Here is a 963189-nt window from a genome sequence, read left to right as displayed (position 1 = left end):
CAAGCGCCTTGAGACCTTACGGTGAAAGGCGCTATATAAGAACGTATGATTTACGATTTATTTATTTACAAGTCAGAAAGTGTGGCTTTATGAATATAGAGAAGAGGACTTTGAGTGAAGGTTGTGAAAGAATAACCTTAGTCTGTTGGGATTTCTGGGAGTGGTTGGTGGAAGAGAGACCAATATATTCGTTAATAAATGTCAGTGGACTGTGGTGCTTCAAGACCTATTATCAGCCTCTTTTTATAAAGCTTCTTTCTGATAGAGACTTCTTACTGCAGATTCTCCACCTTAGAATATTTTCCAGGCATCAGACAGTATGCCGAAAGTTGTGAGCAGAAACTCTACGCACGCACCGGTAGGTGGCATCGATCGGCCGAGTCCGCATCATCCTGTCGGAAGTGACATTGCTGTGACCATATAAGCACCATACCTGCACGCTGGCATCCGTTTTTCTCTTTCTGCGCCAACTGCTCGGAGCCAGAGCTTCCTCTGTCTTTTTTTGCCTCTTTTTTCCCCCAACATTTTCTCGTCTTTTTTTCAAAAAGGTTTTAAAGCTTTGGTCCCTGTGTGCTAGGGATAGGTCTCCCATCAAACTGTGTGGGGAATGTTACCGACAGATGTCTATCTCTGACTCACATTTAGTTTGCCTGGGGCCGAGCCATTACCCCAAGGCCTGCTTCCACTACAAACCCATGAAGCCGAAAGTGATTCGGGAGCAAGCGTTGAAGCACTTGGCGGTGTGGTAGAAGAAGGCTCCTCGCTGCTCCCGTGGGTGATTGGGAGGCCGTTCCTGGAGCAGTTCCTTCAGACGATCATCTTCACAATTCAATACCTCTTTCTCCAAGTCGGGTAAGTCCAAGAAGCAAAAAAAGAAGTTGAAGTATTCTTAGGCTTCCCTGTCCAAACGCTCTGCTTCTAGACCACACTCCCGCAAACCACCTGCTGAGCCAGTGTCTGGGCCCTCTGGCCCTACCCCGAGTTCCCTGGAGCCAGTGCAACACCAGCCCAACGTAAGAATTTTACAACAACATGCATGCCCCTTTTGGCCCGCTGACTCTTACTGGTGTAACTATGGGCCCCCACTACTCGATTACCACCAGCAGATTCACCCCCAACGCCAGCCAGACCCTCTAGATCGACACCCGATCTGGACTGTTTCCATCACTGGTGCCTTCTTCCACCCCTGCTCCTTCCATTCCAGCAATGTCACCGATGCCACAATCCCAATTCAATGACGAGTCTGTCAATCATGACTCCAAGCTGGTGCCCCACCATCTTCAGATGATGCGGAAAGCATCTATTCACTCATACATGAACCCAGAACATTTAGCACCACTCCTGGAACAGTTCAACAACTACTCAAACAACTGGAATACACGATGCCCAAAGAAATAAACCAACGGTTACATGCCACAATCCTGATAGAGTATCACAAGGTCAAAAGGATACCCAGGGGACTCTGAATCGCCCTCAAACCCAAGCTATTTAAATTCAATAAATCATTCATGGCACGCTGGTATGCCATTCTGAATAAATGTTCATTGGACTTGATTTTTTTGATAATAGAAGAATTATCCTGCATTTGGGGAGAACTATCCACGGAAATTCAGAACTTGCAAGAGGAAATCATGAAACGAATGCGGAAGATTGGTCCAAAATCCTTAATGATATTAACACCAGACTAGACCAACATGCAAAGGAAGTGCACGATCGGAAATTACATACATTTAAGCGTGATACTATCAATTATGAACTCGACAAAGTGTACACATGGGCAGAGGCATACGCCCAGAAGAGATTTTTCAGAAAACCAGGGATGAACTCTTCAGATGAAAGCATATTTATTTATTTATTTATTTTTGAAATTTATAAAGCGCATCATATGCCCGTAGGCGTCTTGGCGCTAAGACTCACAAGTGCCTCAAAAAGCTCAGTATGCAGTTTTAATTATAAGAAGTAATGGGGGGGAAGTGGAGCTACTGATCAAACAACCATGTTTTCAACAGCTTTCTGAATTGTAACAATGTCGGTGTAGATCTAATCACCAATGGAAGCGTGTTCCAAAGTCTGGCTGCAGCGTTGGTAAAGCATCTATCTCCCCAAGTGACAGTCTTAGTTCTTGGTACAAGGGAAGAACAAGGGAACCCTACTCGCAACGGAACCAGGGCGCTTAGTTTATCAAGGGAAAACAATGGTTCCTGCGGTATAATATTTGTATGTTTGCAAAGTCAATACAAAGCATAATAGCAATTTTCAAAAAACATTAGGGGGTTTAACAAGGGATGGCAAAGGGAGAAGCAAGGCACAACTCATAATACATGTAGTTTATATCAAGGTTTTTGTATTTTCAAAACATTGATTTCATCAATAATATACAATTTATACACATAGTAAAGTGAAGTAAGTGCAGTGTGTCCCAAGTGTTTTTTAGTGAGAACCAAATTGTAAATAAGTGACAATAAGTGAGTATCTACAGGTTTCTACTGGGGATATATACAGAAAAGGGAATTTGACCAAAAGCAGTAATACAATAATTATCTAGTACAGTGGCTATCTATGTTTCTAGGCACTGTCTTGCGTGGTTCATTCCCAATTGCGTCGACGGCGTTTCGACCCGGAAGAATAAGGGTCTCGTCAGGACTGGTCATTAGGGGACATCGTTCAGTGTGTAAATACACAACTAGCAGCACATGCGTGATAAGGAAGGATAAAACAACTTACAGTGTGCCCGGCCGGGTACACTGTAGACGAAATCGAATTGTGGAAGTCTATATATAACAACTTCACCGCTGGTCGTGACAGGATTTCAATAATGGCGGACGGTGCCGGCAGACTGTGGTTATCGGTATTTTTCTAGTAGATTGTCACGGACGGCAAGCGGTCGATGCCGCCTGGATAATTGCCCTTCAGCCGGAACAATGCCTGAGCTGGACAAGGGTAGCGCGATCGCTTCTCTCAATGCGTCACCCGAACGTCTGGGGATCTGATCCGGCACCGTCCGCCATTATTGAAATCCTGTCACGACCAGCGGTGAAGTTGTTATATATAGACTTCCACAATTCGATTTCGTCTACAGTGTACCCGGCCGGGCACACTGTACGTTGTTTTATCCTTCCTTATCACGCATGTGCTGCTAGTTGTGTATTTACACACTGAACGATGTCCCCTAATGACCAGTCCTGACGAGACCCTTATTCTTCCGGGTCGAAACGCCGTCGACGCAATTGGGAATGAACCACGCAAGACAGTGCCTAGAAACATAGATAGCCACTGTACTAGATAATTATTGTATTACTGCTTTTGGTCAAATTCCCTTTTCTGTATATATCCCCAGTAGAAACCTGTAGATACTCACTTATTGTCACTTATTTACAATTTGGTTCTCACAAAAAAACACTTGGGACACACTGCACTTACTTCACTTTACTATGTGTATAAATTGTATATTATTGATGAAATCAATGTTTTGAAAATACAAAAACCTTGATATAAACTACATGTATTATGAGTTGTGCCTTGCTTCTCCCTTTGCCATCCCTTGTTAAACCCCCTAATGTTTTTTGAAAATTGCTATTATGCTTTGTATTGACTTTGCAAACATACAAATATTATACCGCAAGAATTTTAGTTCTTGGTACAGCAAGTTGAAGTGAGTTTATTGATCTTAATTGTCGAGTAGGGCGGTAAAAAGGGAGCTTCTGTTTAAGAAACTCTGGCCCTAACTGATGGAGGGCTTTAAAAGTAAGACACAAAGTTTTAAATTTAATCCTGTTTTTAACCGTCAGCCAGTGATAATTCCTGATTACTTGTTTAATCGGTTTAAATTTGGGGGTCCCAGATAGCAGTCTTGCTGCCGCGTTCTGGACCAGTTGTAACTTGGCGACCACCCGAGCTTGAGCATTCACAAGTAAACCGTTACAGTAATCCAAGGAGGACAATACTAGTGAGCTCACCACCGTTTTCCCTGCACTTTCTGGAAGAAATGGAATTATTTTTCTTAGGAGTTTGAGTTTATAAAATGCTGTGGAAGCTGCTTGATTGGCATGATTAGCAAAGTTCAGTTTCTCATCAAAGATGACTCCAAGATTTCTGACTTTCTGCACAGGAGACGGTAGTGCTCCGAGTAACGGAGGCCACCAAATTGATGACCAGATTGGAAACATATCAAACGACCAGGATTTATCTATGCAGAGACCGCCAGCACCAGTCTTACAGACAACCTCTTCAGGAGCTCACAGTGTGGAGGGACCATCAGGCAGAGGTAAGCAGTCTTTTTTGGAACAGGAACGTGTCACTTACCACCCGCCGGACAAAGAGGATCTTTCACAGGTCAACGAACAAGAAGGGGAAAAGGCAAAAAAAAAACCACAGAAACATCCAGGCCACAGAAGACGGTAACCTAGTGATGAACATATCGCATAGGGTTTTAAAGCAAGAAGAAATAGTGGTACTTAACAAAGGCATGTCCTGCATACCAACATATACCTCTGATGCTCTGGAAACTGAGATAGCGTAGTTCAAATTCTTACGGAAGTTACGTTTAAGGTGGTTTTTTCACACTTGTCCTACAACATCAACATCTATTGAGACTCGAGACAAATTCCGACCCAGAGTAATTTTATGGACCAATATCCCATCAAAGTCGGGCTACTTTTGAACTTCTTGTTAAAAAAGATTTGCAGTACATCAGATATCGACAATCCACACATTGCAATTTGAACTCACGTGAACAAAATATTCTAAGGTCACTAAGCACAGACACCAGCTTAATATTTCAACCAGCGGACAAGGGTGGAGCCATAGTTGTAATAGACAAGGCATTCTATGATTGCAAAGTGAAGGAGCATGTACAAGACACTGATACATACATTTTACTTACAGCTGATCCTACCAAAGAATTTTAGAAGATTTTGGAACAAACTCTATACCATGCAGATCACGGACAACATCAAACAATATTTAACATCTTCCAATCCTCAAGTGCCTCAACTGTACATGCTACCTAAGATGCACAAAGACGCAACTAATCCCCCATTCCACCCCATCGTCGCGGGGTGCGGTTCTATCCATGAACACATTGGTCGTTACATTGTTTTTCATTTACAACCCTTGGTTCAAGCATGGAGTACGTACGTAAAGGACACCACAGATTGCTTAATTAAACTACAAAGTATTCAACAACTATTCAATAAAGACGTCCTATTATGTACCATTGACCTGGTATCATTATACACTTCAATCCCACATGGGGAAGGGTTAGAAGCAGTAGAGTGGAGAATTCTCAACAGCCATCTTGAACAGGACCATGGTTTCTTCTTGTTGGAACTACTGGCATTCAGTTTATACCACAGCTACTTCTCCTGGGAAGGGAAATATCAACAGCGCACTGGAACCTCAATGGGCTTTCTCGGGGCCCCGTCATACGCAAATACTTACATGGCAGCATTTGAGGACAAACATCCTACACAATGAACATTGGAAACATCATCTCATCATGTATATGAGATATATTGATGACATTCTGATCATTTGGCATTGCAACCAAACACTATTGGAAGACAATATCGCTAAACTCAAATCAATGCAACCCACAAATACAATTCACCTTTAACATCAATGCACATAAAATTCAATTCTTGGATATAGGGATCAGGAACACGGACAAAGGATTGGAAACTTCAGTATACCGCAAACAGACGGATAAGAATAATGCTTTACATTTTTCTAGTTTCCATCCGTTTTCTTTGAAAAAACACCTTCCGGTTTCTCAATTCACTAGGATTAAAAGAATTGCCTCAAATCCAGAAGATTCAGAGATATTGATTCAAAATCAAATGGAAAGATATCAACAACGTGGATACCCGTCTGATATTCTGGATGACGCTAAAACGTTAATACACACCAGGAATCGGAAAGATCTGTTGAACAGTCAACTGAGGACGAAAAACAAACGTGAAGTTTGTGTTCTAAAACATTCAGTGGAAGCAGCAAAAATCAAGAATATTGTAAGAGAAAGGTGGGAAATTGTTGAACAGGAACCTGACTTTAAGAACATATTCATGGGGAAAACACTTTTTGCACATACTCGATCAAAAAATTTAAGAGAACTCTTAAAACCCAGAGGAACGCAAACACTTCAATCATTCAAAGGCATGAAAAAATGCTTCAACTGCGGGCAATGCGGTAATGTCATAGTGGGGAATATGTTTAATCATCCACATACAGGCAAGCCCGTAAAACTGAAATACAATGGAGATTGAAACACAGAGAGTATGATATATGCGATACGTTGGCCATGTGGGCTGGTTTATGTAGGGAGAACAGCAAGAAAAATAAAAACGCGCATTATTGAATATAAAAGTAGGATACCTAATCACAACCAGCACCCTTGTCTAGCTACACATTGGGCAGAAGCCAAACATAGCATACCCCAACTGAGATTTACAATTTTGGAACACAGCACACAGACAGGGAGTGTAGACAACACTACCAAATTGGCAAAAGGGAAACATTTTGGATTAAATATCTCAGTACTATTATTCCGAAAGGGCTGATTGATCATTATGAAATGCTTTGTTTGCTATTAATCAGAAATGTTTACATATACAATTGTGATACCCCATCTTGTTGTGGCATTTCATATTTCATGTGCACTGTAACATTATGGACTGATGTAAATTTTTACTTGCGCCCACTTTCTCACGTTTCTCTTGCTTTAATTCCTTGATTGATTTTCACATCTTCTCTTAATTTGATGTTTTTGATGCAGAGTCATAGATCGGATGTTCTTTTTGTCCTCTATGCTTTAGGGAGTGTTCGACACATCGGGATGCTGCGGTTATTTTTGGTTGATTCCTCTGGTAATTTCACTTGGCACGTTACAATCGATATATTTGTTTAGGAATTGGTAATAGCCGATTGCGATTGGTATCTTTCTATTTCAGGGTCTTTAAGATTGACTCTTTGAAGTTCGGGTACAGCGTGTGTCAATAAAGCTTTAACAAATTGTAGCACTTTCCCACATCCACTACGTGATTAAAACGTCATCTTAAAGTGACAGAGAGGTTAGTTTACACGCAAGCAGGTCGGCGGCGTTCATCTCCTAATGAGTAAACGCCCGGTGACAGTGGCTGAGGCTTTGTTGAATCGTTGAACTTCTGGTGTATCGTTGAACTTCTTGTCTTTGGGTAAGTGTGATTCTGATTAGTTAATACTTAGTATCTAGGAAGCTCATTGGCACTTTGAGCGTTTCCTCATGAAACGTTTTACAGAGCACTCTGTTAGGAAATAACAAGACAACACGAAGGAAAGAAACACTCTCGCGTTTTTCTGGTGAGCTGGTGGAACACGGGGGCTAGACATAGAGTACTGTTCCTATGGCTTTATCACATTACTGATACATTGTGTTTCGCTTCACAGACTTCGTTTTTAACATATGTGAGCCGATACTGAAAGTTAAAAATATACTTCCATTCAGCAGCTATTTGAACATGTTTTCTAGTTGGCATGTTGGTTCGTACTCACATTGGAGGATGTAGTTAGTAATCAGTATAATTATTTACAGATCGTTTCTGTCCGCATTAAGATTCCCTCAGCGACATTTATTTCCACGGTCACACCATCTCAAGGTATGCGTTTGATTTCACAGGCATTGAAGCACCACATAGTTTTAACATCGAGCACTTTTTGGAAATGTATAAGCATGATAGCACGTCCTGTTATCTTTTTTGCGTTTTTTCACTTGGTCACGTTTCTTTTAAAACTTGCATTCAAGTCTATTTAATGTGTCCTATCTCATTTGAATTTACTCTGTATCTTGAATTTTCACATATGGTGGTTGGCGACTTTCCTATTCTTTATTTATTATATCACCCAAAGCACATTTTTAACTTTTTCAACTCTTTCAACTCCGCTATTTTCAAACCACAGAAAGTGGCAGCAAGCACAAATACTATATTACTTAAAAAAAATTGGTGTAAATAGTAACATGTTATCTCGGTACAGACTTTTCATACATTGTTATTTTTGCTGTTCCAGCAGAATGGTTGCGAAGAATGTTTGAGTAACAGAACATACTGAACAGACAAACCATAAGCCCCTGAAGAAGGGATTCTTCCCGAAATGCATTGGGCGATTTCTGTTATTTGTTTGTAGCTTGATGAAGAAATCATATTGATGAAGCTTATACTGCATATGATGTAATATGCTTTGTTTGTAATGCAATTTGAATTGATTTATGCAAATGATCACTTTTGAAATTCAAATTTGAAAAGATCATGGAATAAATTGTCTGGAAATGACATAAAAGATAGAGAATTATGGTTCACATGGTTATTCTGATTTACAAAAGATTGAAACCTTAGGGACTATTGAACATTGTGTTTAGTGAGGGGGGTGGATTTCTTCCGCACCTATCTTTAACCACCGGCCCCTTCCGACATCATTGCTACCTGTAGACTTAATACCCATAGAGCACCCCTTTCTTCCTGAAGGGGTAAATGAGGAGGAATGATTTGGACCCAGATATACAAAGCATTTTACTGTAGAATTGGGCTTTTTGCGACCAGATATCGAAACTTTCTTTTTCTCATTTCTCAGGAACTACTGACCGGATTTACACAATTTAAAAAAAGGTCGCTTTCTGAACCAAGGGCTACCTGTTTGCCAAATTTGGTGTAATTCCGTTCAGCAGTTTGGGCTGTAGCTTGGTCTAAAGTTTCCTATGGAGGACAGATATCAAACCCATTCTTTTTCTAATTTCTCAGGAACTACTGAACGGATTTACACCATTTGAAGAAAAGGCCACTTTCTGAACCAAGGGCTTTTTGCCAAATTTGGTGTACTTCCTTTCAGCAGTTCGGGCTGTAGCTTTGTCTAAAGTTTCCTATGGAATTTAACTTGGGGAAAACGCGTTTTGGTACCCCTCATTTTTTCTCGGCCCCCATTTGACGAATCACCCCTAGTTTTGAAAATTTCGCGAAGATTCCTCAAATGACGCCAAAGTTATTGGGAAAACAAAAAACGCTTTTCCTATGGAAACTAGGTCCTAACTATAACTACCTTCTGGTGACCGCCAGTAGATTTTATATATATATATATATATATATATATATATATATATCAATGCTCGAAGGTGTCCACCTTTGAGTAGCACGCAAACAGCAGCTTGGTTTATGTATAGGTGAGGACGGGGATCCACTCGTAGACGCCGCTCCGTACGGGATCTGCCCGACTCGTTTCGAAGCTCCATATGTTTCTCTTCAGGGGCTTTAACTGAAGCGGTGTGCGCAACCGCCGACCCACTTCCCCATTTTATATATAACACACCCACCGATGGGAGGCTCAAATGAGACCGTGCATTCTGGGAAGTGTGGTCCGGGAAGCACACAATCAAGTCCTGTATGGACTCCACAAGTGGGCCCGTCCTCGATTCCAAGTACGACTGCTGCTTCACTTTAGTGACCCCCAGGGTACCGGGGTGGTGCATACTCCGCGGCTGGACGGCCGCGTATAAATCAATGCTCGAAGGTGTCCACCTTTGAGTAGCACGCAAACAGCAGCTTGGTTTATGTATAGGTGAGGACGGGGATCCACTCGTAGACGCCGCTCCGTACGGGATCTGCCCGACGCGTTTCGAAGCTCCATATGCTTCTCTTCAGGGGCTTTAACGGAAGTGGTGTGCGCAACCGCCGACCCACTTCCCCATTTTATATATAACACACCCACCGATGGGAGGCTCAAATGAGACTGTGCATTCTGGGAAGTGTGGACCGGGAAGCACACAATCAAGTCCTGTATGGACTCCACAAGTGGGCCCGTCCTCGATTCCAAGTACGACTGCTGCTTCACTTTAGTGACCCCCAGGATACCGGGGTGGTGCATACTCCGCGGCTGGACGGCCGCGTATAAATCAATGCTCGAAGGTGTCCACCTTTGAGTAGCACGCAAACAGCAGCTTGGTTTATGTATAGGTGAGGACGGGGATCCACTCGTAGACGCCGCTCCGTACGGGATCTGCCCGACGCGTTTCGAAGCTCCATATGCTTCTCTTCAGGGGCTTTAACGGATTTTTAAATCTGAATTTAGCCATGACAATAGTATTTTACTAAAATTAGCGATTTTGGCTCTCTTAGCCAACACTCTTCATTCAGTGGTTTGTTGTGCTATTCACGTTTTTTCTTCCGCCCACCACAGCGTACAGGCAAAGGGTGAGCTCACTTCAGCCAGTGGCAAACTCTCCTTCCTGCCCACTTGCTGAACTGGACCAATCGCAATCCCCAGTCTCCTCTGTAGTTCATCCAATGGCAATATACTCCCATTTTATTTACAGTGCTATTAGCTAATGTTGTGTTTAGAACTATGAACTGGATTTTATTGCCATAGTCGACTCATTTACATACCTCAATATTTGAAACCATTCTAATATAGATTACTAAAGTTTAGGACGGTTCTATCACGTTTGCTAAGCCATGAAATATTATTATTCAATAATACCAGGCGTTCTATCTGCAGTCCTGTTCCACAATACAAACGTTCTCAGTTTACACTCGGAGAGCATGGTTAGAAAGAAGACTACTGGGTCCTAGCGCGCTCTCCTGCCGTCGTTGTGAATATCTATTGTTTGATGCCTTTTGCTGGCAGGCCTTTTGAACCCCATTATTCACCCTTAAAGACCCACAGGCAGCTTCTATGAATCATTCTCAAAGAAGATATACGTCGTGCCACGTGCAAGATCTCACACATGATTTACCTTCAAAGTTCAGCTCACGTGTATGTCAGCCTGTCCTCGCCCCTCCGTTCATCAGCCACGCCCACAAACCCTCATAAATGTAATCACCCCAAACAGTGTTGTTCATATGCACAATATTATGTGCTACGTACTGATAGATAAACATCATTCCAAGGAGCTTGCACAGTATACTCACTGCTTCTTCTTCGAACAGTACCACTTTTATTACAACTTGGCACATTAAAAACTCTTACACACCACAATAGAGAAACCCGTGCAAAATCAGACACACCACAGACAATGTAACACTCCAAGCACGTGATAACCGGAAGCACCGGAAACGAAAAAGGAAACAAAGAGTAAATGAAACATATCCAGACTGACAGAATGTAAGTATTATTTGTGCAACAGTTTATTCCATGGAAAGAGCTGGACTAAGAGAATAGTATTAAAATGCAAATAACATGTTCAAAGCCCAGTCGAAAACTAGTATTACAAGCACTGGCGTTGCCAATAGGTCTCGCAGTAGGAAAGTTGGAGCTATTGGTTTTGTAAATGACGAAGCCCTTTATGTTTTTAAAATGAAAACAAAAAAAAAGGCATTGTTATTTGTAATTGTAATAGCTCCAACTTACCTATTACGAGACCTATTGGCAACGCCAGTGCTTGTTTTAGTTGTTTCAGTTGTTTGTTTCTGCATTTGGCTGCTAAACTGGTACTAATGAGGTGATAATGTTTCCCTTGACAGTTCGTTGCAAATCATAAAATAATGGTCATACTATACAAAAAGTGCTGATTATGTCTCATAATTTGCCTTTTCATGCTGCATAATTTAGACCACTCTGTTGCATAATTTGGTGCTCTCGTGCACTGTAAGTCCATTGACTTTAATGCTAGCACTGTGAGTTTCAGAAGGAGCACACCTGCGCATCATTCAATCAATCAAGGAATTATGAAGCGCTCTACTCACCCGTAAGGGTCTCAAGGTGCTGGGGTTGGGTGGGTGCATCTCCGGTCAGTCGAAGACCCAGGTCTTGAAGGTCTTCCTAAAGATGTGAGTAGTGGGGGCGCATCTGATGTTGATTAGGAGCTAGTTCCAGGTCTTTTGCTGCTGTCGAGGAGAAGCCTCTTCCACCCATTCTGGCTCTGCCGATGTGTGGGGTTTCGGTGAGAGTGAGGTAGGCGGAACAGAGGTTTCTCTTGGGTACCTGGAAAGAGTTTCTTACATTGAGATATTGGGTCCAGTGTTGTGGAGGCATTTGTAGGCTTGGGTGAGTATCTTGAAGGTTACTCTCTTCTTGACGGGGAGCCAGTGGAGGTCCTGCAGGTGTTGGGTGATGTGTTTGTGTCTGGGTATGCCGAGGATGACTCTGGCTGCGGTGTTCTGTATGGTCTGGAGCTTGCGGAGTAGAGATATGTTGATCCCGGTGTAGAGTGTGTTTCCGTAGTCCAAACTGCTGGTTATGAGTGCGTGGGTGACGGTCTTTCTTGATTCAGGGGGGATCCATTTGGAGGTCTTGGAAAGGATGCGGAGGGTGTCGAAGCAGGTGGAGGCGATGGCGTTGCTCTGTCTGGTCATGGTGAGGGAGGGGTCAAGTATGATGCAGAGGTTCCCGGCGTGGTCCGAGGGGGTGGAGGGGTTGCCAACGGCAGTGGGCCACCAGGTGTTGTCCCATACAGAGGGGGAGGGTTTTGAGGATGAGGACTTCTGTCTTCTCCAAGTTGAGATTCAGGCAGTTGCTGCTCATCCACGATGCAACGTCCTTCATTCCTTCCTGGAAGCAGAGTCTGGTGGTGAGGGAGTCCTTAGCAAGGGAGAGGATGAGCTGGGCGTTGTCGACCTAGGATACTATGCTTAGTCCATGTTGTCTGACGATGGCGGCGAGGGGGGCCGTGTAGATGTTGAAGAGTGTGGGGTTGAGCGACGATCCCTGGGGTACGCCGCAGTTGATCGTTGGGTTCGGAGAGGAAGGGTGTAAGGCTCACTCTTTGGGTTCTGCCGGTGAGGAAGGAGCGTATCCAGTCTAAGGCGGATCCCTGAATGCTGGTATCGTGGAGTCTGGCGGTGAGAGTGCGGTGGGAAACCGTGTCGAAGGCTGCAGAGAGGCCAAGTTGTATCAGGGCTGCGGTGTGGCCTTGGTCGAGGAGGTTGCGAATGTCTGCGGCAGCGAGTAGGGCTGTCTCGGTGCTGTGGTAGCTGCTGAATCCTGATTGGGAGCGGTCGAGGATGGCATTCCCTGCTATGAAATTCGTTAGCTGTATGTTGACGATCTTCTTGGTGACTTTGGCCACAAAAGGGAGAAGAGAGATGGGTTGGTAATTCTTCAGGTCGATCGGATCTGCTGAGGGCTTCTTCAGGAGGAGCTTGACTTCTGCGCGTTGCTAGTCATTGGGGAAGGTGCCAGCTTTGAAGGTGGCGTTGATGGTGAGTCGTAGTTGAGGTGCAATGGAGGCGGTGGCTCTGTGGAAGATGTGCGGAGGGCAGGGGTCTGTTTGGGCTCTCGAGTAGATGCCTTTCATGGTTGATCTGTGGTGACTTGGGTCCAGGAGAGGATGGTGGGCTGGTTGTTGTTGTTGGGGCGAGTGGGTTTGGTGTCCGGAGTCTGCTTTGAAGTTCTCATAGAGAGATCTTATTTGTAGGTGGAAGTAGGAGCCGAGTTTGTTGCAGAGGTCCTGTGAGGGTGTGTTGTCTGGGCTTCGCTGGGGGGCTTGGTGAATTCCTGAATGATGCTGAAGATTTCCTTGGAGTTGCTGGCGTTGGCTTGGATTTTGTTTCGGATGAAGGTCCGTTTGGTAGATCTGATGAGTTGGTGGTATTCTGTCATGGTGTTCTTGTAAGTGGTGCAACCCTCCGAAGTTTTTGTTGTTTCTCCAGTACTTCTCGAGACATCTGTAGGTGTGCCTGGATTCTCGGAGGTCGGCGGTGAACCAGGTGGCCTTCCTGGGGTGCTGTCTGTCGGGGTTGCGGAGGGGGCGAGCTTGTCTGCGCAGTTGGTGATCCATCTGTGAAGTTCTATGGCTGCAGAGTTCGTGTCGGTCGAGGTGGGGGGGCATTTCCGTTGAGGCTGGAGTTGATGTGCTCCTCTGTGACCATGCTCCAGTTCCTACGCAGAGGGTGGGATGCAGGTTTGGGGGCGGTGGGTTTGTCGACGTGGAAGCGTACGCATAAAGTTGCAGGGGCTTCTATGGAATTGTGTGCTTCTTGAGATCAAAGGTATAGTTGGGAAATTTTTGTACTTGCAAATGCCCATCAGCTCCCCCAAAAATAAAGTTTTGAGTAAGCGACATCAACCCCTTCGCTGCTGGCCCGTTTCCGCCGCTGTGCGGTAAACAAACGAACAGGCGGGGCCGTGACGAACCCCAGCCGTCATCAGCACAAGAGCACCGCGGAGCGTGACGGCTGGGGTTCGTCACCAGCATGCAAGGGGTTAAAGGTATGCTGTGCTATTGGGTATGTAGCAAGGTGAAGTAATAAATACTGTTTTTTATTGTCTTTTTTTAGTGTCTTTGGAGAACCTGCACATTTAGGAAAAAAATAACATGCAAAGACTCATCAACTGTTTTAGAACAGTAATTCTACCTTCTACGCAGGATCGTGTTTTAGAGCGACAGTTTTAGCCAGTAGCAGATTTTCGTCTCGGTAGGTGACTAAGCCCTAACTCTGATTATGGAGGACATCTCTGAGGGAGGATCAGAGACTGAAACAGCATCTGAAGAAGAGGAAACAAGAGCAGAATCTGTAAGGGATTTTACAGTTGGCGGAGTTCCATCCGACAACTCAACTTCCAGTGATTCTGAGAGACATGATGGCAGTAATGCTGTCCCTTCGCAAGCACAGTCTGTGCTTTCAAGGTGACAGTAGCAGGTTAGACCAACCCAGAGAGTAGGCACATGCGGCGGCAAGCACAGACGGAGTGCTCTCTTGGCAGCCCCCCAAATTTAGTTAAGCCCCAGTTTATGCCTTTCACTGGTGATGCTGGATGTAAAGTTGACACCAGTTTTTTGCCCATTGACTACTTTTCATCTCTTTTTGGATGTTGTTTGCCTTGAGCAAGTTGTGCAGCAAAAACATTTGCATGCTTAACAATTCTGAGTGTGCATGGAGGCACTCTAGGGCCTCATTGTAAGGCTCACCAGTGAACTCCAACGTCTCTTGAGGTGTTGAAGATATATTTGGGCCTTGCGCTTAAAATGGGGTTAGTGCAGAAACCAACCTTGCAGACCTACTGGTCTTCTCACGCGGTTTAGGTAACCCCCATCTTCCCAATGTACATGAGCAGAGATCGTTTTTGCTATTAGTGCGTATGCTGACTTTCAATAAATGTTCTGCTGCTTTGCCCCAAGACCATTTGTTCCAAATTCAGCCTGTCGTGGAAAATGTGTCGGCCAGGTTTCCCGACATTTATTCTCCTGGAAAGAATATAGCCATCAATGAGTGCTGGATCCTGTATAAAGGGCAGCTGCTGTTCAAGCAGTACATTGCGAGCAAAAGGGCTCGCTGTGGGGTCAAGTTGTACATACTGTGTGAGAGCCCTACTGGCTTTGTATACAGCTTGACAGTGTATACTGAAAAGGACTCCACTCTAAACCCTGTAGGTTGCCCTTTCACACTAGGAGTCACAGAAAAGATTGTATGGGAGCTTGTCCAGCCACTCCTTTATAAAGGTTATAACCCGTTATGTGGACAATTTCTATACCGGAGTAGAGCTGTTCAGTGAGCTGTACAAAGTTAGCACTGTGCCATGTGGTACAGTACATTGTTGCCGCACATGATTCCCTCTGGAGCTTGTTTGTAAGAAGCTCTAGAAATCCCAGTGCACTGCATTGCTTTCCAAGGAACTGCTCGCAGTCAAGTTCTCTGATAGGCGTAATGTGTACATGCTCCCTACAATTCATGATGAGAGCACTTCTCCCGTCATGATTTGGGGTCAGATATCTGAAGTTCACAAGCCCACCTGTATACTTGATTACAACGAGTACATGGGCAAAGTGGACAAGAATGACCAGGCTCTTCAGCCATACAAATAGTCGTAAAATTCACACTTTGTACGAGAAACTGTTTACCCACCTTATCCAGATGGCAACATACAATGCGTACATTGTTTATCGTCGGACAACCACTGGACAAGTGTCTTTCCTTGATTTTCACTTGTCCGTCATTAAAATTCTCACTGCTACAGAACCAGCAGCCTCCAGTTCATATGGTCTGGAGGCAGGAGCGACACTTTGCTGATTGTATTCCTTAAACCGGACTATTTAGCCGCCAAACTTAAGAGGGCCGGGCAGACGAGAAACCTGAGGAGCTCAAACTCCCTCCTTCTCATCCTCTTGAAAACACGCAAACACAAAACGGCTGCGAGATCATTTGCCGGAACCGCACCCAAAATTTGGAACTCTTTCCCAGCAGACATCAGAACTATCTCTTCCTTCACAAAATTAAAAAAGCACCTTACAATCCTCCTGCTGAACCGCGCCCTCCCAAATGGATAGCCACGCTATCCCTGAGGCCGGAATTCTCCGACTATACTCTGCTCACATCTTCCTCAGCCCGCCTCGAGTGTAACCTTGCACATGATTAAGCGGCCTCACGATCTTCGGTCTACCTCAACTCCGCACTCAGCAAGGCTACCTCAGGACTCTACCACTTCCCTTAGAAGACTCGGAACTCCTGGTCTGCCAAACTTCTTCGGTCTACCGAAATTTAGCATTCAACAAGGCTACCTCTGAACTCGTCTACTGCCTCTAGAAGCCTCAGCACTCTTGGACTACTGATCGTTCTTTTCTTTTTGCTGATGATTATTCTAATATGCTTAACTACCTTGAAACAATGCTGTAAAGCGCTCCGATACCCACGAGTCCGGTCAGCGCTATATAAAACTCCTAAAATAAAAAAAAATAAAAAAGACTCAACCATGTCATCATTGTAGAGTCGGTTACGGGAAAAAGGGTATACCCATTAGAGTCACTGGGACCTGGGTGAAATAGGGTACATAGAGAGGGGTCCAAGTACACAGTGTATTTAAGGAAAAAAAAGATAAGAACAAATATATACAAGAAAAATTCATATATTTAGGGGGTACACTGTTATTTCATCACAATGTGCCTACAAGTACAATATATCACACAAACATTTCATTACATATTTAGAAAATATTTGAGTCCGCTTTAAGCAAGGGAAGAGGCAGAAGAGTAGTTTTTACTCTCCCCAATGCCCATCTTACCCTGCCCTGTGTTTTCCTGCTTGCTTTACATTGTACCATACAAAAGTAAAGTAATGGGAAATTAACTGAGGTGAATCTGAGGTGACCTGTTCTCAGGACACCCCCGCGCCGCACGGCCCCCCAGCTGTGTGTGTGCCCCTCGCTGCTGCTCACTGTCACGATCAGCCGTTTTTGCCTGTATTCCCTAGCTCGTTTTCCTGGTACTGCCTGCTGTCTCATTGTAATATTTGTGCTTTGTAATATTTGTGCTTTTGTATCAAGTATTGCCTGATTCCCCTGGTGTTAGCCCCGCTCCCCCGCTGCCGTTATCTCGTGGCCCCGCCCCCTTTTTCTCCGTGTCCTCCCCGCTTTCGCCTCCCAGCTGCTCCTCCCTCCCACTTCGCCTTAAATGGAAGCCGCGCGGACGCGCCGATTGTGCGCCGAAGGCGCGCCAAAGGCAAGCCCGACCGCGCCCAGCGCCAGGACCCCTGGCCCCCGAGGATGCCAGCCCACACGACGAACTTACAACTCCACCACCCTCAACGCACTCCACGACGGCCGAAACCCCGTCTGTTACCGAGCCACCCCGAAACGCACCCACGGATCCTTCACCTGCCATGCCTGCAAGTTCTCCTGCCTTCGGACCTGCACCGCTCCCGCCAAACCGAGCCCCAGCAACAACCACCTGAAGTGCATCCTGCTCAACACCCGCTCCGTCCACAGGCACGCCGTCTAACTCTGGAACCTGTTCGACACAACAGCACCAGACGTCGCCTTCCTCACGGAAACCTGGATGAACGCCTCCTCAGTGCCCGACATCGCCATCCCGGACGGATACAAGATCACCCGGAGGGACCGCGTTAACCATACGGGAGGCGGCATCGCCATCGTACACAAGAACACCATCCGCATCTCGACAAACTCCGACAACACCTTCACTGCCGCCGAACACCTTTACTTCCAGATACACACCGACCCCAAGACGACCCTCAGAGGCACTCTCATCTACAGACCCCCGGGACCTCGCACGCAAATTAGCGAAGACATCGCAGACTTCATCAGCCTGCACGCCCTCCCCTCCGCTGACTACATCCTCCTAGGGGACCTCAACTTCCACCTGGAGAACAACAATGACAACAACACCACCACCCTGCTGGACAACCTCGCCAACCTTGGACTCAAGCAACTGGTGAACACCCCGACCCACTGCGCCGGCCACACGCTTGACCCCGTCTTCTCATCCAGCAAGCACATCTCCTTCAGCCACTCCACCGGACTTCTTTGGACTGACCACAGCTGCGTCCACTTCAGCTTCAGAAGAACCACGACACACCACCACCCGCAACAGGTTCCTCGCCGGAGCTGGAGCAAGATCACCGCCGAGCAGCTCACCGCCTCCCTCGACCAGAACCCTCCCACCAGCACAACGGACCCCAACGAAGCAGCCAGCAACCTCACACAGTGGCTGACCGCCTGCGCCGATGACCTCGCACCACTAAAGAACCCTCCCAGCAGACTCGGCTGCAAGAAAACCCCCTGGTTCACCAACGAACTCAAGGACTCAAAGAAGAACTGCCTCACCCTCGAGAAAGCCTGGCGCCACGACCAGACCACAGACAACAGGACCGCCCTCAAGCACGCCACCCGCAAGCACCACCAGCTGATCATCGCCACCAAGAAGAAAGCACTCAAAGAACGACTGGACACCAACGCCCACGACAGCAAGGAACTCTTCAGCATCGTCAAAGAGTTCTCCAACCCCAGCGCCGGAAACAACGACATCACCCCCTCGCAAGACCTCGGCGACTCACTCGCCTCCTTCTTCCACCGCAAGATCGCCGGCATACACAACAGCTTCGGCGCACAGACCACGCACCCAACCACCGAACCAACGCCCGCCACCACCACCCTCTGCAACTGGACCCCGGTCAGCACCGAAGACACCACCCGCACGATGAACTCCATCCACTACGGATCCCCCACCGACCCCTGCCCCCACCACGTCTTCAACAAGGCAGATGCCATCATCGCACCCCATCTCCGGGACATCATCAACGCCTCCATCCTCACCGCCACCTTCCCGGAGAGCTGGAAGCACGCCGAGCTCCGCGCCCTCCTGAAGAAACCCACAGCGGACCCCACCGACCTCAAGAACTTCCACCTCATCTCGCTCCTCCCTTTTCCTGCCAAAGTCATCGAGAAGACCGTCAACAGACAGCTCGTCGCCTTCCTCGAGACGAACGGATCCCTCGACCCCTCACAGTTCGGTTTCCGAGCCAACCACAGCAGCGAGACCGCCCTGATCGCAGCCACCGATGACATCAGATCCCTACTCGACAACGGGAAAACAGCGGCCCTCATCCTCCTGGACCTCTCCGCAGCGTTCGACACTGTCTGCCACGGCACCCTAGTGCAGCGCCTCAGCAACAACGGAATCCAAGAGAAGGCACTGGAGTGGATCATCTCGTTTCTCTCCGGAAGAACCCAGAGAGACCGCCTCCCCCCGTTCAGATCCGAAGCCACCGAAGTCATCTGCGGCGTACCACAAGGATCATCACTCAGCCCAACCCTCTTCAACGTCTACATGAGCCCCCTCGCGGCCATCGCACGCCAACACAACCTCAACATCTCCTATGCCGACGATACCTAGCTGATCCTCTCCCTCACCAACGACTCCGCCACCGCCAGAGCTAGTCTACACGAGGGGATGAAAGACGTCGCCGAGTGGATGAAGAACAGCCGCCTGAAACTGAACTCAGACAAGACTGAAGTCCTCATCCTGGGATCATCTCCCTCCGCCTGGGACGCTTCCTGGTGGCCCCCTGCCCTGGGCACCACTCCCAAACCAACGGACCATGCACGCAACCTCGGCTTCATCCTGGACTCCTCCCTCTCGATGACCAGACAAGTCAACGCCGTCTCCTCATCATGCTTCAACACCCTGCGCATGCTCCGCAAGATCTTCCGATGGATCCCCACCGAAACCAGGAAGACCGCCACCCAGGCACTCGTCACCAGCCGACTGGACTACAGGAACACCCTCTACGCCGGAACCACAGCTAAACTTCCAAAAAGACTCCAACACATCCAGAACGCCTCCGCATGACTCATCCTGGACATCCCACGACACAGCCACATCTCCGGCCACCTGAGAGACCTGCACTGGCTCCCCATCAGCAAGAGAATCACGTTCAGGCTCCTCAACCACGCACACAAGGCTCTCCACGACCTGGGCCCAAAGTACCTCAAAGACCACCTGACCTTCTACACGCCCACCCGCCAGCTACGATCAACCAGCCACGCCCTCGTCTCCGTACCACGCATCCGCCGAGCCACCGCCGGTGGAAGATCCTTCTCCTACCTTGCAGCCAAGACTTTGAACTCCCTCCTCGTCCACCTTCGGCTGACCCAGGACCACCTCTCCTTCAGGAAGCAGCTCAAGACCTGGCTGTTCGAGCAGTGACGTAACCCTCTCCCCCAGCGTCTTGAGACCCTCCCGGGTGAGTAGCGCGCTATACAAATGCCGTGATTGATTGATTGAATCTGCCGTTTGGTAAACCTTTCAATGGTTGTGCATGGATACCTACCTTCCATGGCCCACTACTTCACTAGACAAACAGCCATAGAATTTTTGTTCCTCTATTTGAGGAAATAATCAACTTGCTTATGGCCTGCTCAAAACCTGTGCCTCATAACACAATGCAAAGGTGTACTTTTCCTGAGTAATCCAATTACCTCTACGTAACTGTCTAAGGAAGCAAGCAGCCCGTTTTGCATTGTTGGCTTTCTCTAGAAAAGCTTGTATGTGTAGGTGTGACCACTTTCTCCACACATTACAAAGGTGTACTTTTCCTGAATAACTGGTGTCCCCACTGAAACTGTCCAACTAACCGAGCGGCCCTGTACACGTTGTAGACTCTATCTTGAAGTATTCTTGCACGTATATCTTACAGAATGCCTTCTTGAAGTTTCCACGGTTTCTAGGAAAGTTTAGTCAGTCGACTTTTGTTCTGATGAGACCCGAAGATGATCGAATCGTTGACATCCTCTCCCCAAGTTGCTTTCAAAATATGTTATGGTTTGCAAGGAGATACTATATATGAACAGATAGGATCTCCGCCTGTGTGTGTTTGATATAAAATCCTATGCAACTGTGGGATCTGTTCAGTGTCTTGGTCTGTGTTGTATATATACTTGTTCACTGTCTGAGCACTGTGTTGTCTGCACTCATTTGGATATATAAGGAAATGTATATTGTCCTTATACTGAAGATGTGAAAACAATCACACAAGATATTGTGTCCTGTTCCCTTTTTCAATAACATTGGTTATGATACAAATGTGGCCTGATTCCCACTACAGGAACGGCTCAAACAAAGGTCAATGGGAGCCCTCACTAGGGGACTCCCATTGACCTTGGTTTTATCCGTTTCCTGTCGCGGACACGGGTCCTACCCACACAGGAGAGGTGCAATTTTTATTGAGAGTTGGGGAAGTGCCAGATGGATGAAAGTTTGTGTCTCCCCACAGATTCCAAGACTTTCGAAAACATAAATGAGGATTTTTTTTTCTTTTTAAAGTCAACGATTGAGGTGTGCAAGGGATTCTGGGTAAAACAGCCGGGTGAGAGTCACACAAGTCAGCCCACTCTGGATACCCCTAGGTGTCTAGTTTTCTGAATTGTACAAGTTTGCTAGGTTTTCCTAGGTGCTGGCTGAGTTAGTGTCCAAAATCTACAGCTGCCCACATTTGGTCAAAAAGGTTCAATTTTCAGTGTGAAAATGCTGTGTCCATTTTGTGTTTTGGGCAGTTTCCTGTTGCGGGCTCTAGGCCTACCCACACAAGAGAGGTACCATTTTATCAGGAGACTTGGGGGAAATGTTCATCACAAGTTTCATCTTTTTTTTGTTTTGCCTCGAGTTTGACTTGGAGACAGTCATGCTGGTGGCCATAGGGATGAGAATCTGTTCTAAAAGGGCTAGACATAACCTCTGGTGCGAGATAGCAATCATCTCCAAGTGCAGGGGGGACTAAAATGTGATAGGTCACGGTATGGGAGGTTGTAAAGAGAACTGTGGAGATGAAAATCGTATGCCTAGCTTGGTCAAGATGTGCCACTAGGTCTTTGTACTTTTCTGGATAGCCGTAGCATTCTCTCTTTCCTCCATGAGTGTGATAATCACGCAAACCAGTTGTGGATATTCCTAACTAGCTTGAAACAGATATAATCTCGATGTCAGGGGGCTCCCAAAGTGTACCCTCCTTTTTTTTTTTTTCGTTAGGTTACTGCTTCATCCACAAAGACTACACAAGGCTGGTGGTGGTGGCAGAGTATTTTGAAGTCAGAAGCATATACCTTTTTATCTGTACCTCAGTGAGGGACTGCTTACCAGATCCCACCTGTAATGCTTTGTTAGGTGCTAAATAACTGGGATCGATGCAGAAAAGGGGGTGGTGATGGACAGAGCATCTGAATTAAACAGAACACTCATACCCAGTCAAAAGATCAGGGCTTGATCCATCACCGTTTTTTAGCTCACTGCACCATCCCAGCTCAGAACCTGGCTATATGCAAATTAGTCTGACCCTGGCCCAGTGCATCATGGGAACAGGGCAGACCAAACTACCAAGCCAATTCTTTACTGGAAAGGAAACAAGCTTCCGGGGACCGGTTTCTGGCATTGCAGCCGTCTTCGGCCCGGCTTGCTTGAATCCTGATGCTGCAGTGAGCAAGGGACTCATGTCTGAGCATACCCTGCCACTCCTATAGTGGCCAAAACGATTCAGAAAAGGGGGTGGTGATGGACAGAGCATCTGAATTAAACAGAACACTCATACCCAGTCAAAAGATCAGGGCTTGATCCATCACCGTTTTTTAGCTCACTGCACCATCCCAGCTCAGAACCTGGCTATATGCAAATTAGTCTGACCCTGGCCCAGTGCATCATGGGAACAGGGCAGACCAAACTACTAACTACTAAATAACTGGGATCCTGCACCTTCATCCTTTCCCTCATGTATCCCTCCTAGACAACTCCTATACTCAATTTTTCTCCCTAATCCACTTTTAGAGACTCTCCCCATCTCCATCCTCATCCCAAACCTCCTCCTGCTGCTATGATCCCCAAATAAACACTTTCAAGACCCTTCCCTCTTCTATCTTTCTGCTATCCTTTTCAATCCAACTAACAGACTCAAATGTCCACCTCTCAAATTAATTCATGTTTCCCTATACTAATCCACCACTAATCCTTTTTGGGTTCTCGAGTAGCGTGCTACTCGCCCAAAAAAGTGCTTTTATGCCTTGTCGGGAGTATTAAGTGCTATATAAATGCAATTACAATGAATAAGGTTTGTCTGAGTGTGCACTGCATGGATGATGTCCTTTTGGACATACTATCCTGCATGCACTCCTCTTCTCCCTCACCAGAACCCTGTGGGCCTGTGGGATGGAAGAGACAGCTCATTCATATTTAAATTGTCTGGGATTCCCTGTGATGGTGAAACCCACCCCTCCCCCTGTCCTGCCTCAAACATCCCCTCTACAGTTGAGTCAATGACACGTCTACCAGAGCTAACCTAAACTAATTTCAGGAGGGCCAGCAGAACAATAATCCCCTGAATGTTGTCTTGGAGGGCAGGAGGAATGCTCCTCCAGGATTGTAGTAAACCTTTGAACATTCAAAAGGTGCCCCATCCAGGCTTACTGTCCATAGGAAGCAAGTACTGGCCTCCTCAGCTAGTACTTCGGTTGCAGGTCACTATGTCAGTTATTACAACGCATCCTTTACAAAAGGAGTCACTACTCCTGGTAGACTGACATAACGCAAGTATTGAGGTAAGTTTGTAATTAAGTGCAAATTCCAGTTCAAAACCTTTGCTAAAAATCACACACACACACCCTTCAACTATGGTGAAAGAGTGTGTACGGGCTCAAGAATCCAAACATTAGCCAGCACAGGGGACAAAAGGAACCACGCCCTATCCGAGCATATATGGCAACTTTAGTTGCTGCGCTTCATTGTGTCGCTTTGTAATTTTGTCCCCAAGAATTTGTCCATTAAGTGACTGACTAGGGACACCAAGAAAATGCCTTAAAAGTGCAAAGGTTCTAATTTAAGTATATTTATGACATGTGTCTTTCCCATTCAACTGCAACAGAAGAAAATTAGGAGAGAGAACCAGTGTTCCAGGCAACAGCACATGCAAAAGGCATTGGTTTAGAATATTGTATAAAGGAAACAATTCTACGCACTATGAGAGTAATTTGTGAGTGGGCGAGTGTGCTCAAACTAAGATTAAGTGGGGCGGCCCTAACAGATGTACCGCAGCACAGACATGGCCCTGATAGGCCCTTACAGGGATTACTTCAAGATGGGGCTGCAAACCTAGCTATGGATTCAGGGTACTGAGTGTGAAGGATAGCTCATTATTTACTGTTTATACTTGTGATACTCCTGAGATCACATACTCCTATAAGGTCCCTGTTTCAAGATTAATGGGGTTTTAGCATCTGGGCTGCTTACAAGACTTATGGAAAGAATTATTTGAAGGTAATCATGTAGAAACTATCCAATGCAAAGATCTTAAAGTACATTTGAGAGGGAGTTAATGCAATGCCCTTAGGAATCAAGAAAATGATACTATGATGACCAGAAAGATAGGCCAGGGATTTTTCATTATTGCCTAAACATTACTGCATCCAGGAGAGAAAGAGAAAAGTGGAATCCTCTTTTGATTGAGAGGCACAATGAAGCAATGAGACCTCTGAAGAAATAGAATTAAAGTGCTCATTTTGTTACACCTGGAGTCAGTAGAGCATAGGATGGTCTCTTGTGGTCGCTGCACATTGTTGTGAAAATATTTTTTGTAAACGAAAAAGTGTATTGTTTCATTTTCTTTTACGGGACATACTTGCTTTTTGCAGAGGAGTATGTTATAGGAGTGGTAAGTATGTGTTGGTTGAGGAGTTTGAGCCTGTTGGACGGGGCACGGAGTAATCAGGGGCTACTGAGCCTCTGCCGTTGAGGCTGTGGTAGTTTGCCTCTGATGTCCAGGGGTCCAGACACCTGTGGCTTCACACAACTGGACTAAGTACAAACACTTGACTCTTTACAGTAGCAATAGCAAGCAATCACGAGCTTCCTAGTGTAGTAGTATGCTGCTCAAGATTAGCAATCAACAACCACACAGTAGCATAATAAGTGATGAGAAAATGGGGAACTATTTCAAAATAGTTGGGGTTTAGGGAAGGACAGGCCACTACAAACACCCACCCACAAAAGAGTAAGCCCATTGCTATTTACAAACTACACTTCTAAAGCTACTAATGCTCTAAAGGAGGCAGTTGTAAATTCAGTCCAGCCCAGCCTTGGAGCATTACTTTAAAATGTAATAATACATTTCTTTAAAAATACAATTTAATTACACTTTTGCTTGAAAAATTGAAAATAATTTATAACTTTTAATAAAACAAAATATATATTAAAAAAATTAAAAGGATGCTATGAGCAGAAATCTTTTTAATATTCTTTAAGCAACATTATGTATAAATGAAATATATTTAAATTAATTCATCATTCAATACAACTTTATTTTAATGAGTTAATCATATTAGTTCAATATTAATAGCAAATGTTTTAAAGTATTCTGCATTTATATTTTATAACATTATTATTGTCTTAAGAATATTAAATGAACATGTTTTCCCTATACTTTTCCATGCTTGTCCATCCCAATTCATTACTTTTGAGAATAAAAGTACTATAATTCACACCAGGTGGCCTATTCATGAACTGCACTTTGTAGTACATTCAGTTATCCACCGTAGTACCCAATTTACTACGCAATGCAATCCAAAAACCTATGTGTGGAGGTCTTCACTCTTGTCATCCTATTTTTTATGTGCAAAGAGTCCCACTCTGACTCTGGAGATCTCCACACAAGTGAGTATATTTATTAGTAGTAAATGTGGATGACAACCTAATTTTATTGTAATACATTTTTATTGTGATTTTTGTATTAATTGATTATGTGATTGTTTAATGTTGTATACACAGAAGATACCGACAGTATGTGATTTCAATGAAATGTTATATACAATAATTCTGCTTACTGTAAGCAATACTGCCAATTGAGTTGGTGTTTTAATATCCCAATGTACCACGTTTCACAAAAATTTGCTCAAACTAAATTTTAAATAAAATAAAATCTTGAAAGGAATATGAACCTACGTGTTTGAAGTAATATTTAGTTGTGTCAAGAAAAGTATTAGATGGTCGTTTAACTTACTGCAGTGTGATTGGTCGGAATTCGATTTAACAACACAGAAAGGAATCTTTTTGTTCTGTACTTATATTACCCAGTCCTTTCTGGTTTATCTGGGAAACTCTCTTTTTTTTGGAGGTAAATGTGCATGGCTGGAAAATTTGCAATATTTACGACTATTAGAGATGGGTTTGGAAGGTATAAGGAGGGGTTAGGTGAGGGGTAAGGAGCTGTTTAGGGAAGGACGTGCACCCCCCACAATTGAGTAAGCCATTGCCTATTCTCAAATTGCACTTCTAAAGTTGCTACAACCAAAAGAGACCTGAAATGGATACAAATGTACTCCAGCTCCGAGCTGGATTAAGTCTAGCACCACCCATGGCCACGCGCAGGTAAAGCAAAACCCTCCTGTAGAAAATATTGGCAGTCGGGAAATAATACCCCATGGAAAATAATGTTAATAAAGTAATTAATCTAATTTTATTAAATAGATTAAAGTTATTAGAAGGTTTAATTATTTTTTTTAATTTAAAAAGATGTGACTTAAAGTTTTTATGTACTATCATATTTTAAAAAATGTAATGTAAAATATGAACAGGGCAGTAACATTTTTAGAATCTTACTCTATACTTAAAACGTATATATTTTACATTAACATTTAACATAAACAAATGTATTTTTAAAATTTACGAATTTTTTAGGAATTTCTCTATATTTACCTTAGAGAAACCTTTGGTCCGATTATGGAGGTCTCTGTCAATTGTTTGAAATATAAAATATGGTTGTACAGTCACTGCTATCATATTTGATCTTTTGTTTTACTAACTCCACCCACAATTTCAGGGGGTGGGGTCTTCTAAGTCCTCACATTTTAATTAAGCACTTGTAAATGGTGAATATACAAAAGTGGTAAAGTTACTCAGTGTAAGAGTAACTTTTACGCATATATATTTACTTTTGTGTAAAGGCACCCTTGTAAATAGCCCCCAATAGATAAATAAGACACAAATGGGTCTGCTTTACAAACTGTCTTTTGTAGTGTGTAAAGTAGTACTGAAGTAGTGTAACTACAAAATGCAATTCACAAACCTGAGTGAAAATCTCCAACTCTCCTATATTTTGTTCATGTAAATTTACTATTTACTATTATAATTTATCGCTTTTAATATAAGCCTTAAAAATTACATTTATAAAACAGTTAAAGCCTACAAGAGAAGGTTAACACACAGTATAAAAAGTGTCAATTAAAAGCCATACATATGGGGGGGGGTGGCTTTTTGCGCCGATGAGATGGTGGCAGATTCTTGAGCTCCACTGTGGAGCTTTCCTTTTATTTATAGCTGCTCAGAGAGACTTTTTGGGCCCTATCCACCTCCTGTTTGATGCTTTGATGATCAGTTTTTTTCTTATCCTTGAGTTCTCTCCTCTTTTGCTTTAATTCCTGTTGCTTTGGTGCATGTGGCCGCCATTTTGTATGGCGTGATTGTTCTGTTTTTTCCTCAGAGGTCCTCTGAGGCCTTACTCTGCTTGATCACTTGGGACCTTACTGGGACTGACCAACATTTTTCCACAGGATAAAGGTACTTTTTCCTGTTTGTTCATGTCATGCTACGTTTTTAGCACTTGCCTGCCTCATCTCTTAACTTACTTGCCTTTGTACCATTTTTTTAAAACTTTCTACAGTTTCAAGGTTGTGTCCTATTTCGATGTGTTGAGGCTACCAGGTCTCTCATTTTGCTTCCTCCTTTGCTATCTCAGGATCTACTAATTTAAGTTTGTTTTTCTGGTTTAGTGACCGAATCCTTGACACAGCTGTCTCAAAGCTAGCATCTCAAAGCTATAATGGCTACTGACACACTCATTAGGATTACAGCATCCTCTTCGAATGTTAAATCTAAGACTGCCAACAATATGCCTACATCACCTATTGCTTAATCCAGCAACCCGATTCTGGGTACCATATTAGGCAAACTGATGGCTCTCCAACCCTTCTTGAACTTAAACCAATGAGAAACTTTAGCAGATAGAAGACCTGTGAATTTGCTAAGGAAGGCAGGATGATTGAAATGGAGTAACTTATCAGTTCTGGTCAGGATGTGGCTATGCAGATCACACCACCGATTTGGAAAATTCAATTTGTTGTAACAATCTACGCTTATATAGTTTACCAGAGAATGTTGAAGGTCCTAATCTTCTTGACTTCCTAAAATATTTCTTCCACAGCTACTAAATCTTCCTAGTTTTCAACCTCTAAACATTTAATGTGCTCCTAGATTAGGATGGCTAAACACTCATTCAACAAAGCATTGAGGCAACATTATGCGTTTTCTGGTATTTACAGACCTCCTCCGTGTTCTGAAAGTGGTTAAAGACAAAATAGTCTTCTTTGGTCAGGCCTGTTCATTTCTCAAAATGTTTCAAATGCAGCTAATTACAGACACGAAGAATATTTGACTTTGAGACCACAGATGAATTCTGCATCCATGCCTCTGCAAAATATCTCATGAGGGCATTACTAAGTCTTTTGATAATCCCATTAAATTAAGTCTTAAATTTTCTTTTTTTTCTTTTTATACCTTATTGATGACTGGATTTTTTTTTGCATAATCTCTTCATTGTTACTGTTGCTCTGCTTTCTTTTTTTGTCATGTTGTTGACACGTTTCACACATTTTTGTATTGCTTGTTCTTTCAGATCTAGATTATTCTCCTTGATCTGCCTTTTCTTCCTTTCATCCTACATGCCTTTTAGCCTTTTTCTTGAATCTTCTTTCTCCTTTCCCTCGAGTGCTTTGTTTTTCTGTGATTTGCAATGTTTTCCTACAGTTTTTACTTGACATGACATATGGTGTCATTGTGTATTTTTACCATTTTTTGCACATTGACACCCTTGTTCCTGAATCCATTCCCTTGTGTGTCCTTTATGTTCAATTTTATCTTGTGGAATGTTGGTGGTCTAGGAAATCTGGTGAAACAACATAAGGTACTTTCTCATTTATATAAGCTTAACTCAAAAATTGCACTTTTGCAAGAGACGCATTATAATGCCTCTGAATCTGTTACGTTGCAGAGACAATCGGTGGGTCAAGTTTTTTTTTCGGTAGCTCAAGAACGTAAAGGCAGGGTCACAATTCTTTGTTACAAATCTTTAAATCTCCATTTTGTTTCTACAGTATGTGATGACTTCGGAAGATGGGTATCGGTCAAATTCCATCTTAGTTTGTTGAATGTCTTTGGGCCTGTTCAGTCTGAATAAATAGAGATGGGAGAGGCGGCGGTATTGCTGTAATACACAAAAAATCATTCACATGCCTATTCGCCAAGGAAGAACTTCCCGACTGTGAATGTGCCCGCTTTAAAATTACTATAAATCCCAATTTCACCATGTCGGGCCTCTATATATACCGTCCACCTGGACCGGCCTCAAAATTCATTGAAGCTCTTCTTGAGACAACAAACTCTCTAGTGACCAAAAATGCTAATTTCACTATACTAGGCGACCTCAATCTTCACTTCGACTTGCTTAACGACTCCACTATCAAAAGACTTCTTGCTGACTTCTCCGCCTTGCAACTGAACTCTCTTATTCAAACCTCAACGCATCTAGCTGTTCACATCCTAGATCCAGTATTCACAAACATCGAGGCGGTTAAGACAGAGGCACCCCTTCCGATGGCATGGACAGACCACTACCTTATCAAAATGACCATTTCAGTCAATAAAACAGTTCACAAAAACACACCTACCCGCCGTCTAAAAAGACCATGGCACAAGCTATCCATCAGTGACCTTCACACCGCCCTTGGGGAATTTCATCATGAAACTAACATAGTTATCAATATAATCTATAGCAAGTTCCACGAGTGGATCACGGGAGGGTTAGATGCTCTTATCCCAGCGAAATGGACGAAAGGACGTAGCTCACCGTCCAATCCTTGGTACAATGACACCCTCAAAGCCATGCGCAAAGTCTGTAAAAAAGCTGAGCGCTCATGGAGAAGGGATTATAACATCGAAGATAAAAACAACTATCTATTGAAACAAAAAATGTACCACAAAGCCATCCGAGCTGCACGAACCACCTTCTATGCAGATAAAATCAACTCAAGCACTACCCCTGCCAAAGAAATCTTTAAACTTGTTCAAGAACTTCAGAACTGTAAATCCCCCCCCCCCCCAGTATCTCCTCTGCGCAACAATGCGAGGATCTCGCCACGTTCTTTGTCGACAAAGTGCAAAAGATCTATCAATCCTTCCCCCAGCACTCCCCCAGCCCTACAACAATCAATAACCCCCCCCCTAACTATACTATCCTGACTCACATCCCAGAAATCTCCTTTGATAAACTCATCCAACTATGCCGAAAAGTCAAAACTGGCTCTCCGTCTGACCCTATGCGCCCGGCTCAATTTTTGGAGTCACTTGACTTTTTTCTACCTTCCCTGGCCTCCATTCTGAACCTCTCCTTCTCTTCTGCGAGTGTACCATCTGCCTGGAAGCAAGCGTGGGTTTCACCTATCATCAAGAAACCCACCCTAGATCCATCTAAACCGGAAAATTTCCGACCGATCTCTCTGCTTCCATGGCTGTCCAAACTCGCAGAAGCCCATGCTAACAGCATTTTGTCCCAACATATGGTCCAAAACGACATCCTGGACCCATCACAAAATGGGTTCAGACCGGGCCATAGCACGGAGTCTGCTCTTCTGGCCACCACCGAGTACCTCCGGACGGTTTTAGATGCCGGTCAAAGTGCTGCGCTGATTCTTCTCGACCTCAGCGCGGCCTTTGACACGGTATCCCACGACATCCTCCTTAACCGTCTGGAGACATTCGGAGTTTCTGGCCTAGCTTTAGAGTGGTTCCGATCTTTTCTTAGGGACAGATCCTTCCAGGTCTGGGCACCCCCCTTCCTAACTAAACCTCATCCCATTGCACAGGGAGTCCCACAGGGCTCTGCGCTGAGCCCATCCCTTTTTAATATTTATGTGCAACCTCTTGCAGCAGTGGCCAAAGAGTGGGGCCTGACACTGGTGTCATACGCTGACGACACACAGTTGGCCATCACTCTTACGGAAGGACCTTCCATCCCGGCCTCTAGATTCAAAAACGGTCTTTCCGCAGTAGCCCAATGGATGACAGACAATTGTCTACAGCTTAATGCTGGGAAGACAGAAGTGCTACTCCTTGGTAAAAACACCTGCCATTGGAATGAGCAGTGGTGGCCGTCTTCGCTGGGAACCACTCCACCACCCAAATCTATAGTCAAAAATCTAGGAGTATGGATGGATGCTTCACTTACCTACCAGACCCATACCAAAAAAGTTGCTGGCACCTGTGTCGGCCTGCTGAGGAGTCTCAGCCACATACTTGGTTTTTTTGACGCTAAGGTCCGTCAGCTTATCATCCAAGCAACTATCCTCTCGCGTTTGGACTACGCCAATGTACTCCTCCTAGGGGCCAATAAAGGAGAGATAGCACGCCTACACCGCGTGCAGAACTCTGCGTCAGAGCCTTAGTCGGCCTTCCTCGCAGATGCTCGGCCAGAGCTACAATTCGCAAGCTACATTGGCTACCTGTTGACTCCAGAATTAAATTCAAAACCCTCATCTTGATCTTTAAAACTCTCAAACTAGGCAGTCCAACATTACTCCGACCTCTCCTCACTCCCTACGCTCCTCCACGCAACCTGCGATCCTCCAACCAACATCTTCTGTGCGTTCCTCGCATAAAACTCTGCCGCATGGGCGGCCGCTCCTTTAGGGTTCTGGGAGCCAAACTATGGAACGATCTACCACAAAATATCCGCTCCATAGAAAGTCTACCTTTCTTCCGTAAAGCCATTAAAACGCACCTATTCCCCTCCCCTTAAAGTCTCCTCCCCTCCTTCACCTCTCAGGCCTGGCCTGTGGTTCTATAGCGCCGGGACGCCTCCTTGCTGGGGCAGCTGTTTGCGCTTCACCAAAACAATAGAATAGAATAGACCCTATGTTTTGGAATTCGATTAAAATCAAACTTGTGAACATCCCCAATTCCAGTTTAATTCTGGTAGGTGAATATAATCAGTTGTTAGACCCCTTTATAGATCGAGAATCAAAATTTTAATTTAAATCTGATAAATCCTACATAGCCTTTAAATCTCATATTTCTTCTATGCCACTATTTGATGTATGAGAACATGCAATCCTGATGAATTGGAATTTTCCTTCATCTCGAATGTTCGTGGTACATTGTCTAGGATAGATTATATTGTTGTTACTAAGTCACTGCAACCATGTTAACAATCGGCTCAGGTTAACTCCATTATCATACCTGACCACACCCTGATACTGTCCCCCATAGACATTTTACCATAGATGGTTTAAAAACCATCTGATTTTGGTTACTACATTTTTTTCTGAACTTCAGATTTTTTAATGAATTTTTTCAATTTAGTACTCTCTCCGATACTTCTGTGACTAATAATTGGGATACTTTCAAAGCCTCTTTCTTCAAGCATTCACAGATAGCTTTTTCAGCTAATAAAACAGCTGTCAGAAACCAATATGTCCCTTTTCACTACATGAAATTAAAACATGTGAACATAGCTACTTCACTTCCAAATCCACCCCTATGTTATATAATTTAATTAAAGCTAAATCTGAATTTAAAACAACTTGACACTATGGATGCATGTAATAGCTTGCTCAAAATTAAATCCAAATGTAATTGTGGTAAAAATAAAGCTGAAAAGATGCTTGACCATTATTTAAAGATAAAATTGAATGAACAGCAATTGGTTCTATTCTGAATGAATCAATATTACTGTGTCAGTCTCTAGCACTGCTATTTCTAATTCTTTTCAATCATTCTACAAAGGTGAATATACTGAAGATACTTGTCCCTGTGACCTTAACATTCAAATGTTTTTGGTGGCATTCCTACACTGCCCTCTCGGCCCATAAATTTGTTCACTTGGAGTCCAACATTATTATTCAGGAAATACTCATTGCCATTAGCTCATTCAAGAAAGTAAAGGCCCCTGGTTCAGAAGGCTTTTTCATTCAGCTTATTTTTAGGGGTGGGCGAAGCTCATGGAGTTTTACTCCGCAGAATTCCGCGGAGTTCCGTGAGCGGCGATATTCTGGTCGGCTGAACATAACTGTATCTGTAATTGTGGTCCTCAAATCTCACAGCAGTGCACATTTATTAGCAGAGGCATTTGTACACATATGTGCAGGGACAACACACAGGAATTAAACTTAGGCATCAGACTCCAGCAGTAAACAAGCAGCAACAATTGCATATTACAGACTATCCAGGGCAGGGGAATCAGCAAGAATTCCCCACTGCAGTGTATGTGCCCAGGCATCCAAGCTGTGGAAAGAAAAGCAAATTATTTTTATTTATTTTTTATAGGTTTTATATAGCCCTAGCTAGACCCATAGGTATCGGGGTGCTTTACATAATAGTGAACAGGACAATAATCAAGCCGCTGAGCATATGATGCGAGACATATTGAATTCAAATCCACACAAATTATATACAGGGAAAAAAGGGCAGTGAGGGTGGTTACCATATGTGGTCAATTAGCACAGTATGAGTTAAGGGAGATACAGACAGAATAGTCAGTAGAGAAAAACAAAACAAAATAACCGACTGTCACAGAATGTTCCTAGTCTTTAGAAAGAGAGAATATTTAAACATACATAGTTCAGTTTGCTCCTGTGTTAAAGTATTTGTGGAGGAGATGGAGTTTCAGGTCTCTTTTGAAGCAGGAGAAGGAGGGGTTGCATCGAAGATCTCTGGGGAGAGAGTTCCAAATGCTTGGTGCGTTTCCAGAAAAAGAGCGAGTCTGGGTTGATTTCCTTTCTAGCTTGGGAGGAAAGAGAAGTGTGTTGGAACTTCTCAGAGTTCTGGTTCTTTCTGCTTTTGTGAGTTTTTTGTCTTAATAGTTGGGGGTATGCGAATGAAGGGTTTTGTGGGTGATACATGCAGTCTTGTTAGTACATCTTCCTTCAATGTAAGCCAGTTGAGAATCTTGAGGGCAGGTGTGATGTGTTCAAACCATTTAATACCAGTTATGAACTGAGCAGCCATGTTTAGAACTGATCTAAGGGGGAGGGGAGTTTTCGGGGTCCCTTTGAGGTTGGCATTCCCATAGTCCAGTTTGCAGAGGACCAGAATTTGTACTACCATCTTGAAATCCTCAGAAGGAATGAAATATTTAATTTTTTTAGGTGTTTTAGTGTGTAAAGCGCACCTTTGGTAGAGTTTTTGATGTGATCCTTCATTGACGTGTTTTTGTCCAGGGTGAAGCCTAAGGATTTTGCTTAGTTGCAAAGAGTGAGAGAACAATTTAGTGCATTCAGGTTGTTGAGTCAGTCTTGGATTGGTAGGTGGCAAACTGCACGCGGGAGCGTTTAGAAAGCAGGGTAAGCTCCAAGGCAGCAGAGACACAAATAGCGTCATAGTGGAGCAGCCTATACTAGACTCTATCTACTTAGATACTTAACGGGCAACACGAAACTGTGGACCCTGAATGCACACAAGAGGAGACCTTTTAAGCTTTTGACCAGGTCAGCACTGTACATTTCAGCGTGGGGGGGGGGGGTTGGGGGGAGAGAGTGAGCTCAGTCACCTGCAAATGGATGAGGGTCTCTTTTCTGAATACCTCTGCACTTTCCCGTGCAGCACTGCTCTTCCTCCATGCAGCGGCCAGGTCAGCACTCACCATGCTTGTTCAGGCCTCTTACCTGCCGTCCATGCCACTGCTGCTGTAACAGGAGGGAGTAACTGCTCTAATTTAATTAGCTTAGTTACTTAAAGTGCTATCACATGGTAATTTACAGAGGAGAGAGAAATAAATACTCTTAAGTACGCACCATAGAAAAAGAAGAAACAACCACTGCATTCTTAGGAGAGAACTTCATTTTATATAGTCTCTTATCATGAAGGTGGCAAAGACATTTACCATAAATGACAGTATATAAAAAACAAGCATTTACAATGCAATGGTTTTGCCTTTGTTAAAGTTAGAGCTATTGGCATTGCTCTTGACACTCTGAAGCTCCACTCTGAAGCTCCACTCTGCACTCTGAAGCTCCACTCTGCACTCTGAAGCTCCACTCTGCACTCTGAAGCTCCACTCTGCACTCTGAAGCTCCACTCTGCACTCTGAAGCTCCACTCTGAAGCTCCACTCTGCACTCTGAAGCTGCACTCTGAAGCTGCACTCTGAAGCTCCACTCTGAAGCTCCACTCTGAAGCTCCACTCTGAAGCTCCACTCTGAAGCTCCACTCTGAAGCTCCACTCTGAAGCTCCACTCTGAAGCTCCACTCTGAAGCTCCACTCTGCACTCTGAAGCTCCACTCTGAAGCTCCACTCTGCACTCTGAAGCTCCACTCTGAAGCTCCACTCTGCACTCTGAAGCTCCACTCTGAATCTGCACTCTGAAGCTCCACTCTGCACTCTGAAGCTCCACTCTGAATCTGCACTCTGAAGCTCCACTCTGCACTCTGAAGCTCCACTCTGAAGCTCCACTCTGCACTCTGAAGCTCCACTCTGCACTCTGAAGCTCCACTCTGCACTCTGAAGCTCCACTCTGCACTCTGAAGCTCCACTCTGAAGCTCCACTCTGCACTCTGAAGCTGCACTCTGAAGCTGCACTCTGAAGCTCCACTCTGAAGCTCCACTCTGAAGCTCCACTCTGAAGCTCCACTCTGAAGCTCCACTCTGAAGCTCCACTCTGAAGCTCCACTCTGAAGCTCCACTCTGAAGCTCCACTCTGAAGCTCCACTCTGAAGCTCCACTCTGAAGCTGCACTCTGAAGCTGCACTCTGAAGCTGCACTCTGAAGCTGCACTCTGAAGCTGCACTCTGAAGCTGCACTCTGAAGCTGCACTCTGAATCTGCACTCTGAAGCTCCACTCTGCACTCTGAAGCTCCACTCTGAAGCTCCACTCTGAAGCTCCACTCTGCACTCTGAAGCTCCACTCTGAAGCTCCACTCTGCACTCTGAAGCTCCACTCTGAAGCTCCACTCTGCACTCTGAAGCTCCACTCTGAATCTGCACTCTGAAGCTCCACTCTGCACTCTGAAGCTCCACTCTGAAGCTCCACTCTGCACTCTGAAGCTCCACTCTGAAGCTCCACTCTGCACTCTGAAGCTCCACTCTGAATCTGCACTCTGAAGCTCCACTCTGCACTCTGAAGCTCCACTCTGAAGCTCCACTCTGCACTCTGAAGCTCCACTCTGAAGCTCCACTCTGCACTCTGAAGCTCCACTCTGAATCTGCACTCTGAAGCTCCACTCTGCACTCTGAAGCTCCACTCTGAAGCTCCACTCTGCACTCTGAAGCTCCACTCTGAAGCTCCACTCTGCACTCTGAAGCTCCACTCTGAAGCTCCACTCTGCACTCTGAAGCTCCACTCTGAATCTGCACTCTGAAGCTCCACTCTGCACTCTGAAGCTCCACTCTGAAGCTCCACTCTGCACTCTGAAGCTCCACTCTGAAGCTCCACTCTGCACTCTGAAGCTCCACTCTGAAGCTCCACTCTGAAGCTCCACTCTGAAGCTCCACTCTGAAGCTCCACTCTGAAGCTCCACTCTGCACTCTGAAGCTCCACTCTGAAGCTCCACTCTGCACTCTGAAGCTCCACTCTGCACTCTGAAGCTCCACTCTGCACTCTGAAGCTCCACTCTGCACTCTGAAGCTCCACTCTGCACTCTGAAGCTCCACTCTGCACTCTGAAGCTCCACTCTGAAGCTCCACTCTGCACTCTGAAGCTCCACTCTGAAGCTCCACTCTGCACTCTGAAGCTCCACTCTGAATCTGCACTCTGAAGCTCCACTCTGCACTCTGAAGCTCCACTCTGAAGCTCCACTCTGAAGCTCCACTCTGAAGCTCCACTCTGAAGCTCCACTCTGAAGCTCCACTCTGAAGCTCCACTCTGAAGCTCCACTCTGAAGCTCCACTCTGAAGCTCCACTCTGAAGCTGCACTCTGAAGCTGCACTCTGAAGCTGCACTCTGAAGCTGCACTCTGAAGCTGCACTCTGAAGCTGCACTCTGAAGCTGCACTCTGAAGCTGCACTCTGAAGCTGCACTCTGAAGCTGCACTCTGAAGCTCCACTCTGAAGCTCCACTCTGAAGCTCCACTCTGAAGCTCCACTCTGAAGCTCCACTCTGCACTCTGAAGCTCCACTCTGCACTCTGAAGCTCCACTCTGCACTCTGAAGCTCCACTCTGAAGCTCCACTCTGCACTCTGAAGCTCCACTCTGAATCTGCACTCTGAAGCTCCACTCTGCACTCTGAAGCTCCACTCTGAATCTGCACTCTGAAGCTCCACTCTGCACTCTGAAGCTCCACTCTGAATCTGCACTCTGAAGCTCCACTCTGCACTCTGAAGCTCCACTCTGAATCTGCACTCTGAAGCTCCACTCTGCACTCTGAAGCTCCACTCTGAATCTGCACTCTGAAGCTCCACTCTGCACTCTGAAGCTCCACTCTGAATCTGCACTCTGAAGCTCCACTCTGCACTCTGAAGCTCCACTCTGAATCTGCACTCTGAAGCTCCACTCTGCACTCTGAAGCTCCACTCTGAATCTGCACTCTGAAGCTCCACTCTGCACTCTGAAGCTCCACTCTGAATCTGCACTCTGAAGCTCCACTCTGCACTCTGAATCTGCACTCTGCAGCTCCACTCTGAAGCTCCACTCTGCAGCTCCACTCTGAAGCTCCACTCTGAAGCTCCACTCTGAAGCTCCACTCTGAAGCTCCACTCTGAAGCTCCACTCTGAAGCTCCACTCTGAAGCTCCACTCTGAAGCTCCACTCTGAAGCTCCACTCTGAAGCTCCACTCTGAAGCTCCACTCTGCACTCTGAATCTGCACTCTGCAGCTCCACTCTGAATCTGCACTCTGAATCTGCACTCTGAAGCTCCACTCTGCAGCTCCACTCTGCAGCTCCACTCTGCAGCTCCACTCTGCAGCTCCACTCTGCAGCTCCACTCTGAAGCTCCACTCTGAAGCTCCACTCTGAAGCTCCACTCTGAAGCTCCACTCTGAAGCTCCACTCTGAAGCTCCACTCTGAAGCTCCACTCTGAAGCTCCACTCTGCACTCTGAAGCTCCACTCTGCACTCTGAAGCTCCACTCTGAAGCTCCACTCTGCACTCTGAAGCTCCACTCTGAAGCTCCACTCTGCACTCTGAAGCTCCACTCTGCACTCTGAAGCTCCACTCTGCACTCTGAAGCTCCACTCTGAATCTGCACTCTGAAGCTCCACTCTGCACTCTGAAGCTCCACTCTGAATCTGCACTCTGAAGCTCCACTCTGCACTCTGAAGCTCCACTCTGAATCTGCACTCTGAAGCTCCACTCTGCACTCTGAAGCTCCACTCTGCACTCTGAATCTGCACTCTGAAGCTCCACTCTGCACTCTGAATCTGCACTCTGAAGCTCCACTCTGAATCTGCACTCTGAAGCTCCACTCTGCACTCTGAATCTGCACTCTGCAGCTCCACTCTGAATCTGCACTCTGCAGCTCCACTCTGCAGCTCCACTCTGCAGCTCCACTCTGCAGCTCCACTCTGCAGCTCCACTCTGAAGCTCCACTCTGAAGCTCCACTCTGAAGCTCCACTCTGAAGCTCCACTCTGAAGCTCCACTCTGAAGCTCCACTCTGAAGCTCCACTCTGAAGCTCCACTCTGCACTCTGAAGCTCCACTCTGCACTCTGAAGCTCCACTCTGCACTCTGAAGCTCCACTCTCCACTCTGAAGCTCCACTCTGAAGCTCCACGCTCCACTCTGAAGCTCCACTCTGAAGCTCCACGCTCCACTCTGAAGCTCCACTCTGAAGCTCCACTCTGAAGCTCCACTCTGAAGCTCCACTCTGAAGCTCCACTCTGAAGCTCCACTCTGAAGCTCCACTCTGAAGCTCCACTCTGCACTCTGAAGCTCCACTCTGAAGCTCCACTCTGCACTCTGAAGCTCCACTCTGCACTCTGAAGCTCCACTCTGCACTCTGAAGCTCCACTCTGAAGCTCCACTCTGAAGCTCCACTCTGAAGCTCCACTCTGAAGCTCCACTCTGAAGCTCCACTCTGAATCTGCACTCTGAAGCTCCACTCTGCACTCTGATGCTCCACTCTGAATCTGCACTCTGAAGCTCCACTCTGCACTCTGAATCTGCACTCTGCAGCTCCACTCTGAATCTGCACTCTGAAGCTCCACTCTGAAGCTCCACTCTGAAGCTCCACTCTGAAGCTCCACTCTGAAGCTCCACTCTGAAGCTCCACTCTGAAGCTCCACTCTGAAGCTCCACTCTGAAGCTCCACTCTGCACTCTGAAGCTCCACTCTGCACTCTGAAGCTCCACTCTGCACTCTGAATCTGCACTCTGAAGCTCCACTCTGCACTCTGAAGCTCCACTCTGAATCTGCACTCTGAAGCTCCACTCTGCAGCTCCACTCTGCACTCTGAAGCTCCACTCTGAAGCTCCACTCTGAAGCTCCACTCTGAAGCTCCACTCTGAAGCTCCACTCTGAAGCTCCACTCTGAAGCTCCACTCTGAAGCTCCACTCTCCACTCTGAAGCTCCACTCTGAAGCTCCACTCTCCACTCTGAAGCTCCACTCTGAAGCTCCACTCTCCACTCTGAAGCTCCACTCTGAAGCTCCACTCTGAAGCTCCACTCTGAAGCTCCACTCTGAAGCTCCACTCTGCACTCTGAAGCTCCACTCTGAAGCTCCACTCTGAAGCTCCACTCTGCACTCTGAAGCTCCACTCTGAAGCTCCACTCTGAAGCTCCACTCTGAAGCTCCACTCTGAAGCTCCACTCTGAAGCTCCACTCTGAAGCTCCACTGAAGCTACACACCGCGCAGGGCAGCTCTGGATGCTGATGCGAGAGGCCAGCTGGGAGGCGCGCTGCTCGTCTTCCTGCTCGTGCTGACTCGGAGAAAACTTGTTTTCATTGGGAGAGCGGCCTTCAAAGACCCGGTCACTGCGCCTCTCTTTAGCTTGGGATAAAATGGGCGCAGTGTTGTGGTGATGACAGTAGAGCAAGGGAGGTGCCGGCAATGCCGGACCAGACTCGGGGGCGTTCCCGGCGTCGCGTGACGTCGGCAAAAGGCAAAGAATGTCAGGAACGCCCCCGTGTCTGGTCCGGCATTGACGGACAGGCCCCTCGTCCAATGGCAAGGCTCCGTTTACGGAGCCAGCCAATCAATGACGAGGGCCGACCCAAAGCACCCTACAGTTCTCAACAGGATTTCGCCTGCGCGAAAAGCTGCGCAGAGCAAAACCTAAAAAGGGAAAGAGTGCAAAGGAAAAGTGCTTGTGTGTGGACTGAATAAGAAGGAAAGAATTTAAAAAAAAGACAATTTTGGAAAAACAGTTTCACAATTCACAATACATAATGACTGTAAAGATGTTAGGAAAAATAAACCAGTGCGGTTGGGAGTATGACATCCTTCAAAATGGGGACATCGATATAGCAGCAGGAAACAATCACCAGAGTAAATCTTTCAATTGCGGATCAGTCACAAGGAAGCGCTCCTCTCCCATCGGTGGCTGTCAGGATTTGCTTCCTTGTGACTGATCCGGACTTGAAACATTTACCTTGGTGATTATTTCCGCTGCTATTTCGACATCCCCATTTTGAAGAATGTCAGACTCTCTCCCCATATGAAGGTTTCCTCTAACCGATACATTCGCATTGGATATTACTGGTGTTTTGGCTACCCATGTCGGCACCCCATTGATTTGGATGCTCATTTGAATACTATACTCCGCATTTCTATGTGGACTACACAGCCACAGGAGCTGTGACCTGGCCTGCTGTAATCAAGTGCCCAATATTGGTTGCCTCTTTCATAATCCCTTGTCCTGAAGAAGACCAGCAAGTTGAGGTTTTAAGTTACCCTGTACGTGCTAAGCCGGGTTGAAGCATCAACACCCCCCCCTATCCAGGGCCTGTACTACTGTGTATCACCCCTCCCCAATACCTGATGATGCATCTCTGAGCATACTAGAAAATGGATACTAAAGAATGAAGAATTGACTTGTAGACGGCCCACCCGCACTGGTGTATTTTTCCTAATATCTTGTCCAGGGAACAATGTTTACGACCATTTGTTGCTCTTATTATACTACATCCAGGTCATTTGATGTTTATTGGGTTACTCCATTAGTTCGTAATGGGTAACAGTAGGGGGTCACCAGGGCCCAGCACAGCTCTCCATATTGGCTGGCTTTCCCATCTCTAAGCCCCAAGTCTGTCATCTTTCCAGACTCTCGTTTATGCACTGTATGTTGACATTAGGTAATGGCACGAGAGACGCCGCTCAGTCGCCCCAGAACCTTACTCAGAACCTGCACCTCACTGTTGTTAGGGGGGGTACATTAGTAGGAGGCCCAAACTCCGATGGGGCAAGCGGGATTCTGGGGACTCATCATGCACGGGAATCAATTAAAATCAGAGCTCTTCAATATGAAACTCCGGCGCCTCCCATTGGTCAGTTGCAATGCGTTTCGTGCCTCACTTGCATGAGTTAGAGCATGCATTGCAAAATGAGGCTTGAAACGCAAGATCAGTGACGCTGCAGAAGCCATAGAATGCCACATTTGTGTGTAATAGGATCACTGGGTAGGCGGTAAACTCTGCTATGCAGGGAAGTTTACTTTTTTGCTGAACTCGGAGCTCGCAGCAAACTGCAGAGTTGGCAAAACTCTGTAAACTCCGCTAGCAGAGCGGAGCTCACTGCCCACCCCAACTTATTTGTAAGCAAGCTACTCACCTGGGAGGGTCTCAAGGCGCTGAGGGGGAGGGGGGTTGCAGAACCGCTCAGCCGAAGAGCCAGGTCTTGAGGGTCTTCCTGAAGGTGTTCAGGGAGGGTTGCGTCTGAGGTCTACCGGTAGCTGCACTAGATTCAATTACCTCCAGCAACATGAACATACACATTAACTTAAGAGGGCTGCACTTCTTGTGGAGTACTGTGACCTTTCGTATCACAAGGAGTTACTTTTGGAAAAATACACCAGAGCGTGCAGATACAGGGAGGGAGAACACCTTGGTCGTACGTTAGCAAGACTCCGTCTACCCCTGAGGGGCTCCTCCTTTATTGCCGAACTATACCAAGAAGAGGGTTCCAAAACTACCTTCAACGCAGACGTTCTGGCGACCCTACATTACAAGACCCTCCGGCAAAACTGAGGTCCAGACCGAATACCTAGAGGAGATCGCCATGGTGTGGCTCACCACGGCTCAGCAGCAATCCCATCCCCAGTGAGGAGATTGTGCAAGCCATAGACTCCTTGGAAGGGCCCAAGGTCCCCCGGCTTGGACTATCTCGCAGGTGAGATTTATAAATATTTCAAACACATTCTAGCACCGCATCTTCTGGTCGTGAAAGCGGTATTCTTCCCTCCTCACTGAGCGAAGCGGTTATATCTCTACCCCTTAAGCCAGGTAAAGACCCACAATGTTGTGGATCCTATAGACCCCTGTCGCTTTTGAATTTTGCTAATAAAATCCTGTCGAAAGTACTCTCTAACCATCTGGTCCTCTTGATGGACCAAATATTATCTCCAGCCCAATCATGATTTGTACCACACTGATCTACATCTTTAAACTTGCAAACCGTATTCTCACTCCTTAATAGAATATCCCCAATGTCCCAGCCTCAATGGACCTGCTTGATGCAGAGAAGACCTTTGCCTTCCTTGAGTGGTCTCTTCTCCATGCCACTCTGCGCAAATTAGGTGTCCCCCAATGCTTCTAATACCGGATTCATTTGCTCTACACAGAATCCACGGCACACATCAGAGGCCCACCATTCTCCCACCCAACACTTCTCGATCACTCGTGGCACTCGGCAAGGTTGCCCCATTGCAATTTATAATAGCCATGGACCCATTGGTCTGTCATCTCCTGAAAGATCACATCTATCAGGGATTTCATTTCAAACCAGAGCCCCTCATAGTGTCTCTTTATGCTGATGATGTCCTTCCGTTCATGCGGCGACCAGAGGAAAATGTTGGCCCAATCCTTCGTGAGGTGGTCCGCTTCGGTGGCCATTCTGGTCTCATGATAAGCTGGTCTAAATCGGAAATATTCCCTCTCACAGAGTCTACCATCCCTTTTACCTGCAAATTTCCTCTGGCTTGGTGTGCTGGTCTGACCAAATACCTGGGTATGTATTTGCACTGGGATAAAGAACAGGTGATGCTATTGAACTACGGCCCGGCATAAACTCACTGACCACATAGGTGGGGAGTGATGGACCCAGTTACTACTCTCAGTGGCAAGCCTCATTGCAATTATTAAAATGGTGGTTCTCCCCCTGATCTTATACTGCTTTCAAAATATCCCCATCCCACTTAACAACGCCTTCTTCCTCACACTACACAGCCTTTTCCTCAAGCTTATTTGGGCCGGTAAGTGCTTGCGAATCAGTTGGGATACATTAGTTCGCCCATTTTAGAGGAGTGGGTTTGGGGTACCCCATTTCCATTTGTATTATCTGGCCGTGCAGTGCCACTTTGCACACCACTGGTTCCATCCAGACTCTAGGCTCCCATACGCCAAACCTGCACTTGATCAGGCAGAGTCAACACCACTGTCCTCTATCGTACCACAGCTACATTCATGCACTATCTACCATATGCTGGGCCTGGCGCAAACTTCAGCGGATACTAGGCACCTCGTCCCTCTACTCACCCGCACTGATCTTATCGGACAACCCATGGCTTCCCCTTACCATTGAGACCATGGTCAAGCTCACCCTGACACAATATGGCCATCACACATTCTGAGACTTCTTCCCAGATGGACAGGCGAAATCCCACTCCACAGTCTCTCACTTCAATGCGACTATGGACCGCTTTGTGATGTATTGTTTGCACAGTACACTCCGAGCAACACTTCCAGCACCAGAAGGTATTACCCTCTGACACTGGTGATCAATGACCGTGGTACCCGACTAGTGTCGAAATTATATCACACCGGTGTGGCCCTACTGCTTGCCTAAGACTCACATCTCCATGGCACTTGGGAACAAGAGATAGGACGCCAGTTGACGGACAACATTTTGGGTTCCTGTTGCACACAGACGTGTTTAAAATCCCCCAACCACCATCACAAACTAATCCATGTTAAGTTCCTCCGCAGGGCGTACATTCCTCCTAAAGAGCAACACAAATATGACTCCTTGAGATCTCCTGAGTGGCCCAAATGCCACACCTCCGGGGCTGATTTCCTGCATATGGCGTGTACATGCAGCCACAAGATGCCCCTTTAAAGAGAGGTGTTCTCTTGACCGGCCCAAATGACTGCAATGGACCCTGACCCAGATCCAATCATGGTGTTATTGGGTTATGTGCTGGAATTCCCGAAGGGTGTTTGACGCTTCACAGCAATGGCCCTCCTTTTAGCCAAGCATGAGGTGGCATTGCATTGGGGAAGAGGAAGCCTCACCCACTATCAAACACTGGCTCAATAGTATGGTTTATTGTGACACCACCAGCGGGCTATATGCCTCTCTCCAACCCCCTTCCAAACTAAAGGATATCTGCCAACCTTGCCGATCCTACCTATTATCGGTGAGTGACAACTCCCAGTGCCCTCAACCCTCCCTTTCCAGGTGGTCTCCATCAGACTCAGGTTCCCCCCGCCATCACTGAAATTGCCATAGCACTAAATACACTCAGCACACTCCTGCCTTTCACCCCCTCGACTCTCCCCCCCACCCCCTCTGTATTCATAGATACCTAAAAAAAAAAAATTCAGTTCGTTTATAGAGCTTTCTGGCACTGTAGTTATACCACGTGTTATTGCCTTTTCAGTTGCCCGACCTATTGCGACATACATATAACCTTACTCTCATTTTATATATGTGATAATATCCTGCAGCACTGCACTTGATGTATCATATGTAATGCTTAAAGGTAGGTGCATTACAATAAATGTGTTTATTGTACTTAAAACTTACCTTAATTTCACTTAAACCAAGATTTTACCTTTGAATTTCTTTATATTTACTGACTAATTTTGTATGGTCTCCCCCTGAAAGAAAATACCTTAGTTCCGAGTTTTCTCCCTCTATTCAAGAAACGACACCATTGTTTGTTTTTTTTTACTTCTCTATTTGGTATAAATTTCTTGGGATTCGTAATCAATCATTTTATCTTCAAGCATTGGAAAGATAAAGGTACTTTCTTTTTCTCAATTCATTCATGATGATAGTAATGCTATTTTTTAATTTTTGCAGAAAAAATGTCATCTACCTGATTCATTTTTAGAGGAATGTACACCAATCTATACATCTCTCAGACTTTTGTTTCTAAATCTCCCATAACATCCAACTCGTTTTCGATTTAACATTTTGATAAGCTTGTGACCAGATATCTTCCCAGCAAAAAACACAGATATCTTCCCAGGGCTGCAGTAATTTACAAGACCTTATTATCATCGACTCTGTCTAGACCTAAAACTGCCTTGTAACCTCTTTGGGAAGAAGATTTGGCCATTGCTTTATGTTCTGAATTATGCGATAAAATATGGCTAAAATTATTTAAAACTAAATAGCAGCGCACATTACACAGTCACTTCTTTCATATATGTTAGTGCTGTAATTAATCCAATACAGGTCACTAAATATGATGCTTCAACTCCATCTCTTTTTTAGTCTTGTTCTAACCATGATGGTATTTTAGTTCATATGTTATATGAATGACAACGTGTTCACCGTTTTTGGATTAAAGTGTTTAACAGTCCTCAAATGTAACATACCTTTTACACTATACAATATTTTCTTAGATTCTATCTCAGCTGATGATGATTGTTTGCCACATAAAGCAATGTTATTGGATCTTTTTTATTGCAATTCCTTTCTAAAGTTACACTCTCGTGTTGGAAAGATTTCTCCAAACTCTCTATATTCACATGGTGGAATTTTATACTTCATGAACATAGAATTCTTACTACTTCATTGAGTAGTATACATCAAAAGATGAAATCTTATTTATTCTGCCTACCTTTTAAAATGTTTATCTTTGCACTCAATTCATACTTAATCTATCTTTTTCTAGTTTCTATCTGCCTTCACTCTTCCTTTTCCTTACTCTCTTTCGTCTTCATTCTTTTTTTTCTTTCTGTCTTTTTCTTTCATCTTTTTTTTATATGTTATGTTATTTAGAATTGTAAAACACAGCTTATCACCCAAAGGGTATCCAGATGCTAGAACAGGTGTGTAGGTTGACGCCTGGGAGTTAGTTTAAGAGCCAGGTCTTCAGCTTCTTGAGGAATTCCTGAAGCGAGGAGGAAGCTCTTGTGTAGCTGGAGTTTGATCCAAGTTTTAGGTGCAAGGTAGGAGAAGGCTAAGCATCTGATTCTGCTTTTGTGGATGCGAGGGCTGTATGCAAGAGAGAGTGAGGCAGAGCATAGGTGTCTTGTGGGATTGTGGAAGTGAAGGCGACAGTTGAGGTAAGCTGGTCCTAAGTTGTGCAGTGCCTTGTATGCATATGTAGTCAGTCCTGCAGGATTGGCAGGCTCCTTGCCACTCAGTAAGCAGGCAGGCTTCTGGGTGCTTCACTTCAGGTAAACTGCTGTATCAAGAAATTATAGACTTGGGTAATGTCCGCTAAAATCTGGAATTCTGCAGGCCACTCCCAGAGTGCCATATGTTGTTAGAGAGAACTTGTGACTAGAATAAGTGGGTCAGTAGGTCCCACTCTATACAGTAAAAGAAGACAGTGGATGTGTATCCATTGTCTGCACTTTCACAATCAGTTTGAGGTGGTACTCCTTTCAAGCATTATATCCTGGCTGCTATCTGGTCACAGCCTTTGTGTATGGTGATGCCAGTATTCGTGGAATGAAGGAATCGAAGACAACCATCTACTACTCTGAGATGCATGGCCTCTTCATCACTGAATTCATTGAACTTGCAATGCTTAATGTGTGAATAAAGCCTTTCTACAAACCCATCTATCTTTTCACCAGCTCTCTGCCTTTCCTGACTGAAAATGTACTTTTCATAGTTGAAATTCGGCATTGGATTGAACCTGGTGTTTAACGCTTCTTTGATTTCACGGTATGTCACTTCATCACCTAGTGGTATTTTCTTTATCACTTCTTTTACTACTTCACCCGCTAAGTTCTTTAGATATGTAATGATCTTTTTGCATCTTCCAGTGCATCAATGAAATCTTCAAAGGTTTCGATCCAGGCAGTCCATTCGTCGTCAATATTTAGCTTTTTGGCAGTATCAAAGGAAAGCTGTGGTTTTAGGAATGCAGCAACATAATAACCTGTGGAACTTCCTGCTACTGGGAGCAGAGCTAGCTCCGGCAGCTTCTGCTGGCCATTTGCAACAGCATCTTCATCATGCACTAGCCATGTGCTGACATTGGGATCGTTGCTCCCACTCTCTGGTCGTGAGGCACTATCTTCTTTGGGGGTGAGTAGAGGTTTTGTTTCTTGTACGGGTTCTTCACCCTTCTAATCTCTTTGCATTGTACCTAGTTTCTACTGCCTTTAGCGTTTCTGTGTGTTGGAAATGTTTCCGCTTTTAGCGCTTTCTTTAATGCTCTTCTGTACCTCGTCGATGCCTTTAGCACGATCGTACTGTATGAGTGACAGATCTGTGTTAGGCTGTGGCACATTATGTCTGATGACAAAAAACCTTTTGTAAGGTCTTCACTTTTTTCACAGTCCTTCCACTGGCTGGAGTGACACTTTTAGTCCACATACGCCAACCATCAATTTTCACTTCGACTGAGTCACACGTGGCACACGAGCAGTTTGCTGGTTCATGGCAAACTCTTCCCGAAAGAGCACTGTCAGTACTTCGGGTCGTGGGGTTTATGTAATCCCCTATCTCGTCGCCTATTGTAGCATCCTCCGTAGCCCGGGTGCATGCAAATGATCACACCACACACAGAGCTTGGTATTACATGTCATTAATTGTCAGTGTGTAACCGTTAACTGAACGTTCTACATCATGATGTCTATCACCCACACCCTTACGTCACTGTTCTACAGAGTCCCTCAGGAACCGAAAGGGTCCCATCATCTCTTACTCACAAGACACTAACCATTTACATTTTGCTAATTACTATATTAAATCAGACAGCCATTGCTATAGACCAGAAAAATCCTGGTAGCTTAAGAAGGCCTATTTAGTAAGCGTTAATTAGCCTCGGCATAGGAGGCTATTATAATCTAGAACTCATTATTTATGTAGTCACAGGATGGTAGGGTACACAAATATGTGACATTTTATTCAGTGTTTTAAATCAGATGACCACAAATGCATAGGTATGCAAGGAAGTCCTTTAATTCCTTGAAGCTAGAAACAATGCAGGTGTTTTTTAGCATTATTTTTCGATCTGAAAGTGTACCACACTTTACAAATATTACCTTTAACTAGCCGCAAAATTAGAATTTACTATTAAATACCCAGGAAATTAGAATTCTGAATCTGAAGTTTGAATGTGATGATATGCTCACAACTCTTGTAAAACAGATGAAAATGTTAGCAGAGGTCACACTAGGGTTCAAAGTTGGAATAAATAGCCATGTTGACATTATAATTCAATGTTAGCCCTATGCCTGCAAATTGTGGTTCAGCCAGGAATGATAGGCTTTTCTTTTATTACTGATTAACCGGCGCTAGCCATCAAAAGAAAAATGCTAAGTAACCTATCCTGTTCAGGTTAATGTTTGCATCCTGTAATAGTAGGGTTTACAGAATTTTGCAAGGTGGTGGAAAGTATAAAAAAAGGGGAGAAGAGAGGTGCTCTGTAGAATCGTCTTCATAATCTGCATTATCCGCACCTTGCGTGATTTAAGCATTACATATCAAAAACAATAGATCCGCTAATGCTACTCTTGGATCTGTTGGACGTCATTCATTACAGAGGGTGGAGATGTGATCTAGCAGCTCAAGCTGCTGCTTTTAGAACCTGGAGCCCCAGGTTAGAATCCTGGATTCATCAACCAGACTACAAATTGTGTGATTCTGGGCAAATCACTTAATCACCCTGTGCCTTAGTGTGCTTAAGATACATTTGTGTAATACCCGTTGGATGTAAAAAATCTATTATCTCCCAACCTCTCATGTAATGTACAGTGCTCCCTTGCTTCACAGCTAGGTTTGTGCTACATGAATACCAATATATAAATAGACTGGGTGAACTTTGATAAGGGCCCAGAGACTGAATGAAGCAACAGGTTTGAATACACTGAACGTCACCTAGTGAGCAGCTTTTTGATTGAGCAGAGAAAAGTATGTGACGAAGTATGGAACATGATCAGTAAGCAATTAAAACAAAGTTTAAAGATACTTAGCTAATATCCCATTCAATTTATTAGTAGAGAAATGTGAACCTTATTTGTGATAGGAACGCAATTAGGTGCCTGGTCTTCGCTCTTTGTCTTAAGCGCAGACAGTGACGCAAAACTGCGTAAGTGGTCTGAGTCCAGCGTCTGCTGATTATAGTCTGACAACTTCACTCACTATAACTAAAATGTAGTCATCACTCCTCAAAGCAACACGTTCAAGTATACAGAACCTCAGCATTTAGCCTGAAAAAGAGGTATTACTCTATATACTCCTATTTTTGCCCAAAATCTATTTTTAAATTTACAAAAAGTCTGTATGCTAATTGCAACCATTTTTTTGGGAGTTGATTGTATTTGTTCATGGTCTCAAAAAGTTTGCTTTTGGATTAAAATAAGTGTTGTTTATAATCGCATCATGAAAAGAAAGCTGAAATTGATTTCCAAAGGATTCCTTTTAATAAGACCAATTTTGCATTCAGTCGAGGTGTCATTGTGTGTGGTTGAGTCATAAAAGCAAAATCAGTCAAAATCAAAATACAGTCTTCTTCTGGTTGAATGTTGAGCCCCTATTATAAGGAGATTAGGTTTCACTACATGCAACTCCAACAATTACTAAATAAATGATGTATTGGGATATCTATACCGCTATACATACATAGATTTACATTAACGATCCGTTTTGAATTCAGTTTAGATGTTAGATTTATTTTGCCCTTCACCCAAAACATATGTGACCGGAGGAGTGCAAGAAATGCATTTTTGCAGTAAAACCATGTTTGTGTTCAAAATTATTATTGTGTGTGTGCTCTAAAAAAATGAATTAATTTAATTAAAGCTGTACCTTTGATATTTTGAACATTACCACTAACTGTAACCTAAACATGACCGAACTGTTTTAAAATGGACGCACCAGTATTCGGATCCAGAAATTCAATTCTTGAATGAGCTTGATGCAATCTAGGGGCCTGATTTCAAGTTTGATAGGAAATGAGGATGCTCTAATTTCTGACTGACATTCTTAGTACAGAGTAGCATCCTTTGGCTTAATTCCCTCCACCGTTGTACCCTATAATTTAGAAAACTCAATGGATTTTCCTCCATATGAAGAATTTCCTCCAAAAAGCAAGTCTTTCAATTTCCTATGAAATCTAAATATGGCTATTAGTTGCATGTGTTATTACTAATTAGGACTCACGTAGTGTAAAATCTGTGATGGTTTGTGTGTTATTTTTTTATTAACGTGGGCATTAATCAAAGTATGGGTTTTAATGATTGATCTTCGTCCTGAGGATTTGTCAAGCATCAGTATTTGGAAAATGTGACTCAATAATCTGAAATAACCCTAAATCTAGGAGGTATTGATTACTGAAAGAGGAGGAAGAAATCAGAGCTAATGCTTCAAATGCCCAAATACCTGGGGACTACACACTTGACCAAGTGCAAATTGAATGACATGACTATTGTAAGATGCTCTATAGACATGACGCCTCATAGAAACCCAAGCTGAGACAGGATTGCTCAGATATGGAAGGGTTACCTTATTTGCATACAGTAACAACTACTAACCTGTAAGAACTGAAAAGGGTTTCATGTTCAAAACCATTATAGAAAATACATGCTCTTTTAATAGCAGGTGGTAGAGGTGTTACTTTTTTTTATACTAGAAAACAATGTTTTTACAATTGCTGTAATGCTTTCAAAAACATTTTAAACATTTAAAAAAAAACCTGGGCTGGGTTGAGGAGAGCTTACAGGAGGTTTTTGCCTGTGGTACTTATCCATATGCACTGTTAAGTGCATATTCAATAATTAAGAAAGTAGATTACCATAAAGGGTTTTCCCTTTGTTTCGTTTCTTTATTTTGATTTCTTTCATGTCCTATCATCTAATGTGTAACTCCTTTTTAACGCGTAAAAGTTGTAGCTTGCAGAATTTGTGATATTTTGTACTTTAAAGGAGAAAAAAGGTGGATTGGTTTTAATATTTGGGTTAAACGATAGAAAACGGATTATTTGTATATTGGGTGGTACTTGCATACTTCATTTATTTCAAATACAACATCGTTTTGATTCTACAATATGGTAGTGCACATGCTCGGCCCAGAAATATTAATTTACAGCTATGCATGTGTGCCCGGCCGTGTGCTATCACTTCTTCTGTTGTTTGTTGAAAGCATAGTGTAAGGTGATTTGGGATTAGTTCAAACCATACCTGTTATCATCAGGATCTGTAGTTGGCTGACAGAGCTCAAAGGCTTAGCTCACTTTGTGATAGTGGCGATGAAGATGGGATCTGATGTCCTTGTAGAGGGTGTCTTTTGCTCTCTAGCCGTAAGGCCTCTTTGTTCAGATTGGGTTTTGACTTAACCTTACTGGTCAAACTCAGCCTAAAGTACTAGGAACATTCCAACTTGAACACTCAAACAAAAATGAGAAAAGGCGCATTGTTGATTTTTATCCAGACATTTATTGGGAGCGGAGGCCATGCCAGGCATACAGGCTGCTGCCTCCTGCCCGGCATCAAGGAGAGGATGGTACACCACAATGGCACAGACCGGACAGGGCACAGACCGGGCACGTCAGCAACATATGGACCATTCCTTTCTCTGCGTATCCATTTCTCCGACAATAAAAAATAACTTTTTTTCTCAACTTTTTTTTTATATTTATATACAATGAATGATACAGATCTTTCGGTGGTACGTTATCTCGTCTCATTTTGTTCTTAGCAATAATTACCATAGTTATTTCTACCATATATGTAAACCTTTACAGAGGTGCAAGGTAATCCTCTGATATATGTATATATGTGTGTGTGTGTGTGTGTATATATATATATATATATATATATATATATATATATATATATATATATATATATATAAAACACACACACACCCATATATAATTTCTTATTTCCCACCAGAGTCAATTTCAGCATTACTTTCACAGCACCACAGACTAGCAAGTCATATTATTAATAATGATCATAACGTGTAAGCCTGACAAAAGCACAGATGACCAGCAGGTAGGCCCCAAGATGCCATAATAGGTTTTACAGAACAAATATACGATATGAACTTCCATAACTTAATCATTAAAAAATATATATGTTACATATATACCAGTCATGTATGCAGGTCTCGGGTGTAGATTTTAAATATATATTCTCTTTACAACATCTATGCATCAGGCTTTTGAGGAAGGTTTTCTGTGTGTTTAGCTCCTTCTAGAACTTTCTGCCCAACAATTTTTCATCAGCAAACACAATTCTTACAAATAGTTTTTTTAATCAAAAAACAAAAAAATGGCACTTGACACTTGAAAAAAAATCTACACGGGCAAAACACTATTGTCAAAACTCGAGCAACAAATCAGACTGGGAGACCTGTTTTCTGCAACTGCATTTGCACGGAAGGCGGCATGGTGAGACGCATACGCATGTACACCAGCACACATACACATTAAAAACTAAACAAGGCAACGTGAAGACATCAGCAACAATATTCAAAATAAAAAATAAAACTTTTCAATAGGATTCCTGCATTCTTACAGTTTGCAAGATTGACCCTTCAAGCAGCAGTCTGATTTATATTTGTTTATTAAAAAATAAATAAATTGTCCTGTTTCTTGTCTCTGTTCACCCCTCTCCTAGACTGTCTTTAAAATCCTTTTTTTTATTTGTATCGCAATAGTTTCTTTTTCAAAAGGTCAACATTCTGAGTCAAAAATGTGTGTATCTTTTATTCCTGACACTGTCCACCTGGGACCTTAAAGGACCTATAAGGTTAATGGTCTAGGGTTTGTGTTCCAAACATTTGCTGTGCATCAGAATAAGCCAGAGGAACCGTTCTTCATCATTGGCTGCCTACTTACTGTAGGGTTTCTTTTAAATATCTTTGGCTGATATTCTGTATCTGTTATAGGACCACTAGCGCTTGTCCGTCCCTTTACGTTCCTCAAATCACTATCTTATATGAATCCCCTGCCTTTCAAATCTAGATCGCTGTCCGCTCCTTTTCTTATCTTGCTTTTTCTCTGTGTAACTCTCTCCTAATAGACCTCAGGAATATATCCAACTATTTATTTAGGAGAAGTGTAGGATATTTCTCTTAAATATCGAAGTGCTCCTTTTTCTATGCTCTCTTTGTAAGTTCTCTTTGAATAGCGAGACTTGTAAAGAGCGCGTCAACTCCCAGGAGTGTCCCGACGCTAGTCGGAAAGAAAGAGCGGAAGAGAAATGATGCAATAATAGAGTAAATAGCCAGGTCTTCAGCTGTTTTAAAAGAGCATTGACTTGCTACTAGCTGTAGCTCGGCCGGCAAGCTATTCCACGCTTGCAAGCCCAGGAGTAACTAAGATCTAACACCTGTTTTTGCTCACCTTATCCTAGGGACCTTGGGAAAATGACCAAAGAGTTCTAGGGGGGGATTGCAATTGAACCCTAGTGGACAGGTACTATGGGCCAGACTGGTGGAGTGCTCTGTGCATAAGTGTCAAGGTTTTGAACATAATCCTTTTTCTGACAGCTGCAATAGACATACACAGGTATACAAGCACTTTTGTAAAACCTCTTTAATATAACACAACTAGAGGAGGTATGAGCTTGTGAGAGGTACCTTAGTCGCCCTCGACTCTATTCACGGGCACAGTTGTATGTCAGAGCAAATCTTGCGACAAAGGGGGAATCTTTCATATGTGCAAATGGAATTCAGAATAATTGACCCAGTGGAAATGTTTGTGATTATGGTGTAAAACAGAAATAATATTGGCATTCATTTATTTGCTCTAAATGAAATATTTGTGAAAGAGATTCTAGCTGCTTGTGATACTTACAGAGGAGTTTCCTCAGTTCTTGTACCCAGAGTAAGATTTTAAATAACTAAGTATAATTTTGGTGCTCAAAATATGCTACTCACACTTCAAAATGTGTATAATTTTAAAGCACATAGTGGATTCGTGATGGCGGAAAATGAGCCAGCAATGCACATTTTTCAGCTTTCTATGAAACCCTCTAGTTTGTCACCAAGAAAGACTTGTCTAAAAAGATAAATACAAGCAATACCCTAATTATGAATTTTTAACGAGGTACAAAAAATCAATATAAAAAACACAGGAGACATTTTGAGGCAATGATGTAAAGCAGAAATATAAACAATCATGCGGCAAAAAGTTTAAAAGATTCAGAACTCTAAAAATCATAATTGTGTATGTATATTAAGTCACATTTAAAAAATATATATAATTGCTAATGTCATTATTAAATAAATAATACTATAGGCAGAACTACAAGAAAGAAACATAAAAAAAATAAACGGAAAAAAAAACCATTTTCAATTAAGTTACCAAAAATATATAAAAAATAGAATCTGTTTGGATTGACAAGATTGGATATAGGAGAATACAAATGGTAGTCGCTGCAGCACAGTGGAAGGACTTGTGTTGTGTCATGTGAGTTAGCAATGACGGAACCCTTGTGCCTCCTGGTGGACTCGCGGTTATACGCAGACGAATAAAGACATGCTATAGTACACTAAGCTCCGTGTGTCGGGTAGTCATTGGCGAGTACCCAGGTTGGGGAGGATGCTACAGCTGTTAACATAAGAAAAAGGTTTGAGAAGAGAAGCTCAGAAGGGTCTTATGGGGAGGTTGGTTTGGGGGCTCGAAGTGTTACCCCCTGCATGGAAAAACAGAAGGGATTGCAAAAAATGGACGTTGTTCTATTGTGCTCAAGATGTTTTCATTATGCATTACCTATTATTACACGTAGCATTATTTGAAACAGTTGTGGTTTCTAAATGTTACTGGCTTTCTAAATGTTAGCATTCTTTATTTTGATGTAACTGCAGATTTTCCACCATCACATCTGGGAATTCACAAACATAATAGAGATAATTTTCCAACCTTTATAAATGTCTTAACCTACTCTAGTTAAAGACAGGGTGTGGAAGTGAAGATCTGCTTAGTTAAATGCGACGCAGGGAATTCCTAGTGGAGGGGGAAAAAAAATGTTGACTGCAAATTCACATTTTCACTAGATTTTTTATGCGAATTTCTCTCCCTGCAGGAAACCCACAGATGTACATTTTGGTTTATAAGAGACTCCTGAAAAGTTACAATTGTTGACGATTTCCTGGAGAACTCCTGAGATTCTTTGTGAATTCCAGAAAGTCGGAACTCTACACCCGCTCCGAGCATGTAAGGTAATCTTGGAAGAAGATTTCAGTATTTTTCAAGCTGGCCGTTGAGAATCAGGCCTTGAAAGAAAAATGTATTTGTGCCCGTTTCCAAAATACTTAAAGTAATAAGCATTTATGGTTCAAGAATGCAAAAAAGTTCTAAAAGTGCCCCATTTATGTCTATGGTGTAACGCAAACTTTTTAAAATGCTTCTCAGGAAAAATTTGGTGGAAACAAAAAAGAATCTCCAGAGCATCAGCCCCATCAAAATATAAAATTAACTTTTCTATGGCTATTATTTTATGTAGTGTCATACATTCCAGGGAAAGGTCCCATAAACCATGCAATCCCTTCCTGCATTCATAAGTAATCATATTTCTTTCTATTGTGGTCTAGGTTCCACACCCCAGGTTCCACTTCCAAACATCGTAAAAGTACTGCCAGCTATCCCGCAGCATGGAGCCTATATTGTACTTCTCTGTAGGTCACTCAATACTTAATGCAGTTTGGTAAGACAGCAACCACGTGCACTCCAGCTATCCGCTGCGGCACACCAGGGTTGGTGTTGCTGTACCTACCTCCTCCCCCTCACCATACCAAGTAGTGAGGCTTTTCGATCTGCAGTGGGCCTCTGATTGAGTCAGCTTGCTGCTTTCTGACTCACTATTAGCCTATTGAAGCGCAGCTTACGCTGACGTTTTCGACAATCATGTTGATTAAAGAGCAAGTTCCAAGCTGGCTGATCCCCTGTGGCCCAATCAGAAACCAGGTAATAAGTCAACAAATGGCCTAAAATCACACTTGCATGGTTGTCATTTGGTTTAGAAAGCTCCCATGCCAAAGTTTATTTGACCCACAGAAGACCACTCTGAGTATGCTGTTGGCCCTTGATATGGTGGATGGACATATCGGGCGTTTGTGGACACACTAAATCCACCAAGGGGCCTATAGATGGTCATTTGCTTTCAACGGCATCCAATGAGATCAGACTGAGATATGCATTTCAGGCTCCTTTGTAGGCTTTTGTACCGGACTGCCTGATCCCTGATCGATCCTTGGTGCCTCTCGCATACTTAGTTAAGTTGTTGCTATTGGCATGGTATTGGCGAGCTCAAAAAAGCAGACCATGTGAAGTCTCAGTTTTATTCCAAACAATTTTCAGCTTGGAATCTTTAAAATGTTGACACTTATTAATATTTCTTTTTCTAACTTGAGAAAAGAAAAAAGCACACTGACAGGCCTAGACTGTAATGCACAGGGATTGTACCACAGAACTACCCAGTTCAGAAAGAAACACTGGATACTGCCTGATAGACCCAGATTGTCAGCTATTATAGTTTCTGAAGGTTCTATGTTCGCAGTAGGACCTGCATTGCGTTTGCACAGACAGCGATTACTAGAAGCACCCAACCACAGTGGTTGTGACCTGCATCTAACGCACAGGAACTACTGTGGCGCTGCTGCCAGGATACTTTCAACAGGGCACGCCACATTCTTACCACATGCCCATAAGCACAGTACTTTCTAGAGGCCACATCACTTACTATAGGGCACCAACAGCAATTATTGCTGCTGCCAGAGTCATGCATGGCTCCTAGTGTTAGTGCCTACTGCTTGCTCACAGCAGTGCTTCGCCAGAACAATAGTCGTGAGAGCAAATACAGGTACTCATCAATTGTGGTTGCTACAGGTTAAATTTACGGCTGAAGACCTAGCAAGGTGGGGCAGCCTTACAGAAGGTGGGAACAGACTTATGCTGAGTCTCTGGAGGTCTACAACAAAAGCAGTTGCTTCTGTGGGTTCAAATTCAGGACAGAAGTAAGGTCTGTTTTCAAGGTGTAACAAGTGGTTTTAGCTGAATTGCACATCTATCAAGGAAAATAGTCCAAAGTGTTGCGAGTTGATTACAAATGTTACATTTTGGCAAAGATCGCCTAAGTGGCATAATGAACCCTACCCCACTCCCTGCGCGCACTGACCTGGAGTCATCCGAGGGGTCCACCCCAAAGGTGTGGTTCTCTTTCCAGGCAGTAGGTGGCGTCACATCATTTTGAGCTACAGAAGAAGAATTTTTTTAATACAGCCTTGGAAGCAAGGAAACGTGGGCCTGAGTCCTGCCACAGACATACACCGCAAATTGAGTTCCTCTATCTAATATACACATAATCTGGAAATAAATCTGTCATATAATATCTGATAATAAAACGATTTCTCTTCGGTAGAAATCTAAGCATAAATAAACTCTATTTGGTGCATCTCCAAGGTCGCGCTACTTCAAGCTATATAACTTCTTTATAAATAAACTCTGACATACGCATGTGTCCCTGACGGCCATTCTCGTTGTGCTTATTAGCAAAGGATGAAGATGGTTGGGGTCAGGGCTGGTCAATAAATGAACCCATCATAGTGGGCAGAAGGGGATTCATGTTTAGGCCCAGTCATGGCCCCTCCCAATGTTCAACAACAGAATTATATTGCATATTGCACTCTGCAGATTTATCTATCTATCAATCTATCTATCTATCTATCTATCTATCTATCTATCTATCTATATATCTATCTATCTATGTGTGTATACTTGTATTATGATTTTTTGGGGAAAACAGGAGTCTGATGTAACTGTTAAGACTGTCTCAAGGCCAGACCTAAAAAGATGCTAAAGAGATTCCCATTTTTCACATGAGTTAATGAGGATCCTTCCAGCATGACGAAGGTGGCACATTTCAAGGAAGGATACTCTTCTCTGACTTGGAGGAGGTGGGGATAAATACGCCCCAGAACAAGGGGTTTGGAGGCATGGATGAGTTTGGGAACCCCATCCTTGATGGAGTTAACACACAATGACGTCTGAGTACCTCCCGCTGAAGGTCAGACAACCCACGATACACAGTAAGCAAAACCTGTACAAATTTCCAAAATCATTCTCCAAACATGGAGAAAGATCCTCTTTTGTGCCTCTTGCTTGTGCTTCACAACCAACTACACATATTTCCATTTATTTTATACAAGATGGAAACTGGGTGAAAAATAGTAAGAATGTGCCCAATTCATAGGCATGAGGTCTAGATTACTTTAGTCACAGCTGCCGAAATCAAATTTCCCGTTCCTTCGAGTTTATAACCGTGTGGCCCCTTGCCAAGACTACAACATCTATCCTCAGTCATGGAGCAGGATGTGAGAGTGGCTACGCCCCTTCCAGAGAGCAAAGCCAGGGCATGAACGGAGGCTTCCCATCTATCAAGTGCCCTCTCATTGTGCTTATTTCAATAACCCCTCTAGGTCCTGCAGCTCATACAAGATTGCTCCACTCAGATGCATACTGTGCTTTAAAGCTGTTTTAAACAGTTTGGCATGTCAGCTGTGCCCCTCTGTGTCATGCACAAGGTGTGCTGGCACTGTATCCACATGGATCAGAATGCACTGCTACAGTCGGTACTGGCGCGGCACTAGTGCGGTCACAACATCATGGTTAGTTCAGCGATCCTGGACAGTCTCTGCTGCATAGTGCGTGGCATACAATGCCATGGCACAGTCCTTAAAGATACTGCACCATGCATAATTCTGTCAGCACTGGCACTTTTGGTGCTGGCACTTTAGGAGGTACAGTTCTGTCAGCATTGGCACAGTTGATGTTGGCACTGCAGCATAGTTCAGTTTGCACTGGCAACGTCTGTGCTGACACTACATCATGCATATGTTTGTCACCATAGGGAATGTCGGTGCTAACACTGCACCAGGCATAGTTCTATCAGCACTGGAGCACTTTATGTTGGCACTGCAGCAGATAATAGTCCAGTTTGCACTGGGAAGGCATGTGCGGGCACTGCATCATGCATAGTTCTGTCCGCATTAGGACATTTGGTGTAGGCACTGCAGCAGGCATAGTTGTGTTGGCACTGGGACAGAGTATGCTGGCACTGCACCATACACAGTTCTATCAGCATAGGGACTGGTGGCGCTGACGCTGCAGCAGGCACAGTTCGTTCTACGTTTGCGTATTCTGTGCTGGCCTTGCAAGTAAGACATGTCTGTCTGCACTGCAACAACCTTTTGTGGAACTACAGCGTGCATAGTCCTGGATGTTTTGGCTTCGTCTGTGTGTGGGCACACATCATTCTGCAGAGGCATCACCTGTGCTTGCAGGCACCGGACCTATCTGGTCTTATTGAGCATAAAAATCATTGTTTTTTGCTGTAGCAGGCAGTTTTATTTGCAGTGTTTAAGACAGCCTTTGCTGGAGTTACAATGGGCATGGTTTGGTGTATCAGCACTGGCATGGCCCTATGATGGAATTCACTGCAGTAATGCCAAGAAAGCAGTGGCACACTAATGCTGATATTGAACCTATATCAGCCTTTAGAGGCACTTTGAAAACATGAGTATGCACCAGCATTGGACACCGTAGACAAAATGGGTCTGCATGAGGATTAGCTCCCTGCCGATTGTCACCATTTTGCATTCTGATGGAAGGTTCCTCTGGCCAGTCGCTGCAAGCAGATTGGGCCTTGAAACCGTCAATCTTTGATGCAGCAAACTAGCGGGCCAGTGATGTTCTATGTAGATGCCCAATGTGGGAAAAGATAAATCAAAAGTAAATGGGAAGCAATTTCTATTGGTGCCATCTGTTATTAGCCATGTTAAAAAAGAATGCCTCCAGGTGCCATGTTTGTTTCTATACTTACATAGCACTCAATCTCCACTTCGGAAACAAGCACATCAGAATGAAGTGTCCTACCTCTAAGGCTGAAATCAAATTCCATGTTTAGGGGAGGTTCAGCCCATACAACATCTCATCTGCCTGGTAGCAAAGCCTAGAGATGAGCAAAGGAAACCCAAATAACTTCATGTACTGTCATCATATTGCAAACGTGTCTCATATAAGCTCCTGTTTGCAGTTAGGAAAAGCGGACTGTTGATTCTATGAGAAATAGGTTCCACTTTTACAAACCCTTTTTAGAATATTTGGCAATAATCAACATACAAGACAGGGAATGCCACCAGCCAATGGGGAAAACATGAATCGATACACAGCCATATTCTATACTAAGGCAACTCTTTCCAGGTCAATAATCTATGGACTGCCATTTCTAATGGAGCTGCGGGCGTTATAAAGAGTTTTATTGATGGGATACTCCATTAAAAACGTAATTGGTATCCCGTCTTCCTTATTACAAATGCCATAAAATATAATACACTTGTAATACGATGAATGGAATATCCATCATGTTTGTAACAGAATATCCCATCTGGCAAGCTCTAAATTAGGACCTATGTGTTAATGTAGCGGGCTTGACTCTAACTCCATTGGCTGAACTTTGACCCCACTCTTGGGTCTCAGTTTAGCAGAGGTCTTGGGAGACTCCTGATTACTGCCTACATAGGTTTTAGGACAGCATTCTTCTACTGATCAAGGTCAGTAGCTGGGGGCATAATGTAATATTTAACATTAAAGTGCCAGTAAGGGACATCATTTTATGTTTTTAGTTGATGGGAAAGGGCATACATTTAAATAAATATATTTTAAAATAAAGCTAGCTCAGGCCAGATCAATGTTCTCCGGTGGACTCTTAGACCCAAATTCCCTCATGGTTTGCGCCATTGCCAAGAGATGTGATGTCATGCAAAGAGACGCATTAGTATTTACTTTTCAGCGTAAAAGGTATGTGGCACTGGAAAGGTGCCCTTTTGCCATTGTGAAAAGTTCTTTGCACTGCTTTGCGTGAAGTGGGCATTACTTAGGCATTGCTTTGATAACCAACGCAAACACTTATAGGTTTTGACACAAAAATGCCAAACTACTAAGATAGCGGACGAGGCTTTGCATAAAAAATAAAGCATCCTGGAAGTAGGCTTTAAAGAGGGAACGTGTTTTCATTTCTCAAATAAAAAAGCCACACATTGTAGATGTACAAATAACACAACCAGTGTGTAGGATTCTCCTGAAATGTGTTTAAGCATAGCGGTGTGTGCTGGAAGTGTATGTTTTCAGTACAAATCCTATGCAAGACAGCACACACTCACCTCTACATCATAGTGCAAGGTTGTTTGTCGCACAACACAGCCTAATTCGAGCACCATTGCAGAGAGAAGTCGATGAATTGTAGTAGATTTGGCTCTGTGCGCATGCCTGCTGCGAACACTGCAGCAAATTTGGCTTCTTTGCTGCATGAATAATGTCCAAATCTGCTCCTTTCTATCTTCTACAACATTGGCCCTCCATCTAGCATGTCATGCAGAAGAAGCCTAGCTTCGGCCCAATATATGGGGAGTTCATAACGGTTTCGCAATAGTTAAATCTAACATCAGATTAATTTTTCAAAAATAAAACAATTTTCCATTGAAATATTTACGTTATTTGATGGTGGGATATTTCAACTTTGAGAAAGTGTATGGATTTCTATAGGAAATTGCATATTGTTGTCACTAAACAAATATCAAACTTCACAAAAGCTCAGTCGAGTTGAGATAGAAGACTAAATAAATAGCGCAGAACCCCATTAATATTTCCATAAAGGTTTTACCAAATATGATCAGTGGGGGCCTTACATAATTTTATTACATCTCGCCCTGGGGAAATGCTGAGAGTGTCTGCACACGAGAGACAAATGCCCCACGGAGGCCAAAGACCGCCATTTTGAATCTATGCTCAACCCATCGCCATTAAAATTGCCAATCTATGCACTAAACAGTGGCAGTTCTACGTTTTCCCACATGATGGCGCCAGAGGATAAGGTACAGAGGAGATTAATCCTGTTTACCGTTGAAGCTAAAAGTAAGCCCTCTGGATACCAGTAAAACCCTTGGGTGGGAGGCAGGAAGCAGACGATACACTTTTATTTAGCCGAAATCGTTAATTCTAGGCCCCTATTTAAACGGAACTGGCTTTTGTTGTTGTTTTTGTTTACATATTTTGCAATAAATGTAAGGGAAAGTAGTGTAACTTCTCACCAGGAGACCAATACCTTTAAAGAATACCAGCACTTCTTATAAGGGCTGCAGTACATATAATATAATGTACATTCAGTGCTTTAACTGGGGAGGTACTGCCATGTACTGAGTACCTGCACTACTTCTTAGTTGGAAAAGGAGAGTATCGCACTTCTTAGCAGTCGTACAATACTTATAATGGGCAAGTACCGGCACTTCGTGGCAAACCGGAACTCTAGCATAGTGAATACCTGCACTTTTTAGATTCAGCTTTAAGCATTGATATCATCGGAACTTATCATGAAGCCAGCCATCCTCTTAAAGAGGTCTTAAAGTACCACTATTTATCATCAATAAATCTACAGCTTTTATTAGGACACTGCTGGCACTTTTCAGCAGTTTCCCAACCTTTAAAAATACAGTAGCAGCACCTCAATGAAGGGTGCAGGTAGCTTGTTAGAGGCATGGACTGCACTTCTTAGTTTCTATTTCAAACGCTGACAATGGCCTTATGTAAGCATCACCAGTTGCTACCTTAGGTGGCGCAACAGATGCCATCTCTGGGCAACAGGCCACCTGGTACAAACTGGACCAGTCTTTCCCAGATAAGGAATGCACCAATGCTGCTTTACTCTTTAATGGTCGTTACCTAGCAACCTATTCCACTGCAGAGAGGAGACTTTATTATGTAATAATAATATTAATATTTATTTTCCAGGCCCAGAATACTTTAATTGTAGAAACTGTACTTTGTAGGGCAATGTAAACTGTTTGTATAATATATATATATATATATACTTTGCGGCATCCTTTGCCAGGTCTGGCACTTCTTGGCGCCAATTTCTGGCCTAACGGTTTCCTGTATGTCTGTATAAATATTTATGTAAGTGGCTGTAAATCTGTGCTTTCTAACCCCTCTGGTAGAACTTAAACCTGCATGTTATTTATGCAGTCTGATCGTCATAGAATTTTTAAACATATAAATACATTTATAACAAAGTGCTAATGAAGTTTGGGTGCGTTGTCTCTTTTTAAAATAAAAATGTCTTTTCAGCCATGTTGTGTAGAAAGAAGAAGTGTGGTGCAGAGGCCTCACCCTAGTCTCTGAAGACAAATCCTCTTGCATTTTAGAAAGAGACCACTCCCCTCACTTATAAGCACACATGAAATAGACAACTAAAAACGACAATACAGGAAACCCGCTTGTGCCCAAAATCTTGCTGGTCAGCCACAGTAAGAAGTGGTGACACCTCAAATGTGGCGGTGGGGAGTTGGTCCAGTTGGATAAGCACTGATTTATCCGGCAAGTGTTCAAGGATGCAGGAGATAAATGAAAATTCAAAAAAGTACCTTGGATCAATAAACAAACTTGATTTTAATTTTAAGTCAATGTCCTTCGTAGCGTCAAAAGGCTGTTGGTTTCGATCTACAATAGAGGGCTGGCCTCATTTTGTTTTCATACAGTGTGCTAGTAAAGAACCGGGTCAGTCTGGGGTCCCTGGAATCAAGGACCTGGCATTAGGAGTTGTGATTCTGTGTAACCCATGCGTGGCTGCTTACGTGGGGTGGGGAATTTGGTGGAACAGGAGGGAAGGAAAGCATTCAGTAATGACCAAAGGGCTGCCCGGAACGCCAAAGGGCTTTCTACCAGCGCCGACCAAGTCATCATGCCACAGTACAAACACACACATAACCGTCATCATAAGGGGTAGGTTCTCCATTTCATGTGTCCCGGGACTAGGCCCGCCTTGTTGCAGAAGAAACAGCTCAAACCATTCTTCTGCGTGAAAGCCGGTGATGTACACCGTCCCGAGTGGAGATCCGCACTGGAAAACCGGGCACAATCCTGAGGTATCTTCATAGCGTCTTTGTGCGAACAGGACCGGGTAATTTCCAGGGGGAAGGGTTCTGTACAAGAGGAGTCTTTAAGGGAGGAGGAGATGGAGAAGACATTGTGCCCTTGTACCCATTGTAAATCCTGAGGTTATCTGTATCCTCTCTCCCCATCTTCATTCCAGCATGGCATCCAGCTGGTCAGCAAGGTCATCGAACATACTGCCAATGTCGTCCAGGATACTGACTGTGCTCTTTGACTCGACTGCAGAGCTGTAGGAAGGATAAGAAAGAAAAGGGAAAAAAGATATAAAATCAGCAAATAAACTCTTCGACTCAATACTGAAATGTCTAAATCACACTCAGTGGCATGTAAATCTTCTTTCTAGGGCTGCCATATCTCTGTGGAACTCCTTCTTGAGATACTGAGATGCCAGGAAACCAAGGGTCTAGTTGAAATAAAACGACAACTCAACCTCAGAAAAACATTTCTGTAGTATTAAAAAAAACCCGGACCCAACCACTGTAGGGCGGAATCATACACAACTTATGACTCGAGAAGAGACTTCATGCTGTAAAACCCAACTATTCAATTTTCAGCAGAATGTTTAAAACACCATTATCCTCTTTTAAACAGGTGGGCAATTTCTCCATCTTATAATTGCCACCCCTGTCTTTGACCCCAAGCTTCTCTCTGTTATCTGCTCACTCATTTCACTGTCTACCACCCCACCCCCACCCTCTTCATTAGGTTTTTGCTCCAACCACACACTTCATTTCGTAGCTATCTTACTGACCTTTTTCCTAGTCTACAAGTATCATCCCACCCACTCTTCGCTAATTTTGTTGTATACATTTTAAAGGTAAAAATTTGAATTGCTTTTCTCAAGCATGTTCCATATCCACAGTCTATTGATTAAAACCAAATGTCGCCAGTCCATGCCAGACCTATTGGCTTTGCCAAAGCTTGTTTACTTTGCTTGGCCTATTTACCTTCTAGGCACTTGAGACATTTATACACTAAGGCCCAGATTTATCAAAGGGTTGCATTGCTGTTGCGTCACGCAAGGAGATGCAAGGGCAACGCAATCCTTAAATCAGATTTGCCACGCAAGATCACCTTGCACGGCCCGTGTTGCTTGGTAAACCTGGAGTTGTCCAAGGGCGCGCAAGTCGGCCCAGGAAGGTGTTACATGGGTAGAGTGTGGGTGTTCTCACCCTTCCAACCATGCTTTTTGGCAAATTCCCAGATTTACCAAGACTAGTAAACTTGAGAACGCGTCAAAATTGTACGCCTTCCCGATAGAGGTGCAACAATGAGACATATCCTTATTACTCCTCATTTTTCATCTTTCTAGGTGTGCTGAATTCTGCAGCACACATGGAAAGAGGAAAAAGCCTCTAAGGATTGTTTTGGTGCAGTAAAGTGTCCCATCCTGCACAAAAGCCATCCTGCCTACAATGTAGCCACCCTTGCACCATGGCGCCTGCATTGTCCCGAGGAGGCACATACAGTGCCAGCACAGTGATAGAACAGGAATGCAACATATCTCAGTAAACATGGTGTATTCCTGCCCCCACATTTGTTGCAATGGGTCAATCATCATAAATCTGGCCCCTAAGGATCTGATTTTCAACAGAACTATTAGTGTCAATTCAAGGGTCTACTTCCCCCAAGTTCCTGAAATTGTTATTTTGGGGCTTTGCTTGAATTAAGGATCACTGCTCTCTATTTGCTTCTTTGTATCTTCACAAGTTCCTAATTACTTCTCAATGACAGCCTCTACTTTGCCAACGTAGTGACTGATCCTAATAGATGTCTTTGGTAGCAAGTTAAGACGGGTCTTAGTGAAGACACCTCTTACCACTTACGAAAACAGGTTTGTGACGGTGTTAGTGTGTGACTAGATTGCTTGTGCCTTTTTGGTGTGTGGCATTTTGTTTTGGTGGCGATCGGTCCTGTTTGTGTGCTACTGTTTTTTGTATTACATTATTGCAATCAGACCCTCATCCAGTCGCTCCTGGTGAGCAGACTGGACTATGGTAACTCATTGCTGGTGGGAGTAAGGGAGGACCTCCTATCGAGGCTGCAGGTGGTACAGAACACAGCAGCCCGTCTGGCCCTCAACAAGCCGACGCGGACCCCTTCCGCCCCTCTATTGAACCAGCTTCACTGGCTTCCAGTCAGAAAACGAGCTATTTTTAAGATGCTCGGCGTGGTCTTCAGATCACTACAGGGGAAAGGCCCTGCCTATCTCAGAAACAAACTCATATGGGATCAACCAGCCCGACAACTAAGATCTAGCAATGGCAGCCTTTTGTGTATTCAGAGAATACACAAGGCAAGGATGGGTGGGAGAGCTTTCTCTTATCTGGCCGCCAGCCACTGGAATAACCTGCCACAGAACATTAGGGCCTGTGGTGAACTAACCAGTTTCAAGAAACTTCTAAAGACATGGCTGTTTTAGATGTGCACGCCTACCAAGTACCTGTTGTCTCAAAGCGCCGAGAGATCCCCCTGGGGAATAAAAGTAAAGTAAGATAATGTTGTGATGTACTGAGGTTGTTATTTTGTGTTATGACTGTTTTTTGGTGGCCTGTTATGTTGTAAATGAGTTGTTATGTTGCGCTGTGTATGCTGTTGTGATATGTTTTGTTGTTTACTTTATTTGGGTCCACAGATGCTGCTACGTTACCAGCCACAAGCAGCACGTGCTTTCCATTCGTTCCCATGACAAGCAACCATGCACCACGGTCTAAGGTGGTAACATAACCGTGCCCCAGTTCTTCAAATGTTTAAGGCAATCCGAGATTGTGGTAGAGACTGTGTAAATAAACACATGCGGTGCTCATGTTATGTGCTACAGCCCTCTGTGTAACCTCCAAGCACTAGTAATCTTAATTATCACCTTCCAGCAGCCTCTTGGTTCTTTGGAATATCGCAGTTTGCTGCACACGCCTCTCTGTTTCCTGTTTGTCTTTGAAGATCTTCTACTACACGCAGGCAGAATTCTTCATCTTGTACACCAAAAGGAACTACAATCACCCTGCACAATCTCTATTTCCCAAGCTGCCACTGATCCTCTGCTAGATGATGCTCGGGAAAGACCAGTGCAGGCTACTCGGTTATTCCCTCTGTGTGATCGGCTGATATTGGTGAAGTATGCCGCGGCAGTCTCCATAACAGACTGCGACACCTCTTTCAATGCTTATTTTTTACCTACCGTGTACCACAGAATAATGCACATGTTAACTAGAACTGTAGTAGTTTTAAAAAAGAGATTTTAAGACAAAGTCTTGGTTAATTTCTAGGACCTTATGATCATCATCTGGGAGGTATAACATCTATACAAGAACCAGCATTTAGCAAAAATGTTTTTTTTTATTATAAGTAATCTCTCTGGTGATGCTTTGGGACAGGCCATTCTGCTATTACAGAAAAGATGTAACTGTCCTAATGTTTTGCTACTATTGAAATATAATTCACGTTTCCCTTTGAGGTGAAGACAAGTGGGTGCTCTGAACATGTCTTACTTAATCTTCGGGACACACCACATTTTAATACCTCATGGAGACATCATGTTTTGACTTTATTTTCTGTCCCACTTTTGCAGAAAACCTGGCTTATAAAGTTCAGTCCTCAACTTGGCTGGAATAAATAAGCTATTCTAGTTCTTGCTCTTTTTATAACCGTACATTAAATTATTTCCTGCAGCTACCTTAGGAAAGAAGTCCTTGTTCTCTGCTTTTCTTTCAACATCCTTCTATCCTAAATCCTACCCACCAATTTGCCTCCTGCGCCTTGAGCACTGCCCAGGCTGCATTGCATTAGACGATGGATGGGCTTAGCGGGCCTGTCAGGGGCTGGGTAACAACCAACATGCAGGGCCCATGTTTCTCAGGAAGCATTGCATCCAAAACAAAAGCAATGCAATGGAATACCTTTTAATGAAGCTCCGTATAGGGCGTGACCTAGTGGCAGCTGACTATACGTAGCCCATCATTCATATATAATTAAATCAGGAAGCCTGCTTTGGTTATATATAAATACATTTATCAGTTGTAGCACAGGGCGCTGAAAAGAGTAGGTCCTGGGGCAAACTGTCCCGGATGCTCCCTATTCATCAATCAATCCAGTGACTTGTAAAGCGCGGCTACTCACCCGTAAGTGTCACTAGGCATTTATGATGGCCTTGGCCCCTAGACCCTGGCTAAGACTGACTAACACAACCCTCTGTGGCATCTCTGTATCTGCTTATAGCACTTGCACTGGTAACTTGCATGCAGCTTTGGCCAAAATAATTTAATTCCTACTCATTCTGCTCTTCTTCCTCCAATTTGATCTTCTCTTCCACGGCTTGCAAGGCGGCGGCGAGGGAGGCACTGGTCTCCTCCAGTTTCTGATGCACAGTGTCCGTGCTTGGTGTCTCCACAGATGCCCCCGCTATCGATGATCTCGGGGGCTTCACAGGAACCTGCTGAGGCTGGCCGGGGGTCAGCGGTTTCGCTGGGCTGGAGCATAGCGAAGGCGGCGTGCTGGAGGGCTTGATGGCGCTGGTCTGCTTGGCGGGCGAGGGCACTGGGGTGGAGCTCGCACTCACAGATTGGATAACCGCGTGGGCCTTGCCCGGTTTGGGGGCTGTCGGTGGTGGTGTGGGCTTGGGAGAGACGGGAGGGGGCGTGCCCTGCACCCGCCTCAAATCTGCACCGTACAATAGAAAGACACAGAATCAATGCATAGGAATATAACATTTAACAGCAGACGATTATCTATAAATTCCGCCATTTTCCCCAGACTGCTGTTCACAGACAATTTAAACTTGCCTTGGCTGTAACATCAGTACTAGGCTGGGAAATTGCTCCATACACCCACAAACCCTGATTTATAATTATCTTTTGAGGTGTGGCCCCAATAATGTAGCCTAGGACTTTAGGAGCACCTGCTTTAAAAATGTTCTGTCTCTTCTACAGTGTGTACATGTATTTAAATGCCACTATATAGTTGAATTGTGAAAAAGCACCCCTTTGCATTATCTACTCTTATTTTTAGATATGGTCTACAGACCGATGTATCTGTATTATCAGCCTTATGGAATCATTGACCTGTTCATCCATTAGTTTTTACTACGGTCACTCAGTTTGCTTCATCCCACCACAGCTTATGCCATGGAGCTGTGGCTCAGCCTACTTCGGCCATTGGCTGCCTTGCACTGTGAGTGACAGCATTGTGTATGCTCATATGCACATTCACCAAAAAAGGGGACATGCGTGCTGTGTCTGGTAAGCCTATACTTTACTTTTGTATACATTTTTATTTCCATTCTTTGTCCCTTAGTGTCTGGTGAATCTGTCTTCAGGTTGCTATATAATACATTTCCTCTGTACTAGTACGTATCATATTTTCTGTAATGTACATAAAAACGAAAACACATTTCTGTACCATTCCCAAGCTCACCAACCTCCTGAAAAGCACTGTTACATTACAATTATATGCAATGGTGACTTTTTTCTTTTAATGTGCAGTTTTCATTGCAAGCATATGGGCCCACGTTTAGGCGGCCGCTTGTAATTCTTGCTTTTTCTTTTCTTCTTTCTTTTTATTTTTGCGGTATATGCTTGCAATTAAAAGGAAAAGCCACAACTAGCTTTGTTTCATTAAAACTATTGGCCAATGCTTGATCTACATGTTTGCTAGTGTGTGTTCCCACTATTTCACCTTTCACACAGTGCTTTTGTGTAATTCAATCTCCCCTGTTGTGGGTGGCTTTGGGGTTTGGATGTCTGCTGTTTTGAGTGTGCACTTGAGGTAAACTATTTCATAGTAACATCTTGCAGAGAGTACTTGTGCCACCTTGGACAAGTCGAGGACTTAGGTTTTGAGACATGTGAGCAGGTCAGTAGGAGGGAGAAGAGGAAGACAAGGGGAAGAAAAAGAGAGAGACAGAACGAGTAAGAAAAAAAGGAACAGAAAGCAATTGAAAGACCGAAAGAAAGACAAAGAGAAAAGATGAAACAGAAAAGGAGAGCCAGACAAAAAGTTAGCCAAAGTGACAGAGAAAGTCGAAGAAATAGATTCAGTTGAAGAGAGAATTGGGGGGTAAAGAGAGAGAGAGGGAGGGTGAGAGAGAGAGAGAGAGGGCGGGCGAGAGAGAGAGAGAGACAGAAACTGCAAAGCAAACAACAAAGAAAGGGGGTGGAGTTTGGAAGTGATACTTATTTGTTTCAGGGGTGATTGTATCTATCTATAAGAACAAAGTACCTGCACTTCCGGGGCTCTGGGTCATCTTTGGTGCAGCGGTTGGAGACCCTTGAATCTTCTGTGCTGGATGAGTCAGCACTGGCTTGGGAGAGACTGGAGGTTTTGCCGGTCGCTTCACCTCGCCATCTGCCCCGGGGGATCCATATGCCACACCAGGCTGTTTCCCCACAGAGTGGCCATCGCCAGTGGATTGGGCCTGTGGCATGGGAACGTCCAACCCACTCATCTCAGAAACTGGCCTGCGTTTTGAGGTCCCAGTGCCATTCTGGTACACAGTTAGGGAGCCTCCTTCGATGCAGGACACCGACAGCTCCCTGTCCTTGGTCTTTGGCCGCCGCTTCACGGTATCTGATTCAGTGAGGATGAATTTCACATCGTGCTGGTTCTGCCGGGCTCGTATCCTCCGTTTGAGAGTGATATTGGAATCCATCTTGGACATATCGCTGTGCTTCATGGCCACAGACTCAGCCAGCCGTTGGGCTGAGCTGCCTTCCATTGCCTCCGTCCTAGGTCTTGGCCGCTGCTTTATGGTCTGCTTGCGTTCTTCAGCAAATGGGATGTTTTCAGATGAGCTATTCTGTGGTGACCCCTCCTGCTCACCAATGGCTCTGTTCATGGCCACATCCTTCCTGCTGTCTGACTTAACACTGTCCGAGCGCTCTCTGCGCACAGCAGCAATGAGACCCGTTACCGGCCCACTGATCGTCCGACGCCGGTTTACAATCTCCCCATCTAAGCCAATGGCATCTCTGTGCTTCACGGTGCCCATCACAGCAGCCACCCTGATGTGTTCAGGACTGGAAGGGTGCAGCAGCAAACCTGGGTGGATGGGATAACCTTCCACAAACTTGCCCCCATACACCCTCTGCAGAGACATGGCTCTTGGACCACCTCCAATGGATGACATTTCCAGCATGGCTGCAATGCTTTTCACACTCCCTGCACTTCCAGTGTCTACCACCCCTCCAAAATCACTTGCCCTTCTCTGCTCCCGGTAGCCCACCCCAACATCATTCTCCATGCCTGGTTCCCCCTCTCGGTTGAAATCGTCAGCCAGGTTAGTGCTGGAGATGGCTGAGCTTGACCGCTTCGGAGGAGGAGGTGGTGGTCCCTTCTTCTTGGGGCGTACCGCAAAAGACTGGCTTCGGTTAACGTTCTTATCAAGGCTGGACTGGGACCTAACCGAGTGGCTTCTCCCCACCCGCCGCTGGACTGTGGCATAGGGAATAGCATCAGGCACCATCAGCTCCTCCTTGTCCTGTTCAGTGTCGGACATTGCGTAACGATTCAGGCTGTGGGTGCGCTTCTTGGGTCTAGCAGGGTCCTCGTCGGAATCTGAGCCCGCTGGGGGAAGGCACAGCACCGGGACAGACACCGGCAGCACGGGAACAGCTTGTGCTAATGGACCTACCATGTGACTAGGGCTTCCAGACCCTTCCCCTTCGACTGGCTGGGGCATCACATAAGCAAAACCCCTGTGGGTTGGAGACTGAGGGAGTGACCTGGGGGATGAGGACAAGTCCACCTGCTGGAGAATCTGAGGGGTGGGCTTTACCTTGGCTGTGGCATGAGGGACTGTTAGAGTCTGCGGGGATGAAGGCCTCAACTTGGTTGGCGTTTGTGGGGGCGTGTAGCTCTGTCCCCCAGTAGGCGGGAAGGATTGCCTTGGTTTCCCTGGCACCGGAGGCACGGTCGCTCTTTTAATGGAGTGTCCATGCCTCATGGGCCTCACTTCCTTGGTTGTGCTGGGAGGTTCCTCCTTGGCATCATCTATCAAGTATTCCTGACTTTTGGAAATGCCGGCAGTTTGTGCCTTAGGTCCATCTCCCAGCAACTCCTGGGAGCTGCTGATGTGCTTGGCCCGCCCGCTAAGGCTGTTCTCACGCACCACCCTAGCACCGGGTGTTCGGAAGCTGGGACCTTCCCGCACATGGGAGACATGGTTGGTCTGTCGCTCCTGGTTCTCCTCACTGGTCCCAGTCAAGGCTGCCTGAAGCTCCCCACTCAGCTCGCTGTCCTGGAAGGTGCTCAACTTAGGTGACTGACACTCAGCACTTTCTGGAGGTGGCGAGTCGATGGCCGCGATTTCGCGGTTCTCCGCTGCTTTTCTCTTAAGAGTGCCTGATTCGTACTTCCCATACTCAGCTCGCTGGATTTCCAACAGTTTCTTTACAGCCAGCATCAGCTTCTTTTGATGGCCTAGGACATAAACATAAAAAGGGAGTCAATGATAGAAATAGACATTTAAAGCACTCTTTAGGCCAGTAGTTCTTAAACTGGGGTCCGCAACCCCTACTCATGAGGGCAGTGACTGTTAAAAAACACTAAATAATAGTAGCAAATTAGTAATTAATTTCTATTTTAGAGTTTGTTCTGTATCTTAGAGCTTACCAATTAAGTTGGTATTGTTAGCTTGCTTTGCAGGAGCAGCCCAAGTGCAGTAAACATATGGACATATGGACTATCCATGACCTAAATTGAAGCGCTGTTATGAGTTGCAAACAACAGAGCATACAATAGGAGCAAAAAGACAATATGATATGCAAGATATGCTAGAGTCTTCCATCTTGCTTTGTCGTTTAGAAATAAATCCAACTTTTGAAAAGCTCCACCCTTCCTATTAGAATTTAGATTGTTTTATATATTTTAATTTGTGAATTAAAGAAAATATTCCATAATTACTGCTATACTTGGATGTATACTTATTTCTGCATTTGTATGCATTTTTTGTGGTTCAGATCCTAGAAATTGCTTTGGCAGGTGCCCCAAGCTTCCAATAGTCATTCATTGGGGTTCACAAATATTAAAAGGTTAAGCACCATGGCATTAGGCAGTCCATTGCAAAAGTTTTTAGTCCTTAATTCCTGACAAGTCAGCAATTCAGATAAACACGTTTCCAGATTTTTCAGAAATTAATATATCTGTTTTAGATTTATAACTGAAACTTCGTTTTCTAGGAATTAAGTTAGAGATAACTGATTATCTGCTGTTTAATTATTCTATTTTTAAATCATAGCTCTACACGGGGGGATGTTCTGCCTAAAATGATGATATAAAATCCACTTCTCTGAGAGGGAAATACTCAAGCAGATCTTTTTCCACAATGCATTGTGGTTATTAAAATGCTGTTATGTTACAACCCTTCTCATGATAACTTTGCCTTTTCATCACAATTCACAGAACATCATATTATAACCTTATAGTCCACTCCTGAGGGCTATACCAGTTGCTAAAGGCCCTGAATCTGAGGGAAAAGGCCTTTAACAACCGATATGGACTGAAGCATAAGGGCTGTAAGGGTATTAGAACATTCCACCCAGTAAGGGTAGAATGTTCTTAATTGAAAAAGGGTGAAACATAAAGACAAACATTGGAATGTTGGAGCTCCGGGCTTATACCAGCCATTATAACCCGGAGTTACTGCATTGTCTTCAATAGAGCGCTCAACATTCCAGTGTTCTAATATAGCTTTATAGCCCGTTATAGTGGGCTGTACCAGCCATTAAAGGCCAGCTATGGCAGGCTATAAAGCTTTTAGAACATCCTTCTCCAGCAGGGCAGAATGTTCTATTTAGTAAAAGCCATAAGGGATTGAAATCACCTTCGGCTCTATAAGGCCTTTGTTCACAGCTGTTGGCTGTGAATGTTCTACAGCTAACGGCAGAGCTCAGGGCCACGGCTGTTGGCTTTCGAACATTCACAGGGAGAGCTGTGAAAAGGGGCGGAAGTCAGCCCATGGTTCTCCCCGACTTGGGTGAACTGCTTTTTGTAATAATTCAGCCAAGCCGGTGAGACCCAGGAGCTGAGCAGCAGTCTCCTTCTGAAGCCCTAGTGACACTCAGCTACAGGAGAAGGGAAGGGTGGAGTGGTGTGGCTCACTGGTTAGAGGCGGCACACCCGGAAGCAGAGGACGGCCTGGGACCAGGGTTCAATTCCCGACGCGGCAGGGTCGTGGACCAGGGTCAGCGGATTCGATAATTCTCGCTTCGGTGCCTACTCTAACCAGGGATCACACTCGGCAACTCTGGGCATTAGCTTGCCTCATCTCCACAACGGCCCCCCACATACACCAGGGATGCCTAGTTTCACCTTGGAGATACCCAGCAGGGATCATCTCACAGGGAAAGCCAGGACGGGTTCCCCAGTGGTCTACAGCGCTGGGACGCCCCATTGCTGGGGTAGCCATGCGCTTTACAAGACAACATAACATAACATAACAATGAAGGCTTGCTGTGTCCTCCTGCATTGCCTCTGCCTTTCTTTTTTCTCTGCCTAATTAATATATTTTCAAGAGGCAGTGGAAAGAGAAAGGCAGAGGCTGTGTATTAGGACATAGAAATGCTGAGAGAAGCGGGACTATATCCATTTATATAGGCTGCTGCTGCTCCATTGTCTTCAATTAAGCTCTCAAAATTCCAGTGTCCTAATAATCTACAGCATTTCCAAAGCTCCCGCCAGACAATGCATCACCTTTATGACAGCCTGTACTTACTAATGTATATAATGTTACATCTATTAAGCACAAGATTTTTGCATGATTTCCAAAATATTGGACACTGTGAGTTTGGTTGCCCTGACACACAATAATACTAGGGTGTGCAAAGTTGCCTACATTTTGACCCGCAACCTCAGTGGAATTCTATTTTAAAGCTGTTTTTTTTCTTAAAGCTAATAGGTGTAGAAGAAAAATTCGGCAAAAGTGTTAAATTCCCTTACTAAGAAAAAACAACCAGAAGAACTGCAAAATGCAGCCAAATGACCTACAAATTACTTTTACAAAATGCCTTGAAAAATAATTCCATCAGCTGAGAACTGTTATAAAGATAAAAATTGGCATACGGAAAATTGTTACTTATGATTCAAATATCATATCTGTAAAGTTAGCTAAATACAAACTGATTCATAACCTATGTACATGCTGACATCTAGTGGTAAGCACAAGTACTGTGCATTCCAATTATCAAAATTACATGGTAGCACATGAAGGTGTGTGCAAAATAAGACTACCCTATTATGTTGATGGGAAGCCACAGTGACCCTCAGCTGTGGATAATTCTTGGTATTTTTTACATTTCAGTTTTCTGAATATTTTGGAATATGCGTAAAATATCTGTTAACACCAAGTCAGCCATATGCCACAGGGTGGGACCTGGGAGGGCTAAAAGGGGGATTGACTCCCATTTTAAGATATGCTTTTCACGATGATCACGCTGCAGAGAAGGTATTACAGACAAGTTACTTCTTTAATTTCATGCGTTTATTATATTGTATATCCCCACACTGTGTGTAGGCTGCACACGTAAGGAAGATTATGAGATTCATTCCCAGTTATTAAATTAAAAGAAAAAGGGTATCCAACTAAACTTCTTAAACATTCATGCAAACGTGCGTGGTTTACAACACGTGAAGTTCTGCTGGACAAGAAGAACAAGAAACCTATGACACGCCTAGTGTGTGTCTCCACATTTGGTCCTTACATTAACTCTTTCAAAAAAATTGTTCGCCAGAATTGGCACTTGATAAAAGCTGTGGAAAAAGACCTTGAAATACTTCTGTTTGCATTGAAAACCCCCCCATCCAGTATTAGTCAACACATCATCCGGGCAGCAGATGAACCACAAAAGAAACTTGAGTCAATACGCCCCTTCTTCAATCTTCAACCCGTTTCAGGACATCATAAATGTGGGAACTGCCAAGCATGCAGTTCAACTATGGATGGTACTGAATTTACGAATGGTTCAGAACGATGGACACACACAAGTGTCTACCTGCAAGACGAAGAACGTTGTCTATGCGATCATTTGCCCCTGATCGCTGATCTACATGGGAAAAACAACACAAGTAATATGACAGAGGATATCGCAGGAACGCTCCAGGATCAAGAATAAAGTTCCAAATGCACCTCTTGTGTTGCACTTTCAAGAATTGCAGCACACAGAAAAAGATTTCCGTTGGACCGTTTTAAGTGTCATTAAACTCAACCATCGAGGGGGTGACCCTGAAAGAGCACTACTTCAAAGGGAAGCCAACTTAATTATGAAATTAAACACTGCCTCTATTGGTCTGAATGAGATGTCAGAAATAAATAGACTCTAAAATACACTCTTTCAGCTTTGTGAAGTTACCACGGCAACCGCCGACTTTCAAAACTACGCATACCAGCATGCAATGCGCTTTGACCTCATCAAAATTCACAAGTCATGCTTGCCCCGGGCCATTTCCTACTTCCGCATTCCTCAGGTGTCGCAGATGTGAATGCAGCGAGTGACGCTGAAAATTACTGAAGCCGTCGAATTCAGGCAAGTTACAACTGAGTGCTTACTCATTATTCAGAGACTGTGTATGCACACTGCCGCTGATACAACACCTTTCATCATTTTGAACAGAATCATCTGACCAAGATGTGAACTGACGGGTTAAACTAAGGTTTTCAACAATGTGGGAATCACCCGTAAGGTTTACCTTCTGAAGTGCGAACCGAAAATAAGATAGTGAGTAGTAGCCAATGCACAGTCCTATTGCTATAATCAAAATGGAGGGTTTTCAGTAGATAGGAAGAAGTGGCGCTCTGCTATATTTGCGTATGTGTGAAAAAAAGTTCAAATGTATATTCCCTGTAACCCCTATGTGCAAGTAGGGAAACCTACAACAAAATTGTACTTCTGAGTCCTGGGCACACATACAGAGGTGTGTTAGAAAACAATCATGTTACATAAGTCCATGTGAAAGTTCAGTATTCAATAAAGTTCCCAGAAGAGTTGTTCGTTGTAATTTTCCATTAAATTAACCCCTTCACTGCGGCGGCTATTCCGCCGCAGTGCTAAGGGGGCGGGGCGGCCGCGCGGCGGCCGCATGCTGGTGACGGAACCGCTCCGTCACCAGCGTCGGTTGAGCTATGCTGGTGACGGAGTGGTTCCGTCATGGCCCGCCCTGCTCAATAGAACCCTCAGCGCAGGCGCGGAATTCGCTCCGCGCATGAGCGTTCTATCGAGCGGGGCGGGCCATGACGGAACCGCTCCGTCATCAGCACAGCGCACCCGCAGCTGATGACGGAGCGGTTCCGTCATCAGCATGCAAGGGGTTAATGTAAAAAGTAATCAGCACAAAAACAACCAGCCAACACGTGTTTCGTCTAGGAGAATACTCCCACGACTTCTTCAGGGCTGAGATACTGAAAATAATAGCGGTGTGATCGAGATGCCGGTAATTTTCCAACCCAGCAGCTAGATACTGTAGGGTAAATGGAAACGTGAAAGTTTTATGGCATAGTCTGATCACAGTAGTGTTAGAAATCAAACAGGCCACAGATGAAAACACGGGTAAGTGTAAGGTTTAGGTGATTCAGGTAGGCGTGATAGAATAAATCCCCCAGTTTACGTAAATCCATGTGATACGGGGATAGCAAGGGAAGACACAGGTGTGTGTCTGCCATCAGTAATTTGTGAGTAGCTGGAAGCGTCCTCCATGGCTCGCATCCAAAACAGTATGTTGTGGCAACATAGAACTTCTAAGGAGGAGTCATTGGAATTATAGTGATCTGTGGAATTGCGTGGTGTCACATTAGAGCTAGGTTAACTAGTCTACTAGCCTTAGGTGTTTCACTTCGACTACCTCCAAGTGGTTAGCGCAGAATTATAGGGGGGACACTAGTGAGAATATTTTTCTAGGCTTATTCTGTTATGTATTTTTGTTTTTGTTGAGGTATAGAATGTTATGATATATGTCATTCTTTCATCTTCCTCATTGATTAGGTGCCATTGTTTGTGTGTGCTACAAATAGATTTTGATACATTCATAGTAATAACTGTGGAGACGGTAATTAAATGTGCTCTACTCATAAATTATTCTGTATTGTTTCCTTTATAGCATTTTTCATTGTATAAAACTACGTCCCATACCCAGGTATAAGAGGGTAATTTGGGTATACACCTGCTGATTATGGTCGGTTCCTTCTGTGTCCTAGCTGGGTGGAGGCACATTTGTTGTTTTCCATGTATCAGCTAGTTGGGTGCAGATAGAAATATTCTGTTTTGTGTTTATGACGTTGTTAGGTGGACGGGGTCTTATGTTGCTTTTAATGACCTAGTTGGGTGATGGTAGAGATATTACGCATTATTTCTATGATCTAGTTGTGCGGAGGTAGGGAAAATATATTTTATGCTTTCCTTCTATGACCTACTTGGGTAGAGGTAAAGATATTACACCTTCCTTCTATGGCCTAGTTTGGTGAAAATAGACTGTTTTGTGTTCCTAGAGATATGGGCCCTATTCCGACATCGTCTTGGTCAAGTGAACGACCGACACCCGGTCTGCGGTCCCGACCTACTAATTAGGATGCAACCGAACACTGTTCGGTTGCATGCCTATACTTTACAATAGGAGCATGCATTCTGATCGGAATGCATGCTGCCATTGTAAAAATGCGAGGTGCAGTTCATCCCTGCATCCCGTGGCAGGCCCCTCAAGGGGCTTGCCACAAGATGCTGCCATCAACAGGGGCAATAACAAATCAACAAGTGTTCCTAAAGGAATAATTTTACACTATTTATAATTTGAAACTTGTCACAATAGTGAGCATGAAATCACAATACTCAAGAGACAATTTTATCAAAAATAGTTACTTTTTATGTATCAATTTTTTAGAACATATACTTTTTTATATTGTACAGATATTGTTCCACATATCCATTCATGTACGGCAACATAAAGTAGTACTGCTATTCAGTTTTTCTCAGCATGTGCAGTACGTTTTGACACTTTTTAAACGTTATATGGGCAGTATTTACAAATCAGCCATATATACATTAATTTACAACTTTATACATAAATTAATGTATATATGGTTGATTTGTAAATACTGCCCATATAACGTTTAACAATATAAAAAAGTATATGTTCTAAAAAATTGATACATAAAAAGTAACTATTTTTGATAAAATTGTCTCTTGAGTATTGTGATTTCATGCTCACTATTGTGACAAGTTTCAAATTATAAATAGTGTAAAATGATTCCTTTAGGAACACTTGTGGATTTGTTATTGATTATACCCAGTTCCTTGGGACTATTGGGTTGCCCTATTGTTGTTCGCCATCAACAGGGGGGCACCTGCCCCCTCTGCCTCCAATCGGAGGCCATGCACCAAAGGGGGCCCTGCTGGGACCCCCAAAGTCAAGCCCTGAAAGCCTTTCTGTGTCAGAAAGGCCGGCACAGAAAGGCTGTCCCCACCTGACATCGTAATCCAAGGGCGGAAAGAGCTGCACTCGGGATTAGTGAAAGCATTCTGAGCCCATCGGAATCCAGTCGGAATGACCGGTCGCATTCCTTTCCGAACGACTCCATCATAATGGGTCGGTCGGAAAGGAATCTGAGTAGCTGATTGCGATGCATTCGGAATGGCCCGACTGCATCGCAATCCGCTCCTAAATTGTGATAGGTTACGTAGTTTTATGTACACACTTGGCATGCTACATCCCATTTAGTAAATTTTTGTTCACAATATGGCACAGAGATAGTCCTTTATGATGTTAACAAACATCTGAATATGATTCACATTGGGGCACTGATATCATTAATCTATTTGCGACTCTCAATAAAACTCTGAATTTAATTCCTCCAGCAGTGGTAGCACATATCAGACTAAAGAAAGGGCCAGTTATATTTTGGCTGCTACAGGCCAGGTAGTAGAACAGACTCTATAAAAATCTTCATCTCATCAAATGTCGGATGCCATAGGAATAGGGACAGCCTCTGTAACTGTTTGCTAATTACATCCATCCATTGTGAATGCCAGGATTCGAATTCACCGCATTTAATTATGTAAATACATGCAACATTCCTAAAATAAGTCTTGGTTGTCTTCCCAATCAAATGTCTGTTTCAGCCTTATTATGCTTCCTACAGCTAATTAAAGTCTTGATTGACAGGAACTTCCTCTAGTCTTCAATCATAAAATCTGTGTTTTGTACTTTATATTGCTGTTGTGTCATAATGTTAATACATGTTTTACCAAGAAAGATCTTATGCAGAAGGTGATATGGTCTGTGTTGAAAATGTGTGATGGTCCCCATCACCCGCGCCGCCTCCAACCCCACCTTCATATTTTCTAGAATAGAGTCCTTAATCCTGTATTTCACGCCAGTTCAAACGCATGTTTGGTGTTCCCTGGGTATGGAAACCTGTATACTTATATATGTGTCTTAGAAAATGGCCCTCTCTGTAGAAATCCTTTAGGCTGCAATATGCACCTTTCTTTGCAGAGAGCTGTAGTTGCCTCTGTGACTGTGCAGATAATGTGTGACTCGAGTCACAGAATGTATTGTGCATGTACTTGAAACTTAGGTGTACAAAAAGTGTCACCTTCACCCAAAATCGGAAGTCTCGGTTCACACACTCCAGATCCACCCTCATTTATGGACACACACATTTCTAGAAGTGGGCGAGCTGCAAAAAGCTCGAGGTCCTGTTGAAAAACCGAGGCCCTAATGAGATGAGCTTTCATGAGGCTCCTGCCTGTCACCCTCATGCACAAAGAGGTAAAAACAGAGCTTTACTATTTGAGGCAAAATAGATACCCATTTAGTGGCTGATTTGCATAAAGTGAAACCAGAAAACTGGATTTATTGTGGGTTTCGTGGTTAACCAAATTGTGTGATCTCAGGAAAATATTTTATTTTACTAACTCTCCTTTTTCTTCAGTGTTGCATATGAAAGCAACTTCAAAATACTAAATTCAGAATGTTAGCTGTCCAAAAACCTATCGTGCTTGATTTAGTACCCTAATTGGGAACGGAAGTGGGTCAATGTTTTGGCATTTGAGGGGATGCATTCAAGTATACTTTTATGTACAAAATTAGGATTACATTTTTCAAGAGCTTTTGTATTTCCAGAGATGCATTTAAGCATATTTTTTATCTCAGACCAGGACGATTTCAATGTTTTGGTTTGAGTTACAGCAATATATATTACAAAGTTTGTAGGTTTATTTTTTTATACCAGACTTTGTTTTAAAATGATGGTCTTATTTTGAATGTGTGCTTTGATGGTTTTCCAATAACTGAATAAAGCATTATTTGATAATATGATTTAGTAGACTATAATGTTGCCCTATCTATAAGAATCTGGGCCACATAAAGGGTACACAAGATAACTGTTTTGCCTCTTAGTTCACTAATGGCATTCTCGCCAGAGTACCAGCGGGGGAAGGAAGTTCATGTTTAAAAACTACCACTTTTAATAAGTACCTCTCAGTACAATGCTAGAGTGGGACATATTTAATTTAAAAGCTTACAAATGTTAAATAAATACACTTTTTTGAATTTTGCAGAGTCGTTATCATATTTTACTTGGTGTTTGTGTATGATTTACAAGGCAAACATTTTCAGGGCTCGGCTCGGCTCGTGCACGGGCTCATAGAGTGAAACCAGATCCTTGGCTCGGGTCTGGGTGGGCTTGTCTTGTTAATTTGTTGGCTCGCTCTACTAGAAAGTACCTGCATGTGGAAATACACCTAGGTGCAGGGTTTCTCACAGTTGTACATTTAGTTAAGGGGTGGCAAATTAGAAGTTCAAAGGGTAGGATATGGGAATTTGCCCCTGGGAACGTGTGGAAGAAGCACAAAGTCAGCTTTTTGCGTATGTTTACACATATTCCTCATTGCATTTCCCACCCAAATTGCTCACCTAAAATGACTCCAAAACAATGTTGGAGTTAAATTGTAAAGGAAGAGATTTCTCCACATGGAATATTGGGGGGGAATGAGCAATTGTACATTTTCACCAGTACTAAGCATGCGTTCTTGATCTGCGCACAATCACAGAAAGGACTGATTTTGGTAGATTTCTCAATATGCTCCTAGTGATAATGTGAATCTGACACACTATGTTTCATATCTATGAACGTTTCAGACATTAGACTCTGATGCATAGACTTATGCAATGCTTCCAGAATCGCCCCCATAGTTGGTAACCTAAAGTCACTCTAAATGTGCTATGGGGTCTGGCTAGAGACTGGAAGTGTAGTATATCTCATTGTATTGATGGATACAACTCTAAGGGTTCATTTGTGTATGTAGTATTGTCTTAGGGCCTTTTTTTAGAGTTCAGCTGTCAAAACATGAAGGATATCCTGTCTGCCATATTACAAGTTCCATAGATATAATGTGCATGTAATAAGAGTGCCGGGACATTCGCCACGTTTATCACGGAGTGTCTGCCAACCTCAAATTAAGGCCCGTACTTATTACAAGGTAATCTTTTTTTGCATGATGATGTCCTAGATATTAATTAATTACCCTGCCCTCTAAAAATCAGCTTTTAATTTTAATCTTCTATATTGTCCAAGAAATGCTGGCTGGCGACTTCCAAGAACCTTTTAGCAATAAATGGCGTACTTCAGAGTTTACACCAAACTCTGTAGCCAGCTCGCCATTTTTAAACACGTGGAACTTTATTGAAGATCAGTGTAATCTTCCTAGTTTGTAGAATCTTAAAAAATATCTTTTCATTAATTTCTTTGAATCACACATCTGCAAAGATATCAAAAGTTAGACTGATGTTTCAGAGAAAAAAAAAACCCTGTGAGTCAGTGTCATCTGTAAGAAGGGTGTCACACTGGTCGCCAAAGGGAAGAATGGAATAGAAAGTGCTGACTCTGCAACTTACGTGTACTTGTGACTCAGCCCTAGTTTACCTCCAGGGTTGAATGTGTCCGTGGGAATACATCACTGCTCTAGGGTCCAGGTCACAGTCCCTCATAGCCAGTCGAGAATTCTTACTCTCCAGCAGAGGTGGTTCGAAACCACTCACCATTAAAGTAATTTCTTGTGTAGATTTCAAGAGTTTGGTATAGACAAAAATCACTTCGCTCTTTGTTAGAGTGTGGCTTTGAGCACTTCTAGGGTTCAGGGCTTGAAGTAGGGCTAGAAAGAGATTGTACGATATAACAAGAAATCCGAGTCATGAAAGTAGCCGCTTTGTATGCTTCACACTCTCTCTATCGCTCTTTCCAAAAAGGAGTGACCACCTTTCACTGACCCAAACAAAAACGTCTGTCAGTCTGTCTGTCTGATTACAGTCAGGCAGAACAAGATTTAATGCATGACCGCAAGTGTTAAAGTCGCTCAGTCTAATTAGTGTGGTTAGGTTATTCTGCACCCAAATTGACCAGGTGTAGAAGATCTTGGCCTGGTTTGTCCGGCTGGAAATACAGGCCAGAAGTCATGCATGAGACATTGGCTGTAGCAGCATCCGAGACTCATGGTGCTTTTTTCTAACAAGAGAAACATATAATGCTTCCACCTGCTAAAAGAAAACTTAACCTTCCTTCCCCTACTCCCCCAATCTCTCTCCTTCACCTTCCATCCCACACACCGCCCTGCATACATTTAACACCTACTAAGAGCTGAGCAGGTGATAAATGTATTATGTCAAACTGCATGAAGTTGGGGGTTCTGTGTACTTTTCCGGTTGGAAAAATCTGCCTCACGCAATAATTTCCCATTCCACTGGGTTTTACTCATAAAGGCACCGTACTGGGGCAAATTTACCACATGGAATTGATAACATAACTCGCGATTTTACTTTGCAGTGAAATTGACCCAGTACTGTGCAACTCATTATTAAGACCTAAGAGATTATATATATATATATATATATATATATATATCCCAAACAGTCCAGCAATTAGAAAATAAATTCACACTGGTGCCGCGGCCTCTGTAAATGAACGCTTTAATTCAGCTATGCAAACGGGTGCCCAACGCGTTTCGCTGTTAAACTCACAGCTTGATCACGGGTGGAATTTTCCCAATACAATGTGTCATTTAAAGTAACAGAGACTCGTTCCGCCTTCAATCAATGGAAACCATAGACAGACTTCCGATGCAGTGTTTGTAAACAATAAAGTTTCGTGAATTCATGTGTATATATAAAATATATATATTCAGCAGAATGGGCCCTGTTTTCACTGCTCTTTGTGGCGCTCTTTTCTGTGGTGCAAGCTCCTTCGGCTGAGCCCAGCCGATATAAATCAAGCAATAAATCACTTTCCTTGAAAAGTGACAAACGGAGCGCACTCAAAAGAAAGGTTACATTCACCATTTATTTTCAAAAATACAAACTAATCCACAGCCTCCTACGCGTTTCGTTCTCCATGAGAACTTGTTCACGGTTAGGTTGCTAATGATTCCCAACATACTTGTTTCAAAATTATAATCACATGACTTCCTGTTACATCATTGTTATGTGAACTACAGACCCCTACCATTCTGGTCTTCGTAGTTATTACCAAACTGCAACTTATAATTTCTATTTCAACTTATTGCAAATCATTTTTGAAAAACCATTTTGAGAATTAAATTTTTCCCTTTGATCATAGTATATAGTATGTATAAGACCCCTCTAGTGGGGTTTACCGCGTCCGGTAATTTTATGGTATTTACAAAGCGCATTTCACCTATATCTGGTTTCTGCCCCCAGTGGGCTGATTAGTTCTATTCTCAAACTAGATTGATTATATTTGCTGTACAGTTTGCAGTGATGTGCATAAGGCGATTGGGGGAAAAACCAAAAGGATTATACAAGAAGATTAAAATTGGAAGCAAGCCCAAAAATGGTGAAGCAAAAACCATTTTTAGTTACTATAAATGTATATAAAGTTCCTCATCCTGATTGAGATCGTGTGGCATATATGTTCGAAGTGCCAATATTTGTCGCGATTCCTGTTGGCGCAATTTCTTCTCGCAATTTCCGCCTCTCACATGTTGTTCAACAGATTCTATACCATAGAATCTGAGTTGTTTCCAATCACTGTTGTGTGCCTGTTCCATATGCTTAGCCACCGCCTTGCTGCGATCTTTAGCAATCGTGGCTCTCACATGTTCCAGAATCCGTTTTTTAAGTTCGCAAATAGTACTCCCAACGTAGATGGCAAGGACATTCAATTACATAAATGACAAATTGCGTTTTGTACGTTATAAATTTTTTGATTTTCCAAATCTTTTTATTTGCCCACATTATCTCCTTGGTATTCCGTGCAATTTGGCAGACTTTGCAATTATGACATTTATTAAAGCCAGTAGTTTGTAGCCATTGTGTAGAATTGGTCTTTTTTTGCCAAAAGTGACTTTTGACTAAATTATCCTTTAAGTTTGGTGCTCGTCTGAAAGTAACGTTTGGTTGTTCTCCTATAATGGGAGCAAGTGTTGCATCCAGTTGAAGGATCTTCGAGTTTTTCTTTAAAATAGTTTTTATTTGTTTTGCTTCTGGAGACAATGTTGTGATCAAACAAATTTTGTTGTGTTCCTTAATTGGAAACTTTTCCATCATTAACTCATCTCTTGTGTTTGAATCCACTCTCCTATAGCATCTTTTTATTATTTCATCGTTGTAGCCTCTGCCTTTGAATCTCTTTGTGGTTTCCTCCTTGTGTTTTTGCCATTCAATATCTTCTGAGCATATTCCTTTTATGCATAAAAATTCCCCATAAGGAATATTCACTTAGGGAATTCTGATGGAAATTTCTTGCATGCAGCACTGCATTCGTAGCTGTTGTTTTGCGGTGCAAGGTAGCCTGTATTTTTCCGTCCTTGATATAAACCTCCATATCTAGGAAAGTCACTCTTTCGCAGTCACTCATAAGTGAATCTTAAGTTGGCTTCTGTGTTATTCAATAATTCAAAATACCTTTTGAACTCTAGTTCGGTTCCATCCCAGATTAAAAAAAGGTCATCCATGAACCTAAGCCAACTTAAAATCTTATTCACATGCTCATCATTTTGTGGGTGCCAGGCAAGGTGTTGCTCCCACAAGCCCATTGCCAGGCAGGCGTAACTGTGACTAAAAGAAAATCCGATGGCCGTCCCCTTTGATTGGATGTATAACTCTTCTCCAAACAAAAATACATTTTTTATCAAGCAATTCTCAATCATTTTTATTAACATATCATTATGTTTTTCATTTTTGTTCGTTGTTCAAATTTGCTGTAGATGTAGCATACTAAATACCTTTCTGTGTCTTAAGTGTATAGTAAACTGTTAGGCACCTTGGATGATATCATCAGTGATGTCATTGAACTTGTCAAGAGAAATGTAATAAACTGAACAAGGCGGGTGCATAAGTTATAGTTAGCTCAGATCAGTGTAACTGGTAAATGTCTCTTTTTTTTGTTTAAAATGGTATATTTTAACTGACATTCTCACCTAACTATAACGTTACTTTAACCTTTGTTTTTTCTCAGTGAATTTCTAGTTTTCTTTTTTACTTAAAGTATATTACTATCATACCTACCTATAATGTCAATTTAACCTTTTCTTTTTTTCCAATAAATATTTAAGTTTTATTAACGAAATGTAAGATATTATTACAGTACCTATTGGTATGTACTTAGGACTTAACTACGTAAGGAACTTGAGTATGGTTAGGCTCTCTGCAAAGATCGCTTTACAGTGGAAGTTTTTGTGTAGTAGGGGGTGGCCGTTTCACAAAGACTGCTATACAGGGTGAAATCTGTGAGTAGTACGTTTTTTTGAGAGACTACCCTCTCCATGAAAATCGATGTATATTATGAAGTCTGTGCATAGTAGGGTTTGGTGAGAGACTGGCCCCTCCACAAAGACCGATGTACAGGGCAAAGTCTGTGCGTAGTAGTGTTTGGTGAAAGAGTGACCTCTCCGCAAACACAGATGTGTAGGACAAAGTCAGTGTGTTGCAGGGCTTGGTGAGGGATTGGGTTCCCCATGAAGGCTATTGTACAGGGAAGAGTCTGTGTGTACTAGTGTTTGGTGAGAGAGTGGCCTCTCTGCAAACACAGATGTGTAGGGTGAAGTCTGTGCATAGTAGGGTTTGGTGAGGGACTGGGCTCACCATGAGGACTACTATAGAGGGCAAAGTTTGTGCGTTCTCAAGTTGGTCATTAGAGTGGCCTCTCCACTAACACTTCAATGGAAGACAAGAGCTGTGTGTGTAGTATGGGTTAGTGAAGGACTGTACTGTTCACAAATGGACTGGACAGTCTGCAAAGACATCTGTATAGGATGAAGGCTGTGCAAAGTAGGATTTGATGTAGAACTGACCTGTTCCCCAAGACTCTGAACAGGGTGAAGGCTATGCATATTAATACAATCTATGTGAGATAAAACATCAGATTGTATGGGTTTGCCATTTTAAATAAGGCAGGCCTACTACTTTGTCAATGCATCACCACATCAATATATACAAGACAAGCCTTTTGGCTTCGTCAAGGAGTCACCACATCAGTATGTATAGGCTAACCTTTTGGCTTTGTCCAAGGGTAACTATATACAGTTACAGTACACGTATACTGAATTTGTAAACAGATCAACACATTAATAATTGAAGGCAAGACTATTGGTATTGTCTAGGGGGCACCTCATCAATATTTCAAGACAAGACTATTGGCTTTATCAACATGTAACCACATCAATATATGAACACAAGCCTATTGGCTTTGACCAGATCAGTAAACATTGTCACAGGCTTTGGCCGCTCATTTATTATTCAATTTTAGTGGCCTCATGCCACAATCCTTTTTATTTGCGGTGTTTCCCTGTCCCACCTAGGACAACCCCAACTTTATTTTTAATTGGGAAGTCCCAATGCCTCGCGGCCATGCCGGCTTCGTGCACACAGCCTATGCTATGCGGGCAGCACGGGAGCCAGCATTCTGTTTTTCGTTTGGTTCCCTTCTGGGGGAGTCAAACTCTGCTCTCCTGACCGGTGGACAGGGAGCTGTGAGGCTGGCTGCGACCCCAATGCGGGCAACACACTGGCCCATAGCTGTTTTTGTGTTCTGGGAGACGGGGTCCCCGGGACACAAATATTTAATTGGCCCTAGAGGGATGGGGTTCCCGGGACACTATTGTGGCATGGGGAGGTGCACCTCATATCCCCCTCCCAAATAAATAATTAAATAACCACTAGAGTATTTAAAATAACTGAAATGGGTGCCATTTTATTTACTGCTATCTCGCAATAGAATCATTGGATCACAGTAACTTTTTTTTTTTAAACTTAGCCCCATGGGGGCTTCCTATGTGCCCTTCACGCGAAAGAAGGGAAGGCAGGCTATTCCTACCATGTCCACTATATTATTATTTTTCTAACATTTCCAGGACAGGGGATCAAGTCTGTAAGTCCGGTAATGGCAGCTGCGACATTTCTTTCTATTTTACAGCCCTACTCTGAAAAAGCATCCTCGACCCCATAGCCAATCAACAGGCTTGATTTTTTTTTATTGCAGCCCAACAGTTCAGGGGCCCAATTACACATAAGGCACACTTTCCCTATTTGCGCCATGGCAGAACAGTGTGCCCTAATATATTGAATGCACCGCCCACAGGGCAGTCGCGAAGTCGTGCCCCAGTGAAATACGGGCTGGCTTTGAAGCAGCACCTTTGTATTTCACTGTGCAGGCGTTAATCCGCAGGCATTTTTAAGAGGGGGGGGGGGATTCCCTTGCAGGCGAGTGCAGTTACTGACTGCACTTGCCTGCAAGGGGATGTCTGGGGATATAGTTTTCTCACCAATAATTTCATTGAAAATTCTGCAGTGATAATATAATTAATGTCACAGAAGATTTCATGAGTGATATATGGGGAAATTAGCAGCGTATGATGAGGGCGTGTGTCATGGTTACCTTAGGGCATGAATAAACTGTTCGCCTCATTGGATGATGTCATCAGCGATGTCATCAATTATTGTAATTTGAGATGTCATCAGTGATATCAATGATGTCATTGAACTTGTCATGAGTGATGTAATAAGCAGAGCATGGCGGGGTGCACAAGCTATAGTGTTACTTGTTTTTTTCCAGTGAGTTTATAGTTTTTATTTATTCATGTGAAGTAATATTTTATTACCATTCATAAAGCCAACCTTGGGGGCTTGGCCGAAAGGCCTGGTCACAGCCAACCCGACCCTGCGTGAGGTTGGCCGCTGGGCCTGGCCTGCGGCAAGTCCGTGTGGCAAACCGCTCCAGGCAGCCAACCCTACGCTGCACGGGCTTCAGCTGGGCCCTGTGATCAACCCACCCGAAGACAACCAGCCCCATATGTCACACAGCATTCAGCTGTGCACAGCGGGGGGTTGGCCAGGGCTTGTAGACAACCTGCTGCATGCAGCCCCCCTCCCAAGCCTTAATGGGCCCCAGGAAAATATCATCAAGATGGGTGAAGGGCTCACGACCCCCCTTCCGAGCCTTAGCATGCCCTGGGGACCCCATGCCCGGAGGCTGCATGTTACTATAAAGGGGAGGGAGGCTGAGGCCCCCCCCCTCCCCAAGCCATCTCAGCCCTGGAGACCCCATCCCCAGGTCCCAAAAACACATAAAAAAGAAAGGGGGGCCATGTGTTGGGTATCGTGGGTGGAGCCCCAGAGCCCCAGGACCCCGTGGCCACAGCGGGCTTCATGCATAGTGCGGGAGCCGGCATTGCTCCCGCCCAGAGGGGGCAGCTATTGATGCTTTCACCCTCCAGGCGGGATCAGTATGTGGTCTGTTTCCCTGCATGCTTCAATGTTTTTTAACTCTTTCACTGGCTTGAAAAAGACTTATATGTTAGCTCCTATTTGTCATTACATCGCGTTACACTTACAATGCGGTCGTTAAAATGACTGCGTTGTTAGAAAGCGGTACCTTTACATCGCAAGTCATTAGATCAACTTGCTGTAGGGGGCGCTCTACCCTGAGGAATAGCATAATTTACTATTCCAACACCTTCCCTACTGTTGTGCACACTGGAGTTGGAATAATAAATTATACTATTCCTAAGTCCAGCACATCCCCTACAGCAAGTCGATCTAATGACTTGCGATGTATAGGTATTGCGTTCTAACAACGTGGTCGTTGTAACGACAGCATTGCAATAGAACGCGAAGTAAAAGCATGTGTTGTAACTTGCTATATTCGTTGCAAACATATGTTTCCCTGCCCGCGTTGGTGTGGGCAGATAGACTGTTGTGTCCCCGGGGAGTGGCGTACATATGAATAGCATATAGTGGAGTAGCATATTCTGCAGTTGAGTACAGTGAAGCTGTGTAGACTGGAATGGCATACACTGAAATGGGGTAGAGGGTAATAGCATACAGTGGCCTGGCGTTCAATAAAATTGTGTAGAATGGAGTGGCATTTAGTAGAGTGGCATACACTGGAGTGACATATAGTAGTGTACAGGGTAGTGCCCTAAAGTGAAATAGTATACAGTTGAGTGTTCTACAGTGGAGTGACATACAGTGGAATAGCGTGGGGTGGCATACAGTGGAATCGTGTAAAGTGGAGTAGCGTATAGTGGAGTGGCATACAGTGAAGTGGTGTAGAGTGGAGTTGCGTACCGATTAATAGAGTAGAGTGGAGTTGTATACAGTGTAATGGCGTGGAGTAGTGTGTTGTACAGAGGAAGGATGTAAAGTGTAATATTGTGTAGTTGAGAAGGGTACAGTGGAGTGGTGTAGAAGTGTATAGTGTAGTGTAGTTCCTATCTTCCCAATAGGCTCTGCGCATTGGAATAGTACCTACAGCAGTAAAGGCCTAGGCCAGACGTTAACTAGGTCTACTACTGTCGATACTAGACTTAATTTTTGGGTTTGCCAGCTAAGCTCAGAGTTCGCTAGAAACTTTCTCGAATGTTCAGGAAAGAATTACCTCCCCTGATTAGACAAGAAGGGATTTAGTTTCTGACAACCATAGAACATGACAACTTTGCTCTCCCCTAATCAAGAGTCAATCTCAAGAGTCGTGTGAGCACAAGGCAATTATTTTACTCAGTCAGTACGTGCATTCTTAGTCTCATCAGAATGTAGAGAAAAGGAAGAGACGGGCGTGTTCAATAAAAGATGTTATTTATTGATCAGTCTCTTTTCTCGTACAAGAGAAATGGATCGATATTATTGCAATACTTATAGTTAAGTAAAGTGCATACATTAAAAGCAATAGTATAAAATAATATTGTAAAAACATTGATATGGTTTCTGAGCCATATGATGTTTAAAATGATTAAAATATATTTACATACACATATACATTTGACTAAACGTACTCAACTGGTGTTTCTAAATACGCCTACCCCGTGTACCTGACCTAAGTCTAATGCGTGGGCGGGAATAGAAAGTTACAGTTTAAGTTAAGTTTGTTTTTGCCAAGTGAATAACTAAAGAATTCTCTAGGAGGGGTTATTCAGTTCTGTACCTGGAATTTAGGATGAATGAGGAATGGTATCTCTTTCTCTGCTCTCGATATTCCAGGCTGCCTGCGAGGGCTACCCGGAAGCGCCGGTGCTGGGTCTCTCGGCTTGAGATAGCAGCGCGTCTCTCAGCGCGTCAGGAAGGCGGGGCTGCTGCCTGCGGGGTCTGCTTCTGCTCTCGGCTTCGGCAAGTATGGCTGCTCCGTCTTGTCACCACGCGTGTGTTTGCATAGGGCAAGGTCGGCAATATTTATACCTTAAAGGTGCCGAGATTGACGTAAGGATGGACATAGGTACGTCAATAAAGATGTCATACGACTTGCTCGTTAGCACATTCTTTTGCAAAAGTTCTCTGTGAAATCAAAACAATGGCCGCACGGATTTTCCAGGTTGTCATAGGTTTGATTTGTTATGAGAACGTCGTATGCCTTATCAGGGGCTGGAGGAATGTCGCTTGTCTAATTAGATCTCAAGCGTTATGACCTAATCAGATAACACGTTCCTGTGCCGTAGTGTGACTGCGTCAGATAACGGTATCTGCATCATGGGGGATTTCTTGCCTCATGGGCTGACTGTTAGTTAACTAGCTAGGTAGTTTAACCAGAATAGGGTCAGGAATAGGGGGATCGATTCAGAACCTATAGAAATACACGACACCCACTCCACGCTAACTATGGTCATATCTACTAATCTATGCATAGTATAACATAGTACAACATACTATAGAGTATAGTGTATACCTTACCACCCCAAAATACATAAATGCATTTCGAAATTTTCAAATATACTGAAAAATTGCAGTCATATATATTGTATGCACTGAAGCTATGAATTAAATGCAAAAGTAAACACGCATTGTTATGCATTATTGCTTTTTGGTATATGAGAAATACACATGAAATGGCTCTTAATATAGCTATACAGAAAGGGACCATTTCATCACATAATAAAATATTTGTGAACATACCAGCGGGCAGCTAAAGTCTATATAAAGTATCTAAAATAGAAATCTTAGTTCTCTAGGAATAGTTTCTTACTTCAAGCAGAAGATCAGTGTCCCGGGGAAAAAATATATAGAAAAATATTTTAAGGGCTTGCTGAAAAAAGTTGCTGTCCGTGAACTGGATTGTATTTGTTCATGTGACTTTATTTTTAAAGGTTGAAGGCCGAATTCAGAGAACGCCGTGTGCGAGTTTACTCAAAAGTCTCTATTTCTGTTCCGGAGAGAACATCATATCATTCAGGCTTTCGAAAAAACTGTCAACAGCTTCATGGGAAAGTTCCACTAAGTCGGAAATAGGGGTAACCATGCATTCGTGCGCATGATTGTCTCCATTGACATTCTGATTAGCATTGCTGACAGAAGGTCGTACCTGTTCGATGCTGCTTTCATCTTGAACTTCACTACTCTTCAATCGTAGTGGTGAAGATTCCAGGAATGCCGTCATCAGAATTGGCAGCCTTTGAGGGCAGCACAGTGCGTGAACCTTGGTAGGAACCAACAGTGTATCTGCATCCACCGGCGCATCCGATTGTAGCGTCAGACAGGTGTCTAACACGCATTCTTCTCCGCATAGCAGACACCTTAGTACAGGTAAAACACACCTTTGCCACATTGGTCGAAATGATAGAAACCAAGTCATGTTTAGGTCTCTAAGCCGGGAGAGTCCCAGGATTTTTGATATCCGGTCCCGGTATCCAATGGCTAGGATCGTATCTTCCATTGTGGCGAGAGTTTGATCTGTGACATGGGTTGCCATAACGAAAAATAAGGACTAGGAATAGGATTCCTGCAATTAGTCCCAGGATCAGGGGAAGTCCGCCAAAAATCGAATGGACGAAATCTGGAAAAATACCCAGTATGGCTTTGAATGGTGTTAATGCCATCGAAAATACTGTCTTAAATACCTTTGAGACCCCAGTGGTATCGGAAATATTTAAGATTTCGCTCAGGATTTCCGCGAAATGTACGGGGGAATTAGTTGATAATAATGTATGTATCTCTGCAGTCGTCCTTGCGACTTGTAGATCATACGTTTCTTTAGATGACGTGAGCCTTGTAGGCGTCTGAAGAAGCACTGTTTTCATTCTGCTTAAAGTGTCTATTCGAATAGAAGTAATTTTCAAACCGGGCCATGCCCTTGCCTCCCTGTCTGGTAAGGAGCTGGGGAACAAAGAACGTCCACAGCACTTGACCTTCGCCGTCGTGGTGACGAGATAAGGAGTCCCGGGCATAAGACTACAACATCTGCGGTCTACAATAAGAATGTAACTCCCATTATAGAGTCTTTGAAAGAATGGTTCTATTTCAGTTGCAGGTGCGCCTTGCTGGTGACATGAAAGGTTGTATGAATTCCCTTCACAGGCTCCGTGCAAACTAATACCGTTACACAGAAGCGTGCCGCTTAGTGACATAGCACAATTGTTGCCACTAAGAAACACTTTCTGTCCTTTGTTACTGACACATGCATGTGAATAGGGCAGGTTCCAAGTTGTTTTAAGGTACCCCTTTCCCAATTTCTCGTACATGCCAGCCTGTATATATTTTTGGCAGTATTGAAACCTGAAGGTTGAGATTGGAATATTTATGATTCCGTGGATTATCCATTCACTGACAGGTCGTTCTGACATTGTCATTGGTAATCTTTCTAGTTTTTCAATGCTCAAGATTGTATAATCAGCACCCTTCTGCGCCATACCGATTTGTCTATCAGTAAGGTTAAAGATTTGGAATAGTGACGTTGTGTTGATTAAACGCCAAGGCACATAGCCTGAACGCAGATTTTGTAACGTCCAGCCAAGCTGTACAATAGAGCGCAATTGTGACTGACCATGTTGTAATAACAGTAAGTCTTGCGATAATATATCGATTGCTGAAGACACAATGCTGTCCAATGAAAATATTCTGGAGGACAGAGTCATTAACCCATTGTCCACTACAGAAAGTGATTTTTCCAAATTAATACGATCAATTTCACGTATTCTCTCTGCTGTTTCAATTTGAGTAACCTTCCAGGCCTCATTGTATGCTGCATATACAGAGGCTGCTATGAAACGCTTTTGACGCTGTTTGCGTGGTCCCAGTATGAAATCACGCAAGTCAGCACCATCAGTAAGTAAAGTTAGGTGTTGCTTAATTTCAGGCAGTGTGGAAGTTTGTAGCCATTGAAGGCATAATTTGCCCACACTGTAGGTTGTTATTATCCCTGGGTGATGTCTTTGGGGATATCTAGGGTCTGGCCTGGTCATTTTGAAACCCTGTGTTTTATTCAGGAATCTATCTTGACAGTTATTTGTATCTGTGGGCCAGATCAACCATTGTTTCCAATCAGGATGTGTTCTGTTTTGGTTAAGTATATGGTTTATGTCTATTCCTTCATCTGTATCAGAGTTATTGCTAAACATTGTTGGCTTTGGAATAGACAGGTTATTTAAATCTTTGATTTTGGCTAAGCCAAGACAGGTGGTTTGTTGAACAGTGTCATTTAAAAATATCATTTGTTCTGGGATCATGCAGGCTCTAAACAAAGCTTCTATACCCTGTACTTGCCATTCTTTTGTACCCCAAACACTTTTCAAATCAACATTTTTGTCCCAATAATCAAATCCAAAAGTATTCATTTTTTCAAAGAATGAATCTGAATATATCAATTTCGTGTTGGTTATCATGGTTTTCATCCCTGTCTTGTTTGACAATTTGTAATAAAATGTTTCAGCATTAGTTATGTTAAAACCTGAAAAATATGAATATTTGTCATAAACGGTTCTAGAGCTCCCTTTTGGAGGTGTAGCACAATGTTCCCATTGATTATAATTTAAAACATTTCTAGGTTGTGCAGATTTATGCAAGAAATGGTTACCATAATGGTTATAGCAATACATACTATCATAATTTGTAGAACCTTGCAAATAATCATGTTTTGTAAATTTAGCAGACATTACTAAGTCAGACATCATATTGTTTATACTTTCAAAGTCCCAATCATCAGCAAATGAGTTTGGTTTTGCAAAGTCACTCAAGGAGATCTTGATTTGGTGTGGATATTTCAGGATCTCGACCGGACCATAAATTTCATAGTCAGTGTTGTCCCAGGCTACCCCACCAGGTATTGGAATTGCTGTGAAGTTGGCTGAAGAAAGTTCTGAAGAAAGTTCTCGTTTCTCGACGTGTGAAGATGTGTGTGGTTTGAGGACCAAGTTGATGTTCTGACTTGCTGTGTCCATTTTAGCATATTTTCCCTCAATGAAGCGTCCCAAGGTAAATACCATGATGAGCCAAAGTATGAGGATAAATGCACCAAAACCCACCCAAAATTCAATCCATGGAGAAACCAGATATGTTTCTTTCAGTTGTTTCAAAAGTTCCTTAGCTTTGTCTTTAAAGGATTTTGATGATGGCTGTGTCTTTTGTTCGCTGAAACCTTCAGAGGAATCATCGAAGTTGATGAAGTAACCAGATGCAGTTCTGTCAATTGTTCCAATTGGTTCAGGATTCTTGTTTTTTGCATTGTCACTTGGTACTTCAGTATAGATTGGTGTGTCTCTGCTAAATGTTTTTATTTGGGTTTTCAGAGGTCTTAGTTCTATTGCATTGTTGCATAGTCCTTGTTGTTCTTCTGTAGGCGTTTCGAATGTGATGAGCCTCTTTGATAGGACCTCTGTACTGGTAGCAAACCTTGGTGTTCTGCTACTTATTGGGAGTCCACTTGGCCTACTGTTTGTTATCGGCCACATGTTGTGGTTTTACCAGGTCGATGGATACAACTCGGTTCTCCTTTTTTCCAGCAAGTGGCGGTAGTACAACTGATCTTGTCCCGTTGACAGACAAGACAGGAACTGCTTTTCTGTAAGAAGGCCCAAATTCCTTCTTTACCGCGATCTTTTCCCTGACTAGATCCCCGACTTTTGGAATCCAGACAGGTCTTGCTGGGACAGGTGGTGATTCTTCAGTGGTTGTCGGCTGTTGTTTCAACTGTATGTTGCTCAGGTCTTTTCTTGTTTTGTTTAAGTCCTGCAAAATAGCCAAACGGTCTTTGACATCAAAGGTTTTTTCTATTACCACTGAAGTCTGACTATCAAGGTCAGAGATCAACATCCTAGTTCCGAATAATAATTCGTACGGACTGAATCCCTTCAGAGAATTTCTTGGCAAGTTATTTAGACTACGTTGGACACTTATTAGATGTTTGACCCACCCAGCTCCCGAACCTAATACCTTTGCCGTTATAGATTGCTTTATGTCACGGTTTTTTCTTTCAACAATTCCGTTCCCCTCAGGGTGAAATGGACAAGAGTACCGCAATTGCACGCCCATGCTGACCATGGCCTCCTTATAAGCCCGAGAGCTAAAAGCAGGACCATTGTCCGAATGCAGAATGCCAATTGCGTATGTGCCGATAAAGACTCGCAAATCTTTTATAACAGTTCTGGCGTCAGCCGTTCGCTGGGGCCACATCCATATGAATCTCGTGCATGAGTCCACTGCGACCAAGATATATTTATAGTTACCATCCCTTTGTAAGGGACCGCAGTGGTCTAGATAAACACAGGCTAATGGTTTATCCGAGATTAGAAGGGGCGTCTGTGCTGGACGTCTCACAGTTGATACTTTCATTTTTTGACATATTTCACATGCTAGAACATAGTTCCTTGTTTGTCTTCTCATTTGTGGCCACCAGTATCTCTGTTTTAATAATGATACTGTGGCTGAGACGCCAGCATGGGTAGAAGCAAGCCCTTCGTGTGCCGCTATTATCAGTCCTAACCTATGTTCCATGTTTGGAATTGCTCTATCCCCCACTCCAGGGATTCGAGCAAAACGAACATTGTTTGTATCAATTATGTATGAGTATTTTACTGGAAAGCCTTTAGGGAGTGGTTCTATCGAATCCTTTTCTGAAGCGCTGACAGCTTGTAATATTTCGCTGTCTATTTTTGTTTTTGACCGGGTGACGGCAGCTACGGAAGCCGTTTGCACAGCTGCCTTCGCGGCCTCATCAGCCAATGAATTCCCTGCAACGTGAACGCCATCACGTTGATGACTCAGTGTATGTATCACGTGAGTCTTTGGTAGTTCTTTTTGTAAAAGAGCTACTTGTTCCCAGAGCATTTTATGCTTGATTGTGCCACCTTTCGCATCCTTGAAACCATTCTGAAGCCAGATCTGCAAGTATTCATTATAAGATTGAACGCAATAATACGAATCGCACACTATGAGCGTGGGGAATCCTCGATCAGTATTTTCAAGCGCCATCTTGAATGCTAGTAATTCAGCTCGCTGAGCTGTACAATCTCCTAGGGATTGTGTTTTAGTGAGGGTTGGTTTAAATTTCTCTTCGTGCCAACGACCTTTAACAATCGCGCACGCAGCACTGTAAGCTTGTTTACCCCCTACTGCGGGTTGTGCTGATCCGTCTGTATATATTATACAGCCGTAGTCATCTAGAGGCAGAATTTCGGTTGGCGGAGGACATTCAAATTCATATTGGAGAAATTCTTGTGTTTTTAAATAAGGATCAAATTCGTACATCACGTCTGTTGCAGCAAGAGAGTTAGCCCATTGTATCCATCTTGGATGGAGTGCTTTAGCATTTGGAATGCTTGCCTTTGTTACCGCCTCTAAGGCTGGTATTGGTGTCACGATTATTATTCGTTTACCTTGTGCCAGGGCTCGTTCTTTTGCTATAGCTGTCTGTGTTGCTGTAAGAATTTTTTCCGTTGGGCTAAATTTCATTTCAGCCTTAGTGTACAAGTGTGATTTGAATGCAATTGGTATCTTTTCTCCCTCATTAGAGGTCAGGTATGTGAATCCGCATCTCCCTGGGATGACTCGGATCACAAGGTTGCGTGTATTATCACGGGTTTCTAATTTTGTCTTAATTAGCATGTCTGTTTGTAAGGATCTCAAAATTTCTGTGTGTGTTTGAGTCCAACTGGATCTTTTAAAGTCTGGTTTAATTAGATCGTAAAGGGGTTTCACCCTTTCTGCGTAATTTGCAATGTATGTTCTTCCGAAATTTAGGAAGCCTAAAATTGACTGTAGGTTTTTTAGTGTTTTAGGAGCTTGGATAACGGCACATTTCTCTAGGAAATTGTCTGCCAGGCTTTTACCTTCACTTGATAGCTCATATCCTAAGAATAGGACCGTCAGATGGGCAATTCTGGACTTTTTAAAGTTGAATTTGTAACCCTCTGCAGCGAAACCAAGTATTATGGTGTTCACTCTTTTCAAGTGAGTCTCCAAGTCATCATCTGTTAAGTAAATGTCATCGACATAAGATAATGCTTCATCATCATATAGTTGTAGTAATTCTGTTACTCTCGCTGAGAATACCCCCGGGCTGTTCTTGTACCCCTGGGCTAACCGACAGAATTGTTTTTGAGTGCCATTTACTGAGAAAGCTGTTAAATATCTGCTCTCTGGTGCTATGTTTTGACAAAAGAATCCGTTGGAGATGTCCAAGGTAGTTTTGTATTTTTTGCGCACTATGTTATTCATTAGTGCAGCACTGTGTGAGTTTTGCACTGCAAAAGTTTTGCAACATGTGTTAAGGTGTCGGTAATCCAAAACTAGGCGATATGAATTGTCTGGTTTGGAGACCGGAAACAAAGGATTGTTCATTTGTGAGGTGCAAGTTTCAATCACCCCCTGGTATTCTAGCTGATCTAGTATTTCATTTACTTGTTTTTTAGCTTCTTGCTTAATTGGGTACTGCCTTTGTGCAGTTGGTTGTGATTTTAACTGGATTTTGTGAGGAGGAGAATCCTCATCCCATCCTACATGATTTTTATATAAAGCAGGTGCTAAGGCCACTGCCCACTTTCTAGCAAGTGTATATTTTTTATGAATCGGCATTTGATTCGAGAAGGCAGGCATAATTACTTCTTCGCCATGAGGGCACTCCCTGACAAACTCTGGTGGCCAGTCTTTTTCAGCTAGAAGGATGTCATAGCCCTTGGAGAGGTTATCCCAAAATAGTCCCCTTATTTTCCTAGTCTTATCTCCCTCTATACGTAATGTTATCTCGTATATTTTGTGGGGCTTGCTAACTCTGGTATCTGCAGTTTCCACTTGAAGGTATTCATTCGTGTCCACTGTCTCCAGATGATTCATAAGGACTTTGCGAGCTATGCTCACCTCTGCTGCGCTGTCTAGCATTGTCTGAGCCCACTCTCCGTTTTTCAGTTGTGTCCTCAGTATTCTCGGCATTGTTAACTACCTTGATACTGGCTACCTTCTTTTTTGGAAATTGTAATTTCTTTTTCAGTTGAGCAGGTTCCTTGTCTTTGGACTTGGCGTGCTCTTCTGATCGTCCTCTTCTTTCCGATTTCTGCGAGGAATTCTGAAAAGATTGAGAGGGACGTGTATCAATGTCTTGATATCTATCAGGTTTTTTAATATTATCCCTATTTCTAAGGTTATATCTATTCCCAGAGGGGTCACTCTGGGGTGACCTTTGTCTCGGGTTTGGAGATTTCTCTCTTCGCCTAGGAGACCTTCCTCTGGACTGGAATTTCTTTTCTTTAGGATTGGATTGTTTGTTCCCATCCCAGTTCTTTTTTGGTGAATTATTATTATTATTAAAAAACATTTTTTCTGGACTTGTAGTCAGTTGCGGTTTTACTGGTATTCCACCTAGACTATCTCTGCCTAGTTCTTCATAGGATTTTTCTATGATTCTGGCAATTTCAGCTGGTTGGTCTGCTATATCTGTCTCTTTTAACCTCTGGCGGATCGCCACGTTTGCTGCTTCACCTTTTATGTTGGCTAATAATATAGCCGAGACCTGCTTGAAGTCTTTCAGTAATTTCATACCAAGAGTTAAAGCAGGTTCTGGACCGTATTCATCTTGAATTTGTTTTAGCACATCTGGTATCACCGAAATGGATGGAACACCGTGCGTTTTTGTATAGATGGAAGCAAAGACTGTACCCCAAGTGTCACAGTCCTCAATGTGTGGTGCGATTCCCATTGGGAGACATATAGTCAGAATCCTGTGTTTTTCTAATGGGGTGGTGTCAGGAAACACCGCCTCTATTTGGGTAATTTTCTGTGCCAACCAGAATGGTATTTGTTCCCGTTTAGCTGGAACTTTACCTAGGCAGGATTGGATGTTCTGTGGTGTAATTTTATTTGTGTTCCCCTGGTGAGGGGTCAGCTGTGGTAGTTTAATCGCTGGCTGAATTGTTGAAGTCCGCATTACATACTGAACTAATTGTCTGTGAATTTTTAGTAGTTGTTTTAGCTGTATTAACAGCTCTGCTGCAGGCATTCTTTCGATGTCTGGATGTGGTGTGTATCCGGCTAGGACCGGCCACGTTGCTCCTGGTCTTCCTAAAGGACCGAGCCTTGTAATGTGATTGTTATGTTTTAGGGCGCCATCAAATAAGAGCAAATGCTCTTGGAATTTGAGTGGTACTTCCACCTCCTCGAAAGGAGTGTACGTTTCAGGAGGTTCCTCTACTTTGTAATAGTGGAAGTACTTTGTTACAGCATTTGCTGCTGGAAAATGTATCCATGTATAGTATACCTCTGTCTGCCGATATTCGTGTGCCTCAATTACGAATATGACTGTGCCACCTCTAGGTGTCAGTCCATTTTCTATAAGTTTTAAGGTTATAGATCTCCTTTTGGCGACCTGGATGAGTATTATATCCGGGTCTGCTGTTTGCATGGTAGCATCAGCATCTGCTATTTCAGTAGCTAATCTAATTGCCTCTCTTTCATCATCACTCTCTGCCATTTTACAGACAGTATGGTATTATGTTTGTTTGCAGATCAGGTTTCTTATGGAAACAGAGATTAGATGCACAATATTCTGGAACTGTTTTATCCTTCAACGTTGACTAGACCAAGAACCATACATAGGAGTTCCCTCCTGCGAGGTTTTGGAGGATATAATAACCTTTCACCCACTCCAGACGTCTTTGGAGTATTTGGGAAAAGGGGTCTGAGTGAGAAAGCACGACTGAGTTACTCTAAATGTCTTACGTTAGTTTTATCGCCCTTTCCAAACGCGTTGGGCGCCATGTAGTGTAGTTCCTATCTTCCCAATAGGCTCTGCGCATTGGAATAGTACCTACAGCAGTAAAGGCCTAGGCCAGACGTTAACTAGGTCTACTACTGTCGATACTAGACTTAATTTTTGGGTTTGCCAGCTAAGCTCAGAGTTCGCTAGAAACTTTCTCGAATGTTCAGGAAAGAATTACCTCCCCTGATTAGACAAGAAGGGATTTAGTTTCTGACAACCATAGAACATGACAACTTTGCTCTCCCCTAATCAAGAGTCAATCTCAAGAGTCGTGTGAGCACAAGGCAATTATTTTACTCAGTCAGTACGTGCATTCTTAGTCTCATCAGAATGTAGAGAAAAGGAAGAGACGGGCGTGTTCAATAAAAGATGTTATTTATTGATCAGTCTCTTTTCTCGTACAAGAGAAATGGATCGATATTATTGCAATACTTATAGTTAAGTAAAGTGCATACATTAAAAGCAATAGTATAAAATAATACTGTAAAAACATTGATATGGTTTCTGAGCCATATGATGTTTAAAATGATTAAAATATATTTACATACACATATACATTTGACTAAACGTACTCAACTGGTGTTTCTAAATACGCCTACCCCGTGTACCTGACCTAAGTCTAATGCGTGGGCGGGAATAGAAAGTTACAGTTTAAGTTAAGTTTGTTTTTGCCAAGTGAATAACTAAAGAATTCTCTAGGAGGGGTTATTCAGTTCTGTACCTGGAATTTAGGATGAATGAGGAATGGTATCTCTTTCTCTGCTCTCGATATTCCAGGCTGCCTGCGAGGGCTACCCGGAAGCGCCGGTGCTGGGTCTCTCGGCTTGAGATAGCAGCGCGTCTCTCAGCGCGTCAGGAAGGCGGGGCTGCTGCCTGCGGGGTCTGCTTCTGCTCTCGGCTTCGGCAAGTATGGCTGCTCCGTCTTGTCACCACGCGTGTGTTTGCATAGGGCAAGGTCGGCAATATTTATACCTTAAAGGTGCCGAGATTGACGTAAGGATGGACATAGGTACGTCAATAAAGATGTCATACGACTTGCTCGTTAGCACATTCTTTTGCAAAAGTTCTCTGTGAAATCAAAACAATGGCCGCACGGATTTTCCAGGTTGTCATAGGTTTGATTTGTTATGAGAACGTCGTATGCCTTATCAGGGGCTGGAGGAATGTCGCTTGTCTAATTAGATCTCAAGCGTTATGACCTAATCAGATAACACGTTCCTGTGCCGTAGTGTGACTGCGTCAGATAACGGTATCTGCATCATGGGTGATTTCTTGCCTCATGGGCTGACTGTTAGTTAACTAGCTAGGTAGTTTAACCAGAATAGGGTCAGGAATAGGGGGATCGATTCAGAACCTATAGAAATACACGACAATAGCATGGAGTGGGGTATAGGGTAATAGCACACAGTGGAGTGGAGTACATTGGATTGACGTTCAATGGAACACCGTAGAATGAAGTGGGGTAAAGTGGAGTGCCATATGCTGGAGTGGTCTAGAGGAAAGTAGCACAGAAGTGGCATACAATGGAACAGTGTAGAGCGCAGTGTTGTAGAGTAGAATGGCGTGGCATACAATAGAATAGCGTAGAGAGCATACAGTGTAAGAGCGTAGAGGTATACAGTGGAGTTGTGTACAGTGTAATAGCATTGGGTAGTGTAGAGTGGAGTCTCGTACCTTGGGGATACCTAGAGTGGAATAGTGAAGGGGAGTACAGAGGCGTCGCGGGGAGTGGGAGTGGAGTGGAGTGGAGTGGAGTGGTGTACACTAGAGGGCATACTAATGTATATGAAATCTAGCAGCAATTCAGATAATGGAATTGCGAGGCCTTGCATTTCTCCAGTTTAACCAATAAACGCAGGGCCATGCATGCTTTGTAAATATTACTTAAGTTTTGCATTGCCCATGCGACACCATGTGTGACAGAAAGGTACTGCAATAAAATAATACAAGCTAGGCGTTATTTGTATTTGGGCCATGGTATACCTAGTACATGATGATAACCAGCCAGAATATAATTGGGTAATGGTTATTTTTCGAAAATGAAAAGGCAGCTATATTGTTTTTTATACACTTTGGCTGTATTCTGTGTTAGGGCCTTGTATATAGGTAGGTAGTAGGTTTTCTTATAGTTCCCTACCTATTACCACTTTTATTAAAGTGGTAATATGTAGGGGAAAATAAATTAATAATTTTTACATATTTTTAAGTACGTTTCCCGAACAATGTGCTTGTACCTAGTAGCTACTGTCATTTTTAGATTTTTTTTAGGTATTTCTGCAGTACTTTGTACACTTTTTTTTTTTGTTTTTACAAAATCACATATGATAAAAATAGTAAATGGACATTACTACACTATATTTGTAAAATATAGTGTATTACAGTGTCTTTTAATTTTTTTAAGAATATAAAAAAAAAAAATCCTAGGTAGTATTTAGGTAATCTGTAAAAATGTTAAAAAATATGTAGAAACTTATAATTATTTTTCTCTACCTATTGTCACTGTGGGAATAGCTAGAGGAAAAATGATAAAACGTAATACTTACCTGTGTCTAATGCCCTAAGCCAGAGCACTGGCAAAGTGGCCTTAAAACAACATGGCTGCCTTGAACTTTTGTAAAGACAGTCATTATCCAATCGGACAATGACTTGACATCACCATGTACCGAGCTACTTTAAAAAAAAAAAAGTAGCTAAATTCTGTGAAAGTACCTTGGTCACAGATATCACACATTTTAAGTGCCTTAGAACTTAAAAAATACTTACCTGCGCTACCCCCAAAAGGATCATCTACGCACCATAATGTATAATCCTGCCACATCTCACGTAAATTCGTTCAGCCTTTTTGTACTACGTCAAATTCAACAGTCTATGCAAAATGCATTGGTGGAAAAATGTGCTTGTGACCTGCCTTTTATCTTTGCACCCCCTTAACAATTCATCACAAAAATGTACATTGTCGCAAAATTTAGAAAATGTTATAGGTCCGGAAAGTTTTGTGCTGATTCGTCAAACGGGAGGAACGTTTTTAGGAAGCAAAAATCAGAGAAATTTCTATCTTAAGGAATCCTAACTATAACTACAGAGTGACAGATTTAATGTGATATCTTTCTATCTACTGTATTTGTTATGTGTTTATTCATAAATATAAGTCAAAGGGAAATCCCTGGGGGACACTCGTTATGTTTTAATACCACTTTGGCCACACACAACTCTAATCTCATTAGCCAGGTGGCCGTATTCTGGAAAGTATAGCAATTTCCACAGTCAAATTGAGTCGTTTACAGTCTATTTTAATAAAAGCATTGTACATGAAAAATACATAGGTGCTAAAGTGTCATATTTAAAACATTTCTTTTATGGAAACAATCAATAAAAACATAATAAATCACAATAAATGCAACGCAATATACAGCTCCACGTTTAGAATTTAAAATCAAAATCAAAATTGAACAATAATCTAAAGCAAAACACATAAAGGCATTACAACATTTCAACAACTCATGTAGACAATTAATAAAAAATGAATGAACCTAATAATCTAAACCCCCTTAGTTCTAGTGTGGTCACTTGATCTATTTGCCACTGGTTTTCATTGGATCCAAAAAGGCTTACAAAACTTATACATCCGAGCAAACAACAGTAACAATCTTTCATGTACATCCACTGTTTACTAGGCCCTGGTTGGATTCTCCGTATTAACAAGAATGCGTATTCATAAATGTGTCTTTTAGTTGTTCATGTAATAATTCTTAAACTTTACATATGCAGTCAAGGTTATTTTTTGGCCTGCCTTGCTATTTTAGTATGATCGTGCTACATATGAAGCCTAAAATGAATGCAAGGCAACCATTGCTGTTATGAAAATTGAGACTTTTTTTCTCCTAGTGGCCAATTCTCATGTCCTCCATACAGTCGTTTGTGTAGCTCACTGCTAGGCCACTTTACCATTTTGTTGCGCAGGAAAGCATAAGAAAGAACGTTTTGTTTTGGATTGTTGGATACAGTTTTATTTTGGGAGTCAGAGAATATGCAAAAAAACTTATGTAGATTAAGATGTATTCTATTTGTAATAGATTTGTTTATGTCATGAGTGATGCAATATTTGAGGTCATAAGCAGTGTATTGCGGGGGCATAAGTTATGGTTAGCTCAGGTAACTATAATTGCTGTATTTCACTGGCTTTGTATGAGTGAAATCTGAGCCTAACTATAACGTCCATGTCACCTTTGGTTTGTTTCAGTGAATTTCTAAGGTTTTTTTAAAAAATTCTATTACCTAACTATAACGTCCCTGTAACCTTTGTTTTTTAATTGAATTTGTAAGTTTAAAAAAAATGTTTACCCAACTGTAGCCACTAACCTTTGACACTAAGTGTGTGAGTGAGTGCATGAGTGTCTCAGTGGGTGTGAGTGTCCAAGTAGGTTTGTAAGTGGATGTGGCAGAGTATGAGTGGGGCTCTAAGTAGGTATATGAGAGTCTGAGTGGGTCTGTGAGCGGGTGTGTGTGTCTCTGATAGGGGTGGGTGGTAAACTCCACCGTCAGCAGAATTCTGCAAAAACTCTGCCAACCACCAGCAGACTGGAGTTTACTGGCACGCTCACCCCTAGACTTCATCCCCCAAACAGAAGTGCACCAGGAGGCCCTTTGCAGAGTGGTTGAGAAAGAGGTATGGGCCTCCAACAAGGTTAGAGTAATCACGCGGTGGGGGACTTACTTGTGGCAACGATAGAGGTTATTGGCCCCCAACAACCCTCAGCAGCCAAGGGGACTTCATCCCCCAACCAGTAGTGCATCTGGAGGTCCCTTTGCAGAGTGGTTGAGAAAGGGGGCGTGCCTCCGACGAGATCACCGCCTCTTTCTGTTTGTTGCTGACCCTTTTTCTACCTCTTTCTGCTCGTTTCTGACCTTCATTCTGGCTCTTGCTGCTAGTTTCTAATTTTTAGCTTGCCTCTGCTCATTGCTGACCTTTCTATTGCCTCTTTCTGTTCATTTCTGACCTTTATTCCGCATCTTTCTGCTAGTTTCTCACCTTTGTTTTGCCTCTTGCTGCCGGTTTCTGATCTTTATTTTGTCTTTCTGCTTATTTCTCACCTTCATTTTGCCACGTTTCTGATCTTTAACTTGCCTCTTTCTGCTTGTTGCTGACCCTTCTCCTGCCTCTGTCTGCTCATTGCTGACCTTTATTCTGATTCTTTCTGCACCTTTATTCTGCCTCTTTCTGCTAGTTGCTGACCTTTATTCTGCCTCTTTCTGCTCTTCACCGGGACCCCAGGAGAAGCCTCAAGGTCCTCCACTGTCCCAGTCGGCTCCTCGCCTCCGGTGAAAGCTGGCATTGCTGCTGCATGGAGAGCACTGCTGGAAAGGCAGCTTCTTCTGTGCAGGAGCAATGTTTCATTTCTTTCCCTGCCCATATGTTGTGGGCAGGGAAAGAGATGAAACCTCTGCTTTCAGTGGGTGGGAGCACTGTGGTGGTCCCCAGGGCAGTATATGGCCCAGGAGAGGGGCTGCGCAGTCCCGCCCGCCCCCTTTGAAAATTGTATTTTAGCCCTGGGAAGGTGGTGGTCCCCGGGACATAAAATCATTTCAATTTTATGCAAGCCCATATGCCCTAAGGATCTCGCCCACCTGAGGGCTATAATCTAAACAAGCGCAGGAGCCGGCACTTGCTTTTTTTTGCCTAGAATTTCAGAAATTAAAGGAAGCTTTTTTTAATGCTTTTATGCCGTGGATGAGTTCTCGGGAAACCCCAAGACCAAGGCTTGAGGGTCAGAGTAATCCTACCCTGTCCCCTTTTCTTTAAAGGTTTTTGGGTGGGAAGATGGCTGCCAACACTTCCTGGGTGAAGTGTTGGCAGCCAATCAGAATTCTGCATATCTCTGCACAAGCTCGTCATTATTTTCAAAGACCCAGCTGCCACCGACAGCACTATCTTGATTTTCTTAAACTTTACAACTACTGAATGAATTTACATCAAATAACTGACAGCGTGATCTGCTTAACCAAATCTACCTTTCTGCCACAGTTGGTGTAATTCGTCCAGTTGTTCGGGCTGCAGGATGGACTAAAGGTCATGTGGGTAATACCATTGGAAACGGACTTTTTTTTACCCCAGTCCCCTTTTACTCAGCGCCCACTTCACAGATCACCCGAAACTTTCCATGTGGAACAAGATTCACCAGGTCACTTTTTTTGCAAAATTTAGTGAAGATTCGTCAAACGGCTCAAAAGATATAGGCAAGTCAAAAAAAGCTCTTCCTATGGAAACATGGTCCTAACTATAGCTGCCTACTGGCGACAACCATATATTTAGGTAGTTATAGTAAAGGCCCTGTTTTCATAGAAAAAGCTTTTTTTGACTAGCCCATAACTTTGGTGCAGTTTGATGAATCTTCCCGAAATTTTCCCCAAAAATGTGCAGCTGTGCTTTTTTGTGCAAGGAAATTTTTGGTGTGATCTGTCAAGCCGGGCCAAGAAAAGGGGGGGGGGGGACTGCGTTTCCTGCTTTATTTCCCATAGAGATTTTAGACGCGAGTACAGCCCGAATAACTGGATGGTATTACACCACATTCGGCAGAAAGAGCACTATTTGTTATTTGGTGTAAATCTGTTCAGTAGTTTTTGAGATATTACTGGGAAAATGAACGTGTATATCTAGAGGCGCAAATCCATCACAAAGCTTCATGAATTCATGCGCCAACAGCAATGCCATGTTTCGGCCACCATTTTATATAAAGGGACACAATCCCGGGGTGCTGAAAATAAATGCTGTAGACAAAAACAATTCCCAACAGGTATTATGTAGAGACAGTTTCAATTGTGTATGCCTTAAGCATTACAAAGAACAGAAACAAGGAGTCAATTGATTTAGGAAAGGGTGGTATTATTCACCAAGGAAACAGAAAGGAATTTTTTTTTTCTTTTTTTTCTTTCATATGCAATTACAGTTTAAACAGCACTGTAAAGATCAGATCTTGTGACAACCCAGTGGCACTTGGTGCAAGGTGCTATATACAGTTTAGTGAAGTGAGAGTGCAAGTGCTTTAAAAACAGCATTGGCGGCGCATAAGACAAAGTATATACATCAGTTAAAACTCCAAAAAACACAAGTTACAGTCACTTGGAAAACCAATTATTTCTTATAGGAGCTTTAAGCGCGATATGCGTCATATAATTCAGGCTGTATGGTCGACGGCGTTTCGATCCCCTTTGGTCGGGATCGTCATCAGGACAGGGTTGTCGATAGGTACAGTGCTGTTGGCAAAGAAGGGCAAATTTGAGCGGGGGATCGGTGGCGGTGAAGGTGGGGGGTGAAATGGTGAACAGTTACAGATTAGGACTAAATCACTAAAGGTATAATGTGTAAAGGGGGTGGCTGTTGTGGTGGCCGGAGAGGGAAGGAGGGTGAAAATTGGGGGTGCCTAGTGTGGAGAGATGGTAAGTCTAGAGTAAAATATCCGGACAGTGGGAAAGTGGAAAAATTCCATAGTGATTAGAGACTCACAATGAAGCCAAGCAGGGATGCGTGGCTGGCGGCACTCCGAGGCAAATTTGACCGAGTGCTAGAGGAAGAAATGAATGAATAACGTTTACTCGGAGGCGCGGATGCGTCTAGTAAATTGGGTAAGGAAATCAATCCGACTTGTGAAGAATTACCTGATCGCGGCTTGTAGTAGGACGGCTCGCGTAGTTAGGCAGCGTCTGAAAGGGCGAAGGGAGAAAGTGGGTCAGCAAGGCATGATGCCGCGATCGAGCAGGCGTGGAATAGTGAGCAAGATCGGTGCGAGCACACTCTGTAGGTGGGAGATGCTCTTACCTGAGGAAATCAGGGAAACAGAAGGCAAAGGCTCATCTGGCGTGGCGGCTCACGGCAGTGAATGCGGGAGCTGACCGTGGCGTCTCGGTGCCCTGGGTAATGACCAGGCAGCCGCGAGGTGGGGGCGGAGTCCGGGCGCATGCGGGAGGCGGAGTTTTGGGAGTGTCTAGGCAGGTGTCACGAAGCCATTGGCAATAGGGAGAGCGGGGGGCGGAGTCTGGAAAGGCTGGAGAGGGAGCTGGAGGCGTGGGACAGGGTAACCAAGGAAACAGGGGTAAACAGGAACTAGCTAATTCAGAAGGCAGTCAAGGCAGGAGACCGCGGTGGGGGATTGATGAATCGGCGTGTCCAACTGTTTGGGCGAGGATGAGGTAGTAACAGCCCTGAGACAATGCTTTATACATTCACAGTTGGTCCCAGAAAGGGCATATGAAACATTCGATATTTTACACCAATTGAGAGCGATGCTTTAGATAAATGCATCAGACACATGTAGGGCTCAGATAAGCATGCTGGTTACATACAGTGAGCAAAGGTTTGAAACCGGACAGTTAAATACAGGAAATAGTCTATGCAATTGGTCATAATTACATTGGCGCGCTTTGATGGAGTGAGAGTCATGGGTGGGGGTGACAGTTATATCAATTGTACATCTATTATACAGTTTGTATTCAGAGTATAGGGAGGTAGAAACCAAGGATAGACGGACAGTAGGGTTTAGATGGAAATGGTACTAGTCCATTCATCAAGGGTATTAAGCCCGTGGTTGACTGAATCGACCCTAGCGATCCATTTGCATTCGGCTCTATTGAGTAGAGCGGCCATGTTACCTCCTCTGAGGGGTAATGTAGGTTTCTCAATGACCAACCACTTGAGGTCTGTGTCCGTGTGTGATTGCTCTAGGAAGTGTGAGACCAACGGCGCCGTGAGCACTTTGCAGTTGATTCTGCTTTTGTGTTGTATGATCCGTTGTTTCACCATTTGGGTGGCCTGGCCAATGTAAATGAGCTCACAAGGGCAGCGGATTGCGTAAATGACATTTTGAGTTTTGCAATTTGAGTGATGAGTGAGCTGGTGTGTCTGACCCTTGAAAGTAAATTCTTTGGTGTTCAGTGTCAGTTCACAGACGCTGCAGGATTGGCATTTGAAATGTCCGATGACAGGAGGCATGCCCCACGCTGCTGTGATGGTATGTTTCTCAGTGGTGGTGGTTGGCCAAGTGATGGCACGAACGAGGTGGTTGGCGATGTTGTTCCCTCTCTGGTATGAAAACAGGGGTGGTGCATTAAATTGTTCTTCAGATCGTAGCACAGTCCAGTTCTTTTTAATTATTTTGGCTACTTTGTTACTATCCGGGCTGAAGACAGAGACAAAGGGGATCCTATTCAAAGTTTTTTTGTTTTGGTTGGGCCTCAGTAGGTCCTCACGGTGGTTATACCATGCTCGTTTCTTTGCTTGCTTCACCAGACGTCGTGGGTAGCCTCTGTTAATCAGTTTCAGGACCAGGATGTCCGCCTCCCTAAAGTAGTCCTTGCGCCATTTGCAATTTCGCCGGATACGGAGGAACTGGCCAAATGGTAGACCATCGCGTAGGCCTCTGGGATGGTTACTTGAGTAGTGTAGCAGAGTGTTGCGTTCAGTGGGCTTCCGGAAGAGCGATGTCCCAAGTTTACCATCTTCCGCATGTATCGTGACATCAAGGAAGGGTAAGTCATTTGGTTTGGTATCACTTGTGAATTTAAGGTGTTCTTGTGAAGAGTTTAACCAACCAATGAAGGGCTGTAAAGAGTTAGCCGTGCCATTCCATATTAATAAAATGTCATCGATGTATCGACGCCACAGATGGATTTGGGGTCGATACGGGTTGATTGGGTTGAGGAACAATGACTTTTCCAAGGCGTGTACATATAAAATAGCAAAATTTGGAGCCAAGCAAGCGCCCATTGCTACTCCCTTGATTTGAAGGTAGTAAGTGTTCTTGTACAAGAAGTAGTTGTTTTGTAGGGCCACTCTTAGAAGGTCCATAATAAAGTCAGTGGGAATCTTGGATGGTTGTGGTCTAGAGATCAATAGATTTTTGATTACGTCGAGCCCTTCACAGTGGGGAATGTTTGTGTAAAGGGACTCGATGTCCAAACTTGCCATTATTTGATTGGCCAAATCAAAGGGTTGGTCTTCGATGGTGTTGATTAAATCCATGGTGTCACGTATGTAAGTGTCTGTAATGGGCACAAACTCTTTGATCACAGAGTCCACATATTTACCAAGGGGTTCCAAGATGGAGCCACACCCTGATACGATCGGGCGTCCAGGTGGATTTCTAGCATCCTTGTGTATTTTGGGGAGTACATATAGAATTGGGGTCCTGGGATGTGGATTGTTCAGATACTCGAATTCTTTCTTAGTGATGACGTTGTTATCTCTCGCTGCAGTTGTTATAGAGAGAATCTTTTGTCTTATGTCTGCAAGAGGATCTTTTGAGAGAGCACGGTAATGGTCGTTGTTAGACAATTGTCGCTCGACCTCTCTGTCATATTCGGTGTTGTTAAGGACAACAATTCCGCCTCCCTTGTCCGCGGGTTTGATGACTATTCCCGGATTGTTTTGGAGGGTGTTAAGGGCTTCTTTCTCTTTCAAAGGCAGATTGTAGGGGACGTAGCGTGGAGTGGTCTTGAGTTCCATGACTTCTTTAAGGACAAGTCTTTCGAACGCCAACATTTCTGGGGACATTTGGTGGGAGGGAGGGTTGAAGGTAGAGGGTGGCCGAAATGGGGAAATTTCCATCCAACTGGTATCTGGTTTGTCTGCAAAGAAGTATTTTAGCCGATTCTCCTGAAGAATTTCAGGAGGTTGGACTGAAGTTCCAAGAAATTGGTTCTGACCGAAGGCACAAATGAGAGACCACGGGAAAGAAGTCTGGTCTCTTCTGGAGTCAGATTGTGGTCTGATAAATTGAAAATGGGGATAGACGACACAGTGGTTGTAATGTCTCTGTTGATTACTGTGGTTGTCCCCATTGATAGTATCGATTGCGAGTTTGTCGGTTGCCTGGTACTGGAGGTTGGTATTGCTTGGCCCTCGTCTGACGCTTCTGTGGTTGTGGATGTTGGCCGCGGCCTCGGCCTCGTCCTAAAAAACCCGGTGGAAGTAGCGGCTGTGGACCAGAGGTAGTAGCGTCTGTTTCGTCTACTGAGCTGTTTGAGGAGACAGAGAAGGTGACGCGTTGATTGTTTCTATAGCGACCCCAATTCTGTGTTCTTGGCTGGTTCTGCTGGGTGTTGTAGAATTCCTCGTTTAAATAGGGGTACGTGTTCTCATTCTTGTAGTTCTTAATGTCCTTTTCTATTTTATTGATCTTTTTGTTGACCTCAAAGGTGTTGAAGGTGGCAATAGAGCTGTAGATTTTGTCTAGGAGGCTTTTTGCGTCAGTGATGGAGGTGTCTTCTAGGATGCGTTTCTCTAGTTCTTCAATTTCTTGGAGTTCTTGTCGGCTATGTTCTATCGCTGTATCTATTCCACGGGAAGTGTTGGGGGCAGTGGAGGTGGTTGTAGACTGTTGTGGGCCTGACAATAATGAGGGCCCAGTTAGTCCTTCCCGTGTCCTCTTGGATCAACTCGAGAAACTAAAGAAGAAGCAGATCAGAACGGATCTACATGCCCGTATGCTCACGGATTACCTACGCTCTGGTGTCATCCCTCTAGGACTTCAAATTCGTAACACCCCGGCTATTTTCACACAGGACCCCAAATTTCGAGTCAGCTTCAGCCACCTCGCGACGACTTGTTCTCGCCACTGGATGGTCCTAGGAATAGATACAGCGATAGAACATAGCCGACAAGAACTCCAAGAAATTGAAGAACTAGAGAAACGCATCCTAGAAGACACCTCCATCACTGACGCAAAAAGCCTCCTAGACAAAATCTACAGCTCTATTGCCACCTTCAACACCTTTGAGGTCAACAAAAAGATCAATAAAATAGAAAAGGACATTAAGAACTACAAGAATGAGAACACGTACCCCTATTTAAACGAGGAATTCTACAACACCCAGCAGAACCAGCCAAGAACACAGAATTGGGGTCGCTATAGAAACAATCAACGCGTCACCTTCTCTGTCTCCTTAAACAGCTCAGTAGACGAAACAGACGCTACTACCTCTGGTCCACAGCCGCTACTTCCACCGGGTTTTTTAGGACGAGGCCGAGGCCGCGGCCAACATCCACAACCACAGAATCGTCAGACGAGGGCCAAGCAATACCAACCTCCAGTACCAGGCAACCGACAAACTCGCAATCGATACTATCAATGGGGACAACCACAGTAATCAACAGAGACATTACAACCACTGTGTCGTCTATCCCCATTTTCAATTTATCAGACCACAATCTGACTCCAGAAGAGACCAGACTTCTTTCCCGTGGTCTCTCATTTGTGCCTTCGGTCAGAACCAATTTCTTGGAACTTCAGTCCAACCTCCTGAAATTCTTCAGGAGAATCCGGCTAAAATACTTCTTTGCAGACAAACCAGATACCAGTTGGATGGAAATTTCCCCATTTCGGCCACCCTCTACCTTCAACCCTCCCTCCCACCAAATGTCCCCAGAAATGTTGGCGTTCGAAAGACTTGTCCTTAAAGAAGTCATGGAACTCAAGACCACTCCACGCTACGTCCCCTACAATCTGCCTTTGAAAGAGAAAGAAGCCCTTAACACCCTCCAAAACAATCCGGGAATAGTCATCAAACCCGCGGACAAGGGAGGCGGAATTGTTGTCCTTAACAACACCGAATATGACAGAGAGGTCGAGCGACAATTGTCTAACAACGACCATTACCGTGCTCTCTCAAAAGATCCTCTTGCAGACATAAGACAAAAGATTCTCTCTATAACAACTGCAGCGAGAGATAACAACGTCATCACTAAGAAAGAATTCGAGTATCTGAACAATCCACATCCCAGGACCCCAATTCTATATGTACTCCCCAAAATACACAAGGATGCTAGAAATCCACCTGGACGCCCGATCGTATCAGGGTGTGGCTCCATCTTGGAACCCCTTGGTAAATATGTGGACTCTGTGATCAAAGAGTTTGTGCCCATTACAGACACTTACATACGTGACACCATGGATTTAATCAACACCATCGAAGACCAACCCTTTGATTTGGCCAATCAAATAATGGCAAGTTTGGACATCGAGTCCCTTTACACAAACATTCCCCACTGTGAAGGGCTCGACGTAATCAAAAATCTATTGATCTCTAGACCACAACCATCCAAGATTCCCACTGACTTTATTATGGACCTTCTAAGAGTGGCCCTACAAAACAACTACTTCTTGTACAAGAACACTTACTACCTTCAAATCAAGGGAGTAGCAATGGGCGCTTGCTTGGCTCCAAATTTTGCTATTTTATATGTACACGCCTTGGAAAAGTCATTGTTCCTCAACCCAATCAACCCGTATCGACCCCAAATCCATCTGTGGGGTCGATACATCGATGACATTTTATTAATATGGAATGGCACGGCTAACTCTTTACAGCCCTTCATTGGTTGGTTAAACTCTTCACAAGAACACCTTAAATTCACAAGTGATACCAAACCAAATGACTTACCCTTCCTTGATGTCACGATACATGCGGAAGATGGTAAACTTGGGACATCGCTCTTCCGGAAGCCCACTGAACGCAACACTCTGCTACACTACTCAAGTAACCATCCCAGAGGCCTACGCGATGGTCTACCATTTGGCCAGTTCCTCCGTATCCTGCGAAATTGCAAATGGCGCAAGGACTACTTTAGGGAGGCGGACATCCTGGTCCTGAAACTGATTAACAGAGGCTACCCACGACGTCTGGTGAAGCAAGCAAAGAAACGAGCATGGTATAACCACCGTGAGGACCTACTGAGGCCCAACCAAAACAAAAAAACTTTGAATAGGATCCCCTTTGCCTCTGTCTTCAGCCCGGATAGTAACAAAGTAGCCAAAATAATTAAAAAGAACTGGACTGTGCTACGATCTGAAGAACAATTTAATGCACCACCCCTGTTTTCATACCAGAGAGGGAACAACATCGCCAACCACCTCGTTCGTGCCATCACTTGGCCGACCACCACCACTGAGAAACATACCATCACAGCAGCGTGGGGCATGGCTCCTGTCATCGGACATTTCAAATGCCAATCCTGCAGCGTCTGTGAACTGACACTGAACACCAAAGAATTTACTTTCAAGGGTCAGACACACCAGCTCACTCATCACTCAAATTGCAAAACTCAAAATGTCATTTACGCAATCCGCTGCCCTTGTGAGCTCATTTACATTGGCCAGACCACCCAAATGGTGAAACAACGGATCATACAACACAAAAGCAGAATCAACTGCAAAGTGCTCACGGCGCCGTTGGTCTCACACTTCCTAGAGCAATCACACACGGACACAGACCTCAAGTGGTTGGTCATTGAGAAACCTTCATTACCCCTCAGAGGAGGTAACATGGCCGCTCTACTCAATAGAGCCGAATGCAAATGGATCGCTAGGGTCGATTCAGTCAACCACGGGCTTAATACCCTTGATGAATGGACTAGTACCATTTCCATCTAAACCCTACTGTCCGTCTATCCTTGGTTTCTACCTCCCTATACTCTGAATACAAACTGTATAATAGATGTACAATTGATATAACTGTCACCCCCACCCATGACTCTCACTCCATCAAAGCGCGCCAATGTAATTATGACCAATTGCATAGACTATTTCCTGTATTTAACTGTCCGGTTTCAAACCTTGGCTCACTGTATGTAACCAGCATGCTTATCTGAGCCCTACATGTGTCTGATGCATTTATCTAAAGCATCGCTCTCAATTGGTGTAAAATATCGAATGTTTCATATGCCCTTTCTGGGACCAACTGTGAATGTATAAAGCATTGCCTCAGGGCTGTTACTACCTCATCCTCGCCCAAACAGTTGGACACGCCGATTCATCAATCCCCCACCGCGGTCTCCTGCCTTGACTGCATTCTGAATTAGCTAGTTCCTGTTTACCCCTGTTTCCTTGGTTACCCTGTCCCACGCCTCCAGCTCCCTCTCCAGCCTTTCCAGACTCCGCCCCCCGCTCTCCCTATTGCCAATGGCTTCGTGACACCTGCCTAGACACTCCCAAAACTCCGCCTCCCGCATGCGCCCGGACTCCGCTCCCACCTCGCGGCTGCCTGGTCATTACCCAGGGCACCGAGACGCCACGGTCAGCTCCCGCATTCACTGCCGTGAGCCGCCACGCCAGATGAGCCTTTGCCTTCTGTTTCCCTGATTTCCTCAGGTAAGAGCATCTCCCACCTACAGAGTGTGCTCGCACCGATCTTGCTCACTATTCCACGCCTGCTCGATCGCGGCATCATGCCTTGCTGACCCACTTTCTCCCTTCGCCCTTCCAGACGCTGCCTAACTACGCGAGCCGTCCTACTACAAGCCGCGATCAGGTAATTCTTCACAAGTCGGATTGATTTCCTTACCCAATTTACTAGACGCATCCGCGCCTCCGAGTAAACGTTATTCATTCATTTCTTCCTCTAGCACTCGGTCAAATTTGCCTCGGAGTGCCGCCAGCCACGCATTCCTGCTTGGCTTCATTGTGAGTGTCTAATCACTATGGAATTTTTCCACTTCCCCACTGTCCGGATATTTTACTCTAGACTTACCATCTCTCCACACTAGGCACCCCCAATTTTCACCCTCCTTCCCTCTCCGGCCACCACAACAGCCACCCCCTTTACACATTATACCTTTAGTGATTTAGTCCTAATCTGTAACTGTTCACCATTTCACTCCCCACTTTCACCGCCACCGATCCCCCGCTCAAATTTGCCCTTCTTTGCCAACAGCACTGTACCTATCGACAACCCTGTCCTGATGACGATCCCGACCAAAGGGGATCGAAACGCCGTCGACCATACAGCCTGAATTATATGACGCATATCGCGCTTAAAGCTCCTATAAGAAATAATTGGTTTTCCAAGTGACTGTAACTTGTGTTTTTTGGAGTTTTAACTGATGTATATACTTTGTCTTATGCGCCGCCAATGCTGTTTTTAAAGCACTTGCACTCTCACCTCACTAAACTGTGTATAGCACCTTGCACCAAGTGCCACTGGGTTGTCACAAGATCTGATCTTTACAGTGCTGTTTAAACTGTAATTGCATATGAAAGAAAAAAAAAAATTTCCTTTCTGTTTCCTTGATGAATAATACCACCCTTTCCTAAATCAATTGACTCCTTGTTTCTGTTCTTTGTAATGCTTAAGGCATACACAATTGAAACTGTCTCTACATAATACCTGTTGGGAATTGTTTTTGTCTACATGATACACCCATCCCAACGAGGTCTATGGGTTTTCTCCTGTTATTCCTATAATGAAAATAAATGCTGGCAGTAATAGAAGTTGTGAGGGTAGAGGTACCCTGACCCCATGGGTGTCATATAGGAGTTTTTGAGGGACCCCTAATGTGTACAAAATGCCTCAATATGATTTTCTTTCCAAGTGCGGATATTCCCAAATCCATCGCAACACTCGTAGCTGCAGATTCAGGAATATTGCCCCAAAAAAAGTACATTCACATACTCACTCAACTACTAATGCACCCATTCACACACCCACTCACCCTCATACAGACCCATTCAGACAGCCATGCACCACTTCACAGACCCACTGAGAGACTCATGCACCCATGTACAGGTCCACTCTGACACTCACGCACCAATTCACATACCCAGACACACATGAACCCACTCACAGACCCACTCTAATACTCACACACCCACTCGCAGGCCCACTGAGAGACTTGTACACATTCTCAGGCCCACTCAGACACACACCCAATCACAGACCCATGCAGGTACTTACACAGACCCACTGAGACACTTACACACCCACTCACAGACTGGCTGAGACACTCATGCATACCCTCACAGACCCACTCAGACACTCACAGACCCACTCAGAGACTCACAGACCCACTCAGAGACTCACAGACCCACTCAGAGACTCACAGACCCACTCAGAGACTCGTGAACCCAGTCAAAGACTCACTCAGACACTCGCACAGGCCACTCAAAGATTGATGCCCATGCTTACAGACCCACTCGGACCCTCATGCACCCACTCACAGAACCCTCAGACACTCATGCACCCACTCCCAGACCCATGCAGGCACTTACACATCCACTCACAGATCAAGCCAAATACTCACACTTTCAGTGACAGACCCATACACACTCATGCACCCACTCACAGATGCACTCAGACTCTCATGCACCAATTTATAATGCACTCAGTCACGCGCCCACGCACAGACCCACTTAGACACTATGCACCCACTCCCGGGTCCATTGACCGACTGAAGCACATGCTCACAGAGCCAATCGGACACTCATGAACCCACTCACAGACCCCCAGACATTCATGCACCAAGTCACAGACCCATGCAGGCACTTACACACCCACTCACAGAACAAGTCAGATATGCTCCCAGTGACAGACCCACACAGACATGCACTCACTCAGACTCATGCACCCACTCACAGACCCTCACATACCCACTCAGAGACTCATGCACTCATTTACAGACCCAGTCAGACTCATGAACCCAATTACAGACCCACTCAGACTCATGCACCCGCTCACAGACCCACTCAGACACTTATGATCCAATTTACACACCCACTTACTCACACGCCTACTCACAGACCCACTCAGACACTTGTGCACCCACTCACAGACCCATGCAGGCACATACACACCCACTCACAGATCAAGTCAGATACTCACACTCCCAGTGACAGACCCACACAGACACCCACTTGCAGACCCTCTCAGAGACTGATGCCCACACTCACAGATCCACTCAGACACTGACACACACACACACTCACAGATCCACTCAGACACTCACACACCTACTCAAAGACCCACACAGACACTCACACATCCACTTACAGACCCACTCAGACATGCGCACATCTACTTACAGACCCACTCAAGATAGTTATGCACCCAGTCACACACCTACTCAGACATTAAGATACCCACTCAGACTGTTGCACCCACTCACATACCCACCAAGGCATGTACGTATCTACTCACAGACCCACTAAGATACCCATGCAGCCACTCACAACCTCTCACACCCACTCAGTGACACTCAGACGCTCATGCAACCACTCACAAACCCAATCAAACACTCATGCAGCCACTCACAGACAACTCAGACACACATCCACTGACAGACTATTCAGACACTCATGCTACTTTTGAAAGAACCATTCAGAGACTCACACACGCAGTCACACACACTTACTCATGCACCCACGCACGGACCTATACAGCCACTCGCATCCCTACTCTCAAATGCTACAGGAAGGGAATACAACTTTAATAAGTCCTAGAAATTCACTAAAAAATACCAAATGTTTCAGGAACATTATAGTTAGGAAATAACTTTAAAAAAACAGAACTTTACAGGAAAAAACAAAAGTTACAGTGACGTTATAGTTAGGAAATAGAATTTTAAAAATCTTAAAAATTTATCGAAAAAAGGAAAGATTACAGGGATGTTATAGTTACGTTCAAAATTAACTAATCAAAAACCATAGAACTTCAGCAGTTATAGTTATCTGAGCTAACTATAACTTATGGCACTGCCTATGACATGACCTCACATATTACATCACTCATGACATGGTTAGTGACATTACTGATTAGATTTCAGATGAAATCACTGATGACATCTCTGGTGACATCATCCAATGAGTGTGTTACAAAAACATTTCTGAGAGTTAAAGATATATACTAATGCACTGCTTAAGTTAAATTACTATTCATTCTGTACTACTACTGAGAGATAGTATTTCTAACATATGTCATCTGAGTGGCTGCGTGAGCATCTGAATCTGTGTGCGAGTGCCTGTATAGGTGGCTTTGTGAGTGCCTGTATTGATGAGTGAATGAGTGGGTATGTCAGAGCCTGTATGGGTAGCTGAGTGGCTTTCTAAGTGGCTGTCTGGGTGGGTGTGTGAGTGGCTGAATCGGTGACTGAGTGGCTCTAAGTGTGAGTGAGTGGGTGGCTATATAGGTGGGTAAGTAGGTGTATGACTGGCTTTATCGGTGAGCATTTCTCTTGTTTCCCCGAATAAAGATTTACCTACAAGATAGGAGATCATTTTAACTCACTCACCACTGTTGTTATCCAGAAAGTCTCCCTCCTGGTGGAGGTTGTGCAGCTACTCGGAGAATGGAACATTCAAGTGACAGACCCATTGATGACACTATCCGCCAAACCACACTAAGCGGAGGTTACATACACCACAGAGTGTGATCATGTGGTTGAGGGTCTCAAAAAAAAATTCTGCTTGACACTCTTGTTTTGAGACTGTTGTGGTTCATTACCCCATTCATTGATTTGAAACCTTTTTGCTTTGTCATTTCTTTTTTGTGTTGTATTGGAGCAGAGTAATTTTAGCTCCACCCTCATATGTCACAACTACGCAATATACATGCTCTTAGCACAATATACTCTAGGTGTTCTAATGTTATTAAGGTAGAGGAGTGTGAATGTATTACTAAAGTGCATTCACTGTAGTAACTGAAGATTCATAAATGTGTGCATATTAATGTTTAGCCTAATCATGAAAAATGTTGATTTTCGTAAGTCCTCGCACTTATCATTCAAGTTATATTACATGCATATGAAAAGTGCATTATACATGTAACAAGGATTTTAGTATTCATTTAACATTTATTTTGAAGTAGTATGTGCACCTGCAGTCATGTAACTGAAGTGCACTCTGAGGCTAGATTTAACTTGACCATAGTATGCCTGAATTCCGACATGTATTTGAAAGGAGTACTATTTATTAGAGACAGAGTGGCCTGAGAAGAAAATCTTGTCAGTAGGTGTGGAGAACCTAACGCATTGAAGCTGTAACAAATAAGGTGTTCAATGGCGTCGGAGTGTCTAGGTTTCGTGTGATGGGAGAAAACACCAATGTTGCTAAAGTAACAAAAGGTTGACCACCTTTGGTCCAAGGAAAGGTGGTATGACAATTAGATCATGAGACTGTATCTGTATGCTTTAATTAATGTATATGCTCTTAGACTGTAGGGCGGATCTTTTTGGACTTTGAGAGGTACAGACTTCTCTGCTGTGAGTGTATGGTTACAAGATAAATACTTGCTCCTTTAAGAGGCATTCTACTAAAATACTTGCAATGGTGATACCTTCCTACATTCTTAAATTCCTCGCTTCCCAAACCTTAATGACCCATCTATAGGTAGATTCTAATTTAGGTTAAACTACTTTTGAATTATTCATATTTAGATAGGAGGAATGGAGAGGAGCATCAAATTGTATTCTTTTAATCTTGTATTATTCTGACTGCCATTTTTCACTGGACTTCTACTTTCAAGCCTGAATCTATCTCAGCGCCTGAATATACTTGTTGTTATGTTTCATGTGCAGCATACTTTTCTGCTTTTCTTACTTGGTGGTTTGATACTTATTGTTTCATAAATCAATCTTAACTTAGATTACTGAATCCTAGTCCTTATTGTGTGACCAAATGGGCTACACTGTTATAAATGTGATTTGTTGAATGCTAAATCCCTTCATCCCAGTAAACCACAAAGGTCTATTGAATGCAAATTGTAACCCCGTGCCATCAATGGTTTCTGTAAAACATTATATGATGGGAGTACTGTTGGCCCTCAGCAATATAAGGATATAACATTGGCTAAAAGCAATAAGGCACACAGTGCTATAGCTGACCCTAGCACTAAACGGACCCAGTTTGTGTGTGGATATGCTACTTGTGAAAGTGCAGACGCCATCACTCACAATGGAGTTAGCCATTGGCTGAAGTGAGCTGACCCCAGCCCCTTGATGTATGCCGTAGTAGGCTGAAGTAAAATGTGCATGATACAACAACCAATGGATGAAGAGAACTGGCTGACAACCATTATGAGTATATTATGTGCCTAATTTTAGTTAAATCTGAAAGTCTTGTATAATGCCAGACCTAAATAATGGAAGTCACTTGTTAAGTGAGTTGCCAGGAAGAATCCTTCTCTTTCACCCACTTGCTGATCAATACCTCACCTGATGTTGGAAGCCTAATATCCTGCACAGCCCTTAAGTATTATTACAGCACGTGCCAACTGTTTAGCATCATTATTTTATACTATACAAACTGGCCAGCAGCCATTTTAAGAATGTCTTCTGGGTCTTAGAAGGAATTCATTTTAAACATACTGCAATCTATTTTTCAGGCTTTTTCTGGCCTTAAACCTACCTTACAAGGGTCTTCAGTGAAGCATTGTGTGGAAGGCTGTATGTGAGGGCTTTGTCTAGGACTACTTGCGTAAGCCGAGGCTCACGTTACCCGCCTTTCAGATGTGCTCTAAATCCACTTCTTCCCCAACTCCAGAATCTGTACCACAGGCCTCTGCAAGCTTTAAGTGCCCGGGCCATGAGCAGTCCTCCTTCAGCAAGCAGTCCTGGTGGCGGCCAAAGGTCTGGCGTTAAGCTCTGCTCATCGTCACTCTTGCGGGGCCTGACTGTGGGAGGATGCAAGGGGGAATACGTTTCTATTACTCCTGTTGGAAACTAGCACCAATGTAGGTGAGCAGCTTGTGGCTCTTTAATTTCTGTCAAGCAGATGGATGCTAATTAATGTTCCTGCATGGACAGCTATTAAAACACTGGTCACCTGGGGGATTGACAGGAGCGCGGAGAAGTTACAAGAACTTTGCATGTTCACCATTTGCCACTGTCTCACTTTAACCTCTTCAATGCCAGGTGACAGGGTGTGCGATGCTGGGAAAAGCATGGTACTTTTAACTGTATGGTGATTCTTTTTTTAAAAATATATAAAAACACTTTGGGGGATGTGTTGCTAAATACTCGTATGGCATTTCCTATAGGTTCAATTTATTTGTCGGAGGGTGTGTTTGTTACGCAGTTCTCCTTTAGTATTTGTTCATCTGTAAAGCATCGATGATGCAGGTAGAAGAGAATGAGCAAACAGGGCTGTGATGATGCTTTCAGCATTCTATACGCCTCTAGAAAGCCAGAAATTTGCGCGGATGTAACACCCTATGGCTGGTCTAGGTACGGCTGAGACTGGGGCGACTTGCAGTCTGACTTCAGGGCAAAAGGATAGAAAAAGAGATAAAGGCCCAGAGTAAGAGTGGCAAGAGCTCTGTACTCTAAATCAGGTGTAGTGTTGTGAGAACTGAGGCTGTTCACAACTACCCTCTTCGAAGTATGTAACATCCAGGAGGCAATGGTTTGCATGAAAAGAAGAAGCTTCATCTGAAAACATAGATGACTTCACAGCACATGGCCTCGGAAAATTTCAGCAAGACTGATGTGTGACATCTTCCCAAACTTCTCATTTTCCTCTAATTCTCGGTTTTAAAAGCTCTACTTTGGAATGCTGCATACATGACGTTCTCTCCTTCGAAATGTGTAGCGCCTGTATTGTTCCACTGCCAGTGGCGCAGCAAGATCAGATGGTACCCGGTATGGAAAAATTCTTCTCACCCCGGACTTGACAAAATGCCAAAATATGTGTTTAAAACACATATTTTTTGTCGTTTTGTCACCCCCCTCAGTGATGACACCTGGGGCGGCCCGCACCCACTGCACCCCCCTTCCTACGCCACTGCACTCTCACACAACAAACAAAAGGACCCACTTTTGCCAGAGGATTTCTTATAGATGTCCTTCTAAAAGATCAACAAAAATTCGTGTGTGGCAACCTCCTGAATGTTAGGTGGTTTGATTCCATTTTGAACAATGCTGGAAGAGTCCTTCCACCTAACTTACCTTTCCTAAAATTAGGGATTTAATGCATCACTGTTGCAGCTTACTTGATGTTCTGTGCCAATATGTAATGTGGTAGGTCCTTTTGACTGGTACTAACCCTCAAGCAGCCTTTTAACAAGAGTGAAGATCTTAAACTGAACTGTCTTTTCACCGCAACCTACTTTAGTTCAATGTATCTCCCCTCAATTTCAGAGGAGATGGGCTGTCGCTTTTTCAATCTGACAATAGTGCTGACAGTCATGTTCTAAATTTGCTGAAACCTTGCGATAGAGTAGGAGGGAAACTTGTGTTCAAAGAATCGGCATAGTCAGACCTTGACAAGCTGTTGTAAATGGTAATTCCGGCTGTTCACCTCTGATGCTTTTCTCTTTAGAGATAAGATTGTGATATAACAATGCCTATAGATTGCTTACGTCAAGGCTTGTGGCTGGTGCTGGCCCAGGAATGTCGGCTCAATTGAATTGCAGAGGACACTGAATGAAAGTTCTCACTTGCAGTCCATCTACTTTTGATCCCTTTCGGGTCAGCATGCCCTGTATCGTGCACCTGTAAAAATTGTACAGCCTCATAGGTGAGGCCTCCCATCTCCGGCCGAACCCTCAGACATATCTGCTACATGTATCTGAAAACCCATATGGTGGCATCTGATACAATAGCCACCAGTGCTAACAAGGAAACAGGCGAAAATAAAAGCCTAATCCTTGAAGTCACCACAAATTTAAGATACGACTGGTAAGGGAATGAGGCCAACCCTTGTGGGACACCTTGCTGTAGGACCTGGGACGGAAGGCAGCCGGCACAAGTGGGACATTGTGAAGTATGACGTGAGTGGCGATTATTATGGGATGCCCCTAGCTTGAGGTAGCACCTGAGAGGAGAAGAGGCTGACCCTTGTGATACAACCCTAGGTCAAGGTATGACATGAGAGGAGATGATGCCGACTCTTGCAGGACGCCTTGAGGTACGACCTGAGCAGAGATGAAGTTGACCGCTGTGGGACCCCATGAGGTATGACTGGAGAGGGTACGAGCGATGCCCCCAGCTTAATCTATGACTTGACCGGGGCTAAGGCTGATCATTGTAGGACACCCCTAGCTTCAGGTATGACCTGAAAGGGGATGAGGCTGACCCTTGGGTGATACCGTAAGGTGTGACCTGAGAGGGGACAATTCTGATCCTTGTGAGACACCGGTAGCTTAAGATATGACCTGATAGGGGATGAGGCTGACTCTTTCGGGCGATACCTTAAGGTACAACCCTAGAGAGAAGGAAGCCAACTCTTGTGGGATACCTTAATGAATGACCTGACGGGGGATGTGGCTGATCCTTGTGAGACATCCTTAGCTTAAGGTATGACCTGAGCGGGAATTTGGCTGACCCTTGCAGAATACCTTAAGGTAGGACCATAGAAGGGATGAGGCTGACACTTTGGGAACCTTGCAGAATACTATTACCTTATGATACAGCAGTTAAAAAAGGGCCCAGATTTACCAGCCCACAATTTAAGATCACATGCATTTTTTTTTTAATTCTTCTGGGGTGCTATCACCCTCCTAAGAGATGATGACTTGCTGAGTCAGAAGTGGCTTATGGGTCCAGAATTGATTACGACAAATGCTACCTTACATCTCATACCCATAAACAATGGTCTTGTAGGGCTGCACATTCCAGTTTACATCATTGTTTAGAAAGCACAAATGATATGTACACATTTGTTCACAATTACAGTTAATCTGGTACGTTTTACCAGTACCACAGAGGTAAAAGATGGGTTATCTGGTTGCACCAAGTGTCCTATCCTCAGTTCATTCTTACAGGGTTAGTCCCAGAAAAGTAAAGATACTGCAGTTAAACTGGGGTGAGATAATTGTAATGGCTGTAATTGGTGGTTTACTGGCCATGTTCCTAAAAAGGTACAGAGGAAACAAAGTATGGTACCCAGGATGAGATACAGTGACCTTTGGATGTCTAGACCTGCCTTTTCTGAGAAAAATACATCAACTTGACAGCTGTGTTGGCAGCTGATCTCTTAAGGATATCTTAAGTTAGTTTACCTCACATAATGTGCTGCTGTTTGCTGTACACTCCTCTATAACAAAAGTGTACAACTTTCATAAAATGTCTTATTTAGCATCCTTTTTGACTCTTGTCCCATCAATGAGCCCGCTTTTTATGTAATTAGGTTTGTATAGCAAAGGTTGAGGTTTACCTTCTATTCTCCAATGTTGTGACTTGTTCCGCCATGAAAAGTGGAAGAAAATGCAGACATACATGCAGTTTATTTGTGAAGAATTTACCTCTGTGGTCATTAAAGCTGGTGACGTGAAGTAGTTGTTCACAAAGCGCCTTCAACCACTTGCGTTGACAGATTGGGAACAAAGGTTCAATGAAGACACAATAAAGATAGAGAACAGGAAGCGAATGGTGAAGAAATACTACTTCCAAGCGCTTACCTAGTTTGGTGATTCCGACTTCCTGTAGATCTTCCCAAGTGATGTCAGTGATGAAGTCGATGCTCTCATACCCGTTTTCCACCAGGACCTTGTAGTACTGTCCGAGGCCGATCATGGAAAGCCAGAGAGACAGATTTGCCTGGAGAGAGAATGGGGCATTGGAGGTGGGCGATGAAGACCACTGAGATTAGGACACTGAATTATATGTAATAAAAAATAAAATGGAAGTTCTTCCACCCCACATTTGCTTCCAGTTAGCTGCCCCAGGGGAGCCAGCTTGCAACCCTCTTGTGTCTGAGATGATACATATGTAGTCACGGTCAAGTAAAACCTTCTCTTGGGTTTAGCAATCCATATTCCCATTGACCATCTTCCATCATCACACACAACAAACAATCTTTCTAGGGTTCAAGGGAAATATTTAAAGACCAGAGCACAGTTATACTCCCCGCACAAGTATTAAAGAACAACAAATAACCGTGGGTCTAAAAAGTGAGCTCAAGACATGCTAAATAGTGCTGGCTATGTGTCTGCTACTACAAGGATGGTAGAAGACAGACTGGACAGTTAACCACTGTGAAAAATGTCCATCAGTTACGCGATTTGAGGCACCCAGTACATCATTTGGTCTACTCCACAGTAGTTTCACCACCACTCTATCTCCATAGGTGTATATTGAGGATACAGAGTGATGGGTGGATGTCTGGTAAGTAAGATTTAATCGTAACTATGAGCAGTGCACAAAAAATGAGTGTGAAAAAAATTATAAGTGTAAAATTGGATGGTGCATGCAATTATTCTTTTATTCTGGAGTCAAGCAAATACCTTCTGACTGGGCTATCTGGTCGACATGTTTCTGTGGCACCTGGTCAGTTATTAGACCATCCGCTTCATCAGGACCCATAAACTTAATTGCTACTGCTAAACAAGTGATTGTGAAAAAAAGGACATTAGTGAGCGAAAAAAGTGTCACCTGTACACTTCCATTATCCTCCTTAATTTGCAAGGGGGATGGCCTCACCTCACCTGGCAAACAGCTCAGGAAAATGAAGCACCGCTCTCTCCGTCGGTTCTTCAATCAGCCGTCCGTGCTGTTTGGGGAGGTGCTACAATCACTTGTTTAGCAGTAGCAATTAAGTTTATGGGTCCTGATGAAGCGGATGGTCTAATAACTGACCAGGTGCCACAGAAACATGTCGACCAGATAGCCCAGTCAGAAGGTATTTGCTTGAACCACCTGACTTTCTTGCACTATTGTTTTTAAATTTGGAGGTGCTTGACTCCAGAATAAAAGAATAATTGCATGCACCATCCAATTTTACACTTATAATTTTTTTCACACTCATTTTTTGTGCACTGCTCATAGTTACGATTAAATCTTACTTACCAGACATCCACCCATCACTCTGTATCCTCAATATACACCTATGGAGATAGAGTGGTGGTGAAACTACTGTGGAGTAGACCAAATGATGTACTGGGTGCCTCAAATCGCGTAACTGATGGACATTTTTCACAGTGGTTAACTGTCCAGTCTGTCTTCTACCATCCTTGTAGTAGCAGACACATAGCCAGCACTATTTAGCATGTCTTGAGCTCACTTTTTAGACCCATCTTCCATCATCAACATGTTTTGAAACTTACCTACAGCAATGACAAGGATATTAGGAGCTGCCACTATACATTAAAACAGAGCACCAGTCTATTGAGATGAGACTTATTGTCAGTACTCTTGAATGTGGCACCTTTACTACAAACGTGAGATGAAACCATTTCTCTTAGCCCTTTCTCACATTAGGACAAAGTTTTTTCAAGATTCCTTATGTTTTATTTTGAAAGAGACAACGTATTAATGACATTTAAGGGATTCAATACATATATTTAAATAAACTTTGTGTGAGGAAGTTTCCAGAAACCCATAGATGTATCAACAATAAATATAAGAAAAGGGCTGAATGCCCATTTTATAGAACCACAAATAGTATCCTACATCTACTCAGCAGTTTATTTCTATGTATTGCTCTTTAGCTATCTCGACAATATTATATGGATGGAAAAGAATATGTGTATGTTATTGCTACAGGAAGGCTTGAGTGTCTGTGGAAGGTGCTGGGTTGAGGGTCATAGAAAATAAAAAAAATTCACAGGACTGCAAGCGTTGCTCATTGTTCCCCATCAATAGCATCCTCAAAAAGGAAAAATACGACAATTGTTCAATTCTGTTTGGGCTGCGAACATGTTTGCTCATGGAGGCCCTTGAAGTTATGTTCTGTAAAACAGATATCTTCCCAATGTGAAGAGGCCTAGAGGGGAAATGCTGTGTAAACCATGATAGAACCTCCTTGTTACTAGAACACAACCCTTCCAAGTTGTCATGCCTCCCCCACCACTTTCTCCCAGTGGACCACATCTCAGCTGCTAAATATTGCCTCTTTCTGAGCAAGATCAAAGTCTCTTCCACATGACCAGCTGTCTTAAGATAAACCAAAATGTCTTCATTAATGAACTCCTTGCCCACAGGCCTCCAATCTTACCCTTTTTTGTGATATACTCTCAATAAGGCAGGTAACCTTAGCTGCCACTACGGGTTGCCATAAACCCAGAAAGGGCCCCTACCCATCAGAACTATGCACATGCGTCTTGCCACAATCGAAGCCAAGGCTGAGTGTGATGTATCTACGAAAGCATTTGTTGAATGAGTTTTGGAATGTACAATCAGATTTGATCTCACAGCAGTGATCAAACTCTTTGTGGCTACTTAGTGGTCATCAGGAACCTAGATGAGGAGAGAGTTCTATGTCATGTGGCATGAACACATGGTTAACATTCATTCTTAAGTTAAGCCCCGGATGGCATGCCTAGCTCCCACACAGCATTGAGGTACTTACCGGCTTGTACTCGGGCAGCCACTCGGGGATGTTAAGGCTGTTGATCTCAGCAGTGATCTTCTTGCGGTGGCCTGGCTTTGTCACTCCAATGGCAGTGAGATCCTGGTAGCAAGGGGGTAAAGCACAATGAAAAGCTTGCACCTTGTCCTAAATCCAACCTCATTTGTAGACCATACTAACTCATCAATGGAAACCTATGAACTTTTTTCCCCACAGAAAATATTAGACTTGCCACTTTTACTTAAGATCTCCTGTATTACAGTAAAGATAGGAGTAGATGGCAGTAGGGTTACTAATACCTGCTGCCTTGACACCACTGATCACCACTTTGTAGACTTACCAGAAAATACAGTGATGTCAGCACTATGTGACAGTGTGTTCTTTGCTGGACACTGAGGGGCCTATTATCAAGAAAGGTGATAAAATTATCGTCGCTTTAGCGGCAGGAAACTGCCGCTAAAGCGGCGATGATGGCCTTGATAATATGTCCTTGTGAATTCCCATTGCAGCCCAGTATAACACCAGAACCTGGGCGATAATTATATCACCTTTCTTGATAATATTCCCCTGAGTTCTTTGCTGGACACTGAAAGACCATTTTCATTCATGGGTTCAACCAATACCATGATCCGTAAAGCAAGTAAAGCTGGCGTCCAGTGTGGCCGTTATCACCCTCTGCATCACTGTATTTCTTGGACAAGGACTAGAACTACCTGAAGTAAGTGTACATTGAGATAAGGCATTCTGCACCACAAACACGTTCCTCCAAAATAAAAAAACCTATGAAATAGACCATACAGACATTTCCAAATATTTAATGTAGCAGAGGGCATGGACCGAGGTGTACACTTCTTGACTATTTATCCTAACTGGTGGAATGTACTTTACTATTCAACCTACCACCAGAGAAATGTGGGAGAGCGGAAGGAGCCGATGGAGATTGCATCTACTTTACTATTCGCCCTACCTCTTGAGTAATGTGGTAGAGCAGAAGGAGCGGGTGGAGGTGGCATCTACTTTACTATTCGCACTACCACTAGAGTAATGTGGGAGAGCAGAAGAAGCGTACGGAGGTGGCATCTACTTTAGTATTCACCCTACCACTAGAGAAATGTGGGAGAGCAGAAGGAGCCGATGGAAGTGGCATCTATTTTACTATTCACCCTACCACTAGAGAAATGTGGGAGAGTAGAAGAAGATGAAGGTAGCATCTATTTTACTATTCACCTTAACACCAGAGTAATGTGGGAGAGTAGAAGGAGGAGATGGAGGTGGCATCTATTTTACTATTCACCCTAACACCAGAGAAATGTGGGAGAGCGGAAGGAGCGTATGGAGGTGGCATCTACTTTACTATTCACCCTAACACCAGAGTAATTTGGGAGAGCAGAAGGAGAAGATGGAGGTGGCATCTACTTTACTATTCGCACTACCACTAGAGTAATGTGGGAGAGCAGAAGGAGCTGATGGAGGTGGCATCTACTTTACTAGTCATCCTACCACTAGAGAAATGTGGGAGAGCAGAAGGAGCCGAGGGAGGTGGTATCGACTTTACTATTCACCCTACCACTAGAGAAATGTGGGAGAGTAGAAGGAAAAGATGGAGGTGGCATCTATTTTACTATTCACCTTAACACCAGAGTAATGAAGGAGAGTAGAAGGAGAAGATGTAGGTGGCATCTATTTTACAATTCACCCTAACACCAGAGAAATGTGGGAGAGCGGAAGGAACCGATGGAGGTGGCATCTACTTTACTATTCGCACTACCAGTAGAGTAATGTGGGAGAGCAGAAGAAGTGGATGGAGGTGGCATCTACTTTACTATTCACCCTACCACTAGAGTAATGTGGGAGAGCAGAAGGAGCGGGTATAGGTGGCATTTACTTTACTATTCACACTACCACTACAGTAATGTGGGAGAGTAGAGGGAGCGAGTGGAGGTGGCATCTACTTTACTATTCATCCTACCACTAGAGTAACGTAGAAGAGCGGATGGAGGTGTCAACTACTTTACTATTATCCCTAGATCTAGAGTAATGTGGGAGCGTAGAAGAGTGGATGGAGGTATCAACTACATTACTATTCATCCTACCATTGGAGTAATGTGGGAGAGTAGAGGGAGCGGGTGGAGCTGGCATCTATTTTACTTTTCACCCTAGCATAGAGTGACGTGGAAGAGCAGAATGAGCGGATAAAGGTGCCATCAACTTTACTGTTTACTCAAAAACTAGAGCAGGGGTCTCCAACCTTTATAGTTAGAGCTAATCGTGTTCTTTGATAGTACCCTGAGCTACTATTATTTTTAGTTTTTTAATATTGACCACATCAGAGAAGATTACATTAGTGCCCACAATATATAATATTATCATCAGTGTTCACTTCAGTGCATGAGGCACGGTTTCCAGCACTAATGTACAAAAATGCCTTGTCAGTGTGGAATGCCTCTATATGAAGAATGCATAACAGCTATTGATGCAATGCCCCTGCCATCAAGTTATTATTAATAAGTCTCCCCAAACACTAGCTCATGAGTTCTGAAAATACACACATTTTCATCTTGAATACACACTTTGATTTTGGTAAACCTACATTTGTTCAGCCAGGCAAAAGCTTCTAACTTAATAGGCTGAACTGTACACCGGAGAGCTACTTACTGATCACTGGAGAGGTACCAGTAGCTTGGGAGCTACTCGTTGGAGAAGTCTGCACTAGAGTAATGTGGGTGAGCATAAGGTGTTGCTGGAGGTGTCAGCTATCTTTCTATTCTCCCTACCACTAGAGTAATGCAAAAGATCCAAGAAGTGGTTGAAGGTACCGGCTACCTTACCATTCAACCTACTACTAGTGTCGCGTGGGAGAGCACAAGAAGTGGATAGAGGTGCCAACTACTTTACAATCACCCTACCATTACAGAAATGTAGGAGAGCTTATGTCTGGGATGAAGGTTCTAGCTACCTCACTATTTGCCTATTGCTGGAGTAATGCTGAAGAGCAGCAGGACGAAGGAGCCAGCGTGGACAAGGACGAAGGAGCCAGCTCCACGCTGCATCGAGCAGCAGAGCATGTGGCAGAAAGAGACATGTGAGTTGCGTTACCCATGGCGAGGAGTGGAAGAATGAGAACATGTCACACAACCATCAGTAGTCTAGTGGGAACTAGTGACAGCCCAATAAGTCATCTCAAAGATTTATGAGAAAATTATAATATTTGATTGGTTGAACACACATCTCTTCTTAAGATGAAGCACTCTTATTTAGACTGGAAGACCCACAAAAGCTTGAAGGCCTATAACCACAGGGGCAGCCTTGGGTTCAAACAATACTTTGGTCCTGGGAAAACTTTTTCTGAGCACAAGTTTGGAAAGAAAACCAAACAATTGCCCTTCCACTTGACTGTCTTTTCACTGGTTAGTATCTTGTAAATCTGCAGAATTCAGGACATTTCTAACAGTGCCACAACCTGCCTCGCTTCTTCAGCTATCACCCCATGGCAGTCTATAAGATTTTTGAACCGTTGGTTGCATCTCGATAGCCAAGTCAAGTAAACAACACATTTTTATGTGGAAGAGAATCCTCTGTGCCAGAACTGGGACAGACCAGTACACACACATGTATACCATGTTACAAGTTCTCAAGTGTTTAAACCTTGGAGTCCAATTGAAAGATTGATAGCAAGTACTTTCATGGACTGATACTGCAGTTCTAGAGTGTAGTACAATCGTCAAGGGAGCTTCTGGCATCATAAGCACTAGTCTCCAAAGCCTGCTCTCAGTGCCCACAGCTGTCATCTCTTACTTGATTTCAACTACTACTTTACTTGACAAACCCTTGACTTTGTCTTCTGCTGCATTTACTGCAGCCTCAATAGTAGTCAATGTGTGTGCCAGCTCCACGTGCGGTATTCATGGGTTGCAACAGAATTCTCTCCCTCTTGAACAATTTTGCCTCATCAGGGCGGTCGCACCCTGATATTTTCTGGTGGCTCTTTGAGCTTGATTTTTATGACTTGAATAAGTGGTCTTTTTTTGCTCTCTGTCTTTGTCGGGATCAAGTAACAGAGCGAGAGGGCGAGGGTCGATTGCAGCCAGCCAGATGCAGTCTCTATTCGGTGTAAGGCAAGATATTTTCTGGGTGTAAATAACACTCCTGGCCAATCGGAAATCCACAAAAGCCCACAACTATTCGGTGGACATGCTATGGACGTAACCATAATGATGAATGGACAGCCACACCACCTTGGGGTCATTGCCTCCTCAATCTGGTTCCTCCATGCTTTCACAGGGAGACCATAGCTACACACAGGTGAATAACTGCAGTGCTGGATCGGCTGCAGCACCTACTCATTGAACTCACTGTTATCTTCGCCACACACTCTGACGCCATCCAGGGCCTCAGTCCTGGAAGACCACAAGCACCAGGATGAGCCTCTGCAGCTACTCTTGTTTTTTTTTTTCATCAATTTTTATTTTGTTTTTATCTTAATGTTACAGATACAAGATATTATATTAATTTGACATAAACGGATAGAGCAAACTCATCCCGGGTCCCCGTCATGTATTGCAATACTGATAACTTGGCATGTGTGATTGGTCCACAATAGGAACATATAAACATTTGCAAACTGTAGGTCATAAGAGTAAAAGTCGTTTACAGTGAATAGATACCTTCAGAGTGCTAATGTCACATCTCTCGGTGTCCTCGCTCGTTACACGCATTATATACATCATTGATGAAACTAAACACTACAATGCCCCCTACCCACCAGCATCGTAGGTGCCTGGTTAAATGGGAAGGAAATAAAGGAGTGGTGGGGGGTAGATCAGCGGGCTACGGGAGCATGGTGACCCACAATGATCAAGTGTAAATGCCGGTTTGCCAGGGAGGCCCTCTTTCAACGTTTGCAAGTCTGGTAATATAGCATTCCATGCCGCAACTATGGGGGATCCTGACCAGGCCGTGGATCTCCTCTCACCTAGCCCCGTTTAACCACTGTTTCAATCCTGGTAGAGTCTCAGCTTTCTAATGCATTGCTATGGCTCTACGGGCTAAGAGTAGAGCCAGGACTATGAAGCGATTAGTTACTCTTCCAGCTTTCTCTGCAGCTACTCTTGGTACGTGCATCTCCACGCACTCTGCACTCAGGCTTGGATGGCTTAAAGAACCACCATTGGACATACAGGAGAAGCCAGCCCCATCAGATCCTGGACATATCCCACATTTCCCAAAGGTTCCAGTAGCACAGCCCACCTCCACACACCGTCACTGCAGCCAGTCAATGTGCCTGGATGGAAAAATGGGGTCCAGTGCGGAACATCAGATATTCATGGTCATCCTGTCCAGTGGTTAGCCACACTCCTCCCTTGCCAGGGTCATTACCCCAACATCCACACTATAGGTGCCAGACAGACATGCACAGTGTGGGGCAGGGAGGCCATCCTATTTGTCTTCTGGGGGTCATGTGTAGGAGTAAGTTGTTTTATTTGTCTTTCCACACCTGAGGTAAGATGGCAAGTACATTGTGGGCAGTAGTGAACTTCTTTATTCGCTGTACAATGGGCGTCTTACATGGTGTAGGGTCATGGAGGAGTTTCCTGTTGTAATTTGATGGGCAGAAGTGAGTTGTCTTTCTACACTTGGTGTAAGATGGTGAGTGCCTCGCTTTTCACCATAACCTTCTGTGCCTGACAGTCTGGCACGGTAAGGGGGCATAGAGTTGTATCCTGATTTTATTTTGAGAGTGATGGGTAGAAGTGAGTTGTTTTGCTAGTCTTTCTACCTCTGAGGTTAGACGGGCAGTGAAGATTGGGGTAATGTTCTGAATCACTGTTGCCTTACCATGGGCGTCGGAGAGGCTGGGATGGTGCAGAGTGGGGGAGGGGGGTTATTCCATTCTCTTCGGGTGATAGGAACATGAGAGCTGATTCACAAGTCTCAGTTAGAAAGGCACAGAATAGACAGGATATTAGTTTTCTGTTTACTCTTCTGGAGTGTTGATAAGTAGATACATATGTCAGGTGGAAGACTAGGGCAGTGTTGGTCAGGATGCTCTCTCTAAATCTTACATCTGACATCCAACAGAAGAGCAGCTGTATACTGCCTCACTAGTTTTAACTTTGGAGTCAGACAGAAGACAGATGTCAGACAGAAGAAGAGGGCAATATTGAGCAGGAACCTGTCTAGATTTACCTAAAAAGTCAAACAGAAGAGACAAGCAGGATTGGGCAAAACGTTGTCTCGCCAAGTTTATCTCAGAAGTTATACAGAAGAAGAGGGGAGAGTTGGGCAGGACTCTCCGTCACTAGTCTTACCTCTAAAGTTAGAGATGGAGGAAGCCACAGTCAGGCCTCTCACGGTGCCTCATTAGTCTTACATCTGGAGTCAGACAGAAGGGGAGGACAGAGATGGGCAGGATGCTGCAGTTATAGTCTTACCTCGGGCGTCATGCGACTGATGGTGGGTAGGTCGTAACCCGAATTGATGAAGTTGGGCGCATAGAGCTGGAGTTGAAACTTGCACAGCCATTGGAACACGGCCTCTGAACTCTAAAAGAGAAGAAAGACTTTCAGTAACAGAAGAGATGACAATGACGGGTGCTGCATATATAAACTATAACACATTTGACATAGAATTGCATTGTTTGTAGAGTTTATAATGTAGTGCATGAGAAAAATGCCACTAGCCTATGCAGGACTTCACAGAGTGTGCGTCAAAGCTTAAATATAAGGCACAGGAAATCCTGCCTAACTTTACAATACACAGGAAGCGTTTATCCTCTACACAGTAATTCAGAATGAATTATGAGAGTTCTATAGCAAAAGGCAAAGGACAGTCATAGCAATTTATGAATTCTTATATATGTGGAAAGCTACAAAACCTATAGAGTAGTTTGTAAGAATATAGACTAATAGAAGATGAACTGGATACCGACAAATATACTTGACAATATGCACTGTATATGAACTTATACACAAACAAATGTGTGCATAGACTAGGGATTAGTACTTAAGCGTGCACGATGGCTAATACGCAGAAGTTATGACAATAGAGCTGTATATAGAAAAAGCGCACTGCCTATGAATTACTAAATATTAAATAGAGCCTGCTACATGGAATTCTACACAAATATCCAATAGTAAATAGAAAATCATATTCTTCCTGTGGACTAGTGCATACTGGTGCACAGCTTGTCGAGTGATCAGTGGAAAAACGTGCAAAGTCTGAGCATGAAACTGTGGATAGCATATATGTTAGTGCACATGTAATTCTGGGCAACCTGTAGGCTAGTTTAAACAAAGTGTACATAGAATTTAGAGTACTGAACACAAACAAGATTAGAACCTATGGACTCGTGTATAGTGCATAGTTTATAGAGGAATGAATAGTTAAAGGGGTACACCCTAAACATCAGTGGTTAGAAAACTATGTACAGGATACTGACTGGTGTCTAGGAACACTTTCAGAGCCTATGGACAACTGCGTAAAAGATCAACACCCTTCAAATTAGTGCAGATTGAATGGTGCATAAACCATGGACCCTTGCATATGAGTGTACATAGCCTGTACTCATGCACAGGAGTGTGTGCACAGCTACTACTTTACAAATTTCTGCTAGTGCTAAAATAATTAAACAAATTAAAGTGCTGCACCCTAGAGGAGTTATTCTCACTTGAACACAAAGGGGCAGACTTACAAGCCCCTTGCACCACTTTTGCGTCACCTTTAACATGGGAAAAGTGACGCAAAAGTGGCGCAAGGGGCTTGTAAATCTGCCCCAAAGTGCTTCACGCTAAACATTTCAGAAGTTTTTGGGTGCCCTTTGAAATGAGAGGTGGACAAAATGGATTAGTTACTTACCTGTAATCCTAGTTCTCTTTCAGGGGTATACTCATTAAAGTCATAAGCACTGAATAATCTCCGCCCGTGAGTGGGAACCCGGAACATATAACAATATACATATATATGTGTAAATATACAATAATTAGTACATAGTACTAAACCAAAATATACACATATACATGTATAACCCCATAATATGCAGCCCAACATAATGTATAGGCTAATAAGACCTTATTACACACTTTCTGCAGTATGAAAATACTCCATACACCAATGCAATAAACAGGCTAGAGCCTAGAAATGCATTTCATAACATAAATACCCTTTATTTTCATCAAAGAATCTGTTGTAAAAGGCAATTATCCTAACAAGGCTGCATATGAAAAAATGTCTGTGTACAGAAAATCAGACTGGCACCTCGCCTTTAAGGCCCCAGAGAATCTGAGCACTTTGCCTTTAAGGCCTCCAGGAGAAACCCTGCTCCCATCATGCCCCACAGGTGACAGTTAAGTCAGTTCTTTTGTACGGTACAGTAAACTTTAGCAGGAATCTGCACTTAAAAACTTCATAATACATATTGAAAAACCTCAATGCTACTGCTCGCCCGGGGAGGCGGGAGGGTGCTTATGACTTTAATGAGTATAGCCCTGAAAGAGAACTAGGATTACAGGTAAGTAACTAATCCTTCTCTTCCAGGGGATACTCATTAATAGTCATAAGCACTGAATAGAGTAGCAAGCTCATACCCACAAGACGCGGGCGAACAGATAAGAGCATAGCAACAATTTTAACACAGTGTTCAGCTAGAACTAGCAAATAAATTTCTGCGCGATGCTTGACCAACTTGCGCATCAGCCTGTGTGTCTAAATCAAGACAATAATGGCGTGTGAACGTGTGTACTGAACGCCACGTCGCTGCTTTACATATCTCTGTCATAGACACATTCCTAAGAAGAGCTGTGGTAGAAGCTTTTCCTCTCATAGAATGGGCTTTAGGTATACCTGATAAAGACCTATGTGCTAGCTGATAAGCCAGAAGAATACATGACACAATCCATCTAGAGATGGATCTCTTGGATGCTGCCAAACCAGTGTTAGTAGGACCATAATTGATAAATAAACGGTCTGTCTTTCTTAAAGCTTTTGTCCTGTCTAAGTAAGACTCTCTTCAGATCCAAAGAATGCAGAGCCCTTTCAGCAGAACTAGAAGGCTTTGGGAAAAAAGTAGGCAATGTTATGGTTTGGTTAATATGAAAATCCGACACTACCTTGGGCAGGAAAGCAGGGTGCGTCCTGAGTACCACTCTATTTGCATGGAAGACAGTGAACGGTTCTTTACAACATAGAGCCTGAATCTCGCTAACTCTACGAGCAGAAGTAATGGCTACAAGGAACGCTACCTTCCAAGTTAAGTGTTGCAAAGAAGCTTTATGTATAGGTTCAAAAGGGGCACCCATTAACTTGGTTAACACCACATTAAGCTCCCAAGGAGGAGAAGGAGACCTGACTGGTGGATACACCTTCCGTAAACCCTACAGAAAATCCTTCACCACAGGCATCCTAAAAAAGGATGTCTGAGCGGGCGATTTTCTGTAGGCTGTAATTGCAGCAAGATGGACTTTAATGGAATTAAACTGCAGACCAGATCTTGCGAGGTATAACAGATAAGGTAAAATCATCTGTTCCTGACCATGAATTGGGTCAAGATCATTATTTTGACACCACAGGAAAAAACGTTTCCACTTGAATCCATAGGATTTCCTTGTAGAAGGTCTTTTTGCCTCTTTTAGAATGTGCATACAATCCGGATTTAGCTGCAAGTGTCCATATTGGACGACTTCAGGAGCCATGCTGCCAGGCGTAAAGATGACAGATTGGGATGAAACACTCGCCCCTTCTGCTTGGACAGAAGATCCGGGCGACATGGCAACCTCCTGTGTGGCACTTCCGACAACTGAAGGAGATCTGGGAACCACCACTGGCGAGGCCACTCGGGAGCAATCAGAAACATCCTGGAGTTGGTCTTGTACATCCGGTTGATTACTGTCGGTATCAACGGTGTTGGTGGAAAAGCGTACAGTAAGTTCTGATACCAGTCTATCAAAAGGGCATTCCCTTGCGACCCTTTCTGGGGAAACCTGGATGCGAAGACGGGGCATTTTGTGTTTGCCGCGTCTGCGAACAGATCGATATCTGGTGTTCCCCATGACTGGAAAATACTGTGCACGACTTCTTCGTTGAGCACCCAATCGTGAGCTTCGACGAAGTCTCTGCTGAGATCGTCCGCCTGCGAATCGAGAGACCCTGGCAGGTGAACAGCTGTTATTGACAAGTCTCTTGCTAGTAACCAATTCCATATGGTCTGAGCTTATAAGGACAGAGTCCTGGATCTGGTACCCCCTGCTTGTTTAGATAATACATTGTCGTTGTATTGTCTGTCTGCACCAGGATGGACCGAGTTTGTAGAGATGGAGCCAGACACTTTAGAGCAAGATGGACAGCCCTGAGTTCGAGCAGGTTGGTGCGATATCCTTCCTCGAAATCTGACCATAGCCCTTGTACCTGCAGAGGGCCCATATGAGCACCCCAGCCTTGGAGTGAGGCGTCCGTGATCAGAGTCTGCGTCGGAGGGTCCTGATGAAAAGGCACTCCTCTCATCAAGTGTGTTCTCTTCATCCACCACCTGATGGAATCTTTTGCAGACTGGTGGAGACAAATCCGATCCTCCCAGCATCCCGTTCTCTGCTTCCACTGATCTTCTAGGCACTGCTGCAGAGGACGCATGTGCAATCTTGCGTTTGGAACAATGAAGATGCAAGAGGCCATGGACCCCAGGAGAGAGGACACCTGCCGAACTGTCGGGTAATTGGACTGAAGAAGAAGATGACCTTTGGACTTGATCGATAACCACCTCTGTTCCGAAGGACACACATTTTCTCTTTCTGTGTCCAGCAGGGCCCCCAGATAATGCATCCGCTGTGTCGGATTCATTATAGATTTCTGGAAGTTGACTAGAAGACCCAGCCTGCGTATGAGGTGGAGGCATATCGACAGATGCTCCTCCAAGAGAGATGGGGACGAACTCTTCAGAAGCCAGTCGTCTAAGTACGAATATGAAAATCCTTTTCCTTCGAAGAAAGGCTGCAACTACCGCCATACATTTGGAAAATGTTCTGGGCGCTGACTTCAGGCCGAATGGAAGTACTGCATATTGGTAGTGATGAGCAGATACTTGAAACCTGAGACATTTGCGATGTTTTCTGGAATGGGAGCATGAAAATAGGCATCTTTCATGTCGATGGAGCACATCCAGTCCCCCTGATGTAACTGGGGGAAGATCTGATGAAGCGCTAGCATTCGAAATTTCTCTTTCCGAATGTACTTGTTTAAAAGCCTTAGGTCCAGAATAGGCCTGAATTCTGCGTTTGGACCCTTCTTCCTCACTAGGAAAAACCGTGAATATAAGCCTTGATTTCTCTGCTGAGGAGGAACCTTCTCTATGGCTTTCTTTCCTAAGAGTATACTTGCTTCTTTTTGTAAAAGCTTCACATTCCAATGTAACATTTTCTTTGGAGGAATGAGAGGAGGTGGCTTTCTGAAAAGGAGATGGTAACCGTTCTGAATGATACCAATCACCCACTTGTCCTTTGTTAGTTGCTTCCACTCGTTTAAGAATGACACAATGCTTCCTCCTACCGGAGTGGTCCACAGCTGCGGAGGAAGACTCCCTTCATTGCTTTTGAGGTTGTTTGGCAGCAGCAAACTGCTGCCTATTTCCTCCTCTTCCTCGTCCAGGGCGACGCTGTTGGAACCGCGATCTCTGTTGGTTCTGGCCCTGGTTTTGCGAGGACCAATTTGTTTGTTGACTCTTTTGTTGAAAAGGCCTCCTGTCGTAGGGACGAAAAGTTCCTCGACGTTTAAATTCTTTTTCCTTCTCGAGGCCTACAGCCTTTAGAGTATCCAACTCTACCTTCAATTTTGCCATCTCATCGTCTGCGTGAGACCCAAACAATGTCGACCCATTGAACGGCAAGTTGACCATTTTCCTCTGGGCTTCAGGTTTTAGTCCAGTAAGACGCAGCCAAGCTGAACGCCTAGAACAAATCCCATGCGCATAGCCATGCGCTGCAAGATCCGCAGAGTCGGCAGCTGCACTAATACTTTGATTAGCGACCAAACCTCCTTTCCCTACAATCTCCAGGAAATCTTTTTGATCTTCTTTTGGAAGCTTGTCTGCAAACCGAGCCACAGAGTCCCACAAAAGGCGATCATAACGTCCCAGTAAGGCTGCCGCACTGGCCACTCTCATCACCGACCCAGCAGTGTTACACATCCTCCGACCTAAGGAATCCATGCTCTTACTGTCCTTCTCAGGTGGAGCAGAGGAAACAGAAGTTGCAGAATGCGCCTTCCTGGCTGCCGCCACTATAAGGGAGTATGGAGGAGGATCAGAACGTAAGAATAAAGGATCTTGGTCAGGAGCCTTATACTTCTTCGCAATCCTAGAAGGGCCTGAACCCACCGTGGCTGGAGTCAAGAAAGTTTTCATAGCAGGCTCCAACAAACCAGGAACCAAAGGCAGAAGAGGTCTAGCAGAAGTCTTGTGATGCAAAGTCTCAAAAATGACAGAAGATGTCACTTGGGGAACTGCCATCACAATGTTGAACTTATTTGCTCCACGACATAACACATCACTAAAGGTGCCCAAGTCATCCACTGGGGATACCCTCCAAGGGGGACTTGACGATATCGTAGGAGAATAGTCTCTATACGAACTTCTATTCGGAGATGACGATGAAGAAGATGTTGTAGGAGACCTACTTCGCCTTCTCTAGAGCGAGATCTCCCTCTTACCGGAGACCTAGAACGTGATCTCCTAGGCAACACAACCTCCTGAGTATCCGCAACTCTCACACTAGTTAGGTTCGCGGTTGGTTGCATCTTCCATTGTCGTAGGCTTTCCAACCATCTCGGTGACATGTTAATCGGCTGTGCTGCACGCTCCGGAGAGCCCTCCGGCGAAACTTGCACAATCTGAATTCCCAGTGAAGATTTGGAAGACCTTGAAGAGCCACTCCGCTCAGATCGTGGTGAGCCAGATGGAGTTTGTTCTCTGGGAACTAGTTGCCTTTCCTCTGACACCGACTGCCTTGAAGTCGAACCAGAGTGCGCCACCATCGAAGAATCCTGGTGCGCAACTTTTTCCTGCTGGTCTTGAGGTGTAGAAGTCACCAAAGGCCGTGGAATCACTTCAGACCTCGACAAAGACCTATGGGAGGTCCGAGAGGCTGATCTTGAATGTCTTGATGCCGACCTTTTGGCAGGTGGGGGAGACTTAGCCACTGATACTCTCTCTTCATGCCTCAAGCCTGAAGCATGTCTAGACGTCGAACTACGTCTCGATGGAGACTTCAATCTCCTCTTCTTTTCATGTCTGGACGTCGCATCATCCTTCGACGTCGATCTTACTTTCTTTTTCGACGTCGCTTTTCTCTTTGACATCTTTTGTCTTTCCTTTGACGTCGACCGTCGTCTCTCCTTCGACGTCGACCGTCGTCTCTCCTTCGACGTCGACCGTCGTCTCTCCTTCGACGTCGACCGTTGTCTCTCCGACGTCGACCGTCGACTTTCCTTCGACGTCGAGTGTTGTCTCTCTTTCGACATCGAGTGCTGTTTCTCCTTCGACGTCGAGTGCTGTTTCTCCTTCGACGTCGAACTCCGTACCCCCGACGTCGTTCTTACTGCAACAGACACCAGATGTCTTGACGTCGAGAGACTCTTCGACGGCGACTGCATCGACGTCGACTTCTGCCTCACCGGTGATGTCCTCGACGCCGATGGAGCTTTATCTTGCCTCAGCGTCGATAAGCCTGAAGGCCGATCTTGATCTCAACGCTGAACGCACCTTTTTCGACGTCGACGTTTCCTGAAGACGCTTTTTCTCTGGTTGTACCTTCAGGAGACGCAGATCATCGACGATTTTCACGAGAAGAGGGCCTTCCAAATGAGATCAAGCTTTTAGGCCCCTTTCCTTCTCTCTCCAAACGACCTAGAAGTCGCATCTTCTCCCTTTCTCTCAGAGTCCTGCTGGAAAGGTTAAGGCAGTGATAGCAATCTTCCACCTTATGAGAAGAAGGAAGACAAACCACACAAACAGCGTGTGGATCAGTCTTTGACATTTTCTTCCCACAGGAAGGACATTTATAAAATAAAGGTGGCATAACTGACAAAAAAACTCCAACAGTTTAATCAGAAAATGAAAGCAAACCACCACTAGAACTAAATCTTGTCAAAAAAGACAGGAAAAAAACAAATTTTGACTGAAAAAAGTCAAATTTAGCCAAGCTCAAGTTCCAGGTTCCTCACAGAACAAGCCGGAAAAAAGAACTGACTTAACTGTCACCTGTGGGGCATGATGGGAGCAGGGTTTCTCCTGGAGGCCTTAAAGGCAAAGTGCTCAGATTCTCTGGGGCCTTAAAGGCGAGGTGCCAGTCTGATTTTCTGTACACAGACATTTTTTCATCTGCAGCCTTGTTAGGCTAATTGCCTTTTACAACAGATTCTTTGATGAAAATAAAGGGTATTTATGTTATGAAATGCATTTCTAGGCTCTAGCCTGTTTATTGCATTGGTGTATGGAGTATTTTCATACTGCAGAAAGTGTGTAATAAGGTCTTATTAGCCTATACATTATGTTGGGCTGCATATTATGGGGTTATACATGTATATGTGTATATTTTGGTTTAGTACTAGGTACTAATTATTGTATATTTACACATATATATGTATATTGTTATATATTCGGGGTTCCCGCTCACAGGCGGAGATTATTCAGTGCTTATGACTATTAATGAGTATCCCCTGGAAGGGAATAATGTTTTACAGTGAACTAAAATTGCAGTCCTCTTCAGGCATCCATCAAGCCTTGTTTGCAACTCACGAGACCACATGTACTACTAGACTAAATCACACCACTGGACCACATCTACTCCCAAAGCCAATGGACTGCATCTTATCTCTAGATCATATCTAGATTTACAAATCATATCGTCTTCACTAGACCATGGCTTCTTCAGTAGATCACTTTCCTCCACAAACCATAAGTATATGGAAGATCTCCTTTTCTTAACTTAACATATATTCTGTGAATCCAGATCTGCTCTGCATGACAAAATTGTCTCCATAAGATCACATATACTCCAAAAGATTAGCTCTCATCCACTAGATACAATCTCCTCCACTAGACATCATCTATATTGGAGATCACATCATCTCCACTAGAACTTAACTCCTTCAGTAGACCACATCTTCTCCAAAAGGCAACATCTTCTCCATTAGACCACATCTCCTCCACTAGACCATTGCTGCGTTGGTGTAGAGGTGACAGGAGCCCCAGCACGTAGGTTCAGAAGTAAATAATCTCATTGAATCAGGAGAATCAGCACACAAAAGTCTCCCTGCGATCGCTCCAGGTTCCCAGAACAGCTGACAGCCCAGAACACTCAGAGCGACACCATGGAAATAGAACATAGAATAAAAACATTCCAACAATTAAAGAGTTAACCCCAAAGTTATTTATATATATATATATATATATATATTCAAAGAGCACTACATCACCCATCAGGCCTTGTAAGAGGCCACGCCTTATTGAGCAGGTGATGTAAGTATCGAGTGTTCTTAAGTTGCGCCAGCAGTCATTTTGTGCCACATAACGCCACTGAAGAAAGGATGATTTCCTGAAACGCGTCTGGCTTTTTAATTGTGAACATTGATGCTTCCTTGATGTTTCCTGCTGGCAGGCTGCCTTTTCCAATAAAAGTGGGCTTTAAGACTTACCTTCGTGTGGCTCTATTCTCAAAAGGGTTCCTGAACTTGTTGGAGATATATATATATATATATATATATATATATATAGGACACATGTTCTCCTCTCACGAAAACGAACGAGCCACACGCAGGTGCATCAGGAGAATCCCTTTTATTTGTAAATCAAAGCGTCGGCATGACGCGTTTCGTCGGAATGACTTTCTCAAATGCCGCTTTGCCGCTTTCAAATTTCTGATTCCCAAATGTCCACATTAAGTACTCAGAAGCCCTGTTACGATTGGGCAGGGCGTCTCAGCAGGTAGAGGGAGGTGTGTCCAAGGACTCGCTACTCCGAGTCAAGCAGTAATTTAGCGCAGGTGCTCCCCCAGTGGGCTGTGTCTGCTTCTTCTCCACTCCGCCTAAACCTGATGCAGGCAAAAGAGATTCTCCTACACCTTCACCCCGCCGCAGACCCCACACTCCAACTTGCTGGCCTCACATAAGTAAGTGACGCTTCCTCGTGTAATCACGATTCCAAAAATTTGGTCAAATTAAAGTCTGGTGAGAGAGGCGGTTCGGCGGTTCCCAAGTCCATTAGGCATACCAACAAGCTGCCACATTTGCCGCCGAACGTCTTCTGGGGTGGGGGCTCAAAAGTGCGCTGTGGCTGCACACTACAACATAGGACACATGTTCTCCTCTCACGAAAACGAACGAGCCACACGCAGGTGCATCAGGAGAATCCCTTTTATTTGTAAATCAAAGCGTCGGCATGACGCGTTTCGTCGGAATGACTTTCTCAAATGCCGCTTTGCCGCTTTCAAATTTCTGATTCCCAAATGTCCACATTAAGTACTCAGAAGCCCTGTTACGATTGGGCAGGGCGTCTCAACAGGTAGAGGGAGGTGTGTCCAAGGACTCGCTACTCCGAGTCAAGCAGTAATTTAGCGCAGGTGCTCCCCCAGTGGGCTGTGTCTGCTTCTTCTCCACTCCGCCTAAACCTGATGCAGGCAAAAGAGATTCTCCTACACCTTCACCCCGCCGCAGACCCCACACTCCAACTTGCTGGCCTCACATAAGTAAGTGACGCTTCCTCGTGTAAGTACGATTCCAAAAATTTGGTCAAATTAAAGTCTGGTGAGAGAGGCGGTTTGGCGGTTCCCAAGTCCATTAGGCATACCAACAAGCTGCCACATTTGCCGCCGAACATCTTCTGGGGTGGGGGCTCAAAAGTGCGCTGTGGCTGCACACTACAACATAGGACACATGTTCTCCTCTCACGAAAACGAACGAGCCACATGCAGGTGCATCAGGAGAATCCCTTTTATTTGTAAATCAAAGCGTCGGCATGACGCGTTTCGTCGGAATGACTTTCTCAAATGCCGCTTTACATATACATATATATATATACATACAATCCAATCCAAAGCCATTATTATTAAAGGAATGGGTGGAACATAATTTAGATGCTTCTATGGGTTATGTCTGCTTATTGATTAGACATGCAAAATCAGATCGTGAGGAAGACTTATTGGAGATTTCCAAATTAACAGAGGAACTGGAAAAAATGACGACCACGGACAACAAAGCCACAATTGACAAACTAATGAAAGAAATGATGGACAGAAAAAATAAACTGGAGAACACGATTAAAACTAGAAAAATATGGAAATTCGCCTGTGATAAAGACGACTATGAGAGAGGGCAGGTGTTCACATTTGCGAGAAAGTATGACTCTGTAAAAAAACATAGGGCCCTTATACGACCAAATCCATTACCATCAGGTAGTAATGAGACGAATCAATTTCCTACGACCAGTGGACAAGATTCAAGTACCAATAACAGCCTATCAACAAGTGGGCAAGATTCAGATCCGGGCAGTATGTCAAGCATATCCAGCTCTTCAGTAACATCATTGGGGCCAGTGTCGTATGCAGATGAGATGGATTTTATAAGGGAACAGAGACTACAGTCCCTGCGTTCGAGGGGCACGCAACAACAAGACAAGCGAGGAACAAATGGCGCAAACAACGGCGCAAATGTGCAAAACTCAACCGGCAGAGGACATCAGAAAAAGAATTGGCGGAGGTGAATTCAGGTAAAACTGACAAAACTATTGTAAATCTTACTGACATCACTTCAAATACTGCCGAGAAACAATTATTGACGTTGGGTCTCAGTTTTTGTCCGGAAAGCAATTTTGGCTTTGTACAGACAAGAGTGGATGTTTACAAATTTATTCGTAAGTTAAAGCTGCGAAAGTACTTCATGTTAAAAAATCAGGGTGGCAATGTGAACAAGGAAAACACCCCTAAGTCTAAAACAGTGACAGGCCTCACGGCAGACGCTATTCCAACTCTAGTTACACTACATGGCTTAATGGACAATAGTACAAGTAGTTTGGGATCACAACAGGTGGCTCAAAGGGAGGGGCTGGAGATATCCCTCTCGGGAAAAAGTCCATTTAAACCACCGTCTACTTTTGTGCCCATCATGCCTCGAGATGCATTAGACATATTCCATGAAAGGATAACAGACGAATTGAAAACACTATACCGAAATGTATGCAGATCTAAATCTAAACGCACTGGTCAAACCAGGGAGTATTTCCAACTTATGAAAAAACTCAAAGAGAATAACAAAGTAGTTATTAATAATGCAGATAAAGGGGGCAATATTGTGCTCTGGGACAAAGAACTATACAGGGCTGAAGCTTTCAGGCAACTGGAAGATACTGATTGTTATGAACGCAGTGATGGGATTTCAGTTCGTAAAATCAATACTGACTATAAAAATAATCTATCAAAATGGCAAAGGGAAGGTCTGATCACTAAGGAAGAACACAAATTCTTATATAACGTATATCCAGTGTTACCCTTGTTTTACCTGATCCCTAAAGTCCATAAAGGAATTACTCCATTACAAGGTAGACCCATCATTTCGGCTATCAATAGTTGCTTTGAAAATACCTCAAAATATGTGGACTATTATCTGCAGGACTTTGTTATAGCTTTACCCACATATCTTAAAGACTCCAGAGACTTTTTAAACAAGTTAAATTCTGTGAAATGGACTGATGGCATGCTATTTATGACGTTGGACATAACAGCACTATATACGTGCATTAGGCATGAAGATGGGTTGCGAGCAATCAGATACTATCTAGAGCAGAGGGATATAGGATTGTATCAACATAACAAAATGATTGTAGAAATGATCCACACATGCCTATTGAATAATGTGTTTTTGTTCGATGGAAAGATCTATAGACAGAAAAGAGGGGTGGCGATGGGCGAATGCTTCTCCCCCAGCTATGCATGTTTACATGTTGGCTGGTGGGAGGAGCATGTCCTCAGGAGTCATCATAAAGCAATATTTGATACTCATATTGCTCATATGTGGAGGTACATCGATGATGTTTTTATTGTGTGGAGGGGTGATGAGGATCAGGCAAATGATTTTGTGAATAGTATTAATAACAATGATCTCAACTTAGTCTTCACCAGTTACATCCACAGTACCACTGCAAATTTTCTGGATATAGAGGTTGTGATTCAGGATAACGAGATCACAACTAGCCTGTATCAAAAACCAACTGCAGGCAATACGCTATTGCATGCGTCTAGTTTTCATCCGCGTCACACGATAGAAAGTCTCCCATATGGAGAACTCCTCAGAATTAGAAGGGCATGTAGCACTGAGGTAGCTTGGAAAACTTCTCAGGATGTTGCTATAGCTAGACTAACATCACGTGGTTATGGAATAGGTAAAATCAAAGCAGCCTTAAGAAAAGTCAATCACTTGGATAGACGTTACTTATTACAACCGGTTGCTAACAATATTGAAACTGAACCTACCTCGGATATTACTGAGAAACAAAATTCCGAGTGCAGATTCATCACCACGTATAGCAAGCAATCACATGCCATAAGGAAAATCATGAATACACAGTGGTCCATTGTCTTAACAGACAGTGTTCTAAGGGGAGTTTTACCGGTAAAGCCTAATATTACCTATCGGAAAGCATACTCCATGCGATCAGATTTGGTCAAAAATAGTCCTGAATTGCTCAACAAAGATAAGTGGTACTCAACTAAAAAAGGGTTTCTATAAATGTAGCAGCTGTAGGGCTTGTAAGTTTGGATCAAACACTAAAACATATAAAACTGCATTTTCTGATGAGGTATGTGAAATCAAGGGCAATTTTAACTGTAAAACAGAGTATGCAGTATATGTTTTAAATTGTGTATGTGGTCTTCGCTATGTTGGAAGTACAAAACTTCCAGTGCAGGCACGTATTCTACAACATCTGCGAGCCACTGTTAATTCAGACCAAACTTATCCTGTCGCCAGACACGTCAAATCAGAACATGGCAATAATTTGAATGTACTCTCTTATTTTGTCATTGACAGTGTCCCCATTAACAAAAGAGGCGGAAATAGAGACAAATTGTTGCGGCAGCTGGAAACTCGCTACATTTTAGAACTTGATACTAAGAACCCGCATGGACTGAACATGTGTGAGGACTTGTATCACTATCTATGAGCTATGGACTGTACATTAACGATTCGCTATTAGCTTCTTTGATGAGACTGCCTGAGTAATTGATTGTAAAATGTACCATAATGCAATGCTGATTCTCTCTCTGACGAGCATTCATTTGTATGTTCCCGGCTGGGAACATTTCTGTATTTGAACTATAATTGCACTTTATCCACCTTTTGCACTTTTTGCACTTAAGCACTTTATCAAAAATGTCAGAAACAAAATTGTAAAATTGGTCAAATAGTTGGGAGGTATAATTGTCTTTATGAGATAGTTCTGTTATGCTATAAACATTGTTGCATTTATGCAGTTAGTTGACACATATTGATTGCAAGGGAATGTTATGTTTTTTAATATTTAGCATAATATTTATGGTTTTAAAAATTTACTTATGAAATTTAATCAAGATCAATTCAAAGTACATTGCAATCTTAATATCCGACAGAAATGAAATGTTAGATATATAGGTATATATTATGTGTATTTAAACAGTTACTATCCATAATCATTGGTTTATGGAGGCCCTAAATACAGAGTAACTTTCAGTAAGTCTGTTTTCCTTATCCATTACTATGAAGAATGACCATGTGACCTATCTGAAAAGTATGGTGATTGGTAGTGGTATATTTAAATTGTTTGCACCAAATAACGCTTTCATCTGGTGAGCAAGGCGACAGGATCGCCGAAACGCGTCGGATCGCGGCACCTTTGACACTGCATCTAACATGATAAAATAAAATAAAAAAAAGAATTTTGCTGCAGAAACTACCTGAGTTGTGTCCGTTTCTCTGTCTGGCTGTGCTGTTTGTTCGGTGCTCCAGGGAGCGTTACACATACATATACATATATATATATATACATACACATATATTTATGTATATACATACATACACACACAACCCCGTTACACACCTCTGTTCCCTTAACAGAATCAAAAACAAAATAAACCCACAGCAAACTATGCCAAAAAAGAGAGCCCAAACAAAAATGCATGACAAAGTAAAATAAATTCTGAAAGAATATAATCACTTAGATTCTTGGGCATATACAATTGTCTTCTACTCCTGTGCCCCCTTCAATGACCCCACATTCAGAACCTCTTTCCTACAATTCAGTCAGCTGTGGCGAGTTGGTGTGAAACACGATTCTCATCCACCCCCTTCTGAACTTATTTCACTCATAGGCTGGAACCCCCAGGATACACAGGGCACACCTCACTGCCAACCAAGTAACCACCTCATTCTGGGCACATGTCACCCCTACCAGTTACTGACCCAATCGCTGGTCGGATGAGTCTACCATAACATACAGGCGAATCCAATTGGTCAGAACCACCCAACTCTTCTCCACCCTGCACCTTGGGCACATTCCTCTTACTCCACCATTTACCATTTTGTACTCTGACTGAGTGCTTGGAAGCTTGAACCCCTGTTGTCTTGGGATACATTTTGGGAGATGATTTTTTGGTGCCCTGAGATCTCCTAACCCTGACCTGCTCCCCCACATGAAAAAGAATCTACAGCTTTCACCCTCTTAAAATCATTATACCTAACCCTACTTCTCTCTTGAGTTTTCTCAATATTAACCCTTATCTCATCACCACTAGGAATGCTCTTGTTGACAGTTTCCTCTAAAACCCATTTTGGGGACAACTCATTTGTGTAATGTCTCCCATGCAACAACACAAAAATGGCCACCCCAGTAGTCGAATGGGAAGTGTTGTGATAACACCAAACCCTATCAGCCACTGCCTCTTGAATATCCATACCTGCAGTGTCCGCCTATTGAATAGCATCCTTGATCATGCGGTTTGCCCTCTCAAACATGCCATTCCCCTGCAGGCTATACATCATAGTGTTGGGTGGCTGACACCCAACTTCTTCAAGAAAGTGTCCACCTGATAAGAAACAAACTTGGACACCAATGCCATTGACCAGGAACCATGGAACCCCCCCCCCCACTATGAAACAACACCACGAGAAAAGCAGTTACATTAGATGTGTTTGGTTCCCACACGAACTTGTACGAAGCCCACTTAGAGTAATAGTCAACTACTCCAAGACAAACCTCTTAACCTCATTCAAACCAGATATTGGCCCAATAAAATCAATACCTAACTTCTCCCAAGGACTCTCAGGGAACTCAGCTGGACAAAGCAGTACATTGTGTGGGCAGACAGTTGTCAGCCATCCTGCATTCCCCTACTCAATAATATGTCAACATCTGTGTCCATACCCAGCCACCAGTAGTACAACCTTAAATGGTTCTTCATCCTAGTAGCACCCGAATGACCTAGATGGGCCAACCTCACCAACCTGCTCCTCAAATCACTAAGGGGAATGATGCAGTTACCCCTAAATAATCAATCTACGATCCATATCTAAATCCTCCTTAACTTTAAAATAAGGTCTGAACTAACTGTCAATTAAAGATTCCCCCAGCCAACCTTGACTCATCATTTTCCTGAGCATATTTTGACATCTGTCCCTTTCTACACAATAAGTCCCATCCTGATGGGTAATCACTTCTTAAGACACTGTCACTCCGTCCACCATTCCAATCACCATTTCCTCTTCATCAAGCTCATCCTCCTCCTGAGCAGGCACTGGCAGGCATCTGGAAAGAAAATCAGCTCAGATACTTTTTCCTATGGCAACATGTTCCACTCTAAAATGAAACTTATACATCTTGGATAATAAACGAACCAACCTCGGACTGGCATTCCAGAACCCTTATCGTCTTAAAGACAATACCCGATCATATCAATTTCTTGCCCGCCAAAAGCCCCTGTACAAATGTCTTTTAGGATTTTATTCCTGATCATACAATTTATCAGGCACTATAGTAATGGGTGATCCCGAATCCACTGTGACCTCCATATCTACTCCACTCTCTTCCCATCTAGCTCACATCTCCTTCACTAGACCAGATGATTTCCTGCACTAGAGCTCATCTCCATCACTGGACCACATCTTCTTCCAAATGGCACTGATCCCTACATGGAATAGAAACCAAGCCCATTGTTGACTTCAGTCTGTCAACATCAATTTAAGGAGTCAGATGGAACATACGTTTTTTTAACCATTCCACAATGGCCCCTCTTTCAATCGAACTGTTGCTTTCCTTCCATATGAAGCAAACAATATTCAATACATAGGTAAATATGCAATTTGAAATATAGAACAAGAAACACAAATATTCTGATAGGTTGGATTACACTAAAACAGCAAAACCACATATAAAATGAAATGCCCATTATAATCAAACTTCTTGGTTAAATTAGATTGTTATTAAAAAGACAAATATTTTTCTGCCTCTAGTTTGCTATTCTTGTAGATGTTCTTGAACAATGGATCTCCAGACAGTTTGTTCTGTGTCAGAGATACAAGTGGCTACTCAGAGATTGAGAACAACCTAACCATTCATTTTTATCATCAAGAACATGGTTATGCATCCATACAGTGCTTCCGAAAACGCTATGGCACTGGGTCACAGAAAGAGTGTAACTCTATGCCTTGTAGATTAACATCAATGAGGTGCATAGATTTATGCGTTTTCATCGAGTCACACATGCCTTTTAGTACATTTGGAAATCTACACAAGCTTTAGATTTCCAAGTGCAATAATGGTCCCCTATGTGTACTTCAGCAGATTATGTGCTTTCAAGACACTCAACAGGCGTACACATTTTACTTTTACTTTTTTTTTTCCTTATCATTGTGGCGAAATACTGTCAATTGCCCATTTTTCCCCACTCTGAAAAGGGCCTTACAGCTCCTGTGCTCAGGAGCATATTTCCACGGTGTCCTGAAAAATAGCCCAGAATATGCCATATAACCTCCCATATTTGAGACTTGCTCTAAAGGACAATTTGCAAACCTGGCAGACTGCCTACAAAAGTACACACTATTAGCAGATGAACATGTCAGCAGATGCCGGTGCTATACATTGGGATCACAGAATTTCTATCCGCAGATTTGTCTTCTATGCACCTCAGTTCCTGTAATGTACCCAATAGTGCTTGTGCATCAGGCCCTATGTTATTTCAAATAAATGCCTGGACTGTGATCTATCTTCCGAAAACCGGAAATCCTGGGTAGTGACAGCTTAACTAGAATGTGCGCTTTTAAAAAAAATATAGCATAAGGAACACATGATGGACGGAATGCTGAACAATGCAAATATTCACCCCCAGTCACATAGATCTGGGTTTAATGTATCGTTCTTTTGCTCACCACGCCACCCAGTGTGGACCCAGCCATTTGCGAACCAGTCTTGACCCTGTTCCTCATGGGAATGGTCCAGCCCGACCTGCCAAGCCAGATCCTCTTAGGACCTGAAACAAGCATCTTGGGATAGGTTTCGGGGCATCACCCCTCAACAGCCAGGCTAGCTTGAATCCAATGGCGCAGTGAGCACGGGACCTATGTCTGGACATACCCTTCCCACTTAGAGTGGCAAAAGCAAAAGGAACAAATGATGGACGGACTGCTGAACAATGCAAACATTCACTCCCAGTCACAAAGATCTGGGTTTAATTTATTGTTCTGTTGCTCATCAAGCCACCCCAGTTTGGACCAAGCCATATGCAAATCTGTCTTGACCCTGTTCCTCATGGCAACAGTTCAGCCCGAATTGCCAAGCCAGATCCACTCTGGACCAGAAACAAGCATCCTGGGACCGGTTTCGTGGCATTATCCCTCATCAGCCAGGCTAGCTAGAATGTAATGGCGCAAGGAGCATGGGACCCACACCTGGGCATACCCTTCCCACTTAGGGCGACAAAAGCAAAAGGAACAATTGATGGACGGAAGGCTGAATAATGCAAACATTCACTCGCAGTCACAAAGATCTGGATTGAATCCATTGTTCTTTTGTTCACCACGTCACCCCAGTTTGGACACAGCAATATGTAAATCAGTCGTAACACTGTTCCTCATGGGAACAGGCCAGCCCTCCATCTTGTTGCGTTTCCTATGTTCGACCTAATTGGCCATGGGTATGCCCAGACGTGTGTCTCTTGCTCGCTGTGCCACTGGATTCAAGCTAGCCTGACTGATGAGGGGTGAAACCCCATAACCGGTCCCAGGATGCTTGTTTCCAGTCCAGGGAGGACCTGGCCTGGCAGTTCGGGCTGGACTGTTCCCATGAGGAACAGGGTCAAGACTGATTTGCATATGGCTGGGTCCAAACTGGGGTGGCATAGTGAGCAAAAGAATGATGGTTTAAACCCAGATCATTTGACTGTGGGTGAGTGGTTGAAATGTTTCAGCACTACATCCATCATCTTGTGTTTGTTTTAAATATATAGAACATACTGTTCTCTTAATCAACTTTACACATCTGGGTATATTTTGGGCTTGGATTTAGCGTTGGTAAGAGCTTGCGTTTCTTGGATACCAATTGCACTTTGCAAGCTGATGCAGAGCTTGACTAGTCCATCTCTGAGATGCTCTACATTTTGGTACCTGTAGATTGGTACTGGAATTTGTGGTCTGTATGAACGTTTATGATCTCACAATGCCTCTTTTCTATGTTCAAAAACACATTTCAGATTGCATTGCAATCTCAATTCGTGGGGCCAAACTCACAAAGATCTGCTATAGAGTACACCAGTAGATGCTCTAGCATCCAAGGATATCCCTTTTTAACCTATAAAGTAAAATATGTGAGGAGATAATCTAGAGGTGCCAGGAGCTTGTTCAGTCTGCACTTGAGTGCATTGTGTGTGCATTCTATTTGCACATGAATATCTCAAGGATAATATAAGCCCAAATGCAAACCTTTATGAATACTGTGGCATAATTATGTGGTGCTATGGACAAAATCCAATTGGTCCAGAGGCAGTGTTTCTAAATCTTCCCATCCAATCTTAATCTAGGTATTTGATACTTATTGATAAACCTAAACATTGTATGTATAGCCAATGAATATGCAAATATTTCCTGTTCTGATCAATAGTATAGACATTTATCTCATAAGTGTTCATTGAGGAAATCCTGAGTGTACAAGTGGACTCCAGCTACCAAGCCTGTCGGGGAGTACCCATGGCCATCTACTGACAGAGACAATGTTAATAATTTTAAGAGATTGGATTCAGCATTCCAGAAATAGGGAGCTTGGTTGTTTTTCTGAGGTTACCTCCCTTTTGAAAACAAGGTGATGCCATTTCTTAAAACACACACTCGTACCTGTGCAGTTTGGAGAATTTTAAACAGGTAAATGAAACCAGAAAGGCTGGGATTTTACAGCCATCAATCTTTTTTCTCACTTGGTACATTTAATATAATTTTTGATGTCACACAAACATAATCCCATGAAAAGGGAACAGAATTGGCTTTAACGTTTGCTCACTGAGTTATGGAAATAGTGGTAAATGTAGCGGAATAATGAGAATACACTATGTCCAAAAATATTGTTCTTTTTTTCTCATACTATTTTCCATTGTTTCGACAGAGCTACATTAATCAAGCAATATTAATAAATTCTTTGTAAATATCTTGGCCAGGACTTCAATTTTGAAAAACATCACATAGAGGTGCAGTTATTTATTTATTAACAGTATATAGCTCTTTCAGGCAACTCAAATGTCAAAAGCCAGATCCCCCCGTATAGCCATATGTTGTTTTTATAGATGGGAAAGATATGCCCACTCCACTTCGCCGATGACGACTGTTTGGTTTAAAATTCCCTTTCCCACAGTGCACCCGTTATGCCATGTTAGGTTAGCAATGTGTGGCTAAAATAGGCGCCATTTGTATTCACGTTATGTTACCCGCTGAATTATCGTTGCTGCATGTAGTCCTTAGTTGGCCCGTGTGACTCCATTTTGTATTTCGTAATCACTGAAAGACTGTTTAGGCTGTGCTCACATTAGGCCTTACTTCTCTAACACGCTTGTCTCAGCAGAAAGCTGTACTTCATCATTATTCTCTTCTGTTCCAGGCTGTAACTCGACTTGCTAATGAACTGTTATTCTGTTTGCACATTCCTATCTCTTCATGTAGTTCTGCTCCCACGTTCGGAGACGCGGAGACACAGCACAGTGGTCTTGAAATACTGACAGTGTGCCTCTCTGGCAGGTGCTAGCTCCATTGTTCATGCACGGCTCAAGCCAGTAATTTTCAACCAGAGGCATGGTTGAAGTCTCCAGAAAGGTTTATTATGTATTGGCACACCCTGGGTAGTCAGTCCCCCTCGACAGACATCTTAGGGTGAAGGTCTGACTGGGCTCCTCTGCAGAGTACATACCTGAATAAATGTAAGATTTCATTCTCTACTGTCTGACCGACTCACCATTTTGGGAAGGCATAGCAGGTGGTTGTAAGACCCCGCGTGGCATTAGAGGGCCCCGTCCTTCAGGACAGAAGTTCTGTCTGGGATATTCTAGACTAATGCATAGCATTCCATGTGGCTTGTTATTTAATGATTTTAACACAGCTCAGGAGTAATGTATTCCTTTAGCTGACTAGTAACATACTGGCAGCTTTACTCTCTTACAGGTAACAGCAAGAACATATTGGAACATTGATACGCAAACTAAATACCCATGTTTCTGGCCTTTGTTGTGATGGGGATGTTGGACACTTTCATAGAAGAACCAGGTGACCCCAGGGCCTGATGCAAGAGCTTCAGTTTGTAGAAAGACCTCACTTCCATAAAGAAAACACCCTGGGACTGAAGCAGAACTTATGCTTGTGAATTCTTTATCAGTGCCCTAATGTCTTTACATATCATATACAAAGAAAAGTGAAGAAAAGAATACTATTGCAGTCTGTTAAACAATTGCTCTAGTAATTACAGTACTGTTATATTAACCCTATGCATGGGTCATTTTAACATGGCTGGAGTTGTGTTTGTGCACTGTGAGTTTACCTCACTGCACAGATTTAACCACGTGGGCCACATTTTTACGTTAAATGACCGTTGACCACTCAGGGGTGGTTCCTCCATTTGAGAGGAGGAGCATCACCCCACAAGCCCCAGAGTTGAAAAATAAAATGGCAATAAAGTTTATTTATTAACCTGTTATTTTTCAGCAACCCATCTTGAACTAAGTGTCAGGGCGGGGCGGGCCAGTGCTGCCAAGTGGCAGCAGCAGTGAGCTGTGCTCTTTGAAATGCGAACGTCTCTTTGGCCGGTCGTCTTGGGCCAGCCAGCCAGACATGCTTAACTTTAGTTCTCTAACCTAGCTGTCTTAGACAGCTGGATTAGAGAAAGCACAGGCCTCCCGTGCTCTTAAGAGTGCTGAGAGAGACCGCACTAGCCAATCCTGGTGCGGCTTTCATGCTGTGAAAGCAGCACCAGGATTGGGTAGTGTACTTTTCTGCATCGGGAGCTTCCTGGAAGAAACCTGAGGGCGGAGGACATTGCACTACCACGAAAGGAAAATGATTAGTTTTTTTTTTTTGTGCCCCCACCCCACTGCACTCCGTACAAGCCAGCCGCCACGGTCATCGCTGCTGCAGATTACATTAATCGGCAGTGGGAATTTTTTACTATATATGAGTCTGATTGCTATCTGATATATACAGCATACTACACTCCACACAACAAGAGTAGAGACAGCCATTGATTACCACCTCTGGCAAAGCCCATATATATCCGGCTTGCATTTTGACTTCCAATGAAAATATTAAAAAGCCTTTTGAAGTGAAAAAAACAAAATAATTGTTTTCTGTGTACAATGCATCAATGAGAAAATGAATTTAGCCTGTCATGATTCTTTGTACTTTGATATAAATAGCTCCTCTAGCCATACAGTGCATGCACTCTATATAAAGTGGAATGATACACTAAACAGCCAATAGCATGACGTGACAGTGAAATGCGCAGCGGAAGCCTATTCTATGTACAGCTTAAACAAAAGATAGCGATACGTCATTCAGACAGCTGCACTGTCAAGCCAGACCTAACAAGGGTACACATTTATCAACGAAGCCAAAACTCGTGTAAAACATAATAATCCCTTGTACCACCGAAGTAATACATGAGCATTTCCAGCAGACAATAAAAAAAACCTACATTCAGACAAACGCACGGATGATTAGCAAGCCACTGCAATCCAGCCTTCATTATTGTAACAAATACATTGTTATAAGCCCATATTATGTCCTTCAGACAAGCAGGGCTCCTTAATTGAAACCATAAATTATATTCTGCTTTTTATTATGCTCTCCACAGCATAGATCACTGGGAAAAATCCCATCCCTCCAGGCAGATTCATATTTCAGAAGGCTTAACTGCACAGGCGCAGGGGCTCCCAGTGGCAGTCCAGATGGTATTTTAAGCTATGGATTATAAACCATTCTTCTGTGTTGGATCATCTGTTTTTATGTATACTCTGTGGTATGATGGTAGTAAGGTGTGGATACCATCCACCACAAAATGGGCAGTGATATACACGTTTTGACCTTTCTTCAATGCACTGGGTCCTTCCTCTGAAGCATGTTGGCAGCTATTTTCTCCTGCATGCACGATTGCTGTTGGATTATGCGCTACATGATAATTGCAGCTTTTAGAGGTAATCTGCAGCAAGTCTTTCAATACTTCCAGGCCGTATGCTTCTTGAGGCACTAACACCTCTTACTGGTAGAGGGTGGCAGGTCACTATCTGTTATGGTACATGCCCAAAACACGGATCGGATCCAACGGTCCTCATAGGAGTTCTGAGACCATGAGCCGCATCCGCACCGAAGATCACCTGAGTGTTCTGGAAAAAACTCGCAACCCACCGCATATAACCCATACGAATAAGAGCTGGTGGTGATCAATACATAGGGAAATGATATACATATTCCTTATTGATTTATTCCTTCATAGTCAAGCCCTGATTTCAGTCTTTATCACCTCGGCTCTCAGGGTCTTGTCATAAAGGCTGTACATAGAGATGATACTCCTTTTATAGAGTAACACAGATAAACTGATTTGGGGTACTCCCTTGTTTTGCAGATAGCGATCCTGAGACGCAGCCTTAGCCAGCTCACGGACTGCACAATCAACCGTGTCTCCGTACCTGCCAAGCAGTACAGCCGTGTTTACCGGAGGACGCACCACTGATTGCTCTCTTTCAAACCCTAATGATATCAGGGATAGGCCAATCAGACAATCACCACAACCAATCAGCTGGAGAGCCCAGATCTTTACAATGCCACCTAGCAAACAAGCACTACCAAGAAAGCTTGGAGTGCTGAACACAACAATCTAAATGAGCCCATTTCGTCCAAATCCTTCGTTCTTTGGACGCATGACAGATCTTAGGATGGCATTTGGGTGCTCACTTGTGCCGCATCAATGTTTCTCCTTGCTTGTTCCAAGTAAATTGCCTTGCTGTGGTCGGCTTCCAAATACAAGCAATACGAGTGTCCTCAGGGACCGCGCAGGTTACACACCACTGAACTGTCAAATTAACAGCTGTTATGCCCACTTGCTTCTTAAAGTGGCCAGCGGCACTATTAGACATTTTCCGCAATCCTTGCAGTCACAGGGACAGTCTTGCAATAATCTAAGTAAGATTCCTCAACCAATCAGGACGCTGGGAATCCTTTGTGCAACACAAAGTTGGCCTCCGATGCCAAGCATAAAGGAGGCAGTTAAAGGTACAATGCTACACAATCAGCGCAGTATAAAAATATACATGGGAATAGCCATCTATGTTTATTATTAAAAAAAGAACAATATTTTAATAATACTTCAAAATATGTTCATGTTAGAGGAGCAAATAGGGTTGCCAAACAGTGAAACTCAAATAATCAAATAAGTGAATACACAACACAGAGCAATACAGTTAAATCACTGGGCAGCCAAGTTGAGCAAAATATATATTGTTTGCAAACACTAAATGGTTGTGAATCCTGTGCTTTTTGTAATTCTAGGAGAATATGTGAGATTATGTTCCTCCTTCCAAAATGTAGTAATTCTATACTAACGGTTCAGGGTCACTAACTGTCGGTCAACCACAAATATCTTACAAAAACATTCAACGTACATAATGTCATAGATACCAAAAAAACAGGATCCTATCATAAAGAATCAACAAGAGCTGAGGAACCAGGGAGGTTCGTTTGTCTCCTAGACTAAGTGTAGTGTCCTTCGAATGCTTGGAAAATGGATATCTCATGATGTGGGGGATCTTAGCAGCCCTGGTTTAACAGCTCCACAATCAGAGGTGAGACACTAATAGGTACTGAAATGGCATTACCCACAAAGTTAATTGGCGTGCAAGGTCCCGGTTACAAGGGCACACACTAGAGCGACACAGTCTCTCTTTAAGCTATCTGGATCCTTCTAGTGTGGATGCAAGCTAAGTGCTGAACCCAAAGGGTGGATCTGGGACATTTGTTAGACCATTCGGGCAAACGTGGCAGGTGATGGTATCATGCTCACACCACAAATGGAGTCTAGTAAATACTTGGAAATTGCCATTGAGGGGCTCCCAGAAAGTCGTACACAGGCAATAATCTAAATGTTGCTATCGGAGAGTGGGACCAACAGGCAGCCACCATGCAGCTTACTTGCACTTGAAGATAGCTGGTTCTTGCTCATAAATGTAATGTTAGATGCAGAAGGCAGAAATGGAAAGGAGGGGTGAAAAAAGCAGAGCCCTAAATGGGTGAGGAGATCAAGGTCAAATAGAAGTAGGGAAGATGCAGAGTTAGAGGCCATGGAAAAGTAAGAATGTTGCTGGGGTCAGGCGCATTAAGAGAAGGACAAGGCCATGGGAGACAGATGGATTCAAAGATCAAAGTCTTTGAGGTATGGTGTAAAGTTGAGTGCCATCAGCAGGTATGGATGACTGAATGATCAAGATGATTGGGGGAAGGAATGGTGCATTACATGAATTTCTACAGATCAGCTTGAAGTGGCTTCAATTAATATTTTCTGAAGTAAAGAATATTAGAAGATAAAATATCTTATTTTGAAGACTGCTTTTTCTAGATATTTATAAAACATCATAAGTTGAAATGCTGCCAAGTTTTGCATTTTATCACTTTTTCAGTAGTTTAGAGTTGGACAATAAAACCACCTATTATTTAATCCAAGAATTAAGCAATTTGTGTTATGCATTGTAAAACTGGCCTATTATAAATTGGCATAATTGTGCCCCTGCAGCTTGGATGATATCAAGGAGAGACTAACACCCGCAGGCGAGCCTTGAAGAGCATTGCTGTACTGTGTGGATGGAGCCAGCACTCTGCCCTGCCTGCCTGTAGGTGAAACTGAAGTACACAATCTGATAAGTGGCAACTACATGGTATCAATGGAGCCTGCCTTCTCCAGTTTCAAGTCTCCCCCTCAACACAATAATGAGTAGAGATTTTTGTCCAGGACCCAAGCCTCCACCTGGAAGGGATTTGGCATCCTGAGAAGGGAGCATCAAAAACAAATAATCAGTTTTTAGATTCTTTCACCACTGGTGGTGAATCCTTGGCACACTGTCCTTGGTGATGCCATGCACCTCTATATTGGACCACTGTTGAACATCACAGAGCTGGTTGGTAAATTTGGTGGTCACCTTACCTTTCCTTCCGATAGCACCTCCGGTTTCTTTCCCTGATCTCCGTGGGGCTGTTCAATGTACGGACTGCCGCCAACGCTCTGCGGGCGAGAAGACCCTATATTGGACAAGGAGAGAGACAAAACACCATGGTCACAAGTATGGTGGCATTGTAATGTGGTAATGGATTACCTTAGTCAACAAAGCTGAACAGAGCTGATCAACCACTTTATATATTGAGCGTTGGCCAAGCAAAGCCTCCTACTGCAACTTCAGTGACCACACTTCCATTTCCTCCATTTTGTAGTTGTAGTTTGAATCTAACACTTGCTGTTTATTTGCAAGTGCTGCAATGCCACACAATTACCTCTGGGCACACAGCAAGTCTCCGGCTGCGGATTAGCCCCAGTCAGCATGTTTTAACTACTTACAAAAAGCAGGGTGACCAACTTGCTGCAAACTTCACAACCCAACCTGAGACACATGAAAAAACATCATAGGGTGGTGCAATCTAGGCATACTCTAAACCAATGCACAATTGTCACGCCAAGGTCAAAACTCACACCTAATATTTTCTTTAAGAAATGCCCACCTAATAATGGAAAAACAGGAATGCAAATTAACAATTATAGAAAACTGTGTTGCCCTCATGCTGAGCACAGTGGCTCAGGTCTCAGTCATCCCCTTGTATGTGATGGTGGCATCCCTGTCCATCAATTTCATAATCCTACATGACTAAGAAGAAAGGGCTCCTGACATGTTCAAACCTACCCACCACATCGGACACAAAACAAGGACCTCCCTACAATAATGAATCTGTTAGATGCTCAAAGTCCTTTAGTTCTCCTGACTTGTCGTGCCAGCAGCAAATGTTCTCCTGAGGTAAATACACACATATTATGAAATGAAATTATAAAAAGCCAGCTAAACAGCAGAACTTGATGGATGGAAATGCTTGAATTAATCTGAACCAGTGAATAGTTCTTGGTGAGACTGATATGCCATCTATTTGGTTTATGATTTTTTATTTACGGTTCCCTACATCTCCGAAACATGTCTAGTGTTGCCTGTGTTCTAGTATATAAAGGACTTGGCGTAGAAGCAGCTCGGACTTGGAAAAAGCCAGGAGCAAAGGCTGATTTGTACATTGTTGGGCTGTGTCGGTAGCGGCACAGTCAGCAAACCATGATGGACTGGAATGTGGATCAGAGTAATGAACAGTTGCTGAGAATAATAGAAGCTTGCCATCCATCACTTTTTATTCTTCTCAATGATAAACCATCACTGAAGTGACGCGTTTATTACATTGGGGATTCATCATTATTCGAACATCTGGTAGTACAGTGTACATCAAAGGCCAATTTTTCTTGCTGTCAACAGACCCTTTCCCTGAAGTCAAACAAAAACTTTATAGCATATTTTGTAATTATAATTGATTTTGTCCAAATTATCACTATGGGAATCATCAAATTGGGCAGTTTTAACCCCTTCCATGCGTTTGTCGGCCAATGGTTGTCGCCAGCACTACCTCTGTAGTGCTGCGCACGTCCGTTGGCCGACGCGGCCTGCCCATTCCGCTAAACTGCCCCACCGCGGCGGAATTGCCGCCGTGGTTAAGTGGTTAACTTATGACTTGAAGAGAACACTCCATCTGCTCATAGATGTACTCACGGCCTAAATGTGAAGGCTGTGAACCTGAAGGATGCTCAGGCGTTTGTTTTTAACCTACGTAAATGTTTGTCTGCTTTTAAGATATCGCACATTCATATGTGTCATTGGCCATCAATTATCCTGATGACCCATGAAAAGCAAAAATAGCAAAGATGTCCATCACCTCTGCCGGATGTCGTTTTGGTGTCTAGTTTGACAGAGCAGGTGTCTGCATCACCTTTTATTAGTGATTCTTTAAAATATACACAGAGCACCTGATTATGAGTTTGGCGGATGGGTTACTCCATCACAAATGTGACGGATATCCGGTCTGCCGTATTATGAGTTCCATTATATCCAATGGAATATAATGTAACTAGTAATACGGCGGACGGGATATCCGTCACGTTTGTGATGGAGTAACCCGTCCGCCAAACTCGTAATCAGGCCCAGAGTGTGTTCTGACTCCACACTGAGGAATATTTCCCTCTCCCCTCATGCTAGTGACTGCCTGGTCTATCAAACTGTCTCCTAAGGAGAAATTGACTGCTATGCATGAGGGACTATTTTACATCTCAAAATAATCACACACTGAATTATTAAAATTATCCATGGATGGTATACAGCACATAATCCTCTTCTTTTGATTTTTCACTGAAGCAGGCTTTTAAAAAATGTTTTAGTCCTCACTAGTGCACTGTTTTTCTTGTTTGTCTTCTGCATTGTTGTTACATCTTTGTGTCTTTCTGAGTGCTCATTGATCTTTATTCCCTGTTGTTCTCCCCCTACATGAATGCTCCCGCTGTGTTCTCCATCTGTATTTTTCGTATTTGTCTTCCCAGTTGACTTACAATTTGTGCTTATTTCCTGTTGCTTAGGTGTTAGCATTATAAAGTCTATAAATCTGTCTTTAGCGAGCTAAAACGTGCAAATAAAGGCATGCACAAGTTCTATTTATTGGCTTTGCTAATGCTTGTTCGTATAATGTACATATTTGCTGGTCAATGATAGATACAATATACCTTGTAACAGGCCTCAGTCAACCTGATTCTCGAAAAAGTACGCCAAGTCTGATCTAATGCGGATCAACAGCCCCATAGGGGAGATCCATTAATCTTTGTGTGCAAAAGGTCCGAGGTTAATGCAAAGTCCCAGGATGAGCAGATATTTAAGGGCACAGAAGAAATTTATAAGATTAAAAAAAACTACTAGGTGGCTGGATTTTGCACAGCTGTTAGCAAACGATTAGAAAGTGCATCTTCCCAGTGGAAGATCATGGGACAGTGACGTTGCAAAGGCTAGGAACACTTGCCATCTCAGAACATTATGGGTATTCAGAAGCAATCCCAAGGACATATCTCACCCTAAAGCTGTGCTAGCCATGAATAACTACTAAGGGGCTTATTACGATGTTTGGCTTCACTTGTAACCATCTACTCAAGTTAAGCACTGGTGCCACACACATATGTGGAACACAGCTAAAGGCTGCAGTCAGTGGACAAGTGCCTAATTTGAGACGGTGGTTTCCGGTGCTCGGCACCAGCACTTAATTCTTAGCACTAGCAATTGTGACAGTCTGGCACATGGTGACGCTGTCTGCCAAATTTCGGTATGAGCACAACAAGAGCTGTTTATTAATTTAATATAGATGATTAATCACTAATATGTGCCAACCAAGCCGCTCTTATAGCTTTGAGGGCCTTGAATAGTATGAATTGTCACACTTGTAGGAATGTGATGGTTAGTAGTTGTGTTGGTACTGTGTGGTGCAAGCTGCCGTGACCTCCTGACGAAAGCCCTGGCACTTGTTGTTTTACAAATGAACCACTGTAGTGCAGCATGTACAAGGCTATGTAAAGAGCATGGCATTCACTATTCATCGATCAATCTCGTGTTCTTTTGCTCTGTACTAAATGCTCATCCATAAGCTGCACGAGATTCCAGCGTTCGTCCAGGAGTGCATACTCCAGGGTAGATTTCCAGGATAATTCAAGAATATGTAAATTTGTTACACTGAGTTTAACAATATGCAAATCTAGCTTATGTGGATATTTGGAAAATCAGGCATGGATCCCGCAAACCATGATCTACAGTGGACGCCAAGCCAATAGACAAAGGACATTGACCATGCTAATGCTTTTCTTTCTCTCCTGATGTTAGTCACACTCAATAAAATTCCTTCTAGGCACATAAAATTACACCTTTTTAGAAACCAGCTTGGGTTTGATTTCAGAGTCTAGCCCTGAGAGAGAATAACAACCGAATGTTATTCAGGAAAGCTCTGAAAACTCACTTGTTTGCAAAAGCGTGTTGACGTACCCGGTAGCCCGCCACAGTAATCAGTCTAAAGCGCTGCGAGGCCTCCGGGTAGTTACGCGCTATACAAGTGTAATTTTTCATTTCATTTCATAAGGAATGGTGCAAACAACTGGTCACGCTAGAACCAGACCCCTGTGGGGATACACGAACCCATCTGACGGAACTTATATAAATCGCACTGTGCAGACTTCGGTCCTGCTAGCACAGTCAAATTCTGTTGTAATACTGGAGAAGAATAATTATGATTTATCATGGCATAACAATCCAAAACTATGCGATGTCACCCATAAATTACTTGCCAGGGGGGGTGATAAGTCCTCTCTGGCCCATACGAACCAGACCATGCTTTAAGCCTGCAGCCAAAGAGATATCTGGGTATAACCTTAAAACTCTCATGGTTTGTCACCAAAGGAAATATGTAATCGTATCTCACCCCACCACACTTCTCACGAAATCACGAATGGCATCACAAATGAAATGACGGATGCCATCACATATAACATCACTGATGGTATCATACCACGTTAGTTTAATTCTGATGTAAATAGTGATGTTACCAATCATGTCTCTGATATCATGTGTGGGGTCATTAGGGACACAGCGAGGTTAAGCTTGGATGCCTAACTTTAGCAGAGGGATTTCATAACCACTCAGATAACACTAACACTTTTTCAACAATAATTTCTTATAGCATATATAGTCAAAATTGAGAGGCTAGCAATTTTTACAACTTGGAAAAATTTCTACAAAATGTACCTAATATATTTCGTAGAGAAAATACACATCTGCTCTACAGACTACACCCACCTTGGGTTGCTTAGAAAGTCTCTTTTAGGAAAGTTCTAAAGAAATTTCACATGCAAGTAGGAAACAATATAAGCTGGCTGATGCACAAGGACATCATTTGTGAGTGAAGCGTTTCAAGGGGCCCTTGAATCTGGAGTGCTCACTGCCCCATACCACATAAATGAATCAATGAATGGACCGTTCAGGAAGGCCTGTAACAGCTGCATGTATTTACAAGATAACATGGAATAAAGGGTAACTAACGGTGGTGTAAAATTAAATACATCAGGTGTATAAATATTAATAGCCAATTAGGGGAATTAAGAGACAGTGAATGTATTTGCTTAAAACCTTTTCCTTTGCAGCACCTGACATGGGACTGACTCTTACCCCACCTGGTTTTGAGAGAGACTCTCATAGGCCTATCCCCTTGAGCTCTTGAAAAAGGGTCGAGCAGGTAGGATATTGCTATATTCTGTAAGAGGTTGGAAATGGCAATACTGTACTTCCAAAAAGCAAAATGTAGGGCATAGGATAAATGCTGAGCAGAACACATCCCAGAGAAAAACAGAAATGTCTTGTCCAGTATTAACCATGTATACTACTACAGAGGTTTGTCCATCCACAATAAGACTATTTTCCCCTTTGAGAAAATAACTTTGGACCTTAGCGAAAGGCCCACGCTAGTCACACAACAAAATGTCAAGGCGAGTTTCGGAATACCTGCTCTGGATTGCATGATAATCATTTTACATTTATCCAAACTTTAGATTTAAACTAGTAATCTATTGGAGGTATGAAGCAGACCAGTGCTAAGCACTGTTATCTTAGAATATAGACTACACAAATAATGAGATGTCAAAATAATTTGGCTAAACATTGGCAATCCCAATATCGGCTGAGTATGTATATAAATGCCAGTATAGATTTACTCCACATTTATGTACCTTAAAGATGTGTATATCGTCAAGGTACATATCCATGGAACTATACTTACCTGTATATACTTACCTTCGTTTTTTTAGTGCTCAATATTCTGGTTGTGTTACTTTTGCATATTGATATTCAAACCTCAGTATTCTGTACCGTACCATGCTAAGCACAATGAACGTTGCAAGTATCATGTCATAAATTACCCATAGGCTTTCCTGCCAGTCTCAGATCTCTCAGCTACCCCGGATCAGCCGGGGATGCTACTTACCGAAACGGCCATTTTGTAATTCATAGGTATTGAAGTATCCTCAGTATTGCCATGCAGTTCCGTATAAAGTTCGAACCAGTCTATTATGCCACCCTGCTACAAACTATTGGCGCAAACTTTTGTGTTGGTTCTGTTGTGACCTCAACTGTATTCATAGCCTGTTGCAGTCGGAAGAGGACAGCTCCTAGGTCGATCAATTTCCAGTCGGCCATCTTGGTGGCACCGTCTCTTGTTTAGTGATGGACAGACAAAACCTGTGTCTTCCTTTTGATAGCACAACAATAAAAGGCAGACCAAAATGTTAATTCCCACAAAGCCCAGGAGTCACCCAAGAAGAAGAGGGTTTAAGGAGGTTCATGTTGATGTATAAGATATCACAGACATTCAGGAAGCTGTGGAAAACCTGCTTTGAGAGCAGACACGCTGGTCAATGGCACAAAATATAAACAGCTTCTAGAGATGAACATTGAACCAGAATAGCCCTTAAATGGATTATTTATACTCACCTGGCACATTATAATGAAACAATAAATGGAAAGTTCTGAAAACGTGCAGCAAAAAGTAGTCTAGATCTCTATTCATATGAGTTATTTTTTATCACAATCGGGAAGAAAGAAATTCACAGTCAAGGAAAAGGCAAGTAGCTAGGAAGAATCTTAGTTGAATGCCGCAAATGGCATTATTAAGGCAAAAAGCAGTTAGTACAACCAGACTTTAGAGCAACAGGAGAAAAACAAGGCCAAAGAAGCAGGCAAACTAAGACCATTCACAGAAGAGGGGTATGCTAGGCATTGGATAGGCAGAACAAGCACAAATTAAAAGGAAGTGGTGAGCGAACTAGGAAACAGGCAGTAAATCTAGGAAGTAGACCAGCTGAGGATAACTGAGCCAGGAGACAGAAAGGATAACAGGAACAGGACTGTAAGACGCAGGAATCTATGCAAAAAAATAAGTGGGAGAACAGGAAAACAGCCAACTGGGATAGGATTGGGATTTTGAAAAGCCAGGACAATCAGTAACAGAAAGAGGAACCAATCAGAGAGGAGAAACAAGATTGAAACAAAAGCAGTAATCTGAACCCAAGAAGAGGAAAACAAGGCACGAAAAACAGGATCGCCGCAACGCCAAAAGTCGAGAAGCAGGCATGAGAGCCAGGAATCAGACAAGAGCTAAGGAACGGGCAAGATAATCAGAAAGCAGCAACTAAATCAAGAACTGGACGAAAAAAAGGCAACACAGTGAGAACAGCCAGAAGAAGCAGAAATCAGTCAAAAGGCAGTCTTTAAGGAACATGACCAAAGAATTATATAAACATTGAAAAAGAAGGGCTTAGAATAGGTGTGAGGCTGAATTCTGTGGCTGCTTTGTGCGCGATTCTCCCAACACGCGAGTCTGGCTCTGGGTTAGCTCTTTGAAGTGATTTGAAAGGTATGGGTATATTTAAGAACAAAGGTTTCATGGTCTGGAATGAGCTCTCCTCGGCTGCCTTTCACTCTCCCACTCGCTCCTCTTTTTCATTCCCCATCACACACACTTCAAGGCTTGTCCCCTCATGACCTCTCCCTTCACACAGCTACAATACATTTCTTTTACTCTCTCCCTGGCTCATTTCTCCTTTCCCTTTTAGTACAGACATCTTTCTTATCTTACAATTCTCTATTGTCTTCTACACTTTCATCTCCCCATCATACACACCTTCCTCCTCAGTCTCCCTTTCATTTTCCCCTCACAGATTAGGCCTTTAGGATATGGATTTTAAGTCACAAACTGAAAACAAGCATTGGCAATGCCATTAGGTCTGGCTTTAAATGAATGTTTTAGATAATGTGAAGCATTGTAAGTAAATAGAATGGGAATATGTTTTGAATTGATTTGAAAGTAAGGAATTGTAGGCTAATATTGGTGTAGGTTAAAAGGTCAGGTGACTGGTGCACTGTCAAGCCAGACTGAAAAATTCATGTAGGTAAGGCAGTGCCCTCCTCTCATCTGTGCTGCTGCCAGTGAAAAACAACATAAATTATCTAGCTATGTCACCTTAAGAGCATTCCAATGTCGAGTGTCTGCCACTGAAAGTTCAAGCTTAAGCAGCTGGATAAATAAACAAAATGATCATAGCTGTGTGGTGGGCAAGGACGTATCTGTGGAAGCACACATCTGCCCAATCAAAACATCTACAGCTGACTCCCAAATGTGGGTGGACCAAAAGCCCCTATCTAGTGATTCCCTCATAATTGTCTGGCGAAAGCTATGCTGTCAAGCAAGACCATAACCAGCAATCACAGTCTTCAAGGAAACAGAGCTGGGACCAGAAGGGGTGGGAGGGGGGTAGGCTTGAGAAAGGTGCAACAGCACCCTTTCCCCCAGCTTCTGTGCCTGTTGTATGATGATGCAAACAGATAACATACTAGAACCTAGTCCAAAATGTTAAATGCTTCACTGTGGAATGTTCAGTCTGATCTGTGATGCAAGTGCACACCGCCATAGGGTAAAAATGCACATCAGAGCAACAGTTGTACTCTCACAGTGTAGCACTCATATGCGCTACCACCGCACAACTTCAGGAATGGCCTGCTGCCATCTCACCTTTAGAAAGTAACAGGTGTGGTCAACAGTACAAGAGTGTGTTCCGTTATTGATAACACCAACTGTTGTGGGTCTTTTTAAGCCCTCCCTAAGATGTATGGTGCTGGTAAACCCTTGCACATAACAGCAGCCAAAGCAGTTATTGTGTAGCTACCTGGCTGTGAAACCAATGTGTTTAAATACCAGTGGAAAAACAGCGGATTTCATCTTTTTGGGTGCAAATCTGCCATTTGAATAAGGTAGGCCAAGCTCTTTTGTCCTCTACATTCAACCCCCTCCTTTTCCACACACACACATCTCTCTCAACTCTGCCTTTCTCTCCCATACAGGAGAGACAAAAATCTAATCTCTTTATTTGTTTCTCATGTTCCCTTCTCTATCTCAATTTAACTGTGTCACCACATAGGGGTAGGAAGGAGTAGCAAATGCTACCTCTGGCTTGTCTTTTGGGACCCTGGCACTGTCTTTGATGGCTTGGTCGAAGGAGGAGTCATGGATAAAGAAACAGGTAGAGACAGTAAAATGCTCTAGGTGCCATGTTAACTTTCTGTAGTTTCCACTTCTTTCCATTATCCTAGCCTTTATGCAGCAAATAGAAAGTCGATCAATCAAACTGGATTTATAGAGCTCAGATAATCACTCGCGAGGGTATCGAGGTGCTGAGACCCATGCTGCTTGGATGAAATCAGTTGAACAGCCAGGTCATGAGACTCTTTCTGAAATCCTAGAGAGGGTGAGGTCTGGAGGTGGACGGGGAGGCTGTTCCAGGACTTCTCAGTGAGATAGGAGATCGAGGGTCCTCCGATGGTGATTCAATGGATGCGAGGAAGGCAGAGCGCAGGTATCTGGAGGGTTGGTGGAAGCTCAGGCGGTGGTTGATGTATGCCGGTCCTTGATTGTGCATGGCTTTGCAGGCATGGGCCAGCAACTTGAATTGACATCTCTTGTGGACCAGGAGCCTGGGGAGTTTCTTGAGGTGTGGGATGATGCGGGTCAATTTGGGGAGGTCGAAGATGAGTTTGGTCGCTGAGTTCTGCGTGGTCGTCAGTCTCTTCAGGAGATGAGCAGTGACTCCAACATATGGGCCAATTACAATGTTGTTAGGAAAGCATTCCGATCGATTCGGTAGCAGGATGCTTTCAGAACGACTCAGATCTGGGGAGTCCGACCAAACGATTTTGATGCATCCGGTTACGATTTGGTCAGACTCCCATTGATTTCAATGTGAGCCTGTGTTCCGAACGTGAACACAGGCTCCCGTTGAAAAAAGGGGTGGTTAGGGAAAACTTTGAACCCTGTGGCGGGCACCCCATGGTGCCATCCAAATTGTGCATGTTTGGGAAGAGGGGTCCCTTGGGTAACCCCACGGGATCCATTAGTACTCCTTCGGGTGAAGGGGGCCCGCAATGGGCTCCCAATGATAGATTCCGGCAGCCGTTTAGTCTCGGGCAAACCGATTGGGAATGGCTGTCCAAATCGGTCATGGTAATCACTCATCCGGAAACCGTGTCCATAGCGCTGTATGAATCGGCTCTGAAAGACTCTGGCTGTCCGGATGCCTTTCGGAACCGATTCGGACTGCTCGAATGGTTTCTGGGCATTGTAATCGGTTGTGGGGAAATTAGTACGATTTGTTAGGAAAAAAGGGTTCCAAATCGGATTCTGCAAAACCGGAGCCTTTCCTAACAACATTGTAATCAGCCTTAGAGTGTGTTACTGTAGCCCAAGCAGCTAGTGACGATGGCTTGATGGGGAGTCATTTGAAGATCTTTCGGAGCATGCAAAGATTGAGGAAGCAGGTAGAGGAGATTAGTTTGATCTGGTTTTTCATAGTAAGTTTGCTGTCCAGGATGATGCTGAGGTTCCGGGCATGGTGTGTAGGAGTGAGTGAGGGTCTTAGCTCTGCAGGAGACCAGGAGTTGTTCCACAGGGAGGTGTTGTTCCTGAAGATCAGTATTTCTGTTTTGTCTGTGTTGAGTTTGAGGCAGTTATTTTGCATCCAGTCGGTGACGCTCGTCATGCACAGGTGGAATTTGGCTCTCGTGGTGGATGGGTCTTCAGGGAGAAAGAGTGAGCTGGGCGTCGTCTGGTTAGGATATAATGTTCATTCCATGAGTTCTGACGATGTTGGCTAGGGGGGGTCATGTAGATATTAGACAGAGTGGGGTGAGCCTTGAGGGATGCCGCAGATGATGCTCTTGGGTACTGAGGTGAAAGGTGGTAGGTGGATTCACTGAGTTCTTTCTGTGAGGAAGGAGGTGATCTATTTGAGGGCGTCTTCTTGGATGCCCTCAAATGGTAGTTGAGGACTGGACCAGGGGGTCAATCTTGTGATGTTATCAGGAGTCAAATTCATTCAATGTCACACCTGCAACCGCTAACATTTTGGAGAAATAATATTCGTGCTCAATGTCTCATTTTTCATCACAGACTTTTTAAAATGTTCATTTTGGCATGTGTTCTCTTTTTTTCATCTTCTCATCAAAAAGAGGGAGGTAGAAAGCTGATCCATTCAGTTTCCAAAGTAGAATTCAATAATCAAAAGAGAAAGGATCACTTGTCCTGCACAACCTTAGGTTTCTTGCAAGAGCGGGGGTGTCCCAAATAGAAGACCCTCATGCACGTGATGGGTAGGGTGGAGTTGGAGCGGTGTATCTTGATTCTCCGCTTTTTTATTCACGTGTGTGCATAATCATCAGGTCGATCAAGTTATGCAACCTCCACCAGGAGGTGTTAACCCAAGGTTGAAACAGTAGTGAGCCAGTGATGAGGGAATATTAAAAAGCCCGGATAACCAGAAAAGGAAATTTTTAATAAGTCTGGGTTCGGGTCTTGTTAACTTTGGTATAGTGCATCATGGGATACTTATTAGGAGTAGTTGATGCACTCAAAGTTTCCTTAAAAACATTGCGTGAAGGGAATAGGTCGACATGTTTCTGCCTTCTGCGCCTTTAGTAGGACTTACAGGCATTCATCAGGACCGTTATGTGAAATAACGTGAGGGTAATGTTGTCAAAGTGCTCAAAATGGAGTGATAGTTCTAAACCAGAGCCAGACCCTACTGGATTCTGAGAACTGCACCAAGGCAAAAGCCACAAAAAACGACTTCAGCAAACCCCCATAGTGCTAATGCTAAAGGTATCCCGAAGCAAAACCCTGCAGATTGAGTTGGCACTCTAAACAACAGCAGAACTAGGGGTTTCCTCATAAGGGACACAGAACAAAACCTGTGACACCAAGTATAGCTAGAGGCCTGCAACACACAGAGTGAAGGCCTGCTGCCCACTTGCACCACTGCCTTATCCCATTTTGGACTGCATTGTAAGTGGGAGGTGCAGAGTCAGTCCGTGCTGTGATTGGTCCGTGCACACACCTGCAGCCGGGCCTTCTGGGGTGTGGCCAGATCCATTTACCGGGGAAGATTCCGGAGCAGGAGCTCTCTGGGCAAGAAGTGTCGCCAGCAGCTGAAATCGAGAGAGGGAAGGGGAAAATGGAAAGAAAATGAACAAACTAAAAGCAAAAAACAAAAAACAAAAAGGTCAATAGGTGCCATAGTTTCGGCCAACAGAGCGGCGCAACTTAATGTGGGTCTGACTTAAAGGAGAGGAGAAGGGTGATGGAAGGAGCTAAAGTGGGAGAAGGTGGAAACAGCACAGACTCTTAATGTTGAGGGACACCATCAACATTATTCAGCCTATCTTCCTACTTTATGAAGATATTCAGAGGAAACTAGCAGTAGTCTTTTATCTGACTTGCTATCAGAATCTAGACATGCTCGCCACCTAGTACATTTCCATTATGTTTTTATACTACCTCATACATATTCTATCTATCTATCTATCTATCTATCTATCTATCTATCTATCTATCTATCTATCTATCTATCTATCTATCTATCTATCTATCTACCTTCCTAACTACCTATCTTACAATATCATTGATATGGATCTGGATTTCAGGATACACCAGCATGTTTCATCAAAAGAAACAAGGCACCATACACCACTTTTTTGTCTAAATGTATCTTGGGCAACATGTCATAAACCTCGCATGAATGCCACAATCATGTTGTTCACATGCGAGGAAGGACTGTTATAGCCACTCCAAGTACATCTATTAATAGCAAGATGTATTGATGGTAGATCACCATTTTATTATTTCGATTGTCCAGGGTTCGCTTGGGCTCACTTACTCAGAACCATATCCCATTAACTACCATTGTTATGGTTACAATGTTAATAACCTTGCATTCAATTTAACTTTGGTTTAATAAATAGCGGTAACTCAATTTAATACTGTCAAATTTTGTGACCCATTTAGCATAGTGACATCCCTGGACTAGCCTAGATATCATAGTTACCCCAAGTACTAACTTCACTCCTACCATTTCACTAGAAACCGATTGCCCGGCTCCTTGCTAGTCCCATTTATGGTAACCAATGTATCTAATTAATTACATTTTGGCATTAATAATCTGAATGGCTTCAATCACACATAGCACCCAATTAAGAAAGCATTGTGAACACCTAGTTGAACCTAGCTGTGGAAATTGCAGATTTGTGTACATAAACTTCACATCTTGGGTCTCAGAATCAAATTCACGCATGCATAGTGCATTTGTGAACTGCGTGGTCACATTTCTTCATGCAGGAGTTGTGGAAAATCTGCATGTTTAATTTTCCACCACTGAATACACAAGAAGTCCACCTCTTCTGTAGAGTTACTTGAGTAGTTCTGGGATTCTTGTGAATCCCACAAAAGTTAGAAACTTTCTTCAAAGATACGAAGTATGCTATGGATAAACATTTCTAACTTTCTAAGCCTTGGCTGTGTGTACTGGGTCCACAATTGTTAAACCTAGTGTTAAAACCTATTCAGAAACCCCTGGGTATGGTAGCACATGGGACTTCATAAAAATAGTCCTGCCCCTAGGGACATCAGATGCTGACTGAACAGTCTTGGGCATAACTAGGCAGTGGTCTGTGGAAATAACCGATAGGAAGATGTTTTTGCACTGCTCAGATGGATCATTCCAGCAAGTTGATGGACAGAGTTTCAGACCACCTCGAGCCTAAACACAGAGACAGTGGTGACTGGGATGGAGAAGTGAGAGAGAAGTCTGATAGAGAACAAGTGGAGATTTAATTTAAGCTATAACAGAAGAGCAGACAGTGGCTACACCAGAGCACTTGGGGAGACAAGGGCACCGGGGAGACAGCATATACCAGGGAACTGGAGGTCAGGAGGAGAAAGGAACTACTTAAGGGCAGAGTAGAGGCAGCAGCATCAAGGCACACGAGGAGACACACAATGGATCAGCACATAGGGCACAGGAAAAGACAGGTTAAACCAGGTCACAAGAGCAAATAGAGGTTACAAAAGGGGGCAGGAGCAGAGAGAGAAAGGCAACACTGGGACATAAATGCGCCAGAAGATTACAATAGGTCACACGATGGGAGACATGCTGCATCAGTGAACAGAAAGAGGTAAAACATTCATCAGGAGACAGAGTATAAAAGGAGAAACCTATCACATGCAAGTAAGATGTTTACATAATATGGTTGAATGAAGCTAGAGCAAGAAGTTCTGGGCTACTTTTTTGCAACAATCATATGACACAACACACACAGACACACAAAACACACACACACACGATGTGGTGAACCATTTGTGGATGTAAGTGCTGATTATGTTTGCTGGAGGAGCATTTGTGGGTGGTAGGTCTATAGCACTGCACGTGTTCCTGTGGGAATGTGATGGGTATTTTATGTGGGGTAGGGGTAATGTCAGCGTGGATATATGTGCATTAAGATATGTATGGATGCCTTGTGTCAAGGGGTACTTTGAGGAATGCTTGTGTATCAGATGTTAATACAACCTGCACTGTAAATCTGTACAGCACACCAGAAACATGGTGTGTGTATTGAAACCCTTTATTGCCCCTTCACAAAGAGAATCAGGACATGGAAAAGTAAAGTAATCCTTACGTTAAGTGCAGATGATGTTTTAAAATATAAACTTCTGGATCAGAGAATATATTTTATTAATGAATAAGTCTAAAGAATATTTAAGGTAGCATGTAAGAAACACAGGCACTTTGACTATTCAGCGTTAAAAGTACTTTAACTATTCTGTTTCTATGTATCAGGAGTCCATAGCAACAGATTATTTAGAGACAATATTAAAAATGTGTTAGGAGTAAAGAAATATTTAATTATCATGTGAAGGAAGAAGGGTGACAGTTTAATTTATATGTGTATGGAGCAGACTAACACCTTATTTAACATGGGTAAGGGGTAAAAGAACCCTTTATTAACTATTTTTTTGAGTTGAGGAAATATTTAGTTAGCATGCTTGAAAGAGCACTAAGACTTAACCAGATGAGACAAGATTTAATTAGCATGTCTTATTAGTAGTGGCGTGTTGATTAGTATTTGCAAGAAGAAAACACGTGTCAAGGAAGAAAGATTTTAATTAGTAGATATGTTTGGTGGTCAAAAATAAAAGAATGTTCATAACTCAGTACATGTATTAAAGGTCTTTTACATTATTTTAGAAGCTATGCGTTTGGTGTCTTGCAAGATCCACCTTCCAGCATGCTTGAAAATTATCCAGTTCCACCGCTATCTTTGTCACCTATGGGTAGCAAGTATCGAACCCCTATGAGCCCACTCGGCCTTTTATCCTTCTGAGGTTGATAAAATGACTACCAATAAACATCTGTCATTCAAGGCCCAGATACCCTTCAGAGTGATCGCGTGCTTTACAAGTACGTGTTATGTGTACCTGTGTATAGTGATTCAATTCACTTTACCTATACAGGAGAACCATACACTGGATGTCTCCGCCATATCTTGAACTTTTGTTAACCCTCTTTCCTCACCCTACCCCACCTCCCTTCTTCCATAATCTAGCGCTCCATAGAAAATCTAATAGCAGTGTATTGTTATTTTTCATTTATAGGCTGCACAGAACTTCCTTGCAGCTGTTCTTTTATTTGCCTCACACCATTGTTTCATTTTTAATAACATTTTATGTCACCGTAAAAGCCAATGCTTATTAAAATGAAGGACTGAATGTAGTCAACAAAACCATGAGCTAGGCTAAAAAAATGGTACTCCATTATCCTTAATGCACTGACTGCGTGTTGTTGTTTTGATGACACAGTTAAAACACCGAGCATTCTTCTCTCCTAAGTCCGCAATGAAAAGGTCTTAATTTGTTTATCGCATAATTAGTTGGTAATTGGTGTTTGGTGATTTTTATGATTCTATCAATAATAAAGAGGTGCATTCCTTACAACCCTAACCACCGTCTTTATCCTTCCAGCCTTTAAGTCAACATTCGCTTCACTGTACTAATGAATACATTTAGGAACCTATATGTGGTGTTGTTGCTCCAACTCCAATTACACTGTCTACAAGTTCTTTAGTTTATTTCTTCTGTACCCATCAGAACTCTTGGCAGATCACCTTTGGGTCGGTCTCGTTGGAATGCTTTTCCTGAACATTGCAGTAAAAGACAATGTAAAGAAAATGAAACATTCAGAAGATACTATAGTATGAAAACAAAATAAACAAGATGGCTACAAAGTGAACTAAAGAAGAAATTGGACAAATAGATAAAGAAAATAGTCTTGGAATGCAACAAGTAAATTGGAAAACAGAGTGACAATAGCACACTGGGCCTGATTCACAGAACTAACTTAAGACAAAATCCTAAACTTACTACTTTTGGTATTCACAGAAGTTAGGATTTTGTCTGACGTTTGTCTTAAGACAGACTTAAGACAGACTTAAGTTAGGATTTTGTCTTAAGTCTGTCTTAAGTCTGTCCTGAGACAAACTTAAGACAAAATCCTAACTTCTGTGAATACCAAAAGTAGTAAGTTTAGGATTTTGTCTTAAGTTAGTTCTGTGAATCGGGCCCACTATGTTGAGCCAGAGCCAACTGGAGCAAGTACACAACTGAACTGAAATGTAAAGATGTGCGTTGGTTATGGTAGCCAAAAGCTGTGACTGTTAACCAAATGATTAATTGATTTAATTGAAAATAATGGGAAATCATTTGTAATATTATTGTTGCTAAAAATCATAGAGAGATGAACTAAAAATGTAAACCTATAGAAAAGATTGGGTGTCTGTATGAACATGGAGGAAATTATTACAGCGAAGTAATAAACCTTCCATTTGAAGGGGAAGTTTCCATTTTCCATTTTAATCTGTAGATACCATGTGATGATAGTAAAAATCATAGCCATAGCTTCAGTAATTGAACAAGTAACTTAGTTCCCTAAAGAATTCTGTTAGGCCCACTTAGCTGTCTTATGATACTGTGGAACCCAAAACAAACCATGGAAAAAGTTGTATGTGGCATGGTGGAAACAATAGTAACCATGTGTTGTAATGCAAAATATTACACTAACATCAAGAGACTCAGGAAAGAAGTTCAGAATAGTCTGGCAGAGATGCAAAGAAATGCAGACCTGCAGTGATGGAGAACATTACCTTGTGAGAAAATGTGTTTGGAGGCAAACACACGGAAAAAAAACTGTAGAAAAATATCCCACTAACAAACAGGTGTGGACAGTAGCACAGAGAAAACCCTAATTACTGAACATAAATCTATTAAAACATCCTACCCCATAACTTTAATCTAGAGACAACCCCTGCTTGCAGAAAACAAGCCAGAGATAAACCAAACTGACAGACATCAAAATAGAGACAAACCCATAATCCAGAGACAAATGCCCTGTAGACAATAACTGTAAGACAAAACAAACTTTTAGTTGTTAATCTAGAGTGTATAAATATATGGACACTGCTCAAAGAGAAATATTCATTGAAAATGTTATTGTTAACCAAGAGACACACCCTTCGCACAAGCAGTAACCTGAGTAAAGATGTATCTTCTCACATACAGTAACCCTAAGAAAACACTATCTTGGACAGCTTAAATCAGTAAGAAATACAACTAGTGGTTCAAACCCAGGAGGCAACTCCGATTTACAGGCAACTACTCAAAGGCAATCCCAACATGCAGATAAAACACAAGACACAGGAGAATATAATTCAGCAAGGAACACAACTTCAGAAGTCCTTGGAAATGGCATACAATCTCTTTACATATAAATAGTAATAACAGCTGAATAGAAATTATCTAAAAACAACACCATCTTGAAAACTTAAACTTAATTGTATAATCAAGCATGTAATCATTAGCCAAGGCACAAACCCAGCCTGGAAACATTAAAATAGTGATAGCCCAAAAGTGAAGATATTAACTCCAGAGACAATGCCATTGAATTAAATTACAAAAATCAACTCAGACACAACCTGGTTTAAAAATCATTATCTCCTGGCCCTTTTTCCTTGTCCAAGGCCTTACTCATATGACGTGAGTGCTCACCCAGAAACAGATAACTCTTTACCCCATGGCTGGGAAGACTTTTCCCCATATATGTACCTTGTGGATAAATCTTTCTTCCCTATTTAGTCTAGGGGCTTTGTCACTTTCACCACGCCCTAGGAGCATATATTTAATGGTTAAAAGGAGCAACACAGCGGGGTGCAAACAAACATGGCTCAGACTGCAGGACTTTAAACAAGGGCCATTTTTTGTTTGGTTGACAAAGGCTTTAACATACTTAAGTAGTGACAATGGGGACAAATTCTACACGGCTAATATCTTAGTTACAGAACTTGCTGATGAGCATTTAGATACTGTAGGAATTCAGTGTGAGGGTTCGGGTTCTCCTAATTGGTACTATTTTGGGGCCAATGTCGCACAAACACAAAAAAAAGACTTGAAAAAAAATCAGACATAGACATACCCGGTAGAATCAATAATGCAATCGTTGGAAACCGACGTGTACTGCTTGTTAATGTATTTGGTGACATTAATGTGGAAGAATGAGGGCAAATTATTCACTATTGATTGGTGGAGATGAACGTGCTGTGGTGTGACACAGACAAAGAGAGAGCCAGAGATAGAAAGCGAGGCCGCGAAAGAGAAGGGAGACAGGAACAGGAGGGAAGGCAGAGACAAGAAAGAAAAATGAGAGAAAGGGCTCAGGCAGTGGGAGAGAGAGTAAAGAGAAAGTTAAAAGAAATTAAAGGAAGTGAGAGAGATTAAGAAAATTACAGGAGGCTAATCAGAGAAAATGGGAGGGAGGGGGAATAGGAGACAAGAAAGGACGAAGGGAAGTCAGCAGTCAAAAGTACAGCTAATATTACATGTAAATAGTTTTTATCCATGATTGGCGATTAAAAAACCAAGTATTAACATACTTTGTCAAGGATCATGCGAATAGGATGGGTGGCAGAGAAAGAGCGAAATGGAGCAAAGGATAGGATGGAAACAGAGAAAGAGTAGTGGAAGAGGGGAGATTGAGAGAGGAGACAAACTGAGGAATTAAGTACAGGGAAGATATAAAGAGGGAGGGAGGTGTGAAGGGGTAGTGAGAGTGTAAAAGAGGAAAGGAAAAAAGGAGGGAAACCGATAAAAAAGAAAAAGGAGAAGGCATGAACAGAAAGATACTGAGGGAAAGAAATTCAGAGGAAAAAAGACAAAAGATACAATTAGTTTTAGTCTCAGTGTAGAGAAAGGTGGAAACAACAAAGGGAGAGGTGAGCAATTTAACATTTTAATTGAAGGATACTCTAAGTTTGTTGAGCGAGCGCTCACTCAGTGACCTCTTACACCATCAGTTTCTCTTGCGAGTAAGGGCAGGTGTATTGATGTGTTCGTAATACTACGCCCTGATCAAACCTACTCTATACTTGATTATTTCTGTTCCCCTTTCTGTTGCAGTAACCATCACTACTCATATCCTTATTGGACAGGTACGCACACAAATCCCTTTCAAACACACCTTTGCCTGTTTTATGCTTGACAGAGCTAAACAGAGACAAGTAAAGGTTTAATCATCTCGTTGGCGGCGTCTAAGATGTTGCACTGCCGTCCCTGGGCACCTTTAACTTTGATGGTTCATCCTCCTCGCAGCATCTTTGAAGCGCTGAAGCCTCAAGGTTCTCAGCTGTGAGGCGCATGGCGTTGCTTAGTAACGAGAGGCTGTCCAGGGGAGCTTAGATGGCATTCAATCCGTTGAACAGAAGGAGTCCCAAGCATCACATCAGATCAATTCTGTCACTCAGATCACTTTTTAGATCCTGCTAAATGTCTTTTGAGATAATTAGCTTCAAACAGAAAGTTCTCTCTACTGGGTCTTATGTTGGCCAACGCCGTTTCGCCAATGGCGCTTCAGCTCCATAGTATAGAGGCAAAGTTCAGAAAAACAGCATTCTGTGATCAAGAGGGGGTCCATGCCAGAGTAGAGGGAGGACACTGCCTGCAGGTGTAACATGTTTTAGTTGAGCTCCCACAAAACTCTGAATCCAACAAATACAGGTGGGCCAAAAACTCTTCTAGACCCACTGGCGATTGTCACTCACTGAGGATTGCCAATGACTGTGTGATACAACCAAGAGATAAACATCTTACATTGTACCCAGGGGGGATATACAATAATTCTAGCGAGACATGATTCTCGCACAGGCTTGAAGAACTACAGAGAAGGTAGTCAGGAATAGAGTCCGGTACCACTAGAAAGTGTTTTATAGCGGGGGAAATCATGTTCTGTGTGATGAAGTTCTTTCTCTAGTAGGTTTTGGGATGTTAAAGATAAATGCATGTCTTATTTTGAAGTGATAAACATCCCCATTTCATATCGTACTGCTTGGGCTCCTTGTAGCTGACATGAGGTTATGATGCTCACCAATGGCAAAATTGTAAAATTAAAACATTTTGTAGTGCGAAGCCCAAAGTTTTTCTTGAGAGCCTGCTGTCGTCATTGTCAAGTGCTGTGGCTTGCCGACTACCAAGGTTGCCTCGTTGTGATGCCACCTCTTGCCTGTACCTTCTACCATCCAACACTTCCTGTCTCTTTATTTCACTCTTTCTCTTCCTTCTTTATTTCCCCCTTTCTCTCTCTCTTATTCTGAGTGAAAGTCTGATATTGAAAAATAAGACACAGCCCTCAAAAACGGGTGTCGGTCCCCACCACCTGTACAGTTTAAGCACTGGTGCTCACATTCCGTGATACAATTCTCGAGTGGGCACAGACAGCATTGCCTTCAAGCTACCAGCTTCTAGGTGCTTTAAGCAGGTTGCATTGCAGCATACTTCCATGCTGGATGGGCACAGCTCTTCACTGCCCCTCCTGGTGGATGTGGATGGTTGAATCATAGACTAAGCAGCACGTCCCACAAGATTTGTATTCCCAGACAAAAACAGATGGGCCTCCAGACCCTTTCTCTGCTCTACAAGCAAAAAGATCAAACTTTCAGCTCATACTGTGTTTTTAGCAAAATTTTGGGAGGAAATGCCTCTAGAGTTGTAATAGCTTTTTTGGTCTCACAGGAATACCTCTGTGCAAAATGCATGGCGCCACAAGCTCGCCATTACTCAGATGGTCTGTGCACCAGCTTATTCAGGGTTTTTAGACATTTGGGGCCCGATGTAGGTCACCAAATACCGGTCGGTAACGGCCGACCGGTATTTGGTGATTGAGATGTAGGAGGCAATATTTTGCACCATCTGTAAATTTACCGAATCGGTAAATTTACCGATTCTGTAAAATACCGATTCGGTCAATTCCAGATGTAGGTAGCACTGTTTACAGTGCTACAGGCCTTCAGAATTCGGTATTTTACCACCCAATCATATTGGGTGATAAAATACCGAATACAGGTGTACATGCACATCTGTGCATGTACAACTGTGCCATGTGACAGACAGACATGCCCTTAGGGCATGTATGTGTGCCACATGGCACACATGCCTGTATTTGGGGTGCTAGAGGGTGTCAAAGTGACACCCCCTGCACCCTTGCTGCAATCAGTATTTACCGAATCGGTAAATACCGATTCGGTAATGCCCATTGATTCCTATGGGCTTCAATGCCCATAGGAATCAATGGGCATTACCGAATCGGTATTTACAGTATCGGTAAATATACCGATTCTGAAATAACTACATCCCCCCCCCCTCCATTTTACCACTTCTTAAATACCGAATCGGTATGATTCGATATTTAAGTAGTGGTAAAATTAAATTACCTACATCGGGCCCTTGGGGCCATATGTAGGTAGCCCAATACCGGTCGGTAACGGCCGAAATTACCGAATTTCGGCCGTTACCGACCGGTATTTAGGGTTTGAGATGTAGGAGGTAGGTTTAAGGATTCGATAATTACCGATTCCTTAAGGAATCGGTAAAATACCGATTCCTTATTTTAATGAATCGGTAATTACCAAATCCAAAAAGCTATGTAGGAGGCACTCAAGTGAGTGCCTTCTTGCATTCAGGATTCGTTATTTAGCACCAACTACAAGTTGGTGGTAAATATCGAAAACCTTTAAAAAAGCAATTTTGTGCTATTTTAAAAGTGCCATGTGGCAGACATACATGCCCTTAGGGCATGTATGCGTTCTACATGTGCACACATGCACGATTCAGGGGTGCAACAGGGTGTCAATGTGACACCCCGCCACCCTGGAATATGTGCCCCCTATTACCGATTCGGTATTTACCGAATCGGTAATAGTGAATGGCTTCCCATTCATTCCTATGGGCCTCCAGGCCCATAGGAATGAATGGGAATTACCGAATCAGTAAATACCGATTCTTGAATACCGAATCGTACCGATTCAGTAATATTTACCGAATTGTTTCCTACTTACTATTTACCGATTCTGAAATACCAAATCGGTAAAATTCGGTATTTTAGAATCGGTAAGGAAAATGCTACTTACCAGTATGCATCTGTTCTTGGCATGCAGAGCTGCAGATTGCTACATTTAGCATTAGATCGCCACCTGGTGTTAGGCTCGGATGATTGCATGTTGTTGTCGTCTTGGAAGAAGTCTTTGTAGTCACGAGATAGGTGACTCCTCCCTTGGACATTAGTGCGCATGGGCATCGACTCCATCCTTAGATTGTTTTTCGCCATGATGGGAAATGATGGAGTTAGTAGAAGTAAAGAAAAAAGGATGTCCATGCTTGTGCATCTAAGTAAGATAAAATTGGAACAGATACAGGTCCCGGGGAGGCGGGAGGGCGTGTAGCAATCTGCAGCTCTACATGCCAAGAACAGATGCATACTGGTAAGTAGCATTTGCCGTTCGAGGCATATGAGCTGCAGAAACTACACTTAGCATCGATTGTGCAGCAGTGTCTCCCTAGCGGTGGTCACCTGTATCTGTTGCAGTAGTTTGAAAGAGAGTTTTAAGTACATCTTGGCCTACTGCAGCTTGCTGCTTGGCTTGCACATCTACACAGTAGTGTTTAGTGAAGGTGTGTGTTGTAGACCATGTTGCTGCTTTGCAGATGTCTTCTAGGGGGATGTTCCCTAAGAAAGCCATAGAGGCTCCTAGTTTGCGTGTGGAGTGCGTTCTAGGAGGGACTGTTAATCTACGTTTTCCTTTTTGATAACATATTTGTATACATTTTGCAATCCACCTTCCAATCCCAGCTTTAGAGATGGGGTTGCCTTTATGTGGTGGAGAGAAAGATACAAACAATTGCTTTGTTTTACGAAAAGATTTGGTCCTATCGCTATAATAGAGAAGAGCTCTTTTAACGTCTAGTGTGTGTAGAGCTCTCTCTGCTACAGAGTCAGAGTTTTGGAAAAACACTGGTAACTCTACCAATTGGTTTAAATGAAAAGGAGTAATGACTTTTGGAAGAAACTTTGGATTAGTTGTTAGTAGTTGTAAGAATGGTTCTTGTATTGTGAAAGCTTGTATCTCACTTACTCTTCTGAGAGACGTAATAGCAATAAGGAAAGCTGTTTTCCACGTGAGGAATTGCAGTTCACATTTATGTAAAGGCTCAAAAGGGGGTCCCATGAGTCTTGTAAGAACAACGTTGAGGTTCCACACTGGAGAAGGTGGCAACCTGGGAGGGATGATTCTTTTCAATCCTTCCATAAATGCTTTAATTGCAGGTACTCGAAGAAGAGACAGATGTTGTCTATTTTCTAAATATGCTGCAATTGCTGTAAGGTGCAGGCGTATGGATGAATATGCCAAGTTACATCTTTGTAAATGTAAGAGGTAGCAAATGATATTCTGGATGGAAGCACACTGGGGATCAATTTGTTTATTGTTGCAATAAATGGCAAATCTCTTCCATTTAGCAGCATAATAAGCTCTGGTAGTAGGTCTCCTGGCCTCTTTAACCCCTTCGATGCTTGTGACGGAACCATTCGGTCATGCCTCACGGTTGAGCTGTGCGGATGACGGAATGGTTCCGTCACGACCACACCCAGTTATGGAATGTCCAGCACCGGGGGGAAATCGGCGCCGCACGCAAGGTGTTAATGATGTTCATACAGTCTGGTGGTAGGTTAAGATAACCAAACTCTAAGACTTCAGGAGCCAGATCGCCAAATTCAGTTGATTTGGGTCTGGATGTCAGATGTCTCCATGGTTCTGCGTTAGTAGGGATGGAATAAGTCGCAACTTTGGTGTGGAACTAGAGAGAGTTCTAGCAGCGTGGTGAACCACGGTTGGCGTGCCCATGTGGGAGCTACCAGGATTAATTTGAGAGACTGCTGTCTGAGCTTGCGTACTACTAATGGTATTAGTGGTATTGGCGGAAAAGCGTACGTAAATCTGCCTGACCAGTTCATCCATATCGCATTGCCCTTGGACAGCGGGTGTGGAAACCTGGTGGCGAAGGTTGGGCATTTTGCGTTTTTGTGTGTGGCGAACAGATCTATGTCTGGATGACCCCACTTGTTGAAGAATGGTTGAAGAACTTGTGGATGTAGTTCCTATTCATGAATTTGTTGTGTCTGCCGACTCAACAGATCTGTTATCTGATTGTGAACTCCTGGAAGGTGCTCTGCCAACAGATATATGTTTTGTGGAATGGCCCATCTCCAAATGTTCTGTGCGAGCTGGGACAGTTGTAGAGAGTGTGTCCCCCCTGTTTTTGTATATAATACATGGCTGTCATGTTGTCAGTCCCGATTAAGACAGCTTTGTTCTGTACTTGTACTTGGAATGTTTTGAGTGCTAAGAATATTGCTAGCAGCTCTAGATGGTTGATATGCAACAATTTTTGTTGACTGTACCATTGTCCTTGAGTTGTATGATGTAGGAGATGGGCTCCCCATCCTGTGAGAGATGCGTCTGCTGTGAGCACTAGTTGTGGGGCAGGTTCGAGGAACGGCCGCCCTTTTGTCAAGTTTTTGGTGTTCCACCACTGCAGAGAGCGATGGGTGCAGCTGTCTACCAACACCAGGTCTGTTAGTTGACCTTGAGCCTGGTTCCACTGTTGTGCTAGACATTCTTGTAACGGATGCATTTGCAGTCTTGCATATGGCACTATGAAAATGCAAGATGCCATCATGCCTATTAGTCTCATGAACCCTCTGGCTTGCAGAGATTGTTGGTGTTGAAAGGCTGTGACTAAGGCTTGAATGCTCTGTATCCTTGCTGGACTGGGATACGCTAGACCTGTAGACATGTTTATTGTAGCCCCTAGATACTGATGTATATGAGAGGGTTGCAGGTGCGACTTGGTGTAGTTGATTGTGAACCCTAAGTCGTGCAATGTTTGAATTGTCTGATGTGTGTGTTGGTCACACTGATTGAATGATTTGGCTTTTATGAGCCAGTCGTCTAGATAAGGGAAGACATGTATTTGTTGTCTCCTGAGATGTGCTGCTACTACTGCTAGGCACTTTGTGAATACCTCTGGTGCCGTCGACACTCCGAATGGAAGGACTTTGAACTGGTAATGTTGCCCTTCCAGTACAAACTTTAAATACTTTATGTGAGCAGGATGTATAGGAATGTGGAAGTAGGCGTTCTTTAGAAATCACCTTGTTGCAGCAGTGGGAGCACTTGTTGTAAAGTGATCATATGAAAATGATCTGATTTGTATGTAATGAGTGAGGGGCCTGAGGTCGAGAATTGGTCTTAGTGTCCCTTCCTTCTTGGGAAATAAAAAAACAGCGAGTAAACCCCTGTTCCTTGTTCTTGTAAAGGAACTATTTGTATTGCGTCTTTCTGTAGAAGTGACAGAACTTCTTGTTTGAGCAGAGTGAGGTGTTCTGTAGACATTGGACGCTGCCTGGGTGGTATGTGTGGAGGGGCTGCTGTAAGTTCTAGGCAGTAGCCATACTGGATAATCTGTCTTACCCACTTGTCTGTTGTGATGGAATTCCAGACATGCAGGAATTGTGTTAGTCTGCCCCCCACATGAGTGTAATGCTGTTGGGGAAGCAGAGGGAAGTCACTGTTTTGTGGTGGAAGAGGTTCGATTATTGTTGTTACCCCGACCTCTTCATTTGTTGTTATTCCCTCTATATCCTCCTCTAAAATATCCCTTGTTAGAGGATGTTTGTGTGTTAGATTTGAAGGATGTTGTATTGTCTGCTCCAGTCTGTTTGGAGCCTCCTCTGTAGAAGGAGCGACGAAAAGAACTTTTAGCTTTTGTGGACTGTAAAGCCCCCATGGATTTGGCAGTGTCTGTATCCTTCTTCATCTTTTCAAGTGCTGTGTCTACTTCTGGTCCAAACAATTGGTTTTGATTAAATGGGTGATTTAAAATAGTAGTTTGCACTTCCTGTTTAAATCCTGAAATGCGTAGCCACACATGTCTCCTAAGTACGACACTAGTATTTACAGCTCTAGATGCAGTGTCTGCTACATCTAGTGCGCACTTGATTGAGGCATTAGAAATTAGCTTGCCTTCTTGTATAAGGTAGCGTGCCTGTGTTTTATATTTGTCAGGTAGATGTTCTAGTAGTTTCTCTAACTGATCATAATGAGCCCTATCATATCATGAAAGAAGGGCTTGTGTGTTAGCTATGCGCCATATATTGGTAGCTTGCGCAGCTATTCTATTGCCTGAAGCATCTATTACCTTGGATTCTTTGTCAGGTGGGGGTGCCTCACCTGAAGTTTGTGAGTTTGCCCTTTTTCTAGCATCTGACACAACTAGTGAATCTAATGGTAGTTGTCCTTTAATGTAGGCTGGATCTGCAGGTGCAGGCCTATATTTTATCTCAATTCTAGGGTTTAGGATTCCTAGTACGCACAGGGTCTTTAAATATCTCTGGAGCATGTTTGACGACCCCTTTAATCATGGGAAGAATTTGAACAGACCTTTACGATTGTTCGAATGTGTCTAACATAAAATCTTCTTCATCAGAATGCATAGTGACCCCATGGTAAATGGCAGCTCTGTTCAACAGGTGACCAAAACCAATGTTATCTTCTGGGAGAGAAGGTTTTGATGGGAAGGACTGTGGGTCAGGAATATCTGGCACATCCTGTGGGCTTGGGTGCTCCCAGTCTGTATCATCTATAGGGTATGGGACAGGCTCATCTGTGTCTATCCCTCTTCCTAAACTATACTCATCATCATTTTGAGGTGAGTTTGGAGATAAAAGAGGAGAATGTGGAGGAGATCTCTGTGGTGAATTGTTAAGAGGAACAGGGGATGAAGGAGAAGGAAGTATTTGAGAAGAAGGGTGCATAGGAGATGTGGCAGAGTCCTTCTTCTTGGCAGGAAATACAGGTGTGGGTGTTGCATCTGCCTTCCTCTTCTTGTGTGGTGTAGTGGATGCATGACCTGTCTTTGGGTCAATGTAGATCTTATTTTGCAGAGGATCTGGTTGAAAAAGGTCTTCTCCTTGTGGAACTTTTGTCAGCGCCAATTTCTTCGTTCTGGACGAGGTTGCTGCTTGTCTTTAGCCTTAGGAGGTGTTACAGTGTCCTTTGGCGTAGTTTTCGGCACCAAAGGTGTTGTTTCGGTGTCGTAGACTGTTTCGAGGGCTTGGATGCGTCGGAATCAGGCCTTGTCGGTTTTGGCACCAAAGATGATGGTTTCGGAGTGGAAGCTGGTCTCGTCGGCTTCGAGGCGTCGGACGCTGGCTTCACACCTTTGTCTTTAGAAGTCGACGGTTTTGGAGCCGAGACTTCTTTCGGTTTCGGTGCCGAGGGAATTTGTAGGATCAACACTTGCGGCTTGCTCGGTACCAAGCTACCGGAAGGCTTAATGACTTTCTTCGGAGCCGGGCTCGATGGCGGGGCTGTCGAAGGGGTATTTCGGTCGCGACTGGGCCCTGGAGGCGGAGTGTTGACCTTTGCCTTCGATCTGGGTGCTGTATGTGGTGCAGGGGCAGTAGTACTCACGCGCTGACCGGATGGTTTGGAGTCATCTGAGTTGTCTGCCTCTGATACGATTTGGAGATCATCGGAATCTTCTTCGGGAACAAGCGGAACCACCTCGTCGAACATATCCACCGGCTTCGGAGCTGATCTCTGCATGTTGTGTCGACGGGCCCTCCGATCTCGAATGGTTTTCTTGGATCGAAAGGACGTGCAGGCTGTACAGCTGGATATGTCGTGTTCTGGCGATAAGCACAGGTTACATACCTCGTGGTGGTCACTGTGTGGAAACTTCGCTCCACACACGGGGCATCTCTTGAACGGCGTCCTTTCCATGAGGTGTAGTCCTCATGGCGTGGATAGGCCCAACGGCCCACGTCGACGACCGGAATCGAGTCGAAACGATGTTAGTCGATATCAAAAGTAGTTTGATACGTTTTTCGTAAGTCTTTTGCGCTTCGAAGTGCTGGAAAAGTCTATTTCTAGCCGGAGCAGAAAACTTTCATCCGAACCCAGTGGCGGAAAAAAACAATCTAAGGATGGAGCCGATGGCCATGCGTAATATCGTCCAAGGGAGGAGTCGCCTATCTCGTGACTACAAAGACTTCTTCCAAGACGACAACAACATGCAGTCATGCGAGCCCAACACCAGGTGGCGATCTAATGCTAAGTGTAGTATCTGCAGCTCATGTGCCTCGAACATATAGATTACCTACATATGGCCCTTGGTTTTGCAATAGCAGTCCCAAGACATCAACGATTGATAGGGAGCAGTATCTCGGGCGGGCAAGATGGTCCTTCCGCCTGGCAGTGAGAAAGGAAAATTCTGAAGATGTTCCACTTATTGCGAGAATACTGGCTCATGACAGGTGAGGGTTTGAAGTCACAAGACCACCGAAAATAGAATTAATCTGGTTGAGAACCATCTTCTTTTTGCAGCGATAAGCGTTTTCACAGAAACATTCCTTTTGTATTCTCAAATACCATGTGATATATCCTAATTTCCCCTAATGACCCAACCAGTCTTCATGTATAGCTGCACTCCAGCTTCTTGCTTCTCTCAGGCTTACTTCAAGGACTTCTGATAGTTGTATGAGAAAGCATACAGGCCTCTCCCAGAGTGCTGGTGCCACAATCTGATCTGGGTTGATGCACATTATCTGTAAATATTTAGGTATTAATATACCTATTTATCTTTAGTGACGAATCCCAGCTTTATGGCTGATAAGGATTACGTTGATGTCCATCTTCTTCATTGTGAATCTCTCAGTTGTCAAAACTGACGTGGTGTGCACTATATAAAACTCTTAAATAAATGCATCTTTTAACTCATCTCATCTCACAGTCTTCCATCCCCTGCGCCCTTATCTCCAAGACCTGCTCCTGTTGCAAGGTGTCTGTCTTCTCACATTCTCTACCCTGTCTCTGCATTTCAGTCTCTGCTTCAACTGTCTCGGTACCTCTCCATATCATATCTCCAAGCTCACTGTCCCAGAGCCTCTCTGTTTATGTACTCACCCTATTTCTAAGCTGTACTGTCCCAGGGCCTATCTGTTCCTGCTCTCTGTTTTATCATCAAGTGTCAAGAATCTAGAATTGTGTGTTCTTGCAACCATCTCTATCCCCAAATACTATAGTCCCAGGGCCTCACTGTTCTTGCATTCGTCTCTACCCGCAAGCCCCACAGTCCCGAGGCCGCACTGTTCTTGCATTCACCTCTATCCCCAAGCCCAACAGTCCCGAAGCCTCACTGTTCTTGTATTCACCTCTATCCGCAAGTCCCATAGTCCTGGTGCCTAAATGTTTTTGCATTTATCTATGTCCGCAAACACCACACTCCCGAGGCCTCACTGTTCTTGCATTCTCCTCTGTCCCCAAGCCCCATTGTCCTGGGCCCCAATGTTCTTGCATTCATCTCTATCCCCAAACCCAATAGTTCCAGGGTCGTGCTGTTCTTGCATTCATCTCTATCCAAACCCTACAGTCCCGAGGCCTCACTGCTCTTGGATTCATCTCTGTCCCCAAACCCCATAGTCTAGGGCCCTCATGTGTCTTGCTTTCAACTCTATCGCCCAAGCACCACTGTCTCAGGGCCTCACTGTTCTTGACATGCCTCACAGCATCCACATGCCCCCATGTCCATCCAACAACCATCTCTGTGACTCTATACCTTTGTGTTGCTCCCATACACAAGTCCCTGTTGCTTCTGCCTTGTATTTATGCCAGTGTCCTCATCTATTTGTCCTGCTTCCCCCTTCTGCTGTTTCCATTTGGTACAGTTTCCTTTTAGTTTTATTCCAAGTGCACAAACACTTTTCTGTAAGGGAAGCTAGGTGGAATAATGCTTTCTTGGCAAAGAGTTCACGGATAGTAATTAAGCGAATAGCTCTAGTTTGAAATGGTAGTGTATGTACGTGTAAAGCTGCCAGCTCTGCAATAAAGGAGTCCTTCTTAAACGGTGTAGGGGAATGTGGAATACATTAAAATACCTATTTATGTGGGTCCTCATTAGTGGTGTCCCCGGTACATTATTCAATTCTGAGTGATTTTGTGGGGATGGAGAACGTTTCACGTACGAGCCTTCTATTCACTGCATGGCAGAATGCATTAAAAAAGAAAACTATAATGTGGGTGCATAAAAGAAAGATACATGGAAGGAATCATGCAGCCCTTAAATTAGAGTATTGTCCTCCGAAGAAAGACGAATATATTGCATAGCGACTGTGTATTTACCATATTAAATAATAAGGATTGTAGACTGAATGCTAACATTTAAAACAATAATTTATTTTCTTTATTGAATATCAGCCGTTTAAGCCTCTATCAATTTACAAAGAAAGGAATACCTATGTATGGATATTGAAACATCATATATTGGTGATGCACTTTACTGTATGGAAAGATGAGAGGGGATGTATGATTGAATGCTTGTGATATTTGGGGTTAAGAGTATGGATGTTTTTAGAAGAAGTATAAAGTATATTATGTATTTAATTTGAAATATATATGTTTAAAAAACTGTTGATCTAATAAATGTATTATATCTTAATACATTCTGGGTCTTTGGTCATTGGTCAGGATGCCCCAAGAATAACAGAGTAACATGTAACTACTGTTGAAAAGAATAGTTGCCTAAGAATTTTCAGTACAATTGATTGTTTTGTCCTTGTCTTAGGAACTCTGTTCTTTTTCAGGGGAACCCCAATATATTTGCAGTTAAAAATAAAAATAAGGCCAGCATTAAATAAACTCCAGAGACTAGAACGAGGTTAGCATGGCAGACCCCTGCAGTGGTTCAAGGATCTAATGGAGAATCACATCCATGAACCAGATAAAGCCAGTAGGGTCTGCCAGCTTGAATGTATTATGGGCTACCTGCTAGGAGAAGTGCACAGAATATGTCTTGGGAGAGTGTAAGAATGTTTAGGGTTGGGTATGGGGTAGTGAGCGTGCATGCAGGGAGTTGTTTAATCATTCCTATGCTCACACATTCACTCAGTTACTGGTTCTTTCAGTCGTCCTTTCACAGTGTACAATGTCTGTGCATACAGTGGTTTAGATTCATGATTGTCATTTATGTGCATTTCCCAGTGTGTGCTGTGGATGAATAAGTGTGACCAAATCTTGTGTAATTTGTGTTACCTACAGGTGGCTCAACGTGTGTGTGCGTGCGTGCATGCGTGCGTGCGTGTGTGTGTTTGTGTGAAAGATGCATGTTTGTGCTGTGTAAGCTGTTGCACCCTGTGCTTGTATGCCCCATGTTTGAATGTTGCAAGCAAAACATTGAAGTAAAAGAAAGAAGCCTCTCCATTCATCTCAACAACAACTGTGTGGAAGGAAGAAAACTACATAAAATATATTGAAGGGATTGTATAAACGCAGATAAATCAGAGGTAAGCCCTTGAAGAGAGAGGGTAGTCTCTTCAATATGCAAACCCAAGCTATTTAGACATAAGAGAAACATGATCAAGTACATGACTATGGATGGAAGTTGAGTATGCAAGCAGATGGAATAATAAAGTGAAGGGGAGACAGAGGGGATATGTGTGGGTCAGTAACAAAATAAATACACAAAGATACACAAGGACAGCCCGGTAGACTAAGACGGAGCGATAGAGGGAGCGATAGAGGGATACAGAAGAACACTCACAGGCAGACAGACAGACACATGTAGAGATAGGTAAGGAACACATTGAGAAGGTTAGAGAGAAATGTAGATAGACACTCATCTAAAAGGAGATGGATATAGGAGAAAACGAGGAATGGGGAAATATTAGAAAGATCTGTCCCCAAAATCAATGACTGGGAGGACATTTGGACAGATGGACAATCATACACTTTCATAAAACAGTGGGGAGGTGACCGGAAGCTGGGAGTAACAACTACTCTTCAGAGGACACCAGTTCCTACACACACCTGGCTTCCATCCGAACCCTACTCATAATAGGCTGAGGCTGGAGGGGCCAGAGACTGGATTGGTAAATAGGAGGGTGTTACAGCTTTCCCATTGGCTGATAAGCCTCATAGTATCTAGTGCTTAAGGAAGGGCTTCCATGGGACTACACTACTGAAGAACGGTGTCACTGTATACCTTGACCCCTTCAGCACCAGCATGGATGGCATTGGCACTGCTGCCAGCACTCTGACCGCTGCCAGAGCTCCGGGCGCTTCCTGTGCTGCCAACGCTGCTGCGGTCCCCACCTGCCACGGAAGCAAGAAGGAAGCATTGGTTAGGCTCTACGGAGCAGGACATCCTCGCCAATTAGTATTATTTCATGTTATTAACCATGAGCCCTGTGCCCCAGAGCAAGAGGCTTGTGCCAGCCCTGAGAACCGGAGTCTGCGGAATCCACCGATTAACAAATTGTCTTGGAAGCAGGTCTTGCGTTCATGTCGGAGAGAGCCTTGAGGGTGTCTACCTAGAAGCAAAGAAATCGAGCAACGAGATAACATTCATCCTCCATCCATCCATCCATCCCCACGCTGCAGCTTAAACAAAATATAAGCTATTCATAAGGGACCGAGTTTCAGTTTGGGAGAACGTAAAAATATAACAGCCAGTTACTACAACAGCCATGTGTATTCTACGCTGGATGATGAGTGTGCACGCTGGACGACATCCTTACTAGTATCTGTGGGGGTCTATATTTCACTGCGATAAATACTTTGTTGGTGGCTCAGGACAGTAAAACCTACCATGAAGGAGACTGTCAGTAAGAGCCTCACCCCCCCCCCCCAACACACTGTGCAATACTCAACTCTAAATTAAGAAGCTACTGCATCATAAAGGGTACTATAAGCACTCCAATGGACCCCAGATTATTCCATCCTACAATGTGAATTAGATAATTTGCTCATATTCCAGGCCTGTATGTACTACACCATTCTTCTACCCATGGCATCTCAAGAGGCAGGTTTCCTCATGATAACGTACACCAACTCTTTGTGTCTCAGAACCTCATATGTTAAATTAAGAAATACATTGCTTGAGGCACATCACAAGAACTAGATCCTCGTCATCCTTGGCTGAAGATTCTATAAAGTCAATAAATTGACCTCCAGAATAAAGAAGCCCACATTCTCCCCTCTACTATGTCTTGTCTAGGAACCAGAGGCCTATCCATCCCACACTGTAGAATAAACACCACTTTTCACCGCATGACCCCGCATCCTACACTGTGAACTAAATACTTCCTATGCACTAAAGAACTCAATATACACCATGAAAAGAATCCTTGTCAAGCACACTGAGCTTTATATAGGATTTATATGTTGGTTGAACGGGTACTCTGTCTTGATGGTGTACCCTTTCCGCCAACATGATGGTCCGCCTGCCCAATTTAAATTTAGGTGGACTTTTGGTTTAAAGACGGCAGAGACTACTTTGCCTCCATCGTGATTACACCGCTCCAATGGCCTAACAGAGTAAAGGACGCCAGAGGTTGATCTTTATGTCTGCCCACCTAATTTAGATGGTTTACCATACAAGTAATTGCTTACTAGAAGATACTAGGTTAGTTTGATCCAATTTACCCTCCTTCAAGTCTTATCAGTTAACTTAGCTGCTATGAAGTCGACCTGACTGGATAGACATTTCCCAGGTTCCTTTGTTGACACTTTTTAAACATAGATCCAACATCCATCTTCCCAGGGGAGTGGAAAGATCAGTTTAACTTTGATGGGAGCCTGCGCTCTGATTGACTGCCAGTATAATGAGAAAAATGTAGCTGGCAACCATTACAGGACTTGGAGACTTAGTCATCGTCCAGAAGTTAAAAAAAAAGAACATTAATAGGAAGCAGGGTAGGGGTACCTTGACCCTAAGCCCCATGAGGTGGACGCAGGGGGACCCTCCCTGGTGCCAAAGACAACGAAAAATTGGCATAAAATACTATGATCTGGCAAGAGTCCTACAGGGTAAACAAAGAAAACCCTAGCAAAATGGCAGCTGGGCCACATTCATCAATTATAGGTCCTAGGAAGCCCACCACTGAGGTCATAGTCAATCAGGGGGGGTGGGGGGTGCAGGGTTCTCCTCCATGAGCCATTAAAGGCCCTAGGAATCATAACCCTGGAGCCAAAGTCATGAAAAAAGGGGCGGCCTCGCACCCTCCCCCTCCCTGAACAATTAAAGGCCCGATGAGCCACCCTTGGGGCCACAATTTGCCTAAGGGGAGTAGGTCGTATGACCCCCTTCCCAAGCCTCCAGAGGACCCTGGGACTCCCATCCCCGGGGAAGGTTTCAATAATAAAGAGGAAGAGGAGAAGGCCATGCAGTTCACACTCCCTGAGCCATTAAAGGCCTTGGGGAACCCACTCCTGGTGCCGATTACTTTAATTAAGGGAGGGAGGCCATGCACAGGTCCCCCCACCCGAGCCATTAATGGTCCAGTGGACCCAATCCCTGGGGCAGGCTTACTAGCTATGTCCCAATGAGGTAACCCAACGGACATAGTGGTTTCCCTGCCCGCCATGCCCCAGGCAGGAAAACCTGTGTTTGCCCCCGCTTGGTGGGAGTATTTGTAATGCTCCTGCTGGCTGGGAACAGGCTTTTGATCCGTTTCCCTATCCCACTGATGCAGGCACGGAAAAAGATCAAAATGTGGCTCCTGCCGGAGGCAGCAGCATTAGTAGCTGCTCCCTGCAGATGGGAGCAATGCCGTCTCCCGCAGCATATGCGGAGATGGCTGTGCCCGCTGGGGCATTGGTGCTCCCCCGAAGCCCCTAACAAGTGTATGGTGGATGCACGGAGCGGGCTCGGGCTGCAGGGGCATTGGTGCTGCCCCGTGGCCCCCAGCAAGTGTATGGTGGGTGCCCTGGGTGGGCACCAGGGCACGCACCTCGCACCTTTAATAGTGTGAGCCCCGGAGGCCGGTGCCGGGAAAGGCTCGGGTGGGGAGGGTCGCCTTGCCCACCTCCCATTTAATTTTAGTAGTGGCCTTGGCAAATGGGGTCTCCTGGGCCTAGCAAAGTTCAAGGAGGGGGGCCACGTGGACCCCCTGCCCTTTTAATTTTAGTAGTGGCCCTGGGGATGGGGTCCCCAGGGCCTAACAAAGCTCGGGGAGAGGGCCACGCAGCCTCCATACCCTTTATTTTAAGAAGAGTGGCCCTGGTGGAGGGGGTCCCCAGGCCCCCCTTATTAAAAATAAAAATGGCCCTGGAGGATAGGGTCCCCAGGATAAAATATGGCTCCGGGAGGAGGGCCACATGCCCCCTCCCTTTTAAGTAAGAAAAAACAGCTCTGGGGGATGGGGTCCCCAAGGCCTATTAAGGCTCGGGAGGGGGTCCATGTGGCCCCCTCCTCCCCTTTAATAAACAAAAAAGGCCAGGGGGATGGTTCCTCAGGGCCTAATAAGGATCGGGGAGGCTGGCTATGTTGCCCACCTCTACTTTCATTAAAAAAATAACAACCCTGGGGGATGGGGTCACCAGGGCCTAATAAGGCTCAAGGAGGGTAATCTCCCAGTCCCCCTCCCCTTTAAAAAAAATGGCAAATGGCCTGGGGATGGGGTACCAAAGGCTAAGGGAGGAGGACCATGTGATCCCCTCCTCTTAAAAAAAATATAAGATCTTGTAGCCAACCCCCCACCCCATATGACCTTCGGCCACGTGTGGCGATTGGTTGGCTTTAAGTATGGTAATAAAATATTACTTTCTGTTAAAACAAAATTAGAAATTCACTAAAAAACAAAGGTTAAAGCAAAATTATAGATAGGTGTGATAAAAAGATCTGTTATTGGTTTTTTTTAAAAACCCTTCTACAACCTGCGCCCCGCCATTCACTACTTATGAACTCACAAATTACATCACTTATGACATGTTCTGTGACATTTATGACATTACTGATGAAATCATCAAAACTTCTTTGGTACACATTGTTCTATAAATGGGTAAAGTATTAGAGCTATGAAGGTAAGTGCAAAACAGAAGTACTGATGCTTCATAATAGTCTGAGCTATCATACATACAACACCCATAGGTAAAGCAAGCGTATGTAATGGAGAATATTGACCCTATACCAAACACTTCATGGGTATCTGAGTTCATTTTGACTTATGAACCACATGTCAAAAGGTATCCTGAAGCCCTGTTACATAACTAATGCCCTACTATGGACAGTTTTTATCTGTATCAAACCCCTGACGGTCAATGAACCTACATTGAGAAATGAAGTGGGGATAAGTAAAAAAGTGATACTTTTAACACTGTTTACTCTACGGAGAGAGTTTATTCTGTACTACACTGTTTGCAGACAGTACAACTCTCACAGGAAATACACCACATAACAATAAAAAGTATCTACTAAGAACAGTGTGCACTTTATTCAAAAATTGTCCAAAGAGCGACTATTCACTTGAAATAATCAAAGTCTGAAAGTGCTAAAAGATTATACTACTTGCAGCCTTCACACTGTGGTGAAAACGTTACAGATAGGCCATCTTCTGAAGCAAAACAAGCACAGGTACATAGGTTAGTACCGTACTACCTGGTGCATACAGTCATCTATGGTAAGTAGAAATTGTCATGCTGAGATGATTCTGTCTAAAAATGAAAGGCTACTTACAATACTTAGTATGTAGTACGTACAATCCTGGCCCTGCTGGACTTTTTTCTACAGTACCAAAAAACTTGTGTGGAACATAATGAACGTCAATACCAAAAAATCCCTGTACCCTGGACATTGGTTAGCGTTCATCTACTAGGCATCAAAACATTGTTTACTGGAAAAAATATACTCTTTAGATCCAAACTACCCCCTCTCTACATGTAGTTGGGTATGTTCTTTATGTGCCTAACCGTCCAAATTAAACCATTGTTTGTAACTGCAAAAAAGGAGGATCCGGGCAGAATTCAACTCGACACATCCACCGATGACTGCTCCACTGAGACAGTACATCCACCCACAATTGAAAATAGACACAATAAAAAATGTGTGTTGAAAAGGAAGGCACCTCACGGGCGAACAACCCTCGGGGCATTCGGCAGATGCTACCAGTTTCCTACTCCTTTCTCATCATCGGTCGCCATTCCTTTTCAAAACAAAATAGAAAAAGGTGTCCAAAACAAAACCATGCGTGTTTGTGCAAAAGGACAGGTGCAAGACAAAACACTCAAGGAATCGCTCCTTGATGTGACGACAGAGTTGATTAAAATCAGAAGACACACCAATGGTACAACTTTATTACTAGATCTGGTGTGTACTGGTGAACTAAAAAGGCTGGTAGCTTAACGTCGCATACCAATACCTGAAGCCAACATGTTTCACTGCCCTATACACTTTATGGCAGATTCATCAGGGCTCACCACTTGGTCACTGCACCAGTGTTGGACATCTTCATAATGGAAACCTTATCCAGCCACGCCCTCTCATACCGGCTGGCAAGGGAAAGCTCTCAGCCCTACTGTTGATTGTCACATCAATCGTACGGGTCATGGACCGGGACCATAAATCATCCCTTATTGTATTATATGGAACATAATGAACACAAGCCGTCAACTGTCACATGCACACAGAAGAGTTACTCTTCAATACAAAGGTTTATAGCATCGTCAAATACTACACAAATATTCTGCATTAGGAGCACATGCGTTTGGTAAACACTTACACTGATGGGCTGGACACAGGCTGCTCAAAATTAGGTAGGAAAGTAATATGGTAGTTACCCGCCACTACGTAAACTATAAAAGAAACTAACACAGTCATTAGATGATGTCATCAGTGACGTCAGTTGAGTTGCCATCAGTAATGTCATAAATGATGTTACAGAACATGTCATGAGTGATGTAACATGTGAGGTCCTAAGCAGTGCATTTTGGGTACACAAGTTACAGCAAGTTCTGATAACTATATCTAGTGAATTTCTGTGTTGTTTTACTTCAAAACATTAATGTTGTCACTGACATATTCACCTAACTATAATGGTACTTTAACCTTTGGTTTAAAGAATATATATATGGATTATGCTACTTACCCAGTGAGCATCTGTTCCTGGCATGTAGAGCTGTAGATGTACATGCTTTGCGTACTCCTGCCATCTAGAGTTGGGTCCGGATGGTGGCAAGTTGTTTTTCTTCGAAGAAGTCTTTCCTTGTCACAAGGTAAGGTGACTCCTCCTTTCGGTGACAGTGCGCGTGGGCATCGACTCCCATGTTAGATTGTTTTCCCACAAGAGGGTGAGTAAGTGTAGTATAGAGATGCCCATGCGTATGTAATGTAAGTAAAGCAAGACGGCAACAAGTACAGGTGCCCGGGGAGGTTGCATGGGAATCTACCGCTCTACATGCCAAGAACAGATGCTTACTGGTTAAGTAGCATAATCCGTTCAAGGCTGTAGATACACATGCTTTGCATAGACTATAAAGCAGTATTCTCCCAAATCCGTGGCTAACTAGTAGATGTTGCAGCTGTTTGAAAAAGTGTTTTTAGCACTGCTTGCTGGCTTGTTAACGTGCTAACACAACCACACAGTAATGTTTGGTAAAAGTGTGTGGTGTTGCCCATGTTGCTGCTTTACAAATGTCAGCTATAGGGATGCTACCTAAAAAGGCCATAGACGTTCCTATTTTACGAGTGGAATGCGCTCTAGGAGGTATAGACAAAGTTTGATTAGCTTTAGCATAGTAGGTTTGAATGCATTTAACAATCCATTTTGCAATACCAGATTTAGAGAAGGGATTGCCTTTGTGAGGTGTAGCAAATGCATAAACAATTGTTTTGTTTTGCAAAATTGTCTTGTTTTTTCAATGTAGTATGGTAACGCTCTTCTGACATCAAGAGTATGAAGAGCTCTTTCTGCTACAGAATCGGGCTGAGGAACGAACACAGGCACCTCAACTGATTGATTGATATGAAAAGCAGAAACCACTTTGGGAAGGAATTTTGTGTAGGTGCAAAGCACTACTCTGTCTTTATGAAGTTAAAAGAAGGGTTCATCTAAGGTTAAAGTCTGTAGCTCACCAACTCTCCTCAATGAAGTGATCGCAATGAGGAAAGCCACTTTCTATGAAAGAAACTGTAGGGGACAGTTGTTTAATGGCTCAGAAGGTGGACACATGAGCCATGTAAGCACAGTGTTCAGAGTCTAAACTGGTGCTAGAGGCGTCATGGGAGGTATAACTCTTTTAACCCCTTACGTGCGCCTGTCGGCCAATGGCCGTCGCAAGCACTACCTGATTCTGCTATCGCTGATTTGTATTAATCTTTGTACTAATAATTTTTGTTACTGTTGAAAATTTGAGATATAACTATAATTAGTGTGCTGGGCCATTTTGTCCTGCATTTTGAGAGTAAGACAGTCCTTGTCTTAGGAGATTTAGGAGTCCGTGCTACCTACAAATTTACACAAAGCAGTTCTTAGGATAGGTGCAATTGTGCTTGACCCCATTCCCCGGTCTCCTTTTTCAATTGGATCAATATTGTTATCAGTACAATATACAACAAATCTTTTCCATTTAGCTGCATAGCATGCTCTGGTAGTAGGTTTCCTTGCTTCTTTAAGAATGGTCATACATTCTGGAGGCAAGTTATGATAACCAAACTCTATGACTTCAGGAGCCAAATCGCTAGATTTAGCTCCTTGGGGTTTGGGTGTCTGACTTCTCATTGGTTCTGTGTGAGAAGGCTGGAATTTAGGTGCAGCTTTTGATGAAGAACTACTGACAGTTGTAAGAGTGTTGTGAACTATGGCTGACGGGCCCGAGTGGGAGCCACTAGAATCAGTGTGAAGGATGTTTGCTGGAGTCTCTGAACCAGAAATGGAAGGAGAGGGAGAGGCGGAAAAGCGTAGGCAAATATCCCTGACCAATTCATCCATAGGGCATTGCCTTTGGATAGTGGGTGTGGGAATCTGGAGGCGAAGCTTGGCCATTTTCAGTTGACCACTGTGGTGAAGAGATCTATTTGTGGAAATCCCCATTCTTGAAAGTATTGAAGGAGAACCTGGGGATGAAGTTCCCACTTGTGTATTTGTTGCTGCCTTCTGCTTAGGAGGTCGGCAATCTGATTGTCCACTCTTGGGAGGTGTACTGCCAGAAGATGAACTTTGTGATAAATTACCCAAAACCAAATTGTCTGAGAGAGGCATGACAGTTGAAGAGAATGTGTCCCCCCTTGATTTTGTACATAGCTGTGATGTTGTCGTTGCGGACTAGGACAACTTTCCCTATGAGGTGAGACTGAAAAGCTTTCAGTGCTAGATTTACAGCTAGAAGCCCTAGATAGTTGATGTGCAGAACTTTGTACTTGTTGTCCCATAGACCTTGAATTGTCAAGTTGTGAAGATGGGCTACCCAACCTGTGAGGGATGCGTCTCATGATCTGTGGAACAGGGTTGTTGAAGGGCCACGCTTTTGATACGTTTTGTGCATTCCACCACTGCAGAGGGCGATTGGGTGCAGCTGTCTACCAACATTAGATCTGTTAATTGACCCTGCGACTGATTCCACTGACGTGCCAAGCATTTCTGTGGAGGACACATGTGCAACCTTGCATGAGGCACTATTGTGATGCATGATGCCATTATTCCTAACAGCTGCATGAATGTTCTGACTGCTAAGTACTGATTGGTTTGAAACTGTAGTAGCAGAGTTTGAATATTTCAAATTCTGGCTGCATTGAGAGAAGCTAGAGTTGTGGACGTGTTTAGAGTTGTTACCAGAGAAGACTGCATGTGTGTAGGTTAAAGGTGAGACTTTTGAGCATTGACCATGAAACCCAATTGGTAGACTAGGTGTAATGTAGACTGGGTCTGGTATAGGCACTTTTGGTGTGTGCTGGCTTTGATAAGCCAGTCGTCCAGGTATGGTAAGACATGCATCTGTTGTCTTCTGAGATGTGCCGCCATTACTGCCAAACATTTTGTGAATACTCTGGGAGCAGTAGTTACTCTGAACTGGAATACTTTGAATAGAACTGGCTCTATAGCTCCTTTTGTCAAAAGAGTTTGTACTTCTTGTTTGCGAAGCTGTAAGTGTTCTGTTGAACGTTTTTGGGCACAAACACATATTTTGGGAACATTGCTAGTGAGCTCTAGGCAATAACCATGTCGGATAATGTCTAACACCAAATTGTTTGATGTTATTGATTGCCAAATGAGGAGAAATTGTTTAAGCCTTCGCCCGACAGGTGTTAAATGATCGAGGAGGAGTGGAGGAAAGTCACTGCTTATTCGGAGAAGGGGATTTTGCGTTGGCGTGCCCTTACCTCTACCTTTGAAATTGTTTTCTTTGTACCCTCCTCTAAAGAAGCCTCTACCGGGAGAGGGTTGCTTGTTGGATTTGTAAGAGGAAGTGTTGGGGTCTGAGGAAATACTTTTAGACTGTGCTCTATTGAATGAGCGACGAAAGGAGCCTCTGTTTGAAGGACTTTGAAGCGCTCCCATAGATTTTGCTACATCTGTGACCTTTTTCATCTTTTCTAGAGCCTCATCAACTTGAGGTCCGAAAACATGTTGTTTGTCAAACGGAGTGTTCAAGATAGACCGTTGGACTTCTGGTTTCAAGGCGGAAATTCTAAGCCAGGCATGCCTACGTAAGAGAATGCTGGTGTTAACTTCTCTTGCCGCAGTGTCAGCAACATCAAGAGCATATCTTCTTGATCTAGTTCTTGTGCCTTTTTCAAGTGTTCGTCTCGGAGGCACTGAAGTAGACCTTCCATTTTATCCCAGTGGGCCCTGTCTGGCTAAGACCCCCTGCATGTTGGCAATCCGCCAGTGATTAGCGGCTTGAGCAGCTACCCTTTTACCAGATGTATCAATAAGCTTAGATTCTTGATCTGGGGGAGGAGCATCACCAGAAGTCTGTGAGTTCGCTCTTTTAAGAGTGTTGGAAACTACCAGGGAATCAAAGGGAAGCTGTCCTTTAATAAAAACCAGATCAGAGGGTATACATTTTTTATCAACCCTGGGTGTTAAGATTTGTGCACGAACCGGATCTTTAAAGATGTCATCTGCATGGCTCATCATGCTTTTCAACATAGGGAGACTTTGACTAACTCTCTGTGAAGACCCTAGTGTCTCAAATAAGAAATCATCATCTAAGGCCTCCTTGTGCAGTGCAACCCCATGATATGCTGCTGCCCTGGAAATTAGCTCCAGATAAGATACGTTATCATCTGGAGCTGAAGGTTTTGTAGGGTATAGATCTGGATCGTTATCCATGGGTGGATCAAAATTGTAATCATTCAATGGATCTGTAGGCATAGGAGCATTGTCGTCATCATCATCATCATCATCATCATCATCATCCCCATCTCCTAAACCAGGCTGTGTGTGTGCAGATCCCTGTGATGTTATGTGTAATGGATCTGAGCCTGGCAGTATTGGTAAAGGTGAAGTTGGTGGAGGGGAAGGCAAATGGATGGGACTTGTAGCAATGTCCTTTTTCTTTTTGAGAGGAATCTTGTCTCCAGTGTCCTCTTTTTAGAAGGAGTTTTGACCAATATGTGTCCAGTGTCTGGACTAATATACATTTTTTCTGCTTTGGGTCCAACCTGTCTTTCATAATGTCTAAGATTGGTTACGTAGACTCTGAAATATCTTCTTTCGAATTTAGCACCAAAAGTTTCAGTGCTGAACTAGACTTGTCTTTGGAAGAGGAGGGTTTCGGCTCCGAAGCAGCTTTTTGTTTTCAAGCCGAAGATTTCGGCGCCGAAGCAGACTTTTGTTTTGAGTTGGAGGATTTCGGCTCTGAACCAGATTTGTCTTTCGGTGCGGAATGTTTCGGGTCGAAGGCGATTTGTCTCGACTCGATCTCGAGCCGGAAGGCTTGACTACTTGTTACGGAGCAGGGCCCGGGGGCGGGGCATCAGAAACATTGTCTCAGTGCAGACCAAGGCCCAAAGGCAGAGGTGGCGCAGAAGCCTTATGTTTGGTGAAGGGTAACTTATGGGGTATGGGGATTTTGGTACTCACGACACTCTGTCCCCCTGGAATATCTTCGGACTCCAACTCAATCTCGAGGTCAGAATCGGATCCTTCAACTGAGAAGGCCTCCTCTTCTTCTGGGGCCACCACTTGTTCTTGTTCTGACTCTTCTCCGAAGAGCTCCGGAGTCAGTTGAGTGCTTTGGCGTTGCTTTTCTCGTCGTCGAGCCCGACCATTTCGAAGAGTCTTTTTCGACCTGAACGCATATTCAGAATGCTCCAGTGACAAGCACAAGATGCAGACCTGGTGTAGATCGGTGTGCGGGTACTATGAGTGGCTCCAAGGACAGAATTGAAATGGAATCCATTCCATTGGCAGAGGGATGGATAGACGTGGCTAGACCCAAAGGCTGCCCACGATGTTTGACCGAAGATGAGAGATTTTCCAATCGAATGGATACGCAGAGAGAGGGAAACAAATACTATACCAATACCGTCGAGGGTAGAGTGGATTGCGCACTGAGGGGAACCTGAAGGGCGGTTTTGAACCGGAGGGTAGCAATACACGTCCAAACCTGATGGCGGAAAGAGAACAATCTAACAATGGAGTTGATGCCCATGAGCACTATCACCGAAAGGAGGAGTCACCTTACCTTGTGACTAGGAAAGACCTCTTCGAAGAAAAACAACTTGCAAACATTCAGATCCAACACTAGATGGCAGGAGTATGCAAAGCATGTGTATCTACAGCACACATGCCTCAAACACTCACACACACACATATATATACACCTACACACACACTCACAAAAACATATACATGCTTGGGCACTAATTTCATAGCTGATACTAGTGGCAGTTACCAATGGTGCAATACACATCAATAGCAGAAGTGACAACATGTCATACAGGAAAGCGGGAATCCTTTCAAATACCTATTAATTCATTACCAGCCTGAGATCATATCTCGGAAATGCTACGTGACATCTATTGCAGAACTTATAAACCATTCACCAGTTATAGACGGAATTTTCCAGATCATAAGAGGCATCATTTGACTTAGTTTTACTTTTAAAATCAATAATTTATGACAACTCCAATAGCTGAAGAAACATCACTTGCAGCGCCTATTAGCAAGTAACTAGTGTAAGATGAAGAATCTTATAATATGAAAGGTTTTAGTCGCAGTGCCTATACATCAATAACCACCTCTTGTATCGTAAGGCGTCCCTCGCATGCTTACTCATTTATATTCAGAAGATGATGCTGGATGTATACATTAAGGCATGACTGTACACATTACTTCAAGTACATTTAAACCCTTCACTCATAGACATCGCAATATCAGTCAATTAACAAGTACATAAGTTGACAGCTCACGCAAGTACAACAGACAGCCAAAGTAAACTTTCAGACGGATCAGCGCTGTGGTTGTTTAGTAGCCACCTATGGTTAAGATTAGATTAGTCACCCTACACTGGCCTCGCAAGTCATCCCCTGCCCTCAGCTGTACCTGCCAGTGGCTTCCGCAGCACCCAGATCTCTTCGGCAGGGGCTATGGTGGATGCAGAACCCGGTGATGAGGACAGGTGGGAAGGGCTGGAGTCTGATCCTCTGGAACCTGCAGCAACAAGAAGTAGAGGCCTGCTCAGGACAGGGTTATTTTGCAGCACTATGTGAGTGGAAAAGTGAGTAAATGCATGATGGAGGTGCTCAAAATTACACAGGGTGTGAGTGGTGAATAGGGACTGAATGGGTCAGATTCCAGACTGGCAACCCAGTACTTTTTCCATGCAAACACAGCTTCCCATACAGATCACATTCCACCTGCCCAGATCACAACTTAACTAAAAACTACACATAGATCACTCCCCTGCTACAAACCAGTTTTTTCATTTTACCCAATTTGTAGACCACACCTCACCCAACAGGATGCACAGGCTGGTATAGACCATACCACCTCTCATGAGAGACTAAATGTTTTCTCATGAGCAACACCACATCCTGGTCAACAAGCAACACTCAAAGGCCACCGCCAGAGATCACATGGGATCTTACAGATAATCCGCTCTCATTGACCACACCTCCTCAAGAAGATCACGCTTCCTATTACCTTCCTATACAAAATCATATACTTTCCTTCGTCCATGTCTAGTCACAAACACCACAGTTAAGTAAATAAGTCACACATGACAGTCCCAATTGAACCACACCGTCCATCATAAAGTACATTTCTTCCCAAAAAGAGCATCACCTTCCATACAGAGTTGTTCCTTAAATAACCACACAACATTTATAGAGCACTTCTTCTCCCAGAGAATACAATGGACCAAATGCACTAGGACCAAACGTCCACCTTAAGAAGCACCTCTACAAGCACACGTACCTCGTTTCTGTGCAGTATGCTTGTGTGCCTCTTTGCCAAAGTGTTAATTAAACATTCTAAATAAAAATACATACGACTCCTCCCATATACTTAAGAAACTCATCACACCTCTTCTTGGTACACCTCGCCCCTAAAGCATATGTTTCATTTTAGATTACACTTCACCAGGCAACACCCGACATCTGGACCACAATAGGTTGCACCCCTGGCCTAAGATTACATTTTGCCCCACGGATCTTCATCTTTTGATAGTCCATATTTTCTCCTTAGACCCAAGCTTAAGCTTTACCTACTAGTTTACAGAGCATGTCCAACAGAAGACCAGATCTTGCCATATAAAGCATATGTCTTCCAATACAGAATTAATCTTTCTCGAAAACACTCCTTGTCTTCTAAAGCACACCTCTTCCCTAGAGCAAACCTCCATCTACATTGCAATTTATTTACACTGTAATATGTTATGCTGAAATTAACTACTCTATAATAACATGTAATTGGCATGGATAAAGTATAATAAATAATGGACTAGTACATTTAGGTCTCCCATATAAAAAAAACAACCAAACCAAATACGCAATCTTTCTCAATTGAAGTTAAGAACTTATGCTGCGGATCGAGGAGGTCAAAGAATAACCCAGGGATGCTGAAGGCAATTGAGTTTTAGGCAAAGTGGAGGAGTGAGCACAATATTTCCCAGCTACAACGTAGAGGGTTTAAGAACACTGTTCAAATTATTGTCTGACAGGCTTGAGATGTCCACCTGAAGATCCTACTCCTCATTTTTGCTCAGGTCTTTGATAAGGTTAATCAGATTTGCTGTGGGAAAGATTATTCTAATTGGTCACGGAAATAAGATGGATTACTCTGATCAAGATCATATACCAAGAAACTACAAACTCAGGCACAGATTTGCAAACACCCTGCATCGGGTTTGCATTACTTTTTTTAACAAACATGATGCAAAGTGTAATCTATATATATAAAAACGAAAGGATGTATGTCTGTCTGTCTGTCTGTCTGTTTGTCCTTTATGCATTGCTACACCATTCATCCGATCGCCATGAAACTTTGGGAAGTTGTTGAGTACACTCCCGCGAAGGTTTCTGGGATAATGTTTTTTTTAAATATCGCCCCCCCCCAGGGCCCTCATAATCTTTCGAATACTGATGTACGCACTAGACGGAAAAAAAATATCGTGTATCCACAAGCACTCGAATAAATAAATAGAATTAAAACACCATTCATCCGATCGCCAGGAAACTTTGGGAAGTAGTTGAGTACACTCCCGCGAACGTTTCTGGCATAATTTCTTTTTAAATATCGGCCCCCCCAGGGCCCTCATAATTTTTCGGATACTGATGTACGCACAAGACGGAAAAAAAAAAAATCGCCATGAAACTTTGGGAAGTTGTTGAGTACACTCCCGCGAAGGTTTCTGGCATAAATGTTTTTTAAGTATCGGCCCCCAGGGTCCTCATAATCTTTCGAATACTGATGTACGCACAAGACGGAAAAACAACAAATCGTGTATCCACAAGCACTCGAATAAATAAATAGAATTAAAACGACACTTTGAAATGTTTTCCATCTTAAAATTAATAAGTTTCAATAAAAATGACACAATGTAAATTGAATGTTATCATAACGAGTTTCCTTGAATTTCCTTTCTTCGGAGATCGCAGCAACGCTTGGCGGGTAAGCTAGTTCAATAATAAATACATACTTTTTAAACATATTTGTTAGCATTAATTAGTATTTATTCATATTTTTAACTATTTAAAACAATTTAATTGAATTTAACATTTTCTTTGCGATTTTATTTTAAGTCCCTACATCCTTTAATTTCCTTGGGAGGGTGTTGCATTACTAGTGGTGGGCTGTGTGTAGTTATGGACGTACTACAAAAGTGTGAGTTACAACAAAAGAGTACGGTACTAGAAAAGTGCAGTTGTGAATACAGAAAAGTAATAATCTTACTCAAAAGTGTAAGTTAATTTTGAGAATCAGGCCTGATGTTTCCAAGACAGTAGGGACATTTTCAGACTCTTGATGCCTGGCCTTCTGTACATTTTTTATTACTCTGAAGAGGGCAGTCCTCAGATGGACCACGCTTATTATACAGTATTACAATCTTAGTCTCCCATTCTTTCTTTGTATCACTCACACTCTCTTATTATCATTTATTCCACATCACGCATTCTCACTTACTCCCTTTGACCGCCAGACACAAACACAGATGTACATGTTCTTCCTCACACATACTCTCATTAACATATGCTCACTTACATTTATTAACTCGCATTCCACACTCCCTCATGCTCATTCACTTGCACTCACTTTCACTTACACTCACACACAGCTACATTGTCACTCATCAGTTACTCTAAGTAACTCCCTACCACTTACTCTGACTCAAACAGAAACTGACACATACACATGCTATCTCTCGCAGGAACACATTCGATAGAGGTTTTTCAATTTTTGTTATAGTAACTTCACCGGTGGCGGTTTACTCTTAAGGGACTCAGAGGCCCACCCTGTTTGTTTTTTTATTATGCCAATGGTGAACAATAGCCTATAAAATGCTGCAGCAGTAGGCAGTAAGCCTGTTAGATGGGTGGCACTAGTTCATATAGCTGCCTTCACCAGCCATCACAAAGACTGTCCATGGTTGTCAATTTCACGACTCTGGCTTGATGGCCTTGTGACGTGCAGCAGCATCACAAGTACAGGAGGAGTGTGGCTCAATGGTTAGAGCGGCAGGCCCTGATGCAGAGTTCTGGCCAGGGACCAGGGTTCGATTCCCGCCTCGGCGGGGTCTCGGGCTCAATTTCCTCGGACCTATTAATTCTCGCCTCGGTGCCTATTCTAATCACGGGCCCCACGCTGCAACTCTGGGCAATAGCTTGCTTAGCCTCCACACCGGCCCCAACAGCGCTAAGGATGCCTGGCTTCACCCTGGGGGTGCCCAGGAGTGGACACTTCACAGGGAAAGCCAGGAGGGGTTCCACAGCGGTATGAGTATCAGCGCCAGGAAACCGCATAGGCGACACCGCAAGGTGACCGTCTGGTGACAGTGCGCTCTATAAGTACCATGACATTTACATTTACATTTACAGGTTGCTTCAGATGCGTATGGCTTAAGCTCTGCACTGCCTGGGGCTACCCATTTATTAGGCTGCCATCTCATCATCTCCTATCTTGCCACAGGGTGGTATGGGTTGGAGTCAGGAGCTTTACTTACCTTACCCCACCCCACCCTGTGACAATTTGGGAGAGAGTTAGGTCAAATGGCAAGAAACTAAAAGCTGGAGGCTACCATCACAATGCGGGTTCCAGCCTGCAGTTTCCAGCTTCAGTGCCTTAGGCTGGAGGGAGCTGTGCTTCTTGCCGAGGGCCTATTTAGTGCCGCAGCAGGTAGCGCTACATATACAAGTGACGGAATTCTATCCAAGATGCAGCTTGACCCCTCTCTATTTTATTTATTTTTCATTTTGCCATTAATAATTGTGACTAACTCGTTTTTGAAGATACACAAATACTTGGAAATGCAAGTTATGATTTCTTCTATATGCAGAAGATATAAATCTTATATCCTTCATTCGAAGAAAACTCTAGAAACAACTGGAGGCACAAAACATTCATTTAAATGGAAAAAAAGTTGGTTTTTAATCTGCAAAAACAAAAGACCTGGTATCTCTCCAATGCTTACGGTTGTGGCAGCCTGATATATAACAACAGCGGACCCTGTGGAATTATTACAAAATATATTCTTATAAGTGTTAATGGGTTGATATAATGTGAAAATGAAGAAACCATAGCAAAGAAATACAAAAAATGCAAAAGCAAAATGAAAACAAACCGTAATGAAGAAAGGTGCTAAATAAATAACATAAGGGCTATGAAAATCAAGGGTACAGTAGAGGTTAATTAGGGTACGACTAGAATTGGAGTTTAAGGTGGGATTGCAGAAAGAGTAGGCAGTGCAATTTGCCTGCCCCCACTGCCACATATGCAATGGTTTCCATGTCCCCTTTGACAAGATTACAATGCACCTTGTCTCTGCTCTCTGTGTTTCACCTGCCAATGAGCCTAGGTGTCCTGATTTCACACCTCCTCTGTGGCTACAAGCCGTCTCATCCACTTTACTTCACGGTCTGCCTTGTTGAGATGGAATTCTTATGGCCAAGGAAGCCGACTTCGGAGCACAGGGCTCACGGTTCTATCCCCGGCGGGAGATCAGCTCAGCACCATGTGACTCTGGGCAATAGCTCACTTAATTTCCACGACGGCCCCCAGCGCCTTGAGACCCGTAAGGGTGAGTAGTTTGCGCTTTACAAATACTGGATTTATGCCATTTTCCGGGCCATGTTCATTCTCTTGCTTGCCTGTCAACAGAAGTGGGTCCACAAGTGGCAATCTTTATTTCACGCACCCAGCGATTTTGTTCCTCACATTCTTTGTCGCCAAAGCTACGGTGCTCTCACCATCTACTCTCTCGCGGTTGACTGTGTGATCTCTTCTCCTAGTGTTTGCACCCTGGTGTCCTATCTCCCTTTTAGCCATTCTCCTAGCAAGTACACCAGTCCTCATAGAACACCTTTATGTTGTCTCCACAGCTTCCTGGCCACCTGGGCGCCCCAGAATTGCGGTATTTTGTTGCGTCATGCAGTTCCCACAGCTCAAAGCAGATCGTAAGCTGTGAGCTGGTAGAGTCTATCCCCTGGGTCTGATTCCTCTTGTGCTCCTGAACTCCTGGGCTGCTGCTCCTTCTCCCTTCAACTACATAATGCCAATCACCTGTTAGAGGGATTGAATCTGCCTTTTAAGGCGACTCTGCTACTAGTCCACTTCAGGTTTTCTTTCATTTGGTGGTTGAAGTCATTTTGCTTTTCTGTTCTTCTACTATTCAAACACCTCCGTTTGGTTGGAGGATGTGTCACAACAAAGCTGTGTTCCTTCACTTCTTCCCTCGCTCCTAACTCTTCACTCTTGGGGCCTCCTCGACTGGATTCCCGGTCTTCTTCAATCCTAAAGACATCATCCACAAGGAGGTTTTTTGCCTTTGGGTTTTTACCTCCGGAGAAGATTGCAGCTCCTTGAGGGCACTTGCCCACCACATATTACAGTGTGTGGTGAAATTGTGGCTTCTGGAAACAGTTGCTTTTACCTCGGAAAGCAGAAGATCGATCAGGATCTGGTAAGCTTATAGCCCTGAACAGTTTAGCACCCTTTCCTGTCTTCTCATGATCCTTACGGTTCGGCTACCTGAGCACCCTTTTCTCCTAGTTCCAATTGCAACCACTCTCCATAAATGTTCTGGCTTCTTCCTGTCTGAATTCAGTATGGGCTTCCAAAATCTAGGACCCCTTCTGTTCCCTCTTTTCCTCGGCGTTCTAGGTATATCTGGCAGAAATAGCAGACATAATCTTCACCCCACTGTTGTCATGTTGAGTGGGTGTCCCTACATAGGTGGATTGCATCTGCACCTTCAGCCACAAAACAGTCTTTCCTTGTCTTCGTCTGTGAAGGGGCTCTATGTGATCTAAAATGTTGGCAAAATATCAGGGAAAAAGGGATGGATTTGGGAAACTTCTGATTTCAAATTCTCTAGACGTTCTTAACCCTAGCTCTGGCAAGACTACCAATGAAGTACCCTACCTTGCTCAACACTCTTTAGTATTTCCCTAGCAAGTCTACTTCAGTACCATGCATTCTCTGTTCTGTGCTCATCCTTTCTATAGTGATGAGTCAACCTCAGTATCATCCATTTACTGTTCTCCTCACTTCCGTCCAACACTAATAAGTCTACCTCTTTACCTAGCTTCTCTGTTCTCCGCTCATCCTTCCTTCTGTACTCCTTCTGCTGTTACAGATCTTCCTATCCTAATAGTTGCTTTAGATTATCTCTAACCCCGTTAGATGCAACATCCTCTCCTCTGGGTTCCTCATCCACATATTACTACTAACATTCCAATTGCTCTTGTTTACCTCTTTCCACTGCCGTTTTTAGATCCCGCTAAGATTCCTAATATGTCTCCTTCTGACCAATGATGGTAAGCGTTTAGATTTCAGTCATGGTCCATCGCTGGCTGCTGAGCTTCATAGCTCTGGTCGATGACATGAAGCAAGCTATGCTGAGGCTGATCCGGTTTCTGCTCTGATACTTGAGCAGCAGAGGTGCAAGACTGGACTCCATCACCAACTCCTCTGCCCTTGTGTACTGCTATATGTATTCATATGTATGGGATTATCTGATGACTTTTGACTACCAGTGTTTTAATTGACTCTATGTGTTTTAACTTACTCAATCTTGAATGTATGACATTCTTTGTGCACTTGCGTTTTGACTTGTGCTTTCATTTCGTGTCCCCTTCAAGCTTCAGAGTAGGATTGGTTACTTTTTCCTAAGCACACAGCAAAACGGCCTTGCTTGGAACAGAACGTGTGGAATGGGTATTTGAAAGCATGAGAGAGAAATGTGTGGAATGTACTTCTCTGTCTCGCAGTGTAGTTCTGGAGGCAGTGGTGCACAAATATGCATTCTGTTGTAGAGTATAGGTTAATTAGGGTAAGGCTAGAAATGGAGTTTAAGGCGGGATTGCAGCAAGAGTAGGCAGTACAATTTGCCTGCCCCCACTGCCACATATACTATGGTTTACATGTCCCCTTTGACAGGATTACAATGCACCTTTTCTCCCCCCTCTGTGTTTCACCTGCCATGGAGTCTAGCTGTCCTGATTTCACACCTCCTCTGTGGCTACATGCCGTCCCATCCACTTTACTTCACGGTCTGCCTTGTTGAGATGGAATTTTTATGGCCAAGGCAGCTGACTTCGGAGCACAGGGCTCACGGTTCAATCCCTGGCTCCGGCGGGAGATCAGCTCAGCACCATGTGATTCTGGGCAATAGCTTTCTTAATTTCCACAACAGCCCCCAGCGCCTTGAGACCCGTAAAGGAACTCAGTTTTAACCATTGACTTCAACTTGCTCTAACTCCATCTTGAATTCTGTATGCCCTGGGTTCTGCACACACAAGCAGGCCCCCATGTTTCTCACTGTTATTCAGGTTATTTGCGCTCAAGATTGTTTTTCTCTTTGATGGTGTTTTTGGTACTTTTGGAGATGCTTTCTACTTTCTCAAGCTTCACCAAGATAAGGGGCTGGAACATGTAGTGTGGGATGTGCGAGGGGAATGTGTGAGGAATCATTTGCCTTGGAATGCTTTCAGGAGCCTGGCCAGCTCTGGTGAGTTTCCTTCTTGTGCATTCAGAATATTATAAAAACTAGGGTTTCTTGGCTCATAGACAGGATCTCTCCTGAGAGGTGGACCCATCTGCTCAGTGCTGCATTTCCTAGCTTGAGAAGTCTCTTGACCCTGGGACTATTATCTGGGACCCCCAGTCTTGGGAGGGTCAGGATGAAGACACTGCACTTGGTGAGGTATTTTATGTGATCATTGGTATTGAGATATATGTATAGATATATATAGTTATCTTTATATGTGTTTTTGGTCAGTGGGCATATTCATTTATTATTTGCTTGTGCTCTATTTTCTTGCATTTCACTTGTGAATGTTTCATTGTTATCTGACTTGTGTTTGTTATTTGCTTGTGTTTTACCGTTATTATCTGCTTGTGTTTTATCTTATGCATTTGAACTTGTGAGAGCATTATTATTATTTGCTTGCAAATTTATATACAACTATTTATATTTGCATGTTGTTTTACCTGATTCATTTGACATCTGGGTGAACCTTTCTGTTAGAGAGTGTTGCATTAATAAAACCCCATGCTTTATTTTGAAACTGTCTTTGAAACTGTCTTTTGATGTGCCTCATTTCATGAGCATCGAGCCCCCTTTCCAAGTGTTTTCTCTTGCATTACTGAGTGCCTCTGCTTGGGAGCACTGAATTTCTTTTGTTTGTGAGTGTAAAACAAAATACCTTGCCACATGTGAAAGGGCATGTTCTAAAATAATTCCCACACTTCTGAGCACCTGTGGTTGCTGTGTACTTCTCGTTCCCTCACGTGGACACCTAGTAATTCTTTGCCTTGCACAGTACAATTAATCCTTTAAGTCTTCTTTGTAAAATGACGTTTTAGCAAATATCTAAAGAAACTACTGAAATGCTGATGCAAACTTCCCCAAATTCTACAACTTACACCTGGGCAAGATGAGGGAATGGGGTGTGGGCCATACAGAAAAACCTGATATTTTGCTACTATCTGAAAGATGGGTTACCGAGGACTCTCGCCCTGATGTACTAGCAGCTCTCCCAAGTAATTATTATGTCCTTCAATCCTATAGACCTTCAAATAAAAAAGGTCTATTATCCATTGCAATCTCAAATCTTCATTACTTCAATCCAATTTCATCTCTGATGTGGATATGTTTGCTGTTAAAATTGAGTTTACTAAACAGACTTTGATTTGCTTACTGGGCTATTGACCTCATAATTCTATGGGTATTCTTCCTCAACAGTTTCATTAAATTGTTTTTCTCCTGTTCGTTGACTATTCTCAGCTCATCATTATTGGGGAATTTCTCTACTGGGCTATTGATTGAAACATGTGCCACAAATCCATGGAATTCATAGATTAAATGAATAGCTTGAATTTCATTCAAAATATTCTAACTTCCACCCATACTAAAGGTTAGACTCTTGACCAGGTCTGGACAACTAATCTACAACTTGTTGGACTGGATGTCTCTCCTTGCATCTGGACTGACCATCATGTAATTAATTCCAATCTCACCTGTTTTTGGCTGCAAATTAGTAGACCCGCATTGTATAAACATTCTTGCAAATGGCAACTTGATAATCAAGATCTTTTTCAGAAAACCATATCTGATTCCATACCACGTATCAGTAAAAACTTTGAACAGTAGCTACTTTCAGCCAGGGAGACAGATGCTCCTGTGATTAGATCCAAACTGGGTTGTCGGGCTGAATCTATTCGATGGTTCACGGACTAACTAAAAGCGACTAAATTAAAACTTCATCAAATGGAATGGTAATGGCGTAGAGATTACTCCACAGTGAACAGTGATCTTTAAAGAAAAGAAATAAAAGAATATAACAGACTGTTACTTCACACTACAATCGCGTTCTTCTTCTAACACATTATTGCACTCCTCTACTAAACAAAAATATATTTTCAAAATGGTTACTGATCTATCCAACTCAGATAGGATGTCTATTCCAACTGCCCTGTCACAAGATTTTGTCTTCTCTTGAACACTATTGATCAGATAAAAACAATTTAAGGTAGCACCCACTCAGTAATAAGGAGCTATATGTGGCTTCCTTGGATAGAAGCCCACTGACTCTTTCTACCTTTCATCTGCTAAACAAAGAATGACTTCTAGTGCTGATGAATAGGGTGAAATCAGGTTCACCAAATGATTTATGTCCGTCTACATTTTTAGGGCTTCTTTTTCTGAAAAGCAGGAAGCTCTTTTATCCTTGTTAAACAATTCTCTGGTGCAAGGTATACTTACAAATTCTTTTAAGGAAGCAATAGTGATTCCACTCCAGAAAAAGCAGAGAAGATCCTTTGCTTTCAAAACATTAGTGCCCCATCTTCCTGTTGCCCGTTCCTGCTAAACTTTTGGAAGTCCATGTGGCCCAGAGTTTGTGCTCTCATCTTGAAATATATTTCTTAGATCCACTCCAAGAAGGCTTCCGTCCTGCGCAGGACACTGAATCGGTTATGCCTTCGGTGCTTGATGATATGCGAAGTGATGGTGACAAAGGTTTGGCCTCAGCCTTTTTACTGCTAGATTTATCATCAGCTTTTGACAGGATCGACCATGATTTACTGGTGGACCGTGTGGGGGCTGTCAGCTTAGGGTGGCCTGGCTCTTGAGTGGGCTAGGTCCTTTCTGAAGGTCACACTCAATCTGTTCATTTGGGCCCTTACAAGGCCTCACTTCTATGGGTGGAGTGCAGGATACCACAGGGATCCTCCTGTGCCCCCATTTAGTCAACATCTATATTAGACCACTAACTAAAGAACTTACAGAAGTGAATTATAAAATATATAATTATGCAGACGACTCACAACTATTACTCAAACTTATCCAGGACTGGATGGTTAGGAATTATCTCAAACTTAACACAGAGAAAACTGAAATTGTGATCCTGAACTATAAAATTGATCTTTGGAACCTTCATTATTCGCCTTCTGTAATGGGCGTGGCCACTACCCACAAAAGAGTGGCAAAAAGTGTAGGTGTTATCATGGACGGTGATCTGTCTATAAAACCTTAAATATGGTCAGTGGTTTCAGCTAGTTATGCAGTTCTTAGGAAGATTAAAATGCTTCCTAGCTTCCATACACAAGCTGCTTTAACCACTGTGATGATGACCCGTGGTAACTTATTGGCTTGATTATGCAAATTCTTTATATGCTGGCCTACCTAAAACTCATTTGTATAGATTTCAGATGGTTCATAACCAGGCAGCTTGGCAGATTATTAAACAGCCTAGAAGACTCCATGTAAATCCGCTGTTAAAGGACCTCCACTGGCTTCCAATTGAACAAAGAGCCATGTTTAAAATATGTTGCATTGATTTCAAAGCAGTTCATGGTGGGGGGCCCAAGTTATTACAAACAGGATTAGGCCTTATATTCCCACGTTCCACCTTCTTGAAGTTATTGGCCAATACAAAATTCAGTAGGAAGTGCATGGGAGGCTGGAGCTTTTCTGCTTAAGCCCCTTTAATTTGGAATTACCTGCCTCTCTTCTTACACTTCGCACTGAATTTCTTATGTTTAACCCCCTGCAAGCTGCGATAATTCTCCCCCTGTGCAGGAGAATTAATGAGCAGGTGGGGTTTGGTCGGACCCCGGCCGTCCTTAGCACACGTCCACCGGTCCTAAGCACCGAAGGGGTTAAGAAGATGTAAAGCAAGCCTACCCACTGTACTAAGGATTGTTTTTACAGTACTTACTTGTTTTCACCCCAAGAGCCACGAATCCTCTGGTGTATGTGCGCTCTACAAATTCTAATAAACATACAAGAACATCCTCGGAGCCTTTGAGCAAGGCCACAAGAGCTTGTGAGGATTCCTCTAGATTATTCTAGGAGGGCGTCTCCCATAGACTTTAACAATTAGTACATAAAATACCATAGGGCTCTTTGGGGTTTCCACTACCCACAGAAGAATAAAGGTTAAAAAAGAAATACTTGTTTAAAAAATCTCTCTTTGTGTTCACGAGCACCAGCAGACAGTACAAATAAAGGAAACAACACGGTGCTCTTCAAATTGTGGAATAGTTTAACATTTATAAGCATTTCTTTTGTTAATCCCTGTTAGAGTTTGCTGAGAGAGATTGAAAATAGAGAAACACTTTTTTTGGATTTACATTAATTTTAGAAAACTTTTGATTCTCTTTGGGGAGCGGAAGCCACACACAGCAATTGTTTCTTTTTTGTTAAAGTCTATTGGGGATATCATGCCACCTACTGGAATTTGCCTAAGGGCCAGGAGGTATCTGCAATCTTAATTTTTTAATATTTCTGCAAGGGCAGTGAGCTGTCCAAGTGTCCTGTTTGCAACGGGCGAACAAAACACAGAGAAGGAGGACACTGAAAAACAGCACTGGTCTCCCTTGTACCTATGATGGATGCAGGCTGTTCTTTATTTGTAAAAGAATAAGTGCCAGAACCCAAAATTATGTTCAGAATCCCAAGGCTGGCACAACTGAAGGTCGGGGTGCGGAATACCAAAGCTGATGTAGTGTCTTGAGGTTATGCACCCTAGGACCCTTGCTGTTCAGGACAGACTTTAAACTTGAATTACGTAGTCTGCTGGGAGGTGTTAAGGTGTGGTTATAAAAGTCATGATGCAATGCGTGCAGAGTGTGACTGTATGTTGAAGAATAAAGACGTATGTTGCAGAGCTCCAAGTGCGGCTTATTTCATTTGCATGCTACCGGGCTGGAGGGGAGGGTGCAGGTCAGTAGTCTTGATTCCACCGATGCCTCTTTAATCCACCACCAGAGACTCCCTTCCTCTTTATTTCTCTTGCAGGATCTTTTTTATCCTACACCGGCACTCCCCACCAGAAATTAGACACTGAATGCAGGTCAAAGAGGAGTAGGACGGATGAGAGCCAGACATGTGTCCGGTTGCCTACGAATAGACACCAGAGAAGCAGTTAGCCGCCCCAGTCCTCCGTGTTCCACAAAGGCTTGTGGAGATGTGGAGGACTTGGGCAGAGTGCCCGGTGTCCTCTTGGTAACTGCGATCAGGAAACCGTGGCAGCTGACAGCTGCCTTGGGATAAATGTTTAAAAAATATCAAGCTGGCAACAATCCCCTCCAGCCCTACAGCAACCCTGGAGGAAGCAGTCGGGCTTGGCAGAGTGAGATGTCCCAGCCCTGGGCAGCCATCTTAACCCCTGGGGGAGGGCGCAGGGGTCGCTGTAATGCAGTCAAGCGGGGCATGCCATTCCCTGCAGACTCTAAAACAATTCATGACTAAAATGATCATTTGCTCAGAGGGACGTGTGCTCTCCACGTATTCTTACAGTAAAATAAAATAGGGAAACCAAAAAGTTTTTTATTTTTGTAATCTCTCTTGGTGTTTGCAACACAGGGAGGTACTAGAAAATAGGAAAGACTGCTAAGAGTGTAAGTTTATTGGTTTAGTCGATTAAAAAACAATAAACCATTACAAACATACCAATATCCATAACACTAGGAAGACAATTAAAAGAAAATTAAACTCATGTAAAACTTAAGTACAATTGTAGAAAGGAAACGCATCCTAAAATCCACTAAATACTTCCAATCTAGTCTGCCAAGCAGAATTTAAAAACATAGATGCTGCACACTAACGGGAGGTGGTGCTGGAACAATCGTTACTGTGGGGTTGCAGGACAGTAATGCCACCTCACTGAGGGCATAGGGGCCACGTGGCAAGCTGACTTTGAAAACACCAGAAATGCTGCCCGAAAAAAAACATTAGAGTGGCCTCATCATTGTTCATCATCTAAACTCTTCCAAGTTTTAAGGCGGTGCTGCATGTCATCAGGGGTCGCAGCTGCGACTCCTGGCTTGCCCTTTGCTACCCATAGCACTGCCTTTGCGACCCCTGGCTTCAGAGGTGGCAAATTCAGTGCCAGGGACAAAGGAGCAGCTGGGGATCCACTCTTTATTTTCTGTCAATTTTTTTATTTCAATAATAGTGAATAAAATATTGTACTCACTATCAGTGTAATAAAATGGAGTACAATAAGATGGAATATGCCTTTCCATATCAGCTGGGTTAAGTAAAAAAAGCTTTTAAATGTATATTGTGTGCATGCTTGCAGGTGAGAATGTGTTTATATGCGAGAGAGTCTATATTTGTGTGTATGTGTAGTTGAGGGAAAGTGGAGGTCAAAAGACGTGTGATGTCACTTCTGCTGCCCCCTAGCATTTCGGTGAATTGATGTCCATGCGGTGCTGCAGCACCTCCTATACCACTAGTTCCAATGCAAAGTAAAATTACATATTGCTTAGGCAATCCTTACCAATCTTACATAATGGGCCCTGATCAAAGGGAACAGCCATTTCCTCCTGGTGGTATTATTAAGTGGGCAGAATAGTAAAAAATCATGAAATCTAGTTACAATCAGGTTGTCCTGGGAAATACGAGCTTCAGCCTTGGATGTGCAGGTGCTCCATGTCTTCGCCACATCACCGATTGGTGATACTCCCATCCCGATTGAGCATAAAGTGAATGTACGCATCAAGGATGCATATTATCCAAAGGAGGCTCGCAGCCACTATTTTTTAATGTGAGAGGCAGGTGTTGCCTCTAAAGGTCTATAAAGGAGACTTAAAGAGCCTTTGTGTAAGTTTACGACTGTTTGCTATTCAAAAAGGTATTTTTCCGAATAGTATCTACAACAAAGGTGTCTCCACACATAAAAAGATAGGACCGGACTATCTTTTTTGTGTAGAGACTCAGAAGTGTTAAAGATCGTTGTGAATAGCAAACAGCCGTAAACTTACACAAAAGTGTACGTTGACCTTTGTGAATAAAGAAATAGTTTTTCTTTCTGTTTTTTGTTGTGTGGTTGCTTTCTATGCTGTCTTTCTTTGCCAAAGCGCCGGGATGCTCCTCGGAGTTGCCGTGCGCTATAAAAGAAATAAAGTAACATAACATAACATAACATAAAGTCCCAAGTTTACAAAATCTGTCCCATCAAAAATCCTACCCTTTTAGCACGTCTGCCTTCAGCACGCAAAGTCTCCTGGGACAGCTGAATCGCAGAGAGATCTAACTTATTACATAGGCATTTTATGTGCTTGTACCAATGGAGCAAACCTATGCCCTCCCTAGAAATGAGCTCTCATAAGGGATCTCCGAATAAAGACCCATCTGGATGAATCCAGAGTCATACCCAGAACTGCAACATCTCCGTTGCACTTGATGAGAAGCACCTAGGATGCCTGGCTCCTCATGTAGTAGCAGGGTGGCACCAGCTCGAGGGAGAGACAGTAAAGATGCAAAAAGTGTGTTTTCAACAAAAGACAACATTTTTATTTCCCACTGAACCCAAAGGTGAGCCCGGTACTATAGTCTGCTGAAGCGACTAGCTTTATGGACAATCGAGGTGGTTGAGAAAGCACAGCTTCTGAACTTCCAGTTGGAAGACTGCAAATTAGCAGCAGTTGAACTTAAATTCTATTACAGGACCGGAGGCTTCAGATTATGCTTCTCAATCTTTACTGCATAAAACACAGCAGCCAATGAAAATGTATATTTTCAGTAAACATTAACCACAAAACTTCATTACCCATGAACACCCATGAGTATAGGCACGCCCCCACAGTCCATAAGAACCCCTTGCGTGCTCCCATCATCCTCTTTCTTTGCTGCTCACAAGCTAGAGTTAAGTGCACCTTCCCTGTCCCCTCACTCTGCTTGTCGGTTTGGGGGTGCTTTGGGAGATTATTGCATTTATTGTGTTTCTAATGTTTATTTGAGTGCTGCGGCTCGGTCCGCTCCCTGATTGAGGACATTGGTGTTCATTTCTGGTTATGTGATTATTTCTGTGATTATTTCTGTGTACTCGTGTACTGCGCGCGAGGGGTACTCTCACCTCGCTGTACACTCGTTGCGGGGCCGTCTTGACGCTGGGGCAGCTTCCGCTGGGGAGCGCGCGCATTTCAGCGCGATTACAACGGTCTTTGACCGGCGAGGGGCCGCCGCGTCTTTCACATGGGCCCGTTACCGGCAGCCTGAGGGCGCGCAGAGGCTCCCTGGTACGCCCTGCGTAGAGGCCGGGTGGCTCACGGCCGACGCGCGCGCCCAAAAACGCTGTCCATTAGGGCTGGTTTTCAGTAGATTTTGGTAGCGTTTTGGGCGGCGCGCCTCGGCACGTTACCAAGGCTGACAGGAACGCGCGTTTTGCGCGTTTTCACACACCGGCTTGCCTCTCGTGTCACCGCCAGTGCTGGTAGTAAAATTACGAGGTCCTGAGTGTGCACACGCTCTGGGTATTGTGTGGACCTGGGTCTCTGGCCCTCTGAATACAGCTTTGCTGAGGGGGTTTGGGTATCGTTTTTCAGTTTATTGATTGCTTGTGCGCAGTGGGCTGACCCCCCCCCACCACCCCCATTTCTGCCAGGGTTTAATCCCTTGTGTGTTGGTCTGTGTAGCACCATGGAAAATTGGGCTAAGTACCCTGATGAGGAACAGGCAGAAGGGGAGGACACATCAGAAGGACAGCAGGACGCTGTCCTAGAAGATAATATTGTGGAAGCATTGGATGCCTCGGTCCAAGCTTCAGTGAATAGAGCCATGGAGACGAAAGTCCCCCAGACTGTGCAACAAGCACTCGCAGCGGCCCTACGCCCCATTAAAAAACAATTAGAGGGCTTTGCTAAGCGCCACGGCTATGGCAAGCACAAGAAGCAAAAGCGGCCTGTCCCCTCTACCTCTACGGCTGTTTCGGACGACCGCCACCTGTGGCCGCACGCTCAATCCATGGCTTCCTTGCAGGATCGGGACGCCCCACCTCAGCCACGTTCGGGTGGTAAGGCGAAGAGTAAGCGCCAATTAGTAGTGGACACTGATACCACCACATCCAATACTGATACCAGTACTGGCACTGATTCCTCGGAGGAGCAGCCTCCGCCCCCTAAGAAGGCCAAGCCGGCTCCCAAGGCGGCTGAGGACAAGACACCCAGGGCCTTTCATTTTGATCCTTCCGACATCATTCACCCTCGGTCTTCGGACTGGGTCCCGCCAGCGGAGGTTTCGGAGTACATTCACGACCACCTCCAGAAGAGTTTCACGAGGGAAGTGCGCAACCGGCTGCGGTCGGAGTGCCCGCGTCCAGATATACCGGACAATGTCGCCGACACTCCGGAAATCGACGCCAGTATGCTGACCTTTTTGAAAAAGTTTTCTAAAGACCCCAAAAGGGGACTTGACAGGGCCTGGCGGGGCTGTCAAGACAAGATGCTTGATGTGATTGGCCCTCTGGCCAAGATCTTAGAGATGGCCTTGGCGGCCAAGGAAGGGGCGACACCTGTGGATCCAGATATCTTGGCTGAATGGACTCAGCGCGCGATTTGCTTTCTAGGCAATGCAAACTGCGCAGTCTCTTCTGAGAGGCGCAAGTCCTTGCTGTTACGAATGGACGGCAATTTGACAGAGCTGGCGGAGGCGGAGCCGGGTCCCCTGGCTGGTGGTTGTCTTTTCGGTGACCGCTTTGTTAAGGATGTCACCAAATATGTTGGTACCTTCACCGCGTTGGACAAGGCCCAGAGCGGTATCAAGCGAGCACTCACGCAGGGTGTTTTCAACAGGGCCGGGCGAGGCGGAGGTCGCTCGTCAGGCCGTGGGTTCCAGAGAGGCTCCCAGAGAGGTGATTTTGGACGAGGCCGGAGAGAGTGGGACTCGACCCGCGGCGGCACCTTCTACCCGTCCCGAAGAGGATTCAACAAAGGACGTTTCCAGTCGGGAAACAACAGGGCGAGTTTCAAGGCCCATCAAAGTTCCGGTGAGTGTCACGGACTTGTCTCTTCTTCCATTGGGGGGTCGAAAACAGCATTGTCTTCTGCACTGGCAGGTGTTGACTCAGGATGCTTGGGTTTTACAGACAGTTCAGGGGTTCCAGCTGGAATTCTATTCTCCTCCTGCGCAAGCGTTACCCCCGCCACCTCTCCGTTTTTCCCAACTAGATCACAGTTTCATAGACGCAGAGGTGGCAGACTTGCTGAGGAAGGGCGCGATCGCTCAGTGTCAGCGAAGCCCTCGCGGCTTCTCCAGCAATGTCTTTATAGTTCAAAAGAAAGGAGGTGGCAACAGACTAGTGCTCAACCTCAAAGATTTCAATCAGTATCGGGTGTACAACCATTTCAAAATGGAAGGTATTCACATGTTAGCAGACTTGTTACAAGAAGGGGATTGGATGGTTCGATTGGACTTGAAAGATGCGTATCTTTCTATTCCAATTTTTCCGCCACATCGCAGGTTCCTGCAGTTTCTTTGGAACGGCCATTGGTACGAGTACTTGGCTCTTCCTTTCGGTCTCTCCTCGGCTCCCTGGTGTTTCACCAAGGTCATGAAGCCAGTGGTAGCCTACCTCAGGGAAAGAGGAGTGCGTCTGATCATTTACCTGGATGACGTCCTGATCATGGCGCAGGACCGGTCAGTCTTACTGCACCAGCTGACCATGACTACTTCACTGTTGCAGCGCCTAGGATTTGTGGTCAATCTGAAGAAGTCCGTGATGATCCCATCTCAGGTGATAGATTTTCTGGGTTTCACGATCAACTCCCTCACGGCGCAACTGTGTCTCCGACGGGCGAAGTTGAGGGAGCTGAAGAAGGAGATCACGAAATTACTGGACAGTCAATTGGTCACGCTCAGAACCCTGGCCAGGGTAGTAGGGGTCCTGGCGTCGTCAATCCAGGCGATATTCCCGGGTCCTTTACATTACAGGGCCCTCCAGCGCCTGAAGATCAGGCACCTTCAGAAGGGTCTCTCATATACGGACTCGGTCCCGCTTACGGACGAGGTTCGACACGAACTCCAATGGCTAGGCCACATGGATGCCTGGAACGGCAGGGCGATCTTCGGGTCGCGACCGGACGTGGTAATCGAGTCGGACGCCAGCAGATGGGGCTGGGGCGCGCGCTGTGGAGATGTTTCCACAGGCGGCAGGTGGTCATCACAGGATCTGGAACTCCACATAAATTGTTTGGAGCTACTGGCAGGATCGTTCGCGATCCGCACGTTATCCCCGAAGCAGACGTCATGTTGCATCCTCCTGCGTCTGGACAATGTGTCCGCAGTGAGGTATATCAACAAGTTGGGCGGCACGAGGTCGTCTCTTCTTGTCCAAATAGCCAAAGAGTTCTGGCACTACTGTCTGCAGAATCAGATATCAGTCATAGCGGAGTACATCCCGGGTCAGGCCAACCAAGTGGCGGACTGGCATTCCAGACACTTAAGGGATTACAGCGACTGGAAGCTGCTTCCCCAGGTCTTTCTCTGGTTGCAGGCGATTTGGGGTCCGTTTCGGACGGACCTGTTCGCCTCCAGGTTGACGTATCAACTTCCCCGGTTCTTCAGTTGGAGACCGGATCCGATGGCAACGGCAACGGACGCATTTCTCCAAGATTGTTCGATGGGGACCCAGTATGCCTTTCCCCCCTTTCTGTTGATCCCCAGAGTAATGACTCAAGTGATACGGCAAGAGGCGGAAATTGTCATGGTAACTCCGTGGTGGACATCACAGGCGTGGTTTCCCAAATTGTTACAGTGGAGCTGCGACCGCCCCCGGCTACTACCGGATTTGAAGTGGTTGTTGCAGGGCCCTCGTCAGGAACAGCACCCGTTGCTGCTGGAGGGCAGGTTAACCCTGATGGCATGGAGGCTTTCAGGGAACAGTGGCAAATGCCAGGAATTTCGGACAAGACTGCTGACTTTATCAAGCAGGTTTGGGCACCTTCCACCAGAAAGCGATATTCCGCTGCCTGGAAGAACTGGATGGATTGGTGCGTGGGGTGACATCTGGATCCCGTGGGGGCAGAGTTACCCCAAGTTTTGAATTTTCTATCTGAAAAGGCGGCGGGGGGCCTAGCATATCGTTCAGTCAACAACTTTCGCTCAGCCATCTCGGCGGGACATGCCCAGGTAGACGGTAAACCAGTGGGCATGCATCCGGTTGTTTGTAAGTTGTTGAAAGGCATCAGGGTGGCCAACCCTCCCAAACCCAAATATACAGGTTTGTGGGATGTCTCAGTTGTGATTTCTTTGCTCAATAGATGGCCGGTTAATTCTCTCCTGTCCAGGAAGCAATTGTGGGCTAAATTGCCATGTTGCTTTGTTTATCATCTTGCAGAAGGTCTTCGGATGTCAGGGCGCTCGACGTAACAGGTAGAGTGTTTACCCCGGAAGGGGTTTCTTTTCATATTACAGGTCGTACTAAAACATTGTCTCGACATATATCTTATAATGCTTTTCCTGAAAATGAAAAACTGTGTGTAGTCCAATGTTTAAAGACCTACGAGGAATGTTTAAAGGCCTTGCGGCCGCAGGGCTGTTCCCAATTATTGATTGCTATTCAAAAGCCCTTTAAACCGGTGGCGGCTGCCACTATTGCTAGATGGCTTCGGTTCATTATGAAGGAAGCAGGTGTTGATACAAACATTTTTGGTGCTCATTCAGTTAGAGGCGCGATGGCGTCTAAGTCATATGGTTTAGGATCAAGTATCCAAGATATCATGCGTTGTGCAGATTGGTCCTCTGATTCAACGTTTAAGACGTTTTATTATAAGCCGGTGGGAGATATTACTTCAGTGGTATTTAATCAGCGTTAAACTAGCATAATCTGAAGCCTCCGGTCCTGTAATAGAATCAAAAATTTGCTAGCATTCGCGACAAGAATTTTCAATTCAATTAAGGACACGGAGGCGAGGATTATCCCACCCGGCTTAATGTACTGTATGTATTAAGCTTACCCACCCTTTTATGCAAGGATTACGGTGGTGTTATTTCCTTTATTTCAGGATCTGACAAGAAGTCGGACTGATCGACTCCGGAGTTCAGGATGTTCCGCCTGATGATGTTCTTCCACGTTGGAGGATTGTGACCGTTCAAGTTTTGTTGGACTTGTTTCGCCTCAAAGAAAGAGGATGATGGGAGCACGCAAGGGGTTCTTATGGACTGTGGGGGCGTGCCTATACTCATGGGTGTTCATGGGTAATGAAGTTTTGTGGTTAATGTTTACTGAAAATATACATTTTCATTGGCTGCTGTGTTTTATGCAGTAAAGATTGAGAAGCATAATCCTCGCCTCCGTGTCCTTAATAGAATTGAAAATTCTTGTCGCGAATGCTAGCAAATTTTTGACTGTTGTTAGATCTTTTTATCTATTTAGCCCATTTGCCAGAAGCTTCAAACAATTCTATGACATGAGCACGAGCACTTTCATATTTTCTGGTAGTATATATATAATTCCAACACATTTGGTTGACTCCCAAGTTATCCTAGACCTGGAGTGCCTTTCCTGTTTAGAACCATTAAGCCACACTGGGGTTGAATAAGCTTTGACTCGTCTGAAATGCAACATTGCTGCTTAGCAATCTTGAATAGCCATAATTATTTAGAGAAAAGTAATAACAGTTTAGAGACAATTTTTTGTTACCTAGATCTAAACTTTATAGGAACAGAGACTATGCAGCAGTAACCTATAAACATGGCATGGAGTCCTCTACAAGCGAAGCATGCTTGTTCAAAATAATTTTTCCTGTGTATCACCTCAGGAAAACCAACACCATGTCAGCAGAAGTCAGAATCTCTGCAGAAGTTTCATAGTCAAAAGTAGGCCTATCACTGCTTGCCACAGTCATACTTCCTTTACATCAGGAGTCCCTTTCCCCCGGGATCACTTACAGGAGGTTTATAGGTATTCTTACCTATTGTTACTATATCTACACCTTGAATCCTAAGTTAGTTTCTGCGTTGCCAAGTTAACTTTGAAGTGTCATAGGAATAAAAAGAGGCAACCACCTACCCAACATCTTGAGACCTGTCAGCCTTCTTCTTGAAGCTGACCAGCCTGATAGCTCTTGTTTCTAGGTCAAAGAGATGCAATATCAAATGTCATTTGTTCAGGATATGTGATCAAGTCATTGGTTGGCAGAGAGATAAGAAACAGGTCCATAAACTGTAAATCAAGACTGGGCAGTCAGATACTCAGGTGCTGTTGGCTTAGTTCTCCCAGGCCCGCAAATATCCTCATTGATGGTTGTCTACAGCTCTTATAGTTGAGTGGTTTGACTAGAAATATGTTTAAATTCATAGTCCTATGGCTGTAGGTAACATTATGGTGGGATAGTATATCCTTGCCATCAACCCTATGATAACACGTTTTTTCCCGATTAATACGATGATCTCATGTACAATTACTGGCTCATATTTATATTTATTGAATTGATAATACATGTTATATTAGTTTCTTATTTATGTCATTTACGTATATATTAATTCTTATCCTCTTTACACTCTCCCTCCCTTCCCCTCCCTGTATCTATTTCATTATTTATTCGCAATCTGTCTATTTATACATTTCATATTTATAGGTTTTTCTTCATTCACAGATGTCATGTATTTATCACCTTCTCTTTTTTTTATCCTTACATATTTGCCCATTTATTTATTAACAATTTATGAATGCCTTTTATCATTCTTCTCTTTATGTATTTTCATTGCAAAATCAATAAAAAATGTCAACACAAAAAACAACTAAAGGCTCTGCGGAAGCAATCAATTTCTGGTTTTACTGTGTCATTTAGGTGAAAAATCTTCCTGACAGCAAGCCTGTTTAATGTGTGTGTTAGGGATAAAAATTATAACTGTTGGATCTAATGTTGAATTTGTAATATATTCAGACTCTTGGAATGGAATTTCACCTTTTCACTGGTCGCCATGAAATCAGCCATCATTCCAATAGTCAAATCCTGTTCTGCTTGAATCTCACTTTCCAGGGACATTGTTTTTCAGATTTGTCTTTTTTTAGACTCTTGATTTTGTCAGCAGTACCACTACAAGTAGGTTTACGTGGGTGATAACAAAGCCTATAAGTACACAGCTTTGGGAAGAAGAAAAGTAATTTGTAGTAATGTTTTCTTAGTTCTTCGGGCATATGTAACAGACATAATCATGGAACAAAAGTGTTCACTAGGTTTACTGGAATTACCATATGCAGCACAGAGGCCTTTGAACCCGCTTCGGTTCGGGCAAACAGGCTTGTGGTTAGAACACTTCAGCAGTGACTGCTTGCTGTTTTGCAAGCGATTTAACCATCATGTTATGGGTGGCTTGGAACGAGAACACAGACTTGATCAAAGGTTGTGGTAATGTTAACAGTGCCAAACTAAGACCCTCACTACGATGTTGGTTTGACTGCAACCGATGGCCTGTCGATTGCGGTCCAACCTACATCTAGTGCCGCAGTCTGACTGCCGCATTATGATGCAAAGCGGTCGGAGGCAGCGTGCGGAGGGACCAACGGACGATTCCAATGGGCTCAGGGAGCCTTCTGACCATCAGTCGGAAAATAATTCCCTACAATGGGGCAATGACTGCTCAGGCACCGCCGTAGGGATTACGATGTCCCTTTCAGACAACCTTTTTATGGCGTCCGATCACCATAGAAAGGCCATCGGAAATGGACTTTGGGGGCCCCTGGCAGGGCCCCAGTCCCCTGTGGCTTCCGCTATGAGGCCTGAGGGGCACCTGTGGTAACCCCCAAAACATCCATGAAGCGTGTGGCAGGCACCGCAAGGTACCTGCCACACAATGCATGGATGTTTAAAAAGTGTATTGTTCCTATTGCAGCTCGTGGTGCGGCTCGCAGCACAAGCCACTATAGTAAACATACACTTTCCAACTGCTGTGAAGGTAGTTGCATCGTAATTTGGGAAGTGGGGCTGCCGACTCCTTGTTGGTCGATCCTGTTACTGACACAATGCAGGTTGGAAGAGCGTACGACCTGCATTATGTCGTAAACAGGACCGCCCAGCATCGTAATGAGGCCCTTAGCTGCTATCGAAATTGTACTGTATTCAGCAATGTTAACAGTATTTCTTTTTTTAGTCTCTCTTTGCATTCAGAAACACCAAATAAAATTTGAAAGAAAGTGAAACATCCAAAGATTTAAATTGTAACAAAAAAAAGCATACTGCTCTCTCTGGAAGCCCCAGAAAATGATCTATTGTTTTACACATACCCCTGTAATTCTCTACCATCCATGAGGTGACACATGCTTAAGCTATTGATATTCATCATAGATTCAGGTCATTAAGACTCATTAATGTATAGGGCCAATGATGTGCTTCACTTCTCAGACTTATGGATGTTCATTACATCTTGGGGCTACTGATTCAAATGTATGCTGCTTCCATTGAGACCCATTAATGACTGAGGTCACTGATGTTTATTACTGTCGGGGGCTTAAAAGGATTATTACTGCTTGGGACTAGTAATGCTTTTAATGGCTGGGGCCAATGCTTCTTTCTCCCTAGGGCCATTGATGTTCACTAATGATGGTGCCAATGAGGTTTATTACTGCTTGAGCTTTTCATTTATATTATTTCTCATGGCCAGAGCAGCCTCCAGCTCCTTGGTCAAGGCAGGGCGGGGGAGGTTATATAATATATAAGATTTGGTATTAACTGTGCCTCCCAATGGCTGCACCATTTCACACCACCACCCCTTATTACATAGCAATTGGCATCTTATCTTCTGGCAAGTCCTACCACCCTGCTTTGTGTCTTTCCTCACAACATTTCAACAATGTTTTACTATAGAAGATTGACATTTTAATAAACAAAATTGCACGTCACTGAAAATTCATAGATACAAGTAAGGGAAGGTTGACACAGGAATGATAGTGTGTACAACAAACAAACTAAAAGATGGGAAAAAATCACCATTTAAGATAGTAACGTTACTAACACAAACCAAAGAGGTCAGAGGAAAGTCACCTACAACTGGCTCTAAAAGCTTCTATGATTACAAAGTTTCTAGATGCTGGAAGGGACACCGGCTGGCAAATTCATTTACTTTGCACTTGGGTGGAGAAAGAAAGACTTCACCTCAATAAGTCTTTCTTACCATTGCGAGTGACAGTTATTTAACTCCACAAAACAATGATCAGAAATAGAAAGCAAGTAACTTCCTTCTTTCCATTCTGCAGCCTAGGATGCAATTAAAAACTAATTTCCCTTCAAACAGTGCTCCCTGTGATGTGCATTATCAAAAATCACTGCGTGACCGCTGTTCCGGCTGAGCAGAATAAGATGTGGGCAGACAGTCTATAAGCGGTTATCGGGTGTAGGTAAATTTCTTTTCTTTTGCCGACTCAAAACCTTTCAAACACTATCACTGCCAGAAACAAAGAAATCCAGCTTATTTCTCTAATATGCGGAAAAAGATCTTTTGATTGAGGCTTTGCACACAAACATACATACTCCCAAGTGCGTCCTTTCAACGGATGCCAATAAATATGTGGACATTTTCTTTTAGGGTTAAATATGTATAATGCTCAATTCTATGTTTTACAGCTAGTTTTTTTAGCTGTGCAAATTGTACCTCTACATTGAAGTATGAAATACACTCCCACTAAGGGAAACAGTATAAATGATACAAGTAACACATGAGGAAGAATGGATGTTACTTCTTGCATTAACTTTGGGCGGGTTGTCTCTTTTTACATTTCCTCTGGCTTAGTGATTGCAGGAAATCACACGCTTGGCTGGACATTTCTCATTGGTCAGCCACTAGGAGCTTAACTTATGCAATCATTTACTTGGGCCTGCCTTGTCTGAGAATAATTCCTTGCTTAAACTATTCATGGTGATCATGGTTCCTAAGAATCCGGTCATTGAGTGTAATCAGTTATTTTACATAATTCACTCAACAATGAATCGCTCAATCATAGAAGAAGAATTTTCAGATATTGGTTTGGCGAAACTAATCAACTAAACCCAACTTTCAGCCAGTAGCCACAAATCTTAAATGAACTGGCCAATATGAAAAGCTAGCCTTTCCAGAGGATAAGAAAGCAACAAGTTAAAGATAATGTAGGACTGTGTTTTATCTAGGAAGGAAAGATGTAAGAAAACATAGTTAATTAATCCATATATGTTTATAACCCTCTATATGTTTTTAGACTGGGGTTGGTTCGACTGCTAAATGAATGAATTCTCATCTAGAAGTCAAGTTAAATTGGAAGAGTTTGGGAAAACAGAGTCCAGATTTATTTTCTAACTTTTAAGGGTCATTCACCGGCAACCCTGCCATGGATATACTCCTTCACAAAAATCCTGTTACTGGCATCCTATTGAACAGACACTCCTCTACATACACTTGACACAGACATAAATACTTTCTTGTGCTAATGCGTAATTCATATATACATCCCTCTGTGATGCTCTTATTTCACAAACCTGCTTCCCGCCCACTCTCTTACTTTCACAAACAATTTCATTCATATTTCATTTTTTGTCATTTTCTATGGACGGTTACTATGATCATAACAGAGAATGAGATCTCTTTGCAATTGTTCAGCTCTATGATAAAAATTTATGATAATGATTGTTTAAATACTTTTCATACCTTTTTACAAAGGACAACAAAAGGTTTAAAGTGAAAAATATCGAAAAAAATAGAAAAAAGCATAAATAAAAAGTAAAAAATGTAAATAAATCGATTACTTTTTTTAGCTCTCAAAACGTAGTATAGCAACAAGAGGAGCACATGTTTATTCCTAACCCAGGTGGCATGAAAAGGGTAGCACAGGCAGGGGTGGTTCCTCGGCAAAGGCGGAGGAGCGTCGCCCCACTGCTTTCTCGCAGTGCGAGAAGCAAAAACATAAAATGGTAATAACTTTTAGTTATTAATATTTTATGTTTGCGTTGTGGGCGGGTGGACGGAGCTGCTCTGCTCTCCGAGCAGGGTAGGGGAGGAGTGATGTTCCCAATCCTGAGTGCGCGAAGACTGTTTAGTCGGCCCGCTCTGGCCCCCTAAACCAGCCATGTGCACTTTTCCCTTCTCCATGCAAGCTGCAATGCAGCCTGCATGGAGAACATACCCACCCCTCTAGCCCCTGGTTGAAATACCAATCACTACGCTGCTTGCAGCATTGTGATTGCCTTAGGTGAGGGAGCCTGGCTGCCCGCTTCCTGTTCCTCTCAGAGGCAAGAGAGAAGGAGCCGAGAAGATGCGGGACCCGGCCTCAAGGTAACTGTAACATTTTGAATTTTAATTCCCCTCCCTGCGTGACCTTCCCCTCCCTGTGCGACCTTCCCCCTCCCCACGTGACCTTCCTCCCTCCCCGCATGACCTTCCCCCCTCCCCGCGTGACCTTTCCCCTACCCGCGTGACCTTTCCCCTCCCCGCGTGACCTTTCCCCTCCCCGCGTGACCTTTCCCCTCCCCGCGTGACCTTTCCCCTCCCCGCTCGACCTCCCCGCACGGCCTCCCCCCTCCCCGCACGCCCTCCCCGCGAGACCTCCCAGCGCGACCTCCCCTCTCTCCACGCGACCTCCCCCTCCCCACACGAACCCCACCTACAAGCCATGCTGGCCACAACTGGGCACAGGTTGCAAAAAATCCGCAAAAAGGTGTTTAAAAAAAAGTAGAGACGCTGTTACAATTGCTCACGAAAAAACAAAAGAGAAAAGTATAACATGGGGTAAACACAGGAGGCAGGAATGGGAGAATCCTTCAATAAAGAAAAAGAGAAACTCTACACCTAAAACAAACTTAAACCTATTTGAACTTTTTCATCCTTATCTCGTGCAATGGAAATTTGATCACATAAAGTTGCATTTATCACCCTGAATCCAATATGGAGTCATTTTGATACTAGGACTGTGTATGGCCATTTTTAAAATGACTAAAGGGAGCTTGGTTTGAGGTAAGTTATTATAAATAGAAATAATACAACGTTTGTTACCAAAAATAGAACAGTCAGTATTGTAGGGGGTTAGGACTTTCACAAAAGCATTGTATTGCACGCGAGTATCACTACGTAGGCTAGATAATGGTAAGAAGTTTAGAAACCTGCAGGGTAAATGTTAAATCCCAGCTTGGCTGCCTGTGGCATCCATTCTTCCCTCGTCATGAAAATAAGACCACTGCCCATTATCGAAGCATCTATTGGCAATTCGACTTGCAGTGTGAGGTGGGAATGCACAGTGCGGTGCTGAAATCTAGGCAAGAGCTGGGTTCCATTTCATACATCACATGCAGCTCAATGATGGACTTCAGCCAGCCCGGGGAGCGCAATGATAATCAGAACTTCGCACACGTACTGTGCCACACAACAGGCTTCCATAATAAGCAAAGAGACACAAGAAAAAAACTGGACCTGTGGTTCTCACTCCATTCCCCCTAAAGACAGGCATATTATTTGGATTATGTGAAGGTGCATACTGAGAGGGGTAATCAGTGTCCAAACCCTGGGGTTTATAGTTTAAGAATTCTCCTGCCTCTTAATGCACAATACTCCCAGTGCTAACTAAATTAGCTGGTACATCTGGCCTCCCTGTTTGAGGACAAGGTAATGAGATTTTCTAGTTGGAAGCAGAGTGTTTTTGTCATTGGACAGGGGCACTTGTGGAACCATACTGTTGTGCATCTGGGCCACTAAAAACGTGTAACCGTATCATGCTGGCACACCTCTGAATCACCTTCCAACTCCCAAATGAAGGGGCACAGGCTAGTAAACCTCAGACTTGCTGTTACCAAACAATTCTGTACTTTCACCATCTCTGGTGCTGTGTGGATACCACTGAACATTAGATTCTGGCATTGGCCTTTCACGAGTCATGCAGTGAAATGCATTTTTCCAGCTACTGGAAACACAGTGGACCTTGTCCAAATTAGATTCATCAGAGGGATAAAGCTCCTGTGCTCAGTGGCAAACTTTTAATACAACAAATGTGATGTCTCACCGAAATGCAAGCTAATGTAATGATGGGACTTAATGGCTAAAAACACATGCAAACCCACCAAAACACAACGCGACATTAAAGGAACTCACAACAAACAAAACTCTCCATTCAACTAAACACACCATTCAAATAAACACACTAGAAACACCAACACCACACTCATTCACCAAAGAAAGTACATATGACCAAACAGATAGCAACTAATATATTTACATGGTCATTTTATAGGGCAAATCTAGTCAAAGGCAGCAGAGTGCGGTACAGGGTTGAGGGGAGGGACAGAATGAAAGAATTAATCTAGGCAGCAGTGTTAAATTCTGATAGCAGGGGCATTTTACTGTGTCATATGTCATGTCAGATAAAGTTAACTCAAAAATAAATATTACCAATATTTTTATGTTAATAATATAAATGAATTTTATATTTTTATTTTAAATGTAGAACAAAATAAAAATGCTGCACCACTATAAACATAACTTTTTGAACTAAATCTTGGGGGCGGAGCTAGCCACGAAACGAGATGGCGGCTTGGTGAGCGAGCTCCTCGGGAAACACCAAAACTATCCTTCATAATCCTGTAAATACGCACTGTAAACGACTGCAATAGCTGCGAAACCAATGGTACCGTGCCCCGGACAACCGCTGAAGTGTAAACGCCCCGCTTTAAACAACGCAACTCGGGGAGGTCGGGACCGGGAGATTTGTGGCCCACTAGTGGAAAGCAAAAGCAAGCCGGTGCCCACAGCAGGAGCGCCCGCCCGCACGCAGGTTACGTAGCGCGACGGCGGGGTGTGAAGAGTCCCGTGGCTGGCCATATACTGGAGGTGACGCGTCGGAGGCGCGGGGAACGTTCGGCCTGAAGGGTAAGCTATAGAACCTGGCCGCAGGTGACAGTGATCGGCGGCCCAGAAAGTTGCGGGGCTCGCACGAATGTATGACGTTACAACAAATTCCGTTGCAACGCATGCCTCTACCACGCTACGCTAGGGGGGTCTTACTCCTGGTGAAACGCAACACGCCCTGCACGATTATTAATTCTGTAACAGACAACCAGGGACGATATGTAATAGTGAAAGGCTGTTTTGGCGGCACGGTACTAACATTAGTAAACGTGTATGGCCCAAATAATGATGACCCCTCTTTCTATGCACAAATATGGACCCAGCTACAGGACCTTCAACCCACAGCCATATTATGGGGAGGGGACTTTAACATCTGCCTAGATCCAACATATGACAGATCCACTGGCAATGATAGACACGGTAGACAATCGGCAAAGGTACTTAGAGATGGCATGGGGGATTGGGACATAGTAGATGTATGGAGGTTAAGAAACCCAGGGAAAAAGGAAGGCACATGCTTTTCATTGACACACAGCACGTGGTCCAGGCTGGATTACTGGCTGTATCCCGCGAGGTGTGCACTCGGGCCACCGCTATTGAACATTTGCCTAGAACACTTTCTGATCATGCCCCAGTGCGGCTTAAACTAGAAGTCCCGACACATACCCTGTGGCAATTCACGTGGAGGTTGAGGCCAACATCGCTCAAGGATCAGGTGTTCTGCGAGGAACTACGTCAGGCAATTATGGACTTCTTTGAACATAATACTGGGTCGGTACAGAGCGCAAAGACACTTTGGGAGGCTTTTAAGGTCACGATAAGGGGCCATTGCATTAGTAAACAGGCAGGCATACTCAGAGATATTCAGAGGCAACTGGAGAGAGTAGAAACTGACATTACCAGGCTGGAGCGCGTGTTTGCAGATACTGACGATTGTTCCCTACTAGCTGACATTAGAGCACAGATGGATAAATATAATGAACTCGCGGACGATGAGATAAAATATCTCTCGCACACATACACAGCCAGGAGATACGGGGAAGGAGGGAGGCCTGGAAGAACGTTATCGTCCAAAATTAGACCGGCCCACACGACAGCATACATTACACAGCTTCATAACGCTCAATGTCAAAAGGTCTATGACACCCCAGCGATCCTACACTGTTTTACTGAATACTATACTCAATTGTACACTACCAGGACGACGGCCTCTATGTCGGACATACAAGACTATTTGGGTGACATAACACTAGCACGGTTATCTGACACTCACCGGAACTATTTCTGTCACCACATTACTAAAGACGAAATTTTAGAGGCCATTAAGTCTCTCCCAAGCAACAAATCTCTGGGTTTGGATGGACTCCCTGGGGAATTCTATAAAGAATTCAGTGAGTTGTTGATACCACACTTCGCGGAAATGCTTGAGGAGGCTTATGAGGAGGGTACACTCCCGACCTCCCTTGGCGAGGCACTCCTGATAGCACTCCCAAAGGCGGGCAAGGATCCCATCGAATGTGACTCCTATAGACCGTTATCCTTGATTAATATTGACGCCAAGATTCTGGCAAAAATAATAGCGAACAGAATTCAACCGCTACTGTGCAATCTGGTATTGCCGGACCAAGCGGGCTTTATGCCAACGCGATCTACCACTCATAATATCCGCACTGTCTTTGCATTATATCACCAGCTCGACCTAGAAATTCCAGCTGCACGGCACTCCTGGGTGCTGCAAAGGCATTTGATACAGTGGAGTGGCAATTTATGTATGTCACACTTCGTAAAATGGGGTTTCCGGAGCCATTCCTTAAATGGATCTTACTATTATACACTTCGCCTAGAGCGCGGGTGAGAATCAACGGGAACACATTCGATCCGAAAGTGATCACACGTGGCACCAGACAGGGCTGCCCATTGTCACCCATGCTGTTTGCCCTTATACTGGAACCCCTGGCCTGCAAAATCAGGCAGATGCACTCCGAGGCGGCCTTGCAGTTTGCCCTCCGACCCATTGGGATTTCGCTGTACGCTGATGACATGGTCCTCTACACTCTGCATCCTGACAGGAACCTTAACTCACTTATAAGGGAATATGTTAAATATGAAACGTATGCAGGGCTACGAATCAACTGGGACAAGTCTGTGGTGATCCCCCTCACTGCTGATACCCCGGAACCTGCCATGGACTACCCCTTAAAATGGCAGATGGACCCAGTTAAATATCTGGGTGTCTGGATCCATCGAGACACGGAATTGGTAGTCAGAGAAAACTATGCGAGAGCGGTGGAGAGACTGGAGGAACAGGTGGACAAATGGATAAAATTGCCTCCCTCCATGGCGGATAGAATAGCCCTTGGTTATACTACCAAGGTTCCTGTACCTCTTCTGGAACATACCAATATGGTTAACAAAGGCCTTTTTCACAAAATTGCGATCCATTTTACAAAGATTAACGTGGGATGGCAAACAAGCCAGACTTGACTGGAAGACATTGACGCTACCTTACCACTTGGGGGGTTTCGAGGCACCAGACTTACACCTATATTAGCTATGTGCACAGGCACATCACGCACATTACTGGACGCAACATCATGCTTTTGTCCCACATATAGCGGAGGAGGAGGAGGACAGCGTGCATCCCAAGCCATTGACTGCATTCATTGCGGATCCGGTGACATATACGGCACGGAATAAGATACAAACAGTCCAATGCACTTCTAGGGCGTGGCATGCATTAGCAGAAAGAGCGCGCAAGCTCCCCGTCTATGCGAGAGCACTACCCACAGCGAGACATCCCAATCTCACTGCAACACAGGAAAAAAACATGCAAGATAAATTGACGGAGATGGGATTGTCTAACACGGGCGCTTTATTTCCACATAATACATTTATTAACCTGACGGACCCATCACTTTGTGCCTACCAAACTTCATTGAAGAAATTTGCTTATATACGAATGCGAGCCGGGATCAGAGACTTATACAGTACGTTCCCAGATGAACCCCCGCAACTAAACACACTGCAGATACTACTTAAGGCCCCCAACCGTAGAAACTTGGTGACTAGACTGTATAATGCGGCCCAAGATGAGCAAGCCGAGATACCAAACGAGGCAGTGAAACGGTGGGAAACAGCGCTAGGCGAGAGGATAGATGAGCAGGACTGGACTTATAGCTGCACACAACTGACGTTACTTACATCCAATTGCAACTTGCGTATTATTCACTTCAGATTTCTTCACCAATTATATTACACACCGGCTAAGATACACAGACTGGGGCTTAGAGAGTCGAGCAACTGCCAGAGGTGCGGGTCGCCGAACGCTGACTTTTTGCATGTGTCCTGGGCACGCCCTCATTTACAGACCTACTGGGGAGACATTACTGACGCACTTACCGAGATGTCAGCGGAACAGATGCCTAACACTCCCCTGGTGTGCATTTTGGGAATCAGGAAACTTAACAAGCATTTGCAATGCAATAGGTCTCGCATTAGGAAAGTTTGAGCTATTGCTATTGTAAATTACAAATTTTGTATTTATGTGTTGGTTTTGAAAATAGCTAAATTAATAGCTTTGTCATTTACAATTCCAATAGTTTTAACTTTCGCAAATGTGACTCCTATAGCATTTCTAATGCAGTAAGTATTGTATTTACGTGACTTAGATGTATTGATATTACAAATAACAATGGCTTTTAATTTTTTTAAATAATTAATACTTAAAACTTAAAATCTTGCAGTCTGAGGTCTAGATAACAGCATCACAAAATAAATATATAATTAGTGTTTTTGGTTTCAGTTAAAACCAAATATAACTGATACAGCTCCACCAAATGGAAAATTAGCTTTTTATTAGAAATAGGAAAACACTTTATTTTACTGCAGTTTTAGTGAGTTAGTACTTCTAAAGGCAAATCAGTATAAGTGCAGCCTGTATCTCTAAGCACGTTTTTGAGCTGAATGCTCCCATTAAGTCCCACTCTTCCTATGGTAAACTGCATAATATGCCCTTATGTCCATTCTCAAAGTCTCTATCTATTCACCCTGAATTCCCTGGACCAACTTCCACTCCTATTTTCGGTGCACAACTCACCTCATAAGGATTTGGCTCACAGTGCTCTGCAAATTGCTGCATAGTGGCAAGCAGGTTCACAGCTGAACTATGACAAGGGTCTCAGTCCAGGCACCGCCTTGATGTCATTCTTCTCCCTGACAGTGTGATGAATCTTTGCTTTATGTAAGTTTAGGTACCAGGATTGTGGCAACAACTGTCACTGTACCTATAGACTTCTATAAACATCAATGTCCCTCAATTCAGTATAGTGTATCCAACAACTGTGTTCATGCTTTTATACTGTGATGGTCTGAAAAGCCTGCCTATAGGACCTGCATGCACAAATATGAAGACCATATCATGAACATTTTCAGCAACCATTCACAGCTCCAGAAAGGATGCACATGCTTGTTTTGCTGTAATGGTGCGGACTGCAGTACATACACTAAATTAGAAAATCTACAAGATAGTGTATGAGTTGCAGACAGTGCAGCTCAAAACATGAAGAAGCAGCCCTGTTTTAGTTTCTTAGGATGTGCAGGTAGCATGATTTGAGCAAAAACAATTACATATATCCATTCTGGGGCAGCATACAAAAGTTCAATTTAATTTCATTGACTCCATGTCAAAATGAAGTTTGGTAACTATGACACTAAAACAAGGCCAGACATTTGGCAAATTCACCTGTATAAACCACAGTGACCATATTTAATGGAAAATGCACTAGAAAACGGAACTGCTGCACAGAACACAAAGGTAAAGTGCCGTCGGCAACTCTTACTTATGCCTGGCATGACCAGTCACCCACTGCATTCAAATATGATAGTGTGACATACTTGGAATAGCAGCATCAAACACACACAAAATGTATCTAATGTCCTAAGTAGAAAATCTTCATTCATTCAATCGTTTGAAGAGAAGAGCAGCAGGAAGCAGTGTTAAATGATCACCATTACAACTGACATTTTCACTGAACTATAACGCCACTTTAACCTTTGTTTTTTTAGTGAAATAGACATGTATATCTATCTCTATCTATCTATATATGCATACATACATATGTATGTATATAAAACTATTAGTGTTTGTGTTTAGCTAATGTACTTTTTGCATATTATGTGTTTCAACATACATCACAGCTAGATATGGGCAGAATTCTAGTTAAGCCCATTCCAACCACAACTTCCTGGACTTTTACACTGGCTTTTCTTCCATATTTATAGACTGCACTAGGAAGAGAGGGGTCTCCTCTCAAAAACTAGAACCCTCCGCTGGATAGCACTGTGCATCTCTGCTTTGTACAACTCTGGCTCTCATAGACAAATAGTACAAACCTGATGGGAAAGGCCTGGAGGATCTCAGCCACTCTACCACTGCACCCGGTAGGTCCATGCCAAGGCTTTGGAAGCGTGCTGACACCTCAGGTGGAAGCAGGAAAGCAGGGCTTGCACACCCGCCCGGGGGGCCAGCGCGCGCAGTCCTGTCTCTTCATGTTTTGTGCGCTGATAGGATCCAGCTTGAAGCGCGAGCCGGCTCACAGCTGGCTCGCCAGTCCTTAATGCTTGATAAAAGCATAGTCGCGTGGACTCCGGTGCCAAGTTGGACTCAGAACAGACCGGGCCCGATGCACCGTGTGAAGATGAGATGAATAAAACAATCAGCAGATGTGCCCTGTGATGAGAGATGCGCCACTCGCGAGCGCCACGAAGAGTTAGGGCTGACGTGGCGCTACATCATCACACAATTCTGAGCCTCAGTGCAATCCCTGGAAAGGGGATTAGTTGAAAGCGGCCTCAGGATATAATAAAGCGCATTTTTTTTTAAGCATAGCCAACACGTAGTCATTCGTAATGTGTATAACTCTTCGTCAAACCGCAGGTGCCTCTCACCCTCATCATCACCAACAGGGACACAACAGCGGAGCTATCGAACATTTAAATGTGTGTCTAATTAAAAGATGGGAGTAGTATCTTTATCCCCAAGGTGGGAATTTAAAGGGCCTCAGAAAAAAACACAGCGAAAGAGAGTTAAGGGCACGCGAGTCAACTCGAATAAAAGCAGGAGGGACGTCGGCACAATAATGGGCGGCGGGCTTGGGGCAAAACCAGCGGGAGTCGCTGAGAACTTGAATACCGATAGGCTAACCAGGAGGAGGCTGGGAGCTGACGAAAAGAGATGACACAAAGCTGGCAAGAGCCGGGCTACCCTTTGCTCATGGCTATCATTTATAATCCATTCATTTGAGGCTGATGCTGCTGCTACAAAAAACAAGCCTTTCTTCCCTGATTGCATTGGCCGTGTCACAACCCAGTGATCGGGAGAGTGCCGCCACGCTGCCCGCGGCGACCCGGAAGCTCTTGGAAGCTCTTGGCCGGCCGGCCAATCCGCTCGCGGCCGACCGGAAGTCCCGCCTCCCCAGGTCCGCGAGCTGCCGGCGCATGGAGCGCCCTGCCGTCCGGTGTAGCCCGGGTCCCCAGGAGGGGGCCGGGGAGAAGGAGGAGTGTGGCGCCTGTTGCGGGGCTCCTCTGACCTGAGGGAGCCCCGATTTAGATGGAGACGCGCCGTGAGGAGCCCCGCCGGAAGAGCGCAGTTGGTGAGTGGGGCCCAGGGCTGATGTAAAGTGCGTGCGTGCCTGTTTGTATGCGTGGGGGGGGGAGTGTGTGCGTGTGTGCGCGAGGGAACGTGTGTGCACATGCGTGACTGTGTGTGATTGAGAGAGAATGCGAGGTAGCGGATAGTGTGCCTGTATGGGTGCTGTATGCCTGCGTGTGCATGCGCGCGCCTGTGTGTGTGTGTGCGTGCGTGCATGCAGAGAGGTGGGGGCTGCCTGTGTGTGAGCAAGGGCTTTGCGCATGCGCAGCGGCTTTGCGCATGCGCAGATACCAGACGCTCGCTCCCGAGGTCAAATCCGACCCTGAAAACGCTCGTAACACTTTGGTGTCCACTCTCCTGAAAACGGATCACATTAGTTGTCGAGCTGACAGCATTCATGCTTCGCATGAATGCTAACGTCAGCTCGACCTAAAAACGCTAGGCATACGAAATTTCTAGCTGTCGCACTACTGCTAGCTAAGAGATGCATAGCGATGAGATGGGGCAGCAAATGCCCCCCTAGACTAAAAGATTGGTTCACAGATATGTCTTATTGTAAGGCAACCCTAGAGACATACGCCGAAGACATTCCGCTAGCTTCGAGGCCCAGGGATTTTTGGGAACCGCTGGTTCAATATTTACAGGCGGACGCAGACACAGACTGAAACATAGCACAATACCTCGACACTTACAAAAATGTACGTAACTCACGGGACATACGTCCACTACACACACGGCTGCCGAGGGACTGAGGGTGGATGTGTGAGGTCAGTTTTCATTGTATAACTGGACACTGTCTGCCACAATGTAGAGATGTCGGGGTGTATAATGTTTTTACATAAAGGTACAGAATATATATTCCTATGTAAGATGTGCAGTATTGTATAATGAATCCGATGTATATCACTGCTGTGTAGCCACTGATTGGTGTAAAAAAAAAAAAATTAAAAAAAAACTTTTGAACTAAATCTTAAATTAAGGTAAATATATTTAATTAAAATTATTTTACTGAAGTTTAAGTTAAAACAATAAATTCCCACCTAAATAAAAATTATTTTTATTATGCATTAATAACTATTAAGTGATGTATAGATTAAATTACGATACGCTTTGTTATATTTTAATAAAAATCTTGTTATATTAAGTTATATTAAGTTTCACATTCAAAATAGGGTATTAAAATATTTTATAATTAATACACTTTCTAGATTTTTTGACAATAAATTAGAGTTATTTATATTTGAACTATTTTAAATAATTTAAGTTATAATTATTTACTGCAATGTTTTATTTGTATTCCATACCTCTATAATTTCCAAGGGAGGGTTTAGCAGTACCAGTGGTTGGCTATGTGTGGTGCTGGAATAACTACCATTATATTTGCTAACTTCCACTCGGATGTTGTTAATTAGCAAAAAGTAGTTACTCAAAAGTGTAAATTGCTAATAAATCTAAGTTACCTTTGTGAATAGGGCCCATAGATTTTGAATTGCATTTTGTAGTATATTTTGTAGTGCTTCAAAAACATACTCCAAAGTGCGATTTTTGTGATTCAGGCCCACTCCGGTAATGCAATACAGGCAAATATGGGGAGTTACATACATAGCCATAACATAGCTACTAGGCAACAGAGCACTGACAAAGGTGTCGGTGAAAGGGAATAGCCACTGAGGCAGTTACATCAATAAAAGGTACACTACTCCACTTGCAGATGGTTTGTGAGGCATTCACACGCCTTTGTGTGAGAAATATGTTATCACCCATTGGTTCTGGTTCATGATTAAATCAACAGTACAGATGATTACGCACCAGTTATCATTGGTAATGTTCAAAGTAGAATCCATCGCATTGGCGATGAGTGTATTTTTATCATGCCTGAATAAAAGCTAGAGAAGTGCGCAAAAAACAAACAACTCCCGCCCCCATGTTGCCCATGACTACCCGTGCACCTGGACAAATATATGGAAACACCAGGAAAAAGAGCGTGATTTGAGACACTCCTTCCGAAACAACCTGTCACGCCATTGTTTTAACACAATAGCAGGGCTTCGCTATCATTATGCTACACTTTACATGATCATACAAATTATTCAGAGCTTGCACTACACAAGAAAGTGACATGTTGCTACATGAATGAATATGCATTACAAACGATTAAAGGGGGCCTAAAAAGCAGCTGCTTAAAATTCATAGCTTCTCATTCAGCTGTTCTCCATAAAACTGAATATAAAAGATATTATTGCACCTGAATTTTAAGTCTTCCAATAAACAAGGACAGAAGGCACAAGCACTAAAATTCAGGATGCTATTTGCCCAGTACACACTTATCTTGGACAATGCTGGATTCTTAGGAAATCCACACACGATGCATTAAACACAAAGAATCTATGCAGTGTTTATTTACATAGCCGGTGGCTAGCCTGAAGGTCTGGCATGGATCCAATCATCCTATGCGGGCAATGGACAATCCTGAGCCTACCAGGTTTGGGTTCTGCTATTGTTATTCCAAGGATTCTAGAGCATTGCTACACCAATAACTTAAATTTAGAATCACAGACCATAAAATTGCGAAGTTCGAGGCCTCATTAAATGCTATCCTTACATTTGCTCGCTCGGTAAGCTATTTTCACACTACATTCATCAAGTGGTACTAGCAAGGCACAAAGCCACATAACCTATGGAATGGAATTCCGGGGCCTTGACAATAGCACAGAAAAGACAGTACCCCATAAAGGTGAATTTTTGGAAATGCCTGCTTATGCTCCTGAGCGGCTTCCTTGCCATCGCTTTGGAAGCTGACAATGGCCTCAGCACTTCCCTGGATAGAGGTCACCTATAAAATACGGGTTGAAACACTGGGATTTGCTTGGAAACCATCTAATTGACAAAGCTTACATATCAAATTAAAACACAATCTGGCCTGGGAGAAGGAAGCTGTATTGGTTGGCTTTCTTCGGGAAGCCTGCAATCACAGTCTGAGCCTCATACGCCACAACAAATTACCATGGTTGTAAAAAAACAACACAAAGTAAGACCTACAGCTCCTGATAGCCTTCAGCCAGTGGGCCATTCTGGTCTTTTTGATGCCTCAGATCGCGCACAGTCATACTTGATGAATCAAACAGCCACCGCGAGAGAAGGCTGGTTGCTATGGTGAGAAGGGGGTCCCTTCTACTAGGGAACAGAAACCAGTCCCACTCAACCAACTGTAGTTGTGGCCTTAAATGGAACTTCCTGCACTTGGTTGTGAAATGTTCACTGTATATAGAACTCAGAGGAAAGATGACCTTGCAAGCTGTATCTAAATAACATCTAGAGATGATGAAGAGACCATGTCTCACTTGCTCAGGGACATTTCTAAGGCAAATGGATCAATTGCTGGTAAAAAGCAGGACTGCCAAAGATAAGGCTATGGCCAACAGACACTGGAATTGGGTAGCACGATCCTACAAAAGTAAAGCTTGTCGCAAGCGACAGGGCAGGAGCCTTAATGAACTTCACTCTGCTAAGTTCTCTTTTCATAACCTTTCAATAGTATTGTTCACTGTTTGATGGCTTTATCTGTTTTTGTTTTTAATTGGGTGGCCATTTTTCCTGTGAAAGACAAGTGCTAAAAGAACTTAAAAAACAATGTAAGACATTCATATGATTTCCTTCTGGCTTGCAGGGGTTCACCTACCAAAGCCTGCTCCTACACAGCGTGCCACCGGTAACCCCTGCAGCTGAATGGCCCCATTACTCAAAAGTTAAATCAATTGTGTTCCACATTCTCCGTGAAACAAACATTTTCAACAGAGGTTTCTGGAAGCATATCTCTGTTGTTGAAGGGTGAAGGTGCATCAAGAGATGTGCAGCATCAGTGACTTTAAGAGGTTGTATTCGCATAACAAAGCGAACTCCGAGCCCTAAAGGATGACCAACAGTGAGAAAAAACTTTCAGGCATAAAGGCTGTCTTTCTTCTCTCTTTTATATTTTCCAGTTAACAATCTTCCCAGTCTTAGCACTGCTTAACCTTGCACATCTCTCTTCTTTTCTCAGTGCACTACCACAACTTTGCATCCAAAACACTGCATTGACACGTACCTCGCAACCACTGGTTAACAACAACTTCAAAGCTCAATAGTCATTCCTTTGCTTTCCCCTTTTTATCTTCTCATTTAACACGTATTATATGTAAAATGCAATCAGGTTTAATTTTCCTGGCTCTCAATCGTCCTATCTTTGAGTACTCTGGTCTAGCTTCGTCTCTGGTACATCCTTTGTTACGGGCCTTTCTGCTCATTTATTTGTCCCTAAAAAACATGTCTTAAATTTTGCCACACACTTCTCCTTCAAACTCGATCCCACTGCTTGTCTTTCTCCTCATTAATTTCTCAAAGCTGGCTTTCGTTCACTTCTCTGTTTCCATTTTCTTTACACAGTTCACAAATGTGTTCACCCTCGGCTCTCTTCCGTTTGATACTTTATCTCAATTTGTGCTAAGCACTACCGCTTGCCTTCTTCACTGCTGCTTCGCAGATTTATCTGACCTCTCCTTCCACTTTGTGCTTCTTCTTGTTTTATATCATTCTCTCTATATGCCCACAAAATTTACAACTCTGAACTAGCTGCTTTAGGTTGCTTTCTGGATGTATCTCCGGGCAAAACATAAATCTTATCTTCCACACAAGGCCGTTCCCAATAGCATTAGCCCCTCACCTTCAAAAATGAACTTCTCATTGCACCTAATGATCATTTACTTAGTATTGAACCGTTTTTATTGATTCCTGGTTCTCTGGAAAGCACATAGACTAAATCCAAGCTGCTAGATTTCGTACCCTGTCTTCATTCTGCCGTTACCTATCTGTACATTAGGGGGTTGGTGAAGTACGTAAAGAAATACTCTTATAGTATTATTTTATGTACAGTTGCATGAATTGGTGCCAAAACATCTAATATTGGAATTACATGGGAATATTATAATATTCAAATATAATTATCTTGGAAATATTGTGATAGTTGTTATTTTCGTAGGTCGATATTTGTGAACGTCATATTTTGATATAAGGTAGGACTTCCATAGTTTACTTCTGCCACTTTAGTAGAGCTGTATAACCTCCTGTCGATGGCTGTACCAGTTGTTAAAGGCCCTGAACCCGAATAATAGGCCCAAGCAACAGGCAAGGGCCTATAACGAGGGTGAGGGCCTTTAATAAACGGGTGTAACTTGAGGCAGAAGATGCTATAAGGCTAACAGAACATTCCGCCCACTGAGGGTAGAATGTTCACAGTAAAAAGGGAGAAACAGAAAGACAAACATTAGAATGTGGGAGCAGAGGGCTTCTACCAGCCATTATAAGCTACTCCATTGTCTTCAGTAGAGTTCTCAACAGTCCAATGTTTGAATATTTCTCCTTGCTGGCCTGTTATTCTTAATGGCTAGTAGCTTAAAGTTCAGTTAGGTTCTACCTCCACCAGGCTTGAAAGGTGGGTACAGGAACTCTATTTGCTTTTCCTCTTCGATGACTTCCCTATGCTCTAGGGCAGGTCTGTAAGATTCACTCTCTGGAGGCTCATCTTCAGTCATCAGAGTGTATGGATGCACTACCAGCCACTGAGCGAAGCCTAGTTCAAGTCATCCCGAGTATGACTTGCTTAAATTTGCTCCAAGGGCATTCATAGAGGTGTGTGTTTTGTGTGTCTCATGTGGTTATGTTTTCTTTTCCATTAAAGGCCCCCCAAGTCAAACAAAAACCTAAGCATGACATGCAGAATGTTCTCAGGGTTCTCCTCCACGCTGCAACTCAGCTGTGGTTCAGTGGCATAGCTATCAATAATGCAGCAGGTGACGTGGCACCAGGACCTAGGGGTGTTTGGGGCCCACTGCACAATTAGAGCTTTTTTTAATCCCTCTCGGGCCAGAGGTATTTTCTCCTCGCTCGCTTTAGGGTCCATGCCACGTTTTCTTTAGGGTCCATGGCACCATTGCTATTACACAGAAATGAATCCAGTGTTTTTGTTGTTTTCAGTAGGTACAGGTTAAGAAGTCATGACCTGCAGATGTAGCCCTGACCAAAGAGCCGGCTCAAACTGCATGTATCACACTGCTAAAAAATATAAGCAGGTTTATCCTGGGACTCCGGTGTAAAGTATGACATACACTGTGGGTGTTGAGCTGAAGAAATGAAAGGAAGTTGTTTTCTAATACAAGGGCATGCCTAGAATCATCAGTTCATGTGTATTAATGGAGGTTTTTGCCATTCAAGAGAGAAAGGGGCTACTGGATCTGCATTCAGTAATTTGATGCATAAACTCCATTCATGGCACGGTGCATCTTTCTTTCTGCACGCAGTAAGAATCAGCAGCATATGATTGCACATGGGAGAACAGCTGTGTATGTTTGGGGCAACACGGTCTACAGGAATTTAAAAAAAAACTTAAAGCAGCCATCATCCACAAGACTTGGACTTTGGCCAAGAACTTCTCTGGCAGCATCACACTCTTCTGGAACAGACTACCTGCCCAAATGTAGATAGCTCCCATAACTAAGGTCTATGCCATCTCACCGTGACCAACATGTGAGTCTCACAAACTGTCACATTTTCTAATGCCCCCATTTTATTTTGGTATCCTCAGCGAGTCTGTGTCTCCTCCACTCATAAGTGCAACCCATAATGTAAGCGTAACACTAATGTCTTCTCATAATAAATATTTCCCTTTCGCATTTAGGGTAAAACCATGTTTGAGGAGTCAATAACCCCATGGCTCTAACCTACAAAAATAAGCTGAAATAGGAACAATCTGCAGTGGTGTGTGTAGGTGAGGAGAAATGTCCACTAGGCCTGGGTGGTGAACTCCACTCCGTTAGCGTCGTTTGCAGAGTTTTCCGTAGTCTGCGAAGCACACAGAGTTGTGAACTGAAGCAGAGTTTTTTCCTCACTCACCAAAGTTAAGTTGGTGAGCATGAGTGAGGAAAATCTACAGCTAAACCACCTCCCAGGGAGATTTCTAAAGTTGGGCGGTCGCGGTTGGTCGCGTCCACTCGGGTTGAGCAACATTCCATTCATGTTGAAGAAGCTGTCGCTCAAGTAGAAAACCTACTTGAGCGGCAGAAAGAAGCAGCGCCCTCTTGTGCTGCGCATGGTGCCGCTCGTGCTGATTTTCCATCGCGGGACAAACGCCCAGCGGTAAAAATCACCACAAATGGTGCAAACTAATGCATTCCTCCGCTTGCGAAAATCCGCCCAGCTCTAGTGTGCACTGGAATCTAAAATTTGCATGTATTTCAATGTGTACACCTGAGATTATTTGTGAAACCTCAAATATATCACTGTACAAAGACATCCTAGGAGCAAGTCCAAGTTTCACAGATTTATGCATATGTTTCAGAATCAGGAACTCCTCAATCATATCAAAGGGCAAAAGTAATGGTCAATGAAACATTCACTTATTGCAGTACTCAATAGTTGCATCTGGATGAATATCTCTCACCCATCCATAAACCATCCAAGGCAGCGGGGAGGATGACCAAAAATTGCCAAACTGTAGGATGAAAATGATTAATAAACATAAAGACAACATGAAACAATATACAAAGGCCTAGAAAAGAAAATCACACTAAAAATCAGCAGGAACTACCTGGCAGGTAGCGCAGCTCATCACCCGTGCTACGGGGTCTGTGATAGCCAAAGGAACTGAAAAGAGGTTGATGGGAGTGAGGCGGCGGTGCAGGCGGAGGTGGCAGCGTGCAATGGAACGCAGGGTGTGCGTCACCGTTTATCACGGTCGCCCCGTAGGCCGTGAGCTGTATTTTGTGATACTGCTGGTGACAAACAACGGTGTTCCATGAACCTGATGATGAAACATAAATGTCAAGGGAGGGAAACAAACGCAAACAAAAAAACTGAAAATTTGACTAAAAAACACAAACTGCAGAAATCAAAGAAGATCATGAATGTCTTTTATGGACTTTGATGCTAACATGATGAGTTGTGCAAATGTGCTAAGGACGTGACCTCGGTGTCCTGAACCGTGGGAGCCTTAAGCAGTTAGGATGTTTTTGGATCAGTCTTTGTGTCAGAAGGTGTTGTGAGGATCTATGAACGGTCATCAGCACTCATGTACCTTCAACTCCTCTACATGAGATTTTCTCGAGGCACAGATTGGACGACCATTCTCCTCTATATGGCAGGCAGAGCAGCACAAACGCAGATGACAATGGCAACACACACTGTGCGGTGATTGGTTGGCCACATAGTTGGCTATTTATTTCCTTTTAGAGCAGGGATGTTAAACTTGCTATCATATTAATAGCTCACTATTGTTACATATGTTCACGCGGCTACACACTAGGGTGGGTCTCAATTTACTATATATGTAGTTTGTTGGATCCACAAAGACCATGTCGTCAAGCAACTACATTAAACACAGACAAGACAGGCACTTTAGGGTTTAGTGTAATGTACCTTGCGGAACCAGGGAGTGGGTGAAGCAGGACGCCAGCACCGCTAAACTACCAATCTGGACACCAAACCAGGAGTTAGAAGAGCTCAGTTAACAGTATTCTGATCAATTCAAGTGCTATGAAAGAAAGTAGTTTTGTAGGAAATACAAATTATATAACTAAGCGGGTGAAGCAGACACTTGGTTTTCTATTAGCATGATGGTGGTTAGAATAAAGTATGAAAACACTATGTTCTAAATGATGCATTGTAGAAAACAAGCTTTTCTGTTGCCTTTCCTCTGTGAGCTCTAATAAACATCAAAGTGCACTGCAAAGATAGTCCTACCTTGTGCTTCTGATCATTCAGTTTTCTTGTCCAATTTCTGTAAGGGCTGTGGACTACCTCGCTCCTATAAGACTGCAGTGGCTTCAATAAACAAACACCGCTACCTAACCAATCACTTTCTTGTCCATCACAGAGGGTACACTCAATGAGTTTCCTTAAAAATAAAGAGTGGAAATGCTTCAGAAGTGATAACTAACCACTCATCACTAAGCGATAGCACACCACTCATTGTAGGCAAACATACAGGGAACCTCAGAAAGATAGCACACCTGACTAAGGTGACAACCACCGCAGCACACACCTTTAAGAGGCTTCATGACATCGGAAAAAGCCACCCACTTACGCTTTTGCATCTAGAAGGACAACACATCAGAAACAACCAATCAAACTATCATCTGCAGCCCGACTCAGCAAATAGTGAGAGAAAACCAGTCAAACCCTGCCTGATTAGTTAAACTACCATATCCAGAGAAAATAACAGTATAGCATGTAGCAAAAAACAAGGTCCTGCCCCACAACAGACAAAACCACAACATGCAGAACAAACCACTCCATCTCCCATCCAAAAGAAGAAAACATGTTACCATGAGAAAAATAATAATCTATAGCAGAACAGTACATTGCTAAGAGACAACTGTCAAAACACCGTATCATACTATCATTCAAACAGTACAACCACTTTGACAGTCATTTGTGAGAAGACACCTTGTCATGGTAGGAGACAACCATGCAGGCCCTCACCTGCAGGAGGACACCCCATCGCTCGGAGTAGACAACTATTCCATCTCTCGCCTCGAGAAGAACACCACATCGCTCGCAGGAGGCAGCCACCCCAGTCTTCACCTGTAGGAGGACACCACATCATACGGAGGGGACACACACTCCAGCTCTTGCTTGCAGGAGAATAGCACATTGCTTGAGTCCTCGTCTCTGGGAGGACAGCTTGTTGCGCTCTCACGTGGCTGTACAGGACAGGCCGAAGGAGAGTAAAAGCTCACTTGCTCCACCTAACTCCTCACGTGGGCCTGGGACCACATAATGCCTCAGGCCCACCCCCAAGTTCCTTGGGTGCTAATGGGTGATGAATGCGAGGAGTGGGGTTCAGCTCAATGAAACCAAAAAATGTATATACATTCATATGCAACTAATGGAAATCCATTCCTGGATTTATCTACGACTGTCGGTTGTGATAACACCGAAGCTGCACTTTTTCTGTAGATGGGTTGGCTCTCTGAATTACATGGTGGTGGGCGGAGGTTTCAGTCGCCTCCAAGATTTGACCATGCTTCTCAACATGCATCAATGCCTGAGAGTTGCAAATCACTGAGCCCCTTTCTGTAGAAAAATAGGTGCGTGATGCTAGAAAGGAACGTGCCTAATAATAACCTATCTCATGCATGCAATACAACCTCAGCAGGTTGTTCTTAAACTTAAGGAAGCAGTACCACCAAAAACCATGAATATACCACAAAATCTCTGTTTGCAATCTATGCCTTTCCATTGCTAGGTTCCAATTTGGGTTCTCTCTTCATTTTTAGAAAGTCATAATCCAATTCTAATTATTAATATTATTTTGTTTAATAAAGGATCAGCACCATTCATTTAGGATATTCCTTGTCTGTACATAGGTATCCCATCCATGGTCTAAGGCTGCCCCTTCACATATCTTTTTAAAACTTGTTAAAGCATGGTTGCATCACATCACTGCATCTGATATAGACATATCATAGGAGAAAGACATGTTAGAACGCAATTCAAGCCTTTGAGAGAAAGACAAGAGGGGAGCGTGATGGAGGCGCAGGGACATACCTATATGCTAATGTTTGCTCTAGTACTATTAAAGATGATGTTTGTTTTTAGTGCTACTGCTGCTTTAAGAAGGATGCACAGGTATAAAGGAAAGTAGAGATCAGGTACAGAGCCTTTTGTGCATCAGCATGCAACGTAAGATTCAGTATCTTGTCTTGCACATGAGCGCTTGGCATGAGCACTTCTGGCTTGAGGAGAAAATAACAGCGTAAGAAATAATGGCTGAGCGCAAGAAGCTGTGGCCATGCTCTCAGGACCCAGGGACTTTGTTACTGACAAAAACAAACACTGGATGAGACAGCACACCAAGGCACTGGAAGAGTCCATCCACCCAGATCAATACCAATAACCTGCAATCCAGGAGTCTTGGAGTTGACCAGAGGAACAGAATGTCTAATGCATGTGAAAACAAACATCCATGTAAAATGAGAGCTCAGTATTTGCCTGTGCGCTTGCTGATGGCCTCTACCAAGCTGGAAGGGAAATAGCCGACTCGGTCGTTGCCGGTTCTGTTGTCGTGGATGCAACCTTTCCAGCGTCCATCCGGGTGCTGCTCCAGAACCTGCCAGAAGACGACAGAGAATGTCTCTTGTTAGATCCCTTGCAAGGTATAGCTTGCCTCAGCACTGGGACTGTGATCGCCGAGTTATGAAACAATAGAGTACATTCAGGTTTTCTGAACATTCATAATAATTATCAATAAGAATACTTTACATAAATTGCATTTCAATAGAGAGTATATTCCCTTTTTTGTAGTGATTCTGAAAACCAGACTCAATCTTACTTGCATTTACATAACCTTCATACATGACGTTCATATTGAATTCAGTCCACGACAAAATTCTGCAATTGGGGTACCACAATATACAATGGATGAACAATTAAAAGTAGTAAAAACAAATGCAATGGGTGATGGCTCGTATTAAAGAAATTATCTTGAGCTGCAACGGGGCAGCTGGGAGGGAAGAAGGCACCCGCTCACCCGCTGGCAGCCGGACGGCCACCCAGGCCAGTGGTGGCGCGAGTACTCCATTATAAGGATAGGGACCTGCTGCTGAACAGGGCTCGCTCCTCGGGCCCTTAAAGGGTAGTTATTAATAATGTGACATTGTTCCCGGACTACACATTCGATGTGCAGCGCAGACGAGCTTCATTCATGGAGGTCAAGAAAGCACTCCGGGATGAAGGCATCCAGTATTCTTTGATGTTCCCTGCACGCCTGAGGGTGACCATGGACGGTAAAGCATCCTTTCACGATAATCCTGAGGAGGCGCGGACCTGGCTGGAGTCTTATAGAGCTGGTTCGGGCTGCCAGCAGAGGTGCCGCGCTCACACAGGTTGCGGCGTGCTGGACGGCGTTGTCCTTGCACACAGAGACCTACAATGACTCAAACAGAGAGGGAAAGATCAGCAGCATTGCAGGCGGTCACCGAAATATCACAAGACAGAGGAGCAGCATCGATGGTGGCGACGGAATCAGAGAAGGGTTCAGGGGGGTCTGACTCAGAAGAAACGGATAGGGGAAGTGTTCAATTGCCACATGTAATGCCTGGGACAGCGGATGAGCTCGTGACGCATAATATTGTAAGACTTTTCCATGAGAACTTATGGGGAGGAGAGTCCATCGTTGGTCTCCTCCTATCCCATGGGTGTAGTTGGGATGTAGGTCAGTTGAGATGGCAAGCGCTGGAGGGCTTCTGCAATATGTGGCTCCCTCGAATCGGAATGCCTCGTGAGGGGCTGGGGATTATTCATCAATGGGGTACGACGCTGGATAATGGACCAGATCCTCTCGGCTCATGGTCGCCTCTCCTATGTTTGCTAGTTGGGTGGCTCCCTGGTAGCTACCAGAGGAGCAGTTAGTTTGCTAGTTTGGATGGGTACTAGACTCTTAGAACCTGTTCTGGGGTGGGGATGTTGGGGGTTTTTGAGGGGGGTTTTTGTTTGGGGAAGTAAGGGCCACCGGTGTGTCTACAAGGAGCGAGCAGTTATTTATAGGATTTGGAGCACAACATGGGGACGTTATCTGACTTGAAATGCATTACATGCAATATACGGGGGATACACACAATGTTGAGATGCCATAAGGAATCAAAAAGTAGTAGGGTGCGCACCCTGTAGATAAGGCTCAACTTGTGAGTTTGTTGCGTGCCCCTGGGGTATCACTCCCTGACTGGGGAGTCCAAAGAGAACTGTCAAAAGAGCAGCGACACTTCATTGAGTGCCGGCCCCCTGGGCACAGCAGTGTACACAACGTGTGTGTATTAAATCACGATTAAAAAAAATGCATGAGCAATATTTTCTGAAAAAGCATCAATCAATAAACTTTCATGTTCTTTATTGGTGATGTTCATTCAATTAATTCTGGTGCAAAATAAATTGTTCCACTAGATGACGATGTTAATTGCACATCATGATGTCAATCATTCAAAATCCCAATGCATTTCGGGCTGGGGGCCCTTCATCAGGGAAACAATCATAAAATACGAATAATGCCTGAGGGCGGACTCACACAATCAACAGTCTAATGATAGCAAGTTAATACGTGCATAGAGTCAAACACCTAATCATGGTAAAAGAGGCTAACAGTGTAAAGAGTATATCGCTAATTAGCGTGTCATAACTACCGAAAAGATTCCCGTGTTGTGTGCAGGTTAAAAGAGAAGAAATAAATCAGCATAGCAAAAGGTGGCAAGTGGATAACTGTGTACGAAACGTGATAACACAAATGTAAACGTGACGGTGTACTGCTCAAATGCACAGGCATAAAATAAACATGCTAGTGGCGATCATTACAGAAAAGACGCTTAAGAAAAGACACTCGTTGGTGCCGGCAGGTAGTGTAGCTCAACAATGTGAAACTACACCTCGCGAGCACACGGAGCGTGAATAATTAAAGAATTAAAACAAACTTACTCGAACATGCAGTCAAGCAGTCACAATGCGGTTATGTTTGGTGATTAGTAAAGCGCGTATGACGCGATGCGGAAATAAAAGGCGATGTGAAGTGCAGATATAAAAAGCGGACTTGCAAAACAATGGGCGCCATATTGTAATGGAGCAAATGAACATGAGTCACAAAAAGAAAGTGTGAAAGGAACATAAAAATGAGAGAAATCAGAAACAATGGACACAATAGGAAACGGATAATGAAAAAAAGGGATAAGGAAAAAAATGGGAACAAGAAATAAACAATGTAATCCCAAAAAATAACGAAAATATGGAGATAAAGTATATGTACCCAAATGGTGCAGAACAAATAGATCAAAGTGGAGGAGGAAACAACATAATGTATGGAATGTATAAAGACGAGTCAACCAGATAAAAAAGATAATAGAGGAAAAATGAAAATTGTGCAGAGCGTGCAAGTGGATGGAGAGAGACAGACAGGTGTACAAGGCAATGATTGAAAGAAAGATTTTTGCAAAATTAAAGATAGCAAAGGAGCTCAATGCGATCATTGAGCCCATGAGGTTTCATGGAGTGCAGATATTTGATCCAGTAATTCTCTTGTTGCAACAAATGGTTGTTATTGTTCCGGCCTTCACGTCTCTCCACCACTTCAATCAAGGCAAACTGCAGTTGACTGATGTTATGTCGATGTTCAGAGAAATGGAGTGCAATGCGGGTTTTTATCTTCCTCTCAGTCTTCCTAGTGTAAACGAGACCACACGGACATTTCAGAATGTAAATGACATTGCTGGTGTCACAGTGAGCCACAGTGAGCCAACATTCTTGAATCCGCCAAAACTAGATGTGAGAAATTCACACGCTCTGAATTACTCATTTCCAAACACAAGACTCCATCCAAACGTCCTGTAGTTGTGTCTAAATTCTCTACCTCTAGTTGTGCTTACAGAAAATCAGTCATGAAACATTGGCCTATCATAGCCTTGGAACCTGATTTTAAGAACATATTTGAAGGCTCGCCTGTCTTCGCGTTCAACCGCGGTTGCAATATCAAAGAGATCATCACCAAACCCACCTTCATCTCAACTACACAATACAAAGGCAACCTTCCATGCCACAATTACAAGAACTGTAACAATATGATATGAGGACCCACCATCAAACATCCCATGAAAGGAACTAATATCAATCTCAGATTCAACGCTACCTGTGACACCAGCAATGTCATTTACATTCTGAAATGTCTGTGTGGTCTCGTTTACACTGGGAAGACTGAGAGGAAGATAAAAACCCGTAATAACGAGCACAAGAGTAATATTTGAACTGGCAACACCAAATCCATCATTGCACTCCATTTCACTGAACATCGACATAACATCAGTCAACTGCAGTTTGCCGTGATTGAAGTGGTGGAGAGAAGTGAAGGCCGGAACAATAACAACCATTTGTTGCAAAGAGAGAATTACTGGATCAAATATCTGCACTCCATGAAACCTCATGGGTTCAATGATCGCATTGAGTTCCTTTGTTATCTTTAATTTTATTGTGTTACAATTTTAATTTTGCAAAATCTTTCTTTCAATCATTGCCTTATACACCTATCTGTCTCTCCACATCCACTTGCACGCTCTGCACAATTTTCATTTTTCCTCTAATATCTTTTTTATCTGGTTGACTTATCTTTATACATTCCATACATTCTGTTGTTTCCTCCTCCACTTTGATCTATTTGTTCTGCACCATTTGGGTACATATACTTTATCTCCATATTTTCGTTATTTCTTGGGATTACGTTGTTTATTTCTTGTTCCCATTTTTTTCCTTATCCGTTTTTTTCATTATCCGTTTCTCATTTTGTCCATTGTTTCGGATTTCTCTCATTTTTCTTTCACCCTTTCTTTATGTGTCTCGTGTTCATTTGCTCCATTACAATATGGCGCCCATTGTTTTGGAAGTCCGCTTTTTATATCTGCACTTCACATCGTCTTTCATTTCGGCATTGCGTCATACGTGCTTTAACAATCACCAAACAGAACCGCGTCGCGACTGCTTGACTGCATGTTCGAGTAAGTTTCTTTTAATTTTTTAATTATTCACGCTCCGTGTGCTCGAGAGGTGTAGTTTCACATCGTTGAGCAACACGACCTGCCGGCACCAACGGGTGTCTTTTCTTTAGCGTCTTTTCTGTAATGATCGCCACTAGCACGTTTATTTTATGCATGTGCATTTGAGCAGTACACCGTCACGTTTACATTTGTGTTATCACGTTTTGTAGACAGTTATCCCCTCGCCACCTTTTGGTATGCTGATTTATTTCTTCTCTTTTAACCTGCACACAACACAGGAATCTTTTCGGTAGTAATGACACGCTTATTAGCGATATAATCTTTACACTGTTGGCCTCTTTTACCATGATTATAGGTGTTTGACTCTATGCACGTATTAACTTGCTATCATTAGACTGTTGATTGTGTGAGTCCGCCCTCAGGCATTATTCGTATTTTGTTATTTTCAGATTGTGCCCCTGATGAAGGGCCCCCAGCCCGAAATGCATTGGGATTTTGAATGCTTGACATCATGATGTACTATTAACATTGTCATCTATTGGAACAATTTATTTTGCACCAGAATTAATTGAATGAACATCACCAATAAAGAACCTGAAAGTTTATTGATTGATGCTTTTTCAGAATATATTGGTCATGCATTTATTTGAGTCGTGATTTAATACACACACGTTGTGTACACTGCTGTGCCCAGGGGGCCGGCACTTAATCAAGTGCCGCTGCTCTTTTGAGTTGCCATAAGGTACATGCTTATTTGGTGCGTAGGGGTGCACATATAGCCTTCCTCCAGGAAACCCATATTAATCGCCTAGAAGGGCTGGCGCTGCAGTGTAGATGGAGGGGGCAGCTTTCTTGCACAGCGTACTCAGCTTTTGCTAGAGGGACACTAATATGGATTATGGCGAGGGTCCCATTCCAGATGATGCAGCACTTTGTGGATCCAGAAAGGAGATTTGTGGTGATGGCGGGATGCCTGAATGGTGTGAATGTGACGTTGTTCAGTGTATATGCCCCCAATGTGGATCAAGCAGCCTATTTGATTGGCCCGGTAAAATGGGAGGCAACTTCAATTCGATAGCAGACACCACTATGGACAGATCCCACCCCCCCCCATTGCCAGAAGCGCCCATACATAGACTTTCTAAAATCAGACGGGATTGGCAGGATAGATGGGGGCTTGTAGACGCGTGGTGCACGCAGCACCCGGGGGACCGTGACTATCCTTTCTTTTCTGCATTTCATGAATTGCATGTACGGTTAGACGCAATATTGTGCACCCCAGACATTCATGTAAAAGTGGGTCCCAGTGAATATCTTGCAAGAACACTTTCAGATCACAACCCGCTATTGCTGAAGATACACTAGGTCCAGGAAAGACCCGTTATTCCGACCTGGCGGTTGCGGCCGTAGGCACTGGAAGACCCTGTCTTCCGCGACGAGCTTGAGACGGGTATCGCTCAATACTTTCTCGAGAATGAGGGAACAGCGTCTGTGCTGGCACTGGAGTGGGACGCTTTTAAAGTGGTGGTACAGGGATTGTGCATTACTAAAATGGTGGGAGTACAGAAGACTTATTGCGAGATATAGAGACGGCGGAGCCACGTTTCCGAATGATTGAGAGGGCCCGTCCTGAGAACCCGGGAGCACAAGGAGAAGCCTCAGACACTAGAGAGACACTGGCAGTGCAGATAGAGCGGTTGTGTTGTTTCGACCTTAGGTCATACCTGGCGCGGGCGCATGTGGAACGGGATAAAGAGAGCACACTGCTGGCATGGTTGGCCAACCCGGCCCCTACGGGCACACCCATATTGGAGTTGACCTCTGCGACGGGAACATCGGTATATACCCAGCATGGGATACATGGGGTGTTTCTGGAATACTACACCAAGTTATCCCGGAGAAAATTGCGGGTCACCGGAGAGGCTATAGGGGATTTCTTGCAGGATATAGCGTTGCCAATTGTTAGAACAGGAGATCTCCCTGGGGGGAAATAAGATTGGCGGTTAAACACATGGAGCGTAATAAAACGCCGGGTACAGACAGGCTACCTATAGAGTTTTATTCAAATTATATTGATTTATTAGCCCCTAAGCTGTTGGCTGTTTTTAAGGAAGCACTAAGGGTGGGCAGGCTGCCAGCCTCCACCAGAGAGGCAGTTATTATCCCCCTACTGAAACCGGGGAAGGACCCCTCGGATAGGTCGGCTTACCGACCATTATCCATGTTGACCTCCTATTATAAAATATTAAGTAGGATCCTTGCAACTCGGCTTCTCCCACACATGGTACAGTTGGTCCACCGTGATCAGGCGGGATTTAGCCCTACTCGAAATACATCCACTAATGTGAGACGTCTACTCTGCATATTGGGAGAGGATCACAGCATGGCTCCTAGCGCGGTAGTCCTTTCAGTAGATATTGAAAAGGCATTTGACAGCCTGGAATGGCCATATCTGTTCAGGTTATGGGCAAGTTTGGTCTTGGGGAGGCTTATGTGGGATGGACAGAGATTCTTTATAGATCAGCAACGGCTTGGGTACGGACGGGGACAACGGTTTCCTCCTCCTGCTCAGTGGGACCGGGAACGCAACAGGATGCCCGCTTTCTCCACTACTGTTCGCTTTGGCCATTGAGCCATTGGCGGCACAAGCCAGATTGGGACAGCACTACCTCGGATTGGACTTGCGGGGGGATATGCAGTATATATCATTATATGCTGATGACTTACTTATGTTCTTGGCCAATAGGGTGGAACCACTGAACGGAGCAACAACATTGCTTCGTGCATTTGGTGGGGTCTCAGGACTGGGGGTGAACTGGGTGAAGACTTGTCTGTTTCCGGTGATTCCATCAGTAACAGGTCCAGCTCAGGTTGCAGGCATTTGTGGGAGCCTCGATGCTGGCCCTATCTTGGAACTAATATCTATCATACCTCGGATGATCTGTTAGAGGGTAACAAAGGCAGAGCTGTGCGAGGACTTAGGGGTAGTTTAACATTTCGGAGTACTTTGCCACTTTCGGTGGCTGGTTGGGTGGGTCTCCTGAAGATGGTAGCACTCCCTCGGTTGTTGTACTATTTTCGGACACTGTCAATTTGGGTGACGGGATCAATCTTCACACAGCTCAGGTCAATGACTGGGGGATTCTGTTGGGGTCCGGTCGACGGCGGGTAGCATTGGCCACAATGATGCGCCCGAGAGCTTACGGGGGCCTGGCTGTCCCAGATTTTGAGTTACATTATCTGGCAGCTTAACTGCAGTGGCTTACTCAGGTGGTGGCTCGGGAGTTCAGGGGCCCAGATGGTCTTGAGGCTCGGTGGAATCCACGCCATATACTGTCCTTTGTGGTACTTCAGCAGTGGCTGCGCCTCGGAACGCTATCTATTGAGGAGCGGACTCTGAGGCTGTGTTGGTATCGGAGCCAGCTCAGAGCCGAAATCGCCCGCCCTTATGCCCAAGAGATACCTTTGGGTATGTGTACCGCCCTCCCGCATGGAGGGGACTGGACTGCGTTAGCCAAGTGGGAGAGGATGGGTGTACAAGTATTGGGAGATCAGTATGAAGATGAGGCTCTATTACCTTATCAGGCCTAGCAGGACAGATGTGGCCTCCCCGGGGGGGACTATTTGCTACACTTGGCCCTGGTGTCGGCAATACAACGTCACTGGAGGGAAGGATTGTTGGAACCGCAGACGTCCATGGTATGCCAGTATGTAGTGATGGCGGCGGGGACCTTTAAAGCTATTACGTGTCTCTACATGTGTATGGTGAATAAGGGAATGGAACGGCTGCGAGAACTACAGAGAAAGTGGGAGGTGGACCTAGGTAAGGAGATCCCTAAGACATGGGCTCAATTGGTCAGGAGAGTATGGAAAAGTACCAGGAATGCTAGATTTCAGTTGGTTCACTTTTTTATTACACAGAGTGTATTTAACCCCTGCTAAGATTATTAAATATTTTAAAATAAATTATGCCCAGTGCCCGCGTTGCAATCTGGTGGGGGCGGAGTAACACCTCATGCTATGGGGATGCCCGCAAATAGGAACGTATTGGGAGGAGGTAGTCGACCTGCTCTGCGGAGTTACGGACCGTCGAGTGGAATGTGACGTGAGCACTTGCTTACTGCATTGGTTTACGCATACATCTAAAACGAAAGTAACAAGTACGTTTTTAGATCTAGGATTGTTATTGTCTAAGAGAGATATTACAGCACATTGGAAATCGAGGCGAGGGCCTAACATTGGGAGGTGGAAAGCAGAATTGATTAAATGGGCAACCAGTGAAAATACAGTTCGGCTTCAACACGCTAAGCGGGCCAATAATGATAAGGCGTTGGAGACTGCAAGGGCATGGGAGGCCATAGTTGCGGCACCGCAGGTACCCGAGGCTGACTCAGATGTCTGAGAGTAATGTGGGTAGAAGCAGGTACCACAGGGGGTTTTCAGCTGGATTGGACTAGGGATGAGTTGGCCATAAGCTGAGTTTCTGACACATGGCTGGAGGTTACAGGGGTAAGGAGTAGCTCTTTTTATCGTGTAGGGGAAAGCTGTACCTATACCTTATCTTGTCATATCAAAGTCAGACACTGAAAGACAACTGGTCCAAACATTTGTAGATCTGATGCTTTTTAAAATTCAGATAATGAGATGTGTGCTTATTGACATCATCATTCAGTCTTGGCCACTCAGGGGCCTACTAGAATCCCACTTTAAGGGTATCCCTTAAATGAACATGGAAATGATCGTCTAACATCTACAGCACTTCCTCCTGTTCTTTACGCCCAGATTCCTGGAAAAACTCTTAGACCACAGATCATCATTTCTTATTTTAGGCTCATCAGGTTTGTTTTTAGAGGCCTGACTAGAAACTAATGTCTGTCGTAGAGCCAAGGTGTGAGTCAACATTTATCATCGTGCCTTCTTGGGACAACACCTTGTTGTACAGTACGTGCTATTGGAAAAGTCACTAATGAATGTTCTGATTTCCCAGTCTGACCTAAAGCTATCTTATCCGCCACACCCCTGGCAATCATTCTCCATTCTTTAACATTCTAACAGGTCTGGAGTAGGCGTGGTACCTCGGGGAACGTTTCCTAAATATTCCAGTTATGACAATGGCAATGGGCTGCCTCAATCATTAAGAACAAACCAATGGGCTAAGTCATTGCTGCATAGAAGGCCATCACAGTTTCCAATGGAGAAACCAGCTCAGTCTGCTGCGTGCAAAAACTCAAGGACCTCAATATTTTAAAGCAAAGTCGTCTCACAAATAGGGTGTGTACACCCATGACACATTGGGGCAAGGGAAAACATTGACAGTGGTGAGCTACAACATATCTAGTTATTGAAAGAGAATGTTTTTGGATGCTAGACAATATAATATGGCCGCGAGGTTTAGAAGCTGTGATAGCGCCATTTGTTTCAGAATGTAGTTTCTCTTCTCATCCCCCTCTCAAGATGTCCACCACTCATTAAAATAAATGATTCTGCAGACAAAAAAGAATACAGGAGGCTGGGGGGACGAGGGGAGTCCCTTTCCGCTGCCGCCACCGCCAGGAGTCACCACAGTCTTGAGACAGCGCCGCCGCCCCGGGACTGCAAATCCCGGCTGCCTTAGCGGCGGCGCTGATTGGCCACGCACCGCAAGCGCCAGGAGGTGCCTACAAACAGCGCTCTGCTTGGCGGAGCAGGGGGGCATCACTTACCTGTGCTGGGGGGACGAGGGGAGTCCCTTTCCGCTGCCGCCACCGCCAGGAGTCACCACAGTCTTGAGACAGCGCCGCCGCCCCGGGACTGCAAATCCCGGCTGCCTTAGCGGCGGCGCTGATTGGCCACGCACCGCAAGCGCCAGGAGGCGCCTACAAACAGCGCTCTGCTTGGCGGAGCAGGGGGGCATCACTTACCTGTGCTGGGGGGACGAGGGGAGTCCCTTTCCGCTGCCGCCACCGCCAGGAGTCACCACAGTCTTGAGACAGCGCCGCCGCCCCGGGACTGCAAATCCCGGCTGCCTTAGCGGCGGCGCTGATTGGCCACGCACCGCAAGCGCCAGGAGGCGCCTACAAACAGCGCTCTGCTTGGCGGAGCAGGGGGGCATCACTTACCTGTGCTGGGGGGACGAGGGGAGTCCCTTTCCGCTGCCGCCACCGCCAGGAGTCACCACAGTCTTGAGACAGCGCCGCCGCCCCGGGACTGCAAATCCCGGCTGCCTTAGCGGCGGCGCTGATTGGCCACGCACCGCAAGCGCCAGGAGGCGCCTACAAACAGCGCTCTGCTTCGCTTCGCGGGACGCGAGCGGGACGCCGAGCGAAGCCCGGGCAAAGGGCGGGCCCTCTGTGGCCCTCCGAGGAGGACGGGGCGGGCCACCCCACATGGTCCCAACATAAGAGGTAGAGAGACATAATACTGCATACTTATTTATGTTTAATCGTCCTGTGTCGTCATCGGGCTCTACATAGTCCTCCCATGATGTCTGTCTGGGAAGAGCTAAATGCCGTGTGCGGCACTAACTATGTCCCTGATATATTAACCCCCCCCAGAGTGGGAAACGTCACTGATCCCGTAACCTGTACTACCCAAGCTGTTCCTGTATCCCCTGATTTAATCTTGTTTAACAACGAGGATACACCTTCAAATGCCAATCTATTGTGTTCTAGCTTCTCATCCCCCCCCGCCAATCCAATTGTTCTAACGCCACATAAAGCAGGGACCACATCAAATAATCCTGTTTCCCCCCTTCAATCGACCCTATTGGCCGAATTTGAACGTTTGCTGAATGTTGCCCTGTTACCCCTGGTTACAAAAATCAAGGAGTTGGGAGACAGGCTGTCCAGTGTGGAACAAATAGTAAAAATGACTCATCCATCAACTGTAAATTCGGCTGTCTCCCCACGTTCTACACTCTGTATCAACTCGGACAACCCAATTCCTACTGAACTCAAAAAAGCTCGAATAATTGACCCTGCCTTGAGTATACCCTTCCCAAGGGGCCAAAATAATCATACTTCCAAAGTCCCTAAACATCCTCAGCCAAGAAGGCAAAGAATTAATTTACCCCCAGAGGCTGCCCCCTACGTGTCCGTTCTTTCCGGGGTGCCCGAACTTGGTCAGGGCAATCACGAAACAAGCAAGGAGCTGCTAAATAAGACCATCTTTTGGCTTAACAACAACAGACCGCTGCCGCCCACCCTAGATGGCGGAATTGTGAGCGTCAGGAGGGTGGGGTGGTTAGGCAGATTGCCTAAAGACATTTCGGGAGATCTGATATTGATCAGATTTAAACACAGGAACATCGTCCCCTTCTTAAGACTTCTCCAACCAAAACCCGGTGATGGCCTTATTTCTACTTGGGACTTGTTCGATTTTTACCCGGGCCCCAGAGTAATGAACAATAACACTTGGTGAAAGGGGACTCTGGCCATCATGTGTTTATACCCAGACATGTAAAATGGAAAAGCCAAACATGCTCTTAACAATTGTATATATGTATCTTGTCGTACATCCTCCTTATGTATCAAGGCCTAATTGATTGCTGCTCTTCTAATTAATTCTTAATTATCTTAAAGGATTGGCTCTCCAGATCTTGCTTTTTTTGTAAATGGTTGCCATTTACTTATTTTAAGGAATTGACCAAATTGTTTGTTTTTAAATTATTTTTGTAACTGTATCTTTGTATGATATTTTATGAAATTGTACGCTTATATGATATTTCCTTGTTGAATATCGAATAAAGCATATTTTGAACCTTTGAACCTACAGGAGAGCGAACCTGGATGGACACAGTGAGAAGCGAGAGCGAGCAGGAGAGTGAGAAAGCAAGAGAGAAGGTCTAAGCGAGGGATGGAACAGGAGAGAAAGAATAAAGGATGAACAGAGAAAGGAAGAGAGAGGGATGGACAAAGAGGAGAACGAAAGATAAAATACAAATAGAAAAATGACAAAGTGGAGTGATTCAGTGGAAAAGAGATTGGCGAAAGAAAGGTGGGAGGGAGATAAAAAGAGAAGAGGGAGAAAACAGAAAGGGAGAGACTGGTGGGTGAGAAAAGAGTGATAGCACAAAGATTTTGGAAGAGAGAAAGGAGAGAGACAGTAAGAATAAAGAGTGGAGTGATGAATAGGGATAAAGAGGGAGAGAAGAAAGAAAATATGGGTGTACAAACAAAGTGACAAAGAATGACAGTGTGATAGATTTCTTCCTCTTGTTTCTTGCAAATGCATGTATGTTGTTGTCTGTCTGAAGAAAAACCACAAGTGACCTACCGCACATAAAGAACCGCACATACTGCAGCAGTATCACTTACTGTAATCACATCCCCAGCTTTTACATTCAGACTGGTGAGGTCATAATTGTTGCAGTAATCCTTCACAGCCCTGACCTGCAGGGCAGCCGAGGCATCTGCAGGGCAAAGGAAACAAGGAGAGGCAATCAGACCTTTAAGATTGACTACATGCCCCACCTTCTCATCTCCATAATCATCAATCTCAACCTTGGACCCAAAATAGGGAGGTATCTGAAGGTCAAAAAACAAAAAGACAAAAAAGCAAGGCTCCACTCTGATTAAATGCGTTTATACTAACAAGATAATCAGACTACTGTGCACAAAACAAACAAACATAATGCATATACTATTTATTACTAGCTATAAATAATACATGTGTGACATTATATATGTATATATATATGTATATATATATATATATATATATATATATACACACACACGCATAAATATATGGAAGATTAAAAATGAAGCACTGTGAGGCTTATAGGATTAGTAACCCCTTTTAATTTCTCATCATTAAACAATTTAATAAGTCACAATTCCTCATTCAAAACACAGCATGTGGGGCGAGAACTAAGGCCTCAGTATTTGTCAAGGTGTTTCGGTGATATACCTTGCTGTTAACCAACTTCTTCAGGACAAATGTTTGAAAATATTCCACACATAAATTCACATTGGGGTCATCCAATTTAAGTACGTTTAAAACATGCCTAGAAACAAACATAACCATTAAAAAAAATACGCAACCAATAATGCACACAGGGCCGGCTCTAGGCTCATGGTGGCCCTGGGCAGGGAGCGTAGGTAGGGGGCCCGGAGGAGGGGGTCCGGGCGGGGCGGAGCGCGCAGGCCAGTAAAGAGGGCAGGGGGTCAGGGTGTTTAGAAGTGGAACAGAGCCGGAGGCCCCCAAATCCCTGCCAGGGGCCACCACGCAAATATGCATCCATCCTCAGAGGATTAATATATTAAGGATATATATTGGCGTGGTGGCCCCTGGGGTTTGGTGGCCCTGTGCAGGTGCACAGTTTGCACATGCCTAAAGCCGGCCCTGATGCACAGAAAGCACAGCAACTGATTCACTCCACAATTGTCTTCATCCCATAAGCAAAGAAAAGTAGTAATAATCCTTGTTTTTAAAATAAAACCCTTAACGACTAACAGGCAGATGCATCAAAGACAACACCGGGAGCAAACGGGCAGATTCTCAGAATCTGGCCGTTTGCTCCCGGTATTTTTGCATTTGGGATGCATCATCCCAAATGCAGAAATCGCAATTTAAGGAATCTCTAAATAGCGATTCCTTAAATTGCTCTTGCATTTAAGGAATCCCAAAATGAGATTCCTTAAATGCAATACATGAAACCCAAAAAAATAGCGAATTCGCTAATAGGGGGAGCAAATTACCATGAAGTTGAACTTCGTGGTAATTTGCTAAAACTTTGAAAAATGCACTTTTGTGTATTTTTCAAAGTTACATGTTGCGCACACACATGACCTTAGGGCATGTGTGTGTGTAACATTTGTGCACAGGTCCATTTCAGGGGTGCAACAGGGTGTCCTTTGGACACCCTGGCACCCTTGAAATAGCGGAACATTAGCGATTCGGTAATAGCTAATCGCTAATAAGGAATGGCTTTCCCATTCATTCCTATGGGCCTTTAGGCCCATAGGAATGAATGGGAAAGCCATTCCTTTTTAGCGATTAGCTATTACCGAATCGCAAATAAGGAATCTTTAGGAATCGCTAATAACATTGCGATTCCTACATGCATCCCGTTTTGCGAGTCTTTAATAGCGATTCCTTAAAATTCGCTATTAAGGACTCGCAAAACATAACTTTGATGCATTTGCCAGTAAGTGTCTGCATCTGCATTTCTTATCTCACGAACAGCTAAAATATTAAAAAATGTGTTATAAAAATGCAATACCAGGAAAGCAAATGGCCTAGTAGAGGCCCAGTGAGTCTGAGAAGGGAGAATCTGATATCAGAATAGCGGATTCCATATAAGGAGATGTGTGCTTTAGTATTCTGATCTCCCATGACAGAAGTTTTCATCATCAATTTTACTTCATGTGGCATATGTTTTAATAATAAGTTGATTTAAATCTGACAGGTTGAAAGGTCCATTAAGATGTGCAATGACATAGGTAAAATAATGGTTTATGTTTTTTTTTGTTTTTTTTAAATGGGGTTTTGTTACCAAAACACGTTTAAGAAAAATGTATTAAATACTTGTTTTATGTTTGTTTTAGGCGTATTTTTAACCTGCTTACATGTGATTAACCAGGGTGTGAACTTGTGTGTGGAAGATATCCAAACAATGAACCTTAACAAGGTGGTTAACAATAAAATATACAACCGAATGCCTTGATGAATACTGAGAACTTACCTCTCTCCCCACATTTTGTGTTTGGAATAAATCAATTGTTTAATGATTAAAAAAGGAGAAGGGGTTACTAGTTGTATAAGCTGTATGGTATTTTGGTTTTAAATTTCCGAATATTTATGCGTATGCATATTGTCATACATTAATTATTGTTCGTAATAAATTCTATATTTTTGTATATGTGTTAACTTTGTTTTTTGTGTGTTTTGACAGTTGGCACTATAGTCTGTTATTATTAATATAGTCTCATTTAATCTGAGGGGAGCTTAGTTTTTTTGTCTTTAAGAGACCTTCTACCCTTGGTTCTGAGGGGGTGATCTCAATTTTCTTAGCAAGGTATCTGGAGGTGCCACTGCCTTTATTTTCACGCTAATCCTTTATATCTCATGCTTCTGCGCTTCAACTCCGCTGCACCCAGTTTAGAGACAGTAGCTAAACCTGACGGACTTCACTCAACACCTTCCCTACAGATCCAACCAACATCCTTCTCAACCATGCACTGCAAAGGGGTATCCAGGAACCCAATACAAATCCAAGCACTTCACTAGCTTATTAGGAGTGTAGAGAAAATGGTGACACCTCCTATGAAAACTATTAAGGAAGTACCTAAGACTGTCCTTGGTACGTAGCAGATTCCACTCTTACCATTAAACACACAGTTATCTAGATTAAGGGCAGGGTTCAGGATGAGCAGTGGCCAAAAGAAGATTTTAAGGGGAGTCATATGGCTAATGTTAAGGATTGGCTAAAGGCAGATACCATGGGAACACACAGGCAACAGTGGCCAAAAGAAGATCATAAGGTTGTGCACCTGGTTTTAACTGGCTGACAAAAGATCTTAATCTGGTACATATTGCTATCCTTGTTACATTGCTGATATCAGCTCGGAGTGAGGTAGGTTTATCTGGCCCCAGTACTGGTACACGGATACTGCTTACATTGTCCATTGTGACCATCCATGACCATGGCAGTGTTTAAGGTGTTCACATCTATAAATTACACAGCTTGTGGGGACTGGAAAGTACCAAAATCCTAACCTTGACCAAGATTTCAGTGATTTCCAGATAGCCTCAGTGCAAAGCAGCTCCTGAATTGTACACAAAGATGATTGAGCAAGCCGTCTCTCAATGACATGCAAACGATTAGACCTTGCAAGTGACTAATTACATCCTCTAACTGATGGAAACTGCCCCTCTGAAAGTCTCACACACATTTCACCTACAAATCACTTACTTCAGATGTGTGATTATTTAATTAGTAGCATAACAATACTACAACACCAAGAATGCATTAGGCTGTCACACAAATGTTAAGACTGGAAACAGTGCCCTCGAAGACCAGGATGGGGTGGTGACCCTCCTTGGCTTCAATGTGCATTCAGATCTCCCTGCTTACCTCTGAGCATCTGCTTAATTTCTTTGCTGGCTTGGGTGCCTGTGAACTGGTTAACAATATCCAACGCGGTCTGGCTGTAGGTGTTCCTGATTTGGGCATTAATTCCACTCTGAAAGACAAGAGATGGGCGTGGGTTACACCTCAGAACGGAGAACAACATACATAAAAACACATGCCTTCCATCATTATCTGTTTGCAGTCCAGGTAGGCCACCTCTGGGTGCACCTGATGGCTTAGTAAGCAAAGGCTTACAAAGGGAGAGTGACAGAGTTGTGAGGACAATTTCCTCATAAGGACTCCCTTTGCTATACAAAAATAAGCTTCTACCACTAAGATCAGCTGTTCCCAAGGAAAGGAGTGCAGCAGAGGACACTTCTGCAATGCTATCCCATTGACTACTTGCTGCAAGCGTCCTGGACATTTCACAAGGCTATTGTTGGAGGTCGGAGGAATTCTAGATCATATGGATATGCCAATATGACAGAATAAAGGGTGATGGGTAAAATACTTGAAATAATCTCATAAAATGGTAATACCCTAAGCTGTATTCCCATACATCATTTTTAACTCATCTGTGCCATTACAGACAGGAACTAACCATATCCAAATCAGCCTTTGTTGTGCTCCATTGGAATAGTTCAACCTGAACAGCCAGGCCATGCCCCTCTGAACAGGAACACAAGCATAGCAGGTAGTTGTCAAAAAGACCTGGGGGAGATGGATAATTTCTCTAGAACAGTGGTTGCTAACCTTTTGACCTCTGTGGACCCCCACTGAATCATTACTGGAACCTGGAGACCCCCACTGAGTCATGATTTGAACCCAGGGACCCTCAGCCTAAGCAATTTTTAGGATGTGAACTTCAAAACAATACACAAAATACAAAAACATGTATGCACCAAGCAAATGCTTAAATATTGAATATTCGGTGCAATTTACAATCAAATGTAGAAAAAGTCAATTTTACTCCTTTATTAGTATATATTGTAATATAAATGTATTCATTGTAATATTATTTAATTTTGTAAAACAGATGCAGACACCCTGAGTAGGCCATGCAGACCTCTAGAGGTCCTCAGACGACAGATTAAGAACCACTGCTCTAGAATTTAAGCTTGAAATAAGTCTGCAAAGGAGCACGGTAATTACTTCCCTTACTCCATCCATGATAACCCATTATGTGAAGTGGAGGATGGCATCCAAGGTCCTAGGCTAGGGCTCAGGGTGGACGTATGTAATTTTTCACCTCCAGGTCCCAGCTCCAACCCCCAGCAGTCCCTCGCCCTCCCCCATGCATGCACACAACTGTGAGGACATCCAGCTCAGCCTTTGCCCATTACAGCAATGTGGAGATCCAGTAGTGTATGCCAGGGCTTGACTACACCTTCCAGGACATTGCAATCTTCTGCTTCAAGAGTACAAAAGCGAGATCAATAAACCTGTGCAAGTACTTATCCCTTTTAATCTTGGGTCGAAGCCCGAGGATGATTGATTCGGGTGAGAGCAGGAGCAAGCGTTCCACCACTGTGGAAATTATTCTTGTGATCTCATCCTAGGCCCCCTGCACCACTGGACACTCCCAGACCACATGGTAAAAACCCGCCTCAGATGTTCTACATCTAGGCCACTCAAGGGTTCCCATGGAAAATATGCGCTTGATATGCTGCGGCATGAGGAAGTCCTGATGTAAATAGTTAAATTGCGTGAAGCGGATGCAGGGCTGTACAAAACCTCCTTGACATGTTGTCTGTGTGTCGGGAGATCAGCCATCCATCTGGCTTTAGCCTTGTCATTTGCCATGGACAGGAAGTTGTTAACCAGAGAGAGAGACATTGGGCATTAGGATTGGTTATACTCATTGAGAAGTTAAGTAAAGGAGGTACCTGAGAAGTGTAGTGCAGATATTCATACTAGGGAAGGATGGATCAACAAGTCACACTGCTCATCCTGGAACACTCAAGCAATGCAGGTCAGAGCAGAGCCTCCCAGGTAGTGTATGAACAGAGGTTTAACAAGAGAGGGTCCTAAGAGGAAGCAGCTGTCCTTCCATGACCAGTTCCTTAGTCCCTCACCCATGGATCATTTATTACTGTAGGAACTACTTATAAACTTCCGGACAACACTAACATTTAGCAAATAACGGTGGAGATGATTCATGGATTTCAGGATAAATAATATTTGTCCATCATTGTATTTAAATTGTATGGCATAATAGCAAACCCTGGTCCCACGCTGCCAGGTAAGGTTTTTACTTGTTAGGTTTGCAGCTCATGGTGGGACACTTGGCAAGACAAAGTGTCTATCAGGCATTTCTAGGGAGGCTGGAAGCTACTGGTCTGCATTAGGGTGTGTCATCTACACTAGTTAGGCCCGTTAGGAATTAGTATCTTTCTTACATATACACTAATCCTTCTTCCTAAAGTTGCCCTCTCTTTGCCACATTAATGTTTGACACACCCATCTTGCATTTGTGATGCTTGGTTTGTTTTTGCAGAAACACCGACCTTGCTGACACAGAACACTTCGTGAGAATCCTATTACACTACCTTGGCATCTGTTGTAAAGCCTCTCATGTACGTAATACAAATGTGTTTTATTATTACATCCATATGGCGGCACAGCTATCGGTATAACACAAACAATGGCTGCACGACCACAATCTCGCCCCGAGGCAAGGATGACATTTTCTATATATAGATTTTTGTTTCCTACCATTGTCAGAGGAGACGCTTCTGCTGATCTCGTGGTGTCCCTGCATTATGAAGCTTTCGGCTAGCAGCTGACTGACATCTCAGTGAGGGGTGTACAGTTCATGACCAAGACGGGGTCGTACACTCTCACCCACCAGGTAAAGGGGTTAGATCATCCAGACGGGGGTGGGTGGGGGGTGTTCTTGGCAAACTACATATTCACACCCAAGACATCTGGGTTAGGGTTTAGCATCGCTGGGGTACACTTGGTTGTTACAATCTCTTATATGTATGCATATATAACTTGTCTCAACAAAATGATATACTCTGTTTTATTTTCTGTGTTGACACTCATTGCAACTTTTATCTGCCTTTGTCTATTAATCATTGCAGCCCAGTATTTAATACAAGAATCATTCTGGTTCAATAAATATTGAAAAAGTTCCTCTGTGTATTCTTTGTATATTTATCTGAGCAAAAGAAAGTACGAGTTCAGTGGTTGCCAGAACTGTTCGCTCCATGTTTAGGTTCAGGGGGGCTAACGTGGCACTGCGAGCTAGGTGACTCAAGGGACCAAATATCTAGCGGGTGCATGGAATCAGTCTGGCACCATCCTAAGTTTATGTCGCCCGCAAACGCGCAGTTCTTACTGATGGGTGGAAACTACACATCATGTGGTCTATGGAACAAGAGACATACCTAAGCCTTAGGTTTGCAGGGATTGGGAAGGCTTGAAATGACTCGGGGAGCTGGGGGTTGACAGGTTGCAGATTTGCCACACAAAGGGCACCCCTGTAGAAAAGTAGCCTGTTCTGGAAGGGGGTGACTTCCAGTTTGCAATGGAAGGAGAGTTAATGTGAGAAGGCACAGAGCTCAGTCTGCAGAAAGCTCAAGTCTCAGTCAGCACTTCCTAAGAACAGATTATGGTTTGCTTTGTGGGTTGACAGTACTCTAGGTCTAGGATTAGATTGCACCTCATGAACGGGAGAGCGCCATGCTAGGCCTTCTCTGTAGTGGATCGGTTTTCTCCTTGTGAACTGCAGGATGCCATGCTACGGAAGCTAGTCCTAGAGTTAGTTTTCTCCTGGAGATTTGTATGCTGCCATGCTGGGAATGTAGGTGAAGGATTTACTTTGATATGGTTCCTTCCAGAGAGCCTAATCCAACACAAATGGTTTCATGTGGTGCTAAGAAGACAAAAGAGAACATCACAATGTGGTAGGCACAGCCGCGAACATTATAAAAATTAGCAGCAGAAAATTTGAGGACCTTCCAAAAGAAAGGTTATAGATCATTCCTTCTGATTTGCAATAGGAGATTGTTCCAGTGTCTGGGTCACAGTACCTATCTTTGAACAACTCATATTTATGCTCGAGTTCTATAGTAGTAGCTTGGTTTCTAAGTGAAGAGAACTGGTGGGAGTGTAAAGGCATATGAAGTTGGCCATCCCAGAGTGATCATTGTTGCAAGAAGCTGTATGTGCAGTAGAAAGGTTTTTAAAATAAATCCACTGGCAAATGGCTAGTCAGTGTAAACTACGTTGTACCTAGTAAGCAGAATAATATTTCCTCAAAATGAACACCATGATCTTGCAACCTCTACAAATTAGCCAAAGCATATGCTGGGAGGCCCAGATAAAGACCATTGCAATAATACACCCAGTACAAAATATTTGATTTAACAATACTGGGGACTGAGTTGTAGGATTAGTTTTCTCCTGGTGATTTGGAAGTCACCTTGCTTGTGACTCTAGACATAGGATTAGTCTCCCCTTGGTGAGCTGAAGGCCACACCGAGGTCTCTAAGCATAGGACTGCTTTGCTCATTGCGAGTTTGAGCCCACCATTCTTTGGTGTCTCCGTGTAAAATAAGTTTGCTTCTGGCAAGTTGGGGAATCCACGATGGGATATCAAAGTGTATGATTAGTTTGTTCCTGGCAAGTGGGAGGCTACCACGCTGGCACACTGAGGTGTAAAATTAGTTTGCACCTGGCATGTTTTGGGATGCCTGACTATTCCCAGGAGGTCCTGCAGTTATTACCAAAGTTCATAAATGCAAAAATACTCCATTGTTAGTATTTCAAGATATGCAGTTTGTATTGTTCATCTTCTCCATAAGCTCAAATAAATTCACCTATAAATTCTCAAAAGGTACAGCCATCCAACATGTGTTTCGGGGACCACCCCTTTATCATGGCTGTAAAAAAATTAAACATTCACCATGAAGGCAAACTATTAAAAAAAACAATTTACTAAAAAGCCTAATATAGGAGCCCATTAGGATGGCGGGCGTTTTGCCCCCGCCAGCCCGATGGTAGCCACCGCCGGCCCGATAGTGGCGAACCGCCCGCCATCCACACCAGAAAGGCCCCCTGCCATATTAGGATGGCTGGGGGGTTTGCGGCGAACGGAAGGACCGTCGCCGCTTTTCCGCTGGTAGACTCGTCGACCGGGTGGAAAACATCTTTAATATGGTGGCGATGTCTGCAAGACACCGCCATTCATATTAGGATTTAGGCGGAGATCAGCCTTTCCCTGGCGGTGTTGCCTCCATGGAAAGGCATGCAGTCTTTGGCATTGGGGGCCCATTGCGGGGCCCCAGGGTGTTGAGGGGGTGAGGGGTGCACATGGGGGGTACTTATGGTACCCCCCTGCATTTGCATGCACAAGGTGGCAGGCATTGCGCGGTGCCTATCACGTTGTACATGCAAATGCACCACATGCATTTCTGACATTGCGGCGGGTGCTGCTGACAGCACCGCCCGCCGCAATGTTAGAAATGCGGAATGCGCCCGCCAGTGTGGCGGGGGCATCCTAATGGGTACGGCGGGACCGCCGCACCCATGGCGGTGGTCCTTTTAGCCATTCCCCCCGCCATCGTAATAGACCCCTAAGTTATGTATACTAGTTTCTCCCTGTAAAAGAGTCACCAGAAAGAAGCAATTTCACTCACCTTTGAATTAGAATCATTCCCTTCTTGATCTTTAATGTCGGTTAGGAGTACCCACATCTCTCTTATAGGTTTTCATTAATCCATCTACAACATGATACATCTCCTTCCCACAAAATGGCATGAATCAAATGCTAAATAGCCAATTGCGTACCTACCATTCAATTCTTCAATATGATCCGCCTTCATTCTGACTCATTCATTGTCCAAAAATAAATCAACCTACTTGCAGCTTAAAGGAATCAATTTTTCACTTAAAAACATCATTCTGACTCATCCAAAAATCAGAGTAACAGGATCACTAGCAACTTCAATATTTCCCACTTATGAAGCCCTCATGATGTATAATTGCTCACATGCATTCTCAGCAATTATCTTAACAGTTACTTACATCTAGGTTTGCTCCCAAACATACATAGAGATTTGTTGAATCAAGGCTCATCCTAAATATCAATCCCTCTAGAGTAGTTGAAGGGCTGCCAAATTCTTCTTGATAAAAACTCTCTTCCAAAGTACTTGAATGCAGTTTCCTCCACAAATTTGATACCCAAAGCATTCATAATACACGAATATGAGCCAATTGTCACAAGATTATCCCGTCCAATTCATCAATATCAAACCTAGAAATGCCTAGGACCCACTCACCAGATTTCTCTCTTTCCTCTCATATCCAATGAAATTTTAAGTCCCCCTCCCGTTGTGGAATCTACAAAGTTACATGCAAAGTACTGACATCAGAAACAACCATAATGACAGTTACATACAAACTCAGATCACTGGGCGTACGGATCGCAGCGTTTCTTTAGCCTTCACACAAACAAGAAAAAAAATCTGCCGCCTTTCACAAGTCACCATTTATGTTCCACTTCACAAGACCCACCAAAATTCACTATGTGGTTTTACCTGGAACTTGTTATTCACATAGAGCCCGTATCACCACATATTACACAATAGAAGACTGATCCAGGGCTTCCTTACTCGCAACCTCAACAATTTTTCTTTAGTAACTTATACAGGTCTCGCCAGTGGCAATTATTAAACCAGCAGATGAGGCCCAGACTGGGATCAGCTCGCCTAGCTCATCCTCTGTGAAAAAGAAAGGAAGATCTAAAATAACAAGGGTCCTGAAGGAAACACCCAAAATATTTTGCACCCAACGACATAACAGTGCCACATCACGCAGAAAAGCCATTTCAGAGAGGGTAGTTCCCTGCGCAAGTGGGTTTAGGCTAAGGGGGGAGTTAAGTCAATAATATCTCGGCTTTCAAGGGCAGGTCTTACATGCAGCTCAGAAATAAGGTACAGAGCTGGGACCAGCCCGAAGCCTTCAGCGCCCGCGACTCAGGTATCTAGCCCTGGGTCACAGAGTTTGCTACTGACAGTCACTTCTATTAGCGGGGGTAAAGAGGCGGAGGAGAAGCAGAACCCCAAAAATGCACATGATGGCAATGGTACAGCACTCTCCTTAATCTTGCAGGCCCTTCATGATCAAAAGTCAAAATATATAATTCCCTTTGGGCGAATTATCACAAGCAGGCAAATTATTGCCAGTATGCATACATTTCACAATAGGCAACATAAACTTTAAACTTTTAGCATGGAAGCAATGTACAAAATATTATAAAAGAAGCACAATAAAAATTAGATCTGCACAGTTTATTACCATACAATATACTTAGTTAAAAAATGGGAAACATACACAGAACAGACATTACATACAAAATAAATCAAACATTTCAATAAAAAAAGGAGGTACGGGCTAAGGATTAAATTCCGACAGATAAAGAATTTTCCCAAATTCGTTTTCCTAGTATTACTCCTTGAGCATCGACGCGTTTCGGTGGTATAGTTAATGTTTAACCACCTTCATCAGGCACAGAGATTTATGTTTCCCAATGTTTCTCTAGAGCTATGTATCGCACAATATCGGTCAGGGGTACTCTGCCTCCTTCCCAGTATCCCAGGGTGTTCGTCCAGCGAACTATCCCTTCCAAGTTAAAATGATAATCTTCTCTCCAAATATGTTTAGATGATCCTTAATGGTCAATCACATTAATATTCTATTGAGTTATTCAGCTGCTTAGTACTCCACATATGCCACTTCTCAGTGCGTATATATAACAGTGCAGTGAAAGTGCCTCACACACGGTACAGGTATGGTCATTCGGACTCATACAATTGAGGTATGGATATTCCTTGTTAAAAAGCTTTCACCGAATGCATTAATCATTCGTTGCGCTGGAAATCTTGCAGTTTGTGATCCCTATAGCGTCTGAAGCAGAGTTTGCCGACTCCAGCTAATTTGTCCACACGCGGGATGCCTCTGCTTCAGACGCTATAGGGATCACAAACTGCAAGATTTCCAGCGCAACGAATGATTAATGCATTCGGTGAAAGCTTTTTAACAAGGAATATCCATACCTCAATTGTATGAGTCCGAATGACCATACCTGTACTGTGTGTGAGGCACTTTCACTGCACTGTTATATATACGCACTGAGAAGTGGCATATGTGGAGTACTAAGCAGCTGAATAACTCAATAGAATATTAATGTGATTGACCATTAAGGATCATCTAAACATATTTGGAGAGAAGATTATCATTTTAACTTGGAAGGGATAGTTCGCTGGACGAACACCCTGGGATACTGGGAAGGAGGCAGAGTACCCCTGACCGATATTGTGCGATACATAGCTCTAGAGAAACATTGGGAAACATAAATCTCTGTGCCTGATGAAGGTGGTTAAACATTAACTATACCACCGAAACGCGTCGATGCTCAAGGAGTAATACTAGGAAAACGAATTTGGGAAAATTCTTTATCTGTCGGAATTTAATCCTTAGCCTGTACCTCCTTTTTTATTGAAATGTTTGATTTATTTTGTATGTAATGTCTGTTCTGTGTATGTTTCCCATTTTTTAACTAAGTATATTGTATGGTAATAAACTGTGCAGATCTAATTTTTATTGTGCTTCTTTTATAATATTTTGTACATTGCTTCCATGCTAAAAGTTTAAAGTTTATGTTGCCTATTGTGAAATGTATGCATACTGGCAATAATTTGCCTGCTTGTGATAATTCGCCCAAAGGGAATTATATATTTTGACTTTTGTCTATTGTGGAACCCTATCCCTTTGGTCCTGGGGTCCCTCTCTCTTTTATTAGACCTTCATGATCAAAGACTGGAAGCACAGGAGCACTATGCACAGGCTAGGGCAGACAATCTCAGTATCTAGCAGGCACTCAATGAAGTGGCAACCAAGATCGGGATAACAACGAACAATATATCAGAATTACAACAAAGGGTAGCTGAAACTGAAGAAGTCACTACTCTAACAACCAGCTCTGTGCAAACGCATGAAGTTCATATATGTGCCATGCAGGCTAACATAGAAGACCTGGAGAATCGGCAGCACCGTAACAATTTAAGATTGTTTGGGATCCCGGAGGATAAAGAGGGATCAGACCCCCGTGCGTATGTAGTCCAGCTATTTCAAAAGGTCTTGCCTGACATCGCGGATAGTGTTCGGGATTGTTAACCACAACGTGTGCATTGACTACCACTCGGATAGCACAAGCAGGGATCCTGCTACCCACGACCCTTGCTGATCTTCTTCAGCAATTTCTTACTCAGGCAAGCAATATCCTTGAAATTTTACCAACCCTAGCTCACACGTAAATGTCGATTCTTTATCTATCTTTGTGAGATCAGACTTGTGCAGAGTGACCATGGATAGGCGCTGGAAATTAAGACAGCCTACAGACCCACTGAAGGTTGAAGGGGCACAAGTCTTCTTACAGGAGCCTGCACGATTAAAGGTCATCATAGGAGGACATTCTCGTTTTTTCTTTACTTAACAGGAGGCTAAGCTAGTGGTAAGTAAATGGCAATTGGAGGCAGCAGGGACAAAGACATAAGGACTGTACTTCCAAGTAGTATACTTAATCCCCATTCCGGTTTACTACAAGACTAACAGAAGAGGCAGTTATTGTCTGTATCCTATGAACACATATACAGACTCACCAATTTTCACAGTAATGGATGAATTCCAATCGATGTTAAAATCTTTCCTCACTATCCATAATGTCATACCAAAAAGTTTCTTACAATCTTAATGTTTGTTCCAGATCACCTCCTCGTCTCCCGAACGTTGCCTGTTCCAGTCCCAAATATTTTATCGGTATATTTGTGAGTATCTTATGTTTTTCTTGTACATGTGCGACTAAGGAATACTTCTTATCACCATTCTTAATAGGCTCTCAGATGTTCCCTTCATTTGTCTTTGAGTTTTCTTATAGTGAATCCCACATACTGTAAGCCACACACACAAACGGCTCAACGGACCAGTCCCTCCTGCCCCCCAGAACCTTGAGACCCCCACGGGTGAGTAGTTGCGCTTTACCAACCCTGACTGATTGAAATAGATGGAGCATTTTGAATTGCAATCAATACATGATTGCATTCCATAAGTTTGCACTTTCCCAGAATAAGAAAACTCTTTTGTCTCATTCAGAACAAATTTGAAGCAGTCACAGCCCCCACACTTATAGCAACCATTCAGAAGGATAGGAAGCCACTGTGTTTCCTGCAGTACCGTCTTGTTGATTGTATATCGGTTGGTGTCAGTGGGACTCAATATTGATTTAAGAGTAGGCTGTTTGTTAATTCTCATTATTTTTTTTATAATTCCTTTTATTAAAGAAACATCAGTACAAATAATCAATGCAGAAGGCACCATCAATTGACATGCTGTAAAGGCATATAGAGGAGGTAAATTACAAATCTGACATAGGAGGGGAACATCACGGGGTAAGCGGAAAATTTAATTCGGAACAATCAGGCGGCGTACAAATTTCCCCATGGTGGCTATTCCAATGGCTCCATATACGGGCCCATTTTTTGGGGCATCCCCTGGCGACATAGACCGTCTTCTCTCTAAACATACACCAGTCAAGGTCCCTTTCCCAGGCCTCTAGTGATGGCGGTTTGATAGCTCCTCACAGTTGTGCGATGTTTCTTTTTGTTATCATGAACCCTAAGGTAGCCCATTGTGTCTGGTGGGTGTTCAGATCAGTAGGTTCCCATATGTTAAGGAGGCAACGTCTCGCCTCCAGCAACAGCCGGATGTGTAGTGCTGCAGACATTGTTTTGTGAACCTCCCGCCAGAAGGTGCTAATATAGTGACATTCCCATATGTGGTGAAAATAGGATCTCAGGTTTCCACATCCCCTCCTGCACTCTCCGCTGTCTGCCCTCCCCATGTGGATAAGGCGTGGCCCAGTGAGGTATGTACGATGAAGGATTTTAAGTTGTACAAGCCTAAGGCATGCCGGTATGGCGACCACTTTGGGGGATGAAATTGCCTCTCCCCAATCTTCATCATCTATCTCGAGCCCATCCATTTCTCCTTCAATGCCAGAAGGGGTTCTGCCATGTCATTGATCAGCTTTTTGTATATTAGGGAAATCGTTTTTTCTGGCAAGTGGCCATCCAAGATTCTGGCTTCCAAGGGCGAGGCTTCCGGAGGGGCTGTCCCCCCTGGGCAGGAGTGATTGAAGGGAGTGCAGGATTTGAGCGTATCCGAAATATTCAGTGCTGGCCAGGTCATATTCAGCCTGCAATGTGCTGAAGTACTTGACTCCCCCCCTCTTCCCAAATGTCCCTGACTTGAGAAATGCCAATGGGATCCCATCTACCGAAACCTTTAGATCTCCATAGGCTACCAAGGATTCCAGCATCCCAGAGTGGGGTTGCTGGTTAATTCTCATTCTTGCTTTCTTTGTAAGAAATGTATTGATGTCTTCATTAGTACTCAATAATGAACAATGCTTCGCAGGCATTTGAAAGCAAAAAAAATATCCTTACTGTACATAGTCATGAATTTCACCATTCAACTTCTTTCCTAGTTTATTGTTTACTCATTTTCAACAATTCAGACTTGTACCACTAAGTGTCTTGCCAATTTCAACTTCAAATACTGTAACAACAGTATGCCATTATCAGAGTCCAATTATATTTTGAGTGCTGAGTCTCAGAAATGTTTACGCTTCGTCTGAATCCATCTTGTTGGCAATATTGCTTTCTTCTGAAAAGTTACTGGTCAAAACATTGGGGTCGAAGATGAATTGATTGTCCGCCGCCTTCACCTCCAGCACCAAACCCCACTGGTGCCCTCCTATACATCCATAATCCCCATGAGGTCTTGCGGTAATTATCAGAGTTCATAAATTCATGGTTAGAAATTCAAGATATGTAGAGTTTATTTTTTTATTTAAACTTTTTTATTAAAGAAAGCAAATCAAATTATATCACAAACAATAACATACATACAAATGCAGTCACGAAATTGTATAACAAGGATGAAATCAAATGTGGCAAAATATCAATACGACATAATACATAAGGGGCACATCTGTACGAGAGCTGCAAATCCAGTTATGATCAGTAGGTTTGTGGTCAAAGTGCGCCAGATTACAGTGTTCCATGGTCCACCGTAAACAGAGATGTATCACCAAAGGGGGTGCACAACCAACCTCTACTTTCATTCCATAGGTCCCAGATTCTGGCCCATTTCCCCGGGCAGCCCTGCTTTCATACACAGCTCTCTCAGCCTACATACACCAATCCATATCGGATTCCCAATCCGAGCATTGCAATGCAATTCCACCTTTCCACGTTCTGGCGATGTTGCGCTTAGCCACGATGCACCCAGGGAGACCCACATTCTCTCCGGCCTTGTCAGATCCGAGGCTTCCCAGATATTCAAGAGGCAAAGTCTCAGGGAACTTTCAATATCTTTCCCGCAAATCAGGGATAGAGCAGCAATAATCTCCCCCCAGTACCTCCGGAGAACCGGGCACTCCCACCGTTAGAGTTTATTTTTTATCTTCTCCATGAATTGAAGTACATTAATCCATATATTCTCAAATGGTTCAGCCAGCCAACATATACTTCAGGGACCACCCCTTTCTCAAGGCTAAAAACAAGTGAAAAATACATCACAAAGACAATATATTTAAAAAATTGATTTACTCATAAGCCTCATGAATTATCATATACTATTTTCTCCCTCTATGAGAGAGTCACCACAAACAAGCAATTCCACACCTCTTTGAATCATAATAATTTCCTTATTGATTTTTAATGTTGGTTAGGAGTACCCACATCTCCCTCATATGGGACACCATGATGGATAACTGGGTATTGAATTAATTTGCGTATGGCGAGTTGGAGGCCACCATTTTGGTGTATCGATGTGTAAGATTATTTAATTCTGGGGAAGTTGGAGTCCGTTATACTGGGGTCTCTATTCATTTGCTCTTTCAAGCTGTGTGCTGGTGCTTCAGTAGTGGGGCAGAGGCTCTTACAAGATGGCCTTCATCACAACGGTTGAGCTCACCAGGAGGATGGCAAGTATTGAGTTTCAACAGACTGCTGGAGAGAGCTGGGTCTAGAGTGGCCACATTTGTATTAGGCAGAAAAAGAGAGACAAACAAACCATTTCATACTAGAACTACTTAATCCATTCACAGCTTAAGCTGAAGTATCACCTTACGAAGAGCCAATCAGAATGCTGCTTCTTTGCTGCTTTCTATCCTCCCTGAGGTATGCCGACGGGAATCATACAAACTGTTGATATCCAGCCTGTGCTAGCTTGCCGCTTTACGAGAGATAACTGTAATGAGAAAGCGCTTCCTGCTTCTCCCTCAGTATCTCCCAGTTATTGGCCTCCCAGCATTGCAGGGTCTTGGTAATTAAAACCATTTATCTTTTTTACTGTTAGCTAATTCACTTACCATTTGATTGAACTCGTGGCTCCTGTGTTGAGGGCTGGCGTGATCGCAAGACTGTCTAGCATCAGGCGACATCTGGCTCTATCTCCAGACAAACTTTCTAATTTCAGAAAAGGATTTAGTAAGGAGGGGGGAGAGGGTGTTAGGCATGGTCGATGTGGCCCTGACGACTCCAGTAGTACAGAACTGGGGCTATGCTTCGGAGCTGAAGGACCATGCTTCCAGACTCTGGTCCACATGCTCCAATTAAGAAGCGTCTCAACATGAGTGGGTTTCTTCCTGGGTTCTCAGATAGGACTGACAGGCAGCGGATGGGAAGGACGAGGACAACGTGGATTGCACTTCTTGATTTGATCTTGGAGATTTGCAGTTTATTGACACAAACAAGGCCAGACGTCCATTTTACAGCAATCGATAGGTGCATGAAAAAACCTCCGTTGCTAGAGCTAAAAGCTTAAATAACAGCATAAACCATAGTGGCCTGTGAAGGACACTACTAATGGTGGTTTGAAGGGTAAAATGCTTAGTACATCACCTGAGCCCTTTAAACATTCCTACCTTGATGTGCAGTATAAAAAGTACATGTAATATAAAATGACAGTAGAAGTTTATTGCCTATAAAACTCTTTCTTGCTATACAAGCGTTAATAGTTTACAGGAGTGCAAACATTTACACTGGGATAATAAATATCCAGGCGGTGGACTCTACTGAACCTTCAGATGTGCAGTACTGTTCCAGTTGACAGCAGAAACCACCTATCACCAACTAAACAGGCATGAAATCGTGAAAAAACTCAAGAGATCTGTTGCATGTCGTGGAGGACTTTTATTTAGTCCACCACAGTAGGGCCCAACCAGCTATGTGCTATGAACGCTTTTGACATCTCACAATTCCAATCCGATATGGGATAATAGTAACAAGGTCCATCCAAGCAGATCTCGGATTCATGTCTCCCTTCGATTTATGCCTGCTCAGGACCATACATTTCAAACCAGATATCTCAGAAAGGACAACCCAGTGCAGTAACTATCTCAGCTGTCTATGAAAATAAGAAATATCAATGGGACCCTCAGAGCTGCCCAAAGCTGCCAGCTTACTGAAAACCATAAACTACGTAACTGTCTCACACTTCTTCATTCATCCCACTGCATCCCATAATAACATGATGAACGCACCTCGGAGGTCATCATGTATGAAATGGAAACACTTCCGACATAGGATCAAAACAAAGACAACACACTTCCAACTACACACCCTACATAGTGTAGCATGCTACCCATGTAAGCAAGCGCTTCAGTGCCCCACGGAGGGGTAGTAAGCACTATGTAAATGTTGCATTACAATACAATACAGTTTGGATGCCCAATGGTGATCAAAATAGGGAAGATCTGCAGGACCGTGTATGGTTTCTAGAATTGCAATAGCTAATAATGTATATACAGGCAGGATGGGCCTGCTAGACCTTCAATATACATAGAGTAATGTACCAACATGGGGGTTTAGACTACTTATAGGATCTCATACCAGACCTTCTGATACGGTGTAACCTTGTTGATGCCATACTGAAGTATATAGACATCATAAAGGGTGTCTATAGGACGCCCCTATCACCAGTGTTTAATTTGTCAAAAAATAAGTGCAGTTGCCTGAACTTTTTGTTAGGACGCTGCCTCATACTTCTACCACTGGTGCAGGTAATTTCCTCCGCAGGCACTGCCAGTTGCCTGCATGGACACCACCCACAGTTTTTGCTGCTCTCAATAGCCCTCCAACTGTTGTTGGTTTTGGGGCAGGGGAACAAACAATAAGTGTGTAAAGATGACTTAAGTTTTCGCTTGTATCTGAGAAAGTTTAACCAAAGTGGTGCAAACAAACACTGACCATGTAAACTGTGCAAAATCTAGCTTACTAGATGAGAGTCAGCTGTTCATCTTTGAAAGAGGTAGGACCTGATCTGATTTGCAGAAAACCAGTGAATCCTCATTTAAAGTTTGAAAAAAGCAGTGCCAACAAGTCAAACTACAGCTCAATTTTCAGATACACCGTCTAAAGGTCCAGACGTTTTGACTGGCTACTGGGGATTGTACTCTCCAAGAAATCCTTCAAATTGGTAGCAAAGCCGTTCATTTTTCAAAACCTGTTATATGCATTGCAGGCAGTTAAAACATCTGAATATGCAATTTCACGTTCCCTATCATATATAGAAATGCATACATAGCATATTTCTTCCCTCAATTTTCACATCCTTCTCCTTCGAAGAAAAATCTGAGAATCCTGTTTCGAAGGATCATGGTGGAAAAATCTAAAGCTATACAAAGCTCACAATAACATGCTGTAAAGAGCAGTTCTAGAAAAGACATTCTACAGGCTCATTCAGCAAGGCTCTTGCTCAATTACACACGGTTTACAGGATCAAAGAGCTGACAGGTTTTATTATTCACTCATGCAAAGGCAGTGGCAGTGACTAACATAGAAAGTGCATGTTATATAGATGATAAAATGACTTCACAAGTCATGAAACAACAGTGACAGCTATAACTGACAGTCTGACATCAAGAAGCCAAAACCTCCTGAACTCTGCATGAACAATCTCTCAATGTCATTCTGAAATGGATTCATTTTGCCTTAACCTTTTCGCCGCGGCGTGGGCAGGGCTAGGGAGTGGGTGTGGCCCTCCTTTACTCATGACGGCTACGCACCATTATGAGTCATGGGCGGTGTGTGCTCATGACGGCGTGGAGCCGTCATGACCCCGCCCACTCACTAAGGCTGGGAATTAGTGTTGCGTGGGCGAGCGGCAGTTGCATGACGGCTCCACGCCGTCATGAGCACACGCCGCCTGTGGCTCATGACGGCGTGGAACCGTCATGAGCATGGAAAGGGTTAAACTTTCGTTTGCCAGTATCAAAAGATGCAGACGTTGAGCAAAACTATATATTTTGTAATATGTTTAATTCCAGCCCACCCCAAAAATCTGTATTTTTCTCTTGAAATGACCTGAATTTCTTTGTAGTCAATATATGTCCCCGAACAACAGTTTGATATTTTCACCAAACACTCACCCACCTCCCTATAGGAACCTCTATCGTCTACATCAGATTCACTGCTTTGACATTGCTGCAGTTTCAACAAAACTCATTACCCACTGGTGCTATGTCATAAAGGCCTGGCAGGCTGACAGAGCACCCTGAGAGCCTGTTAGCACAGCACTGTTCATCTGATTTGCCTGAAAGCAAAAAGCACAGCTGCAGGAGGAAGGCAAGGAAGATGTGAGGTTGGTAAAGGGTGGCAGAGAAGGTATTTGTTTCACATTTGGCTCAGATGTGAGAGGCCATATTAAGTATGGGTCCTCCATTACTCCTCTGCTCCAGTCTAGCAGTTTCAAGCAGGGGCGGATGAGTTTGAGACAATACATAACCTACAATTATAGATATGTAAAACGGTAATTACGGTAATGTTTTTCACCTTGGGTTTTGATGTCACTGAGACCCACTCTGTGCAGTGGTGTAACGAAACGTGAGGGGGCCCCCTGCAAGGTACATGGAGGGCTCGCTTTGAATTTTATCAGGAGCTTTCAGGCCAGAGTACTGTGCTGAGGGGGCCTCGCACAGGTCTGGGGCCCCCTGCACAGCAGGGGCTGCGGGTCCCTGTGTTACGCCACTGCCTCTGTAAAACACCCCTGTAATTCACTGTTACCCATCTATAATTCTATATGTCACTCAAAGACATATTCTGCCTTCATGCCCGTGTACCACGGTTATAAACACCACGAATGTTCATCTAACAGCAGCGATTTACACACTAGAGCACCAGGCACATCCGTAATTATGACGAGAACAACCACAACCAGTCAAAAGTGAACACCATTCTAAGACTGACTTTAATATGCACAAATAGCCACACTTATGGCCTGAAAACCCTCCATGTGTCCAGCTTGAGGCCTGTTTTGTCAGGAACAACCAGAATGTTGTTACACACTCCAGCTATGTAACGGAGGGGTGACATTATGTCAGGGAATCCAAGTCACCATAACATGAATAAGCAAATCTGTAAGGAGCTTGGCTGCTTCTAGTTAGTATGTGCAGTTCATAAACCATTTGTTTTGGACACTGTGTTTACGCTACTGGTTTGTCCAATATTGGGCTGCTGCTGTAGCAGCCAAAATATTGTCACGGGGAAGAGGTGTGGCTGGCCCAGGGAAGAATCAAGTTACTTACCTGTAACTTTGGTTCTCCAGTATTGGCAACTTTCATAGATTCCCATAGCTTGTATCATTCCCCGTCGTCGGAATGGGAGCATCGGTAAATAATAAATATATATATATATATATATATATATATATATATATATATATATATATATATATATATATATCTATATATATATATATATATATATATATATATATATATATATATATATATATATCTACATAGGTAGATAAACCATAAGAGGTACAAAAGAGGAAAAAATAGGCCTAGGCCTCATACTATTTTGTAGCCTATATGCCTCCTTTTGTAAAAAGACCCAAATATGGAGCACCAGCCAATCAGATCAGCCTCACCCTCTGGAACCTTCCTGAGAAAGCTCATACCCTCAGATTTTCGTAGCCGTTGCATAGCTATAAAGACATCCCCAAAAGGGTGAGCTTTCCCAGGGGAGGCGGGTGGGCGCATGGGAATCTATGAAAGTTACCAATACTGGAGAACCAAAGTTACAGGTAAGTAACTTGATTCTTACTCCAGTATTGGAACTTTCATAGATTTCCATAGCTTGTATCAGAATAGATAGCAGTTAGCATGCTTAGCACATTTCGTTCACAACGTCCAAAATAACATCATACAATATGTCATGAGCTCTACATAATGTCATAAGACAGTTAGACAACAATATAAATAACAAAATGTGAAAGAACAGGAAGGAGGGTAGAAAGGAAAGCTCACCGCTCACTGGAAGAGATTTCTCAGGACCGCTTGACCAACAGCAGCATCTCCTTTAGCATAGGAGTCCAGGCAGTAGTGCTTCGTGAAGGAATGGGTACTGCTCCAGGTGGCCGCTCTGCAGATGTCCTTAATCGATACTCCTGCAAACAGCGCAGTTGAAGATGAGATAGACCTCGTGGAGTGTGCTTTAATCTGTCCTTCCAGAGGCTTCCCCGCCGCCTGGTGGCAGAAGCGGATTGCACTAGAGATACATCTGGAAATCCCCTGTTTTGATAGAGGCAACCCCTTTCGTGGGGCCCCAAAAGCCACAAACAGTTGAAGTGATTTTCTAAAACCAGCAGTGCGTTTAAGATAGAATTTTAAAACATCTCTGGACGTCTAGAGAATGAAGTGTCCTTTCGGCCGGAGTCGAAGGCCGAGGAAAAAAGGAATTTAGAACCACCAGTTCATGTTAATGTTAATGTATGTGTCTTGAAAAGCGCACTGCTGCCCTGAGGCGTCGTGGCGCTGTAGACCGCTGGGGAACCCGTCCTGGCTATCCCTGTGAGATGGTCCCTACTGGGTATCTCCAAGGTGAAACCAGGCATCCCCAGCGAATGTGGGGGGCCGTTGTAGAGATGAGGCAAGCTAATGCCCAGAGTTGCCGAGTGTGATCCCTAGTTAGAGTAGGCACCGAGGCGAGAATTATCGAGTCCGCTGACCCTGGTCCATGACCCTGCCGCGTCGGGAATTGAACCCTGGTCCCGGGACGTTCTCTGCTTCCGCGTCTGCCGCCTCTAACCAGTGAGCCACACCACTCCATTCAGATGAAAGTCTGTAGGAACCTTCGGAATAAACTTGGGGTTCATTCGAAGGATCAAGGTATCATTTTTGAACTGTAAAAAGGGTTCCTTGATGGTCAGAGCCTGTAGTTCCCCCACTCTCCTCGCGGAGGTAAGCGCGAGGAGAAGAGCCACCTTCCATGGTAAGAATTTTAAGTCAGTCTTATGGATTGGCTCAAATGGAGGCCTCATTAGTTGAGCCAGGACCACGTTTAGATGCCATACAGGAGGTGGAGGCCGGACTGGCGGAAACACTCTAAACAGTCCATTCAAGAATTGCTTAATGACTCTTGCAGACAAAAGAGAAGGACCTGACCTTGTCCTTCTATATCTGGAGATTGCCGCCAGGTGGACTTTGATGGAAGAATGGGCAAGGCCTGCATGTGCCAATGACAGGATATATGGCAAGAGCTGATGCGGAGCTGACAAAAAAGGGTGGACTCCTTCTCGCTGACACCATAAATAGAAACGTTTCCACTTTGCTCTATAAGTACTGTTCGTGCTAGGAGCCCGTGCCTGAGACAAGATGTTTCTACATTCGTCAGAAATGTCTAGATCTCGGAACTCTCTGTGCTCAGGAGCCATGCTTCCAATTGAAGCGAGTTCGGGTGGAGAACCTGGCCGTTGGACATTGACAGTAGAGATTGGCTGGACCGGAGATGTATGGGATGGTCCTGAGATCGAAGGAGGAGTTCCGTGAACCAAAACTGGCGAGCCCAGGAGGGAGCCACCAGAATCATCTTGCATCGGTCCATCTTGAGCTTCCTGAGGACCAGAGGGATCAGGGGAAATGGAGGAAAGGCGTAAACAAATGCGCAGGACCAAGACATCAACAGCGCATTCCCCAGCGATCCCTGATGGTGTTCCCTGCTTGCATAAAACCGGCATTTTTTGTTTGCCGGAGTGGCGAACAGATCGATCGCTGAAGTACCCCAGAGGGCGAAGATCTCCTCGACTACGGAATTGTCCAATTCCCATTCGTGAGAAATCGCTTTTAGGCGGCTTAGTGTATCCGCTTTTGTGTTGCACACCCCCGGAAGATGTTCTGCCACGATCGTGATGTTCTGTGAAATTGCACATTCCCACAGTAGCTGAGCTTCCTTGGAAACCTGTGGCGATCTTGTGCCTCCCTGCTTGTTGACATAGTGCATAGCCGTGGTGTTGTCCGTACGCACTAGGATGGAAGAGTTTCTTATCCTTGGAAGGAAAGCCAACAGAGCCAAACGAATGGCTCTCAGCTCCAGAACGTTTATAGGCAGACGACGTTCCGCTGGCGTCCAATGCCCACTGACTTGGAGAACTTGCATGACCGCTCCCCAACCTTGAAGGGAGGCATCTGTTGTAATGATGCGAGGAGCCGGAGGCATCCTGAAGCTGAGACCCACCAAGAGATGAGATTCCCTTATCCACCAGGCAGCCGCCTGTTTCATCTGTAGGGTGACAGTGACCTTGTCGCTGAACAAACCGTCCACTTGTCTCCACTGAAGGTCTAGTTGCTCCTGTAAAGGCCGCATTCGCAGCCTGCAGTGCGGAATCAATTGAATACAAGAGGAAATCGACCCCAGAAGAGACTTGTACATCCTGACTGATACCGAAAGCTTGCTCCGAAGCAGACGGGCTGAAGAAATGAGTTTGGCTTGCCTCTCTTTCGATGGGAAGGCTTTGCAAGAATGCGTGTCGAGAAGTGCGCCCAGGAATTTTGCTGAATTGGCCGGCCGAAGGACTGATTTCTCCCTGTTGAGCTGGAAACCTGGTTCGTCGAACAGACGCAAACATGTTTCTACTGCCCTTGTTGCCGCCTGATAACTTGGGGCCTTCAGCAACCAGTCGTCCAAGTACGGGAAGACTTCTATTGACTGCCTCTTCAGAAAAGCTGCCACCGGGGCCAGCACCTTCGTGAAAATCCGCGGCGCGGATCTTAATCCAAACAGGAGCACCATGAATTGGAAGTGACTCTTGCCCACTGTGAAGCGAAGAAAACGTCTGTGCGCTGGGTGGATCGGGACATGGAAGTAGGCATCTTCTAGGTCTAGCGTTGCCATAAAGTCGCCTGCATTCAGGAGGCGCAAGATGTCCTGGAGTGAGATCATCCGAAATGAAAGCTTCACGAGATAGGTGTTGAGCTCCCGTAAGTCCAGGATCGGACGCCACTTGTCCTTCGTTTTTTGAATCAGGAAAAACCTGGAATAGAAGCCTTCGCCTCTTTGAGATAGAGGGACACGTTGGATCGCCCCTTTCTGAAGCATTTGCTGAACTTCCAATCGCAGAAGGCTTAGATGTCTCGTATTGGTGGCGTGGGGAGCTCTGTAAGGTGGAATATCCAGGAACTCTAATGTGTGTCCATGAAGGATGATGTTCAATACCCACTGATCCGATGTTATCTGTTCCCAGTTGCTCAGATGTTGAGAGATCCTGCCGCCCACTGGTGACACATGGGGCGGAGGAACAGTCGGCAGAGTCAGGAGGCCTCTATTGACGCTTGGAGGTGTCCCTGCCTTGATGCCCTTGTCGCCCACGTGAGGATTGGCGAGAGAAAGATGATGAGTTCGATTGCCGCTGAAAATACTGATTAGAGTACTACGGGCTGTACGATTGTGACTGCTGAGAGTAGCGTTGCTGTTGGTAACCCCCTCTGGTCGATGTGAAGCCTCTTCCCCTTGCTCCACGGAAAGGAGACCTCCTTTACTGCAGGTTGCGCAGGAAACGAGCCTTCTCTGTATCCTTCTTTATCCCTTGTAGAGTGTCATCAACATGCTTCCCGAACAGCATGTCTCCATCAAAGGGTAAGTCCAGGATCCTGTTCTGAACCTCAAGCGTAAACCAAGTCGCTCGCAACCAACTCTGTCTCCTGAGAACCGCTGCTCCACCTAGAGCGCGGAAAGCGGTGGTAGCGATGTCCATCGCGCAGTCTATTATCTCCGATGAGGAGCGTTGTCCCTCCTCCAGGATCTTCTGGGCCTCAGCTTTGGGATTGTCAGGAAGCTGGTCCAGGTAGGCAGAAACGTCGCTCCACATCTGTCGGTCGTAACGACCCAAGATTGCTAGGGCATTGGAAGCCCTAACCAGCAAACTAGCTATAGATGAGAAACGCTTCCCAGCGTTATCTAACAGTCTTCCGTCCCTGTCAGGTGGAGTGAGGTTCTTTAATTTTGACTCCATCTTACATTTGTCATCAATTTGTGTTGCCTTTACACAGACTGCTCTATTCATGAAGTGTTTCTGCCCTTGGGACTGCAACGTGTAGAAAACCCCCCTCTGTCCTTGCTTTGAAAGCAATCTCAGACACTAGCTGGCCTAACTGCATACAGACATGTTCTGCCATTACTGATTGACCTATAAGTGCTGTAATTGATTGACTTATGGGTTGGGCAGAAACACGACGTAAGGGGGACATTCTGGTTACATGATGTTTTTCTATTGGCTAATATTTTACAGATCTTGTATGTCCATATTAGGTATTTTGTATGCTTGCAGAAGCTAGCACTGCCCCTTTCTTTTATGCTGAGTTTGTAAATCCTAAGCATATAAAAGATCTCTGTGTTCTGTATTCTTTAGACTACCTCATTCAGTTGCTACGGCTTCTGTGTGACGTGGCCTCACTTATTAAGTTTAATAAAGATGTCTTTTCATATTTCAGCTTCTGTGCCAAGTTCTTTTGTATTAGTGAGACCCCTGCGAATGAAGATTTCAGTTCTTCAGATGGCGCTGCCAACGCGGGCTTCATCAGAGAAGTGACTTTCTGTGGGAGTGATCTTGTCAGGAGACAGAAAGCTACTGAGGAGGACAAGACAGGATTCTACTAAGAAGGTACTCTGTGCACAGGGATTCTGGGGATTCTTCGTCTCTGCAGCCCAGTGTATTTCTGCTCTTCCTGATTTTGATCCTCCACATGATGTCACTCCTGACTGAGAACCTTTTTGGCGTGAGTATTAAAAAAAAAACAAAGCGACCGTTAGGTCATTTAGAACTTGACAGTTAGAATTTGGATAACCTTTTTGATTGGTAAGAGTAAGGTAGTTTAGTAACCCTTACTGTAGCTTTGGAAGTGTAAGGTAGTTTAGTAACGCTTACTGTAGCTTTGGAACTTTGGAATTTGTGTTGGCCAACTTTTGGATTTGTATAGGTTTGTATATGCAAATTGCAATTTGTGTAGACAGCTAATGAGGAGAATTTTCTCTATTTGGTTTAGTTGAGCGGTGCACGTACGAAAAGTACATTAAGCACTATTTTGATTATAATATTGTATATTTTGCAATATTTTGGGCATGCCTGTTTGAAAGCTCACATAAGAAGAATGTGTTGCTTTATTTGGAAGGTACCATGTTGTGATGTGAAGTAAATTAGCCGGCTTCCCTAGAGGGAATATCTAAATAGGTTTAGATTTACAAACATATTTCTTCCTTGGTGATTTTGTATCCCCAGGGAATTAAAATATGGACATAATACATACAAGGATCCTTTGTTCTGTGCAATTTTATGAATGAAGATATGCAGAGCGATTTTTGGTGTTCTGCTAGTCAAAGCTAGTAAATTGAGTGTATTTTCGCTTCTTGGACATACATCAGTCTGTTGGGCTGTTTTTGCAGTCTTTTGGAACACAATTGAGAAGCGTTTCTTGTAAATATGACTTACAACTAGTATTTACAAATGGTTTGGTTTAAGTACAGTCTGTGGGCTGTCCTTTATTTCTGTCCTGAGTATTGATATGTGGGTTAAATGTGTGTTTAAATGTCTATGTGGTTTTCCCATTAGTGCAATTTCAGTAAGTGAATAGTGATGGCGCTATTCACGAAATGCATGGCTAAAAGCACGCCGTATTGTGTGTCCTGAGTGTTTGCCCCCTTTCTGTTTATGTCAGAAATGAGCTCAAATGTGTGTTTGTGTTTTTTCTTGATGTTTTCAGTCTATTAAGCAAGATGTCTAAATGTTTAATAACTAAAATGTAAATTCACATTCACTAGGAATAAAAAGCCCCCAAAAACGAAATTGGGTGTTTTGCAAAAAACTCAAAATAATATAGAACACGCATTGATATGTTTTAGTTTGAAAAAGACTGCCAGCTGCTCATGTTACAAACACTTAGAGACAAGCTAAATTAACAGCAATAGTTATTCAGTCAGGATTTTCCCCTCAGTTGCACAGGTGAAACTTTGCATTTCAGAATGTTGTTTTAAAAAGGTTTCAAAACTAAGGTTCATTATTTTGTATTATAGGAAGACATTTTAATTAAGGGTTTTCCTCTCTTTAAGCAAAGCATTTCTCTAAGCATATTCTTGGCTCAGTTCCTAAGTAATAATTAACCCATGTAGTGAAGAAACATTTAAAAAGAAAGAAACCGTAACAGATGCTGAAACAAGATAGGGCAAGTGCAAGGAAACTAAAAAGTTAACGATGTCTTGAACATTGATTGGCAATCTCAGATAAAGATCAATCAGGGAAATTGGTTTTGCAGGTCAGTTTCGGGTGAAGAAGTTAGTTTCTTACAGTTTAATCTGGTTAATGTGTACATGACCTGGGGAGGCCAGTCCACTTTGTTCGTCGGCCTACGTGGTACAGAGAAAAAAAGAAAAAAAGAAAATGAAGTCAGATTCGAGGAATTACAGAGCCTTAATACGTGGAATTATCAAAAATGATTGGGTTATAAAAATAAGTGCTACAAAATTCGTTTTTTACTATTCATGAAGCTTAATACTTATACTGTGACCTCCTAGCATTATAATTTAATTTAAGGTATGGTATACTGCATAATGAGGACATTAGCATATAGAATTTCACTTGACGCAGGCGTGAAAAACTCATTTTTCTCAGGATTTGCAGGAGATATGTCTAATGTCCAATCTCTGCAATTTGTAAAGAACATTCTGAGGATGATTAATATGTAACATTATTATAGGATATTTATTTTAAGTGCCCCAATATCAAAGTCGAATTTGGGTACAATTTCGGCATTTTTGCCATTTACAGTAGCTTTAAAGTGTTTTAGGCTTCAGTAAATGCATACATTTAGGTATAATACAAATTTGCAGGTTGTTCCCATTTGGGTTTCCTTTTAAATAGGTCAGTGAGCCAATGTGTCTGGTGCAGAGGTTTGAGTTTAATATCAGGGTGGAAGGTTTTAACTTTTGCTGGACCTAACTGAGACCTTCATCCATTTAAGGTTGATGAAATGAGTACCATTGCAAACAAGCATTTGTTCTAAAAACTGGTATGTGTGTTATTATGTTCTGCAAATTATTCACAGTAACTGTTTTAATAATCTAAGTATAGAAATAAATTGTAGCCCCTAACAGGAGTAATATATATATATCATGTGTTTTTAAATAGGGTTGGTTATTGCAGGTTAGAAAGAGTTGGGAAGGTTTTTTGTCTTTTTTTCAGCCTTAGAGTGAGGAAGAGATAGAGGGCTGAGGAGCCCGCAAGGCAGATTTTGACCTTAAGGTCAGTGAGGTAGGATAGGAGTAAGTGTAAAGAGATGGAGAAATTATTGCTTGGAAAAGCAGGGCCTCAAAGGGTGTTGGCGCACGGGACACGCAGAGTGTCTGTGAAAAAGTTTTTGGAAAGTTAAAAAGGCTCAGCATGTTTTCAAAAGATGGTTGTTACAGTTGATATTTTGTGTGTTATGTGCAGAAATGTTCGTGCGTTTTACATATTTTTGCATTTTATCCTTTTATGAATTATTCCTGCTGGTCCTGTGTGTCAGAAGCGACACAGTTAGTTGTGTTTTGACAGCCAAATGTCCACTAACTGGTGATTCGCTGTCAAAAGGAGGGTGAGGATTTTAAGCCTGACAAATTAAGCAGGCCTGAATATTCTGTTTTGGGCTGCAGGTTCACAGTGCATAAAAGTGCATGCAATAGTGTTGTGTGTTATCGCTTATTTACATATGCTATTGTTTTGTCTATGCTTTTTGTGCTTGATATACAGCGCGTATATCTGATGGCTTGGCATATGTGTGTTTTTTTGGGGGTTTTTTTGCGCTGATACTAAATTTCACAGATATGATTTTTCATGCTGTGAACAAAACAAGACAACACTTCACCAGTGTATGTCAAATTTGGCTTTAATGGTATTTGAAGGAAAATAAAAAAGAGATATACAGAATCAAAGTGTGTCATCTGCAATTAGTCACAATACTGTCCTCTTCCCTTAAAGGAACAGGCAGCCCTAAATGTATGTATCCTGATTGGACGTAAGGATAAATTATAGATTTGTGACTCTTGTACATGGTGACCTAATTTCTATATTACATTAGTCAGTTTTGTTCTGCTTCCTAAGTAGTGTATGGCTTTGTACCATAAAGGAAACAAGGCTTCATTTTTACCTAGTCCCATTTCCCTTTTCCAAATTCCTTTCACCAGTTGGTGTATTGCTCAGGTTCACACTTCCAGACTGCAGTAATGTACCAGAGACCCCATATTATGTATAATTCCCTTTTGTATGACCAGTCTGGTTTTCAAAAATTTTCTTTAGGCCTACTCTGATGTTTTCCAGTCTGACTGTTAGGGTAGTGATGGACTGGTTAACTGACTCAATAGTATAGTAAGACAAGTTTTCCACCTCAATAGGAGACACCTTACGTTTTTTCGAATATGACAAATTCAATGCCTATTCTAATTTGGTTTTTAGTTCCTTTTTTCTGCTGCTTTAATTTTTGATGGACCCGATGTATTTTAAATAATGGAAATACCAGGACTCTCTAGTTCTTGTCTTTTGTTTCCACATTTTGATCATTAACTTTTGTATTGCATAGTCCACCTGATGCACAATTATTAAAGGGAGGTATCTACATGTCCCTGATAATATGTATTATGTGATCTCTCTTTTGAGGTGCTCTAGATAAGGAATTTAGGAACACCTATATATAATCATTTAGAGAAAAAAATGTGTTTGCCCCATTAGACAATGCCACTATGTGTGAGGACATCCATTGAGATAGAATTCCCATGTCGCTATCTACCCTTAGATGGTAGAGGATATGCTCTCACATGGAAACCCAATTAAAGAGGCTAGAGGCACCGTTTTGCCTACTGCCTTTGTCTTTGTATTGCCTTTGAGAATGACAGTGTGTTCTAGACTAGAAATGTCCAATGACGTATGGCCACTCCTTTAAAGATTGCAGGCCACTTGCTTGCAGTCCCCTTGTTATACAATGAACTGTTTTTGTACTTAAATTGAAGGAAACAACTGTGTCACATTTCCTATGTCACTAGGTTCTGCGGGATTATGTCATGATAACCTGCAGAACTCACCCACAATCCCATCAGTGACAGCTAACAGATGAAAAGTCCCAGCACCCAGAAAAGTAGCAAGATTGGACAGTGATCGCCAGCGTGCCATCAGTGATATCTCCAACGTATTGTACTTGCTTCATCAGAAGGCGTTGAACATCAGAATAGAAGGAGGATCTGGTTTTGCCACAGAACCAGAATTTCAGTGCAAAGAGCGAAAGAGAAGGATTCTTGTTGTTTGAGGCTTCAGTTTTCCACCCACCTGTCATGTGCTGGTTAACCTCTGACAGTGTGCAGTCCCTTGAGCCCCTTGGCCTGGGTTTTGGCCACACAACCCCTTTTCCTTTGCTCCAACGGAAGTGCAGTGCACCGGAGGATTTGAGATTGGCAAAAGGCACTACATTATGGTGCCCATGAAGGAGCAGCCCGAGCATCCTCTGACACTGAATAGAGAGTGTTGGAGCCTGAAAGTGTTGCTGAGAGTGACAGTCTGTTGCTCTTCCCCGATTAATAGTACTTGGGTCTGCATGAGTTGATCTGTGCCCTTGATCAATGAAGAGCACACTATCTGTAGTGCCTGCAGCACAGGAAATATTGGTGCACTGCATTGAGACATTGAGACTTTCAAGTGAGCTGTGAGTGTTTGCCAGGAAGGCACTCCAACGGATACTGAGTAACATCATTTTCATGAAAGGCCTGAATGAAGAGGCCTATGCGGAAGAAATCAACAGAAACAGGATTTGATGGACAATAGAAGCCTGCCAGAAGAGGCTTCGACGGACTCTGGGTATTTCCTGTGCGATTGCATAGAATTGGTGTTTGGAGACTGATTCTTATTGTTTTATTGGCATTGTCAATAGTCACTGAAATACATAATGTTTGCAAAATAATTTTAGGATTTGCCTGTGTAATGACAAAAGGGGGGTCTGAGGTTCTTTAATTATGACTCCATCTTACATTTGTCATCAATTTGTGTTGCCTTTACACAGACTGCTCTATTCATGAAGTGTTTCTGCCCTTTGGACTGCAACGTGTAGAAAACCCCCCTCTGTCCTTGCTTTGAAAGCAATCTCAGACACTAGCTGGCCTAACTGCATACAGACATGTTCTGCCATTACTGATTGACCTATAAGTGCTGTAATTGATTGACTTATGGGTTGGGCAGAAACACGATGTAAGGGGGACATTCTGGTTACATGATGTTTTTCTATTGGCTAATATTTTACAGATCTTGTATGTCCATATTAGGTATTTTGTATGCTTGCAGAAGCTAGGACTGCCCCTTTCTTTTATGCTGAGTTTGTAAATCCTAAGCATATAAAAGATCTCTGTGTTCTGTATTCTTTAGACTACCTCATTCAGTTGCTACGGCTTCTGTGTGACGTGGCCTCACTTATTAAGTTTAATAAAGATGTCTTTTCATATTTCAGCTTCTGTGCCAAGTTCTTTTGTATTAGTGAGACCCCTGAGAATGAAGATTTTATTTCTTCAGGAGTCGTTAGAGGAGCCGACGGATTGCGCGACTTCCGTTGCGCTGCTTGTGATATAACCGAATCCGGTCGTGGTTGTCCAATAAAGCAAGCTGGACTGTCATCCGGCGCCTTATATTTCTTCTCCAAACGTGGGAGAACAGGAATGACCGTAGCTGGCGCCTGCATCACCTTCTTTCCCTCTTCCCATATGTGGTCCACGATGGGAATGGATTGAACGGCCTTGCGATATGGCTCTTTAAAATCATAGAGAAAACAATCCGTCGAAGTAGAAGGCATGGCGAGCTTAAAACGCGCCGTGGCCCTTTCCATTAGGTTGTGAAAACCTCCCACGTCTGCCGGAGGAGGGTCTATCAAATCCGGTACTGGGGATGCCGGGTCCGGACTCATGTCTTCGTCCCATCCAACATCAGGATCTGGAGACTGAGCATTTCCTTGGTCATCATCTGAAGAGTCTACATGCGTAGGTTCCATCCGCTAGGGAACCTCTACAGCCTCTTGCCCTTGCGGAAGTGGCAAAGACGGAGCAGCAGACAACCCTGGTCGCTCCTGTGTCTGCCCTTCAACCCGGCCTGATGCATCCCTGCGCCGATAGTCATCCAGCATGGATCGTAAGTCCTCTAGCAGAGTGATCGGCATTGAGACCATTCACCGCTGATCCGGAGCTTCCTGGTATGGAACACGGTTTTGTTGTTGTTGCTGTTCCTGACCATAATAATATTCATTATCTGACTCAGAGTCATGATATTTGACCTGCAGTTGGGATGGTCTATAAGCATCCCCAAAGACACCATCGTCCTCTTCAGAGTACTCCTCCTCGTCCAACAATAAAGCCGGAGGCAATGGAGTTACCTTCCTAGGCGAAGTCATATCCGGGGTAATTCGCCTTTTTCTGGAGATCTCTACCCTCACAAAAGTCGACGAATCCGTCGTCGACGGTGCCGCCGTCGAGATCGTCGATGGTAGAACTGCTGTCGACACCATTGTCGTCATTGATGAATCCGTCGTCGACGGGGTTGTCCTCGTCGATGCTGCAGTCGTCGACGTTGTTTTCGTCGACGTCGTGGTCGTCGTCGACGTCGTGGTGGTCGTCGTCGACGGTGTCATCCTTGTCGTCGTCGACGATACTACCTAGGTCGACGGAACCTTCTTCGTCGACGGTAAAGGAGATGAAGTCGTCGACGGTAAACTCGACGACGATGTGGGAGCCGTCGTCGACGATGTCTTAGACACCTTAGCCTTGCCAACTGAAGAAGCCTCAACAGCTGGTTTCTTGAAAGGCTTAGAGACTTCAGCCTGATGGGGCAGCCCGGCCGAGCCATCACCCCCTTTCTTTGACTTTGGTACCTGAGGTACCGGCCCCTCCCTCTCCTTTTCACTTGCGTGAGGAGATTCTCCGGGCCCAGGCTTGCCAGACCTGTCAAAGGTCCCATGCACAGCCTTAGAGGGGGGTTCAGAAGAAACTGACACAGATGACCTACCCCTCTTCTGTGACCGTTGCGAGGAAGTAGAAGAAGAAGCATCCTCATCATCACTTGAAATAACACCATCTCTCATCTTTATCTTCTGCAGCCAAGTTAACAGACGCCCCTCACGGTCATGCAGGGTCTTCGTGGAAAAGGTCCTGCAGATCTTACAATCCGCCACTTTATGGTCTGGGTATAATCAATATATACAATCCTTGTGTTTATCCTCAGCAAAAAGTCGTTTTTTAGAACAAGTGGCACAAGGTCTGAAAAGGCTCTTATTTCCTTGTCAGCCATCTAAAAGATTCCACAAACAAATCCTGTCAAGAATAGAAGAAAAAATACCTCAAGAAGAAAACTAGAGCAGAGCTCTAAGGAGACTCCCTATTACCAACGTGCGGTAGAAAATCTGAGGCTATGAGCTTTCTCAGGAAGGTTCCAGAGGGTGAGGCTGATCTGATTGGTTGGTGCTCTATATTTGGGTCTTTTTACAAAAGGAGGCATATAGGCTACAAAATAGTATGAGGCCTAGGCCTGTTTTTTCCTCTTTTGTACCTCTTTTGTACCTCTTATGGTTTATCTACCTATGTAGATATGTATATATATATATTTATTATTTACAGATAAAATCATCATCCGCCAAAAATTAAAAACCCACCTCTTTCCCAAAAACTAACTCCCCAGCACTGTTTCAGCAGTCTACTTTTTCTTACAGCGCCGTGATATCCCATGGGATGAGTGTCGCGCTCTACAAATACAAGAAATAAAAATAAAATAAATAAACAAAAATAACAGAGGCTCCCATTCCGACGACGGGGAATGATACAAGCTATGGGAATCTATGAAAGTTCCAATACTGGATAACAAGCTGTCCGCAGGTCCTCAGTCTCCAATCACTTGTGCTTTGGGGTGTTCCTTAGAGCTGACATTGTGTTATACAGATTGCTTTATCAGACAATGGCACAGAGAATAGCCCCTCAAAGTTCAGCTAGAGCCCCTAAATCATAACCTTCTGAGCTAATTGTAATGTACCACTCGGTCCAGTACAGCACACAACTTAACTGTGCCCAATAAGTCCCTAAAACGCAAAAACTCCGCCTCCATAAAGCACTTAGTGTTCACATCAATCCGAGCTTCTCTTAGCACTTGTTTTTAATATCACTTGGTGCACTGCTTGACCATGGTCAGAATGGGCAGCATGTTCTATCACACTCAGCAGCTTGTTTTCTCCATTACTGAATTTTCACTTTTACCCGGAAACTTTTCATAGCACCAAAGTCCCAGTCAGGAAACCTTACTATGCTGCATGAGCATTATTGAGTTCCTCGCTACAGGACAAGTCCGACAGAAGAACCTGCAGCGTCTGACAGGAGGCAGTACATTTGAGTGACTACAATAAATTTGATGCATCATAGCTTAAGTTGTACATGTGTGTGGATGTGATCATTGCTTAGTGTGCCCTGTCCCCGGAGCCATTTATTGAAAGCTGTGTCCAGTGCTTAATTTGCAAAATATTAAGTGCTGGGACCCAGAGGTTTGCTCAGAAGCCTGTGCAATCAAAGGGCGAGGCGCCGATTTCCACGGCTATGATGTCTTGATTCAACCTCGAGCTTCTTTAATTCACCACCAAACATTCCCTGCCTCTTTATCTCCGGCTTACAGTTTATTTTTTGCCTCTACTTTCTCACTTTGTCACTGTTTTTCCTTCTTTCTCTTCCTTCCTCTTACTCCCTTTCATGGGTTTTTCTCTTTTGCTCTGGATCAAAGTCTGTTGAGGAAAGATAAGTGCAGGTTCCCAAAAATGAGTGCTGGTAGGCCCAGGTTCAAACACCGGTTCAAAGTAGGATCAGAATGTGTGGAAACATTAGATGATAGAACCTTTGGCATTTACGTGATGTTCTGGACTTTTCAGTCACACAATAGGGAAGACATTTAGATATTGTTCTCTCATTCTTTGACATCTGCTTGGGAGTCTGGGTAATAACGTGCTGGAATTCAGACACTTTCCCAAAGATGTATCATTATCTCGAATTCCCAGAAATATTTGGGTTGGTAGGTTCCCCTTGAGGTTCCGTGGTTTTCGGGACCGGACTCCATTTTGTTTTGCGTTGTTCGAGACGCCATTTTGTGTTGCCCTCACGTAGGCCGCGGAAGTAAACGAACGAACGAAGTTGCATGGGCCTCGTTGTTCATGTACATATTAACAGGCCTTTTCGACTTGCGAGTGAACTGCAAGATGCTGACCCCGTCACCCGAAAATGACCCTTTACGAAGCTAGTTTTCTCTAGCTGATCGTTGTCTGAATTCCCAATCAATGTTCAGGATATTGCTAACTCTTAGTTTCTTGCACATGTCTTATCCTACTCAACATCTGAATTGTTTCTTTCCTTTACGACTTTTCATTACATGGGTAGTGCTTTCAGTTATGGGTTTGTCCGGGTTGCGATAATCGAATTTGGGACAGTCCTAATAATTTACTTGTGGGTTGGTACGATGTAAAGTGAGCTTCTTGGAATGTAATAATGTACGTGAAATGTGTTTCATTGGTCAGAATTTGCCGCAGTGGGTGTGCATTTGTAAGTGGTCGAAATTGCGAATATAAGGTGATGTCTTGCTCTACAAAAATTGAGCAGTTTCCTGAGTCGTACACCGTGTTGTATTGCTTGGTTCACTGTTACTAGCTGCAGCTAATAAATTGATCTCTGACGCCAACCAGAAGTATTCCGTGTCTCTGTATTCCAAGACAGGAGAACTCGAAGACTTCGGGTGTGTCCCTGGCACCGCTGGGTTTTAAGAAAACCCGGTTCTTCACCCTGGGTGCTGGACAACCCTCGGCCCTAAATACTAAAGACATCTCAATGGGATCTCTCACATCAAAAACACTCCCTAGAGTCTAGTGTGTGGATCCAAGCTCAAACCCATGTAAAACACATATGTCTGTAAACCCCACACTCAGCAGACCTAAAGAGCACAGGTTTAGGTCAGGCTTTGAGGAGGGGAGATATGTTCCTATGTGAAGAAGAGTGAAGAAACAACCATGATTTGGGTAACAAATATTGCAAATCTTACAGCTGTCTTGTTTTACCCCTTATCTAGTTTTAGTGGATATTATCAGTGGATGCTGGGATATGGTTCGTTTTTGTGGAGTCCCCTTGATGGATGAAGAGTACGGTCTTGAGGACCTTTTTGAAGGCAGGCGCTGGACATGACCGTTTGCTGGAGAGCTGGAGAATGCCCCAAGTGGCACCATCTACCTGTGCACATGGCCATTTCTCTTCTGCTAGCCACCGTCAGAGATGCTTGGTCGCTCTATTCGCTCAGCAGTAGAAGGGCCTATAGATAGCTAGAGTGAGGGCGATAAATAGTGAAGGCAATAGATAGATAGATAGATAGAGTGAGGGCGATAGCAAGATAGAGTGAGGGCGATAGATAGCTAGAGTGAGGGCGATAGATAGTGAAGGCAATAGATAGATAGATAGATAGAGTGAGGGCGATAGCAAGATAGAGTGAGGGCGATAGATAGATAGAGTGAGGGCGATAGATAGAGTGAGGGCGATAGATAGATAGAGTGAGGGCGATAGATAGAGTGAGGGCGATAGATAGATAGAGTGAGGCCGCTAGATAGATAGATTGATAGATAGATAGCTAGAGTGAGGGTGATAGATAGAGTGAGGGTGATAGAGTGAAGGCGACAGATAGAGGAATTTAACACCCCTTGCATTTTTCCAAATAACATCTGATGTTCTCTTTCCAAACATGATTAATTACATTTTAAACTGGCCTACACCCTCGTCACACCTCCTAATCATTCCTAAACATGGCCAAGCAGCAGTGAGGCATGTTTCATCAGTGTCTTACCCCTCAACGAAGCTGAGGTGTCAACAATGTCCTTCATAGCAATCTGGCTAGCCCCCAGTGGTTTGAGAATCTTTGAATTAAGGAGGCTCACTGTGGTGAGAAAGAGGGAAACAGATGATTCCAGAAATTCAGCTATGCTGGTTTTGCTCTGTGACAGCACGACATAGATTAGTATGCATTGTCAGATGTCCCACACTAGGCATACATTTGAAAATTTAGGAAGATTGTGAGATTTGGTGCTAACTTGGCTGTGGACAGGGCTTAGCAGTCTCTCCCTCCTACAGTATCACAATGAATTGCTAACAGATTCACCAAAGAGCATCTTTAGCCAGTTGTTCTGACTGAGCCAAAGAAAGGAAGAAAGCACGGATTCGACAAGCAGACTTGATGCCAGAATTGCTACCACTGCTGAGCATTTAGACAGCGAATTATGACGGAGGAAAAGGTGGCTGTCTATCAATGAAATTGTCAAATAAATCTCTGCAGTTGTTACATGTTCCAGGTTTTGAAGAAGCAAAGCACTATTTAGTAAACTGAACCTATTTTATTTTAAAATGTTTAAATCTGGACCTTGTCTTTAGGCCACAAGACTTAAAAAGTGTGTGATTCTCTCTGCCTAGTGTAAGAAGGTACTATCTTAACATTTTCACAAGGAAAGACTCCTACAAGAGTTTGGTGACTGGCAATTGTTGCAAGCCCTCCACAGTTCTGCTAGTATTGACACAATCTTTCAGGTCCCCAGTACCTGCTCACAGAGGCACAGTGTTTCAAATTGAACAGTCTACTGACACAATGTTGCAAATTTTCTTAAATCAGGTAACACAATGTTTCAGATCCCCCAGGTTTTACTAATACAATCACGTTTCAGGTCCAAACTACTGCAGACACACTGTTTTAAGGTCCAGAAGTCTGTTGACACCAGTACAATATGTTTCAAACCATCCAAAGGCTGCAGACAATGAAACAATGTTTCCCATTTCTCACAGTCTGGTGATGTTGACTCTCCTTGAAGCCAGGCCTCAGGCTTGTTATAGCGACAATGCTACAAGCTCTACATACAGTCACTGCCTGTCCTGACACAGGATGGGTGGTTCATCTATGGTCTAAGTGGTAGGCCTGGCCAGAGATCCACTACGCAGAAGTCCGTGAAGTGACCAAAAAATCACTGACGCGCTACACTGAGTTCAGCAAGCGGCAGAGTGTGTTAGGTCGTGCAGTTCGGGGATGATTTTTAGTGCCAGGGGTTTGTCCTGTGCTGGAAAATCAGTGTGAACAGCACCATGCGCAAGAGGGCACTGCTTTTTCAGCTGCTCAAGTAGATTATCTACTTGAGCAGCAGCTTCCCCAACGTGAACTGAAGGTTTCTCAATGCGAGGGGTCATGACCACTAGCAACCGCTCGTGTTGCGGATCTCGCTGAGAGGTGGTCTAGCATTGCATTTTCCCCACTCGCCAACTTAACGTTGGCGAGCAAAGCAAAAAATGAAGCATAGTATTTCAGAACACAGCGTGCTTCGCAAAATGCGGAAAACTCTGCAAACGGAGCAGAGTTCACTGCCCACAGCCTACTAAATGGTCAAAGGTATTTAAGGAAAAGTGGTACTCATGTCTTACATTGCAATTGCCTTGCTTTTGCCTAAAAAATGGCCAGGCCCACTGAAAGGTATTTTGGAAATGTGCCTTACCAGTACTAATGAGCACAGTACAGCAAGCCCTGCAGTTGGAACTTGTCTCAGATCAGCATTTAAATGTCAGGTTAAGTTGATAGGAGATCCAGTCTGATTGAGAAAATCATTCACCTGGCACACCATACTGAATATGCACTAATTTCCTCTTAAGCTAGTCTTTGGCTCAGTGTGCCTCCCCTGGGGTTGGTGTTGCTATGAGAAACTAAAGGCTATTGAAAATGCGGAAAATCCTTAGATACCATAAATTAATGTTGCAGTTTCTCGCTTTTGTAGATTTATTAATATCATTAAAGATTTAGAAATTAAATGGTGGTGCAGCCTATTCTGCTTATTAATGCACAGGTATAACTTCTGTAATATTCACTTTCCGCTTTTGTTCCATCACAATAATTATAGGTTGTACAATCATGAAATATTAGTGACATTTTTCTTTTTTATTTTGCTTGCCAGCTTCTGGGGATCTAAAGTGAAGTCTGCAATCATTTTCCAGGTTTAATGATGGTCAAAAAAGCTCAGCAGCTACAAAACCTGTCGGGTACGCATTAATATGTCTTAGCAAAGGTTCTATGCGGTCAGGCAGTCATTATGTCTTGAAGGAGCACTCAGGCATGGTAAACACTGGTGATTGTGTTAGCAGGGAAATAGTGGATGGGAAGCTGGAAAGTATTACTAGATTGGTTGAGTCTTGATATAAAATTATGATAATCTACTGTTAAGATCCAATTACCAGGTGTTAGTTGGCAGACAAAATTAAATCAGATTTGTCGTATATACACAGGAATGCAGAAGGAGAAGTAAGAAGTGAGGAACAGAGGGGAAAAGGCAGGAGGCGGACGCAGGTGGAAGTAAAGAGTGGATGTCAAGAGAAGCAAGAGAAACAAGCATTTGCAATGCAATAGGTCTCGCATTAGGAAAGTTTGAGCTATTGGTATTATAAATGACACATTTTTTTATTTATGTGTTGGTTTTGAAAATAGCGAAAATAATAGCTTTGTCATTTACAATGCCAATAGTTATAACTTTCGCAAATGTGACACCTATAGCATTTGTAATGCAATATGTGTTGTATTTACGTGACCTAGATGTATTGATATTACAAATAACAATGGCTTTTAATTTTTTAAATAATTAATACTTAAATAAAAGTGATTGTAATATATAATGGCAATAGCTTAAACTTTTGTAAATAACTTTTTGTGAAGATTATGCTCAGTGAATTTTATTGTGACGAAAATCCAAGAACAAAAGTGAAATATTAACCTCTTTTTGTGACATTTGTAATAAAGCTTGAAACATTGAGAGAACATATTTTTCTTATCTTACATTTGTTTCTTATCTTACATTTGTTAGTATTAATTCCCATCGCTTTGTCCTTGCGCGTCTGAGGCTGGGAATAGTTCACCACTTGGTGGCTTTCCCCATTGCAAAAAAACCGGGGATATGTCCGTGTCCATGTGATGGAAAATCCAAACAGAGCATTTGCCACTTCTTACTATTCTGCAATTTTTATACTGGTTTTAGAAAGTTTTATCTGAAGCAATTGTTTCTAAACTACAATATGTGCAATACAAGAGCCGCGATGCAACTGATGTTTAATTTAGCTTCCCCAGACGTGTGTTATTATGTGGCCACCTACATTTTAAAATGTATGTCACTAAGGAAATCAATCATAATATGATTTTATAATATGAATGTGTACTACTTTGTGTGTAATTTACCGCCTGAGTCAAACTGTTTACATATGTATTTATTTCCTATGCACTTTATATTGCATATTTGCACCTGCCGAAAGTACCATATGTATACGATAGGATTGGTATTTTGCACTTTACACTAGCGTTTTTGCACAAACTTGTCTTACTATAATAGTTGCTGCTACAATGTTTATAGTGACTGAATAGCCTTTTTGCACTCAAATGAGACATGCTTTGTATAATAATATAACGAAAAATGGGTTTGGTGTATAGATATTGATATAACTTAAACTGTTTCATCATTTAAAACCTACATAAATGTGAATTTGAAATTGTATTTATGTATGTTGCTATATGGTTGTACTTGTACAAACGGAATAAAGCATTTTGAAACGAAACGAAACGTATTTGAACCAGTCCTTGTTGCACAGATTGATGCTGTGGTAGCGCTGAGTGATGCTGTGGTGGCGACAAGTGATGCTGTGGCGTTCAGTGATGCTGTGGTAGCGCATAGTGAAGTTGTGGTGCCCCTTAGTGATGCTGTGGTGGTGCTGAGTGATGCTGTGGTGATGCAATAGATAGAGTGAGTGTGATAGATAGATAGAGTGAGGACGATAGATAGATAGAGGGAGGGTGATAGATAGATAGAGGGAGGGCGATAGATAGATAGATTGAGGGAGATAGATGGATAGATAGATAGAGTGAGGGCAATAGATAGATAGACAGATATAGTGATGGCGATCAGTATATAGACAGATAGATAGAGTGAGGGTGATAGATTGGTTGTTAGAGTGAGGGCGATAGATAGATAGCGGGAGGGCAATAGATAGAGTGAGGGCGACAGATAGATAGAGAGATAGAGTGAGGGCGACAGATAGATAGATAGAGTGAGGGCGATAGATAGAGCGAGGGCGATAGATAAATAGATAGATAGATAGATAGATAGATAGCGTGAGGGCGATAGAAAGATAGAGTGAGGGCAATAGATAGATAGATAGAGTGAGGGCAATAGATAGAGTGAGGGTGATAGATAGATAGATTGATAGATAGAGTGAGGGTGATAGATAGATTGATAGATAGATAGAGTGAGGGCGATAGATAGATAGAGTGAGGGCGATAGAGTGAGGGCGATAGACAGATAGATAGATAGATAGATAGATAGATAGATAGATAGATAGATAGATAGATAGATAGATAGATAGAGTGAGGGCGATAGAGAGATAGAGTGAGGGCAATAGATAGATAGATAGAGAGATAGAGTGAAGGTGACAGATAAATAGATAGAGTGAGGGCGATAGAGTGAGGGCGATAGAGATAGATAGATAGATAGATAGATAGATAGATAGATAGATAGATAGATAGATAGATAGATAGATAGATAGATAGATAGATAGAGTGAGGGCGATAGATAGATAGTGAAGGCAATAGATAGATAGATAGAGTGAGAGCGATAGCAAGATAGAGTGAGGGCGATGGATAGATAGAGTGAGGGCGATAGATAGAGTGAGGGCGATAGATAGAAAGATAGAATGAGGGTGATAGATAGAGTGAGGGTGATAGAGTGAAGGCGACAGATAGATAGATAGATAGATAGATAGATAGATAGATAGATAGATAGATAGATAGATAGATAGATAGAGTGAGGGCGATAGATAGACAGATAGAGTGAGGGCGATAGATAGATAGACAGATAGAGTGAGGGCGATAGATCGATAGAAAGAGAGAGTAAGGGCGATAGATAGATAGATAGATAGATAGATAGAGTGAGGGCGATAGATGTGTGTGGTTGTGTGTGTGTGGTTGTGTGTGTTATGCTTTGTTTTGCTATGCAATGTTTTGTTATGCTATGCTACGTTTTGTTGTGTTTGGTATGCCATGCTATGTTTTGGTAGGCTATGATATGTTTTGTTTTGTTATGCTATGTTTTGTTGTGTTTTGTTAAGCTATGCTATGTTTTGTTGTGTTATGCTATGTTTTGTTATGTTATGTGTTGTTGTGTTTTGTTATGGTATGCTATGTTATGTTTTGTTATGTTATGCTATGTTTTGTTATGCTATGCAACGTTTTGCTTTGCCATCCTATGATTTATTTTGTTATGCTATGTTTTGTTTTGCTATCCTATGCTTTGTTTTGTTATGCTATGCAATGTTTTGTTGTGTTTTGTTAAGCTATGATATGTTTTGTTGTGTTTTGCTATGTTTTGTTATGCTATGTGTTGTTGTGTTTTGTTATGCTATGCTATTTTTTGTTATGTTATGTTATGCTATGTTTTGTTATGCTATGCAATGTTTTGTTTTGCTATCCTATGCTTTGTTTTGTTATGGTATGCTATGTTTTATTTTGCTATCCTATGCTTTGTTTTGTTATGGTATGCTATGTTTTATTTTGCTATCCTATGCTTTGTTTTGTTATGCTATGCTATGTTTTGTTTTTCTATGCTATGCTTTGTTTTGAGTGAGGGTGAGAGGGTGTGAGATTGAGTGAGGGTGTGTGAGGGTGAGTGAGGGTGTGTGAGGGTGAGTGAGGGTGAGTGAGGGTGTATGAGGGTGAGGGGGTGTGAGGGTGAGGGGGTGTGAGGGTGGGTGAGGGTGAGGGGTGTGAGGGTGAGGGGTGTGAGGGGTTGAGGGGGTGTGAGGGTGAGGGGTGTGAGGGTGAGGGGGTGTGAGGGTGAGGGTGTGTGAGGGTGAGGGAGTGTGAGGGTGAGAGGGTGAGTGAGGGTGAGGGTGTGTGAGGGTGAGGGGGTGAGAGGGTGAGTGAGGGTGTGTGAGGGTGAGTGAGGGTGTGTGAGGGTGAGGGTGTGTGAGAGGGTGTGAGGGTGTGTGAGGGTGAGAGGGTGAGTGAGGGTGTGTGAGGGGGTGTGAGGTTGAGGAGGAGGGTGAGGGGGTGAGGGTGAGTGGGGTGAGTGAGGGTGAGTGAGGGTGTGTGAGGGTGGGTGAGGGTGAGTGACGGTGTGTGAGGGTGTGTGAGGGTGAGAGGGTGTGAGGGTGTGTGAGGGTGAGAGGGTGTGAGGGTGAGTGGGTGAAGGTGAGGGGGTGTTAGGGAGAGGGGTGTGAGTGTGAGGGTGTGTGGGGATGTGAGGGTGAGAGGGTTGTGAGGGTGAGGGTGACGGGTTGAGGGTGAGTGAGGGTGAGTGAGGGTGTGTGAGTGTGTGTGAGTGAGGGTGAGAGGGTTGTGAGGGTGAGGGTGACGGGTGAGTTAGGGTGTGTGAAGGTGTGAGGGTGGGTGAGGGTGTGCGAGGTTGTGAGGGTGGGTGAGAGGGTGAGTGAGGGTGAGGGGGTGTGTGAGGGTGAGGGGTGTGTGAGGGTGAGGGGGTGTGAGGGTGAGGGGGTGTGAGGGGGAGTGAGGGTGAGAGGGTTGTGAGGGTGTGAGGGTGAGAGGGTTGTGAGGGTGTGAGGGTGTGAGGGTGAGGGTATGATGGTGTGTGAGGGTGTGTGAGGGTGTGAGGGTGAGTGAGGGTGTGTGAGGGTGTGAGGGTGAGTGAGGGTGAGTGAGGGTGAGAGGGTGTGTGAGGGTGAGAGGGTGTGAGGGTGAGGGGGTGAGGGTGAGTGAGGGTGTGTAAGGGTGGGTGAGGGTGTAAGAGGTGAGAGTGTGTGAGGATGTGTGAGGGTGTGTGAGGGTGAGTGAGGGTGTGTGAGGGTGAGTGAGGGTGTGTGAGGGTGGGTGAGGGGGTGAGGGTGTGTGAGAGTGAGGGGTGTGGGGGTGTGAGGGTGAGAGGGTGAGGGGGTGTGAGGGGGTGTGATGGTGAGTGACTTGCATCGAAATAGAGCCCCAAGTGGATCTGGGATCTGTTAGCAGGATGTTAAATCACAAAAGGAAGAAAGTGCCAGGAAAGCTGCGAGGTATGGTGTTTAATGACCATCCACAGTGCTATTGGTTATGCCAATGTTTTTATACTCGCAGCTGCCATATACAGCTTACCCATTGGAGGAAACATCATAAATAGGCCCCAATTGTTCCACTCAGCGAGGTCTCAGTGTGTGAAAATGGACTCCTTCAGATCTTCAAGACAGGAAGATAGCCATGCGTCATTATGTTGATGACTGCGCTATGCTGCAGCATTTCCCACCCTCAGTGTAAAAACCCTAAAATACTTTGTGAAAGATTTAACAAAATGGATGAGAACAATCATCTTTAAATTCTACTCTAAAGCTAAATTCCTACTCCTTTATTCCAATCACTTTCCAGCATCAGTGCAAAAATCACTTGCCTTGTCCTCTAGGAATATTGCCCTTCTGATCCTCTGTGCCTCATATCTATCTTTTATTATCAATTTTAAGCTAAATATAAATGCCGCGTTTGCTAAACTTATGAAGAATGAATCCTTTTATCTCTATCTCCATCTCCTGGATATTTAAAGCCTCCATCCCTCTCTCGGTCGAACTGTGCCACCAATTCTGCCATTCTCAAATGTTGACAGAAGCAAGGCACTACTTTCAGACATTCCCAAACATACATCACCTCCCAAAGACACCCTCCATGCTTCAGCGCAACTGGTGAAAGATGCAACAAAATCAGACCACATCACTGCTTTTCTGGAAGGGTTCTTGCCTGGAGATAACAAATAACCTTAAACCGATATATTTAACACACAAATCTCTCAGCAGACTGTGTTTTGAGGTCTAAACAGATAAGACAGTCAATTCTATGAGGATTCTTTATTCCTAAAAAGATTTATTTTCCTTTTCCTGATTAGCAAACTGGCCAATACGGATTTCATGACATCAAGGTCACTTCATCAGGGTCTCGGCAATTACGGCATGATAACCAACTTTTGTCCAGAGTGACCGGTTACACTATGAGCAAGAATTCTCACCCAGTTGTCTGACTTTAACAGCCTCTGTATCCCCTTCTAACACAAACCTCTTCACTCTTTACCAACTTTCTAAAGGACAAAAACTGCACACCACAGGGTAAAAAAGAAATGCAAGAAACAAACCTGCCTGATAATAGAAATACTAATATAGCCTGTAAGCCTTTAACAACTGGTATAGTCTGAGGCAGAAGAGCTATATTGCTCTTAAAACATTCTGTCGACTGAGGGGAGAATGATCAAAATTAAAAAGGGAGAAACAGAAAGAGAAACATTGGAATGTTGGAGCAGAAGACCTTTACCAGCCATGATAAGCTGAGCCACTTCACTGTCTTCAGTGGAGCTTCCAGCATTGTAATGGTCTAATATAGCCTTATAGCCAGCTGGTGAAGGCTATACCGGTCGATAAATGCCCTTAACCCAAGTTGAGGTCCTATAAGGAGGGAGAAGAATTTTAACAACCCATATAGCCAGAGGCAGAAGGGCCATAAGGCCATCAGAACATTCCAACCACTAAGGGTAGAACGTTCTAAATTTAAAAGGAAGAAACATGAAGACAAACTTTGAATGAGCTCCTGGCTTATATCAGCCATCTTAGCCAGTCCAACAACAATGGCCATTCAAAGAGTATTGAGGGCCAAATTACTACAGTCCTTCAGCTATGCGCAACAGGCATTTCCAGGGAAGTTTGCGCAGGACTTGGAAAAAATACACCGTACAGCTTACATAAAAGATATTTCATTTACCAGTCTGTACTAGAAACACATTGATTTGTCTGTAATTCGATCTCAACCACCAAAAGTTAGAAGAGCTGGCTGCTCTGACGAAATACTTTTATCTAACAATGGGCGCTCCGGAGAACACCATGAAGGCTGTCATAAAATTAATTTCCCTGCAACCTAGCAACCGTATGTTCGCCTGTCTTGCTTCAGCCAAAGATCTTCTGCAACTTGTCACAGAGAACTGGGACCCTAGCATAATCGACTACGCCACCATCAACACAACAATAAAAAAGCAATTACGATTACGCTCTAGCAGTCTGGACATGGAATCCTTGGCAGCCAGAGACTTTAATGAGACCCAAAGTCTCCCCCACATACTGCTCAGCAACAAACCCCATCTCACGCAGCCCATGGGGAGACACGCCTTACATCGGATCCTAGCAGCCAGACTACATCCGCTCCCCCTAAAAGAATTATATCCAACTGGGAAAGCACGGCTGGGAATTCCGGAGTATCCCCTCTGCAAATACAAAAGAGAGTCCCTAGCCCACATCTTAATTTGCTGCCCTGCTCTGCGGCTAGTTCGCAAAATCCATCCTTAGACCTATTCTTTCCCAACGGGGCACCCGTACAGCAAAGGAGGCAGTCCAACAGCTTTACACTCTGGACATTGTAAAGCATATGGCCAACTTTGGGAAATTTGTTCACCATACCCGTATAATATTGAAGGACAAGTCCCCACAGGTTGAGTGCGGTGAACAGTCCAGCGGCCCCTAAATGTCAGGCTCATTGTCTCAGATGTCTGGCAATCACTGAACTACTGACTTGCTTAACTTAAAATACAGTCGCTATGTTGCCTGTTTTAATAAAAGAAGGAAACATTTTAACAATGTCCTGCACATATATTTCTTCTTCGACCCCCAAAAGTTTTTAACGTTGTATTTTGTAATGGTTTTGATTAACCACACAAATAAAGAATGTATTCATTTATTATATCAGCCATTATAAGCCAGGAACAACTCCACTGACTTCAATGGAACTCTCAACATTCTAATGTTTTAATATTGAATAAAAGTAAGAAACTGAAACCAGGCCTTTTTCAGTACAGCCTGCAAATGGTAAAATCAGACCCAAAAGCCCAGCCCAAAGATGGTGGAATAAGATCTCAGAAGACAAGCCCGCAGTTGGCGGAATGAGGTCCCAAAATCTCTATGCACAGATGGTGGAATGAGATCTAAGAACACAAAAAGGCTGAACTCAGTCAATAGCCGAGTAAAGACTTTTCAGGTAACATTTCCTGCCTTAACTGCTATTTATACCTATTCTTATGTTTAGCTATCTGTAAAGCTCTCTGCTGTTTTTATGGCAATAAAAATGGTTTAAATAAATAAATAAGCTTCCCCGGCTCTGAAAGTGCAGACGGCAGCTGGCATCAAAGATGGTGTTTAACAACCGTAATGCACAGGGTGTGGAGTGCTATTTTCTTTCCGCCACACTGAGGCCATTGTTGGCACAGAGAAGGGGCTCTTTAATCTGCCTCTTGCATTTGCTTTTACAGACAGAACTGAAGCATTTAGAGGCAGGCGCTGCCTCAGTTCAGCTGGAAGAAAGCCTTTCAATGAAGCGCCTCACGGGGAAAACATGACGCCACAGCAGTATAGCCCCTGGGGTGGTACCTTTGAGGTTGGCTTAGCAGGGGAGGTTGAGGGAGATGGCTAGAACGGAGGCTTGAGAAGCGAGCGAGTGATGCATCAGATGAGAGGGAGGAGGGAGAACATAAAACACCCACCACCCCCGGGGATCTCTTGCACTGAGGTGAGTGGTTTAGAGAGGGGACATAGAGAACAGGGACTCAGAGAGGAGGCTGAACAGTGAATCGGCCCCTACCCTGGCGGCCCACCGGGGAAACGCCCGGTGCCCGCTACGGACAGTCTGGCCCAGACAGTGGGAGAAGAGAACAGAGCTGTTCTGAGAGAGCACTACAGGAGTGGGTGTAGTCTATATTGCTGGAACAAGGGATATTCTATGTAGACATGTGCCAACGGGCATGGGCAGGAGGACAGTGTCGAGACAACTTTAGTGCTAAGTGTTTTTTGTGGCTACGTTGGGCCAATAATAGTGGTTTATTCTTTGAAGGATTTAATAATTACTAGAGAGGTGGCTTGGGCGACTATAGACAAGGGCTTCTTCTAGGAACTGTAACAGATCAAAGCAGTCTGCTGTTTTTGATGCAGTTTGGAAAATGTTCCTCTTGGTGCCTCAGAGAGTACTGGTGAGTGAACATGCATCTGGGCTCTGGGAGCTGAGGCAGGGATTCTATCAGACACGGTAAAACAGCACAGCCTTAAATTGCAACCAAGTGGTGTCCTGAAAGGACAGCAAAAACCTGAAAATTGAATTTTCCTATGTATGGGAAGCCATCTGGATTTTTTTGCCTAGACCTCAGCCAGTCATCGCACCATTTCTGCTTCGTAGTCGTTCCTTCAGGCATTGTGGGAATTGAATTAGCAGCAATCAGTTCACTTGTTATGCATAGCATGTGTGCAGCTACAGCGCAAGGAATGTTTTGTGAAGGTAAGACTCGAAACCGGGCCGGACTGGGAACCGAAACCGGCCCTGGCAAACTGCTCCCCCCGCCCCTCTTGGGGAGAGGGGGGGTGCTGCCGAGTAGTTTGCGAGGGTTGGTTTCAGCCGATTTTGTTACAGGAGGCCGATATTGCCGGCTTCGGTAACAAAAAACGCCCCCCCAGGGGCCCAAAACTGGCCCCAACCCTAGCGGTCCACTGGGGAAACGCCCGGTGCCCACTACAGCCAGTCCGGCCCTGACTCAAAATCTACCAGTCCTCTGTTAGCCGGGAGGCAGAATGGGCTGTTTCCCCCTCTAGCTATGCTGCTGATTAGAAGTAATGCACAAGCAATGTGCTGGATACCCATTGCATAATGACTATGCTGAGTTTTACCAACTCTCTGTATGGACAAACCCCAGACCTAAAAGAGGATTTTAGCCAATCACAAGTACAAAGAAACAAAGAAACAGACTTACATCCAACAGCAGCCGCACCACCTCCGTCTTCCCGCAAAGGGACGCCTCATGCAAGGCAGTGCCCGACTTGGTCTGCCGGTTGATGTCGATGCCAGCTTGAAGCAGGAGCCTGACAGAAGGGTTTCACCAAAAGGGAAAGAAAAGAAAAAAACGATAAGACCACCTTTCAAACACCTTTTTACACTGGTCAAGCCAGCAGCAGTCTTGTTGCATTGCACCCTGACAAAGTCTTTACATTTGAGAAGGCTTGGCTAGTATATGAACTTCCTTTCTACAAGCAATTCAGAATGTACAGTGTTGATGTTACACTGGGTTGTAAGTTATCATTCCAACATCGACAATTTCGATTTGTAATGTTTTCTGCAGACTGATTGAGACCTGTAATAATTGCAAGGAAAATGACGGATGTTTATTGTTCAATAATTTATTTGTTTGAAAAAAATGTTTTCCCTTTTAAGTTCTGTGACTGGATTTAATATTCTTCTAACTCCGAGACAGGGATGTTTTGAGGCAGGTTAACACTCATGGCTATATACATTTGGTCTATTTTCTAAACAGGTTTTGAAAATTCTGGGGCGAAATTGTTAATAAAGATGCTATAAAATGACAAATAATTCTATAAAAAATATGACTGCTTGTAAATCTGGCATAATTACTATTGAATTTCACACATTCTTGATCTTGCGGCTCTTTGTTTTGTAACAGTGTACTATGGGGGAATTCCACTTGACCAGTTGCAATGGTTTCTATTGGATTCTGCTGCGCTTTTGGCCAATGACTATACTTGTCCTGTGGAAAAGCAAAGCAGCAATAGCAATAGTCCCCAAACAAAAAATTCTGAATTCGCAAAATTACATGAAAACTCAACTAAATTCCGCAGAGTTCTGCAACCAGGAGGAAATCGGCACATCATGCTGTTCCCACTGAGTTTTTTGTGCCAGGAGCATGTTCCATGCTGCAAAATCAATCAATATGTACGGCACCACATGGTGTGCCAGAGAACGCTATTTATTTGCTGCCGCTCAAGTAAAATTTCTTCTCGAGCGGCAGCTTTTTTGCCACAACCTGTTGCGACCGCCAGCGCTGAGAAAATCTTACTGGGTCCCCTCCGAGCATTCGAAAATCGCTCTAGGGGATGCCAATTTTTGCTTGGCTACTTCCTGTTAGCGAGCCCCGCGCAAGAAAAAGCTCCGCCACGTGGCAGTTGGTAGAATTAGGCCTAAAAACTGTGTAACATACGTAACACGGAGTGGCCAAAACTCCACCAACTCTGCCAGTGGAGCAGAATTTACTGCCCACCCCTAAAAATAGAAGACCAAGTGAAATCGACACACCATTAGATGCAAATAACAGTTCAAAGATGCAACTGACATCAATTAGCAATCTCTGTTTACCAGTTATGAATTAGGCCGGGGTAAGGTGAACTCCGCTCTGTTTGGTAAGTTTTCAGAGTTTTTCAACTCTGCAGAGCTCGCAGAGTTCTGAAAAATTCCGCTCAGCTGAGTTTTTTCCTCGCTTGCGCTCACAAACGTTAAGCTGGCAGGCACGAGTGAGGAAAGTCCAATGCTAGACCACTTCCCAGTTGGATTTCTTAACACAGGCAGGAGCGGATGGTCACTAACACTTCAGAACGTCTACTCGAGCGGCAGAAAGAAGCAGCGCCCTCTTGCGTGTGATGCCATTCGCGCTGATTTTACAACGTGGGACAAATACCTGGTGCTAAAAATCAATACGAATGGCACGTGGTAATGCACCCTGCTACTTGTGGAACTCCAGGGAGCATGGTGGGAGTTTTTTTGTCACTGCCACATAGCAGAACTCCACGACCTCCGCCCAAGCCTTTTCTGAACATGCCCAAAAATCCACAGACCAGAAAATATCTACAACTGTCGAACCATATTTTTCACCAGGACTACTTATTTCTAGAACTTGTGTGACAAATGTTGACAGCGCAACTTGTTACAGCTGTGTTGCACACAGCTAACTGGTATTAAAGAGACACACTTCTCTATCAATTTTCATCACCACTGTTCAGGATTTTGTGTACTCTCTACCTCATCACAATTATAGGAGCCCTGGCATGCTACACACTCAGCTAAAACATCTGAAATTTGAGGAAACAGAAGATCAAGTGGAAAAATCCAAAACCGTAAGTAACTTTGGTCAGTGGTCAGGAAATACAGGAAATCTGTTGTGCAACTGAGGCTGGGAGAAAATTTGCAAAATAACAGCAAATGAGTCGTCGACTGTGTTGCTTTTCTGTTGCACGGGCATCTGGGTAACTTCTGGGGCCACAGGTCTGTTTTTGGAAAAAACAGACCTAAATGATAAATCAATTTTAGGCGTAATCTGGTCCAAAAAATCTGTCATAGGTTTTTCTCACACCTGCCAGGTAGTCTTGAATCCCCGGAGCGCATTGGCCTATACAGTACCTGTTTATTGTAGGTTTGGTTTGATTTCCCGGCATTCTCCACACATATTCCTTTTACCCATAAGGATTGATTTAATTTCATTTGTACTAAATTGCAGGATACTATGAGGTTCTAAGGGATTAAAGGATTAAAGGCTTCTCCTAGTTCGTGCAATAGGGTATTTCTGTACTGACGCCAAGGTATTTTATTAAAACGGTCCATACCTATGCAATTCTTGATGATCTCGCTGGCGAACTTAGTACCCTGCTTTGCCCAGATACCATGCCAATTCATCAATGTATTATAGTGGATAATGTCCTCTAGGTACTCAATGCCAAGTTCTTTATGTGCTATAAAAGCAGGAGTTGAACTTGACATATTTTTGGTACTTATTTGTAATCAGACTTTGACATCGAGCAATAGATTTAACCACAAAAGGGGGGGGGGAGGAGCAGGAGAAAGGCAGACAAAGTAACAATTAAAGAAATCAGGTATGTAAAAGACATAGGGGCAGGGAATATCTGGTGGTGGACCAAAGCGGTGTGAAGTGGAATCAAGACTACGTAGTCTTGATATTCATCACCCTGACGGTCAATAGCACCGACCATGACATTCTGTGAAAAGCTTTGGGCCCGGCAGTTATTCTGTTACAAATGAAGCACTGATAAGCAGAGTTGCTTAGTTTGTATTAATCATTTTATAAATATGAAGAGATTAATGGTCTGTATAAACAATCATGGTTCAATGGTCTTTAGAAATTATTATCTAAATAAGCAGCCTTTGATGGTTTGCTCAGACCATGATAATGATAACCGCAGCCTGCTGGTCTGTCTGAATAGACAATTATGTAATTGAACATGGTCCAATGATCTGTTTAAACCTTTACATAACTGAGACTGACTGCATTACTAGCAATGTGGTATAACTCAGTTGGAACAAATTATGATTTATTGTTGGACAGCCTTGCTAATCAAACACTCTGCATCTAAACGATCTGCTTGAAGGCTCAGGGTGCAGCAGCGAGAACATGCTCTCTGGAACAACGCAATCTTAAGTGCACTTCTGAAACAATAGTGGCTGTCAATATTACTTAGCAATTTGGGCAGGCCATCTTTGAGTTTACCACCACCACCATTTTCCCAACTGTTCATATTTTGCTATCCTTGTAGGCAATTTTGTGACGAGATATTTCAGCTACAATGGGGCTCAACCCCACATTGCCATAGGGTACATAATAAATTAAAGTCGATTCCACATTTAACGGACATCTACTGCCTCTTCATCCGGACTGAGATTAAATGATCTTCCTTTTTCGTCAGGATGGCTCGGGCTGCCACCTGTTCAATAGACTGGAATCTTTAAAATACAACAGGTCGCAAATGCTCTGGGCCTTGGTAAAAGTAACACAACACACATGCAAATGATATGCTCCATTACCAATATTTACATTCTTCAAACTATGTACACTTCTGGGAAGAGAGGTTACATCATGATGTATCAGACTCTGTACCCTCAACTGGAATGGTTATCCAGATTCTCTGAGTACTACAAAAGAAAGCTTGGCATCTTATACTACTCACCTGATAAGATATTACTTCCTATAGGAACATAACTATTTATGAAACTTTAAGACGAGCCCTTTGATATGAAAACATACCCATAGTCCCAGTTGGTTACCTTGTATGAAAAAGCAACCCCACTGTCCCCAGTGTATGTCTCCTTGTAAACACAGAACAACGGTACCTGTAATACTCATTTTGCAGATTGGACGTGCTGTCAATTCACATTCTGTGCATAATCCTGCCATCTAGTGCTGGGCCCAGATGATTACAAGCTATTTTTCAGTTTAGAGGTGACTTGTAGAACATCTCCTGAAACCACAATGCACCAGGACAGATTCCGCCTCAGACTGTAACATGTATCCACAATCTTATCAGTCAGGGAGAAGGTCCTTCTATAAAACAGCATCTCTTGCTCATCAGCCTATCCATTTGTGGGTAATATTTGCTGTTAAAGGATATGTCTCCTCAAGTGAATGTCCTGCCAAAGGCTCCATGTCTCATAGAAAGCTATCAGTTTTTAGAACACTCCTTCAAAAGAACATTTCCTTACTTGCCCACTTGTCCTAATTTTAAAGGTGAACTTGATTTGAGGAATTGCTGTTTGTGTTTTCAGGCCCACTTAACAGAGTGCATCGCCATCAAAGACCAATCGAGATAACAAGCAGGTTGGCTTATCACCCAATGTGTTTGGTGACAAGACAAGAATAGATTTCCTGTCACTGAAAACTGCTCATCCATTTTCCACTCTCCATAAATTGACATTTACAAAGCTACTGCTTCCCTGGCTGCATAAGCCTAGACCCATTGAATGTCTGATGGGAGCATGCAGCCACCGCAGAGGTGTTGCGCTCAGAATATGCTACTGTCTGGGAGAACTTCAAAGAGAAGAAAGATAGATAAACATGCAAATGTGTGAAAACAAGCTTTCCATTTTTATTAATTATGTCCAAAAATAAACAATTACAGTTGCATTAAAATCGAGAATATAAATGACACTTCGACAATGATACTAAAATGGCCCGTTGAGGAATTCACTAAATTTAAGAAATTATCAAATATATGAAATTTTAAGGCATCTATCAATCTGGCATCCTAGAGAGACTTTAACTTAACAATTGGGCATTCCATATTTGATTCTAGAAACGTAGGTGTTACTGTGCTGTCCTTTGGCAGTTTAAAAATATATAAGAAAGAAATGACAAAATAAATGAATAACTATTGGTACACTGCTGTAAGGTTGCCTTGTTCTTTTCTAACCTTCTGAATGTGCAGGAAATTTATGATATGGCTTCATTTAATACATTTAGGGAGGAGATCCCTGCCTAATTGAATTTCTGAGCAAATTTGATTTCCAGAGCCTTTGCAGTACCAAAGTATGTGAAATTTCTGTGTTGAAGGCCAACTAATAATACCTATCCAATGTAGGTGGTAGACTACAGCTTTGCTGGCAACCCTAATGCCTGCTGATTAGTTCTGGTCTGACTTTTTAAGAAGGCGGAGGAGAAGCATGGGACACCAATCTATAACAAGTGGTGTAACAAAAGCCCCTGAGCTCCAGGGGTCCCTTCTGGGACTGGCAAGCCTCTGGCCAGAGAGCTTCGGGCTGTGTAGGAGCATGGGGGCCACCTGCATGTACTTTTCAGAGGGCCACCCTTATGTTTTGTTACATCACTTTCTATAACCAAGTGCTTTACACAGGCAAAGAGAAGGTGAGTGTGGATGACACACACCAGAGTAGCCACTCAATTTTCAGCTACCGGTGCATCAACCAATAGAACCTGTGCAATGAATGGGGTCTCTAGCACCGAGGCTGACCAGCACACATGGCCAGTCATACAGCTCTATTTATGGTACTCTTCTGCTTCTAAACCATGACAACTCCTGTTGGCGTGAAGTCACAAGAACAGGTGAGGACTCACCTGCAAGATCCTTTAAGAAAATGCCACTCAGCAGCACCCTCTCGGCAGGGTCGAAAGCCGGGATATAATGGAAAGGGGTGTCTTATTTTTGCACACTGTCTGAAAATATTAGTGACTATGGACTGGTGGTGCAAAATTTTTTTTAATAGGGTTGCCCTAAGAGGATATGATATTTTTTTTAAGTCCCGAGGATTGTACTGCAGATCTGTTGTTTTGTATTTTCTGCTCTTCTATGCACTCGCTGATCTCGGATTCTATCTCGCACTCGGCCAAGGCACAATGCACTCTGAGTACGTTACTCACTCATCTGAGTCACCTAACCCACCAACTTTGAGATGCACTGGTAGGAGAGAGACACATCCCTGAACCCTACATAAATTGCCCTAGTCTATCAAACGTTTTTGAAACTTTCCCTGAAGAAGAGGATACAAAAAAGGTACGAAACATGTTGTTGGAACCACAAATTATATTTATAGAAATGTCACTGTGTAATTCTTTGAAGGAATGTTTTCCTACATGACACTGTGTTAATGACTTGAAGACTGCCCAACCTGATAGGAGCTCACTAATTTTTGTCATGGCCACAAAATGTTGGCAAATGTGGCTAGATAAGTTGCCAAACCCTGATAGAAAACCTTAACAACAAAAGTAACCTGCTTCTTTAGAAAGAGTGCTTGGTGACAAAGACAGTCTTTTCCTTCTTTCTGAATATATTCTCCTTGAAACAAAAAATGTCACTGATATCTAATCTCACTGATACAGCTGTATTACATCATTCTGATGGAATCCCACATTGAAGAATGCCAGTCTGACAGATTCAGGCTGACAATACTTGGATTTGTTGAAAAGTGAGAAGGATGAAATACTTTTTCCACATAATACAAAGATTTTTGTGGAAATTATATTTCACTGACCCGGGTTTGAATCATGAGTACTGGGTTTAAATCCTAGGTCTGGTATAAAAAAATACACATAAACTTCTTATGATTACTAGTATATTAAGAATAGTGAGAAAACATAACAAAGGGTTACTGTATTATTTTTATGCCTACCGTGATACAGTAGGAAAAATAAAAGAAGACTACGCTCAGGGGCAAGAAGAACGGAAAAAAGATGTGAAGGTGAGTAGGAGAAAAGGGGACGGCATTGGGATGGGTGACAGTACCTTTGAATAGGGGAGGACGTTCCAAAGAGGGCTAGATAAATACAGAGCATCATGACGGTGGAAAAAGTATACAAACAATGGAAATAAAGTGGAGGGGTAAGGGGAGCAGAATCGGGGGAAATTAATGGCCAATTAAAAACAGTCAAGGATAGGAATATAAGGGTACAAGAAGGAGGTGTGAGGGGTTAAGAAAATTAAGGCGAGAACCCAAACCCTTTTCTCATTTAAAGAGAGAAGGAAATCATAAATTGGGAAAGAAAAATAAGTGTTATGGAGGGACAAATTAAAAAATAATAAAATGCAAAAGCAACTGGACAAGATTTCACCAAGAAAACCATTCTCCAAGTTGGCTTTCTCAGCTTGGTGAAAGCCATTCGTTATGGAAAAATTGTCAAAAGAGGTTGGCTTTTCATCAAAGGCAGACAGAACCAATAAAGCTCCCATCAGTGTTAGCAGCAGAGTATGCATCCATCAGGGCAGACATTATAGGGAAACAATGAGCCAGAAATCCAGAAGCAATTCATTTTACTTTCAGAGGATCAGAGAACATTGTGATGAATAATGGCAAGGTATTTGGCGAGTTCATATCATCAGTGGAGACGACCCCATGGGGGTGATTCGCTCAAGGAAGGGAAGTGCAAAAAAAAAATGCAATATTTTACAGACAAGCCATAGTGCCCGAAAGATTTCTAGAGAGCAATGAGTACAACATGAGTGATTAAAGTCTGCTGCACCCAAAATACATAAAGAATACAGATATGCAAACAGAGCCAATTACGTAAAAACAAGCTCATGGGTCGTTACACGCTTCTATGTGGTAGCTGGCAAAGGTCGGGGGCTGTTAGGAGGCGGAAGCTGTAATTGCAGAAGAAGTAGAAAGGTGTGAACAATGTGCATAAAAACAGTGATTATTATTTTATTATTAGCCTTGTTTTTAGTGATTAGTCTGAATAATGCAGTATTCTTAGTTTCAATGTTTAATATTCTTTGTGTGAATTTATTCAAGGAAATAAACATTTCTCCTGGGATGCACGCCGACTTGAGTGTAAAAGGGAGGTGTTGAATAATATTTTCTATTAAAGTATCTTTCAGATCACCTTTTCCATAGTGTAACATGCTATGTAGCCGTTAAATGGGCTTGGGTCTCGTGATTAGGTTGGTATTTGTAATAGTTTTTTTGCCTTTTTAAAACAACAGCAGATCCTCATCATGATCATGATCAGTTGCCCCGCAGACCCATATGATTTGACTAACGATTAGACGCAGCCGAGTGGGCAAGAGAGCCTGAAAGCAGGGTGACCATCCAGACACGTTGGTCAGAAGAGAAGGTGAGGACATACGGCACTGTAAGATCTAGTATATGGGAAAAAGTGACAGGTAATGCATTGGGTAGGGAGTACCGTAGAACATAGGGCGGTAAAATGTGAAGCTGTGGATTAGGATTAGCAACATGACATATAGGAGCGTAACATAAAGCACACAATCCTAGATTTCAGAATAAATGATGATAATGTAAATGGTTTCCATATAGATTAATTTATTGCATATATTTTTTGTGAGGTAGCCTGAAAATCTAGTATAACTCTGTCCCTCAAAAACCAGGGATGCTCACCCCTTGTATCGGACTCCACCTTTATCCGCTAGACAACACCTTGACCAACCAGAACAGTCCTCCACCCACAAGAACAGGTGTCAACACTCTAGACCATAGGCCTACCTGCTACATCACAAGAGTTACAAAACACACCCTCTCCTACACATGATTCATCATTGGCTTTCCGCAAACAGTAAAAATATGAGTAGTAAAGTAAACATATAAATACATAATAAGATCTCAGAAGGCAAAAAAGACTAGATTTTGATCATTGGGAAGTGGCAACTGCTTCATGAGTCACTATCCCAAACAGTTAGAGTTTACTTCAAACTCTAGCACCATTGAATGGGTCAGCACGGCAGGTGATGTACCCACAATTCACATCTTCCTAATTATGAGATGTAAGCAGCCTGTGGGGGTACAGGGAGCCATCTGTTAACAAATAATATAAGACAGGTCTTATATTTTTTTTAAAGTGATGGTCCTCCTACGATGTTGAGAATTCGCTTTTGAAAGTGTTAACATTTAAATTACAGCATCTTTGGTTCATAAACTACAGAGAACATGAGCATGTTTATTATTGAGTTTGTGGTTGTATTTTGAAGAAACCTTTAGAGTTACTCACCCTCAGTTTGGGGAGTGTCCGAAACAGGGACCCATTATCTCTACAGGGCCAAGAGAAGTTTATTTCCCTGAAGAGACACCCTGGAACCACTGCCACTATATGGAAAGCTCCCTCTCGGGCTGCACAACTGACATACCACAGCTATAGAAGTGTACCAATGAGTCCCATGTGTAGGTAACAAGGAACCCCAGGGTAGTGAACAAGCCCCCTAGGGTAGCTAACAAGATACTCCATTACAATGATGACCCCACTGCTAATGACTATATCCCCCCCAGGGTAAGTAACAGGGATGTTGAGAGTGACTAACATATCCCTCCAGTCTAATTGAGATGGACAGTCTGCGGCTCTAACAGAGACGCCCCGCCCGCCCTCTTTCATGGCTCTAACGAAGATCCCCCCATGTGTCTAACGAGGCTGCTGATTAGCCAGCCGAATCTGCACTATTTCCATCCCTCAGCACCGTCCTTGTCAATACAATCAGCTGGTCTTCTCAGAATAGACACATGTACAGAGGTAGATCGCTCATTATTAATGAGGTGGGTTGATTAGGCCATGAAACTGCGCTAGTGACACAAACTGAAGGCGGGGGGGAGTAGAGAATGTTTTAAAACCTGTTTTCAGGATGCCCACTTAAAAAAGATGTCTAAAATGCCATTGAGGTGCTCTAGTGATGTTCTATATTGTAAGACCAAAGGAGAAGTCGGTGGCAAACGTCACAACTACTCTGAGACATCACAAAGCATGATACTTAGCTATTCATTGCAGCTTATTATATCACAGGACATTAATAGTAGTGGGCGCATGGATGCAGAAATTATGACTTGGTCTGGTTCTTCACATGGTAAATTTACGAGTATGACATTTTCTAAGTATTTGGAAATGATAAATGCCCTAGTCAGTCACAGAAGAACGCACTTTCTGTAACAATTGACCTACAATTTTGAAAAGTAGGTCCAATACTGCCATTTAATCCCTTAGCCAGATTAATTTTCATCTGTCAACTGGTCCCCTTTGTTGTCGCTGCATGACAATACCTTGACTGAATAAAAACACTATACACATCAACCGATTTTTCGTTTATCCTTCATTTAATATTGGGAGCGCAAAAAACCACATTTGATTGGGTCGGCAGTGGAAGAGGGAGCCGGTCACTATGAGACAGCGACTTGGACATTGTCAATTTCAATGTTGTTAAAGGAAACTTCAGCTTGCGTGCCTCCCTTAGAATGGTGCAGCTGGGCAAGGTGTGGCATAACAATAGCCCCCATGCCTCCCAGGCACGGTGCACAGGCGGCGGACCCCCGTCCTGAGAGATCCTGACTGGGTCCGGGGCATCGATGGCCCTCTCCATGTACTTTGCAGGCGGGACCCCTCAATTGTCGTTCCACCCCTAAACATATCAAAGAGAGGCTGAGGAACGTGGCCAGCTGATAGGCCATGATGGATTGAGATGTATAGAAGTATCTCTTGATCACTATGTTCCATAACTAATATGTTGTGGCTTTGTGACACAGCAGTTTGGGGTCAGCCAACAGGCAACACTGATATAAAGAGAATATGCCTGTAAACAACAAATAAAAAAGCTAAGAAGAATCCAAATTAATGTTCACACCCGTCTCCTGATTTCAAAGACAATAAACTATTTTTTGTCCCATTTATTTACAGCATGCGACAAACCACCAAAGGGTGCACCCATAAATATTCGTGTGTTCGCAAAACAACGTGTCTGTTTGACACATTGTAAAGCAAACAAATACATAAGACAAAAAAACAAAATGTTGGGACCTTTGGCCTGGAGGCTTAGGGTGCCATATCATTCTATTCCTGCATTCTAGGCTTTGAAGTAACAATAACCAATCGTTTTTTGCCGGTATTTGTGTACAAAAATAAATACAGCCCAGCCTGGTACATTCACATGCAATCCAAACTTTTTTTTTGGGATGGCGGAGGGGTGCAGCTTATTTTTTATTATACATCGCATACAGGTACTGGAGGAGGGGGCGTAAAGGTAGTGTGATCTTAGAAGTGTTAATTAGGAATCCTTTCCAAGGAGCACGGCCTATCTAATAAAGGGCACGGCCTATGCAATTAAGAGCGTGGCAGGAAATACGTAAATTAAAGGTACATACTTTCAACTGTGTGCAACCCGACCAGTATTTGGTGCCTCTCTTAGCCCTTTCTGTAATGCACCCACACATAGCACACAATAACGTCCAGATCTAATGGCTTTGCCTGTGCTTGTTGCATTATCAGGTACACGGGTAACAGTGAATTTGTGGTGAATAATTAAAGATGAAAATGTTTAAATTTTAAGATTATATGAAACTGTGAATTAAACATTTATAAGATCCGTGGAGGGGATGGCCGCAATCACTCCCATTCTTCCCTTCCCACCAATTTCATCTGCAACTTACGCCCTTATTTGCCAACATCATTCTGAATTGCTCCATATGCAGATCTCAAAACCTCATCTCTTTCCTCTTCAGCACTCTTCCTTAACGCTCTCTTGCACCTACTTCTTTGCATTGCCTTCATGTTACCACCTTCCACATACAATTCATACACTCACCTGTAAGCACTGCATTTTCATCATCAACTTTATTTCAGTGCATATAAAACCCATAAAAGCACAATCACATAAAACATGTAATGCATAATTGAAATGCAGTGAACACATTCATTAAAATCAGTTGCTAGATGATTACAATGACTTTAATAACCAACCAAAAAAACTGCAAAATGTTGAGCCAGGGCTGAATATCACATCACCTGAATCAAAATAATTTACATCGTCCATCAACTCAACATAACAGCCATAAAAACATCAATGAATATAAAGTGCAGGTGTGTAAGCAAATGCAACCCTTCACAGGTGAACAGCGTGCATAACCAGATTGTAATTGCAATTGGCAAAACAGATACTGCCAATGAAAACAATAAGGAACGTCTATGCTGTAGTGCATGTTTCAGAAAAGTGGCCACACCAAAACAGACCTCAGGAGTGGGAAGCGCCCAATTCCTCATGGATAGCATAGACTGGTGACGTAGGCAACACACAGAGGATGTGTCTGCAGACTGTTTCATCAGCCTGTAATATATAAATGGCTTTATACCCCCACATGCTGGAACCATAAGTGAGAATCGCACACATTTCCTATTATAAATCTCAAAAAGGGATGCTATGGGTTGGCTACCCAACTTTGAGGGCAAACTGAAAATATCACAATGAATAGCAAACCTTAAGGCATCTTTGTTTAGAGCATGTGGCCCAAGACCCTTGTGAGTCAAAAAGGAACCCCCAAATAGGGGCATAATGAGTTTTTCCTCAGAGTTCCCTGCAGCGCAAAACAACACATTTTCACATTTTTTGGCCCACATGGCATTACAAATGTTAGGGCAAGATTCGTGTTTAGGCCCAAACGATTCATAAAATCAACAGAAGAGTCAGGCAGAACCTGAAGGCCATTTGGTGTTCGGGACATTAGGATAGCATCATCTGCATACAGGAGTACAGGGAGGGACACGCAAACCCTTCACGGTCATCGTGTCCGTACCACTTGTCGTCAAAGCTGCCACTAGGCCATTGATGTACAGGAGAAACAAAAATTTCAGCAAGTACGAGCCCTGCCAGACTCCACATCCCAGGCTGAAAGCTCTAAGAACTTTCACCATTCTGCCAGTATCTAACACAAGCACTCAAATAGTAATGGAAAGCATGTAAAAAAGACACCAAGCTGGGGTCAATACCCAGAAACACTCAAACTTCCCAAAGTTTGGGTCTAACTACGCTATCTAAAGTGCACACCAGATCCATAAAAGCAAGATAAAAAGAACCATCTTTGGCCACAGTATATCTATTAATGAGCAAATAGAGATTGAGGCACTGTCCCGGGGTACCCAAACCATGTCTGAAGCCATAATGAGCATAAGAGATGATGTGGTTATCCGTAACCCATGACAAGATTCTATCTAGAATTACCCTTCCAATAATCTTCACTGTGAAATCCAAAAGAGATATGGGCTTGTAACAACAAAGAGAGGCTCTATTCCCTTTTTAGGTCGAGCTGGCGTTGGAGCGCGAAGCGCTCCCGCCAGCGAGACTATAGTCACCTTCCTCCCTGTCAAGGGAGTAACAGCTGTGAACGAGCCCGATACAGACCTGGGCACGAGCCGACCCAGGTCTGTGAACGTGCTTCAAGGTTGAGCAGCTTGTGCACGTTTGTTGGACGTCAGGCGCTGCAAGCCCGCCAGACCAATTATCCCAGCATGAAACTCTACTTCCTGAGGCCCACAAGACCAATTATCCCAGCAGGAGTCTCCACTTCCTCAGGCGCCGCAACAATTATCACAGCATGAGACCCACTTATCACAGCATGTCAACAGGCGCCCCAGGCTGCTGGAGCACTCAACTATAATTAATGTGCAGTTGAGTGCTCCAGCAGCGTGGGGCGGCTCTCTGCATGCTGTGATAATTATATCTTTGGGGCCTCATGCTGTGATAATTAGGGTGGCATGCTCTATTTGCAGCACTGAACATTTTCAAAGAAGGCCAAGCAGTGACATTCATTGGAGACACTCACCCTCACGCCCTCACCCCCTCACCCCTCACACACCTCCTCACCCTCACACACCTCCTCACCCTCACCTTCACACCCCCTCACACACACCCTCACATACCCTTACCAGCACAGCAAAACACAACACAGCACAGCAAAACACAGCACAGCACAGCAAAACACAACACAGCACAGCACAGCAAAACACAGCACAGCACAGCAAAACACAACACAGCACAGCAAAACACAGCACAGCACAGCAAAACACAGCACAGCACAGCAAAACACAACACAACACAGCACAGCACAACACAGCACAGCACAGCAAAACACAGCACAGCACAGCAAAACACAACACAGCACAGGACAGCACAGCACAGCAAAACACAGCAAAGCACAGCAAAACACAGCAAAACACAGCAAAACACAGCACAGCACAACACAGCACAGCACAGCAAAACACAGCACAGCACAGCAAAGCACAGCACAACACAACACAGCAAAACACAACACAACATAGCACAGCAAAGCACAGGACAGCACAGCACAGCAAAACACAGCAAAACACAACACAGCACAGCAAAGCACAGCACAACACAGCACAGCACAGCAAAACACAGCACAACACAACACAGCACAGCAAAACACAACACAGCACAGCACAGCAAAGCACAGCACAGGACAGCACAGCACAGCAAAACACAGGACAGCACAGCACAGCAAAACACAGCAAAACACAGCAAAACACAGCAAAGCACAGCATAGCAAAACACAGCACAGCACAGCAAAACACAGCACAGCAAAACACAACACAGCACAACACAGCACAACACAGCACAACACAGCACAACACAGCACAGCACAACACAGCAAAGCACAGCACAGCAAAGCACAGCACAGCACAACACAGCAAAACACAGCACAGCAAAGCACAGCACAGCAAAACACAGCACAGCATAGCAAAACACAGCACAGCAAAACACAGCACAGCACAGCAAAACACAGCACAGCACAGCACAGCACAGCAAAACACAGCAAAACACAGCAAAACACAGCACAGCAAAACACAGCACAGCACAGCAAAACACAGCACAGCACAGCAAAACACAGCACAGCAAACCACAGCACAGCACAGCAAAACACAGCACAGCACAGCAAAACACAGCACAGCAAAACACAGCACAGCACAGCAAAACACAGCACAGCAAAACACAGCACAGCAAAACACAGCACAGCAAAACACAGCACAGCACAGCAAAACACAGCACAGCACAGCAAAACACAGCACAGCAAAACACAGCACAGCACAGCAAAACACAGCACAGCACAACCAAGCACAGCACAACCAAGCACAGCACAACCAAGCACAGCACAACCAAGCACAGCACAACCAAGCACAGCACAACCAAGCACAGCATAACCAAGCACAGCATAACCAAGCACAGCATAACCAAGCATAGCGTAATAAAGCACAACAAAACATAGCATAACAAAAAATAGCATAACAAAACACAACAAAACATAGCATAGCATAACAAAACATAGCATAGCATAACAAAACACAGCATAGCATAACAAAACACAGCATAGCATAGCATAACAAAACATAGCATAGCATAACAAAACACAGCATAACAAAACACAACATAGCATAGCATAACAAAACAACATAGCATAGCATAACAAAACACAACATAGCATAGGATAGCAAAACTAAACAGAGCATAGCATAACAAAACAAAGCATAGGATAGCAAAACAAAACATAGCAAAACAAAACATAGCCTAACAAAACATGGCATAACAAAACATGGAATAACAAAACATGGCATAACAAAACATGGCATAACAAAACATGGCATAACAAAACATAGCATAGCAAAACATATAATAGCATAGCAAAACATAGCATATCAAACACAACAAAACATAGCATAGCAAAACAAAGCATAGCAGAGCAAAACATAGCATAGCATAACAAAGCATAACAAAGCATAACAAAGCATAGCATAGCATAACAAAACATAGTATAGCATAACAAAACATAGCATAACAAAACATAGCATAGCATAACAAAACACAACATAGCATAGCATAACAAAACACAACATAGCATAGGATAGCAAAACTAAACAGAGCATAGCATAACAAAACAAAGCATAGGATATCAAAACAAAACATAGCCTAACAAAACATGGCATAACAAAACATGGCATAACAAAACATGGCATAACAAAACATAGCATAACAAAACATAGCATAGCAAAACATATAATAGCATAGCAAAACATAGCATATCAAACACAACAAAACATAGCATAGCAAAACAAAGCATAGCATAGCAAAACATAGCATAGCATAACAAAGCATAGCATAACAAAACATAGCATAGCATAACAAAACATAGCATAACAAAACATAGCATAGCAAAACAAAGCATAGCATAGCAAAACACAACACAACACAACATAGCATAGCATAACAAAGCATAGCATAACAAACACAACAAAGCATTGCATAGCATAACAAAACAAAGCATAGGATAGCAAAAAAACATAGCATAGCATAACAAAACAAAGCATAGAATAGCAAAACAATACATTGCATAGCATAACAAAACATAGCATAACATAACAAAACAAAACATATCATAGCCTAGCAAAACATAACATACCAAACACAACAAAACATAGCATAACATAACATAGAAAAACAAAGCATAACACACACAACCACACGCACACAACCACACACACACAACCACGCACACATAACCACAACCACACACACAACCACAACCACACACAACCACACACACAACTATCTATCTATCTATCGCCCTCACTCTATCTGTCTATCGATCTATCGCCCTCACTCTATCTGTCTATCGATCTATCGCCCTCACTCTGTCTATCTATCGCCCTCACTCTATCTATCGGCCTCAGTCTATCTATCTAATCACCCTCACTCTATCTGTCTATCTATCGCCCTCACTCTATCTATCTATGGGCCTCACTCTATCTAATCGCCCTCACTCTATCTATCTATCGCCTTCACTCTATCTTATCGCCCTCACTCTATCTATCGCCTTCACTCTATCTTATCGCCCTCACTCTATCGCCCTCACTCTATCTATCGCCCTCACTCTATCTATCGCCCTCACTCTATCTATCGCCCTCACTCTATCTATCGCCCTCACTCTATATATCGCCCTCACTCTATCTATCTATCGCCCTAACTCTATCTATCTATCTATCGCCCTCACTCTATCTATCTAATCGCCCTCACTCTATCTATCTATCTATCTATCTATCTATCTATCTATCTATCGCCCTCACGCTATCTATCTATCGCCCTCACTCTATCTATCTGTCTAGCTATCTATCGCCCTCACTCCTATCTATCTATCTATCTATCTATCTATCTATCTATCTATCTATCTCGCTCACTCAATCTCTCTATCGCCCTCTATCTATCGCCCTCCCTCTATCTATCTATCGCCCTCACTCTATCTATCTATCCCACTCACTCTATCTATCGCATCACCACAGCATCACTCAGCACCACCACAGCATCACTAAGGGGCACCACAGCATCACTAAGGGGCACAACAACATCACTATGCGCTACCACGGGATCATTGAATGCCACAGCATCACTAGTCGCCACCACAACATCTCTCAGCCCCACCACAGCATCAATCTGTGCAACCATTTACCAACAACTGGGTCAAATATGATCTCTCAATGTTTCAAGCTTTATTACAAATGTCACAAAAAGAGGTTAGTATTTCACTTCTGTTCTTGGATTTTCGTCACAATAAAATACACTGAACATATTCTTCACAAAAGTTATTTACAAAAGTTTAAGCTATTGCCATTATAAATTACAATAACTTTTATTTAAGTATTAATTATTTAAAAAATTCAAAGCCATTGTTATTTGTAATATCAATACATCTAAGTCACGTGAATACAACACATATTGCATTACAAATGCTATAGGTGTCACAAGTTATAACTATTGGCATTGTAAATGACAAAGCTATTATTTTTGCTATTTTCAAAACCAACACATATATAAAAAATGTGTCATTTACAATACCAATAGCTCAAACTTTCCTAATGCGAGACCTTATGCATTGCAAATGCTTGTTTAAAAAATGGGGACTATGATTGCAGAATGCCACGACTTGGGCAGACCAGTCTGGCTGGCTAAATTGAGAAGATTTGTGAAGATTGGTGCCCAAAGGTCCACCTCCAACTTGTATAAACCATGGGCACTCCGTCAGGCCCCGGGGCTTTGCGCATGGGACTATAACGGATAGCTTTGTCCACCTCCTTCACAGTAGATTCAATGCAATTTGGCTAGGAGGACATACACATATCAGACTCATCACTCACGCAGTCAGTCGTGTGAAAGACTTGCTTAAAATAGTCCATCCACGAGTCGGCACTAATATTGTCACAAATGTGGTTAGTGTTGGTTTTAATCAGTCAGATGTGATTAACCATATGCCAAACTAGACTGGTGTTACCGGTCCTACGAGAGGTAACCAAGGTACTCAACATCCTCCCTAAGCTCAGCCTTCCTTCTGCTAATGGCTAGCTAGTAGGCTTTCCTACAAGAGGCAACCTCAGACGAGACCCGTGGGATTACTCTAAGTGCCCGCTGCAGGCTTTCGGTAGCCTCCCTACAGGCCTTATCAAACCAAGATTGGGCAACAGGCTTAGTAGGGGAAATCTGTTTTATGAAAAACTTCTTAATAGTACACCTTAAGCGATCAAAAACTTGAGTACTGCCAGAGGAGTCATAAGTTAGCACAAGTAATCACAAAGCATATCCAGATGATCAGCACAAGGCCTATGCTGACCAACATGCAAGTTGGCAGACTTCCATTTCAACCTAAGCCCATCACTGGTCGGCATGAGTTGTGTCCCTCCCACAGCAATTGCCCACGTGCAAGGCTTCAGACAAAGCAGCGTAACAGAAAGAGGGTTGTGATCACTGAAAAAGCTGGAAATAACTTTGCCATTGCCCAGGCAGCCAAGAAAATTCCTACTGAAAAACATGTAATCTATATTTGACCACTGCAATTTCTTTTTCTTTCACCCTGTCAATATTTCAACAGCTGTGTGGCTCCTTCACACACTTTTACATAGATTCACAATTACAAATGGCGTGCATAACCATTGCTCTGCATGAGCTGCAGATCTGTGACTGGGGGTGATTGTTTTGCCATTGTGCAACGTTCCATCCATCATTCTTGTGTGTTTTGCTGAGCTGCAGAGAAGCCAAGAATTGGATGAGTTTAAATTCTGAACACCTTTATGACCCTCTGACAGACACTGTGAGAAACTCATGCTGCCTTTAGCCTCAGCTCTAGAGCTTTCAATTGTGCCCATCATACCCACTCACCCACATAAGTAACTCACACAGACACCGGGAGTCAACTCAGTATGCATTATACAAGAACAATAGGCTGCATGAAAAAATAGAACTACAGAAACACAACATCCTAAAAAAAGCAAACAGTCTTATGGAACACAAGACTAATTAAAAGATGTGAAATACAAAGAGGAACTACACTGCTGACAATGATTACCATAACATTTTTACAATTATTGTTCAATAATCAATCCGTTTTTGCTTGTAAAGTTAAAAATATGAAAATAGGACCCGATATGGACCCTTTGGGGCCGCCCAAACCAGTCATGCACACTCTGCTTTTTCTCCATGTAGGTTGCATGCAGCCTACAGGGAGAAAATGGCATCCCCATTAGCACGTGGCTGGTCGGTGTCCCGACTAATCACAACGCTGCTTGATCAGCGTTGTGATTGACTTAGGGGAGGGAGGGAGCCTGGCTGCCTGCTTTGTGGAAACATGTAATATTTGACTTAGCATAAGCTACAGCCATTTTGACTGTGGTGTCCATTTTGTTTCCTTTGTAATTCTTTCGTACTCTGCTGTTTGCCTTTTCACTCTGCTTGTGTCATCTATTTTAGTTGACCTCCTGACATGGCTAAGCAATGTACGTGCTGGGGGTTTGTAGCTGCCGGTACACCTGGTCTTAGATGTTATCTGTTGACTGTTTACTGCTACCATAAGCATTCCTGCTCCCCCTCCCTATTTGCTGATCAAGTGGTTATCTATCTGCCCTTGTTTGCTGATAGCTATTTGTACACTTGTTCCTTCCATTTCTATCTGCATGTTTACATTGCAGAAAAAGAGTATATGAAGACGATGCTCTGTGAGTTCAGGGTACTACCTCCTGCAGCACTTGAGAGTGTTGTGTGGACGTGGTCCCACTCATGAATAATTAGTAAACTTGATTTATTTTACTGCAGCTCCAGTGCTGATCTCTATTTTGTTGGTGTTTTGACCCGTGGATGAGAGGGCAAATCGGAGGACCCTCCAGCACTTTCTACTTTTGCTTCCTTGATCTCAAAGCTCTCACCCATAATTTGGAGGTGTGACGTGTATTGATGTGTGCATACCAACACATTCATTTTTAGATGTGAGATGTAATGTAGGTGAGTCCAGAGACTCGTTCTCATATGTACAGGAGGTGAACATTCATTCAGCAGCAAACTTCTCAAGTGACCCATCGAAAAGTTTTCATAATTATTTTTAGCCAACTAACAGCTAGTTTGTTGCTCCAGTTTCTAAAATCTTAACAATGCTCATTGATTTTAAAGCAACAGGTCACAATGGAGTAGCACATTTGCACATATATCAGTACTCCTCTAAGTTTAAAACTTTCTAGAGTTCATAAACATTTTCGTTACTTCACCTGAGAAGCTGTGCCAGTCGCAGGGTTCCATGCATACTATTTATTGGTAATGTCACGTGAGATTTTTACACACTGTTGTTTCCAGAATATTGGACTGTATGCACAGCACAATTCCGCATTAGGGGAAGCCAGCACCTATGTGCAATGCAGATTTATTTTCTTTTTCTTTCTTTTCTTTTTCCCTCAATGGGGAGAAACTTTTCTCCAGTGCAGGAACCTCTCACCTTATATTGCCACAAAGTCTGAGAGTGTTCAGCTCCATTCCTATCCTGTATTTTGATTTACTCTAACCTTTACAGGAGCAAATCTCAAGCCGTTTCCAGGGTGGAAAAGCATTGGAGAGAAGTTTGTGGTGGTTCACAAATTCACATGGCAAACCACGCTTTGAACCACCTACTCCTTGCCCTTGCATGGAGTTCACTACGGCAGAATTGTATTCCAAAGGGATGCACAATTACACAGTAGTAAATTAATTTCTGCCTCCTTGGTATGCTTTTGCGACTACCATACAAGCGCAAATCCTGCCATTTTCAACCATAAACAAACCTTTGTGGCAGGATATGGCTTTATGCATTGCACCACTGGCTTATACAAAAATATTCTAGAGGCTACTAGATTAAGTATTTTGCAGACTGGCTGTCCACCTGTAAACTCTGGTCCCAAGACCATACTAGCTGTCTTCTGTCCTGCTCTGCAACCTTTAGCTTCATATCTTGGTTGGTGTCTAAAACAACTTTGGGAAGATAGTGTATGTCTGAAAGGTTTTCCTGATGTTCCTTTGAATGGAGAGAAGGTCTGGAGTTGAGAAGATAAAACTGAAACACTTCACATCAAGCCTTTCATTGAGTCTGAGGATTGTACCCTGATTCTAAATGTTTAATGTAACTTCAGTTCATATCCACTGGTGATAACCAATTCCGCCTGGTCCTAATGATCCATTCTGTGTGAAAACTGCCCGCTGCATCTCCAGAGCTAATAAATAAAGAAAGTAGACAGGGGAGGGAAGCCCTTGATCCCCAGTGTTTGTGCTGAATAATAGATGTTCACCTTCTATTTTTCAGATGTACCAATTAAGAGAATGAAATCAGATCTGTAAAAAAGCTGCAGATATCGTGTAACATCAGAAGAACAAAGGAAAGAGATACATTTGGTGACCTTCCCAAGATGCTTTTCTGTTCTCACTCCATGATATCATTGGTAAACGAGAGCAGTATCCAGAGCAAAGTGAGACACTGCTCTGTGCCAAAGATCAAACTGTGCCAATGAGCCCAATCTTAATCTCACACTGCCGGGACCTTAGCTCACTGCTTTCACTACAACACGTCTGTATGGAGACATGGCCCACTTTGTGGTAGAAGTGTAACATTGGTGAAGGGCCATACTCTGTACCACAGCATTCACTTTTGGAGTGAACAAATGCCCTGGGCCAAAGAGGACTCCTAGGTTTGTCACTTTGAGAGCTGAGGAACCGGGGTCACCCAGCAAAGCCCGCACAGCAAATCTAACCACCTTGGGTTGAATTTGGAGTAAAGTTCAATTTTTGAATGACTGATGCGGTCTTTCTCTAATCTTCTCATGGAGATGTTTTCAGTTATTTTGGCCAAACCTGATCCCATTCAACCTGCATTCTTGGCAGGTATCAATGCACAAACATGCGGTCTCTTGTCCTGTTCCATCAGTCTCCCACACCTGCCGTTCTGGCAGAGAGAGGCGTACCCTTCAGCAGAATCTGGGAATGGCAAGCTAGGGACCCTTTGTGCAGGACTGATAGTGCTGGCAGTTCATTGATCACTTCATTCGCAAAGAGACAACAGCATGACCATAAGTAGGCAAAGATGAAGGGAGGATGAGAGATCTCAACATCCTCTTTGTGAAACTTTACAATACCATGATTTTCCAACAGCATTGCACAGCAAAGCATCCCCTGGACATCGCCTGCAGTATATAAAAAGTGTGAGTAGCCCTTTGTTGTAATCTGCACTAGGTTTATGTTGTGAAAATACCCGACCTAATTAAATTAACTTCATACAAGGAACCACAATCGTGTTTGGTGCTGATCCGGGGACCAAATTAATTAAAGACTCAGAAAATGGCACACAGCCTCAAGTTAAAGAACAGATTCAGACAGCTTTTTGACATTGATGGAGACAGAAGGAAAAGAAATGAGATGTGACTTTACTTGGATACTCATGAAGAAAAGGCTTGCCCTAAATACCAGACTTTGAAGATTGTTGCAAATAAAACAAATGCATTGCACTGCACCCTTTATGGTGGTACAGTCATATCCTGTACTGAATATAAAGAAACAATAGAACAGGCTAATCCAGTATTTGCCAGGAAGGAATGCCTGAGGAGGTGGAACCATTAGCACAAGAATCTGCATGCACTGCACCTTGAATGTGTTAGAAAGGTACTCTTACCACATCCAGTTACCAGAAGAATCACTTTCAAGCTGCTTTGTATCATCCACAAAGCAAAATTAAACAGAACAAAGAAACCACAGCTCTAGACTGGCACTCCATCTCAAAATTCCATCATACAAGAAAAAACATGAGTGGAAAACCCTTCTCTGTTCAAGCAGCCAAACTATGGAACTTGTTACCCCAAACATAATACCCACTGACAACCATCTCAGCTTAAGAAGTTAAGTTAAGTGTAGGATGTTCCCTGCATGACCACGATACTCACAACACAACAATAGTATGTACAAAACTTAAAACCTATAATTTCATTACATTTTTATTTATTGTTTAAACTTTCTTGTATATGTATATATTCTATGCATGTACATTTACAACTTTACAAACACAGATTTATATAGAAGTCAGTATGTATATAATATATATATATATGTATGCAAAAAAGTGGAATCGTTGGTGATTCCGACTCTTCTCTACTGGTAGAGTGGATAATGATGTTCCTCAAACAACCACTAATTCACAATTGATGTTATCTATGCACTTTGCACTTTTATTTTTTCACCCACCTGACAAATATCACAAAAAAACTACCTAGGATGCATTCCGCTACCCGCGCTCCTAACATATAGTGTGCCAAACATATACTCAATATTGTGGGCGTTTTCTTGAACATAATGGCTTAATAATATGGATTAGTGGTACGTCCATTACATTATTTTATTGAAAATTGTGCCATTGATTCCATAGGTGTATACTAGCACAGTTCGAGCCTAGCAGGATCTTTGCCCGACATTGAATATAGAAGGATAATCTAAGAAACACAATGATTGCTGTAGGATGACATAGTGCGTTACACAACAGAAGCACATAAGATTTGAGCATATGCAATGACAGAGATTTTAAAGAAATATAATGCTATAATGATCACATAAGTGTGCATGCGCGCAGCATGAGCCAAAAGGACATTTGCCTGATATTGAACGTAGAATGTGAGGCTAATAATCGCAATGATCGCTATATGATGACATAGTGGAATATATATAATAGAAGCAAATATGATTTGAGTAGATGCAATGACAAAGATTATAATGAAATATAATACCTTTTGTTTTCATGTATTTACAAGGTTGTAAATAGGATTGTAATTTTCGTGGTGATATTAGAGTGTATAATAGCAGTATTTCTTCTATGTCTAGCAATTTTGAATTCTATTTCTATGGGAAGTTGGAAAACAGGAAGCAACTTGACAAAGGCTAATGCCGAAACGCGTCGTCCTTGGTTTTTGAGTGCACAATAAATCATTGTGCTGTCTCCTGGTGTGCCACCTCTTATTCTAAGTTACATTTTATGGTTTGGAGTGAGAAACCCTATGATAATTGGTGGTTGCTGTTACCACGGGTGGCGCCAACGCTAATAGGAAGGGAACCGCTGAAGCAGTAAACTTGGTGGAATAATATACCTTCCGAAGAACGCTCTGGATGCAGAGAACGAACTCAAGGAGAGGGAGGGGCCATCCCATTGGCCCGTGAAAGAGCAATCCCCTTTCTCCTTCCATGTGTGGCAACCAATGAAAATCGAGGTTTTAACTTATAAAGTACCACCATGCAAAAGCTGTATGAATTTATGAAGCAAGCAGGAAGAAGGCTCATTGCCGAAACGCGTCCTTGCCAGTAAATTTCATTGTGTAACGGACCCCCTGAGTGCCACGTGTTTCTTTGAAACTTTGAGCGTTGATATATATATATATATATATATATATATATATATATATATATGTATATATATATATATATATATATATATATATATACACATACTGACTTCATCCTGTCCTGTAGATATGTGGAGATATTTAGGTCTGTACTTCATATACGAATGGCACTGTTCTCTATGCTTATTTTCAGTTTTAACACAAAAGTTTAAGACTAGTTATACTTCGAAAAACCTAATTTATTATTTCTATACAAAGCCAAGTTATACCTTTATATTTATAATTTAGTTATAATTTACGTTCTGTCCAAACCTTACTGTAACTCGCTGCAGCTCCATGCATAGTGTTGTCCTCTATCTAGCCAGACTAAATTAATTATAACTCCACCCTCTACCACTCACGTTCTCTCATAAATTATGTAATTTGAGATGGCATGAATCTGAATACTATAACTTAACAAGCTATAAGTGATGTGATATGATAGGGTATAACCAGTGCAAGGGGAATTCCCATAGCTGGGGGCGAAGCAGGTCCCCATGGCAGTTCCCTGAACCGGTTTATAAAACTTGTCATTACCCGTGAAAACGTTATTGCTCAGGCAGAAAGCAACCATGTCACGTAACATTTCCGTAAGCATCAAATATGATAGAGATCTCATTTTAAGATGTGCCGGCATGCAGCTATCCACAAATCATGTTGGATGGAAGTGTAGAGGCTGGTGATATCAAATGTAACAATAACAAACTCATCTTCCCAATTGATTTCCTCAATGATTTTCAAAAAGTCTCCTATGTCTTTAATATAAGAGGGAAGTATGGCCACAAAAGGTCTTGGAAATAAAAATCAATATATCTTAGAGAACTCCCTTTATCAGGTGGCTTGATCACAATACTTCTCTCTCTCTACATATATATATATATATATATATATATATATATATATACACACACACATATAATACACACACACAAATATATACATATCTATACATTCAAGTGTACATACATATATATGTGTATATATACACACACACATACACAGACACTTAGATATGTTTGTCTTTATACAATTTATACATGCATATATTTATTGCTTTTTAGATTAATTTAATTATCTAAACCAAAAAACTAAATGCATGTTTAAGCTTGACACTTATGTATGATAATACGTAAATATGATTATAGGTAACATAACTGTATGCGTAAAGCAATTTATAATATATAAAGGCAGTTGTCACTGGATAGTTACGGTTAGGATTGTGTTCCCACAGTATAATTTTTTATTTATTTGCTTATAACTTTGGCGTTATTTGACGAATTGTCACAACATTTCCGCAACAAAGTCTCATCTCCTTCCTGCAAGGTTTCAGGTGTGATCCGTCAAATGGAGACCGAGAGAACAAGCATTGAGAATGCAATAGGTCTCGCCTTTGATTAAGTTAAAGCCATTTGCTTTGCTAATGGTATTGTATAGCAAAGCAAATGGCTTCAAATTAATGAAAGGCGAGTTCTGATGAGTTCTTCCATCCCGTGGACCACATGTGACAATGAACAGCTACGGAAGGTTTTCATAACTTCCCATTGCTCTCTTAGGATTGTAGAAAAATCACTTTGCATTGTGGGATTCGTAGGACAGCGCTTAAGGAGCCAAACTACTAGTCCCAGAATGCTCAGTGCTTGGAATTATTAGTGGTCTGAAGGAGCTGTAATAATGTGGCACTTGGCTGTTGGCCGAGGTTGTTAGCGCGGGTTGAGTTTGTTGAACAGGGTGCTTATCTAAGCACGTTAAAGGAAAGACTACACATCTTTTGAACTTTTTCCCTCAGATGAAACGAATCCCACTCAGGAAGAGAAGTCATCATGCATGACGGGATTCCAATCCCTCTCTGCTGCCAGACATTCAGTCCCTAATTTAGGAGATCCGTGGGTATATTTTTTCATTTCCACCACTGACCACATGTACATAAGGATGAAAGCAGACGATCAACCAGCTGTACACCATGTCTCTCGCTCACACCTTACGCGCACTTGGTCCCCATCCCAGCAACACCAGCGTAACCTCCATAACTTCAATAATTCCTTTACCTCCGGAACAATATTTCACTGTTTGACATTAGCAGATATCGCCCTTTCTCATTTTAAAAGGGCATGAGGATTAAAAAAACAGCAAAGGGGTGATGTCACTTTTTGGGTCCGGCCAGTACCCCCTCTCGCCCCCATCTTCGATGCAGCTTTAAGGTGCTACCAGCATGACTCTGCAGATGTCCCGCTTCACGTGTGAAGCCCCAGCGTGGTTCCGGTGCGGGGGCTCCCGGGTTCCGGGGATCTATGAGCTGAAAGACAGAGGGATTCTTGATGGGAGTGCAGTCTCACGAGGAAGTGCTCGAGTCCGCCAATGAACCTCGAGAGGCTGCCTGGGGCTGGTTCAGGAGCCCATCTCGGTGCCAGAATCCTCACAGTCACCGACACTTTGCCGGGGAAGAAACACTTCTGCTGGGAGCTGCAAAGGAAAGGTCACGCGGTACACAGTGTACAGATTACTGGGCATAGTGACATAATTCAATGTAAAGGGTACAGGGCATATTATATTGCTCTAGATGCCCTTCAGAGTACAGGTTACATGGCATAGTACGGTGTAGCGAAAACACTTCACTAACTGTAGTTTAAAGAGGATAGAGCGGCATAGTGAACATAGATCGCAGAGCATAGAGTGTACCAAGCACAGTATGATGTACAGATTGCAGGATATACAATGCAGTGCATGGAGTGCCGTTCACCCTGAACAGATCAAAAGGCCTGGCACAGTGTACAAAGCATACAGTCGACAGTCTGACGGACACATTGCGCCACAGGGTACAATGCCCTCACTGTCCAAAGCAGGGTTCACAGTGTGCTGATCCCATGGCGTGCATTGCACATATGAATAGTTCACAGAGTGTAATGGAAATAGTGAAATTAACAGAGCAGAGTGCACATTGTATTTACCCCAAGACCAGTGGAGTGTACAGAGCTTAGTGCACACGCTGCACATCTCACTGGGCATAGTGCACAGTGAAGCTGAACTTCAGACACAGAAGGCGCACAGCCTGCTGCTCTTACTAATCTGTTTTAATTCCATTTTACTAACACCGAGAGTCCGGGCAGTCATTGGCACTACGCATATGTGCACCACACCTGGAGGCACGTTTCCCAAGGGGGCGAGGTTACCCTCAGCAGTTTTCCCGCCAGAATCTCTCCTCACAGATGGTGTCCTAGGAGCTACGGGCTGCACAGCAGAAATGTGTCCGAAGTTTACCAACATGAGGTGGGTGGCTGTCTCCGAAGCCTGTGCAGTGCACACAGGCGGAAGGGCTGTACGTTAGTGCACGTGTTGGGTGCAGGCGACAGGCGGAGAAGACGGGACCCCTCAGTAAAGTAAAGTACACTCCTGAGGGGGGACAGCAGCTCCATTTTATGTTGCACTTTGTTAGCCAGAATGACTGCTTCCGAATTCTGCCAGTTGGCAGAGCACAGTCACCCGCATCTACCAGGAACCCAGTGGGAAACAAGCGGCGCAGCTAACTTTGCCCTCCGCCTCGGGAAACCGATTACTAAATGAAGAGCTCAACTTTGGGAAGTTTGGTTTGGTATGGGGGAAGGGCAGGGAGGATCGGGTAGGATTACCAATCAGCAGCCAGTAAACAAGCTACCAGCACACCCTCCAACGTCACGCCAAACCAAGATGGCGTCTGCCTGTCCACATGGGCCGTCCTAACAGTGGACAAGGCGGTAACCCGAAAGGCTGTTCTCCAATCACACGTCAACGTTTTACAATAAACGATGACGCGTGGCACCAATTAGAAACTAAGCAGTGGCTTTAAGTTACTTTGGAATGAGAAACAATTCCAAAAGGCACTTGCCATGGCGAGAGCAGCACATGCGCGCTGCTAACTCCAGGCGAGACCTAAAGAAAAAGTTACTTACCTTCGGTAACGCTTTTTCTGGTAGATACTATATCTGCCTGTGGATTCCTCACCTTCCTCACCTTGTGAATATCCCCCTGCGTCAGCAACATTCGGAAATTCTTTTTGTAGCTTCGCGCCGACGTGGACTTGGACGTCATAGAGGCACGGCATCGCTCGCGACTCCGCTGACGTCACCGATGCCTACAATAGGCCCACGCCGGCGTGATGACATCAGTTCCGCCCTTTTTTCCGTGCCTTCGAGGCACATGGACGGACCAATGACAGTAGACATATACACAGTATACGCAGTACAAATATCAAGGTAAAACACACACAGTGTGAAGCAAATGCAATAAAACATTTGAAATAAACAACTCCTTGACAATAAAATAAATACATTACAGAAACTCTGGTATAGAAGAGTGGACAACGGGGAGGCGGGTGGGTCAGTGAGGAATCCACCGGCAGATATAGTGTCTACCAGAAAAAGCATTACCGAAGGTAAGTAACTTGTTCTTCTGATAGATACATCTGCCGTGTGGATTCCTCACCTTGTGAATAGAGTCCCACAGCAGTCCCCACTCCCGGAGGAGGGTGTCCACTCTTCTAAACCAGGAAATCCTGGAGAACAGAGCGCGCAAAGTGACCGTTCCTCCTCACTTCGGAATCCAAGCAGTAATGCTTCGCGAAAGTGTGGAGGGAAGACCAAGTTGCCGCTCTACAAATATCCTCTACAGGAACACCTCTAGCCAATGCAGAGGTTGAAGACTTAGCTCTTGTAGAATGAGCCCTTATACCCTCTGGTGGTTCCTTACCGGCCAAAGAGTAGCAGATCTTTATACAGAGGACGATCCATCTCGACAAGGTTCTCTTATGGACCGCTCTTCCTTTCTTGCAGCCCGCAAACCCAATGAAGAGCTGGTCATCCAAACAAAAGTCTTTAGATCTGTCCAAGTAAAAGGACACCGCCCTTTTGGGGTCCAGACGATGTAACTTCTCCTCATCCTTAGAAGGGTGTGGGGGAGGATAAAAGGTAGGAAGGGTAATGGATTGACCAAGGTGGAAAGGAGTCACCACCTTAGGCAGAAAAGCAGCCCTGGTCCTAAGAACCATTCGATCAGCATGAATGGTCAAGAAAGGGGGCTTGTAACTAAGAGCTTGAAGCTCACTTACCCTCCTTGCCGAGGTTATTGTAACGAGGAAGACTGTTTTAAGAGTCAGAAGCCTCATAGGACATTTGTGAAGAGGCTCAAAGGGAGCACCCATCAAAAAGGTCAAAACAAGATTTAAGTCCCACTGAGGCACAATAAAAGGAGTAGGAGGGAACTTATTTGTGAGGCCCTTCAAAAACCTTAAAACTACAGGAGATTTAAAAAGAGATGGCTGGTCAGGCAAACAAAGAAATGCCGACAGCGCTGAAAGATAGCCCTTCACTGTGGCAACAGCAAGCCCCTGCTGCGCCAGAGAAAGAGCAAACTGAAGAACATCAGACAAATGGGCTCTCAAAGGGTCAATAGATTTTTCCCCACACCACGTGACAAATTTTGACATCTATAAGAATAGATAGACTTAGTGGAGTCACGCCTGGCTGACAAGATGACATCCACAACGTCAGGCGGGAGGGAAAAAGAATTCAGGTTGCCCCGTTCAATCTCCAGGCATGAAGGTGTAATGTCTGGAGGTGGGGGTGTAGAACCTGCCCCTCCATCTGAGAGAGGAGGTCTGCCCTGAGAGGGAGACGGAGCGGCGGGTGAGAGGAGAGGTGGAGAAGATCTGTATACCACACCCTTCTTGGCCAGTCCGGGGCGACCAATATGACTTTGGCCCGGTCTTGGCGAATCTTCCTCAGAACCCGAGGAATCAAAGGGGAGGAAACGTGTAAAGGAGTTGATTTCCCCAACTCAACTGGAACGTGTCCCCCAAGGCTCCTTGCATCGGATACTGGAGACTGCAGAATGACAGGCAGTGAGCATTCTCGCAAGTGGCAAACAGGTCTACCCGAGGAGTTCCCCACGTCCGAAAGACGTGACGAACCACCTCCGGGTGAAGCCTCCACTCGTGGTCGGCAGAGAACTGCCGACTGAGACTGTCTGCACGAACGTTCAGAACTCCGGCCAGATGATTTGCCATCAGACAAATCTGATGGTCCTGAACCCAGGACCAGAGACACTGCGACCCCACTCCTCCCTGTTTGTTGATGTACCACATCGCGGTCGTGTTGTACGTCAGGACCTGGACCGAACGACCGCGAAGGGAAGGGAGGAAGGCCTTGAGCGCCAAACGTATCGCCCGCAATTCCAGAAGGTTGATGTGAAGCAACCTTTCCTCTGGAGACCAAAGACCTTTGACCTCAAGATCCCCCAGATGAGCACCCCACCCTAGAGTGGATGCATCCGTTATCACTGTGGTCACCGGAGGAGGCAACTGAAAAGGCTTCCCCTGAGACAGGTTGCCTTCCACGCCTCACCAAGACAGATCCGCCGCAGCTTCTCTGGAGATCCTCACTGACTCCCTGGGATCCCCATTGTGCTGATACCACTGCCTGCGGAGGCACCACTGGAGCGCCCTCATGTGCCAGCGTGCACGGTTGACCAACAGAATGCATGAAGCCATCAGACCGAGCAGGCGAAGGACCTTCAGGACTGGAACGACCGCTCCATTGTAAAATAAAGGAATCATTTCCTGTATGTCGCGAATCCTTTGAGGAGGAGGGAATGCACGACATACAGTTGTGTCCAGTACAGCACCTATGAACAGGTTGCGCTGGGAGGGCACCAGGTGAGACTTGGGTACATTTATCGAAAAACCCAACCTGTACAACAACTGGGTTGTCTCTCGCAGATAATGGAGCACTCTCTCTGACGACTCTGCTTTGATCAGCCAGTCGCCCAAATAAGGGAATACAGGAATCCCTGACCTTCTGAGATGCGCCGCCACCACTGCCATCACCTTGGTGAAGACTCGAGGCGCAGTAGTAAGTCCAAACGGAAGGACCGCAAACTGATAGTGCTGCGATCCCACCGTAAAACGGAGATACTTCCTGTGTGACTTCAGGATCGGGATGTGAAAGTACGCATCCTGCAAGTCGAGTGACACCATCCAGTCTTCTTCCAGCAGAGCCTGAAGAACCTGATCAAGGGTGAGCATCTTGAATTTCTCTTGTTTCAGATAAAAATTCAAGATCCTGAGATCCAGGATTGGACTAAGCCTGCCATCCTTTTTGGGAATCAGGAAATACCGGGAGTAGCATCCCTGACCCCTTTCCTGCTCTGGGACCAACTCTATCGCACCTTTTCTTAACAGAGTTTGTACTTCCTCCTGTAGGAGTAACAGATGTTCCTCTGAGCAATATCCCTGGCAAGGAGGGTAATTGGGAGGGAATTCCCGAAAGGGAAAGGCATATCCATTCTCTACGAGATTGAGAACCCAAAGATCTGATGTAACCGATTCCCAATCTCGTAGAAAGTGGGTAAGCCGACCCCCCACCGGACCCACATGATCCTGAATGGCGGATCTAGGGCTGCTTTTCTGTGGCTGGGGGGTTGGAGGACGTGGAGGAGGAAGAGGCTTGACACCCTCGAGGACGTGACCTTTGCTTACCCCTGTATGACCTATACAAAGTATTTTGCTGCTGCTGTTGTTGTTGCTGCTGCTGACCTTGCCTATAGGTACGAAAAGAAGAGCGCCCAAAACCTCTGAATTTTCTGGTTGTTGAACCTCTAACTTGAAGACCAAGAGATCTAGCAGTCGCCATGCTATCCTTAAATCTTTCTAAGGCTGTATCTGCCTTCTTGCCAAAGAGTCCTTCACCATCAAAAGGCAGATCTAATAATGCAGACTGCACATCAGCAGAAAAATCTGAAGATTTTAGCCAAGCTGAACGTCTTGTGGCGACCGCAGTGCCCATGATCCTTGCAACAGAATCTGCAGTATCTAGACCGCTCTGGATAACTTGACGAGCTGCCGCCTGAGTATCCGATAAAACTTCCTCAAAGTCACCTCTGCAGTCTTCTGGAACCTTTGGGATCAATGAACGCATAGAGTCCATAAGTGCGTGTACATATCTTCCCATAAGGCAAGTGGCATTCGTTGATTTTAATGCCATACTTGCGGAGGAGAAAGTTTTCTTGGCCACTTGATCCTGTTTTTTAGCTTCTTTGTCACCAGGCACTTGTGGAAAAGCACCAACTGACTTTTTTGAACACGCAGCTTGAATCACCAGACTTTCAGGAGAAGGGTGAGATGACAAAAAGGCAGGGTCCTCAGGAGCCACTCTATATCTCCTAGCCACACCTTTTGAGACAGCAGGAGCAGAAAGAGGCTTTTTCCACACCTCCATAATTGGTTCAGTCAAAGCCTCATTAAATGGGAGTAATGGTTCCACAGCTGAGCTCGGTGAATGGAGAACCTCAGTAAGCAGATTCGATTTAAATTCAACAGTAGGCAATGTTAAACCTAAAAGTCCTGCTGCCTTTTTCATTACCACATGATATGGTTGAACATCCTTAGAGGGTGCATCAGGACCTGATGGTAATACCCACTCTGGGGAAAATTCAAGACCACTAGCATCAGCTAGCTCCTCGAAATTATTTTCATCCAGCTCACCTTCTTCCAAGTCAGAATGAGACTCATAATACCTCCGTTCTTCCAGGAGACGTTGAGCTTCTCTCCTAGATCTCTGCTTAACACGGATTGCAGCCGGATCCACTGTTGACTCCGACGGCGCCGGAGCCGACGTCGGTACCGAATCCGCAGGTTTAGAAGGATGGTCCAGAGATTTGCTTGGAGCAGGCGACGCCGGTGCCGGAGTCGTCGACTTCGGTCGAGCCGGCGTCGATAACGGCGTCGACCTCGGTGGAGCTGGGTACTGCCACAGCGGAGTCGGGGCCGGCATATACGGCATGAAAGGTGCCGGGCATAAGAGTGAGGCACACCCTAATTAAATGCCATTGGACCCACGGGACCCGAAGGCGCTCCAGAGGGGTACCATGACCTCGGGAAAACACCATACGTAGCGTTGAGAAACGCTGAAGGATCCTGACCTGGAGCTGGAAAAGGTGGATGATCACCTTCAGGTCGATCTCGAGGCAGATTCGAGTCTGTTTCAACAACAGGAGCCGATTCCTCTTCCTCATTAGGAACCTCACCGACCTCTTCTTGAGTTGGAGACGGTGCCGGGGTCGGGTCGGAAACCGGAGTCGGAGAATGAACATGCGACTCCGAAGGCGAGGCCTCGCCTTCCTGATCTGAAATCTCTTGTGGAGGAATCACTTTCGATTTAATCTTCTTGGGTGATCTCGACCTCGAGTCTGACTTCTCACCCGAATGACGTCGAGATTCATGTCTCCTTTTCTTATGCTTCTTATGTGACCTCGAAGCATGATCCGATGAGGACTTCGAAGCTGACGCCTCCCGAGACCTTGATCTCGACTTCGACCTCGACTTCTTCGAGCGGGATTTCGAAGACTTCTTTCCTTTATCAGCCTTCAGTTTCGCCACAAGAAGCTTGGTCTCCCTTTCTCGCAGGGCCTTTGGATTCATCTTTTGACACGACGAACATCCATCCACGTCGTGGTCGGAGCTCAAACACCAAATACAGTCCTGGTGTGGGTCCGTAACGGACATCATCTTTCCGCTTCCCTGCAGGGTTTAAATCCTGTCTTCTTTGTCGACATAATTAAGAGACAAAGATGCAAGAGAACAGAAAAACGAAGAAAACCAGTAACAGAGTTACCAAAAGCTACTGAGTATCCCGAAACCGTTAGCGTCGACAACGCGGAAAAAAGGGAACTGATGTCATCACGCCGGCGTGGGCCTATTGTAGGCGTCGGTGACGTCAGCGGAGTCGCGAGCGATGCCGTGCCTCTATGACGTCCAAGTCCACGTCGGCGCGAAGCTACAAAAAGAATTTCCGAATGTTGCTGACGCAAGGTGATATTCACAAGGTGAGGAAGGTGAGGAAGGTGAGGAATCCACACGGCAGATGTATCTATCAGAAAAGGGAGATCCCAAAATAAATTTCCCCGTTCATCATTCCAAAGGAAATTTATACACAGCTACAGCTCAAACAGATGAACAGATTTCACTTAATATTGCAGTTAGCTAGATGATGGTCCAGAAAGCATGCTTTTTGTGATTTGGTGTAAATCCGTTCTGAGGTGTCCGGGAAATGAAACTTCAAAAACAGTGTTTATTTCACAATGCAGAGGCTCTACTGGGATGACACATCTCAAGATGAAATCTGAGTGGCTGCCACCACATCAACAAAGATGTGGTGGCAGCCATTTTAGGACTCAGGAACTGAGTCCCTTGTCCTCAATAAAAATGTCCTCAATAAAAAAACACATGGGGGGGGGGCAGGGTGGGGATACCCTTCCCCGACCTACAGGCCTAAAATTATTCTTTATTTTTTAAATTTCTACTGCAAAGTCATAGTAGACTTGCAAATTTGTGGGGAAATTCGAAAATGTGTGAGCTTCCCACTGGGGTGTGGTGCAAACTATTTTATTGTCCCCACTCCCCGAGCCTGTTTGAGGCGCAGGACCCTATCCACTATAGTGTATACTTCATTTAAAGGGGAGAGGAGCACGCAGCCCCCCTGAGCCTACCCAAGGCCCCAGGGACACTATCTCTCAGGGTCGATCAGTAATTAAAGAAAAGGGGGAGCATGGCCTCCCTACCCGAGTCATTCTATGATCCCAACCTCCAGGTCAGCTCCACTGCAGTGTCCCAGGAGCCTACTGAACAGTTGTGTGCTCCCACCCGGTGGGAGCAGATAGTGGAAGCACATACGTTTCTTCATGCCCACAGGCTGGGGAGCAGGGAAATGTAAGATTTTTTTTTTAAGCTGTTACTAAAGGGTGAGAGCAATGAGGGCTGCAACAGACATTTGAGGGGAACAGATTGTAAACAAGCCGCTTTGTGGTTGAAATGCGTCGTAAGTAATTTGGCAATAAATGTACCTACACAGAGTCAGCGTTTCCATAGGAAGAGCATATGTTTGTTTTGCTAATAACTCAACAGTTTGACAAATCTTCATAAAACTTTCCAAACAAAGGTCACCCACCTCAGCTCTTTCCTAGAAGGGTTTGGGGTGATATGTCAAATAGGAGCGGAAAAAGGGGGATTTCAGAATTGCAATGAATTTGGCAGAAACTAGATCTTTACTTAATTTTTTTTTGTTTTCAGAGAACTATTTTAGAGAAATTAAAGTTCAAAATGCAGAAATATAGGTTGCTGCAGGACTCCTGCACAAGTCGAGTGGGAAAAAACATGCATTTTGATTGGTTGGGCCAGTAGTAGTCCCACAGGACCGAATAAACTAAATGACAGCCATAACATGACTGTGACATGTTCCTTAAGTCCTGCAAATATGTTCAAAAAACACAAAAAAGAGGGCAGGGTGGGAATACAAACAAAACATATTTTGGTCAATTAACAAACAACCCTTTTTGGATATGGGCCAAAAGTTGTGTGCAGCAATGTGCTGGGTGCAGGCCAAACCCCTCCTCATGATGTGCACAGCCAATGGCTGAGTGTGCAGAGGGCTTGGCTGCAAACATGTTGCAATAAGATATTATTTTTATGTAAAAAAAAAAAAAATCAAAATTCATTGAAAATACCCAACGTTAAAGTGGAGTTTTATGCGAGGAACGTATTAAGAAAAAGTGCTACCATTTAAAAAATAAAATAAAAACTGAGAAATTCGACAATTATACCTAAGTGACATAAGTATAACTTGCACCACTGTGGTTCACGGATCAATCACACAAAAAATATTGTTGCATAAATATTGTTTATCATAATATCATGTTCCTATAATTATAATGGTAAGTACCAGAATGTCAGAAAAAAGATATCGTTGACACTAATATCGTCGACAAACATTTTAAAAATCGATTTTTTAATAAAGAGTTTAAAGTTGTAAATCTTCATATTTTAACATAAATGTTATATAATGTAAATTAAATAGATTACACTAATATTTAGTAATATATATATATAAATATGTACTTATATAAACACTCACACGTGTTTAACATTTGCCCCGTGGTTTAATAAGGATCTGAAAACCCTGAAACTTGAATGTAAACGGGCTGAGAGGAGATGGAGGCATGGCTACCAGGATGAGGATAAGCTGTCCTGGAGAATAAAGATTGCGGAATATAGGAAGATGATCAATAGGACTAAAGCAGATTATTTTGCCTCCATGATACTTAATGCCCCAAATAGCGCTAGAAGTATTTTTAACATTCTAAATACCCTGACCAACCCAGATTGCTCTAAAAATGTGATCTCCCCCTCTCAATCTCTTTGTGATGACCTGGCCAGGTTCTTCCATAACAAAGTTAAGGACATCATTGAGGATCTGGGTGGGGTTTTTCACTCTCCTGCTGTGGTAAATGTTTTACCGCTTGATACCGATGACTCAGAGGGTATTAGCACTGTGGTTGCAGGTGTCGAAATGGAGGGGGGTACTACCGGTTCTCTCTCTGAGTTCTTGCCTCTGGAGTTTGAGGACTTTTGTAAGTTAGCTGATGGTATTGCATCTGGATCTCCCCTAGATCCGATGCCTTGCAAAATCTGGAAAGAGTTTGGGACAGAGCTGTTTCCCTCGCTTCATCTGATTTGTTATCAGTCTCCTACTGATGGAGTGGTTCTGTCTCAGTGGAAGCAGGCACTGGTGACACCCTTGCTTAAGAAGCCCTCCCTTGATCCTGAGTGTCCTATAAATTTCAGGCCCATTTCCCTCCTACCTTTTCCTGCTAAAATAGTGGAACTGGTGGTGAGTAGCACTCTGTCCAAATATGTAGAACAAGCTAAGTTCTTGGAGGAGGAGCAGTTTGGGTTTCGGCTGGCCCATGGCACTGAGACAGCCTTGGTGACCGTGATGGACGAACTTCGGGGGCGGGCAGACAGGAGTCAGGCAGCTGTACATATTCTGCTTGACCTGTCTGCCGCCTTCGATACGGTCAACCACGAAATCTTGCTGTGACGACTAAAAGAGGTGGGAGTGACAGGCTGTGCCCTCAGGTGGTTCCAGTCTTTTTTGCTAGGTAGGCAGCAGCCAGTGTCCCTCCCTCCCTACCAATTCGTTTTTACCAATGTCTCGCATGGCGTGCCACAGGGCTCGGCCATCAGCCCTATTCTTTTTAATATTGACATGAAACCCTTGATGGCAGTCATCAAGCAACACAACATTAAGATCGTTAATTATGCGGATGATACGCAATTGATTCTCTCCCTTGAGGGAGCACAGTCAACATCTTCAGATGGGTTTCATAGTTGCCTGCGGGACACGGCGTTATGGCTGAGGGAAAATTTGCTGCAATTTAATACGTCCAAGACGGAGGTGCTTTACTGTGCCACAGAAAGGATTCCTTCCGTGTTACCTAGTAACTTTTGGTCCTCCGACTCCCCTAATTTGGTTTGGCCTGCAAAGACAGCTCGTAACCTGGGTGTGACATTCGATTGTAATCTTACTTTGGAGGCACAGGTGATGAAAGTTGTGGGTTGCAGTCTGGCCATCATCCGTTCCTTATGGAAGATTTTTCCTCTGCTTCCTCCTTTGGCGCGCTCGTTGATAGCACGGAGTACCATACTTAGCAGAGTCGATTTCTGTAATGCCCTGCTTTTTGAGTCCCCCAAAATCCTTCTTGACAGAGGATACAGACAACTGCAGCTAAATTAGTGTTAGGCTGGTCTAGAATGTCCTCTGCTTCATTGGCCCTGGCTGAGCTGCACTGGCTCTCTCTGAAACATAGAATTAAGTTCAAATCACTCTGTTTAGTATTCAAGGCCCTGTATGGAATGGGTCCTACCTCCCGTCAAAGTAAGTTCGAGTGGTATGTTCCTACCCGAACTTTGCATTCGTCAGGGGCCAAACTGATAAAATTCCCCAGATTCAAAAAAGTCAGAGCAGGTGGTAGATCCTTTGGGTTCGCAGCTGCAAAGCTCTGGAACACCTTACCTCTTGAGCTTAGACAAATCCGTGATCTCCTTCCGTTTAGAAGGAGCTTAAAAGCATGGCTGTTTCCCAAGATTTAGGGGTTTGGCTACAGTAGGGTCCAACGGATGTATGTTATGCCGAGTTACTAGCGCCAGGATGCCTGTCAGGTGATAGTGCGCTTTAGAAATTCAATAAATAAATATGAATAAATATACGTAGTGTAACAAAGATTTTACATTACATGATTTTTTAATATTTACATTTTATTACTATATATATAATATATATGATAAACAAACACACACACACATTAAAAATATAAACAATTCATTTACAAAATATATTAATTTAGGCAATAAATAGAATGGGAATAGAAGGAAAATCCAAAAGAACAAAACCACTATAAACTTAAAATAATTAAAAAAATAAAAACAAATAATATAAATATAACAAACATAATACTATAAATCTATTTAACACTATTAGGAGAACCATTGGAGTGCAAGAATATTTAATATACTATTTCCACTCCACTTTATGCAACAGTAGAGAAAGCATTGGATTTCAGATGGGTTAGATTTACTATTCCTACTCCCGTCTAAGCAATACCAGGCAAAGTGATGGACTTCAGAAGGGTTAAGTTTACTATTTCCAATCCAGTCTAAGCAACAGTAGGGACAGTGATGGACTTCGGAGATGTTAGATTTACTCTTCCTACTCCAGTCAGTACAACAGTAGGGATAGTGCTGAACTTCAAATGGGTTCAATATTAAATTAGAGTACAGAAAAATAATTATAATTATTTATATTAAAAAATATATAACTTAAAAAAGAAAAACAAACAAAATTACATATAATATTAAATTCACTAACTATAAGAAAACTGAATAATAAATCATCACTTACCTATTTAATTTAAAATCCTACTAAAAGAATAATTGATTTTAAATAATGGTCATCTCTGAAACAAATTCTCCCAAACACCATGAAATAAAATATATATTTAAAAAAAATACATATTAAAAACTAACATAATTAATGTCCAGTTAATAAATTACATAAATATATATATACACAAATTAATATAAACAAATTATACAATGTTATTTTCTTACTAACCTACTCACCTAACCAAATAACTGTATTAAAAACATATTTAATAAACATATGAAAACAAATATACAAATTAAAATTAATAATACATTACAATAGTTTCACGATTCATAAATCAAGTAATATATATAGGTAATAATAAAAAATATATTTTTTTACTACAGCAACATCAAAATAAAAACTGTTTGAATTCATTAACTTAATTCAACTACTCCCCATATTACCCTACTAACCCAGCAACCCATAACAATTAATAACAATTATATCAATGATTATAACAACTAAAATGAATATAACTAAAACTCATTAAAATAAAAAAAACTAAAAGTTTTATAACTATATTACTTGAAACTATTTCAAAAACGTTATTCTTTAAAAGTATATTACTTCCCAAAAAATTGATATTCTTGACAACGATGTCTTATACGATGATATTTTTGCATCAATAAAATTGTAGATATTTCTGAGTTCTCGATATTCCGAACTCGATCCTTTGTCCGAAAACCAAGATGCATTACTTAGGACCTCACACATTACATCACTAATGACATCTGAAATCTATGATGGTGCAGTGTAAAATTATGTCAGTTATATCAAACTGGCAAATCTCTCTTTTTAGGTTTTTACATAGTAGTGGTTTTCTTTTTTCAGTGAATATATATATTATTTATTTATTTATTTATATCACTTATAAAGCGCGCTGTTACCAGCCGGTGTCCTGGCGCTGAAGTGGTAGCTCCCTGAAGATTCAAACCTCCCAAACTAGAGAGTAAAAAGCCATGTTTTCAGATTTTTTCTGAATGCCAACAGGTTCATGTTTTGTTTGAGGGCCAAAGGAAGGGCATTCCAGGCCTTCGCTGCTCCCCTGACGAAGCTTCTGCCCCCCCAGCGCACCTTCCTGATGCGGGCTGTTTTGATCAGCCCCATACTGGCCGACCTGAGTTGTCTACCAGGTCTGTACCATTGGAAGAGCTCCTGGAGATACACCGGGCCCTGGCCGTGCAGCGCCTTAAAGCACCGGCGTAGCTAGGGGGGGGCGAGGGGGGCGGTCCGCCCCAGGCGGCACTATTTTGGGGGCGGCCGCGACCGCGCAGTACTGATGGCCCTACTGTAGTAGTATTGGCCTATTAGATGGCGGCCTGTGGAGCAAAAAGAAGTGCGTCCGGTCTTGGCGCCTGGGCCTGGCGTTGCGCGCGCGCGCGCGAGAACTGTGAATAACTGTGATAGGCCTCACACTGCACCAGAGTGAAGGAAGGCAAGAGAGGAGACAGAGAACCGGATACATCAGCCGGAGGGAAAGCAGGGGCCTGCCTGTGATCTCGCACCGCTTTCACTGTCTGCAGCCAGCGTTTGATATCGGACGCCAGTCGCCCGCTTTCCGTGTTAATAATCATGGCCGCGCATGAGAGAGGCCTGGGAGAGAGCTGCCTGCAGTGATGTGTGAGGTATATATAGGGGGTCCCAGACCAAAACAAACAATTCTTATTTTAGTAATCACATATTTTTTGAATAGATCCAAAAACAAAACAAATGAAGGTGCCCAGTGTTTTTTTTTTTTTGTTTTTTTTTTTCACTGCACCATGAAACATTCAATGATTGAAAAATCAGAGGTAGAGTACACTAAATTCAATGCGCCCACAGGGAAGGGGGGAGGAGTGCAGGGAGGGGAATACATTTCAATTGGTTATACATCACTAGTCAAAGTTCAAAAAATCATTGAGCATAAATACACAAGTCACATCATAATTAACATTGATCCACATAGGAGAGGTCAAAGGAAACGACATATATCAAACAGAACATTTCACGTGAAAGAGACTCCTATAATGATTATTATATCAATCTAGGGTTAGGAGTTCTTGGTTGTAGATGTCATGTCTACGTTTCGACCCGGATAGTAGATCCTTACTGCGTGGGTCTTCGTCAGGACGTGATGGGAGGTGGGGGGTAGAGTGGGGCTTTTTTTCTAAGCAAAAAATAGAAAACAACTCATTAATTAAACCGGTCTCAAAGGAGTCCCGAAATGCTAGAAGAGAAGGTAACGGAAGAGCCCGTTAGTAAAGGATAAAGATTAGGTGAAGTTTAAGTGAGGTTTAAAGGTAATTGGTTAAAAAAGGAGGGAAAATTACTGGGGATGAGCTAAAAATCGAAAAATACCATTAAGCAAAATTACCTGGCGGAGCAGGAAAGGGGTTCAGTCAGCAGGCGGTGCCTTGTACTACGCTGTATTTATAGTCAGGATCTGCCATAAAAATTAATATTTTTCAATTGTATTATTGCGCCGCCACAACGAGGATTAACTAGCGCGTAGGTGCACATAAGATCTCTATTAGGTGGCCTACCTTGTTATGAGGCCAAAACTGTGTAGGGAAACACTTGTTTCTCGGTCATGACGGGGTTGGTTTGTACTGATACAAGCTACTCGTGCCACATCTAAAAAAACAAAGGTATGAGGCGTTTCAAAAGGGGGTAAGTACAAGGTGACTGGATTATGAAAAAGAAAGCGCATCACGAGCTCAGCACTCACCCGAAGGGATTGTGAGAAATCGATGGGGGAGCGTGCGTGCCAGCATCTCACCGCTTCTCTTAAAAAACCAGTTCAAGGGACCAAGTCGACCTCCGTTGTACCGGCGTTTATATTGAAAAAATCCTCAAAATGATTAAAGGTGCCACATCTGAAAGACACCAAGATATACACACGTTTAAACTCAGTACCCGGTGACTGGATCCTGCAAGGAAAAGCACCGCTAACTATACAACTCACCCGAAGAGATTGTGAAAAGGCGAAAGGTGGAGCGCGCGGGCCGGCGTCTCACCGCGTCTCCTGGAACCAGGAAGTGCTGCCCTGGTAACCGGGGAGATTTACTACCTCGTGAAAGACAGACTGTTTACCGTTGCTAGGGGTGACACAGGAGCCTTCATTAAATGGGACAGGGAGGAAGAAAGACTATTGTTGTAGTATATTATTCCCTGAAATGCCAAATAAAAAGTTTTCTTAAAATGTAGAACAAAACCTCTATTAGCGGCCCCTGTATGCTCATCATGGTTAACGTGGACCTGCTACACAGAGCGGTCAAAAACGCACCAAGACTCACCCTACGTCAGAAGGTTGACAAATCTGGGAAATTGTATCCAAGGAGCAAATAAACATTGGGGTTGGAGTTGGTGTATGACTGCGCGGACCTGCCAGACAGGGCGGTCGGGCGCACAATGCTAGAGAAGGTTAAACTTGCCATCTAAGTATAAAATAGTCATAGGGCATTAAGCATAAAAGAACAGATGGATTATTACTATCATGGGGCGACAGAGCTCTTAATTCATCAGCTAACATACATGCCATGATCGATTTGTGACGGCGCGAACCTGCCAAACACGGCGGTTAGGCGCTCATTTCCACTTCAGAAAAAGTTAACCACCAAATAGAAAAATGACCTTTTTTGAGATCAGCATACACTCTCTCATGCAAATTATTACATGTGGGCAACGGGACGCAGGTAACCTGAAAAAAGCCACAATTTCAATGGTATGAACAAAGTTCAGAGGATAGCCATTTGGGCAAAGCTACTCTCGGACTCATTCAAACCCCTACGTACTGAGTCAAAGAATCGGATCCATTTAATCTCCCTCACATTGAGGATGGGTTCTATGCTCCCACCCCTTGGGCCTAGTCTGACCTGTTCCAAGACTGTCCACCTCAGGCTCTCTGGGGGGTGACTTTTTTCATTACAATGGTCAACCAAGGGGGCACCTACGACCTTGCATCTCACACGGCTGCAGTGCTGCAGAAAACGTACTTTAGCTCGTTGTTGTGTCTGGCCCACATATATCAGGTCACAGGGGCATGTTATGCAGTACACCACATTGGTGGAGTTACAGTTGGTGTGTGACTTGAGTGGAACTTGTTGCTGTTTGTGGGTAAAGACTTTGGTCTGGATTGTCGCTGGACATGCTTTACACGAACCACATCGATAGTGGCCCACAATGGGGGGCAGATTCCACATGGTTGTAATGGATGGTTCATCTGGGGTCGTTAGGAATGAGCTCACCACACTGTCACGGATGTTCTTAGCTTTTTTGAAAGCGTGAAGGGGCGGCGAATTGCTGTTGAGATCTTCTGATATCAAGTTCCAGTATTTATTGATGGTTTTCTTCACCATATTGCTTTTTGTAGAGAAGGTCGTTACACAGATAAGGCGTTCATCTTTGTTGTTCTGTTTTTCTCCAGATTGAAGTAAGGTGTCTCTGGGGTTGAACCATGCTCTCTTCTTGGCTTTTTTAACCAATCGTCTCGGGTATCCGCGTTCAAGTAGTCTGTCCACGAGTATGGTTGATTGTTCCATGTAGTCATCCCTCCTGCTGCAGTTTCGGCGGATCCTTAAAAACTGGCCAAAAGGGAGGTTATCACGGAGGCCCCTTGGGTGATGGCTGGAGTATGCAGTGATGTGTGGCCCTGACACGTCCGGCTCACCTCCACGGCCGTTCAACTCGCGCTCACTCAGAGAGCGTGAGACACTAGTGCCAGCTGCCAGATTGTGAGACCACTACAGACAAGTAAGTTCATTGCATGGTCAGGCAGCCTGCATGCTGCCACTGACTTTAGTGGTGATGGTGTTCGTGTCAGACAGAGAGTCTCACACACAGTGCACTGCAGTTAGTCCTTGAATTTTAGCCCTGGTAGCGGGGCACCGTTCCGCGCCTGCTCTGTCTCATCATCGTTCTTAGATTGATAATGGTGGGCACCGTCAGTCATTGAAAGCACTAGTAGCTGAGCGTGACCCACTCGGTCTGTAAGTAATTAACGTATTATTCAATTATAATTAAATGAGTCAGTGTCAGCGATAGAGTCTGCAGCTAGATCAGTCAGATAATCTAACTAATTAATTGTGTACTTCAGTTGAGAGAGTTTGTTACGTGGTCACATTATACACATAATGTACACAGTTCTTAATATATAAATGGTGCGAGTATTTGTGCTTACTTTAAAAATGGTGCAAGTATTTGTACATAATATGCCTGAGACGGTTTATTTTCAATGACTTACTGTGGTGTTTTGCCAGGGCTCCCAACTCTCTCTCATCGAGTGGGGGGTTGTCACGACTCACGTCACCCTCCAGAGGCCCCTCATAACTAGGGTTAGTGCTTTTCGATTTCTGATGCTCTGCACACTTTCAAGAATTAATTAGAGATTTATGTTGCCCAAATAAATGACTGTAATTTCTGATATTTAGTAGTTTCCCTCCTCTTCATTGCATGCTTGCGAGAAAGTCAGTGTCACTCATAGTCGTTGAAATGTCACTCATAATTTCACTGAAGTTATGAAAATGTCACATATGGCAATCTGAAACATTGGCAGCTATGGCAGTAGAGGAAAATAAAAGGTGAGATGTTACTCTGTCTGCACTGTCGGAAGTGAGAACAAGAGCTGTTCTGCAATGCAGGCGCCGGGGGATGGAGACAAAGGCACTGTGTTTTCTCTGTATCGCTGTGTCTTGGGAGCGAAGGCACAAAGGCAGCGGCCTGTCCTGGCACTGCACACGCTGTCATAGAGGGGATCGGATATATTTGGCATGCATGATTTAGCGTCAAGGGGGAGCAAGAAAGGATGTGTGGATTGGAACTTCAGGCACTATGGGAAATGTAGGGGTGTGTGTTGTGGCACTGCCGTACAGTAGGGTGAGGTGGACACGCCAGGCAATGCGGCTTAGGGGGGACAAGTTGGATGTGTTCCGTACTGCTGCATGCCCTGGGTGTAGGGAGAGCAAGATGGATGTGTTCTGACACCCCACAAAGTGAAGGGCAGGGAAATGTGCTCTCGTGCTGACACTGCGTGGATTGGTGTCAAGGGTGTTAAGCGAGATGTGCTCTGCTCGCATCATGTCATGGAAACATGGGGGCGTGTTCTTTTTTGGCATACACCGCTTTATTTTCCATTTCTGTGTTTGATTTCAGGTGCCTTTCCGCTGCAGCTCTGCATCCTGATGGGTGAGGTGGGTTAGGGCACCGCACCACATGCACACAATGCTGGCCGATAGCGCCTGCAGTGGTCCGTGTTTGAAGTGGGCCTCATTTGGGCGCCCAGTACACATCATGTTGGAGGTCCTCCCATGTTTTGTCCCTTCTTACTCTATCAGGGTGTCCACCATAGACCCAGGAGAGGAGGATGCATGTCAGATGACCACTGGCTATGCAAATATTTTATTTTAGATTACTTGTGGCTAAACTTGTCTTATGGTAACTTCAAGAAAAACGGGCAAGGATCCAACCGTCCAGGACACATTTTGGACACCTCTAAATCCATCGCGCCAGAGTGCTGTCTCCGAAAATGCCCTTTGCGTGCTCATTGAGCTGAGGGGCGTAGCTTCCGGTAGTGACTGGGGCCCAGAGACCCGAGGAGCCCTCTGCATCATGGTTATTCCTGTATTTTTTAATTCAAACAGCTTGGGAAGGGGGGTCATTCCATTTCTTGCCCCATGACATACTGACTACTAGGCTGATTCAGTCCTTTCTTTCTCAAGGGAAATCCTGCACTCCCCACTCCCACCTCCTCCTGAGGCACTCTGGGCAGCATCCTTGGCACAGCGACAACGAGAGCCATATGCCATTATTACACATATGACCACTAGCTGGCCTCCACACTTTGTACAGGTGCAGCGCCGAGGATGGGACTACACAGAGCCTGATGTCCCCAATTCATAACCTTTTTGAAGAGGTGGGTCCGTCCCAGGGTCTAGTGGAGGACCACTGCCAGCCCAAGAGGAACTTCTACAGTGAATCACAGGTATCTCCACAGCAGTTTGTTTGAAACGTCTGAAGACAGGAACGAAAGGAGAGGAGAAGACCGGTAAGTCGACCCGGCAAGCGTGTTGAAAATTATGCAAATAGCTGTTTTGCCCCCTAATACCACACATGATGGTTGGCGTCTGAAAGGATACAAGCATCCATGAACATGGGTCCCAGTATGTTATTTTCTAGTTTTCTTTACCATTAAGGCATTTTCGAGATTTACCATGATATGGATCGGTAATCCCACAAACATCCTTTTATAAGACATGTCACTGTCATGAGTGTAAAATCTGAAAATTTTGGGGGAAGCAACAGTGTGGAGATTTTAGTAGCAAAGCGTTTACTGTGGCATTGATAATGCATTGTTGGGGAAAGCTAATACTACCTGGAATCGGAAAGCACTAATAAGGCATTAGTGGAGGAAGATCATGCGTACCTCAACAATGATAAGGTCCTTCTGTGGTACGGCCATACTGCTGAGGTCCTGTAGCAATGTGCGGTGCTGGTAAGGCAAGTTGGCGGGCTTGGGATTCTCAAGGAATGAGAACACATCAGTTAAGAGGCTGGCACTGTTGATAGGCCTGGATGCTTTGGTGGATGGTGATGCTGTAACCCTGCAGGGTTGTACTTTGTTGTTTCTATAGTGGCTTGCTGCTGTGGTGGGCCACCAGTCAGACTCCCCTAATGCAGGCTGGTGCTAGGTTGGTGTCAAGATAGACAGATCTTAGAAATATCCCTTGACTTGAATTGAACTTAGCTGTTGCATACACTCCAACTTAGAGCGGAACCAAGCAGTAGGCACTAGGAGTTTGGCAGAAACTCTCTGGATGCAATGGTGTGGGTCTGACTGTTGAGACTGGTGTGACTCTGTTCTAAGGCCAGGCTATATGTGTACCACCCCACCCCCTCCTCCCCTCAGTAGTTCATGCTTTTCTGAGTTCGTCATTGCATTATTGTACCTCAAGTCAGAGCACATCACGTTTGTGCACGTCCCCACGATGTTTAGTCATTTAATGTCAGCTGTAGATGATGGATCCCTGAACAGTGTCATGTGTATGCATGTTTGCATTGTGCTGAGGGGATTACCAGGTAATCGTTCACGCAGCTCTCTGATGGATGTCACATGCAGTTTTTCTGAGTCCCCAGATAGATCATGCAGTCTGTGTGTTCTCCTTTGGAATGCCGGTCACCGGTGTATTCAACTGTGTTGCCTTGGACCGTGTCATGTATGTGCATGCAACTTGCATGATTGATCGTGGTAACTATTAGCGGCGATACTAAGTGTCTCTCGGACCTCTTTCAAGTGCTCGCCGTCCATTTTCCCCAGAAAAGGGGGGCGGCAACCTGAGGGATAGCCCCGGGCGCCACAATCTCTAGCTACGCCGTTGCCTTAAAGTCTATGCACATGGATTTAAAAAGAATCCGCTTACGCACCGGGAGCCAGTGCAGCTTCTCCAGTTCCCTGGTGTCCAATGAGAACTTGGGCAAACCCCCTATAAGGCGGGCAGCCGCATTTTGTAGGACCTGAAGTTCATTAAGCAGACCCTTTTGAGCCTCGAGAATAAGGCTGGTGCAGTAATCAAGGCGAGAAAGCACGAGTGCAGTCACCACCGTCTTTCTGCTCTCGACCGGTAAAAAGGGAACGACCCTCCTAATGATTTTCAGAGTCCAGTGTATGGAGGAGGTAATCGCCTTAACTTGAGGTTTAAAGGAGAGTTGGTTATCTATAATAAACCCTTCAAAGCAGGAGATGGCGAGGAACCCATATCCGCCGGCCACCACTTAGAGCTCCAAAGGTTTGTATTAGACCCGAAGATTAGAACCTCGGTCTTGGAAGAATTCAGTTTTAGGCAACTCTTTGCCATCCACGAACTAACTGCTGACATGCAGTCCTGAAACCTAGCCGCCACACTTAGCTCTTTCCCAGGGAGTACTGAGACCACGATCTGGGTATCGTCTGCATATGATGTTAACTCGAACCCAAAAGATCGGATCACCGGGGCAAGAGAGGATACATAGATGTTGAATAAAGTGAGGCTTAGGGAGGATCCCTGGGGGACCCCCCTTGGAGTTCGAAAGGTCTTGACTCGAAATCTCCCATCAACACCACCTGAACCCGATCTTTGAGGAAGGCTTTCAAGATACTCAGTGCTAGTCCCTGGACCCCGCAGTCCTCCAACTGGTCCACCAAAACAGCGTGGTGGACCGTATCAAAGGCCGCAGACAGATCCAAAAGGACCAGCACCGCCTGGCCCCCTAAATCCAGTGCCTTCCTGACCTCCTCTGTGGACTTAATCAAAGCGGTCTCAGTACTGTGTCCTTCCCTGAACCCATGCTGGGCTAGGTCCAGCCGGCAGCGGCAATCTGGCGATAGGCCTATAACTATTAGGATCAGTAATATCCAAAGAGGGTTTCTTAAGCAATGGGGAAATGGAAGCCCGCTTCCAAACTGTAGGAAAGTCACCCTTTTCAAACATCAGGTTGAAAAGGTTGGCTAGAGTGTCAGCTATTGTGAAGGCTGCCAACTTTGCCACTGACGTAGGGCAGGGATCGTGGGGAGATCCCAACTTAGTTGCCAGCAGCAGTTTTAAAATATCTTCGGAGCGCACTGGCTCAAACGCCGAGAATTTAGCCACCGATAAATTGGCCAGGGGAGCCCTATGAGACCCCTCCGAGAGGCTCTGAGCCACCTGCGGTTCGAGTGTGGTAAAGATTGCTTGTACCTTGCTCAGGAAGAAATTGGCCAAGGACTCACAGAGTTCGATACTGGGTGGCACAATCACCGGTTTGGAAGTAGTCAGACTGGCCACTGTGTCGAAGAGTTCCCTTGCTGAATTCTTGGCCTTCTCGATGCGATCCGTGAAATAAACACTCTTGGCCTTCCTAATACTGTCTTTGTAAGCCCTTTGGCTGATTTTCAGTCTCTCTTTATCCAGATCATTGTATTTAGCTCGCCAGATCCGCTCTAACTTCTTACAAGCTGCTTTGGCTTCTCTAAGCTCGTCCGAAAACCACTGGGCAGATGGAACCGACCTAGTAGGCCGGCATATCTTAGGTGGGGCTAACGTATGACAGGCCCGATCGATCCAGTCCGTATACTCGGTGGTAGCTCTATTCACATCTGCTGGCAAAGCTGTCCTAGAGGTCAACAGCAATTCCTCAAAGGCCATACCGTCAAGGTTTTTCCATGCCCTACACATCCTAGTTGTTTTCCCATCATGCCATGCCTTCTGCACCGGGGGGGCTAAAGATGGTAAACAGCACCGCCCCATGATCTGTCCAGGCCACGGGTTCAGCTTTAATGAACTCAAGGTCAGGATTATTCGAGAATATCCCATCTAGTGTATGCCCGGCAAGGTGCGTTGCCCCTGTGACCACTTGAGTCAGTCCTGCCCCATGCATCACCTCAGCTAGGGTCAACGTGTCCGTGTCAGTGTCACCCTCTAAATGAAAGTTAAAGTCCCCCAGGATCGTAAAGGAGTTTACACAAAGGGCTTCCTCTAGGATACTGCCCACTGTTTCAAGGAAGTGGGACTTCATCCCGGGAGGTCGGTACAGGAGGCAACCCTTAAATGATTGATGGTTGGAGAGCAGCAGCTTAAACCCCAAGGCCTCACAGGCCTCAGAGGTCACCGGCTGGGCGCGGGTCCGGCGCGGACGGGCGCAGACGGGCTTGCCTTTGGCACGCCGCCGACGCGCCCGCTGCACCCTCCCGCTGCGCGGGCGAAGCCCTGGGGCCATTTGAGGGGGCGGGAGGAGGGCGGGAGGCTGCGACAACTAGTCCGTAGACCTTCCCCTACCTCCAAGATGGCGGTTCCCTGTGCCCCCTTCCGCGTCAGCGCCTAATCGGCTGCGCGGTGGGTCAGGAAGTGGTGTCCGACAGGTGAGCGTCACCGGAGAAACCAGCCAACAAATTAAGTTCAAAATAGTGGCAAGAGCAAATTAAATGCGGCAGTACACACAAGTTTAAAAATTCAGTTTCGAACGTAAAATACAGCTTAAAATTCAATTCAATCTTAAAGTCACAGCTCCAACCCTAATCCCCCGGCTTTCCGCCTCAGGGGAGTACCATGGGAGTATATATATATATACATATCCAAAGTTAATTCCCAATGCACTTCCTTGCAAATATGGGACACGGACTCCTGGATTTGTGCTGTGTTTAGATTTCTTTTATTATAAACATGACGAGATGACGCGTTTTGCCCACCACATTGGGCTTGTTCACAGGTGTTATGATTGGTGAAAAATCTGACCAAGCAATTTAAATGTAGCCGCAATGCAATTTTGTAGTTCCAATAGACCGCAATGACCAGCATACAGCACAAGTGCAAATATCTAATATCCACATTCAAAATTCAAATCATGGTGAAATACCATCATGTTCCTGCAGTGGCGATCACGATGTCGGTCGGAGTTTCCTCAAACAGACACCATGGCGGAACCGACCAACCTCCGGTCGGCAGTTCTGACTTTCTGATTACGATGCGACCAAACACGGTTCGAAAGGAAACTCCCATTTCTCTATGGGAGCTTGTGCTACGGCCGTAAATGGGCTATAATGCAGGTTCCCATACAGAAATAGGAGTGTGTGTAAAACCCTGCACCCTGTGGCAGGCTCCTCATGGTGCCTGCCACACAGTGCAGGGATTTACAGGGGGGCATCCTAGCTACCCCCTCGGCCTCCAACCGTAGGCCACGGCGGCAAGGAGCACTGTAAGGGGCCTCAAAGTCACTTCCCGACAGCCTTTCCATGTCGGGAAGGCCGGCGTATAAAAGGCTGTCGGAAACCGACATTGTAATCCTTACGGCAGAAACACCCTCCAAAGGGGAATAAGCTGCGGGTCCGACTGGCCGGAACACTCCGAGAGCCGGATGGAACCATGTTGGAATGACAGGCCGGTTTGCGCTCCGACCACCGACATCGTGATTCGGCGTTGGGACCGCAAACCGACCGTGTCGATCGGAAAGCCTCCAACCGTGGTCTGAAAGCTTCCGTCTAGCGGTCAGAGGCTTTCCAACTGCCATCATAATTGGCTCTGTAGTGTTTTTAGCCAATTGAGCACATTTGACGTCAATTTGTCTTTATATACCCTGTATATCCTTTCTCTTATTGATGGAAAGAAAAACAATATTTTATATGTTTTCCCTTCTAATTTCTGCCTTTGCCCCCACTCTCCAAGTCATCGCAAGACTTTCTACTTACTAGGGACTCCCAAACATCCTCTCTAAACTTTTCCCTGCTTTATCCAATTTATCCAAATATTAGGTTGGATGTCCACCACTCCCAGTAAGTCTTCACATCCTCCCAATACTGATTGACTTTGATCAATCTATCTCTTTCAAAACAATATAGTAAATGCATAAAATATCATGAGCACAAACTTAACCTTACCACAACTAATCCAAAAGAAAAACAAAAACTAGTATTACTAATCTACTAAATTTTTACTCTAGCCTTGGATTACGGAGTAGCCTACTACAAACATAAGAAGATCCAAAAGACCACCACCTTTGGAACTTCTCAATGAACCAGGTGTTTTTCCATATAACCCGCTCTGACTCAAAGAGCTCTGAGGTACCCATCAGGTACAGCTGGTGCTTAAAAAAAGCAGATAGATAGATAGATAGATAGATAGATAGATAGATAGATAGATAGATAGATAGAAAGACATTTGTAATAAAATAAATATCTTGTACTGATCTTTCAAAGAGCCAATACTGCACGTCTGGGTTTTCAAGCTCGTTAGAGATATTGATGCAGAAGTAAATGATCAAAATGATTACTTTTCAACTCAAATTGATGCATCACCTTTGCGAATATTGGGATCAGAGTGGGCTTTGATAACTGAAAACCCCTAAATTACACCAGAAGGCATTGAGATTAGCTTTAGTTTGAACTGGTGTACTGATTTCTTTGCAAGGAAAAAAGCCATCATTTACATTTGTCATTATGTTTACTTCACTTAAAGATTTGTCAGTCCTGGGCACCAGGCACTGCATCAAAAATTTGCTCAAGAGTTTTTTTTTTTTTTTACAATTAATGCATCCCCAGAGCTGGAAAATCTTATGCAGATCAGTAACATTCCAGGCGAGAAAGCAGAGAGGTGTTTAGGCATAGACTGAGTAATGAGAAAAAGTGACAACACAGCAAAGAGGCTTCCAGGATAACGAAATGTGAAGTCCACAAACAGTTATGGATTGGGCCAATGGGGCCAGTGACATTGTGTGCCATGTGTCAAGTATAACCAATCTGGACAGCTGACTCCCAACCTATAACATTGGAACAACTGAAATTCGAGGCGTGAAGTAGACAAATAAGCCGGCACTATGAAGCACAGTTTTAGATTTGAATAGAAGCCAGTAACAACAGCTCTTCTCTTAATACTAATGGAAGTTTAATCAAGAGTTGTTAGCCCATAAAATGGACAGCTTTTAAGCCTAGAGGTTAACTGGACATATTTAATTGCAGTTGGTAATCTTTTCCTGTCTTCTATTTTACAACCCCTTTACCACCATTATCTTCATTCATTTACTTCATGAGTGGACATGACACCAAGGCCACTTTGCACCACAGGGAAGGAGGAAATACCAGGTGGTGCTATAACAGCATGGGACTGTACAGCGAACAGATATGGGGAACTCATATAAAGAGGTCATGGAGAGAGCTGAAAGCTAGTACTAAACAGACACTCAAGGACGAGTATGCGGGATCCCTGAGAAGTCATCTTATGTGTGGTAGATTTATTTGAAGAGTTTTACCCTCAGGGCTTTTTAAAGGATGGCACGTTGGGCAGGCTCACAGTAAGAGGTTGAAAGCATTCCACAGAGCAATGCCCCGAACTCCCACTTGTTTCACTATTCTGTTTTTAGGTCTCGCCTACGCAGCGCGCAAGCTCTGCTTAGGAGGGACCTCTTGCCATCGCACTGTACTTTTTGGAAACTCGTGCATGTTTTGCACTGTTTCCAAGGAGTACTCGTGCATGCAGAGTGTTTGCCTTGTGGGAGCAAGTAGCGGCACCATCTATTTGTAATTATCGCGCCTGCAGCGGCTCGCTCCCGCAAGGCAAACGCTCTGCATGCACGAGTACTATTTCACCTTTGCGGCCGCGCTTGTTTCTAAAAGCGATGTTGCTCTGTAAAAGTCAGAGCCACGAGCCCACACTAGACTGTGTGAACAACATGGTTGTCAAGTCACATGAAGTGGTAGGCCTCAGGTGAGTTCATGAGCAATAATGTGTTGGTACCTACGTCAGAGATCTGTGCCTATAGACAACAAGGGCCGAGTCCCAAGGGCGGAAGCAGCCGTTCATCTTTTCTAGGCTGAAAAATAGAATGCCACCGGATTCGGCCACAACTACCACTGCATATCAAACGCCAAGATGCAGCTTAATGTCTGGTGGTTGCTATTTCAATGAACAATATAATCACAATATTATCATGAATATGTACGTCTAACTTCCTGGTATGATGCCAGCTTCGTCATAGTGAATGAATGAAAGAATAAAAAACATATTAATCTAAACAAACAAATAAATAAACACAGACACATGGATAAATAAAATGGACACAGAATGATTCACTGTGACCCATAGGGGGAGGAGGTGCCAGGGGCTGCTCCAGCCCTCCAGCCCCATCATCCTACCTCTAACGTCTCAAAGAGTGACTCAACCCCCCCGCCTGATTGGTTGCTCATCTGCTTAAAGGGGCCTTCACCCCGTTGGCAGCAGATCAGGAAGAAGCGCCTGGGGACAGTGCGGCCTCCTACCTGTCGCAGGTCTGCCAGTGAGAGTTTCAGCAGTTCAGACAGTCCAAGAACCCATCTCTGCATGAGCGAGCAATGTATTCTCCCCCACCGGGCCTCTGCTCCTGCCCTCAAAAGCCCGGCCCGGCGCAGTGATGAGCAGCCCCGATGCTGGATACTCCAGTGACGACCAGCTGCAGGTGGGGGTCTGTTGCCCGGCTACCCTGGGCATGACGCAGCTCAGGCACTGCCAGTGGGCACCCGAAGCCCTGAACCTCCCAGAAGACAAGCACCTGAAGAGTACGGGCGACCGAGAGGCAAACTGCATTCCTAAAAGAGGGAGCCCAAACCCGAAGCCCACATCCGCAGGTCCATGAAAGCCTTCATGGTGTGGGCCAAGGACGAGCGCAAGAGTCTGGCTCTACGGTTCCTGGATGTGCAGAACGTGGAGCTCAGAAAATTGCTAGGTAAGGCCCAGCGCCCAGAAGCTAAAATAGGAAACACTAAAAAAAATTAACAATGGTTAATAAGACGAATTTCCAATCCGTTTGAACAGAAGCCTCCTTGCCCATAGCCAGATAGCGCACAGCAGAAGAAATGCCTCCTACACTATTTCCTTAAACGACACTTGTAGTTGACAGTGAATAGTGTCCACACACTAGAAGCATCAGGGCCTTCCTGTTCTACACTATACATATATTGTGCCTAAAGAACCCAAGGTTGAAGTGAACAGGGCCCGATTACCATTGCTGTATGTTACTGCTAATACTGTTTATAAATATTTTCACATTTCTGGTATTTTTCAGTGCTTAATTTAAGCCGGTGGTTGCCGGTGCTCAGCGCCAGCACTTATATGTCCGCACTGGTTCCAGTGACAGTCCACCACATGGTGGTGCGGTCCTTAATTTTGACATGTGCACAGCAACCGTGATTATTAAAACAATATGCATGGAAAATGAATACCAGCCTTTCTATTATTATAGCTTAGTGTGGAATAAAATAGTTAGAATTGTCACACTTTTAGGAGTGAGATGGTTAGGGGTTATGTTGGAAATGACATTGGCAGCGGCAATATGTGGTGCAAGCTGCAGTGGCCTTCCGAGAAGGGCCCTGGCTTTTCTTTTTGGGCCAATTAAGCAAGTTCAATTTGTAGATTTAGTCTGATTTCGATATTTGAAGCTAATTATGTTACTAACGCTGCTGGTGAGTTTCGAGGCTTCTGTATAATGCATTTCGACCCCATCTCCTCCTTAGGCGGCATCACCCCCGTCCCCACTCAGTTACGCTACTACGCATGTGTTCTACTCCCACCCACTCCAGGAGGAGTGTTCTATATGTCATCAATGTCCTGGCCCTATGAGGTGAGGCCCCACTCTTGTGTGATTGAGAGTGGGCCGCGCAGTCTTCTTTACGCCTCTCTCTGGACCTGGACGGAGGTCGGGTGGTGTGCAACAAGTCACTTCCGGTCACAACCGACCTGAGTCTGTCTCGGACTGTAGATGACCCCCACCCCCTTGTTTAACCATAGAGCTCCGACGCATTGAGAGGCGTATCAAGGAACTCTTGCTTTTGTTGGTCTTTCCCTGTTTTTTTTAAGTTTAAATCAGAGTATGTGTGTGCTGTAGATTTGCAGATTGCTTCTTGGAAACAAAGTAGACACTCACATAAGGCAACTTTTTTTTGGGGAACCCCGTCGCTGTGTAGGCTTAAAAACTCTGGAATGGAGCGCAGTTAACACCTTAACCGCGGCGGTTTTTCCGCCGCAGTGCGGGTGTTCTAAATGGTGGGCGGGGCTCCGTCGGCCATTGGCCGATGGCAGCACTAGGGAGGTAGTGCTTCCGTCGACCGTTCACGCAGGGGTTAATAGTTGATAAAAAGGCACTCACGTGTTCTGATTTTGCGTTACATTTTTTTGGTTGAAAATGTAATGTAAATTAAAAATATGTACTGTCAGCTGTCTAGCTCGCTACTTGTCTTTGTCACCTCTGGAATTGCGATGGGTTGAATGGGGTAACATTAGCCCCTGCTTTACCGAGAGGGGGGGTCCTGCATTGTGCACAGGCTCATGTTTCGATACCTTGCTGGGTGAGTAATCACATGTTAAACATAACCCCGCTACAGTTTCAATGCATGAGTGAATCAACCAAAGAACACCGAAAAATAAATAAGTTCATGAATGAGTGAACAAAGCAGTGTCTAAACGAATATATACTTTAGAGCTTCACGCACCCAGTTAGGGCTTCGGGGCACTTTGGTGATAGATGCTTTTTCAGGAACCCTTTTGAATTGCATGAAAGGCCCCTTTTCAGAAAGAGTATTAGTTGGAGCAAAGTACACCATTTTAGATTGTTCAACTCAGTGCTTAATTTGAGCTGGTGGTCTCCAGTGCTCGGCACCGGCACTTAATTGTCAACACTGGGGCTTGTGACAGTCTGCCACAAGGTGGTACTGTCTGGCTAATTTAGAGATGACCACAACAGCAGATATTTTATTAATTCAATGTACATTAAAATGACTATTACCTGGCGCACAAGCCATTCGTGTAGCTCTGCGGGACCTGAAATAGTCTGAATCGTCACACTTGTAGGAGTATGAAGGTTGGTAGTTGTGCTGTTACTATCATTGGCACCATGGCAGGGGCGATGTGTGGTGCAAGCAGCAGTGACCTCCTGGCGAGACCCCTGGCACTTATTTTTTTCAAATTAAGCATTGGTTCAACTCTGTTGTGCACAAAAGTTTATTTATGTGCGTTCGCGTGCAGGTTCATGTGCACGCGCGCAAAATTGAAATTGGAAATACGAGACATTTTATTTTGGGGCGCATGCTGAACTGCCCATGAACATTATTACTTACGCTCAAGATGCCAATAGAGAGCCCTAAGAGAAATTACATGACGTTTTCAAAACTGTTCCCAACATCGGCTCATTTGAATAAACTTTACTTGATGCACTGGGGAAAGAGGATAGACATCGTCGCTCCACCTGTGACCGAGGGTCGTTTGAGATCAGGAAAAAATGGGCGCAAATCATTTACTTAAATCTTGTGAATCAGAATTGCAATGCTTTTCTAGACTCTCTATTGGACACTTGAAGATTCTATATGTAAATACGGTCAAGTGATTGCCACTATCCCTGCCAACCTAGTTGTATTTTTTTCAGCTGCGCAAACTACGCACACGTGTTAAGCCATTTCCTGTATCTACTTAACTTCTTTGCCCCTCCCAACTTTCTCTCTCTCATGCAGGTTGTACCTGCACAAGGCGCTGTGCCAGTGTGACACCTCCAGCCTGCCTTGGCTTTCTTTTCAACACAACTTTCCATGCTGGAATTTTCTGAGCCCACCCAGGATAATGTGCTGCATGACTAACCCTTTATAAGGTCCCAAAGGCGAGACCTATTGGCTATGCCAATACTTGTTGTTCTATATTTGGGCGTCTCAAACAAATGCTGGACTGGGATTTGAGATTGTATCCTAGATTTAGTGGCGGGTTTGTTTGCCTCGGTAGTGAGTGCAATTTCCTTGAAAGGACTAACACAGTGAGTAGTAGTTTGAATATTATCTTTTGCTTAACTCAGAGCCAGAGCATTCGTTTCAGAAGTGGGTACCACAGAATGATTACAACCCCACCAAATAAAATAAAAATACTGTTATATAAATATACGTAGAAACCGCTCATCTGGAAACTGCTCACATTTCTACAAATGTTGTGGCTAACTCCACACTGTAACTTTGGCATGCTTTCATGACTGCAAGGACCAGCTTGCCAGAAGGGCTTTCACGGATCGAATCTAGAAGCGCTGATGTCATGTTCCCAGTCGCCATCTTGGATTGGGCTCAGTCATCCACTCTCACTTCATAAATGTGCACAATTTATACCTGAAGGCTATTTCAACAATGAGGATTCCTTACAACAATGCCAGGTTGACATAATTTTTCTGAACTAGCGTTGTGGTATAGAGTCATTTTTCATTTAACTAGCATGCACTTGGAGAACAAGTATCACGTGTAAGGCTCAGGATTTGTGAGCTAAAACCGAAAGCCTGGGAGACTTTCTGGACAGGGATGACTGTCTCGTTTCCATTAAAAGATTCATGGTTGTACTCACTTTTTGGTTGAAATGAAACTTGTCCCTGATGTTTAAAATATGAACTATTAATGCACATCCTGCTGTGGTTCTCAAGTTCGAATTTTTGAACCAAGATGTTGAAGGAGTTTATATTTTAGCTAAATACAATAAGTTATCTTAACCATCCTTCATAATGTGCCATTTTAATAACATTTAGATTTATTATATTTGAAGAAGCTGACTGCTTAGAGAGTGCAGGCTGGTGTGTTGTTTATATCCTACAGGACCAAAGTAATCTATTAGTAATGTAACACAGTCACACGTTCATTTGTTTTGTTTCTTCTGTGTCCATATTGTTGCATTGAATTGTATTGACAGGCACTTTTACTGTGCACATGCCTATCGTTCTTTTTCACTGCTCCATGAAAGGATAATGTCCAATTCACACCTATTCCCTCTCTTACATTTTACAACGCCTTTATTATGTTCCTATCTCCTCTGGTTTGAATAAAATACATGATGCCTCACTATTTTATTAAGTTATACCAGCAACAAATGTCGACACTTTTTTGCAGTTTTTTTATAGCACAAACTTGGCCTCACAGCATTAGTGTGCATTACATGAGCACTTGATTTTATTACACCAGGTCAGTTTTTAGGTTTTGCCTGATAGAGCACATGTGCTGTCATTGTGAAATCTCTTCTCAAAAGAAAAAAAAGCTTAAAATGGGCTTAGAGCCTGCCCCTTACTTACCATTATTTACCATTGGTTGGCTTTGACGTCACTCATTTCCTTGCCTCTCATTGGTCAGCGCCTCATGCTTCCATTTTCACTTCGTGCGGTCCTCTGTCCCATGGAGCATGGACCAAGTACGGTTTCCTGTCTGCCACCATTGTCCTTACACTGGCCGCACACATTTGTAAAGGTATTTTTGTTAACTTTTATTCTAGCACTCCATAAGAGTGCATGTCTTTGCAGGGTCTTTGCCTGTCTCTCCCACCCCTCTCTTGTCTTTGTTGGTTGCTCCCCTCGCTCCCACTTCACTGTTGCTTTTCCCTACCCCTACCACTTCCTCCTGCTTCCTTCTTGCTTTCCCTGTCCCTCACACCCACTCCTGCATCCTCCTTTCTTGCCCCCTGTCCAAGAGAAAAAAGCACTAGCCATAGCGATTCTTTCATTGATTGCCCCGTCCTCCTACCCCTAAGGCCCCCTCCCTTGTCCTCCTTTCTTGCTTGCCCATAATAGTGAAGGTCAGTAGACTAGGAATACCTCTAATACAAATTAACATATTTCTAAGGTGCTAATATTCTCTCAATTTTGTTATCTTAAACTACATTTCAGAGCTGTGCCTTTCATTACACCTCCTGCATTTCAGTGTTAAAGGTACCCCAAGCACACCAGCGCTAACTGTGTTTTTTTTTAACTTTAGGCCATGTTGTACAGCAGCTAGCACTGCTAAAAACTTTGACAAAGCCACTTGATCACGTAAAGGCAAAGTCTATTGGCTTTGCCAATGCTTGTTTCTAGGCACAGAGCGATTAAGGGCATGATTTATATGTTGGTGCCAGGCTACTCTATTGCAACAGAAATGAAGAACCCTTTCCACTAACCTGAATGTCTGCTTGCCTCATTTTGAGGGCAAACTTTCAGTGTGTAGATGGGAGAGACTACTCCATTTCCATCACCGATACACACCTCAGAGAGCCTAACTGAGTAAGGGCCATTGGAGGTTTGGCCATCTGCCCACTCGCCCTATCTAGAGTGGGCAGACACATGGCCAGTTTTCACTGCCTGTCACTGCCATGAAAAACGTGTCAGTAAGGTGGGCAGTGAAAACTTTTAAATTACCCCCACTCCATGGGAGAGTGCTACCATTATGAGGGAGTCATTTCTTTTTTTTTCTCAAAGAAAACAAAAATGCAAGTGTGATGTACAGCTCCGTCATGTTGACAGAGCTGTCATTCAAACTCACAAAGCATTTCCAGGAACATCCATGATGGTGGTTCCAGGAAAAGCAAGACATGTCCACAAGAGCAGCAGACATCTGTTATAAGAGAAGTCAGATTATCTCCATAACAATGTAAGACATAGGCAGGCACATAACTATATTCGTATTCTCTGACGTCACAAAAAAAGGAGTTGAGAGCAACAAATGACAATAACACCTTGTTAGCAATGTAAACCAACAAGTAATAAAAATACACATGTATGCATCAATCTTTTTTTTAAGTGAAGCAGTACTTGGTTCATGCACCAGGGTAAGGACCAAAACAGGAAGGGGAAGTAAAGCCAGCACACGCTGACCAAAGAGAAACAAGGAAATGATAGTGACGAGGAAGCCAATCAATGGTAGGCTGTAAATAAACAAAATGTCTTGCAAGCGACGATGCATGTTCTGTCTCAGGCAGACCTAAAGTGTAGTGGGTTGGGGTGGGGGAAAGGCCACACCGTCAAAGAGGTGAAGATGCCTCCCAAACATAACCAAGGGCATAAAACAACCAACAGTGGCCCCAAAACATTTAGGGGTGCAAGGGTGAATTAGGAGAATGTTTAATGTGGGGCAGAAATATGTCCTGAGATGAAACAGCCTTTACCACCTAGCCTCACCACGCAGGACCTTTTATACGCAGTCTTTACAAACACAGGTAACTACGTGCACGTAAGTCTTTGAACGTTTACTACGCATTACTTTACCATGCATGTGGTTTTATGGTTTTGGGCTGGGTAGAAGAAAAGAAAGATATGGATGGTTTTAGGAGTGGGTCTGAGGTAAAGGCTAAGAGTGATTTTAGTATTTAGCGCCAGGTACAGAGAGGTAAGGCTGATTTAAGGGTTTAGGGATGGGTTGAGGTAAAGGGAGGTAAGGGAGAATTTAGGGTTCTGAGTGGGTAGAAATAAATGAGGCAAGAATGTATTTAGGCTTTAGGGGTGGGTATAGGTAAAGCGATGCATGTGAGATTTTAGGTTACAGGGTGGGTAGAGCTGAAGGGGGAACAGGTTAATTTGGGATTAGAGTAGATGTAAAGGTAGGTAAGGGTGATGTCAGGTTTCAGCGGTGCAAAGAGATAGGGGGAGGTAAGGGTGATTTTAATGTTATGAGGTAGGTAGAGGTAAAGGGAGGTAAGGATGATTTTAGTGTTTATGGGTGGGTAAAGGTTTAGGAAGGTAAGGGTGATTTTAGGGGTGGGTAGGGGTAAATGGAGGTGAGGTTGATTTTAGGGTTCAGGTTTAGGTAAAGGGCGGTGAGGTTGATTTTAGGGTTATGGATTGAGTAGAAGTAAAGGGAGGTAAGAGTGATTTTAGGATTTGGATAAGCAGAGGGAGGTAAGGGGGATTTTTAGGGTTCAGGGATGTGTGTAGGTAAAGGGAGGTAAGGGAGCTTTTAGGGGTGAGTAAAGCTAAAGGGACTTACGGGTGACTAATAGACCTCGTGAAAAGACTGCGGGTTTGATGATGAATAAAACACCCTCTATATTATAAAACAATTAACCAACAAATAAGTAAATGTGACACACTGGCAAACGTTAATTCTTAAAAACACATACATTCTGACAATAGTATAAAAGGAAGGGAGTATGTTTATAGCTCCATAATCAGTCAAAATGTCAGGCTGCCAGAATATGTTTGTGGGTTACCTGTTTTATAATTTAGAGGATGTTTTATTCATCATCAAATATGCAGTTATTAGGAATCAAATCCAGATGAATTGTAGAAAATAGGTAGCTTTGTTCAAGCAGCACATTACCATATGAGTGCAACCATTCAGATCCGCTGATAACTGAACCTCCAGCGATTCCTCACGGCACGTGTTTGGAATGTCAATTGGCTATAAACACACACATAGATTATCCTCAAACGAAGAGAAGCAAACTAATGAATATATAACAGCCATGCTTTCGAAAGGTTTAAATATCCATACTTAAGGGTCAGAGACAATATCCTAGAGTGAAAATTACTATACATTGTACAGGGTTTTATTTCATGTTTGCACGCTTTCCAAAAATAGCTTTAAGATATAAAGCAATTTGCACCTACAAAGTTCTTACCAACCTGTAAATTAGTTGTTTGCGAGAAACACAAAACAAGTACAGCAATAACATTGCAAGCATCACAGAACAACACTAATGAAGAAATCAATGAGTACTTGGTCCATGCTCCAGGGAGTGCCAAATACATTAAGACAAACTGAAGCAGACACACGCTCACACTCACTAACCACTGAGAAGCAAGAAAATAAGAGTGACAATGAACAAAATCAATGATAAGTAATGAGTAGGCTCAAATGCCTCTTTAGGTTTGCTTTAAGTTACAAAAGATCTTGGCAAGCAACAGAGCATGCGTTGTCTCAGGTGATAAATAAAAAAGCAGATATCTTTGATCTTTCCTGTATCTATAACAGCCACAAACAATTGGCATTCAAGAGTTTGATGATGTCATCTTGAGTTTTGAAATGTATTGTGACATCGTTCATCGATTGCTCCATTTAAACAGAACAGCACACACTATGCGCATACCCGTTTTAAGAAGATCAAGATTTGCAAGTCACTTTCCCATAGCGTCCCCAAAAAATACTCAAAATGCGAGTTCAAGAAAAAAGAACATACAAAAGTGAGGAGACTCGGAGGTCTGGTGGAGCTTCAGATCCCAGACTTCTTCAAACTCCTACAGTGCAGTGGAAATCACCCACACCTACCTGATGATGTCAATGTGCCCGTTCTTGGCTGCCAGGTGCAGGGGGCTGGTGCCGTTGGGGTCCGTCGTGTCTCCGGGTTTGGGCTCCAGGAGCGCCGCACACATGTTACTGTTGAGCAACAGCTGGACCACCTGCAGCGATGTAGATTAGAGAGCATGTGACTGCTCCAGCAGACAGAACCGCACACAGAGGCACTGGTCAGATTTCACTATTTTATATGGGATATTAGTATAGTGCTTCACATTCCCTACAAGTGTTGCATACACAGAAAATACAGACTCGCAAGAACAAAGATTCCATGAATGTCTACCATACATAAATACCTCTCTACAAAAACGTATATCCATTTTAAATTTCTAAATCCAGCTAAACTCACTATTGTAGGATTGGGCTAATCTACCTTTCTAATATCAGTGGTGGCATTTTTGTATTCAAGTCCTTGGGAGTTTAGGCACCTGTCAAACCTCTGAAGGAAGGTATGTATAGTAGGTAGATCTTTAGGCACTAAAAGCTTCCGAGTATATGCTCATGCAGTCTAGTTTTTCAGCTGGGCTTCACGTACTCCTTTACCCTCCCCGATAATCATCTCAAGGCGATGATCAGGGATTGGAGTGATTGAAAGGGTTGGACAATACAGAAGACATGAGGAAGGAGTCTTGTAGGTGGACAGGTCTTCTCCAGAATGTTGATAACTCACCAGATGGAGAGAGAATGTGCAGTGAGAAGCAGGCCTTAGGCATATGACAAGGGAGTGTAGAGCGAAGAGATAATGGGTAGGACAGTAGGAAAGAAGGCAGAAGAAAGAGGGGAAGGAAGGATCCAGAATTCAGGGGATGGATTGAATTGGGGCATGGTAGAGATTTAGCATCCATAGGACAACGTTCAAGAGATACTAGGATAGGCAACAGAGAGCACCATGGGAGGCGAGAGACTCATCTCCTGTCCTTTTTACAGTATCTTCAGTCTGGCGTCTAATGAAGCCTTGCACTAACTGGTACATTTACCAGTGTGACCAGCATAGATGGAAAGAGAGTTAGACAGCGAAAGAGCAGAGAGTTACTTCTCCCCACAGGGGCTAGAGGTTCTTGGGAAACAAAGCCTTCATGGGCAGTGGAAGAGCCAGCTACATGGTCCTGAAGGCTTACACCTTGCACATGTATAACCTAGTGCTGCCTGGGTGAGGCTTTCAGCACTTCAATATCTCCATCTAGGTGGCATCCCTGCTCTAGAGAGGCCCCAGAGCATTTATCTTAACTTGGGGTTGATTTTGCAAGGGCCAGAGCACATGATTGACATACATTTGTGATGTGTGGAGGATTGAGAGTGCGGAACACCCCTCTCCACCCAATGCTGCACCAGGACTCCTGGGGCAAATATAATAAAAAAGATTAAATGGCCTGGGCCGCAGCCACACTGGAAATCCTTGCTCTGCAATACAACACAACACAATCCAAAATTATTTCTTGGCATAATAAGTATTTAAAATGCTGCCAAAGTCGGTAACACATCATACAAATCTGTTACCACTGTAAGGCCTTAGCCCATCACAAATACGGTGATGATTAAAGATGGGAAACATTTAAAACATTTTATTGAGAATATCAATGCAGAAAGAGGTCGAGGAGTGCCTGGGTACAGGTAATAGGCCAGGGAGCATTTCACATTTACAGAGAAAGGGGCAACTTCCCAGACACATAGGTGCTGACTGCTGTGCGAAAGGAGAATTATAATTGTACAGACGAAGGGGGTTATAAGTACACCAGTTACAAATGCATTTCTGGAATAAAAACCTTAGGGAAGCGCACCCATCTTGTACATTTTTAACAATGATGCTGTCCTAATGGACTTAACATGTGCTTACAAATACATCACCCGCTACGGCTGTATGTCAGCATACCAAAGTCACAAACACTGACGGGCAAAAATATTGACAGAAAAATATTAAATACCTCTATATTGTCAATATAAGCTTATATATAGGCATATTTACTATTCGTAACTACACTTCTATGCACATTTAATTGGGCCCAGGCAGAATTTCAATTATGCTGCAGCAATGGGAGCAATGTTGGTAATTCTGTGTTACTCTTCGACTTAGAATTACCCATAATTGTGTGGTTACTCTTTGTGATTATGAGTAACGTTGCGGAAAAAATTAGGGGTGGGCGGAACTTACGGAATTTGACAGAAAAACTCAGTGAGATTCCACGGAGTCCCGGCAATGGGGGGGGAAATAGGCACGTTGCGCTGTAATTCAGCACGGCAGCACGTTCCATGCTGAAAAATCAACGTGAACGCCACCACGAGGCGCACCAGAGGGTGCAGCTACTCAAGCTGATTTTGCTGCCGCTCTAGTAGATTTTCTACTTTTGCGGCAGCCTTCTGAGTGCGAACGATCAACACCGGTGATGCCAAATCTGGCTCAGGCTCACCAACTTACCGTTCTGGAGCTGTCTGCAAGGATATTCCATCACACAGCGATTTGGTGGAATTTGGGCGAACTGTGTGTTACAAGAATAACGCAGAGTTACGAAAAATTCACCAATTCCGTCCGCGGAACAGAATATTTCACCCACCTTTAGAGCACGTTTAGCAAGTGCGAGTGGTCGCTCACATTCGCTTTTCATGTTCTCCTGCATTTAGCACTATTTCTTATAGCAAAATGCATCCTGGCATTCATTTTGAATGCAAGGGTACATTTTGTGCTAAGCAAATAGCACTAAATGCCGGGAGTAAGTTAGGGGAAAATCCTACCCGGGGAAAACATTTACCGTTATTTCTTCGCACAAAATGCATTCTTGCTCCCATTTTGGAATCAAGGAGGCATTTTGATCTAAGAAAATAGAGCTAAATGCCGGGAATAGGTTGGAGGAAAATCCCACCAAAAGAGCACATTTAGCGAGGACAAGCAGCTGCTTGCACTACTATTCGTGTTCTGTTGCAGTTAGCGCTATTATGCTAGGAGGCATTTTTGCACTAAGAATATAGAGCTAAATCTAGAATGACTATTTCCATGTAATTATGAGTAATCTCGCAGGCTTTTCCGGTAATTCCGCATAACTATGCTACACTGAATCACGCAAGTTACACCCACCCCTACATTTAATTAGGAATAGTAAATATGCACTTGACTTTATCAACCTAACTTAACAATATGGTGGTAGTCAATATTCCAGCATCAATATTTTTGTAGGTCTGCGTGAAAAACTCGAAATTCTTAGAGTAGGCCTTTGTCCTTAAATTATTTTTACAAATCCTGGGCTGAGAACCCCCCATATCTTCTCCGCCATGAAATGTTCTACAGATACTGCAAAGTTCTGACCAATACAGGTGGTCTAACACACCCACAAATTCAGCGTCCGTTCCATTCATCACGTCCTGGCAACTTCTGTTCACCCTGCCCTGAAGACCACCAGTGTTTTCTACACAGTTCTCTTTCCCCTCCTCTTGTCGGCCGGCTACACTTTTGAAAGGGCACAACTCATACATTTCGCTCAGTGGTCTGGGAACTCTCCGGGACACCTGAAACACTCACCCCAACTCGTCCAAATTCGCAAGCCAGATCCAAGGGTGTCTTTCCAGAAATATCCATGATGCAGGGGTTGGACTGGTGTTGCAGCAACATCTCTGACTGGACAAAGAAGAAAACAGCACTGAGAGGTGGTCTGATGCTATGAAAAGTGATAAGCTGATCAGCGCCAGGATATCCTACTGGGTTTGTTAAGCGCAATACAAATACACATAATATGAACAAAGACATACAATGATGAATAAGTATTGAGAGCTCAAGGCTGCGAGTCAGGAGACTGATGCGAGCAGTACATCAGGAGTCAAGATCACTCCCTGCTAGACAGGAGCTCAAGGCTAGCAGTTCTGGTCAGGTACTCAAGGCTACCACTGCCATACAGGAGCAAAAGTACTACCATTTAGGTATTCCAGGCTACCACTGCCCATTAGGAGGTTGAGGTTAGCACTGCTATCCTTTAGGTCGACCCTGGCACTGCCACTCTGGATCTGAAGGCTAGGACTGTCCATCTGGATCTCATGGCTACAAGTATTTGTCAGCAGTTTGGTGCCAGTTAAGAGCTTAAGCGTTGGCAGAAACATTCAGGAGCTTGTAAGCCAGCAGTATTAGCCATCACCTCCAGGCTAGCAGCCAGTCTTGTGCTTGGAAGCTCAGGGTGCCAGTCAAGAGCTTGAGGGCAAGCGGTGACATTCATGGAACTCATGAGCCATCAGTGTCAGTAAAGATTCTGAGGCTTGCACAGTCAGTCGGGTGTGTTAATAATGGGGTTGAGGTAGCAATGCCAATCAGCAGCATGTGAGCTAGTTGTGTTATTCAGGAGCGTGTGGGCTAATGATGTCAGTTAGGAGTTTATGGGCTAGCTGTGTTAATAGAGAAATTGTTGGCTAAGAATGGTAGTCAGGCGCAAATTAGCTACATGTGTTAATCAGGGGCCTGTGGGTTAGTATTGTCAGTCAGGAATCTGTCTGGTAGCTTGGAGATTACCAAGACGCACCCATGGACCTTTCTCCTGCTACTCCTGCAAATTCAGCAGCACCGTCACCAACTCCGCTACGACCACAACACAGATTCCCGACCCCAACCACCTAGAATGCATCCTTCTCAACACCCGCTCGGTCCACAGGCACGCCATTGACCTTTGGAACCTACTAGACACCATCTCTCCTGACGTCGCCTTCCTAACGGAAACATGGATGAACGCTTCCTCCGCCCCTGACATCGCCATCGCCATCCCTGATGACTATAAGATCACACGCAAGGACCGCACCGACCATACAGGAGGTGGAATCGCTATCGTCCATAAGAAAACAATCCGCATCTCAACCAGCTCTGATGCCAACCTCGCCAACTCCGAACACCTTCACTTCCAGATCCACATCGACCCCAAGACCACACTCAGAGGCACCCTCCTCTACAGACCACCAGGACCACGCGCAAAATTCAGTGAAGACATCACGGACTTCATCACCCCACACGCGCTCCCCTCCAAAGACTACATCCTTCTGGGAGACCTCAACTTTCACCTTGAAAAGATCAACGACCGCAACACCGCCACCCTCTTAGACAACCTCGACAACCTCGGACTTAAACAACTGGTCACTTCCCCCACCCACATCGCAGGTCACACTCTCGACCCCATCTTCACCTCCAGCAACCATGTCTCCTTCAGCCACACTACGGATCTCCTCTGGACTGACCACAGCTGCGTTCACTTCACCTACAACAAGCCGAAACCCATCATCCACCTCCAACCAACTCTACAAAGAAACTGGAACAAAATCACCACAGAACAGATCTCCACATCGCTCCTTCAAACCTCCCCAGCCCTCTCTTCTAACGCCAACGAAGCCGCCTCCAACCTCACCCTTTGGTTATCCAACACCGCCGACACCTTAGCACCACTGAAAAAACGTCAACACAAACTTGGCATCAAGAAGGCCGCATGGTTCAACGACGACCTCAAGAAGTCCAAGAAACTTGAAAAGGCCTGGAAAAAAGACCCATCCACCAGCAACAAGGACGCCTTCAAAAGCGCCATCCGTACTCACCACCAACTGATACGAAAAGCCAAGAAAACAGCATTCAAAGATCGACTTGACAACAACGCCCACAACAGCAAGGAACTTTTCAACATCGTCAAGGAATTTTCCAACCCCTCGGCCAACTCCAACGACATCACCCCCTCTCAAACCCTCTGCGATTCCCTAGCCTCTTTTTTCCACAACAAGATTGCTGACATCCACAACAGCTTTGTCAACCAACCCGGAAGCCAACCCACCCTACCATCAGCTGACCATCTTCCCCCCGTTAACACCCTTAACGCCTGGAAGCCAATCTCCACTGAGGACACCATCCGCCTGATGAACTCCATCCACTCTGGATCCCCCACAGACCCATGCCCTCACCACATCTTCAACAAAGCAGACTCCGTCATAGCTCCGCACCTCCGAGACGTCATCAACTGCTCCTTCAACTCCGCTACCTTCCCAGAAGACTGGAAACACGCTGAACTCACCGCCCTTCTGAAAAAACCAACAGCAGACCCCACCGAACTCAAAAACTACCGCCCCATCTCGCTTCTTCCATTCCCGGCCAAAGTCATCGAGAAAGCCGTCAACAACCAACTCGCCGCCTTCCTCGAAGCCAACAAATCCCTCGACCCCTCACAATCTGGCTTCCGAGCCAAACACAGCACTGAGACCGCCCTCATCGCAGCAACAGACGACATTCGAACTCTGCTGGACAATGGAGACACAGTCGCCCTCATCCTCCTCGACCTCTCTGCAGCCTTCGACACAGTCTGCCACAGCACCCTTTTACAACGCCTCAGAAACATCGGAATCCAAGGAAAGGCACTGGAATGGATCACTTCGTTCCTCACCGGAAGAACCCAGAGAGTCCGCCTCCCACCTTTCAAGTCCGAGGCCACCGAAGTCATCTGCGGCGTACCACAAGGATCCTCACTCAGTCCCACCCTCTTCAACGTATACATGAGCCCCCTCGCGGCCATCGCCCGCCAACACAACCTCAACATCATCTCTTACGCGGATGACACTCAACTGATCCTATCTCTCACCAAGGACCCCAGCACCGCCAAAACTAACCTACACGAAGGAATGAAAGAAGTCACCGAATGGATGAAACAAAGCCGTCTGAAACTGAACTCAGACAAAACAGAAGTCCTCATCTTAGGTAAATCCCCCTCTGCATGGGACGACTCCTGGTGGCCGGAAGCCCTCGGAAATGCACCCATCCCGACAGACCACGCACGGAACCTTGGCGTCATCCTGGATTCTTCACTCTCAATGAACAAACAAGTCAGCGCCGTATCCTCTTCCTGCTTTAACATTCTTCGCATGCTCAGAAAAACATTTCGCTGGATCCCCTCCGATACAAGGAAAACAGTCACCCACGCTCTAGTCACGAGCCGACTGGACTACGGAAACACCCTCTACGCAGGTACCACCGCTAAACTCCAGAAGAAACTACAACGAATCCAAAACGCCTCAGCCAGGCTCATATTAGACATCCCACGCAACGAACACATCTCTGGTCACCTTAAAGACCTCCACTGGCTACCCGTCAATAAGAGGATTACTTTCCGACTGCTTACCCACGCACACAAATCACTCTACGACATCGGACCAGATTGCCTCAACTCTCGACTGTCCTTTTACACCCCCTCCCGACAACTTCGCTCTTCCAGCCAAGCCTTCGCCACTGTACCTCGCATCAACAAGACCACCATGGGAGGCAGATCCTTCTCATACCTGGCTGCCAAAACATGGAACTCACTCCCCGCTTACCTTCGCCTCACCAAGAATCACCTAGCGTTCAGAAAGCAGCTTAAAACGTGGATATTTGACAAATAATCCTCCTCCCCTTCCTAAGCGCCTTGAAACCCTCTGGGTATGTAGTGCGCTATATAAATGTTATGACTTGACTTGACTTGACTTGGAGATTGTGGGCTCAGAATGCTAGCCAGGAGCATGTGGCTAGATGTGTTAGTCAGGGGCCTGTATGCAAGCAGTGACAGTCAGGAGCATATAGTCTAGTTGTGTTATTCAGTAGCAAGTTAGCTAGCCATACTGGTTAGGAGCATGTGGACCAGCTGTGTAAGTTAGGAGATCATGGGCTAGGAAAGCTAGCATGCCTGCTAGCTATATTAGCTAGACCAGTGGTTCTAGTGAGAAGCGTGTGAGTTAGCAGGGAGATTGATGGTAACAGTGCTAGTCAGGAGAATGTGTGCTAGGATTCTAGGATTCTCTCACTGCGCCCCCGGACGTCTATGTTCTAGGAGGTGAGCAGCCCTATGGCGGTCTTTACGTCCAGTCCCCGACTCCTAAATAGCACCGCAGTAACTATAACAATGTACATGGATAGAGAAGCATTGATAGTGCTAGGTGTAGATCTGGTATGGAGCAGCCAAGATAGGAATCAACATTTACCTACTGCCAGGGCAAGTAGTTAGACTGGCTCGAGCAGCATCTTAACCTTTACAGGCTTAGATGTTGTGCATCTAGGGTCTGGAGCAAAGCTTTGCACATCACAGGGAGGTAGCTGAAAAAAGCTGGACAGGCAACAGTATTTGGCCACTCAGAGGGTGCTGCTGTGCAGGCAGGGTCTGGACTTTGGTTTGTCCCTTTACAGATGTGACATTGAGCTGAGAGTGCCAATCTTTACCCTACAAAAGAGCATCACTGCTTGCACTCGGCCTGAAGCTGTACATGTTTTTACCGTTTTACTGAGCTATAGAAAACAGTCAGATAAAAACATAAATAATAAATATAAAAATACAATAAATAAATAAGTAGATAGCAAGTGGAATCCTAGCACTGCTGAGATGGACTACGAAGGGGAGGGGCTCTTACCACATCATAGTGCCCATGCTGGGCCGCCAGGTGCAGGGGGATCTGACCTTCATCGGATTGGATGTTGACAGCTGAGCCAGACTTCAGCAGCAGTTTCATTGGCTCCTTCTTGCCCTGCCAGGCGGCATAGTGTAGAGCGCGCATACCTGCAAGAGAGAAAGAGCAATGCTGTGGTTAATAAAGGACATCACCGGGTGCAAACGTACTCTACCTGTGCTCAGTGCATTTTGCTCACTCGAGAACTGCCCATCTCAAAAGGAGGTGTAAAGCTTGGATTATCAATGGAAGCTGCACTGGATAGCAAAGACGGATGTCAGCAGAGGTGAAAGCCAAGGGTGAACCCACCAGACATTTGGCATAGCTCTCTCTACAATATAGCCATACTGCCAGGCCTGCCCACAACTTGAGTCTCCCCTGCAACCTTCGTTTCACATTTAGCTCCTAAATAGTCTCTTTTATGGGCTCACACAAGCTTCTGCTCTCAAATACAAATATATGCGGAAAATCAAAGTCTGCAGAATACGGACTGCAATCAAAACAAACACTGGCAAACACGTCAGGTCAGTGAAACCTATTGCTTTTGCCAATGCCTTTTTTGTTAGCTGAGGTGGAAGCACACATGTGCAGAAGCTATCTTTAAATATGTTTGTTCAAACATTAGAAATGCATTCAAAGAAGGTCGCAATGGATTCTCACACATCCACAGTGGTCATTTTTGCAGGAATTTGAAAGATTTGAACAAACCTATTAAATATAGCCTTGGTAGATGAGCGAGCAGTTACTGTGGCCATCGCTGAATGTATTTGTATTTCTGAACAAACCAATTCCAAGATGACTGTTGTGGATGCGTGTGCAACCCACGGCCATCTTTAAATGAATTTGTATTATTTGAACAAACCCATTCACAGAGGAGTGCGGTGGATGCATGTGCATCCATGGTGACTATCTTTAAATGAATTTGTATTATTTGAACAAACCCATTCACAGATGAGTGCGGTGGATGCATGTGCATCCATGGTGACTATCTTTAAATGAATTTGTATTATTTGAACAAACCCATTCACAGATGAGTGCGGTGGATGCATGTGCATCCATGGTGACTATCTTTAAAGGCATTTGTTCTTATATAAGTCCCATTTCTTGGTGTCTGCCTTGCATGCACACTTGTAGGCTGCTCTCTTGCTGTGGATAATAACCCATTTTAAGATGGTGAGACAGGCAAAAAAACTTTTTTTTAAAGTAAAATAATTATAGAGAGGGACAGCCAAGATGGTGATAAGTAGGGAGGGGAAAGCAAGGGAAGAGCAGGGGAAAATATTTGTAAAAAGCCAAGAGGGATAAGGAAGAGTAGGGGAAGAAATGGATGCCCTGAATTGGGTGAGGGAAACAACAAAGAGCGGCTGGACGAGTGGGTGGGGGAAGCAACAAGGGGGGGTCGAGGGGAAAGTGAATTGGGACATAGTACAGAGGAGAGAGACCAAAACACTTCCATAGAGTGCTTAAAGGAAAAGCAAAAATAGTAAGGGAAGGCAGTGAACTCTACTCCACAAGTAGAGTTCGCAGAGTTTTGACACACTGCGGTCCACTTGGAGTGTGGAGTTCGACAAAAACTCCACCAACTGCGGGCGGAGCCAAGTTTATAGGCACACCCCGCTCACTCCAGGTCGAAGACCTGCTACCTGCGAACCCCAAGGATGGTGGGCTCCAGTGTGTGGTCCCCTGTGCTTTCTAGCAGCTGTATGCAGCAACCCTTAAAAAAAATATTTTCTGCACAGCAGCTACAATATTTGCCGTCGGCATTGACCCACGCAGAGATTGGGCTGCATGCCTGCCGGTGAGCAGCAACCAGCTGCAGAAGCAGGACCCCCAATGTGCACAAAGAAACTAAATGATGAGAGCCGCCCCTGTATAGGTCACTAATCAACAAGAAACCTTTGATGAATGAATGAACAGTACTTATAAAGCGCGCAGCTACTCCAGCAGGAGTGTCCCGGCGCTAACAGTGCGTCTCTGTTTATGTTACAGGCAACTAATGTTTTTTGTATGCAAACACCATCCCTTTTAAAGAGAGCCTTTAAAAAAGAGCTAACACCATGTTTATTTCGCATCTCGTTTTGCCCCGTCTCTCTAATGCGGGGAAGATGTTAAATAAAAACGTTTTTGTTTTTGCCAGACCCACTTTAGGTGTCACTGAATTGTAGCGATATCCAATCAGTTGAATGAAAAAAGACAAGTGAGCAGCAAACACCAAGTGTTCCACTCTTTATTGGAGTGATAAAGCATCCCTTTTCTTTGAAATTGGGACCCTTATTTGGCATTCCCCTTTAGACAGCATTCCCAGGCTTTACACAGCGTTCCCTCTGCTCCCAGGAATGAAGGTTGCACTGCGAGTCTTTGTCATTGCAACATGAGCAAATAAACACAGATGTCAATGCTGCTTACCTTTTATGTCAAACCAAGCATGTTCAGCCAGAGCACAGGGCACCCGCTGTCCCTTGAGGGTGTCCCGGGCTGTCCCTTGGGGGTGTCCCGGGATGTCCCTTGAGGGTGTCCCCCGGTGAAGCAGTCAACATGCCCTTCTTCCGCCCCATCCTCCGATGCTGTCGCACTGTGAGCACCATTATCTTTGCACAACAAAGCCAAATCACAATTTCAGTGAGCTAGCCCAAAAATAGCAAGAGCACATTAAAAAGCTACCAAGTAGCTGCCTGTCCCTCGTGAAGCCTTAAGTTGCTCCTGCGTTTTTAGTCAGTAGCATTTGTTTGTTGCTATTTTCTTACAATCTTAAATTGGAAGCTTCAAGTTCCAGAATGCAACTTACTGTTTGTTAATTTGTCAGGATGGTAACATGGGTTCACTCCTAACATTTGACTTTTATAAAGTGAATTACTTTGCTGGCTACCTCTCGTTATGAGTTGTTCAGCTCAGATGAAAGCGGACATTGCTTGTATTTTGTTACGTCATTTTCATCGTACTCGGAGTTTCACAGGTTGGCAGGTGTGGCTAATTTGTGACTAAATTGCCGATAGGTAAGTATGTTCTAGTCTCTCAAAAGAATACTGGAATCAAAGTGTTTAACTTTTAAGTGAGTGCCTGCTATCCCCTAAGAAATTTGACTTCAAGCAGAGATGCCCATAATTATAATAATCCACGTTTCTTTCAAGAAGCTGGTACTTGTGTAAAGGAGTCAAATGCACTTTCCACATGTCTGCTTATCAAGAAACCATACAAAAGAGTGTTCTGAGAACCACCCACCTCCTCGGACTGGGGTATAAAATGGTGGAACTGCCCTTGTGACCATAATGCAATATAGTTCATGGCTACACGGCCCCCTCGATGTGCTTTATGTAAATGGCACTTTCAAACCTCACCGGCTCTCCCCGGGGCATTAGCACCAGTGTTCTGCCCCCATTAATAGGAGAGAAGGCAGCAACTTCCTTTCTGGGCAATCCAGATCAAAGGCATAAGATTTAACCCTTGGTGTAGTTTGCGTAGTAGCGCTACACGTAGCTACGCGAAGTGCACTTCGAACTAAGCTAGCTACGCAAACTGCGTAGTGCACTTTGCACAATGCTATTCGCACTGATTGCACAGTGCCGGATGCTTGTCCGCAATGAGAAACCTGACCTTCCCACGTTGAGAATTTCGCCGGGAGGTTTATTTTCCACGCTAGCGATCGGCAACTGGATGTTGCTGATCGCGAACGCTGAAAAAGTCTCGCCACGATGTTATTTTGCTCGCTTGTGGTCGCCAACTTGACGTGGAGGACCGCGAGCAAGCAAACCATGCCCGCTACGCTACGCGTTTTTGCACTGTGCTACGTGCAATTCGGGTAGAACGTAGTTGCGCAAACTACGTGAGCGTAGTCCTACACCCAGGCCTAATTAGATTGTTATTGTTATATCTTCTAGGTTACTCTGTATGTCATCCAATTACAGCCAGTTTAACAGTGAGTTACTCGCGGCCGTTCCATTGGCTGGTCCGTGCTAGGAGGAATATGTCAGTAGGAAGGGCTGCTGTTTTAGCTGAAGAGTTGAGGCATCTACGGCGCTCCGCTGTCTGAAAGACAGTCTCATGGATGAGGCAAAAGACGGATAACAAACGAAAATATCAAGCGATGCTAATCAATTTCTTGAAATAATATCTACATGGCATCAGACACGATGTGGATACTTGACCCGGTGATGGTGTGCGTGTTTCATAGGAGAGGCGTAGACTAGCAGTTTTTCGAGGTAGGAGTGCGTGTGCGTTTCACTGAATGTTAAGTATGCTGCAGTGTGCTGCATACCATGTGCAAAGCAAGTCAGGAAATGAAGTGCTTGTCATCACTGATGCAGAAGTCCCCTAGCTTTGGGTTTCCTTACCAACGTTCGTTTGTATCTGACCAACAGGGGGTTTAACAAACATTGTTTTGGGAAGTGCCATGCACGTTTAACAGTGTTTCTGTGCAGGCTAACGGTGGCCAAGCAATACTCCACCTGCTCACGGGACTCCGCAGAATATGGAGGATTTTTATGGTAACTCAGCTGAATTCTGCAGAGTAAAACTCCGCAAACTCTGTCCAGGCCTAAACAATAGTTGGCTGAATCCAAGCAGGGTCATAAGTGGAAGGATATAAGACACAAAAAATCCGAGATCACGGATAAAGAACCTAGCTGTAGAGGTAGATTAGCACCAATGTGATGGATGTAATCTAGAAAGGAAAAATGTTCTTTCTTGAGTCCCCTCACTAACCAGGGTTTCCCCACGGTGACATGCTTCATCATAGGGGCCATCCCAACCCGCTGCGGGTTGAGGCGTGCTGCGACTTGCGAGAATACATAGGAGCACTGTATTGAGGAACTGTGTGTAGTGCAGTGGTGTATGTGGAGGAGAAGTGATTAAAAATACCTACCTAGTGGGCGGAATTATTTTTATTCTTGCTCCTAGTTGATATATTAAAAGTGGGGTGGGTCTCTAGGTCAGCCTGGTTTGCAATGAGTCTGGGGCCCTAGCCGAGTGCCAACATGTTTCAAGCTTACCCCTAAGCTCTTCCTCAGGACGCCACAGGGACCAGCCCTGTGTGTACCACTCCAAAAGTGCAATAAAAAGTGGTTAATACAAATGCTGATTATTATGCATTAGCTGAAAAATATACATACGACATTTAATAATGTTCAGTAGGTATCTGTAATGAAGGAAAACAACAGAGTTAAGAATCAACATCCTGCCATTAGCAGTTCCATTAGGAAATATATCTGTTCCTCAATTGTGGTGCCTACGAAGGACATGTGCCAGACTGTACACTAATAGTTAACGGGCCTGTTGTAAAACAAGTTGTCGTACGCCTGTGAACCTAAATAGGAAAAAAGCGTTGCGTATCAGTACGCAGTGTCCCAATAGTGGTTTAAAAAATAAACGTACTTAGCAAAAGACCGATACTCGTGATGGTGCCACATGGTAAATACAAGACATTTTACAAACATATAACAAACATACTTTTCAGAAGGCTGTATTATGCCTCATGGTCGATGAGAGGGGGGAAGAGAGTTCCACTGGGATTCTAGAAATGGAAGAGAGAGGTTGGTTACTATTCCATAGGTAGTGGACTCCTCTCGATTGTTAACCCGGGCAGTTCTGTGTTTGACAAAGCATAGTTTAGCCCCGTTTTTGTTGTCTGAAAAGGAACAGACTTATTCAATGGTTTCTCTCCTGACTGGATACCTGCTTGGGTTCCCTCGAGACCGCATATTAGGATCTCACTGACGGGAGTCAGTATAAGAGGAAGTGACACCGCCTCGTCATGTTTGAATGATTAGAGCGGAGACTTTTCAAAATGGCTGCCGCAACTGTGCTAATGGTGTATCCCTATTGGAGTTCTTGCTTAGGAAACAGAAGACGACAAAAAAAAAAAAAAAACAACAGCAGACATTGTCATACTGTGGTGAAGTGATGTAAAAAACTGAATATTGGCAAAATATCTGAGATGGAATGATGCCATATATCTTTGAAGGGATCAAGGTTGTTACTATAAACATGGTTGTTAAAAGGGCTATGTACTTTTTTTTTTTGTAGGAATTTGTAAAGCGCACAGCTACCTCCACCGGAGGTGTCCCGGCGCTGTCTGTATACCGCTTAGGAACCCTTCCTGGCTTTCCTGGGAAATGTCCACTCCTGGGCACCCCCTAGGTGCAGCCAGGCATCCCAGCGCTTTTGGGGCCGTTGTGGAGACTAAGCAAGCTATTGCCCAGAGTTGCAGCGTGGGACCCATGATCAGACCAGGTACTGAGGCGAGAATATCCAGTCAGGGGAATTAATGAGCCGGAGACCCGCTGAGGCGGGAATCGAACCCTGGTCCCTGGCCAGAGCTCTGCATCAAGGCCTGCCTGCTCTAACCATTGAGCCACACTTCTCTGTACCTTATAGGTATAGCACCGGTCACTATTCGTGGTAACTTTATTAGCAACCTGAAGGTAGACTAAACAGTGCGTGTTCAGGCGCAATATTAAATTAGCTACTTGTGGTGTCAAATCGGTAGCCCATGTGTAGCACTGTCCCTGTTTAATGTTTTTAAAGGGATGTGGCACCGAGGTATATATTTTTTCTAATGAGCAAAAAATTAGATGAAGAAAAAGTGTTCCAAATGTATACCCTCTGGTTTTAAAGGGTTACTGTCTAATGAAAAGGTTTAATGAAAATAGTTTAATGAAAAAAGATTATTGAAAAAAGTTTATTAAACAAAGTTTAATGAAAAAAGTTTAGGTCACTTGATGGGGATGTGCCAGCAAAACAGAAAATAGGGATTGTTTATTTGTGAAGGTTTTACTTGGAGAACTGTCCCCATGGAATGGTATCATTAAGACCCTGGCTGTCAGTGCGCAGTTTGAACACCCAACGTTTCTCCTTTTCCAGGAGTCGTTGTTCCAAGTTGTCAATGTTCTTCATATGTTCCAGGATGACCCATTTCATGTCATTTAGAATGTGTTGTTTCTCTATGAAATGAGATGTCATCTTGGTGGTGCTCCTTTTGCACCTAATGTTGCTGCGGTGTTGTACAATCCTTGTGCTAGCTTTTCTTGTGGTCATCCCTATGTAATGTAGGTTGCAGGTACACGTGATCATGTATACCACCCCTGATGTATTGCAATTTATGGAATTGCGAATTTCCCAAGTCATTTTGTTGTTGAAAATAACTTTCTTTGTGGTTGTAGTCAGGTGGCAAACACTGCAGTTGCTGCAGGGGTAGAGTCCATTTGGCAAGGTTTGTAGGGTTCTTTGTCCATTTCCTTCTGGTTCATTCTTGGGGCGAGTGTGAACTAGGTAATCCCTTAGGATTTTACCTTTCCTGTGGCTGAACATTGGTTTCGGAATGTCTAGGTTACCGCTCTGCAGAGTTTGCCAATGTTTCTTTATAATCTTGGTTACTTTGTCAGATGCGATGTTGTAGGTGGTGATACATAATAGTCTTTTTTCTGTTGTCACCTCTTGTTTATTCCTAGGTTCTAAAACAGCCTCTCTGTGATTATTGGCAGCTCTCTTTTTGGCTTTGGAGATTAGCTGTTTGGGATAGTGCTGTGCTTCAAGTTTCTCTGAGTGGTCTTTAGCTTGGGTATTGGGACCTACTCATAGTGTAAGTGAATTTGAGAAAGGGGTCCTGGAGGTTTAACCAACCAATGAAGCTTTTGGCTTCTATTTCAGTCCCTTCCCAGATCAGTAATACATCAACTAGGAGCAAGAATAAAAATAATTCCGCCCACTAGTTAGATATTTTTAATCACTCCACTCCACATACACCACTGCACTACACATAGTTCCTCACTACAGTGCTCCTACGTATCCTCGAAAGTCGCAGCACGCCTCAACCCGCAGCCGGTTGGGATGGCCCCTTTGATGAAGCATGTCACCAAGGGGAAACCCTGGTGAGTGAGGGGACTCAAGAAAGGACAGTTTCCTTTTTAGATTACATCCATCACATTGGTGCTAATCTACCTCTACAACTAGGTTCTTTATCCGTGGTCTCGGATTTTTTGTGTCTACTACTAGAACAGGAGGGTGAACCTAGCATATCCCTCTGCTTCCCCCCTTTTTTGAACGTGGAAGAATATAAGACACCCAATCTGAACACTGTGAAACGTAAACGGTCCTGGGGTAGACAAAGACAAGAATAGTGAATAAATCTATTGTATTAAGGGGATACAACTGAGATAGAAAAGAAAGCAATCCAATCATGAGCAAGAGGCTGACCCAAATGCCACTCTATGTATATTGGAAATAATAGGTCTGGCCAAGAGAAACCTAAAGCTGTCTGTAACAGAGACCTACAAAGAGGCATCGAAAACAGGGCAAGCCCTACTTGGAAAGAAAACAGCTGGATCTCAACAGAAGTCCTCCAAGAACAAAGAACTAAAGCAAACCTGGTGCCTGGGCAAGGTCTAGAAGTGGAGCAGGGCAGCAATGGGACAAGAGTTAGTGAGTGCAGGCAGCTACCACACAGTTCCTTCACCCACTTCACCTCACCTGCATTACTACTAGTGATTATATTCAATGTTTTTAGTAGGCCTACTGTGTGAAGCCAGGACCAGAGGGCTGTGGGAGACCAGACTATCGCAACGACTGGGACGGGCGTCAATCCATTAGCAGATCCTGTCTGCCTCACTGTGACTACCCTGGGTCTCTGTTTTCACAACTCCTATCCAGCGACATGCACATGTGCTCTGCAAACTGAGTCAGAAGATAGAGTGAGAGGCAAAAGCTGCACTAGAAAGAGTAGATTCTTCTATTTCTTACTCTCCCAAAACTGTACCCCTGAAAATAACTGCACTGTCACTACAAACGTTTAGCAAGCAGTGCAACTGGCCTTATGGGATAGCCTGAAACAATTTTCACACTAACCCAGAATTTTACAGCTTTCTTATTGGAAATAACAGACACATTCTGATAAACAGGAGAGGCCCTCCAACTCTCTCACTTGGGTGAGGTTCAGTGGCATCAGTACCTGCTGCTTTGCTGCATGGCCATTCCTACATTGAATATCCACTGAAGAATCAAGGGACAATGCATGATTCTTGTTCACAAACCAGGGATGTGCAAATTGTGCTCGACCGATTTGTGAACATGGATGCAAATTTCCATGTGGCTGAGGTACTAATGTACTGATGTACCTAAAGGTCACATCACAAATGTCCCATTTGCATTGGGTCGCAGTGTGACTTGTCTAATGGATATTAATTAGGCAGATCACTATTTCTGAACCCCTATAATTGGCTTTGAATAGAGGAATGGTGGGCCACAAGGATGGCAGACCACCTCGGGCAATCTCCCACATTGCCCCTGTTCAGGAAGGACCTCAAGACCTGGCTCTTCAGATGACCCCAGCACTCCACGGAGCCGCCCTCTCCCAGTACTTTGAGTCCCACACGGGTGAGTAGTTGCGCTTCACCAACCCTGATTGAGTGATTGACCATTCCTGCGTACGCACCTTAACGGAGAAACATTTTTTCATCCTAAAAGCAGTTTTTGTACCTTAGAGGGACAGTAGCTTTTCTGTTTGAAAAAAAGACACCAGGGGACCCATGACTGCATTCCCCGAGGCTACTCGACATGATTACCAAAATGGTAGCTGTACCTCAAAGGCATCTTTCCCGTAGCACCTCAGCTAGCACATACCTTAAGGCGTTGCTAACTTTTCAATGGTTTGCAACTACAATTGTGGTCACAAACCACTCATTCTCACCACTGTGACTCGCTAGTAAGAGGGGACTTTGCTTTCCCGCCCCTCATTATTTTTATTTGGAATTGGTCATAAAAAGTATTTTGCAAATGGAAAGGCTTTCACGACTTGCAAAATGGATTCCGTACCTTGCATATCACACTTTTATGATTACAAATACTATGATTTAGCAAATTACAGGGTTTTCAAATGCAAAAGTGGTCGTACATTGGGGCCTCAAGTTTCTTATTTTCATTTCTTTTTATACTTCCTCTTCGCTCACTATCTTAATCCTGAAGGTAAAGGTTCCAAGGTATTAACCCATCCTTGCTAAAAAAAAACTAAAAAAAACTTTCTCAACACAATAAGCGTTACCCATCGTTCGTCCATAGCTTCATGGAAATATACCAGACCCTGCAATCCCTTAATAAAAGCCAGTCTCTAATTTCCTTAATAGAGGCAACCTGTTGATGTGGCTTGTAATAAAGAAAAGATGTAGCTGCTTAATTGTAATAAGTTATTACAGTTTAATTCTGACGTCAAAAAGTCTGCTTCCAGAGCCAGCAGACAAGGTGAAAGGCAGGTCACAGAGCATAATTACTGTCACTATTTAAACAAGGAAAATAGGATCTGGCTTTTCTTATTTCTGATATTTTTTCTAAACAGAAAAAGATCAGCAGAAATGAGATATTTAAGGCAGCATGTTTATTGTTTTCCACACAAAAGTTTATTATAGGAAAGACAGAATCTCTGAATGTTTCCAGACAATCTGAGACACAACATTTTTAAACTGGCTTAAATTGTAATATCTTTTTTGCAAAAATTACTAACTGATTTTTGGAGCATTTAATTTCACACTAATCATTTCTGTAATGCAAATAAAAGAGCACGACAGTAAGGGTTTAAGTGGTTTGGTGGAACTGTGATGGTATGACCAGGTATTATGAGAACTAAAGGGCTTGTTAACACACAGTATAAGGAAATTACAATTAATTTCGCTTTCACATGACTTTATAAAGGAACTCGGCATTTGACCTCATTCCATATTTGGTCATGGGCCTCCTCAGTGACTTGCAATGGCCTTATAGTGTACAGCACAGAGTACTTTATCCCATATATGATATTATTCCAGGACTTTTTCTAAAATATATGCACATCTTCATCCTAAAGTGCTTCCCTTAAATGAATATCCCTAAATATCTTTTGTTCGTCCCTTCGAGACCTTGATACAACACAGAAAGCTCATTCGTTGCGGGAAATGGTGATGTACATGCCTTAAAATGCTTGTGAAACTCCTTTCACCTGAGGAAATTACGTCATCTAATTTTCGCAAGTGAGAGGGTAAAGGCGAGTTTTTATTAGCTGTATGGACATCCTTATTTTCTCCTGGCTTGTTTACCTCCTCTTTCTCCCTGCATAAGCATGGTGGTTTCTCACATTTTTAGGGCTCGGCTATAACGCGCTGAAAGCGCGTTCTCGCCGAGAACTATTGTCAGCGTCTCAGCAGTCTGAGACGCCGAAGGGAGACAAGACCTGGCCGCGCGCAGCGTTTTTCCATAGGATAACGTTGTGCCCGCGGCCAGGTCTTGTCTCCACGGCATTCCAGGGCTGACCGGATCGCGTCGCGCGCCTCTCTGGAATGCAGGGGGAGTCTGCAGAGAGGCGCGCGGCGGTGATAAACAGGCAGACCGACAGGGGCGCTAGCGCTTAGAAATCTTCAGAGACCATTCGACTCAGGGGCCACGGCGCATAGCGCGCCCTATAGCAGACTACGCCTAGAGGACCTCCTGATGACGAGACCTGCAGGCACCTGTTACCCCTGGGGCCCTTGGGACCGGATGCCCCCGGGCACTGACTACTGGAGGCGGGGGGAGTGTCCATGGGCCTCGCCACGGCAGTGTCGGCGCCTCATCCCCTGACACTTGTGTGACTCTTGGCCTTTTCCGAATGTTCATATATTTTTGTAAGCAACTAAACCGGACGCAGGACAACAAAGGAAAAGAACAATATTCTGAGGAGGAGCCGTTCGACGCCCCCATGATAACCCCCCCCCACGCCCACCCCCCCCTCCCGAGACAATTTCGATAGGGCTGGTGATTATCTGGGGGTCCTCACACTACACTTCACAGGACTTTTCTTAATAATGGCCCGAGGACTCTTGTAAATATGTCGTAAGTGACTTCGGCGCATGGAAGTCACGTTGCTGTGAATATTTAATGTAAATTATCCGTTCTTTTTCTGTACAGAATGAGCTGGACTGCCTACTTTTGAAAGTCTTGTCATAGTGTTTGTCTCATTTTCTCTAGGTGATGTATCCAACCAGATTTGAAGCACGGTGCCTCTCAAAACAACCCCCCAATTCTATTTTGTATCATTTCACCTTCCTGGCCTTGTTTAGGAAACACTGGTGAGGGAAACTTTGTAACAAGCTTAGGCGAAATTAAAATGTTGGTGTTTTCAATGCTATTTGAGACCTATATATACTGCAGCAGCACTGGTATTTCATATTTACATTTGCACACGCATTTGGCATTTATTCTGGGAATATGCCGAGATGAGAAGTTGCGGTCAAATGTTCCCGCCATTTTGACAAGAGCCACTGTAAACAGCAGCTGATGGAGCCCGACGTATTCCACTCTCGACCAATCGAAGATTTCAAATTCACCGAGACCTTCCGACTTACAAATGTTTGTTTTCGTATTATAATGAGCACTATAAATTATTTCATCTTTCATTTCTTTCGACCCTATGACGATTATATGTTAGCCCCGTAACGTTTATTAATTTATATATAAAACGTGAGGTTTTGTAAAAATCGGGATAAGGGCCTCTAGAGCCCAGTGACGTGTAAATGCACTTTCTGTTTCGGGAGATAACTTCGATGTCAGCAGTTTAAGCGACAGTTGTGGCCTGTAAACCCAGGGACAGCTTCCAAGATCTCATCAGAGATTTAACAAGCATTTACAATGCAATGGTCTCGGCATTGTTAAAGTTCGAGCTATTGGCATTGCTCACGACATTATTTTTTTTAATGTTTTTGTTTTTAAAACATAAATAAATGGCATTGTCATTTACAATGCTAATAGCTCTAACTTTTGCAATGCCGAGACCGTTGCATTGTAAATGCTTGTTTTTTAGAGCAGGCCCATTCACTCTTTCGTCCACATTTACAGTCCATGTTAACTTACCAGATTTGTTTTCATCCAGGTAACTTGTCAATGTCACTGGTTACAGTCATCACTGTGTGTACACAGATCCAGGAGTTTTACCCCCATCCTCAATGAGTGGTCATCAACCTCTCACCAATGAGTCAGTCAGAGTAAGGAAAGAAATCCATTACTCATGGGCCATGGGTGTCAGTCCCCCATCCATTGGTGGCCACAGGAAATCTCACAATGGAAGGCCACCAGGGAGAAATTCTTCATCTCAGTGACGCCCAAATACTGGCTCTCTCCGAGGTTGGGATTCTGGGTCTTTGAAGCTGTCCTCCTCGCTTCCTCCTCCAACTGTCCACTGGCCTTGGACATAAATTCGGTCAGCCTCAAGATTCTAAGAAGCCTGAACCGGCCATCCAATCAGATTCTGTACACACAACAATGGAGCAGCGAGGCTCTGCATACAGAATCTAGAACGCTAACTTCTAACGCCACATGGCACAGTGACGGTGCACACTCACCTCCACAGACAATTAAGCATCGTAAACGCTCTCAGCATCTGCACAGCTGAATCACGGCAATGTTAAGTAGTGCCAAATAAGAAAGCTTTGCATACACAAACGTCTCTCCTGAAATACACCGGTGTAGTATGAAAATGCTTATCTGTTACTTAATGTGTAACATAAACTCCTGCACAAGGAGGGATTTATCCGGGCATGCTTAGTGGCCACTGCAAGTCACAATATCTCATCTCTCCAGCTACAAGCATGCTCAAAGTAATCGTAGCATGTCACATTTTCTCTTGTATTCAGGAGTTCCTGCTCCACCTGTGCTGAAAATGGCAACATTACCTCGGAACACGGCTAGCTCTACTCTTCACGTGTGCAGAGTGACTACAGCAGGCTGTAAAGACCACATGAGGAATATAAGGTAAGTGAAGCCGTCTTTAATGTGGTACAAGCCCTGACACCAAAGGCGTCTAATCAGCACGACAGTATTCCTCCAGCTGCCCTCCAACCGCCACCCTCGCCCAAGGTTCTACGATGGAACAGAGGGACGTCATAGAACCCCGGGCGAGGGCTCGCGACCAGGAGACAGCGCGAGGCAGGTCGCGAGACCTGTCCAGGTGATAGAGCACACGCCAATACAAAGGTAATATAGTAAACACAACACAGGCCACAATCTCTCGTGTTTATAGAGAACACCGTCTCATGTTTACGGAGAGCTCAGAATGAGCACAGCGTGTCAAAGTATTTCATGAGTACGATGCACTCTGCTGTTAATGTGCTTAAAGTCACCATAACATGCCATTTGATCTAAGTATAGTGTAGATCTTGCGGCTGAATATGGCCATATGAGGTTCGGCATTTCAAATGACGCCTGGACTCAGATCTAAGCGTGCTCAAAGTCATCACAGCACAGCATGTCACATATACCGTAGAACGTCCCTCTGTTCCATCGTAGAACCTTGGGCGAGGGTGGCGGTTGGAGGGCAGCTGGAGGAATACTGTCGTGCTGATTAGACGCCTTTGGTGTCAGGGCTTGTACCACATTAAAGACGGCTTCGCTTACCTTCTAGGACAGGAATATATGATAATACAACGCTTACCTGTACCACGCATGGCTTTACCACGCGTATTTTACTACGCACGTGTCGTTACCACGCAGCATTTGAGCACGCAAGACTGTACTCCGCCATATTTACGTTACGATAACCAGCGTCAAAACACCTCTTTCAAAATAGAGATAGGACTTCTATTTTTACGTACACGCCACGTCGTTGTTGAGGCTCTTTCCTTTCTCTCAATTTGCACTGAATAGCGTTTTTTTTCTAAAGTTTTTTTTTCGCTTTTTTTTAGGGGGGGAGACCCCCCCAAACCCCCCTTTTTTTGTCCCTTTCTCCTAATGATATACACGCAGGACGAAGCGAAGGAACGAAGACTGGAAGCAATGAAGCTTGCGTTGTAAAAACGTTCGTGGAATGCACCCGCGGTGAAAAGACGTTTGCGTGGTAAGTGACCCGTTGTAAACGTAACGCGTGGTAATGCGTTTGTGGTAAATGATGTTTCCCTCCTAGAAGCAGCCCCATGGGCCATGCTGCAAGCTTGGCAAATGGGACCCCTATTCTGACGTTAAGTAATAAAAACCAGCCAGAACTGCGGTGGAGAAGGCCACTCATGACTATGGACCCCAGTACCACTGCACCTGCTGCACCGTTGATAGCTACACCGGATTCCCTGATCTGTGCTAAAAGCATGTTGATAGCATGACCACAGCATGAACATTAGCGCGTGTATACAGTGATTTCCATCTGAGCATCCTCGTGTTAGTTGTTGAGTGGAGGATATATTCTAAGACAAAGCACGCTGACGAATTACAATTTCAATTATTTTTTGTGTCGGTTATTTAAGGTTATATAAAAAAAATTTAACATTTGGAAAAATAGCTTCCCAATCTAAATGTGAGGGCTGTATGAGATTTAGACGTGGCAAAAATAGCGACTGTCCAATGTGTGACCGCAGACAAACCCCTCCACGTGCCCAGGCCTCTGCATCACCCCAGCTGTGCCTCTGATTTGTCTTTGCCCTTTTCTCTCATTGTTTGTCAGCCCTGTGACTGTCCTTCCCATAAAGAGCATCGTATGTGCAAAGCTAGAATCGCACATGATGCCCACGTGGAGACGTACAGGACAGCGTGTAGTCAGCAATAGACAGTAAAACGAGGTGTACACTTGAAATGATAATCTTGAAATGCATCCATGTTAGGTAAACTACTTGTGGCAAACCCTACACAAGATTCTTGGCTGTTGCATTTCCTGGTCGCTCTGTTATCTGTGTATTTTGTATGTGGTTTACCGTTGTTCCTGCAAAACATGCATCAAACACCCTTTCTCTTTGCATTGATAACTAATGGCCGCATTTTGAGTTTGCCACAAATGTGGTGGATTGCCACGTCCAACATCTGATGGCCCAGTAGCTCTATTTAGGGTAAGGCAGGCAGTCATGTTTCCGCTGACAGCGCACTCCTGGCCCCGGCAATGGAAACTCTACACCAACAGCCATCAGTGTAAATACATCAAACCTTCTGCTACATTTAGAATGGATGGGTTGGTTTGTTTTCTTCTGTTTGGTACCTCCAGGGAAAGCCTGGCGGCCCTGAACAGAAAAAAAACCAAGCATTGGCAAAGCCAATAGGTCTCGCCTATGTAAGAGCTATTGGCTTTGCCAAAGTGGGGAGAGGGGTTGGCCTAACGGCTAAGGCGCTCGACCTCGGAAACTTGGTTCGAGTCTCGGTAACGACGCCAAAAACACTCTGTGATTCTGGGCAAATCACTTCATCTCCCCGTGCCTAAAATGAAAGTGTGTCCTCATGTAACGTAACTGGTGCTATGTAAAGCGCTCTGATAACTGATTCGGTTCGGTTCAAGTTCGCGCTATATAAAACTCTGCAAAAAAAAAAAGTATTTAAGGCAGTTTGTACATCAGCGTGGCTGCTGTTCAGCATGGCTAAAGGTTTATGGCATTGAAAAGAGCAGCCTCACAAGCAGTGGTATAAAGTGCTGTGGTGCAGAATAGAATACTGGCATAGAGTGCAGTTGAGTACAGTACAGTGGCATAGAAGGCAGTGGCGAGAGTGCAGCGCGAAGTGGCAGAGTGCAGTGGCGTAGATTGGTGCAGAGTAGAGAGGCATAAAGTGCAGTGTCATAGAGTGCAGTGGCATAGAGTATAGCAGAGTACTGCAGAGTGGAGTAGTGTGCAGTAGTGAGGAGTTGAGTGTTGCAGAGTAGAGTGGTGTAGAATAAATTGGCATATAGTGCAGTAGAGTGGCATAGAGTTGAGGGGTGCAGAGTAGAGTGCAGTGATGCAAAGTAGAGTGGTGTAGAGTTCAGTGGCAGAGACTGCAGTGTTGCAGAGTAGAGTCTCGTAAAGTGCAGTAGAGTAGAGTAGCATAGAGTGCAGTGGCATATTGTAGAGCAGTGCAGAGTAAAGTAGAGTGGCGTAGAGTACAGCGGTGCAGAGTAGAATAGTGGCATAGATTGCAGGGTGCAGACTGGAGTAGGGTGGCATAATATGCGTGTCAGAGTGGCACAGAATTGAGTGGTGTCGAGTGGCGTAGAGTACAATGGTGCAGATTAGAATGGAATGGCGAGAGTGCAGTGCTGTAGAGTGGCGATGAGTGTAGTGGCGTAGAGTGCAGTGGCATGGAGTAGAGTGTTGCAGAGTAGAGTATAGTGGAATAAAGTGCAGTGGTGCATAGCAGATAGCAGTAGAGAGCATTGGCATAGAGTGCATTGGCTTTGAGTAGATTGGTGAAGAGTGAATTTGCGTAGAGAGTTTAGAGTAGAGTGGCGTAGAGTGCCGCTGCATGGTGCACAGTGGAGCAGAGTGGCGTAGTGTTCAGTGGTGTAGAGTAGAGTAGCGTAGTGTGCAGGGGTGTAGAGTAGAGTGGTGCAGAGTAGAGTGCATTGGCGTAGCATGTATTAGTGTAGAGTGCAGTGGCATAGAGTGCAGTGGCATAGAGTATAGCAGAGTACTGCAGAGTGGAGTAGTGTGCAGTAGTGAGGAGTTGAGTGTTGCAGAGTAGAGTGGTGTAGAATAAATTGGCATATAGTGCAGTAGAGTGGCATAGAGTTGAGGGGTGCAGAGTAGAGTGCAGTGATGCAAAGTAGAGTGGTGGAGAGTTCAGTGGCAGAGACTGCAGTGTTGCAGAGTAGAGTTTCCCAGAGTGCAGTGTTGCAGAGTAGAGTCTCGTAAAGTGCAGTAGAGTAGAGTAGCATAGAGTGCAGTGGCATATTGTAGAGCAGTGCAGAGTAAAGTAGAGTGGCGTAGAGTACAGCGGTGCAGAGTAGAATAGTGGCATAGATTGCAGGGTGCAGACTGGAGTAGAGTGGCATAAAGTGCGTGTCATAGAGTGGCACAGAATAGAGTGTTGTCGAGTGGCGTAGAGTACAGTGGTGCAGATTAGAATGGAGTGGCGAGAGTGCAGTGATGTAGAGTGGCGATGAGTGTAGTGGCGTAGAGTGCAGTGGCATGGAGTAGAGTGTTGCAGAGTAGAGTATAGTGGCATAAAGTGCAGTGGTGCATAGCAGATAGCAGATAGCAGTAGAGAGCATTGGCATAGAGTGCATTGGCTTTGAGTAGATTGGTGAAGAGTGAATTTGCGTAGAGAGTTTAGAGTAGAGTGGCGTAGAGTGCCGCTGCATGGTGCACAGTGGAGCAGAGTGGCGTAGTGTTCAGTGGTGTAGAGTAGAGTAGCGTAGTGTGCAGGGGTGTAGAGTAGAGTGGTGCAGAGTAGAGTGCATTGGCGTAGCATGTATTAGTGTAGAGTGCAGTGGCATAGAGTGCAATGTTGCAGAGTGGAGTAGAATAGAGTTGTGCAGAGTAGAGCGCCATAGAGTGGAGTGGTGCAGAGTAGAGTGGAGTGGCCTTAACTGGAGTGGTGTAGGGTGCAGTTGTGAAGAGTGCAGTGGTGAAGAGTAGCGTACAGTGCATTGGCATAAAGTAGCATGGTGCACAGTAGAGTGAAGTGCCGTAGAGTGCAGTGTCATGGAGTGGAGTAGGTCAGAGTAGAGTGCAGTGACGCAGAGTGGAGTGGCATAGAGCAGTGCAGAGTAGAGTTGAGTGGTGTAAAGTGAAGTATGCATGGTGTGGCAGCGCACTGCCATTACAGACAACCTATTTTCAATTGAAATAACCATTACATTTGCACAGCCATACAGTTTTACTGATAAATAGTATACAGGGCGCACACGATAATGTGTGAAATGTCATCAGATAATGTATTGATTTATTTTGATCATATTAAAATATTTGTTTCCACCATACTTCAAAACTACAAAACAAATTGCTTTATTTGGGCTTTCCTAATTCAGATATATTCTGACATGTCTGCACAGTTCATTTACAGACATTTAAACTTAATTGTGTGGTAGAAAAAAGCCTTTCTACCACAGCAAGTTTGTCATATAAATCCTCTCCTTTTGAAGTCGGAGAATGAAAAGTAAACACCAAGCTCCCTAGGAAGACTGCCTGATATCTGACCTCTGTCTTTGAATGCATAGCAAATGTGACATGATAAGAAAACGATTTAAAGGCCTGCTTACAGAAAGAGGGCACTCAGAAGTATACAGTATGTAGGCAATGCTCCACAAAAGGGAAAAACTCAAGCTGGATAGACCAATGTGAGCTACAAACTACCAAGCCAATGGTAAGCTATGGACGGAATGCATTCCCAGGGAAGCTTTCTGAATGTCCCTAAGATGTCTTTAGCAAAACATACAGCTATGCTGTCTGGTAGGCTTTGACCTAAAAATGACCTTTACATCCTGGGACAAAAAACCCTCTGGGTGTCAGTGTCATTAGTCCTTTGTTTTTCAGAATGAAACTCCCACTTGGGAAGTTCGATTCTGAAAAACAAAAGTTTGTAAAGTGGCTACATGAAACATTGCTGCCACTCGGCCAACTTTTAGTGCTCTCTTTAGGGCAGGTAGAGATATCTAAATATTTTGGGCAGTTGTCTGGCCAGGGAGGCATGGGTAATGACCTCCACCCCCTGACCGATGTTCGGCCGTTCCACTAAACTGAAAATAAGGCCCAAGACGGGATTCTTTCCTAAGGTTCTCTCTGCCCTTTAAGTCTCACAAATGTTCACTTCCACATGATCCCCTAATAAACTCAATCACCAAATGATCCAATCGCCTTACTTTTTCCATAGAAGTAAGTGTTTAGGTTTGACTATTTGATATTGGAAGGGGAACATGACTAATGTTCTGTTATTGTATTTTCACTTGTTGAGTAATTATTTTATGTCATCAAACAGAATGGTAACTAACATGAAATTCCTTGTTTTTTTAATGAAATGCAACTAGAGTTTTTGAACAACAAATTTTCTGAATGTGGAGGTGGTGAAATCTCAACCACAAAATAGAAAGGCCTGGTCGATTTGTGAGTGGGAAAAGAATTATAAAATACAAAATATACTGTTCTTGGGATAGAGTCTGAAAATGTGTCTATTGAACAACAACGGTAAGATGGCTGACTTTGCGGACAAGAGATGTAGTGCCTGAGGCAAGCCTTCTGCACATCTAAAAAAGATGCTTTGGTCAAAACACATCTGAGCCGTCCCCTCACAAATTGAATTAAATGAAATCAATATAAAAAGAGGATCAATAAATACATTTAAAAAACTGATATTTCAAAATGACAAATTCAGGATTCACAATGACGATGACCTGGAAGCATCGATTGTGAGGTTGTGGCCAGTTTAGGTGTTTAGTATACTTGGAGCGCAACAGACATTTGCGCCCTTTTTGTGCAACCCTGGGCCACATTGGTATTACATAAGAGGTCGCAGGCACTTGTGCTGCCCCTGCTGTAATACAGATAGTGGTTGTGCAACACATGCACCAGTGCTATCTCAGGAGGGCGTTCTCTCATTTGCATGGGGGCTGGATCCATGCACACAAGGGAATCTCTTTACCTCTGCGACTGCACCATATTATGGACGCGGGTTCAGAGGTAAAGAAGCTGTCAGGAGGCGCACTGACAGTTTGCCACAAAAAGGTGGCACACTGTAAGTGCTCCTTCTGATGGCAGCCCTCTGGAGGCGGACAATGGGGTCCTATGGGCCCCCCCAGACATCCCTTGCAGGCGGGTGCAGTCACTTATTAGGTAAGGCAAGGTAAGTATACTTGTAAAGCGCACTGTTACTCCATCTCGGAGTGTCCTGGCGCTGTATACCGCTGGGGAACCCGTCCTGGCTTTACCTGTGAGATGGTCCCTCCTGGGTACCTCCAAGGTGAAGCCAGGCATCCCCGGCGTTGATGGGGCCGTAGTGGATGCACCCGCCAGCAAGAGGCTCTCTCTCCTCTTTAAAGTACAGGCGGGTTGGCACCTGAACAGTGAAACACAGAGCAGCTTTGAAGCAGTTGCTCCGTATTTCACTTGAAAGTGCTGCCCCAAGGGCAGCACGATTTCGCAGCTGCTCTGGGGGCAGCACCTTCAACACAATAGGGCGCACATTGCCTGTTTGCACACGGCACACCTGTTTGAAAGTGTACCATGGTGCAAACAGGGAAAGTGCGTCTTATATGTAATGGGACCCCTGGTGCTTTGTTTAGAAGACATAAATAGCATAAAGAAGATGACTGCTCATACAGCATAAACTCCACAAAAAAAGCAACATATAATTTTCATCCTAGGTCTTTGTGAACTTAAATGAGCTTCTCATATTGCTTTAACAAGAATCACAGTGCTTTAATTATATTTTTCTGCATCAAAACATAAAAATACAGATAGATCTGAGGGATACACAACAATATCCCCACATCTCAACTGAATATTTAAACAAAATGGTAAAAGAAATTAAAATGAAATTTACACAAATATAAAATTCCATAATCTATGAGTGTCTCTAAAAAATATTCCAAGATTTGCTAAGGGGTAAACAATATTACATTATATTTGACCAAGGGTAGTGAAAAGCAAAAGAAAAAGGTGGGTTGAGTGAAAAACTGAGGACAGTGGCATTAAAAGGGCGAAGAAAGAAAAATATGAAGCAACACAAACAATGGAAGATAACCATGGGAGAGAGTTGAGGGTAGCAATTCATTAAGAATTACATTACTGTTTCATCCTTTCTGGTGTTTTGTATTGGTCTGGGAGCTTCAGTGGGGTCTGAAATGCTAAATAACTAATACTTGTCAACCTACATGCTTTAAAATGTATATTTTAAATATGGCGTGGTCAGCTCAAGGTTAACTTGACTGACGCAAAAGATAATTTTGGGAATATTTTTGGAAATGTCATTGAGATTGGTAAATGCCAATTCACAATCGAAAAGTAATCATTCTGCCAAATCATCGGACTAATGATTTTAACCAGCAGTGCAGCAGAGGGCACAGAAGTGCCACCTTTCATGTGCATTACGGGTATCGAGTGCAGCCCGAGGAGGATTGGGTATATGGCAAATTTTCCAGACCATGACTCAATATGGAAAAAAATGCTCCATCTAGAATAATTACAAGCACATTTATTGCATGAGAAAATACAAAACATTTGTTATGGATCTGGTCTTCTGGTCCTGCATTGGACAACTCTATGCTAAATCAGGTCTCCATTATCGCACTTCTTCTATCATTAACCAAGACCGGACAGTGCCTAATAAAGCCTCAACCTGCATTGTGCACATTGGGTAAATGTTCTTGTTAGCTCACTCATCTCTAGTGCAAATTCTAGTGGCAAAGGTCACGCTCCGTCTTATTGCATGGCACTTTCAGATAACTAGAGAAACAATGCATTAGGACTGCAGTGATTGGATAACTCTCTGCATTCATTTCTATTTCTCTGGGGTCATTGAAATTGCTGTCAAATGTTCAGTTTTATATTTAGTTCTCTGAATGGTGATTAACTTCTTATCAAGGCTCTCATTTTTGGTTTTTTAACAAGAGACTCAAGCAAAATAAATTAAGCAATATTCCCCAGATCACTTTATTTAAGTGAATGAGAGAAGAGCAGGAGTTTCTGGCTCCAAACACAACCAATGCACCAGAACTCTATAAAACATCTGGGACACCCCAAGTCAAAGGGAACAGACCATCAACGAGCGTTAAAAATCGCAAAGACCTTGGGAGGCTTTCTACTGGTCCCATGGTCCACTGGAATTCAGGGTCAACGTAGGTACTCACCTTTGTTGTCCTTGATGTCCACGGCGGCCTGCGACTCCAACAGCAGTAGGATGAGCTCGGTGTTCCCGTTAAGTGCAGCATGGTGTAAGGCTGAGAATCTGTGGAGAAAGAGGTAGATGATGAGGAACCAAGGAAGGGCCTAGGACAGGTTCTGCAAACACTTGAAGAAACAGAGCGAGCGCATCATAGGTATGATACAACGAGGTTAGAAGTAGGAACGAGACTAGCACAGGAAAATCACGGCACTTTCTAAGAAAATTAGAAGTTCACAAGAGGACAAAAGATTCGATTTTTTTTTACCAGTGTGTTGCTTGAAGGAAAACATATTTGCATTTTTAGCAAATATATTAAAGATAGGAGCACATTTTGCACTATTTTAAAAAAAAGACATAATTTGTGTTGAAAAGTAATATTTTTATATGATGATCATGCTTTACCTTACAAGTATTTGCTTGTTTTATTGATACCTATGTTCTTTTAAGCCTTTCTTAACCTTTTTTTATCTACGTTTACCCCCTTTTGTTTTCAAATATTTCAAAATTTGGTAAAAAGAAATTAAAATCATATAGGATAGAGACAGCGAGAAAACCTGTTAATACACCAGAAGTAACTGAAAGTGTGCATCCTCTTAGAAACTGTGCGGCCGATTTTCATAGGGCCTCCGAAATCGTGGCTGAAGCACCTCAGCCGTGGCAGGGTTCCCACACTCATAGCAGGTTCCCCACAATAGGCAACTGCGGTACAGAGGTTCCAGCAGAACGCAGGGCCTCCGCCACGAGTACGGAGGCCTCTTGTGAATAGGGCCCTGTACCTTTAGGTGGGTGCAATACACAGTAAAAGGATAACATGTCCTGTGCTTGTCCGCACACACTATTCTCCGTATGTGAGGGAAGCACATGCTATGCCTGTGTACACCAACAGCAGGGAACACAAACTCCTAGGTCTAATATCTTTCTTCTACGAACAGCGATGGTTTTGTTACCAAGTTACCGCTTTCCTGTCCTCTGATCTATGCTGTTTCCTCCTGTAAGACTGCTCTTTTAAACTAGGATTTACAGGCACAACTTGAAGAGCAGAGTGGCTGAACAATACAATCAATTACTTTATTAGTATAACAAGCAAAGGTCCAAGACTAAAAGAAGACATAAAATGTCTTTCTTTCCCTAATGGCTGTGATTAACAAGTGCCTCTGTGCTCAAGTTTGGAGTCACTGACCTTCCTTTTTCAATTCTTTAATAGAGGGGATCCAGTAGGACATAATTTGGTAGGACTTAGATTTTTGGTTCCTAGAATGCAGTTTTTTTCTTTTGATAAATTGCTATGCTGTTCATTTAGTTTTTTTATTATCAACATTATAATGTTAATCTGATTAGTCTACCTATCACACAGTGTATATTTTACTGAGCATTTTTGATTTATTACGGTTGCATTGTTGTTGCATATTAAAAAATTCCCATTACAGACCATTATAAGCGAATATTCTTGTCCAATTGCTTCAATTAAAGGGACCTAATCTCCCAGGATGAAAGCCCAGAGATGGAAACACAATATCCCCAGTGACTTAGTCATCAGACAACCCGATTTATGAATGAACTAATTAGGTCATATTTGCAAATATACTATGTGATAACATTTTTAATTCAATATTTTATAAACTATTATGGGTTTAAAAGAAAGGAAAGCAATTCGGTTGTATTGAATTTCAAAAGTCAATTTCACAATTTGTGGCTGAACCACCAACCTATATAAACGACTTCCACAATACCAACTACCAACACATAATGAGGGTAAGTTATCCAAAGAAGCACTGGTTTACTGTTCCTAGCTCCTCACCCACGTACACCAATAACATGATTGTAGTTTATTAGGTAAATGCAATATTTTGCTGGTCGATATTGGACTACGAAATTATGACATACTACTTTTGCAAGTCAGTAAGAATGCCATTGCTTTGCTTATGTCAACTATCATATAGTGGCATAATACCTTTGCAAACCTATTGCTTTTGCCTCTTTCTCTTTGAATTTCTTTCTTCTATTCCGAATATTCACTGTACACCTCACGACCATCCAAAGACCCTCATGCCCTTGAGCACAGTGACCCTCAATCCACATTTACCGCCATGTGCACACCTTGCTTAACTCACGAAGTTCAAAATGACTCTGAACTAATTTCAATAAAATGGTATTGGCTAAAAAGCATTTCAATTGATTCGCAGGATAATTTTCAGGTGTCAGTATTTCTCTTTTCTCTTTTAGATTTCACTGTCATTTTTTAACCATCTCTCCTCAGTGATGTAATTCCTCACCGTTAAAGACAAAGCAGAATTGACATCAAATAATCTCCAACCATCTCAGTGAGATTAGACAACCCTTAACACAAATGACGGACCATTGAACTTCTTGATAAGATCCTTTACTCAAACCGATATTTGATGTCAAAGCATGGGCCATCAGCCATGACTAATAATAGGCAAAATCCCCCAACACATATATCAAGAGGAATGTAATGCTTACTCTTAAACAAGGCTATTGGCCCAATAACAGTATTTGCAAAACAGACACCAGGTGTTGCAGTCAGCAACAATGGGATGCGGCTATTTAACCTAGATATCCATCACTGATTGCCCTTGCTCCTCTTCATATCAACAAGTCAATTGCTGATGTGGATTAAGACTGCCCTGGCCCAGCCTAGCTATTTCTGATGTAACACTCCTTAGAGTGGGGCTGTGGCAACATAATGAAGCCAACCACTGCCAACAAGTGTTTTTAAGTCTGAGGGATGGCAGGTTCAACCAGCAACTCCATCTCTAGAGACAGTGAGATGGAGAGAGGTACAGCAACGAGGTGTCGTTTTATCATTTAGATCTTTCATGGCCCTCGTTGACCACTTCCGCAAGGAAGAGCTCCAATGGCTTACACAGCAAATTCCAGCTCTTTAGAAAGTGAAAAAAGGAGGCACAGAATGTTACCTACTCATATTCTTTAACTCTTTCATACTCCTTGACCCCCTCCAGGAGCATGGTAATGTCATCCAAGGACTTATGTAGAGCCCCAGCTCTTGGGAAAGTAATAAGAAAGAATGCAAGCACCACTGTCAACATGCTACCCACCCTAACTCCTAACACTCTCTGCTCACCTCGACCTCTCGTCCCATCAAGGGCGGCCTTAGGCATGTGCAAACTGTGCACCTGCACATGGCCACCAAACCTCAGGGGCCACCACGCCAATATATATCCTTAATATAATAATCCTCTGAGGATGGATACATATTTGCGTGGAGGCCCCTGGCAGGGATTTGGCGGCCTCCGGCTCTGTTCCACTTCCAAACACCCTGAACCCCGCCTTTTCACTGGCCTCCGCGCTCTGCCCCGCCATGACCCCCTCTTCCGGGGCCCCCTACCTACGCTCCCTGCCCAGGCCGCCATGAGCCTAGAGCCGCCCCTGGTCCCATACTCACAGGAGAGTAGGTTGTAACAGGTAGCAGGGGCTACAGAGCAGGTGCGAGATAACTTATAACATCAGAGGCTGTCCACTCTGTCCATGTGCCAGCTGCTCACTACACTGCTGCATTACAAAGGTACCTCTTGCGGGAAGGCAAAGACACTTCTCCATCACAACCGGCAGTAACCAGCAGATAACTTCATCAATGCACATATGCCTGCATCATTTTACAGATCGCTTGTTTTTCTAACTCGGAAAAAGAAGCAATTAATAAGTGTATGTTGTCGTGAGTAAGGAGAGCAGGCGGGTTGCCAATAGGGTGCAGGCCGCGACAAAGAAAACAGTGGAAATGGGGTCATAGGAGATTTTAAGAATGCATAATCGCAGCGCATGCAGCTCTAAATGCAGTTCCCTAGACTCCAGCCACCTGGGAAATGGCAGAGTGCCAGGATGGCCCATCCAGTTCTGGGTCGCCTCTATAGTTAACCGTGCAGACACGGTTAATCAGAGAAATGATTACAAAAAGAACATCATATACATTCACAAGTTCATAGCTAAAGACAGCATTAAATAGAGGAAACCTAAAGGTGCAAGCGTTGTGATAATAATACAACTGCTAAATTTGATAATGTTTTGAGAGGAAAGATATGCCAGAAAGAGACTCTACCAAACACAAGTCTAGTGAGTGTGTGGAATTAACTGGTTTAGACCTTATATGCCACGAAGACAAATTTTTCAGTCATGAGCTTCTTGATGAGGACACGGCATAAGTGCTCTGAAGTATGCCAAGGGCATCATATGTCTTCTGAGAACGTTGACGTTTGCAAAACTTGAAGCACCTTTTCAAGGATTTGGTTCCGGATTATTGAGCAAAACAGAAAATCAGGAAATACTGGGGAAGGGGCACCTGTGGATTGGAAATAAGCAGAGATGCGAGGGAGTAGTGGTATTTGAAAAGAAGGGCTTTTTAAGAAGAATGGAAATCTATTCAACTATGAGTTTAAGACATCGTCCCCTGCTAAGAAATATCAACCACAGAATTGCCACTTGTTTTTTATCATCGCGTAAAGGACTGGCCCAGTTTTTTTGTCCCATCTCTCAGCTCTTCTTGTCCTTTCGAGAGCTATCAGATCTGGAACGCTTTACAACTCCATTCAAACATTTTGACGGTGTGTGGGCCTCAAAATGAGGAATATCCTTCAACTTTCAAAACTTTTCAGATCATCTTCAGTCCTGAAGACCTCTGCAGAGCCCATCTCCCTTGGCAGTTCGTTGTTGTATCTGTTTGGGGCTCCTGCTTTACACAGGTTGTTTCCTAGTATTATGATATAACGCTGGGTTATGCCAGGGCTAAATATATACATAAATTAAACTACAGCCATCTATGTTTCACCATTCTAAAAAGATTGTTATCCACTTAAGAACATGGACCTTCTGGTCTCTTACCAGGCCCGCCCCTTCCCGTAAAAGCCCTTTTGTTACAGATTGATAATATTATGGAACCTCCCTCTTATAATGTGTGGCCATATTTATGTTGGCAAACACTCTACTGAGAAATGTCTTGTGTCTTTCTCGGCTTGAACGTAGAGATAACCACAGTGCGGGTTCACCTCTCAGATTTCATGAAAATACACATTTTGTATGAGCTGATGAAGAAGTCCTCGCAGAGCAATTACAAGGATAAAAGCTTTTAGTGAATAGGTCCACCATTGGAAGGCCAGCATTTTACTACAAAGTTGAAAACCTTTCGGCCACATAAAGAAGAGTAAAATGATTAATTAAGTGCACATATCTGATCACGTAAATATCAGTGTGATCAAAGTACTTGAACATGACACACAGCAATCTTTTATCTATCAATCAGCAGATTAAACACCAATATCCCTGAAAAGTATCAGCGGACCACAGTGCGGCTGGCCTAAGATTATCGACCTATCTTAAACCCTTGCAGTTGCATTGAGGAGCACATAGAATCTGCCAACTTCAATTGAAGCCCAGGAGTGGTTCCCAAGCCATCATGTCCGCCAGTCATGCTTTTGAGATCACTTGCCACTTCATTTCACCAAAACAAAATATCAAATGTTTTCTCCTGTGCACTATTGCCAACAATTTCTTTGATAGTACAAAATTCCCAGCAAATGTAAATCATTGTGTCTGCACACTAAATACACGTTCCTAAATAATAATTGGGTGTTAATACTAACTGGGTAATTAAAAAACACAGATGGCCAAAGAGAATACCTTCGAAACAGTCTTTGGAGATTATCACTGCTTTGCAAGAGTTTACCTTTACCTCGTGTCAGAGTGTTGACTAATAGTTAAAGGGGTTTTGCGAAAACATGTATCTTGCCCCCCCATCCTTTTATAGCTAAAACAACGATGAGATACCTAGGAGGATTTTCGAGCGTAAGAAAAACAATGACTTAACCCTCTGTACTCTAAAATGAGAAAGGTTAGTCAAAGAGCTCACCAGATAGCAAAACAAACCTAGCTCTTCACTTCTACGATTCAAAAATTCCTGCCAATACCCCAACTTTGATGAAAATTCCTTGTTTTTGCCCTAGAATGACTAACATATGATTCTACCATTGCACAAAGAAGAATGGCAGTTAATATGCTTAAAGAGCAGTCTTGACGAGAGCTATGAAAGGGCCCACACAATAGACAAAAAGAATAACAGGCATAAGTAAACTGACTTCAAAAAGTACCATTGGCTCAGCTTCGGTACCTCGGCTTGAGTGATAATATATAGATATATGCGTGGGATTTGGTGTCACCCAAACAATTGCCAAAGTTATGGAAACAAAGAACTTTAAGAGGCACAACAAGTTTAAATAAAAATAGAAAAATATAATAAGAAAAACAAACCAAGAACGGATAAAAAATAGATAAGTGGTAAATAAAAAGAGTAATTATGAAACAAGCATTGCAATAGGTCTCGCATTTGTGAGAGTTTGAGCTTTTGGCATTGTAAATGATAATGTCTTTTATTTATGTTTTAAAAACCAACACATAACTAAAAAGCATTGTTATTTACAATGTCAAAAGCTAAAACTCTCGCAATTGCGAGACCTATTGTATTGCAAATGCTTGTTATTCGCAGCATCAGAAGGTGAACACTTATTCAAATATAATATATATTTAAAACTGACCCCAACTAAGGCCCTTACTGTTTTTCAAAAACTGGCAAGGAGAGAAGCATTGCTTTACCCTGATTGCAGCCAGCCAGTCACAGCCATTTGTAACCCAGAGGGACAGTACCAGCCATCGCGATCTAGTACACCACCATCTTTCCGGCTCTCAAGGAACACGGTGCCATAACTGCATCGCAACCCCCTTAAGCAGCGCGTCTGGATGAAACCAGCATGTCGGGCTGACCCCGCAGTGCCCAACATGCTGCAAGCACAAACGGAACATCTCTTCTTTTACAAACAATCCACAAAACGCCAGAGACTTGCCTATTCAGTCATTGCACACGGCTGGTGCCGTATGTACAGGTAAGACAAGATAAAACAAGTGAAGTGGAATGGAGGGGGAAGGGGACGAGGAATTATCAGTGATGCACCAACTACAGAAGAAATCCTAAAGCATCCCGCGAGTGGTGCGCGCGCGGCCAAGTGGTGGCAAAAGTGAAAGCAGTTGGCGGCAAAAGTGAAAGCAGCTGCAGCGTCCCACGAGTGCACCGTACCAGGGAGTTACTGCATAGTATCTCAAAGCTAGACGGCAATAACCATTCATTTCACACTGAAGTAGTTTTGTTCTGAAGGCCCTTTGGAATTTCCACACCTCCCCGAGTTACAGGCAGGCACGTGTGGTAATCAGTACGAGTGACATCACCATCAGCGAGACAGCACTTCCCATTTCTTCCATGGGACAGCTGCCATGTACTTCCCCCGCCCCCGAGTGTAACCAAGTGCCACTACCAGTTCCATGCCGACCAAACGGGTGACTTTGAAAAACAATCCCAACAGGTCGCACGGGCCGGGGACCAAGCACTCGAAGACAAACGATGAGGGAAAATCCCCAACACAGAAGAGCTGTGCGCCCTGGCGGAAGAGGAGGGCAAGAGCACAGCTTTGAACACAATCTCCTTTGAAGCCTATAAAATGTCCCCACCTCAACGCATGAGAGAGCCGTGTCTACCTGCAGCCTTATGCAGATAGTGCGAAAGTCCAGTGCGAGCCATGCTGGTGTTAAACAACCATTGTCTGTTTCTAGCTTCCCGCGTCGTTCTGGGATTGTTGCACCTCAACTGTGGCATTACAGCTGGTAAGTTGATCTTTTTAAACTGATTGCATAAGGATAAATCAAAGTTTCTCTTTCATCTGAATTGGGTGTGTTCTATTTATTATATCACGTCACTGATGATGAAACCTCTGTACTCTGACCTCAAGACGCTTTTTACCACTTTACTGGCGGTTTATCTTCTAGGAAACAGTGCTTATGTGTGTGTTAGACCCCTTATTAGTAATTATAACGATGCTAATAATACAAATAGTACTATTTATGGTAATAAAATAGCAAGAGTAATGAAAAAAACAACAACTTGATTTAATTAAACAATTTAAGCCGCGGCTGTGCTACATTTAATCCCAATGTATTGCCCGATTCACTGTGCTCGCTTTATCGACTTTGTGGACCCCAACGGTACTACATGTGATGTTCAGATTGAAAACAAACCTTTATTAAGTGTGCACTTTTACCCAACAAGCTTTTCTACTAAGACATGCGTGTGTTCGCAAGTGTTTGACCGCAGCGCTTGTTGATAAGCATGTATTTACTTATCACTCGCTGAGTTTTTCGCAAGCAAATCACGTCTCATTATGGCCACTTAACAGCGTGCAATAGCTGGTATTCCCTGAGGTGACTGGTGGGCCGTTAGGAATCCTAAAGTGTCCCACGAGTGGTGCGCGCGCGGCCAAGTGGCGGCAAACGTTAAAGCAGCTGGCGGAAAAAGTGAAAGCAGCTGCAGCGTCCCGCGAGTGGTGCGCGCGCGCTTGGGTGAGCAGTCTTCACTGCTGGCTCCGGCAAGGTGGATGCTGCCACAAGCACGAGTGCAGTGCTTGGAAAGTGAAGACCGATGGCTAAAGGCCCTGCTAGTGCAGCGCATGCGCGCTGCCTAGGCAAGACCTAAAAAGGAGTGCAAAAGTGCTTGAAAAAAGAGTAAATAGGATGATCGGGTTAAGGGAGCGGTAAGTGATTTAAATGGGCATTTACTGTCCAGTACGGAGTACCTTTACTTCTTTAATATGATAGGGAGAGTACCTGCATTTCTCAGCACTGCTAAAATACATTCAATGGGAGAGTACTAGCACCTCTCAGGAGAAAACAGGTGCTCTATATAGTGAATACCTATACTTCCATATTTTAATTTAAAACACTATGAGTAGTTTAACACACAGCAGAGTGGGAAAGAAGCAACACGAGTGAAAGGTGAAAGAGAGGAAAGTGGGAGGAACGTGGGGTCTTAGCAGCACACACAGTCAAGAAAGTACAACACAAGTGCTGATTGGGGAGAGAAACACATGGGCAACTGAGAGTAACGTGGAAGGAGGGAGTAAAGCACATAGGAGAGATAGCTGGAAATATTCCACCATGCAGCGATCCACAGAATTTGGTCGGAACTCTGCATTACAAGAGTAATACAGAGTCGCTAAATACTACCAATTCTGTGGGAGGAACAGAATATTCCACCCACCCCTAGTTGTTGCTCAGTTCTGCTGGACCTGTTAGGGCACCCCAAGAATCTTCTGGACAGTATGGGATCCCCAGGGTGCTCTCACAGCAGCCACCCTGGGTAGAGGGTGTCAAGGATACTCTCCAGGCACCAAGACTTGTGGCAGTTCAACCATGTAGTCTCTGGGTGGTCAGAACTGTTGATGGGTGCTGTCGGGAATTGTCAATACCCCCTCCACCCCCACCCTACTGGCCTCAGGGTGCTCTGACTGCCCTCAAGGTCTCAGAGCAGCAAAGACTGTCATATGATACCTATGGAGCTCTGAGGGTTGCTGGAACATCACCAAAGCTAGGAAAATACAGAACATTTGGATAGACTGTTTACTGTTTTTAAACTTCTAAATTCGGTGGTGGGCCAACCATCCCGCCTTCCCGGAGTTCTGAGACTTGTGGACGGTCGCCTGGGTAATCTTTGCTTTTCTGTGCTCTTGGAATTCTATGGCCTATAGGAGGGACCCTGATGCGCCCAGGGCTATGTTGCCTTTTATGGGGTACCCGATGGGGTCAGTGCTGTGATGGCTGTTTGGGGCCCCTGGGCTCTCAGCCTTTTAAAGCTTGTTGGACGGTCACCAAGATGAACTAAGAAAAAAGAGTTATGTGCTATCAGAAGTTTAAGGCCTGTTTGAGTCTATGGGAGAAAGTTTTCTGGGTTTCCCCGAGGCTTCCATGACAGACAGGTCAGTCAAAGGAACCCAGGGCAGCACCCTCAACCACCTAGCCTGTATGGGTTACATTGCAGTGCTAGAAACAATAAAACTGGTTAGTCGGTCAGCTGCATGCAGTTAAGTGTTTTTTGGGTAGGGGAACCTAGGAAGTGCATAGAGTTATTAGGTCTCTTTGAGGTGGGGATGTTACTGTTTGACTGATCAGACCCTTTCGAGGGTCCCAAAGGTGATGGTCTCACATAACTCATTTTTGGAGGATTCTCATGGTGCTCTAGGATTTGTGAGACTAATCCTGGGTTTCTCTAGAAACCCCAAGCTGGGTGAGAGGACCTGCGATGAGGGGCCATGCAAGTGAACAGTAACTCTTGCTGAGCACCTCTCAATGTTTTGAACAAGTGTTGCATCGAGCCTGGGATTGCACAACACCTGGTGCGTGAGCATTCAGAACCTTTTACGAGAGGTAAGTGCCTGTCTGCCAGTCTAGAGCATAGTTACAATGTCGTGAGGCTGCTCCAAATAACAATGACCTACTATGTCCTGGCTACTTCTCAATACATGTAAACACCAAAGAAGCTATACAAACAGCAGATCTCCAAGTGACAGCAGCAGGATTTTCCAGATGTGGGCTTAAGCATATTACCTAAGAAATAATGGCATCTGAACTCCCATATTCACTAACTCATCCACCTACACATTAATCTCGGTGCATTAAGGACCCACTCCAGAGATCTTTCTGTAACGTAAATGCCACTCATGCTTTACCTGCTCATGTTCTGTGGGAGATGACAGCTAGTGCTAGTCTGCCCTGCTGAATCTGTTCAGCAGGAAATAGAAGATTTCACGTATTGCCCTCTGTGGGAAAAAACTTGTGCTGATGATAACCTAGCAGTACCGGTCCGCTGAGATTGGGGTGCTTTGTCAGGTCCCTGGTGGTGAGTGCTAGTATGTGTGGCAATGACAGGAAGGTGTGTAGATGTTTTCAGGCATCAGTAAAATATCCACACTTGAAAAGGCAATATGCTTCGAGCAGAAGACTGTTAACCGGCGTACTTAAGAAACTGCAAAAGGCGGCTGAGACAGTCAAAAGACTTACTATGACAATCCTGGGTCAGCGCTCTAGTCTTTGCAGCGCGCGAGAGCCAGGAGATTCAAACGCGCTTGTTTCGGCGAGAAACAGCACACTTCAACTGTAGCGTGAGACGTGCTGAGTCTTCCGTTCGAACAGGCTTCTGAGGACGAATTGGTGAGGCGCTAGGAGAGTGCCTTCATTTTGGGAATTTGGAGAGCAATATTTTGTTTCTGTACTTGGGTACCAGAGTCGCGGTGAATCTAATTTTTGAGCGACAAGGACTGAGTATTTCTTTAGCGTTAATGCGCTGTTGAGGGAATATTAAGGCCTTCTCTCTGCTATCGCGCATTACTAATATTTTCTGTTTTCCAAAGTATATTTGACAAGAGACTAATTCCTATTTGTGTCAAGGTTCCGTACAAGAAGGAATATACTTGTGGAGAAGATAACATTATTTTGGGTAAGCCTGCATCAGCGAATTTTCAGCAAGAAGATTAGGTAAAATTATTTGAATTCTAAAAGATTTAATCATGACTTAAAAGACTCACAGCAGGAAGCTAGATAGCTGCTTTGTCGTTTTCTTTTTAAAAAAAATCTTTTTATTTAAAACATCAATACTAAACAACCATCAGGTGATAATTTAAACTGTTGTAGGCGTCATCATTTCTTTCCATACATCAGAAGATATAATACAGAATAGTGAAAGTGGATCAAGGGGACTCGTGCACCTCATCTTCTTCTTGGCGCGTCGGGGGGTCACAGATGTCTCCACGGTAATGGTTCCAAGCCTCCCAAACCTTCCCCCTCATTCCAGCGTGTCTTGATAAGTATCAGTGGATCCTCCATATTATTTATGAGTTTCCTGTAGATTAAAGAGATAGTCTTCTCGGGGAGGTGACCATCCAACACCCAGCCTTCAAGGGGGGAGGCGTCGGGAAGCGATGTAGCTTTGTCGTTTTCTTAAAGAAATTCACAAGACTTCGTGCAAACCAATTTCTCTACAAAGACTGACATAGGGAAATTTGAATACAACTGCATATGAGATATTCCAAGAGACTTTAATAGTGAATATCTCTTCTACTAAGAGAGAAGCAATTGCCTTGAACAGTGGGGTAGGAATGTGTTTAGTTTAAGTTATAAATAAATAAAATAAGAGACATATAGAAGGGTTGTGGTAGTGTGTTGTTGCATGACTCTGTTTCTTCCCCATGCAGATGCAGTAGCGTTAATCCCATACAGTGAAGCTGAGGCGCAGGAGGTGTCCAGTGAACATATCTTCCAAGGCAGTCTCTCTTTCTATCCACTTCCCCTTTCCCCCCTGCTGTTGCCATCACCAGGATTTGTTGTGCTGGTGGGGGTAGTAGTGGAGGAGCGTTGGGACCATCGTCGACTCCTGTGGAAGTAGTTTGGTCTTCTGACACGCTTACACTGTTTCTGCAGAATGTATACCTGTTCTATGAAGAAGGTGTGTTTCACCTTTTCTGTATATGTGAGAGAATTGTGTTATATTCCTTCTTCCACTGACGCTTGTCCTTAACTTATGGTTTTTAAGGAAAAAGTAGCTTTTTTAGGTCTCGCGGACCTGCGTTGCAGCACGCATGCGCTGTCCGCTCTGCGAGGCTTCTTGGAATCAATTACATTTTAGAAGCGGAGTGTAGGTTCTGCACCTTATTTTCATTGGCTTGCATCATTGTCCATGCTAAACGTTGGCCTCCGATTGTAAGTGAGGCTTTTTAGTCCCTCCTTGTTACCGCCCTGTCTCCTTTTGGCCCCGCCCACCCGGACTGGATCATTTACTTGCGGCTTTACAGTCTCCTTCATAAGTCGGTAGCGCACTGTTTTTTTCAATCAGTCGGCTTCCGTTGCCATCCACTCTTGTTGCCTCGTTTTCTCTCTCTCTCTCTCTGCTGTTCTGTTTCTGTGCACCCACCTTCTCTTCAAGTGCCTACTTTTCACGGACTGTCTCTCGCGCCTTTTCCCTGTCTCACTGATGGCCGGGCTAACATCTCACTTCAGGGTGAGCACTGCACGCCGCCCTGTCCGAGCAGCACTCCACAAATGGAATATTCTACATAATTTCCAAAAATGCCTGTTTTTATCACCCATTTCTCCTCTATCAGATGACATTCAGATTGATAGCAGATGACTCGGCTGACATCGCCGTGGTTTTACTGGGTCAGATTTACCATCTCGTTTTAACCGATTTACTGCTGGCGAGCCGCCGCGACTGCTAATGCTATGGCCATAAAAGCGCCAGCGGAGGAGGGGCAGGCCGGGGGCAGTCGTAGCCTGTGTGCCGTCCTTGGTAGAAAGCATGAACGGTGGGCGGCCCGCGGGCAGGTGAAGGTCCCTGCCCCCGAGTGGTGGATACTTATAGTGCACTGGTGTACACGCTTTCCGCAGTGCAGAACCCAGTGCCTCGCTCCCGGACCGGCCGGACTGATAACAGGATTATTTTTTTATTTGCTGAGATTAGGAAGATCTTCACATCAAGAAGGCCTCCTTTGCTTTATCCGGCTGTGAAATATTTAAAAACCCACGAGGTTGTTAACCTTTTTTAAAGGGTCTAGGGAGCGAGTGCCTGAGTATAAAAGATTGCATCAGGAATTTGATTATTTCTTTGAAAGAATACATTTATCATCAATAGATATAAGAGACACGAAGGTGAACAATATAAATCAGCTTTTTAATCCGGTCTTCATCAATTAGTAAGTTTTTCAATTTGATGTGCTCTTTTAAAGAGTGACATACGTGGCTACTCCAGAAGAAGGCGCTGGTCGCCGAAACGCGCGTAGAGAATTATTCCTTCATGCCACTTTTTAAATTTTGAATTAAATGTCTTTTTTCATGTATTGATTGTTTTTTCATATATTTCAATTATTTGTTGATTAATACCTTGCATTTAATATCATGATTTGCATGATATAATTTATATGATTGATTTTCTCTGTTGATATACTGTAGAGCACTTATTGTGTTTTTTATGCCTTTATTAATTTGTTACAAAACATTGTGTTCATGATTTTAAGATTTGAATTATATATTTTGTATGATTGATTTTTCTTTGTTTACAGAATTTATATTAAAAAATATTTTAACTAGACCTATTTCGCTTTATATGACTATTCTATTGTGATAAAAACAGTTGGTTGGTTCAAGTGCCTTGGTTGTTACCTCTCATGCTAGTGCACTGGTGTAACCAGATTCCCCACGCCACAGGGTCGTGGAATGGAGCATGGTGTGTGGCTTCGCTTTAATTTATAGTCTGCAGACTAATCCGGCAGGAGGCGTGGGGCTCTGGGGAGTGCGATGCTGACTTAAGAACATGTCTTCTCTGCTCCTTCCCGCCATGGTCACACCGCTGTCTTGACCACGCTGCCACAGTTGGCATATAATGCTGCATACCTCGCACTTGGTGGCCGCCAGATAAATGACCTCGTGATTATGATGCCCCACGTGCCATTATTCTGTGACCACCCCTCCCCCTGACACTAGCTGGTGCGCTCTGCATCCCCTTATTAATTGCTTGAGGGCGGTGGCCGCCTCTTCACCAGGCACCATTATCAGCCCGAGCCATTAATGCGACAGCTGGCAAACAGAGGGGCTCCCGGCATTCAAAGCTGGAATCTGCGCTGAACGTCGACAACTGGGGTGAGCAGCGGCAAGCAACTGGTGAAGGTCAAACATCTGGGCCAGCTGCAGCGGCGCATCGGCTCGGGTCCAGGCCTAGACCACCGTGAGTCAGCCTGGGTGGGGTGCACACAGTGGAGCTCGATGGCAGTCCTTGAGAATGAATCCAGTCAGGCATTCGGGATTGCCATTCTCTCAATTCATGATGCACTCCTTGACCCAGTGTGCTTGCTTCATGGGCAGGCAGAATAAAGAACAGCAGGCCCTGATGTTTGGGACATGGTAAACAGAGGACAGCTGGGACACTCTACCCTAGGCTGTGCGTTTTTGGGGGGGATCTGCTCTTCTGTTACATGACCAATGTAAATCTGCATTTATATAGCGCCTACTACCCCTGACGAGGTGTTACATAATAAACAAGCATTTGCAATGCAATAGGTATCGTATTTACGTTAGTTTAAGCTATTGGCTTTGTAAATGACAATGCCTTTTATTTATGTTTCAAAAACCAAAACATAAATAAAAAGCATTACCATTTACAATGCCAATAGCAAAAACGTGCTTAAATGCGAGACCTCTTGCATTGCAAATGCTTGTTGTATACTTTACTGTGTCGCCCTAAGTGGGACGGGTATGCTCAGACATGGGTCCATGCGCACTGGGTCACTGGGACCAAGATGAACCCATAACTAGGGCAAAACCGGTCCTGGGTTGCTTGTGTTAGAGTTCAGGGAAGAGTGGGCTTGGTAGTTTGGGCTGGACTGTTCCGATTGGAGGAGGGTCAAGACTGATTTGCATACAATGATTGGGATGCAGCCAGAGTAATCACCAGAGGCTAAGATTAATTCAATCATTCCATCCATCACTTTTTTGTGTACTTTAGGGTGTCCACGCTATAGTTGTATAATATTGCGAAGAACAAACAATTCACATTGCCAATGCATGATATAAGACAGTGAACCCTTACATTTCACGCGTACAAGAGGCAGTTATAGAAATAATGAAAATGTTAAACGCAAAACTACCTGGCCCACAACGGAACACGCTGCTGGTTAAAAAACAAAAATGTGATGATTGTATCCTTTCTCATGATGCCAAAGCACAGAGTTGTGAAAAACAAAATAAAATGTACGAAGTCAAAATAATGGCCTGGTATCTATCCCCTCTTTCCAAGCACATCTTCGTCCTAGAAACTGGTGCACTATAGGTACAAAGCTTATAAAACTATTGTAATGTGCTCAGAGGTAAACAAGTGCAGCACGTGCTGCAGTGCCTTCAAGTGAGGGCCTGTTGGAGAGTCTTCGGCGCCAGTGCTTAATTTGAGCCGGTGGTTTCCAGTGCTCAGCACAAGCACCTACTTGCCAGCACTGCGGCTTATGACAATCCTCCACATGGGGCGCTGTTAGGGTGATTTAGGTATGAGCACAACAACAGCTGTTTATTAGTTCAGTTTGCATTTGCAATGACTAATACCTGCCTCCCAAGCCATTCTTATAGCTTTGGGGGCGTGGAATAGTCTGAACTGTCACACTTCTGTAAGAAGAGTGTGATGGTTAGTAGCTGCGTTTGTACTGTCATTGGTAGCAGCAATGTGTGGTGCAAGCTGCAGTGGCCTCCCGACGAGAGTCCCGGCACTTAGGGTTAGATGTACGACCCTTTAATTTAGCGCCTCGCAATTTGAGATTCATTGCGAGTCGCAAATTGCGAGGCACTAAATGAAATGTACAACAGTGTTATTAATACACTGTTTTGCGATTCCCAATTGGGTCGCAAATTGTGAGGCTCAATAATATTAATGAGGCTCTCGCAATTTGCGAGCCCATTGGAAATGCCGGCCCTCCCAGGGAAGGTGGCCTGCTGGGCTCAGCAGACCATCATGTCTGGGACTGCTTTTCAATAAAGCAGTTTTTTTTTTTTTTTAAATGCAGCCCATTTCCTTAAAGGAAAAGGGGTGCATTTTAAAAAAAAATTAAACGTTTAGTTTTCTTTTTTAAGGGCAGGCAGTGGACCCTGGGACCACTACCTGCCCTTGGAAAATATTTTAGAGACAGTCACAAAGTGGAAGGGGTCCCCTGGGGAGCCCTTCCAAATTGCCACTAGTAAATTGCGAGTTTTTTGCTACAGCAATTGCGGTCACAAAACATTCACACATACCTTGCGGACGCAATTAGGAAGGGAACGCCCCCTTTCTAATTGTGACTCTCAATTTCTAAATCGCGAGCCGCAAATAAATTGCGACTCGCTATTTTGGAGTTGTACGCCAAGAGTGATTTTGCATGCGCAAATGGGTTTGCATACCTGTTTGCACACGTAAAATCACGTTGTGGATTGCTTTTACAAAGTAAGCACTGGCGGCGCTCTGAAACACCTGCACCAATAGGGCCCTGCTTCCCGCGCCCGGTCTGTGCCATTACGAACCAGGCCTAAAGTGAAACAGCCTTGTCCAGAAATGCCCACTGTTCCCTGGAGCCCAATCCGTCTCCGAAGCGCACCCCCGTCCTCGACGGGCTGCCAGAGTCAGAACGGTCCAATTAGGCCGGGCTCGATGTACAGAGACGGCCGAGCAGCTCCCGGGGCTATTAATACCGCGGGCGGTGCTCTGCGCGCCCTTGGCCGCCCTTGGCTCCCGGTGATGAACATGAGCCGTCCTGATCTGCCTGCGAGGATCAGGGGCTGGCAGTGGCATGTGGCGCCAGGAGTCAACCACAGAACACCCCCGAGAGCGCGCGCCGAGCCTCGGTTTCAGCTGCGCACAAGGATGTGTTTCCGTTGCGTCAGCGGCCATATCAACGCAGCGTGCGGCACGTGCGTGTCCACCCTCCAATCACCTTCCAGAGGAGAAAGCACGTTGTAGGCCTCACTTCCGTCCAGGCCGCACGCGGGAGCCTGCCAGGCAGTGTAGCCACCTCGGGGACAACCGTGGAACCAGGCAATTTAAAAATAAAAATAAAAAGCTTATGGCCTGATCCACAAAGCCATTTGTGCTCGTAAATCAAGACTGTGTGCCAGGCAGTCACAACACGTGAGGTAGAAGCCGTAAGTACTTTTACTGCTGAGTAATTGCACTCCAAAAGTGCAGCGTGAGCAATTATTAATGAATTAGTATTCCCCCCTAATGGAACATATCAAAGGTGTGCTATTAAATGTGTGAACACTCATCTGGTGAATTTTTGGGCATTCACAAACTCGGACTCAACCCTATAATAGAAATGGTCACAGTTTTTTCCCTCAAAATGGGCTAGCCTAGCGTAATAGTCCTTCAAAGTGCACATGGGAATTGATCACCTCCAAATTTGGAAGGGATGCAAGGGAATGGTTTTTCCACACCGAAAATTGTTTTCCAGATGGAGGAAAAAAAGAGAAAAAAAACTACTCGCTCAACAGCATGGAATTTATACAGTCCTTAACAATTATACATTGCGGAAATAGCCGTCCTTTAAAAAATCACAGAAATCACTGAGTAGTCTGCATGGAAGGCCGAAATACTGTGCACAAAATACTGTGCATGGACGGCTGTGCATGGAACACTGTGCATTGGATACTGTGCATGGAAGCAGCACTTGGAAAGTTGTGCATGGAATACTGTGTATGGAAGTCTGTGCAAGGAATACGGTGCACAGAATACTATGCACAGAGCACTGTGCACAAAATATTGTGCAGGGAAGGCTGTGCATGGAATACTGTGAACGGAATACTGAGCGTGGAATACTGTGCATGGAATACCATGCACAGAATACTGTGCATGGCATTCCGTGCATGGCATTCTGTGCATGGCATTCTGTGCAAGGAAGGCTGCGCATGGAATACTGTGCATGGAATTCTGCGCATGGAAGGCAGCGCATGGAATACTCTGCAGGGAATACTGTGCATGGAATACGGCATGGAAGGCTGCACAGAATGCTGTGCATGGAATACTATGCACAAAATACTGTGCATGGAATACTGGTCATGGAATTCTGTGCAAGGAAAGCTGTGCATGGAATACTGTGCATGGAACACGTATTACTGCTGAGTTTTGTGAGTAAGGGAAATCGAAAATCTGCACCCCTGAGGAAGCGTACTTCTATGAATGCAGGCTTCTGATTCCCTTTGTGAGTCCAGTCATTAGCGTTGAGATGGTTCTACTCCAGTACGGAGTACAGTGTTAAACCTTTGGGGCATGGTGTGTGACCCACATGGTCAACCCAAATTGCTTCTGGTTGTAGTGGCACAAAGTGTTCCTTGGAGCCTGCCGCAGGCAGTGCTGCATGCAATGCTTTTAATCTCGATTTACCTCAAGCCTCTTCCTTCCACCACCATACACCCCCTGTTACATCACTCATCAGGCTCTTTTCATTGCTACTTTCGTCCTTTGTCAGTGTTTTCCTGGTTTTCTCTTCCTCCTCCTCCTGCTCTCATCTGCCTTTCTCACTCTTGCACTGGACCATTTGCTGAGGACTATAAACAAGTCTTGGTCCCCAAACCCGAGTGCCAGTGCTCACCAGCTGCAACCACCAGCACAAACAAAGCTTTGGGGGGGGTCTCTTTCTCTGAGGGTGATATGAGCTTCTTCAGTTGGTTCAGCAGTATGAGTCTTTCCTTTCCTTTGACGACTAATGAAAACTTTGAAAGTGTTCAGTTGATTCTGCTTTAGGGCTCATTCTATTGGTTCAGGTGATGGGCCTAGTGGCGGCTCCTATGCTAAAGTGGATGAGTGTCGCCCCACTGCTTTTAAGCAGTTTAACAAAGGAACAATAAAATTATAATAACGTGATGTATGTTATTATCATTTTATTGTTTACATCTGCTTTGCAGGCGGCGGGCGGGGCTGCTCGGCTCTTAGAGCAGGGCAGGGGAGGAGTGGTTTGCTCACTCCTAAGTTGGCAATGATGCTTTGACCGACCCTCTTGGGCCGGCCAAACCGTCAAGGTCACTTTGCATGTTCTCCAGGAAGGCTGCATTACAGCCTGTGTGGAGAACATGCCCAGGCCCCCAGTTACAGTCTAAGGGCCAAGCCCCGGTGCTCAGACCAATGGTAAGGGGAGTTTAGTTGCTTACCAATCACAACCCTGCATTGCAGCATTGTGATAGGCCAGGGGAGCCTGCCAGTGCTTCCTGGTTCAGCCGAGTCCCACGGAAGAGAGACACTGGACGTGGCAATAAGGTAAGTGGTTTTATGTCTTTTTACATGCCGCCGTACCACCCCCGATCCGTTCCGGCCACCACTGGATGGGCCCCTCACTGGTCAATGGCTGGTGAAGATGTTTTGCTTGGTTCAGCCATATTATTAAGTTCCCTCCCTTTTAAGGTATGTAAAAGTGAATAGGCGGATCAGTAGGATCAGCTAACCCTTTCCTTTCCTTGGTGTGCCCTCCCCTCCCCTCTCGTGCCCCCTATTCAGAGGATGCATACATTGACTGGGTCCTTGCCTTGAGAGCATGGTAAGCTGTATTGATAATCCAGTAGGTGTGATGACCTCTCCTTTCAAGTGTCCTTCAAGATGCATTAGTTGGTTCTTCTGCGCTGCCGGGTGTCATGGAAAGACCTTTCAGCTTATACAGACCACATGCTGCTGTATGACCCCGCACTGCCCCCTAGCCACATTAAGATGAATCTGCAAGACACAGGACTACAGCAGAGTATCTGGAAGTGGATTTATTACTAACCACTCAATTTGAAACCTCTCTTAGCCAGAGGAGAAGGATCAGAGCCCCAACCCACTAACCTGTGCTGGGCTCTCTGCATCCTCTGGCCCTTGCTCAACCATCAGGCTCTCCCTTTCATTGATCCACTCTATCTTGGACTGTTCCTCACTAGATTAGCTCTTCCATATCAATATTTTGAATTGATGCCTATTAGCAGCAGATTCACATCTTTAGAATGTGTCACAGAACCTGAGAGCTCACTCTGGTGTCTTCCGCTCCTCACTCTAGTGACCCCTGCCTCTCATTCTTGAATCCTACACTCCTGCATCTCATGCTACCTTTGAGCTATGCTCACCTCACCACTAAGCCCTGTGCACCGTGCCCCTAAATCCTGTGCTCACAGAATCCCAGCTTCTCACTGTGGAGTCCTGCAAATGCCTGAGCTCACACTTTGTCCTCATGCGCTCTCCACTCCAACGATATCTGTACCCCATCACTGTGTTACACACGGTTACCATTTTATTTTCTTAGCTCTGATCTCTTCGCACTTCTGGTTAGTGCTGCTCACTCATTTGTCACATGCACATCCAACTGGCTTTTTTCGAAGGGTTGCAGGTTAGAGGCTACTTTTAGAACTGGATGGGTTACCATGAAGGAACCATGAAACCCTCCTTGTCTGATTCTAGTTGCAAACTGCTGCAATGTGGGGCTGATCTGAACATTTTACTAGGGCTAAGTGTGGTTTGCAGACTGGCCCTGGACATGTGCTCCCCATCCAAGGCCCTAGTTCTGTCAGCCCTGCCAAGTACCACTCATCAGGGATTAGACTAACGCAATTTAGAGTGGTGGTCCCCATCACTGCACAAACATGAATAAGTCAAACATTTATCGCACCTCCTGAAACTACTCCCGCTGTGTGGCACAAGCCAAGAAGATAGGAGGGGCCATGCTCCATTAGGTAAAGCAGTGCGAGCCTGGCAAGCATAGTTATTGTTTCTTTATTGACATATTTTTAACTGTCATTGTCATTTTGTGGGTACGGCTTGTTTTAGCTATTTTTTCCATGATTTGTAGCTTTGCAGGGAAATGTTGACAGACAATGGGGCTTGTTCTCAAAAGCAGGTTGCGGCAGCATGGCTACCCATGGTCAGTGTGTCCCATGGGCGTAGGAAGTGTGGGGGACGCGGGGGACATATCCCCCCCAGATTTTGGAGTGGGGGGGGGACACGGGGGACAAAGGTGGGGGGCCGAGGGAACAAAGGAATTTCCCCTCTGCCTTCTGTCATTCGCAGAGAGCAAAAGCAAAAGCGCTACCTAATGGCCCTGTACTTGACCTGCCTGCAAGTCAAAGAGGCCACTTGCCCTCTGCCCTTTGTTATGCTGCAGGAAGGCTCAGCAATCTGGGAAGGGCAGAGAAGGGGAAAAAAACTCCGTCTCTTTTCCTTCATAAGCCGGGAGAAGGCAAGGACAGTGTCAACTTCTCCTGTCCTGCCTCTGGCAGCTGCCCTCCTCCCCTCTGTCTCTTTATTCCTCCATCTCTTTCTGTCTCGCTCCTCCTTAACTTCTGATTTCAAGAGCTCTTACATAATCTCTCTTGCCTCTCTTTTTGAAATACCAAAATAAAGCAATAAAGAGTGGTCAGCAGACAGGCCAGATTGGTATTTACAGCCACACACATTAGCGCTACTTTACAGAGTTTGCCAGTGAAAACGCTACTTTCTTTCTTCTTTCTTTGAATAACATTGTTTTCCCAGGGTGGGGAACCATTCCTAAAGGGACTGAAATACCTGGTTAATGGATTGAGTGGAAATGTTTAATATGATCATTTTCAACTGTTTTAATTATTTTAGCTTATAAAATGTGTACTGCGGCTCTGTGTCAGGGGATGTGGTCTTTTTTAAACCAAACTGCTTACATTTTCAAAGGATATAACAAATGGACATTGAAACAGGCCCCTTCCTGGTCCTGTAGCCATGTCCTGAATTTTTCAGGCAAAATCACTTACTGATTTCTGAATAATGAGTTTTAAACTGTTAAGGTAAGCATGTTGCTCCTGAATACATTTCACATGATTTGCTTATTCTTGCATTCCTTATGAGTGTTTGCTTTTTCTAGGGCGTTATTCGTTTTTTTCAGGCAGCATTTTACTGTTGTCTAGTGCATAAATTGAATTTAGTCGCAGCACAATTGAGTTGTAGCTGAAGGCAGTGCACGTTTCTCTCAGTGGGGCAGTATGGTGTTCAGTGTGGGAGAGGATGTGGCACTCTGGCCAGAGCTTCTGAATTCTCAACTGGAGCACCATTTTCAGCCTTAATGACCAGTCCACCAGACCACACTCCTGACAGAGCTCATTCCGATGCTACACCTTAGAAGGCCCGATAGACCTTGGAAGCCCTCATGTCTTAGCACTGGCAGGTGGACCCTAAGGGTGGCAAGTGTGAGTTAACCTTGAAGGCCTGTCCACCACAATCCATACTGCAGTTCACCTCCAGTCTTGCGAGCAGGCATACGAAGAAGCACACCCTAGATCGACAGTGACACTGAGGTCACAAGATCCTTGAGGCCAGTCCACCGCACCCATTGGTACCTCCATTGGCCTTTTTCAGCAGTAGTGGTGCAACTTACCAGGGGTTGGCAATGTAGTATTTGCATGCACACCAAACTTAGGGGGTGATTATAATGGAGGTGGGACCGCCATGTCGCCCAGTCAGTGGTGGTCTCACCGCCATCGGTGACTGCATCACCACCAACCATATTACAATGGCGGGTGGTTCCCTGGCGGTCGGAAAGACCAACCGCCACGCACTCGACTGGCTCCTTGAGCCCGCCAGTGCGGCGGAGGGGCTTGTGGTTCCTACATTGCTGGTGGTGCCTACCAGGCACTACAGTAGGGATTACGATACCCCTTACCCCCCAGCCTATCCATGGTGGTTCACCCGTCATGGAAAAAGTGGCGGAAAGGGACATTGGAGGCCTGTAGCAGGCCCCTTTTCCCCCAGCCCCCAGACATGGGACCTGGGGGCATCTAAGAAGCCCCCCTACATATCACTGCACCATGTGGCAGGCACCGCATTGTGCCTGCCACGTAGTGCAGTGATATATGTAACATGTCAGTTTTTACATTGCGGCATATGATGCAGCCAGCAACACCTGCTGCAATGTAAAAGATAGGCACTGCGCACGTCATAGTGGCGGTCGCATTGTAATGCCTATCGTGGAGCTGCCACCTTGGAGGCCAGCAGTCCCATTCCCCGATTCGATAGCGGACGGACTGAAGTCCACCTGCCATCGTAATCAGCCCCTAAGTTTGCAACTTCATGGTCTCTGCTTCATGCACAAACACTTGCAGCCTGTTTTCGGACCACTGGAGTTATGCAGCAATGGAGGCCAAAATTATGTTGCAGTGTTGACTAAATGATGCAACAATAAAAAGGCTGCAGCGTAATGCAGTGCATTTTATGATACTTTATTATTTTGACATACTTATACATACTAACAGCCTCTGCAAAGCTTTTGCCTCATTAGTACATGTGTAACATACAAATGTAGCATTGGGAAAGGTGACCAGGCAACCTTTGTAAAGGGCCCTACACTTCACAGCAACATAAATCACATTTCTTTCAGTAATTTTTGATCCGTTTGAGCTACACATTTGTTAGATTATGCAGCAGATGATGTATTATGTGGCAAATATGTTACAGCCATAGTTAAGTGGAAAACATTTTTCCACGTAACTTAATTTTGCCCCAGCATTGTAGTTGATCAATTTATAAGTTCCCCAAACCCAAAAGTCGAGTTTGGGCACAATTTGCATTTTAAAAGCAGTCCTACAACACAGGGCTACTTTTAAACTGACCTCAGGCTTCAGCAGTGCACACATGCAAATGCAGAAAGGGCTGCTGGCCTCTAAACTGCCATGCCCTATTATATTCTAGGAACTTAAAGGTAGTTCTAATCCCCCTGCCCTATTATGTACTAGTTATTTACAACAAGGGGTGGTGATGGACAGAGTCTCTGAATTAAGCAGAGTACTCTCACCCAGTCAAGAGATCAGGGCTAGATCCAACACCGTTTTTTAGCTCATTGCACCATCCCAGTTTCAGAACCTGGCTGTATGCAAATTAGTCTGTCCCTGGCCCAGTGCATCATGGGAACAGGGCAGACCAGACTACAAAAGCCAATTCTTACACTGGGAAGGAAACAAGCTTCCGGGGACCGGTTTCTGCCATTTCAGGCGTCTTCGGCCCGGCTTGCTTGAATCCTGATGGTGCAATGAGCAAGGGACTCACATCTGAGTATACCCTTCCACGCTTAGGGTGGACAAAATTATTTACAACAAGGGGTGGTGATGGACAGAGTCTCTGAATTAAGCAGAGTACTCTCACCCAGTCAAGAGATCAGGGCTAGATCCAACACCGTTTTTTAGCTCATTGCACCATCCCAGTTTCAGAACCTGGCTGTATGCAAATTAGTCTGTCCCTGGCCCAGTGCATCATGGGAACAGGGCAGACCAGACTACAAAAGCCAATTCTTACACTGGGAAGGAAACAAGCTTCCGGGGACCGGTTTCTGCCATTTCAGGCGTCTTCGGCCCGGCTTGCTTGAATCCTGATGGTGCAATGAGCAAGGGACTCACATCTGAGTATACCCTTCCACGCTTAGGGTGGACAAAATTATTTACAACAAGGGGTGGTGATGGACAGAGTCTCTGAATTAAGCAGAGTACTCTCACCCAGTCAAGAGATCAGGGCTAGATCCAACACCGTTTTTTAGCTCATTGCACCATCCCAGTTTCAGAACCTGGCTGTATGCAAATTAGTCTGTCCCTGGCCCAGTGCATCATGGGAACAGGGCAGACCAGACTACAAAAGCCAATTCTTACACTGGGAAGGAAACAAGCTTCCGGGGACCGGTTTCTGCCATTTCAGGCGTCTTCGGCCCGGCTTGCTTGAATCCTGATGGTGCAATGAGCAAGGGACTCACATCTGAGTATACCCTTCCACGCTTAGGGTGGACAAAATTATTTACAACAAGGGGTGGTGATGGACAGAGTCTCTGAATTAAGCAGAGTACTCTCACCCAGTCAAGAGATCAGGGCTAGATCCAACACCGTTTTTTAGCTCATTGCACCATCCCAGTTTCAGAACCTGGCTGTATGCAAATTAGTCTGTCCCTGGCCCAGTGCATCATGGGAACAGGGCAGACCAGACTACAAAAGCCAATTCTTACACTGGGAAGGAAACAAGCTTCCGGGGACCGGTTTCTGCCATTTCAGGCGTCTTCGGCCCGGCTTGCTTGAATCCTGATGGTGCAATGAGCAAGGGACTCACATCTGAGTATACCCTTCCACGCTTAGGGTGGACAAAATTATTTACAACAAGGGGTGGTGATGGACAGAGTCTCTGAATTAAGCAGAGTACTCTCACCCAGTCAAGAGATCAGGGCTAGATCCAACACCGTTTTTTAGCTCATTGCACCATCCCAGTTTCAGAACCTGGCTGTATGCAAATTAGTCTGTCCCTGGCCCAGTGCATCATGGGAACAGGGCAGACCAGACTACAAAAGCCCATTCTTACACTGGGAAGGAAACAAGCTTCCGGGGACCGGTTTCTGCCATTTCAGGCGTCTTCGGCCCGGCTTGCTTGAATCCTGATGGTGCAATGAGCAAGGGACTCACATCTGAGTATACCCTTCCACGCTTAGGGTGGACAAAATTATTTACAACAAGGGGTGGTGATGGACAGAGTCTCTGAATTAAGCAGAGTACTCTCACCCAGTCAAGAGATCAGGGCTAGATCCAACACCGTTTTTTAGCTCATTGCACCATCCCAGTTTCAGAACCTGGCTGTATGCAAATTAGTCTGTCCCTGGCCCAGTGCATCATGGGAACAGGGCAGACCAGACTACAAAAGCCAATTCTTACACTGGGAAGGAAACAAGCTTCCGGGGACCGGTTTCTGCCATTTCAGGCGTCTTCAGCCCGGCTTGCTTGAATCCTGATGGTGCAATGAGCAAGGGACTCACATCTGAGTATACCCTTCCACGCTTAGGGTGGACAAAATTATTTACAACAAGGGGTGGTGATGGACAGAGTCTTTGAATTAAGCAGAGTACTCTCACCCAGTCAAGAGATCAGGGCTAGATCCAACACCGTTTTTTAGCTCATTGCACCATCCCAGTTTCAGAACCTGGCTGTATGCAAATTAGTCTGTCCCTGGCCCAGTGCATCATGGGAACAGGGCAGACCAGACTACAAAAGCCAATTCTTACACTGGGAAGGAAACAAGCTTCCGGGGACCGGTTTCTGCCATTTCAGGCGTCATCGGCCCGGCTTGCTTGAATCCTGATGGTGCAATGAGCAAGGGACTCACATCTGAGTATACCCTTCCACGCTTAGGGTGGACAAAATTATTTACAACAAGGGGTGGTGATGGACATTATGTACTAGGGCCTTATAGGAGAGGTCATGTCAATCATAGGGGTACCCTTGCCCATAGTGCACCCTAGTGTATGTAGGGTGTTTTCACAGTATCTTTAAGTGTCTCTTTCATAATAGCACTGGCCATGTGCCTGTTCAGGCAGAGGCCAGGGTCAGTCAGAGTCAGGTACCACCAGTACCAGTCAGCAAAACACTGGAGAGTGCCCAGGGCACAGGAAGCCTTTGCATTACTAAAGAAGCACAAACTCAGAATTTAAAACATAACACCATGGTTGTGGGTTCTCTTTAATAATCAGAATTGATTTATATCCTAATGAACCCATTTTCCAACATTAGGATAATGAAAGACTGGGGAAAAATCATAAAGTTCTAATCTATACCTTGAAGTTTTCATGCAGCACTTTGATGATGTTTAATAGCTCATTGTTCAATGTTAGGATTTTAACTTATAAACTGCAAATACCAAAAGAATCTCTCAGACAAAAGCAGTAACTCACTGACCTATTTACATGATATGTATTTTGTGATCTGCGTGGTACACATTCTTTGTGGCAGGCATGTTACCCCACTGTGGCTACCTTACCAGGAGTCAAAACTACCATTAGACAAACCTCCGATCTCTCTCAATAAAGAACATTAATCACCAAAGTTATCTTCACATTTGTATTGTTGCCTTAAAATTGCTGGAGTCCAGGAATACAGAAGCAGGTACTTTTCAAACCATAAGTGGAGAGGAGTTGGCCTAACGGCTAGGGTGCTCGACCTTGGGATCTGGGTTTGAGTCTCGGTAACGACGCCAAAACCTCCTGTGATTCTGGGCAAATCACTTAATCTCCCCGTGCCTAAAATGAATGTGTGTCCTCATGTAACGTAACTGGTACTATGTAAAGCGCTCTGCTACCTGATTCGGTTCGGGTCTAGTTCGCGCTATATAAAACTCTGCAAAAAATAAATAAAAATAAAAATAAGGCACTTGCAAAAATGACGCCCCCAACCTAAGTCAGCAACCTTTGTTTGCTTAGTGCTTGAAGATGCAAGATTCATATAAATTTTTTTAACATTTGGTCTGATTACTATATGAATGTAAATAACAATAAAGCATACATGCGAACGGTGACAACATGCATGCTTTTCTCAATTTTTCACTTCGAAAGTATGCGATTGTATTTGTTTAATGGGCGGTGATTTGTATAGGGTCACTGGAAATTCCACAAGGTTGTCCCTGTCCCCCCCAGAATTTTAGTGTCTCCTACGCCCCTGGTGTGTCCTACAGTCTGCAAAAATGTTCTTTCTGTTAAGGTACTTTGTTACCTTCACATGTGGCTTTTAGCAGCAACCGTTAAAGCTTGGCCCGAAAACATCCGCACTTTACAGAACTACTTATTAACGCGCTCCACAGCAGAAACAACTCATATGAACTGAGCGGTGGGTGATTTAAATTTTCTTATTGCAGTGCTGGCCGCAGGCAGAGAGAGAGTGTAGGGCTGGCACCCTAAGGTCCAAGTAGCTCCTCAGCAGAAGTGCACTCTCTGTGCTACCCAGCCTTGATGGTGTTTTCAGTGCACATGACTGGCAACAAATAGGATGCTTTCAAATTTATCATTCTGGCCGCCCTGATGAAGGCATTGTTGCTGCTCAGGCGGCTCCCCTTAAAACAGCATGCAGGGGGTCCTATAAGAAGCAAAAACTGCTGCAGACACTCCTGAGGACACCTGCCTTTGACTCTACATGTGCTCTGAGACAGCATTAAACTACCACCCGTAGCTGTAGTTCATCGCCCTCATCCCCGGCTGAAGAACTAAGACACGTCGCAGCTCAAGACTGTGTAAACAAAGCTAGCTGGTGAAGTGCTCAGCTTTGAGGAACACTCCCATTCACTGGTGGAAGGGCAGTAGTCAGGTGAGTCACCTATGGGTTGCAACTTTCCAAGGGAAAAACACCGGTCATTAGTTGTTGTTTCAAGAGTCTGCAAAGGCCTGGACTTGATACTAAATAGAACAGGAAACAAAACCATATTTATGAATTTGTAACGTGCCATTTCTGTATTTGTTTACTTTAAGTATTAGTCACGGATCAGTCGAGAACACATTTAAAAGTGTTTTCTATTGATCTTTGTTCTTCGACGTATTTACCGGTAAGGTGAAAATATCAGCTATGGGTGAATTTGCTTATTTTTCTACCATCCAGAACATCAACATTCCCACCCTCTACTAATTTGATCTCTGCAGCAGGTGATTAACTGTATTAGGGCGCAATAAAGTTCAATGGCATGAGGGTGTGAAACAGGTTTTAGTATGATTTCTGTACTTTTATATCTTGTGGGCTCCAGTTGCCCAAAATAAATCACCATATATGTTGCACTTGCTGGCCTCCGTCCTGTCTGGTGTGTCTCTCCCCAATGATCCTTGTGTCCACAAGCAGGAAAGGGAAGAACTTCCTGCCTGCTCGTGGAAAACAAATCCAACCAATCCTGGAGCTGCTCTCATACTATTTTCTTCATGAGAGCAGCTCCAGGATGGGTTGCAGCAGACGCACCCAGGGCTCGTTTTGAGACTGGGGGCCTGTGCCAGCAATCCCTAGGCTGTTTCACAGCCCTCGGATTGCTGGGTCTACAGTGCAAATGTCAGGCTAGCTGTCGCAAGGCAGCCGGCCAATCCGACATGTGCACTTTAGACCAGTGCAATCATCCTGCATTTGCAGGATTTAGCCCCGCCCCATTGCGCTGAAAACAGCGCAAGCAGTGGCAAAATAAAATGGCATTGACATGCCATTTTATTTATTTGTGTTTGCCTGCTGCGCTTGCAGCAGGTTGTATGATGCTCCACCGCTCTTTAGGAGGAGCCGCACCAGAAAATCATATTGGTATCTTAACCATAAATTTCAGGGTTCTGAAGCTTTTTCAAGATACTTTATGGCTTCTCATTGATTGATTCTAATATGTATCTCCTTCCATGCACGTCATTGCTTGGTTTTACCTACGAGAAAATGTCGCAATAAGTGTTACACCTTTGGAAGCGCTCAACTCCACACCTCTCCCTTCCGTAAACTTCGCTTCTCTCTTCAAACTGCTTAGCTCCTCATTTCTTGGTCCATTAAATATTCCACCTGCACCCTCCTTTCACTCTACATTGGCAGAGGACATAGCGGTCATCAATGAGGCAGGTGCTGCTGCACCAGGACCAATGGATAAGAAGGGCCCACAGCACCCCGTTTTTGACTGTCTTTTACAATCCAATCGGGACAAAGGGGGTCTATTTCTTTGCTTGCACTAGGGCGCATGGCACCCTTGCTATGCTACTGCGAGCACCTGAGCCCCCACCGGATAGACTGACAACGACTGAATTCCAGTTCCATTAATGGAGACATCTAAATCCACCCCTTCCCTTCATTCCATCTACAGTAGGGTTGTATGTCGGCCCTCTGCTTCTGAGACGCGGGTTCAGCTCGAAGTCACCAGGCCCATGTTGGAAGGACGCTGCATGGGCCGCGATAGGATGCCACAGATAATGAACCTCTCAGGGGCAGCTCACGAGGGCAGTGCCATCAATGAAGGTCTCGTGCGACACCTGTCCGCCTCCAGTGACGGACCCCGAGGGAGGTGCCGAGTAGTGCCTGTCATCGAGGTAAGTCACACACAGACCGAACGGCTTCAGAGTTGGGTACCCTGCAGGAAGAGCATTACAGAGTGGTCAGTGACTCACAGAAGGCCAGGAATGCTGAGGAAGAGTCAGTGGCATGTACAAAACTGTCTCTAAAAAGGAAGATCGGTATCAGCCAGTGTAGGCATTCTTCTCTCAAAGGGGAATGGGGTGGGGTAGAGTCAGTCATGTGTCGGGCCTGAACCTAAAATAGACTGATTATGCTGGGATAGAGTCCCTTATTCCAGGGGGTTACCACCACTTCCCATATAAAGGCAAACAGTGCAGAGCCAATGATTGATCAGACCACTCACAACTCTCGAAACTGGTAGTGAAGGCGAAAAAACAGTCACATGCCAAGATTTCCCTTAAAAACTATCCACTTCTTACCGAGCCCAGAGGGTCTCATGTCAGAGTTTTCACACAGATTGGATTCTCATTTATGGATCATACCTGTCAGGTATTCCTGTTTTAGAATGGGACAGATCGTATTATGGGTGTGTGGGTTAATGGTTAATGAACCTGGTGGGTTCATGAACCTACTGCAGAAACCTATTTTTAACCTACTAGTCACAGTTACGAATTACTAGGCAACTGAACCCACCTTCTCTCCTTTCATCACGGTCAACAAAAGGAGTACCATTGTTCTGGGCAGTGTATCATCTCAGCAAACACACTGGATTCAGGCTAGCCTGGCTGATGAGGGGTGGAACCCCGAAACCGGTCCCAGGATACTTGTTTCCGGTCTAGGGAGTACCTGGTCTGGCAGTTCGGGCTGGACTGTTCCCACGAGGAACAGGGTCAAGACTGATTTGCATATGGCTGGGTCCAAATTGGGGTGGCATAGTGAGCAAAAGAATGATGGATTAAACCCAAATCTGTGACTGGGGTGAGTGGTTGGGAAGTTTCAGCACTCCGTCCATCATCTTGTTGAGTTTGCGCAGTTGTATCATCTTGCCGGTCAGATGCCTGGGACCGGCCACACCATTACTACCAGGGCCTCTCATGGCTCCACTTTAAAAAAAATTGTTGTCACCACCTTTGGCTCTATTCAGATGAGGGGATTCCCAAGCAAATTCCATCCTTGCTGGCTAATGGACTGCTGATTCTTTCAATACATTTTTTTTATGCCATCCTGTAATTTAGTGGTGCTGGAACGAGGGGTGGGGGAGGTGCTGTGGCATAGAGTTGGGAGTGCAAACAAATGAACAGGGCTACTCAAAGCCGAGCCAAGGGTCTGGCTTGGCTTTTAGAGCTTGTGCACGAGACGAGCCCTAAAACTGTTTACCATGTAAATTATAAAACAAACCTCTCATAAAATATGATGAAGTCAAATCACAAATCCAAAAACTGCATTTGTTTCACATGTGGGACCTTTGACAATAATACGTCCATTATAGCACTGCAAGTAGTTATTAAAAGTGATCATTTTGAAACATGAACTTAGAACCATACTGCCCATGTCCCCACCCTGGCGATAGTGCCGTTAGTGACCTAAGAAGCAGGACAGTGGTCTCAAACACTGAGTGTGGCCCAGATTCTAGTAGATAAAACAACATGATAGTTTATACATTTTTGTTTTTTACTTACCGCTCCAGGATTGGCGTCAGACATATTGAAGCGTTAAACAAAATAAAGAAAAAGAAATGGTGGCCACCTCAGGCCATATGCGTAAACATGCGCATGTTTTTGTCATCAAGCATGGCCGCCATAGCGTCATGACGCGTAGGCAGGTAGGCTTGATGATGCTTGTGTGCCTACATGCCATTGTGCTTTTTTGCTAATGCTGAACAGCATCAGCAATAGCATTTTTTTCTCATTTTGCCAATGCTAAACAGCTTTGACAAAGGCAATAGGTCTGCATTGGCAGCCAAAAGGCAAGAAATATTGGTTTTGCCAATGCGTGTCTTCTTTCTTCCCTTTATGTACTTGCACACTGGCTCTTCAGCTTCTGGCTCTTCACCAAATTTGATTTATAACCTTCTTGGCAGTGGAGACAATACATTTACACAAAGCCAATTTATTTTATGTATACAGGAAACAAAGGTTTATATGAAAAAGTTTGAGTCCCTAAAATTAGGCTGTCCCACATGGGGGCCAGCTCCTTTTCCTACTTGGGCCCTACCCTATGGAATACCCTTCCTCTACCTCTCTGCATGCAACCTAACCTTCTTGCATTCCGCAGATCCTTGAAAACATGGCTCTTCAGCCAATAGGCTGCTCTATTCCTGGCTGTTCCTGTGCAGCGCCGGGAAACCCTTTTGGGTAGCTGTGCGCTGATATACAAATTAAAAAAAATAATAATAATAAAAAATAAATATCTAGAAGTCCTATAAGTGCTGTTTTCTCACTGTGGCACTCCTTAGAACATTAGGGCATAAGTCTGACCCATGGGTGCAAGGGAGGTTGGGCGGTAGCCCTGCAGACTTCGAACAGCCTCATTGAAGTCCATTTCTTGCTTTTTTAGATCCATGAAAAGGCCTCAAACCTACAAGAATTTGAACGGATCCAAAATAGATCACACTGTGTTCAAAACGAGACTTCCAGATTTGAAGCCTGTCAAAGGAATGTCTCCTCGAGACTCCCCTTACATATTTCCTCTTTGCTTCTTGGGGCCAAATTGAGACTCATATAAATCAGGTTGGTCGTGCCGTTTCCTGAATTGCTCTCATGCTAAATCTAGGTGAAATTTGCTAAATTCGCACATTTCGCGTTATACGGACTTTGCAAAAAATCTTGAAATGTTGCATTATAATATTTGCATATTTTTTTAGCAAGCATGCCCATTACATACAATTAATGCAAGATAGCAGCTGGATAATTGTTTTTCACAGAAAATATGTCAATGCAAAACACACCTCCTATGTACAATATTCGTATTTTACATACACATTTACTGCAATCATATTTATTTATTTATTGATAAAGCTATTTATTATTTAGTATCTTTTGATTTGAAATATATACCTTTACTGCACAAAAGGGCACATACGGGAACAATTAAATCTCATTTGCAATTCTATTTTTTAGATAAATGTTTGGGGATTAAAAAACCCTCTGAAATTGCTTTGGTGGCTGGCACAGCGGCTGTAATGTGATATTTCATAAAATGATTTCCCTTGATTCTCATCCCATATCCCATCCTGCGCCCTTAGCCATCTAAAAATCAAAATGCTTTTTAAACTTCATAGAGACAGCATTGATGGAAAGCGTAAAAATGCTTAAAATAATGTGAATCACTTGATAATTACTCTGGGCACGTTCCACTGGGTTTTTAGGTCATCTGCACCCTTTTCATAAATGGCCACACTATATGCAAATTAGTCTTGGCCCCATTCAACAGGGACAGACCTGTCTGCACTCAGTAGCGGCTGCTTCCGAACGCGGGTGGTGGGGTGGGGGGAAGAAGCAGGGGCAATAAAAATAGATAAAAGGGATTACCTGGGTGCCGTCGGCCGCCACCTCTCCTCAGTCGTCTTCTCCGGCCGATGGCCAAGAAGCAAACAGCCTCCCAGAAACCCCTAGCCAATCATGACACTGCCTTACAGCAGCGTTGTGTTTGGTCTGAGCGTTGTTGTTCGTCGCTCAGAGAGGGAAAGGGAGCCTTTGCATGTTCTCCACCAGGTCTGTGCAATACAGCCGGTGGAGAACATGCTTAGTGCGCATGACTGTTTGGCCAGCCCAAGACATCCGGCCAACCTGTCATGCGCACTTACAAAGTGTCTACCACTCCTACCCAGCTCTCAACAGCCCTGCCCTGCATCGACCCCAACTACCTGAGCCAGTACGGTAAAATAAAATGATAATAACGCTGTGTTATAATTTTTTTTTTCCCCTTTAAACTGCTCAGTGGGGTGACGCTCATCCACCTTAGTGGAGGAGCCGCCGGTGTATGCACGGCAGGGTCACGCCCTCTCTGAATGGAAACACAAGCACTCCAGAGATATTTTGACCTTGCTGAGCCTCATCAGTGAGGCGAAGAACAGATGAAATGAAGTGGCACCTTGAGGAATTCCAAAGTGCTAGGATTATTTTCAGCATCACCACTCATTATTTTATTTTTATTTTTAGTTTCAAAAACCTTTATTTCACATCGCATAGAATACACAGCTGTGAAGCCACAACCATCACCACTCATTATTGTTGCACTATTTACATGCATCTTATTAGTGACAGGGACACACGCAGCCCAGAATTTTTGAACGCTGTAAAATAGGGGCTCAACCTACACATTACTGAGGAGTCCCAACAAGGGTTAAAAAACAAACTGGGTTACTTGGGTTACCGTTCACAGCAGACATGGTCTCGCAGTTAGAACCAGACAGACTTAGGGGGTCATTAGGATGACGGGCGGACTTTGTCTGCCCGCCATCCTGTCGGAATTCGGGACCGCCCACCATAAGGGTGGGGGTCCCGTGGGGGGTATTAGGATGTGCCCACCACAGTGGCGGGCACATCCCGCATTTTTAGCATTGTGGCGGGCGGTGCTCTCTGCACCGCCCGCCACAATGCTAAAAATGCATTTCAGCATTTGCATTAACAAAGCGGCAGGCACCGCGCGGTGCCTGCTGCTTTGTTAATGCACCCCCACCTATACTTCACTCTGGGGGCCCGCAGGGGGCCCCCAGAGTGAAGACCGCATGCCTTTCCGTGGCGGCAACGCCGCTGCGGAAAGATACCTAAAGACAACCATCATAATATGGCTGGCGGTGTCTGATAGACACCGCCACCATATTATTCCTTTTCTGCCCCGGCCGCAAGGCGACCAGGGCGGAAAAAAACGGCGGACGGTCTTTCCGTCTGCCGAGGTCCCTCCCGCCATACTAATATGGCGGGGGGGGGGAAACGAGTGTGGATGTCGGGCGGATTGCCCCCGCCAGGCTGGCGGGGGCTACCGCCAGCCTGGCGGGGGCAATCCGGCCGACATCATAATGGGCCCCTTAGTGAGGCTACAGCTATACGGATTTAAGTTTCAAGGGTCCCTTTCTATAATTGAGCTAAAATTTGAATTAAGAATACCTGGAAGCAACATTTAAAGTGGGCATCATTCAAATATCTCCATCCATCAATCTTTACGTATTAAATTTGACTTCTAGGAATACAGAACAGTGTTCCACACCACAGCTTCAGACCTTACTGTACCTTACAGTATCCAGCTGCACATAAGCAATAAGGTTCAGTAAAACTGAACAACTGCCTGGGGTCACTTGCGTTCCCAACCAGAGTAGACTTGTTCTCATGGTATTGACTACCCTGTCCCTTTTGGGACAGTATCAAGAATAGTTTCTATATGGTTAACACACTTCTTTAATGGTACCAAAAGCAACAAAACAATGGAATGGAGTGTTACCCACAAACATCATCAGTGGCTATGACAATTCAGACATCTCGATCCATTTCCCTTTTACTCTGTACTGCTCACAGGGCTTAAACAAATAAATGTTATAGCCCCAGCAAGCTCCATTGACTGGGAACCTTTTTAGTTAAAAGGATAATATTACTTACCGACATCTGTTCCTGGCATGTAGAGCTGTAGGTTCACATGCTTTGCATACTCCTGCCATCTAGATTTGACTAATCATATGAAGTGGAGATGGTTGTTTGTGGATCTTATGTTTGTGGGTCGAGAATTCCATAGTTTGGCTGCTTGAACAGAGAAAGCTGTTCCCCTCATGTTTTTTTCTTGTATGTAAGAATTATAAGGTGTTGAGCCACTCTTGAGCGTAGATTCCTTTGATGTGTGTATTTGTTGATGTTATTTTCCTGATGAAGAGTAGTTTTTTGCTATATATTGCTTTGCGTGTGATGCAAAGCAGCTTCAAGGAGGATCTTATTGCAACCAGTATCTAGGGTAGCATTCTCAAAGCAGGGGAGATGTGTGCTTGTGGCGTTACATGTAGGAGGAATCTAGCTGCAGCGTTCTGAATTCGTTGTAGTCTTCTCATAGTTGACAAAGTTGAGCCGTGATACAGACCATTAGCATAGTCCAGTTTTGCTAGGAAAAGAGAGATGGTAGCTTGAACCTTGTGTGAGAATCCTAGGTGCGGGAAAATGTGTTGCAGTGTTTTCTTTGTGAGAAAGCCTGCCTTGGCTTCCTTATCCACTGGTGGATTCATAGACAGTTTGGCATCCAAGGAAATTCCAAGTTTTTTTAGCTCCTTAGATATTTTAGGAGGTGGTCCTTGATCATCAGGCCAGCACAGAGACCAGGCAATTCACCACACATTTCCCAAAGTTTGTTACTCTTTTTCTCATATTGTGGGGACCAAAAATGAGGAATGTATTTTAACTATGGGCATATCAATAAATAAAGATAAACCTGAATGATTTCTTCTATCTCTAGTCACTGGACCACTGCACAGCATTTGCATTTTCCTAAAGAATCTCATGGGCTACTTAGATGTAGTCACTTGTCCACATTACTTCAAGATTTCATAATTCCCAGAGATCCTACATTCTGTCAAGGTTACATCCTGAGTGCATGGCTTAACATTTATTCCATGTAACCCTTGAACCAATTGCACTAGCCACAGTATATAGGTGTGCTAGACCTTCTCAAAGTTTCATGATTTTTTATGATGTTTAAGATTTCCCACATTTGGATCAGCAAAAAATTTCATGTATATCATTAATAAACACGTTCGGTAACACTAGTAATATGAGTCTTGTACTCTGCCATTAAGGACTCCACTGTAGCCTTTCTATCTGTAGGTGCTTCATTTACCGTTAGATATGGACTGCCCTCAGCTGTAACTCATTTTTGATCTACATCTCCTCCTTCACATCCCAGCCAAATATTTCCAGTTTCTTGCTAGTTTCTTGGGTGATAAATAATGAAATGTGTCACTGTGGTTCAAGTAGGACAGGCCAGACAGGCTCTTTTTATCCAGTATAACTGTATTATTGTCAAGGATGTTAATCGGTTTACTTTGCTAAAATTGTTTTTTTCTAAAGCAAAGTGGACTTGATTTTACATGATGTGTGTGAATTCATGGAAAACGAAAACTGAGAAACTATGTTGAAGGAAACCAAATCATTGAAAACCAATTTTAAGGAAAGAGAATTTTAAGAAAATACAAAAAAACGAAAACTAAAGGAAACATTTTAAAGGAAAGATCATTTTAAGAAGAAATCCAAATTGCATTAAACTTGGTTGGAGTTTAGGAGCACTGTGGTGTTTTGCGTTAAAGGATGGGTAATGTTTAAATTGATGAGGGTTTATTAGGGAGCAGGAATAATTGGAGTTTGGACATAGAAAGATTTTTTTAGGGTTTAGAGATGGGTGATGGGAAGGGGTGGTGAGTGGTTTTAGGGTTCATACATGAGTGATGTTTAGGTGTGCAAGGTGTTTTTAGGTTTCAGGGATGGGTGGAGTGTAACGGTGTTGAGGGGTTTTAGGGTTCATCGGTGGGCAGAGTTTAGGGCTGGTGAGGGTTTTTAAGGTTCAATTATGGGTAGTGGCAGGGATGGTAAAATATTTTAGGGTTCAGGATGGGGTGGAGTTTAGGGTGGCAAGGGTTTTAAGGGTAAAGGGATGGGTGGGGTTTAGATGCAGAAAGGGTATTATGGGCTATGGATGGCTGGTGTCTAAGGATGACATGGGTTTTTTAGGGTTCCCGGATGGGTGGAGTTTGAGTGTGCTGAGATGTTTTAAGTGGTATGGGATGGGTGGGTTTAGGCATTGAAAGGGGCTTTTAGGGTTTAGGAATGGGTGAAGTTAGGGGTAGCGAGTGATTTATGGTTCAGGGATGGTGGATTTTGGGGGTAGAAAGGTTTTTTTGGCTTCAGGGATGAGCGTAGTTTAGGTGTTGTGAGAGGTTTTAAGATGCACGGATTGGTGGTGTTTAGGGGTTGGGAAGGGTCAGTGTGGATGGTGTTTACGGTTGGTGATGGGCCAGCGAATTAGAAGCATCCAAAGTAATTATTTGACAATGTAAAGTATATAAATATGAAATAATGTACTGAAATCAATATCTCTGACAAACCTGTTTCTGAAAGTAAGACCTGCAACCATTCCATTTACACTTAAAAAAAATAAGCATTCAAAAGCCAATGTCGATCGAAAAGACATTCTATTAATTGGTTTCTATGAAAAGGTAAATGCCATTCATTCTGATAATTTCCATTAAACAGTTTAGATGAAGTGGTTTCTCAGTAATGAAATAGTTTTTCTATGAAATTACATGAAACAGTTTTTACAATGTTCTATTCATGTAGGCTCTTTCTTACGCTTTTCACCCTTTACTCTGCCACTGCCTTCTGCAAAGTCCGAAGTGTCATGAAACAAATAACATTGCAGGTTTACTCTGTAATCTCCCCGCTATGCACATTTATGAATGGTAACTTTCTCTCTATTTTGTCTGCACCTCTATTTGGCAACGGCAAAATTCACTAAGGTATCATAATAAGTGGTATTGAGGTCCAAGCAAAGGTTCGGATCTCTTCTCCCAAATACAAAATATTAAGCAAGATGAATTTTTGAGTCAAGAGAAAAAATACACAATGGCCAAGTTTTTAATTGGCTGAGTGACAGGTCTATTCTCTAAGCATGATCAGTCCCTCTGCCCTAGAGAAAGTTGTTCTATTTTGTATTATCAATTAACCTTAAATAAATACATGAATAAATAAATGAAAATGTACATAAAAACAATCATAAATAAATAAATAAATAACATACCCATCAGTGTCTTGGAAGTTGACATTTACTCTCTTGGCTGAACCGAGGAGCTCTGCAAAAGCAATGGAGAAAGAGAAAAATGTGTCAAACCATCTCTGGATGCTTTGCCAAAAATAACACTGGGCACAGATACACTGACACAGTCTGTTTTAATCACACACTGAATAGAAACCATGAACTGACATTTTGGGTTCAGAGGTAGAATGTATCATAGTAACGCAAGGAAACACATTTGGACTTTGTTGAGTTTCATGATGTAGGTGAAATAAGTCAACCATACATAGACAGACAAGGTAGGAGGCAGGGGCGTAGTTTTCATTGGTGCAGAGTCCTGGGTCACCCACTGAACTCTTATTATTGCTGTTTTTAAATAATTCAAACAGCAGCCAGAGAGCCCATTTCCTTTATTGCATTAGACAGACCCTCCAGGATATCGCGATTTCGCGATTTGCAAAAAAATCGCGAAATTTGCATCTTTGTGCAAATCCCGCGATTTTTGGCAAACCGGCCGCGAAATCCGCCGTTTTTCGATTGGACGACAGCCAATACGTCCTCCTCGTCTTCTAAATTGAATTTAGCAGCTTGGGGACTGGCTAGCAAAGCAACAATGTAAACAGTGAGAGCGCCGTCGCGAGCGGGTGGTTGTGGGACGGAGTTTGCACTGGTAATGGCAGACAGAGCTCAACTCGACGTGGTAAATTAAAAAAAAAACGAAATGGAAATACAGATACTGCCCGGAGCTGATGGCGGCCGATGGAACCCGTATTAATTGCTGGGAGTCATTCATGCCCGGAGTCCGGATGATGTTTGCCACGAAATTCGTTGTGGCCACGAGGTGGGCCGCTGGCTGCGCCACTCTCGCCTTGCACAGTGAGCAAGTGTTTTTCAAGTAACTGCTTTGCAAATCGATGTTATAGGGAAGCACACCAAGCAGCAGGGATCATGGCAGAGAGAGGCACTTGATCCGCTGTAAGCATGTAGGCTCCTAGGGCCCCTGACAGGGGGGTGGGGGGCGCTGGCAGATGGATGGTGCATCCGATCAGCAGTAGGAGTGCCTGAGATTAATTAGTGTGTGTTTGGAGTGCAGCAGTTCGGGTAACGGGCGAAAGTAGGAGGGGGTCCAAGAGGCCCAACAGTAAAGTCACCCTTACTTAGCCTCTCCGCGTTCAGATGGACACCAAGGGTGCAGGGGCTTGACCCACCGTAAGTATAGGCCGATCGGAGGCGCTGCAGGTGGTAGATGGATGGAGCATTGGCCAGGCAGTACGGCATTCTTTGAGAAGATGGGAGGGAGCTGGGCCGGGTCAGTAGCAGGGAAAACAGCATTGAGCTGAAAACTGTAGATGCAGTTAGAGTCTGCCTCCTTAGGGTACAGATCCAAAGGGGTTAAGCACAGCAACAAACGCACTGCAGCGATTTAGATTTAAACAACGATAGTCCCCTGTCCAAATTACTCAGATGGAGCAACGTTTGTAAAGATGCAGCAGGTTTGCACACGGACGTTGTCACACATCACCAGTGTGCACAGCTGTTCTGTGTTCACGTTGCTGCATTTGATTTGACCTGAGTTTTGACCGACGCCTTGCAGACTCATCCCCGGCGGCCACCCGGGTCTTCTTGCGGATCGGTGGTATTGTACCCACATCCTTTTGCACATTTGCAGGCCTTGGTGAGGGGCACAGACCTCATGTCAGCCAATATCCCACGCTCACCGATATATCTGCCATATTCCAATGGCACCAGTCAGGTTCCTTGCCCTAGGCAACTTTAAGCAACAATAAAAATGCCAAGAAAACAGCAAATCTGGTGATTAATGGACCGCCTGGGTATCGTCAGAGTTTTGTCTAGTGGAAATTTTACACAGAGTAAAGGTTAATATGCTTGCTGCTAAGCACGAGTAACGTGCAGATCACATAAATGCATATAATTTAAATAGTTCAGTGCCTTACTGCTTTTGTTGGAGAGATCCTTTTAATAGTTGAAATGTATAAATTAAAATCCTAATGTAGCACAGTGAGCTATAAACTGTTATGAAACAGCTGCATGCAAACTGCAAGGTATAGGTTTAAGAGTTGATTTCTCCCCAGACTTTCATTATCATAATGTTGCAAAATGGTAATTTGGGTAGAAATCAATTCTTATTAGTAAAGAGAACCCCCAACCATAGTGGCATATTTTAAATTCTGCTACTTCAGATCAAGCACTCTTATACTATGCCTAGTATAAATGACAAATGACCTATGACTCCTTTCCTACACCTCTTATGTAACATTTCCTATACACTGCTTTACACACATATAACTCATTGTCTCTGTGTGATGTAAAGTGCTCTGACACCCTACACTGGTATGAGTAGCTCTAAAAAACAAAACAAAAGCTTGTGAGCGAGAATGGTTATGGAGACTTGTGGGTCACTGTTAAAGGGTGGTATATTGCAATCGTCTACATTGCTTGATTTTTGCTCGGGAGAAAGGGTCACTCATAGTTGTTGAAATGTCACTCATAATTACACTAATATTTTTGAAAATGTCACACATAGCAATCTGAAACCTTGGCAGCTATGATTAGAGCGCTGGAGCTGCGGTCGTAGAAGTTGTGGTGGCAGCCGAGTAGGATTCGACATTGGCTATTTTGAAGGTGCTCGTTCTGTTTGCCGTCCCCCCCCTACTTTCCCCCTCGCCTCCTGTGGGTAAAGGACTGTGCTGTGCACGTAGTTCTTCTCCAATAATGCCACCACAGGGTAACACATTTTGAAAAGTGAGCCAGGAAAAATATGTCGGAGCTGAAAGTTGGGGAAGGTAGTTGCAAAGTAAGATGCACTTCGGAACCTAAAAGAAATTAGTATGGTTAGTGTTTTAGACAAGACTGTGCTTCCGTAGAGCCGCATACACGTTAAACATGCCAGTTTCACAGTGGAATACCCTGCTGAATCAGTTTACATTGATTTAAGGCTGAAAAGGAATGATTACGAATAAAATACAGTGCCGCAATAATGCCGCTAAATTTCCACTTTTGTGCCACTAAATTTCCATTTTTGTGCCGCTAAATTTGACAATCTATGCCGCTATATCCTGGGGGGTCTGATTAGAGCCCATGACACACAAGCTACACTACTAGTGTCTAATTTGAGCCGGTGGTTTCTAGTGCTCGACACCAGTACTTAATTGTCAACACCAGTGCTTATGACAGTCTGCCACATGGTGGCACTGTCTGTCTATTTTCAAGCTGATCACAACAACAGTTGTTTATTAATTTGTATACAATGTAAATGACTAATACCTGCCACACAAGTCATTCTTATAGCTTTAGCGGTGTGGAATAGCATGACCTGTCACACTTATAGGAGCGTGATGGTTAGTAGTTGTGCTGGTATTGTCATTGGCAGCGCTGGCATGGGCAATGGGTGGAGCAAGCAGCAGTGGCCTCCTGACATGGGCCCTTGGCACGTATTGTTTTGCAAACTAAGCACTGTACACTACTGCCAGGAGGGAAGGAAATGGGTGGGAAGAGATGAAATGTAGAGCCCGATTGCTACTGCTAGCATGTAGCGACACCATTTTTAAAAATACTTTATTGAGACATTCAAGTCCATTAAAGAGCAAAAATAAAAAATACGAAGAAGTATACATGCATAAAATTTTGTTTAAAGATGACATTTGTGCAAGGAAACAACCACATTTTGCGCAGAGCAATCAATGCCTGTAAAGCATAAGATGGAATGGACTTGTAGTATAATATCTTTAAGATTCAGCAAGCTATTCTAAAGTTTTTTTGCTTGAGATTGCGACAAAAGCAAGTAACAGCCTATACCCCTTAATTGCGTATGTATTTGCACCAGAGATTTTGACCGACTCATAACATTTTTATGTCCTAAAAATTGATTGATCTTGTTTACAGTATTGATCTAGGTGGCAATTTACAAAGGTTCAGAGCTTTTTGAATAAAAGGTAATTGCCCAAGAGATGTGGCTACACCACTGGTAGCTAAACCATTTACATAATGCTCACAATTGCTCAGTGTTGTATTTCACCAGCTGGTATCAAGCAACATTGGAGCACGCTGCTCAGCTCCTATCTGTGCCCACCCCTAGCTCTGATGCCAAATGCCAACATAATGGAGATGAGGCTTCACAGTGAAATCCACTTAGGATAAGGCCAGAGTTTAAATTGTCTTATGTTCTACATTTTTCTGTGGCATCAGCAGGCTCCAGAGTGACACCAGGGGTGGGCACCCCCCCTGTGCATTGAACCCATGCCATACATTGCTCCATAAATGTGCCTGACCGGCATGATGTAGGTGAGTGGCAAAGGTGACCACTTCACCTCTTTTAGGGCTCACCTCATACTGTAAAATGTGTATACACAGCCCCAATTAGTGTAAAATCCCAAACATTTTTAAAACAGGGCTACATACGCTGGTATTCCCCCATCCTCTATCACAAAACAAAGCTCTACTTTATAAAGGAGTACAACCTTTGCTATTTACAAATAAAAGAACAGAAGAGATGCCAAGTTGAGACTAACCGCACTGTTAGTTACAGGTGAGTTTCAGTTATGCCTTTTAGGTGAACAGTGCTGTGGTGTGCCCTCTTTCTCACATAAATGTCTGTCACTGGCTGCTGTACCACAGACTCTCTGACAAGGAAGGGGGTGGTGGATGTCAAGAACTACAGACCTAGGGACAAAAAAGAGCAATGAACTTGTTCGAGTTGAGGTACAAAAAGAATACTTGCAAGTGCTGGGTTGGAAAGTCTCATTAATGTTGCATCTCAGAAGCTCCAGGCAGAAGACAGTACTAACAACCCCCAGGGTAATGCATGGATCAAAGGTAGGTTCAGTCATTGATCAAAGGCATTCCCAGGCTACCAAATGCTCTGTGGTTGCCAACCGAATGCTCTTTATGTGCCAAATAAAAATGACTATGTTCTCCTTAGCAGTGCTTAGTGTGTAAAAATGAAACTGCCAGCGCTCAAGGTATTCCACTTCTACTGCACCCCACAGCTCCTGCCACTGCTACCGAATGGCAGTGCCACTGCTACCGAATGGCAGTGCCAGCATTTCCTAATTACTATCACACTTAAACAAGTGTGACATTTTGTAGTACTGCAGGTCATCGCAGGCTGTAGGTATGGCCTGGAAGTGCACGTTTTTATCATTTTTCAATACTATGTATTGCAAGATATCGGTGCTGGTGTTTAAAATTAAGTGCTGTGCACCAGAAAACACCGACACAAATTAAGCACTGCACCTTAGACTGAGTATTGGGATTCCCAGCCAGATTTTCGAATTCTACTGTCTGGTATTTAATGCCCAAGCAATAAAATGTACAATCAGTTCCTTCCATGTAATGATGACGTACAGCTCATGCAGTCTTCTCCTATAAACTTATTTATAGAGATCACACCTCCTTCTACAGACCACCTCTTCTATGAAAGACTGCACGCTTCCTACAACCCGTGTTCCATTCGACCAGACATATTTTCTGAAATAAACGCGCCCCCACACTCAATAAATCACAAATCCTACCACCAACAAGCAGGGCAGACACTTTACCCAAAACCCCATCTCTAGCTTGAACCAGACCCCATATCCACCAGTAACTTACAGGCATGGCCCGTGACGGGCGGTGACGTGGGGCGGGGAGGGGCAGGGTGGGGGGTTGTCCAGTGCTTAATTAGTAAAGCAAAAGAAAAAAAGACAATAAGTACATAGGCCACGGTTTTTCTTAAGACCATAGTACTTTGGCTACTGAATGCAGGGGGTGTGATTACCAAGACTTTCTAGTCTTCATTCCACCTCATACCTCTTTCTTCCACCACCCTACATTTCCAGTCACTTTATCTCGCTTCAAACTTGCCTATCTTTCACTGTTTTCTAGTTTTCTTGTCTTCCTTCATTTCTGCCCTTCTACCTCTTACTCTGAATTAAAGTCTGCACATGAAAAATAATTCCTGTACCCAGAAATGAATGTCATTGCTCACCACCGGCACAAATTAAGTAAGCACATCTTCTACTATCGCTAAACTGCACCGATTCCAGTACAGCACTCAATAGATGTCATGCCTTACATGTGGATGATATTGTCTTTTCTATGAGTTTGTCTCATTAAAGTACCCAGTTCCAAATAGACCTCTTGTGGCCTTCTCAAGTCAGCCATTGTGGCCGCTACTGTCTTGTTTATTGATCTGGTGGTGGCCAGAAGTGAACAAGGATCAAGATTCCTCCCATTGAATAAGGAACATATAATGAGACCATGACAAGAAATGCCTTCCTGTGCCACAATAATGTCAAAACCATTGTTTGCATCTCTGTGAAAGGGCCAGTGTGTGACCCCAGCAGCCGGGCACCCTTGGGAGACCTTCTGCGGCAGCAGGCTACATGTCCATGCCAGGTCATTTTCAAAACTTTATTTGTTGAAGCTCCTACAGCTCCAGGCTTCGAGCGAGTCATTTAATTTAATAATGCCACTCATTTTTGCCTCCCAGGAGAAGTAAAACGGTTGTATGACATTACAACGCGGGCTTTTACCCCGCGTGCCATTAAGACGCTGTTTTTACAACGCAAGTCGTTACAACAACTTGCGCTGTAAGTGCTGGATAGTGGAATAGTTAATTGAGTTTATTAGGTGAGCCAGATGTTATCACGCATCACACCGGTAGGTGGAAAAAGGGAAGGTGGAAGTTCTAGAATGCAATCTAACAAAAGATGCTCTTGAGCCCCTGGAGAGCGCGCAAGATGGATATAGAATTTACTAAGTGATGGAAGTTCCACATGTGTAGGGTCGTCACCTGCCGCTACTTTAGAAGTACCCATTATGGGGGTGAGTCGCTGCACACATGGCTGCCATGATTGAAGGGAGAATTGATTATGCCAGCTGCAACTACCTGGGTGTTTTTGCATTTGTCACCCCGAGTGGGATGGGTACGCTCAGACGTGAGTCCCATGCTCTCCACACCACTGGAGTCAAGCTATCCTGGCTGAAGACGGCTGATAGCCATAAACCGGTCCTAGGATGCTTGATTCCGGTCCAGGAAAGACATGGCTTGGCAGTTCGGGCTGGACTGTTCCCATGAGGCACAGAGTCAAGGCTGATTTGCATATGGCCATGTCTGAACTGGGGTGGTGTGGAGTGCAAAAAAACGATGGATTTAGGCCCAGATCTCTGTACTGGGGTGAATGTATGACATTGTTCTGCATTCTGTCCGTCAACTGTTATTTTTGCATTTGTCACCCCGAGTGGGATGGGTATGCTCAGACGTGAGTCCCATGCTCTCCACACCACTGGAGTCAAGCTATCCTGGCTGAAGACGGCTGATAGCCAGAAACCGGTCTTAGGATGCTTGATTCCGGTCCAGGAAAGACATGGCTTGGCTGTTCGGGCTGGACTGTTCCCATGAGGCACAGAGTCAAGGCTGATTTGCATATGGCCATGTCTGAACTGGGGTGGTGTGGAGTACAAAAAACGATGGATTTAGGCCCAGATCTCTGTACTGGGGTGAATGTATGACATTGTTCTGCATTCTGTCCAACAACTGTTGTTTTTGCAACTACCTGGGGGTGGTTACATTCAGGTAGGGAGACGATGCCTCGTGCAAAGGTTTATCAAGCAAGTGTGGTCTCACAGAGTTCCCCATTACTGGCCTATCTATACTTCACGATGTGTCCTGCTCAATGCTTAATTTGTAAAAAAAAAAAAAAGTGAGGGGTTCTCGTCAGGAGGCAGCTTGCACCAGCCCCTTTCTCCTGTTCGTGCCACCTAAAACAGAACCAATTACGAACCATGTAAGTGGGGAGAGGGTGTGGCGTAATGGCCAGAGCTGCTGCCTTCAGAGCTGGGGAACCAGGTTCAAGTCTCTGCGTTGGCTCAACATCCTATGATTCTGGGCAAATCACTTCAACTCCCCGTGCCCACCATAAATGAATGTGTTATTGTGTCCTTAATTGGTGCTCGTGAAAAGTGCTTGTGTTGATGATTTAAGTGCTGGAGCTGAGGCACCGGAAACCACCGCCTCAAATGAAGCACTGGTCCTGCTTTTCCTCAGGCTGGCGTGCTTGCATGGTTTTTCTCACAAGTGTTAGATGTTGCAAGTGTTTTGCACGTTTGTGCTACTTTCTTTACACTTTTCTCTGGAGGAGTCTGAAACTGTATCGCACTAGTAACTTGCAAGCATTTTGTATTCAAGAGCATGCTTTGCTTAGCTTTCCTTGTACACGACTCAACAATAACACCAATTCAGTACAAAATACCTGCAAAACCTAAGATTTTCACGAGAGCCCAACTTGAGTGAACTTTGTGACCATTGCACATTTCAAGTCATTTTTGTGCATAACATGAGAGGTTTGCGAGGATAAAAAAATCCAACTTTGCATGCCCCTGGCTCATACAGTGAGACTTTGCATTTGACAAGTATTTCCAGAGTAAAGAAAATCCTGGGACTCTGCAAAGATTTTCTTTCATGCAAATATTTTCACAAGAAGAATTTGTTCCGCATAGAAGACCATCCTGGGACCTGTAGAGAGAGAGAGACGCTCCCTCAGAAGGACTGCGGATCAGAAGAATAAAGTGTCTATCATCGCTCGGTTGATGGATGGCCCGGTTGCTTTTTCTGAGCAGTGCAGATGTTCCTGCTTGGCAACTTCTTCTCAAAACTCAATTTTCTGCTTCCTAATTAGGTTTGGGAGTCTGGGGACCTCGGATGGAGCAGGGCTGCCAGCACCTCCACCATATCATTGCAGAAGAGCTTTGCTTAACCTCTGCCAGAGATTGTGTTCAAGCTTCAGCGTTTAACAAGTTTCCAGGATTTATGGCGAGGACAGGAGCCTCTCCTGGGACCTGTTACTCAAGAACAAATTTGCAAATTGTCGCTGAGCGACTTTTGGCCTGTGAGCAGAAACAGAAGAGCTAATCTTGATCTTTAGCCTCTGAAAGTGCCACAAAAGGGGAAATGTTGGGTCTGTTGGCTCTGTTGAGGAACTGAGGCCCTCATATGACCAAATTTACTTTTACTGGGTCGTATTCATGAAAAACCACCATAAAAGTACAGATGGGTACTTTCATCTTGTGCCGCATTTGTGAGTTGGCCTGATATATGATGTTTCCAATTCTGGAACCACCTTGCATCAGTCCAAATAACCCCTTATGGTGTCTGGTTGTAAGTCAACCTTGTAGACAAGCTATCTTAATGGTAGCATAGACTAAGCAGCCTTAAAGGCTTAACTCAAGAGGTCGTGTTAAGCGAGCTGTTTTACCAATCACAGTCCTGTAATATCAAATGAAAGGACACCACACAAGTATATATTATAAAAATATATGTATTTATTACTCAAAATAATCCCCAGTACTCTTTATGAATAAAGGGGCACAAGCGTTAAATCAAAAGCACAGTATAACATACAAAGTTGCACAATTATGGATGAGGACGGGGGGCCACTCAGACCATATACTAAACAAGTGGTATAAGAGATACCAATCGAACAGTGGTTAGGCCTAGGGCCTAGGGAATCGCTGGGAGCAGTCGGGACAAGCAATGCTGAAGTCGGGAAAAGCCCGCGGGATTCGGGTGCAGCGCTGAAAGCGCACGCATGCACCAATGTTAGTCAATGGTGCGTAAAAGTTACACAGAGTTTAAGGACACTTCCGCTGAACCTAGAAAGACAAAACTTTAGACACAGGCCCTAGAGGTGTGTACCAGTGTGGGAACACCGGCGTTGCAATGTTACCTCACCCACAGGAAGCGGGTGCATAGGGTCGATGTGGCGTCGGGTTTCGTCACGCAGGTTCTTGGTGCTTGAAGCTGAAGAGGCTGCAGGCGATGTGAAGGAGAAGTGTCCGGTGGGATCCAAGAGTGGATCCAAGTCGAAAAGTACCTGAAAGCAGAGGGGACAGAGTCTGGGTCACTCAGCAGTGACCAAGGTGGAACCAGGACGGAACCAGGCAATGTCGGGCGCAATCAGGTGGTTGTTGAGGAGCTTCTCTCCGCTGTCACGTGGGCTCTGGGGCATCTGCAACGTCCAGAAGCGGGTCACGATCTGTCCCACGCAGGCTCTCGCCGTCGGCGCTGTCGGCTTCAAGATTGGAGCAAACAACACTTGGCAAAAGCAATCCATGCGGAACCGGGAGATTGCTTCTCACTCGGACCAGGAGGGTCAGAGTGGGGGCTCCTTTTCAGGGGAGCTGGTGCAAATCTGGAGCAACCAGAATCACAAGTCGTATTTCAAGTTTAGTCAGTACAGGGGCCACAAGCCGGCTGGCAAGTGACCGTGCCAACGCGTTGAGCCAAAAGAAGCAGAAGGGCCCCACGCAGCACTCGTCGAGTGTAGAGGGGTGAACTTCGGTGCAAGAGTGGCTCAGGGTTGGGGCTTCTCAAACCCCGGTGTACAGCTTCGAGGGTCACTCGTGGGCTGCGCGGTCAGCGTCTCGTGGTCTTTCCAAGATGGCGTGCCCCACACTTCCGGTCGCCTCCACGGGTCTCAGCTCTGCAGGGACTGTGGATCGGGCTGTAAGAAGGCAGGCAAGCTTGATCTCGTCGATCTCTGTCGCTCGAGTTCCGGCAGGAACTGCAACAAAGCAGACGTCGAGGTGCTGGATGGTGCCTGTTTGCACAGGGTGGTCACTCCTTGACCACAAGGGAGATTCTCCAGTCTTCTACGTTGAGTAGGATGTCGATGGGTCCAGAGTTTCGTTTCTTATGTTTCATCAGGATAATCTGAAGTGCATTGGCACTGCTCCCACTCTTATTCGAATCTGGGGGGCTGGATTACCTGCTAGGTCCCCTCCTATGGGTGGGACCCAGGAAGGGGGTGGATACACCCCTTTCCTTTGATCCAGGCCGTGCTGGGTCTGGGGCTGGTGTGCCCCAGAACCGGTTTGACCGGATTATGCAAGGGGAAGCCTTGTGCTCCCCATGCAGTGTCTGGTTTCTTTCAAACCTCCCTGCTACAATCCACTATCTCCTGTCTAGGGGGGTGTGACACCTCCCTGTGACAGGAAACCTTTTGTCCCGGCCCCTTTGGCTGAGTTTCGGTCAGCTTCAGGGGGTCAGACTTGTGTCTGTAGCAGAAGCATCCATTTTGTGGATCTGAGGTCCTATTAGAAATTAACTGCATTTCAGTAAAGTAACATGTCTTCTCCCTCTAGAGGGGTGGAATGCTATCCCCGTCACCATAACTGGCGAGGGGATAGTATTCCAAATCGTATGACACCTTACACGACATGTTTTGATAAAGCCAAACCAAAGTTGCTATATAACCGCGAGGATTATAATGCACTTACGAGTATATGGTATGGCATTATCCTGAAACAGCTTAGGGAGTTGTTCCCGACAGCTGCAGACAGGCTCAGCTCATGCTAGAGCTGCATCTCACATTAAACCACGCACTCTGCCTCCAGGATTGATGAGGCCTTCCATAGGAGTGGCTCACAGGTTTATATGTGTCCAGATATAGGTTTAGATATAGGTATACTATATCTAAGCAAGGGGTGATTACACCACCTTAACCCAGCTGAGTGATCAGCCAGTTGTGTCAATTTAAGAACCAGCCAGGGGTGGCAAAAGATATGCTGCAGCCCCTGGTAGGCCTTGGTGGCACCTATGCCCTGGGCACCTATAGTGCATGGTACAGGGGCTGACAAGGAGTCCATTTCCAATTGTGGTATGTACCTAGGGTACATGGGATCCATTTTACAGAGAGAGCAGATAGCCTGGGGCCCTGATTAGCAGGGAACCAGGCCAACTAAGTCAAAAAACAGCTAAACACAAGGCAAAAAATCTGGGGTAACCATAGTCAGGTAGCCACCTTCCTACAGCATTTTTATATACTTTTATGTTTTTTTGCTAATCACAAATATTCCCAGCAGAACACTTGGAAAACTGTGTTAAGTGCAGTTTTCCAGGAGTTATAAATGTCATGTGTTTTTTGCGCAGTCACAGCATTTTAAATAAATCCACCAACAATACACGGACGTGGTGCCAGGAGAATCTGGATACTGATCCCCCTAGTTTCTCCAACAGGCATTCTCCTCTCCGGGGGCCATCTTCGTGTTTGTCTTCTTCCCAGAATGCAGCAGTCTTGTTCCCAGAAAGCCGTGGGAAGTTTTCTATCACTATTCTAAAAATGCGACCATTCATATCTTTTTCATCCTTTTTTCCCAAACCAAGATGGCGACTGCTCACTTGTTTTCACATCACTTCCTGTCTGTGGGTATCTAAGGGACTGAATCTTTCGTTTCCTTGTGTTGCAACACTCCTAACTCCTGCTGGTGTGTCCTCGCTCCTGTTGATGTATCTTCATTCCTGTTGGTGTTTCTTGTTCCTATTCCGGATTTCCATTGGACCTGAGTTCCTGTTAGATTCTTCCCTACTTCCTGTTCTGATCTCTCCTTGCTGGATATCTGTCTTCATCCTGATCCGGTGCCCTGATTATCTGTTGTCTTCATTCCAGTCCTGGAGTCTCCACTTCAGCCAGAGGTTTTTTCCCTTCTGGGGCTTTTCTCTTGGGGACTCCTTCGGGAAGGCACTATCTGCCCTGGTGTTTCAGTGCCAGCAGCACCGTGGCAACCGGAAAGGGTCGCCCCTACCTTGGACAGACCAGAGCCCACAAAACACAGAACCGGGAAACATCTCTTTACACAGGAACCAGCAAAAGAACTTCCTTCTAGGACAAAAGTGACAAAAATATGAATAACACCCAATAAAACAATCAAAGTAAAGCATTGTATTTCAGCTCATACAATGGAATTTCTAATTTATTTCACTAATTCTGGGCTTCTTGAGCCAAACCAGCTGAGGATGCCTAACAAAGAGCAGTGATCAACAAGGCAAAGGTAACCGCTGAGAGCACATATTTCTGTCTCGCCACTTGAAAGCATAATTACATATCTTTATGTATTTTAACGTTTTTGTTTTTCCATATACATAAATCTGTATATCAGTGTGTGTACCAACATATTTCATAATTAAACATGGATATTGTGTTCTTATTGATCTAAAGTGTCTCTAAGCTACAATTATTGCTTGCCAATGTTTATGACTCCAGCAGGGCCAGATGCCACTTTATTCACATTTGCAGATTTCTGCACAGCGTAAACTCATTTTTAGTGCTGTCAAAGACAAGCAGGATCTTGGAAGAATATTGATCTTAGTATTGTATTCATGAATGACATCTTCTCTGCAAGGACGTCTCACGCCGCCTCCAGGAGAAGGTCCCGCCACCTGCTCATCAGATAGTTGCCGGCACCTGAACATGAAATGATTGGTTTTATTTTTAACACACCTTAGGTGTGTTTCCTTCCTGAAATTCAGTCATGACCACATGTTCTACATGACTTTAGCGCACCGGTACACCACAGCATGTTTCTCATCTTAAGCTATATGGAATCAGGGGCGGCCTTAGGCATGTGCAAGCTGTGCACCTGCACAGGGCCGCCAAACCCCAGGGGCCACCACGCCAATACATATCCTTAATATAATAATCCTCTGAGGATGGATACATATTTGCGTGGCGGCCCCTGGCAGGGATTTGTCGGCCTCCGGCTCTGTAACACCTTCCTGAGCTCCGGGGGGCTCCGCCCCGCCCGGACCCCCTCTTCCAGGGCCCCTACCTACGCTCCCTGCCCAGGGCCGCCATGAGCCTAGAGCCTCCCCTGATGGAATTGATATAACACATTGAATCACCCCCCACAGGGGACTCTCAGAACTGCAGCACATGTCTACACATGCATGACTATTGTCCTGATTTAGATCTTGGCGGATGGGTTACTGTGTCACAGCGGTGACGGATATCCTGTCTGCCGAAATATAAATCCCATTATATCCTATGGCATTTATATTTCGGCGGATGGGATATCCATCACTGTTGTGGCGGAATAACCCGTCGCCAAGATCCCAAATCAGGCCTTATATGTTATGCATGACTGTAGTATATTGGTGTGCCACAGCATGAGCGTAATATGCACAAAAGCAAGTTCTAACACAATCACCCCTTCTCTGAGTTATTGGTTCTCTAGACAGTACAGTGTAGCAACACACACTCGAAAAGGCAGCTATGCCCATCAAACAGTCACTGGTGCTCTGAGGAGGTCACACAAATGTTAGATGCACACTACTAAAAGTCAGTACCGTAAAGTAAGACACCTATTTACAATTATGAGGTTATTAGGTTTAATTTAAAATACAGCAGAATAAAGAGATGCCTATTTCTAGAAAAACATATCATGTGTCTACTCAGTTTCACCTAACACACGTATACACATCTCTTCGAAATTGATTTAACCATAAAAAGTTAAATATTTATGATTAGCAATACTATGCCCCCTGAAAATCTAATCTAAAGATATTTTGTAAGTGATATATAATCTACCAGCAATATGTCCATCTTTTCGATAGCATATCAAACCAGTCATCTACTGACTGCGGTACTTCTCTTTAGCAATGCTGATCTGAGTATTTAATCCTTTCTGTTCTCCTAGATTATAAAGATACCATCCCTCCTGATGTCCCAGCCTTTACCCCATTCTACAAATTTAAAATGAGTCCAAAGAGTCTTCTCATGAGATTGGAGAGGAAGGATACCTAAAAAAAACTTCAGAATTTCCAACATGTAAACAAGTCTTCCTAGGTAGCCTGTCTAGGTGCTGTTTTTTTTTTGTCACTTATGAACAAATGCAAATGGAGTATAAAACTGCAGGTTCTCACTATCCTAACGTATCTGTTTGCTACTAAGATGTGCCATTACTCCTCCAATAAAATACTACGTGTCTCATGAGAGTGTGGGTACTTTCGCTTTCAAATTAAAGAACGCAGCTTCAGATAACCCACCCACTGAAAGTACTAGAATTAGACCTTCTGGTTATTTTTATCTTATATCAAATATCACAAGAAGTTTTTCTTTAATTATACACGAGGTTGTCGTCACTTCTTCCTTCCATTACAACTGATCAATAATGTCTAAAGAGAGATCAGACTTCCAAATTAATTCATTTTCGCCAACGCTCATTCGTCTTAGCTGTATTATATAATACTATTTAAAGAGTCAAATATACATTGAGAATATTCTCTTGTTGAGACTACTGGGGGTGGCCAATGATTTTTCTTTAGGACAGGACAAGTCTCCTCCGTGATAGTTTTTACTCATAGTTCCCAAAAGCCCTCTAAGTTTGAAAGTCTACATGTTACCATTCAAATCCTCACACCCAATCTGAAAGAAGTAACCTTTCAAAGTCAGCCAATGAGAACGGCCAATTGGATTCCAACGTCGTCATTTCAACATAAACAAATGCATCTTTTCAGACCATAAGTTTGAGAGGCCCTATGTGTTCTGCACTGGGAGCAAAGATGTGAGGAATTTCTACTGACCCTCTTGGCTATACTCTGTGCTGCACCTATGTGTGATTCCATGCGCTTTGATCTACACAGCACCATACCACTGTTGCGGAACAGTCATTGTGCCTACACTACAGCCTGGCACGGGGCCAGTTGTGGACCCCAGCATCCACTGTGGAGCAAGGGTTCTATCCTCAACCAGTCAGATGGGGCCTCACCTTGCCAAAGACATTTGTATACCTTGAAGTGACCCAGTTGAGTGTTCACGACTTGCGGGGCAATTTCAGACTATCATGGACTTCATCGCAATTTGCAAGGAACTGTATGTCCCCGGGTGATACACCCATCCACAAATTCTGTACTAGAAATTTGAGTCCCACTGAGGACCTAGACCTACATTCCACCTCCAATCCCATGTGATTGTGCTAAAAGAAAACCCTTTCTTCTTGCACCCAGCACCCCAATTCGGAGATGAGGCCTAACACAGGACAGGCCAACTCTGGGTCGATTTTAACAAAGAGGATACGAAATAAAGGCAATGCCTGCTGTGAATAAATCACCAGAGTCCAAACGTGCAATCAGGCACATTAAAGTAGGTCATTAGACTGCTAATGTTTGCATGAAGACTGCGTTGGTGTAAAATGCACAAGTGTAAATGTCCAGTACCGGGTGGCCTTCCTGGGCCTGTGCATGTGTGCCACATTTAAAAGTGGACTTGAAAGAAACAAAAATTCTCCTCAGTACCATGCTTCTGCACATGCATGTGGTTCTGCAGGCCTGTAGAGATGCACTCTGTGTCTAGACAGTTGTATGTGAAAGCAGCTTTGAACCAAGCCACCTAATTCATAATTTCTAATCAGCTTTGAAACCAAACAATCTGATATTCAATTCCTATTATGACATTTGTAGGTCATATTTTGTATCTGGCATTTTAAAGTGTTATCTACAATTAAGTCAGCCTCATCTAATATACACCACAGAGAATCCTGGAAGTGACCCTGGAACACGAATGTCCTTCCCTGCTCAAACCCATAGGAATTTATCCCATATGTTAGGCCCAGTTGGAGCCATAGGCTTAAGCAGGCGGTGGGATATCATTTGCATTCTAAAAACACCCCAGTGCCATAAACCTGCTCAGCAGTGAAATGGTAAAAATATATAAAACATCTGTGCCTAAATTTGTTCGTCTCTTCAAAGGAACCTAGATCCTGAGGGTTTAGTTAACTGAAGGTCAATTTCACAAGAGCTTGTGGTGCTGTAAAAAGAGGGAGTACGATTGTTTTACCCCATTAGTTAGTCTAAGTCATGATATATTCTCGAATAAAACCCCAGGGTTTAGCTAAGTGGCCCCTTGCTGGAACATGTAGGTTCTTAGACTAGTGAAAAATAGGTTGGATTCCTGGACACCTCTGCCCGGCTAGACTTGACTCTGACTACCTGGAGTGGGCCAACCAGGTCCTGAATTTATTCCTGGGACCGAGGGTAGGGCTACTTGGCATCATACATTGGTCTGTTTTTGTGCCATTCACATTTTCTTCCGCTAACTATAGCGCACGTCATGGGGCAATGGGTGAGCCCACTTCAGTCATTGTCTAACTTTATTATGCTTCACAGCATTCTGCTCCTTCACAAAGAGCACACTCATAGTAGTGGAGTGGTGTGGCTGTAGTGGAGTGGTGTGGCTCACTGGTTAGAGGCGACAGACCTGTAAGCAGAGAACGGCCCGGGACCAGGGTTCAATTCCCGACGCGGCAGGATCTTGGACCGCGGTCAACGGACTCGATAATTCTCGCCTCAGTGCCTACTCTAACTAGGGAACACACTCGGCAACTCTGGGCATTAAGCTTGCCTCATCTCTACAACGGCCCCCCACAGACGCCGGGGATGCCTGGTTTCACCCTGGAGATACCCAGAAAGGGGCCATCTCACAGGGAAAACCAGGACGGGTTCCCTAGCGGTCTGCAGCGCCAGGACACTCGGTTAGAGTAACAGTGCGCTTTACAAGTATCCCACATTTACATTTCATGTAAGCTGATTCCCTTATGTGCCACAGACTTGTATGGCATTGTGTAGTTTTTGAGACAAAAAAAAATCTTTTTGCTATTAGCCAATGTTTTATTGAGATAGATGGGGCCCCAGTAGCTCCCCTAAAAATAAGGTTTTGCAAGAAAAATAACAAAATAAAGCAAGCATTGCCAAAGCCAAAAGGCTGGCGACCAAAGCCATACCAATTGGCTTTGACAATGCTTGTTTTCATTGGTTTTGAAATTATATTTTTACTTTTTAATTTTAGAGCTGTAGCTGCATTTCTCTAACCTCCTCCCCATTCCATAAAAACTTTCCAATCTTGGCCCATCTTGTCAAAAGGTAACAGAAAGACACTTTTAAGAAATCTCTGTTGGTATGTAAGATCCCTTGAGCAGGGTGTTGAAGGAGCTTTACCTTAGCCATAAGTACCTTTAGTTTCCCTCCTCAACCCACTAGGTGGATATCTAGCACCTCACTTTGTTTTCTGGCCTGGTCATAACCCCTTCCCTGCGTCCCGAATTCCGCTGCGGCGCGGGGAGGCTAAGGGGTGGGCGTGGTGCTTCGGCGCTCATGACGGCTTCAGGTCGTCATGCCTGACGGGCGGTGTGTGCTTATGACGGCGTGGTGTCGTTACAATCCCGCCCACTCATTAACCTCTTCCCGCGGGGTTAATTCCCCCGCAGGGCGGGGGGGGGGGCGCGCGCGGTGCTCGTGACGAGCTCAGTTCGTCATGCTGCACAGTGGAGCTGTGATCATGACCAGCTGAGCACATCATGACTCCACCCACTCAATGGAACGCCCCGCACAGGAGGGGAATTAGCCCCGCGTGGGCGTTCCGCGGCGGTTATGACGAGCTGAGCTCGTCATGAGCACAGCTCCACTGTGCCTCATGACGAGCTGAGCTCGTCATGAGCGTCCAAGGGGTTAATTCTCCCGCACAGGCGGGGAATTAGTGCCGCGTGGGAGGAACGGTAGCGGCATGACGGCTCCACGCCGTCATGAGCACACGCCTACTGTGAGTCATGACGGCGAGTCGTAATGAGCACCGAAGGGGTTAATATTCACTTCTGCTCCCCACTGTACACCTGGGGGTGTGATGCACAGCCCCAGGGCACCTCACAGTCCGCTCTGAGCCACAGAGCACCTCTTTACTACTGACTATAACCTTACAATATGAGCAGGGGGTAGTGGTGGTATAGGAAGTCTCACCTCAGAGCAAAATAAATTTGTTGTGGTTAACGTAAAATGTAAAATGTAAATTGATACTTGTATAGCAGCGCACTACTCACCCGCAAGGGTCTCAAGGCGCTTTTACGAATACCGCTGTGGAACCCATCCTGGCTTTCCCTGTGAGGTGTCCACTCCTGGGCACCCCCAAGGTGGAGGCCAGGCATCCTTAGCGTTGTGGGGGCCGTTGTGGAGATTAAGCAAGCTATTGCCCAGAGTTGCAGAGTGGGACTCCATGATTGGAATAGGCACCGAGGCAAGAATTATCAGGTCCGTGGAATTTTTGAGCCCAAGACCGCAATAACGTAATGTTATTATTGATTCTATGCAACAAACGTTTTGGTGCCAAACAAAGGTAACAAGACACCCCACTACCTAGGGTGTTAGTGCATGAAAATCTGACCAGATTCCGGTGCTAAAGTTAAGTTTATGAGTTGTACCTCTGCATTCCTAATATTTATCACTTCATTTAAACTCGTATTCAGAGCATTGTTTTTCCATACATTTCAGGCAGCTCAAATCACAGGAGAAACAAATCATTGTATTCGAGATTGCTTGAATTTCGTAGTTCACACACAACCTCTTATATAAGTGCATTCGTTATAACCAATATATACATTTGTTGTGAACGTTTAAACATGAAGGAACAGCATAGTCTGGAGATGCAGAAAAAACACAACAGCCGACACGTGTTTCGTTACATCCGTAACTTTTTCAAGGCTTGAGCAAGATAAGTATGTAGGTCCTCCAAAGTTTAGTGACCATTGAAACTCAGAAATAGGCGTCGACCCTATGCCGCGTTGGATGGCGAAGTATTCAAAAGTCTTGGAAGTACTAAGATGACAGCGCACGGTCTGCTGAGGATCTTGTAATGTAGCCGACCGGTCCCAGGAAAGGGTGTCCAATCAGCCATGTAATAAGAAGTTTCACCGATGAGTAAAAATGTGTGTTTTAGTCAAAACTAATAAAAAGTTCGGAAGTGGGCTCATCTTATTTTATCTATAGATGTCCTTCCTATACGTTGTGACCAAGTTTTGAATACTTCGCCATCCAACACGGCATAGGGTCCACGCCTATTTCTGAGTTTCAATAGTCAACTTAACTGACTATAACCTGTTGCACTGCAACTATGGGGTATATCTAGCACTGTGTGCATCTCTTTGCACATCAAGCGCTACGTGCGTAATTTCTTTTGTGTAACTATGCAAAATTTCATGAAAATCACAAGAAATTATGTATAATATTATGAATTGCAAATCTGTTATTTAGACCTATATTTTAGTGTGAAATACATTACATGTCCATTTTGGACGTGATGGATGCGTTTCGCACTGAACAAAATAGCACCAAAAACACAAGCAGTGCGAACAACAGACACAAGTATTTTGCTCCAACACAATTATTATGGCACGAATGCGGCATAATGGTGTCATTTCAGGATTTTTATCACATAAACAGTGACGCCAAATTCCTAAAAGTAAGGGAATTACACAAGCTTAATCGAAATTTCACTAGGACCCAACTATATACTGCCCTTTCTGCAACTTCTTGACAGAGAAAAGCTATGCTGGTCTTTTCCTAAAAGTTTGTTTCATTACCTTTTTGGACTTTCCGAGCCAGGCCTTCCTTTCAACCAATTCTCCAGCGGTAAAGTAAATGAGCCACCTTCTGTGTTTGTGCCTCACTATGCTTTTCTATTCCTCCATCCCTTTCAAGTCATTTGAAACGGGAGGTCAAGTTTGAATGCTCATCTGCATCAGAGCCCATTTTAACATGCCTGCAGGCAGCTTGCCCTCTCATGTTATCTCACTGCACAGATTTAACCCCTTATGCTGAGTTTTTTCTATTTGATGACCACTTGCAACCACTTTTTACTTTAGAATTGCAGTGCAGTGGGAAGTTTTCCTTAAATTGGGCCCTTGGGTGTTGTCTAAACGTTGACACAACTTCGAAAATCATATGGTTTCTGCACTCAAGCGCGATAGGGCCATAATGACCATTAACTGCACCATTACTGCTCTGCAGTACCCTGCACTGACCCATTGGTGTGTACCCTGCAGTGTGCCCCTGTACCGTACCACGCCCCTCAGAGATGTGCGGTCCTTTTTCCTCACCTTATGCAGGTTCATATGAAGTTGCAAGGTTTAGCCTTTCATTTCACAGTGATTTTATGGTTGAAAATCAATTATGGGAATTTATTTTATATAGGCGCGGTTCTTCCGTTAAAGCAGAGGAGCATCGCGCCAGTAACTAAATTTCCCCCAGAAATGAAAAATAAAATGGAAAAAAGTTAATTTATTACCATTTTATTTTTCAATAACCCCTGTCCAGAGCAGTGTCAGGAGGGGGGAGGGGGTGGGGGGGGGGGCTGCTGCTGACTGGCAGCAGCAGAGAGCAGTGATGGGCAGTAAGTTTAAAGTGCACGTGTCTCTTTGGGCGACTGTCTTGCGATGGCAAGCCAGAAATGCGTATTTTAAACCTCTCAGACTTAGCTGTCTAAGACAGCTGGGTTAGAGAAAGCATAGGGCTCCAGTTTCCTCAGGAGCGTCGAAGGAGACCTTTCCCTCCAATCCAGGTGCTTCTCTCGTCCTGCATGAGAACAGCACCAGGATTGGTTAGAGCAGTTTCCGGGGTCCCACATTACAGTCTCCCCCGAGAAGACCTGAGCAAGAAGGACATTACACGAGGAAGGAAATGTAATTATTTTACTTATTTTTTTCTGTCCCACCCACCTCACCACCCTCCTTGCATGCCAGCCGCCACCGATTTCGATACTTACAGAAGAACACTTTGCCACTGAGCCCACATCGGTGCCATTTTGAGGTTCTAGACTTTGGTCTCTTACTTGAGCCTGGGCTGAGACAGACTGAAGAAGAGGAGAAAATGCACTTTTATGTTGAAGTGGGCTCAGACGGTGCTGATGTTTTTTTAAAGACAATACAATACTAATTAGAACCATCATCTGATCATCCTTCCATCATATCATATAGGGAAAAGATAAAAATACACAGGAGAAGTTAATAATCAAGAAAATATAATGAGTTCGCAAATCTTACAGAGTTTGCATTTCTTGAATTGTACTGATGCACACCCCGCACACTCAAGACAAACCCGGAAGTGACATTGTATCTCCTGTTATGGGCATTTATATAATTTTATCTATCACGTGAGTGATGTCAGACTCTGGATCAGGCACCCATGGCTGCAGAAAGAAGGAATGACGATGATGAAGAAGAAGAGGAGGAGGAGAAGGTGGCATTGGGTGGGTAAAATCCTTCATTTGTTGACTTCCTGGATGGGTATGAGGTGGTGGGTGAAGAACTTGGTATAAGTGCGTGCAGTCGTGCCTGTTTGTGTGCTTGATTCTGTGTGGACGCCAGGAGAGCAGACAATGAAAGCGAAATCCATGGGTTAATGCTGTTGTCAGGCGATGATTGTATGGTTCATGTAACGGGTTATAGTTTCTCTATGTACAGAGCTCTGATACCTATGCGTCACGTTTGTGCTTTACAAAACTCTCAAAATAAAAACAAAAAAAACCCAAAAAGACTTTTGTGGAGGTAAATGAGTTTATTTACCCAAAATCTAAATCTGGTATTTAGTAGTCAAGTGTGTGCCTTTCAGAAACTGTCAAATCGATGTTTGGGGACAAAATTATTATTTTTCCAGAATATGTTTAATGCTGATGTTTAGCGATAATTCATGCTGAATTAGGAGACACTTGCTTATATTTTTTTCTTTCTGCCAGGGGTCACTAACTGGAATCAGTGGGGTATACTGGTGCATTTTCAATGTGAGAGCTCCTTCAGTAATCCTTATGAAACATTTGCAGCTAGCTAATATAATTGAAAATGTGTCACAGAATGTACAATTTGATCCCATTTTTCGAAACGCCCTTGCAGCAGACCAAGTCAACTCACAAGTTCCATATAGGGAGGGCTGGACTGTAGCTTGCTTGCTGTATTTGCTCAGTTGGTCCTTTTTGGGCATTGCTATGGTAAACATCCTTTACAGCAAAACTATTTCCACGCAGTACCTTTACAACGCAGGTATTACAACGCAAGTCGTTACAACGACTTGCGCTGGAGGGCGCTGTAGGATAGGGAATAGTTTAATTTACTATCCAAAACCTTCCCTACTATCCACGGGGACTGGAGTTGGAATAGTAAATTAAACTATTCCACTATCCAGCGCCCCCCAACGCAAGTCGTTGTAACGACTTGCGTTGTAAAACCTGCGTTGTAAAGGCACGCGTGGAAAAAGCATGCATTGTAACGACATACATCCCATTGCTATGCCGGAACAGTGAAATTTAGTCAGGTATAATTTACAACAGGTCCTGCTTTCCCCCCACCAACTCTTTAAATATAGGGGTGGGCGGAGCATGAAGGGAAAACTGTGAGATTCAAAGGAATTCCGCCAATGGGTGGAATATATGCAGCTCGCGCTGCAATTTAGAATCTGTAGCGTGAGCAGCACTGAAAATCAGAGCGAACGGCACATGCATTGCGCAACAGCACACAGCCATTTGAGTTGATTTTGCTGCTGCTCGAGTAAAAAAATCTACCATTTGGGAGAAACAGGCATATCATACTTTCAGGCTCCATATCATAATGAGCTTTTCTGGTGCAGAGCTGAGTGCCTGTTTTATTAAAGGTACCAAGCCAATACATTAACAGAGCCAGAGACCAAGGCTTAGCTTGGCTCTTACAATCTTGCATGAGCTGAGTCCTGAAAATGTTTGTTATGTACATCATACAACAAACATCACATAAATTATGATAAAGTCTCTTCAAAATTGACAAAAGTGTATTTTCTTAACATATGGAAGCTCTGGCATTAATATGTCACATTATAGCGCTGTTAAGTACCTATTAAGAGTGATCGTTTTTTAACATGAACCATTAGTGAACTAAGAAGGCAAGACAGTTATCATACAAACCCTGAACGCGGCCAAGATCAATATAGAGTAACATTATAGTCTATTAAATCAAACACAGTAGATTTTTACAGAACTGGTATTCTTGAACTCTCATATTTGTAAGTGCTTTCATATGTGATAATAAAGATAAAGGAATTTGGTGAAATAAAATATTTGTCTAAGACCACACAATTTAAGGGTAGAAGCCACAATTTATAAAGTGTTTTTGATTTTACTTTGCCCAAATCAGTAACTAAATGATAAATATTTGTTTTCCCTCGTATATGTTGCCTTTTTGTTTTTACCTCTTTGCACGTTTTTTTAGCAATTTTTATACAGCGCAACTAGACCTGAAAGGTATAGGATTATTCTCCATGAGCACCAGTTACTTTACACAAGGTCACATTCATTTTTATGGGCACGAGGAAATTACGTGATTTGCCCAGAATCACAGGATGTTGAGCCAATGCAAAGACTCAAACCTGGTTTCCTAGTACCCTAGCCGGCAGCTCTGGCCGTAATACCACATCCTGGGTAGAGGGAGAGCGGCACGAACATGCCACAGGAAAGCTCTACTTGTGGGCTCAGGTCTCAATAGGGCCTCAAGCTGAACAAGAGCCTGGCTTCAGATTCGAACCTGGCTTGAGCTTCCAGTAGCTTGTCCACCTCTATGTTTTATGCGCCCGTAGTACGGGTTGTATGTCAATACAACGCGGTGTTTACACCGCACTACCATTACAACGCTGGTTTTACAACGCAAGTCGTTACCACGACTTGCGCTGTAGGGTGCTGGACTTAGGAATAGTAAGATTTACTATTCCAACACCAGCCTACGTACAGTAGGAAAGGTGTTGGAATAGTAAATCTACTATTCCTTAGCCTAGAGCGCCCTCCAGCGCAAGTCGTGGTAACGACTTGCGTTGTAAAACCATAGTTGTAATGGTAGTGCGGTGTAAACACCGCGTCGTAATGGATGATCCCCGTAGTACGTAAAGTTTAACTCCATATTTCTTTGAGTAAGTACTTTATTTTCTGTCAGTACAGCTCGTAAAGGTATTTGGGTACGGTTTGCCTCTTTCCATTTCTGAAGTCTGCTGTCTGAAAATAAAGCACGAACTTTGAGAAATATAGTTAAATGAATTCGCTTTAAGCCTGCAGGCGCATAAAACAGGCGCTCAGACCCTGCTGTGCCATAAAAGACCAGCATGATATAGCCCCAGATCCGCCTACAACACCTATAGCATTTTAGGTAATATATATGAAAAATCTTAATATAAAATGCACCCTTTGGCCCTCTATTTTCAAAACATTCGTTAGGTGAGAACCTCCCCAAACCCCCAAGAAGATGGTCGAGAAGGGGGATCCTATACAGGGCCGGACTGGGAACCAAAACCGTCCCTGGCAAAGTGCTCGGCCGGTCCCTGCCCCACCTCCGGGGGTTGGAGGTGCCGCCGAGCGCTTTGCTAGGGCCGGTTTTCGGCCGATTTTGTTACAGGGCCGATTTTGCTGCTATGCTGCAAAAACGGCCCTATAACAAAATCGGCCCCCCAGTGGCCCAAAACCGGCCCCCACCAGTGCGGCGCACCGGGGGATTGCCCGGTGCCCGCAACGGCCAGTCCGGGCCTGACCGTATGCTCGCCACTGGAGGATAGACTCATAGCAGATCCAATAGACGATAAAGCAATTTCTCCAATATACAGAAAAATAATGAACAATACCCCAGATCCACTGGAAGTCCGAAAGGGTCAATGGGAGGGAGATGTAGGACTCCTGGAAGAGGAGGACTGGTCCCAAGTCATACAGAGCCCAACAAAGGTAGCTATTAGGGCCCATTTTCAATTATCCTGTTTACCGCAGCGGCAATTCCGCGCGGTGCAGGCGTTCTAATGGGTGGGCGGGGCTGCGTCGGCCAACGGTCGTTAGCAGCACCAGGGAGGGAGTGCTCCCATACAACGGAAAATAATATACAGATCGTACACAACCAGACAGAGACTCTTTCGAATGGGTACATGTGATACAACAATGTGTCTGAGGGGATGCGGTGAAGAGGGCGCCTTTTTCCACGCGATATGGAGTTGTCCTGGGTTGCAGAAATTCTGGAAGGGGGCGATAATAGTAATGTCCAGGGTGGTGGAGCAGGTAGTCCCACTGGCCAAATGGCACATACTGACGGCAACAGCGGGCCTGGAATGGACATGCTACAACAAAATATGGCTTATGCTCGCGGGCATGGGGGCCAAGAGGAACATAGCCAGACTATGGGGGAAACCAAAAGCTCCTACAGTAAGAGAGTGAAACAGGCTCTAGACTGGTGATGTGCTGCAGAGAAGGTAATTCATCAAGGGAGGGGAAGTCCTGGCAAATGGGATAAAGTGTGGGGGAAATGGGAAAATACAGAGAACTGTTAATTACGATGGAGTTAATTGTTTTTGGGGTTGGCGCAAAAAGGGCCAAAAAGCCGCAAGAGGCCAGAAATAATAATTGGAGATGCTGTAGAACTGTGCAACTATTAGAGGAGCTAGGAAAGACACAAGGGGGTAAGAGATGGGTTCGGGAACTATACTGTCGTGTATTGTGATGTATTGCTAAGCATTGTTCAAATGTCAAATTAATAAAAAAAACTTTTCAGCAAAAAAAAAAAAAAGAAGATGGTCGGGTAGCAGCTCACTTAATAAAACTGCTCATTATGTGAAAATTAAAGCGGATATTTAACACTTTTACGAGGCCGTTGTGGGTTTTCTAGCCAGCCCTACTGCCCAATAAAGTAAAACTAAAGCGTAAATACTTGCTTCTTTGGTCCTGCAGTCTGCACACATGCAGCTCTGGCCCTGTGGCTACGTGCAGTCATCCTCAGGCCTGCAGCAAGCAGGCAGATCTGAGAATGTATCACACAAGCAGGCAGCTCTGAGAATGTATGTCACAAGCAGGCAGCTCGGGCCCTGTGGCTATGCGCAGTCACCTCTGGCTGCAGGGTGCGAGCAGCTCTGAGAATGTATGTCAGAAGCAGGCAGCTCTAGCCTTGTGGATATGTGCAGTCACCTTCGGGCCTGCAGCAAGCAGCACTGAGAATGCATGTAAGAAGCAGGCAGCTCGGGTCCTGTGGCTATGCGCAGCCACCTGTGGGCCTGCAGGGCGCGAGCAGCTCTGAGAATGTATCACACAAGCAGGCAGCTCTGAGAATGCATCTCAAAAGCAGGCAACTCTGGCTCTGTGACTATGTGCAGTCACCCCCGGGCCTGCAGCAAGCAAGCAGCTCTGAGAATGTATCGCACAAGCAAGCAGCTCTGAGAATGTATCGCACAAGCAGGCAGCTCGGGCCCTGTGGCTATGCGCAGTCACCTCTGTGGCTGCAGGGTGCGAGCAGCTCTGAGAATGTATCACACAAGCAGGCAGCTCTGGCCCTGTGGCTATGAGCAGTCACCCTCGGGCCTGCAGCAAGCAAGCAGCTCTGAGAATGTATCGCACAAGCAGGCAGCTCTGAGAATGCATCTCACAAGCAGGCAGCTCTGGCCCTGTGGCTATGAGCAGTCACCCTCGGGCCTGCAGCAAGCAAGCAGCTCTGGGAATGTATCGCACAAGCAGGCAGCTTGGGCCCTGTGGCTATGCGCAGTCACCCTCGGGCCTGCAGCAAGCAGGCAGCTCTGGCTCTGTGACTATGTGCAGTCACCCTCGGGCCTGCAGCAACCAAGCAGCTCTGGGAATGTATCGCACAAGCAGGCAGCTTGGGCCCTGTGGCTATGCGCAGTCACCCTCGGGCCTGCAGCAAGCAGGCAGCTCTGGCTCTGTGACTATGTGCAGTCACCCTCGGGCCTGCAGCAAGCAAGCAGCTCTGGGAATGTATCGCACAAGCAGGCAGCTTGGGCCCTGTAGCTATGCGCAGTCACCCTCGGGCCTGCAGCAAGCAGGCAGCTCTGGCTCTGTGACTATGTGCAGTCACCCTCGGGCCTGCAGCAAGCAAGCAGCTCTGGGAATGTATCGCACAAGCAGGCAGCTTGGGCCCTGTGGCTATGCGCAGTCACCCTCGGGCCTGCAGCAAGCAGGCAGCTCTGGCTCTGTGACTATGTGCAGTCACCCTCGGGCCTGCAGCAAGCAAGCAGCTCTGAGAATGTATCGCACAAGCAGGCAGCTCTGAGAATGTATCACACAAGCAGGCAGCTCTGGCCCTGTGGCTATGCGCAGTCACCCTCGGGCCTGCAGCAAGCAGGCAGCTCTGGCTCTGTGACTATGTGCAGTAACCTTTGGGCCTGCAGCAAGCAAGCAGCTCTGGGAATGTATCGCACAAGCAGGCAGCTTGGGCCCTGTGGCTATGCGCAGTCACCCTCGGGCCTGCAGCAAGCAGGCAGCTCTGGCTCTGTGACTATGTGCAGTCACCCTCGGGCCTGCAGCAAGCAAGCAGCTCTGAGAATGTATCGCACAAGCAGGCAGCTCTGAGAATGTATCGCACAAGCAGGCAGCTCTGAGAATGTATCACACAAGCAGGCAGCTCTGGCCCTGTGGCTATGAGCAGTCACCCTCGGGCCTGCAGCAAGCAGGCAGCTCTGAGAATGTATGTCACAAGCAGGCAGCTATGGCCCTGTGGCTATGCGCAGTCACCTCTGGGGCTGCAGGGTGCGAGCAGCTCTGAGAATGTATCGCACAAGCAGGCAGCTCTGAGAATGTATGTCACAAGCAGGCAGCTCGAGCCCTGTGGCTATGCGCAGTCACCTCTGGGGCTGCAGGGTGCGAGCAGCTCTGAGAATGCATCTCACAAGCAGGCAGCTATGGCCCTGTGGCTATGCGCAGTCACCTCTGGCTGCAGGGTGCGAGCAGCTCTGAGAATGTATGTCAGAAGCAGGCAGCTATGGCCCTGTGACTATGTGCAGTCACCCCCGGGCCTGCAGCAAGCAAGCAGCACTGAGAATGCATGTAAGAAGCAGGCAGCTCGGGTCCTGTGCCTATGGCACTATGTTCAGGCATGGAGAGCTCTGGCTTCTGCGCACAGACACTAGGGTGTACAGCCTGCACACAGACAGTTGCAGGTCTGCAGCCCACAAGCTTCTAAAGCTACACCTCCCATGGAGCTGCTCCGGGCCTGCAGCCCCCCACAGCCGGGCCTGGACCTGTCACCTGCTGGTAGACAGCTCTGGGTCAGTAGTGCACACACAGGCAGGAATGGGCCAGCACCCCACAAACAGGCATCTCTGGGGCAGCGGCTCTCAGAGACAGATCTAGACCTGCAGTACACACGCCACAGTCTGGATTTGCCGCCCAGGGCCTGCAACCACCACCCAGGCTTCCAAAGGCCTGCAGCAGTCGCCACCCAGGGCCTGTAGCCCAAGGACCGGCAGCCCCCACCCAGGCTCTGCAGCCGCCACCCAGGCTCTGCAGCCGCCACCCAGGCTCTGCAGCCGCCACCCAGGGCCTGCAGCCGCCTCCCATGCATCCGAGGGCCTGCAGCCGCCACCCAGGCTCTGCAGCCACCACCCAGGAACTGCAGCCGCCTCCCAGGCTTCCAAGGACCTGCAGCCGCTACCCAGGGTCTGCAGCCGCCACCCAGGCTCTGCAGCCGCCACCCAGGCTCTGCAGCCGCCACCCAGGGCCTGCAGCCGCCACCCAGGGCCTGCAGCCGCCACCCAGGCTCTGCAGCCACCACCCAGGGCCTGCAGCCGCCTCCCAGGCTTCCAAGGACCTGCAGCCGCCACCCAGGTTCTGCAGCCGCCACCCAGGCTCTGCAGCCACCACCCAGGCTCTGCAGCCACCACCCAGGGCCTGCAGCCGCCTCCTAGGGCCTGCAGCCGCCTCCCAGGCTTCCAAGGACCTGCAGCCGCCACCCAGGTTCTGCAGCCGCCACCCAGGCTCTGCAGCCACCACCCAGGCTCTGCAGCCGCCAACCAGGCTCTGCAGCCACCACCCAGAGCCTGCAGCCGCCTCCCATGCATCCGAGGGCCTGCAGCCGTCTTCCAGGGCCCGCAGCCGCCATTGATGCATCTGAAGGCCTGCAGCCACCACCCAGGGCCTGCAGCCACCACCCAGGGCCTGCAGCCGCCACCCAGGGCCTGCAGCCGCCACCCAGGGACTGCATCCGCCACCCAGGGACTGCATCCGCCACCCAGGGACTGCATCCGCCACCCAGGGTCTGCAGCCGCCATCCAGGCTCTGCAGCCACCACCCAGGGCCTGCAGCCGTCTCCCATGCATCCGAGGGCCTGCAGCCGCCATTGATGCATCTGAGGGCCTGCAGCTGCCAGTACCACCCAGGGTCTGCAGCCGCCTCCCAGGCTTCCAATGGCCTGCCACAGCCAGCCACCCAGGAACTTCAGCCACCACCCAGGGCCTGCAGCCGTCACCCAGGGTCTGCAGCCACCACCCAGGCTTCCAAGGGCCTGCCACAGCCACCACCCTGGGCCTGTAGCCGAACCCCAGGGCCTGCAGCCGTCACCCATGCATCTGAGGGCCTGCAGCTGCCACCGAGGGCCTTCAGCGCCACCCAGGGGCTGCAGCCGCCTCCCATGCATCCGAGGGCCTGCAGCTGGCACCCAGGCATCCGAGAGCCTGCAGCCGCCACCCATGTATCTGAGGGCCTGCAGCCGCCACCCATGTATCTGAGGGCCTGCAGCTGCCAGTGCCACCCAGGGCCTGCAGTCGCCAGTGCCACCCAGGGCCTGCAGTCACCAGTGCCACCCAGGGGCTGCAGCTGCCAGTGCCACCCAGGGGCTGCAGCCGCCAGTGCCACCCAGGGGCTGCAGCCGCCAGTGCCACCCAGGGCCAGCAGCCGCCTCCCAGGCTTCCGAAGGCATGCAGCTGCCACCCATGCATCTGAGGGCCTGCAGCTGCCAGTGCCACCCAGGGCCTGCAGCCGCCAGTGCCACCCAGGGCCTGCAGCTGCCAGTGCCACCCAGGGGCTGCAGCCGCCAGTGCCACCCAGGGGCTGCAGCCGCCAGTGCCACCCAGGGCCTGCAGCCGCCTCCCAGGCTTCCGAAGGCATGCAGCTGCCACCCATGCATCTGAGGCCCTGCAGCTGCCTCCCATGCATCTGAGGGCCTTCAGCCGCCACCCATGCATCTGAGGGCCTTCAGCCACCACCCAGGGCCTGCAGCTGCCACAGAGGGCCTGCAGCCGCCTCCCAGGCTTCCAAGGGCCTGCCACAGCCGCCACCCAGTGCCTGTAGTCGAACCCCAGGGCCTACAGCCGCCCATACATCTGAGGGCCTGCAGCTGAAACCCATGCATCTGAGGCCCTGCAGCCACCTCCCATGCATCCGAGGGCATGCAGCTGCCACCCATGCATCTGAGGCCCTGCAGCCACCTCCCATGCATCCGAGGGCATGCAGCTGCCACCCAGGGGCTGCAGCCGCCACCCATGTATCTGAGGGCCTGCAGCTGCCAGTGCCACCCAGGGCCTGCAGCCGCCAGTGCCACCCAGGGCCTGCAGCCGCCAGTGCCACCCAGGGCCTGCAGCCGCCACCCATGTATCTGAGGGCCTGCAGCTGCCAGTGCCACCCAGGGCCTGCAGCCGCCAGTGCCACCCAGGGCCTGCAGCCGCCAGTGCCACCCAGGGCCTGCAGCCGCCAGTGCCACCCAGGGCCTGCAGCCGCCACCCATGTATCTGAGGGCCTGCAGCTGCCAGTGCCACCCAGGGCCTGCAGCCGCCAGTGCCACCCAGGGCCTGCAGCCGCCAGTGCCACCCAGGGCCTGCAGCCGCCACCCATGTATCTGAGGGCCTGCAGCTGCCAGTGCCACCCAGGGCCTGCAGCCGCCAGTGCCACCCAGGGCCTGCAGCCGCCAGTGCCACCCAGGGCCTGCAGCCGCCACCCGTGATTCTGAGGGCCTGCAGCCGCCAGTGCCACCCAGGGCCTGCAGCCGCCAGTGCCACCCAGGGCCTGCAGCCGCCAGTGCCACCCAGGGCCTGCAGCCGCCTCCCATGCATCCGAGGGCCCGCAGCTGCCACGCAGGGGCAGCAGCCGCCACCCATGCATCTGAGGCCCTGCAGCCGCCTCCCATGCATCCGAGAGCCCGCAGCTGGCACACGCACCGCTCTGAGCCGCCGCTTCCACTCACCCGCCTCGGGCACTGCACGAAAGACTCCGGTAATTACGGCGCGCGGATTTTAGGGAAGAGGCAGTGAAGTGTTTAACAAGATGCGGCGCGAGAGGACACGCGCTCGCAGATGGGCGAGGGAGGAAAGGGAAGGTTTTAATTAGCTGTCCGCCCACAAAGAAAACATCCACACGCGCCTGCACCGGACTAGCGCCTCTCGACGAGCGGATGCGCCGCTGCTTCATCGACCTGTCAGCGGCCGCCGAGAGACGCGCCAACGAGAAGCCGTGTGCATGTGTGTGTGGGTACAGCCCGGGATGTGCAGGGCAGAGGGGCTGAAAGTGCACCCCTGCCCCATCTATGCTTGTCTCTCTTGTTCTCTATCGTCCTTTCTCTCTCCCTCTCTTTCCTCTATCTCCCTTTCTTTCTCTCTCCCTCTCTTTCCTCTGTCTCACTTTCTTTCTCGCTCCCTCTCTTTCCTCTCTCACTTTCTTTCTCTCTTCCTCTCTTTCCTCTATCTCCCTTTCTTTCTCTCTTCTGTCGCTCACTCTCTATTTCTCTGTTGCTTCTATTCTCTCTTCTGTTCTCTCTCCACAGTCTCTGCCTGTCACTCTCTTCCTTTGTTGTCTCCTATCTCTTTCACTCCCTGTTCTCTGCCCCTTCTGTTTCTCGTTCTCCCCTCTCTTCTCTGTTTCTTTACCTCTTTCACTGTCGCTTTCTCTCTTTCTCTGTCTCTCCTGCTCTTTTCCCCTCACTCCTTCATCTCACGTTCGTTGTGCCCATCTAAGACATTGTTCCCCTGAAAGCACAATCATGTCGGATTCTTTCGAATGACTTTGGGGCTTTTGAGATGCCACAAGCATATAACAATAATAATCCACATTTGTAAAGCGCACAATCACCCGTAAGGGTCTCTAGGCGCTGGGGGCCGTCGGGGAGATTAAGCAAGCTATTGCCCAGAGTCACATGGTGCTGGGCTAACCTGCCGCCAGAGCCGGGGATCGAACCGTGATCCCCAGATTCAAGCGTCAGTCGCCCTGGCCGCGGCGCCACACCTCTCCCAATCGAATGTTCTCCATCTCACAAAAACAAGCATTGGCACAGCTAATGGGTTGCTGCTGCTACAACGGTTAATTTAAAAAAAATATTTTTATTGCAAGCATATGCCATGAAAATAATAATATATACAGTCCGCCACCAACATGTTGCCACCATATGCTTGCAGTAAAAATGTGTGTGTGTGGGGGGGGGGGGGGGATTGGGGGGGAGGCGGAATCACTAATGTGGCTGTTTTTACTAGTGATGTTTGTTAAAAAAAAATATATATATATATATATATTAAGCCCTTCAGTTGAGCCGTGCATGTTACTATTATTTTTTATGAAGGTGACAAAAATAAATCATCACCAAAGTAAGCGACCACATTGCAAACACTTTATAACAGCAGCTTTAACAAACATTGGCAAAACCAATAGGTCTCGCAGTTGAGCTGCTCTACAGCATCAGCAAGATGCTGTACAGAATGCCCAAAAGTCAATTTAAAGAAAAAAAGGCAGAATGACATGGTTGCAGTGGCTGCATCATTTAGCAGGAGCATGCATACGTATTATCCATGCATGTCTACAAGACAATGTAGGTGCGAGTTTTTTTAATTTACTGATCCGAGATGAAGCTGTAAAAAAAAAACAATAAAGAAACCGAAAATGAAGTACAGCGAAAATGCTTTTTGTTCCTACGGTAGGAAGCTGGTAGAAATTAGCTGCTTGGTTCTTCTCCCTTAACAGAAAACAACAACTTTCAGAGGAGGGTCAGAGGGAGAATATTTAGCGACCATTCAAGTTAATACCCCCAGTAGAACTATATAAACAACAAAGACCTAGTTCAAGATGTCCTACATGATGAGGTTCCGCCACGTTGGTGGGCTGATAGGACTCAAACTATTTTGTTGAGTGCCTTTCCATCACGTGATAGCTGATGTATTGCACACCTTATGTGCCGATTCAGGTGGTGACCTGTTCAACTCAGTTAGTCTAGATCTTCTCCCTTAACCCCTTAGCTGCGGCGGCTATTCCGCCGCAGCGCTAAGGGGGAGGCGGGGCCGCGCAGTGCTCCCGTACTCATGACGGAACCGCTCCGTCACGGCCCTCGGGTGAGCTGTGCTTGTGACGGAACGGTTCCGTCACGGCCCGGCCCGCTCTTTAGAACGCTCAGCGCAGGCGCGGCGAGCGGGCCGTGACGGAACCGTTCTGTCACCAGCACAGCCCACCCGAGGCTCGTGATGGAACGGTTCCGTCACGAGCACGCAACGGGTTAAAAAAAAAAAAGACTGGGCGTAGGGGCAATGCAGGCACAGGGGACACAAAGGGAGAAGCAGCACACAATGGAGCACAACATGGAACGCAGTTCAGGCAAGGAGTTTGGTGGGGAAGTACACAAGACAGACGCAGGCGGGCAACTAGAGCCAAATTTCAGGGGGGGCTGGAAAATATTTCGGGGGGGGCTAATTCTTCCAACCACGGACAAAGTGGCTGTAGGAAGGGGTGAACACACTACAAAAGCCTCATTTACAACTAAATGGTCTTTTAAAGACCTGTTAAGTACTCGGGTGCGGCTCAAATTAGGTGCTCGCCAGCCCGCGAAGCTGTCTCCGCTCGGGCTGACAGACACGACGGGGGGGGGCTGAAGCCCCGTGAGCCCAATGGGTGTTGCGCACCTGAGACAGAGCGTGCAACATCAGGGAGACAGTAACATGGAGCACAGTGGGGAGAAGCACACAAGGAAAAGAGCTGGAAAACATATGCACTCTCATGAAAGGCTTAAGCAAAAGGTAAAAAGTAGTTGCCTAAAAGTGAGCAGCGAAGGGCAAATGCCAGCCAAGCATAGAGACTGTAAAGAGGCTATGCTCCAGGGGCGGGGCAAACACAAGATGGACAGGCTGGCAAAAGGAAAGCCATTGAATAAGAAGCATGGAAATTAGAGTGTTGCTAAAGCCAACCAATGGTAATCAAACGGTGGGCTGTGAGCCCCTATAAGCTCCTGGTAAGCCCACAGTTGGTATTTTGCAACCAGACAGTTGCACTCCCTGGAAGGCTTGACCCAAAAAGGAGGAAATAAATAAATCACCTTCTAACTAGGCACCTGAAGTGCAGCCAACACATATAGTCTTTTTTTCAAAGATAATTTACAAAAAATAAAATTAAGAATATGCAATGTATGCCTTGTCACAAAAAAGAGAAAACTATTTTGAGTGGAGGTGACCAATGTGCACAAGCTTTGTGAAGTCACTCAAAGTGAAGAGAGCCAATGGGTAAAGCTGGCTGACCATTGCCCCCCACTGTATGATGCGGTGGGCGGGTGAATTATGTGAATTATTCAGCAGGTGAAGAGATGACTCTTGCTGACCCTAAGCCCCTCGGTGCATGTGTTTTATGCATGAATTGTTTTGGAAAACAGCAGTTTGCTGAGCCAGTTAAAGCTGTCTCAAAGGCCAGATCTAACCAGCAGAGAACTAATGTAACAGCAATGAGAGCACATGGGAATTCAGTCTGTGGCCAGTAACCAATGAGCCGTCATTCTGTAGCCAGGAACTAATGGGCAGTCGTTCTGTGTGCAGTAACTGATGGGCAGTAATTTTTTTACGCGGCTTCTGATGGGAAGTCATTCTGTACACAGCAACTCATAAGCTCTCACTCTGTACGAAGTAACTGATGACCAGTCATTTTCTACACAATAACAGGATGGGAAGCCATTATGTGCACAGTTACTGATGGGCAGCCATTCTGTGTGCAGTGAATGATGGTCAGTTTTGCGGTGTGCAGTGGCAGGCAACCATCCGGTGAACAGTAACTGAAGGGCAGACTTTTGGCGGGCAGTAATAGAAGGGAGGTTATTATACGGGCTGTAACTAATGGGCAGTCATTCTGTGCGCAGTAGCTGCCGGGCAGTTTCTCTGTAGGCCGTAACAAAGGAGCAGTGGTTCTATGTGCAGTAATAAAGGGCAGATATTCTTGAAGCAGGAAGTGATTGGCAGTCCATCTGTGTACAGTAAAGGATGGACAGTCGTTCTGTAAGCAGTAACTTTACATAACTATTCAATAAAATACACAAATCATGCCTTCTGCCATTCCCAAAACATTAATTTGCCAAAGGTAAGAAAACTAAAAAATAGCTATGGAAAAAAACAAGGTGCGTGACCCAAGTGTATATGCATAAGTACATATGTATATATATATATGTGTGTGTGTATATATATATATATATATATATATATATATATATATATATATATGTGTGAATCAGGCCCATTTTCTCTAGGCCGCACAACTATCCATCAGGTGGCAGCCATCTTAGTTCCTGAGACCTCAGACAGCAGAGCTGGGATCTGTGGTAGCAAAACTGTGCGTTAGGTTTGATGACTTGGGCCTTCTCGCGCTCAGACAGCAGAGTGATCCCAGGTTACATGTACTTAAATGTAAATGTGTTTGTATTTATATAGCGCCTTCTACCCAGAGGTCTCGTAGCGCTGTATTCATACCGCTGTGGAACCCTTCCTGGCTTTCCTGTGAAATGCCCACTCCTGGGCACCCCCAAGGTGAAGCCAGGCATCCAAGCGCTGCTGGGGCCGTTGTGGAGATTAAGCAAGCTATTGCCCAGAGTCACAGAGTGGGACCCATGATTAGAATAGGCACGAGGCGAGAATTATCAGGTCCGGGGAAATTGAGTCCAAGAACCGCCGAGGCGGGAATTGAACCCTGGTCCCGGGCCAGACCTCTGCATCAGGGTCTGCCGCTTTAACCATTGAGCCACGCTTCTCCACTTATAAGCATTTCTATTGGTCATTCACCTTCAGAACACCAGCATGGGTATTTTCGGGGAGCTGCAGTACCCCCGCACCCCTACTACTTCCAGCGCCTATGCTGGCCATGTTGGCTGCTGAGCTCACAACCAATCTTCTTTGAATGACGTAAAGCCGGGTGATGTGAGATTACTCAGCACACAGTGGGAGCGGCACTGCTTGTTACTGGAAGCGTATTGTCTGATCGAGTAGCGATATTTACCTAGCACCAAGCTGCGGGAATCACGGCCTTATAATATCAACTTGAACATGATCGGCGCAGGCATGATAGGCTCGTAACTAGCAATTTGTTCCAGACCGAAGAAAGCCATGTTTACAAGCCTCACAGCCCGGGCCACACATCAAGGCTGTCGCCATGGCAACCTTTAGAGCACTGAGCTGCATGGAGGGATGGCATAGGGCCGCTCCTGCTGGAAGGTTCCAGAGCTAGGAGGGTTTTTTCCCACCCCACAGCGTGAACTAGATCAGTGGTTCTTAACCTTTTGACTTCTGTGAACCCCCACTTAATCATTACTGGAACCCGGGGACCCCAGTGAATCATTATTGGAATCTGGGAACTCCCACTGAGTCATTATTGGAAGGCAGGGACCCCGGCTAAGAATTTTCAATTATACAAACCCCAAAACAATACACACAAAAAATAAAGAAACAAGAATTCATCAAACAAATACACAAATTATGAAATTTTTTATTTAATTCACAAATGTAAAAAAAAATCTAATTTTAATGGGAAGGCTGGAGCCGTTCTAAATTCAACTGAGGCCAGTTATAGTCAATACTATATTCTCTTTGATGCACTTGCACTGCTCCCACAAATCAATCTGGGAATACTAACCTAATTTTCAGCCTCCAGGTTCAAATCCCTTCACATTTACAGAACGTTTTTATTTTTTTAATATTACATTTTGCTTCTTTATTTATACCTATAATCTGTTAATATGATTTAATTTTCTAAGAAGTTGCGGACCCATTAAGAAGGCTTGGCGGTCTCCCATAGGGGTTCCCGGACCACAGTTTAAGAACTACTGAATCAGATGTTTGGATAAGGGCCACTGAATATGTAAGGTTAGTTTAACCACTTCCGCGCTCATGACGAGCTGAGCTCGTCATGAGCGACGACGCTCGTACGCTCATGACGAGCTGAGCTCGTCATGTAACGCGGCTTTTTTTTAAACGCAGCGCGCAGCGGGAAAACCGCTAGCGCGCATGCGGTTAAACATGGAGACCCACCAATCTCTCACACGCTTTTGCCCTCAAGCATTTTGCCACCGTCAACATATATGGCCAGTCCAAAAACACAATCCCTCTCTGTCACCCAGGAAACATTTAGGAACTACTACTTTTCTAACAGATTTATTTTTTTCTTGTATATGTATTATTTCTAATATTTCAATTTCTACACATACATTGGCTCACACAGCTCCAATCAATGATGACGCAGGTGCAGCGAAAACTCTGAGTCACTTGCTATTTTCTCTACAGGCGCCTCCTTTTTCCGCTGACATGGCTCTGCTAGAGGTGGGAGTCCCGCAGGGTTCCATTCTCAGCCCTATGCTGTTTAACATCTTTATGGCCCCTCTGGCGGAAGTCGCGGAATCCTTTGGCGCCCAGATCGTGTCTTAAGCCGATGACACCCAACTCCTGTTCACATGTGACAGGGGTGGGTCGTTTGATGGCACAAAGATCAGGGATTGCCTAGGTGCGGTGTTTGGGTGGTTTAGAGATCATGGCTTAAAATGCAACTCTGATAAGTCAGAGTTGCTCTTTTTCGGTTGCGCACCGGAACAAGACTGGAAATCCTGGTGGCCACAGGATATGTTTCCTCCTGATAAGGTTGCTGTCAAGGCCAAGAATTTGGGAGTGATAGTAGATTGTGACTTATCCTTTGGACCCCACATCTCGTCCACTGTTGGGAAATGCTTCGGCATCTTACGGATGCTGAGGAAATTTCTTCCTCTACTATCACTCAACCACAGGAAGACAGTTGTTCAGGCACTAATCGGGTCGCGACTGGACTACGCAAACGCTCTTTTTTTGGGTCTACCGAAATATCTCATGACTCGTTTGCAAGTGGTCCAAAATTCGGCAGCCCGTGCCATCTTTGGACTCCCGAGGAGAGCTGGCGCCACTACCTTATTGAACACCCTTCATTGGCTACCTATCTCCAAGCGAGTCCTTTTTAAATGCCTGACTGTGGCCTTTAAGGCCATACATGGTATTGGCCCCAAATATCTTGGGAAACGATTTTCCCGGTATGTGCCAAGCAGGACTCTCAGATCATCGGGTCTGTCTTTGCTGACTGTCCCTGTAATTCGTCGTGCACGTTTGGGAGGTCGATCTTTCCGCTATTTGACACCTAAGGCGTGGAACGAACTACCATTATCCCTGAGATTAGCCCCCTGTCTTCTTGCTTTTAGAAAGGACTTGAAGACATGGCTTTTTAGGAAATAGTCCTTTTATTTCTGTTTTCTGTTGTGTGGTTGCTTTCTATGCTGTTCCTTTCTTTGCCAAAGCGCCGGGATGCTCCTCTGGAGTTGCCGTGCGCTATAAAAGAAATAAAGTAACATAACATAACATAACAGGTGGGATGGGCAAGCCAAAATCAATTGCTTAGATGAGTGAAATAAACTGTTACAATGGTAAGCTAGGGAAGCTGACGCAAAATTTTAAGCGTAGTCAAGCTGAGTGCGTTTGGACCAATGATTAATTTGTAAACAAACTATGTGCTGGGGCTCTCGTCAGGAGGCAGCTTGCACCAGGTAATTTCTCCTGTTCGCGCTGCCTAAAACAGAACCAACTACTAACCATGAAAGTGGGGAGATGATGTGGCGTAATGGCCAGAGATGCCGACTTCAGAGCTGGGGAACGAGGTTCGAGTCTCGGCTTTGGCTCAACATCCTGTGATTCTGGGCAAATCACTTAATCTCTTCATGTGTCCATAACCGGTGCTCATGAAAAGCACCGGTGTTGATGATTAAGTGCCCGTTGCTGCGCCCGATAACCACCAGCTCAAATTGAGCACTGGTTTGGACTCATTATTGTGTGGCAGGGGTACAATCTAGCCAGTTATTAGAATAAGACAGTAGGAGGTGAAACAGGACTGGAGGTGGGACAGGTAAGTCTGGGGGTTAGGAAAGGAAAGATATAGCCAGGTAATGAGAATGATGGAAGACCTGTAGGACCAAGAAGTGGGTCCAGATGAGGAGAATCTATAACTCGCAGACTGGTCTCATTAATGACACCTTTTCCACAATAATAGTGTCCTGTCCTTGACTGGGCCCAACACTCAGAGTGCCACCCACTGACATTTTTTAGACACTTATTAAAACACACGTTTGACTAAAAAAATGGTAAAGAGGCACTGCTAAAAAAAAGTACGAAAATGGCATGATAGCTCTTTATTAAATGCACGCTTTGTAAGAGGGATTTAAGAACAGGACAATCAAAAACATCACAGGAAAGTACTGAAGGAATGTAAACTAGAACAGTAGGGCTCAGACCTGAAGCAGCTGTACAGTCTGTCAGCTTCCACAAAACTTACACTTTGAGATGACAAGCAGACCTGTGCCTCATGCCAAAGCACTCTCAAAAGCTCTAGATGAGACAGCTGTTGTAGAATACACGCCCTACAGTCTGTAGCATAGGAGTCACATCCAGATTAAAAAGATCAAGCCTCAGAAGCGTGCCCCTTCACGTTATATAAACCTTACAGACAGTGGGCCTGATTCACAAGTTGCACTTTGTAGTAAATGTTGTAGTACTAAAGTAGCCATATACAAAACTTACCACAGTGCTATTTACATACTGCACTTTGTAATAAGTTTTGTAGTACTAGAAAACTGCACTTTGTAGTAACTTTTCTAGTACTACAAAACATACAACAAAGTGCTATTCACAAACTGCACTTCAAAACTGTACTTTGTAGTAAGTTTTGTAGTACTACAAAACGTACTCATAGGGGACTCATAGGGGAGTCATAGGGGAGGCCACAGCGACTCATAGGGGAGGCCATGTCTTGGATCTGATTTTCGCTGACGCTCAATCAGTAGTGATCAACGATATCCTATGCCAATGCTGGACCGACCACGCACTTGTGGCTTTCTCCCTCTGTATAGGGGATTATCCCTCTGAAGCAGCCGGAGTAGGACTATCGAAACTGGGTAGACCTTGGTCCCGACTACTCAGTTCATCTCCACTGCCTTCTTTACTATCAGACAACTTTTGTCTGAGCAACTCGGTGGAGGAAAGCTATCTTACTCTGTGCCGGTCCATTACCGACACGCTTGACAAGTTGGTGCCCCTTCGAAAGGCTCGAGGGAGAGTGAACCGGGCCTTTCTGGTATACGGAAGAGCTTCGACAGTTGAAGCTGAACTGCAAACGCGCTGAGAGAGCTTGGAGGAAGCTGTACTCTACCTCAGCAAAAGCCTCGTTCAGGCTCGCTCTGCAGGGCTACAAGGCGCAGATTAAGTTGGCTAAGGCGGCCTTCTTGGAATCCTCCTTGAACCAGGCGCCTAATAAATCTCAAGCCCTGTTCAAAATCGTTAGGGACTTGTCCCACCCTGTGTGTGTGGCTAACACGGTCCTCGCGTCGCAGGCTCTGTGCGATTCCCTGGCGGGTGCCTTTGAGGAGAAGACTGCAAAGATCTTAGAGGGCTTAAAAAACCCTTTGCCTGCTGCTCTCGGTTTGGGAGCTCTGGTTAGCCCGTTCAGTCGACCCCGGCCAGTTGTTTCCAGCCTTGGCTTGGGAGCTCCGATCGGGTTACCCAGTCGACCCCAGCCGACTGATTCTGCTCCCATATTGGGAGATCTCGGTTTGGGAGCTCAGGTTGGCCTGCCCAGTCGACCCCAGACGGGTGCCTCCGGCCCTAGTCTGGGAGCTCCGGACAGTTCACCCAGTCGACCCCAGCCGAGCGTCCCAGTTCTCAGTTCGGGAGCTTCGGATACCTCCTCCAGTCGACCCCAACTAAGACTCTTTCCCTGTCCCTCCTTTGAGGAATTTTGCAGCCTGGCACATATGGTGTCCTCGGGCTCTCCGCTCGACCCACTGCCTCCCAAATTCTGGAAGGTTTTCCACGCGGAACTTTTTCCGCCTTTGTATTCCATCTGTCTCCAGTCTTTGGAGTTGGCATCTGTGCCTGAGTGCTGGAAGCTAGCAGTAGTGTCACCTCTGCTCAAGAAACCAACGTTAGACCCTGCCTGTCTTTCCAACTATAGACCAATTTCCTTGCTCCCTTTCCCTATCAAGATCATGGAAAAATGGGTGACCCGCTCACTCTCAGGCTTCCTGGAAAATATCGGATGGTTCGATGAGGCACAGTTTGGCTTCCGCCCCGGGCACGGGACGTAGTCCGCGCTGGTAACCGTATTGGATAATCTTCGTTCGCCTGTCGACAGTGGTCGGGCAGCCTTTTTAGTGCTGCTCGGCATGTCGGCCGCGTTCGATACGGTTTGCCATCGGACCCTTATCAGGAGACTAGAGGAGTGCGGGGTCACAGAGGGTGCAAGAGACTGGCTGATATCCTATCTTGGCTGCCGGCAACAGTTGGTCTCACTCCCTCCATTTCGCTCTGAGCCAAGGAAAGTAGGGCAGGGGGTCCCACAGGGCTCAGCCATCAGCCCTATACTTTTTAATCTGTACCTCCGCCCTCTGGTCCAGCTTATAAAATCTTTTGGTGTCTCGGCTTTTAATTACGCTGATGACACCCAGCTGGTTTTTTCTCTGGAAGGTAACAATGCGGTCTCGCTGGAGACATTCCATCACTGTATGGCAGCCACAGCGGACTAGCTACGAGCTAACTCCTTACAATTTAACAGCTCTAAGACGGAGGTGCTCTACTGTTCCATAGATCGGATCCCGCGGGTACTTCCAGAGAATTTTTGGCCTGCCACCTTTCTCGAGCCAGTGTCGGAATCAGCTCGTAACTTGGGGGTGATCTTCGGCCCAAACCTACAGCTTGACATGCACGTCAACAAAACTATATCTACGTGCATGATGCTGCAACGCATGTTGCGTAAAGTTCTGCCCCTTCTCCCCGCTCAAGCCAGGCCGGAAGTAGTTCGCGGTACCATACTAAGTCGTTTAGACTACTGTAATGCGCTACTTCTGGAGGCCCCAAAAAACCTGTTGGGGAAGTTACAACGGGTGCAGAATATGGCCGCCAAGTTGGCTCTCTCCCGCCCTAGGTCTAGCTCTTCTACTCTAGCTCTAAGAGATCTACACTGGCTCCCGGTACACCTGCGAGTGCTGTATAAAGCTGCGTGTATGGTGTTTAAGGCAGTACATCAACAGGGCCCAGTTCCTCTGCAAAATATGTTTGCCTGGTACTCTGCCTCGCGGCTCCTCCGATCTTCTTCGGCGCAATTGCTTGTAGTCCCGAGGTTTCAGAGAGTTAGGATGGGTGGCCGCTCGTTTAGTGTTGCAGCGGCCAAACTCTGGAACTCTCTGCCATTATTCTTGAGAAGCCACAGGGACTACGTTTTGTTCAGGAAAGCATTAAAGACGCATTTGTTTCCTAAAATTGCTTGAGCAATGTAAAGTGCAACCATTCGAAGATCAAAGCGCCAGGATGCCCTTTGGGTGACAGGACAGCGCTTTATAAGTACACAAAATAAATAAATAAATAAATAAATAAATAAATAAATAAATACTACAAAGTGCTATTCACAAACTGCACTTTGTAGTACGTGTTGTAGTACTACAAAACCGTACTTTGTAGCAAGTTTTGTAGTACTACAAAACTTATCACCAAGTGCTATTCATAAACTGCACTTTGCAGTACATTTTATAGTACTACAAATATGCACTTTGTAGTACGTTTGTAGTACTACAAAACGTACTACAAAGTGCTCTATTCACAAAACGCTCTTTCGCAGTAACTTGCACTTTTGAGCACGATTATTACTTTTTAGTATTCAGAAACTTACACTTTTGTATTAATTTACACTTTTGTAGTAGCTTCCACTCTTGTAGTAAGTTCCTACCTCCATTATTTTCTTTAGGAGGGTGTTGCAATACCAGTGGTTGGCCAGGTGCAGTGCTGGCCTTACTACAATTGTACAAGTCCCTACAAAAGTGCAGTTTGTGAATACCGAAAAGTAGTAAACTTACTCAAAAGTGTAAACTTACTCAGGAGTGTAAGTTACTTTTGTGAATCAGGCCCATTTTCTCTAGGCCGCAACAACTATCCATCAGGTGGCAGCCATCTTAGATCCTGAGACCTCTGACCGCAGAGCTGGGATCTGTGGCAGCAAAACTGTGCGTTAGGTTTGATGAATTGGGCCTTCTCGTGCTCAGACAGCAGTGTGATCCCAGGTTACATGTCTTCTACATTGTAGAATGTCAGGCAGAACAGCTTTGCCACCAGTTACTTGGATAAAAAAGTCTCCAACAGCAGAGCCACCCCTCACTTTCCATCCATTTGCTGGTCTAGGGTCTCCGACAGCAGAACTACGCCTCCGCGTAGCAGCCTCGAGCACTGACCAGCAGAGCTATGCCTTTGATTACGTGGACTGGATAGCCTCAACCAGCAGAGCTTTCCAACTATCCCAGGCTTTACCCGGATTGGCTACTGTTGGGTCTCAGCTGAGCTTTCCCTCAGGGTGCATTGTGTGGACAATGTTATGTATAGAAACACTTACACTACAATGAAATCACTTGGCAGCCGCGGATCTCGAACAGCAGAGCTATCCTTTAGGTACATGGACTGGACTCGCTTGGGTCCATACCAGCAGGGCTAACTAAAGATTATACGGATTGAACAATATCAGACAACAGGTATCCCTCACCTTACGTCGACTGGACAGTCTTGAGCCCTGGAAAGCGGAGCTATCCCTCAGTTACACGGACTGGACCGTCTCATGCAACAGAGCTATCCCTCAGTGTAGATGAGTTGGGCAGTCTCGAATGGCAAGGATATCTATTGGTCTACGTGTCTTTGGTAGCATTGGACAGCAGAGCTAGAACTCAGGTTACAATGATTGGGCCATCTTGGAGAGCAGCTATATCCCTCAAACTATATTGACTGTGAAGTATCAAGACAGCAGAGCAACCTTTCCATGTACGTGGGGTGGACAGTCTCAAACTGAGCTACCCCTCACTATTCATGGATTGACTGTATCAGACAGCAGAGCTACCCCTCACGATTCATGGATTGGCTGTATCAGACAGCAGAGTTATCTCTCACTAGTCATGGATTGACTGTATCAGACAGCCGAGCTATCTCTCACTATTCATGGATTGACTGTAACAGACAGCAGCGCTGCCCCTCGCTATTCATGGATTGGCTGTATCAGACAGCAGCGCTACCCCTCGCTATTCATGGATTGGCTGTATCGGACAGCATAGCTACCCCTCACGATTCATGGATTGGCTGTATCAGACAGCAGAGCTATCTCTCACTAGTCATGGATTGACTGTATCAGACAGCAGAGCTATCTCTCACTATTCATGGATTGACTGTAACAGACAGCAGCGCTGCCCCTCGCTATTCATGGATTGGCTGTATCAGACAGCAGCGCTACCCCTCGCTATTCATGGATTGGCTGTATCAGACAGCATAGCTACCCCTCACGATTCATGGATTGGCTGTATCAGACAGCAAGCTATCCCTCACTATTCATGGATTGGCTGTATCAGACAGCAGAGCTATCTATCCCTCACTATTCATGGACTTGCTGTATCAGACAGCAGAGCTATCCCTCACTATTCATGGATTGGCTGTATCAGACAGCAGAGCTATCTCTCACTATTCATGGATTGGCTGTATCAGACAGCAGAGCTATCTCTCACTATTCATGGATTGGCTGTATCAGACAGCAGAGCTACCCCTCACGATTCATGGATTGGCTGTATCGGACAGCAGAGCTATCTCTCACTATTCATGGATTGGCTGTATCAGACAGCAGAGCTATCCCTCACTATTCATGGACTTGCGGTATCAGACAGCAGAGCTATCTCTCACTATTCATGGATTGGCTGAATCAGACAGCAGAGCTATCTCTCACTGTTCATGGATTGGCTGTATCAGACAGCAGAGCTATCCCTCACTATTCATGGATTGGCTGTATCAGACAGCAAGCTATCCCTCACTATTCATGGATTGGCTGTATCAGACAGCAGAGCTATCTCTCACTATTCATGGATTGGCTGTATCAGACAGCAGAGCTATCCCTCACTATTCATGGATTGGCGGTATCAGACAGCAGAGCTATCTCTCACTGTTCATGGATTGGCTGTATCAGACAGCAGAGCTATTGCTCACTATTCATGGATTGGCTGTATCAGACAGCAGGGCTATCTCTCACTATTCATGGATTGGCTGTATCACACAGCAGAGCTATCTCTTACTGTTCATGGATTGGCTGTATCAGACAGCAAGCTATCCCTCACTATTCATGGATTCGCTGTATCAGACAGCAGAGCTATCTCTCACTATTCATGGACTTGCTGTATCAGACAGCAGAGCTATCCCTCACTATTCATGGATTGGCGGTATCAGACAGCAGAGCTATCTCTCACTGTTCATGGATTGGCTGTATCAGACAGCAGAGCTATCTCTCACTATTCATGGATTGGCTGTATCAGACAGCAGAGCTATCTATCCCTCACTATTCATGGACTTGCTGTATCAGACAGCAGAGCTATCCCTCACTATTCATGGATTGGCTGTATCAGACAGCAGAGCTATCTCTCACTATTCATGGATTGACTGTATCAGACAGCAGAGCTATCTCTCACTATTTATGGATTGGCTGTATCAGACAGCAGAGCTATCCCTCACTATTCATGGATTGGCTGTATCAGACAGCAGAGCTATCTCTCACTATTCATGGATTGGCTGTATCAGACAGCAGAGCTATCTCTCACTATTCATGGATTGGATGTATCAGACAACAGAGCTATGTCTCACTATTCATTGATTGGCTGTATCAGACAGCAGAGCTATCTCTCACTATTCATGGATTGGCTGTATCAGACAGCAGAGCTATCTATCCCTCACTATTCATGGACTTGCTGTATCAGACAGCAGAGCTATCCCTCACTATTCATGGATTGGCTGTATCAGACAGCAGAGCTATCTCTCACTATTCATGGATTGGCTGTATCAGACAACAGAGCTATCTCTCACTATTCATGGATTGGCTGTATCAGACAGCAAACTATCCCTCACTATTCATGGATTGGTTGTATCAGACAGCAGAGATATCTCTCACTGTTCATGGATTGACTGTATCAGACAGCAAACTATCCCTCACTATTCATTGATTGGCTGTATCAGACAGCAGAGCTATCTCTCACTATTCATGGATTGGCTGTATCAGACAGCAGAGCTATCTATCCCTCACTATTCATGGACTTGCTGTATCAGACAGCAGAGCTATCCCTCACTATTCATGGATTGGCTGTATCAGACAGCAGAGCTATCTCTCACTATTCATGGATTGACTGTATCAGACAGCAGAGCTATCTCTCACTATTTATGGATTGGCTGTATCAGACAGCAGAGCTATCCTTCACTATTCATGGCTTGGCTGTATCAGACAGCAGAGCTATCTCTCACTATTCATGGATTGGCTGTATCAGACAGCAGAGCTATCTCTCACTATTCATGGATTGGATGTATCAGACAACAGAGCTATGTCTCACTATTCATTGATTGGCTGTATCAGACAGCAGAGCTATCTCTCACTATTCATGGATTGGCTGTATCAGACAGCAGAGCTATCTATCCCTCACTATTCATGGACTTGCTGTATCAGACAGCAGAGCTATCCCTCACTATTCATGGATTGGCTGTATCAGACAGCAGAGCTATCTCTCACTATTCATGGATTGACTGTATCAGACAGCAGAGCTATCTCTCACTATTTATGGATTGGCTGTATCAGACAGCAGAGCTATCCTTCACTATTCATGGCTTGGCTGTATCAGACAGCAGAGCTATCCCTCACTATTCATGGACTTGCGGTATCAGACAGCAGAGCTATCTCTCACTATTCATGGATTGGCTGAATCAGACAGCAGAGCTATCTCTCACTGTTCATGGATTGGCTGTATCAGACAGCAGAGCTATCCCTCACTATTCATGGATTGGCTGTATCAGACAGCAAGCTATCCCTCACTATTCATGGATTGGCTGTATCAGACAGCAGAGCTATCTCTCACTATTCATGGATTGGCTGTATCAGACAGCAGAGCTATCCCTCACTATTCATGGATTGGCGGTATCAGACAGCAGAGCTATCTCTCACTGTTCATGGATTGGCTGTATCAGACAGCAGAGCTATTGCTCACTATTCATGGATTGGCTGTATCAGACAGCAGGGCTATCTCTCACTATTCATGGATTGGCTGTATCACACAGCAGAGCTATCTCTCACTGTTCATGGATTGGCTGTATCAGACAGCAAGCTATCCCTCACTATTCATGGATTCGCTGTATCAGACAGCAGAGCTATCTCTCACTATTCATGGACTTGCTGTATCAGACAGCAGAGCTATCCCTCACTATTCATGGATTGGCGGTATCAGACAGCAGAGCTATCTCTCACTGTTCATGGATTGGCTGTATCAGACAGCAGAGCTATCTCTCACTATTCATGGATTGGCTGTATCAGACAGCAGAGCTATCTATCCCTCACTATTCATGGACTTGCTGTATCAGACAGCAGAGCTATCCCTCACTATTCATGGATTGGCTGTATCAGACAGCAGAGCTATCTCTCACTATTCATGGATTGACTGTATCAGACAGCAGAGCTATCTCTCACTATTTATGGATTGGCTGTATCAGACAGCAGAGCTATCCCTCACTATTCATGGATTGGCTGTATCAGACAGCAGAGCTATCTCTCACTATTCATGGATTGGCTGTATCAGACAGCAGAGCTATCTCTCACTATTCATGGATTGGATGTATCAGACAACAGAGCTATGTCTCACTATTCATTGATTGGCTGTATCAGACAGCAGAGCTATCTCTCACTATTCATGGATTGGCTGTATCAGACAGCAGAGCTATCTATCCCTCACTATTCATGGACTTGCTGTATCAGACAGCAGAGCTATCCCTCACTATTCATGGATTGGCTGTATCAGACAGCAGAGCTATCTCTCACTATTCATGGATTGGCTGTATCAGACAACAGAGCTATCTCTCACTATTCATGGATTGGCTGTATCAGACAGCAAACTATCCCTCACTATTCATGGATTGGTTGTATCAGACAGCAGAGATATCTCTCACTGTTCATGGATTGACTGTATCAGACAGCAAACTATCGCTCACTATTCATTGATTGGCTGTATCAGACAGCAGAGCTATCTCTCACTATTCATGGATTGGCTGTATCAGACAGCAGAGCTATCTATCCCTCACTATTCATGGACTTGCTGTATCAGACAGCAGAGCTATCCCTCACTATTCATGGATTGGCTGTATCAGACAGCAGAGCTATCTCTCACTATTCATGGATTGACTGTATCAGACAGCAGAGCTATCTCTCACTATTTATGGATTGGCTGTATCAGACAGCAGAGCTATCCTTCACTATTCATGGCTTGGCTGTATCAGACAGCAGAGCTATCTCTCACTATTCATGGATTGACTGTATCAGACAGCAGAGCTATCTCTCACTATTCATGGATTGGATGTATCAGACAACAGAGCTATGTCTCACTATTCATTGATTGGCTGTATCAGACAGCAGAGCTATCTCTCACTATTCATGGATTGGCTGTATCAGACAGCAGAGCTATCTATCCCTCACTATTCATGGACTTGCTGTATCAGACAGCAGAGCTATCCCTCACTATTCATGGATTGCTGTATCAGACAGCAGAGCTATCTCTCACTATTCATGGATTGGCTGTATCAGACAGCAGAGCTATCTCTCACTATTCATGGATTGGCTGTATCAGACAGCAGAGCTATCCCTAACTATTCATGGATTGGCTGTATCAGACAGCAGAGCTATCTCTCACTATTCATGGATTGGCTGTATCAGACAGCAGAGCTATCCCTCACTATTCATGGATTGGCTGTATCAGACAGCAGAGCTATCTCTCACTATTCATGGATTGGCTGTATCAGACAGCAGAGCTATCCCTCACTATTCATGGATTGGTTGTATCAGACAGCAGAGCTATCTCTCACTATTCATGGATTGGCTGTATCAGACAGCAGAGCTATCCCTCACTATTCATGGATTGGCTGTATCAGACAGCAGAGCTATCTCTCACTATTCATGGATTGTATCAGACAGCAGAGCTATCCCTCAGGGGTGGTCTTACGTGCCCTAGACTACAGAGCTATACATCAGGTAATAGGAGTCCATTGGCTTCTGCCGGTGACTGCAGCGCTTTCTCTCAGATTACAAGCGCGCTTTCTCTCAGATTACAAGCTTTCACGGCTCGAGCATTATTCAGAAAAGCTTCCTGTCATGCTGTAGGATTTCACAAGCTCACACACCAGACAGCAGAGTAATCTCTACCGACAGGGAGCTCAGCCTGAGATGTAATTATCTGTGAAGGTGTCCAATGTGCACAGTGCGCGCTGCACTCTGCAGACGTGTGCGCCAAGCGCACATCCGGTTGGCTGCTCCTGGGGAGGTGGGCTGTGAACTAAAGGGCAAGTTTCTCACCACTCAAATTACTTTCATATTTTCACTATACTAATTCACCACTAATCCTTAACGGGTTCCGAAGTAGCGTGCTATTCACCGAAAAAGTGCTTAAACACACCATCAGGGGTAGCAAGCTCTATATAAATGCAAATCTTGTTTCCCTTCTCTATCCCTCCACTATCCTTCTCAATCCAAATAACTGACTAACATATCCACCACTCAAATTACTTTCATATTTTCACTATACTAATTCACCACTAATCCTCTATGGGTTCCGGAGTAGCGTGCTACTCACCGAAAAAGCGGTTTGACGCCTCATCAGGGTTAGTAAGTGCTATATAAATGCAATTACAATACAATGCATGAGGCCAGGTCTATGAGAACCAGCAGTCTCTGCTCCATGGGCGAGTCTGTCCCCTAACCTGCTATGAAACCTCTACAGCCCACACTCCTTTCGAATGTCCCCAGCCTCTTCCCTCTCTCCCGTTCTCTAGCAATTTCCTCCCAATAATTCCAGCCTAAGACCCACCCCCACTTTACTTCTCCCATGCTCTTCACCTCTCTCTCTCTTTCCTCTGCTTGTTTCCCCAACCCCTCCGGCTAACTCCTCACCCCCTCCTCATATCTTCTCATCTCCTCAGCTGTGATATTACACCCCAACCTTTCCTCATCATCTCCAACCCTCTCTCCATCTGGCCCACCTCTTCCCATTCTGCCTAGTTCCTCTCAAACTCTACAGTCTACCTATGCTCACCTGCTTAAATCACCAACTTCTCTGCTTTCCACCCACCGCTGACCTCTACAGCGGGGGCTCCATCTTTATCGCGGAGGAGAGTCGCCGCCCCTGCCAGCAGAGACAAACTTGAAAAATAAAATTATAATATAACTGTTTTATTTTTCTTCAGGGAGCTGCTGTCCGAGTCTTGGGGGCGGGGCCATACTTATCAGAACACTGGAAGCAGGAAGGAGTGGTGGTGGGCACTGCTGTCAGTGCGCATGTAGGTTTGGCTGGCTGTCTGAGGACGGCCTATCTGACATACGCACTGACATTCTGCAACCCGAGCTGCAGTGCCGGGTGCAGTACTGCAGGCACAGGCTCTCAGTCCCCGCTGGAGCAGAAAACAAGCCTACTTAGGCCAATCACAGCGCTTCTCTCATGTTGGGTACCTGCATGAGAGCAGCATCTGGATTGGCCGTAGGGGAGTCTGGGAACGTCAGCCTGAGCACAGCAAAAAGCAGAAGAGCGTTGAGTGGCAGGTAAGTTCATTTTTTGTTTTTTTTATTTTGTTATTGCCCTCACCTGCGCTGCCCCATCACTTTCACCTGATAGGAGCCGCTACTGGACCTTTCTCCCCATTTCCCCTCTTCCTTTATGGTCTAATGTCTACTTTTCTCCCCCATCCTCTGCTGTGTATCTCAAACTCTTCAACCCTCCACCCATCTGCCAGCGCTATCCATATATTCTCCATGTCTCTCCATCCCCCTTACCTACCGCATGTCTCTTCCTACCTCCTTTTCTTTTCTTCCATCCTCTGCACCTGTCCATCATCTCCACCTCTAACCAAATACACTCAGCCCACTCCATCTACCCTTCCTCTGTCCATTCCCTCCACTTCCCCCCACTTCCCTCCACTCTCTACAATACTCCCTACCCAGGCCCGGACTGGCCGTTGCGGGCACCGGGCAATCCCACGGTGCGCCGCAAGGGTGGGGGCCGGTTTTGGGCCCTGGGGGCCGTTTTTGTTACAGGGCCGTTTAGCTGCAAAATTGGCCCTGTAACAAAATCGGCCGAAAACCGGCCCTGGCAAACAGCTCGGTCGCAACCCCAGGGGGCTGGCCGAGCACTTTGCCAGGGCCGGTTTTGGTTCTCAGTCCGGCCCTGCACCTACCCTTGTCCCTCACATACATCTTCTTTCTCCACCTCTCCCCAGTGCAACTGTCAGTGCTGCCAATGACAATACCTACACAGCTGCTAACTATCACACTGCTCCAAGTGTGAGATTTCATAAAGGGAGAGGTGTGGTGCAGCGGCCAGAGCATGGCTGCTTGCTAGCTCTCTAAAATATTAAAATCAGTTATAATGAGCTGACATTTTAAGTTTTTCATTATTATTACAGTCTTTATGTCACTCCAGGATGTGAAAGCATTTACTACCACAGACGGACTGCTCAGAACAACAAGGAAGCAGCTCGAAACAATATATCCTTCTTGTGATGTTAAAACGAGCCGAACAGGTCACTCTCATGGAAAACTAAAGTGACAAGTCTTTTGAAAAAAATACAGCCTGTGTGCCTCAGCCTCTAACTCTCCTAAAGTTAGGCTTGCCCGGCTCTGTGGCGGGCTGGGCAGGGCTCCGAGTCGGTGGGTCAGCTGACTGTAGTGACAGCAATTATGATAATATATCGACAGCTTAAATCATCTGCGCTGGGGCCTCTCACATCCTGTTTGGTATGTTTGGGACCCGCATGCCCTTCCATTTCTGGTGCTTTGCAGCAGTTTTAAGATCTTCTTACAGTTTCTGGTTACTCAAATGGGTGGAATTTCTAATATTTATATGTTTCCCTCGTCTTCATTGCTTGATTTTGCTTGCGAGAAAGTGTCACTCATAGTCGTTGAATGTCACTCATAATTACACTGAAATGATCAAAATGTCACACATAAGCAATCTGAAACCTTGGCAGCTATGAATGAATGAATGAATGAATGAGACACTTCTAAAGCGCATGGCTACCAAAAAGGCCTCCCAGTGCTAGAGAAAGAGATCATCAACGTACTACGGTCCGAATCATGGAAATAGAAACGTTTTCAGCTGTTTACGAAAGACCAAATATTTTTTTTCCGGGCGGATAAGGGCAGGAAGTTGGTTCCAACATTTCACTGCGTTGTATGCAAACATACGTCCTCTACTCCGCGCTCTATGGATCCTGGAAACCACTGCTAAATGTTTCCGTCCAGAACGAAGGGACCTATTGGGGTGATAAGGGGATATAACGGATTGAAGGATCGGAGGGCCCTTGGCTGAAAGAGTTTTATAGGCAATGCAGAGTGCCTTGAACTTGATTCTTTCCACCACTGGCAGAAAGAATGACTAGAGTGTTCTTGAACATGGAACCAGGACTAAAATGTATCGGCCCACATAGGATATGTACTCTGAAATGAACGCGCTTTGTATGTGTGGATAACACAAATAACGGACCAACTGTATGGCATGTAAAAGGCAATAAAGTTTGTTTAAAAAAATAGAGCGTTCTTGAACACTGACTAATCCCGGGCTCCATGAGTGGCATAGGGGAGCCTGGCCCAGAGTCACGGTATGAATCTGGAAAGCCAGGAACTTGTCCTCGAGCAGCATGGGAACAGAGGTGAGCTGAAAGCCATCAACTGAAATAAGTGTCACTGAGCGCTGGACTGTGAGACTGCATTCAATCCTGTGTGCCCGACCTCGGTCTTGTGCCTTACAATGTGTCAGGACACAAGATGAAAATGGATGAGCTGTCCATTTGCCCGCACAGACGGGGGAGCTCATCCATCACTCAGACAGCGGCTTTGGCGGCCATCTTGAAGAGAGGATTTAAGACCCAGTTTGATCGTAAGTCTCAGCCACTGCTTAATTAAACAATATGTGCTGGAGACCACATTTTTTCTAAGAAGGGTGCCGTCTGCTTTTACCAAAAGTGCCATTTATTTCCACCACTAGTGTTACCCGCTGCCTGCATGGACACCAGGTGTAAAAGCTTGACCTGAATTTCAATGACCGAGACTACCTTCTGCGAAAGGATTCATGGAGTCCCCAAGGCATGTACCCTCGGCCCCACCTCTTCAGGCACCCGTGAGATGCTGCAGTACTATTAACCTTGAGATCTGTACTGCCCCCCCAAGGCGCAAGACTACAAGAAGAATGAGCCAGATTTTACCAAACATTGGACATACTAAAGGCAGTGAGTAAGTAAGTATTACTTTTATTTGATTTCGTTAAAAAATCATAAAAGCATGGAAGAAACACATATTACATAATAGTTATCAAAGATAAAAATCTATAAAATACAAAAAAGTAAAAACATTATCCAGTCATATGCTTCGGTCACAAACAACGGTTAAAACAAGAATGTGGTAATCTATACAAGTTTGTAAGAACTTCATCGCAGTTCAAAATGAAAAGAGTGATATTTAATGTCAGTGCAGAAAGGGAGTGACCAGACAGCCATATGTCTTTGCCATGTGGACTATTGTGTTTTTTGGCCATTTCTTTGGCTGCCATTTTCCAAAAGGTGATGGCTCGACATGACTGAATTGACAGGCCACCAAGGCATTGTATCACTGCGGCTCTGCACGACCTCAATTGTTTTTTCCTAAAAATCTCACGGAGGACTGTTTTTCAAGATTCTGATAGCAAGGGGTAAATGCATAAAAGGTGTAGTAACAACTCTTCTCCTTGTTCGCACAGGCAGCATTCTTTGGAGGGCCATGTAGACTTCCATTTCGGGGTTAGATCCTAAAGGCAGTGGTTGAGGCATAATTTCTAACCGGAGCTGGCCCCAGCTCATAGAGCACCATGGCGGAAACTAAATGTGGTGCCCCCTCCCATTCATCGTCTTTAATTGTCTATGTATTGAAAATTTGTGAGGAGAAATCTGAAGGAATAAACAAAAATCATACATGTCCTTGGACCCAGGTCAGAGGGAGACTTCTGCAGGGAGATCCAGACCCCTTTGGTAGCCGGCGTCTTCGGCGTGGGCCCGCCTCTGTACATGTTAAAGGCCCACCCTGTGTGTAGCTTGAAATCCCTGGGTGATCAATCCATTTTGAAGGAGAAGAGGAGGAGATGGTGGATGGTAAAAGTTATTGGCTAACGACACACCTAAAAGGCATTTTGCAAAGACATTTGCATTACAATCCAAGAGAGTCTCCCGTTTAGATACAATCATCGTACAAGGTCCATATTAGCATCAACAGCGCAAGCTTCAGATCTGGACATTCTTCTGAGCCAATGCAGATTTGTTGAAAGTAGGGCCATCCATGCCAGATTTTCAGGCTAACCATGGACTTTGTAAATGAGTTCCATTCAGATTCAGTAAATGCAAATTTACATTCTGTAGATATCCCAAATCTCTGGCCTGGCTCCAGCCCTCCTGGGCCACCATCGGATGCCCCTGAACTAGCGCCTCGGACTGGTGGGTGCTACTCTGCGTACATCTGCACGCTTGCCGCCTTAAGGGACTCTGAGACCTGAAGCATCAATGGCAGTGCCTGGGATACCAGAGGATAGGAGAAGTAGCAGCTGCTACCCTGTTGCACCCCTGATATGTGCATGTGTGCACATGTGGCACACATATGTGCACCACATGGCACATTAAAAAATGCAAAATAGTGCATTTTTAAGTGAAATCACAAATTTGCGATTCCTTAAGGCCAAATCGCACTTTCTTATGTCCTTCTTACATTGCATTTAAGGAATCGCAATTTGCGATTCCTTAAATGCAATCGCAAAATAGGGAATCGCAAAATGTGCGATTCCTTATTTTGCTTGGGGGTTTTTGTGTGCTACATTGCACACAGCTAATCTGCGAATTTTAGTGTTTGCGATCGCAAATTGGCTTCATACATATGGCCCCTACTGCTGTACACTCAGGAGCAAGTCATGAGAATAGCAGATGTACTCACAGAAATGTCTTTATGAACTGGGCCCCGTGTTTCATCATCTGAAGGAGGCCTGGGGAGAGAGCAGAGCTTCCAGGCACTGAGGACCTGGGGTCACATGGGCAAAAGAAGGTGCCTTACAGCACATCAGGGCATTGCCCAGGCAGACCTCTGATGGCAAGCACATACAGAGGAGGAGGAGGGCCGCTTTGGACAGAAACCCAAATTACAAGTTGAGGGATAAGTGGTAATAGATTCTGGAAGGTAAAACCTGCTGAAACTTATTGGAGAAAAGGGAATGGAAAAAAGCCTAAAGATTCTACATGTTATGCCTCATTTCAAAGCTGAAAACTTCGAATAGGATGTATTACTCTTGTTCAATTGTTTCCTTTTATGTTGGCTTTATTACTGTCCAGCAAACAAAGGTGGGGAGGAAGGGAGTTTACTACTCGCCTAAAAAAAGTTCACTTGTCGGAGAGGTATTTATGTTGAGGCAGCAAACATGGTGGAGAAGCAAATGTAAGATTAGACTTAAGATACTGAGATGTGTTACCAGCAAACTCGGTGTCTTAAAAGTAAGTTGATTTTATATCGGTCAGTGAATACAGCGGGGTAAAACAAATGCAATATACGATTGAGCAACAACCATAATGAGTAAAAGTAAGGTATTTTATAATCAGTCATCAAACATAGTGACCAAGAATGAAAGTGTATTATCATTGGTCAACAACTAGGCTGGGATTATCGAAGGCAGCTGTCATTGGTCAGTAAACAAGGTGAGATAAAAAGAAAGGGCTGTTATTGGTCAATAATAAAAGTGGCTAAAAGTATTTTTTGAATGGTCTTTAACCCCTTGCATGCGCGGCGAATTTTCGAGCTGTGCGGCCGTTTTAAAGAGTGGGCGGGATCATGACGGCCCCCAGCCGTCATCAGCACACGCCCACCGTGATGCAGGACGGACGGGGGCCGTCATCAGCATGGAAGGGGTTAAACATTGTGGGATAAAATAACGATGGCATATCATTGGTCAGTTATACGGATCAAAAGAAGGCAGAAAAAGATGTCCGATGCGGAAAATCAAGAGCGTAAACCCTCCCACAGGATTGTGTCCTTCCCTTCACCACGCCTAGGGAAACATCCTTTACGACGCAACTTTTACCACACAGTGCCTTTACAACGCAGGTTTTTCAACGCAAGTCATTACAACGAATTGCACTGGGGGGCGCTCTAGGATAGGTAATAGTTTAATTTACTATCCAACACCTTCCCTACTATCCACGGGGACTGGAGTTGGAATAGTAAATTAAACTATTCACTATCCAGCACCCCACAACGCAAGTCGTTGTAACGACTTGCGTTGAAAAACCTGCGTTGTAAAAGAATGCGTGGTAAAAGCATGCGTGGTAACAACGTACATCCCCACGCCTACTTAAGTCAGATGTCTTCCAATAGACCACACTTCCAGCTTTACACCCCCCTTCACAGATCTTTCTGCCACTCACAATTTGTACCATATACTTTTTCAATGTCAGTACCTTGGGAGGCTTTTCGTGCGACCTAGCCGCCATTGTTGGCCAAGAGATAGGGAGGTAAGTGCTTGGAAAAAAACAAATTCAGAAACCATACAAAAAGGAAGGCAGACAATAATCATGGAAAGCTCATCTGAGCTCTTATCTGCAATCAGATTCCCCATATGTTAAAAGCCTTTAATGTCCCCCCCTACTGTCGCGGTGAGTAGTAGCTCCCATCAGCACCTGATAAATGCTTGTTCTTGCTTCCATTAAACAGAACTGCACTTAGATCTTAAACACAGAGGAAGATGCATTTATTCCACTCCAGTATCCTGCTGAAAGGAACACAGACCTTGTGAATAATGTATGTTCTCCTTGGCAGGCATTGCAGACCTGAGCCATTCTGCTAAAACCCCTCTGATGTCGCCTAGGCGCACTGTGGTGCTGCAAGAAAGCCACCCCCCGCGGGCCACTACAAAGGGCTGCAGATGAGGATGTCTGATTTCGGTTGTCTGTGTAGGAAACCGAGCCACTGTGATGGCTTTCAAGCCTGGGCACGCTACCCCCACCCATGTCGCACCTTGCATACATGACTAACATTGGTGTTCGTCAGTGAGGAGCCCGGACAAGAGCCAAGTTTCAACCAATGCTTACTAGGCCGGACGCAAAATCTAAATTATGCTAGTGCAATTTGCATAATTTCAGCAATTATGTGTTACGCTTGTTATGCAAAATTCATGAAATTACACCACACCATGTAACTATGCTGCGTCCATTGCACAATTTATAGTGCGGGAGCTACATGAACGACCAGAACACGAGAAGCTGTTGTTCACAGCACTTGTGTTTTTGGTACTATTTTTAGTGTAATATGTGCACTCGCATCCAAAATAGCGAGGACACATTTAGCGCTAAAATATAGTGGGCGCTGTATTTGTATTTTGCATGACTATGCAAAAAATTAATTGAAATTTCGCATAATTATGTAAAAGCAAATGACACACATTTTGCACACCCTTAATGCTCATCAATAAACCTCAAATGGACAGTGATGATAATAGGGTTGCAGCTGTTGCATTAGCGCCCAGACAAGGGTAAGCTTTCTCAAACCCAGGAATGGTGCACATCTGCACATGCAGAGTAGTGGTCTTCAATGGCGAGTCGGGTCACCTACAGTGCGAGCAAGGCACCTCAGCTGACATAGTGACATAGTGCCAAGAAAGCCCGATGAAGCTTCAGCCTTTGTTATATAGCGCCTTCGTTGCTTCCAGCTTTGTCCTCAAACACTGAGCCCACTCTGTCCCCTCCTCTCGTGCTCACCTTCGCTGCCAGCCACCCCGCCTCTAACATCAGGCTTTTTTCCATATTCCTTCCTATGTATTAAATCCTCTCACTCATTAATATTAAACTAATGAGTAAACTGATACTACATCAAAGTCTTGAACATCACCTCCATCTCCTGCCCATCAAAATCTCCATTAACCCCTCATGATGTAAACACCTCCTGCTGTTGTAGAGCCCCCTGAGTTATGTCTGTGCTACATAAAACAACTGTAAACTAAATAAACCCACTGCTCCACATCAGCACTTACAACCTTAGTCTAATAACACAACAAAGCACTTCACAGTCTACTACTAGTCCCTCTACAGACCTACACCGTCAATGCTTCGGATGTTTGGGCTGATGAGGATGTGTATTGGGCACCTTTCCATCAGACTGTATACCAGGTGTCTCTAACCAGTCGATCACAAGCCAGTAGCTCCAACAAGCAACTTCAGAATAGCTCACAGCCTTGAGTTCATTTTTAAATAAGCACATTTCCTGTTAAAGTTCAGGGAAGGCTGTGTTTATTTTACATTGTTATCATCAGGCTACAGATAGCAGGGCCTGAAAATGAGCAGTGCTCAGTCAGCTGTATGACCCATGCTGGGGCACAGAGGTGAAGAACTGAAGCACTGAGGTATTTAACTCCTAAATAAAAGTCCTTGTTAACTCAGTATTGGAGCTGTGAACAAAATGATGTTTCTGGATGCTTTTATATGGGGGGAAATTGAAATGAAAAGTTACCTTAATGATTAAGTTAAATCTTCATTTCAATTTTCTCCCATTTTAAAGTGTTACGTTTATAAACAGCAGGCCGCTTGCTCCAAGTGAAAAATAGACAGTGTGTCATATATTTAACTCAAAAATACAGTAATTTTTTTTTAAATTGGAGAAATTTAAAGTGCAGAAAAATGTTCCATATTATGAACATTTTTGCAGAACATTTTTCGGCACTTCAAATTTCCCCCATTCAAATTATTTTTTGTATGTTTGTGTTATACATGTATAGGTGCCACATATGGCAAAAGGTATGTCCTGTGCTACAAGTACTGATGTTCTTTAATTTTGACTCCATCTTACATTTGTCTTCAATTTGTGTTGCCTTTACACAGGCTGCTCTATTCATGAAGTGTCTCTGCCCTTTGGACTGCAACGTGTTGAAAACCCCCCTCTGTCCTTGCCTTGAAAACCAATCTTAGACACCAGCTGGCCTAACTGCATACAGACATGTTCTGCCATTACTGATTGACCTATAGGTGCTGTAGTTTATTGACTTATGGGTTGGGCAGAAACACACTTAAGGGGGACGTTCTGGTTACATGATGCCTTGTTCTAAATGTTTTCCTATTGGCTAATATTTTGCAGATCTTGTATGTCCATATTAGGTATTTTGCATGCTTGCAAAAGCTAGGACTGCCCCTTACTTTTGTGCTGAGTTTGTTACCCTAAGCATATAAAAGGCCTCTGTGTTTTGTACTCTTTAGACTGCCTCATTCAGTTGCTAAAGGCTCCTGTGTGACATAGTCTCACTTAATTAAGTTTAATAAAGATGTCTTTTCATATTTCAGCTTCTGTGCCAAGTTCTTTGTATTAGTGAGACCCCTGAGAATGAAGATTACAGTTCTTCAGTACATATGGCACAGGCTCTCAGTCACCCATACACATTTATCCTATTCATACGCACACATGTTCATACATCCCTAAATACCACACTCTCACTGATGCACTTGGCAGCCCTCTCATAGTGCCCCTCGTCTAAAGTATTTTGTTCAAACCATAGTATCTGACTCCATAGACATTAGGCTTAAAGTCAATGAAGCTGGGCGTGGGGGGTGTCTGGTAACAATGCATGCGTTGTTTAGCCTTCAGAAGCTCATGATGATTTTCACTGATCAAAAGTAGCTCTCGCTACAGAAAAGGTTGGAGACCCCTGCTGTATACCAACCCTAGCATTGAGTTAATAAAGATTGCTGGGAAAGATTCGATCAGGTCTCAGTCACCGGTTAAATGTTTGCCATTACTGGTCAGAGCGGGTCCTCTGTCGGACGATTGCCCTGTTGATGATAGAATCTTCTATTTCTAATATGGCAGACACTCATTCCAGTTGAGTCCCGCTGCAGCATTATGGCTTTGTGGATGGTCTAAACGCCTTCTGCATCTGTATTATGGAAGAAGATCTTCAGTAAGATGCAATATTCTTGGACTAGGGCCTGGTGGGGCCCACCAGGGCACAGTCCAGTGATGAAACGAGACAACATCACTCCGACCCTAAAGGAACTCCACGGAGTCCTTTTAGTCAGTTTTTAAAACCATCTGCGTCATCTATAAAGCCATTGCAACGAGCACCCTCTCCAATCTGGCTGACAAGCTTGCCGTCTCCCATGGCTCTCCGGGCACCTACAGCCAGGACACCTTCATACTGGCTCTGAAGAAAAGCAAAGAATAAAAAAAAGGCAGTGGGCATCTCCATTTATGCACCCAGGCTCTGGAACACCATCCCCGGATCGATCAAGACCACCCCAACCTTTCTCCAGTTTAGGAAAGAGTTGAACATTTCATTACCTCTCATCAACAGACCACGTCTGCTGTCAGAACCAAGGTACCTTCAAATAAGTCATTGGATGTATGTTTGAACCCTTGTACAGTGCTCTGCTGCCTTTTGGCTAGGTTTGCGGTATACTAATATCACATACATTCATGCATTCATACGTACATACATACATACATATATTCGTACATACATTCATGCATACATACATTTGTACATACATACATTCATGCATACATACATGCATGCATACATTTCCACATGCATACATACATTCATGCATACATAATACTTATATACATGCATGCATACATACATGCATTAATTCGTACATACATTCATGCATACATACATATGTACATGCCTACGAGGTGTGGCGCCGCGGCCAGGGCGACTGACGCTGGAATCTGGGGACCACGGTTCGATCCCCGGCTCCGACGGCAGGTTAGCCCAGCACCATGTGACTCTGGGCAATAGCTCGCTTAATCTTCCCGACGGCCCCCAGCGCCGAGAGACCCTTACGGGTGATTGTGCGCTTTACAAATGTGGACTTTACTTTACTTTACTTTACTTACATACATTCATGCATACATACATACTTATACACATTCATGCATACATACATTCGTACATACATGCATACATACATATGTACATGAATACATACATTCATGCATACATACTTTATACATGCATGCATACATACATTCGTACATACATTCATGCATACATTCATACATACATTCATGTATACATACAGACATAAATACATACATTCATATATACATACATATGTGCATGCATACATACATTCATACATACATACATACTTTTGTACATGCATACATACACACTTGTACATACATTCATGCATTCATAAGTACATACATACATTCATGCATACATACAGACATACATTCATACATGCATACATACATATGTGCATGCATATATTCATGCATGCATAGATACTTTTATACAATCATGAGCACATTTTTAAAAATTATTTTAAATAAGTTTTATATAGCACTAGCTAGACCCGGGGGTATCAGAGCTCTTTACATCAACAGTTGCATTACATAGCATGACATAGGGATATATAAAGATATAAGCCAAACATAAGTAGGCATACATTACATAGCAGGACATAAGGGTGAATGGGGAAATAAGCAACAGATCATAATTAGGCATACAGTGAAGAGTAGGGGGAAGCTGAAGAGGTTTGAGCTAGTCCAAAACCCGCCTATCCATGATGGGCAAGTGAGCAGGGGGTCTGCTAGGTTATTGGAATCTAGGTTCGTTGACTTGGACGGTAAAGTATTTCTTGAGGAGAATGAGTTTCAGGTCCATTTTGAAGCATGGGAAGGAGGGGTAGCATCTGAGGTCAGTTTGGAGTGTGTTCCACTTATATACATGCATGCATACATATGTACATACATTCATGCATACACACAAGCATACATGTATATGTACATGCATTCATGCATACATACTTATATGCATGCATACATACACACATTCATGCATGTCTACATACATAAATACAAACATACATTCATGTATGTCTACATACATTCATGCTTACATACATACGTACATACATACATACATTCATGCATGTATATATACCTTCATGCATACGTACATTCATGCCTGTATACATACATTCATGCATACATTAATGCATGCATACATACATACATTCATGCATACATACGTACATACATGCCTTCATGCATACATACGTACAGACATACCTTCATGCATACATACAGATGTACATAGATACATTCATGGGTGAATCATGGAAGCAGGGCTCAGGGGATTACGCTTCACAGAAAGAGCAGAAAAGGATGGAACCAACCTCGAGCAGGAGTAAGGGAGGCGACAGAATTCGGACAAGTCGAGGGTATCGTGTAAGGGCCAGGCGGGAGCTGTGGCATCAGTGACACTTCAGTGGAAAGGGAAATTGACAGATGACATGAGTTTGCATTCGTTACCCTTTGCTTTACAGATGCACCCACCTTCCCTCTCCTTGCCCCACCGCTAAGCATGAGCGTAAAATCCGCTCCGATCGCGGATTTTGCGGATTTTCGGTAAATCCGCGATCCGCGAACTCTCGCGGATTTACCGAGAATCCGCAATCCGCGATCGGAGCGGATTTTGCGGTCAAAAGTTCAAGCCTGCATAATTTACGATGGCGCCGGCAAGCTGCCAGCGCCATCCTCAAATGGTTACTTAATTAGCTTCGACAGGAAGCTCTAACAGATAAGATAAAGCAGGGGCTCGAGCGCCTGCTTTATTTTATCAGTTGGAGCTTCCTGTTGAAGCTAATTAAGTAACTTTTGCAGGATGGCGCTGGCAGCTTGCCGGCGCCATCGTAAATTATTTACATGGTGTCTGAAGGGCAGGGTTCATTCTGGCACGACGCATGTGCCCTAGTTGCAGCTTAAATTCAGTGACTCATTCATCAGCCAAAAAATAATCGTGAGCGTTGTGGAGGCTGGGCAGGTGTGCCTTGTTCCCAAATATACCATCGAAAATCCGCTGTGATGCTGGTCTCTGACTCTGACCTTTTATACACACAAGAGGCATGTGCGCTCGCATGGAAGCCCCGTCCGTTTGGCCCCGCCCACACACTCGAGGTGTGCACCGTCTTCCCGCCATTACCCACTATGATGGACATTTCAATCAAGGGACCCCTGCGCACTTCGGCGCGATTGCATAGCAACACACACTTGGTCGCTGGAACTAGTTGAAGCGCAAATGCAGTGACTCATTCATCAGGCAAAAAAAAATCGTGATGCTGGCCAGAGGCATTTGCATCTTTGACTTTCACGAGTGCAATCCCCGTGCCTTTCCTGTGACCAGGGGCTTCTGTCTCTTAATCTGCTGCTCTGATCGGTCTCTGACCTTTTGTATACACAAGAGGCATGTGCGCTCGCATGGAAGCCCCGTCCGTTTGGCCCCGCCCACACACTCGAGGAAGCCCCGCCCCCAAATCCGCCGATCCGCAAAATCCGCGGATTTTGCGGATCCACGATCCGTGAATCCGCAAATTCGTGAATCGTGGATCCGCAAAATCCGCCCATGCTTACCCACCGCACCCCCTCTCTGTCCTTTGCAGACACACATGTCTCCTCCTAATAATCATGTTATTTCACATGGTTTCACTGTGCATTGAAGCTTCAAGAGTATAGCCAGCAATGCAACCGATTGCATAGACCGCCACATTATTGTGACCATGCCGCTGATGCTGAATTGCTTCATAGGAAATAAGACATTTGTTTTCCTTTGGCCCTTGGTAATGGCTGGATGTGGATTTTGGCTGCAACAACAACAATCATAAACCAGTGTTCACAGTCCATGCTTATCGCAAGTGCCCGCTTGCCGGTATTTCGCAGGTGGCCCCTTACAAACCTCAAGGGTGTAATCGGTTTAATCTGCACATATGAATGTATGCATGCATGTACATATGTATGTATGCATGAATGTATGTATGTATGTCGGTATGCATGCATGAATGTATGTTTGCATGCATGTACCAATGTATGTATGTATCCATGTATATAAGTATGTATGTATGTACCTATGAATGTATGCATGAATGTATATATGTATGCATGTATGCATGAATGTATGTGTCTGTATGTATGTATGTACGTATGTATGTATGCATGAATGTATGTCTGTATGTATGTATGCATGCATGTATATAAGTATGTATGCATGAATGTATATATGCATGTACATATGTATGTGTGTCTGTATGTATGCATGCGTGTATATATGTATGCATGAATGTGTGAATGCATGTATGTATGCATGAATGTATGCATGCATGTATATAAGTATGTATGTATGAATGTATATATGCATGTACATATGTATGCATGAATGTATGTATGTATGCATGAATGTATGTACGAATGTATGTAAGTAAACATGCATGTATATAAGTATGTATATACGAATGTATGTATGGATGTACATATGTATGAATGCATGTGTGTATGCATGAATGTATGTTTGTATGTGCATCTGTAGCTCTTCGAAGACGTACCCTGGCGTCTCAAGCTGCTTTGCGGAGCAGGGAAAGGAGCTGGTGTGTTTGTTTCTATTGCAAAAACAAATCTCTCGTAGGCATCAGAACAATTGGCAGGTTACTAGAGGGTTAAAAGAAGCCGGTGCCATCCACACTGTCCTTCCCTGCCTGTCAGTTTCACCTGCACAGGCGGCTCTCCACAGCCTCGCGCCTTCGTCTGTTTCAACAACCTGCTCGAGAGAGGCTTCATCCGCGGTGTCTCGATACCGATCAGCAAGCGTTTTTTTTTCTTCTTTTTTTAGCACCATTCGTTTTTGCTCTGCCTGGTTAGCTGCTCCCGGAGTTCAGCTGTCTGCAGTGTTCCTTCGATTTGCCCTCTACCATCTGGCGTGAAGCATTGCTCAATGCAAATTCCGATGCAAACTTTACAGGGCGGAGATTATGAATTTGGTGTGATGTTTCAGACCATACAAGACATCTCTATACTCCAGAATAACAGTGTAACCCATGCCGCATAATGCACATGAGAAGCAGTGCCTCTGTGCGACCATACAAGACATCTCTTCACTTCAGGATAATAGAGTGTAACCCATGCCGCATAATGCACATGAGAAGCAGTGCCTCTGTGCGACCATACAAGGCATATCTGCACTTCAGGATAATAGAGTGTAACCCATGCCGCATAATGCACCCGTGAAGCAGTGCCTCTGTGCGACCATACAAGACATCTCTGCACTTCAGGATAATAGAGTGTAACCCATGCCGCATAATGCACACGTTAAGCAGTGCCTCTGTGCGACCATACAAGACATCTCTGCACTTCAGGATAATAGAGTGTAACCCATGCCGCATAATGCAGCCGTGAAGCAGTGCCTCTGTGCGACCATACAAGGCATATCTGCACTTCAGGATAATAGAGTGTAACCCATGCCGCATAATGCAGCCGTGAAGCAGTGCCTCTGTGCGACCATACAAGACATCTCTTCACTTCAGGATAATAGAGTGTAACCCATGCCGCATAATGCACATGAGAAGCAGTGCCTCTGTGCGACCATACAAGGCATATCTGCACTTCAGGATAATAGAGTGTAACCCATGCCGCATAATGCACCCGTGAAGCAGTGCCTCTGTGCGACCATACAAGACATCTCTGCACTTCAGGATAATAGAGTGTAACCCATGCCGCATAATGCACCCGTGAAGCAGTGCCTCTGTGCGACCACACAAGGCATATCTGCACTTCAGGATAATAGAGGGTACCCCATGCCGCTCGTAGTTGCGAGTGGGAGGTCTGAAGGTTCCAAGGAGCAGTTTGCCTGTGACTGGATTCGCCCCCGTGAGAGCAGCATTTCCCGGAGTTTGTGTGAACGGCAGGCGGCAGGAACGGAGGGACTGCGAGTCCCAGGATCTCTAGCGGCTTCCCCAGCTGCCGCACCTGGAGGCTCTTCCCCCCTGACCCCGCCTCCCTCTTGGGGGTTCTGCCCTACTATCAACTACAAAACTAGCACGAGGAACGCGCATCGCGGGACGCGCACGGGCAGACGCCGGGCTAAGCCCGGGCAAAGGGTGGGCCGTTTGAGGCCGTTAGAGAACGGCAGAGATCGGACCGGGCCACCCCTCTTTTGCCCTCACCCCAAGGCCACCACAAGCTGACTAATACTCTATGGCAAGCAGAGAAACCAGAAGTAAGGCTGTCACTGCGGTTTCCGGAACTATGGACAAATTTTTGCGCAAGGCCAACCTGGTGATCACAAAGGGCATCGCAGTGCTAGACAATACTAATGAGGAGGGAGTGGAAAACTCGTGTTTATCCTCGCCAGGCCTCTCAATGTCTACTAGCACACCGCTCTTGCTTGATGCCACCCACCTATCCCTGATGGACAGTATAGACCAAACAATAGAGTCTGAACTCCAACAGTTGAGGACACCGTCATCCTTGCCTAGAGAAAGAGACACATCACTTATCATTAGTGATGTGGATCTCTACCCGGCTGCTGAGCAAGTACCACCAGGGGAACAGGGTGTGGTTGATATCTCGCCGGAGAACACGGCCCCTAAAGAGGATCTTGTATTGAAAAGGAAAAGATCTGGAAAGCCCAAAAGTATCAAAAGGGCTAAAACTGATTCTGTTCCATTAACTCGAGGCGAAAAACAGGGCCCACAAGACATTCTAGGTTTGGGGAAGGAGAGGGTATTGTTAAGTGTTCCTTCCTCTGCATCCACTCCCGCACTTTCCCAGCCATTTATTTTCGGTGGGGTCAGCCCTAATGTCACAGATTCCCTCATTGCTCCACTCACTGCTGTTTTTAAAAGTCTGTTGGATCCTCTTTTTCTTAAACTGGATTCAATAGAGTCATGATTAGCTGCAATTGAGAGGTTTAGTGTGGGCACTCTAGTCCAGTCTGGGACAGGAGCAAGCTCAGAAGGGTTATCTATAGGGGCAGTTGGAAATTTGCATCCCCCCCCCGGCCATTACGATTCAGGTTCCACAATCTTCTATAACCTCAATTGGGGAAAGTAGCACTCACAGTACAACTCCTGTGCCTCAAACCACACCAGTTCCACTGCCCAGGCTATTGCCTCCGATCCCCCCCACCTAGGAGGTCGAAGCAACTAGTTCATGCTAACCTACCCTCACCGGGGATTTCACCAAATACGCTAATTAGCAGCTCTACCCACCAGCTCAGTCCCAAAACACGGCGCAGGGCAGTGAACTTGCCTCCTGAGGCAGCGGGTTACACCGTTATACTGATGGGGGGGTACCTGAATTGGCTAGTGGGGTAACAGAGTCTTTTGAATCCTTACGAAACAAGGTCATTAGCTGGCTTAACATACATAGGCCCCTTCCATCCAGCCTAAAAGGAGAAGTCCTTATGGTTAGAAGGGTTATGTGGGTTGGTTACACCGTCAAGAAAAGTGTGGGGGACTGTGTAATTGTTAGTTTCAAGAATCCCCAGGTTGTCTCTTACATCTGCAACTGGTTTGGTAATTCCGCCAATACAACAATCGAACTCGTCCCTCTCTCATATTTCTATCCTAACGCTAGTAAGTCATCTATGAGAAGGGACGAAGAATGGACAAAGGTGGGCTTTGCGGTGGATGGGTCCAGATATAGGCCTAGGTACAACACCCATTTTGCCAACGCAAATTATGTACATCCAAACAGGTTTAATTGCCTTGATGAAGTAGACTGACTTCGAAGGGTTTTTCCCTTACAATCCTACCAAGTCAATGAAAATGAACCTGTGGGGCAGGGCACGGGAATTAAAGGGACTGACATCTTGGACAGACAACTGGATCTACCCCAGGACGGTAGTTTTAAATTCCCGAGCACCAGGGTCATTGCAGATAATGAATCCCAGAGTCAAATGGCTGGTACTTTACCCTCCCAAGCGCTGTGCGCTCCTAATGTAACATCTTCTGCTAAATCCACCCTGGGAATGCAAGATTGGATCCTCGTATCCCCATCTATGGGCTCTACTCTTGAAACAACTAAAGGGCCCACTCCTAAATTGACCATCGAAACTCTAAAGGTCCTCTCCTGGAATGTGGCAGGTATTGGAAATAAAATACATACAGCTGACTGGGATCTTCTAATAAGTACCAGTGATATCAGTCTCTTCCAGGAGACGTGGGCCAGGGAACCATTTACCAGTGTGGGTTTTGCTGTCTTTGAAACCCAGGCTAAATGGAATGGAAAGGGGAGACCTTCGGGGGGTTTGGCGATTTGGGTAGCCAGCCACACTGGTTGTACTGCGGAGAGCGTTCCCACGGTCTCTGAAGACATCCAGTGTGTACTTCTTGGGTGGCCCAATGCGGCAAAACTGGCAATTATAAATGTATATTCCCGTCCAGTTAGCGTAACTAAGGAATCACCTACTCTAGAAGATCTTGCGTCCTTTCTGGACTCACTGCCTAGCGATTATAAAATCGTGCTTGGCGGAGATTTTAATTGCCATTTCGAACCCCTGGAAGGCTAAAGGGAGGGTGCCCTTACCACCGAAGATGATTTTTGGGGTGTCCCACCATGTTCATCCCCCTACCCCAAATCCTGGTCCCCACTCGTTGTGCAAATTATGTCCCTCACTTTAAACTACGCACTGAGGGCTTGTAACGGCCGCACACTGTCAGATTGTCCCTCATCGTGCACCTTCAATAGGAAGGGTCACGAATCCAGGCTGGATTACATTCTTGTCGACATTGGGTCATGGTCCAGGGTTCAGGACTTTAGAGTATCTCCCAGAACTGATAGTGACCATAACGCTCTTATATTAGACCTGAAACATCCAGCACCTTCTGCTGACTCGCTATCTACTAATCACAAGGATGACCCGGGATATCTGGCCCTTAGCTCTAACAGGCGCAGGGTAAAATGGGGGAAAATAGTCAGTACCGAAGAAAACATAAAGCAAATCTTTGATATTGTACTCCCGAAGTTTGTGGAATTGGATGAATTAATTAATCAGTCTAGATCCACGGACTTCAATCTCAAACTGGGCCAGATACACGCAAATCTAGTAGGCTCCCTATCAGAGGTTTTCTATCCTGTGGCAGTTCCACGGTGTAAAAAGACACGCACCTCAGCTTGGTACAACTCTTCCTGTCGAAAGGCCAAGAAAGAATTAATTGCCAATATCAAGGCAGGGTCAGATAAGGGTACGGTCGCCAAACTCAGACCGGATCACAGGGATGCCATTGCGTTGGCAAAAAGGGAGTGGGATTGGAATCACTGGCAGGATCTCTCCTCTGCATTAGAAACCAGAGACTCGAAAAAATTCTGGTCCCTGGTGAATAACGGCACGGGAGAGGTTAAAGCTGCCGTGGAGCCAAATATTGCGCCATCTGTATGGGAAGCCCACTTTGGCAAACTGTACCAGGACAGAGTATTGCCCGACAATGAAGTGGCTCCCGATGATATAATCACTCCTGTAGCTGGTTTAGAATTCACTCTTGGTGAGGTCGTTGGTGCAGTAGAGAGATTGGCAATGGGGAAGGCCCCGGGTTTGGATAGGTTGCCCGGTGATCTTTTCAGACAATATCCTGAAATTTGGGGCCCGTACCTCCTTATTCTTTTTAATGCCATCCTGGGGGGTATGGAAATCCCCTGCACTTGGCTGGGAGCAGAGATAGTGCCAATTTACAAAAAGGGCTCTCCTCTTCTCCCAGCCAACTACAGGCCGATTAGCCTCATAGACGTGCCCCAAAAACTCTTCTCTCGTCTCCTTTTGGACCAGCTCCTTGATTGGATGGAGGCAAACGAAATCCTTAGTCCCCTCCAGGCTGGCTTCAGAAAGAACACGTCCACCATGGACCAGATCTTCCGCCTCATCCTCCTGTATTGGAAAACGGTGAGGATTGAGGGGGGGAGGCTATACATGGTGTTCGTGGATCTGAGGTCAGCCTTTGACTTGGTCCCACGGAAAAAACTATGGGAGGTCCTAAAGGAGCTGGGTGTACCAACCCAGCTGCTGCATGCCATAATTAGGCTCCACAATGGCAATTATGCGCAGGTTAGGTGTGGGAGGGATGGAGCGCTGTCCTCAAGGTTTCCTGTTCTCAGGGGGGTAAGGCAGGGTTGCGTCTTGGCGCCGACCCTGTTTTGCCTCTTTGTGAACAGTGTTATATCCTACCTTGAGGACGTAAAAGATAATGACGCCCCTTCTCTGGCAGGTAGGAGGGTGCCAGCCATCATGTTTGCCGACGACACCCTCCTGCTTTCCAAAAGCCCGATGGGGAACCAAAGGATTCTGGATGGATTTGGTCTTTTCTGTAGTCAACATGGTCTAGAGATCAATACAGAGAAGACCAAATTCATGATTTTCAACCCATCACCAAAGAGAAGACCAAATCCCACCCTGGGTACAGCTAGCCTAGAAAGGGTTACAACCTTTCAATATTTGGGGGTGAGTCTGCACGAGAACCTATCTTGGGACCCCCAGATAGCGAAATACCGGCTAAAGTTGTCCCAATTATCTGGTGCTATCCTGAAGGTTGCAAATACTTCAACCTTCAAACCTATAAGTCCAGCACTGGAATTGTATAAAACGCAAGCCAAATCGGCCGCAATGTACGGCAGTGAGCTATGGGGGTATAGAGCAGGTCTAGATCTCGCCAGAGTAGAAAACACCTTTCTCAGACGCCTACTGGCTCTCCCCCGTGGTACACCCTTGATTCCTCTGAGATTGGACGTGGGTTTACCCTCTATCGCTGCTGAGCTGGAGTCTAAGCCAGTAAGATTCTGGCACAGGCTCTGGTCCACCAGCGAGCTTGAACATTATAGGAGTGATCTTACTCATGTATTGGCCCTGAATCAACGAGACAGAATTCATTGGCTGGCCTTTGTTAAGAAGGAACTGTACCGTTTAAATCTGTCTGAACTCTGGGAAGCTCCAGCATCGGGCTGCCAAAGGTTATCCCGGAAACGTCTAGTCCAAATTTACAAGGAAAAAAGTTTCGATTCACTTATGACCTCGACCAATAACGGCACTAACTGAACGTTTCCTGCAATCCAAAAATTCTTATAAGTTTGAGGATTTTATGGATATTATTTTCCCAATTCTTGCCAGGAAGCTGTTAATACAGTGGAGGTTTGGCACCTTACCCATCAAAACTTTTACCTCCAAATGGCTACAGAGGGATGATAAATCCTGTCCGGGTTGTAACTCCCATGATGAGGAAGAAACCCATCTTTTTTTCTTTTGTCCTGCATATTACAGACCTAGGAAATATTGGTTGGTCCCTATATGCAGGAACTTGGGTTTCAGGAGCCACATAGATGCTTATAGAGTTTTAAGAACTAGTACTCTGCCTCATGTAGTTTTTGCTGTGGCGAAATTCATTATGGCTATGTGGCTTATCAGGAAAAAACTGTTAATTGCACAAAATCCTAAACTATGAATTTGTCCTTATAACCATGGACTGTGCTTTTTAATAATTCATGTATGGTTTTCTCCTGATTATGAAATGTATATTTCCTCCCTCATCATGTCTGGAACGACTCGCTATTTATTTTATGTAAATGTGTTTTTACAATTCTAATTCCTTTTTTAAGTGTTGTTACAATGTACATATTATGTATCTTTTATGGTCTTATAGACCGAAATAAAGAATTTTTGGATTGGATTGGATATATGTATGCATGAATGTATGTGTCTGTATGTATGTATACATGAATGTATGTACGTATGTATGTATGCATGAATGTATGTCTGTATGTATGTATGCATGCATGTATATAAGTATGTATGCATGAATGTATATATGCATGTACATATGTATGTGTGTCTGTAGGTATGCATGCGTGTATATATGTATGTATGCATGAATGTGTGTATGCATGTATGTATGCATGAATGTATGCATGCATGTATATAAGTATGTATGTATGGATGTATATATGCATGTACATATGTATGTCTGTATGCATGAATGTATGTATGTATGCATGAATGTATGTACGAATGTATGTAAGTAAACATGCATGTATATAAGTATGTATATACGAATGTATGTATGCATGTACCAATGTATGAATGCATGTGTGTATGCATGAATGTATGTATGTATGTGCATCTGTAGCTCCTCGAAGACGTACCCTGGCGTCTCAAGCTGCTTTGCGGAGCAGGGAAAGGAGCTGGTGTGTTTGTTTCTATTGCAAAAACAAATCTCTCGTAGGCATCAGAACAATTGGCAGGTTACTAGAGGGTTAAAAGAAGCCGGTGCCATCCACCCTGTCCTTCCCTGCCTGTCAGTTTCACCTGCACAGGCGGCTTTCCACAGCCTCGCGCCTTCGTCTGTTTCTTTTTTTTATTTCAAAAATTTTTTATTGAAATGAATAAGGTAAGTTTTGCATATACATGGTATACATTAGTGCCCGGCTCGAGAGAGGCTTCACCCGCGGTGTCTCGATACCGATCAGCAAGCGTTTTTTTTTCTTCTTTTTTTTTAACACCATTCGTTTTTGCTCTGCCTGGTTAGCTGCTCCCGGAGTTCAGCTCTCTGCAGTGTTCCTTCGATTTGCCCTCTACCATCTGGCGTGAAGCATTGCTCAATGCAAATTCCGATGCAAACTTTACAGGGTGGAGATTATGAATTTCTTGTGATGTTTCAGACCATACAAGACATCTCTATACTCCAGAATAACAGTGTAACCCATGCCGCATAATGCACCCGTGAAGCAGTGCCTCTGTGCGACCATACAAGACATCTCTTCACTTCAGGATAATAGAGTGTAACCCATGCCGCATAATGGACACGTGAAGCACTTTCTCTGTGCGACCATACAAGACATCTCTGCACTTCAGGATAATAGAGTGTAACCCAAGCCGCATAATGCACCCGTGAAGCAGTGCCTCTGTGCGACCATACAAGACATCTCTTCACTTCAGGATAATAGAGTGTAACCCATGCCGCATAATGCACCCGTGAAGCAGTGCCTCTGTGCGACCATACAAGACATCTCTGCACTTCAGGATAATAGAGTGTAACCCATGCCGCATAATGCACCCGTGTAGCAGTGCCTCTGTGCGACCATACAAGACATCTCTGCACTTCAGGATAATAGAGTGTAACCCATGCCGCATAATGCACCCGCGAAGCAGTGCCTCTGTGTGACCATACAAGACATCTCTGCACTTCAGAATAATAGAGTGTAACCCATGCCGCATAATGCACCCGTGTAGCAGTGCCTCTGTGCGACCATACAAGACATCTCTGCACTTCAGAATAATAGAGTGTAACCCATGCCGCATAATGCACCCGTGTAGCAGTGCCTCTGTGCGACCATACAAGACATCTCTTCACTTCAGGATAATAGAGTGTAACCCATGCCGCATAATGCACCCGTGTAGCAGTGCCTCTGTGCGACCATACAAGACATCTCTGCACTTCAGGATAATAGAGTGTAACCCATGCCGCATAATGCACCCGCGAAGCAGTGCCTCTGTGTGACCATACAAGACATCTCTGCACTTCAGAATAATAGAGTGTAACCCATGCCGCATAATGCACCCGTGTAGCAGTGCCTCTGTGCGACCATACAAGACATCTCTGCACTTCAGAATAATAGAGTGTAACCTATGCCGCATAATGCACCCGTGTAGCAGTGCCTCTGTGTGACCATACAAGACATCTCTTCACTTCAGGATAATAGAGTGTAACCCATGCCGCATAATGGACACGTGAAGCACTTTCTCTGTGCGACCATACAAGACATCTCTGCACTTCAGGATAATAGAGTGTAACCCAAGCCGCATAATGCACCCGTGAAGCAGTGCCTCTGTGCGACCATACAAGACATCTCTGCACTTCAGGATAATAGAGTGTAACCCAAGCCGCATAATGCACCCGTGAAGCAGTGCCTCTGTGCGACCATACAAGACATCTCTGCACTTCAGGATAATAGAGTGTAACCCATGCTGCATAATGCACCCGTGTAGCAGTGCCTCTGTGCGACCATACAAGACCTCTGCACTTCAGGATAATAGAGTGTAACCCATGCCGCATAATGCACCCGCGAAGCAATGCCTCTGTGTGACCATACAAGACATCGCTGCACTTCAGAATAATAGAGTGTAACCCATGCCGCATAATGCACCCGTGTAGCAGTGCCTCTGTGCGACCTTACAAGACATGTCTGCACTTCAGGATAATAGAGTGTAAACCCATGCCGTATAATGCACCCGAGAAGCAGTGCCTGTGTGACCATACAAGACATTTCTGCACTTCAGGATAATAGAGTGTAACCCATGCCGCATAATGCACCCGTGAAGCAGTGCCTCTGTGCGACCATACAAGACATCTCTGCACATCAGGATAATATAGTGTAAACCATGCCGCATAATGCACCCGTGAAGTATTGCCTTTGTGTGACCATACAAGACATCTCTGCACTTCAGGATACTAGAGTGTAACCCATACCGCATAACGCACACTAGAAGCAGTGCCTCTGTGCGACCATACAAGACACCGCTGTACTCAAAGATAATAGAGTGTAACCCATGCAGCATAATGCACACGTGAAGCAGTGCCTCTGTGCGACCATACAAGACATCTTTGCACTTCAGGATAATAGAGTGTAACCCATGCCGCATAATGGACACGTGAAGCACTTTCTCTGTGCGACCATACAAGACATCTCTGCACTTCAGGATAATAGAGTGTAACCCAAGCCGCATAATGCACCCGTGAAGCAGTGCCTCTGTGCGACCATACAAGACATCTCTGCACTTCAGGATAATAGAGTGTAACCCAAGCCGCATAATGCACCCGTGAAGCAGTGCCTCTGTGCGACCATACAAGACATCTCTGCACTTCAGGATAATAGAGTGTAACCCATGCCGCATAATGCACCCGTGAAGCAGTGCCTCTGCGTGACCATACAAGACATCTCTGCACTTCAGGATAATAGAGTGTAACCCATGCCGCATAATGCACCAGTGAAGCAGTGCCTCTGTGTGACCATACAAGACATCTCTGCACTTCAGGATAATAGAGTGTAACCCATGCCGCATAATGCACCCGTGAAGCACTGCCTCTGTGAGACCATACAAGACATCTCTGCACATCAGGATAATAGAGTGTAACCCATGCCACATAATGCACCCGTGAAGCAGTGCCTCTGTGTGACCACACAAGACATCTCTGCACTTCAGGATAATAGAGTGTAACCCATGCCGCATAATGCACCCATGAAGCACTGCCTCTGTGAGACCATACAAGACATCTCTGCACATCAGGATAATAGATTGTAACCCATGCCGCATAATTCACCCGTGAAGCAGTGCCTCTGTGTGACCATACAAGACATCTCTGCACTTCAGGATAATAGAGTGTAACCCATGCCGCACAATGCACCCTTGAAGCAGTGCCTCTGTGCGACCATACAAGACATCTCTGCACTTCAGGATAATAGAGTGTAATCCATGCCACATAATGCACACGTTAAGCAGTGCCTCTGTGCGACCACACAAGACACCGCTGTACTCAAAGATAATAGAGTGTAAACAATGCCGCATAATGCACCCGTGAAGCAGTGCCTCTGTGTGACCATACAAGACATCTCTGCACTTCAGGATAATAGAGTGTAACCCATGCCGCATAATGCACACATGAAGCAGTGCCTCTGTGCGACCATACAAGACACCGCTGTACTCAAAGATAATAGAGTGTAAACAATGCCGCATAATGCACCCGTGAAGCAGTGCCTCTGTGTGACCATACAAGACATCTCTGCACTTCAGGATAATAGAGTGTAACCCATGCCGCATAATGCACACATGAAGCAGTGCCTCTGTGCGACCATACAAGACACCGCTGTACTCAAAGATATTAGAGTGTAAACAAAGCCGCATAATGCACCCGTGAAGCAGTGCCTCTGTGTGACCATACAAGACACCGCTGTACTCAAGGATAATAGAGTGTAAACAATGCCGCATAATGCACCCGTGAAGCAGTGCCTCTGTGTGACCATACAAGACACCGCTGTACTCAAGGATAATAGAGTGTAACCCATGCCGCATAATGCACCCGTGAAGCAGTGCCTCTGTGTGACCATACAAGACACCGCTTTACTCAAGGATAATAGAGTTTATCCCATGCCGCATAATGCACCCGTGAAGCAGTGCCTCTGTGCGACCATACAAGACACTGCTGTACTCAAAGATAATAGAGTGTAACCCATGCAGCATAATGCACACGTGAAGCAGTGCCTCTGTGTGACCATACAAGACATCTCTGCACTTCAGGATAATAGAGTGTAACCCATGCCACATAATGCACCCGTGAAGCAGTGCCTCTGTGCGACCATACAAGAAATCTTTGCACTTCAGTATAATAGAGTGTAACCCATGCCGCACAATGCACCCTTGAAGCAGTGCCTCTGTGCGACCATACAAGACATCTCTGCACTTCAGGATAATAGAGTATAACCCATGTCACATAATGCACCCGTGTAGCAGTGCCTCTGTGCGACCATACAAGACCTCTGCACTTCAGGATAATAGAGTGTAACCCATGCCGCATAATGCACACGTGAAGCAGTGCCTCTGTGCGACCATACAAGACACCGCTGTACTTAAAGATAATAGAGTGTAACCCATGCAGCATAATGCACACGTGAAGCAGTGCCTCTGTGTGACCATACAAGACATCTCTGCACTTCAGGATAATAGAGTGTAATCCATGCCACATAATGCACACGTTAAGCAGTGCCTCTGTGCCTCCATACAAGACACCGCTGTACTCAAAGATAATAGAGTGTAACCCATGCCGCACAATGCACCCGTGAAGCAGTGCCTCTGTGCGACCTTACAATACACCGCTGTACTCAAAGATAATAGAGTGTAAACTATGCCGCATAATGCACACGAGAAGCAGTGCCTCTGTGTGGCCATACAAGACACCGCTGTACTCAAAGATAATAGAGTGTAACCCATGCAGCATAATGCACACGTGAAGCAGTGCCTCTGTGCGACCATACAAGCCATCTCTGCACTTCAGGATAATAGAGTGTAACCCATATCGCATAATGCACCTGTGAAGCAGTGCCTCTGTGCGACCATACAAGACATCTTTGCACTTTAGGATAATAGAGTGTAATCCATGCCACATAATGCACACGTTAAGCAGTGCCTCTGTGCGACCATACAAGACACCGCTGTACTCAAATATAATAGAGTGTAACCCATGCCGCACAATGCACCCGTGAAGCAGTGCCTCTGTGCGACCATACAATACACCGCTGTACTCTAAGATAATAGAATGTAAACAATGCCGCATAATGCACATGTGAAGCAGTGCCTCTGTGTGACCATACAAGACACCGCTGTACTCAAAGATAATAGAGTGTAAACCATGCCGCATAATGCACACGAGAAGCAGTGCCTCTGTGCGACCATACAAGACACCGCTGTACTCAAAGATAATAGAATGTAACCCATGCCGCATAATTCACCCGTGAAGCAGTGCCTCTGCGTGACCATACAAGACATCTCTGCACTTCAGGATAATAGAGTGTAACCCATGCCGCATAATGCACCCGTGAAGCAGTGCCTCTGTGTGACCATACAAGACATCTCTGCACTTCAGGATAATAGAGTGTAACCCATGCCGCATAATGCACCCGTGAAGCACTGCCTCTGTGAGACCATACAAGACATCTCTGCACATCAGGATAATAGAGTGTAACCCATGCCACATAATGCACCCGTGAAGCAGTGCCTCTGTGTGACCACACAAGACATCTCTGCACTTCAGGATAATAGAGTGTAACCCATGCCGCATAATGCACCCATGAAGCACTGCCTCTGTGAGACCATACAAGACATCTCTGCACATCAGGATAATAGATTGTAACCCATGCCGCATAAGTCACCCGTGAAGCAGTGCCTCTGTGTGACCATACAAGACATCTCTGCACTTCAGGATAATAGAGTGTAACCCATGCCGCATAATGCACCCGTGAAGCAGTGCCTCTGTGCGACCATACAAGACATCTCTGCACTTCAGGATAATAGAGTGTAATCCATGCCACATAATGCACACGTTAAGCAGTGCCTCTGTGCGACCATACAAGACACCGCTGTACTCAAAGATAATAGAGTGTAACCCATGCCGCACAATGCATCCGTGAAGCAGTGCCTCTGTGCGACCATACAAGACACCGCTGTACTCAAAGATAATAGAGTGTAAACAATGCCGCATACTGCACCCGTGAAGCAGTGCCTCTGTGTGACCATACAAGACATCTCTGCACTTCAGGATAATAGAGTGTAACCCATGCTGCATAATGCACTCATGAAGCAGTGCCTCTGTGCGACCATACAAGACACCGCTGTACTCAAAGATAATAGAGTGTAAACAATGCCGCATAATGCACCCGTGAAGCAGTGCCTCTGTGTGACCATACAAGACATCTCTGCACTTCAGGATAATAGAGTGTAACCCATGCCGCATAATGCACACATGAAGCAGTGCCTCTGTGCGACCATACAAGACATCTCTGCACTTCAGGATAATAGAGTGTAACCCATGCCGCATAATGCACACATGAAGCAGTGCCTCTGTGCGACCATACAAGACATCTTTGCACTTCAGTATAATAGAGTGTAACCCATGCCGCACAATGCACCCTTGAAGCAGTGCCTCTGTGCGACCATACAAGACATCTCTGCACTTCAGGATAATAGAGTGTAATCCATGCCACATAATGCACACGTTAAGCAGTGCCTCTGTGCGACCATACAAGACACCGCTGTACTCAAAGATAATAGAGTGTAACCCATGCCGCACAATGCATCCGTGAAGCAGTGCCTCTGTGCGACCATACAAGACACCGCTGTACTCAAAGATAATAGAGTGTAAACAATGCCGCATACTGCACCCGTGAAGCAGTGCCTCTGTGTGACCATACAAGACATCTCTGCACTTCAGGATAATAGAGTGTAACCCATGCTGCATAATGCACACATGAACCAGTGCCTCTGTGCGACCATACAAGACACCGCTGTACTCAAAGATAATAGAGTGTAAACAATGCCGCATAATGCACCCGTGAAGCAGTGCCTCTGTGTGACCATACAAGACATCTCTGCACTTCAGGATAATAGAGTGTAACCCATGCCGCATAATGCACACATGAAGCAGTGCCTCTGTGCGACCATACAAGACACCGCTGTACTCAAAGATAATAGAGTGTAAACAATGCCGCATAATGCACCCGTGAAGCAGTGCCTCTGTGTGACCATACAAGACATCCCTGCACTTCAGGATAATAGAGTGTAACCCATACCGCATAACGCACACTAGAAGCAGTGCCTCTGTGCGACCATACAAGACACCGCTGTACTCAAAGATAATAGAGTGTAAACAATGCCGCATAATGCACCCGTGAAGCAGTGCCTCTGTGTGACCATACAAGACATCTCTGCACTTCAGGATAATAGAGTGTAATCCATCCCACATAATGCACACGTTAAGCAGTGCCTCTGTGCGACCATACAAGACACCGCTGTACTCAAAGATAATAGAGTGTAACCCATGGCGCATAATGCACCCGTGAAGCAGTGCCTCTGTGTGACCATACAAGACATCTCTGCACTTCAGGATAATAGAGTGTAACCCATGCCGCATAATGCACACATGAAGCAGTGCCTCTGTGCGACCACACAAGACATCTCTGCACTTCAGGATAATAGAGTGTAACCCATGCCGCATAATGCACCCGAGAAGCAGTGCCTCTGTGTGACCATACAAGACACCGCTGTATAGAGTGCAGCTAATGCCGCATAATGCACAAGGAGGCACTGCTTCACGTGTGCTACTGAAAACAAATTACCGACATTTGAAAAAAGAAGAAAAAAAAACATGATTACATTGGAAAAGGCTAGAGTCCCTCCAATGGAATCCCAAATTGCATCCATTTGAACACAAATGACACATTTAATGAACTAATGCCCAACCTCAGCCTAACGCTCACCTGAAATCCTGAGCCCAAAACTTATGCTGACATTATCCATAAAACTAACCCTGAGCCTAACACTATCCCTAGTCCGGACCATAAACCTAATGCAAACCCTAGAACTAATCCTATACCCGGCCCTCAACACGAACGCTAAAACCTGCCCATATGCCAGGCCAGGGCCACTGAAATGATGTGATTTTACGTACCCCACATTTTTTTGCATACTTCGTGGTTTGCCGCATTTGCCATGTAATCCATCATCTGTTGCATCATCTGCAGATTTTAACAAAGACATTGTTTGCAGCTCAAACTTGCTAAAAAGGCGATGACATGTTTCTGCGCATTGGGAAGCCCTTTGCAAAGGTTGACTGGTCACATTTCTGTCGCTTATTGCTGTATTTTGGAGTCAAACTGGTACTATTGAGGCGAATCCTTTGCCCAGGTAATGCTAACATGTAAACACATGAAAAAATAATGAGGTAATACTATCATAAAATGTGCTTTATATTACTGCATGATTGACCTTTTCTGGATGCATAATTTAGTCAACGGTTCTGCATAATTTGGCCTTCTCCTGTTGCTCTACCATAAACTCAAGCCGAGCCCTGAGCCCTACTTGAAGACTAATGCTAAAATCTAGGTATTAGTGGGTGCAATACTATTTTAAAAGGTAACTTTCAATCTGCCAAGAGCTTCCATGGTTTGTGTGACACCCTCAGGCCAGGCAGGGTTTTTGCCAGCAGCATACCTGGGACTTGTAGTTTCACTTTCTTCATTAACCCGTTTACCGTGCGGGGCGGTCCATTGATTGGGCGGGTCCGAGTCGGCCAATGGACGTGCGCAGCACTACCGAGGTAGCGCATGTGACGGCCATTGGCCGACGGGCACACTTAACGGGTTAAAAGCATTGGGCATGCAAGCTGCATCAAGTGTGGATGGATGGAAACCCAGGGTTGGTCAAGGATCTCACCACTGATATGGGGCCAGTTGGCAGCTGTAGAATGTTCTTTCTGCAGGAATACGTTCCCTGTGTCAGGGCACGCCTTGTGACCGGAGTATGCGTATAGCATTTACCTAAGGACCATTCTAAAACCCACATCGCTCTCAACCAATAAAACCTTCCCAAAACTGTTATTTATGGCAGATGGGGACTAGCAAATTCAACTGGGACTGGTTACTCCCTATAGCCTGCCACCGGCAAATGGGCAACTTGGCAGCTCCACCCTCACTTTTCAACATCTACAAGGTGCCTTCAGACCAGATTATTGGAGGGTGTGGCCTGCAGTACCAGATATCCTTCAGGACCTACTTATAAATGCATCCGAGGTGGAGGGCTATCTTACAGTCATTAGAACACTGGAATGTTTAGTGCTCCATTGAAGACAATGGAGTGCTCGGGCTTCTAATGGCGGTAGAAGCCCGGAGCATCAACATTCCAATGTTTATTCACAACTGTTGCTGTGAACAAAGGCCTCAGAGCTGAGGGGATTTCAACCCCCTTGGGCTCCATGAGGCCTTTGTTTTACAAATTAAAACATTCTGCCCTCTAGGGTCGGAATGTTCGAATAGCCTTAGAGCCCTCTGTAGCTGGCTCTACCGGCCATTAAAGTTAGGCTTAGCGGTGAACTCCGCTCCGTTCACGGAGTTTGCAGTTTTCTGCACCGCGGAGCTCGCGGAAGGTAGAAAACTCCACTCCGCATAGTGCAGCAGATTTTTTTCTCTGCTCGCACTCGCGAACAGTAAGTTCGCAAGCGCAATCTGCAGCTCGGGTAGAATTTCTACCCGAACGGCAGAAAAACCAGCACGAACAGCAGTTCACACAGCACTCTTCCACTTGTGGAACTTCGCAGAGTTTTTTTGTCACTTTGCGGCGGTCTACGTAGCAAAACTCGGCGAACTACGCTCGTCGTGCTCCCTTGCCTTAGCCCTTTAGCGCTGGAGCATGCCTTTAATGGCCGGTAAAGTCCGCTACATCGGGCTCTAAGGCTATATTAGAACCTGGATTAAAGACAACCAGCTTAGTTTAAGCGATAAGCGATAACATCATGTTTCACTCTTTGGCTGCTACTCTCAAGATCCCCTACCTTTGAGCTGATCGATCTTCAATGTAACTTGTTGCGCCCTTCGCAATTCAATGTTCTGTACGCCCTGCCTTAGTGAGGATATACATCCGTTGACGTAGCTCTAAGGAGTGCACCATGGAGCCATCTGTATTGTCCTCAGTCTACACATCAAGGTGCCAACATAGGTTCCAGGACAGCCAGATGCTGCCAAATTTTCGGGATGACCACATTTGTAAATTTGAAAATGATGACTTTAAAGGGAACCAAATGGCATAGCCAGTGGATATCCTTGAAAGCTGGTGTGGAATTATACATACTTTGGACTACTGTGGTCTTCGGCAAATTACAGCATGTTGATTAAAAATTTAAATTTAAATTGTCAATAAAAAAAAAGTATGACTTCCCCGATTAATCTGTCCATTTGAGCAAAGCACAAGCTGAGCAGTAAATTGTGGGCTGTAATGAGGACCTCAAACTTGCATTTCTGCTGTGGAAACGCGAGGGATCGGGCAGTCACAACATGAACTTTGTAGGTGCCAAGTTGTAGAATGCTTTACCATTTCGCATTAAGTCCTTACCGAGTTGGGCAAATGTGGCCAGGATTTGAACCTGGGTCCAAGGGTCCTAGGGGCGTGGGGGGGAAGCTCATGTGGCCAGGCCAATCTCATGTTCTTCCTTTTCATTTCCATGTGATAACCTAGTGCATTATGGGTGTTGTAGTCTTTGTTTGTTTCTCTTGAACTAGTTAAACTGACCCACCAGTGAGCAATGATTTGCAGGTTGAACTGAAAATAATGTCCGCGATGACCACGTGGAGTGAGGTGGCCACCTTAATGAAGCAGGATGTGTTGGGCCTGGCCTAGAAACTGCTTCCTTCTTCAGTACTGTTCGGTTCCTTTTTCAGGGCACCTGTTTAGTAATAGTTTGGAAGGTTTAGGGTTGTGTTGCAGAGGTATTAAGGCAGCTGTGTGTGATTAATTGATCTGTACGAGGTGTTTTATGGTTTACTAGTTCATAAGTGGTATCCGGGTAGACTACTTTGTAACACAGCTCTGGAGTTACTTTCAGGTGTTTTATTTTGTTAAGCGCCTTGAAGTTTGTGGGGCAGGCACTGCTTGCGTGTGCACACGATAAGACAACACACAAAGAGACAGCGGCTCTATCGATACCCCTTCGAGGCCTGCAGGGTGACTGGCACTGCCAGGGGCAGTCTCACCTGGCAAGCTTGCAGTCTTGAGGCCTGCAGTGAATGGCATTGCCAGGGACAGTCTCACCTGGTGAGCAGCCTGTCTCGAGGCCTGCAGAGTGACTACCACTGCTAGAGACAGTCTCACCGGGCAAGCTCGCAGTCTCGAGGCCTGCAGTGACTGGCACTGCCAGGGACAGTCTCACCTGGCAAGCTGGCAGTCTCGAGGCCTGTAGTGACTGGCACTGCCTGCGACAGTCTCACCTGGCTAGCAGCCAGTCTCGAGGCCTGCAGAGTGACTGCCACTGGCAGGGAGTCTCATCTGGCGAGCTCGCAGTCTCGAGGCCTGCAGAGTGACTGGCACTGCCTGCGACAATCTCACCTGGCGAGCTCGCAATCTCAAGGCCTGCAGAGTGGCTGCCACTATCAGTGCCAGTCACATCTGGCGAGCTCGCAGTCTCAAGGCCTGCAGAGTGGCTGCCACTATCAGTGCCAGTCACATCTGGCGAGCTCGCAGTCTCAAGGCCTGCAGGGTGACTGGCACTGCCAGCGGCAGTCTCACCTGGCGAGCTTGCAGTCCCTTGGTCTGCAGGATGAATGGCAGTGCCAACAGTGGTGAATTTGTAAAAAAAAAATAAGTGTTGGGGCCCTCATCAGGAGGCAGCTTGCACCAGCCCATTTCTCCTGTTAGCGCTGCATAAAACAGAACCAACTACTAACCATGGAAGCAGGGAGAAGATGTGGCGCAATGGCCAGAGCTGCCGACTTCTTAGCTGGGGAACCAGGTTTTCGAGTCTTGGCGTCGGCTCAACATTCTGTGATTCTGGGCAAATCACTTAATCTCCCTGTGCCTACCATAAATGAATGTGTCCTTAACTGGTGCTTATGAAAAACGCCGGTGTTGATGATGTGCCGTTGGTGAGCAAGGGAAACCACCGGCTCAAATTTAGCAGTGACTGCCAGGGACAGTCTAACCTGGCGAGCTGGCGATCTCGCCCGTTTAGCAGGTGTCTCAAGAGAGCTGGGCTTCTATCAGCTGTCGGGCGCAGCCGAGGTACCTCCTGCTCACACTATCGGCTTCAGGTGTGAGTGTGATGAAAGCCCCCCCCCCCCCATATCCTAGCGGCCTGGCTCACGCCGGCTGTGAGATAGGTGTTGGCAGGAGAGGCAAGCCGGCGGAGCGCGAACCCGTCAGGGAAATATTACAAAGGAAATGGCTTTTTGATGCGCTTAATAGGTTTTATTCCCCACTGATTCGTGGGTTCATCACCTCGCGGCAGGTACTTCTCTGTTTTAAGAGGAAAGCGCAAGGTTCCTCGGGCAAGACAACGTTGTTACTGTAGCAACAGTCCATCGCCTTCACAAAGCGTAGATGTAAATGGTAACTGTATTGAAATAATGCGTAGTAACCCTGATGTGGCGTTGAAGCTCTTTGCGGCTAGTAGCACACTGCTCCAGAACCTAATATGTGTATTGTACAGCGCACTTTAACCCATAGGCATATTGGCACTGAATAACAGATGTTTATTGTCACCAAAATCATTGGTACTCATTTCATCAGCCTCAGATGGATGAAAGCCTGAGTGGACCTGCCGAGATTTGAACCTGTGACCATGAGGTCGAACACAGGCACCTGCAGTGGATGCATTAGTCCACTGAGCCACCGGACTCAAGTGTTACAGATGTGCATATGTATGTTAAACAAGCATTGGCAAAGCCAATAGGTCTCACCTATGGGTCAACTATTGGCTTTACTAATCAGGTAATGATGGAGAGCAGAGGGTCGGTGGGTTTTAGTCAACCAGCTGTTTTTTTTAAAAGTGCTACAAAGAGGTCAGTGCTGGCTGCGTCATAGCGTTTTTTTTTCATGGCGTTGGGGGAGGGGAATAAGCAAAACAGGAACAACGAGGCAGTGGGAGAGGGTGGAAGAGGCAACACAGATGTGGGGTAGGAGGGTAAGAAGCAACAAGGATGGAGTAGTAGGATTAGTACGCACAACGGGGAGGGGAAGACGTCACATGGATGGGAGTGGGAGGAGAAGAAGCAACACGCACAGTGGGGTGGGAGTGGAAGAAACCAGAAAGAACAAAAAAAATAATAGCAGCTCAATGACAGTGTGATCAGCGGAAGTACAGCAATGAAAATGAAGCAATCAGTACTTGTCTGTGCAGCACCTGAAAGGAGGAAGGGAAGCTAGCTCGCGGTTGCCAATTAGACGGCAGCAAAAAAGAGTGACAATGAAGCCCACGAATGGTAAGCAATGGGCGGGCCCCAAGCCCCTTAAAAAACACAATATCTCGCGCAGGCAGGACCTAAAAGAAGGGGAAATTATCATTTTGCAGCATTGAATCTTTTGTTTGACTGTATTTATTTGTGGACTCATAAGGGGTAGGAAATGCTATAATATGTATATACAATTCAATTTTTGTATAACCTCTTCAGTCCCTGTCTCAGTCAGTTGTATGCTACTAAATCTGTATTCCCTATCAGCAACACACACACTTTCTGCTAATATGGTTCAATAGCTCAACCCCGCTGCAGCAGACTCTGTGTGCAACGTACAGGTGACAGGCTTGACTTTAGGTTAGGCTGGCTCAGCCTTACATCCACTAGTTTGTGGTGAACAAAATGTGCACCCACACGTTGATTAACAGTAATATCTGTTCTTTGCAGTGGTAGGATGTTACGTGGGTGCTGCTGGGAGATCTACATGAAAAAGCAAGTTATTCAGAACCTAAGCAAAGTCCCATTGTGTTCAGAAAATAAATGCAAATACCCGTGGCCAAATATTTTACATCCAGGCCAAGACTAATTTTCATTGGCTGTTTTTTTTGTTTTTTTAATATATAGCGCAAACTGGACCCAAAGGTACCAGGTATCAGAGCGCTTTACATGACCATCACTTGCATTACACAAGGACACATTCACTTTTTTTGTCAAGCTTGGGGAGATTAAGTGATTTGCCCAGAATCACAGGATTTTGAGCATCATTGACGAGACTTGAACCCGGTTCCCCAGATTTGAGATCGACCACCCTAGCCATTCGGCCACATCCTCTCCCCCAGTCTGTAGTGGCCAAGGAATGGACACGCGACCACGCAATCTGTTGAGAAGCAGGGTGAATCCTCCTGCAAGCTCTTCTATAGATATAGGGTGCTACAAAGCTCTTTCCCAGATCAAGCTCATTTTTTTTTATTTTTTATAAACCTTTATTTGTATAGAAAGGATATACAAAGCTGGGCCTACAACCAAACTGGCCGGCCACGATACGAGAAAGCAGTCAAGAAATCCAGAATGAAAGGTACAGAATCAATCGTAAAGGAGCGCGTTCAATACAATCTTAAAAAGGGGGAGGAAAGAGGATCTAGACGGCCAGCAAACAGGAGCAAAGAAGGTTAATTTTATAACGTAACAATAAGGAGTACGACAGGCTCAGCGACAACATAGAGGAATCCGGATTCCCAAAACAAATCATTGGCAACATAAAGGCTAAAGGGCAGCAATGCAGGAGTATCAGCACTGTATACATCGGTATAAAAACAGGTGCGGTGAACACAAATCAATATGCAATTACTAACATCTTTGCACCCCCACCACCCAGTAGCACATTGGAAATAGAACAAAGGGGCCGGAATAGCCACATCACCAAGACTGACCCGTCATACTAACCTTAGGAGAGAAGGAAAAAAAGGGGGGGGGGAGAAGGGGAGAAGAGAGAAGAGAGGGAAAGGAAAACACAGACTGAAAGAGAAGAATGCCTCGCCGAAACAAGCGCCCCGTTGCGAGGAACACATAAAAGAGCAGGAATATTAGCAACGAGGAGGGCATGGGAGTCGCAATGGAAAGCAGCAGAACTATGAAAAGAGGAACAGCGACGTTACAGACCCCACCCCAACAATACCACGGAAGGCAAGGACAGACGCGGCACTCCAATAAAGAGACACAAAAGGGCCATAGAACTGAAGAAAATAAAACATCAAAGAAGACCCAACCCACCCATCCCACCCAGCACCCCTGCAGAAGGCTACGGCCTACCCTCCAAACAGCGCGCCTGTCGCCCTAAACCAGAACCCGAAATGTAGTAGAGACAAGAGAGAAGAGGAATAAAAAGACAAAAAGAAGAACATGAAAACAAAAGTAATAAATGGGAGGGAGGAGCAAGAGAGCAGAAACAAATACGGTCGGCCACAGCCCTCCGCCCAACCATACAATCATATGACGTGTGAACCAGAACGACACGACTTCGAGCGCCATAGAACTTACAGGGGGGTCTCCCACGGCACTATGAATATGAGCAACTGCGCCGCGAATCCGTACACCAATAATCCACCGGGAGCCGTTCATCTCACCCCAGTCCTTTCCTAACCACAATTACCACCCACCATATGACAGTGTGAAGTGAGCAACACGATGCGAGGCAAGCACACAAATGAAAATAATTACGATAAAGACATAGGCCAGGGAGGTCAATCGGCAGGCAAGTGAACAAAAGTTCAAATAGGCAGTTCAAATGTCTCAGGAATAGCAACAAGGGCAGTAAAAGACAGGAGTTCAGTCTCGCCGTTCGAAGAAGCGGGGGTTTCCCAGCAAAATAGAAACACGACCTCACCAAGGCAAAAACACGCTGCAGTTCGCCATTTTTCTCAGGCATCCGGGGAGGATCGGGCCCGCGCACGACATCCAAGTCCCCAAACTCCAAACATCGAAGAGCAGGAGGTCCCAAAGCCACCGGCCTGCAGACCCGTCGATGAACAGCGGCAGCACCCCTCGTAGCGATCGAGGGGGGCGAGGCAGTGGCATCACTGAGACAAGAGGGGAGCATGAAGAAGCGTCCACCCAAGATGGCGGCGGACCGCAACGAGTCTCCAGGAGCACCGGGGGCCAAGGCCTCGTGCCAGGATCTCAGGGCATCAAGAACGTCTCCAATCGTAGGCTCGTGCACACATGTCCATGTCCCCGTGCAGTCCAGTAACCCAAGACCGCCATCACAAGGAAATCCACAGCCCAAGTCGTCGGTAGCCATTTTGTAAGTTCAGCCTCGTCACCCCTCTCCGCGACTCCCGGGACAGTTCACAAATGTGGGCCTTTACAGATATCCAGGGGGTCCCAGCAATGGCTGCCTTGGTGCAGAAAGGAGAGCCGCCCAAGGCGGGGGGCCGCCCGTATTATCGCTGGCGCTCCTCACAGACAGAGCCCGAGCGCGAGGGTCCAGGGTCGATGGACGGAGCAGCGGCGGGGGGGACCCCTTCACACGATCAATCCACGGAGCACCGCGCCCCGCACCAGCCTCACGGCCGCCAAGGCAGGCCCGGATCAGGATCACCGGGATGTTCACACAACGGCTCTCGCCAGCGGCTCAGTCTCTCTCGGCCGGGGCCGACGGTCACCACAACGCCAGGCCGGATCCAATAGGCGAGGCCCCGGTCTCAGCACCACGAAGGCCCGGGTCCCCTCGGGGGGCACAACTTCGGAACCGCAGCACGTCGGAGCCCCTAGTTCAAACGGTGAGTAAGAACGAAATGTTGCGTTTCTATTTCTTCGAAAATATGTCGTCTCTGGGCAGGATATGCAGCAGGATATACGAGTCAGGCCAGAGGGCTGACGGAGCCGAGCTACAAGGCGACCATTGCGCTCGCGAGCTTAGCTCCTCCCTGAGATCAAGCTCATTTTACTTTACACTAACTTACACAATTTTTTCCTAAACATTAAACAAATACTAGCTCCGCACAACCAAACACAAAAAAACAACATACACAATCCAACAATGGCAGTCCGAGAAACAAATTTAGAACGCACTACATGGCCATAATAATGACTGATAGCTGGATACAAATGCCAATATTGTAAAATATTGACTAATGCTGTCTGGCACTGACAGTGGTACCCTGGTCTCAGAGTTTGATGCCGATTTTGGCTCAGAGCATTCTGCATTGGCAAGAAGGTGATTTTTTTGGTTGTGTGTAAATCTATAAAAAGTATTTAAAATTCTCTGATTGAATGGCTGGCAGTAGTGGAGCTCAAAGACTGACAACACTAAGGCAAAACATATAAAAGCGAGCACTGGCAAAACCAATAGTTCTAGCATTGGCTGCCAGCCTTTTGGCTTTCTCAGTGCTTGTTTTTGCAAAACTTTAATGTTGAGGAAGCTTCTGGGTCCTCATCAATCTAGAAAGAGACAGAGGCTAAAAGACAAAATATTGTGTTGTGCACAAAAAGCAAACATTGCAATATTAGTCCTGAAGGGAACTACTTTGTATGTCGATGTGCACCTTGAGAAAGAGCAAAATGCCATTACTCACACTGAAGTTAGCCAATTCCTGATGCAGAACAATGTGAATGACAAACTAACAGAATAATGGCTGAACACTGCAGCTTGAAGCCTTTTAAGGAACTACATCACTCATCAAATCACAAGGTATTGGCTAACACTAAATCTAAAAGTGAACAGCTCAGTTAGAATGAGGTACACTTATAAAACCAAATTGTGATGAGTGCCCACCCCTACTCAGCACAGGGGTTCTGGTGAGCACAGAGGGCTGCTGTCTGCGTCACCCCACAAATTGTACCATGCACGAGGGTTGAGTGTTTCTTTTGGCTGCCAGAAGGGTGTACCCTTGTCTTCCTGCAGGAACGCTCACTGCCTCTGGCTGGCATGCCTTGGCATGTGCTGTGCCCAGGGCAGCTGTTGCTGTGGCGTGTTGACGGAGGCTGGAGATGTACCAGCGTGGGAAGCATGTGATTCTAAGGCCCACTTCTCGTTTGAACGGAAAAGGCATCTTAGACATGATGGTTCCAGGTACACAGAAGTATTGCACCCGGTCACCTGCCAAGAGTCACAGGATTCAGCCTTTTCCACCGGGGGGTGCATGTAAAATCTGTAATATTATGAGCGGTCATCTCAAGATTCCCTGTGGGATGCGGCAGGTCTTTTAACCCCTTCGCTGCGGGGGTTATCCCCCCGCTGTGCTGGGGGGGAGGGGGGCGCGCACAGCGCCCGCATGCTCATGACGAGCTGAGCTCGTCATGAGGCACGGCGCTCCTGTGCTCATGACGAGCTCAGCTCGTCACAGGTGCATTGCCTCCCGTGGAACGCTCAGCACAGGAGGGGAACTCTCCCCGCACCTGAGCGTTCCACGGCTCATGACGAGCTGAGCTCGTCATGAGCACCGGAGCGTCGAAGAGGTTAAAGCTCTGGATTGTAAGTGCAGCTGTCTTGTTCCTTAGCCTTGGTTGTGAACTCCACTCTGTTCACAGAGTTTGCAGAGTTTTCCGCACTCCGCGGAGTTCACAGAGCAGAGGGTTTTCTTCACTCGCACTCACCAACATTAATATGGCGTGCGGGAGCAAGGAAAATCCAATGCTAGACCACCTCCCAGTGAGACTACACAACTCGGGCGGCCATGAATGGTCGCTGCCGCTCGCGTTGAGAAACCACCCGTTTGCATTGAGGAAGCTGCTGCTCGAGTAAAAAATCTACTCATGTGGCAGAAAGAAGCAGCGCCCTCTTGCACTGCGCATGGTGCCGTTCCCGCTGATTATCCAGTGCGGGACTAACGATGGCGCAACCTAATGTACTCTGTCGCTTAACCCCTTCCACGCTGATGACGAGCTCAGCTCGTCATGAGGTACACCTCTCATACGCTCATGACCAGCTGAGCTCGTCATGAACCGCGGGATTTCGCGATTCTCAGCGCACAGCGGGAAAACGCGCCGCGTGCATGTGGTTAAGGAACTCGGCGTAGCTTGGTGGAGTTTTTTGGCCACTTCTTAGCAAGCTCCGCCCAGGCCTACTTGTTTTCCATTCATAAAAGATACATTAGGTGGCCATTGGTCCCACACAGAGGATTGTTATTCCCGCACCTCATGCAATTGGCGACTGAGAGTTTTATTCTGCTTCCTATAGAGTACTTGTATTGTAATGCACGAGTGACCATTTTACATCTCAAAAGTACCCTGAATCACCACAAGTTAAATTTGTTATCTAGGGGACATTTTATATAGAGAAAGCAACCATTTTTGTTTTGTTTTTTAAATTGCAGCAGGTTGTCTTTAATAGTTACGGCTCAAATGGAAACAAAACCTATTGGCTTTCCTGCAGGGTTTGGCTTTACACACTAGGTATCGTCAAGCTGTAAGGCATCACCTTTTCACCCATGGTGACATGGGTGGTGTCGCAGGATTCAGGCTCTTCCACTCTTGATCGATGATGCAAAGTAAACAGGACTAGGCTTATCCACCTCAGGTCGCACGCAGAGTGCCACATTACCTCTATCCATGTTCCTGGATGCATACCATACGCTTGAGAGGTACTTCTCCCCTCTTGCAGAACCAATTCCCCAGCTGAAGCTGAAAAAGATCCATCAAGATGGCCCCCATCACACAGGTACCACCACAAAAGGGAGGAACTTAGACTGTCACATATTGTAGCGTGCCAGGCAAAAGAAACATGGAAAAATCAGACAATCTGGAAAATAAACAAACCCTTACCCAGTGGGAGGTGGGACTCAGGGCTGAATCAAGGAAGGCCAGGACTCAGAGTAACGAAGATTACTGGTAAGTAACCGGGGCACCAGTCTCCGCTGTCCATTCTTGATCAGCAGTGCTGCCGTGCTTAGCCACGTCCACTTCAGGGCATCTTCATGGTGCTCAAGGGATCGGTATTAAACGCCGGAGGTCCCATGTGGGGTGTGGTAGGGCCATCCTTGTCCACCGAGGTCCTCTACAGGATTCAGCAGAGTCCGACCTTCTCCAGCCATGTCACCAGAGGAGTGTCACAGCGTTAAGTTGTGTCTACTCCTGGCTGCCAGTGCAAAGGAGCTGGGCTAAGCCATGTTCACTATTAGTCACCTTCTGTGTGCTGCATGACCCTGGAGTTTCCACCCTGGAACCCTGGTCCATCCCAGATCTCCTAGGAGGTGCTGGAGGGCGTGGTATTTACATCCATGCAAGGGCTGACGTGACCATCATTTGTCAGCCACCAGGTGCTGCAGGACTTGGCCATGCCTGCCACATGCCACCTGAGGGGTGCTGCAGGGCTGTTTTGTCTGCCTTTGTTTACCTAGGGTGTGAAGCAAGGCTCAGCCCTGTCCACCTTGTAACACCAGTGGCACAGGGCTCGGTTTTGTCCATCCCATGTCACGTGGCGGCAGGGTCTGAGTGGGAACCCAAAGCAGCCAAGGCAATTTTCTCAGACCAATCCTTGGGGAAGCCCTGCCTGGCCCTGTGAGCAGTGGTGGCTTGTCCGCTGAGGCGGAGGAGCGCCGTCCCACTGCTTTCAGCAGCGGAAATAAAAGAAGTCATTTTATTTGTTCCTGCTGGGGCATCTTTGCGGGGCGCCTGTGCTCTCAGAGCAGGTGGGAGGGTGGTGGGCACTCTGTGAGTGCGCAATGACTGATTGGCCGGCCCTCTCTGGCCGGCCAATCATGCGTACTATATGTTCTCCTCCCAGGCTGCATTACCGCGCGGGTGGAGAACATGCCCAGGCTCCCTTTCCCCATTTGATCGCCGAACCACAGCGCTCAGACCAATCACAACGCTGCAGCATTTTGATTGGCTTAGGGGAGACTGGAAAGTTCCTGTTCCAGAACAGACAGATGACAATGGACGACAATGAGTGACGCAGCAAGGAGGTAAGGTTTTTTTCCCTTTAGCGCCTCCCCCTCCCCCCCTCTTCGTCCTTTGCCCCACCTGCCCAGGAGGTTGGACACGCTTGTTTGCTGCGGGGGCAGACATAGAACTGCTGCAAAACAGGCCCCAAGTAACAAAACTGCCCCACCACCACCACCCCTGCTGCAAAACCGCCCCCCACCCTTCCAGCCTCCTGGGAAAGCACCCGATGGCCGGCACGGCCAGTCCGGCCCTGTGTGGAGGGCGCCACTGACCTTTGCTTACTGCCCTCGCTGTTCACTGGCTCCACAGGTCATGCGGCCAGAAGTCACCCTCGTGGCAGTTGATGTCTGGCAGGCCTCACGTACCCTGCATTGCCTGGCTCCGACGACTCACGCCCACCCTCGCTTGGCCATCAACAACTTTAATGCTAAAAATCATTATAATCCGGAGCGCCAGTCGTACTGGTTCAACGCAGGCACATCCCAACTACAACTCCCACAATGCATCAATTGTCAGATGAACGCACAAGAGACGATGGAGCGAGGTGGCAGGTCTACTCTCTCCCCCGCCTCCTCCCTCGCACCGCCCTCGCCCCTTCACACGCACACCCTCCCTACGCCCTTCACGCTCAGCTGTAAACACCGGTTGTCTCTGATCCACGCACAGCCGCAGGGCACGCTGGTTAGCGAACTGCGCAGCAACGATCATTGCACTCGTCGCAGATTACAGACCCTCGAAATCAGGGGGTGGGGGTGTCCTCCTAACGCCCCTGTCCCCAGAGGCCGGGGTGCGCCCCTTCACGTCCCCCTGCCTTCACCCCACCGACACACTGAAGCTCACCACTTCACGGTTTATCAGAAGCGATCCGCACTGACAGCTCCCCTGGGGGAGGAGGGCCCGGGAAGGGGGTGGGTAGCATGGGAGATGCGCGCGAGAGAGAGAGAGAGTGGAGAGAGACTGAGAGAGAGAGAGAGAGACAGAGAGACAGAGAGTGTGGAGAGAGACTGAGAGAGAGAGAGAGAGAGAGAGAGAGAAAGCGAGAGAGAGAGAGTGGAGAAAGACAGAGTGTGGAGAAAGACTGAGAGAGAGAAAGCGAGAGAGAGAGAGAGAGGAGAGAGAGAGAGAGTGTGGAGAAAGGCAGAGAATGTGGAGAGAGACTGAGAGAGTGTGGAAAGAGAGAGAGAGAGAGAGAGAGAGAGTGGAGAGAGAGAGAGATAGATAGAGAGGAGAGAGAGAGTGTGAAGAGAGAGATATAGATGAGAGAGAGAGTGTGGAGAGAGAGAGAGATAGAGAGAGGAGAGAGAGTGTGGAGAGAGAGAGTGTGGAGAGAGAGAGTGTGGAGAAAGACAGAGAGTGTGGAGAGAGACTGAGAGAGTGTGGAGAGAGAGAGAGAGAGAGTGGAGAGAGAGAGATAGATAGATAGAGAGGAGAGAGAGAGAGAGAGAGTGTGGAGAGAGAGGAGAGAGAGTGTGGAGAGAGAGTGTGGAGAGAGAGAGAGAAAGAGAGAGAGAGTGGATAGAGAGGAGAGAGAGAGAGAGAGAGAGTGTGGAGAGAGAGATGTAGATGAGAGAGAGAGTGTGGAGAGAGAGAGTGTGGAGAGAGAGAGAGAGAGTGAGTGGAGAGAGAGATAGATGAGAGAGTGAGTGTGGAGAGAGAGATAGAGAGGAGAGAGAGTGTGGAGAGAGAGAGAGTGTGGAGAGAGAGAGTGTGGAGAGAGAGAGAGTGGAGAGAGAGATATAGATGAGAGAGAGAGTGCGGAGAGAGAGATAGAGAGGAGAGAGAGTGTGGAGAGAGAGAGAGTGTGGAGAGAGAGAGAGTGTGGCGAGAGAGAGAGAGAGAGAGAGAGAGTGGAGAGAGAGAGAGAGATAGAGAGGAGAGAGAGAGAGAGTGTGGAGAGAGAGATATAGATGAGAGAGAGAGTGCGGAGAGAGAGATAGAGAGGAGAGAGAGTGTGGAGAGAGAGAGAGTGTGGAGAGAGAGAGAGAGTGTGGAGAGAGAGAGAGAGAGAGAGAGAGAGTGGAGAGAGAGAGAGAGAGATAGATAGAGAGGAGAGAGAGAGAGAGAGTGTGGAGAGAGAGATATAGATGAGAGAGAGAGTGCGGAGAGAGAGATAGAGAGGAGAGAGAGTGTGGAGAGAGAGAGAGAGTGTGGAGAGAGAGAGAGTGTGGAGAGAGAGAGAGAGAGAGGAGAGAGAGAGAGAGAGAGAGAGGAGAGAGAGTGTGGAGAGAGAGATATAGATGAGAGAGAGAGAGAAACAGGGATGATGGAGCGCAGGGGCAAAAGGGAGAGAGTGCGAGAATGAAAGGAGCAGAGATTGAGACAGAAAGCGAGAGATAGGAGCAAGGAATGAATCGATAAAGGTAGAGGATGCTGGGAAAGAGGACATGAAACGGAAGCAGGGACAGGACACGCTCTCTGGCGCGAGCAGAGCGAATGCCTTTAGGTCCACCTACCGCGGCGGCTCCTGACCTTTGGCTTTTCTGGACTCACGGCAGGGAATCACTTTTGGAAGCTGGAGGCCTCTGCCAAGGCAAATTCTATGATTTTAATTTCAACGAAAATTAATTTACTACATAAATAAGCATGCATCAAAAATACAAAGATTAATAAATATTGTAATTCACAAAGTAAACATTTACAACAATCGAACTACTTTATTTTGAGGAGAAGCTTGGACCTTTTCAAAATATTATTTTATTTCAAAAGATAAATCTATATTTATATATATATATATATATATATATATATATATATATATATATATATATATATATATATATATATATATATATATATATATATATATATATGTACACACACACACACACACACACCCTCTCTTGTTGTCAGTGCATACTAGTGAGGCACAGTCGCCCATGCTACTGTTTGCTGTACTTGCGCTGCTCTTATGAATGAAGCCCAGGATACCAGTTTTAGCGTCTAGTTTCAAATCCCTTCTCATTTATAGAGCATTTAACATTTTCAATTTGGCTTTTTTATGTGTATATACAGTATTAATCAACTAAGAGTGTTTAATTTTCCAAACAGTATCGGACCCCATAAGCAGGCATTGCACACTCCCAGGGGGTCCAGTGACCACAGGTTCAGAACCACCGACCCAGCAGATTCCTCATACAGGCTGTGGACCTCATGACATGGATGCCACTTTCACCCAAAAAGACACTCAGCAGACCCCAGTAATTCATTTTTGGGAAAACATGGGTCAAAAACATTGATTTGCTTTCGCATTCGCAGTAAAACTTAATTGTGTTAAGTGGCTTTAAGATCGTTATGAAACTTGAAAAAATGGCCTTGGTTATTTTTATAAGAAACATATTTACAACATTTAGGCTAGTTACCGCTTGCAAAAGCATAATATTAAGGATTTATACTATAGAACTGTGCATGAACTGTGTAAACCACCACTTGGTCACGTACCACCACAACTATGAATTATTTTATATATTTAAAAAAAACTGCTTATCTAGTACTTAATTAAATATTGAAGAAAAGAAATGGGGCTAATATTTATGAGTCAAAATAATCAACATATCAACTGTCAAATCATATTTATAAGGAATCTAAAGACAGACCTGCGAAAGATCTATCAGGGGACCTCTTGCTAAAGCATAACAATAAGAATACTTATTATAGAACTGTGCATTGCCACGCACCACCACCGTTATAATGTTTTATACAATTAGAACGAGACATTTTGTGCCCATGTTTTTTTCCACAGGTCATACTGTCGTTTTGTATTTACATGTTAATATGGTTAGATAGAAATACTGTCACCTTGTCCCCACATGACACACACCATGTGGTTCTTCTGCGTTTTGCGTCGCTGCATTACAACTATGATGATGTACAGGAACAGCAGCTCACCACGACACAGATCTCTCTGATCTCACTCACCTTGTAGTAAATGTCACGTTGGGTGATTGACAACAATACCTATGCACCTTCTGCCCTTTTCTCTGTACTACTTAGGGGCTACACCTCCCTCATAGCAATCTTTCTCCTCCCCATCACATCCCCTTCCACCTTGGCCCTTTTCTCTCACTCGACCACACAAACCCATCTTTCCTCACCCCTTAATCACAATATATTAAAAATTAAAAAGTTTCTGACTTTGTATTGTTTCTCCAGCCCTGAAGAGTCACGGGTCAACCCCGTTTTTGACGAAACACGTGTCGGCTGGTTTTCATATATACAAGTACCATTATGTGATACAATAAATAAGGAAAGGAACAAATATAAAAAAAAGAAAAGTCTGGTCTTATCCTTCCATCAAAGAACACATCACCAACTATCGAACAAACTTAGGTTGTGTGCGCCTGACACTGTACATAGACTTATAGAAGGCAGAGCTCCTCTCTCCCTTCTCTCGCAGAGAATAGGGTTATCTCTGATCAAGCTGCACCAACAATTAACAATCATAATAATCACCTCGAACCTACTAGCTGTTGAGCGCCGTGCTATTTCTGAACAACAACCCTACGCCGAACTTTGAACATATTTACAACATTTGACAGAGAAATGCTAGGTGAGCATTGCTGCAGCCCAGAACACACCTGAATTATTTATATCGCGAAGTCTAAATGTTTGACATGTCTAACCCGTTTGTTTGGCCCTTAACCCCTTGCATGCTTGTGACGGAACCGTTCCGTCACAAGCCTCGGGTGTGCTGTGCTTGTGACGTAACGGTTCCGTCACGGCCCGCTCGCCGCGCCTGCGCGGTGCGAATTCCGCGCCTGCGCTGAGCGTTCTATTGAGCGGGCGGAGCCGTCACGGAACCGTTCCGTCACAAGTACAGCGCGCCCGAGGCTCGTGACGGAGCGGTTCCGTCACGAGCACGGGAGCGCCGCGCGGCCCCCCCTCCCCCTTAGCACTGCGGCGGACTAGCCGCCGCAGTGAAGGGGTTAAAAAGGGCAAATTAAGATGACAACCTTGTCACTGAGCGTCCAATTCTTGCGTCGATCACGCACATGTCAGCGTGGATCTCAGGCAACCAGCAGTAGATGCCCCATCCCAGAAGTTTTTTTTCTCTAAGTTTTTATATCAATCAATCAGTATTTGTATAGTGCGACTAATCACCTATGAGGGTATCTGAGAGCTGGGTAGCAGGGCTCAGTCGAAAAGTCAGGTCTTGAGCCCCTTCCTGAATTCCTGCAACGAGGATGATGTCCGGAGATGGAGGGGAAGGCGTTCCAGGTCTTTCCAGTGAGGTAAGAGAAGGAACGGCCTCCGTTGGATGCGTGGGGTCTGTGCGAGAGCGAGGGTGGCGTGAACTTTACCCAAGGGCATTAGAGCACTTTACATGAGCACCAGAGTACAATACACAAGGTCACTTTACTTTTTTTTTTTTAGGCACAGGGAGAGGCAAGTTATTTGCCATGGGTCACAGAGTGTGGAGCTGACACCTGGACACAGACCTGGCTCACCTGCTGCATAGTAAGGTGCTCTGGCCACAAGGCCACATCTCCTTCCGCTCTGCTGCATGGGCCTCTCATTTTGGGGACACAGAATTTAAAAGCATGGCTCTGTTCTGTGTCCCAAAAGCTCAAGTGTGCCAACCCCGTCTGGCCCACTTTGGAGGCACACAATTTGCCCAAATGCATTGTGGTAAATGCAGGGCTAGATAACTCTTACTTCAGTTGAAAGTCTACAATTATCACCATTGTTGTTGCAGTCAGTGCTGTAAATCTCTAGTCCAGACACATTTCAGGACGTGAGTCCTTCTTCAGTAGAGAGTACCTCGTTAATTGTAGGGTTGCTGGCAATGCTGCTCACAGCTCTCTGGTTTCTGTACCACTACCAGAGCACAGGTGCATCCCAATGAGCTACTCAGATCAATAACTCAAAGGGGCCAATCACAAAAAGGGTGGTGGAACATCCTGCCTGGCATACCAGCACGCAATGGGCACAAATGCATTGTGGTAAATGTAGTGCTTGATAGCACTCACTTCAGTTGATAGTTTTTCATTTTCACGACTGTTGGCAAGGCCTTCAGAGTAAGTCTGCGATATTGTAAAGTTCCCTAACCGCATTCAAAAACAACTGGTGCAGCACCAAATCCCTTCTATGACCAAAAAGTAAAGTAACACCTAAATATGATACACAGAATTAATAAAGACATTTGGACCACACCCCCTGTCCCACAAAAAGGCACAGGTTGGCTGGGTGAGTTATGGTGGCTGTCGGCCTGGAGGCCTCTGAAGGACACGAAAAGAGGGTTAATGCAATACAGCCGGGTGGAGAACATGCTAAGTTTTGATGATGGTTTGGCCGGCCCAAGACCGACGGCCAAACCATCATGCGCACTTATGGTGCATTTTTTACCACTCCTCCTCCCTCTCCCTGTGACACAGCCCAGCACCGCCCTGCCCTAACCTGGCTCGGGCGCCATACATAAATATAAAATGATAATAACGTAACTTATTTTTCCTTTTACACTCAGTGGGGCATCGCTTCTCTGCCTTAGGGGAGAAGCCACTACGGCTCGTAACACAGTGGGATACGAACGACGAATGAGCAGCTAAGACTGAGGCCAGTTTTAGGGAAAGGCAGCCCGAGCCCTCTTAAAACAGAGACAGTTTCATGTACCTTAGGTGTTGCTATTGTTAAAACACATCAGAACCATGATCGAATGTGGCTTCCAGGAGTATTAGGTCTTGATTTATGATCATATTATAAAATCCATGATCCACCTTGCAATAGGAGTCCAGAGTGGCTTTATGGATCCTCTTGTCGAGGGCCAGACCTTGAGGTTGTGCCAGGTTGAAGGAGCTGGGTTTTGTGTTGAATGGCAGCCTCATTAAATAAGGGGGAGTTTGCCCATCCCTACCCTTTGTTTTACACTCTGCATTCTCACATACTTGCCCTTCTTGTGGCTGAGCCTGAAGTTCACCAGGGTTGCAAGAACTACTCCAGTTGCAACCTGCGAAGGATACCTGAAACTTCGCAAAAATGCACCCAAACATGCAGCTCACCTCGAATGTGTATTTTATTTTTGCTTGCTGGAAGATCAAGGTTGCTGACCAAGACATAAGAAAACATGCTTCAGGAGGCCATTTTCTGGTAAGAACTGAAATCAGTCAGGTCTCTCTTGCTATTACAGGCTTCTATTCACAGGAAAAATTAATGCGAGAGACTGCCCTGCTCTGCCCATTAAACCTTTTTTTTCTGGAGACCTCCAGGGTTCTGGCCAGTTCCGTCTTAAGGAACTTTGGGGCTCGTGCAAGACATATTTTGGGGCCAATTGTTTGTAGCAAATTTGATTTATTACCCACTTTTTATGCTAATTGTAGTATGCAAGTTGCCAAACAAACTTTGGGAAAAGTGTGTCATGCAAAAACTGTTGAAATAGGCCTTTCTGAGGACCCCAAAAATCTTCAAGATGACACTGGGTAAAGAGAGACACAGGTACAGATAGGCGGAGAAGAAGAAGGGAGGTCTAAATTTAGTGTCACAGGAAATTAAACCTCCATTATATAGAGGACTTTATCAGATCCAGACCCGCCCTTTTCTGTATAAAAATTTGGAGGAATCCCGCTGCCTCTTTGTCCCGTGACATCATTTTGGACTGCTTAAAATGTGAGAGGGCCAATTTTATACCATGGCTTAAGGCTGTGGAAAAAAGCTTATCAAGCGTGGGCCAGGGGCATCTTTTTACCTCCCCCCAATTAATTGATTGCACGCACAAGAATTTAATAAAAAGGGCTTTGTATGACTCTTATTGTAAAGAGAGGGAAAGGTGTGATTTGGCAAAGCCATCCACAATAAGGTACATTTCCCTTATGGAGCCATGTGTTAAGCCGCATGCCCTGCCTCAGGGCTATCTCCGCATAAAGTTAGGCAGGTGGAATAGGAGCCTGCTATTTCGGTTCAGGGATGGAAGCATTATAAATCTACTTTGCTTCCCGCTAGGCTTCAATAAACATGTGGGAAATCTAAGCTGTCCCTGTAACCTTGGTGGAAAACAAAGCTTGCTCCATTTGACTTTTTTCTGTGGTTTTTATGGAATGTACACTAAGCACTTTTTAATACCGTACTGTAGAAAAAATGATCTGATGGATTTTAAATTAGCTTTTAAAGACTTATTGATGTTAAAGATGGACGAAGCAACTTTTAGAGTGAGCTGCTTTCTCAAAGCTGCCGTCCGGTCCCGTGCTTCTCTGCTCATTGATTGAGAAATTTGCACTATGCATTTTTTGCACATTGCACATTTTGCACTAGCGGTTGCCTTTTTGCGCATGATAAAGCTATCCATTGCTATGAATTTGTAATCTTGCAGGCTGTTATTTGTCTATACCTTTTCTTTTATAATTGTATTATTATCTCATTGATTGAGTAACTTGCACTATGCTTTTTTTGCACATTGTACATTTTGCACTAGTGGTTGCCTTTTTGCACATGATATAGCTATTTATTGTTATGAATTTGTAACTTTGCAGGCTGATTAATTGTCTATATTTTTATCTTTTATGACTGTGTTATTACCTCTGTTGTGTTCGACATGTACTTTTATGGATGTTCTATAATCCGAATAAAGATCTTTTGACTTTGACTTGAGAAATAAATAGAGGTCTGCAAGAGACAGATACTGTTTGTTTTCCCAGGGTACCCTTTGGAAGGTGGTGGCCTTGGATCAGTGCTCACTTTGCCCATGCCATACAACGTCCCTGGTCCTGGCTGGGCATGTATTTGCCTAAGAGCCATAGCAATCTAAAGCTTCCTACACAGCCTGTCTAGTTGTTGCCCTCTAGTTTGTTTTGCGTTCAGTTGTCCCACCATTGGAAGCAAAAAAAATGGCCACCTTATCACTACTAGGCCTAATGCAAGCCCATCTTTACAGATGATATACGCTTGAGTCTGCTTTGCAGCTCCAAATGACATTTGCATGAGCCCACCAAAAGGCGATGGAGTTGCTACTGCATTTTGAGACATTACCTTATCCCCTTACAGGCTTATCAGAAGCTTTTGTGGGGGTTTCCCTCACAAATGGTATGTGGGGCTCTGCTCTGGTTTTATGGCGAAACCTAGTAGTGGCTAACATTGCCTGCCCTACTAAGAATGTATCTAGCTTAGCACCGGTGTCTGCTGCAGACGGCTCCTCTTTAGCAGCTCAGCCCATACATCCTCCAAGTCCCCCAGTCTCTGGATAGATACACAGAGCTTCTGCCCCAGAAAACATTTTTACATAGAAATTACATTATGTAGTTAAAATAACCTTGGCCCATCCTACTTTCAACATTGCCCTGGCTACCTGGAAGGCATACATAGAGAAGTGTACTAGATGGAAGCTTCAGCCTTTCCACTGTGCGCCTTAACCTTACTAAATAGTATGGTTATTGATATAACAACATATTCCTACCACAAACTAAAACATGTCACTGGACACCTCTTTAAGGCTTCTGTGCTCAACCCTGCTACCATTGGAGAGCCAGGGAGCTATGTCCTTTTTGCTGTCTAACATCTGCAATTGTAGTACGCAAAATATAAAGTAAATGTATGCCCATCAAGCGTCGCCTTTAAGATTCCTAGGTGTTCTCCATCATGAATCTGGGAGAAGGTTAAGGATTGACAATCCCATTCAAAGCTTTCTGATTGGCAGAACCCATTTCATCACTCCATAAAGAGCTGCCATAATGTTTAGTACGGTAGTTAATCCATATACATAGCACACTCCAAGCTGAATTGTCAATAGGCCCGGCAAACAGCGGGCACTGTTACCTATCTCAGTGGGAAGCATTTTATTGATTTATGACAAGCTAAGTGAAGAATTAAAACTTGTAACTGGCAGGTCATGAATAGCTCTCAGTGCAGGTGCACTAACCCACTGAGCTACCTGTTTGGCCATAAACAAGAGTTACATCACCAACTTGCGCAAGATCAAGGAATGGCTGTAGTCCAGTGGTCAGCAAGTATTCTGGAATGGGCCAATGTCAGAGCAAGAAGTCGTCCGGTCCATGTACAGTTTCCGGTGGGCGGGCAAGGGGCAAAGCCATCTCTTTCCTAGTTGCTAGGGAGCCTCATCCTTTTTACATCTCACCTTGCAGGAGATGAGAAGCATTGTGTGCTGGTTGCTAGGATACCAGCCTCTGCACTCACTTCCTCCCAGGACTCAAGGGACATGGTAAGGCATCCTCTTCCAGCCGGTTTGTCCCCGCATTAAAAATCAATTATACGTAATATATGCGGCGCAGACAGGATTCTGCCCAAATGAAAATTTTCCAGGCCTTTCTCCTGCTTCCGGGGTTTAGCACCATCCCACTGAAGCTGTTAGCATCACAGAGATGCTGTAGTAAGCCACAATGGCTCGCAGAGCAGTGCCATGACTCCTGGGTGCACGACAGAGCACAGCATTTACCCGCTCAGTCCTGGTATGTCCTCATCTTCCTTCGAGGAAGAAAGTGTAGGTTATCTCTGCCGTCAGCCCCACACCACAACAAACAACTAATATTAAACTAGGATTCAAATGTTGCAGAGTTTTCAAAAAATCTGATGGTACTAATTGCAGTCTGGAGGCAACTGTCTTCACTACCTATGTGAATCTAAAACAACAGCCAGGTGCAGATCCAGCTGGTGACAACCCTACTCCACTTTGCAAGGAGTTGTATGCTGTTTGGCCTCCTCGCATGATTTATCTTTTAACGCCTGACACCCATATCCACATCACACTGCCTTCACTTCCCTGGACACTTATCTCTACCCCTTCCCACCTGTCTAGCTCTCGCTACCATATAGCTAGGTCTTTTGCTAGATGTATCTTTCATAAACATACATAAATGGATACCACCACACAGAATGAATGTGCTCATGATTGATAGCCATTTTTTTAAATTTCTATTTATGTTTTATTGTGTATATCCTCTTGTCAATGTTTATGGTTTTAATTGACCAATAAACAAATTCACCACCCACTGAAACCACCACGCAGACTGACATACATACATGGAACTGCCTACCCTGGTTGGGGATTGATTTATGACAGTATTACATAGTATACAGTTCTGGGAGACATATCTAAGGGGCCTACACTGCATATATTTCACAAACATTTATATTATGCAGAGCAGTACTTTATTTGGGCAGGTACAATCAGGTACCCAGTATCTGCACTTCTTTAATTAGGAAGGGATAGTACCAGCACTTCTCAGTCAGTGCTTCAATGAAAAAAAGAAATAAGTTCAGGGCTCTCATCAGGAGGCCTCTGCAGCTTGCACCACGCACTGCCCCTTCTATGCTGCCAATGATAGAAACAACACAACTACTAACCAGCACCCTCCTAAAGTGTGGCATTTAGGACTATTTCAGGCCCGCCAAAGCTATAAGAATGCATTGGGTGGCAGGTAATAGTCATTTTAAACGTATATTGAATTAATACTTAACTGTTGCTGTGGTCATCTCTAACTTAGCCAGACAGCGCCAACTTGTGGCAGACTGTCACAATCTCCGGTATTGACAATTAAGTGCTAGTGCCGAGCACTGGAAACCACTGGCTCAAATTAAACACTAGTACTGCTCCAATGATTTTAACGGAGTTCTGGCAGCAAACACATAATATGGGATAAGAAGTAGCTGTACTTTTATATTTCAATTTCAAGCACTGGTCTCGTTTCTAAACACCCTGGCGTGTCTAAGGCATGGCAGAAATGCCACTCTGCTGCATATATGTGCAGCAGTATAAAATACCCTTCCAGGGTGGCGCCTGTTCTGCCCAATTTTGGAAGCTCACCCTGCAACTACATGCGTGCACAGGAGCTTACAAAGCCCTGGGGAAGTGGTGGGAGAGAGAGACCTGGTCTATAACAATTCACGAGTATCCCTTACAAAGGAGTCTGAGCACAGCGATGTCCGGTGTCCTAGGACAGCTCTACATTAAAAGCACTACAGACACCTGTCTTATGGTGCCACCAAAAGAGGTTACAATAGGGCACCAGGCTGTAACAAACTTATTGCAAACTACCTTGTTGTTACAGGTTTAAATCACAACTTTCCTAGCTCGACGAGGTGTAGCAAATGGTAAATTGCCATTTGGCTGTGGGCTCAAAAAGTCCTTGCACTAAAAAAGTGGTACTTCAGCTGAGTATGAACACCTCAGCTTCCAAAGCCATTGAAGAATGAGACTGGCCTGAACCACTGCATGACTGTAGGCTCAAACTCACAAGAAAGCAATGACCAGCTACAGGGTCAATGGCCATTTTTACAGATTGTATACAGACACAACTGTGAATCCTGAGGGCAAAAAAATACTATACACATAGTGAGAAGATGGACAGAGACACAAACAGATAGATCTGAAAATGAACGAGTACATTGCCCATGACTACAGGCTGAAACAGGTACAGGATTGGACTACAAGGTACAGACAAACATATTTGAACACTAGCGCCATATTATACAGAGAGAGAGCCTGTCCAACAAGTAGTTTGAGTTGTATCGCTCACCATGAAATAATTTTTAAAAAATGGGACCTAACAATTTATTTAACAGCATAATTTGCATAATACATTAGCCAAAACCACAGAGTATTCTATCTGCCTTATTTCTCCTTGTGAAAAATGTATTCAAATTGTCTGTCACTCCCTCCAGGCTTCTTTCAAGGATGGAGGCCTTTAGTCAGAGCATCTAGTCCTGGAGTTGGCCCATTGTCACTCCATGCAGCAAGAGTTATTATGTGCCCAGTGTGTTGGTGCAGCTCTGAACAAATGTAGACAAACCTGGGACTGCTAAAATTGGTTTTGTGACCACAGGCAAAGATCAAATAGGTACAGGTAACCCAGGGTTCCTATTCACAGGAAGGTAACGACCATTTACAGGGCCAGTGACCAAAACATACTTACTGAAATAGGCCTCCACCAAAAGTCTTTAAGGACATTTGACGGTGAGAGCTGTCATGTTTGTGAGGTGCGGCTTGTACAAAATCATGGCCACACCATCAAGCACTGGCCCAATTAGGAGCATTCCAGCTCCAGTAATAAAATGATAACTTCCTGTTCAGGAGCTGCCAGTGGGCTAGCAAGAAGGCAATTTGTTAGTCTATTTGCTCCAACATAGCACCATCTTACAGCTAATTATGGTAGAGCAATAAGGCAGGTGCTTGTAGAAGACTCTAAAGATCTTGTCCTCATTTTATGAGGCACCTTCAGCATACATGCCAATAGACCTGATTCCGGCGGGAGACTCCCGAAAAAAATGCGGCGCTTTTTTGTGTCTCCCGCCTGAAATTGCATTTTTTTCAATGGGGAAGTTGCATTCTCATGATTTCTGTTTCGCAATCTCCCACTTCCCTGTCCTAAAATGTTGGCATGTATGCTTCAGGTAGTCAGCCCTGCCTTTTCAGTCAAGCGCCTTGCATTTTGCACTTCCATCGCTCAACATGCTCCTCCTGTTAGCCAAAAACAAACACCAGGACTTGCTGTAAGTGCCACAACTGACAAAAAAAGAAGCTGGAAGTAGCACTGTGTTAACATGCCAAGCTGTTCTACTCTCAGGACTTCTCCAGAAGTGTTGCTGCCGTCACAGTGTTGAAAGATTAACAAAAAAATAGGCACAGAACTGTAAAAACCAAACGGTGGAAGAAAGAAAAACAAGAAGTCTGTGTGCCCTTGGCAACGCCGAGACAATAAAAACAATATTGCATTGATTTTGGACGCAGGAGCAGGCTTCCTGCTGCACGAGGCGCCTTCTCCTCACGTCCACGTTGCGTTCTGCACGCACCAACGTCGGATGACGCACGTCGGCGCGGCCTCCGCGTGCGCACGCATGCCCGCGAGGCATCAGACAGGGCTACTCTTCAAAGCACGCTCGCGCTCTTCTCCTTTAGAGGCCCGGGCCGGCTTAATCTCGACATCAGTCAGAAAGATAATACGACGTTTTCAGAGGAGGAGGAGAGGCCTGGCCAAGATTTGTTAACAGAGTTATTCATTATGTACTAGGCCATCTTTCTGTTGCATTCAACAGTAAACATGCACATCCGCCACTGACGGAATGTCCATCTTTTTAACTGACGCCTTCATATGGAAACCTAAAATTTTGCAGAGGTGCACAGTTAGCTGTAATGATTTTTGGGACATAACTAGTACATTTGTGAATTGCTTTAAATACATCAGGCTTCGAAATACATATTCTTTCCACTCGTTCTAGATTTACATTTTTGAGTGAACCCGGCTGTAACCCCCTGAGTACCCCGGGGTTGAGAACTCAGTAACAAAGCGAGATTGGGGTGATTCACACAAAAGAACACACGATACAACAAAGCCGTTGGGCAAGAGAAGTGTGGAGGAGCCGATGATAAGGGCGTCCAACCGTCCTCTGCACGACTGTCGGTCCCGACAGCCACCCAACAGAGGACACCGTGCTAAGCAGTGGCCGACAATGCCACTCGAACCGTGGAAAGGGTTTTATGGAAAGCGCACTCTCTATTTCGTCCTCTGCATAGATGCCGGTCCCGACACCTCCCAACAGAGGGCAAAAAGAAGGATGGTGGGACACAAAAGGCAGAGCCCCAATGTTCGATAACCCTTGAACGGGTACTGTCGCTCTGCGTATTCGAGTTAATGTCACTCGAATACCTTTGAACGGGGATTGAGTGCGGAGGCGCTTTAATGCGCTGTTCAATGCTCGAACCCTCGAGCGGGGACTGGGCGTGCTGGCGCTTCAATGCGCTAAAGTAAAGCTCAAACCCTCGAGCGGGGACTGGGCGTGTTGGCGCTTCAATGCGCTGAAGTAAAGCTCGAACCCTCGAGCGGGGACTGGGCGTGTTGGCGCTTCAATGCGCTAAAGGAAGCTCGAACCCTCGAGCGGGGACTGGGCGTGTTGGCGCTTCAATGCGCTAAAAGAAGCTCGAACCCTCGAGCGGGGACTGGGCGTGTTGGCGCATCAATGCGCTAAAGGAAAGCTCGAACCCTCGAGCGGGGACTGGGCGTGCTGGCGCTTCAGGCGCGTAGAACAAGAGGTGAGAGTTTTCTCTCCAGAGGGACCGCTCACCTGAGACGAATCACGGACTCCACGGCGGACTCGAAATATCCGACAGCCGCCCCTATCTCCCGGTCCGTTTTATGCTGTTTCTTCCGTGTGCATGCCTCGCGCATGCGCCGCGCGCAGCATGACGGGTGTTGTAGTTCCCGCCAGGGTTTGTAGGGGGATTGTAGTCCTGATATTGTGGGAGTAGCGCTGTTAGTTACTACGCCAGGTTCCGTGTCCTAACACCGGCCCAGTTTCAGGTCCATGCTTCCAGCAACCCTGCTTAGTTTGCATATGGCATACATGCCAACATTTTCAACCTGCACAGCATTCTAGGAATGTATTTTCCCAATCATTGGAAGCAGAGGCAGTTTTAGGTGGGAGGCACTTAAAAGAAAGCTGTTTTTGTGGTATAAAAAAATCAGGGTCCCCCAACTGAATCGGGTCTGTTGGCATGTACAATATTGAAGGTTGGAGAGATATCCATATTTTTGGAGGAGCCAAATATTCAGATTAAATATTCTAGCGCCTGAAGAAGAGGCCCTTTTAGCTTGAAATAGTGGATCAGAGGGTACGTTTACAGAATAACCAATCAGCAGTCTTCTTTTTACAATTATCAGAATGATTGTATGCAATTTTTCTAAGCGAGTCAGGAGAGCTGATGTTTGATTGCACTCTTTAAAGAGGAATCTTGGCAGTTTAACCTGCTGCCAATAATTATTTCTTACTACACATGCTCTTATTACAGGTTGTGTTGAATAGGATGGGGAATTTACCAAACTTGGTAAATACCATTACTCCATGGTAAGCTATTTTGCATGTTTTTTTGCAGAGTTTTATATGGCGCAAACTAGACCCGAACCGAATCAGGTATCAGAGTGCTTTACATATTTTTCCAGTTACGTTACTTGAGGACACACTTTCATTTTTAGGCACGGGGAGATTAAGTGATTTGCCCAGAATCACAGGAGGTTTTGGCGTCGTTACCGAGACTCGAACCCAGATCCCCAGGTCCGAGGTCGAGCGCCCTAGCCGTTAGGCCAACTCCTCTCCTCTGTTATGGCTCATTTCCAGAATTGGAGTTTTTTACATGCAAAATTGATATTTAACCCACCAAATTCTGCATGTTTTGCATTGTTTCCGGACTTCTGGTTAGTACGGGGATCAGAACTTGTAGTCATGGCCTTAGGCTAGTAAGTTATCACATCATGATTAAACCTCACACTTTACATTGGGACAAGTGCGTAGTTTTACTCGGTTTCTCTTTACCTCAATTTAATCTCATAATCTTTGGTCTTCTTGGTCTCTTTTCTGCAAACCACACAAGCTTTCTAATATAGTTACTCGTTTTCCTAGTCTGGTTTCTTTTTCTTCCTTTTATCTCTGTCTTGTGATCTTGTCCACCAGTAGACTCAGTTTAGGAACCATTTAAAGAAACATTCTGGGCACTGGTAAAGGGCACTAGTGGCTGTTGCGTTAGCCCTCACCAACCCCTCTTGCCCACCCTAGAAATGTCAGATGTGCTTTAGTATGAGTAGCCCTTGCTGATTGGCTGCTGTTTCTCCTGTACTCCTAAGTGCTTTCACACAGTCTTCAGCATCCTTATACCTTCAACTGCTCCCTAATTGACAACTACTTCAGTTGTCATGGAGATGGCACATGGCACCAAGAGCACCCCTCCATATGTCGCTGCTTTCGCTCCACTGCCCCCGTGTTACAAGCACATATGTTTTTCCACCCCCGTTTCCAAACAGCATGTGTTTCTAATATTCAATGATTGTAACAGGTGGTTGCACCGTTGGAGAAATGTTCTGATCTCATTCAGTTACCGACAGAATAGGGTTGGTCACGTAGCCCTGACTATTTAACTCAATACTGGACTGTTTACCCCTTCTATGGATTGACTGCCAAGCTGTCCCCTTCCTGATCACCCCGAGATCTTGGCCCTCTTAAAGCAACAGAATGATTAGTGAGTACACTTTTATGTGAAAATCTCCCCACATACGTGTCACATCTTACAAATTTGAGCGATAGTTGCACTACCTTTGCAAATATCCCATCCATTAGAAGAACTGTACGGTAGAACTACACCAAAGGGCGGAATCAGCGATCTTCAACCACAGCCATCCTCAAACAACACACAGTCATCTCAACAGGACCACAGAGACTTTTTGTGGCAAAGATGTATCATCTTACCTGCAAGTTCGGCAATGTGAAAAATACTCTTACAAACTACCAAATCATCCCCCTCTCTGCTTCCCTACAGCTTTAGTCCCCCTCAGCCAACTTATCAGGAAATGGTTACACTTAGCCTATGTCATCAAAAAATAAGAAGCACTATTTAACAGAAGAGCAAAGCCCCCTCCCCAAATAAACTTCACACCTACATGCACACTCATCCAGAAGTCGCCAACAAACAAAAGTAGGCTGACTTCAGTTACTGTGCACAAAACCGTCCTGCATGACCCATCTTTTCCCTACCTCTCCCCCACACACAAGGACCAGGGTTTTGGCAGCTCTAACAAGGCTAAACTGTGGTTGAACATAGCTGCTTCTAAAAGCCAGCGGCTCGTAACTTAGGGTCCTCGGAGTCCTGATCAGGGTCAGTGACTGTTTAGAAAAGTAAATATTATTTGCAAATTAATCGAGTACATATACCCAAAAAAGCAAAAATGTTAAACTGAAAAATGCTCTTAATGTTAAGGAATTTATAAGTGAAGACTAAAAACTAGGTTGTTAGCCTTACCTTAATTTGCGGTAGTAGTGCAAGTACAGCAAACATAAACTAGTGTGGCTAATTGGTGCCCTCAAGTGAACCACTGGTATTTGCTGACAAAAAGAGAGCACTCTTTATGAGCAAAAAAAAGGAAAGTGAGTTCTGGGACCTAATATATTTCTCTGTCTTTTAGAAAAAGTTAGTTTTGAAAACCTTCAATCTTCTCATAAACATTAAAGTTTGGATGTTCATGTCTTTTTGTTTGTGATTTAAATACAATACATCATAATTTGTGTATTTATTTCACGTATATTTTTCTTTCTATTTTTGTTTATTGTTTTGAAGTTCATATTGAATAAATTGCTTAGGTCGGGGACCCCGGCTTCCAGTAGTGATTTAGAGGGGGTACACAGAAGTCAAAAGTTAAGATTCTCTGGTATAAACCGCTGATAACTACAATTTGCCCTTGAGCATATGAATACGGCTACCACCATCAGCATTTAGAGTGCTCTCTCAGCCATGATTAACTCCCCCCTCAGCCGGTGGTGATTAACTCTAATTATTGGTGTATCTGACTTTTGAACAACATCTTCAAAAGCATCCCTAAATGGACTTATCTTGAGCCGAGGGAAATCCTAATATGCTTAGGCAAATGTGCTAATGCACTTACGTGTGAAGGAGGGATGCGAGGCTCATGGGATCAGCAAGGGGATTACCATGGAACCTTCCACCCCCTACAGATGTGGATTATAGAAGGCACTGGTTGGATGCCAGTTCTCTGCTCGGATCCCACGCCCCAGTAACACCGTTCATACCAGATGTTAAGCATTGCTGAGTACAAAAACATCCTTGGTCACAGTGTGGCCAACTGATGCCAATAGACACGGCTCCTGAGCACTTCATAGCATGGAAATTGTTTAATTTTATAACAGATGTCATGCCATGGCCCGCAGGTCATGGTGTCTCTCAGCCATAAGTGTACAACTCACTAAGACACCCTGCTGGTTTCTCAGTGAGGGTGTCTAATGTGTGGTACTGTGTTGTTAGGGCATATTAGAACATTGGAATGTGGAGCACTCCATTGCAGACAATGGAGTGCTCTGTGCCCGTAAAGGCCTGCAGACCAACATTCCAATGTTGTTTAAACAAAGCCGAGAGGCCTTTGTTTAATTTGTTAGAACATTCTGCCCTCTAGTGGCAGAATGTTCAAATAGCCTTATAGCCCTTCGTAGCTGGGTATACCGGCTATTAAAGTCCCGCTCCCTTGTTAAAGGTCCTCGCCGAACGCTGGAGAGGGCCTTATAATAGCCGGTATAGCCCGCTATGGCGGGCTATAAGGCTATATTAAAGTACTGTCCTTATAAGTTATGTCACTATACTCTCGGATACTGTTTGAGGGCCCCAGGACAAGCCGCGGTTACTGGGGCACACCAAACTGGTTGGGGCCATTTACTACTGCTGTCCCGTGACCAAACATACTATGGCACTGAAACCTGATCATCAATAACCCTTTCCTCACTTGACTGTCAGGCTTCATTCTACCAATGCAAACACTACAAGGTTTCTCAGAGAGGTTGTATGGGGACAAAGACTCAAAACTAGGCAATCTTGCAGGAGACCAAAATAACGGTTGTCCAATCCAGTGACTATCTTTATCAAAAATGAAAGTATTTTATGACCAGGGCTCCAAGTTTTATGGTTTTTATTATTTCCGTCTTTATGTATTCATATTTATTTTTTGTCCATCTAATTTGTATTTATCCATATTTATTTTGTATTTTGAGAATAAGTGAATTCGTAAAATAATATCTTACCACATTTATTTAACTGATAAACATGCATTCATTCTTTGATGCATGTCATCTTTTAGCAAATGAAGCAGCCAAACGTAACAAAACACTGCACTCACAATAAGTATTAGCATTATTCTGCAAGTATATGTTAAAATATGCCCTTATTTAATGAAGTCTCCCCATGCTGTCTGTCTGCTCGGCTGTTGGCCTGGTATTCATGAAAGACAGACAGACAGACAGACAGAAGAAGCCCTATTTTCTGTATTTTTCCATTTAAAAAAATAAATACAGACAGGAAACACATTCTTTTTGGTCTTTAAAAATCAGTAAAAACAGAAAACTGGAGGATTTTTATATAACCCATTACAAAATACTACATAGAAGGGATTTAAATAGTGGTGCAGAGTTCAATTGAGGTTCTACAGGTAAAAGGCATGAACTTGATGAGAAAGACAAAACCACAGGTGCAGCTTACGGTGAAAGTGCATGCAAATGTTGTGTCTATGACCAGTAAAGTAACTCTAGGGGCACTCGATCTCAGTCAACAAAGCAATTGCACCCCAGTTCCAGGCCCTCACGGGCAGACTCCATACCTAGGCCGAGCAACAACATTCCTCCAGTGGTTAACCGCTTCCGTGTGGCAGGAATTCCAGCGCTGTTCTGGACATTCCAATCGCGGGCGTGGTTGTGACAGAACAATTCCGTCATCAGCAGAGCCCAACCGTGACTAATGACGGAATGGTTCCGTCACGAGCATGGAAGGGGTTAATTATGACTTTCAGGGTGTCTGCAGGTGGAGCACCCAAAGTAAGAGCACAAGCAGGCGTGAAGATCTTGCACATAGCAATGATCCACCTTTTGGGAGCAGCACCTTTGGGAGACACAAAAAACATTCCCTGACAGAATAGTTAACTCTGCACTATACAGAGGAGACTGCTGTGTCCAAACCTCCACCCCCCCCCCCACATTTTATTCAATGATGTGCCCAGGAGGGAATAGTCAAGCAGACCACACTTGAGGTCACTGCTCCATTTCTAAAGCAGCCCTGTCTCCACCCCCCACTCTCAAATGTCTAGTGCAACTCGAAAGGCTCAGAAATGTCCCCAATACGCTATGCTAGTTTGGAAGCTTGTGACCCAGCCTCCAACCCATGTTATGCTTTACCGAGGGCAATACAAAATGGATCCCACTGGTCTCATACATTCACTCATCTGCCGTACAGCTCCGTGTTACCAATCACCATATAATCGCAACACGCGTACACCACACACATGGAAAGTCAGTGCAAGGGCATGGTTTTAGACCTTCAGAGGAACTACTCAGGCTGAGGCCAGTAAGCTACTGGCTCATAACAAGAAGCTGGGAAAAGACTCCCTGGCACTGTTGATTCAGAAATGGTATTCTGCCAAGATCACAAAGAGTGTAGATGCCAGTACACGGGCAGTAGCCCCAATGGCGTAGCACAGAGGGGCACATGGGCAGTTACCCTGGGCGTAAAATACATAGAGGCATAACATTTTAATAGGGGTGCAAAATTTAAAAAGAAAAGTGGAAGAATACTTGCCTTGGCCGGGCGCTGGTAACCCACACTGTGCCAATGAGTAGTCTCATGTAGCAAGAATGACATGCTTGGTACACCCCTATATACACAGATACCTGCTGTTGGCCTCAATATCTTTATTGGTGCCAGGCATCAGCGTGCTCAAAGTGCCATGCTCTCTAGGCACAATTTATTTTAGAATTTTCCCAGAATATCTGGAATTTATTAACCATTTAGCTGCGGCGGCTATTCCGCCGCAGCGCTAAGGGGGAGGCGGGGCCGCGCGGCGCTCCCGTACTCATGACGGAAACGCTCCGTCACGGCCCTCGGGTGAGCTGTGCTTGTGACGGAACGGTACCATCACGGCCCCGCCCGCTCAGCACAGGCGCGGAATTCGTGCCGCGCAGGCGCGGCGAGCGGGCCGTGATGGAACCGTTCCGTCACGAGCACGCAACGGTTTAAAGACACGGAGGCTAAGATTTTTCTACCTTAGGGCAAGGGCCCATGCTTACAAAAACAATGCAGGATACATTCCTGTCGTACTGCATACATCATGGTTTTACATGCTACATGTTCTCCTACATTGTTATATATTACATCATCCCTCACTTTATTTCCTTGCGGCGGGTACAAGTTAACTTTGCTTTATTTTAACAACGCATCAGTCATGGACATGATTTCTCCCATTTTGCTCAGTATTTCAGCCGCATTCTGCTCCCAACTAGAAGTGCAGCAGATTGGATAATCTGAACTTTCACTTGACTTGGTCCCTGGCATGAGCTGAATGCAGATTCTAGCATGAAAAACTAATAACAGCTGCTGGCATTTGTTGCAAGGAAGAGGCTCAGTACTCCTGAAGCTCTATACTTGACGTTTCTCAAAATGCCAGACTGCAGAAGGGCAAAGTGCATTTGCTTCCGCCCAAAAAATAAATAAATTAAAGATGACACATTATTTTTAGACCATCTTTCTCACCCTCTATTTCACAGTCACAGCAGCTGTGTGGATATTAGCGGCTGATTTCAGCATTCTGATGCTATGCGAGACAGACACACTTTACAGCCTGTCTGTCGGGCTCTTACTACAGAAACTGTACTCGTGCAGAACAAAACAAAAAAAACAATTTGCACCAATTTTGCTTCCTCTGTAACACAGAATGTGACAGCCAGTATTTGCATCTTGCAAACCTGGCACTAACTCATTTCACGCTATTACGTTTACATAAAGTGGAAACATGCAATTTTGCAATTTTTCTGATGTAAAAGATTGAATTATAAATGAGACAAAATCTCTTTATCCCATTTTTATTTCACGACTGTTCATCCTGTCTAGCTGCAACCCTTCCCAACTAGTGTGACACCTGGGAGCTATCTTCGATTCAAACCTGTCAGCGATTAATACGATCAGGTGAACATTGCCATGAAAATGCCTTCCACCATCTTTGTATCCTTGAAGGATTCCTGCCTCTGCTGCTTGGCCTCAAAGGACAGCCACTGCCCTAGCAGTGGTCACCACCAAGGCAGACAACTGGAATGAGTGTATGGAGGTCTTCTAACCAACCTACACAAGGTGGACAACCATGCAGTTCAACTCATCTTTGGTCTTGCACACAAGCCCACATCTTGTGCGCCCAACAGTCTCTCCAAAGACTCAATGAATTGAATTCAAGATGTGTGCACAGTGCACAAGGTACTTATGGACATGCATCCTACATACATTTCCTACTTCATCACTACCTACTGACCGACCATTCCCTTGAGGTGGACCACCTAAAATATACTCTCCACCCACCAGCGACGATGCAAACATTTTTGGGGTAGTCTTTCCACGTGCAAGGTTCTTCCCACTGGAATGAGACTCTCGAAAGCCTGAATATGTATTTCCACCGGTCTTTTGAATTTCTCCGAAGCTGGCTGTTGTCCAAGGTACTGGAGTGGTGATCACCAGACCCCCAGCCGAGTCAGGGGAAAGGGAGGCTTAGGGACGGGTCCACTTAGCCGTTAATCTTTTTGAGGTTGATAAATGAGTACCTTTGTGGTGGGTGACAATAACGTTCTTTTATTCAGCACCGGGATGCTCCAAGGGGTGAATGTGCACTTTACAAATACACCTTATGTTATGATACAATAAGTCAGCTCTGAAGATGCCTCCCTAACCCTCTATTATTTCTTTTTTCTTCCCATGGTAAACACTTTGAAGCAGTTTAAGGCCAGAAGAATTGCTCTCAAAGTACAAATAAAATTAAAAAAAAAACATCTCCAATGCAAAACTAGTTTGTTCTGTTTCTTTCTTTTTTTTTAACAAAATAGGTTATTAATGTCCTGTTATTTCTATGTTAAATTCAGGATTAGCCAGTTGCACAAAACCTAGAATCAAAACATTTGTTACATATCACTCGAGTTATAGTTATAGAGCTTCATCTTCTACTTTCTTTTGGCAAACGTTTTCTCAAATTTAGTTTTAAATAACCTAAATATCGAAGCAACTTAAAACAAAAAAAAGGGAGAGTGTGCCTTACAATCCTAAACCGAAAAAGTGATAAACACATGTCAAAGCAGAAAGAAGAACTGATTCGGAACTGCATCAGCAATCATCGAACTATTTATTACTTGGCTATCAAGATAGACATCCCTTTTTCCGACTCTCACCAAAAGCCTATAAGCCCTTCTCAGAACTACTGGACATAAATCTAAACAGCAGATGCGAAGCACAATTCACTGCTAACAGATGTGTGAAATCTTTAGATACGTGAATATTTAAAAATATATCTTAGATAAATACATTTTCATTGTAGAACTATAATGCATGCTAAGCATATCCAGATGTTGAAAACTGTATGAGGTTGTGTACATTCTCATGTATACACAGACACAACGTGAAGTGTACAACCATTAAGTTTGTCCGTTCTTCGCTGCCACTATTCTGAGGAGTGTTTTTGAACAGACTGCAAACGTCATCACTTCTGTCACTCAATGACGAGTGTACTTCCACAGTCAACAGAGCGAACAAAGCCTAATCAAACCATACTGAACCAACATATAAAGAGCAAAGTTGGAAAATAAATGAGATAGTAAAGTCAGGGACCATCCTAAATATCCTTCTATCTGTCGGTCTGTCTGTATACATATTTTCTATAGAACTTCATACTGCACCTTTGTCATTTCTAAATACAATAAACATAAGCTGCTCCTCAATCTAATAGTCCTCAATTTATCAACCTGCAGATCACTAAATATTCAGCAGACACGTGTTTAACTCACTGAGCCACACTGCTAGCTCAAAATAAAAATACAGGTAAAGGAAGAAGGAGGGAAAGAAATATAGACACAAAAAGAAAGAATGAGAGAGCTGCGTCTCCTACACCTCTATGCATTTTTAACTCTGTTACCTTACTTGATACATTCTTCCAAATACTTTAAATTCGAATCTTTGGATTTTTAACACTCACTTCTTGCCCACCTCTAAAGATTTTCACTTTGTGAAGGAGTTCAAGAGGTCCTTTGTGCACTGCTGCTTGTGGAAGCTAACTTTACCTTAATGCTCTTTCTATTGACTACATTGATTAAATGCAACACAGGAGGCGGTCAAAATAAATGGCCCAAAGTGGACTGCAAGATGTGCAGAAACGTGTGGAATCAAGTCATCAATCTCTGTTCTGTGTGGACAGCAGCAGGAGCTGTGTCGCCAGGTGAGAGCTCCCTGAGGGTAGGCCAGACACTGAATGATGGGCAATACTGTTCCGCATCCATTGCAATACGTGCTGTCTCAAGACGATGACGTCATTCAAGGCACACATTTTTTTGCAATTTTTATAGAGCAAACCTTGCCCAAAGGCATCAAAGTGCTAATGCATAATTATTCCAGCGGATAGAAAATGTGTATGCATAAGTGCAGTTTATTTGTATGAGCAGTCCAGGAAATATGACTATAGTAAATTTATTGGAGTAGTTCTGAGATCTTTAGTAAATCCTCAAAAATTGAACCGGACAGGGAGCCAAAAGCAACCCTGGTAAAAATGTTCAAGCCAAACCCCTTTCTTATTTTCTGTCTCTCTCTCTCTCTCTCTCTCTATGTTTTCCCACATTCTCTGCTCTCTCTTCATCCTCTTTCTCTTTCCTTCAGCTCCCCTTCCTTCCTTTCTCTCTCTGATTATGCCTGGCTATCCCTAATGTAACAAACTCCAGTGAGGGGTACGCTGAAGTTAGTGAAAGAAGAGTCAGTGGTTCTGTGGACCTTTAAAAACTGACCTCCACAGGCACCAGTGGCATTTCTAGGGAAATGCCCCGTGAGTTTAATGGCCAGTCCGGCTCAGCGTAAAGAGTTAAAGTGTATGAGTGTACCTAATCCAGGCAACCCTCATGGTGATTTTAGTGGTATTTGATAACCATAGAATGCTCTCAAAGTGGCAGCTGTGGAGAGCAGCCTTCAGACTAATCTTGAAGGCGTGTTAAGCTGCTTGTTTTACCAGTTTAACCTTAGGATGTGAGCTAAATCAAAGAGAACCACACAGTGTGTATATAAAAATACTTCTATTTATTACACAACATGCACTAACACATTGGCTTATCTCCTACCCGGAAATATCAACACAAATACACAATAATACTGCAAATGCAATAAGGTAAGTAGAACAAAATACAGTGGTGGCCAGAGGGAAACCAAACCATATATTAAGAAAGTGGAATGGAACTGCAAAAGAGGATGGGACTTCGACCAGAAGATCCAGAGGAGCCAGGGACACAAGGAACCACCCAAGATAATTACCCAGCAACCCCACTGAGGCTGTGAGAAGAGTGGCACCACAGCCGCATGATCAATAGAAGTCAATAGACAAGTCATGGTTGCAGTTTTGCAGAAGAAGGACCCTTCCGAGAGGACCCAGGTGAATTCCCTTGGAAGACGGAAGGTTGGAGCGCATCCCACCCATGGATAACCCGGAGACCAGATTACCTACACCAGGGAAGCCAGGTGCATAGGAGTGAAGAGACGTCGGAAACCTTCAGTAGACAACAATGGAAGACTTGGAAAAAAGTGCCTCTGGAGAAGAAGGTGAAGAAGTCCGGTGGAATCCAAGGTTGGATTTTGGAAGTGAATAAACTGCAAGCAGAGGGGACAGAGTCTATGCCGCTCAGGAGTGACCAGGAGGCACGGAAGATCAATGCCCGCCGATGTCCGACAGTTCAGAAGAGTTGGTGATGTCTGTGTCATTGCAGCTGTGAGGACTAGGTGGTGTTGTGGAAGACCAGGAGCCATGCATGAGCTGTCCCACATCAGATGTCAGTGACTAGTTGGTCGGTGTCCGGCGGGAGCACCAACAAGCCTTGGTAGCCACAACTGGTGTGGAGAACGAAGAAGGAGCAACTTTGTGACCAGCAAGGTCCAAGGGACTAACCAGCAGCAGGAGAGTTAGAGTAGGGGAGCCTACTGAAGCAGGAGAAGACCCTCAGGAGGGCCCACAGGCCAAAGGCACAGAAGTCGCAAGAGGACCTCAACAGCTCACCAAGAAGGAAGGCCCATGGTGGGTGCAGAGGATGTGGTGAGGATGCTGTACTTGGCAGGAAGAGATGCTGGAGGCTGAGCTTTTTGTAGCCCGAAGATTCTGGAGTGCAGAGCCAACGAGCTTTGGCAATGGAAAGTCGACACAGTGAACAGGGGTTTGGTTCCAGCAGTTCCAACGCGGGGTACTGGCCTCAAAATTGCAGAGAGTACAGCTGAGGCCTCAAGGGAGTTGAAGAACTACCACCTGTGTTACTGGGCCTAGGGAAGTCCGTGGGACCACAGGAGCAGCAGTGCGGTCAGCTTTGTTGCTGTGCCTGCAGTGGAGTGACTCATTCACTTCAAGGTGGATTACTTTGTGTGTACTTGATGCCCACAGGCCTGGTGAAGATCTTGGAAGAAGCCCATACACAGACGACGAACAAGACTCGCAAAACAGCGTGAGCAGGAGCAGCAGGAGTCTTCCTTGATGCAGTCTCGGTTCCAGGAGAAGTCCAGCGAAGTCCAAAGTGTCCAGACAGTAGAAGAGTGACGTAGTTTCATTCTTGAGTCTTGTCCCATAATGAATTTGAGGACCCACCCACCCACCGGTAAGTCCTTAAATACCCTGAGGGAAGGGTTCAAACACCCCTCAAGGATCCCTCCCAGAGGAGGGTCTGGACAGAGGGGAGGATACTCAGATGTCCTTTGTCCAGTTCCACACCTGAGCCGGTGCCACGGGCTCCCTGAACTGTCTCAAAGCGGGGTATGCAAGGAGGGCACCAAATGTGCCCTTCTAAGCAGTCAGGTGGTGCTAGCAAGCGCCACCACCCCTTCCCAATACATTAAGTCCTGTCTGAGAGATGATCACACATCCCTGCGACAGGAAACCTATTCTTCTACCTTCCCCTGATTGAGCTTGGTTCAGCAGCAGGAGGGCAGGATCGTATCTGTGGTTGGCAGCAGCACTAGCTTTCTGTCAGACCCTGGAAGGCTGTTACCAGGAGTACGGGGGTATCCCAAGGGAGCCCCCCAGTACATGGGATCATACTTCCAGCACTGGAATTGGTGTTGGAGTATGATTCCAGCCTGATTGATACCAAACATGACTGGGTTCGGTGCTGCCACTATATAGTTAGACATCTCGTAATGTCTGATGTCCACTATATGTATACAAAGCCTGGAGAATCGACTCGGGGTTTGTAGGGGTGTCCTGCTCATGCAGGGCCACCCTCACACTTATAACCAAGCACCCTGCCTCCAGGACTGAAGAGCCTGCCATAGGGGTGACTAAAAGGTTTTAAGTGTATTGACCTCAGATATAAGGAAACTTATATCTGTTGTGAAAGGTGCTAGCACCAAGTCACACAGGCTGCAACGACAGGCCTGTAGTCACAGTTTGAGTAGCCTCCCATGGGTGGTAGAATACATGCTGCAGCCCGTGGGAGACCCTTGATGTACCTATGCCCTTGGTATCTTCATACCATGCACTAGGGACTTACATGGAGGCACAGTAGCCAATAGTAGATGTACAAAAGTACTTACGGTGGTCATATTTAGGGAGAAAGCACAGTGACGGGGATCTTGATTAGCAGGATCCTAGTCAGGCTAAGTCAAAAATACACTAACACCAGGCAAAAAGTGGGGGTAACCATGCTAGAAGGATCCTACCTTCCTACACTTAGTATGCTAGAATTTTGAGAACTGGGCCCACAATTGGTATTTATAGATCGATATAATCTGCGTGATGACTTCACTATCCACTGCAGGAAAGAGTTCGGAGGTTTAACATATTTTAATTAAGCTTGGACAACACTCTGAAGCAGCTCTTCAAAGCGCCCATGATGCGACTTTCGGTGTAACAGGTTAAACATAAGACTTAACTATGCCAAAAGAGTGGGTGGACGAGATATATCTAAAGTCTCAAACCAAAAACAGGGTCAGCGATACGGTAAGAACAAAGTAAGTGGTTTTCTTTTTTTTAAATTTTGTTTTCCCTCGTCTGTCGACTTCACCTCCTTATCCCCTTCCCCACTACTCTTGTATGCACAGGCCGCGACTGTGTACTGCATGGTTAAAACCAAATAAAAAGCCAATATGTCGAAAAGGCGAGATTCGCCAATACTTGTTTCTTTTTCTTTCAACACTCCAAATATTTTCTTGCGCTCTTCCTCGTGCTGTTTCCCCCTCAAATCTCTGCCACTCTGCACTCTTTATGTTGTTCATGCCTTTTATATCACCCAACACCCCAGCGCCTCCGTTGCTCCTTTGAACCCCTGCTTGTCATTGCTATATACTGTCTTTTTTTTTTACCCCATGCCTTCATTTGCTCCTCAAGTACCCTGCCATATCCCATTAAATTATTTATTACAATTACTTTTTTTAGGGCCTGATAGTTGCTCACTGTTGCAAGGCTACTCCTTTCTTTTTTTATCAACCACTTCAAGATGAACGTCTTAGTATGTGAAGTCAAAAAAAGGATAGATGTGTTAAGAACTATGCTCACGCATGGATGGTGACACATGCACACATATGGATGTATGACGTTACAACGCATGCTTTTACCACGCATGCTGTTACAATGCGGTTTTTACAACGCAAAGTGCTTTGGGGTGCTGGATAGTGAATAGTTTAATTTACTATTCCAACTACAGTCCCCGTGGACACTAGGGAAGGTGTTGGATAGTAAATTAAATCTATTCCCTATCCTAGGGCGCCCCCCAGCGCAATGCGTTGTAATGGTTTTCGTTGTAAAACCTGCGTTGTAAAAGCACTGCGTTGTAAAAGTTTGATTGTAAAGGATGTTTCCCGCCCACATATATGTCATCCCGTTGGGCTGTCTTTGCATCATGATGCATAAGGGCTCATTTGTGATGATATTACAAATTTGTGTTTTTTTTTTTATGTCTGTACAGCATTAGTAAGAAAGCATTTTTTCTATTTGCCAATGCAGAGCATAATCCTCAAAGAGCCTTGGTAAACTCAACAGGTATTCATTGCCAAAGTTAAAGGGTGGGCACTGTTGGCTCTGCCAATGCTTATTTTATTTCAGCATCTCTCCCTTCTCCTTGGAGCAGTCTGGGATTGTGGTGAGAGCGCTTCCCGTTTGGCTCTCATTGAATGGCGGCGGGATTTCCCGACTCCGAGCATAAGGTTGGTTCACAACTTGGACGCAGTCTTGTTGGTTTGGCTAAGAAAGATCTCCATCTGATGCTGAAACTGCGAGCGGCTCATCTGTACATTTCATTTTTCTTAATGAAATCTCATTTGTCATGGATTCTCAATACGTTCTTGTCCTCGTGTGCGCTTGCGATGCCCATCACCCAACTCCCAAACTCTCACACTTCTGTGTATGGCTCCTGGACCTCCCATTATAACTCTCATACTCCCTGCAATGGCCGTCTCCCACCCTCCAGCTCTCACACTCCTCTCTCATCCCCACCACAACCCCTTAGACTCTTGTATTCGCCTGTGATGCCCAACTCTCACTTTTCAAGCTCTCACGCCCCCCAGGGAGGCTTATCTCCCATCCCTCAAGCCCCCTAGTGATGACCATATCCCACCTCTCAAGATTTCACAGTTCCCTGTGATGCCACTCTCCCACCCCTCAAGCACTCCCACTTCCTTTGAGACCCATGAACCACCTACTTGAACCCTCACACTTTCTTGCGATGCCCATCCCCCACCCCTCAAGCTCTCACACACCCTAGTGATGCTCATCTCCCAGCTCTAAAACTCTCACACCTCCTTTGAGACCCATGACCATCCACTTGAACTCTCATACCTCCCTGTGATGCCCACCACCCGTCCCTCAAGCACTCACACACCCTTGGTTGCCCTTCGCCTGCCCGTCAATCTCTCACACTCCCTTGTGTTGCTCATCTCCCACCTCTCAGGCTCTCGCACACCCCAGTGATGCCCATCTCACAACTATCAAGCTCTCACACTTCCTTTGCGACCCATGAACCACCCACTTGAACTCTCATGCCTCTCTGTGATACCCATCTCTCAAACCTCAAGTTCTCACACTCCTCCATTATGCCCATCTCCCTCTTCTCAAGCTCTTGCATGCCCATATGATGCCCATCTCCCACACCTCAAACTCTCACACTCCTCAGTGATGCCCATCGTCCACTCCTCAAGGTCTCGCACACTTCTCAGCGATGCCCTTCTCCCACCTTTTAAGCTCTTCTGATGTCCATCCTGCACTCCTCAAGATCTCACACACTCCTCAGTGATGCCCATCTGCCACTCATCCTCTACTCCTCAAGGTCGCTCGTAAGCTCTCACACTCCCTTCTGATGCCCATCCTGCACTCCTCATGGCCTCACACACTCCTCAGTGATGCCCATCGTCCACTCCTCAAGGCCTCACACACTCCTCAGTGATGCCCATCTGCCACTCATCCTCTACTCCTCAAGGCCTCACACACTCCTCAGTGATGCCCATCTGCCACTCATCCTCTACTCCTCATGGCCTCACACACTCCTCAGTGATGCCCATCTGCCACTCAACCTCCACTCCTCAAGGCCTCACACACTCCTCAGTGATGCCCATCTGCCACTCATCCTCTACTCCTCAAGGCCTCACACACTCCTCAGTGATGCCCATCTGCCACTCATCCTCTACTCCTCATGGCCTCACACACTCCTCAGTGATGCCCATCTGCCACTCATCCTCCACTCGTCAAGGCCTCACACACTCCTCAGCGATGCCCATCTGCCACTCATCCTCCACTCCTCAAGGCCTCTCACACTCCTCAGTGATGCTCATCGCCCACTCCTCAAGGCCTCACACACTCCTCAGTGATGCCCATCGTCCACTCCTCAAGGCCTCACACACTCCTCAGTGATGCTCATCTGCCACTCATCCTGCACTCCTCATGGCCTCACACACTCCTCAGTGATGCCCATCCTCCACTCCTCAAGGCCTCACACACTCCTCAGTGATGCCCATCTGCCACTCATCCTCCACTCGTCAAGGCCTCACACACTCCTCAGCGACGCCCATCTGCCACTCATCCTCCACTCCTCAAGGCCTCACACACTCCTCAGTGATGCCCATCTGCCACTCATCCTCTACTCCTCAAGGTCTCTCGTAAGCTCTCACACTCCCTTGTGAAGCCCATCCTGCACTCCTCATGGCCTCACACACTCCTCAGTGATGCCCATCGTCCACTCCTCAAGGCCTCACACACTCCTCAGCGATGCCCATCGTCCACTCCTCAAGGCCTCACACACTCCTCAGTGATGCTCAGATGCCACTCATCCTCCACTCCTCAAGGCCTCACACACTCCTCAGTGATGCTCATCTGCCACTCATCCTCCACTCCTCAAGGCCTCACACACTCCTCAGTGATGCCCATCTGCCACTCATCCTCCCCTCCTCAAGGCCTCACACACTCCTCAGCGATGCCCATCTGCCACTCATCCTCCACTCCTCAAGGCCTCACACACTCCTCAGTGATGCCCATCTGCCACTCATCCTCTACTCCTCATGGCCTCACACACTCCTCAGCGATGCCCATCTCCCACCTCTTAAGCTCTCACACTCCTTTCTGATACCCATCCTGCACTCCTCAAGGCCTCACACACTCCTCAGTGATGCCCATCTGCCACTCATCCTCTACTCCTCAAGGCCTCACACACTCCTCAGTGATGCCCATCTGCCACTCATCCTCTACTCCTCAAGGCCTCACACACTCCTCAGTGATGCCCATCTGCCACTCATCCTCCACTCCTCAAGGCCTCACACACTCCTCAGTGATGCCCATCTGCCACTCATCCTCCACTCCTCAAGGCCTCACACACTCCTCAGTGATGCTCAGATGCCACTCATCCTCCACTCCTCAAGGCCTCACACACTCCTCAGTGATGCCCATCTGCCACTCATCCTCCACTCCTCAAGGCCTCACACACTCCTCAGTGATGCCCATCTGCCACTCATCCTCCACTCCTCAAGGCCTCACACACTCCTCAGCGATGCCCATCTGCCACTCATCCTCCACTCCTCAAGGCCTCACACACTCCTCAGTGATGCCCATCTGCCACTCATCCTCCACTCCTCAAGGCCTCACACACTCCTCAGCGATGCCCATCTGCCACTCATCCTCCACTCCTCAAGGCCTCTCACACTCCTCAGTGATGCCCATCTGCCACTCATCCTCCACTCCTCAAGGCCTCACACACTCCTCAGCGATGCCCATCTGCCACTCATCCTCCACTCCTCAAGGCCTCACACACTCCTCAGTGATGCCCATCTGCCACTCATCCTCCACTCCTCAAGGCCTCACACACTCCTCAGTGATGCCCATCTGCCACTCATCCTCTACTCCTCAAGGTCTCTCGTAAGCTCTCACACTCCCTTGTGAAGCCCATCCTGCACTCCTCATGGCCTCACACACTCCTCAGTGATGCCCATCGTCCACTCCTCAAGGCCTCACACACTCCTCAGCGATGCCCATCGTCCACTCCTCAAGGCCTCACACACTCCTCAGCGATGCCCATCTGCCACTCATCCTCCACTCCTCAAGGCCTCACACACTCCTCAGCGATGCCCATCTGCCACTCATCCTCCACTCCTCAAGGCCTCACACACTCCTCAGTGATGCCCATCTGCCACTCATCCTCCACTCCTCAAGGCCTCACACACTCCTCAGCGATGCCCATCTGCCACTCATCCTCCACTCCTCAAGGCCTCACACACTCCTCAGCGATGCCCATCTGCCACTCATCCTCCACTCCTCAAGGCCTCACACACTCCTCAGCGATGCCCATCTGCCACTCATCCTCCACTCCTCAAGGCCTCACACACTCCTCAGTGATGCCCATCTGCCACTCATCCTCCACTCCTCAAGGCCTCACACACTCCTCAGCGATGCCCATCTGCCACTCATCCTCCACTCCTCAAGGCCTCACACACTCCTCAGTGATGCCCATCTGCCACTCATCCTCTACTCCTCAAGGCCTCACACACTCCTCAGCGATGCCCATCTGCCACTCATCCTCCACTCCTCAAGGCCTCACACACTCCTCAGCGATGCCCATCTGCCACTCATCCTCCACTCCTCAAGGCCTCACACACTCCTCAGTGATGCCCATCTGCCACTCATCCTCTACTCCTCAAGGCCTCACACACTCCTCAGTGATGCCCATCTGCCACTCATCCTCTACTCCTCAAGGCCTCACACACTCCTCAGTGATGCCCATCTGCCACTCATCCTCTACTCCTCAAGGCCTCACACACTCCTCAGTGATGCCCATCTGCCACTCATCCTCCACTCCTCAAGGCCTCACACACTCCTCAGTGATGCTCAGATGCCACTCATCCTCCACTCCTCAAGGCCTCACACACTCCTCAGTGATGCCCATCTGCCACTCATCCTCCACTCCTCAAGGCCTCACACACTCCTCAGTGATGCCCATCTGCCACTCATCCTCTACTCCTCAAGGCCTCACACACTCCTCAGTGATGCTCAGATGCCACTCATCCTCCACTCCTCAAGGCCTCACACACTCCTCAGTGATGCTCATCTGCCACTCATCCTCCACTCCTCAAGGCCTCACACACTCCTCAGTGATGCCCATCTGCCACTCATCCTCCACTCGTCAAGGCCTCACACACTCCTCAGCGACGCCCATCTGCCACTCATCCTCCACTCCTCAAGGCCTCACACACTCCTCAGTGATGCCCATCTGCCACTCCTCAAGCTCACCACCACTCCTCGTTTCAGGCATCGTCTCACATTCCTCGTTTCACGTTCCTTCCTTAGTCGCCTTGCCAAAGATCACACGCTCTTGTCATAATCAGCAGCGCCTTTAATGCCACAGACAATCATCAGCTCACAGAACCTATATCTGAGATTTTTTTTCTACACGCTGTTTTTTGGGACCGCAGATATTACTTTTCAAATGTAACCATTCAGAGATTTTTTAACCAGAAATGTAATCAATTACTCACTGCTGATAATTAGATTGAAGCAGAATTGTACAGGATACAGATGTTCTATACATTGCTTTGAAAACTGAAAATAACCCCTATTGCTTTGTATCCCACAATAATTGAAATTAAACCACCCATTTTAGATTTGTCTTCGGGAAATGCCCCTCCCTTTGCAACATACTGCAGGGGAAGCCAATGGAATTACAAATCAGGTCAAATTAATTTCCTGATTGTGGCAGCTGGTTTCTGTCTCCGCGACCTCGAGGGAGTCTCTGATCAGATTGTAATTTTCATGAACTTAATATTCAGCCCAAACATCCCTGGATCTAATGAACTGTTTAGGAGTCGGGGCACTACAGGGTTTTTGATCTCTTTTAATGAAATACCGGAGCACATTATCAAAGAGTGTGCAATCCACAGAATCCCTCATCAGATATCCGTGTTTGAAGAAATTGTCTTTCAGAAAGATTAAGAAGTGGTCTATCTTTGTAATTTATTTTCAATCAGTCCTACAGAGGGAGGGTGCATTTTGATATGGGACCGACACACCATTAAAACCTTCTTCGGGCTCTTGCTATGTCTGCCCTGGGGCGTAACAAAGATCAGGGTTCTTTGAGGTGGGTATACTATGGGTTGGAAGAGGGGATCGGATGGGACAGGTGAGGGTCTATAGTGAAACCGGTCGGCTGGGAACGAAGACAAAGACTGTACTCCATAAAGCAAAAGCAAAGTGGTATTCCACTAAATGATACAATAACAGCCAACATTCTCACGTTAGAGAATGTTCAAATTCTCTGGCCATATTTACTTCTCGGTAACTGCGCAGGGGTAGGTTAAAGGCGTACGTCCTACTACGGACAGGGCACCCGGAATTGAGGTGCTCACTACTGAGAAGACAGTTGACGCCAGCGCTTCCATCTAGTAGGGTCCCACTAGAAGTGGCGGGACTACGTGCTCGCACAGAATACTAGTGGTAGGTAGAAACCTTGCCACTTGACCACTTAGTGTAGATAGTTATTAGGTCCTGAAGAAATGCACTGTATCACCCTGAACATACAGCATGAAACATGTCGACCTCAAGTATAGAGTAGAGCATTGCTCCCCTGGACCATTGAGCCAGCGAGCATCCTCTCTTTTCATTTTTTAACAAGGTGGATTACCACGATATTAAATTTCCTTTGTGGGCTATCGAACCTTTTTTAATACACCACTCATTTACATCTACACTCACACCTAGGGCCCCCACACCCATGGCACCATACGGCAGGAACAGAAGATCTCCGCTAAAGAGCCCCTTTTGGGTGCCCGTAGTGTATTGCACCGCCGACCCGACGACGAGCGAGTCCATTTGATGAAGCATGACTCCTAGCTTGCTGGGTGAGTGAGGACTCTAGTTCCGACAAGGAGTATTCCCCTCCTTTGTGCCACCACCCACTTTGGTTCATCCTCCTGCTCCACTGGGGAGCTGCGTACCCTCTCTTGTTCTTCCATATTTATTACACATCATAAACACAACATCAAAATCCCACTGTTATCTTCATTGATTTTCATTTTTACAGTATATAGAAAAAATAATGTTGTCTTAATTTTTTGATTAATACAAAAAATCTTCTACCAACATATTCTCACATTCTATTAGGAGTCATGGTTCACCACCCCTCAGGTCCTTGTTGCATCGTATAATTCAATTGACTTGGGCCGGGGTAATTTTTTGCAGGTCCCTCGACAAAATGTCATTTACAAGGTGAACTCCCCGCTCACTCAGAATAGAGGGAGCTAGAGACAGTATAGCAGCCGGACCCTAAAACAAACCATGCCAGAGCAACCCAACAAAGGGATACCCTCTGGCACCCAATAAGAGGATGAGCCTGGGCAACCGGGCCATACCTTGGTCCCCTGGTGCAGCCACCACCATCGCCCCACATCCCTAGGGCTGTATAATGAAGTACCCTATAGGGCTAAGGACAATGGTGGTAGTGGATGTCACCAGCCCTTCACTAGTGACAGTGGCACCGCTGCCCTGGGTTAATCAAGAAACTTGAAGAATATGGGCAGGCAGGCAGCACGGTGTCCGATAGGGTAAGTTTGCCACTTTTTAACCTGTACTGCCACCCCTGTTCACTGCCCAGGCAACCCCACGGCCCCCCAGGCAACCAATCGTTGCCTCCTGCTGGAAACCAGCGAAAATTAAAATGATGCGGCCACTGTTAGGCAGCGGACTTTGACCAGTCCAATACAGCCCGCACCGGTCTTTGTGGCCCTTTGATGGTGCAAGGCAGCCCCCTTGTCCAGGAGTACGAAAGAAGGCAGTAGAGTAGCAATCGAGGGGTGTGGAAAGATGGAGGCACTGCTGAACATGGCAGCACCCTGAGCCCTGCGCCTCCCACTTAGAAGCAGGGATGGCCAAGAATGTATGGTGCAAACTCATGGGTAACAAGCACTAGGCAAGGCAGGCTGCACGGAGTCCCTCACCACAAGGGGTAACCCTGGCCATGCTTGGCAACACCCTCAGCACTCGAGGACCAAGCCCTTTGGTTGTGACCCTCTTCAGAGGTTGCATAGGTGGCATGGAGGGGCATTAGAACCAGCGGAATGACAGTTGTGTATCCTGGGCCTGGACCGGATTGGGTGCCTTGTCCGTGGTGAGATGCCTGTTCATCTCGTTTGTTGGAGCCACCTGAAGGGTCCGGGGTGGTGGAGTGGGGATCAGCAGGGGAGAGCAGCAAGCTGCAGGGACTGGCATGATTTGGGCTGCCCCTTCCTACCTAGGCTGGCTGATGGCACGTGCCTGTTTCTTTTGCCTCCTGGATGTTGAATGTGCTATAGTGGAGAGTTTTGGAGGGAGATTAGAGGGGTTAAAAAGTGGATCTTGGGTTGGTCCTGGAAGAGGGCATCTTCAGGGCTTGGTTTGGGTGGGATGATGTTGCTAGGCAACTAGGAATTAGCCAGCTTCAGTGCATTGCTGCTGCTTCCTCTGGTTCCATCCAGGACACCAGGTTCAGAGTGAAAACCAGAGCCTGTGTGAGGCTTCCCTCTGACTGCCCACACCCCAGCCACACTTCAGTTTGGGGTGTCCCCCTTACCCGGGTAGGAGAGTTGGACCCTTCTTTGGTGCTCCAAAAGAAGGTGTAAAAGAGGAAGGGCCGCACCAGGGCTTTGACACCCAAGCAAAGCTTCTCTGTGAATCTTCAGGTCCCCGCTGGTACCCACCTGGTCACGGGGACTGACGCTGTTCTACCTTCTCGCCCTAGATGCGACTTTAGCCAATGACTGACCGTCCTCTGGTCCAGGCGAGATGGCTTCAGCATCTGCCAAGTACAGCAGATCATGTACGTATGAGGGCCTGCTGCAAAAGACCACCCCATCAGGATGAATGCATGAATGAAAGTAGGATATTTATATAGCACAAGCCTTGCTACAAAGCAACGGAGACCTCTGTTCCTTCGGCGTGCTCTCGTTACCCAGGAACAGTGCACGGATGTTCACCATTCAGGCTAAATGGATTTTTGCCAGCTAGAGCGCCCCGCGTGCGCAAAGAAAATGTCATTTCCATCCTTTTCCCCCTTATTTGCCTTTGTTATAGTTGTCAGAGCACTCTACAGGTTGGATGTGCATAGGGAGAATGCCATGGGGGAGGAGACATTACATTACATTTACAGAATATATATGTTCCTGTTAAGGGGCATTCTGCAAGCAGAGGGGCGTGGTAAGATGCATCCAGCCAGGGCTGTGCACTGTCTCCGCCCTCTAGTGTAAGAAAACGTGTCTTGCAGCTCGTGTTACATGTTCAGTAGCCCAGTCAGTGTGTGTCATGGGCCCTAGTGCAAGGAAGGAAATGCCCCACCCCCAGAGACCTCTGGGCCCCGGTGCCACTGCACCTGCTGCACCAAATGGAAGCTACTCCCCTTAAATGTGGGGTGGTTACTAGTACTTATGGAGTGCCAGTTCCGTCATTCTTCTTTGAACACGTAGATGGGTTGGTATAATCTTTATTAGGGGCGTCTTCCTCATATTTAAGGCGCCGCTCCGCAGAAAGCTTGCCTTGGTGTTTGTTAAAGTTAGACTTTTCAGGTGTAGGAATCTCGTCGTCTCCAGCTTCTTAGGGGCATATTTACAATAACTGGCGCATCCCTGCAAATCAGCAGGGATGCGCCAGTTATTGTGCGCCACAGCTCCGCCATCATGGATGCGCCGCATTTACAATGCGGCGCACCATGGTGCAAAAACGGCACAGATGCGTGACGCATCTGTGCCGTAAAAGTGACGCATTGCTGGAGCTGCGTCGCCCCCCCCCCTGCACAGGAACGCCTACATGTGGCGCAGGGCATTACAACGTGACGCATCTCCCAGATGCGTCACGTTGTAAGTACCCCTGCACCATGGAGCAGGATTTGCGCAGCCGCTGCATCACAAAAGTGACGCAACGGTGGTGCAAATGAGGCGCAAGGGGCTTGTAAATCTGCCCCTTAGTCTTCAAAGACCGCGAGCTTTTGCGTCAGGTTTCCAGGAATGTGTTTGTATTTGTCCTCAGTATAGTTAGCATCGCCACTAGGTGGCGTCCTAAGGCTGAACTCTTTTATTTTTGGGACGGGAGCTCCTGCCCTGTGGTTACCTGGAAATTAGACGAAGCAAATCAGATTTCCTTTACTCACTCAAAAACCCTTCATTTTCTGGCCACTAGAAGCTTTCGGACTCCAGTGTACTGGTTTGAGACCCCATGGTGAGCATCTGGTAGTCTATCAACAGCAAGGTTAAGCATAGGGGGTTTTCCCGCCACAAAAGGGTATTTTTTTTACAATCTCACACAAGTGAGCCACAAAGCAACACTGACAGCAGGACGATCTTAAAAACTCCGCCCAAGTCGTTGTCCTGGTTTTACTGAGCTTGGGTAATATGGCTCAGTGAGATAAACTCTGACTGTTGAAATCTGCTGTGATACGTAAGTCACGGGTTTGCATTTGCTGTGGCCAACTCAGCCTTCTATCCTTCTGAGGTTGGTAAATTCAGAGCCCTAAATTTGGTAATAGTATATTTATTGCACTTAGTGATTCTACAAGTGTGTTACAAATGCTCTATTAAACGGGTCGGTAATAATTATTGCCAATATTAATAACTAATAACTATGGTCGCCAGTTTTCCATTTTTAACTGATTTTTACAGTTAAATACAGACAGAACACATTGTGTTTTCAGTCTGTGTTTATTTTTAAAAGTGGAAAAATACAGAAAATTGTGCTTCTTGTGGGCGACTCTCCATGCTGTTTTTCGTGGGTTCCAGGATAACAGCAGAGTAGAAAGCCAGCATGGGAAGTTGAAAACATTTTGAGATTTCCCTAAATACAGGTATATGTTAACATTTATTTGTATTATAATGCTGGTATTTACCTGTGGGTGGAGTGTTTCTTTATATTTGGGTGCTTAAATTGCTAAAACGCAACAGGCAGCAAAGTATAAGTTCATGTTTATCAGTTAAATAATGTGGAAATATACACCCACATGCATCAAAGTCAATTGCATTCGCAAACGGTGCGAATCGCAATTTTCGGCCGTTTGCGAATGCAATTGGCCTAATTTGGAATCCATCATGCATTTCTCAATTTTAGGAATCGCAACCATGTTGCGATTTCTAAAATTGCGATTGCATTTAAGAAATCGCAATTTCAGATTTCTTAAATGCAATGCACGATCATTTTTTAATTGCGAATTCGCAATTTGGTAGTGGTAAAATAGCATGAAGTTGACCTTCATGCTAATTTACCGAAAACATTCAAATATGCACAAATTGCATTTTTGAAAGTATTAATTTACACACACACATGTCCTTGGAGCATGTGTGTGTGTAAATTGCATTTGAAGTTACATTTCACGGGTGCAGGGAGGGGTTCTTTGGACCCCCCCTGCACCCTTGAAATTGCATTCACATTGTGCGAATCGCAATTTGAAATTCGCAAAATGTGAATGCCTTCCCATTCATTCCTATGGGTCTTTTGGCCCATAGGAATCAATGGGAAGGGTTTTCCTTAATTGCGATTCGCAAATTGTGAATCGCAATTAAGGAAAAATACCGAATCGCAAAAAAAATGCAAATTTTTCATGCATTGCAGTTTGTGATTTCTAAATTGCGATTCCCTAATTTTCGCAATTTAGGAATCGCAAACGGGTGCAATGATGCATGTGGCCGTTACAGTTTTACAACTCCATTTATTCGCAAAACACAAAAAAAGTATAAAACCGGGAGCCCTAAATTAATTTGGAGAGGTTTACAACAGCAGCATCACACAGGTCCTTGATAAATCCAGTATCACAATTCATTGGAATGTACACGTTTACACCCTGCAAATCACATCATGGCAAGAATTTAGCAGTGGTGACAGAGTGATAAACTAATCACCCCTGATATGGAGTTATCTTTTAGCTGCTGTTTTACAGACAAGAAACTCGATAATTGTCCTGTAGGACAGGAAAGATCATTCAAGAAGGTTAGGCCAAGTGCTTTTAATCATCCGAGGACATATACCTTACATCAATACTTGGAAGCTAGAAAATCGATTGCCTGTATCTGAACTAGGGATGCGCAAAGGATTTTTTTTTTCTCTTTATTTGTGGTGCATTTTTTATTATTTTTAACCCTTGACAAAGGTTTCAAAGTTCCTAGGTTAAAATTCCCTCTCGCATAAAAAAAGATTTTTTTCCACTTTGCGAGATAATTTTCACTGTCCTCAAACCAAGTCAACTGGGAGTAGGCAGACTCAGCCTCTGCAATTGTACCTTTAGCAACGCTCTCCTATGCAAATTGGTAAAAGATTGCAAATGTTTTTTACAAGTTTAGACTTAGTGGGGCTTGTCTGTGATCATTCAAGAACACTGTTTTCTGCACAGTAGATCTCCAGAAGAACTATTTCACAGTGGTTAATTTGTAAACTTATCATTCTGGAGAGGACTGGGCCTAATAGCTAGAGCTTTTGATTTCGGAGCTGGGAAACCAGGTTCGAGCCTTGGCGTGGCTCAAAATCCTGTGATTATGGGGGAAATTGTCTGCCTTCCAAATGAGTGAGTACTTAATTGGTGCTATAAGCACTGGTGCTGAGGATTAGGTGCCGGTGCTGAGCACCTGAAAGCCCCAGCTCAAATTAAGCACTGCTATTTCATTGGCTTTGAGTAAGGGCAGCTCTTGTGGGTCATTGGACAGAACCATCTGCTGCTGGGGGGCATGTTTGGCCCCATAGTCACAGGTTCGAGTCCAGCCTCTTCCCACAGGTTACCTCAGTATGATCAAGTGAGTATAATTAAGTTGGGTAACAATAAACATCCATTTGTACTAGAGCCATGCGATCACTTGGAGGTGAAAGTGCACCCTACCGATACGCCTGTTATGTTACATGTGTGGCATAAATTGTCACAACAGTCATGGTTTTCACCAGTGCTAAATTTGTAAAAAATAAAATAAGTGCTCTTGTCAGGAGACCACTTCAGCTTGCACCACACATTGCCCCTGCCATGCTGGCAATGATAGTAACAACACAACTGCAGACCATCACACTCCTACAAGTGTGACAATTCACACTATTCCAGGCTCCCACAGCTATAAGAATGGTTTGGGCGACAGTTAATAGTCATTTGTAATATATTTTGAATAATTGACTGTTGTTGTGGTCATCTCTAAATTAGACAGTCGGCGACACCTGGTGTTGACAATTAAGTGCTGGTACCAAGTACCGGAAAGCACAGTCTCAAAATAAAGTTTTCACACATGTGAGTCAAAGCAAAACTCGGCGCAAAGTTGTGAAGCTTCACGCAAGGTGGGAAAAAGATCTTCATAGACAACAAACTTGAGTGCATTCTTGGGCCCCACTGTGAGGCACCCCGATATTCGCTTCCGGTTGCTGCCCAGATGATGTCTCATGTACCCCGCTTGGTTTGGTCTGGTTCCCTGTGCATGGTTCTTTCCCTTTTAATCCAGATATTACTTCTGCAGGTTTATTTTTTTCACAGAGTTTAAGGGTGTGTTTAAAAGGGCCTGTGTAATATTGGCCCCTAGTAACAAAACAGCTGGCCAGCATAATCCACTTAGCACTCACTGTAATTTCCAGCCTCCTTGTGTTTTGAAATATATTATGGTTTTAAAAGCACCTGCTGCAGAGTTCCTTGAATATCCAGCAGTTTCCAGGCAACAATTAACGTGTCAGGATATTTCTGGTGATTAATCTTCCTCTTCGAGAGTGGTTGGAGTATTATCCAGTGACAGTTTTGCCTCATCTAAGGTACTGCAGAGGGTTAATGTACATGCTGCAAAAACGTGTACTATGCAGATCACAGAACTGTATTTTATGTGCATAGCTCAGTGGGTAACTGGTTTTGTCACAAAGATTATTTTGTTACTTGCAGTTCATAAATTACAATCGTAATCTAGCACAGTGAGCTATGAACTGCCATCAAAGAGCTGCATGCAGGCTGCATGGTACAGGTTAGAGATTTATGTTTTTTCCCAGTCTTTTATTATCCTGATATTGCATAAAGAGGTTTGTGTGGGTAGAAATAAATTCTTATTAATAAACTCAACCCTAACCACTGAGCTACTTTTGAATACAGAGTTTGTGTTTATCCAGACCAAGCAGTCTTAAAAGATGCCGACCAGGATGGTTGACATGTGAATCATACACCTCATATCCCCTTAGTCTTATTTAACATTTTCTATACACTGATTACACACGTATTATTTGTTGTCTTTATGTGAGTGTGAAGTAAAGTGCACCAACACCCTACACTGGTACGAGAGGCGCATAAAGCAAATTAAATACATGTGTTAGAGGGGCTATAGAGAGATGAGTGGCACTGTTTGAGGGTGACAGTATGGGAATCATTAAAGGACCCCAACAAAGATTGTCGTATCCTTGTGCTATGCAACATTGGGGGGCTGGTCTGACAAAATTTCCCCAGGCGGCTTTGGGTTCCCAGTCTGGCTGTGATAGGTAGGTTCAATTCATGAGTGTGAAACCCTAACATTTACTATCTCTTAATTTGTTTGCCAAGTTTAATTTTTAATTGGTTTTAGTCTACCATTTTTGGGAAGGAGAGGGTAGTTGTAAAGTTCAAGTAGGACAGTTGCCGTTCTTTGAGGGTAAATATTAAATGCTTAAATATCTGAGGGCGTGTAGAGTTTTTCTCAGGTGTTCTTCTTTTTGGATTGGGTTATATATTCCGAATGTTACCTTTGATCTGTCTATGATTTTCAATTGGTTAAATAGTTCTCACAAAGCTGCCATCCCACTGGGATGTGGCCTTCCAGCATAGCTCACGGTGCTAAGGTTTCCATAACTGCGGACAATGATCTACTTGAAAGTTAAACTTTAGACTATTTTTTTTTGTGAAATCTTTTTATTAACAAACCTCAAAAGAAACATCGGGTGACATACATCGCTTCACGTTTGTCTGATGAACATTTCCATACCACAGGATAATACATACAGAATAACAGTTATGGCTCACGGGGAGTACTGCACTGCCACTTCATCACGAACAACAGGAGGAGCACAAATATCACCACGATAGCTATTCCAGGCTCCCCAAATCTTCCCCCACTTAGCAGGACAGCCCCTAGCGACGTAGACCGACCTCTCCCTGTACATAAACCAATCCAGGTCCTCCGTCCACTTCTCGACCCGGGGCCGTTGGCTAGCGCCCCATAACTGAGCAATATTACGCTCGGCAATCATACACGCCAGGGTCGCCCACTGTTTCTCATTCACGTTCAGGTCCGTGGGCTCCCAAACATTCAAGACACATCTTCGAGCCTCCATTGTCATCTCCACCCCCAACACCTCACACATCCTACCATGGATTTTACTCCAATAATCCTGTACCGCTGCACAGTGCCACAAAATATGCATGAAGGTACCAAGTTCCCCACACACCCTGCGACACTCCCCTCCCTCCACCCGACCCATGCGCACCAGCTGGGGCCCCGTGAGATATGACCTATGCAGGATCTTTAATTGGACTAGCCGGAGTCTCATCTGAATTGCCACTACCTTCGGCGAGGATACCGCCTCTCTCCAGTCCTCGTAATCTAATTCTAAGCCATCGCCGCCCCAATGTGCCCTAAGAATTACCAGTGGGTCTTCCATCACATTGATAAACTTTAGACTATTTTAATGCTATACATAGAAATCAAAATATCTTCGTGAAACACTGACCTGAGATTTGGATACTGTTGTGATTTAAACCGATTTTAACGGTTAAAGCTAGATAGCAATATTTTTCGCAGCATCAACAGATTTCATGCCAAGGATACCACGAGATTTACTGAGGACCCCATTTAACCTTTCTCGCTTGAATATAAGTTTGCCTTACTACCAGTACTGGTGGCTTACCTCACGCATACTACCATGCTGCAGGAGCTGGTGTCCTAGCTCCTGCAGTATGGTAGTATACGTGAGGTAAGCCACCAGTACTGGTAGTAAGGCAAACTTATATTCAAGCCAACATACCAGAAGTGGGGGTGCTCCATTTCGGGCCGTCTCACCATACTACGGGTAATGGCGGTCCATCTTGGGTTGTACGATGATATTAGTCTGGGTGTTCGTCGATCCTGGGTCGTACCACGGTTTCAAGTGGGCCGAGTCCTGCCGGTGCTCAGCACCGGCAGTTCTAAAAAGCTAAGACGGGTCTCTATCGGGCTCCATTTTTGCCCTCAAGGTGGAAAAAAAATATTAACTCTGCAACTGTCCCACCCAGGGCTCAAGTCGGGGTTCCAAGAGCGGAAAGCTCACGTAACTTTGTGGCTTCTTCCTTGCGGTATAATAACCTACTTGGTCACCTTCGCGGAGCCCCGGTGGTAGTAGTACCACCGGGGCTCCGCGAAGGTGACCAAGTAGGTTATTATACCGCAAGGAAGAAGCCACAAAGTTACGTGAGCTTTCCGCTCTTGGAACCCGGACGCCCATGGAGCTTACAATTATCGAGCTCTGAGTTTTTCTTCCAGACACAGGAGAAGACTACTCTACTATTTTGTAACGGGCCACAAGTTTGTGGTTCCAGTTGTTTCATAGATCGAGGGCAGGGCACACCTTAGCGTGTGTGCACCACCCAGGTCTTTTACTTTGGTCCTGACGAACACCGACAATTGCAAGATGGTTGAAACATGTAGACCTGTATTTTAATCACATAACACAAGTTGCGATGTTAATACACCACACTTCTTGAACACCGAAGCCTACCTAATTAGACACAGGTGTCACAGTTCTTTTAATAGGGTGTCCAATCACTCAGGAATAAAGTCCACGAGTGAGTAGCGTTGGCCCCTTTTTAAATCACTCACTGTTTTTCTAGCACTGTACATATAAAAAAGAAAAAATACCCGCTCCACTGTAATCAGGTGTCGAAGCACACCCTGTTGGCACTCGGCCTTCGGGGTGGGACCCCTATGATGAAGCATGTCACCAACTAGGTTGGTGAGTGAGGGGTCTTTTTCTAAATAGAAGGATTTTCTGCATCCTCTAACAGGTTGGGCACACCGTGCACCATTGTACCTCTTTTTGCTATAGAGGATTTCTCTGCAAAAAACCTCCAGGGGGCGCTCCTCCATTCTGTTGTTTAAAAGAAACGACAAAATACCAGTTGAGCGGCACACTATGCTAAGCAAAGATTTTTAGCTTGATAATTTTAAGCCACGCTCTTAGTTACATCGGCCACGCCCCTTTGTGAGACACCCCTACTTTTTTCATCCCACTTAAAACCCTGGGTCGTACCATCATACTAGGAGTAGAAGTGGTCCACCTGGGGCCAACGTGGAGTAGTTCCACAGAGAAGACACCTCTCTACAAAGATGTCTTACTCCTATAAAGACAAGACACCCCCATCTTTGTTTCAAGTGCTCCACTGTGGCACCATCAACAAGGTATTACATTCATCATCAGATATTCCCAGAAGCCCCCGCGCCTTCCGCCAATGGCGGAGCTGGAAGGCAATCAGATTCCCCACTATGCTCGAGGGATTTACTGACCTCTGCTCACCTCCACTTTCCCCCTCCCCCACAAACTATCACTGAACATGGAATGAAATGTTATCTTTCCTGCCGAAGAGAGCTCAGCGCGGGTAATCAATAATTAATTGGTGATTCCGGGACTTTCTGCTCTTAACTCTTGCAGAGCCGCCTTCTGACAGCGCCAACAGCCAAGCGTGCTTAAGGTCACTGTGCTGTGTGTAAGATCGCATCATCGCCCCCCTCTCCGTTCCCCCCTCCCGGGGTCTGGATCGCGACACTTTCGAGCCTACATAGTTTCCCTGGGTGATATTTAGTAGAAATATAGGCAGGGCTCGAGTCGGGGTACCACGCGGGTGGACAGCGTCCCCTCACTTATTTTATCGGGGGTTCGCCATCACCCCTGCCAAACAGCTGGACTTCACTCTTTGGCCTCTCTGGGACGAGGAGCGCGGCACCTTTCATGACGTCACTTCCTGTCATGACGTCACTTCCGGTGAGAGCATCCCTCCACTTCTTTTTTTAGGACTTGTGCCCTGAATATAGGGTTCCTGGCACCAGCGGCGGAGGAAGCGGGGTGCGGTGGGTATGGGCCGCCCTGGGTGTCATCACTAAGGGGAGTGAAAAAATGGCAAAAATATGTTTTTAAAATAAAAAAATTACACTTGCAACTGCCATTATCTTATTTTTCCTACTTTCTTAAATAATTTCAATGTGGAGGGTGACAAGAAATTTTCCGCACCGGGTACCACCTGACCTTGCTACGCCACTGCCTGGCACAACGTGTAGGCGAGGGGCTTCGGGAAAATGTTATGCTGCCTTCTCCACCGAGCACTACCGGCCTCAGAGACAGAACCACAGAAACCAAGTGTGGAGGGGCGTCAGGAAGAGAGGTGAGGGAAAGGACGAAAGCGGATAAGGGAGACAGTGAGGGATGTGCAAGCGTGCAGAGTCGAGAGAGGGAATACAGCAAGTGGGAGAAAAGGCAGGAAAAGTGTGAGGAGGGAACTGACAAGTATTGGTAAGGAGGCATTGGTTAACGTGGCAGACAAAGATGGGGGCAGATGAAAAGGACGAAGGAAAAGAGGCAAGAATAGTTTATCAGGTGAGGAAAAGGAGGATTGATGAAATGTGGAGGGTTTTGTTGAGGGAGGAAAAAAGCGAGAAGGTAGAAAGGGAAAGTATGGACTCTGAAGGTTTTTGGATCAGTTTACGCTCCGGGTGCACTGCCCGTATGTATGCACACAATACAGATTAACTATTATTCAGGTGCAAAATCGGCGAGTGGAGAAACCCTAAACCACTCAATTAGAGTAGAAAAAACTACCCCTTAATCAACAGATTTGGTTGCCGATGCACTCAATATGGTACACATTGTTCAGTAACAATATACAACAAAAAACGTAACAGATGACAGAAGTGTTTAAACAAAAACTCTCATGAAGGGTAAGTCTTGGAGTCTTTAATGCAGGAACACGGCTCGGGGGTCCAGACACGCTACACGCCGCTCCTCTGCTTGATTCAGCTTGGGGCGTACACTGACGTTAGAACCTTAAACGGCATATACGAGTCATTCCCCGCCAAATAGAACAACACCTTGTTCGACGAGGGCGGCAACCAACTTTGAAATTACAATAAACTGTGACCTCCGAGACTGATGATAAGAATTCAAGGTCAACCAATATTCGTACCTATCTATACACATACTCATACCGAGTATCTTCACGGTCAAGGGCCCGGCTGGGTCGGAATTATCACCAGCTGAGCGACCTTATTTGACCTGGACACAGCCATCTAGCCCTGAGGAATCGCGAGTGCGATGAAACACGTGTCGGCTGGCTGTATACTGCATTAAAGACTCCAAGACTTACCCTTCATGAGAGTTTTTGTTTAAACACTTCTGTCATCTGTTACGTTTTTTGTTGTATATTGTTACTGAACAATGTGTACCATATTGAGTGCATCGGCAACCAAATCTGTAGAAAGGGAAAGTATTCACATTGGCTGCTCCTCCGCTACGGCGGCGGAGCGTCGCCCCACTGCTTTTAAGCAGTGAGAAGCATAAAATGATAATTTAAAGGTATTCTCATTTCATGCAGTGTGTCCTGCTGCTTTGCGGCGGGCGGGCTGGTGGGCGGGGCTGCTTTGCTCTCAGAGAAGGGGAGGAGTGGTTTGCCCACTCATAAGTACGCAATGACTCTTTGGTCGGCCGTTTCGGGCCGCCCAAACCAGTCATGCGCACTTTCCCCTTTCTCCATGCAGGCTGCATTACAGCCTGCGTGGAGAACATGCCCACCTCTACAGCCTCTGGCTGAGCGCCGGGTCATGGTGCTCAGACCAATCAAAATGCTGCATTGCAGCATTGTGATTGGCTTAGAGGAGGGAGCCTGGGTACCTGCTTCCTGTCGGAGGCAGGAGAGCAGAGTAGACGCAGGACCCGGCCTCAAGGTAAGTTTTTAAAATTGTATTTTAAATCCAATCCTCCCTACATGACGCTCCCCTTACCTCGCCCACCCGCAAGCCATGCTGAACGCCACTGGAAAGTAGGCAAGAGAGTAGAGAGGCAGGGAGAGAGGTTGTAGTGAGAGGAAGAGCAGAGGAGAGGTGAGGGGTGAATAGAGAGGAAAAGAGGAGAAAATAGAGTGAACTGTAAGTGGAAGACATCAAAGGGGAGTGGAGTAGGGGACGAAAGAGAATGATAGAGAAGCAGGAAGGAAATAGATGGTATGCCAGACACTGGTGGCTGCAGCACTTACAGACACCGGGGGGTGGAGGGGGATAGACTGCCTGCCCCCACTGCTGACCGAAGGAGCATCTCCTATGGACATGGCCTGTGTTCTGTGTCTATTTTGTCTTGTATGGTGCGAACCTACCTACAATGCAACGTGGAGGTCGGATTAACATGCAAGTATTGGGGTGCAAAGGTATGGTTACTAGATATATACATGGCATCCACGCTCCCGTCCAGGACATTCCTTTAACAGAGCAGTGCATTCTGGGATGCACAGCCCTGCTTCACCTCAATTCGACTACAGATCAAAATGAAGAAGGAAAACTTTATTTGGCATGTAATGTCCCATATAGTGTAAGGTTCGGAGGTGACTGTGGGGTTGTGCTGTGTACCCAGGAATGGAGGGGGCTGGTGCTAAGCTGCAGGAGGGCTTGTCCTCATCTGCTGGGGAGGGGTGAGATTTAGGGCGGACAACGCAGGGAAGGGGTGAGAAGGAACCCTGTGGGCGACCATGGGAGGGCATAGATGGGAAGGAAAGCACTTGTGTGTTGTTTCTAGTGTGGACTTCTTTAGATAATCTTGTGGCGGAAGGTTACACAAGGCTGTGAGCTGTGGTTCCTCTTTCACTACAGAGGTTTGTACTCCCACCTGTCTTTACTGTCTCACCAGGGTCTCTGTGTCAAACACTCATGGTGCAAGAGCCTCGGAACTGCTAAAGAGACTGCATTGGTTGCCCATTGCGCAAAGAATCACCTTTAAGGTTTTGACCTTGGCTTTCAAGGCCCTCCATGTGATTGGCCCTAAGTATTTGGGGAAGCGCCTGGCTTTCTATGTCCCGAGGAGGACTCTGCGGTCGGCCTTGTTGGCCAAAGCCGTTGTTCCCTCTATTAAACTTGCCCGGATCGGAGGGCGTACCTTCCGCTATTTGGTCCCGCGATGCTGGAATGAGCTACCTGTTTCCTTAAGAAAGTCAAACAGTCTCCTTTCTTTCAGAAAGGAGTTGGAAACTTGGCTCTTCACGGTATGATTTCTTTCTCCGGCCGCCGCGAGCAGCTGTGTTGTATTCTCCGCTGCAGTTCTCTTTGCCAAAGCGCCGGGACACCCCTCGAGGTAGCCGTGCGCTATAGAAGAGACCTAAACATAACATAACATAACATAACATAACATTACAGGAGGTATAGTTATTCTACAGTGACTAGCAGATAGGGTGCACTGACTAAATGATGCTCATAATAGTTCCTCCACGTCACATACCATAGATTGAAGATGTATAAGAGACGTCACACAGGCAAAAAAGTGAGTGACGTTTCTAACCTGTATCTCTCAAACCTTTTTGAAGATACACAGGAGGGGCTCACCTTTGATACACAGGAGGAGCTCACCTTTGAAGTTTTGGTGGGAATGGATCAGTCTAGTGGGGCGGAGCGGGGGTCTCCAGAGGAGCTCTTACCTGAGAAACTTGAAGTTGCCATCTTGGGTTTTCCCAGAATGCTCTGGACGAGGGCTTGGACAGGGGTCTAAGGCTGATGTGGCATTGTAGGATTGGCCACTAACGCTTTCCACACCTACTTAAAAGACACAGCACAAGGGAGAGACAATTTAGAACACCCCTGGGACCTGGGAAGCAACAACAGTGGAAAGGATGCTCGGTTGAAAGGAGGGGCCACCTTATGCCCTGCAAAGATGGACTGAGGACTTTGGCTTTAGCTGACGCCCAGAATTAGGATGGGCAGTGGCTAACTTGTAATAAAAAAAGTGCTGGGGCTCTTCTCAGGAGGCAGCTTGCACCAGCCCATTTCTCTTGTAAGCGCTGCCTAAAGTAGAACTCCTGTGCCTGCCAAAAATAAATGTGTCTGTACTCCAATACCTTTGGGTTGAGTTCATGCTTTAAGAGCCGATGTTCATGATTAAGTGCCGGTGCTGAGCACTGGAAACCACCGGCTCAAATTAAGCATTGAGGATGGGTCTCTCCAGGACAAGTGGTGCTGGCCCCCTTATGCCCTCTGAGGACCAGCTGAGGGAAGGACCTGAGATCCACTTCCCCCTGCCCCCAGGTGCTTTTCAAGATGCCAGGAGGCTTTGGGACTAGGGGAGTGCAGGCAGGAGGGTGGTTCTGCTGGCTGGAAGCAAAGGGGCTGTGCAAGATGCCCCCACCAGCAGGAGTTGAGCACAGGGAGCCAGGGAGAGGAGAAGACTGGTGAAGAGAACCAGAAAACCTAGCTCCCCACAAAATGCACCCCTTTAGGGAGCAGGGGGCCTGATGATGGATCCTGGTGACTAGACCTGGCCACTAGGAGCAAAACCAGCCCAAGGAGGAGAAAAACAGCCATATGTTGCCTGAGATGTGCTACTTTACAGATTTGTTCGCTCTGCCAACCAGTGCATTTTGGACTGCCAATCTCGAGGGAGGGCTTGGGAGATCTGATCAGTGGGACTTTGAGGTAGGAGATAGTGTCCGACGAGGGCCCAGTCTCTGTGTTGCTTTGCAAGATTTTTCAGATGCTCACAAGGGGTCCGGGCGGTGATCCTATGAAGACATGCCCAGTATGGTGGGAACATGTTACATCATGACTGTGGCACACAAGAAAAGTGTTACGCACAATGATCAAAGGATAGTGATTTTTTCTGAAATCACCAGGAAGATGCAAGTGAAGCGACTTACAACATTGACACAAGGAATGTGCACACATGGGCTTTAAAGTGGCTTTATGGCATGCAGCAAGACCTGTGCTGTGACATGACCGGCGAGTACATGTTTGTAATGGTAGACCCTGCCACATGCTCGTGGGCATGGCCTTCAGGGCGCTCACTAAAGTATAAAGTTATTTGGGATTTAGTCAGGAGAGGTGTGAAGTGTCTGATGTGTGATGGGACAAAGTGGTCATTCGAGTGGTTTTGTGCAAATTATCCGAGGAGGATTTTGACGATTGCATTGTATGTTTGTCTGTTCCTTCTCTCTCCCTTCTCCCATGCTCCCATGCTTGCTTCTCCCACATTGTCCGGTTTTTGTTTATTGCCACTGCGCAGCAGTTTGTACTTTTATTTCTTCTATTTTTGATAATTATGATCGGAACTTCCCCAATGACAGATGGAAATAGAAATCACTGTATAAAGTCTGTCCTCGAACGAGAGCAGTGACTCGGTGACCCCGATGCTATGAGACCCGGAAGTGCTTGGTTACAGATGCTAAAATATGCGGGCTTTTTTAATAGGGTGACCAGAATTTTAGAGCCAAAAACAGGGACATTTCACAAAAATAGAAGAAGGACTACAATTTTACTTCAAGCGATGAGAGCGCTCCTCAGCAGAGAACTACAGAACAGGTAGTAAGAACATACATACAATGCAATTTTTAAACCCAGTAGCTTGCCTGTTAATTAAATTGCTTTCTTGAAACAACTGCTAACTATCCCTGCTTTGTAAAACATAAAAAACACCTCCCACCGTTTTCAGTCGACCCTCTTTAAAAACCTGGACATGAGCTACATTTCTTGAAATTTGCTGGGACAGCTGGTGAAAAACGGGGACCGTCCTGGCAAAACGGGGACGCCTGGTCACCCTAGCTTTTTTGTTTTTCGAATCCCTGCTCAGTTTCAGCACCGTGGGGGTGGACAGCGTTTGAGCCGGAGGGCCTGCGCTGACCTGTGCCTGCCTGCCGTGTGATCAGTGGCGTGCTGCTCCTCAAGGCCTGAGTGTCACCCTGGTTTTGAGTGCCCTGACGAGCCCACAGGTCCGGAGAGAGGCCGAGGCTTCCGCCTGCCCGGAAGTAAACCGAGCAGGCAGAAGTCTGGGTGAATCACCGAGGCGGGTGCTTGTATTTCAGACTCTGGCGCCCTCTGGCTGCCAGGGCTGGTATTCGTGATGTAAGGCCGGCTGATCCCATGCAAAGAGCAGAACCCTGCAGCGGACTTACCAGAGATGTGAAAAATCCATGCAAGGGGCAAAGCCACGACTCAAATAGGCACATGAATAGCATTGTATCAAGGAACGAACCAGGGCTCGAGTCGGGGTACCACTGGGGTGGACGGCGTCCCCCCACTTATTTTACCGGAGGAGCGATAACTGGAGCAAATGGAGCCACACATTCACTCTTTGGCCTCTCTGGGGCGAGATCGGAGCTCATTCAGAACGCTTCTCACGCGCTGGCTTCTCTGATGCAATAGCATCTAAGGGGTGAGTGAGGGGAGGCAATGAGTCTGATGGTGCAAGCCACCTTTCGTGACGTCACTTCCTGTTGTGACGTCAGCGTCCCCCCCACTTTTTTTTTTAGGACTTGTGCCCTTGAACCAACCCTAATGCAAGCAAGGAAAATGGTCCCTCTCTCCATGTTGGGTCAACCACAGACCGCCATGATTGGAGTGCAGTTGGCTCCTCTCACCCGTGGGTCCGGGTGCCACTGCACCTGCTGCACAGAAGGAGAGCTACAATCTTCCCTGTGGAAGGCATCCTCTCTGACAGATCGCAGCACAAGAAAGGAGAGGGGGTGGAGGGGAATGGCCCAGCCATACGATGACAAGAGCCATCGACTTAGACCAGGGGGCCGCCAAACTTTTTTTGTAATAAGGGCCACTTCTATAACAAGCATTGGCATAGCCAATAGGTCTCGCCTTTGGGACCTTATAAGTGTTTAGCCATGCAACAGGTGATGTTGTTGCACCAAGGATATTGTGCTGGATAACTAAACACTTATAAGGTCCCAAAGGCGAGACCTAATGGCTATGCCAATGTTTGTTTTATTTGGGGGGGCTAGATTAATGCACAAGTGTGGTAGGAACGTGAGCATTAATAGATGGCTTTAAGTAAAAATGAGAAACTTTGGAAAGTGATATACAGGACTGGAATGATTTCTCAGGGAGGACAGTGAAATTGGAGGACACGCTGATGTTAGTGGGGGAAAATGTGACACTGGAAGCTGGAGGAAGATAGAAAACATGGGGCCTTGGATCAGACAAGATGGCGCTCTAAGGAGATGAGAATATCACTTCAAGATATGTAAGGAAAGGAAGGGTCAGACAACACAAATAAGGTGCTGGAGAGCTGATAAAAGTAAGGGAATTAAGTGAACTCTTACACTGTTGCTAATATGAAGATAAGCTTATTTTAATTGAAGTCAGTTATTTGTGAAATATTGTGAACAAATTAGAGACACCGAAGTCGTACTATTGAAAACTACCCTAAGAATGGTTAGGAGACTTGCACTGATGGGTAGAGGCTAAAAAGAGGAGACGTAGTTTTGTTAAAGTCGAGTAAAAGAGTGCCTCCTTGTTTTTAGAAAGGAATTGCAGACACAGAGAAAATGGAACACTATAGTGAACTTTAAGTATAGCGAAGTCCTGAAAAAACAGATGTATGAGTACCAAGGCTGCTCCCAGAAACAAAAGGAGAGGTGAGGAGGAAGGGAAACTGGGGTAAGGAACAGCCGACGGAGGAGAACAAGACGGAGGGCATTGCTGTGGGGAGGGGGAGGAGAAATGCGACACGGCGGGCAGGGGAGGGGGCGGAGCGGGGAGAGCGGCGATGAGGGTGTGAAGGTCTCACATGAGGGGGCGTGGTATCTTAAGTCGTGTTGCTTTGGGAGGCAAGATTTTTAAAAAAGCAAAGAAAGAAAGGCGTGCGCCGCCTTGTTGAAAGTGAAAGGTGCTGAAAATAAACATATGCAGCGGCACTACTGCTTAAGCGCAAGTGCGGAGCTGGTTAACAAACCATGAGTAATTGAAATTTAAGGGAGCCTGCTGTGAGGAAAAAAAGCCTCGCCCGCCATTGTTTGTATGCGCTGTGCTTTGCTCAAACATGAAGCACGATGCCCAGGCGATGAGGAGTGCACGACCCCAGAGCCTAACCCTGCTTGGTGTACATTTAAGAACTCCGTTTGGTCTCTCATGAAGGGGCGTGGGATCTTAAGTTGCGTCGCTGCGGGAGGCAAGATAAAAAAACAAGTTAAACAAGTTTTAAGAGGAGACGCGGCCGTGAAACTGAATAATTAGGGGGTGAGAAATGCGCTGGGAGGGCTGCCTTTAATGTGGTAATGCGAGGCAGGCAGGCAGGCGGCTGGTGGCATTGTGCGCGCGCTTTTTAGGGCTTGCGCTTGCGCAATGACCTAAAAAGCACATGCACTGCAACAAATCGCCAGTGGAATCGCCAGTTCGGTAAACTCTAGATAAGCCCCTATATATCATGCGCATTGAGATAGGTCGCTCGACCTAAAAATCTCCAGAGCTACTAATATTATTAGTGTTGCACGAGTGGCCATATCTGACAAGTTTTTAGCAGTCGCCCGATCACTTCAGTGCATCAGGGGGGTTACCAGCACTAATATAGAGAAAGGATTTGTCAATGTGGAATGTCTCTGTATGAGTGATACATGACATATGTAATGCCTCCGGCAACAAGGTAATAATATTGGTAATAAGTTTCTCCAATGCCACATGATTTATCACTCAAATGTCAGCTTTAAATATTTTTTGAAAATTCAACTATTTTTCTCCAAACATCAGCTTGCGAGTTCTGAAAATACAGACATTTTTGTCTCGATTGCACACTTTTCAATTTTGGTGTATATAGACATTAAGTTAACCAGGTGAAAGCTTCTAATTTAGCAGGCTATGCCGGATACAGGAAAGTTCCTCACACGCAGCTAGAGAGCTGCCAGTAGATCACGAGATGCTCGTTGCAAGGATTATGCAGCTTTTCCCTGCATACCATTACCCCGCATGTTGTTACACGCGGTTGTTACAACGACAGTGTTGTAACAACGCATTCCATTAACCCGCAAGTCGTAACAATGACTTGCGGGGGGGGGGCTGGATGTTGGAATAGTAATATTTACTATTCCAACTCCAGTCTGTGCAGACTGTAGGGAAGGTGTTGGATTTTAAATCAAACACCTTCTTCCCCCTCCGTAAGTCCTTGTAACGACATGCGGGGTAATGGAATGCGTTGTCACAATGCGGTCGTTCTTACGACCGCGTTGTAACAGCCGGGGGGATTGCGGATGCGGGGTGACGGCTGTTTACCTCGTTGGAGACGCCTGACTTAGACATGGCCCACATCAGGCGATGGAGCGCATTAGACCCTGTACTCCCGGGCCTGGTATTTGAAAGACCAAACAGGGAAGCATGCACACCAACAGGTAACCCCTCCCACTGCTACTTTCAAGCAACGTTCAAGTGAGTAAGGGGTCAGGGAATGAATGGGCAACCAATCTGAACTACTTTGGTGCCATTCAGAGGTGATCCCTCCATACAGAGGCCTCAGACGGAATAAAACAGGCCAGCTGATCTCCCTCAGTACTCGCTATGGATGGTCCCTCTTGGGGAAGGCGAAGAGTGAATACCACAGGACGCCTGAACTCACCACATAGGGATGATCCATCCACGCCAATGACAAGGAGGGAACGCAACACCCGAGCCCCAGGGGCAATCCTTCCAGAGAGAGATAAAGGGGTGCATAACATAGGACATCTGAGTCCCTTCTTATCCATGGAGGCGATCCCTCCAGAGGGCAATAAGTGAATACAGCAGCACCCTCAAAGAGCGATGCCCCCAGAGAAACACAAATGAGTACAAAGTACTTTGCAGAATAACTGTGTAAAAATTCTGTCAATGATTTTACGTGTTTATATAAGTATGAAGTAGTACTATTTAAAAATGTCATTTGATGTAATGGTTTTTGTTTTTAAAAGACCGATCACTTAAAATAAATCTTGGAATCTTGATCTTTGAAATCAAGGGGACAACTTTGATGAAGCAAAGCTTCGCATATTTTGCGACTTGCTGTATTCATGAACCTCGTTTATGTGTAACAAGGTAATAAATGTACGTCTTACTAACGTTTATATTAAGTTTAAGCAAGGATTATGAAGCTTGCCTATGTGTATTTCTAATACATTTAATCCATGTCCCTAAAAATGGCCGCCGCTTGTATTTAGTTACTGCGCATGCGTCAGCCACACTCACGTGTCCTGACGTGTCTGCAGAGTTGGAGGGAAATTAATGCGCATGCGTAATACATAGCTTACACTGCTCGTGCAGTTCGCTCTTGTTCCTGTGTATGTGTAGCTAACATTTAGACCGCATAAGTATATTTTATGATGATAAGTTGAAAGTACAGACCAAATGATGTGTTTTCATAATGTTATTTCTATGTATTAATTTGTTTTCGCTTGCTTTTCATGTACCGCGGGGAATGGGGGTCTGTCTGTACCGAAAGCCATCTTGGAGGTCCCTTCTGCGCATATGCGACTTTCCGGGGACCTGACAACCTTGGCTGATGGAACTTAGCCAGCTGGCAATGATGGGCAAGATGCTCCTGAGAACTGACCTGAAAAACTCGGCTGGACGAAATAATGTGTCCCTGTTTTGTTACTTTGTACAATTGTCATTGTATTTCCCTGCAGTTTCTCATGGGAACCCCAATCTTGCTAGGCGGTACCCAGATATGTAAATGAAGCATCCAAATAGTGTGTTATGATTGGTGTGTTACCCAAATCCTATCTTAGGACCAATCCGAATTGAGGGATTCTGACACTTTGCAACATTGGGGGGTGATACCCTGTCCCAAAAGAGTATATCTACCCTGGGTTCACCTAGGGAAATTGTCCGACTTGGCTGGTTTAGCTGACCTGTCACTGACCCATCGTACTCAATAGGTGACTGAAGATACAGAGCGCTGCGGAGCATTCTGTCCGAAATTGACCATAGACTAAGGTTTTACTGAACCTTAAAGTGCTGGCGAAGCACTTTGCTGGGAGTTCGCTGACCCAATCGGGGTCTTGATCGATAGCTGCAGAGAGGGTGGAGCGCAGGCGTTGCTTCCAAACTGCGGGTGCGGTCCTGTCCTGAGGGTTTGCTGTCCTGTCCTGAGGGTCCTGTCCTGATTCCTATTCCGAGGGTATCCTGTCCTGTCCTGGGTGTCCATTCTGCATCTGCTGTCCTTTGAGGGGTATCCTACCTTGAGGGTTTCCTGTTCTTAACTGACCCGTGGCCAGGGTTTGGTTTCCACACCAGTCTAGGTAAATACTGCTCTAAATTCTTAAACTTGCACCTTTCTATATTTCTGTCTTTTGCTTTAATAAAGACACACCTTGCATATGTTGATTTTCCATGCTTTTTGCCGCAAACTATTGAAACTAAAGTCATTTGCATATATTTTTCTGATATGTTCCCATGTTACCCTACCTTTTAGAAATCATATTTTGCATTGCAGTTTGTCATTTCCTGATATGGTCTAGAACTGCCTTACTTAAATTTTCTAAAGAGTTCTTGCCTTGAATGCATAGCATTTCCTGTTGCATCTAATATTCGCATTTAATGATTACCCTGACTTTATTTTTCTATAGTTATGTACTTTTCATTATCTTGGTTATTGATTGCCTTATTCTTGTAAGTTTAATGCTTGATGAAAACGAACTTTAGATAAAGCTTTTAAAACTTCCAGTTGTCCGTGGTCATTTAACAACAGTATTGAAAGTCATTTGAATTTGCATTTGCTGCCTTTCCTTTTACAGCTAGGCCCCTGATCCGTTGAGGTCATAGGTACCCGTGTCGGTGGATGGTAAGTCGGGTACACTGAGTAATAACGGTAGGGAACACACACAAATTGGTAGCAGCCCGTGAAGTCGCCCTGTCAATGAGTAGTGTGAATTGAAAGTATATGGGCCCTGAAGCCGGAAACGGCGGAATCATTGGCTGGGTGACCTCGCGCGCTCTATCAGTTTTCTGGTAGATCAGAGGATGGTTAGGGACTAGCTAAAGGTTAGGTAGGACTAGTTAGACTAGCTAAGTCGGTAGCTGCTAGTACATTAATGCTGCTATAAGAGCGGCTGTTCCGAGAGATCTGATCATTCTCTTGTGGATACGCTGTTTTTGAATTTATGAATTGTTGTATTGTTATTATTCTTGTTCTTATATTGTTATATGTATTAATCCATGCATTTGTAAACCGTGTCCGTCAGTGTTGTCCGAACTCCCCGGGGAATTGAAAGGGCAAGTGGTGAATAGAATCCATTGTCCTGAGGTCACAGGCTTAAGGAAAGTTAGGTGCAGGTTAGGATAATCGGGAAGCACTAACTAGGGTTTTTCTGAATACATGTGTGAATAAATGTCAGTAACGAGGTTCATTGGCAAAATTCCCATAGTGGCGTAACCTAGTAAGGGTCACATCGGAAGAGTAGCAGGTTCATCGGAGCTTGTGTGAAGGCAGAGGGGTCCGCTGGGAAACCTTAGACTCAGATATATCCCGGAGAAGTGGATGAGTTTAGGGGAATAACAGGTTCACCGATGCTAGAGTGAAGGGTAGGCGGAAGAGATCTACCCGCAGCGCGTGAAAAGTAAATGGAAGTAGTTTACTTGCAGTAAAACAACGCTATCCTGTCTAGACACTTGAGCACTGTGGCGAATGTGTATTTGTTGTAAAATAACCAAGCACTGAGCACTTTAGAAAGAAAGAAAGTTTCCGTTACCTTGTGAAGGGAGGGAGTTAGTCGCGAAGCGTCTCTGACGTCACTCCGTGCCGCGCTGGGATTGGTAGAAACAGCGGGCGGGTAGCGGGGCTGGAATTGTAAAGGAGGGGTGAAGCGCCGAGGAGTGAGAACTGTCTCACGAAGGGGCTGCGCACCCATTGGTCGAAACTAATTGAACGCGTGCACCCCATTGGTTGCACGAAATTGCGAGGCGCGTCCTGATTGGAGGTACCTTGGTAAACAGAATTAAGCGTAGAAATCGTATGTGGCACTCGTATTGTCCAGAGACTAGACCGGATCCGAGAAACCAAGGGTTCGAAAGGGATCAGTGGAAAGCCAATAGATACGATATTATGTACGGGGGAAAAAGAAAGATGTCCCTTGTAAATAGGGTAAAGAATTATTTCAAAACGGACAAACAAATTAAGTCTAGAGAGGGCGTTATTGTCCCGCCACCGAATACTCCCGCCTCATTGATGATGTTTGACCGAGGGTACAACACCTGTGTGTGGTTGGAGAATTGGGTAAAGTACACAAAAGATGACGGAGTATTGGCTTTTCCGTTAGATGGTACTTTCAATGGCAGAATTTTATTTAATTTGAGAACCCGAATGAATGAATTACATCCCAGACCGAGATTAACACAGTATGAGGCACTAGAGGAATGGGAAATTGAGGCTTTCGAAAGAGAGAAACCCCGAATGGACAAAGGTCTGACAAAGTGGTACCCCAGGCTGAAACAAGAGACCAGGGATAAAAGGATGAAACAGTGGAGACAGAGTATGATTGTTGAGGGTCTGTTTCCCATGATGCCAGCAGGTAACCCCTCGGGGGGAGAGAAAAGGACAGAAAAGAGTAAGCAGTGGGGAGCCCCTGGGGAGTCAGACGATGAATTTTTAGATGACATTTTTACGAGAAGTCCGCCCCCTTATAATGAGGGAGCCCGACCTTCCAGTGCAGGAGAAATTGCCCAACGTCCATCTATTAAGGAGGAGGATAGATCCCTATGTAGGGGGGGAGGGGGCCAGGTATTGCCCTATTTTGAGAAGCCCGAACCCCCCGAAGTGAGGACTATATATCCTAGAATGCCCGTGAGCCCGGAAGAAAAATATTCCCGTGAAAAGCTTTTTTTCCTCAGACCTCTTTATGAAAACGAAGAAAAGCCAGTAAGTTCAGGAGTGCCCTTTTTGCAGCCTCCATATGGGGAAGAGCGCAGGTCCTTTGGGACAGGAACTTTGTTCCCGAAACCAAATTATGGTGGGGGACCGAGTGAAACGCATCCTACTGCCCCGAGTTTTACGCCTCAACTGACCCCACAGATAGTGCCTGAACGAACATTAGGAAGAATACTGGAAGAGAGGGAGCAAGAAGTCCTAGCTAGACAGAGAACAGAAATAATTCAGAAAATCTCCCAGTTAAATACCAGTCCTGAAGCCTTGACTATTCCGGTAACAATCGGACCCGTAGTTCCGTTGTACGGGAATAATCAAGGAGGTCTGAACCCTCCAGTTATGAACCCGATAATGGCCCCGCCGAGGCAAGAGCCCCTACTGATAGACGATCAGTCCAGTGAGTGTGAGTCTGAAGTTGCGTTCTTGGACCTGCCCAACAAACAGACCGGAAAGGGAGTGCCAAAGCGGCATAACCCTTTTGATGCGAAAGAAATTAAATTAGAATCAGCAACAGGTACTAGGAGTGTGTCTCTGGTAACTCCGGAAGAAATTGAAAATTGGAGTCGTGACTTAGAAAAACAGGTTCCGCAAACGAAACCTTTAGACCTCTACAAACTGAGAGTAGAAATAGAGGAATTAATGGCAGGAAATGTGGGATTGGACAGATTGAATACCTATTCTGAAGAAGAGTTGCTGTTTATGTGTAAAAGTCTTACCCGGAGTACTAGGGTGCTCCACGAAAAACTGACAGACACCGCAGCTAGTATGGGGATAGATATATCCAGATCAAAGCCCTTGCAGAAACCATATCGAGCTGAGTTCTCAGATAAAGATTTAGAGAACTTGAATGTGTCGGGAAGGAAGTTGCAGATTAAAGAGTTGCTTGCGGTTTTGCAAAAATGGGGAGACGTGGAAAGATGGAAAACGAGGTGGGCGCGAAAGAAAGATGAGGCCCGATCCAGACAAGCAACCCCTGAGTTCCCTTTGAGAGAAGTAGACAAGCCCGAAACGTTATGCCCCATGCGTGAAGTACCAGGTGGGAGGTATGTGCACGTTCCATGGTCCAGACAAGATATTGTGTCCTTTACTAACGATTTCCCGAAACTGCGCGAGAAGCCGGTTGAATGGTACCGGCAAGTGGAAAGGTTCGTAAAGGTGCAAAAATGCCTGTGGAAAGACCTGGATGGGTTTTTCGACATTGTGGTCCCGGTAGATCTATGGACCGAGTGTAAAATTGCCATAGCATGGCCCAGTGAGGAGTACCCGAGGGACTCTAACACAGGGGAACCGTCCATTGAAGTAATGAAAAAATATGAACAAGTGATTCAGCATTTGAAAAATAAGGTGCCAGCAAAGGAAATGGATTGGACCAGGATAGATAGAACAACGCAGGAAAGGGAAGAGACAGTGCACTCCTACTATGAAAGGCTGTTGCAGGTGTTTAAAACCTACAGTGGTATAGATAACATCGAGATGAAGGACATGACGCACTTTATTTACAGGTTTGTAAATGGTTTAAGACCTGAAATTTGCCAGTGGATAAAAGATAACAAAATCTGTTGGCACTCCAAAAAGGTAGACGAGGTCCTGCGGTACGCAAAGTACTGCGAGGACGAAATGGCAGAAAAGAAAAAGGCTCTCAAGGAGAAAGTTATGTGGGCTCAGGTGAAGCTCGCAGAACAGCAGGAAAAGCAGTTGAGTAACCTGGTCAAAAATACTAAGAACGAAGGTCCTGGGGGAGGGGGAGGAGGCAAGCCCCGGCCCAAAATGAGCAGGGAAGAGGCTATGAAGAAATTTCCTTGCCATCAGTGCGGCGAAATTGGACACTGGCGTAACGAGTGTCCTTACTTGCCGGATGATAACCCCAAAACACCTGATTTAACTCCACAGACGCAGAAAGAAAGACCAAGAAAGACTCAACCACAGGTAAAAACAGTTCAGGTGCCCCGAGCACCAAAGCAAGTATACAGGGGAAAACAGGCAGAGGGAGATGAGATAGAAGTCTGGGAAAGCAATGAGAACAGAAATGCAGCAACTTCGCAGTATCTTCTAAATGATACCTTCCTTTGTGATGACCAGTACTGACGGGGCCTGAGAGGGGAGGACGAGGAGTGCGTACTTGGCGCCTCCTTGCCGGTAGACCAGTCCGGACCATACATTGAAGGAAAGGTTGACGGAAATGATGTCACCTTCCTGTTGGACACTGGCGCTACCCGTTCTACTGTGAGAACAGTGGACGTTCCAAACCTACCCCTCTCGGGAGAAGCAATCCAAGTAGTGGGTGTATCTAATCAATTGATTAGTACTCTTGTTACCAAGCCCATGGAAATATCAATTGGAAACTTTAAGGAAATGCATAGATTTGTCGTTTGCGACACCAGTCCAGTGAACTTGCTGGGACGTGATTTGCTGTGCAAAATGAACTGTACCATCTTTTGCACACCAAAGGGTGTTGAAATTCAGACCCCAGATGAAGACGGCATTTATAAATTAATGTTAGTCCGCCCTGACTCGGAAATTAAACGAATGACCATGCAGGATTTACCCAAAGAACTCCAAGAAGCAGTGAAGCCAGAGGTGTGGGACTTTACTGGGAAAGATGTAGGGTTAATGAAAAATGTGGACCCCATACAGATAGCAATAAAGGACAATGCAGTATACCCCAATACTAAACCCTACAGAATGAATGCAGAAGTGAAAGCTGGTGTTACTCTGGAAATACAGAAATTGCTAGAAGGAAACATCATACAGGAGGTAATGAGTAGCCCATGTAACTCCCCGATTATGGGCATCAAGAAGCCTAGTGGCAAGTACAGAGTAGTGCAGGACCTACGAAAAGTCAACAAGATAGTAGTTCCCTGTTGCCCGATTGTCCCGAACCCAGCAGTGATTCTGTATCAGATTCCCTGGGATGCGGAGTGGTTCACTGTGATAGACCTGTGTCATGCATTCTTTTCCATTCCCTTGCATCCAGATAGCAAATTTATTTTCTCATTTGCCTTCAATGGTCACGTGTATTGCTGGAACCGGGTCCCTCAAGGGTATACAGAGAGCCCCTCTATCTTTAATCAGATCTTGAAAAAATGTTTGGAAACTTTGGTCTTACCTGGGAACTCTGTCCTAGTGCAATACATAGACGACCTCTTGGTGGCGTCTAAAAGTCATAAGGATTGTGTGATTGACACCATTGCCCTACTGAATCACCTGTGTGAAAAGGGACATAAAGGGGCCCCTGACAAGTTACAGTTCTGTGCAAAATCGGTGAAATATCTGGGGCACCAGATAGAAAAAGGTGTCCGAAAAGTGACATCGGAAAGAGTGAGGATAATTCAAAAGATGCAGTTACCCCGTACTCAGAAAGAGATCAGAATGTTCCTGGGTGTGATAGGATACTGCAGGCAGTGGATTCTGGGATTTGCAGTCCTGGCTAGGCCCTTGATAAAAATGACCAAGAGGGGAGCACCCGATATTGTAGAATGGAATGATGAAAGCTTAACAGCCTTCACCAAACTGCGAGATTGTCTGTGTACAGCTCCTGCGTTGGGAATGCCAGACTATTCTAAAGAATTTGCCCTATTCTGTGACACTCGCGATAATTGCGCGTTGTCTGTCCTAACTCAAGAACATGGCACAACCAGAAGGCCTGTGGCATATTTCTCTGCCACCTTGGATCCAGTGGCTGCTGGATTACCAGGTTGTCTGAAAGCAGTAGCTGCTACCTGTGCCAGTTTAGAACAGAGTGAGTCAATTGTCATGGGACATCCGGTAACTGTGTATGTTCCACATGGAGTGGTAATTTTACTGACCAGAACAAAAACTCAGTATCTCACCCCTAGTCGGCTGACTAAATACGAGAGGATTCTTGTGGGTGCTGCAAATGTAAACATTGTTAGGTGCAGTATTCTGAACCCAGCCACCTTACTCCCCGACCCAAAGGACATGGAAGGGGGGTGGATGATGAGCATGATTGTATTGATGTAACAGAATTCAACACCAAGCTACGCCCAGACATAAAAGAAATGCCATTGCCTGAGCATGACAAAGAATTATTTGTAGATGGTTCATGTCTAAGGCATGAACAAGGAGGCCTGGGTGCTGCCTATGCGGTAGTCTCCTTAGACAAAATTGAAGAAGCAGGTTATCTATATCACATAAAGTCTGCACAAGTAGCCGAATTGATCGCTATGATAAAAGCCTGCCAAATTGGGAAAAATCTACGCATAACAGTGTATACTGACAGTCAGTACTGTTATGGGGTTGTGCATGACTTTGGCCAATTGTGGCTACAGAGGGAGTTCCTGACTTCATCAGGTACCCCTATTCGAAATGGAAAAGTTGTTCAAGACCTTTTAGAGGCAATCCAGTTACCAAAGGAACTGGCAGTGGTAAAATGTGTTGCCCATAAAAAGGGCATTGACCTTGTATCACTGGGAAATGATTTTGCTGATCGAGTGGCCCAATGGTGCGCCAGAGATCGGTATATCGTAAATCCAAAACGAGGGGGGCCAGGAACCAGCTGCCAACTTCAGGTGTTTGAAGAAGTGCCTACATGGGATGAAGTGAAAGAGTGGCAGCAGGCGGCACCTTGGCAAGAAAGAGAGAAGTGGAAGGACGATGGGTGTAGACCAATACGTGTGGATGGTGTCATCTTAGGTCCAACTGGTATGCCTGTGTTACCTAGACACTTACTTAGCACAATGGCGAGATTGATACATGAAGGATCACACATTGGTAGGGACGCCATGATTCTAGTGTTCCAACAGACTTGGTACAGTAAAAAGTTCAGGAAAGTAGCAGAGTCCCTCTGCCAGAGGTGCCTGTCATGTCAAAAGATGAACCCAGGAAAGAAAACTGTAGTCGAACTGGGGAAAATTGGAAGGTCAGGGGGTCCCTTCATGAGAATACAGGTTGATTTCATCACCATGCCCCGTTGTGAAGGGAAACGATATGTCCTTGTCATGGTCTGCTTATTTTCCAAGTGGGTGGAAGCTTTCCCTACTCCCCAAAATGACGCAAAAACAGTAGCTAAGTGTTTGTTGAAAGAACTGATACCTAGGTTCGGGGTTCCAGTCACTATTGAATCAGATCAAGGCTCACATTTTCAGAATGCAGTGATCGACGAACTCTGTAAGGCCTTTGGGATTTCCCAAAAGCTTCACTGTGCCTACCGTCCAGAGGCTTCTGGAGTAGTGGAACAAATAAATGGAACTATCAAAAACAGACTAGCAAAACTGTGTGACGCATCTAAATTGACCTGGGTGAAGGCCCTGCCCCTGGTCCTGATGGGACTGAGAAGTGTTCCTGATCGTAAGACAGGCCTAAGTCCCCATGAAATCATAATGGGAAGAGTGATGAGACAAGCATGGGTACCAGGAAGCAAACTGTTGAGTATTACTGATGATTTGGTGCTTGAATACTGCAAGAAATTGGGTGACCAAGTGCGTTCTATCTCTCGCCAGATCGGAGAAGACGCCATCCTCAATCCAACGACTCCTCTCCACAAACTGGTCCCAGGGGACTGGGTGAAGATAAAGAAGCATACTCGGAAGAGCTGCCTGGAGCCAAGGTGGGGAGAAAAACGTCAGGTGATCCTGGTAACTACCACAGCAGTAAAGTGTGCAGGAGTTCCACGCTGGGTACACGCCAGCCACACCCAGAAGGTATTACCAGACGAGGTGCCTGAAGCAGAAGGACGTCCAGCAGAGGACTCTGCAGGAGCCAGACCGGAAGTAGTTGACAACGTACAGCCCAGTACCAGTCGAGCTGCAGAATCAGCAGACGTTGGCCCAAGAATAGTTGATGACGAACTACCAAGAGTCCAGCCTGCTGAAGGGGTCCAAGAAGCTGAGCCAGAAGTAGCTGAAGACGAGCTGCCAAGCATATGGCCAGAAGAGTGGATTCCATTGATTGACCTCACTGAAGACCCTATTCGAACAAGTGAGAGACTTTGGGAAGGTAGAGAGTGGACTAGTCAGGAAAAGCAAGGCACAGGCGAAGAACCTCAGAATCTTGAGATTCACATCAAAACTGAGGAAGGAGAAGGTCAGACAGGGACAGAGCACGTGATTAATATAGAACAAGTGAATAATACTGAACAAGTGCCCGATACTGAACAAGTGAAGGATACAGAGCCAGCGTTTGATACTCCTCCACTGACTCCTGATATCGGGAAGGGACAGACTAGACATAGTGTAATAGTTCGAGCAGAAGAAAGTCCAGAGATCGAAGTGCTTGAACAGGATCAGATAGAACTAGAAGAACGTGTTCAGGAACCAGAAACAGAGACATTTGAAAAGCAAACACCAAATTTACCTGAACAAGGCCAGAGTAGTACCCAGGCAGAAGAAATAGATACGAGTCCTGGAATTAGTCAGATAGAAGAAGAAGAAACTGAAACAGAATTGCCAACAGCGAATGAAAACAAAAGGGCAAGAGAAGGAAACGAAGTCCAAGTACCAACCAAAAGACTTAAGAAAAGAAAACATCTTGAGCCCAGGTTTGTAAAGAAATTGAGACTGAGGATAAAAACGGTGGAAGAGAAACGTGCAGAAGAAAGGAGAAGTGCACGCATAGCTAAGCAACAAGAAGATACCTCCAACCGAAGGAGTGATCGAATAAAGAAACAAAACAAAAAGTACAAGTCACCTGAATGGACACTTGTGTTGGAAGAACTTGAAGATCTTGATATAACTGACGTAAGCGACGGAGAGCCCGTCCCTGAGTACTCTGACGAGGAAGAAGACGAGCCACCGTGAATTTGCACAAAGTAAGATACTCGTGTAAAGACACAAAGAGGGGTCGAGAAACTTCTTCTGAAGCCAAAAATGTCTGATTCAAACGTGAATGGTAGACCTAGTCGCAGCTGTTGCAAAACATGCTGCAAGGTATGTGTCTGTAGTGTAGTTGTCCTGATATTACTTTGGATAGGACTAACAATTTTCATTCCCTTTGCTGTAAGTAAAGATACTAACATTGTCCCTACTGAAATTGTAAATACTGACAGTGAGGAGCTGACAACACAGAGTGTAGCAAGACATGAGAGAGCACTGAGACAAACAAAACAAGACTTAGAAGCATCAGATGAGAGAGGACTACATTATCATGGAGTTAAGAATAAGACACACTTAAATGTTTTCGCAAACTTGTTAATACACTATGTAGAGACTATGGAAATTGAAGATTGCTATGTCTGCATGAAGCTACCTACCTCTGTAGCTGAAGGCGTGACATACCATCACTTGCCGTTGACATATGGAATCTCCTGTAGCATTTTAGCTAGTTTATTTTACAAAAGAGGACCGTTACAGTACTATTACTCTAACAATGACGTGATCTTTTCTGAACTTCCTATACGTGGGAACTTGAATCCTGTACATACCAAAAGTGACGTAATACGATATATGGGAGACTACTTTCTGACTATAGGTAACATTGACATAGCGGACGCACACAGAGATAACTTGACTTGTTCTTTGCGTGAGCAGGAAAAGATGTTCCTGAACATGGCAGAGAAAAGGAGAATTAAAATACAAAAGAAGGCTAATGACGAAAGTCAGAAAAAGCCAAGATGGGCAGAGAACATGGAAGGCACCTCAACTGGTGGGGCGGGTCCTGCTCTGTTGCTGGATTTTGAAAAGAAAGGCAAGCTATGTCTTCACCGCGAGAAGACTAGCTATTATAATAACATTTTCATTGGTTCCAGTGAATGCGAACATAATTACAAGGTAATTGGAGGTTGGGGTTTCAAAAATGGGTCAGAGCCTGTGTTTCCTGGAATTTATTATATTTGTGGGGACAAGGCTTATTTCAAATTGCCGGATCACTGGTATGGAAGCTGCTATTTTGGCATTGTCTTCCCGAAAATATACCATGTGAATGGAGTCGCTGGAAGCAGTGAAAATACTAATGGCTTAGTGCGTAGTAAAAGAGAAAGTATAGGTGAAATTATGGGTAGTATTTTCAGTGCACTAATACCTGGAGTGGGAGTGGTTCTGAACACTCACAGAATTTGTAAGCTGTCCACTATAGTGGATATATTGTCTACTGAGACAGCTCATGGATTTCTGTTGGTCAATACCGAAATGGTTGCGATCAGATCAATGGTTTTGCAGAATCGACTTGCTCTTGACACCTTATTAGCGAAAGAGGGCGGAGTCTGCCGGATGTTGAAGGCGCAACATTGTTGCACTTATATTCCGGACAAAAGTGTACAGCTCAAAAGATACGTGAAAAACATTACTAATTTGGCGAAGGAACTCAAACCACTCGAGGTTGACAGTGCCTGGAAGAGACTGGTAGATGGTCTCTCAAATGTAGGTCATTGGCTTGCTAGCGTAGGTAAAGGCTTATTGCTCAAAGTACTGATGCCAATTGGAATTATAGGTCTGATCCTATTTTTCATATTTGTCTGTTGCAAATGCCGTAAGCGCACCAGAAAGCATGAAGTGAATGCAAGAGGGGTGAAACGAAGTGTGGATGAGCTCGAATTAGAAGAGATGAATGATCAGATTTATAAAAAGGTGAAGAGTTCTCACCCTACCAAAACTGAAAGAGAAAAGCTGGAACGATTGCTGGAAGAGATAGAGCTGTATAAAGTATGAGAGAAAGTTGGCATCTGGTTCCATTATATTTTGTGATGATAGTAAATATTATCAAAGAGGGGATTGATGAAGCAAAGCTTCGCATATTTTGCGACTTGCTGTATTCATGAACCTCGTTTATGTGTAACAAGGTAATAAATGTACGTCTTACTAACGTTTATATTAAGTTTAAGCAAGAATTATGAAGCTTGCCTATGTGTATTTCTAATACATTTAATCCATGTCCCTAAAAATGGCCGCCGCTTGTATTTAGTTACTGCGCATGCGTCAGCCACACTCACGTGTCCTGACGTGTCTGCAGAGTTGGAGGGAAATTAATGCGCATGCGTAATACATAGCTTACACTGCTCGTGCAGTTCGCTCTTGTTCCTGTGTATGTGTAGCTAACATTTAGACCGCATAAGTATATTTTATGATGATAAGTTGAAAGTACAGACCAAATGATGTGTTTTCATAATGTTATTTCTATGTATTAATTTGTTTTCGCTTGCTTTTCATGTACCGCGGGGAATGGGGGTCTGTCTGTACCGAAAGCCATCTTGGAGGTCCCTTCTGCGCATATGCGACTTTCCGGGGACCTGACAACCTTGGCTGATGGAACTTAGCCAGCTGGCAATGATGGGCAAGATGCTCCTGAGAACTGACCTGAAAAACTCGGCTGGACGAAATAATGTGTCCCTGTTTTGTTACTTTGTACAATTGTCATTGTATTTCCCTGCAGTTTCTCATGGGAACCCCAATCTTGCTAGGCGGTACCCAGATATGTAAATGAAGCATCCAAATAGTGTGTTATGATTGGTGTGTTACCCAAATCCTATCTTAGGACCAATCCGAATTGAGGGATTCTGACACTTTGCAACATTGGGGGGTGGTACCCTGTCCCAAAAGAGTATATCTACCCTGGGTTCACCTAGGGAAATTGTCCGACTTGTCTGGTTTAGCTGACCTGTCACTGACCCATCGTACTCAATAGGTGACTGAAGATACAGAGCGCTGCGGAGCATTCTGTCCGAAATTGACCATAGACTAAGGTTTTACTGAACCTTAAAGTGCTGGCGAAGCACTTTGCTGGGAGTTCGCTGACCCAATCGGGGTCTTGATCGATAGCTGCAGAGAGGGTGGAGCGCAGGCGTTGCTTCCAAACTGCGGGTGCGGTCCTGTCCTGAGGGTTTGCTGTCCTGTCCTGAGGGTCCTGTCCTGATTCCTATTCCGAGGGTATCCTGTCCTGTCCTGGGTGTCCATTCTGCATCTGCTGTCCTTTGAGGGGTATCCTACCTTGAGGGTTTCCTGTTCTTAACTGACCCGTGGCCAGGGTTTGGTTTCCACACCAGTCTAGGTAAATACTGCTCTAAATTCTTAAACTTGCACCTCTCTATATTTCTGTCTTTTGCTTTAATAAAGACACACCTTGCATATGTTGATTTTCCATGCTTTTTGCCGCAAACTATTGAAACTAAAGTAATTTGCATATATTTTTCTGATATGTTCCCATGTTACCCTACCTTTTAGAAATCATATTTTGCATTGCAGTTTGTCATTTCCTGATATGGTCTAGAACTGCCTTACTTAAATTTTCTAAAGAGTTCTTGCCTTGAATGCATAGCATTTCCTGTTGCATCTAATATTCGCATTTAATGATTACCCTGACTTTATTTTTCTATAGTTATGTACTTTTCATTATCTTGGTTATTGATTGCCTTATTCTTGTAAGTTTAATGCTTGATGAAAACGAACTTTAGATAAAGCTTTTAAAACTTCCAGTTGTCCGTGGTCATTTAACAACAGTATTGAAAGTCATTTGAATTTGCATTTGCTGCCTTTCCTTTTACAGCTAGGCCCCTGATCCGTTGAGGTCATAGGTACCCGTGTCGGTGGATGGTAAGTCGGGTACACTGAGTAATAACGGTAGGGAACACACACAAATTGGTAGCAGCCCGTGAAGTCGCCCTGTCAATGAGTAGTGTGAATTGAAAGTATATGGGCCCTGAAGCCGGAAACGGCGGAATCATTGGCTGGGTGACCTCGCGCGCTCTATCACTTACTCTATTCTTACTCCCAGGTGTTGATCCCTCAAGACCAGAGGTCTTCTGACCGGGGGCTGCCCCCTTTGGGGGGGCTGAATTGATATTGGTTGGGCCAGGCTCTGACCAGTAGTTGATTTCACTATGCTCTTCGGGAGCACAGACAATCATCATGCTAATAAAAAACACTGGGATTTTAGTGGAAGAAAAGAGTAGACGTGAGCCACTCTGCAAAGGATAATCAGTAGCTATGGACAATCATGACCTGGTTGAAGCATCTAAGTGGGGCTTCCAAACAGCACCCGACATTTCACCTCTCATTTAGGATAAAGGGTCACACCGGGGGACACGTTTAGGCTGACAGGTCTGACAATAGCATGCCGATACTCATGCATTTGACTGCTCTTTTAAAGGGGATAACTGAACATAACTGCACAAATAGCTGCCAAGTGACTCTATTTCTTCTGAATCCAGACTGATATCTTGTCCAAACATTTTGGGACTTGTAGTTTTGTATTTGACATTGTAAGTATGGACTAAAAAATTGGCAGTCTGGACTGGAGGTGCCCCACAAAACAACATGACATGGGGTTAATTGCCAGCTGGGTTTGAAAAGGGAGCAAAATAAAAGGCACAAATAAACATAATTTATAAATGTCTTTGGCACTCTCTAAATGCCTTTACATATGTTGGCTCTTTTGCTTACAATACTGTTTTCAATTTCACATATGAAATTCAGTGCAAGCAAGTAGCAAAACAAAAAAATGCTTCTGGGAAATTCCTTTAAATAATTCTCTCTGCATCGATCTCTCTTGAAATGTTCAGCTTGGTGGTTGTTTGTTTTACCCTGCATCCATGTTAGTGTGAGAAATAGCTAAGTGCTGCTGCAAATCAGTTTTGACTACGCTTATGATTGTGTGCCTCCAGCCCCATAACATTCTTTAGCTTGCTTTCAGTATTTAAGATTATATCGACTAAATGTGACAACTTATATTTGTCATTTGGGGGTCCCAGTGTAATAATTCTGCACGGGAAGTGCAGCCATAAGACGTCTGAAGGCCATTGCTCTAGACAGAGGCTGAGATGCGAGCAAAATATGGCTCCTAAACTCTCTTTTGGTAATCATTTCTTGAGGGAGAGAGAGGCCTCCCGCGAGAGGCCAAAGATAGAACAGGTGTAGGTTCTGGCCTCTCATTGTACCATTGGGCCTAGAAGGGCACAAGTCCTAAAAAAAGAAGTGGGGGACGCTGTCACCGGAAGTGACGTCACAACAGGAAGTGACGTCACAAAAGGTGATTTGCCCTATCGGGCTCATTGCCTCCCGTCGCTCACCCCTTAGATGCGATTGCATCTGTGAAGCCAGCGCGTGTGCAGCGTCCCTGAGCTCCGATCTCACCCCAGAGAGGGCAAAGAGTGAAGTCCAGCTGTTTGGCAGGGGGGACGGCGTCCACCCGCGTGGTACCCCTACTCGAGCACTGGTGCCTAGTAAGTTCAGAGTCTGCAGGCTTCAGTTACAGGGTGATTGCCTGTGGCTAGGACTTGTTAGGGGACACCATATTAGCTTTACCTACATCCCACCCAGGTTGTGCATCACTGATGGCCCCAAAGAAGACAAACTGTGAGGTCAGGATGCACCTGCAGGCTGCACACTTTGACTAAGAGGGGCCACCTAATCCATCCTGCAGCCACGAGGCGCCCCGCTGGTTGCAGACTGTGCTCGCGACTGAACAACTGAATGCAAACCTACAACCACAGGTGAACACCTGAATGCAGCCTATGCAATCACAGGTATTTCCATGGATGCAACCTCCCAAAAAACAGGTAAGTCCGCAAATGAAAACTGTACAACCACGGAAACTTGCCTGATTGCAAACTGAGCGACCACAGGGCACGAATTAATGCATACTGTGCAACCGCGAGGCAGCGGCTACATGCATACTGTGCAACTACAGGTTAACCTGGAAAGGAGAATGTACGAGCCCCAAGAACCAGCAAATGGAGAATGTCTGATAAGGGGGCTCATAAGTACACACAGAGCAACCATAGTGAGAGCCACTGAATGCGCACTGTGCACCAAGTGACCACAGGTAACCCCCTGAGTGCAAACTGTGCGACCACAGGTAACCTCTTGAATGCAAACTGTCCGACCACATGTAAATTGATTAATGCAAACTGTGCAACCTCAAGTAAAACCCTGAATTCAAGCTGTACAACCATGAGGACACCAATCAATGCACACTACACAAACACAGTATGCAGATTATGCAACCAGAGGGTAACCACTAAGTCCCCAATGTACAACCACAGGTAACACCCTGAATGCAAACTGTGCAACCACAGGTAACACCCTGAATACAAACTGCACAACCACAGGTAACCCTCTGAATGAAAACTGTATGAACACAGGTAACCCCCTGAATGCAAACTGTGCAACCACAGGTAATCCCCTGAATGCAAACTGTGTGAACACAGGTAACCCTGTGAATGCAAACTGTGCAACCACAGGTAACACCAGGTAACCCCCTGAATGCAAACTGTGCGACCACAGGTAACCCCCTGAATGCAAACTGCGCAACCACAGGTAACCCCCTGAATGCAAACTGCGCAACCACAGGTAACCCCCTGAATGCAAACTGCGCGACCACAGGTAACCCCCTGAATGCAAACTGCGCCACCACAGGTAACCCCCTGAATGCAAACTGTGCGACCACAGGTAACCCCCTGAATGCAAACTGTGCGACCACAGGTTATCCCCTGAATGCAAACTGTGCGACCACAGGTAACCCCCTGAATGCAAACTGTGCGACCACAGGACACCCCCTGAATACAAACTGTGTGACCACAGGTAACCCCCTGAATGCAAACTGTGCGACCACAGGTAACTCCCTGAATGCAAACTGTACAGCCACGAGGACAACAATCAATGCACACAAAGCAAACACAGTATGCAGATTATGCCACCAGAGGGTAACCACTGCATGCACACTGTGCACCACATGGTAACCCCAAGAAAGCAAACTGTGAAACCACAAGTAAACGATGGAATGCAAACTGTGCACCCACAGGTAAGCCCTTGAATGGAAACTGTGCAACCACGAGGCACCCATGAATGCTTAATGCACAACCACAGGGCAACGACTAAATGCTGCCTGTGCAGCCTTGAGACCCTCGAGAACCAACGAATGGAGGGTGTCTGATAAGAGGGCCCACAAGCAAAGACTGCGCGACCACAGTGATAACCGCTGGATGCAAACCATGCAGCAAATTGATATCACTGGTTGCAGACTGAGTAACTACAAGCTAAGCACTGAATGCAAACTGGGCAACCACAGGTAACCCTCTGAACGCAAATTCTGCGACCACGAGGACAATAATCAAGGCATGGTATGCAAACACAGAATACAGAGTATGTAATCAGAGGATAACCACTGAATGCATACTGTGCAACCACACAGTAACCCCAAGAATGCAAACTGTGCAACCACAAGTACACCCCTGAATGCAAACCGTGCAACCACCATCAATGCAAACATTTCACCCACAAGGGCACCCATGAATGCATACTGTACAATCACATGGCAACGACTAAATGCAGACTGTGCAACAATAACCACTGTGCCAGCCTCTAGAACTAACAGAATGGGGAGTATCTGAGAAGGAGACCACCATTGCAGACTGAGCAACCATGGCGATAACCACTGAATGTGGAGTTTGCAGGAAAGGGGTATCACTGATTGCAGACTGTGATCACAGGGTTTGTATGTCATTACAACGCTTGCATTTACCACGCATGCCATTACAACGCGGGGATTACAACGAAAGTCGTTACAACGACTTTCACTGGAGGGCGCTGGATAGTGGAATAGTTTAATTTTCTATTCCAACTCCAGCCCACGTTGACAGTAGGAAAGGTGTTGGATAGAAAATTAAACTATTCCCTATCCAACAGCGCCCTCCAGCGAAAGTCATTGTAACGACTTTCGTTGTAATCCCCGCGTTGTAATGGTAGTGCGGGTAATCCCCGCGTTGTAATGGCTGTTCTCCATTACAGGCTAACTTCTGAAGCAATGTGGGCATCCATCCACTGGCAACAAGAAATGCAAACTGTCCAATCACAAGTAAATTCTTCAAAGCAAACTGTGCAACTGTAACAATAATAACCAATGAATCCTGCACAACCCGAAGGTAAATTGTGCAACTAAGGGATAACCATTACATGCACACTGTGCAACCACAGGGTGACCAATGCAGAATGTGAGAGCCCAAAGAACCAGTAAATTCCGAGTGTATCAGAAGATGGCCCACAATTGCAGACTGTGCAACGAAGAGATTAAGACCTGGTTGTGGACTATGCAACTACATGGAGATCACTGAGTGCAAACAGTGCGACCAAGGAGGAGCCGCTGAGTGTAGATCATACAGTTATCTCTGTGAGGTGGTTAAACAATACATCCCCACTCGCCATCTTCGCTCGTCGAAGCAGGCTAAATTTGTGATCCCAAGATTCAAACGAGCCCGGATGGATGGTCGTTCCTTTGCTCAGTTAGCACCTGCACTGTGGAATTCGCTACCACTCTCGCTTCGTCATGAACAGAATTATGTTACATTTCGCAAAGGCATTAAGACATGGCTATTTAACCAATCATTTCCTAGACTTTTCCTCTTCTTAGCTGAGGTCCAGGGCGCCGGGAAACCTCTGGGTAGCTGTTGCGCCATACAAATTTAATAATAATAATAATAATAATAATAATAATTGTGCGATCACACGGTACCGCAGACTGTGAATACAGGGGAACCAGAGAATGAGGTATGTGCAACCACAGGGAAAACACTGAATGTGGACTGTTTGACCACAGGGGAACCATAGAATGAGGTATGTGCAACCACAGGGAACACACTGAATGTAGACTCTGAGACCACAGGGGAACCACAGAATGAGGTATGTGCAACCACAGGGAAAACACTGAATGTAGAAATGTAGACTGTGTGTAAGGGAAACAATTAATGCAGACTGTGTGACCACAGGACAACCAGAGAATGAAGTCTGTGCAACCAGAGGGAAAACACTGAATGTGGACTGTGAGACCACAGGGGAACCATAGAATGCAGACTGTGTGAATACAGGGGAACCATAGAATGAGGTATGTGCAACCACAGGGAAAACACTGAATGTAGACTGTGAGACCGCAGGGGAACCATAGAATGAGGTATGTGCAACCACAGGGAAAACACTGAATGTAGACTGTGAGACCACAGGGGAACCATAGAATGAGGTATGTGCAACCACAGGGAAAACACTGAATGTAGACTGTGAGACCACAGGGGAACCATAGAATGAGGTATGTGCAACCACAGGGAAAACACTGAATGTAGACTGTGAGACCACAGGGGAACCATAGAATGAGGTATGTGCAACCACAGGGAAAACACTGAATGTAGAAATGTAGACTGTGTGTAAGGGAAACAATTAATGCAGACTGTGTGACCACAGGACAACCAGAGAATGAAGTCTGTGCAACCAGAGGGAAAACACTGAATGTGGACTGTGAGACCACAGGGGAACCATAGAATGCAGACTGTGTGAATACAGGGGAACCATAGAATGAGGTATGTGCAACCACAGGGAAAACACTGAATGTAGACTGTGAGACCACAGGGGAACCATAGAATGAGGTATGTGCAACCACAGGGAAAACACTGAATGTAGACTGTGAGACCACAGGGGAACCATAGAATGAGGTATGTGCAACCACAGGGAAAACACTGAATGTAGAAATGTAGACTGTGTGTAAGGGAAACAATTAATGCAGACTGTGTGACCACAGGACAACCAGAGAATGAAGTCTATGCAACCAGAGGGAAAACACTGAATGTGGACTGTGAGACCACAGGGGAACTATAGAATGCAGACTGTGTGAATACAGGGGAACCATAGAATGAGGTATGTGCAACCACAGGGAAAACACTGAATGTAGACTGTGAGACCATAGGGGAACCATAGAATGAGGTATGTGCAACCACAGGGAAAACACTGAATGTAGACTCTGAGACCACAGGGGAACCATAGAATGAGGTATGTGCAACCACAGGGAAACACTGAATGTAGACTCTGAGACCACAGGGGAACCATAGAATGAGGTATGTGCAACCACAGGGAAACACTGAATGTAGACTCTGAGACCACAGGGGAACCATAGAATGAGGTATGTGCAACCACAGGGAAAACACTGAATGTAGAAAGTTAGACTGTGTGCAAGGGAAACAATTAATGCAGACTGTGTGACCACAGGACAACCAGAGAATGAAGTCTGTGCAACCACAGGGAAAACACTGAATGTGGACTGTGAGACCACAGGGGAACCATAGAATGAGGTATGTGCAACCACAGGGAACACACTGAATGTAGACTCTGAGACCACAAGGGAAACCATAGAATGAGGTATGTGCAACCACAGGGAAAACACTGAATGTAGAAATGTAGACTGTGTGCAAGGGAACCAATTAATGAAGACTGGGTGGCCACAGGACAACCAGAGAATGAAGTCTGTGCAACCACAGGGAAAACACTGAATGTGGACTGTGAGACCACAGGGGAACCATAGAATGCAGACTGTGTGAATACAGGGGAACTAGAGAATAAGGTCTGTGCAACCACAGGGACAACACTGAATGTGGACTGTGTGACCACAGGGGAACCATAGAATGCAGACTGTGTGAATACAGGGGAACCAGAGAATAAGGTCTGTGCAACCACTGGAAAAACACTGAATGTAGACTGTGAGACCACAGGGGAACCATAGAATGAGGTATGTGCAACCACAGGGAAAACACTGAATGTAGACTGTAAGACCACAGGGGAACCATAGAATGAGGTATGTGCAATCACAGGGAAAACACTGAATGTAGAAAGTTAGACTGTGTGCAAGGGAAACAATTAATGCAGACTGTGTGACCACAGGACAACCAGAGAATGAAGTCTGTGCAACCACAGGGAAAACACTGAATGTAGACTGTGAGACCACAGGGGAACCATAGAATGAGGTATGTGATACCACAGGGAAAACATTGAATGTAGAATCTGAGACCACAGGGGAACCATAGAATGAGGTATGTGCAACCACAGGGAAAACACGGAATGTAGAAATGTAGACTGTGTGCAAGGGAACCAATTAATGCAGACTGTGTGACCACAGGACAACCAGAGAATTAAGTCTGTGCAACCACAGGGAAAACAATGAATGTGGACTGTGTGACTACAGGGGAACTATAGAATGCAGACTGTGTGAATACAGGGGAACCAGAGAATGAGGTCTGTGCAACCACTGGAAAAACACTGAATCTAGACTGTGTGACCACAGGGGAACCATAGAATGCTGACTGTGTGAATACAGGGGAACCAGAGAATAAGGTCTGTGCAACCACTGGAAAAACACTGCATGTAGACTGTGAGACCACAGTGGAACCATAGAATGAGGTATGTGCAACCACAGGGAAAACACTGAATGTAGAAAGTTAAGACTGTATGCAAGGGAACCAATTAATGCAGACTGTGTGACCACAGGACAACCAGAGAATGAAGTCTGTGCAACCACAGGGAAAACACTGAATGTGGACTGTGTGACCACAGGGGAACTATAGAACGCAGACTGTGTGAATACAGGGGAACCAGAGAATGAGGTATGTGCAACCACAGGGAAAACACTGAATGTAGACTGTGAGACCACAGGGGAACCATAGAATGAGGTATGTGCAACCACAGGGAAAACACTGAATGTAGACTGTGAGACCACAGGGAAACCATAGAATAAGGTATGTGCAACCACAGGGAAAACACTGAATGTAGACTGTGTGCGCACAGTGGAACTATAGAATGCAGACTGTGTGAATACAGGGGAACCAGAGAATGAGGTCTGTGCAACCACAGGGAAAACACTGAATGTAGACTGTGTGACTACAGGGCAACCAGAGAACGAAATCTGCGCAACTACAGGGAAAACACTGAAAGTGGACTCTGTGGTCACAGGGGAACCAGAGAATGAAGCCTGTGTAACCATGAAGGAAACAATGAATGCATTCTCTGCAACCAAAGGGTGGTCACCGAAGGGCGACTGTGAGACCCTGGATAACTAGTGTACAAGATGGGTCATGAATACAGGCTGAGTGATTATGGCGGTAATCAGTGAATGTAGACTGTGCAATCCTCGCAGGGTGGGGGAGCTGCTAAAATCAGACCAAACTACCACAGGGAAACCTGTGAATGCAGGCTGTGCAGCCATAGGGTAACCACGAAATGCATACTATGCGCGCATGCAGGAACGCACAGAATGCAGACTGTGCGACTACAGGAAAACTAGAGAAAGCAACAAGTGCATCTATAAGGGCAGCAGTGAATGCATTCTGTGCAAAGAGTGATCACTGAATTTAGACTGTGCACCCACCGGGTAACCACTGAATGCGGACTATGCAATAGGTTAGGTAACCACAGAATGTAGGCGATGCAACAACAGGTTAACAAAAGAATGCAGACGGTGCAACCACCAGGTAACCACTGAATGCAGACAATGCAACAGGTTAGGTAACCACAGAACGTAGACTATGCAACAGCAGGTTATCAAAAGAATGCAGCCGGTGCAACCACGGGGTAACCACTGAATGAGGCCGATGCAACAGGGTAGGTAAGCACAGAACGTAGACTATGCAACAACAGGTTAACCGTACAATGCAGACTGATCCCCCACCGGGGACCCACTGAATGCAGACGGTGCAACCACCGGCTAACCACGGAATGCGGATAATGCAACAATAAGTTAGGTAACCACATAATGTAGACAATGCAACAACAGGTTAACGAAGGAATGCAGATGGTGCAACCACCGGGTAACCACTGAATGTGTATGATGCAACAACAAGTTAGGTAACCACATAATGTAGACCATGCAACAATAGGTTAACCAAGGAATGCAGATGGTGCAACCACCAGGTAACCACTGAATGTGGATGATGCAACAACAGGTTAGGCAACCACAGAACGTAGACTATGCAACAACAGGTTAACAAAAGAATGCAGACGGTGCAACCACCGGGTAACTACTGAATGCGGACTATGCAATAGGTTAGGTAACCACAGAATGTAGGCGATGCAACAACAGGTTAGGCAACCACAGAACGTAGACTATGCAACAACAGGTTAACAAAAGAATGCAGACGGTGCAACCACCGGGTAACTACTGAATGCGGACTATGCAATAGGTTAGGTAACCACAGAATGTAGGCGATGCAACAACAGGTTAACAAAAGAATGCAGACGGTGCAACGACCAGGTAACCACTGAATGCAGACAATGCAACAGGTTAGGTAACCACAGAACGTAGACTATGCAACAGCAGGTTATCAAAAGAATGCAGCCGGTGCAACCACGGGGTAACCACTGAATGAGGCCGATGCAACAGGGTAGGTAAGCACAGAACGTAGACTATGCAACAACAGGTTAACCGTACAATGCAGACTGATCCCCCACCGGGGACCCACTGAATGCAGACGGTGCAACCACCGGCTAACCACGGAATGCGGATAATGCAACAATAAGTTAGGTAACCACATAATGTAGACAATGCAACAACAGGTTAACGAAGGAATGCAGATGGTGCAACCACCGGGTAACCACTGAATGTGTATGATGCAACAACAAGTTAGGTAACCACATAATGTAGACCATGCAACAATAGGTTAACCAAGGAATGCAGATGGTGCAACCACCAGGTAACCACTGAATGTGGATGATGCAACAACAGGTTAGGCAACCACAGAATGTAGACTATGCAACAACAGGTTAACAAAAGAATGCAGACGGTGCAACCACCGGGTAACTACTGAATGCGGACTATGCAATAGGTTAGGTAACCACAGAATGTAGGCGATGCAACAACAGGTTAACAAAAGAATGCAGACGGTGCAACCACCAGGTAACCACTGAATGCAGACAATGCAACAGGTTAGGTAACCACAGAACGTAGACTATGCAACAGCAGGTTATCAAAAGAATGCAGCCGGTGCAACCACAGGGTAACCACTGAATGAGGCCGATGCAACAGGGTAGGTAAGCACAGAACGTAGACTATGCAACAACAGGTTAACCGTACAATGCAGACTGATCCCCCACCGGGGACCCACTGAATGCAGACAGTGCAACCACCGGCTAACCACGGAATGCGGATAATGCAACAATAGGTTAGGTAACCACATAATGTAGACAATGCAACAACAGGTTAACGAAGGAATGCAGATGGTGCAACCACCGGGTAACCACTGAATGTGTATGATGCAACAACAAGTTAGGTAACCACATAATGTAGACCATGCAACAATAGGTTAACCAAGGAATGCAGATGGTGCAACCACCGGATAACCACTGAATGTGGATGATGCAACAGGTTAGGTAACCACAGAACATAGACTATGCACAACCGGTCAACCTTAGAATGCAGACGGTGGCACCACCGGGGGATCACTGAATGCGGACGATGCAACAACAGGTTAGGTAACCACAGAACATAGAAGGCAGATGGTGCAACCATGCAACCACAAGGAAGCCACAAGAAGCAGACTATACAGCCAGAAGGAAGCCAGCGAATGCAGACTAAGCGACTACAGACGGAACCACAGAATGCAGATAGAGCGGACACAGAATGCAAACTGAGTGACAGTGGGGCACTCAGTAAATGTCATTATGCTAAATTTCACATAATAGAAATCCTCAGGAAAAAATTTAAAACATCACATATTTAAATGGCGCACAAGAAAGACTTGCAAATGTGCAACATTCATCACCGCCTGCTACAACTTTCAGTCTTCCCTCTGCTTCTTCTCTCAAACCACCCACAGTGTCCTACCAGTCAGTGTCTCCATGATCTTGTCTTAATTCGGAGCCGGTTATACGATTCTGGTCATCACCTTGGACCACGGAGCGCGGTGATTCAGGGGCCTTCCAGCTTCGGAGCACCGTGTTTGCATTATATAATAATTATTACATTATATATCTCCAGGAAAATGAGGTGGACGCCAAGAAGGAAGCTGAGACTCTAAAGATGACTGTTGCCATGACAACTTTCAAGCAGTCATATCTCTTCTGGGTCTGTCTGCATGGGACCAAGATTTGGTAGTACAGAAAATCTCCCCCATACGTAAGCTTTAACACTTACTTTAACACAGATAGCCCGCAAGAGCTGTTGAAACTAATCAGATGTCGACAGACCTCCAGGGTAGAGCTTGGGTCAGTTCTGTAAGTGGGATCTCAAGCCTTGAAGCCAATCCTCAGATCTGCCCGGAGACGCACTGATTTGCCAATGTGACTCCATTTCAACACTGTGTTCCTGTGACTGATATATATATATATATATATATATATATATACATATATTTGGAATATATATATATATATATATATATATATATATATATATATATAAATATATATATATATATATATATATATATATATCTATATAGAAAGAGTTGCCTCTCAGTTGAAAAGCACTCGCAGGAGGCACACTTAGCACAGGTAAAGGTCTTGCAGTCCCCGCACCACCTGACGCGTTTATGGCTACGCCCTTTCTCAAAGGTAAGTTGTGCACGAATCACCAAACATTCGATTTCCTGTATTTGTCCTCCTTTTATTTCCATTAACAAACTTGAACTCGAATGAGTAAAACCAAGCATTATGGGACTGGAAGTCCTTGCATATAAACCATGTGGACTGCTGGTGACTCGTAGTTACACAGTTCTTAAAAGCACGGTTACCGCACATGAGGCCTCTCCTCTCCTCATACATATATATATATATATATATATATATATATATATATACATCCAAAGTAAACCACTCCTTCTGGATCCCTCCGACCCATGGAAGGTGGCGCGCACGCCGGCGGAGTCAACCGGTAGTATTCACTATTGTCCCAAAGAAGACTTCAATAAACACGCTCTCAGGAAAGAAAAGGAGTATGCCGGTCAAATGAAGTGCTGTTTAATCAGCACTTCATTTTGACCGGCATACTCCTTTTCTTTCCTGAGAGCGTGTTTATTGAAGTCTTCTTTGAGACAATATATATATACATATATATATATATATATATATATATATACACACACACACACTTACTTTTATTTCGCTGAAAAAGCCAAGGTTACAGGGATATTATAGTTAGGCTCAGATTATACACGCACAAAACCATAGAAATTCAGCAGTTATTGGTACCCGATCCAACTATAATTCGAGCCCCTGCAATGAACTGGTTATGACCTCACATATTACATCACACATGGCATGGTCAATGACAAAGTGACGTTATAGTTAAGCCCTGTAATAATATAAAAACTTTTATTTTTAAATTTAAAACAAAACAGCAATTCACCTGTTATAGTTTACTGAGTTAATTGTAAGTCACACCTGCCATGCAGCACTAACGGCCCCACATATTATATCACTCACCACATGATAAAGGACATAATTGAGAAAATGACTGATGTCCTGTCAAATGGCATCATTGATGACATCACTGATAACATCATAGTCTTATTCTGCATCGAGTTACTGAGCGTACATGTATGGTTCCATGGGATGGAAATAGCATAAGCCCTGGAGGCAGGCACGATTGTGCATGTTGAAAGTTATGTGCTGCACCGTTTACAAATCACCAAAGTATGGGGTGCGAGTATTTCTCGCTGTTAACCCCTTCCATGAGTGCGTCGGCCAACGGCCGTCGCTAGCACTACCTCTGTAGTGGTGCGCACGTCCGTTGGCTGATGCAGCCCCGCCCACGCCTTTAAACCGCCGCACCACGGCAGAATTGCCGCCGTGGTTAAGCGGTTAAACAAGTTAAAGGCTGAGGGCACCTAATATGGTAGATTTTAAATTATTGAATCCGAGCCTTCACTTGCAAGTGGACTGACCCCTCCCTGAGTCACTGCCCCGGGTGCAACCATGATCAGGAAACCGAGTTGCACATACTGTTCTTTTGTCGAACCTATGGGCAGGCGAGAAGGAAGTGGATAGTTCCAGCCTGCAAAAATTTAGGCTTTACTCATTGCCTGCAGGCATACAGGGTTCTCAAATCGGACCTTTCTAGCCTTTATAGTGTTTGCGGTAGCCAAATACCTGGAAACCTTCTGGCAGAGGAGAAGACGCTTGCTACCCAGGGCTGTAGATTAACTGTACAATTGTAATAACATCAATATGTAAATATTGCTTAACTATTTTTATGTCTCAATGGATTTAACACAGCTGTGTGCCCCCAGGGCTGTAGACTAACCGCATAATTTTAAACATCATCAACATGTAACTATTTCTTATCACTTTTAATGTTTCAATGAACTTATTATAGCTTTTTGCATGGCGATATGTATTAAGGATTTAAGCTATGGTTTATTTAACAAATGTCTTTTTGATTAATTGTCCGGGATGCAATTGTTTGTTTTATCTGTATCACCGCTGTGCATTATCTTTTATGGCAATCTAGCCGAAATAAAGATTTTTTGATGATGATGATGAAATTATTGAATCTTAAAAGTCAAAGCCTGTTCCAGAAGAATCAGTGAGAAAGGCCCCACCTTCTGTTCACTGTAGATAATCGACCAGTGGATATGTGGGCATGTGCCCATTTTAGGTAGTTGCAATGCAGTGCTACAGACAAATTCTACGTGGAGAGGTCATTTTTAAAATGTGAGTGTTTACTAATGAGATGGACCCAGGGCCCAGACAGTGTTAGCATATGTAAAAATAAAATGCAGCAATACTGTCACAAATGCTGCACTACGCTGCATAATTTGCCTATCTTTCCCACATACTTCTGTCAACGCTTCCACATAATTTGATCCTCCGCAGGCACATAATTCCAGTGGCCCTGAGTGCACACGTCTTTTTCCTTCTGTGCAGAGACACGTGTCAAGTAAGACGTATTGTATTGTATTGTAATTGCATTTATATATGGCTTACTACTCCTGACGAGGTGTCGAATCGCTTTATATGCCTTTATTCATCTGTACACATTTAATCACGTTTCAATTCAAAGAAGGCCCACCTCTGTGAATGGGATGAAAGAAAGGGGCTAGAAAGAAAACATTACCCTGTATTTTTCTGTACTGATTGCCAGGGAGAGGGAACATCACTGTCAAAATAGAGATTTTCGGACACCCCACATAGGGTGACCAGGCGTCCCGGATTTGCCCGAACGGTCCCCATTTTTCATCAGTGTCCGGGCAGATTTCGAGAAATTTACCTCATGTCCCGGTTTTTGAAGAGGGTCGACTAAAAACGGAGGGAGTTTTTTTTTTACGTTTTACAAAGAAGGTATAGTTAGCAGTTCTTCCAATTCTTCCAAGAAAGCATTTAATTCACAGGCAAGCTACTGGGTTTAAAAAATGCATCTTATGTATGTTATTACTGCCTGTTTTGTAATTCTCTGCTGAGGAGCGCTGTCATTCTGTACGCTCGCTTGATGTAAAACTATAGTCCTTCTTCTATTTTTGTGAAATTTCCCTTTTTTTGCTTTAAAATTCTGGGGCCAGATGCAGGACGGCAAATACCAGTCGGTAACGGCCCATTTCGGCCGTTACCGACCGGTATTTGCTGTTTGACATGTAGGGGGCCTTATAGTTACAGAATCGGTATATTTACCGATTCGGTAAATTTACAGATTCTGTAAAATACCGAATCGGTAAATTTACCGAATCGGTAAATCCAGATGTAGGTGGCACTTTAAACAGTGCCACAGGCCCTTAAGAATTCGTTATTTACCATGAAATACTATGTCATGGTAAATAACGAATTCCTGTGTACATGCACATCTGTGCATGTGACACACATACATGCCCTTAGGGCATGTATGTGTGCCACATGGCACACAAGCCAGAATCAGGGGTGCAACAGGGTGTCAAAGTGACACCCTGTCCCCCTTGCAAATTCGGTAATTTTACCGAATCTGTATTTACCGATTCGGTAATTGACATTGATTCCTATGGGCCTCCAGGCCCATAGGAATCAATGGCAATTACCGAATTGGTAAATACCGATTCGGTAATTACCGAATCATACAGATTCGGTAAAAATTACCGAATTTTTTCCTACATCTGATTTACCGAATCTAGAATACCGAATCGGTAAAATTCGGTATTCTAGAGTTGGTAAATCAGATGTACCTACATCAGGCCCTTGGTCTCACTACCCCAGTACCCGTAGTATAAGTTACAGCCCATTCACTCATTTATTGACAAGCCACAGCCACCCGGGGGCAGCTGGGATTTGCCAGAGTTTGTGAATGTGGACGGCCGGTCCTGTACTCCAGTGAAGGGGTCTCGACGGCGCATTTTTCGTGCTACAGTAACAGTGAACAGTCACGATATTGTGCAGTGGAAAAGCAGGGCATTATTTTGCCTAAACACCCACACACATCTCGTCATCTCAGCTTCACAGAGCAGGAGCAATTAACTCATCCCCTCTAATTATGCTGACACCACCGACAGATTGTAATCCAGTAACACACAGTGAACTAAACCAGCCGGCTATACTCCGCCTGTAGGTCTGCACCAGCCAGTGAAAGGCTCTGTGTGATAATCTTATTATCCACTGGAGGTCCCTACACCCAGCCAGCCATTCTCCGTCTGTAGGTCTGCACCAGCCGGTGAAAGGCACTGTGAGATAATCTTATTATCCACTGGAGGTCTCTAAACCCAGCCAGCCATTCTCCATCTGCACCAGCCGGTGAAAGGCTCTGTGTGATAATCTTATTATCCACTGGAGGTCTCTACACCCAGCCAGCCATTCTCCGTCTGTAGGTCTGCACTAGCGGTGAAAGGCACTGTGAGATAATCTTATTATCCACTGGAGGTGCTTAAACCCAGCCAGCCATTCTCCATCTGTAGGTCTGCCCCAGCGGGTGAAAGACTCTGTGCCTATGTGATAATCGTATTATTCACTGGAGGTCTCTAAACCCAGCCAGCCATTCTCCATCTGTAGGTCTGCCCCAGCGGGTGAAAGACTCTGTGCCTATGTGATAATCGTATTATTCACTGGAGGTCTCTAAACCCAGCCAGCCATTCTCCATCTGTAGGTCTGCACCAGCCAGTGATAGGCTCTGTGTGATAATCTTTTTATCCACTGGAAGTCCTAAACCCAGCCAGCTGTATGCCGTCTGAAGGTCTGCACCAGCCGGAGAAAGGCTCTGTGTCTGTGTGATATATTATCCACTGGAGGTCCCTAAACCCAGCCAGCCATTTTCTGTTTGTAGGTCTGCACCAGCCGGTGAAAGGCTCTCTGTCTGTGTTATAATGTTATTATCCACTGGTGGTCCCTAATACCAGCCAACCATTCTCCAACTGTGGGTCTGCACAAGCCAGTGATAGGCTCTGTGTGATAATCTTATTATCCACTGGAGGTCCCTAAACCCAGCCAGCAGTACTCAGTCTTTAGGTTGGCACCAGCCGGTGAAAGGCTCCGTGTCTGTGTGATAATCGTATTATCCACTGGAGGTGCCCTAGAAATAGCCAGCCGCACTCTGTCTCTAGGTCTGCACCAGCTGGCGAAAGGCTCTGTGCCTGTGATTATCTTATTATCCACTGAAGGTGCCCCAAAACCATCCAACCAACCAGCCACTCCCCGTCTGTAGGTCTGCACCAGCCGGTGAACAGCTCTGTGATAATCTTATTATCCACTGGAGGTCCCTAAACCCAGCCAGCCATACTCCATCTGTAGGTCTGCACCAGCCGGTGAAAGGCTCTGTGTGATAATCTTATTATCCACTGAAGGCACCCGAGAACCAGCCAGCCATTCTCCGTCTATAGGTCTGCACCAGCCGGTGAAAGGCTCTGTGTGATAATCCTATTATCCACTGGAGGTGCCCAAGAACCAGCCAACCACTCTCCGTCTGTAGGTCTGCACCAGCCGGTGAAAGGCTCTGTGTGATAATCTTATTATCCACTGGAGGTCCCTAAACCCAGCCAGCCATACTCCCCGTCTGTAGGTCTGCACCAGCTGGTGAAAGGCTCTGTGCCTGTGATAATCTTATTATCCACTGAAGGTGCCCTAAAACCAGCCAACCAGCCAGCCAGCCAGTCTCCATCTGTAAATCTGCACCAGTCGGTGAAAGGCTCTATGTCGGTGTGACAGTCTTCTTCAGCACTGTGTGTGAGAGGTCCCTAAATCCAGCCCGCCATACTCCGTCTGTAGGTTTGCACCTGTCTTTGAACACCCTCAAGCTTAAAGACTCTGTGTCCTGTGACTATCTTCTTAATCTCTGCATGCGAGAGGGGAGGGGGTTCTGTGTCCCTGGACCAATCTCCTGAGGCACCAAGTGGTGAGGAGCCCTTACCCTCCTGCCAATCCCCTGAGACACTACTTGGTGAGGAGCCCTGTACCCTCCTGCCAATCCCCTGAGACACTACTTGGTGAGGGGCCCTGTATCCCTTGTGCCAATCCCCTGAGACACCAAGTGGTGAGGGGTTCTGGGTCCCTCTGCTGGCGCCCTTAGACGCCAAGTGCTTGTGGAGAAGGGCTCTGTTCTCCTGAGCCCTATCTCATGGCCACTTCAATAGCAGGAGGCCTTTGCATTCATAAGTGGCGAAGGGTAGCCCCAGAGGTGGGCCTGTGCCTCAGGGTCCTAGCTGTACCTCGCTGACGAGGCCTACCAAGGCTGAAGCTGGCCTGAGGTTGCTTGTGTTTCCTCCTGGCGTGGCCTGCTGTCTGTTCTCATCAGAAACTGGGTCTGTCTGATATGCACAAGGCGGCCTCTGTCTAGGGGACAGTGGGCAAAAAACAATGGATTGGAATGCTACCCAGAGCGACTGCCAGTGGTTTGGATTGTTTGCAAGCATTTTTCCCATCACCTTTTGTATACTCACCTTGCATCCTTGTGTCAATCTCATGGGACCATCCAATCCTAGGGGGGGAAGGACCTTCCCCCATGAGCTCATTCAGCCTCAGAGGTGAAAGGGCCCCTGTTCTTGTGGCACCTGGTCTAAAGGGTGGTAGACTTTGTATCCCTATACACGTCATTTTAGCACTTCCAAATTAGGGGGTGAAAGGTTGCACATTCCTGTGATCTCACCCATTCCCAGAGGTGGGGCGTTCTCTATCCATGCTCTGATTTAGTAACCCCGTGCAGTTTAAGCTGTGAAAGGCTCTGTTGCCCTCCGAGCCAATCTTTTACTGGAGACAAAACAGTCCCTGACCCTGTGCTGTTCCAGTGAGCCATTCACCCCAGCACATATACAGCTTAAGACCAGTGTATCACTTCTTCTGAGCCATAAAGTGCAAAAGTGAAAGGGTCAGTTACATTGTATCTTACGATCTGGCCAAGTGCTGGAGGTGAAAGTGTCAGTTCCACTGTGCTTATAGTGTGAGCAGATGCGGTGCTAGAAGGGAATGGTTCAGTTTCTCTGCAACAATCAAGTGAGCCCACCCAGGTCTAGAGGTGAAATGTCCTATCGTGCGCTGAGGTGAAAGGCTGTCTCAGTCCATATTGTCCGGTCAGAGAGGTGAAAGGCTCAGTTGAGCTACAGCAATAATGTGTATCGACCCAGTGCTAAAGATTGAAGTATCTATTCATTTGCCATCATGCCCTCGAAGTGAAAGGCTGTCGACCTCTGAACTGTCCAATCACAGAGATGAAAGGTTCAGTTGCACCATACCGGGCATGTGATTGTATCCAGAGCAAAGGTGAAAGGGTAAGTTCCACTAGTTCTAGAGGTGAAAGGGTCAGTTCCTGCGGTGTTAGAGGTGAAAGGGTCAGTTCCTGCGGTGTTAGAGGTGAAAGGGTCAGTTCCAGCAGTTCTAGAAGTGAGAGGTTCAGTTCCACCAGAGTTAGAGGGAAAAGGGTCAGTTCCAGCAGTGTTAGAGGTGAAAGGGTCAGTTCCAGCGGTGTTAGAAGTGAAAGGGTCAGTTCCACCAGTGATAGAGGTGAAAGGGTCAGTTCCACCAGTGATAGAGGTGAAAGGGTCAGTTCCACCAGTGTTAGAGGTGAAAGGATCAGTTCCAGCAGTGTTAGAGGGGAAAGGGTCAGTTCCACTAGTGTTGGAGGGGAAAGGGTCAGTTCCACTAGTGTTAGAGGTGAAATGGGCAGTTCCAGCAGTGTTAGAGGGGAAAGGGTCAGTTCCACTAGTGTTAGAGGTGAAATGGGCAGTTCCAGCAGTGTTAGAGGTGAAAGGATCAGTTCCAGAAGTGTTAGAGGGGAAAGGGTCAGTTCAAGCACTGTTAGAGGTGAATGGGTCAGTTCCAGCGGTGTTAGAAGTGAAAGGGTCAGTTCCACCAGTGATAGAGGTGAAAGGGTCAGTTCCACCAGTGTTAGAGGTGAAAGGATCAGTTCCAGAAGTGTTAGAGGGGAAAGGGTCAGTTCCACTAGTGTTAGAGGTGAAATGGGCAGTTGCAGAAGTGTTAGAGGGGAAAGGGTCAGTTCCACTAGTGTTAGAGGTGAAATGGGCAGTTCCAGCAGTGTTAGAGGTGAAAGGATCAGTTCCAGAAGTGTTAGAGGGGAAAGGGTCAGTTCAAGCACTGTTAGAGGTGAAAGGATCAGTTCCAGCAGTGTTAGAGGGGAAAGGGTCAGTTCCACTAGTGTTGGAGGGGAAAGGGTCAGTTCCAGCGGTGTTAGAAGTGAAAGGGTCAGTTCCACCAGTGATAGAGGTGAAAGGGTCAGTTCCACCAGTGATAGAGGTGAAAGGATCAGTTCCAGAAGTATTAGAGGTGAAAGGGGCAGTTCCAGCAGTTCTAGAGGTGAAATGGGCAGTTCCAGCAGTGTTAGAGGGGAAAGGGTCAGTTCCACCAGTGTTAGAGGTGAAATGGGCAGTTCCAGCAGTGTTAGAGGTGAAAGGATCAGTTCCAGAAGTGTTAGAGGGGAAAGGGTCAGTTCAAGCACTGTTAGAGGTGAATGGGTCAGTTCCAGCGGTGTTAGAAGTGAAAGGGTCAGTTCCACCAGTGATAGAGGTGAAAGGGTCAGTTCCACCAGTGTTAGAGGTGAAAGGATCAGTTCCAGCAGTGTTAGAGGGGAAAGGGTCAGTTCCACTAGTGTTGGAGGGGAAAGGGTCAGTTCCACTAGTGTTAGAGGTGAAATGGGCAGTTCCAGCAGTGTTAGAGGGGAAAGGGTCAGTTCCACTAGTGTTAGAGGTGAAATGGGCAGTTCCAGCAGTGTTAGAGGTGAAAGGATCAGTTCCAGAAGTGTTAGAGGGGAAAGGGTCAGTTCAAGCACTGTTAGAGGTGAATGGGTCAGTTCCAGCGGTGTTAGAAGTGAAAGGGTCAGTTCCACCAGTGATAGAGGTGAAAGGGTCAGTTCCACCAGTGATAGAGGTGAAAGGATCAGTTCCAGAAGTATTAGAGGTGAAAGGGTCAGTTCCACCAGTGTTAGAGGTGAAATGGGCAGTTCCAGCAGTGTTAGAGGTGAAAGGATCAGTTCCAGAAGTGTTAGAGGGGAAAGGGTCAGTTCAAGCAGTGTTAGAGGTGAAAGGGGCAGTTCCAGCGGTGTTAGAAGTGAAAGGGTCAGTTCCACCAGTGTTAGAGGTGAAAGGATCAGTTCCAGAAGTGTTAGAGGGAAAAGGGTCAGTTCTAGCAGTGTTAGAGGTGAAAGGGGCAGTTCCAGCAGTGTTAGAGGGGAAAGGGTCAGTTCCACTAGTGTTAGAGGTGAAATGGGCAGTTCCAGCAGTGTTAGAGGGGAAAGGGTCAGTTCCACCAGTGTTAGAGGTGAAAGGATCAGTTCCAGAAGTGTTAGAGGGGAAAGGGTCAGTTCAAGCACTGTTAGAGGTGAATGGGTCAGTTCCAGCGGTGTTAGAAGTAAAAGGGTCAGTTCCACCAGTGATAGAGGTGAAAGGGTCAGTTCCACCAGTGTTAGAGGTGAAAGGATCAGTTCCAGAAGTGTTAGAGGGAAAAGGGTCAGTTCTAGCAGTGTTAGAGGTGAAAGGGGCAGTTCCAGCAGTGTTAGAGGTGAAAGGGGCTGTTCCACCAGTGTTAGAGGTGAACGGGGCAGTTCCAGCAGTTTTAGAGGTGAAGGGGTCAGTTCAACCAGTGTTAGAGGTGAAAGAGGCAGGTCCACCAGTGTTAGAGGTGAAAGGGTCAGTTCCACCAGTGATAGAGGTGAAATGGGCAGTTCCAGCAGTGTTAGCGGGGAAAGGGTCAGTTCCACTAGTGTTAGAGGTGAAATGGGCAGTTCCAGCAGTGTTAGAGGTGAAAGGGTCAGTTCCAGAAGTATTAGAGGTGAAAGGGGCAGTTCCAGCAGTTCTAGAGGTGAAATGGGCAGTTCCAGCAGTGTTAGAGGGGAAAGGGTCAGTTCCACCAGTGTTAGAGGTGAAATGGGCAGTTCCAGCAGTGTTAGAGGGGAAAGGGTCAGTTCCACTAGTGTTAGAGGTGAAATGGGCAGTTCCAGCAGTGTTAGAGGGGAAAGGGTCAGTTCCACTAGTGTTAGAGGTGAAATGGGCAGTTCCAGCAGTGTTAGAGGGGAAAGGGTCAGTTCCACCAGAGTTAGAGGGGAAAGGGTCAGTTCCAGCAGTGTTAGAGGTGAAAGGGTCAGTTCCAGCGGTGTTAGAAGTGAAAGGGTCAGTTCCAGCGGTGTTAGAAGTGAAAGGGTCAGTTCCACCAGTGATAGAGGTGAAAGGGTCAGTTCCACCAGTGTTAGAGGTGAAAGGATCAGTTCCAGAAGTGTTAGAGGGAAAAGGGTCAGTTCTAGCAGTGTTAGAGGTGAAAGGGGCAGTTCCAGCAGTGTTAGAGGTGAAAGGGGCTGTTCCACCAGTGTTAGAGGTGAACGGTGCAGTTCCAGCAGTTTTAGAGGTGAAGGGGTCAGTTCAACCAGTGTTAGAGGTGAAAGAGGCAGGTCCACCAGTGTTAGAGGTGAAAGGGTCAGTTCCACCAGTGTTAGAGGTGAAATGGGCAGTTCCAGCAGTGTTAGAGGGGAAAGGGTCAGTTCCACCAGTGATAGAGGTGAAAGGGTCAGTTCCAGCAGTGTTAGAGGTGAAAGGGTCAGTTCCACCAGTGTTAGAGGTGAAAGGGTCAGTTCCACCAGTGTTAGAGGTGAACGGCGCAGTTCCAGCAGTTTTAGAGGTGAAGGGGTCAGTTCAACCAGTGTTAGAGGTGAAAGGGTCAGTTCCACCAGTGTTAGAGGTGAAATGGGCAGTTCCAGCAGTGTTAGAGGGGAAAGGGTCAGTTCCAGAAGTGTTAGAGGGAAAAGGGTCAGTTCTAGCAGTGTTAGAGGTGAAAGGGGCAGTTCCAGCAGTGTTAGAGGGGAAAGGGTCAGTTCCACTAGTGTTAGAGGTGAAATGGGCAGTTCCAGCAGTGTTAGAGGGGAAAGGGTCAGTTCCACCAGTGTTAGAGGTGAAAGGATCAGTTCCAGAAGTGTTAGAGGGGAAAGGGTCAGTTCAAGCACTGTTAGAGGTGAATGGGTCAGTTCCAGCGGTGTTAGAAGTAAAAGGGTCAGTTCCACCAGTGATAGAGGTGAAAGGGTCAGTTCCACCAGTGTTAGAGGTGAAAGGATCAGTTCCAGAAGTGTTAGAGGGAAAAGGGTCAGTTCTAGCAGTGTTAGAGGTGAAAGGGGCAGTTCCAGCAGTGTTAGAGGTGAAAGGGGCTGTTCCACCAGTGTTAGAGGTGAACGGGGCAGTTCCAGCAGTTTTAGAGGTGAAGGGGTCAGTTCAACCAGTGTTAGAGGTGAAAGAGGCAGGTCCACCAGTGTTAGAGGTGAAAGGGTCAGTTCCACCAGTGATAGAGGTCAAATGGGCAGTTCCAGCAGTGTTAGCGGGGAAAGGGTCAGTTCCACTAGTGTTAGAGGTGAAATGGGCAGTTCCAGCAGTGTTAGAGGTGAAAGGGTCAGTTCCAGAAGTATTAGAGGTGAAAGGGGCAGTTCCAGCAGTTCTAGAGGTGAAATGGGCAGTTCCAGCAGTGTTAGAGGGGAAATGGTCAGTTCCACCAGTGTTAGAGGTGAAATGGGCAGTTCCAGCAGTGTTAGATGGGAAAGGGTCAGTTCCACTAGTGTTAGAGGTGAAATGGGCAGTTCCAGCAGTGTTAGAGGGGAAAGGGTCAGTTCCACTAGTGTTAGAGGTGAAATGGGCAGTTCCAGCAGTGTTAGAGGGGAAAGGGTCAGTTCCACCAGAGTTAGAGGGGAAAGGGTCAGTTCCAGCAGTGTTAGAGGTGAAAGGGTCAGTTCCAGCGGTGTTAGAAGTGAAAGGGTCAGTTCCAGCGGTGTTAGAAGTGAAAGGGTCAGTTCCACCAGTGATAGAGGTGAAAGGGTCAGTTCCACCAGTGTTAGAGGTGAAAGGATCAGTTCCAGAAGTGTTAGAGGGAAAAGGGTCAGTTCTAGCAGTGTTAGAGGTGAAAGGGGCAGTTCCAGCAGTGTTAGAGGTGAAAGGGGCTGTTCCACCAGTGTTAGAGGTGAACGGTGCAGTTCCAGCAGTTTTAGAGGTGAAGGGGTCAGTTCAACCAGTGTTAGAGGTGAAAGAGGCAGGTCCACCAGTGTTAGAGGTGAAAGGGTCAGTTCCACCAGTGTTAGAGGTGAAATGGGCAGTTCCAGCAGTGTTAGAGGGGAAAGGGTCAGTTCCACCAGTGATAGAGGTGAAAGGGTCAGTTCCAGCAGTGTTAGAGGTGAAAGGGTCAGTTCCACCAGTGTTAGAGGTGAAAGGGTCAGTTCCACCAGTGTTAGAGGTGAACGGCGCAGTTCCAGCAGTTTTAGAGGTGAAGGGGTCAGTTCAACCAGTGTTAGAGGTGAAAGGGTCAGTTCCACCAGTGTTAGAGGTGAAATGGGCAGTTCCAGCAGTGTTAGAGGGGAAAGGGTCAGTTCTAGCAGTGTTAGAGGTGAAATGGGCAGTTCCAGCAGTGTTAGAGGTGAACGGGGCAGTTCCAGCAGTTTTAGAGGTGAAAGGGGCAGTTCCAGCAGTTTTAGAGGTGAAAGGGTTAGTTCCACCAGTGTTAGAGGTGAAATGGGCAGTTCCAGCAGTGTTAGAGGGGAAAGGGTCAGTTCTAGCAGTGTTAGAGGTGAAATGGTCAGTTCCAGCAGTGTTAGAGGGGAAAGGGTCAGTTCTAGCAGTGTTAGAGGTGAAATGGGCAGTTCCAGCAGTGTTAGAGGTGAACGGGGCAGTTCCAGCAGTGTTAGAGGTGAAAGGGGCAGTTCCAGCAGTTCTAGAGGTGAAGGCGTCAGTTCTATACGTTCTAGAGGTGAAAGAGGGGAAAGGGTCTGTTCCAGCAGTGTTCGAGGTGAAAGGGTCACTTCCACTAAACTGCCCATGTGAACCACTATAGTGATAGAAGTCAAAGGGTGAGTTCCGTTGTACCAATCATGTAATTCGATCTACTAGAAGAGGTATGTTTTTCTAACCCCTTCCCCACCCCTTCCTCTAGGTGAAAGGCTGCCCCCTTTTCCCCCAGCCATAGAGGTGAAAGGCTCTCTGTAAGGCCAGCCCCTGCAGGAAAGGGGTTCTCTGCACCGCTGCTATCCGAGCACAGATGTGAAAGGCTCCGAGTGATAGCTTCGTGCCAATGCACCGAGCAGCGCGGTGCCTTTAAATTGCTGTAAACATCGCTCTGCAGCGAGCCCTCCAGAGCTGCCGGCTGGTTAAGTATATGTTGAGAGATGCTGGCAGCCTCGCCCGCCCATTTCCCCAGTCGGCATTTTGCACGGATGCAGAAAATGTGGTGTTTGTGTTTTTTTTATTCAGCAGCGTTTTCGTTTACAAAGCAGTAATCTGCCACAGTCATTTCTGGGAGTAAGTGCTCTCGTGTGAGGCGTGAAAGCGGGCCGCACGTGCCCCCTGCAGCTGTTCAGCTACCCGCCCCTGCCCTCCTCACACCGGCAGACCCCTTTCACCTCCCCTGTCATTACAGTGGCGAACAAGCCTCGCATTACCTTGTTAAGTGCAACCCAAGCTGCTTATCCCAAACAGGGTTCAGAGAAATGATGGAAGTGACATTACAGAGCGGATGGGGAAATGCAATTTGCATTAAGTGCATGTGTCTGACAAGGTGGCCAATGCAGGGGACCATTCCATTAGACGTGGAAGCATAAGTCAGCCCTCACCGACCAGAGAGTACTAATGTAGGCCTCCCGTGGGCTCGCCTTGGCCTGAACTAGTACCTGTCCAATGGTGCCCAATGATTTCTAATTCTGTCAGACCCGGATTCCTCCCATTCTCATCCATCCGCCTGAATTCTACCTCCTTCCATCACACTAGTTTCTGTTATTTCCCCTTACCCCCCACCTCCCTCCTTGTGAGTCGCCATGACACCTAAGCCTGACTACCAATGATGCACCATCGCTCCATCCCGCAAGACACTAGAATGCTGAAGAAGGTTGTAACACACTGCAAATTCGACCGAAACGTGTCAACATATTTTGTGTGCAGAATCTGCTTTACACTGTGATACCATAGATGATTATTGCTTTGAGACATCATGTATCTTGTTAAATGATCAAAGGCGACCAGCATCAGTTCAATAGACATATCTGTGCTGTCTTATTTCCTTTTATTCCTTTTCATTTCTTTTTCCTTACCATTTGTGTTTTAATTTTGCGCCGTATTGGGGGATGATATTATGTGTTCTTGTTTGAATCTCTGTAATGCTAATTGTTTTAAAACTTTTTTATGTGAAATATTGTTATTAGGCAAGTGTTGATATATACTATATGTGAATTATCTGTGAATTGGCATAGTGTTTGTGAACACGTCATTAAAGCTCTGTACACTTTTATACCTCTGTGGTACTGGTTTGCTAGTAGATATTGAGATGTGAAACATGCTTGGTGGGTGATTGAGGTGACTTGGCGGCTTAGGTTGATGTAGTGTGACACTAAGAATTCCCAAAGGGAGATTTTATTTACTACACATTACACATATAACATAGGAGATAGAAATGTTTTCTCTCAGGCTTTACAGAACGAGCAAGGAACCAAAATAGTACCATGCTCAAGGGAAGTTGCAGACACCTTCTCAACAGGTGTCTACTGATAGACCGTGCAATGTCCAGACACGCACGTGGCCTTCATCAGCCACCCCTTCCAGTGGGTCATTGTCTGGGGCAGGTACCATAATAGAATTGCCCCACTGCTATAGGATATGTAACAGAGCACTCTAGTGCTCCATAGCAGGGTTGATAAGGCATATCCTAAAGCACCTATAGGGTCATAGATGCCAGGTGGAAAAGTGGCCACTAAAAGCTCACGCAAAACACAGAAAAAAATACGCTGGAGCAGAATTTCCAGCTCCCTCCTTGTCATCCGGACGCCATGTTTTCTATCTTGGACTTTCATTTTACAACCTGTGTATCCTGGGAATTGAAGTCTTGGTTCATTTTCATTGAGACTATAACACAGAAAAATTAGCTAAAATAAATTGCAACACAAGAAAGGCTAGGGGTCTCATTTTAGGGTTTTGCGAATGGGTTACTCTGTCATAAATGTGATGGATATTCCATCAGCCTTATTATTACAAGCGCATTATATACTATGGCACTTGTAATACGGCAGACAGTCTTTCCGCCATGTTTGTGATGGAGTAACCCACCCGCAAAACTCTAGGCTAGTACCTAATATTGGAAACATGGTGTTCTAAAACTAGGTGGCAGCCCAAGAGAGGTGTACCCCTCTGAGTGAAATGTTCACAGAGGTAGGACCGTGAAGCAGAGAGTGAAAAGAGGAGAAAATCAGGAAGGAGGAGAATTTATAATACCAACGATTCGAGTAACAACAAAATTTATACTCTTAAGGGGAAAAAAACCTTTAACTTATTTGTAGAGAGGAGAGTCAACTACATTACGTTTTTCTCATGATCAATTTTCATCCCTTCCTTTACTATGCAACAACAAAGGAATTTTAAAAATACATGGAAAATATGATTGAATCAAGACCTGAACCTTAATTTATCGACTCCTAAGTGTTTCTGCCTTTTATCACCAGCAATCTTTTGTTAATAGCCGAAGCTGAGGGCCTCACATATTGCTGGATTTCTGACTGGGAACACTTCTTATCTGATAATTTAAGTTTTATTTCTTCACATACATTTAATAGTAACAGAGCAATAACTAATGATTCTTGCCCTTATATATTTTACAAGCAAATAATGGCTGTGAAAAAATAACTTCATCAATCTTTGAGAAGTTCATTGAAGATATCAAACAGTGAAAGACTGAATTATTTGAATAAACAATCAAAACACAAATATAAAGCAACAATTTGGAGCATCAAAATCAAGTAGGAAGATAGGCCCGGGACGGGACTGTTAAAGGCAATTGATCCTAAGCATCCTGATAGATTTTGGGACTTGATAGGTTTTGGAACCAATGTCCTTAAATGGAATGGCGACTTCTATATCTCAAATACCCAATGGGAAACGTATATTGGCATTCTGTTTAGTAAAAGATCAAATTCATCCACTACACTGGGGCCATATTGTAACACAACATTAGACATTTTTCAAGAGGAAGTGAACAAATTACTAAAAAATTGCAGATCCTCTCCGGCAGACGACCCTAACGGGATACCTGTAGTAGTTGATAAATCTGACAAGGTGACTTGAAGCAGATGTCTATGCAACTTACATTTTAAAGTTTTGCTTAGTGTTACGATTACACCGGCATGGAAAGGTTCACATAATAATCCCATCCACAAAAAAAGCCTAAAATGACACAAAAAATGATTGCCTTATTGTACTTCTAGACGTGGAAGGTAAACTGTTTGTCAACTATCTACTGCAGAAACTAACTTCTTGGGTGAAGGACAAAGGCCTTTTATCATTTAATCAAATTGGTTTAGGAAAAGCGGTTATACTGTAGATGACATTGGTGTCTGTTACGTCGGAGTATCCTTTCTGCCAACATATAAATTGGGTCCATAGTGAGATAACCATCCACTGTTAGAGGCTTACTGGCTTTAACAAATGCCTTCACAATAAGTAAGCCAGGCCTAGCGCCTTCTCATCATTTAAAGACCAGGTCTAAATCATCTAGCATAACTTTCCCAGAGCACCAATCGCCCCATAGCGGTTACTGTTGGCTTGTCATCATAACCAGCTCAGGCCTGCTGATTTGAGCATACGCTTTCCCACAAGGAAACCATCAAAAATACAGTCATAAAATTGCAAATGCATACAAGATTACAGGAGGCAAAGCAGAATACCATCTCTCATATGATAGTCAAACAAGGATTCTCACAGTGCACATAGTCTACGCCCAGGGTTTGTCAGAGAGGGTCACCAACACCAAAAACTTTGCCTATTCTGGTAATTTGTAACATTCCATGTAAGAAAATGCCTGACTGCAGACTTTAACACAGTGCAATAAAAAACATTTGTATAAACATATTGCCTTTAACACATGCTTTTCACAATACGAAAGTCAGGTCTACCGGCTTTGGAGTAACGTTCCATAATAAACTAATTAAACCTACAGAATCTGACATAACTCGTCCCAATGAACCAACATGGCCTACAGCATTTACCTTTGTCTTGAGAGCATAACCAACAAAAACTTGCTCAAGTGGACATAAATTGGCAAACTTGAAGTGTACAGGTATAAAATTCCAACTACAAATAAGTAGAAACTCCTGTTTTCAAATACAGGATATACAACCCCTCTCAAAAGTGCCTAACAAAAATCATCACAGTGAAAACTCAGGCTTTGCCAGAGCTTGTGACCGTCACCCAAAAACTCGGTAACAAGGTCAATACCTGTCTAGATCATATCTTAATGTGATAACAACTCACTGTTAAGGCCTATTGGCTTTAACAAATGCTTTTCACAATAAATAAGCTGAGCCTTCTGCCTTTGTCTTATCTTTTCCTAAATCGGAGATAAGGCATTTAGCACCAGACAGAGCTTCCCCGTGCACCATTCTGGCTTAAAGCTTGTCACCATAACCAACTCAGGCCTACTTTTTTCCCCAAATAGTTATATTAATTTTGAAGAAAAGGCACACAATCAGATGATAGTGTGATACAACCAAATGGAACGATGAACAGGGTACACATGACAAGGTAATGATCAACATATGAAATTTTTCATAGTCGCCTGTCTAATAACAGATTAGGCGTAACAGGACAAAAGAAGTGGGCTGTGTCCACTCTGCAACATAAGTAACACGGAATGCAAACTAAAGGCCCGGGTCTACATTGTTTAAGTGTAAGCTTCCCCACATGGCAACCATTTAGGGATATAGATATAGCATTACAAAGGAATACAAAATCACAGTTGGCAAAACAAAATACTATCTCTCCTAAGGGGGGAACTAGTAATGATTCTCACAGAGCAAATCTTCAATTACCAATTGTTTGTCTCTGAGCACAACCAACGCCAAACCCGTGCCAACTACAGTAATCTACGACATTCCATTTACAAAATTCTTCCCGGAAGGTTTTCATACGGAGTAATAACAACCCACTCTTAAATGGATTAAAGTTACTTATGCTTTTCACAATAAATATGCCAGGCTACTGCCTTTATTCCAACATTCAACAATACATAATTCAGACCTACAGCCATGATCGCTAGCTTGCCACGATAACCAACTCAACCCTCTTGTTTTGAGTATAAGTTTTTCCAAAAGTGCAATGCAAGCACTCCTTTCAGTTGAAGGACACAACTTCGGCCCAATCAAATTCTGTACTCAAGAGGGAGCCGCATGTGGGTGGAGCCTAAGTCCCTCTCTCAGTAGTGCTCTGAAAGCTCTTTTTTGTTGATCACAGAACATCTGGCCAAACCAGGCCTAACAGAACCTTGCTGAATTGAGTATAAACGTTCACACCTGGCAACCCGGGAAGAACAAACAGCATAAGTATCTAGGAGAAGCTGTTTAATAGCATGAAAGTGTCATCTGTGTGACCGAAAGGTTAAACACAATAGCTTGCTTGATAAAGACCCTGGTTCAGCAGCTGGATAAATAAATGATCACAGCTGGTCACTCGAAGACATTTTCAAAGGGGAAATAGCATGGGCTGTAACCAAGCAAACAAGAACATGAATATTACTTGCAGCAGTATTGATAAAAAGAACTCTTATGCAGTGAGTAACCCCAAACGTTGTAAAGGAGAAAAAGTTATGATCTGTAAACTGGAGACCATCTTTTAACAAGCATTGGCAAAGCCAATAGGTCTCACCTATGCAACCTTTTGGCTTTGTCTATGTGTTCAGCCATGTTGCAAAGCCACTTGGCTGCTGTGCAGCATGGATGAAGAGAAAAAAAAAAGTGCTATGATGCTGGTCTCATCACAGCATTTTCTTTTGCTGGTGGGAGGACGAGCGGAGGCATCTACCCAAGCCCACTGTCTCTCTGAGGTGCAACTCGGCCTTCCATCCCACCAGCATTTTTTTTAAAAGCGCTATGACACAGCTGGCGCGGGCTGCATCTTGTAATTTTTTTTAATATTCAGTCATGCTGCACAGAAGCGCTACTGAGCAATATGGTTAAAACCATTCAAAAAGGCAAAAGCTTGCATAGGCAAGACGTTTTGGCTTTGCCAATGCCTGTTTCTGCTCCACACGTTTACATTCTGAGGTATTGCTCATTAATGTGATTTGCCTAGAATCACACAAAGTGCCACAGACGAGATTAGAAAACAGATCAACAATTTAGCTACTAGATCACACCTCCTCCACATCACCAACATGCAGTGTCACAGAATGACTCCTTGTCACTCAAAGCATAATTTGCTATTCCAATCTTTCCTCCTGCAAGTCACTGCTATCCCGAATTTTAGCTCAATAGGTTGAATTGAGGTGAATCAGGAATACAGTGACCAGAATGCATCTGGTTATTATATACAAGCCCAGGACTGACATATGCTGTCCATGATGCCAGAGCGAGAACGTTACCTGTGTGGCAACAGATTTGGGGCTGTAAATAAAACCACAAAATAATGAAGCCACCCCTACCTGGAAGGTAAACTCCAGAATCTGGGCACACCTGAGCGGGGTCAGATTGAGAAGGAAGGCAGTCGGGCATTGGGTGATGGGCTGGTGCCTAAGGGTGACATGTATGCTGCTTTCTTTTTAGGACCAATCAGAAAACTCCTCAAGACCTGGCTTTTCGAGCAGTAGCAGCATTCCCCACCCTAGCGCCTTGAGACCCTCACGGGTGAGTAGTGCGCTTTACAAATGATATGATTGATTGATTGATTGATTGATTGATTGACCTCTGCTTCATCCCTCTGCTGCCAGGCCATCACACCTAGGCTATGGTTGGCTGGGAAAGAGGTGAGTAGGAGGCTGGGGACAGGTTTTGTCACCTCTGCTATAGTGTCTTTTAGGTCTTGGTGGAGGAGGGTGGTCATTTGCATAGGCCTTGATGTGAGACCACCTTGCCCAGAGAAAAAAAATAGACAGGATGAGGACTTGTGCCCAAAGCCGCCGACTTTGGAACTGGGGAACTAAGTTCGAGTCCTGGCGTTGGCTCAACATCCTGTGATTCTGGGCAAATCACTTAATCTCCCAAGGCCTGAAGTAAACATGAATTTCATCTTCTTTAGTGTAACTGGTGCTGATGTTTCTTGCTACAATGCCCTTGGGCCAAGTTCACTATCTATAAAACGACCTTAAACCCTGTTAAAAGCAATGAAAATGCCACTTCTAAAGAATTGTAAGGTATTCTTAATAAAAAAAACAGAAGCAGGTTTTTCGTGTTACAAAGTGATGCATAAGATATTATACACATTATTCAAATACCAGCACATGCACGTCCCTCATTTTAAATCTGAAGTGGGTGCTAAAGTTAATAACGCCTCTTACACGACACACACACCTGTGTGCTTCCACTGTTGTCCAGGTGAGCCTCAGTGAATAATTTTGTTTCCAAGAAACCCATTTACAGCGATGGCCGCCGCGGTGTTAAAGAAAACGTGCTTCTTGCTTTGAAGGCGTCCCTGTTTTACACCTTAATTTATAAATACAAGGACTCAGCGCCTAGAAATACCGGTTTCCAATGGTGGAATGATGTTCACCTTCCTATCGCCAGCACTCCGTCTATTTCTCTGCCTCTGTGGTCCTCATGGGGGCTCCTCCTTTCACCATCTCCATCACCGCCGCGTTGCTCCGCCCTTCAGTGGCACAATCTTGAGTGGGATGAAAACGAGGGGACCTCCAGTAGCTATGGCCGAAGAATCGTAACTTAGCAACCTTTATTAGAGGCGTGGCCTGTAACTAAGGGCGTGAGCTAAACCATCTCCACTAGAAGCTGTGCTTATTAAGTTTCTAAAGGGAACGTTCTATTAGAGAAATGGAAATTGAGTTTTAGTCTTTTACCTTAAAAAAAGTTTATTTTGGATAAAAAATAAAAGTTAGACAGGACATGGAAGCAGGGGAACCTCTGCAAAAAAAAAAGTCTCTGAACATCCACAACTCTTTTAGTAAATGCACCACTAAACTTTGATGCATGGAGCGCTTTACAAAAACATGACATAAAAGTATAAGCGCTATCCTCGCTTTATTTCTAGTTCTGCACGATATTTCGGCGCGACATCATCAAGGGCTTCATCTTTTCAGTTAGTGTGTATCATTATCCATACCCGCAATCGGAGCCTAGAACATTCAAGAACACGAGATACATCATATTCTCTGCAAACAAATCACATTCTACTAAGGTCCCTCTCTGAGGGGCCTAAAATAATTAATGTTAAAAAGCATTGGCAAAGCCAATAGGTCTGGCTAATATAAAATAAAATATTTAATATAAAATACATAAAAAGCACAATACCAACAGAAACTGTAGGTGTAAAAATGTAAACAAAATGCTAATAATACAATTTGTGATAATAGGAGTAACGGAACAAGCTTGCTGTAATCACTTCACTGACTGCTGTTTGTTGCGTCTGCGAATATAGCTTTGATACATAACGGATATTGTTGTTATTTTTCTGAATAGAGGTTATTTTGTTACTCCTTGAAATTACCTCCATTCAGAGGTAAAACTAAATGACTGATTTTCACACGAATGAAAAAAGAACAATATTCAGAAAAGTAGCACAGCGGCTTCCAAATATCTCTAATCAGAGAAGCATAACATTATGTCAAGTCACTGGGTTAACAATGTACTCTCTTTTTGGAGCTGTTGTTCACGTTTACACTATTTTATATCCAAGAAAACTAGGGTTAAGAAGATCTTAATTTTATGATGGAATTGGAGACCAGTAAAGATATTGGATGAAGAAGAGTCAATCGAAATGTGGAGTAAAACTGTGGTATCTGGTTCTCAGCACTATGCATCTTTCCTGCTTCTCTGCCTTGCAGCTCAGCCAGAGTGGATGTGCTGTGGAGTGATGGTGCATGTGAGGTAATGGAATGTTGGAGATGCCTGGTAGATGAGTGTCAGTTGGGAGTATGGGCTGAGCAGCAAGGGAGCTGCTCCTTGTGGGGCTCGCTTTATGATCTACTTCTATGTAAGGACCTTCATATTTACCATTACCACAAAAACAGAACCACCAAGCAACCCAACCTGGTGTGCACTTTTATTGCACTTTTCTTCAAAGGTAATCTTGATGATTATATCATCATATCATACCATAACATATACAATTGAAATTGATCTTAATTTTATTAACCATGACAGACTGACTTCAATGTGAAGTGTTTGAAACCTGAATGCTCAATGTTTCGGAGATAGTACAAGTCCTCTCAGCTGAGCGGCACTAGGGGCGGGGCAGAATGCTATGTGAGCGTAGAGGAGGCAGTTTTCTGTATTGTATAAAGTTAAGAAGTTCTAAATTGTTTCCAACAGGAAGACTTCAGAGGGAGGCCATGGACAGCCACCACCGAGTTGGGTTGTACCTCGACATACTGCCGAGAAGGGTGGGAAGAGTGTTACTAAGGGCAGTGGTCACATCCTCGAGATGTTCTAGTGGAGTGGTGTGGCTCACTGGTTAGAGGCGGCAGACCCGAAAGCAGAGGACGGCCCGGGACCAGGGTTCAATTCCCGACGCGGCAGGGTCGTGGACCAGGGTCAGCGGACTCGATAATTCTCGCCTTGGTGCCTACTCTAACCAGGGATCACACTCGGCAACTCTGGGCATTAAGCTTGCCTCATCTCCACAACGGCCCCCCCACAGACGCCGGGGATGCCTGGTTTCACCTTGGAGATACCCAGCAGGGACCATCTCACAGGGAAAGCCAGGACGGGTTCCCCAGCGGTCTACAGCGCGGAGATACCCCATGTGGGGTGATTCAGGCGCTTTACAAGACACCATTACATTACATTACATTCTAGTGGTAGTGAAGTATACAAAAAAGTGATGGATGGAATGCTTGAAATAATCTCAGTCACTGGTAATCACTCTGGGCTGCATTTCAATCCATCGTTATATTGCATACCCCAGTGTGGACCCAGATATGTGCAAATCCGTCTTGACCCTGCTCCAATAGGAACAGCCCAGCCCGAACTGCCAAGCCAGGTCCACCCTGAACTGGAACACAAGCAACCCAGGACCAGGGTGAGAAGAGTGTACTACGGGCAGGGACCAAACACTAGAGTTGTTCAAGTGGTAGTGAAAGCCTACTCTTCCTACAGCCCGAGACAAGCCTTTGAAATTCAAGACAGACAGCACTTTGAGAGCCCTGGGGCCCACTGTAGGTGAATTATACATGAAGGGATAGTTCCCAGCAGCTCTGCAGAATGCCCAGGCCTTCCTTCCTCTACTTCCCGTGATGTCTGAGTAGAGTTGAGAAAGGCGGGTGCTACGTGGGACACACAATGGTGTGTCATTGGTCAACTACATGTGGAATATCCGACAGCTGATAGCGAAGATGGTGTGGGCCAGCAAGCGGAACCAGTGGCTCTCCAGCAGGGTGGGGTGTGATGTGATCATAAGTCTTCAGGCTCTTAAAGAAGCATGCTGCCACGTGTAGATGCCCTTAAGGGGGCCCAGTGTGGAGTCTGACAGGTCAAAAGAGCAGGAGATGCCACCATCCAAAGCACTGCAGTGCCAGCTCTGCGAAGCGCGCATTCCAAGAACACTGCCAGCTCTGCCAAGCGCCACTTACATGCACACTGCCCGCTCTGCAGAATGCCCATTACAGGCGAGCTGACGGCTCTGTAGAATGCCCATCACAGAGGAACTGCCCACACTGTGTGGAATGCCTATCACAGGAAAAATTGCCCGTTCTTTAGAATGCTTCTCACAGGGGAACTGCAGTTCTGTAGAAAGCCCATCACAAGGGAACTACCCGCTCTGCAGAATGCCCATCACAAAGGGATTGCCCGCTCTGCAGAAGGCCCATCAGAGGGGAGCTGCCCTCTCTGTAGAACGTTCATCGCAGGGGAACTGCTGGTTCTGCAGAATGCCCATCACTGGGGAACTGCCCGCGCTGTAGAATGCCCATCACAAGGGAACTGCCCGCTCTGCAGAATGCCCATCACAAGGGAACTGCCCGCACTGTACAATCTGCAGAAATACCATCACAGATGAACTGCCCACACTCTAGAATGACCATCACAGGAGAACTGCCCACACTGCAGATTGCCCATCACAGGGAAACTGCCCGCTCTGCAGAACGCCCATTGCAGGGGAACTGCCTGCGCTGTAGAATGCCCATCACAAGGGAACTGCCCGCTCTGCAGAATGCCCATCACAAGGGAACTGCCCACTCTGCAGAATGCCCATCACAGGGGAAATGCCCGCACTGTACAATCTGCAGAAAGACCATCACAGAGGAACTGCCCACACTCTAGAATGACCATCACAGGAGAACTGCCCACACTGCAGATTGCCCATCACAGGGAAGCTGCCCGCTCTGCAGAACGCCCATTGCAGGGGAACTGCCCGCACTCTAGAATGACCATCTAAGGGGAACTGCCCACACTGCAGATTGCCCATCACAGGGAAACTGCCCGCTCTGCAGAACGCCCATTGCAGGGGAACTGGCCGCTCTGCAGGTGGCCCATCTAAGGGGAACTACCCGCTCTGCAGAATGACCATCACAGGGAACTGCCCGCATCACAACAGCCCATCACCTGTTGAACCACCCGCTCTGTGTTGAATGCCCACCACAGACGAACTGCCTGCCCTGTAGAATGTCCAAGACATGCGCGCTGCCAGCTGTGCGGAACGCCCATCACTGGGAAACTGCCCACTCTGTAAAAATGCCTATCACAGGGGAACTGCCCCTTATATAGAATGCCCATCAAAGGGGAACTGCCTGCCCTGTAGAATGCCCAAGACCTGCGCGCTGCCAGCTGTGCGGAACGCCCATCACAGGGAAACTGCCCACTCTGTAAAAATGCCTATCACAGGCGAACTGCCCGCACTGTAGAATGCCCAAGACCTGCGCGCTGCCAGCTGTGCGGAACGCCCATCACAGGGAAACTGCCCGCACTGTAGAATGCCCAAGACCTGCGCGCTGCCAGCTGTGCGGAACGCCCAGCGGGCCAGTTGCCTGGACCTAGCAATGATTCTGCAACGCACAGATGGAGATGTTAACATGCCTTCGAATAGAGTCTGATTTAAGCACTTTTACGGTCCATCGTTGACGAGGAATTATCAAGGCCTGACCCAAAAGGCGTGTGTAAAAACAACAGGCGAACAAAAGCCTCGAAATGAGCTCCATCCGACTGAATAATGCATATCAAAGCCATTACTGGAGACGCACAGCGGCCCCGGCAGCGCGGCCGCCGCGTAATAGCAGCAAAGTGGATTTGGCTGGATTAAATTCAGGAGGTTATTGAATCCTAATGTCGTCTGCAGTCTCGCGCCCAGGGCAGCCACCAGGAGGCACGAGGGGCCGAGGGAAGTGCGCAGGCGCGGGCGCCACAGGTGGAGTCGGAGACCCTAGAATACCCAATCGGCCCTCGTGGCTAGAGCCCTGCCCACAGGCCATGGCCCATCCCACACTGCACCAGACCCTTGCACACTTCTACCCACAATGCACTGAGCCCTCACATACGACTGACTGTTCCTATTGGCTCAGGAACAAGTCTGATTTGCATATGGCTGTCTCTTTCTTGGGCAGATACTTCAGCAAACCCAGATCACAACAGAGACACACACCTGGGAGGAAGGAAGGCGGTGGTTATGTGCCCTAAACACAGTCATGAGGAACATTTTCCCACAAGGGATGTCCATCACTTACACCGATGTGCTGCGGTCAGCATTCCACACATCAGTGGTTACTACCATGTTGAAAGAGAAAATGGACGCTCACCCATGTATTGTAATTGCATTTATATAGCTCTTACTACCCCTGACGAGGCGTCGTAGCGCTTTTCGACGAGTAGCCCGCTACTCCGGGACCCATAGAGAATTAGTGTTGAATTAGTATAGTGAAACATGCAAGTACCTTTTAAGTGGTGGACAGGTTAGTCAGTTATTCGGATCTGGAATGATAGCAGAAAGATAGAGGAGGAAAAAGGTTTGTCTAGGGTGACCAAGCGTCTGGATTTGCCAGGACGGTCCTGGTTTTTCACCAGCTGTCCAGGCAGATTTCAGAAAATTTAGCTCATGTGCCAGTTTTTATAAAGGGTCGACTGAAAACGGCGGGTGATTCTTTTTAATGTCTTACCAGGCAGGTATAGCTAGAAGTTGTTTCAAGAAAGCAATTTAATTAACAGGCAAGCTACTGGGTTTAAACATTGCATTTTATTCAAGTTCTTACTCTCTGTTCTGTAATTCTCTGTTAAGGAGGCTGTTATTCCGTGCACACGCTTGAAAAAAATTGTAGTCCTTCTATTTTTGTGAAATGTCCCGGTTTTTGGCTTTACAGTTCTGGTCACCATATAGTCATACTGATGTCTGCTGATCAACAAGGAAGGTAGAATTCTGAAAAGCTCTAATGCTGGTAGTCATAGAGTCAGTATGAAACTAACAATGTGGAGGACATGCCTCCAATGGTCCCTTGCTGGGATGACACAATTTAATTCTTGGGTGAGAGGCGAGTCTGGATATGATAAGAATCTTCCATCTAACAAGAGCGTAGGTTCTACTCATAGACTGGAAGATATGTCCAACTTTAGCCATGTTTCTAAGGTTTACATACTTCGATGAGTTCTCTTACCATCAGTGGTGGCCGCCGCCTATCTAAAGTTTTAGGGCGGCCGCATGGGGTAGGGGAGGGGGGAGAAATAATATAAAAGTTAAAAAATCAAAGACATACTTGCTGCTCCGCTCCCACTGACGGCAGCCTTGCTGCTCCTATCGTCGGGCCGGAAGGGGATGGGCCCTCAGGGCACTGGTTCCACACCCAATCCAGACGCTGCTCTCATAGCCTGAGAGCAGCGTCAGTACTGGTCTGAGCGGCCTAGTTTGCTGCTAAGACCGTGCATTGGAGCCTGTGGCTTTTCTCCTGCCCAGCTGTGTAACACAGCTGGGTTGGAGAAACATAAGTGCGTTTGTTGGGCTGACCTAGGACGGCTGGCTAAACACACATGCACACTTAGAAGTGCACACCACTCCTCCTCTCTGTAATGCCCGGCCCCACCATGTCCTACACTTATTGGGGGCTCAGACAGCATAAATAAAAGGTTAGTAGCATTGTGTTATTATCATTTTATTTATCATCCGCGAGAGAGGGTTGTGGGGCGCTGCTCCTTCGCCACTACGGAGGAGCCACCCCTGCCCTGCTTACCATCTAGAAAGGCATTCTTTTTTGTAGCTCTCGCCAGATAAGGAGCGTTCCTTAACTTGGTAGCACTGGTGCAGTACATGTTAATTGCTGTGCAAGTTTTAGGTCTGGCCATGGTCAGTGAGATTGCTTTGCAGCAAGACTTCTTGGTGTTGCGTCAGGTTGCTGGTCGGTGGTCTCCACACAGAATACTGAGCTGGGTTCAAGTGGACATTTTCTCAGTATTCATTAAACGCTATAGTTTAGTTCAGACTCTGTTGAGAATCCCAATCCTTTTGTTTTAGTTTATTTATGTTCCAGGCCAGATATTTCCATGGGAAGTTTACTTACTTTATCAAATGCCAGTGCTGTTTCTGGCTCAAATTAAGCACTGTTTATTGGGTGCCGGGCAGAATTGCAGGTGTGCATGGCCAGTCTTTCACTCTAAGAACAGTGCCTGGTAAAGTGCATATGGCTCTGTGCTACTGATGTGAGTGTTTCCAGTCATTGGCTGAAGGAGCACTAGGTCAGTGTCCCTGGTTAGCATGCCCAGTGTAAAGAACTCTGCTTGGCATACTTGGTTAAAGCTATGGGTTCTGCTCCTGGCATAGGGTCACACAGGTACAGAGCTGCAGCATTGGTCCAGGTGCACAATAGTGGTGTGAGGCAGTTGGAACACTGCCCATGGCGCAAGGTTACCTGGGTACCTGGCTTCCACAGTAGCACTGGTTCATCATAATTAGGGCTCCCGGTTTTATGGTATTGATTTTTTTAAACATTTCTGTCTGTATCAATCCATATTTATTTTTGGGCCATTTTATCTGTATTTATCCATATTTATTTTATGTTTTGCATATAAATGACGTTGAAAAACTGTACATTTCCATATTTATTTAAATGATAGACGCGCACTCTTACTTTGATGTCTGTCATGTTTTAACTATTGAAGCTGTCAAATATTACATAAAAATACATCCACTGGTGAATACTAGCATTATACCATAAATGGATGTTGGCATATGCCATTATTTAAATACATTTCATCCTGTTTTTTTATTTCCCATGCTGTCCATATGCTCAGCTGCTGGCCTATAATGAATCAAAGACAGAAGGGAAAGTCACTTAAAAGGAGCACACTTTTCTGTATTTATCCACTTTTAAAAATAAATGTAGACAGAAAACATATTATTTTCTGTCTGTATTTATCTGTAAAAATGCGTAAAAATGGAAAACAGCGAGCCTTAATCATAATTAATTGTCTGGGCCTCCAAACCCTACTGCTGCAGGACCGACAGAAAAGACACCACAAGATCAATGCAGAAATCAGAGCTACAGTAGCAAGACCCTGAACGGAAGAACTTCAAGCCCAGTGAGAGCCTCTTTCTTCCAAATGGAAATGCCTACAAAACTGGTAAACTTTGGTCTGATTCACAAACTGCATTTTGTAGTAATTAAAGTAGAACTGCAGTAGTACTACTTACTACAAAACACAATTTACAAACCTATGAACAGAAATCTCCACCTGCACCTCCCCCACGTTTCCTATGAGATGATTTTCACTTATGTAAGCTTATTCCTTGCTAGTAAATGTGAGAGGGGGCCAGGAAGACTGGCTGGGAAATGAGAAATACTGGCTACTAAATGGGAGGGGTTGAGGGAGGCCTAAGGAGTGGTTTAGGGAGGGACAGATGTCCACCCACAAAATAGTAGGCCTATTGCTATTCACAAACACAACTTTTAAAGTTACTACAGACAAAAAGGACTCAAAACTGTAGTGTAAAGACTCCAGCTAACATATGTAGTAAGTTGAGTGCCACACATGGACAACCAGTGGTACTGCAACCTAATTCCAAAGAAAATAATGGAGGCAGGGACCTAAAATAGAACCCCATAGAAAATAGTGTTACAATAAATTACATTAATTTAATTCACACACACACACACATAAACATACACACACACATATATATATATATATATATATATATATACCCACACACACATTAAATTTAATGTAAAAAAGTATATATGAATACCATGAATATTATTTTATAATAACATATTTAAATACCCATTTTTGATTAAAAAAATGTATTTTTGTAAAAAACAATTGTTACATTAAATTAATAATATAAATAACGTTTTGTAAATTTTAAAACATGGTAAGTAAATATAAACATTTTACTTTAGGTGGGATTTTATAAATAAAGGTTTTTTAAATAAATTTAATGTAATATATTTAAAGTAATTAAATAGCTATTTGCCTAGCTTGTGATGCTCTAGCAAGCCGTCTGTGTAGGCCAGACATTGAACATGAAACCCAGATCACTGAAAAGTGGCTCGCCAGCACATCCATCCACCCACATCACTACGGCCAGTAAGGCAATGGAGGGCCAAGTTATGCAGCAGGGGCAACTATATGACGTGTCAAGAAAATTCAAACTATGCTGCATGATGCGGCGCAGTGTCTGTACCATTTTCATATTTTGTCATTTTAGCACATTAATAAGTTTTAGCAAAAGTTAACCTTAATTATCAATAGTACTAGGTTAATACCTGAATATAGCTATTGTCCCCTGAAAGATGACTAGTTATCCTTGCAATGGTCTGCCACTGGCTGCATTGTTTCTATTAGTAACTTTATATCCATTTGAGTCACAAGCAAAAATATATTAATTGAACCCTGCAAAGTATGCAGCAGATGGTGTGTTATGTGACAAGCATCGTCAGTTCATAATTATCCGGCAGCAGACACGTCATACTTCCAGTGGCCCTGCAGATGGCGCTCTATAAAGATGTTTAGCTGGATTGAAATGGGTGTCACTTTCACATTGAGCAAAAAGAACAACTACTAAGCTAGAAATGTCGCCAATCTTTATCATCCATACAGCCAGAAAGATAGTCAAGCTATCGTACACCCGATGGATGGAATTTCCATAACAAAACCAAAAGCATGTCCAGATCAAGAAACACTAGAGTGCTAAAAGGAAGAGTACTGGACACTGCAGTATTGAAAAGAAGAGACTGGACACTGCAGTGCTATAGCTAAGGAAGAGTACAGAAAACTGCAGTGCTATCTATACCAAAGGAAGAGTACTGAACACTGCAGTCCTATACCAAAGGAAGAATACTGGAAACAGCAGTGCTGAAAAGAAGAGACTGGATACTGCAGTGCTATACCAACAGAAGAGTTTGGGACATTGCAGTGCGAACAAGAAGAGACTGGATACTACAGTGCTATACCAAAGGAAGAATACTGGACACTGCAGTGCTGAAAAGAAGAGACTGGATACTGCAGTGCTATACCAAAGGAAGAGTTTAGACCACTACAGTCCTATACCCAAGGAAGAGTACTGGACAGTGCAGTGCTATACCCAAGGATGAGTACAGAAAACTGCAGTGCTATACCAAAGAAAGAATACTGGACACTACAGTGCTGAGAAGAAGAGACTGGATACTGCAGTGCTATACCAAAGGAAGAATACTGGACACTGCAGTGCTGAAAAGAAGAGACTGGATGCTACAGTGTTATACCAAAGGAAGTGTTTAGACCACTGCAGTGCTATACCAGAGGAAGAGCACTGGGCACTGTAGTCCTATACCAAAGTAAGAGTACCGGACACTGCAGTGCTATACCCAAGGAAGAGTACTGGACACTGCAGTGCTTAAAAGAAGAGACTGGATACTGCAGTGCTATACCAAAGGAAGAGTACAGACCACTGCAGTGCTATACCAAAGTAAGAGCACTGGACACTGCAGTGCTATACCAAGGGGAGAGTACTGGACACTGCAGTGCTATACCAAGGGGAGAGTACTGGACACTGCAGTGCTATACCAAAGGAAGAGTACTGGACACTGCAGTGCTATACCAAAGTAAGAGCACTGGACACTGCAGTGCTGCTATACCAAAGGAAGAGTACTGGACACTGCAGTGCTAGACCAAAGGAAGGGTACTGGACACTGCAGTGCTATATCAAAGGAAGGGTACTTGACACTGCAGTGCTATACCCAAGGAAGGGCACTGGGCACTGCAGTGCTGAAAAGAAGAGACTGGATACGGCAGTGCTATGCCAAAGGAATAGTACTGGACACTGCAGTGCTGCTATACCAAAGGAAGAGTACTGGACACTACAGTGCTGCTATACCAAAGGAAGAGTACTGGAAACTACAGTGCTATAACAAAGGAAGAGTACTGGACACTGCAGTGCTATACCAAAGGAAGGGTACTGGACACTACAGTGCTATACCAAAGGAAGGGTACTGTACGCTGCAGTGCTACACTAAAGGAAGGGTACTGGACACTACAGTGCTCCTTTGAGGAAGGAACTGTCGGAATACGATCTTGATACATTATGGCAAGTATCTTTATCTCTCTTATGGAATAGTGTGAAGTCTGCACCTCTAAAAAAAACACTTATTTACCATTCACAAGGCATATTGGACCCCCCGAAGACTCGCAAAAATGGGCTTGCAAGCTGTGAGGAACTGTCCAAAGTGCGGTGAAATAAATGCAGACGAAGCCCACATGTTTTGGCGGTGTCCTTCCATCCAAGTCTACTGGCAGAAAGTCGGTGCACCGCTGTCAGGTATTGTGGGGCAAGAAATTAAGGTGAGTCTTGCATTGGTTATTTTTGGGGTAATTCTGGATGAAGAGTCCATAAACATTTTATTTAAACAGTATAAAGCACTTATGTTCATCTTAGTTCTTCTGGCGCACAGAGAGCTGTGCATTAAATGGATTTTACTTGTTTCTCCTCTTGCATGCGAGTGGCTCAATTCGATACATAGAATAGCTAAAATGGATAGGGCAACCTATAATACGGAAATAACAACATTTTTGAGCTTGTGGGATAATTGGTGCAAGACAGCATTTCCCTGAACAAGATATTTTCTTATTTTACCTTCTGGTTTTTGTCTCTCTTTTTTATTATTTTCTTAGAGACATATCATTTCGGTGTATAATCAGTCCTATGATTAATAATCAGCATTACAGGTTGTTTGGGATTACCCAGGAGTGTCCATGATGGATTGGCAGTTCTGGTGAGGTAAATCCGTTAGTACCTGTAAATTTGGAGTAAAGGAAAGGCGGCTAGGCTTGGGGAGCCCGAGATGTAACACATCTCCTCCTTATAGGAGTGATCGGGCATCCCACACATCGCATGCCTGAGAATAAGCCGGAATTTCTCTTTATCTTCAATTATAAACTGATGTGACAAATGAGGACAAAAAAAACAAGCATTGGTATAGCCAATAGGTCTCTCCTTTGGGACCTTATAAGTATTTAATTATGCAGCACAAGGGCTATGTTGAAAGAGAAAAAGTATAAAGTTCCCCCATGCCTTTTACTTCATGCTACATAGGTATCCACCCAGGAACAGCAGGAGCTAAAGATCCACCACCCCGGACACTGATCAAAGCTAACTAAACACAGCATGATCTGCCTTCAATAAATACCACCCTATGTCCAGATGTCCAGAAGCGACACTGGCAGGGCAGCATGGAAGGGAGATCGGGGGTGGCGAGAAGGATGCCCCCCACCCATGCCACCCCTATTCCTAGTCACCTCCATTGCAAGGTGAGTAAGGAGATTGGAGGGACTCGGTGCTGGACAGCTACTTACCTCGCCAGTCTGTTCCTAAATAAAAGGGGGCATATGAATAAATGTAAATGTATTGTATTTATATAGCGCACTTCTACCCGGAGGCCTCGTAGCGCTGTATTCATACCGCTGTGGAACCCACGCTGCTGGGGCCGTTGTGGAGATTAAGCAAGCTATGACCCATGATTAGACTAAGCACCGAGGCGAGAATTATCAGGTCCGGGGAAATTGAGTCCAAGAGCCGCCGAGGCGGGAACTGAACCCAGGTCCCGGGTCAGACCTCTGCATCAGGGTCTGCCGCTCTAACCATTGAGCCACGCTTCTCCACATACCCTTTAACCTCGCTGCCACCACGAAGCTGGCACTCACTTGGGGCATGGACATAGGTAAGCTTCAAAAGAGAGGCACTTGGGCGCAGTCGGAGCCAGTAAGGGAGAAAGGCCTTGCTCTCTTTTGCCCTCTGCTTTGATGCAGTGCAGAAGGTGGAATCCTCAGCTTCTGAGGCGATGTATGCACTACACATAAAAGCCATGGGCAGGTGCCAGCAGTTTCTCAAGGACAACTGTGATGAAGAAGGGCAGTAAAAGATGTGAGAGTGTCAGAGAGTCTAGGTGACACAGTGGACTCAGTACATGGCGCCTGTGGTCCTTCCGGGAGGCCGATATCTGCTTTCCTACATGATGCCAATCATTGAATTCAAGGCATGCGCCTTTCCGATCTCAACAGCATCCTGTGTCTTCCCAGGAAATAGCGCCACACAAGGCTTCCATTTATTAAGAGCTGCATACGGAGAGCTTCTGTACATGAACTCTGCGTTTCATTCTAAAAAGAACATTTGGTTAATTCTGCGCCAGCTTTAGATTATGTATTCGAACATTTGTTTAGACTTCATTCTCCGTGAACAAGACGACAAAAGTGCAATAGAAAGTAATGGTGGGAGGGAGAGAGAAAAAGAAAGAGGGGAAAAAGTGAGAATAAGAAAATTACAAGAAACAGATAGAGACAGCGAGGGGTGATAAAAGGGGAGTTGAAGGGACATAAAAGAGTACGAGAGAGGTGAGTGAGTATGTGAGAACCCGGAAGAGCGGGAGATGCCAAAATAAAAAAAGGCAACAATGTGTATGTCACAGAGAAGAAGGGAAAGGCTGTGAGTGTGTTTTGGGGGGGGCTGTTTACGCTCGTATGCCAACAAGACATAGAGAAGCCACGGGGTGGTGCACGCTCGCACGCGTGCTTGTGCCCGCTGCTGCCTGCGAATAGAGGAGTCTGCTCATTTTCAAGCACTGCACTCGTGCTTGTGGCGCACCCCTGCTCGCTCCCGCAAGGTGGATGCTGCCACAAGCACGAGTGTGTGCTTGGAAATGGCTAATGGTCCTCCTATGAAGCGCATGCGCACTGCGTAGGCGAGACCTAAAAAAGTGCTGCTATACCAAAGGAAGAGTATTGGACACTGCAATGCTGCTATACCAAAGGAAGAGTACTGGACACTGCAGTGCTTTACCAAAGGAAGAGTACTGGACACTGCAGTGCTGCTATACCAAAGGAAGAGTACTGGGCACTGCAGTGCTATACCAAAGGAAGAATACTGGACACTGCAGTGCTGCAATAACAAAGGAAGACTACTGGACACTGCAGTGCTAAACTAAAGGAAGGGTACTGGACATTACAGTGCTGCTACACCAAAGGAAGAGTACTGGACACTGCAGTGCTGCTATACCAAAGTAAGAGTACTGGACACTGCAGTGCCATACCAAATGAAGAGTACTGGGACCATGCAGTGCTATACCAAAGGAAGAGTATTGGGACAGTGCAGTGCAATACCAAAGGAAGAGTGCTGGGACACTGCAGTGTTAAAGAAAATAAAGAGTGCTGGGACACTGCAGTGTTAAAGAAAAGGAAGAGTACTGGGACACTGCATGAAGCACCATGCATTTTTGGCCATTGCAAGTAAAGGAGGCGCACTGGACCATTACATGATGTGCCAGAGATTTCATAATCACAGCTAGTAAAGGAGCAGCACTGCTTGAAGTGCCGGGTCTTTTGTGGACAAAGTTGGTTAAGGAACACAGGAGCACTGCTTGAGGTGCTAGGCATTTAGTTGTCAGTGCTATTAAAGGAGCAGCACCGGAGCACCACGAGGCACCAGAAGTTTAGTGACCATTGCTAGTCAATGAGGAGCAAAGGAGCTCTAGATGCGGTGCCAGGACTTTCACAGGCACTGCTAGTAAAGGACCACCACTGGAACACTGCATGAGATGCCAGGACTTTTACAGACACTGCTAGTACAGGACCACCACTGGAACACTGCATGAGATGCCAGGACTTTTACAGACACTGCTAGTAAAGGACCACCACTGGAACACTGCATGAGATGCCAGGACTTTGGAGAACAGTGCTAGCAAAGGATCCCGACTGGAACACTGCATGAGACGCTAGTCCTTTCACAGGCACTGTTAGTGAAGGACCACCACTGGTTCACTGCATGAGACGCCAGGTCTTAGGTGAACAGTGCCAGTAAAGGACCACCACTGGATCACTGCATGAGATGCCAGGTCTTTAATGGGCACTGCTAGTGAAGGACCACCACTGGACCACTGGATGAGACACCAGGAATTTGGAAAACAGTGCCAGTACAGGACCACCACTGTATGAGACAGCAGGCCTTAGGTGAACAGTGCCAGTAAAGGACCAGCATTGGCTCACTGCATGAGATGCCAGATGTTTGGAAACAGTGCCAGTAAAGGACCACCACTGGATCACTGCATGAGACCCTAGGTCTTTCACAGGCACTGCTAGTAAAGGGCCAGCACTGGATCACTGCATGTGACGTCAGGTCTTTCACGGGCACTACTAGTGAAGGACACCACTGGACCACTGGATGAGACGCCAGGAATTTGGAAAACAGTGCCAGTAAAGGACCACCACCTGATCACTGCATGAGACCCTAGGTCTTTCACAGGCACTGCTAGTAAAGGACCAGCACTGGATCACTGCATGAGATGCCAGGTCTTTGTTGAACTAAAGGACCACCACTGGGTCACTGCATGAGACACGAGGCCTTAGGTGAACAGTGCCAGTAAAGGACCACCACTGGATCACTACACGAGACCCTAGGCCCCTCTACTATCTGTTTCGTAACAGGGGCCACTTTTATTTTGGTGCCCAGGCCTATGTTTTTTGTCCCAGTCCGACCTTGGCCATTAATAGTAAAGACGAGCATCGGAGCACAGCACAGTGCTAGTAAAGGAGCCGCACTGCACGAGGCACCTCTCGTGGGCAGTGCTAGTAAAGGGTGTGCTCTGCAGCGCCGCACGGGGCCCGCACGTTACACCAGGCATCACGCACTGTGCACACAGCAGCCGTCGGGTGCCTCGCGCCCTTGAGTTATTGCAAGGGCTGCATTCTGAAAGGCAAACGAGCCGAGGGAGAGAGGCTCAATGTGAGCGCGCGGCGTGGAACGGACACAATAAATGCAGATTCCCGCGCGGATCCGCGGCGCTGCCCCCTCCCCGTCCCCGCTGCGCGGCTCCCTGCAGCGCCGGCGCGTGAACCCTCGGCACAGAATGTTCCAGATCTCGGCGCATCCTCCTTCATGCCCCAGACACGGCGCGCGACAGCAGAGGCGCGCGAGGACACCACGCTCTTCCCGGCGAGCACCGCGTGGGTGCGTGGGGTGGGGTAGAGCGAACAAACATCACCCAGCAGTCCATGACCTAGTGACCTGCCGCCAGCTGCAGGGCCTTCCTCTTCTGGGGCAAAGGGCCGCCACTGGAGAAAAGAACGTGTCACCTTTACCACTGGGGTGGCAAGGAGGTTGTTTACAGTGCTTAATTTGTAAAAATAAATAAAGTGCCAGAGCCTTCGTCAGGAGGCCACTGCAGCTTGCACCACAGTATGCCTCTGCCAGAGGTGCTAGTGACAGAACCAATACACTACTAATCATCGCAATCTTAAAAGTGTGACGATTCCAGGCCCCCAGAGCTATAAAAACACCCTTGGTGGTAGGTATTGGTCATTTTTTTTATTGTGCATTGAATTAATAAACAGCTGTTGTCATTACCTCGAAATTCAACTGACAGTGCAACCATGTGCAGACTGTCATAAGTGCCAGCGCTGACAATTAAGTGCCAGTGTCGAGCACCAGAAACCACCGGCTCAAATTAAGCACTGCCTATGAACCTATCTCAAATTGGAATGAATGACGGGGGCTGCTTTACACTGATCTGCCTCATAGAGAACACTTTTAGAAAACGTGGCTGTGACGGGATACGTTCCATGGCTGCCAGTATTTTCTCACCCAAGGGATTGGTGGCGATGGAGGGTCACAGATTTTGATCTCATCATGAGAATCCTATAGTGGATTTTCGCTGGGATACCAAGCCCCTCACTTCAGGGGCAGAGGTGGGTACAGTCCACCAGCCTATTAAATGCCCTTCCTCTGTACCCTGGCTGATGTGAAGTGATGTGTTTTCCTCTGCCTTCATGAAGAGGAGATTCCAGAGTGATGAACCCTGTATGTAGATCGATCCTCCACTGAGCCATTTGTATTTACCAATTATATTGGCAGATACCTATGAGTAGGCCAGACTGGGGCAGGCGAGCAAAGCCCATTGGGCTCAAAGGGCTTCAGCACCAACCCCCACCCCTGTTGTGTGTGTCAGATCGGCTGAAACAGCTTACCGGGCACACACACAGCCGCACCCGTGTACTTCACAGGTCTTTAAAAGACCATTTACTTGCAAACAAGGCTTTGTTGTATTTTCACCCCTGCAGCTCCACTCTGCATATTGCTGGAAGAATATGCCCCCCTGAAATTTCTAGTGGCCCCCCGAAATTTGGCTCTAATTGCGCCTCAGGACTGGAGTGTATGGTCAGCTGGTGATATGTTATGCAGAGGTAGGCAGGACTCTGGTGGTGTCAGTGCTTAATTTATTTTTAAAAGTGCATTGTCCCAAAGTTTTTCTTGGGAGGTCCACCCCGGCATTCATTCTACATTCCACCTCACGCCTCTTTCTTGCACCACCCTACACCTGCCTTCTCTTTATTTCACTCTTGCACATTCTTTTTCATCCTTGCTTTCTCCCTTTGACATTATTTTCCTATATTCTCTTCCTCCTCCATTCTCTCTTTTCAGCCTTTCTCACTTTTGCTCTGGTCTGGTTCAAAAACTGATAATGAAAAATGAGTCCTGCTTCCCAAACATTAGTTCTAGTGCCCACTGCCTGCAACCACAGGCACAAATGGAACACTATTTAACTCTGTGTGGTAAGGTACAGCATCATTACACAAAAATGTGTTAAAATGCTGCACCTTATCAGCTGCAGAATGTGTTAAACTGGAGTTGCATGGACAATATATGTGGCCTAACTGAAAGTAAGACTTATGAATACAGGCTAAAAATGCCCCTCAAGACCTTTGCAATGGCATCACATGCAGTGGAATAGCAAGGGTGCTAAGGGCCCTGATGCAAGCAAGGAAAATGCGCTCTGAACCCAGTTTTGTAGGCATACACAGCCATAATTGAGGTTCAGTGGGCCCCTCACAGGCCTAGGCCATGGTGGTCCTGCACCTGCTGCACTATTGATAGATACACCCCTGCTAAAATGTGCTGGGGGATAGAAAACAGGGTCCCTTTCTTGTACGCTCCGATTGCCCTAATTTAATAAGTCAGTTTGCACAGTAGGTTATGGTGTCCAGGTGCAGGGGAATTTACACAGCAGATATCAGTTCTAAAATATATCACTCTTTGATGGGAAGCCAGTGCAAGTATTGACAGTGAAAGCAAGCCTTTAAGTGGTGCAGTGCTTAATTTGTAACAAAATAAGTGCCGGGCCCTTGTCAGGAGGACACTGCAGTTTGCACCACACATTGCCTCTGTACTTACACAACTACAAACCCTCAAACTGAACTGTGACAATTCAAAATGTTCGAGGCCGCCAATGTCTTCAGAATGGCTTGTCTGACAGGTATTGTTTGCTGTTTATGTATATTACTCTTTAAATTATACAAACAGCACCACCATGTGGCAGCTGTCATAAGTGCAGGTTCAGGCAATTAAGTGCCGGTGCCAGCAATTAAGTGCCGGTGCGAGCACCGGAAACCAGTGGCTCAAATTAAGCACTGATTAGTGCCAACATGGACTTGGAGAGATTTGGGATGCAGCAGTGACACAGGTAGACCTTGAGAAGGCCAGAGCTTTGTCACCAGAAATCTTTGCCTAAGTGAAACTGTAACTACTTCAGTTTTGTCTTCTTGCTCATGCTAACTGTGCCTAAAAGAAATGCCCATTTTCGACACTTTGAGCCTTTCTTTCAAATCTTGGCTCTCAAGACGAGAAAATTTTAAATAGCTGACTCAAATGAAAAGATCAGATCTTGTTACAACCTAGGGCCGTCTTCTTTTCTCATGATCTCAGTCTCAGGCCTCTGTATACTCCCTTTGTTTAAGAAAACCATCTGACTCCCACTGGAAGCCGGTTTGTAAAATAATATATTATTGTGTCCTGCCTTTGCTTGGTAGTTCTCAATTTTATTATATTACGCTTGCTGGGGAACCTCCTTGTCAAGAGTTCTGTCATTCACAAATATACATTTTTCTTTTGTTAAACAATAATTTAAGACTTTCATTGGCTGAGAGCAGTGGTTTTGGTTTTTGCTGGGGAACCTCCTTGTCAAGAGTTCTGTCATTCACAAATATACATTTTTCTTTTGTTAAACAATAATTTAAGACTTTCATTGGCTGTGGTTTTGGAAAGCTTGTGTGTGACATCTTTGGTAAAGATTTTTTAATCTCCTATAAGTGGGAATGGTGGGGTTTTCTTTAAAATAAGATTTCAAAGTTGAGGGTATCGTTTTAGATGATGCTAAAGTGTCACATTTTTCGGTATTGTCACCTCAGAGCTAGCTGAGGACACGGTGTCTTGACATTCATAAATCTCATAGTGGTGTGTCGTGTTGTCAATGAGAAGGAATTCAGTCTTGTGTGAACTTGTATTGACAAATCAACCTCAAATCTAATTTGCACGTCGAAGATGCCGAATTAGAGGTCTTTTAAAGTCCAGTGTGGGTGTTTCCCAAAAGCTGTTTCCAGTTTATACATAGTGACAAAATTTGGGGCTAATATTTGCAAGCGAAATTTGCACATTTTTTCTTGTTATTTCTGTATTAAGTCCAACTTGCAGTCCCACATACCATCAGCTAACAGTTTGTGATAGGTGTAAGAACAAGCCTTAAAAAAACTGAATTTTGCGCTCACCTCTAAATCTTTGCTTTTGATCAAACAGACACAAATACAGTTTTGCCAATTGTAGCACCAGAAACAAGGCCTACCTGACGCTCAAAGAGTTTGTTGATACAGTTTGGTTGCTTAAAAGGGTTTCCCCCTCTTTCTTGGTGGGCACACTGCCATCTTTCCTTTGCAGGCTTTTTACCTATCAAGGTTTTCAGGTGTGCCTGTCCAATTGAATCCAAGGATGCAAAGATCAAAACTCCCAGAATGCATCAGTTTATCAAATAAAGGCCTGCAACTGGAAACATGGTATTCTGCTAATTTGAAACAATGTGACAAATCTATGATATAATTAGTATGTGGGACTGTGCATCGCTGCCTTATTGGCACATGCCTAGTACTTAATTTGAGCTAGTGGTTTCAGGTGATCCGCATCAGCGCCTAATTGTCAACACCGGCACTTATGAGGTGTGGCGCAGCGGCCAGGGTGCCTGACTCCGGACCACAGGGTTCACGGTTCGATCCCCGGCGGCAGGTCAGCCCAGCACCATGTGACTCTGGGCAATAGCTCGCTTAGTCTTCCCGAGGGTCCCCAGCGCCGGGAAACCACTTCGGAGGTAGCTGTGCGCTTTACAAATTCAAGGTTATTATCATGACAGCTTGCCACATGGTGGCGCTGTGTGTGTCATTTGGAGATGAGCAAAACAACAGAGTATTTATTAGTTTAATAGACATTAAAAAAGGACCAATACATGAACCCTAACCAATCTTATAGCTGTGGGGGGGCTGGAATAGTCACACATGTAGGAGTGTGATGGTTAATAGTTGTGTTTTTACTGGCACTGGTGGGTGCAATGGGTGGTGCAAGCGGCAGTGGTATCCTCACGAGGGCCCTGGCACTTATGTTTTTTTTTACAAATTAAGCACTGCCATGCCCAGAATGAGATTAGACACCAGGCACTCCACAGAGCTCCCTGTGGAAGTTAAATAATACAGTAAGAGATCTCAACTTCTAGGAGTGCAGATCTGGCAGGGAGTGCCAGGAGGTAGAATTCCCAGAGTGCACCGGTTGAGGTCTGTCTCTAATGAAAGGGACCCACCGGAGGCTTGAACCCTGTAGATAAACTATATGGTTCCATCAAACAAACCTTTGTAAATGTAAATGTCATGGTACTTATAGAGCGCACTGTCACCAGACGGTCACCTTGCGGTGTCGCCTATTCGGTTTCCTGGCGCTGATACTCATACCGCTGTGGAACCCCTCATGGCTTTCCCTGTGAAGTGTCCACTCCTGGGCACCCCCAGGGTGAAGCCAGGCATCCTTAGCACTGTTGGGGCCGGTGTGGAGGCTAAGCAAGCTATTGCCCAGAGTTGCAGCGTGGGGCCCGTGATTAGAATAGGCACCGAGGCGAGAATTAACAGGTCCGAGGAAATTGAGCCAGAGACCCCGCCGAGGCGGGAATCGAACCCTGGTCCCCGGCCAGAACTCTGCATCAGGGTCTGCCGCTCTAACCATTGAGCCACACTCCTCCACAGTTTGACCACCCAACGTTCCATGAGTATCTGCCTTTAAACTCAGCAGATGTAGAACGTGGTTTATTTTCATACAGTTTCACTCACACCTAGTGGGTGAGAGGCCTTTCTGAGGACAGCACGTAGAAAAGTCGTCAATCTCATTTTAACGCAAGTTGTGTTCTCATTTTTCTGACGACTCGTCGTTCCTTAGAATGCCATTAGTTTAATGTGTATGCCTTTGCTGTGTTTAATTAACACCTCGGTCTGTTTTTGTGCTATTTATAGATATTATAAGCTCTGCCTTCACAAGTATTTTCAAGACAGGGCTGCAGCATTCCTGCATAAGGCACCCGAGCACCTTTGTTGAAATGTGGTATATAATCGGGGAAAAACTGCTGTGGAATTTGCCAATTTCCTACATGGAAAGTCAGGAATTCCTGCTATGAGATTTGGTCCAGTGTGAGAGTGGAATTCCAGACTTGCCCACAACTCGCACTCAAAAGCTCTCAATGCCCTTTATTAGCGAGTGGAAAGCTCGTGTTTTTAGAAGTCATGTTCCAGGGCGATCAGATGTCTCCAAGCCACACACCAAGTTTCCATTCACTGGCTTTACTTTTTCAGTTTTTTTTAAATTTACGTTATTGATATTGCTTCAATAGATGGAAACAAGAACAACAACTCCCAGAATGCAAGGCACTCCATCTGTGTTACTCAGGACATGTAATTTGTTGAACAAGCTCTACCTCTTGTCTCTCTCCCTGATGAGATCATGGCGCACTCAGTTCTGCAGCGGATTTGGCAAACTTTTCAAGTTATAAAAAAAAAAAAACAATATTAGATCTTCTAGGCTTTTGATTTATCTAAATATTTTAATGTGTTTATGTTCAGCAAACAGGAAAGGTTCTCAGCTCTTCCTCTTACACATGGTGTTGTCTTGCTCTTCAGCCTCTGGCGGTCTTCACTCTTCTGGTTGGCAAGTAACTGGTGGCACAGAGCCAGCGGCTCATGCCAACTTTCAAAGGAAGGTCTCCATTGCACATTAACAATTGAAACATCCTCAGTAGGTGGTAGCCAGAGCTGGGATACATGGGGGATGTTTGTGGTTGTCGCGTGTCGGTGAATGCTCGCTGATGTTCAGCACACAACGGGATGTTGCCATGATCACGGCACATAAGGATGTGGAAGTCCAAGACTGGGAGGTCGAGGGAGCCCTACAAATCCCACCTATTAGTTGAGTCGTAGGTGTATAACTGATACCTAAGTACCTTTGCATCTACTCTATGAGTCAGCACAAGACTGCTAGAAGCTTCACCGTCAAACACTACGCTTGAAGGACCACCTTTACAAGACCCATAGACGATGAGGCATCCATTGGTACCGGTGACCTCCAGGCCAGGGCTCAGGTGAGTCCTTGATGACTCCATGAAGATGTGTCTTTCAGAACCTGGAAGAACTTTGTTTTGGGGTTTCATAACTTCTCCCAGTGATGCCAAGAGCTAAGCCCCCAGGCAGTAGTGTTTGCAAGCACTCCGGGCCGTGGTGTAGTACCAGACCTGGTCCTCTACCTTCCACTACGGATGTCAGCAAGCACCCATGTCTAGAATCAGGATTTGGGAAATAACTGGGCTGCCCCTAGTCCAGAAATCGAGATAAACACAGCCATAGCAAATTGGACACTAACTGTTATCCAAAGTGCCAAATACAACACAAAGATGACTATTTTTTTGCACTCTAAATCTAGCCTAGTGGATTAAATCAGCCAATAAAATTAGTGTAATGACACCCATTCATGTTGGCATTTACACCCACTTGTCTAAATTATGAAACCTTCCAATATTTGCATGCGTAATCTACTTCTACCATCAGTCATCCATGTTAGAACAGGAAAACTATTCATGCACGCCTTGTGTCCGGCCCTCTGCACCCGCACACATAGCTAGTACTGGATATCTTCAGGAATATATTAGTTATTCTTTTGAACTTTGGTTTCTTACAATTCGAATATTTTGTTTCTCACAGCTATCACTTTTCCAGTGGGTGGGACTCAGCCAAGCTCTGTGAAAGTGGGAACTTTTGGCCCATTTCCCGCAGCATCGACATTACTCAAGTGTAACTTAGATGTGCTCAAAAGTGAAGATTAGCTTTTAAAAACTTAAAAAAAACTTTGAAAATCAATGTTCTCTTAAAAATTAAGTATTCACAGCACTTGAATGAGATATTCGTGGCAACGCCCCTGGCATGCCGCTGGTGTACACTGGGGGGGAAAGGGTGTGGCCTAACGGCTAGAGCGGTCAACATCAAAGTTAAGAACCAGGTTTGTGTCTCGGCTGGGACGCTCAACATCCTGTGATTCTGGGAAAATCACCTAATCTCCAAGTAATTAACAAAAAGGAACGTGTCTGTCTGTAACACAAGAGGTGCTCATGTGAAGCGCTCTGATACCTTCGGATCGAGTTTGCGCTATATAAAACAAACAAAAAAACAAAAAAAAGTGTGCAGTGTACGCCGGGTGCTTATGCTGCATAAACCATGCATAGACAACAGTGTAAGTCTGAAATAGGCTAGTTCAAATGTTTAGGAAAAGCCCTCTGGTTCCAAACATCAATGCAGAGACTTCAAACTTCTTACAAAAGCAACATCCTAGTGCTTGATAAACAGAGTACGTGCAAGACAGTTATAATGCCAAAAAGCTGTTTACATGAGCAGGCAGACACAAGTGTAATTGTCACCATTGTAAGGTCATGGTGAGGCAATTTAGCCAAGTCCTTCCTCCTGCAAGCACCTAGAAGCAACTGAGCCCTGCAGCGCCTGCTGTACAAAACAACAAGTACACGCTTTCCATACCACGAGGAACAAAAAACACTTTACATAGAATCAGTGCATCTCTTTTCTTTAAAACAATTGTTGCCCACAGTGCTACAGAGACAGTACTTTTATTGCAAACTCTATTTCCCAGACCACCATACCAACATACTGCCATGCTACAACACCCACCAAGAATCGTCAATCTGCCAATGTGAACCTGCGGGTGGTGCCCAAACTAAAATGTGCAGCAACCAGATTCAGATCTCCCCACCTCCTCGTTCTCCATACCTAGAATCAACCACCTCCTGAAATCCAACTATGCTTCTAGCTGTGTGAGTATAAAACTTCCCTGAGGTGCTTAATCATGCAGTCAAGATGACAGAAAAAATACATTAACAGTACTTAATTTGAGCCAGTAGTTTGCGGTGCTGGACACCAGCACTGCATTTTCAACACCTGCACCTACAACAGTCTGCCACATGGTGGTGCTGTCTGTCTAATTTAGAGATGAGCACAACAATAGTTGTTTATTAATTCAAAACAGGTGGTAACAGCTAGAAAGAGCGCACAGCAAGTCGAGGTCAATGTAAATTTGCAATTTGTAAAGCGGTGCTCAGGAAGAAACGGGGACGGTTACCACACCCCCAGCAGTAAACCACAGATGCGGTTTAATAAAAACTGTATACTTGTCTTCCGAGCACTCAAATCATAAAGTTCAGTCTTTGAAATGTAGTTCTTCCAATTTAAGGTCCAAAATCAAATGTACTCCAATCCAAGTTCCATCACATAATTAGATGCAGCCAACACGTGTTTCGTCAAGTCCGTTAAGACATATGTCTTCTTCAGGGCTGCAACCCAAATAACACAATAAATAACATGTTTTCAAAAATAAAAAACAAATCTATTAATGCTTCCACAGCATTTCCAAAAGTGTTCCTTACAGGATATATTATCAAGCCATCATAGATTGGAAAAAAGAAAATTAGTAAATAAGAAGGGGACACCCCCAAACTCGTGCCTGAGTCTCCACATGAGACATATGAGATAAGTTGATTTAGTGTAGAGTACCAAACGTCCCCATTATTTAATAGATCCATAGGTCATAATAAAAGTTAGCCTAGAAGAGTAATTCACGGCTTTTATAAGTATCAGGTTGTGGTTCTTAGGTGACACCATTATACCCAATTGAGAGTAAAATTCTCCAAGTGCAAATATCATGTATCAAGAGTAATCTATTGTCAATTACTCACCAGACTAATCTCACTAATATTTCCACAATAATCTTCTGGCCCGGTTAAATCTAGTCTAAAGAATAGCCACCGTCCCTCAGTTATCGTTTACTCTAATCGGTGAACCATTTAGTAATTAATTAATACAGGTAACTTGACAGAAACGTGTACAACTTACCCTCCTTTATAGAGGATACCAAACATGTACTAAATCTTCTTAATGACATAGTGTGGGAAGATGGGATGATACTAGCTACGTTCAATGTAGTATCTCTGTATACTGTCATTGATCATGATCTTGGTATGCAAGGATTGGACTATTTTTTGAGCCGCAGGCCGGCGGAACTGTATGATCATACCCCGATGATTCTTCAGATGACTGAATTGGTCCTTAAGAACAATGTGTTTCTATTTGATGGGCAGTGGTTTAGGCAGCGTCTGGGGACTGCGATGGGTTCCAGATTCGCTCCGTCTTTTGCCAACCTCTTTATGGGATGGTTTGAGGCGAAGCGGATCTGGGGACCAGAGGGCAGGGATTGGATGCAACACATACATTATTGGGGTCGATTTATTGACGACTACCTACTGATATGGACTGGAACGTTGGAAGAACTAAAAGGATTTTTTGATTATCTTAATGACAACACACTGAATCATCAATTTACTACACATTATGATAGTAAATGCATCACATTCTTGGATATTGAGCTGTTTGTTGAGGGGGACAAAGTGATAAGTAGAATGTATAGGAAACCAACAAGCTGTAATGCAATTTTGCATGCTGGGAGTTGCCACCCCAGCAGTCAGATTAACTCAATACCTTATGGAGAGATGTTAAGGGCACGACGCAACTGTGCCCTTGATGGTGATTTTGAGAAGAACCTCAAAGATATGTCATGCAGATTTCTGAATCTTGGATATCAATATGATGTAATTAAAACTGCAGCATCTAGAGCTAGAAAAGTTAACCAAGAAATAACTTTGGTTAGACAGAATAAAGATGAGAGAGAGAAAGACAAAGAGGACAAGATCAGATTGATAACCAACTTTAGTACGGTTAGTTCTAGGTTATTCAATATTCTGAAGAAACACTGTTGTGTTATTTGGGTTGCAGCCCTGAAGAAGTCATATGTCTCAACGGACTTGACGAAACACGTGTTGGCTGCATCTAATTATGTGATGGAACTTGGATTGGAGTACATTCGATTTTGGACATTAAATTGGAAGAACTACATTTCAAAGACTGAACTTTATGATTTGAGTGCTCGGAAGACAAGTATATTGTTTATTAATTCAACAGACATTACAAATGACAAATACCTTCAGCCCAAGCAATTCCTATGGCTTTGGGGGCCTGGAATACTCTGAATTGTCACACTTATAGGAGTGTGATGGTTAGTAGCTGTGTTTGTAGAGGCATCGGCAGCATTGGCAGGTGCCATGGGTGGTGCAAGTTGCAGTCAGTGGCGTAGCTGCGGGGGGGGGGGGGGGGGGTCCGCCCCGGGTGGCACTGGTTTTGGGAGCAGCGGAGTTGAGTAAATTGTGTCTGTCGACTACCACCATGCCCCCGCCCAAGAACAAGTCGGCCGCCAGCACCCCCTTCCCCCCGGGAACAAGTTGTCTGTCGGCCGCCACCGGGCTGCAAACTTAAGGTCTGCCCCGGGTGGTAGTAGGTTTAGCTACGCCACTGGTTGCAGGGTCTCCTGATGAGGGCCCTGGCACTTATTTTGATACAAATTAAGCACTGAGATAATGTATCAAAACTGTAAATATAATGTTTTGGTGTTTGTATCTGTGTGAATCTGGGAAAAGCACCAAACCTAACTGTGTCCGTACCTATCAATATGTCAAACTGTGTAATATAAAGAATGTGTAATGCTGCATGTGTACACAATCTGGACTTCTCTCCCCACCCTACAATGATGTACAAGGCTCTGTTGCTAACACGCACTTTACTAGTGCGAATATTTATAAATATGCATGCATATATTACATTCATATATTCGGAGGCAGGTTAAGGTGACCTGTTCACTATCTCCCCTCCCACCCCCACCTTCAGAGGATGCTTTGAGGATTCGAATAAGAAGCGGGAGCTTGCTTTTGCCTGGCACAATCATGTCTTTACGTGTTTTTAAGGGATTGAAATTGATGAGATCCGAATGGATGACATTACAGAAAAGAGATATACATTTTTTTTCCTGATGAAGACCTTAAAAGGGTTGAAACGCGTTGTCTGGGTCTGCCAAAAATGACTGAATACTGGCTTGTAATAAAGAACATTTTGGAGAAAAATAATTCCAGTGCTTGGAGAATAATTCCTGACAGAAGGAAAGTCTTTGCTTATGAACTTTGGATATAAAGTGATTACAGCTATATACAAAAAATCATGCACATTTGAATGAACTAAAGGATAGCATGTTGCCCTTCTACTAAAAAGTGTTTTGATTTATTGCTGAGTTTTGCGGGCAGTCGAAACTCTAGGAGTAGGCGCAAAACACTTAGTCCCAGATGTAGGTAAATCTGATTTACCGACTCTAGAATACCGAATTTTACCGATTCGGTATTCTAGATTCGGTAAATCAGATGTAGGTAAAAGTTCGGTAATTTTTATCTGTATGATTCGGTAATTACCGAATCGGTATTTACCGATTCGGTAATTGACATTGATTCCTATGGGCCTACAGGCCCATAGGAATCAATGTCAATTACCGAATCAGTAAATACCGATTCGGTAAAATTACCGATTTTGCAAGGGTGACAGGGTGTCACTTTGACACCGTGTTGCATCCCTGATTTTGGCTTGTGTGCCATGTGACACACGTATGTGTCTCACTAACTGGTAGCACCTCTATGAACCCATAGGTGTGTCTCCCATGGCACCAGTGTCCCAATTTGCTGTACTCATTTACAGCTCAGTTCGTGAGAAAAAACGAGTTTACAACATAAGTTCTTTGTTTTCAAAATAATTGTATTTCAATATTTTGTCCAATGTTCATGACGTATAACAACTCATATTAGTTCCAATGCATTTCGGTGTTTATGTCCACCTTCATCAGGGAACGTCTGTTAATTGAACAGAAATATATACAATGTAACCGTTTCATCATCAATACATATTAATTCATATGCTTTACTCAAAGTTCATGCATGCTATTTTAACTTTAGACTCATGTAAATACGCTTTAGAAGATCAATGTGCGAGTTCAGGAGTTGCTCAGGTGATTCATGCTCATTAAAGCGGCGCGCCCCTTTAAACAAACGGTCATGAAATTAAAAATGTGCGGCTTCCCTGCTTTTCATTCACCAGGTGAGCATGACACGGAGATAGTCAAGCTAGGCGCAACGCCGCGTAGATCTTGTAGAGAGGCTGAGCACCCTCGAGTAACCGGCATAAACGCGACTTTAATTAACTGAATGAAAAGCAGGGAAGCCGCACATTTTTAATTTCATGACCGTTTGTTTACATTGTATATATTTCTGTTCAATTAACAGACGTTCCCTGATGAAGGTGGACATAAACACCGAAATGCATTGGAACTAATATGAGTTGTTATACGTCATGAACATTGGACAAAATATTGAAATACAATTATTTTGAAAACAAAGAACTTATGTTGTAAACTCGTTTTTTCTCACGAACTGAGCTGTAAATGAGTACAGCAAATTGGGACACTGGTGCCATGGGAGACACACCTATGGGTTCATAGAGGTGCTACCAGTTAGTTATTTACTTTACACTCCAGGAGGGGAGTGATTCCCATGTCAGCACAGTAAAAGTTTAAGGAATAGTTGGCGGTGCACCACCCTTTTCCACGAAACACACGTATGTGTGCCACATGGCACAGGTGTACATGCACAGATGTGCATGTACACAGGTATTCGTTATTTACCATGCAATAGAATTACATGGTAAATAACGAATCGGTAATGGCCTGTGGCACTGTTTTCAGTGCCACCCACATCTGGATTTACCGATTCGGTATATTTACCAATTCGGTATTTTACAGAATAGGTTAATTTACCGAATTGGTAAATATACAGATTCTGTATATTTGAAGGCCCCTACATCTCCATTTGCAAATACCGGTCGGTAACGGCCGTAATCGGCCGTTACCGACCGGTATTTGCCGACCTACATCTGGCCCTTATAAATTTAAGGGATATTGACCAGTGCAGTTTGAAGGATCACTACTGCCATTGTTTTGAATCACTGCTTTGAGAAGCACGCTTTCTGAACTGGAGAGGCCACCGTGGTTATCAAGTGAGATTAATGTGTGCATGCCCATTTGGGTGAGGGATACCTTTTAAATGTAAAAGGATGCACCATTAAGGATTGTGGAGTAGAGGATTCTGGAGCCCAGCTCTTGAACAGTCTAGTGCAGGGGCACAGTGGCACAACTGACCCAATTCTTTAAAGAAGTCAAAAATCTTTGGAAATGCTGAAGGCATATTCATATATTCACATGCATTGGCAAGACTTACAACTTACAGGCTTATTTACAACTAGTCTTCAGTCAAGTGTTGACTAGAAGTGCAGGTGTGTGGAAAGCATTGCAAATGTTTGTGAAGTGCCCCAAGTTAGGACTCTTTGGGTTTCATTGAATTCCCCTGCAGTTCCCGAAGGAGCACCTACTGCACGTGCTAAAGGTGTAACCCACAAAATGTGGAAAACCCTGCATACGGAAAACACCGGCACAAATGAAGCACTGACTTTGCAGAACCTCTACAGCCCGACACCTCTACATGCAGAGCTACTGCGATCACGCCTTTCTGAATCAGACCCCAAGGTTTTGCATAGAGAGTTAGACACGTTTCACTGTGTAAGCCAGGATAACCCTGACTGAAACCCTTTTCAGATCCGAGCCAAAAGAACTTCCCAATATAATACATTTACAGGATAAAACAGAACGTAAAGTGTTACAGAGGGTAGAAGGAGCCCCACTCTTTGAATTGCCTCTGCCCTCTGAAAAGAGGCGCCTCACATATCAAGATGGCCTCTGTACAGCAGGATGAGTAACTGCAGCAAGGGTGTCCAACGTTGGCCCAGGAGTTCGGATCCAAGACAGGTTTTCAGGATATCTACATAAGATACATTTGCATAGAATGAATCTCAATGGTGCTCATTTAGGTAGTCAGTGATTATCCTAAAAGCTGCCATTGATCCAGCCCTCCATGGACCTAAATTGGACACTTTTGGATTGCAGAAACCAGATTACCAAAAAGACTGCATTATTATAAAGTGGTGTCTATGGAATAAATATAATTTTAGCTGAACTGAAACCATAAATACTTAAAGGGTTAAGTCTATGTGCTGGTACGAAAAGACGTGCATGCTGAATTTAGGCCCATTTTGGCTCAAGGGGCTATCAGGGGCTGAGTGTAATTTTTTTTTACTCCCATGTTGGCAAGAGCAGGTATCACCAGACAACAAGTCGGAACAATGCACAGAAAATGGACAGAAATGACACTTGCTTGCATTATTCTGCATTTTTGGCCCAAATCTGTGAATATAGTGCAAAAACTCAAAAGCATTTTAAGTCCAACACCTTCTCTACTGTTGTGCAGGCTGGAGTTGGAATAGTAAATTATATTATTCCAAAGTCCAGCGGCCCCCTAAGGCAAGTCGGTGTAACGACTTGCGTGCTAAAGGAAGGCGTCGTAGCAACGCGTTCCTTCTAATGCCGGCGTTGTAAAGGCATGCATGCTAAACATATGCAGGATTCCGTCATACAACCATTCGGTCTAAATGACCCATTCATTCTTGCAATGGATATCAACCTTCATCGCATTGTCTGAGCTCCAAAGGGCCTAGTTGATGTTGGATTGGGAGCCATTCTTAACCCCTCCGCTGCGTTCGTCAGCCAGCGGCCGTCGCAAGCACTACCTTTGTAGTGCTGCGCACGTCCGTTGGCCGGTGCGGCCCCGCCCACTCCGCTAAACCACCGCACGGCGGCGGGATTGCCGCCGCGGTTAGCGGTTAAGGTATTTGTGGTGTCAGGCTGACCAGTTACTGAGGTGCTGTAATGATCAGAACTGCCTCCATCACTGTCCAAATCTAGAAGACACACAATCACTTGGCGTCTTCGCTATTATGAAATGAATAACCATGCAAGTGATGGGCAGCCCTGACAGGATGTTCCCAGCATGCATTTCTCCGCTGTTTAATTGTGAACAGAGGAGCTCGATTTGGACGTATTCATTTAGAGTGGGTGGCAGCGACTGAATCGATGGGATCTTAAGTTTCGCTGGAGATTTATTTGAGAAAAATATTATTAATTAGCAAAAACAGTCAATTAGTCATTCCAGGATCAGAACTGCTAACTGTTTTCTTTTTTTAAATGGGGTTTAATAAAAAAAAAAAAAAATGTTTTAATTAAAAATAAACTTAATGTAAATAACGGTCTGAATATCGAGTCTAGGATATCTTGAGTCACAAACATCATTGACAAAATACTGAGGTACTGCATATCAAAAGGTAAGTATGTATAGATTTTCCATACTTAACAGTGGCGGTTCCTCCGCTAAGGCAGAGGAGCGTTGCCCCATTGCTTTTCAGCAGTGGAAAAAAGGAAAAATAAAATAATAACACCTTATTTTCATTTTATTTAGCCTTACTGGGGCAGTTTTGCGGGCGGGCTGTCTCACAGCCAGCAGCGGGAGGAGTGGTTTATGCACTTAAGTGAGCATGACGGTTGGCCGCCATCTTTGTCTGGCCAAACAGGCATGCGTACTTAGCATGTTCTCCACCGGGCTGTAATGCACAGCCTAAGTGAAGAACATGCCCAGGCTCCTAGTCCCCGTCTGAGCGCTAAAGCACAGCGCTCAGACCAATCACGGCCCTGCTGTCATGGTGACAGCAGTTTTGTGATTGGCATGGGGGAGCCTGGGTGCCTTCTGCTTCCGCAGGAGAGGACACTGAAGGAGAGACAGCGGCCCTGCAGAGGAGGTAAGTGGATCTTTATTTTTTTTCTTTCACCTCCCCCAAACCAGGCCCCTCCCTGGCCCGCCGCACCACCCCTGTTTTATACCAGCCAGCGCTGATACTTAACACTCCACATATATGTACTTTGAGGCTACATATATCTTCAAGGTATATAGATGTGGAGCTAGGAATAGTAAACCTAAACTTCCCTCTGTGCACTTACCTTTTGATATTTTGTCCACAATTTTAGTGTGCACGATAGTTTTGTACACAACATTCCAGAGCACAATCGTAAATAAGACTGATTTCCAAGTTTGATTCAGTTAATGCTCTCTGTGAAGCTATGTGGGCCCAACATGTCCTCAGCCTTACATAAATCCTCCTATTTCTAAGCCATGCACACTGTAACAATGTATATAACATGTTCTTATGTTTATACCTTGTACCACTACTGCCCTCCCGCCACCCATCCATAGGTCACACCATACTGCCAAATACACTCCACACACCTGTGCTTAAGTTGTAAGGTGCAGCGACTGTGGCTGCCAAAAGGCGGGGTTGCCGAATATCTGAGCCGCCTTGTTTCGATTCACTACATGCCTCTTTCGTAGACTCTAGACTTATTGTCTCTTTATCTTACTCTTTCAGGTTCTTTTTTATCCCATTCTCTTCGGTCTTCTTTCTCTCTGCTTTGCCTTTCTCTCTCTTGTTCTGGGTCAAAGTCTGATGATGAGGACATTTCATGTCCCAAAAATGAGTGCTTGTGCCCACCCCCTACAACCACCTGCACAAATTAAACCCTGCATGACACGTCATTGTGTTTTCATTATTAAAAAAAACTCAAAAATTAATTAATATAAAATAAGCTCTTATATATATTTTTAAGTCAACACACTTCAATCTTTTAAGAAGAAATATATTAATTTTTTATGGGCTTTACTGTAGCGGTGACCACTTCCCTTCCTAAGTACATGATCACTGTACAATATGTGGTTAGTGGCTGGCGCCAATACACTCTTAAAATGTAGATTTGTCAATATCCTGTTGTAGAGGCAAAGAATGTGTCTGTGTTGATAAAATCAGTACTGCGAAATTGAATGTTAATGAAATGCAGCTGCTGTTCAAGCCCTTCTTCTATCTCGGCTACCCAAGTTTAAAGGCCTGGGTTTGGTGAATGAAGAATGTTTAGGCCTCGCATAAGACAGCGCATGCACTGTTGCTTGTGATGGTATTTTGTTAACTTAGCTTAATAGGGGCTAAGAGCCTACCCATTACTTACCATTAGTTACCGTCATCCTCACTCTCATTTCCTTGCTTCTCATTGGTCAACACGTCCAGTTTCACGTTCTCTTTATGTCCCTTTGTCTCTTCGATGGAGCATGGACCAAGTACTGATTGATTTCCTTATAGGTGTCCCTCCACTGCTTGTGCTGATATTGAGAAACTTTTTTTCTCCTTCCTGCTCAGTTGCTTGTTGCCGTCTTCCCTCAAAACCCTGTTACTTTTTTGCCCCGGTCGCTTGCTGCCCCATCTCTCCTGCCCCATTGGTTGTTGCCCCATCATTTGTTATACACAGAGCAAACTCAGTTCAATGGCAGTGGAGCACTTTACCGAATCACCAGTCACTTTACACAAGGTCACATTCATTTAGAGAAGTGTGGCTCAATGGTTAGAGCGGCAGACCCTGATGCAGAGGTCTAGCCCGGGTCCAGGGTTCAATTCCCGCCTCGGCGGGTCTTGGGCTCAATTTCCTCGGACCTGATAATTCTCGCCTCGTGCCTATTCTAATCATGGGTCCCACTCTGCAACTCTGGGCAATAGCTTGCTTAACCTCCACAACGGCCCCAACAGCGCTGGGATGCCTGGCTTCACCTTGGGGGTGCCCAGGAGTGGACATTCCACAGGGAAAAACCAGGAAGGGTTCCTAAGCGGTATATGGACAGCGCGGGACACCTCCGTTTGAGGTAGCTGTGCGCTTTACAAATGGCATTTACATTTATTACGCACAGGGAGATGAACTGATTTGCCCAGGATCACAGGATGTTGAAACGATGCCATGACTCGAACCAGGCTCACCAATTCCAAAGTTGGTTGCTTACTACCCACTGCACCCCCAATCGCCTTACCACCTCTGTTACCTCTCCTCTACCTACTACCCACCTTCCTCCGACCTGCCATATCCAATCTTATGCCGCTTTATAGCTGCTAGTCCCTTACTTCTACCCTTTGTCTCACACTGCTCCAAACTGTTCTCACAGAGTTCTATCCCAGAAACTCCTGCTGATGTCAACCTCCCATCCCTTGTATCCATTCTCAGCTTGCCGCGTGCCCTTAAACTACCCTGCTCGCTTCTTTCTGCGGGATTCCCACTTCATGGATGTCATTTCGCGACAGATGTCGAAGGTGTATATTATGCAAGCAGAAAGGTTGCTTTAAATACATTCACAGCGTTGCTTGCTTGGTCAAAATACAGAAGTCATCTTTTCTTCCTGCCATACATTGCAGTGCTCTGAAGTGATGTAGGTAAAGTACAGCCTTTTTTTTTTTTTTTTTTTAAAAGCACTGGCAAAGTCAATAGGTCTCACTTAAGAAACGTAGTGGCTTCGCAAATATTTTCAGCCATGTTGCACAGCAGCACATCTGCTGTGCCACATGGCTGAAGGTTTTACAAACAAGCACTATGACACGGCCAGTTTTGGCTGTGTCATAGGTCTTTTTCTTAATTACTGGAGGGATGGCAGGAGGCATCTTGGAGGGAGAGCGTGCAACAGGAAGGGAGTAGATGCCTCCCACCCTGCTCTCCTGCCAGCAATAAACAGCAATAGCCACACAAATGTTTAAAAAAAACTTTCAGCCATGCTGCTGAGCAACATGGCTAACAACATTGGCATAGCCAATAGTTTACATAGGCGAAACCTATTGGCTATGCCAATACTTGGCATAAGAATGGACCAAAGGCAGTATGTGTAACTTACCAGTATTAAAGTGATTACAAATTATTTTTGGGGATGCATAGATGTTCCATTGATAAAATGGTAAGGTCAGAATAATTGTGGGTGCATTACAGTGTTAGGTTATACAAAAGTGATGGATGGAATGCTTGAATTGGGGAAACAACCGGTCCTGGGTTGCATGTGTCCCGGTCCTGGTAGGACCTGGCCTGGCAGTTCGGATTAGACTGTACCCATTGGAGCAGTGTCTAGGCTGATTTCCATATGGCTGGGTCGAAACTTAGGTGGCATGGTGTGCACAATAAGGATGGACTGGGATGTGGCCCTGAGTAATTACCAGTGGCTGTGATTAATTCCAGAATTGTATCCATCAATTTTTTTGTACACTTTATTGTGTCACCCTAAATGGGACAGGATGCCCAGATGTGGGTCCCGTGCACACTGTGTCAGTGGAGCCAAGCACCTGGCTGATCTCGTACTAGGGCGAAACGGGTCCTGGTTTGCTTGTATTCCGGTTTAGGGAGGGTCTGGCCTGGCAGTTTGGTCCGGATTGTTCCCACTGGAGCAGGGTGAAGTTGATTTGCATAAAGCTGGATCCAAACTGATATGCACGGTGTGCAAAATAACAATGGCTTGGGATGCGGCTCAGGTAATTAACAGAGGCCGAGATTAATTTAAACTTTCCATCAATCACTTTTTTGTATACACCGCAGTGCTAGGCCTGTGTGAAGTTTTATTACACCTGCAAAATTCACAAATTTCATTTTATGTGAAATTTGCGAACTTCTGCGAATTCCACAGCTGTAAACTATTATTCATCAGGAGGCTAGCTGGAGTAGAAAATGTCTTGCAGGAGACATTTTTTCCTCAAATGATTCCCTCTCCTTTTATCTCAGTGTGCCCTTGTGTGATTTTTCATATGCAATGCCATAAATGTTCCACAAATTTTCACACAATTTTGTATCATTTTTGCAAAAATTTAATGAACACAAATTAGCAAATTTGCATAGGCCTGATTTGCATATCAATGTGTGTGGGGGGGGCGTGGTTTAAATATTCACAATAAAGCCTACCATTAAATTCTGAATAAATATTTACGTCAGGTTAATACTCACTAACCAGCAAATGTCACATTTCATCGTTGTGTGTTGCAGGAGTAAGTCAGCATGCTTACAACTGGAACTCTGAGCCACATATAGGTATTTGGAGATATACAGGATCTTAATGCCTGCTCCTATCATTAATATGTGTCTTTTCGTGCATCAAGAAGGCAAGTAGAGGAGAGTCAATTTTCAGTATTAGTTGTAGGATCAGATTCGTGTTTGCCCAGGTGTAACAATGCTGTCGTCAAAGTCTTCGTGTGCGTTAATTACATTTCTGCCACTTTGCATGTGAAATGTAACAGTAACCACAGGAGCGTGCTGAGATGCGGAGATGGTACCAACAATTAATGCAGATTTGAAAGGATGACTCTTGCAGCAGGAGCCCCTCAGGGAAGGAGGATGCGATGATGGACCAGTGCCGCGTCATCCATGCATGTCGCGAGCCTAACACTGCATCCCTCAGCATCCCTGCCAGTCACCCGTGCTTGATGAAGCATCTAGCTCTCAGGGGTGAGTATCTTCTCCAGCAAAGCCTTCAGAAACAATAGAAATATTTTATGCTGTGTGGGTATTTATTTATATATTTGAGCATCCAGTGGCATTTAAAACATAATGCCGCCTTTCTTTAATCACCATGGCCCATGGAGTGAAGTCCACTAAACAAAATATTTAGCCATTGCGAAAGTGACAAATGTAAAAAGAACAGATGATGGGCAGAATGGTGAATAATGTCAAACACTCACCCCCAGTGCAGAGATCTGGACCTAAATCCATAATTTCTTTGCTCACCATGCAATTCCAGTTTGGGCCCAGCCATATGCAAATCAGTCTTGACCCTGCTTCTCATGGGAACAGTCCAGCCCAAACTGCCAGGAAACAAGCATCCTGGGACCGGTTTCGGGGTATCACCCCTCATCATTTAGAATAACTTGAATACAGTGGCACGGCAAGCACTGGACCCACGTCTGGGCATACCTGTCCCACTCAGGGTGACCAATGCAAAACAACAATTGATGGACAAAATGTGGAACAATGTCAAACGCTCACCCTCAGTTAAAGATCTGGGCCTAAATCCATCGTTTTTTTGCTCACCACACCATTTTAGTTTAGACCCAGACATATGCAAATCATCCCTTAGAACAATATAAACATTACGGGCCTGATTTCAAGTCTAGCGGTCTTGCAACTGCAGACTCGCTGTGGCGGCCCACCATCTGCCAAATTACAACTTTGAAGGTCATTTCGGCGGAGGACCACCAACTGCGCCAGGGAACAGTTGTTTCATGGTGGTGGCGAATCTGCGCCACAATGCAAGATGCTCAGCAGAACTGGTGCAGTCCAGCTGAGAATATTACAAGTTCCGCTGAGTATATTACAAGTTCCGCTACAAAGGGGGCCCTATAGGGACCCCATGGCTCCCCGCCATTGGGATACATTCAGGAGGTGCACAACATGTGCTGCCCCTGTCTGTATTCCCCCAAAGTTCCAGCATGCCATGGACGGCGCCGTCCATGCCGTGCTGGAACTTTATAACCGTTCCCCGGTGCCCGTTTTTCAGGCACCACCAAGGGAAACGCGAAGAACCGTCTGCAATACACAAGTTCAACTCGTAATACGGGGGGTGGTCCTTGCTCGTGTTTGGTGCAGCTGCGTTGATGAGGAGCCGGTGCAACTGCGCCAAACTCGTAATCTGCCCCTAAGTAATCCAATTCAGATATTATATGGTGACTGTTTTTAGATGGTCCGGGTGGTGTTGGAACACAAGGAGAGAATTAAAAACAAGTAGCCCCTCAGTGAGATACCATCATTAGAGTGTTTTGGAGATGTGATTTTTCTGCATGTGGTTGAAAATAAGCAGGTTGATATGACTAAAGCTGGATAGTATTTTGACTAACATTGCTGTGTTTTAAAGAGAGTGTTTTGCTAACAGATATTGAGACATTGAGATAGTCACTATGGTCACTCTTATTTGGCATGTTATGGCATTGATTGGATGTTATCAAGTTATTCCTAAGCACTATGTACATTAGTGACCACCACCAAAAATGGATATGCAAGGGGATTACATGTTAGAAACTGTCATTTAGATTTAATCGGACTTCCCGTCTCACTTTTGAAGGGTTGTCCTACTTGTCGGAGTTCTATTAAGCATGTGATGGATTAGGGATACCATTGATCCTATGGTAGGGTGGCCACTTCACTCTCGGTCATCGTGGACACCGTCTCCAATCCTGAACATTTCACTTACAAATCATTGGTATCAGTTGAGTTAGATCGATTAGTTCAATGGAAGGAAACAAGACTACAACATCCAGAATGCATTAGGCTATCACTCAAAAGTCCAGGTCAGAAAATTAATGACCTAGGAGGACATGGTCACCTTATCCCATGATGACTTGAGACAGTGCCTGAAACAGGGGGCATTTGGCCATAGAAGTTGGAAACCTATGTCTTCGACTGAACAATGAATCACTTGTACCAAGCCGAGCAGGCACTTTGAATCTAATATTGCTGATTGTTTTCTGCACAGCGACCTGTAGTTGGAGACCTCTTAAGAGGGAGATGCAGGCTGCCTTAAAGAAAGCAGCATCCACCAGCCACACCTCAGTACATGGAGAATATATATACCACCTACAGCAAATCTGTACCAGGGTCTTGTATGTGGATGTAAGAATGTTCCCCAGCATATCACTCTGGCAGGGACAAGTACTCTACAGTGCACAAGGCACTGCTCCCTACATAAGGAGGACTGTAGAAGAGAGGGAGGGAGACAAAGAGAGCGAGGGACAGGGAGAAGAAAAGGATAGATGGATGGATGGATGGATGGATGGATGGATGGACAGATAGATAGAGAGATAGAGAGATAGATAGATAGATAGATAGATAGATAGATAGATAGATAGATAGATAGATAGATAGATAGATAGATAGATAGATAGATAGATAGATAGTAGGTAGGTAGGTAGATGGATAGATAGATACATAGATAGATACATAGATAGATGGATAGATAGATAGATAGATAGGAAGTAGGTAGCTAGATAGATAGCTAGATAGATAGATAGAGTGTGCGTGTACACAAAACTACCTTAGTTATGGAAAACAGTATACCATTCCTCATGGCAGAACACAGCACAACACTTATCACATGGTAAAGGGGCAAAGGACAGTATAACACTCCTGACAGTACTTGTCACAGTTTAACACTTTCCAGACATAGGACACTCTGCAACACCCTTTTAGGGCAGGTTTTGTGAAACATTGCTCTAGTGAGAGAATACAGTGTTACCTTCCTGAAATGGCAAGTGTCACTTATATTGGGAGTGGTAGGACACAGGGCAGCACACCAAGTGACAGAATGCAGTGTAAATACTATGGCTCTGAGTTCAGAGGACACTACAGCTCTCCTGGAGACAGCACACAGTGTACTGTCCCTTCGAAGGCAGAGCACAGTGTGACCTTGACCATGAGATACGACACAATGTAGCAGTCCTGTAGTGACAGGTCACAGTGTAAAGCTTTTGAAACTCCAAGAGGTAGTATAGTGTTCCCAGTAGCAGAAAGTGTATAAAACTCTTCACGTGCTGTGACCAGTGCTTAATTGGAGCCAGTAGTTTCTGGTACTCTGCACCGGCACTTAATTGGTTTACGGTGCTTGGCTCTAGCACTTAATTGTTAGGACTACACTTATGACACTCTGCCACATGGTGGCACTGTTTAACTAATTTAGAGATGAGCAGAGCAACAGTTGTTTATGAATACAACATACATTAAAAAATGCTAATACCTGCCTCCCCACCAATTTCTTTAGCTTTGGGGACCTGGAATTATCTGAACTGTCACACTTGCAGGCGAGAGAGATGGTTAGTAGTTGTTTTGGTACCGTCATTGGCAGCGATGATAGGGCAATGAATGGTTCGAGCTGCAGTGGCCTCCTGGTCAGGGCCCTGGCTCTTATTATTTTACAAATTAAGCACTGGCCGTGAGACAATGAAACACTGATCCATGGATAGGAAACAAAACCTTTCTAGGAGCAAGCTGCAGCGTAACACCGCTCTAAAGGCGTAGAACAGTAGAACGCTCCTACTGAGAGGGGATGGCACAGAGGAACAGTGCTCTTGAGCTGGGGTACAGTGTACGCCATCTCAGTAGTAAGGTACAGTATACCATACCAATACACTATCAAGAGACAGTGCAACATGTCTATCGCGACAGAGCAGAGTGTAGCCTTGTTAAAACAGTAGGAGTTGTTATAATGTTCCTAGTGGCACAACACAGCGTGACACTCTAAGTGACAGGATGCAGCGTAAATAACACTGCTTTTGGGACAGGACTCCTAGTGAGAGGGCTCAGTGTATAACCCCTTTAACGGCAGGGTACGCTAAAGTATTGCCCTGCAGATAGGAATGGAAACAGGCCCTGGCAAACTGTTCGGTCGGCCCTCGGCGGGGTTACGGGGTGCGGTCGAGCTGTTTGCTAGGTCCAGTTTCAGCGATTTGTTACAGGGGGTGATATTGCCAGTCCCGGTTACAAAAATGGCCCCAGGGGCCCAAAACTGGCCCCCAACCTGGCGGCCCACCGAGAAAACGTCTGGTACCCGCTACGGCCAGTCCGGCCCTGGATAGGACATCCTTTAGAACTTAAGTGAGACCTCTTTTTCCAGCAGGAATCCGGGATCAAGAACCTTCTTTCTTCCAGGAGGGCCTTCTTCTTCGGACTGAGTCTTCCCGGGTCCAGGAATGTTCTGAGAAGGTGGTGGTGGACGTGCCAGATTTATCCGGTGAATGAAGACATTATGTCATCCAATCACAGCTATTTTCCTGCAGTCCTATATCTCCTTTTGTAGCATTTCCTCTTTGCCTTACTATAAAATTACCCAGGAGCTTGGTTCAATATAGACATGTCCAGGGCTTCAAGTGGGCTGGGTCCTGCTGGTGCTCAGCACCGGCAATTCGAAAAAGCAGGTGCTGAGACGGTTCCCTATCAGGCTCCCAATTTTTGTCCTCACCCTCAGGCGAAAAATAAATCTCAACTCTGCAGCAGTCCCACTCTTCACTGCCTTTGATGTAACTTCAAAAAGACTCGGTATAGTTCTCTCAGTCTTATTGTTTCAGAACTGAAGCATTTTCAATATTCTATACAATGAAGCCATAGTTGTTGCTTATTTATCTTATGTTATGTAACTAAAAACCATTGGCAAAGCCAATAGTCCTGGTTTGTTAAGGGTGTAATTTTACTTGTTGCATTATATATCTGATTGCAATGACAGAATCAGCAAATTACCAGGCGGGCGACACACTATGCTAAGCACAGATATTTAGCTTACTTTTTAAGCCACACCCTAATTATATCAGCCACGCCCCTTTAAGAGACCCCTCCCAGTTTGTTCAACCCACTTAAAGCCCTGTGCGTATCTTCAGGGACTCAGGGGTATAGAAGTTTAGAAGCTGTGCATTTTCAATTCAATCTTGTGCTGGAAGTTAGTTTTTTACAACCACTGCTAACAGCTATATATGTTTGAACACTGGATAATATGTTCTGAAGTTATGAATTAGCATGCACCTAATGATTTGGGTCTTGTAGGGTGGGGTGCATATAGGGTGTAGGTGGGAAGGGAGTCAGAGGGTGGCCCTGCCACAGTCTCCCTGTACATCACAACAACAATAGTGGGTCACCCAGCCCTTGTGACGCGATAGAGTATAACACACCAGTAGTCGCAGGGCACTGTCATTCCTGCACCCGGACATCATTTGCAACCCGTGTGTAGCGAGCACAGCCTGAGTTGCCACTAGTACAGGGTGTCCTGTGGGAGTCCCAGCCTCGTCCGTGGGAACCGGCTCTACCTCCTTCACTCTGGGGCATGGGTCCAGGCCAGACTGGCACTGCTCTCTTCTCAGCTGTCCTCAGATACAAAAAATGCAATCTTGGGTTGCCTCCAGGGCTTGACGACAAGTGTGCTGGGCTGCCACAGTGGGGTTACTCAAGGCGTTCTATGTGTGAGTGAGCAAACAAGCACTGGCGGAGCGCTTAAAACTAGTGTTCGATCAGTGGATTTCAGGGTTTGAGGGAGTACAAGTACATCAAAGGCTGGATTACCTACTTTTAACATTAAATACTCCAGTTCCCTTTTCTTCATCCCAGTACTTAATGAGAAGGACTTCGGGGAGGAAGCGGGTGATGAGGTAATGGCTGAATTATTTAAAGGAATTTTCATTATTTCTATTTTCTATTCTTCGTCCTAGTACTCACTGAGTAATGGGAATGTAAGTGAATGCAGAAGTAATGGCTGGATTACTTACTGGTAATCCTCATACTGCTTTTATCCGTTCCTCATCCCAGAACTTTCTTATTGAAAAGTGGGGGGAAGGATGTAATGGCTGGTTTACTCACTGGTAATCTTTATTACTGGGATTATCCTTTACTCGTACCAGTATTCAATGAGCAAAAAAAGGAATGAGAGAGCAATGTTGCAGTGACATCTAGTGCCAATGGCATGAGTTGAACTGCTAGAGCGATTCGGACACTACATCAGTAACACCACTAGAGGGAGTATTACTCCTTAGCAGTAGCATCTGGTACCCCAAGCATCATTGTCTCTCAGTTCTAGGAGGAAGCAGACACCCAGGGGTCTATTTACCAAGATTTAAAGCGTTTTTTGCGTAACAAAAGTGACACAAAATGAAGCTAAATCTTTTGTAACCTATTTTTTACTTTCCAGCGTAAAACCTGTTTTACACTGGAAAATCACTTGAAAGCAATGAAAACCAGTGCACAGCACTGCTTTGTATTACTAAGCACCAAGGGGGTGTGCCATGGGTGGTGCATGGCCGTTTCCATGCATATACCCAAGGTTTCTGACGCTAAAACCTATTTACTTAAAAAGTAGACAAGGTCTAGCGTCAGAAAATAACACCCAGTTCAGATAGGTGCTATGAAGGAGGCATGTTTTTTTTTCTCCTTTATTTTCCGACTTCGCATGTGTGCAGCACTATGCAGCAACATACAAAGTGGGAAAATGTTTAAAATTGGTCTAAGCATAGTATTTTGTACTGGAAGAGTATCCTTCCAGTACGAAATCTATGCTAGACTCAAGGAGACACACTTGCACTAGGGTGCAAAGGTGTGTCCGTGGTGCACAGCCGCACATTTCAGTGCCAGCGTTATTGGGAGGAGAGAAGAGTGCCATATTTCTGTAAATATGGGGCTCTCCTGCTCTCCCCCTCTCATTGCCGCACAGAATTTGCGGCTGCTGCACTGCGCTACATGAGAACTGGTAAGTCTGGCCCCAAGTGGCAGGTCAGACATTATTCCATTTTAGGTATTTGAAATAGTGTGTTTCTGGCTCCCTAGACCACCGCACAGCTTCACAGAGAACTTTTTTTTTTTGAAGCACCTAGAACATGAGTACCACTTCAGGGAATGGTGTTGGTCACATTTGGGAAACTAAGATGGGATTGAGGACAAGGTAAAAACATGTAATTAATGTATATGTACAATTTTATGATAAGACCCCAGGTCTTAGGGTTCTAGGATACCTTACACAGTAGGCAACATATTGTCAATTAAGAGTTTCTGGGGTCCTTAATGGATGGGTCACGAAATAAAGACTGTGGCTAAACACAGTCTGGAATATACTACAGTCTTGTGAGAAGTAGGAAAACATTAACACAACTGGGTAGGTTGGCCCCTGGGGGGGGTGTATGAAGGAGCATATTGTAACGCAAAGTAACCCCCGTTTAGTGATCACTTACTTTTGGTGTCTCAATGAACTGCTCATTCTGATGTTCTGAGCTGGGATGCTGCATGTTGTGATTGACAAGTTGGCCAAAGGGCCATTGTTGCAGCAGGAGCTGATGTTTGGAGATATCTTCTGAGCTTTGCCTGATGGTCGCAACTCTGCATTCAGACCATCATTAGATGTTTGACGGTGGCTTCTTAGCGCGCTAACATAAGGAAGAGACAGGTTTTGAAGGGCTTCTGAAGATCAGATATTCACGTATGAAGCGACTGAGTCTGTGGATAAGGTCAGTTATCTTAGAGGCTTCTAGAGAAAATGTGGATCCGCCTTGGCATTTTCTTGCCGGTGATCGGGCAGTGAGGCGGGCAGTGAGGCGGTGTGCGGCCACTTCCTGCATGGCACGGTCTGGGATTGTCTTCCACCTCCCATCAGTCATGCCTACCTTGATCTCCTTCAGAAAGGAGCTCAAAACTTGGCTCTTTAATAATAAAAGCTGTCACTTGTGTTCAGGAGAAGTCAGCATCAAGCCCTCTTAGGGTATACGTGCGCTGAATAAATTGTTATAACATTTCATATAACATGGTGGTATCAAGCCAGCTTGGTTTGCAGGAAATAAGGGCTGATACCTTGTCCTGCTCTGTGGACGATGCAAAGTGCCTTGAAACTGATGCGTCCTGTGATTGGTACTCCCTAACGGGTGAATAGTACATGGTGATGTGTTCTACTATTTATCAGTAATTTGACTGATGTATTTTGGCTTACAGTCTACCAATCATGTACCCCAAACACCAAGGTTTTACAAAATCGGCGAATTTTAGGTGCAAATGAATAAACGTGATTCCAGCATCCCGAGAGAGAAATCGATGCAAGTGGATATCGGCCTTGGTGTTTTCAGGTGGAAGAATTAATTCTTGGCAGTGGAGCTGGTGTGGGGTATGATGGAGAGCTGTAGTCCAGGTGTACTCCTGATGTGCCCTATAATGTGTTTGTTTCCACAGGAACATACACTGGTCTCGTGTCGTGCTGACTTGAGAAAGGACACGCCGTGCCTTCAATCTCAAAGATCCCAGCTCATCCTCTGTTCCATTTGTGACATGCTGAGCAGCATTTCTGCAGCTGAAGAAATAGCAGAATTTTAAAGTTTTCCACCTAAGAAATCCTAGTCCCGAGTCCGCCCTTCAGGGCCCAACAGACGCCTGGGACTTTCTGGGCTGGGTCGGTTCTGCACAATGGAGTTCTTCTTTTCACAGAACTCTTCTATTCCAGGATTCACCCTTGTATTTGTTTTTACACTCCTTTATCCAAAAGTGTCATTGAGTTTTAAAACTCTGAACCTGGCGTGGCTGCTTCTAGACAGGAGCATTAATACTACACTTAGTAATATCACGCTTAGAGGTGAACTAATACTACGCTTAGTAATATCACACTTAGAGGTGACCAATTACTACGCTTAGTAATATCACACTTAGAGGTGACCTAATACTACGCTTAGTAATATCACACTTAGAGGTGAACTAATACTACGCTTTGTAATATCACACTTAGAGGTGACCTATTACTACGCTTAGTAATATCACACTTAGAGGTGACCTAATACTACGATTAGAAATATCACGCTTAGCAGTGAACTAATACTACGCTTAGTAATATCACACTTAGAGGTGACCTAATACTACGCTTAGTAATATGACACTTAGAGGTGACCTAATACTACGCTTAGTAATATCACACTTAGAGGTGATCTAATTCTACGCTTAGTAATATCACACTTAGAGGTGACCTAATACTGTGCTTAGTAATATCACACTTAGATGTGAACTAATACTACGCTGAGTAATATCAAACTCAGACGTGAACAACTGATACTGCGCTTAGTAATATCACACTTAGAGGTGACCTAATACTACGCTTAGTAATATCACACTTAGCGGTGAACTAATACTACGCTTAATAATATCACACTTAGCGGGGATCTAATACTACGCTTAGTAATATCACACTTAGAGGTGACCTAATACTACGCTTAGTAATATCACACTTAGCGGTGAACTAATACTACGCTTAGTAATATCACACTTAGAGGTGAACTAATACTACGCTTAGTAATATCACACTTAGAGGTGAACTTGCCCACAAGATAATTTGGAGGTGAATTGGCAGCCAGTGCCTCTAAAAAGATAAACATGACAGGTGCGCCCTGTGGCCCAGGGTCCAAGTACGCCTGAAACAGACAAGGGATTTACCACACTGGTAAGTACATTTACCAACACCAATACTTGTTGTGAGGTATTTACTGGTACTATTCTTCTCCATTAAATGCTTTTCCTATCCCTAATACATTTTGCAAGGTTTGATCTGCCGAAGTCTATCTGGGGAAAACAGTGGGGGATTCAGATCCCTGCACAAACTCCTTTTTGCAAAGGAATTGGAACTCACAGCTCATAACTGGTGTTTTAACCACTGTCTAAGTCTCTTCAGACACCAGGGTGGCAGCTAAGGCATTTCCTGAAGGACAACTTCCTGCTGGGTGGCATGAGGGACTCGAGGCATGCTAGCTAATCAGAACTTAGAAGAGGTGAGTAGTTATACACTGCACATAAAGGCACTTAGGATGTTGTTATTTGTGCATCCAATTTAGGGAGTCCGCTGGTTTTCCCTCTGCGTTACTTTTACAAGCACCAAATCCTCCCAAGCGCCTGGAGTCTGCCCAGTTTGCAGTGTGGCCTACTGAGTTAAAGGTGCTTACTTGGCACAACAGCTTTGATTAAATCGAGTGAAATATTATTAATTCAATTATCCACATTTTAATGGTTTTTCTAAAGCAAACTTCTGTGTTGGAGTTTATGCAACGGTTATGTAAAGTCCAAACATAAAATCCGCCTTATTTTCCAGGCCCACGTTTTTCAATCTTCTAACAAAAAACAATGAACTTTGGGAAAGTTAAAAACCCCATATTATAAGCCGATTTATATGAATGTATCATCATCTTTCCAGATGTTTAAAAATACTATGTAGTGCTCTCCATAATTATTTCACAAACAGATGTAAGACTAATGCCTTGACGGTGGGTCCAGGGTTAGATTCACCACTTGAACTTTTGAATTTGGATCTTGAACTCAATATTTCAACATTTCAATGGTTTTCTTTCTGCCCCTGCTTAACTTAGGGCAGCTCTGTTTCTGGAATGTCCTAATTGTAACTCTACTGTTTGTTAAATACGCTCCCTCCCAAGTCCATAACTGTCACGCGATCAAGCATGTGTGATACAGCAGCCCTCACTTTAGACAGCTTGGGTCTCAGTTGGCCAACGCTAAGAAACAAATAATGATCTTCGGGCGATAACTGCCAAAAGACTTGTGAAGGAAAAATGGTTTGAGAGAGTTAGAATGGTCCGGCTAATCTCAAATTATGCTGTAGATCCTCAGAGGTTTGGGGTTTTGTAGGCTTGAGGTGTGTGGTGGAATTCTGGTGACGAAGCGTCAAGAGCGGCTGATTCGTATAGCTGAATTCCAGCAGCAGTAGGATGAGATACAAGAAGAGAGTTCTGAAGTACCTCCAGAGAAAAATGAGAAGAGGTCCCAGGAGAGGAAGCGCTAGGATCCTGAACCTGGAAGTCTCCAGGTAAGCAAGGCGTTGCAAGGCTCGGGAATCATTGAAGGTAGAACTTTGAGTAGGACTTCGTGCGGAAACGAAGCAAAACAGGTGTGAAGCAGTTCATCGTAGGTTAGCTGCACTTTTATAGCCAATTTGGTCTTGCCGAGCATAGTGTCGATTGCAAAAGGCAGCTGTCTTTCGCAAAGCCCAGCGAAATGTCTTTTTTAGTCAAATGTTCTGTTTGTGAGAAACTACCCTAGTGGGCATGCGCGTTAGCGTGACTTCGATCTTGTCGAGAACATTGTGCCTTCCAAACATCAGCCATTAGTCACATGGCTCCCGAAGGCTGAACGTTCTTTTTTCCTTTACTGTTCTCGAAAGGGAGAATTTCAGGTCGCTTTTCCCTCTGGCGAGATTTCATTATCTCAGGTTCTAAGATCGATTCCAAGTCTCTAGAACTTAAAGTAATTCCTCTTCAGATCCACAATAATAACTCAGGGACAGGACATTTAACAACTGGTATAACCCCCAACAGCTCCTATAATAGAACACTGGTGTCTACTGAAAGCAAGAGGGTCAGTGGGCTTTATAATGGCTGGTGTGGGCATTTGGATTGGAGAGATCACAGCAGTCATAATTGACTGAAACAGGGTTTCCTTTTATTATAAGAACATCAGTAATAAGGCCACAAGTTACAGCACTGGAAAATCACACAGTGTCTCTAAAGCAGTCAATTTCCATCTCTGCTTCTACATCCTATTGTCTCACCATATGTACTAGCTCTAAGTTCTACGATCTTATGGTTACATTACAGCTTGTATTCATGAGAACTAAGCATCATCGAATATACATTACATGTACATACTGTATAGCAAAACTGTTTCTAATAAATATGTGTGTGTGATTGTATGAATGTGAATATATAGGAGTGTGTTAATGTATGAATATGATATGTGTAAATGTGAATGTGAGTCGTGTGAAGTGTGATTATATATACATTACCTCCCTTTTTGTATAAAAATAACAACAAAACTTTGGAATTATCCCTCTCCTTCCACTACTTGACACACTTCAATTATTAACATTTTGTGAAATGGTATCATTACTTTCATATCGGTCTTCCAGGCAAATATCTAACTCTCTGTTTTGTTGAACAATGTCACTATCATTTCCTACCTCTGTTAATAGACTACAAATAAATGTTGATTTTCATTTCTTTCTTGAGAATATTATTTTTAACTTGCATTTTTTTATCATCATTCTCTTCGACCATATTCTGTAATTTTCTACCGTTTCCTAATTTGGGTGTGAGTATTATGTGTTTTCTTCAACCCCTTAAAAAGTAATAGCATTTAATGTGCTGTTATAACTAGATACTTTTTCACGTATCACATCCTCGTCGCCAAATTGTTATGAGTGATCACGGCAGCCAGAATTGACTGAAACAGGGCTTCCTTTTGTTATAAGAACATAAGTACATTAGGCCCATTAGCACTGGAACATCACCCAGTATCTCCAAAGCAGTCAACTTCCAACTCTGCCTCCACATTCTATTACCTCACTATATGTACTGGCTCTAAGTTCTACATTCTTATGATTACATCACAGCTTGTATTAATGAGAACTAAGCCTCTCATAATATACATAACATGAACATACTGTATTGTTAAACAGTTTATAATAAATATATATATACATATATATATATATATACATGCATGAGTGTGTGATTGTACGAAAGTGAATATATATGAGTGTGTGATTGTATGAGGGTGAATATATATATATGAGTGTGTGATTGTATGAAAGTGAATATATATATATATATATGAGTGTGTGATTGTATGAGGGTGAATATATATATGAGTGTGTGATTGTATGAAGGTGAATATATGTGTGTGTGTGTGTGTGATTGAATGAATGTGATACGTGTAAAGTGTATGTAAATGTAGGAATGCGATTCATGTGAAGTGTGAATATATATACAGCAGCCTTCTAATAAAATACTTCAATGTTTGTCTTACTGATGTCCATGTTTAATTTAGTAGTTTCCACCCACAGTGGGTGGAATGTTCCAATGGCATTATGGCATCGGGCAGGGGCTATGCAAGTCATTAAAGGCCCTCACAGCTCGCTATAGAGCCTCCCCTGTGTCTGGGGCTTATATCTCGGAGAGGCGGCCTTCTGCTAATGTGGCAGCCTTCAGCAGAGGACACTCTTTGTGCTCCTGGACAGGATGTGGCCTGCCTGGATCTGAGACCTCAACAGCCCACTTCCACAACACTGACATCTTATCACTCAAGGTATCAGAAAAAGAAGGGGTAGGAAGGACACACAGGGCTATAAAAGCAAGCTGCCATAAGTGCAGTGCTTAATTTGAGCCTGTGGTTTCCGGTACTCAACATCGGCACTTGAGACAATCTGCCACAAGATGGTGTTGTCTGGCTAATTTTGAGTGGACCACAACAACAGTTAATTGTTCATTCAATATACATTAAAATGACTATTACCTGCCACCCAAGTCATTCTTCTTATATCTTGGGAGCCATAAATAGTCAGAATTGTTACATTTGTAGTTGTGCTATGGATAATAGTTGTTTTTTATAATTATTGGCAGCATGGCAGGGCAATGTGTGGTACAAGCTACAGTGACCTCTTGATGACAGCCTGGTACTTGAGATTTTTTACAAACTAAGAACTACATACATGTTCTGAGGCCCTTTTATCATGACCTTGCAGTCCAAGCTCTCTTACTTTCCTAACTCCAGGTCACTTAATTTTGTTACTTTGGGTCCATCCAGCCCGGCGGCTCCAGGATCCTGTCTCTGGACACATGACATTGCCTTCTGGCTGAACTGAACTTCTGTGGCCAATGCTAAACCAAGATCATGCACCGGCGGCTCTAAACTGAGCCTTGTCTTTCCACTCCCCTCTGTTCCAAACCAAACAGATCTTCTTAGCTCATAAAAAAGTTACTCTACCACCCCGTACCTCTGCACCATCATCATTTATTAATTCACCAGCACTATGAGTGGCACGGCACAGGTCCTCTTCAGCGCTTTAGAATGAGATCCATTTGCCAGCGCTCACGGGTGTCTATCACTCAATTCCTAATCCAGTTTCCTGGCCTGGCTCCCATCCCAGAAGATGTCTATCTCCTTCATGAGCCTTGTCGGTGAAAGAGGATCAAATGCTTTACTGAAGTCGACATGGATAGGATCAATTTTTTTGTGTTGATTTATTTCCTTTACTATCCAGTCGAAGAAGGACATCGCATTGTCTAACTTTTTTTTATATTTATTTAAATTTTTATTGTAAAATTAAAATAAAAATAACAAAAAATGCAAATAAATATAAAATAAAGTTAGACAATGCGATGTCCTTCTTCGACTGGATAGTAAAGGAAGTACGAAATTCAAAGTCAAAGCCTCTCTCCTCTAATAAGACAGGTTTCCAAGTATCACAATTACATGCAAATTCATCTTTATAGATTTACATACATGCTTACTCACCATCACCCCCTGTACTTTTCACATATTAGAAGTACCCAGGTCCCCTGAAGAAAGGCTATATAAACAGGCATGTATTCTGTTACACACAAGCGACTCCTAGTGACCAGAATGTGTCATTGCATTAGCACATTAACGAGGGCAGAGAAGGAAATGAGGAAGGAGATGGCACAGAGATGAGGGAGAGAGAAAAAGTGAGAAGAGCAGGAAGTAGCAGGGTGCTTGTGCAGCAATGATGCCCATTGGCCGATCAGAATATGAAGCCAACTGAGTGATTCTGCTTCTGCCAAACATGGCATTGAAAACAGAGAACTAATATGAGACATACAACCAATTAACTAAATCTTTAATCAAGGGGTATTCTGGCACAGGATGACAATGATAACTTTGGGTTATAGTGTGCCACCTGGAGCTAGAGTGACCTCTGGGCCACACAAGACCTGTAAGACGTATCACCTTCCTAGCATCAACCTTTGCAGATGCAATGATTGGTTTGCAGGACTTGGGTTTCACCCTCCCTGCCAAGCTCGAGAGCCCAGCAGAGGTCACATGGAAATAAACACAATTGCAATTGTGTTAAAAGCCAATGGGATCATTCAGCAGGCGCCGTGATAAGCTCACTGCTGCTTCACAACAACCGGCCAATTTTCTTTGTGTGAGGCTGATCGGCTGCAGTTTAGCTCAATTTTTGGCTCTAAGAGGCTGAGAATTGTCTCTTCTGGTTTAAGACTGTCTCTCCTGGTTTAGGATTGTTTCTTTTGGTTTAAGACTGGTTTTCCTGGTTTAGGATTGTCTCTCCTGGTCTAAGACTATCTTTCCTGGTTTCGAATTGCCTCTCCTGGTCTAAGACTATTTTTCCTGGTTTAGGATTGTCTCTCCTGGTCTGAGGCGATCTTTCCTGCTTTAGGATGGTCTCTCCTGGTTTAAGACTGTCTCTCCTGGTTTAGGATTGTTTCTTTTGGTTTAAGACTGGTTTTCCTGGTTTAGGATTGTCTCTCCTGGTCTAAGACTATCTTTCCTGGTTTCGAATTGCCTCTCCTGGTCTAAGACTATTTTTCCTGGTTTAGGATTGTCTCTCCTGGTCTGAGGCGATCTTTCCTGCTTTAGGATTGTCTCTCCTGGTTTAAGACTGTCTCTCCTGGTTTAGGATTGTTTCTTTTGGTTTAAGACTGGTTTTCCTGGTTTAGGATTGCCTCTCCTGGTCTAAGACTATTTTTCCTGGTTTAGGATTGTCTCTCCTGGTCTGAGGCGATCTTTCCTGCTTTAGGATTGTCTCTCCTGGTTTAAGACTATCTTTCCTGGTTTAGGATTGTCTCTCCTGGTCTGAGGCGATCTTTCCTGCTTTAGGATTGTCTCTCCTGGTTTAAGACTATCTATCCTGGTTTAGGATTGTGTCTCCTGGTCTGAGGCGATCTTTCCTGCTTTAGGATTGTCTCTCCTGGTTTAAGACTGTCTCTCCTGGTTTAGGATTGTTTCTTTTGGTTTAAGACTGGTTTTCCTGGTTTAGGATTGTCTCTCCTGGTCTAAGACTATCTTTCCTGGTTTCGAATTGCCTCTCCTGGTCTAAGACTATTTTTCCTGGTTTAGGATTGTCTCTCCTGGTCTGAGGCGATCTTTCCTGCTTTAGGATTGTCTCTCCTGGTTTAAGACTGTCTCTCCTGGTTTAGGATTGTTTCTTTTGGTTTAAGACTGGTTTTCCTGGTTTAGGATTGTCTCTCCTGGTTTAAGACTATCTTTCCTGCTTTAGGATTGTCTCTCCTGGTTTAAGACTATCTTTCCTGATCTGGAAAAATTCTCCGTAAAGAAGGCTCTAGGGTTCTGTCTGTGGATGTAAAAAGCACCATGTGCCTGACTGCACACTTAACTTTGTTTAGTATTTTGATTTCATATTGAAGTGTAACACACGGTATGTGTCAGGTTAGTTGCAGTTGGGCCCATTTTAGTGGAAATGTTTAGTTAGTTTGATAAAAGTTACAGCTTACTGTAGGTGGTTATGAACATTTTTGTTGTGGTTTCGCTTCACGTGTGGTAAAGAGTTGGCCTGGACAGAGTTCTATGAAGTGAAAACTCTGCATCACTACGAGGAGTTTCGCAAGCGGAGGAGTGCATTACGTCGCGCTGTTAACGGTAAATTCTAGCTCCGAGGGTGTGTCCCGTGCTGGAAAATCAGTGCGAAATGCACCAGGCGCAGCAAAAAAGGGCGTTACTCCTTTCTGCCGGTCGAGTAGATGTACTCGAGCGGCAGCTTCCTCAATGAGAAAAGAAGGTTTCTCAACGAGAGCGGTAGCAGCCATCCGCGGCCACCCGCATTGAGAAATCTCTCTGGGAGGTGGTATGGATTAAGATTTTCCTCGCTTGTGCTAGCCAACTTAACGTTGGCGAGCGCGAGCGAGGAAAAACCTGGCGGAGCAAAGTTTTTCAGAACTCCGCGTGCTACGCTGAGCGTGGAGTAGGAAAAACTCTGCAAACTCCGCAAGCGGAACGGAATTTCACGCACAGGCCTAGTAGAGGGCGGTGTCGTCATTGCCTGTGACGCCATCATATAAAACATCAAATTAAAAAGAACATTGACATTACTTCATGTCAGAGTATATCGCTAGAACCGCCCTGGCTTTAGCGCGTTGGCTGGACTGGTGGAAGGGTCTAGTTCACAGTGATACGATGCTTGAGCCACGTTCCAACTAGATATCCTTATTCAGTTAGACCACCATTTTTCTCAGCCACCCACTCATCTAGGCACTACATTGTTCCCTCCCTGTTGCAGTTTTAAAAGACAAAACATACTAGATGCGCGATAGGTGAATGCCTGAAATCTAAATGCTGCATTTTCACTGTGTGCGTCTTTAGCTGAGCTGCAATTCATGCGCGTCACCGAACTCTCGCGGGATGTCAGTGTCCTCTGTGTTTTGTTAATCAATGCCACTGACGTCACTGAGTTGCTGGCCTCTTTCATTGCTGTTTGTTACGTCAGGGCAAGTCTGCTCCATTAACAAGTCTGAGACAATTAATACCACCCTTGAGCTTATTGTTACTAATTTATCAAGAAAGGCATTTTGATGTTTAACACATACATTATGTCATATTGAATTTACACGTGAGACTTATCTTTTTTGCATTTGGAGTATTAGATTCGGTCATTAAATAATTGAATACAAAGCATTGCCTTTGGCGGCAATAAGAGAAAAGGCAATATTCCTTCAGTGGCTGAATTGTATGTACACTGTGTAACCCGGAAACCGTGAGAAAACGGGCTTCAAATCCCAGCTACCTCACTTCACCAAATTGTGTGATCCTATGCCAGTCCATTTAATGTGCTTCATTTTAATCGAGTGTCAATTCTGAGAGCATCTTGTAGAAATTCATTTCAGGGTGTGTGCTCTATAACAAAACTCACCTATGTATGGCTTAATCTACAATACTGGTTTTCCACATACAAGCACAACATTGGCCGTGTGCACAGTGCACGTGACAAACTGACATTTTTTGACTTTTTATTCTTAACGGTGTTTCCAAGGTATTGAGGTGGAGAAAAGTTCATGTTTAGAAAATATTACTTTTAACAACAGTACTGTATGATATAATATAGTGTACTTCAATAATAAAAGAATTTCTAGGCAACTAAAAAATATGCCAGCGGGCTGGTCAAACAACAACAGTGGATAAACAATATGTACATAGACAATAGTGTACTGAAATAGATGATAACAAATTAGTTAGATATGAATATTCAATTTATTATACAAAAAATATACATACAAATTATATAAACTCCACAATAAATAATCAAAAATTGGAATGAAATATATATCAGACAATAAACACATAAAATATTAAAACAAGGATTAAATCTAAAACACACAGTGAAACCAACATTATAACCACTGCTGTGTTTTAGATTAAATCCTTGTTTTAATATTAGTTTTAAACGATTTTATTGACATCTGATTTCAATATTATGAATGTATTGGATCTTTTTATGAATTTATGTGTTTTATTGTCTGATATATATTTCATTCCAATTTTTGATTATTTATTGTGGAGTTAATATAATTTGTATGTATATTTTTTGTATAATACATTGAATATTCATGTCTAACTAATTTGTTATCATCTATTTCAGTACACTATTGTCTATGTACATATTGTTTATCCACTGTTGTTGTTTGACCAGCCCACTGGCATATTTTTTAGTTGCCTAGGAATTGTTTTATTATTGAAATACTATTGCCCTGTCCTGGGAACATTATCCATTTTCAGGGGGTCCCTTCTTTATATATCACATAATATAGTGTACTAAAATGAAACGCAGGCGTTCAAAGAGCTGACCTATTTCTAATCTGACAGTGTCTTTCTGATGTTTCACAGGACATTTGCTGTATCACTTACATGTCAAACCTCTCTATGACTTGCTTCCTGCTTTGCCTCTTACAGCAAAGTCAGACCCCTGGCTGGGCTCCAGTTCTCTCTGTTAATTGCCTGGCTTGCCCACCTCTATTTTTGTTCATTTCTTTTGTAGAACATTCTCAGGATCAAATATCCTCGGGGGAAATAAAATTAATTAGCTTAATTTTTCGGTGAGAGATTCAGGCGGGAGGCAGAGCGCTCAGCATCGCACTACACCCCTCACTTCAATTGGTGATACCCAGTCCCTTATGTGAGGTATGGTCGCCCCCGGGGAGCAGCCTACTGGGACGTCAAGCACTGATGGGTGTAACACACTGCCACTGCCCCAGACCTATCTGTATGTTGTAGAATTAACCATTGGTTAATCTCCCAGTTTCCCTATGGGTCGGTCCAGCGTTGTGTAGCTCCTTCTCTGGGTCCCAAGTTGTGGAGCAGTCGCAGCCGGCATGGCTCATAGGTGGGGGGTACAGACGAGTGGTCGCGTGGGGAGGGGGGGGGGTCATCGCGTGGGCATAGGGGGTTAAATAATAATTAACAAACGTACCTTTCCTGGGTCCCGTGTTTTCCAGGCTCCTGCTTTCCTGCCTTCACAGGAACAGGAAGCAGTCAGCCTCCCTCCCCTCCCCTAAACCAATCACAACGCTACAATGGAAGCGTTGTGATTGGCTCGGACGCCGACCACACAGGCGTCTATTGGGAGGCCATTTTCTCCAGCCTACATGGAGAAAATGGAGAGTGCGCATGACTGGTTTGGCCGGCCCCAGAGTGCCGACCAAACAGTCAGGGCCCGCAACATTGGGCTAGCCACTCCTCCACTGCCCTGTTGCAGGACCGCCCACCCGCAACCAAACCCTTCTTCTTACGCTTTCTCGCAGTGCGAGCAGCAGAAACATAAAATGGTATTTATGAACAGAGCTGAGGATTCGGCATGTGAAGGGTCTGGTGTCTTGAATAATGTAGTAATGTGTTTTTGTCCATAGGCTTAGTGTAAAGTTCTACCTCTACCATCTTTCTCCTTAATTGAGATGTCTAAAAAGTCCACTTTTTACTTGCTGTGGTGGGAGGTACATTTTATGTTTCATTGTGTTTTCTCTTGAGTTTTGGTCTATTGGTGGTTGCATGAATTTTAGGCAAAAACATTTTTTAATGGTGAATATGTTTGTACAAATATGATTTTTTATGCACTGTGATTTTTATGAAGACAAATTACATTTTCTAGAGAAAAAATGATTTGGTATTGTGCACATGTATTTTTATGTGATTATATTTGTGTTTTGGTGATATTGGTGAATCCTTGGTTTGTATGCGAGAGAGTTGAATTACTTAGCTGCCCAAAGGGGCCTTATTTCTGACGACTTGTCTTGTTGGTGCCCTACCCCTTTGGTTCGAAAGGGCCCCTCTCCTTTTGTTAAGGTTCTATATTAAATCAGCTTCATGGTGCCTATTAATATCCGTCATCCATGGGGAATCGTTTGCTAATACATATGTGTCGCAACATAAGGTAACTTTTGCTGGTAAAAGGGCCCCTGCCAAGAAATACGCCATCTATTCCAGATTACTTCCATTGTGCAGAGTGAGAAATTATTTAAACCCTTTTTAAAAGTATAATTCAGGAACGCTGTATTTGAACGTGCATATTTATGCACTTAGGGCCATATTTATGACCCTTGTAGTGCCGGGCAGTGCAGCAAGTCTCCTTGCTCCACTGGCCTGCCGAAGGTGTGACAAGTGAGCTAAAGAACGGTGATGGATTAAACCCAGATCAGTTGACTGGGGGTGAGTGTTTGTATTGTCCGTCCATCACCACCTTTGGTTTTTCAAAGGCAAGCCCGTCGGCACCCCTCCGCGACCTGACCGCGACCAGCGCCAGAGACTCTGGATCTCCGACCACCCACCGCTATGACTCAGCTGCACTCCTCGCACTCAACCCAGGAAGGAACAACAACTGGCAGGTGTCCACGCCGAACATCACCCACGACCAGTTCTCCTGTCGTCAATGCCAAACCTTTCCCACTGTCCGCACCCCTACCGCTACCAGCCAAACGCCAACACCTCCGAAACTCTGAGCTGCATCCTCCTCAACGTGCCCTCCCTGCACAGACACGCTGTAGAGGTCGGGGACTTCCTCGACACCCTCTCACCAGACATTGCCTTCTTCACAGAAACCTGCTCCAACTCCACCTCCGCCCAGACATCGCCACCACCATCCCAGACCGATACAAGATGCAGAGGAAGGACCGCCCCAACAGCCCAGGAGGAAGACTTCCCATCGTACACATGAGCACCCTCCGACTCACGACCTCCAGCTCGAGCAACAGCCCTCCCACCACCGAACACCTCCATTGCCAGATCCAGACAACTCTCAGAGGCACCCTCGCCTACTGACCTCCCGGACCTCGAACTGCGTTCGCCACCACCATTGCCGACCTCATCGCACTCCACACAATCGCCTCCATGGACTACATACTCATCGGAGCCCTCAACTTCCAGCTCGACAACCTCAGCGACGCCAACTCCACCAGCCTCCTGGACAACCTCGCTAACCTCGGACTGAAAGAACTCGTCGCCACCCCCAACCACAAGGCAGGACACACCCTCAACCCAAACTTCGCAGGAGGTAACAACATCCATTTCAGCCACACCATGCAACCCCCATGGACGGACCATCACTGCATACACTTACACGTTGACAAACCTTCGGCACCCAAACCTGCACCTCGCCCCTACAAAGAAACTGGAGCAAAATCACCAAGCAGCAGCTCAACTCCACCCTCAACCGTGATGCCCCTGCCACCTCGACCGATGCCAACCTCGCAACCAAAGAACTCCATAGATGGATCTCCTTCTGCGCAGATGAACTTGCACCCCTATGTAACTCCAACAGACAGCGCCCCAGGAAGGCCACCTGGTTCGCCACCAACCTTGAAGAATCTAGACGCACCTCCAGATGTCTCAAGAAGAACTGGAGAAACATCAAATGCTCGGAAGCCTGGACCACCTACAAGAACGCCATGGCAGAATACCACCAACGCATCAGACCCACCAAAAGGTCCTTTATCCAGAACAAAATCCTCGCCAACGCCAGCAACTCCAAGGAACTCTTCAACGTCATCCAGGAATTCACCAACACCCCCAGCGAAACCACGGACATCACCGCCTCCCAGGACCTCTGCAACAAGCTCGGCTCTTACTTCCATCTGAAGATCAAGTGCCTCTATGACAACTTCAATGACCAGACACCTGACTCAGAAACAACTCCATCCTCCAGCAACACCAGCCAGCCCACCAGCTTCTCCTGGACCCCAGTTACCACCGAAAACATTGCATCGACCATGAAAGGCATCCACTCAGGAGCCCCCACGGACCCCTGCCCCCCACACATCTTCCCCAGAGCCGCCATAGCTCTGGAACTACAATGCACTATCAACACCACCTTCAAAACCGGCATCTTTCCCGACGACTGGAAATGCGCATTAGTCAGACCCCTACTCAAGAAGCAGATCCCATGGACCTTAAAGACTACCAACCTATCTCCCTCCTGCCCTTCGCGGCCAAAGTCACAGAGAAGACCATTAATGTCCAACTAACGAAATTCATCGAAGAAAACTCCATCCTCGACCACTCCCAAATCGGATTCCGCAGCAACCACAGCACTGAGACCGCTCTACTCGTCGCCACAGATGACATCCGCACCCTCCTCGACCGAAGACACAACACAGCCCTGATCCTACCCGACCTCTCTGCAGCCTTCGACACCGTCTCCCACCACACTCTCACGGGCAGACTCCACGAAGCCGGCATACAGGGAACCGCTCTTGACTGGCTCCGCTCCTTCCTCGCCGGAAGAACCCAAAGAATCAGACTTCCACCCTTGCTCTCCGAACACATGAATATCAGCTGCGGAGTACCCCAAGGATCGTCGCTCAGCCCCATGCTCTTCAACATTTACATGGCCCCTCTTGCTGCCATCATCGGACAGCAGGGACTCAGCATACTATCCTACGCCGATAACACACAGCTCATGCTCTCCCTCACCAAGGACCCCACCACCACCAGACACAATTTCCAGGGAGGAATGAAAGATTTTGCATCCTGGATGAGCAGCAGCTGCCTGAAGCTCAACTCAGAGAAGACAGAGGTTCTCGTTCTCGGAGTCTCCTCCTCTGTATGGGGCAACTCCTGGTTGCCCACTGCCCTCGGCAGCCCCCCACCTCCACGGACCACACCCTAAACCTCGGCATCGTACTCAACTTCTCCCTCTCCATGACCCGACAGGTCAACGCCATCACCTTCACCTGCTTCAACACCCTCTGCATCCTCCGAAAGTCCTTCAAATGGATCCCCCCTGAATGAAGGAAGACAATCACCCACACATTCATGACAAGCAGATTGGACTGCAGAAACGCCCTCTACGCCAGGATCAAGAAGTCTCTGCTCCACAAACTCCAAACCATACAGAACACCATAGCCAGACTCGTCCTCGGCATCCCTCGACACAAACACATCACCCAGCACCTGCGTAACCTCCACTGGCTCCCTGTCCAGAAAAGAGTAATTTTCAAGATACTCACCCACGCCTACAAATACCTCCACAACACCGGACCCCAATACGTCAACAACAGAATCTCTTTCCCTTCCACATACCCAAGAGGAACCTCCAATCCGCTGACCTAGCCCTCGCTGAACCCCCACACATCTGCAGAGTAATAACGGGTGGAAGAACCTTCTCCTACATCGCAGCCAAGACCTGAAACGGGCTGCCAATTAACATCAGATGCGCCCCCACCCTACACGTTTTCAGGAAGACCCTCAAAACCTGGCTCTTCGACTGACCAGAGCTGCCCCCCCCCCACCAGTGCCATGAGACCCTCACAGGTGAGTAGGGCACTTATAATCACCCTGATTGATTGATTGATGTGCAGGTAATGTTTGTGGCGTTCGATGTCTGAGGCAGAGGGGACTGTTCAGTAGAGTTGTGTATCATCGGGATATGGGTGAATCTTGATGCTGTTATCTGTGAGTAGAGCATCAACTGGCCCCATTCAGAGACCGAAACTGTTGGGGTTATTTCTCCTCAGAAAAGAGAATCACCACAGGATCAAAGGTTCACAATGCCTAGGACTCCTGCACAAATCTTAAGACACTATGAATGCTGATGGAGAAACATGATGTAGGGCTCTGTCATTGCTACCATATTTGATCATAAATAAGGCTCCCAGTTTTCAGTTTTTACTGATTTTTACAGATAAATATAGACAGAGAATGTGTTCCCTGTCTACATTTATTTTTTAAGGTGGAAAAGTACTGAAAATTGTGTTCCTAATGAGTGACTTTCCATGCTTTCTGTTGAGAATTCGGAGACAACAGATGAGCAGATAGACAGCATGAGGAGTTAAAAAACAGGTTAAGATATGTTCAAATGCAGGCATATGTTAGAATTTATTTGGAGCAAATTGCTAATATTTACCTGTGCGTGTAGTGTTTTGCTATATTGGGCTGTTGAATGTGCTAAAACACGACGGGCCTCAAAGTATGAGTGTAAGTCTATCCGTTGTTGTTGAATAACTTTATTCGGTTATTTACTTAAAACCATCAAAGTATATGAATACAAATACAATCAAGACATAGGTTTTTAGACAATTCGACAAGATAAAAGTCATCAGACATATCTAAAATAGGTGAAAAGGGGCGTGGCTAAAATCCTAAAAACAAAGATCAAACTAGTATTGTGTAAATCATCATGCATTTAAAAAACACAACACTAGAGAAGCAATGATAAAAAAGATTTTGTATACAGCGTACAATGTATTTGTGCCGATAAATCAATTTTGAAAATGACAAAGGTTTAATTTTAATATTAACGATCGGCTCCAGCTATGTGCAAAAACTTTTGTTGTTTGATCCAGAACAGGAATAGGAAACGACTGACCGCATAGACTATTGGTCCTGTAGTATCTGTTTTCAGGATTCTGTAGGCAATCTGGTGTTGCCTGGCTCCAATGTTTAAGCAGGTCAGCCGTATCCATCTCCTGTGGATCTTTTTATATTTTATACAGAAAAAGAGGATGTGCTCTTCTATCGCCAATGTTTTGGAACATGCAGGGCAAAGTTCTGGAGATAAACCTACGGCCCGGTTACTGTGAAACCGTAGTCGGAGGTTACCATACCGAAATCCAACATATAAACTTTTTGCAAGTGATGGCGTGGTTTGATCCAGGAAGAGTTCAAAGGAAGGGCATGGCTTAGCACATAAAAATTGTAAAGTTAATTGCCCATTTACTGACCTAGTGACCTTATGTTCTTCCACGGCCGCCCAATACCTAATCTTCAGCTTTGAACAATCTTCTCTTTTTGCCTTCTCTGGGTGTTCCCATAATTCTGTCATACCAAGTGTAGTAAACCAACTTGCAATATGCTTAAATCAAGGTAGACTTTTAGCACCACTAATCTTCAAAACCTCCTTTAGGGAATTGCAATAGTCAGAAAGCTGTGGTGTTGTCCACAAGTGCAGCCAATACAGTGAAGTTTTCAATGAGGCCATATCACCAATTCCTTTTGTACCTAGGTCAAAAAACAACGGGGTTAACGGAGTAGTAATAGGTACTGAGATGAGTGTCTATCAGTTAAATACATGTAGAAATATACAATGTTTTACTCTACTTATTCGCAAACCACAAATCAAATATGTATAAATACTAATAAGATGGCCAAAAAAGACATATGGATAAATACAGACGGAAATGTTGAAAAAAGAAATACCATAAAACCCGGAGCCCTAATTATAAACCATTCTACTAACCTTGTCAGGTCAATGATGAAACATTTGAATTTATTTAAAAAAGTGCTGCACACCCTTCCAGAGAGCCTGGCAGCCTAAGCCTGGTTAGAACAGTCATCAATAGTTAAGTAATTTCTTGTAAAATACACCTACAAAATACACCTACAGAGCGGCATCCCTGAAGCAGTCGAACTACGATTGGATGTAATCAATCAATCAATCAATCAACCAATCAATCAGTCCATTTATAGAGTGCGCTACTCACTCGTGAGGGTCTCAAGGCGCTGACGGGGGGGGCAGGGGGGGTGCTACTGCTGCTCGAAGAGCCAGTTCTTGAGATGTTTCCTGAAGGTGAGATGGTCCTGGGTAGTTCTTAGGTGTGCGGGGAGGGAGTTCCATGCCTTGGCCGCCAGGTAGGAGAAGGATCTTTCTCCGGCGGTGGTTCTGCAGATCCGTGGGATGGTGGCGATGGTGAGGCTGGCGGAATGAGAGGCGGCTGTTGAGGTATTCGGGGCCCATGTCGTGAAGAGCTTTGTGTGCGTGGGTGAGGAGCCTGAAGGTGATCCTCTTGTTGATGGGTAGCCAGTGCAGGTTTTTCAGGTGGGCGGATATGTGGCTGTGGCGAGGAATGTTGAGGATGAGACGTGCGGAGGCGTTCTGTATGCGTTGTAGTCGTTTCTGAAGCTTGGCGGTGGTTACCAAATGAATCCATACTCACAGGAGCATCACATAGCAGTCCAGTTTTACTGTCAACAAACAATTGTACTCAACAGCTTTGTCCATATCATTCAATTGAGGTGAACCACATTTACAACTCCCAGAAGGCATTGGGTTGCTAAAGGAATGCACAGGTCTGGTGCATGTTGTCCCTGTAGACATGGACTCACTTGGAAACTTTGGTATGAATGGTAAAATGCAGTGGCGTGGCAAGGTAAGGTGGTACCCTGTGAGGAAAATTTCTTGTCACCCCCGGCTTGTCAAAATGGCAAAAATGTGTGTTTAAAACACATATTTTTGCCATTTTATCATCCCCCCTCAATGATGACCCACTGCACCCCCCCTTCCTACGCCACTGGTAAAATGTGCTTTTTTGGGGAGTGAAAGTGTAGTCCTAAATTTCTTCTCATAGTTCTTCTGTAATTGTGAAGAACAAGTGAAACATAAAGGCAGTGACACTTGGTACAGATTTTAAATAACTCTGACGACGTCTGGTTAATGACTTCCATGGCAGGGCGATAACTTTTTTAATATAACTGTAGAGAGTAGATAGATAACAGAGGATTTATGCTGCCTCCATTTTCTTACAAGTTGTCTGGTGCGTTGTTAATCCTTCAGTAGACCAGCTATTGGCACCGGGTCATCTAATTATTTTTTTAATGGTGTAATTAGATTTAATGCGCTCAAGATAGCAGAGTTGAATGAAGATAGAATAATTTCAGGGTTGTTTCGCTGTAACAAATGTCGCCTGCTTTCTTGAAAGTATCAGTGAATTAATGTGTGCTTAGATTTATTATGCGAGTACATGGTCCTCTAGCTTTACAGTGTCAACCCTTTAATTTGTAGTTCTGTGGTGTCTAATGTAGCTCCTCGAGGTCAGGAGACATCAAGCCGTATTATTAGAGCATCCACATGGAATGGATTACATACAAGGACTTTATTTTATTTTTATTTTACGAGTTTTACATAGCGCGAACTCGACCTGATTCGGGTATTAGATCGCTTTACATAGCACCAGTTGCGTTACATGAGGACACATTCATTAAAAAAAAAAAATGTGTTGGGCACGGGGATTTTAAGCGATGTGCCCAGAATCACAGGATGTTCAGCGTCGTTGCCGAGACTCGAACCCAGTTCCCCATATTCGAGGACAACCACCCTAGCCATTAGGCCAACTCCTCTCCCAATGGGAATCACTTACAGTCAGCGGTTAGCTGTCAATGTTGGCATGGATCCAACCCTCAAAGACCTTTTTTAGACACCTGGATTCTAGTCGGTGGATCATTGTTAAGGCTCCCTGTTTTCTGTTTTTACTGATTTATACAGAAAGTACAGACAGAAAACCATTTGGTTTCCTTTCTGTATTTATTTTTAAATGTGGATAAAAGCGTAAATTATATTGTTTTGAGTGATTCTAAATGTTGTGAGCCATGACTGCTAGCCCAGTAGCTTGGGGATTGGCAGGTGTGGGGGTTAACAAACAAAGATATTGTAATGAGGCTTAAAAAGCAGTAGATATGCACAAGGTTGACACAAAAAAATGCACGTTTTCCTGTATGTGCTGTGATTTAACATCTGTCAGTGTTTATAGCATTGAAACCTGTCAGGAATTCAAGTAAGAGTGTCTATTTATCGGTTAGGTAAATGTAGAAATATACTATTTTCAGCTTCATTTTTTCACAAAACCAAAAATTAATGTGGAAAAATACAGATGAAATTAGCAAAATATAAATACAGATAAATACAGACGGAAAGGTCAAAAAATAAATACCATAAAACTAGAAGGCCTAGTTATTATCTTATGACAAAAGAAATGCCACTTAAAAGAACATTTCAAAATGGCCCAAAAACTAGCTGGAAATCTGTTAAGAGGCCGGACAACCAGTACATTTCTGCAAGTAGTGAAAAAGAACTGTTTAATAATATTTTTGTCACCAGCAATTTCTCTAACTATGAGAGAGTGCTCAATAACACCTCTCCCGACCTCCTGACTCTGACTATCCCGCACCCTACATCTTGCTTTCCCGCACCCTACATCTTGCTATCCTGCACCATACATCTTTCTTTGGAGGGGTAATGGACTGTTGTTTTATACCAAGAATAGGGGGATTGGTCCATTTTGACAATAGTCAAATAAATCATTAAACTTCCTTGCAAAAAGCATATTCACGAATAAACTATAAATAAATTAACAGGTGAAAATTAAATAATCAGAATTGAAAACCTGCGGGCCCTCATACTGGTGTTCTGATTGCTGCTTGCATGACACTGAACATCAGGGCAAGAATTTCTGCCATCTTAAGAGAAATTTAATTTGCCACTTTCAGAAGTGCACAGAAGTTGACTTGAGGAAGGCTTGTAATAAGTCTAAACATTGGCAGTCTCTCAGGGTAGCATTCCAACACATTGTTCTTTTGCCCGCCGTGCCACCTCAGATTAGAACCAGCTATATGCAAATCAGTTTTGACTCTGCTCCAATAGGAACAGTCCAGCTCGAACTGCCAATCCAGGTCATCTTTGAAACAGAACACAATCAAACCAAGGCTGGTTTTGCCCTGATTGGAGCTCTTCAGTCGTGAACAAAGCTCTAGCTGGCTGATGATCCCTAATAAGGACAAAACCGGTCCTGTGTTGCTTGTGTTCTGGCGGGAGGTCACTGAAATGGCAGTAAATAAGCTAAAAAGTAGCCACAGTCTCAGCGTCTAATTCTTCAACAAGTTGTTGATATCTTTGTAGAGCCGGTCTATGGAGCCCAGATACTATAAATGATTACAGGTTTCAAGGGGTATTATAGAAAGTGCTGTTTTATGTCTCTTTTGTTGGCACAAATTTCTTTCATCCCCATGGCTTCCCAATATTTCTTAATGTTACACTCAGTGCTTCATTTGTAAAAGAATAAGTGTCGGAGCCCAAAGTTTTGCTCAGAAGCCAAAACCCATTGCGATCGAAAGTGAGGGTGCTGAATACCAAAGGCTGCATGGTCTTGATTCCATCTCATGCCGCTTTAATCTACCACCAGACACTCCCTGCATCTTTATCTCACTCTTTCAGGTTCTTTTTCATTCTTTCTTTCTCACTGTTTTTTTTTCCCTCCTCTTTCCCCCTTTTGTGTTTTCTCAGCTTGCTCTGGGTCAAAATCTGATGAGGAAAATTAAGTGCTGATGCTCAAAAACGAGTTCTGGTGGGTCCCACCTGCATCCACCGGTTCAAATTAAGCACTGGTTATGCTGTCACGATTGCCCCATGTCCAGAATAATGTGACCTCTCGAGTAAGATCACACAGTCTTCGTAAGATACTTTCATGCCTTCTTCAGAAGGAGAATTTGTTGTCTTTATATGTAGCCAAGCCACTCAGAAGAGTAGAGTGACGTCAGACTTGCCTGACACAATAAACTTGAAGATGATAGTGTTTCAGAGGCATCTTGGAAGAGCAGCGTGCCTGTCAGCATCGCCTGACACAACAGGCACACACCAGCTCATTATAGGCTTGGATATGACACACCAGACAAGAGCCTGGGATGAGAGGAACCGAGAGGAATGTTAACAGAGACAGGGGGAGGAAAAGATAATAAAAAGGGAAAATGCAAAGTTGTAGCGGGAGGAAGAAGGTGAAGTACAGACAGAAGAAGAGAGAGAAAAGAAGACATAGAGGGAGAGTAAACAAGGAACCGAGAAACAATGAAAAGAGAGAGAGGAGAATGAGAAGAAAAACATAATTTCTGTAAACTGTACATCTCAGAGCAGATTTTCATTCTATTCTTCTATTCTATTCTATAGTTTGGTAAAGCGCAAAACAGCTGCCCCAGCGAAGAGGCGTCCCGGCGCTAGAGAAACCACATACCCTAGCCTGAGAGTAGAAAGAAAAGAGGTGAATTAGGGGGGGGAATAGGTGCGTTTTAATGGCTTTTCGGAAAGCAGGTAGACTTTCTAAGGAGCAGATATTTTGTGGTAGAGCGTTCCAGAGCTTGGCTCCCAAAACCCTAAAGGAGCGGCCGCCCATGCGGCAAAGTTTTATGCGAGGAACGCACACAAGGTGCTGGTTAGAGGATCGCAAGTTACGTGACGGAGCATAAGGATTAAGAAGAGGTCGTAGCAGTGTTGGACTTCCGAGTTTAAGGATTTTAAAGGTCATGGTGAGGGTTTTGAACTTGATTCTGGATTCAATAGGTAGCCAGTGTAGTTTGCGAATTGTAGCTCTGGCCGAGCATCTGCGAGGCAGGCTGACTAAGGCTCTGGCCGCAGAGTTTTGCACGCGTTGCAGTCGTGCTATCTCTCCTTTGTTGGCGCCTAGGAGGAGTACGTTGGCGTAGTCCAAGCGCGAGAGGATTGTTGCTTGAATAATAAGTTGACGGACCTTCGCGTCAAAGTATCCAAGTATGTGGCTAAGACTCCTCAACAAGCCAACACAGGTGCCAGCTACTTTTTTGGGATGGATCTGGTAATTAAGTGAGGCATCCATCCAAACTCCTAGATTCTTAACTAGGGTTTTGGGAGGTGGAGTGGTGCCTAAGGAAGACAGCCACCAGTGCTCATTCCAATGGCTGATGTTTTTACCAAGGAGTAGCACTTCTGTTTTTCCAGCATTGAGCTGTAAGCAGTTGTCCGTCATCCATTGGGCTACTGCAGTGAGACCGTCTTTAAATCTTGTGGACAAAATGGAGGGGCCTTCCGTGAGAGTGATGGCCAGCTGTGTGTCGTCAGCGTACGACACCAGTGTCAGGCCCCACTCTTTGGCCACTGCCGCAAGAGGTTGCACGTAAAGATTAAAGAGGGATGGGCTTAACGCAGAGCCCTGCGGAACTCCCTGTGCAATGGGATGTGGTTTAGATAAGAAGGGGGGTGGTGAGACCCGAAAGGATCTGTCCTTGAGAAAAGAACGGAACCACTCTAAAGCAAGGCCAGATACTCCGAATGTCTCCAGACGATTAAGAAGGATGTCGTGGGATACCGTATCAAAGGCCGCGCTGAGGTCGAGAAGAATCAGCGCAGCACTCTGACCGGCATCTAAAATCGTCCGAAGGTACTCGGTAGTGGCCAGGAGAGCAGACTCCGTGCTATGGCCCGGTCTGAACCCATTTTGAGATGGGTCCAGGATGTTATTTTGGACCGTATGTTGGGACAGGACGCTATTAGCGTGGGCCTCTGCGAGTTTGGACAGCCATGGAAGCAGTGAGATCGGTCGGAAATTTTCCGGTTTAGATGGATCTAGGGTGGGTTTCTTGATGATGGGTGAAACCCACGCTTGCTTCCAGGCAGATGGTACACTAGCTGAGGAGAAGGAGAGATTCAGAATAGAGGCCAGGGAAGGCAGAAAAAAGTTAAGTGACTCCAAGAATTGGGCGGGGCGCATGGGATCTGACGGGGAGCCAGTTTTGACTTTCCGGCACAGTTTGGTGAGGTTGTCAAAAGAGATTTCTGGGATGTGGGTCAGGATAGTACAGTCGAGGGGGGGATTGGTGACTTTAATAAAGTTGGGGCAGTGCTGAGGGAAGGATCTGTAAATCTTTTGAACTTTGTCAACAAAGAACGTGGCGAGATCCTCGCATTGTTGCGCAGAGGAGATGCTGGGGGAGGGAGATTTGCAGCTCTGCAGTTCTTGGACCAATTTAAAAACTACTTTGGCAGGGGTAGGGCTCGAGTTAATTTTATCTGCATAGAAGGTGGTTCGTGCGGCACGGATGGCTTTGTGGTATATTTTTTGTTTCGATAGATAATTGATTTTATCTTCATTGTTGTATTCCCTTCTCCAGAGACGCTCAGCTTTTTTGCAGTCTTTACGCATGGCTTTGAGGATGTCATTGTACCATGGGTTGGATGGCAAGCTACGCCCTTTCGTCCATTTCGCTGGAATAAGAGCGTCTAGTCCTCCCGTAATCCAGTCATGGAACGTGCTATAAATCGTGTTGATATCTAGGTTGGTCTCATGATGGAATTCACCAAGGGTGGCATGGAGATCACTGGTGGATAGTTTGTGCCATGGTCTTTTTAGACGACGGGTTGGTGTAGTTTTGTGCGCTGTTTTATTGACTTCCTAGGAATGTAAATATCAGGATGTGCTATTAATCAACTCAGTGGCACTCAATGAATCGACCTCACCTCGGAAGAGCCAATGGGAAGGAAGAGGGCAGAAGGGCATAAAGGTATAAGAGGCAGAGAGGACACATGGGTGGAAGACTTACTGAAAAAGAGAGAGAAACAAGAGGGAATGGGCAGCCGGAAAGGAGGGAGGAAATGGAGATAAAGAACAAGCATTTTCAATGCAATAGGTCTCGCATTTATTAGAGTTTGAGCTATTGGCATTGTAAATGACAATGCCTTTTATTTATGTGTTGTTTTTAAAACAGATATAAAAGACCATGTCATTTACAATGCTGATAGCTTAAACTCTTGCAAATGTGAGACCTATTTAATTGCAAATGTGTGCTTTAAAAAAAAAAAAAAAAAGAGAAGAAGAGGAGTGAGTCTGTCCTGGGAGGATAAACCAATTTGAGAAAATAGTGCCTCCATAAATACGGCTGAGGAATGGTTCTTGCGTTGTGGTGTCCTTGTGTAATTCATAGGTAAGCAGCTGAGGTGTGTACACTGTAGTTTTCTTTAGCTGCATGTGTACACCATCACCCATATTATACTGAATACTTTAACCGCAAAGTTGTGCATTAAAGGTACTAATTATAAAAATAACACACCTGATCCACACCCACATGCAAATTTTAAACAAATACAATACTACTCGTAGAGGGAAAAAAACCTGCCAATGTCAAGCTGAGGGGCAGCCATCAATCACCAAACAAGACATGCTCTACGTGATAAGAAGGTGTTCCTGAGACACGTCCTTCGTGATGGAAACGTCACTGCTTGACATGGTGAACTTAAAAGTTATAAAAGTTTTTTTGTCACGGAGATAAAAGTAAATGTAAGTTCCAAGTGCAGTTCATAAAATAATACAAAACTTTACTAGGGGGTGGTGGTGGGGGGGGGGCATCAGAACATGCTGTGATGGGTGCAGTTTGGACATGGCGTGTGACAAGTGCCATGAACCTCTTCTGTACTAAGACTGCAAGATAAGTGGACCGGAAGAGAGTGCGCACTTGAGGTGTCGAAACCCGTATCAGGAAGTAGGAAAGAATGATGTTTAAGGGGTGTTGGTGGGTTGGAATGGCAGCTGGGGAGGCGGTGGCGACAGCTCACAGGAATGCGAAGTAAGATACAAGTGGATTATCACTGCCTACTGGAGCCCTGTAAACTCACACAGTCTGATAATCACCAACAAATTAATGCCATTTTTAACCAAACCTAGAGGCAGAGTGGTGGCCTCACATGTCTGCCATGGGCTGTGCGCTGCCGCTGAACGCCTCCTCTGTCTTTTGTATCCACCTAGATGCACTCGAGCGAGACTGCTCCTGTGCAAACACACGAGCTATCTCTGTGTGTGGAAAAGGCTGCTCTCATGAGATGGGCGCAAATCACGTAATAAAAACCCTGCCATCTAGCCATCCAAACTATCTAACCATTGTAACAACTAACAATCCACCTCCCTCCTCCACTTAATTGCTCCTCACATACCCAACGCCAAACACAAACTCTCCGTACTCTCTGCACTCCAGGTTTCGCCCGCTCGCGGCATATTTAAATTAGGGAGGGAGCCCACCCCTCGTGTGCCTTTAATTCACCACCGCAGCCCAGGAGTTTGTTAAAGTCCCCGCCGGGCCGCCGCGCTGCCTGCGACGACCCGGAAGCGGTTGGGCAGCCGGCCAATCCCATCGCGGCCCCAACCGGAAGTCCCGCCCCATCGCGGAGAGAGCGAGAGAGAGCCACGAAGGCTCCGGATTCAGTCCCGGTCCCGAGATGGGGGACCGGGTGAAGAGCGGCCGGGCGCATGGGGAAGGCGGGGCTCTAATGTGGTGAGAGAGCCCCGCAAAGCGCTACCGCCGCCCGAGAGGCAGAACCCCCGCCGAGCACCGCCAGAACCGGTGAGTGTGTTGAGGGAGAGGAGGGGTGAGTGGGGGTGTGGTGTACGCGCGTGTGTCTGTTTGAGTGTGTCTGTGCATGCGTCTGTCTGTCTGTGTGCGCGTGTGTCTGTTTAAGGGGGGGTGTGTGTGTGTATGCAGTGTGTGTATGTGCGCATGCGTGAGTGAGGCTTTCTTTGCGCATGGGAATACGTGCGCGCTCACGAGGTACAATCTCCGGCAGGAGAAGCTCGTGACAGTCTGCTGTCCACATTCCCCCAAAAGTGATTACATAAGTTGTCTCGCATAGACAGCAAAAGCTTCGCTTTTGCTTTCGTCTAGCGAGACGTAAAAAGGCACCAAGGAAAAGAGAGGCAGTGGAAAGAGGACAGAGGGAAACAGTGTAAGGAGGAAGAGAGGAGGTGGGGAGAATTTAGGATTAAGGGCAGGAGAAAAATGGAAACGGGAGGCAGAAAGAAAGCGAGAGAAAGAGATGGAGAAAACGAAATAGCAAACGTTGAAAGAGAGAGTGAGAGAGAAAGAGAGACAGAGAGAGAGACACGGGCTGAAAACAGAGGAGAGACAAAAGTTAAGAGGTGTTAGGTAAAACAAACATGGAGAGATATGAACATGATACAGGGTCGGGTAGACATCAAAGAGAGGGGGAAGAGGGATAGTAACAAAAAACAAGAAGGAGGAAAATGAAAGTAAGAACAAAGTAAGAAGAAGATTTTGAAGCAGGAGAAGGAGAAACAAACAACAAGGAAAGGTCACAAAAGAGAGAGTGATATGAACAGTAAAGCTGAGACTGTAAATCAGAAAGGGGGAACCTGGGCGAGTGAACACAAGAACCAGTGGAGAGGGTGCGTCAAGGGAGATGGACAGTGTGTACCTCCAACATTTTAGGAGCATGCATGGAAGGCAGACACAAAGCCTTCAGCAGATCCAACTAAAATGCAATGGACATATGCCAGGGAAGCTGTGGATGGAAGAAATGTTGAGCCCATAAGAACCCAATAAACCACCCTTGGGCCATGCCACCCCCAGTTTAGATGACAGAAAATGTGTGCCCATAATAGCACAGAATGCTGCCACATAAGCCTATCCGAGCCACGCCTGGAGGCCCAGATAGTGTGCCCATGAGGGCCCTCTGCACTGCCATGCACTGGTGCCAGGCAAGGAATGAAGACTGCTACAATGACATGTACATGCACCAATGGCGGGGCTAGACTGCACACACTGCGTGTGGCTCAATGGTTAGAGCGGCAGACCCTCATGCAGAGGTCTAGCCCGGGACCAGGGTCCAATTCCTGCCTCGGCGGGTCTTGGGCTCAATTTCCTCGAACCTGATAATTCTCGCCTCGGTGCCTATTCTAATCATGGGTCCCACTCTGCAACTCTGGGCAAAAGCTTGCTTAATCTCCACAACGGCCCCAACAATGCTAGGATGCCTGGCTTCACCTTGGGGGTGCCCAGGAGTGGGCACTTCACAGGGAAAAGCCAGGAAGTGTTCCACAGCGGTATTCGTACAAGCGCCGAGATACCCTCATGGGTCGATTCGTGTGCTATACAAGTACTACTACTACACAGAAGAGTTCTGCCCTGCCATGCATATGTGCAGGGTCAGGCATAAAAAGAAGACACTCTGAAGATAAGATATTGTGACAATGCCATTAACACGTGTCAGGCATGGAACATCACGCAGTTATTACAGACCACAATGCCATGAACGCGTTCCAGGGACGGGCACAAATGGCAGTGACTTCTGTCCTTCGGAGTCCACTACAATGCCATGGACACCTGCCAGACCCAGTCATAGAATATAGACATCACCTGTCCGTCATGTCCAACTATACTACTATGGACACATATGGCGTAGGAAATATGAAATATCTATATCTATATATAAACATATATATATATATTACCTATATGTTTAAGTGGCACATCATGCATCACACTTCAGGGCTGCCTACCCAATGACCCTCTGTCTCTGTTACAGCCGCGGCCGGCCTCTCTTACAAAAGCAGAGGTAATATTATAGGCTTCAGAATGTAAACCTCTGTACAAAGGCAACATATTCTGCACACAATGCCACAAAAGATCACAGGGACCTCAGGGTGGGCAATAGACAACAGTTTAACTCCATGAAATCAAATAAACATTGAAAGTCTGTGATATGCACCCACAAACTATAGCACAAAAATCCCCTGCAGGATCAAGACACTTTGCGTAGCTTCCAAGTTTTCCAGGTCCATGCGTGAAAGTCCATTTTTTTCTTTGAATGTTGGGACTTGTCGTCTTGGTTTTATAATGGAGTAAACATGACTACAGTACCCAGAATTTTTTTAAAATCCTAAACTGGAGCAGCCAGTCACGAATGGAGCTGGGAAACTTAGCATATTTCTGCATTTTTCTGTGTTTTGGGTCAATATGTGTTCTAAGACAAACACCTGTAGCCAAAATTCCAAAACAGACACCAATCTGCCTCTCTAGAGAAAAGCTTTTAGCGTATGCTTTGCATCAACAAGTCAAAGAAGTAGTGTGCAGCCTATGAAAGGACAGAAAACATTCTAAACAAATTGTGAAACCCTACCAATAATTCTGTAGCAAAATCCGAAATAACTCAAGATCATAGAAAAAAACATATATATATATTGTAATACAAATTGGTGCCATTTTGTGATTAATGGAACTACCAGTGGCAGTATGTTTTCACTTTTTACTTTTTATTTGTGTCACATGACACATTACGTCACTGTGAGGGGGTGTTCCCTTCTAGCACTGCATTTAAAAATAGCATTCTGTCCTATATGCATGTTGCGGCGTGATCAAGGGCATAACTTGCCAGAAACGCGTAGCTGCTCTGTGCATCGAATAAAATCCTGCTGATGCTGAAATATTGTGGTCCGTCTCCCTTTGTTTGCTGGCGTGCGTGCGAGGCCGTGCTGGGTCTGAGACGCCGTGAGATCCAAGGAGGAGTTACGTGGTGTATGTTCAACGGAGGTTGATTTGTCTCCGTAACAGACCCCTTCCCCGTGAAGTGGAAGCTGCCTTCAAATCTGACCTTTGTGAAAAACGTCCCTTTGGGAATTTTGGCAGCTACCCCCTGGATTGCGAGAAACTATACAAGACCGGAACACTTCGGCGGTTGAACTGCGGTGGGGGCTCGTGTCGGCAGATGCGGCACACCAAGCGGATCCTGCCGTTTGTTGTTTCGGTGAGTGACGGAGCTTTGTTCCAGGTGGGGAAGTTTAATCAGCCATATAATTGCATTGCGATACACGGAAAACGGAACACAACCGAGAAGTAGTCGCGCAATTATTATCCAATTCACTTTTGCACAGAGAATAACAACATGTCTGATGAACTAGACAGGTTGCGGGAAGAAGCTGCAGTTAATTTATTTAACGGCTTAACTAATGAAAGTAGCAATACCAAAACGCCTACTGAACAAATTCAGAATGCACAAACTAGAAATTTGAAAACGATTTTCAAGGAATTGGAAAAGTTACAAAAAATGGAATGCACTAATTGGTGGGAGCACAAATCGTTGAGCAAGTACGAGGAAGTAGGTCGTGTCCCACGCGGCCTACGCATTCTTTTAGCCCCTAGTTTTGAAAAACCCGATCCTGCTATGTTACAAGAGTGGGGGGAGAGTAACTTGACGGCTTCGATGAACCTAGTCTGTATCTTAATCAAGTATGCGGCAAAAGATCGGAGAAGATTGTTGGATGAAATTAAACTCATTGAAACCGAGTTACTGACCTATACTGACGCTGAAGAGATAAAAAAACTATCAGACATTATGAGTGAGTGGGTAAGAAAACATGAAGATAAAATCAAAACTCGCAAGGCAATTAAATTTACTCGTGATGCCAATGACTATCGTGATGGCAAAATTTTCACATTTTCTAGAAAATATGATTCAGCCAAAAGACAGGCTTTCAGCAAAAAGAAAGTTATCACTGATGTCACTACCACCGGCAGGCCAAGCACTAGTTCAGATAATATTAGACACAGAAACAATGTGCAATCTGGAAGTTCACCTGCTGATGTGGAGAACGATGGAGCAATCGAAACAATTAGCTTGGATTCAGACACAGGTTCAAGCAGGAGTGACTCTAGTGAAAATCTGACCTCTTCATCTTCAGTTAATTCGGATTTAAACTTGGTTGGACTAACAAAACTCAGCCTGCAGCAAGAAGTGGATTTCATTGTGGAGGAAAGATTACAGACTCTGAGGCCAAGGCAGCAATCATTGCAAACAAACAAAGAAGGAACAAGCGGAGAAAAGAAAGGCGCCGCAAGCGGCAACAACATTGCCCAAACACAGAACAGAAAGAAAAAAACATGGGTGAAGCACCACTAAACGATAATACCATAATAAATCTCTCCAATATTATATTAACAAAGGCGGAACAGCAATTATTATCTCTGGGCCTGAATTTCTGTCCAGTTCAAAGCTTTAACTATGCCATGACTAGAGTGGATTTATTTTTGTATATAAGAAAGCTTAAATTAAAAAAGCATTTTGCGCTAAAAGCCACTAAGGAACCTCCCAATACCAACTACATATCTGATGGATCTAATAACGACAATATCAGTGTATTAGCAGCTTAAGATGTGCACATTTTTCTGGATGCCAACGATTTGAATACTTCCACCTATGACTCTGAGGCTGACCCTGACGCTTCCACACAAGCACGTTTGAGCAAGATTTCTGTATTGCAAAAAGGAGCGGGGTTAAGTCCATTTAAAAGCAAATCCAAATATGTACCATTGATGCCTAAAGATGCCATCGATGTTTTCCATGACTGTGTCACCAATGACATTAAAAAATTATACAGACAGACCAACACTAAAACGAAAAAGAAAGTCACACACATGAAAAGAGAATATGTGAAGTTGATAAAAAAACTTGGTGAAAATCATGAAATAGTAGTGAAGAAATCAGACAAAGGGGGCAACCTGGTTATTTGGCCAAAGAAAGACTACATACTAGAGGCCAAACGACAACTCAATGACCCCCTCTGCTACAAAATTTCTACCCCAAAGGAATATTCTAATGCCAAAAGAGAGTTGCAACACATGCTGGCTCAATGGAAAAGAGAAGGACTTATTTCTTCCGAGGAATATAAGTTCATGTACACAGAATTCCCTATAATGCCTTCACTTTACCTGATTCCAAAGGTGCATAAGGGTGTTGTACCTGTGCCTGGTAGGCCTATCGTCTCCGCCATTAAAAGTGTGGGCGAAAAGGTTGGCCAATACATTGACTTTTTTCTCCAAGATATTGTAAAAAATCTTTCTAGCTATGTACGTGACACCAGTGACTTTTTGCTCAAAATCGCTAACATTGAATGGGAAGACAGTATGTGGTTAATTTCACTAGACGTTGAAGCGTTATATACCAGTATTGAACACACACAAGGTCTTAATGCTATCCAGTACTATTTAGATAAGAAACCTATAGCTTTTTATGAGCATAACAAAGTCATTTTGGGACTTATTAAATGGTGTTTGCACAACAATTTCTTTACCTTTGGCAAAGACCTCTATAAACAACTGAGAGGAGTGGCGATGGGGGCCTGTTTCTCCCCAGCTATGCGTGCCTGCACGTTGGCTGGTGGGAGGAGCAGGTCCTCGCCGCACTACACCCCACTGTGATGAATAATCAGGTTATATGTTATTTGAGGTATATAGATGACATATTCATGGTGTGGAAGGGGTCTAAGGAGGATGCACTACTGTTTATTGAAAGTATGAATAACAACTCCATGAATTTAAACTTCACTGCACATATTGACCAACATAGGATGCAGTTCTTGGATGTAGAGGTGTATGTAGCTAACTCTAAACTTAACACTACATTACACAGAAAATCCACCGCCGGTAATATGACCCTTCATGCGGCAAGTATGCATCCCAAACATACCATCATGGGAATACCGTACGGTGAGATTCTCAGGCTCAAAAGAATCTGCAGTTCCCCCACTGATTACGAGCGTTGCCTATCAGAGTTGTTGGCGCGTTTAAAAGTCAGAGGTTACTCAGATATTATTCTGAACAAGGCAGTTGAGAAATCCAAAATCAGATCCAGACAAAGCCTTTTTCCTGAATGTCAATCAGAACTCGATCAGGGAAGCATCTCAGAAATTCAGGAAGATAGCCCACGGATGATCACTGCCTTTAGTAGTGAGGACAGAAAATTAAAAGCCATATTGAGAAAGAATTGGCCCATTGTTCTCAGTGACCACATTTTGAACACTAGGCTACCGGCCAATCCAACTATTACTTTCAGACGGGCCAGAAGTATGGGCTCAGCTTTGGATAAAGCAGCCCCTGAATTGAAATCTAAAACTCCATGGTTAAAACCCTCGAAAGGTTTCTTTAAATGTCCCAGCTGCTGCGCGTGTAGGTTCGGTATAAACACTCTACATTATTCAACTCCATTTGATGTAGAACCTAAAACCATTACCGGCAATTACAATTGCAAGACAGACTTTGCTGTGTATGTCCTGACGTGTACCTGCGGGCTAAGATATGTTGGTAGTACCAAGCTCCAGGTACACGTCAGGATCTTACAGCATCTACGCGCTATACTGCATAGTGACCCGGGATTACCCCGTAGCTCGTCACTTCAAAAGAGCCCACAATAATGATCTTTCTTGCTTAAAATATTTTGTGATTGGAGCCATACCCCCCCTCAAGAGAGGTGGGGATAGGGAGTCATTATTATGGCAGTTGGAAACCAAGATGATTTTAGAATTAGATACCCGTTGGCCGAATGGATTGAACAACATTGATGAAATGCATCATTTTTTGTGATATCCCTCTTGTGTATTAAACAATCTTGGCTTCTGCAGGTTACTAGTGTCCGGTAGACTACATTCACTCCCTCTTAGTTAGGTTCCCTATTTCGAGGTTGAGGCCGGACCTAGTAGCTGCCTCACACTCTATGAATAATATTATCTGGAATATTTATGTTTTGATGAACTTTTTGATGAATTCTTTGACTAATTCTTTGATTAGTTTGTTTGAATAAATCCTAGAATATAAGGAGTAGTTCTGTTTGTAAATTAGTCCTTGATGTACATGTAATTTTATATAGATATTGATATATATTTTTTTATATGTTTATCTATATATACTTCTATTTTTCTATTTTTCTACTTTGATCGGGCCTGATTTGAAAATATATAATATTAAATTAGTTATAGGCTTCATTCTCCTTTTTATATATGCGTATGTATAGTTTTATATGTGTGTATATATATGATTGGATGGAGTTTTAGGTGTATTTATTGGGTTTTAACACAATTTTGATACTATTTTATGCTATTTATTGCAAAGTGATCAATCATGTTCATAAAATTTTGTATATTTAAATGTTTCCAGGGACCTGTGAAACTTCTTTATGTCATGATATTTTGTCTCTTGCATAATGAATGGTATTGCACTTATATATCTTTCTCTTTCTTCTTGTGCTTTCTTCCCCTGCTGTTTTAACTTTATTTCACCCTCACATAGCACTTTACTGTCTGTCACTGATTTGTGATCATATAGGCACATTGTATATTATACTGTATATGTTTACAACAAATATGTCTTATGAGAACTCTGTATTTATACAGTTAGAGTTTGTTCTACAGTTTGACGTATATTTGTAGTTAAGTTATGTATTCTCCTATTACAGTATATAAATAGTAATCCTGGATTTATCCGGTAATACAAATTGGTGCCATTTTGTGATTAATGGAACTACCAGTGGCAGTATGTTTTCACTTTTTACTGTTTATTTATGTCACATGACACATTACGTCACTGTGAGGGGGTGTTCCCTTCTAACACTGCTTTTAAAAATAGTATTCTGTCCTATATGCATGTTGCGGCGTGATCAAGGGCATAACTTGCCAGAAACGCGTAGCTGCTCTGTGCATCGAATAAAATCCTGCTGATGCTGAAATATTGTGGTCCGTCTCCCTTTGTTTGCTGGCGTGCGTGCGAGGCCGTGCTGGGTCTGAGACGCCGTGAGATCCGAGGAGGAGTTACGTGGTATATATATATATAAAACACACACACACACACACACTTGTTCAAACCTAATTCTCCATACTTTAGAAAATGCTCCAGGCTTATTACAATAAATTTAGCATTTGAAATATTATGGTGATAGTACTTTCAAAGGATATCTGCAAACAATGTAGCACATTTTATTTCAACCATATTTCATTTTTGAGAAGCTTGCCCACTTTTAAGTAATGTTGTTGCAATTTTTAGAGCACTTTGTATTTTTAAAATAATTATACAAGCTAAAAGCTTTCTATAATTGTTTTAAAAAATATATATATAAATATTTTTCTCTTATCTAAAAATATTGTCTACCTTTTAAATACAATAATTCAAAACTGTTATATTTGTAACACTTTTTAAAAACCTAGCACATATTTTAAACATATACTTTTAAAAATAATTCAGCCTTCTTTTAAAATGCATTTGAAGAGAAATGTTTGTGAACACATTTATATATCTCTGTGCCTTCTTCAAAAGGAGCACAAGCGTGTTTAAACAATTTAATATACTTTATCCAGTTTCATTTTGGGAAAAAAAATCCTTATCGCATTAATAACAAAATACAGCACAACCTTATGACACTTCCAAGAATTAAAACATATGTTGTTTATTTTATTATAAATCGATGTTAGGCAATCTTTATTGAAACTTTTCTTAAATAAATGTGTGTACTTTTCCCACCAATCCTAAAGTGTTTTAGAACTTTATAACAATTTGCGATTCTGTGGTTATTTCAGACTTATAACAGGTTGTACATGTTTAGGAATAATTATGTATACTCCAGATTAATTTGGGTCACTTTTAAAAAAACAGCTTTGCACAGTTTGTAATATGTACAATTGTTGTATTTTGCCATATTAATTTATCATTTGCATCTTTTTCTTTAACTGTAGTGCACTCTAATGACATTTTTGAAAGAATAGACCCTTTTTTAAATGAGGACTGGGAATTTTTTGGAGTCCTGAAGTTTTCAAATTACTTTTGAATATTTTTAGAGGTAGTGTGAACACATTTTAAATATTCTACATTTTTAAAGAATGCTGTCCACTTAAAAATAATGTAGTGAATTAAAAAAAATTCTGGCAGCATTTTTCGAATGACCTCAAGTTTTTTATGATTGCTGCCCTTTGAGGGGTAAGCATTTTATAAAAACCTAGGCGACAAAATATCAAATGCAACGTTGCTGCTTTGATGAAAAATAGCCGCCTTCAGCTTAACACTGACAAAACCGAAGTCCTAATCTTTGGCTACAACCTCTCCCCCTGGGATGTCTCTTGGTGGACTTCTGAACTTGGCCCCTATCAACTCCTGCTGACCATGCCAAGCCCCTCTGGATCATCCTGGCCACCAACGTCTCCATGAGCAGACATATCAATGCTATTACCTCATCTTGCTTCCACATCATGCAAATCCTACGTAAGATTTTCAAGGGGATTTCACTGACCACCAAACGAACAGCCACCCAGGCTCTTAACACAAGTAGACTTGATTACAGACGCACTCTCTACATCAGAATCCCAGCTAATGTCCTACGCCGACTCCAAACCACCGAGAACACCACCTCCAGACTCATCATGAACATCCTGTGAAATAACCACATCTCTGCACACCTCACCCATCTCTATTGGCTCCCACACCAGGAAAGATGCAAGTTCAAGCTACTCACTCACGCCTACAAATCTCTCCACAACACCTGTCCAGCTTACCTTAATGACCGCCTCAACTTCTACCAACCCACCAGATACCTTCAATCTGCATCCCAGGCAAGAGCACACCTCCCACGCATCAAGAAGACCAGAAGCGGACAACGCTCCTTCTCACACCTCGCAGTCAAGACATGGAACGACCTTCCGAAACACCTCAGAATCTCTCCCTTTCTCATGGACTTCTGAAGGAACCTCTAGACATGGTTCCTCCATACGAAACAAGCATGATCTCCTCCTCCCCCTCATGCCAGCCCTACTCAGTGCCGGATTAGCTGCGCTTGACAAATTCTCGTAACATAACATTCATCAGACATTACGTGACGAATAACAAGAAACTGAACAGCCTGTCACATTTTTGCAGATAACAGTCTGAATATAACTTTTTTTAATCTATCATTCCGCCTTTTTTGCAGGAAATGTAAGTTTTATGGAACAGAAACATTCTGGAGCACAATCTGCTTTAAGAAAGTATCAACCTAGAAATGAGCTGCACACTTCTAAGAAAAGTGACAGGACTTTTGAAAATCATTAAAGCAATTATCAGACAAGGCATGTCAGTGGGTGTAGCAATCAAATCTAATGTGAGTAAACTTATTGGAAAATAATTATCCTCATGGCAGGCAAGTGCTAAACTCAATTCAGATTTTGATGCGAGTTCATGAAATGCATTTTCCCCCAAAAACGTTAAAGCTGCAGAGCAATCAAAACTATACAGACATGTAGTTCTGTAACTTTCTAGCGCTCCGAAGTGAGTACAATTGAATACTGCAACCATTTATTTAAAACTGTGTAAGGATTTTTTTTTTAATCCTTATTTGACGATTCTCAAGTGGCAGAGTTCTGTTTGGTGCCAAGTGGGCTATGCAATGCCAGGTGTACCTTTTGGTGCCCGGGTGTTGAATGGTTGGTGCTCAGTGCCAGAGTGATGCATAACGCTGCCAGGGATGTTGCTTGCGTGCTACTCGGTGTCCAAGGTGGTGCCAAGAGGGTACTTACAGCTAGTTTGTTGCACAAAGGGGCAGTCTGCTGGCATCTACCCTTTGAGAAGCCCCTCCCCCGCAGTGCCTTGAGACCCTCACTGGTGAGTAGTGCGCTGTATAAATCCCTGATTGATTGATTGTGAAGTTGCAGCTCCGGCGCCAGGGGCACAGACATGTTGCTGCAGGACCAGCGTGTTGCTGCAAGGTGTTCTGCCAGAGTGGGACTTGCTATGTGTTCTGTGGCTGGGAGCCATTGGGGTGGCCCTTGGTACCAGTCTGCCACCAGGGTCTGATGAGCTCAGGGGGTGGAGACAGTGTCTGGATTCTGCCAGGGTGCTGACCAGTGCCAGATGTCCTGCCAGTGGCGGCTCCTCTGCTAAGACGGAGGAGCATTACCCCACTCCTTTTTGCAGTGTAAAACAAGCATTTACAATGCAATGTTCTCGGCATTGTTAAAGTTAGAGCCATTGGCATTGCTCATGACATTATTTTTATTTATGTGGGTTTCAAGTGTGGAGTTCCCAGCTTCTTGCTGACAGTCAGTGTGATCCTGAGCAAATTACTTAACCTATTTATATTAGGTTTAATCAATCGTGCAAAGTGCTTAGAATTTTCCAATTTCACATTTGAATAGCTCTAGCCTGAGATTCAGGCTTTATGCTGTTAGACGTCCTTAACAAAAGAGATAACTGTGATCTGATAGCAAAGCCTTTAAGCTAATTCTGATTTCTGAAGAATGAGCTTTTAAGTTTGGTGTCAACTGAGAGTAGTGCGGCTGAGACCTGGCCCAGTAAGTGTACCTGGTCCCTGTTAGATATGCTATCTCTTGCCAAAGCTTTTATGTTCAGTTTCACCTGAGGGATAGCTCTGTCTAAAGCAAACCCGTGTACAATTTGTGTAACTTGTGAGACAGCGCTGCTGTCTAAAGCCAAGTTATGTGTCTTATGTGGGACGCTGTAGCCTGCCCTATGGGCCTTCGTGAAACATGAGCTATAACTCACCTCTTTAAAACGGCTATATGTCTATATGGTTCCATGTAACCCAGGACACAATATCACAGCTGAGATTTTCCCTCTACTAATCAGGGCATTTAACCTTTTATAATTAAATTAATGCTATTGAAGCAAACGAGGCTACAGAACTGAGGATGTAATTGATGTTCAAGTAACAGCCCACAACTGGAACACTGTGCCTCGTATGAGCTGGGGTGGTGTAGGTAAAACCTGGCTAACCTGAGAGATAGCTGTGCAGTCTAAATCATGTCCGTAAGAGCGTTGCCATTGGACTTGAAGGCTCTCTGTTGTGAAGCCAGATAACTAAGCTGTGTGTCTAGTGGGAAAGATCGTGTGTCCAAAGCATGTGTGTTATATATCTAGTGCACTATGTCTGACGCGTGTTGCCTGCAGGTGTGACTCGCCATTTGCTGTTTGTTTGTGAAGGTGTAACCGTACTGCGAACATAACTTTATTGAAATTGAATTTCTCACGCACCTGGTATTCACCACGAAACTGTATAGTGTGACTTGTGCTTTCTTCTCTGCTGGCCATGGTAAAAAAAAAAGTTACGTGCGCGCGCACTCGAAAACGAAACCTAGCGTGGGGGCGGGACTTCCGTCTTGTGCGCGAAGCTCGCGCCCACGGAGTTCCTGGTCTGAGGAGCAGTGGTGACGCGGGGCTCCCATGCCTGAGGGAGAGCCCCGCAGAGACGACAGAACACCGGATTGGCGGTAAGTGGGCCTTGCGGGGCGCTCGTGTGTGTGTGTGTGTGCGCGCGTGTGTGTGTGTGTGTGTGTATGTGTGCGACAGCGGGGGTGTCTCTGTATGTGTGCGTGTATGTGCGCTCCTGTGTGTGTGTATCTGTGTGCGACGGCGGGGGTGGGGGGGGTGTCTCTGTGTGCGTGCATGTGCACTCGTGTGTGTGTGTGCGCATGCGTGCAGGGGGAGGTCTGCCTGTGTATGTTTGCGCTTCCCAGGAGACAGCCACAGCGAGCGCCGCGCGTGCCAGTTTCAAATCGCCTCCAAGGCGATGCGCGCGGCCAGGATTGTCTCCTGGGAAGCAGACACGGCCACAATAGGTTCTCGGCGAGAACGCGCTTCCGCGCGCTTAGCCGAGACCTAAAAAGGAAAAATAAAATTATAATAACTCGAGGTTATTATTATTTTAGTTTTCCCTGTTGTGGCTTCTTTGTGGGCGGGGCCTCTCTCAGAGCTAGGAGGGAGGAGTTTGCATCCCTCTGTGAGCATGAGTGCTTAGCCGGCCTGGTAGGGCCGCCTAAAACAGTCATGCGCACATACCATGTTGTCCATGCAGGCTGCATTACAGCCTGCATGGAAAATATGCCCACCCCTCCAGCCCCTGGCTGAGCACCATGTCACGGCGCTCGGACCAATCATAACGCTAGGAGCATGGGAGCTCTGGTGCTTCCTGCTTCCTGTCTCCCCCAAGAAGGCAGTAGAGAGAGAGGCGGCGGCCAGCCGGCCGGCCAGGAGGTAGATGATTTATTTTTTTAACCCATCACCCCCTTCCCCCCACCCCGCCCCACTGCTGCTTCCAGGTAGCAGATGCCACTGTGTCCTGCCGGATTTCTTATAATACGTTTAGGGAGAGGGACTCATTAGCCCCAGTACCAAATGCACAGCTTCGTGCCGCTATGTAGCGTGCACATTTAACTCAAAAATGTTTTCCTTTGTTTTCAATGTTCCAACTTTTAACTTGATTTTAACTGATACTTGTCAACATCCTTTTACACCAATTTTTTCCAAAAGACCAACATTCAGGGATATGGTGCCAATTTTCAGTTTTCTTGCATTCTAACCGTGCCAATCCAGGCTTCTTTGAAAGAATTCATTTTTCATGTAAAAAAAAACAATGCATTTCGGGCCACATCGTGCCCTTCTTCGGGGGTCACTACAAGTTAATAACAACATGAACACATTGTTAGCACTTCTCATCCTGAGTGGATGATAAAAATTGCAACATAATTTCATCATTTTTACTAAATGCGTCATTTCCAAAACGTTACCCAAAGGTACATAGTCCCACCTATTCTCCCACTCTCTTTTTTCAGAAAAGTCATCCTGTGCCGAGTCCTACATGCTCAGGGTGTGAACCAACGTTCCCGACATTAATAGTGCTCAGTCCATTAATCTCGGTGTTCCTCCCTCTATACCGTTGTACCCACATACTAACCCTTTAATCACCTAACGCAATCGGCTTTTTTTCAAACATAAACACGGTTAGTGAGCTTTTAAACTTGTGCAATACTTACTCCTTGTCGCGTATAAAACCTCAAATCACCCAACCCCTCCCATTCAACTTCCAAACTGCATGAAAACCATTTCATTCTGCCCCACCGCGTACCTGCTTTGCTGGTTAACGAGCGTCTGCCGCCCTCGTCATGATTACTCTAGGTGATTAGAAACTTACGCTTCCCGCCTAATCCTATTTACATTACTCCACCCCAACATAAACCCTCCCGATAGGCCCAGGCTCAAGACCTCCCATTTCTTCGTGCCTTAGTCTCTGTATGGACTACATTACCCAGAGTACATGTCTTCAATTTGTTCTGTCCCTCGAGTATGGAAATGAAAAAGAAATGAAAAAATGTCACTTTTTCTATGTATTCCATTATGTATCTGTACATGTGATTTTATCAGTGCAATAATCTGTGTTAACCCCAAGTGATGAACTTCGATGTTTTCTCCGACTATATAGGTCCTTTAGCAAAGGATTTCTTATAATGGCACTGCCCGTGTTTTCCTCTGGTTCAGGTATGATGCCAGGGCATTTTCAGGGCTGTTGTCACTATGATGGCTGGGGCGCTGAAGGCCTTGCTTCCATGACAGAAGACTGTGATCACTACAATCTAAGTGGGTGTAGATTACATTCACGCATACCAATATATGAGCATTTCTTTAATGAATACATCCTTTATTGTTTGTTTATTTTAAAAACTACATACAAGAAATATACAAGAAATAGTGATCAATCATAAAAAGGTCTGTTAAAAGAAAAAGGTTAGTATGCAGTAGAAAATACCCTGTGCTCTGCTCTCCCACATCCTAATTGCAGAATCTATAATGTGTCTCTGGTTTTTGGTGTAGAGCCCTTGAAGCAGAATGAAATTTGATCCCAACACATACTTATGTCCCACCGTCCCACGGATTCGCAGAACCACCACCGGAGGAAGATCGTTTTCCCACCTGGCAGCCAAAACATGGAACTCCCTCCCCGCACACCTACGAATGACCCAGGACCATCTCACCTTCAGGAAATACCTCAAGACCTGGCTTTTCGAGCAGTAGCAGCGCCCCCCCTTCAGCGCCTTGAGACCCTCGCGGGTGAGTAGCGCGCTGTATAAATGTTCTGATTCAGTGTTTCCCAAACTGTGGTCCGCGGACCCCCAGGGGTCCGTGACACATTCCCAGGGGGTCCGTAGACAATAATTTTAAAAGCACAGAAACATTTCTTGTATAATTAACAGCTTTCCAGCAACAATAAAAGTGTCAAGAGAATGCCAGTGATTAATGTACTTGCTGGAGAGTGAGGAGAGTTTTGTTCAGTGGCAGCTTTGATTTTACTAATGTAGCACAGAGGGTTAATGTGCCTACTGCAAAGAACATGTAACATGCATCTTAAAAAGCAGCATTTTTTGCACCTTGGTTCGTGGTTACTGCTTTTGTCACAGAGATTCCTTTATTACTGTGCACTTCATAAGTGACAATCGTAATCTAGCAGAGGGACCTTTAAATTGTCATCAGAGCTGCTTGCAAACTGCATGGTACCAGTTAGTAACATATATTTTGTCCCAGTTATTAGTTATCCTGATGCTGCTAAAAAGATGTATTTTTAATGTTAAAGTCAATGCTAGCCACAGTGTTATGCTCTGAATCCTGAGTTTGTGCTTTTCCAGACCAAGCACTCTTTAAACATTTTATATACACACTGATTTACATGTACGATTCAATGTCTCTATATGTGTGTGATGTAAAGTGCTCTGACATCCTACAATGGTATGAGAGATGCTACAAAACAAATGAAATACATGTGACAGAGGGGCTATTACTTCAATATAAAATATTAAGGGCCAGATGTACGATCCGTTTTTATATGCGCGAACAGGTTTGCGAACCCGTTTGCGCATGCAAAAACCTATTGGGCCATGTACATAGCCTATTTCGCGAGTCACAAATTTTTTGCGACTCTCTAAATAGGTTTTGCAACTTGCTATTTGGAAGGGGCATTCCCTTCCAAATAGCGAGTCTCAAAACCATGTACAAATGTTTTGCGGTCGCAAAACAGTCACAATTACCACCTACTTCAAGTAGATGGTAATGCATTCGCAAATGGGAAGGGGTTCTGAGTACTTGTTTTGTGTGCACACGTGTGTATTTTTTTTTAATTACTGTTTTAATGTTTGAAATGTAACTCATACAAATTGCTTGGGGGTCCCCGGCTTCCAGTGGTGACTCAATGGGGGTCCTCAGGAGTCAAAAGTTTGGGAACCACTGTTCTGATTGATTGATACTTATTATTTTTGCATGTTCTTGATGTCTCAATGTCCAGTAAACATGTTTTGTATTAATTTCCTGTTTTACTAGCCGCTTTGGAGATGCTCTGGTCAACGTTGTTAATTCATTCAGTGACGGTAGGTTATAGTAGGTCAGGAGCATAGTGATATGACGTTCCAATAACAGTACGTCAATATCTTGTTTTGCTAACTCTTCTTTAATACAAGATTTTAGTACGTTTTCCCCCCTAAAGGGACAATCGACGTAATAATTAATTTGGTAAATTCAGATCAGAGCATATAAGGACAAAAGACCTAACTTGAGTCTTAGATGACATTGCAGTGTTGAGTTTCTTAAATTAAATTTCCAGTGATGTTGACAGCTTTGCAGTGCAGATGAACTCCAGTTTAGGTCACTATCCTTTATAAGGCCTAGGTTTGTATAATTCTGCACATGCTCAATCTTGTTTCTGCCAACTGTCCATGTAAAATTTGGCTTGTGGCGTCCAATTGACATATTCTTTGTCTTGTGGAAGTTAATCCGCAAATTATTTTCAATGTTAAAGGCCACCACTCTGGTCAGTTGATGTTGTAAACCGGCCTGGGTGGTAGGAAGAATAACCCAGGGCTTTAAGTGGGCCGGGTCTCAGCGGGACTGAGCACCGGCAGTTTTTTAAAGGGGGCCTCACATGGGTCTCTATCGGGCTCTGTTTTGTGCCCTGTCACAGGCGGTCCATTTTTTCCGGACTGCAGCGACAGCGGCACCTGATGTGCGCTGCTCACACTGCTCACTTCTCACTGGTGGAGAAGTTACGAAATGACGTCATGCCAGGTGAGCGCTGTAGGGGAAGGGAAATCCTTTAAAGAGAGTCATTTTCGCTCTGGATTTCCCTTCTCTTTTTGAAACTCGGGAGCAGCAACATTGTCGTGGTGTCACCAGGTCTTTAAGTGGAAGCTTTTTCAATATTATACACAAGCCATAGTTGCTGCTTATTTATCGTATGCAACTAACAACCATTGACAAAGCCAATAGTCCTAGCTTGTTGTAGGTCTGATGTTACTTGTATTATATATCTGGATGCAATGACAGAAACAGAAAAATACAAGTCGGGCGGCACACTATGCTAAGCACAGATTTTTAGCTTACATCTTTAAAGCCACGCCTTTTATTACATGGACACGCTCCTTTGAGAGACCCCCCAGTTTTTTCATCCCACTTAAAGCCCTGGAATAACCTGATCACCCGCGTAGGCCGTGTAGGGAACTTGGGTGTCTCTATTTTTTGGAGCATCGCCCAGGCCCTGTTGTAGTACTTCTGAGAGGTCTGTTGATGTAGGATAAATAATAGGGGAACCAAGATGGACCTTGTTTCAGGCCATTATAAATGTTTATGTATGGCCAATAGCAGAGAAGGTAGTTGATGATGGTGCAAACACCCGAGGACCCAGCTACCCAAAGGCGCAATGTTGACTGATCGCATGATCGTCTCAGTCGAATAAGAGCTCTAGGTGAGTTACACACCCATGCACTAACACACATGCACACCTGCCTTCTGTGTGTAACAAAGGAGGATCATTCACAGCAGACATATTGCAGTGGTTTCCTTCTTCATTGACTCTCCATGGTATTTCACTGGGTCAGGGGTGCTGGCGGGTGGCTGGGAGCTGTCATGGCCTACTAAACATGCACACATGTGTGTACCTATTATAGGACACAGTTACATGCAAGGCAATCTTCCATGTACACGCAGGCCACATACTCACTCCCATGTAGATGAAAACTGCTGAGTGTCCTGTAAAGATATGTCAAGGAATGCTCTGTACATGTAGGCAATGAACTGTTATCTGCCTGAAGACTGGGGACCGCCCTGCACATGCAGGTCACGGTCTATCCTGGAGAGCACTACACACGCTGTGCTTACATGGAGGTAACGCATGGTCAAGGATTTTAACATTCATCTCCCCAGACGGTCACATGTATGTAAATCATGCACTATATATCAATATCTGTATGGGGATATGCAAAAAATCTGGCATGGATCTGGCTTTGGAGAACTCTGAGACTGTCACACACATCTCACACACTGCTACGTAGGTCGCACACTTTCATGTACACCACATCTTAGTGTGATGTCCTTCACGCACTGTCATTTTACCTAGGTCACAGACTGTGATTCCACAGGCTAACATTTATATAGGTCACCGATTTTCTTGTACGTTAATGTCTATTTGCCAAGCATGTCATGGTCATGTACCGAAGTACATCACACGCTGTCATTTTATGCAGGTCCCAGATTACAATTAATGTCACAAACTAACAATTATGTAGGTCACCGATTGGTCCGTATGCCACCAACTTTCACAAGACTGTCAAAGACTAGACAGTCAACTACATCACGAGTCGCCATGGGAAGGCAGGTCACTTACATGATGCAACTCACTACCTCTCATGTAGACATAGCGCTGGGTCTTTCTGCCCTCTTGCTTGGTGTCCACTCGGACCTCTTGGTGTCTAGCTGCCCCAAACCATGTGTCTAGCTGCTCGGACCCCTTAATGCCGCGTGTTTCCTATGTAATAGAGAGAAATACGTTTATTTGATTTGTTAAAATCGTAAAAGGGTGGAACATACCACCATGTGGTAAACAACAACATATAGAATAAAAAATGCCCCCGTGTGCTGGGCAAAATTGCACAAGTGGGTAGTAAGTACATATCACGCTCACAGAAACACAGCCTTCCAAATAACAGACTCGCTGCACTGTGTGCATTAGATCACTTCAGGTGCGGTTAATACTAGGGCTCCCAATTTTCTGTATTTACCAAATTGAACGCATACATATGGACGGAAATGATGGTGGAACCAATGCACAAAAGAGATTTTGGAGCACGTAAAGTAGTACTGTTTTATGTATTGCAAAATGTAACTTATAAATCTCTGGCCCATGGATACCCACCTCCTCCTCTCCTGTCTTTTCTGCTGACAATCTTTGCCCCATTGGCAGAGATCTCTGCTCATGTAGATATAGGATTTAGTAGTAAATGTGGGTGGGACAAAGGACAGCGGTTGGAAAATAGTGAATATTTACAAAAATGTGTGAGGTTAAGGGAAATTCATGTAGGGGTTTAGTGATGGTCATGCTAATGCAAGACACACACGCACATAAGAGTAGGACAGTTGCTACTCACAAAATACACATTTAAATCCACTACAGCTCTCCTACTGGCAAAACAGACTGAAATGTACTCCACACTTGGAGTAAGTCAAGCACCACAGTAGCCAACCACTGTTACTGAAACACATTCCATAGAAATACATGGAGGAAGAAAAACACACAAACATAGGATAGCATATAAAATAAATTAAACCAAATAACACCAAAAATTAAACTTTCTTTAAATAATTTTTAAGTCTATACTTTTAGTAAGTTAACACTGACATTTTTTGGATAGCTAAATTCAGTAAAGTTACTCTAAAGTGTAAGAGTAAATTATACAATCAAATTACTCACAAGTGTAATTTAACTTTTGTGAATAGCCTCAGTAGGTTTGTGAATAGCAGTTTGTAGTTCATTAGTAGTACTATTGTCATACTACTATACTTACTACAAAATCCACTTTGTGAATCGGTTCCGGTTCCACTGTATTGACTATGAAGACAGCACATCCATCCACATTTGTTTGTTGTGGTGAATTGAAAAGGTAGCCATATTTTACTCCAGAGATGCAAACATGTAGAAAGATTTGGTCAACACAAAAAGAGAGGGAAGGTTAGTACAGTACAAAATAAACACATCATATTTTAAGTAGTTTAGAAGAATCGACATTTAATAACAGGCTCAGAAAGTTCATAATATATTTAGTTCCTGTTCAAATAGCTTCTTTAAGTGAAAAAGTGGAAATCCTCTACAGCTGGAAAGCCTCCCAAGCTGCTCATACACCTGGCCTTTAAAAAAAATCCATAGCAGCAGCAGAGATAAACATGTAATAATGTAATAGAGATGAAGGGAAATTCTATTTATAAAAAAAAACAGAAGTAGTCCCTAAGGTGAGTGCTGGCAGGTACGCTTCACAGGGCGTTGCTAGGCAACCGGCTTCAGGCTTCGGAATGCAGGGAAAATGGCAGCCATTTTGTTTTCATCCAGCTGAGGCCAGCATGCTGATCGATGCCCAAGGGGAGGCGGGGCACAGCTATGGCCACTGCACCATAAATATGGAGCGGATCTGAGAACTTGCAGCAGTAACATGATGTGCCCTGGCTGTGTATCATGTCAGACTGTATTGGCATGCGCATTCTATAACATTATGCTCCCTTGGCTTGCATTCCAGCTCAAAAGCCTGCACCCATACAGGCAGCGTCGACATCTACTGAGAGAAAACATGCAGGTCCCCCTGCACACTTCCTTGTACACATTTGGTTACTACCTTCTGCACTGAACCATCAGAGGCAGGCTTGACAGCTCACCAGCTTAAACTGCTTTCATTGTCGGAAATAACCCAATGGTAGTTCTTGCAGCATATACGCGCGGTCAGAGAAAACACTGTACCCAGCCCTGCCAAGTGTCACGCATCTCAGATTAGACTAACGCTTTTTATCAATTTCTCCGCATCACTTTGAAATCGGAGCTGAGCAAACACAGCTAAATGTTGTGTTTTCTTATCACCGTGCCTCGCAACTGTGCCCGAGGCAGCACTTCATTCTCAGCTGTAAATGGTTGCTGGGTTTCCAGCCTTCGGTCTAGTAAAGCTCAACCCTTATTGGACAGCAATAGAGCAGTGGTATTCTGGAGAGCCCCAGCCCCTGCCACTGATTGGATGATTGGGGGAGGTAAGAGGACTTCTATGTTGAGCCTGAGCAAGCAAGTTTATTCAAAGTCAGGCGACATCGGCCTTTTGTGATACAACAGGCAGATGCTACAGCAAACAGGCTTTTAAATAAACTAGACAGCACCAGCACCATTTAATGAAAAAACAAGCATATTCTACCAAAAAGAGACAATACCAACCAGTGCTTTGAATGGAAATATAGAAGTGTAGGTACTCACTGCTTAGAGCCCTTGTTTGCCAGCCGCGGCCAGTGCCGGTAAGAGCAGTGGGTGGTCGGGCCAGGTTGGGGGGATTTCGACGGATGATGACGAGGGAAATGTAATTATTTATTTAATTTCCCTTCATCGTCGTTCGTCGAAATTCCCCCTCACTTGGCCCCACCGCCTCACCGCTCTTACCTGCATGGGCCGCGTCTGTTTGCTCCCGAGAAGGTACTCTCCCATTAAAAGTATTGAAGCAGTGCTGAAAAGTGCAGGTACTATTCCTTTCAAATTAAAGAAGTGCAGGAACTCTGTACCTGTCCATTTAAAGCTCTGATCCCAAGAAAATAAATATCACCCCTGCTGAGAAAGCAGAGGGAAGGTCAAAAAGATGCATATAAAGAGGGAAGAAATCTGTTTGCAAAACACCAGCAGTTACCAAAGGAAATGGACAGCGCTGCACTGCCCTTGAAGCGACCAGGAGGCACTATACGTACCTAAGAGAGCCACCACACCACCCCTGCATGAAATACCACAATGTAGGTGGCACCATTCACTCCTGGGACAAAGTGGGCAGGCTCTACACTAAAACGGCTATGATTTGCAACTTCTAAAGCACAACCGGACACAGAGGGGGACTTGTCTATTGAGAGTCACCAAAAGACAGGCCAACACCTTTGAAAGGATAGGGCCGGGGCAGAGTTCATCGCTGTTGTATGCCATGATGCTCCTTGGCACCAAGTAGTCAGGATGCTGAAATCCTTTCGGCCAATCAACTCTTTCACTTTAGGGCCTGAGCGCCGGGACACCCAATTGGGGTAGCTGTGCGCTATATCAAAATACACCAAATAAATAAATAAATAAATAAATAAATAGGGGAAGACATGTGGCCCAACTGCCTGAGCAGCCTACTTTGGAGCCATGTTTGAGTCCGGTTTTGGCTCAACATTCTGTGATTCTGGGCAAATCACTTAGGGCCATATGTATCAAGATACCCATTTGCGATTCCCAAATAGCGATTTTTAAGAAATCGCTATTTGAGAATCGCAAATGGGTATGTATGTACAATATCGCATTTTTTTGTGATTACTGAAAATTCCTTAATTGCAATTAGCAAATTGTGAATCGCAATTAAGGAATACTTTCCCATTCATTTCTATGGGCCAGGAGGCCCATAGGAATGAATGGGAAGTTATTCTCAATTTGCGATTCGCAATTTGCTAATCGCAAATTGAGAATAATTTCAAGGGTGCAGGGGTGTCCAAAGGACACCCTGTTGCACCCCTGAAATATGCATGGGTGCACATGTGGCACACATACATGTCCTAAGGGAATGTATGTGCGTCACATGGCACTTTGAAAAATGCAAAAATTTGCATTTTTCAAGGAATTCGCAACTTACCACCAACTAGAAGTTGGTGGTAATTTGCGATTCCTTAAGGGCATTTTGCTATTTTTTTTTGCTACATACATTGCATTTAAGGAATCGCAAAATTTGCGATTCCTTAAATGCAATTGCAAAATAAGGAATTGCAAATTTTGCGATTCCTTATTTTGCACCACGTTTTGCTTAATACATTCCATTTAGCAAATTCGTATTCGCAAAGGCCGAATTTCGGCCTTTGCGAATGCGAATTTGCTTGATACATATGGCCCTATATCTCCTCAGTGTCTTAAAAACAAAAGAATCTGACATAGTGTAATATAATCTGGTGCTCATATAAAGCCTGAAAAGACTACAGAAACAGGCAGCCAGAAAGTGCTGAGCCTCAGCAACTGGGACTACATCACGCCCACCTGAAAGCTTTCCATTGGCTTCCAGTAGTCACAAGAATCCATCTGAAGGAATTCTGCCCTGTCGCTATGCTATACTGGGGCAAAGGCCCACAATAAATGGGCTCCAACTGGAAACCTTTGGTCAATGTTTACTCACATGATGAATAGGGAAACACAAAGGCAGTTCTATTGATGTACCTCTGGGACCCTGCAGCACTAACTTGAGATCTGAACCCTATCACAAGCAGTTGAGGAAAATATTGAAAAGTGAAATATTTACACAGGCTTTCATCTGAACTCCTACAGACCAAGGTCGCGACCCACGACTATTGATCACAGTAGCTCAGCCATCCTGATCATTTGTCTATCTGCTCCCTTAAATTAGATGTCATCAAAAGGCAACACTTCGCTCCTTACACAACTTCTAAATTAATATAGCATAATATATTTACTTTTAGGATATAAGCAGTCAAGATTGCATAAATCTTAGGAATTGAAGGCGGGTACAAGGAGATACCAATTTTCATCACCAACCCTACTCCAAGCTAACCCTGACACCCCATCGTAAACCACAACCATGGACCAGCCTACCAGACACAGACAACAACTCCCAATGTATGGTCGTGACATAACCAGCAACATGGTTACCCGTCATGTGACTCAATGAGATTTCAGGAGAAGCAAAAGCATTCTTTTAAAGCTGCGTCTGGTGACTTAGTGGACTATTGCATCCGCTATAGGGGCCTGTGTTTGACCTCATGGTCACAGGTTCAAATCCCGGCGGGGCCACTCGGCCTTCCATCCTTCTGAGGTCGATAACATGATATACTATTGAGTTGGTTCACAATAAACATCTGTTATTCAGTGCCAAGATACCCTGTGGTGAAATTGTGCTTTACAAATACACGTTATGTTAATTTCTCGGTTGCTATGTCTACAGATCAGATCATTCTAAAAACTGAATGAACACTCTGTGCATAAACAAGAGAAGGGGCAGCCAAAAAAATGGAGCTGGGGCTACAATATGAACATTTCTTCTGATGCCTTAGATACTAGGGTAAATGATAAGTAGGGGCATGTACCTACTTTTGTCTGCATATGTGCTGTGCATGTTCCAGCCCTAATGACACAACACCAATCCGTCACTCCTACCCAAATGCCTCCGTCAATTAGAGTAGCTAGTTCGTTTTCATTGCAAAATATTTGCTACCAAAACTGTAAACAGAATGTACACTTTTCTCTAGTGTTTGACCTGGCGGTTCTAACTTTAGCATGTCAGTAGTCTTAACTAATAACGGTCACATTGCTTCTTTCTATCGCAGTAATAGCTGTGGGTGGTCATTAGAAATCGGTGAAATGCGGAGCTGGTAGTAAATGTTTTTTTTTTGTAGAGTTTTATATAGCGCGAACTAGACCCGAATCAGGTATCAGAGCGCTTTACATATTTTCCAGTTACGTTACACGAGGACACACTTTCATTTTTAGGCATGGGGAGATTAAGTGATTTGCCCAGAATCACAGGAGGTTTTTGGCGTCGTTGCCGAGACTCGAACCCAGATCCCCAGGTCCGAGGTCGAGCGCCCTAATGGGCTCAGGCCAGGGCCCCAATGAGCAGGAATCCCTCCTCCAATCATGGCCCACCAACACGGCCACAACAGCAGCCATCTCTCCAGGCCTGCAGATGGCGGCACGCGGCACCCTCTTCCTCCCACACTGTGTCTCGCTCCACATAAGGCGGCTCGCCTCCCAGACGTTACACAACTCTCTATTTTATGGCATCCAAACAAGCCACGCGGTGAGGAGTGGGGAGAGGCCGTGCCAGGTGAAATCCTGAGTGAACGGCTGAGCTGGCAGCACCGCCGGGCACCCGAGCCCCGTGCTCAGCTCAGCCAGGCTTCACGAGCCCTCCGGGGGAACACCAGGCCTGACCCAATGGATGCCCACTCCCGTCAACACGAGTGAACGAATCAGAACACAACCTTTCACCCTCAATCAGATTCAGAGCAAAAGGGTAAATGAGGCAGAGAGACATTTGGAGACTCTCCGAAAGCTGGTCGGGTTGGGACAGAGACAGCTGACTGACTTGTTAAGTTATGTTATGTTTTTTTTTTTGTGCAGAGTTTTATATAGCGCGAACTTGACCCGAACTGAATCAGGTATCAGAGCGCTTTACATAGCACCAGTTATGTTACATGAGGACACACATTCATTTTTGTTAGGCACGGGGAGATTAACCCCTTCGCTGCGGCGGCAATTCCACCGCAGCGCTAGGGGGGAGGGGGGCCGAGCGGCGCTCGCATGCTCATGACGGAGCGGCTCCGTCATGAGCCTCGGTTGAGCTGTGCTCATGACGGAGCGGTTCTGTCATGGCCCCGCCCGGTCAATGGAACGTCTAGCGCAGGCGCGGAATTCGCGCAGCGCAGGCGCACCGAGCGGGTCATGACGGAACCGCTCCATCATGAGCACAGCTCAACCGAGGCTCATGACGGAGCGGCTCCGTCATGAGCATGGAAGGAGTTAAGTGATTTGCCCAGAATCACAGGATGTTTGGCGTCGTTACCAAGACTGGAACCCAGATCCCGAGGTCGAGCGCCTTAGCGCACTAATCACCAGAGAGGGTATCCAGGTGCTTGGGCAAGGTGTGTAGGTGTGTGGTCCCCAAGGTGCTTATATGAAGAGCCAGTTCTTCAGCTTCTAACTTACTCCTAGTGAGCCCTGGAGGCTACTGGAATGTAACAAAATCTCCTAATTTTGCAATCACATAGTCCACCTCTCATCAAAGCAGCCCAGCGAGGCACCCATTAATGAGAAATGGCAACTCGTCAAGTTGAAACTCACCATGGACTTGACATGGAGTTACATACAGTGAGAGCCTGGCACTTTTTCTATAAGCTGATGTAAGGCAATGGCGTAAGGACAGCATCATTAGGGTGCCATCCAAAGTCGGCAACATTAATGCTAAGGAGATGTCAAACAGACTCTATAAGTTCACGGGGAGCACAAGAGCAAGCATATTCCTATTTCGGAACTCTAAAAAATCCTTGAGCCAATCCAGGGGCACGCCACCCCTGTGTATTTAATCTTGCTTGTGCTGCCGAATCCCATTCTGTAAACGTGTAACTGGATTCTCCCGTGGAGCGAAAAGTGTGTATCAGGCTTGTTTTGATGGGGAAAAAAGAAAATTGCCAGCATCAGCATAAAACTAATCAGAAAGAAATTAGAGTGATATGCAGGTCTGAAATCCACCATCCCTCTAGGAGCATGAATCTAGTTAACTGTTATCGAATCTGAACAGATGCTCTATTGCACAATTATTTTTACGTTATAGTTACACGGTCTCTCAATTCACAACAGCACAAAGATGTGAGAGTTACTTAATGATAACGCATCACTCTGATCGACCGGCCACCACTGCGTCCACTTCTCCTTCACCAAACCCACCGTACAACACCATGCCCACTGCGATCCTTGCAGAAGCTGGAACAAGATCACCGAACACCAGCTCTCCATCTTCCTCAGCAAAACCCCACCATCAACATTCATGGATGCTAACACCTCAGCACGCAACGTCCACCGCTGGATCTCCGACTGAGCCAACACCTGTGCTCTCCTCAGGAAACCCTCAAGCAAGCAGCCTTTCGAGAAAGCCAGCTAGTTCTCCCCGCCCTCCAAGAGTCCAGGCGCACCTGCAGACGGCTCATGAAAAGATGGCAGAGCAGCAAGTTTGTTGCAGACTATGCAGCCTTCAAAGCCACTATCACTGCACACCACTCCCTCATCAGAACAACAAAGAAGGCATCCACCCAGGAACGCTCAATGCCAACACACACAACAGCAAAGAACTATTCGCAGTGGTCAAGGAATTCGCCAAACCCAGCACAGAGACAGCAGACATTCCCCCCTCTCAAGACCTCTGCAGCAACTTTGCTACCTTCTTCGACCGCAAGATCAAGTAGATCTATGACAGCATTGCAACCCAAGACCCAACCTCCGCACCCAATGGCTCCAGACCCCAGCTGTCCTTGCCCAACTGGACCACCCTCACCCCTGACGACACCCTCAGGATCACAAACAGCATCTACTCCAGAGCCCCCTCGGATCCCTGCTCTCACCACATCTTCAACAGAGCCGGCAACTTCATCGCATTGAAACTCTGCTGCACCATAAACTGCTCCATTGAGTTTGCCACATTCCCGGAAGGCTGGAAGCACGCCGAGATCAATCCCCTGCTGAAGAAACCCACCGTCGACCCGACAGACCTCAAGAACTACAGAACCATATCTCTGCTCCCCTTCCCTGCCAATGTCACCAAGAAAGCCATCAACGCCCAACTCTACGAGTTCATCAAGACGAACCACATCCTGGACCTCTCCCAGTCGGGCTGCTGAAGCAACCACAGCATTGAGACTGTTCTCCTTGCTGCTAGAGATGACATCCACACCATCCTCGACAGAGACAAAACACCTGGCCTCATCCTCCTGGACCTCTCAGTCACCTTCGAAACTGTCTCCCACTACACCCTCTGCACAAGACTCAATGTGCAGGCATCCGCAGCAAAGCCCTAGAATGGATCCGTTCCTTCCTTACCGGCCAAACACAAAGTCAGACTTCCACTTTTCAACTCAGAACCCACAGAGATCAGCTGCAGAGTGCCCCAGGTATCCTCCCTGAGCCCCACCCTCTTCAACATCTACAGGGCCCCGCTTGCAGCTATCGTCAGAAGTCATCGACTCAACATAGTTTCCTATGTCGATGACACCCAGCTAATTCTGTGCCTCACAGACGAACCCACAGCCGCCAAAAGCAACTTCCACAATGGGATGAAGACAGTCACAACCTGGAAAAAAGACAGCTGCCTCTTGCTTAACTTAGACAAGGCTGAAGTCCACGTCCTGGGCTCCACCCCCTTTGCCTGGGACGACTCCTGGTGGCCGGCCCGCAGTGCTCGGAACTGCCCCCGCACCCACAGACCCCACACAAAGCCTCAGCATAATCCTGCACTCGTCTCTATCAATGAACAGCCAAATCAATGCCATTTCGCCCTCGAACTTCCACACACTCTTCCTGCTTTGTAAGATCTTCAAGCGGATCCCCCCTGAGTCCAGGAAAACGATCACCCCTTCACTCATCAGCAGCAGGCTCGACTACAGCAACACACTCTATGCCGGCACAAACCCTGAAACTCCAAACAAAACTGAAGAACATCCAGACCGCCTCCACCAAACTCATCCTGAACATCCCACGCCACAGCCACATCACCGGCCACCTGAGAGACTTTCGCTGGCTACCCATTAACAAAAGAATTACCTTCAAGCTCCTCACGCAAGCATTCGCAGCCCTCCACAACACTAAACCTGCATACCTCAACCACCGCTTCTGCTTTTACACTCTAACCAGACATCTCAGCTCCGCCCAATTGGCCACCATCCCACGGATCAGCAAGACCACGGCAGGAGGGAGATCCTTCTCCTACCTCGCTGCAAAGACCTGACACTCCCTGCCTCTGAACCTCAGGCAATCACCATCCCTGACGCAGTTCAGGGAGGACCTCAAGACATGGCTGTTCAACTGAACCGCAGATCCTCCCCCTCAGTGCTTTGAGACCCTCACGGGTGAGTAGTCACGCTTTATGAGAGTCCTGGTTGATTGATCGATCGATTGATTGATTAATTGATTGCTTATTCCTCATCACAGACAGTGCCTATATAAGGTGGCCAGGCACCCTACTTCCTCCTATAAATAAAAAAAAAAATGTTTAAGTTGCCGCTCATAACAGCCTATATCTCCCATCATGGTCCATAACTTTATCTCCCATTGTGCTCCCTGCCTCTATCCCACATCATGCTCTCTGCCTCTATGTCCCACCATGCTTCCTGGTTCACTACCCTCCAAGACATAAGCCAACTCTGGATGGAAGAGAGGTCCATCGGGACGGAGATGAGAAGACGGAGTATAGGAGGTTACAGGTAAGTAATCTACACATTTTCGTTACTGCTGCAAATTGAGAGATGTAGTGCCAATACACACACCAATCCTACCACAATTCTATGTGATGCACTTCACATAACCCTTAAACACTTCTGCTTTTCCACTTCTTCTGCCTAATTGAGCTTTTCTTCTTAATCGCTGTTGCGCCTATGAGATATTTCCATAGTTTGAAAATATGCTACTGTTCTCCCTTGAACAAAATAACAAAATAAGTCGATTTCGCTTTTAAGGCTAATTTTAACCTCATCACCCATCTTCTATCGGAACTCCTAGAGTGCCCGATTCACTACCGACTCTTCCCTGGTACATTTTAGATTTCTCTGTCTCTATAGCTACGGATAATAATATTTTAAAAATACAACGCGAACAATCCTTACACAAGCATCAGAGATGGGGCATCCAAAAAGCAAATAAAAGGAGCCAGGACTATAGTAAGTATATTACTTCTCAGTATAGAGTATTCTCGCTTTGGTCATTTTTTAAACAAAAGGGTCCCCCAGGCGGTTAGCCGTCAGAAATAATGTATCCTTCATATAACTGCCAGCATCAAAATTAGAAGTCAATAAAACAGGGCTTTCTTTGCTGTTCGTACTCCTTTAATTTGAAGTACAGTTTTAAGTCATTTCTTCTGACACTTTACTAGGGTTAATCCATAGGCAGGGCCAGATATTTGCTTTTGTCTGCACCCGTGCTGCGCATGCCCCTGCCCTGTCACAACACCAGTCCTTCACTCCACCTAACTGCATCTATCAAGCAAACTACCTAGGGCCATATGTAGGTAATCACTATTTACCGATTTTTAAATACCGAATTTTAACGATTCGGTATTTGAAAATCGGTAAATAGTATGTAGGTAAATATTCGGTAAATTTTACAGAATCGGTAATATTCGGTATTTACCGATTCGGTAATTCCTATTCATTCCTATGGGCCTCCAGGCCCATAGGAATGAATGGGAAGCCATTCATTATTACCAATTTGGTAAATACCGAATCGGTAATAGGGGGAACATATTCAAGGGAGGCAGGGTGTCACATTGACACCCTGCTGCACCCTGAATCGTGCATGTGTGCCCATGTGGCACACACACATGCCGTATGTCTGCCACATGGCACTGAACAAAAAGCAAAAAATTGCTTTTACTAAGGTATTCGGTATTTACCACCAATTTATAGTTGGTGGTAAATAACGAATCCTGAATGCTAAAATGCACTCACTTGAGTGCCTCCTACATAGGAATTAAGGATTTGGTAATTTACTGAATCGGTATTTTAAGAATTCAGTAATTTACCGATTCCTTAAATTACCGATTCAGTAAATTACCGAATCCTTGAAACCTGCCTCCTACATCTCTAATCCCTAAATACCGGTCGGTAGTCGGTGAAATTTACCGAATTTCACCATTACCGACCGGTATTGCCTCATATGGCCCCTAGTTCTTTTTTTATTGCAAAATATTTAATACAAAGATTACATATGTATACAGAATATACACTTTTCTCTAGAGTTTGACCTCGTGGTTCTAACTTTAGTTTGTCAATAGTCTTAATTTATAAAGGTCACATTGGTTCTTTCAGTCACTGCAATAGCCGTGGGTGATCATTAGAAATCACACGTTCCCATGGCGTGGACAAATGTTCATGACTGGTTATTATCGGCTTTCCTGGCTGTTATGCTGTGAGGGCTAATTGAGAGCAGATATTGCACGCTTATGTCAGCAACGATCATTGAATTTTTCCTTACTGGTTTCTCTTATCCATACCTGCCCAGTTTCCAAGTCCATGCTGGATGTGCTGCTCCAGAACAGGCTTAATTCAAATTCTGGAAAACTGTAGTCCTGTTTTATAATGGAATAAACAAGTCCTTGAATTCAAAGAAAAAACCTGGACTGAAGCAGCACATCACACATGGACCTGAAAAATGATTTAACGGTGAGCGCTCATGTTGTTTTTTGATACATTATGACCCACTAACCTTTCCAAAAGACCTACCACTGTGTGGACTTTAAATGTGAAACACTTTGTTAGAAAACTTTTTAACCGGTTGACTCACAACCAAATTTTTTGTAAAATCCTACAAATATGCATCAGATGCTAGATTATGTGGCAAATATGGCAAATCCAGGATCAAACGCCACAGCTGCAGAATAGCATAATCTCACTGGGCTCGGCTGAACATTTTTAGTAGCACGCTAATTTTAGTTGAAAGGCACAATAGCTAAATAATATTTATTTATATAAATTGTTTGATTACTAGTGTTGTGTTAATGCGGCAACCGCCACGGGGCACCTAACCTAAGGGATTTATGCATAAACACAATACTGCAGAAGAACTGTGGAGCGGTATGACCCACCGGGGCCAACCAATGCATCAGGGGGTTAACGAGTACAGCGAGTACAGTTTTTTTAATCATTATTTCCTAGACGGCTGATTACGGTACAGAGGTGGTGCGTGGGGAAAGGAGACGGAGAACGTGTAATTAGAACAGAGAGCGGCGATGTAAAGAGCAGCAGAAAGCCCATGCTAGTCACGCAGAGTTTATGAGCAACGGGGCCGCGTCTGGAGACTGGAAAAGCACTGAACGCACGCCGAGCGTTGACGGCACGTGCTGAATGCACGCCGAGATTACGTCACAAAACGTCGACGTAGAGATATGGCCATTGGCGGGCGCTGGATCGCTGTACCAGGGGTCTCCAACCTTTTCTGTAATAAGAGCTACTTATGTTCAATGAAAATAATCAAGAGCTTTTAATGATAGTGACCACCCCATCCAAGCAGTGATCACATCAGTGCATTAGGCAGGGTTGCCAGCAGTAAAGTAAATAATCACTATTAATTTGGAATGCATCTACCTGGGTAAAACATAACAGCCATAGCTGCAATCCCTGTGGCAACAAGGTAATAATGAGTAATAAATCTCTTCAACTCAGAAAATAGCTTTGAATTCATTATGAAAATGTAACTATTTTTCTCCAAACATCAGCATGGGAGTATTGAAAATACACACATTTTCGTCTCAAATACATGCTTTTTAAATGTGATATTTAAATAGTAATCCAAGGAAGCAAACACTTCTATATGAGTAGGCTGGGCTGCACTGCACACAGGAGAGTTACTCACAGGTAGCTTAAGAGCTACTCGTTGGAGATGCCTGCTGCACACCAATAATACTTCATAAAATGTAGAACGCGACAATTGAGCGCTGAGTATTGGTTGTATGCCAAATTTGCGTCACAGAGGGTCAAGCGTGAGGGATGAGCGTAAGTGGCGTTGGCGGACGGTACACTCAGGTTGCTTCATAACATAACATAACATAACATAATGTGTTTTTGTGAAGCGCGCGTTTAACCGGAAGAGTATCTTGCCATAGAATAACAGATGTTAGTCGGTCATGCCTCATGGTCACCCTGGCCGAATAAGGCATTGACAAGCTTGTGAAATCGCTTAATCCATACTGAGCCCCAAGGCCAGATCAAGAAATGGTAAATCAGCAAATACCTGCCTGTCACTGGGTTTCAGGAAACGACGAGCTTACAAACTCACAAAAACACCACACAAATGTGATATAAAACCCTCTATTTCTAAATAATTTGTCAGTCTTAGTATCTGTAGTGAACCACTTGGCCACTATGCCATGGGCCCTGACCCCGGATGTAGTGTACTCAACCTTCAGAGCTGAGCCTGGCCGAGGGTATAAATAAATGAGAAGAAGACTTCTGGGAGTCTTTGCCCATGCCATTGCGGTGGTGTCTGGCCAAATTGGGGTGGTTGCTTACGCGCCACACTGTAGAACTTTCTACACCAATATTAGGGAGAGGATGTGGTGTAATGGCCAGAGCTGCTGAGTTTGTAACGGGGAACCAGGTTTGAATCTTGGCCTCGGTTCAACATCCTGTGATTCTGGGCAAATCACTTAGTCTCCCCATGCCTATAAACAATGAATGTGTCCTTGTGTAACGTCATGTAAAGCGCTGCAATACCTTCGGGTCGAGTTTGCGCTATATAAAACTGCAAATATATATATTAAAAAAACATATACCAGAATGGGGAGCACATTCTGTTTTGCCAAGAACAGAAAGTGAAATTGTTAGGCAGTGAAAGGGCATGGCTAAGGTTTTGTCCAGTACAGATTGGGTATGCTCATTTCATGAATTGGGTTGCGAGGAGGAAGCAGTTGGCAGATGACCCAATGTCCATGCGGGGCCCGTATCTAAACTACCACATCGAACCTGATAAGTCACGGAGTGAGCTCCAAGCACAGAGATTCCTTCAGAAATCATCAAGTAGGTGAAATGAGTGGAAGGATTTCTGGACATTGCTGCATATTGTACAGTCTGGGTGAAAACTCAAAGAGGTGCTGGCAAAATAGACACAATATACAGAGACGTTTTAAGGCATGGGCAAAGTGGGCCCTTCCCCAGAACCCCAGACTTCAGTGGGGACCCTGATAGAGCCAGCTCTGTTCTGCAGAGAGTCTTCCCCTGATAATTCTCAAATAGATTATTTTATATAACGTTTTCCTTTAATTTATGTTTAATGTGGGTGATGTGTGACAGTCTACTAGACACATTTTGCAGAGAAATGTTGTATTTAGGTTTCATGCAACATGCACAAAAAGAGTTTCCTTTGGATAAAAACAGGATCTCACAAATCAGAAATGGGGGAGTCTCACAGTGATTATTTGCAATAATATGTATGAAAGAGCCCCGGGTGTGTTACAATATTAAACAAGCATTTGCAATGCAATCGGTCTCGCCTTTGGGACCTTATATGTATTTAGCTATGCAGCACATTAGCCTGGGTGCTGAAATATCTACTGTTCTTTAACATGGAGGGAAAGTAAGCACCAAACTGCGTGACACGCCAGGTATGGGAAATACATGGCCTTTCAGCAGGAAATGGTTTAGTCCAAATCTCTATTCTTAATATAAAATCATGGCCTTTGATGGTCATATCACTGAAAATACAAGATTTGAAAATATATTATTTTCTACGGGTGGTTGTGGAAGACTATTTCTATGGACTGGAATCTGGAGAATGATAAAGTAATTCTGGTATTTTACTGACCTCTGCTGGTCGTTTTCTATCAAGAAAGTTAAATAGAGGCAGTTGCCAGATAATTTTTAAAAAGAAAGTCCCTCACCGAAAGCAATTCTGGTATTTTACTGACCTCTGCTGGTTGTTTTATATCAAGACAGTTAAATAGAGGCAGTTGAACAGAAAAAAAAGTCCCTACGCGGAAGCAGACAAGTCCTAGGGCTGATCTCCAGAGCCCACAAAGTACATACACATATAAATATATAATAAGTATATACTAAAGTATATACAAGATGTCTCAAATGCTCAACCTAAAAAACATGTCACTATCCGTGAATATTAGATGTAACCACATTTAAAATCTATAGGAGTGTGCCGGTGCACTCTCAGTGACCCGGCCAAACAGGGCTAAAAGAGCTGACAATCATAAATTCAAAGCTGTTTCGAACATGGCCCCCCAAATACATTTGGCCCAGGGCCCCCAAAATCCTTAAGATGCCCCAGGCAATATATAAGCCAAATAAACAGATCAAATATTGTGCTTGTCTGCAGGAGTCTATGAAGATAGTTCGTACACCTGAGGCACGAGGGAACTTTCACTGGTGAGGCCATGTGGTGGAATTCAATTTTTAAAATTGTGTGTGGGATTGAACCGCATTAAACTAGGCTCTAGGAAAAACAAACGGGTTTCACAGGTTTGTGACCAATGCTTTAAATGGGCTGGTACCGAGTATCGGCACTTCTTAGATTTATCACTAGGAGTACTGGCACTTCTCTACTGCCAAGGAGAGGAGAGTACTGGTACTCATGAAAAGGTAGGTTCCTTGGCTGTGAGGGCTGGTGAGCAGGAGTGGAACGTGTCTCTGGCAGCCAAGGCGCCGCTTCGGTAGCCCCGATCTGAGCCCCAGCTGAGCTATTCAGCAGGGCTCATTTGAATAATGTCTGGGTGCTCACCATCACGCTGTGTTTGACAGAGCAGTGTCCGTTCAGGCCCAGTGTTGTCAATCACATTCACACTATACTGTACATTTGTGCAAACACAGAAATTATGCCAGTCCCCTGGCAGAGGCAATCAGGCTACGGCCAGTCCGACCCTGGTGCCAATTAAAAAAGCCATTGTAGGTGAAGAGTATAACATGGCTTTTGTCATACCAGAGTCTTTTGTGTGTCTGCTTATGTTTGTGTGTTTGCCTGCATTTGTATGCCTGTGTTTTGTAACAAATAAGGGAGAGAAAGAGGGAGAGAATCAAGACACTTTCAGGAGGTATTTTAAAGAAAATGGGTGGCACTTGGTGTGTACATGTCTGCTCGGCAACAAAGATTCATAAATAACGTAAAAGGGAGGGTTGGTGAGTGAGTGAGTGGATGGATGAGTGAGCAAGGGTGGATGTATAGATGGATGAATAGATGGATGGATGATTGAAAGCCTGTATTGGTGTGTGAAAGAGTGTGTATGCTTGGATAAAAGGGCGGATGATAGGTGGATAAGTGAAAGATTGGATGGATGAATGAACGGGAGGGAGGATGGATGAAAAAGTGAATGATGGATGAGTGAAAGGAGGGACAGAGTGAAAGGGTGGATGGAATGAAAAAGTGAATGGATTGAAGGTGTGAAAGCGTTGATGGATAGATGAGCGAAAGGATTGATGAATGAGCGAAAAGGTGGATAAAGAGATGGATGAATGAAAGGATAGTCAGTCAGCCAGTCAAGAAAAACTTTATTTGGTTATCACAACAATAAAGCATGATACTAAAAATTATGTTTAAAAGTCAGTTACAAAGATTTAAAACAAAATTTCATTAAAAAATGGTTCATTTATAAAGGATAGGTTTGGAGAAGGATGGATGGATAGGTTTGGATATGAAGGGTGGACAGGCTGAACGGCGAAAAAACTGAATGATGAAGAAAGACTGAATAGACGACAGAATGTAAAGGTTAAATGGTGGACATCAGCAGGTAAATGGTAGAATGAAAGGATGAATGGCTAGATCTATGGAAGAGACAAGAGATATCTTCCGGAGAGGGTCATGGTGATTTGCTTCATTTGCTTTGTGCCATAAGGGCTTTAGTTCAAAGTGGGGGTATTTTCAGTTTCTTCCTACTCACGTGTTCAAAAATATATAGTATGTTGCCAAACAACAGCAATTAACATTATGGCATTAAGAAGGTGCAACTATTGCCAAAAATTGAAATGTTAACATATTATCGCATTTCTCTTTTATTTTGTGTAATGAGTTAACCTGCTTTGTTTATATAAATACATTTCTCATGTGTTTTGGTATGTGCTGCAACTATTATAGAAGTCGTTAAGTATCATCATGCCTTGCCTTAGGCCCGCCCCACCTCACTACACCTCTAGCTCATTTTAATTAACCCTGGGGGAAGTACTACGCTACGCTCACGTAGTTTGCGAAGTTTGCGCTACTTCGCACTAAGTGAATTGCACGTAGCACAGTGCAAACACGTGTAGCGTAGCGGTCATTTTTTGCTTGCTCGCGGTCCTCAGCGTCAAGTTGCTGATCGCAAGCGAGCAAAATGACATCCCGGAAAGACTTTTTCCTTGTTCGCGATCAGCAACATCAAGTTGCCGATCGCAGATTCTCAATGCGGGGAGATCAGGTTTCTCATTGCGAGTGATCGACCATGCTCGCGACCGCTCGCGATGAGAAACTACCAGTCCGCGTTGAGAAAGCTGCCGCTCGAGTTGAAATTTACTCGAGCGGCAGAAAACAACCGCTTGCACTGTGCAAGATGCGGTTCACTGATTGCACAGTGCAGACAAGCATCCGGCACTGTGCAATCAGTGCGAACAGAATTTTGCACAGTGCACTACACAGGTTGTATAGTGCGAAGCGCACTTCGCGTAGCTACTCATAGCGCTACTACACGAACTACGCCCAGGTTTAATTTTAATGAGTATCTGCACTTATTTTTTTCATTTAAAGCACTGGATGTGACTCAAGCGAATGCAGCGTCATAAAACGTTAAACTTAACAAATCACTGAATATACCAAGTACAGAGTGTGTTCCAGAAAAGGTGACAACCCTCAGAGTGTTGAATACACATCAACTGCTGAGTCATAAATGTCAAATTCAATCAGTCACTGAACACTTCCGTGTCAGAAAAACCTCCAGAGTCGGCAGTGATACTGTCTGACGTCATAAAATATCGAACCCCACAAATCGCAGAAACACCACAAAAGTAACTGTTATGTAGGTAGCTTAATAAACGCCCAGTGGCGCAGCTGCAGAAGGACCCCGCAAATCACTGAAGGCCCCTCAAGAGGCCACGTCAGGGACGCTGAGCGTGAAAAAAAACCTGAATGAAACATGAGCACTGAACCGTGTCAGGAAATGTCAAACTGTGCAAATCACTGAATACAGACGCGGCTGTGGTGGCCATGTTGAACATGACAGATCACTGATTGCGTCCCGAGTGATGGGCCAGAGCAGGAAGAGGCAGTCCTACAATACTGATTAATATTGGCTCCATCCCTTCTCCTCTTCCACAAGGAGTTAAAAACGCACGTTTTCAAGCCCCACTTCCTCATGGGGTATCTCGCTTTGGCACTGGTGGCGCACACTGCGCCGATAATGTTTGGCACTGCACACCCATGACCTCCTCCTCGGATTCCCTTACTGTCACCATGCAATAGCGCCCTTCATCTCTCCATAGCCCCTCTCTCACATACATTTCATGTGTTTGAAAGCGCAAATAAAGGCTGGCTTTACTAATCCACTCCACTATCCGCATAAAATGCAGATCTGTTCTTTGCTGCAGGCACATAAACTCTCAGCGTTAGTCTATGGTGAGTCAAAACTGCTACTAGACATAACTCCAATTTCTCTCTCCAGCGCGAACATTAATCACAAGAGTTATCTTGACATTTTTGTTGCTGCCTGAAAGCTGGATGCATAAGGAACTCTGCAGCAGGTGCTTTTAAATCTCAAGTTATTGCTAAACACAGAGCCCCCCCCCCAGGTCAGCGCCCCCTTTCAGGTCAGCGCCCAGTGCGGCCGCACCAGTTGCACCGCCCTACAGCCCACCATGGGTAACCAACAGGATGCCGGACCACCCCTGAAGATTTCACATTCATGCTCATTCTACCCAGGGCCTGACTGGTTACACGGGGCATCAGGAGTTTCCCCAGGAGGCTGAAAGGATGGGGGCCTGTTTTGGGGCAGGGGAGCCGGTTTTGTTCCTGGGGCCCGGTTTTGCAGTAGTGCTGCAAAATAGACCCCTAGTCACAAGGCCATACTTCCCCAGGGGCTGGTCCGAGAAAACTGCCAGGGCTGCTTTGGGTTCCCAGTACAGCCATGTTCCATCCCATACCCGTTGCCAACAGAGCTCCACCACTCTCCCTTATTTCTTGATCATCCTCGTCCGCCCCACCCCAGCACTCTTCTCCTCACCACTGTAAACACCCACCCGTGATGCCGTATCACTGCTACCCTCTAGTGTGCACTAATGACTGTAAAACTGCCATCAAGAACAGCTCTCGCCACTTCAAGATGCATCAGTGAATGTACAATCTGACAAAGACATGGCATTATGCACAAGAACCTCCGGGCCAGATATAGATCCCAGCGGACGTTAGTCCGTCACCACGGTGACGGATATCCTATCCGCTGAAATATAAATCCCATAGGATATAATAGGATTTATATTTTGACGGACGGCAGAGTAACCCGTCCACAGAGATCTAAATCAGGCCCTAAATTCTCCATATAAGCATATGGAAAGGCTAGCAATAGGAAGCGAAGTGGCTCTGCTGCCCCCCACATGAGTCGAATATAGTTTTGGGGTGTGCGAAGCAAGTGTGCCACGTGTTAGAGCTTGGGTTCTCATTGGTTCCTAGGGATAGCCTTCTTACTGGTTAGAGCTTGGGCTAGGGTTCTCATTGGGAAGAGGTGTGGCGCCGCGGCCAGGGCGACTGACGCTGGAATCTGGGGATCACGGTTCGATCCCCGGCTCCGGCGGCAGGTTAGCCCAGCACCATGTGACTCTGGGCAATAGCTTGCTTAATCTTCCCGACGGCCCCCAGCGCCTAGAGACCCTAACGGGTGATTGTGCGCTTTACAAATGTGGATTATTATTATTATTATTATTGGCAGTCACATGATCACTAGGGCTATTTAAACCAAGGTCTTATGGCATCCATTGTGAGCATTAAGGTAAAGGGTGACAGGTAACAGGTTACATGTGCTGTCTATTTGGGACAGTAGAGCAAGGAAAGCTGATATTTGAATGAAATATTATGCAGCTTTGGAATACTAATTACTTACATTATTTTCTTTGTGCTAGGGGGTGCTGCAGTTATTGCTGTTATGTATTACTCTTGTAGAGGTATTCCAAACTACCTACACATTTTTTACATTATTGCAAGCAATCCTGCACTGAGGGGATCAAGGCTGGTAATCTTGCATAGGGTGGCCACTAAAGTACTCTTATCTGAAGCATACAGCACTGATAATTTTGGTAGCTCTGGATGATTTTTGTTGAACAAAAGTAGCTCTCATTAGTGAAAAGGTTGGACACCCCTGGGTCAGACCAAGCCACAAAATAAGTCACTGGAAAATTTGGCAGTGGTTTTGAGTGGAGAAGCCACATGCACATTAGGGTCTAACCTCTATCCCTCTACCACAGCTGACAGCGTACAGGTCACTGGTCGCCTTATCCTTTTCCATGGTGTCCTCAGACTTCACACCCTGCATGTGTTCATTCAAGGAAAGTAGAAATCAAAATCCCACAATGCACTGGATGTAAAGCTCCAGGGATCTAGAGTGCCCTACATCAGCAAGGTAAGCATCTCACTCAGTCCTGATTCTCCTTTCCATCTTAATTTTTGAGGTTTTGCTTTTGAATTATACACTAAAGTGAGGGGAGGGAGGGAGAGAGAGAGAGAGAACGAGAACCTGCGGTAGAGTGCCACCCGGAATGTACTATACAATGTACTGCATCCCCACACCCCAAGTGCCTACACCAATTTCTAAGAGCCCACTGGCAAACTACGCACAGTACCACAAGATGTGCCCGAGTGATCAGTTACTGCGAAGACCCATCCAGGATGTCATCCCAGTGGGTCCCAGCTACAGCCTACCACCCTTGATATTCAAGCTCCACAGGAGAAAAGAAAGTCCATGAATGGCCGTGCAAGCCAAGCCTGCAAGGCAGTAGTACCTGACCTGGTGGTTTGCGATAAGGCAACAATCGGGACCGACACCCAGGGTGGAAGTTCCACACTTCGTTCGATAAGGAGGTATGGAAGATTGTCAGCATCCAAGGGATGATGATCACAGTTCAGGGATACCAATCCACTGTAGCCAGGAATGTCTCCTGGTTCAAGTGAATTGGATCCCAGGCAAAGGATCAGGATGAAAGCCCAGGGTAGATGGACGAAACACTGGAGGGAGACACCGTGATGCCAGGCCCTCAGAGAAGCAAGCATGCTGAAGGTTTTCCAAGAGTAGCAAGCACCAGGAGTGCTGCCGCTCTGTTGAACATGGACACTAGCATTTGTGCAACCAGCGCAGACACGGACACACACTGTATGGCATAGCTTGCAGCCGGAATAGTGAACAGGACGGTCAGTGTAGAGCTTCCAAGCACGATTGCTTGACAAGTTGATGAGAGGAACCCAAGCATCAACTACTATCAAAAATTATTGTATTTAAGCCCAGATCCTCCACCCCCAAGTGATACTAAGGGTGAGCTGGCCGTCCTGTATACAACTATACATTAACATATAGTTGGCGACATTCTACACCAATGGAAGAGGAAGTAAATTGACAATACTTACCTTATGACTAGATATTCTGGAAATTCAAAACTCAAGGTACTTATAGTTGCCGATATCCTACATCAATGAAAGATGAAGCAAATTTGACAATATCCGCCTAAATGACTAGATACCCATGAAGTTATAATTTAAGAACAACTTCTTGAGAAACAAAATTGATTCATCTGCCACAACTTTTCAAGCTGATTGAATACAGCCAAATCAATAAACCATTTTAGATGTTTTTAACATGAAACTAGTGTCCTGAAGAAGGTGACGATTTCACTCACCGAAACGCCGCATCAACATTTTTTTCCTAGAACATGAATTGTTTTACTATGTATTATGTTTTTTAATAAATATGATGATGTTTTTTATGAATGTGATTTAACAATATAAAGAGAAAAGCTGGATAAATAAAATAAGAAATAGAAATCCATTTTCCTTGCTCTCCTGTCCTTATTGTAATTTACTGCATCATGTTGAGAATGTGTTTAGGTTTAGATATTATATAGCTGTAAATTTGTTGATCTGCTGTGAGACTCCACGTTATGTGATTGGATATCAATATATTACTCACTTAAGACCTGTTGAGATTTTCTCCTTACGAATCAAGGAAAGGGGACTCTTGTATTTGTCTATAGCTGGCTGCCCTGACATTTTTGCATCCAACCTCTCTGACATCGTCAACACCATGTTTAGAACTGGCATTTTCCCATCCCAATGGCAACAAGCCTACATTAGGCCACTGTTAAAGAAAATCAAACTTGGACCCTGGAGATCCAGCCAACTACCGGTCAATATCTTGACTTCATTTCCTAGCAAAATAGTCGAAAAGGTGATGACCGCTCAATTAAACTAGTTCATCAAGGACAATAACGCCTGGATCTCACCCAATTCGGGTTTAGATCGGAACACATTACAGATACAGCTCTTATAAAGGCGACGGACGACGTATGTTTCTCTTGGACGGTGGAACAGCTGCTCTGATCCTGTTCGGAGTCAGGAGTCCGGCTGCAGAAGCCAGAAGTATGGACTCCAGCCCAACCCAGTACCCAGCCAGAGGCCGAGAGACTATGTTTGTTGTGTACCAAAAAAAAGTTCTAGAATGTTCCGTTATAATAAAAGTTGGAAGGGATGTAGAGTGCCACTCGGCCTCTACTACACAATGTAGTGCACCCCCACACCAGAGGGCCAGGGGGGCCCGAAGGTACAAATAAAGGGCGGAGTGGTCGATCAAGGCAAGTCCGCGAGAGTTGTTAGCGTACCGGTGTGTACTCCATTGTCATCCGCTGGTGCCGCTGCGGCCTAGACCATAACCCCGGCAGCGGACGCCACACCCGCGGGTGGAGAGGTGTGGTGCTGCGGCCAGGGCAGCTGACTTCGGAGCACAGCGTTCACAGTTTGATTCCCGCCTCCGGCAGCATCTCAGCTCAGCTCAGCACCATGTGACTCTGGGCAATAGCTCACTTAATTTCCACGACGGCCGCAGGCCCGGACTGGCCGTTGCGGGCACCGGGCAATCCCCCGGTGCGCCGCAAGGGTGGGGGCCGGTTTTCGGTGATTTTGCGGGAGGCCCGCGGTCCCTGCAGGGGACCCCATAGGAGGGCAAACCCCGTAGTAGGGCGAAGGAAACCGCAGGCCAGCAAGGGGGAGGGAGGGGGCAGCGCCAGACAAGGGTAGGCCACTCCCCCCTTTTTTCTGGGATGTTATGGGGAGCCCTGCCTTCCGGGCGCTCTCTTTGCTGCTGCCCCCTCTCACTGTCGGTCGCTCCAGGCTGACCTCGCCAGCCTCAGACGCTAGGCCCCTAGCCCCCACTTCCCCCACGACGCCGGACGCGAGGCCCGCAATTTCGCTATACATAAGCCGAGGGGCCCTCCTTGGGGACTTGGTTCAAACGGCACCCCGTTAGTCCTTAGGGCGGTTGTAAGCCTGAGCAACCGGGGGTTTGCTAATAACGCCCCTCCTGGCTGGGCAAGGTGTGAGTTGACTCTCCCTTGTTCAGAGGTGGGCGGGGCAGGTGGACGATAGGTCCACCGGTGGGAGGTTTTGCCTCCCAGGTTCGACACCTGGCCAGGGCCACTGGTGTCTGCTTCCTTGGCTCAACTTCAGGCGCCCTGCAACAAGGGGTTGTGGGTATAGGGGGTCGCCTGTCAGTTAACCCACTCTGTTATTTGTATCACAAATAAACCTGCAACTTCTTATTCCCAACATACTTGTCTGTGTATCATTTGGGTGGTGAGGGTTGTGGGACAAGGGTACCGATGCCACTACTATGTTACAGGGCCAATTTTGCAGCAGCAAAATTGGCCCTGTAACAAAAACGGCCCCCAGGGCCCAAAACCGGCCCTGGCAACGAGCTCAGACCTCCCCCCGGGGGCCGGCCGAGCACTTTGCCAGGGCTGGTTTTGGTTCTCAGTCCGGCCCTGGACGGCCCCCAGCGCCTTGAGACCCATAAGGGTGAGTAGTTCGCGCTTTACTAACACGGATTTACGGTTTTTACCCGCAAGAGTGAAATAAAGGGACAGGAAGTATCTGGAGGTGGATGAAAGAGAGAGAAGGTGGAATCAAGACTATGCAGCCCTGGTATTCGGCACTCCAACCTCGGACACCGCTGGCCGTGGGCTTGCAAACAAAGCTCATAAATAAATACTCCCCTGCCCTGTGTCTCTCAGCGCACTAGTCCATGAAGTCTGTGGCTCCCAGCTGCTGGCACCGGTGGCATGATGCCTCGGGTGCATTCTGGGAATGCCAGCTCTGTTTGGGCGCAGCAGCGCAGTGTTTAACCTTTAACGATGATCTCCTGGGGCGAGGACAGCAAGCATCCAGGCGCACGCGCACAGCGAGGAGTAAATATAGCGCCAGTCGGCGCACACCCCGGCTCAGGGCGCCCTGCAGCACAAACAGTTGCTGGCAGCATATGGCGCGCTGTAATAAGCAGACGATGAAAGGCGGAGATGCCTCAGCCGCGTCTCTCCTCACGTGCCTCTGAGTGGCTATATTTACATTTTATTTACCACTCCCGAACCTGAGCTCCGATCGAGGCAAGACTGTGCGCTCCACAGTCCAGGCGGGTGCTTTGCACAGCCCTAAAGGAGTGCCCCTACAGCCCAGGCGGGGTGCCTTCCACAGCCCTAGTAGTGCCTACAGTCCAGGCGGCGTGTTTTCCACAGCCTAACTAGTCTGCTTTAAAAAGCCCAAGGGCCTCAACAGTGTTGCTTCCACACTTTCCACTACCCTAAAGGTGTGCTTTCCACAGTCCAGGCGGCGTGCTTTCCACAGCTCTAAATGAGTGGGTTTTTTCACAGCAGAGGCAGTGTGCTTTCCACTGACCAGACCGTGTACTTTACACACCATAGGCGATGTGATGTGATTTAAGCAATACCAGCAGCGTGCTTTCCACTGCACAAGGAGAGTGGTTTTCACAGTCCAGGCAGTGTGCTTCCACAGCCCAGGAGAGGGCTTTCCCCAGGCACAAGTTGTGTTCTTTCCACAGACCAAGTAGTTAGTGTACTTTGGACAGCCCAGACGGAGTGTTTTCCGCAGCCCTAAAGGAGTGCCCCTATAGCCCAGGCAGTGTGCTTTCCATGGGGCAAGTAGTGTGTTTTACACAGACCAGGCAGGGTGCTTGCAACAGACCAAGCATTGTGCTTTCCACAGCCCCAGCAGCAGCCTTTCCACAGCCCAACGGTGTATTAAGTAACCCTGGGCGTAGTTCGCGTAGTAGCGCTACGCGTAGCTACTCTAAGTGCACTACGCGAGCTACGCGTAGCTACACGAACTTCGTAGTGCACTGTGCAAAATGCTGTTTGCACTGATTGCACAGTGCTGGACGCTTGTGCGCACTGTGCAATCAGTGCAAACCGCATCTTGCACAGTGCAAGCGGTCGTTTTCTGCTGCTTGAGTAGATTTCTACTCGAGCAGCAGCTTTCTCAACGCGGTCTGGTAGTTTCTCATCGCGAGCGGTCGCGAGCATACGCGACCGCTCGCAATGAGAAACCTGACCTCCCCGCATTGAGAATCTTGCCGGGAGGTTTATTTTCCACGCTTGCGATCGACAACTTGATGTTGCTGATCGCGAACGAAGAAAAAGTCTCGCCGGGATGTTATTCTGCTCGCTCGCGGTCGCCAACTTGACGTTGAGGAGTGCAAGCATGGAAAAAATGACCGCTTCGCTACGCGTGTTTGCAATGTGCTACGTGCAGTTTGCAAAGTAGCGCAAACTTCGCAAGCGTAGCGTAGTGCTTCGCCCAGGGTTAGTATTAGGTACAACCCAGACAGAAGGCTTTCCGTGCCCAGACGGGTGCGCTCCACAGACCAAGCGTTTTGCTTTCCACTGCCCCAAAAGAGTGCCCCTACAGCCCAGGCAGTGTGCTTTGCATAGCCCAGGCAGTGTGCTTTGCATAGCCCAGGCAGTGTGCTTTGCATAGACCAGGCAGTGTGCTTTCCACAGACCAGGCAGGGTGCTTTCCACAGACCAGGCAGGGTGCTTTCAACAGTCCAAGCATGGTGCTTTCAACAGCCCAAGCATTGTGCTTTCCACAGCCCCGGCAGCAGGAGTTCCACAGCCCAACAGAATATTATGTACAGCCTGGACAGAATGCTTTCCGTGCCCAGATGGGTGCGCTTCACAGGCCAAGCACTGTGCTTTCCACAGCCCTGACAGAGTCAGGCGGTGTGCTTCCTACACCTTAGGGAGCGTGCTGTCTGCAACCCCGTCAGTATGCTTTCCAGTTCCACAGACCTAGCGCTGTGCTTTCCTCAGACGAGAGGGTGTGTTTTCCACACTCCTACATGAGTGATTTCTACAGCACATGCGGGGTACTTTCCACACCCTGAGCAAAGTGCTTTCCACAGCTCCATTAGTGTTCTTTCTACAGCCAAGTCAGTGTGCTTCCTTCCACACCTTAGATGGGGCGATTTCTGCAGTGCTTTCCTCAGCCCAGCCAGGGTGCTTTCTACAGCCCAGGAGTGGTGCATTCTACCGCCCAACAGTGCTTTCAGCATCATAGGCAGTGTGCTTTTCCCAGCTCAAGCACTGCCCTTTCCACAGCCTAAATATTGTGCTTATCACAGTCTAAATATTGTGCTTTCTATAGCCGAGGTGGAGTGCTCTCCACAACCCTAAGGGAGTGCCTCCCACAGCCCTGGCCGTGTGCCTTCCACAGCTCCAGGGAGGTTCTTTCCACGCGCCGAGTAGTGCTTTCCACAGCATCTCTGGTATGCCTGGTCCAGACACTCTCCCAATCTGCATTCATTAGCCCTGTGGAGGACTTTCCAAGGGAACTTATTCTGTGTGCCTTTTGAATCCCTGCCCCTGCAGCCCTTGAGTGACTTCCACCAGCCCAGCACGGCTTAATCTAAAGCGATGACTTAGTTACAAGATCTCCTAGCCTTAGAAATACAAGGTTGCTCTGTGTTACTTTGCTAAACCGCAGACCTATACTGTGTCCGTTCTTCTCCGCTGAGCCCCTCTTTGTGAAGTCTTACCTACCAAGACCTTTAGCTGTCTGTTGTTGAAAGATCTATTGTGTACAATACCTAGACTTACAATGGGCTTGGGGTCAGCTCATTGCTTATCTTTCCTTGCTTTCTGTCAATCTTGTCTTGTGTTTGTCACTCCCTTGAAGCATAGCTTCTTTACCATTCTTTTGATTGGATGAATTGTATCCTTCTACTTCTTATATTCAGGGAACTACTTTTTAGGTCTCGCCTGGTAGTCAGTGCAAGCTGTCTGGTTGCAAAAGACCGATTGTGGGCTTATCATGAACTTCTTAGTGGATTTACAGGCCATCCACTAATCACCATGGTTGGCTTTACGGTCACTCTGATTTGCTTGCTTCTTATCCTATGGCTTGCCTTCCTCTTTTTGTCTTGCCCTCACCCTGGGCATAGCCTCTTCGTCATCCTTTTGATAAGCTAACTTCTATTCTTCAACTTCCCACTTTTAGGAAACTACATAGTTAAGTACTCCATAAGAGTGCATGTGTTTTCCAGCTGTCTCCCTTGTGTGCTTCCCCCCCTTCCAAATAAACTTCCCACTTCTCGCAATGATGCCCTCTCCGTTTTGTACTGCTCTCTCTCTCTCTCTCTCTCTCTCTCTCTCTCTCTCTCTCTCTCTCTCTCTCTCTCTTGCGTGCTTCTCCACTCGCCAACCACCCCTGTCTCTGCGCTCCATGTTGCTCTCTTCCTTGTGAGCTGCTTGTCCCCACCTTCTCCCAACCAGATATATTTATATTTTATTCCACCCACTCTTTGTTGCTTACCTCGCCACGTAATCCTCTGTTCCACCCCATCCTTGTGGTCCTTTTATACACATTTTAATATTTTTGGCAGGTTCAGGCAGAAAACTACTGCGGGCCCCTTCGCCTTCAAAAGAACTTACACACTAGTTAAATTGCTTGTTTTTTTAAATTTACAAATCCATCTCAAATCATTAAATTGAAATGGTGTCCAGGTCATTTCGGGGGTAGATCCATGAATAGTGAAACGTGTGTTTTTCTCATCATTCATGCTTGGGCCTATATGGCCATGTCCGCTGCATCATCGTTCCTTTTCTGTATTTTTATCAGATGCTGCACAGCTTCACAAACAACACTGGCAAACCAACAGGCCCAGAAGAAGAGATCTGTTAAGTTTGCCAATGCTCATTCCTTTCCCTTTCAGCACTCCATGGGAGGTCATGTGTTTCCTTGTTCTCTCCTCGCCTCCTGCTTGCTGCTTCTCCTTTACACACCCTGCACTATCCATGTTCCCTCCCCATTCCTCGGCGTATTCATTGCTTTCCCCACCTCTCCGTTTGGATCTGCTTTTGATTTTTGTTGTTGAATCCCCTCACCTACCCTCCTCAATTGCTCCTTTGCCCCCCTCTGCAGACCACTGCTTGTCGGCGACACTCATACGAATTCCCAATCCCTCCACTGCTTCTCCATTGCTCCACCAACCCTCTCTAGCCCATGTTTTAATCTCCAATTTTTTTTTCATTTAGGAGGGTCAGGAAGCTTCAATTTGTTACTGGGCTTTTCTTTGTTCTTTTTAATTTCAACAGTTTTTATTAGCAAATTTTCATATATACATACAGTACAGTGATAGCATTGCCTCGCGGGCTCCGTAGGGGTTACAACGGGCTTGGCGGGCTACACGGTGGGCGTATATCACTCGATCGATTGTATATGCATGCTGTTGAGTCTTGTTGCACCCTTGTGCAAAAAATAAAGAGATGAAGAGAAGAGGGTAAAAGGAAAAAAGAGGTGGAGATAGAGACAAGTTGTTGCTCGGTTATGCTGTGCCAAACACAGGTGGTCGATGGTGAAACTGAAATGGGGGTCACCCATATGACCATCTCACGGGGGTTCGTACGTCCCCAGGTGTTTGTCTAGGCATGTCCACATTTCGCCTCTCGCTGTGTGGTTGGGGGCGTGTGTTGCCGCTATGTTGTCTGCCCCCCTCAGGAAGGTGATCCAGTTAACCCAGCCCTTGAACGTGGCTTTCCCTGTGTTTTGCCAGTTCGCTTGTATCGTTTTGACTGCTGTCGTGAGGAGGAGGTCTATCAGGTCGCCGTCCTCTTTTGATTGGAGGTCTGGGGCCATGAAGGCCGTCGCTAGTCCTACAAAGCCTGGCTGTATGTCCCTCCCTACTACCTTTGTGATGAAATCTGTGATTCTGGCCCAAAAGGCTCTGACTCGGGTGCAGTGAAAGATTAGGTGAGCAAGGTCTCCCTTCTCTCTCTTGCAGTTCCAGCAGGTGTCAGTTTCTCTGACCCCTACCTCTGCGAGTCTGGCTGGCGTGCAGTAAGCTTTGTGTAGCAGCCAGTATTTTGTCTGTGCGACTTGGGGTGACATTTTATTTTGGGACGTGGACAGCCACAAGCGGCTCTTTTCCCTCTCGTTTAGTTGTCTGCCTAGGAGCTCTTCCCAGAATCCTATTGTTTTGTTGTTGAGTTTTGACGTTGTCGGACTTAATAATTTGTATAGGTGGGAAGTGTGGTGGCCTAGCTTGTTCAGGTTCCTCATGTATTGTATGATTGAGGGTGTATTCTTGTACAAATTGGCTTTTGTGATGGCAGCTTTGATTCTGAGGAACTCATAGAAGTCTAGCTCCGTTAGGTTGTGGAGGATTTTTAAGGCTTCGATGGTCAGGGGTGCATTGTTCTTTTCCAGCTGTTGGGGAGTGGATATGCCCTTCCCCGACCAGGTGGTGTTGGCTAGGAGCTTCCCCTTGTTCTTAACTTTGGGGTTGTACTATATGGACTCCCATTTGGTGTAGCTTATGCTCTGGTCCATTTTTTTGTCTACCTTTAGTAGGGCTGCCTTAGTGTTTTTAAGGATAGTATTGTCAGCCTCTGGGTGTTTTTTCGTCGTAAGCAATGCTATGGGGTCCAGACCTCCTAGCCTGGCTCTCTCTAGCTCTAACCATACTGGTATGTATTCCTTATCAGGGGCTAGCCAATGGCCCCCTTGTATGGCTAAGCACGCGGTTTGGAATGTCTTGAAGTTGGTTATGTTGAGTCCACCTAATTTTTTACTCAGTCTTAGTTTGTGCAGGCTTATCCCGGGTTTTTTATCCTTCCATATGAATTTGTTAATCATGGCGTCTAGTTGTTTGTGGAAGTCTATTGTGAGTATGAGCGGAAGCATTCCTACCGAGTAGTTGATTAGTGGTGTTATCATCATCTTGATGGATTCCACCCTTCCCCCACCAGCTTATGTATTTGGGTGACCAGGCGGTCAGTTTATCTTTGATCTTTTTAGGGTGATAGTCTCATTGTTTTCTAGGGTATCTCTGAGGTCCTTCCCAAAATGGAGACCTAGGTATTTAAGGAGCTTTCTTTGCCATGCTAAACCTGAATCGCCCAGGACCTCCCTAGTTGTATGGACTTTCATAGGTTTACATTCCGACTTGTCTCTGTTGAGTCTGTACCCCGAGACGTTTGCGTATGTCTCAATGGTTTTCATTAGTGCCGCTATAGATTCTGTTGGCTTCTTGGTTATTATCAAGACGTCATCAGCGTATGCTGCCAGTTTCACCGTCTTGCCGTGTGTGTCTACCCCCGCAATGTCAGGGTTGTTCCTGATCATGTTGAGGAGTGGTTCTATTGCCAGTAGGAAGAGGGCTGGTGACAGCGGGCAGCCTTGTCTCGTTCCCCTCTCTAGTATTAATTGCTCTGATGTTCCTCCATTGACTACCACTCTGGCTTTGTTGTATAGGGCCATCACCATCCCTCTATAGGCCGCACCTAGCCCACACTTCTTCATGCACTGTTCTAGGAATGGCCAAGACACTCTGTCAAAGGCCTTTTCGGCGTCTAGTGCTATCATGACCGCTGGGTCAGCACTAGTGGCCGTGCGGTTGATCAGGTGGCAGAGAAGTCTTGTGTTATCCTGGGAGAGCCTATTCTTGATGTAGCCTACTTGTGAGTTGTGTATGAGGTGAGGGAGATAGTTATTCAGTCGGTTTGCTAGTATTTTAGCATAAATTTTGCAGTCAACATTAATCAGCGAGATTGGTCTGTAGTTTTGGGGGTATTGTGGGTCTTTGCCATCTTTCGCTATTACTATAATGTTGGCCTCCGCCATAGTGTCTGTCATTTGTCCCTTCTGCACACAGTGTGTGAACACCTCTACCAGGGTGGGCTTCAGCTGTTGAAGGTACAGCTTGTAGAAGCTCGCTGTGTTCCCTTCTGGCCCGGGTGCCTTGTTGACTTTGAGGGACTCTACCGCTCTTTCAATCTCCACCCCTGTTATGTTTTGGTCTAGTAGCGATCTTTGATGATATGTTAGAGTGGGTAGGTCCAGTTTGCTTAGCAGGTCTGCCCCCGTCCTCTAGTAGGTTTTTGTCTGCTTTGTACAGGTCGCCATAGAAATCTTTGAAGGTTTCCAATATTTCTTTGTTGGCCGTGTGGGTCTTTTTCGCCTTGTCAGTAATTGCGGCTATGGAGTGCTGTCTCTGTTTTGCTTATAGGTAAGACGCTAGTGCCCTCCCTGCCTTGTTGGCCGCGCACAGGTTAATTGCTTTGTATTTATTTATACACGTGCCTGCCCTTTCACTCAGGATTCTGTTTAGTTCGTATTTCTTTTTAGTCAGGGTAGTCAGCGTTTTTGCGTCTGCGAGATTTGCACAGTGGCCTGTCTCTAGGTCTCTGATTTCGTTCTCGAGGTCTTTAATCTTTTTATTTCTTTCTCTATTCATCTTGGCCTTGATGTTTAGGAACTTCCCTCTGAGGGTGGCTTTGAGAGCGTCCCACAGGACGCCTTTGTCTACTTCTTCATTGTCGTTGAAGGACAGGTACTCCTTAATCGCTTCTTCAAACTCTGTGGCATGTGCGGGGTTCTGCAGTATGTCGTTGTATAGTCTCCATCTGCGGCTTGGACGTTCATTGTGCCTGCCGCTGAGGGAGAGACTGATGTGTGCGTGGTCCGAGATTGTTATGGGTGCTATCTCTGTGTGGTCGATGAGGTGTGTGTGTGTGGCTGACATGAATATGTAGTCTATTCTGCTGTATGAGTTGTAGGGGTGCGAGTCAAAAGTGTATTCCCTCGCGTCTGGGTGTTGTAGCCTCCAGGGGTCTCTAAGGTGTAGCTTTGTGCATAGGGTTAGCAGGGTGCTCTGCTCTTGAGGTCTATGGCTTTGCCTAGCCGGGTGTCTGTCAATGGCCTGGTCTAGCACCTCATTCGTATCTCCGGCCAACAATACCAGGTCGTCGTGGGGGAGTTTGTCTAGTCTGCTCTCTACATAGTTCCAAAACTCCTTGTTTTCTGCGTTAGGACCGTAGACATTGGCTATGTGTATGGTCTCATCCCCTCTTTTTTAGGCTCGTTATCAGCAGCCTGCCATCTGCATCATTGTGGCATTCCTGTATGGCTAAGTTACTTTTCTTATGTATCAGTGTGATGACTCCTCTTTTTTTCTGTATGGCCGGTGAGCAGAAGGTGCCGCTTATCCAGCTCGCCCTGAGGCGCAGCGCATCGTCTTCTGGGAGTTTAGTCTCCTGGAGGACATACACGTCCGCCTTGAGCTTTGCTAGGTATTCTAGTGTCTTTCTGCGCTTTACGGGGTGGTTGAGGCCTTTGACATTTAGGGACACTACTTTGATGTCCGAGTTCAGCTGGCTAGCTGTCTGTGTCGTTGTTGTCATGTAATTGCGTGTTTGTCGCGTTTTAGTTGGGTATACCCCATATGCTGGTCGTGTATGTGCCTCCCCTGCCGGCTTGCCACTGGTTTTAGCGCCCTAGATCTCTGACCACCGTTCTTTGGCCAGGACAATGCGCTGTTGGTTCTATCTCCGTGATGGATGTAATGCAAGGACAGAAAGTCTTGGATAGGAAAGAAGAAAGAAAAGAGAAAATAAGCATAGAAAGCAGTAGTAGTGTACCACCGTACTTGAAGAACCCCCCTCCCCTCCCCCCCTCCCTGCCCTCCCCCCTCCTCCCGTGCTTCGTACTGTAGGCGTGCGACAGTGAGGATCCCCCCTATCCCCCCCCCCCGAGATTAGCCTCTGGGTTGGTCCCGCTAGGCACTCAAGTTCACATATTGAAAGTCCCACCCCTTAATTGTTCAAGTAATGAGCAACTGTGATGATTGCTTAGCACATTAAAAAGGATATACATCCAGGCGTTCATCGTCTAAACAAACTGAAGGGGTAAAGGGGGATAGGAGTGGGCGAGGCAGCCCCCCACTCAAACAGTCTTCAAACAGATAATGCCTCACCCATGTCAACATCCATATATTGCGTAGACCGGGTAGAGATATAAATTATCACTACTACCTTGGATATGTCCAATAACATAAACAAAAAGGTCTGGATGTGTTCTTTACAATTACAAAAATAAAATCACACAGGACCAGATCATTCACCCACAGAAAAGTGTGAAAAGTAGAGAGAGTACCTCACGGTAGAACAACCCGAGGGGGCTCCCGGTTAATAATTCCCGGTATACCCACTTCTCATCATTGGCGACTCTCTCTATTGTGAAAAGACAAATGTGCACTCAACAGAAAAGTAGTGCGGACGTGAGAATAGTGAAGAAAAAACACAAGTAGTGACCTGTATAGAAAGGTGTACAAATACACGTAACAAAACCACAAACAAACCACACCAAAAAACGAATAAAATTGGGTAGTGGTGCTTTGCTTGCTGATACCGTTTTATTCTGATGCAGCAAAGCACTACTGATTAAAATTGGTTACTTATATACCAACACAGTTTACATCCTCAAGCCGACATGTTTCATCGCTCCTTCTTATGGCGATTTCATCAGGGCGGACCCTCGGAAGCGCCGGAGGGACGCGGCTCTAGTGACTGTGATTTGTTCAGGTCACGGTTACGGACACGTGAACATTTTACACGGAGTCCTGAGGAGTGACGCTGGTATATGCTGACATAGCGCACTCCAGGTCCAGTATAATGTGAAAAGTTGAGAATAATAAACCCCTCATATGCCCTGATGAAATCGCCATAAGAAGGAGCGATGAAACATGTCGGCTTGAGGATATAAACTGTGTTGGTATATAAGTAACCAATTTTAATCAGTAGTGCTTTGCTGCATCAGAATAAAACGGTATCAGAAAGCAAAGCACCACTACCCAATTTTATTCGTTTTTTGGTGTGGTTTGTTTGGGGTTTTGTTACGTGTATTTGTACACCTTTCTATACAGGTCACTACTTGTGTTTTTTCTTCACTATTCTCACGTCCGCACTACTCTTCTGTTGAGTGCACGTTTGTCTTTTCACAATAGAGAGAGTCGCCAATGATGAGAAGTGGGTATACCGGGAATTATTAACCGGGAACCCCCTCGGGTTGTTCTACCGTGAGGTACTCTCTCTACTTTTCACACTTTTCTGTGGGTGAATGATCTGGTCCTGTGTGATTTTATTTTTGTAATTGTAAAGAACACATCCAGACCTTTTTGTTTATGTTATTGGACATATCCAAGGTAGTAGTGATAATTTATATCTCTACCCGGTCTACGCAATATATGGATGTTGACATGGGTGAGGCATTATCTGTTTGAAGTTCATCGTCTAAAGGCAGGGGTCACAGTCTTTTCCTTTTGGAACTGTCTCTGGTGTGGAGCATATCTTGAGGTAAGTCGGTTCATTATCAGTGCTGAGGTAGGTATGTTGGTTGTGTGTGCGTGTAGCTTCCTTGTTCAGCCAGAAAAGGGTTGATCAGTCTTGAGGTAGATGCGTCCTCCTGAGCATGTCTTAGCTTAACGGGTGGCGCCATCGCCGTCCAACGTTACTGGGCTTTTCAATTCACAAAATACACCATTTACATTTTTTTTTTAATTGATCACTTCAAGATGGGCACCTGCCATCTTTGAACCAAAATTAAAATTAAAAAAAGGGCCACATGTCATGATGCGTGGGCACACATGCTAGGCTAACAGCCAAAATGGCCGATGTATGTGCGATTGTATGGTGGCACATTTTTTTGGCAATGCAATTCAGCAGCAAGTATTGGTGAGGTGGATAGGCCGGGTAATGCTTTTTAATGGCTTATTTATTTTCTTTTGCAAAAAAGCCTACTCTATGGTTCCCTTCACTGCACACAGCTGATCCGCCCCTTCAATACATAGATTTGATCACTAATGTGCTGGTAATGATTCTCTGAACATTTATCAAAGGCACCTTCCCCCCTCCAGCTCACTCGATGCATGGAAGGTCTCTTGATTAAGAGCTTCCTTAATGACTAAATCAATTTCACCTCCTCAAAAACAGGGAAAATAAGATCAGGCAAAACTAGCAAAGTCAGCAGTGCTTCAACACAGAATAAAAATATGACCTGCAGTGAGTGGGCTAACCCAGGGTGTTTAAACAGAATATCGGAACCAAAAATATCGTGGTATTAAATATCGTGCCAAGAATATCGAGGACAAAAATATCGTGAAGGTAAGTTTCTAGAGGTAAGCAAAGTTTTACTATATATAACTTCATATATATGTACCTTAACAATATATATATCTTCAAGGTACACAGAGGTAGAGTTAAGAATTGTAAATCTATACTTACCTATTTGCACTTACCTTCTCGATATGTTGGTCCGCGATATTTTCTAAGTGTTATTCAGTCCACACAATATTTTGCGTTCCGATATTCTGTCAGTGATGCTGACCCCAGAGCTCTCATGTTGCTGAGTTCCATGCATGATAATGTTACCCAGATCAGATTTTTTTTCTTTGAATGCCAGGATTTGTATTTCTGGTTATCCCATTCGAAAATTGGGACTAGCTGTCGCACAATGCAAAGAAAAATCCTGTACTGGATAAGTTACTCCTCCATGGACCTGGGAAATGCGGGAGCTGCCAAACTTGGAAGGCATGGTACCAGAGGGAAAGCTGGGGTTTCTGGTCAATCAGTCCTGTTCCTACTCAAACTTAACCTCTAACCCTTAAAACAGGATGAAAGCAAACTGGAGACTGTGAAGGGAGAGTGGATGCTATTAAATAAATTATATATACATTATAAAATGATATATTATAGAAATGAATTTAAATATGGTAAATGTAATACTATTCAAATTTAAAGAAAAATGTTTGTGTTTACTATTATGTAATAAAAATCATAAACATTTATGTACAGAATAATTTTAATGTCAGTAAAAAATCTTTAAAAATTAAAGTTACATTTTAAATAAAAAAGGTTAGTAAAATATTTTACCATTAAAATATATATAAACACACACGTATATATATATATGTGTGTGTGAATTTTTAACATTAAATTTAATTTATATATATTTTTTAAAAGTTGACATAATGTATTTATTAACTATTTTAATTTAGCATTCATTCCTATGGGGTTCTGTTTTAAGTCCCTGCTTCCATTTTTTTTCTATTGGAGGGTGTTGCAGTAACAGTGGGTGGCCATGTGTGGTACTGGACTAACTACTGTCTTAGTTTTTTGGCTGTCATAACTTTATACTCATAAATTAAGCTCTGCCCCGATTTCAGGGGTTGGAGACATGTAAGTTTGCACTTTAGATTAACTTTATACTTGGAAATGGTGAATAGCCCAAAGTAGTAAAGTTACTCAAAAGTCTAAGAGTAAATATAAATGTGCAGATGTACTTACATGTAAGTTTACCTTTTAGAATAGGCCCCTTTGATGCCAGCGTCACTCCAATTCTGTGGTACCCACACAAGTCATCGAGAAGTGCGTTTAGGTGAGCAAGAGTATTAGTTCAGTACCTTTGACCTGCTCCCACGACACAGAGCTCATTTTCTGAATGCTTCAGCCCACCAGGCAGCCTGAAGCACTTTGAGACCACTGTAGTGTAGTTAGTAACTATTTACAAAAACTCTAAAATAAACAAAGAAGAGCAGTTTTAAGTAAAATACATCCCATTTAGTCCACGGTTCCTGGTGGGTGGATTGAGCTGGTCTAGTTTAGATGGGAATTGTGACTTTCTAGCAGACTGGTCTGTCTGTGAAGCTGTTAGGGAGAAGGTTGAGCCAGCCAAAGCCAAAAAAACATAGTAAATCTTAACTTTCACAACCAAGGTCACACTGTTAAATTGACACAATCACCAGACTCAGGTTCACATAGACTGAAGTTCTTACACAGTATCCGTCCCTAGTTGCCTGGTCTGTGAAACATGAGTGAGCTCGAGGCATGGGTGGACATCTTATTGGTATCATTGCAGAGGACCAGGGGTATATTTACAAGGGGATAGCTCCACCAGAACGTCACTTAACGCAACGCAGGCACTGATGCACTATTGTGCAAGAGTGCCTGCGTTGGCTCTAGGCAGTTAATTTTAGCTCCAGCACTAGGGAAAACAAGGGATGTGCCGTACTGTTGTAAATACGGCGCATCCCTGCATTTTGAAAATGCTGGAGCGCGCCGCTGACGAATTTGGCGTATCTCCACGCTCTGACATTTCATTGTAAATATGCCCACATGTATAGCTGTCTGAGGAGCATAGCACGCAAAAAGACACAAAGCACTAATGGTCCATAACTTGTCGTGACCAGGTGTCCTGGATTTGCTGTCCCTGCAGATTTCAGCAAATGTAACTCCTGTCCCAGTTTTCAGAGAAGATAGACTGAAAACAGTGGGAGGCACATTTTTATGTATACCAAAGCAGGACTAGTTATCAGTTCTTATCAGCAAGCAATTTAATCAACAGATACAATACTGGGTTTTAAAACTGAATTTAATGTATCCCCTTAGGGCCTCATTGTTGTCATTCTGTGCCCCTCGGTTAATGTGAAGTTGTAGTCTTTCTTCTATTTTTGTGGCATGTCATGGTTTTTGGTTTTCAAAATCTGGTCATACTACCATAACTGTGTTAATGACTGATCATGGAAAATCCTCAGCATCACGGCTGATTTTATGGTAGATCTGTTTAGCTAGCCAACTTTTTATTTCAAGAGCTAAGAAATCTGGGGCCAGGTATAGATAGACCCCTTTTAACAGGTCGCAAACGGGAAATTGGCATGTTTGCGACCGCTAAAAAGGGTTGTGGTATATGCAAAGCCTAGTTTGCGAGTCGGTAACCTTCCACCTGGAGAACAACAAGGACCGCAACACCACCGCCCTGCTGGAAAACCTCGCCAACCTCAGACTCAAGCAACTGGTCAACACCCCCACCCACTACGCCGGCCACACGCTTGATCCCGTCTTCTCTTCCAGCAAGTACATCACCTTCAGCCACGCCACCGGACTCCAATGGACCGACCACAGCTGCGTCCACTTCAGCTTCAAAAGATCCACGACCCACCACCACCCGCAACAGGTACCTCACAGGAATTGGAGCAAGATCACCGCATACCAGCTCACCACCTCCCTCAGCCAGAGCCCACCCGCCAACACAACGGACCCCAACGAAGCAGCCCGCAACTTCACACAGTGGCTGACCGCCTGCGCCGACGACCTCTCGCCACTAAAGAACCCTCCCAGCAGACCCAGAAGCAAGAAGGCATCCTGGTTCACCGACGACCTCAAGGACTCCAAGAAGACCTGCCGCACCCTCGAGAAAGCCTGGCTCCTCGACCGGACCACCGACAACATGACCGCCCTCAAACACGCTACCCGCAAGCACCACCAGCTCATCCGCACCACCAAGAAGAAATCCCTGAAGGAACGACTGGACAACCTGCCCAAGACAGCAAAGAGCTCTTCACTATCGTCAAGGAGTTCTCCAACCCCAGCACCGGCACCAACGACATCACTCCGTCACAAGACCTCTGCGACTCCCTCGCCTCGTTCTTCCACCGCAAGATCGCCGACATCCACAACAGCTTCGGCGCCCCACCCACGCACCCAACCGTCGAACCAACGCCCCCCACCGCCACCCTTCGCACCTGGACCACGGTGACCACCGAAGACACAGCCCGCACGATGAACACCATCCACTCCGGATCACCGACCGACACCTGCCCACACCACGTCTTCAACATGGCCGACTCCACCATCGCACCCCAACTCCGGAACATCATCAACGCCTCCTTCAACACTGCCACCTTCCCGGAGAGCTGGAAGCACGCCGAGATCAGCGCCCTCCTGAAGAAACCTACAGCGGACCCCACCGATCTCAAAAACTTCCGCCCCATCTCGCTCCTCCCTTTTCCTGCTAAAGTCATCAAGAAGATCGTCAACAGACAGCTGACCGCCTTCCTCGAGACGAACGGATCCCTCGACCCCTCGCAGTCCGGCTTCAGAGCCAACCACAGCACCGAGACCGCCCTCATCGCAGCCACCGACGACATCCGGACCTTGCTCGACAAGGACAGTGGCCCTCATCCTCCTGGACCTCTCCGCTGCGTTCGACACGGTCTGCCACCGCACCCTAGTCCAGCGCCTCAGCAACATCGGTATCCAAGAGAAGGCACTGGAGTGGATCATCTCGTTCCTCACCGGAAGAACACAAAGAGTCCGCCTCCCCCCGTTTCGCTCCGAGGCCACCGAAGTCATCTGCGGCGTCCCGCAAGGATCTTCACTCAGCCCCACCCTCTTCAACATCTTCATGAAACCTCTCGCAGCCATCGCACGCCAGCACAACCTCAACATCATCTCTTACGCCGACGACACCCAGCTGATCCTCTCCCTCACCAGAGACTCCGACACCGCCAGAACCTGCCTACACGAAGGGATGAAAGACGTCGCCGAGTGGATGAAGGACAGCCGCCTGAAACTGAACTCGGACAAGACGGAAGTCCTCATCCTGGGATCTTCGCCCTCCGCCGGGGACGACTCCTGGTGGCCACCAGCCCTGGGCACCGTACCCAAGCCAACCGACCACGCACGCAACCTGGGCTTCATCCTGGACCCCTCCCTCTCGATGACCAGACAAGTCAACGCCGTCTCCTCATCGTGCTTCAACACCCTGCGTATGCTTCGCAAGATCTTCCGCTGGATCCCGACTGAGACCAGGAAGACTGTCACCCAGGCACTCGTCACCAGCCGACTGGACTACGGAAACGCCCTCTACGCCGGAACCACAACCAAGCTACAGAAAAGACTCCAGCGCATCCAGAACGCCTCCGCCCGACTCATCCTGGATGTCCCCCGACGCAGCCACATCTCCAGCCACCTGAGGAACCTGCACTGGCTCCCCGTCGACAAGAGGATCACGTTCCGGCTCCTCACCCACAAGTCTCTCCACGACCTGGGCCCCAAGTACCTCAACGACCGCCTGACCTTCTACACGCCCACCCGCCAGCTACGGTCCACCAGCCTCACCCTCGCAGCCGTACCACGCATCCGAAGAGCCACCACCGGAGGAAGATCCTTCTCTTACCTGGCTGCCAAGACTTGGAACTCCCTCCCCATCCACCTTCGGATGACCCAGGACCATCTCGCCTTCAGGAAACAACTCAAGACCTGGCTGTTCGAGCCGTGGCATACCCCTCCCCCCAAGCGCCTTGAGACCCTCCCGGGTGAGTAGTGCGCTATACAAATGGCATGATTGATTGATTGATTGATTGAATACCGACACGCAAAATAGGGTTTGCGACTCGCATTAGGAAGGGGTGCGCCAAGGGTGTCCCTTCCTAATAGCGAGATGAACTGATAAGTATGATTGTTTTGCAATCGTAAATGCTGTCGCAAAACAATCGCAGTTACCACCTAGTTCAAGCAGGTTGTAAGCCAGTCGCACATCTGGCCCCTGGTGTTTGTGAAAGTCACTGGAGAGCCCAGCAGCTTTGTGTGCTTCTGGAGACAACAATACCTTCTTCTCCCAGATAATGAGACTTTATACTACTACTACCAATGCTACTGCTACAGGTTCCACTAATACTACTACGAATAACAATAATGACGACACATATATAGCAACATCTACCATTTGTCTGGTTTCCAGCAGCTGGTAAACGTTACCCAACTGAAAAGTAATCAACTTATTGACTTTGTAAGGTTGAAAAGTTGAGTGGAAACCTAGAGACTGAAATCTGTGACCTTCATTCTACACACATACAATTGATACACTAACCCACTGAGCTATCTTATCAGCTTACTCACCGGTGTCGCAGAAGAACAGTAGCCATGCCTTCTATGCTGTCAGTCCATACATGCACATTGGAACTATCATGCTCCCAGCATTACTAGTCATGTGATCACGAGTAAAGCAGATCATCTTTTAGCCCAAGCAGCAACAGCAGCTGCAGGGGATTTTCAGGTGAAAAAGCGACCCCCACCCCAGACATTATTATTAATATAAATGCAGTTAAATTACAGTTTCAGCATTCTCCTTAGGAAAAAAGGACCAGCCTTATTCAGGAGAAGTAGCTGGACCAAAGGAGTTCTGTTCAATTTCCAGACATGTCCATGTAATTTCAATCATCTTCAGCAGAAATGTACTTGTGTTGGGTATTTGTAGAACCCGCGTCCACCAAAAGGCTTCTTAGCACTGGAACAGGAGGTAGACTTCGAGCCACCTATGTAAGTGGCAAGTTGTAAGGGCTTCACACAATTGGAGTTGGCTCCGGATACAGGTGAAGAATTCCACAATTTTGGAATAGTGATGACATAGGCGTGATCCCCGTATTGAACCGACATTGGCAGCTAAGAGTGCGAGAAGAGGTCATCCCAGGACTGTGGAAGTTTGAGTTTTTGATGGATAGAAAGCAAGGACTGACCACCTGTCACTCACTCATTGCCAATGTTGGTAGATTCTCAATGATCTGACCTCCTGGACGCTCTATGGTGGAGAAGACTTATTTATTAAAGCGATGCCACAATACCTTTCCTACCCACTCCCACCTACTGTGGTCCCCTCAGGCTACCCCTCAATATGGCTGTCTGTAATAATTATCCACCGTGCATATGGACCCCTAAATTTAACAAACATATCTTGTAGTATATGATCGAAGGGACAGTGTTAAGGTGAGTAGGTGATAATAACTGGTAATGTTGGTGGAAATTTTTCCCCTCACTCTCCGTCACACTATCTCATACACACTGGCCTCGTTCTTTCAAACTTCACTCACTCACGTACTCGCGCCTGCTTTCTTTCGCCGCTGCATCCTTTGCAGGACTCTCTCCGTAATTTCTGTTTCTGGATGACCCTCCACATCTGGAAGAAGCTGATAATCCTCAACATCTGGAAGTAGCTGACGACCCTTCATGTCTGGAAGAAGCTGATGATCCTCCACGTCTGGAAGAAGCTGATGATTCTCCACATCTGGAAGAAGCTGATGATCCTCCACATCTGGAAGAAGCTGATGACCCTTCATGTCTGGAAGTAGCTGATGATCCTCCACGTCTGGAAGAAGCTGATGATTCTCTACATCGGGAAGAAGCTGATGATCCTTCACATCTGGAAGAAGCTGATGACCCTTCATGTCTGGAAGTAGCTGATGATCCTCCACGTCTGGAAGAAGCTGATGATTCTCCACATCTGGAAGAAGCTGATGACCCTCCACGTCTGGAAGATGTTGGAGACCTTCCATGTCAGGAAGAAACAAGAACCTCCACTTCAGGAAGAAGCTTTACCCACGTCACGGTAGGAAGAAGCTGAAGCCCACGTCACGTTAGGAAGAAGCTGAAGCCCCTCTACTTGATGAATACGCTGAAGACTCACCACTTCAATCTTACGATTCTGACTTCAGGAAGAACCTGAGACCCTTCACTTCAAGAAGAAGCTGGAGACCCTCCACTCCAAAAACACTCAGAAGAAACCACTCCCTTTGCTTACCCCGCATGGACGCCAAAGAAGGAACCCCTTCCACTCCTGAGCAATTCCTGCCTGCCCTCGCCGGCTAGGTTTTCTCTACATACAGAGTCGGATTGGTAACACGGGCACTCAGGTAATGCCCGAGGGGCCGGTGTCCAGTTCCAGCTGTGGGCTGCTTATTTTAGCAGATTGGGGGGGGGGCGATTTGGGTGGTTTCTGTGGTTGGGACGCCGCCAGCGGCCTAGTGGGTGCCTGAGAGGCCTTCCTGGAGGCAGATCGGCGTCCATTACACCTCTCTTTTATCAAAGGGCAGAGGTGTCACTCCCTTTCTCTCGTTGGGCCGGCCTATTAATGTATGCAGATTGAGCGGGAGCAGGGGGCCTGAGCAAAAGTGGCCTCACTTGTTTTCAGGAGTGATTTGCCAGAGTAAACTAATCCGTGTATCTCCCCCCTCCCATTGTTAAAAAAAAATGAGTCAAAACAGTGTTTTGTGAAAGGCAATATGCAAGAGTGCCCGAGGTCCATGTTTAATCCCAAACCAACCCGGTCTACTACATCCTCAAATAAAACAGCCTCACTGTACCCTGCTTCTGTTCTTTCTACTACACCCTTCTTTCACCCCCCCAAACCTCCCCCAGCTCTCTGTCCGCACCTCATTCTCCCACCAGCCCTCGCTCCCTGTGCCACCCTCCCTCTCCCGGTGTGTTTGAAGTCCCTCCTGCGCTCCTCAGGTTTGCTGCTCCCCGGGCCTCGGACTATATTTCAGCGGTGAAGGCCCCGCGCTGATGGGCGGCTTAGGTATCCCTCCGAGCGGTTCTCGTTTCAGTGGAGGCCGGAGTGACGGCCGCGGTGTCTGCCTGGCTCTCGGCACAGGCGAGGGATCTGTGCATAGAAGCGGCTTTTATCCTGAGATCTGCGATGTTTATTGCAGATAACGAGCCAGATTTACCGGGTTTAAAAGCAGTGCGTGCCCTTGAAGAGTAGCGAGGAGAGACGCGGAATGGTACACGGGGTGACGTGCTGCGTCTGGGGCCCGGGGGAGGGGGGACACGTCTGGGATCCTACTACCCCACTCTGGGCCCCTGATAAGCAGATCCTGCCCTCACTGTTGCGGGCCGACCGACACGTCCCCGCAGGGGACACTCATAAGAGGGCGGCCCCCTTAGTGCCACAAGATGGCACACGGGGCAGCCCAGTGTTCCACGACTCCAAAGGGTCCTCGACGTCACTTCCGGCCGTGGTGGGAGGCGGGGAGAGGTATATATTTCTCCCCCGCCCACCTGGCGGCCTCTTTGTCCCCTCATCCAGAGGCGGAAAGGTACTCAGGGGTACCCTCTTCAGGAGCACAAAGGGTGCTGAGGCCTAATATCCCCAGGAAGTCTGTGCGGTGGACCCTGGGGTGCGACGGCGGCCCGTCTGTCCTACGGGCGGTTGGAAACCTGTACAACCGGGGTTCGCTTGAACGCTCCGCCCCTCGTAGGGGGGGGGGCGTGAGCAAGAGGGTGGACCAATGGTTCACCGGAAGTGGGAGTGGCTATCCCCTCACCACAACCGCTAAGCACCGATTGGCTAAGGCCACGATGCAAGTTGGCCCATCAGGTGGTAGGCCGCAAGCGGCGGCTTGCCTTTGGATCGTCTGTAAGATAACCCACCATGTTGGCATATGTGCATGCTAATAAACCTGCAGCCATTTTATCCCCAAAACAACCCCACTGCTGATCCCACCCTTTACTACTGCCCACCTCTACCTCCAACCAAACTCAATTGCCCACCCCACACTCTACTACTGCCCTCAACTGCCCACCTCTACCTCCAACCAAACTCCACTGCAGACCCCACACTAATAATAACCCTGTACGGTCACCCCCACCGCTGCTCCGATCTCCACCACTGTCTCCAGCAGTCCATTGCTTCCTCCAAACTCCACAGAGGCCTTCCAGGCCCTTCATTATGGCCCACAATAGCCGGTTACTGCCCCCAACAGCCCAAGGCTGCCACCAAGTCCCACTGCTGCCCAAGCCCCCACCTCCATCATTGCCCCCAAACAGCCAACTGGTGACGCCAATCCACACCACTGCCTAGTCTCACATTTGTTTTGTCCTGCTGCCCGAAATCCTACTCCCAGTTTCAATCTATGCTGTCCCAAAATGCCTCCCACCACCATGAGGCCATTGCTTACACCCCCGTGTCCCCACAATCTATTACTACGCTCTTCACCCACCAACTTCACTGCAAACCCTCACTCCTTTGAAGCACCCCCAGCCCCTACAAGCTATTGAACTACTGCCACCATCAGTCCACTGCTGACACCAACCTCCTCTGCAGTAACCAACATACCACTGCTACCCTAAACCCGCCTACAACCCAAAAACTCTCTTCTATCCCCAACTACGTGACTGCTCAAACCCCCGCTTTAGACCTCATCACCCACTGCACTTCAGCACTATAAATGCTGTTTTGCCAGAGTCCACTGCATCCTCCACCACATCTCCTCACCCTTACTGTGGTACCCACGACAGTTGTCCCCAGTTATCACTACTGTTGCCAACTCCCTCAATGCCACTAAAGTTATGGTTGGCCACTGCGCCAGTAGTGCCATCAACCCACCACTTTTGCCTCCAATATTTTGCTGAAACCCCATCACCCCACTGTGGCTCCAAGCAACCCACTCCTCTTAACCTCAAGCGCCATTATTCCTTCAACTACCATGCCTCCGCAATCACCACTACTGCCAGCACCCTCCATTCATGCTGCAAACCAGCAATGCTATTGACAACCAGCAGGATGCAATAACCCACACAACTGATATGGACTACCTCTGTGGGTCCACATACACCCTCCACTGGTAACCGGAAGCACTTTTTTCACCACCACTTGTACTACCACAGACCTGCTGCTGATCCAACCCTACCCTGACCTAAGCACCCCACAGCTATCCTCAATCCAAAAATGGGCTTCTCAGACTGCCAGTCCTGCACCCAACACACAACTTCTGCAGTACTTCATTTGTAAAAAATTAAGTGCCAGGGCACTTGTCAGGAGGCCACTGCAGCTTGCACCACTCATTGACCTCTTCCACTGTTTATTCTTCTATTGTAAAGCGCTCTGATACCCTCGTGGGTCACGTTCGCGCTATATATAAGACTTTATAAATAAATTGCCCTTACCAGCGCTGCCAATGACCGTACCAACACAACTACTAACCATCACACTCCTGCAAGCCTGAGACTGACAATTTAGATAATTACAGGTCCCCAAAACGTCAAGAATGGCATAGGAGGCAGGTATTAGTCAATTTAATTGTTGAATGAATTAATAAACAGCCGTTGTTGTGCTAATCACTAAATTTGACAAAGAGCGCCCTCATGTGGCAGACTGGCATAAGTACCGGAGCTGACAATTAAGTGCCAGTGCTGAGGATCGGAAACCACTGGCTCAAATTAAGTACTGGACTGCTGTACCCAACATACCATTTCTGCCAACACCTCAATTCTCTCCCACTCCGCACTACTGCAGCCAACATCCTACACTGCCACGAATCATCACTGACACCCAACTACCACTGTGTTCCCAGTTAAGCTACTGCCCCCACTTACACAGCTGTCCTAACACCCTGGCATCCCCACCCCCACTTCAGCCGCAATGCACTATTAGTGCCCTCAGCTCACCACTGCAGTTCCCATCAATCAATGCGGAGTCTACCCACATTGCTGCCCTCAATCCCCAACAGTGGCCACAACCCCCCAGTGATGCCCCAGAGCCCCACAACTGCCTCAACACGGTACTGCAGACCCAACAACGTGTCCACCTGGCACCTACGGTTCAAAGTCGCCTACAACTATAACTCAGTACTACCCAAACCTACCCTGCTTCCACTTCAGCCTCCAAATCCTGTTCCCCGCCTTCCCCCAAAAAATCGAAAATAGAAGTCAGGCCTTGCTGGTCAGAACTTAGGTCCCAAAAACATTGCCTCACTAAGGCCGTGCAGTTTTTCAAAACTGAAATTTTCAGGCACCCTGACCAGGGCTCAGACAGTGGCTTCATGGAAAATGGTGGGGCCTCCCTGCAAAATGGGGTGGTTGAGGGGCTAACATTCCTATAACCAACATGCATTCATTCGCCTTGTGTTGAATGGGCGCCCACTGAAGTGTGAGGGACCCCCCATGCAACGCAGGGGCTGCTCACCAGCCTGATTTCTAGTCAAACTGCAGATTAAGGTTCCCTTTACCCCCTCGCCCTTCGAGACTCCGCTTCCTAGGCCGGCTTTGCATTTCTGGTGTTATCGGAAGTGACGTTCTGGGGAGGAGCCCCTCTTAGCACTTGCCTCGGGGCTCGCGCGCAGCTGCGCCCGACATCCCCGACCCCAGCACATTCCTTCACGGCACTTTTGTTTTCACTGCTCGAATGGCGCTGCAGTTGGCACATTCGTGGCATGACAGCGGACGAAAACAGCTTCATCTCTTCCAAAAAACTGCTGAGCGCGGGGATGCTGTTAGGGAGCTCGCGCCGGGTCCACAGCAAAGCCCAGAACGTTCTCCAACAGGGCGGGCCTTTCAAAGAGTGTCAGTCACGGGCAGTGGCAATAGCAGGTGCTGAGTCATGGTCGACTCTTCCCCAATCCTCCCACCCTTTCTTAGTCCCCAATCTGTGGGGAAAGTCCCCTAGAGCGCCTAGTTGCCCAGCTGGGATGTAGCGCTTTCAATCTGTATTATACATGCACTGAGAAGGCCCCATATGTGTTTCAACGTTGTTCCTCCTTCCCTCCCCCTCCTCCTCCTCCCTCCATGATTCTTTGATTTAATTGATGTAACTATGTAACCTGTAACTCGCTGATCCTCATGTAAAGCGCTCAGATACCTCTGGGTCTAGCCAGCGCTATATAAAGCTTCTCAAATAAAATAAATAAATACAAATATGAGGCAGTGATAAAATACATGGCAAAAAGTGCCTGGGGATACAGAAAGCCACAAACTAGAGCAGTAAAGCATTTTAAATATTGTTGCGCCTTTTTGCTGTTTCTTGTACCCTTACTACACGTGTTCACTTACACCGTTCATTTCTACAAGAGCACTTTTTGTGCACACCAATTCCTGGATTACACCTCCATACATTGTAATAGTGCTGATATAACTAATACAATTTGTATTGGTAGTTCCTAATACAGACTACTTTTCTTTATTTTTTTTTAAACTGTTTATGTCTCCTTCCTTCTGGTCTGTCGCAATTGATTTTGCACCCTATCGAATTGCATTGAAGTATTGCCTGTTGAGACATTGTTGTTACATAAAATTCACCCAGGTTTCAACTGGGTTTATGAGGTTTTTCCTGTTGCACTGCACAAGTGTGCATTCTGTATGCAGCCCCTACTGCAACTATACTTAGATAAACCCAATGTATACATGCATGTGTATTCTAACGAATAGATTGTCCATACACTCATGGATGCAGGCATGAGCTCTGCCCACAGGCTGTTCTCCCAGCTCCCAGGCTCTGTGTGTCAAGCACCCGACACTTGGAAGAGTCTTGGCCACTGGCCTTCTCTGGCTCTGGAGCTACTCTGGAGGTTCCAGCTACAAAGACGATAGCTCGTAAGTGCATATAGCGCAGTACCACAAGGTCTTGACCCTATCTCCAGAGTGAAGTGACACCTCTTTCCCTACAGAATACACACCGTACAACGGATGTATGTCGTTACTACGCATGCTTTTACAATGCATGCCTTTACCACTCAACTTTTACAACGCAAGTCGTTACAACGACTTGCGTTGGGGGACGCTAGATAGTGAATAGTTTAATTTACTATTCCAACTCCAGTCCCCGTGGATATTAGGGAAGGTTTTGGATAGTAAATTAAACTATTCCCTATCCTACAGCGCCCCCAGCGCAAGTCGTTGTAACGACTTGCGTTGTAAAAGTTGGGTGGTAAAGGTAGTGTGTGGTAAAAGTTGCGTTGTAAACGCTGTTTACCCCGTACAACACCATCAGCATATACCCAGAGTGAAGTGGAACCTCCTGCCCTACAGAAGATATACCTCACAACACCAACACCAGTGTGACGCAACCCAGATTGTACCCCACAATTCCCACTACCTAACGACTGGCGTCAGATGTCACGCATAGCACTATGAGAATCTGCCGTCACAGGGCCCATCACCAGGCACGGCCGGTAGTAGGTGTAACTGCAGGGCGGTGACCTGGGGAGGGGGAGGGGCAGGGTGGGGGTTGTAATGTAAGGATTACGGACTATAACAGGTAAGTAAACATATAAATAAATAAAACGAATTTCGTTGCGCGCACTGCATCGCATTTGGTGATGCAGTGCACACAATGTGACAACGAAATTCGTTTTATTTATTTATATGTTTACTTACCTGTTATAGTCCGTAATCCATACATTACAACCCCGCACCCTGCCCCGCCCCCTCCCCACGTCACCGCCCTGCACTTACACCTACTATCGGCCGTGCCTGCCCATCACCGCGGATGCACTGCACTCTTTGAACACAATCGCCCCCTGTCCATTAACGAGACCGGTCCTTGGTGCCCCCCCCCCCCATCACACCCCCAGGGCAGAGCGGGATAAAGCCCCCTCACACTGCCTGCGAACCGTGGGGGTTTGCAGAGATTACAATCCATCCTCGGCAGTAATTCCCAGCCTGAGCCGCAGCAAAAGAACAGCCAGGCAATATAATTAATTACACGGGGTGTTATATTAAATCCCTTTCAGAGCGTTCTTTGGACCCGTACTTTTCGTGAACTAACATATTTTTACTCCATCAGCAAAAGCTGTGTCCATGTTGCCATGGCAGCAATATTCATTCACGAAAGAGCTTAGAACCGCGGTTTTATTAACCGCCAAATATGCAATTGACTTCAATTGCGTATTTATTTCCAGGAAGGGGCCCGCTCTTACAACCGGACTGTAAAATCAGAAATGTATATTGGAAAATAACATTCGCGGCCCACCCCCAAAAAAGATTTAGCCCCCAGATTCATCAAAGTCCCGTTTTGCGAGTCCTTAATAGCGATTTTTAAGGAATCGCTATTAAAGACTCGCAAAAAGGGATGCATGTAGAAATCGCAATATTTTTTGCGATTTCTACTGCTTCCTTAGTTGCGATTCGGTAATTGCTAATCGCAAATAAGGAATGGCCCATAGGAATGAATGGGGAGTCATTCCTTATTTGCGATTAGCAATTAGCGAATCGCAAATAAGGAAGCAATTTCAAGGGTGCCAGGGTGTCCGAAGGACACCCTGTAGCACCCCTGAAATGGTCATGTACACTGGTGTTGCGCACACACATGTCCAAAGGACATCTGTGTGTGTAACATACAACTTAGAAAAATGCGCTAAAGTGAATTATTCTATGTTTTCGCTATTTACCACGTAGTTAGACTTCGCGGTAAATAGCGGCCCCAGATTGCGAATTCGCAATTTTAAAAATTGTTCATGAATTGCATTTAAGGAATCTCAAATTGAGATTCCTTAAATGCAATTATTCGCAATTTAGCGATTTCTAGATTTGCGATTTTTGCATTTGGGATGATGAATCCCAAATGCAAAAATAGCGCTCGCAAAGGGCCAGATTCTCAGAATCTGGCCCTTTGCGAGCCGATTTTGGCTTGATGAATCTGGGCCTTAGTGTGTACTCGACCCCACAACAACTAACGGCATCACAGAACACAGGGTCTCAAATATGATGTTATCACAGAGTACACAGCCTCTCTGCTGACGTCATCGAAGACAAACAAAGCTTTCTTATGATGGCATCGTGGTCTCACTGCTGATGATGACATCACGGCACACAGGGTCCTGTTGAAATGTTAAAACTTGTCGTTGCACTGCTGATGACATCACAGAGGGCACCGACTTGCTGTCGACAACATCCCTGAAGACACATGTATGATGACGTCACAGAGCAGAAAGTCTCGCTGCTGATGAAATCAAGGAGCACACAGTACAAAGCTGAGCACTGCACGTAGCACACACCTCACTGCTGACGGCATCCAGGAACAAACACTGATGAACACATGGTCGCACTGCTGATGACTTCACAGAACACAATGCCTTCCTATCAGCAACATCATTGGGTATCTAGTCTCTCTCGTGATGACATCACAGAACCCAGTGACTCCATATCAACAACATCTGATGGTCTGCAGACGCACTCGTGATGACTTGCAGGCAGGCTGTTAAACTGTGCTTCAACCCCAACACCACCAAATTAAACTGCCAGGTTGTAAAGTTCTTTGATCTAACAGGAAAAAGACTTAGGAGCGTTTGACGAACACTACAAGGTTCTGAGGATAACCACGAACTGAACTTAATTTTATCAAATTAAAAAATTGGTTAAGTACAAATGGATTTTTTTACACGTATATACTGATGTTTTTATAATTTTGTAAAGATTTTAATTAATCATGTACAAATAGACGATTACCCACTCGTGATGACATCATAGAACACACTAAATACATATGACGACATGCAGACTAACAATTATGTCACAGAGCACACCGACACCCTATCAGCAAAGCCCGTAAGCACACAGTTTCACTAATGATGCGATCACAGAGCAAACGGCCTTATTGGTGACATCAAGGGGCCGCATTGTCATTGCTGAGATCTTTTAAGGCTTGATCTTACTGCTGACGTCATCACAGAACTCACAGACTCGCAACTGCCAACATCCCTGAGTGCACAGTCTCACATATGATGACGTCACAGCGCAGCCGGCCTCACTGAAAAGAACATATGATCGTATCCACATGGCATCACATAGTACACACGCCATTGCTGATGACATCACAGACCAAGCAGTTTCACGGATGGTGGAATCACAGAGAACACAGTGTCTCTGAGACATAAGACAACACTCTCTCTCAAGGCGGAGGACACTAAAGGGCTGATATCTCACTGCTCACGGTGCATGTGGGAACAGAGCTGAAAACATCACAATCTGTGTTTGTCTGTCTGCTGATAACACCACAGACACACAATATTTGTCCAGGTGATGCCCCAGAGCATAAAGTCTCTGTGCTGACATCAATCAGACTGTGAAACTGCACCATGTTTTGCAAAATTTCGCAAAATTCATTAAAATGTTTGCAAAATTACACTTTGACATCGAAATGTCTCGTGCTGGTATTTATCTAGCTTGACTTTTCACGCGAGTTGGCACTTGGCGTCAAAAAAGTCTTGCAAGATACCGGCATGAAGCGGTTAGAGCTGAAAAAGTCTCTAGTTAAACATTTTCGTTGAATGAGTCTCTTGCCTGGAAAAAGGAAAAATAATTGCATAACGTAAAATGTTGAAAAAATTCGCAAATTTCCCATAATGCGACCTTTGAGAATTATACACATTTGAGCAGCTTAATTAAAATGTTACTCTCTTCTTATAACAGCTAAGAACACATCTGACTGATGATGAGCTGGCAGTGCATAGAGTACAAGGGCTGATGGCTACAGAGCGCGTGTCTCTATTAATGGCAAGCCAGTGCACGCAATGCAAGTAAACGTGACATCACAGAGCACATGGTGTCACTAGTGAGATTCTTATCAAAATGATAACAAGCAACCCATTTCAAGGGGCATCCTTGGCAGTCCATAGTAATTTACTAGAATGTGACCAGAATGCCAAGACTGTTGCTTTGGACATCAGCAGAACCACATCACATCGAGGCATTATCATATCTAGCAGGTTAACATCACATTGTATAAGGAGTACATCATATCACTGTATCATCACATCCTATAAGGGTATTATCGCCTCGTATCCAAGCATCGTCAACGGGTAGCAGGGTTTGAACACTTTATATCAGAGTAGCATCACATTGCATCAGGAGTACATCATTTCACCGTATCATCACATCCTATAAGGGTATTATCACCTCGTATCCAAGCATCGTCACAGGGCAGTAGGGTTTGAACACATTATATCAGAGTAGCATCACATTGCATCGGGAGTTCATATCACCGTAGCATCACATCCTATAAGGGTATTATCACCTCGTATTCAAGCATCGTCACAGGGCAGCAGGGTTTGAACACATTATATCAGAGTAGCATCACATTGCATCGGGAGTGCATCATATCACCGTATCATCACATCCTATAAGGGTATTATCGCCTCGGATCCAAACATCGTCACAGGGCAGCAGGGTTTGAACACATATCAGAGTAGCATCACATTGTATCAGTAGTGCATCATATCACTGTATCATAACATCGTATAAGGTTATTATTACCTAGTATCCAAGCAGCATCAAAGGGTAGCAGGGTTTGAACACATTATATCAGAGTGCCATCACATTGTATCAGGAGTACATCATATCACCGTATAATCACATCCTATAAGGGTATTATCGCCTCACATCCAAGCATTGTCAAACGGTAGCAGGGTTTGACCACATTATATCAGAGTAGCATCACATTGTATCAGTAGTGCATCATATCACTGTATCATAACATCTTATAAGGTTATTATTACCTAGTATCCAAGCCGCATCAAAGGGTAGCAGGGTTTGAACACATTATATCAGAGTAGCATCACATTGTATCAGGAGTACATCATATCACCGTATAATCACATCCTATAAGGGTATTATCGCCTCACATCCAAGCATTGTCAGACGGTAGCAGGGTTTGACCACATTATATCAGAGTAGCATCACATTGTATCGGGTGTGCATCATATCACTCTATCATCATATCCTATAAGGGTATTCTCACCTCACGTGCAAGCATCATCACAGAGCAGCAGTGATTGAACACATTATATCAGAGTAGCATCACATTGTATCGGGAGCGCATCATATCACAGTATCATCACATCCTTTAAGGGTATTAGCGCCTCGTATCCAAGCATCATCAAAGGGTAGCAGGGTTTGAACACATTATATCAGAGTAGTACCACATTGTATCGGGAGTACATCATATCAACCACATTGTATCGGGAGTACATCATATCACTGTATCATCACATCCTATAAGGGTATTATCACCTCGTATCCAAGCATCGTCACAGGGCAGTAGGGTTTGAACACATTATATCAGAGTAGCATCACATTGCATCGGGAGTTCATATCACCGTAGCATCACATCCTATAAGGGTATTATCACCTCGTATTCAAGCATCGTCACAGGGCAGCAGGGTTTGAACACATTATATCAGAGTAGCATCACATTGCATCGGGAGTGCATCATATCACCGTATCATCACATCCTATAAGGGTATTATCGCCTCGGATCCAAACATCGTCACAGGGCAGCAGGGTTTGAACACATATCAGAGTAGCATCACATTGTATCAGTAGTGCATCATATCACTGTATCATAACATCGTATAAGGTTATTATTACCTAGTATCCAAGCAGCATCAAAGGGTAGCAGGGTTTGAACACATTATATCAGAGTGGCATCACATTGTATCAGGAGTACATCATATCACCGTATAATCAAATCCTATAAGGGTATTATCGCCTCACATCCAAGCATTGTCAAACGGTAGCAGGGTTTGACCACATTATATCAGAGTAGCATCACATTGTATCAGTAGTGCATCATATCACTGTATCATAACATCGTATAAGGTTATTATTACCTAGTATCCAAGCAGCATCAAAGGGTAGCAGGGTTTGAACACATTATATCAGAGTAGCATCACATTGTATCAGGAGTACATCATATCACCGTATAATCACATCCTATAAGGGTATTATCGCCTCACATCCAAGCATTGTCAAACGGTAGCAGGGTTTGACCACATTATATCAGAGTAGCATCACATTGTATCGGGAGTGCATCATATCACTCTATCATCATATCCTATAAGGGTATTCTCACCTCACATGCAAGCATCATCACAGAGCAGCAGTGATTGAACACATTATATCAGAGTAGCATCACATTGTATCGGGAGCGCATCATATCACAGTATCATCACATCCTTTAAGGGTATTAGCGCCTCGTATCCAAGCATCATCAAAGGGTAGCAGGGTTTGAACACATTATATCAGAGTAGGACCACATTGTATCGGGAGTACATCATATCAACCACATTGTATCGGGAGTACATCATATCACTGTATCATCACATCCTATAAGGGTATTATCACCTCGTATCCAAGCATCGTCACAGGGCAGCAGGGTTTGAACACATTATATCAGAGTAGCATCAAATTGCATCGGGAGTTCATATCACCGTAGCATCACATCCTATAAGGGTATTATCACCTCGTATTCAAGCATCGTCACAGGGCAGCAGGGTCTGAACACATTATATCAGAGTAGCATCACATTGCATCGGGAGTGCATCATATCACCGTATCATCACATCCTATAAGGGTATTATCGCCTCGGATCCAAACATCGTCACAGGGCAGCAGGGTTTGAACACATATCAGAGTAGCATCACATTGTATCAGTAGTGCATCATATCACTGTATCATAACATCGTATAAGGTTATTATTACCTAGTATCCAAGCAGCATCAAAGGGTAGCAGGGTTTGAACACATTATATCAGAGTGCCATCACATTGTATCAGGAGTACATCATATCACCGTATAATCACATCCTATAAGGGTATTATCGCCTCACATCCAAGCATTGTCAAACGGTAGCAGGGTTTGACCACATTATATCAGAGTAGCATCACATTGTATCAGTACTGCATCATATCACTGTATCATAACATCGTATAAGGTTATTATTACCTAGTATCCAAGCAGCATCAAAGGGTAGCAGGGTTTGAACACATTATATCAGAGTAGCATCACATTGTATCAGGAGTACATCATATCACCGTATAATCACATCCTATAAGGGTATTATCGCCTCACATCCAAGCATTGTCAAACGGTAGCAGGATTTGACCACATTATATCAGAGTAGCATCACATTGTATCGGGAGTGCATCATATCACTCTATCATCATATCCTATAAGGGTATTCTCACCTCACGTGCAAGCATCATCACAGAGCAGCAGTGATTGAACACATTATATCAGAGTAGCATCACATTGTATCGGGAGCGCATCATATCACAGTATCATCACATCCTTTAAGGGTATTAGCGCCTCGTATCCAAGCATCATCAAAGGGTAGCAGGGTTTGAACACATTATATCAGAGTAGGACCACATTGTATCGGGAGTACATCATATCAACCACATTGTATCGGGAGTACATCATATCACTGTATCATCACATCCTATAAGGGTATTATCACCTCGTATCCAAGCATCGTCACAGGGCAGCAGGGTTTGAACACATTATATCAGAGTAGCATCACATTGCATCGGGAGTTCATATCACCGTAGCATCACATCCTATAAGGGTATTATCACCTCGTATTCAAGCATCGTCACAGGGCAGCAGGGTTTGAACACATTATATCAGAGTAGCATCACATTGCATCGGGAGTGCATCATATCACCGTATCATCACATCCTATAAGGGTATTATCGCCTCGGATCCAAACATCGTCACAGGGCAGCAGGGTTTGAACACATATCAGAGTAGCATCACATTGTATCAGTAGTGCATCATATCACTGTATCATAACATCGTATAAGGTTATTATTACCTAGTATCCAAGCAGCATCAAAGGGTAGCAGGGTTTGAACACATTATATCAGAGTGCCATCACATTGTATCAGGAGTACATCATATCACCGTATAATCACATCCTATAAGGGTATTATCGCCTCACATCCAAGCATTGTCAAACGGTAGCAGGGTTTGACCACATTATATCAGAGTAGCATCACATTGTATCAGTAGTGCATCATATCACTGTATCGTAACATCGTATAAGGTTATTATTACCTAGTATTCAAGCAGCATCAAAGGGTAGCAGGGTTTGAACACATTATATCAGAGTAGCATCACATTGTATCAGGAGTACATCATATCACCGTATAATCACATCCTATAAGGGAATTATCGCCTCACATCCAAGTGTTGTAAATAAAACAGCGGTATTATTAAGCATTAGCTGAAGCCATAATGCATCAGTCCAAATATCTAGTATAGGGATTCCATTTTGTATTTCGAGTTCGCCATTTTTCATGCCCTACATTGCCATGTGCTCAATGTTCTGATTGTCCTACCTCTCTGCCAGTTACACTGTGGATTCTACCTAGCAACAGTTATTATTAGTCCTTCTTGAGAGTGTAGCGCATGCTCAGCAGAAGTAACAGTTGTTCCTTATTAGCATAGCCCTCCCATGTTCTAGAAATACTGTTAGCTCCACCCACTGATATATTTGGAAATGTCCTTACGTGGTTGCAACCTCTGTCTAAGCTGTAAGCTGAACCCCTTCCACTGTGTATAAAAGGGGCCATGTGCTTGTATTCAGTGTGCTACTCTGTACAATACTGTAGAAGTGTTGTGGAGGTTGTATCACCACCTTTAAAGGTTTATTAAACTATGTTTTTGTATTTCCAGTTTCCTTGCCAACTTCATTTGTAAGTCTAAGGACTTTGTACACAGAAGGGCGAACCCTTTCGGTACCTTTGGGCCTTGCTGAGGCCTGAACTCATCAATTGGCGCCCAACGTGGGGCTCATCGGCGACTCGGAGGCTCGAAGGACTGGTCGTGACGAAGGAGTGGAACTCTGCCGGGGAAGTGATCACTGCCAGCGGCGTCTTTAGTCCTGGCATCCTGAGGTATTTCTTCCTTCCTTCCGATCTGACCATCTGGGTGGCGCCGGTCTTCGACTGAGACCTCTTCTGTCGGTTTGCTGTGGATAAGCTGTTTGAGCAAATTGTGGAACTTGGCAAGTGGAATCTGGACGCTCGTGCTTGGTAAGGACCAATGTATGGTAATTACTGTGAGTGTTTATGGTAGCCAGTGATTAGCAAGGCAGTTTTAGGATACGCTTGCTGTGGCTTATGGATATGGATATGGATATGGAGATGTTTGGATGATCGATCATATTATGATTATGAATATGGGTATATATGCGTTGCAACACATATAGGTAGGCAATGTGGAGATTTTTCTCCAACATATGGTTGTGAGCGGCGCAACGATTAAGTGCCATTTTTCTGTATAATATTGCGTATTTCGCACTATTTCTAGCATGTCTACTTTTAGCGCACTACGTAAGTGGTGCTGCTGTGGAAACCGGTTAAGTCTTGAAGAATCGCAGCCGGCTCCCCCAGAAGGGACGCCGAATAGGGATATGTACATTAAGTTTGGTCTTTCCCCTATAATGTACAGCACATTGTGGAGGAAGTATACCAAGAAGGATCCTGAGTTGAGATGGCCTTTGTATGGTTCGTTTGATGTGCGCAAAATTGAGTATGTGGAACAGTGCCTGTGTAAGCGCCGAGCGAGACAAGATATGTTTGAGAGTGTGCGAATGTGGGTGAAAGAAGTACGTGAGCGTGAGAAACGTGAACATGCGCTGATTGAGAAAGAGCAGAGGAAGAATGTGCGTGAGAAGGCGCAAGAAATGAGACAACGTGAACAAAAAGACGCGGAAGAAAAACGGGAAAAGGAACGTAGATTGCAGATATCTGGCCAATATCCCATTCGTCGGCCTCTTTATCCTGTCCTTAATAATTCTGATGATGATTTTTCATTACTAGATCGTTCTCCGCCTCCGTATGCTGGCCCGTCTGCTCCGAAAGGGGAAGATGAGGATTCTGGATCATTTAAAGATAAGGTAGACACGCGGTCTAAGCTAACATCTGATCGTATGGCGGAGCTCCGACAAATTTCTTATCGTATTCTTAAGGGTACAATTCCTCTTGCTGAAATATTGTTGTCTCTTGAAAAATGGCCGGACAGGGAAAAAATTTATTTTCTTGAAACCTTTTCTGATGAAGTAGTCGGGGCTTTTCGAAAATATTCTCCTGTTCTTGAACCTGATGACATAATACAAGATAAGAAAGAATTGCGTAAAGGTCTCTTTTCTCCTTCCCAGGCAGCTGATGCAGTTCGACGGTTATTCGTATTGCGGGATGAGGCGTCTCGGTTACGAGAAGAAAAGCGACAAAAGACGGTGGACGACAAAGAGACGGGTTTGAGTGGCGACGGGAAACAATCACCTATCTTTTCTTCAGATAAGGTCGATATTGTGCATGTTAAACCTATGCGAGAGGCAGCGCCTTTGTATGTTCCTCCTAAAGGAGCGGGTACTAGTTCAGATAAAGATTCAGCTGATGCCCGAGGGTATTTTATCTATAATTGGGTATATACTCCTTGGAATAGAGCGGATGTTATGGCCTTAAAGAAAGCGTTACCTGACCCACGGAAAAATCCTGCTGCCTTTTATGAGGAAGTTGAGGGGGCTTTGAATTCTTGTACTATGACATTAGCTGACGTTGATTTATTCTTTGGTCTTATATTACCCCCTGACATGTGGAGATCAGTACGGAAAATTGATGATTTAGTGACGTTTAAAGCTAAATGGGAAGACATTGAGGAGGAGGACAGAGCTAGGAAACCTGCGCAGAAACCACCCCAGCTCATTCTAGACCTCCCTGCTGCTATTTTGATTAAATTAAAGACGATTATTCCCCCTAAAAAGATTGACTGGACTATGTTAGCATCTTGCAAGCAAAAGACAGATGAATCAGTTTCTGACTTCTTTACGCGGTTTGAAGAAACTTTTCATGATTTTAGTGGTCAGTCTCTGACGGATGACACGGGTCGACATCTGTTTGTAGACAAATATGTTTCAAATTTATTACCGGGAGTAGCAGCTCGGTTGAAAGCGAGTGAAAGCTCCTGGACGACTTCGACTCCGGCATCCCTCCTGACTATGGCTCAGTATTACGAGCGTCAGGAATTAGAAGCAAAAAGTAATGAAGATAAGAAATCTAAGGATTTGAAAACAAAAGTTATGTTAGCACAAGTGTATGGACCACCCCAGAGAGGAAATAATAGAGGTGGTCGGGGTTTTTATGATTCTACATATAACCGCACAGACTTGGCTAAAGATCAATGTGCATATTGTAAGCAACGAGGCCACTGGGCCAATGAGTGTCCTTTAGCGCGAGAACACAGGGCTATGGGACGGGGTAGAGGTTTTGGGAGAAATCGTGGGGGGTTTTCTGGCCCACGAGGTAACCTAAATGATAGGGCTAGATTCGAATCTAGGGAGCAACAACAAGGAGGGTCTAATACCTTTGATAGACGAAATCAGTATCAGATGTCTGACTATGTGCACCCCGAAAGTCATGATTCCCAATATGCATAGGATTGCGTAGGATGGGGGGAGGAATCAGTTGAAGTACCAGTAGATCAGAGGGGTCCTTATGTTACAGCACATGTTTTGGGTTCTACTGATCAGTTTCTGGTTGATACAGGGGCTACTCGTAGCGCTTTGTCTAAACAATTGGTTCCGAGGGCTCCCCTGTCTGGCTTAATGATCACATCTGTAGGGTTCGATGGAACACCTTCTCTTAGCCCATTATCCCAACCCCTTGCATTTCATGTCGACAAATTTACAGCACCATGTCCATTCTTGCTTTCCTCAAACACGCCTGACAACATTGTGGGTCTAGACATGCTGAAACATTTTAGAGCCACAATCCGCTGCTCCCCTGAAGGAGTACGCGTGATTTTAAATGACAATTACCCTGCAAAAGAGAGAGTGTGTATGGTCGCTGAAAGTGCTGCATTAGCCTCTTTACCTCACACGTTGTGGGCTACTTCAGACACTGATGTGGGACAGATGGTCATTCCTCCGGTTCACATTAGTGTGAAGGAGGGAGCTGTGTTACCACGCCTGCCTCAATATAGGATTTCACAGGAGGGTGAGGAGGCGCTCATACAGATTGTGCAGGATCTCATCCGAGTGGGGGTGGTGGAAGAAGTCCCATACAATGTTTGTAACAGTCCTATTTTACCAATCTTGAAGAAAGACACTGATACTAGGGTATATCGATTTATTATTGATTTGCGGGAGGTGAACAAGATAGTGGTGCCCCAATACCCTGTTGTTTCTGACATCACGACACTCCTTACCTTGGTCCCACCAACAGCGACAACATTCTCGGTTGTCGACCTGAAGAACGCCTTCTTTTCGATCCCTATTCACCCTGATAGCCGTTACCTTTTCGGCTTCACTTTGAATAATCGATCGTATAGATTTTGTAGAATTCCACAGGGCTATACTGAGAGCCCTAGTATCTACAGTCAGGCATTGAAAAGACAGTTGGATTCCTTTGTCTTGCTTGAGGGGGTAGTGCTTATTCAATATGTCGACGATATTTTGTTGGCTGCTGACACCCCTGAGCAATGTGAGACTTGTACGTTGTCCTTGCTTTCCTTTTTGGCTTCTCACAATCATAAGGTATCTATGAAGAAATTGCAATTCTGTAGACCTAAGGTGACCTACCTAGGCCACCTTTTGTCTAAGGAGGGGCGTGCACTTACATCAGATCGTATCCAAGCCATCCTGGACACACCAACACCTTCTACACAGAAAGATGTTCGAGCATTTTTGGGTCTTACGTCCTTTTGTAGGCAGTGGATACTGGGGTTTTCACATATAGTCAAACCACTGTTAGCGCTATTGACAAAAGACACTCCAATTCCCCTTCCTTGGACAGATGAATGTGAAAACGCTTTCCAACAGTTACGTCAGGCCCTTTGTTCAGCACCAGTGTTAGGCACTCCTGATTACACGAAACTTTTCACATTATATGTACATGAGAGAGATGGATGTGCGTCATCTGTGTTAGTACAGATGCACGGGGACAGGCAGCGTCCGTGTGCATATTTCTCGGCATTGCTCGATCCTGTCGCTCGGGCATTGCCGGGGTGTTTTCGTTCGGTCGCAGCGACAGCTGTGTCAATACGTCAGAGTGAGGGAATAGTGTTATCTCACAAGCTGTTAGTGTTGGTTCCCCATGCTGTTGACGCCCTTTTGAATCAAACAAAGACGCAGCATTTAACAAGTGCCCGTCTGACCGGATATGAACTAACGTTGCTGGCTCCCCATATCACATTGAGGAGATGTGCTACGTTAAATCCAGCAACATTGTTACCATTCCTGACGACTCAGCCTGAGGCACAAGAAGCACATGATTGTATTTTTGTGACTGAGGAACAGACAAAGGGTCGTATCGATCTCCAGGATACGCCTTTCTCAGATGTAGATGGAGAATTATGGGTGGATGGCTCCTGCCTGAAGCTACCGGATGGTACGACTTCGGCAGCATATGCCGTCACTACTTTGTATACTATCGTGGAAACAGCACGCATTCCACAGAAATCAGCCCAGGCAGCGGAGTTGATAGCATTGACACGAGCATGTGAGCTTAGTGCAGAGTTGTGTGTGAATATTTATACAGATAGCCGCTATGCTTTCGGAGTAGCGCACGACTTTGGCCTGCTCTGGAAGGAAAGAGGTTTTCTGACATCACACGGAACACAAATTATGTATGGAGAACTGGTGCACAATCTTTTGACTGCCCTGACATTTCCTAAGAAGATAGCTATAGTGAAATGCAGTGCACATAAGAAAGTTATTGACAAAGTAGGGCAAGGAAATGCTTTCGCTGACCAAGTAGCACGAGAAACTGCAATGAGACCTGACTCCACTTCAATGTATGTTGTGAAGTCACAAGCAGAACGATGGCATGATGCTAGGAAAGAAGTGAGGGAAATACAGAGAGTTGCTTCTGATAAAGAACGAGAGCAATGGTCTGAAAATGGAGAACTGGATGATGAAGGTTGTTGGCGCAACAAACAAATGGATAGGTGGAAGTTGCCCACAGCTTTTGTCCAACCTATGGTTCAAATGGCACATGGGCTAGCACATGTTGGAGCTTCAGCGATTGTGAAATTGCTTGCGCAAGTTTGGGAGCATCCAGAGATTGCTAGCACGGCCAAGAGAGTGGTACAGACCTGTATGATCTGTCTTAAATACAACCCAGGGAAAGGAACACGGACTCCAGCAGGAGGATTTGAAATACCTACTGCACCTTTTGAAGTCCTGCAAATGGACTATATCCAACTTGAACGCTGTAATAATCTAAAGTACGTCTTGGTAGTGGTGTGTGCTTTCAGTAAATGGATTGAAGCCTACCCTACTAAGGACAATACTGCAATGACTACAGCAAAGGTGCTACTTAAGGAGTTTTTCCCTAGGTATGGTGTTTGTAGACTATTATGGAGTGATAACGGGCCTCATTTTATAGCAGACGTTATCAAGTACGTTCTGAGAGGTCTGGGGATAAAACAGAAGTTTCATGCAGTGTTCCATCCACAGTCGGCTGGCTTGGTGGAACGCTACAATGGAACACTGAAGCTTAAACTAGCAAAGATCCAGGCTTCCACTTCTCTGACTTGGCCCGACGCTTTGCCTTTGGCATTGTTGTCAATAAGATCAGTACCACACTCCCGAACCGGCCTTACACCGTATGAGGTGGTGTTTGGTCGTCCCATGAATATTTGGGGAGTGCCCAAACCAAGTTCCGTATATGATGTACCTTGTGTATTGATGAATGACTATCTGGCACAATTAACTGATAACTTGGTTTCTATTCATCAACAGGTTCGAGAAGCACTCCCTGACCGGTCCACAGGTGAGGGTCATAGTCTCCGACCCGGTGACTTCGTCCTCATCAAGGCGTTCGAGAGGACGAGTGGCCTGGAGCCCCGATGGTGCGGTCCCGAGCAGGTTCTGCTCGCAACAAGAACGGCCGTCCGAGTGACCAACCGGAAGAACTGGATTCACTCCCTTCATTGTCGCAGAGTGCAACCCGGATTGGTGGAGCCTGCCGTGTTGACTGACCATCGAGAAATCCTGACTACAGAGAAAGGCCCTGCTGTGGTACCTGATGAGCAAGAGGAGTTCTTCCCGGACCCGACGACTTCTGGAGTAAGAAAATACAACCTTCGACCCAGGAAGAAGTTTTCTGCTGTTTAGACTGCTGTCAGAACGGCCTCTTGGTTGGTGCAACGGAGAGCCGATGAGGCAAGGGGGGGGGATCAGCCTTGCATTAGAGTAGTGACACCCGTCTTGGCCCGTTGGTGAAGAAAACAACAGCCGCCTTGGGGGAAGAGTTCTGACAGCCTTTTTTTTTAGTTTCAGGAAGATTTGCGAGACATTTGTTCAACATGGAGAGAAAGAAAGTGATCTGCGCCTTCGGATTTATTGCTAGTGTGGCAGTTGTTGCCATTATCACGTGGTTTGTTGAGGATGTAATTCCTGCCCGTGATCTATATGTGGTTTCTACACCGGTGCCAGAGGAGCATTTCTTTTATACGCTCCCCTATCAGGAATCAAAACACCGCTTGTCCTTTGTAAATAACACCTTCATTCAGATGCTACATCATACCCACACTGCTACAAATGAAACAAATTGCTGGATATGTGGTATGATGCCAGCGCACCAGAAGAAGGGGGGAACACCGTTTATACCTCTCCCTTTCTCTCATAATGGTTCTTGTCGTGCCTGGTATACTCTTCTATTTGCCACAAGAAAGCCTGCTGTTGGAAGATTACTTTTTAGACTAAACAAAGAATGTCACCAGAATAAAGAAGGCTATCCACAAGCCAATGGAACTATATGGGAGTGGGAAGAATATCGACCAGACAATGAGTCTACTCCCTACATTTTTACGAACACTAGAGACACTGTCGAAAGTGAAAAATGTGTGATCTCAGTTGCACAAGCACAAGCGGACTTATGCGTACAAAGTGTTGGGAACATCCCTGTAGGTGTTAGTGATTGTATTAAAGTCTTAAATATAGATGGTCTGAATAATAGCACATTTTTAGCATCCCATAATACATATTTTGTATGCGGTAATAGAGGATATTATCGATTACCAGCTGGCTGGTCAGGAGTATGCTATGTATCGTTTTTATTACCACCAGTGTTTTTAGCACCTGCCACTTATCATAAAGACTTGAAATTGTTGAATAATGCCACTGTGAATAGATACAAACGTACTTTATCTATCGATGATGTGGACCAGACCGACACTAGTTTGCAGCAATATGTAGATTTTAACCTAGGGTTATTCTTTTTTGTTGGAGCTGCCCTAAACAGTAGAAAGATAAGAAGATTAACTAGAGTTGTAGAGGCAGTGACCAACCAAACTGCTGCAGCACTAGGAAACGTAACTGAAGAGTTGCAAATTACTAGAATTGTTGCCCTGCAAAACAGAATGGTGTTAGATGTCATATTAGCAGAAAAAGGAGGAGCTTGTAGACTTATTGGAAGTAGCTGTTGTGTCTTCATCCCAGACAACTCGCCTTCTGTTTATAATGCCATAAATAAACTGCATAAAATAGCTGCTGACATACATGTAGATAATGGTACATGGACCTTCTCTAGTTGGTTTTGGACCTTATTTACTAAATGGGGTTGGAAGATCCTCACTGGCCTTTGTATAATAGTAGTAATTCTTTTTACTTGCTGTATGTGTATTCAATGTGGTCCTATGATATGTTCTCTTTGCATTACCTCTTGTATACCCAATAAGAAAGCTGTTTCCGAAGCTGCTTATCAAAAGAGTCTAACTAAAGAGATTTCTAATATTATGAGCATTGATATTCAAGATGAGTTTGATGACTACCCTATGAAATGGAATGGCTTCAGCTAACGCTGAAAGGGTCGTCTGTTGTAAATAAAACAGCGGTATTATTAAGCATTAGCTGAAGCCATAATGCATCAGTCCAAATATCTAGTATAGGGATTCCATTTTGTATTTCGAGTTCGCCATTTTTCATGCCCTACATTGCCATGTGCTCAATGTTCTGATTGTCCTACCTCTCTGCCAGTTACACTGTGGATTCTACCTAGCAACAGTTATTATTAGTCCTTCTTGAGAGTGTAGCGCATGCTCAGCAGAAATAACAGTTGTTCCTTATTAGCATAGCCCTCCCATGTTCTAGAAATACTGTTAGCTCCACCCACTGATATATTTGGAAATGTCCTTACGTGGTTGCAACCTCTGTCTAAGCTGTAAGCTGAACCCCTTCCACTGTGTATAAAAGGGGCCATGTGCTTGTATTCAGTGTGCTACTCTGTACAATACTGTAGAAGTGTTGTGGAGGTTGTATCACCACCTTTAAAGGTTTATTAAACTATGTTTTTGTATTTCCAGTTTCCTTGCCAACTTCATTTGTAAGTCTAAGGACTTTGTACACAGAAGGGCGAACCCTTTCGGTACCTTTGGGCCTTGCTGAGGCCTGAACTCATCACAAGCATTGTCAAACGGTAGCAGGGTTTGACCACATTATATCAGAGTAGCATCACATTGTATCGGGAGTGCATCATATCACTCTATCATCATATCCTATAAGGGTATTCTCACCTCACGTGCAAGCATCATCACAGAGCAGCAGTGATTGAACACATTATATCAGAGTAGCATCACATTGTATCGGGAGCGCATCATATCACAGTATCATCACATCCTTTAAGGGTATTAGCGCCTCGTATCCAAGCATCATCAAAGGGTAGCAGGGTTTGAACACATTATATCAGAGTAGTACCACATTGTATCGGGAGTACATCATATCAACCACATTGTATCGGGAGTACATCATATCACTGTAACATCACATCCTATAAGGGTATTATCACCTCGTATCCAAGCATCGTCACAGGGCAGCAGGGTTTGAACACATTATATCAGAGTAGCATCACATTGCATCGGGAGTTCATATCACCGTAGCATCACATCCTATAAGGGTATTATCACCTCGTATCCAAGCATCGTCAAAGGGTAGCAGGGTTTGACCACATTATATCAGAGTAGTATCACACTCTATCAGGAGTATATCGTATCACTGTATAATCACATCATTTAAGGGTATTATCACCTAGTATGCTCACTGCATCTACCTCATCAGATCAGAGCATTATCAGATTGTATCGGATTCTTATCATATCGGAGAATCGCCAAACGGAACTGGTATTATGACATCAAATGAGTGTTACGAGAGTGATTATATATCTAAGTGTCACCACACCGTGTTAGAGTATAATTACATCATATCAGAGTAGCTTCCCTCACATCATATCTGAGTATTTTTGCATCACGTCAGAGTAACATCAAATTAGGGTATTACCAGAGCATATAAATATTTCATCACATTGTATTAGAGTATCACAGCATGTCAGAGCATCAAGAGGTGTGGCGCCGCGGCCAGGGTGACTGACTCCGGAATCTGGGGATCATGGTTCGATCCCCGGCTCCGGCGGCAGGTTAGCCCAGCACCATGTGACTCTGGGCAATAGCTTGCTTAATCTTCCTGACGGCCCCCAGCGCCTAGAGACCCTTACGGGTGATTGTGCGCTTTACAAATGTGGATTATTATTATTACAGTGGATTGTGATTATCACATCAGAGCATTATCACATCTCCCAGAGTATTATTACGCCATATCAGAATATCATCGCAATGCATCTATTATAGCATCATGTCATTGTATTGTCGCATCAGGTGTATAATCACTTCAGAGTATTATGACATCATTTACGAGTATTATCACACCTCAAAACATCACGTTGCAGCACATAACAATCAGAAGGGTTGAGAACATGGCCACGCAGTGTCAGTGAACCATCAGGTTGCAGGATACTTTGTCACACATCTTCAAATGTATGGGGCACTGTCATTTTAGATGTTTGGGGATCAATTCACAAAAGATTGTAGGAGTGTGTGAAATAGTACTACTTCACATGCCCCTAATAAATGCCTTTGTAAATCGGCCCCACTACTTCCCCGCACAGGGCACAGTAGCATGCTACTCGCTAGAAAAGCGCTTCAACACCCATCAGGGGTAACAGGTGCTATATGAATGCAAACCTTTCTTCCCCATCTATCCCTCCGCTATCCTTCTCACTCCAAATAACTGACTAATATCCACGACTCAAATTACTTTCATATTTCGCCATACTAATTCACCACTAATCCTTTATGGGTTTCCGGAGTAGCGTGCTTCAACACTAAATTAGGGGTAACAAGCGCTATATAAATACAAACCTTTTTTTCTCTTCTCTCCTTCTGCTATCCTTCTGAATCCAAATAACTGACTAACCTATTCACCGCTTAAAATGTACTTGCATGTTTCACCATACTAATTCAACACTAATCCTCTATGGGTCCCGGAGTAGCGCGCTACTAGCCGAAAAAGCGCCTCGACGCCTCGTAAGGAGTAGTAAGCGCTACACAAATGCAATTACAACACAATACAATACAATATTATGCAACTGGGACATGCAACATACTCTCCCCAGTTCAGCTAGTTTTTCAGAGGCGTTGGCCTGCCGGAAGTCTCTTAGTATGTGTGTCATCTTTGAGGGCAGGGCAGCCATCTTTGTTCACTAACGGCGGTAGAGGCTGTTAGATTGCCAATGTCTTGTGCGCCATTAGTAAGTGGTGTCTGATTGCCTAAATGATGTCAATACAGACAGTTAAGATGGTGGTCCAGTGGTGCCCCCACCACAAGGATGCCCCCTCCTCTCCCAGAGGATGATGAGATGTGTGCGGGTCAGAAATGGGTCCAAAACATCTTTCCAGTACCCTAGAAAATGGGGTGCTGCGGGAGTGTAAATATCATTCAAGAAAAAAATGAAGAGATTGAGAAGACGTTCAAAATAGGAAGAAATACTCTAGTGTTGAGGGGTGCGGCCTATGTGTGCTCAGGGGCGCGCGATGAGATATTGCTGAAGAATTGTGTGGGAGTAGGACACAGGGTGTGACTATTCCATATGCAGGCTGTGTGGATAGATACACTGAAAAATGTGCTTGGCGGCTGTGGGACAGAATTGTTAAGGGATGTGGGAGTGTTTAAGGCAGTGTGAGGGAAGAAATGATAAGTTTTAGTCAGTGACGTTTTAAGGCATGGGCAAAGTGGGTTCTGGTCCAGGGCGCCCGCGTTTCAAAGTGTGGGGGTGCTGTCACGTTTTTAAAGAGTCAGGCGGAGAACCAAGATGTACCACTACCACCAACCGCTGCACGTGAATGAGGGTTTTTTTATCGGTTTACTGTACGAAAATTCCAAAGAACCCTTGTTACGCAGGATAAGTGATCCATTCCCCATTTGATTTTTTTTTATATATAAATAAGGAAGCTGAATGGATCACAGTTTCTTCTTTCTCCCCCCATTGATTTGATAATGGTGGCTGATAGAGGAAGCTCTGTTCTACTGTCTTGTCCTGATGACCTGCAATCATTTGCAGGAGTCTAGTTTGGGGTACTGTTGAGTTTTGTGTGAAGTGAATGTGGGGTACGGTTGAGTTCTTAATGTTTGCATGATATTGGTTTATGGTATATGAGCTTTGGAGGGTGGTGCTGCATTCTTGATGAAATGAGTGTCGAAGGACTGAACTTTCCACAATTGTGTTATAGCCAGGCCACTGGAATTATGCGATTGTGCAGCTGCGACCAGTTTCGCATAATTATAGATATGCCTCGTAATCCATTCATTTGCCACATAATCTGCAGATTAAAAATGTAGATTCAAGCTCAAATGTTTCAAAGGTGACTGAACATTCTGGTACACGTTTTGCCGCGAATTAGAAGGCCCTTTACAAAGGTTCACTAATTGCATTCTTGTTGCTTATTGCTATATTTGGGTGCTAAATTGGTACTAATGAGGTGCAAGCAATGACCAGATAATGTTAATAAGTTAGAAAATTACATAAAGTAATAGTATTACAAAATGTGCCCCCTTTGGCAGATTGGTAAAGTTGGCACCCCTAGGGTAGGTAGGCAGGAATGTGGTCAAGGACGTCCCTGTGTATCTGGCATTAGAGTTTGCGACAAAATTAGTGAATACACTGAAATTTACGAGCTGATCATTAGAGACGAAATTAAATTGCCTTCTGAAAATGGTATCAAGATGTTTCGAGATTTAACAAAAGTGAAAAGCTAGCACTTTAGGAGAAATGTACAGATTATATTAAAAATAATATATGCATGAAAGCATTTAATAAAACGGAAGAGCTGGTATTTGGGGGCAAAATTGGTGTGTTCACTGAAAACAGAAAACTGATATGGTGCGTTAAAATGCACACATTTCCAAAATATATTTAATGATAATATGTGAATGATATTTCAAGTAGGAGATGTTCATATCAGATGTTACGACATCCTTTCCTTTAGGCCAGAGGACTCTCGCTTGTTATGGCTGTTATTCCGTGACTCATTTGGCGGCATTTTGTGATCTATTTTGATATTGTTTTATGAAGTTGTTATGATTATATATAACTCTTTTGTTTGAGGCCTGATCCTCCGAGATCAGTGTAGCCTAAGGGATATGTCTGCTGTCTAAAGCTGTATAGTCTTTGTAACTTGAGCGGCAGCTATGCTGTCTGAGCCAGTAAAATCTAGCCAGCCTCTGGGAGAATTGAGATGTGCAAAGCCTGAGGCCATGAGCTCTGTGGAACTTCATTTTCTTAATGTTTTTCTGTTCTTAGCAAATTACTAGTTATACACTATGAAGGCAGGCACTTTATAGTTTCAAACAATAACAGTCCACAATAAATTGATGACATTAATTATATGAAGGGCTTTTGAAACCTATACTTTTTTAGCCAATTTCACAGACATATTGTGCTTTAAAAAGTATCATAAAGGGAACACTATTTCTGTTTTTCTGGTAGCTTCCTCCCCTTAGGAAGAGAGGGATTCTGTGAACAGGAAGCATTGGAATATATAAGTGTTCCTTCAGAAATTCTTATAAAACCTGGACATTCCATGCCAATTTCTTTGAGACATGTGCTTTAAAATTCATAATATGGTCCCATTTTTTAGAATACTTTTCGGGCGAGACCCTCCAACTCACAGAGCACTCCTGGTAGTGGTATCAAAAAAATTAAGCCCCCCCTCCCTGCTGACAATGTAGATGGGCCCTCGAGACGCCCATATCTTACCACTATCCATAGTATTTGGATAGAATGGGGTCACTATGTAGGTTTGAGGCCCAGACGTGCCATAAGAGCTGCAGAGCCCTGTGTTATGACCCTGACTCCCGGGGCTTGCAGGTTCCCCTTGCTTACCTTGAGAAGGGTATTTAAGCCCAACCACTTTCAAATTTCACCTCAGCTAGTCGGGCAGTGGCACCCTCGGATGCTTTCTCTGCATATGGTGCTGCTAAAGAAGGTGTCCAATGAAAGACTGTGGATTGCCAGGATCTCATGCACACCTGCTTACACACATTAATCTTGTTTAAAGGGGTGTCGTGTCAAAGAGACTCTAGATTCCATCAGATTCAGTTCTTAATCTCTTTCTGCTGAGAACAGAAATCCAAAGCAGTGGCGGCCACCGCAAAACAAAAGTGTGATGGGGTTTATTTGGGGAAAGAAATAACCATAAAAAAAAAGAAGAGGTACCCGTCGCTCCCGCTGACGGTCGCCTTGTTGCTTCTCTCCCAGCAGTCATTGGGAAAGCATAGGCTCCCCACCCAAACCAGATGCTGCTCTCCTGCTATGAGAGCAGCGCCAGGATTGGTCTGAGCGGCCTGATCTGCTGCTCAGACAGTAGCTGGGAGCCTGCGACTTTTCTCCGATCTGGCTGTGCAACACAGCTGGGTTGGAGAAATAGAAGTGCACATTTCTGTATGGCCGGATTAAGACGATCGACACAACAGACATGTGCACTTATAAGTGTCCACCACTCCTCCCTGCCATTGCCAGGCCCCACCTCGCCCTACACATGCATGCCTCAGCCAGAGCCAGTCACAAAAAAATATATATTTTTGTTTTATCATCATTTTATTTTTCTGTGACTAACTCTGACCAGTGGGGCGACACTTTTCAGCCATTACGGAAGAGCCGCAAACCAATGGTCCAAAACTAAACCAATGGGGTCGCAAGAATATTGAGGGGAAGGGTCACTTAAGTGAAAGAGAGGAAGTAACTCCAGCAGGTGAAATTGGCGGTGATCACGCACATGGTTTGAGCGATGGTGTGGAGAAGAAGCAACAGCAAACAATTGTTCTGTGCAGTCTCTATCGCAACAGCTACCCAAAGCCCTAACCCAATAATCATGACATAATAGTGGAATTCCAGCAGGGATCAATTGGTAAAAAAGTAGTTGCATTACTTTGAATTTTGTCGACACAGAGTATATTCGATTATCATCAGCTAATACTGAATCCAGCACAATTACGCATACTGGAAAGAATTCGCATTCTTGGCCTGACCAGTCCAATAAATGATACATGCCGCCACAGCTAACCCGATGAACACAATTGACAGTAAACTGAAGTCTACCAGGGCTCAGAGAAATTACATTACATAGAAGCCAACACAATTATTTTATAAAACCCAGCTATTACTGGAAAACATACTGGATATTGTCATAAACGAAGAAGTGTCTGTAGCCCTGCGCGGTGGCGCTCGCCATGCTGGGGAGAGGAAGGAGACGTGGTTACGTACATTAGTATCCGTTTGACCCCTGACCTGCCCTGTGCTCCTCTACGGCTAATAACGATTGCCAAGATGGCGCTGCTCTTGGTTCTGCCCGTCTCTTATTGGTGAAACCCAGCGGAGTGATACAGTGACCTGCGCCAATGTGCAGAAGGTGCTGCAGCTTCCCCATAAAACTTGAAAGAATTTAGATGGAGAATGAGCAAATAAGGGGCTCCTCTGTGTTTTTTTAAATACTTTTAGCCCCATTGTTTGTGTTTTAAAAGAAACACTGTCAAATATCCCTTTACGCCTTTATTGCGGTGATGTTATTGAACAGCACCCCTAGTCTAACAAGCATTTGCAATGCCGTAGGTCGCGCATGAGTTAAATTTAGAGCTTTTGGCGTTGCAAATGAGAAAGTTTGTTAGAATTTTTCTTTCTCAAGAGATATCCTAGCAGTAGCAACTTTATAAATAAATAACGAATAAAAGAAAATGTATGAAGCAAGGAAAGGGTGCAGTACCTTCGCCTGTTACTAGGTGTCCCCGTGGACCCCCATTAGCCGTATAAGGTACTGCACACTGCAATAATGAAGAATACTACTCATCCCCAGGCTAGGGTCCATGCCCGCCTCAATTTAATCCCGAGCAACAGGGCTTGCTGACACACACAGGGAGCACAGTAGAGCTTAGCCTGCTGCTGCGCTTTTTGTCTTGCTCAAACTGGCTGAAATCCATGATGCACATACGTAAATTCTGGCACACAGGGCAGAGTAAGATGTAACACTGTACAGGCGCAAGAAAAGACTGAAGAAAGCCATTCGCCTAACGGTGCGCTTTAGCTTCAGATGTTTAAAGCTAAAGGGTGGCGTGCCGCGATTGGTACAAAAATAAATAAATGGAAAAGAAATGCAGTGGCCGTCCGCCTTTTTAAAAATCACTTTACTTTTGTAGCAATTGCAGCACGCTGCGCTTTAGCTTCAGATGTTTAAAACTAAAGCTCAGCGTGCCGCGATTGCTACCTAAATAAATAGAAAAAATGTGTGCGCTGACATATTTTTTTCTACCTATTTACTTTTGTAGCAATACTGGCATGCTGCGCTTTAGCTTCAGATGTTTAAAGCTAAAGGGTGGCGTGCCGCGATTGGTACAAAAGTAAATAAATGGAAAAGAAATGCAGTGGTCGTCCGCCTTTTTAAAAATCACTTTACTTTTGTAGCAATTGCAGCACGCTGCGCTTTAGCTTCAGATGTTTAAAGCTAAAGTGTGGAGGGCCACAATTGGTACAAAAGTGAATAAATGGAAAAGAAATGTAGCGGCCGTTCGCTTTTTTTTCTATTTATTTACTTTTGTAGCCATTGCAGTACAGCTTCAGATGTTTAAAGCTAAAGCGCAGCGTGCAACGATTGCTACAAAAGTAAATAAATAGAAAAAAAGTTGTGCAGCCGCCGCAATTGTTTTCTATTTATTGATTTTGTAGCAATCGCGGCATGCAGCGGTTTAGCTTAAGATGTTTAAAATTGAAGCGCGGCGTGCCACATTTGCTACAAAAGTAAATAAATGGAAAATAAATGCGGAGTCCGCCCAACTTTCTTTCCCTATTTTGTTACTCTTGTAGCATTTGCGGCACGCCGCGCTTTAGCTTCAGATGTTTAAAACTTAAGAGAGGTGTGCCGCAATTACTACAACAGTAAATAAATGTAGAAGGAATGTGGTGTCCGCCTGTGCAGCATGTCGTGCCTGCTTCAGCAAGACATTAACTAAATAGTGCTCACTAACTGTTAATGAAACCTAGAGAGTAAGGACACATGTAAGAGGTCTGTCCTCATAGGGGTAACAACAGAAGAGAGGGAGGTACTAAGGAGAGACTACTAAGCGTATTCATGAATCAAAGGCCATTATTTACAAAGGACAGTAAGAGGAGCCAATTAAAAAGCTACGCAGAAAATGGGTGGAGCTTAGAATCCATACCTAAATACAGCATGTCTCGAAAAGACAGCGCAAGCGCTGCCTAGGCGAGACCTAAAAATAGTTCCAGCAATCCTGGAGCAGGCATTCCCTGCATGGACAGCAAGAAATCTTTCTCTGTAGCATCTTCGGTAGGTGTGGCAGGAGCGTAGCCACTGATAGTGCAGCAGATGCAGAGGCACCGGAGCTGAGGGCTTTGCGTGGCCCTCTTCACCCAATTACTGGTTGCTTTTCTACTATAAAACCTGTGAATGGGGGCCCTATTTCCTTCCGTACATCAGGTCCATAGCATCCCCGCTACGTCAAAGAGGCCAGGACCGATTGAAAAGTAGATTTCAGAATTCACTCCCAAGAAAAGCACCAATGAAGTGCAAGGCCTTTTAAAGAGGCCAACCATACCTGGCGCTCCACCTGCTAAGTTATTCTTTTTATTTTTCATGTTTCACAGTGCCGACCAATCCATTGTTGGTGTCAAAGCACTGAGCAGAGATGCAGTAATATATTCATTGAATGAGTAACAAACATTACCGTGAGTGGGTAAAATGTATAATGATGCGGAAGTTTAAGTAGATGCAAACGCATATCAATTGGATGAGATTCAGTCAACATGGCCTGCAGGCAACAACTAAATGAGAAAGGGCGAGCAGAAAATATGAAGGCATTTCAAATAACATTTTGTTATGTTTGTGTCTTCTTTAAATAGCATGAGCTCAGGTCAAGAAAGATCTCCTCTTATAAATTGTCTGTGAACCAGTCGCGGCCCACATTGCTCGTGGGTGGGGGGGTGGGTGGCCGGGTGCAGTGGCTTTGGGTATCTGGGGTGGGCGGGGGTGTGGGTGGGTGGGTAATAGAATTAAAAAATATATATTTAAACTTACATCTTTCCACCGGCTGGGTCCCGCGTCTTCTCTGTTCTGCTCATAGGAACAGGAAGCATAAGCAGGAAGCCAGGCTCCCTCCCCTAAGCCAATCACAATGATGCAAGCAGCGTTATGATTGGTCGGTCCGCCGCCCTGCTAGCGGCTTATGGGGAGGCAGTCTTCTCCATGCAGGCTGCAATGTAGCCTACATGGAGAAGGGCAGAATGTGCATGACTGGTTTGGGCGGCATCAGTAGCCGACCAAACAGTCTCCTCCCCTGCCTGCAGAGCAGCCCCTTCTACCCTGCCCCGCAGAGCAGCCCCTTCTGCCCGCAACCAAACATTAAATGGTAATAACTGAAGTTATTACCATTTTATGTTTCTGCTTCTCGCACTGCGAGAAAGCAGTAGGGGGACGCTCCTCCGCCCTAGTGGATGAGCCTCACCTGCTGTGAACCCACCCAGCCATAGATTTGACCTTTCAACATGTAGAACCGCATGTGCAGAATGAAAAGAAAAATTGCAAGTACCAGAAGCAAATATAAAAAAATATATTTATTGACAAATCCAAGTTAGAGCTAAAACTTTTCAAAGGCACGGGTACACCACAAGTAATACCGCATGTGTACTTAGTTTTTCACACTTACAAAATTAAGCAAGTGTCACTTAGTGAAATTTGTGTAAGAAAAAAAATCTGTATACAGTAATTTTGCACACTACAAGATCAATTGAGGTGCAAACTCATCTTTGCGACTGTTTTGGGATTACTGGCCATAGAAGATAAAATAACTATGTGTTTTTATCTACTTTGCAATATTTGAAGGTCTCAACAAAGAGTTCATCAATTAATCAGAAACCCTGGGGAGTCAAGGATTTTTCAGAAAGAGGCACAGAAATGGAAAAATGAAGAGATTTAAGGGTGTTAGACATCTCCATGAGAAGCCATGGTGTCCTTGCACCTTGAGAACCTCAACCAACAACCAGGAAGAATCTCTGCACTGCACGGAGCCAGACTCTCGGTGGAAGCCCTCCAAGACAGAGATCCCACAGTCAATCTGGGAGATTACAAGAGCTTGTGCTGCCTCACAGAGATCAGACTCAAGAATCAATTTCCCAATTGATTCAAGGGAGAACTGCTGAAAAGGGGTCAACCACACTCAGTTATTGACATTTAGTTCGGTTGCAAGTAGGGGTCGATAGCAGAGTCGATGGGTTTCACAGACATGGTCCAGGAAGTGACAATGTTTATACATTGATTGCTTGATATTTTCTAAGGTGGTGTAATCCACATGTTAGTCGCTTCCTGGCTCCCACAGTTGGATTGGCAGCTTGCAATCCTTCCCGGAAATATAAAAAAGAACTGAGTTCCAATTTTGTTTCAGAAACTGGTGGAAAAACCATCCTTCAGTGCATGTACTAGGCAATAGCTAGAAATAGAAATTGTAGTAGGGATCATACAAAAGCTCTTCTTCTGATGCTTGAAAAAAGGAAATAATGTTGACCTCCATGATCGAACATGCCTCGCCAAAAGTGGCAATTAAGGGCCCGATTCTGATGCGGTTAGGAAAGCATTCCCACCTAGGGCCTGATTCTGATGCGGTTAGGAGGGCCTCCTAATGGCATTTGCTCCTTCCAAATTGGATCGGGAACGTGTCTTCCTGACCCAGGGCCCAATTATGATGCGGTTAGGAACATATGCTCTCATTGAAGTCAATAGGAGTCCAGCCAAATCCTATCTGGAAGCATTCGGATGCATCGTACTCCGTTGATCGGACTCTCCCGATCCGAGTTGGTCGGAAACCATTTCCAAACCGATTCGGTCTGGAAGCTTTCCAACCCGCATCAGGATCAAGTGTTTCAATCTTCCCCCGGGCCATGACTACCAAGTGCCCCGAATCTGACAAATGGAAGGAGGATGAACTTGCAGGACCAATGATGCTCTTCCATGTGGACCACAGTATGAATCAAGGCCGTGCTCATGTTTTTTGTATTTGTGATGGTTTCTAAAGGGCAGCATACTTTTGTGGCCTTCTTAGAGCTATGCAGGACAAAGACAATGGTTCATTGGATAGGCTGGTGTTACACAGGCCAGGATTTTAGTACTCATTCATACTTCCAGGGTGACATACTGAGCATTACTGAGATGAGTACTATTGGGAACTTTTATGTCATCTAGAAATCCAGGCATGTTTCGCCGAATAGAACAATATATTATTTTTATTACTACTGCCCCCCTCAAATAGCTTGTGTTCTGTTTTCTAGTAGTAGCCTGCTGCCAAATAAAGTTGGCAATGCCTTTTGACAGTGGAGGAGATGCCAGACTCTTTTCAATGCATGGGGATGCAACAATAAGTATGTCAATAAAAGTGTAATTTTGACTCTGAAAAAAGAAAAAAGAAGCCATGTGGTGATCTTGGCCCTCATCATGATGGTGTTTTAGGATTAGCTGGGGATGTGTGTTTGAACGTGGACTGAGTGCCACCTGAGGAATTCAGTGACAAAATGAGGATGCCTGAGGCCAGCTCAATGTCTCTGTGAGCATGAAGAGGCTCTTTGGGAGCGGGTCCAGAGTGCATGAGATGTGTGTGGAGTTGAATATTGGCATCAGAAGGCAGACTAAGGATCTCCAGAGCATGGCTGAGGATCTCCAAAGACCTGCTGTGAGCACTCCAAGGATCTCCAGAGCATGGCTGAGGATCTCCAAAGACCTGCTTTTAGCAGGCTATGGATCTCAGGCCAAGGATCTCTGGAGCATGGCTGAGGATCTCCAAAGACCTGCTGTGAGCACTGCGGAGGTTCTCCAAAGACCTGCTGTGAGCATGCCACTGATCTCTAGATAGAAGCTGATGATCTCCAAGGCCTGCTGTGAGGAGGCTAAGGGTCTCTAGAGCATGGCGGAGGATCTCCAAGGATCTTTAGAGCATGGCTGAGGATCTCAAAAGACCTGCTGTGAGTATGTCAAGTCTCTCTAAGCCTGGGGGAACTGGGATGTTGCAGGAACAACTGGTCATGTTTGCAAGATAACGAAGGCCCCTACCTATGAGGGCAAGATGATGGTCTTTGAGAGGTGACTTGGGGACAGGTGGGGTCTTTGAACCTCTCTTTGTAGAGTCCAGGGGTGCTTGAGGACCCGCTGAGGCAGTGCCCGGAGCAGGGGCCTTGCACAAATATATTTCACATGCCCAAACCTATGAACACCTCATAAAGTGACTAATTTCCAAACTCGGGAGGGCAGCAACATGTTAACAACATACAACCTCTCCTTCTCCCCACCTGAGCTTGCGCTACAAAAAATAAATGTTGCATAAAGTATATCTCTGAACTGGACTATGCCGAAGCCCGGGATCATTCAGTTTCACTTTGTACCCACAGTAAAGAAAGAGAAAGTGTGTGTGTGAGAGAGTGTGATTGAGTGAGTGTGTGATTGAGTGAGTGTGTGTAGGTTCCGCAACTACGCAAATTGCACGAAGCACAGTGCAAAAACACGTAGTGTAGTGGGCATTGTTTGCTCGCTCACGGTCCTCACTACGCGAACTTGGTAATCATGCCTTATGTCTTCTTATTGGTAATAGAGGACTACTTCCCTGAGGCACCGTGAGTGCATCCTTATCGGCAGTGAGGTATAGTTTTCCATTTGGAAGCACTGGCTGTACTTTCAAATGTCTTCAGTCTACCCCATTCATTTTGGATTCTCATAATCTGATGACATGTCTTCTCTGATTGTATTGCCTTTTCTGGTGCCCTGTTTCATATGCCTTATATATCCAAACACTCCAAAGCAAGTTGTAGGAGATATAGAATTCCTACATTTTTTCACTAAATCTCCTTAGATGTTCCAAAATACTGTGCATGAGAGCTTTACTTGTGTAACGAAGATGTAACTTTTTTGGGTTTGAGGCCACAATCTACGTATCTAGTTAAAAAAGCGTGAACACACAAACACACAATAATTTTACATGGTCAAAATTCTATATTAGTGGTGAGCGTAACGCATGTAATTCCATGTAGTGTAATCATGCAGAAATACCCAATAATTCAGCAAGATTACCCAGAATTACAAAAGAAGAAGAATACATTAATCAATCAATCACATTTTCATATTCGATTTGCAATAGCAATCATAAAAGCACAGTACAAACAATTAAAACAGTTAAAAAATGTTAGTAAATATATGAGCTATCCAGAGACTACAAATTCATATATAAGCATAAAACACCCCTTGTAAAAATCTAGATGAATAGCAACATACATTACAGGTATCTAAAAATTGCAAAATGAGAGACATATAATAATAAGAGAGAAATGGTTGTGTGTGAGCAGTGTGGAGGCTCATCTGATAAAACCTAACAAACAAAAAACGCAATTTTAGGGTCTGCTATTTTGGTGAGACATATTGTGGGCAACCTAAAGCCATTAATCTCATCATCATCATCATAAATATCTGTATACAATGTGTGTATACAGTCTTGAAAAGCACATTAATAAGAAAACATATTATTAAAATTACACTATAACATATAATTAATAATATTATCACATGTTATAAAAATACACCCTGCCAGAAACCGGGATAAAAAGAAGCAGACTTTAGGTGAGTCTAATAATTGCCGGTACAATAAGGCTGGTCTCACCTGATTAAAATTAAAAGGCACAAAGAGAAGGGGACATACTTTTGTCTTAAGTCAGACCACTTAGTGCAAATTAAAATAGTGTGTAAAGTGTCTAGTACAGTAGTTATATTACATGTGCAAAATGGGCGATCTGATGGTTTATACCAACCCATCAACAAATGCAGGAACAGATTTAGACAGAAGTAGGTTAACCGTCTTCTGTGCTGGGCTGACATATCCAGAGTTAAATACATGTCCATTTTATGAGTGGATTTCACCATTATAAAGTGCTTGTAACTGTCTGTATGTTGGGCCGCTTGGAACCTTGCCACTCTTGTAGTTAGCTGCAAGGTCTCTTTGGTCCAAGCTGTGTCTGATTTACAGATCAACTCTGGGGTGCTGAACAACTTTGGTTTGCCCAATGCCCCTAGGGTTGATTTGACATAACTTAGCAATGATACATGGTGGCTCAGATCCATATTCATGCATTAGTTGCAATCTTTCTATTAAATTCTACCTCCCTCTTAGGCCACATAGAGAACCAAAGAAGTATTGAGCAGAGTTGAACGAAATCAGAAATATAATCTGCTCCCATCTCTTTGTCCACAATTTCCTCTGGGACACTCTGGGGAAATCGTAATAACCTCCAAAAAAATCATTTTCAGCAGTTTGTATTGGGAAACAGGGTTTACATCCCCATATTTCTGCACCCATCGATACGGTCGGGACGCGTTTCGCATGAAAGGGATGTAAAATAGATTTGATGTGGCTATGTTCTAGGTGCTTGGCACAGGAGTGTATGCCATGAGCTACCCTGTGAAAAGATTGTATATGCACTCTTGCCAGAGGTTCACAATGTAGCTGATTATCCAGCAGAATACTTAAATAACAAAACCTATCCACTTTCCCTAAAGAATGGTCCTTTATATAGTGGGATATCGATTTCACGTTTTTTGGGCCTTCTGTCATAGTATAAGACTTAAGATACTTCATCATTTTGTTCTGTTTTCTGCAAAAATGCCCCCCTTTCATCCAAATGGGTTTAAGGATCCATTGAGTGCTAAGAAATAGTGTTAAATGCAAGAGAATGTGAATAATGAGTACAAGCAGCTGCTCGCGCTCCCCGAATTTGCACTTGAGGTAGGATTTTCCAGCAATTTACTCCCAGTTTTTAGGTCTCGGCCTGCGTCGCACTGCGTAAGCAGTGGGCGGAGTCCGAGATTTTATGTTTTGGCTACAGTGGGGCTTGAACCCGCCCCTCTTCTCCATTGGCTGGCTTCCTAAACGGAGGCCAGCCATTGGAGGTGAGGGGCATCACTCTGTTCAAGCCCCGTCTTTTTGCGATTCGGGGGCGTGTTTACTGCAGTTTTTAAGCAGTGACGTCATCTGTCACTCAACTGCTAAAAACACGCCCCCCCCCGAATCGCGAAAATGTCGGAGCTTTGCGGCAGCCATTTCAGGCCGACCGCCGGCGGAAGAAGTCGTCCTCAGGTGACACTCAGCCCTGGAAGAGGTCGTCCGTAGTTGTGAATGAACTTCCGCCCTGCTGCATATGTTGTCTCCTCTCTCGCTTTGTTTACACTAATCTGGCTTTAATGGTATCGGTCTCTTCAGTTGTGAAGCGCTGGCTGTAACCTCTTCGGGTCATGTCGGCGCTATATAATGAATACATGAAAGCAAATATTATAGCCATATACTGTCTTTTCGGGTAGTCTCTAACCAGCAGAAGGGACCCTGGCAGGGTGGTACTGTCTCTTTACCCCTCCGGCCACATTCACAATTCTTGCCCCGGTCCCGGTGCCAGGCGCACACCCCCAGACTCAACGTACCTGCTAGCGCCCCGAGGCAGAGCGCCAGTGAGAGCAGCGCATGCCCCGCCATGGCTGCCCGGCCTTCTCCCAGACTTCCTCCGGTCCTCTGCGGGCCCCAGGCCGAGCCCACCATGCACTTCCTGGGGGTTGGGCCTCGGGCAGTGTCAGTGGCCGCAGCTGCTGCCGCCGCAGTGACGGACAGGGCCCTGTGCCTCCGTGGGAGCGGGCAGGGGATTGGGTTACCCCCCAGGACACTGTGGGGGATTCCAGGCATGGCAGGTGCAGCCCGGCCCCTTCCACCTGTTGTAGCCGATCCAAAACAAAGGGGCCTTCCCACCACTCCACTATGCGTTTTAAGAACCTCGGTTTACACAGCGCATAGCGCTGGCTGACGCACTCTTGTGGCTTCGTGACGCTATAAACAGCACTGGATGCCATTTCAGTACTTAGGGTTGTCATATGACTCAGCCTTGCCAGGGAGTCCATATTCCCAATCCCTTGCTGTCCTTACCCCAACCATGGCAGAGTGATTTAACACTGTAGTGCAGTCGCTTCCAGTAAAGTGAACACACACTAGAATTCCCAGGATGCGTCTGGTGGTGAAACGAATGTGGTATCCTCGGTAAAATGAAGCCTGAGGGCTTCTCCATTTGTTACTGAACTCATCCTTGGTCAGGAACAGATTGCCCCAGGGCAGAACAGCTGTTGGGGGGTCGGCCAGGCTGCTCTTGTTTGGGTAAAAGTTGAAAACTCCCCTCTTTCACGGGCACTACATCATGATGAAGTAACCTTAAAAGCCACCTTCCTCCACTCTTCCTCATTCACTTTATGCATATATTTGCCCATGTGCAGCGCTCTGCTACCCTTTGGCTAGATTCCTGCTATAGAAATACCATATATATATATATATATATATATATATATATATATATATATATATATACATACATGAGTCCAAGCCAGTGTTTGCGCCAAAAGGCCAAGTAATTGCTGAATGCAGCACTATACAACAACAAAACCGAGGATGGGTGGAAGTGGAGTGGTCCACCCTTGAAAGGGTGACATGCAGGGTGAACACTATACAAGAGCAATGGAGTCCCGTTGAGTGGTTTCACCAGCCAGGCCAACAAGAGGTCATGTCTAAAGAGGAATTTGGGGTAGAAGTGTCTGGGGCGTGCCCCCCTCCTGTGTAGTGTGCTTGAAGTGTCTGATGCGTGCATCACACCTGTGCAGTGGGATAGCAGTGTCTGGTGTGTGTGTCACTCCTGTGCAGTGTGCTAGCAGTGTCTGGTGCATGCGTCACTCCGGAGCAGTGTGGTAGCAGTGCCTGGTGGGTGCGTTACTCCTGAGCAGTGTGGTAGTAGTGTTTGGTGCATGTGTTACTCCTGTGCAGTGCGGTAGCTGTGTCTGGTGAGTGCATCACTCCTGTGCAGTGTGGTAGCAGTGCCTGGTGCATGTGTCACTCCTGTGCAGTGTGGTAGCAGTGTCTGGTGGGTGCGTTACTCCTGTGCAGTGTGGTAGCAGTGTCTGGTGGGTGTGTCACTCCTGTGCAGTGTGCTAGCGATGTCTGGTGCAAGCGTTACTTCTGTGCAGTGTGGTAGCAGTGTCTGTTGTGTGGGTCACTCCTGTGCAGTGTGGTAGCAGTGTCTGGTGCATGCGTCACTCCTGTGAATTGTGGTAGCAATGTCTGGTGTGTGGGTTACTCCTGTACAGTGTGGTATCAGTGTCTGTTGTGTGGGTCACTCCTGTGCAGTGTGGTAGCATTGTCTGGTGCATGTGGTACTCCTGTGCAGTGTGGTAGCAGTGCCTGTTGCTTGCATTACTCCCGTGCAGTGTGGTAGCAGTGTCTGGTGCGTGCATCACTCATGTACAGTGCAGTGTGGTATCAGTGCCTGTTGTGTGGGTCACTCCTGTGCAGTGTGGTAGCATTGTCTGGTGCATGTGGTAGTCATGTGCAGTGTGGTAGCAGTGCCTGGTGTTTGCATTGCTCCCGTGCAGTGTGGTAGCAGTGTCTGGTGCGTGCATCACTCATGTACAGTGTGGTGCAGTGTTTGGTGCTTGGATAACTCCTGTGCAGTGTGGTAGCAGTGTCTGATGCATGTGCTTTTCTGCCCCCCACCCCCCGTTCCCTCGTTCTGCTCGCTTTTCTGCCCCCCAGCCCCCTGTTGCCTCGTTGTGCTCGCTTTTCTGCCCCCCACCCCCCTGTTGCCTCGTTGTGCTCCCTTTTCTGCCCCCACCCCCCTGTTGCCTCGTTGTGCCCGCTTTTCTGCCTCCCACCCCCCTGTTCCCTAGTTCTGCTTGCTTTTCTGCCACCCACCCCCTGATCCTTGGTCTGCTCGCTTTTCTGCCCCCCACCCCCCTGATCCTCGTTGTGCTTGCTTTTCTGCCGCCCTCGTTCCTCGTTGTGTGTGTGTGTGTGTGTGGCTCTGTGTGTGTGGGGGCCGTTGTGTGTGTGGCTCTGTGTGTGTGTGGAGGGCTCTGTGTGTGTGTCTGGGGCGCTCTGTGTGTGTGTGGGGCGCTGTGTGTGTGGGGGCTCTGTGTGTGTGGGGGGCTCTATGTGTGTGTGGGGGGCTCTGTGTGTGTGTGTGGGGCTATGTGTGTGTGTGGGGGGCTCTGTGTGTGTGTGGCTCTGTGTGTGTGGGGGCCGTTGTGTGTGTGTGTGTGGCTCTGTGTGTGTGTGTGGGTGGGGCTCTCTGTGTGTGTCTGGGGTACTCTGTGTGTGTGGGGGGGCTATGTGTGTGTGTCTGGGGTGCTCTGTGTGTGGGGGGCTCTGTGTGTGTGGGGTGGGCTCTGTGTGTGGGGGGCTCTGTGTGTGTGGGGGGGGCTCGGTGTGTGTGTGGGGGCTATGTGTGTGTGTGTGTGTGGCTGTGTGTGTGTGTGGCTGTGTGTGTATGTGTGTGTGGGGCTGTGTGTGTGTGTGGTGCTCCGTGTGTGTGGGGGGGCTCTGTGTGTGTGGGGGGCTGTGTGTGTGTGTGTGGGGCTCTGTGTGTGTGGGGGGGGCTCTGTGTGTGTGTGTGGGGGGCTCTGTGTGAAAGGGGGCTGTGTGTGTGGGGGGGGACTCTGTATGTGTGTGTGTGAGGGGGGCTCTGTGTGTGGGGGGGCTCTGTGTGTGTGTGTGTGGGGGGGCTCTGTGTGCGTGTGAGTGTGGGGCTCTGTGTGTGTGTGGGGGGGCTCTGTGTGTGTGTGGCTCTGTGTGTGTGTGTGTGGGGCTGTGTGTGTGGGGGGGCTGTGTGTGTGTGGGGTGTGTGTGGGGCTGTGTATGTGTGGTCTGTGTGTGGATGTGTGTGTGGGGGGCTGTGTGTGTGTGGGGCTGTGTGTGTGTGGGGCTGTGTGTCGGGCTGTGTGTGTGTGGGGGGGGGCTCTGTGAGTGTGTGTGTGTGGCTCTGTGTGTGTGTGTGGCTCTGTGTGTGTGGCTCTTTGTGTGTGTGGCTCTGTGTCCACTAATACTCTCCACTACTCTCTAATGCTCACCTATTGCCATTGTAAATGGCAATACCATGTATTTATGTTTAAAAAAAAAATGAAAAAAATGCCATTTGCAGTGCCAATAGCTCTAACTTTAATAAAGTCGAGACCATTGCATTGTAAATGCTTGTTGGCATTAGTTTCCCTCACGTCCAAAATGCTGTTTGCGCAAAGAAAATAGCTCTAAATGCAACAGAACATAAACAGCAGGTCGAGCAGCCGCTCATGCTCGCTAAATGTGCTCTCGCAGTAGGATTTTTTCAACTATAATACTCAATAATGCGAGCAGGCGTAATCGCGTTATTATCTGCAATCCGGCATCAGTGAAAAATGCTAAATTACTAAAATGATTCCTATTCCTCCGGAGTAATTTAAATTCTTCCCAGGTTTATTGTATATGCAATTGGTCAAATGCTGTGTGACACCTCTAAGCATTGTGGACTGTTTTAGTCAACAGCACTTGGCATGCTAAGACTTTTGACGCCTCACTGTGGCCTAATGGCTAGAGCAGTCGACCTCGAAGCTGGGGAACCTGGTTCGAGTCTCGGCAGGGATGCTCAACATCCTGTGATTCTGGGAAAATCACTTAATCTCACCATGCCTAACAAAATGAATGTATCTGTATGTAACGCAACTGGTGCTCATGTAAAGCGCCCTGATACCCTCGGGTTGAGTTGTGCTATATAAAAGTACAAAAAAAAAGCTAAAAGTTCTGGAATGCATGTGTGGTTGTCTAGAAAGTTAGGGCTGGCTGAAGCACACAAGACAAGGAGCAGCTTGGCAGAGATTCAAACTGCTAAGTGTTTGTGTAATGCTCCATGTGCTGTTTGTTTGGTGCAGAGAGGCATCTTGCTTTAATCTGTTTTAAACACGTGTTTCTGTATAACATGCACAGATTTAGTAAAAAACAAAGATTCACAGCAGGACAGGGCAGAAACAAAGGCAGAAATTCAGGTAACGAAAAAAAGCAAATGCAATGAGTCAAATTGGGTCCAATTGTGGTTCCATGGGTGGTATATATTACAGGTTTCAGACGAGTATTGAACTGTTTGCCCCCGCAGTCTTTGCTGCATAAACCACATGCATCAGACTGTTAGTATTTTAACACAATGAAATCTCTGGGCTTCTCCACAAAAAACAATCGCACCATTGATGGTTCTGTACTGTTTGTGAGAGCGCAGCAGTCAACTCGCCCCACGACATGTGTGTGACAGCCAACTAGACACACGCTTTCAGAGAAAGTGAGCACAGGACTGAGGAGTATGTGCACAGGGCTGAGGAGGAGAGAGGAGAGAGTGTGCACAGGGCTGAGGAAGAGAGAGTGTGCACAGGGCTGAGGAAGAGAGAGTGTGTACAGTGCTGAGGAGGAGAGAGTGTGCACAGGGCTGAGGAGGAGAGAGTGTGCACAGGGCTGAGGAGGAGAGAGTGTGCACAGGGCTGAGGAGGAGAGAGTGCACAGGGCTGAGGAGGAGAGAGTGTGCACAGGGCTGAGGAGGAGAGAGTGTGCACAGGGCTGAGGGGGAGAGAGTGTGCACAGGGCTGAGGAGGAGAGAGTGCACAGGGCTGAGGAGGATAGAGTGTCCACAGGGCTGAGGAGGAGAGTGTGCACAGGGCTGAGGAGGAGAGTGTGCACAGGGCTGAGGAGGAGAGTGTGCACAGGGCTGAGGAGGAGAGTGTGCACAGGGCTGAGGAGGAGAGTGTGCACAGGGCTGAGGAGGAGAGTGTGCACAGGGCTGAGGAGGAGAGAGTAAGCGCAGGGCTGAGGAGGAGAGAGTACGCACAGGGCTGAGGGAGAGAGTAGGCACAGGGCTGAGGGAGGAGAGTACGAACAGGGCTGAGGAGGAGAGTGTGCACAGGGCTGAGGAGGAGAGAGTAAGCACAGGGCTGAGGAGGAGAGAGTACGCACAGGGCTGAGGGAGAGAGTACGAACAGGGCTGAGGGGGAGAGTACGAACAGGGCTGAGGGGGAGAGTACGCACAGGGCTGAGGGAGGAGAGTGTGCACAGGGCTGAGGGGGAGACCACGCACAGGGTTGAGGGGGAGACTACGCACATGGCTGAGGGGGAGAGTGTGGAAAGGGCTGAGGGGGAGAGTGTGGAAAGGGCTGAGGGGGAGAGAGTACGCACAGGGCTGAGGGAGAGAGTACGCACAGGGCTGAGGGGGAGAGAGTACGCACAGGGCTGAGAAGGAGAGAGTACGCACAGGGCTGAGGAGGAGAGAGTACGCACAGGGCTGAGGAGGAGAGAGTACGCACAGGGCTGAGGGAGAGAGAGTACGCACAGGGCTGAGGGGGAGAGTACGCACAGGGCTGAGGAGGAGAGTACGCACAGGGCTTAGGAGGAGAGTTTGCACAGGGCTGAGGAGAAGAGAGTACGCACAGGGCTGAGGGAGAGAGTACGCACAGGGCTGAGGGGGAGAGTACGCACAGGGCTGAGGGGGAGAGTATGCACAGGGCTGAGGGGGAGAGTACGCACAGGGCTGAGGAGGAGAGTGTGCACAGGGCTGAGAGGGAGAGTACGCACAGGGCTGAGGAGGAGAGTGTGCACAGGGCTGAGAGGGAGAGTACGCACAAAGCTGAGGAGGAGAGTGTGCACAGGGCTGAGGAGGAGAGTGTGCACAGGGCTGAGGAGGAGACTACGCACAGGGCAGAGGGGGAGAGTACGCACAGGGCTGAGGGGGAGACTACGCACAGGGCTGAGGAGGAGAGTGTGCACAGGGCTGAGAGGGAGAGTACGCACAGGGCTGAGGAGGAGAGTGTGCACAGGGCTGAGGAGGAGAGTGTGCACAGGGCTGAGGAGGAGACTACGCACAGGGCAGAGGGGGATAGTACGCACAGGGCTGAGGGGGAGACTACGCACAGGGCTGAGGGGGAGAGTGTGCACAGGGCTGAGGAGGAGAGTGTGCACAGGGCTGAGGAGGAGAGTGTGCACAGGGCTGAGGAGGAGAGTGTGTACAGGGCTGAGGAGGAGAGTGTGCACAGGGCTGAGAGGGAAAGTATGCACAGGGCTGAGGAGGAGAGTGTGCACAGGGCTGAGGAGCAAACTATGCACAGGGCTGAGGGGGAGACTACGCACAGGGCTGAGGAGGAGACTACGCACAGGGCTGAGGAGGAGAGTGTGCACAGGGCTGAGGAGGAGACTACGCACAGGGCCAAGAAGGAGGGTGCACAGGGCTGAGGAGGAGAGAGTGTGCACAGAGCTGAGGAGGAGAGTACGCACAGGGCTGAGGGGGAGAGTACGCACAGGGCTGAGGGGGAGAGTACGCACAGGGCTGAGGAGGAGACTACGCACAGGGCTGAGGAGGAGAGTGTGCACAGGGCTGAGGAGGAGACTACGCACAGGGCAAAGGAGGAGGGTGCACAGGGCTGAGGAGGAGAGAGTGTGCACAGGGCTGAGGAGGAGACTACGCACAGGGCTGAGGAGGAGACTACGCACAGGGCTGAGGAGGAGACTACGCACAGGGCAGAGGAGGAGAGTACGCACAGGGCTGAGGAGGAGAGCACGCACAAAGCTGAGGAGGAGAGTGTGCACAGGGCTGAGGGGGAGCATGTGCACAGGGCTGAGGAGGACAGTATGCACAGGGCTGATGAGGAGATTGTGCACAGGGCTGAGGAGGAGATTGTGCACAGGGCAGAGGAGGAGAGTAAGCACAGGGCTGAGGATGAGAGCGCGCACAAAGCTGAGGAGGAGAGTGTGCACAGGGCTGAGGGGGAGTATGTGCACAGGGCTGAGAGGGAGAGTACGCACAGGGCTGAGGAGGAGAGTGTGCACAGGGCTGAGGAGCAGACTATGCACAGGGCTGAGGGGGAGACTACGCACAGGGCTGAGGAGGAGACTACGCACAGGGCTGAGGAGGAGAGTGTGCACAGGGCTGAGGAGGAGACTACGCACAGGGCCAAGAAGGAGGGTGCACAGGGCTGAGGGGGAGAGAGTACGCACAGGGCTGAGGAGGAGAGAGTACGCACAGGGCTGAGGGAGAGAGAGTACGCACAGGGCTGAGGGGGAGAGTACGCACAGGGCTGAGGAGGAGAGTACGCACAGGGCTTAGGAGGAGAGTTTGCACAGGGCTGAGGAGGAGAGAGTACGCACAGGGCTGAGGGAGAGAGTACGCACAAGGCTGAGGAGGAGACTACGCACAGGGCTGAGGGAGAGAGTACGCACAGGGCTGAGGGGGAGAGTACGCACAGGGCTGAGGGGGAGAGTATGCACAGGGCTGAGGGGGAGAGTACGCACAGGGCTGAGGAGGAGAGTGTGCACAGGGCTGAGGAGGAGAGTGTGCACAGGGCTGAGAGGGAGAGTACTCACAGGGCTGAGGAGGAGTGTGTGCACAGGGCTGAGGAGGAGAGTGTGCACAGGGCTGAGGAGGAGACTACGCACAGGGCTGAGGGGGAGACTACGCACAGGGCTGAGGAGGAGACTACGCACAGGGCTGAGGAGGAGAGTGTGCACAGGGCTGAGGAGGAGACTACGCACAGGGCCAAGAAGGAGGGTGCACAGGGCTGAGGAGGAGAGAGTGTGCACAGAGCTGAGGAGGAGACTACGCACAGGGCTGAGGGGGAGAGTACGCACAGGGCTGAGGGGGAGAGTACGCACAGGGCTGAGGAGGAGACTACGCACAGGGCTGAGGAGGAGAGTGTGCACAGGGCTGAGGAGGAGACTACGCACAGGGCCAAGGAGGAGGGTGCACAGGGCTGAGGAGGAGAGAGTGTGCACAGGGCTGAGGAGGAGATTACGCACAGGGCTGAGGAGGAGAGTGTGTACAGGGCTGAGGAGGAGACTACGCACAGGGCAGAGGAGGAGAGTACGCACAGGGCTGAGGAGGAGAGCGCGCACAAAGCTGAAGAGGAGAGTGTGCACAGGGCTGAGGAGGACAGTATGCACAGGGCTGATGAGGAGATTGTGCACAGGGCTGAGGAGGAGATTGTGCACAGGGCAGAGGAGGAGAATAAGCACAGGGCTGAGGATGAGAGCGCGCACAAAGCTGAGGAGGAGAGTGTGCACAGGGCTGAGGGGGAGTATGTGCACAGGGCTGAGAGGGAGAGTATGCACAGGGCTGAGGAGGAGAGTGTGCACAGGGCTGAGGAGGAGAGTGTGCACAGGGCTGAGGGGGAGACTACGCACAGGGCTGAGGAGGAGACTACGCACAGGGCTGAGGAGGAGAGTGTGCACAGGGCTGAGGAGGAGACTACGCACAGGGCCAAGAAGGAGGGTGCACAGGGCTGAGGAGGAGAGAGTGTGCACAGAGCTGAGGAGGAGACTACGCACAGGGCTGAGGGGGAGAGTACGCACAGGGCTGAGGGGGAGAGTACGCACAGGGCTGAGGAGGAGACTACGCACAGGGCTGAGGAGGAGAGTGTGCACAGGGCTGAGGAGGAGACTACGCACAGGGCCAAGAAGGAGGGTGCACAGGGCTGAGGAGGAGAGAGTGTGCACAGAGCTGAGGAGGAGACTACGCACAGGGCTGAGGGGGAAACTACGCACAGGGCTGAGGGGGAGAGTACGCACAGGGCTGAGGGGGAGAGTACGCACAGGGCTGAGGAGGAGACTACGCACAGTGCGGAGGAGGAAAGTGTGCACAGGGCTGAGGAGGAGACTACACACAGGGCCAAGGAGGAGGCTGCACAGGGCTGAGGAGGAGAGAGTGTGCACAGGGCTGAGGAGGAGACTACGCACAGGGCTGAGGAGGAGAGTGTGTACAGGGCTGAGGAGGAGACTACGCACAGGGCAGAGGAGGAGAGTACGCACAGGGCTGAGGATGAGAGCGTGCACAAAGCTGAGGAGGAGAGTGTGCACAGGGCTGAGGGGGAGTATGTGCACAGGGCTGAGGAGGACAGTATGCACAGGGCTGATGAGGAGATTGTGCACAGGGCTGAGGAGGAGAGTGTGTACAGGGCTGAGGAGGAGACTACGCACAGGGCTGAGGAGGAGAGCGCACACAAAGTTGAGGAGGAGAGTGTGCACAGGGCTGAGGGGGAGTATGTGCACAGGGCCGAGGAGGAGAGTGTGCACAGGGCTGAGGAGGAGAGTGTGCACAGGACTGAACGGGGCTGAGGAGGAGAGTGAGCACAGGACTGAAGAGGGGATCCTACATAGAGAGGAGATACAGCACAGGGCTGAGGAAGAGAGAGTGCACAGGACTAAGAAGGAGAGATTGCACAGGGCTGAGGGGGAGTGTGTGCACAGGGCTGAGGAGGAGTGTATGCACAGGGCTGAGGAGGAGAGTGAGCAGGAGAGTGAGCAAAGGACTGAGGAGGAGAGTGAGCAAAGGACTGAGGAGGAGAGTGAGCAAAGGACTGAGGAGGAGAGTGAGCACAGGACTGAGGAGGAGTGTATGCACAGGGCTGAGGAGGAGAGTGAGCAGAGGATCAAATAGGAGATCTATACAGGACTGACAAGGCGAGGCTGAGCAGGGCTGAGAAGGAGAGTGAACACAGGACTGGAGAGGGGAACCTGGAGAGGACTAAGGAGGAGAGTCTGCATAGGGCTGAGGAGGAGAGTGAGCACAGGACTGGGAAGGAGAGTCTGCAGAGGGCTGAGGAGGGGAGCCTGCGCCGGACTCAGGAGGGAAGCCTGCAACGGACTCAGGAGGGGAGCCTGCGCCGGACTCAGGAGAGAAGCCTGCAACGGACTCAGGAGGGGAGCCTGCGCCGGACTCAGGAGGGGAGCCTGCGCCGGACTCAGGAGGGGAGCCTGCGCCGGACTCAGGAGGGGAGCCTGCGCCGGACTCAGGAGGGAAGCCTGCGCCGGACTCAGGAGGGGAGCCTGTGCCGGACTCAGGAGGGGAGCCTGTGCCGGACTCAGGAGGGGAGCCTGTGCCGGACTCAGGAGGGGAGCCTGTGCCGTACTCAGGAGGGGAGCCTGCGCCGGACTCAGGAGGGGAGCCTGCGCCGGACTCAGGAGGGAAGCCTGCAACGGACTCAGGAGGGGAGCCTGTGCCGGACTCAGGAGGGGAGCCTGTGCCGGACTCAGGAGGGGAGCCTGTGCCGGACTCAGGAGAGGAGCCTGTGCCTGACTCAGGAGGTGAGCCTGCAACAGACTCAGGAGGTGAGCCTGCAACAGACTCAGGAGGGGAGCCTGCACCGGACTCAGGAGGGGAGCCTGCACCGGACTCAGGAGGGGAGCCTGCACCGGACTCAGGAGGGGAGCCTGCGCCGGACTCAGGAGGGGAGCCTGCGCCGGACTCAGGAGGGGAGCCTGCGCCGGACTCAGGAGGGGAGCCTGCACCGGACTCAGGAGGGGAGCCTGCGCCGGACTCAGGAGGGGAGCCTGCGCCGGACTCAGGAGGGGAGCCTGCGCCGGACTCAGGAGGGGGCCTGCATTGTACTGATGTAGGGAATCTTCACAGGATTGAGGGCTGGAGCCTTCACAGTATTGAGGAGGAACGCCTGCCTCCCTCCACTATACTTATAAAGGAAGCCTGCTCTGGGTCGAAAGAGGGGTCTGCACTGTTCTAAGGGGGGCTGCACAGGGACTGGTGTGTGATGCTCTCGCCAGCACCAGCGGGAGCCAGCAGCTCCTGTTAATGCCGCCGTGTCTGGCTTTCAGCTCCTGGCAGCTCTGGCCCAACAACTCTTTGAGTCAGCAGAAGTGGGACAGTGCGCCCCGGCTGCAGGATCAGACGCTGGCCTGTCTGGAAACCCTGAGAACTTTCCAAAACAGGCTTTGCGGTGCGAGCAGAGCCGGGAGTCACTGTAAAGAATCCTGCTCTTCAGCTGCAGCAAGAGCTTGTTAGAAAGGTGACTTAAGTGCAGAAGAGTACGGTCTGGTCTAGTCTACGATATTGTCTCCCATAATCCTCTGCTCTGTAGATATGTAAACAGTGCCCCAGCGCTGAACAAAAACACAATATATGACCCGTCCTGGCCGAACAACCCGCGGTTCGGTCCTCCAAGGTAAATCCTGGTCCGAAACTCTAGGATTCTCAGCTATCGGGAGATACCAGGTCTGAATTTGCACGCTTCTCTGCTCTATAGTCGCTCCAGGGTGGTCTACTCTCCCATCACCCCCTGCTCCATGGTCTGCCCTGGTCTGCTGCACTCTCCCATGATCCTCTGCTCTATGATGAGTCCTGAAATGAGGACATCCTCTCCCATCAACCTCTCTCCATGGTTAACCATGGTCTGATACCTTGTCCCATGATCCTCTGCTCCATGATCAGTCCTGTGATGACGACATCCTCTTTCATGAAGCTCTGCTCCATGGTCAGTCCGGGACTGATGCCCTCGGATATCCTCTCCCATGAACGTACACTCTATGATCAGTCCTGACATCACAGCATCCTCTCTCGAGATCCTCGACTCCATGGTGAGTTCTGGACTGAGACCAACTCCCATGATCCTCTACTTCATGATCTGGATTGAGATCATCTCCCATGATCCTCTACTCCATGGTGAGTCCTGGACTAAGACAATCTCCCATGATCCTCTACTTCATGGGGAGTCCTGGACTGAGACCATCTCCCATGATCCTCTACTTCATGATCCGGACTGAGACCATCTCCCATGATCCTCTCCTCCATGGTGAGTCCTGGACTGACTCCATCTCCCATGATCCTCTACTCCATGGTGAGTCCTGGACTAAGACAATCTCCCATGATCCTCTACTTCATGGGGAGTCCTAGACTAAGACCATCTCCCATGATCCTCTACTTCATGATCCGGACTGAGACCATCTCCCATGATCCTCTACTCCATGGTGAGTCCAGGACTGACTCCATCTCCCATGATCCTCTACTTCATGGTGAGTCCTGGACTGAGACCATCTCCCATGATCCTCTACTTCATGGTGAGTCCTGGACTGGGACCATCTCCCATGATCCTCTACTTCATGGTGAGTCCTGGACTGGGACCATCTCCCATGATCCTCTATTTCATGATCTGGATTGAGATCATCTCCCATGACCCTTTACTTCATGGTTAGTCCTGGACTGAGACAATCTCCCATGATCCTTTACTTCATGGGGAGTCCTGGACTGAGACCATCTCCCATGATCCTCGACTCTATGGTGACTCCTGATCTGAACCCATCTCCCATGATCCTCGACTCTATGGTGAGTCCTGGTCTGAGCCCATCTCCCATGATCCTCTGCTCCATGGTGAGTCCTGGACTGAGACCATCTGATGCTCTACTCCATGGTGAGTCCTAGACTGTGACAATCTCCCATGATCCTCTGCTTCATGGCCAGTCTTCTTCATCTGATGCCGAAGCCCACGACCATTTATTCTGGTGCCATTTATTCTGGTGCGATTCCCCGCCCCATGTTGTCCTGCTCTATGGCAGCTTTTCTCTGATATACTCTCCCATGATCCTTTGCTGGAAGTTAAGTGCAGGTCGGATACCCCGAAATCCTCTTAGGATGGGTCTGTCCTTGTCTGCCATCATCTCCCATGATCCTCCACTGTCTGCCCAGGTCCGATTTCCCATGATCCTCTATTCTTTGGTCAGGTCTGCCACAGAACGAGAACACATGCATTTTATCAGGGTGATCCACCCCCCCTTTGCATCAGGACACTCCCACCCCGTAATGTGCAACACTAACATGCGCATTCCAGTACTAGCTTCCACTGTCGAGCACTGACACTCACACTTCTGTACTGGGCTTCCCCTGCAGGGTACTTGCATCCAGTGCTTTAAATGGGCCGGTACTGTCTGGTACGGAGTACCAGCACTTTTTTATTTTGGGAGGGAGAGTACCGGCACTTCTCAAGAGAAATGCAATACTTTCAATTGGAGAGTACCGGCACTTCTCAGAAACAAGCAGTACTCTGCTACAGAGTACCTGCACTTCTATTTTTCCATTTCAAGCACTGCTTGCATCCACTGTCCAGGCCTCTGCTCTCACCAGCACGCACTGCCATTTTAGGGCACAAACCTTGCTGAACTATCTGTGTTTATTTTGAAAAAAAATGAGTCTCCGCGTCCAGCTCTGGCGAAGTGTCACTACATAGACATATTGCTCGGCTTTCATCCCTGCAGACTCGCGCTCCTCGCTCAGCACAGACTCTGGTGACGTCGTCTCAGAAAGGAGGGTGAGTGAGACAGAGTGAAAGCAGCGCAGTTAATTACCAGTGAAAGGTTCTGGGCAGATCAGATCTGTCCTGAGCCAGGCTAGTGGCATTTACAATAACGAGCTCGTTTGCTGCTACTGCTGCTCGGACGTATTCTGCAAAACTACTAACTCATCTGGCTGCATGTGTGACCTTAGGCAGATCTGGAAGGGGTTATAGCTGTGTTGGTGACAAATCCGGGTCAAAATCTGTGAAGTGTATTTGTGTGGCTTGTTTACATAGGGTTGTCACTTCGGTCTCGGTTGTCATGGCACCATATTGCCTGTCCATAATTACATTTGATGGCGCGATGCATTCTGGGTGTTGTAGTGTCTGTTAGCTTCCACTGGGTCTTTTCAATTGGCATATCTTCTGAATCCAAATAACTGACTAACATATCCACCACTCAAATTACTTGCATATTTTCACTATACTAATTCAACACTAATCCTTTATGGGTTCCGGAGTAGCGTGCTACTCGCCAAAAAAGCTTGTCAACACCCCATCAGGGGTAACAAGCGCTATATAAATGCAAACCTTTTTCCTTCTTCTATCCCTCCCTATCCTTCTGAATCCAAATAACTGACTAACATATTCACCACTCAAATTACTTTCATATTTCACTATACTAATTCAACACTAATCCTTTATGGGTTTCGGAGTAGCATGCTAATCACCGAAAAAGCGATTTGACGCCTCGTTAGAAGTAGTAAGCGCTATATAAATGCAATTACAATATCTGATAACAGTGATATGAGCGTAAGAGCCGAGAGCTGGATACACGGAGCCCCGATATACGGGCATGGTAGTGACCCTATATTTGGTTCATAAAGCTTAGCACATTGCTTCTTTCTTCTCGTTGGTGTCAAAGGTAACCGATCCATCTTCTGTCCCATCCGGGAGAAAGAAATGCGATTACTGTTCCCCATTCCAGAGGAATTTTTGGGTCTGACCAAATGTCATCCAAAAAACACCACATCTGGGAGGAGACATGGGGCGGGACAGGAAGAAGACCCGGATAGGTTGGAGCGCAGGGGAACCTTGGAAACGTAGTCCTGCCTGGTCTGGAAGAGGAAGAAGGGACCAATCGTCTATGACCACCTCCTTCAAATTCCAGCCCACAGGAGGACCAGCATCTTCAACCCACATGCTGGAGCCTACAGAAAACCCCACGGAGGCGTATACCAGAGCTCTCTGGGTTCATTGTCCCACCTTCCTCTATAAATTAGGCTTTATATTCACATTTACAAGTCTAGGTCTGGGTTTGAGGTTTCGCAGTCAGTCCACCCTGGTAATTATGCACCAGAATTCCCACAAGTGGCAGGAAACAAGCCAGCCTATTCCTCTGGCCATCACACTCTCGTCCAGGAATAAAATTGTCCTGGTGCAAACCAGCCACACAGTAGTAACTGGTTCCTGGTGCGGAGCGAGGCCGTTCAGCTCTGCAGTAGCTGTAGGACCATTCACAAACATGGTTGGTGCTGGAATAATATATGGAAGTAACATTAGGATTTACTGCAGGGATGTGTTGTATGAAGTCAGTTAATACAGGATAACTTAAGTGTTCCTCATTTGTAGCTGTCCATTTTGAATTTCGCCATGTCAGGAGTTTTGAGGGTGGTATTAATGGAAGAAGGTTCTCCAATTTCACTAAGATGTGAGCAATCACGTCTCATGTACCACACGTAACAATGCATGCAGCTAACTAGTAATCACACACTTGTTTGCAGATTATAAGGGATCATAGAAGGCAGCGATCCATTGCAGAACCGAGTATGTTTGTGGCAACCACAAAAAAGCCTCACACACCACATCACATGATGTAAACATGGCACCATAACAGTCCAGCTCTTCGGAATATCTACTCAGTGCCCAAAAACTCTCGCTTATGTTTCCAGCCAGGGCAAGTACTTTCCTAGATTGAGGTCTATCTACTCATAGGTCTTTCTATAACAGGTCGCCTGGTTCCAACCTGAACGTTATTACTTTATTTTATGGTGGTTCTCAGAGTGGTCGTTTATCCCTGAAGGTCAGGGAGCGCTTTACCTAGCAAACAGGATACATGGCCCACATTTGAAGGACATACTAATTTGTTCACATAGGAAGTCGTATCATTTAAGAAACATGAAGAGGATAAACACAATTATTCCAGTGGGAAGAAGCGGCTAGGTGTCTACTGTGTAGACAGTAGACAGGTAAGACAATGCTAAAGAGATGGGCTTTGAATTGTTTCCTGAATTGCACCAATGAGAGGGGAGTCTAAGGTGGAAAAGGTGACCATTGCATATTCTGGGTCCCTATGCCAAACTAGCTGACTGGTTTGCGCGTTCCTTGTACGTCTTTTGAGTTTCCAGCCTGGCAAGGGATGTGTCTGATTAGTTTGTAATCCACTGGAGCCCTGAGTTTGGATGCAAGGTAGTCATGCTTTCTCATCTGAAGTACTTTGTTGACTTCATTTAAAGCGGTGGCCAAGAGGAGGATCCACTGTAGATCTTCCAAGGTAGCAGAAACGTGTTCAGACTTTCTTCGGTTGGTAACAAATTGAGCTGCTGAATGAAAAGCTGCTTAAATTGGTGTCAGTGAGGAGCCAGGGAGGCGAGTAAATAAAGTGTTGCCTTCATTAAGCTGAGACAGGTCATGGGCATGGACTGGAAGTTCATAGCTGGGAAGTAGGGCTTTAGTTTTATACAGTAATGTAAGCTTGAACTAAGCTAACGGTGCTTTTCTTTTTTGATTGACATGATCGTTGAATTAAAGTGGCGTCTCTGAGAAAGAACATAGAATTGATAGTGAGTGAACGGCCAGGAAGAAACCATCTAAATCCAAATTGGCGACCCACTCCAAGAGGAATAGTTTGATTATTCTGCCATTAATGAGGACACATTTAGTCTGTATTAGGTTGAGTTTAAGGTATACTGAAGGCGTCTGTCTGTGAATTAGATCTCGGTAGGATAAAAGCTGAAGAACGCGCCTAGTCGATGACACTTTAACGTATAATCCAGTCTCCACAGTATATTGGCGGATGGCAGTGTCTTGTTTCCTTAGGGGTACTCGCAGTGGATCCATGTCACTTTTACCCTCTTGGGAGTGACAACGGAGTCCTAGGTTCTTCTCCGGACGAGCACAGTTGGAGCCCTGCAGAATTCTATCCATGCAGCTTGTTGTCTGCCAGAGAGATATGTGGTGATAAATATAGTGAGGCAATTTACACTGTATCTGTGATGCTTGTGGGTAAGCGGAGAGTATTGAGGAGAACTGGGTGTTTGATGTTAGCCAACGCCACAACAGTTCAAGCAGTAACAGCAGACAGGAACCACCATTTTGAGTTATATTAGAATGTCATCTACAACTCGGATCTACAATTGACGGCCTCTATTCTACAGCCCGGGCGACAGCCAGAGAGATGGTTGTTAAGACTGGGGATTGTGGTAGAGAATCTGAAATCCCAAATATCTATGGGTCACAATATCATGACCACAATATCAAGGAACAACATATTGTGCGGGAAAGTGCTCAGAGGGAGGTAAGGATTGATTATAAACTCTACATCTACATTCCTTGATGATGTTATTGATATATAGATATATATATATATATATATATATATATATATATATATATATATATATATATATATATATATATATATATATATATATATATATGTATATATATATATGTATAGATAGATAGATAGATAGATAGATAGATAGATAGATAGATAGATAGATAGATAGATAGATAGATAGATAGATAGATAGATAGATAGATAGATAGATAGATAGATAGATAGATAGATAGATAGGATAGGATAGATAATAAATTCTGCATCTACATTCCTTGATGATATATATCTACAAGGTACAAATATGTGGAGTCAGGTATAGGAAAGGGTAGACAACGTTTACAACGAAACTTTTACCACGCACTACCATTACAACGCAGGCATTACAACGCAAACCATTACAACGCATTGCGCTGGGGGGCGCTCTAGGATAGGGAATAAGTTTAATTTTCTATCCAACACCTTCCCTAGTGTCCACGGGGACTGGAGTTGGAATAGAAAATTATACTTACCACTATCCAGCACCTCTAAGCGCTATGCGTTGTAAAAGTTTGCGATGTAAAAACCGCGTTGTAAAGGTATGCGTGGTAAAAGTATGCATTGTAACGTCATACATCCATAGGAAAGGTTTAGAAACCTACCTTTCGAAATGTTATACTTCGATATTGTGGCCAGGATACTATGACCCGTTGATATCTGGGTTTTTGATATCCTCAGCCCACACCCAGACTGATGACTTTCATGAAGGTGTTCAGCGATAGGCCCTTTCAAGAAATGTTCCATGGACGAGAAGGCCTGTCATGGGTCGGCCAACGCGCATCTCATCAGGGTTTTTTTTTTGCATGTTCTGAGTGCTACTTTGAGGAAGCAAGGTGAGCTGAAAATTTAGATTTACACCAGGATGTTTCAAGTTTGCTGATGTTTCGGTAGTATTCAGTTCCAGACTGTACCAAGGTGCAGAGGGGTCTGACCTTCTTCAGGTAAAAAGGAGCACAGATGTCTGCTGGTGTCTGAAGGACCTGTTCAGTGTGGAGAGCAGTGTTGGTCAATGCGTGTTGTGGAAGGGAGTGGGATCAGTGTTTTTGCTTGCACACTTATGCACCCAATGCCTTGTGTGTAAGGGAGAGGTTCTCAGAGACAGCCATGCTATCTCTGGTACACTCCTGTATCCCCCGCCCTATGGATGGGGGGTATTTTCTCAAAGATGCATGGCTGTCTCTGACACACTCCTGCACCCCAAGCTCTATGGATCAGAGAGATGTTCATGGCCAAGGGGTTCGTGCATCTTATGCATCCCAGGCTCTGTGTGTGAGGGTGATGTTCTCAGAGATGCATGGCTGTCTTTGATGCAATCCTGTATCCCACCCCCTATGGATATATATCCCTGGAGAGGTATTCTCAGAGAGAACCATGCTGTCTCTTATACACTCCTGTACCCCACGCCCTACGGATGAGGGAGATGGTCCTTGCCAAGGTGTTCCTGCATCTTATGTAAGTCAGGCCAGGGAGTGAGTGAAATGTTCCCAAACACTGCCACGCTGGCACTTATGCACCCGGAACCTTGAGCGGGGGAATGATGGAGTCATGTGTCCCTTTTACCTGTCCTGCTTCTGGAGAGATGTTGAGTGTACATTCCGTGCACAGTCAGGCCCAGGGTGTGCGGGAGATGCCCTATGCACTATCTTTCCTCATCCACTTTCCCCCTCCTTTCATGTATTACAAAGAGGGGGGGCTGATTTTTATGTTTAAAAAAGTGTCTATTGCAGCAGCAAAGCCTTCACCCTGGACAGACATCTGCCTCCCCCCTCACCCTCCCAGTTCCTGATCAGCAGTGCCCCCTCCCCCCAGCCACCTCTATGCAGCAGCCTCGGCAGGCGAACAGCCCACATGAGTGGGACCTGCTGGCCTTCACGTAGGGCTCCAGCAGACACGTCTGTGCAGTGTGCAGACCCGGCAAGCCTTCGCTAATGCCACACGCAGACCCAGCAACAGAAGGGCGAGCATTGATATTATAATATCAGAAGTGCAGCTGGCGGAAACCTAAGCTAATGAAATAGAAAACGACCGAAAAAAAAGTGGCTGAAATCAGCAATTAACACGGTATCTGATTGGAAACACTCTGCTGTGAAACAGCAGCACGAGCAAAATCATTTTCAAGAACTTAATTTTAACAATTAAAGGGCTTTTAAATGTGATGATGTGTAGTGGTAGTAGAAACAGATGTTATTGCAATCTTCGCACCTCCTTAAAAAGGACAAGCTGGTCCTGGACATAAAATTGGCGACGAGCTCGGTGTTCCAAACATTCTAGGCTCTTCCCACAGTATTGTTAGAATTTTTAATTCATTTTCCAATTCTTTCTTTCCAAACAAAAATTGTCAACCAAAAGTATAGTAAATTCTGCATTTGAATTTCTATCAAATTTTTTCCACCAAAGCAATTTTGAGCATTTCCTGTCGCCACACCATCAGTCTAGCCACCGTAAGAACCCAACGGGCAATGCCCCATCCCACCTTGAACATGCCATCCCACATGCCACTCTGACCTGCAGTGCAATACACACTGCCAACATAGCCAGCGCTGGAAAACTCTATTCTTATCTCCATGGCAACCTCACAAGCACTGGCAATCTCTCTGGCACGCTTCACGCCCTCCTGGCCATGAGCAGTAGACAATATTGATATGCCCCGTGGCAGACTGGCACGCCTAGCATCTCTTGAGCAATGCACAGATCACACTTAACCGGTACCCGAATGTGATATCTTGTGCACAATAACAGTTTGGCCAATACAGACAACACATGTGCCATGGCAAACGCCCACATAATAAGTACCAGAGCGCCATATCACATACTGTGACCATTACTGACAAACGTATGTGCAATGCCTAGCGCCTACCTAACCAGCACCAGAAACTGTCCCTGCCCTGTGGCAGCCTGACCATTATTCATAATATCTGTGCCAAGCGTAGTACCCACTGGACTGTTTCCAGAAGACTAGAGTCAGTGCTACATGACTCTCTAACTAGCAGTAAACAACATAACCAGTACCATGAGGCCATATTCCATACCCACTGACAGGCTAACTAGTAGCCTTTGCCCATTGGCCGCTCCCAGGAGACTCGTAATCATTCTTAACCGGTGCAAACAATATCCAGGAAATGTGCAGACGAGGTTTAATTTCAACAGAGTGCACCCACCTCCCTGGTACTGGCAACCCCTGCGTACTGTGCCGTGCCATCCTCGCCCTGTACAGCAGCTGGTCAAGCTGGCAATGAGGAGTCTGGGCTGCCCACCTCTGATTTCTTCTGTCAGGGGAGTGCATGGACATGTGCCCGTCTGCCCCTGACCCTTAGAAGAGGTGCCAGGGCATTAGGTGGCAGCCCCACCCCCCCTCACAGAGAGGTAGGCACCGGTGGCGGGCGCTAGTCTGAAAGCTGCATGGCACTGGTGGTCAGCTGTTTACAGGAGAGCGCTGTGTCCAGCAGAGGACTGCTGGGCAGCACTGGCGGTCAGCTGTGCTGCTGGGCAGTGGTTCGTGTGCTGTACCTATGGAAGCCCCCGCGGTACCGAACACTCGGTGGGCATCAGTGTGCTCTGGTACACTCCACCCCCTCCCCCCACCGGTCTGCACGAGTACAGACCTCCACCATGCCATTGGTCAGCGTTAGTGGACAGCTCCGCTCTCCACGTCAATGGCCAGCAGTAGGTTACTGGTGACCCCAGGCCATTGGTCAGCGCTAATGGCAGCAATGGGTTCCTGCTCACGCCCCTCTGCCATTGGCCAGCGGTGGATACGGGGACCCCTCTCCCTCGTGCCATTGGTCAGCCCTGGTGCACAGCAATGGGGTTTTTGCACCCCTTGACCATGCCGCTGTCCAGCACTAGTGATCAGAGGAGGATGCTGAGCTGCCCCCCTCCCCTCCCGCCATTGGTGCACAGCCGCCCCTCCCCCTCCCGGTACTCACTGGCTTTGCCCGGCCTCGGCCTCTGCAGCAGCTTCTGCACCGTGATCAGGTCCTCGGTCTTCACTGCCTGCAGCAGCTCCTGGTCCTTTCCCATCGCAGAGTCTCCAGGGGGGGCCGGGGGGGTCCTCAGATCCGGGCAGTGCGGTTCGGGGGGGCGGGCGGTCTCCCGGTGCCCTCAGAGCATCCTTCCCGTGCGCCGGGAGCGGCTGCGTGCACATCCAGGGATGCAGGGGGCGGGCGGGCGGGGGTGAATCACGAGGACGCCGGGGAGGCGAGCGGGGCACACGCCTGGGCCCGGGTTGCCTTCTTGTAGGGCGCCATAGCACCGGGGATCCGCTGAGAATTCACCAAGAGGGGCCGGTCCCCCCCGCGCGCAGGCGCTACAGAGCAGACAGGGCTTCGAGGCGCCTCTAAAGGGGCAGGGATCCCCTCGCCATCACCCCCAGCATCCAGGAAAGCCCCCTTTCAGAGGGGCCGGAGTCAGCTCCGCGCATCGATGCCCGAAAATGGTCAATCCGTAGGGTGGCAGGTTTTGGGGGGATAGATCCGCAGGGATGGGGGTGCTTTCCACACAGGCAGCCAGCCAGGCTTCAATCCCAAATGCACGCTTCTGGGGAGACCCCTCACAACCCCGAGGGCACAGGGGGCCTTGAAGCGGCTGCAGCGAGACGAAGGCGCGGGGGAAGCCCAGCCTCGGTGTCCGCTGGGCGCTGCAGGAGCGGGTGGACCCGGGCAGCGCAGGCTCTGCAGGGCTCTCCTCCCTCACTATCCCCCCTCCTTCCACCCGCCTCCCTCTCCCAGAGCCCGCCCCCTCGCTCCCTGACTCCGCCCCCTCCTTCTTTGCTCCCCCCCCTTCACTCCGTTTCCCTCCCCCTCTGCCCCCTTCACTCTGCTCCTCGCTCGGTTTTCTTGTTTTCTTCCACCTGTTTCTCCCTCTAGCTCTCCTCATTTTCCTGTCTCATATCCCTTAGCGCTCTCTCTTTCCCGTACTCGCGTTTTTGTCACAGCGCTACCACAATACAGCGCGCCACTACCGGGCTGTATATGGAAAGTCCTTTTCAAATATTCATGAGAGCGTGAGAGGTCATTTAAATACTCCTCCCACCACACTCCGACCCCGCCTTCCCTCCTCCCTCCACTCCATCCATCCTTTCCCATCTCTTCCCCCTCCCCGCCCCCCTGTGACTGATTTTGTAACGTAATATAACGCACGGGGCTTTATTTACCGCGAGTAAACAGAGACGTGCTGCCTCTTGCGGTATTTCTTTAACAGAATGGTCTCGACCCTCCGCTCTTTTCTGGATACCTGGACATCCCCCCTCTCTTCATCCCCCCCTTACAGCCTCATGCCCAATAAACTCCTCCCCGTCCCGCCTGTTCCTCCCCCGGCGGTCCTCTGTCTATCCAGTTATCCCGGCTCAACCCCGGCCATTCCGCTAAATATTTCACTATCTTTCTCGTCTTCCCTCTCTCTGCCTGTTTCTCCCCTCCTGCTTCTCCCCCCTCTCTGCTTGCTTCCCCATTCTGCCTGCTTCTCCCCTCTCTCTGCTTGCTTTTCCACTCCGCCCGTTTCTCCCCTCCTGCTTCGCCCCTCTCTCTGCTTGCTTTTCGACTCTGCCCGTTTCTCCCCTCCTGCTTCTCCCCCCTCTCTGCTTGCTTCCCCATTCTGCCTGCTTCTCCCCTGTCTCTGCTTGCTTTTCGACTCTGCCCGTTTCTCCCCTCTTGCTTCGCCCCTCTCTCTGCTTGCTTTCCCATTCTGCCTGTTTCTTCCCTCTCTTTGCTTGCTTCCCGTGCCTGCTTCCCCCCTTTCTCTGCTTGCTTCCTCCTCTGCCTGCTTCTCTCCTCTACGTGCTTGCTTCCCCATTCTGCCTGCTTCTCCCCTGTCTCTGCTTGCTTTTCGACTCTGCCCGTTTCTCCCATCTTGCTTCGCCCCTCTCTCTGCTTGCTTTCCCATTCTGCCTGTTTCTTCCCTCTCTTTGCTTGCTTCCCGTGCCTGCTTCCCCCCTTTCTCTGCTTGCTTCCCCCTCTGCCTGCTTCTCTCCTCTATGTGCTTGCTTCCCCATTCTGCCTGCTTCCCCCTGTCTCTGCTTGCTTTTCCACTCTGCCCGTTTCTCCCCTCCTGCTTCGCCCCTCTCTCTGCTTGCTTTCCCATTCTGCCTGTTTCTTCCCTCTCTTTGCTTGCTTCCCGTGCCTGCTTCTCCCCTTTCTCTGCTTGCTTCCCCCTCTGCCTGCTTCTCTCCTCTATATGCTTGCTTACCCATTCTAACTGCTTCTCCCCTCTCTCTGCTTGCTTTCACACTCTGCCTGTTTTCCCTTCTCACTGCCCCTCCTGCTTCTTCCTTTCTCTGCTGCTTCTCCCCCCACTCCGCCTGTTTCTCCTCTCTCTGCTTGCTACCCTCTCTGCCTGTTTCTCGCCTCTCTCTGCTTGCTACTCTCTCTGCCTGCTTCTCCCCTCACTCTGCTTGCTTTCCCCTCTGCCTGCTTCTCCCCTCTCTCTGCTTGCTACCCACTCTGACAGCTTCTCCCCTCCCTCTGACTGATTCTCTGTCTCTGCCTGCTTCTTCCCTCTCTCTGCTTGCTTCCTCCTCTACCTACCTCTCCCCTCTCTCGGCTTGCTTCTCCCCTCTATCTACCTGTTTCTCCCCCTTTTCTGCTACCCCTCTGCCTGGTTCTCCCCTCCCTCTGCCTGCTACCCCTCCGCCTGCTTCTCCCCTCTCATTGCCTGCTTCTCCCCTCTCCCTACCTGCTTCTCCCCTCTCTCTACCTGTTTCTCCCCTCTGTCTGCTACCCCTCTGACTGGTTCTCCCCTCCCTCTACCCGCTCCCCCCTCTCTCGGCCTGCTGCCCCTTCGCCCGCTTCTTCCCTCTCCTTGCCTGCTTCTTCCCTCTCTCTGCTTGTGACCCATCTGCCTACTTCTCCCCTCCCTTTCTGCCTGCTTTGCCCCTTTCTCAGCTTGCTACCCATTCTGCCTGCTTCTCCCCTCTCCCTGCTTGTTCCCCCCTCTTCCTGCTTCTCCCCTCTCTCTGCCTGCTTCTCCCCTCCTTCTGTCTGCTTCTCCCCTCTCTCTGCCTGCTTCTCCCCTCTCTCTGCCTGCTTCTCCCCTCCTTCTGCCTGCTTCTCCCCTCCTTCTACCTGCTTCTCCCCTCCTTCTGCCTGCTTCTCCCCTCCTTCTTCCTGCTTCTCCCCTCCTTCTGCCTGCTTCTCCCCTCCCTCTGCCTGATTTTCCCCTCTCATGAGGTTAGGTTAGTAGGACACTTGATCATCAAAAATACTCAGGACAGGTAAGACCCACTGCTCTATGTTTCGAGATGCACAGTGGTTCTTTAGGACCCGTTCAAGTTGCAAAATGAATGGCAAGTTTGGATGTAAGAAAATTTGTAATTCTGGGATATTTCACATACAGCTCGCACATCTCCACAGACGGCGAATATCATTTCTATTTCAATAAACTAATTAAGGAGAATTTTCTCTTGCACAAATACATTTTCAGGAAAACATATCCTCAATTTATTTAATTAATGTTTGTATTTATTTTGCTAAGTAAAACACATTTCAGGGTGTACTCCTTATTCAAGAGGGAAACACTCATTCAAAATGATTCTCTAAATGTAAAATACCAAACCAAATACATTTGAGCGCTTATGTTTACATTTAAGCAGCTAACTAAGCAAAATCAAAGCCTGTTACCGCTTCTACACACCACTGCTCAATCTGGGGGCTTACAACTATCATTGCATACCAGAATTGACACCGCCATTACTAAAATAAATACATTAGTTTACCTTTTTCATCTGTTTTAACCACAAAGTATTCTGCATAGATTTGTGGGAATCAGAAATGCTGCTAAATGTAGTCTTGGATCCATATTGACTCATGAACTTGCTAAACATATCAATGATGTTGTAAAATGGCCACTCATTAGGTTACGTCTTATCAAATTCATTAGTTCAATAAATAACAAAGAACACAAACATAAAATAACTACAAGATAAAAATCAATAGGTTTCTTCCCAAGCTTATAGGAAGGAATGCTGGTCTTTATAGTCTTCAAATAGCAGTTGTTATGTTTGCGCTCTACGGTAGTAGTGAGGACATTCTTCAAGAACTTTTTGTGGGTCAGACTTCCAGGTGCAGTGATTTTCCACATAGAACCAAATTGCATCTCCACTCACACGAGAAAGATGTGGGAACAAGCTTGTGTTACATACCACTTCTCCAGGGCATACTACCCACAGACAAATGGGTTGGTGGAATTCTTTAATAAGATTTTTAAGGGCATGATGAGTGTTTTACCCGAGAATCACAAGTGCAAGTAGTATCTTCTCCTGCCATGTCTCTTATTTGCCTATTGGGATATTTCGCATAAGGGTGTAGGGTTCAGTCCCTTTGAGCTTTATTTTGGACATCATGACCATGGCCCATTACCCTTTCTCAGAGAGAGTGGGGGAGAATACCCAAGTCCTCTGCAGAGGATGTGGTAGATTATGTGATTAGTCTCAGAAAGCTGATAGTGAAGTACATGGACGAGACAAAGAAAAAACATCTGCCAATTCAAGAGCTGATGAGGAAGTGTTATGTCCAGAAAGTGATGCTGACTGGGTACCAGTACAGTCAGGAGGTACTGCTGCTAAAGCTCATTTGCACCCGAGCTTTGGAGGACAAATTGTGTAGACCATACAAGGTGCTCCAGAAAGTGTCTGATGTTAACTGCTTTGTTGACACAGGTGCTACTCGGGAATCTAGGGAAGAGGTTCTGTGTGAACAGGCTGGAACCATACCACAGGAGAAATTACATACCGTACCTCCAGGCAATCTCATAGGAAGTTGAGGAGGACAGATAGACCTCCCCGACCGGTTACACAGTAGTGAGAAAGATGACACTGTGGAGGCCCCTCATCCGACTCGTGGAGAGGAAGGTGAGTGCATGGATCTTATCGAATGGTTTGCTTACCTCTTCTCTCTGACTGAAAGGTTGATACCCATCTGTATTCATAACACAGTCATAGTGGCGAGCATGCCCATGACTGGGGGCTGCCAAACCTGGCCTAGGAAGGCACAAAGATAGAGATTGTTAAGTTGTTGGGCCTAGGAGGGAGGGGGGCACCACAGTTTATGGGCCAGCCCAGCGGTGTAGGTTCCTAATCAAGGGTAAATGGATTCACACCTTTGTGTGGATTATCTGGCTGTCAATGTGGTGACCAAGACTAATACACAATTGATTCCCTGAACTAACAAGCTATTTGACACGCTGGGTGCTGCAAGGTACTTGAGTACCATTACTCTCCCCACTGAGGACAAGCAGATTGGATTGGTGCCTGGTGCCAAGGAGAAGATTGTGTTCTTTATGCCGGAGAGCCAGCACCCAGTTTAGGGCGAGGCCCTCTGGCCTGAAAATTGTTTTAGTTTATGGTCAATTATGTGTTGTGGGAGTGATTGAGCATTCCTATTGTCCTTGCATCAGTCCAGTGGTGTTGGTGCCCAAACAATGGTCTACAAACTGTGTCTTTTAGGAAAACTACCAGGTAATCAATGAGGTAAACAGGCAGTCTTGGCTGCTACTTAACAGCAGTGGGGGGGGGGGGAATGAAACGAAATCACATATCTGCCTGCCAGGCGCCGCCTCTCCGTCCTCTTCGCATACTTCCAGGACTCCAGGAGCAGGAACAGAAAGCACCCAGGCTTCCAGACTCCCCTAGCCAATCACAATGCTGTGGTTTGGCGCTCAGATGGGGACTGGGAGTCTGAGCATGTAATCCACCCAGGTTGTGCTTTACAGTCCGGTGGAGAACATTCCAAATGCGCATGACCGTTTGTCGGACCCAAGACGGCTGGCCAAACCGGAATGCACACTTAAGAGAGCGCCCACCACTCTTCCTCCTGCTCCACCATGACTGCCCAGCCTCGCCCGCCCACCCCTAACCAGCTGAGCAACGACAGAAAAATAAAATGACAATAACAATGCATTATTATCATTTTATTTTGTCCTTTTTGACCTGCTCACAGAGCAGTGAGGCGATGCTCCTCCACCTTAGCGGAGGAGCCTCCCCTGTAACCAAAGACTCATGAATACCCGATCCGTAGAGCTGATGAGCTAGCGAATTGGTTGGGTGCTTCTCGGGTCCCTTTAATTTGACCAGTAGCTATTGGCAGGGTGCATTGGTGTTTAGGGCCAAGAAGATGAATGCATTCTCTGTGCTGAAAGGATTATATCTGTTGAAGGTAATACCTTTTTAACTTAAGATATTCCCAGTCACTTTTCAGCATCTGGTTAACCATGTTCTCTCTGGGCTTGGGCAGGTCTACTTGAATAACACTGCTGTCTTCAGTAATTCATGAGAGAACTGCCTGAAACATCTGGTGTAGGTGTTGGTTAGGAATCAGGGTCCTAAACAGACCATCATTGCTACTAAGTGCCAGTGTGAGCCAACCCCCTGTAGTCTACCTTTGCCATCAGATTGGCATGGAAAGATTGGTCCTTTTCAAGATTTGGCTCAATCATTGGTGGATTGTGTAGTCTTCGTTGCCAGAGTGCAGAGGAGTGAACTGTTGAACACTCAACCAATCGGAGCCTAAAGCATATATTCCTCTTTCAGAGAAATGGAAAGAATTGCTGACTTAGGCATAAAACCTCTTTTCTCGGCCTCCTCAATATTTCCAGCGTTGGCTCCAGCAACGTTATTGTTGCCGGAATCCCACCCTATATTGAAATGTTTCTAGGAGGCTAACACAACCATTATACCCTTCTCGGGGACCAATTACCAGATGCAAGAAACAACAATTCACGAAAGTGTTTTCCAAGCACCAGAGAGGGCCCTGAAGATTTATCTAAGAGTTTGCTTTCTTAAGTTAGTAGATGCCATTTTACATGTGCAAGACTACTGTGGTTCCTTAAGGTTCTCTGCCCCTTTTAGTTGTCTAGTTGGTATTACTTGTGTTGAAGTTATTATTAGGGATACACCAAACCATCTCCCAAAAATGTCTCCTCATAGTTCTTTTGAGCTATCCACATGTGGGAAAGCGCAATCAGGAGTGTCCTCCACAATACTAGCAGTCACGCATATGTCGTTCACAACCACAGTATCACCCATCACCCTCACAATCACCAACACATGGTGTGCTGACTTGACTGTTCCAGTAAATCCTCTCTGATATCCTCCTGGAAGGAAAGAGCATCATTCTTCAGAAGAGAAAACTTGAATCGGAGGAAGATGTTGCACTGATCTACCAATTCTGAAACACTTACAATGAAGTGATGGATCAACTGTAGACGTCTTTCGAACACTGACATTGTGAAATGCATCACTGACCCTACTTCTCTTCAATCACTCACTGAGGTCCTCCTCCTTTTGCGACTTCTTTCTCTCTTACACATGGGATTCCAAGTTATGTACTTTCAGCGCTCAGACCTGGACCTCACTTCTTCTCTCTAAAGACCATCAACCTCGGTGATATATCTTCATTTGGTTTCTCTTACAATCTGTATGCTGATGACACCCAAATCCTTTTCTCACCCCTGACACCCTCTCCCCTCCTCCAACCAGAACATAACGAACTGTCTCACTGTGTTTCACAACTGGATGGCTCTAAAGTCCCCTGTGTTGAAGTTATCCAAAACTTGGGTCCTCTATTTATCCTCCTCAACTGCACCTTTATTTTTATTTAACTCTATCCATTCCCCCCTGACTCTGACTTTTCCTCCTGTTCCAGAAATATAGTATCTCTGTTCTAACCCTCTGTGAGATTGGAATCTTTTATCACCGCCCCTGCCACCACTGTGCTCTACTACGTACAAAGTATATGAAACACCCATTCCCAAATTCCATTCCACGCAGCTGAAGTACTGATCAACTTACTTGTGATCCCTATACTAGACATTTTAAACAATTTACTAGTAAGCCTACCCCAAAAATTTCCCTTCAACTGGTCAAAGTTTCCCGCTTTGCCATAAAGAACCCCACAAAACCTTCAGAAGCACACACGACCTCCCCATATTGTTACTAGACTGGATGACTCTGACCTAAAAACGGACCATTGGAAAGAACTAATGGTCGTATTTAAGGGTATCCATCACATATCCCCGGATTACCTTTCTAACTCCATTGCCCCTTATACTCCCACCCACAACATTAGGTCGTCAACTCATTTTACTTTTTTTAAATAATTTCCATCAGACATCAGAGCACACACCCCACTTCTTGACTTTAAAACTACAATAGTAATTTCGAGAGAAGAGAAGGTAAAGGGCCATTACCACATACTCTTCACTTTTTATCCTTTAACTTTACGGTTATCTTTTTACCATTTTATGTTATGTGTTATGTTATGTTATGTTACCCATTAATATACATAGTACTGCTTGTGTTTAAAGTGAGAATTAGGTAGGTTTGTTACACGTCTGTTTTCGCTTAGAATTTCGATAGGTCAGAATAATGTTTGATTTTTGTCAAACATTCAATCTGCCCTTGTCCTCTGAATGGTCAATGTCCTCATGCTCAGCATTTCTGGTCAAAAAGCTTCCACTACTGAAACAAACAAATAAATAAATAAATACAGCTCATCATACACCAATGCAATGACATATCACTCTCTAAAAACTGATCAAACCCTTGCTGGCTCCCAAAATTGCTTGTGCATCAACAATTACTTGGAACATTGACTGTCTGAGCTCTTTACAATTGGTCAACGCGCCCATCCAGGGCACCAACCACAGCCTCAACCTGTCTAATTAGCCATCACCAAACCACTGCCTGTATCTTGGTCCAATCAAGTTCTCATATGTTCTTCCTTGAATCGTGAAATTTAATTAAAATAACACCAACATGCAAAGCGGGAGTGATAAGGACGTTCTATGCTATAAAGTCTTAGGATCTCTTACAAGTTTTCCATGGTACAGCCATATATTTCAGACATCCAATGCAATCTAATTGCAACACTTCTCACTGCAATGGCCTCTCTTACATTAAGCATTAGCAACACTAATAGGTCTGGGATAAATGTGCTAACACAAGCAGCCATAAGAACTGGAGAGCAAAACAGAATGGCGAGATGGCTATACTTGTAAAGTAGTCCATCAACCACTTCAGTGCAAGCCTTTGAGTGGAGGCAGAAGGATGCACTCAAACAGCTAAAAGGATTAGGCAAGCGATGAATACTCCATTAGGCTGAGTCAAAAAGTGATTGACAAAGTCTCCAGCCAATGGTGGAAAGAGGTTGGTTGAAGAAAGCCAAAGGCTGAAATGGCTGGATCCAGAGACACCTATGTGTATATTACCAGCAATAGTTCTCTTTAATATTTGAACTGTCAAAAAGACATAAAATCAGGGGTGCAGGCCTATCCAGGCACAGCCCCATTCCCTGCAGGACTGTAGGAAACTGGTAAAGTAACTGGTACCTGGAGCGGAAAAGATGGGGAAATCCTTGCACGGACAACCCTGAAGCAGCAAGAGAAAAGGATAAACCTGTAGTAAATTTTGGTAGGAATGGAGCCATATCCAGAGATGAGTAATATTAGAAAGGAAAGAAGGCAGCGACCAAGGGTAAATACAATAATAAAGTTCCATAACTCCCTACCTGCACGTTATGGGCAGGGGCAGGCACTTAGTGAAGTGGTTTGCTGCATCCCTACGGACACATACGAAACTGGACTTAACTCCGTTGCGGGTGAAATGGGAGAGAAACATGGGACGAGAATTGGCAGAGAAAGAGTGGGAAAAGGTCCTAAGAGGCCCGGTACGCATCCCTAGAAACGTGAGGTTCCGCCAAATCCAAGTATACATAGTGCACAGAGCCTATCTCACCCCAGACCTAATAAACAAATATTTTCACAGAACGGAGGCGTCTTGCCCCAGATGCGGAGAAGTGAACGCGGACCTCCTTCATATCCTATGGCACTGTCCGGGCCTCGGCACCTACTGGAAGGACATTCATACATTACTTGCACGGGGCACCGGTCGCGTCATCCCCTGTAATTGGCCCGAGTATCTCCTACACCACTTCAAAAGGCCACCTGAGGACAAAGCGTTGTCTCGATTCCTCAACCTGGGGATGGTGATGGCAGTACGACTTCTCACTAGGAGATGGAAGGCGAGGGACTCGACTAGCACAAGGGCGTGGGTTCTATCGTTCTCGTCCTGGGTGCATGCAGAGTGGACAGCCATTCGGAGGGAGGAAACTCTGGGACTCCGTAAGGAGCCTATGGCAGAGAGGTGGAAACACATGCTAAGCACTCTGCAGGAGGCAGGAGACGCTACAGCAGAGGGGGTGGCAGGGCACTAGGCTGACACCACAGGAGAGTGGGAAGGGGGCGCAGCGACTGCCGCACCAGAAGCATGCCTTGGTGCATTAAGCGACGCAATGGCAGGGTGACGCCTGCTGCGGAACCGCGCGAGTCAAATGAGCGGGAGTGGGAGGGGGGATCTGGGCTGGATGGGCCAGGAATTGGGGCAAACGGTAATGTAATTTGGTGACAGTGTCGCAGTTAGCTGTTTTTGTTCTTGTTCTATTGCACATGGTTATCAGTTGGGTTTGGGATGATTACACAAGCTTGTCCCTTCCCTTGTAGAGGGGTGGAGCGAGTTAACTCCTGTTTATCAACTGGAAGGCACACTTGGGCGCTTGTATCCTGTCCACGAACTATTAGCATGTACTGGCATAGCGCTCTTGATGAATCGTACTGTTGATGTATTGCCACCCATACAAAATCGAAGAATTACTTTGACTGTACAGATGTACCTAATGTGTTTTTGAATTTACAAATACCAATAAACAGATTTATCAAAAAAAAATAAAGTTCCATAACTCCCATTAAAAGTTCACATACCAGTGAACACCTTGGGATATCCAAGGTGATGACAATGAGGGGTCCAGGAGCAGAAGCAGATGATCATGCCAACAAGGATGAGTCCATCACCAGGCGAGCCTTCTCCAGAAGAAGTTGACATTCAATGATTGCAAAACAAACCCAGTCCTGGTCAACATCCAGAACAGGTAGAAAAAATCATCACATCAGTTTTAGGCTCAAGTCAGAAATAGAGATGCACCAGAGATGCACGCCAAGACTAGGGGTGTCTGAAATCACGTCTCTATTTTGCACAAAACTGTACTAAAATTTCACAAAACGGAATTTATTTTTATAAAGAATTGCGGTTTGCCAGTATCTATTGTGACTTTTTTACACAAGTGTGCACCTTGCGTAGAAAAGTAGACAAGATATCGGATAGAGACTAGTTTGAGCAGACAAATTCTATTGGCAAGACTTTTTTTGGGTGAACCAGACCCCCACTGGTATCTCACAAGCATTTCTGGACCTGGTGCAAGCTGGCTTTAAAAAAGTTGCACAAAATCTCATAATGCAAAATTTCAAGAAATCTCATATATTTTGTGAATTTTGCCAGATTAATTAACATTTAACCCACATGAGTTAAGATACAGGAATCATAACCAGGTGGCACCAGAATTACTGTTGTGACAAAGTCCAAAATGCCAAACAGAAGCAGGACAAGATTAGGCCAGACCAAGATCTAGAACTTCAACAAGAACAAAAAGGTCAGATGACAAAATCCAGGAAAAAAGTTGTGAAGCATGAAAGTAAGGGCAAGCACTGACTTTATAGTTTTGCAGTCTGTCTGTCTACCCCTGTGATGTCAGCATGCCCCGTGGCTATTTTGGCATGTAGCGAAGAGGCAGCCTCCACCCATATCTTTGTCGCTGTGCTGATATATGCAAGCATCTGGAGTAAATCTTCCACAACAACATGTTCCAAGGGTACCTCATTGCAATGCTGAATTTGCAAAATGATAACTGCTAGGGCCCTCGTCAGTAGGCCACTTCCACTTGCACCATCCATTGCCCCAGTCAGCGCTGCCAATTACGGTAAGAACATAACTACTAACCATCACACTACAACAAGTGTGGCAGGACTGACTGTTCCAGACCTCCAAAGCTATAAGAACAGTTTTGGCGGCATGTTTTAGCCCTTTTTAATGTATATTGAATTAATAAACAACTACTGTTGTTCTTCTCTCTAAATTAGACAAACAGCACCGCCATCTGCCTGACTGTCATAAGTGCCGCTGCTGAGCACCGGAAACACCCAGCTCAAATTAAGCATTGCCTCAGACAGCCTTCGAAGACACCCACTTCCAAAGAATAGGAGACTCATTCATCCATTTAAATCAAAAGCTCCTATTACTTTATATAGCCTGTTACTAGGCACTTTGCAGAAATGGTGCTGTGCGGTACACGCGTGAAGTGGTCTAGCCCTTTGATAGAAATGAGGGTAAGCAAGCCGAGTTCTTGTCCAGGACATCTGATCACCAGCAGCTAGCATCTGTCTGTATTTGTGCCATTTCATTCAAGGAGTTAAACAAGCTTAACCTCTTCAGATTCCCAGGGACTGGGAGAACTAAACGTGATGCACAACATAGCAAATAGGTGTCTATGGGCTTGTATAGATCCCGGAGGACGGAGTACCATCTGTCAGGATGGCTGTGGACATTAAATCCTCTTCCATCCTGACAGATGACATTAGTCTATTCTGTCTAGAGGAGACCGCCGGACCAGTGGTCATCTCTATGTATTGAAAGAAGCATTTCCTTTCAAGGTTCTAAAATATTCTGTAAGGATGTCAAATTGGATGGCCGCCATCTGTCTTGATGGCAATCCACCAAACTTTTTGTTTTTAAAAACAAACTCTCAAAGAGGGAACCAAACTAATGCCACCATATCCGTGGTGTTATTCCCCAAGGTATGGGGCCATTTGTTATTCTATCCTCACCGCCAGGTTTTTCCTGGATGTGACGGGCAGTAAAAAACATCAGACCGTCCACTCTAAATAGAGTGGGCAGTGTGATACCTTTATTCCAACGGCCTCTACTCCATCTGGCCACTGCAGGTAGCTTTCCATTGACGGAGCCAACAGGGACTCCACAGATGGAAAGCTGACTGTCCACCCATCTCTAAATGGCGGGAAGACCATGAGCTTGATGTACAGGGTAGTCCGTCAAGTTTGTGACAGAGCATCCTGTCCGTCAACTCTAAATCACGCCCGAGATTAGATTTTTTTTTATCACATTACAAACAAAACCACAATTAATTTCCTTAAAGTCACTTGACAGCTGAAAACTCAAGAGGTATATTACTTTTTCCGAGTACATTTAGGTAGCAATATCTTCTTTAATAGAATAATAAAACTTAAAGCCCTACTGGTATTCAGTTCAGCATCTATCATGTACATGACTATCAATCTTGCTGGTCTTGCAAACTATACTAAACAGTGAGGGGCACATCCCAAGATGGCAGTAAATAGGTCCAGTATTCTCCACAATCCCCCAAACATCTACTGCTGAGGTATTTCTACAGGGACATCCGTAATTCGGTGGCGGGGCGGGGGGGGAGGGGGCCGTCAAAGCCGCAAGTTTATCCTAACGGATTCACTGTCAGATGGGGAATTACTGGGGGAATCTGGAATACCACGCAGCCGGGCATTGTGTGCCTTCAGATGGTTCTTTCAGAGGCAATCCTAGACAGTCGTATGATAAAAAACAGCATTAGACATTCTCGCCTGTTTTACTTTTAGGGGCTGAACACTGTACCCACGCCTCCTTGGGCACACGCTTTCCTAACCTTGGAGACCTGGGTAGAGATCCTATTGCCTCTGTTTTTAGGCACACAACTAATGTTCTCTGCAGATTCTCTGCATCCTACCCGTCTGTTGTCTGGTCAGAAATGTGAACATGCCAATCTTACAAAGATGCCTAAAGGAAATCTGGTTGTTCATCAGTGATTGTTTCATCACTGGGTCTGCATCTCACCTTTCCTTTTAGCGTGAAGATGGATCCGCTCAACTACTTCAGGCGGGGGTCAGCTTCATGAGTTGAATGTAGGGGTGGGAGCATGATGGGGTGGGTAGGATGGTGTTTTTAACAAACACTTTCCTAGGATCGCTTTGATGTTGCTGGCCCGCTTGAGGCTACTTGGTAGGGCTGGAGGAGAAGTGCACCTCAGACTGATTCTCCAGGCACCTTCCCCCCACCACTCTTAAAAACAACCAGCCTAAACTCTGCATGTGACATCACAGGCATGTATGCTCAACCAAGCTGACGTCCCCGCGTTAGGGCACCTCCAACTACCCACAGATCCAGATAAATCCAGGACAGATGCAGTCCTGAAGATATAACAAAATAGTGAAATTGTATACAAGCAGAGACCACATAATGTCAAAACAATGACACTTGTCAAAATATTGTGCACAACACTTCTGGAAATGACATCACACAACTAATAATGTATTAAATTATCTAAGGTGCAATTCATCGATCTCACAAGGAAGTAACACAGCTAAAAGTCATGGTTGCTTAAACACAAGAAAGTCCAGAGTAGACAGATTTCATCTCAGTTGCTTTTCTAAATCAAACTTAAAGTTGATGCCAACCCTGAACCTGTGATCATTCTCTTAGTGGAATAGAACAGAAGTCTTCCAGGATATATCCTGCTCCCGCTGTGACCTGCCTCTCTTAGGACCTGCTTTGGTACGCCTGTAACACATTCTTCCTGTGGAAAAGTACGCCTGCCAGGATAGGTCCGCCTTTCTCCATGACCAACTCTGAATTGACAAAGTAGCTCTCATTTCAACCCAACCTTATTCCCATTCTCCTCCCATCCTTCCATTTCTCTAATCGCGATGGAGTGGGAGATCATTCTATTATGCGTTGGACCAATCCTCAATGGAGGACCTGTGATGGCAGGCCAGGAACTTGCCTCATAGACAAAACATCAGAAGAGAATGCCAGTACTACCTTTAGGGTACATTCTTTCCCCGTATCTAACCCAACCCTGTGGTTCTTCTCCTAGGAACCTGCCCTCGCGTAAGCACAGTGGGGTCATATGTGTTCGACTTAAAGTTGCACGACTGTGTTAGGAGACAGTAGAATCTAGTGTCTATCACAAAGATGCATGGATAGTGATAAGACCCATCCAGCATGGGTTCAAGGTGTCTGCAGCTCAGAAAAGGGCAGCCCCTGAACCTGCAAGGACAGTCAAAAGAACTGTATAGCACAATGCAGTTTTTGTGTTACCTGCTGTGCAATAGAGGGCAATAGAATTTATGGGAGTGGGACTTTTTGGGTTCAGGTAGTTGACTAGTCCTATGACTTTGGGCAGCACATCTTAGGGCCGCGATGATATTGGCGCTGTTAACGAAGCAAAGGACTTTATAAAAAATCACAAGCAAATATGTCGCCAATTTATACCATCACAATTACTGTGAAAATTATAAAGGAACACTATGATAGAGAGATTGAAATAGGGCTACAAGTTTCTACTGCATTGTCTTGTGCATAAACATAGCACATAATATAAATGACGGTCCCCACCTCCCAACTCCCGATGGGCCCTCCTGTAGTCAGTATTGCCCAGGCTTTCAAGAAAACTAGAAATTAATGTTTTGGATTAGTCTGTGGGAGGTAACTGAGGAAACTAAATTTAAGTATGTAATCCTGAAGAACATACCCTCCCAAGGCCGACTTTAGCGCTGGTGATGCCCAGTGCGACAATATTTGTTGACGCCCCTTAATAGCCACCTCTGCCACAGATTCCCTCATGACCACCCTTTAACAGTGCCCCTCAAGTCTCCATAACCACTCTCACCCAGATGCAGTTAATTAGTTTTATAGTGCCACTCATTCCAGTGTAGGGTGTCAGAGCACTTTACATCACACACCTACACAGAGATAGTCAATCTTGGGTATGTAAATCAGCTCATATGAAATGTTATGTAAAAAGAGGACTACAAGGTGTAGGAGTCACGTCATCCATACTGGTAGGCAGTATAGTTTTATAGTGTTTGGTCTGGAGAAGCAAACACTCTGAATTTAGAAGTTAACTCCATGGTTGGGGGTTCCCTTTAAAATCACAATTGGTTTCTATCCAAATGAACCCTTTTTCCAACATTAGGATAATCAAAGACTGGGGAAAAATCACAATGCTCTAGTATATACCTTGTAGTTTGCATGCAGCTCTTTGATGATAGTTAATAGCTCACTGTTCTATGTTAGGATTTTAACTTATAAATTGCAAGTAACAAAAGGATCTTTCTGACAAAAGTTGTAACCCACTGACCTATTTATATTATATGCACATTGTGATCTGCACGGTAGCATGGTGCATGTTCTTTGTAGCAGGCATATTAACCTATTGTGCCACCTTACCATGAGTCAAAACTTCCACTAGACAAACCTCCGATCTCTCTCTTGGAAGAACATTAATCACCAGAGTTATCTTGAAATTTTTATTGTTGCCTAAAAATTGCTAGAGGCCAGGAACGTGAGTGCAAGCGCTTTTCAAACCATAATATATTTACAAACAGGACGCCCCCCACCCGAAGTCTTAGTCAGTGCCCGTTGCAGCCGTACCAGTTGCACCGCCCTACAGCCGGCCCTGTACCCTCCCACTCATCACCGGATATAACAAAAGGTATCAATCCTTCAGATCAACTTTGGCATGGATCGGAGGAGGCTTGGATCACGATGCTTGTATGGATAACCTGATGTCAACAACAGCACACACCAAAGTCAAAATGGATCTTCCAACTGGCCAGCCGTTCCAACCAGACAATGGAGATAATGACTTTGGGGGTGGAGTTAGAGAAATAAATTAAGGGAAGTTGCCCAAAATGCACAGTTACTCCCACAATATCAACAGCTTGACGCAGGCCTACACTTATCTTGGCTTCACAATAATAACTACCAACATATCAGCAACATAAGCAGACGTGGAGTGAAGAACAGTACGTCTACACTCCTCTATATATGCTTACCATGACAATATGTTAATAGTTGATATTACAGAGTGGATATATGTGTGAATCAATGTTATTGGCCTTGCCTTCACCCCCCACATTTAGCAATCCCCGCCTGCCTGGCTGTGAGCGGTGGATGACTTTCTACAAAGCTGTAGGGCCCACTAAGTAGCTGTATCCTACACTATATTAAATTTAGCTTTTTAGAAACCAACCACCATAGAAGGGGTTAATTTCTGAAAAGCAAAATAATAGGTGCCCGAAATACAGGTTTAATCCTGAATGTCAGGGAAATGTTGCTCTTTCTGCCAGGAAGGCTGGGCTTTGCATGGTGGTCCTTTGGAAGAAAAAGCAGTGGCGGCCTCTCTGTCCCAAATAGGGTAGGATGTTTGCCATTATGGCGCCCCACATACCTATAGCAGATAAATCTGTCATTGTAAAGCGCAAACTACTCACCCTTACGGGTCTCAAGGCGCTGGGGGCCATTGTGGAAATTAAGTGAGCTATTGCCCAGAGTCACATGGTGCTGAGCTGAGCTGCCGCAGGAGCCTGGGATCAAACCGTGAACTCTGTGCTCCAAAGTCAGCTGCCCTTGCCGCTGCACCTCACCAGATGAGCTGCCAGGTAAAAGGTTTCAGACGGCTGAACCTCTAGAGGCCTTGCATTTGCCAATGAGGTAAGGGAACTGTGAATCTGGCATGGCAGGAATCCTGCTCATTATGTTTTTTTTGTTGTTGCAGTTTTATATAGCGTGAACTCGACCAGAAGCTATTGGAGCGCTTTACATGAGCACCAGTTACATTACAGACCGACACATTCATTTTTTGGTAGGCACGGGGAGATTAAGTAATTTGCCCAGTATCGCAGGATGTTGCGCAGACGCTGAGGCTTGAACCCGGTTCCCCAGTGCCAAAGTCGGCAGCTAACCTCGTATTCGGGTGCTTCACCAAACTGTTGGTCCGAATCCTACTTTTGCACAATCTTGGATCCCTCCTCACCTTTGCCAGCAGCTCAATGAAACACTTATATATCACCCAAATGCTGTTGGAGAGGAGGGGTCTTTGGAGCAGCAAGATTAGGAAGCACAAATGCAAATGTAACATTTTTCGAATGTTCCTGGAAGTGTCTTCCAGGGATATTTGTTATTTGATGCCCTCAACAACTGCAAGGGTGGCCACTTATTTTGGACACTGCCTGTCAGGAGCAGCTGGTAAGTCTTCCAGTCTATCACACTGTAATAAACATGCTTGCATAATTGTGTATGTGAGAAAATGACTATAATATTTTCACTAGAAACATGGATGAAATAAGCTACTGTACAGTGCTTAATTTGTGCAGGTGGTGGGCACCAGCACTCATTTTTGGGGACAGGGTCTTATTTAAGCAACATTATGCACAGCGGTACGCACTCCTAGGTAGGTATTAATCAGGTTGGAGTTTGGAGGACTCAATACATAAGAAACAAAACCTCCTTAATTTTATAATCGTAATATTTTGATAGAAAGAGACAGTAAGGATTTTAAATCTTCCATTGAAATTTATTGCAGCAGATTTTTAGAGTGCAGAAAGCTATCTGGCCATGCATTCACTGATAAATTATCGGTAACAAAAATATTGTGTGAGCAGAATAGTGTGTCAAAAATATTGAGTACCAAAATATTGAGAAGGTAAGTGTAAATAGGTAAGTATAGATTTATTATTCTTTACTCCACATCTGCGTACCTTGAAGATATATATATTCTGTCAAGGTACATATTTGTGGCGCTATATATAGTAAAACTTTGCTTGCCCATAGAAACTTACCTTCATTATATTTTTGCTCTTGATATTCATGACCTAATATTTTGTCCGCACAATATTTTTTGCCCGATATTTTGTTGGAACACTTACGTATTTAAAATGGATCGATTTGTGTTCCTCGTGAGTAGCGAAGCCTTTGAAATGAGTTGCAGTTTGGACACTTTAATTCTTCCCCTTCTTGCTTTTGTGCTTAGTTTAATCTCCATGCATTAGTCTGCACTGGCTTCAGAGTCATTTTTCTTGTGAGCTAGATTTAAGGGAATAATAAAACCTGTCTAAAAATATTATATCTTATCCATAAAAATGTCGCGCTGCATACCTTATAAAAGACTAAATTCAAATGTAGTTAAGTAAAAACTATTTTTAAAATAAGTAACATTGTATACCAGACAGAACTAGGAGTTAACAGTTTTAACACATATAATTGTCCTTACCTTGTCCACAAGCGCGTGGCTCATGGCGGTTCCCTCTAGGAAACCTTCACTGTCAGTGAGAACGTGAGGACGTCCTTACCTGCCAACATGTTGTTTTGCGACGCTTGCAGGGAATTCTGGGGCAGCTCCTGCATGCTGGCTCCTGGCATACACCACATGCATGAAAAATATAAAAATATTACGAATGTAAGAACAGCTATTAATCTTATACATGTATTATATTATTTGCTGAGATTTATTTTCCTTTTAGGAAGTTCCAGTTACCTTATTTTTTTGTCCCAATCCAAGATGGCTGTCCTTTTTTTACTTTAGGTCACTTCCTGTTCCCCACTATATAAGAAGGACCATAGAGAAGGAATGTATGACGTTACAACGCATACATTTACAATGCATGCCTTTACAACGCAGTTTTTACATCGCAACGATTTTTCTAAAACTACACTTACAACGCATTCCATCGCATTATACCTTTACAATGCATACCATTACATTGCATTTAAGGTAAGTGTTGGATAGTGTAGGGGTAATAATTACTCTTCTATCTCCAGGGGGTGTAACAGTAGGGTAAGTTTTGGATAGTGTAGGGGTAAAAATTAATATTTTAACTCCAAGGGGTGCAACAGTAGGGTAAGTGTTGGATAATGTAGGGGTACTATGAGTTGTAATGGTATGCGTTGTAATGACATGCGATGTAATGCCTGCGTTGTAGTGACATGCGATGTAGTGTCATGCGTTGTAGTGACATGCAATGTAATGAATGCATTGTAGTGACATGCGTTGTAAAGGTTGTTATGATCTAATGCCTGCGTTGTAAATGTAGTGCGATGTAATGGTTGCATTGTAAAGTTTGTTTCCCATAGAGAAGTCCAGTTCCATCGCAATTGTTTCTTTCCATTGGTCAGTTCTAGTTTCCAGTGTCTCCAATCCTGTTTCTCGTTTGGATCAGCCTGAAGGTTTTTTCTCTGGGTTCCTGTTTTTCCTTCTTGCTGGGTTGCTTCCTGGAGCAGTATTAGACTCTTGTTACATTCTTGCATCCAGTTCTGCCTCTGGAGATGAACATCCAGATCTTCACAAGAAGAAGCCTTCGTCAGCATCGCCTAGAAGACCAGCCCTTGACAAATACAGATATGTACCTAGATGAAGAGAATGTGAGGGAAAATATGGGGCTTTAGTCATTTGAAGCATAATATATTTTTAAAGAGGCTATAAATAGTTAAAGAGCGAGAGATCCCTACCCAAGTCCAGTATCCCTTTTCCAAATCTGTTTACTTAGGACTCCAACCCACTATGTCACTTATTACCTCACTAAGTTAAAAATAGTGATATTTTGGTAGAAATCTAAGGTTTTTTTAGAAATCTTCAATTTAAATGTATGTAAGTAGATGTTTTTCAGAGACTCAGGAAGCTGTTTACAGAAATAATGCACATGTAAAATTAATGGATTTAGCCTCCAACAGGTTGTGAGACCCTCCAAATTGTCTGGACATTTATTTTTTCAGTTTACTTTTTACTTTTTCCTATTTCAAATTGTCAATAGTTTCTCCTCCCTTCTAGAATATGTACTGGCTTAAAAATAGTTTATATCATGAGTTAAATATAAGGAAATTGTACAATGTATGTAAAACAATATATTTATTGTCTATAAAAATGTATTTTTGTGTGCCTTATAAACTGCCACATTCAAAGATAATTAATTAAACATATAAAAAAAATAACATTGTAAATCAGACACAGCAATCAGGGAACTATTTTAAAACACAATGAACTTTGTTAAAGACTACACAATTACCTCTGACTAGGAATACGTTAAATACTTAATACCAGCACTTGGATAGCAATATTTTCAGGGGATCATTAATTTCAGGAACTTGTAGCAAAAAAGAGTGAGGTGGAAAAAAATAGTCTGCATTTGTATTTGGTAGCCCAGCATTCAGCAGTGGTGGGCTCATAAGAAATAATTTGGACCCCTGAATTTATGCTTTTATACATTAAGCACTGCTGCTATTCATGGGACAGAGTCACCACACTTGAATACAGTTTTGAAAATGAGAGCTCTTGAGACCAAGAACTGTGTCAGAATTGAGTTGAGACACTGAACTGTATCCTAGAAAGTTAAGTGTAATTCGCATGTACAAGTTGCAGTACAGCCCTGCCCAGTCAATTCCCACATGTTAAAAGGACTGGTTGCTTTTGCAGTCAGCAAGCATGTCACTGGCGGGTCTCGAGAAGAGAAAGCCAGGGATTGGGCCTGGTGCGGCAACCACAGGCAACTTTGTGGAAAGGGGTTGGAACTCAGAAAAAGGCAACAGGGACCACAAAAGTATAGTGTAAACATAAAAGGTGGCATGGAATTCTGTGCTGTGAGAAGGCTCGGGAGAAAGTTTAAGTGAACAGATGACATTTGTGAATCATTTGGCTATAATCTTTATCGACATGAGACTGGTTTGAGCAGAAAATTCTTGTATGAATATTACAACCACGGCAGAGAGGCATTTTCTACCCAAAGAGGTATCCTGTATGTGGGGAATAGCCTCACGCTGAGGGCCTTATTGCGCGCTTGTCGGTTCCGTGGACTGCTGTACCAGCGGTAGCAGTCCAAGAGTGGAGAGCTCAGCGAATCAACTGCCGTATTACGAGTTGGGCAGATAGACTTTGTGAAGACTGTGGCTGGACCGCAGAGACTGCCAGCAGACCACCGACTGCCGGGTTCATGGTTGGGGAAAGACAGATGGCCTAGGGTAATACAGAGGAGCTGCATCCATATTACGAGTTGCCTGTTCCACGAGTGGACCACAGTGGTTGGACCGCCTGTTTCACCGTAGCGGTGATGAAGAATTTGGGGTGCGTACTAATCCCTTTCTTGTGCCTTCGCATCCAGAAGAAGTCCAAAGTGGATCCCTTTCTTTAGGTCTCCCCTTCACAGCAGGATCTTTACCCTGAAGTATACAACCCCATTTACAATGATCTACAGGTGAGTCCCTTATGTACCATATACCCATTGTCAGGACTGCCTACATATGGGACGAACCCTGGCAATGGTTAGATGTTATTTTTGCACATGTATTATGCATAAGTATGCCTCCAACACATATGCTGTAGAAACGGATAAACAGGGAACGATATATTTGGAAAATACTTACCACCGCCGCAAGATCTCAGCAACCACTCCGTCGGCAGTGTAGTCAACTCGTAATACGGCGGTCTTTGGACAGCCATCGCTGCCGGCTACTGGCGGGGCAGATGTGCTTCTACGACGGTCGGACCACCAAACTCATAATAAGGTCATTAGTTTTCTTGAGACATATCGGCCAAGAACATTTCACACAATAAGCTTAATTTTGATTAAAATATTGCATACTTAGCAACAAATCGCAAGGTTTCCCACCCCTAGCAGTAGATCACCTTCATTTTGATTGCCAGTGCGAAGCTCCTGCATAAAATCCCTTTCTGTTTGCCCTGGAACAAAATACTGGGTTGATCATTGGTGAAGACATGCTGAGGTAGTTAAGGACTGGCAGGTTATGGACATTTGTTAGTCCCTTGTCTATCTGCCAAAAGGAATCTTCTGCAGTACTTTCCCCTCTGTCTGGAAGGCTTGTAATTTAGGGGTAAGGGCATTTTATTCCATTTCTTTTCCTGAATGTGTTCCACAGACACTTTCAGTAGTGCATGTAGTTTGCTATTTTTTTAAACTTCCAGCTGAGAGTACGCAAGGCATGTGCGGATCATAACATGTATTTGTAAAGCACACGTTCACCAGAAGTGCATCTTGGCTCTGAAAAACAGTTGTTTATTGTTACCCAACTCAATGGTACTCATGTTATCTATCTCAGAAGGATGAAATGCTGAGTGGACTTGACGGGACTTGAACCCTTGACCATGAGGTAAAACACAAGCCCCTAGAGTGGACGCTTTAGTCCATTAAGCCACCAGACCTGTCTGGGATAACTGGTTTGTCCTAAAGGTGGGAGAGCTGCGACGAAATCAGGGGCGGGGCGGAGGAGCGTCTCCCCCACTTAGAAAAGCCCCAGGCCATAGCTGAAAAATAAAATAGTTTTAAAGATTATTTATTACAAATTTATTTTTCATCAACCAACCCACCCCAAATTGAGGGTCAAGATGGGGCGGGGCCAGTGCTGCTGAGTGGCAACAGGGAGCTGTGAAATAAAGTTTAAAATGTGCATGACTCTTTGGCTGGCCGTCTTGTGACAGCCAGCCAGGCATGTGCACTGAGTGAGGCTGCTCCCTCCAATCCTGGCACTGCTCTTATGCTGGTGAGAGAAGCAACAGGATTGGTTAGGGGAGAATACTGGGTCCCGTGTTGCATCCTGCCTTCAGAGAAGACCGAAGGAGGACGTCACGTCACGCAGGAAGGTAAGTGTATTTTATTATTATTATATTTATCTCCCTCCCTACCATCCTCGATACATGCCAGCCGCCACTGGACGAAATGATACTTGAATATGTCAAGTCAGGATGCTGGCACACAACTGCACTTAAGACAGACGTGTTTGCTGTTGTTATATTAGAGAAAGCAGAATGAGGAGAATATATAACAAGCAATAGCAAAGCCAGCGGGAAAGGACTTGGAAAGCATGTTCAGTAAATATCCTCCTGTCTAGAGCTGGTGTGAATATTTTTGCAAACAATAAGTTCAATAATAATCCATCCCCAAATTAAATAAATAAAAAGCACATGGAATGAAAGCAGAAATAAAAACAAGGACAGGCCTTCCACAACTATCACTGAGGCGGATTACTTTGTAGGTGGATGCACACATGTACACAAGCAAGATGTGCCACTCAGCGTGAAGAGGTTAAATGGCTGAAGTGAGCTCACACAATGCTCCATGCTGTGGTAAATAGAAGCAAAATGACAATGACAATTGAACAGACTGATGCAGCGGGGCTAACATAAAACCCTTTCTCCATATCACCAATCCAGGATGACGTCTCTTACTATTAACTCTTCGGTGGGGCCCATAACACCGAGAGTCACACTCACATTGTGGAGTAGTGTGGCTCACTGGTTAGAGGCAGCAGACCCGGGAGCAGAAGTCAGCCCGGGACCAGGGTTCAATTCCCGACGCGGCAGGGTTGTGGACTTGGGTCAGCGGACTCGATAATTCTCGCTTCGGTGCTTACTCTAATCAGTGGTTCCACTCAGCAACTCTGGGCATTAGCTTTCCTAATCTCCGCAACGGCCCCATCAATTCCGGGGATGCCTGGCTCCAGCAGGGACCATCCCACAGGGAAAGCCAGGACGGGTTCCCCAGAGTTATACAGCGCCAGGAAACCTATGGACGGGTAGCAGTGCGCTTTACAAGCTCAAATACATTTACATTTACACATTCACACAGTTCCTGAATCAGTGATGAAGTTAGACGAGCTGCAAGACATGCGGGTACCTTATTAATCTACATAATAACTATATACATATTATACATTAAAATTCAATAGCTGTCAGTTCTAATAACATCAGGGTACTCCGTGGACCAATGGAGGAAGAGGGCTGATCCAAAGCCCCTCATTACAAGTTTGTATGTATATATGTACCTTTTTATTTATTTATGATTTTATAACATGAGGAAATCTATACATGGAAACGTGCCAGACCAAGAAAGTAGACGAAATGCAGAGAATTTACAATCTGGAAACTGAAACGTTAAGCAGTTGTTAAAAAGATTGAGAGAGATACTTACTGGGAAGAAACATAAAACGCTGGATGTCGGTACATATGCTATGAAGATGGTTTGGCGTTATCTTGTGCTGATTTGTTATTTTAATTAATTTCATTAAATATTATGTTGTGGGGTTTGTTCTATTCTCTCTCTCCCCCAGCACGTCAGCTCAATGTTTTTATCTACCTCTGGGAAACGCATACATCACAGAATCAATGGCTATATTGGGGGAGAGGAGAGCCCCTGTAGACAGAGTACAAGCCAACTTTTGCAGAATTTAGCCATCGAGGGCAGAAGGGTATATGCTACCATATATTAGGATTAGAGGTTGTGAAGCTGCAGGTGGTGATAGTTTCAAACACAAATAAGCATGCTGGAAAAGCAAATCAACCCCTGGGGTAGCTTGAGTTTAGAAAGATAGTAGCAGATTTTGATATAAGAAAAGAAGAAAAGGAATGTAACAATATTTACGGATCAATTTATGGGGGTATACAACGTTTACAACGCAACTTTTACAATGCACTACAATTACAACGAAACTTTTACAACGCAACATCCATTACAACGCATACATTTATAACGCAGTCATTACAACGCATGACACTACAACGCACACCACTACAACGCATACCATTACAACGCAGGCATTACAACGCATACCATAACAACGCAAAACTTACCATCCAACACTTACCCTACTGTTGCACCCCCTGGAGTTAGAATAGTAATTTTAACCCCTACACTATCCAAAACTTTCCCTACTGTTGCACCCCCTGGAGTTACAATAGTAATTTTAACCCCTACACTATCCAACACTTACCTTATATGCAATGTAATGTAATGCGTTGTAATGGTATGCGTTGTAAATGTAGTATGCGTTGTAGTGGAATGCGTTGTAAAGGTATTTTTTAAGAATTCGTTGTAATGGTATGCGTTGTAATGGTGTGCGTTGTAATGGATGTTGCAGTGTAAAAAATGCATTGTAAAGGTATGCGTTGTAAAAGTGTGCGTTGTAACGTCATACATCCATTTATGGGACATCGCCTGACTAAAGACTTGCTTAGTAATCTTCCAATACCGCACCTCCAACTCATACTTTAAATTAATCCCAACCAGGATAGGTCTTGATCACCAACACTGACAATCAACATCACAACATCAGATTAAATCATGGTTGGAAGAAATTAACATGAATGCGTTCGGTCCAAAACTCCTCAGCGGTGGCAAATCCATTGGCTTTCTTTTCCAACTTGACAACAAAGATCACTCACTAACCCAGCACCAGTTGTAACCAATTTACGTTGTATTGTTAAAAATATTTGTTTTTTGGAAGCAGAAATCAGAATAGCAGTTCAAGCCCTGGTCCTGTCCATCCTCCTGGTTCTGTACCATTCTACCTGCCTGCGTTCCAGGATCTAACCTGCCCTTCAGAGCAGCATCTATCACACCGCAGAGGACTTTGAAAATGTCCCAGATATGTTATACCTTGGATAACACAGAGTGACAGAAGAAACATATCTGGGACACAGTTAACATTTGATCTGCAAATTTCTGTGAAAGAACAGCTCCAATAGCCAAACAAGCGGCATATATGATTGGTCTGGTTTCAAGGATTTTGACGTATCAGCCAGAAAGAAATTCTTCCTTTAGCTGATCAATGGACTGTTGGACTTTGTAAGACCAATCACAATGAAGCACTTTTACATGCTGGATATGATAGAAGAACTGCACACTATAACACAAACACAATAAAACTTTGTATCTGTTTTGGAGTGATGGATTCTGACTGGTCCATGAAGGCTTTAAAGTTGTTTGTATAATTTATATTTGACGTTTAGCCAGTTTCGCCCTTCCAAGTATAGAAGATAACCCAGAAACCGGAACGAAGCGACACTGAATAAAAAATGTTCCACTTTGGCTTACGAATGATACTCACATAAGGACTGGAGGGTCTTTCTAAAGTGGACCTTTTACTGGTGTGATTGGTTGGACAGATGAGTATGTTGTTCAGATGAATATCAACAAATCTAACAATTTCATTCTCAAAATATACAAAATCCCCAGTGTCACTTCAGCACAGCACTCTATGTCCTGCTGTTCCATGAGCTGCAGAGAGGAAGCTTGGTCGAAAGGTGTGATCCAGACTGCTATGAAGCTCAACCCATGAATGCATTTGGGGCCATGTTGAGGACCATAGACATATGAGAAGCTGCTGGAGAAGACAACCAACAAAGTATATTTTGCGAATATCCAGGAGATAAGAAAACTATATAGATACCACTCGAGTGTTATGTCATCTTGGGTAATAGACTACGAGTAGGGTTGGAGAGACTTTCTTCACTTTTCCGATGCCGCCAACTTGTCTTCTTGCTACAGGTCGTTTACTTTTTTTAAAATTCAGATGCAAATTTAAAGAGGGACTGCGAGAGAAATCTTAATAAATTAGGGAATAAAAACATAATTCCTCAAAACCAGTTGTATGGGCACATTTGAGAAGTCACCAGCTTCTCCCCCAGTTATTCTCCTCAGGACAATCAAATTAAAGAGTGAATCACCAATACAAGTGGAATAAAAACACATAACTCTTTTCATGTGTCTAACTCCTCAACACCTTTTTAACAGCAAACATACGTGTAGACCAAACGCTGAAATACTGGGGCCCATTGTCTGCTGTGTGGAAACCGCAGTGTTTATTGCCAATGTAAAAAAAGAAATTGTGCACTCTTGAGTAATATGCACTTAAAAAAGATTCCAGAAGAGAATACTCCTCGATTAACCTCTGTCAAACAGCATTTAAAAAAAAAATCATATGTGATCACATAAAGGCATGATCTTTCGGGTGACTCTACTGTGTGATATTCGACTAGTTTCAGCATCCTAATAACCAACTATTTGAAGCATCTTCCCCAGGATATAAAATGTGCTTTGCACTAATTTTCATCGAGTTCCTTTTTCAGAATAGAAAACCTGATCATGAAAAAGACATGAGTCACTATTCAATCTCCCATTTATTTATTTATTTATTTTGTGGTTTTTGTAGAGCGCATCACTCATCCCAAGGGATATCACGGCGCTAATACCAAGTGAACACTACTGAAACTGAAGCTGAGGGGCCTATTGAGAAATGGGAAAAAGGTGGGTTTTCATTTTTTTCCGGAACAGGAGATAATTTGTGGTATGTCTAAGATCATCTGGAAGCTCATTCCACTTCCTGGCCGCTAGGTAAGAGAATGAACGGCCGCCGGTTCTGACTCTATAGATACGTTTTGTCCCTGCTAATGCTAATTGGCTTGATCGTAGAAACTTCTCTAATCGTTTCTCTTCTTCAGACATCTGTTCTGTGTAGGGACAGTAAGCATTATTATTGTGGTAGTGGTTTCTGGGAACATGATTTGCAACAAACTTCAAGTAAGTGTGAATTACGTGAACCCCAGTTCGAAGTATATTTTGTCCAATATACCACTCTCTTCTTGATAATCTTCAAGAAGTGTGCAAAATCACCCCGATTGTGCTGCTGGTCAGCACGCCATGAGGCCACATGTGAATACCTAAATTAACTTAAGGGCCATTACTTGCAGGTATATATCATGATTTACCACTTACAAGCTTGTTTGGACTTGGCGAGTTCAGGCTATATTAGTTCATCCAACTTTGCGTTAAATACAAGCGGTGTTTGAGATGGTCCGCTGTAGTCCCCACAGCCCAACCCAAGATGGACGCCCTGAAAGGATCAACTTTCAATAACAAAAACCTTTAGCACAGGAAAGTTGATTTACTCTGCTGTCTTTGCCACAAAGCTCTGCTTAACATCACTAGAGCTATACATACGAACAATGGTCCTTAAAAAGTTAGATTTGTGCAGGATAAATATAGAATAGAATCAAAACTATATTCAGAGAGTCCAGCCGGACAATCACTTTACTAATGTAATAAATCCAAACACATATTCATGAACAACAATATAGTGGGACACACAAAACAACATATGAAACAGCATGCACATTACTTCATTGTGTCAAAAAAGTGCATTGACTGTTTGTACTAAGCTTTACAGAATGTACATTTGATAAGCTACACTTGTCTTGCCTGAAATGTCCTTGTGTGTTTTGTATATGTCATTTTCCTTGTAGGATACAGGATTGCTTCCCACTATATTGTTGTTCATGAATATGTGTTTGGATTTATTACATTAGTAAAGTGATTGTCCGGCTGGACTCTCTGAATATAGTTTTGATTCTATTCTATATTTATTCTGCAAAAATCTAACTTTTTATTGACCATTGTTCGTATGTATAACTGTTACCCAAGGTCCTTAATTACCTTGAGTGTTCCCTTGTTTTTCTCTAGAAATAGCATCACTAGAGCAGCCATGCAAACCTTTACTTATTAGGGACCAGAGTTTTAAATGCTGTTTTTTTATGTGCAGAACTGTAACAAGAAGAAAACCCTTTAAAGTAAAACATGTAACTGGAAGCTTCTCAAGCCTAGCATATTTCACTAATGGAACAGTTGATATAATTGCTGCTGCAGCAGAAAGTGAAATTACATTTGAACCAACTCCATTTCTGATTTTTATTTCAAGAAATAAATTCTGATAAAGTGACAGGCAGTAAAGCCCTGCAAGGAAATACAAAATTATGGCTAAGTGTATCCAAAGATTGCAAGTTGAACTGAATGTTAATTTAACATTAAATGGATTTACATATATGTTCATTTACATACGCATAGAACTATAGACTTAAGAAGCCGCAACATATTTCAGTGAATGTTTATTTATCATAGGTTTATTGCGGTCACTAAGTGTTTTTATCCAGTGTTGGACTTGACTCTCAGGCAGGTTGGTACTACCAGATGGGCTAGCTTAAGAGGGCAAGTATGTGGGCCACCTTTTCTTGGTCCCGTGGGACATGAGGGACCAAAATAAACAATCCACCCACTGGGGCTATCAAGCTGGGGCCCATCTGGCAGTGTCAGAATGCCACAGTACAAAAAGGCAAGCTCAGCACTGTTTATAGCTCATGTTTGGGTTACATGTATTATTTATTACTAATCATTTCACACAGTTTGCATTTATGACACATATAAAACTTTATAAATAAAATAAATAAATGTTTCATTGATTGCAAGCTGTTCTGCCCGACTCACACAGTGTCTAGAAGTTATTGAGCGCTAGATGGAGGTGGTTTAATAAACTATTTAAGGGCCGTAGATATTATTTACATGCAGCTGTTACTCTGCTATATGTTGTCACTCAGTGGTGGGCAGGCCCACTCAGCTTTGGGAAGACAATTGGCAAAGTTTGGCGTTGGCACCAGTCTTTTGGCTTTCCTTTGCTGAGTCATTGTGTTTGTGAACCATTGTTACTGGGGTCAATTTAGGGCCTTTGCAATAAAAAAAAAATCTTCAAATCAAACATATTTTTTAATATCAAAAAACGCACGTGACCTATCACACATTGTCTCTGATAAAGGCAACTACTTAAGTGTGGACGCGCTCTTTTGGATGGTGTAGAATCCCGTCCATCACAGTGAATTAGCCAATGGCTGAAAGGAGCTGGCCAATCAACTGTCCCTTGCTGTGGACTGTAATGGCCTGAAGAAAAATATGAATTACACAGGTGCAGATCAATGGATGAAGAGGGTTGTCTGAAACCCCCTAGAAGTGTATTCATACATAATTTTAGTTTATTCAAAAGGCCTTGCCTAACGCTTAAAAACATAAACAAGCATTGGCAAAGCATATAGCTCTGGCCTGTGACGGCTGCAATGGTTAATTTTTTATCAAGCATATGCTAACAAAAGAAAAAGAAAAACAACATGCTGCCACGCAAATGTGGGTATCATATGCTTGTAATAAAAACCATTTATTTTCAAAACCATTCACTAATGAGGCTGTTTTACTAGCAATGCTTTTTAAATAAGAAACCTTTCAGTTGTGCCATGCATTTTATTATTGCTGTTTTTGTGAAGGCAGCAAGGCAAAAACAAACGGCAGGCTACAGTGTTAGAAAGTCATTTGAACTCTATAACAAACATTTTAAAAGGGTTGTGGGAAATAAATCGCCATCTAACTGTACGCACAAAGTGCAGGCAAGATAAATAGCCAATATTAAAGATGAAATACAATGTTTTTTTTAAAAGGGCAATTTCAAATAGACTTGATTCAGTAGAGAAAGGAACTATTTTAAGCGGATGTGAACTATGTGGCCCTACTTTGTGCAGTCACTCAAAGTGACGGGAACCAATGGGTAAAGTGGGGTGACCCATTGTCCTGTGCTGTATGCTATGGTGTTTGGAAGTAAAATGTGAATTACAATTTATCAGGCTAATGGAGGCAGTCTGATGACTAACATCCCTTATATGTATGTATATTATGTATGCATTTTTTGGAAAAACAGTAGTCATAGTCCAGTCAGACAACTAAGACTGTCTCGAAGGCCGGACTTAATAAAAAGTGTACCCGAGGAGGTTGCATATGTGTCTCCTGTGTACTTGACTCTACTATCACCCTGTCTATTCTCTAGTTCTCTCTCAATCTCTGCTCTCTTCTGTTCCCTCCCATCTGTGTCTGTCACTCTCTCCAGCGTAGGACTGGACTACAGGGCAATCTGGCAGTGCCTTAAGAGTTGGTCTGACAGGCCAGTGCAAGGGCTGCTTGTTGGCTGCTTGTAGGCCAGTTTTATTGTCCAGTGGGCTGTTTCCTACTGGTGATTCCTCTGATATTGCCACAAACATTGCCTGCAGCAAGCACAAAATGCATGAAGTCTCCCACACCTTGCAAAGCACTCATGCAGCATGTCTGTATAAATTCAAAACTATCCTAAAATACACATGTGGGCCATTTTTTGGTCAAAGCCTACCAGACCGTGCAGCTGCCTGGTTGCTAACGACATCTTGGGTACAATCTGAAAGCTTCCCTGGGAATGCATTTCACCCATTGCTTACTATTGCCTTTGTGTTTTGTACCTCACATTTGCCTGCTTTCTATTTGTTGGCTTTATTTGTTTTAGATTGTCCGGCTTGAGTACGTCCCGCCTGTGGAGCATTATAGCATAGCCTATTTATTGCATTCATCTATGTCTTCAAAGTGAAAGGATTTATGTGACAATCTTGCTGTGAAAGAAAAGGCTTTTTCTAGTACACCATACCATTTAAAAGTCTATAAATGAACTGTGCAGATATTTCAGAATATATCAGAATTAGGAAAGCACAAACAAAGCACATTTTGTTTGTAATTCTGAAGTGTGGTGAAAACAAATATTTTAATACAATCAAAACAAATCAATACACTAGGTGATGACGTTTCCAAACATTATCATTTGTGCACTGTATGTTTTTATTAGTAAAACTATATGTCTTTGCAAACATAACTGTCATTTCAGTTGAAAATGCGTTGTCTGTAAAGGCAGAGCACTACCACATCATGCATACTCCACACTACGTCACTCCACTCTACACCATCCCCTCTACAACACTCTAATTCACTGTATGCCCCTACACTCTACGGCACCCCACTCCATTCTATGACACTTCACTCCACAACACTCCACCCCACTCTACTGCACACCACTATGCTCTATGACACAGCATTCCAATCTACAGTACTCAACTCCACTCTACGAGACACCACTGTATGACATGCCACTCCACGACATGCCACACCGCTCTACGACAAGCCAGTTCACACTACTCTAGGACATGCCACTCACCTCTACTCCACTCCACTCTATGCCCCTGCACTCTAAGACACGTTATGACATGCCACTCTACGATACGTCATTCCACTCTGTTCTACAAAATGCCACCCCACTCTATGCCACTTCATTTAAATCTACGACACGCCCCTTCATTCTAGGTCACACCACTATATGACACGCTACACCATTCCATTCTATGACACAACACTTTATGACACTTCATCCTACGCTTTGCCATTCCACTCCACTCATTTTTCTTCAACCCAATGGCACGCCACTCTACTGCACTCTAAGACACTCTATGTCCCTCCCCTCTATGACACTACTCCACCATATGTCACTCCACTCCTCTTTACGAAACTTCACTCTACGACACTCTACTTCAATCTACACCCCTCCACTTTATGACACTTCACTCTACGCTACACCACTCCACTCTATACCACTCCACTCGAATTCCTTCACTCTATGCCACTCCACTCGAAGACACTCTACGGCCCTTCCCTCTGAGACACTACTCCACTCATTCACCATGTGTTGCGATGCGCGAGTATCTGTCTCCTTTACACACATCTCCACTCATTCACCATGTGTTGCGATGTGCGAGTGTCTGTCTTCTTCACATACATCTCCACTCATTCACCATGTGTTGTGATGCGAGAGTCGCAATCAATACATCAAACCAGAATTGTAGAGCGCTGCTAATCGCCCATGAGGGTATCTAGACATTGGGGGGATGCTGCTGCTACGTGTAGTCAGTCAAACAGCCATGTCTTTAAGCAGTTTCTGAAATCCTGCATGGTGGGGGCAGTCCTGAGGTGGAGGGGAAGGCCGTTCCAAGTTTTGGTGGCCAGGTAGGAGAAGGCACGGCTGCCGCTCCTGCTTCAGTTGAAGCAGGGATTGTGGGCGAGGGAGAGGGAGGAGAAATGCAGTTGTCTGAGGGGTTGGTGGGAATTCACGCTGTGGTTGAGGTAGGTCAGTCATTTGTTTGTGCAGGGCCTTGTAGGCGTGGGTTAGCATTTTGAAGGGCACCTTTTGTGGACGGGGAGCCAGTGAAGTGTTCTGAAGTGAGGGGTGATGTGGGCCCTCCTCGGGAGGTCAAGGACAAGCCTTGCTGCTGTGTGCTGAATAGTCTGAAGTTTGTTTAGCAGCTGCGAGGTGATGCCCACGAATAGGGTGTTGCCATAGTCCAAGCGGCTGGTGATGAGGGCCTGGGTGATGGTGCATCTCGTGCTGATGGGGAGCCACTTGAAGATTTTCTGGAGCATGCAGCGAGTCAGGAAGCAGGTTGAGGACACTGCGTTTATCTGTTTTTTCATGGTGAGCTTGCAGTCAAGTATGATGCTGAGGTTCCTTGCCTGTTCTGTGGGTGCAGGGCCTAGTTCTGCTGGCCACCAGGAGTCGCCCCATGGGGATGTGTTGCTCCAGAAGATCAGTACCTCTGTTTTGTCTGTGTTGAGTTTGAGGCAGCTGTTGTGTATCCAGCTGGCTATGCTGTTCATGCACATGTGGAAGTTGGCTTTGGTGTTTGTGGGGTCTGAGGATAGGGAGAGGGTGAGCTGAGTGTCATCAGTGTATGATATGGGGTTCGTACCATAGGATCTGACTAGGGTTGCCAGGGGGGCCATATATTTGTTGCACAGGGTGAGGCTAAGGTGAGGACCCTTGGGAAACACTGCAGATGCTGTTTTTTGGGCCCGAGGAGTAGGAAAGAAGGCAGACATTCTGGGTCCTTCCGGTGAGGAAGGATGCGATCCATTTGAGTGTATTCCCTTGGATCCTCATCTGGCGGAGTCCTTGTAGGAGGGTGTAGTGCGACACAGTGTCGAAGGCCGCTGAGAGGTCCAGGAGAATCAGGGCTGTGGTTTCTATCTGATCTAGGAAAGACCTGATGTCATTGGTGGCTGCGATTAGGGCAGTCACTGCGCTGTGAATTGAGGAGATCGCAAATTGGGATGGGTCTAGGATATCGTTGTTCTCTATGTGGCTGGTGAGTTGGCGGTCTCTGCCTCCTTCACACACATCTCCATTCATTCACCATGTGTTATCATGCCAGGGTCTATGTCCCTCCACACATCTCCACACCCTGGCAATGGCCTGTTGCCTGGTCTCTCTCTCTCCTACACACATCTACACTCACCCGCCATGTGTTCTGATGTCAGTGTTCTCTGTCTAGATGGAGCCATATTGCTTGGCACTCTTTGCCTGCCCCCACCTCCTACTCTACTCCTCCCTATGGACCATGCACAGTTCCCAACACCCGTCCCAACAACCCCCGTCAACCGGAACCTATGGTGCTCTTCCCTCTGTCCTGCACTGCTCCATCCCTCCAAAGCGGCACTACTCCTCCAGCTGGAACTTGTGCGGATCCGGCTCTTGAACCTGGCACTGCTCTCTTACAGACTTCGCATGGCGACACCTCTTGTACCCTATTTTCAATATGCCAAATGACTCGTAATGGCAGTGATTTTTTCAGTAGTAATGTTGTGTTGTGTTGGTCAATTTACACAGGCTGTGTGTTTAGGTGGAGGTGTAACTTATTGGTCCCTAGTGCGTCCTGGGGATTTACCCTTGAAGGACCCTCCAATTTAGTCCAAAGGCTATCAGCATCCCTGAGATAGAGGTACTCATTATGAGTTTGGCGGTACATGATCGATGTGGTTCACCACCGCCCTGCTCCCGCACCACCAAACCCGAACGCTGCCTGCCTGCAAGATTACGTTACAAATTGTTGTCTGGCGGGAGGGCGGGTGGCCAGCAAGGCTAAAGGAGCCTTTAATAATACCCACCGTGGGTCCGCCACAGCACGTTCCAACACGGCATGGAATGTAAAATCCATCCCATGCTGGAACTGGGGGGGTGCTTGCACACAGGGGGGCACAACACATGCACCTACCTGCATGAGGCAAGGGGAGCCCTGTAGGGCCCCCTTTGTTTCCCCACAGCCAGCTTTTTCATGGCGGTGCTGACCACCATGTAAGGTTGGCGGTTGGTAAACTCAAAATATGCATTGTGTTTCTGCAGCAGCACCGGCAGCATATTTTGAGCCTCTGCCTGCCGTACCACTACCAGGGAACGCGGTTCCCTGGCAGTTGCAGTGGTCAAATGGTGGTCCGACCACCAAACTTATAATACGGTGGTCGGACCGCTGGTGTGGCGGTGGCTGGACCACCACTACCGCACCCCCACGAGTCTGGCTGTCCATGGACCGCCAGACTCGTAATAAGGCCCATAGACATCTATAGGGCCCATCACTGCATTCTGCAAGGTAGGTAGGTAGCATTTTGGGTTACGTTTCTGTGCTGAAGTATTTGGTAGCACTAACAAGCCCCCTTAGAGCCACTACTGAACACTCAGAGACAATGCAAACATACAAAAGTACAAACGACAAAGATAATTTCCACAGTGCACAGAGTAAGAGTGTGCCTGGAGGCGATCTCAAGGCGCGCTGGAGCGCACGCTCACCCCCATCACCTGCCTAAGTGAGCCCTTTGTAAAGACTCCCTCCCTAAAGGTGAGGCAACACCTTCTTTAATCACTGCCTGTGATGGCATTGCCTGAAAATACCACATCATAACATTTTACGGTTTAGAGCTGGCTTGAGTTCTGATTCCATTTGGCTACCTGTCGTCAATAAAACAAAGGCTGTGTCTGTTTTCCCTTTTTCTTTTTGTTCCTCCAGACTCAAGGTTATAAACATCATCCAATTGTCATTGATGAGAGGCAGTAAGCTCTTAGAGAGGAGTTTTCACATGCGCGTCACTTATACAGGGGTCTATTGATTTTCACTGCCTTCAGTTGGGCATGCAAAAGGTGCAGCCCTGGGGCTACCGGGCAAAGACAATTCCGGTATCGATCACTTATCATCAGAGGTGACCTGAAACCAAAGATGGAAAGAAAGAATATGGGGGGAGGTTTAAGGCTGGGTGGTGGAGGAGTCATTTCCAAGGTAAAGTCATATGTGAGTACATCTACACATGTGAATGTACTCTTACACTTGTAGTTAATTAAATGTACTACTTTTGGCTATTCACCATTTCTAAGTTTAAATTTACTGCAAAGTGTAAACGTGTGTGTCCTCACCCCCTAAAACATAGGGTGGAGCAAAATTGAAGAGTGTAAAGTTACTACAACGCAAAACAGAAGTAAATGTATTCCATCTCAGGTCTGGAGTAAGTCCAGCACCCCATATGGCCAACCACTGGTACTGCAACACTTTCCCACAGCAAACAATGGAGGTATTGACTAAAAATAACAAGCATTTACAATGCAACGGTTTCGCCTTTGGAAAAGTTAGAGCTATTGGCATTGTAAATGACAAAATTTGTTTTTATGTGTTGGTTTTGAAAACAGATAAATAAATGGCATTGTCATTTAAATTGCCAATAGCTTAATCTCTCGTAAATGTGAGACCTATTGTACCCTACGGACGAGCTCAGCAGACAGCAATTACTACCACATACACACACCCAGAGCCAGCCACACACACCCAGAGCCAGCCACACACACCCAGAGCCAGCCACACACACACCCAGAGCCCCCCCACACACACACCCAGAGCCCCACACACACACACACACCCAGAGCCCCACACACACACACACACCCAGAGCCCCACACACACACACACACATCCAGAGCCCCACACACACACACACACACCCACTGGAGCAGTCACACACACCCACTGGAGCAGTCACACACACCCACCGGAGCAGTCACACACACCCACTGGAGCAGTCACACACACACTCTGGAGCAGTCACACACACACTCTGGAGCAGTCACACACACACTCTGGAGCAGTCACACACACACTCTGGAGCAGTCACACACACACTCTGGAGCAGTCACACACACACTCTGGAGCAGTCACACACACACTCTGGAGCAGTCACACACACACTGACGCTCTCAGTAGCGGTCGCTCCCCAACCTCCCTGCTCTAATCCTGGCATCGTTTGGCTCCCTGATTCACTCCTGATATCGTTAGGCTGCGTGCATTGCCCTCATCAGATAAGTATTGTTGGGCTGATTGCTGTGTACAATCGCGCTATTTTGCGATAAGCCCTGCCAAATTGATTTAATATTCATATTCTCTGCGCTCGCTGTGTTGCTCTTAGCCATACGTTTGTGCTCTGAATACTTCTAGCGCTTTACTGAATTGTGCTTTGGATATTTGTAGCGCTTTGTAGAATAATTGTACACACACTGGAGCAGTCACACGCACACACTGGAGCAGTCACACGCACACACTGGAGCAGTCACACGCACACACTCTGGAGCAGTCACACGCACACACTCTGGAGCAGTCACACGCACACACTCTGGAGCAGTCACACGCACACACTCTGGAGCAGTCACACGCACACACTCTGGAGCAGTCACACGCACACACACTGGAGCAGTCACACGCACACACACTGGAGCAGTCACACGCACACACACTGGAGCAGTCACATACACACACACACACACACTGGAGCAGTCACATACACACACACACACACTGGAGCAGTCACATACACACACACACACTGGAGCAGTCACATACACACACACACACTGGAGCAGGCACATACACACACACACACTGGAGCAGTAACATACACACATACACACACAGCTTGGAGCAGTCACACACACACACTGGAGCAGTTGTGTGGCCCCCAGAGCTCTCATTGGGTGCACTGTCTCCTTCTCTTGAGTTTCCCTGCAGCCATGGGTGCTTCAGACCCGAGTGTGGGGCTCAGTGGCTCCCACAATGCATTTAGGTTGCTTTTTATCCCCTAACACGGCCTGCAAAACTTACGTCTCCTCCTTCCCCGCCCGAGGCCCTCTGTACCTGCCCGCCCCATTCCGAGTGCTCCGTCTGCGCTCCGACTCGAGCCCGAGGCTTCGACAGGCCTAGGTGGCGTTCTATCACACAGAGGCGAGTCCGGTCGTGGGAACAGTGCACAATCCAGTGCACAGCGTGCAGGGATGCCGCCACATCACCCCAGTTCCGCCACCCCTCCTCAGAGCCAGCGCATTACCTGTTGTTGTGTTCATTCTTCCCTCGGGTGTCGGCGGGTGGCTCTGACTCAGTCGACCCCTTGCAGCGGGCCGCTCACGTCTCCTGTTCACGCGCCCGCCCCTTCGGCCACCGGGGCGCTTCTGTGCCTCAAGCCTCCGCCAGCAGCCCCCAGGCCCGCGCCACCCAGGCCCTGGAAAGCGTGGAGAAGCTCAGGGACCGGCCATTCAATTCCTGCAATAGAGCAAGAAGGCAAGAGGGGGAGAAGGCGGGTGAGGGGGCGTGCACGCATTACACGGCGCAGCCTCCCCGCGGCCCGGGGGTGGGAGGCAGATTTAACCCTCTGCGCACCGACAGCTCCGTGCAACTGGTGAAATTGTTTTCTTCACAGCGCCTGAGCCGGGGAGCGGTGGTAGTAACACCAGTGGCGGCTGGTGGATTTTGAAAGTGGTGGGGTGAAAAATGTTGTACCTTAATGTAATAAGCGAGCAAGCAAAGCGAGCATGCTGAAAAAGGAGGGTGTGGGGGGAAATTTTGAGAAAAAATGGATTAAAATGGTGGGTTTTACACCACATATTTACTGCAAATTGTTGAAAAAAGGGGGATTCAAATATAGCATTTTTAAAGCACAACTGTGAAGAAAACATTACAATCAAATCAAAAATAGTGAGACAAACATAAAATGCTGCTCTGCAGGTCTGTTTTTTTAGTGTACTCATGTGCTTCCTTAGGCTCTGTACTGGGAACAGATAGGAAAAGGAAAACTGAACATACTTTAGAATGTAAATAGGATGCTGTAAATATGTGCGGTACATCCTTTATTACAAGAAACGTCTATATAGATGATTGTTTCACATAATATATTTTACTTTGGGAGGCACACAGGGCTGTCTTCATAGATGAATTTTATGATCTTTTCATCCATCCAATACATGCACACCACCCTTATAACAGACTTCACCTCGATGACAGTTCTAGCTAAAAAAAAAAAAAGCACCCACGTCAACCGTATCAGTACAATGTGTTTAATTGCTCAAATGCGGTTGGTGTTAAACTATATTTCGTAATCACTGCAATTCGACCTCAGCCTAACACTTCCCCACAGTTCTCTCACCCGTCCTCTGTATTCAGAGACCCTAAAACAGAAAATTACGGGTCAAGCTAAAAAGTAACAGAAGGGCAGTGTGTCGGCCTGAAGGACGCCAAGTGCAGCACTGTACCTGGCGCAAGCAGCCTTATATATTGCAACATACAATGCACAGATGTATTAAATGTGTTAAATGAATCCGAGCAGCAGGGGGCCTGTCAGACCCAAAACCTCGGGTGACACACATTTTAACATTGGAGCTCCCCCAAACATGAGCCAGAGGCTTGTCAGACCCCAAACCTTGGGTGACACACATTTCAACATTGGTGCCCCCCTAAACCTCTGTGGCCTCTGAAGAAGTCACTTAATAAAAGCAGTACATTATTATATAATCATACACTCGTTTCGAATTTGCGTACTCTCTCTGCATGCAGCAGGATTTGGCGCATATTAATATTTGAATAATGTTTATGCCTAAATAAAATACCTCGCTGCGTGGGAAAAGTAGAAATTAATGACCGTTTGACGTTCTTAGCAGACCTGGCTGTGTCTCAATACGGTTTTCTAAAGCATGATTTGTCTTGCACTCGGGTACAGAGGCGCTTCCTAAAGGCATCGACCCACACACATACACACACGCAGAAGAGAGTGCAGGAGAGACAGCTTCAGACGACAGAGCAACAGGAAACTTTTCAAGGACCAGGAAACTTTTCAAGGACCGTGGGAGGGAGCATTTATTAAGGAGAAAGGGAGAGGGCATGGGGTTAAACTGCAGGGGAGAGTTCTCTAAGAAAAACCAGCGGGACCCTACAGGGAGCAGTGGGCAGTTCACCAGAAAACACCACAAGAATAGTGGATGAAGCCTAGAGGGAGGAGAAGAAAGGAGGGCTCAGGGAAAAATCACCAGGAAACACAACAGGCAATATGGGGGATTTGAGAGCGAGGAGCAGGCACGAGTCAACAGGGGAGATCACTAAGAAAAGAGACAGGAACAAGGAGAATAACGGAAGGGAGTGACGGGCAAGAGTGCAGAAGACTGTTCTACCATAGCTGCCACATGAGCGCTGGGGGAATCTGAAGAGAAATTACACCGCGGTTTTTAGAATAACCAGCCTTTGCACATATTGGCACAGTTCAGCAATCACAGCAAGCCTGTCTAATTGCAAGCAGTGCAGGGCCAACCTGCAACAGTTTAGAACTAAATAACTAAGCTGTCTTTAATCAGCGGCTGAGGTCAATTTAAGCTAGAGGAAAAAAGGCAGGTTCTCAATGAAAACTGGAGTCTGCTGTCAAACTGCCGGTATGTTATGGAAAAGAATATAATACAATTATACAAAGTACGTAGCTTTCTTTCCCCCGTAGACAACTGTTGAAAATGCCAATAAACTGAAGCACTGTTAGGAAAGGGAAATCGGGACGCGAAATGTGCTGCCTCGGATAAGAAATACAGGAGCTGAGAAAGGCAGACGACATAAACAGTCACAGCTTGCAATACTCGTGGGGGAGGGGTTGGGGGGGATTTGGTTGGGAAGCGCTGGAATGAGAGGCCGGGGGCATTAAAAAGAAAAGTTAAAAAAAAAAAGAAAACTTACCTGACTGCCGACTTGGGTCCGACCGCGCCGCATCTGCTGTCCCCTCCTGGGACAGGGTCCGCATTGGCGCCTTCCGTTTAGTGGCTGGTGACAACAGCAACCCCTCTTCCCCAATCCAGAAGCGGCGCCTTCTCCTGAGCAGAGGGGAGAGCAGTGAGGGCGTGTACCCTTCAGAGTCTCTCTCTTGCCTGTTTTCGCTGATGGGCACAGCTGACTCGAGTTGCACGAACGGGAGGGGGGCGGGAGAGAACACGGACGACGGGAGGGGGGCGGGAGAGAACACGGACGACGGGAGGGGACACGGACGACGGGAGGGGGGCGGGAGAGGACACGGGCGGCGGGAGGGGGCGGGAGAGGACACGGACGGCGGGAGAGGACACGGACGACGGGAGGGGGGCGGGAGAGGACACGGACGGCGGGAAAGGGGAGGGAACAGGAAAAAACGTAACTCCGCCCTGGGAAAAAATCTCGGGAACGCCCCCGAATCTGGTCCGGCCTTGACGGACAGATCCGGCACTCAATGGCTAGCCTCCATTTATGGAGCTAGCCAATGAGAGCCGGGGGACGTTCCCGAAGTGCTTATTGTCGACATAGGATTTCACCTGCGCTGAAAGGCTGCGCAGCAGCCTTCGGCAGGCGAAACCCAAAAACGAAACAACATTCTGCATCGCATTATAGTGTTCAGAAGATAGGGTCGTGGGTAGAAAAGATAGGAGGGCTTCGATTCTGCGCTGCCATCCACAAGCCACAAATCTGAAATACATATAGCAATAACCCAGTTCAGGTTCACAGAGAGGGAGGCGGAGCGCCCTCCAAAAATCTGAGGAAAACACCCACACCAAGTTCTAAAACCTATAAAGTCTAAACACCATGCACACGTGTTATGACGGGATCACTTAGTGATAGTATGTTGTCCTTATACCGGTGGGCCCATGCCAATGAAGGCTTCTGGAGGGAGGGGGGGGTCTTTCCCAAGCACTTTACGCCTCGGGGGGGGGGGTGGGGGTTCGTTCTTCCAGAGCTTTGTGTAAAATGGGCAGGGGTCTCTGAAGGGTTTGTTTCCTGGAAATGACAGAAAGCTAACCCACGCCCCCAAATCTACTAAATGTTCGCCCTTTCCCCATTGTGACCCTGGAGACCCCAAACCCGGCGGGTGGATCTGTGGATTGAGTGCTAAGTGCCTTCTTCCTCCCTATCCTGCCGTTGAATCTTCTCTGTCAGCGCCACCTGGCGGCTGGCGGGCAGAAGTGCACTTGTACCTAGGAGATTCGGCACCGTTCCCAACAAATGGTGACACCGAGAGAGACCCCGGCGTAGAACAGGGGTAAAAGCCCATCTGCGACAGAGAAGTCCGTAAAATACACAAGCGGGTACTGAAGCGGCTCTAAAACTCTGCCCCTTGCCCCATCCCAGAGAGGTGTATCAATTCCTGACAGGCATTGGGTGGGGGTCTCGCTTAGACTCCGGTGCCTCTAAAGGCAGCTACCACCCGTTAGCTCAGCTATCTTAACTGACATAGAAAGCTCGGCGTGGACAGGGCACCATGGCCATGGACATGCTTCAAATGACTCCAGCGATGAATGGACTGAGTGACAGCTACTGGGCCAGGAGGGTTCCCGCCTCCCCAATCCTAGAAATGAACCCGTGAATCGAGGCAGACAAAAACTCTGCAAAACTTTCAGCTTAATGTTTCCCTCCACTGAAGCCCTCGCTCACTACAGATCCCGTGAGAATCGCCAGGTCCCTCCCGGTAAGGTCCCGCCATCACTGGGATCTGGTGACAGCCAGGACCTGGAATCAGGTGTGTCGAGCATGCCCGGCGCAGTGGAAGAACGGTTCTGGTTACCAGTCACAGTAGAACTGATCCCAGAGAAAATACCTTCCCCAAACCAAACTCGCGGGGAGGACGCTCACGGGACACATGCAGACAGTAGGAGTGCGAATAAGGCAAGCTTACCTGCTGCAGGAGCTCTGGGCGCTGTGACACGGCTCAGGAGTCCAGCTCGAGGTGCTCGGAAGATGCTGTCTAGGTCCACTGTGGTGATGCTCCACGGGTCCAGCTAAAAGATACAAAACGGTCTCGGGGCGCTTGGACAAGGCTCCGGGGTCCAGTCAGGACGAGGCTCAGGGGTCCAATCGGCGCTGTGATGAGGCTCAGGGGTCCAGCTCGAGGTGCACGGAAGATGCTGTCTAGGTCCACTGTGGTGATGCTCCACGGGTCCAACTAACAGAAACAAAAAAAACTCAGGGCGCTGTGACAAGGCTCGGAGGTTTAGTCAGGGCGCTAGGACGAGGCTCAGGGGTCCAGTCAGGGCGCTAGGTCGAGACTCAAGGGTCCAGCTCTGGCTGTTCTAAAGCTGCCCCGGGAACCCAGATGTGGAATCCAGACTGGGTGTAGGGTCCAGCAGTGCGACTCTCCAGGATTCCAGTTGTGTGGCACTGAGATTAGGTTAAGTAATCCAGCCCAGGGAAGTTTTTGAGGGTCCGGGGCTCCGACTCAGGGAGGTGTGTCAGACCTCGGCCCCAGGGGGGCACCAGCAGTGCAGGGGCTGCAGCCGGCCGAGCGTGTGGTGCTCCCAGGAAGAGGAGCTTCTCCAAAAGTTAAGTCCAGTCTACTCCGGAGTTCGGTTAAGCGGAAGGTAGAAAAACATTGTGGAAACACCAGAGGAACGAATGAGAGGCCGGGGGCATTAAAAAGAAAAGTTTAAAAAAAAAAGAAAACTTACCTGACTGCCGACTTGGGTCCGACCGCGCCGCATCTGCTGTCCCCTCCTGGGACAGGGTCCGCGTTGGCGCCTTCCGTTTAGTGGCTGGTGACAACAGCAACCCCTCTTCGCCAATCCAGAAGCGGCGCCTTCTCCTGAGCAGAGGGGAGAGCAGTGAGGGCGTGTACCCTTCAGAGTCTCTCTCTTGCCTGTTTTGGCTGATGGGCACAGCTGACTCGAGTTGCACGAACGGGAGGGGGGCGGGAGAGGACACGGACGGCGGGAGGGGGGCGGGAGAGGACACGGACGGCGGGAGAGGACACGGACGACGGGAGGGGGGCGGGAGAGGACACGGACGGCGGGAAAGGGGAGGGAACAGGAAAAAACGTAACTCCGCCCTGGGAAAAAATCTCGGGAACGCCCCCGAATCTGGTCCGGCCTTGACGGACAGATCCGGCACTCAATGGCTAGCCTCCATTTATGGAGCTAGCCAATGAGAGCAGGGGGACGTTCCCGAAGTGCTTATTGTCGACATAGGATTTCACCTGCGCCGAAAGGCTGCGCAGCAGCCTTCGGCAGGCGAAACCCAAAAACCCATAGCAAATAAAGTTAAAATGAATTTATTTATTTTGTCTTTTTAAAACTATATGTGCATTTAATGTAATATGAATTATGTTGATTTAATATTTAAAATTATACATAAATAAAAAGTGTACCCACATATTTCTGAAACATATCTGCAAATCTACTAATGTCCAACAGTTACAACTGGCACATATGGGACAATGACACTTTGAGCTCTGCAGAGAGGCCAAGGAATCGGATTTGCATGTAGTCTGCACACATTTATGACTGACTGACAGGTTCTGTGAGAAACTCACACTGTTTTCAGCTTTAGCTTCAGAGTTCTCAGTCGTGCACTGTCATAAACACCCACCCAGAACATGAACCCACTGAAGCCACTTGGAGGGCTCAGTTCAAATTGTGCACCACACAAGAGTCATGTGTTGCATGAAGCAAAGAAATTTAGAAAAAAAGTCTTGAAAAAGGCAAATACTCCTATGGAATGCAAAAAGAAGTAAAACATGTGCAATGTAAACAGGATTGCATCGCTGTCATGGATTACCTTAAGTTTTTTTACAGTCATAGTAGAGAAATCTATCGTTGTTATTCCCAGACCATCTCAGCATCAGTTTTTAATTAATGCCAGCTCCGAATCCCAGCATGCCCCACCCCACTTAAAGCCCTGCTGCCTATTACTTACCATTATTTGGCTTTATTGTCACTGATTGGCTGGGTGTGGGTACACTGAAGTGTATTAGTGTGTGGAACATTCTGGTAGCTATGGGCATTAAGAACTAGTTTCTGAAGAGATAGGATCAAGAGCTTGGAGGTACACATACAATGGCATACAATAGCATACCTCTCCCATGACAAGCACGGGCGGCAGGGAGGAAACACCATCTCTTGAGGGAGGGACCCTTTTCGTACAGGGCTTCCTCTAAGACGAAGTGCCAGATTCAAGTGTTGGACTGCCAAGCACTATAGGCCAGATTTATCAAGGGATTGCTTTTCCCTTACATCACGCAGGGTGTCTCAAGGTCAACGCCAGGGCCATAAGTGGGCCGGGGGAACATCCTTTACCACGAAACTTTTACAACGTGGTACCATTACCACGCAACTTTTACAACGCAATTGGTTACAACGAATTGCGCTGGGGGTCGCTCTAGGATAGGGAATGGTTTAATTTACTATCCAACACCTTCCCTACTATCCACGGGGACTGGAGTTGGAATAGTAAATTCAACTATTCACTATCCAGCGCCCCCCAACGCAAGTCGTTGTAACGACTTGCGTTGTAAAACCTGCGTTGTAACGGTACGCGTGGTAATACCACGCGTTGTACCGTCATACATCCGTGGGCCGGGTCTCACTGGTGCTGAGCACCGGGAGTTTTTTTGCGGGTGCCTCGAAACGGGTCTCTATCGGACTCTGTTTTGTGCCCTGGCACAGGCGGTCCGTTTTTGTTCGGACTGCAGTGACAACAGGCACATCGATGTGCGCTGCTCACACTGCTCACTTCTCACCAGTGGAGAAGTTACGGCATGACGTCATGCCAGGTGCACGTTGTAGGGGAAGGGGAATCCTTTAACGAGAGTCATTTTCTCTTTTGATTTCACGTCTCTTTTTGAAACTTAGGAGCAGAAACATTGTCGTGGTGTCACCAGGGCTTGAAGTGGAAGCTTTTTCAATATTATATACAACAAGCCATAGTTACTGGTTATTTGTCTTATGCAACTAACAACCATTGACAAAGCCAATAGTCCTGACTTCTTGTAGGTATGATGTTACTTGTATCATATATCTGGATGCAATGACAGAAACCGCAAAATACAAGTTGGGCGGCACACTATAATAAGCACAGATTTTTAGATTACCTGTTTTTAAGCCACACCCTTAATTACATTGGTCACGCCCCTTTGATAGACCCCCCCCAGTTTTTTCATCCCACTTAAAGCCCTGGTCAACGCAATCCCTAAGTCAGATTTACCAAGCAGCACAAGGACACCTTGCATGGCCCGCCGTTGCTTGGTAACTATGGAGTAATGCAAGGCAGCACAAATCGCTGCATTGCTTTACCTTGCCCTGGGAAAGCGTTCCGTGGGTAGAGCAAGGGTGTTGCCACGCATCCATCCATGGATTTTGGGGCATTCCCACATTTACCAACACTTGTAAACCTGGGAATGTGTCAAAATGCTATGGCTTCCCAGGGGAATAGCAACAAGGATAAATATCTTTATTTCTCCTTGTTGTTTCCTCTTTCTAAGTGTGTTGCATTCTGCAGCACACACAGAAAGAGTAAGAATCCTCAATGGAAACAATCTTGTGTGCAACGCAAGCAATCTTGCACCATGGCCCCGGGGAACATCCTTTTCAACGAAACCCTAACTACGCGGTACAATTACAACGCAGGTTTTAGAACGAAAGTCGTTACAACGACTTTCGCTGGAGGGCGCTCTAGGATAGGGAATAGTTTAATTAACTATCCAACACCTTCCCTACTATCCACGGAGACTGGAGTTGGAATAGTAAATTAAACTATTCACTTCCAGCGCCCCCCAACGCAAGTTGTTGTAACGACTTGCGTTGAAAAACCTGCGTTGTAACGGTACGCGTGGTAATACCGCGCGTTGTACCGTCATACATCCCATGGCCCCAGGGTGCCTGCATTGGTGCTAGGCAGCAGATTGTGCACCAACGACGGTAGAGAGCAAGAATGCCACATATATACATGTAAAATGGCGCAATCCTGCCCTCTTCCTTTCACGCAGCGCAGCAAGTTCTCTTGCTGCGTTGAGTGAAAGAATAATAAATATGGCCCTAAGTGTCATCGAGCCCATGGCGACAGATTCTCAGAGGCTCCGTGTAGCAACCAGCCCAGCCTAGTGAGGTCCACCCCGGTGCTGAAGGCAGGCAGGAATTGCCAGACCGACCAGTTCGGTTCAGATTCCCTCAGTAGGAATTATTAGAGTGAGATGCATCATGACACCACTATTATCTGCGTAGGTGCTTCATCAGATCTGGAGGAGGAGGCTCTTCCTTCCCACAGACTTTGGCCAGCACCCATTGCCACATGCTGCACACTTTCTTGAGAGGGCTGCCAGGCACAGCCTGAAGTTTTGGTGGACACAAAGGGGGCAAAAAGGGCAAATTACATTCACACCTTCTCCCATTTCGTAGTTGACGCCTTACCTTATAAAGAGCTATCACAATTAGTAGATGTAGTAGGCTGGTGTAGGAAATGGCCCTTTCTGCAGGGTCACACCCAAACGTTTTGCCTTCCTCATCCACTTTTCTGGCCTTGTTTTTGCTGGTATTAGGACTCTGCGCACTTTACCACTGCTTACCAGTGCTAAAGTGCTTGTGCTCTCTCCCCTAAATATGGTCATATTGGTTCATCCGCAATTGGTATATTTAATTATACTTATAAGTCTGTAGTAAAGTGATAATACATGTGCCTAGGGCCTGTCAATTAAATGCTACTAGTGGGCCTTCAGCCCTGATTGTGCCACCCACTTAAGTAGCCCTTTAGCAATGTCTCAGGTTTGCTATTGCACAGCATGTGTGTGCAGTTTACACTGCATTGTCGGCCTGGCAAAATAAACCTTTGGCCAGGCCTAAATCTTCCGCTTGTATACATATAAGTCACCCCTAAGGTGGGCCCTGGATAATCCGGAGGGCAGGGTGCAATATATTTAAAAAGCAGGACATGTACTTTTAAGTTTTACATGTCTTAGTACTGAAAAACTCTCAAATCCATTTTTCACTACTGCAAGACCTATGTCTCTCGTAGGATATCATTGGGATTACCTTATTCGATTTTATAAGTGTAATTTCCAACTTGGAAGAGATATACCCTTAAAGTATGGTGTCACTAGAATCAAATTTTAAATCCAAAGTTATTGTGAAGTCAGATTTGAAATTGCAATTCTGAAAATGCCACTTTTAGAAAGTTGGTATATTTTTGCTTTAGCCATTTGGTGCTTGTAGCCTGTTTCTGATCACATAGCTGGGTGTATTTGGCAGGTGGGTGTTTTGTATTCTTTCTAGACAGTCACACACAATGGGAACTTTAGGTGTGTCTCAATGGGCCATCTCTGGCAGGATGGGAGGGAGGAGCTGGGCACAGCCTCACTTGCACCTGAATAGGCTGTGTCCTGTCCACATGCAAAGGGCTACACCCTCCCTGTAGTGAGTTTGGAGCCAGGGCAGGAAGGGAGGACATCTGTGCACTTCAAATATGTCTTTGAAGTCTCCCCCACTTCAAAGTCAACACTGGGCATAAGCGCTGGACCTCTGACCCCACCACTTCAGTACACTTCTGGACCTGTGGACACTGCCAGGAAGAAGGCCTACTGTGCTGCTGAAGCTGCCACACTGCTGGACTGCACTCTGCTGGACTACTGCTTTGCTGTGCTGATCTGCTGCTTTCCTGCCTGGGTGAGAAGGACTGGACCTGTATCTCTTGAACCAAGAACCCAGAGGGACTCCAAGGGCCAGTTGTCTGGCCTCCTAATCTGAAACCTCGGGGACATAACAGACTTCCAACCAACTTGCATCTGCACCTTGCTCTGCCATCTGTGAGCCTACTCGGCCAAGTGGTGACAACTCAGTCCTGGACCCTTGGAAGTGAGCCTAATATGCTTACCAGGGGAACTGACATATCCTCTCTGCTGAGCGATGCATCCCTGAGCAGTACTGATGTATCTCCTTGGCTGAGCGATGCAACTCTGAAGACAACCGATGCATCGCCACTTCTGTGTGGATTAGACACATTGCAAAAGACTAACATCGCCGCTGCAAACCAATTCTTGGGACTGATGCATTGCTTTCGGAACCATCACTGCATGACGCTTTCCCCGGCACAGCTCTTCGCATCACTTGTAGATGGCAGCCTTGTCGATGATGCAGAAACCCGCTTCCCAGCTTCACCGCTCATCGGAACCAATGCATCACCTTGACTGAGCATCAAGGAACCGCACACGGTAGTGGTAGACAAAGTGTCGCACTACAAAAGGGATGTTTATCAGATATAGGTACAAATTAGCTAACACCTCTTCACATCAAATCAATTCTGGTAGGTGCCACTCGGGGTAAGATACCCCACTACCCAGAGTATCAGTTAGAACAAGGCACAAAAGACTTATTCAAAATACACAAGAGACAGGACCCCGGAACTCTAAATATTTTGTGTAGTTTATAGATGGATGTTTATAGCAAAGAAAGCACCATAAGATAGTGAAAGAGACCTTCTATCACAGGGAATTGGTATGCAAAACAAGATTGGATAATTCAACTGTGATTTATTTCGTCAAAAAGCACATACAATCCCTTTGTATGTCCAACTGTTCATTTTTGACGCATTACCCTGTGTTGAAATATTCCCATACACTGCTACATAATATTTTTTCAAAAGACCTATCGCCCTTACAGATTTTTCTTTCCTCTAGTATTTGGTACAACAAATATCTTAAATATAAGGGTAAATCTTTCTACTTCAAGTATTGGAAAGAAAAGGATATTATGTTTGTCTATCAATTCTTTTCAGATTCATCCCTTCTTTCATTTGATGAAATGCTAACTAAGTTTGATTTATCTGTGCAACATCGTAATGAATTTGATATTATTGCTAATGCCATTTTGTCTCACCTATCTACCCTACCTACGTTTGATACCCTTCCCTCCCTTACTCCTTCCACCCCTCTATACCCGTTGTTTACTCAGCAAATACCCAAAGCTGCTTTGATTTATAAAATGTTACTGGAGAATGTTGGTCCTAGACCTAAAACTGTTCATGAAGTTGCTTGGGAAACTGATTTCTCTTTATCGTTATCTATTGATACTTGGAATCGATTATGGTCCAAACTGTTTAAGTCTTCGGTTTCGGCCCGTATTACTCAATCACTTTTTTTCATTTATCATAGAGCTCTGTTTACCCCTATAAGCATTGCCAAATTTTCCCCTTCCTCCTCTCCCCTTTGTTGGTCCTGTTCATCTCACCCAGGCACACTTAAACACCTCCTATTTGATTGCCCACGAGTTATTACCTTTTGGAAATCAGTTTGGAAATACTGTATGCGCATTTTTCGTTTTTCTGAACCGTTTTCATCGGTGCATATTTTTCTAGGTTCTATATCTGATGTTTTGGACTTACATTCTTATAATGCAAAATTGTTTGACTTATTCATTGCAACTGCTTACAAAGTAATCTTGTCTTGCTGGAAGGATAACTCTAAATTGTCTGTGCAGACTTGGTGGAATTTTGTGTGTGATGAGCATAGAATTGCTATTGCTTCTTCTACGTCTGTCACCCTAAAAATTAAGTCTGATCTTACCTGGCTACCTTTCTCCACCTTCTTATCCTCTTCTCCCCCCCCTTAACCCCCTTTCCCCCCTTTCTCTTTCTCTCCTCCTATTTTTCTCGTTCCTTCTTTTTCTTTTTTCCTCTCTATAAGGTTTTCTTCAATTACATGGTTTTCCTTTACCGTTTTTATTTTCCTATATCTCAAAAATTGTCCTTCATGATTATCTCCTATTGACTTTGCGTTATCTTATGTTGTGATATTATAATGTATCATTTTTCTTATGCTTAATAAAACTTTATTAAACAAAAAAAAAAAAAAAAAAAAAAAAAAAAAAGCACATAGGTTGTATCTCCAACAGTCTAAACAAATACAAAGTAAAAATTCTGTGATGTAGTTGGAATTCCAGTTTCTTGTCTTTGTAGCACGGAAACAGCCAACGTGCGGACGAACGTGGGCTGCTGGAGTGGCCAGAGTTACTATTATAGGGCCCTATCATAGCATCCGAAATATGTGGTCTTATCCTGCTTCCAGGACTAATTAAGGAAGATAACACGTTTTGCCAAAATCACAGAGCCCTACTTTGAAATACTATAACTTGGATTCCTGTTGTCGAATCAGCGGCTATACCACAGATATCAAATTCGTTTCCATTGAATTTTTTCTATATTCTGAGTTTTATATTTAAGACTACTCGAACTGGGAGAATTACGAGCTGCCAGGTTGTGAGTATTTGCTGCCTGGTTTACACTTGCCCACCTATCCCAGTGAACAGGACAGAACGAGACAAGAGAGATTGCTGCCTAATGACTACATTTTTATAGTCTGTCCGTCACTAGCTTAGACTAAGGGTCTTCAGTAGTCCGAGACTACAGAGCCTCTTTTGGAACATTTATCGAGGTTCATGTGTTACCTCAATACAAGCCTGTCCGCCAGTAGTCTTGACAGAGGATCTACAGTAGATCGAGACTTTAGAACCTCAATTGGAATAATCTCTGAGGCTCACATGCTACTATAATTCAAGCCTTGAGGAAGTCACGGTGGTGACGAAACGCGCGTTGGCTGTTTCCGTGCTACAAAGACAAGAAACTGGAATTCCAACTACATCACAGAATTTTAACTTTGTATTTGTTTAGACTGTTGGAGATACAACCTATGTGCTTTTAGAGGAAATACATCACTGTTGAATTATCCAATCTTGTTTTGCATACCAATTCCCTGTGACAGAAGGTCTCTTTCACTATCTTACGGTGCTTTCTTTGCTATAAACCTCCATCTATAAACTATACGAAATATTTAGAGTGCCGGGGTCCTGTGTCTTGTCGACTGAGCATCACATCCCCAGCAACGCACTTCGAATCGCAAGCCCCGTCGAGGGGATCCTTTGATGTTGACGCAGCAGGACCTCGCACTGCAGCCTCGTCATATCTCGGAACCGACACATTGCCTCTGATGGGCGACACATCTTCATAGCAGATTCACACAAAGCTCTGCAACCAGGACTTAAGGTGCTCTGTTCATCGGGCCTCACTGGGGCCCTGTAGCCTGCTTGCACTCCATCGCAATCGGCCTGAACATGTCACTTTGTCCCTGTCCAGCAGACCAGATATCGCTAATAGTGCTTTTTGCTTTTTGGTATGATTTTTCACTTTAAACTTTAAAAACCAATATTGTGAGTTCTGCTACTTGGATTTTTGTTGTTTTGGTCTGTTTTATTTATGATAATAAGAGCGAGCTATTTTTCTAAACTGATGTGGAATCGTTTTGTTTGGTGTTTGCACTGTTTTACTGTTTGAAGTGTTGCTCAAATACTTCACACACTGCTGACTGCTCTGTGTCAGGATACCAGAGGGTAGGCAGTGCACAGGTTAATTTGGGCTTTACTTGTACCTTAACCAGACTAGGATTGTGGGTATTGCTTGACCAGGGTTTACACCCCAGTCAACCAGTAACCCAATTTCTAACAACTAGTAGATGTATTATACTACTTGCAAGGGAGTAGAGGCCCTTGCCTACGCCAGGATTGAGAGAGTAGGGCATGTGTAAGACACGTCGGATTAATTAGTGAACTTCAATGTGAATGTTTATGTGTTCCTGAGCGAGCGGATGTACCAAACTTTCTGGAGAGCCCATTTTATGGATATATGCCCTGCTGCAAAAGAGGCTGGTAAATGCATTTCTTAGAGCATGTGTCCAGCATCTAATTATTTTTGCACAAGATACACAAAGAAGGGTCTCCTCGGACCCTCATGCTGGATGGAGACACTATGATCATTTTACGTAGCGTTCGCTACCGACAGACCAGGAAGTACTCCTACTCCTATGCAAGTGAGTGCTAGTTAGTCTTACTGAGTGGGATTGTTATTTGAGGGGCGTCTCGTGCGCAAGTGGGGGAGAAAGGACTGCAGACCACAATACCACAAAACAAGCTCATTTTGGTCAAGTATCAGTCATAGTCCCAGGCCAGCACATGAGACCCGGCACACTGCCATCCAGCAGAACACGACACAAAACCCACAATATACTGCAAGCACGACCTTAATATAGTTGGGTGTCGAGTCGATTGGTGTGCCACACAAGAAAAAACTATGTATGAAGCACATGGGTGTCCTAAGACATATTGTGGGAAGTGGTTGGGGGAATGGTTTAGTCTAAGGGGACTGTCCAATTGTATGCTGCTATATATTCACTCGTATTTGTAGAATGGGTCGCGCAGATCATTGATTGTACTCCTGGGCTTCATGGTGTCATAGTGTGTGGCTGGTGTCTTTTTGTCAAATCAATAAAAAAAGTTATCAAAAAAATATAGTTGGGTGTCTTGCTACACTACCGCACTATCCACCAAGACAATGCCACATACATCTCCTTTGCTGTGCAATGAGCACACCAGCTCCAAGAAGCCAAGTCTCTCCCAGGATCTATCAGAAATGGGAAATTCAAATTCATTTTCCCATTTTTTTTTTCATTTTCTTGCCACTTGTCATTTTCTTGCTGTGAGAAGCCGGATTAAGTTCAGGGCCCTTTGTACGGCCTTCAAGGCACTTCATGACTCTGGATCAGACTTTCTCAAAAAATCTGTTTACTCCACTCCTCCTTGGCTTTGCTCCTGAAGGTGCCCAGATTAGGAAGACCAATTTCAGAAAGGAGCTGAAAACATGGCTCTTTAACACCTAGCCTTGTTCTTACTAGGCACTTATTTGTCCTCAGCAGCAACTTCAGCGCCACATCACCTTTGGGTAGATGCACCCTCCATAAATTGCTTTTTAACATAACATAACATAACACTTGCCACAACATTGATCCAAATGTCTTGCACGGCACAGCTATAGTTAATTGAACCAGGAGCTGTTTAATTAAGCGATTGTTGATTTAATCAAAGCCAGTAAAGGTTGAAAGGCCTTCCAGACTCTAGTTCGATATTTCCTTTTTTATGGAAGATTAAAAAGAGATTGCAGCTTTCAAAAGGGCGAGATGGAGTAATTTTGAAGTAAATGCCAAACAGGTAAATGCCATGGCCTGACCAAGCAGGCCAGCACAGACTGCTCCTTTGTATTTCGAAAACTGAATGTTTCCACTAAGAAGAGATAAGAGTGGATTTGGGATTAACACCTTTTAATCAGCCTTAAATCACCACAAAGTCGCATCCTTACTACATCTAGAAGATTTGCCTTAGATTTCTGCCTGTCAGATAAAACTAGCGTCTTTAATGAGGAGCAGGAGAAATATTCCAACAAATGCTAGCCCAGTTTGGAGAACTTCGACACAAGAACGCATTCCCTACCTTACGCGTAATCCCTGCTTACTTTTTTTCAATACGTGCCACTGCTCTCGTCAGGAGGCCCCTGCAGCTTGTGCACACATTGCCCCTGCCATGCTGCTATTGATAGTAACAACACAACTACTAACCATGACAGTCCTACAAGTGTGACACTTCAGACTATGCCATGCCCCCAAAAGCTATAAGATTGCATTTGGATGGCAGATAGTAGACAATTTCAATGTATATTTAATAAATAATTAACTGTCGTGATCATCTCTAAATTTGCTAGACAGTACCACCTTGTGGCAGACTGTCACAAGTGTTGGTGTTAACAATCAAGTGCCGGTGCCCAGCACTGGAAGCCACCGGCTCAAATTAAGCACTGCGCTTAATAGTATGAAAGATCTGAGGTAAGGTTTTATATCTTGAAACTCCAGTCCGGCTACAGCAATGGGAATTGTCATTCTGGAGAGCAAAATTGGTAAATTGTTTTGAGACCTCTTGCCACACTCAAAACAAATACCTCTCAATCATTATTTGTGGAGTCGTTGCACTATAAACTGAGAATTTTCAGTATATGAAGAATTCTAGAAAGAAGGTAGATGGTTGATTTTTGTGATACATACCAAAATTATAAAGGTGATTTGAAGCCTATTCCATTTGTTAAAGTGTACTCCCATACATATTTTTTTTCCTCCAATTTAAAGGAACAGTGGTGATAATCCTGTTCATTAACTATTTTAAAATTTGCATAAGGCTGGATTTTATCACACATTCACCAAAATTGATGTGAACTTCTGTACTAATGTTAGCAGGGCGCTGAGTAAATTTGATGGGCCTGTTAATTTTAAAATAACAAATGATGGACATAATGCAGAACAATGTCATACATTCACCCCAGTACAAAGATCTGGGCCTAAATCCATAATCCATGCCATTCCAGTTTGGACCCATCCATATGCAAATCAGTCTTGACCCTGCGCCCAATGGGAACAGTCCAGCCCGAACTGCCAGGCCCGGTCCTCCGTGGACTGGAAACAAGCCTCCTAGGACGGGTTTTGGGCTTTCAGCCCTCATCAGCCAGGATAGCTTGACTCCAGTGGCATGGAGAGCACGGGACTCACGTCTGGGCATACCCGTCCCACTCGGTGTGACAAATGCAAAAAGAACAATTGATGGACAGAATGCAGAACAATGTCATACATTCACCCCAGTACAGAGATCTGGGCCTAAATCCATCGTTTTTTGCTCACCATGCCATTCCAGTTTGGTCCCACTCGGGGTGACAAATGCAAAAAGAACAATTGATTGACGGAATGCAGAACAATGTCATACATCCATCCCAGTACAGAGATCTGGGCCTAAATCCATAGTTTTTTTTGCTCACCATTTCCAGTTTGGACCCAGCCATATGCAAATCAGTCTTGACCCAGCACCCAATGGGAACAGTCCAGCCCGAACTGCCAGGCCAGGTCCTCCCTGGACAGGAAACAAGCATCCTATGACCGGTTTCGGGAAAATGTTAGCAGCATATGATCTAGAAACATTAGTTATTTATACTCCCTCGAAAATACCTCAATTCCTTTGATATTTTTGTTTAACCTAGTAGCTATGGACATTGCTTCCAAGCAACAATGAACTACAACGGCAATCCTGTTTAGTGCCTTTACGCAAACAATCCAGAAAGCAGCTCATTGGATTTGACGCTATCTACAGAATTTGAGTGTAGCGCCCTTACGCTGGAGCCAAAGTCAGTTCCTAGATACATTCTGATAAGTACCAAAATCGGAAAGTTTCAAATAACATTTTTCGAGTGCCTGTTCCATATCCCAACTAACTAGCAGATCAGAATCTAATGTTTTCCTTGCCACTACAGGCCTGTTATTCTATGATTCTTTTTAAGAGAACCAAATCGGTCAGATGGAAAAAGTTTATCAATTACTACACAAGATTTTTGTGAGACATTTAGCATCATGGTTCAGAAGTGAAATAGGTCTATAGTTTTCACACTCCAGAGGATTTTTCCCTGACTTGTGCAATGAAATATTACAGGGCGTTCATTGACTTGGGGAAAGATTGGCAGCGCGTTAAGGTATTGAAGGCGTTAGTCAAAATAGATTTCAAACACAATACTGAGTACAGACTGGCTTAGCCCAGTGAGTTCCCAATTTTGGAGATCTTTATTAACCACAGTCTTACACTGGGAAGTTCTTCATCATTCTGGTAGCGTGGCAATGTGTTAATGGCATGGCAATGCGCTAATGGCATGGCAATGCGCTAATGGCATGGCAATGCGCTAATGGCATGCCAATGTTAATGGCATGGCAATGCGCTAATGGCATGGCAATGCGCTAATGGCATGGCAATGTGCTAATGACATGGCAATGTACCGTTAACTGGGCAAATAGGAAACTGGGATGGACTATGTGTAAACGTATATTATAAGACATTGAGCATAACTTTAGCATGATTAAGAACAACTCTGGCTGATTGAAGAAGTACTTTTAGCATCAGGGACTAAATGAACAAATATTGGCAAAGCCAATAGGACTCTCCTTTGTGGCCTATTGGCTTTGCAAATGTTTTTTAGCCATGCTGCACATCATCCTCGATCCTGCATAGAACGCCAAAAGAAGGAAAATTAAGCCGGTGAGGCGACTGGCTGCGCCATTCTGCAGGCATGAGCACCGCGCGTGCGCGCTGCTACAAAATGATGCAGGTGTTATTTTTTTCCTTTTATTTACCAATCAGGGTTGGATCGGTAAATAAAAAAGAAAATAAGTAGCGCAAAAGGGATATGTTTTAAACCCTTTGTTGCTGCCGTTGGCCAACGGCCGTCACGAGTACTACCCCGGTAGTGCTGCGCACGTCCGTTGGCCGACGTGGCCCCGCCCACACAATAGAACGCCCGCAGTGCGGCGGATTTTGCGCCACGCTAAACGGGTTAAAAGTAGATGGGGGATCAGGGAATCAACTCAGAAGGCATGAAGAGCACGAAGGGGGCGGGAGTACAGAAGCAACACAGATGGTTCAGATGAGAGGAAGTAATAGGGAGGGCCGAAAGGCTGAAGCAATATGGGAAATCCCATCACGGAGTGGGCCAGAAGAGAAGCACATGAATGAGAGAGAGCAGCAAGGAGCCATGGGGGGGCAGGAGAAGCAAACGAGAGACAATGAGAAAACACATGCACTCTCATTGAGCACTTGAACAAAAAGAAAAAAGTTGTGCCTGAAAAATGAGCAGTGGAAGGACACAAGTAATGTGCCATCCTCCAGAGGAGGGACAAACACAAGAAGTGCAAGTAAACTCCACACATGCCAATGAATAAGGCGCAAGCTAATGAGAGTGATAATAATGGTGGTAAGCGATGGGCAGCTTGACACGGTAAGCTGCCAATAGGTTTTTTCATCAATTATTATTATTATAATTATTTGACATTTGCAGCGCTCGGCTACCCCCAGCGGGGGTGTCCCGGCGCTGTGGACAGCAAAACTGCAAGGACCAGAAGAGGCTAGAGAATGGAAATCAGCCAAGTCTTCAAACTGCGCCTGAACAGGGATTCCGATTCGATAAGCCGGAGACTTAGGGGAAGACTGTTCCAGAGCTTAGCCGTAACCACCGCAAAAGCTCTACCCCCTTTCCTGGAGCGTTGGAAACGGGGGGGGGAGCAGCAGGCAGAGGTGGTTGGATCTAAGTGCTCGTTATGAGTGCACCAGCTTAAGCCTTCGTCGGAGGTAACCTGGTCCCCTACCATTCAGTGCCTTGAAGGTCAGGACCAGAGCTTTAAACTGAATGCGGGAGGATATAGGGAGCCAGTGGAGTTTATTCAGATGCGGGGTTATTGAGTGACAGTAGGGGATGTTGCAAATCAGCCTGGCGGCCGCGTTCTGCATCATCTGCAACCGATGGATGAGATAGGCTGGAGCTCTCACGTATAAGCTGTTAGAATAGTCCAGGTGGGAGGTGATGAGGGCATGAATGACCATCCTACGAGAATCCAGGGGAGATAAGGGAAGATTTTTTTAATCATGCGCAATTTGCCAAAGCAAGCGGAGGTGACTTCATTGATTTGGGCCTTGCACGACAGTTCGTTGTCAATTACAAAGCCCAGATTCTGGGCAGTTTCAACAGGGGATGGAGGGGGGTTGAGCTCAGACGGCCACCACACAGAAGGAAGCAGTGGGGCCTTTTGGTTAAAAAACAGCACCTCAGTTTTGTCACTATTTTATGATACAATGTTAGCGAGGCAGCGTTTAAAATTGGATAGGCCGTTGTCATATTGATCTCTAAATGAAAATACTAGCTGAGTATCATCGGCGTAGGAGACCACTCTGACCCCGCAGTCTTCTATTACCTTAGCTAGTGGTGCTAGGTAAACATTAAAAAAGAGGGGGCTGAGAGCCGACCCATGGGGGACTCCACAGCTCAAGGTTTTTTTTTCTTTAGAAGCGAAGGGCCGGCACCAGACCTGCTGCGTTCTACCCATTAAAGAATGATCTTATCCAGGCCAGGGGAGTGCCTCGAATCTCTAGGTTATGCAGTCTGTCAAGTAAGATGGTGTGTGAGACAGTATCGAAAGCCGCGGACAGATCGAGGAGCACCAACATGACTTCCTCGCCTATGTCCACGCTCTCGCGAATAGTCTCGGTTACTTCCAACAGAGCAGTCTCCCTACTATACCCGGATCGAAATCCGGATTGTGAGTCATGGAGGAGTTCTCTGGATTCCAAGTAATCGGAGAGTTGTTCCTGCACAACTTTTTCCAGTATCTTGGCTGGTTTAGGAAGGAGTGATATAGGCCGGTAGTTGCTGAATACAGCTGGTTCAGCCTCTGTCTTTTTTAAGATGGTCATCAGCATGGCCTGCTTCCATACTGTGGGAAACTGGCCTAAGGATAAGGAAGAGTTCCATATTGAGATTAGGGGGGCAGTGATAGCTGGGGCAAGGGTGGAGAGGATCTGGGCGGGAACCAGATATAATGGTGAACCAGATTTACACCGTCGTACTTTCAGCAGGGCTGTGTCCAGTGAGACTGGTTTAAAACACACAGCATTTTATCCTGGGGGATAGTAGTATCTTGGGCAGGACTCTCAGACTGCCTTACATCGGACTGTTTAAAGGCAGAAAAGATGTCAATGATTTTATTATGAAAAAAATCCGACAGGCCGTCGCAGTGCTCTTGGCTGGATTTAATCGTGCTGGCAAGCGCCGTCGGTTTAGTGAATTCCTTGACGATTTGAAACAGCGATTTAGCAGAATTATCCGCCGCGTTAATTTTATTTGAGAAGAATTCTTTCATAGTGGCGCGTTTGAGTCTATGAAATTTTTTTAACGTAGCTTTATAGGTGACTTTGGCGAGAGGGTCATAGGAGAGTCGCCACCGGCGCTCGAGCTTCTTGCATCCACTTCTTTCTTCACGTAAAGCCTGTGAGAACCATGGAGCTGAAGGTTTAACTCAAGCCGATGAGAGGGGTTGCAAAGGGGAAATGGTATCTATTGCCAAGGAGAGTTGGTCATTAAAATTAGCAACATCGGCGTTCAGATAGCCTGAGGGCTGCCAATTCGCCTTTGCAAGTATAGGTACGAGGGCATCACAAGTAACTTTGTACCATTTCCTACTGAGGTCTCTGGCTTTAGTGGGAATGGCCGGAGTCCGGAAAATGGTCAAGTTAAAAGGGATTAAATAATGATCTGACCAGGTAAGGGGAAGAGGGAACGAAGTGGACAAGCTCGATAGATTAGAAAATATGAGGTCCAGGGTATGGCCCACGCGATGGGTGGGACACTGTACCTTCTGATCGAAATTCAAGCCTGCCAGGGTATCCATGAGATAGGAACTAGCCTTTAAGCATATGGTGTCAACTATATGAAGATTAAGACACCCAATATAGTAAAATGCGGATGTCTCAGTGCAAGGTCTGTAATAGTCGCTAGGAGCTCCGTGAGATGGGATGGTGGTGTGCCGGGGGGATTGTATAACAACACCACAGCTACAATCAGGTGTGTTGTATCCAAAATACTAAAATACATGGCCTCAATAGGGCCAGTATTTTCCAATTCCCTGGACGTTATATTCCAGTGTGAGTGGAGGATAGCGGAAATTCCTCCTCCCACTTTAGCGCCTGGGCGATTAATCCCAACGAATCGATAATCCGGGGGGGGATCGCCAGGCTTATATCAGGATTGGATGCGTCTTTGACCCAGGTCTCGGTCAAGAACATCAGCTCCCAGGAGTGAGAGGTCAGGGAGAGCCAAATATCGCCTGTGTGTCGTGGGAGGGATCGACAATTCAGCAGACAAGCTTTGACCACTCTCGGGGTTTTAGTAAGTTGGTCTTCTCTGCCCCCTGCGCGAGGTCGTTCAGAGAGAGGGGGGCGGGAGAATGAGCACTCCTTGCAATTAAAACGACTAGTTAGCAGCCGGGAAGGATCGCCTTGAGTGCTGCTACAACATGTCGCTGTCCTAAAAGCTAATAATTGAGACCTCGACCAACATACTCGTAGCAGTGGGGGGCCACCGGCAGCATGGCTGGCGCTGGTCGCAGAACAGGCACGGACGGGCGCAGACGGGCTTGCCTTTGGCGCGCCTTCGGCACGGCAGTGGCACGCCCGCTGCACGTAAGAAACGGCATCCCCTTTAAATACCTAGCCCCCTGACTCCACCCTCCCTAAGCCGGGAGAGTTGATTGGTCGCCCTGCCTACCTTCCAAACCAATCGGGCAAGCCTGTGGTGGACCGGGGAGCAGGCGGCGAGAGTACAGGTAGGGATGGGTGCAGATTAAAACAAACAGTGCAACAACAGGGGTTTTATTAAAAAATAAATTTCACCACAGCTAGCGTTTTCTGCTACTCACAGTCTCACATCCGCAGTGCGGAGTGAGAGGCATACAGTGAAACCAACAGACACCTTGCGCTGTCGGCAAGGCAAGACATAAAAAGGATGGTTTCTCTGCATTTTGATTCTGACACCTGTGTTGGATTTTCATTTTATAATAAAAAATGCTTGATGAATGTTAAAACAGTCTCTGACTTGCAGGCTGGCGCATTGCAAGTCACATTAGCAGCACCCTGTAGCATTTGATGTACATTGAGATATATATTGGAAGTAGGTTTGCATGTGGTCCCATGCAGAATCTGGTCTTTTAAAGTAATGCAAATATTTGTTTGCTCTGCATTCAGCGTCATTTCCGGTGCACCAATTTCTGACTGGCAGATACATGGTTTCCTGCTGCAGAGAAAGTATGCTCCTGTGTTCCATGAAGCACTGGAATATTTTGATAGCTGCCACCCATAACTACCTATAACCAGGGGCGGCACCTCCGCTAAGGCAGAGGAGCATCTACCCACAGCAATAATAAAAATGATAATAAAAGTATGTTATTAACATTTTATTTTTCAGCAATCCTCTGTAGGGGCGGGGCAGGCTGGACTGCCCACAGAGGATGGGGAGGAGTGATGGACACTCTCTAAGTGTGCATGACTGTTTGGCCAGCCGTCTTGGGCCGGCTAAACCGTCATGCGCACTTGGCATGTTCTCCACTGGGCTGTATTGTACAGCCTGGGTGGAGAACATACCCAGGCTCCCAGTCCCCATCTCAGCGCTGAACCACGGCGCTCAGACCAATCACAATGCTGCTATCAACAGTGTCGTGATTAGCTAGAGGGGGCTAGAAGTCTGAGTGCTTCGTGTACCTGCTTCCTGTGTTGACGGAAGAAGTAGAGGACGGAGGAGAAGTGGCGGCCGGCAGGTAAGTTTAATTTTTTTTTCTTTTCTGTTTTTTTCTTTATTTTTTAACCCCCCTCTCCAGCCTCACCACTACTGCCCCGTAGCAGCCGCTACTGTCTATAATACCCACTTATGATTTCCTAGATGTTTGGAAAACCATAATATAAAATGCACTCTTTGCGCCCACTCTTTAAAAAAATTCTTGAGTGAACTCAGCTTGACCCCCAGTGGTGATCGGGCTCACTTACTATGCTTGTTCGCTTGGTGTCGCGAGTCTTATACACTGCTCTTTCACAGTTTACCTTCCACAGTCTGCTCAATAGACACCCATTTGTGAAGCCGGGAGGGCTCAAGACCCAGCAATAATCCAGGGTTAGGGGCTTGAGGGACAGGCCAGTGCACCAAAGGGATGGGTGCCCTTAGATTTTATTAATCCTGAACTGCCCAAAGAGTTCTTAGGAGGAAACAGTGTCCTCCCGTCATGTGAACTGAAGAGGGGAAAACAGGACAGCTCAACAAGAATCAAGAACACCCTTTTATTCAATGGAAATTGTCCATTTTAGATGTAGCAACTTTTTATAACCCTTTTATAAAATATTGCCACTTTCAATAATTTATAAACTTGATCACCTGTTAGTATCTTCAAGTAATGCATGCGATTCATCATATGTAAAATTACTTTTCAAATTCCTTTCACATGTTTCTGTTCGGTAATAAGTTTATGAGCCCTAAAGATGAATAATGACATATTAATGGTGCATAGCTTTTAAAGGCAATCTTTGCAAATAACAATGCTTGTTTTAATTGTCTGGCACATACAGAGGAAAGGTTGCAAATGCATATCCTATTTCTTTACATTTAACTAGTGCATCAGCCCAAATTCTGCCTGCTTTGCAGTGCCAGGCAAATAGATAAATATCGTCATGTATGGTTTGAATATGAATGCATACATTGTACATGAAGACAGAGGGGACATTGTTGTGGAACATGCCTCTATACGGTCCCACAATCATTCTGGGATCGAAACCGCGTCATGGACATCGATTTACCAAAACACCACAGGTAATGTAAGCGCCACCACACTCCTTTTTCCCCTCCGAGGACATAAAAGGAAGTAACATCAAGCGACACTTTTCTCCACTAATATCACACGTGACAACGCATGACATTTGAACCTGATTCCATTACACGAAATATCATCACATGATCTCTTACAAAGAGTCGTCAATGGAGGAACATTTCGTGCATAGTACTACGGAATAGCAGTCAGTGGCGGCTCCTCTACTAAGGAGGAGGAGCGTCGTCCCACTGCTCTCAGAGCAGAAAAAAAGGAAAAGAAAATGATAATAACCTTGTTATTATCACATTTTTTTCCTGTGCTGCGGGACTGGTTTGGGGCGGAGCTTGGATCATAGGGGGAGGAGTGGTTTGCACTCTCTAAGTGCACAGAACCGTTTGGCCGGCCGTCTTTGGCCCGCCAAACACTCATGCGCACTTTGCATGTTCCCCACCAGGCTGCATCACACAGAGAAGCAACAACGGAGAGGCAGCGGCCGTGAAAAGGTAAGTTGTTTTTTTTGTTAATTTTTTGGTGGGGGGTTTCAAAGCCCCCCTTCCTTGCCACCCCCATTCCCTGCCTGACGCCACTGATTGCAGTGAGTGATTTGAATGGATTTTAGTAAAAATGCAGATTTCAGCTATGACTAACCCACTTCATGTGACCACCCACTGCATGTGACTCGGGTATTTTATCCTTGTACTTTGGGTAAAGTCATGCTCAAATATGTTATGTGGGATACAGTACCCCACATTATGCACTAGCAGGATATTATTGGAAGTCACAGAGAAGCTCCATGACCATGTTTAGGAACAAGGCCAAAGGTAGACTTCCTAAGAAGGTCACTCTTCTCCTAGGTGGTTTGCAATAACCTTTTAATGAACAGCAGAGGGTATTGTATTCTGTATAATAGATGGCATAATAGATGGTCATACTTTCATGCTTAAATCATTGGTGTCTCGATTTATCAAATTTGTTACAGACAAGAAGGTCAAAAGCAGATGAGTACGGCCAAATTAAATATACAAAAAGTTTTCATTTAGTAACTCTTGCAAAAATATTAGAGAATCAATTAACTGTATGTCAGGGTACAAATGCGTTGGTTCAGATTGAGTACAAAGATGCAGTGATTCTATCTTTTCTGCAATGACCTATAGTGTGGAAAAAATGTACATTCTCCAATACACATTTTCATTCTACTGATCTCCTTTTCTTTTTAGAATAAGATATTAAAAGAGGGAAACACCAGTTCCTGTTTTCCTTGTTCAAACTGCAGCTGCGTGGCCTGCCTTTCACCTTCGCTGCTGGCTCTGCCAGAAGGCATTATCATATCACAACTCAACTGTAATAACTTATTACAGTTGAGCAGCTATGTCATTTCTTTATTACAGGTGAATAGAGAAATTACAACTCGACTGTATGAAGGAAATTAGAAATGGGCTTTTACACAGGGATTGCAGGCTTCTATGTGTTATAAGTTAAATACGATGTGAAAGAACACATTATTTAAGTATAAGAGGTCTGTCTGGGACTGTATCAGAATCCAGTGCACATGTGCAGCTGGACAACCCTTTGTTAAAATAACAAGACCCCTATCCATGAATGCATCAAACTTTTGTGTGCATGTCAATTGGGAAACCTTTCATAGTACTAATAAAGCCAAAAGCTCATATTGCCTTTACTGACCTGCAGTTGATTGTAGGCTGACAAGCCACTGTTTCACTGTACACACATTTAAGAAAATGCTTATAAAAGTGCAAACCTTTCTGGCCAAGAAGCAAGAAAAGGTTGCACAGGATTGGTGCTCTAGTTTGCCACCTTTGAGTACCCACCTGGAATGCCAGCTAGACAGCAGTGTCTCACCACCAAAATAAAACTGCCAGAAAAAGAACACAAGACAGTTTGTACCCAAAATGTGTAAGATCTGCCAAGTTTTAACAAAAGATCTTATTTCCACATTTGCTCTGGCATGCTAAAATAGAACACAGCTTTGTACAATATGTTGAATTGTTATTCTCTTCAAAGTAAGAAAAAAAAGACATGTCCCAGTGGTTGTCTGCATATTTTGGATTTCTCAAAACATTCTGCCTTGTTTAAAATACACTTGAGAATGCACTGACATATGCTTGTCAAGAGGTTGCATCAATGGAGTGACGTCAAAATGATGGGGAACCCCTGCAACATGTGGCGGGGGACACTGCCACCCCAACCCCTATACCTCACAGCTGGCTATAGGTTTAGACTGATTTGGGGGCCCTTCTAAGCCAGTCAGGGGCTGCTGGGGCCCGTGTCATGGGAAACAACCTTTCCAATTAGGTTTTTACCGCGTTGTGACTTTATCACACATTTTTAAGCATGCATATTTTTACATGTATGTTTTTACTATGGATGCCTTTACCATACATTTAAGGTACGTTGGGAGGTGTGAGGGGGGTCTACCCCCACAAATAAATTCTTTTTATATATATAAACAATGTGTGCTAAAGGCAAACGTTGTAAAAACAAGCACATTGTAAAATATATGTGGGGTAAAGAATGTGTGGTTAAGACATGCGAAGTATTTCCCAGCGTTGTTCTGTCATACAACCCTGTGTCACACATATTGTGCTATGTTAACTCAAGAGAGAATCAGGGGTACCAGAAGCTGCCCCCAGAGACTACTAATATACCCCTAAATGATATCTGAGAACCCTGTTGGGCAGGGCACAAGTCCTAAAAAAAAGTGGGGGGACGCTGACGTCACGACAGGAAGTGGCTTGCCATTGCCTCCCCTCACTCACCCCTTGGACGCGATTGCATCAGAGAAGCCAGCGCTTGAGCAGCGTTCTGAATGAGCTCCGATCCCGCCCCAGAGAGGCCAAAGAGTGAATGTGTGGCTCCATTTGCTCCAGTAATTGAGCTCCTGGTAAAATAAGTTGGGGGACGCCATCCACCCGCGTGGTACCCCGACTCGAGCCCTGCTGTTGGGCCAAGGCGTAGTGAATTAGATATCAACCATACCAGGCCGCGCAAGGACAAATAGTCCCCCAGCACTGCGCATGTGCCGTCTGTTGTGCTGTGGAGCCGCAGTCACACAAGGAGGAGAGAACCCCACCAAAGGGTCTTCGAAAGAGTCCATGACACCATTACACAGCATCTGCCATCTCTAATCATGGGGGCTGACAGTAGCATCCTCTGGCAACAGCACTGATATGGGAAAGGATGAATACGTCAGTTTGGGGCTTGAGGTGGTACCCCCATCAGACATGGCCGGTCTGAAGACTCCAAGTGAGGTGTGGCAGGGTCTGTGGTCAGGTTCAACCTGGATGCTGCAGCTCTGGATGCAGTAGATTTAAAGAAACAAGACCTTGCTAATGGCTAATTATGTTTTTCTCCATTTTGACCTGAGAGAAGAGGTTCTCACTTATTGTTAGATTAGCTCAATGGAGGTTCACAGACACCAAATGGGAAGGGATGTATGACGTTACAACGCATACTTTTACAACGCATACCTTTACAACGCATTTTTACAACGCAACATCCATTACAACGCATTCCATTACAACACATGCCATTACAACGAATTTTTAAAAACTACCTTTACAACGCATACTACCTTTACAACGCATACCATTACAAATCATAACATTACATTGCATGTATGGTAAGTATTGGATAGTGTAGGGGTACAAAATTACTATTCTAACTCCAGGGGGGTGCAACAGTAGGGTAAGTGTTGGATAGTGTAGGGGTAAAAATTACTATTCTAACTCCAGGGGGTGCAACAGTAGGGTAAGTGTTGGATAGTGTAAGGGTACTATGCGTTGTAATGTTATGCGTTGTAATGGTATGCATTGTAATGACATGCATTGTAGTGGTATGCGTTGTAGTGTCATGCGTTGTAATGGTTGCGTTGTAATGGCATGCAATGTAATGGATGTTGCGTTGTAAAAGTTTCGTTGTAATGGTAGTGCGTTGTAAAAGTTACGTTGTAAAGGTTGTTTCCCAATGGGAAGATTTAGCAGGATCTCCACAGTGCAGTGCAGCGCTGCACAAAAATCATATTGCGCTTTGTGGCCAAGATGTCTGCTGCATCAAGTTTACTACTCGCCATTTGCCATTGTATCGTTATATCATTGGCTACGCAAACTCACCGCATGCCTTTATATCATTGGCCACAAATAAGGCAGTGTTTGCATGATTTTAAACTCATGGTGCAAAGGCAGAATGAGCAGTGACCTGCATTCATTTTGTAATTGAGGCACACCCGCGAGTACAACTCTTTCACACTTACAAACGCCGTAATATGACGGAATATCAAGAAATTACACATATTACATGGGAAAATATCATGTGACTTCATTTTGCCCATTGCTTGCACCTGTTTTTATTTAGAGCTAGTGTTCCTCACAAAGGCAGATCGCCCTTACTATGTATTTCTTTATGTGATATGGCATTGTATCACCCTGTCCTGTTAGTACCCATACTGGGTTTGCAGCACAGCGTGGTTTACCAGGAATCGAGCATCAAGTCTTGGCGCAAAAAATAATTGTATGCTTGTAAATTGATTAACGCTGTTGTTTGCGTCATTTACCATTGCATTACGTGGCAGCGCGCATACACAAGGAATAGTATATCTGAGTCCTAGAGACAAAATATCTTTAGTGGTTTGAGAATGTGTGAGCAGTACATATGCCAGTGGTCTTCTGCATATCTTCCATTGCTAATGTTTGTTGATGAAGGGAAATAAGAGAACAGATAAAGCCCTGCCCAAAGCTTCCTGTCCTAAATTTTGCAATCTTCTCAAAATTCCATTCTGCCAAAAGTTTGACAGTGGACCGGGAGAAATCACTTGCACCCTATCTTCCAATTGAAGAAATAGCTTTTATTGTTGCCATATTGATGTATACTTATTTTTAGGTCTTGCCTACGACACCGCGCATAATCTGTAGCTTTTGAGACATATTGTATACATCAGTCCCATTGCTTACCATTTGATGGCTTCATTGTCATTGTTATTTGCTGCCTCCTAATTGGCCAGCGCATGCCGGCTTCACTTCTTCTTCTTTCATGTGGAGCATAGACCAAGTACATCTTGATTAGTGTTCTTCCAATGCTCACACTGTGATGGAGGTACTGTTTTTGTTGTTCTTCCCCCGTGTTACTTCTTTCATCTTCCCCTGTGGTGCTTCTTCTTGTGCTGCTTCTTCCACCCTACCTTCCCCCTTTTCACTCCCATTGGATGCTTCTTCCCCTTCCCACCCCCGCATTGTCTGTGTTGCTTCCTCCCCTCCCCTCCACTCCAAACGCCGTTGTTAATGTTGTTTCTTTATAGTTCCAACCCCATGTCTGTGTTGTCTATGTTGCTTCTTCCTCCCCGACCCCGCTTTTATCTGAGTTGCTTCCACCCCTCACACCCCCAGGCCCACGCTATCCGTTATCGTATTGTTTCTTCTCCTCCCACACTCCCTTGCCGGTGTTGCTTCTTCCCCTCCTGCCCCCACTCTCCTGTTGTCTGTGTGACTTCTTCTCTCCCACACCCACCCTCCCACTGTCTGTGTCAGCCCCCAACCGCCAAGAAAAAAAACATGATGACGCAGGCAGAGCTAGACACGTCACAGCGTGTTTTTCTCAATTTTAGCCATGTACACTGCAGCTGCGCAGCTCCATAACACGGTTAAAAGACATTGCCAAAGACAACAGCTCTCGCATGGGTAAAGCCTATTGGCTTCATCAATGCTTTTTATCTTCAAACCTTCATACTCTACTGGTATCACAGAAAGTAAATTCAAGTGACATTTGAACCCAATCCCATTACAAGAAGTGACAGCACATGGCCCCTTAAAAACCGTCATCAATGCCGGCACATCCTTGCATATTACTAAACAAGCATTGGCATAGCCAATAGGTCTTACCTTTGGGACCTTATAAGTGTTTAGCCATGCAGCATATTATCAGAAGACCCAATGCGTCCCAAAACCTAAAATATTTAAATGAAAACGGTTGGATAATCATCAACTACCTTCCGGAGAAAGCCTTTGTTGATGTGCTAGGCATATTATGTCTGATGTGCAAAGAAGGCAAGGTGGATAGATAATACCATACTCCATTTATTGACTTACTGACCCATTAATTAAGTTGAGCTCCTAGGCAAAAGACCTATAAACCAGAATGATTTAATGGATTGCTAAGTCTGTCAATGCGTATACATAAAAAATGTATACGACAATAATTTACGACTAAAATACTGGATATGTCTTTCTTGGTATAGAAGAGGGGAGGAACTAGCTGTGATAAGCCACAACGAGGAACTAAAGGCATGTGAAAAGCTGTGCATGGACCAGTGGCATAGCTAGGAGGGGTGCAGGGGGGTGTGGCACCTCCACTGCCCCCACTGCTTTTGGCGGCAGTGAAGGTGAGCAAGTCATGTCTGTCGACTACCATCATCCCTCAGTCCCCGAGAACAAGTTGTCAGTCGGCTGCCAGACTACCCCCACCCCTGGAACAAGTCTGCAACTTAGGGTCTGCCCTGGGTGGCAGTAGGTCTAGCTACGCCACTGGCCTGTGCTGAACATTTGATCAGCAGTGGGTACAGAGAATGTGGGTATCCCTGTTCAAAAGCAGTGCTGGGTCTCTGAAATAATATATAATACAGTGAAAAGAAAGAAATGTAGCAGCTGGAGAGGAGGAAGTGGGACAGCTGGGGAACGACCTTTACATCACGGTCATCACACCGCAATGCCATTACAACGCGGTCGTTACAACGACCGTGTTGTTACCACGCAATGCCATTACTACGCAGGTCATTACATCGACTTGCAGTAGATGGCGCGCTAACATTAGGAATAGTACAGTTTACTATTCCAAAACCTTCCCTACTGTTGCGTAGGCTGGAGTTGGAATAGTAAATTATACATTTCTAATGTCAGAGCGCCATCTACTGCAAGTCGATGTAATGACTTGTGTAGTAATGGCATTGCGTGGTAACAACGTGGTCATTGTAACAACCGCGTTGTAATGCCACATGATGTAATGACTCACATTGTAACGAGTCATGTTCCTTTAATAGGTGTCTGAGCGGGAGTGCTTTAGGTTTTGAAAGATCGCAATTTGGTTGCACTTGAGTGAAGGTAACGGCAAAGATGACTAGTTTGTTCAAGACTGATGTCCAAAGTAGGAGTTCCCACCATTTGCAGGTATGCTAGAATGAACAAGGTTCTTATGAAACAAATGGCAGGGGTTAGGGGAATTAATAGTATCAAACATAGCAGAGAAGGCCTGCGTATAAGAGGAAAGGGGTAGGTCAGGAAGTAAAGTTGCGGGGACTTAGGATCTGATAGGTTCCGTTGATATTTATACTTGATAGAGTCATGGTAAAGGTGCTGTAGATGTGACAGATGGCCATAAGGTTGACAAAGGATTAACTGTTGTGGGGCGCGGTGCTCAAGAAAATGAAGATTCAAGTGAGATGTGTCTACGGCAAAGTCAGGAAGTAGTAAGGAAAACATGGATCCCGCGTCATACTGCGTCAGGGCACGCGACAGACTCAAGTAGTGCGGTTTATTTCCAGCAGACAGTTGGACTGTTGTGAAACAGCTGGTTTTTGCTATGGCTACCAACTTCCTCTGTATAATACCCGAGGCAATATATCCTTGCGCCTAGACTAAATAGTGCTTACATATTATGAGTGAAATACTGTGTAGAAGAACACCTACATTAAGATGAGCTGCAGGGGATTGATTGTTGCATGAGAGTAAATATTGTTTCATCCTAGACACAAGGAACAGGCTGATTCTTAGAATCATGCACACATTTCTGGTCAATAATCAAGAATTTGGTTTCCCATCTTTGCAACCTTTGAGTTGCCTACCTTCAGTGAAAGCTAGACAGCTGGGCTGCACCATCAAAATAAATCTGCAAAAAGAAAAAAGACAATTTGTACCCAAGCTGTGTAAGACCTGCTACATTTAAAATAAAAATAATTAGCATACTAAAATGGAACACAGCTTTGCACAATATGTTGAACTGACTTTCTCTCAAAAATGAGAAAGAAAATGCATGTTCCAGTGGTTTTCTGCATAATTTGGATTTGTCAAAATATGCTGTCTTGTTTAAAAAACACGCTTTGGAGCACACTGCATTTGTTTGCCAAGGTGTCGCAAATGCAGTGCCAGGTACACCAAAGGAAAATCAAGGCTACCAGGGGCTACCCCAGGCGACCTCTGATTGACCCCTAAATGGTGCCAAAGATGCCAGAGCCCTCGTCGAAAGGTCACTTCAGCTCGCACCGCTCATTGCCTCCAAAGCTATAAGAATACCTTGGATGGTAAGTATCAGTCATTGCTATGGTATATTGAATTATTAAACAACTGTTGTACGCATTTCTAAATTAGACAAATAGCGCCACCCTGTGGCAGTCTGTCATAGAAGCCAGTGTTGAGAATTGAGTTCCGGTGCCCAGCACTGGAAAACACAGTCTCAAATTAATCACTGGCTGAGTTTTAAATCAACTGTACTTGGTCACCAGAACACACAACACCCGGAATTGCACACGAGCAGTCTCATGTGCCGTACAGTAGCAGCTAGCACAAGGAGGACAGGAACACAGCACTGTACAGAGGGGTGTGACAGAGTCTGTGTCACCATTATACATCACCAGCCCTCTCTCTGCGTGGGTGCCAGTACTGACACTCCATGTCAACAGCACTGGTATCTTATCTTAGAAGCACTTATAGAGCGCGTGGTTGCCCATAGGTCTCCCAGCGCTAAGTACGTATCTACCTGACCGAAACATTAGTGGTAAAAAGAGTCAAACAACCATGTTTTCAGGAGTTTGTGGAAACGAGGTTCCAGGTTGATTGTCCTAAGGGTGGAGGGCAAAGAATTCCATAACTTGGCAACATTGCATCAAAATGACCGACCTCCACTTTTGACTTTCTTTAACGGAGGGGACCACGGCAAGGCGGGAGTTAGTAGACTGCAGAGTTCTAGTAGGGGTATAGGGAGGAATCAGAGTTTGAAGGGAGGAATACATAAGAGTGAGTGTTTGAGGTGGTACTTTCTTCAGATATGCCCTTTAGATGTGTGGTCGGTCTGAAGACCACCTGTCAGGTGTGGCAGTGCTCGTGCTCAGGTGTAACCTGGAAGCGGCAGCCTGGAGCCCCCAGCTCATGGCCCCCTGAACCTTGAAGGGTTTTTGACCACTTCCCTCCTAGAACCAAAAAGTCAGGGAAAAACAATGGTAGAGGTTACACGGCATAAGACTTTGCCAACGACTCACTAAAATGATGCCTTTTCCCTACTCTGCCCTGAGAGGAGAGGTCTTCACAATTTTTTTTTGATATAGCTAATTTGAGGTTCTCAGAGAATACAGGGGTAGAGTTACCAAGATTCCGCAGTGCGATGCTGCACGAAAATTATATTGTGCAGTACAAATGCCAAAATTTGTGGTGTGTCAAATTTACTATGCAACATGCATTAATGCTTGGTTTGCAAGTTGCTAAACTCACGGTGCAAAGGCACTGAGTAGAGTTTTGAATCTGCGAGTACAATTCTTTTCACACAGACAACAGGCCCTGCATAAACCATGTAGTGCATGTGAACTTCAAGAAAATTTGACATATCACAACTGAAAATATCACATGATTTCATTTTGCCAATTGCTTGCACCTGTTTTTATTCACAGATACTATTCCACACAAAGCAGGTTGCAATACTTTGCGTCACTTTATTTGATATCGTCTTGGGGGATTCCTGCCCCGTTACACCCACATCTCATGAATTAATGGAAGAAGTTTGCGACAAAATTAGGTTTAACAGTAATCTTTCATCAAGCCTCGGCGCAAAACTCATTTTACTGTTTGCGCCATCTAGTGCTGCAAACAAAACGACAGTGAATCTGGCCCCAAAGTCAAAATATCTTGGCCTAACTGGGGGAATGGGTGGGCAGGAGAAATGTCAGTGGGTTTCTAAGTGTTCTTCAGCTCTATTGTTGTTTGAGGGGAGAAATGAGAGAACAATAAAAAAATACATAATACTCCTATTCTATTTATATAATTTTATATAGAGGAAAAGAAAAACTGCTTACAGGACCTGTGGAATTCTATTAAAATACCTCAGTTGCCCATTTCTCACATTTTCTCAATTGTGAATGGATTTCACTTCTTTTTTCTTCTAAACACTTCCACTGTGCCAAATTTCTGAAGGAATATGACACTTTACCCTCCATGCTTTTACAACGCATGCCATTACCCCACATTTTTTACTTCTCAAAATCTTTTACTGTGTTGTAAAAGATTAACAACGCAATCCATTACATCGCAATGTCCAATACAACGCAATTTACTATTTTAACTCCACCGGAGTGTTGTAATGGGAAATGCGTTGCAATGGTTTGCGGTGTAAAGCCTTGCGTTGCAAAACACTTTGCAGAGTAAAAAATGTGGGATAACGACATGCGTTGTACCACAGTCATTGTAAATGTAAATGTAAATGTAATTGAGCTTATATAGCGCACAGCTACCCGCAGTGGGTTTCCCGGCGCTTGCTTAGGGAACCCTTCCTGGTATTCCCCTGTGAGATAGCAGGGTATCCACAAGGTGAAAGTCAGGCATCCCGCCGCGAGGGGCTGTTGTGGAGATTAAGCAAGCTATTGCCCAGAGTCGCGGAGTGTGAACCCGTGAGTCGAGGAGGCACCGGGGCGAGAATTATCGAGTCCGTGGAATTTTTAGCCCAAGTCCCCGCCAAGGTGGGGAATTGAACCCTGGTCCAGGACCAATCTCAGCTTCTGGGTCTGCTGCCTCTAACCCCTGAGCCACACTTCTCCACAATTGTAAAGGATGTCTATCGTCTGAAGTCGCCTTCTCATGTGGTTTGACCGTAGAGTGAGGGAAGTCGCATGCACCCTTCCTTCCACTTCAAAAAACAGCGGGGCATATTGCCAAGGGCCTTATCGCCGCTTTAGCGGGAATTTTTCCCGCTAAAGCGGCGATAATTTTATCTCCCTATCACCTAGCTATCGCTAACACCAGTTAGCGACAGCTAATAGGCGATAGCGGGCATTTAGGGGCCCACTTTGCATGTCAGCGATAATTATCGCTAATGACATGCAAAGTGGGCGTGCCAAGATGTTAGCGACTGGAACATCGCTATCCCCTATTACCAACTTTTGGAAATAATCGCGCTAAGCGGGATTATCTCCAAAAGCTAACGCCTGCCCAGAGCAGTTCTTATCCATGTTATCCAATGGTAGGTGGATAACATGGCTAAGAGCATTTGCTCGGTAATGCATGAATATCGCGGACTTTTCAGCGATATGCATGCGTTTCGGCCGATTTTTATCACTCAGGAGATAAACCTTGATAATATCAAGGCTCCTAAGCGATAAAAATAGGCGAAGCTCGGCGATATTATTTTGGCCGCTAACCAAGCTTAGCGATAATTATCGCTATAGCTTGGTAATATGCCCCAGCGTTTGTTATTGCCATGTTTATGTGTACTTTTCTATCCTGAAACCTATACTCGGGTTGGGCTTCGGCACTAAGTTGACCACAATTCCTCAAACGGGGGAGACTGATCTAAAAAACAGGATTTTCAGTGTTCTGTAAAATGGATTACGCTTTCATGCCGGAAATGCGACTGTTTTCACCATTATTGGATAACTGTAGTAAATGCAGTAGTCTGGAAAATCGTTCTGTTTGCGTCCAGTAAAGCCAGCACAAACAGCTTCTTTTCAGCAGCTCTCCTTGTTGGTTTTCTCTGGTGGCAGTGTGCAAAAATAATACAAATTTCCTGGAACACCGTAGTCAGTAGATAAATCAGCAAAAGCTATAATGTTTCTGCCTTTAAAACCTAATCTCAAAACAAGATATGAAAGAGGAAAAAAATGCAAATTGTATTTCAGAGCTGTTTAAACTATTACGAACTGTTTATCAAAGCAAACAGTCAGAATGTCTAGTTCAACAAGCATTTGCAATGCATAAGGTCTCGCATTAGGAAAGTTTGAGCTATTGGTATTGTAAATGACACATTTGTTATATATGTGTTGGTTTTGAAAATAGCAAAAATAATAGCTTTGTCATTTACAATGCCAATAGTTATAACTTGTGACACCTATATCATTTGTAATGCAATATGTGTTGTATTCACGTGACTTAGATGTATTGATATTACAAATAACAATGGCTTTGAATTTTTTTAATAATTAATACTTAAATAAAAGTTATTGTAATTTATAATGGCAATAGCTTAAACTTTTGTAAATAACTTTTCTGAAGAATATGTTCAGTGTATTTTATTGTGACGAAAATCCAAGAACAGAAGTGAAATACTAACCTCTTTTTGTGACATTTGTAATAAAGCTTGAAACATTGAGAGATCATATTTGACCCAGTTGTTGGTAAATGGTTGCACAGATTGATGCTGTGGTGGGGCTGAGAGATGTTGTGGTGGCGACTAGTGATGCTGTGGCATTCAATGATCCTGTGGTAGCGCATAGTGATGTTGTTGTGGTAGCGCATAGTGATGTTGTTGTGCCCCTTAGTGATGCTGTGGTGATGCGATAGATAGAGTGAGTGGGATAGATAGATAGAGTGAGTGGGATAGATAGATAGAGGGAGGGCGATAGAGAGATTGAGTGAGCGAGATAGATAGGTAGATAGATAGATAGGAGTGAGGGCGATAGATAGCTAGACAGATAGATAGAGTGATGGCGATCAGTATCTAAATAAGTAGATAGAATGAGGGCGATAGATCGATAGAAAGATAGATAGAGTGAGGGCGATAGATAGAGTGAGGGCGATAGATAGATAGCGTGAGGGCGATAGATAGAGTGAGGGCGATAGATAGATTGATAGATAGATAGAGTGAGGGCGATAGATAGATAGAGTTAGGGCGATAGATAGATAGAGTGAGGGCGATAGATAGAGTGAGGGCGATAGATAGAGTGAGGGCGATAGAGTGAGGGCGATAGATAGAGTGAGGGCGATAGATAGCGTGAGGGTGATAGAGTGAGGGCGATAAGATAGATAGATAGAGTGAGGGCGATTAGATAGAGTGAGGCCGATAGATAGACAGATAGAGTGAGGGCGATTAGATAGATAGACTGAGGCCGATAGATAGAGTGAGGGCAATAGATAGACAGATAGAGTGAGGGCGATAGATCGATAGACAGATAGAGTGAGGGCGATAGATAGATAGATAGTTGTGTGTGTGGTTGTGGTTGTGTGTGTGGTTGTGGTTATGTGTGCGTGGTTGTGTGTGTGTGGTTGTGTGTGTGTGCTTGTGTGTGTTATGCTTTGTTTTTCTATGTTTTGTTATGCTATGTTTTGTTGTGTTTGGTATGCTATGTTTTGCTAGGCTATGATATGTTTTGTTTTGTTATGCTATGCTATGTTTTGTTATGTTTTGTTATGCTATGCAATGTTTTGTTTTGCTATTCTATGCTTTGTTATGCTATGCTATGTTTTTTTGCTATCCTATGCTTTGTTTTGTTATGCTATGCAATGCTTTGTTGTGTTTGTTATGCTATTCTTTGTTATGCTATGTTGTGTTGTGTTGTGTTTTGCTATGCTATGCTTTGTTTTGCTATGCTATGTTTTGTTATGCTATGTTTTGTTATGCTATGTTTTGTTATGCTATGCTTTGTTATGCTTTGTTATGCTATGCTCTGTTTTGCTATGCTATGCTTTGTTTTGCTATGCTATGTTTTGTTGTGTTTGATATGCTATGTTTTGCTATGCTATTATATGTTTTGCTATGCTATGTTTTGTTATGCCATGTTGTGTTATGCCATGTTTTGTTAGGCTATGTTTTGTTTTGCTATCCTATGCTTTGTTTTGTTATGCTATGCTCGGTTTAGTTTTGCTATCCTATGCTATGTTGTGTTATGCTATGCTATGTTGTGTTTTGTTATGCTATGCTATGTTATGCTATGTTTTGTTATGTTATGCTATGTTTTGTTATGCTATGCTTTGTTATGCTTTGTTATGCTTTGTTATGCTATGCTATCTTTTGCTATGCTATGCTTTGTTTTGCTATGCTATGTTTTGTTGTGTTTGATATGCTATGTTTTGCTATGCTATTATATGTTTTGCTATGCTATGTTTTGTTATGCCATGTTTTGTTATGCCATGTTTTGTTATGCCATGTTTTGTTATGCCATGTTTTGTTATGCCATGTTTTGTTAGGCTATGTTTTGTTTTGCTATCCTATGCTTTGTTTTGTTATCCTATGCTATGTTGTGTTTTGTTATGCTATGCTATGTTGTGTTTTGTTATGCTATGCTATGTTGTGTTTTGTTATGCTATGCTATGTTGTGTTTTGTTATGCAATGTTTTGTTATGCTATGCTATGTTTTGTTGTGTTTGTTATGCTATGCTTTGTTATGCTATGCTATGTTGTGTTGTGTTTTGCTATGCTATGCTTTGTTTTGCTATGCTATGTTTTGTTGTGTTGTGTTATGCTATTTTTTGGTATGCTATTTTTTGTTGTGCTTTATTACGCTATGCTTGGTTATGCTGTGCTTGGTTATGCTGTGCTTGGTTATGCTGTGCTTGGTTATGCTGTGCTTGGTTGTGCTGTGCTTGGTTGGGCTGTGCTTGGTTGGGCTGTGCTTGGTTGGGCTGTGCTTGGTTGGGCTGTGCTTGGTTGGGCTGTGCTTGGTTGTGCTGTGCTTGGTTGTGCTGTGCTTGGTTGTGCTGTGCTGTGTTTTGCTGTGCTGTGTTTTGCTGTGCTGTGCTGTGTTTTGCTGTGCTGTGCTGTGTTTTGCTGTGCTGTGTTTTGCTGTGCTGTGTTTTGCTGTGCTGTGTTTTGCTGTGCTGTGTTTTGCTGTGCTGTGTTTTGCTGTGCTGTGTTTTGCTGTGCTGTGTTTTACTGTGCTGTGCTTTGCTGTGCTGTGTTTTGCTGTGCTGTGCGGTGTTTTGCTGTGCTGTGCTTTGCTGTGCTGTGTTTTGCTGTGCTGTGTTTTGCTGTGCGTTGCTATGCTGTGCTGTGTTTTGCTGTGCTGTGCTGTGCTTTGCTGTGCTGTGTTTTGCTGTGTTTTGCTGTGTTGTGCTGTGCTGTGCTGTGTTTTGCTGTGCTGTGTTGTGTTGTGCTGTGCTGTGTTGTGTTGTGCTGTGTTGTGCTGTGTTGTGCTGTGCTGTGTTTTGCTGTGCTGTGCTGTGCTGTGTTGTGCTGTGTTTTGCTGTGCTGTGCTTTGCTGTGCTGTCCTGTGCTGTGCTTTGCTGTGCTGTGTTGTGTTGTGTTGTGTTGTGTTGTGTTTTGCTGTGCTGTGTTGTGTTTTGCTGTGCTGTGTTGTGTTGTGCTGTGCTGTGTTTTGCTGTGCTGTGTTGTGCTGTGCTGTGCTGTGCTGTGTTGTGTTTTGCTGTGCTGTGTTTTGCTGTGCTGTGCTGTGTTGTGTTTTGCTGTGCTGTGCTGTGTTGTGTTTTGCTGTACTGTGCTGTGTTGTGTTTTGCTGTGCTGTGTTGTGTTGTGTTTTGCTGTGCTGGTAAGGGTATGTGAGGGTGTGTGTGAGGGGGTGTGAAGGTGAGGGTGTGAGGGTGAGGAGGTGTGCGAGGGTGATGAGGTGTGTGAGGGGTGAGGGGGTGAGGGCGTGAGGGTTGTGCTGTGTTGTGTTTTGCTGTGCTGTGTTGTGCTGTGCTGTGTTTTGCTGTGCTGTGTTTTGCTGTGCTGTGTTTTGCTGTGCTGTGTTTTGCTGTGCTGTGCTTTGCTGTGCTGTGTTGTGTTTTGCTGTGCTGTGCTGTGCTTTGCTGTGCTGTGCTGTGCTGTGTTTTGCTGTGTTTTGCTGTGTTGTGCTGTGCTGTGTTTTGCTGTGCTGTGTTGTGCTGTGTTGTGTTGTGCTGTGCTGTGTTGTGCTGTGTTGTGCTGTGCTGTGTTTTGCTGTGCTGTGTTTTGCTGTGCTGTGTTTTGCTGTGCTGTGCTTTGCTGTGCTGTCCTGTGCTGTGTTTTGATGTGCTGTGCTGTGCTGTGTTGTGCTGTGTTTTGCTGTGCTGTGCTTTGCTGTGCTGACCTGTGCTGTGCTGTGTTTTGCTGTGCTGTGTTGTGTTGTGTTTTGCTGTGCTGTGCTGTGTTTTGCTGTACTGTGCTGTGTTGTGTTTTGCTGTGCTGTGTTGTGTTTTGCTGTGCTGGTAAGGGTATGTGAGGGTGTGTGTGAGGGGGTGGAGGTGTGTGAGGGTGATGAGGTGTGTGAGGGGTGAGGGGGTGAGGGCGTGAGGGTTGTGTTGTGTTGTGTTTTGTTGTGCTGTGCTGTGTTTTGCTGTGCTGTGCTTTGCTTTGCTGTGTTGTGTTTTGTTGTGTTTTGCTGTGCTGTGCTGTGTTGTGTTGTGTTTTGCTGTGCTGTGCTTTGCTGTGCTGTGTTGTGTTTTGCTGTGCTGTGCTTTGCTGTGCTGTGTTGTGCTGTGTTGTGCTGTGTTTTGCTGTGTTGTGCTGTGCTGTGTTGTGCTGTGCTGTGTTGTGTTGTGCTGTGCTGTGTTGTGTTGTGCTGTGCTGTGTTGTGTTGTGCTGTGTTGTGTTGTGCTGTGTTTTGCTGTGCTGTGTTTTGCTGTGCTGTCCTGTGCTGTGCTGTGCTTTGCTGTGCTGTGTTGTGCTGTGTTGTGCTGTGTTTTGCTGTGTTGTGCTGTGTTGTGCTGTGCTGTGTTGTGTTGTGCTGTGCTGTGCTGTGTTGTGCTGTGTTGTGTTGTGTTGTGTTTTGCTGTGCTGTGTTGTGTTGTGTTGTGCTGTGTTTTGCTGTGCTGTGCTTTGCTGTGCTGTCCTGTCCTGTGCTGTGCTTTGCTGTGCTGTGCTGTGTTGTGTTTTGCTGTGCTGTGTTGTGCTGTGTTTTGCTGTGCTGTGCTGTGCTGCGTTGTGCTGTGCTGTGTTGTGTTTTGCTGTGCTGTGCTGTGTTGTGTTTTGTTCTGTTGTGCTGTGTTGTGTTTTGTTGTGCTGTGCTGTGTTTTGCTGTGCTGTGTTGTGTTTTGCTGTGCTGTGCTGTGTTGTGTTGTGTTTTGCTGTGCTGTGCTGTGTTGTGTTTTGCTGTGCTGTGCTGTGTTGTGTTTTGCTGTGTTTTGCTGTGTTGTGTTGTGTTTTGCTGTGTTTTGCTGTGTTGTGTTGTGTTTTGCTGTGCTGTGCTGTGTTTTGCTGTGCTGGTAAGGGTATGTGAGGGTGTGTGTGAGGGGGTGTGAAGGTGAGGGTGTGATGGTGAGGTGTGTGAGGGTGAGGAGGTGTGTGAGGGGTGAGGGGGTGAGGGCGTGAGGGTGAGTGTCTCAATGAATGTCACTGCTTCGCCTTCTTTGAAAATGTTCAGTGCTGCAAATAGAGCATGCCGCCGTAATTATCACAGCATGAGGCCCCAAAGTGATAATTATCACAGCATGCAGCGAGCCGCCCCACGCTGCTGGAGCACTCAACTGCACATTAATTATAGTTGAGTGCTCCAGCAGCCTGGGGCGCCTGTTGACATGCTGTGATAAGTGGGTCTCATGCTGTGATAATTGTTGCAGTGCCTGAGGAAGTGGAGACTCCTGCTGGGATAATTGGTCTTGTGGCGCCTCAGGAAGTAGAGTTTCATGCTGGGATAATTGGTCTGGCGGGCTTGCAGCGCCTGACGTCCAACAAACGTGCACAAGCTGCTCAACCTTGAAGCTCGTTCACAGACCTGGGTCGGCTCGTTCCCAGCTCTGTGTCGGGCTCGTTCACAGCTGCTACTCCCTTGACAGGGAGCAAGGCGGCTATAGAACTCGCTGGCGGGAGCGCTTCGCGCTCCAACGCCAGGCGAGCCCTAAAAATGAATAAATGGAATTTTACACAAAATCTTCAAAAAGTAACCAGCTTTCGCACCTTCTACAATCTCAAAACACAGGCAAATGGCCAATAGTTTTCTTAGAGAAAGGCGGTAATACATAGCAGAGAGCCCAAGTGTCACTCATTGAGAGTGAGACTCACGCGTTAGGAAGCAGGGCTGAGTTCTCTCTCACAGCATGTCATGCCTGGGGAAATGGCTAGAACCTGTAATCTAAATATGCCTCAGTTCAGAGCTCTGCTGTGTGCATAGCAGGGTCTGTGAGCTAGAAAAGCTTCAGGCATCCAACCCACCACAAGAGGGCCCTCCCAAAGACACCATCAGTTGGTGGGGGATGCTGCTCTGCACACAGAAAAGTGATGCAATTCCTTATGCGTCTTTGATTACTGCTACAGGAAGGCCGAATAACAGCCAGATGCAAGATCTCACACTTCATTGTGCTTATGTTGTGCGTGCTCCAATTTGGAGACAGCCCCAGTGCTACCTGTCCCGGGAAGCATTCATTTACACAAAATTAATAAAACATGCTTTCAGACCTCCTAATTCACATGGTACATTGTGTGACACACAATATCGACTCCCTACACACAGTCACCCAGCGAAGAGCCGTAATCACACAGTGGCAGAGAAAACCAGCTGAAAACCTCTGTATCAGTGGATTTCCAGTTAGGTTTTGGAGGCTCCATTAAGTGGTGTGGAAACACCTCAGGACATCGGATCAGCCTCTGCAAGCTTTTTTTCTTGTTTTTTGAGTAGGGAGTTTAGGGATGGAGTGGGGGCAAAAATGCCTTTTACAGATGATGGACAGAATGCAAAACAATGTCATACATTCACCCCAGTACAGAGATCTGGGCCTAAATCCATCATTTTTGTGCTCACCATGCCATTCCAGTTTGGACCCAGCCATATGCAAATCAGTCTTGACCCTGGGCCCAATGGGAACAGTCCAGCCTGAACTGCCAAGTGCTCCGTCCATCATCCCCTTTGGTATCGCTTTTAGGTATTTTTCGGCACAAGGCACCGCCCCTTCATCACAATGAAAATGTTATTTTAGTTGACAGGTATAGACTGTTCTCCTTCATCCCCCCTCACCAGTAGAGGGGAAAAGGAAGAGCATCTCCAACACCCCTATTTAAAATGCACCACTAATTTAATCTCTGGCACATTATTTTAAAGTCCCTTTTTTGCAGGAAGAAAAGAAGGGCTATTGACTAGATTCCCCCTGTCCTACGGTACCCTATTCTTATATTGAAGATTCTTTTAGTGGGTATTAATGCATCTCACTAGGTTAAACCCCTATACCAAGAAGTATATGGAGTGTATATAGAAAGGATGGATATACCACGTAGTATATGTCACACGAAGACCCCTCAAATATATTCCTGAAAGTTTCTTAGAATACAAAATATCAGTAATAATACGAAAATGAATTTGACAGATATAGACTTTTTTTTTACAGTATTTATATTTTTTACTGTGCTTTATTATACATATTATACCATATGTGTGTGTGTGTGAGTGTGTGTGTGTGTGTGTGTGAGTGTGTGTGTGTGTCTGTGTGTGTGTGTGTGTGTGTGTGTGTTTTTTCTTTTTAATAAACTTTCAAGAGTATATGCCTGTGATCTTTGTCTGACATTAAGTGGTATATGTATCATTCCTATATAATTTCACGTTTTTGCATTTTCCTTCCATCAGAATTCAAGGGAAAATAAAACCATGTTTATTTCATTCTATTTACCCTGTGGGTGATGGTGGTGTGTGTGTGAGCTGGGGTTCTAATGCCCTACACTGATTCTGCAACAGATGCATCTTGTTTCCTTCTACAATTTTGCATGTTATCTTAGAAAGTCTACATAATGTTCCTAAAAACCTGTATTAAAACCGAACTTGACTTAAAACGTGCGATTATCGACTCTACTTTCTCTTTCGAGTCTCTCCTTCCTTTCCATCCTCTGTATGCCTCCTCTCTCTGAGCACAGCCTACTCTAAATGGCATGCATGTTTGCCTTAATCCCTATTATTATATTTCTGGAAATTGCCTGCACCTCATTTTAAAGATTGCAACCTCTCCTTTAAAAATCAAACCCCCTGCAACCTGACAATAACGAACCTCCTGAAGCTCATTTGCTAATACCTCCTTCCGATGCATGAATTCGCATACTCGCTCCCCCACTAAAAGATCACACTTAACTCCTATTAATTTAACCTACCACATAGAAACTGGCTTTGATGTATAGAGTTGTTTCCTTTAAAACGTAAGACTTATTCTAATAACCAACAATAACCACAAAAAAACATTAACCATGTATTCAAGAGCAGCATGGTGCCTGGCATAAAGGGCCAAAATAGCTTGTCGGAGGTATTAAGCGTCATATAAATGAAATTACTATATAATACAACCTACACTAGTACTAAAACCATTGCACTCAGAGGTCGGGCAGTCAATTGTAGTTTTTAGAGGCTGCATATAATTACCTTTTACTGCTTGAAACCTTTACACTCACATAAGGCAAAACTGCTACGGGTCATGCCCATCATCCAGTACTGTGCCAGTCAGTTTTACGACTTTGCTATGCATGCTTTTACCGCACAAATATTTTTTACATCGCATACATTTACCATGCATCCGCCTTTACCACACATCCACGCAGGTAAGTACATATAAGGCAAGTGATCTATATATATATATCTATTTAAATGTATCATTTTGGGGGGAATACCTCCCAAACCCCCATTTTTTTCCATTTTTTTTATTTTTTTATTTGGGTGACCCCCCAAATGCCCCATGTATTAAATACCCTTACCGCCATGTACCCCCTCCACTACTGAACCCTAAAAATACCCTTACCACCCTATACCCCTACCCATTCCTAAACCCTAAAATTACCTTTACCGCCCAATACCCTTACCTACCTCCAAACGCTTACAACCCAATACCCTTATTTAACCCTAAACCCCAAAAATACCCTTTCCACCTAATATCCTTACCCATCCCTAAACCGTAAAAATTCCCTGACAACCCAATATCCTTACCGATCCCTAAACCCCAAAAACACTCTTACAGCTCAAAACCCTTATCCTTCCGTAAACCCTAAGAATACCCTTTTCCACCCAAAACCCTTAAAATACCCTAACCACCCAAAACCTTCACCCTGCCATAAACCTTATACATACCCTTACCACTCTACCCCTACGAACCCCAAAACCCTTAAATATGTGTGTGTATATGTAAATATATATCGCCACTGGGTAGTTATAGTTAGGTCAGCATTCCCATAGGAAATACGTTTTTTGTGTTGCTAATAGCTTCGCACCGTTTGACGCATCTTCAAGAAAAATTGTTAAAAAGTCCTCTTTTATGCCTAGTTTGTGCATGGAAAGTTTCGGAGTGATCCAGCAAGCAGGGATCGAGAAAAAAGGGGGGGGGGCCCAAAATGCAAAATCCCCATACATTTTCCATAGACTTCTTTAGACAGGGCTACAGCAAAAACAGCTGAACTGAATTATACCAAATTTGGCAGGAAGCCACAGCTTGGTAGAAAGATTATGATTTTTGTTAAAAAAAAATATAGATATCTTGAGGATAAGGTCAACGGGAGATTCGAGAGACTCTGTTATTCTCTGCGGTCCTCAGGATCGGGCTGATGCTCAGAGGGGTCTACCTCTTGATCTAACCAAGCCTAAATAGCTGTAATAGCATAGGTCAGTGGAAGGATCAAGCGAGGGAAGATAAGGAAAGGAACAGCAGAGAGGGAGATCTGAAACAACAAACAAGAAGCCATGTAGCCTTGCTCTCTTTGTATACCACACTATACTAAGCCTGGTTCAATTCTATACCTGTAAAGGAATAAAGAACAGCTATGATATAAGATAATTCTTTTCTTATATAACGTGTATTCTGGGTGGCGATATCATGACTATATCCGGCTTTAGCAAAAGAAAGAAAAAAAGCATAAGAACACACTTTCTATAAGTATGAACCCTGTTAACATGCAATGTTATCATAGGTACCGGAATGACATTGATGCTGAGACATACCCTTCATTGGATCCATAGAGCTTCAAACAAGCCAGGTTGCACCTGATGAAACCCTGTAGTGCAGAGGTAGAATAACCCACATGATATGCCAGCATGATGCAGTTTTAGAATAACTACCGTGGTGATGGATTTTGGGAAATAATAAAGGGTTACGTCACCCATAAGAACCATTCAAAGGGATGTATGACGTTACAACGCATACATTCACAACGCATGCCATCACAACACAACCATTACAATGCAGGTGCCATTACAACGCATGCCATTACAATGCAGGTGCTATTACAATGCATGCCAATACAACGTAAGTATAGGTAAGTATTTAATTTTATAAATTTTTTTTAAATTTTAATTAAATTACAAAAAATGTGTATTACATTATCTTAATTAATTTTTAATTTTTGAAAATATATTTAAATTTACAATTCTAACTCCTTAGGTGTATAATAGTAGGGTAAATGTTTGATAGTTTTGGGGTTAAAATTACGATTCTAACTCCAGGGGGGTGTAATAGTAGGGTAAGTGTTGGATAGTGTAGGGGTTAAAATTACTATTCTAACTCCAGGGGGGTGTAATAGTAGGGTAAGTGTTGGACTGTGTTCGGGTTAAATTTACGATTCTAACTCCAGGGGGGTGTAATGGTAGGGTAAGTGTTGGGTAGTGTAGGGGTTAAAATTACTATTCTAACTCCAGGGGGGTGTAATAGTAGGGTAAGTGTTGGATAGTGTAGGGGTAAAAATTACTATTCTAACTCCAGGGGGGTGTAATAGTAGGGTAAGTGTTGGATAGTGTGGGGGTAAAAATTACTATTCTAAAATAAATGTAATTAAAAAATTAAAAATGTATTAAAAAAATTAAATTATAATTTACAAAAATATTAAATGTATTTAAAATGTTATAATTATTTTAAATAAATTAATTTATAAAACAAAAAAAGTTACATTAAATTAAAAATATTTAATTTTTTTAATTTATTTTATAAAATTAAAAGAAATTAAAATTAAATTAATATTAATAAAATTAAATACTTACGTTGTAATGGCATGCGTTGTAATAGCACCTGCGTTGTAATGGTTGCGTTGTGATGGTACTGCGTCGTAAAAGTTGCGTTGCTATGGTTGTTACCCATCCAAAGTATAAGAGCAAGGCAGTACCTGAAATGAGCTTTCCGGGCCAACAATACCGGTCGAATCCAGCTATGGCCACACAACTGTCCTCTGCACGAGCTGGATCCTGACAGCTCACCAACCGAGGGCAGTACTTGGCCGACAATGCCGAGCGGTAATTAAATGAACACAAAAATCGTCCTCCGCATGAGCTGCAATCTGCAAGCTCTCCAACGGAGGACACACAGGGTCTTAACGGCCGAAAATGCCGTTCGATATCCTCCGGTGGGAAAGTACTCCCACTAATGAGGTGGATTGAGGCAAAAGAAACCGGACTCCGCACGAGCTGCAAAACGCAGGCTCACCAACGGAGGACAATCAGGGACCTAACGGCCGACAATACAGTTCGAAAGGGATCAGGCGGGTTTCTCCTTCGCATGAGTCAACAGGAAAGCGCTCGCCAACGAAGGAGTAACCACCAAGAGATCTGGACAAGAACACGAAGAACTGTGGCAAAAGCACTCCTCTTCCAGTGGAACCCAACTTGGTACGAAGAATTTCCAACATGCTTTACGGGTACGGGCGTCCTAAATAGGAAGTTCTTACGGTGCCGTGCGTGACGCGCAAAGCATGATGGAAAGTGTAGTTCATCTCCGAGGGACACAGTTGCTCCACGATAATAATGTAGTCAGGTGTTCGTTACATTGCGCTCGAGTTCGGCGCATGTAACATACGCTCATGGAGCGTCAGTTTAAAAATGGGGCGTTCTGTTTGCCCAGGGAGCTTTTTTTCATTTGGGCTAATTCATTCTTGCTGGAGTCAGACAATTGCTGGCAGCCTTATGAGGGCACAGGGTAGGAATAACCTGCCCACTAGGCCCCATGGGGTGACCTCCCACCACCAGGCTAAAAAAGAAAAAAAAAAACAGCAAAAATTGGGGCAGTCCCGCAGGACCTTCAAAAAAATGACACTTGAGGCCACATTCATTCATAATAGGCCCTGGGAAGCCCAACCCGGGGCTTTATTCAATAAGGCAGAGTGAAACAATTTATAGATAGATAGACAGACAGACAGACAGACAGACAGACAGACAGACAGACAGACAGACAGACAGACAGACAGATAGATAGATAGATAGATAGATAGATAGATAGATAGATAGATAGATAGATAGATAGATAGATAGATAGATAGATAGATAGATAGATAGATAGATAGATAGATAGATAGATATTTTACACATGCAATTTCCCATAGGGATTTTGAAGGCGACTACAGCCCGAACCGCTGAATGGAATTATACCAAATTTAACAGAACACTAGCTCTTGGTCCAGAAAGAGCGTTTTTTGTAATTTGGTGTAAATCCATTCAGTAGTTTTCGAGTTATTAAAGAAAACAATTTTTAGATATCTAGGGACACGAATCCTTAACGGATCTGACCGATCATGCTGAGATCTTATCGGCTAAACATCATCAGAGAATAGCGTGTGCACACCTTCCCTTTCGTATCTTTTTCGTTTTCAGCTTTTTTTCGCTGTGAATTTGCGTGCAAAACAGGGCTGTGTTTGTCCCAACACAGTGATCTAAAGATTGAGAAAGGAGGGGTTCGCGGTTTGCGTCCCCCATCTGCTGCGAAAAAAAGCTGAAAACGAAAAAGACACGAAAGGGAAGGTGTGCACACACTATTCTCTGATGATGTTTAGCAAACAAGTTTTTTGTCCCGCATGCGGTGTGCACCCCACACGTTGACGTCATTTTGAAAAATCGAACTTTGTAATATTGAACTTCGGAAGGACTTTCACCACGGAGGCAGCACAATTTCGAACATAATATAGATGACAACATTGAATGTGGACCATGTTTATTTTGTTCGTTTTTAAGTGCATTGCATCATTTCACAATGGCTTGCTTGAAAATTCACTGTTTTTTATGATGAATTATTGTATTCACCAGTCACTGTTTATATTTAGACATTCATTTAGTTTAAAGCCGATCATGTTCGTTATTTGTATTCAGTATGTGGTTTTGTTGGCAGTTATGGTAGATGTTCGTCTTAGCATCACTACATTGGTGCACGGTGGGAAGGGTAGTTTTCCTGCTAGTTTTCTAGTTAGAAGAACACACGGAGACCGTTAAGGATCACGTGATGCTAATTAAGGGATTGATTTGAAAAATGTGGGTTTGGAGGTTTTTTAAGAACAAGTTTGGATGGAAAACTTAGGCTGATGGTAGCTCCGGCTAGGCTCATGGTACATCGGAGAGCATACTCGTTATAAGCCACTGGCTTTTTGCAGAAATCAGGTACATTTTATAACTTCACAAAGTGGCATTAATATATGATCAGCGAGGGGTGTGGGGAGAGTAAATTATTCGGACCGAGTCTTCAGCATCTCACGAGGGTTAGTTTAGGTTGCAATGGGGGGTGTTGTAGATATCGTGTGATTCATAGATACATCGTGTAACGGCTACTGTGGGGGATGAAAGGATGTTGACATACTTGGGTGTACGTATAGTAGGAAAGGACGGAGCGGTGGTTATTTTACCGTATGCTTTAATGTAATGACATTTTCACTTTTTAATATGTGTTCATGTGGCCCTTTATTTATTTTTTCCAGTACCCCTGAGGAAGAACTAACAATAAGTTCGAAATGCATTGGGTTTTGATACTGGTTTGTTCGAAAGGATGTTGAAAGCACATGTCTGTGGTAAAGCTTCGGCAACATTAGACATTTGAAAATGCAAATTAAAACATTCAAGTTCCACCTGGCTGTCTCTGGAGTGATTTACTTTTGAAATATACAAAGGATGAAAATGGTGAAAAATGTATGGATTATTATGGATTACTGGATGAAATCAAGATAGAATGACTCTATTTACGAGGAATGTTTCCTTATCAATGCAGTGCAGCAGATGGGGACGCAAACCGCGAACCCCTCCTTTCTCAATCTTGAGATCTTATCGGCTGCCACCACTTCAACCAGGAAGTGTTGGCATCTATCTTGGGCCAAAAACATATTTTTTTGTTATTTTACAACAATTTTGCTAAGGATCAGCAGTAAAAAAAAACAATTCAAAACTGCTGCTGGCCCCTGCGCTTGTTTTGTATATGCCCCCAGATGGCGGAGGTCCCAGGGGGTGGATTAATAGCAGAATTCTAAGTGTTAGCTGGTCCCGCTGTAAAAAAACGCTTCACTAAAATAATTATCAAAGGGGCACCTTTCTTGCAGCGGGGTGGGGCGGGGAACAGCTCAAGGTAAATGTTCATGAATTATCGATCATTTTCATCAAGCGCAGGTTTTTAAGTGGGATGAAAAAACTAGGGGTCTCTCAAAGGGGCGTGGCCAGTGTAATTAGGGGCGTGGCTTTAAAACACTTACGCTAAAAATCTGTCTTTAGCGTAGTGTGCCGTCCAACTTGTATTTTGCTCTTTCTGTCATTGCATCCAGATATGTGATACAACAAGTAACATCATAACTACAACAAGTAAGGACTATTGGCTTAGTCAATGGTTATTAGTTGCATAAGATAAATAAGCTACAACTATGGCTTGTTACATATAATATTGAAAAAGCTTCCAATTAAAGCCCTGGTGACCCTACCACAATACTGCTGCTCTTGTGTTTCAGAAAGAGAAGGGAAATCCAGAAAGAAAATGACTCCCCTGGCATGACATCATGCCGTAATCTCCACTAGTGAGAAGTGAGCAGTGTGAGCAGGGCACATCGATGTGCCTGCTGTCTCGAAACGGGTCTCTATCGGGCTGTTTTACGCCTTGGCACTTTTTTCCGGACTGCAGTGACAGCAAACTGCTGTCACTGCAATCCGGAAAAAAAAATGGAACCTGTGCCAGGGCTCAAAACAGAGCCCGATAGAGACCCGTTTCGAGGCCTCCTTTAAAAAACTGCTGGTGCTCAGACCCCTTGAGACCCGGTCCACTTAAAGCTCTGAACAAGGTCAATATTTGAATTAACAGAGGAGACAACATTATGGATGAGACATTCCCCAAATCTCAAAATCGAGGCTGTTCTAGAAATATGAGTGTCATTCCTGCGTACATGTTTGCAGACGCACACAAGCTAGAAATTAGTGTCTATACTTCATACACGTTTGCACACAGACACAAGCTACATATATGAGCATCAATACTGTTGGACCTGGCCTCGTGGCGTGGTTCCCCCCGTTCCTCAGCACCCCGTTAGCCTAGCCCTGCACACCGAAACCCCTGGTCGTGTCGTTCCCTGTCCGCCCCGCTCCCTACATGACCCTACCGACGGACGACCATCCCCGCATCCCTCTTTCGGTACCGGGCGCCCAGATCCTGCATCACCCCACAGGGCCACCGGCCGCAATTACCCTTCCGAAGTCCCTAACTCCATAGCCCTTGCCTGACCCCAGCCCCAGTGAAACTTAGGCTTCAGACGCGCCATGCCCGGCCGTGGGGTAGAGGACTTCTTGAGTGAGATAAGACCAAGGAGTTTCGATTGCACCTCCGGCCTCCCCTGGGAGACTGGTTTCTCTCACACCGCTGGCCTTCCACTGTGGGCCGGTTTCGATCACACCTCTGGCCTCCCCGAGAGCTGGCTCCAGACCCTGCTGGGCATCTGGGAATCCCCGGACACATCTTCAAAAGGATCAAAGGGCCAGCCGACGGGAAACTCCGACGAGCAGCCCCGAGGCATGAGATCTCCGCCTGCGAGGGCCCTGACATCAAAGGGCCACTGCGCTATATCAAGGCCCCCCCAAGAACTAGCGGGCAGTTGTATCCTGGACAAGAGAGCCCTGCTGATCTGATTGCGGCTCAACCATTTTGGAGAAGATCGAACTTTGGAACTTATCGAGCCCTGCTGACGTTGTCGCGGGTCGTCCTTGTGAAGAAGGAACTGGAACCTCAGAGCCCTAATGACCCCGTCGCGGCTCATCCTTGAACTCTAAGGACATTCGTGGAACACCCTGAGCCCTGCTGACGTGGTCGCGGCTCCTCAAGAACCAACAGACACTCTGTTCACTCCGGATCGAGCCCTGCTGACCTCGTCGCGGCTCGACGAGTACTCTGGTCTGGCTGGACCATCGACGCTACCCACACGACCTGGCTCGAGAATGGAGAGTGGAGCAGCCAGTATGACCTCCATCTTCCGTATTCCCCGGCTCGAGGATTGAGAGCTGTGCGCAGGGTACGCTTTGTACTGGCCTAATATTTCGACTGTCCCGCTTCCCTACTCCTTACAACTGAGACTTTACGATCCCTCGATTGCTTGTAAATACGTGTTCATTTTGCCTAACCTTCTACTGTGTGATAAAGAACTTTCTTACTGAAATCCATGGTGTGGTGTCCGTTCATAAGTGTGGTGTGAGCTCAGTGTGTACGATCTTAGACACGAAGTCCTACCCGGCGAGGACCTCACGTTAGGTCTCGGCAGTATTCCTGGGAGTGGTGGGTCATGGAGTGGTCGGGAGAGCATATCCTGGCCCTCTGGAATCGCCCCTTCTAACATTGGTGGCAAGCGACGGGATAAGAGCCTACGTCTAGAGATCATACAGTAAACGACTGACACACTACCTGAACGAAGACACAAGAACAACAGAAGAAAAGAGCAATCATGAGTTCCACCGGAACGAGCGAGAAGCCCACATTCCAAAAGGACCTTTTGGAGGATTATACCCACAGAGAACTGAAACAATTCTGCAAGGAACTTCACATCGCTACCCCTGGTTTGAGCACCAAAGAAGACTTCCAGAAAGCCCTAACAGCCTGGGTAGAGTCCGGGCCCCCTCCCCCCACCAGAAGGAGACGGCGGAGAGGGAGGGCCGCAGAAGGAAACTAGCACCCAAGAAGGAGAGAGAACCGACTCCCTGGCACGGAGTCCCAGCACGTAGAGGGGTCTGTCACAAGAGGAGCTGACAGACCGAGAACGAAACCGAACCCACGAGCTAGAGCTAGCGCGCCTCAAGATAGAAAGAGAGCTCAAGCTGGCCGAGAAAAAGTTGGCCGTCGAACAATTACGGTTACAAGGGGAACTAGAAGAAAAGAAGCTCCAGAGGGAGCATGAGGGAAAGAAACTCCAGCTCGAGCATGAGCGCAGCCTAAAAGAAATTGAACTTAAAGCAAGAAGTGAAGAGACCCGACCCCCAGGGAACCGAGAAACCCCTTCCCCTGTGGAGGCCAAAGTACACATCCCCAAGGATGTAGTAAAAGAGTACTACAAGGGAGACGACATCCAGCAATGGTTCAAAGCATACAAGATCGCCATGACCTCCCATCGGGTGCCCGAAAAGGATTGGGGGGCCGGATTATGGGGCGCTTCCTCAGTGAGGGAAGGGACACCATGCTGGACCTGTCCTCCGCCGTCCTGAATTCTTACCAACACATGAAGGACGCTCTGCTATCCAGATATGGGCTCACTCCCGAGATGTATCGGCAGCGGTTCCGAGACTGCAAAAAGATCCTTGGCACAACATGGGTAGAATATGTGAATTTCTACAGCCGGGCCTTGGAAGGGTGGATCAAGGGCAGCAAGGTGACCACCTTTGAAGGACTATTCGACCTCATCGCCTATGAACACCTATCCACAAACTGCTTTGTGGAACTGAGACAGCACCTTCTGGACAGCAAATTGACAGACCCACAAAAGCTCGCTGTCGAGGCCGATCGTTGGGTGAACACCCGAGTCCCTAGGGGGCCCGTGGGAGACTATGGCCGAAAGGAACAAGGGTCTTCCCGCCAGAGAGGAGGAGGAGGTCAAGGTAGGCAGCGAGGGTCCCAGTCCGGGCCCCAGCGTACCCCCCCACCCCGAAACCAGTCCGGAAACTCTCCTCCCGTGACTAGAGCAGGGCCCCCCTCAGGCAGACAGGGACCCCGAGCCAGTATAGCCTGCTACAGATGTCAGCAACCAGTGCATTATGCCAGTGATCCCCAATGCCCCCTGAACAAGAAACCCGCTGCTGCAAGTCCCCCCGTGCGCCAGATAGCCACAGTAGCTCTAGAAGAGGAAGAGATAGAGGACACCGAGGGGTGGGAACTAGCAGCCATGTCATTAGTCTCCCTCGGGGATAGGGAGATGGTCCCAGGAGCCCCCCTGCCCGACAACACTGAGAAGTACCGACAACAGGTGACCGTCAACGGGCACCGCATAGGGGCCCTCCGAGACACAGGAGCAAGTATCACCGCAGTGCGCTGTCACCTGGTCACAGAAGACCAAATTATACCCCACGCCTCCTGCCGGGTGATCTCAGCCAACAATTCCGTCCGCACCTGCCGAATAGCTCAGGTCCCGTTTGAGTGGGGAGGAATCTCCAGTGACTTGCGGGTAGTGGTCCGCACCGACATGCCTGTGGACTGCCGAATGGGCAACGATCTGGAGAGCTCCCCGTGGAAGCAGGTGGAGTGAAGCACTCACCTAGAGATGGTGGGCCTGCCCGAATGGCCCTGCGTCAAGCGGGCCTCACCATCAAAGCCAGTAAATGTCAGATTGGGCAAGGGTCAGTGTCCTACCTGGGGCACCGGGTCGGGAGCGGCCTAGTAGCCCCCTTCCAACCCAAGATTGATGCGATCGTAGCCTGGGAAGCCCCCACGACCCAGACGGAAGGGCGGGCTTTCCTGGGCTCACTGGGTACTACCGAAGATTCATAAAGGGGTATGGCAGCATCGTAGTCCCCCTCACAGAATTGACTTCCAAAAAGCAGCCGAAGAGAGTTAGCTGGACCCCCGCCTGCCAGAAGGCGTTTGAAGCATTGAAAGTCGCCATGTGCACTGCCCCCCTACTGCAGGCCCCCGACTACTCCCGAGAGTTCGTGGTCCAAACGGACGCATCCGAGCATGGCATCGGAGCAGTCCTGTCTCAGATGAATGAAAAGGGCCTAGATCAGCCAGTGGCATTCATTAGCCGGAGGTTACTCCCTCGAGAGCAAAGGTGGAGCACCATTGAGTGGGAGGCCTTCGCGTGGTTTGGGCCCTGAAGAAGCTCAGGCCCTACCTGTTCGGTACTCACTTCCGGGTCCAAACCGACCATCGGTCCCTCCGGTGGCTAATGCAAATGAGAGGAGAAAACCCCAAACTGTTACGCTGGTCCATCTCCCTCCAGGGGATAGATTTCACTGTTGAGCACCGTCCTGGTGCTGACCACGCCAACGCGGACGGCCTGTCCCGGTTCTTCCGCCTCAGTGAAGAGAACCCCCAAGGGGATGGGTAGTTCTCTCTGCCTTTCAGCTGGGGGGGACGCGTGTTGGACCTGGCCTCGTGGCGTGGTTCCCCCTGTTCCTCAGCACCCCGTTAGCCTAGCCCTGCACACCGAAACCCCTGGTCGTCCCGTTCCCTGTCCGCCCCGCTCCCTATATGACCCTACCGACGGACGACCATCCCCGCATCCCTCTCCCCGGTACCGGGCGCCCAGAACCTGCATCACCCCACAGGGCCACCGTCCGCCATTACCCTTCCCGAAGGTCCCTGACTCCATAGCCCTTGCCTGACCCCGGCCCCAGCAAAACTTAGGCTTCAGACGCGCCATGCCCGGCTGGGGGGTAGAGGGCTTCCTGAGTGAGATAAGACCAAGGAGTTTCGATTGCACCTCCGGCCTCCCCTGGGAGACTGGTTTCTCGCACACCTCTGGCCTTCCCCTGTGGGCCGGTTTCGATCACACCTCTGGCCTCCCCGAGAGCTGGCTCCAGACCCTGCTGGGCGTCTGGGAATGCCCGGACACATCTTCAAAAGGATCAAAGGGCCAGCCGACGAGAAACTCAGACGACCAGCCCGAGGCATGAGATCTCCGCCTGCAAGGGCCCGGGTATCAAAGGGCCACTGCGCTATATCAAGGCCCGCCCAAGAACTAGCGGGCAGTTGTATCCTGGACAAGAGAGCCCTGCTGATCTGATCGCGGCTCAACCATTTTGGAGAAGATTGAACTTTGGAACTTATCGAGCCCTGCTGACGTTGTCGCGGCTCGTCCTCGTGAAGAAGGAACTGGAACTTCAGAGCCCTGCTCACCCCGTCGCGGCTCATCCTTGAACTCTAAGGACATTCGTGGAACACCCTGAGCTCTGCTGACGTGGTCGCGGCTCCTCAAGAACCAACAGACACTCTGTTCACTCCGGATCGAGCCCTGCTGACCTCGTCGCGGCTCGAGGAGTACTCTGGTCCGGCTGGACCATCGACGCTACCCACACGACCTGGCTCGAGAAGAGTGAGTGCAGCAGCCAGTACGACCTCCATCTTCTGTATCGCCTGGCTCGAGGATTGAGAGCTGTGCGCAGGGTACGCTTCGTACTGGCCTAATATTGAGACTGTCCCGCTTCCCTACTCCTTACAACTGAGACTTTACGATCCCTCTATCGCTTGTAAATACGTGTTCATTTTGCCTAACCTTCTACTGTGTGATAAAGAACTTTCTTACTGAAATCCACGGTGTGGTGTCCGTTCATAAGTGTGGTGTGAGCTCAGTGTGTACGATCTTAGACACGAAGTCCTCCCCGGCGAGTACCTCACGTTAGGTCTCGGCAGTATTCCTGGGAGAGGTGGGTCACGGAGTGGTCGGGAGAGCATATCCTGGCCCTCTGGGATCGCCCCTTCTAACAAATACTTTGTGCACGTTTGCACATGCACACATGCTTGAAATATGAGCATCGATCCCTCACACACGTTTGCATACGCACAGAAGCTGAGCTTGATGTCGGAAGCAACGCCCTGCACGTTATCGGTGAGTCTGTAGAAAGGGCTGTAAATGAAGCAGTGTGTGTCTGTCTATATAAATGAGCATCTAACTGTACGTGCCACGCCTACTAACGGGTAAATAGGCATTTGCAAAGCAGGTAAAGTGTGTGTACGCGTCTGCCACAGATCACGTTTTTGTTTTTTATTCTTGGATGGGTTTTGTTGTAGAAAAAGTTAACACCAATAAATTAAATACACTTATAGTACATTAAATTCAGGTGACAGTAACACTTGCTGTTTACAGCACCTGAAGTGCTACTGAAAAAAATTATTATTTTTATAACTGCTTCTGTATTTAAATGCATGCGCGTGCCAATATGCCACTCACACACCTAACCACATATCAATACAGGCACTCACACACCCACTCACAGACCCATACATTCACTCACACACCCACTCAAAGTCCCATACAGCCACTCACACACCCACTAAGACACCTGTACAGCCACAGACACTCCCACTAAAACACCCTCAAAACCACTCCCACACCCACTCCCAGACCCATATAGCCACTCACACACCCATACAATCACTCACACACCTACTCATAGATCTACACACCTCACTCACACACCCGCTCACAGACCCATGCAGCCAATCACACATCCCCTCACTGACCTATACAGCCACTCACACACCCACTCAAACACCCACACAACCACTCACACATCACTTACACTCCTACTTACACAATCATACAACCACTCACACACCCACACAACAACCTATACAGACACTCACACACTCACTCACATACCCACACAGCCACTCACACATGCACTCACACACCCACACAACCACTCACACACCTACTCACAGACCCATGCAACCACTGAAACACCACTCACTGACCCATACAGCCACTCACACATCCACTCACAAGTCAATACAACCACTAACACACCCACTCACAGGCCCAAACAACCACTCACACAGCTACCCACACAGCTGCTCACACACCCACTCACTGATCCACACAACCACTGACACACCCACTCACAGATCCACACAATCCCTCACACACCCACTTAAATACCCACACAAGCACTTACACACTCACTCACAGACCCACACAGTAACTCACACACCCAGAAAACCGTACAAATTGACACAAAAATTACATGGGCATTACAGTTAGAAATACCACTATGAAACCACAGAAATTCCCAGAAAAAAATCAAAGGTTACAGGTATGTTATAGTTAAGAAATAAAATTTAAAAAACCTTACAAATTCACAAACAAAACAAAGGTTACAGGGACATTATAGTTAGGAAATACAATTTAAAAACCTTAGAAATTCACTAAAAAAACAAAGGCTAAGCTGATGTTATAGTTAGGAGATAAAATGTTTTAAAAACTTAGAAATTCACTAAAAAAAAAAAAGGTCACAGAGACGGCGTAGTTAGACAGAGATTTAATTCGCACAAAACTATAGAATTTCAACAGTTAGAGTTACTTAAGCTACCTATTACTTACGCCGCCCCAGCAATGCACTGCTTATGACCTCACATATTACATCATTCATGACATGGTCAGTGACATCACTCATGACATCACTTGTGACATCTCAAATGACATCACTGATGACATCATCCAGCGAATTAAAAAATACCATATAATTAAAAAAAAAATACAGGTATGAATCCACAGGTGCTACATGTACAGCAGACACCTTACTGTAAGCTTATCAACTACTGCACTCACTTATCACGTAAGAGAAAGTTGTCAGTGGATAATCCTGTCTCTTCTGAACCCCTACTCTAAACACTAGTGACCAAAGACAAATGTCTAACTGCATAGGCTAGTCTGTTGCACATCACAAAAGCACTATTCCTGAACGTGGAAAGAAGTTTTAGTGCAAATGACTATACCATACAGCCAGTAACCGCGGGCGGAGAGCTCCGGACCGCTAGCGGAGTGCGCAGAGATTTTCCTACTCCGCGTTCCCCGGAGAATGCGGAGTAGGCACATCTCTGCACACTCCGCAGCGGAGCGGAGTTGACGAGCCCCCGCCTCCCACCCGCCCCATTAACAGCTACTTACAACTTTTAAAAAATGACTTAAAGTAAATAAAAAAAACACCTTACCTTAGCTGCGGCGTCCCCGGGCTGCCCTCCTCCTCTTCATCGCGTTCCCTGTAAAAACTGCACATGCACACGCACCCGCGCATGCGCAGTTTTCACAGAGAACGTAATGAAGAGGAGGAGGGCAGCTCGGGGACGCCGCAGCTAAAGTAAGGTGTTTTTTAATTTACTTTAAGTTGGTTTTTTTAAAGTTGTAAGTAATTGTTAATAGGGCGGGTGGGAGGCGGGTGGCATAGCGGTGCTCCACGGAGTTTATTATCAACTCTGTGGCCCTCCGCGTAGCCCCGCTTCACCCAATACGCCCGGGGTTAAAAACCAGTAGACACATCTTAGCGGACAGGTCACTGTGTCCGAACCCACTAGTGAAGTTATTTTTCATCCAGAACAAAGGTGTGAGCTTTGAGGTAAGTCTGTTGTAAATGTGTACTATACTCAGCCATCACCCTACAGAAGGGGTCTTAGTGAACAGATGAATTTATTACAATCTACTAATACACTCATTCATCACAATACAAAAAGATCTAAGGAAACTGGTCAGTATAACATAAAATTAAACAATATTCAGCCATCACTGTTGAGTAAAGTCTCACTGAAACCTTATACTGTCTCAAAGCACTACCATACGTACACCTGAGCTGGGGACATGTGACAGTGTAGAGGCTAGTTTATGAATAAATAGCAATCCTGCTTTAAAATCAGGATTATACATCACATGACATAACTTAAAAATAGTATTACTCATTAGTGGTACAGAAAGAATAGTAATTTAACGTATGCAGTAGCTTTGTGTATAACTAAGTATCACAAACTTTTACGACACACTCTCACTGCATGATGTCATCAGTGATGTCATTTGAGATGTCATGAGGGATGTCACTGACCACGTCATGAGTGATGTAATATGTGAGGTTATAAGTAGTGCATTGCAGGGGTGTAAGTTATAGTTAGCCTAGGTAATCATAACTGCTGAATTTCTATGGTTTTGTGTGTGTAAAATCTCAGCCTTAACTATAACAACCTGTTAACCTTTGTTATTTTTTACACACACACATATACACACATATACTTACCTTAAATAGACTTATCATGCATAGTAATGATATGCATGGTAAAAGACCACAAAATGCATGTGTAGTAAATGCATGAGTGGTAAAAGTTGCGTGGTAAAGGCACTGCGTGGTAGTTGCTGTGTTGTAAAGTCTGTTTCCTGTACCAGTCCACAGCAATAAACTACTCATCAACAATTGAACAGTTGTGGAAAAACTGAAGAGATTTGCCACATGCCGGTGGTCGATGGAGGATTTTAATATAGTCGACCACTGCTGGACCTAACGAGATAGATGCTACGACTGCTTCTTGACATTTCACAATAACAATCAGATAAGGGATGATATTAACAAAGTCTAACTCAGCAGATCTCCCCACCACCTCTCCCTCCAACCAATGCCACTCAGTACTGTAAACGTTAAACAAAATATCTCAGAATTGAAAACCCAGTGCGGTAACTGGGTAAGTGGACTATGAACATGAGAAATAACATAAAGGGACCTGCAGAGCTGCTCAAACTTGCCAGCTTACTGAAACCATAAAATACGGGTCTTATTATGATTTCGTGGACACCTGACAAATTTGCAGATACGGGTCAGACTGACCTCTGGTCGGCGGTCCCGACCGCTTAATTTTGATGCTTTTCTGTATGGGAGCTTGTGCTGCGATCGAAAATTAGCTGGTGATGGGATCAACAGAGGGGTGCCGACCCCTAACCGGAGCGGTACAAAAGGGGGTGGTGTATGGGAGCTTGTGCTGCGATCGAAAATCGGCTGGTGATGGGATCAACAGAGGGGTGCCCACCCCTAACCGGAGGCCGCAGGAAGAAAGGAGCCATGCTAGGGGTCCCCAAACTCACCTTTCCGACAGGCATTCCATGTTGGAAAGCCCAGCATGGAAAGCCTGTAGGAAACCAAGTATCGTAATCAGGGCGGCGTAAAACGCCGTCCATAGGGATTACATGCCGGTTTCGAGTGGCAGAAGGGCTTCTTGAGCCCGTTGGAAGCCAGCCGGAATGTTCGGCCGGTTTCAAAACCGGCAGCCTCCATTGTAATGAGGCTCTCAGATATGAAACTGCAATGAGGCTCGGAAAGCCTCTGAACTGTGTTCGGAGGCTTTCCGAGCCTCATCATAACCGGCCCCTAATTGTCTATCTCTCACTCTTCATCCATCACACTGGTAAGCGCTGTGTCAAATAACACGATATCCGCACCTCAGTGGTCCTCACGCACGACATGGGCACACTTCCCACACAAGGCCAAAACCCAGAGTAAACATGAGGCTACTTTTATGAAGACTTTTTATTTTATTTTGATATTTTACCATTATCTCATTCCTGTAGCTAGGGGTGTTAAAATGATATAGCTACTTCCCGTGATGACATCGAATAGACATATTGGTTCGTAAGCATATAAACGCGTGAATTATATTCTCCAGCAGTGTCATAAGGTTGACAGTGGTGAGACATGGACAAACATGTATTTCCGGGTGTCCGCGTGCTGATGGCACAGCAGGGCCTTGTTTAAGGTTCCAGGCAGACAGCGCGAGCGCTGCCCAGGCCTCCAGCCCCTGTGGGGCCCCATCAGATGTCCAGAGGGGGGGGGATCACGCGCTCCTCGTGGCTTCGGTCACCAGCCCATCCTCTGCCAGGCCTTGCCTAAGGGGTGGGCAGCCACGTGCTCCCCAGACCCGGGGCCCGGTGGGTGACTGTGACTGTTCCCCAGGCCTGAGGGCGGGAGCCTGCCGAGGACTGCTTGTTTGTTCCAGGCGAGCGGCACACGTGCTCCCCGGGCCTCGGGGCCAGCCGCCACTTCTCGCAGTCAATATCTGCAGCGGGCTCTGTTGTTCCAGCCGGGTCGGGGGCGTGGAATGGATTGGGGAGGCGGCGAGGCCTCCTTTGAACTGCCCGGCCCCATTAGGGTAGTGTGTGTAGAGCTAACAAGAGCAGCGCGCCAGACACCAGCCATCAACTCGAGGGGGGCGAACGCAGGCCTGGCCATTCTGACGCCCTTGTGTTTAGTTAAACATCTGCACTGAGGTGGCACTCTCGTGGCAGAATGAGACACTTTAGCCCCCTTGTTAAGTTAAAACTCTGGAAAAGGGCCAGTGGCACAGCAGAGGTGCGGGGGGGGGGGGGGGGGGGGGGGGGTTGGGGGGGGCGATGGAAGCAAAGAAAATGGACCTCACTGCGTCCCATACATGCCAACATTTAGGAACAGCCAACAGGAGCTATTAGAGAAGAAGATTACAAAATTAACTTGCATTGTAGAGGACAATTTCAACAGGACAAGGGCAAAATAAAATTTCTGACTAGAACATTCTAGAGTTTTCCGCCTACATCCATAGTGTTGGCAAGTATGCTCCCCCCCCCCCTCCCCAATAAAGCTGGGTAGTAACACGACAGCAATAATTGGACTGCGATATCACACCCTTTCCGGTGCCGCTGCACCTGCTGCACTGGTGACTGTGTAGCTCACAAATGAATACCCCTTCCACTTCCTTGCGTGTCTCTGCTCTGCGAGAATGACACCCTATGGTACCTCGCCGCTCTCTGGGATGGTTAGAGGCACAGGGCGCCTTTAAGCAGAAAGACACTGGCATTGGAGACCAGACGTTTCTATCCAAGCTTACACCCAAAATGTAATTCTTGGCTTTTCCCTGAAACGGATCGAAATCAAGTCACCGAGCGGGTCACTTTCTTTGAATCACTTTCTGGTGCAAGTGATTGGGAAGCTAGGGTATCTCATCGCTAATCTGTCCGCCTTGATGAGCAGATGGGTTCGGTGCTAGGAAGACATTGGTATCAGAAGCTAAATATATATAGCACTGTTGGCACGGTCCTACATCAAAGATAGCACCAATGATGAGTCGTTGAGGCACTGTCCATACAGAGTATGGCAGCCTTGCTGAGTAGGGTTATAAAGGAACCATTTAAAATTCAGCAGCCCTCTTGAGAGTCTGTGGTAGCATCTCACAGCTGCCACCAGTGTGCACTCTGCCCGCTAAGTTTCTCTCTCAGTTGAAGTTCCACACCTGGAGTTCATTCCCTGCTATCAGTTGAAGTTCCAGACCTGGAGTTCATTCCCCAGCCCTCAGTTGAAGTTCCAGACCTAGAGTTCATTACCCTGCCCTCAGTTGAAGTTCCAGACCTAGAGTTCATTCCCTGCCCTCAGTTAAAGTTCCAGACCTAGAGTTCATTCCCTGCCCTCAGTTGAAGTTCCAGACCTAGAGTTCATAACCCCTCTCCTCAGTTGAAGTTCCAGACCTGGAGTTCATTCCCCTGTCCTCAGTTGAAGTTCCAGACCTGGAGTTCATTCCCCTGCCCTCAGTTTAAGTTCCAGACCTAGAGTTCATTCCCTGCCCTCAGTTAAAGTTCCAGACCTAGAGTTCATTCCCTGCCCTCAGTTAAAGTTCCAGACCTAGAGTTCATTCCCTGCCTTCAGTTGAAGTTCCAGACCTTGAGTTCATTCCCCTGCCCTCAGTTGAAGTTCCAGACCTAGAGTTCATTACCATGTCCTCAGTTTAAGTTCCAGACCTAGAGTTCATACCCCTGTCCTCAGTCGAAGATCAAGACCTAGAGTTCATTACCATGTCCTCAGTTTAAGTTCCAGACCTAGAGTTCATACCCCTGTCCTCAGTTGAAGATCCAGACCTAGAGTTCATAACGCTGTCCTCAGTTGAAGATCCAGACTTAGGTTTCCTGCCCCAGACCTAGGTTTCATGCCCCTGTCCTCAGTTGAAGATCCAGACCTAAGGTTCATGTCCCTGTCCTCAGTTGAAGCTCCAGACCTAGGGTTCATGCCCCTGTCCTCAGTTGAATATCCAGACCTAGAGTTCATGCCTCTGTCCTCAATTGAAGATCCAGACCTAGGGTTCATGCCCCAGACCTAGGTTTCATGCCCCTGTCCTCAGTTGAAGATCCAGACCTAGGGTTCATGCCCCTGTCCTCAGTTGAAGATCCAGACCTAGGGTGCATGCCCCTGTCCTCAGTTGAAGATCCAGACCTAGAGTTCATGGCCCTGTCCTCAGTTGAAGTTCCGGACCTAAAGTTCATTACCCTATCCTCAGTTGAAGTTCCGGACCTAAAGTTCATTCCCCTATCCTCAGTTGAAGTTCCGGACCTAAAGTTCATTACCTTGTCCTCAGTTGAAGTTCCAGACCTAGAGTTAATTCTCCTGTCCTCAGTTGAAGTTCCAGACCTAGAGTTCATTCCCCTGTCCTCAGTTAAAATTCCAGACCTAGAGTTCATTCTCCTGTCCTCAGTTGAAGTTCCAGACCTAGAGTTCATTACCTTGCCCTCAGTTGAAGTTCCAGACCTATAGTTCATTCCCCTGTCCTCAGTTGAAGATCCAGACCTAGAGTTAATGTCCCTGTCCTCAGTTGAAGATCCAGACCTAGAGTTCATGTCCCTGTCCTCAGTTGAAGATCCAGACCTAGAGTTCATGTCCCTGTCCTCAGTTGAAGATCCAGACCTAGGCTTCATGCCCCTGTCCTCAGTTGAAGTTCCAGACCTGGAGTTCATTCCCCTGCCCTCAGTTGATGTTCCAGACCTAGAGTTCATTCCCTGCCCTCAGTTGAAGTTCCAGACCTGGAGTTCATTCCCCTGCCCTCAATTGAAGTTCCAGACCTGGAGTTCATTCCCCTGCCCTCAGTTGAAGTTCCAGACCTAGAGTTCATTCCCTGCCCTCAGTTAAAGTTCCAGACCTAGAGTTCATTCCCCTGCCCTCAGTTGAAGTTCCAGACCTGGAGTTCATTCCCCTGCCCTCAGTTAAAGTTCCAGACCTAGAGTTCATTCCCTGCCCTCAGTTAAAGTTCCAGACCTAGAGTTCATTCCCTGCCCTCAGTTGAATTCCAGACCTAGAGTTCATTCCCCTGCCCTCAGATGAAGTTCCAGACCTAGAGATCATTACCTTGTCCTCAGTTTAAGTTCCAGACCTAGAGTTCATACCCCTGTCCTCAGTTGAAGATCCAGACCTAGAGTTCATACCTCTGTCCTCGGTTGAAGATCCAGACCTAGGTTTCATGCCCCAGACATAGGTTTCATGCCCCTGTCCTCAGTTGAAGATCCAGACCTAGAGTTCATATCCCTGTCCTCAGTTGAAGATCCAGACCTAAGGTTCATGTCCCTGTCCTCAGTTGAAGCTCCAGACCTAGGGTTCCTGCCCCTGTCCTCAGTTGAAGATCCAGACCTAGAGTTCATGCCCCTGTCCTCAATTGAAGATCCAGACCTAGGGTTCATGCCCCAGACCTAGGTTTCATGCCCCTGTCCTCAGTTGAAGATCCAGACCTAGAGTTCATGTCCCTGTCCTCAGTTGAAGATCCAGACCTAGAGTTCACACCTCTGTCCTCACTTGAAGATCCAGACCTGGGGTTCATGCCCCAGACCTAGGGTTCATGCCCCTGTACTCAGTTGAAGATCCAGACCTAGGGTTCATGCCCCTGTCCTCAGTTGAAGATCCAGACCTAGGGTTCATGCCCCTGTCCTCAGTTGAAGATCCAGACCTAGAGTTCATGGCCCTGTCCTCAGTTGAAGTTCCGGACCTAAAGTTCATTACCCTATCCTCAGTTGAAGTTCCGGACCTAAAGTTCATTCCCCTATCCTCAGTTGAAGTTCCGGACCTAAAGTTCATTACCTTGTCCTCAGTTGAAGATCCAGACCTAGAGTTCATGCCCCGGTCCTCAGTTGAAGATCCAGACCTAAGGTTCATGTCCCTGTCCTCAGTTGAAGCTCCAGACCTAGGGTTCCTGCCCCTGTCCTCAGTTGAAGATCCAGACCTAGAGTTCATGCCCCTGTCCTCAATTGAAGATCCAGACCTAGGGTTCATGCCCCAGACCTAGGTTTCATGCCCCTGTCCTCAGTTGAAGATCCAGACCTAGAGTTCATGTCCCTGTCCTCAGTTGAAGATCCAGACCTAGAGTTCATACCTCTGTCCTCACTTGAAGATCCAGACCTAGGGTTCATGCCCCAGACCTAGGGTTCATGCCCCTGTACTCAGTTGAAGATCCAGACCTAGGGTTCATGCCCCTGTCCTCAGTTGAAGATCCAGACCTAGGGTTCATGCCCCTGTCCTCAGTGAAGATCCAGACCTAGAGTTCATGGCCCTGTCCTCAGTTGAAGTTCCGGACCTAAAGTTCATTACCCTATCCTCAGTTGAAGTTCCGGACCTAAAGTTCATTCCCCTATCCTCAGTTGAAGTTCCGGACCTAAAGTTCATTACCTTGTCCTCAGTTGTAGTTCCAGACCTAGAGTTAATTCTCCTGTCCTAAGTTGAAGTTCCAGACCTAGAGTTCATTCCCCTGTCCTCAGTTGAAATTCCAGACCTAGAGTTAATTCTCCTGTCCTCAGTTGAAGTTCCAGACCTAGAGTTCATTACCTTGCCCTCAGTTGAAGTTCCAGACCTATAGTTCATTCCCCTGTCCTCAGTTGAAGATCCAGACCTAGAGTTAATGTCCCTGTCCTCAGTTGAAGATCCAGACCTAGAGTTCATGTCCCTGTCCTCAGTTGAAGATGCAGACCTAGAGTTCATGTCCCTGTCCTCAGTTGAAGATCCAGACCTAGGCTTCATGCCCCTGTCCTCAGTTGAAGTTCCAGACCTGGATTTCATTCCCCTGCCCTCAGTTGAAGTTCCAGACCTAGAGTTCATTCCCTGCCCTCAGTTGAAGTTCCAGACCTGGAGTTCATTCCCCTGCCCTCAGTTGAAGTTCCAGAGCTGGAGTTCATTCCCCTGCCCTCAGTTGAAGTTCCAGACCTAGAGTTCATTCCCTGCCCTCAGTTAAAGTTCCAGACCTAGAGTTCATTCCCCTGCCCTCAGTTGAAGTTCCAGACCTGGAGTTCATTCCCCTGCCCTCAGTTAAAGTTCCAGACCTAGAGTTCATTCCCTGCCCTCAGTTAAAGTTCCAGACCTAGAGTTCATTCCCTGCCCTCAGTTGAAGTTCCAGACCTAGAGTTCATTCCCCTGCCCTCAGATGAAGTTCCAGACCTAGAGATCATTACCTTGTCCTCAGTTTAAGTTCCAGACCTAGGGTTCATACCCCTGTCCTCAGTTGAAGATCCAGACCTAGGTTTCATGCCCCAGACATAGGTTTCATGCCCCTGTCCTCAGTTGAAGATCCAGACCTAGAGTTCATTCCCTGCCCTCAGTTAAAGTTCCAGACCTAGAGTTCATTCCCCTGCCCTCAGTTGAAGTTCCAGACCTGGAGTTCATTCCCCTGCCCTCAGTTAAAGTTCCAGACCTAGAGTTCATTCCCTGCCCTCAGTTAAAGTTCCAGACCTAGAGTTCATTCCCTGCCCTCAGTTGAATTCCAGACCTAGAGTTCATTCCCCTGCCCTCAGATGAAGTTCCAGACCTAGAGATCATTACCTTGTCCTCAGTTTAAGTTCCAGACCTAGAGTTCATACCCCTGTCCTCAGTTGAAGATCCAGACCTAGAGTTCATACCTCTGTCCTCGGTTGAAGATCCAGACCTAGGTTTCATGCCCCAGACATAGGTTTCATGCCCCTGTCCTCAGTTGAAGATCCAGACCTAGAGTTCATATCCCTGTCCTCAGTTGAAGATCCAGACCTAAGGTTCATGTCCCTGTCCTCAGTTGAAGCTCCAGACCTAGGGTTCCTGCCCCTGTCCTCAGTTGAAGATCCAGACCTAGGCTTCATGCCCCTGTCCTCAGTTGAAGTTCCAGACCTGGATTTCATTCCCCTGCCCTCAGTTGAAGTTCCAGACCTAGAGTTCATTCCCTGCCCTCAGTTGAAGTTCCAGACCTGGAGTTCATTCCCCTGCCCTCAGTTGAAGTTCCAGAGCTGGAGTTCATTCCCCTGCCCTCAGTTGAAGTTCCAGACCTAGAGTTCATTCCCTGCCCTCAGTTAAAGTTCCAGACCTAGAGTTCATTCCCCTGCCCTCAGTTGAAGTTCCAGACCTGGAGTTCATTCCCCTGCCCTCAGTTAAAGTTCCAGACCTAGAGTTCATTCCCTGCCCTCAGTTAAAGTTCCAGACCTAGAGTTCATTCCCTGCCCTCAGTTGAAGTTCCAGACCTAGAGTTCATTCCCCTGCCCTCAGATGAAGTTCCAGACCTAGAGATCATTACCTTGTCCTCAGTTTAAGTTCCAGACCTAGAGTTCATACCCCTGTCCTCAGTTGAAGATCCAGACCTAGAGTTCATACCTCTGTCCTCGGTTGAAGATCCAGACCTAGGTTTGATGCCCCAGACATAGGTTTCATGCCCCTGTCCTCAGTTGAAGATCCAGACCTAGAGTTCATATCCCTGTCCTCAGTTGAAGATCCAGACCTAGAGTTCATGCCCCGGTCCTCAGTTGAAGATCCAGACCTAAGGTTCATGTCCCTGTCCTCAGTTGAAGCTCCAGACCTAGGGTTCCTGCCCCTGTCCTCAGTTGAAGATCCAGACCTAGAGTTCATGCCCCTGTCCTCAATTGAAGATCCAGACCTAGGGTTCATGCCCCAGACCTAGGTTTCATGCCCCTGTCCTCAGTTGAAGATCCAGACCTAGAGTTCATGTCCCTGTCCTCAGTTGAAGATCCAGACCTAGAGTTCATACCTCTGTCCTCACTTGAAGATCCAGACCTAGGGTTCATGCCCCAGACCTAGGGTTCATGCCCCTGTCCTCAGTTGAAGATCCAGACCTAGGGTTCATGCCCCTCTCCTCAGTTGAAGATCCAGACCCAGAGTTCATGGCCCTGTTCTCAGTTGAAGTTCCAGACCTAAAGTTCATTACCCTATCCTCAGTTAAAGTTCCGGACCTAAAGTTCATTCCCCTATCCTCAGTTGAAGTTCCGGACCTAGAGTTCATTACCTTGTCCTCAGTTGAAGTTCCAGACCTAGAGTTAATTCTCCTGTCCTCAGTTGAAGTTCCAGACCCAGAGTTCATTCCCCTGTCCTCAGTTGAAGTTCCAGACCTAGAGTTAATTCTCCTGAAGAAACTCAAATCTTCATTCTCAGGGGTCTCACTAATACAAAAGAAGAATCTGACACAGAAGCTGGAATATAAAGAGAACATTTTTATTAAACTCAAATGAGTGAGACTACGTCACACAGAAGCCTTAGCAACTGAATGAGGCAGTCTGAGGAGTACAGAAAACAGAGGCCTTATATGTGCTTAGGGTTACAAACTCTTTTTCAAAAAAAGAGTTTGGCCCATGTGGACAGAAGTGGGGTAAGGGCCCAAATACTTTGTAAAAAAGAAGAAAGGAACCCACACTTCACATTTCACACCATTCAATTTCGGATGAAAAAAGATAAACAAAACTTAATATGTTTATCTCGGCAATTAATTGTGCCGTTTATTCAATAAAAAGCAACCTTTGCTGAATATTCTTTAAGTCAAGAGAAATACCATTGCCTTTCATGTACTAACCATGAATGTCGCGATGTCTAATTTTTACAACACAACACAGAAACATGAATCAAATTACATATACAATGTGGAAACATATAACTAATAAATAATGTGCAAAAAAGTGATACCATATCACACAAAAGGGAAGAAAATGTCAAAGTATTTTTCAATCACAACATAATGAGCACTTAATCACAATATTTGACCGATAAGCGGACTTCCAATGAGTCTGCTGAAAACACAACCACCGCTCGGTAGAAGTGTTAGTAGGCTTCAAATTCCTAAGCAGTTTATCTATATTTCAAGACTTAGGACTTGATCCTGTTCGCCTACGCATTTCGAGTTTGGGAGGGTTCTTCACAAACTCTCATCAGGGCCAAATGAATTCTTTCCCTCGTTTCTTAAACCTAATAGTGAAAACATAAACAAATTGTGGACACTCGTTATAAATTGCTCCCCTCAATCTGCTCCATCCTTCTCATATGTACAACTTTTAAAATGGAACATACCTCAGGGGACTTGAGGTAAGTTCAGTTGATCCAAAGCAAATTTCATGGATTCGTAGAGTCTGTGCGCCTTTCTAAAAAAACGTGTTTTTACATCAGATACTGATTGGTTGTATTTTAGCAAGTTAAAATGCAAATTGGAAAAAAGAAAAGACAAAAACCAATTGTCTCGTACCTGAATCTAAGGTAAGGGGAGAGCCTGTTGTATTTCTGCCGATTCCTATTTAGGAATATTGCCACTCGTTTATTTTCCTCGTTTTTTTCACATACAGCACTGAAAGACATTTTTTTTTAAAAATGCGGATTACCCACTTTCAGTAATAAATATCACCTTGCTCCCAGATGTTGTATGCCGGAGCATAGTGTAACTTACTGCGTTGTTTTTAAAGTCGTCTGAAATTGTGAGTGTGGGCGGCTCGCGGGCCCCTCAAGAACATCTTCGTTTCCTGAAGGTACCAGGGTGTGTCCGGTCTCCCTTTAGGCTGCCACCAGTTTCAGTGATCCTACATGAAGGAACACGGGCACTAATTATTTGTGATGCAATCACACATTGTGCTTGTGAAAGGCTTGTCAAACGTTAAACGCCGAACACGAGTCTTGGCTTTTAATCGTTGCGGTGAAGGGCGCGCGCAGAATTGTTTACAAGCGGCGCGGCTGCATTTCCGCATCCAAATTCTAAGGTTAGATTTATGAAAAACGGGGGCACTCTCTAGATGAAAAATAATGCGGAGGCTGCCTATCTGTTGCTGAGGCACAGACGCTATGTGGCATGGCGCCTGCTCGCATTTCCTTAGTCAGTCGGACTGTCTGCACGTACCTGTCAGTTTGGCAGCGCGTTTCACTTCCTCATTCCTTTACACAGAGTGAATGGGAATTCAATTGCACCGGCCTATCTAAAAGGTCCGCTGTTTTCTTGACCAATCACGGGTGGCCCGTGTTGGTCTTCCAAAATGGTGCATTATGGGACTTGTAGTTTAGGTGTCTGTTCACTATTCAAAGTCTGGTGATTTCACTAATTGAATTGAGGCCAGTGTTAATGGTGTCAAAGCGAAGTATGAGGTAGGCCTCTTTGCGCAACAGTGCCTTCTCAACATTAGGCGATTTGTGCTGTGGGTCCATCCCAGCTAAGACTGTCCATTTGAAATCCGTTTCTTTATGGTTGGCGGACAAAAAGTGCTCGACCATTGGGGCATTTTGGACTTTTTTCTTTAGCCGCGAACGATGTTGCGTTATCCTGACATTTACTTGCTGGCATGTTTTCCCTATGTACAGTTTATTGCATGCACACAGAATCCCATAGATGACATTTTTGCTTTTGCAGTTTGTGTGTAAGCTATGTCTCCATTTCCTACCATTATGGCAAAATTCATCTCCTTCCACAACATTATTGCAGGCCACACAAGTGCCACATTTATGGTGGCCTGTGATTGGTTTAAGGTTCCATTTAGCCAACAGATCACTTTTTGGTTTCTGTATGTGACTGTCAGCTCTAATGATCTGTTGGCCAACACTTGGATTTTTCTTCATTGCAAAAATTGGCTTTTGTAAGGGAAATTCCAATCCCTCCAACAAGTGCCAATTACGCAGTATGATTTGTCGAAATTTATTTGTGTGGACCCCATAGGTGGTGACACAAACAAGTTTCTCCAACTCCTTTTTGTTTTTAACTTTCAGCAATTCTTCTCGTGGAGTGAAGCGTGCTCTTTTTTTAGAATGCTTCAAAAGTTTTTTGGGGTAGCCCCTTTTGGCTAATTCGTCGCAGAAGGTGTCTGCGTGTGCATTGAACTCATCGAGTTCAGAACAATTACGTCTAATCCTAAGTAGTTGACCATACGGAAGGTTCTGTTTTAAACCCTGAGGATGTGCACTTTTATAGTGTAAGATTGTGTTTTTGTCTGTTGCCTTCTTGAATAGGGTAGGAAATGGAGACATAGCTTACACACAAACTGCAAAAGCAAAAATGTCATCTATGGGATTCTGTGTGCATGCAATAAACTGTACATAGGGAAAACATGCCAGCAAGTAAATGTCAGGATAACGCAACATCGTTCGCGGCTAAAGAAAAAAGTCCAAAATGCCCCAATGGTCGAGCACTTTTTGTCCGCCAACCATAAAGAAACGGATTTCAAATGGACAGTCTTAGCTGGGATGGACCCACAGCACAAATCGCCTAATGTTGAGAAGGCACTGTTGCGCAAAGAGGCCTACCTCATACTTCGCTTTGACACCATTAACACTGGCCTCAATTCAATTAGTGAAATCACCAGACTTTGAATAGTGAACAGACACCTAAACTACAAGTCCCATAATGCACCATTTTGGAAGACCAACACGGGCCACCCGTGATTGGTCAAGAAAACAGCGGACCTTTTAGATAGGCCGGTGCAATTGAATTCCCATTCACTCTGTGTAAAGGAATGAGGAAGTGAAACGCGCTGCCAAACTGACAGGTACGTGCAGACAGTCCGACTGACTAAGGAAATGCGAGCAGGCGCCATGCCACATAGCGTCTGTGCCTCAGCAACAGATAGGCAGCCTCCGCATTATTTTTCATCTAGAGAGTGCCCCCGTTTTTCATAAATCCAACCTTAGAATTTGGATGCGGAAATGCAGCCGCGCCGCTTGTAAACAATTCTGCGCGCGCCCTTCACCGCAACGATTAAAAGCCAAGACTCGTGTTCGGCGTTTAACGTTTGACAAGCCTTTCACAAGCACAATGTGTGATTGCATCACAAATAATTAGTGCCTGTGTTCCTTCATGTAGGATCACTGAAACTGGTGGCAGCCTAAAGGGAGACCGGACACACCCTGGTACCTTCAGGAAACGAAGATGTTCTTGAGGGGCCCGCGAGCCGCCCACACTCACAATTTCAGACGACTTTAAAAACAACGCAGTAAGTTACACTATGCTCCGGCATACAACATCTGGGAGCAAGGTGATATTTATTACTTAAAGTGGGTAATCCGCATTATAAAAAAAAAATGTCTTTCAGTGCTGTATGTGAAAAAAACGAGGAAAATAAACGAGTGGCAATATTCCTAAATAGGAATCGGCAGAAATACAACAGGCTCTCCCCTTACCTTAGATTCAGGTACGAGACAATTGGTTTTTGTCTTTTCTTTTTTCCAATTTGCATTTTAACTTGCTAAAATACACACAATCAGTATCTGATGTAAAAACACGTTTTTTTTTAAAGGCGCACAGACTCTACGAATCCATGAAATTTGCTTTGGATCAACTGAACTTACCTCAAGTCCCCTGAGGTATGTTCCATTTTAAAAGTTGTACATATGAGAAGGATGGAGCAGGTTGAGGGGAGCAATTTATAACGAGTGTCCACAATTTGTTTATGTTTTCACTATTAGGTTTAAGAAACGAGGGAAAGAATTAATTTGGCCCTGATGAGAGTTTGTGAAGAACCCTCCCAAACTCGAAACGCGTAGGCGAACAGGATCAAGTCCTAAGTCTTGAAATATAGATAAACTGCTTAGGAATTTGAAGCCTACTAACACTTCTACCGAGCGGTGGTTGTGTTTTCAGCAGACTCATTGGAAGTCCGCTTATCGGTCAAATATTGTGATTAAGTGCTCATTATGTTGTGATTGAAAAATACTTTGACATTTTCTTCCCTTTTGTGTGATATGGTATCACTTTTTTGCACATTATTTATTAGTTATATGTTTCCACATTGTATATGTAATTTGATTCATGTTTCTGTGTTGTGTTGTAAAAATTAGACATCGCGACATTCATGGTTAGTACATGAAAGGCAATGGTATTTCTCTTGACTTAAAGAATATTCAGCAAAGGTTGCTTTTTATTGAACAAAACGGCACAATTAATTGCCAAGATAAACATATTAAGTTTTGTTTATCTTTTTTCATCCGAAATTGAATGGTGTGAAATGTGAAGTGTGGGTTCCTTTCTTCTTTTTTACATAGGGTTACAAACTCAGCATAAAAGGAAGGGGCAGTCTTAGCTTTTGCAAACATGCAAAATGCCTAACATGGACATGCAAGATCTACCAAATATTAGCCAATAGAACAACATTTTCAAACAAAGTATCACATGACAGAAACCTCAGTTTGCAATAACCCAACCCAAAGTAAATTATTAAGAATGTCCCAAATCCAATCTCAACAAGCCGGACAAACCCATAATTGAAAGCACAATGCATGTAATGAAGAAACATAGAAAGGAAACAATGACAGATAACGAGCAAGATAAGGCATGTGTAGAGAAGCTAAAAGTTAACGATGTCCTGAACTTTGACTGGCAATCTCAGATAACAATCAACCAAGGAAATTGACTTAGCGAGGTCAGTTTCAGATAAAGGGGTCAGTTCCTTACAATGCACCTTAGAGTCAAGAAAAGGCTTAGTTAATAAGTGCATGAACAACAAAGCCCATGCAACTTTGTTCGTTTGGTGACCTCCACAGGCCTACGTGATGGCAACACAAAATGGAGGCACGGACAAATTGGAACCCATATTCGGGACAGAGTCTCTGAATACGTAATGAACTCGCTAGTTAACATGACAAATTCACTCCATATTAGCCGTACTTACTAAATACGGTACAACATCACCAAAATCGTGAAGGAACCATAACCTCACAGGACAAGGCAGAATTTACAGAACCTCGACCCTCCTTTTGCCATTCCGTAGGCAAATCCTAATTAATTGCTAGGCGAGCATTATCCATTCTAAATATTTCATTAAAGGTATGAGCAGGAATACAAAGAGGACAGGGCATTGGGTCGTAATTAACATAAAGTAATGACCACTATTACAAACAAAATTATCATTTTTCACAACCCTAAGCAAAAAGCAAATCCTAAAATTATCCAGTAACATTTTAGGGCTCCTATGTATTTCAGTAACTTATTATATATTCAGGTGAAACAGTGGCGATCCTTATCAATGCTCTCATATGAAAAGGGATACTCTTCCACAGAGAATGGACTTTGTTCTGCTTTTACTAAACCGAATACTACTTTAAAACAATGCCAGCAAAACAACAAGAATCAGTCTCCTAACACCCATTTTATGCAATCGAACAGAAACCACTTGTGCAACCAACTATGCCCAGAGTCCGTTCAAGCCTCTCTGGCAGGCTTCTATCGTCCATCAAATCTGCTCCCATTGTTGCATGGGCCTCTTGATTCAGACCTCCCATGAAAAATAGTGTTTCTCAGTATCCGTTGGAGTGCCCTCCTGGCAAACACTCACAGCTCATTCGAAAGTCTCAATGTCTCAAGGCAGTGCACCAATATCTCTCCTCTGCGGCAGGCACTACAGATAGTGTGCTCTTCATTGATCAAGGGCACAGATCATCTTATGCAGATCCGGGTCTACATTCTCAGGCTCCAACACTCACTACTCAGTGTCAGAGAACGCTCAGGCTGCTCTTTCATGGGCACCATAATGTAGTGCCGTTTGGCAATCTTGGATCCTCCGGTGCACTGCACTTCCGTTGGTGCAAAGGAAAAGAGGTGGTAGCCAAAACTCAGGCCAAGGGGCTCAAGGGACCGCACACTGTCAGAGGTTACCAGCACATGACAGGTAGAAAACTCAAGCCTCAACTCTTTCGCTCTTTTGCACTGAAATTCTGTTTCTGTGGCAAAACCAGATCCTCCTTCTTCTCTGATGTTCAACGCCTTCTGATGAAGCAAGCACAATACTTTGAAGATACCATTGATGGCGCGCTGTCGATCACTTTCCAGCCTTGCTACTTTCTGGGTGCTGAGACTAGTGGCGTAGGAAATGTGACACAGTTGTTAGTTTCCTTCCAAGTAAAGAAAAACAATTCCTAGTATTTAACAAGGTGACTGCAAGCAGGTGGCCTGCAATCTTCAAAGGAGTGGCCATACGCCATGGGACAATTCTGGTCTAGAATACACTGTCATTCTCAAAGGCAATACAAAGACAAAGGCAGTAGGTAAAACAGTGCCTCTAGGCTCTTCAATTGGGTTTCCGTGTGAGAGCATATCCTCTACCATCTAAGGGTAGATAGCGACATGGGAATTCTAGGTATTCCTAAATTCCTTATCTAGAACATCTCAAAAGAAAAATCGCATAATACAGATTATCAGGGACATGTAGATACCTCCCTTTTAATAACTGTGCATCAGGTGCACTATGCAACACACAAGCTAATGATCAAATGTGGAAACAAAAGACAAGAACTAGAAGCAGGAACAAAAGGGTAAAAATCCAAATTAAAAATAGTCATTGAAAATGTGTCATGTTAAAAAAAATACATTGTAAGGTATCTCCTATTGAGGTGGAAAGCTTGTCTTACTATAGTATTGAGTAAGTTAACCAGTCCATCTCTACCCTGACAGTCCGACTGGAAAACATCGAAGTAGGCCTAAAGAAAATTCTTAAAAACCAGTCTGGTCATACAAAAGGGAATTATACATAATATAGACGTTCCTGGTACATTACTGCAGTCTGGAAGCGTGAACCTGAACAATACACCAATAATAATAAAAGCTGACTTGTGAAAGGAATATGGAAAAAAAGAAAGGGAACTAGGACACAGCTAAAATCCCCAATAACTAGGCACGATGCGACATCGGTCAGGGGAGAAGCGAGAAAAACAAAAATCTATAGGAAGAACAAGAAATTACTTGGGTGATAGTCAAGCATGCGACACAATACCAAGAGTATGGGTAATACACAAAAAGTCAAAATAGTACACAAATGTTAGCTCTACCGCTGGCTGCTACACCATATACGGTAATCTCAGCTAATGTTCCAGTTCCTTTTTCAGGGAAAAATGAAACCTGGTTTTCTTTAAGGAACAAAGCAATATACTACTTAGGAAGCAGAACAAAACTGACTAATGTAATATAGAAATTAGGTCACCATGTACAAGAGCCACAGATCTATAATTTTATCCCTACGTCCAATCAGGATACATAAATCTAGGGCTGCCTGTTCCTTAAGGGAAGGGGGCAGTAACGTGACTAACAGCAGGTGACACACTTTGATCCTGTATATCTCTTTTATTTTTCTTCAAATACCAAATTTGACATACACTGTTGAAGTGTTGTCTATCTTGTTCACAACATGCAAATAGCATATCTGTGAAATTTAGTATCAGAGCAAATTTACCCAACTGTTGTGCAGCGATATGCATCGTCATGTACATCCCTTCACAACACAGGTAAACTTGTAATAGTATCAAAAGCAGCAACATAAAACAAAAACATGCAAAAAATAAAAAAAACGCACAAAACGCACATGTCAAGCCATCAGATATACTTGCTGTATATCAAGCACAAAAAGCATAGACAAAACAATAGCATATATAAACGAGCGGTGACGCACAACACAATGTCATGTACTTTATGCACTGTGAACCTGCAGCCCAAAACCCAATATTCGGGTCTGCTTAATTTGTCAGGTTTAAAATCCTTACCCTCCTTTTGACAGCAGATCACCAGGTAGTGGAGATCAGTTGTCAAATACTTCTTACTGTGTCACTTCTGACACACAGAACCACCAGGAACAATTCATAAAAGGATAAAATGCAAAAGTATGTAAAACGCACAAACATTTCTTTTTAAAGAAGTCATAATAATAAAACCACATCTGTTTTCAACATACTACTGACACTGCACATAACACACAAAATATCAACTGTAACCAATCATCTTTTGAAAACATGCTAAACCACCTTAATTTTGACTTTCAAAAATAAAACTCTTTCACAGACACTCTGCGTGTTCCGTGCGCCAACCCCCTTTAAGGCCCTGCTATTTTTGCAAGGCCAATCAGAAATGCACTGCTCAGAGACAAAGCCCTAATTTAATAGGCTGCAGATGTCGACGTAAAAGCCTCTCACAGTCCTCTAATGTGCAAGCTTTAATTTCTTCTTGTCAGAGAAGCTTTTCCAAGCAGTTATTTCTTCATCTGTTTTCACTTACTTCTAACCCCTACCTCACTGACCTTAAGGTCAAAATCTGCCTCGCACGCTCCGCGCTCCTCAGCCCCCCTCTCTCTTCATCACTCTGAAGGTAACAAAGACAAAAAGCCTTCCTAACTCTTTCTAACTTTCAATAGCCAACCCTATCCAAAACCACATACCATATATATTACTCCCTTTAGGGGCCACAATCCACTCCTATTCCCAGACTCAAAAACATCTACTGTGAATAATTCACAGAACACAACATACCAGCTTTAGAACAAATGCTTGTTACCACCCTATGTAATGGTACTCATTTCATCAACCCTAAATGGATGAACGTCTCAGTAGGCCCAGCTAGAGTTAAAACCTTCAACCCTGATATCAAACACAAACCTCTGCACCGGGCACATTGGCTCACTGAGCCATTAAAAGCAACCCCAAATGGGAACAACCTGCATTTGTATTATACCTAAATGTATGCATTTACTGAAGCCTAAGGCACTTTAAAGCTATTTTAAATGGCAAGAATGCTTTTTGAATAGTCCATTTTACCCAAATTCGACTTTGATATTTTAGGCACTTAAAAATAAATATCCTATAATTGTGTTACATATTAATCATCCTCAGAATGTTCTTTACAGATTACAGAGATTGGACATTAGACATATCTCATGTAAATCCTTAGAAAAATGAGTTTTTTAAGCCGGCGCTAAGTAAAATTCCATATGCTAATGTCCTCATTATGCAGTGCAACACAACTTAAATTAAATTATAATGCTAGGAGGTCACATTATGAGCATTAAGCTTCATGAATAGTAAAAAACGAATTTTGTAGCACTTATTTTTAATAATTATTTTTAATCATTTATAATTATTTTTAATAAACCCAATCATTTTTGATAAGTTCACATATAAAAGCAAGCTGCATCCCTTGCCTATCATTTTAGACGCATTCATTTATAAGTCTAAGCACAGAAGCCTAACTTGAAACATGACAAAATTTGGCGCCACATTTTTTCTTTCTAGAAAGGACAATTTTTATTTAGCAATAGAACCAAGAATATACGTACAAAAATGCTTAAAGAGAGGAAAACCCTTAATTGAAATGTCTTCCTGTAATACACAATAATGAACCTTAGTATTGGAACCTTTTGAAAACAACGTTCTGAAATGCAAATATTCACCCGTGTTTAACTGAGGGCAAAGTCCTGGCTTGAGTAAATATTCCTGTCTATTCTGTGACCTACAAAGACAACAGCTATTTGCTCAGTGGCAATAAAAGCTCTCCTCTCAGTATTGTAACATGAGCATGGTGGCAGTCTTTTTTAAACTAAGACATGTTAATGCGTGTTCTATAATATGCGTCTGAGTTCAGCAAAAAAAAAAAAAAGTTTACTTCAGCTGAAGTGTTTGCCTGTTAATATCTAATGCAATGTATGTAAGTAAAAAATGCTATAGGGTTGTTTTTCTACAAAACACACCATTTGTTTTTGGGGGCCTTTTTATTCCTAGTGAATGTGAATTTTAATCTTATTTTTATAAGCATTTGGACATTTTGCCTAATAGACTGAAAACATCAAGAAAAACCACAACCACACATTGAGCTCATTTCAGACATAAACAGAAAGGGGTCAAACTCTCAGGACACACAATACAGCACGCTTTAGCCATTTTATTTCGTGAATAGCGCCATCGCTATTCACTTACAGAAGTTGCACTAATGGGAAAACCACATAGACATTTAAACACACATTTAACCCACAGATCATCACTCAGGACAGAAACAAAGGACAGCCCACAGACTGTACTTAAACCAAACCATTTGTAATTACTAGTTGTAAGTCATATTTACAAGAAACGCTTCTCAATAATGCTCCAAAAGACTGCAAAAACAGACTGCTGAATATCCAAGATGCCAAAATACACTCAATTCACTAGCTTTGGCTGGCAGAACACCAAAAAAATCACTCTGCATATCTTCATTTATAAAATTGCGCAGAACAAAGGATCCTTGTTTTGTATTATGTCATATTTTAATTCCCTGGGGATACAAAATCACCAAGGAAGAAATATGTTTTTAAATCTAAACCTATTTAGATATTCCCTCTAGGGGAGCCGGCTAATTTACTTCACATCACACTATGGTACCTTTCAAAAAAGCAACACATTCTTCGATGCGAGCTTGAAAACAGGCATGCCAAAAATACTGCAGAATATGCAAGTATTATAATCAAAGTAGTGCTTAATGTACTTTTCGTGCGTGCACCGTTCAACAAAACCAGATAGAGAAAAATCTCCTCATTACCTGCCTACACAAATTGCAATTTGCATATCCAAACCTATACAAATCCTAAGTTGGCCAACACAAACTCCAAAATTCCAAAGCTACAGTAAGCGTTACTAAACTACCTTACTCTTACCAACAAAAGGTTGTCCAAACTCTAACTGTCAAATTCTACATGACCTAACGGTCTTTTTTCTTTTAGAATACTCACGGCAAAAAAAGGTTCTCAGTCAGGAGTGACATCATGTGGAGGATCAAAATCAGGAAGATCAGAAATATACTGGGATGCAGAGACAACGAATCTCCAGAATCCCTGTGCACAGAGTACCTCCGTAGTAGAGTCCTGTCCTGTCCTCCTCAGTAGATTTCAGTCTCCTGACAAGATCACTCCCTCAGAAAGTCACTTCTCTGATGAAGCCCCAGGTTGGGCGCCATTTGAAGAAACTCAAATCTTCATTCTCAGGGGTCTCACTGATACAAACGAAGAATCTGACACAGAAGCTGGAATATAAAGAGAACATTTTTATTAAACTCAAATGAGTGAGACTACGTCACACAGAAGCCTTAGCAACTGAATGAGGCAGTCTGAGGAGTACAGAAAACAGAGGCCTTATATATGCTTAGGGTTACAAACTAAGCATAAAAGTAAGGGACAGTCCTAGCTTTTGCAAACATGCAAAATGCCTAACATGGACATGCAAGTTCTGCCAAATATTAGCCAATAGAAAAACATTTTCAAACAAAGTATCACATGACCGAAACCTCAGTTTGCAATAACCCAACCCAAAGTAAATTATTAAGAATGTCCCAAATCCAATCTCAACAAGTCGGACAAACCCATAATTGAAAGCACAATGCATGTAATGAAGAAATATAGAAAGGAAACAATGACAGATAACGAGCAAGATAAGGCATGTGTAGAGAAGCTAAAAGTTAACGATGTTCTGAACTTTGACTGGCAATCTCAGATAACAATCAACCAAGGAAATTGACTTAGCAAGGTCAGTTTCAGATAAAGGGGTCAGTTCCTTACAATGCACCTTAGAGTCAAGAAAAGGCTTAGTTAATAAGTGCATGAACAACAATGCCAATGCAACTTTGTATGTTTGCTTACCTCTTCAGGGCTACGTGATAGCAACACAAAATGGAGGCACGGACAAAATGTAACCCATATTCGGGACAAAGTCTCTGAATACATAATGAACTCGCTAGTTAACATGACAAATTCACTCCATATTAGCCGTACTTATTAAATACGGTACAACATCACCAAAATCGTGACGGAACCATATACTCACAGGACGAGACAGAATTTACAGAACCTCACTCCTGTCCTCAGTTGAAGTTCCAGACCCAGAGTTCATTCCCCTGTCCTCAGTTGAAGTTCAAGACCTAGAGTTCATTCTCCTGTCCTCAGTTGAAGTTCAAGACCTAGAGTTCATTACCTTGCCCTCAGTTGAAGTTCCAGACCTATAGTTTATTCCCCTGTCCTCAGTAGAAGATGCAGACCTAGAGTTCATGTCCCTGTCCTCAGTTGAAGATCCAGACCTAGAGTTCATGCCCCTGTCCTCAGTTGAAGATCCAGACCTAGAGTTCATGTCCCTGTCCTCGGTTGAAGATCCAGACCTAGAGTTCATGTCCCTGTCCTCAGTTGAAGATCCAGACCTAGGGTTCATGCCCCTGTCCGCAGTTGAAGATCCAGACCTAGAGTTCATGCCCCTGTCCTCAGTTGAAGATCCAGACCTAGAGTTCATTACCTTGCCCTCAGTTGAAGATCCAGACCTAGAGTTCATGTCCCTGTCCTCAGTTGTAGATCCAGACCTAGGGTTCATGCCCCTGTCTTCAGTTGAAGATCCAGACCTAGAGTTCATGCCCCTGTCCTCAGTTGAAATTCCGGAGCTAGAGTGCATTACCTTGTCCTCAGTTGAAGTTCCAGACCTAGAGTTCATTCCCCTGTCCTCAGTTGAAGTTCAAGACTTAGAGTTCATTCCCCTGTCCTCAGTTGAAGTTCAAGACCTATAGGTCATTCCCCTGTCCTCAGTTGAAGTTCCGGACCTAGAGTTAATTCCCTTGACCTCAGTTGAAGGTCCAGACCTAGGGTTCATGCCCCTGTCCTCACTGCTGCAACTCCCAAGCAGTTAAAGTGCCCTCGTCGGATGTACAACCTTCCAAAACTTGGCAAACCACACCCCTTCATACTCAGCCCACTGTAACCTTTCACTGTGGAAAGGACCGCTCTGCTGGCTTAGTTAGTGTTGTTAATGAATGGTCCTTCACAACCACAGCATTTAAATAATGTAGTGTGTCTGATTAATCGAGTGAAATTTTCTATAAACATGAAACATCTCTCACTGGCAATGCATGTGGACGATGACGACGAAGAAAGATACACTTTAAGTGATTTGTGAAGCTTATATTAACTGTCAGCTGATTCTTCAGCTGGCTTTGGATGTAAAAAAAGACCGTCTCTGGGATTGGAGTCCAAGCGATGACTGTCTGTGGGATTGGAGTCCTACCAATGACAGTCTGTGTGATTTGAATCCAAGCGTTGACCGTCTATGGGATTGGAGTCCTACCAATGACAGTCTGTGGGATTGGAGTCCAAGAGATGACCGTCTGTGGGATTGGAGTCCCAGCAATGACCGTCTGTGGGGTTGTAGTTCTACCAATGACAGTCTGTGGGATTGGAGTCCAAGAGATGACCGTCTGCCACTAGAGGGCAGAATGTTCCAACAAATAAAACAAAGGCCTTTCAGAGTTCGAGGGGTTTGAATTCCCTCGGGCTCCGAGAGGCCTTTAAAAACAACATTGGAATGTTGCTTTGCGGGTCTTTACTGGCCCTTAGAAGCATGGAGCACTCCATTGTCTTCGATGGAGCGCCCAACATTCCAATGTTCTAATATTCCTTATGTTAGCGCGCCATCTACTGCAAGTCGATGTAATGACTTGCTTAGTAATGGCATTGCGTGGTAACAAAGCGGCCGCTGTAACAACCGCGTTGTAATGGCATCGTGGTCTAATGACCGCGATGTAAAGGTTGTTTCCCGTAAAAATGACCTTCCACGTCTCCTTGCAAGTCTCGGTTCTGTAAGAATTAACTTCTATTCCTCTCTGTATGTCTCAGTTCAGTGGAAATAATTTCGATGGCTCCCTGTGGGTCTCTCCTCTGTGGGAATGAGCATCCATGACTCCCTGCATGTCTCAGTTCTGTAGGAATGAGCTTCTATACCTCCCTGTGTGTCTAGGATCTGTGGAAATTACTTTTGATGGCTCCCTCTGTGTCTCGCCTCTGTGGAATGAGCATCCATGGTTCCCTGAATGTCTCAGTCAGGGCCGGCTCTAGGGCGGTGCGACCGGTGCCACCACACTGGGCGCTGAATTTGGGGGCACTACTTTTCAAGTATATTATGGTTTCAAAAGCACCTGCGGATGCATTCCTTGCCTCCAGCAATTTTCAGGCAACAATAAAAAGGTCAAGATAACTTTGCTGATTATTAGACCTGCTGGAGAGTGAGTGGAGGTTTGTCTAGTGGAAGGTTTGACTCCTCATAAAGTAGCACAGAGGGTTAAAATGCCTGCTGCAAAGCATGTGTACCATGCTGATTGCAAAGTGCATATAATGTGAACAGTTCAGTAGATCACTGATTTTATCAGAGAGCGATCCTTTAGTTACATGCATTTGATAAATTACAATCCTAATGTAGAACAACAAGCTACTAACTGTCATCAAAGAGCTGCATGCAAAATGCAAGGTATGGGTTAGAGCATTATGAGTTTTCCCTCAGTCTTTCATTATACTAATGTTGCAACAAGGGTTTATTTGGGCAGAAATCAATTCTTATTAGTAAAGACGGCCCCCAACCATATTGTTACATTTTAAATTCTGAGTTTGAACTTCTCCAGACCAGGCACTCTCAGTTTTGGGGAAAGGCCTTCCATAGATGCCTCTGTGTCTCTGTTTTGTGAGACTGAGCTCCATGGCTCCATGTCTATCTGTTCTGTGAGAATGAGCTTCCTTGGATATCTGCGCGCCTGTTCTGTTAGAATGAGTTTCCATTGCTTCCCGTGTGTCTCTGTCCAGTTAGAGCTTCCAGGTTCCATGTGTGTATCTCTGCTGTCTGAGGGTGGGTGACACTGGGACTCCAGTTCTGGTCTCTGTACAATGCATCATTCACAAGGACCTGAATATTTGCCTCTTCTCAGAAAATTTACCAGTAATCTCATTTACTCTATATCCTAGCATAATTGCCACATTTCGTATTGTGACAAATGTCTGTCTGTATGGTGTGCCCTTCTTTTTTCTTCTTCCTTTGTTTTTTTCTGTATTTCTTTGCCCTTTCTTACCTATTATGGAGAGAGTTGAGAGGCTGGTGCCCGGCTGGTCAAGTTACTTTACTAAAATGAGCCTCCGCGTGGATCCCTATGATTCTAGCGAACCTTTTGTACATCAGAGTGCCGCTTGCGTATATTTTCCTCATGACTAACTGGCAAGTAGACGCTTAGTGTAGACGCTTAGTGGCTGGCGTTTCTTGGTCATCCATTTGTTTCTGGTGAGGTTCCTCGCACCCTAAGTCTGTTGATGGTTCACATTTTCAAGATGATCTGTTTATTGTCTGTATTGATATAGCAAGACATACAGGAGGGCTGAATGAGATAGAGAAGTGCATTAAATCTGTCCAGGACAGAAGGCAGGAAGACAGTTTCCCTAGATCACCCATTCCTCCTGTCTGGGACCTGGGTGTATAAGGTGTTGAAAGGTTTTTTGGCATTAAAAAGGTGCATCTGGTGAAGGCACTAGGGTGTGAAGATACATTGGAAATGCGGGGAACTCCTGTCTATATCACCTGACTTAGTTTTGTTGCTCTATCCACAGTTGCACAGCCCAACCCTAGTCCTTAAAAGAAATAAAGAAACAAGAAAAGACCATAA

At 45.0% G+C, this 963189-nt stretch overlaps 1 protein-coding gene across 1 annotated transcript; it reads right to left on the bottom strand.

Moving 5' to 3' along the window:
• Positions 1–63980: 63980 nt before the first annotated feature.
• Positions 63981–840020, bottom strand: CASKIN1 (CASK interacting protein 1). Its single transcript, XM_078664842.1, has 21 exons — positions 839266–840020; positions 450321–450372; positions 411400–411497; positions 388872–389017; positions 384010–384105; positions 380475–380605; positions 317427–317535; positions 271229–271337; positions 267465–267559; positions 254639–254756; positions 251235–251447; positions 207267–207374; positions 194984–195093; positions 174576–174666; positions 162687–162781; positions 136408–136518; positions 129977–130078; positions 127089–127227; positions 70715–72913; positions 68770–69157; positions 63981–64728 (listed from the first exon to the last, which is right to left on the bottom strand). Exons 1-21 carry the CDS (start codon positions 839357–839359, stop codon positions 64632–64634), a joined length of 4701 nt encoding a protein of 1566 aa, XP_078520968.1. The 5' UTR covers positions 839360–840020; the 3' UTR covers positions 63981–64631.
• Between the last annotated feature and the right edge of the window lie 123169 nt (positions 840021–963189).

Source organism: Lissotriton helveticus, chromosome 10 (assembly GCF_964261635.1).
Source record: "Lissotriton helveticus chromosome 10, aLisHel1.1, whole genome shotgun sequence".
Taxonomy (NCBI): domain Eukaryota; kingdom Metazoa; phylum Chordata; class Amphibia; order Caudata; family Salamandridae; genus Lissotriton; species Lissotriton helveticus.
The sequence above is the reverse complement of the archived record's forward strand: the minus strand, read 5'-3'. Positions and strand labels throughout refer to the sequence as shown.

Bases quoted from the DNA above. Each gene is read 5' to 3' on its own strand.
- CASKIN1 (XM_078664842.1), bottom strand. From the start codon at position 839,359: ATGGGAAAGGACCAGGAGCTGCTGCAGGCAGTGAAGACCGAGGACCTG. The intron at 267,560-271,228 runs GTAAGCAGGGAG...TTTGCCCTGCAG, and splicing joins AATTAAGCAGATGCTCAGAG to ATGCCTCGGCTGCCCTGCAG. The intron at 72,914-127,088 runs GTAAGCGCTTGG...TTTATGTCCTAG, and splicing joins AGTCGGAATCACCAAACTAG to GCCATCAAAAGAAGCTGATG.